At 40.9% G+C, this 1,153,433-nt stretch overlaps 4 protein-coding genes, 1 long non-coding RNA gene, 1 other non-coding gene and 2 pseudogenes across 8 annotated transcripts; 3 read left to right on the top strand and 5 right to left on the bottom strand.

Annotated features, from left to right (window-relative positions):
- Window positions 1-53,673: 53,673 nt before the first annotated feature.
- Window positions 53,674-323,662, bottom strand: EXT1 (exostosin glycosyltransferase 1). Its single transcript, XM_019714506.3, has 11 exons — window positions 322,245-323,662; window positions 87,035-87,128; window positions 85,392-85,499; window positions 80,503-80,622; window positions 73,016-73,148; window positions 70,516-70,634; window positions 69,135-69,230; window positions 64,415-64,504; window positions 58,989-59,149; window positions 56,608-56,779; window positions 53,674-54,016 (listed from the first exon to the last, which is right to left on the bottom strand). The coding sequence occupies exons 1-11, from the start codon at window positions 323,204-323,206 to the stop codon at window positions 53,831-53,833; spliced, it is 2,241 nt and encodes a 746-aa protein (XP_019570065.1). The 5' UTR covers window positions 323,207-323,662; the 3' UTR covers window positions 53,674-53,830.
- On the top strand, window positions 221,575-221,648 carry TRNAT-AGU (transfer RNA threonine (anticodon AGU)). Its single transcript has one exon. It is a non-coding gene; the product is annotated as a tRNA-Thr (tRNA).
- A 61,922-nt stretch (window positions 323,663-385,584) lies between the features above and the next one.
- On the bottom strand, window positions 385,585-752,262 carry SAMD12 (sterile alpha motif domain containing 12). 2 transcript variants are annotated; one of them, XM_074316667.2, is made up of 5 exons: window positions 752,096-752,262; window positions 713,744-713,922; window positions 593,151-593,250; window positions 539,854-539,994; window positions 385,585-393,956 (listed from the first exon to the last, which is right to left on the bottom strand). In XM_074316667.2, the coding sequence occupies exons 1-5, from the start codon at window positions 752,106-752,108 to the stop codon at window positions 393,934-393,936; spliced, it is 456 nt and encodes a 151-aa protein (XP_074172768.2). In that variant the 5' UTR covers window positions 752,109-752,262; the 3' UTR covers window positions 385,585-393,933. The 2 variants fall into 2 exon arrangements, with proteins under 2 accessions (XP_074172768.2, XP_019570186.3); XM_019714627.3 differs by having other exon boundaries at window positions 593,121-593,250; window positions 752,096-752,257.
- Window positions 670,795-681,171, bottom strand: LOC141567873 (glucosaminyl-phosphatidylinositol-acyltransferase PIGW-like; annotated as a pseudogene).
- Window positions 752,263-752,324: 62 nt separating the features above from the next.
- Window positions 752,325-1,116,543, top strand: LOC148757836 (uncharacterized). Its single transcript, XR_016021507.1, has 13 exons — window positions 752,325-752,550; window positions 755,443-755,602; window positions 789,339-790,541; window positions 879,218-879,363; window positions 994,322-994,363; window positions 1,015,856-1,015,974; window positions 1,047,209-1,047,309; window positions 1,062,127-1,062,219; window positions 1,090,502-1,090,597; window positions 1,091,586-1,091,811; window positions 1,094,413-1,094,493; window positions 1,111,489-1,112,262; window positions 1,116,314-1,116,543. It is a non-coding gene; the product is annotated as an uncharacterized LOC148757836 (long non-coding RNA).
- On the bottom strand, window positions 926,972-928,576 carry LOC109434052 (pre-mRNA splicing factor CWF19L1 pseudogene; annotated as a pseudogene).
- On the bottom strand, window positions 984,212-1,011,960 carry TNFRSF11B (TNF receptor superfamily member 11b). The gene is made up of 5 exons (XM_019714746.3): window positions 1,011,699-1,011,960; window positions 992,991-993,360; window positions 989,147-989,338; window positions 987,309-987,533; window positions 984,212-985,432 (listed from the first exon to the last, which is right to left on the bottom strand). The coding sequence occupies exons 1-5, from the start codon at window positions 1,011,726-1,011,728 to the stop codon at window positions 985,044-985,046; spliced, it is 1,206 nt and encodes a 401-aa protein (XP_019570305.3). The 5' UTR covers window positions 1,011,729-1,011,960; the 3' UTR covers window positions 984,212-985,043.
- A 125-nt stretch (window positions 1,116,544-1,116,668) lies between the features above and the next one.
- Window positions 1,116,669-1,152,064, top strand: COLEC10 (collectin subfamily member 10). 2 transcript variants are annotated; one of them, XM_019714866.3, is made up of 6 exons: window positions 1,116,669-1,117,028; window positions 1,137,995-1,138,066; window positions 1,139,433-1,139,504; window positions 1,147,938-1,147,991; window positions 1,149,387-1,149,482; window positions 1,151,376-1,152,064. In XM_019714866.3, the coding sequence occupies exons 1-6, from the start codon at window positions 1,116,881-1,116,883 to the stop codon at window positions 1,151,765-1,151,767; spliced, it is 834 nt and encodes a 277-aa protein (XP_019570425.2). In that variant the 5' UTR covers window positions 1,116,669-1,116,880; the 3' UTR covers window positions 1,151,768-1,152,064. The 2 variants fall into 2 exon arrangements, with proteins under 2 accessions (XP_019570425.2, XP_019570485.2); XM_019714926.3 differs by having other exon boundaries at window positions 1,116,741-1,117,028; window positions 1,137,998-1,138,066.
- The last annotated feature ends 1,369 nt before the right edge of the window (window positions 1,152,065-1,153,433 follow it).

Below are 1,153,433 nucleotides of genomic sequence, written 5' to 3'. Positions count from 1 at the left end.
CATGTCAAGTGCTGTCCTTGCTGTTGTTTACAGTGGAGAATCCTTGTTGCATTCCACACATTCCCTGATGTCATTTTGGGATGAAACATCAGAGCAACAAAATGCCCTCCAGGCCTAACCATGAGGGGAAGAGCTATTCTTTAAAGCTTCAAAATGTCACTTTCAATATGACTACTTCCCTGACACCTTCCCCCCCAGGGAAAAGGGACAATCCTTTCCTTTGCACTCCAACCATAACCTATAGGTAATGCCAGCATAGGGACAATAATTCATTGCCATTATTGGTCACAGGCCTGTCTCCTTTTCAGCCTCCCCTTTAGCGCCTCACTGGAACTCAGAGACCATGTCTAAGTATTTGTAGTTTCCCAAGTCCTAGCATAGCACCCAGACCTTAGTAGGTACTCGGTACAAGTGAGTGCAATGAATTCATTCTCAGGGTTCCAGCAGTTTCACATTTAGCTGCTCTCATTTTCACTGTAAGTGTGACTTTCTTTTCCAGTTTCCAAATCGGACAGAAGCCAAGCCAACCACCTGGTCCATCCCTTTGACCTCTGCCTCATCGCCCATCACTAACGTTCAAGTTCAGAAAACATGACTCCAGTGCTCTCAAAATAAAAATATGTTGTCCTGGTAATGGTGGGAAAGGACGATAAAAATAGGCTGCTTAAAAATGAAGCCCTTTTACACAGAAAAAGGAGATGCAAACAGCCTCTGGCACCTTCTTGTGAGTAACAGAAGTTTCTATTTTAAAAGAAAAGCAGTCAAATAAGAAGCAACTTTATTATCACAATGCCGCTCTCCCAGATTTTTTGGCCGAAGCAACACATCAGCCTGTATCAGGCTCTTGGCGTTCCATGACAGATCTGGCTCCAGTGATGACTCATGGCTGACACATGAGGCATAGAGGCTTTCACGCAAACTCACCCCTTTAAAAAAAAAAAAAATGCAGTCCAGTAAAAGGCCCAGTGCTGTCAGTCATACAGGCAACATGCAACTTCTCTCCCTGGCAAACAGCAAGGTAGGTGATGAAAGGGGCCGAAGACATAGCCTTCCACTGGGTCTCCACCTTTCTGCTCTCAGGTAGCTAAGGACGTCTGTTTCCTCTCTTGGCTCAGGGCTTCAAGTCTCCCAGAAGTTTCATGAACACAGTGGAGAAAATGGGTTCATGAATCTAATCCTCATCTTTTTTCCTCATCCCTAAATTTTCTTTGGCTCTGAGTGACGTATGTAGGTTCTAGATGACCTTCATGGTAGGAATTAAAAAAAAAAAAATAGCCCATTTACATCATTTTGACTTCCAGGTATTACATCGTTGAGATTTCTAAATGTATTTGTTTCATGTTTTCATTAAGGGAAGGTTTTTGGCACCATCTGCTCCTCATAGGATTGGAGAAACAATGTTAAATCGTTTAAGGATAAAACTGAGCACAGTTCATCTGAAGGAAACAGAAGGGATGAGTGCTATCTGTATCCTGAACTGAGTTGATTATCCTTCTTGGGCAAAATGTTGGCTTCAAGTTTTCCTGAAGCTAAGCCAGAAGAAGGAACAGATTGCAAGTGTGTACAAGTCAGCACAGAGGAATTTGAATATTGAGAAGCGGGGAAGCAGGCCTCAGCATCTCCTGCCTAAGAAAGCCTCCTGGGCGCTGACAGCACCTCCTGCCCGGCCAGGGAGTGGGCAGTCTCACCCTGCACAAAGCCTCGGCACGGAAAACGAAGAGGTCACCCTGGGGACTGTCCGGATGATGGCAGCAAAACATGAATTGCTGACAAATGACGTGATCGAGGGCACGGAGCCAAGAGACCAGGACTCCAGAACTCGGGGCTTCTTGGGCAGGAGGAACAGTGGGATCTGTAGGTCCGTTATACTTGACGTGGCAAAAGCAGTCCCATCACAGACTTTCTACAATTCATATAATTCCTGTCAATGATGAAGTCCTTGACAACCCCAGTTGCTATTACCAGTAGCTCCCATTGATTAAGCATTTCTCACAGGTTAGATGCTGCATTCATTCAATAACTATAATAAGAAAAAGAACAATGGCATTTGTTAAGAGCTCATGGGTGCCGGGGACTGTTCCATACTCTTCACGTACTTTAATGCATAAATCCTCTCAACAGCCCCATCACACAGGTACTGTGATTCCAACCTTACTAGTGAGGAAGATGAAGCATAGTTATTTAATGGAGCCACCATCACCTGGGTATTGACTGCGGAGGTCTGATATGAACCTAGACAAGGGTTCTGGCTCCCAGACCACACTCTTTTTTCAAAATAACAGTTTTATTAAGATGTAATTCATATACCATACAATTCACCCATTTAATCGTACAATTTAATGGGTTTTAGTATATTCAGAGTTGTGCAACCATCACTATAATCAACTTGAGAGCATTTTCTTCATCCCAAAAAGAACCCCCACACTCTTTAGCTAGTCAGTTCCCAATCCCCCAAGCCCTTATGCTGCAGGCAACCACTAACCAACTTCCTGTTCCTACAGATTTGCTTCTTCTGGACATCTAATAAAATGGGATCAGGTAATACATGATCGTTCATGACTGGCTTGTGTCATTTAGCTTCATGTTTTCAAGGTTTACCCATGTTCTAGAATGTATCAGCATTTCATTTCTCTAACTTCCAGATAGGTCACAATCTTAACCACCATACTGTGCTTCTCTCTGAGGCTGGTATTATTATTTTTATTCTACACATGAGAAAACTGAGGCTCAGAGAAATGAAATAAATGGTCAAGGTCACACAGAGAGCCAAAGACAGATCGGGCATCTGCTGATCCCTAAACCATGCTCTCAAAACCCTGCCCTACTGCCTCCAAAGCATGTCTTCGCCTAGAGAAGTTATCTACACAAACTAACCTCATGTGTCCTAGTAACTTTCTTCATGCTTCCATGAAAGGTAATGAAATAATCATTGGAAAAAAAGAATGGACTTTAGAATGAAGCTCAGGGCCCAGCCATGTGACTTCAGATAAATCATGTAAGCTTTCTACATCTTGGGTTCCATGTTTGTAAAAGTAGAAGAATGACATCTACTTCTTCGTAAATAGCATTTTCCAGTGCCGGGCGCTTGGTGAGGGTGTCATCCATTCTATGGAGTAATACGTGCTGAGGTACTCAGGTCTAAAACAAAGGAGGTTCAGCTGGAGGGAAGAGGAGGAAACGGAGAAAGCAACATTTTGATTGTGTGGGCCAGTCGCAGTGGTTTTCCTGCCTGTCGCTCTAGGAGAAATGAGCAACAAGGAACATTTGCAAGCACGACTTGATCTACACAAAGACTTGTGGAGAGGACCCCAAGGGAGAGTTGCTCCATCCTTTCCTCCCTTTGGTTTCCTCCCTTCGGTTCCTCTCTGTGGGTGCCCCACTTGTCATCTGCACATTTCCACTGCTAAACCATTTGATGCCGAAGAATTCAAAAGCTTTTGATGGGAGTGGAGACTTCTGTGCATTCCCTGGGAAGCCTAAATAGGCTAAAGTAGTAACCTTAATACAAGCATGCCAATTACATATTCAACCAAATTTATTTCTGCCTTCCCTTCATGCAATTAGAGAAGATAAGTATTAGGTTCAGGATTCACAGTAGGTTTCTGAGTTTTGAAATGAAAATCATTTATAATTAATTGAAAATAGTCTTTCTCAAAAGTAGTACAAGCCTATTTTTAAGATATTACTAGCAGGCCCTGTATCAATTTGGAAACCGCAGACATAAAACAAGGGATATGGAAAAGACAACAATTAAAATATGCTCTTTTTAAAGGGGAGGAAAAAAAGGCGGTTAATTAATATTACAAGCTACAAAAGAGCACGTTGTTTCAATCACAAAATGGATTTTTTTTTTCCTCTTGCAAATAAAGCCTTTTGTTCGTTTATTCAGGTAATGTGCACCTATCAGTAAAGTACAATGGTTTTGCTGCTGGTTTCAGAGAATTCATTCCCTGTCAATAAAACTGGAAAAAAAAACAAAAACGTTATTCATGCCAGGGGACGGGGGACATGAGTCCATCTGAGGGTATTTTTAGATGATTGAGCTCAGGCTCATGAAAATTGCACACATTAGACCTAAATCATTAATCCACGCCGGACTCCTTGTACATTAATCTAAAATGTTTATATTTTGGAAAATGGAGGATGAGGGAAGTAGCACATTAGCAAAAGCTGCCTGGCACTTTTCAGGGCTATTTGAAGATCATGTGTGCATTGATTGAAAGAATAATTCATAAGGATCTATTACAATGAAGAACAGATGCTAGTGGATAGAGAATCTGCTCTGAACTCATAGAATTTTGGTTGTAAATTCTTCTCACTTACTTTTTAGAACCTCACTTTGGTGGCCACGAACGAACCATGCATGGTGGCATCCATGACTTGTGCCATCCCCTCCTCTCACCTATCCTCACATTGACCTCAGCTTGGCCACAGGATTGGCTTTAGCCAATGGGACGTGAGCAACCAAGACGTAAAGAAAGGCTTGGCCCCTTGGAATGCTTGCTTTGGGGGCATGCCTTCTCAAAACCCAGCCACCGTGCTATGAGAAGCCCAAAGACGCACATGAAGGAGAACTGAGGCCTTTACTGAGAGTGCCAGCCGAGCACTCTGCCAACAGCCAGTATCAACTCGTCAGCCATCCTGGCTGAGGGAAACATCCTGGAAGAGGATCCCACAGCCCCTGTTGAGCCTCTCCAGAGGAGCCATGCTAGCCACTGCCACATGGAGCAGCAGAGGGGAGCTTATCCTGCTATATCCTGGACAAACTGCAGAACAATGAGGAAATAAAGAAATGTTATTTTAAGCCACTGTTGTGGGGTAGTTATGCAGCTTTAGATAACCCAAATAGCAAGGCTGTGGACTGAGCTTTGCTTTTCCAGTCCAATAGCCACCTTTCTGAACCATCAAGAGGAAGAGAGTCTGCCTCTGTCCTATGCTGAGAGTTTGAGAAGGCTGGCTCATGTCCCAGTTCCCAACAAGGCTATCCTTTAATTACCACAGCAAAAGCATCATTTATTTGTATCTTTTTAAGTGTCATGGACTGTGCCAAGGGCTCTAGCTGTATAGATATATAGCATATCATTTGTCCATATAATAGCTCTGTGAGAAAAGAAATAACTCTATGTAACAGATAAACAAACTGAGACTCAAAGAAGTTAAGTCACTGACCCAAGATGTGTCCAGCCGATAGGTGGTCAAGTTAGGATTCCAACCAGTCCTCTACTGCTAAAGTATCCACCCAGGGGACACTGCTTCTACACCAGAAAGATATTGCTGACCCACCTCCATAGCCCGGGACCGGCACGTCTTTTTTTTTTGTTCCTCCTTTGTCTTTATGCATTTACTTATTTTATTGTGATAAGCATGCTTACCATGAGATCTACCCTAACAAAATTTTAAGTGTATTTTTTACTATAGGTACAAGGTTGTACAGAAGCTCTCTCGAGCTTATTCATCTTAACTGAAACTGTACGCCCATGGATGGGGCCTTGCATTTCTTGACGAGAGAGATAAAGAGAAAGGGATCCTACCAATCTTTCCACAGGTTTTAGCCATTAGTCTCCCAACCTCCCAAACATATGTGTTTTTTTGTTTGTTTGTTTTGGGTATTTTTGTTTTTTTGAGACGTAGATGCTAAACACCGGGCAACTTCTCTCTTCTAGGAGGGAAAGGAAAAGAAACCCATCCTCTTCAACACACCATAGCCCACAGGAATTCTCATCCTTGATTTATTCTCAGCTACCACCCACCCACCTCAGTTCCACTGCAGACTTGAAATCACCAATGGGGAAACACTCATTTCTGTCCTGTCACAGCCATCCTCCTTAGTGTTCACAAGGGACGGGGCCAAGAACAGGCAGTGTTATTACCAATTGAGGCGTGGACCCCAGATGCCAGTACCCACTCTTGATGAGCTAGGCTAGATCACATGACATCAAGAATGGGACCTGTGCTGGCATGAAAGCCCTTACAGTGTCCTTCTGTCTTTTCCCCTCAGACCCACACCTAGCACTTGATTGTGTGCCTTACTAGTGCATCTGAAGGGAAAAAAGAAGTCCAAGAAGAGACCAAAGAAAAATGGAGCTCACTGTGGACTGGTCTCATCAGTCCACCCCATACACGTACACAATGGCTTTTCAAGGTGGGAAAGCTTTGAGCAGCAGAATCTCTAGATCCATTGAAATGTGTTACAGATATTTAAATTTACAAATATTAAAAATAATAACTACAGGGGTGGCTGGTTGGCTCAGTTGGTTAGAGCGTGGTGCTAATAACACCAAGGTTACCGGTTCAATCCCCACATGGGCCACTGTGAGCTGTGCTCTCCTTAGAATGAATAAATAAATAAATAAACAAACAAACAAACAAACTGCAAAAAGACAAAAGAGGGAAAGACAGATGGGACAGGAGAATGGGGATGGGGTTTTAGGAGGGAGAAAGAGTCTGGAGTTCTGCCTAACAGTTGTTACTTGCTCCTGACCCTCCTCTGTGTTACATACAATTCTCCTCCCACTGATAATTATTCTTTTGTAAGTCCCTTTACTCTGCTAAATAGTGAACTCTTTGCTAAAAGGGATCCTATCTTAGGTAAATTTGCAACTACATTTTATACAATGCCAAGATATACTTTTTTTGAATGACTGAGCATGAATGAACAATTTTTCTTAATTTCTATAGCTCTCTGAGTTGCTGACATCCTGGCCCTGTGTCCAAATTCCTTGCTCTGCCTCTTCAGCTTCTGTGGGCCATAAATCATGATATGACAGGAAGATATTGCGAAAATTATACTTGGCCAAAATACAGAATCTCAAATCCTTGAATCTGCCCTCCTACAAACTTCCTCCTCAAAGAAACCCAAGAAGATACATGCAGAGAAGACCAGAAAAAAACATGTTTTATTCCTGAGAATTTAGCTCCAACATCAGTCTCCATGCCCATTTCTTAATGAGTGAAGCCAGACAATGTGAAGGGCTATTTAGATTAAAGGCAACACCTTCCCCCCACCCAACCCCCCCAGGACCCACAGCCATGATAAGGCAAAAGGAGTCACTGGACAGTCATACCAAGGCCAAGAAAAGCTGGACACCTAGCATATGCCCCTGGTAGCTGCTCCCATGGTCAACTCCAGAGCATCCTAGAGCAGGGCAGTCACCACCCAGGTGCAGCTTCAGCGCTTCTTTCTGCATCTGTCTTGAGTAAGAAAAAGAGGAAAGAAGATTCCAGGAGATGCTAGAGGACTCCAGAGCAATTCTTGCCTCATGGGACCTGAGACTCGTCCCCTTTAGTTGCTAGAAAAGACATTCCACTCTCGTGAGGAGAACAGTAAATGACCTTGTCCTTCATCCTTTATCAACATTTCTTCTTGAGGGTAAAATTGGAGGCTGGAAAGGAATTATGAGCTTCTTCTATTGGCCAACATGTCTCTGGAGCCATGTTTACCCTGAGACCTGCAACCTTATTTTAATCTGTAGCACTTTTGCTCTACAGTTCCTGGTTTTTCTACATCATTGGTCCCATCTGTCTTAACCTTGACTCTTGGTATGTGTGCCCCATCTCTCACACAAAGTGTCCTCTGTGTTCCCAGCCTTGGAAAACGAGAACAGGACTGTTCTTCTAACGAATTCTGGAATCTTCATAGATTCAACTCCCTTTCTCCTTATGCTTCATCCTTGCTGGAGGGTGGATATAAATAAATAAAAATGCATATATACATACACAATAATCAAAGTTACACATATCCCTTTTCCTTTAGTTGATAAGTATGATTTTTCGAGTCAGAGCACATTGTTCTCTTGGGCTCTACCTTTTTGTGATATATTTTATATCAAATTAAAGTATCCTTGAAATCACTTGAAAGCTTTGAAAGATTTAAGCCTTCAAGAAAAGAGGCAGAAGGGCCTCTCCTTGTACCTCCCAACCCTCCCCATTTTCAAGCACCTGGGTAAAGACAGACGTCTGAAACTGATGTTTAAAGCACTGGGATGGCATCTTTACTGTGAGGCCCTCCCTCCAGCACCATGACAATCCTGCCTCCAGAGCACGGACTAACAGCTAACAAAACCGAGTGTTGAGTTAATACCCAATGTTAGGCAAAGTCAAAAATCAAGTGCATCCATCACTTAACTAAAAGCACATTTCATAGGAGGACACAGCCAACTGGATAGCAATCCCGAGCAGAGCTTGCCCTGGCAGGTGTCTGATGAAGACACTGCTCTGTAACGCTTCCAAATCCTTCTAAGCAGGCAGCTTGGCAGTACAGTCTTGTTGGAGAGAGATGCCTCCAGTCCTAGGAACCAGAGCTCGGGAGGGGGAAGGTAGACCTCTCAAAGCAAAATCACTCTGTCACACTTCGCTACTGCTACCCCAATGCTAGTACACTGATTGTGCCCACAGCCTTCACAGAGCTAGGTCAGGATACTCATGCCACAGCTGAAGAAACATATGCCTTTTCCTCCCACACTCAGTGGGTCAGCTTTGCCTTGCATTCCTGAGATCTGGAAATCCCACTCATTGACCTCTTTAGTCCCGGCTTACCAGCACCAATGTTCTCATCTCCTAAAAATCAGGGCACTCTCGCAGCTAAGAAATTAAGAGACGACTGAGAACTGCTGGGATGGGTAAGTAATGGTGTCATTGGTGCTTTAGGCCTTCTTTTGTGCAGACATCTCCAGTGTTTGCTGTATCATTTCTCTCAGCATGTCTTCCAAGGATGCTGGATTATAAAGGGCCACCTGAAGCAGAGGATAAGTGAGTGCTTTTCCAGAGGCCACAGGGCAAGGTGCTGGTGGTCTTGAGTTGTTCCACCAACCCCACTTCCCAGACTTATATTTGAACTAGTGCTTCTCGGTGGTCACATAGAGGAACAAGGCATTTGAGTGTAAAACAACAAAATACACCTTCTTTTTCATAAAGCAAAGCAATCTACCATAGTCACAAGGCTTATTCACAATGATAGAAACCAGGACAGGAAGAAGATCAACAAAGAAGAGGTTGAGAGCTTGTAAAGGGCTCCCAAAAGGAAGTGGTACCCCTTGAGAAAAGTTCTTGAATATATACCTGTCACTAAAGGACGCCCAAGTCACACCGCGCCACATGCACACACACACACACACACACACACACCAATTCCCACGTGTGGGTCTCCTGTAATCAGGGAGGGCCACAGATATTCATTTCTGTAAAAAGCAGCTTTTAAAAATAAAATTCAATTCTTGGCATGTGCTGCTATACTTCCTCTGTTCCAAACTTAATACTGAAGCCACCCACAGGACGGCTGTCTTAGCCAAATACAGTAAAGGAAACAAGGCTTCTCACAGAAGGCTCACGTAAACAGCCTCCAACAACCAGAGGCAGGCGGAGAAGGCTTCCACGGAGCAGTACCACTGGGCATGTTTCAGCCAGGTGAGCCAGAGCTGCTCACTCTTGCCTTCTCACAGTGCTGCTCAGAAAGATAACTCCCTATGATGGAAGGAGAACTGACTCTGGGTGGTGAACACGTAATGCGTTATACAGATGATGTATTATAGAATTGTACACTTGAAACCTGTGTAGTTTTTTTGAACACTGTTACCCAATAAATTTGAATTAAAAAAAAAAAAAAAGATAATTCCATAACTGCAGGGAAAGATGTCCCATGACACTTGGAATTTCTAACTCCAGAGAACACAATTTCCAATGAATGCAATCTGCATAAAACATAAAATGATGACAGCAGAGTAAAAGATCTTTCATACAATCTCTATATAATCCACAATGTCCACTCAGCTGCTCTTGAATATCTATGTCCTTATATAATTTACTAATATTTTCCATTTATACCGTGTTTCCCCGAAAATAAGACCTAGCAGGACAATCAGCTCTAATGCATCTTTTGGAGCAAAAATTAATATAAGACCCAGTCTTATTTTATTATAATACAAGACCCGGTATAATATAATATAATATAATATAATATAATATAATATAATATAATATAATATAATACAAAACAATATAATATAATACAAAACAATATAATATAATATAATATAATATAATATAATATAATATAATACTGGGTCTTATATTAATTTTTGCTCCAAAAGACACATTAGAGCTGATTGTCTGGCTAGGCCTTATTTTCGGGAAACACGGTACTTCTTATCCTCCCGTTTACATCATAAGTTATATAGGGAAGAGACCATCCGCTCTAGACACCAACTGTAAGTCATTAGGACTGCCTCCCCCAACATACCGTACCCTTGGCTTCAAATAAAAGAAGGCCTTCATTCAATGTTTTGCATTATTCACAATTGAGTCCTGAACCATTTGCTCTAATTCATTTCTCGTTTCTTGAACACTTTGTACCCTTTTCATCTGCACTCTTGCAGATGACCGCTCCTTTGTATTTAGCCTTGAATTTGAGACCTTCTTCAATCGTGGGTAAGACCACAAGCTCTGAAGCCAGCCTATCTGAACTCAAATCCTAGCACCACCATTTATTAACAGAGTGATGTGGGCAAACTATTTTATGTCTCTAAACTTTAATTTTCTAATCTACCAAAGGGTGCTCATAAAAGTACCTCCTGGAATTGTTGAGAAGATAAAATAATTCAGATGTAAAACATTTAGAACCATGCCTGGCACAACGGAATTGCTCAAGAAGTGTTAGCAGTGGTGAGGCATTTTTCTGCCAACTCAACGTCTGTGTGGACCGTTCAGTCAACCGGTTGCAACTCGTGCTTCCAGTCCATTCACCTGCCAGGTAGTTTCCACCTGATAACCCATGCCAAGCTCACTGCAGCAGATGAAGGAGAAAGCATTTATTTCTCCTATGAAGACACAATGCCTCTCATGCAGAGCGCTCCATTGTAGCAAGTGCTGAGATTTTCTCATCCAGTGATTAGTTTCTTGTTGGCTCCAGCTTATGTAAACTGAGCCTCCGAGAGCCTTAAATTCAACACAAAAGGTATTTTTCCCTTTTTTAACTGGTTTCCTATTAAAGCAGCATATGCCTTGCTCTTCCCTAGAGAATCAAACTCACAGATAACCCACTACATGTCTTACATGTCTATTCCTGGTCTCCACCCTGGAGAGGACACCAAGAAAGCATTATTCATTCAGTCAACTAACATGTATTTGCCATGGACCCTAACTTTAGGTAGCTAACATTTGATTGTTAATACAAAACTAACATATGTGACATTACCAAAAAATAAAAAAGAGTAATAATTAACTACTGAGCCACGTACATGGTGCTAATTATACATACAGCAATCTAATCTGAAAAAGGTCATTTCATGTAGGGGGGGTCATGATAATTCACTTATTCACTCAACAAAAACTTATTGAGAAGCAACTCACTACCAAGTTCTCTTCTAAGCACTGGCCATAGGTGGAGAACACTGGGGCCTGTGTCCCTTACAGCGTTCAACTATTCCCTGCAGTCCTCCATAGGATAACAGCTGTGTGGTTAGGGGAACAGAGCCATCTAAGAGATTCATGGCAAACCCGTTCATATTGTCAGTAGTTTATTCCTAAGTAGCCACTGAAATAAAGAGAGTTGGCTGGGGCTTCTGGGAAAGTTCTTCCTTGATCTGAAGAAAACATTGCAGGAAGACACATCCCTTTTCCTCTGGTTACAGCCATGTTACGGATATGAAATCCATAACTGCTGCTCACATCTTGCCACCTGTTTGAAGACAGAGAAGCAAGGGCCAAAGAACTGTAGAGAAACAGGCTCAGCATCACCACAGTAACCCAGCTTTTAACAGTGCTCTGTCTCTGGGTTTCCAGTTCTGTAGTCTAATATATTTCCTTATTGTTTACATTTGCCTGACTTTTTTTTCTCTGTTACTTGCAGCCATACACATTCCAATTCATAGAGTACATGAAGGTAAATGAGATATGATCAACCCTCAAGGAGCTCACAGCCTAGTGTAGACTAACATAGAATTACACAGCATTGCAATTTGTCAGTGAATGATGGTTAAAAGAATGGAAAACCGGCAATCTCCTCATGTCACCATAGAAGTTGGCTAATTGTCATGCTTTCATCAATTTTTGTCCTTATTCCTGATATCTTAAGAGAAGAAAAGGAATACACCTTCCTAGAACTAAGAGATAACGTATAAAACATATTCCTTCAACTTGAGTCGTGTTCTTGGAATCAGTCTGGAAGTTTCCCTTTTAAAGGTTATTTTCGATCTCTGAAGACGAGACTGGCTGCAGAATTACAGAAAATCAGCACATACTGCGTAGTGTGCATAGATCCTGGTAATTACACACAGGTTAAGAAATTGTTTGTCTTTGATAGCATTAGGTGGTTGAAACTGCACTTTCAGCCACCTTTGTCTACTGGAAGAAATTATTTCTGTCAGTTAAAAAAGCCAAATAACCCCTTGACTAGACTTGTAATTAATTATTTTACTTATGGTTTTGGCTTCACTGTGTGCCTATAACATTGGAGAATTCCAATGCAGTTTTTAGAAACAACATTAAAGTCTTGCTATGGTTGTGGTTACTAGGAGTTGTAATAGGGAGCTTTGTTTAGTTGAGGTTCAGATCCGCTTTTTATAAATAACGTCATTCCTCATAGTAACGCTTCTGTGAAGGTATCTCCTGAGGACACCTCTCGGGAGACCACTCAGGTGCCCAGAACTGATCAGTACCTCCCTTTATCGTGGCTAGTTTGCTAAGAAATAAATTTATAGATATTAAGCACCCAGCTTTTGGAATCAGACGGAGGTGGTTTAAATTCTGTTTCTGTAGCTTATTAGCTGTGTTATCTTGGGCAAGCTCCTTACTATTCCTGAGTCACTGTGTAAAAGAATACCTACTGAGAATTAAATGAAATAATGTAGGAAAGGTTCCTAAAATAGTGCCTGACATTCATTGTCTTTCAACAAATTGATTGAACTGGAGATACAAGCAGGCAACAGTACAAGCAATGGTACCCCCACAGATCTCACGTCATAAATACTCATACGTGTCCATTGTGATCGCCACTGTTATTTTTAATAATACCTGTTCCTCTCCCATGACACATCCATTCTACAGCGCTCAGAGAGAAAAGCCAAAGAATGATCCTAAATTCCTATTTTTGTCTCATGCTCCCCACCATGTACAGTAGTTCCTCTTTATCCGTGGGGGGTACATTCCAAGACCCGCAATGAAATGGTAGATACTACTAAACCCTATATACACTGTGGTTTTTCCTGTACAATATACCTGTGATAAAGTTTACAGCTTTTCTTTGGCATATCCAAATTACCAGCATCACTAATCTTGTGCTTCGAAGCTATTATTAATTAAAATAAGAGTTATTTGAACACAAGCACTACAATACTGCAACAGTTGATCTGATAACCGACATGGCTACTACCTGACTCACGTCTACAGTGTGGATACACTGGACAAAACGATGACTCACATCCTGAGCAGGATGGAGCAGGATGGCATGCGATTTCATCACACTACTCAGAACAGCATGCAATTTAAAACTTATGAATTGCATATGTCTGGAATTTGCCATTTAATATTTTCAGATGGTGGTTAATTAAGGAAAAACAAAACTGCAGATGAGGGAGAACTACTTTGTCTACTCCATCATAAGTCATATGGACTCTGCTGCAATGTTTTCAATGTTTTCAGAACGCATGCTCTTCTCTCTGCTTCTCCTGCTTCCACCTAACCCAGGCCACTATATGCCAATCCCAGCCCTTCATTTAAACTTCTTGTGACCACCTTGCCCATGTAGTTCTCCTTACAATCCATTCTCCACATAGTGGTTCATGAATTTTGTACCACAGAAATCATTGATTTTATTTGCTGAAAACTCTCAAGTGGCCACCCAGTACACATGAAATTGAACCTAAACTCTTGATGACCTGGATGCCCCCTACTTTTTCTACCATTTTGGTTTCTCTACACCAGCATGCTCTAGACACAGTGGGCTTCCTTCTGCTCCTTGAGAAAAACAAAATCCTTTGTTTTTATTGTTCTCTCCCATACCTTTATATAGCTGGCCTGTATCATAATCCGAAAGTCAGGTCACATGGACTTTCTCAGACAGGCCGTTCTTGACTTTCATGGTCAGTTTCAAGCATCACACTCTGTCTTATCTTCTTCATAATATGAAATGAGCTTGTCTACTTATTTAACTTTCTATAGGTTCCATAGCGCCCAGAATGTAAGCTCTGTGAAGGCAGGCACCTCCTCTGCCCTATCCGCTGCTACATCCCTCATGCCTTATAAGAGCATGTGGTGTGTAGTGGGTGTGTAATGAATATCAGTTGACTAGTATAATATTAAGATTCCAGATGCTGCCTCAGTTAACTAACCATCTTTTCAAGTCATTTAACTTCCTACTAGAGGGGCATTTAAGACCCTTAGTATCATGAGTTGGAAGAACCACAGGATCCGTAGAAAGAAGCTCTTACTAGACTTCATTTAAAGACATGGAAGTGAAACCCAAAGGTGTGACGAGGGTTACAGAATGTGTCAGAGTCTGGACAAGAGCCTGGACAGAGCATAAAGCTTCTAAGGTCTAGACATGTGGTCATTATATGACCCGTGTCATAATCCATACTACTGCTCTGCTGGATCCACACCTCTAAACTGGCAAGAAGAGCAATGATGTTTGAAATCACACCAACCATTTTACAGGAGTTAGACAGGGACTGGGGAAAGGATGAGAACTATGCTTCTTTCCTTCTTCAAGGAGAGAAGAGACCGGGCCAGAGAAGGCACTAGAGCACAAAAATCACACACACACACACACACAAAAAAAAAAAAAAACTTATTCTTCAGTTGCCATGAGTGAATGGACCTCAGGTAAGGAGCTACAAGTTATCAATATTGAAAGTATGCATTGAACTCTGTTCTGATATACAGAATTATAGAATCTCAGCATGGAAAGTGACCTCTGTATTTCACCTACCCTTCCTTGGACTCTTAACACCATTTACAATATGTCTGCCTAGAAGTCATCAGCCTTATTTTAAATATCTCTAGTCAGGGATAACTCATGGCCTCCCAAGGAAGCTCATTCTGTCTTCCAACGTCTTCGACTATATGAACATTCTTCACTAAATTGAGCTAAAAATCCACTCCTCTAAATTCTACTAATTCTCGTTTGGCCATTTTTGGATATCTAAGGCTGTCATCATGTCATCCCTGAATTTTCCTTTTGCCAGGTCCTTCACTTAATTTTAATATGGAAAGATCTTTCATTGACACAGGACTTTTTTTGCACTGACTTCTTCCTCTCCACATAGTTAAATGCGTCAACATTCCTCATGAAGTAGGGCTTCAGGAGTAGAGTGAGCAGCTTAGGAGCCAGAACCTTCCTTGCGCAGGAGATATTTATGTGATGTAACTAAAGTTTTTAGTCTATGAGGACTCATAGCCACCCTCAATCCACCTCCAGCCCATTATAAATAATCCTGCGTTGCTGCTCAGTACCCACTCCTTTCCAAACCTACTAAGGAAAGATTTTTGCTTACTGAGAGAGAAGCTAATTTGACCTATATGCAAAACGATAGAAAGAGGGGTAAAGAGATGAGAAATCAAAAAACTTTATCACCTAGTTATCACGAAAGAGTTTTTTGGAGCTGAAATTTATAAGAAAGAGACACTGGAACAGTTACAGGGTATAAGCAAATTGGAGGAGGAAAAAAGAAAAAGTGATATTACAGAGTGTCAAGGTGACTTAGTAATGGGATTCTCTTTGATGTTCTCCAAAACATGCAAATAGAAGATTTCTATTACTTTTAACTGCTATTAGGTGTAGAATTATGTTTCCTTGAATGTGACACAAGTTTGTAACTAGATCGCATGGGTCACAGAATTTATCAGGTTATGTATATTAAAAATTAATCCTATAGCAATTATAATGATTTTTATACACGTGATTTACCATGTACCATGAAATATACTGAAGACTTTCCCTTCATGATCTCATTTTATTGTCACAGCACTCACTTAAGGTACATGCTACTACAAATCTCATTTTTCAGATAAGGAAGTTATAAAACATGGAGACGTAAAAAATTGTTCACAGATACTCAAGTAAGTAATGACAACATCAGTTCTCAGAACCATATCTAACTCTAAATCCCACACATTATCTCTTATGGAGCTCCCCACAGAATGGCTGCCATGATTGTTGAGAAAGAAACAAAGAAAGCACCAGAGCTGTGAGTCTGGAATCCAGGAATCTTCTGGGGCTTCAGGGAGGTCATACTATCCAAACCTTGTCCCACAAGTTGACACTCAAGCACTGATTCAACATTGAGATCAGAGCCCAAAATCAAAGTGATGGGGGAGAGTTCTGGCACATTCTTTAGAAAGAAACCCAAACTTTCAAAAACTTCAATTTCATTTCCCACAATGTTGATTACACAATTTTAGCACATGGGTATTTTTCTTTCCCTTGAGCACATCGATTGAGTGCTCAAACTTAGAAAACAAAACTGGGTTCACAAAAATGTAATTGATAAAGCTAACTCTTTCCTATCTGACTTTATGGTTTTAGCTAAAATGCAAGCTAAACTGAATTCCATAATGGACTATACTTCATAATAATTGTAGTCTATTTCTATGCAAATAGCTGAACAGCATCTCTCAATTGCAGGCGGTGGCTATAAACTCACATCAGTTTTGGGTAGATTCTAATTGTGTATCTGATATAATAGGTATTGAATCAATGAGAACTTTTGACACTAGTCTTGAGAGTTTACACCCATTATTCACTATCTAAACTTTGGGTTCAAAAGGCGGGTCTTATTACAAAGTTTGTTGGATTGTATCATTATTTAGTAACTGTTTAGTCTGAAATAGGTTATTTAATTTTCTGATTCACAGTGTTGTATAAATGGAAATAATAATGACATCCTTACAGGATTTTTGGATAATGAAATAAGACAATGTATACCGAGTACCCGGAACAATATTTGGATCAATAAAGTATAGTTTTTCCTATGCTCTGTTGCCAGATCACCTGGATGGTTGTTTGGTACTTCAAGTGACCAATTCTTGAGTAACTTCCTCACAATTCATTGGTGTGCTACAGACACCCAGCAAAAGTAGTTCCTCCATGACCCCCACCTAAACTTCAATGAGAAGACACAGACAACATTCAATAGGAACAAAGGGAGCAGGAAGCACAATCACAGGGCCAGGCCAAGTAGATACATAAAGTAACCCCAACTTATCCATAGGAGATATGTTCCAAGACTCCCAGTGGACGCCTGAAACCACATAATACTGAACCTTATGTATACACTGTTTTTTTTTCTTACACATACATACATTTTCACTTAAAAGAAGCACTGTACAGATTTCTTTAGCATATGTGAATTGCCACCATCACTACTCTTGTGCTTTGGGGCCACTACTAAGTAAAATAAGGGTGACTTGAACACAAGCATTGCAATACCACAACAATCAATCTGATAACCCAGATGGCTACTATGTCTGCAGGATAGATACATTGGACAAAGGGGAGACAGACAGGGATGATGCAAGATTTCAGAACACTACTCAGAAGAGCACACAATTTAAAACTCATGAAATGTTTATTTCCAGAATTTTCCATTTAATATTTTTGGACTGCAGTTAACCACAGGTACCTGAAAGTGAAACCCAGGATAAGAGGGAACTATTGTGCATAAGGTCTGCTCTGGGTCTACAATCTGCTCACTTCATCTCACATGACATCCTCAGCCATGAATGATGCCCACCCAGCCTTGGATTTCTGAGGAAAAGAGCCATGGACGGAAGAGCCATCTTTATAGGAGATGTTTATTTTTCCATTAATAAAGGGAAATTACTTTGTTGGTTGGGAGCCCAGATTTTAAAATTACTCCCATGGCTGTATCTAAAACCAATTCGATATTTTAAAACTCAAATTTGTTTGGTATAATAGAGTTGAGGATGTCATATCTTATGACATGGTCAGCCATAAAATGTTCCAAGGGAACAGAATGGGGCATACTGAGGGGAGTGGGGAGAGGAAACTTGTAATCATTTATGTCCAGAGGGGTATAGCAAATGCCTGGGACAAACCTAGCTTCAGAGCAAAGGAGAAAATTCATCCAAATGGGTGGAAGATGCCTATAATACGTGTTGACAGTATAGTGTCATTGAAGGAGGGTAGGCTTTAGAATTGGACAAACAGGCTCTGGCCTTTGTTCTCTGGGTAATGTTGGGTAAGTTACTGACCTTGCTGAACCTCAGATTCTTCATCTGTGAGACGTGGATCATAGTATTAAGTTTGTTATGGGAGAACTTGGCTCGATGCCGCCTACATGATAATTGCTCAATAAATAATAGCTGTTTGTATTTTGCTGTTGTTCATGTGTTAGCAGTTACTATGTGCTAGGTCCTCCAAAGTATTTGTCTATTTTCCTCCAGGATATGACACCCGGCTATGTTATTATTAATAATCCCATTTTATAGATGAGAAAATTGACCCACATGTCCAATGCCACACAGTTAAGAAAAAGCCAAGCTGAAATTGGAACTTAGGTCTGGCTGATTTCAAAGCCCACATTATCTCCACTGCCTAGACGACCCTGTGGAAGTTAAAACCCTCATTATTAATAAATATGCAAGCTATAATCTAAGAAAGTATTTGACATGTGGAAGAAAGAGGGAATAGGACATCCTGACAGGTGAGTATACAGAATCTAATGGAAAAATTAGTTCAAAGATCTGAGCAAATGGGGTGACAACAAGGCTGCATTCAGAGACATCAAAAAGGTGGACCCCAACCCTCAAGGGCTGAAGCTGACAAGGCCAGGCTTGGAGCAGAGCTGGCTTGGATACCAGGGTGGGTGGTGCTACATTACCTGGAAGCCCACTAAAGTTCTTAAAAATCCCTGTCAACAGCAAGAAGGATTCAGTTCAGAGTATGGGGTGGCAGCAGCTGAACTGCAGGTGGGATTCAAGTAGATCCAGCTGTGGGGAGGAACAGAGAAGCAGGAAATCGGGCAAGTCCTGACATCAGCAACCAGTTGACTGGCAATTTTTTTTTTAACCTTGCAAACAGTTTCCCTGAGATCATGCAGACACAGTCTTAAACCTTTCAATTCTAGAGGCTCCAGATTTACACATGCATACTGCACTATCATTTTCCAAGTATAAAACTGCAAAATGCAATGTTTCCTTCTCACTACAGCTATCCACTGTTCTGTGACCTTGGGTTTAATGACAGCCAATTCTCAAGCCTCCTCAAATTAGCAGGGACTTTCTCCATGAGCATTGGCAGTTCTGGAAGTTATGTAACATTTCTTGGCCTCTGATGTGCATCTGTGACCCACGACCTCAGAGTCTATTACGACTCAGCACATACAAGGAAGAGGTGAAGTCACTACCCTTATCATGGCCATGGTAGACATTACTAATCAATCACAGCACTCCTTTCAATTTGACCTAGAAAAGCCTCATTAAGATGCACCAAGTGGTGACTACCAACGGTTAGATTTTGCATATGATAAAACTCACCGACCAGAAAGATTTAGTGGTTTACCTTTCAACAAGTCACTGAATTAAAAATAAAGTTAGTAAAGGAAGTTTTAAATTGACCTCCCTGGTTAATTGTATAGAGAAATGCCCAAAATACATTTGTAATCTTGTGACAGGTTAAAAAAAATAAAAAAATAAAAAAAATCAAGAAACACCCAAATCCTCATTATAGATGAAGGAATAAAGAACCCTACATTCTCTCACTAGCTATCTAATTGAATTTGGCTATGTGAGTACTTATTGTTTACCAAGATACATTCTAATAATTTCACATATGTCATCTCACTTAATATTAATAGCAGATTAAATAGGTATTTTCATTATCCCATTTTACCAATAAAGAATGGAATATTAAAGAGATTAAATAACTTTGAAAAGGTCATGCAAGGTAATCAGAGGTAGCAATGAGATTTAAGCCCAGGTCCACCTAACTTTACAAGCAGAGCATTTAACCTCTACATTTTATACTGTCTCAATTAGATATGAAGCCAAGTTAAAAACAAAAAGTTCAGTTGGCAACAATGAGTATTCCCCTAGAATGTTTTTAAGGCAAGTGACACTCCCTTAAGGTTTCATATGAGTCTGTGATCTTGGGAACCAGAGAACAATAAAGAGCCATGGCAATGCAAGACAATCACTGTCCACAATCCCAGTGGGACCAGATCAGAAAATTTCCCCTTGGGAAATGTCGGTACAGCAGTTGACTAGGAGATGAAAGAAAGATTACATGGGCAAACAGCCCATTGCTTCCCTCTGCTTTGTCAGTTCACTAACGTAAGAGAACCTGTCTTCTCTTCATAGCCACGAGCAGAGCATGTTCCCATAGCCTCAACAGACACCCTTGCCATGGGAGGGAGGTTGAGATATGACAGTTAATGCCAACACATCATTTATAATGTAGACATCAATCCCAAAGGCCTTGTCATTCCTGAAGTCTGTTGCTGCCACCACCCTCAACGTTCGTTGGTTCTTGGGGATGGGAGCAGATGGGAGCATAGCCCCTGCATCAGAGGGACCCGTTTCTGTCCAAACAACAATTTAAACTCTCAGATCTTCTCTTTCAATGAGAAAAGTGTGGCCCCTCTAGCATAAGCTCTCTCGACTGTCTCCATCCCTCAGATTTTCTCTTACCATTTTCTCTTCCTTTCCTGCACGCTCAAAAAAGTGTCTCCCTTATTGACCAATGCTACTGCCTCTTCTGGCTCTCTCTTCTGCGTTTCTCCTGACACATTGCTACACGGGTTACCCGCTCCCTCTCTTAAAGAGAATCGAGATCATCCAGGCACTTCAAGTTCTGCTCTACCTTGAAAAACACACTTTCCCTTGAGCCTGCTACCCTACTAACAAGATTTACTATTTTTACAATACCATGACACTACTGACACCAAATGTGTAGGTTTTTTCCACACCAGCAACCAATTCTTAATTCACCAACTGGGTGTCCAATGATTCAATTCAATCCTGACATTACCTGGAGATAGTTAGACCCCCACAAGTTAAAGGGTTCTGTCCCACAACACTGCCCACACTTCAGATGCCAATTACAAGTCCAGGCCTCCTATACTTTTGTCTGGCTATGCATCAGGGGTCCCCATACCCCCCTCCTTGGGTACAGTGATGTGCTACAACAGCTTACAGAACTCAGGGAAACACTTTACTTACTAGGACTGGTTTATTCTAAAAGATATTATGAATGATACAAATGAATAGCCAGTTGAAGATGTACAAGGTCTCAAGAGCAGGAGCTTCTGCTTCTATGGAGTTTGGGGTGTGCCACCCTCCCAGCATGTGGATGGGTTCATCAACACAGAAGATCTCAAAGCCCCTTTGCTTAGAGCTTTTATGGAGGTTCAATTTTGTAGGCATGGTTGGTTAAATCATTGGCCACTGGTGATTAATTCAATCTCCAGCCCCTCTCTCTTCTCCAAAGGTCAGAAGGTACGGCTAAATGTGCCCGTCCCCTAACCACGTGGTTGGTTTCTCTGGTAACCAGCCCTCAACCTGGAGCTATCTAGGGGTCCACCAAAAGTCACCTCATTAGTATATACTCAGTTAAGGTTAAAAGGGCTTATTACTAACAACAAAAGACACTTTTCTCACCCCATTACTCAGGAAATTCCAAGGGTTTTAGAAATTCTATGCCGGCAACAAGGGAAAAATACAGTTGACCCTCGAACAACACATGTTTGAACTGCACAGGTCCAGTTGTACGTGAATTTTTTTCAATAAATATTGTAAATGTATTTTCTCTTACAATTTTCATAATAACATTTTCTTTTCTGTATCTTATTGTAAGAATACAGTATCTAATACATATAACACACAAAATATGTGTTAATTGACTCTATTATCAATAAGGCTTCTGGTCAACAGTAGGTGGTTAGTAGTTAAGTTTTGGGGGAGTCAAAGTCACATGCAGATTTTTGACTGCACACGGTGCGGGAGCAACCCTAACCCCCAAGCTGTTCAAGGGTCTACTGCGTATATTTATTATGCAACAATATCACACCTACTATTTCCTGATTTCTCTTTCCTCTCCCCACTAATATTCTTGCAAGAGTAATTTGACCCCCCAACCTCTGCTTAATCACCACTCCTTACTCTATGCCCTCTAATATCACCTCTGTTACCAGGACTCCAAAAGAAATAATGCCTTGTTGGTCATCCAAATGAATGTTTGTATCAGATTTCACAATGAAGATTTCTGTTTATAAATGATAGGACCTTGGAAAGAGTAGGAATGGATCTGGCTAGAACACCATCCGTGTGCTCTGTATGGCTATCCATCTGTCTTGTTTCTGCAGCTGTGTGCCAACAGAGAAACTGGGCTATAGACCATTCTGGCCTCACATTTTTCATTCTGTTTACCAGGTTGTTGAAAAAAACCTAGAGAAAGGAGAAAATTGTCCTGCCTTGAGTCACTCGGCCATCTCTCTTGACCCATTCAGTGTGACGAGGGGAAGCTATGACCATTGGGTCAGCCTAGGTCCTGTGTCTACAAAGCTAGCTAAAGTGGAATAGTCTCTGGTGTTAGTTGAGCCTGGGGAACCATACGCACAAGTGCTGGGGAAATCATGAACTCTGCAACCACCAGGATTTGTGTCTATTAGACCTATGTGTAACACTGAGAACTGTGCAGAATAATAGATGGCAGAACCGCGGTCATTATCAAAATCATTAAGGCTGAGCAGAAATATTAAGATATACTTGCATTTCTAGCCAAATAGGTATTTAATACCTTGGATCAAGCGAGCTTCATGAATATGTGGTGCCTGAGCTGTGTGTTTTGAAGGTACACCCAGTAGGGCCAGATGTCTCTGAATAGCAACTCCACCCACCTGTTGCTCTTTTGCCTCTGGAGAGCTCTTTGAGTTTCACAATCTCTCCATTCAAGCCAAGCCCCTACGAGAAGGCTCCTACCGTAGTTACAAGTTAATATAGTTGGAAGGAGTAGTTAGCAAATGACTCTGAACAAAAAGACCCTCCAGCACCAGAACCAGAAAACTACTGGGAATTGGGGGCCAGCAGATGGGAGGACGAGGAACTGCAGGGGCAATGAGGCTTCCACAGCTCGCATACAGCACACAGGAGCATCACACGGCTGGACAGGGCTTTGAGGTTATCTAATACCCCAATCAACAGGAAAGTGGGGCTGAGAAAGAGTGGGTTGAGGAATTGCCATGTGTCAGGTGTGCTAAATACAGGCATACCCTGTGCTTTGCTTGATTGTGTTTCACAGATGTTGTGTGTTTTACAGACTGAAGGCAAGAACCACCACCAGCAAAAGGATTACAACTCTCTTTATTGTAATATGTACGTGGTTTATTGCGGTATCTGGAACCAAACCCTCAATATCTTTGAGGTATGCCTGTCCTCCCTAGGATTTACCTCAACCCCATTTTACAGATAAGAAAACTGAGGCTGAAAGAACATGAAGAACCTACCCAAGTTTACACAGCCAGAGAGTGACAAGTTGGGAATTTTCACCCAGGCCAATCTGCCCGGCTCCAACGTGCTGAAGATGGGCAGTTAATAAATAGAAAACTTTGCGTCATAAACTAGGACTTTTGACTTTGGGGCCAGTGCTGTTTCTATGAAGTACACCACTTTGCTTGTGTGTGCCATAATGTTGAACAAAGCATTTTCACAAGAGCAACATTCTTTTTTCTCTGTACAACGTCATGAGATAGGCCAGAGGTGGGTGATTTCCCCCTATTTAACAGCTAAAGAGTGTGAGGCTCTGAAAGAATAAACTTAGCCCGGTAAGGGTGTCATTTGAAACCCAGCAGGGCTGGGAACCCTGGAAACAACTCGCTTTGGCTTTAAGTACATTAGCTCCCTTTTTCCAAGGGGAATACGTTCCAAGACCCTTAGTGGATGCCTGAAACCATGAATAATACCGTTTTTTTCCCCTGTACATACGCACTTATAATGAAGTTTAATTTATAAATTAGTCGATTTCACAGATAGACGATTCGTTCTTACCACAGAGGTGAGCCACGCCTGCAAACTATTTTTTGTCTTTCCTTCTTCAGTCGAGAACCTTCATCTTTTGACTTAAAGGCAGCGCTTTACGGCTTCTCTTTGGCGTCTCCGAAGGGCCAGCGTCACCATTCTTGTGCTGTGTGGCCCTTCTGAAGTAAAATCAAGGTGACGTGACCACAAGCACTGCAGTACCGTGACAGTTAACCCGATAACCAAGCCGTCCACAAAGTGATTAACAGGCTGGAGCATCTACAGCCTGGAGACGACTCACGTCCTGGGCAGGATGGGGCAGGTATCGCGAGGTTCCCTCACGCTCCTCGGAATGGAGCACAATTTAAAATGCAGGACTTGTGTATAACTGGAAAGTTTCATTTAGTATTTTTGGACCGCGGTTGAGTGACACTGCGGAAAGAGCAACTGCAGAAAAGGGGGGGACCAACCGTAATTGCGTTCCCACCATTCAGTGGATCCTAGAACCAGCACCAGGCTGGTTGTTTTCTAGTGAACGCATCTCCCCCCACCCCCCACTTTTAGCTTCAGGTCCTCAGGGCTGTTTTATATTCTGAGTCCTGCCCTAATTTTCAGTCTCTCATAAAGAAAAGTAGTTACATTAGAATTGAGTGACTCTGTCTGCCTCATTCCTCATCTCAGACTGTATTTTTACATTATCAAGTAAATTAAAAGCCATACATTATATGTACTTGCATTATGGAAACTCATTTAAAATTCTGTTTAGCACACATTTGCAGAACTTTTGCTGATTCAATGAATGCCACATTTACCAGTCAAGTGTAAATCAGCATTTTGCCGCGAGGAATGAGGAATACTTCAGGGCTGGCCGACGGGACAGAGTCCAGTTTGCACTTTCTCAAGTTTCGAGTTCTCTCTCAGCCTCTTCATCTGAGCAGGTAAAGGAGGGACAACCGAGCCCAGGAAAGCAATGTGAGCCTGTGGGGCTTTGGCTGTGAGTTCACACAGAGAGAAAGGTGAGATGTCCCATCCTCGGGAGGTGACAACATCTCCCACAGAATAACTACAATATTAGGAATATTATCAATATCCAGAGCCAGCTTCCTGGGTATTCAACCTATGGGTCCAGCTCTGAGAAGGGCTCCAGGCTTGGTTTAATGCTCTGCTGTCTCCACCTTGAAATTCTTAATAATATTTTAGCAAAGGGCCCTACGTTTTCATTTTGCACTGGGCTCCACAAATTATACAACCGATCTTTATCAATAACTACCATTTAGTGAATATGTTCACCACGTCAGACATTGAGGTCTTGTTTCGCTTGCATTATCTAATTAATCCTTACAATAATATGGAGTCAGCCTTTAGGTGCCAAGCAATGTACCAGGCCCCAGAATACCGGAAAAAACATGATAAGCATGGTTTGTGCCTTCATGGAACTTACATGCAAAACAGTATAGACACAGTAATTTCAAGTTGTAATAATGGTTCTCAAAGAAAAATATAATAAAGGACTGAGGTAAATATAATAGGAAGGATCCATGTGAAGTGAGGTAGCCAGGAAAAACCCTTTCTGAGAGCCTAAGAGGTAAGAATGCTTGTCCCCATGTTATAGATGAGAAAACTGAATCTCAGATAAAGTGGGTGACTTAGCCAAAATCACAGAGTTGGGTAATAATAACAGAACCAAGCTTTGAAGTCAAGTCTGTCTGATTTGGTCGCCAGTGTTCTAGAACAAAGCTTCTCAAATTTTAACATGCATAGACATCACTGGAGATTGGATTAAACTGGAATGATTTTGATTCAGGAGCTCTGGGGTGGTGCTAATCCTGCTGAGGCCAGAACCACATTCTGAGGACGAGACCCTAAATGCCTGTGTCACGGGAACCACTTGGGGGTGGCCGCCAGACAGCACCCCCGGGCTCAGACCTGGAGGGCCAGCTCTCACTGTGGAAGGTCTGATGGGACTGGATGCCTATGGACAGGCCCAGAGGGGCCAAGCAGGAACTCAGAGGCCACAAGTCCTCAGGGATTTCATGGGTCTGCCTAAACCTTGGGTCGGGGGCAGGGTGGGGAATCACTGCAACTGTTTTTGACCAAGAACTTGAAAGAACTGACCAACAAAAAAAAGGAGCTTTCTCCTCCTCTACAGATTCTGCCCTGATCCCAAAGCCTAGATTTCTCATCTTGAGTGTTAAATGTTTTTCTCAACACTTAACACAGATATGCCCAGCCACCATCTCTCCCATTGTACTTTAAGCTCATTTTCTTGTGCAAAGTTCTCCATGAGCAGAGGCAGTTAACATTTCCCCATATTCAAGTTAGAATTTACATTTCTAAATTCTCATTTAAATACCTCACTCCCATTTATTTTTGTCCTTATAGGATTATGGGAGTCATTTTTAAAATCACTATATATTCTTTCTTTTTCTGATTCTTCTATGGGTTTTTATGAGCCATGTGATATTATAATATCTGACTAATTCATAGCAAAAATAACCACCTCCCAGCCCTCACAGAACACATTCTCTTTATTCCCCCACAATGTATTAAACGTATGGTCCATTATGAATGCCAGGTCTTTTTCTGCTGTGTATGTATCTGTTAAGTTTCTCTGTTCTCATTACTGAAACTATGGTGATTAACACAGTAAACTAGCACATAGCAGGTGATTAATATCTATCGAATGAATGTATAAACAACCTTGAGCTAGTTTTTGCTGAACTATGACCTGTATTGAAAGAGTATTCCTGTATTTCAGATTATTAAGGAACCTCCCTGAAGGGGGAAATGACTTCACTTACAGCAAAAATGTGGATGTAGAATTGGCTGGTGGCATCTAATAAATATTTTTCATGAGTAGTACTAGAGCAAAGAAAGTGCAGAATCTGTAAGTTTTGAGAAGATGTGGAGAAAACGGAGACTGGGAAAGAGCTCTGGATTGGGAGTCAGGCAGCCAAGCTTCCAGCCTTGGCCTCACCCCAAACAAGCTGTGTGACCTTGGGGAATTCATTAGACCTCTCTGAGCTTTCGTAATCTTAGCCAAAAAAAAATGACAGTGTGGAACTAGGCGATCTCTAAGGATCTCTTTGGCACGAACAATCTCTGAGTCCATATGAACACTTGGATCGGGGTTTTGAAAACAGAAACCAGTGCCAAAAGGGAAAGATTTGTATAGAAGTAGAAAAGTACCCATCAGAGAGGATCCTTGGACAAAAACAGCACTTGCTCTCTGACCTGGAGTTATAATTCCTACATGGTTATTGCAATGGTCTTTGTGAACATTGTTTCCCATTTGACCAGTTTTTGTTCTTAAGAAATGTCTAGATAAAGGCTGTGTCCTAGCACATCGTTCAGCTCAGCCTCTGCCTGTGTTTGACTGGGAAGTTCACAGTTCTCCTAGTGGTGCATTCGATCTGCCTTCACAACCCCCATCGATTTTGTGCACTTGTGGCCGGATCAGGCCCATTGAACCAGCACAACCATCTGGCACAAAGGTGGGTAATTAAACACCCTGTGGATTTCAACTCTGTTCTCCAAGATATTGTCTCTTCGAATCCTAGCTCTCCCTTTCCTATCCTTATTCTTCAGATAAATGACCCCCTCTTCACTGAAAAACATCTCCTTTATTTATACCCGGGCTGTCGGGGGAGGTTTGGGCTCCAGAAGAGGTTGCAGAAGGTGTTGGCAACATCAGTCAGCCTTCATTTGACTCTGCTCCTGTCTGCCCGTCCTCTACCAGGAGCTCGTTTTTGCCAAAAAAATTTTGTTTTTGCCTGTTTCCAATCCAATACACAAGCTTCCCACAGGTACCTAATGTGCCATCTGCATTTTAGAGAATATCATCTGTGCATTCAGCTGGAATCAAGGGCTTTTCTCTCGGCATCTGGAATTTATAGGTCTTTTGGGGGCACTGGCAGAGCAAAGCACGAGGGGAAACAAAACAGCATCTGTGAAATGGGATAATCTAAGGACAGCAGCCAAGGAGCTTTGGAGAAAGCAAAGGAGAAAACACTGGCTGTGATTAAATAAAGGGAGGCAAATTAACGTGGATCGTGGATCTTCTGTGTGCCTAGCAATGTGCCGAATGCTTTTAATGTCACCTAATAATCCCAATGATTCTATGGAGTCCGTACAGGCCCACCTGGGAGATTGTGTGGGTTCCGTTCCAGACCACAGCAATAAAGCGAGTCTCGCCACAAAGGGAGTCATAACCTTTTTGCTAGTGGAGGGTCTTGCCTTCAATTTGTAAAAAACATGCAAAATCTGTGAAAAGCAATAAAGCAAAATGTAATAAAACAAGGTATGCCTGTATTCGTTTTAATTTACAGATGGGGGAAGGGGGGCTAGGAAAGAAAGGATAATGCTCCCAAAGCCAAGTAACTAATAAGTGAATTCAAACCCAGACGGTTTCACTTCAAAATTTAAGTTCTTTCCTTTTTTTTTCTTTTTTTTTTTTAATCAAACTGCTATGGGTGGAGGAAGAAAGAATGTGAGGACAAGTGGAGGAGAGGAGGAAGTGGTACAGGAAAGGAGAAGTGAGGAAAAGAAATGGAAAGGAAAGAGTGGAGGGAGGAGGGATATCTACAGCTGCCTCAACTGGGACTTAGAGTGTCACCGACGCCAGAAACCGCCTACTCCTCACTTTACAATTTGGATACAAAACAGCAGTATTTGATATGCACAAGTTTCTTAAGAATCTTTCTTTGTCAGGCCTCTCCTTGGGGTATTCGCCAAGTGTGTACAAGTGTTCCCATATCACCTATGACCTACCGCATAGCCCATGTCTGGGTATAGATGACCCATTGTTAGTTCCTAGCCTTGCACACCTATGTGGAGGCACTATTCTCTAGCATTGTGTAAACATGCACCCCAAATGTACTCGTTGACAGCAACGACATCATTTTCTTATTATCTCTCATGTCGAGGGCTAACTGGGCTTAGCTGGCTCTCTCATGTGGCTGCAGCACTGAAGGTATCTTCAAGGCTTCCTCACTTACATGTCTTGTGGTTGGTGCTGTCATTTGAGACATCACCTGAGGCTGTCTGCCAGAACCTCTACATGTGGCTGGAGTCTCCTCACAGCATGGGGCTGGGTTCCAAGAGTGAACATCCCAAGATACCCTAGTAGAAGCTGCATGGATTTGTGTGACCTAGCCTCGAATGTCTCATAGCAGCCATCCTTGAAGGCCTCCTTGAAGAAATAGCTGAGTCAGGGACTAGGGCAAAGTAGGTACAAGATGAGCTGGGAACAACATATATCAGAAAGGGAGAAAGTGCCCAGGAAAGAAGAAGTGATTAAAACATGTCACAATGACATGGGAGGCAACTTGGAGGGCTCCCACTTGCCAGATCTGGGACAATTTTAGCACCAAAATAATGGCAGAAGTGCTGCCATAGCCATAGGCCTGCCCAGATTCAAGGGGAGGGATTGTACACCCCACTTCTCAATGGAAGGAATGGCACCATCACCTTGTAAAAAGGGCATGTGGGATAGAAGATCTTGTCATGACCATCTTGGAAACAATACTGTACTACCTTCTGCCTTCTGACCACATTTCACATCTCTCTCACATACAAATGATATGGTCCCTTCTCCATATCCCTGCTCCACTATTAGAGCATCCACTGAAAGTCCAGGAGCTCATCAACTAAATAAGATATAGCTGTGTGTGAGGTTCCTCGCATTGCTTCTTCTTGAGTATCATTCCTTTATCTGATCACATGTGAACTAAATAGACAAGTTATCTGCCTTTTAATGGCATCGTTTATTAAACTTTCACTCTATATTAAGCCCTGCATCCAGCATGTAGGTGAGTTATTTCACGTAATCCTCAGAAGTCCTGGGAAGTCCATTCCAGATGATAAAAATGGAGGCCAGAGAAGCTGAGTGCCCAAGATCTCACAGCTACTAAATGAGGATCTTCGGCTCCTCAATGAAGCTATTGTAACGCACATCATACAAGGTAAATGATGAATGCCTTAGTGTATAATGAACTTATGCATAATTTATACTCAGTAATAATTCTCAAAGTGCCCACAGACTGCTGAGAGTCCCTGAGACACATTCAGGAAGTCCAAGAGGTCAAAACCATGTTTGAAATAACATTAAGACTTTACTCGCTCCTTTTACTTGACATGTGCACCAGTAGGACAAAAACAATGGGAGCTAAAAGGGATCACGCCTCCTTGAAGAAACAGCTGAGTCAGGGACTGGGGCAAAGTAGCTACAAGATGAGCTGGGAACAACCTATATCAGAAAGGGAGAAAGTGCCCAGGAAAGAAGAAGTGATTAAAACATGTCACAATGACATGGGAGGCAACTTGGAGGGCTCCCACTTGCCAGATCTGGAACAACTTTAGCACCAAAATAATGAAGTACAGGAATGTATTATAAACAATTGAAAAAAATAAGAATTCATGGGTTTATATCAATAAAGGTAGATAGATAGATGATGGATGAATAGATGATAAATAGATGATATTATGGATAATATGTAGATAGATAGATGATAGATAGATAGATCTAGATAGACAGACAGACAGACAGACAGACAGACAGACAGAGACAGACAGATAGATAGATAGATAGATAGATAGATAGATAGATAGACATATACATACAAAAGAGGGGGAGAAGAGAGGGTTCTTGCTTACAGTAAAATGCCAAAGCCAACGGGGAAATGTGGAGGGAGTGCTGGAGTTGGAGCATCAGCGTTTGCAACCTTCATAATAAAGTTTAGATCAGGAAAAAAACATCAATGGATGCTAAACCTACAGGGAAATTTTGATGAGAAGTAGGATATTTGCATGGTACTAAAATGCCTCCCTATAGACTACTTATTGTGGTAAAAGAGAAAAATAAAGCACAATAATTATACAGTGGGGCACTCAGTCCACACCTTGACTGGGTATCACAGTTAACATCGTCAATGAAGGGCATATGGCAGTGGTGAGCCTCCAGATGTGGTTCCTGAGAACACCTATGCAGGATTTTGGCCTAGAATGCATAAGCGGAATCTAATCACAATGAAACATTAGACAAACACAAAATGAAGATTTTTTTTTTTTTTTTTTTTTTTTTTTTATGGAGGCATAGAAGAGTCTTGGACCGAATTCTAACATCGGGAGAGGGTTTCTTCCCAATACTAACAATTCTCAGACACCAACTGGGTGTCCAAGAACAGCTCAACTCTGACACTGCTGGAAAATAGTATCAGATTCCATAGGTTAAAGTTTCAGCCCTACAAGAGTGACCACTTCCCCCCACCATCCCACACACACAAACACAAGCATTTCAGATGCCAGCTGCAAGCCCCGGTTCCTACCTTTACTTCTGATGAACTAGCCATAGATGGAAGGTTCCAATGACACCCTCCAAATCAGGAGGCCAATCGCAAGTCCAGTTGTTACCTGTACTTTTGAACGACTGGCTATAAATAAGAGGTTCTCCAACCCCCTCCTTGGGTTTGATGAATTTGCTAGAATGACTGACAGAACTCAGAGAAACATATTATTACTTGATCACTGGTTTATTGTAAAAGGATATAATTCAGGAACAGCCAGGTGGAAGAGATGCACGGTGCAAGGTATGCGGGAAGGGCCATGGAGCTTCAATGCCTTCCCCAGAAGTGCCACTCTCCCAGTATCTCCACAGGTTCACCAACCCAGAAGCTCTCCAAACCCCATTGTCTTGGGTTTTTACACAGGCTCCATTGCATAGGCATGATTGATTAAGTCCCTGGCCATTGGTGATTGGTTCAATCTTCAGTCCCTCTCTCCTCTCCTGAGATCAGGGACCGAAAATTTCAATCCTCGAATCACATGGTTGGTACTTCTGACAACCAGCCTCTATTCTTAGGTGCTTCCAAAAGTTACCTTAATTACATAACAAAAGGCACCTTTGTCATTCTCAATACTTGGAAAATTGTAAGGGTTTCAGGAGTTATGAACCAGGAATTGTGGACAAAGACCAAAATATATACATGAAAAATATATTTTGGTTATCTGAGTGACCAAATATATATTTCTTATAAATCACAATATTGCAAGGAGTATGGTCTTTACTCTCAAAAATGTCAGCGTCTTAAAAGAACAAAAAAATATTGTGGAAAATATTTCAAATTAAAGGAGGCTAAGGAGACAAAAGAACTCAGTGTAATACTTGACTCCACACTGAATCTTGTACATACAAATGACCTCATTAGGTCAACTGATGAAATTGGAATGTGAGCAATAAAAATAGTGTATCAATGTAACCTTATAAAGTTGACATCTGTACTGTGGTTACTAAAGAGAACATCCTTCTTAGGAACTACTAATGGGAATATTGAGGGGTAAAGGGCAATGATGTACGTAACTTACCTGCTAATGATTCAGCAAACAAAAATGAGGGGGTGAGGGCAAATGATAAAGCAAATGGAGTAAAACATTAAAAAATGGTGAATCAAAATAAAGAGTATTTGGGTGTTCTCTGTATTATTGTTATTATTTTGAATTTTTTAAAACTTTAACATTATTTCCAAATGAAAAGCCATAATAACAATAATAATAATAATAATAATAATAATAATAGCGAGTCAAATCACTGATACTTTTTAACAAATTCAGGCAGTGCCACCAAATGGTACTAGTGTCCATTATATTATACTCTGCACCACCACATAAAAAAAAAATAAGCTAGTTTTATTTAAAATTCTCATTGATGAAGCAATAAGAATTGTTATATAATTTTGTATACCTGAAACTTATATAAAGTTATATATCAATTTTACCTCAATAAAAAAAAGAATTATTAATTAAGCCCTGGCACCATGGTACATGTCATTTTAATATTCTTTGTGGTGAAATGGGAAGTATACATAAAGCTATTGCTACAGCGGAAGTATGATACTTGTCTTGAAGAAAAGCACTTGTGCAATTGCTTGAGTGTGAGCTGGATTTTTGGAATTGTTTTGACTAGAATTGACATTTTCTGGAATTTTGTTTTGACTAGAAAGAATGACTTACAGATAAATTATGGTTATTCAGATGAGAGTATTGAGCAGAGACTTTCTCAAAAAATGAATGAAATGTGACTGTCACTTCAAGGAAAACAACTGATACTACGTTTACTAGTATATTTTTGCTACTAATAATATTTCATATGAAAGCTAAAAAATATTAGGAAACATAGTATCTGCCACCATGAGACTGACAGTATTCCAATGCTTAAATATTTTTTTGGTGAGATTGGTAGTGATATTAATCACCGTGATTTTGCATATTATACATGAAATGCATGAACTTTGCAAGCTCTGTATCTCAGTGAACCAATATTTTCCAAATGACCAATGCATGATGATACAAAACCATGCATGGGTAAAAGACTCACTTAAGAGTACAAGAGATACTAATTGATTTTAAAGTAGCTAAGCATGAACACTTTCAAAGATTTAAGAAACTACTACTTGTTGAGTTTTGGTGTAATATTAAAGAAGAATCTCCATAATTAATTAAAAGGCTATTAAAATGCTCCTCCATTTCCCTACTACACATCTGTGTGAGGCCAGCGTTTCTTCAAATACTTTAATCAAAATAAAATATCAAAACAGAGTCAATGCAAAAGCAGATATAAGGATCCAGCCGTCTTCTATTAAGCCAGACATAAAGAAATTTGCAATAACATAAAACACCACCCTTCTCCCTGCTAATGTTTCTGGTTTTAAAAAATACAGTTATTTTCATTTTTAAGACATGCCATTTATGTTAAAATGCAAAGGGTATATTGCTGTTATTTTTAAATGAATTAATATGGTGGGGGGTGGGAGATGAGGGTAAGGGGGATCGAATATATGGTGATGGAAGGAGAACTGACTCTGGGTGATGAACACACAATGGGATTTATAGATGATGTAATACAGAATTGTACACCTGAAATCTATGTAATTTTACTAACAATTGTCACCCCAATTAAATTTTTAATAAAATAAAATTTAAAAAAAATTGTATTAGTTTTTATTTCTAATATGATATCTATATAAACCAAAGCACTTGGAGGTCCTTAATAATTTTAAAGAGTATAAAGGGGTCCTGAGATCATTTTGTGGGAAATGTGATAAAACCAGGTGCCTGCTCTCTCACTACGGCACCTAAAGCTGTCCTTGGAGGCTACCTCTACAGGTATTTTTATTAACCGCAGTATAAAGTCAAGGGCAGGCACGTAACCTAAACTTGGCCAATTGGACTTTCTCTTCTGGGATTTTAATTATTGACTGAAATGAAGCTATGGCAAAAAAATATGGCTCATGTTCATTCATTTCAGCTTCTGAGACAATCTGGAATTGCCTAGTTCCTCTCTGTTCTAAGGTGGATTTCTCCAACCTTCCTTTCCATCCTATGAAGTACCTTACAACAGGACAATGCATTTCTTTTGATTCTCCTCACGTTTTTAGCCAGCATAGGATTCTGTTGCTCACTACCAAGAAGTCTTATTGTTATATTAATTTCTTACTTTCCCCTGAAATCACTTCTCTTTGATTTTCCTCAAAGAGCTGCAGTTCTGCTCTTTGTATCGGGTCCTTTGTGTCCTGATTCTGAAAGCTTTGTTGTCTGCCTAAGGGTGATGACCAAGGAAGGGAGTTACAGTCTGCTTATTCCATTCAATCTTAGTGACTGGGATCCAGGCTAAAAACAATACATGTTGGTGAGAAACATGGCTACCAAGACATTTCCCAGTTCATCATGGTTAAATTCCTCTTTGCCTGGAAGAGCCCAATGAATTTCCTGTTTAGCCAATTAAAGCCCATTGTTTTGTTTCCAATTTATGTTGGTGAAAATATTTTGAGAACTAAAAGGCACTCTGAAAATAACATTATGGTTTTGTTATCATAATAATTATTATAATATGGTAAATGAATAATCAAAAGGACCTCACGGGATAAATTAAAGAATACCAGATTTGGAATCAGAAAACCAAACTTATAATTCGGTCTTTTTAACTCACCTAAGGTATGTCCTTGAGCAAGGACTGGATGATCTCATCAGTCCCTTCTAGCTCTAGCGTGACAGAATTTAAAGTTCAGCAAAGCCCTACCACTTACCACTTCCTAGTCCATGACTCCCTAAACAGAAATCAATGCCACCTTTTCCTAGCAGTGCTGTTTGGTAGTTAATAGCACAGGCTCTGTCTGGATCCAGACAGAGGACCAAACCCTGGGCGAGGTAACCCCAGTTCTTTGAGAATCAATTTTCTCATTTGAAAAATGGGAATGATGATATCAAGGCATTGTTCTGTGCCCTAATCAGGTACATAACACATTTAACACAAAGCCTGTAACAGAACAAATGCTTACTAAAGGTGATCCACAATCATAATGTAGCTATAGTTAAATATAATCTCCATGGATAGCAGTCATCCTGCCACTGAATACATTTCTGCAGACAGCTTGCTATTTCTTCTTCTGTAATTCTAAATGTGCTTTTACCTACAACTCAGAGAGTTAGGCTAAATTTATCGCTTTGCATAGTATCAGCAAAAACAGTAATGAGAGGTACTGTCAATGAGTAATGGCATATATGTGTAAAGGATCAGAGTTTCTTGCAAAGAAGAGGAAGGATACAGAACTCCTACCTAGAAGAGCTCCTTGGCCACTAAAAATTCATCTGTTTACTACCCTTCAGTCCATCACTTCACTGAGGAAACAAAACAAGAGAACATCTCAATGTGAGCAAAGAGCTCACATTCAAATCTCAGAATCTGAGGATTTGTCTTGTATCTGGCTATATCCCTTTTAGGGACTGAATTGCCTCATTCCCTCCTGTACCCCCTTTCACTCCCCCAACACACACACACACAAATTCATATGTTAAAGCCATAACTCCCAGTATAATGTACACACATTTGGAGATAAGGTCTTTAAGGGATAATTAAATTAAAATGAGGTCTCTAGGGTTGGCCCTAATCCAATATAACTGGTATCCTTATACAAAGAGGAAATTTGGACACCGACATGCATACAGAGGAAAGACCAAGTGAAGACAGACATAGATGGCTATTTACAAGTAAAGAATAAAGGCCTCAGAAGAAATCAACCCTGTTGACCCTTTGATCTCAGAATTCTAGCCTCCTATGAGAAAATAAATTTCTGTTGCTTAAGCCACCCAGGCTGTGGTATGTTGTTATGGCAGCCTTAACAATCTAATACAATCCCTAAGGCTTAGAAAAGTATCTGGCACACAGTAGGTGTTCAATAATAATTTTTTGAGTGACTAAAAGAATAAATGGAGCAAGTGGCAGCTGACACCCAGGTTTTGATTAAATCGCATCTCAGACCACACCCAGCCACACAAGTAGACATTCATTGACAGCCAGCAGAAAGTAGTCACACCAAAAAGTCTGGATGCTCAGGGGCTCCCCGCTCTAATTGAGGGTGCCCTATTTGAGACTCAGAAGACGTTTCCCACAAAAGGTCACTGGGGTAAAAGTAACGATACTTCAGCTGCAAAATATAATACCCAGTAGAGTCAAGATCAGGGTCATTTAGGAATCAAGAACATACAATTAGATAGTCATGTCACCGGATCTTGTCTAACTAGAAACCTGTGAATCAATATGGAAGAATGCATGGCCATCAGTGGAAAGGCAACACGTGAGAAGTGACCTCTGATGACACCCAAGCATCACAGCTCAACTGGTAGACTGCCATCTTTTCCAAAACTTTCCATTCCTTTTATTTCATGGATATGGATATGGAGGCTGGTGTGGTGAAACAATCTACCAATTAGTAGCTGTGTCAGTTAAGCTGCTTTCCGAGGCAAGGAACAGCAGTAATGAGGCAAACAGCTGTAAACAATTAGGATATTTACTGGCTCACAGAACTGCAAGTTTAGAAGTGATACAGAATTTAGGGCGACTCTATCTAGAAGCCCCAAAGTTACACAAGGACTCACATTCTTTCGGTCAAGCATTCATGGTTTCATCCTCTCCCTAAAGACAACTCCTTTCACAGTCATGAGATGGTGGCTTCTTATTTTGCAGTTAGTGGTCACAGAAGGTCACGTGAGGAAGGTGGCCCTAAAGGGGTGAGCAAGAACTTTCTTTGAATCTCTCAGCAGACCCCTCTTCACTTCTCAGTGGCCCCCATCTGGGTTCACATGCCCATTCATGAACCAATCCTTGGCAAAGGGGCATGGGATTATCTTAAGCCAATCAAGGATACTCTGGAACCACAGAAATACTGCTGTTTTAAGGAGAAAAGTGGAAAGTATGTGAGGTAGGCCACTACGGTGGCCCAATGAAACATGAACGAGGTCTGGGTCACCCCAATGTCCATGCTTTTTCCTGCCTACCATGCTAATTCTTATCTGAAGAAATGAAAACTTCCCAGACAAATAAAGGAAAAAAAATGGTTAGTCACATGGTTAAACAACTTCTTTCCTTACAAAGACAGAGCGGTTCCTTTCAATAGTGAGCTCCTCAATAGTCACTAAAAGAAGCTCCGAGATGAAAAGGTCTTGTCCTAGAATTTTCAAGAATAAGTTATTAACATCAAGTGAGGTCTTTCTGTATAAAAACCACCCCCTTCCTTGTCCTGCCTTTCTGTACATTAAATGTAATTGGGGCTACTCCAGGAATGCCAGCAGCCACTATTTTAGTACAAACAGTATTTTGCTGCTCATTAAAGTAGATGAGCAGCTCAGAAAGTTATCCGGCAAGCATTCTCAGGAGGAAACCGAGATGAGTGCCAAATTTGGACTTTTGGCTGCAGAGCCTCCCTGGGGGATAGATGGGGGCAGGCAGGGGAAGTTCTAGCTCCTTCCTACAGATGCCTTGGCGCTGGTAGCTGCTTTCTTTGAGCCTAGCTCTCCAGGCAATTGACCCTCATCCTTTGGCTCAGAGAATCATTATCCTCTTTAGGTTTTGCAGCAGAAGAGCAATTGAGCCAAACAAAGAAATTAGAACCATACTCAGGCCTCATCGAACCTTGAGCCCCAGCCCTGAAGGCCCACGGACAGAATTCCATATACACCCCACAGCGCTTGAGCAACTAACAGAGCAGATTAGACTCGAAGGTGTGGGATTCCGGAGGGCAGAGGAACATGGTCCAGGAAGGAGAAGTGGTAAAAGCCCCCCAAAGATCAAAGTGCCAGGAGCAATACCAAATTCAATCAAGAACCTAATCCCAACTCCACCTCCAGAGCACTTTCTCCCCCTCCACGCTCTCATTCTGTTAATACCTTTGCCATCTGTCACTCACTCAAGCTTGAAGCCTCCGTCAGGATGAAGATTTCTTCTTCCTCACACCCCATTCCTGATCAGCTGTCAAGACCTGTCAGTTCTCTTGACTTCTCTTCTTTCTGCCTCTTCGTCTCCATTCTGTTTGCTGTCACCTTAATTCAGACCTTTATTAACTCTTGCTTGGATTGTTAAAATGGCCTCCTACCTCGTTTACCCACCTCCATCGGTCTGCTGTCAAAATCACTCTAACGATTGTTGGATTGATTTTCATAAAGCACCGCTCCAATTCTGTCACATCCCTGCTTGAAAAACTTCAATGAGTCTTCTTTCCCTGCAAAAACAAAACAGAAAAAAAAAAAAAAAAAACCCCACCCAAGTCCTATCCTAGCATTCATTCACACAGGGCTTCTCAGGATTCCCCAAGCGCACCTCACGTTTTCCTCTCTGGCTCCTACCAAAGAATCGACCCATACCTGGAATTCCTCAAATCCTCACTGAGACCTTGTGGTCTCAAGGTAGTAGGACTTCTTCATGGCAGCTGGCGTCTCACAGAGTGGGCATACGAATAGAGAATACTCCAAAAGGCCCAGCTTGTTCTGTCTTAGACTCAGAAGTCCCAGAGGGTCACTCGTGTGACATATGATTGATCAAGCAGACTCAAGGACAGAAGAATGGTGAGATTGGTGAAGTAGATGATCTCATTCCAAATAGCAGTCTTAAGGCTAGATTTCAGATTTTGAAAGTTTTGTCTCTTTCTCTTTGCCTCCAGTCCTAATGTCTAACCTTCAGGGATCCCAACTGGGGTATTTAACAGAACCTCTCTTCCTTCATGGGTCCTGGATTACAATCTATGTCCCTTCCGTACTAGGAGGTTACCAAAATTCCACGTGGTTTTTATCCCATGACTTTTACTTGATTTATTGGCCATTTTTCCTTTTCTCCAGAATCTTGATGGCTCAAGCCATGGCTGCCTTCATGGACCTAAACCTAATATTTGCCTGTTCAACACCATGAGATTTCCACAAGCTCTGTTGGATCTCTGCCTCTTATGGCATTTCTCTGCCCAATGGCTCAGCTCCTCGCCTTGCAAAGCTTATGAATAGGCATGTGCTCCACTGGGAAAAGTGGGGCACAGACTATTATGCTTACATTATTAAATCCCCCTTTTCTCTCTCTCTCTTTTATTAGTTTCAAGTGTGCAAAACAATGTAATAGTTAGACATTTATACCCATCACAAAGTGTAACCCCCCTCCCCAATCTACTACCCCTCTGACATCGTATATAGCTGTTATAGTTCCACTGACTCTATTCCTTATGCTGTATTCCATATGAAATTATAGTTGACATTCATTATTATTCAGCCTCAGGTGTATACTGCAGTGTTCAGGCATCTACACCATCCATGAAGTGGTCTCCCTAATAAGACAAGTGTCCATCGGGTACCCTACAAAATCTTTACAACATTATGGATTATATTCCCCCAACTGTCTTTCGTATCCCCGTGGCAATCTTGTGGTTACCAATTTTGCTTTCTAATCCCCTCAACTTCTCTCTCATTCCCACCCCGCTCCCATCTAGCAACCCTCATTTTTTCCTCTATGTCTCTGAGACTGTTTCTGATTAGTTTGTTCACTTATTCTATTCTTTAGATTCCACATATAACTGACATCATATGGTATTTGTCTTTCTCCATCTGACTTATTTCACTAATCATTAGAGAAATGCGAATAAAAACCACAATGAGATATGACCTCACTCCAGTCAGAGGGGCTATCAATAAATCAACAAACAACAAGTGCTGGCGAGGCTGTGGAGAAAAAGGATCCTTCGTGCACTGTTGGTGGGAACGCAGATTGGTGCAGCCACTATGGAAATCAGTATGGAGGTATCTCAAAAAACTGGAAATGGAACTACCTTATGATCCCCTGTCCTCTTAATTGAAGCCCCTCAAGCCCTGCCTTCCTTGAAAACTCTCCCATTTTTTCAAACAGATTCTTCATGCTTTTCTAGTTATTCTTCATTGTGGGTTTGGTCCACTCCAAGCTACACCATCATAGAGAGAAGTGGAAGTCCATAGCCTTTGATTTGAATGACGCGCCCTGACTCACCTCCCATAGCACTGTATGTCCTGTTCCTGAGTATCTTATTCTCTTACCTTGTGACATACTTGCATCCTATGGAATACTCTTGTCCTTTCACACACTCTATAGGTTTGATAATGAAATATGCTAACCCGGGTCCACAACATCCCTTGTCCTTGATGTGGATGTTGTTTATGCTTTTTCTGACCTCCGAGACAAATACCCTGCTGGAAGACATCTAGTCCCAAGCCTTAAGTTTAGCTAGAGCACCTCTGTGTAACAGTACCAGGGTATAAGCCACTGTCAATGTCCCTCACACCCCACCCATGGCAACAGACCACAATGAAACAAGTCGCAGACCTACCCAAAGGCTACTTTGTGTTCTCATACTCTGGTTCCTAATGCATTGCATGGTTTTCAGGTGGCCACTTTGCACACAAACTACAAAAATAGAAAAAAAAAGTCTAACCTCTTTAATCATAATAAATTTTTTTTCAACAATCATCCACTCTCACTCCTTCCTCTCTCCAGAGTACAGTAATTTTTGTTCCAGCTTGCTAAATATATCCACCGATGAACCACCACCCATCTGGTGGTATGAAGAGGAAAGTAAATGTCAAAAACCGAAGAGGCAAAAGGGCCTCAGCTTCCTGCTTCACCTGTGAGTGTTCTTTCCTGAGTGCTAGGCTTGCCAAGATTAATGTCCGATGCAGCCTCAGAACTCTTCTGTGTTAACAGAAAGTATCAGGGCCTCAGAGAAGCAAGTCCTTCCTTAGTGACACCGCCTGCAGCCAGATCCAGTGTGTGTGTGTGTGTGTGTGTGTGTGTGTGTGTGTGTGTGTGTGTGTTTGGAGGTAGGAGTTCGGAAGATGAGAAAGAACTTTCCGATGATTGTTAAATTAATTTTTGTAGTTTAAGGGCTATTTTCCTAGAAGACGATAAAACTTAAAATAGATAGTCAAATAATTTTAAATGAATGAGTGTGAATAAATGAATGACTAGTGGAGCCATGCATGACTTATTTAATGGAAACCAACAAAACGACAACAACAACAACAACAACAAAACAGCTCTCTTAAGACTAGCACGGAATGGAGATCCTCCAGTTGGGGAATGTGGGAAGGCGGAGATTATTCATTTGAACCTTCTGCCCTTCTTATAAATTCTGCCCTTGATTCATAGCATAGCAGAAAGTAGGGCCAGTATGTTTAAAAATTATTTTACTAAAATTGGGGGATAACAGGAGAAAAGTGAAAGAAACATATTAGGTGTTCTGATTGGCAAGACACAGGGTGCTGTCTGGGCTCAGAAGTACAGTTCTATAAATGCACGATCCTGAGGAAAATGTGCTGCAAACCACCCATTCTGCTTCCATGCTGCAGAGGATGCTTAGTCGTCCCCACCTGAACGAGCCCCTCTAGGCCTCCCACGTTACCCATAAACATTCACTGAGTGCTAATTCTAGGTTAGCACGAGCTATTCACTCGTGCCACAGTGACTAAGATACTCTCCTTGCCCTGACTTATCGCCCCATCTTGTGCCAGACAGGCACATCAACAGAAGCATCCAGCATCATGTGCCGTGTACTGTGAAAGAAATATGCTTGGAAGTACGGGAGAACAGGTACAGGGGACCTAATATGCTTTAGGAAAGGGACTGGGAAGAATGGATGAGAAATTTTGGAGAAAGTATTAGTTCAGTTCCACCTTGAAAAATCAGTGAAAATTACTTAGCGTAGGTTTGGGTAGGAAAGAGAATAGGATACAGGCACTAGGAACAGCCTAAGCAAAGGTAAGGAGGCTGAAAACGGAAAAATATGTGCAGGTGACAATAAACAGGTCAATGTTACTAAAAATAATGATTTTTTTCAAACAGGAAACTTGGAAGGACACAAGAGGCTTCAGGGAAGAGATCATGAGAAACACAGCAAACCATGTAAAGGAGTTTGAACAAAATCCCCTAGGCAATGGAGAAACATTGGGTGCTTATGGCAGCAGACAGATGTGATCAGACATGTTATTGGGATGAAGCACTCCTTATGCTTTTTTTTTTTTTTTTTTTTTGTATATATGCATTTATCCAAGAAATGGGCTTATAGCTTTCGTAAGATTCTGAAAGGGATCAATGACCAAAACAGTTATGGACCCTGGCATAGGAAATAATTCTAAATGTGACTATGTATATATCAGGAATGTCTGGTCATCTTTTAAAATATTCAGATGACAGAGCCCCGTACTTATTGAATCAGATTCTAGATGTGGATTTAGAAATCTATACAATTTTTAAAGCTCCTTTAGTGGTGCTGATAGGCAAATACATTCAAGAGACGTTGGACCAGACCAAGAGGTCAGGACTTAACCCATCACGCTTGGCTACTCAGGACTCACCCACATGGCTTGTCGTTTATTCACATCATAAATAACCTCACCCAAGTACAGTCCTAACTTCACATAAAAATGTGGCCTTACTCTGGAAGAATACAATAGAATAATCATAACTGAACAAGGTAAAGGAAATTTTTGTGCAAGAGCTATGACTCACCTTGAGTAATGTAGTAAGGTGACTCTCCTTGATGACATGTGACCCATGCTAACCACCAAAGGATACTCAGCTTTTGGGTGACCATCTTGGGAGTAGTTTTCGACATCCACGTAGAGGGCCTAAGGTAGTCACCTAAATAACACGAGGACCGTTGTTTGTAATTAAAGATTCAGTAATAGACAGTGACATACTTCATTGCCTTTAAATAGTTGAGGCTTTATTTATAGACACTACAAGTTGATGGATGAAGAAAAGTGCCTCAAAGTAAAGTATTTAGACCATGTTATGCAAAAAATAGCTAAAGAGATTGGTTTCTGCCAATATCTAGAAGCTATAAATAAGGAGTTAGGACATGAAAGGAAGAAACTAGCATGTAATGCTTCTGAGATATGCTTGGTTGAAAGAGATTTCTTTCTTCAAATAAGTTGGAAAAAGGTTGGTCATACTCGTAAATACGCCATTCAATGAAAAACCTGAATGTTCTCTTCCTTACTTCAGGAAGGGGGTGGAATACCATACCCATTTATTGGAAAGACTAGGTCAGATTACATCCATTCATAGATAGTCTAAACCAGAGTTTTTTGGGATCATGAAGAAAAACAAATTAGCCACAGATTATCTTCCACATCTGTCAAAACTACAAAATGTGTACAGCACACAGCCCTGGCCTCTTCTCCCATCATCATGGCACGTAGGCAATTGTTTCTACCAAATGGTTCTACCGCATGCTTCGTATTCTTGGTAATGTTTACACACTGCTTGATCCTTTGACTCGAGTAGCTCACCAATGCCTTAGAGAAGGGCAGGGACACTGAGAGAATCCCTTCCATCCTGACTCAGAGTGACTTGGATTTAGAAGTGCGTTCATTTTCCCAGTGAGAATTCTCAGCCCAATGAATTGAACCCCATTTTAGGACCATGGGTAATTCACGATTTGCGTTAACCTTGGGCACACCCACCAGTTTGGACAGCCAAAAGTAACAGAGAAGGTTTGGTGGGATGCTGTTTTCAGTGGTCATACACACTGGAGGATGAAGTGTTCTTACAAAATTAAAATCCCGTATTTGGAAAGACCACTTAAGAAACACAACTGTCTTATTTAGTAAGAGGCGGGTTCTTTGTGCTGAAATTTTCTATAGTTTTGAGGATGTAGGAAAGCATTTCCTATCCTATTATCAATGGAACCCTAGGAATCCATGGATAGCCTTCAGGGAGTCCACGAAACTCTTTCATAGAATGTCAAATATTGTGTGCATGTAGTTCTCTGGGCCATAAGTCATAGCTTTGATTGACTCTCAAAGGAGTCTGAGACTCTAAAGTGTTGAAAAACCATTGCTTTAGCATCCCATAGTAGCATAAAATCTACATTCCTAAGTTCCAAATGTCCCCCTATGGTGCACCCAGTCTACTTTTAGGAAAGGTGCTGCTTTGCCCTTCCACACAGTGAAGATACAGTGTGCCTCAGGGGCTGCCTCAGTCCTGTCCTGCATCTAGCATTCAGCATCCTGCTGCATACCCTTGGAGAAGATCTCACGGAAAAGAAATGGCAGCTGGGTGCATATCAATATGCCACCAGGTCACCTGAAAATTTCAGTCCCTCATGCTAGCTCACACATGGCTGCTAAAAGGTTTTTAGCAGTTCACCTGGTTTCTCCTTACTCCACTCTCAGATGGAGTAATGTTCTGGTGATGCTAGGATGAATGCAGTCACGGGATTCTCTTCTCTTAGGAATGGATTGTCTCTTCCTAAGATTTAGTTCGTTTAAGTTTTTTGCTTTTTCAGCTCTCTGCCAGGCTTTACATACATTACCATATTGTAGCTTATTGGACTTGTATTTAGTGTAAGGAGGAGAGTGAAGCTCTTCTGCAAATTTCTATGTGCTAACCAGAAATAGGAGTCCATTTCTCCATTTCAACAGTCTTCAGGGACAGATTTTTCCTAAAGACGTTGAAAAAGAATATGATTTTGGCTACGCTTGCATACTTCCTTTGGTAAGTGCCATAGAATCAGATAGGCGCCATGACTTCAGTGTTTTGTACTGAAACTTTGGTGTTAGGAGGAAAGAAAACAGGAATCGAGGGAACTATTACTATTATTATTATTACTACGACTTTATCTTTTGTTGGGAGTCCCTGCTTTCAGCCAAGCGGTCATCCTGAGACTGTCAAACTGAATCAACCAAATCTTTGTGTTATGATGTCTTTCATATAAATGTAGGCTCTCACATTTCCCTCTGCTACATACTTCTGATGGAGGGTGTCTGTATTCACGTCCTTCTGTAAGGAGTGCCCTTTCCACTCTTTTCTGTCCGTTAAATTCCTACTTATTTCCTAAGATGTCTCTTAAATACACATCTTCAATGAAGTCTCCCTAAGATACGCTAAATGCCTACTCTCCATCACTTCCAACCTTGCTCTACCGTTAGTGTAATCTTTACTGAATTATATTATGCACATAATTCTAGAGGAAAGATGCTGCCTCCTTCTTAAAAGTGCCAACAGACAACCTAGAATAGGGTCTCAATGACCTGATAAAATACAGAACTCCCTGAGAATCAGGATGGGTGGGGGGGTGAGGTCAGCATCATACAAATCGAGACCTCACATACAAGTAAGCTTTATGAAAACTTGCTTGATATGGATATTACCAGGAGGAAAAGGAAAATATTTGAAAGGGAAGCTTCATTCTTCACTCTGGATTTCAACCTAAAGACAAGACATAAGGGACATGTTACATAGAAGAAAATTTCCAACATCCAAGAAGAGGGTTAACACAGTACATTAATCCCTCTAGGGAAATGATATCCAACACTTTTTGCCACTGAAGATGACCCTTTGTGAATTTGGCCTCCTTGAACCCCAATTTTTAAAGCAATTTTGCTGCCAAAGCAGCATTATTATATTTTCTGAATAGCTTTTTATTGGGTAAGTTTAAATTTTCCTTCAGTATGCATTATAATATATTGAAATATTTAGTGAATATGTAGCAAAAAAAGCCTTTAAAATGTTTAAAACATTTGACCTGCCAGTTTCATATCTCTCATTTATCCTAAAGTAATGGTCACGGATGTGAAAAAATATTTATCTTTAGGAATATTTACCACAGCATGAATCACATTGATCGAATGTTGATTACAACATTTACCACATAATTGTAAGAAATTTTAAAGTACCTAAATATCCCACAGGTAGGAATTGGGTAAAGAAAATATAGAACGGTCATACAATGGAGTACTATGCATTCATTACAGTTTGATTGTTCAAGATGATTTAATGACATGGGAATATGTTCACTATATATTAAGTTTTTAAAAAGCATGTTATAAAATAACATATATATATGGATCTTTGGGGAACAGTTAAAATAGCCTCCAAGTTCTTCTCTTCATAGCTTAACCTTTTTTTTTTTTTCCTACTCTAAGATGGGATGCTCTGTTCCTCTCTGATTAAAGACACATTTTAGGTTTGTTTTACAAGTAGATTTAGCCAAGGAAACGAGGTTATTTACAGTTCAGTTTGGAACAGAAATTCAAACTTGGCAAATAATTTATATATTGGCAAGAACACGTTTTCTTTCTTAATATAATTGAAGCCACCAGAAAAGAAACAAGAATAACTGGCACCCAAACTTCATTTCAGTCCTGAACTACCTCAACTATGTTCCATTAAATGAGAATGAGAAACAGACCATTCCTCAAAGAAGTTCAGCCAGAAAAGAAAAATTCAACTGTGCATAATTTCTGCTGATGGAGTGCCCATTCCTAAGTGCTAGGATGATTTCATGTTGATAGGCATTAAACCATGATTATAATTGAAAACAAGAGGTGCCTGTGACACTAGAAAGACCAGTGTAATGTGTGTCAGAATCAATACCTTAAACATTAAACTTAGAATGTTTCTTCTTTAACAGGTTAAGGGAAAGATTCTTAAACCATTTTGGCAAAATATTGACTAAGAATAATAGGTAAGTGTTGCACACTTCTTATTATGTACCAGGTGTTATTTTAAGACCTTTGCATTTATTAACTCATTTAATCCTCATGAGAATCCGATGATGTAAAGACTAGTACTATTTTTGAGGAAACGGAGGCACAAAGAGGGCAGGCAATTTCTATAAGGCCACAGAACTGCCAAATGGCAGAACCAGGATTCAGATCCAAGAGGTTGTGTTCCAAAGACCTTTAACCAGCATCCTTGGACAGTACTTCTGAGTGAGGTCAAAAGCAAAAAAACGAAACCCCAAACCCTTGAATCCACTGTAGTGGGTGAGCTCCTCCACTGTATCCTCCAAAGCATATTTGAGCCTCAAACAGTAGACAATACAGTCTAATTCCCAGAGCCCTATATTCTGAGTTCCTGAGAATCAGAGACTGCATAATGTCAAGGGAGGCCAATGTCAAAGGACTCAGACATCCAGAAATAAATTCTAGCTTTCTCAAGTCATGGCTAGACGTGGTGGAAATGCTCAGACTATAAAGCAAACACCATCTTTTATTTATAAGGTAGGTTTGCTCAAGGTATTTTTTGCATACTACCACATTCCTCGAAATGTCCGTGAGGTAGGGTTGAACTGAATTTAAAAGCTGCTTCTCCAAGAAGCCTTTTTCATTTGTCCTCACATTTGGGGATGATTCTGTCATCAGTCACATTGTGGGGCCAGCTTTTACAAGGAGCATTGTCACAGCCATGTTTGGAACCTGTGACTTTGCAAATTCCTTTCTAAGAGCCTCCTCTGATGATTTGCCTTAGACTTACCTTGTCCAAACTCACCCTGACTTCTCTCTCTCTCTTGCTTGAGAAGAGGGAGTAGGATTTTTTTTTTCATCTTTAGTCCCTCGGAGGCACCTAGCACAGGGCTCAGTATGTGGGACTTGTTCAGAAACTATTGGTCAAAACATATTTTTAAGTCACCATGTTACAGATGGACAGACTGAAATACAGAACATGAAACTCAATTGAAGTCATAAAACAAATCAACACTCCCAAATGCAATTGGGCATTTGCTCCCCTGCAAATATGGGATGTTAATAACCAATGTCCTTTCTCTAAAAATATCCAAAGAGAGAGGGTAGGTGAAGAGTCACAGAGATGGGGAGGAGATGCCACTGGTAAGGAAGGAGGAAACAGGCGAATGAGAAGGGGGTCGTTACTGTCATACAACAGTACTGCAGTGGTCCTGAGTCATGGTGCTGCATTCACACCTGGAACCATTTAAAAATTCTTTTGAGAAAAGTTAGTCTAATAAATGCATTGCCAGCTGGTAATTCATGAGCGCTACGCAGTAGTTGAAACCAAAGGGGGTAATGGCCACAGCTGTCAGGCTCCAGATGCCCAGCCCGGCCACGTTGTCCCAGTGTCCATGTGGAGAAATGTTGCGAACTGGGCCCATCACCACCGTTCACCTGGCCTGCCTCCAACAGCACCAGCTGCCTCTGGCCTGGAGGATGGCTGCTGCTGGCAGCTCCGTGTTCCCCAGGCTCCGAGAGTTGGACCTCCAGCCAGCACATGTGGTCCAACCGCATCTGCCTGTCTCCCCCCTGGAATCTCCACACAAGCACACTGAATCCTCCCGAGCTGACGTCTTTCTGCAGACAACAGAAAAGATGGAATGACACCTGAAATTTATGTAACTTTACTAACAATTGTCACCCCAATAAACTTTAATTTTAAAAAAAGATGGAATGGAAACCACGCAGTTGAAAAGTAGTGTCATTTATTCATGTCTTTTTTTCCTTCTATAAATTGGAAGGAAAAAGTCTTTCGTGACACTCTCTACAAAACAATCGATCTTGAATGGCGAAACCCAGACACGAAGTGACGCAGGTCCATGAAGTAAATCAAGATCTATGGCTTTGAATTCTCTCACAGGCTCTCACACCTCAGGGCTTAATTGTACTAAGTTATTAATAGGGTTGAACGAATGAAACACTTCAGAAAAGGCCTGTGGTGATACTGCAAAAAAAGTTGGCAACATGTTAGAAAACGGTCCCAAACGTACATTGCATACAAAACTAAGTATATATTTCTTCTTTGCTTTACAATTTGCCACCTAAAATCGTTTGTTTTTGATGTCTTTCTTCTACCTCTCCACATATCATATATGTATTTTTCTCTCAAAATAAATATACAAGGTTCATTACATGGTAACCAGGTCAGTTACATGGTCCTAATTTAGCAATAATTACAACCAAAAGTAAAGGGATGTATTCCTATAGGAGAACAGAGAACTATTGCAGAAATCAAATGGCCTTTGAGGCCGAAAAGGCAAATCATTACAAAAGTAGAGTCGCTGAAAGGCTAGCTTCTTTGGATTTCAAGTGAGGGTGAGACCGTGCTAATCTGAGGGTGCAGCTTTCTCGATGGTTGCCACTTGTCTGTTGTTCCAGAACATAACACAGCTTTCCTCACTTATTTAATTGGACAGTGGATGTCCCCAATTTGGGTAGCTCGTCCTGGCTCCTGATATGGAACATACTGGAACTCTAGACTAGTGACAATTACAGACAGCCTCTGCTAAATAAAAATCATGGAAATAAAATCCTTTGATTTTTGGAAAGGACAGAAAGGGGAAATGGCTTCTGGGAATCATCTTCATTATCGAGATTATGTTGTACATAGCAGCTTTTCTATCCAGAGCCGCTGCAGCGATACTGAATTAACGGGAGAGGCTATGTCCTTAGGATTCTTGGTCCCATTTTTTAAGGTAGACTTGGAGTCAAGGAATAATCTAATCTCTACACCCTTAAGCTCTAGGATGGAGGAAGGCAAGTCTAGCACAGTCCGATGCATATTCACGGAGGACTCAAGTCAAAACTTTGTCCCCATCAAGCCCGAGAAAATGAGGCTCGGAGTGAAAGAACTTTCCTGGTTAAATCTGGCCCAGAGTGACAAAGCCATCAGAAATGTTCTTGTCCATAGTTGCTGCAGATGGACACTAGGTAAATGAATTCAGTAACTGAAGTCCTAATGTACAGCTGCATGTTGACTATATTAACTACTGTGTTTCCCTGAAAATAAGACCTAGCCGGACCATGAGCTCTAATGCGTCTTTTGGAGCAAAAATTAAGACTGGGTCTTTAATGTAATATAATATAATATAATATAATATAATATAATATAATATAATATAATATAGTAATATAATACTGGGTCTTATATTAATTTTTGCTCCAAATAATCCATTAGAGCTGATTGTCTGGCTAGGTCTTATTTTCGGGGAAACAGGGTATTAGGCTGGGACGATTTTGAGAGTTCATGGCAATAACTGGTGCTTTTTAAAAGTGGTGCTCTGAGACCTGAGGGACTATAAGATACTTCCAGGTCTGGGAAGTTTGCCTCAGCATTTGAATCCATAATTCAACTTGTCCAGCAAGAGTCTTATTCAGCGTCTCACCAAGGTTCACTGCCTTCTCCCCACTCCCGCCCTTTAAACAGTTTTGATTAAAATTTCACTAATTCTTCAATCAAGAGCCGTTTTTTCCACCCGAACAGTATATAGGTCTGTTCACATTCATTCATCTCACCCCGATTAAAGTTCAGTAACCTTTATGAAAGGCCACCAGTATAATATTCCTTCAAGTGACCATGTATTCCAGAACCACTAAAACAAAGGCTAACACAGCCTACTGTAGATGAAAACCAAAATCACTCCAAAAGGAAAACAGAAGGAAGCAACAGAGATTTGCCCTTCTTTGAGCACCATTTGTAATAAGAAGAAATGAAACTGTAATGTACGTAAGATGCCAGTACGAGAGCTTTCACTTTCTTCTGAAGCACCCTATTGGAAGGTGTGCTGATATGTCCAGGTACGTTCACCTCACTGTTATCTTTTGTAACATGACTACAACACTTCATGAATTTTCCGTACAGTCTCAATTTAGGGTCATTTTCTTTCCAACAAAGATGATATGTTTAAAGCACATGTAAGCTTGAATTGATATTCATAAGCCTTCTCATATATATAAATCCATAAGCCAGCTTAAAAAAAATATTTTTAAGATCATGTGTCCTAATGTGGAACTGGAAAAAGATGTGTGGAAATTGTAAGTGGTCCAGTCCTGTCTGGAGTTTCTGCATGTAATTCATTACATGGTCGGCACTGCACTTTCTGTTCTTGGCTTCTTACCAATTCATGTCGGCCCACTTAGGGACCTCTGGTTATCATTACAGTTGGCTGAGATAACTCCTGACATCCTACAGAGATGGCTACGATTTGTCAACTTGCTGCAGTGAAATATAACTCTTTCCTAAGTGAATTCAAATTACATCTTACCGTTGGGCCTCATTAATTTGCTAAGCATTGTTCGGTTCCCAGCTGTATGTTCCAAATGGGAAAAGAACATATTAGCTAGCATCCCAAAGAAATTTTCTCTGAGAATGACATAAAATGATACCATGAAGTTTTGAAGTGACTGAAAAGTGTGTCAGATCCCGTTCTCATGTATAATTACCATCTTTTTCTTCAAGCAACACACATTGTGTGTGCAGAATATGCCCTGTGAGCTTTGTGACAGGTAAATCTGGTAACGCAGTTCCCTGAATCCATTTACGTTGGGTATGATTAGAAGCGCTGCTCTGCAAGTCAAGGCAACAGCATGAGTTTCAGCTTGGCTTGGGGTCGTTGAACAAAATGCTGCACTCATCTTTGCGAAGGACAAAAATACACAAATAACGTGGCAGTCCAAAAAAATTAATTTCAATACACACTGTGTTTCCCTGAAAGTAAGACCTAGCCGGATAATCAGCTTTAATGCATCTTTTGGAGCAAAAATTAATATGACTGGGTCTATAATATAACATAATATAATATAGTATAGTATAACATAACACTGGATCTTATATTTTTGCTCCAAAAGACGTATGAGAGCTGATTGTCAAGCTAGGTCTTATTTTCAGGAAAACAGGGCATTTGTAAAGGTCCGATGACTAAGGATTAATTGTGACCCCCTTGAAGTCACTGAGAGCTGCAGCTTAAATGGCATGAGAACTAATAGACTGGACATTTTACAGAAAGAAACAAGAGCAAGGACCATGGACCTAAGAATTATTTTTCAACAAATACATAAAAGATAATCACAGCCACTTAGGAGAAAATGTCACGTTTGAGTGTGGGCTAAGGCTGGGTCACACTGGATGAGAGATGGAGGGATCTGTTCCGAGTCACCAGGCCAGAGAGAAAGCCCCTTCTTTCCAACTTCATTACTTGCGCACCACTCACAACACAGCGTCTGCACACGTGGGCTCTGATCTGTGCTCTGTCACTAGGTCGCATGCTGAGTCACCTCTCTGGACCTCGGCAAACACCTACTTTGGCTCTTGTTTACAACACCTTCCTTCCTTGCACTCTCATTCCGAGTTCCTTCTTCTCTTCCAGCTGTCTACAAAGCAAAGATGAGTTACAGTCTCCTGGATTTATGGTTTCCTCTGACCTGAGACAGGCACTTGAAGTTATTTGAACATAATTCTGAGATGAAATTTTTTTCTGAACAACACTGGAAATAAATTTATGAGAAGTATGAGAGGTTTTTTTGGGTGGGGGAAACTAAAGTGCTTCTTGTTTATTCGGCATAAGAAATGGTAGGACCCAGTAATGTCTTTCTCTTCTGTAATCTCTCTTGCCTCCTCCAAGTAGAAAAAAAGCATTTAATATCAGAAGTTTCCTTTCCATCATTTACAGTGGAGTTAAGGGATATATATATATCCCTTAACTCCAATGTATGTATGTTTATTTATTAGTTTGTATTTGCAGTATTACAATAATCAGAAGCTCAAAGAAGCATTTTCAGGGATAGAAATTTTCTTTTTCACAAGAAGCACAACTAAGCTTCTCCAGATTTAAAAATGAAAATGAAATAAAACAGTGTTCACATTTGTTTCTGATTATTTTGTTTGCCAGACTCTTGCTCAAAATCATGTTGGACAAAAAAATGGCATCAGAGTCCCAACGAGGAGGTCCACCCTCAGTGAATTCCCATCGATCTTCATGTTCAGTGGTGAGAAGTGATACCTGACTACTTCTTTCTCAATAGAGAAGCTTTTGAAATGTGAGGTTATCACAAACATGAAAGAACCTGTCTCATAAATAATCTGCTCTTTGCCATATACTCATTCTCGATATATTTCCTTTGCCGTTAAACCAAAGCTTTCCCCAGCTCTAAGAAGACTCATGTCCATGGTTAAATGTACCAGTTAGCCCACACTCCTGAAAAGGATTGGGTTTCTGTGGTGGAAACACCTCTCTAGTACGTGGGTAGGTTGTTTGGTTCCTCGTGCAAACTGAGCATTTCTTAATTATACTAGTGTGTTCTTAGTACTAGCTTCTGCCCACCCCCCAATGAAAAAGATGATCATACTTACACATCTCAAAGTTTTCAGTTAGAACTGTCTACCTAGAAGTCACAATACATTCTCTCATGCAGCGACATTTTAGAGATAAAAGTTCAAGTGGATTTGCAAATTCGAAGTGGAAAACAACCTACACTGGCCAAGTTGAATAATGAACTTGTCTTAACTTATGCACAGTTATTTCTTGACACTGGATAGAGTGACTCATTGTGTTTTCCACGAGGTCTGAGCTTTTGTAACCGCGGGAAGCCCTGCATGACCAACGGCAATGGTGTTTGTGGGAAGAGGACTGGCAGCTTTGAAATAGTCACAACCAACACAATTTTGATTAAAGAAAGAACTCTGGTTTTTAATAGTTTTGATCATTAAAAAAGTTTAAACCTGCATAGCAATCATTTCAAAAATAATTATTTAATGTTCCATAATTAAACTGTACACAACCTAGTCTTGGGATATAGAAGCCAGTGAGGTGAGTTTGGAGCAGTCTGGTGCAGTCCCAGGAGCCAGGAGTCGAGTTCCCATTGGCCTTTTTTTTTGTTTTGTTTTTTTGTCATTCTGTTCATATAAGTTTATTTGGATACTTGGCACAATCTGGCTCAGCGGCTGAGTGGATCTGCACTGGGAAGAGAGAGCAGCTTGACCCCAGGCCCTTCTCGCTTCCCCTCCCCCATTCGGCCAGGTTCCTCAAAGTCGCTCAATGTCTCGGTATTTTTTCCTCAGAATAGAGACCTGGTCTTTAAAGAGGACAGGGTCGAGCCTCATCTGAGAGTGGATCAGCGGCATGTAGCCAAACCAGCTGGCAAACGTGTTCATGCAGCTCTGTCGCTGGGCAAAGTGGTCGGGGTCAGCCCAGCGGGAAGCCCGGGAAGTCTGGGGAAAGGGAGAGAGACAAGGAAAGACAATGAGCCAAGTACAAGATGAGATGGAGATACTGCAGAAAAGCTCATGGGCACACAGCAGAGCTCAGGGTCTGGCCTGGCCACCAACACCCCCGACCCTCCTTCCTTGCGCCTGCTGAAAATTCAAGCACTGATCCTGGTTTCCATCCTGGACAGGTTTTCCCAAGATACTCTACCATTCTCAACACTAAACATACGCACAAACAAGGATCTATATTGACTGACTTAATTCTCTGCTCAGTGAATGACTTACCAATGGAACCTCAACACACTACGGTCACTAAATAGAAAACTTCTCTCTGCACTTCGGATCCAATACAATGACTAACAATGTGTTTGTGGTTTCAGAGATAGTATTCTAAAACCTTCTTGTTTCCTTGGTGGGTTCTAGGTAAGGAGGAAAGATGGCTACCACCTCTTTAACTCTCTGTGTTGCCCCTAAGGTTGGTTAAATATTTTTAGACCATGCAAATGACTGCCACTGGTGCAAAAGAAAGCCTGAAATGACGTGAGTGCTGAAATTTAAATGGACAAACTAAGCATAATGTCTTTGAATCCGTGTTTTTACAAAACAAGGAAAAGGTAGGCTGCCTAAATATGGGGAAACAACACAAACTCCTTTTTGTCATTAGACAACTAGGTACATTTTACTGTGAGAATCACCCAGAGTCACTTTAAAACCACAAGTGTCTACATGCTTGAAAGTAACCAAATGTCAAGTTACCTCTGAGCAGCAGAAAAACAAACAAAATACGATTTGTAAAGTGTTTTCACGAAGTTCATTTGAGCCTCAACAAACTGGTCAAGTTATCTACTCAGGTAATAACATTCCCACTGTATTGATGAGGAAGTAAGTTCAAGGAAGTTAAAATTGCTTGTTTCAGGCAAAAAAGGGATAGGACGCAGGCATCACTTTACCATTTATGCTAGGAGAACTGCTTGGTAAATCGGGGAAAGTATCAAATCAAGCTAACCATTTGAGTTCAAATCAGAGCAGACAGTCCATTCTTACTCTCTCTTAAAAATGAAGAAAAAAAAAATCTGTTGAATCATGCAAGTATCTTTTTTGTCTCTAGACTTTAACATTTATTTGGGGTCAACCAACATATTAAGGAAGGGACTTTTCCAGTGTAATAAAAGTACAACTTTCAGCCTGTTATCATACAAAAATTAAAGAAACATATGTGTATGATGGGAAAAGTGGGCAAATACAGTATGTATATAATGAGGTACATCTATTTAGACCTAAAGCTAAATTTAGATTTGTCCAAAAAGATGTGTAAAATTATTAGTAATATTAGTTTGGTCGAATTAGGCAAATCTATGAGAAGGATATAAAACCGCCACTAAGAAATCATGTGTTATTAGAATTCTACTCTAATTAGTTTATAACCTTAGGGAAGTTCATAGAACTCTCTGTGAGAAACAATATTAAAGGAATTCTGTGTCCTTAAATGAGAGAATCTATATGAAAATGCCTGGGTACATAGTAGACACTCAATACATCTTTCAGCCTTAAAGATTAAAAATTCTTGCAATTCCTTTAGTATTTAGAGGGAACTAGAATTTTCCACTAGACTCTTTGCTAAGGACAGACAGTAGCTTTGTCATAACAAATACCTAGAACACTGATAACCTGTACATGCTCAATAACTATTGAATGACTAAATTTTATAAACTTAACCTCCTGTAAATTTGTTGCTCTGACTAAATTTAGTGAATGAAAAACCATCAATTGTGTTATGAAGAAGCCTGGCTAGTTTTCCTTTGCAAAAGCTAGATTTTGTATGTGATTTTCAGTAACTCTTAGAATATGGAAAACCCTACACAACTGAACTGATGTAACCATGTTAAAACATGTCCTTTCAGGTTGACTCAAATCCTATTGGATGATGCTCTATGCCTTAACTTGGGTAGATCCAAATGGTCTTACGTGTACTTAAGGTATTTGATTTCTTTTATAGTACTGGGCTTTGTCTGGGATGAATAAGGGAAGATGAGCTTCAGCATATCCAGGTGAAATCTACTTTATCTCACCCCTGTGAGATAAAGTAGATTTCCTTTATGTTATCTCACAGGGGTGAGATAAAGTAGATTTCACCATTTCCATTTTAAAGATGAGTCACGTGAGTTTCCGAAGGCAACTGAGTGGCCTACAGTTTATAAATGCTGGTTCTAGAACTGAAAATCAAATATTGTGACTCCTGGTTTGCCACCATGATGCTCCTCCAACTCAACAGCAATGACCAGAGGACTGTGTTGAAAGTATTACTAGCTATTCATTAAACGAAGCACCAGTGATAAACTTACATAAATTCTTTGCAGGTCTTTAAACTCTGGAGAAGCTATGGCTTTCTCATGCCACCTTGTAGGTCATCTGAAAGCTTTTCCATTCTTGACATAAAGACACCCTTGACTTATGCCTTCCCAATCATCCATGTGCCAACCATATACTACCTTTGTTCTGTAATCTCATTACGCTTCCTAGAAGAACGAGTCCTCAATACTTCTGGTGGTAGCACCAGCAAGCAAAGCAAGGGAGGAGAGTTTTCCTTCTCTTACCTGTCCCATCATTGTCTCCTTATACTGCTTCTTCTGGGTCACTTTGATTGGAGGCAACTTTGTCACAGCAGACACCAGGAAATTCATGAGAATGTCCTCACAGTTGGCTAGTTGGTCCACCATGTTCTTCAGGCTGGCTGGCAGATAATGGGTGTACAGGTAGTGATAATATCTGTACAAACAAAAGAGAGATTTCCCAGGGGCCATCATTATATAAGGACAAGTGGTCTTGTTTGGCCGAAAACCCATACCCATTCTTTGAATCCCTGGATGATGATATCATGGATGATGATGATGATGATGGTGATAGCTATCACTTCTGTGGTACTGACTATGTGCCAGATAACGTTCTAAAGTGCTTTACAACAAACGCCTCACCTGATTCTTAGTAAGAACCTATGATGTAGGTACAACTGTTATCCTCATTTTACAGATAAGGAAACGAGGTTCACAGATACACACTGATGCAAGTATTGCTTGACCAGCCTAACTTTACTATCAGCCTGGTTGGTAAGAAACAGAATACTTAGATGGCAAGAGAAGTTACTTATATATATCTACATATCATTATAAGCTGCTTTACAATTTTAATTATTGGTTTAATCAGAACTATATTTAATACCACCCCATAACTCGGAGTCCAACAATATATGTAGGCTTCTATTTTTGTGGGCTATGAACCTTACATTTCAACACTATGAGAGCAAAACCCTAACTAATCTGGTGGTTCATCATTATGGAGAACCCACAATTTTCTTGAATTATTTTTCACCCTATTTTCTTTTTGGGGAGAAGGGACATATAGCATATATTTATAGAAAAAAAATATTGAAGTGAGTCAGATTCACTGAGGGGCAGGGCAGGAAGAAAAGGAACAATGAACTTTCAAGAAGTGGAATCGTGAGATAAAGATTCAGTCAGCCTAAATGTTTATACTTTGTGCATTTCCACCTCTATCCGTGATATGCAAGACTCTCTATTCTTTACTAAAAAAAGACTAGGTTAAGCTTGCTCTGTTCATCTTACAAAGGCAGAAGAGCAGGGATTTCATTAATGATTGAGCCAGGAACATTAACCATCTGTATTCACTAATATTGCAATCTTACCTGAGTCCCTGGCTTTAAAGACCAATATATGCAAATAACTCCCACATTTTTATCTTCATCCCTGACCTTTTTCAATACACCCTTTTGGATGTCTTGCCATCCCCAAGACTGAACTGCATGTCCTCTAATATTTATTCCATCTACAGCTTTCTCTGTCTGTTGATGGCTATTCTATCCTTCTAGTTCTTCAAGTCAAAAAACTTAAGAGTCATCAAACTCTATATCCCATCTGTCAGGACATCATGCTGGAGTATCTTCATTATATGCCCACAATCTGATCACTACTTACCACATCCATTGCTCACTTCCTGGTCCCAGGCTCCATCATCTCTTGTCTAGATAATGTTAATCACCTCCCAAGAGGTCTCCCTGCTTCTTCCCTGGCCCCCTTAAAGCCTATCCTCAACACAGCATCCAGAGTGGACACCTAAAACATAATTAAGATCGCTCTGCTCAAACCCTATGTCACTTAGAGGAAAGTCAAGTCCTCCTGACAGACAAAAGGTCCTGCATCTGGGTTCCCATGACCTCTCTCACCTGCTTTCCACTCAGCCCACTCTAGTCACATTGGTCTTCTTGATATTTCTCCACTATTCTGCCTTGGGGCATTGATTCTCGCTGTTTCCTATGCGGTAACTCTCTTCCTATAGACATTCTCTTGGCTGACTTCCTCACTTCCTTCAAATGTCTGCTCAAATCTCACTTGCTCCATGAAGGTCACCCCAGCTACCCCCCTCATCAGCCCCTTTTCCTCTGGCACTCCTGATCCTTCTCCTCGGCACTACCTGCTCTACACGTTACCTTCTTCTTATGTAACTTCTCACCTGAATATATTATAGAATGATTACGTATGTATATTGTGTTTCCCCCTATTAGAATAGAAGACCCACATAGTCGGGGAATTTTTAATTTTTTTATTTTACTCAATGGTAAATCCCAAGTAGTGTCTGGGGGATGCTCAATTAAGTATTTACTTTTGTTGTTGTTATTTTAAATAGTCAGTTACTCAATACACCTTGTGTATGTCTTCACACTTCAAATGAACTGAAGATGCTACTCTGCCATAATTTCTGGAACTACAATAAGCCAAAAGGTTTTACTGGTTTCAAAGACACATGTTGGCTACACCAAAAAAGCTGGAAGAGGGATGCAAACTGATTTTCCATTCGTGTTGTTAACAAGATTTGGCCCGAGTTTGCTATGTATGTAGCAGCCAGAAACTAATGTAAGGAGCCATATAAAAACCCAAACACGCGAGATGTGTGAAGTCCTCACTTGTGGTAGATAGCAGCTCCTGTTAACACCATGGAGTAGTCATTCGTCCACTTGGACGTGTACCCCCACCGCTCCTTAGAGTTATCCCAAAAATGGCTGCGTGCAGGGTACCCCACAATCCTCTCCGGGAAGCTCTGCCACACTGTGAAGGCAAAATCCACCTGCAGACAGAACACAAGGGAAACAAGCAATCAAGAGCGTTAACAAATGTCAACAAAACATTACCTTCCCCCTGCTAATTCGTAACGCGAAATCCCATGACTGTTGAGAAACATTGGTTCCATGTATTCATCAGCAAATTAAACTGACTGCTTGACATTTTGCCCCATAATTATGCACATTTTAATGTTTTCTGTTATAGAAACTTCAGATCAGTGCAGAAATGAAAGAAGGAAAAAAACATGTGCCGATCTGTCCTTTAGAAATCCAGTCTGTTAAAGCTAAAAAAAACAAGTCAAAATGCAGTTGCTTTCCCACCCCCAAAAGTACATGTGACCACTGATTTGTGTGAGGCACAAACACATCTGTTTTATAAACAAGAGATTTCCTATATACACCCAGAGTATGACAATACAGCATATATCATAACCAGCACACGGCAAAGCCAAATGACTAGAATAAAAGCATCCTTTTAAAGACAAGAGAAAAGATGTTTAAAAAAACACCCAAGTTCTAACAGGAACACGGAGGAGACATCATAAAGAAACAGTAATTCAGGCCTCGCAGCTTTGAAGATGCACAGTGCAAAAGAAATCTAGTAAAAGCATCCACAGTGAAAAATCACTAAGACCAAGTGGGGACAAAGCCATGTGAAGCCACAGGATTATTTTAAAGGAAATGCAGTTAAATGACTTTCCAGTGCTTACAATAACCCAAAGCAGGTACTTCTGAACCTGCTATAAACTAACATTTATAATTAGCAAAGAATCTGTTTTCAAATGTGTAAACTCACGTCTGACTTCCTATGATTATTTGATGAATGATAAAATAATATATAGAAAGTGACCATAAAAATAGTAACAGCAAACAACTGTATACTGCTCATAATGGTTATTATAATGGTTATTAGAGACTGACGCATTTTAACTTATTTAATCCTCACAATAATTCTGTGAAAAGGTAATTTTATAGTCGCAGATTTACAGAGACGGAAGCTGAGGAATATGGAGGTTCAAATAATTTGCCTGAGCTAGTAAGTGGCAGAGCCAAGATTTGGACCCAGGGCACCTGGTTTCAGAGTTGGTGTGTACTTCTTCATAGCCTCTCTTTTAGCTCTGTTACTATAGTGTTGAAGGCAATCAATCTTTCATGCGGGTTATACATTCACCCTACAACCCTTGCCCTCCCTTTTCTTGATAAGCAAAGAACATGGAAATTTCATTTATTCCACCAATACTTAAAGTCCCAGCACAGTGATGGTACCTGTGGGATTGAGTGATGATGGTAAGCCCAGTTCGCGCCCTCTCAGAAGTTTAAGAGAAGAGCAAATAACTATTTACCACAGTCAAAAAGTAGAAACAACCCCAAACATCAACTGATGAATACACCAAATATGGTATATCCACACAGCAGAGTATTATTCAGCCATAAAAAGGACTGAAATACTGATACATGTGACAACATGGACCAACTTGAAACACTATGTTGAGTGACAGAAGCCACACACAAAAAGCCACATGTTGTACGATTCCATTGACATAAAAGTCCAGAATATGCAAATACGTAGAGACAGAAAACAGACTGGTGGTTCCTAAGGCTAGAGAGTCACTCTGATCGATGGGTATGGGTTTCCTTCACGGGTGACGAAGATGGTTTAGAATAAGACAGAGATAATGATTGTGCAACACTGAGAAGGTACTAAATGACAGTGAATTATATACTGCTAAACGGTTAATTTTATGTTACGTGAATTTTACCTCAATTAAAAGACAAAGCAAATAAGCCTAGATCAGTATTTCCCAAGCTGTCATTATACGCATAATATCACCCCCCACATGTCACATTCCTATACCACACATTCAACAACTTATTTAATATTTTTCTTTAAACTGCCTACTCTTTTCAAACAATTTTTCCACTTGCCTCATCCTCGGTAAGTAAATATATCAGTGAAATCCTAGGTTTGATCGCTGGCTATATCATTTTCTTACAAACATTCAAGTGAATATGGAATTGTTAAAATGAAACACACACTTGCCACGAACGCTGTGAAACCATTTAATGTGCATAAACCATCTTTTGGGAAACATTAAGCCTAGATGACCCATAAGGGTCCTTTTATCGCTAAATTCTTTGGGCCTAGTTACAAGTCACCGTTTTTGTCAACAGGCATGAATTTAACATGTTATGAAAATCTAGTTTGGTGTCGTACCTCGAGATGAGAAAGCCTTAACAATATAGTGTGTTCCCCCAAACTATGACATCCGGGGGAAAGTAGGGTGGTGAGGCATACATGAAGGGAGCCTGGTGGGGCATGGGGCATCTCCCAGTTAAAAAACAACAGGGAGTGGACACTATGCCAGGAAAGTGAGATCAGGTTGTGATAACCTGCCCAGCATCACTGGTGTTCAATACTAACGGTGCCAAAGGATGGGACTGTCTATTACGCAGCCCGTCAAGGAATCAGCCTGGCCGTCAGCACTCGTTGGGGTTTTCCATGATCCTTTGTAAAGGAAACACCTTCCCTGCAACCACTAGAGAACCTGACGGGGTGTTTTCATCACATGAATTTCTTACTGTCTCCAAGCCGAGTCAAGTCATTTCAAAGGTATTCAAAAGTAAATTCAGATAAAACTGGGATTCGTGTGATACTTCTGCTTTCATGGAGATCATTAACACATCAAAGAAGGCAAGGGTCAGCTCGCAGCCTTTTCTCCTAAAAACCAACATCTGTTTTCTTTTGAGAATTTGCTGCAACCCAGATAAATGTAAATAACCAGAAACCAACTACATCTAATACCCTTTAAAGGAGGCTGTTTAAAAATCTCTCCTTAATACTACAGAGAGACATTTAACAAGCGAAGAATCCTTAGAGAGGAAATAAAATGAATTAACATCTATTCCCCTAAAAAAAAAAGAGAGAAAGGAGAATTCCTTGTTCTCAGCCATTTTAGGCAACACAACCCCTCCCCTGATCAGCAGGAAACAGTAAACCAGACTGCCAGCCTCCTTAAGTGTATGTATCATTTTCAACCTGCAGTTGACGTCTAATTACTTCACATCCAACACATGTTCTTCCCAGGGCGTGCTGAGTGGCTGGAATTGCTATTCTTTGAAAAGAAACTCACCAGCACATGGATACATCACCCTGGGACAGGGAAAAACAAATCCTAGAGTGAGACTAATTGCCTTGTGCCCAGGAGAAGCTGTGAGATGATGGGGAGACACCTTGGGAAATAGGATAATGATTTAGGTATGTACTGTAGCTGTCTTGACCATAGGTTCCACCCTGGCAATCCTGTATGTGCCCTCCGAGATCCTGGCAATCCTGTATGTGCCCTCCGAGATCCACTCTCACCTCTTCTTGCTGTGTTCTGCACTCTGAGATGATGAAAGCCTAGGGTTGGCACAACCTGGCCTTCCTTGCTGGCTGGTGGCTGATGGGATTAGGTCAGTGGGGGCTTAGAGCAGGAAAACAAAGTTGGGACCGTGAGAAAGGTTCCTTCCCAGCTTTGGCACCAGAGTTCTGGCAGCTGCCACGTCCTTCCATAGGCAACCTCTTCTTACCAGTCCTCTCTTGGGGACTCTGGAAACACGATTTCCTTCCCTGGCTCCTTCAGGCCTAGGAGTGGGAGAAGCTTCCTGTTCTTGCTCCTCTCCAGGTGCCTCACTGTCTCTTGGGGGGGTCCTTTAACCCCACCCACCTTTCTAAATAATCCTAAAGCCCTTCATTTAAACCACCTGATTAGAATTCTGTTGGCTGCCAAGACTCTGATGGCTACAGGCTGGAACTGTGTAATCAAAGCACCTGGCATGGAGACCAGAACAAAGAAATCCCTCAATAAATACTTGTTGAATGAATGTGCTTCTGGGATGCCAGCTTCCCTTGCAGGAAGCAGCAGAAAAATGCAAGCTGGGTGTAGTATACCCTGTATTCCATAGCTGTCTTTCCCTTTGAACATTAAGCATATCTTCTCTTCTGCCTCCCACCCACCCCTTTCTCCTGCTGCAATTGGCTGTGTGTTCACACTTTAAACATGACACATTGGCTGTGTGTTCACACTTTAATCCCCTCAGCATGCATCTCTCCAATCATTCATTCAATACCGAGTATTTATAGAGCTTCGGCGACACAGAAAGCATTTTATCAAGGTGAGGCCCAGCACATTTTGTCCTGGGGTTATTTAGGCTGCCCTTGCATATAGTGTTTGTTCAACTGTATTTGATGGGTATTGGAAGCATCCGTGGAATTTCCAGAAAGAGACACTGAGACGGGTAGCCTCGGTTAACACGTGTCCTGGCTACATGGGCAGCAGGCTGTTAGAATCAGACTGGCATCCAGGAAAGTGCATGCTGGGAAGTGCCCATGTTTAAATTGAAAGGAAAATGATTCTGAATAAAAAGGGAAAAAGAAAGTGAGGGGAAAGGTATAAGTAGCTCCGTGCTTTTTAGCAGCTACCATAAATAATTTATTTCTGATACACGACATTTTTATAGAACTGTCTTTGGTCCCCTCTATGGTTTAAAGTCAGGTTTCAGAGATCAATACTCATTCGAGTTGTAAAAACTGGTTTTCTGTCATATCTCTCTTCTTCTCTCTTTCCTCCTCCTCACACATTCTCTGTGCGGGATCTTTTTTTTTTTTTTTTTTTTTTTTTTTTTTGGCACACATACCTGAATGTCTCAAATAGCAGGGATCTCCGTCTCAGGCTTAAAGTGAAACCGTTTGCTCGTGTGGGTACAAGAAATTGAGCACTCTAAGCCAAGACAGAAAAGCTGCCTTCAGAACCCAGAAGAGTGTTCCCTAACAGAGGCGACACACACCCACACAGGCATTAAAATAATTGGGGAAGGATGGGACTGTTTGCTCTGCCTGGACAGTGTGTTTTCAAGATAATGCTAAACAGGTACCCCCCTCCCCCCACCACCTCTCTTTGGTGCTTCTGTATACCTGCCAGCAGCTGTGCTGGTTAAAAAAAAAAGAAGAAAAAAAAAGAGGGCAGGCAGGAGGGGAGAGGTGAGGTACAGCCATGCAAATGAGGAGCCAATTAGCAGAGAAAACAAAAGGGAAGATGCCCTCATCTGGTTGCCAGGTGGTGGCAAGGTGCTCACAGGAACTGGGTTGATTAAAACTGACTCTGCAGGAAGTTTCGAAAATGTTTCTGATTCAGCCAAGGCACTGGGAAAAGAAGCGCTGGCACCTTGAGGTTTGGGGTTACAGCCCGAAGAGCCCACTCACTGCCCGCTCCCCAGAGGTGGGCGTTTACCTCCGTGGTTGAAAGCACAGTGTCCTCGTCAAGGCTGAGCACTGCATCTGTGATGATGTTGTCATAGGGCAGAAAACGGCTGCTCATCACCTGGGAGGAAGTGGAAAACAAGCAGGAAGGAAGAAATTAGGAAAAAGAGAGGTACATTTTGAGACTTTTTTCAGGACCAGTTCCTCATCCTCAACCTTCGGAGAGAAGGTCCTACCACCACGTCACCCTCAACAGGGAAGACGTCCATTACTCATCAGTGCGGAATTATTGGCCCCCCAATTTGGCGTACCTACTGGGTACAGACACCTTGGGAGTCAAGAGAGTCAAAGGTAAAGATGACATTCCCTGTCTTGCAGGAGTGCATGGTCTGCAGACGCAGCGCGACGCCGATGGTCAGGCCTAGCCTGACACAAAACTGCCAGGGGAACAGGAGATGAGCAGATGAAGGCCTCACAGTAGAAGGGACATTGAAACAGGACCCTGATGGAGAGGAATTCAGCAGCTACACAGGGAAATGAGGCCTAACAGAGCTCTCGAGAGATGCAAAGTCACAGAGGAGAGAAGCAGTACTCCGAGGCCGGGAAGGAGAGAATGCATGGAGCTGTGAGTCTGTGAGCCACACACCACAGGAACAGTGAAAAATGTTACTATTCGTTTCTTTTAGCATGGATTAGAAACAAATGGATACGCACATACAGTAGTCGCTATAGCAATAAAAGGTAGTGGTAAAGTTATTTAAAACTAGTTTCATTAAAATATAAAATAAGCTGATTTTTAGAAAATTATTAAATAACCAATATCACCGATGGCCCACGGATTTAGAAAAATTGTGAAGGTAGTATATGAGTAAAGTTTGGGCAATTCCAGGATAAAACATGGCAAGCTACGTGTGGGGGATGGGAGCTTGGGAGACAAGAGGATCAGATGCAAAATGGAGGCTGGAGAGTCTGCTCTGAGACAGACACAGCTGAAACCTTTGTGCTGAATGTACCATAGAATAACGGTAAGGATGATGATATCACAGGATTAACTAACAAGGTTTAAACATTTACAATGTGCCAATGTTTCAAGTTTTTTATGTAGTTCCTCTCATTTCGTATTTATAAAAACTTCCATTTTACAGGTGAGAAAACTAAGGCACAGAAACATTAAGTGTCTTGCCCCAAGTGGACCCCACCAGCATTTCACCCTGGGTGGTGTGATTTTACAGAACACCTCAGCCACTATGCTCGACCAGTCTCAGGTTTGAAAAGGACCTCAAAAGTGAATCTGTGGCACATATGGCACTCTCACATTCACCATCTTCCTTTGGAAGTTACAGGGATGGTTGTGACAACCTCTCGGAATTCACACTTGGAGACTCAGGAGAAAAGACACACTTGCCATCAACTCTCAAGGCACAAAAGCCACAGAATGAAGCAGCTAGACCCGGAAGACAAAGGGGAAAATGGCAGACACCCAATCTGGCGGCCAAGAGCATATTCTCCACAACTCTGAGAACTCCCCGCCCCCACCAAAAGATGCCCCAGCTATATTCACATCAAGAAGCCAGTTCATCCACAGGCTTCGTCTCAGGTTGGGTTTACACGCCTCTGAAATGACCAGAGGGCTTATGACTTTAAAGGATGGAAGGTACCCACTCCAATCCATCTCGGGGAGCTCCAAAAATGTATCTACAGAATAAATGGCTTTAGGTCTGCTCCTACACCTGTCAACTGGGTCAAGTTTTGTTTTTTCCCCCCTTTCTCAGGCTTTCAAAATAAAATCAAACACGAAGCACTCAGCAGCCCCATATACACAGTATTCAGAAATCTCAGCCTGAAGCAATTCTCCCGATTCTGTTTACATGTCTCCTGACTAACACAGAAACCATTAGCTGCCAGCTTAGCGATGCCCTGACCTTTCCCTTGTTAAGCCTACAGGGGAAAACTGCAAAGACAAGGCCTATAAATTCAAAATAGAATTTTGCAGCCAAACCAGCAAACATATCAATTTTAAACTCAAGGTTAGACATGGAGATTTGAAATGGGGAATGGAGGGAATGTGGCTTCTTTTCCATCAGGTGCCCAACCATTGATTTTAAAATGATCCATTTCCTTTTTCTGAACTTGCTTCATCAACAGAGTTTACGAGCCCATGAACCAGCCACTACCAAATTCTAGAGTAGAAACTCGAGGCGCTCTTTCAAGTACCTTGCCTCAGCTGCATCCCAAAAAGTTGAATGGATTCGCATGAAAGGAATCCAGGTACTTACAAAGCCAATCCCGAGGGAACTGAGTACTCCTCATTAGTTCATGTAAGAAATATTTCACTACCACGTAGCAGCCCAACCCATTCTAGAATTAGTAAATATGACTAGGAAATGACCAAGACTCAAGAAGTTTACTATCTAACAGGGAAGACAAAACATGTCCGTAAGTAATTATATGAAACACAATTAACACCTCTCATGTGCGTCCACACTTATAAGTCTATTTACTTACATATCATTTGATCCTTTGAGCTACACTGTTAGTGAGGGATGATGGTTGTTTCCATTTACTGAAGGAGGGTTGCGCATAGAGAGTTAAATAACTCACCTTAGGTCACACAAAAGTAAGTCTGACTCATGAAATAAACCCTAACATTATAATGCCTCCCAGAAGACTGGTTGACATTTACTAAACCCTTGGTGTGTAACAGGTACAAGGTTAAACACCTGAAATGCGGTATCTCATTTAATTCTTAAAATGGGCCCAAGCCTTAGCCCAGGTTCCCTGGAGTACAGAGCCTGAAGCAAGACTTAAGCACAAATGCTTTTCCAGGTGGTGTAATCCCAGGAAGGTTTAAGTAAGGGAAAAGGAACCACATGCCCCATCAGAATCAGTGGACGCTAGGACTCAACAAGTGGCCAGAAGCCCAAATATAGTTCTGGTTGGGAGAGTGTCAGGCATCTTATAAGACACATAAAGCCCATGAGACAGGTACTATTGTTATCATCAGCATCTTTTAAATAAACTGGGATTCCTTGCTGAGAGTAGAATATAAAACCAATCCATAAGTCTGTGAATAAAAATGCAGTACTAACCAAAAGTCAGAATAGCTCCTGGTGAGTGCGTCAAATTAGATTATTTTTGAATATCCAGACATATTCAAAGGAAGTCATCTACTAGAAGGAGATCTAGTCATCCATGGAAGCATAAAAAACAAAGGATCCCACAATTCAAGTTAATCTGACCACTGTTCTGGGTCTCAGGCATTGCAATTAGGGAGACAGACAAAAGGGGTTGTAGGCAGGAGATTTTTTTGTGGAAACACACCTATGGTGAGATGAATTCATAAGGGTAAGTAAGAGTGATGCCAGGAGGCATGTGATTATTCTAATTCCTCCTTTTCTCATGAAATGCATACCAAGCAGCTCTCTGATAATCATGGTGCTTGAAGCCAGTCCTAAGAATGACACGACTATATCTGTCACATTTCCCACTGTGTTCCAACATGTTGCACAGCGCCCAGCACATAGTAGGCACGCATACATTGGAAGTGACTAGATAATGCACTGATCATCTCGTCCACGTGATAGTTCCAAGTCTCATTGTACTAGGGTGAACCACACGAAACTGTCACTTTTAGTGAGTCAAATGATGATTTCAAATGGTATAACCTAAGAAATCGATATTTTGTTATTCTGGCTCAAAGGTGTTTTACTTAGTGTGAGACAAACTCTCAGGACCCGACCCCTTGGGGACTGAGAAAGATCTCTTAGGTGACAATGCTTCACCAATCTCAGTTGAGTGAGACTAATTTCACAACGGATAAAATCTCCAAGAAAACAACGAGCGGAAGCCAGAGAAACAAGATGCTCACCTCTGGCTTCTGATAGTGGAAGAAGTTTGGAAGAGGAGGCAGCATGTGATCAAGGGCCTAAAGAATGGATGGGAAGTTTGACAATAGAGATGAAGAGTTGAGAGGGGTGGTCAAGACTTACAGTAAAGTGGGAAAGACATACATGAGAGGTAGGAAGGGACACAGTGCAATTCAGATAATTGTGAGTGGGCCAGTTTGGTTGGAGGACAAGGTCCGTAGGGGAAAACAATGAGAGCGAAGATTGGGAAGGCCAGCTAAGGCAAGAGTACACAAGGCCTCAAATGTTAATTGAAAGCATTGGCGAGGAGCGTCCCTTGAGGGCCCTGAGATAAGCATTCGGTTCTCGGCGAAATGAACTGGGGAACGGAAGCAGGGAACCAGCTAGGCAGCACTCGTGAGAGTCTGATGGAGACACTAAAACCAAGTTAAAGTGGAAATGTCCTTCTAAAGAGAAACGTGAGGAAGAACCACTATCCTGAAAGACACGACTCATTCAGATCCATCAGCTAAGCAAACCCTGTGCATCCATCACCACCATCAGCAGCCTCATCTTTATCCTCATCATTTAGAGAAAGACTGCTCTGGACAGGCCCTGAAATCATTTAATCCTAATAGCAACCCTAGGAGCTCTGTGTTGTGATTTCCATTTTGTAGATGAGGAAGCTGAGAAGGAAAGGGTCACAAATCTCCTAAAGTGTTAATAGTAGGGACCCAGGATGCCCTGTCTCGAAAGCCCACGAATGTCTAAGCTGAGGACATTCAGAGACAGGTACAGTTTTAGAAAATACAGTCCAGGGCTAGCAGCTCCCGGGAGCCGAGGGAAGACATCTAGGGCCCATTCCCAAAGTGCCCCACGGGGAAATGAAGGTCCCACCAGTCCTACCTTGCTTTCTCCTTCAATGACGATGACAGGCACAGCAGTGGCAGGCCAGCGGTGCTTGGCTGGTAGGGGTTTGTCACAATTCCATAGAACTATGATCTGAAAGGAACAAGGGCTCATTAGATGGCTTCGTAAGGCTGGATTTATATAGGGCTTCCAACCCAACGTTTCTTCTCATAGACACAAAGAGAGAGAGGATGTGGAAAGCCAAGCAAGGCAGAATGGCAGACATCAAAACTGATTTTAACGTGATCCCAGTCCCACACCACCTTCAGAGCCTGATGGCTTCAACAACTACTAAAGAGAGGACAAAAAGAGTCACCTAAAACATTGCATCGAAGGGATTAGAGAAAGCTGGAGAGAGAAAAAAACAATTTCAGGATTGCAGGATCTTAATAAAGTGGTTTCCTAAATTCTGATTTTATGATGATGAGTGAGATAACAACGCTGGTCAAATTAAATACAAATGTTTACTGAACATCTGAATATCTGCTATGAACGTGCACCACACCAGGCAATGTGGGAGAGATCAAAGAATTCAAGATAGAACTAGCATGAGCTCATGTTTTGGATTCTCCAGAATGGCTGCTGAGTGTATGACTTAATTATTTCTAATAAATGTGTTTAGTTCCAAAATGCATACTTCAACATGACTTCATTCTTTCCTCATTCTTCTATAAACTAATGTACAAATCAGAAAAACCACTGGTAAAAAGCATGGGAGTGACACTGATTTGGAAAACATTGTTACCATAGATATAATCTGCTCCCAATTTTATAATTAGTCACGATTGCTGTGAAGGAAAAGTTGATGCCTCTTGACACCAAGTCTGTTTCTTCATTGAAACTTCATTTTCTGGGTCCTCCCAGTGGTATTTCTGTTATTTTAGCACTTTGGCATTTAAAAGCAAAATAATGGGCTTATTATATATTCTTTCAAAAATGTGTTTGTGTGTATCTATATATCTATATATGTGTGTGTGTGCGCGTCTGTGCATATATATACACACACATATGTATATATGTATATCTGTGTATATATCTGTATATATCCATATAAATATCTACATATAAAATATTTTATATTATATATAAAATATATTCTTTAAAAATGTATAATGTGTTGATATATATATTTTTTATCCTTACCCCAGTGCAAAGATCTCTTTGCAATCCACCTGTTACCTGTGGCAGAGTTCACTTCCAAGAACCTCTAAGTTGATGAAAAGGGCACAACAAACAAGGCATGATAAATGAAAGGGGAGTAAGCGGACATGACATTAGATGAGCCCCAGGGAGCACAGTGTGTAGCAGGTAAGCAGTGGGAGGCTCTGGTCCACTGAGCGGGAGGAGGCAGGTGCTGCTCTGTCAGCCCCCCACTCACCTGGGCACAGTACTGGGATTTGGCGGCAGCCACGAGAAGTTTCAACACTGGCTGGGACTGAGAGACCAGCGGGGTCACTGCATGGATGACTGCAGTGAATTTGGAGGGGGGCTTTAAACCTGAAACAGAAAGGGGAGAGGAGCCTAATGAAGCACTGAAAAACAAGACTTGGAGAAGTTCTCCTTGCTCCATTGCCTCACCCTGGAGCTAATGTTCCCTTATAGCATATTACTCCTTCGCCTCTTATGTCCTGACAGAACAAACACAAGGTGAAAAGCTGCTGGTTAACTGCTGCCGGAGTCTAGAGACCGTGATAATTTACAGCTCAAGGTCCCTTTCCAGGTTCTTCCTTTGACATCCATTTCTTCCCTTGGGGATGCATACCTTTGAGCTCCCTTCTGCTTTGTAGGTACCTAAAGTCTAAACACACACACCCCTCTCAAATTCAAGAAAGGGTCTACTCTACTCGCTTACATCTTAGTAAGCGTTTAAGCAAATGTACTCTTTTGCAGTGTATTTCTTTATATCTGTCTTATTCTTAATTATATAGTTGGGGGGAGGGGTTTGCTTGATTATTACTATTTCAAATAACTGGCAAGTGGTAAAATTAAAAAAAAAGCAGCATCCAGGGCCTGACTAAGCTTTGAATCCCAGTTCTGCCACTTAGTGGTGGTGGGATCTTGGAAAAATTGCTTAACCCTCTGTGTTCTCACAGCTGTCAGATGGGGTTGATAGCAATACCATCAAACGTATGGGGTTGTTATGAGAATTAAATTAAGTGAGTTAATGAATACAAAGCACTTACAACAGGACCTAGCACAGAACAAGTGATCAATCTTTGTTAGCTGCTATCATCTTCACCATCACCATCATCATTATTTTGGAGCGGGAGGCTCTATACTCCCAAGAATCTCTTGTTTGTGTAGCAGTGACATAGCTGAGAGATACAGTATGTGATCTAGACCTCTGCCAACTGTGTGCTCTGAAGCCTTAGGTAGAAAGCTATTGTAAACATGCGAAACTGCCGCAAAAGAGAAAGAAATGAGGTGACATCTCACCCACATGAGTTTTCCTGTAAGAACTCACTAAGAAATTGGAGGTCAGTTAAAATGAGTTTTAAAACTTCATTAGTTTAGATCCACTAATTTCACATTTTAGTAGCTTAAATGTGAACAAAAGAGTGCAGGGACATTCAAATTAAGCTTTGATATTGACACAATACGGTAAGAATCAGACCATATATATTAAAGGATTATACAAATGTTTGTAGAGCAAATTAGGTCACCCAATTAGTACTTTAATTGCATGTTGGAAAGAAGCTAACTTTCCCACTATTGAGATACACATTCAAGGTTCTGCTAAGGATCAAGAACAAATATGACGGAGGGTTCCCTTTTTAACCGTGAGGACAAATCATTGCTTTTCGATTTTTCTATGACAGTTTAAGAAGCATCATTTACACACTATGCGCTAACTGAAGATCTTAATGCTCTACAAGAAATACGTAGAAACTTTATCAAATACTGCCTCAATGTGAAAATTACTAAATTCTAAATACATTGCCTAGGGGGAACCATTTACTGATTTTGATATGGTTCCCATAACAGGTTTGGTTTGGATTAAAGGGTTCTTTGTCACTGGTTGATACTTCAGGCCATGAATTTCTTTAAGTTTCATCTTATCAGCTATATACGTACCACTCAAAAAAGCGTGAGATAATTATTGGAGAATGTCAGTATTGGGTGGAAAATCTAGAGTCTTTTTACCACGTCAACTTGAAAGATGCTTTACTATCCCAAGATTTCTCAAATTTGGAACTGTGAATGAGGGAAAATATCTACTAAGATGTTACTAGAGCAACGGGGGTCCCAAATACAAAAATATCTATGGCACTACAGTAGCATTTTGTAGACTTTTGTCCCTCTGCTCATTTCCTTTTGTCCCATTGGGATTAAATTAAAACCTGCTTGAGCGCAGAGACTGCATCTCATTTGACTTTTTATCACCTAGTATTGCATTAACGTAGCATATAAGAGGAGCATAATAAATGTTGAATGAGTAATAAATTTCTCCCTTGTCATATTTCTTAAATCTTTTTCCTTTCCCTTTATAAATTCAATTTTTCTTTAGTATGAGAGAGAGAAGTTGGGATTGTGAAAAGAAAATTAGGGCAAGATCTTCTAGCTCTATTTTATATACAGTGAGACGTTAAATTATAGCTAACCATTGTCATGTTCAAAATGATCCATAATTTGGGAGCCTGTTTCTCAAAATGAAATGACTCTACTAAACATAGCTGCTCAGATAAGAAAGGTGTTTTGTTTTTGTTTTTTCACTTTGCAAAGCTCTGCTGGATTTGTAATTCTCGACCCTGATACACCATTTATGACAGGGCTCTAGAAAGCAATCTCCAATGCACAACAGAAAAATCAAGGGGCTTCAATGCTTGACAACATTTGGAGGATATACAAGGGTAGCTCCCTGGAAGGAACTCACTTACCTAAATTAGCATAGTAGTAAGGAAAATCTCCCAGATAAGATGAATACTGTGGTAGTACGAACAATCCTCCAGGATGTTTGTTCCATATTAAACTGTTACGTGATATGTGCTTGAATATTCTGTCCTGAATAATCTAGAAAACGAAAACATAGCACATGGTGAGGATGCGACTCTGATGGTATTTGACATGGATGTGCTCAATCCAGATTGGAGGGATGAAGACACTCAAAGTAATGACCCTACCCACCCCCCCAAATTCTCCACTGATAAAAATGTCTGGGACACAAAGAGAGTCACAGAGCTATGGAGGAGAGAGCAAGAGAAAGAAAGGAATTATGGCTGATCAAATTTCCTAACTAAACTTCAGTTTAACCACCCATTTTAGCTTGTCTTTCTATCACAATGAGTTTATGTTCATTTCAAAACAGAGTGTGAAAGGCTTCCTGGATGGCTCAGCATCTAGCAATTGGGTCTGGATCCACACCAGAAAGATGTGTTCTCATGCTCAGAGACGTCAACGTAGACCATGGGAAGCCTGATCCGGGAGCATACTGAAGGTAGGACTTTGCTCTCTACCTTCTAGTAGAAGCTGTGAGGCTTTGATTTGTTGCTTTAATTCAGGAAGCAGATTTATTTGCTTGTCATATTTCGTTTTCCTTTCAAAGTCAACTGTAGGACTTTGGGGGTACTGGTTAACTGAAGTTTTCCTATATTTCATCTCAAAAAGTAGTGAGTGAACAATTATTTAAAACATCCTACATAACAGGACAAGAGCTATGGCATATGAAGACTAATAATAGCCAAGCCAGTTCATTAGTTTCTTTGGACTTTGGGACCTTGCAGATCATTAAATTCTACATTCAGAGTCAAACAGTCTCCCGTCCTGAATCATTTGTCAGATGAATGTGATTAGTCCAACTTTACAGATTTCTCTGTGTCTTTCAAATTCTTGTAATTATACCAACCACTCATTAAAATATGATTTGGCAAATAATTAACTTGACACAGAATTTCATGTTTTCAGCAATTTCTTTTTTGTATTTTTTTCTAAAAAAAAAAGAAAGAAAACACCTGCCTTACATTTCAAGAGATTTCGAACCTAAATCATCATTTTCCAGGTCCCCATTTAATGAAATGTGATTTTATGTACAGACCATTTTCAATGGAGTTTTATTATTTGCTAACGTTATTAACACCCTCATCTCATCCCACACGGTGACTAGGCAGTAATAAAGTGAGCTACATTTGTCTTTGCAAACTTTATCATTATCATGTTTATATTTCTTAATGAGAAAGAAGAAAGGAAGCAACGAGGAAAATTAGAAGAACTCAAATATCTTTGTTCACTGATTTCTGCATTTTCTCTTTCCTCCAGATCAAAATTGCTAATTTTATATGGCTAGGTAGAGGTTTCTAATACGGTGGAGACTTCAGGAATCTACCTAAAATATTAATGTTTACTCGTTGTGGTATAGCAGAGATGTGTTAAAATGCCATTGTCTAGGGATTAGTTATGAGAAAAGTGTCATGGTTATGAAGGGTTTTTACATGGCTAGCCATTTCACTTTGAACACCGTTTATTCCAGATTTTTATTATCTGTCCAAATCCACTGTCTGTTTAGTTCCTTTATAGTTTTTCAGTTAGATCCTCTCTTTTTTTGCTGTCCAAATTTATGCACCTTCCAGCATGTAGTCACTTCAATAAGTTTGGATATCAAAACACAAAGTAAATTGACAATAGATATCATCATAAATCCGACCTATATACAAATGGCATGGACTCAGAAATGACACAAAATGGGTCACCACTCACTTCAGGTCTCAGGGCGGCATGCTTCTCATTGGCATTGACTTTTTTGGGTGAGTATCACAACATTGTTATCTTTTAAAATTCAAGGATACAATAATAAGTTATAGTAGTACTCTTCTGAAATACCAATAAACATTTTATATTCTCTTCAAATGGATCTTGACAGGAAATTATCAGCAAAGGTATGAAAGCAACAGCAAATGTTGAATTTAAACTGGGTCAAGCAATTGGCCACCTTTTATGTCTCACTTTTCTCATTTGTAGTAAAACTATAAAACATCACATTAATTATAACAAGCTCTCAGAGTTGTTAGGAAGAGCTGCCTAAGTTTTAATTTTTTTGTTGTTGTTTTTTTGCCATTAATAAAAAAAACCTCATTCCTGTGTTTGTTTTCTAGGCATAGATTTTTCCATTTTCACACAGCTATAAAATCATAGCTATATATTATAGAGATCTTTCCATATTGCTAATAGTATTCATGGTTTACTTATTAAATGACCAACAATAGTGCAATTCTTTCCATGCAAAGCAATGAACACATTTACGAATTAAATTTTTCTACATTTAGGATTTCTTTAAGACTTTGTCAAAGGGTATGAATACTTTTAAAGATGTTCATGTTATTACCAAATATCTTTCTAAAAGGTTTATATCAACTTGTCTTCTCAAAAGTTTGAAAGACTATAGCTAACATTTCACCAAATAGAAAGATCATATTGTCTCTCTCCTAATGCCCAATTCTTCCTATTGCTACACTGGACATCTCCCAGGCTCCCTTCAGGGCACTTAGTACCCCCTCTTATTGTTGTGAAAAAAGACATTACATTTAGAGATTGGACACTTCTTTGGCTATAAGGAAAACAATAAAATATATAGATATAGAGATAGATATAGATTTATATATCTATATACATATATATATATATATATATATATATATATATATATATTTATATATGCACACACAAATAATACAAGGTTTTTTAATTCAGTATATTCCCAAATAGCACTCTCAGTAATAGTTTATTAATGTGAATTTGATGGGAAGAATGACAGCCTCCTTAGTTTTCTTTGTTCTGTGACATCTTTTTTACAAATAATGGACTACTGGTTATAGGTTACAGTCAGTCCATGTAGCCCTGACTTGCTCTTTTGACCAATGCAATGTTACCTAATACACACAGTGCCACCATATGTCACCTCATTCCAAGCCAAAGCAGTCTTCTATTTCCATTATCTATTGGTTTTACAATTTCATTGTATAACAGCATCAGCAAGACTGTGGTTTAAATGTGCATGGTTAGATAACTGATAAGAAAAATGGAGACTGAAGACTTCATAAAACTCCATGAAAAATGTGCTTTCCAAGCTACCCTGAGTTGTTTTCATATATTATTACAATGTCATGCACTTTTCCTGCGCTCAGCCTGATTCTGATTGAGCTATCCCTGTGATTCAATCTTCTGTGCCAGGTTACTGTTTTGCAGTGTTCTGACAAATCATGAAATCCATGACGGAACACTGACTTTACAGTATTCTACCACTGTCCTTCCTCATTATTCCTTCTCAGTTTGTACACACACACACACACAGACACACACACACACACACACACACACAAAACTAAGCTTCTAAGAGCCTAGCTCTGATTAAATAGCTCCTTAATTGCAAGTTGCAAAACTAGGACATTTCAATCACCCTGGAAATACTATAGTAGTCAAATCCCAAATACTCGTATGACAGAATGGAGCACAACAGAATGGACTAATAACTTGACCCTAGCATTGCAGAGAAGGATGAGGTGGCCTGTTTTCAATTGTGTCTAAACACTACCTACAACTCTAAGACTCCTAATCTCCAAACCTAAATAATCGCCTTCTCATGGCCAAAATTACATCAAGCAAGGAAGAAAGAGTCTGAGTCAGAATATCCAGAAAGCAGGGGGTCTCATGCAACTCGGTTGACAGGTTAAGTTGTTACAATCTAATCTTGGAACTATAGAAGGATATTTGACAGTTGCTATAAATTTGAATGAAGTATATGGTTCGCAGTGTTTTCAAAACAAGTGTGATGCTGAAGAACAACATGGCGTAAATCCAAGGGGAAGAAAGCCTTTACAGGAACAAAGATAAAAAGAGGTTGACTTAAATTCCTATTCTGATGACTATAACACATCCAACTGTTATTGCAGGATAATTTAGCACCAATAACTTAATAGGCAAGAGGCAAAATCTATACAATAAACCATACTCAAAAGAAATGTAATTAATGAGATACCATCTTTCGTCTGTTAAATTAGCAGCGTTGGGTATGTGTGTGTTTAAATGATGATGCTTAAGGCTGACAAGCCTGCAGCAAGAGGGTCTCCCCCAGACAGCTTGTGACCGTCTAAACTGATACAACCTTTTTGAAGAGTAATTTGACATTACATATCATGAGCCTTAGAAATGCTGAGGTTCTTTGGTTGAGTAATCCCACTTCAAGTACTCTATCCTAAAGAAATAGAGATGTAGTCTAAGATACATGTAGACGCTATTGCTTAAATAAAGAATCTATACCTGTAAAAATAAATCATCAGAAATAAAGAATTAATAGTCAACAATAGCAAATTGGTCAAATAAATAGACGTTCACCAAAGGATGGCATACAGGGTAAAAAAAAAACAAAAAAAACACACAACTAAAACATGTGATCTAGGTGTATTACAGTGGACAACACCTAGGACAAAAGGAAAAGGCCAGAAATAGACCAAAGCTTTTTAAAAGTGGCATGTGAAAACACTGAGGAAAGAATAACTGAGGAAGTACATTGGGACAACTACACAACAATTTGTCCTTGAAACAAAAAAACGTTATATTTTCAATACAGATCACTCATAAAAGTAAATTGGATTACAAAGACAAATGCAAAAAATAAACGTGTGTATGTGTATAGAAACAAAATTATGGGTTGAAAAGTGCTCTCTAAACAGTAGCAAATAGAAAAGCCACAGATGAAAAGATTGCCCAATCATAAACAAAATAGAAAGGCATGCCACCAATTGGGGGAAGACATTTGCAACAAAAGAGTCAAAGGGTTAATATTATTAACGTAATAAGCTATTAACAATGAGAAAAAGTGGGACAACTTTGTGGCCATTTCTATTTCTTTGAAAGCTGCCTGAGTAAGGAATACATGAAAAATATTCATTCTTACTAATAGCCTAAGAAATATAAGTTAATAGTAATCTATCATGTTTACAGATGTAGTCCAATATCCAATATTGTAGTAGTCCAATATCCACTATCCAATATCCAATATTGGTAAAAGCGAATAAACAAAATATCAAACAAAACAAATCCTCTCATGTAAGCTAGAGGGAGCATAAATTAGTTCAATTCTATTGCAGGAAAATTGACAATTCATATTAGAAATCTTAGCATTCAGCATAGCCTTTGAACCCGAACATCTAATTCAAGGAACTATCCTGAGGAGGTAATCTCGAATCAGCCCAATAATTCTGTGCTGAGGCTATTTGCTTCAACAATGTATATAATAATAAAAAACCAGAAACAATTATAAGTCTTCAAATTGGGGATTCATTAAAGAAATTAAGTGATATCATGAATGGGGTATTATATAGTCATTAAAATAATCACAGAAATAATTACAAAAAAATGTAATAACATGAGAAAATATTAACAGCACAGTATTAAACTGAAAAACAGGTTGTAAACTAAGTATAGAAATACTCCTTTTTAAATTAAAAGAAATGACAACATATTTATACATTTGCATAGCAAAGAACTAATATATGTGTTTATGTGTGTGTATATATGACAATAGTGATTTTTCAAAGGTAGAATATTTTATTTTTATGCTTTCAGTATTTTCCATTATTTCTAAAATTAACATGCATTTCTTTGATAAAAAGCACTCTTATTCCAATAGGGGGAAAAAAAAATTGACATTCAACTTTCCTTAAGAAGGGTCTAGGAAGGGTCTTGGATGGAGGACAGGATCAAAGAAATGAAAAGGGTAGCATCTATTACATATTCAAATCTGCGGCTAGGAACAAAAGAGAAGATTCAATCAATTTTAATTGAAAGGAGTGCTTTTGGAGGAATGAGAAGTTTGCTTGCAATAAGGAAGCCTTTTGAAGCCAATCTGAAGCTGATACCTTGATGGGTGGACCTCAGTCCTAAGAAGCCCTTTTCACCTGGTTCCAGGATAGAAAAAAAAAAAAAAAAAATGTACCATTCATGAGAGGACAACCTGACTAGAGCATACCCCCAGGTAAGAGCAGGAATCCAAGCTACTGTGTTTCCCTGAAAATAAGACCTAGCTGGACCATCAGCTCTAATGCGTCTTTTGCAGCAAAAATTAATATAAGACCCGGTATTATATTTATTATATTATATTATATTATATTATATTATATTATATTATACCCAGCATATTATATTAAAATAAGACCTGGTATTATATTATATTATATCCGGTATAAGACCGGGTCTGATATTAACTTTTGCTCCAAAAGACACATTAGAGCTCATGGTCTGGCTAGGTCTTATTTTCGGGGAAACAGGTAGGCTCCAGGTAGGTAAGTAAATGCCTCACTGTGCCTGGGGATCAGTACTGGCTCTGACACCCAGGATGGCAAGAAAACAGCAATGCAAACAAACCAGGGTGACTTCGATTTTCTTGGTATTACTTCGACTTCTCAGTGTGTGCTCCAACTTACGATAGCTTTAGGAGCAGTAATCACTTTTCTAAAGTAAATACTGCAGAAGTGAGGCCACACATGCCCCTGCCTCATTATGCAAACACCTCTGAATCCCTTCAGTGCGGTGCCTCACCAGAGGTCCTCTGCTTCCCTTCCTACAAGCATGTAATTCATGAGTGTGCAGTTTCCTAAATCTTTTCTTAGCTCTTTGTGCTACTTCAGTGCAGCCTCAGGCCATTGCTATCTGCTCTACTTCCAAAGATTTGAATCATCTCCTGGCTTCCCTTTCCTTTTGCCTCCTGCCTCGAAAAAAAAAAAAAAGAAAGAAAGAAAGAAAAGAAAAAGAAAAAGAAAAAGAAAAAGAAAAGCAACTTGAAGATGGGCACCCACCTGCCTAGAAGGTTTTCTGGTTTCATAAAGTTTAACACTTTCTGTACCAGATGGTGAAATCTCAATTTTCTTCTTAACACATTCTTGCAGCATGAATGCTGGTTGGGTTGTATGTCTTGAGCATTAATTTTGCTGTCCTCCAATGCCATTGGCCTATGGTGCCCAGTAAAGGATTCGTATTTTTAGAATGGCAGAAAAGTTCCACCCTAATGTGTCACTATGTGTTTTCTAAATGGGCTCCAGAAATATGTCTTCCAAAGATGCCTGTTAAGTATGAGTGACAGGAGGACAGTCATTAGCCACATATCCCTGAAGTGATGTGGGACAGAGCTGATCTGTGTGTCAGGAGTGTAATTTCTCCTCAGGTCAGTTTTCCCTTGTGGAGTTTGTCAGTGATGGAGGTATTTGCTTGGGCATGGAGGAGCAGGTAAAAAAGGGTTAACTGTCACATCCAAGCACAGAAAATGCGGTTTTGCCCCATCTGACCAATTAATTACACATCACCACCAGCAAAGCAGAAGGCTGAGAGAAGCGTATAAAGGACCATTATTCAAGACAGAGAGCAGAGTGGTCCCACTTACCTCTAGTGTAGTTAATACAATCTTCTCAACTGAAGAAAAATAAGCCTCCCACAAGAATTGTGTCTGCTGTCTAAGTGCTAGGATTTTATCCTGATGAATAGACCTGATTGTAGAAGGAATCTGTAACACAAGGTGAACACATAATAACTATAACTGAAAAACAATGAGATGCCATTGGATCGAAATAACCCCCTTTGGCTTTTACTCTTCGTAGCATTCAGCGTCCAGCCTACAGACCTACTAGGTTCAAAAGCCCTTAAGATGTGTCAGGTACAAAACAGCATTTATTGGGAATCAGCTTTGATGACCTTTCATGCATGAAAGTGAGGGTTCACCTCTAAGATTCAGAGGCAGTTTATCAGTTGTGTAGGGTGTTCTCACAGCAGCGATTGCCGTTTTCCCCTCTGAGTCCCAGAAATCCTCGATCCTGCGCACAGACAACCAAATTTTACAGAGGAGCTACAGGTCTTGCGGAACGCTGTAAGACATCATCCCCAAGTGCTTTAACGACATGCCAAGCCAGGGACTCCCCATTACCTACTCAAGGGCATTTCAGGGAATGTCTCTGAGCCTCTGCAATGAATCTGAAGCTGCGGTTAGTCAATTCTATGTGCATCTACCTCTCCCTCCCCACCTCCCCAGAGCTGTTCTGCTCCCCAGAACTCTCTTTTGGGCTACAGCACTTAACCCCAATCTCACGCAATCTTTCCAACCACGTGCGTGTTTATTTATCCCTGCTCTCTACCAGGCTACACAATTTTAAAGGAGGGAGCTGTGTGCTGTCCACACTGCTGCACATTTTAAGGCTAGGAGAGCAGCTTTAATGTAGTAGTTATTTAAGAACTAAGAGCTGACTTGACCATGGCCATCTGAAGCCACCGTAGGAATGCCTCTATTTTTAGTAGTAATGTCGCTTAATGGCTAAGCATGGGACACAGGTGTTGGACAGAACAAGTTGGGATCCTGGGCCCCACCGTTTGCTAGCTGTGCTTCCTTGGACAAGATACCTGATCTCTCAAAGACTCCATTTCCTCATTTATAAAATGGGGGTCTGGGTTGAAATGGGAATGTCGTGTTTGCTGCTCTAAGAAGAAAGTCACCCATGGCATTCTGACTCAGACTACCTCAGAATTTCCACTGGAAGGGAGGAGGTGGTACATTACTCTTAAGAAGAGCCAACAGGACTAACATCGGAAGGTTGTAATGAAGAGCATATGAGTGTTAGCAAAGCTCCTCGAGCACGGGAAGCCTAATTCATATAGCATTCATTACAACTGCTGTGATTATTATTAACATAAGGGTGATGCTATTCAAAGGTGGACCCGTTGCTTAACGTCTGCATGTGAAGTAGTTGGGGTCTGGACCAGCTTTGACGTGCTACTTTCTGGGTTTCTGGTGAGTTGCCTGAGCTTGCTTCCCACCTTCATGTACAGGTGAAGGTCTCTTTCATTGATGGAGTCTACACGCGTAGGGGAGAGTCCTTGCGATTAGCAACTGCCCTTCTGTGCTCACCTTTTTCTGCATGCTTGCCTCCCTAATGCATAACTAATCAGACATGGGGCCTGGGTTGAAATGGGAATGTTGTTTTTGCTGCTTTAAGAAGAAAGTTACCCATGGCATTGTGACAGACTACATCTGAATTTCCGCAGGAAGGGAAGGAGGTGGTAGCATTGCTCTAAGAGGAGAGATAAAAAAGCTTCACAATAAGAACAGAAGAACAAGCTCACTGGCTTTGGCCTTGCCCATAAGCAGATGGTAAATCTGTGCTCCAGAGTGTGTGTATCTGGATTCCCAACACTGAAGAAGCATGAAGGTGACAGGTAAAGGAGAAACACTGGCAGGCACATGTTAGCCTGAAACCAGAGCTCAGGTCAAACGGAAGTAAAATATCCTTCGAGAAGGTAGAGAAACCATTTATATCATGGATGCTTGAGGAGTCAAAGCAAATTTATTTTTATTTACTCACTGACAAAATTACCTAGATTGCCAAAGACAGACATTATTCCGCTCGATTTTCATAATCATGACCTCTTCTAAATGTCAGTGCTATTTTCTAAGTGTTATGTGAGTTGACTTCATTGTTTTATCACGGGCATGAAGAACCAGTCCATTAGAAAAAGGCTGAAAGCTGTTATCACTATGTGGTCTCCAGAAAATTGAGGAGGCAGTGGTTATGAAAGGACGAAGGGACTATCACGGATTAACACTCCCCTCTCTTATTAAGTCACATCTTGATGTTCCTACACCAAGTGAAATATATTCTACGTGTTTGTGTGCACCATACAAGTGTCTGACAGTGCTCTGCAAAGTGTTCCGGAAGATAATTCCAACCGATTAAAAAGACAGAGTTCCAAGTCTTAATGGCATTTGGCTGTTGGTTATTAATCTGCTTGTCCTGAGAGACAGGTATGGAAAGTGATAAAGTAATTCTGATGTGGCCAGATTGTTTGGAAGCTGCAGAACTCAATGAAGTCTTAATAAAAAGTCATGTATGGTAACAAAACTCATGGGATCTACCAAAATAGATACAGAAAAGCCACACGGAGCTCTCTTGTGACATGATGACGAGAACGTATGCAAATAAAAACATCCGAGCTGTTCTAAAACAGGAAATGAAAAATTGTAACATAACAAAAACATTTCCCAGAGCAGACATTTGGGCTCGTTGCCAGCTCTTTAAAGCCACTGTCAACGGCAGTGCTGTCACTGTTCAATATGGAGGCAGCTATGCAAAGACAGACTGCATATGAGAGGGGAAAATACTAGCAACTTTGGGTGGCCGCAAAATGAAAAATGAAATCTTCAGAGTCACGCCAAAGGTTGCTTTGGAAGGTGAAATACACTTCCACTTTGGTGAAATGGTAGAAAATGGACAACCACAATTTAGTATCTGGAAATGGTCTCTACCTCGGAGACAAACTCCCAACTTATTCAAATCAAATTCACAGGAACACTGGTATGCAAATGGAGAAATGATGGCTCATATTTTTTATTCCCTTCCTTTCCCCAATTTCCTTTAATGAACATGCATTATTTTTTCAAAATCATAAAAGGAAAAAGGCAACGTGGAAAAGAACCATATTCATCACTGTCGTTTGGCCTTTCATGAGTAAATGTTTTAGGTACACACCATCTCTGTGTGGGGAGGACACTGCCAGACACCATGGATTCCTCATGTGTTTTGGAGGTCCCAGGGGCCACTAAGCTCTCAGACTAGAGGAGCAGGCAGAAGGAATGCTTTGGGAGTGGTGTTTAGCTTGGCTTACCTAATGCACAGTCATCTCAGCTACATATATTTCACCTGTTACTTTAGGGAGAGTAGCGCCTCCCTTCCCCAGCCAACTAGCACGGCAGCCAGCAGCACAGAAGAAGAATCAACAACCGAGTTAGAAACTTAATTTTCTGGGTAGCAAAGAAAGGACATTAAAAAAAATCATTCTACAAATATTTTGGTAGTGCAAGACAACGTACACAATGCCATGAAAGAAAAGCATTAAAATATTCTCTAATTTTAGAGGAAGGAGCCTGACAATTTGTGTTGAACCTAAAGATTATTGCACAACAGGGCTTGGGAAATCCTTAGTGACCAACTATTGTGGCCCTCAGAATTCTCTGTATTATATCTCCCTCCCAGGCAGCTCTAGAGAAGTTTCAACTTTTATTAGACACCTTTGTCAATAATTAGTTCACTATGTTTATGTGGACTCATTTCTTGGCTCTGTATTCTGTTCCATTGCTTTGTATGCCTGTCTTTATGCTGGTACCATGCTGTGTTGATGACTGTAGATTTGTAATATATTATGAAATCAGTAAGTATGATGCTTCCAGCTTTGCTCTGCTTTCTCAAGATTGATTAGGCTTATATGAGGTCTTTTGTGGTCCATATGAGTTTTAGGATTGCCTTTCTATTTCTGTAAAAAAAAAAAAGCCACACGGATTTTGATAGGGAGTGCCCTGAATCTGTAGATTGCTTCGGGTACTATGGAAGTTTGAACAACATTAAGTCTTCATTTCACAATATAGGACAACGTGGATGAACTCCGAGGACCTTATGCTAAGGAAAATAAACCACTCACAGAAAGACAAACACTGCATGATTCCACTTGTATGAGGTACCTAAAAGAGTCAAATTCGTAGACTTAAAGAGTACAACGATGGTTGCCAGGGGCTGGGGGGGAGGGAAAGGGCATCACTCGGCATGAAGTTTCAGTTAAGCTAGACGAACGCTCTAGAGACCTGCTGTACAACACTGCACCTATATCAATAAGAACGTACCGTACACTGCGAAATCGGTTAAGAGAGGTTTCAGATTACGTGTCCTTCCCACAATAAAACTAAATTTTGAAAAATCTAAGTGGCCAAAAATGCATTAGAAAAACATTTTTATTAGAGGCTGCTCTTTCAATTACAGATCTTAAAGATAACACTCGTGCAGGTATGCAGAGTGGAACATTTGAGCAATGAGAGCACTAATTATAAGAATCAACCCTAGGGGCCTCTCTCTTTCTGAAAATTAATCTGAAGGTAAACACAGAAACAGAGGAGAGGGATACGAAGTTGTAGGATTGCACAAAACCTCTCTTGTATAATTTCTAAAAATTCTGGCTATCGAAGGGGGTGGATGTACACACCTCTGCTCACCATCAAAGCTCATACCTGTTACCTGCAACCTTCTCCTTTTCCTCATATATTCCCTGGACCCGGGCAGATTTTGTGTTGGAAAATGCACAGTGTCATATTAAATGACTTCATATTTGCCATGACACAGGCAATTTTCTCCTGATAAAATTTCCTTTATAGAGCTGACCTTTTGGATTCATCTTCTTTGAAAGTTTGGATGGGGCAGTAATAACCCACTGATCTGTGGAAGGCCACAACCCCTTCCTTACCTGTAATAACAATCTTTCATCGCCTATGACGGCAGCTTGGTTCCAATTAATCACTTCAGAGAATGGCAACTCCCATCCATTGCTGAGCATCACAGGGACACAGGCAGCCTGTGAAAAGAAGGGGACTTCATCAATGTGATGGCAACGACAACAGGAGCCATTCTATTCAGGGGCATTTCATGGGGCATTTCATGGGCATTCCATTCAGGGGCAATATACTGCATGGAGCCCGGACTGTTTAGGCCAGAAGGAAAGTAAGCTTTTATGAGTTATCAAGTCACATGAAGGTTTTATGTATTCAGCCGAGATTTTAGTATTTGCAAGTCTTGCCCTAGAATGCTAAAACCCCATTTCTATTCTAGTATATGGTTTGGCTGACCTTACTTCCATGGAGACGATGGCCCTCGCTGGAGGAGTTTTACTGTTGTAACAAAATCTTTCACCAACAAAATCCTAGCATAAAACCAACCCTGAATATAAACGGTTTTGTCAATGTAACTGCCACAAGTCTGCTTGCAAAGGCTTTACCCCAAAGTCATGAGCAATAGAGCGTAGAATAGGGCTCAGCATTCCTGACAAAGCATTTTGTGGATGTAACTATCACAGGGTATATACCTTCCCCATGCTTTGCAAACATCTGAACCAGGAATTTGCTCCCTTCAGTGTGGAAGGATCCAAACCAGCTGCCCCAGTTTACTACCTGCACAGTGATCTAACAGCCAGGAAACACCAAGCTAGTGACAATATTTTGGCTCCAGATAACTCGTAATCCAAAGCAGAGGACAATGGTCCATGCAACATCCCAAGAGGCTCCGTGATGGTATGCTTCGCAGAACACACAGAGTATGCTGGAAAAGGCTTTCAAGAGAAGGGACCTCTTCCGTGGGAGCACAGGGGAGAATCCTGAGAGTTAAGAAGCACTGATAAAAGCACAGATTCAGGCAAGGTGCAGAGCGCAGAGGAGGAACGTACATAGCAGAAAGGGGATGAGGAATGGAGAGGTGGAGAGCACGCTTTCGGGCACTCCAGGAAGGCTGGCTGCAGCTTCCAGGTGGGAAACCTGGACAGCTGTCTCAATAGGAGAAGGCATTTCTGCAGAGCGAGGTTAATAAACAGAGACTCCACAGAGGTCCCGGAGCTGCAGCCGGGACCTCTGAACCACAGAACCTCGGAAGAGCTGGGCTGAGTGAGTAGCACCACCCTGCTGGGAATCACACTCACAGTTTAGATGAACTGAGCAACGACTGGCAGTGGGGACAGAGCAGACAATTTGCTTTTGGGGAGTACCACCCATAAGCCATTTCCATTGCTCCTGAGACTGGCTTCCATGAAAAGAGCAGGATCTCTGCGAGGGGTCCAGCTAGGCTGCCTGGGGGCGGTCAGATCCTCCCTGTGTTTGCAGACATGTCCCTGAGGAACCCAGCCTCCCTGATGGTACAACCACTAAATCTTCTCACGTCCAAAGGCAGGGAGTAAGTCCTCCCTGCGCCCCCCACTTATGAAAAACATTGCAGACGTTCTTGGGAAAACAGATTTCAGGTGTTCAAGGCAAACCACGCCTTCTGTTTAGATCCCAGGAGAAATGCTAAGGTTCAACCTACCCAGTCTGCCTTTAGTCCTCAGCCATATTCTGGGTCTCTTACCTGCAGAGCCTCCAAGAACCTGAAGGACCCGAGCCTGCGACCACGAGGAACCAGACAGAAAGTGGCATTGTGCAGCATTTCCCGATAATCATACCTAAAAGGAGAGAAGGAGACATCAGTGAACAAAGACCTGTTAGGAATCGTGGGTGGGGGGTGGAGGGGGGGTGAAGGCACACCTGTGGGCACACACCTGCACGAAATTCCCAGAGTAACTAGGGAAATACACTGGGTGGGCTATTCTCACTTTTCCATGGGTGGGTGGGGGCTGTTGCATGGAGAACAAATGTGAACCTTCATGTGGGACAAAACAATCAAGGCCATTTGCAAACAATGCATAGAAAACAAGTCTGAAGGTCCCAGTGACAATTTGGCTTGCTCAGACTTTGCTTACAAAACCAGATTTTTTGTGTGTTGATGAAATGTGTTGTCCCCATTAGCTTAAAAAAAAAAAAAAAAAAGAATCACTGTTAGTTGTTCTTTTTTTTAATGCTGAGTCGTTCACCAAACTAACACTGCTCTTGTCCCGCGCCCATAAAACCATGCTATTAAAATCTACTCAGGGAACCTCCATTGCAGTACAAAACAGCATTCATAGTCTCCTTCAACCTGGAGTTACTACATTTAACCAATAACATTCCGTTACCCCAGACGAATATTCCCGTGTAAGAGTGGCTGGCATGACCTATAGGGGAAGGAGCCTAAGAAATGGGGAAAGAGAAATATCAAGAGAAAAACAAAATAATAGGGGGGGCGGACGGGTGGCTCAGTTGGTTAGAGCGCGAGCTCTGGGTAACGTCGCTGCCAGTTCAATTCCCACATGGGCCAGCGAGCTGCGCCCTCTGCAACTAGAATGAAGTCAATGAGCTGCCGCTTGCTCCCCGGTGGCCAGATGGTTCAGTTGGTTGGAGCGCGTCCTCTCAACCACAAGGGTGCTGGTTCGACTCCTCGATTCCAGCAAGGGATGGTGGGCAGCGCCCCCTGCAACTAGCAACGGCAACTGGACCTGGAGCTGAGCTGCACCCTCCACAACTAAGACTGAAAGGACAACAACTTGACTTGGAAAAAGGCCTGGAAGTGCACACTGTTCCCCAATAAAGTCCTGTTCCCCTTCCCTAATAAAAAGTCTTTAAAAAAATAAAAATAAAATAATAGGGGATGCAGGGAACTGGGCCACAGACGAGATGATTGTTTCTTTCACACACATACCATTTCTGGTGTTACACTATTTTTGCACTTGAAAACAATGGAAAATATAACATGAGTGTCACCTGTCTCTTTATGCTGATGAAGTGCAGGATAGATAAGGAGCATTTCGTTTCCTTTAAGGTCATCCCTTTAAAAGTGATTTCTCTGCAAACACATTCCACAAACACAAACTTTCAAGTTCACTGTGAATTTAGGAAAACTTGGGAAACTGGAGATGACTGGTTTCCTGTGAAGGCCCAGATTCTCAGAGTTAAGATGAAATCACTCTCATTTTTCAAGAGCTTCCAGTGCTCATCAGACAGGTGTGACTTTGACAGCAGCATATGTCATCAGCATTTTCTGACTCTTAATAGTCTAATTTAATCATAGCCTGAAGGCACTGGATACTTCCCTCCTCTTTTTGGGATACTGATATATACATTTATATTTTTAAAGTCCACATCTATTTTTACATTCTCATACAAACGAGGCATATGGGAGTAAGCCAATTTTCAATTATAAACCCGTCATTAAGAAGAGACATCATGCAAAGGACCATTTGCTTAAACAAGCGTGTACAACTAATTTGCACAAGAAAAGGTCACTATGAATGGATTAAGATATCTCCACTGAGAGTAAAATAAAAACCCTAGATGCATTAATTAAACCGCAAAATAGACTTCAAAATAGAAAAGATTTTTAACAGCGTTCAAATTTTGTTAAGGAAGAAAATATTAAATTATGACGGGAATGGCTTCTTTTTTCCTCACCAAACAGAGGGAAAATATTGACAAGTATTTTTAAGCTCAATTGTTGATAATGTCTAAATTTCTAACTAATCGATGGAGAAGAGGGAAATACATGTGTACACACACACACACACACACACACACAAAGTTTAAACTTAAGTTTTTTCATATAAAAAGGTCAAATATACTTCAGGCTACTGCAAAGTTTAAGAAATGCCAAGAATAGAAACCCCTGAGGGACCAGCATGGAAGATCCTACATCCTCATCATTAAGCTGCTAAAAATGTAAAACCCTATTAACGGTCTGGATTGTAACACGTTTCCAAGTTGCCAGTTGCAGAATTTACTTTAGGTAAGAAATGGAGGAAGAGGAAAAGCAGAGAAGTTAGAGGAGAAACTCAAATGACAGTTATGCCTGAGTGTTGATTTTTAAGTGGTTGTCTAGAACGAGTATTCGCTGACACAGCCAATGAAGCTTATGTGATTAAAGCTTGTGTTCGTTCACGTAACAGGTTAACAAGAGACGTGGGATGAGTATTCTTGCAAGCATCAGGAACCCACTAGGCAGACGTGACATTATGAACACAACACATGAGCTTTCTGAGCCTCTGTTTTGTCATCTGCAAAATGGGCCAGCTGGGCCAGAAGACTAAAGATAGCTTGAACATCCTATATTCTTTATGTTATCATTTTGAGGTAAGAAAGAAGAATGACCTTTGAGAACACCCCACTTCTCCAAAGCCTTCCGTAACTACTGTATATAGGTGTGTGCATATCTGTAATACACAACGTGTTTAATATGTATATTCATAATGACACGCAAAGACGTATGTGGAACATATACTCATACATGCATAACTTGCAACAATGATTTTCAGATTTCTAACCATGCCCAGCCCATGAACCAGCCTCTCTTCTATGCTCTAGAGACAACGAGCTTATAAATACTACTGTGTTATAACTGACTGACGCCCCACAAGACGACGGGCAATGGTTCCAGTTGAGCCACAGTGTGTTTGGTGCCCTCCCACTCACAACTTCTGTGGGCCTCCCTCCCTCCCTTTTCACGTTCTCACACACCCCACACCTCCTTTCTTCTAGATGCTTAACTCATTCATTTATGCAGTCATTTTTTCAAGAAATACTATGTTCCAGGCATTGTTCCTGTTTTGCAAGTGCTGTGGAGAGATCCTTCTCCGGTTGCCAGACCTACCAAAGGATCACTCACTAAGGACAAAAAAGGCTGAGGAGAAGCGAAGGCGTAATACCACCTGGGGGTACGTGCATAGTACACTCTGTACAAAGCACACTGTGGAACACTGGCCTTCCAGATGCCCTCAGTCAGGAACTCAGCGGCCGCTCGCCACAGTCAAACATCAATTAAACTGGTAAAAATAATTATTGAAAAAATTCATTGAAAGCTTCTGAACATTGTCCTAAGGGCATACTGACAAATAGAAAAACATTTGTTCCTGAGAATCCACCAACTCTCGGCAAGAACTGAGCAGCTGGGGCATTGGAGCCACGTCCCGTTCCATTACCAATGCCTACCAGCTCCACCTCCTACAAGTTCAGGCAAGAACCGTCAGGAAGGCTGGGCTCCCTCTGTCCCATCTCCCGTCAAGACAGTGAAAAGACCACCCATAGAAAGAAAATATTTGCAAATCAGAAATCCGAGACGGGAAATTTATCTGGAATAGTTAAAGACCTCTTAGATTCAACAATAAAAAGACAAATCCTACCATTTTAAAACGGATGAAGGATTTGAAGAGATATTGTTCCAAAGAAAAAACACAAAGTGCTAATAATCACACGAAAAGATGCTCCACATAATTCGTCATTGGGGAGATGGTGATGAAAACCACAGTGATATACCACTTCTCTCTACTCAAAACGACAGATGATAACAGGAGCTGATGAGGCTGCAGACAAACTGGAACCCTAATATATCACTGCTGGGAAGGGAAGGTGGTACAGCCACAGTGGAAAATGGTTCGCCCGTTTCTTTTAAAACTAAAAAGGGGCTTCGCACGTGACCCATCAATTGCACTCCTGGGCATCTGTCCCAGAGAAATGCAAACTTATCTTCACGCAGAAACTTATCCACGGATGTTCACAGCAGTGTTATCCTTAATAGCCTCAAGCTGAAAAGCATCCAAATGTCCTTCAAGGGGTAAATGATTCAACAAACTGTGGTACATCTGTAGCCTAGAATATTTCTCAGCAATAAAACGAAATGAACTATTGATACACACAACCAGCTGAAGGAAATTAAGCTAAGTAAAAAAGCCAATCTCAAAAGATAGAGACCACATTATTCCATTTATAGAGCATTCATGAAATAACGTTACAGGAATGGAGGACAGACGAGTGATTACCAGTGGACAGGGTTTGGGGAAAAAATGGGGAGATGACAGATCAAGTGAGAGGGGGCAATCTTTTTTAAAGGATTAATTCTCCCCGATATTACTTAAGTTTAGAAATGTAAACCACATCAAAATCATGAACTTCTTAAAAACAAGAGATAATTAACCCACGATATCCTAAGGAAGAACGTGACTGGATGAGGGAGGCAACTAATCTCAGAGAACTTACAGCTTTAATTAATAAATGGTTCTGTTACCCTTTTCAGATGGGCATTAAGTTCCCCCACTGTATAGGTGATGACACCCAGAGAACAGTTTTCATAAACGACTGTAAAGAAAAATGCAACAAAAATTTAACCTAGAAACCAGTACAATTCCATCTTCTCCTTAAAGTTGTATCAGGTAATGAATGGGATACACCCCATTTAAAATGGGCCATGTAAGAAAGCATAATGAAAGTCCTTCCCCTCCATATGAAACACATTTTTGCTGGCAGCAATTCAGTGGAACCGGGGAAGGGGGACAGTGTGGCCTAGTGCAGGGGTTCTCAGGTGCACCCTCCCAGCCAATAGCATCATCAGTACACTTGGTGGAAATGTAAATTCTCAGGCTCACCCAGGTCCGCTTGATCAGGAACTCTGGGAGAAGGGCCAGAATTCTGTGTATTAAAAAGCCCTCCAGGTAATTATGATGCACCCCCTAAATTTTGAGACGCACTGGCATGGTAGTTACGAGCTTAGTAATTAAAAGCTTAGTTGTTAAGCAGCTTTAGAGACAGCCAAACCTGGGTTCGAATTTCAGCTTTGCTATTTTCAAGTTCAGTGATCTTGGAAAAGTTCTCTAAATCTTAGTTTCCTGGTTGGCAAAATGCGGGTCACACTTACATTGTGAGAATTAAAGGATATATGTTGAGTAAAGCCTGGGCACATTAGAAGCAATCCATATATGGTAGCTACCATGTTTCCCTGATAATAAGACCTGGCTGGACCATCAGCTCTCATGCGTCTTTTGGAGCAAAAATTAATATAAGATGTTATATTAAAATAAGATCAGGTCTATAATATAATATAATATAATATAATATAATATAATATAATATAATATAATATAATACAATACTGGGTCTTATATTAATTTTTGCTCCAAAAGATGTATTAGAGCTGATGGTCCAGCTAGGTCTTATTTTCGGGGAAACACTGTATTATCATTTCGGCTAAAGGGCGGCAATAGAATATAACGGAAAATACAGCCGACGTGAACTTAGAAAACCTGTGTGAGGAATTGGGTTCTGGACCCACTACTTTCTATGTGACCCTGTGCACATTACTGAACGTCTCTGAGCCTCAGAGTAGATCAAGTGAGATCATGTCCACACAGTATAAACTGTAACACACTGCGCCATCACAAGGTATTGCGGTAAATTGTATCAGGATGAGAGGAATAAATACATTTTTAAAAACCAGTAACAATAAAAAGAAAAGAACAGATTCCCAAAGACAGCCAGGAAGACATGTGGGGCAGACCCCTTAAAATGAAAACAGAAGCTGTGAATCACAATGGAAAAGCAGCTTCTAATTCACAGGATTTGACCTTCTTATCAAAAGCTACGCAGACAGGGATATTGCTGGAGCAGGGTGCCCACAGGTCCTCCCGTGGTTCCCACAATTCCTCTGTAGCATGCACGTTTTCCATTTTGCTAATTAAAGAGGATAGGGAAGCAGCAAGGGATCCAGCCTCTCAGCTCCGTAGTCACACAATCCTAGTCTCCTCACGATGTTGGTACAGTTTGTCTCAAGTATTTACTTATCAAGTAACTCTACATCGACAGCTGATCCGCTCCCCGTCCAGCTCCCATCCTCATAAGTACTTAATGTTCTTTGCTTACACCCAGGCTTGAATCACATCCCCGAAGAAAAACATAAAGAAAACAAAAACAACGTACGACTGGTGTAGTTCTGTAAAGTGCACTGGGATACGGGGAATACGACAAAATCCGTGAACATTTCCTCTGTCCTTTTTTTTTGTTCATCCGACAAACACGAGTTGCATGCCTATCATGTGTCAGGTACTATTCAAGGAACTGACGGTCCAGTGACAAGGCAGATGTATTATCGAACGATTATTATTAAGTGAGGGAAATGGCAGGATGGAGGCATGAGGTGGGGATTATGTGGAGAGGAGAAACACGGGCCACAGCCTGGCTTTGGTGGGGAGAGGGACATCAGGGGTTTCTTCTGGAGGAAGGGAGACTCTGAGATAAGTATTAAAGCAGGAGCAAGAGTCAGCCTGGAAAAGGGCTAAGAGGAGGTGATAGGCGCTTCTGAGGGTAGAGATAGCATGGCAGGAACAACAGCACCAGAGTGAGAGAACCCACCTCGTCTGGGGTGGGCGAGGCCGGGAGTAGAGGGGGGTGAGGTTGCTGATACTGGTGGGGTCCCATTGGAAAGACTTTGTGTGAGATCTCCTCGAGCTCAGACATGATCCTGTGTGGGTGGTCACGAGCCTCTGAAGGGCTCAAGCAGAAGAATGGCACGTTACCAATGGACGCTTCAGGACTTGGTAAAAGCTACACAGGCGAGCACTAAGTTGAGAGTCCAATAACCCTGCCCACGTCGGTGACCACTATGGAGCCATCACGGCTCCAAGACCAGGCTTTCTGATTCTGAAGGGTCTTTGATTTTGACGACATCATGCTGCCCCCTCGGTGAGCCCACCCAAGTGCAGGGTCTGGAAATGATATTTCTGATGGAGTGAAGTCCTAAGCAGTTCACCCAGTTTCAAGCATGAGCAACAACCAACTACCATTTAAAAAGAGCCTCTCTCCTACATACAACTCTGCCCCATGTCACACCAGGAGTTCCATCCAAGGTGGCCATGCTCTGTTACTTACAAACCATGGTGCCATAGACCCGCTATTGGCCTTTACAGATTTAACACTTAAAATTTCAATTTTTGGGTTTTGTGGGTTTTTTTTGTGTGTTGCTTTTTTTTTTTAGAAGACTTAAAAGTCCGTAACATGTAACAATATGAAATGAGTCCAACTGCGAAACATATTGAGTGGGAGCCAATCACGTAGCTGGAAAATGGGTCTAGCTGGCCACCATCCTATCTCTATTTGTTGGCTTGTAAGCTACATACGGAAGAGAATAGGCCCCTGTGGTCTCTGAGAAGTCCCCAGACCCACTGAGCCTCAGTTTCTTCACGCCACCTGCTCATAGTCTTTCCGCACATGAATGGGCTACAGGTCCTGGGGTGAGATAAATGCAGGTGAGCTATGCTGAAGTGTGGTACTGGGTATGGCTGACCAGACTGGCTGCAGCCCCAGGGACACTCAATGCACCCCCGCCCCCCCAAATGGAAAGGCGCTCACTATTTGGAGGTGATGTGATGCCTCACATGGGCAGTTCTCTGCCTTCGAGCACTCCCTGCTGCTAGAAGCTCCAGGCACCCAGCCATGTCAAGGATTAGGAATTTCTTTGTTATGTTCCTCAGAATGAAGCTTCCCATCCCAGGCTGTCCACCAAGAGAGTATTGCTCAGCACCAATCAGGGGCAGGCATTTGTACTCACCCCCTTTCACGCTTGGCTGTCCACGCAAGACCGTCACCTTTTTATGTCCACTTAAAATCCATTTCAATATAGTCAAGTGAGGGGGGTGGGCTCTGGCTGGGGTGTGAGGCCCCCGTGGGAGGGAGGTACTGACTCTCTCACACACACATTACCTCATTTAAGCTTCACAGCCACACTGGGAGGTGGACATGATTTTACCTGCTTTGCACAGGGAAGAAGAGAGAGCCCGAAGGATGTTCAGAATCCAACATCCCATCTGAACACACGGGATAAAATCCCGTATCACGTCCAACTCCCTCACCCCATCCCTACCCTAAACATCTGCTGCCAGCTCAGAACTTTAAACTTGGCCCAGTTGGTAATTGCTACCTGCATAAATTAATTGATAAATACATGTACCGAGGCACCTCGTGCTTCAAAAGGAGTAGAAGACCATCTCACTTCCCACTCATTAACTAGCAGCTCAACAGCTAGTACATAAAAGCGAGTGATAAAAACATGACAGCCATCAATAGTCACAATGGTAATAATGATGATTCTGTCACTGATTCAATCTTCCCCGCGGGCAGGACACTGTGCTCCGCAACCTGTGCTTGTCATTGCACTTTATCTGCACAATCACAAGTGAAAGGGCACCATTTCACAGATGATGAACTAGAGTAGCAAAGGTTTTGCGGGCTTGGGCCAGGAGGGCAGGATTACAATGTGTTCTGCTGTCTCTCGGAGAGGCCTAGAAAGGAGTACCACTGCCGGCGAAGGTGAACACGGATTTTGAAGACATGGAGCCAGGTGACATTAATTTCAGGAGGCTTGCTAAAGGGGATGAGGATTCGGGGCACCAGCTTTTGCGGTGACCAATGCCAAATTTCAAACAGCTCCGAGATAAATGCATTTCCAGGATGTGTGGGTCTACATTCTCTGGTTAAAATAAAGCATTTCTGAAAATGCTAAATAGAGGGCTACTTGGGTACATGGGGGAAGAAGAAGGAGTGACAAGAAAAGAGCCGGCAGCCACAATGACCTCGGATGGATAAACGGGTCCAGAAGAGGCACACAAAGGCCCTGGCTGCAGAGCTAAGTGTCCGTGACAGACCCGAGGGCAGCTGGGAGGCCTGAGGTCATTATCTTACCATTAACCTTTCACCAGGCTCTGTGCCATGAAGACTGGCCAAGTGGAGCAGGGCCAGGAAGTGTGGCCTGAAGCTGAAATGACCAGCACAGGGCCCAGCAACGCGCAGCATCTATTGGCAGACGGCAACTCCTCCTCAGGGACAGGCCAAGTCCCCAGGGGGCAGGCAGTGGCAGGGCCACTGTTCTCCCCCGACCCCTCTTTCTTTTCTCTGCTCCACTTCCACTCCTGGAAGAAGCCTCTGATCCCCCAGTCTCGCCCAGAGACCCTTTTGGTGCTTGCATCGCACCCGGGCTGACCTGTCCGTTACTCACTCTGTATCAAGAGGTCCGTTTTCTTGTTTTCCTTAGACTGGACTCCAGGAGACAGCACCATGGTTCGACCCACGGTTCGACCTTCCGTAGAACCAGCACCTACCCCCAGGGTCTGACCTACAGTAGCCACTCCAAACACAACCATCAAAGGGATGCAAAGTGTTCAGTGTCCACTGATTTGCATTTAGGTGTGTGGGGGGCTGTGAAAGCAGCAAAATGGAGACACAGAAGAGAAGCAAGTCCTTCATTCCAACAATCTATCATGCCCAGCTTTTGATTACACCAGTTCTTCTAGAATGAGTCTCACTCCTATGTTTAGTCTGAGCCCAACGTACAGCATGGAAAACATGTCTTTTACTTATTTATTTTTTGTCGTCTATGTGTACATTTTCTATCCCTTCTTCTCTGCCTTTATTTCTAAAGGCCTGGCAGCTTGTTAAACATTTCGTTTTCTCTCTGTCCACTGAGAAGGGTGGGAAATTTGCATTTCACCAGCCCTGATAAAGAGCGTTATGGGCCTACCTCAGAGATATTGTGGTTCCATTCCCGACCACCACACGTAAATACAGCAATAATGTTATAACCTTTCTACTGGTGGAGTAGCTTGCCTTCAATAAAAACAAACAAACAAACAAACGTAACATCTTTGAGGCACAATAAATAAGGTGCAATAAAACAAGGTAAGCCTGTAATTACAAATCAAGTTGAATATATGTACAGGACTATTCAAACCGAACCTTCTCTTGACCTTCCTCCACGTCTGACATGGAGGAAAAACCACTGCAGAACCTCCTCCTGGCCTCTGCAATGATAAACACTGCATGGAGCCAAAGGCCATGACTCCCCATCTCCCAAAGAAACCCCAATATTCTGACCACTTCCCTTTTTGAGCCAAGACATTCTTGCCAGCACAGCCAGCCTCCGTAAGCCCTGGGGTTAGGAGAATGTCTGGAATTCCTGCTGGGCTGTGCTCCTCACCAGAGTAGGCACCACGTGGGGGCTGTCCAGTGGTGAATCTGACATGCCCTGCATTCCTCCTCAGCGCTTAAGCTTTTCCTCTGCTCCTTGCGCTTCAGTGATTATAAAATACCTGGAGAATCCAATTACAGTTAATGAAATCATGGCTGCTTCACTGAATCTCACTTTGCCATCTCCTCTCCTAGTTTGGCCTGGGATCCACCTTTTGACTCTGACAGTCAGGGGCCAGCTCACTCCCGGCCCTTGGCGCTGAAGAAGCAAATGAGACCTCAGGACTGTGGAGGTGGAGATGGTGCAATCTCAAGATATGATAGGACACCAACATCATCTAAAAGCTGCATGAAGCGAGTTGCCTATGGATAGTTTAATCTTTCCCATTGGGATATGTGAATATATAAATGTAGAGTGGATGTGTGTGTCCATGGGCCATAAAAGCCCATGTTACGGTTAACGACCTAAGGCCACATGTTGTTTCTTTACCAGATCACCTTCCCATGAGGATTTGGGCATTGGAGATAGGGAAGGCCCATGAATCTAGATTCTGCCATTTCCTTTGGCAGAAGGTGCCCTGGGAGACAAAGCCTGCGACGCTGTGAGTCACCTCTTGCTCCTTCTCCGGCCGGCTCTACTCAGCACGGTTTCCCTTGAGAAGCAGCTAAGGAGTCAGCCAACTCTTAGGTGGCCTCATTCTGGGAAGAGGCTGCGGGACAGAGAAAAACAATGAAGCATCTGAGAGGGGAGAGGCAGAAAAGAAGGTCCTGAACATACCTTCATGCCCTGATATTGGCTTACTGGGGAAATGATCACTGAGCAGTTCCTGGATGCCAGGTAGCTCGCTGAAGGCTAGGGAAACAAAGAGGCAAAAACCTAATGGATTTTGTAATTCCATGGGAACCAGGGTGTCCTCACGCCCCTCTTTAATTATATCTCCTTAATTCTATTCCTCCTGTGGGTCTCCACAGGAGCAGAGCAATGAGAAACATACTCTGGTTCATATTAGTTTCAGGCTAGAATAGGTTCAGTCTTTACAGGTTCAATCCATTTTCCATGGAGCCACCAAAGATATCTTTAAAATGCTCACTCCCAGGCTGAAAATCCCTCCAATGCTTCCTCATGGCACTTAGAATGATATTCACACCTCTTGCCCTGGCCAACAGAGAGCTGACCTTTGCCCACAGCTCTGACTGCCCTCTCCTCACTCACCACTTACAGCTGCATCGTCTTTCTCTGTTTCTCAACACACCGTACTCCTGGACTTATACTTGCTATGCCCTCTGCTTGAAACATTCTTCTCCCAAATCTACAAGACGCGTATCAATATTCAGACAGTTGCTTCTCAGAGAGGCCTTCACTGACCAGCCTGTGTTCCTGGAACTCACTGTCCTATTGCCCTGTTTCATCTCTGTCCTAGGATGTACCATTGTCCGTATTCACACATAATATTTGTGAATATTACTGGCTCACGGTCTTTCTCTTGGAATATAATCTATTCTCCATGAGAGCAGGAGCTAACCTGTTCTTATTCACCATTATGACCCCAGCTTCTAAACCTGTGCCTGGACCACAATAATCTTAAGAAATGTTTGTGGAGTGAATGTCAGACCTCTTTCTCATTCCTCAGGGAAGAATGCCTAGGAGGTCAGAATGCCCAAGCGCCTGGCCATGTTCGCAAGGAAAATTCATACGACAAGTTTCTAAAAGAATGTAGAAACATTCTCTTTCCTCTTTGTTTTATGCAATACCAGCCTTATTTCTCTGGTTAATGTTAAGATTCGTCAACTTCTCCAAATGCCATCTGCTATGAAAGCAAGATTCCATTAAACATGTGTTTGGGGTGGGGGGGGGAATTGTTTAAGAATGTCGTTAAGAGATGTTTATGTAGAGCAATAGGATGAAACCTGCACAAACTAGTATCTCGAAAATGTAGTTTCTGGTCTTGACTTCGTCATGAACTGTTTGATTTTAAGCAAGGCACTTTACTTCTGAAACCAGGCTCGTTTATAAAATGGGACAATATATTAGTGTGGCCTACCTAACGAGGTCTACTGAGGCTCTAACAAGACAGTGTACATGAGAGCATTACGCAAACTAAAGCACATATGAGTGTTAGGACAAGGCAAACGTTTTCTTGGAATGGTCTTTGTACATAATGAGGCATAATGCAGAAGATGTCAAAGGCCTGGCATCATTTGTTTCTTTTTCTCTTTTTTTGAGTCCCAAATTGTTGTGGCCTATACCCCAAATCCATCCAGGGCTTCAGAAGTGCAGCTTCTCTTCCAAAAGAAGCATCTGGAAGAGCTAATTCATTACTGGAGCCAATGATTAAACACACATGATCCTGTGGGGCTGAGCGGCCGGCCCTGATTTCCAGTTTTCCACTGTTGGATTTCAGCTATCACCCAGTCTGTTTTCAGAGTTGGAATTTGTAATGAAGATGGCTCAGAAGTGTTGGCTACAGAGCCTTTAAAGAGAGAGCAATTCTGTCACATGGAACGTCTTGTTGCTTGGTTTCCATTAAGGTATCTTGGCTTTTACATAAACTGTCAAGTAAAACTTGGCATCAAAACACAAAGTGAGTAACTTTCTTTGTAGAGGAGCTGACAGCTCAGCTGTGTGTCAGAGAGCTGCTGCTAAGACTCAGCTCCGAAGGCAATCGCATCCTCTCTGGAAGGGAGCTGGTACTGCCAAGTGCCTTTACTTGGCATTAAGTCAAAGCAGAATTTAGGGACAATCTTTATGGAAAGTTGACCCCGCCACACCGATTGACCATGTCCCTTTCCATGAGTGTTGGTTTTGGAATTATAAAAGTTTTGGAGGTGCGAAAACATAATTGGAAAACTTTTTTCTCTGCTTAAAGGGCTAATTGATTTCACAGGTGTTTAATTATCATTTGCTGTGAGATAATACCTTGTAGTGCCATAAAAAATGGATTTAATTTTCAAGTGCTTGCAAAACCACTGCTAACGCCAAGTGAGAGCTAAAGCTAGATAATCATTCTATAAATCAAACACACTGCCTCCTTTCTTTGAAATCTTTAATACTTGGGGATAATGATATCTGACAACCTTGAAACTAACACGAAAAGGGGTTTCCTGCCAAGTGCCAAAAGGCAGCCATTGGAGCATTTTGGGTAATTTGGTTCATTAATAGTGACTCAGGCAGCCTCAGGACCCCACCTGTGGGCTTCCAGAAACATGCCAAGGGGAAGGGCATTGGTGTGTGTCAAGACACAGTATTCTCTCTCCGGAGATCAAGTGCCCATATGTCCAATAAGGTCTAAGAAATGAAATAAGAAAAACAGAAATGAAACCCAACCTACCTTAGCACAAAAACAACTGTAACACACTGGGCCCAAACGAAGGGTCCTGGAACGTGGAGAGGGAAGGCTTTGCAACCTGAACAATGACTACTTTCCTGTCTTCTGCTTAAGGCACAACACTTGTGTTTTCAGTCATAACAAGGGAGAGCAATCATGAAATCAAAAAAAAATGTTAACAGCTGGAAGGCACCACAAAGATCGTTCACGCCAAACATCCCAGATGAAAAAAAGCAAAGCTAGGAGAGGTCAAGTAACTTGCCCAAGATACCTCTACCAGGGGCAGAAGCAGGATAAAAAGGATAGTTCTGAGCACACAGAGAAAGGAAGAGACAGCTTGAAAATAGATTGGGAGTCCCATTCTCATTCAACATCTAAAAATAAAAGAAGTATGTTTTTTCTAAAGGCAAAAAAAATGAGGTTTCATTCTCTAAGAACACTGCTTATTTCTTCAACAGAGCCCGTTTTCCGTAGAAGTACTTACGCTGCCTTAAATAAATGTATGGGGGTTTTAGTTGGTGCCACGTTTCAGATTTGTTTTCCTCCAACTTTTATTCAGAAGCTGCTGAAGTCCTAACACGTTCCATTAGGTAAAGTGTGCTTAAACGGTTTAAGAAAGCAGGGCAGTCTGGCTGGGCACACACACACTGTCAGCATTATTTCTCTTGGTGATGGCTGTGTAGAGTGTGCACACTCCCCCAATCCCTGGACAATATGGATTTCCAGGCAGTTCACGTTGGCCTGGACAGTACTGCCAAAGGTATCATAAGGCAAGACGCAGGGTAATTGCCATTCCTGGACACTGTGTTTGGGTGCTTATAATAGATGTCTGACCCAAAAGCATGTGGGCAGAAAGGGCAGGACGAAGAAAATGTGGGTCCCTGTGGGGGCAGAGCCCCAGAAAGAAGTTTCCAGGCTCTCGGCCTCACATAGACAGGTGCTGGCTCAGGTAGTAAATGGCCAACTGTGATTGCATGGCCATCAGCTGTGGCTAGTTGGCCGTCAGCTGTAACCAGTGAGCCATTGGCCACTAATATAACTGCTATGGCTACGCCAGCAAAGGAGGAGAGAGGGAGAGGAAAGAGAAAGAATGGGGGCTAGCAAGAAGATGGCAGCTGGGCTGGCAAGTGTGGATGGCGGTTTGCGGACAGTGTGGATCCAGCCTCCAGTGAGAGTATAGTGCCGCCAGAGAGAATATAGTGGTATGACTCCCCTACCTATGGCTCCGTGGGTGTTCCTTTTTGGCCTCACCATATCCTGCGTTCTTGTATGGAGAGTGGGAGCAGAGACCCCGCAGGCCTCCCTGCCTGACAGTCCCAGTATAATCTGAAAGGGAGAGGATGAAGAAACACTCATAGGGACTTGCTTGGGATTGCCATGGAAGCTCCTACAATCAATAAAAATGGTGCTAATACTTATAGCTAACATGAACTGGAAGCTTATTCCCGGTCCGATGCTCTGCAAAGCACGTTATGTCTGTTTGACCATTTAATCTTCTAGTAACCTTATGAGGTAGGTAGTATAAGGTCTCCTACTTTATAGAAGAGGAAATTGAGGATTATACCTACTTTGTCCAAATTCACTGAATAAGCAGGCCAGTGGGATTTGAACTTAGGCACTCTGAGTGTCGGGCCCAAATTATTATACATTGTGTACATTGCCTCCCTTCTAGAGGGCTCCTTGGACATGTCTCATGGACTAGCTAAGTGAACTCGGTCTTGAGAGACACCATGAGAACCATTGTGGAATCTACGGGGCTGATTTACGGTCTTCTAGCCACCGATGTGCTTGGCAACACATCAGATCTTTGATCTGGCTCTGAATTAGAGGTGGTATCCTTCCCAAAGTCAACCCCCATCTAACGTATTACTCCCAGGTCCTGAGGAGTAGGTAGAGCAGGGGAGAAACAACTGGCTGTTCATTTGCTACATTTTGTCCCAGACAGGCAGGCCCACATTTGGAACCCAGAAACCTTTAGGCCTCTGCCTAAGAACTTACACAATTTTTCCTTTTCCCAGTCCACTGCAGGCCTTTGGTATCAAGACCCACAACAGGCCATTTAGTTACCTAATAAACTTGTGTGGGGCCCCTGCTAGGGATGCTGGTCCCTGAGGCCACATCACCATGATAAGGAAGAGACATAAATACTACAGGTGACATTGACATTTCATTCCCTCACTGATTCAGAGATATCACCCTATCAATAATACTTGCTATGAACCTATTAAGTACCGAGCGAGCAAAAATTAATCCTCGTCATCCTCACATTTCTTTATCTTGTGGAATTTATAGTCTTGTCTGGGAGACAGATATTAAATAATTGTGGTGAGTGTTCCAAGGAGAGACGGATGGTTCTACTGCAGCACGTAGAAGGGGAATTTGACCTAATCAGGAGGAGGGAGATTCAGCTATGACCTAAAGGATAGGTCAGGGTCACGCAGGGTTGGGGGTGATGAAGTACTGTGAGCAGGGGTGACAGCAACATGGCCTTGGTGTGAAGGCCATCAAGCAATTTAAAATACATGTGGATAAGCATGTACACATACCACAGCCAGTCGTCTCAACAAGTCAAAAATACTTTGCGACGACGTGGACTAAATCCATAGGCTGTTATGTAAAACAAAGGTTGGGGTTTCTTGCTGCCTGGAAAAATGAGTGTGATGAAAGCCTGGATATCGACAGATAAGCACTTTCTGTTAAACACGCTCATCGTGTTAGAAGATTCTAGATTCCACACACTTGCTAAGCAATAGCTAACAGGCAGCAGACCTTAGCCCATGATACAGACAGAAAAGCTGTGGTGCAAAAGAGACTTAACGCCTTGATTAGAGTTAATGAAAGAGAGTTCAGATTGTTCCAGTTCATTTTACCTGCTCTTCCCCCAGGACCTGCCAACTCACCTATGTTAGCACTTATTTATGAGCCCCTCTTCCTGTTGCTGCAAAATTCAACGGGCTCAGTAGAGATGGTGCGAGTCCCTAAATAATCATATTTTCACAGTAATTAAAAGCCAAATCCCCAACTCCCTAAACGCTACGAGCAGCTTGAATGCCTGTATTTTGCCCTAACATTGAGCATCTCTAGGGTGAAGAAAAAATCAGGAAATACGGAAATGACTTAACTGCAGAAAGAGGCAGCCTTACGATGAAGTAGACGTGGACCAAGAGGAAAGGGACGGCGAGTTTCTGTTGGGATGGCACGTGCAGGAGGAACCCCAGGGGTCCTGGCCGCTGCCAGTGCTCAAGTACTGACCACTGTGGGGCCTGGCCTGGGGAGGCCTTTTGAAGGCATCCTTCTGCCACAGTGATGAGTCCTTCCCACTGACTAATAGTCCTTAAGGTGAGAGGGGTGAAGAGGGAATTTCAGCTATTAAGGCATTAGTTTAAATTGGAGTCGAGAAGGAAAGAAAAGCCCCAACTGGGATTTGGCCAACAAAGACACTTGTTTTCATCCATCTGCCTCCTAGACTAATTTAGGGATTATGGGACCTACCCCCAACCTCCGACACAGCAAAATAAAGATCATATTGTGAGGCCACACCAGACCAAACTGCCACCTGCATTTTTAAAGCTCCTAATCCCTTAGAAAAAAAATTGGAAGAAAACGTTGGGGGAAAACATAATTTAAACGTTACAAAGTACACCATTTTCCATTCTTCAAATCAAAGTCCTGCCTAGAGTAAGAAAACTGATGATAAGAGTCTAAGGAATGGCTCTTAGTAAAAAACATAAAATAGACTTACAAAATAACACCTCCACGCCTGGAAATAACCATAGTGAGAACAATGGAACAAGCACTACTATTTACAGTACACTCAGCCGCGAAGCACCGTGCTAACTGCTTTACACAGAGGGAAACAATCTGAATGTCACAGTCTGAGGTTAGTCCCGTTAGCCCCAGTTTACAACTGAAGAGAGACTGACAGAGGTCCAATAATTTGCCTGGAATTATACAGCCAGTAAAGAAGGACAGAGTCCAAATAAGGTCTGTCTGAACCTGTAGTAGAGAAGGGGCCCGATTTCACGGCAGTCGTAGTTGATGTTTTAAGAAGAAAAGAAGCATAGATGAGATCTTTCAAAGTATTGGGCACTGAAAATACTCGTATTTTGGTGCTTGTTCCAGTGGGTAATTCCGATAAAGTACTACTAAACCTTCACATACAGAACTTACAGGCATGCTGACATTACAATGGTTTATTTCCAGGTTTTTTGTTGTTGTTTTTTTAAATCGCAATTTTCGCAATTATTTTTAACCTTTTAAGCCACAATTACTTTTTTTTTTTTTAAAGGAGGGCGCAGCTCACAGTGGCCCATGCTGCGGGGATCAAACCGGCAACCTTGGCTCTAACCAACTGAGCTAACTGGCCATCCCTCTAAGTTTTTCTGATTGTTGCATCCTGGATAAGTTACTGCATCCATAGTCTTGCTTTTTCTCTCTCCCTCTCATCTCCTCTGATAGGGTGGGAAGCACATGCTCAGTTGTCTGAAATCATCCCGAACAGAGTCAAGCTGCACGTCCATTCAATTTACTTGTCACTGAAATCCTCTAGTCAATAACTCAGTGATCAAACATACAGGCACAAAACCCTTATTCAAAACCTTCCTTCCCCTTGGGAGGTTGAATGCAGACTCTGAGGAATAATAATGAGAAAGAATAAGTTAGCAACTACTTAATTGTTTTTAAGCCCAATAATTGAGAGTGAGTGAACTTAAACTGAATTAAGATGGCTTCGTATTCTTCCAGCTACTTCTGATGTGCAAATGAGGAGGGTGTGGTGTGAGAGGAGATTCGATTGGGCGGATATGCTGGATGGATCCTTGTGACATAGTACAAATATATAAACTTCACATTCGGACATGCACCCCCAACATGAAAGCGGCAGCAGCAAAGAAGCAGAATGTCAGCAGGACCTCCCACTCAGCCCTCAGACTGGCTGGGCATCCTTTGCAAAGTCTACTTACAAGCTAATTTATAATGTACACAAGGTATCCAGACATGGAAGCTAAGATAGAAAACATTTATTGACAAAGGGACAAGTTTCTTGTTTTAATATATGTTTCTTTAAACAAACCAGCAAATTCCACCTTTTCCAATTTACTTGAGTCTTTTAATAAGCAATTTAAGCCTTGCTCTGTGTGTGTGTGTGTGTGTGTGTGTGTGTGTGTGTGTGTAAGGAGAGGGAGGAGATTCTATTTTCTCCCCAAAAACTTATCTTAGAAACCCACGACCCCTAAAGAAAGACTGAAAACTGGGTGTGCTGCCCCTATCTCCTTGAGATATCTTGCAGGGAAGGTACACCCTAAATGCTGCAACTTGGGTCAACGTAATTTACACAGGGAACAACTAAATAGTGAACACTGATATTAAACTACAGATTTTAACCTGTAGACACGAGTGTGAAACTGTAACTTCAAACTTGCAAAGGCCACTCAACAGCTTGTGTGCAACCCTAATGAAATTTTAGACACTAAGGATACCAAAATGCGTGCTCTGTAAGCCAACCACACTCATTACCATTAATTTTGTTGCCAGCAGGATAATAATGTGTGATAGAAACCCCAGCACAGTCTCAGCTGCTTTTAAAGAGAGAGACTGGATGGGCATTAACCTCCGTTAAGAATGCAGCCACCCAGTTCGACCAGTAGATGGGGCACATCCACACGGCAAGAGTCCCCACGGAACTTGGCGGGTGAGAAAGGAGAGTAGGTTCTGCTTCCTCCTCCTTAGCTCCCAACCAAAAAAGATACCAAATCAGGAGGGGAAGGATTTATCTCTTCTCTAAAGGAGGCATTTGATTACCTCCATGATTTCTCTTTCACTCCTTTACAATGTAAGTTAAAGGGAGTAAGGACTAGTGGGATTAGAAGAGAATCAGGGTTGGAAGACATGTAGTGTCCGTACCATTTTGAATATACTCTATAAAGCATACCATCCATTCCGTCACTTACTTATTCTTACTTTGTACCAGTATTTATGGAATGCCTACTCTATGCTGGCACTGTTGGGATTGCACTGGGGACTCAAACAGAAATGAGACATGCTCCATGAAATTCATCACCGAATATGGGATACAGATCCTGAAGAAATGCAAATGCAAATCACATGTGACTATAAATCCTGGTGGGGAGCTGAAGAACAGGTGGACATTAGAGGTGATAACCGGAGGGAGGTAGCATCTCCGTAAATATTAGGTGGTCAGGAAAGCCCTTTCTGATAGGACAACATTGAAACAGCCTGAGGGCTAAAGAGAAGCCAGTTTTGTAAAGGGGTGTGTGGGAAGAATTTATCAGGAAGTGGGGGCCATTTGTGCAGAGTATCAATTTGCAACATTGCTAAGACACTCAAGGAGTATGGGAAACCAAGCCAGTGGTGGTGGAGGTGTTGGCAGAGGAGGGAAGGCAAATGATAACGGCCAAAGACATTTGTCTGACAGGAAGTGGGTGTCCCCTGGCTTTGATGCACTCATGAGGTCCAGGGAAAAAAACAAAACACAAAATTATAGTGTTTAATTCTCTAGGTGCTATTTTCAGATGCCTCACATATACACACTTCACTTACTTCTCAAACTAACCCCAAAAGTAAACACTATTTCTAGCATCCCCTTTTTACAGATGAGCAAACAAAGGCACAGACAAGGTAAGTGACTTGCCCACAGTCACACAGCAACTATATGGCAGAGCCCAGATTAGAACTCCAGTGGTCTCATTCCAAAGTGCATGCTCTTAGTTTCTGCACGCTAATAATTCTCAGAAGCATCAATTTTATTTCAGTATTACTGTGCACATTTTGATGAAGGATAAGTCGGTTTTTAAATTTTGTCTGATTACATTTTTGTTTTGTTTTGGGTGGGCGAGAGAACCGATGTGGCCCAAATAAGAATTCTCTACAATTTGGCAGAGAATATGGACTAGACAGACTTATCATATGTCGTGATGAACAAGCACAATTGTGTACCCCGACTCTTGCCAGACACCAGCTTCCTCATGAGTCTGGGTTCAGAACACTGGCTCCCCAAAGGGCTGTAAATCAGTGCGCTAGATATCTCCACCAAGTTTCAAACAGATGTTCACCGTGTGCTTACTCTCCCAAGCTCCAGATGGCTCCAGATCCTGGCTCCTTCCTCCCGCAGACCCTCAAATCACACTTCAGATCTGTCAACAACACGGGCTGAGGAAGAAGGCTGAAAGGAGATCTAGTGCATCTCTTTAAGAAGCTTGTGGAACCCAGCGGTATTTCACACTTGCATATAAGGAGCCATAGGACGAGTCAGCATCAATCACTGCCAGCCTTCACTACCTAGGCACAGTTTTTCAAAAAATGAAGTTGTTTTACATGTGGCAGAAAAAAGTGTCTGCTGCCAGTTAGCCTGAGTCTACAACCATTTATTCCAACCTCTTCTACCAACAAATGCATAGAATTTTACACGCTGACCTAATAGTAAGACGATTCCATGCTTATCCCAGCCTTCAAAAGGGAGAGGGAGTAATGCTGAAAAGTGGACTCCAGCAAAACGTTAAAACAAAACAAAAACAAAACAAAACAAAAAACCTTAAGTACATGTTCCAAACCAATTGCAAAAACACCAAAAATCAGAACTTAAAGACTTTTCAAAAAAGCAGAAGCTGGCATGCTTTTTTCTTTTATTGACTAAAATAAAGAAATAACTGGTGGTTTGCTAACTTCTATTGACCATATGGGTTGCCTGGCTTTTATTAATAATTATTTAAGTACTGTAAGATCTGTAAGAGAAAAGATATTCTGTTTCTATCTGCAATGCATTTTATAATCATTTCTATGAAATGTATTTTGTTTAATCCCACAAGCTAATCAGTGAATTGGTTACACCATTTGTATTTGGTAGCCTACTGGACAATTATGCCTGGCTTAGTTAAATTAAAAAAAAAAAAAAGTAGAAGATGGAGATTCTTATATAGATTTTGTGTCTCTAGCATTCATCCATCTGGATAAAGATGAATTACCCTGACGGAAGCCCAAACCAACATCTGAGAGCCAGAAGGAGTGCTTGACATGTGCTGGTCAACCCCAGGCAAACATTTGTTGGTTTAGTTGGAATCCCTTATAAATTTCACTTCCTATTTATTTTACTTTTCATGGAAGCCTGAAGTTCAAGTCAAACCTCCTTTACCCTCCAGTAGCAGCAGAGAGGAGACTATCAGATCATCTTCCATTCAGTGCTGGGTAGGCCTTGTGATTACAGAGCAAGAAAAGTATCAAATGGGCTTACTTAGAAATAACTTCATTTCGTCTTGTACTTTACGGAAACTTTCTCTAATTCCTTCATCCCTCTTGGACCCCAGGAGGCTGGAGTATTTCACACCCACTATTCCCTATCTACCACATTCTACACACAGAGATAATCATGGGAATGCTTCTTTATTTCCGACTGTCAAACTCACAGCAAAGTTTACTAGGAGCTGGTACTCGAAATCCATTCTATCTAGAGAGGATGGCACGAATCGTATAAATTGTGTAAATAACCAGGTGTATGTACATACTGAAGATGTAGAAATGCATTTGCGCTGACAAATGTTTACACTGAGTTCTATTGCTTTAATTTACCCTCAGGTGGGGGGCAACAGGGGTGGGCAATATCACATTAATAAAGGAAGATGGTATCATAGTATATCGTTACAAGGTTTCCCTTCTTTATGTAAAACCCAAATGCATAAAAAGTTAAGCCATTTAAAACTGAACATTATTAAAAAGATGTATTTAATTATAAAATATAATTTTCAATTAAGCAGAGATCTTATCTCAAGTATGGTTGAGATGATAAGATAGATAGATAGATAGATAGATAGATAGATAGATAGATAGATAGATAGATAGATAGATAGATAGATAAAGACAAACGAAACACAGGGCAGTGAAGTGGTTGCCAAAGGTCACAGTGCTGGTGAGGGACATTGTCAGAATTCTGCTCAGCTTGAGAGCTCAAATTTAACTGCCACAAAGTACCACTGTTTGCCCAGCTAGCCAACTGAGCAGATCATTTAAAAATGGAGGGGACTGCCAATCCCACCTGCCTCTCAGAAATGCCCAGAGAATCAACTGAGCCCAGAAGTAGTCAGTGCTTGGGAAAGCCAACTTTCAGGTGTAAAGGGTGATTATTATTCAGAAACCAGGTATCCAAGTTACATAAACCCATACTTTTATCCTTTTTTGGGTATCTCTCCATAGCACATGATTAGCCATTCTTGGAGATGATTCTGTGGGCTGGTAGACGTTTATGTGGGTCTGTAGATCTTTCTGAAACTATTTCTAGGCTGTATGAATCTTTGTCTAGGAATTCGTTCTCCTGGCCTTCCAAAACATGACGTGTATTTTGCTTTGTTCACAGATAACTTCACTTCTTACTACCCTTGGCAATGAAGCCAGCTCTGAAAATACAAATGACCCTGAAAAGGCTCCAAGGACATTCAGTTTAGTTTCCTTACCTCTAATCCATTCCCTTTTAAAAAGAAAGCTTGGGGAAATTTATAGTCCAGGAAGATGGGTGGGAAAAAACCGATGCTATTTAAATGCAAAAATCATTCTAGCAGGGTGTGTGTGTGTGTGTGTGTGTGTGTGTGTGTGTGTGTGTAGTGTAGTGTAGGGGATGAGGAGAATTCAAAGAAGAGACTAGTTGGGTCTCCATGGCCAATTCAATTTTGGTTGCTCCCTGGAGACAAACCAATTAGTATGGATTATCAAGGTGTTTTGTATGAACTGGCTACCTTCCCGCTATGAATTGGAATGGGATTAACTAGCTCATTCCAAACACTCCTCCAAACAGCAAATGGTCATATGATAATGATTTTCAGTCACCAACATCTTGGCTGGATTGGAGACTTGGAGGCAAATAGGCTTGAAAAACTCCTCACAATTTTCAGAGACTTCCCCTAAACATCTTTTCCTCTTTCTTCCCCCGCTCCTTAGCCTTTTTTGTTTGTTTTAAGCTGTCTTGTTCATGGGGAGGCTGTATGTTCTTCTGAACATAAACACACCGACCAACCAACCAGCCTATTAATAACCAATTTGTATGTTCTGACATATAATTTGCTAGTCCCCTATTCTTTCAGTCTTCAAAGCCCCATAGTGAAACATGTAAACATCCGATTTGCAAGTTTAATTCAACCCAAAGTTCTAGAATCAGTCCACCTCTGAGACAGAAGACAGAAGCTCCGAGAAGCTTGGGTTTACGATTGAGAAATTCAGCACATAACTGATGTCATTAGCCCTTTAGTAACTGGACTTTTCCCCTATTCCAGACACCAAGTCCATACTTTATTATTACAGACCCAGGAACTTGACCCCAGGGACCACCACCAACACCAGCCAACTGCAGCTCTTCCCACACGTTTCTCCAGGCAAATGGAGCCCTTCACCAGGGTGAACAGCCTCCTGGAGAAGAGCCCATGGTGGATGCCAACCCAAAGCCCACGGGGGCGTCCCTGTGGGTTCCTACATTATATGACTGCTACCTCCCTCCTGGCACCCATTTCCAGTCTGGGGAGCTCCCCAGTGCCGTTGGCGTGGGTGGGACTGGTCATCCCCCCTCCTAGCCTTAGGGGCAGCATTGAAAGCCATCAGCAAATCCTCACATTCCCCAGGCCACAGTTTTTCAGGTACCAGTGCTGGGAATTCTTTAAGGCAACATGGCTGCTTCCTCTGGTCAAGTTCTTTTAGTCAATGTTGATAGTGTCTGCAATAGAGGTAGGAAGAAACTATATATATATATATATATATATATATATATATATATCCTTCCACACATCCTCACTACCAAGGAAACCATATCTCAGAACAACTTCTGGGGTCTTGCCAAAATCCGAGCCCAGGAAGCAGGCCTGAGAACAGTGTCAGACCACAAAAAAGCTGACAGGAAGCAGCCCAGTGCTGTCTCAGTACTGTCAGTAGGTCTGTTCCTAGACTTCCTCCTCTCACCTGCCCCGGTGCCCTCGGGACCTCCCAACTGCCAAGGGCCTGCCAAAAACTCACTTTTTGCACAGCTCTGTTCCTTGCTGTGTGTGTTCTGCCTGGCGGGCTAGGCCTCCCCCTACCCAGAGTCTGTCCCCCTCCCGTTGGTACGTAAGGCTTCTCAACAGGCCTCGGTCCTCTTGCCCCACCCCACAATGGTCTGCTCTGTGAACGCTGATGGACCTGTCCATGCCTGCTTCCACATCCAGAAGGGGAAAGAACTTAATGAAGGGAACACAACAGATGAAGAAGTAAGATCCTGCCCATGAAAAGCATTTTGTCTCTTTAACCCAGAGGATTGGAAGGATAAGCTGTAAGCTCTTATCTGAGTCAGGGTTGGCTAAAGGGCAGTCCAAGTCCCAGCATACAGGAGGCAGCGGATGTTCTAGTCTCAAGCGTACGATGAAGTCAACTACCAGAAACTTGAAATCCTCCAAAACATCTACCGCCCCTTCATAAGCCCTGCCTGGAAGTTAAAATGAAGCAAACTTAATAAATTTCCTTTTGTTCCTGGCAATATGCACTTGCTGAAGAACAGCATAGGAGGAACAAAGTCCATTTTCGATATAACATTTCATTTTATGGCATCTCTCTCAATGTCAAACATACACACCACCAGCATATAGGTGTCTGATGTTAAAATAATCCTATTTGATTAAGCGACATTGTAATGGATTTGGTTTAGAAAATGAAGGTGGAGTTTAAATTCTTTTTCCATAAATATTTACTTTTCTCACATTAAGAGAAACATATATTTTTCTCCTGGAAATAATGCTATGTTTTAAATCATATAGCTCTACAAAAATCAAATCAAAGAGTCCTTTAGACTATGAGCTAATTTTTTAAAATTTAGAAGAAAACTCATTTATCATGGGAGATAAAGCAAGAAAACAGTACATACGTGGTGACACGCTACCCATATTGCAAGAAGCAGTGGTCGCCAAGCTCACAGCACTGATTTCAAATGAGACTATCATTTCTGTACCTTTAAGGCTCTTTAAAAAAAGTCTCTTTCAAAAAAAAAAAAAGGTCAGATTCAGGAAAGGAAAAAACTTAAAGATGACTCAACTATTCACAAATTACTTCTGTGATGGCTCACTTTTCTTAACACGGAAGCAAAACTAAAACTAACACAATTAATTGTGACCATAGGACATCTCTTTCAAAATATCCATCTTCGACCTCTAATTTCCCCCTAGGATTTTCCAGGTGTGGGTCTCTTTTATTCAAACATCTGAGAGTTGCTACATCTGGGCATCTTCTCACATTCAATAGTTGCTGTCAGTCTGTTCTGTGCTAAGGGTTTTCTAGGCATGGGTGATGAAAGGTATCCTCTGGGAACTGAAAATCAATGTAACAAGTGGGCAAATAGAGGAAAGAGAAACTGACGTTGCTGCTTATATCTTCCACACACCTTATGTTTTCAGTTTCTAGCTCAGTGCCCAACAACCTATACCAGTTCTCACAGAGTGGGTCGGCCAACAGTGAGTTCGTAATTGTGGCCACGTGGCTTATTTATAAACAATCTTAGACTCTGCACGTATTTCCCTGTCATGCAACCTGCAGCAGAGTGGGTTGCCTCTTCCCTCCACAAGTGCTAGGAAACATAAACCAATGTTACCACTCCACAAAGCATAAAGGGATTGGGAACCCATTGAAAGCGGGGACTGTGTCATTCTACTTGTGTTCAGCATCCATCTATAGGACCCAGTGAGTACACCACAAATGCGTCGTGAAAAAAAAAAATGAATGGAGGAATAAAATAGAATCTACTGCAACTATCCAATTAGAAAAATCATATTAGTATTATAAGCAGTATTTAGGGGAAGGCCAACCAAGTTTCCATTCATAGAAGGGAAAGCAGTAAAGAAAAAAAAATTAAAAGGACAAATATTGGCTGATTTTGAACTCCAAGACTTGAGTCAAACTTTGGCTTGTTCTGGTGTTTTCATGTATAATGCCTATGTGTTACAGGAGTGTTTAAAAGCAACCCCTAATCTGCCCTTCGTTAGTTGAAAACTGTATCCCCATGTGATTTCCTCACATGATCAAGAAAGAATCAACTCTAATGACACTTTACAGTAGTTATTTGAAGAGGATGGCACCTTCAGAGCATGGCCCTATAACAATTAACTCCAAGGCAGGAATATCACTCCAGTGCTTTATGCATAAATGCATATATTGGAATTCCTGGCACCAACAATAGGATAAAGTGACAGGAGAACTCTTCCTTCAGGAAGCTCAGGAAGAAACCCTCATCCCCTGCTCTGTGAGGGGCTTTTGCACACATCTGTTTCAGCTGGGCTCCCCAGAGATGTTTCAAATCTAATTAACCAATTAATTTGCAAATATATTCTAATTTATTCATGGCAGATTTCCTTGGGTGTTAAATTATCTGACAGCAAACCATATGCAGTACACAAGAGCAGGACCTCACTGAAATACCACAGGTTACCCCATTGCAAGAATGACTACGCATACTCTGGTCCTCACAAATGTCTATCCCCTAATGAGAAAATGAGTTGGCATTTTGTCCACCTTGATTAGGTTGCATATGCTTTGGTGCAGCATTGCTAAATACAATCGTGAGAGCAGAGAGGTGATAACACACACACAGGCATATTTGCTACAAGTGCTTCCACAGGATCCCCTAGGGTAAGGCTGGGGTGGGCATGGCTGCCTGGGGCCAAAAAAATAGGAGAAAAAGGATAATATGGCAATGTGTTTGCCTTAATCTATTTTCCTGCGCTGGGAGAAGGCAAGTTTCAGTTATAGGAAAAGTCTGCTCTGTCATATTGAGAATTAGTAACTGTTAATTTGCATGCACAACTCTGTTCTATGACAAAGCAGCCACAGCAGGTAACATTGTTTACTCAATCAAGTTGTAATTTACTGAACTTGTGGATTAAAAAAAAAAAAAAATAGGATGTTCTTAATTGCTACATTGCATCGTTTTATTCAGCTCAATGACTGTAGAGCTACAGATAAGAATTGAGAATAACATTATCAAATGTTACAGGGATTACCTAATTTACAAGATGAAGAGTATCTCAGTGTACATTTTATTACCTAAAAATACAGAAGGTGGGTTTTACTATGTTTACCATGAAATGTTTGGATAGCTGCTGATTGTGTAGCATTAAAAGGAAAGCTGAATTGTTTTTATATTGGTATTTTAGTCAAAAGACAAATTATTATTTTTAATATTAGTAATATGGTAAAGAAAGAAATGGCAATATCACATGATGCAGTTTGAGATGTAATTGTTATAAATTCTACTATTCACTCAATTTCAAAGATCTCTTTAACACGCGCAAATCAAATATTGTGGCAGTGAAAAAACTAAAAGGAAATATATGTCCAATTTAGGGTTGAGGAAACCAAGATGGAATTTTACATAATAGATTCCGAATTTTCCACAACAAGGAATAAGGAGAAGCTAGAGTTATAGAGTCTTTACTTGGGTTGATCAGCTGAAAATGGTTCACTAAAAGAGTACAGACGCAAAACTCTTTTTGAAGGTAAAACTACAATTTCCACTGAAATTGGGAGGGGTTAAGGAACTAGAGAAAATCGGCAATCACCGTTAAGACCTATCTCTCCCACTTGTAGGAAGAGAATTAAAGTGGTATCTGTGGATGCACAAGTCCATAGGAACAGAGTGATTTTGACGTTCATACGGAAAACAGTCCATCAGTTCTCAAGAGATTCAGTTGGTATTTCCGGTTTTCATGTCTGGTTTGTTTTCTTTGTTTAAAGCGCCACCCAAACCACACACTACGACTATCTTACTCGATCTTGAAAGATGGGTGGGGTGGCAAATATAAGGCTACAACATGGCATGGCCTGGGGGAATTTTTCAGGTATCCATTTGCCCAGGATACCTCAATTCTCTCTATCCTTATAAACCTCAGCGTTAGTTTAAGTATAAATTAGTAGGCCAGTAAATGTGGATACAGTGAGGAGTCTGGTTTGTTCTAACCATGAGAAACTACTAAATTTTAAATAATCATTTCTTTTTAACACAGAAATGAGCAGAGAGGGACAAAGTGGCTTTGGTAGATGATTTAACAAGGCATGATTATGAATGGACATATACTGTCAATTTGTTTGACAATGTAGTCGTTCAGTGCTGTTCCCGCTATATCTTTAACATAACAACCCTCTCTCCCTTTGCCCCAATTCTCCTGGGTAATTAGCTAAATGAGCTATCACAGAGTCCCCCCCCAACTGATCTGCTAACCCTCTAACTCTCTGTAAAAACGTAGGAAACGCATCATTGACAACATGAACTTCAAAAGGCCTCTTATCCAAATGGAGTCCAATACCATGATCACAGAAACTAGTAAATACATCCCTTTTCCATCTTCCATGGCGTCAAATCACAGCTACAGATGACTGCATTTTACAAATTACCCAGTTTTTAGCATTGCTTTATTTCCTGAATTCCTTCCCAGTGGTCCATTTGGATCCCCTAGAGTTAGCCAACTTCTCCTTAGACACATATAAGTGGCAAGAGGGGAAGATTTTAAACTGCAGCTTGAGGGGAAAACAGTGTTAGGATGTTGGTCAGGTTTTCTACAGATCAGCGATCTGATGTGACTGTCACCGGCAATGGTGGTACTTCTCCCTGTGCTTTGACATTGAGGCTGGGAATCACCAGCTTTGATGATCGGCTAAAGGTTGGGGATGGGGAAAGAAGAAGCCTCCATATTTGTCCCTTCCAGCCACTTATTTCTTAAGCAACAGCTGTGATTTCAGAGGCCTGACGGCTAATCCCCCATGCAAGACTGTTTTGGGCAATGTTCCAACTGTGTTATAGTGACTTGTTGGGGTCACTCTTCTGTTTGCTCTGTTTCCATGAGGCTTAGGTGAACGAAATAATCAGTTGTCACGTTCCACCTTTGGGGGAGACGATTGAGGGGAGGAGGATAAAAAGGACAGGAGAAAATACAGATGTGCCTCGATTTACGATAGGGTTACATCCCAATACAGTCATTGTAAGTTGAAAACATCGTAAGTCAAAAATGCATTTTTACACACCTAACCGACATGGCTTAGCCTAGCCTACCTTAAACGTGCTCAGGACGCTTACGTTAGCCAACAAGTGGACAAAGTCCTCTAACAATAAACACAATGTAGAGTATCTGTTGCCCCCCTTGTGGTCGCGGGGCTGGCTGGGGGCCGCCGCTCACTGTCCAACACCACGAGAGAGTACTATACCGTGGTTGCTGCCTCGGGAAAAGGTCAAAATCCGAAATCCAAAGTACGGTTTCTATTGAATTGAGTATCGATTTTGCACCATGGTAAAGTTTTAAAATCCTAAGTAGAACCCTTGTAAGTCGGGGACTGTATAACAGGAAACGGAGAAAACACAAATCTGGACGCAGGATTCCAAGTTCCCCGTTCCACAAATGTCTGTCTGGCCCTTCTTCCCACACAAGTGGTGGACAGTGCCCACGAGCTCTGCTGCAGCAGGTTGCATCTGGCCCTAAGTTCAAACCTCCCAGGCAGTGAAGAGCGCAACTGCCTTGTGTAAAGTGAGATGCTCGTTCTGATAAGCACTGAAAGGAAGCTTCCTTCAGAATGTGAACAATTAAATTCATGCAACAAGTATTATGGGCAGCAGTTGGTACCAGGCACTAGGCTAGATGCCCACCTGCAGAGATGACTAATATTCAGGCTTTGGCTTAGAGGGGCTGAGTTAATCAGACAGCAACAATACAGGGGGATAAACACTGCATGCTGGCAGTGCGCTCAGAATAAATCAGGGTGCTCCAAGATAGAGGAGCATCTCAGTCACAAAGGCCGTATCTAGAGGAAGCGACACTAGAAATGAATTGGAAAGAATGGAGGGGAGGAAGGAGCAATGCACATGTGCAGGAACACACCTGTGGAAGGAGAGAAGGCAAAAAGAGCACAAGAAAAGTGAGAACTTCGCAACAGAAACAGGCAGAAGCACAGAGGAATTTGTTTCAGAAACATTCAAATTCTGCTTAAAAAGACACTTAAACCCTAGACCCAGAGGCTAAGGATCGATTCTTATAAAATGGCTTTTTAAAAATGTCCCACACATGTGGTCCAACAGGAGTTTTGAGAACATGCATCCCATTCCTTGTCATTAAAATAGTTTGAATTATTGGCATTTCTTAAAAAGAATTTTCTACTTGCTGTTAGAATTAAGGGCATAGGGTAAATATTAATAATGATAATGATGACGATGATGATGATGGACGGGGGCCACGGAAAAGCATCTAATTGCAAAAGACCTTAACACTTGGAACTTTCTGTCTGTGTCGCTTTCCTGATACAGCACCCAAAGGGCAGTAAAATACTGACCACAGACCCAAAGTCAAACAATTACTAGTCACCAGTAATTGGAGATTCATTTATCTGCTCACCATTCATTCTTCATTCAACAACTACTAATGCATATTAAGTCCCAGGCACTGTTCTAAGGTATGAGAACTAAACAACAACAAAAACTGCAAAGAAATTCTCACAAGCAGACATTCATAGAGATTAGAGCTCCAAGGCTGTGGGGAAGGGAATAACATTAAAATAAGGAAACGATATGGCCAGTCAGGAGTCTGCTTTTCTATATATAGAGCTCCCACACATGCCTCAAACTAACCAAGACTCGGGGCATGTCACAGAGGCTTGATTTAACCAGCACTAATGACTGAGTGAATTGAAGACCCTGGATCTTAATTACAGAGTCTCTTTTGAGCGCTGTTCTCCTTTTGGTCACTTCACCTTTGTCCAGCGCAGACGTCAATGTTTGCAATAACTAGAGGCCACAGTAGCTGAAATGGTTAGGCTTTTGCTGGCTTTGTAAGGGAAGGTCAGTGAATTAATGAGGGACTAGATGTAGGCCTTCAAAGATGGACCCGCTGCCCCAAGGAAAGCCCCAGGGAGGGGAGGGGAAGCAAGCTGCGGCCAAGTCCATTAAAAAGCTCCACAGGAAGGGGAGGGTCTAGCTGACCACAGTCTATAAAACCGAGACTTGTTCCCACTGCAGAACAACTACAGCTCAGCTGAGGTGAGAAAAAATAATTAGGTCCCAAATCTGCATTAAAACATTTTTGCAGGATTTTCTTCTTGAAGTGGAAAACTGTTCCCACAAGGTCTATTTTTAACCGTTTTATTTTAAAAAGATCAGAAAACCTCTTCATGTTGAAATTTCTCAGTGGGAAATTTTACAGTAATGCTACTGAAAACCAGCCCAAGGATGACAAAGCAAAGGAAATGAGTGAACACGCTAAGTCTGAGGAAACACAGCCAGCCCCTCCCGCTTAAATCGGGCAGGGTTCGGGAAGGCCATGAACACTATACGGTGGGTGACATGTCTCATTTCCGGTCCAATGACGAATCCAAGTTGGAAATCAAGCAGATTCTCATAGTTTGGCAAGGTACTAGCTCATAATCAACGTTTTTCTTTTAAACTACAAGTTTTAATATGTTCCCTCCCCCCCCCCCCAAGAGAGGCAAAGGCAATATTTCAAGTCATTGATAACACCTTGGTTGTAAGAAACCAAGATCATGACTCTCAGTGTTTTAATCTGTGGCGACAATTAATTTAGTAAGAGAAAGAAATATTTGGCCTATTAAGCAGAACCCGATTTTCTATTAGAGGCACAGAAACATAGTTAAGGAATGTGATTATCCTGACTGTAAACTTCACTAAAATCAAATCAAAAGAGAAACCGACTGGAAATAAATGAGGTAGTTCATTCTCTCACCAAATATTTGGTGAGCCCCAATTGTATGCCAGACACTGGAGATACATCACTGAAAACAAACTCCTGCAGGCATGGACCCTTTATTCTTTCATTAAATAAACAGGCAATGCTCTAAACATTAGGTGTCCTAGCTTCAGGATGGCCAAGCCACTTACGATTCAGTTTAAAGTCTTTCAAAGGGCTAACTGGAGGAGAATCTGCGAAAGCAGATTTTTCAAACAACCAGTTACGGCAAGACAGAAAAACTCGTTGTTCTAAATGCAACTCGCTCAAAGCCCTCCCTGCCTCCCACAATCACACAAGTCCAGGTTTCCAATCTTTCAATGATTCCATTGTAGAACCAGAGAACTATAAACAGGGATTACAGTATGCTAAGGGAAGCATGCCAGTCAGGTTGGGCTAAGCTCTGCTGCACTAACAAATGAACCCAGCATCTGGACCAGTGGCTTTACCACAACACGGCCATCGTATATCGGCTGTGGGCTACGCTACACAACTTCACTACTGGACCCAAGCTGCAGGGCAGCTTGCCTCTAAGACGTTACTGTCTTCAGGGCAAAAGGGACAGAGAGAATGGCTGAGCCATTCCATGGCTCTTCCTCATAAGTGGCACAGATGACCTGAGCTCACATTTCATTGGCCAAAGCAGATAATACAGCTGGAGGTCAATGGAGCAAGAATACATATATTATTATCCCACAGGCAGGAATGGCGAATAAAACAACCAATGATGGGTGGGTTACAGCATTCATCAGAGTGCAGCTGACTTACCAAAGAAGATATAGAAAATATTTCCAACCCTACAATTTTCCCAAACTTGTGATTACTATTAAATTGTGATCGAGTTTTCTGAAGGGAAATAGCTCCCTTTCACATCGTAATTCCTTACCAGACCAGAAGCACACAGGATGCAGAATGAAACAAAAACAGCCCGGAGAAGTTCGAGGAGGCTAATTTTTCCTTTTGTGGTTATATGTCAAACAATTTCTTTCCCCCCTCAATCATTTCTTTCCACATGAAGGAAAACGAACTCAAGAAATTACAGTGTGGAAGACTGCACTTTACTTTGCAGCTAGTAAATTCTTCCTGAGATCCATGTGACACTTTACTCTGCCAGGTGGAAGGAGACAGGCTGGGGTAACACAAACCTCTTGAATTTCAGTTCTGCAGCAATTAAATGGAATTATAATACTGGAAAGACATACCTTAGCAATTCGAAAGGGCATCCTAGGCCTTCCAGTTTCTTAGCAACATGACAAGGAATAAACTTCAGGATTCAGCCACACCAGTTGATCTCCAGCATTAAAAATTAGTGATGCTGATTTCAGTTAATGTAAGGCTTAGCGTGGTGATTCTATGACACCAAAGCAACCCAGCAGACATACAGTTGTCTTTTGGATCTGAGTTGGTATTCTTTTAGCTGCGTTGGAAGCCAAGAACCCACCACTTATGATTAAAAATTTAGAAGCCATATAGGTGTTCATTGGACAATCACTCGAACTTTTCTATAGGCTTGAAAATTTACAAATGTTAATTCATAAATAAAATATTAGGGGGTGGGGAATGTTTCAAAAAGCCCAGAACTGAATCAGCCTTTAAACTCCAGAAGCAAACACTCTCCATACATTCATGAATGAAGTATTCTTGCCATGTAGGAATGGCTGATAAGCTTTGTAACTTAATCAATGAATAACATTCTACTAGCAAATTAGGCCCCGTGCATGTATTCACAATGTATACAAGCCATTTATTGAAAGATCATTTGAAGTCACAACATGTACCTAGAACTGTGCTTAGCAGCACCAGTTCCTTTTGCTAAAAATCAACATACCCACCTACCAAATCATTGAACGACCAATTCACCAAAGACAGCATACTGAATGAACAATTCTCTGCATTCACCAAATTTATGAACAACTTGTTTTTTTAAGCTATTTATGGAGTTTGCAGTAGATTGTATATGATAGGATCGGACGAGCTTAAAAACTTCGTGAGCTTTCTAAAGGTAGTGAGAAGTTTCCATCTTATCTTCAGAGCATTTAAGGAATGGTCAATTCATCAAAAGCTACAGATGATTTAGTTTTCTTGTGAATGTTTAATATGTAGAAAATATGTTCCATAATTAGTAATGACTTGGTAAAATATATATGCTTTTAAAAATATATATTGCTTTGCTTTGATTCTTATGTGAGCTTTTTTGTTGGTTGGCTTTCCTGACATTTTAATATTTTCAGGAATCTTTTATCTTACGAACCTAAGCTTTCAAGTTCTGACTTTTTCTTGTTTTGAATTAGATGATGTATGTAGGAACGTATCTTTTTCACAGAATATAATCCACCTAGAACTTAAATGCAGGTTAACAGAATGTATGTTCAACAACGACAAGAATATTACGGTCTCGTTCGGGGTAGTAAACTATGGGTCACATATTATCTGCTTTTATAAATCAAGTTTCATTAGAACACAGCCAATATCGATTTACATACTGCTATGATGCAAAAAAAAAAAAAAAAAAAAAAAAAGGCAGAGTTGAATAGTTGCAGCAGAAACAGTAAGTCCCGCAAAACCTAAAATAGTTATCTGGCACTTCAAAGAAAAAGTTTGCAATTGCTGGCCTCATTCTGAATCCATAGTTCCTAGAGTAATGCCTGGCTAATTTGGGGGTGGGGGTGGAACTCTATAAATACTAGCTGAATGAATGAATGAATGAATGACTCTTGGTTTTTAATGCAAGCTGGCCAGCATTTACCAGTCATTTCAATCTTCACTGTCTTATAACCTCATGGGCTGGTGAGGCATGCTAGTTCACGGTGACACAGAAGTTAGGCAGGATGAGTCAAAAACTGGTAGAGCAAACCACTTGTATGGTTCCAGGACAGAGGCCAAGCCTAATGCAGTCAATTAGCAATGCAGAAACCAACTGACATTTCTGCGAAGGCTACACTGGGGAATGCCAAACACAGCTAAGCTGGCCTGTCTCTAAAAACCCAAGTCACTGCTTCGCAAATTAAAAAAAGAAGAAGAAGAAGAAACGAAACGTAGGTTGGCCAACATTTCTTTCCCCTTCTGAAGGTTGGCAGTGATTTTGTGGTTGAAGTGATGATGAGCTGGCCAGGAAAGAAGGAAACCACAAAACCACGCCCATCGCTTCTCCCAAACTACAGTTGCTGCTGTACCCAACAAAACATCTGTCTCCTTCCAGAGATACAAAGGGCTTGTTCCAACATAAAGCAGCCACCCCATACATTACTCTGATAAGAAATACTATTAAGAAGTCAGGCAGTGATTAATCTAATGGCAATGTTTTTGCCTTTGGACACTTACCTCAAAACTAAAGCCTATTAAGGAAACTATAATCAGATAGAATCAATTGAGTTGGATTTTTATTGTTGATATTTACTTTATTTTAAATGGCAAGGGTCAGGTTTGTTTGTTTGTTGGGGGCAGAGGAGAGGAGATGTCTGACAGCCTAATTTTTTATCGTCTTAATGTCACTTGTATTAAGACTCTCCACTCCATTCCATACTCAGTTCTACCAATTCCCCACTAGCCTCAATAAACCTCCCACGGTAGGATGAAGACATGCAACTTTGCAGCTTTAGAGACGATGGAAGTCAAGTGATTTCCTCCAAACTAGGGTCACTCAAATAGTCCTTCATACCTATCACTGTGCTAGGTGCTCTGGGTATAAAATACGATATGGCTTTAGACTGTTGTTTAAGGAGGTTTGGCTGTCTGGGAGAAAGAAAGACCTAATCTCATGAAATATCAAGGACAAAAAAAAAAAGAAAAAGAAAGAAAGCAATGAAGATAAAAATACGGTAACACTCAATATTCAGTGAAGGCTTCCAACCCAGTTAACCCACCCCAGAGGTATGATGTTGTCCTCAATCACAAATTAAAAAAAAAAAAAAAAAAAAAAAAAGGCTCACTAATGTAATTTTGAATTTTCCTTTTCGTACTAGAACATTTAAAAGCAGTCCTGGGCACCCAGCATTTGGGGAATAAAAAACCATAAAAATAAAAAATCAACTATTAAGACTCCATTTGTTTGGCATCACCTCCTGATCAACTTCTCCTTCCTTTATAAACTTTTTGGCCTCTGTGCTACAATTTCTGAGTTTACAACCCGCTTCCCCCAAGTATTTTCAGGAACTGCTCTTTACCAGACAGTACTTCCCCTTATTGCACCTGGATGGTGCGGCCAGAGAAAACGACAGTAAGAGCCCATCAAAATCATCACAGCCATGAAACACCCATTGGCAATTCCAAAAGGCCGGAGCTAACCCTTGAGTGGATTCAGGCTCTCTTCTAAAGGCACTTCTATTGGTACCACTTCTCTTTCTGGCTTTCTGAGACTCCCTCAATACCTTACTAGTCCAGCAGGTCCTCAAATAACGTTTCCTTCAATGCCATTTCATTATAACATTGATGAGATGCCATAGGAACTTAATTCTTGTTTATATCAATGAGCCTATGGTAAAAAAAAGTTGCATTATACATCTTTTCACCTCAAGTCGCAGAACGTATTGATAAGGTTAAGTGAGGACTTACTGTACACAACCACACAAATCCAAACTAGAACTATGATGAAAGTCGCTTCGCTAAACAATGGTTGCAGTGGAGTGAATGCATCCTGGAGGGGCCTTTTGGAGGGGTAGGCAGCTATGGCAAACGGCTTTGTGTGGCTGTCTTTTCAGAGAACACAGATCGGCTGGAGTCTAGGCTAGATAGCAGCCCACTGCCGTCCGACTTGAATGTACATTTAAAATTTTGAATTACACAAGGTAGTTTCTCTGTAAGACATCAAAGTTGTCATGCCATAAAGGTGTAAATCTGCTTCTGTCTTCACATCTGTGAGCTTTTCACCCTCTCAACTAGCTTATGAATAGCACCGGGGATTTGCAGAGGGCTGGAGGGAAGAAGGCAATCTCTTTTCTGTGTCTTCAAAGAAACTCAAGAGCTTCTGCTTGTGGAAGTAAAGGTTAATAAGTGACTCTAATTGAAAAATGGCCATACACTTGAAACAAGATTCTGCTCTGAAAATTCCTTAAATCTGTTTAAGCACAAAAAGAATAAAACTAAATATTATCATACCTCCCTCTCCCTTCTCCACCTCATTCCTTAGCTTTGGTCACTCCAGAATAGACAGCAGGAAGAAAAAGAGTCGTCTCAGATTCCCAAGGACCCCCACCCCCTACTCCCCAAAAAAAAGGAAGGAGGAAAGGGATTATCCTTGGTTTCTCTGCTTGGTAAAGACTAAAATCAGCCATAAGTCAAGTCTACCCCTGGCCTTTCCTGCTGTTGGCATTTGTACCCATTTGGAGACAGCAGAGGCCGATGAGTGTTTTTCCTAGATGTGATCAATACCAAATGTATATGGGGCAGTCAGCGTCATACGATCTGTATTAACCATGTCCTTTTATTCTGGTGCATTTGACATTAGGGGCCTTGCTGACAACTGGAAGGATTGCCCCTTCCAGAGCTAGCTAATTCCTAGAAGTGATCAAGCAACTACCTCCTCTGTCAGGCTCTCACACTGCACCCCTGCTGGATGCCTGAAACCATCGGTAGTGCTGGACTCAATACACGAAGTTCGGACAATTTCAGTTCACAAACTTTCCACTGTGTAAGTGGATGGTGGAAACTTCGCGAACTTAATTGTCCGACCTCCCGTATACCATGTTTTTCCTACACATATTTACGTTTTCCCTTCAAGGAAGCACTCTACAGCTTCTCTTTGGCATATCTGAGTTGTCAGCATTACCATTCTTGCATTTGGGGACCATTATTAAGTAAAATAAGGGTTTACTTGCACAAAAGCACTGCGGTTCCACGACAGTCCATCTGATAACTGAGGCGGCTACTAAGTGAGTAACGGGCAAGGGACATATACAGCACGGAGCTGCTGGACGCCGGGATGATTCACAGCCCTGGCAAGATGGAGTGGAACGGTGCGAAATTTCATCCTGCTACTCCAAATGGTATGCAGATGAAAACGTATGGATTGTTCCTTTCTGCATTTTCCATTTAATATTTTCAGACCGCTGATGACCATGGGTAACTGAAACCACAGAAAGTGAAACTGTGGCTAAGGGGGAGGACAGTATTTCCCAAGGCGAGGTACCGGATAACTCGAGAGTCCCTCTGCTCCACAGTCTGCTGAAATTATTCAAATTAGCCACTCCTATACCTATTTACTGTGCCTCATCCTCCATCCCACAGAAATCACATCAAGACTCCTGTCCTGAGTTCCCCCTTTGTTCCCTATGCCTTCTGACCAACCCCGCTGCTTCCCCACGTGGCCCTAAGTGGCAGGGCTTGGCCCCTCCGCTTGAAAACTGTCAGTAACAAACTCCATAGCAACCGTCTCCTGATCTGTTGGCCTCACTGTACCTGAATAATAATAAAACTTGCATTTTAAAACACCAGGCGAGGATGCACAGCCACTAATTACAGTAAACACACTAAACACACCAAAGACTCACCTCATGCTTCAAATTATAACTGTCATTAATGTATAACAATCTACATACTTTTTTTAACACCATGCTGGAAATAGGCCCGGCATCCCCAAATTCTCTTCCATTCTCTCTCTCTACTGCACTCAAATGAAACTACCTGAATCCCACTAACACCTAAAAATTCACCTGCTGGGTTGCTTTACTAAACAAGCACTTAGGAGAGGGGCTTGTTGGGAAAAGGGGTGGGAGTGAAACCAAGCTATATGTTGCATGATTAATACAAAAGAAACTTGCCATTATAGCCATTCTCTCCAGCTCTCCCTCGTAACAACATGGCTCAATTTCCCTTGATTAGCAGAAGGATTTAGATTCACTTCTCAAAAAGTGCTAATCAGCTTTAGCTTAAATGGATCGAAATGCAACACAAAAGTGGCTTCCCTATTAATACAGTCTGCTGAGTTTTTCTTCCCCCCCGAGTGCTACACTAGAGATGAATTAAAAACACAGCTACAAAGAGTTGTTTATTTTGAAAACATCCAGCTACAATGCACTATCCAAGTACAGAAAATGGTGTCCAGCATAACGCAGACATCGATGTACTCATCAGACTAAGGAGTTAGCTGATATGACGACCCCCTTCTAACTTATTTCAATACACATGGCATTGTCTGCTAAGAAACAAACCAAATAAATCAACACTCATTTTAAATGCATTGCTACCAAGTGCTGTGTATATGTATAACAGTAAATATTTTAAATAAATAGTAACAGATGGGAACTTGCCTGGAGATTTACATGTCAATGAGACAGCATCATTAAATTGTTCTATGAAATCAATTTTTCTTAATACCTAAAATCTAAAGTTGTTCCAGCAATATTAGTATTGGTGGCAGAGGGGAAATGCTAAAACAGGTTTTGTTTTGTTTTCTGAAAATGAAAGGGAAGAGAAAAGAAAAAAAATCTCGACTCTCATGACATGCTGTTAGGAAGACACATGTCAACACCTCCTATAGATTCAAAATGGTGACATACCAGGAAGACGGAAAATAAGACACTTTGGGGCTCAAAATGTAGTGCTGGAATTCTTGACAAGACTCACCTCAACCAACTTGTTTCATGAAAACTTTCCTTTCTGTCCTACCTCAGTGTTTCTGATAGCCGTTCACGTATTCTGAGGAAGTGGAAGGCTTCTCTCTACCGGCTATCCCATGAAAGAACTCACTCATTTTTTTTTTTTTTTTTAAATTTCCTCATGCTTCACTCTAATCCAGGTGTGTATACTTGGGGTTCTCCCAACTCCACAATCTCCCCAAGAGACAGAATTTCCATTGTCTTCTGCAGTGGCCCTTGGCCCTTTGGCCCTTCACCTAAGGGAATGGCGGCATGAACTCAGAATTTTGAGTCTATGGGACTTGGTTTCAGATCCTATCAGTTAAAAGCGGTAAGCTGTGTGGCTGTGTACAAAGTCAACTATGTTACCTCTCTCTGAGTCTCAGTTTTCATGTTTATACGATGGATCTAATCATATACACCTCATGAGGTTCTTATAAACCAGGAATGAGATGATATATTTGTTAAACACCAGGCACATAATAGAGAGATAAAAATGGCAACATGTTATATATATAATTATAACTTGTAACTGAGTTGGCCTCAGAATAAAGAACGTTTGGTCTTCTCACAAGTCAATCCTCTCGGGTGTAAGTCGTACAACGTGGACCACATTACACTGCACTAAAGTCAGTCTCACGGTGACTGCCACTAGGATGTCAGTTTTAGTTGCTTTCCATCTCAGTGTGAGCTCGAATAGCAATACTACCCAAGTGCTTGCCAGCCAATTTTATTCCACAAATATTTGGTAGCTACCTATTGGGGCCCTCACACAAAAATGAGTATGAACATCTTTACCCTTAAAGACAAAGTAGCTGGGCTGCTGACATAGTAAACATTTACTAAATCCAATTGCAAGTACTACCGCATAAGTAACTGGTTCACCTGCAAATTGGCTGAGCCCAAGAAATGTCAAATGCTCTACACAGTAGATAGAAACTCGATGTTTACCCAGTCACTGGGCAAGACCCTGCCGAAACTTCCAGATCTCCGCCTTTTGTTCCCTTTTCTCATTTTGTGCTCAAGCTAACCAAGCTAATTATAACCCGTTCATCTCACTTAGCAGTTTGGGGGCTTCCTACCAGCTTGCCTTGCTGAAATGAGAAAAACTATTCACGGGCTTCAATCTTCCTAGTTAGAAACCTCATATAACATAGGAGACAGGTTAAAATTTTAGGATTTAAGAAAAAAGCTTAGGATCTGAAGTTAGATTGCCATCATTTTGCAATTTACTAGCTTATAACTTTGAGTATGTTAATTAATCTCTGTGCCTCCACTACACATCTATAAGATAGGAACGAAATGAATCATGGGAAGCATGCCATCGATCATACAATCTTTGCTTAACAGTTCAACCAAGAAAGCTTTCTTTTCATGAAAAGTGAACACCTTTGCCTTGCCTTTGTAATGTGTAACCAATATTGTTGTGTTCATTTTCCAGGCCATACCTTAATTCTCTGGGACATCTATTGGCGAATAATTCTTTAGATAGAGCTAATAGTTCATTCCGAATGATATTTATATGACTCTGAGATATTTCTTTATCCTGCCTCTACTAAGAAAGGCCAAAAAATACTGTAAGGACTTACCACCACCAAGCAAAACGTGTTTGTAGGAATATCTCCAAACCCTTCCTTACTCTTTTCATTCAATAGTTTCTTTCTCTCTCATTGCTTATCTGACTTCTCTTTTTGATCAAATAGCCGCCATTTGAAGGATTATTGTCCAAAAATTGAAAACAGTAAGATTATTCGATTAAAATATAATGCCAGTGCTCAGAATACTTATTTCTAACACATGAAAAGCAAAAATTCTGCACACTTGCGGTACCTACACAAACATATGAAGTTAGTAGAAATACATGCCATTTTCATGGAGGTTATCATTTTTATGCTGTAATGAACTGTCTCAAGATTATGGTGGCAATAAAAATAATAGATGATATAATAATAGATTAAATAACACAATTACATTCATACAGATTCATGATCCTTGTAGATGGAGATGGCCTGAGTTTCAAACCTTCAGAATTGGTTATTTAACAGCTTGGGAAATCAGCTGAATAAAGTAGTATCATATTTCTTATTCTGCAAAACCCTGAAGGCCATCAGTACATACCGTCAGTCATAGAAACAGGTGTAGGTATAGATACAAATATATCTCCTAGAAAGGGCAATATGCGTTAGTTATGGATCTCGTAAACGGTCTATAGAAAACTGTGAATGCTTGTTGGACCCCCAAGTACCTGACCAATCCCTATTCTCAGGTGTTAGCTAAATGCCCTGAACTGGTGTGAATCTCTTTACAGTGGACTCTCTTTGGGTTCCATATCTCTCTGCGTATCCTAACTCTGTCTTCCTATTAAGTCCTATTCAAGGTGTACCACCTTCTCTTTGTCTTCCTTGACAGCCTAGGTCCCTGATATCACCCTTTGTTTAAATTCTGGTAACATCTGTTATCAATTAGCACTTACCTCTGCTCCCTCAACTAATGCAAACTGTGTTCAAAGTAATGCAAACTGTATTCAAATCTTAGCCTGCCCAAACCCAGGCTTTTTCTACTGTTAATAAAACAATCTTTCCCCCCACCACCCGAGGCAAAAACCTAAACTGATGATGTACCCATGATCAATCCAAACACATTCCTAGCCTTAATGGTGACTCGCCAGGAGCTCCTGCAGCCCCAAGAGAGCTGGAAGGTATAATTGCCAGGAGATGTCTTTTAAGAGAGGGACCCTTCTCCATTTCTTTTCTCCTTTTCCAACAGATGGAATGCAGTTGTGAGAGCTGGAGCTGGGGCAGCCATGTTGGATCCCAAGGTGGAAGCTATATATTTATAAGGTGGAGCAACAAAACAGGAGCATGGTTCCTTAACAATCAACAGAGTCTCCTTACCCGCACTGAGTTGCCTATAGTTAGGTGACTGAGAAACAAACACCTGCCTCGTTCCAGTCATTGGTTCCTTGAGATTTCTGTCACTCACAGCTATGTATCACTCTAATATGCAACTAATTCAAGTTTTAAAAATGTACACCGTGAGCTAGACAAAACATGTGTACAGCAGATTTGGCTCAGGGACTCTCTGTTCTATAGCTTGCATTGGTATTTGCTTTTTAAATCTATCACCACCGGACTATAATTTCCATAAGAAGAGCAGTTGTTTCTCATGTGATATCATATCCCCAGGGGACTTGTGTACAGAGCCTAGGGCCAGAGAGCCCAATGAATCTTACATGAATGTCAAAGGATGTGTGTTTTATCTCTACAATCACATGCGATTTCCTAAAAGTCAGCAATCACTTTTAATCCCCAACTCCATGGCTATACGTAGGAAAGGTACTCCATAGACCTATTTTGATATTGTTGACATATTAGATGTATTCCACTTCCTCTTCCATCCCCAGAAAAAGAGCATGCAAAAGTTACTTTGCATTCAATGGTTCTTTATTATGGAAGGGACACAACGTGCCAAAGATATAAAATCATCTTAGGTCTAACTACATAGAAAAGTTCAAACGACCCTGTTGTTCTGCTTTACAGATTTAATTACTTTGCCAACTCTGAGAAACCTATAGATAGACTCTGGCACATAATGGACAATTTTTATATGAACAAAATAGTGATTTTTCCTTACAAAACAACTTGAAATAATTTTCAAAGAACATATGATAAAAAGAAAATGAATGAAAAAATCGTCTCCCCAGATTTACTATGAAATTCAGGATGAATCTTTTACACCAACGGGTACTATACAGTGTCACAAAACAGTGAAAATAGTGTCTTATTTCAGTATCTCCTGTGACGACTTACGCATAGCAGAGATCCACTAAATACAGAGGGTGCCAAAAAATGTATACACATTTTAAGAAAGGAAAACTGTATTAAAATTGTAATACTCAATATATACCGATAACAAAAGATGAATACAAGTCACGTCTGACTTCTGCAATTACAAGAGGTGCTCAAAGTGGTTACCATCAGCGTCCAAATACTTCTGATTATGGCGAATTACTGCTTGAGCAACGTGGACCAAAGTGTCCACCTGTATCCGTATTTTTGGCACCCCTGGTATTTGTTAAACATACACCAAAAGTCTGAGTTATTTGCCAGTGATAATGTAAAGTTTAAATCATCAAGAGTAGTGGTCCTCAACTGGAGGCAATTTTTCCTCCTGTGGGTCCTTTGGCAATATCTAGAGACAATTTTGGTTGTCACAGTTGGGGCATGGGTGGGTGCTATTTGCATCTTAGAGCCCAGGGATGCTGCAAAACATCCAACAATATACAGGAAAGCCCCCACAAGAAAGAATTATCTGACCCAAAATGTTGATACCATCAGGGTTGAGAAACCCTGGCCTGACATCTGCCTGAGGTTATGGGTATGAAATCCTAGCGCTTAAACTCTGAGGAGGTGAGGCCTTGTTGACTTCACGATTGACAGGACACGCCCTGAGAACGCAACAAAAAACATGAGTATGAGCATGTAATTATGGGTGAGGGTCAGATAGCATAGTGAAGCTTAGACTAAACAGTATTCCCAGGTTAGTCAGTTAATAGCAACAGTTTCTCACGTCCACCAGTGAAGCTAAAGGTGTGAACAAGTTCAAGGTAACAGGTCCTTCAATATTTCATTTTGCTACATAATATCCTAACTTCTAAGCACTCAACTTTTTTCTTTTTACAGAGGTTTTCTTGTTTTTCACTGCAGCCCCGACTACCAAAATGATCAGCCTTAGCTTGAAAGAGAACCAGACAACGTAGAGGGCAGTTATTTTTTTCCTCTGTTACTCACAACTCTCCTTCCTCCAAGCTGCTCCCCATGGCATGGTACATACCCCATCCTGACCTCACACACCTTCTATCCCCACAGACTACCAACTTTCTTAGGGGGGCTGTGTTACATAGCGCTTATTTGCATGCAATTGATTTGCCAAATAAATGCTATCTGAAGTAAAACATTTCCATCAGCTCCGTCTTTCCTGCGCACACCAAAAAGCCCCACTTTCTTTTGAAAATAGGTTGCCTCTCCTAATTGGAGTCAGGCTTTGCTAATAAAGATTACAACAGAGAGGCATTACAAGAAACACCGAAGAAGGAAGCACTTAGGCAGGTCAGTAGGGGTTTTTCTAAACATTTTGATTACAACTTTAACTGCTCTAAAACACATGTAAAAGTCCTGTCATTAAATTTAAACAGTCTGATGATATGCTGAACAAGACTATGGGAACGGCACATAAATTGCTGTAATCTGCCATACTGTCACTTACCCTGCTCTTCAGCAGCTGTAATTGACTAATAGGAGATAATAAGGTGGCAGTTTACAAATCTGAAAGCTATACTGCTTTGTTGGAAATGCCCTTGAGGAAAAAAAAGGCTCCAAGTCAGGAAGACAGTGAGTGGATGTGATCAACAGCATTACCCGGGATTCACTATCGTTAAACGTGTTTCTCATGTGAAGTCGAAAGAAGTCGCCAAGCATGGTAGGTGTAGGGGGCAGCACCAAACGCCAGCATTTACTTTGCTTTTTCTTAGTTATGGCATAGAAAACATTCAGAAGGGCTTTCCCCATCAAAGGGACCAGGTTGAAGGCACGGGCACTGTCCTAAGCAGGAGGGAGGGGCTGATGAGGCTTTCTTGGCACAAGTGCACTGATAGCAGAGGTTAAACCCGACAGTAGCTTCTGTTCCCAGTTTTAACCATCTCCTGAGCTTCTGACTCCCAGAGGAAGATTCCAGCCTCCCGAAAACAACACAGCCCACTCTAGATGCTGCGTCAAGACTCGTCAGCAAGGTCTCAAATGCACCCACCTAAAAAAATGTCCAACGTAAATGATCTTTGAAAGATAGTATTGATGTGAGGATTCTGGCCAGCAAATGTCAGCTTAAATTTGGTCAAAAAATTACTACTACCATTGTTACTACTCCTACTATTACTAGTACTGTTTGGAGAATTTGTGTCAACTGGAAGACTAGTGAGGAAGAGGAGTGTTGGAAGATGACATCAGTCTATACCACCTTGTAGGTCACAGGTAGAGACATGGATACTACTGTGTTTCCCTGAAAATAAGACCTAGCCGGACCATCAGCTCTGATGTGTCTTTTGCAGCAAAGTTTCCTCAAAAAAATTACGAATAGAATTACCATTTGACCCAGCAATCCCTTTCCTGGTATCTACCCAAAAAATCTGACAATATTTATCCATAAAGATAAGTGTGCTCCAATGTTCATTGCAGATTTATTTACGGTGGCCAAGACACGGAAACAACCAAAGTGTCCTTCGATAGATGTTTGGATAAAGAAGCTGTGGGATATATACACAATGGAATACTATTTGGCGGTAAGAAAAGGTGAAATAGTACCATTTGTGACAACATGGATGGACCTTGAGATTACTATGCTAAGCGAAATAAGTCAGAAAAAGTCGAGAACCATATGATTTCACTGATATGTGGTATATAAACCAAACACAACAAAAGAATAAGACAAGCAAATGAGAAACAAAAACTCATAGACACAGACAATAGTTTAGTGGTTACCAGAGGGTAAGCGGGGAGGGGGATAGTAGATGAGGGTAAAGGGGATCAAATATATGGTGATGGAAGGAGAACTGACTCTGGGTAGTGAACACACAATGGGATTTATAGAGGATGTAATACAGAATTGTATACCTGAAATTTATGTAACTTTACTAACAATTGTCACCCCAATAAACTTTAATTAAAAAAAAAAAGTTAATATAAGACCTGGGCTTATTTTACTACAATATAAGACCCGGTCTTGTATAATATAATATAAGATCGGGTCTTATGTTAATTTTTGCTCCAAAAGATGCCTTAGAGCTGCTGGTCCAGCTAGGTCTTATTTTCACGGAAACACGGTACTGTGAGTCAGATGGGAAGCCATTGTGGATTGTGAGCAGAGGAGGAATAAGAACTGACTTATCTTTTAAAAAGATCCCTCTGGTGGCTGCTGTGTGTAGAAGAATTTGTAGTGGGGTGAACGAAGGTGGGAGGTGGAAGCATGGAAGACAGGAAGCTGGTAGGGTCTGAAAGTGCCCCACCTCGATCCCCCCCTAAATTCTTGTTGAAATCCTAATGCCTGATGTAACATTAGGAGGTGGGGTCTTTGGGAGAATATTAGGTCATGAGGGTGGAGCCCTCATGAATGAAATTCATGCCTTTATAAAAGAGACCCAAGAGTGCTCCCTGGCCCCTCTGTCACGTGAGGACACAGCCAGAAGTCTGTGACTCAAAAGAAGATTCTTACCCAACCACGTTGCACCCTGATCTCAGACTCCCAGCCTCCCAGCCTCCAGAACTGTCAGAAATAAATGTTTGTTGTTAATAAGGCACCCAGTCTGTAGTATTTTGGCTGTAGTATCCCAAATGGACCAAGACAGAGGCGATTGCCAAGGTCAGGCTAGAGGGGACCATGGCTTGGACATAGGGGGAAGTCATGGAGATGGTAAGAAGTGGTCCAATGCTGGATGTACATTAAAGCTACAATAAACAGGGTATTCTGGGTGAGCTGGACGTGGTTTATGAGAGAAAGAAAGGAATGAAGGGCACAGCCAAGGCTTTTTGCCTGAGCAGTAAAGAGAGAAAGAACTTGCTTTTTACTAAGATGGGAAGGCTACAGATGTAGCACATTTGGGAGGGTGAACGGGGAGAAATCAAGAGCTTGGTTTTGGACGTGTGATTCCAAATTATAATCTATGTTTAGAACTGAGTTTACGGTTTCATTTCTGGACATTCCCGAAAAAGTATCGGACACATGATAGCCACATTTATACACATATACATACTTGTACGTGTGTGTGTGTGTGTGTGTGTGTGTGTGTGTGTGTGTGTGTGTAGAGAGAGAGAGAGAGAGAATGGATTGATGTATGGATGCCATACTCTTCTCTTTCCTTGAGTTGGTGTAGAGGTTCATAACAAATCACCCCAAGATGTGCCTCTGTGATATGCAGATTGTTTTGAGCAATCTGCAAAGGCAACAAAGACCTTGCAGGCTCAAGAGAAACTTCTGCTTCCCTTTACCCTCAACTACCTAAAAGAATTTGAATTAAGGGTCTAGCCCATAATAAGAGATTACCAGAGACACCGTTTCTCCCCTATCTACATAGCAGAGCAAACGTCTAATTACTGAACACCTGCTTCTCCCATTGTCCTGCAATGACGTTCTCCCTTCTGAAATCCCAGCGGCCTTACCTCATCCTTAGCTCGAATGCCACATACACCCCATTGTAACGTACTATCTTGGAACCTCTCATGTATGTGGGGTTCCCTTACATACGTATGTAATTAAATTTGGTCATTTTCTCTTGCTAATCTGTCTCATGTCTATTCGATTATTAGACCAGCCAAAAGAACCTTCAGGGTAGAGACAAGTTTCTTCGTCCCTCACATTGGTCGTTTCTTTCAGAACAGAAATGGCTATGATACACCATCTTTCTTATCTAAGTGAACCCTCTGCTAACTAAATAACTAAAGGAGTATCTGCTAAATGAATAACTAAAGGAATATAAAAGTATAAGGAAGTAAAAGGAAAAACATTAGCATTTTCTAATCTGTCAAGAGATGAGGCACAGAAAAGCCGTTTGGACAGAAGCAAAGGTCTCCGAGAACAACCAAATCCGTGCTGTTAATACCACAGAGTTAGATCAACCTGTTCCATGCCAAGGCCATATGGGAAGCTTACAGAGAGAAGAGCACGAAGAAACAAAAGGTCTTTGGAATCCTCTGAGAATTGTTGGGTGAAAATGGAATTTGGGCAGTGAGGCAAGAAGCATCCAGGCTGACCTCCATGGGGTACAGCAACATAAATTCGAGATATTTGCACTCAAGCTGGCCGATCAACCCCTGGGGGTGCCTAACATCTGAGCCTGTCCCTAATCCCTGGTGCCTTCTGCTCGCTCCCTGGCATGAAAATTAACCGTGCTTTGAAACAGTGAGACACTTGCCACCTTGCTGCATTTCCGGGTCACGTTTACGGAGACCAGACTCCAGTGAGCAGTGGAGTAAATACCCCTTGGAATATTTACCTCCATAGCAGTCTTGCTGGAATTTAATATGAAGCTGGTGGTGAGGTGAGCCAGGTGACGGAGAGTAGCTCAAGGTTCCTGACTCCACCTCTGTTTCATGATGCTGTTAAAATGAACAGAATCAGGCCACCGAGTAAAGAGCCAAGACGAGAGCCCTGTTTGTACTTCCATTCCTAATATTGCTTGCTCTCCTCACCCCACCTATAATTCCTTTTTAAGTAACACAGGAGAAATACGTCCCTATTGGGAATGAATTTAAAGTGACTATGAATTAGTTATGCCACATCCTTCCCACCATGACCAGGGCCCTGTTTCAAAGCAGAGAATGGACAGTGTATGTGTCTCTTCCCAAGACTGCCACCTCCGTCACTTGTAGTTAGAGAGACCTCGGCTGATTCTGACTGTGGCAAATTAAATGCATTATAAGAAACATGCTCCAAATGGCACTGCCTCCTTTATCACAATGTCCACTTTAATCCTGGAATGGCATTTGGGGAGGTGAAAAGGCAGCAAAGGGAAATGACAGCAAGTGATAGAGAAAGGAGCTAAAAATAAACATGGAAATGTGTAGATAGGAGCGTCTCACTGAATATAAACGGGCTCACTGGATCAAGCATCAAATGGAGAATACAATGTCTATAAGCTTTGTGTGGGCTTGCTGCATCAAATTGGCAAAACCTCCGGATGGGTGAACTAATCCACTGGCAATGGGGAAACTTAGGTGACATGATCTAAATGGATGTAAACCAAGGAAGGCTGTGAAGTTATGGGGAGTAATTTGTTAACAAATTGCTTGGGTGAAGCTCTGATAGAGACGACGTGGGGGTTTATCTGTGATTTGGGAAAAGCATTCTACAATCCAAAAATGTCAGATGTTGTTTATGATCATACACCAGTCACGATGACAAGAGTTATAAAGAGGTTTCCATGTTTTGGTTAACAAATACCGTAATAACTGCTATCATTGACTGAGTGCTTACACTGGCCAGGCATCAGACTAGAGCAGAAAGAATGAAGGTAATCTAACGGACATGGCAAATGCAATCATATTAGAAAACATTGCAGGCCCAGCAGAGCGCACTCACAGCCAGAACCGTAAGTAGTTTTGAGCACTCAAAAATCAAACTGTAAACATCACACGAGGCTGAAGGGAAATCACTAAGACCATCCAGGTCTCAGTGTCCTATGAAAATGTCAGTGCCGTTGATTACCTTCCAATAATAATGCAAAATACAGAAAATGCTGAGAACGTTTCCCCATCAAACTACTAGGGACCGGTATTTCAAAGTCTACCGGAACACCTAGGCAACAAGAAATGTTCTTCTTCTACTAGGTCTGGCTGCTTTGCTTTCTCTTCCTTTCCTGCTGACCCCACTTCAAAGGTTTCATGCTGGAAACATGAATCACGTTCCTGTTTGCAGGAGTAAGTCATACGCTTGTTACTTCCTACCTCGTGCCTCCATCTGCACCCAAAGTAATGCTCATTACTTGTACACTCATGCCTTCAGAAGCACCCCCACACATACCGAAACATATTTACTTGTATACTGGTCTCCCTGTCTTAAAAATCACATGGGTTTCTGAAAGACGTATAAATGAGCACTTGAGAAAAGCAGTCATATTTTAAAATGTGAATAGCGTTATGAATTTATATTTTATCTGCAAATTCATGAGCACTGATATCATGTGTTGGGTTTTATTGCTACTTACACCGAAAACACATATGTCAAGAGTTTCAACATGGAAAATCATGTTCATATACACATACTCATAAATGTGTGTGCATGTGAGTACACACAACCAAGGAGTTTACATTGTTTAAAAACTTGCACCAGAAAATCCCGCAGGTTATTTTACAATGAAGTAAGGCATCTCCCCTACGTTATTATCAAGACTTCCTGTTAGTATATTAATTTCTAAGCATCTTTAGTGTAACTGATCATATACATACAACTCTCGCATATTTGGTGCTAAAATTAAGATTCAAAGAAGTTAAAAATCAGCCAAAAATAAAAATAAAAAACGAAAAAAGCACTAGGGATGTAGGAGGGAGTGTCTATGGAACAAAAGGAGAAAGCCAGCGGCGGAGCTGGCCTTTTAAAAGGTATCAGGGAATTAGGCTCAAGGCCATTAATCCTACAGTTTTCACTCCTCTGCCAACTCTCACTGCTTACATTACCAAGATATCACCCCAATGAAAACGGGTTTCCACAAGGGTTTCTGCTTCCCCAGGAACACTTCTACCCTCTCCACCTGCTGCCCCTCACACAGCAGCAAAGCGGAAGCCGAAAGAAAAATATTAAAATCAAATGAGGCTTTAGGGAATTGGGGAGGTTCTTATGTAGGCTTTAGCACCATATTCCTTCTTCAAAGTCTTCTTAATTACATTTAGAGAAAGGACAGGGGAAACACAGAGAGCAGCAGCCTTCTATCCCCACTGCGCTTAAATGAAGGGTCCCCTTTCCCAGGCTTTATCCCCCAGGGAGAATGACGAACTTCTGTGCTGGGCTGGTCCTCACCCAGTGACCCCTGTCCCCATCATCATCTTCAAGGACACTGTTCTGCATCCTTCCTGCTCCCAAATGCCCCCACATGCCAGCTACTCTGTACACGAAATTTCTCCGCTACGCAAGTATGTCTTCGACTGCAAAGAAAAGGAGACCACGGTTGTGCTTGTGTCTATGATGCCAAAGCAGCAGCCAGTGACACACTAAGTTAACCCAAACTAGTTGTTCTCTCCAAAATGGACCAAACTAGCTGCACCTGGCTTTTTTCACCTATAGTCTATAGCCGGCTGAACCTCACCCCCCAGTGTACAAATGAGCATATTAAACCATACCCAGCAGGGTACTGGGCTTGCCCATCGCCTACCTGAGTGGAGGTGATTTCAAAAGTACGGGTTGTCAGATAACAGGTGTGGCGCTCTTCCAGCTAAGGGGCAAAGTCAGGGCCTGACTGCTTTCCCCAAGGAATGTTATCTCCAAGGTTAAGTTCATCTTTACTGAGACCTACTATGTGCCAGAATCCGTGCCAGGCACTGTTCACGTGTGATTTCATCAGACATTTGTAACAATCTGTAACACTGTACTGGTGAAGAGCCTCAGTTCTGAATCGAAAGCACACCTTGGTTTCAATCCCACATCTACCACTTTCCAAGATGGCATCTTGTCCAGTCACTGGGCTTTGTTAAGCCTCTAGTTGACTGCTCTTTGAGTGCAAGAACCTACCTCACAGGCTGGTTGTAAGATTATTGAGCATAGGGCTTGGCACATAGGAAATGCTTCGTCAGTGGTTATTGTTGTTAGTATATCCATTCTATAGATGAAAAGGGAAGTCATTTGCCCAGGAGGCAAAGTCAGGAATGGGCTCCCTTATTTGTCCTGACTCCAAAGCATGTGCTCTTTCCACAACACACTACTCTCTCCCTGTGACTCCACACCATATGGAGAGAGACAGAGAGTGGAAGTATCTAGGCTCTTTTTCAACCAAAGCTTTAAACTGGCTGAGCACACGCTCAGGGCTTCCACAAGCCCACACTGGAGTCTCTACTTGGATCTCCTTCCTCTCACAAATAACGTGTGGTGAGCCAGTTCTTCAGAGGAAGTGTCTCTCTGTGAGATCAGACAACGACCCAGCCAGCGCCATCTTGGGGATGTTCTAAACACTCACTCTTTTTTTTCTTGCCTAGTTTCAATCTTGCAAATTTGGTGAGTAGAGGGATAAGGGATTTTAAAGCCATGGAAATGTTGAATTAGATGGAGGTGGCCTAGAAATGCAGTCTAACAGAATCGTGGTATCCTTACATGTTTAAGTGTGATTTTAATCCTATCTTTTTAAATTTAGCTATTGTGAAATTATACGTCTATGACAAATTGAATTCTAACTTCCTCCCTCAATGCCATCTTTGTAAAATGCATGAACGTCTGAGGACCACATGAAGCTCAGTAAGTTAGAACACCCTGGAAAGCATACTACTGGCTTTTCCCGGCAGAGCTGGGTGTTAAGGGAAGGGAGAAAAAAACAAACAGGCAAATGCAAGCACAGACTCCAATTCTGTTTGTTATCTTGCAGCAATTTATTTATGGTACATGGTTTCCACGTTACCTACTAAACTCAGTCTGCAGAAGAAAAATAAAAATGAATGAACACGGCTCTCCCAAGCTCAGAAAATGATACCAATCAGGTCAGTAAATAGTCAGGAAACTACAGTTTTGCCAATTCCTGATTTGTTTTGATTCAAAAACCTGGCCCCCAAATGCTTTCTTTTTCTACCTTCCAAATGTGTAGGTGGAGAAAAATAAAGTGATTGATAATAAAGCTTTCACTATTACATTTTTAAAAAGGCAATTTGAATAAAAAACCAGTTACTCTATCTTTTGGAATACATTTATTCCATGCTGATAAACACACATTTACACTAGAAAGGTCTTCAGAATAAGCACTTAATAGGATTAAATTTACATTCTCCGTCTAAACACACACACACACACACACACACACACACACATTTTAAACAGACAATGGGACATGTGCTCAAATTTGCAAACACTATAAAGGCAAGTTTTTTAAAGAACAGTTTTACAACTTTAGAAGCTGGTAGAAATACAAGTTTCCAGTACTTAGCTTTAAGATTTTGGAAAACTAAGTAAGAGGATAGTGAACTATTTTAATGATAAAGCATTCAGAACCTATCTTCCTATACTTAAGAACCAGCTCAGTCTAAGCCTATCCCTGGGAAAGGAGAGAAATCTGGGTGTATAAATAATTAGACAATCTCAAAATGAGTCTGCAGCTGCTCTGAGATGAGCCCACTGACAAAATCACAATGACAGCTCACTAACATGTTCACAGGACATCAGTTTCTCTTAGAAGTTGCTTTCGAAAGGATCAGCTGGGTTCCTACTGGGTTAAAACACAAGCACTCTGAGGCAGCTTTGTGTTCAGCAGCTACATAAATCTATTAATCCAATCTAGAGGGAAGAGGGAGACCAAAGATTATGTCTCAAAGGCAACAGAGGCCCCAGTTTTGAAGGAGCAGCAAGATAAATGCAACCAACATAAAATCAAAGCTTATCAGCTGTCTGGGTTTTGTAGTTGATAACTAACCTTTTGGGGCTGGAGATCAGGGAAGTCTGTCTGAGGAAAATTGTTCTCTATTATGTGACAATTTGAGCACAGAACGCCGTATGTCAAAATACGTTACCTTGCACTCTGGGTGTACTCATAAGTGTCGGTCTAAATTCAAACTGGAGTTACATGAGGTGGAGGGCCTGCTAACACACTGGTGAGAAGAGATCAACCACAGCAAGGTGGATGGCACTTCCATCCCATGCTAGATGTTGGGTTCAGACATGGATGCACCAAATGACCATAGAAGATCCTTGCCTTTACGAGGCCCTGTCATCAGTGAGATAAGCCAACACACAAACAGCTCATTTCTACACAGTGTGGTGGGTGCTTTGAGAGAAGTGTTCTGTGGCATCACGAGGAGGAAGAAGTGAGTCCTACCTGGAGATGAGGAAAGATGGTCAGAGATGATACCCAGGTTGGGAATTGGTCTTGAAGTACCCAGCTATGACCATCATTACCATCACTCTCCAAAGGCATGGGATGGGGTCAATTTTGTACACTTTGCACATATGGAAATTCCGCAAGGAAGCTCTTTGTTTGTAAAAGCAAGATCAAAAGAATGTTATTAAATTGTTACCGTCTGGCAGAGAAGACCTGGGCAGGGTGGCTTACTGACTTCATTCCAAGTCGAGATTTACAATGACTGGATACAGGACTGAGCGTCATGGCTGATCCCATGAAATTCACTGCTGGAGGCTGGTGTTCACCGCAAGTCTAATTCTTGGGTAAGACTCCATTCTACTCCGCAATCACTCCCATTACTGACACACAGGGAAAACTACTGTGCTCGTGTATTGCTGAGATGCAGCTGTCAAGGTGAGTGCACTCAACTCCTTTGGCTTGAATTCCAGAGGCCTGGGGTTAGCTGGAGACCCAAGCTCTACCACACAGTCTACTGTTTCTAAGCCTCCGCTCTCACAACTCTTGCATGAGTCACTTTCAGGAATCGTAGATTTGACGACTTTTCCTCAAGTCATCATTACTTTCAGAAGTAGGGAATACCACCCTCGGATTTACTGATGAGGTTCAAAGGTTAAGTCACATGCTCAGGGACATACGACTAATGAGCAGAACAGCCACAGTTCAAGCACATGCTATTACAAGCATTCTCTACTTCCGACGGAAGTAGACACGGTAAACGCTGCAAAGACTCAATCCTATATGGAAGCAGAGAGGACCCAGTTTTAAGCCCCAATGAAGCCAGAATTCTGAAATGCAAGAAATGAGACCTAGCAGTGATGAGTCCAGCATTTTCCAGGGCACTACTTGGCACAGATCAAAGCATCGACTTTTAGAATACTTGGCCATGCTTTGTGATGATAAGCTTCCCAGCACTTCTACGGCTTCCCAGCCAAACAAGGTAAATGGCAAAACATATCAAGGAAATGTGATATATAGATGATGTATTATAGAATTGTACACTTGTAACCTAAGTAATGTTACTAACCATTGTCACCCCAATAAATTTAAGAAAAAAGAAAGTGACAGCAGACATTAAAGAAAATATTTTTTAAAAACCACAAAACAATACATAGGTCTGCTACAGCCTCCAGGAACCCTGTCCAAAGAGGAGGGGGCACTCCCAAAGGTGAAACAATACATTACATATCTTCTCCCATTCATGTTTTCCTTTTTCCTCTATTAAGGCAAAGGAAAAAGTCAGGTTCATATATCCTAAAACAGAATCCTCACCGTTGTAGGACACCAAGAAGGACATTACAAATAAACTCAATAATCTGGGTGAAAGGAATTTCATTCTTTAATCCTTTCGGTGTTCCTTCACTGTCCCATCAAATTTCCAGCTTTAAAAAGGGAAATGTTTTTGTTCCACAAACAAGAGAAATGAACCCGGAGCGATGTATATTACTATTGAGCTACCCAACCTTCATGGTCCCAAGTAATCCATTCAGTCCGTCTTTAGTTATTAAGTCCTTTATACACATGATGTTGTGTTTGTCTAGAACTGTGCCCTGAATAAAGGAAGCATAAGCCCATGTATATTTCCTTGTGGTATTGAGGAGTGTTTTATTATGTTCACCTATATATGAAGACTCAAACTAAGAAGAGGAAGTAGGAAGTGGCAAGGCAAACACTCCAATACTCCTAAAGATACTAAGAAAGGAACAGGGTAGAGGTGTTAATTTAGCTCCACGGATTCTCCAGATAGCTGCAGAACACACTCCCTTGAGCCAAAAACTCCCCGATGAGTGATGGGAGGAAAGAAAAGACTCATTTCCCACTTTAAAAACTCTACGTTTATTATGAATAAATTAGAGCATTTTATAAATTTCCCTAAATGTCACATCACCCCTGAGTTAGAACTGACACTTAAAAAACAGAAGCATTTACACATTTATCATCTATTCAACTAAACATGAATCAAAATGGCCTTCCTGAAAGGAGTTAGTGTTGGAAATTATTTTCAATCTCCGATGGCCTGTACTGAAATTCCCATTGCTTCCTCTTTGTTGAGGCTCTTGTGTGCACAGAGAAGTTAGTCTTACAAGTTGACACAGACAGTCTTTATCAAAATATCAAATTAAATGATACCTCTTATCAAGATTCAAAGGACAGGCTCAATCCCGACATGGTAGTATTCCTGGGTTCGCGAGGGCATGAGAAGGCACTAAACATAATAGACTCTCACCCCCCAAACACTCAAACTGTAAGAGTCGTTCTAATGACAGAAGTTGGAAACAGTCAGTCTTAGATACCCTTCTCTCAAACTTCATTTTGATCAATTCAAAGAGCATATAAACTATTTCCTAGGAACATGGGTAACTGACTTGAAGTTCTTAAAATTTGTTTTTCAGTTAACTAGAACACAAAGAAATCTGATTTATCCTGTTAGTACCTCTTCAGGATCTTCTGGTTCTGCTAAGAAAACCAGTTGTAACAGCTTCAAGCCATCGGTGTTACTAAACAAGGATGCCAAGTTCAGCTCTTACAGAGATGTGGAAACGTGAGAACAGCCCTCTCAAAATATGACACTTTGCCCTATTTCCAGGACTGCAATTATCTGGAATCAGAGCTCTTGTTCTAAAACAGAAAGGGAAGAAAAAGCAGGTCCTATAACAAACCTATGCCATTCTTTTGTTTATTTAGTTTTATTTTTAAGCATGTAAACTTATGTTTAGCAGATAGTGATGGCAAAAGCACGTATCTATGGTGCATTTTGAGGGAAAATGGAGTGTAAAGAAATCTATCATTTACTAGGTTGTACATAACTTTGCAAAAGTCACTTATCCTCTTTGAACTTCAGTGTCTTTATGTGTGAAATGTATATTCTTTAAAATATCCCTGTGCCTGGTGCATTCTAGGTATACGGTAAATGTTAGTAGAATGTGACTTTAAGTAGAATTAAATCACCACATACGATTCCTGTCACTTCTCATGTTCATCAGCCAAGTGATTCCCAGAAAGGGGGCACTTAGGGCATTGTACCACTTCATGAATATCCTTGGGACAAAGTTCTATGATCAAGAAACCCAAGGGAACATTTTAGCCTGGAAGAAACGGGGAAAAGAGAAGTGGGGAGAGGGGAATAGGAGAGAATGAGAAAGGAGAAATGGAGGGCAAGAAGTGTGAAGGGAAAAAAAAAAAATACCCTAGGGTTAGTTTCCACTCATTTTAAGTAAATAAAATAAAAGCAAGCTCCTCTAGGTAGTAGTTACAAAGGGTGTGTTCACTTTGAGAAAACTGGTCAAGTTGTAACTTATGATTTGTGGCCTTTTTCTGTATGCATATTATACTTCCATATAAATGCTTACTTTAAATGTCTTTCAAAAAGAACTGCAAGAACATTCTAGCTCTAGATCTGGGCAAAGGAGAAGTTAAATCAAAAGGGCCCATAACATACCACTCGATCGAAGTGTACTTATAAGAACTCCGGTGAAGAGAAGCCAGGATTTAAGTGCAAGAGACCGAAATTCAAATCTAGCTCTGCTGGCCGACAAGCTAAAGACGTTTCCGAACCTTGGGTTTCTCTTCTGTACAATGGAGCTAACAGTGAGTTCCCTAAAGAGGCACGTGGGTGTGAATGTGCATTAATTTCCTTCCTTATTCCTACTCCACTCTGAAAAATCCTCCAAGTCTGGGTCTATGCGAAGCCCTTTATCTAATATGGTGCCAGGCATGCAGTTGAATACATCTTTGCTGAATGAAGGAAGGTGACTGATAGCCAGTCTCTTATCTTCTAAGGACCTATAATCTAGAACAGAGTAGCATGAAGACCATGGTCACAATTCATTTCCAAGGCCCTCTACTAGCTGGCAGCTCCATTTCTTCCCAATCACAAACGATCTCTCCAAATAGGCTGGCATCCTTACATTCCTTGGAAAAGGCTCCACTTTTTGCTAGCTGCCTTTGCTTCCCTAAAAGCCCCGTTTCCCACAGGAGTGGCTTCCCCTCTTCCATTCTTTAGCATCCCAGCTTCTGGGATTCTCCTGACCCCTGGCCTGTATTCTCTTCCTCCTAATTCTCACAATGGTTGTGGTCTGAACACACCCTACCTTCCCATCTCTTACCTAATAGTTCACTTTAACTTTGCATGTTTGTTTTCTGCACAGCATGTAACACATAGTGAGCGCTCCACAAATATTCTATTTTGATTGAGTCAATGCTTGGACTGGATTTAATTCTTGGAACATTGGGTTAGAATGCATCTAAACACTGCTCAATCCACCTCATGCCAAGGAGTATGTAAACCAGCAATGGCAAAAACACATGGCAACACTGACGCCGGTGGCAGACGTAAGTAATAGATTTCCTTCCTATTGAATGCAGGAGCCCTCAGAATCCTTCTCAACACAGCAGTTCAGGAAGCTATGACTAATTGATCTGAGTTGCCATCAGTTGAAATCTATTAGTCTCCTCCAGGAATAAATATCCGCCCAATGACAGCTCTCCAAGACCTTATAAGCTCAGGGCACTTTTCCAAACTCTGCCCTAACACATGCACTATTTCCTATGTAATTCCTCAGAGGACAGAAGAATCACATCTCGTGTGTTAAACTTCTTACATACAACTAATACCTCAAAACAAAACCAAAAAATGATGTATGCCATGGGCACCTAAAAATTAATGAATGAAACATTTTACGGGAAAACACTGTCTCCTTGGGAAAGAAATAGTGTGTGTTTTCATCTATTTTAAGGTGACTTGACATTAACCTACGAAATCAGAAGGCAGAGGACATATGACACAGGTCTTAGTCCACCCCACAAACCCATCCTATATTATTCGGCTAATATAGAACTGCTATCATTCAAAATTCGGAGAATTCCAAGCGCAGGAAATAAACAAGAGAAGAGAGACTGCTTATTTTAGCACATTTCCCTCACCTCTCAGTATTACCATGACCCAGACCATGCGTGACCCTGCACATTCACCCATAAATTGCCCTGAATTCTCAGCAAAGGACACACCATTCCTCACACAAAATTCCTTCTTGACATTCTTCTCCCTGCGCCCCCCCAACTCCAAACAATTCTCAGATCCAACAAGATCGCCTCAGTAAAGCAAATGCTTTCACCTGGGCAAGTCGACCAATATCCAGATCCTTGCCCAAACACAAACAAGCGGCAATGAATTGTCAGCATTTGAGTAGCGAAGACAAGCGGCCCATCTACGGGCCTCGCAACTGTCCGGATCAACAACCTCGATCCACCTTCACCCCTTTTTCGCAGCTTTCGAATACTCCCATCGGCTTGTTCTAGGCACCTAGCGACAGAGTCGGGTGCAAATGGTTGGGGGAACAATCCACAAAGCTTCGGTCTGTTTCAGAGTGATGCCCAATTCTGATAACCAGCATGTTTCCTGCCCATCGTCGGACTTTTGTTTGTTAGTGGGAACACCATCACCTTAAAATAACATTCTGTAATTGCTCACTGCTGAGCACATTGGTGCTTTCCGTAGGGACACTTATAAATAAAAAGTGCTATTCATTATTCATAATGGAAAATGAGGTATTCTGAGAGGAATATCCTCTCACTTTGCTGTTTTTAGGAGCCACAAGTTCTACCGTATTACCTATGAATTAATGAAATGTGCTTGCTGAGTTTATTGTCATACACACTTAACTTAGTAAGAATCCATCCTAGGTCTGCTGGGTGAAAGTCACACTTTTCAAAACAATTGAACTGAGAGGGATTTATCCACTATTAGGAAACTTACTTTTTAAAGCAACCAAGAAAGTTTGCTGAGCAGCCTGTTAGTAAGTTCAGGTATTTATAAACCTATGAAGTTGACCAGCTGCACGCAGGGGGTTTTTGTTTGTTTTTGTGTGGGTGGTGTTTTTCTTTTCTTTTTTTTTTACACTTGAACAGTTAAGATAGCATTGGCTATAAAACATTTGGAAGAAAACAAATATCTACTTCATCATTTGTAACATCAAGGGACAATCTACCGATGTGGATTACATTTCTCTTTGTCACTAAGATCTAAACTTTAAAGAAATAACTTCCTGACTCTTAGCCAAACATAACATTTCCACTCATTTAGGCAACATTTGGTTAATTTGGTATTATTTGTTTTAATTTGGTATTAATGAGCCTACATACTGTATACTGAATGTCGCGCAGGGTGTCAGGCAGGGTCTCCGGTCCCGCTCCCCACATAAGAACGCAGGACATGGTGAGGCCAAAAAGGAACACCCACGGAGCCATAGGTAGGGGAGTCATACCACTATATTCTTGTTGGTGGCTGGGTTGGAGACACAGGAAGTAGGATCCACACAATCTGTAGCCTGCCGTCTGCTTCTCTGCCAACCAACCAACCCCACTTGTTAGCTGTAATCCACCGTGCTAACTGCAATCCGCTCTTGCTAGCTCAGCCACCATCTTCATGCTAGCCCCCATTTTTCTGCTAGTGTAGCCACAGCAGTTACATTAGTGGCCAATGGCTCACTGGTTACAGCTGACGGCCAACTAGCCACAGCTGATGGCCATCTAATCACAGTTGATGGCCATTTACTACCTAAGCCACGTGAGGCCGAGAGTCTGGAAACTGCACTCCTGGCTCTGTCCCCACACCAAAATGTCTCTTTAAGCAAATAAATATTATCAATCATATAAAATTAGGGGGATGACATTTCTTCCCTTAAGAAAACTATTTATCAAACTGAAAAAAATAAATGGAATTTAAAGCTGCTGTATATCTCTTAGAAATCAGTTTCTAAAAAATTCATTTTACAATAGGGTCAAAAAATGATGAAAACTTAGAACTAGTCAGGTAAAGGAAATTGTGGCCTCAAGAGATATTTAAGGTCTGCAATTCACAAAGAGTTAAGCTAGTTGATGACTGAAAGGAGAGCCAGCCATTCCCAGGCTTCCTGGGTCCATATTGGGCCCTTCTTTTCAAGAACTCTTGCTCAGGCTGTTTGGTTATTTTATGAACTTGAACTAAACATAAAACAAAACGGGAACAAAAACCAAGCAAGCCTTTTTAGAATGTATTCATCCTCCATACAGTTCACTAAATCAAACAAGCATAATCCCTGCTGGTCCACAAAAAGGTTCGTGTGCATGTATGCCGATAATTTTTAAAGATTCTGGTTCATCTTTTATTGCTGACAACCTGATTTCTTTGAACTCCAGTGTGTACTCTTCTGTCAAATAGACTGATGCCATTAACAAAGGTAATACGCTAGAAGTGATTTTGTGGTTTGTAAATGAAAAGGATAGTTTTATATACCTAATTGCAGCTGAATGGCCTGATTTGGCATTTCTTAATGTCACACTCTTAGTTTAGAATAGGTCACAATTACATATGTTTTTGTTCATTTCCAGTCACTACAGCAGGTTTATCTATAGCAGCCTCTGTCGATCATGCCAAAAGAGTTGGCTACATAAATTGCAAAAAAAATTTTTTTTTTTTAAATAATGAAAGCCTGTCCCCTGCTCTCAAATTAGACCGGTCTCCACTCAGAACTTAAGTGTTGCTGGGGGTGGGGCCCATGCCTCAGGAAAGGAAACAGGCTGCACCTTTTGTTTCAGGCCAGGGAGTCTGGAGTGCCTTCAGCACTTCCGTTCTTTTGATCTGCTGGTAAAGGCCCTTTCACAGGCTTCACTGCCACTCCTGTAACAATGGAGTCATAATGGAGTTGTCAAAAGTAATAGAAATGTATTTAAACCATGGCATTTTATTATCCTTTAAAGACTCCAGTTCTACCCCAAATGTTTGGGAAAGAGAAGTCCTGTAACACTTTTAAGAGAAGGGGGTCTCCAAGAGGACAGACCAAAGGCCTAATAACACAGCTGACAATTCATTTAAATGCCTTTGAAATGCTTATCTTTTTTGCCATCTGTCCCTTACACTATTCAAGTTAAAACGAAAAAGAGAGGGGCAGCTTTAACACAACGGCGATTACAGTGTTTGGCACAGAAACCTCAAATATTTTTTTGTTGACTAGGTGACCCAGGGAAGATTTCTTCTCAAATGCTCCAAAGCAAAGGTAAGGACAGCTTTCCTCGTCCTGTAACCACCACTTTCAGAAAATGTACTCAATCGGTCAACAGATATTTATTGAGCTATTTCGTAGATGCCAGGCATGGTTCTGGGCCTAAGGATATGGGTGTGAATAAGATGAAATCCTTACTTTCATGGATCTCACTTTCTATCGGGGACAGCAATTCAGGGCAGACTTACTAAAGCAAACTGAATATGTCAAGGCCAGTTTATAACTAGTAGAGATAGGCTTGTGTATTGTCTAGCCAATATTTATCATTAAAATCAAGGACTACGGTGACAAGCTTTTAGGAAAATCAGAATGGGGCGGACAGGTATTAAAACCAATTTTTAAATGGAACAGATGAGGTTCAATGTTTACAGGGTCTGAGAACTACTGTTTACACACAATAAACACTTATTTTTACATTTAAAAAAAATGTAGAGACAACAAGCAAGAGGTTATCTCCAACAGAAAGAGGTGAAGGGAAGAAAATAAAGCAGGAGTCAGTGATCAAAGGTGACAGGTGGCACCTCATATTAGAAAAGATCGCCAAGGAAGGCCTGTGTGAAGAAGGCATCCTTAAACACTGGAGTTGAAGCCAAAATGGGCAGCAGGAAGGCAGTAACCTAAAGATTAAGCAGAAAGTGATGCAAATAGAGGGAATGACAAGAGCCAGGGCCCTAAGTTGGGAGGTAAAAATGAGCTTGGAATGTTTGAGGACGAGATAAGGCCAGTGTGACTAGGAAATGAGAGAGGTGGGGACAGAGTGAAGATGGGGGGGGGGGGGGGCAGGCTGAGGCTAGGTCTCTGCGCTGAGGGCCTTGTAAATCACAGTAACAGGAATGGATTTGATTCCAAGTGGAATGGGCCAAGTGTGGAGGTTTTAAGGAAGTTTCCCACAGGCCGACAAACTAAGGCTACAGTTCTCTCTTAACCATTATGATCTGTGTGTCCCCCAGCCTGGCCCCTCATTCATCCCCTCTCAGTTTTCTTATGGACTTTCCAAGGGAGGTTGGAGAAAATGACCAGAAGTCCTGTTGCTTACTCATTCTACGATGAGTAAGGCTTTAGGAATTTAATCACTAACCAAACCCTGAAATTTATGGAATGTAGAAATTCCAAACACTTAATAGGGCATACAGTGAAAATGTCTTAGAACGGGGATGCTAAATGGAAAACGCATAGCTACAGTATGATAATGTTAACTATAAAACAAATCAGAGGAAAGGGCTGGAAAGAGCATTAAAATGCAATAAGGATTCCCAGTATCGTGGGAGATAAGGAAAGGCTGAGGGCTGTGACAGCCTGCAGGAGACTAAGCAGACTAGGAAGGCTCACTGCAGTGTGGGATCCTCGAACAGAAAGAGAAGCGGTAAAAAACAAACAAACAAAAAACCAATGATGGAATCCAAATAAAATCTGTAGTGGAATTAATAGTATTGTGTCGATGTTAATTTCTTAGTTTGAATAATGATTATTATGATTATGTAACAAGACCAACCTTAAGAAAAATTCCTTCCCAGAATTTATATAAACATCTGGAATCCAGGATCTGTGTTGCTAATAACACGGGGTGGGTTAGTAAGTGAAAACCATGAGCTAGGTTCCAGATAATTATAGCCATACTTAAGAATGATGGGAGGTAAGAATAATGTGGGTAGTAGAGCTTACGCTGGTAATGGGACAACTGAGCATTTGTTAGCAGGTGTCAGGCCGTCCAAGGGAACCCCTGGACACATAAGGGTCCTGGTCCCCCTTGTTTGCCTGCCCTCTCACTAGGAGTTAACATCAAACCACAGTGAAGTCCTCAGTAACAGCAGCTTGGGCTCACTTCCAGTCCTTGGGGCCTCAGAGCATGATGGGAGTTCAGGATCTCTCTCTCCCAGATGCTTCGACCTTTCCAAGGACTCTGGGTAAAACCTCCCCTTCCGAACCATGCAGAAGATCCTCTTGGCTATTGCCATGAGTTGGGTATAAAATCGAGAACAGAAATTTGCTTCACCCAACATAGCCCCTTTCCCAGAAAACACCATGGAGAGCCTTACCTAATCGTTTGGCCCTAAACCAGTTCCCAGTCCATTTATTGATCAAAGCCAACAATACCTCACGTCACTATTTGAAATAAGGCCTGGAATATTCTGTGTTGGCTGAACATAAAAACCTAAAACTATAAAGCAGAGATGCTGTGGGCTATGGAAAAGTCAGTTTTCCAGTCGGAATCCATTGTCTTCTATGGATTTGTTTGATAGACCTGCTAATTTTGGCATTTCCATTTTTTTTCATGGAAAAGACATTATCCAGGAGGGACTGAATGATACTACGTCTTGACACAGAAAAGTTATTTATACATAAATTACAGTAACTTCACCCATGTTAACGAGGCTGCCATCTTACTGTGTGATTTGCTGCAATCTTGTAACAGAAAAGCTTCCTTTCCTTGACACGGAGGTGGTAATGGGACTGATAATTTCGTGTGGTAAATGTTTTCTCCTCTCTTCTACTGAAGGTGTGTTAAAAATCTAAAGTGCATTTTTAGGTCAGAATAATTCTGATACTAGTCTTAGAGCCGGAGTACTAGCGCGCGCACACACACACACACCTACATCCATTATCTGGGAACTCTAGCTAGGCCTCCTCTTTCTCTTTCTTTAAGAGATTTATAGTTCTCAGGATGTAGACCTGCAATTGTTCTGAAATTTAGTTTTTAGAATGACAAAATATACATAATTAAAATGTCACGAAAAGGTAGAGACATTAAAACCGACTGAGAATTAAAGTCGGAAATTAGCACTTTTAACCAAGGATCCAGATTTCTGTCTTTTATTAGTAGTACTGATTAAGAAAAAGCTATGAATATTTCAGTGTATAATGGATAAAAGGGCATACAAATAATTCAAGAATACCTATCGAAATCAATTCCTTCTCTCTGGACAGTCCCGAAATAGTAATATTAGTAATAATATTTGTGGGAAGAAAACTGAAGGACAAGAATTTTCGTAAGTTACCACAATGTAAACACATCTTTTGATCAGTAGCTACTGTCTTTTTTGTCTGCATCCTAATCCTCATAGGAAAATCTAAAACCCACTTGGACTTCTTTAATATTTTCATTGTTAATATGCTTTCATAAAATTCTCACCCAAAATTTTTGAGGTGGAGGGTCTAAAACTCATTTAACAGAGCTAACGAGATATCCTCGAAGACTCAAAGGTTTTCTTGTACCTGGCAGGATTAGTACATTTGTACATTCTTACGTGCATGTAACACGGGCATGCCTACTGTCTGTCCAGTAGAAAGAAGACAACAGGAGATGAGGGTGGGCCTGGAAACGCAATCATACATTCCATCCCAGAGGTATTCGCTTGGTGGCATTGTTGGTATACAGGACCTACGTTCCCTCATTTCTTGTCACACGCCCACTCTAACACACTGACTTAGCATTTATTGAATTCTTAACATGCATGTTCTGCCCTTCTGGAGATACACAGATGACCAAGGCTGGGTCAGCATACTGTTGGGGGGATGACAGCATGGATCTTGTTAATGAGGGGAGTCCTGTGTCCTTTCTAGCTACCGTGTTTCCCCGAAAATAAGACCTAGCCAGACAATCAGCTCTAATGCATCTTTTAGAGCAAAAATTAATATAAGATCTGGTCTTATTTTACTATAAGACCTGGTCTTATTTTACTGTAAGACCAGGTCTTATACTATACTTTACTGTACTGTACTATACTATACTATAATATTGGGTCTTATATTAATTTTTGCTCCAGAAGACGCATTAAAGCTGATGGTCCAGGTGGTCTTATTTTTGGGGAAACAGGGTATGCTACCTAAACCATCAATTAGCATTGTTATCTGCCAAATGACTTCCTTTCTGAGCTTCAAAGCCTCCTGTAATGCAGCTCTAAACAATATGAGATGGTGGAACACAGAAGACATCACTACACCAAACAGGAAATTGGTATTTCCTCTTTCTCAGCAATGTGACTTTTTAGGATTTATATTAGACTCAACTTTCTAAAATTTCACAGCGAGTTCTTTCATTCAACAATAGTGGGCTTCTGCCCTTCACCAGGCACAGCGCCAGGTCCTATGAGTAACGTGAGGAATACCACGATTCCTGCTCCGAAGGTGCTCCATCTATCATCTTCACCTGGCAATATGGTCCAATGTACACAGTAATGACCACATTGCAAGGGTAGAAGAAGGCATGTGCTCCTCTCCAGTGATAGCCACCATCAACGCCTCTTCCATGAATGTGTACGCTGCTTCCCCTTTCTAGAAGTGAAGTCTGTTTTCTCTCTTCTTGATCTGGGCTGGCCTTGTGGCTGGCTTTAACCAGCTGAATTGCTGCAGACATGACATTATCTATTTTGCATGTAGCCCTTACATGGCTTAGCATGCCTGCTTGTGCTCTCTAGGAATCTGCCTCTTGGAACCCAGCCGCCATGTTGTAAGGACGTCCAAGTGCTCCCGTTGGAAAGAGAGGCTACAAGGTGCCCCCGCTGAGCTACCAGCTGAATGCAGCCACATAAGTGACCCCAGCTGACACCACATGGAGTGGACAAAGAACCCAGTCAATGCACGGGATTCTGAGAAATTATGAATTGTTGTTTTAAGCTACTCTGTTTTGGAGTGTCTTATTTGTCACGTGAATCATCAATGCCACGACCCATTAGGCACATGGTAGGAATAGAATATGAAGACCTGTAGATGAAGATGTAGACCACGCATTGTTTCCTCTAAGGCAGGGGTGTCCAAACTTTTTTCAACGTTTTTCACCAAGGGCCATATGCGGTAAAATACACAAACAGCCGGGCCACTCACTCGAGGTGAAGTACGTATCGCCTCACCTGGTTTTTTTAAGTAAACTAAATATATTTTTGGAATTTGCTGCAGGCCAATAAAAAATGGATCGCGGGCCGCAGTTTGGACTCCCCTGCTCTAAGTGAACCATTTAAAGTTATTGAGAAAAAAATCCACAGGTTTGCTAGATTCAATACAGCTGACTTCCGCTGTGGAGGAGAATCTTGTTTTTCTCCACATTTCCTTGGGGAACCAAGAATGCAACTCTATAGAAAAATAAAATAGAACCTCTCCTTACTCTTGTGCTCATTAACGGGAAAATTAAGATGACACCTGACTTTTAAAAGAATAATCACTTTATATTTCAAGTCCAAGTTCCAAATCCAGTGAGTTAAAATGACTGTTATTTCGAAGGTCAGCTACTATGACATTTTATAAATGAATGTGGGTTTTACATATTTACCACGTGTCAAGAAGAGTTGTTAACGTCTGATTTATTTTTCTCACCTTAATATGAGGCAAGATCCCTTCACATAATATTGACAGTTGCTATGGTACGGGTGATGAGAGGGAGGAGAAGGAACTGGGGAGCTGAGGTGAAAGACGAGGAAAGAGAGTGAGAGAGAGAACAGAAGAAGGAAGTATCCAATTTCTATTTTTTAACAGCATCCGTGAGATTTTTTTAACAGCAAAATTATTCACCAATTAGTAACACATTCCTAAATCCTAGTCTAGAGGGTTCTTTCCCTGCATTCTCTCCTAAGCATGGGCAATATTTTCACTTAACAAAGAAAACAAGGTGGAAAATCACCATCATAACAAATCTCCTGGGAAGTGAAAAGCGCCACTGCTTTCTGATTATTGCAGTTAGAGTTTGCAGCATGCCTTCATACATCCAAAATGCCTTTACAATCATGCACTAGTTACTCTTTCCAAATGCCTGGGGAAGTAGGTCAGCATTATTATCTTAGGATTACTTTAGGGAGGAGGAGGAGGAAACAGATCTCTTGCTATTAAGATATCTTATCCACAGCTGTTCTGGCATAACAGGAGTGGCTGGTTCAGGATAGAGCCATGGGTGCTCCCGGTTTATTCCTCTAAAAGACTAAGCATGACCAATTGCATGGCTCCTCAGGCACTCCCCACCCGGAAAACACATGAGATGCAAAATTCTGAACAACCTCTACCTTCAAATTTGTTGAACACAGGAGCACAGTCACAGGTCATCGTTCAACATTTTACATCAAGAAAGGTGATTTCTATCTTCCTTCCTCTGCATTAAAAATGCACGTACAGCTTAAAAAGTAACGCCCTGGTGGTCAGGACAGTAAGACTAGTAAAGGCTTCAGGTAAAGCACAGGAGCCTGCAGGAGGGCAGCTTCATTAACAAGGGAGCAGGGACGCAAGAGGCCCTGCTACTTTCATAGTAAATACTAACAGGTGTTCCTTTTATCTGAGGATCCTGGAGCATCTTGCAGGTACTACTCATTAAGCCTCACAAGGCCGCTGCGACAGAGCCAAGGCGACACATAAAGGGTATCCTATTCACCAAAGAGAGAAAAGAGCAGCCAGTTCATATATTTGATACGGTAACAATTTTACTGGAGGATACCATTATGAACACTACGTAGAAATCTGTAATCTGGATGCTCTCTTTAGGCATCATTTCCTGATTGGCAAAATGAGAATAATAGTGCCCATTTGGCCAATTTCATGAGGCTAGAGTGAAGATCAAATGAAGGAACAAATGTACAGATGCCGAGTAAATTCTAAGATCCACACAAATAAAAGGCATTATTTCTATTATCGAAAGCAAACCTAGAGGTGAGGCAGAAAATGCCATCTCCAGGCACTGTGCCCTAGACAGGGAGCCTTTCCTGCACACAGCATGAGCATCATTTATATAAATGCAAATTCTATGTCTATATCTGTGATCCTCTTCCTATAGGGTACAGGAGATGAAGAAGAAAGCCAAGTGAGTCAGAGAACACAGACACAACAGTGGTCCTTGATTATGTTGGCATACATTCATCATTCAAACGATCTTTTTCATCTGCCTGGAAAATATTCATAATAGAAGAAACAGAACCACATAGTCAAACTCCACAGAGGGTTATCTTGCTTGTCAGATTTTTCTTTCTTTACCCCAGTAACAAAGATCGCAGCTTTAAAAGTTACACTTAAATCCTGTAAGAGTGTAAATGTTCAATTGCCACTTGGATTTGCTGTGGGAAGACACAATCCACTTTGGTTCAGAGGAAGCAGATCTTGGAAAGGAGACATGTCTTCTCAAAACAGGCGTGGGGAACCATGCCGTCTTTAGCGCTCCCACACCCAACGCTCCTTCCTGCAACCCTGCCTTCCTAGGGTCTCCCTTCCTAAAGAAGAAAGGGGGCGCCCCCATCCATTTGAAGAAGCCAACTGATTTGATCTCTCAAGGTCTACTGTAAAAGGAACCTGGCAGTTTGCTTTAAAAACATATACAGTACTTTCCTCAAAAGCTGACAATGTAATGAGAAACTGTCAGTAGAAGTCAGCACACAAAAGAACAGGGGGGCAAGTTGCTGTGTGACTGGAGTTGGTTGGGAGCCAACTTCAGTTTCATTGAAAAACTTCTGCGAAGTAACTTTCCATGAGCATAAAAGTTACCGTGGACATCTGCCATCATTTTGGCTTCCTAATACCTTGATCCCTCTTTTCTATGATGGAGGACTTCTCCACTGTGAGAGTCTTTGGGGGTGGCCAGGGTTTGTCTCATATTACAGAAGCAGGAAAAGGCCAGCTTCTCTCTCCCCTTGCCCCCCTTGCCTAGGTAAGTAAGGTTAGACATGGAACATCGGTAGGGTCAGACATGGTAGCCTGTCAGCGTTCAGTTGTGGCACTGCCCAGAATCCAGGGTCCCTGGGCTGTTTGCGAGCAGGACCCAGTCAGTTCCAACCACTATTTCCAGCCTAGTCCTAACCATCCTATAAACACTGTCCAATATTCCTCCATAATTTCTTTTTTCTGGTGAAGTCAGCCACAGTCAGTTCCTATTGATGGCTGCAAAGACCATTCACTGGACTTACCACAGGATAAAGAGGCAACGTTTTCCAATGCTAATGCTTGGTGGGACTTTGGATTATCAATATGTTTCACTGACTTAGAGAAGCAACAGGGAGAATGAGGATGGCCCTCTCTACCCGCCCTGCTCCAAGCACGATCTGGAATAAAACTACACAACAGGTCACACAGCAGGAAGCCCCCCACTGAGGATGACTTTGATGCTGCATCTTTGGGGCTCTGTGGGAACAAGCTCACCAGTCAGTCAGTATTAGGGGGTCACATAAAAGAGATGGAAAACGCAGGGACATGTATTCACCATCACTGATACACTGGAAAGGACGCCCAGATGGGGAGTCCCAACAGCTGGGTTCTGGTCTCAGTGTTGCCTACATTGTACTCAAAGGAGGCCCTTGGATCAGAGGAACTGACATCACATGGGAACATGTTAGAAATGCGTAATTTTAGACTCTACCTTAAATCAACTGAATCACAATCTGCATTGTCAGAAACCAGCTAGATAATTTGTATAGCCAACTCTAAAATTGCCTGATTTGGGAACAATTCCTTTCTGTCTCTACTTCATCAGTGACATAATTTTTAAATTTTTTAAAGTTACAGTTGACATTCAATATTATTTTATATTAGTTTCAGGTGTACAGCATAGTGGTTAGACATTTACATAATTTATGCAGTGATCCCCCAATTACTCTAGTACCTACCTGGCACTATACACAGTTGTTACAACATTATGGGCTATATTCTCTATGCTGTAATTTACACCCTTGTGACTACTTTGTAGCTACCAATTTGTATTTCTCAATCCCTTCACCTTTTTCACCCAGCCCCTCTCTCCTATCCCTCTCCACTCTGGCAACCATCAGTTTCTTCTCTGTATCTATGAATCTGTTTCTGTTTTGTTTGTTCATGTACTTTGTTCTTTAGAGTCCATATATAAACGAGATTATACGGTATTTGTCTGTCTCAGTCTGACTTATTTCATTTAGCATAATGTCCTCTAGGTCCATCCATGTTGCCGCAAATGGTAAGATTTCTTTCTTTTTTATGGCTGAGTAACATTTCATCATATGTATGTACCACCTTTTCTTTATCCAATCATCCATTGATGGGCACTTAGTGACCTATTGAATGTCCTCTCTGCGAGGCACTGGACTAGCATTATTAGAATATCTGCAAGGACTTGACCAATCTGATCTACAGATCACATACAGTTAAGAGATTTACTTACTGTGTCATCAGCTGCCCTCCAGGGTAGTACTCTAGGGGTGGGGTATTTTGGGCTGCTATAAAAGCCAAAGGGAGAACAAGAATTATGCTAAATTAGTGGAATCCCCTTAGGGTGTATTGCTAACAGAAGCTAAAAGGAAATTGTCTGTTCGCACCTTTATGCACCATCTTTCCAAATCTTCCATCTTTCCAAATCTTCGGAGCACAAAGGTAATTAGCAGTTGCCAGTAATTACCGGGCCATGTGTCTTACTACTGACCTCACACTGGCCTCCTTCTTACATCATACACTTCAGGAAAAATAATTATCACTAAGGCCAAAGCAAGTAAAGAGGAAATCTAGAGAAATAATGCTTTCTACACTACTGATTTGGAGGGAAGTGATGCAAAGGGGAATGAGGAAGGAGAAATCCGGTCCAGTATGGTCCAGCACGGTTGGGAGGATATAAAACCTAACCCGAGTTGGATAAAGATTAGGCAAAAACCATCCCTTTATTCTGCACATTGGACTCTGCCAGTTCAAAGAGAAATTTATATCACAGACAGGAGTTGCTAATAAAGCATATAAGTAAATGGCTCTTGAAATGTACACAATGTTTGATACGTAATGGGCTCACTACGGGATGCTTAAAACTCTGCAGCCCATTTCCCTAGTAAACTACAACTCCCAAGTATGTGTCCTGTTAATTTTGGCTCCAAAATGATTTTCACTATAAACACAGAGACATGTTTCCATGGAGGAAAATATCCCAGAAGATAGATCTGAAATCTTTCAGGTGGGAAAGGATTATATTAATGCCAACCCCAGCCATAGTGGATATCTTTCAACTAGTAATGGGAACGCTTTTGAAATGTTTTATCAACACGATGTCACTCCCCTCAGCCATGCTATATCCGGTGGCTTTCCTCACATGGCAGGGGAAGGCTAAAGAGCTACAAGAACTCGAGCTGTCTGTGGTACTCATCTTCTTGTCACGGCTTTTAGTACAGTCCTTGGCACATAAGTGTTAAAAGATTGAATAGATCAGTGAATCCACCCCCCACCCCCCAAACAAAACAAAACAAAACAAAACAAAACAAAACAAAACAAAACAAAACAAAACAAAACACAACTTACTACTACAGGGGGAACTTGGCAGCATATTTCAGAGTTAGAGCAGAAGTTTGCAGAGAAAAGTTTTTTGCTCTCAAAAAGCCTATGGACAAATGGTAACTATTACATCACAGCATTCCCGAAGCCTTTTCCAGTTATGTAAGGCACATGATTCCAGGTATATTAACCTCTGGGCTTATTAACAAGGAATTGCTTTCCTCCATAGTATCTTGCAATAGCCATTTCACACACTGTCTCTTTTAGCTTCTTCATTTTAAAGTTAAGGACCCTGAGACCCAGAGGCTTAAACCATCTGCCTCGGGTCTAAGTCAAGTCCACAGAAGAGCCTGGACTAGACCCCAAGCCAACTAGCTCCTGGTTCAATCCAGTATTCTTTTCACGGCAGCATGGTGACACTCCCGCTCTAAGGCGGAGCTGTGTGCCTCTTCAGCAGGACACAATCTATAACCGCAGTGCAAGCCCAGTGAGCCGGCCAAGGCCAACTTTGATCTTGTCCGTTAGTTCACCTGGGCGATAGAACTTCTCTTTTCCTCAATCCTCTCCCTCTTCTTGTATTTAAAATATTGTAGACAGATTTAGTGGCCCCAAAATGGACCTACACTGACCATTACCTTATATAGCCTGTTGTCCTAAGAATGAGGACTCAGGGGAGTTCCTTTTACGGTGGACCAAGTAAAAACCCAGACAGAGCCTCCTGTTCCACGCCCTCACTGAGTGCTCTTCAGATAAGTTTCCCCGACCTGCTGCTATGTGCCATTTCATCATTCAGGCTCCATCACGAATGCAGAGAGTCAGGGATAAGTGCAGGGATGGGGTGGTGATGCCTGAGAATTCAATCTATAAAATATCATGAATCGCCAAAAATCACAGAGTAAATTCAAACTCCCAAATGCATTAGCTCATAAACATAATTTGTTTCCAGGAAACTGAGGTGAGCGAGGGGGGAGGAAGGGGCCATCAAACAGAATAAGAGGGCAGATGGTTCAGCTTGCTCAGTTTAAAGGATCCATATCCAAGAAACACGCTTATAGGAAAGGCTTTACCTATAAACATACTTTCCTTAACTTCTAGTTGGATGGATTTCTAAATTTTCCTAGAGTCCAGGTTACTGAAAATAACTGCAATGTTCATGTCTCTTGGTTTAAGACCTGCCAAAAATTCTGGGGGAAAAAACTAGCAACTAAAGCCCTGAATGTCACAATGTATTTCATCAATCTCATCTCTGAGGCTTCACCAACACTCTGAAACCCAGGCATTTATAAGTGCAATTTATAACTCCTTCAGTGAGCCCTCTTGTAGGTTCCCTGCCAGGTGGGATACGCACAGTAATAACCATCCTCCACCTAAGAAAACCACTGATTTAAAATAGCACCCAGAAGATATGCAGAGTTACGAACACTGCTAACCTATAAATTTCACTCACCGATTTTCTTAGCTCTACCTATCTGGCTGTCATCTTTCATGAAGTACCAATTAGCCATAAAAATACTGATTTGTGTTGCATCAAAAAGGCTTAAAACAAAATAAAACCTCTCACTAAGGACTTTTCCCTTGGATGCAGTGTAGGCCCACAGCTATTTCAGAGCACTTCACAAACAGCCCATCTTAACTTCCAACAAATATCTTATCAAACATTACTCTTGACTTCTTTAAACTGGATTTTTAAAACTCATTTCCCTGGGGAGAAAAAGAGGTCTCTCTCAAAAATCCCAATTTCTCCTTACAACAAATGAACATTGCATTCACTGCATTCAACAGACATATCACACCAGTCATCCGGCTGGGGGAAATCATAAATTAAGGAAGCGATAGTACCTGTCTCGAGGAGTTTCTACTCCCACAAGAGAAGATAGGCAGAGGGAGCAGTGTCATTTAATATAATCACAGTAATAGAAACAAAAATAACAACACATTGGGAAGCAATAATGTACTCCCCTTAATCTGCTTAGAAAAATAAAAAGATACTTCCATCTTTAATCAGATCCATTGGCAGGTAGGGCTGGCTACACGAGCGTGCGGTCCGCACAGTGACCCCAAAGGGTCCCGTGCTGGGTTTAATGCTCTGTGCCTTGAAATTCTCAATTTGTGAACAAGGGGCCCACATTTTCATTTTGTGCCGGGCCTCGTAAATGATGGAGTTGGGCCTGCTGGCAGGCTAACACCTGCACCATTCGTCTCACTGGCTTATGAAAAGTTCCCTTTCATATTGGCCATGAGGGTCAAATGAGAAACCCTGGAGGCAACACAGGGCATATTATTTATTCAGTATCGCCTCGAGTTAAGACAGCAACTTCCCTCTTGTTGAACAGGCCTGATACGAACGCTGCTGCCGATCTTCCCTGGGTGGGCACATCCCTATCATAAATACATTAGACCTTTAGAGTTGACAGATAACATCCAGGCCAAGGCCTCATTTTGCCGGTGAAGAGCTGGACATTTGGGTGACTCATTAAAGAAGGAACAGTTAGTTCCTGGAAGATAGGATAAAACCAAGGCCACTGGTCTGTCAACTAGTTGAAGCTCTATTTGATGAGCCCAGAGAGCCAGGGCAGGAATTTGCCCGGCTCATTACTGTAAATTGGCACCTATGCACAGTTTCTGGCACACTATTAGCATGTAGTAAATATTTAGTTGAACACGCATGCATGAATGAAAGAATGAATGAATGAATGACAAAGGCAATAAAATAAATTATATCTCGCTAGGCACCAAATCAAAAAATGCTGACGTTTTGTTTACTTAAAACTTTCTTGAAAAATCAAATTAAAAAAAAAAAAATCTTTCAAGGAAGGAACACCTCTTTGGAAAAATATCAAACGGGACTGCAAATAATAATGGCGATAGTAAGAGCAATAACATGTATTTAGAACATGACAGTTGAGGGAAGCTGAGAGATCGCACTGGCCAGTGGCTCAGCTCTCACATCCAACAGGAATTAGCAATAACAAGTCCCCCTCCTGGTGACACCTGGCTATGTGAAATCTCAGGCCAGGGCCAGAGCTTCTGTCAGACGTGACTGGAGATGCATGTGCTCAGAGCCTCCGGGGTCTCCTGACACATCGGTCAATATTTCAAAACAAAAAAGATGAAACCAATGCATTACAGAGTAGGCATTTTTTAAAGAGAAAAGTAAAAATGAGAGCATTTCTTTATGGAGCAAGTGCTTGTGACAGACTAAAATGAGCATGAAAAGGCCAAGGACTTTGAGTTATGCTCCCATTAAAACAACTCAAAAGCCCAAGGCCAAATCGAAAACTGAAATAACTGAGCCCGGGTTGATGAAATAAGCCTGCTTTATGATGGATCACTCGAGGTAAGTCTGAATCCTTCCTGATCCTGGCTTTGTCAACCCAGGTGCTAATGGAAGCAGAAACCTCCTACACCTCTGGGAGGAGAAAATGGGTTCCGACATGGCCAGTGCCTGAACGCATGCTGGGTATACAGTAAGTGCTCAAAACGTGCTGTCTGCCTATGGGTGAAGGCTGATTAAGCAGGGGTCTGTATCAGCGTGTCTGCAGTGCTGAGCTCAAGAAAGAGCGACCACAAGGAATGTAAAGAGACACACGTAGAGACACCAGCCCCAAGCTCTACAGGCAGGTGACCTAAACATAGGTCAAAGAAAGTGTCACGTTCTCTGAGACCTGCCCCCAGTCACTCCAAGCACAAATATGAACGTGAGCACCTACTCCATATTACGCAATATGAAAAACACAGGCGACCCAATCATAAACAACACACATCACCCTTCCATTGTTATGCTCACAGACTAGCCAGAAAAGCAGTTATTAGACACGGAGTACGACCTTAGTCTTTGTGGAATAAATGAGCCGATGAAAAATAATGATTAAAAAAAAAAAAAATCCCAGGAATTCTTAGCAGGCTTAACAGATTTTTCTGGTACGTCACCAAGCCAGATTCCCCAGAACTGCTTCTATTCGGGTCACAGGGGATGAGGTGGAAACAGGCACCAAGAATGAAGAGCTTCCCAGCAATTCCTAACGGCAACGCCTGCACAGCCACATGAATGTGCTTCTCTCAAGATAGGTATCAATCTGTAGCTATGTGTTTGATGGGAGCATGGAACAGCTGGCCAAATGGATGATCTTGTCATTAATCAAGAAGTGCGAGGCTACCTGTCACTCACTGTCACCCACCCCCACAAGTGGGCTAGTCAACATTTTTGAGATCCTCACACCTGAGAGGAAGAGATGAAAAAAACCAAATGATATGGGGTGTGTGTGTGTGTGGCAGAGGGAGGGAAGAACCACAATTGACACCCATCATTTCTCCCCAGGCTAGGAAGACAGATTTAGGCAATTGAATGCACATTACTTCCTTTATCCATATATCCAAAAGGGTAGGACACTTACACACACAATCAATCACACAGACTTCATTTGGAAAACTGGTAGACTTATATCCATGAATATCCACATTTGGTCCAACCCCCGGCCCCCAAAATCATTTCTAAAAATGAATCAGGGCTAGAGGCTGTGGGAGAGAAGAAAAGAAAGTGATAGCAAAATGTCTATCGAGTTTTAAATATATATTTCTATATTTATATAAGCAACATGACAAATTGACAGTCTTCAACAGCCAAGCAGATTGAGATGTTTCCAGTACGTACACTACAGAGGAGGTATGATTAGGAACAAGGTAGAAGAGGATCTTAGGAATTGATAAATCTTTATAAATTATAAGCTCCACTGATATATATGGTGTGTGTGTGTGTGTGTGTGTGTGTGTGTGTGTGTGTGTGTGTGTAAGGGAGGAAAGGAGGAAGGAGAGAAGGGGAGGGTGGGAAGGACAGAGGAAGAAACCAAACACCTAAGGGTAGTTATTAGCTAGATATATACTATGATAACTGTTCTAACAAGTTCATCAGTCTTTCCGAGTCCAAAAATAAAAACATGGAGAGGCTGAAAATAAATATTTTCAAAACTATGCTTCCCAAGAGACCTGAGCCCAGATACACCACAAAGGGACAGCCACGTGCTACAAAATCCCATTCCTTTATCATACCTACTCCTTTACTGGGACATCATAGCAATAACAGTATTCACCCCGCAAGGTTTCCACTGGGGCTGAAGTCAGAATCCCAAAGCTTCCATGTCATGCCATTTGGTTCCTAGATCTCTGACCACTTGAAATGCTCTATGAAGCTTGTGAAGGGGAGTGGGGATTCTCAAACGTAAGTAAGTGACCATGCACCATACTTGAAGGAGAAAATGCCCATGCATTGATGCATTACTGAAATGACTTTTATTGAGATGTTACTTCTTATGCACAAATAGAAAACTTTAAAAACGAAATTCATTTAAATTATTTTGATCTGAAATCATGTTCTTGTGCTAAAACCCATTGGTCCACATCGAGTATTACCATAGAACCACAGGGCTCTGGCCGGGTTCTGTACTTAAGGGTTTTTGGTGCGTTAACTTCCTTTCACACAAGCAGGCTGAACAAGAAGTTATTAGGAACTTTAATGGTTGGTTTGCAGGTTCAAGATAATCAGACTTCAGCTTAACCAACATGTAGACCAGAAAGCAATCCCTTCATGCTGATTTTACTGAGTAGTCATTTGGGTAAATCTGCAAAGGTGTTTTGTTCAAATGAAGACAGGGCTAGTTTTGAGGATTTGAAAGCTGCCTTAAATGGTATCTACTTGTAAATTCAATTATTGAGTGGCGGAGGTGGGGTGGGGTGGGGAAGAGTGACGACCACAGCGTACAACTGTTAAAACTGCTTCTAACAAATGTGACAAGCTGACATGTAAAAATGGGAGTCCCACTCGTAACATTCACATGGTACTGTATGCTTGGTCCAGGTTTTTGAGTCTGGCATGCCCACACCCTAAACGTGCAGGACAGTTTGCTTCCCCTGCCCCTTTTTTCTATTCAAACTACCGAAAAAAATATTTCTTCATGAAGCATGACACTACTTCCTGGGCTTTCACTTCGGCACAAGCCAAGTGCCAAAAACAAACAGAAATCGTTATGAAATCCAAAGCTTTGCTCAGTCCTGGAGTCATCAAGATGACCCAGAAAATGCTTCTATGACTGTCCTTAAGATTATGATCAAAATGAAAACATCAAATGGAAGAACTTGGATTAATATCCGTGGACGCCCAAAATCCAGTGTGTGAAGCCCAGAGCTGGCAGCAAGAGCACAGCAGCAGAGACAGGCTGAGTCACTTGCTCCAGGACACGCACCAGGGACACGTACAACATTCCTAACACTCGGCCCCTTGCTCACTCAACTCCAGGCCCACTGGCCTTCCTGTCATTCCTTGAACACAGTACCCTCTTGCCTGCCTCAGGGCCTTTGCACTGGCTGTTCTCGGTGGTATGTTTGTCCTCAACCTTCACAAGAATGGCAACACTCTATACTCACTTTTCACCTCAAAAGTTCTCCCTTTGAGAGGGCTCCTGGTTCTTAGTAGATCCAGTCATTTTCTAGCATATCATAAACCAATTTAATTCTCTGCAGAGCCTTCACCACCCTGGGATATTTTAATCGAAGCATTGGTTAGTTTGTTGTCTACTTGGATATAAGCCCTATGAGAGCTGGGTCCTTCTGGGTCTTATTTACAGTTGTGTCTCATGTGCTTTGATCACATTTGCCCCATTATAAGTAACCAATAAACATTTATTGAATGAACAAATGAAGGAAGGAAGAAATGCATGGCACAGGGCATAGAAAGATAATATAACTGTGCCCCCTACTCAACTCGGTTCACTATCCCATTCTGAATGTGTCACACCGCACTGCTCTTCTTACTTTGTTTTCAAACGACCGACCGAGTGCAGACTCCTGTTCATAGGCTCGGTGGGGGTCCCATCACCTGGCCCTGCCCCAGCTGAATTTGCCCTCTTCCCGAGGCAGTGGACCTTCTCCTCCTGGCTCCAGCTCTGGGAACCTCTGCCGCAATCCAGCCAGCAAATCCTCCTCAAGTCTTGGATTCTGGACAAGGATTAGGTCTCCTCTCCAGAACAGTCTGTGCCTTCTCCTTCAACATGCGTTGCTTCAGCACCATGTTTTGTAATCCCTTCCGTCTGGGAACACACCTGTAAATTTTCAGGACTGTCTCCCTCAACATACAGGGAAAGGGTGGAGGGCTACATTGAGAGAGGAAGTGCAGGCTCAAGGAGAGCTTGTTGAGTTTTGTTTTCTTCCATCCATTTCCCCAGAGTGCTCAGCAATAAACATCTTAAACAAAAGAAAAGGGCTGTTACTTGCCTTCAGGAAGAGCAAGGAAGAAGGGACCCAGGGAGGCAGATGGAACACAGCTGGCTTTATAAGACAAGAGGGAGGCAGGCACAGACCCTGGGCCTCCAGTGAGGAAAGACGGGGGAGACTGGGGAGTCTCAGGGGTGCAGGCAAAGGCTTCAGCAGAGACCAGGAAGTACTTTCCCATTAAGCTTTAGTGGGGAAGCTCTGGAGACAGCACCCACTGGGGAAATTCCCTCCACGGAGTGTCATACCCCATTTCCCTTCCCTCTCATCTTGATGACCTTCTTTGCTTTCTTCTGTCTCTTACAAGGGCTTTTCCTTTCAGCTTCTTTCTACAGAATGAAAGCAGGAATGCAGTGACTTCACAGGAAGCCAGCCATCTGGGCGCTTGGAAAACCCAGAACTGTTTCCATACTTCCGGCTCCCTCCACAAGGCCCAAGGGTACCCACCTGAGGCAAGCACTGTGGTACAGGACAGCGGTGGGCACCCTTCTTCTTCTTCTTTTTTTTTAAAGCACAGGACTTTTTCCTCCACAAAAATGGTACGTTTTAACTCAAGATATAAAACTGATTCAGAGCAGAGGTTGGGAGTCTCAAAGCCACTCCAGAGCCCTTTCTCCCTGAGTTGGTCCCAGACATGCATCTACCCTAGAGAATGTTTGGGATGCAGCAAAACACAGCCTAAAAGAGCATCGTTCAGAAAAAAGCATATGAGCTTCGTTATCAAAACCGATCTGGGCTTGAAAATCCGCTCTGTTGCTTATTAAATTCTCTTTGCCTCAATTTTTTTTATCTCTAAAATGAAGACCTGCAAAGTGCCTGCGATGATGCTGAGTTAAAGACGCCTACCACCCCTGGTGGCTCTCAAGAAAGAACACAGCCACTGTAGGGGCAGAGGCAACTGTGTTCGGCACGGTTAGGCTTCTCATTTTATTCACGCAATCTTCCATCTCGCACACTCCACTCTTTTTTCTGCACAAAATCCTGTTTAGTCACCTATCACTCTTCAAATCCCATGGCATCCAAACTCCATTTTCTTAAATAGCCTAATGCAAATGTGTATTTCTATCATTCACAATTTTATTTTATACTAAAAAATGTTGGACCTCTATAATAGTCTCTTAACACAGAAAATCACAGGAACAGAGAAAAAACCTGGGCTGTCAAAGCACTAGGTGATCAACTTTCAGGGTGGGTATAATATTTCATGTAAATCAACCTCTATAGTACCATGCTAGGTTCAAAGCTCCCGGGTCCTGGTTTACATAAGAATACCAGGCAGAGGGGCATGAATGAATTCACTTTTATAAAATCGTGCCTCAGTCAACAGAAGGTCTTAGGAGATAGTGGGGTTGTTTTATTTCTTCCACTCAGCCTATCAGTGCACAAAAACCTGTGTACTTGGAAAACTGGGCAGCCATATTTGCTCAGGTAGAATGCTGGTCTGACTTAGCAACGTAATTCCACTGAAACTTGTGCAAAGGAAACAAATTGGATAGCTGGTTGGTGCAGGGAGGGGATTACATCCATATTCATATTCACCTCACAAACAAAAACCTTCCAGACTGGGGATTCCCCTGCCTGATTCTGGCAGATGAGGGCTGGGGCCTATTCTTAGTCAAGGCTTCCAATGGAGTGTGAATCTAGAATCCCCAAGTCCCACCGTCACAGAAGCCACATGCATCTATTTGGGATTTCTTACATCCCAGGCCCCTTATTAGTCAATGAAACCGCCACCGGTCAAGAAGGATGGGAGCAGCTACCATTTTCACCTCTCAAATTAAACATCATTAAAAACAACCAAATCTAGAGAAAACCAAGGGAATCACCAAGATGTTAGCCTCAAATCCTGGTCTATGGGACTCCTGATGCATAAATGAAACACAACCAGAAGAAGCACCATTCTAGGACTGTATACCTTCTCAGTTCTCTTTATGTGAGATAATAAACTGTCCTTCTTGTTTAAGCGACTTGGCGTTGCACAGTCTGGCCCAAAGTGGCCCAAAGTGCTCTGATACACTCACTCAAACCAGTGCCTGCCATATAGGAGATCAGTAAACAGCGCCGTTACTACAGCTATTATTACTATCTTCCCCCATCTCTTCATCTGCCCCCCCTTTACAGCGTCTTCCACCCAACACCCCCTGAAAACAGCACATTTAGCTAATTCAAAAAACTTTTTTTAAATTTATGCTTGTTTGGCACTTTTTCCCACAGCACTGTGGGCATTTAATATGATTAAGAGCTTTAGTCATTAAACAGCACTTTCTTTAAGAGGATTGCACGAGATTACCCTCAGGGTCCTGGGCTGAAATCACTGCACAGACCACTTGTACACAGCTGAGGAAGGTAATGGAAGTTCATCATAATGTAGCAACTTCACTCAGTACTTAATATAATCAATGACACAACCCATAAAAATATTCTTCCTAAACTAATCGAATCATTAAAATGTCAGCTTCCACGCAGATCCTCCATGGTGCTCAGGTCCCTGGCCCAGATTCAATTCAAATGGAATCTTGCTGAATCGTCCTGATTTATGAAGTCTGTGTTTCTTCATACTGCCCCCTCCCTATTGCTCAACTCTGCCAGCTTGAACAGAGTCGTCCCTGCAAGCAAACACACTGGCTGGAGGCCAGAAGCCACGACACAAAGCTCGCTCTTGTCAAGGGTTTCCTCATTAGCAGTTCACTCGCAATAAAGGCTATAAGGTTTTCCCCTGTACTCCATGGGATCACACCATCTTCCCCATTTGTTTAAAAGCTGAGGCCGGGAAGAAAAATAGCTCTAATGAACTATGTGCCAGAGTGAGCACCACTGGGTTGGAGAGAGAGAGAGAGAGAGAGAGTGAGAGAGAGAGAGAGAGAGAGAGAATACACACATTGCCTTGTGGTCTATAGTTTATTAACAGACCCTGATTATGACAATTGCTTCCTGTGGCTCAGTAATCAGCATGGTATTTCTCAAGACACTCTATTAGAGCACTGCTTACTCTAGTCCTAGATTGCCTGATTTTTCTCTGAAATAATACTGATCAAAATAAACAGCTAGTGTTGTAGTCCTTCTCTTCTGGAATTACAGAACTAGAAATATCAATAGGAAACATCTCCCGTGCCCCACACCAATCCAAACTCAATGCTCTGCATGTGTACGTTCCCTCTATGGACATCCAAAATAATTTCTAGAGTAGGATGCCGTGCAGCATGATAGCCCTTTAGCCACATGGGGCTACTTTAGTTTAAATTAATGAAAATTAAACAAAACTAAAACATTCAGTTTCTTAGTCAAACTAGCCACATTGCGAGTACTAAGTAGCCGCATGTGACCTATGGCTGGCTCACTGGACAGCACAGATAAAGGAACATGCCAATCTTTAAAAATCCCCTATCTATTAACGGGGGTATACTCATAATTATTGTTATGTCGCAATAAGATAAATCTGGACCCCAGGCCCAATAGCATTCTTTAACATAAATGAATGTGAATGCATGAACATAAAAGAGTAATTCAAGGTCTGCAGACCAAAGATTTATATATTATTCATAGATAAATATATATTTATTATTTATATATTATTTATATTTATATAATATTCAGGAAATATTTACAACTTCAATTCCCACAGAAACCCATCAAGCATTCATCAATACGTTTCAAATCCACACCACTTGCTAATTCTCAAACGCATTATCCCCTCACTTTTTTTTCAGGCTGTTTCTTCCCATGGGAAGCCTCTCTTGCCTATGAAAATTCAAAGCCCTCACTCAAACTCCACCTATTCTATGGACCCTGCCATAAGAATTGGCCCATCAATAATAACATTCATAGTAATAGCTAACATTTATCAACTGTGCCAGGGTAAATACTTGACATGGATAATCTTATTCCATCCTTAAAACCACCCTGTGAGGTGGGTATTATTGTTATTTCCATTTGACAGATGAGAAAAGTGAAGCCAAGAAAATTAAATTACTTACCCAAAGTCCCACAGCTAATAAATCACAAACCTGGGATTTGACCTTATGGCCCTCTAACTTCACAGATTAAATTCTTAACCAGTACCCTATATACTTCCTGTCTTGTGGTATATATCCCATTATTCCTTTGATTATTGCCAGGTGTGTACAAATCTATCTTAATACCATCTCTTTCTTTGGATTATATACTCCTTGATGAAGTATATATCAAATGAAGACCACATCTTATTCATTTCCCTCTACAGGCAATAAATAGAAAACAAGGAAAAAAGATTGTTGAGTAACTGAATGAGCAGATGAATGCTTCCATTTCACTATTGGATCTGCAATTCACTGCAACTTTCAGAATCTAGTTCTAGACCCACCTATGAAGTGGGAGCCCCTTACAATCACCAGAAATGATTCTTGGGTCTGCCAAAGATGTCTCAACCGTCCTCTGAACAATTTTCACAGTTGTACCAATAAGCCACGGCATGCAATGACACGAGCCAGGATTTCCCAATTGCCAGATTCTGAGTGGCAGCCAGAGTGTCATCCAAGAAGTGGTGGTACTGTTTCAACCCATCTCCCTTGGGGCCCAGCTCATGTGAGCAGCAGACAGCAGGCTATGTGCCTGCACTGACTAGTGATAAAGTAGGGTGACATTCAGGGGGCAGGTGGAAGAAAATGCTAGCCCAGAAATAAAACCTAGGTAGGGTTGTAAAATCTCAATGGCTATAAGATTGGCTAATTCTGAGGAGAAAAAGAGCAGCAAAATGAGCTTGTAGTCCTGAAGAGAACCCCCCACTCGCACCTCCCAAAAACAACAACAACAACAACAACAACAACAAAAAAAAATTGGGAAGGCTTGAAGGAATATTCCCTTAGGGCCAAAGCACTAGGCAGCCTGGGAGAATGTTCCAGCTCATTTCAATTCAAATGACCTTTACAAAAAAGATACATGGGGACAGTCTGGGGAGTAGCTATTAAAAGGTGAACTCAAACAAGCTGTGTGGCTTCAAGAAGAAACTCGGTAGTCGCTCAGGGAGCCAGACGTGAAACCAATCCACGGTGCTACAAGGTTGGTCGTGATAAAGCCTATGATGAGGCATGAAGAAAAAGCAGAGATGATAGAAAGTGTCATTAATTCAGAATGAGGATTTCTGGGTTGGAGAAAAACTTCACACAGATAGAATCTGCCTGGGTCTTGAAGGATCAATAGGAGTTTGACTGCAGGTACAACGGAAACTTCTGGTGACCTGACCGGATCCTCTGTCTTGGGCCAGTGCAGGCATCCCCATGCTGTGAGTATTGGACGCTAAATTCTCCAGAGAACTGCTTTGGTAGCTGGGGCTACAGTGTCACCTCTAGAGGAAATGCCTGGTTGGTGGCCTCTCCCACCCAGAGGGCAGCCTGCTGCCGATGACTGGTTGATATGGGGGTCGGGGTGTAAAGGCTGGCCTTCCAATTTCAAGGTGGACCAGGTCTTTGGGGCCATTCATGCTGCAGAGCTTTCCAGGCTGAAGTTCAACTGCAACAGAACCCACGACTTTGCCCAGCTTCTTGCCCGGTCCTATCCTTCCTCCCTCATGCCTTGACTGGTTTCCATCAGAATACTTCCTCCATAAATCACTTGCATAAGAATCCTCAACTGAAGCCCTGCCTCTAGGGAACCTTACAGACAACAGTGGGCAAGAGGGAGAGCAGCAACCAAGGCAGAGAGACGGTCACATGCAAGGGATACAGGCGTGGATTTGGACATCTGATCCAAATGTCATGGCAAAATGCTTGGATTTTTATTATGTAGGCAATGCAAAGCCAAGGGGCAACTTTAGAGGAGGAAACGGAAATCAGAGTTTCTAACTTCCTGGTGGTCTGGGCAAACTCCATCCAGTAAGGTTGGATCTAGGGTGGTGAGTGGTAATGGGACCAGGAGAGAGTTTGATGCAAAAGGGGCACCTGCAGAAACAGCAATAAGCCTTGCAAACTAGTGGCTCCAGCAGCAAACCGAGGCCTTCGCACACACAGTGCATAAAGGGCTGACCGTAAATGACCACTTTTCAGCCCAAACTCATGACAGGCCTCCAAAGCATGCTGGCACAGAAGGGCTCTGTTATATATTTCACACCCTAGAAGTAAATCCTTCGTTATTACAGAATGGGTCCTTCAGAAAGCCTCAAACATAAAACTCACTGTCCCTTCAAGCGATCACTCATTTTATAATGGAAACACAGGGTAGAAATCACGTCAAGCCTCATGCCATTCAACTTACGACACACATGAGAAATGGCAAAGTGGCTGAGCCGTCGTCACCCCTCTCCCGCTGTGTCACTCTACACGGTTAATGCCACCACTGTCCCTACCTACTAGTCCTGCTTGCCATTTACTGATTCAGGTACCAAGTGCATCCTGCAGTCCAAATTCTATGTGTTTGGTACCTATTATGCTTCTATTTCTAGACGGGACAACTTCAGGCTCACAGAACATCAATCAGCTATTCGAGGGGCTGGGACACACGCACAGGTTGAACTGTTTCCAAGGCCCATGATCTCTCTGCCACCTCATGCTGCCTCCTTAGCCTCATTAATGTCCAAACTTATTAATTTTAACATGGTGGACACATTGATCTATTAAGCCCCAATTCTTCACCTGCTTAAACTCAGCTCAAGATTCACTTCTTCTAAGCCTTCTGTGAAGTGGTAGCCCTTTACAATTGAATCCCACCTTTCTCTGTATCCTCTCTGTACCCTCGTGCACGGACCATAATCACACCACCTGTATACTTGAGGGGTTCATTTATTCACCATAACTCTGCTGGGTCTCTCCCCTATGATATGATAATGGCCCGGGGCAGACCTGGCCCATGTCTTTTATATCCCAGAGGCTGGCACAGTGGTTGATATGAAGGAAGGATAAGAAAACGTTTATACTTAAAAATCCACCAAGTTCTGCTGATGTAGTAAAACTTACGTTGCATAAAAAGTCAGGTGGCCTGGGGTCTGATTGGCACATAGCAATCAAGTGCTCCTGGGAAAATATGAGCTTCCCCTATCCATGGGTCATTGGAACACGAGTTCACTGGGTTCGATACTCTCCAGTGATTACAAAGATCCTTCCCAATCTATAATCAATACACACATTGATGCTAAAATGAAATAATCCATATCTAATTTCCCAGCTTCTCTCTTAAATGTGTATTTGTCAAAACAGTCATGTAGAAACCTTAAACAGTTTCACTGGAAAGCCTAACTACTTCGTTCTTCTCAGAGTGTTTTCTAAGGAAGTATGTATCCAGGCAATTTTAAAATATGGTTTTGTTTAAATCTTTCACGCAAACATGATTCTGCCCTGAACCATCCAGATTTAAACGCTAACTACCCCGACACTACACTGTAACTGCTTTGCAGATCTAGCTCTCTCTTCCTCCATCCTCACTGAAAGGCAGAGGTAGAAGATTCCTTGTTGCTCTCACATGTTCTAATCACAAAGCAATAACTGCATGTTTTCTCTCAAGGACCTCAGTTGAGAACACATAACAATATTGAAATAGTCACGAGAAGTACACCCTCTTTGTGGTAACCAATCCCTAAAGAGCCCGCAAAGTACAGCTTCCTATCTGTGAAGAACGAAGACTGCTCTGCGGTACCTGAGTTTTCTTTTTGTCCTGCGTCCAGTGGATCATTCTGCGCCCAGGATATTGTCTTTCCTGGAAGATCATCTTGTCATCAGAAAATTCTGCCAGGACTTATGACCAACAATGAGATGGCAGACTGAATGTGTATGGAGTTCTTATAAAATAAGAAAAATGGAGCCACCATAATAGAAAATTAGGCAAACGGTATCAGCAGGCACTTCACAGAAGAAGAAATGCACGTGATCAATACATATATGAAAAGTTGAAAAGTTTTGCAACCTCACTAGTAATCATAAACATACAAATTAACGCAAGTTACCTAGTTAACCCTAACAAACTCAGAAGAATAATTTTTTTTTCCTTCAGATAATTACCTGATAGCAGCAGAGGGTGGGATAAATAGATGTTTATAAACTGCTGATAAGGAAGTGAATCGAAAGTCTTTCATGGAAGGCAACTTGACTATTTATCCTACTGAGACGCCCAAGGAGGGATATAAAGAAATGTCTATAGTTATTATAACTGCATCACTAATTATAACAATGCATATTGCAAGAAACCAAATGACCAACAATAAGTATTTTGATAAATTATAGTCCATATATGCCAAGGAATACTACATAACCACATACAAAAACATGTTTATAGAAGTATATTTACTAGAATGAAAAAAATACCTATAGTAGACAGTTGGGTGAAAGAAGGAAGAAGCAGTGATGGTATTCTTGCAAAAGTATGTGTATGTGTGTGTGTATGTGTGTTTGTGCACATGCGTGCAAGGTTGCACAGTGCACTTATCCACATATAGGCACACAGATCACAATCAACAAGAAAATCTGAGAAGTGGAATTACGAGTGATTTTTATTTTTACCATTGAAATTTATTACATATGCAATAACACATTTTGTTTCTAATTTGCACTTGAAATAACTACCCACAGGCCAGTCAGTGGGTAGCTGGGAATGATATCTCCTTTGACAGTCAACTGGTTCTTGAGGCCTCATACTCCCACTCTGTCGTCCCTGCTCTGGTTGCAGGGTAACCCATGCCAAGACCCCAGCAGCTGTACCTGGCAAACCTCCCTGAGCTATGGCTTCAGTCCCACTGTCTGGTTCCCTCAGCGATTGTCCCATTATTTACTGGCCGTTCAGTTCCAATCGCCTCTCAGAAACTCTCCAATTCTGTACAATGGATATAAGGGAGATACAATGGAAATAAGGAAGAGTGTGTGTGGGGGGGGGGGGGGGAGGGTGTTGGTTTTCATTCGTTGATCTCCCCCAATTCTACCTTTAACTAGTATGAGAAAGGAAATGGGTGCAGGGAGTAAAGGTTGTCCCAGCACTCACTCACTTCTACTGTGTTTCCCCTAAAAGGAGACTTAGCTGGACCATCAGCTCTAACACGTCTTTTGGAGCAAAAATTCATAGAAGACCCAGTCTTATATTATATAATATTATATTATAGTAAAATAAGACCGGGTCTTATATCATATCATATCACATCATATTCTATAAGACTGGGTCTTACATTATAGTAAAATAAGAGCAGGTTTTATATTAATTTTTGCTCCAAAAGACGTATTAGAGCTGATGGTCTGGCTAACTCTTCTTTTGGGGGAAACACGGTAACTATTCTCTTGCTACTCTTCAGAGCTATTGATTTGGTATTTCCTTCCCACTTGATGAATATAAAGAAGTGAACATTCATTACGTATCAGCTTTGCCCAGCTACAACTCAACTTGTGCACTTAAGACTCTAATTGGAAATGACACATGTGATAGAGTAACACAGAACCACTTCGTGAATTTTAAACTGGAAAAACTCGGGTCATGGTTGGAATGCCTACTAAAGAAGAATACACATATGAAAAGAACAGGAGGAGTGGCCGGATGGCTCAGTTGGTTAGAGCGTGAGCTCTGAACAACACAGTTGCCGGTTCGATTCCCACGTGGGCCACTGAGCTGCGCCCTCCACAACTAGATTGAAGGACAACGACTTGGAGCTGATGGGCCCTGGAGAAACACACTGTTCCCCAATATTCCCCAATAAAAAAAAAAGAAAGATTAAAAAAAAAAAAGAAGAAGAACAGGCAGTTCTTATTACTGGTACTATTTCTATTTTTAAACCTATTCCCCTAAGTTCAAAGTGCAACTATTATCGATTTTTTTATAACAACAGTAATAACAGTGCTATGACTTGCTCAGTGAGCACTTCTATGGACCAGGCCTATGGGCACTGCTATAAAACTGATTATCCCATTAACTGTCTCCACTTTACTGATGAGGAAACTGAGGCTTGGTGAGGTTAAGTAACTAAGGTGCCACAGTTAGCAAGTTGGCAGAGTTAGGGACTGACGCCAATCCCTGTGTATTACCTCTCCTCAATCATATCACCAGGCCCTCCCTCTGTGCGTCTCCATTTCAGCACCTAGAGACCCTAGAGATTTTCTCAAACTGGACTCCATGGAATCCCGTCGGGGGCCAGTTAGACAGAGGGGGCCACGTTTAATGGATCTGGCAGAACCCCATCCTCCTCTCTTAGATGTTGGACTTCCCCCATGAGATTCCAAAGCTACAGAATATTTGACAAGGGTCAATGTATAAGATTCCTCTGTTATAGCTGAGGAAAACTGTAATCTAACACAAACCAGTATGACTGGGGTTCAGAGGGTGTCAGCTTTAATCTGGACTTGTTTGTGAGGTGCACTTGACTTGCCTATCTCAGTTTCCCCTTTGACATCAAAGCCTGAGTAATGATTTTCTTCCTTTATATCAGTGAGTGAGAGGCAATAAAAGGGTATGGCAAAGCACTTAGCACGCAGGAAAGCACTACATAAACGCTGGGTGGTACTTAATCCCGGCACCCTCCGGGGCCTGTTCCTGAAGCCAGTCACACAGAATGAAGGTACCGGCAGGCCAGGGCCTGCCCAGACACAACCAGGGAGTTGAACCACCCGCAGGAGCCAGCACATAGCTTGGGATTGTAAGGAAAGCAGACAAAAAGCTTCGTCAACAAATGGGTCCTATCCTTGGCCTGAGGACCAGGAGCAGGCTTGCAGCTTATTTCAGCCAATAGCAGACACTGATCCAAGGGCCGGCGGGAGGCCTACGGTTTCTTAATCATTAACGTCTTGTGTTCCCATGGGGACTTCATCATTGGCCCTTATGCCACCTGGCACTGTCCTGAGGTATTTTTTCCACCATCTTCTTTGGGGAAAATGAAACTTACATTGGGCAATGAAGAAGAATTGACTGCTGGCTCCTTGAGAACGCTTCCTTCTTCCACAAGTGCTTCATCAGCGTTTAACAGAGGAAACCGTGGATAACTTTGAGGCCAGTTTCATGACATTAATGGGACGCGTGTTTGAGAAGTATATGGGCTACCTGAGCCAAGAACTGTTATAAAGGAACCGCCTAAGCTTTAAGCAGAGATCTGTTCTGTCTTGTTAAAAGGGACCACAATGAGTTATTAATTCCACTTAGTATTTGAGGGAGAGGGAAAGGCAGACATTATTATACACAGATGTGCTTAATCCGCATAAGCTAGGAAATAACCACCCTTGTGGGTAATACTTGCATCCCAGTTGCAGAGACGTAAAATGGTGTCAATTTCAGTGGCCTCAAGATCCAGCAGTTAGTTCACGAACTGAAGCACATAAATTATACTTGACATTTACCCAGTCACCCTTTTCTTTCTCTCAATTTCTTGAGATAGTGTTTATATGAAAAATACACAACTGCACGTTATAATTTTTCAGGGATCAGCTACTATGAATTAAACTCAATCACCTCTATTTAAAAGGGAACATTGCTCTCTCCAGCACTGGCACAGCAAACTGTCTTGGGAAAACACAAATCCTCACTCAGTTTTGGAAACTTTCAGGACGTTGCTGATGACGCTTTTTTACCACAAACAAGCCCTTCTCCCCCCAGGCTCACTTTAGGATCCTCCACAAAGCAGACACTGTTAGGTTCCTAGGTCGGGAAAGTCAAAAGTTGGTAACTTATAACAATGGGAGATTACTGTCTTGATCATTAAGGTAAATCACCGCCTTGTCTACAGTGCTGGAAGCCCTGCCCAAAGAACAACTGTAAATAGAAAGAGTGTGAGAGCCCTCATTCTTAAGGAGCTCAAAGTCTACTGAGGGGGTAGAAGAGAAACTAGTAAAAGCAAGGACACAACCCCTATTGGAAACATAAAAACAAGTGTGTAAGTAATTAGATCGGAGTAATTAGCCTAAAGTAGTACTGAGAAGGCAGAAATTATCTTAGTTTCACTTTGGAGGTCAGCCAAAGTCCCAATTCCTACTTTCATGAGCCTCTCTTTCGAAAAGGACTTTTCCCAGCTGCCATCAGCAGAACAAACACTTGGAAGCTATTTTTCTGTCCTCAGTGATGGTTGAGAGACTACCTACATGCTTTACTGCCCTGGCTTTGCAATCAATCAACCAGCGCTCTGAGACCTTGTGTTTTATTCATATCCCACCTGCTTCCAAAAAGGATTTAAGGTCGCTTGCAATAAACACTAATATGCCTAGGGCAATTAAAAAAAGAATAAAAAGAGATAGCTAAGTATGCATATATGGTAAGAGGGAATAGAGAAGGGTACTCTGAACTACGGACAAACAGGTTGGTTTTGCAAGGAAGTATCAAATTGGGTTGAAAGTATTTTGGCCACTGTAGTGGGGTGAGGGAAAAGTCATTTTCGCTCCCTTTACCTGGAAAAAAAAAAAAAGCTATAACAGTTTATGAGAAGGCAATTTTAGTTAATCTTAAATGACAGGGAACAAAGTCAACAGATATCCTCATTGCTGCTCCAGCAGCAGCTTTGAATTCTGACATTTTAGGATCTTAGGCTCCAGTGAGAATCTAAGGCAAGTTCTAGACCCTTCCCCCACATGCGTTCATAATCATATAATTTTGTATATACTCTCAGGATTCCATGGACCTAGACTGAATACTTGCTCTGGAAGTTTCCTGAAAAGTTTAAATCCACATAAGAAATGAATATTTATTCTTCACTGGATGCATGAAAGGCCACTCGGGGAAGCCAGATATCTAAGAGAAACCCAGTGAGCACGGTCTCTTCCACCTGCCGTGTACAGCCAATGATGGCTTGTAACCATAAATCAGAATCCGTTCTGCTTGAAAGGAGCTTTAGTGAAAGCCTAGTAATTTGTCTCCATCTTGTTTTTTTTTCCTTCTTTATCTTGGGACCTGCTTGCACTCGTATGCTGAGATATTTGCCCTGTTTATCTACTTATGTTTTCCAGTTGTTGGTTTTGAATTCTTGGCTTTCACATATTCTGCATCTTAAATTCTCCTAATTTACTGTGTAATTAAAACACCCATGCACATTTGTTCTCAATTAATAGAGACAAATTATTCCCCAGTGGAAGACAACTCTATTCCAACTTGGAACTGGAAGGGTGGATACTCGTAGGTCTGAATTTTACATGTTGTCTAATGATGCTAACATTCCTTGTTGAGCATGCTTAAGGCATAGGGTAATGTATCCTGGCAAACAAATATCCTAAACTCTCATTCTCACCCTCTGAACGAGATGAATCTGCACATTTTCAATCAATTTTCTAATCCTATTGTCTTAAATATGTCAGCAATTTGTTTATAAGATTGTCCTCAGAAGAAAGAAAAGTTTCAGCTAGATAAAAGAAAAGGCAGTTGAAACTGGCTGAATAACATTTAGGTTGAATAACAAATATCCATTTGAAGTCAATGGATCCATCATAAGCCTACACACTTGTAGCTTTAGAAATATTTTAGAGAATTAGAAAAATCACAGAGGACCAGAGAGATAGTTGTCATATTTATAATTTGCAGGTAAATCTAATGTCAGTACCTTTAAAAAATATGTATATATTCACCTGCAAAAATTATATATATAATATACATATATACACACACCGGGAGTGCCAAAAACATGTATACACATTTTAAGAAAGGAAAAACTGTATTAAAATAGTAATACTCAATATATATCGATAACAAAAGATGAATACAAGTCACGTTTGACTTCTGTAATTACAAGAGGTGCTCAAAGTGGTTACCATCAGTGTAATTTTAATACAATTTTTTCCTTTCTTAACATGTGTATACATTTTCTTGGCACCCTCTGTGTGTGTGTGTGTGTGTGTGTGTGTGTGTGTGACACAAGTATCAAGGTAAAAAAGCATCTAAACTTTTGGAAGTTATTCTCTCAGGCTTGTTTATGAGTCATTTGTGAAAAAAATTACAAAATAAATGGACTGAGATTAGGACTCAACTATATTATATATAAATAATGATAGAAAGTCCCCAACAATATAAAACAGGAAATAGGTTGTATGGTAAATATTTCAACCTAGGAAGAAAGAGACCTTTTATAAATTAAAACTTGGGGGATGGAGGGTTGTTTTTGAAAAGGAAAGAGAATAGGTAACAGTCATTCATTCTTGAGGATCTGCTAATATGAAAAACTGTGCTAAATACTGTACTTAAAATCCTTTTTTTAAGCCCAACAGCAATCCCATATGGGTAATGAAATTATGTCTATTTGTAGACAAGGTAACTGGGACTCAGAGAAAGGAGACCAAATGGCATCTGGTATCCTTCTCAAATTTCTGCCCAAGAAATCTCTAGTAGGCTTGCCATAAAATCTACAACATGCCCATGGACAGGCCACAGACCTTCCAACCAGCAGGTAATTCACTGAACTGATTTTAAGCCACTGGTTCTAAGGGCCAAATGGGGATTTACACTGAGTACTTTGTTCAGGGTTCAACACACTTTAATTACATCAGATAATGCCTGCTGTTCCCATTTTTTTCCTGGAAAGGGGGTATGAGTCCAATTTCTGTTTATTTAAGCTCCTGCCACAATGAACCTTTACTTTGTCAAAATATCACAACACAACGGCTAATGAAAGTGGCCATAATAGGAAGAAAAGCTGTTTTGTGCCAGTATCACGGTCAAGTCCAAATCACCCCTTTGGGGCTTACATCAGCTTAACCTGATAGAACCAGGAAGAGCACACTGGGGTAAGAAATGGGTGGAAAAGATAGGCATAGAAAAAGGATAAAGATCAGTATATTGGAACATTAAACGAATGAGCTATGAATTGTGCTCAAAGAAAATGTCCAAATCCACCTTGACTTTTTAATGGAAACTTGCCCAGATCTTTCACTAGACTGAGCCCACTAACTAGATAGTTCCTTATCATATGTTTAATGGGAGAATTTTACTGGTTCCCTACACACTATCCATGGAGGAAAAAAAAAAAGTGGGTTTCTTTACCTTTAAACATAGGGGAAAATTGTATTTTCAGGGCATCTCATTGAATTCTGGACCTTAATTAAGATAAGGGTAAATTAAATCAACATCAGACTTAATAGAATGAATAAACATGAAAAGATCGTTCCTAGTTTAAAACATGAAATACTGTTTGAGATAATTTCCTCAGGGAAACCTTTCTTGAGGGTTAATTAGTCCCTCTGTAAACGTGGAAAGCAGGAGAAGAGGCAACATTTTAGAGCATCAGTAATGACAGATCATTTTAAGGGGAGAACTGAAATTCCTTGGCAACCCCAGTCATTAGGAATAGAAATCTTAAAATGATTTGCATATTTCCTTACTTAAATAGCCCGCCTTCACTAGTCACTTTTTCCAGATGTTCTACAAAGCCTGTTTCATGACCTTCGGATTCTCTAGGCAAACTGAGAGTAGTCCAATGAGTTTCCTGTTTGTATGTTTTGCTCTAAAGAAATGTCATCCTTTGTAATCCAGTATCCACAAGTACCCACTGTGACATGTAAATGTGAGTGATTATTTTATTCTTTTGTTCATTCATTCATAGGCACTAGACCTTTGGAAGACAGGAAAGAATGAGCCAGGACTCTGCCCCCAGAGGGGACATCTGCTGCCTCTGGGGGAAATAATAATAATAATAATAATAATAATAATAATAACCAAGGGAATTATGACTGCAGTGAGGTCTATGCAAATGGCTACAGGCAAACCATTCTTCTGCCTGCTCCTAATTTCTTTTAAATCATGCTCTTTACATAGACCACTTCCTTTGTTGACAGCACACTCAGTAGATGACTGGTCCACATCAGAGGGCTGCAAACTACAGCCCATGGCCAAATCTCGTCTGCTGCCTGTTTTGGTACCGCCTGCCAGCTAAGAATGATTTTCACATTTTTAAATGGTTGGGGGGAAAAAAATCAAAAGAAGAATATGAAATTCAAATTTCAGTGTTCATAGTTTTATTGGAACACAGCCACGCTCTTTCATTTAAGTATTATTTATGGCTATTTTCATGCCACAATGGGTGAATTGAACAGTTATGACGGAGACCATATGGCTCACCAAACCAAACACATTTACTATGTGCTTATTGAAGAAAAGAGTTTGCTGACTCCTGGTCGAGATGGTTTGGGCGTTACTTAAGATAAGAGTCAATTGAATCAATATCAGAAATTACTAGTACTGGATACATAAAAACGTGGCTCCTAGTGGCTTCTGTCAGATTATTTGGTGATCATCCTAGGACACATGCCCACTCTAATTTAGTCTTAAAGAACCCCTCCTTTTTTAAAAATACATATCACCACATTCCATCTTCGTGAAGTAGCACAAGAATTTGTTGTATAGGTAACGAAGTATGAAATACTAGAATGTTATTGGAATACAAAATGTGTGTCATATTACCTTTGAAATATAGTTGGTTCGCTTGGTCAACACCTACCCAGCAAATATGTATAGAGTATTTCATTCCAGAAACTCTGCTAAAGAGTGACCATGGAAAGATGAGAATGACACAGTTCCTTCAAGGAATCCATAATTTAGCAGGAAAACAGAATCAGCTCTCAAAATTTGTGGGTGAGAAGACATTTCATAATAAAGCCTCAATATACCTTTCCTCCTCTTTCAATTCTGCATTGGCTTAAATGAGGCAAGCCATGGAAGAATGGAAGGTGGATTTGTGTGTACCAAAGAGGTTCATCAGTTTTATAGTAATATAAAGATTATTCACCAACTGACATATTACAAGCCATATTTAATGGCTTGTACATGACTGAAAAATACAGTTAGAAAACCAAATACATAATAGCTTTTAATTCTGGCAAGGATGTGAACATTTTAATTACTTTCCCTTTCTTCTGTTCACCCACTTTCCCCACTGTGCCCCCAAATAACAATTCCCTCTTTTGTTTATCAAGCCTTCCAGAGATCTGTAGACTATTATCTTATTTTGAGCTCTAACCCAGCTGCCTCCTCAGCTGTCACCTAGCCAAGCTATACAAATATATGTATTGCTGTTTTAATCTTTCCTCATAAAACCATCCAGCTAGCATAACTGTGCCTGGGTCCCAGATAATGGGAGAGTCATTCTGCTCCCATGATTCTGAAAATGGCTTTTTCCAGTACTGTGAACCCCAATAAAGCTTACAGGCTAATCAATGCCCTGAGTTCTCTCTCAGTTGCTCTGTTCTCTCTGCTCCTCCTAGCTCACTTCTACCTGGTGGGCTACACTTCTGGTGACAAAGCCATCCTGGAAGACTCAAATGCTTATGCCTCAATCTCCCAAATGACCAGCCCCAAATTATCAAAACGGAATGATGCCGTTGCTTCCAATTCAAACTACAGTTCTTTATGTAGCCGTGTAGTTCGGTCATTCCCATGCCTGTTTTATTATCTCTTGTATTTTTTAATTTAACATTTATTCTGAGACCAATGGATTATAGCTATTACTTATTGAATGTTTCTTATGTGCCTGGCACTGTCTTAGATGCTTTATATATATTAACTCATTTGATTCTCACAATAATCCTGTAAGTGCTATATATATATATATATATATATATATATATATATATATAGAGAGAGAGAGAGAGAGAGAGAGAGAGAGAGAGAGAGAGATTTAAAATATATATAGTACTATATATTAAAAAAAGAGGGAATATATATAAATGTATAAATATATATACATATTTTTTTTTCCCTCTTTTACAATTTTACAATTGAGAAAACTGAGGCCATGGTAAATATCTTGGTTATCACTCTAATATCCATTTCTGGCTTTGATCCTCCTTTTCAGAAGAATCTCCACTGTGTGTCTGCACTCCTCCCAGAGCCATTTGCTATTTGCTTCAGGGGAGGGAACCCCAGCCCAGCGCTGATTCCTCCTCAGAGGAATGGGGGTCAGCGGGCTGGTGAGCCAGTCATGGTGAGGCACTTCCACTCGCCGGTGAAGGAAGCTGAGGGAAGTCTGCTGACAGGTTCCAGGAAAGGTGTCCTTGCTCCTGAGAGAGGACCCAACGAAGAGACTTCTTCTAGAAGTTGTCATGCCCTGATGTGATGAGAAGAACCAGCTTGTGACCAAAGCTGGTGTGCTGAGGTGGCAAAGTGGAGAACTGTACAGTACCTGGAATGCCGCGGAATGGAGCAAGCGTGAAGCTCCCCCACCACAGCCTTCTTTGTCAATAGACTAACAGACATCCTTGCAGAAGGATACAAACTGATCAGAATTGAGGATCAAACCCAGGCCTGAATCTGGAGCCTTACTTTAAATCCCACCAGTGCTCAAGAAGAGTTCAAATTCAAAACCATCACTGTTCTGCAAGTTCTCTGCATCTGCGACTTACTTAAAACAAATGTGCTACCAACAGCATGCCATCACCCATCCTCTTCTCCCCTAAACAATGAGCCAACCCAACTGTAACCCCCGCACAACTAGCTCTCTCATTATAGTAAGCAATACTCAAAGAAGTTAGAATCTTCAAACAACAACGACAAAGCAGCAAATTTAAAAAGTAGATCAAAATGATTTTAGAATATCTGCATCTCAGTGTGGTTATTAATCAATAATGACACTACAGAAAAAGATCCCAAGGAGATAAGTACGCATTTTTTTAAAATAGCAAAATGAAAAAGCAAAAATAGTATTTCCTCACTCCTGTTGGAAGACCCCCAACAACCATCCTCTGAGCAGGCACACATGATTCCAAGGAAGTATTTTTAAATAGAAAAACGGGCTACTTTTGCGTTCTCACCTTAAGATTCTCAAGTGTGATGCAATGGACATTCTAAGCTAGATTTCCTTACTAATGGGCACACATTCACCATGATGGAAGAGAAGGGAGAAACAGATGGTTTTGGGGGTGGAAATACACAGAAGAGCGGGTTCACAATACCTGCCTCCATGGGGAAGACACCCCTGGCTGGGAGTTGAAAAGTGCTCAGCCAAATTCAATCCTACAGACCAAGACCATTTCTACCCTGACGGAGGAAGTGGCAAGTTCGAAACACTGGTTCACTTTTCCTGGCTAACACAACAGTCATAAATTCCTTTTTAACTTGAACCATTTGACAGTTCCGGAGACATGGTTCTCCTTGCTGTGTGTCTCAGCGACCAACACGGTTAACAGTCACAGAGTTATGCTTAAACCAAGGGGAAGCATCTTAGAAGTGCCAGAAACCGTAGCCAATATGAAAAGCAGCAAATCCCATGCGTGGACTGTTTTCAGAGTACTCTGCATCACCTCATTATTGTTCATGTTTTCCAAAGACTGCTAAGACGCCAAGATGAAAGCAGAGGAGCTGGTTAAATTCATTACTTTCGACGAAGTTGCAAAGCGGTCAAGCAGCAAAACAGCGCCACTAAATGCAGTCGCCGAAAGAGATGTCAGGGCCTCTAATAAACAGCCAATAATTCCTTGAACGCCCGTGAGTTTGTGCTGCCCCTGCCCAGAACAGAAAGGATGCCCTTTATCAGCTGTAGGTCTTTCCCTACCGGGCTTTCAATGGTGACAGACCCGGAAACAGGAACTGAGAAAGCCGTGGCACAGGTCTGGCCCTGCCCTGAAGAAGTCACTTCCACTCCTGGGGCCTCAGTTTCCTCCCCTAGATGATCAGGAATCTAGTACACTTCTACCAATCCATGACTCTGGTGGGGACTATTAGCAAAGCTATGCAAGGGAAAACCCAAACTTTTAATGGAAGGGTAAAGGGAGCAAGTTCTTAACAGGTACCATGCAATGTTCTGATCGGGACTGTCTTCCCCTATAATTGTCCCTGCAGAGCCCTAACCTTATACGAAAAGGACTGGCGTTTGACTGAGGCAGTTATGCGTGCGTGTGTGCGTGTGGGTGTCTGCTGAGGGGTTATAACATGTAAACTCCTTAAGATCCCCCCAGGTAAGTCTTTAAAATAGCAAAACTCTGTCCAGCTTACATACTCAGGACAAACGTGTGAGATATTTTAATAGTGCACCAAAGACTTTCAAGAAATGTGACAATATTTGTACCTCTTTTTTGTTTTTTATGGAGGCTATGGGCCAGAGGGAGTGAAAAACATTCATTCTTTTCCTCTCTCTTTGCCCAGTCTCCAAAGAAGATAAAAATGTTCATTTCCAGTTCAAAGTTGAAAGCATATCTGTGCAGTTCAAGGTACCTAACTATGTTTCTGTTGAAATGGGCTTTCTTAGAATAGCACCATTAGATACTGAACTGGTCTTATCTTAACCAACTATGACAATCAACTCATTCTAAAGAAACAAGACTAGTAAATGCAGAATTCCGTGGTTATTTCGGAGAGGAGGGAAGAGAACGGACCTTAATTTTTTTTAACAAAACCAAACACCACCTCAAGAGTTCCTGTTAACAAGTCTCCATAATAGGTGCACTTAATTTTTAAAGGTTTAGAAACTTATTTAAATGGGGACTAAGTTAAAGCAGAAGGGAGATCCCTCATGGCTCTTCTTAAGCACAAAGCTCTCTCTGAGCAATATTCCCATCTCACAGAGCCTGCAGGAGAACAAGAGCTGAGGAAAAGGAAGAAACAGTACTGGAGTGTGTGGATAGGGCTTGGGAACTGAAACCCATAGTTATGTTGTCACAGTTCCAAAGATGATCCAAAACCTTCTAAAAAACCTTAACTCCCCCCCAAAAAACCAAACTAATGTCAGGATTGTCTCACACTTGAATTAAACACAATTCACCACCCTCACTCCCTCAACAGTTTGGTACCGCAGAAACCTTGATACTGAAAGTCACATACAATCCCAAACAAAACTCAGTCACCAAAGTATTCTCTGAATCAAATCTCGACCAAAAATTGATCTTTTCTGCTATTCAAATTGCTAGCTCTAATATAATTATTAAGCTGCTTACTTGCTTTCCAAATTAAAACGACAATAACAACAATAAACTAAAAATTCCATACCAGAGGAACACAATAATCTTCAAGTCAATTGGGTAGCAAATATTTAATTGAGCATTTAATGGATAGACATCCATTTTAGTCCCTGCACATAGAATTGGACCTTTTTTCAATTCACCCAATCAAAAATAAGTAATTTATTAAAATGTAAATCATTCAGCTAAAAATAGATTCAAAGAGCTTTTTTTTTTTTTTTTTTTCCCCCTAAATACAGCATTTCCCTCCATAAGTCTTGCACTCACCATCTCTGGCTTCTCTATGAAACATTCTCATTTTATGCCACACGAGTCACTTCTCTGAAGCCACTGAGAATTAGCAAGAGGAGTTTATCTGTAGTTCGATTCCCCATTACTGCCAGATATCAAATTGTCTAGTTCTAACTACAATCAACTGGGGCCCATCAGCTAAAGGGCCCCATGGATGAACTCTGAGGTCTCATATTGGACACTTCCTCCAACTAGCATCACTTTGCACCTGGGAAACTGTAATCAGTTGTATCTGGAGTGAGGGCTTAAGAGTGGCTAGTGCCTAGAAAAAGTGCATTCACTGGGGAAAGCTCGCCAAGGGCCAGGCCTTTTCCTGCAGGAGACACAGAACTCTCATGCCTGGCAAACAAGGCCCACCCGGCCCAGAATCCTGCCTCCTTCCCTGGCCTCGCCTTTGCCCATCACTGCCTTGTGTGTAAGAGCCTCCATCACTCCATTCTGCTTCAGGATCCCCCACAAACAAAGAGTTTCTGAGCCTTTGCTAGCTGGTACTCTTTACCAGAAATGCCCTCCAGTTATAACCATGGGGGAGGGACACTACCTAAGGAGGGAGACAAGTAAGTGAGACGTTATCTACACCATCCTCATCATCTTCATCACTGTCCTCTCGTCATCATCGCCTGCTTGATGCAGATGCCAGATAAACACCTTCCATTATCTTACCTAACCTCCCATCCACCCTCTGTGGTAACGATTTATTATTCCCATTTCACAAGTAAGAACACTACAGATCATAGAGACTAAGGGAAAGAACAAGACCACAGTGAATCAGGCAGCGGAGCCTGGCCTTAGAGGTTAAGAACCCATGCTGAAGGAGGCTGGCTGTCTAAGTTCATATCCCACCTCTGCCCTAGAAGCCCAATTTTGCCATTTACTTTCTCTATAACCATAGTTAAGTTTCTTAACATCTCAAAGCTTCAGTGTGACATTACAAGGTTGTCATGACCATTAGAAAGGACATCAGATTTAGTACAGTGAGTATACATAATAAATACCACATGAAACGTAAGTTACGGATTTATCTGCAAAGCAAGTAAAACTTGCATTTTTCATGGTAAAACTTAAAACTATGTTTGTACAAGTAATACACAAAATGCAACAGCCCCCCAACATTTTACGCCACTGTGCCTTTGGTTTCTTCCAAAACTTACAAAAACTCCAAACCTAATTGTCTCTTCCAGTTTTTATTCACCTAAGCCAAACACAAATTATTTACCACTACCATCTCCTCATCTTAGAGGTAACTCAATTGAGACTAGATAGAAAAGGAAATCGGATAAGTGAAGCTTAGAAAAGACAGTTTCATTTGTGTCGTACATAATTTTAAGTACCATGCATAATAAACAGAGAAAAATGTGACAGCAGGTGTGTAACACGACAATAGTTTAATTACAATGTGGTTTTTACTGCATCGACAGCCTAAGGCGGCCATCTTGGGGAAGTGATAATGAGCATCCTGGATACTCTGCCGACAAAGGATGTTTAAGCAGTGAAATTAGACATTTAATTTTGAATACTGCTACTTATGAGAAGCCTGGGGCAAATTATGCCAGTGTTAGTGCACTCAAGGGCTACAAGGAATCCTTTGTTTTTGAAATAATAACAAGGGAGAATTCCACACTGGTGAAATATGCCTCACACCGTCTATGCTACGCCCTTACCCTGGTGCTTCCAGCAGGAAGAAAAGAAAAACAAAAAGGTGTGATACTCTTTGCCCAATGTTCCCAGTCTTTTTATTTTTTTCCCATGAGGAAACAGTCTCAATACCATTTTCCTTGGTATTGAGGAGCCTCTAACTTTGAACAAATTTCAGAACATTTACGTGTCCAAAGCCTTTCTTGATTTTGAAGCAGAGGTCAGGGAAGGAGCACATGGGATTGAGGAGGGAAAAAATCCACGCATGGAGGCCTGAGGATGAATAGTTATCTTTGACATTAATCACTAACTTGAACATACTTCTCAACCAAGATTTTATAGTGAATTTAATAGTGAATTTAAGCAAACCCAGAATATAGAAACCTGGATACACCAAAAGAATCATTATGAGATGAGTTGACCTTTTATGAGTCTATATCTGTGAATGCCTAAAAGTATTTAAAGTGAGTTCTTCAAATTGGATGCTATTTGCAAACATGCAACTTGCCTGCACTTATTTCAAGAACTCACACACAATGTGAGATTCAGCTGTATGCTGTTGAGGACAGACATTCTTGCAGAAAACAAGCACTGGTCTTGCACCTGAAAGATAGCTCTTTCTCAGGGGAGCATCCATGAGAAATCACAGGTCCCTATAGCAAGAGGCACCTAGAACAGAAAGAACCTTTACCTGACAGGCTGAGCTGCTGCTGCCTTGAAACATGGTGTCTAAACAAATCTTCCCCTGTGGTTGCCCTGCGTAGAACCACAGATCACACAGTTGATAGGGGTCTTAGAGACCTCCCAACTCAAAGTGAATTATGAATTCCATATTCAGTATCCTCTACAAGCTAGCGATGTCTTGGTGAGACCTCAGACGGTAATTAGGAATGATCAGTGCAGTGGGGAAAAAGAAAACAAAAAGGCAATCAATTCCTTCTTTCCAGTGCCTCCAATCTTATCCATTGATCGAGTGCCACCTCAAAGAGCTCATTTGTCAGTTTTGGTCATTGGTTTCTCCCTCATTCAGTTACCAGGTAATCTTGGTCAGGGGATCAGCTTCCTGAATGAAAAGAACCGCCACCTCCTGGTACAAGAATGTACTGCAGGCTACCCAGTGGCTGTACTAAACCATTATCCATTTGGAATATTCTTCTTTCTAGGAATGTATGCTGTGAAAAAACTGCTTGCGTTGCTTCTATAAACGGGACAAGTCAAATTTAGCCCCTGATAACTACTTTATTCCCAAGAGTATGATGTGTGTAGCTACTTATCCTTAATATAAATTGCTGTTATTATATGCAACCCATCTCCCCTTCCTGCCACTGGAGAGCCAGCTTCATTTGATGAAGGTCTCAGTAATTTTGAATAAATGGCTGTGCTGATTAAAGCTGGTGGCAGTTATAAAATATGAAATATTAATTTTAAGTAGTAACCATTGTACCGTCTCAAACAACCTGCTTTAGGGAATTACAGTGCTTTTTATCATTTGTTTATTTATATACTTTAAATATTTCCCCTCTATCCTAATAATTTACATTATCTTTGAAGATAGCATTGGAAAGCAGAGATAAGCTTCAGTCTAGACAACCCTCCCAGCTGATGTGAAATCCAGAATTAGTAGAATTCCAATGAAGTGCTTATAATTCTTATCTGCTACATTTCTAGAAGGATCTCCTGAGGTCAGCTATCACACTGGCATCTAGCGTACGGTGTGTGAAAGAGAAGGAAAAAAATAACTGCCATAATCATAAATTTATGGAGGAGGTAGAACGTTTGGTGCCAGGAAAAAGAGGAAATGTCCAGTGGGGGCCACAAAAAGAGAGTCAAAGCTGATTCCATAAAATGCCAACTATTGAGACTGGCGACTGGATTATACATGTCTTTGGTATGATCACAGCAAACACTGCCTCATGCAGTAAATTTATCTTGTTTTCCCTTCCTTCTCCCATCAAGGTATGTGTGTAGGTGCAGTAGGGCTCAGGAGGGAAAACAGAGGTTAATTCACCAAAATATGATTTGTAGAGTCTTTTGTTATGGTCAAACTCTTCCTTCCATATACAATCACAGGCATCAAAGGGTTATTAAAAGAATCCGCACAACCGCCCTGCAGGAGGAGTGTGACTTTCAGACAAACATCTCTGCTTTACTGTTACATTCCAAGTGCCTAGAAGAAGGTCTCCCAGCACACAGTGGGAAGTCAACAAGTATTTGTTGAATAAAGGAAAAGGGGGGAGGGGGGGTCAGAAATCAATGATTTCACCATCGTTTACTCTCAATATCCTTCATGTTGGCCTTGAGATACGGAGTGTTGGAGAGTTAAATTGACCATGGAAAAGAGACAACCAGCAAATCCTCTGGAACTTGAGGATAAAGGTAAAACGTGGTCTAAATGAGGTGTTGTTTTTTTCCTTTGCTCATGAGTACAGAATGGTTTCGTATCTGATTACAATATGTCTGTTGTGCTGGGCATCAGTCAGCAGCCTCCGAATATTAAAGATCACACAGGCTGATGGCGACTGTTCAGTTAACAACCTGGGGCCAAAGGAGTGCTGCCAATTCGATGACTCTCGGAGGCAGAGTACTAAATATCTCCATTCACATCTTCAATGGACACATGAAAAACAAGGGGAAATTAACTCCAAAGACCACCAAAAAGGATGCTGGCATTTTGGGGTCAGAAGCCTCCGATTACATTGCTTCCAGTTCTAGCAGGTATGTATCACGCATTTCAGAAGACCATATCCAAACCTCGGAACATAAAGGATAGTTTTCTAATACACGTGGAATAAGAATCTCTTTCTGCCTCTTTCCTTCCTGTGATTCCTGATTACAAAGCACTAGCACACTGCTAGCTATGTGATAAGTTCAATATTAACCAGTGACTCTTTTGAACTTTTTCTCTAGTATCCAAAAAAAGAAGCTCATTTTTAAAATGAGGGAGGAAAAAAGGACTTTCTGTAACTAGTCAATTTTTAACCCGAAGTTATGTGTTAACTATTTACACAAATAGTTCAGCTATGCGGAGTAACCAGAAACTTCTCCCACCGTAAAGAACAGGGCAATGTCCACGTTTCCTACAGGAGGAACAACCAAGAAAAAGTGTTTCTTCTTTACCGATGGTGGGTCTATGACAGGAAACTCTTCCCAGAAATCACCTGTTTTGCTGGCCAAACCATCACAAACAGGTATATTTCATAATTTAATTCTCTTCAAAAAGTGAAAATAAATCCGACGGGTGACACTGAAAATTCTCCGTGTCAGCACAGTTGTAAACTTAATTATCATCCTCATCATTGCAGTTCCACAAAGCAGCATCTGATTTCAACACAGAATGAGATCCCTACCTCACATATGTTACATGACCGTAGAGAACTCCAAAGTTTAAAGCTTCCCCTCTTGCTATTCAGAATACTTTTCATCAGCAGAGCCCCGGTTAATTTGATAATAACAACATCTAATAATAATTTATCAATACTGTATGATAAACATGTCTGCCTAAGTGCTTTATATACATTATTTCATTTCATCTTTACAACAAGAACTCTTATATTCACATTACCATTTTGCCAATTAAGAAACTTGAGTGTCAGAGAGGTTAAGCAACATGGAGGAGGTCACACAGCTAGTAAGCACGGGTTTCAACTTTTGGGATTTGTTTGATTTCTAAAGTCAGGCTTTTGACTCTTCTCACATACCAAAGCTAACATATGGCTTTTCTTTCTCACATGAAACATTTATTCTTTCTTGTAAGTCTGAAATATACCAATCTATTGCTAACTAAATGCAAAGAAATTACTCGATATTTAATCAAGGAAAGACTAAAACAATAATTTTTATTTAAGACTGAGGATAATAGCCACTGATAATTTTGATAAAAATCTATTTTTTCTTTTCCCTCTTTTTCATTTTTCAATCTAATACAGTTCACTTTGTCCCTTAACTAAGGTGCTCCACTGCTATTGGGAAACCAATTTCCTTCAAGACTTTACTGCAATATTATCAGGAAACTGGCTACTTAAACAGCAGGTAATCTTTTATTTCATGCATAATTACCATGCATTATATTTTGATTTGATCCTAATGGCCCTAAGTACATTTTAAACAAACCCTCAACCTGCCCAAATGAAAAACATTTTGCTTCCTCTGTTGCACTTGTGTGGCGATGATAATTAACACATCTTGGGAAATTCGAGCTACATCTGATTAAATCATAACACACCATAAAGGTCTTTACAAATAATCCTTTGAAGAATCCAGCTGAGAAAATCATGAAAAGAAGAATTATGAGAAAGGAAGCTCATTATTGTTTTGTGCCTGGCACTCAGAGGTGACCCTGCCAAGGTGAGTGTTTTGAATTCAGTTAACTTTCCCAGAATGCACCTGAATGTCTGAGGAAGGAGGGCTGTCTAGATGACCAACTCTTCACTGACAAATTCCACATTTCTGTTCAGTTACCAGTTCCTATTGTTATGTCTTTGTTTGGGCCAACAGCCAAGAAATGCTGCCCTTTCCTCAGACCAGAAACTTAAGAAGCAGTGGTCATTAAATTAAAAAAAAAAAAATCCTTTCAGAAGAGGAGACATTCTCAGATGTCCATGCTTAAATTTTTAACTTGGGAGAATATGTTTAAAATGGAAATATCATAAAGTGTGGCTATGAACTGAACAAGCCAAATTTTGAAGAAAAAAAAAAAAAGTGTACATATTTCTTCCGAAGGTCACAATTCAAATGAGATGACCGCTTAAGCTCAGTACAATCTCCCCCTTTAATAATGGAACTACTGCTGTTGTTATTGTTCTTGCTAATAATAATAATAATAACAACAACAACAGCCATTGCATTGCCATTTATTGAGTGCTTACTTTTGCCTTCTGCTATATAATCTTCACACTGCTGAGAGTAAATACTATCAATTCATAGAAGAGAAAACTAAGGTGGAACGGTACAATATTAAGCAACTTGTCCAAAATCACACAAGGGGCAGTAAGAATCCTGGCTAAGGTTCATCCTGCCCCATCCCAGAGTACATGCTCTTAGTTAACCACTACCCATTCTGCCTTATGTAAACCAATACATATTTGACTCTCAGCTACCTATTGTATATTGCTGTTCTCAGTAATCTGGGTGGAGTATAACTAATATTGAACATAGAAGGCACTCAATAGGATTGTGTTGAAAGAGAAAATAAATGTGTATCTCTTTTCGTGCCCCCAAACTATTTCTTAAACAAAAATAGGTTCTATGCCATGATGGTGTATAAAGAAGGAAAATGCAAAAAGCAAATTCAGTCCAAAGGAGTTCACCATGTTTACTGGGAAGATAAACTTTTCCAAATGAAACAATTAGGGAACAAAACAGAGCAGTTACATACGTGACGGAAGGTCCTGGGGCAGCGTCCAAGCTTTCTATGAGAAGCCCCACTATTTGGAATCTAAAGTGACAACATGAACAAGATTTTGTCTCTTCCCCATCAACCCCCACCCTAGAAGTACATTTCACACTACTCTACAAGAAATCATAAATAATAAACAAGTAAACTGTACTCAGGCATTTGTTTCTTAACTGAATTGAACAGTTTTCCAAGGCAATCTCTTCCAGCTTTTGTTTCTCCAGTATTGTATAGCAACCAGTATGTTCAGCCCTACAAACTAAAAATGTCAGCCATAGTGTGAGACCCTCCATGTTACATAAAGCGAAATGCCTCACGTTAAAATATGCACATTGGTGCGACCAGATAGCTCAGTTGGTTAGAGAGCGGTACTATTAACAAGGCTGCCAGTTCGATCCCCACATGGGCCCCTGTGAGCTGCGCCCTCCACAACTAGATTGAAACAATGACTTGATTTGGAGCTGATGGATCCTGGAAAAACACACTTAAATAAACAAAAAGTTTTTAAAATATATGTATGCACATGGATCCCAGAGACACAGGTTCTCTTATTTTTGAGGCCACAGTGAAATTCCAGCTTAATCTTTATCGCACTGTTTCAACGCATAGTTTAAGAAATCGCCTCCAAATACTGAAAAATCCATGAAATACTGAAAAATCCATGAAAATCTTGTGCAAGTTATGGATGTTTGCCAGTCCCCTCATCTCATGTTGTGACAGATCCAGGCTGTGTGTGTGTGTGTGTGTGTGTGTGTGTGTGTGTGCGCGTGTGTGTGCGTGTGTGTGTGCGTGTGTGTGTGTGCGCGTGCGTGTGTGCAGGAACCTGTGTGTGAGATGGAAACCTTTTTAGCTAGCTTATTGAATCTTTCCACCTCCTACAGAGAACTCTGAAGAACTGCGCTGTTTTTTTCAACATTCAAATGAGTGTGAATCAGAACCCTCATTCTCACAGGACTCATCTTTTATGTTGAGTGTAGGGTCACTGACAGGATTGAAATGGATCCAAGTTTCCTTGATTAGCTGATTTTTAAAAGGCTGGAGGCAGCGCACTACAGTGTGGAGAAAGAACTGGTTCTAGTCTCCGCTCCACCACAAATAAGCCATGAGAATTTTAACAAGTTACTTAAACGCTCTAAACCACAGTTTCCTTTTGTGTGAAAGGAGGAGATAAAACCAGATGCTCCTTAGGCAAAATTCACAAACTGGCAGCTTGCAGACATATTAGTTTAGCCATCCCTATCCCCGAGACCTTTTTCATATTGGAGCTCTATAAAGAGGTTGTATTGCCTGGCTCAAATTTTAGTGCAGACGAAAACCCCCCAGAGTGCTTATACCTCAGCCCTATCCCCAGAACTTGGTGTAAGGAGGGCCCAGGAATCAGCATTTTCAGCAAGGGCCCCAAGTGATTTCAAGGTATGTATGCAGTCTGACAATTAAGTCCACGAACGTGTTGCTACAATGTTGCTAACCTTTTTTGATATCAGAGGGATTATTCATTATGAATTTGTATCAACTGGACAAATAAGTTTACTATTTGGAAGTGCTGAAAAGGCTGTGTGAAAAAGTTAGACAACCTGAACTTTTCATCAACAATTCATGGCTCTTGCATCACGACAATGCACCAGCTCACACGGCACTGTCTGTGAGGGAGTTTTAGCCAGGAAACAAATAGCTGTATAGGAACACCCTCCCTACTCACCTGATCTGGCCCCCAATTACTTCTTTGTTTACCTGAAGGTAAAGGAAATATTGAAAGGAAGACATTTTGATGACATGCAGGACATCAAGGGTAATATGACAACAGCTCTGATGGCCATTCCAGAAAAAGAGTTCCCAAATTGCTTTGAAAGGTGGACTAGGTGCTGGCATCGGTGCATAGCTTCCCAAGGGGGGGACTTCTGAGGTGACCGTAGTGACATTCAGCAATGAGGGATGTAGTGCTTTTTCTAGGATGAGTTCATGGACTTAATCATCCAACCTCATGCGTGATCCACAGACTATACTTTGAAAAACAGTGGTTGAGTTGAAATTCTTGCTGATGTGGGTGCTCACATCATGATTTAGCAATTACAAACTTGACTGACAGGGATCCCAAATTCCTTGCAAATCTGACTTAAATGAACTGAGAACACATGTGAGAGAGAGCACGCACATAGAAGCTTATACAACGTGAAGAACAAGGATTCCAACCCTACCACTTTCTGGTACTTATAGGCAGCGTAATCCTGGGTTATCTCAGTGTTTCCACCTGGTATAATAAAGGCAGTCAGGTTTACCTCACAAGATTCTAGGAAGGATGAGGAAACATGAGGGATGACCTAGTGCTTCTTGGTAGAGAAGGTCCTCAAACCATGATAAGTCCTCTCCTGGCCCATTCCCTACAGAGGCACTGTGTGTGTGTGTGTGTGGGGGGGGGGGGGGTGTTGGCCTGTGGGCAGGCACCAGTCCCCCCCCACCCAGGTATCCACTACGCTTGTCTCTCAGGTCCTCCCCTGTGTGGGCTTGTCCTCAGCTCCCTGCAACAGCAAAGTGATCTATATTTGTCTTGTCTAGAAAGGGAGTAGCCTGTAACCACCTGCACTTAACACGTTGCGTATGGCGGGGTTTAAATCCCTCGTGAAGATTCTCGTGATCCGTACACAACGTGTTAAACCAGACCATTTCACTCACTGTGGAAATTCAAATGAAAACGCCTCTCTTACATCCCGCCCCCAATACGACTCCATCTCCCCTGCCCCCAAAGCCCGAGTAACTGGGGCAGATTCCTGGAGTGGAAATTATGTGATAAGCTTTGGCCAAACCATAAAACCCAGCAGGAGCTAAAAGTGACAAAATAGTTACTGACGCATGTTCCCTGATCACAATCAGGGCACGGCACTTACCTCTCGGAGGTAACAGGACCACAGACAGCTGAAGGGAGAAAGGCAGTTTGAAGGATAATTTAGAGAAAGTCTAATGACAGTCAAAGGGCACAGTTACTCTGTTGAGTTTTACATGTTAATGAAGATTAAATCCAAAGTTTAGAAACTCTTCATAATTATTAATGATTTAACTGCAAGGAAATAAAGAAGCCATTCAAATTAATACCGGTGATAAAGAGCTGAAGAAAGCTCAGCATCCCTCCTCCTCCCCCCACCCCAAAAAAACCCACTGAATTAATAGTCATATAAATTACAGGTGCCTAATAAAAGAGTCAAAAAATGTTTGACTCTTTTTGCAAATGCTATCGATAGTCTTGATTTTTTCTGAAAGGACCTTCTTGAGATCTGTGTGAATGCCAGGATTACCCAGAGGGCCATTCATTATATATGACAACTTAAACAACTGAAAAATAAAATCAAGTTTGGCACTAGTAGAAGTTCCCAGATTTCCAGAGAGCAGTTGAAGAATCCATTTGAGTGGTGTGCAATATTTTATAACATCTGCCCATTTATTTGGCAGGGCAGTACCATTTATTTGGCAGTTTATTTACCGTTTTCTACTTGAAAAGCAAATCTGTGGCCAGGGCATTAGACACCGATAAAATTAGTAAATAATAGGTAAAGCCAGGAAAGGTCAATTGCTGGAATAGGATATGTGAAACCACCATCACAGAGATGTTCGGGAGAGAGGGGGCAATGTCAGGAGAGCAATGTCGTCACACAAAGTGCCTTTGTTCCATTCCGGGGTGGTGGGGGCAGCATATTCTCACACAACACACACATGCACACATATTATGGCGGTAAATGCAGAGTCAAATGGTATTATAATAACTTTCCTTCGATAGATTTCATACTTTCCAGCAGAATACAAAGAAAGATTCTGAGAACCACGAACAGACCTGTTTGAACGTTGCCTTAAGGCTGGATGATGTTTTCAGACACAAACTATGCGGTACTCATTGTAGAACTTGTAGAGACACTGTAAAATAGTTTATTTTTGTGAGAAATTAAGAGCGGGTGCTTCTGCACCAAAATATGAAATCTCTCTGGACACTCCTCCTTGATCCAATGCAGACGAACAGTGAACTGATGGCTATACATGCTACAAGATAAAATGACAGGAGAGTGGAAAGTGCCAGTAAGTCCCTCCCCTTCCATTGCCAAGTGCTATATTGGAAACCCTCTTGGCTCAGGGGGAACTGGTGGATCCTTAGTGTGGTTCTAACCCAAACTGTATGAGAATCTGTCATGTGTGTGGAGAAATGGATGAAAACTCTGGCAACCTTCCGGATCTCCATCTCCAAATGTGTTGATGGCTATTTGCAAATTAACAGTTGTCATACTAGCTTAATACGGGGTCTTTCCTCCTTAAAGACAAAGTCTATGGAAACATCCGAAAGAAAGATACTAGCAAAAACTGATTTTGGAACTTGATGACTGACACCAGTATGTGGTATACGTGTTTTTATTTAAGCCAAGTTAAGGATAACCACTCACATGTCCTACTGGAAGAGTGGAAACAAATAAGTGACCCAGTGGGGCTCTAAGTAAGCTTTTAGACCAGTGTAGACCAGCCCCAATAGTTTAGTCCCTCATTAAATGAAGTCTTTAGATAAGGTGAAAAGTTTATCATTCTCCCCATCCCCTCTCGCCTCACTGGGTCATAAAACTATTCCGCTCTTCAAAAGTAACTAGCATTGATTAACCAAATACATGGGAACTAACAGATACGATCTACGTTGACAGTAGGAAGACTTTTGGTTTATTTTTGTTTACATGTCATGGGAGTCGATGAACTAAATAAGAGTCTATGAACTAAATAAGGAAAGGGCAACTCAAAATGCACAGCTAGAAGCAAGGCATTTAACCGATTGTTGTCTGAGCTGGGCCAGTTCCTTGAGTAGCCAGGTTCCACCTCCTACCTTCCCTCTTCTCTGCTCTACTAGCCTCCCTCTCCTCCTTTGTCCCTCCCCATCTGCTCTAGAGCTTCACGGGTCTGCCTTTGTGTTGGCTGAAATCAGGCTGATACCACAGGGTGATTGATACCAGCGCCCGGATTTGGCTTTTGCTTGTCTCTCAGATAACCCTTGTTTCCATGATCTACAAGCCAGTCTAACCAAATCCAGGGCTAGTTATAATGTTACCAGAATAGAGTTCTTCCTTAAAAAGCACTTGGGCTTGGTGTAAAGCACATCCATTGTCTCTGGCCATCTCCACCCCCCACCCCTCGCCATATAAAAATGATCCAATTTTGACATAAAATCTCTGAAATAGAAACTTGGTTGAGAGCCGAGTCGTTGGGAAACTGAACCTCAACCTTAGGAGGCAATAGACTTATTCCAATGATAAATGCTTTCTGCACACAACTGGCCTTTTGGAATTGATTTCTGAGTTCTGGGGCACACACAAGCTTTTGAATGTGCTCAATAGTGGTAAGACTTAAACCTTCTGAAGACGGATTATGTTTCTTTGGCATGAGCCAAACGTGTTCAGGAGACAAATCTGGTGAGTATCCAGCTGGGGAATACCATTTGGGTCAAAGCTATAAAGTATCAAGAGTGATTTTCTGGTGTGGTTTGAAAATTAGCTCGAAAGTCATTCCAAAAGAGGCATTCTAGAAGTATATGTACAGCAATAGCACCATCAATGGAATAAAAACTCTTTTATCCCCTAAACTGACTACTAGATGCATAATACTTCAGAAAGTGCCAAAAAAGTGTATATACATTTCAAGAAAGGAAAAAATTGCACTGTAATTGTAATACAATAAAGGACGCTAGCATTCGCTTGATGAACACCATCTTTTTTTAGTGAATGTCATACTACACATTTGCTACCGTAATTCAACTTCGAAAAGTAATATATAGATAACATCTCTTAAAATATGTACATTTTTTGGCACCCCCGGTATTTCATGCTTCCATGCCTTTAAATATGTTGTTTTGTCCCTTTGCCTGGAGTTCAGGCCCCTCACCCTCACCCATCTCCCAAAATATTTCTCTTCCTTCCAAATGTACTCCTCCAGAAAGTCTTCTCTGAGTCCCCATTCTGATTCAGATGGCTCTCATCCATACTCACACGTTCCCACCCTTCCCACTTTAACTCCCTCCAACCCTCCCCTCTCCAATGCACGGTAATATTTAAAGGACATTGCATTCACTGGTATCCTTTTCTGCCCCCCACTACCAAACTGTCAGCTTCTTACAAATAATGGCTATACTTTATGGTACTTGACAGAGTGATGACTTCTTATAGTGCTTCATAAACGCTTGTTGCCCAAATAAATCTATTTGAAAAATTAACATCTTTAGTTTTAGTTTTACCTCATGTAATTTGGCCAACTTGTCATCTGTAGTTTGATGTCAACCGAGGAGTAATTTTACAAGAGAAACTCTGACAGTGTTGACCCTGGACTCATATGTTATTATTTCTAAAAATAATCTGAATGCTAGAGGAAAAAGAAAATAGTCCCATGAGCTTAAAGAAGCAGGCGAGAACTTAAAAACAAACAAACAAACAAACAAACAAACAAAACCCCTGAATTAGTATTCAAAATGACATTGGTAAATGGGAGAAATAATTTCTCTAAGAGTAACAAGCAAAAAAAATTCAGACCTGTATTAGAGGTATTTCTCAACTCATGGAAAAATGCACCCCATAAGGCTTACAATGAAGCATAATTCTCGATATCAAATTCAATTTCTCCCATTAAAAATCACATCTGAATAGCCTACTACTCAGAAATTGCATTTGTGGCTATATAGCCAACAGAAATGAGTGTTTACTCTCATCAAAAGATATGTATATTCATAGAAGCTTTGTTCATAAATAGCCCCAAACTGGAAACAACCAAAGTGTTCGTCCATAGTAGTAATCGGTAAACATACTGTGGCATATTCATACAATGAAATACTGCTCATTAAACAAAGAGAATGAACAAAGAATGAACCACAGATAAATACAATCTCATGGATGAATCTCACAGGCATATGCTGAGTTACAGAAGTTAGGCTCAAAAGAATACATACAGTATGGTTCCATTTGTATGAAATCTAAACATAGGCAAAAGAAAGAACTGACAGAGAATACTTAAGGGGCATTACAGGATGCTTAAAATATTCTAAATCTTAAATCTAGTGGTAATTACGTGGGTGTATACATGCACAAAAATTGTACACGTAGGATTTGGTACTTTATTGAGTTTACACGTCAATGAAAGTTTAAATAAGTATAAATTTGTTTAACAAACTGAAATGGGAGATTGAATCCTAAAATAGCACAGTAAGAGCAGAACGGCTGACAATGAAGAGGGAGTTAGTTGATAAGCCATCCTGGGGGATTTGGGAGCCTCTTGGATGAGCTAAGTAGTGACAGTAACAAAGATGATGTCATCGGTGGTAATCCAGGTCTGAACCCTGAAGGGAGAGTGGCCCTGAGCAGTTAATTCTAGTGTTTGCATCCCTGGACACAGCGAGCAGAATCATTTGGAACTGACCACTCAGGGAACCCACAGTGCATAGTACATCACGGTTTATAAGGATTCTTCATCCTGAGATTTTTTCATATAGATTATCATATGTCTAAGTGTTTCTTCCATAGAGATACCAAGTGGTATGGCAAAGCAGTACATGAAAGTGCTAGTAAGAAAAGACATTGCCTGATGCTGAAGTCAAAATGAATTAATAAATTGAAAGGTAAGAATAACGGGGGGCTCACGGTAGTCACTTAATAATCTGTAAACCTGACACAAAGAACACATGTAAAAGGAGCAAGGAACACAGATGGGACAAGGGGTAGGGTAATCCTTGCACGAAATGAGACACTGGTTAGTCCCTCGGTTGGGTTTTTGGGTCGTCTCAATCCCTGCCTCGCCTCGGTCAGATGAAGGATCAGAGAGGGTATCAGACCCACATAAACCTCTGGACTCGGTATCCAAGACCAGGGACCTGGTCGGTAGGTAATACAATTTACAAATGCAAGGACCCAAAACTGAAGTCAGCTACTGGGTTTTCTTTCTCCACCAAACTTGAGAACTCCCTGAGAGGAGCTGTGCATTTAACAGAAGAGTAAATGAGGAAACAGGCAGAGCTGATACAGGATTCATTTCAAGGAAAAGAATCCTTGACCACAATAATTAACAGTGAGGTTGCCTTAACTCAGCGACTTGGTTCTTTAAAGGAGGATGTGTTTGGATGGAGGCAGTGGAATGCATGCCCTCTCCATATCCACTCTGTCCAGAAAGCGTAGGAGCCTCTCTGCGGATGGAAGGTGTAGGTGCTATGTATTAAATAGAAATGTGGTTGTTACCTCGCTTCGCCGGTAGCGTTGCCAAATTTAGGAAATAATACAGGATGCCCAGTGAAATATAAATGTCTGGCAACCTTTTACTGACTTCTATCTGAACAACCACATCTGGCTCTAACTAAAACCACATCATTACGCTCATATTTTTCACATATACTTATTCTATGTGATTAGAAAACAAAAACTAAGTAATGAGTTCATAAATTTTTCTCATCCCCTATCTGTCAGCTAACTTCAGCCAGTACATCACCCCTTAGGAATGTTAATGCAAATGCTAGGACACATGAAAGAATGTAGAGGTCACATTCAACTACGTAAAACTACTTGCTATCTGAAATGTTCTCCCTTAAAAAAAAAAAAAAAAAGAATTTATCTAAACTAATGGGGGAACAAACCCGACTGGGTAATGTTTCTGTATGCGGATGTGGTGGGTTGGAGTGGGGAGAGATTTCCTCCACTAGATGACATCTATAAGAATAATAAACTAAACATTCCCAGGAAAGTCCAGAATGGATTCTCTTTCTTCAAATGTGTTGCAACCGCATGACTCACACTTTTAGGTTTGACCTATTGGCACTTGTTGAAAACTAGTGATTACCACCAGAAAAAAAGACTCTGGAAAGGCTCGGTTTGGTTTGGGGTATACCCGATATTCCCATGACTAGACTAGAAATAACACTAACGAGCACAGATGGTAACAGAGTCTGCACGCCTGACAAAGTCCCTTCCTGTTTGATTTTTCCCCCTCATTTGATTTCCACTTTAACCTGTGATGGAGGTAGGACGGGTGCCGTTATTACCATGTTACACATGAGCAAACAGACCTGAGCTGACGAGGGACTTATGTTAGGGTCTGCTGCTATAACCAGCAGAGCTCAGCATGGACCCTGTGGAAATGACTCCAAGAGACATGCTTTTCCCACCATCTCATGCCACAGACCCCCAGGCTCCAGCCCCCAGAGGAAGCTATTACATTGTTGGGTTAAAAATCAATGGGATCATTTAGTTTCCGTGATCCCCATCCGCCATTTATTTCTGTCTTCATTGCTGACTACAGAGGCATATTTTAATGATTCTTTTTTGGGGGACGACAGGGAGGGCAGAGGCTGGCAGTCATGGTAAGGCAGGTAGCAAAAATTCTAGAACTGAATCTGATGCCCGAAAAATATCAAAGGGAGAGAGAGAGAGAGAGAGAGAGAGAGAGAGAGAGAGAGAGAGAGAGAGAGAGAAAGAGAGAGAGAGAGAGAGAGAGAGAGAGAGAAAGGTACCCTAGAGAATGGATAACACCCAAGTATCATATGGTAGACAGATACTGAAAAAATGGGTAACAAAAACATGACAAAGACAGCTCCCCTCCAGTTCAATAACTAGACCAGGCAACACATAATTAATACTACATGCATAATTTCCATAATAAAATGTTCCACCTTTCCTTAATTTCTACCTTTGAATGGGTAAAATGACTCTTTTCATCTTTCCAAAGCTCTGTAATAGAACAGAGTGCCATGGGGAAACAGACATACAAAAACAACATTTATTTGGATGACTGTACCTTTAGTGAGTGACATACAAAAGCTAGAGAATAAATTCTCACTTAACTAAATTGTTTCATTTTGTGTCTGCTTCCCAGTATTTCTCCCCAGAGCCCCACGACTGAATACAGGTGTTTGCAGTGATGCATTGGGACTGGAGTCTTTAATGTGGAGCTTGTAGACACCATGGACAAGGGACCAAAGGCATAATGAAGAGATGCCCGCGGTGTACATGACTTAGTTTCCTGTCTAAGATAGCTTGGGATGTGTGATTCATTCACGGCGGGTCAGCATTCGATATCCAGGCCCAGAGGTTGCAGACGCTCTCCACAGAATTCTAGATCACTGCATCTGGCACTGACTGATCAAAGCAACTATCTCACAAGCTCATTCTCATTTTTTTCTGAGATGATAATACAGAAGAAAGGGGCAGAGCAAACAGGAAGAAGCAGGGGAATGACCTGGGCGTCATGCTGGCCCTTCCTACTCACTTCTCCCCATCCCCCTCTCTCAGGATGCAATTCATTACCAAGTTCTGCAATTCATTACCAGTACTGCTCCATCCTTCCCTGTCTGCCTCCTCTGCTGTCACTTCCCAATTCAAGTCACCATCGCTGCTGTCCTAGCCTGCAGAAAGAGCTGCCAAACTGGCCTTCCTTCACTCCTTCCCCTCTGTGGGCCATTCTCCATAAAAGCAAGCAGAGAGATGTTTAAAATGCACAACAGAGCATGGTACTCCTCTGCTATATAACCTTCAATGGCTCCCCTGCACCCTGACACTAAAGCAAAACCTCCTTGAAGACCGTGAGCAAGGAAACCCAGCTTTACCTCTCCATCCCCACTGGTGACACCCTCCTAGCAATCACTGTCCCAAACTCCTTCGTGACTCAGGCTTTTCGCGTGTTTTTTTCCAGTCAGGAATATTGTTCCCCTCACTCTCGAAAGGCTGGCTCATCTTGAATTCCTGTCTCTGCTTAAATGCCCCCTTCTCAAAAAGACCTTCTCTGATTGTCATAGCTCAGTGTCACTGTGTCTCCCCCAAGGCCTGCCGTGGGCACCTATACCCTGTGAGTTTCTTACAGTAAAATTTCTAATGACAAGGTTACAGTGTACAGTAATATTTAAATTCCAATTTGAAATCATTGGTATTTTCTACCTTTCCCCAAGAGAGTACAAACTAAATGAAAGCAGAGACAGTGGTGTTTTTTCACTAGGATTCCACTGAGAACTTAGCCTAGCTTCTGGGACATGGAGAATCTCCCCCAATTTTTAGACCACACTAAGCCAGATACGGAACACCTACTTCACTTTGGGGGAGACCTTCAAAGATGGGAATCCTTTAACCAACACACACACATAATCCCACTGCTAAAATCTTCATGACAAACTATACAAACTGCCTGATAGTTTCCTCTACTATTCACCATTGGGCCCTCTGCCAACTTAATATATGGAAATCCCACTAGGAAAGTTTGCTAAAACACACCTATTCTCATTACGTTTTTCCTGTCATCTGGGTTCTAACCCAGTGGTCTGTGTATTAACCCAGATGGTCTTTCATTAGGAACGTTTGTTTGTTCGGGCGGGTTTTTTCCAGGGTGAGTTCTTGAGTGGAAACTTCTCTCTGGTTTTCCAACAATGTTTTCACAGCAGCTGGAGGACAGAGGCTGCTGTCCTCTCTCTTGTAAACAAAAAGGCCAAAGCACAGTTCCCAGCCGGCAGAACAAACACACACTCCTGCTGGGAGGGCAGCCCCAGGCGGCCTGTGCACGGTGGTGGCCCGGGCAGCAGTTGTCTGCCTTTCCTGTTACTCCTCTGTCATTCTTGCAGAAGCCAGCCCAGGAATGCATCAGCAGCTTGCTTTCAAAAGCCCCTTTTCATGAGTTTATTGACTACACTCAGACAGCTTTCTGGTATCAAGATGCTTCACTCAAGTCTCAGGAAAGAGACCTCATTTACGCAAACCCACTTTAAAATGTGCCCTCAGAAAAATGTCCACAGACATCATAATATTCATCAAAGACTATCGCTTTATATAAAGCCAGAAACACTGGGAATTTTAAATGCTTTATTTACTCTTTTCTGAAGACTATCCATTCCAACTCGACTAATTCAGAAACTACAGTATGCAGTCAGAAGGAGGGCTGAAACTAATCTTTGTACTGTCTACCTATGAAGCAAGGATAGCTACTAAGCAAATTACAATGCACGAATAAGGTTGTTCCAGGAATAGATAAGACACTTGGCAGAAACTATTTTAGGTCTCCTCTACTACTTTGCAGCTACCCATCAATTTATAAACAGTTGATCTACTAATTACAAATACTCTTTTATCTATTCGTTTAACCAGGACACAAAGGGGCAAGACAGGCGACACTGAGCTTCATCCCATTGGCTGTGTATGTTGGCTGCTTGTACCTGAAAAAAAGTACTTTCCTTCTAAAAGCAAGCTGCACGTCATTTTTGTAAAGTTTAGTGTGTTGTTGTTTTTTCCGATTGAATCAGAATGAGATTGCCTTCTGTATTAGTTTTCCATTGCTGCTGTAATAAATTACCATTAACATAGTGGCTTAAAATAACATCAATTTGTTAGCACATACTAGTTCTGTAGGTCAGAAGTCAAGGCATGGCATGACTGGTTTCTCGGCTCAGGGTCTCTCAGAACCTGTCAATTGAGCTCCATTCTCACATGGACCCTGGGCTCATCTTCTAAGCACAAATGGCCGGGGCAGACGTCAGTTCCTTCTGGTTATGGGACTAAGGTACCCATTTCCTGTCATCCATCACTTAGAGTCTACTCTGCGCTAGTGGCCACGTGCATTTCTTGCCACACCCCCCATACTTCCCACATCCCATCTTTAAAGCCAGCAGTGGAGACGCTCCCTCGGGTCAAATGCCTCTCACGGCCTGCAACTTATCTTGAAGAAACGTCCAGTCCCTCTCAAGATAACTTCCCTCTCTTACGGTCAACTATTTAGGATCTTCATTGCATGTTCAATACTCTTCAGAGAAACACCTACATTTATGTTTGATGAGATACCTAGGATTAGAGGTGTGTATCCTGGGGTGTGGAAGTCTTGGGGGGGCCATGTTAGAGTTCTGCCTCCACCCAAGTTGTTCAACATGAATGATGCTTTTCACAAGATGGAAAACAAATTTAAAGTTGCTCCCCAGCTAGCACCATTCTCCCGCTCTTGACTTAAATGTTCTTGACACTTCATCAAGGCTAATAAAATAGTTTCATTTTAAGACGACCCTCCCTGCCTCCCCATCAAACAAGGTTTGCAATCTCCTTGAAGGCAGCTAACAAGGCCTGTCTTTCTTTTCTATTCTTCACATAAGTAACACGAGTCAGGGCAGGAGAGAATGAGTAATGAATATCAGCCTTAAAAGCTACAGTAAGTCAGAAAGCGCCTACTGTCAACATGCACACTCAATGGGGGGAGCTACAACGCATGTTCTGAAAATCCACCAGCAGTTACAGGAAAAGAGAGGCAATCCTACTTAGAAACAAGGTCAACAGGACCGGCATTTAAAAAATGTTAACATCGTTTTAATAGGACCTTTTAAATCTAATGATTTAATGGATGCATGTGTTTCCTGCAAAAGGCTACAAAAATAGATACGTTACTGTGTTCAGAGCTAATGATAATATGGAAGCAGAAGTATTTTTCTCCGTCGTGATTACACATCCTGCCTGGGCCCCCAGCCTCTGAATTTATCTCTCTTGCCTTAATCTGTTTATGGTATTTATCTGTCTTCTTCCCGCGCTCCGCTCCCGCCTAGTGTCATTTTCAGAGCATGTGTAATTGAGGAATGGAAAATGCCCAAACCCACTGTTCCCCATGCAGTAAATACTGATTGAGCCCCTACTGTGTGCCAGGCATTGTTTGGGGAGCTAAGGCTAGATTAATTAATAAAACAGAACTAACTGACTTTTACGCAGCCCACATTCTAGTAGGAAACATAAACAATAAGCAAGTGGTAATTAGGAAAAATAAGGCAGGGGTGGTGGCAGTGGAGGCTGCAGATGCTCTTAGGTGTGGGAACCCAGGTGACTCTCTGATGACAAACTGATGTTGAACAAAAGGTAACGCTGTGAAGAAGGATATAAGGACCTTGGGGGACAGTGGCCTGGGGAGACGCCCTAAGGTCTCCGATAGTCAAGGCAGCAGGGAGGCCGGGTGGATGAAACAGAGTGAGCTGAGCAAGCAGCACGGTGAGGACAGTGGCCTGAGTGGCCAGAGCCACATCCTGCAGCTAAGAAGCCACTGACTGACGGGTTTTGAACAGATGGATGCCATGATCTGGCTTAACACATAAAAAAGAACATGCTGACAGGGTGGAGGGTGGCAGGCTGGAAAGAGTCTCTGGTAAAGATCCGAAAGAGAGAGAGCTATGCAGCTGGTTAGAAGTTGGCTGGGTGACTCTCTTTTGCAATAACAGTAAATAATAACAGTAAAATAAAAAAGGCTTATTTTAACTCTTCCACCACTTCAAAAATTATCAAGAACCAGAAAAGCTCCGGAACCAGGCCCAGAAAACCTACCAGAGAAGTAATAACAGAGTTGAGAACACTGGATGCTCCATGTGCCATCACGAGGCAAGACCTTCAAGTTGGGAGAGAGAATGATGTGCCCACCTGCCCAGCTCCCCAAGAACCAGGAAGAAACTCTTCTGCAACTCTTCTTTGAACATTGAGCCACGGAATAAAGGAATACACACAAAGAACCCAGGCATATAAATCAAATCTTTGGGGGACTCTGGCGTGGGGGGTGGCCCTGATAATTTTGGGGTATTAACCAAGCCTGTGCTCATACACCCTGCCAGCTCTCAAAGGCACAACCGCCCTTTTGCTTTACATGCAATGTGTCCTTTCATTTCTTCAACCCTACCTCCCTCCCTTGCCCCACGATATCAGGGAGAAAGGCTCTCATAGGCCCTGATCTTGCCAGTGAAGGCCTTGTAAGTCAGTCTGCAAACGAGGGAAACTCCCCGCGCTTAGCACAGGCATCGTACAATATCTGCAGACCTCTCTCTTCATGGACATCTCCAGAACAGAACCCCTGGACACAGAGAATGCTCCTGGTGTGGCAAAAAAGGAAGGTGTACCCCAACCAGCGTCTGCATGCTCGGGGTGCTCTAAGAAAAAAAGAGAGCCAAGACCTTGGAGAAAACAAAGAAATGGAGTGCAGATTAAGAGGGCAATTGAAGGAAACCATCGGAAAAACTTTAGCTGAAAAAGTAGAGAAATAAACTCTGTTCACTTGAGCCATTTTTTGCAACTTGATATACAGTATAAAGATGAAATGATGGGGGTGTGGCCACACTCAATACATTTGTTTGAAGTCAAAATTTATGCTCACATGAGATCTCATCAACTGCAGGTTCCTCAACTAATTTATCATGTCTATGATTGAAACAAATCTAACATGTTAGATTCGACTCACAAATCACTTTCCGATGAAATTGGCATAAGTTATAGCTTTGGGTGTGTTTCCCCCCCCCACCTAGTATTTCGTAGCTTGAACAATACAATCTGATGTTGTGTCCTTATTTCAGTAATTTTGGACTGCAGATTTCTTCTTTTACTGCAACCTACTGTAACCTCACATTTTTACAAAAGGAAAGTGTTAGGCGATTCCTTTAATAGACATACTAAACATTTTATTGCTATTAGTAACTCTAAGTATTCTGAGTGAAAATAAAAAGTCAAGATTCAATTTCAAACCCTCTCCAGGAATAAAAGGGCATCCAGGTATTTTTTTTAGTGACGCCTAAAAAGGATCCTACAATTATCCTACAGTTACGTATGTATGTACTCTCTCTCTCTCTCTCTCTCTCTCTCTCTCTCTCTCTCTCTCTCTCTCTCTCTCTCTCTCTCTCTCTCTCTCTCTCTTCCCTCCCTCCCTCCCTCCCTCTCTCTCCTCAAAGCTTTCTCTGTTTTGCTCTTGATACAAAGCCTAGAAACTGGGCTCCTCTCTTCTACATTTCTTCACTGCTGGGTGTTTCTCTTCTACATCTTGGCACCGTAACTCTACAATGCAATGACTGTCATGTCTTCTTCATGTTCCACAGCGCCCACAAGGACCCTGGCCACCTCAGGGTAGGCACGTGAACCACCACACTTAGGCTGTCTGTCTCTTTGCCGGCAACTCTAGCCAGAAATTGTATTTATTTCTTCACAAGTTGGCCTTTATAATGGGACAAACTAATTTCCTTAAAGCATGGAACTGGGACTCCTGTTCCCTGGGAAATAAGTACATTCCCTTACGCATATTAGTGTATGTAGCTGATTTCCACACTTTAAACTACCCATGGCGGTCCTCACTCTGCCCTTCGCCCTTTACTCTTCAGTGTGTGAGGAATAAGCAGTCAGGGAAGGATTGGAGGTGACCAGAAGAGGTGATTAAAATTTGACTTTTTCTCTTACGCGAACACTTACTTTATAATGCCCCAAGCCAAATGCAAAGTATCTTATGTATATTTTGCAGGAAAATTTGAGAAAAAAACAACACCTATAGTTACAACCATTTTGGAATCTACTACTATGGACTGAATGTTTGTGTCCGTACCCCCACCCAAAAAAAACTCGTATGTTGAAATCTAATCCCCAGTGTGATGGTATGAGGACGTGGAGCCTTTGAGAGACGACTAGGTCATGAGGCTGGAACTCTCATGAACTGGATTAGTGTCCTTATAAAAGATCCCGGAGAGTTCCCTAGACCCATCCCCCACGTCCTCACATGGTGAGAACATGGCCATCTATGAACCAGGAAACAGACCCTCACCTGATACAGAGTCTTGCCAATGCCTTGATCCAGCCTCCAGAACTGTGAGAAATAAATGTGTGTTGTTTAGGCCACCCAATCTGTGGCACTTTCGTTACAGCAGCCCGAACGGACTAAGACATCTCCACACTCTGACCCGATTTTCTTGTTGACTAAAGAACCTCCGGGTCCCACACAATGCCAAGGACATCAAGGACACTCATAAAAAACGGAAGAAAAGCAAATTTCAAGCTTTTAAAGGACTGAACTTACAAGCAGGCGACTACCAATAACGGTTTCTAGAGGCTATGTTCCAAGAAAGATTTTTTTAAATTACGTTGTTCTTCAGAGTTTATGGATCAAACTAAAATATCCACAGTGCTTTATATTAGGGCAGCAACAGACACAAATACTCTAACCCGAGACGTCTCTCTTCCCATTTCTTTTTTTTGTCTGTTTTCCCCCTGGAAATAAAAGTTCAAAGTGCTCTTAAAAGATAAGTAGCAAGAAGTGCTAAACTTTATTTTCTTTGCAAGAAGTTCAAACTTTCTGGTGACCCTCTCTCACCTCAAAAATGCCTTTCTTTACCTCTCCTTTTATATGAAGAATAACTTTAGGACTATAGACAAGTCCAGACACAGTAGAAGTATAGTTTCTACATGGGCACATTCTCCTATATGCGTGTTCAATACCCGATACTTGAATAGAGAGAAGAAACGCAAATTAACAAAGAATCCAAGTTCTAGAGAAAGCTACACATTGATCACAGGTTCATTTGCTGAAAAGAACCTGCCAGAAAAACTCCATGGGTTCTTAGGATAAACAGCTTGTAAAATTCATACTGATGACATGGAAATATTTGGCAAGCGATTAATGGGCCAACTAGTCTTAAATCTTGAGATTGTTATAAACAAAAGAAAAACTCATGAATGTTTCGTGTGAAAGACCATTACATTTTAAAATTACTTTCTCATAAAGATTAGGCTTTGGATTTTCAATGTGATCACAGCCCTAATGCAGTTAGCGCCAACAAAACTGCTTTCAGAAATGCAATCGTGAGCCGTTTGGGGACACAAGTAGCACTTTTTTAAAGATTCAGAACCTGAGATGCAAGGAGAAGATGTTAGTAGAACCCCCTCCCTACCCATCCTGTTCTAAATAATATTCTCTAATGAACCTAATGTCTATACATACTGGAAGTCTCTCTCTACCTTAAGTTATGTGTGAGGTCGTTTCTTTAGCAAATTCCTCCCCAGAGTTGGAAGCAATGGGAACCTGAAGTAAGAAGGTGCTATGAATGGAATGATTGATTTTTATCTTCAAGCCTGCTTGGGCTGGTCCTATTTTGATGGCCAACTTTTTGCAGACACTAACCTGGAATCACTGAAAAAAACAAAACAAAACAAAAACCTTTCGGCTACCTCCAGACATTGGGAAAACCCCAGATTCCCCTGTCTCTTCACACAGCCTCCAATAGACAGATCGAAGGCAGCATTCAACCTGCACAGGTGCTGGCCAGTTAGCAGAAAACATTCCGGTGCAAGCAGAGGACAGTGGAAGCAAATCGTGGCAGGCAGTACAGCAGAACAGGTAAATTTTGCAAGAGAAGCAGGGCCACACACCAGGGTCTGACTGACCAAAGTAAACAAAGGAGAACATTCCTTAAAATAACTTCCTCAGGGTGGACACTTAAGTCCAAGTCGGAGCCAAACCCCAGGTTGTAACGTAAGTTAAAGCTCATTTTAAAAATATTCTGGTTACTGTTTATAGTAACAGGAGGTCACCCAGCACTCAGTTTAAACTAAGAAGATTCATTCATCTAATATCACTGCCTAAGGGAGGCTGAAGAGAACAGGTGACGGGCAGGCCTGGGGATCTGGGTTCAAATACTGAATCCTCTTTGCCTCAGTTTCCCCATGGATAAGACAACATATTATCAGGCTCAACCTCACATTGTTGGTCCATGTAAAACACTGAGCAGTGTCATATCATAAACCTTCAACAAGTATTATCTACTATTATTACTCCAAAACCAAAATCAAAGTTTCTAAATGAGAGTCTCAAAATTTAGGTTGTACAAGGCTTACATAGGGAGTTAGTTCATCAGAAAGTGCAGATTCCCGGGCCCAGCCCCAATGATTCTGACTCAGGAGATCTGGGATAACGCCAGGGGTCTGTAGTTTTAACAATGACCTCAGGCCACACTTTGCGCACTGCTACTTTAAAGGGGTAAACACAGCATCAGGGAAGGTGAGGGGAGCTACTAGAAATGGAGAGATGACAGAACCGACCAGGCAGAGGGAGGGCAACAGTGCAGGTCGGTGGCTGCCTTTCTCCTCCCTACCCCCAGTTACCCCACTTCCAGCCCCCGCAGCTTCAAGGAGCAGGCCCTGCAGAGATGGCAGCAGGAACAGCCACGGGCCTCCTACCGCACTGCAGACCAGGCAATGAAAGCAGCTGCTGACTCCTGATGCCAAACAGCAGGCTGGTCCCTATGGACTGAGGAGCCCAAGTTCTTGCTGACCACCTCAGAACTGGACAAGTAGCCACACAGAGAGATGACAGGGGCGCCCCCTGAAATGAGGTGCTTACTCTCATTGAACTATACAAGTAACAACTCAAAAACACGTGCATTTGTAACCACAACTCTGTGAAGTTTATTGATTATCTCCTTTACAGAAGGGGGAAAATATGAAGGTTTTAAAGAGAAATTAAATAACATACTCAAGCCACAGCAGAGGAAAAAGCCAGCAAATTCCGCTGGATCTACCTCCAAAATATGGAAGACTATCCCATCTCCCCTGGCCCTCGCCCAACGCTAAGCTGAATTGCAATGGTCTGGAGTCCGTCAAAAGCTTCCTACAGTGTCTGCTCCTTCCCCTCCCCTTCCCTGGTCTTATTTATTTATATTTATTTTTGCTTCCATGTTTGTTGTCCATCTGCCCCCACTAGACAAAGACCCTTACCTGTCCAGTTCACTGCTGTGGCCCAGAACTCAAGATGGAGCTGGAAGTACTCATCCAATACTTCTTTCTGACTGATGGACACCAAAGCCCATTCTGCTTGTTAACTATTTCTCTCACGTGAAAGTGCCACTAGGGGAAGCCCTGTTGAGCTTCATTTACAAACCGCCAAGTCACCCACTCAACCACTCAAGAGAGAAGAGTCCAGAACAGGAAGTCGGCTTTCCTCAGCAGCAGCATCAGTCCGGATGAGATGTTCGTTCTCTGCCCACATTTGCGGTGAGCACGTACCCAGGTACGACGGGTGGGTGCCATGCCCTGCCAAAAAGATGACTGAGGTTTTCTCACCTACACAGCTCCTGTGTCACCAGTGATGTTACAAAGCCACTAGGTTTGCTTGTGTGGAAAAGATGGGGAAAAATATCAAATGACCCCTTGGAAGCCAGGGTGGGTCTCCTTCTCTTTCCGTATCTTTTCCTGCCCGTCAAGGCAGTAACAATTAAGGAAAGGAAAGCGATTCTGTTTCAAGACTTCAGGCAAGAAACATTGGCTTCACGGTAAGCAAATTTCACAGAACAGAGATTATCCAACCACTAGGCCCAGCATCCATCAAACCAGATTTAATCAAAAGAGGGAGAAGGGAGGAAAGCGAACTCCTCAGACGAGGAGACATCTTGACACATTCCTGCCTCGTAGAAAGTGACCGTGTATATACACATTCACCTAAAGACACACTTTCCCTGACAGCTAAGGCCCAGTAGCCATTTATACCTACCCCACCGCTATTTCCGCAGCCCTGAGGTCAGTGAGTGTGAGTTACATCTACAGGTCCAGTGTGCGGGGTGGGGCTTCCACGGGTGTCGTCACTGCCCACAACCTGATTTCCTAGAGGTCTCGGGCACACTTGCATGCTGCATTACCTTACTTGCATCAGGCAGAACCTCTTCTTTTCTAATCTCTTATCTTGTGCGGAGACCCAAGACTCCTAACTGCCCAGTTTGTGTTTTGCCAGACACCATGAATTGCATGGAGAAAAAACCCTCAGGAAATAGCTTCGGAGGTCCTTTTTTTCATCCAACCTGCAAAATAATGATGGCCCTCACGAGGCTTGACAGGAGATGACAGAAGTAATAACCACCACTTGGGCACTAAGGTCCATCCCAGGCCAGTTGCTCGAATAGAACACTCTTTCTAATCTTCACACCAACCAAGTGTGAATGGTGTTTACTATACCCACTCTACAGATGGGAAAACTGAGGCACCAAGAAGTTAAACAACCTTCCCAAGGTCCATACACAGGAGGGAGGAAGGTTTTAGACTCAGTTCTTCCAGACTCCAAGGTCTTCAACGTACAGACGGACTCCTCCATGTATCACTAAATCTTGAGACTAAGAAAGAGCGGGGTAGGGCCAGTCACAGACAAGGAACTGAGCCGGAAGACCACCATCAGGGACAAGAGCTCGCCTGGCCCTGCCACACGACACTCGCTGTTCGCTGTTCATATCAAAAGGCAGTTGTAAGCTCTGGCTTGCCTGGTATTCCTGCTCAGAAAGAAAGGTTTGTGGCTGGCGCAAAACTTTTGGCAAAGACAAGTGTCTCTCACCTATAAAACATGTTAGCAGCTGCCCACAGGGGCTCCTCCCTACTCGGGAGCTTCACTTCTGTGAACAGTGGCTAAGGTAAATATGGCTGAGGTCTCTCTTAGGAAGAAAAGTCTTACATAAGTGCAAAGAAGAATTATGGCCCCAACTTCAGAAGCCTCCCAAACACATTATAAACTTTTCCTTATGCTATTGTAAATATTAAGGTTTGCATTAAACATTCAGGAGAGCTGCTCTGGGTACATGATTAGGGAGAACAAATATTTGTTCAAATAAGCCTCAATGGGACCTCCTCTTTTCAACGAGCTAAAAAAAAAAATTTTTTTTAAGCAGATGGATCTAGGATACAAAGGCTTGGCCCAAATTCTTCCCCTAGCCCTGATTATTCCACTCCTCTGAGACCCATGAATCTTCTTAACAAAGCAGAGGCTCCCAGGCCTCCTATAGAAGTAGCCCTACATTTTCTCCCCGGGCCTTCCCAGCTTCCCCCTCCCTGCAGAGGCTCTGCTGACAAGTCTTCGCTGGCACCTACTTTGCAGCTCCTTTGTCTCCTGACAAGACAATCAGTACAAGCCAGATAACCACTGACGCACAGGAAGTGGAGATGGCTCTCACTCCATGGCAGTGGGACGGCCCTGACAGCGAGACCAGGGGAGCTTAGCAGGGCAGGGGAGCAGTGGAGAGCCCAGTGTCTGTCTGAGTCTCTTCTTCCCGGGATTCTTTCTTATCCCGCAGTGGTGATCATGTTAAGCAGAAAAATGCCACTTTTTGCTACTTGACTGTCATCTCCTAAAGCTCAATAGTTCAGCTTCACAGACAGCATCTTGCTGATTTCACTTCTATTGTGTGGCAAAAATTCTTCCTGCCACCCAGAGGGGGCACATGCCGAGATCAAAAGCCAAATTACATCTATTCGTTGGGAGACAGATGTTTTCTGCGGATAACTTGTTGAATAATTTTGAGATTGAGAAAGAGAAAGAAGGAAGAAGGGGGGGAAGAAGAAGGGGAGAGGGAGGGGAGTTGGAGGAGCAAGAAATATTCTTCTCTCTATTTTTGCACTTATTTTCTTTTCCCCTCCTTTAGTAACTCGTGTGATTAAATGTCCAGAGTGCTGTGATCTGCTCCATTTATCTTCTGCTGGCTGCTCAAATATTAAAAAAAAAAAGAAACAACTTGGAAAAATAAGTATGCATGCATTCATACACACATCTGTATGAGTACTAAAAAAAAAAACAGAAAAAGTGAACAATGGCAGGTAGAGGCAAAACACCGGCATTTCTCCAACGACAAGAGCTAAACGGAACCTTGCAGAATGCCAATAGCAGAGGCACAGCAGCAGCAGAAATGGCAAGTTTCACCCTTTTCTATGAGAGTGAAGAACAAGTTACATTCAAGCCTTCGGTACAAGTACCAACCAGTTGTACGTGTGGGCTAGAGGTGCTAACGCCGTAGAAAGAATATACCCGAGCCTCTGGCCTTGCAGGGTAGGCTGTCTAGCCAGGCCAGTCCTAGATAGTTATGCACTTAAAGAGTTAAGTAACAATGCGAACACGGCAAAGGACTGATCAGGCTCAAAGCACAAATGCAGGACGGGGACAGGGTCGCTACCTATAATATACCTTAAGTTTTAGCACCTGCTGTGGCAGCAAGCGTCATTGTTGAAGCCAGTATTTCCCAAAGCATGTTTCATAAAATAACACCAGAAAGACAAAAGGGGTTTGTTCAGATCAAATACATATGGCACGGAAGCCTCTTCTAGAGACTCACATCCATGATAGCATATTTCAGGCTGAGAAAAAGTTCAGAAGGGAAACCTGCATAACGGCAATTCACGTGGCCTTCCCCAAACTTCTTTGGCTACTGAACCCACGAATAATATACCCTTAGATATCTTGCAGAGAATGCCATTGGGAAAATTAGTATCGTAAGTGCCCTGGGCTCTTTTTCAATTCTGTTCCTCTCTACCCCCATGCCAGCCCTTCGTCTGCCAGTGGTACTCCCAGCCATGGCTTCTTTCCATAGATGGCTGCTAGAAGAAAGAAGTAAGTCCTGAGTTAACACCCTGCTTAAAAAATTCGGGAGTTAGAAAAGTTCCTACACTCTCCTCAGCAAATACCATTTCTAAAAGCAGACCCTACAACTGTGTAGCACACTGGGGTTGTCCTCAGCCCCTTGCGGCTATTTAAAAAAAATTTAGAAACTGAGCTCCTCGATTGCACTAGTCCCATTTTAAGTACTCAGTATCCACGTGTGGCTAATGGTTCCCATGCCCATTCAGAACATTTCCTCATTGCAGAAAGTTCTATTGGAGCCTTCTGCTCTAGCCAAAATCCTAGGTTTCAAAGTAAAGGCACAGATGTTGCGATCATCATGGAAAGGACTCTAGATCCAACCTCTGAAATCCTGTACGTGTAAAAGAAATGTCTGCATCAAATCCAGCCTTCCTCCTGGAAGAACAAGCTGCTTCAGTCAATCTAGATCCATGGAGCTCGCAAGTCTAATTTGCTTGAAAAAACAACTGCTCCCTTTACAGTATCATGTACATCTGGCCGGGATGGACATATTTCTGACTCGGTCAATAGTCAGATGCAATCAGATACAGCCAGAGCATTTTTCTACCAGTTTAATAAGAACCCCCAGCCGACGGTCTGAATCCTAAATCTGAACATCACTGAACATCAGCTGTTTGGTCATTCATGTTCAATTAAGTGGATTTTGTACAGCATGAAGAAACAGTCACAGGTCCAGAAAAACGCTATGCAGAATAGGAGATAGGGAAAGACGGTCCAAGACCAGCAGCCAGAGTAACAGAGGCCACCTTGGAGAAAGTACCTTTGCCCAGCCTTGGGTTCTCACCATTACTGCTGCCCTTCCATTCGTTGAAATAGTTCACCCTCAATTCTGAGATCTTAAAAATAGATGGAGCTTTGATTCTGGTCAATCAGCACAGTTTTAATGGTTTTCCACATCCCAGCATTTTTTGACATCAGACTCTAACCCACTCTAGCTCAGCTCCCCAGCAGGGGACAATCAATATTTGTTTTCACTGCTGACCACGTGTTCAGGCATCTTTGTTCCTCTCTCAGAGCCAAACCTTCTTTAGAAAAGTCAGCATGGTCAGAAGATTCTCTAATCCAATCATTGTTTCCTGCTGACAGGCAACTTGTCTGTAATTCATCAATGCTATCCCCTTGGGCTATGGATTTTTTTGGATTGTTGACCTGCTGGGTATGTGGCTACTTCTCAACATGCACCTGTGGGTGGGGACACGCACTCAAAACGAAGGATGTGGTTGGCAGGGTAACCATCCAGTTTTCTTTCTCGAACAAGGACTACTGTAGAGTTAAGGTGTCCCCAGGAAAAGCTTACCTGTGAGATTTTCCTCCTTTGGAATATACTCAACCTTTTTGCCCAAATTATTCATCTCTTTCTGGCAAACTCCTTGGTCAGCCTAGTCTGACTTTAAGATCCAGTTTCCATGCTTCTTCTTCAAAGAGACTCCTAAGTGTCTGAGCTAATAGTCTCTTCTCAACTTCCTACGTATTCTCATGGCACATACCACACTGCCTTGGAAATACCGATGCCTACCTTCCCCCGCACCCTCCCTTCCAATTTATGCTTCATTACTCTCAACTGCCATCCCTTAAGTAACCCAATACCAGGCACAGAGTAGGCACTCAGTGTCTGCTGAGTGAATAAATGAATTAATGGACTAGTTACCTGGAACAACTGTAGCAGTTTTATTTCCCAGAAATGACGACAGCAGTATTTCCAGTCCTAATGCTCTTCCAGAACCCTGCCACTTACCATCAGGAAATGGAGTCTATTGCCACTCATCTTAAACCTGGATGGGACTTTGTAATTGCCCTGATGAATAAAAACAGTGGAAGCCATATTGCTTCATCTAATGCTAGGTCCCTCGGCTTCTTCTCTCAAGAAGCTCGCCCTTGGAACCCAGCCACCATATGATGAGGAAGAACAGGCCACGTGGAGAGGTCACATAGAGGTTCCAATGGAGACAACTCCAACGAAATTCTCAACTAGTGGCTAGTGGCTAGCATATTGGGCAGTACGAGACTATACCTAGCTCTGTGAACAAGCCTTCAGATTTGTATTGTCCAATGTGATAGCCACTATCCACTAGTAGCTACATAAATCTAAATCACTTTAATTAAAAATTTACCTCCATAATTGCACTAGCCCTAGTTCCATTGCTCAATAGCCATGTGTGGTTAGTTAGTGGCTGCCATATTGGAGAGTCCAGATAATAGCATATTTTCACCAGCACAAAAAGTCCTATGAGACAGCATGGTTTCAGATGATTCCAGACCCAGCCTTTGAGCTCTTCAGCTGAGGCCTCATACATCACAGAGCAAAGAAAAGTCATCTCTGCTCTGCCCTGTCTTAATGCTTGACCCACAGAATCTGTCAACGTAATAAACCACTGTTTATGCCAGTAAATTTTGGAGTAATTTGTGATGCAGTGAGAGTAACTGGAAAAACATTCACTCATATTAGAATTTCTGAGACCCTGTACAGAACTACTTTATTCCTACATTCCTTAAAGCAGGATTGGAAAAGGGATGAGGAAAGCAACAATCAAAGGGCAAACAGTCATTGTTGACACAGCTTATTGTAACACAATGGCACACTCAATCTCTGTCACTGACCCTCAGTCCATTCTGGGCAGAGCAGTTGACATTTTACAGGAGAAGCAGCTCCAATTTCTACCAGTACCTTTTCTGGGTGCAAGCCAGCAGTACACCACCTTCACTTGGGAATACTTCTCTACAGTCTTATTCTGCTCTTGCACACACAGAGGTAAGAGGCTGAAATGCCATTGGTTTCTTCTGGGTGTTACACACACACCGCGTTGCACAGTGGCAGCCTTTAAATAGGGGATCACATCTGAAGGAAACGGTGGTTCTCGCAAAATCGTCCACTGCAATGCAGCTCACTGGTTAGGGAAGAGAGCACTTCAGCTTGTCTGTACAATGTAAGTGCTCATTCTGGAAGTTCGGCACTGGCCTCTCCCTATGTGTGTGGTGGTCACTTTAGTTTGTTTTTCTTCAAATTTCCATAACACACTAGGAAGAGATCATTGTCAACTTTCAATATGACCATCTAGGATACACACACACACTCACACTCCCACCTATATTTAGGAAGGGTTTGCAGTTGTTTACAATAAGTGAACAGATACAATAAAGCCAAACTCATTAATATAGACCAAGGTTGACAAACTTTTTCTGTAAAGTTTGCCTAGGCCGTAAGTTTGCCAACCCTTGATACAGACTAAAAAATAAGTGCTTCATGCCGTTAACTTAAACAAAAATTGTTTTGCGAAAGAGGTCAAGAAAAATAAAAATGTCTGGGATGGCTGGTTAGCTCAGTTGGTTAGAGCATGGTGCTAGTAACACCAAGGTTGCTGGTTCGATCCTTGCATGGGCCACTGTGAGCTGTTCCCTAAAAAAGGAAGGAAGGGGGGAGAGAGAGAGAGACAGAGAGAGACAGAGAGAGACAGAGAGAGAGACAGAGAGAGAGAGAGAGAGAGAGAGAGACAGAGACAGAGACAGAGACAGAGAGAAGGAAGGAAGGAAGGAAGGAAGGAAGGAAGGAAGGAAGGAAGGAAGGAAGGAAGGAAGGAAGGAAAGAAAGAAAGAAAGAAAGAAAGAAAGAAAGAAAGAAAGAAAGAAAGAAAGAAAGAAAGAAAGAAAGAAAGAAAGAAAGAAAAACTTAAACTGGCTGAACTGACATGCACATTTTCCATCATTCAGTAGAGGCATGGAACACTAAACAGCCCACTCTGGCCTTTGTGTAGAAGCATGAGCTCAGATTAGCTCAGTCTGATTATTTTATATAAGTTAATAAGCACCATTTCTGTTCCACTAATAGCCCAATGCACACAAAGCCACAAAATTACAAAAACCTTTTGCCTTTGTGTGTCAAGTATGGATGGTTACTGGATTAATCAACTGTCTTCTCTTTTTACTGGAGACAAAGGAAACAGATTACACACACAACCCTTCGGTTAGGTAAGAGCTGTGACAGGTGATCCTGGGGCCAAGGCAATGTCCTTACTTTTACAAATGACAAAACCAGGAGCATATAGCTTTTACCCAAAGGCACACACGGGCCAATCTATGAACATACCCATCCAAGCGTCATGCTGTTTCCACGACATCCCAATGGCCTGGTGTCATCACACAGGATCCAATGTCACAAAACAAATATACAGGAAGCACTGTGTAGCCCGTAGTTCTACCCTCTTCCAGTTCTTTCCCACAGCAAAACTTGTGCCCTCCACAAATGACTCTGTCGTCAAGACCCCAAATTTAAAATTAAAAAAAAAAAAAATCTAACAGTGGGTCTCCTCCTCTCTCCTATAGAAACTCCACAAAATGTAGGCCGTCATCAGTGAGTGCTCTCAAGTTGCACAGAATCTCACCTCCCACCTTGGTTTCCCTCACCAAGCCTTTCCCAGGCCATTTCGCACGCTGCCAAGGTGGAGCTCTTCCAGGCTGTTCAAATGACACTCATATTACAGTCCTGAGATGCCCTCCTTGGTATAGAGCACCCTTTATTATAGCTGAGTTTAGTCTCCCCAAATCTCTCTTAACAGGAGATACTAAGCTATTCTCTTAACAAGCTAGTTGGCCAGGATGGGTGCTTCTGCCTCTCCATCTCTCATCCACTTGCCCTGAATCCCTACCATTTAATACAAAACAGTTTCACCCAGGCTTACCTCTGCCCCCAAGGGGGTTTCATGCCCCCCCCCCCCCAAATCCCAGTGAAGTCATCCGGACTATGCAGCCCTTCCCTGTCATATCTTCTGTGACTGGCAGTTTTACGCTTTGACAAAGCATCTTCTTTGAAAAAAGGGAATCCACTGCCATTCGTGCATACAGGTAAATTCTGCATTTTTAGGGAGGGAGTTTGTTTCTGTTGGTAGAAACATTTCTTGTAAACAAGAAAGCATACATAGCAAAGTGCTCTGTGCCCATCACACAGATACAAGAGAGCTAAATATGGGAGAAAGCTTCTAGGCTCTTCTTACCAAAGGCTAACTGGTGGAAACCCAAATGAGTCTCAATGAGCCCATTTTCATGACACTGAAGCAAAAGGATTATAGGCACAGAAGTTAGCACTGCGTCCCAGCTGGACTACTCCCTAACTGGGTGGCCTTGCACAAATTATCTGTAAAAGGAAGGTAATCCCACAAACACCCCAGGGCTCCCGAGACAGGAGAACACGTGTGTTGTTCAAGGCCATGCTCAAGCCAGAGCCGGCTCTTGGTAAATGTCAATTCACTCTCTCTTCATCCTCATCCTTTCTGAGATTCTGGAATGAAAGGCTGGCACGTAGAAAACCAGCGAGATTTTAAAAGAGAATGTGAAAAACCAATGGTAACTGAGCAATGCCATCATTCACAAAGTTGGCTGTTCTAATTCAGCATTTCACAGAATGATTTATAAATAATGGAATGCCTTACTTTGGGTCTTAAAAACAACCAGATTCTGTACAAAACATCTCCCACAACCTGAAACAATGAAAATTTAATCAAATAATGCCCAACTTAACAAGCCGATATTTGAGTCCAATTGTAAAAGAGGATGAGTCTGGTTAAATTCATATGAGGTGCTGCACAATTTAACGCCTATACTCGGCTCATATAGAGACTAGAGCTGCAGAAAGGGCAGGTGTTTGCAAAGATGGGCACCACCACCCCCACCCCACCCCACCCCGCTTCACTCAGACACACACTATTTTATTATCTTTGTAGGTTCATTAAATGCAATTAAACAACAGAATCCAACGTACATCTGTGCTTTAGTTTTGGATACTCTGCTGAACTCCTAGTGTAGTTCTGATCAATCCCCACACGCAAAAACATATCCTCTAACATGCAAAAACGTTCCACTCTAAGGCCAGTGGCTAGAAAAACACACGAATCTCAAATTTTGTGAGGCTCACGCAAATATAATCCTCAATACGATTTCAATTCCAGGAACCAAAATGAAAAGAATATCTCACTGTGTGTGGATGGGGGGGCAGGGGGGGACGGGAGGGGGGAACACTAGTTTTTACTCCTTAGGGCCTTTTAGTCTGGATTCCTATTGTTTTCCTTGCTTTAGCCTCTCCTTGCTCATTCATTAGTTCACAAAAACGGTACTTTACGCCTAGGAAGAAAAAGGAGGAGGAACATTCTTTAAAAACTTCATTAAGAATTTTTATTTATCACAGTCAGAACATAAGCCAGAGCTGAGCTTCAGATACAACATAGAGCTAAAAGGAGATTTTTCACTACGTTTCTGTAGTTTTAATTAATTAGTTTGTTTGTTTGTTTTAGAGTTTGACTTTTTCTGAATAACACACCTCTGGGACTCCTTGTTTTTCCAAGCCCACGCAAAATGTGCTTCTATTGCATCAAACGCTACCCAAATCCCTCACTCAATGCTAAATTATGTTTTCACAAACAAGAACATTATAAATAGGTTTGTGTGTATAGAGATAGACAGATCCATCCGCATTAGAAAACACAAACCAGTACTTCTCACCCAAGCAAAACCTTGCAGTGAATTTGGGTGTAGCCGTTGAGGTTTCAAAATGAACAACCCCTGTCCCCCTTGAGGAAGGCTGAGTCAAAAAACGCATAGCACCATGTCGCAAAGCCTTTCCACCAGGACCAAGTAAGCCGGATATCTGACAGGCAGATGGGATGCCTAGAGCTGCAAGCCTTAGTTCCATGTGCACACTTGTGGGTGTCAACGAAAGTGGCCTGAGATGGTCTCTTGTCTTCTGGCTCAGAGGCAATGTCTGAGCCGTGTGGCCAGGCACTGTTTAACTTCTTATTGGTCAATAACATGCCCCAGCAGGCAATAAATATGCCCTGACCTGCAGCTGCCCTTTAGCACTACATGCATCATTGATCTTACAGGGCCTTGGAAAACAGCAGTGTGAGTAAAGCTAAGCAGAGGCCAAGTGCCATCCCCGGTGCCGTCTTACAAGTCCTTAGGAGCTGTCACGAGCAAGAGAACACTTGGCAAATCATGTATCATGGATGCTGGAGTTAGATGATCTTCATGAAAGGGAGGGAAGAAGGGGGAGACAGGGAGAGAGAAGGAAGGGAGGGAAAGATGGAGGGAGGGAAGGAAAAGGAAGAGGAGGGAAACAAAGAGCCTAAGATTCTACATATACAAGGAATGTGATCTGACTCATATATAGTAAAATATCCCAGTCTACACATTAAAATTGGGAGTCCAGCCTATCCTAAAGAAGGGGATCTAAAAGGAAGAATTGAGGAGGGACAAAAATCATTCCCCATAATCCTGTATATTTTCTTCATTGGTAATAAAAATGCATGTCATTCATGAAATACCTATAATAAAACACACAGTTGAGACTGTTCCTGGGAGGTCCTTGCCAGGTGAGAAACACACCATACAGCTGAGTAATATTAAACTTTTGGCACCGGTAGGATAAATTCTTATATACTGATTTTATAAATTCCCTACCTGTACACCCACCCCATCATTAAAAAAAAAAAAGGAACTTGTAGCTCCCACATAGTGGTTTATTTTTAGGTAATATACATGTCCTACTCGACCAACATAAAACATAAATTAACGTATCATGAAATGTACAAAAAAAGAACAAAATTAAAGTGTAGTATTTTAAACTAAATTTTATCTTACTACTTTATAGTAAGAAAAATTTTGTGAAAGATAAGTGATAGAATATGCGTCATTATTTTTATACTCAGGCTATACTTTATAGGCCAATGATTCAAAGACCAGGTTCAAAATTCAGAGTTGTTCCCCCAACACTCAGAAGTAAGGAGGGTTACAGCTGAGTAAGAAAGCTACCAAAGATATGTGAATGAAATATTATAGAAGTGCATTGGGGGTTACACTTAAATAACCATGGCCAAGGTTACAGACGCCATCCACCAATTTCATTAAAAATGTTCTACTATAATTCACTGCTAAATTGCTACTTTCCTAAAGCCTACTAGTTATTATTGCAAATTCATCAGTAGAAATTGGATTTTTGTGTGTTTAACAAATGAATTTTTAAAAAGACACCATTGAAATTCTTGCTGGAAGATTCTTAGACAAAGTAAAATAGTCATTTTCCAATGTTGTTTTAAAGTAAGAATATAGGAAAGTTTTCTTTGAATAGGTGGGAAGCATACATTATCTTTAGCAATACAATCTAGCAATGCAAATATATCCAAATACACTATTTTCAAAACCATTTTGCTTTAAATTCCATTCAAAAACAATGCACTGTTAACTGTCATCTTTACATTGAAGAGATTTAAATTAAAATTTGTTTGTATATTTTCTAACGTTCTAAAGTGCCACTAAGAAATGAGATTTTTCTAATTCCCAGGCGCCATTAGACCTTTTTGCACAATGTTTATGGGAGTCTGGACTCCTTAAGTCAAGAGTCGAAATGATAGAAGAAAAGAAATGGAAAAAACCAAGATATCAGTTCCTTTGAAAGTCAGCGAGATGCATTGCAAGCTCAGGGATTCTGGAAATTGTGTTTACAATTTCAAACCAAAAACGCTCAGATTTTTTTTTTTTTTAATTTCATTGCCAGCAAATTTTATTTGCCCTATATTTTTGGTCAAAATACAGCTGACCCTTGAACAACATGGATTTGACCTGTGCAGATCCTCTTATAGATAGATGGTTTTTCAAAAAATACTGTAAATGTATCTGCCTTATGATTTTCTTAATAATTTTCTTTTCTCTAGCTTACTTTATTATAAGAATACAGCATATAATATATATAACATACAAAATACATATGTGTTAATTGACTGCTTACACTATTGGTAAGTCCTATTTATAGTCAACAGAAAACTAGTAGTAAAGTTTTTAGGAGTCAAATGTTATACACGGATTTTTGACTCTACAAGGGGGGAGGGGTGGGTGTTCAAGGGTCAGCTGTATACATTTATTCCGCTTTCGTTCCAATTTAAATGTTGCTCAACATAAAACATACCAACCCACTAATAACCAACTTAAAAAAAAAATCCCACAGAAAAATAGAATTTATTTGAAATTGACCGCCAGCACAGCTAAATAATACATTTTCATATTTATCTGCTTCCAACAAGATACATTTTCATGTACTTCTCTCTACTTTTATTTTTAGCAAAAAGAACAGAAAAGCAAGATTACTACCGTGTTCTAATATGTGAACAAAATTTTCAGTGAATTGTGGATCAAACCTTGCCCCCTGAAGGCTCTTCAAGGAAGAGTTTGAAGAGGTGTTGTGAAGTTGAAATAGTTAAGCCAAAGGTCCCTCGAGGAGAAATAGAATACACAACCTCCAAAATAGCAGAGGCAAAAACAAAACCTGAAAAACAGAGAAACCCACGCCAATCCTAAGGAGAACCAACTACATTATCATATTGAGCTTTCTAAAAATTGTCTGTCTTCCTCAACTAGAATGTAAATTCTATGAAGGGAGGGATTCGCACGCACGTGTGCACACGTTTGGGGGTGTGCGCGCACGTATGTGCATGTGTGTTTTACGGTTGCATCTCCAGGACCTGCCAGAGTAGAAGCTAAATAAATCTGTCTTGAATGAATGCAAATGCAGGCAAGAAAAGAGAGGGTGGGCAGAAATAGAAAAATGAAACCGTTTTTGGCTGGAGAGGAAGGAGCACCCGCACACCAACTCTTTCAGCCATTAAAGGAAGGAAACTGAACATGGAATACAGTGTAGGGGTTCAGCTCTGCTCAGTCGTTGCTCAATCTTTTGATCACTTTTACAACCACTTGTAATCACTATTCCTGAACTTCAATCGACATTTCCGGTGTCCTGGCATTCTCAAGCACCACCATCACTGTGAACTTCCCTTCCACCACAAACCCAGGAAATTCCTTTTGATTTAATCTCAAGCAAGTCACCCCCTGCCTAGATGTAATTAGTTTACCCACATTCTCCAAGTAATATGCAATCTGCATCATTTATTGGTCTTCAGATATACTGTTGATTTTAGGCAACAATATTGCCTAAAGAGTTAGGGGAGAAATATTTTGGTTTACAGGATCTGAGACCCGCATTTTTCATTCATAATAATACTGTGAGCAGCTGCCACTTACTGAGCACCTACTAAGCCACCACATTCTGCGAAGGATTTACCAAATGTCATCGAGTCATTCGCCACACAGACGTGGCAAGATGGTATTATTATCCCACTTTCACATGGGAGTAGAGGACACAAACACCTGAAATAAGTAATTTGCAGGAGATCTTAGAGGTGGAAAGCAGCAGAGTCAGAACTCAAGGTCTATGCCCATGTCACTCCCCAAGGTCACCTGTCTTTTGACAGCCAGCTGTTTAGGTGCAATTGGCTGTCCCAGCCTCACAGAGTAGCAAGCGCTTAATAATGTTTCTAGTGGGGGAAGGGTACCCAGACTTGTTTGCAGCTGGAAAGACTATTGAGGATTAGTCTAACTCCTCATGTTAAGGTTTAGGAAAGGGAGTCCCAGGGGGTGCTGTTTACAGCATCCGTGCCTACCAGTTTCTTGCCTCTAGATCCCAAAGCTCTGTGGGCTACACCAGAGCAACTCAGGAATCACCATGTCAACAATGACAAAAACAGCAGCAGCTAATACCTATGCATTATTTAGCATACGCCAGGCTCTGTCCTGAGTATTTTTCACATGTATCTCATTGAACTTCACAACTCTGTGGTGCATGCATTTTGTATTTTCTCAGTTTTATGGAGGAGAAAACTGAAGTAACAAGCGGTCAAATAACTTAATGATCACACACACTGGTAAGTGACAGAGCTAAGATTTAAACCTGCCAGGCTGGTTCTGAGTCCAGGATCTTCACCAGTATATTACCTATTGTCTCTTGAGATATTAGACCCTCTCTGTACTTTTTCATCTAAATGAGGTGTGTAAATGAAGACTGTAGGCTGACCGTAAACTCTTCAACCTACAAAGGACCATCCAGGAAAATAGCAAACCCTATGTTTCTTCATGTTTGGCAGAGAACCTCCACCTTACAAATGTAGTGGCCAATACACAGCACTAATTAATATGCTCCAAATGTCACTATACAATGGCTTACAACAGGTCTCCATCAAGCACCCATCTCTAAGTGATATCATGCAAAACAACACACTTTTTACTCTGTAGGTAAGAACAGAGTTAAAATTTTAACGTACTGATTGAGGTGCAGCCTTTATAATGGTGCTTAGATCCTTTCAGGTGTACACAGCTAGGTTCCCTATAAAAGTTTATAGAACTCTGGGAAGCAATTTGTTATCCCTCTTAACATCTCTCCCAGTTCTTAGCCACACTCGACAGTTTCCAGGCCAGTTAGTGCCTTGCAAGCAATGAGGCTCCTACAAGTTGTTGTCTGCTTGACCCCAGGAACTTTCGACCAGTTCTGAAACAACATCAACAATGGGGGTCCCTCCACCTTTCCTGCTTCTGTTTGGAACCAAATATGTTAGAATCATTAACGTCTTGGCTGCAAAGAACCTGGGAATTCACATAGGTCTCTGTAGTTTGTGAGTCCAACTAGAAAGGTATGGTGTCTGCATTCAGAAAGCCTGGGACCAGATGCCAGCTCTGCCCTTTTGGTCCATCCTCATCCTTTTTCAGAGCTGCACCGTGTTTTGGTTTGCTCACCTGTAAAATGGATATAATACTTTCCTCATCTCTACTGATGCTATCTATGAGGGTCAAATAAAATAAGGGGAGACAACTGTGGTTCAGTGGAGAAACTATTAGACTAAAGTCAGATGATCCGAGCTCAAGTTTCATGCTACCCTAACCCATTTCTATGTGCAGCCGGGGCTGATGTCATTTAACCTCTCTGAGTCTCATTTTCATCATGAGGGAAAAAAAAAATATATCAGAGTTGCATTAGGGAGAAGAGAGACTAGAACCCACTGCTCTTCAAGCCAAGCCAATGCCTTCAGACATTCAGATAACAGCTGGCTGTGACTTTTGTGGTCCGAGGCAAACCTGGAGTCACACCCCAAGTGACTCCAGAAGACTTCTGCCAAGTAAAAAAAGCAAGGCTCGTGTTGTCAGGGCTTTCAATTTTCTACCTAAGCACTGAACCCAGAACTTTATGTGAAATCTACCAAGTGTTAAGTTGGCAATTAGTTCCTGTTGTTTTTTTGTGTGTGTTTTTTTAAGTGTTTGATGGCCATAGAAAACATGTCTGCAGACAGGTTACAGCTTCTGAGGATAACAACGAACAGTTAGCATCGTCCTAAGCAACCTCAGTGGATCTTTGATATATCTTTGCTAACTTGGATTAAAACAACCTCCACCCTCAAGGAAAACGTCCCCATGTAAATCAAGTCACACAAAAGTTTGCCAACAGTTTCATGGAGCTGCACAAACCCTTGAAAGCTCACCCATGCCCGCCCCCACCCCCAGGTTAAGATACCATTTTTCTCCAGGATTCTGAATCTTGTCAAAACAATCTAGAGCACAAAAGCCAGACAAAAGGACTCCTCAGTCTTATTTGTAAAAAAAAAAAAAAAAGGCTTCAAAGGAATTCAGAATAAAATAATTATAGAGAAGCATTCATTTTAGAAATACACTAGTAAGAGAGTCTCATATTTTAAGATTTACGTTTTAAAAACATAACTAACTCATCACTGAGCCCTCAAATTAACCTGGTAAAATGTATTATTGTAGTTTGATCAAATTAGTTGAACTTAATTTGCCCGGGTTTCTTTTCTAATAGATGCAAAGAGTTCAGAGAGATGGAATGAAAACCTGTATCGGCTTTAGAATCAGCCAGTTTTCCTGTCAGAGCTGGGCGTTTCACTTAGCCACTGGTTCTCATGAGCCTCAGTTTCCCGCCCTCGAATAGTACCAATGATAGCTGTCATGCAAAGGTTGGTGGAATTAAATCATGTAAGGAAAGTGCCTGGGTCACTAAGCATCTGTGGCAGTTTAACTTCTTCCTGCTTCAATTGCCTTACCTAGAAATGAAGACACTATTAGTCTTACCTCACAGAGTTGCTTTAAGAATAAAATTAGTTTAAAATATGTAAAATCCTTAGTTCCCAGAAACTGGGTGAGTGCTCAGTGATAGGGGTGACTATAATTAATTAATTACAGAGGTCATTTCGTACCTATCTACAGGACATATTCCAAGCAGTGAAACTACCAGGGCTCTTAAAAGGAAATGGGGAAAGGGGTGTTATAACAGAAGCCCTAGAAGACTGGGGAGATCCACATGTGAAAGGAAGCGGCATGGGCTTTGACTTGCAAGGAGAGAGACTGAAGGTGCCCCTGAGGTCATGGCACAATAGTGACTTCAGAAGTTGGGAACTCCTTTCTAGTGAGAGTGGCTCCTGAGCTGCTTCTGGGAAAAAAAAAAACGAAAAAAAAAACAGACCTCCCAAGTTCTAATACTCTTGTCTGTTGTTCTATATAAACCGCCAAAATGTCCTAGAAACGCCAACTTCTTGGCAGCCAAACTACATTTCCCAGATTACCTCTCAATCCTGGAAGAAACATCAAAAACTTGGCCAAGATCACATGTCCCTATTTTCAGCACTGGGTAATGAGGCCACGGAAGATTGGTGGCTCGGCTCCACAGAGGGCAGTTCAAGAAAAGGGTGTGGAGAAGAGAGTGGGTCAAAGCAAGTAATGACCAGATACTGGCCAACCCTTGCACACCCCGTAATGGCAAGGAATACTGCATACACCAACATCGGGTCTACATGTAGCTGCACCAAAAAAGTGCACTTAGTGCAAAATAAAGAGGGAAAGAGGCTGTTTTAGGAGGTAGCCAAGAGTTACCGGTACGCTTAAGAGCTAACAAGGCAAATCCACAAGCAGGGTCAGCTATAAAGAGATGAAATGTTAGAGCAAGAGCAATCTTTGCCCCTTACTGTCTTCATGCCTGTCAAAAATGGCTTTTACGACTTAGAGATGGCAGGATCCCTGTGTATTTTCAGGCTTGTTGGTTTACCCTCCCCTCCCCCCAAACTCTACTTCACCTCTCCCCAAATTTCAGCAAAATAACAAGGGAGAAACAGAAAAACTTTGACCCCCAGCTGGGAAGATTTCCAACGGCAGCTGCTCGCAGAGAGAACCAACATAAATTTCACCTGGGTGTGTTACACTGACCTCCTGAAATCCATCTCACCCACTTAGAAGGAGAAGCTTTCGAGCTGTTACTCCTGATATTAGCATTCGGGACCATCAGGAGCCTATTTACAGAGCACGTCAGTTTGTGGGGAGCCTCCCATTACCTTGAGCTGAAGGCATCAATTCTCACAGGCAACAGAGTGGCCCCCAAGTGTTACCGCGGGCTCCACGGAACCTCATGAAAGTTTTAAGAACTCTCTCAGCTCACATCTCACTTTTTCTTCCTCTATCCCATCTCAGGCTTCAGGTTCTCCTTGTGCTAGAAGCTACTTCCACGGCAGACTCTTACGGTGCCAAGGTTTCAGTAACACTCCGATGGGAGAACAACATTAATGAAAGCTTTCTGTGGGGTAATTCGATTCTGCTGGGTAACGTGATGCTGGGAGGATAACCACAGAGTCAGGGAGAGAAGAGGGGTAAGGAAAGTGAGAGCCATGAAGACCCACAAAAGGAAATGTATCTTCAGTGGGGGAAAGATGGATCTGGCCAGCTATGGTTGTTTGTCAGCTCGAGCAAAGCAGCCATTTCCTCAGAGAGGTGCTCACTGGCCACCATAGCTAAATCCCTTCATATCCCATTTTCCTGCCTGATTTTTCTTCATGATACCTGGCATTAAAAGTCCACTCCACGGAAATGTAATGGCTGTGTCCAGTGTCAGAGGGGTAGTAGATTGGGGGAGGGGAGGGTATCACTTTGTGAGGGGTATAAATGTCTAACGATTACATTGTTTTGTATACCTGAAACTGATAATAAAATAAATTTTAAAAATAAATAAATAAATAAAATAAAAGTCCAGTCCAACTGCTTATTTGTCTGTTAACTGTCTCCCTACCTGGAATGGAAGCTACAGACGAGCACAAACCAGGCCTGCCCCATTCCCAGTGGCTTGAAGAGAGCCTGGAATAGGGCAGGCACCTATTAAATAAGTATTTCTGTGATAAGCAGGAATGAATGAGTAGCTGGAATTGAGCAACAGCTATTTTTTTCATTTCAAGAAATTGCCTGTAAAAATAGATTTTGATGAATCAAAGTTCATTTCCCACTACCATACTATGATGTGAAGAGGAGGTGAAAACAGTACTGAGCAATGACTGTGCGCAAGTCACCATGCTTGGCATTTTATATATATTTCACTTAATTCCTAGGATTCTCTGAGATCAGCACTATTAATGCTCTTTCAGATGAAAAAAACTGAGGTTCTAAGAAGCTAAGACAACCCCAAATCATATACGTGGAAGGGGGATCACTTCGTGTCTGTTTCCAAATGCCCTGCATTTACCTCCCACTTTTCCTGTTTCCTGCTCGGAAGGCTTTCGCTTGAGTCTTCAAGGATCAGGTTTCCCTCAGGCAATGCCTCCCTGACACGCAGTTAATACTCACTTAAAGATGAATTCCCAACTGCATCTTTGATTCACTCTTTCAAGGAACCCTTTTAATTACTTAAAAATGGGGAGAGTCTATGTTTATAAATGGTTTTAGAAGGGAGGACATTTGTCGCCATTAGGACATCAGACGCAGCTGGCCCTGGTGGGAGGCAGACGTTCGCACAGGGGCCACAGAGGGAGCACGACAGAACCACCTGTACAAAGACGCGCTTTCCATCTCCACATTGCTTTACACGGCAAGAACGACCCCCATGGCCATGTTTCTTTTATCGAAAGGGTCTCCTTATCACTAAACTAATGAAGAAAAACTCATAGATGTAGGCCTTCGATAGCTCTCACCCAAAGCAGGGAACCTTTAAGGCCTGCCGGATGTTGGTTGTCAATCCAAAGCAATTCTGCAATCATCATGAGTTAAGAAGGCTTGCTGGAAGCTTCCGTGGTACCCAGAAGAGGTGTGACAGCGCTTCCCTTGGGCCAAGGTCTAATTCCTGACGAAGTCACTGTGGCTTCCCAGTTTGCCACAGGTATCCAAAGGCACTGCTGACGTGAGCCGTTCCTGGGAGGCAACTACTATGCCTTCGGGGAAAGAGTTGTTGGTGTGTGCGTGCACAGTCCGATTCCTTCACTGGCACACTCAGACAGAGCTCACAAAGCCCGTCAGGGCGGTGGGCCTCCCACACCCAGAGAGCACGTTACCACAAGGCCACTTGACAAGGCCAGTGGAGGGACTGTGCCCAGCTAGAAGGCTCTAGCACTGGTGGTAGCACAGGGCAGAGCTGTGGGGTAGAAACAGACACCTGGCTGAAATGCCAGCTCTGCGCGTCATGACTGTTAGACCTGGGGCTGCCTCCATCCCTGCTCTATCAGCTTCCACATCTTCAAAATGGGGTGAAAATAACCACTACCTCACAGGCAGCCTATAAGAATGATGTATGTAAATTGCCTGGAATATAATGGACACACAATCTAACATGAACCAAAATGTAATTATTGTTTTTCTCACAAAAATTGTACTCCAGGAGGTGTTTTTTGTTGTTGTTGTTTTTTAAACTCACCCTTATTGCTCTGACTCTAGTTATACCCAAAATAAAAGCCTTTACCTGAATTTGTGGTAGGGGCGTGGCAGCCTTATCTTTCTATCATTGCCAAGAAGGTGCCAGACTCTGGCTCCCACTCTCATCTCTAAAATTAAGCAAATGAAAATATCCACGTGGTGGGTGAAGAAAGAGTGAGCTATGGCTATATGTTCACTGATTCAAGACAGATCCTATTCTTTTTTTTTTTTTTTTAATTGGGGAAGGGGAACAGGATTTTATTGGGGAACAGTGTGTACTTCTAGTTGCCGTTGCTAGTTGCAGGGGGCGCAGCCCACCATCCCTTGTGTGAGTTGAACTGGCAACCTTCTGGTTGAGAGGACAGGTTCCAACCAACTGAGCCATCCTGGAGCTCAGCGGCAGCTCAGCTCAAGGTGCCGTGTTCAATCTTAGTTGCAGGGGGCGCTGCCCACCATCCCTTGCACAACTGGAGGAGTTGAACTGGCAACCTTGTGGTTGAGAGCCCACTGGCCCATGTGGGAATCGAACCGGCAGCCTTCGGCGTTAGGAGCACGGAGCTCTAAACCACCTGAGCCATCAGGCCGGCCCCAAGACAGACCCTATTCTTACCTGAGCTATGTTTTACCTCGGTAGGAATAGAAGACTCGGGTAGATAAGCCATTCCCTGTAGCCCAGACAGGCTAGGGGACAACAATAAGACAGTCGGACAGAAAGAAGAAGGGGCATGGACTTGGAGTCAGAAGTCAGGAGGGTATGATCCTACAACCTGAAACCCACTAGCCACAGATAGAGTTGCCAAATGTAGCCAATAAAAATACAAGATGCCAGTTATGTGTTAATTTCAGATAAACAGTGAATTTTTCAGTAGAAGTATACCCCACTAATTTTTTTTTAATACATGCATCCCACTCAAGTTTTAGTGTAAGTATGTCCCAAATACTTCATGGGCCATACTGAAAATATTCATTGTTTCTCTGAAATTCAAATTGAACTGGGCATCCTGTATTATATCTGGCAATTCTAACCATGTACTTACATTAAATCTACCAGATGTAGTAAAAATCCCATGGATTTTGGAGATAAACAGAGCTGTGTGTGAATCCTGGCCTGACCACAAATTAAATGTGTAACCTTGGCAAGCTGAACTACCTGACTCTTATGCTCCACATTTGTAAAAGGTGATAACACCTCACCGAACTGCTGCACAGCATAAATAAAATAAAGATAACGATAATAACTACAAATATTGCTGCTGTTTCATTTATTAAGTGATCAACAAATATTAGTCTTCTTTGCTCTTTGAGCTTCAAATATTTCCCATCTGGGAGTAAAGGAATTGATAACAATATTTAAATATATTTTCTGGTAAGAACGATACTTTAGCCTTCCTCCCACAGATAGATCTCCAGGGAAATCTCAAGAATTTATTTTCTTTGGGTTGGCAAAATACCTTCTCTCCCACTCAAAAAAAGTATTTTTTGGTCTTTCTGGTTATGATGCATAAATGTAGTCAATAGGAAACTGTGCTGAGTTTTCTCTCAAGAGCTCACATACTCTCGGCCTCACATCCTCAAAACCAGTACTTCCTAACAGTGTGGTCTGAGGACGTCAGCATTAGAACCAGCATGGATTCCAGAGGACTTTCCTAGGTCCCAACCACAGTCCCACCAAATTGGATTTCCTAGGATGGGGCCCAGAAAGTATCCTTTCTAATAAACTACCCAGGTGACTTCAGGACACTGACATTTGGACACCATCACCCAAGACTTTCAATGCCAAGCCTACGAGCTAGCTGCACTGGCAGACTCCCCTTTCCCCAGGTTAACGTCCTCAAGGGAAACAGATAGGCCTGGCATAGTCTGCAAGGGAGGGGAATGGCAAATTCTAGAGTGACACAGGCATGGAAGCTTCAAAGCTTTTATGTGAGGAAGAGATCAGCTCATCTAACACTCTGTTTTGGAGCATTTGTGTCAAATTGACATTCCAATTTCAAGACCGTACATAAAACCCCATTCAATTATTTAGCACAGTACAGATTTTACATAACTCTTGAAGTTACTGACTCAATTCATTTTCCTTCGAACTACAAGACAGATTAATCTAAAATGAATTAAGACAGGCAACCAGAAGTAATGTTGCCACGGCCAGTAAACAGTCTCTAAACTGTTGGATCAGTAAGCAGCTTAGGGTCCTCGAGAGCCCTCGATGCCACATCTGCTCGACAATTGTGTGCTCTCAAGCCAAGGATGTAGGAACAGTGTTTGTCCTCACTAACAAGAGCCCAAAAGAGGGGGTACCACTTAACCCAAGCTTTTGCTTTTACCAAGAAGTGTCCCTTCTTCCCCCAAAAAGAGAGATGACAAAAATGACTCTGGTGCCAATATTCAAGTGACATCAAAATGCATAAATGTCTCCACGTTTCTGTAATGTAACACTGCCAAGAATTGGATGTTATTTCTAAAATATCCTACATTAAACCTTATTGCTTAGAGTCTAGCTGAGAATAAAAAAGAAAGAAACAATGATGAGATATGCTAAAAGGTATTACAAGTCTTCAGTGTCAAAAAGGGCAGCAAAGCCAGATGTCGGAGAAAGGAACATCACCGAAGGCTTCCCGGAGAAGGTGACATACAACCAAGAAGGAAGGAAAACTAGATGGTATGGGTGGACTTGGGTCCCCCTACAGAAGATGTGTGCTAAGCTCAGTACTTCAGAATGTAGTCTTATTTGGAAATAGGGTTGTGGGAGATAATTCGTTAAAATGAGGTGATACTGGAGTAAGTTGGGCCCTTCATCCAGTATGACTGGAGTCCTTCTGTGAGGAGGAAAGAGACACAGAGAGGAGAATGCCATGTGAAGACAGAGACACACACAGACACAGAGGGAAGTGTGAACGTGGAGGCAGAGACCAGAGTGACGCTGCCACAAGCCAAGGCGTGCCTGGGGCTACGAGAAGCTGGAAGAGACTCAGAAAGAAGCCCAGAGGTTCCAAAAGAAGCCCGGAGGCTTCACAGGGAAGTGTGGTCCGGCCAACACCTTAATTTTGGACTTCTAGCTTCCAGATCTGTGAGAAAATATGTTTCTGTTATTTAAAGCCACCCAGTTTACGGTACTTTGTAATGGCAGCCCTAGGAAACTAACGTAACAGGGAGAGGCAAGGGGCTGACATCCTGACATGGGTAAGCAACAGGTGAAGATCAGGTGGAAGGAGAAGACTGCCTTGGCTCCAAGGAACCACCAGAATTCAGCCAAGGAACCACCGGAATTCAGTCTGGTGAGGAGAGTAAAAAGCCGGGAGTGGCTGGGGGACACTGTCCCTGCAGCACTGATGGCCATCTCCTGCTCTGTGTCCTGCCACCAGGAGGTCCAGCTCTAAGAAGCTCAACCCAGTTTTCAGGAGGGTGAGTAAGAAGCATGAAAACGCGCCCAGTAGAAACTCACCTACAACTGAGAAAACACCGTGATGGACGCATGCTCTCAAAATTCATAATATTTACTCCTGGTAGAAAACAAACCAAATTGTCAGCATAACCACAAAACATTGAGTTGAGTGGCTGGAAGAAACGCTGCAGCCTTTGGGGGTTCTGTTTCTCAATCCGGGTGCTGGTTACATCGATAAGTTCACTTTGTGAAAAATCATCAAGCCAAGCATTAGTGACTTATGAGCTTCTCTGTATGCACTGAACGTTTATAAAATTTCCAATGAAAGAGGGAAAATGAAACATTTAGCACTTACCCCAGACGGACTGACTGGGGCAATCATATTTCTAAGGATAAGATGTCCATCATCTTAAACTTAAAGTATTTCTATCCATTTGCCTGCTTCAATCTGAATGTGATCACCTTAGCATGAATTTTAAACCTCTAAGACATGACTAAGTAAAATCTATCTCATTCTCCTTATGCATTGTACACCAGTTGAAGAGCGTGTCTTGGCTAGTCTTGGTTAATAATAGAATATTACTTCATATTTAAACAACAGGTCTCACTTTGGTTTTTGTTTTTTTATTTTTTTCTCTTGCAAAACCGCAGATTTTATACACAATGGAAGAATTATGTGATGCTTGTTTTTACCTGAGTTGCTCAAGTAAACAGTAATAAAGCCAGAATTGGGTCCTTCAAGAAAGCGAGGGTCGGGCCAAAGATTCAGGATTCCGCCTGTGTATCCCCACTCACCTGGCTGACATGCAAACACTCTAGCCATTGGCTGAGAAAGCCACTGAAAAATACTTAAAATGGGCCTGCAGTCTAACGAACTAAACAGGTATATCAGATAGAAAACCTCCTAATTGGAAGATTACATTTCTAGTTATAACCCCAAAATGGCTTTTGCAAATCAACAAAGCAACTCAAATCTGCACCATCTTAATTTAAAACAGACTAATTCAAGACCGCGAGGAACCTAATTGCCGGCTAAGCAACTGTTTCCAACCGTAATTGGCTTTGCACAAGCCTGCACAATCGTGTACACACATGCCTAAACCACCGGACATGGGGGCATCTCGACTGTGTACAGGTCTGCCAAAAGAATCTTTGGAAGAATGCAAAAAGAAAAGCGAGCTCTCACACAGGATCTTCCATGCATTGGAGCAATTTCACTTCCTAGAATGTTTCCCTAAAATGTCAGAACAAAATTAGTGCACAAGGAATTATTTTTTTTTTCTTGCAAGTAATTCCCACACTTCTTAGAAATTCTCAACATCCTCTAGAAGAATGTTGTGATATATCCATATACCAATAAAGACAAATCTATAGGTGTATATAATGTTGGAATTCATACGTCGGAATTCCAACCCCAGTACCTCAGAATGTGATTTTATTGAAGATAGGATCATTGCATATGTAATTACTTTAAGTCAGGATGAGGTCATACTGGAGGACAGCGGGTCCCTAATCTAATATGACCGGTGTCCTTCTAAGAAGGGGAAATTTGGGGATATACACTCACACACTCGAAGAGGGAGACCGCCATGTGAAGATGAAGGCAGAGTATGAGGACATGCTTCTACAAGCCAAGGAACTCAAAGACTGTCAGCAAACACCAGAAACTCGGTGAGAGGCATGGAACTGATTCTCTCGAACAGCCGCTGAAAGAACCCACCCTGCTGACACCCTGACCTTGGCTTCCAGTCTCCAGAACTGTGAGGTTTGTGTTTTAAGTCATCGAGTATATGGACTTTGCGATGGTGGCCTGAGCAAACTAATTCAGTGTATATACACAACATTTTCACGAACAAGCTTTCATGCCACTGTGCTATTTGTATGCGCACGTATATCATCACCCACCAGCGAAGAACCTCAGATTCCGAACCCCTGGGTCGTCTGATTTGCAATAGTTGTAGGTATGTGAGGTTCATCACAGGACTGGGGGAGACAGTCTGACTCACAATCCCAAAAGGTTGAATTTCCAAATTTTGTCAGGCAGCCCTGAATTCACTTCAGCTCTGCAAAACCTCAAATCCCAAAGAGAAACATGATCTGGTTTTCTCTCGCTTCCTTCTAATACAGATGCAGGTATAATTTAATAATAGTGCCCTGCTTCCCAAGTGCAATTAAAAATGGCCTTCATTACTCCTCTGAATGAGTGTGTTTTATAATGCTGCAATCTATGGTTCAATAAAAAAGCAACTACTGCACCTATCATGGCAAAGCTGTAAAAAGTGATCAATGTGCTTTTGGTAGCTCTACAGGCGGAGAGGGGGGGAAAATCTTAAAGAAATAGACACAAAATAACTCAGGGCAATGGGAGTGGCTTTAGAAATCCAGTTCTTCATTTCTGAAACCTTTGGTTTCCCTAACTTTAATTGATTCGTTTCCCTTTCACTTAGGAAATAGTAAGGTGGGAAGTACTGAAAAAAAAGGTGGAAATGGGAGAGAGAGATTCAAATTTTTATACAGGGGGAAACCAAAATCTTGAGCACAGGTAAATCTGAGTCCTCTGAACTCTTATACTCAAAAAAGTGTGTGTGTGTGTGTGTGTGTGTGTGTGTGTGTGTGTGTGTATGAGAGAGGGAGGGGGAAGAGAGAGAGAGAGAGAGAGAGAGAGAGAGGAAATGTGAATCAGAGACATGCTTGTAAGAATAGGAATAATGATCAATATGTGTAACCCAGCATTAAATTGTTAGGAGAACGACAGGTGGGTCCAGGTCCAACCGCAGGAAAGATTCATTTTCCGTGACTATTCAGTCACATCATCAGGATCCAGAAAAACGATCCTTCAATCTTCACAGGAATGGTCTTCTCCGGGCCTTACAGTCTCCAGGCTTCAACTTCCTTTCCCCGAATCCCCAACCATGTTAACACGCTGATCTTAACAGAATGAAGATTCCTTTATGCAGGACTATTCCTAACACTTGATGTTTATTAAATATTGGTAGCATCCCCTTTTTATAGTTGCAAAGGTTAAACACCTGCCTGGTGGTAAGCAGCAGAGCTCGGACTTGAACCCAGGAGTCCAGGCTCCAAATCCTGCTGTCTTAACCGCCAACAACCAATACACTGTGGTTACATCACCAAAAGCAACACATCCGAAGCATGAGGGATGATTCATTTGTAGTCTCATGTTTCAGACCCCCGACTAGTCCAGTATTGGAAAAGCCATTCCAGCCATGTCAGTCAGTCAGCCCTGGTTATCAACTTGGGGGAGTATTCACAATCTCCGCTTCTATTCTACCTTAATCCGTGTTTGTCATGTTAATGCTCTTCCAACAGTTTCAAAAAAAAACAAAAACGTTTTGCATGTATGCATTTATAAATATGTTTTGCTTTTATAAAGGAAGAGAACCTAAAATCTGTACTTTGGGCTTTATTAGTAATCCTTATAAAAATGCTTGTCTGGAGAGAATTTTAATAAAATTTCCTTTGGAAATGACTGACAGATACAATCAACCCGTCTGGTCTCAGTTCCTACTGCCACATAAAATGTTAACAGTTTGCTCTAACACCACCAGAGTTTACTCCGATGCTATTGGAGATTCTATTTACAAATTTGCCCCTTTGCTAGAATTAAGAAGAGTCAGCCCATGGTCTTTTCTCTACATATATCTCTGCTTTTAATTTTGGTGCTACATTCCGATCCAGACCTAGCTATTGATATACGCGTCCAAGGTAGAGGTGGTTTTAGAAGCATTGAGTAAAATCAGAACTATTTTAATTGTGTTATCTAAAACACACTACAGATGCTACGATAATCCTCCATAAAATGACGCTTAGGGTATTATCTGATCAAAGATGAAAATAAAGAGGTTTTTCAAATATTCAGCTACCCAGCATTAGATAGAAGGACTAGCACAGTTAATCCAGCTGTCTCAGTCTTCTTTGATTAAAACGCAGCATATGCCTTTCAGCATTAAGCACTGCCTGAGGTTATTTCAGGACTGTGCCCGATTGACTAGTATTATGTTATGGGTTAGCACGGCTGAGGAGAAAGAGGCCTGGATTTGTGACTCACAGGGTCTGCATGTTCTTCAGCCCTCTCGTCACTCTCCCGGTGACTATCCAACAAGTCACTTAGCCTCTCTCAACCATTGCTCCAGGATGAGAATCTCTACCCTTCTTCAGACTTTACGGGATGGTTACACAGATCAAATACAGCGACAGATGTAAAGAGTACGCTGCAAATTGTTCAGCCTCATACAGAGTTATCACTAAGCCCTGCGGGAAGCACAGAGTTAAACCAAATCTACATCTTTTAGTGTCGCTTACCTTTTCGGTGATGAACTGCTATACATTTTACAGCTTCCAGTATATTTTGTACGTTACAACCATATTTATGAGTTCATTTCAAAGCTTTCTAATTTCAGTTAGACTCGGTATAAGAAAGCTTACACATTAAAATTTCTCTATAAATCATTTATTGTGCAAATATGAACTTTTATTAAAAAATTTTCTTTGAAAGAAGGCGGCTTTAATTGGTAAGGACTGCCTGCTTTTATGAACATATTATTCGTAGGGCAGGCAGCTGATAATGCATTACAAAGGTTGTGTTGTGACCACTAAAATGGGAGATCTTTAGATGTCTCTCCCCAAAGTCTTATGAAACCACTTCTAACCTAGAAATCGGAAGATGGCCAGTTTTAAGAACATAAAAACTGTCCCCCTGGGTCAGACCAGAAGTCTAGTTTCCACCAGACTTTATGTCTGACAATGGCATCAAAACATACTCTGTACAACAGAATTGTTCGCCTACGTGATGATGCTCTCAAAGGTTTCAGGTATTGTCTGGATGTTGCTGGATGTCAAGAAGCCATCCTTGGGATTTGCCCAAATCATTCTAGAATACACAGCTCTAGCCCTCCAGACCGCACCAGTGCTTGGGGTAATGAGGTCTCTATACTTGTTATCCTTGTGGCAAAGACATTCCATTTCCCTTTGTTTGAACTGAACTACCTCCCTCCAGCTTCAAGAGGTGCCCTTTTGTTCCAGCCTTGTGGAATCTGCTGAGCACGTCCACATGCTACCTGCCTATTCCCTACACATCTCCCTTCATCCTACAACTCTCAAGTCCCAACCTTCTTGCTCTTTATCCGGAATCTAGACCATCTTCTTGATCATTTGAGTTGCCCTGATCGACCTAGTTTAGTGAAGGTAGAGGCTAGATTCGGGTCACACGTAAGGATTTTCCACCTCCCATAAAACAGACACTTGACTGAAAACCAAGAATTTCAGTAAGCCTTCTGCCTCATAACATTCTAAGAACACTGACCATCAGTGAAAGTTCAGTCACAGCTTTCATATGAGGTACGATTGTGTTACCCAAGAGCAATAACCTGCTTCGTATCTGTGAAATGGATATATATAAATGTATACTAGGGAAAACAAAAAGAAAGACGAATGAAGGACATATTTTTTAAAAAGGATACATGCTTAATTTCCCTTAGCATTAGCTATGAACTCCCAAGGTTAACTCAACAATATCTATAATTGTTGCTCATTATTTCAATGATTTCAAAGGTTTATTACTATCTGGAATGCAGTTGGCCAGATGAAAAGAAACAACCAATTACTTTTCATGACAAAAAAGAAAGTGTGTCCTACCATTTCGTGAGGCAAAAGCCTGGGGAAATCAGTGAGGGTCAAACATTTTGAACCCAGGAACATTCATAACATAAGGCTTGGCATCCAGGCACATATTTTGATATTTGAGAACTTTATCGAAAGTCAAAAGCCAAATGAATGAAGCATAGGGAAAGGGGGACAGGATGGTTGGATGATTTACGTCTGTTGCTTCCGTCGGGTGTCCTAAACCAAGTCACAAACCACACACAATTTCAGGTCAAGGTCCCATTATGTCCTGGGGGAAAAAAACCGACCATTATATAAGAATTCAAAATGTTTCATAAAAGAGCAAAACAGTTTCATGACTTAGGATGCAATTACTAGGTAAAGTTGACTTTTGTTATTAGTTAAAGAAAGAGGAAGTTTCAGGAGACTGAGGTAAACAAGGAGAAATTATGTAATTACTTAAGAGAGATTAAACTCTTTCCAAGCACTTCAAATACAATAACGTTACTGCTGTACAATAATGAGCTAATTATAAATAACTCAAGAATTCTTATTAAGAAGGAATGTTCCCGGCCATTAGCAATGAAATATGCTGTTGCCACCATCAACACAGCACCTTTCTGGGATCTGGCTGAGAAGAAAGTTCAGTCAGCAAAAGAGGGGCTTCGAACTAGGAATGGCTCAACTCCCGTTTCCATTTTAGATGCAGAAATGGACTCATGGAAATAGAAACTGTCTCGGAGGCTACAAGGAAAACATGGTGGTCATCAACGAAATCCTGTCTTCAAAAATGACTAAGTACCACATCCAGAGGCAGAGCTGTTCCTAAAAATTCAGCGTCCCGCCCTGACCCCAAACTCTCCCTGTTTAAGTATTCTTTTTTCTTTTTAGAGACAAAAGATGAACCTTGAAGAAGAGTGAGATGAAAAAACTAAAAAGGAAAAAAAGCGATGGAAAATTTGGAGGAAGAAATGGCTGCACCATATCTCTAGCAGCTTATTAGGAGCAAGACCTAACAAAGAAACAGAGCTGCTCGTTAATGATGTCAGTTCCAGAATTAGTTGTGCCATTTCTTCCTTTCTTCCCTTCTTCCTGCATATTTGCTCATCGTCACTTTTCGGCTCCACACCACGTATTAAAGCACTTAACTTGTGCCAGATGCTGGGTACACAGGTATCTGACACGGACCTTGCCTTCAGAGGACTGACTGCTAAGTCCAGCTTGGCAGTCACTCACTTTCCCCTTCCTCTTGTCTCCGATCGACCCCTCATTATTTTCGGGATGCCTCCCTGAGAGATGACAATGCGAGAAATTTCAAAATAAGAGGGGGCCTTCTGTGTTTCAAAAAAATAAACCACAGTAGAACCAAAATAGATCAAGAAAGGTGAGAAAGTGTAAGTGCTGTAAGCTAATACCCTATATAACTGCCAAGATTTTTCTTGACAGTGTTTTATGATCAACCTTTCTGGGATGGCTGACTGCTTAGGAATTGGTTAGAAACAACAAAAGGAAAAGGCCTCGAGTCAACACATGAAAAATGTGTTTAGATACCAAAGCACAACCGTTTTCCAGAAAGCACTTCCCCCCAACCCAAAGACAGTGTCCCCGTCATGCATTCATCCATCCAGTCGGCCACCCACTGATTTGTCCTTCATTCATCCATTCACTCACTTCTTGTCAATGGAGACCCTACAATATTCCAGGCAATGCACAGGCTCTAGGGATAAGAGGGCTTAAAAAGAAAAGAAAAAGAGAAACAAGAAGTTTCTGTCTCATGGAACTTATAGTTTGATAGAAGGAGAAAGATGTTATCTAAATAATCAAACAAATATAGAATCTACAAATTGTGATAAATGCTATAAAGGAACAGTCCAGGAAACCATGCAGCACATCATAGCGTGACTGGTCCAGTATGAGGACCCAAAAAAAGGCTTCTGTTTGAGGAACTAACAAGAGAGGAAGTGGCAGGTGTGGGGCACTGAGAAAGAGAGGAAGAGAGGTGATACAGGAAGCTGGAGAGTCGGCAGGGAAGCAGATCCCGTGAAGCACATCAACACTGTAGGGCCTACTGAGATTGTCCTTCATTCCAACTGCTGGAGGGAGATGTTAGATACTGATGTGTTTTAAACAGCAGAGTCAGAAGCCCACATTTATGAGTTCAAACTGTATCTTGGATCTTGTATATGCGTGTGTTTCTATGTACGCATGTGAGCGCATCTTTCCATCTGCAAGAATATCTCTAGAAGGATACAAAAGAAACTGGTATTAGTGGTGCTTCTGGGGAAGGAAACTAAGAAACTACAAGCTAGAAGTAGAGGAGAGATTTCCCTGTCACCGTACCCTGGGGACAGAGTGGGAAAGAAAAGGAGCCAGCTGCTATTAAAAAAAAAAAAAAAAAAAAAAAGTCACTGAATTAGAAAGATGTACAAAACTGAGGAAGGGCCACCCCACCCAAAAAAAGAAAAGAAAAAAAAAGAAGACCCAAACAACAAAACCCTCTATACACTGAAGACCCACATCCATGCCTGGCTGATTTCTGCTGGCTTACCCATGAGAACGCCAGAGCACAGGAGCAGTTCTCCAGGTTGTAAAAGCAGCCAAGGACCTGGAAAGCCAGCATTCCAGCCAAAGAATTTTGGCTTGTGGAATGAAAACAAAAAAGAAAACAAACCACACCAGGTTGAAGATAACGGAAAGCGCCTGATGCTATCGACGCAAGCCCAGCTCAGGTGGACCTTGACTGACTGCTGAAGGGAAAGCTTAGGACCTTTCCCCAAAGGGCTACTTTCAACGGCTTTGACCATCTGGGCTAGAAAAGGCCCAAACAAGCAAAACACCAGGCCCAGTAAATGCAGGCACAAGACTGTCAAAGGAGAGTGAGGAGCCCAGTTTGTAAGGTCAGCAAGTTGCTGAGTGGCTAAGTGATGGGGCTGTGAACTTCAGACAAAGTAGTCTGGGGTAAAGAAAAAAAAAAAAATGTGCTGAAGGCGCTTTATGTTTTTTCTCTTCCACATATTTTTTTTAAATACCACTTCAATCAAAGTTTTGACAATTATGAAACATGTCAGCTGATAGTGAGAATTCATCAAATGTGCCATAAATGACAAGAAATGAGAACCTGAATCCTGAAATTGGATGGGCTTCAAAAGTCTCTGACAATCACTGCCATAAATCATCCGGGCACATCAATCTTTGGCTGGAGGAGGCTTTGCAGACAGCAAAAAATGCAAGACAAAAACTCATGCAGAAAAGGGGTGCCATATTCTGGGTGGGCACTCTAGTGTCAGGATTGTATCTTGAATTTAAAAGGTTACAATTATGCAGATGTTATGGTAAGAGATACCCTCAGCCACTGTCACAACAATGAAAACACATGGAGGTCTTCCCCTGCACAGCAAATGACACAGCAGACAAGTCAACCCGACAGTCTTCTTGGGATCCACATTGGCTCTGCTAAGAGAATGTCAGCATGTAGCTGACAGATACTACACCCTCCCCTGTCCACGATACTCTCAGTCCTAGGTGCGGTGAGGGCTGCAAGAGAAAATGCTGTAGCCACAGCGTTGATCCATCAGAATCGCAAGACCAAAGGCTTGGCTAATTACGTTTTATTTATTCAGAGTCAGTGGCATAATATTGACAAACATTCAAAAAGGTAACAACCTCCAGATTCTTTTCTCTTTCAACTCCCCTTTTATTTCATCGAATTCGATTAAACATAGCAAACCTGCCTCCTAGTTATAGGTTTTTAATATAAAACTGTCACATTTTCAAAAGGGTCAAACAAATTTCTGAGATCTGTCCTTCAGATAATATATTTGTCATCGTCCTCATCTTGAAAAGTCTGACCCAGGAGGCCACTAGCTAGAGAAAAGTCCCCTGAAGAGTAGTAGGCAGGTGACTTTCATTTGATTTCCAGCTCAGCCACAAATGCTGTTATAGTCAACTTAATTGTCTTGGGAGCCTTTTACCTTTGGGGGAGAAGATGGGGTTAGCTACTACAGACAAGTCACTGACTCCCTTCACTGGACTGGCTGGGTCCCAGCTAATTCTGCTGACAAGCCATTAGTCATACATGCTGCCTTCTCCAACAAGAAGGTTCATCTGAAACACAGAGAAAAGGTCTTCTCCAGCACCAGACTGTACCCAATGAATGTGCAGTCAGAGGAATCTAGGTTCCCAAAAAAGCCAGCCCCAGACAATGGGCCATAAACTGACTTTTTAATAAAAAAGTTTTTTTTTTTTTCAAGAGAGAAACTACAAGCACTACTCAGGGTTGGTGATTTGAAAGAACCTCCAGTACAGACCACAGTGACGCATCCCGTGGGTCCATGCGTCTGTCTCGTCAGGAAATGAAGAAAGGGCAGGTACCCAGCGTACTCCTGTTGAAAGAGTGCTTTCGAGTTTACAACGTGATTTTGCCCATCTACATTATTTCATGTAATGCTCCAAACAGCCCTAAAGCAATAGCTACGTTGTACAAATGGGGAAGAAACTGAGGTTCGGTGAGTTGAGCGGAGCTGGCCCAGGGGCATTTGGTTAAGTAAGGGAGAGATGCAGACTCAACCCAAGTCTTCTGATCATCCTCCATCCTCTCTCTCTATAAGCGCTTGCTCTGAGCATCAGCTTCCATGAAATGTGGCTCCAAAAGGCCAGCGGATCCCTTTTGGGCCATATAAGCTTTGTGACGAGCTGCACCCTTCTCAAAACCACTTGCCATTGCAGTCTGAGCTCCTAGCAATTATCTTGAGAAGCCCTCTGCCCCATCAGCAGGCACATCCCACGTCCTCCTAGCAACACCAAGTCTTCAATCTCCCATTACTCCCCACCAGAATTTCCCGGTGCCTTATCAGAACTCCAATCAGTTCCCACTCACTTAAGTAGAGCTGAACAACCGGCAAGATGGCAAGGGCTGAATTTGCAGGCGCGCCCAGTTCCCTTCCTGGTTGTCCTGGGAATTAGTACCTTTTGCTAGTGCAATCTCAGAGTTTATAGTTATCAACAACATGCAATTATTAACACACATGAGCCAGGCTGTTGAATGCTTGAGCTTATTTTTCCATGAATAGAAACACTGCAGTTTCTAAATGAATTACAGTGGGAATTAATAGTTGCCAAAATGAGTTTTCACCTACACGTGAAAGTTTTACAACCAATTATGCAGCTGTAATGGAAGGGGGAAGAGGAAGTGGGAGCATTGTGGCCCCAACCCTCCAAGGCCCTTGTGGTGAGGACAACATCTAAAGCAATGAAAGCCTACAACACTGGACAGATGGTGAAGTCCCCAATGCTTGGGCCTCTGACACGGTCACTCTCTTCCCAAAACTCCCAACCCTGCACTGGTGGCCCAGAGCCATGTCAGAGACAGGACAAGGACGCATCTACCGTGTTTCCCCGAAAAGAAGACCAGGTCTTACATTAATTTTTGCTCCAAAAGATGCATTAGGGCATATTTTCAGGGGATGTCTTATTTCTTTCATGTACAACAATCTACATGTATTCAAATACAGTCATGTCACCTTCTTCTGGAACATCGTCATTAGGTACTAAATGCATCCGTCTGGCGGACGATCTTAACTGCGGCTTATTTGCGGGGTAGGTCTTACTTTCGGGGAAATACAGTAGCCTCGAGGAAAAATAAATTCTTTATAAAAGCAGACTTCCGGATTACTTGGGAAAGCACCAGATAGCTCCAGAAATTTGATGCATGAGAGAATTCTCAATGGAAATTCTAACATGCCCCATTCACCAGATGCTATGCTTTTTTACAGAATATAGGAATCTGCCTGCTTTACTTAGGGGGGTGTCGGAAAACCTGGTGTTTTCTAATTTTCCTAAATGAAATGAAGGGGATTAAAATATACATTGTGCTATATACATATATATATGGTTTGTTGGTGGATGAATCGACGACAAGAAGAAAGGAAAAGAAGGGAAGAAAACATAAGGTATAATGAGATGTGTTATAAAGATGTATACATTAAAATCAAAATATGTTCATGCCTAGTTGGATAGAGAGTATGTGCTATGTGCTATGCAATATAAAAAGAACTATATGTACCCAGTTTAAGAGTTTAAAATAAACTTTTATAGAGATGCGTCTGTAGACTCGAAATTTATGAATATGAAAAATGAAACTCACAAGAAAGCCTCTTCTAAGGGTCATGACACATCCAATATGTGATTCAAACTGTGGGGTCAGGTGCAGCGGGGCTCCGTGCCACAAGTTGTGCAACCACCACAGAGTAACTGATTTCTCCAAGAGTCAGTTTCCCCATCTGACAAGGGAGGATCTTGATAATGATAAACTCCTGTGTTGTAACACATGGCACAAAGTAGATGCTTAATAAATCTTACTGATGATTCATCTGTAGCTAACCTTCATTTGAACGTGATAAGCCATGCAGCCAATACCGGTGTTCCTTAGGAAGTCACTGTGCCTGACCCAGAGTCAACATCTTCGCTCTTCTTTACTTGCTATTGACAAATGCCACCCTGTACTAACGTCAGCTGCAAACTAGAGCTCTGAGCGGAGGCAACTTCCTTGCACATTCCTTATTGATTTTGAGCACACATATTTTCCCACAAGTATTCGTTTGCTCTCCCCCCAGGTTAAATTACAAGTTCAACCACACTCTTGACACACAGCATTTCAACTTCACGAAACAGTTCTATGCCCCACACCATGTGGGTGGCCCAAAGTCTGCACACTGTCCAAACTTAACAATGATATTTACCCAGAAAATTCCCAGGGATATTTCCTCGTGAGAGTTGCCAAAGTATTTAGCCCTCAATCTGATAATGATCAGATTGAAATCCGTGTTTTTCAGTCTGAGACTCTTCGAACATCTCCCTCATTCCATCACCCTCAATAAAATAACCACAGAGTGGTTCAGACAGGTAAAGGTTTTTTTTCTTAGAAGGGTTTTCTTCTATCCTGTGTTTTCCCACACTCACAAAAGCTGAGCATATAAAAGTTAACGTGCGCAGGACAGACTCAAGGTGCTGGGAAAAAATGGGAACAGAAACACTGACGTGACAAATAACAGGATTCTTTTTGAAAAGGCAAGTGTCCGTATTTGATAAACAATAATTAAAGCACCTAGGAGCATGTATTCTCATCAGGAATATCCTCATCTAGACTCCACGTCTATAGTTTAGAAAGAGAAAGTAGAGGGTTCTCTGGGTGTTTGGTTCTCCTCTTTCCTCCTCCCCACTCCCAAAGTAAAGGGGAGGGGAGGGAGGAGGGTGAAAACACTGAAGAAGGAACAAAAGGGATACCTGACTGGCTTTCACTCTTAAATTTTTAAAGGTTCTTCAAGGTGATCGATGTTGCCTTCCGCCCACTGGAAGTTGTACCCAGGAAAAACAGGGTGCATATTCTCCTAGATTTGCGTCTTCAAATGATGCAAAGGGAAGAAGAGCAAGTGCGAGCCCGCAAAGGCAGGAAGGAACGCAGCAGGTCCGATGTGCAGCACAGCAGCTCCCCTGGGGATGGGGATGAACTAGCAAGGGCCTGCCCAGTCTAAATGGGGTGCAGGTGAAGGAGGGAAAGCATGGCTCAGCTGCAGCTACTTGTTCTCGGGTAAGAACCCAGGCCTGAATTTGCCACAATTTCTAATTTTTCATGCAATAAAAGATAAAATATTAGGGGTTTATTTTTCATAGGAAAAATCTCCAAGTTAACAACAAATTAAAGCTTTGGAGCCAATAAAACTCTTCTGTGGGCAGCCAGCCTTTGAGCTTCCAAATACAGTGTCTACATTCATCTCCAGTTGACACCCCAGGTGTAAACAGGTTTATTTTTCCCTCTCCATACCTGACCCTCAAAAGGATGGGAGGAGTCTGTCTTTCATAAGCTTAAATTAATTTCCTTCTTCCCTCCCTTCCTCTCTCCTTCTTTCCATTCTCTCTTCCTCCCTCCTTTCCTTCCTCTCTCTCTTTCATCATATAGCTACCCTTTTTTTGGTAGTGATGGTGAGAACACTTGAGATCTACTCCCTTAGCAAATTTCAAGTATACGATACAGTGTTATTAACTATAGTCACCGTGCTGCACATTAGGTACCCCGCCCCCAATTTCACTTACAAGTGAAGTTTGTACCCTTTGACCTACAGCTCATTTTCCCCATCCGCCATCCCCTGGCAATCACAACTCGACTTTCTGTTTCTGTGGGTATGACTTTTCCAGATTCTGTATCAGTGATAGCCATAAAGCATCTGTCTTCCTCTGTCTGGCTTACTTCACTTAGCATAAAGCATAATAGGTTCATCCATGTTATTCCAAGTGACAGGATCCCCTTCTATTTTATAGCTGAATAATGTCTATATATATTTCACAGTTTCTTTACCCGTTCATCCACTGATTTAGGTCGCTTCCAGATCTTGGCTATTGTGAATAATGCTGCTGTGGGAGTGCGGATTTCTCTTCAAGAAACTGATTTCCTTCCCTTGGGCTCTATACCCAGAAGTAGGATTGCAGGATCATGTGGTGGTTGTATTTTTAATTTTTTGAGGAACCATCAGCCTGTTTTCCATAATGGCTGCACCCATGCACCTTCCCATCCACAGTGCACAAAGGGTTCCCATTTCTGAAGGTTAAATTTCCGCGTGACCTCTGACACTGCCCTATGATTCAGTGGCGTGCTGAACATGACTGCTAAGTTTTTCAGACTCTTATACTAGCTGGTTAATGAGGTATTGAGAGCTTGAAATTGGCCACAGTGGCAGTGTTTACACCATAGGCAATGGCAACACTACACTATAATTAGGGCTCCTCCCTGAACTGAAAACCAATTGTTAAACATTGACCAGCACACCACTGCTTAGCATGTGCTATGTAAGGTGCCATAGCTTCTAGACTGAGCAACTAGACTGAGAATAAAATAAAAGTGCCAAGGTACATGGAATAACTATATCAAGTAAATAGTTGGGTTTCTTGTAATGGCCCTCAAAAGGCAGCCCCTACAGCAGCCTAAGCAACATCTCCTGGGCATTTGTTAGACACACAAATTTGTAGGCCCAACCCTCGACCTAGGGAATCCGAAATCTGGGGGTGAGATCCAGCAATCTGTTGTAACAAGCCCCTCACGTGACTCTGAAGCACACGCAAGTTGGAAAACCACGGCTTCAGGACAGTACGGATTTGTTTCAGGGTCTGTTCACAACTCCAACAATCTGGTGTCTTTCAAATCCCCTCAGGACTTCACAGTGCCTTTCACGGAGCGTGAATTTACCTTTTAAGCTAAACTGAAATTTTATTCCCAGGTACCTGATTTAATGAATAGCCAGACGTCAGGTGTAAAATGACCCTCAAGCAAAAATTCTACGTATACTTCTTCCCACTTCAATCTCTTTAATCATGAATATGTCACTTAGAAAACTGCAGCACAATTTCATTTTATAGCTTCTAACAAGAAAGTCTAAAGCATGGGTTGCTACCTATCGGGCCATCAAGAGTCCTTCAGAGGTAAAGTAATTTTAGGTATTTGTGCCCACTGCAATTCAACAAATGCCTGCCCACTCCCTGTGCTCCAGACCAATCTACATATTTGTAAAGCCTGTCTGACTGCTGTAGCATTGGAGGTGGAGACCCTTACATTCAGGACCATGCTAATCCTTTTACTGCTTGTGAATTCAGTGTTTCTTGCCTGTTCTCCAGCGCTCAGAAATCGTTTGTAACATCAAGAAATGTTAAAATGCTGTTGGGAGTAACACTACATGACCTGTGCCAATACTCAGATCTTCGTGTGTCAAGAACATTACCAACATGCGTGTATTCAGGTTTAGGGCCTGGCTTCCGCCTCTAAGTAACTCTTCCTAAAGATTCCATTCCTCATTTAAGGAAAAGTTCATGTATGATGACGTTCCAATTCAACTCTCATGTCTATGATTCTACATAAGGTATGTGGATTAACAAAATCCATTTGCAAGCTGGGTAGCTGTTGGGTTGAATCATCACTATATAATTTTAGTCACTGTTATCAAAGGAATAGAGAGACTCTAAAGGTTAATTGGAAATGGGAGGCAAACTAAGAATAATAACACTACAAATTACAAGACAAGAGCAGAAGAAAGCTTACTCCAGATAAGATTTATTCAATGCTTGTTATAATGGATGCAAGACTCAGATTATTCAGATGGTAGACTATTCTATCTCCTATCATATTGTATTGGGTTGCTCTTCTAAACAGTGTATTTTTTAAGAGGTGTTTCATCATGTGCTTCGTTAATTCTTCGTACAGTTTCTGGAAGTGACCTAGTTTAATTTCAGTTCTCTTTGGAATCTTGCTGTGGGTGATTCTGAGACAATCCTCAAAAGGTACTATCTTTTTTTTTTAAAGGAAGCTTTGAATCGGGGACGTGTTTCCTTGGTTACCAGAATCACGAGCACATGTGCCATTTCAAATACTTCCTTCCAGCTATCTTAAGACAACATTTCTGGAGCCTGCGCTGAGTCTATCTTCTTATCCAAGAGGAAAGTGATAAAAGCCAACAACATCTCTTAGAGTTCTGGATTGGAGGCTGTTTATTGGAGGCTACATTTTTAGGCACAGAAACAACAGTAGCCTTGTCAACGACAGAAAAACGAAATGGCATTTAGATCACACAGATGTGAATGTGACGGTGCCTTGGCCTCGGGTCCTTGTGGGAAGTCACCACGCTCCCGATGGCCTGCAGTGTCGTGGCACAGAGTGGCACTGAACAGAATTCTCGCTCCGTTCCTGATGTGGTCTATACTTCTAGGCTGCGGTGACATTCGACATGACTACTAAGTCAAATAAGGCACAGTGGCCAGGGACCTGTCTGATTCTACCCTTGTCACACCTGCCAACAGGAGAAATAAAGCCGCCAGTGGCCAAAGCATGGCACGTGTGTCCTCTTTGGACACAGTGTCTCAACTTGTTACTGGGAGAGCAGGGACCCAGTTTTGACCAGAAAAAGAGAAAGCTACCACCGTCATAGGTGTTACAGCAAAAGGTGAGTTTATAAAGCTACTATGTTTTACGTTTTGAAATAAAAAGCAAAATGAGAAATTATCAATGGCACCGTATGCATTGGAAAACATGGTTTCTGACAACATATTAAGTAGTATGTTAAAATAGAGTGTTAAAAAAAGGGTCTTAACAGAGTCAGAGCATGATTTTTTTTTTTTGGAAAGGAGAGAATGAAAAGGAAACGGACATTTTTGGAATACCGGCCCTGGGCAGGTTAGAACCGTGCTTATGCTTTTCATCCAGAGTGTAACTTAATCCTGAAACCATCCTGTGCAATGTGCGTTGCTGTCCTCACTTGCAAATGGAGAGGCTAACGCTCAGAGGTACTGAGTCACCACCCTCAGTGGCAACACTGGGGACAAACCCAGGTGGTCTGAAGCTACCAGAAGTCAGCGCGCTTTCCTACATTAGAATCTGCCAGAAATCTATTGACAAATAACACAGCTCTTTGAAATTTTTAAAATAAATTTGCCTTTTCTAAAGTTCAACGCCCCCCTCCTTTTTTCTAAGGAGGGCGCAGCTCACAGTGGCCCATGTGGGGATCAAACTGGCAACCTTGGTATTATTAGCACCGGGCTCTAACCAAGTGAGCCAAACGGCCACCCCAAGTTCAAACTTTTTAAAATTAGGATACAATGCTTGTCATTTCCTCTTCATGTAGAATATTTAGAGAAATAAAGAGAAACAATTATTATTTCAAAAATAAAATTTTCCCTCAGAAGACAAAGCAATGATTTCAGATATAATTTCTATGACCTCAGTTGGAATACATACACACACACACACACACACACACACACACACACCCAATATCAAAATTCCAAAACTCCTAATAGGCACATTTTCTCACAGGTACATTTAAACATGTACCCTCCTCAGAAACACAACTTTTTTACCACACAGTTATGGGAACGACCACACTTGCAACCCCAACTGAACAATTCTTTAGATTCGTAAATACTCTGTATTTGGACTTCTTCGAAGTTACAAAAAATAAATAAATAAATGTTGACACAATAGCTCCTTTAGGAATTTTCTAGTTTCAGTATAAAAAGTTAAATATGACGAATTCAGAACAGATTCTGTAACTTCTTTGACCTGTGAAAAGTACTTAACTCAACTCTTCAGCTATTACAATCTTAAGTGTGGGCCCTTATCTCAAACAAAACAAACAAAAACATTTAAGCATTCATGACATCTCTTACTATTGTGTCTCTTGCCTCTCCTTCTCTGTATCTCAGGGTTTGTTTTTTTCTGTTTTTTGGTTTTTTTATATATCTGTGGCTTCCAAATCTATTCCTGCATTCCAATTCACTCCTAAATTCCACTTGTATATTTCCAGCTGGCTAAGAGACAACTTCATACACAACCCCCAGGGTACAAGAGTTGACTTGTTCACAAACATATTATTTGCCACCAGATTCCTCACTGTGCTTAATGCCACTATCCAGCCAGTTTAACCCAGCCAGACACCTCAGAAGTCCCTCTTATCTCCTCCCACCTTTTTTGCTCCCCCACACCCTATCCATTCAGCCATCTAAATATCTCTCAGCTGCCTCTCCTTTTCTGCGTCCTGCGATGCATTAGTTCAGAACATCATTCATCTCCTGTCTGGGACACAGAAATTGTATGATAACTTATCTCTCTGAGTGTGAGCCTTTTCCCACTGCATTCCAGCTTACCCACTACCAGAGCTATACAGTGGTGCCCCCCTATCCACGGTTTCACTTCCTGCCGTTCAGTTACTTGTGGTCAGAAAAAACATTAAATGGAAAACCCCAGAAATAAAGGTTTCGTAAAGTGTTAAATTGACATCACCTAATTCTGAACAGTGGGAGTATTTATTTTTAAAAAGGTGTGCTGGGCCAGATATGCCCACATAATTTACTTGTTAAGTCTTTCTTTTACTCCAAGGTTAAGCCTATATTCTGTTTCAACATTCAGAACCAGAAGCACAATGAAAAGACCTCTAACAGGTTATGTAAAATCAAAATGCCAGGGAAAAAAAATGAGAATTTTTGAAGAAATTGCTGATGAATTATTTTCACTGAACACCCAAGTGAGCACCAATAATTCACATGAATTAGGAGGGAAGGTGAAAAGGTCTACAACTTCCTTCAGCTGGGCTGGCGAGATGGGACACTGACTGGGCAGCCGTGATGGTTTTTTCCCCACAAATAAATGAACACACAAACAAAACAAAACCACTAAAGTGGAGAGGCAGATAATAGCACTTCTACTAAAGTCCCTGTTAGCATTTTCACTTCACATTTTCATTCTGAAGTGTGGCTACATTTCAAAAATTCTGTGAAAACACAGCATACAGTCCTGCAATGCTGAAACTACTCTTTAATGAAGAAGCTTTCTAGCTCATAAAAATCTCAAAATGAGAAACAGAAAGAGCCCTTGTTTGACCTCTGAAACCTTCCTTCCCCTGATGGTGAGAAACCAGATTTTGGTGTTATCTTTTTTTTAAAACATTATTTTTTAACAAATTGCTCCATGGTTCAAAAAAACCTGCTGGTCTAATTACCAGTCCTCAAACCACAGATTCTTGCCAACCCCTGTGGCAACTCTCTTCCTACATGTGTCTTTGTTCCCCGGAGATGGAAATCGCAAGTGCAATTAAAGTGATGGGAGATTGTAAGAAACTATCTTCAGGTATCTTTGTGAAACTATCTTTTCGTTACCTTGGGAGATGAGGGTGGGAGAAGATGCTTGGCATATTTGTTTGGGTTACTAATTATTTCAAACGTCTCTCCTTCATTACCTCCTTCTTTACCGTCCTTCCCTTTGTCTATGTTTTTGCCTTGCTTCCATAAATTAGATAGCAAGCCTAACGGGTCAGTGCCATGATCAACTCTAGAGACCTCAAGAACACCCATGTTGGAAGAAGGCAGAAAATGGTGGTGTTCCTCCAGATCCAAGGACCACAGATAAGCCTATGAGACAGCCATCCCAAGTTCTGTGCTCTAAGTTCTTGCAGCTTCTATTAAAGCACTTTCCCACCTCCTGCCCCACTTCCAATGAGCTTTGTCTCCTCCAGCAGACTAAGCTCCTTGGGACAAAGAATTTCCTTATTGCCCACAGTATGGAGGACAAAGCCTTAGAAAATGTCTGTGAAGGGAATGAATTGTGCCTGCTAGTAAGGAGCCGCAGTAGTTCTTCACATGAGTTCTATCTACTGAGACACTAAATTTCCAACTCTAGGGTCAGTCTGTCCAGACCCAGGCCTCCCCAGACCCCAGGAGTGGAAGTTCATGTTCTAAGCCACAAGTTCCTCAACCTGTCAGTTTTGGACTCAGGTGATTCCAGGGGACATCATTCTCGTGCAAAGCAAGCATTGTCTGTAGATGGAATTAGAAGGACACACATACATTGTTGCAAACGTATGAAATAAAAAGCCATTTCTCAACATTACTTAATTTACTGTAAATTTTTTAATCCACAACAAATTAGAAAAATGGCCAAAAGTTTTTGCGTGCGGCATTCTACAACTTGGACAGTAAAAAGGAGTCTTCGGGTCCAAAACCATTGGGATGTTCCTCCCCTAGACATCAGGTAGGTGATATAGTGCAGGATGAAAAATCTGGATTTTGAAATCATAGAGTCCGGGTCTCCAACTCCCACATAAAGCCAGTGTGAGTTGGCCAAATATGTCTGCACTTGATTACCCCCTTCAAAATTCGATACCTTGTATGTGCCAGGTAACTTTCTAGCCACGAGACGAGAGGTACAGCAGGGAAAAAAACAGATAAGATCCCTGCCTCAAAGCAACAGAGGTAAGGATAATAAAGGTAGCTATCTATTACAGCAATTCCATATCAAAGATTGGAGATGATGCCCTTGAAAGAGTGTCTGGCCCATGAATTGTGCTCCTCGATAGATGGTAGCTAGGATTTAAGGCAGGAAATGTCAATTCCTACCATCTGGAAAACACATGTTGGATGTACTCCAAAGAAAAAAAAAGGGAAGGATACATTGGTGGAATATCACATCTGTCACCCACTGAGCCCAGGGCTGGGTGAGGTGCTCTGGCCAGCTGCATGAATGAGGTTCCTTCGACCTATTCTTTCTCCAGGGTTTGCCCTATTGAAGAAGTTACTTTCCTCATTAAGAGTGAGGACACCCGTATGGCCTTTGATACTTAGAGCACAAGAAGGCATTCTAAGAAATCTAATTATGGTCCCTGCATCAAAGAACGTCAAGAAGTCACCTGCGAAGGAATTCTGGGTATGTGTACCCATGACTCTCCTCATGAGCCCTTCACTACAATCACAGAGGGTTTGCACGTATTCCCCAAATCCACCTTGTTCTTTGATTCCACCATGCTTGTGCCTGCCTCGTCCTCTTGCTAGTTATGCCCTTCCCTGTTGCCCTTTTCCTGGCATACTAGATACAATTCCACACATCATTAAAGACCAAGTTCATACTGTACCATGTCTGAGGCCTTCCTGAACTCTGAGATATACAGTTAGCGCCCCCACGTATGCCCATCTGAACTCTTGCCAGATCCTCCAACTATTAAATTATTCTCACTTGTTTTATGTCCATTCTGTGAGCAGACTACTTTGCATACATGCCCGCCACATTTAGGGCAACAGGCACTCCTCAAATATTGCTTTTGCTTACTTACTCAAAATATTTATTGAGCTTCGACTCGATAGCACCCTCTGTTCCAATAGGCCAGGTATATGGCAATGAACCCCACAGCCCTAGATGCCTGCTCCGTGAAACTGCCACCCCACTGGTGGGGACTGCTCCTTATCTCTTTCCCCATCACGGTTCTCACCAGATCAGCCTGACTACCTACGGCAAGCACGCCAGGCGCAAGTAGCAGTTGTGTGTGGCATGTTTTCATGAATAAATAAATCACCCTCACTATTGGGTTATTTGAAGTATGAAGCAAAACCAAAAGCCTAAAGCTATTATTGTCCCTGTGGGTTGTCACCACAAAGTTCCACCCTCTACATCACTGCCTTGGTGATGCAGTGCACTGTTTTTAAAATGAGGAGACACTTTATCCACCAAAAATGGAGCTTGATGCCTATGGGGAACGGGCAGAATTATTTCTACCCAGCCACGATAAACTACACTCATGAGGCCCCCCCATCCAGATTCTCACTCATGAAGCTTCCACTACTTAACACCATCTAATAGGGCTTTTGTCTCACACTGAATTCCCTCAGCATCTTTCCATGGCCCACTGGTGTCACGTGAGCTCTCATTTATATACACTGCCTTAGCATTGGGCCTGGAAATCTCAGGAAATAATGTATTTCTCTCCCAACTTCACTGCAAGCTCCATGATCACTGAGGTCTGCAGCAGCAACACCTCACATGATGTGAGCACACAGCTCGTGACGTTTCATTTTCAGAAAAAAACTTTTACTTCTTACACCTCTGCTACTGGGAAGGTGTGGCGGGGGGAGCCCAAATCTATGCCAAAAAACAAGTAAAATTCTAACTCACTTCCGAAAAGGGAATGACACAAAATTCTAAGAAGAAAACTGTCCAAGGAATAAACAATATTGGCCATGTGGAGGTTTCCACGATCTCACCCACTTTTTCTAGTTTGTTAAACGCCAAATTGATAACCCACTGCACTATACACCTGAAGCTGAAGTTGAATAATATTGAATGTCAACTATAATTAAATATATAGAGAGCGAGCCACAGGATGTGGAATACAGCATAGAGAATAGAGTCAATGAAATTTTAACAGCTATACAGGATGTCAGACAGGCAGTAGATTGGGAAGGGTTATCTCTTTGTGAGGGGTATAAATGTCTAACTACATTGTTTTGCACACCTAAAACTAATAAGAAAATAAACCAATAGATAGCTAGTTTACATCTGTTCAATGCACACAGTTCTAATCCTAATTCATCCTTCAAAAATTTTGCTTCGCTGGTCTCTCCTTCTTACCTTAAAATGACTGCCATCAGACATCAGGATTACTGTATAATACAGACTGCAATGGACTGTTGGTTTGTTTGTTTCTTTTTCCTTTCCATTTTCTGTGCCCTTACTATGTGCCAGTTACTATGCACAACTACTTGTGTGATCTCCCTGAACATCAAAACAGCCCCCATGATGTTGGCCCTTCTATTGATCAATCCCATTTGACAACTGAGAAAAACGGAGACGCAGAGAGGTAAGTCATCCAGCTAAGAACTGACCGATCAAAACAAGAGCCGTTGCCCCCACGACCCACATACCATGAGGAGTTAGAAAACTATGGCCTGAGGGCCAAATCCAGCCTACCTCACACTTTGGTAAACAAAGCTTTATTGGAACATAGCAAAGCTCATCTGTGTATATACCGTCTGTGGCTGCTTTCATGTTACAACAGAAGAGTTGAATTCAATTGCGACAGAGACGGTATGGTTCAGAAAGACTAAAATATTTACTATCTGGCACTTCACAGGAAAAAGTTTGCCAACCCCTGGTCCAGGCCATACTGGCAAAGATAAAATGTTTAAGCGTCAGCAAACTTCTAAAAGGCCCAACATATCGTACACAAAGCACTGAGCTTGCGACAAAAACGGAAGCTTTCCTCTTCCGTGACCTTAAAAATGTAGAGTGGGAAGAGTCTTTGAGAGTCATCTGCCGTCTGTTTCTGAATTGTAAGTTGAGCCTGGCATTAGTAAATGCCTCATTACTCTAACTCCCATTTAGGAATAACTATACGCAGGATATTAGAAGTATTTATGGCTTGCAAAACTGTCTGGTAATAAAGAAACTGCCCCATCGGTCAAACAGTAATAGAAGATTGATCGATTTCCTATGCAAAGTATTATACTTAGACCTAAACACACTGAGGAAGAAAGCACAAGTTCAACATAAAGGACAGATGGGAGGGTAGTAGTGGTGTGAACCTTCCCTCATTCAAGCTCTTAAACCAGCGGATATTAGAGAGAAATTCTACATTATCCCCAAACGTGCAATCACGGCACGTACATAACAACACAGAACGTGGCCCTGCTTTGCCCATGATGAAGGCTGCACTCTAACTTTGCCCAGAACCCAACGCATCATCATTTTCCCTTTAACAATTAGCCTCTCCTCCTGTGTCACCCATCTGTGAATGTCACCACCAAGCCTGAGTCTCAAAGGCCTTCCTCTCTTTCTATTTATGGGTCGTTCAAGCTAGTCAAGGCCCCCATTCTTTCTGGCTTAGGTACCGTTTTTCTTTGTGTGTGTGGTTTTTTTAGCCAAGCCAGAGTCTTGGGGTCACATTTCACACCATGGGGCCACAGGTTATCTTCTACAAGTGTGCGTAGCTTCCCATTTATACACCTTCCTGACTCCTCGGGGCTACCAAATTAAGAAAACTTCTTGGCGCTGTGAACTCAAGGGATAATAGATAAAGCTCAGTAACTCACTGGTCGTGCTTTAGGCCCAGCAGTGTAAGCTGAGTAAGGCCTTCTGGAAAACTTAAAGAGATACATAGAAGCTGGCAGCTTATACTGACTGAGCCTGCGCCCTGGGCCAGGTCAGCTGTGCACACTCCACTGGCACTAACGGACTCTGGCCTCCCATCAAAGGACTGGTATGTCCCCTGTGCCAAGGAGGGCATGGAGACCGACAGGACGGGGATAAGTGGTGGGACAGAAAGTCAAACCAAGGCAACAGATGACAGAGGCCACTGTCCACACCACTTCCCCCTGCCTCTGCCACCTCTGAATTCCTTAATACTTTGTACTCCTTGAAGTGACTTTCAGAAAATTAAACCTAGAATTACATTTATAGACTTCCCTTCCAAAATTGAAACCTCCTGGAGGGTAGTGGTCTCATTTTATTAATCTGTAAGCCTCCTCCAACACCCAGCCTGGTACCCAGCTGGAGCTAAATGAAGAACAAAGAGTAATTCCCTCCTCCAGGAAGTCTAATGGAGGAATGGAAAAGAAAAGATCGCTCAGAAAAATCCATCAACAGAATACCCCCAAGAAGTCCTTTTTTTGTGGTTTGTTTATACCCCAACATATATTCACCAGGACTTCCTGAAAATAATTTTGAGGAAACAAAGACCATGAAAAATTAGCTGCCAGATTTGGAATGGTGCGTTTCTGTGGAGGAGGGGAACAAACTGCTGTAGGAATGGCCACATGCAGCGACTAGATTTCCTAAGGAGAGTAATTCATTTTACTCCAAAAATGGGATAAAGCAGCCACTCTCAACCGTGGCTGCACATAAGAATGGCCTGGGGGAAGTTTTAAAAATCTGGATGGCCAGGCTGATCTGAGACCAACTCAAAGAAACTCCCTAGGGGTGAGCCTGGGTATCTGGGTGTTTTTTTTTAAGCTCCCCAGGAGGTCCCAATGTGCAGCAAAAGTAAAAACTACTGGAGTGAGGGGAACCGCACTGGAATGCTGGCTCCATTAATTACTAATTATGTGACCTTATGTGAGTGAGACACTCCCCCATGCATGCTTTTCCTTCAATCCCAAACAATCCCTTAATTAGCTACATGACCTCAGCTCCGTTCCCCCCCACACACACAGACACTTGGAATCCTAATAGCACTTAACCCTCATAAGGTTATTTTCAGCACTGATTGAGGATCCATCAAAGTTCTTAGCACATTGAAGACACTCACTATATATTAGCTGCTTTTATCCTCAAAGATATAAAGAGTTTACAACACACGAGTGGAGGACTACATTCAAAGAACTTCAAGTAAGAAATGCTTAATAAATGGCACTCTCTTTTCCCATTCTTACATCCCACTCACAATTACCTCTGAATACCAGACCTAACTTGAGGGTCCTCAGGATCGAGAAACCCAGCTCTCCAACACTCACCTAGGGTTGCCAGATAAAATACAGGGGCACACTCATATGTTAAAGATTATTCACGGTGTATCTGAAAGTCAAATTTACCTGGCCATCCCATATTTTTACTTGTTAAATCTTGCAACCCTACATTCACCTGCCATTTAAACTTAGGCTAAAACTGAGGCAGGGGAAGCCGAATCTAGCAAATGGAGGTAGCAAAATTATATATATAAATATATCTATATATGTAAATTATATAGATAATATATAAATTAATAATATAGATAATATATTAATATATATATTAATATATATAGATAATATATAATATATGTAAATTATATATATAAATACGTATGTTTATATATAAATAAATAAATGTTTTACATATATATACATATATACATATATATATACATATATATATACATATATATATATATAATATATGGCCAAAAAAATGTATACATGTTTTAAGAAAGGAAAAACCAGTATTAAAATTGTCATACTCAACACATACCGGTAACAAAAGATTAATATGTCATGTGTATACATTTTTTGACATACACACACACACACACACACCCCAATACCTGGGATCTTTACTGCTTTGCTCCCCGGTAGCCAAAACACGTTACTACAGTTTATAAGCAACCAGCCAGCTCCCTACATCGGGCAAGTCAATGCGTTGTGCAAATGAACAAAACCCAGGTGGAAACTATGCAAAGGCAAAGGAGGACAAGAAGGAAGGAAGCTTTCTTAAACTGACCCCTCTATTTTGCAGTCACTTACCTAATACATAAATCTGAACTGCAGATTTGCACAGAAACCCTTGCCTCCTGGTGGAACAGGCTGCAACCATCCCACAGGGCAAAAGCTTCACTATAAATTATTCAGCCCTATAAATGATGCAATACCAAAACCCAAAGCCATGCTATGGGCTTTGAGAATTCTATGCCCTACAGGTCTCTAAGGTGGCACGTGTTTTATTTTTTAATTTTGTTGTAACCCTCCCTTTACAAAAAAACTAAGTTTATTTTACCCTTTCAAAGCAATGTTTCCCATTAAAAGGAAGGCAGCTAAAACAGACCCATCAGAAAAACAACTTTCTTGAAACCCATTTCTCAAGGTATTTATGTTGAATTCGCAGAGCAAGGTCCCAGGGGAAATGTTCCGTTCTGAATGATGTCCACTATAATTTTGGTATATGTGCAAGAAACGGAAGATTAAAACACTACAGAAGAAGTTAAGAAGCATTAAGAGCCAATGAGTCAGCTAGTTCTGTAAGAATTGAATTAAATCAGCCACTAGATTGTTCATTGATTATCACAAACAGCGAAAGCTCTCCTGCAAAGGCATGTTTTCCAGTTCACTTGGCTAATCCCTCTGAACAAGGATCCAAGGAATGAATATTATTTATCCAATGGCAAGCTGCACAAATTAATCTCACCAAGCACCATGCTGGCAGCCAAACACAATCTATAAAATAATTCCAGACTATCATCATAAGCCAATAACAAGAACTAAAGCTCTGTTATCCAACCCCCTCCAAATAAAAAAAAAAAATCCCAAGTTATAAAAGGTTCAAAATGACACCCCACCACTTTACAGCCAACTACTTAGGACTAGTAGGTCGTGTGAAAATATTTTTTTAAAAAGGAGAAAGATAAGAAGGTAGAAGTGGTTTTTGGGTGTTTTTTTTTTTTTTTTGGGGGGGGGGGTGTTTTGTTTTCTTTTGTTTTTTTTTTTAGCAACAAGTAAAGTAAAAGGCCAAATAGGCACACCATTCAACAGTCTGGGCCAAATTCACATTAAAACCCAAACTGTGATGAATATATATAGCATCACCCCCAGTTTTGTTTCGTTAAGGTGCCACATATACTAATAACCTAAGTGCGTTTGAAACGGTCCGATTATTTTTTTTTCCCCTGCAAACAGTAGAAACTAACGCATTTTACTGGACAAGCCGCAGATTCAGACAGCAACCCACAGGATCCAGGCCCCGGTTATGGGCAAAGTTCCGGCGTCGCAAGGTGGTTAATAATACATGGTGCAGAGGCAGCACAAAGGGACAAGGAGGCCAGGAGGACAAGAAATGCCCCATGCATGATGCCCGGCATCCCTGGAGCAGTCTGTCTGAATGCTGCTCTTATAAGGCTGCCAGCTCGGAAAGGAAAAAAATATGTGTAACTTAAGTCAAAAAGAAGGGAGTTCTCTGTTTGCTGTGCTCCCAGAGAGAGGAAGACATTGCCAAAGAACCTTCCTCTTCACGCAGAGACGCTTTTTCTTTCTTGGTGGCGGCTGGATATGCCATTTAGAAAGCAACCACATCGGCTTAACAAGAAGCCTGTTAACCGGGAAAAAACACACAGCCCTGCAGGTGGAGGTGGCCACGTGATCGCAGGAACCTCCCTCGCTGTCCACCTGGAAGACACTGCACCAGGCTCTGAATGCCACGTGGGAAACCCTCCACCAGTGGTCAATGCTCTATGTTACTGTCACCCAGAGGTCTCTCGAAGTTCTCCCGACTGGATGTTGCCTGGCGTGCTTTTCTTTCATTCAAGGTCAAGATGAATTCTATAGACCCATTCGCCTCAAGGTAAAATGCCGTTTCACTGTCCTCACAGGCCTGAATGCCACCAGGCTTGCGGAGGAAAGACAGACACTGAATAAAGGAAGAAGGATGCTGGGAGTGTGAAATGAGTTTCTAACTCTTCTGCCACTGTCTGGCTTGGAAAAGGGTATTTTCTGCTATAGTTCTGTTTGAACAAGAGACCTGAGGTAAGAAACTAAACTTGAAATACTGGTAACACTGAAAGGGAAAGACACAATCATTGACTAAGGGCCTATGAGGCACGTGCGCGCGCGCGTGTGTGTGTGTGTGTGTGTGTGTGTGTACATAGTATATATATATATATATATTATTACAGATTAGTCCACTTTATGTACACATACAACACATCTATATAAAGTATTACATATTTTTATATTATTTCATTCCATCCTCATCAACACCTTCTAAAGTAGAACACTCTGTAATCATTTTACTTTTGAGGAAACCACAGCATGGACTCCATACTGCCTGACTCTAAAGCTTGCGCACTTTCTCTTACTGATAGTTTTCAATTTTCAATCTTCCTCCACACAGGGGTGAGCAAACTTTTCTGTGAAGAGCCAGATAGTAAACATTCCAGGCCACACAGTGTCTGTTGCAATGACTCATCTCTGCCATTGTGGGGGGAGATCAGCCAGAGACGATAAGGAAATGAATGTGTGTGGCTGGGTTCCAATAAAACTTTATTGATGGACAGTGACATTTGAACTTCATATACTTTGCACATGTCACAAAACATTATCTTTCTCTCAAGAAATATATATATATATATATATATATATATATATATATATATATAAACATACATATATATATATATATAATTTTTTTTTTTTAATGATTTTAAAATGTGAATACCACCCTCAGCCTACAGGCCATAGTTTGCCAGCACTGCTCTCCAGCATGAAGAGATAACATCTCAATTCTGGAGGGGGCGGAGAGAGGAAGGGAGATTACGCTGCCCTAAGAATTTGAGGGTGAATGTCCTGGGTTGTTTAATGTTGTTTAAAACCTCATTTCCATCTCATAAGCCAAGTGTCTTGTCACCACGCCACAGAGAATGTTAAAAAAAAAAAAAAAAAAAAAAAAATCCTTACCATCGATACTAGAAGAGAAAAGGCAATGCGTATGTGAAGATACAGTGATGTTTAATTAAAATGAATTGAGTTCCCATAGTAGCATACAGTTTCAAAATTCGTCCTTTTTTACATCTCTGAAGCATCCTGTAAATTCAGTTTGCTTCCTGAGCACAACTGCCTCTTCATTATTCTGGAGGGAAAAGAAGATCAAATAAACCCAGTTGAAAAATCAGAAAAGTAGGAGATGAATAGACTGGGCAGGGAAAACGAAGGAAAGAGAAGGTGACGCTGACCAGAGATGAGTAAGACATACGACATATGAACATCTTTCCAAATTAGCAATGACCGGCTGATTTCCTACTTTTAGAGTGTAGAGCTAACTTACCAGCTAATCAATGTACTTCCTCCCGTGACTTTTCCCAAAGACTGACCAGTTGCTGCAAGTAAACCTGTCAGCTCTAAACACTATACTATCAGTAAGATCAATCATGCACTAAATTGCTCCTGAAAGTATACTGTCTCTTCTGGCTGTGTTTCTCCACATGGGTGGCCTGCTAGTTCCGCCTATGTATTGCCAACATAAAGTGTAACCTCATTCCAAAGGTCTTGCCATTGGCCTTTGGAAAGGGGAATTAGCATTCTGCACATCTCCTGAAGACTAAAGATACGCAAGGGGGTGGGAGCATTTCTAAGTGTCAAAAACCTCCTTGAGGGTAATAAATTAGACTTAGACGCTGGGAATCTCTGCCCTCTCAGGGTCTTTCCACATTAAGGTCATGTGTGAGTCATGTCAAATAGCCCTTACCACTGTCCAACTTTTAACACTGGGTGTGAGCAGGAGCTGCAAATGAACATAAATTAAGGCCACTCTCTCAATTCAGAAATGAAGGTACCACAGACTTTGGCAAATAGGTAATATCCTTTTTATGCTTTGTCAATCAGCCTGAAATGTTTAGGAAAACCTGTCCAAAAAAAATCCTCAGGACATTTCCCTCTAATAATTGCATTCCAATTTTTTTTTTAATCTCTGCACTTTTGTTTTTCAATCAGTATGTCTGAATGACAAAACATGGATAAACATTTTGCCGGTATTTCACTGCCTGCTATTCTAGTGTTTTTGGTTTGGCTTACGTGTATGTCTGTTGTCTTTCTCACTTGAGTCAGTCCTAAACCCAATAAACTTTGCGAAACCATCAAATGAACCTGAATTATTAAGAGGATTTAACATACTTTTAAGATAACTGAACTAATGTAAGCATTGTACTCACAGGACGATATGTATTAGGCTATAGAACAATCTTCAATTGATTGAGGTTAAAAAAACAAAAAAACAAAAAACGTTAAACCCTGTTTAATATTCACCTCTCCAAAGGAAGTACTGGACCAAGTGATTCTCACTGTGTTCTAGAACATTTCAGGTGATGTTCCAAAGCAGTTTAGATTCACAAGATTAAGTGAGTCAAAGTGAATGATAAGAAACAAATGTTATTAAATAGCCTGCATTTGGGACACAGGAGGCCCATCTGTCTGTCGGTAGTGAGAGCAACAGAAGAGCTTAAAAATAACCTGCCTTCCCTGGGGATGGTGGGTCCAGCACTAGGGCACCTCCTTTGTGTGTTTGGAATCTGAGGAATTTGAGAGAGAATCCAGGACTGCTGCAATGTTAGGGGATCCTTCTTTGCATGTGGGGCACAATGGGGCCAGCTGCCACTCATGACCTTGATAAGCCACTGTATCCGTCATTCTGCCAGCCTCTGCACTGCTCTCGCCCGTCGCCAGTCGCTGGGGTGGCGGGTAGGAACTCCTCATTTGTTGAAGCCTGACACATTCCTAATAGCATTTCCTAAGCAGCCTCTAAAACAAGTGTATTGTAAGAGCAGCAAAAGGCTTCGGTTGGAAAATGGTCACAGAAGAGAATCGGGCTATCACACGGGGTCTCTTGTATCACTGAAAAATCCCCTCAGAACGGAAGCCCTTTGTGAACCCCTTCGTGGTCTCCTTCAGTGCCGAGAAAACGGAGATTTCTGTGAGGCCAAAGCCACTCTGGGAAGTTAGTTCTGTTACAGCACACAGCCACTCACTTCAATACGAGTAACAGCCACTTCACGCGCTGGCTATCATTTTTCTGCTCTGCTCAAGGATCCCTGGCTCTTACATAATAACACAAGGATCTCTCCGTTGGCCCAGGGAAGAAGTATCAGCCTGGAGACAAAGTGCCATTTTCCACATTTATCTTTCGATACCTTCATTTGAAACAAAATTTTTTTAACAGGTCTTTTGGTGAGATGGGCACTTTAAAAATCAACTCAAGATTGGTAGAGGCTGGAAGACTTCCTGGTCTTCCCACAGGCAGCTTTCAAAGTCCTCTGAAAAAAAGGAAGAAAGCTGCTTTCTTTAAGCAAATAATTAGTGGTGTCAGTTACAATTTAATTTATTTATTCTCACAACAGTCCTATTGGTGGGGACTATAATTACCCCCACTTTAGCGATAACGGAACTGAAGTACAAATAGGTTATTTGCCAAAGGCTGTGCAGCTTGTAAGTGGTGGAACCAGGATGGGGATCCGTTCCGACGCCTGATCAAAGCTCTGAGCCACTATACTTCTGCTAAACCTCTACGACTAGAACGGCTTATTCTATGACTACACACGCTCCAGTCCTTTTTCCCTTCCACTGAGGGAAAGAAAATATCATCTCCAGGGAAGCCTAGTCTAACCACTAGCGCAGTGGTCCTCAGTGGCCCCCCAGAGGACACAAGGCAGGCTGGAGATGGTTTTTATTGTCGTGACTGGATAGAGTGGAGCTACTGGCATCGGATGAGTAGAGGCCAGGAATACAGCTAAATATCCTACAAAGTACAGGGCAGCCCCCACAAGAAAGAATAGTCAGACCAAAACGTCAATAATGTCAGAATCAGATCTTCCCTCCATTCTTTTCTCCTCCATTGTCTTCAAGCTTATAGACTATCTGCACCCCAAACTATGTAGAAAACCATTTCCTAGGCAAGTAGGCTTTCTCGCTGTTCCCCTACCTGACTTCCCGCTACCAACCCCCCAAAAACACTAACTGATTTAACCCATCTCTACACTACTCCTTAGCTCATTCCACTTCATCTAATTCCTATAGAGGCTTCAAAAGCTATTTCAAGTTGAATTTGCCTGAGAAGACCAGCTGGCAGCAACTATTTCCTCCCCCTAGAATCTGCATCTCCAATTTGTACTTTCCGTTAAAAGGCACCACCGGTTGGCATGGTTGATAACAATGATCATTGCCCTGCATTTCTACCACGTGCCCCGTACTCTGGCCAAGCATTTGGTGCACATTTAGATCCTTAAGACAGCCCTGAAATAAAGATGTGCTTTTCCCCAGGACCAACCTGAAGCTAAGAGAAGTCAAGAGAGTGCAAAGGTTTCACCCTAAGGAAGTGAGAGAGCCAGGATTCAAGTTCACATCCACGTGACTCCCAAGCTCAGGCCCTTTCTGACTGCGTCCCCCTGCCCAGGCACAGGTCACCTGATGCCTCACACACCCCTCCGATACCCACAAGGTACCTGGGAGAATATTCAATAAACACCCACGGATGGATTGATCCGACAAGAACAGCCTCTCTGGGGTTCAGGGGCCACTCTGCGAATGAGGGTTCCACTCTACAAATTTTATTATCCCTACCCACAAATTAATTTGCACTTCCCAGAATTTTATATAAATGACATCCTCTAGCATGTATACTCTTGTTTTCCCTCTGGCTTCTTTCATTCCGCGTTATTTTGAGACTCACCCACGTGAGTGTGTATCAATAGTTCATTGCCTTCGATTGCTGGGTATTATTCCATTGCATGGATATGCCACAGTCTATCCAGGGAAATGTCAAGGGATATTTGTGTTGTGTCTAGCTTAACACTATTATAAATAAAGTTGCTATGAACATAGGTATACAAGTCACCATTCTCTTTTAAATGCATCTGCATCCAAAGGAAAATTTGGCCATATTATGAAATTGTGTTACATTTTGGATGCCTTTTCCAGCACGAAGAAATGGGGATGAGAAACAAAACCTTGGTCTCTTCCTGAGTGCATGTTGCAGAAACAGCTAGGGACATGTTCTTTCAGGACAGATGGCCTGTCTTGTCATTTGGACTCATCCCTCGTAATCATTTAACCTTATTTCACTTTCCTTATGTATAAAATCAAGATAGTAGAAGCTACTTCACAGGGCTGTTGTAACGATTAAGTGATAATGATAATCCACGCACAACTGTACCCCTGAACCCAGTGTATGATAAGTGTTTGATAAACACAGGATATGATTACTATTAGTATGAACATCTATTGTAAAAAATAAGCCTCATTATGCCTTGAAACAGAAATTCCTATTATTTCTGCCTAATTTTTCTATACTGATTTTACCTTAAGTGATCACTCTACCACTTCAAAATCAGACAGCAAACAAAAGATGAACTAACACAGCGCTCCTCAAACCTTGTTTAAACCACGCCTCCTTTGGTGTGGGGGGGAGAGTTTTAATAAAAATCTCAGAAGAATTGACACATTCTGCCTAAAACCACATCCAATATAAGCATTTTCCCTAGGCCTAATAGGACAGAACTAGTGAGAACTAGTTCTGACTCGCAGCTCACTCTGAATCACCTATTTATTCATTCATCAGAAAAAAGGAAATGACTGAATTTAGTGAAACCCAATTCGTTTCCAGGAAGACTGTGATAAATACCCCTTGCACACTCACTGGCTTCTTACCCCACCCCCACCCCACCCCCCATCTCTCCGGCCCCTCAGATCCACTCCATGTATCTGCACATGCACAGGCAGGTCTGGAAAGGGAGTGTTCGGAAGGGAAGTAATTGGCCCTGGGGGAGGAAGACACGTGTGTAATTTGAGCCTGGGTGACCACCTGTGAGGAAGGCCAGGATGGGATCCTGCACTGGGCACTCTAGTCTAGACAAAACAGTAAGATCCCCACCAAAAGGGATGACAGGCACGCTACCTAGATGTTGATGGAATCGGAAGAATGGCAGCACATGGCAGATGATGAGAGTTTTACTAGAGCAGTGAGCCTGGAGGGGAACAGTGTGTGTTTCCCACCTTGACAGGGGATGAAGTGCCTGGGGGGCGTGGCAGGTGTAGCTGAAGAGCTCAGGAGGCAGCTCGCTCGGCATGGAGAAGAGCTCCTCAGAGTAAGAGCAAAGTGCCCTGTCACCACACAGCCCTGGAGGTGTGACTTCGTTTCCCCAAACTGGCCCTGGGATGAGGCACAAGAGCCCCCTCGAGAAGGCTCTTCTTTCTGATGACAGTATGCAGAGGGCTGCAGGATAGCTTAATAATACAGACATGGCAGACAGGCCAGTCTTTTCTCCCAGTGCATCTCCACCCCAAATCCCTACCTTCCCTAAACAGCTTTTCCTGACCCCGTGACTAAGTCCCAAATTCATGCGCCATCATACCATTCAAGTACCCTCAGCATTTACCATAGTAATTAATGTATATACTTATTTGTCTAATCGTTTGGTTACTGTCCATTCCCCAGCTACACTGTAAGCTCCAGCAGGGCTCTCTTTTTGCTCATAGCCATACCCTTGGTACTCAGCCCAGTGCCTGAGGCACATAATAGGTGCTCAAGAAATACATGCTAAATGAATGCATGCAATAGGTTGAATTCGCAAATGTTCAACTTCCATTCTTTTGTTCTGCACCTGGGTCCTGATTAGCAGGCAACCCTTCCATTGAGTACCTAGGATGGCCAAGCAGCCAGGTCAGTACTTAGCATGTGAAGGAGGTCAATAAATGTCTGCTCTCTTTTTAAAAATCTAAAATGACCTGCACCTAAGCAAATTGCTATCTCTACCCAGAATGCTTAGTTGCTTCAGGAGAATATTCCTTGATGATAATATATCTCTCGACACTTCTACACCAACTAACTCCCCCACTCACACACCTACAGACATAAAGACATACCAGAAATATACAACGTAAGGAAGAAAGATGGAGTTTGGCCATTTTCATGGCAAGGAAAACTTACTAAAAAGCAGCTACCAAATTGGGAGGAGGTGATAAGAAAGAGTGTAGTGGCAGCTACAGGAAATGAGGGAAAAACCTGTTTCTGTGCTCTAGGACTTCCAAATTAATGTTCTCAACTTGGAAAGCAATTTACCTTATCTTGTTCAGCAGTCATACTACTTACCAGTCAAGAAGTAGAAGTAGCCAACATTTCAATAAAAAGTTCAAGCATCACCTAAAAGCACTTCACACTTTGGGAAAAATGGCCAACTTCAGCCATAAACTTACACATATGTTTCCCTTCATAAAAGATTTAACTTAAAAAATTTCCCTTAAAAAAGACTTAACTCGCTAACAAGAACTCTGTAGTCAGGCAAAGAATGGACAAATTAGGCAGCAGAAGTTTTTATTTATCCTAGTATCTCCTCATTTAGAGAGAAACCAATGATCTCACTAAATGGTTAGAAAGACACAGACATCTAAGACTGGTTTGAGTTGACTTTGTGTGATAATTTCCAGAATTAAAATTTCTTTCTAAAGAGATTCCTATAGCTACCTGATACAAAATACTCTTAACATAAAATGGGTCAAAAATCCCTAAAACTTTCCATTGAAAAGCTTTTGATCTATGTATACACAGCATGATATATAGGTTAAATAAATATACTATATAAAAATCAGATAAACATATGGATAGATATATGTATATGGATCAAGGTGAATAGATATAGGTATTAGGTTGGTACAAAAGTAATAGCAGTGTAAAAGATAAAAAAAAAAATTGCAAAAACTGCAATTACTTTTGCACCAACCTAATATATATGATTGATAGCTAGATGAAAGGGTGGACTGATTGACAGACAGACAGATAAGCAGGGAGACAGGAGACTTACATGGGTTGGCCCCAAAGCAAAACTGAATTCAGCTTCACTTAACCCAACCTCCAAAGTCTGCCTGTCTCCCCTCTGTTCCTCTGCATGATGGTCCCAAATACCCCTCTTTCCGCCAACCCATCAAACCAAAATTTTCCAGAACACAATTCTGATTCGATAAATTAATTCATGTTAACGTGCATGTAAATGTTTGATAAAATGCTGGTCGGATCCTGAACAGAAAAACACCGACTTTGGCCCGGTCAAGGCAGGAGTCCCAAACCCTATTATTTCCATCTCATAATTTAGAGTGGGAAGAAGTTTTTCAGGGGCAGAGGGGAGAATCCAGGAGTTCTCAGTAGCACAGTCCTATGGCTGTAGTCAGTCTTATGCGCTGGGTACGCTGATACTCCTGCTGTCACTTTGGTGGGCTGGGAGCTCCCACTAACAGAATACCCCTCCCACCAGGGTCCATATGCAGGAGCTTGTACGAGATTTCGAAAGTAGAAGTGAAGTCCAGTCTATTACTCTTAGAAGGTCAATGGACAGATGCCAGGTGCCCGATGGGTCTCAGTTTACACTTGCTTACTTCTGCTCTCACCCCCGTCTTCCCAATGAATGACCCTGATGACGGACAGTGGCCCCAGCCACCACTAGCCACTGGGCTGCCGACTGCAGGTGTGGGAAACCACACAGGCACAGAGCAAAGGCTTGGAGATACCACTCATGTGCTTTCCCCTTGTGGTCCCTACTGGTGGCCTCTAGGTGGGACTTTCTCTAATCCTCTGACTCCCCCCATAAAACCTTCACTTCTCCAGCTCCTCTCATGTTTAAGGGCCAATGGCCATACTAAATCTCTTAATCCCATCGCACTCTTTGAAATTTGGCGGATAAATAGGATAGCACAGCAAAAAGACCTCAGTTCATAACTCCTGGGCCTAGATATTACTGACCCACTTGTGAAATCACTTGCAATCTCAGGCCACTAGACACAGGGGCCCAAACACTGATCACTGAAGAACATGCCTACAACCCCACACATATGACCCATCCACACACTAGAACCCCACGGAACCCCTGCAGATCTTCACAGCCAACGCTCCCAGCACTGGAGATGCTCTGCCATCCACCAAGTGGCCCAAGACTGCCCAGTTTCCAACATTTTGCATGATGAACAAACGAGTTGAGGAATGATGATGAAGTGACTTCCTTCTTGTAAGCTATGTTCCCACCCGCAAAATAAGATAAGCCCCAGATTCCATTTAGTCAACTACCAATAAATCCATTTATCAACATGCCTTAAACCAGTGGTCACACACTGGGTCCTTGCAAGCTGATTTGGGCTCACAGGAGTGTTTGATTTGGCCCTCGGGGTTTTTCAAATGTTTCAATTGGTTCCGAATTTTGAAACCTGGGAGATGGCCCCTAAAATTCCACATTCCCACCTTCTCCTGAAAGACCTGATGCTCTCGCGTCCCACCCCCACCCCCACCCCTAGCCCCAGCCCCACTTTTCTGTGTAGCAGAGCCCCCACTCTGGCTCCACTCACAATACCTGTTTGGGCCCCGAAAACATTCAAGATTGCAACCACCTACCTATAGTCTTAGGAGGCTAGTTCTCAGTGGCCTCTGAGGCTCCAGGCTCAAGGCTTGGCTGGAAGAGGCGGCCTTTGTGAGATGTTTGAGTTTCCTCAACTCTTTTATGCTATAGGATGGTTCTCAGCTGGTGGCTTGTGCTTTTGAGTGGCCCCTGCTGGTAAGCGCCATTTACATTTGGGGTTGTTGAAAATGCCTGTGTTTTCCAGGTCACGGTGTAGCACAGCCCTCAGGTTAAAGGAGGAGATTAAGAAGAGCTACATACTTTGAGCAATTAAGGGGCTGTATCAACATGTCCAAGAACAAGCTGTAACACCACCCAGCTCGGCTGCTCCAGGTGAAAATGGAGCAGACGTACCTTCCAAGCACGTCTGTTACTCTCCATCAAGGAGCGCAGTGAGGAAGACACTTATACATCTGCTTTCTATGATTAAAAATAGTGCCTAGTATCATTTTCTCTTCCTTGACATCATGAGAAGGTGAGAGGAAAAGCAGAAGTGGCTGCACAGTGGATGTTCTCAAGAGAAAGTGATTTGCAGGCCTGGTGCCTGAGCCTGAAAGGAAACAGCAGTATCAGAGAGACGCACAGAAACTCCACACAAAGTCCGTTTCTGCAAACTGTGGTCAGGGGACTTGGGGTAAGCTACTTCCCTCCTCACTACCCTGTTTTCTCATCGAGAATCAGCCACAGTACTGTAGTGAGAAAGAATGAAATGCTACATACACAGCGACTTGGCAGGGGGGCTGGCACACACCCTCAGTAAATTCTCAAATTACTGTTATTGTTCTATGATTATCAACCAAGACAATCCATGCCTAAATTAAAAGCACATTCAACCAAAACAGGGAAGGGGATTCCTTTGGCTCCCACTACAATAAAAAAGGGAGACCTTTGTAAATCCAGGGTCTTTAAAGTGGGGGTTGTATGTGACGCAGGTTGGAGACTGTGTTTGGTTTGGTTCAAGAGTAACCAGCAAATACATTTCCCAGAAAATGTGCTAATAAAATTGCTCATCTGTGTAGAATCATGGCGTGGCTCATTACACACCTAAAACCATTTCATAGCCCACAGGGTTCAACACCCCAAGCTTTCTACCCAATTGTTCACACATAAAGTAAGGTAAATTGCCCCCTGACGGGCTCAGCAAACTCTCGGGTGAGAGGCAGGATTGGCTAGGTCTCTGTGGTAGTTTGAAAAGCACTTTGTTCAACTTGAACCTCAAGATTCAACCACAAGTCATTGGAAAGAGGGCAAGCTAAGTAAAATACGTATAGGTTTAGTTGGTCAGCCAAATAACAGTCCAAGATTTTAAAAACACCGGCTGGTTTCTAGTAAACAGTCCAAGAAACAGTGATGTCCATTTATGCAGAAGATTTGTAGATCAAATAGTATTTCCAGGCTGTCTCCCTCATGATAAATGAATAGCAAGGACATTGTCCCCATTTTATAGGGCAAGCATCTGAGTACCTAGGTAAAATGACAAAATACTTCGATTGAATTGTAAAATTTCAAAACTCCAAAGTATGATTACCTTGATAAGGAAAGACATTCCACAGGAAAGTTAGAGAGGAGAAAGGGCTCGTTGTGGTAGAGCTTCATTAAAAAACAAACAAAGAAACACCACCAATGGTCAGGTGGCATTTCATTCATTTTTAGAGGTTAACTGAAAGGACACATCTAGTCAATGACGTTTTTTTCCTAGCTTCCTTGGCATTATGGTCTCTGCATCTCAACAATCCTTCCCCAGTTGACACAAGTTCCAGGAAAGGGTGATTTGCCTGCTAAACAACCCTGAAGGCTCATTCATCGACTTGTTCAGTAGTTTTAGGCACAGGCCTGTTACGTGGCAAGCCCCGGTGAGCCGAGAGGTCCCAAGATGAACACGCTGTATGAGGGACAGATACTTGGAGACAGGCTTCCCAACCAACAGGGCGCGCCATGCTTTACCAAAGGATGGCTCAAGAACTCAGGAAGCAGAGGGGGAACTGAGGCAGGCAACCTAAGGTGTGTGTGTGGGGGGGGAGGGTTGGGGGGGACATTATCCCAAGACTCAACAAAGTGAGAACAATTGATCTAAGTCTATGTAAATCAATGGAATGTTGCCAGCCAGTGGAAGGAGGGGATTTTCAGGACATTCAAAGCAGAAGAAATAGCCCGTTACCAGCCCAGGGGTGTGAAATACTGATGAGTAATAGAAGTAAGGATGACCTGGGAAGAATGAATTGGGCCAATTTAAAAAGAACTATGCCTCAAAGCATGATTTCCACCCCACCCCCCCAGGAAAGGGGCAAGAACAGAAAGCTCTTCAACATGAATTTTGCCTAATTGGATCGGTGTTTCAGAAAGAGAAGTTCCCTGTGTGGATTGAAGAAAACAGGGAAACTGTATGCTAGGCTGTTTATCAAAAATAAGAATGCACAATTTATTCTGCTTAACATTTTTTCCGTGACTTACTCATCTCCACCAACTCCCCAACTGCCCATAATTATTACCAGGTCATTATAAATTCATAAACTCAATGTATAGATGCCTAGCTTTCTGGAACATCAAGCATGCAAATCTGGAAAGCAGAAGGAAATGTCTCACCTCTACCTGAAAGAAAATAATTAAATGCAAACTTTTGACAAATGATGGCTTGTATAGTTTTTTTTTTTTCTTTTTTTAACTTGAATTACTTTTAAAACTTGCCATCACTGACAAGCATAGATTAGGTGGAAAAATTTTTTTTTTAAAAAAACAGACGAAAAACGGTAGAGATTAAGCGACTGACAGTTACAGTAAAAAAAAAAAAAAAAAAAAAAAGCAACTCAAGTTCCTTTTTAAAACAAAGAAGTGCGTATCTGCTTAGTAACTATAGTGCTAATCAAGGCAATCACACAACATTCAGAATTATCACAAACCCATACTTTCCACTGCAGTTCATCTAGAGGTTTTTGTATGGAAGGTGTACACTTCAACAAGGCTTGCTGTACTCACTGAAAGCAGCTACTTAGTTATTTTTCTACCTCTCACAAAAGCAGCTGAGGCATTTTCCTAAGCTTGCTGAAGTGCTACTCACACAATCACAGTTGGCACACTATTGAAACATGGCAATGAATGTCACCACCAAGTTCACTACATGGGTTGATTTTTCTAACACAGGCAGATGTTTTGCTCTTTTGGGTGTTGAATCAAATTGCTTCACTTCTCTGTGACAATACCAACTGTGAGCGATGGCAAACCTTCTTACAAATCCGTAGCACTGCAGCATTCCCGACAGATTCTGGCCTTCAGTTTCCAATTAGACTCACCTGTGAGATGGCGAGCCAAGTTCAGAAGGCTGTTTTGCCATAGGTTTTACTTGAAGTGTTAACTTCTCAGTTCTTACGTTACTGTTATTGCATGGAGACAAACATCATACACTTAGTAGGACTGGAGCAACACACTTTTAAATATGCTTTAAAATATGCCTCCAGATGCAGTCTTTTGAAAAGGCCTTTGATTCCCCAGGAGCCAATGGAAATTCTCTAACATGCACACGAGGACACATCAAGTGAGGAATTAAATGGTGGAAACAAAGATACCAGAAAAACCAGGAACCATGATTTCACAAAGTTGTGCGCAAAAACTCTCTGTATCTTCTCTGGCTTCAAATCAGAAAAAAAAAAAAAAAAGAAAAAAAAAATTAAGGGTTTTCATTCAGAGGCTTCATCAAATGAATTTTAAGAAGCTGGTGTGTGTCGTAAAACTACATACTTTGTTAAGGTACTCAGGGAAAAAAAAATACTTCTAGATTTGAGTTTACACCTTGGGAATTGGCTACAGAAAGAGTGGTTTGAATCATACATTTTGTAAACTAAGCACCACCAAAGAAAGTTTTTAAGAATTTGGGTATATCTGTGTGTAGTGAAAATTTGGCAGATAAAATTTAGTGGGTGGGCATTTCTTAACACTCCTGTCATCCAAATTCTTCCAACTGGACAGTGGGGCTGCAATCCTTGGTCTCTCCCTAAAATCTCCCATTCTTTGGACGTGAGACTGAAATCTCTTTCGGTCTCAGCTGTCATGTTTGAAGAGGAGAGATCAGGAGAAGGGAGTGAGAAGAAACTGGACTCAGATGCTAAAGACTATTCTAGTTCTGCATTCCTGGTCTAATAGGCTACTTTCCTGAACTGTCTTAAAAGTTTTTCTCCATTACCCACCACACCTCTTTGAAAATTAGAGTTTTATGGATATGTGTTCCATGAAGATAAACTTTATGAAGTAAAAAAAAGTTAAAAAACTCAATGCTTTGCCACCCAATATCTTTTTGATTAATGTCTGCTCCTAGGTGATAAAGACAAATGGGGAAACGATAGCTGCCATCTCTAAGTCTCTGGCAGATCGTTTGCCACAGGGCACGATAATCCTCTGCCTACACGAAAGCCGCAGAAGTCCCATCCCTCACTGGCTCTGGGTTCAGTCAGGCCAATGCTTTGACGAAGAGTGTGGTGGAAATGACACCCCGAGACTTTCAAGCCTATTGGAGAGACCTTCCTCCTGAAGTACCCCTACTCCCGACCAGCAAAGCATCTGCTCATAGTAAGTGTTCATTAAATGGCAGTTCTTAGATAATCACAGCTTGGACCAGCTGGAAGAAGCAAGTGGTATGAAGTAACGAGACAGAGTGAGAAAGGAAGTAGCAGGAAGGAAAGAAACTCTGCAGTGTTCACTGGCGGGCTGACAGTTGTGTCTGAGAGACCCACTAAATCTCCATTCCTTGTCCAGTGAACCCTCCCGTGTGGACATAGCACACAACAGCCTAGCTTTAAACTGGACTGTGCAAACCACAGCTGAAGAAACGGGACTGACACAAAGGGGGTTCATCCCAGACCAAAGCAGTGGTCAGATCAATACTAATTGGAAATTATGGGAATTATCCTCCTCCAATTACCAAAATTGCAAAGTAACTATCCAGAGGTCTTATCTCAACAGGGCTACGGCCCGTTAAATGCCGGTTGGTTTTTAGAAATTGCACATTAAATCAGAGACCTTATCTTAATGCGGGCTACGTCTGCTCAATTCTCGTTTAGCTTGCTAACATCTGTGGTGATCCATGATTCGGAAGCCCTGTGCTGCATGTAAGCTTTGCAGGATGGAATCAACCAAGTGACAACTATGAAAGGGAAGTAAGTCATTTATTTCCTCAGTGTGGAAGGTGAGCATAACTCACCATCTACGACAAGTAGCCACTGAGTTCTGTGTTCGGAACACTTACTATAAGAATAACCAAACTACAACTTTCTGACTACCTGCGATGGGCACTATTGTAGTCAGAGCTTTAGAAACACACTCTCGTCATTTACCCTTCCTAAGGACCTGCAACGGAGATATCACTATTCCCATGTTGTAGCTAAGCAAATTGGTGCAGCAAGGTGTGTGGTCACGAAGATGACATATGCCAGAGCTGCGCCTGGGACTCAGGTCTCCCTGACTCAAAGTCTGAATGCTTAACAAGTCTTCACACAATGTAGTCAGCCTCTTCTTGGCATCTTGAAAGAAAGCTCAACAATGTAGATACACTTCTAAAATCTTACTCGTCTGAAAGGTCACATCGGTTTTCATCCCCATGTGAAACAGTTTGGCTAACGCAGTAACATGAAAGATAAATAGAAACTAGAATTGATAAAGTTGTGTAACACCTGGAGTCCACATACATATTGCCTCTTTCTTAGGTGGGAGAACGTGTTACAAAAAATACCTTATCCCAAGTGCACAGGCCTGATAAACAACACTCAATCATTTTTAAAATAATCTTTAAGCATAAATATTTTTGATGTTCAATGCACAAGAGATTGGTCTCAGATTTCCTAGAAGTGCTATTTTCATTATTATTATTACCATTGTTGGTTTGCTGCTGCTGGTTTTTGTTCAGTTTAAGCTCAGGTTTGAGAAGCCTTGCAGCTTCCACTCTTGCCCTCTTGGGACACTGCTGCTAGATGAACAAAGTCAAGCTTACCTGTGGGAAGACTTTCTCCCCGCCCCCATCACAGGGTCTGGCTCACAGCAAGTGTTCATTAAATGGCAGTTCTTATTTAGAGAAACAGCTTGGAGGTGCTAGAAGAAGCACGTCGTGGGAAGTAACAAGAGAGAATGAGACACCAGTAGGATAGAAGTAAGCACTTACCGTGTTGCCCCGAAAATAGGACCTAACCAGAAAAAAAGCCCCAGCATGATTTTTCAGGAGGCCATCCCCTGAACATAAGCCCTAATGCATCTTTTGGAGCAAACCTTAATATAAGGCCTGGTCCCATTTTCGGGGAAACACGGTAGATCTTTTCTATGTGCCCACGACTCGTCTTTGTCAGAATTATGTGGCAGAGGTTAACTTCCCACGTGCAATGCTTTACACACAGGGAGGCAACAATCTGTCATTTTTAGCTTAAGGTTTCTGCAAATAGAACCAAAAGGCAGTCTCATACCTGGCACTCGGGCAATGTCAATCACCAACAGATATCCAGCAGGTGTTTTTGCTGCCCAGTACCCTGTCTGTTCCCGTTTTGTTATCTTGAATCCATTTTCTCCTCTCTAGACGGTTATCGCAGAACTCCTGCTGGAGGTCAGTCGTGTAAACCTAGCACCTCCTCCCACTTGCAAATCATAAAATTCACGGGTTTAGCTGAAAAGGAAACAGAGTCCACTTTGGCAGAGTCCGAATGGTGAGGTGTGTCTCTGGAAGGACTATAGGTCGAGTTCGTGGAGACAGACAGGAAGAGAGGTATTGCAGAAATCAAACTAACACCAAAGGGCATCGGAGTGACCAGCTTTACCTCCAGGAAATAAGGTCGCATGTTGAAAGATACTGTGTAGCAATAGCACTGGCACCAGCAAGGGTTTTTGTCGTCTGCTCTGCACCACCCATGGTACTATAAAACCATTCGTGAGACTCAGGATGAAAGCCTGCCTCTAGCAATAAGGTAGTAATATAATGATCGTTCCATACAGGTGAGCTATGACCCACGCCCCCAACAAAGGTCTGCACTATACCGGGGGTGCCAAAAACAATGTGTACAAGTGGACACTTCGGTCAACATTGCTCAAGCAGTAGTTCGCCATCATCAGAAGTGTCTGGATGCTGATGGCAACCACTTTGAGCATCTCTTGTATTTGCAGACGTCAAATGTGACTCGTGTTCATCTTTTGTGATCGGTATATATTGACTATTACAATTTTAATACAGTTTTTTCCTTTCTTAAAATGTGTATACATTTTTTTAGGCACCCTCTGTATTAGCTAATTTAATTCTGACAAGACCCTTATGAACTACATGATATCCTTACACACCATTTTACCCGTGAGAATGATCGCAAAAAATGCAATCATTTTTATATTGCCACTGGTGCCAACAGTAGATATAACTGATTATGTCCAAGTTTGAAATAATCATTAAAACTTTGGAATTTTTTTAAATTTCAGTAAGTTTGATTTATACACAATAACACGAATGGTGCACTTTTACTCCAGGAATATAGTTTTGAAAACTTTTTTAAATTTGATTTACTTGTATCTGGCATTCTCAATATTCTTAACACACACCATAAATTTCTATATGTGTGTCTGTGTGTATCATGAATGAATGCATCCATACACATACGCACACCTAGAGTAAGCACTGTGGCTCTTTCAAAAAAATACCTCCTAAAACATTGAAAGTTCTCTATCTCTCTTAGGATTTCTGTTTATGTAATCAGTCCCCTCAAATCAATTAAGTGTTTGGCATAAGGGTATATTAAAGTCAATGTAAATTTAAAATTATTTTTCTTTTAGAAATCTTAGATGGTGAGATCACCTGGGGATTACCCAAGATATTGAAAAATCAAAAGTGACAATGATTGATTAAAGAAAAACTGAAACTGATCTCTGAAGAAAGCCATACAATCTGGGACAAGATTCGATTTTTGGACTCCAGTATCAATACAAATACAAGTAATTCCTTAAACTTTAGGAGTTAAGTCCAGACTAATTCTTTTATGACTGCTAAGTGCAACTTCATAGGAATTACGTTTTTATCGTGTACAAATAATACACTGAAATCACAACAACAGCACCTATCAATATATTTACATTGAGAAGAAAGAGAGAAGGGCAGGATCTTTCTGGTAATCTCCCTTGAGGTAAATTAAATTGAAATTACTTACTGCAAATGGAGCCTAAGTGTAACTGTTCTCTCCAGCCCAGCTAGAAATGGGGTCTCAAGAGGTCGAAGCACTAAAAAGGGAATAGAGACTTTACATAAAATATCCAACCTAAATATAAAACCATATAAAATATTAAGAATGTGATTTGGATGTTCCAGAGGCTGTTTTAAAACCTCCCTTTCTGATCTGACCCTTTCAGGCTAAATACTAATTTATTTGTTTTGAAGTCGTTTTTTATGAACAACACAGCCTCTCGTCTCAGTCATCTAAGTGGGTAGAGTAAACATCGTTAGGCTGGAAAAGGAAGAATTTAAATAAATCAAGAGAGTGTCAATAAAAAGCTACTTCAGTCTGCAAATGATTTCGTCATTCGGTTTCTCTAAATTGGTAGGCAGTGCATTTCGGAGTGTCTGTCAGCATTTGCATCCTTAGGACTGAATACATAATTGAAGAATAAACAATTGTGCCAGTGCTTGGTCTCAGGGGCCATTTTTATAGATTGCCATCTAATGATAGTACCTGCCATGCAACAATGTATTAATACCGGATAAAATGACATAGTTCTGTCTTTGTGTTGACACAATGTTTCAATGTCCTTTACTGTTGTCTGGAATAATGATGCAGTGAGTTTTTACTGTTAACATCTCCATGACAGAAAGAGACAGTTGTGTTTGCTTGTGTTTTCCCTAGAAAAAAACACTCACGTGGTGACCATTGCCCGCACAAAGGGTAGAGGGTGCAGCTAAGAAAAGGACTGTTTCGATTAACAAATGATGAGTAAGGCTAAGAATAACTCCATTGGAAAATGATACTGCTTCCGCTTGCTGCAAGAATGCTTCTGATTCCTGTCCTATTCCAGCCGTCCATCCATCTATTCCACAAATATTCCACTAAGATCTCATATTGCACTTGGCATTTAAACACTGATCAAGACAGCTATGTCCCTTTTCTGTACCATTCCAAGAGGTCTCTTTGAATGGAGAAGATAATAATGGTTTTATCATTACTTTTAATAAATAACAGTTCCCATTCATTGAGCGTCTACCACATGGGGGCACTTAAATCCTTCAAACAATCCTGCCCCATTTTACAGTTGAGAAGCTCTGACAGTTAAGCAACCTGCCCGAGGTCCTACCTACACAGGTAAGCAGGCCAAAAGAAGCCAGAATTAAAATCCAAGTTCTCTTCCCAGAATGCAGCCCTGCCTCTCCCCAGCTATGCTCACCACAGGCCCACGCATGACAACAAGGCAAAGGAATTAATCACAGCTCACGCTGGGCAGGTATGAGTCTCCCCATCTTGGTTTCCTCATGTGTAAAAGGGAGAAAAGAAGCATATTCACCTCAGAGGTGTGGAGTGAGGAGCATTAGTTGATAGCAGTCAAGTTCTTAGACCAGTCCCCTGACCTATAGCAGGTACTCGGAAAACATTAACGATTACCATTGCTTCTAGAAAACAGGAACGTCTCAAATGATAGTGAATTGCCTCAGAATAGAGAGACTTGGCATGAAACAGTTCTGAAACCCGTTCATTAAAAATGTGGTAAGCGTCATTTTTCCCATTCCATAACACTTAAAATCTGCTCTACATAATTTAGCAATTAATTACACCGTGCTTTACGTTGTTACCTAATTGTTTGACCCAGCCAGCCTCTAGCTTACTCCGAGGGAGACACCTCTTCTGTTTCTCTCCATCCTCCCTAGGCCCCTGTGATCAGGCCCTCAGCTCGCATTGACTTAATATCAATTAATATTTGCAATAAAAGTCTTACTTACAGAAAACATAGCAGGATAAGTAAGATCAAAAGCAATGTGGAAATCGGTTTATTCTGGAGATGGATCTGGCTACACATTTTTTTTGTTGTTGTTCATCCAGCCTAATTACACCAACATTGATCTGCTCATCAATGTTGGGATTTTAGCAAGACATTTGACAAGATCTTTCCAGCCAGCCTCATCGCATGAGGAGGAAAACACCGTGGGTGGGACCTCTTACCCAAAGGGACCTACTAATGGGTCTGTGTCAACTCAAGGTGAGTGGGTTTAACCCGTAGCGTTCCTACCTGCTACTGCTCTGTCAACATAACCATCAAAAGACACAGGTAATAGGCGTATCCAACCTGAGGGAAGTCTGAAGCTGGGCAAGAGTGACCTGCTGGACTTTATGGGCAGACTTCAAAATTATCTCCTCAGCTGGCATTTGGGGTCAAATCCATTAGGAAGAAATTTAATAAAGAAATATGTACACGCTGTCGTTAAGTTCACCTCACAGGAGAGAGGAGGATATGTTTAATTAGTAGCCCATGCAGAAATCTCTCAGACAGTATTTTAGTTGATTATAACTCCACTATGAATTTGTGAGATAAAGGTACCCACAAGCTCACTAATTCAGTTTCACGTTACCTGAAGAGAAATGAAACAGCAGACCCATTAATTAAGCTTGCTGTGGTTGGCCTCCACCAGAGATAGATAAGCACTTAAGAAGGATCTAGTAAAAAATAATTCGTGCAGAGAGAGGGAACCACTCACATCCAACGCCTGCCATGTGTGTTTCTTTCTGCAAATGAATAAGCTCCCAGAAGATAAATCTTACTTGCATCCCCATTCAGTCCCTTCAACAGCCGCATGCATTCCTTCCTGTGGTTAGTGCACTGAACTCATTAGGTAACAGTTAGCACTAGTACCCTATCTGGAAAGCAAAGAGAATGAGCCTGTAAGAGCCTGAGGGTAGATTAACACAGAGTCCTGTAAAATTTGTCTGGTGACTTTCCCTGAACTGCAGTGATCTTTTTTCACTCTTTCCTGTTAGAAATAACCCCTGGATATCCCAGGATAAATCTGACTTACACACATCTGGTTCCTCTTCGAAGTTTCACCAAGAAGACAAAAAGGAAAGTTAGATACCACTTGGGACACTGTGTTTGCTGTGACCTTACAATACTTGTTGTAACACTGCTGTCTGCAATTTAAGGTAGGGGGAGGTCCAGTGAGTTTTTGCTGTTATAAGCGAGGAAGTGGGAGAGGTATGGAGGCCGGCGGAAGTGCCCGCAGAATACTCTGCATTCTGGATCAGGAAGAAATATTACTTTTGAAGTTTTTAGAAAAAATGTGATTGGTGGGTAACATCACACCCAAAGGAACTAAGATTAAAGTTTGATGAGAAGCCCAGGATACATGGAGAAAGGAAAAAGCCAAAAAGTAAACGTCGGAAGCCAATAAAGAAAAAACAAGTTCATACTCCTTCACTTTGTTTAACCAATGGAAAAAGAAAGCTGTATGTGTGCATGTAAAAGATAAGCAGAATCTAGTTCAGTAGCGCAAACATTATTCTCTTCTGCAATTAATTAAATGGGGAAGATTCAGATATGATTTTTTGAGACTACATAGGAATTTCAGAAAAATGAGTAAATGTATATAACATTAATTATAACATATATTTATTGAGCAATTACTGTAGCCAAATACTGTGTCAAACATTGTCTGCGGATTTCCTCAGCTAAGCTTTCAAATAATCCCTTAGGGCAGGTACCTGGAGACCATGTATTCAAGCAGCTCTTTCTTCATTAGGACGGAGAGGGGGCTCCACAGCCTTTAACCTCAGCCCTCAGTTAACAATTTAGCTCTTTAGTTCCCTCGGACCCTCATCTTGAGGATTCTCTCACTCCCCTGGCCCAGGAACAGACAAAGCGTAAAGGAGAAAGGGAAATTCCATAAGTAAGTGCTAGGATGAGGGGAGGAAGGGAAAGAGAGGAGGGTGATGACCTGTTACCAACAGGAAAAGTGCATATTTCTGAGATAACAACCACAAAGTTCAGAAGCTGCTCGAGACACGGTAAATCTTTCAGTGTCTTCAAAAGTCATTTTCTGTCCCAGACATTCACCCCTTTTGCTGTTGCAAAGAGAAAGGGACCAGCGACCCGTGAAGTGTCAGGAATGCATCCGAGAGAGCCCCAGCTAAGTTGCAGGGCAGCTATTGTGCTTCAGTGAAGTTCAAAGGAAAAGACCGTCCGAGGAGGCTGGGGGAAAACTGGGGGGCGCGGGAGACCCGGGGACGAGCAGAGCCCCATGCAAGTCCATCCCCGCGCCACAGAGGGCCAGGCAAGCAGACCACAACTCCAGCAAAGAGAGGAAACCAAAAGAGAGGGAGGAAGGGGAAAAGGAGAAGAAAAAGGAAAATTTCTTGCCTTCCAGGGTCAAGGCTTTCCATTGAGAAAGCCCAGTGCGGCTTTGGGACCCGGCCAGGGGTGAGGGGCCGAGATATTTACATTTCTCCTAGCAGGCTAAAGGAGAGCTGAGGGGTGGGGAGGTGGCAGAGGCTGGGAAAGAAAGAAAAAGAAAACAAACTGTGTGCGCCATTAAATATTCATGACAGCAGCTTTGCTGAGGCTAATGGAAAGCATATAAATCCCTTTACAACTTTGTTAAATGCAAAAAAGATGGATGAGGGTCACAGCGTGCTCTGGGGCAAATTGGGAGGAACATGAAAATCTGGACCACAGGCGGTTGGGATTTCAGGGAGAGAAGAGAGAGTTGGCTACAGGTTTTATTTAGACCCAATTCCAGTAGGTATGGATACCAGTCCCAGCCATTTGCAATGCCTACAATAAAACACTACTTGAAAGTGGGCTTTCAATTACTCCACACTCCTAAAGGACATTTTTTCTCCTAAAAGTTTCTCTCTCTCTTTTTTTTAAACCCTCAACTCTAATGACATGGTTAACATTTGACAGATGTTATTGTTCTGAGACATGCCCAAACTCAGGTCCAAATTCTTGAAACAGATCATCTATCTTGATTAAGAAAATGGATATACAATAATCTTTGACCTGAGACATCTTTCCAGTGGCATCTGCAAAATAAGCTTTCAGAAACACCCAAAGCTTGGGCTCTGCGACCAGGCTATGCAGTGTTTGACAGACAAAGGACAAGGCCAGGGAATTCTCACATCAAGGCTTGGATTGGCAAGACCTCTACTTTGAGGAACCCCGGTTGGGATGTGTCCCCTTGTCTCACACTTCGATGGTACATAAAAAAAGAGAAACTGATCTATTCATCTTCAGGAAGAGTCAGGAGGGAACCTACACTGGGAGGCATGGAAATGTTTCTTGTAAGAGGGCACTGTATATGACATAATGTTCCTAAGGACACCCGTTTCTCATTATTTAAACAAAGAAATAAGTTCCTTTGGAAGAAGGAGCTGTTATTTGTACTGTAGGGGGTCATTATTCTTGTTTTCTTTGACATTTTAGATGCTGAAAAGAGAAAACAAATACAGCCAAGGTTATGCTTTAGGTTGGCGGTACATTTGCATATCCCCACTACTGTAATACAGGAGTGAGGGAAGCCCATCTGTGACACAAACCATAAAAACAATTCCAAAGAACCTCCCAGAGAAGTCACCAGTTGATAATATAACAATGTGGGACCTCAAAGACCACAAAACACAAACTTGGCTGCTTTGAAATGTAAATGTGAGGAATCCTCTCTGATAAGGTTTCAAAAACAAATTCCACTTTCTTACATCCCCATTCTAGAAGGCAAAGGGAATGGTGTCAATTGTGGAGTTTTGAACAATGTCCATTGTATTCATTTTTTACTTTTGTTTCAGAGAATGTAGATATGATTGGCAACTTTGGATGGATTTTAACAACAAATGCAAACATTAAAAAATTTTCAATGAGCCCCTCTTTGTTACTCTCGGAGTCTCTGTACACACTGCCATTTTCACTCAGTGACTATTCCTCCTGTGAATGTGACTGCCTTGGCCCCTCTCCCCACAGTGCGCGGTCCATCTCTGAGCTCTTGGAGGCAAAGAGCTGTGTTACACAGCATCATGCCTTACAGATTCCTCAGGAGGCCCAATGCCTGGCACAAAGTAAGTGCTCGGCAAATGTTGGCTACTCTTATGAAGAAGTGTTTGTTGAATGAATACTTGATGGAATTCTTAGTAGATAGAGATGCCCTTCTAGAAAAATATTCACTGAAATTATTTTTATCTTGTATTGACGGAGCAACCAAACAGAAATTATACAGTAATTTTCGTTTGACTTCATACAGGCAGAAAATCAAGTCATGTTAATAGAAAAATAAAAACAGGATGATAATAATAATAAAAATAATGAAAGACGTCATACAGATTTCACTTTCAGGGCTGTTTTCACTAAAATGTTTGGAAAGCAATGTTCCAATTTCCCCCCTTTTAAAAATATGGAGAAGGAAAGGAAGATGAAATTCAGTTTCCAGACAGAATTTTCAATTAAGGAAATAGTATAGAAATACTCAAGCTGTTGCAGTTAAATAAACAGGTTCATTTTGCTTCCAAGAAATGCAGTTTAGATTTTGAAAAACAACATACACAAACGATTCCTGCAATGTCCAGAATTCCCAGGAGGCAATAAACTGTCTTTCAAGGTAGTATGCTAGGAATGCCAAGGGTTCTGCTATCCACGGAAAAAGGTCACCAAAGAGCAGGGAGCTTCTGGCTTCGGGCATTCTCAAGCGCTCCCAGACAACCACCAGGCTTTACACAATCCCCGAGATCTAGCGCAGAGGCTTCCCTACTGAAGATTCAACTGAGACCACCCCGAGCCAAGTCTCACCAAAAAGGGACAAAATGCATATTTAACCAAACAAGAAAAGCCACGTGTTCCAGTCATGGCATTGTAGATGGATCTCCATAGCCATAAACCTTGGCAAAATAATGAGTCCTTACTAATACTCTTCAAGACTAGATCCTGGGAGATCCTTAAAAGCAGGGTTACCTCATGGTATTTAATCTATGTAGCCTCCGGACAAATATGGCGGTAAAATGCTCAATAATTTTTGTGGAATGAATGAACAAGGCAAAAGAAATAACAGCATCAAGCAGAATGGAGCGGGAGACTTAGGTCTCATTCCAAAAAGCAATGAAACTAGAATTAACATAGGGACTCTAGTAATAAATAGCAAACAAAACAATAATAAATTTACCTCGTAACTGAAAAAAAAAGACACTTTTCTTTCTTGTATTCTTGCAAGGTCTACACTTCAGAAAATATTCCCTACATTTTTCTCAACAACTCAGCACTTTCACACTAGCTGTAATTAAAATCTGTACCTACAGCCTATAATCTGATTTCATTCGTGGTTTCTTAAAAATTTAGAGACAGCATTTATAAATACCAAAATGCTTCTGTCATAAATTGAGTGTTCATTCTCTGTACTATTGGTAATATATTTATAGACTGCTTTTAATAGTAATCCTATTTTGCATTTCTTTCTAGTTTTATCACCTAAGCGTGACTCCCTACGCACTATGATTTAGTCTTGCCCATTTTTTCAAACAAAATTTGTTATGCCTCTTAAGTCACTTTGACTCTACAAGTTCCCCTTCCAATCCTATCTTTATATAACTTACTATTTATCTGTTGAAGAATGAGGGGCATTTGACTAGATTTTAATAATAAGACGTCCTAGATCAAGGTCATTTTAGGAAAAAAACAAGTCTCAGTCCCAAAGGTCATTATGAAAGACATGGTACGTTATAAATAAGTAAGTCATCTTTCTAAAAATGAAGGATGAATAAAGAAATAAAGGTGATAAGTGGTGGCCTCTGGTTACAATACATATCATCACATAAACCATGTTGGAAAGATTTAAATCAGTCTTATTCACAAATAGGAAAACACTGAGTAATGGATGTGTTTAGTTTTTTATAATTAAGAATAGGAAAATCAAGCATGACATATCTCCATGTGCACAGGAAAAAAAAAAAAAAAGAACCGCGAAGGCCAAACTGAAACATAGATTAGATTTTGAAACCACAAAAAACAGTCAAACTGGATTCAATTCACTATTAAGAATCTACTCTGTGCAAAATTTTGCTGCCAAAACAAGAGTTAAGATTTTGAATTTCATTAAAAGTTATGCTAAAATCACACACAGATTCTAGTTTTTGCTATTATTTAAGTTGTCATATGCTGTAAAAATGTTACTAAAAACATTTCCCTCATAGTCGAGATTTTTCATGAGTAAAATTAACACCATTAGATGTATTGGATAATCAGGGGAATATTCAAATCATCAAAAAAAAAAAACTTCCATCAAATCCAATTTTGCATAGGAAAAATAATTTTATGGGTATTAAAGCCAATGTACTGAAAGATTAGGGAAATTTGACCTCCCCAGCTTAAAAAAAAAAAATCAATTTTTGAAAAAAACAAATAAACTGAGCAAATGAAAGATACTAATTTTTCCACCACATCTACAAGTCTGATGCTAACTTCCCTCTGTGCCGTTAAGAGTATTAATTCCTTGAGTAAAACTTCTTCGGTAAAGCACAGAATTTCTTTTGATGTCAAAACCACAGAAAGTTCAAAGGTTAGCCTGCCACTCAACATTATGATTCGCCAAAGACCTGAACAGGAAACCCATTTCTAAACTTACCCATAAAGATATTGCAATCCCAAAGGGAGAGCGGCTGGTCATTGTTTCACTGGCTGGTGTTTTTGTACTTTGTTTAAGGACGTATTCAGAAGGGTGACAATACCTACCTCATCACCAAGGAGAAACATTCTTTTGGATACAAAGAATCTCAGTCATTTCTTCTAACACCTCCTCCCCTCCCCTCAACCCCTCCCTGCCGCCGCCGCCACTGCCACCACCACCACCACTAATTACTTTCTCAACATTCTAGAAGGCTAAAAGAGTCTAGCCAAGTTGAATAGACCCGGATTTAGCTTGCATTATATTCTGTCTTGTATGTCACACCCCTCCAAAAATTAAAAAAGAAAAGCATAAGCCACGTTGGGTGCAGGGGGTTTAGGGGGGGTGGGGAGTGGACATAACAAGATTTATGTAAAAATAAAAATTATTGCAGTAAAAAAGAAGAATAGAAATGGCTAATTATATCAAAATAGTTTCATTTACAAAAGGTTACCAGGGCATACAAATTCAGGGAAGCCAGGCTTGGGCAGAAAGGGATCCATTGACATATTGAATGAACAGTCACTACTGGCTGTCTCTAGGCACCCCGCTTGGCACTGGATGAAAATACAAAAGTGGTCCCTGTCCCCAGAGAGCTCACAGTATAATATGAAAGAGAGACCCCCTAATCAGATGATTGTAATACAATTATAATGCTGCACCATCAGGGGAAGGAGAAGAAGCAAAAGTAGGGTGCTGTGGAATCCCAAAGAGAGGGGCCTCTGAGCCAGTATGGATGGATGGACAGAGGAAGGGAAGATGCTCTTCCTCAGAGATAGTGCCGTAGCCGAATCTTGAAAAAGAGAAAAATGAGTGAAACATTAGGTGAGGGTGAGGCTAGTGGTAGATAACACACAGGGCCAGGAAAATAGCAATGCAACGACTGGAACTAAAAATGTGACTATTCCAGAGACGTCAGAGAGGCACAAAAGCAGTGCAGAAAGCTGCACAGAGGACGCCTCCACTGGTTCAAATCATCTATGCTTCCTGAGTTGTTCAGCTGATAAACGCCACTTGCCTGTTACCAATGGGAACTTCCTACCATCCTGAAATCTGATCAAATAGCGGTTTCCTAGAAGTACAAGACATGTCATCCATTTTTTAAGCACCCGGCTTCTTCTAGTATCTGACACCGTTTCTTAGATCCCATATAAGTCTGGAAGCTAACAGATGAATTAAGAAAATAAGTGATTTTTCTTTTACGTCCCCATCCATTGGATGTAGCCATCAGCAAAACCATACTGACATTCCCTTGAAGAAGGTCTGATGGAGACTGAAACACTAGTCTTGAAGGGAGATTGATTTTAATCAAATACTTGCCCTTCTTTTATCACTGGTGCGCTGCAGGCCTCAAGCACAATAAAAAAATATGAATTTTTCTCGGAAGGTACGTCTTTTAAAACTCAGACAATGAGACTGCCTGCAAAATTGCATGGATTTTTGCCTTCAAAAGAACCTGAGCAATGGAGAACTGAAAATGACATTCTTCAACATATAAAACTCATACACCACATACAATAATAGGGGTCAGAAGAGGTGTTGAGGCCACATGGAAAAGTTCACGTGGTCCCTCTGAGCTGTGTAAGGCCCAGGACGTAAGACAGAAAATTCTTACGGGCACATCCACCTTTATAAAATGCAGAACCCCATACAATGGGGGAGGCACCATGATCCCGTGGAAAGTCCTTAGATGTGGGTTCTAATCCTGGCTCTTCCACTAATGAACTCCTCATCCCCCTGGGGCTCAGCTTCCTCAAAGGCTAACCCTTCAGTAGATAGATCACTAAGTCTTTAGGTATCTATTTTTGGTCCTAAAATTAAATTGATAATAAAACTAATTAATATTTGGGGGGAGGGGTATTTATCTTACACCAGGCACTGGGCTAAATGCTCTCCATTCCGTATCTCATTTAATCTCACAGAGCAACTGTAATAAGACAGATACTTGGATCCCCATTTTAACAATGAGGAAACAGGGGGCTGAGATAGTTACGTGACAATGAGGAGATGCCAGGACAGAATTCCCACCACACTACAAACTACATCAAACACGCTGAATGGCTAAACTCAAGCCTTGACATTTCTCACTAGGTCACTCAGCTAATCAGATGCCAAGTGATTTTTAAAACACATTGTTTCACTAAAAAAGAAACATCTTTTTTTTTTGCAGTTTTTCACAAAAGATTGCCAAGTGTGCATTCAGTATCCATTTGGAATAGAAATATTCTAGTCCAAGCAGAGGTAGTCTACACAGGTATCTGCTATAAAATCTGGGGTGCTTCAGAATGAAATACCAGATCACTCCCAAAATGGCCCATTTTTCAGTCCCAATGTCTATAGAATAGAAGGGTATGTGGGGACCTTCCCTTCCGTAAGTCTTTTGATCAGGGAATCCGCCCTGAAGCAAGGAGTGAGGGGAGCAGACATCCAAGAAACAACGTCTCTTCCCTGGCAGTCTTCCTGCCATTGTGCTCCTGCTCTCCTCCCTGAAAACCCTGAGTCCCAGGAGTAGACAGACATCGCCACCATCATTTAATGAATTGATACTGGCGTGCTTTTAATAGCCCCATTTAATTGTACCTTCCGATTTTCTGCAGAAGCTCTCCTACCATTAATGTATTAACAGTCTCTTACCTTGTCCCTGGGGGATGACAACGGCTCCATTTTCTCTTTCAATTCAACCCCTACCCTACTTGGCTGCCTCAAACACTGTCACAAAAGCGGAGAACAAAACAAAAATGACAGGATTTTAGCCGTGGATTAGATAGGTGTCTTATATCATGGCCTCTAATTCCGGGGGGAGGAGGAAGGGAAGGGAATTCTTCTAAAAGAAGAGTGTGATTAATAGCATAAAAATGGTAGCATGCGTACAGCCCCAATCGTGGAGACAAGAAATGTCAATTTTCACTTATTTTAGAACTATAACATCATCACCTCCATTATCGAGAACTGACAGCTACGTATGACCTCAGACCAAAGCAAGTGGATGGCTTTCCTCACCCTAAGACACCGTGCCAGGCCAAAAATAGCAAAATGTATTAAAAATAGTAGATGTTTTAGCTGAGGCCTGTTGTGTCCAGGGGTATATTTATTTCTAACTCTTTACATCATGCACTATGTATAAGACAATGCAAAAAGGACAATTCTCATGTGGTAAGTCTCACCATTATCCTAGGAATCATTGTTCTTCACACCTGGGACAAAAGAATGTTTCTAAAACTATGCACATTGAGAGGGCATCTTAACATTACAACTGTAAACCTTTGACTTTATTATTTGGAAAATTCTAAAATTATCTTCTACTAAGATCTGTCTGCTCTTTCTCAATCAAACCAATATGAACAGAACTCTCTAGAAATAAAACCATCATAAAGTCATAGTAAGACGAAATATGCTAAAACAAGGATATTTGATCAGATGTCCACAGCATTGGTTTTTCAGCAATAAAGGGATGGGCTAATTTAGGAAAATGTGGGTGTCGATATTCTCTATAACAAAAACGTTTCAAACTTACAGAAAATGCAACCCAAAACACCACTCTGGGCTAAATGCAATTAATACTGAGCTGACCATATTTATTTCTTTAAGATTTTTATTAAGATCTAGCTAACATGCAATGTTATATTAGCTGCAGGTGTGAGCTGACTCTATTTTTTAAAATCCAACTTCAAATAACTTTCTCACAAGCCGCCCCTATCTATATCACCGATCACATCTTTGCTGGTCTCCCCAACTTCAATGAATTTCCCTCATTCATTCTAAAGTTCTTCTGAAACTGAAAACAGAAAATAAAGAATTAAGCTCGTGGTGAGGGACAGAAGTCTGAAATCTCAGCACAGTGAGGCTAGCACGAAGGATTAAACTCTTCCAGTTTCTCAATCTGTGTTACCAAGACACCCTGTGGAGGATGGTACTTATGGCTCAAGAAATTTTTATACTTCCTAGAGCAGACTGACAAGACCAACCAAAAGTAGAACTGGTGGGGCTTCGGGGATGGAGACAGACTCCCCCTTTATTTTAAGCTTATAATTTGATAAAATTCCTTCTCAGCATACAACAATGCTTTTAGCTAAACTCTGAACTTGAGTAATCTAAGAACCATGTTTGAAATTTAGACTTTTTTTTTTAATTTTTATTGGGGAACATTGGGGAACAGTGTGTTTCTCCAGGGCCCATCAGCTCCAAGTCGCTGTCCTTTAATCTAGTTGTGGATGGCGCAGCTCAGCTCCAAGTTCAGTTGCCATTTTCAATCTTTAGGCGCAGCCCACCATCCCATGCGGGAATTGAACCAGCAACTTTGTTGTTAAAAGCTTGTGCTCTAACCAACTAAGCCATCCAGCTGCCCCTCCAGCAGCTCAGCAGCAGCTCATTGTCTTCAATCCAGTTGTGGAAGGCGCAGCTCACTGGCCCATGTGGGAATCGAACCGACAATCCTGTTGTTCAGAGCTCACGCTCTAACTAACTGAGCCATCCGGCTACCCCTGAAATTTAGACTTTTGAATGAGGGTGGCACACCGAAAGCACTTAATAAGTGCATATTCAATGCATGAATGTATAAATCCACAGAACAGTCCTCCACAATTAAAGAACAGGTATGGAGAATACTGTTCTATTAAACACTCTCCATCTCGTCTGCATTGCTCTCATTAGCTGCCATGAATGTATCTTCTTACAAAGTGGTCAGTCACCCAAGTGTGTAATGATCCTGGTTGTCAAAGCCAGCCTGGCCCTAAGTCCTACATTCTGAATATAAAGAACTGAAGAACTAAACCCCAGTATCACGCAACAGACAAGTGTTCTGCCTATGCTCTGGTTGATACCTCGACCCCTCTCTTCCTGGCCTAGATTGGTTTAATTGCCTAACTAGCCATTCTCATGCTGGTGTTCTCACTGCCCAGTACATAGTATGCAGCTCAACAGAGCTTTCCTAAACTCAGGAATCAAGCACTAGTTTCTGCTCAATGGGTCTCAGTAAGAAAAAGGTGAAAGAGAACACAGACCATCACACCAGCCTGGTTGGCCCTGGCGGATGCCTTCTCCCTGAGCTGGGACCTAATAACCCTATTAAGATGGCCCCTCAGGAATATACCCATTCGTTTGGGGAGAAAATTGAAGAAATACAAATGACTGGTCTTTTTGTATTTGACAAGCTCTCCTAGACACTCTGAATGTGGAAGATTCAAGATACCCAACTTGAACTTTCAGGAGAACCTACACCAAGGCTATCTGGTAATTATAGGGTTTACGTAGTAAAAGACGCAAAGGACTTTTCTGAACTAGAATCAACAGGATTTGCTGAAGTGACTGCTCTCTAGATTATTACAGAGCATAACGTCTATACTATCTGCTATGGTCTGAATGTTTGTGTTCCCCCAAAACTCGTAAGTTGAAACTTAACCCCCACGGTGATGAAATTAGGAGATGGGACCTTTGGGAGGTAATCATGAGGGCAGAATTCCCATAAATGGGATTAATGCCCTTCCAAAAGAGGTTCCATAGAGATTCCCCTCTCCTTCCACTAGGTAAGGATATGGGAGAAGTCAGCAGTCTACAACCCAGAGACCTTCACCCAAACCCAACCATGCCGGCACCCTGATCTTGGACTTCCAGCCTCCAGAAATATGAGAAGTAAATCCGTGTTGTTTATAAGTCACCCAGACTGTGGTATTTTGTTATAGCAGCCAGAACCAACTAAGACACTACCAGAGGACTTGTCATAGCACATCCTGCGCAGGCTTGGTTGTGCACACACATCCATCTCCCTCACGGGACTGCAAGCTCAAAGATGGAGGGTATCAGATCTTCATTCAACAATTCAACAACCAAGTGAGAAACTAAGCTGGACATACTATAGAATTCAGGCATCAGGGTCATGTGTATAATCTTCCAGACACAGAAGCCCAGAGCCCAGGTCCTCGAGAGGCTGAGTCCATGCACATCAGTGTTTTGAAAAGTCCCTGATGACTCTGAAAGCACAGGGCATGGCGTGACGTAAGCATCCACATTCCAGAACCCAACCTGAGCTGGGGTCAAACGCTAACTCTGCCTTATTCTTTCAGTGACTCTAAACAAGTCATTTAACAAGTCTAAGCCTCACTGTCCTCATCTATAAAACAGAGATCTGTCTAATATATACCACACAGAGCTTAAACAAGGATTAATTAAGATAGTGTGTGTTAAGCGCAGTAACTTCCTGATAGACCGTTCTTATTTTATTTTATTCTTTTAAGGAGGGTGCAGCTCACAGTGGCCCATGTGGGGATCGAACCAGCAACCTTGGTGTTATTAGCACCCTGCTCTACCCAAATGAGCTAACCGGCCACCCCTAGACAGTTAGTTTTTAACACACCTCAGGTACTTGGGCTGGGGGCCCAAAGCACAGTGCCCTATACAATCCATATTGCATCACAATTGATGTTAATGAAAAGGAACTCAGATGATACATAATTGCTAACGAATTGTAAATGTTTACATTGTTAAGCATTATATATCTTCCTGCAAAGACATTGTAACAAGTTGGTGAAGGGTTAGGAGAAAATGTTTAAAAAGAGGTGAGTATATGCAGCTCATATATTAGTTAACAAAAGAAAACTTGGGATGTCAAGTTTAGAGAGCATGGACACAAGAATGCTGAGGCTACGAAAATAACCTATTTACTAAAGCTTTGGTCACAGCTCTCTCTCCCATGGGAACAATGGGACAAGAGTGAGGAACAAAAGTTACACTTTCAGCATGGTGATACTCTCGTGTTCTGCCATTTTGTTATTAAAGTCATATACCATCGTTTAACTGACAGGCAATATTTTGAGAGTCATAAGAAGCTTCATCAGAAAGTGAGTGTTTCTTTTAGATTTATGGTATTTAAAGGGTTGTTCTTTTGTTTCTTTTCTTTTGTTCTTTTTCTTGGCATTCTTACATGAAAACATTTTACATTCAAAGCCCTAGTGGAAGACAACACCATTTCTACAGAAGTCACAGGGGGAAAATAATTCACTTAATAGACATTCACTTTACCGCAAACTTTAATGGAATGAATCCATTATATAATTGGGAAATAAGAGCCACATATTCCCATATATTTATCTGTCCTATGTTACGTGTGTGAGAGAGAGAAGAGAGAGAGAGAGAGAGAGAGAGAGAGAGAGAGAGAGAGAGAGAGAGAGAGAGAGAGAGGGGGGCGCTTCACTTAGGTAAAAAGCAATGTTTTCACTTAAATAAAAATGGATCTTTTTTGTTGCAGAGCATTAAAAAAGGAAAGCTTCATCCATTCTGTATTTTACAGCCAACAAACTTTGTGTCACTATGTATCCTCCCTGATAATCTATTTTAAAGGAACACTTCCAGCACCAGAAAAATAAAAGAAGAATATCCCTTAGATGAATCTGACTTGTAAATAAGGAAAGCTATTAAGTGCTTAGTGTTTTTGGTCTCTCTGTAATAAACACTATAAATAATCTCAGAATTTACGGCTCATCTGGCTCTACTTGGTTGGGCTTCATTTTTTAGTAAGGAACAGCACAATATTGGGCATCTTCTCTGGCACCCAATCGGCATCTCTTTTAAAAGAAAAAAAAAAAAAAGATGGGAGAGGTAAGGCTGTCAATCAAACAAAATACAGAGTCTGAGAACTTAAGCATTCTTGGATAATGGGGAGGCATTATCTATCACTTATATGACTAGTTATAGTTATCAGTTGCGTAAAATTTTGGAAAGTACACCACCATTTTTTTTTTTTTTTTTTTTTTTGCACACCACCAGTATCTTGATGGAGTTGGGAGTCTCTTTATGTAAACCATTTTAGGGGCAGAAGTACAGAAATAATCCATCCTGGAAATGCTTTCTATTCTAAGGACCTGGCATAAAACTACTGTGTCCAGAGAGCTCATATTATGGCCTTCGAAGACATAAAGGAAACACTCTGAATCCTAAAGACTAATTGCACACCCGCAGACTTCCTCTTTCGACAGAGCTTTTTAATTGGGCACTTTCAAGTTGCCAAGTGTGTCCAAAAATGGTATTTCAAATAAGCACGCAAAGTGCCTACAGATCTGGAGTATTTAGGCTCCCTTTGGATGAGGATGCTCTTATTTTAAGCTAGCCATTTTCCAAAGATGCTAACGCGAAGGGGAAACCAAGTGTCTATGTCTACTTCATTCAGCTTGCATTCATAATAATATGAATGTTTCAGCGTAAAAAGATAAGGTAAAAAGGGGTTAGAAGTCTAAAATTAGAAATCACTCTTTAAATTGGATATAAGTATTAGATATATGTACTTTTACTTCCTGTAAGCAATTAGCTTAATAGTAGGCAGAAAGGGATAATTCTTTCGAGGCTTGATTTGGGGCTAGACTCAGTTATTTCTGAAGCCTCCCTTCTCCAGTAAAACCCTGTGCTTTGATTCAAAAGAAAAGGGTCGATATCACATACAAGACTCTGCAACATCACACAAGCACATAAAACTGTCATCCTGAAATACGGCGCTGCATGACTTTGTTACTGCTTCTTTTATTCTTGCAGCAGTGGACACACAACCTCAGAGGATAAATTCACCACTTCCAGGCTCGTGCCTAGCGCTGGATAAACATAAAAAGTCTTGGGAACAGGAACCCCCAGGAATGTAGGCACTGCCATCAACTCTGACAGCAAATCCACCTCTGAAATTAATAATTTGTATACCTCCCACAATCTGATTTTTTTTTTAAACCTCAGATGAGAGTATACCTCCATTTCTAGGAAGGAGTCAAACCCTGACATTAAATCCAGTACTACAATACCACTGAGCAAAATTCTTTCATCAGCTACTCATATACTAAAGCTAAAACCTTAGCTTCAGATGAAGTTTTCAAAATAACTATCAGGTATTGCCAGGGCTTTGGAACCAAGAATCAGAAGGCCTATCACCCTACACAAACCAATGTAAAAGTTGGAAGTGTTTACTTTTCCAAAAGGAGGTTTTAGAATCCACAGAGTGGTCTATGGCCTAAAAACATTCAGCAACTGACTATAGAATTATTTCATTAATTATGGGGGGAAATCAGAAATAAAGCTATACCAATTGAACGGAATATATAGAACAGAAAATAAGTATTTTCCTTCAATCTAATGTGTTTACCTAGAAGGAATGTGGTGACAAACTTTCATCCTGTACACTGTAAGAGAAAAAAAAAATTGCTTAATAAAAGGTAAGTTGGCTTCATGTACGTAATTGGGAAGCTTTTGTTATTAATGCTGTTATGTATTAATGGACAAAGAGATTCTTTATCATATGAGTACAATTTAAAAACCTGGTAGAAACAAGCCCATTCTCAGACTTATAAAACAAGCCTTTACAGATAATTATGTTTTATTATTCTTCATTTTATGGGGATCGTGTTATACAAAACAAATACCAGATGCCTGTTTGTTGTATTCATTTCAGGGGGAAAAAAATTGTACAAGTACCTCTGTGAATAGAACTGCTTTTAATTAAACACAATGCACAAGGAGCACATAAAAATTAATACTCTTTGAAGCCAGCAGGTAGAAAGTAAATGTATCAAGCAACAACTGCAGAATACCTCTTTTTTCCTCCGGCTGAGCTGAGAAAGGAAACATTGCCAGGCTTACTACTTGGAAGCTATAATCAGCAAGAGATACTTGAACAAGGTCATTCATAGACTTGCTGGGGGAAAATTAAGGCCAATGTTCATGGAAATATAAAGGCTGGAGGTGAGGAAAAAAAAAATCAATGTGTTTTACTGGCACGTGGATTAAAGCAGACCCTGTATTAGCCTTCCTTTATGAAATCAGGCCAGTCCATTCTGACCCATTTGGGTAAAGCTGTTGAGATGGAATGAACCAGGTTCATTTCTGCTATATCAGAAAAACACAAAGTAATTTCTAGCATGATTCAGACTTAACCTGCAACCACTTATCATAGAAAGACATGTCATTAAGTGGCTATCTGACTTAATACACCCATGCTCTTAAAAAAAAAAAAAAAGAAAGTGGGGGGAGACAGAAAAGAACAAAATTTAACCATTTTTTCCAGACCTCAAAGAAATAAATCATATCTGTTCAACTGTCAGTTCTAATCAGAAAGTGAAAATTCAACATGCAGCATTTTAGTCCCACAATGAGAAAAATGTGGTATCCTTTTACTTTTTTTTTCGTCCTTTGCTTTTGCTTTCTTGTTTGCTTTTGATCACATCAGAGTAAGACCCACTTTCCAGGCGGGTCCTAGACTTTGATATCATTTGGCCAGTTATGGTCTGTACTCACTAATGTCAAGAGAGAAAATAAACAGACCTTCTGAAAGTACCATGTGCAGGAATGTAAAACAGCTTGCAATTGTATCTGGCAACCAACTTTCCACAAAGAATATCAACAAACCTTTTCCAATCACACTTTCTTAAGGGGTCATAGCTCACTTTTGGCTATCTGCAATTCTGAACCTCAGAGTATTTCTGATTCAGGGAAAGCTTTCATTTATTCCTCTACGTGAGGCTGACAGTCTTTTTGGATAGTGGATTTTGGTCTTCAGGCTGCATGGAAAAGGTAAACTATATATTATTTTCGCATTAAAAAAAAGCAATTAAAATCCAAATGCTATTTTAGCCTTTAAAACAGATTTTTAAACAGGAATGGGCAACTGAGAAAGTAAAGCATTTAAACTAGTTACCCCCACACACACAAAAAAAACCTCATTTTGCTAAAACAAAAATTTAGGGTACTCCTCGTTCTCAGGACAAGAATCAGGAGTGAATATACAGAGAGACTGTAATAGAAATCAAACGTCACATTTTACACTCTGTTATAACCTAACCAAATGATTACTTTCATAAGCTTATAGCTGTTAAAATAAGGGAGAGATACATCTATACTGGCATGGAACCATGCTTGATATAATTAAGTGATTGAAAAAAGAAATCACAAAATGATCCTATTTTTCAAGAAAATAATATGTTATGTGCCTAGAAAACAGAAAGAAACACTCAACTGTTAAAGGTGGTAAATGGGAGACACAGGTAACTTTCACTTTCTGTAATGTTGGAACTTTGTACAAGGCTCAGGTATTACTTCTGCAATCTGCAATCTGGATTTAAAAAAAAAAGAGAGAGATTTTTTTTCTTTCGAAACATTCACCAGATTGTGGTTGATGCTGCAACTCTTGGGTGGCTGTATCTTAAAAGTTTAATGTCAAATCAAGCTTCTGACCTGAGAACCCTTATGAGCTAGAACCACATGACTTGAATGGTTGTTGGGAGGACTGAGGTAGGATGCGGGAGGGTCAGGAGACAGGAAGAGTGTGCGTGCGTGCCTGTGTGTGTGTGTGTGTGTGTGTGCACGCGCCTGCGCAACCCAGGTGAGCATAAGCCTTCACAGGAAGAAGGAAGGGTTACTGAAAAAAAAAAAAAGAGTAACTAAAAGGAAGAAGCAAAGAACAGGGTGGTGTGACTCATAATGGAGGGAGGGCTTGCAGAACAGCAGCAAAGTGCCTCTGATGGTCCCTGATAACCTGCTAGAAAGTATCCAGGAAAAAAAGGTGTGTAAAATCCATCCTTTGCCAGTGGTAGTGGGAGGTGCCAGGTGAGGCTCTGCAGAGAAGTGTCCGCCAAAGGCCTGCAAAAAAGGACAAAGTGGTCTAGGGATGATGTGTGGATACTGAAATCAGTCTGTGGGAAACCATGTCCCCTGTGGATGAGGCCGCAGAATTGTGCAGAGCCCTGCCCCTCCTGCATATGTATATGTTACGGGAGTGAAGTCCAGGAAAACTGATTGTTCCACAAGTGGTTGGCTGAGCACAGCATGCTGGAGCCCCATTCATCAGTCGACAGTGAGGGCTGAGGTTCTGGTCCCCACAGCACAATTGGTCCCCTCCTTGGAGGGGGAACTGAAGCACCAAAGGAATGAACAGAGGGTTCTTCTATTGTGGAGATGCCTGGCGAGTTCCACCACGATTCTCTTCAGTGACTTTACTCTCTCAGCCTGCACCCCAAAAAGAAGCAAGATTCGAAATACTAAAAACCATATGGAAATGAACATGAAATAATATTGAATGTCACTATAATCGAAAATTTTTTTTAAAAAAATGTATAGCTGGCCAAGCACTGAGGCCCATCTTACACAATACATGGAGTTCAAGTTCATAAAGCAGGCTTTTAGGGATATTACAGAATGGAACAGGGAACCTACTCGGACAATCAAAGTTGCAAACTGTTTCAAAATTGCAAATCATCTGACTTTGGTGAATCTCTAATTTGATGCATGCTATGCTGACCCTCAAGGGAGGCGGGGTCCTTCTAAACTTTTTTTTTTCTCTCTCTCTTGTTTTTCTGTTCAACATGCCCACATGCCCTTTGGATGGCTGATTCCAAACAAAATTAAAGAATTCTAATAATTCAATTCCGAAAGTCTTTCTTTCTGCACTAACTGGCCACCAGGACCAACGGTACTCATTTGACAAGTATTTCTTAAGGATGTGCTAATGCTTGGGAAACAGATTAAAAACAAATACAGAAGTCTTGAGACAAGACTTAACCGATATGTATCCACATAGAATAAAAAAGTGTGAAACATCCAAATAACTGTGATTAAAAGCTACCTGGAGGCAACCGGTAGAGAGAAAGAAACTGCCAGGTGAATTTTCCTACCATGAAAGGAAGTAGTGTGTACTTTGATCCCAAGATTTTTTGGTCTGACTTCCTTGATCTATGTTTGAAAAAGACTATGCCAAAGAAAACTAAAGAAGGACCTGGAAACTTCCAGACTATGCCTCCATCTGTTCTGCTTCTAGAATTTCTAGATTAAAGAAAGGACGGGCTCATCAACAATAGTAACACTTAACTCAGCACCTATCGAGGGCATCGTTGCAGTGGGGGGTGAACTCGGGCATGCAGAGAGAATGAACCAGCTTTCCCTCAGAAGGTATCTACACCCAGAGAGATCAAAACTAAATGATTACAGCACAAGGTAGAATGTTCTAAGGTTTAAAACTGCCCCCAGTCTAAGTTGCAGAATTTCCCCAGCCCCTGATTCACAGGACATAAAGCCTGCATGCCCAGACCCCTAAAATTATACTGGGTGAGAGAACAGAGCGGGGAGAAAAACTTCAGTGAGTCCTTCCACAGGTGCTGGAAACTAACCCTTAGACACCATTTCACCTGCAAAGTATGGACAGAGAAAGGCTTACTCAAGGCTTTGGCTGCTGAGGCTGGCGGTTACCAAGGAATGCCCTGGGCTGAAGGGCAGGCCAAATTGCCTACTGATTTATGCTCTGCTATCTGAAAAATTACTAGACCATTTTTATACCCCCAAGGGGAACTCAAATGACAGGCTTCAAATGATAGGTCTTATGCCACGTCCTGAACAGGATTAAACTGAGAGAGTGAGCTCACAAGCCACCATACCTGGGAATTCCAACACAGAGTCTTTTTGGCTTTCAGAAATGTCCAAATAATCCAATTAATTCACCTCACCTAATTCAATGAGTTAACTGGAAATACAATACGGTAGTTTCAGCTCACAGCTATGTGAATCTACAAGTCAGCTTACTGGGAGAAAGAAGGGCTATTTTGTACTTATTGGAAAAGCAATAAGAGGACTTTGGGACAAGAAGAAGGGGACCAAAAAGAAAGATAAGTAGTACTTTTAAAAAGAGCATCTTGAAAGAAAATAATATCCAACACTGACCCAATAATGTTCCCAGAAAAAAAAAAAATTTGGATTTTAAATATTTATTCCACATGCAAACACAGGCCTCTACGTCACTGTTGTGCAGAAAATATACACCAGCTTCTTGTCTGAAGCCGAGTAACATCAAATTTGAAACGGGGACAAGAAAGTCGCAGTTTACTGGGTGAACCATTCACTAGAGTCTCTTTTTCAAAAGCTGCTGTTAAAGAACACTCTATAGGATTCTGTGATTTACGACAGGATGTAATCCTGTTCTAACATGCTCTTTTTCTTTTTCTTCTTTTTTGGATATGGTGGCGTTTCAAGGGACAAGGTTTGACCTGTGGCACATCCCAGCACAATAAGCCCTGCTACAGTGTGGAATTCAATAGGAATCAGATCACATCTGGATTTGGGGGCAGACATGGTATTATAAGAAAGCTTTTACAATGTGTTTGTTCATTACTGCAGCTGCAACCCCTGAGAGAAAAGAATGAACATGTAAGTTACGATGTGTCTGAACCCTCCCAGGTCTTCACAACACCGGCTAAAAGTTACCCCCCTGACATTCAACCTGACTGCCATGAGAAGTTTATCATGGAGGATAGTCACGCGCTGCTTACACATAACATGGTATGGAGGTCTAGCACCAGCGGCTGTTGACAATGCCATCCTAAAAGTCGTCAATTGTTAACAGCCGCAGAAACTGTTGAAAGTAGAAAGTTGTTCACTGCCACCGCTTCCTGATTTGCTAAGTGCCCCATCACGATGGGATCACCCAGTTTGTCTACCTGACTTGATAGAGAAGAAAAAAACTAGTTTTATCTTCCTATCTTGCTCTGTTTTAGCTCAGAAATGTCATTTCCGGTGATCCCACTGGCACATCGGCCACCTTTCTAATGCGTTTTCAACAGGCAGGAAAAAGAAGACCCATGTGATTCCTCAGCTTCACAGAACCGGTGGGAAACACGATACTTTTGCAAAAGGAGAAAGGATTTTTTTTTTAAAGACAAAATCAGATGAGTGATGTGCATCCTTGGTTGAACAACTTGACGGGAAATGAAAATCTATTGCATTTTGGCAACAGTTACAACAGGTGGTTGGAATTCTGGGCACTTGCCAAACCACCTTGAGCTTCTATATGACTGGCAAGCTGCTGTATCACATTGCACATTGCAATTATAATGAGCTGTAAACAGATAGGTCAAATGAAAGAAATGAAATGAAAACAATGGTAAACACACACAAGTGGTAAGTCTGAAATTCTAGGAGTCTAAAAGTCTAACGTGGTATAACAGAACAGACAAAATAATGACAGTAACAACGGTTATTTATTGAGTGCTTACTATGTACCAAGCACTGTTCTAAGTATATTATGTGTAATGTTACTCATTTAATCCTCATAGTAACAACCTGTGAAGTAGGAATTATTATTATCTCCACTTTACAAGGGAAGAAAGCAGAGAGGTAAGCCGCCCAAGATTTCACAGCTATGGCAGAGCTTCTATTGCAAATCAAGCTACCAATCTCCAGAGCCCGTGTGCATAAACGCCATGCAATGCATGGCTGGAAGTCAAGAGATGTGTGTTCTATTCCCGATTCTGTCACACAGGCCACATGACCTTGGGCAAGTTGCCAAACTTCCCTGGATCTCATTTCTTTATCTATATGATGCAGGAATTACACTGGCTCTTCAAAGTCACTTCCACATTCTTATTACTTTGCCCTCCAGACAAAACTATCTGACACCATCATAACATGATTGAACACCGTGCTTCTCTCCTCAGACAAACACACAACAGACATGAAGATATACGCTGTATGTACACAATCAGCAATGAGCTCATAGGTCTCTGTACAGGAAAAGCAGACGAGGAAAGCTGAGGCCTAAAGAGGCTCCGTCGCCAACGTGCCCTAGAATATCTACTTCATACTTTGAATTGAAGGCTGCTTGTTTCTTAGCTTATTTTTATAGAAACTTAAGATTTCTTCTGACAGCATTACTTACAATAGCCAAGACGTGAAAACAACCTAAGTATCCATCAATGGATGAATGAAGAAAATATATATATCACATTTATGTATACACATACACACACACACACACACACACACACAAACACACACACACACAGAATACTATTTGTGACAACATGGAAATCCTCCCATTTGTGACAACGTGGATGGACCTTGAGGGAATTATGCTAAGTGAAATAAGTCAGACAGAGAAAGACAAATATTGTATGATCTCACTTATATGTGGAATCTCAAAAAAACTGAAATCATAGATATAGAAAACAGATTGCTGGTTGCCAGAGGCAAGAGGTGGAGGGACGGGCGAAATAGGTGAAAGTGGTCCAAAGGTACAAGCTTCCAGTTATAAGATAAAGAAGTCCTGGGGATGAAATGTGCAGCATGGTAACTACACTCAGGCACCGCACAACAAGTTTTCAGTCAACAGCAGACCGCATCTATGACAGTGGTCCAATAAGATTATAATGGAGCTGAAAAATTCCTATCACCTAGTGACACAGTAGCCATTGTAACATTGTAGCGCAATGCATTACATGTCTGTGGGATGTTGGTGCAAACAAACCTACTGTGCTGCCAGTTGTATAAAATCAGAATACCTCCAATTACGTACAGTACATAATACTTGATAATGACAATAAACGACTATGTCACTGGTTTGTATATTTACTATACCATACTTTTTATCATTATTTTACAGTGTACTCTTTCTACTTAAAAAAAAAAAAGTTACTGTAAAACAGTATACCGTGTTACACCAGTAGCAGCCTCACACATCTCGTGTTTACCAAGTCTCTTGATTGCATCCTTTTCTCTTGTGCTTGATTTAATCTCATGTTGTTTTGTACAGTAACAGGCTGTACAGGCTTGTAGCCAAGGAGCAATAGGCTATGTCATGTAGTCTAGGTGTGTAGAAGGCGATACCATCTAGGTTTGGGTAAGTGCACTCTGACGTTCGCAGTGATGAAATCACCTAATGACGCATTTCTCAGGACAATTCCAGTCGTTCAGAAACCCCTGACTATACAGATAATAATACTGTATTGCATAGATGAAAGTTGCTCAGAAAACAGATCTTGAAAATTCTCATCACAAGAAAAAAAAATTGTAACTATGTGAGCTGATGGATACTAACTAAACTTGCTGAGGTAAGCATTTTGCAATATAGACAGACATATACCAAATTACTATGTTGTATGCCTAAAACTAATACATTGTTACACGTCAACAGTATCAATACAAAATGATTTACTTTGATAGTTCATCTTTTTTGCCCTCTTTCATCCTACTTGCGTTACTCAGACATAGCTAAGTTTAAAATAAGTGCAGGAAGAATACTACTCTATCTTTTAACTGTACTAAACATTTAGGAACATGATTTTATCTTAACATAAAATACTGTTCAATTTTTTAAAAATATGTAATATAACTCTACATTCTAAGTACAGAAAATATTATACATTTCTACTCTTTGAATCAATAAAAGACTGACTGCCCTACAGGTTTGCAACATTGCACTTGCATACTTCAAAATGCAGTTATAAAAGGTGTTGCTTAAAGGTGGCTTTTTTAATGCAGTGTGAATTTTAAAGGAGCATGCAGGATACAAGAAATGGTGTTTTCAAGAAAAATTTATTCTCTGCCTCTCAGCAAAGCAAAAACATTACAGTATTAGAACCCCTCTGATTAGATTTTTCAGATTGGTGCAGATACACAGACCTAAAAATCATTTGGGAAAATGACCTTACCAAGCTTTGTAAAAACATTAAACATAATTCAGACTTAATCAAGTGTCACAGGATTGCTACCAAATCTGAATCCATTTTATAAAGACCTACTAAGAAGCCAAGAGATAGAGATACAGTGCATCCTCCATTTTATCTACATACCTTGAGTCCTTGGATGCAAAATCCCAAACAAGCTAACACAAACAAGCCAGGTTTTAAAGGGAGAAAATGGAGGCCAGTGGGAGAAACAATCGTACACCTTCCCTCTGCTTTTTCTTCCCCTTCGCTTTTTAATTAAATGGTAAATCTCAATATGAATTCATCAGAAGTCTGATAGCTCAATTAAGCACTATGTTATTATATACTCTGGGGCAATGCTTCAATATCAGCTAACAGTTTGGATGTAACCTGAGCAAAAAAAAAAAAAAAAAAATGTAAGCCAAAAGTTATATGCAACCAACCATTTGGGGAAAAAGTTGCAATTAAGGTGGGACAAAAAGTCCCAATATCTACAGACTGTTAAAATTAAATGATAAAAAGACCATAATGGTTTCCCCTGTAAGAAATTCTTTAGATTCATATTATGCATTAAACCCCCTCAGTTCATTTTCATTTGGTTTCACAGATACTCATATCCAACAGAAGAGTGAAAAAAGAAAAAAGAAAGAAACGATCTTGGGGGAAAAAAAAGGTTTATTAGCAGAAACATCCCATTTGAAGACAAAAAAAACTCTCGGTGAATCAGCAAATGATGCAAAAGAACTTAGAGGACGCAAGGGAGGCTTGTGCTATAAACCAGACAGTGATAGCTACAGAATTCATCCTTTGAATACATGATCAACAGTGGTAACATTTCCACTGGTTAAATAAATGTAATTTTTTTTTTCTCATTTATTCAAACTGGGTACCTTGGCACAGTGCTAGGCTGGGACAATACATCGGTGAGTGAGCTCAATGTCACTTTCCCAATGAGGCCTTCCTTCCCCTCCATATTTTAAATTGCAAAACCCTCACCTCCACTCTCATCATGCATCCACATCACCTTGTAAGTGTTTTAAAAACCTGAAATTTTATACCTAGAGCGTCTGATTGGCTGGGAGTAAGGCCTGGGCCCCACTAGATAGGGAGCCACTGCCTTAAACCCTTTTCATTAGCTGCTTTTCTTTGCAGCATCTAGCACCTTTTAATGAGCAGTAAGTGGCATGGTATCAGCTTCCAGCCACTAGGCAATAAACATCCTGAAGGCAGCGATGTGTCTGTTTTGCTCACTGTTGAATCCCCATCCCCAGTGCCTGCACATAGTAGGTGCTCTATAAGTATTTGTTGAGTAAATTAATGAAAAGTCAACATGAATTCTCCCCTCAGGACCTGTACAATCTACTGGGGAGACAGAAAAACAAACAGTTAAATGAATAGAAAACCACAGCTGCAGCAAGTATTACATGTTCTGTAAGAGCACATACCAGGAGAATTTGTCCACATCTGAGGCTACCAAGGAAGTGACTCTGGAAGAAGTAACATATGGAGCGGCGGGGTGGGGTGGAGTGGGGGTGCAGCTTTTCAAAAAAGAGAGACGAGGGAGACAGAGGAATAATGTGGCTGTGCCACGGGCTGGTGATGGAAAGGCAGGCTGAGCTGGAGCACGCTCACCTTGCTGTCATGTGATGCACTACCAGAAGCCTCCGGGGCAAGTTCAAGTACAAACGTGGCATGGTCATATCTTTTATCAGCTGAGCTGTACATGATTTCCACCCATCTGTCAGGGTTCTGGAATATATTTAGGAAGTGTGCAATCCATTCTATACCTCCACCCATCAGCCCCCATCCTGGGCACCCCTGGGAAGGTGGGAAAAGCAGGCTAATGACATGCACCCCAACATACCTGCCAGGGCAACCCCTTAGTAACAGATCAGATGTCCCCTCACCCTCTCATGGGCACCTCCCTTCTCCAATCTCCAACCGCCATATGCCCCAATACTTCAGGCATGTGGGCCAGACTGATCCAGGGCCATTTTCTTTACCTGAGCCCATGGCCCAACTCATTCTGGGCACCTGTCAATCAAGAATCACTGGCATCAAAGCATGGACCACAATACCAGGAAACTTGACTTCTCACAACAAGTGCTGAGAGGTGTCATAAAACCCCAGAAATCCGAGTTAGCGGCCAGCACCAGGACCCCAATGCTAACTCAAAGGAGACCCCCACACACCCGAGCCCTGGGAGAACTTGCTAAGCTTGGTAGAACGTTTTCAAATGGAAAATGTATTCTTAGGAGCCCCAAAACACTTTCATGTTCACCGCCTGGGCAAAAGGAGTTGTAAAATGCATTCCTTGTTGCTCCACTTTCTTAAACAAAGGACAGTGTACACAAGTGATCACACAGGGTCAACACGGCACTGTGGTGTAGTCCATTAAATATTTACAGAAGCTCAGGTGGGTGACAGGCATGGGGCTAGGGGGTGGGATTTACAGGCAGACTCCAGAAGTGTCTGTAGGACACACTCTCGGGCTCCGGGCCAGCTGTTCTTAAATGGCAGTGCTTCTTTCGTTCTTCTGGCCGTTACATTTATAATTTCCTGGCCTGCTTCCTTGCATTCGGCTTGCCAGCTGTCCCTTCTTCCCAGATCTGTCTACAAGAATCCCTCTCTCTTTAAATTTACTGCTTCTCATCTACTGCGCGCTGCGAAACCAGATTGCCAAACTGGCGAGAATTGTCCCTCTAAAGTTAAGATGAAATAAATGCTAGGTGAGAAACCCAAATGATACTCTCTATCCATCAATCACACTGCGATTGTGTGGCCTTTCTGACCTCAGTTCCAGCTGTGCCGAAGCTACGGTGAAGAATGCAGGTTCAGAAGTCAGGTGATCTTGGGGCATACCCTAGGTGCATGCTCTTAGGAAAATCACTTTTAAGGATTCTACGCCTCCATTTTGCATCTAAAATGAGTATCTTTCTGTGAGGATGGACACCGAGATTACAGAAGATACTACTGCTCGTGACTCAACACACAGTACACGCTCAAGAAATACTAGCTGCTATTGTCATCATCAACTGGGCTCAAACAGGTCAGTGCCAACAGGATATGGCTTCACAGCACCTGCCACAGCCAACTTCCCCCAACCACCGTCCCGTTCCAGGAAGCAACTTTAGGCTGTTCTTTGCAAAAAGGACTGCCACTAATTAAATCAAGAATGGCAATGTGACGGGGCAGTCTTTTCAATGATGAGGTCTCATCACACCTAAGACGTGGCCTCCTATGAATGGTTCTCCCAGAAGGAGTCGTGGTCACAGCAAAGCAATCAGGATGGCTTCCTTCAGGGCCTGGAAGAGAGGATTCAGGAAAGACTGGCCAGGGGTTGAAAGACACACCCAGGAACACTAGTGCTAGACTAGTGCTACAAAAGCCCAGAGGGGAAAGAAAGGAGCCAGTAATCCCAGGTATTGCGCTGGGTCCTAAGAACGTACGGGAACAAGATCCAGTTCAGTATGTTCCATGTCATCTCACAGTATATCCTGTGACGTACTTAAGGTGGCCTGAGTGATTTTCTGCTCTTTGCAACCGAAGAGCCTGTGAGGCTACCGTGTAGCTGAGTTCCGTGTGGATGAGGTGTCCCCCCAGATGTCACCCTCAACTGATGAAGGCATCAAAGTCAACTGCAAAAGGGGTAACCTGCATTTTTAGAGCAGTCAACCAGGGAACTTGGAAGATATGGAGTCAAGTAAGTGCCTGACTGCCCCATCTGCTCCAATCCTGCCTTACCCCACCTGCAAGCTTCAGCTTGAAGGACCCAGGTAGGTCTTTCCACGGCCCACACAAACAATGACTAGGCTTCCAAGGCAATAGCCACAATTTCCTGCAGATTAAGTATCAAGGAAGAGATGAGCAGAGTCATTTCTGTGGCCTATTTGATAACAGCCAACTTATGAAACTAAGCGAACCGCTGAGGTTGATTAGAAAATGGCAGGAAGATGGTTTTTAATAATAACAACACCTTGTAGAACACATCAGTAGTTACTAGGTACATTCACACCCTTCACTTCATTTGAACGACCCTGTGCACGAATGTTGTGATCCCCACTTGCAGATGTGGAAACTGAGGCTTACAGGACTCCGTGTGGGTCAGTTCCTTCCCTGTTGCAGGGTCACGGGCTCTCTTCTAATGAGATTCCCAGAAGACAAGAGGGCACATGAAATGAGGAAGTATATCCCCACAAATCTCACTGCTGTTCAAAGCAATTACAATGCAAAAGCCCTAAAAATAACTAGGCATACACTGTAGGTTCCTTTTGTTTTCTGTCTCAGTTTTTAAATCACTTACAACAGTGCTTCATTTCCACTTGGAATCCCACACCTTCCTTACCTGGATGCCCAGAGGTAAAGCCATGCCCCAATTCACCTCCAATGGACCATGGAGTCAACAATCAAAGAGAAAATAGAAAGAGGGCCTTGATTAACTGACACAGTTAGCTAAAAGAATGACATCAACCTAGGTAAAGCCTGCAGGTTCTGAAACCCAGGCAAGGCTGTATACTGCAGGGAGCAGGAAGACGCATGCTCAATAAGAAAGGCATGGCGGTTTATGGCTCCAACAAAAACAAAACTTCAAAGGAAACAGAAGTTGTGGGAGCTTCAAAGACCCCATGTAGGACCAATTAACACCTACAAATGTTTATCTAAGCAGTCATTTAATGGTGGCTACTCCACTGAAATGGGTGCTTGGCCTCTCCTCAAAAAATAGCTCTTCTTCCCAAAAGACTGGGTTGGGGGTGAGGGAGGAAGTTCTGTGTTGGTTTCTGAGAGAGATCCTGGTCCAAAGGAAAACAAATACTCAAAACAGTAAGATTCATCACAGACTTATTTATTAAAAACAAAACAAAACCAAAAAAAAAAAAAAAGAATGAGGAACAAGTTAAATCTCTAAGAAAATGTCAATGGTTAAATTATGAGTTATAAACACAAAAGCATCATGCAGCCCTTAAAAATCCTATTTTAATATTTTAAGAGGATTTTCCTATTTAGTCAATGAGGAAAATGCTTTTGGATACTGTGAAGAAAAAAAAGCAACATTCAAAAATACATTGAAAGCCTGACTTCAAGTTGATAAAACCAACAGACAAGAAAGGTGAGAACCAGCTGGAGTGGTTCTCCCTGCAGTGGCCCCAGTTCCTGAGCTTATGTGTCTGGCACAAACAAGGCACTTAAAGAAAATGTACTGAATTCATTATTTACTTACTATTAATTAAGTAATGATTACCATATCTATAAAAGGTACTTGGATCTGAGCGATAAAACGATCTAATCATAGAGCAGTCTACATACAGAGGGTGCCAAAAACAATGTATACAAATTTTAAGAAAGGAAAAAAGAGAATTAAAATTGCAATACTCCATAGATACCAATAACCAAAGATGAATACAGGTCACATTGGACTTCTGCAATGACAAGAGGTGCTCAAAGTGGTTACCATCAGCGTCCAGACACTTCTGATGACGGCAAACTACTGCTTGAGCAATGTTGACCCAAGTGTCCACTTGTATACATTTTTTTTTTGGCATTCTCGAGATACGTGTGTTATAACAGGTCAACTACACCGTTTAATAAGAGTAGGGAGCGCTTGCCATGGGGATTAAAGAAGAAATTTATTTTCATATTCATATTGTCTGAGTTTCCCCAGTTTTCCACAAAGGCTTTGCATATAATGTTGATAGTTTTTTCAGCACTGTTTTTCTTTAGGGAGCCTAAGGACGTGGCAGCCGTGGTGGGGTGTGTTCCAGAAACCTGGCCCATTCTGTCAGAAATGGAATCTTCCCGCGGTTCTACCACTTCCGTTGGCTCACACTGTCCACCAGGGACAACAGCCACCGCTATCCCACCTCACCATTCACCTACAACTACAGAGGGCACCCCTGAGGGTGCGGGCAGCGAGGGCAAGGTCACACACGATTGGTTCCCTTGCCCACTTTTCTTAGAAGAGCTCTAGGAGAGAATCAAACGCGGAATCTACGTAGACAAGGTTATAAAGCTCTTAGAGTAGAAAAATTTGAGGAGGTCAATGCTTTACTGTCAGACTTAGGTGCATCTGTGTCACATCTCTGAGCCAATTCCCACCCCCTCGTGGGAAACATGTTTATAAGAGGCAGCAATGAAAATCAGATCAGATACACAAACACCTGAATTACACTGAACTCACTAATAACTGCCATGTAAACAGGTAGACATTTTGTTTGATTCTTTAAGATGGTAATAGTTTGTGGAGGAAAGAGAATGGTCTCGGGAATCCAAGACCCTGGTTAGAACACCACCATGGCCTCCCTAGATGTGACTTTGGGATTCTTACTTCACTGTCTCCGGGCCTGCATTCCAATCTGTAAAATGGGGATTTAACCCACTTGATACTGTTGTTGAGAGGCTTAAAAGAGCCAATGAAAGTAAATTTAAGTAACAGGCACTCGATAAGCCTTCCGGTTTTGAGGGCGTCCCGTGTTTATTAAAGGAACATGGTCACAGGTGAAAGGGCTCCAAGTAAAAGTGCTTCGTCCTTAAGCTCATGGGAACACCAGCTCCCATGTTCATTTCTGAACATGGAACATATTCAGAAGACAGCAGAAGCCAATGACCACTTAGCCTGACCTGGTTTGTTCTGAAGAGGCTGTGCTGAAAAGTGAATGTCATGAGGCAGAAGCAAGCCTCAGTGAAAACGGGAGAACTGGGAGCCAGAAAACCTGGCCTTAGTTCAGCCACTTGCAAGCTGGGCAGCCTTAGACAAAGCAACTCACCACAACTGGCCTCAGTTTACACACCTGTCAAGACACCTTGCAAGATGGGTGTGAGGCACAGCAGCCAGGCCCTATCAAACACAACCTCTGGTGTGACATTAGGGTACTCAAGGTCATTGTTGGCAGGTGTTTCTAACAAGTGTTCTGGAGAGGCACATCTGCCTTCAGACAAAGAGAACAAACACCACCTGAGGGTGTGACAGCTCCCCCTTTGCCACGTCTGTCCCATCCAAAGCTGCTGTCACAGTCAGGGGAACCAAAGGTGGCTTCCCAGAGGCGGGGCCTGTGGAAGCCTTAGTAGCAAGACATTTTCTATATGACAAAATCCTGCAGGCTCCTCACTTAAATCGCAGATTCCACTCTAAACCTTCATTTGTTGAACTGCACTCAATCAAAATGCAAACGTCCCTAGAAGTAGCACACAACCCCCCAACCTATACTCGTAGGGTCCTTACACATGAGGCTCTCAGGTGTTCTCAAAAAGGCAAGTTCAGAGGAGGTGAGAAAGGGGGAAGCAGAGAGAACTAGAACCTCAGTGAGAGACGTGCTTGCCAACTTCACACTTTTGCACAGGGCTGGCCCGATCTGTTTTTAAACTGTGCTTATGTGGTTTATTTTAGAAATGCTTTGATACACCTATTGGGGAAAAGGTGCTAATATTTTACATTTAAAATGTGAGAAGTATGGGGCGGCCAATTGGCTCAGTTGGTTAGAGCACAGTGATCATAACACGAAAGTCGCCGGTTCGATTCCCACATGGGCCAGTGAGCTGCACCTTCCATAACTAGACTGAAAACAACAACTTGACTTGGAGCTGATGGTTCCTGGAAAAACACATTGTTCCCCAATATTCCCCAATAAAAAATAAAAAAATTAAAATTAAAAAAAAATTTTTAAGTAAACTATTGAAAAAAACAAACAAAACAAACAAACAAAAACTGAGAAGTACAATTTCTACCGTTCATTTTGGAGGAGGAAAACCGTCCTCTAAGGTTCCCTGCTGGACCATGCACTTGCTCAGGGTGTCTGCTAATACAGTCTGGGATAATGAGGAATAAACAAATAATCATTTAAAAATTAGTATGTGTCTTGTGCACAATTTCTTTTAGCTGTAAATGCACCTGAATGCAACTTACCATTCAGTTAATTCCCATCCTAGTCCCTAAACTTCTTAGGGCCAAACTGAAAGGTCCAAAAAACTCCAAGACTAAAAAGCTCCGGGACTGACATCTTGACATCAATGAAAAGCAAAACGTAAGCCCTAGAGCAAGAGTTTTTGTAAGTCGGAGGATGCCCTTAGTAGGGGTTGTGTCAACCCCTAAAACTTTATAACAAATTGTTACGTGTGTCTGTTTTGTTTTGCAAAGTTTGTCCAAAGTCTTCATCAGGATTCCAAGAGAAATTCCCTAAGAAACACCATCAATAAGGGTCTAGTGTCTGCAGAGCTTGCAAGTGTGTCTGTAACAGACAGTGGAAGATTGTAGGTCAGAGGGAAAAATTCAGAAGGCTTGAATGCTAGGGCTACCCCTGCCTCTCTCTACCTCGCTTTCTGACTTGAAGCAAATCCCTTAAGAACATTCTATCCCTCAGTTTCCAAACCTGTAAGATGAGGATGCTGGCGCTGAATGATCACTTAGTTTCAAGACCCTTAAAAATACCAGGATAGTGAGGTAGTTTCAACAAACACAGGAAAACATGTCCAAAAGGCTGGCACAGCATCCTGCCTGTTCCCAGAAGAGGGGCTTAAAATATTCACCACTGCTTTCCTTGAGGGGGTCAAAGATAGAAGCCACCTCTCATTTCCTTCTCTTTCTTCTATTTCAGAAAGCCGAATTTGCAGTTTCACAATCATGCCCTGTGAAAAGATTGCACGATGAAATTCATGCAAAAAATACAGTGATTCTGGAAGGATGCAATAAGAAGCTCCAAGAATGTAAAATAGAAAGAATTTCTGTAAAGCCTCATTACAAATCATCTCATCACTGCAGCAACTTTTTTAGTCAGTGTCATCTACATCTGTTAATATATGTAACTGATGAAAATTAATTATCAGTGTCATAAAAATGGGTGTTTTAACATAATTCTGGAATTCTGGATAAAACGTACTGCTCTCTTACCAGAGAAAAGTGTTTTTCTTTATTCCATGCCGCTCTCTATACTTTTAATAACAAATGTCTGATTTTCACGAAAGTGCAGGTGAGATGAATGTCCTCGACCACTTAACACGAGATCTTTATTGTCACATAACATTAAATTGCACTAAGAGTAACTTTTTCTTAGTTGATACACTTGCATATATCCTATAGTATCCTAACTCAGCCATGGTACCCTAAATGTTCAATCTAATTATCAGACCCCATAAGTCCAAACCAAATTTACATGTGGTTGCTTGTGGCAGCACATTAAACTGAAGCCTTTTCAGAGGTACCTGCTAATAAAAAAAAAGAAGTAGATGAAAACTGATCATGTTTTTACATGCCACAACCAGATGAATGCTTAGAGCACCCCTGAAGGAGTCTACAACCCATTCGGCGAAAGGATAAAGTAACATTCAAGGTAACGCATCAAAAGTCACACAATGCGTCTGTGTGCAAAGTCCAACTTCGATGACTTCTACAGACTACCTTCAACATCACCTCCTTCTCTAAAGCCCTGGAGAGATCAGCATTGGATTTCTGGAGTTCTGCATCTCGCAGATGCAAGGCTGACTTACAGAAAACATCAGCATAGAAAGCATAGTAGCTGTTCTCCCTCGAGAACACAACAGGCATTACTTCCTCTGCAAGAGCATTCTGGCCACATTACAGGGCTCATTCTTTTCTTTTCTTGCTTTTCTTCTTCTTTTTTTTTTAAATTTATTGGGGTGACAATGGTCAACAAAACTACATAGGTTTCAAGTGTACATTTCTGTAACACCTCATCTGTTTATTGCATTATGTGTTCACCACCCAGAGTCAGTTCTCCTTCCATCACCACATATTTGACCCCCTTTACCCTCTTCTACCACCCCTCTCTTCCCTTTACCCCTTGGCAACCACTAAACTGTTGTCTGTGTCTATGAGTTTTTGTTTATTTGTTTGCCGTGTTCCTTTTTTGCCTGCAGTTTTATATCCCACCGTTCATGAAGTCATATGGTTCTTGACTTTTTCTGTCTGACTTATTTCACTTAGCATAATAATCTCAAGATTCAGGGCTCATTTTTCACCTTCGTGTGTCCCACAGTCAACAGTAAAAGGACATCATGTTTGCAAGCACCATTTCCCAGAGTTCTGACAACTCAAGGAGAGGAAGGAGTTAAAACTGCACATAGACCAGGCATTCTGCAGCATGATCCTATCCTAGTAAACAAGGTTAGAACTGGAAAGTGTGCAAAAGGCGGACAGGGAGAAAATCCAGAAGAGACTCCGCTCAAGAAATCCCTGCTCCCCTGCTCGGGAGAAAAGAGAGAAAACTTGCTTTCCTAACTCAATGCCACTTTTCTGATGAGGCCCAAGCCTGAGTTCCTGACCCCTTGTGGTCTTTAAACATCAACCAAAACAAGGGTAGGGTGTGGGTGTCAGATTTCTTGGCTCAATCACAAAGAAATCAAAAATTAAATTTAATTAGCAAAAATTAAAGTTTCTAGGAAACCAACTCCTCCTTCTTTCATTGCTAATCTCTAGAAAAAGCTTCAGCAGAGGCTGTAGAGATTTAATATTTATTTTGGGAGTAAGAGGGTAAAGAAGGTAGGACTTTTTTCTTGGATTGAGGGTGCTTGCTTCCCAAATAAATGTATATTTCAAATTTCCTATGGTAAGATCTCAGCTCCAGCACCTTTAGAAAAATGAAGACCACCAGGACCTTGCTACAAAAGTCGGTGAGACTTGCGTTAGAAGACACTGAAAGGTTAGACTTCATCTCGAGTTACTCCACCATAAGCCAGACAAAGAAATTCCTGAAAGGCTATAAGCGTGTTTTTTTCTTACAAGCACCCACCGGGATAGGTCAATGTAAATGTCCTGTAAACAAAGCAGTTCATTACGAACCAGTTTGTTTCTTTTGTGACAAAATTTTAATCCATTGCAACTGCACTCAAAATTCACATATAACTTCCCCTGAAGAAGAGTAACATATAGATTCCTAATTGACGTTAGCCTTAGGCTTTCCTTATGCTTGAAAAGCAAGGTGTTGGGAGTTGGGAGTTGGGAAATCTGAGTGTGGGACACTTTCTCCTCCTCTGTCTCCGATCAAGTACAGGAGGACTTTAACGTCCCTTCCAATCACCCTACAGAGGCCCGAGTGTCTGAGGAAATCCACAGACAACAATAAACCTTTCATTTCAGGGCCTCCATCCCATTATACCCTTTCCTGTTCCCCTGTTCCAATCAGGTTTGCGAAGCGTTTCCCCTATTCTACATTTCATGAATCAACTGCAAAATCTGCCAACCTCTGCCAGTTCCTCTTGTACTCAGCTGAGAGGTTCCCCCTTCCTTCCATGGGTAGCACAAGGCTGCTCTGGTTCTTAACTGGCGTAACGTGGAAATGCACTGTAGGAACTCACTACCTCTTTCACAGCCAGATACAAGTGAGTCTGGGGTACCGACCCCATCTATTAGGAAACAGACCCGCCAAGCTCAAGTTAAAGCAAGTTTGTGACTAGTTTTGACCCCAAATCCTGTGTGTCAGTTACTGTCAAAGAGAAGGAAAAAGGAAGAGTGAGAAAGGCTACAAAGTAAGCAACTCAGTTACTTAGCAACTGGACAAAACGTGCCTCACTACAGAGGGAAAGGAGGCTTCACAAGCCCATTCAAAGAGTAACAGTCTCCGATTTACATGCAAATAGATAGACAAAAGGGATAGGGAAATCTAAATTAGCAACTGGAGTTTACAGCAGTGGGGCTGAGGCCCAGATTTTAAAAACAGCTTCTCCTAGGAAGGGGACAGGCTATATGCATACAAACAAATAGACATGAATGAATGAATGAATGAATGAATGAATGAATGAAGGGAAGGAAGGAAGGAAGGAAGGAAGGAAGGAAGGAAGGAAGGAAGGATCACAGGCCACCCCAACCAACTTATATTCTCCCTTCATAAAAGTCAATGCCATGGGGGTAGGAAGAGATAGGCACAGAAAGTTTAGTAGCTAAAATCAAAATATTTCCACTACTAACAGAAATATAAGGCTCAAGTAAAGATGACAATTGGAGGCTAGGAAAATCCCAGTGAAAGCAGTTCCCCCTGCTTGTGAGAAAGGCAAAGAAAGCATCAATCTTGGGGGAAGGTCTCCAGACTGTGGGTGGATTCAGAGCCTCTTGGGGTCCCTAGATACCACCCGCCCCCCGCCCCTCACAAACACCTTCCCAGCACCTGCTGGTGAAGCAGTTTCCAAACTTGGGTCAAACCCACACCTTTCACAGGAGACACATGGCCCTGAAGGTTTTCCAAGCAACAGGGAGACACTGTCACCTACTTGGCCCAGGAAAGTGCTCCAGGCTTTTCTGTTTGCCCCAGGAGCTCTCAGTCTGGGTCCCCAGCTCCTAGCTGCCAGCTCACACCTTGAACCGGCAGCTGAGTGCCAGACTCAGAACAGGAAGGTCGAGTACAGAGGGGTCCTACGCCCCACCCGAATGCCCCAGTCTCACACCTGGACAAGGTGGGCAGTGCCCAGGGCTGATCCGGCAGAGACCCCCTCAGCCAGCCACTTACTTCTCATACTCTGTGTTGTCTCTGTCACAGCGAGAATCCTTGTGCTTTTGCCAGTCTTTGCCATGCTTGCAGGTTGTGAGGAGCAGGACGTCCTCCCCGTTATGGACGTGATATAAGGCATTCCTGGTGTCTGATCCTATCCCTGTCAGGTACCTCTTCCCCTTGAAGACCAGCATGTACTTCCTGAGAGGAGGGATGGTGTTAAACTTCAAAAACCCCCTCTCCCCTCCTGTCCTGGGATGATCCTTAGAAAAGAGGGGAATAGACACATCAAAGTTGGGTCGGAAGTTTTCAGTACTGATGCTGGCTTTGGCCAGCATGGCCTGGCCGATGTCGAACCCCACGTCCTCGGTGTAGTCAGGCCAGGTGCCAGAATATAAATTAAAAATTAAATGATTCCTACCATTGTTCCACAAGTGGAGACTCTGCACTTTGGATCTCAAATTGTGCACATACTGAGGTGACAACTGGTCTCTGTCTAAAGTATCCAGACTCAGGACAAAGAGGCACGCCTGGCTGGGGTCCGAGGTGTAGAACCTAGAGCCCTCGATGGCCGCTAGAATGTTTTGGTAACTTTCGGCGATTTTCTCCCCTTTTTGCTGCGGGTATACGTAGACTTTGAAGCCGTTTTTCTTGCAAAGGGTGAAATCGAAGCAGGACTCCATGCGGCACCTCTTGCCTTTGTAGATGCTCGAGTTGGCGTCTCGCTTCTGCCGGGGGGAAATGTGCACGTTGGAATTCTCATTTTCCAATGGATCCCAAGGAACGAAGGGGCGCAGAGCGTCCGGGAAGCGGGGCCAGAAATGGTCTGGACTCGGATGGTGCAAGCCATTCCGACCGCTGGGCTCTTCTCTCCGGCTGTGGCTCCTCGATGCCCTAAAGTGCAAGCCTCCGAAATAAAACAAAAGGGCGAGACAAGAGCCAGCTGAGAGCAGGATGAAATAGCGTTTTTTGGCCTGCATGTGTCCTGCCTGGGTCAAGAGGATTGTAAATAAACACAAGAATCACCCAAGTTTCCCAATCAACACTTTCAGCTCCAGTCCGCCATCTTCCCGCCTGTAAAGACTTCAAACTCTCCGCTCCCACCTTCTCTGGATGCCTTTCCCCAAGCCGTGGACTGATCCAGCGCATGTGGGCGATTTCTTTAACTTTCTCCCCTTCGGTCTTTCATCTTTGGGCTGCACAATGGACGCGAGACAGCGGGGCTGAATATTTCACACCCAGGGCGGGCGAGCAGCGGACTGTAATTTTCTTGCATGCAACAAGACGGAGGAAAAGAAAGAGAGGGGGGGAAGAAAAAAAAAAGCTCCCGATGCCCAATCAATGGCAAGACGAAGTGATTCCCTTGCCTCGCGGATTCCTCTCGGCAGCGTGGAGAACGAGCCCCGGGAAAGCAACTTCAACGCACCCGCACGCCCGTGCAGAGCACTCGGGTTCCAACAAGTCAGCCGAGCCCCGGGCTCAGCCGGCTAGTGCATCTTGCAGCTGGGGCGCCGTAACCTCACAAATCCCTGCATCTCTCTTTATTCCCTTCTGCAGCGGCTCCAAGACTCCGGCGGTGTTTACTCCTGCGCTCGCGGGGCCGGCCCCCGGGACGCGCGGCGGCCCGGCTGGAGGCGGCGGCGGCGGCGGCGGCGGCGGCGGCGGCGGCGCTGGGTGACGGCGGCGGCGCGTCCTCCCCGCGGGCAGTGCCGGCCCCGAGCGGCGCTTCGCAGGGCCCCGCGCGATCGCTGCCGACCGCCGCGTTCGGTCGCCGAATGTTACCCGGTTCTGAATGTTACACTTACACATTCCATTCCCGACACGACAGCGCTGACCTCATCCATCCACGCAGCCCGCGCTGCCATTGGCCGAGCGTCACGTCCGGGGTGGGCGGTGCTTCCGCTGCGCCCATTCATAACCCCCGGCCGGCGGCCGAGGCGCCGGCGCGGCGCGGGGGGCGCGGGGACTCGGGGTGTCTGTGCTTCGGTGGCGGCGGCGGCGGCGGCGGCTGCGGGCGGGAGGGCTGGTCGTGGGGTGGCCCCGGACAAGCCCCGCGGCCCCTCGGATCGCCCGGGCCTGGTCCCCGGCCTGGGACGCTCCGGGAATTAGCGCCGCCCAGAGGAGGCTCCCGCGGCGGCCGGGGAGCCCGGGACCGGCCGGCTCTCCCCGGGCCCCGCTGCTCGGGTTGCCCCGGGCGCCCTGGAGAATCCCGTCTCCTCGGCTCCCTGCCGAGAGCGCCTCCCCGAGCCGGCGGCTGGGAGTGTGCGGGATCCTAGAGCGGATGCTTGAAAATGGAACAGTGGGACGAGCCCGAGGGGTGGAGGAGGAAAAAAAGACTTCATGGAAACCGATCGCCAACCAGAAATATGCCTCTCCCCGCCCACCTTCTACCCTCGAGGCCCAGTATTTTTTATTTCCTACCAAGCATTTAAATAGGTCCCTTATTCCCCACATAGCCCATCCTTTGTTTTTCCTTCCCCCAAACCCCGAGAATAAAGAGGAAATAAATGTTACAATCCAAAGGATTGATCCCATTGTTACAATTCTTCATGTCTGTGCTGAGAGAAGACACCTATCCTAAACCCTCATTGTCTTCCTGAAAATCCTTTCCTCACTTCCCCAAGCCCCTTCTATTCTGTAGAAAGTCTATTCTGTAGAAGGCAACCAAGAAAACAAATTAAAAAAAAAAGATTTTCTAATGGCTGAGGAGAAACTGGTTAATTTGTCCCACTCCCTAAAGTGATGTTACTCTTTTTGCGGTGATGGTGGTTTTTAAGATGTCTCTTAGGATGGATGACTAGAACTGCCAACTGTCCCAGCTGTAGAAGAGAAACTTGAAGCAGGAAATGACCTTATTTAAAATTAGTGCAAGATGGTTGGTCCTTCCTTCACCTGTCCTTCCACACCCCCAGGGAACTTCCCTGGCCAGTTCAGATGAAGACCTGCAGTCCCTCCAAAGGTGCTCCAGGACCATAAAGATGTGTAGGCTCCCAAACTGTTTCTGGTCCACGCTGAGCTCCCCAGGCCTCCAGCCTGACTTCTGCTTTACAGAGAACACCTCCCACCCGGTTGCCTAAATGAAGTCCTAGGGCCCCGCCAAGCTGGACAAACAGTTGCCTAGGGCAGCAAGCTGTTTAGTGATTGTTTATTATGGGAGTGTCTGAGAGCTGGGGACAGACACTTCACAGCTTCCCTCAGGCTGCAAAAAAAAAAAAAAAGAAAGAAAAGAAAAGAAAAAACACAGCCCAGTGGGTGTGGACGAAGGGCAAAGTTACAACAAGGCAGATTGAGTGGAAAATTTTAGACATTTGTTGTTTCAGATTTATTTTAATAAAGTGAGGAAGGGGCATGGTTGGGACATTACTGTACATTCCTGAAGCCTCTCCCTATGTCTGCTGTGCCAAAGATGAGGTAGCTTTTCCAGATCTGACTTGCACCCCCACACAGTTTGGAGAGGCCTGGGACTGAAATGAGGAGCCAGTCATCTTCCAGATATGATGACTACAATGCAGATTAATGCAGTGATTGAAACCACATGACACGCAGGGGACTGCTAGGATTAGGACAGAGTATCTGGGCCCGACGGAAGTTGGGGTTGTGGGGATTGCAGCCCCTCTATGTCCCACCAGTTGTCCTGTGTGACCTTATGGGGAGCCAGCTACTGTCCCTGTTCTCTTGCATTCTCTCCCTCGCCTTGCCTAAGCATTGCTGATGGCCTCATCCCACGCCTGACTGCTCCCCAGCCCTCCTGTCACATTCCACAGCGGTGCATATTGTGAGAAAAACTTTGGTACTGAAAATTAGAGAAAACTTGGATTCAGACCCCAGATGTATCACTGACTATGGCCTTGGGCATGTGGCTTACTCTCACCAAATCTCAGTTTCTCATGTAAAAAGTCAAAATAATAATACTTTCCTTGCCAGCCTCTTTGAATTTGTAGACTGTAAATTGTTCTACATGTGTAACATTTCAAAATATAACTGGAATCTAAAGTAGCCCCTACAATGGCACTATCATGGCATCTCCCTCTGTTTTGTTTTCTTCCCTGCCCTTCACATGCGCTGAAATCCCTTGTAATTTGGTTGCTGGTTTACTGTCTGTATTTCTTCCTTGTAAGAGGAGGTGGCTGAGAGCAGGAGCCCTGCCTGCCTTACTCACTTCTGAATCCCCAAGGCCCAGGGTAGTTCCTGACACAGGTGGAACACAATCACTGATTGGAATGAATGAATGAATGGATGAATGAATTAATTAATGAATGACTAAAATTCAACTTCACCACAGCACTTGAACATGTTTGAAAAGAAAGACTCCATGGTTGTCTCAAAGTAGGACTGAGTCTCTTATTCGAGGTGGAAATATTACTATCCAGGAATATTGTAACAGAAGGCAAATCAGTCGATCATAAATCCTTTAACAGTGTATGTTAGATGGTGATTTCTTCTGCTCAAAGCCATCAAAGGATCCCTCTCTCTCTGAATTAGAGCCAAAGTCCTTACATATGAGGTCCTGCAGGATCTTCCCTAACTGCCCACCACCTCTCCTCACCTGACCCCTTTCATCTTATTTCCTGCCAACAACTCTCTCCCTCCATCCCAGTCTACTCACTCTTCTCCAGGCGGGCAGCAGTTTCTCAGGCATGCCAAACATGTCCCTGCCTCAGGGCCTTTGCACATGCTTGCCTCTGCCAGCATCCATATGACACACTTCCTCACTTCCTTGAATTCTCTTCTCAGATGCCACCATATTATTAAGACCTTCTTTGACCACCCTAAATAAAATAGCAACCCCTCCCCCACTTTCTTATCCTCTCACCCAGATTGATTTTTTCCTTAGCACTAATCAACATCTAACATACTATATATTGACTTGTTAATTTATGCTTTATCAATTACAGCTAGACTGTGAGCTCCATGAGGCAAGGTCATGATCATTTTGTTCACCATTATGTTCCTAGCATCTACAACAATGCCCATCACTAAATAAGTAGAGTATTGTTGAACTAATTAATCAATTTGATCCTATTGTTTGTAGGGCAAATAGAGGATATTAAAGGCTAGAGTTCTGTTATCTCTCTCTCTCTGTCTCTCTCTTTCTCTCTCGCTCTTTCTATCTTTGTCACACACACACACACACACACACACACACACACACACACACAGCTAAAGCTATCCCAGTGATTCAAGCCATGCTTAATTTCATTTTCCAGGAATAATTCTTCCCCACGGCTGACTAAAGACCTGAAAATAGCGTGGCACGCATTAAACCCAAAAGATGTGGATTCTCATCGTGGCTCTGCCACTCACTCTGTACCCTTGAGCAAGGCACTACACCTTCCTAAGTTTTGGATTCTCACTGGTAAAACCAAGAGTAACTCTAAAATAATACATATTGTGCTCAGTTCACTGGGTTACTGAAAATCCAATGAGAACCAATGGATCATACATGAGAAAGCCCTTTGCGATCCACAGTGCACATGGCAAATGTAAGATTTGATTGTCACACTCTTGGACAAACATGGACACATGTGCATGAGGTCATGTTTGCAAGTCAACAGCATTACATACATGAAATATCACCCACCAAACACACAACCATTTCCAGATGCTTTCCAGACTCTGGAATGGTCACTGACTATTATAAGCAGCAAGGAAAAGGGAAGAAGGAAAATTCACCAATAGATAAATAGCAAAGAAGACTTTTCATGTATATAGCACCAAAGGCACACGTGGTTTGCAAGGGGCTACAGTTATATTTGCTAGAGGAAAGATTAATTGATTAACTCTAAAATGTAGAAACAAAGTATTGAAATTAATAAATGTTTAAATGATCTAAAATGTAACCTTAGGGGGCGGCCAGTTGGCTCAATTGGTTAGAGTGGGTGCTCTTAACAACAAAGTTGCCAGTTCGATTCCCACATGGGCCAGTGAGCTGCGCCCTCCACCACTAGATTGAAAAAAACGACTTAGAGGGAAGAAAAGGAAATTCCATAGAGAAGGGAGGAAAACTGGAATGGAAGTGAGAGCCTCTCTCAGGCGTCTGGAGGGCACCAGGCAAGAAAGCTAACCAAGGGTGATAGAAGGACAAATCTACATGGCTGTGTCAAATCCTGAGCCAGGTGCTTTAAACATATTGTTTCTGTGATCCTCACAAGGTTCCTAGGACACAAATACTATCCTTATCCCCTGATACAAATGAGGAAACAGAAATTCAGTTCTGGGAAGGGGCTCCTGAGCATTCATTCATTCATTCCTTGAACAAGTATTTATGGAGCTGCTGCTCTGGATAAGGCCTGGGGCCAGGCACAGAGGGTACTTGTCTACAGCCCTTCGTCATTTACAAAATACTTTCATGAGAAGAATTTTATTTGAGTGTCTTCAGTACCCTATGAGTTAGGAAGAGAATATTATCTCTATTTTAAGAATGAGAAAATAAGGCTCTAATAAGGCTCTAGCTCAGGCTTTCTCAGCCTGGGCACTATTGGCATTTTACTCAGCACAATTCTTTGTTGCCGGGGCCTGGCCTGTGCACTGTGGCATGTTGAACCACATTCCTGGCCTTTACCCATTAGGGACCAATAGCACTCCCCACTCCCACCTGCATCTCCAGTGTGACACCAAAAACGTGTCCGGACACTGTTCAGTGCCCCTAGGAGAAAACCACCCCAGGTTGAGACCCACTAATCTAGTTAAATGACTTACCCAAAGTCAGCTGATTTTCAAGTGGAAACTTTAGAATTTGACCCTCATCTTTTGACTCCACGCCAGAGCTTTGCCACAGCACTGCAGCTTCACACAGAGAGCCTAATTCCTCTCTTTTCCGCAGGGCAGGCAGATCAAAAAACCTCATAGACATTAATTGAAGAAGATTAAGAAGTTAGTATATGCAAGGCAGTATTCTAGGCCCTTGGGATCCACAGTATAAAAAATAGATAAGGTGTCTGCTCTCATTCTCATGGGAGAGATAATAAACTAACAAGTAAAGAAACAAGATAATTTCAGAGAGTCTAATGGAGAAATTGAAAGGACAACGGCATGATCGGGATGAAAAGGAGCAGGCAGGCTCACTTTAAATAGGATGATCAGAGAGGGACTCTCTGAGGAGCTAAAATCTCCGCTGGTGTCTGACTGATGACGGCAGAGTGCTGGGAATAGCGGACCAGGCCGACGGTCCAGCCACCACCCAGGTCCTGAGGCAGAAGTGAGCTGGCAGAATTAGAACAGTGGTTTTCAGACTTCAGCCGGCATCAGAACTGCTAGATGGGTGGGTTACATCACAGATTGCCGGGGCCCACCCCCAGCGTTTCTGATTCACTAGGTCTGGGTGTGACCCAAGAATGTGCATTTCTCCCAACGTCCCAGGTGTTGCTGCTGCTGCAGATCTAGGGACCACCCTCTGAGAACCACTGAGTTGGAGCCTTAGCAAAAGGATACTGTTTCTGGAGAGAGCTGTGTACAGGGAGGAGGGGCGGGAGATGAGAAGCTGCAGGAACTCGAGCGTGCCCTGGCTTTGCAGGCCGGGCCAAGAGGTGGAATCTTACTTATTTTGGTGGGGTGGATAGGCTTGGGGGCGGGGGGCTTCTAAGCAGGGGAGTGACATGAGCTGGTTTCCATTTTTTTTAACAGCTCCCTCTAGCTGATAGTAGGGCAAAAGGGAAAAGCCGGGCGTCAAGTTTATATACCTAGCACATATTTTTTAAAGTCTTTATTTCTTACCAAAACAACTATTGTAAGCCAGGATAGCATGCCAGGAAGAAAGGGGAAACTTCAAGTCCTGCTTTCCTGCTCCAGAAATGATGACCATCAGAGTCAAGCCCTAGTCAGAGGACAATTAGCCTGTTATTGCTAATTGGGCAAGACAGCTTGCCTTAGTGTTTATCTAAATTGCACATTTACTTCCAGTGTTTGATATATATTGATATTCTCTCTATGATGTTAACTGTAATGCTTGATATTGTCCAAGTCATAGATATTTACATTTAGCTATATGCCTTTTGTGTGCATTTCACAACATGGAAATGCTATTTTCAGTGATTGGCCATCCCCTTTTTGGTGTTTTCTAAGGGACAAATGGTGACAAAGAAGTTGCCCTGATCTGTCTGGATGCCATCTTAAGAGTCTTACAAAAGTTTTACTGACCCCTGGTGGAAGACACAGACGCTCTACCCTGCTTGCCTTGCTAGCTTCTGTTTTCTGCAAAGACTTACTTACATTCCTTTAACCAGGTATGTGCCACACAGCCCCTGCCCTCTGGGGACTTCAGGAAGAGAAACAGACACGGAAAGAACAATCATAATAAAACTGGCTCCGTGGTATAATTTAACAGAGGAGAAGTGGTTAAATTTGTTAAAATTGTGTGGGTCCCTATTAACCTTTGTAGACCCATTTATAGATGAGTAACAGAGAAGAGGAGAAATGAAGATGTCAGCTATTGAAGGTGATGAAATCAGGAAGTCACCCCCAATGCAAGCCAATTTTCCCCATTAGATTGTAACACTCTCTGTTATGCAATAGTCTGTTGCTGCTCCCTTGACTTTGGTTCTTTCTGTGTTTTAACTTCTGATACCCAGTAGAATCAAGTTTGTCTTCAATGCTCTCAACTGAACATGTTTTATCACCGGGCACTATCGTTGCTACTCTGGTACAATAATTATTGATGCGCATGATGAAAATCACAAGAACTTGCAGAACCTTAAGGTACCTGCCAACTCACTTGAGGAAGGTTAAATCACACAAAGTCCAATTTTAGGGACTTAGTGCATTTTGTGATTGTCAAAATTGTTTAAAGTCGTGGATCTGTGTATAGGATATGGGGTAACGTGTTTTTAGCAGGATGGTAAGATGGACTACAGAGCTGGTTATTCAACGGATCCCTGGACCCTCCAAGGTGGTTACTTTGGTCAAATTGTCCCTGTTTCTACGAATCCTGGATTCTTGACGTTTTAATAGGAAGTCTCCAGGTTAGTTTCAGGGAGGCTATAGCTTTTATAAATAAGTAAAAATGCACACATACATCCACAAAAATCTTCATGACCAGGGACTTCCCTTTGGCCCACATAAGCCATCATTCAGAAAACTTGAAATGTAAACAAAGAAAACTATTCCTCAAATTATAAACTTTACATAACTTTAGGTCCGTCCTAGTATACCACCCTCCCAGCGATTCTGTCTCAACTTCTGTCTCTTCAGACACTTGTATCTGTCATTTCCCAGAGACTGATTCTGTTGTAGAAGGGCAGACAGCTCAGGGACTCTAAAGAAAAAGGTATGAAGAAGCCAAATATTTAAATATATTTCAGTATAGTTATATGTAAATTTCAGCATAGGCTTTGTCTCTCTGAAAATCTGAATATTTAAATGCCACAAAAGCAGACTGAAAATATATATTCTGGCTTTATATAACCCTTGAGGAGGGAATTGCCCACAGAAGCATAATTCTCAATTTCTCTAATTGTTCTCCCCTACTGGGGAGTAACTCACCCTCACTACTGGCCCACTAATTCCTTATCACATGAGAAAAATGCAGACCGTAGTCCTGTTTAAAACTGGATAAGCCTGGTTCCTCTCTTGTTCTTTTAGGCCTGTAGAGACGTGTTGCTAATGGGTACCCCTAGTCGAAGACTGCTCCAGGCATAACACAAGCAGGCCCACTGCTTTGTAAAATTTCCCCTCTCCCCATTCTTGCCCCCCACGCCCCAACTTCTCCATTTAAGCTCTGGTCTGACCTGTCACCCTCCTTGGCCTGTCTGATCCTGGAATTCCTTGCAACAGGAACTGCCAATTGCTGTAAATTATATGCCTGCCTTAACGAGGAGAATAGGAATCCTTTGGGATTTAGGAAGGGACCACCAAACTTGTTTTGGAGGGTGAGAGGACTCATGTCAATTGGAGGTGATGGGACACTCTACTGCAGTCCTAAGCACCTTTCTTCTGAGCAACATGGGACCCCTGGGTTGGGGAAGGGCCTACTGTCAATGAGCTACAGCTTATCCCTCCCCAGTTTCCACATCCATGCAAATGGTCTCCTGAGAAAGCTTTCTGATATTTCCCCGTCTAGTCTGATGTTAGTGTGTCATATAGCTGTTCAACTGTGTACACGTTTAATCTTGCAGAATATTTACTAATGAGCTGTATTCCACTGGAGGCAGGAGAGTGGAGTGGTTAAACATAAGCGCTTTGGAGTCTGACCACGTGGGTTCAGTCATGGGTTCTACATCACACAGGCTGTGACTTTAGTCACATTAATTAAGGGCTCTAAGCCTCAGTTTCCCCATCTGCCCCCCTGATAATAACTAGTTCAGATGTACATAAAATAATGCATATAAAACTTTTAATATAGCGCCCAGCACCTGGGAGGCGGTACATAGTAACTGTTAAAGAGTGTAATGGCCTCCCACTCGCCCATCCCTTCCCAGTGTTCTAGCAGCTCCTTAAAGCGACTTGGTTTCACATTCTGTTTATCAGCAGTTTTGTCTTCCAGAATTTGAATTAATGTCCTTCATGATTAAGATCGACATTTCAGCAAATCATGCTGAAGTGTTCCAGGGGCTGTGAAAGGACATGCTCCTTCCTTCACTTATCCGTTCAATCACAAATATTTAGTAAAGACCCCCTATGTCCCAGGGAGTGCCCTGGGCACCGGTGTGCACCCCGTGAGACAGACAGACCAGTGTGAGCCCTTACAGATGGTCCAGGCTGCTCATGGGAGACCTGGTGAACAGGTCAGGAAACAATTAAGTGCCGAAGTCCAGGGCTGCTCAGGAAGTCAAACGTGCACTGGGATGCAGGTGTGATTTAAGTAGAGTGATTAGGAAGCCTTCCCTGAGGAGGCGTTTCAACAGAGACATGAAAAACGAGAAGGAGGCTGCCTTGCAAGGAGTCAAGGGAAGGGGAAGACGCTTTCAGAGAGAAGGAAGAGCAGATACCAACACCTAAGACCAGGTCCACTAAGCTACCTGATCTAGGAGCTGAACACAGGACCAAGTGGCCCTGCATTCAAGCAGCTCGGGTCTGAAGAGGATGCTAGTGATGGTAGGTTCATCAGTTTTCCATATGTAACGGGAGCTAGAGAGACTCAGACCGGAGGTGAGGTGTTGGGGAATCAAGCCCATGGCCTCTATTGTTTTCCAACCCTCCAACTACCCCATTCATTAAGTCTCTCCTTAATGCCTTCATCCATGAATTGACATCTTCTGAGCTCCAGAAGTCAATACCGGCATGGTAACCCTTTATTGTGTTGGTTCTTTCAGTGCCCATCTCCCGTACAGGACAAGTATCAGGTGGAGTCTCAGCTCCCGCTCCCCGCACCAGAACGCAGGATGTGGTGAGGCCAAAAAGGAACATCCACGGAGCCATGGATGGGCGACTCATACCATTACATTCTCGCTAGTGGCTGGGTTGGAGACACAGGAAGCAGGAGCCGCAACCCGCCATCCGCTTCTCTGCCAACCAACCCACCCCCTAGCGTAGCCACGGCAGTTATATTAGTGGCTAATGGCTAACCAATAACAGCTGACGGCCACCCAGCCACAGCGGATGGCCATCTGATTACAGCTGATAGCCGTCTAATAACCAAGCCAGCAGCTTTCCACGTGAGGCCGAGAGCCTGGAAACCACTCTCTGGGACTCTGTCGCCACAACAAGAGTCCCAGGAGAAGTGGACTACACTTTCCTAATGTTTGGAACCCCAGCATCTAACACAATGCCTGACCCTTAGTTGGTGCCTTATGTTTGTTGAATGAAGGAATGAGCACTAAATTTATTTGACTTGCTGTTGGGAGGCAACATGCTGAGGTCTTGAAATACAGCAATTTAATCCTCTTTACATTAGCTAAAGGTATGTATGTATTATTAGAGACATTTTACAGAAGAAATGAAGGCACAGAGAGGTTAAGTAAACCACTCAATTGCTTACAGGGCTTCAGAGCCTCTACTCTTAATTGAGTCACAGCAGTGCTGTTCAAACCACCGTGCATGAAAATCACCTGGAGAACATGTTAAAATACACACCTTGGGGCCCCACTTACAGAGTTTCTGATTGAGTAGTGGTATTACTTATCTATTGCTGCATAACAAAGTCACCCAAAATGAAAGGCTTAAAACAACAAACACTTACCTTCTAGTTTCTGTGAGTGAGTAATTAGGGCACAGCTTGGCTGAGTTCTTTGGCCCAAAATGTTTCACAAGATTCCAACCAAGATGTCAGGGGCTGCTGTTATTTCAAGGCTTGACTGGGGAAGATCCCATTCCACGCTCACTCTCGTGGCTATTGGAGACCTCAGGCCTTTGCTGGCTGTTGACCTGAGACACCAGTTCCTTGCCACATGAACCTCCCAAAAAGGCTCTTTTCAACATGGCCGCTGCCTTCCCTCATAGCAAGTGAATGAGAGAGTGCACACGAGACTGTAGACAAGTCTTTTTGTAACTTCATCTAAGAAGTGACATCCCATTATTTCAGTCTTAGAGATTGCCTACCATAGTTGGACGGGTTGGGGCCTAACAATTTGTATTTCTACTAAGCTCTCAAGTGATAGGGCTGCTGCCAGTAGAAAATCACACTTTGAGGGTCACCAAGACACTATACTGGAAGGAAGGAGAGGAAGGAAGGAAGGAAGGAAGGAAGGAAGGAAGGAAGGAAGGAAGGAAGGAAGGAAGGAAGGAAGGGAAGAAGGGAGGAAAGGAGGGAGGGAGGGAGGGAGGGAGGGAGGGAGGGAGGGAGGGAGGGAGGGAGGGAGGAAGGACAAGAAAAAAGGGACAGAGGAAGAGAGAGAGAAAGGGAGGGGGGAAGGAAGGAACCAACGAACACCTAGCCTTCACTGGATCATATATTACATTTACATATGGTCTTTCTCCACCCTGGCCAGTCCTCACTGCCACCTGTAACCCCAAGACTCCTGTAAAAAATTAGCAAGAAGGTAAGTATGACCCTAAGAAACCAGATGTCCACTATGTCACTCCTTGGAAAACAATGGCCTGACTTGAAGTGGATACATCCTGTTTTCCACTTCCCATCAGTCTGTCCTCCGGGGGATAGAAAACATTTCCCTGACAGTCAAAATCTTTGCCTGGTGACTTACAGTCTCACAGAGCAAAGAGGGATAATTTTAAGAGATTCTCTCTCCAGCTCCCTGCTTTTAAGGAGGTACGGTAAGAACTGTGAACTTCAACTCCACTGGGGCCGTTAAGAACCTGACTGGAGAGTGACTGCCAAATTAAAGCAGATTTGCTCTTCCTGCCTAAATTAAACAGAGCTCTCCAGTTGGCCTTCCCTTGGAGCAATTTCTCTGCTCTTTCTTCCTAACCCTTGGCTATGTTTGACTCCCTGCTGCCTGGAAGGCAGGGGGCGGGCTCTGGAATGCTGGCCCCAGCTCTACTGGCAACTCTAGCCACCTCATGCAGCACACTTCCCTTCAGCGCCTGGAAGGAGGAGGGTTTGCTGGAGCTGAACAGCTGCTTAGGGTGCAGGGAGGCGAGTGTTACTAAATATATGTTCTTATTCTACGTTGGTGTGTCAAGAAAAATTATATCTCCTTGTTCTCCACTTGGGTGTTCTTTAAAAAATTCCTTACACAAGCACAGTGCACCTCTCCACTCCTGCCCCCAACTGAAGCATCCCATTGCAAAGCCTAATTTAGTTTTCTCCCCACACCCTGAAAAATAAATGCCCACTTCTCACATGCTGACAGCTTCTGGTGCGTTCTCCCATTATACACACCGCTTGGCTCTCTGCGTCTCATAGCCTTCCAGGCTTATTTCCCACATCAGCCTTTCTTGGCGTGGAATGCAGGGTACCATGGTTGAGATTGCTGGGGAGGAAGTCTCTTCAAGATGCAGGCAGGTTATCACGGTGTCAATGCTTTCTGTCGTGTCTGGCTAAACCATAAATCAATTTCTGGAAAACCATAAACATAGGTGATATGCACGTGTCTGTGTGTGTACACAGAGGTATGGCCTTAAATTAGGACATTGATATTGTGTTGATTGGAATGTTTCTACTAGCAGCTCAGCTACTGATTTGAATGTAGCACCAAGATCTGAGATCTTTCCCTTAATTGAAAAGAAAATGGCGTGTACCATTGTCTCTTCATCTAAGGTGGGAAATTGATTTTCAAATTCATGAGGCCCAGACTCCTAAATTGTCTAAGCCACCAACATGGAACTGACCTAGTCCCACAAGTGTTTCCTTCATTCCCTTGAAGCCGGTCCTTACCTCTCTTTCCTTTCCTCACAATGGGATCTGGAATTTCCCGACTAGCCAACACATACATAACGGAGTACAGTGATTTCTGTTCAGTGAATGGCTAAATAGATAAACCCATATTCTCAAGAAAAGCTAATTAAAATAACACAGGTAAGTTGTCTAAGCCAAGTCTTGCTTTAAAACAAAAGGGTTTATTGAAATCTGACCCAAAATGGACCACTTCCGCAAGGTTTATTAATGCCGTAGAAGGAATCTGTATGAAATGAAAGTCTTCCTTTATTGAATTTCCATGTGAAGGTGATCATTTCAGCCGGTGTGACTCATTCCTGTATCTTGTCCATACTCCTATAGTGATGCTGCCCCCATCTTATTTTAATTGTTGATTTACACACTAAGTCTCAGAAGGACCATTAACTTCGTAAGGACAGGGAGGATCTATTTTTCACCCCTGTGTCCTGGGCACCTAGCACTGGGCACGACACACTGTTAAGTGCTGGTTAAATTTATGTTGAATGAATGAATGAAGGAGTGTGTCAATCCCTAATATAATGTAATGTAACGTAAATTTACTAAGAGGTTTGTGAAGAGAGAAGAACATTTTTAAGTTAAAGATGAGAAATAAATACTACCTGAAAATTAATCTGCCTGATAAATCATCTTTGATATGATACAGGCCAATAGGTGAATGGAATTTTCTTTACAATAAGTTGATTTTCATTCATTTTCCGGTGGTGCTTATAATCAAGAAAAGGAGGCACACATTTAGAATGGCTGTATTATTTCTGCAAGCCATTTGCCTCTATAGGTTTCCTATTGGCTGGGGATCATTTTCAGGACTAAATCCTTCACGCAAGTATTCAGTTTATTCGACTGTAATGAGAAGTCCTTAACTGTCCCAGAATGAGTGGCCCTATGGTAATGAAGGGACCCCATGGCCCAGCCACCATTCCAGCCATGTTCCTGACCCTGCCTCATGTCTCCCGAGGTGGTGGAGCTGGGAGGCCAGCTGCTGAGGCCCAAGGCTGTGTGTGCATACCTGTCTCCTTGGGCTTCACAGCCAATGCCATCCATAAACTGTTTCCTACTTTATACCTTTTAAAAGAAAGTTTTCTCTTGTTGCAGACAAGAAAAGATAAATTTTACTATAAAAACATCCTGCCAAAGAAAGCCAGTTTTACCCTTGAAAAGCTGGAATGATTGTTTTCACCAATAACTGAAGTCTAAGAGTGATTCAACAGCCTTGATATTACCCATGGTTAACAGAAAATAGGGTGTCTTCTCCCACTCCCTCTGCCATCTAAAGTATGTAGTAAGCAACCACCATGTGACTATAATTTAACTGGCAGAAGGGATCAAGATTTCTCTGTATTTCTTGTCCTTCTGCAGGCACTACTGTCAGTGTCCCATCGGCACACAACAAATGATATATATTTTTTACAGTTTCTAATTTTGTGGTTGAATTATAAAGAGCAAACTTTAAAAAACAGATGAATAACAAAACATAATAATAGCAGAGACTCATACTTTTTCTTTGTTTGGCTAGCGTCTGATGCAAGAAACAGCACAACTCAAAGTGCTCTAATGATGTCTAATCATTAGCTTCTCACTTATCAGGTGGTCTAGAAATTGGCCTTGGTTGGTGAAGTAGGTCAGCAATCTCGATATGAATCCAGGGTGTTTCCGGCTTCCCATTTTGCCATCTTTTATGTGTCAGTGACATCTGCAATAATGCTGCAATATGGCTACCCCAGCTCCAGGCAGCTTCTCACATAACCCCAATCAGAAGCAGGGAGAAAGGAAAGCCACAGCAGCTTCTGTTTGTGCCACTCTCCTTATTAAAGATGAAAATTATGCCAGGTCATCCCCTCCCCCAGCATTCCTCTTACATTTTATTGACCACAAGTGGGTCATAGAGCTATCAATCACCAGCAAAAAAGAAACAATGACCAATGACTACGATTGGCTGTATTAGTCTGGGTTCTCCTGAGAAACAGAACCAAGAGGAGATTTATTATGAGAAAGAGATTTATTATAAGGAATTGACTCACAGATAATGAAGGTTGAGAAGTCCCAAGATCTGTAGTCAGCAACCTAGAGACCCAAGAGAGCTGATGGTCTAAGTTTCAGCCTGCATCTAAAAGCAGGAGAAGACTGATGGTCCCAGGTCAAAGACAATCAGCAGAGAGAAAATCTACTCTAACTCTGCCTCTGTGTTCTATTCAGGCCTTCAACAGATTGCACGAAGCCCATCCACATTGGAGAAAGCAATCTCCTTTACTAAGTCAATGGATTCAAAACGTAATCTCCTCCAGAAACACCCTCACAGACATACCCCATCAGTGTAACCAAATATCTGGGCACCCCATGGCCTAGTCAACTGGACACATAAAATTAACCATTATGTTGGCTTAGACCAATAATAACCCATCAGAAGTCAGCCTGCTTTCCCTAGTAACTTATTGCTCGATGCCCAAACAAAACTTAGATTGTGTTCGCAAGGAAGAAAGGTGAGATACGGGATAAGCCACAAAGTTTCCTCTGCCGTGTTTTCTGGGTTTACTAAAATTAAGCTTTTATAAACTGGTTAACAGCAAACCCAAAACAAATGTGGATACCAGTCATACCATCATCTCTCTGAGTCATCATAAAACAAGAGTAAATGGCATGTGGGGAGGGTCATTTGCGTATGAACATGCTTAAGGACTTTTGGAAGATCTGTTAGCCCAGGACCTACTTACTTTTCAGGTTTACAGAGTGGCTATCTTTTTTGGCATCTTCTACTGCATCCTTCTTTGTATATTTAAATTAAAATGAAGGTATTTCTTTGGAAGCAGTTTTAGTGTTTACGTATCTTCCACTTGCCTTCACTTAGAAAAGGAGTTTTTTGGCCAAGATAACTTGAACTCTGGAACAGCAATGAGCATATACCTGTATCTATAAGTAATTTCTTTATATGTATACCAGCATCCTCCCCAAATCATCCTCGTCCTAATTTGATAGCCTGTTTCCAGAATGAAGGCTATAGATAGAAGTCAGGAAGAGCTGAATTTCTAGATGACGGAGGAGTAGGAGAAAGAAACGAAACTCTACAATTAATATTGATTTGTTTGCTTTGTTAGACTAATACCTTCTCCTCTGAAAGAACAACCTCAGAATGCTACTGTGAGGAGAAAATGACCTAACAAAGGTAAAGCACAGTGACCAGGGGTAGGCTTTCCATAAATACTAGTTATTACTATGCTGATAAGAAAAATTATACTTGTTCTGAAAAAAATTTAGTTTCACAAGTTATATGTTACTGTAGAAAATCTAGAAAATGTAGATAAGCAAAGAGATGATAAAAACAACCTGTAATTCCACTATCAACGGATAACCAATGTTAAGATTTGCATATAAACACTTCCACCATTTTTCCATTCATATTTATACATTTTTTTAATAAAAGTGAGATCATATTGAATAACACTGTTGGAACTGAAATTTTCTCATACAATGTATTTCATGCATTAGCCCATGTTGATAGATCCAATCTTACCACAGGATTTTTTTGTGTTCATATAGCTGTTCCACAGTTTACTCAAGCTATCTCCTGTTGGACATTTGAGTTAGGAGAATATTTCTACATCAAAAGGAATCCTGTGGTTCAGAACTTTACCATATTCAGTGACCATACTGCAGGAAGTGTTCCCCACTGAATGCGGTATCTATAATTCCAGCAACAGAGGAATGTACAATCCTACATGTTTGTTTGATTTCTTCAAGTCCCTTCTTCCTTAACATATTAGTAGTCGAGTATTGACTCACTCTTATCCTCCAATAAGTTTCCAGAGTATTGAGAGGATTGGAAAACCCATTCCTCATTACTGATCCACAGTAACTCGCGAGGCATCTACAGGGATATCAGGCAAAATGCAACACGATTAGCTGTGCTCATAGAGAGTTTCTAGAACAAGTACTTCTAGAAACCTGGATGGAATATCCTGGGCCCCAAATAAAATGCTAGTCCAAAGCCACAGTAACGTTCACTACATTCAACAGTTCTTAGGGGTTACTTCCTGGGACCACCCAAATTTCCCCCTTCCATCGCAACCATTGGAGGCAAATGGAGTTTTTAATCCTGGGAGCCTTAGTAGATAGATTTACTTAGGTATATTTTCATGACCCAAACTATAGGATATGTTTGGGTGATTGCAGAATGTGACCACCTATTCGTCAATATGTATATGTGGTGTGTTTTGGGGGTGAGAGAGCTACAGTGCGTAGTATACATCATGTAAATTAATCCGAGCAATATAATTTATCTGAACAATTTCCCACATTGACAAAATTGACATTTTCATGACCTATTTGGTACATTCTCTCCTTTCTATGTTTTCACTTCTCTAAGATTTCTTAGGAGCATTAAAATAGTATCAGTCAAGCGCCTAGCTCAGTGCCCTAAGCAAAAGGCACTCGGTAAATACTAGTCCTCTTTTCTCTTCTGCTTTTGTAGGATGTTACAGCTTACAAAGCATTTGGATGTCCACCATTCATTGGTCTTCTTAACCTCAAGAGGGAGGCGGCCCACTCCATATCCATTCTATGTGTGAGAAAGTGTTGAAATCCATCTGTTAATCCTACCACCTGTATCAGGTTATGAATCTCAAGAAAAATACCTTCCCTATGTTTCTTTCTATCAAATAGCTCAACACGTCAGGGTTCAATAAATGACACATGGCAACGGTGAGAATTTCTTTTTCTATTGAAAACCACCTTAAAAAGGGGGTGGTTACTGTTTTTGTTTTTGTTTTTTTGATCTCCAGAAGTTTTACTGCTGATAGAAAAAGACAAAGTACCCTTTCTAATGTGAATTTATGGAATGATTGTCTGCCCATAAAAAATTATTCTCCAGCTTGGAGCAATTAAAGTGGTCTCGCTCCTCTCCAAATTAATGTAATTAATACTATAGTCTTGGTTGTTTATCATGTCTTGATAATATCACCAGGGACTGAAAATATTGGCTCTTTTATCCCTTTAAATAGCTAAGATGAAATTGTTCAAGCTCTAATGTTACAACAGCTGTTTCTCATGTCCCAGAATATAATTGGTTGGTACTGAGGTTACTAAATTTTAAGAAATCGACTCTGGTTTTATGGTTGCCTACTTTTGGTGGAAAGAAAGATGGGAAATGTTAGTTTTCCCTTGTAATGAAAAGGCAAAACCTCCCTCAATGAATGGTAGCTTCCGGGTCTCATCTGTATAATAACCCAGTGTCTCTGGGTTTGCTGGATAACACGGCTGGGAAAACAGGACCATTCTAGCATCCCTCTTAATTAGCTCCCAACCCAACACAGCTGGTCCAAATGCATCAGGGTTTTCCCACGAGGACCTCTTTCTGGAAGTCACTGTAAAGCGATCTAGTCTCCAGCGGCAAATCCAATAGGGGATTTGAGACCATACTTATCCCAAATAATTTATGGAAAGGAGATTCTTTTATCTCGGTATCTTTATTGCTTAGGGCAGTTGTCCTCAAGTGTCTTACCGGAATGAGCACCATCAGCGTCACCGAGGAACTAGTTAGACATGCAGATTCTCAGGCCCACCCTAGACCTAATGAGTTGAAAACTCTGGAAGGGAGTGGACCCAGCAATTCTGTGTTTTAACAAGTCTTCCACGTGATTCTGATGTACAGTGAACCTGGATACCCACTGGCTTACAGCATAGCCGAGTTTTCCTGGTTTGTGGTAGCCCACTACCCGCTCATCTACTGCTTAACCTCCATTAGTCTTCCAAGGAACAGCGCCTATGGCGAGAGCACACTCCTTTATACCAGCCTCCTCCCTCACTCCCTCACTCCCTGTCCTCTCTTCCTCATTCAGTTCTGGAGTTTTAGGGCACTGACTCTCAATCTTGAATGTGCACACAAATCCTATGGAGACCTTGTTAAAGATGCAGATTCTGATTTAGCCAGGCTAACGTGAGGCCAGAGATTCTGCATTTTTTAACCAGCTCCCCAGTGATGCTGCTGGTCCAGAGACCACACAGAAATGACCGGAGAAGTGAGTGTAGGAGCTGGCAGTCTAAGTGTGAAACCAAGGACACGAAGTCCCCACCTAACGTCATCAATAGCTTCTGTGACTTTTAGCAAAACGACGTATAACTTAACCAATGTTACCATGGGCTAGTTGATATAAACAAGAGTTAAGTTCCTAACATCTCGTCAATGATATAGTGAAATGACATTGAAGAAAACAACATTATCTGAGGATCTGCTGTGTACCTACACAGGAAAAAACTACAACAATTCTAAAGGACTTGCCAGTTGGTCAGCACAACATGAGAGTACTAACCAATGAAGATTATAAGAGTTTACAAAGTTGGGCCTTAAAGGGCTTGGACAAGGATCTTTCTACTGTAGAAAAGTTCTTTATCTCTGCTTTCTTCCTCCTTCAGTTCCCTGGGACCCCACTCTTCCTTCCCTCTCTCCTCCCACGGGACACCTTCCTTCTTCCTTCCCCCACCCCCACTCACATTTTGGTCACCTGCCTTGTCCTTTCAAACTGAAGCTGACTTCTTTGTTCGTGCTCACATCAATTCCCATGAACTGAGAAGCCAGACCAACACCTCGACTGGTCTGGACTGGACCCAGTGTTCCCAAGGTGGAATTTAAGGAGAAGACCTAATTTTACCACCTAGAGAAGTTTTTCCTGACGCAAACCCAGATGTTCACCACTGAGTCCTGATGTCCCAGTGAGCTCCATTTTCTCTATCCCTTAGGCTGTCTCCTTAGATCGGAAAGAAATGAAGTACGTGTTGGATTGTGCCAGCAGCTTCCAGGCTGGCAAGTTTTCTTTAACCTTTGAAAATTACTTGGAAGATTTCCTTTGAGGAAAGCTGGTGATATGCACAGCTGATATCTTTGCTCCTGGAACTGGCTCCCCTAGCCAGCTGCAGATGTGTAAATTGGGGGACAGGGAGTCACTTTGATGTGTACTGTGACATAATGGCAGGAGCCTTTACATGTGGAAAATAAAGTAAACGTGAGACCAGCAAGCAAGGAAGTAAAACCAGGGCTTCCTGTGTGGGCAAATTCCTAGAGAGTTTCTGCCTCCTCTTTATCCCCCATTTCTTTGGTAATTGGGGTTCCTCCTCCATCAGAATGTGCATCCCCAGCTCTTAGTAGTGGTTTAATTGCCCTACAGACACTGAATTATACGGCTGAGAGACGAAGTATCAACTTAAATTGAAGAACAGAGGTTTTCCTTCTGGGCTGTGTTCTACAAATTAGCACAGTGCCATCCCACAAATATTAAGAATACACAGGAGGAGTGGCTGCAGATGTCGTAGAAAGCGTTTCTTTTGCCCATAAGAGCTAACATGTTTCCTTTTCTTTTTGTGGAACTGAGATCAGAGGAGGAAATTAAATATTGATATTTGGCAAAATGAGTCAACAAGAAGAGGTACGGGATAGACGTCCGCTTGGAATGGAGGAGTCAGCGTCAGGGTGAGAATGGAGGTGACACTGGATTTGGGCCTTAAAGGATAAGGAAGGAGCTGGCATGGGAATAGTGATAAAGGCACGGGTCTTGGAATATGCACGAGGATGGACAATTAAGTTTGTGAACTTGCTGCAATGATGTTGCTAACCTTTTTTTTTGATATTCATTATGAATTTGTACCAACAGGACAAACAGTTAACCAAGTTTGCCATTTGGAAGTGCTGAAAAGGCTGCGTGAAAAAGTTAGATGACCTGAACTTTTCACCAATAATTCATGGCTCTTGCATCACGACAATGCACCTGCTCCCAGGGCACTGTCTGTGAGGGAGTTTTTAGCCAGTGAACAAATAACTGTATTGGAACACCTTTCCTTCTCACCTGATCTGGCCCCCAATGACTTCTTTCTTTACCCAAAGAGAAAGGAAATATTGAAAGGAAGACATTTTCATGACAGTCAGGACATCAAGGATAATACGACGACAGTTTTGATGGCCATTCCAGAAAAAGAGTTCCAGAATTCCTTTGAAGGGTGGGACTAGGTGCTGGCATCAGTACATAACTTCCCAAGGGGAGTATTTCAAAGGTGACTGTAGTGATATTCGGTAATGAGGTATGTAGCATTTTTTCTAGGATGAGTTCACGAACTTAATTGGCAGTATACTGACTACCCCTTAGTGAGTGAGTGACTGGCCAGGCGGTAGTCAGTGACGATCCATGGGACATAGTGTATAGAAGCATTGCATAGGTCAGGAAACAGAACCCAGGTATTTCGTCCAGAATAGGATTTAAAATAGGGAAATTACTTACAAAATTATAGGAAGGACGGCAGGTCCTGGAAACAGGGGGCACAACTAGGCTCTAAGGCTTCCCTTGCAGCTGCCACTCCAAGTTCAGGATGCCACAGGAAACCACTTTCATCTCCACAGCTGCCCCACTGCCTCCGATCTGGTCCCCAGATCAGCTTTCCTGGTCACTGCAAGGAGATACTGGGGGATGGAGGTTTTAGCTTTCTGGCCCCTGTGCTATAAGGCAAACTGGAGACAGAAGTGGTGGAAATGGGTGCCAAGACTATCTAGTGTGAGTATCAAGTGCAGTGCAGAGAATCCAGAAATGCTCGTTTGCATTAGAGGAGCAAGCCATGTTGGGTGAAGTCAGCCCAGGGATTGGTGTCAGGATTTTGGCAGATAATTACAAAAATATATATTTCTTTGAAGCTCCAGTGATAGAAGGAAAGGATTATCACAAGAAACTGGCAAAGAAGGAAACATAACTGCATATTTCCCCCATTCATCCAATGGAAACTAACAATAGCTTCCATTCCATCTGGCAAGGATAGTGAAGATACTATCACAGCTTGCGCATACCCTGAAGCTGGACCCCATATCTTCCTCCTGCTTACCCACCAAGAGGCTGAGGCCCCCTTTCCATTATTTCTATCAGCTGGGACCTTCCCCTTCCCACTCAACCCCCTAGGGTGGTAAGCACATTTTGCAGCAGCTCTGGAGTCACGGCTGCTTACAGAGACTGTGCCAATCCAAACAAGTCCAGCTGGAAGGCAGTGCTTCCAAGCCTTCCTTCCCTCTTCCCTCCTCCCAGCTGAAACCACAGGGGCTTTTGAGCCTCACGGCCAGCAGACATGAGCTAAAACAACAGAAGTAAGTCTCACTTCCCTGGGGTGGAGCACAGAGCTATGAGAAGATCCCAGTCCTTTTCTTTCAAAACTTAGACACCTTTGCAAATAGCACAGTTGAAGTAGAAGAAGAAATAATAATCAATGTGGAAGAATAAACAGTACACGATATTATAAAACCAGAGTGAGGCCAAAATGTTTTCACTCTTTCACCTCACCGTACCCTCTACAAAATCAAGGACTTTTTCTGTCTTCTGGATTGCTATGTTTCCCTGTGCCTAGAATACTCTCTGGGATGTAACAGGCAGTGAGTCTTCTTGAGAGGAAGGGCCTTACATGGTGTTTTCTGTGACATACGAAGTGTGATAAAAAAAATACGGTGAATGTATGAAAGTCCTCTTTCGTGTCTTTATTTCATCCTCCATCATGACAATGTTCCATGTCACAGATCGCTTCTAGTATGGCAATTTCTGTCAAATAAAAACATTACGGTGTGTCCTCATCCACCTTATTCACTGGATCTGGCACCATGCGACTTCTGGCTCTTCCCCAAAGTCAAAATGACCATGAAAGGAAAACATTTTGAATTGATTCAGGACATCGAGGCAGCACAACTAAAGACACTCACGAAAGAGGACTTCCAGAACTGCTTCAGAAAGTGGCAAGAATGATGGGATAAGTGTGTTTGAAGCAAGGGAGCGTATTTTGAGGTGGATTAATGGCAATGTGTCTTTTACTGTAATACATTTTTTAAATTTAAACATTCACCGTATTTTTTTGGTCATACCTCATATGTCACAGGAAAGTATCATTGACACTCAGCAAATATTTTGACACTCAGCATTTGCTCCCCTATACTCTGTAGCCCCTTTGCAGTCCGGTTGTGCTGTATTATTACTTCTGGCCAGTAGGTTGGGAGTGGAAATGACATGTATCAGTTCTGGGGCATTTAAAAGCTCTGAGCTTTCTCCATCTTCTCTTCCCTCCTTGCAGCAACCTTGGAAACCACGTTTTGGTTCATGATACAGAAGAACCCTGGACCTCTGAGTCATTGGAGGCCAGCTCCTACCACCAGGATCTGCATCAGATTTTACATGAATGAGAAACAGTGTTGTTGGGCAACTCCCTGAGATTTCCGGGTTTATCTGTTACTGCAGTACAGCCAAGGCTCTCCTGACTAATAAACACTCAGTCATTCCGACATGAATTGAACAGATATTTATCGAGAACTCCAGAGTGTTAGTCACAGGGGCAGGAGTAAATTTAGAGACTGACGAAAAAGATAAGCTATAGAAGCAACTTCTAAGAGAATGTGAAATTCAAGAGACATTGTCAACACTTTCCTGACTCAGGTTTTATGAAAGTCTTGGGATTTGAGTAGCTATTTGTATAATGGCACAGAAATACTTGGTAATGTGAGAATGCCATATGCTTCGAGAAGGCTCAAAAATGAAAACAATTCCTTGCATCTTTATTTGCCTTATATTTTACAAAGTCTTCTCCAGAATCCTATGAGGATGACGGTTGGGTGTTACTGCTCCCTTTTTACCATGGTGGAATACAAAGCTTAGGCAGGTGAGTGCCAGAGAGCCCCTCAGTGACAGAAGCTAATGCCTTATACACCAAGCTGCCTCCCAACAGATAGTCTGACATTTAATTTTCCATGATGCAGAACTACAAATGCAAAAACTGAGATGTAGGTAAAGGGGAAGCAATGAGGTAGCCCAAAGAACTCTGATGAAGAGTTTTGACATAAAGAGTAAGAACGTTAGTTCTGATTCAGTGAGTGATAGAAGCCATATGGAGGTTAAATGGAGCATCTTCTTACTTCACTGATGCCACCTGACTCCATGACAATTACTGGGATGTGAGCAAAGAAGAAAGACTAGTTCTGGACTTTCAGATCTAGAGGACCAAACCCAAGGAGAAGAATAAAGGAAAGCTAGAGAGACTCAGGATCGAGAACAAGTTCCTGGCCACCCCTTGTGACTGTTTCTGAAAAATAACCTTTCCCTGGGACAATTCTCAATGACATATATCTTAGGATGACAACCCAAGCTCATTATACTGTGAAACAATACCTTCTTATGCTCAGCAGCTGATAGCCCCACAAATTTTGTAACCCCAAATAAAGAGGCTTACTATATATTTGGAGGTTTTAGGGACATACACAATCCTTGGCACATATCATTGGGAAAGCTTTTTCCAAGTCAGTCGCAGAGGGAGACCATGCATCTCTCCCAGGTCCCTGAACCTCTTGTTTCCACTTCCCAAATGAACAAATGTTGAAGCAGACTGTGACTATTCAACAATGCATAAGCCATAAAGTGAAATGACACTTAACCTTTTAAGAATCAACCTCAGCATTCATTTTGCATCCAAATCCTACTTTTATCTCTATGCAGAGTCCACTTCTGTAACTGCTTATATTTGCTCTAGAACTTTCCTCTTGCCTTATATCATCTAATGTCTCTCAATCTGTCAAACCCTAACTCTGGTCTCCTCTGGGAACCTTCCCCTGGCCATCTCTACTCATTTCAGACTATACATTTATCCATTCAAGTCATAGCTATTGAGTACTTGCTTTCTTGAACAGGTTTTCTTGAACAAGTTGGATAGCTCAGATCCATCGGCTAGCTTCCAGTGTAACAGACCAGAATATTTGTTTCCTGCTCTCTGCTTTTACAGCAAATACAAGTACTCTTACACTGGCCCTTACAATGCACTGCTGACATGAAGGCTTGAGTACCTTTGTACAGGTAAGCTCTTTTATGGCAGGGACCATTCATATCTTGCACATTTCTGATCCCTGCAGTGACAAGCAAAGAAGCGGGCTGCTTGATGAATATCTATTGATGTATATAAGTGACTAATATCCTTCTGTGTCATATAGTAGGGGAGAGACACAGCGGGCGGTCGGGTGGGGAGTGAGAGTGAGGGAAGAAGAGGCTTGTTTAGACTTGGTCTGCCTAGAGCACAGACCCAGAGATTTGTTAGCATGATGAATAATCCATCACGGGCATTAGCCAGAGCCTGCTTATTGCCAATCTCATTAAGTATGATGGTGAACTTCTTTTGGTTGAATAGCTTTGCTTGTACTACTTGTTTAAGCTTACCCATGGATATGACACTCATATATTTAAAAAAAAAAAGTGAATTTCCAAAGCTTGAGTTGTGTGATTTGGGGGCCAAGTCGAGACCTGTAATCACCTGTATATCTAACATTGGGAATCATCTGGGTTGGGTAAAACCAACAGACACACAGTACCTAAGAGTTCAGATCCTCTTCCTTTTAGATAATGTGTTTTGCAGAACTTCTTATTTACAGAATTAGTTGTACAGGACCCCAAGTCAATTTACATAACTTTTCCCCACAAGTATAAAAATGTCTGACTATGAAATTATGATTATTTTTAGAGCCAGAAAAGAATTTTGGGTGAAACTCATCCCAAACTCGCACTTGACACATGAGGAAACTGAAGAGCAAAAACCTAGAAGACCTGCCAAAGATCACACGATCAACTGGTATCAGAAGCTGAAGTAAAATGTAAAACTCATGGTACTCACCTGTGCCCTTTGCATCACATCACGGTGCCCTATGTTAGGCAGTAACACCTGCTGACAGAGTGTGCCATGGCAGCCTCCCTCTATCTGTCATTATAAATACCCAGGCTGGTGAAGTTCAATGGTGTGCTTCTAGACATGTGGAGGATAGACCTCACAAACTCTACAGCCAGGACTGTTCGAATCAAACCTGTAAGACTTAATATCCAACTCTCTGGGTAAGGGAAGGGGAGTCTGTGCCAAACAGAGAGGAAAAAATGGAGAGTCCAGAAAGTGAGACAATATTCTGACGTGCTATGGAACACAGAAGGCAGAAAAACGTGGAGGACCAAGGTTCTACGCTCGGTCATTTCCTGGATCCCTTGGCCTAGGTTAGAGCACCTTGTTTACATATCCCCTTGTGTTCATTTCCCGTGGCTGCTGTAACAAGATCAGAAACTTGCTGTTTCAAACCACAGCAATGTATTCCCTCACAGCTCTGGAGGCCAGAAATCCAAAATCTAAGTGTCGGCAGGGCCCACCCAGATAAGCCAGGGTTATCTCTTCATCTCAAAATCCTTAACTGAATCACAACTGCAAATACCTTTTTTCCCCTCAAATAAAAAGGGTTCGATTCACAGGCTATCTTTTGAGAGGGGGCATTCTTCATCCACTGTACCCTTCACTTCTAACTTTGTTGCACATTGTCCTTATTTGGGTAATTATTTTTTATAACCTCCACCCTTCCTATGAGGGTCCAGGAGGACATAAGTCTTGTCTGCTTTATTCACTCCTGCTTCCAAAGTACCTAGTGTAGTACCTGGGAGATAGTAGACATTTAATAAATGTTTGTGGAATAAAAGCAAGAGGAAAGGAGGGAAGCAAGAAAGGAAGGACCTAACACAGTACCTAGGAGATACCGTATTTCCCCCAAAATAAGGCCCAGCCTGACAATCAGCTCTAATGTGTGTTTTGGAGCAAAAATTAATATAAGACCTAGCCTCATTTTACTATAAGACTTGGTATAATATAATATAAAATAAAATACCGGGTCTTATATTAATTTTTGCTCCAAAAGATGCATGAGAGCTGATTATCCAGCTAGGTCTTATTTTCAGGGAAACAGTAGTAATTTAATAAATGTTTGGGGAATAGAAGGAAGGAAGGAAGGAAGGGAGGAAGGGAGGAAGGAAGGAAGGAAGGAAGGAAGGAAGGGATGAAGAAGAAAAGTAAGGGGGTGAGCAGGGAAGGGAGGGAGGGAAGGATGAAGGTGGGGGGAGGGAAGGAGAGTGCAAGTGTGAACAAGAAGAGAGAGAAAGGAGAAGAGAGGCAATAGCTCCAAATCTCTTAAAGGTGAGGAAAACAAGGATGAATTTGAGCAGGTGGAAGTCACAATTAGTGACCTTCATCACAATTAGATGGAGCTTGTATTTCCACTGAGGTATTTGAAATCCATTGCTTGCCAGTATAAGGCAGCTCTTCTGGATGCTGGGGGTTAGGTTAGAGTGGGGAGGGATGGGGTAGAGAGAAGTGCGTGGTATGCTTGCCCTCAAGGAGTTCAGGGTCTACTGTGGGAGCCAGCCAAGGAGAGAACTTCATACAGATGGTAGTATGACACGTGCCAAAGCAATAGTGCCCAGATTTTGAAAGATTTTTAATGCCTTTGGATTTTATTCTAGAAAGCGACATTTTGATAAGATTTCCAGGCATAAGCAGTAATATTTAAAATTTGCTATTTTGGTAGTAAATAACAATTTTATAGCTATTGTGTGATTTCAAGTACAAATATCTATTATGACTCATACTCAGCTACATTAGCCCATGGGAGTATCCTAAGGGATAAATTACATATTTGGCATAAACGTAACCATGGGAAAATACCCACTTGAAAATGCACAATTATGTCATTCCTACAGTGCATTTCATAAGTAGATCTGAGTCTTCAAATCAAAATGCTCTTGAATGTTAACCAGCATCTGTGAATTACACAAGATGAAGACATCACTCGGGGTTGAACACTGACACATGCATGCATTCCACAGCTATCTTTTTAAATTATTTATTTTTTCCAGTTATAGTCGACATTCAATACTATTTTATATTAGTTTCAGGTGTACAGCGTAGTGGTTAGACATTTACATAATTCTCCTGGATTAGTCTGGTACCCACCTGGCACTACAGGTAGTTGCTGCAACATTATTGACCATATTCTCTGTGCTGTACTTTACATCCCCATGACTATTTTGCAATTACCAATATGTATTTCTTTTTATTTTAATAAACTTCTTGAAAGTTGAGTTGTTTCTTTTTTTGGGGGGGGGGAATATTGGGGAGCAGTGTGTTTCTCCAGGGCCCATTAGCTCCAAGTCATTGTCCTTCAATCTAGTTGTGGAGGGTGCAGCTCAACTCCAAGTCCAGTCGCTGTTTTCAATCTTAGTGGCAGGGGGCACAGCCCACCATCCCATGAGGGAATTGAACCGGCAACCTTGTTGTTGAGCGCTCGCGCTGTAACCAACTGAGCCACCCAGCTGCCCCACCAATATGTTTTTCTTCATTCCTTTATCTTTTTCACCCAGCTCCCCACCCCCCCTCCCTCTGGCAACCATCAGTTTTTTTTCTTTATCTATGAGTCTATTTCTGTTTTGTTTGTTCATTTATTTTATCCTTTAGATTCCACATATAAGTGAGATCATATGGTATTTGTCTTTCTCTGACTTATCTCACTTAGCATAATATCCTCTAGGTTCATCCATGTTGTCACAGTCCTTTTTATGGCCGAGTAATACTCCACTGTATAAATGAACCACAATTTCTTTATCCAATCATCTATAGATGGGCATTTTGGTTGTTTCCATATCTTGGCTAATGTGAATAGTGCTGCAGTAAACATAGGGGTCCATGTGCCTTTTCGAATTAGTGTTTTGGATATCTTTGGATAAATATTCAGAAGTGAATTCCACTAGGTCAGAAGGTAGGTCTATTTTTATTTTTATTTTTTTGAGGAACCTCCAAACCATTTTCCATAGCAGCTGCACCCATTTGCAATCCCACCAACAGTGCAGGAGAGTTCCCTTTTCTCTGCACCCTCCTACACTTATTTGTTGATTTACTGATGATGGCCATCCTGACAGGAGTGAGGTGATATCTCCTTGTGGTTTTAATTTGCATTTCTCTGACAATTAGTGACTTTGAGCATCTTTTCATCACTTCCTGGTTATTTACTGAGATCCTACTGTGGGCTGTCCTGGGAGCTCAAGATGCCATTTGAATAAGAATGTGGCCCTTCCCTTCAAAGAGCTCATAGTGTGTTTAATTAGGTTAACCAGAAAACAGATGCAGCGTCAAACCCAAGAGTGTGAGAGGTTCACTGGAGAGTAACACTGTCAAAGTGAAAGGATGAGGAAGCAGGATTGGGCAGGGAAACACTTTATACCAAAAAACAGATAGGACATCTGTGAAAGAGGGAGGAAGTGTGACGAGGGAGCGAGAGCCTCAGATCATAATGCAGGTCTGACCAAGTCTCAGGCAACCCAGAGATTTCCCACTAAAAGTCCGGAGTGAGCCCTCAGACCACTATTATGCTCGGTCATTCGCTGGGGCTGCCCCAAAAGGCTATGGCCTCAACTTGAAAGCTGAGGCAGATTTGAAGGCATTAGCAGCTGGAGGCTGTCAGCTAACTTCACTCCTTGCAGTTAAATAGCAAATTCTTTCCTGAAGGGAGATCAAAGTGATGCAACCCCATGGCTGCCACATAGTGTGAGCAGGAAGAAGGCAAATGAACAGGCAATTTAAATCCAGTAAAGTAATGACAGGGTGCCACGGGTGCTTAAAGATGGAGTACCAGACTCCATCTTGGGGACAGGGAAATACTTCCAAGCATTTAAGAAGAAGCCAGGATTACAAGTAGGAGTTAGTCAAGTGACGTGGGTAGGAATAGGAAGAGAGTGTTCAAGGCAGGAAAACATGATGCTTAAAGCCTTGAGGGACAGAAAGGATGGCAGATTTGGGGGGAATGGCAAGGTCTACAGTTTGATTTTAGTATCACATTGCAGGGAGGTGTAGCAAGAGAGATGAAGCTAGAGAAGTAAACAGGCGGTAAGTAACGAAGAGTCTTGTACACCACGCTATGGATTTCAGGCAGCATGACCACAAGAAAAGTGCTCTGCGATTTGAACACACAATTACCAACATTTTTTCCATATCAGTAAACAATCCTTAAGACCCCAATGTTCCAATTCTTTGTGCTGTTTAGATCCTAGTGATCTTTATGAAAAGGCAATTATATTACCTATGAGGAAGAATATAATTCACATTACCCTCTTTTGCTTTTGCCCAATGTTTTTATCCAAGGCCATCTGCTCCACCCCCGACTAGGAGAGAAATCACAGGACTGATGGATTTTGGTTGGAGAGATTGAGCAGCTTAAAGCCATGGAATCTCAGAGGCATCAGACCGTGGTATCAGTGAGAATCTAAAGGACCACTTTGAGTTTCCAGTTTCAGAAAAGAGGGAGGAAAAGAGCCAAGAATGAGTTTTGCCTACTTCTAATTTAGACAGCAGTGTTCTTGTTAAAAAATGAGTCCTGAGATTTCACTTCTATGATTCTATCCTGAAGAATAATCATAAATTTAAAGTTTTATAATGATTGCTGATGAGAGCAATGATGGCTAACGTCTAGTGGGTGTCGTCTATCACCATATGCTAAGTGCTTCTATAAGGCTCAGAACAACCATATTGTGCCCAAGAAGTAGGAACTATTCATTATGTCCATTTTCCTATTGAAGTCTAGGGAGGTTAAATAACATGTCTGAGGTTGTTCAGGTAATAGGCGCAAAGACGTGTAACAAAACATTATTTTTTTAAAAAATCATAAACAATCTAAAGGGAAACTATTAGATACATTTTGAGTATGTGTATATCAAGAAATATTAAGTAGTTTTAGAAAGACATTTTCAAATTGTCTTGCATGACACCAACAAAAACATTTAGGGTCTGGTTTTTGGTGGAAAAAGTGGAATGCAAAATGGTACATGCAATACGATCTTTTTGAAAAACAGCTTCACTGAGGTATAATTTATATACATAACATTCACCAATTTCAAGTGTACAATTCAATGATTTTTGGAAAATCTACAGTTATGCAATCATTACCATAATCCAGTTTTAGAATATTTCCACCATTCCCCCGATGGAAAAAAAAAATCTCTTATGTCTGTTTGCAGTTAATCCCCATTCATTCCCTCAGCCAGTCAATGCTAATATACTTTCTCTACAGATTTGCCTTTTCTGGACGTTTCACATAGATAATAGTGACCATTTGCATCTGCCTTTGTTCAGTTAGCATAACGTTTGTGATGTTTATCCATATTGTTGCCTGAATCACAGTTTGTTACTTTTATGTGCTAATTCGTATGCCATTGTATGGTTATAACACATTTTATCAACTCACCAGTTGGTGAGCATTGTTTGGACTATTTCTACTTTTGGCAATTATAAATAATCCTGCTATGAACATTTGTGTGCAAGTCTTTATTTTCCTTTTTTGAGGAAATAGCTCCGTGTGGAATTGCTAGGTAATATGGTAAACATATGTTTAACTTTTTAAGAAAGCACAAACTGGTTTTCAGAATGGGTGTCCCATTCTGCGCTCCCACAATTTATGAGGATTCCAGTTTCTCACTGACACTTTTAATTGTGTGTATTTTTATTATAGCCATTCTAGTAGACGTGAAGTGATAGCACTTTGTGGTTTTAATTTGCATTTACCTAAAGACTAATGATGTTGAACATTTTAAAATAAGTTTACTTGCCATCTACATATGTTCAAATATTGTCTCCTTTTTTATTGGGTTGTTTTCTTATAGTTGAATTTTGAGTGTTCTATATATCTTGTAGGTACAAGTCCTTCATCAGATATGCGATGTACAAATATTTTCTCTCATTTTATGGGCTGAACTTTCCTTCTCTAAGCAAAGTCTTTCAAAGAGCAGAAGAAGTTCTTAATTTTGATGACGTACAATACAATTTTTTTCTACGGATTGTGCTTTTGGTGATTTACCTAAGAAATCTGCCTAATCCATGGTTCCAAAGATTATTATCTTCTGTTTTCTTTTAGAAGTTTCATGGTTTTAAGATTTGCACTTAGGCCCATGACCTATTTTTACTTAATTTATTTTTGTATATAATGTGAAGTATGGACCCAAGTTCCTTATTATGTATGTATGTATGTATATATGTATGTATGTATTTATTTATATTTTGCACACTGACAGCCAATTGTTCCAGCGTCATTTGTTAAAAAGACTATGACACTCAACTGAATTGCTTTTGCACCTTTGTTGAAAATCAATTAACCATATACCGGGGGTGCCAAAAAAATGTATACACATGACTTGCATTCATCTTTTGCTATCGGTATATATTGAGTATTACAATTATAATACAGTATTTTCCTTTCTTAAAACGTGTATACATATTTTTGGCACCCTTTGTATATACAGATCTATTTCTGGACTCTCTCTTCTAACTACTGATCTATTTGTCCATGTTGCCACCCATACCACACTGTCTTGATGACTTTATCCCAGTAATTCTCAACTAGAAGTGATTTTTCTCCCACTGTGGGACTTTGCCTGAAGTTGCACAATTGCTTGACTTCTGCCCTTCCCTGTGCTGTTTTCTCCACTCCCTTCCTGGTTTGTCCTGGGAGCCCAACTTAAGAAACCAGTCACACCAATTCCTTACCTATTTGTCATTTTGTGGGGAGCCCATTTATGACATGAAAACAGTACTGTGTCTGGAACACTGTTAGTACTCAATAAATTTAGTTATTATTGTTGCTGTTGTTGTTGTTAATTTTCCTCACCTCATTGTTTTTTGGGGGGGATGTTTTATAAAAGTGAGAAATTATACCATTCTGTAGTTTTCTTTGGGCAGGCTATAGCCATCATTTATCTTAGCATTTATACTTAGTAATTAAGTATAATACTAACTTTGATTAGTATTACAAGAATGGCGTGTGTCCATTCTAATGACCCAATATGGCTCTCTTTACTTTAACTTTGAAATCACAGGTCCAGATTACACAGATCACAGTCTCAGCAGAAGGAATTAAAAAAAAAAAAATCATCTACAACTTGGAGTGACCATGGCAAGGACCAAATACAGATGAAAACTTTGAGGTATCAATAATCAATGCCAACGATACAAGATGGGGAGCCCCAGAGGAGGCTGGGAAATCCAAGAAGAGCACAGACCCCCTGTAACTGTGCAGTGGAAGCTCATTCAACCCTGAGGTGTCTGACCTGGCACCTTCTCAAAGGCCCCAAAACAAAGGGATTACACTTAACAGCAGCTCAGATGTAAAGACCATATCCAATTTTGGTCTTTACAACTCAGAAGAGATATAACAAAGTAGAAAAGGGTTCAGAAAAGAGCAGAGAAACATTCAAATAATTGACAAATTGAACCTCTGAGGAAAGGTTAAATGAGTTTGTATTGTTTACCCAGAGAAAGAAAGGCCAAAGTTCTCCTTAATACTTGTCTTCAAGAATTTAAAGTTGGTATCTGACCAGATATTCTACATCCCCAGAAAACAAAACTAACTCCCCGCTCCCAGCCCAAAAGAAAGAATTTAGGGTGGAATAAGAAATTGAGATTCAAAATAGCAAGAATGTCTTGACTTAAGAGTAGTTAAGGTTTGCAAAGGTCTACCACTGGTAGTAAAATTTCTGTTCCTAGTGATCTGTAGCATGAAAGCACAGTGCCATTCTTGGTCAGAAGTGGAGGTTTTTAAAATGGTGGCTGAAAATCCATGAATGTGAATCATTAATGTGAATAGAGCTGTCTAATCTCAATCCTTGCTACTACAGCTATTTAGACTAGGATTTGATAAACTGGGGGCTATGCCAGATTGTCTCGACCCTAAACTGGCTGAAGAGAAGCCGAGAGAATCCCCACCCATAACCATATTTTTCACCTGCTGGCTGTATCAGTTAGTTTTCACTGTGTAACAAAATGCATCAAACTTCATCGGCATAAAAAATTATTTCGTCATATGGGCTTGGGTGACTCTGCTTCTTGAACGTTCATTGTTGAACCTGGGGAAAGGGGAAAAGGCAACCCAGGGAAAAGGCAACCCAGGGAAAAGCCCTCATCATGGTGATGAGTGAAGTGCAAAAGAGCAAGCATGCCCCACTGCACATGCACATTTCAGGCCCTTGCTTGTGTCACACCTGCTAACATCTCATTGGTCAAATTGAAAGGCAAGAGAAAGGAAAGTACACTCTGCCTTTTGTGGGAGGCACTGCAGAGATACACAACAAAGGGTGTGGATGCAGAAAGGAGTGAAGGACTGGGGCAATAATGCCATCTGCTTCTTGCAGAGAAACGAAAGGTCAATTTACACAAGTAACTTAGACCTGGAAGACTTGGCAATGAGGTGCTGGTTGTTATCAGATGGCTCATGTTCACATGCATTCTTGCCTAGCATCGGTGAGCTAAGCTCGATTCCCCACATTGACCATGGAAATGAACTTGCCCTTTGATACTGCTTAAGAAAGGGGATGACCAGAGGCCGGGACATGAGCCAAGGATTACTCTAGGCTTGAGAAGCATTTCTACATTTCCCCTTCCTCCATATTCCCCCAAAGCAAAATCTCATCCACCTCCTACAGTTTCAATCTGAATTAAGGAGATCACAACATACCCAGTCATCTGATTCAGAAGCCTGAACTTTACCCTGATTCCTCCTTTTTCTTCATCCCTCATACGATTTTTTCAAATGTATTTTTCCATTACAGTTGACATACCATATTATATTAGTTTCACGTGCATGACATAGCGATTAGACATTTATATACCTTACGAAGTGATCACCCCGATAAGTCTAGTACCCATCTGGCACCATGCACAGGTTAACAATATTATTGACTATGTTCCCTATGCTGTACTTTACATCCCTGTGACTATTTTTATAACTGGCAATTTGTACTTCTTAATCCCTTTCACCTTTTTCACCCAACACCTCTCCCATCTGGTGACCATCAGTTTGGTCTCCGTATAAGTTTGTTTCTGTTTTGTTTATTTTGTTTCTTAGATTCCAGATACAAGTGAAATCACATGGTATTTGTCTCTACATCCAAAAAGACATACTTGTTCTCTTCCACTCCCTCTGCTACTTTCCTCATTGAGACCCTCTTTGTCTCTAACTTGGATTATTCCACTGACCCTAAATTGGTCTGCCTGCCACTGTCCCTTACCTCCTCAGTTCATCAACTCCACTGCAGTCAATTTCCTTTGAAAAAAGCAAATTAAATCATGTCAAAACCTGCTTAAGCAAATGTCAAAAGATAGATTTTGTTTTTTTCAAAAAAGACAAATCCCCAAATCTTTATCATGACGTTCAAGGAACTCCAAAATCTTGCTGCCTTTCCAGCTTCATCTCATTTCCACTCACTTGTGCTCCAACCACACTGGCTACACATTCTTTATACATGCCACTCACGTCAATAAATGACTGTCTGTGTCCCTGCTATTCTCTGTGCCTGTAATGCCCTTCCATAGGTCCTCTGTCAGACCCAAATTTCTAATTAGTGCCATCAAACATCACTGTCCTTTCAAAATTAATCATTCTTTCTCCTGGTGCCTTTGTTCATTACGTTATCACCGTGCAAATCTCACATAAACGTGCTTGTATTGATTACTCACAGACCCCCCAGGAAGCAAAAGAACATCAGTACCTTGCACAATGCAGAAAACCTTCCAGAAAGTACTTAGCCTGGAAGCTGTTCTTTCCCTTCCCGAGGTCCAGGGTGTTCTATAGAACCCCTCATACCACTAAACTTCAGTATAGACAAGGAATCTATACGGCTGCAACAGATGGTGGTGCAAAGCTGGACCATATGGTCTAGCACTGCACACACTTGTGCAATAGCAAAGTAGAACCAATAATAGCTTGGGGAATCATAAAATATCTAGTGGAGGCTTGCAACCTGAATCTTGAGAGCAATGACAGGAAATGGTAATTCTGGTAATGGTATGTTCGTCTCAGAATCAAAAAGGAAGCAAATGGCTTAACATGGGACCGATTTTGGACACCAAAGGAATTGAGAAGACAGATATGGAGAGAAGCTGAGAAGAACCAGATCCCACTATGATGGCACCATCCCTTCGGGTGTCACTGCTGACATGACGGCTTACACTACAACTAAATTTTAGTTAGCTCTGCATGTTAGTTATGGCTGTTATTACATTTTAATACTGTGTATAATGTATACACAACATAAACACATTTATTTATTTATTAGTATCTATTTAGTGTACCTTGTCTAATATATGTTTAAAGTTGTGGGTTCATTTGATCCTTTTCGTTGTTTTTATTACGTCCTGAGTAGAAAACCCTGTTGAATTTTACCAAAGTAGAATGGACCCAACTCTAAATTAAAATAACCATTTCACGGTCAGAGTACACGAACCTGATGATACATCATTACAGAATGAGGTGACTGAATAACCTGTTGTGTTTTTGGGGGGGGGTTGGGTAGGGGGTGGGCCACATGGAATGACGGCTCCTAATAGAGTATCTTAAAGTTCTTTATAGTTCTATTCAGTTGTGAGAGCTGCAAAACAAGGCCCCATATTGTCTCCACTGTAGAACCTAGCGCTGTATCTGGTACTCAATTAAATATTCAGTCAGTGCTCACTGATCTAAATGACATTGGCACCAGAAAGATGCCCACTGGTCTCGACTGAAAATAAATGTGGTTCACGGTGGGTGAGGCCAGGCTGCTCCTTGGGAAAGAGCCTCCAGGTGTGCCTGTGTCGCTACACCTACGGAACGGAGCACGGGGTGGACAGGGTGCGAATGGCAGAGATTTCATTACTTTGTCACAATATACCTTAGCACATTTCTAGTCTGTCCAGCTTCCAGGAGGATGGGTAACGAAAAGGAAATGTATGTGTCTCAATCAACAGTGTCCAGGCACACAGAGTTGAATAAGGTAAAGTAGCCTGGAATTTTTATTCTGCCTTTAGATTATTTTTTCCTTCTTATTCTTTAATTAATCCACTTAGCTGAGTGAAATTATGTGGCACAAGCATAGAAGTAAATCCAAGCATTTCTATCCAGCACCAATTCTTTTTGTATTGTAAAGCATACTTTTTTTCTTAACATTAATTTTTCTTAACGTTAACATTTCATAGCATTAATACTTGATTTATGTTCAGCCCTATGTAATGAGTAATCTCAGTCACTATTCTGTTTTAGTTGAAGGTAAAGGGATATTTGGCCTAATATCACTTGCTTAGATCCAAATGTCTTTCAGCCAACTTCCTTTAAGATGTTAATGCCATTTCTTGTGGGTGGAAGGACAGAGTTGAGATTTCCTTTTGTGTTTCAGAGGTTTGTTGGAGAAACACTGGCTATCAAGGCTCCATGTGGGTAAAAACGCTGGATGTTTTACAAGAGCTCTATGCATGTACTAGTCTAAGAAAATCCTTGTACTCAATGTTTTTTAAATAGCTGAAAGTAAATTAAAACCAAATACTATATTTATCAATCTTCTTACGTGTCCCAGGATATCCAGATTTTGAGTGTGCCATTCAATTTGGTAAGTACTTGTTGGGCACCCATTACGTACAGAGGTGCTGTGGTAGACGGTCATGGTAAAACAGAAAGTTACCAGATAGAAGAGGGAGGGCAAGTATACAAAATACTATAAAAGATGGCAAAATGTTGGGGGTAGAGGTTAAAAAATGCTCTGCTATAGGGTTCTGAGTGACAATTCTGTCACCCAGATGGAGAGAAGGAGCAAAGACTCAAACAGCCATTGGTCACCTACTCTTTGCTGTCTTCAATATTTGACATGAATGAATGAATGAATGAATGAATGAATAAATGAGTGAATGGATCAATGATGTGTATGGATATTGACCTATGGAAGTTGGGAGAAGAGGACATTCCAGGTGGAGAAAAAATACAGGCAACGCCACAGCAGCCAGAAAATTCATGGTAATACTGGGAGAAAACAGACGGTTTTGTATGATTTGAAGACGTTTACATAGAGTAGGAGCGACGCAGGTCCACTGAAGTCATGCTTTGTCAGGCCTATGAAGTCCAGATAAGAAACATGTATTTAATTCAGGGGTAGCAATCAAAATTGGAAATGATCTGATCTGAATAGGACTTCAGGAAGATGACTGTAATCTTCCAGCGAAGTACATGGCTTTGTGACCGAGACTTGGGCTCTGAAACTAGTTCTGCCAGTTATAAACGGAAGGACCCAAGGCATGTTACCTAATCTCTCGGAGCCTCAGCTTCCTCATCAATAAAATGGAGATAATTAGTTTACCTTGAATGTATGGCTGGGAAGAACACCAACTCCAGAATAATGGCGGCCTCAAGAAAGAGGAAGTCGGAGATGCATGTCGGGTGGGGGAGGGGTACAAAGGAAACTTCAGCTTTTGCTGAAGCACATACAGCCAGCGATCAGTGTTGTCAATTCTAGGCATTGAGACATTTATATTACTTTCAACCTTTCTAAATGTTTGAGATATTTCATAAATAAAAAAAATAATAATCCCAACTTGCAGTCATGGTTGTTGGACATCATATTTATCAAGCGCGTGATACAGGCCCTTGCACACAGCAGGGTTTCATGAAGGAAAGCTATTTCATCATTGCTTTTACAATGTTACAATGAAGGTGGTGAAACAGAAAATATAGGATGAAAGAAAAATAGCACAATCAAATTATAGGGCAGAGAAGACTTTCACCTATAGGCAAGATGGAATGACAGGGATTAGATTTGTCTTCCCACTTCAAAGAGCTGAAAAAAAAAGACAAATCTATGAAACAAAATTTGGCAAGAGAGTAGAGACCAGACCGTGAAGGGCAGTGTTCCTAGAAAGATGTGAAACAAACGAGGTGAACCCTGTGATTGCCCCAGCTTACTGCTTGGACTTTTCAGGCCTTGGAGCAGGAAATGGAACTCAGGTGGATGTCAGTGGTCTCCTAGAGTTGAGGAGACAAACATGGGAGTTTAGGGAAACCAAGTTCCCAAACTGCTAGAGTTTGCATGGGAGAATCCCTGAGAAGAGAGCTGCACAGAGAGAGCCCTCTGGGCATCTATGGAGGATATCCCTTACCTATTCCACTGCGTAACGACCAGCACCTGTATGTAAGAAAACTAGTCAAGGCTGGGAAAAGAACCATCTGAAAGGATTAGAGGAAACAGCCCTTAAGATCTCACACAGGGCCAGGAAGATTGCATGCCCTCACCAGCAGGAATAGAAAATGCTGTAATTCACAAGGCAGAGAGTGCTCAGAAGGGTTTTACTTCACTAGTGGGGAAAAATTAATCCTGCACGAAGTGCATAACACAGCTTTAGAGCAAGACCCACAAGAATCAAATCGTTTCCAATTTCCAAGTAACTTAACCGTATTCCAGAACAGAGCTCGCAAGTATTTATAGGAACATGAAAATATATAGAACCCAACAAAGTAAAACTCACAATATTTAGGGACTAAACTAACAAAAGATACTTGTATACAGTAGACCCTCCTTATCTGAGGGGGATAAGATCCCCCAGTGGATGCCTGAAACCACAGATGATACAAAAACCATAGAGATACTATCTTTTTCCTATACATGCATACGTATGATAAAGTTTAATTTATAAATTAGGCACAGTGAGAGATTAAGAACAATATCTAATAATAAAATGGAGCAACTATAGCAATACACTGTGATAAACGTTAGGTGAATGTGGTCTATCAAAATATTTCATTGTACTGTACTCACCCTTCTTCTTGTGATGACGTGAGACGATAAGATGCCAAACCTATTCCTGAATGTGTGTAGTCACTCCTTACTTGCAGTAAATGGCTTGGTGTCACTCATTTCAGGAGAATCCCTTGCTGAAGTCTTTCTATAGGCTTAATGCTTTCTGGCACAACACGCTGCCATCAATCAGAACACGTTTTCTGTTCATGTCTTACAGTCACAAATTTAATGCCTGTCTTATCCTAAACACTTATGCACTGCAGCCGTAACTTTTGCAGTTTGAGGTGTGACAGCAAAACTACCACGGATTTCTTTTCCCTTCTTCACAATTTCACCATAGAAGATTCGTTCTGAATGCAGAGCTTCGCAACTTCAGCGCACCTTCTTTTTCCTTATTAAGTCAAGAACTTGCACCTTTTCATGGAAAGGAAGCACTTTACGACTTCTCCTTGGCATATCCGAGATGCCAGCATCACTACTCTTGCACTTTGGGGCCATTATTAAGTAAAATAAGAGTTTCATTACCACAAGCACTGTGATACTACGTCAGTCCATCCAATAAACAAACCAGCTCGATTACTAAGTGATTAACAGGCCTGGAGTGTCTGCAGTGTGGAGACACTGGACCCAGGGAGGACTCACATCCTGGGCGGGATGGATCAGATATCGCGAGATTCCAACACACTATTCAGAATGGAGCACAATTTAAAACGTAGGACTTGTTTATTTCTGGAAATTTCCATTTGATAATCTCAGAGCAAGGTTGACCCATTGGTAAATGAAACCTCGGAAAGCAAAACCACGAGGAAGGGGGCACGATTACACTGAAAACTACAAAATGTTGCTGAGGTTAATTAAAGCCGACTAGGAAATGATGAGATATACAACGCCCATAGAGCCGAAGCCTTGGTATTTTCAATATATCAGTTTTTCTCCTGCTTTAGCTATAGATTCAACACAATCCCAGTCAAAATCCATGACATTTTTATGGAAATACAACGTACCTAAAATAGCCGATACCACTTTCAAAATAAAGAACACAATTTATGCTACCTGATCTCGAGATTTATCCTGACGTTACAGTAATCAAGACATTATCATAGTAACAACAGTGTAGACAAATTTGATCAATTGTACCAAATAGAGAGTCCAGAAACCCAAACGGAGAGATCCACACACACACATGGTCAATTAATTTCAACAAAGTGGAGGAAGAGTTTCATTGGCGTTTCCAACAAATGGTGTGCAACTATTCACTGTGCACACGCAAAAGAGAAAAAAAAAGGAATTTCGATGGATGCCTCCAACCATATACAAATGGCTCGTCTTCATGTACGGAGGAGGAGGAAGAAGAGGAGGGAAAGCAGGAGGATGGTGGGGAGAGGAAAAGCTCCTTCCTTATTTTTTGGTGTTTGTTATGGTCAGGAGACATGACATTTCTATAGTTTTCACCCCCTCAGTTCACGCTTAGGATTATTATTTGGGGTCAAGATCAATGGGGGAAATGTGAGTCTTTCAAAGAGAAAATGCCATTTTGAAGTATGTGCTCTTGTCCTTTGTCTGGATTTTGAGGGTCACACCAGCCAGTTTCTAATTCAGTTGTGACAAAGTCAGGGCTGTCAGGGAGGCCCAGCCAGCCACACCACTGTCAAGGGTCACCCCAAGCAATAAAACCGTGCACCCCAACACTGGTCCCTTATCTCCAGCCTGCCGAGGGTCAGGCTGTATTGTTTTGTCCTAAAGACCCAGGCTGCTGTGCATTTTGTGTTCTTCTATCTGGTGTGTTAGGTGACATCCAAGCTCATTCAACACCGTAAGCTGATTTTTTTTTTGCTGTGAGCTGGGGTGGGGGTGGCGGGGTGACTGGCTGCCTCGCAGAGAAACAGAATGTTGTGGTGGAAAGAGCTTGGGCTTTGATTGAGACAGACCAGGGCTCACGTCTGTGTTCTTCCTTTTACATGCTGTGGGGAAGTGTTTTAACTTCCCTGAGCCTAGTTTTAGTTCTTTATAAAATAGAAATAAATAATACCTAGTTTTGTTTGTGCACACGTGAAAACTAGAAACGCTCTCTATGAGTATCGATCGATCATCGGATTGAAACACAGTGGCATTGTGGGTACACAGTAAATGCTAACTGTTATTATGTAGTATCCTCTTTTCCTGCTTTTAAATTTACTTATAATCCAAACTGTGCTCCCAGATCAGAAGTATCTGTATCACCTGGGACCACGTTAGAAATGCAAATTATTCTCTCAGATCTACAAAATCAGAAACTCCGTGGGTGGGTGGGACCCAGGGAGCTGTGTTTTATCAAGTTCTCCAGGTAATTCTGCTGTACGCTGAAGACTGAGCGCTGCTGCTGTAGACTACTGGGCTTGCTAAAGTAAATGAGTAATGAGGGAGAGCTTTCTCTCATGCTTTGTAATTCTCAGCTGGGTTTGCGATAGCTAAAGTTTCCACCCTGTAGAATCAGCCACAGGTGTCCCTTATAATACACACTACACTAATACAAATTCTTTATTACCCTGTTTCCCCGAAAATAAGACCTAGGCAGACAATCAGCTCTAGCGCATCTTTTGGAGCAAAAATTAATATAAGATCGGGTCTTATATAATATAAAATAAAACCGGTTCTAATGTAATACAGTATCATATAATATCAGGTCTTATATTAATTTTTGCTCAAAAGACACACTAGAGCTAATTGTCCAGCTAGGTCTTATTTTCAGGAAAACACGGTATTTAGTTTGCATTGACTGCTTGTTTTTTGCCAGGCATAGGTTTTAACTCATAGATTTTAATGCCTGATGTTATTAGGTCCTTTCCTTTGCATTTGTCTATATTTCCAAACTAATTTCTATGCTCTCAGAGGGCAGGAGCACAGGGTCTCACGTGGCATTTGCATATGCCATTGTACCAAAGACCTTATTGCCACCTCTAAGTAATTGATTGATAGGTGCTGACAGATTTTTCTTGTTCTTCCTCAGAAATGGGAACGATCTAAAACACTGTTTTTTCCTTTCTACTTTTATGGTTTGAAACACGATACCAAGTGACACAGTCGAGTCCAGTTTTTCTTCTTTAAACCTTTTATCCTCTCCACCCTCGTCCTAAATCCTAAATCCTTGCTCTCTACTTACCTTTGTAACGATTTGTCCTTGAACTATGTCTGCTTGTGTAGTATCTTGGCTTCTGGGTTGGTAGGTTCGGCTTTTCAACTTCATCCGATTTCAGTTCCGTGCAATAAATAATAGCCATTTTAGCTATGAAACTTCCTCATAACTTCATCTGATATTTATTGCCTAAAATGATAGATTGAAAGTCATCATCTAGCAACTGGCGCATTTTTCTCTTGTGGTCTAGTTACTTGTAACGACTGACTCTTGCTATGGCTTCACTGGCTTGTGCTGGTCAAAATGGGTAAAACGGGTCTATAAATAGAGGTCCATTTACAAACTCTTAAGATTATCAGTGCAATTTACTGAAAGGAGTTCATGTGTATGAAATACTTTGTCTGCTCATTTATTCCTCACACTCTCAAGTACGGAGCAGCCGATTCCAGCCTGTGATTTCATACTTACAGCACTGTATTAGTTCTGTTATCTCAAACCCCAGATCTCCTGTTGGAGACGGGCTTTTGTGTCTCTGTGAAGAAAGCAACTAACAACTTAAAGCAAGGAAGAACACAAACATTTTTATATTGCTTTATATTCATTTCTCCTCTAGTGCTCTGTCACACCCACAAAAATTAATGCTTTGTACTTTAAAAGAGACTTTCATCCAAAAACCTCAAAGAAGTTTATAAATAAGTAAGCATGATTCTGCACATTTACAGGTTGGGAATGATGCACAAAGCTGTTAAAAGTACATTGTGCGCTGGTGCCAAACTCAAGAAGAAGCTCGTTTTAATTAAATGCCTATAAAATTAGTTTATTTGGTGTTTAAAAATATGTACAGTAAGCCTCTAGGCTTCCACAGACCACGGATATTAACAAAGTTATAATAATTGTAAGCCCCAATTTTTCTGGTCCTTCCCTCCTATGTAATTCAAGACCTCAGCTTCTTGCAAAGGCCCCTGATTGTGTCTGCTTGTCCCCAGGGGGATTCTCTTCTGTGCTCATGGACCATTGATAATTGCTGGGCCTTCTCTGCTTCACTGAGAATCAGTTTCCAATCAGGTGCTGGAATGCAGTTTCTCCCCAGAGTTCTGCCAGACACCTACACAAAGGTAAACTTGCCCTACCTCCACCCCCATTCCTGGGCCAGTCATCTGTAGTGACATGGGAGAGAAGGCCCTCTTTCCTTTGTGTCATGTTCTGTTAGGAGGCTGTCCAAGGCAGAGCATCTGGAACTCTAGTGTTTTGTTAGTGGCTTTCCTTTCCATGAGTTCTATCGCTTTCTACTTTTCCCCATGGAGATCTGGGCTCAGAGATGTGGCCTGATCACGGATATCATGTTGGATGCGGAACTTCGCATCTGCAGTGGTCTTATCCAGTATTGAGGTTCTGTGACAATTTTAGGTTCAACAGGAGAATCCCAAGGCCTCGCTGATACTACATCCTGGAAGAGGCGCTGCTTTCCTCTGGTTCATGGATCAGCCTCCCCGAGCACACGCCAGACTGGATGTGGGGAGTCACAGCACTCAACACCAGACAAGACCACTCTGTGACAGGATGGATTGGGACAGCCAGACCACTCCGTAATCACATGGGAGCACAGAGAAAAATGTGAACATTGTCTAAGCCACAAACATGGCCAACCATTTTGGCTAGGAGAGAGGGATGCTGTCAGGAAGGGGGGACAATTCTATGATTGGGTATCTGAATAAATCTTATCTAGAATTAGGGAGCAACGAGGTGAGGCAAAAGCCATAATTGATGAAGAAGCCGCTTTTGCCTCACTTTCCGACAGCGTCCAATTTAGAGTGAAGCCTCTCCCTTCGCAGCCCTTCCCCAAATTACCCATCATCCCCCCAGATCCTAGAAATAAGCCCTCTCTAACGTCCCCTTACTGAGACTCTTCAAGAGTCTCTGTGGTGAGCGTTCTTGTTCTACTATAATGAGCAATAAACCCAACTGTTCAATGACAGCTGTTTCTGGAGGTTTTTGGCTGGAGGACATTGCCACCCAAGTGGACATAATAATGTGCTCCCTTCCCCTCTGGTGTTTTGTTGGGTTTGGCCAATGAGAGGAAGACAAAGGGTCAGAGACGAATGAGGTCAGGATGTTTATTCTCCCATCCTCCTCTCTCCGGCAACTGTGTCCTCTTTCCAGTGACCGGCCTCCCTCAGTGTTGCTAGCTCTGAGACATGGTACCAGATCTTGCTGGTTCCCCTAAATTTGGACGACACTTTTGTACATAGTGTCTTTATTAAAAACTCTTCAACGATCCAATTTGAGACTGCTGTCGATTTGTTGCCGGGACCAAACCTTTCTGACTGGATTCTCCTCATTATGCTCTGACCCTTTTCTCTTAGGATGGGTTCTTTCTGAGATATATTTCCGTCCTCTTGCAAATAGACCTCTGGCTTGCTTGCTCCACCAATTTGTCAGGCACATTCCAGATAGGGCAGAAGCATACTTGACGGAGTTTTCCCCTCTGCTGCCCTATCAAGCTGAATTAATAGGTTTAGAAAAGACCTTCAGAAATTATTAAATTTTAAGACCAACAGACTGGCAGGTCTTTCCTTTTCTGACTGCTATGTCAGAAAACTGAACACCCATTGTGGAAATCAATTTCCAGAGGAAAATTTAGGATTATGAAGACATAATATATACTGAACGAACCCATTTTCACCGTAAAGAAAATACAAAAATTATTAAGCAGACACATCAATGACTCTAACCATGAATTGCCTAAAACATCATCCTTAATCAACACATATTAAGTCGTTAAGCATTTGAACACATTCTTTTTTTCCTTTAAAAGTAGTAACAGGCATTATAAAGCCCAGGGAACACGGGTGGCACATTTCCTTTCATGGAAGCTACTCCACAAGGGAATGCAGCTCCTGGCACAGCATTTAAAGTTTTAATACACTATTTGTTCTCCTTGTGACTTAGTTTGGCTTTATTATCGTTTTATCAAACATGATACATTTCCCTTTAAAATATGTGATTGGAAAAGCTTTCCTGCAGATGCAATTGTTTCAAAATTACATGTTGGGGCTACATTTTTTTGTCCCTGTGGGAATACATCTTCACTTGTATAACGTAAGTCAGGATGAAAATAAGATTGGCTTGAAGGAAATTGCTTTATGGCTCTGCTTCAGAAGCACGTGGAGTCTAGCAGTCAGCTCACCAATGTTATCAGCAGAATCCTGTGACCCCAAGGGCTCTCCTGGGGGGAGTCGTAGCGGGTTTTAGAAGAGGGAATACATACAGTTTCTGAAATGTTTTAATTATAGTTTAAAAAGAAAGAATCAGGGGGACAACAAAGGAATCCCCTACTTGTAATGTGTGACCTATAGGAGCCAGCTTTATTTAAAATAAGCAACACGTGTTATGTAGTTTAAATAAATACACCTATTATGGAGATGGAAAATCTGGCATGAATGTAAAGATGAAACATGGGGCCTTCAAGGAAATTTCAAGTTTGTAGTGGGCTGCTTTGGACTGTACTCTCAGACCCTGAAAGAACAGTTAGACTTTCAGATCTGGTATCAGTCAATACCTACAAGTTATACCCATTAGACAGAGAGTGATCAGTTCATTTGAGAGTTTGAAATTCACAGATGACTCACTAGCTGTGTGAGGTAAGTTATTAACACCTGTCAGCCTCAGTGTCCACATCCGGGGAATGAATTGTACACTGAACTCCTAGAATGTTTGTAAAGATTAAATGCGATACATAATTCCAGAGCTAGCACAGCTCCAGGCTCAACAAATGGTAGCTATTACTATTCTTATAATTATTGCAGATCTATTAGTTTAGTATTCTTATTTGAAAACTAGTATTTCTTGTAAACCATGGAGGGGGTTTAAAGTCATCTTTAACAGGTCTATGTACACTTTGCACATTTTCTAGGAGCACATCAAATATTTCCCAAATAATTAAAATGCATCAATTTAATTCATTGTAACTTGTAGAGGAGTATGTAAGGCATGCAAATGTAAAAATAAGCCTAATCCTTACATCTCTGGTTAACTGATTTTGACAAGGACGCCAACACAGTTCAATGGAGAAAGTCGTCTTTTAAACAACTGGTTTTGAGACAACGAAATATCCACGTGGAAGACAATGAAATTGGACTCCTACCACACATCATACACCAAAGTGAACTCAAAGTGGGTCATAGACCTATGCGTAGGGAATAGAGACAAAAATATTGTAGTAGCTAAGTATATAGTGTTGGATGGGTGCTAGACTTACTGTGGGGATCACTTCCTAAGGTCTATAAATGTCTAATCACGCTGTTGTATGTCTGAAACTAATATATGTCAACTCTAATTGAAAAATAAATTCAAAAAAGTCTTTGAAGCTAATATAAGAGTCAAGCTTCATGGCCATTGCCAACAGTTTCTTGGATCGTACAGCTAAAATAACAGAATATATATATATATATATATATATATATATATATATATACACACACACACACACACACACACACACACACACACACACACACAGAGGGTGCCAAAAAATGTAGCCACATTTTAAGAAAGGAAAACACTGTATTAAAATTGTAATACTCCATATATACTGATCACAAAAGATGAATACAAGTCATGTGTATACATGTTTTTGTCACCACCCCCCCGACATGCACATTATTTTGAGCTGAAAATAATCAAAGCTCAGAAAACTCAAAAAGGTATTTAGCCTCCCCTTTTATTGCCTAAAAGAATTGAAGGACCTGTTCCAGGAAGGGAGCTCCTATAGCAGAAAACTAGACACGCAGGTGAGCTAGCGATGGGAGACAGGGAGGAACCTAGCACAGCCCAGCTGAACAAACTCCTCCCGTCCCATTGTTTCAAGATGGCCCAGCAAACATTTGTTTACTAAACATTAACTCTTTTTCATCCCCTTGTAAATTTGTCTTACTTCCCTTTGAAGTCCTAGACCCCTGTTCCTCCCTCCTTGGTCCACAATGACATATATACCTCATTTTGCCTTATGGCCGTTGGAATTTTCATGCTTACGTGAATTCCCCGCTGTGCAGGTATTAACAGTTGATTTTCTCTGGCTAATCTGCCTTTTGTCATTTAAATAATTCTACCAGCCTGAAGAACTAAGAGGGAATGGGGAAGTTTCCCCTCCCCCAAATATATGTATGGGGGTGCCAAGAAAATGTATACACATGACTTGTATTCATCTTTTGTTATCGGTATAGATTGAGTATTACATTTTAAATACAGCTTTTTTTTTCTTTCTTAAAATGTGTATACATTTTTTTTGGCACTCCAGGTATATATCAGTCTCTGCCCCTGGGTTCCTGTCACAGAGCTTCTAAATCTCTTGTAATTTCTTAAGTGATAAAAGTACTAGGAGCATCTTTTGTTCTCATGTTTGGTCTTTGACCCTGGTTTCTGACACAGAACTCCTAAATCCCTCGGAATTTCTTGGGTGATAGGAACATCTTTTGTTCTAATGAGGCAATGCTTGGTGGGCTCCTGGATGGCAGCAGATCAGCAGAAATATCAAGGCATAATTAGAATCTTGGAGCTTTCAGTCCCATCCTCTGTCTTCCAGGAATGGGAAAGAGGCTGGAAATTGAGTTAATGATTGACCATGCCTATGTGTTGAAGCCTCCATAAACATCTCAAAAGTATGGGGTTTGGAGAGCTTCTGGGTTGGTAAATACACCACATACCAGGATGGTGACACAGCCCAACTCCATGAGGACAGAAATGCCTGTGCTTGGGCACCTCTCAGCCCTCACCTTTCAAGTATGCACCTCTTCATCTGGCTGTTCATCTGTATCTGTTAGCATATTCTTTTATAATAACATAGCAAATGTAAGTAAATGTTTCTCTGAATTCTGTGAGCTGCTCTAGCCAATTAATTGAATGCAAGGAGGGGATTGTGGGAACCTCCAATTTATAGCCAGTGAGAGGCATAGGTGGCAACCTGGACTTGCGATTGGCCTCCGAAGTAGGGGCAGTCTCATAAGACTGAGCCCGTGGCTTGTGGAATCTGACACCACGTCCAGGTAGGTGGTATCAGAATTGAATTGAATTGCTTGGTGTCAGAGCATTGCTTGGTGTGAGAAAAAACCCTATTGTATCTGGTGTCAGAAGTGTCGTGAATGTGGTAGGAGAGTGGAAAAAAAAAAAAAAAAAACACAGTAGGAAAAGCAAGGTTTTCCCACTCAACAGTGCAAGTACCAGTGACAAAAGAAAAAAAATAGATCAATTAGACTACACCAACATTTAAAACTTTTGTGCTGCAAATGATAGTATCAAGAAAGTGAAGAAGAGCCAACAGAGAATGAGAGAAAATATTTGCCAATCATATATCTGATAACGGGACTTGCATCCAAGATACATAAACAACTCCTACAACTCAATGAAAAGACAAAGAACCAAATTTAAAAAATGGCCTAAGGATAGGAAGAGACATTCCTCCAAAGAAGATATACATATGAACAATAAGCACATGAAAAGATGCTTAACATCATTAGTCATTACGGAAATGCAAATCAAAACCACACAGAGATACCACTTCACACCCACTAGGATGGCTACACTCAGAACTGCTCACAATCACAAGTGTTGGTGAATATGTGGAGAGATTGCAACGCTCACGTGTTGCTAATGGGAATGTTACATGGTTCAGCCACTTTGACAAACAGTTTGGCAGGTCCTCAAAAGGTTAAACATATAGTTACCATATGCTCCAGCAATTCCGGTCCTGGTATATATCCAAGAGAAATGAAAATACATATCTACACAAAAACTTGTAGACAAATGTTTGTAACACTGTTATTCATAATAGTCAAAGTGGAAAAAAAAAAAGTGGAAACAACCCAAGTGTTCATCAATGATGAATGGATAGAAATGTTGTATATTCATATCATGGAACTTTATTTGGCAATAAAAGGGAATGAAGTACTGGACTGATACATGCTACAACATGGGTGAACCTTGAAAACATTATGCTAAGTGAAAGAAGTCAGTCATAAAAGATCCATATGGTATGATTTCATTCATATAAAATGTCTAGAATAAGCAAGTCTACAGAGAGAGAAAGAAGAACAGTGGTTGTGAGGGGTTGGGGGAGAGGAAGGTTGGAAGGAACAGGAAATGACTGCTAATGGGTACAGACTTTTCTTTTTGGATAATAAAAATATTCTGAAATTAGATTGTGATAGATGGTTGCACAACCCTGTGAATATTTTTAAAGACATTGAATTGTGTATTTAAAATGGATGAATTGTGGGGTATATTAACTATATATCAAAAAGACTGTTTAAAAAAAGGAAGAAAAAGAAACCCAACAGATCTAGACTTTATAGTCAGATTCCTCAGCTTAGGTTTCTAAAATATAAAATACATATTTGAACATCGCATTGCTTTAGCTCAACACTATATTTGATAGCAGTCAAAGTCTGGAAGCCTGTTTGAGCAAATTGGAGACCATTGGAAATTTGGTTGGAAATGTAATTACCTGAGTTGAACCTTGATCAAAAGGCATTCTAATCTAACTAGAAGGTACTATTGGATTTTTAATAAGTGCCACTGCTTAGGAATCAGTCTTTCTGTTCCTTGCATCAGATAGGAAGGATGCTTTCCAACCAGCCTTCTTTTCCTATCGGGCAAGTGGTAGTATTGACTCATGGCTAAGAGTACAGCCTCCTGAGTGAACAACACTGTGTTTTGTAATGCTCGAAATTTCTGTTTTGGCTTTCTTTTCAAGTATCGATTGAGGCAGGGCTCTGTGTAGCTTACAAGGTGTGAGGCGTTCTCAGGGCGCGATGTCACAGCTCTGAGGCCACCCACTGTAGTGGGCTGACTGTCTTTCTGAAGGTGGAAGTGCAGAAGGGCAAGCAGGTGGATTAAGGAACAGAAGCACTTGCCTTAAAATGCCCAGAAGCTTAGCTCAAAACCAGTATGTCTAGAACCGTCATCTCAATGACAAAATAAGTAGTTGTCATTGTACATTACAAGGTTCTATCTTTTAGACAAAAAAAGATATCTGTTTTTCTTTTATGTGATAAACTATTTGGACATGTTCTTCTGACTACTGTATATATCCTCAAATAGTACATGCATGCATATGTGTGTATATATGTGTGTGTATGTGTGTGTATATAGACAGAAGGTGCCAAAAAATGGATACACTTTTAAGAAAGGAAAACTGTATTAAAATTGTAATAGTCAATATAAACCGATAACAGAAGATGAATGCAAGTCATGTTTGACTTCTGCAATGACAAAAGGTGCTCAAAGTGGTTACCATCAGCGTCCAGACACTTTTGATTACGACGAACTACTGCGTGAGCAACACTGACCAAAGTTTTCACTTGTATACATTTTTTTGGCACCCCTGGTATATACATATATAACTCACTTGGCCATTAAAAATGTTGCCTGTTAGTAATTGTGAATAATATTTTGAAACGGTTCACTGTGTAGTGAAAAAGGCAAATTATTTTGAGTCAGACAAGCAAGGTTCAAATCTTGGCTCTGCCAGTTAAAAGTGCTGGAGCTTGGGCAAGTCATGTAAACCTTTCTGTTTTGGTTCCCTCCTCTGTCAATAGGCTAATACTTTTACCTGTCTTGTAGGATGAGTCTGAGGGTTCACTGGGCCGAGGTTTGCCCAAGTGCCTTCATAAAGTGAACAGGGGTCTCACTGTCATCATTATTTTGTGTGGACCCGTCTCATGGCACCCTTGAGACCCTGTTTCTCTAGCTTCTAAAACCTCTACTTTATTTTATCCCCATCATCACACTTCTTCCACTGCATTGTGCCTCGGTCTACGTGCCCTGCCTGTCAAATCAGCAGATTTGCTGATTCGATGGTCATCTGGGGAGCCGATCGGTTGTGAGGCATGGGAGGTGCTCAAAGCACATTTCCCGGACTCATCCCTAAGGAGACTGGGATATGGGATGGTCAAGGGTATTGGATGGATCATTCATCCATTCATTTATTCAACAGCTATTTATTGAGTTCTACTGTGGTCAAGGTGCTTGGGATAAAGTGGTTTACTAGACTGAAGAAAGCTCTGCTCTCAGGAGCTTACATTCCAGTGGAAGAAGGAGATGCAATAATCAATAATGTAAATAAATCCATAATTTCAGAGAATTGTAGGTGCTCTGCAGAAAATAAAGCAAGATAAAAGGATAGAAAATGGGAGTGGGACTCTTTTCTGTTTCTTCTCTTTTTCCCTTGAACAAGTTCAAATCTACAGAAAAGTTGAAACAAGAGTATGCAACGAACACCCATTTCTCATCACCTAAATCTACCAATTGTGAACGTTACGCCACATTCGCTTTTTCTCCCCCCTCTATGTGTGCATGTCTTTATGTGATGCATGTACATATGTGTGGGTTCTTACTGTTGTTGAACCATTTAGACTACGTTACAGATATCATGAAACCATCTCTAAATAGTCCAGCAAAGATTTCCCCAAAACACCACAGTCACCCATATAGCGACGATGCCATTATGACTCAAAAAAATGTAGTAGTGTATCATAATATTATTAAAGTGGAGTGAAATTCAAATTGTCCTCACTTGTCCCCCCACCAAGAAATACTTCATAGTTTTCTGTTGTTATGGTTTGTTTGTGTGGGAGAGTGGTTAGCTGGGTGATGAAAAAAGTCTTCTCTACATACCTGGCATTTCAGGAAACACTGGAATGTTGAGAAGGAAACAGTTCTGTGACAATCTGATGTACGAGCCTTCTTGGCCTGCAGAACAGCAAAGCAGGAAGATCCTTCCAGAAGCCCAGCTGGCAGCCACTCATGCCAGTGTATATGCTCCCATCTGGTGTCACCACACTGCCGTGCACTTTTCTTGAAATTTCTCAACCACTGCTCCTCTGCTGAATTCAAACTTGAAGAAATGTGAAAACCTGAAGCCATCACATAATGCTCTGAGCGTCCACCAGGAGTTTAGTTCTGGCCACCCAGGTGTATTCGGGCCATTCTCTGACAGCCTGCTGTTGTCACCAAAGTCGAGAATTCAAGTCATGGGAAATGCTAAATTCAGAAACATAACTCTTGGCTGTGAAGCACAATTGCTTTGGAGGTTTGTCCCAGTACCTGGCAGCCTAAAGGAGGCTCTCGCTCAGCTGGACTCAGTTCTGGGCAGCCCTACAGACTGGGCTGGAGCAGTCAGTCTCCATGTCAGCTCCCTGCTCTGTGGCTCCTGAGGGGAAGGCACGGGTGCTGACGTGGCCCTTTGGACAGTGTGCTAGCCAGCTTTGTACGCCTGCTGTGTACTGGAGCCATTCTCCTTTCTCCTAGGCTCACTTGAGCAACTAGAATATCTGTTTTTGTTTTTTCCCCCCTCACGTTTGGCTGTTCCAGGGAAAGGCTGGCTAGAAATTCTTACTACTCACATTTGCTTCTGTGGCACCTGAGGGATATGCGACTGAGGGATAACAGCTAAGAGACAAAGGTCTGGAGTTGTACAGACCTACACAACAGAGATACTTAATACTCGCAAATATCCACGTGGACACCACAACCCTCCCCACCCCTTCCCCTAGTCCTTTCCTCAACATCTTGCCTTAGGCAGAGCCACATGACCAATTCTGGCTAGTGAGCGATGGCAGTGCTTCACGTTTCTCTCTTTCTCTGTTTCATGGGCCCAGAATCCAAGTTTTCCACATGCTAGAACCTTCACTGTCAGCCTGGGTCCCTGAGTTCTGTGAGGAGCCTCCCTGCCCCTCCCCCCCAGTCCGAGTCAGGTATGGAAGATAAGGAAGAATTCATGTTCTGGTGCACGGAGCCATTAACAGTTCAGGTGTTAGTGCTGGTTACCACAGAACAACCCAACCTATTATGATTATAGTCTCATCTTGGCTCTGCCGTTTGCCATTTTGGGTCCCCATTTTCTCCTCTGGAAAGCGGGGATAATGCTATGTACTGCAGGGACTGACTGGCATTTTTGTCTGCCCTGCGTCCATTCCTTCTGGGCAACGCTCCTCATCCTCTAATGCCATGAGATTCTTAGGTGGCTGTCAATCCAGGGCCAGCCAATGAGCGGGCCACATCCTCCGGACACACTGACCGGGCCAATGGGTGGGCAAGTGACCCAGAAATGGCTAATCAGAGTCTACTTTCAGGATTGGCTTGAATGGTGTAAGAAATAGTCTCTTTCTGTGCAAGCCTGGGGGCGTGAGATGTCATCTTAGTCACTCATAGAAGAAAGTAGACACTAAGTGGAAAATGGATATTGAGAGAGGCACAAATTCCACCTACCCTGCTTCCCTGAAAATAAGACCTAGCCGGACTACGAGCTCTAATGTGTCTTTTGAAGCAAAAATTAATATAAGATCTGGTATTATATTATATTATACCCGGTCTCATATTAAAATAAGACCAGGTCTTATATTAATATTTGCTCCAAAAGATGCATTAGAGCTGATGGTCCGGCTAGGTCTTATTTTCGGGGAAACACGGTAGCCCCGGAATATTCAATACATCATCAAATAAAAATCTCTCTCTCTCTCTCTCTCTCTCTCTCTCTCTCTCTCTCTCTCTCTCTCATAGTATGAGTTGGGCTTTAGTCGCTTGCAACTGAAAGAGTCCTGATCAATACACCTACCTTAAGAATTATTGTACGGATTAAATAAAAGAAGGCATTAAAGTGCCTGCCACATTGCAAACGCTCCAACATGATTGCTATTATACTATGATTGAGGTTGGTTGCTAGGGAGCTCCAGCCATAAGCACATTATCTTGCTTATTTCTCATTCTCAATCCTTTAGGTAACCTTAAGATTTGATGAGCTCATAAATGGAGCCCACGTGACTTTGGGCCTCGCAGAACTTTTTTCCACCTGGTTGCATGTAGTTGCTGAGCCCTTTGCTGCCTTTGAGTGACATCATAAGTGGCAGCTGCTGGAAAACCTTTACTGCATATGCCATTGGGACACTAACTACCGTTTCACTCAGGGTCCCACCTAGAAAGATACATGAATGAAATTTTCCTCCGACTTTAGTGGGAAGGAAGCATTGACTTCCTCCAAGGTGGTTCGTCTCCGACTTATTTACTCCCATCATCAGAGAAGACAGAATTCATACTCTCAGGGGTTGGAGGTCGAGTCCTAAGCACGGTGCGCACAATTTCTTCTCTTTTAAGTTAAAAATTCATGCGACTGTGGTATTCTGCTCCACTAGACACCCATGTTTATTTTTATGGATGTTGTAAATCCTGCATCAGATCACTTTGATCGCCTCCAAGGTTGACATGAAATTTATGGCTCCTCTTTAATAATGATGGCCAAAGTAGATAGGCTACAACCTACATCCTTGTTTTCGTCTTCTAATTGCTCTGCAATTTCTCTGTTACTGATTTTAGTATATTTATAGCTTTCTATTTTATGGTGTATTTTCTTGTGAATTGCTTCAATGACTTTGTGGAAATAAATGGGTTATGAATAAATAAAAGCATTCATATAAACATTAAAAAAAAAAGAATTCACAGGATGTGTAGTTGGTTTTCTACGAATAGACATCTTACCCCCCCCCCCACTTCAGCTGAATTAAACAACACATTGAACAAAAAGAAGGTATTTCAAATTTTAACAGAAATGGCCCCCCAAAAGGCATAGCTGATATTCTTGTTATCCACAGAAAATCCAGAGTCCTAATTTGAAGAGAATACATTCCTATCAATTTTGGAGGACAGATGTGTTGGGATCAACATTTGAAAGAACGGGTCTATGTGCTTCCTTTTTTTACCAAAGGCAATACAAAATATATATTTTTGTTAACAGAAGTGCTCATTATATTTTCAACTTTACACATTGAGACAGAAACGGGCAATACCAATATCTTTACTGTATCCAACCAGAGCTGAGTTAGCTGGTCTTTTGGACGCCCTTGGAAGCATTGAGAAGCTCTAAAATGCAAAATGAGGATGACAAATCTAGTGCCTGCTTATTTACCTGTCTCCCCTTCTGAACAACATTCTCCATGAGGTCTGGACCGTGGCTGCATAATTTCCTGCCGTGTCCCTGGCCTAGCATGACACTTCCCACAGGAGGCACCCAGTAACTGCCTGTGGAGTACCTCATGACTTTCTCCCCTTTTCCTATGAGAGGAACTTTGCTGTGTATTGAGGGCCAAGTCATTTCTGGCTCAATTTCTCTGCTACCATCTCTTCTTCACCAATTAAATTTTTTGCTGTTACTTAGGGCAGGAGTTCTTACAGTGGGAAGGGGTTCAGAAGGTCCTTGAACCCACTGAAAAGGTCTGTGTGTTGGGTACATTTTTTGACGAGAGCATCACTAGCTTTCAGGAGAGTTCCAAAAATACTTGTGATCTTTTCGTTTCTTTTTTTTTTTTTTTTTAAACCAATCTTTCTCTTGGATTATTTGTCTCTGTCTTATTGATTTGTGGGAGTTGTTTGCATCTTCCAGATACAAGTCTTTTGTGTAATGTATGTAATTGCAAATATCTTTCTCTACTCTGCAGCTGACATTTTCACTCTCTTAATGGTTTCTTTTGTGAACTGAATTTATTAATTTTAATGTGGTACAATTTATCATTTATTATTCTTTTTTACTGTTTTAATTAAAACATTTTTTTTTCTACACAGTTGGAGCTAAAAAAAGGCATCCCAGTGTGGAATGTCACCTCTGAAATGGAGCATGTAGTGACAGGGCTCACAAGCAATACTCTGTTGTGGCAGATGAGTGCTTGTGACCTAGAAGAGGTCAAGAACCATTGATGCAAGGGACTGTCTAGCGTAGTGCCTTGCGTATAGTAGGTGCTCAGTAAATGTGTGTGTAATCTAAATGTGTGTGTCTGCCAAATGGTTGAGATTCTGCGTTTCCCTGTCAGCAATGGCTGAGTTAGCTATGTGATCTGACTTAAAAAGCAAGTCCCTATAAACCTTCATTTCTTCATCTGTAAAATGGGAATCATAATATCTAACAGAATATAGTGAGGATTAAATGAGGTAATGTCAAGAATGTTTGACTTACAGTGAGTACTCAGAGAACATAGCCATTGTTTTTGTGAGAGTCAGTCAAACTGTATTTCAGAGACCATTATCTCATGCTCGTCAGGACCGATTCTCGTTATGACAATTTTTGTTCTTTGAAATGAAATAAAACATATAAAAAACTTAGAAAAAAGATTACTCTATTTTCATACAGCAGCATCACTGAAGGATTTTGGGGTGTGATGGAGGCAAATATAAAGGGAAAATAAAGGCAGGGACTTCCCTGTCTTGCCCAGTATCAGAGAGGAAGTCAACTTGTCTGAAGGAGAATCAGGTCTTTGTTTGAAACTTTGCCAGTCTCTTCCTCCTCTGTTCCCATCCCCCATCTTTAATACTGTACACATACACACACATATACACACACTCACACATCTGCGCACACATACACACACACCAACACACTTTCAGAAATATCATCTCCTGGGAGTTGGTGGGAATCTTTCTGAATCCTTTAAAGTATAGTTCTGAATTCAGCCTCTCTCTAACTCCCCTAATTTCGTTTTTCAATACAGTGTCATTAATGGAAGAATACCCAAAGTTTCAAGTTTAATACCACATGTTCTATTTCTTAAATCCTTTGAATGACTTTTTTTTTCCTAGTTCCATTGCGTCTAAGAAAAAAAATTTTTAAAGATTTTTGCCTTAACCAATAAAAATCAATACCTTTTTGTGTCGGTGAAGTTACCCACAGTGGGCCTTTGTGCTGGTGTGATTGCTCAAATTGTAGCCCAAGTTGTCATTTCCTTTGAAACGACATAACACTTTGGGAGACAAAAACATGTAAAATAAAAAGTCTTCTTCAGTGTTAAGAAGGAAAGCAAACTGCCGTGGACTGGAGCTTCTAGATTTTTAAATGTGTACCTAGTTCTCTTTGGAAGCAAAATTGGAGATAAGGAGGTACAAAGTTATAGTTAGGCTTAAAATTTTGTTCTGCAAAGGGATACTGGAGTCCATCTGTCCCCAAGCCACAATATTCCAACAAAGAAAATTGAACTTCAGAGGTAGATGCGCCTGGGCCAAAGTCACCCTCTTGTTGTCCCCTCTCCCATCCATGGCTGGAGGCAGAGCTATGATGTGACCATGTAGTAGCTGCTCCATAATTAATTTTATTCATAGAAATTAGCAAGTTTGTTTTCAGCCCCTTTTTTTTTTTTTTTTTGCCATGGGCCTCCATCACCTTCTTGGAGTCCGTTTATTGCAACATCGATTTCCTGAGGAACCTTATACTCACCTGGTTGAGATCACATCTTTGCTGTCAAGCTAAGGATTGGTTTAGCACAGCACTTGCACAAGTGCTTGTTCTATGGATTGTTTGTTGGTCTTCTCTGGGGGAAAATAGTTGATGCTTCAATGAATTTTGAAAATGCTGCACTGAACAAATGGGTACGGTTATTTCTGGCAGGACTTCTCAGAGCCTTTAATATGCTAAAGTGCAATGGGTGCTCCAGGAGTGGGGTAAAGGCCCTGTACTGTGGTTTCAGAGCTACTCAACACGGGACTTTCTTGCTTATCTCCCCCGTCCAAAGTAATTGTGGTTTTTGCAACTATTTTTAACTTTTTAAACCACAATTACTTTTGCACCAACCTAATATTATTCTTCCAGACATATTTGCATTTTAATAAGGGATTCTTAAAGAAGAAATTGTTTGTTGAGCTCCTTATTTTTCTATCTTAGGATGATAGATCTTTAAGGACAGGAAAAATGTCCTTTATCTCTGAGTCACCGGTACTTAGTTGGTGACCAGACCATGCCCAGTTCCCGGCACACAGGACACATAACACAAGATCCATCAGTGTTTGTTACATGAATAAACAAAAAAAGACTTCAAGCCCGTAAGACTTACTTTCTGGAGGGAGAGATTCAGTCATCGATGGCAACCTCATTAACTTACTACTTTTCATTTTTTGATCATCTAGACTACAGTCCTGGGGCACGGGCTAGTACGAAAAATTGATGAAGAAAATTATCCAGAAAAAATATTGTATTACCACATCTTTTCCCCTCTCTTGCTCACTAAAGAAAAATGAATATTTACTAGCTTTTGGGAGACAGAATCAGGGCAATATAAAGAAAAACACAGCTGGAGAAGCAAAATGGGAAAATTGCACGGAAAAGGACTGAGACTGAGAAGAGAAAAATGGAAATGGAAAGAAAGAGGGTATAGAGGAAGATGCGAGCCAGAAAAGTCTGGTGATGGGACAGTTCTTGGTTGGGAGTTGAGAGCGGCAGAGGGAGAAAGATTTGAGGTAAGGAAGGAAAGCAGCTGCCATTGGAAGAATAATGAGGGTGGCATAGATGGGAAGAAAGATTTTAAAAGGATTTTCTGTGTAACATACAACACCCACACCCACACATTCTGCTTTGGGAGTTTCAAGAAGGACAAAGTAAAATCTGGAAATATTTTTCTTTCCCTCTTGGACTTCTCTCTAGGGATTCAGCAATTGAGGAACTTAATCATACTTGGGTTAAACTACCAAAAGGACAGAGATATGAGAGAAAAAAAGAAATGACCCTAGCAAGTTTTCCATTTCTCATGAGAATGAGGACATTGTCTCTTGTGAGACAACTATACACACTTCTCATTACCCACTCCCACCTTACATCTCCTCAGTTGTATACAAAAACAGAAGAACATGGTTGCCTTTATAAAAGCTTTTTTTGTTGTAGTTGATATTTCAACATAGGTACACAATCATGAACGGTAATGAAAAGCTATTTTACAATGTACATATACTATGTTTCCCCGAAAATAAGACCTAGCCGGAAAATCAGCTCTAATGTATCTTTTGGAGCAAAAATTAATACAAGACCCGGTCTTATTTTACTATAATATAAGACCAGGTCTTATAATATAATATAATACCAGGTCTTATATTAATTTTTGCTCCAAAAGACGCATTAGAGCTGATTGTCTGGCTAGATTTTATTTTCGGGGAAATACGATTATCTATATGCCATAAAAATAGATTTATGTGAAAGAGACTATTAACAATCCAAATGATTTCATCATTACCATAAGAAATCTTCTCCACTGGGGACAGCACTCTCTGGCACAAAGTATCTAGCACTGCAGTGTACATTTACTAGTGATAAAGGAGAGTTAGCATGTCCCTAGGTAGACAGGGAGGTCCCTGGTGGAATAAACAAAGACAGTCATATCCTAAAACTCCAGGTTTTGAAATCACTCCTTTGATCCAGGACAAAATGTAACAAGGCCTTGAGGTTAATCATAAAATTCCTTTTGGCCTGACAAACGGAACAGATCTGACAGATAAGAGTGGGTTACTTTGCTAATCCCTCCAGGATGGGTAGACAGAACAAACCTGGTAGACAAATTTCATTAGAAGGTGTCAATTCCCTTCTTTAAACAGCTCCCCTTCCCCAAACAGGCAAGGGAAGGTATAAAAGTAGGAGTTTTTGCCTCAGTCACAGGGCCACTCCCATTCGGGACCCCCTCCCACTCGGGAGCTCTAACCCTTTCTTTCAATAAACTATCCTCTTTTTAAAACTCTTTGCCTCTCCTGGGTCTGTGTTTCCATTCTTCGGTCTCACGAGACACAATCCCAACCCACACCCAGAAACTGCCGGCGGATCCAACATCATCTACATCATTTGGGGACTCACAGGAAAAATATTCCTCCATCACTAGGTTTCAAGGAGGGCTTTTTATAAGATCCTAAGATTCTGAATGATCTTAGGTCAACAAAATTTTTTGGTGGCCTCATCTGAGCTTCTCACAAACATCACTGTCCTTGATCCAAATATGGCCATCATGTTTACTCCGGTAAGTGTGAGTTCCCAAAACACTGAGATGGCAGGAACTCTTATTTGTCCTGGCAAAATGGTATCTAGGAGAGTCTGCCTACTTTTAGCGTGGGCTAAAAGCTACCTAGGTGACCTACTATTGAAAGCTTTCACCTACTTCAGAAAACGAATCTGGATTCAGTCTTTATTACTATGAGTTAATTCGCTTAACAAAGTGTTAGAAGTAGTTGCTAGGCTCAGTAGAAGAAGGAAAATAATCTGGGAAGAATGTGGCACCAAGTTCACCTAACATTTATTGAGCAATTATTAAGTGCCAAGAGATGAGGATCAAATACAAATAATATGTGCCCTGCCCTACATAGAGGAAAAATAAAGAGAAGGGTAAGATGGCTGGGAGGAGAGAGATTGAGATGGGAAGGGAAAAGGGAGAAGGGGATGAGATAGAAGGAGTGGAAAGTATGGCAAAAAAAGTATCAAGACAAGAACCCAGAAAGGAAGTGGTTCAGTTAAAGGCAGAGAACTGACAGAGGGAAACAAAGAAAAAAAAAACGATAAGAAAAGGAGATAAGAAGAAGAGAAGGAATGCTCAGAAATGATCCAAGAAAGATCAAGACAAAGAGAATGTTGGGTTGGGTGTTGGGGCTCTTGTTTTACATCTTCTAAAGAGGGTCACTGATAAAATGGTCGCCCCATTTTTCCTGTGTTCTTAGTCTGTATGAATAGAAACTGGGAGTACACTGTGCTTTTAAAGTTACAAGTTATACAGACAGATTTAGAAAGTTTATACATTAAATCATTAAGTCAACGTAAAAGGTTATCACAGGTTTTGCTTTTGGAACTTTTTTCCAGGGGAAAAAAACAACAAAACCCCAAATTAGATTTACAGTAAACATGTAATAAAAAAGGTAACGGGTGTTTTCTTTCTTTTTCAGCCAATTTATAAGTGTCTCTTCCTTTCTGGGAAAGAAGTGTGTCTCTAGTACAAGTTGAGGCAATTCATCATATTCAGTAATGTCACAGTGGCCTGAAGTACAATGTCTCCTTAAGAAAAGAAGGGTGAAAACGGTAGTTTAAAGTGGGTAAAATGGTGTGTTGTTCATATTTGGTGCGTCGTACTAATCAGTGGATTTGTGTATGTGTGTGTGCAATTTGAGAAAAAAATTTGGCATCTTTTAGATATATGGCTGAGAGGAGTGTATCCAGATGTTTGCTGAATTAGGGAATGAGCTGTGCCAGATCTGTTCGGGAAAACTGGTTTCTAATCCCAGATCGACTGGGCAGGTGTTATTTGAAGGTCAGGACATCTACTGATAAAGTACAGATAGCTTGTCCTTGGTTACCGTCGAGAGAGAGGGAGATGGAAGTGCTGGGAAACGCCATTAATCATGCCATTATGTGCACTTAAAGCTCTCCAGGGTGAGAGCAAATTGGTGGGCCAAGAACTGTTGTCCCATCTCTTTCTAGGGTGTTACCATATCTGGGGATGGAGAAAATTGTGTGTTTTGCCCAGCTGTGCTCAACACTAAAGCATCCAACCGTAATAGACATCTCACTGGTGGGATTTGGTGCTGGGGGAATTCTGTGTGCTGGGAGCTGGAGGGAGGCCACCAATTCATTTCATATATATTATTTCTCCAGGAAACACAGCATAATTGAGGACAATTTTCCACCATGAATTGCATCATTAGCTAACTCAGGGAAAGTGAAATGCGGTTAACTTTTCTTTTTCTTCTGCAAAGCTGATGAGCTGAAGAAAATAGAAATAAAAATTTTAATGTAATTTCTTTCCAAGGATATATGTTGAAAATCAGAATCAAGACACTTTTACACGGTAATAGAAATCCCACATTTTAATACAGTGCCATGCACAGAAGGAATCAAGTAATGCTGAATACAAAATAGTCAAATGTACAAAATGATAAAGCAGATTTTCAAGCCTGACAGAGATCATGCTCATAGATACAAGGGGGCAAAAATCTGTACAGTTTCATTTCGATCAATTTAAAAAGAATCATGCCCCCCATTCTTTTTGAGGACAACCCCAAAAGAAAGAAACATTATAAGAAAATATAAAGGAGACCCAAAGTGAATTGGCAAGTTGATAGCTGCTTAAGATATGGAAATCGGTGGTCCAAAAGTGTGGTGCACAATAATTCTTATGTTTAGAGAAAAAAGTTTCTAAACATTATATGCCCTGGGAATCCAGGGAACGAAAATGAACATCCAACAGAAAAGGCACTCTTATTTAACCACGTAACTTGCTTGTGTCCTCTTAAGTCCAGTCTTGCGGGTTTTTCTAGGGTGCATAGAGAGAAAAAAAAGCCCCACAATTGTGGGCAATGAATAAGGAGAAGACTTATTTAATTAACCGCTCTTGGGGGACTAAGAGAATTCAGACTGCTGGTTTACCTACTCACTTAAGGAAGCTATAGAAATGTCTACCATGTACATAGGCTTTTGTGTTCTGGAATGTGCTTTTGTAGCCACGTTTGTTAGGGTTTGTAAAAAAGTGAACCATTTTTTTTTTTTTTTAAATCAGATTTTGCTCCCCTCATAGGCTATTGTGAGCACTGGTCTTATACTCAAGTCACATTGTGTGATTTTTCTTCCTCTTTCTTTCCTAGAAGAAATACTACGTCATATACAGTAGCTCATCAGGAAGTTGGATATGGCTCTCTGTTTCAATTTGTTAACTTCACACTTTCATTGGTCTTCTCCAACCCTGGGACTGGCCATCTTCACCTGCCAAGCCCGAGACGCTGTCACTTAGCCAGGTCACCATGCTCCAAACCTTTGGGAGGTGGAGAAGTGGAGATAAAAGTGTGCCTTGGTTGCGGGTTTTGCAGACCAGCCTCCATATAACGGAATAAGTACATATGTGTGCGCGCAAAATGCTGTTACTTTTTTACATTCTTTCTTTTACTTTTTAAAATCCCAGAATGGAGTCTTAGCAATAACAACTATGAGGAGAGGGCGTAAAGTAATGGAAAAGGCTCCCTGACCAACGTCCATAGTCATCACCATTATAATTGCACAGATATTGGTAGTCTAGGACAGCTTCTCCCCTTTGCTCATTTTAGCCTCCAAGCAACCCTATCTGCTAAGACAGGACAGCTAGCAACCCAAACAGATAAGCAGAGGCACATAGAGACGGGTAATTGCTACCGAATCCAAGTATTCTTGAATTAAAAACATCTCTTCCCTTTCATCAGAGCAGTAGCAGTGTCCTAAGAATAACCCTAGTCTATAAACCACAACAGATCAATATTTTCTTTTCTCAGTGTGTAATTTTGTTACAATGTTAATCTTTTCTAAAATTCTGTGTGCAGCTGTTAATTTATTGCCTAATGATATCCAATAGGGGGATTCATTGGAAGTACAGTCGCATGATTGAGTGGCATAAGAGTTTGGGTGGAATTAGTTTCAACACATGTGCTCTGGCTTGGCTTGTCAGCCTATGAGTGTGTTGCTTTTGTGTCAACCATGACCCACACAGGGAAAAGTCAAGAAGCAGGCATTATTTAGCTCTCTGCACTGTGAACTCTTTTCACTAACTCATCCACAGTCTCCTCAAACATGGCCCTGGAAGGAGAGCATTTTTCTATTGGTGGAGGAAAGGTAGTGGTAAAGGGATCATTCAGAGCCCCAGAGAGATTTCAAATTGCCTCCGTATGAGTGGAAGTAAGCAAGGGGAACCCGAACTACTCCCAGTGGAGGCCAACACTCACTGATGAGGGTACAGCTTCTCTCTCTGGTGATTTGAGGTGGAAGTTGAATTACAATGAAAAAAGACAAAGTTCCAGTGTTCAAACATTAATACTTCCCTCCTCCCCCATTCTCTTTAAATTTACGTGTATAAATAGGGGCCTTTTGATGGGAAAAAGAACCTGGTTATGCATTTCAAAAACATATTCTTGGTCTACTCTCCAATACATTGTATGGGAACTAGGCCTAGGAATTGTCAAAAGGTGCCGCAGTGTTGGCAGGCAGCTCCCAGTGCAAACATAAATGCAGTTGATTGTGGTTAAAAAATATATATATACTGGAAATACATAGAAAGAATTAGAATTGACTTAGGGATCATATAAGCAAGAACCATGACAGTGCTCAATCCAAATCATAGTTTTGGAATTATGCTTGAATAGCGAGTCTACTTAGAGCTTCAAAAAGGTGTTTTCATGGTATTTGTGCTATTTTGGAGGGAGGCCAGGCTAAGCTCAGGGCAGCTGGGAGGAGACCCCCATCAGGTGGTGGAAACGGGACAGGACCAAACACCACCAGATGCCTGAGGCATTAAATGGCAAGCAATTTTTTCTTCAAGGTTATGTCACCAAGATCGGTTCCTCCACCCTGAGAGAGGTAATGATCTATAAGAATCTCTTGTTGCAGAATCTCTTTTAGAGTAAAGCACTTGAATCCATTTTTATAGAATTTGGGTGCTGGTGGTGATTAAATGCAATCACACAAAACAGGTCTGTGTGCTCTGGTACATCAGCCCAGCTTTGAATTCTGCATTGGGTAGCTGTGCGCGCGCGCTAATGTGGCAAAGCCATGTGAAAGCAGACTATTTATTTCCTTTGTTCCAAATGATTGAAATTTAAAAGGCTACACACAATGCACAAGGCAACCAGCAGAATCTTCAGTGACTTGAATGTTTTAGGAATGAGTATCTCCAACGCTGGATTAATTTAACCATCACCTTGTCATTCTCGACAGTAGGGCTTTTTCTGCCTCTGTACTTTAATGCAAAAAGGCCTGGATTGAAGAGCCTTTCTAAGGCTTCTGTAAAGATTTGAGGTTAGGAAGACGACAGCAACAACAAAACAAGCCATTAAACAGATGAAATCCCCAAACCATGAACTCCAAATATGAAATGAACATTGTGTCATCAGAAATCATATCTCAACATCTGCAACAGTTAATATGGTCAACCAGTCAACTGCAATTCAACACATGTCATATGGTTACTTTGAAATTTTATTATTAGGTGTGTTCTGCTGGTGCTGTTTTAGTGTGTGACGTCGTTGAGGAAAGGAGCCTCTGAAGTAAGAATGCTTAGAGCTCTTTTAAGATTTTGAAGTAGCCCTGTGTGGCTAATGAAACTCCAGATTTCCAAAGCCTCTTACTTTGTGTTTGCTGTTCTGGGGAAGTCATTTCTCTCGGTCTTGGGGCTGTTGGTCTAAAACTGGACCCATACGCAAAGGCTCATCCCCTTTATATTTGTCACTGGTGAAGTTCACCCTAAAATTTTTGGATCTGACAAATAGCTCTACCCCATGGCCCAGAATTTTCCCTGCATGGCCAAGATGAGGGCCAGAAGAAAACCAGCATTGAGACCATCTCTTCAGCCATCTTCCCAAATGAGGATCTCCAGGTCATTTTGCTTTTTTGTGGCACAACCTCCCTGTGCCCTGGGCTAACTTCTCCTTAAGCTTCCCACAAATTGATAGCTTTCGAAACAACGCTCCCTGTGTCTGCACTAGAATAAGTCACCAGGGCAAAACAATGGAAATGAGGCCGTCTTTGACCTTGAAGTTGTGCAGTGGTGCTAGCAGTCATGCACGTCGATAAAGCAGAATTTCTAAGATGGTTCTATGGCTACAGGATTCGATGCAGATCCAAGGAGACTAAGGGGCAGGACCTGTTTGTCTTTGAAATAGAGTCCCCAGCTGTGCCCTGAGCAGATGTATCTCCTGGTCTGTCTTCCTTCATGACTCCCTGGGCCTCATTTTGATTAGTAGCACTGACCAGTCACCCCCTGGAGATGGAAATCCATGTCCCACAGGCTTTGGGGCATCAAACTTTCACCAAGATCAAGCTTCAGAAAGAATAACAGTCAATACTGGGGGGGGGGGGGGGGGGGAGGGGGGGGAAGGAGATGACTACGCTTTTCTGTTTGAATTCTTTACAGAATACTTGAAATCTACCCACAGAACTTTGTTAAAAGAAAAAAGTAAAAGGAAAAAAAAAATCCACAAAGCAAAAAACTGGGGTGGAGAGGGCTGTGGGAAAGGTGAATAAAAACAGCCTTTAAGGCATAAAGAAATATATGTCATTTTCAAAGATTAGATGTTCAAAAAGAGACTACAGCAGCTTTAAGTTTAGTTGTCAAGTAACAAAATTACTCTAAAGAATGTAGAGAAAAACATCACAAAGAATGAAGCTGCAAATGCACTGGAAAGAGGAGGCCTTGGTGAAGTTAAAGTGCTAGGGGTCTTGAAAACTCTTCTTCCGTGAGTCTTTTAGTGTTCCTATCCAAAATCAATTCTGTGACGTTGGCAGACAAAGAAAGCATTTGGAAGTAACAAGGGGGTAAATCCAGTTGAGGATTTTATCCTGAGTTTATATTCTCACAGAAGGTTGATATTCCTTTTTCCCTTGAATGTTAAAAATGGCAGAATTCCCTTAGAATTAAGGGCTCTTAGCCTCTGTCTGGGCAACTGAGAAGGAGATTTTGGAGACATCCATATTGTGGAGGTAGCAGTCAGATGTGTGGGCACACCTCACACAGCCTGAGCAGGGATTTGAAGATGGGTCATTACCCACAAAGACAGCTGGCAGGGTCTTTGTCCCCCTAGGTAGGTCTATTGAAGGGATTTGCTTTTCACCCTAGCAGAAAGAGGATGCTTTGCATATTTTAAATTCAGTTCTGCAGCTAGAACAAGCTAATCCCCTTGGCACCCTGGGAGGCCTGATAATTATTCATTTCTGTTCATTCCCAAGAGTGCCTTTCCTGCACCAGTGTGGGTGTTGGCTTTTTAATAGAGGGTGTAGCACAGGTTTAAGGAAAACGTAAGCATCAACAGTTTACAGCCCTTAGACACCAAAATATTTATCTCATACCTCCCTGTTTCCTGCCTCCTACTAAGTAAAACTCACCCCAGCCATTTCTGAACTTCTGGGGGGTGAAATTTCCTACACACATCTTGTGAAGAAGGTACAGCCCAGCAGGAAGTAACCGTGGGTAACTGTGGATCAACACATAACACAAAGAATCCCAGGCCTGAAAATGGCATCATTGCTCCATTTTGCTGGTTTAGCTGTGACTGCTCAGATTTTAGGCCACCACATTTCCCAAACTATCCCCCCCAATGATTTCAAAGAGAGGTCAACAGTTTGGGAAAGAGTAGTGGTTCATATTCAAATATGTGGTATGTGCCAGGAATTAAGGCATTTTTAGAGGAGTCATCTTCCATTGGGCTCATTCATTGTCTTGTGTTTTCTTTTTTTTTTTTTTGCCCTTTCCCATTTCCATCTTCACTCACCATCTTTTCATAATTTCCCAGCACTCTTTTAAGGAATAAAAAAAGGGCTAGGTAACTCAACTTATGTAACTGTTCAGAGCATATTTTGCAAAAGCCAAAGTAAGTAAGAAGGAATCACCATCACGTAATGGACATCTGCACCATCAAGCGTGCCCAGCTTTCCAAGGGTGTTAGCAGTAGTTTCACAACGTCCCTGGCTAAACCAATTAATTCCCAACTACAGTATCTCAGCACTTGGCAGTAGTTCTTTTGGATTCATCAGAGCCAATTCTGTGTCCCTTGGACTAGTGATAGAATTGGAGTTTCAGAGAATCCAGCATAATGATGAACCATTGTGACTCTATAAAGAATGGGACTACAGGTGACCAGGGTGGAAAGCAACTGAAACCTGGGAAACTGTTACCAGCTAAACCTGGGCCCTGGGAGGGCTGGCTGTGTATGAAGGGTCCAAATACATGGCCTGGTACTGTCCACTACCTTTTCCTCCCCTGCCCACTTCCTCAGGCGAGGGAACTGCCTGCTGCCATGCCCGTTTCCCCAGGTTGCTCTGGCAGGGAGCGAATGCTGTCTGAATGCAGTTTTCCTTGTGGAAAAGCTGAGGTGGAGATAGTGTTTGGGAAGAGGAGATATTTCAGAAGGGCAGGAAGGGTCTGCCTTGTACATGGTTCCTGCCCCAGCACAATGTTTGGCACATAGTAGGTGCTCAACAAACACTTGCTAAATACAGGAAGAAATGAAAGGAGGAGGAAGCCCTGTTGTTAGAATTGAAACTCAGGAGGCGGGCAGTGGAAATTTGGTTGTTATGTCCAAGGGTGTTGGCAGCCAGGGTTTGGCCTCCTAATTCTCAATTTGTAAAGAATTGTGGTCTGCTGAGGTCTTGGCGTCCCTGTTGCTAACCTGCCAATGGGCCAGGTCTCGGTGGTGACTGAAACGCCTCTGAATTCCCCTTGGAAGCCCCCTTCTTTGGCACGACAGCCTGACAGGCTTGCGGTGAGGCATCCTGATGGCTGAATCACCCACATCACATCTGGATCTCTCTCCCCTTTCCTGTCAGTTTTCCAAATCTCAGTTTATAGCCTGTTTTTCAATGGGCATTCTTCAGTGAGCTGTGCATTTCCTGAGACCCCCCAGGGGTGGCAAGATTTGGGAAGAGTAGACAATGGATGTGTGTGCTGGCAGGGTCCCAGAGTTGAGATATATATACATATATATACCGGGGGTGCCAAAAAAATGTATACAAGTGGACACTTTGGTCAACATTGCTCAAGCAGTAGTTCGCCATCATCAGAAGTGTCTGGACGCTGATGGTAACCACTTTGAGCACCTCTTGTAATTGCAGAAGTCAAAGGTGACTTGTATTCATCTTTCGTTATTGGTATATATTGAGTATTACAATTTTAATAGTTTTCCTTTCTTAAAATGTGTATACATTTTTTGAGGCACCGTGTGTGTGTGTGTGTGTATGTGTGTGTGTGTGTGTGTGTGTGTGTGTGTGTGTGTGTAAAAGTCTCTGATGCCTGTCAGTCCCAGGCTGGGATCACGGGCGCACACACAGAACATACTTTGCTGAGTTTTTGATTCAGTCAACTTTATATTTTCAGAAAAAAAAGGGCTAGAGCATTATGTAGGGTCAGTCAATATGGACATTTCTCTAATGCTTCAAGAGAAATGATAAATGGATTGACCTGTTTCCCAGGGCTGTGCTTTGTTGTAAAACATAGTAAAATAAAATTTGTTGTGGGTATAATCCCAGAAAGGTTTAAAGGGACTAGTAGATCCTCTATTGAGGAAGGAACCCAGTGTCAGATTGGACCCTTTTCCTTCTCTAGGCATGCATTGTCACTTGTTTGTTTCACTCCAGAGAACTGTGATTTAAACTTGACCTAGAAAGTCTTCCAAAGTCTTAAAATCAGATCACACAGGAGAACTGCATTCTGCTGCCTTTACCATCAACCCACCATGGGCTTTGAGGAAAAGACCTGTTTTTCTTGGAAAGAACTCTTACGTAGATTGAAAGGATATACACATGGGCCAAACAGAAGCCTCCCGTGTTTGAGCATTTGTTTGTGCATGTGGTAAGTTGTGCCTAGGTGTGCGGAACCAAGAGCTAATATGTTACAATCAGCAGGTCCCCTTCTACGTCCCTTTGGTGCTACAAGGAATCCAGTTCAGTAAAGTGTCAAGAGGTAAAAGCTAACAGTTTGTTGGCCATATTTACACCAATCTACCACAAACAACTGGGGCTATGCTAGGAAGGGAGTTTGCCTTGGACAGTCTGAGCCAGAAATAGGACAAGATTTATAAAGAAAAAAGGAAACACTTGTTTTCTCACAGGTACTGAACATGCTGATTCGTTCCGGTGTCACGTTCTCCTATAAAGTGCTTAAGAGTTGGACAGAACACCTTGAGGTGTCATCACTAACATAACTGAGACATGTTGACATTCCTACCAGGGCATAATATGGTGAACACTTCCAATGAGATTGCAGAACTGCTGTGATTTTTTTTTCTAACACATCATGCCATCTGCACACATAATAAAAGGATCCAGTAGTTGCCATGCTAAAGCAGGCCTTCTAGTGAAGAGTACAGACAGCTCCCCCAAAGGAGCTTGAGTTATGCACAGTGATGAAAACTGGAAGCAATTCTCCAGCTAATGGTCTGCCAATGACCACTTGGAATGAGTTGGCACTGCAGAGTATGCACCCCATTTTAAAATCCACAGCAAACTAAGATTGTTCCAAAGCCCATAATCTTGACTGAATGGGTGTGTTTTTTTGTTTTTTTTTCCAGTTAATCTGGTTCATCTGGCAACGCTCCAAGGATCTCTTCTGGCAGTGCCATGAGTTAGTCTTTCTGTGAGGAACAGGCCATGTTCGTATCAACTGGCAGGACAGCAGCTTGGAAGGCTAACCACAGTTATGGAGAACCCTCGGTTGAGGCTGCAAGAGGAAATAGGAGAAAACATAGTACGTTATTTCTTTATGTTCCCAGGAACTGGTAGGTAGCAGTTATACTATTCAAACAAACTCGTACATCCTTCGGTCAAACAGAAAGCTCTAGTGAAGATACTGGTTCCTTAACTCTAGGACAAATGTATCGTGGCATGTATTCTTGAAATGTCCTTCCATCATTTGGCAGAGCATGGAAGACATCCATCTCAGGGACAGATAAATTTGCCTGTGTTGACCTAAAAATAAAACACCTTTCAAAGTGAGAGGCAACTGGTATTTATTTGAGATTAAAACAAACAAACAAACAAACAAACAAAAAACCCCCCAGCTATTTAGGAAGCACTGATTCAGACAGAAGCCCAGAGTGTTCTGATCAGGACACAAAGGCAATAGGTATTTATGAGAAAGGGCAGAGGAACAATTACACCAGTAGAAGGAAGGCATTTCTATTGGTGCAGATAAGCTAACATAGTGATTCTATTTCTAAACAATGTTTTACATTTTCCGTCTGGTAGCCAAATGTCCGTAGTCATCATATCTGCTTTCTTGTTATCCTTGCAAACACGACATTGCATTGTGGAGGCACAACATTGCATGACGCCCAGTGCAAATGTTATTTTCTGTTTTAAGATTCCAACGTCTGAGGCATAAGACGTGCAAGGCAGTTCCTTTGGCATGATAGCTCCATCTCCATTTTCAAGTGGCTTTGTTTATTTCATTTTTTAATATTTGGACACCGGGAAGCAAGGGAAAAACTAGATCTCTGGAACTGGTACTCAGCCTTGATGGGGCTGTGGTTTGGGAAATCATTTCATACACAATTGTGTTTCAGTCATTTACTTGATCTGGAACAAAGTCAGATTGGGAATGGTGTGAAGGTTTTGTGTTTTTTTTTGGTTGGGGGTGGGGTGAATTTCATTCATCAGGAAGCTTTCCTGGGATAAAACCTAGAAGGAAACATGGGAAGCAGTATGGCTGGAGCTCCTGAGTTTGCTAGTTGAAAAGTTAGCTTGGCAGAGTAGGCTAGAAGCTAGATAGAGAAAGTCATTAACATCTGGCCAGACATTGAACTAGTTGAATTGCAGCCTTGCTTTTGACTTTGGGAATACTGGTGCAGATCTATTGTCCTGATTTTTCTAATTTCCTAATTACTTTATGTGAGTTCTCCCTATAGTTCTTATCCACAGGTCCTCATTTATTAGTTAATATAGGAGTGCAATTGAATGCTTTGCTCAGAAACATAGCAATAGGAGCTTTATTTAATATATAAAACTATTGGACAGTGGAAGAGGATAGCAAGAGTTCTTGATGTTAAGAAAGAAAAATCTACCTTGGTTTTCAAACTGGCTTTTCAAAACATGAGAGAATGCGCAATTTATAAGCAAATGTTTGATTAAAACTCACTATTTGGAGAAAATGCAAAAACAAGGTACTTTTGAAGCATGTTAAATATAAAATAATACACATTATTGATAACATTGTCATGAAATGGATACTAATATATTGCTGATGGCATTGCAAACTGGAAAAATAATGTTAATTTGTTTAAAAACTATTAAAAATTCACATTCTTTGACTAGTGATCCCATTGTAGGAGTATATCCTAAGGAAATAATCTAAAACATGAAAGAAACTATATCACAAACATGCAACCTAGAGGTTATTTATAATGGTGGAAAACTTGGAAAACAGCCAGTCTCCTATTGTTGAAAATTTGGGTTTAGTAAATTACGATATATTAACAAGATGGATGATTACATGGCCATTAAGGTAATAATTATGATGATTGTGTAGCAACATGGTAAACAGTTATGATATACTACAATATAAAACTTACGCATACATAGAAAAGCACTGTAAGTGAAATAATAGAGGCATTACAATTTTTATTATTGTCATCACAATATTTTACAAAGCAACAAAAAGTAGGCTCACCGGGGTGCAGATCTGACCTGTGAGCGTTGACTAACTGAAATATCCATGATTGTTTTCATTCACTAATACTACCGTGGAGATAAATACTTCACAATTTTATTAAGAGATAATACTCTCATATTACGGAAGGGAGGATAAAGCCAACACGAGTAAAAATCCTCCGTCCAGTTCACCCTGCAAGGGAGCAGTACCATCTGGAATAACAATAGCGATTTCTAGATCTTGACACAGTACACCACCCTTAGGACTTTTGCTAACTTCAGCTCTGGAAAATGTGGGACCTTGAAAAAGTCTCATTAAGAATATCGTATAACATAAAATTTAAAACTCAATAATGATAATAGTGAACTCTACTTAATTACTGTACTTTGGATCCCAAGTCAGGAGTTGGTAGCTAGGTTTATCACAGTTGCTGCTTCTTCAAATAACTATGTTCTCCACGTGAGTCTCTAGTAGCTGATGGAAAGCGGATGTGTCTAATTTTAATGTATAGCAACACTTATTACCATGGACATAAGCTGAGCCTATTATACTTTAAAGCTCTTTCACCTGTGGTTCTCCAATACACTTCCTAGGATTGGTACTACTATCTCCATTTTTTGGATAAGGAAATTGAGGCCTAGAGGTATTAATTGCCCAAGATCACAGATGTGAGAATATCAAATCTGTTTTCAGAATTAGGTATGTCTCACTCTACTGACATGCAAGAGGAACAGGGACAAATATACAAAGTATTAGTATTCAGAGCCTTCCCCACTCCCCTTTCTTCTAAGTAGAATTCTGTGTTTCTCCATAAGCCCAGTCCGTACAATGGAGGGCCCTAGTGGGCAGGAAAGATAATTGGAGGTTACATTAATTTATATTAGAAAGATAGCGATATTAGAAAGAGCAGAGAGAATGTCCTACTAGACATGAATACACATAGAAGTAGAGGCCACAGAGAGAAAAATTGGAGATTAGGGAGTGACATCAGAGATCTGGGGTGATGGCTGCCACATGAGTGGTACTTTTAGGAAAGGGATGGCCAAAGAGAAGAGTGTGCTATGGCGTAATTCTCCCTTGACCATCTTTCCATGGAATCGGTATTCATTGCTCTCTGATCCTTTTGCAGTTAGTTGTATTTCTTTTGAATGTGTCACCATGTTGAGTTGGGTTTACGTGGGAGTAAGGAGCCCCTTGTTTACTCAGGTTGCTTGTACAGGTATGTGGCTAGAGTAAGGCTTGAACCATTGTCTTTCTGTCACAGATGCATAGTGATGGGCTCTGCGTTCATCACTTTGCTAGAGTTTTGTTACCTGCAATAGGAATCAGGTATATAAAAGCTACATGAGCTCAAAATGCAGAATGGCAGCTTGCATTGGATGGTTCTGGCTCTGTACAAGCAGTATTGTGTGGTCTTTGAGAAGGGACACGTTTTGGGCTCCATCCCCCGGGCTTCAGCCATCCCAGACTCCTTCTACCTCCGCAGATGAACTATGCATTTGCAGCCTTTGCTCACCTTTTCCTCCTGCCTAGGGTGCCTTCTTTGGATACGCACTAATACTAGTGAACACCCACCTCTCCATTTTTCAAGATCACCTCATGTGTCACTTTTCATATGAAGCCTTCTTTCCCCCGGATGCCAGCTGACAACTTCCCCTGTATACATTCACGGCATCTTAAAGGTTTACCACCAAACCCACCATGAACACTTTATTGTAATGTATCTATCTTGCCTCCTAAACTTTTTCAGGGTGATGCCACGTCTTTTTGTTGTGTGTCTTCCTAATGCAAAGTGCAGTGCCAGGTATACAGAAAGTGCTTAATAAATAGTTGTGAAATTAATCAAGAAAGGAATTATGTTGGAGAGAGTTTTTTTCCTCTCTCTCTCTTTTTTGTTGCTGTTGTTGTTTAATTCAATACCTAATTTTACTTAAGAGTCATTTCTATAGCTCAGGTCTGACTATAGAGAGGGGCATTGCTCTTTTTTCTTTCCCTACATCTAAGGATTGACTACTCAAGCACACTGGGCATCAGGGCACTGGCCATGTATGGCTGTACAGCTAACAAACAGTAAAGGGCTCTTTCTCGCATCTCTGTCTGATGGGCCAATGTTACGAGTTTAGGCATTTTGGGAACCAATCTCCTCTTTAGTCCAGTGGCTGCAGAGCATGGGCTCTCATCAGGAGGATGTGGACTCACATCCCAGGTTCACCACTTCCCAGCTATATGATGTCGAAACAAGAATTTCTCTAAACCTCAGTGTCTTCACCTTTAAAAGGTGATCATAATCCCCACCTCACTGGGTTGCTGTGATGATAAAATGGGCACACAGGAAAAGCATTTTGCATGAGGTGCGACAAAAAGTAAATATCTGCTAACTGATGGCTCCTATTTATTATTACTAATTATTATTGCCACAAATCCCTAAAATTTCCTAGAGAAACTAGAGATACAAGTAGGTCAGTGTCCTCATGCCACCTCTGGGGGCCAGGAAAAAGAAACAGCATGTCTGGAAGTCAAGCCTTTGCACCCTCCAGGAGACAGATAACACTTTTCTCGCCTGCCAAGGCCATGGTCAACACACACTGGCTTCCACTCTCCCCCAGATTAGTGCGGTCATTAACAGTCAAGTGCATGATAAGGGGAGTTGACTTCAAAGGCAGGAAGGGGCTGGCCTGGGAGGCAATGGCCAATCTGGCAGAGGTTTCAAGAACAGGCGTGGGACTGAGTATGTGCACCTCTACCTTACCCACTCCAACAGCAAGGGGCTGAAGGGATTGGTGTGTTTGGGGAAGAGTACTTTCCTCTATTGTGTGCAGGAAGCTCCACCTCTCACGGGTTGAAGGAAAGAAATAAGACTTCATCTCTTTAAAAGGTTGTTTAGTGTCTTCCCTTCAAAAAGAAGGGCCATCTCTTCTACCTGCAAGTGTCTTTCAGGTGACTCAGGTTTGGGGACTTTGAGGTGGAATAGAACTACATTTCGATGTTGGAATATTTATAGCAGGTGTGAGATGCACATTGCAAAGTAGAGAGACCTGCGGTGGCCCCCACATAACCCATAATAACCAGAACTAACTAACATTTATTGAACAGCTACAACGAGCCAAGTACAGTTTTATAGGCAGTCACTCATTGAGTCCTCACTGCCATCTTTGAGGCCTGAATTGCATTAGCCTCGTCACACACCTGGAAAAAATGAGGCCAAGTTCATTAACTTGTCACAACCATACTGTTAGATGAATAGAGCGGGGACTAGAACACAGATCCATTCTCACCACACTGCTTTCCTGATTCAATGAGCAGTGTGTTAGGAAAGCAAATTCCCTACCTCCAACGGGAATGCAGGAGAGAGAGCAAGTAGCTGTGTTTGTATGACATGATGCTTAGCAAACATGAATCCTATGCACAAAGTACCACAAATAAGAGGTTTGACCTAGAGAAAGCTAGTGCGTTTCTATTTAATGGTCTAAAATTTTTCCTGTGTCTAGAGCAGTGTTTCTCAACGGGGTACACTTTTGCCCCCTAGGCTACATCTGCCAATGTCAGGAGACATTTTGGTTGTCACAACTTGGGGAGTCCTACTGGCATGAGTGGTATAGGCCAGGGACTTTGCCAAACATCCCAGAATGCACAGGACAGCCCCTCCCCTCCCCCCCCCCCCCCACTTCAAAGAATTACCAGGCTCACAATAATGCTAAGGTTGGTTCAGAGGATACAGGTCCTTGTTTCTCTTCCATTCCTGGTTGTGAGCCAAATATATCGCTCCTAAAATAGGCCAAGATAAAAACCAACTTATGTGTGCCTCTTGTATGTACAGGAAATAAGGCTAATTTCCAACCTCACTCCCCTCTTCCAGTCATCATTTGCTCATTTTATTTGATTTTATAGTCAATGTAATCAAAACCTCTAATACTAAATCATTTCTAACTTTTAGAACCCTCACAGGCATGCCATTATAAGAATCAAGATTGGATGATTTAAACAGGTATGCTCAATTAATTAATTACTACGTATGGGAGAAGTGCGGAGATAAAAGAAGGGCAAAGGGAGATTTATGTGGCAATAAAACTGAACTCTGCTCCCGGACCTTGGGTGGGAGAAGTCATACGCCTTCTCAGGCACACTGGTGTCATTTCTGCCACTACCTGCCCCCCTAGAGTTTGAGGAGGGGTGGTTGCCAGAGACTATGATTAAAGGAATCAACTCTATACCCTGGCTGCGTGGAATTAGAGGTCAGAATCTCAAATAAGGTGAGTGTCAGTATTGGGCTAAGGGCAATAAAACAGATGATGCATACAAATGAAGCAGGAACTTCTCCTCACCCCTAGTAAACTGCAAACCACAATGACTTGGTGATGGTTAATTTTAAGTGTCAACTTGACTGGGCCACAGGGTGCCCAGATGCTTGGGTCGACATTATCCTGGGTGTGCTGTGAGAGCGTTGCTGGATGAGATTAACATTTGAATCTGCAGCCTGAGCAAAGCGGATCGCCCCAAGATGGGTGGGCCTATCCAATCCACTGAAGGCCTGAGTAGAACAAAACATTGAGTTGGGAAAATCTGCTCTCCCTGCCTGCCTTTGAGTTGAAACATCAATCTTCTCCTGCCTTTGGACTCAGACTTGGACTTGGGCTAGAACTTACACCATCAGCTCTCCTGGGTCTCCACCTCACAGACTCTTGGGACTTCTCAGCTTCCATAATGGTGTGAGCCACGTCCTTATAATAATTCTCTCTTTAGATAGATTTCTGTCTCTCTCTCTTTCTCTACCGATATGTGAGTAGATAGAGAAATACTATTTCCTATTGGAGAACCAATATCTCCCATTGGTTCTGTTTCTCCTGAGAACCCCAACTCCAATGACCATAACAGTAAGACTATCGTTAACCAAGTGCTCACCACTGCCTAGCATCGTGCTAAGAACCTGTGTCCATTTTGCAGTAAACTGAGGAGGTAAATATCACGACCTTGCGGCAGGCATACTTTAGAGATCTTGTGGGTTTGGTGCCAGGCTACAGCAATAAAGCAAGTCCTAATATGTTGCTGTTAGTGGGTCTTGCCTTCAATTTGTAAAAAAATAACAACAACAAAAAAAACAGCAACATCTGAAGCGAAGCGCTGTAAAACGAGGTAAGCCTGTACACACGAAGAAAGTCAGGCTTGGAGAGGTAAATGACCTAACACAGGCTGCAGCCTTTAGGCGAGGCTGTGACCCCTGATCTGGTTCTGACAGGGTTCCAGAAGTGCTAACAGGAAATATGAGGTCCCAAGGTCCGCCTCCCCACCCCCACCCCTGGGAACATTTTCCGGCAATTATTTATACCCAGATGGGTTGGGAAGGCCTTGGTCTCTATCTCCTACCCTCTTAGTCCTTGGTTTCATTGTTTCAGTTAGAATGTGATTGGCTCCTGATCTGTAAGAGGAGTCTTTCTGCAGTTGGCTCTGCAGTTCTCATTGGCTTAGGATGACACCTGTCTCTAGGGAGTTTTAGAGAGTGCATGAGATGAGTGATGCTGGAACACACACACACACACACACACACACACACACTGAGGGCTAAAGAAGGCATTTGTGTGCACACTGTCCCTCTCCCTTTTCTCATCCTTAGGTAAAAAACCAGTAACACTGTATTTGTTCCCTTACTGTTCCACCACAAGTAAAGCTGCTAGTCTACACTAAGCCTGGAGGCTCAAACACCTCTTGGAAATTGACTCTGGTTCCTGTGGGTTAAATGGAGTATCTGGATTTCAGAGTCTTAACAACTCTGAGGTTCTCAACTTGACTCCATCAGACTCCTCTCTAAAAGGTTCTTAAAATTTTTGTTTTGCCCAGCCTCTCTTCATTTCCATTGACTCAGACATCCAGGGGGAGGTCTAGCAATCTCTATGTTTAACAAACAGCTCAGTGATTCTTATAAAGCCCTTGTGGCACAAATCCATGAAAGACTATGCCTTTCCCCCAGTACTTAAATAGTAGTTGTTTGTTATTCTGACAGAGAAAAGTGTGTAGACAGTAGGAAAACTGGGTTATAGTCTGGTTCACTTCATGTGATAAAATACCAAGAATGCTGGATGTAACATAGTGCAGTGACCCAAATATTTGGTTTGAGAGTGGGGCAGACAGAGGTGGCGAGACCCAAGCAAGCTATCCAACCCATTCAAAGTCCTGGGGACTTAGGTATGTTCCATCATCCCAGTATTGTCTAGTTTCTACAGGCCAATTCATGTGCCCATCAATCAAGTAAGCAAACAACGTTTATTCCATTGAGCATTTACTAAAATGCCCAACGCCCTTGGGGCTATAGTGCTTGGAAAGTTTCATACCTGTATAATTGCATTTATTATACGATATTAGAATCACCCGATGATGTGTCTGTCTATAGACTACCGCTTCTCAAATGTTATTGTGTTTAGAAATTCCCTGAAGAGCTTGGTAAAGCACAGGTTTGGGGCCCCAAATGGAAAGAATCTGATTCAGTAGGTCTCGACTGCGTTTATGAATTTGCATTCGTAACAAGCTTACAGGGGACCCCGATGTTGCTAGTCTGAGGACCACCCTTTAGCACTACTGCTGCTAACCCCCAGCTTCTTCAGGTAAAGAGTATGCCTTACTCTTCTCTTTCTGCAGTGTGTAGTCCCAAGGGTGCTCTAGAAAAGTTTGTTGAGTGAATGAATGAATGAATGAATGAATGAGTAAAGGCGACATAAGTGAGGTTAGCAGTTTCTTCAAGTATGAGCAGAATTTGTTCGAGGGACATAGTACTGTTCTCTAATCAAAATCGATTTAGGAATTTCAGACTATACAAGTATCTGAACTCTATACATTCTCTGTGATAACCCCGGACACCTAGCAAGTTCAGTCTCAGAGCATGGTTTCCCCAGGAAAATGGCAAAACCTCACTTAGCTTTACGGCCATCTTGAACTAGAAGCCTGCTGGCAAGTAGCTACCACCTTGTACCACATGAATACGAGATGATACATTTCTGGGAGAAAGTATCCAGGCCAGATGCTTGCAGCATGGATACATTTGTACAGCCAATTAGAGGTAACCTGGTGATTCCATTCTCTGCACTGGACAGAGGCAAGCATCTCAAGTCATTAAATTCCAACAGCCACTCTAAAAGTCCACAGAACCTTCCAGAACAAAGCTCTGTCCACCGGCACAAGCAACAATAAATCTCATGATAGAACATGAAAATACACTGTGAAGTTTAATCCAAGTTGGCACTAACATTCCCGTCCCCATCTCCATAATGTCAGACAGGCTGGCAGATTATATCCTGAGGCGCTGTGTCTCCCCTTGCTTCTGTGCCCCACCTCATTCAGGCACAGAACATGGTGGCCTGTGTGTTTCCCAACTGCATGAATAAACCAAGTTCCTTTTCCTTTTTTTTTTTTAAAGTCATCTTTTCTCCCCTGTAATTTTATTTTAATCTCAAAGTCTTTTCTGTTGACCAATTTAATAGCTTCTTCATTGGGAAAAAAAAAATGCTAAGATTCATTTCTTTAGAAAAAAATTAAATAAAAAATTCGTATTTCAGAATAGTGCTTCTCACATTTTAATATACATATGAGTCACCTGCGTATGTTGGTAAAATGTACATCATGTAGGTCCAACAAGCTCTCAGGTGATACAAATGTTGCTGGTCTTTGAGCGCTGAGTTCCACACTTTGAGAAGCAAGGCCAGAGGTCCTGGATGTAGATAGAGCAGCGCTGTCCAATGGAGCTTTCTGCAATGATTGACATGTCTCTATCTGCTTTGTCCACTATGGCAGCCATTAGTTACTTGTGGCTACTGAGCACTTGACGTGTGTCTAGTGCCTGGAGGATATTAATTTTACGGTTTATTTCATTGTAATTAATTTAAATGTAAATGGTTACATGCGCCTGGTGGTTACCATATTGGATAACGCAGCTTTGTAGAGTTGAAAACTGAAGCTGAAAGATTTAGTAAAAAGGTTTCAGAAAGAAGAAACCTAAAAAGCATGGTGGAGCCCCAAATCTTCTCGCCCATGTAGTAAATTTATTCTGATTCGCACTCTCCCTCTTCCTGCTCAAGGCTTCCCCTCTGTTCGCCACCATGTTCCCAGAATCACTCTATAAACAAAATAGTAATTAGGAAGGCCTTTATAAACATTCTGAAGTGCAGGAGATTATCTCGTTTACATAAACCCTTTTGAGTTGGCAAAACCAAGCAAGAAATCTTATGAGAAACAGTTCTTTTGTTATGGGCCCTTTCACCTTGGGGTTATGTCTAGCAGTATTCTGAAAACAGGCTCCAAGGTTATTTCTTTGCTGTGGGTTTTGGCCCTTTGGCCTGGAACACAGGAACAAATGCAAACAGTCCAGACACTCTGGAAAAGTTCAAAAGGAAAAAAAGCTCAGTTTAAGTTGAGTTCCCGCAATTGAGAAGATGCTGAGGGCGGGGAAAGGGTAGGGTTCAGTTTTGTTTAAACTGGATCCATCAGCTCTCAGCAGGTTACAGTCTATATTACAGTTAACAAGGTTTGGGGAGCGTCCCTGGGCTGGCGAGTACTAATTTCCATTGAGGAAAAAGCTATGAGGTTTGGATGTCCTAATGATAACAGATCATTTCTCTGTGTTGGCAGAGCTACAAGGCATATTGCTATGAAAACTGCATGCATTGGGCTATTTCTTTTGTGTACACAGTTTCCCCTTAAAAATACCTACTTGGCCTGAGTTACAAACCTGCTTGGGGACCCTTGTGATTAATTGCTTGAACTGGCTGGTGGCCATCAGCAAGATCTTGCAATTTACCAGGTTCTACACCAAATTATGAAACGGAGGGTTTAATGGGATTTCAGGTAATAGAGCCCAGATGTCCAGGGCTATGATGTTTGAAATTACACCGTTTGAAAGGTTGCAGGGCTTAAATCTTATTTCTTTCTTGCTTAGTAGATTCCCCTGTTCCCATCTTTGTCATGTTGTATCAGTAAAACGGTAAGGCCCTCATCTTGACATTTTCTACCTAGAGATGTCTGTGCACCTGTGGCCAAGAGCCTGGACGTACATGAGCTCCCTACCTTCCTGCCCAGCCTCGTGGGATTACCTTTCAGCGAAGGATATGGTAATTAACAGCCCTCCCGCCATCTTGCCGCTCTGCAGCACTTACTTCCAAATTGCTTTCACGCGTTTAATTGCATTTTATTCTGTCAGGCTCCAGAAGAAATAGGCTGGGACAAGTATTATTATCTCCATTTGCATGAGGAAACCAAGGAACGTGAAAGTGAAGAGATGATGATAGTTAATATTTGTGGAACCCTTGTGTGCCAAGAAGTACCGTTCCCATGGGGTTTTCGTGCAGCACTTTCTTTAAGCCTCAGAACAGCTTTGCAGTTCATACGATTATCAGCTCCATTTTGAAACTGAGCAAACTTCGGCCCACGGAGTTTCGATCACCCTGCTCGTCACCAGTGGAGCCGGGATGGAAATCGGTACTGTGGCTCTTAATCACGATGTGGTACCACCTCCCTAAACGAGTATGGTCAGCATCACAGACAAGACCTAGCGTCTTGTCGCTAATGCAGCATTCATTTTCCATCATTTGTAAGATGGAAGAAAACTCCCAGACACGCTTTTTCTAATGAGAAGCCCCCGATATCCCTATTCCCTGTCCTTCACCAGACCTGCGTCATCTCCGGAGCGCTCTGAGGAGAACAGGGGGATTCCGTTTAATGGCATCCCACTTGATAAGAAGACTTGGCCTAACATTCCAGGCCCTTTCTGATTACACTTCAGCATATCCTGCCAGCCATATCCACCCTACACTCCAGATACAGTCACTGATGAAATTTGTCCTGTACTGACCTTCCTTTCTTTACATGGTCTCTGCTTCCTTCCTCATCCTCCTGCCCAAATTCTCCCCTTCCTACGAAGCCAGCTCACACGCCACTTCAAGAAGGCTTCCCATCTTTACAAAAAGCCTCTCACTCCCTGTTGGGAAATTCTGTATGAGTTTGTTGCATGAACAGATGAACAGTGGAAGAGACAGAATTTCTTGATTGCTGTGCCAGGCATTGTGTGAAACACCGGGGATATAACAATGAATAGCAAAGAGCCTTTGTCATTGCCCTCAGGAAGCTCCCAGTCTAATGAGAGTTACGTACACAGGACATGCACTACCACATAATGTCCTGCATGCTATTAAAGAAGGGCAAGATTCCAGGGGGGCAGTGAGAAGAAGGGGTACTCTTTGCTGTTTACAGAATGCCCGGGAACTCTGCCCGCATCTTATCCACCCTCTTAGTTAGGGAAACTTTATGGGCAAAGGGCTTGGACTGTATGCACCTTTGGATAGCCCCTGAGAACTCAGCAGTCTCTAGAATGAGCTATGATGTGATAAATAGTAGAAGTGTGAGAGTCTCTCTCACTGTGACAGGAGAACTGTAGAAGCCTTCTGCCTCCCACCTTTTCAGTGGAAATACAGACGAGAGAGGCAGGCCCTTGCTGCTGCCTGTGGCGGCCCCACAATGGCGCTGGTCCAGACAGAGTGGGAGAGAGGAAGCTCCTGCTGTTTCCTTAGGGTCGGTGTGCAGCGGTGGCCCAAACCATTATTTTCTTCTGTAAGGGACCAATGAATGTTTCATGTACCACCTTAAAATGATAGTTCGGGAAAGTTTTCTCCACACCTACTCCTGTCTTCGAGGGTTGGGAAACAGTTCTTACTTACAATGATTCCTACTTCAGTTAGTCTGATTATGTGGGCCCCTCACGGAACTCTACGCAAATAAGCTTTTTTATGAGTTACTCTTCTCAACAGGATCGTGAGGGAATCCTAGGCGGCTGTGTGGCCCAGCCCCATGAAAAGGTCTTTCTGGAGAGCTCGAGTTTGGTTTTGGGAGACGGTAACAGCATTTCACTCATATTCTTGAAGTTTGTTGGAAACAGCTCGTAGAATGGCTGTCATGGCACAACATTCCTATCTTTCTAGAACCGCCAACCTGTGTTGCCCTATAATTTTAAGGAATCGATGTGGGGTAATGAAAATAACCGGTTCTTCCACCTGCCAGTTCTGAGACTGGTCAAGTTATTTAACCTCTCTGAGCCACAGCTTCCTCACCTGTAAAAGGAGGAAAATCCTGTGTATTTCGCAGATGTTTCTGTGAGAACTACTATTTTTCATTGAATCCAACATGCATTTTTGTTTGTTTGTTTAATGTATCACTTAGAAAAGGAAAAAAAAAACCCACTGCTAATTTAACTATCACATGAGGATGTTTTGATAGTTCTAGACAAGGCACGATACTAGCATTTTGTTGCTTTATTTCTTTCACCTATTCAAAAGAACCTGGCAATTTCTACGTCTTCAGGTACAAGTTTCGTGTATGAGAGGCAAAACTTTTTCACGCATCCCAGTAATAAAACTCAACACACCTTCATCTACTTGTGATATCTTCCAGTCTTAGGTAGTGTAAAGCTCACAATTTCTGCTTTGCAAAAAATATGTATGAAATTGAGGCCGAGCCTCCAATGTCAAATGTTTGTCTCACAAATGGTGCTCTATTTCCATGACTTTTGGTAAACAAGATACATGTTTGTTACAATGGCAAATTATAGTGTAATATTGCTGAAGCATTTTTAAACAGCAATTAAACTCAACAGATGAAGTACTAATAGTACATATAACTTGAGTGAAGTGATGAATACATAAATGGTCACAGCCAAATTCTTGTATGCAGGGTTGCCATATGCCCTATAGAAATTATAAGACTACCTAAATTATAAAATGTACAGTTCAGAAATGTTAAAATATGACAAAAAAGTGCATCTCAGATACAATGAAATACAGTTAATGAAAGAGCTCATGTTATGGGTCTTGCACTCAACAGATACTCAACAAATCTCAAATTCTTTCCCATTAAATAAAGGAGAATAGTGAACCCCAAAAGAGCACAGGGAGGCGAGACCTCATATTTTTGCAAAGAGATAAAATACTGGATTTAAATCTGATTCTTGTTGGATAAAATTCATATTTCAGAAACTGTAAAACCGTGAATGAGCCAAAGAAATCAAAGTATTTCTCCAAACACTATGTGAGAGATGGCTGCAAATTCTTTATTGCAGCCCCTCTCCTTACCTCCCATTGAGAGATGGCATCGTTTCCCCTAGTCCCTGGAATCTGGGGCAGACCTGTGACTGCTTTGTCCAACAGAATATAGCAGAAATGGCACTGGGCCAGTTCTGAGTCTCATCTTCAGGAGGACTGGAAACTATAGCTTCCTCCTCCGATGTCACTATGCTATGAGTAAGCCCAGGAGCTACATGAAGAGGCTCACATGTGGGAGAATTGGGGCTCCCAGCTGACACCCCAGCTGAGCAACCAGCCATCTGCCTAGATTAACTTTCCAGCCATTCGAGGGCACCATCTTGGATGTCAATCTCCCAGCCCCAGCTGACAGCATGTGGGGAACACAGAAGAGATCTCTGCTGAGCCTTGCCCACACTGGAAAATGATAACTAAATAAGGACTGTTGTTGTTTTGAGACTCTACAATGTGGGGCGGTTTGTTATGCAGCAATAAGTAGATAATAGAAATTCACGCCTTGTTAATTTTCACAGATGCTCTGAGCAAGACCTATTCTAGAACCTTAAGGAGCGCAACCTGGAAGTGAGTCTAGATCTTCTGACTCCTAGACTGAGACTGTTGCATAATTAGTCTACACATGGGAGTTATGAGGAGATAAGCAGGGCTTGTACGGTTCCTACTGTCTTACCCCTTACTTCCATCTGACTGTATGAGGAGAGGAATCTAGGCCAATTCTAGGAAAGAAATAGAGGGGAATTAAAAAATACTCAAGAGAGGAAAAGTTTCAGTATAACGCACGCGCACACGATCGTAAACCTTACTTGGAATATGGGAGCTGAGTTCACGAATTAGATGTGAATGTGTCTGTGAAACTCCCAAGCTTTGTTAGATATCCTGTGGTGGCCTCAGGGAATAATATCCTCATGGAAACAAGCAAGAGTCACTGGGGATTCATTCATCTCAGCCATGGGTTATTGAGAATAGAATCCCAAGAAGACAAAGATTACTTGTTGACAGAATAAAATACAGGCAGTGGAATCAGTCACGTCCTTGTGACAGAAAGGCTCCACAGAGGGACAGAAGTCTGGCTGACCACAATGTCACTTTGGACAGCAGCTAAGTATATCTCACACTGTGGTGAACTTTCTATGCCAGGATGTCAAGATCTTTAGTTTTGACGTCTAGCAGCCGGTGGGACGAAGCTATGGTTTCTGCAGCATGTTAGAGCTGACCATGAGAGCGTGTGCCCTTGTTAGAGACGTCTGTGGGTAAAGAGGCGACACTGTCAGGCATTTCATCTAAAGAGGCTTAAGGAGACAGTTCTTTGTCTAAGACAAATTCCGAGTATTACTGCAGCAGGAAGCATTTTAACAGGTGTATGTATAAGAGGTCTTACAATTAAGATCATGAACTTGTTGCAACGATGCTGCTAAACTTTTTTAATATCAGAGGGATTATTCATTATGAATTTGTACCAGCTAGACAAACAGTTCACCAAGTTTACTAGTTGGAAGTGCTGAAAAGGCTGTGTGAAAAAGTTAGATGAAACCAACCTGAACTTTTCGCCAACAATTCATGGCTCTTGCATCACGACAATGTACCAGCTCACACGGCACTGTCTGTGAGGGAGTTTTGAGCTAGTAACAAATAACTCTATTGGAACACACTCCCTGCTCACCTGATCTGGACCCCAATGACTTCTTTCTTTACCTGAAGATAAAGGAAATACTGAAAGGGAGACATTCCTTTTTCGATGACATTCAGGACATCAAGAGTAATATGACAGCTCTGATGGCCATTCCAGAAAAAGAGTTCCAAAATTGCTTTGAGGGGTGGACTAGGCACTGGCGTAAGTGCATAGCTTCCCAAGGGGAGTACTTCAAAGGTGACTATAGTGATATTCAGCAATGGCTATGTAGCACTTTTTCTAGGATGAGTTCACGAACTTCATTGGCTGACCTCGTCTGCAAGATGCTATCTATCATGGGTTATGGATGTTAGAAACTTGGTGTGTATTTTGGACATCAAGAAGGGGAGGAAAAGTATAGAAAAAAAAGTACTGAGTTGGAGCAGTTTGGGGCCATTTCACATAGGGGGCATATGGACTGTAGCATAACAAATACATTTAGTGTTGAATGCAATACAAATAGCTGTTGTTTATCTTTGCTTTAAAGCTAGAGCACTCATGAAGTTGTAATTCTTTACCAGGACTTGCTGGCTGATGACACGCTCCCATTTCTTAACAAAATTAGCAGCATAGGAGACAATGCCTTACAGCACAGGGACATAATAAATCAGAGAGGAGTAGAACGTACAGCGGCACGATGGCTGGAGGTGGAGGTTGGGGAGCATCACTACTTAGATGAAAGGTCAAACAAGGGGGGCAGGATGTTACTGCAGTTTTTAGAAGTAAGGAGAATGTATTTGAAGTATTAAAAAAAAATCTGAATAAGAATGATCAAGCTAGAGGAACATAACTTTTCTACATGTGGGAAAATCTTTCTATTTCTGTTTTTTTATATATGAGGTATGACAATTAAGTTCGCAAACTCATCCTGGAAATACTGCTACAAACCTCATTACTGAATATTGATATGGTCACCTTTGAAGTACTCCCCTTGGGAAGCTATGCACCGACGCCAGCGCCTCGTCCACCCTTCAAAGCAATTCTGGAACTCTTTTTCTGGAATGGTCATCAGAGCTGTCGTCATATTACCTTTGATGTACTGAATGTCATCAGAATGTCTTTCTTTCAATATTTCCTTTATCTTCGGGTAAAGAAAGAAGTCATTGGGGGCCAGATCAGGTGAGTAAGGAGGAAGGGTGTTCCAATACAGTTATTTGTTTACTGGCTAAAAACTCCCCCACAGACAGTGCCATGTGAGCTGGTGCATTGTTGTGATGCAAGAACCATGAATTGTTGGTGAAAAGTTCAGGTCGTCTAACTTTTTCACGCAACCTTTTCAGCACAACCAAATAGTGAACTTGGTTAACTGTTTGTCCAGTGGGTACCAATTCATAATGAATAATCCCTCTGATATCAAAAAAGGATAGCAACATCATTGCAACAAGTTCATGAACTTAATTATCAGATCTTCGTGTAAACCAAGTTATAGTCAAACTCCTCTATTTCAAAAGTTAGGGTCTGGTAATTTCAATAATCTAAAGAGAGGTGTTGGCAAACTATAGTACCTATAAGGCAAATCCAGCCCATCACTTGTTTCTGTAAACAAAGTTTTCTTGGAGCACAGCCATACCTGTTCATTTTTGTATTGTCTACGGGGGCTGCAAATTACATTGGAAGAGTTGAGTACAGAGATCATATGACTCACAAAGCCTAAAATATTTATGATATGGTTACACACACACACACACACACACACACACACACACACACACACACGTTTGACTCCTGATGTAGAATACCAAAATAAATCTAAATATTAGTGAAAGGCTTTAAGAAGTTTATATATCACAAGGAAAATTGCTGTTACCAACTGCTCTCTATGGATATGTATGAAGTGTCCTTTCATCAGCACTCGGGCCACCTTCTGTGAAGTAACACAGTAGAACAGAAGGAATAGCAAGGACCTATACACAGTACCAATTGGTACTAGTTGGTAGAGGACTGAAGAAACAGAAAAAGTACTGAATTGCAGCAGTTGGGGCCCATTTAACGTAGGAGCATAGGTTCTGTGGCATAATAAATAAACTGATATGCACAGTGAGAGATGTAAAACATTTATTTAGGTGCTAAAAGGAGTAAGTGTCAGTACTCTGGCAAACTGTTAACTATTGGAGTTTCTTCTGAATGTTTTTTGATAAACATGAGCATTGCATCAATATGGTGTGAGACTCAGGAAACCACGGATTTGACCGTGTGACTAACACATATATGTAAATAGTCCTTCGCTATATACCCCCCGACATTAATTTTTCCTTTCCAGTCCCAGCTTTCATCTCTTAAGCCCTTGCAATAGTCTCTTACCTAATCTCTAACTCTCTATTCTTCTGCTCTAATTGATTCAAAACACTCTTACCAAATTAGTCTCCCTAAAAAAAACTACCTTTCTTGTTTATTAGCTCAAACCCATTGAATACAGACTATGGGCAAAAGATTGTGTTAGATTGTGAGGGAGACTCAGAATTGGATAACGGAGATTTTGCCCACTAAGTGCTTGAAATACTAGGGAGGAAAGACAATATACTTATAGAAAGATAAGTAACAGTACAAGATATTAGTTGAGGCAGAAAAAAAAAAAGGTTTATTGGATTTCACATAAGGGAGTTGCATAGATTGGTCCTAGAGCGGGTGGAATTTGAATTGGGTCTTGAAAGAAAGGGGAAAAAGCGGGGAAGGGCATTCTGGGAAGTTAGTGATGTTGATCTCCATTCAGAGACCCCCTACGGCTCCACATCCCTCACAAGATAAATTCCAGTGTACAAGGCTATATTTGAGGCTTTCTACAATCACTACCCAACCATGCACACCTTCCACCACATCTTTCACAAATACATTCTCTCCTGATTACTCTCAGTGCTTTCCTGACTCTGAGTTTGGGGTATGCTACTCCCAATAGTTAGAAAAGCTTTCTGTTCCCTGTGCTTATCCAATTCTACCTATTACCCGAGGTCCAACTTGTCCATGGGGCCTCACCATGGGGCCCTATTCCAGTGGTTGGTCACGAGTAGCCTGCAGCATGAAAGCATACAGCTCACACCACATACAGCTCACAGCCCACGTTCTGCGATACCAAAGTTGGTCTGTACCCCAAAAGACAAGTGCACCAATGACAAGCTTGGATATCAAATTGCTATTGAATTGGAGAGCTGAAATCCTTATTCTCAACTTATTTACTTTTTCCACTGTGGACCTGTAATACATGGTTCACAGCCTGGCACTGGTCTGCAGCCCACGTTTTAAATAGCACTGCTCTAGTCTAACTTCATCTCTTCTTCCCATGAATCTTTGAAGAACTTGTTGTCCATTTTAGGGGCTAAACACTGGTGGCCTCTTGGAGTTAATTAATTTGCATGAATTGCCAGCATTTGACATTGGGAGGCTTATACTTCTTTGAAAAATTGGCAGTTGTGGCATCATTGTCCCACATTCTGAAATGGCAACAGTCGGCTGTAGCTCATCAGATTTTTTTCAGTTCCCCACACTCCCCATTGCACTTCCTGTGCTCTCAGGCCAACTCACCTCACTCTCTTTTTGATGCTTGGCTGAAACCTGACGGCATCTGTGCTGGCCACACTGGTCTGCGATGTGCATTTTGCTGCTTTATTTACATTATTACACACTCTAATTGCTTGCTGTGTGTATGGCTTTTGTTTGCATCTCGATGTACATTCCTGGAGGGGAGAGACTGTGCCCTGTGTTTCTTCTGAGTCTCTCTCAGTAGACAGCGCAGTGCCGTGTACATAACAAACATGTGCTTAATAAATACTTTTCCAAGAACCAAATGAAGAAATGACCTGTTCTGTTAGGTTATACATGTAAAGTACAAACCCGAAATCATATGTACAAAGTCATTTGCCTAATCCTCTCTGGTGGATTAAAGGCAGCTATAAATTCTTTGCTACCTCCTCTCAGTGAGAAGTGGGGATCTATTTTGCCTCCCCTTGAATCCAGGGTGGCCTCCGACTGCTTGGAGCAGGGGAGAAGGGTGGAATGACGCTAGGGCAGTGCTAGACTTGGCCTGTAAGAGGACGGGCAGCTTCCGTGTAGTCTGACTACCCTGCAGGAGAGACCAGGTAGAGCAGCCCTGAGAATGTGTGGAGACAGGGAGGGCTCAGGTGGGCCAAGTCTTCCATTCATGGCTGCCAAAGCTCCAGGAGTGAGGACAGCTGTCTTGGACCAGCCCTGCCACCAGCAGAATACCACATCGGATCCACATTCAAGACCAGGCGAGGATGAAAAGTCATTCAGCTGAGCCCTGTCCCAAGGCTCAACCCTCAAAATTGTGAGACATAACCGTTGTTGGGTGAAGCCAGTCGGTCTTGGGCGTAGTGTGTTACACAGCAATAAATAAATGACATAGACGGATCTCCAAGTTTTCACTGTTGATCAGAATGGCATCCTCGTTATCAATGTTCAGGTCCTTATTTATCCTTTTAAAGTTAAGGCATACATTGAAAATGATACTGCTTGCCTGGCCTTCTGGGTCAATGGTTTGGGTTACTCATGGATGGAGGGACCGGTGATGTGGAAGTTCTGCCTACGGCTGAAACAGTGTGTCTTGGCACCCATGCCAGTGTGAGTGAGAGCTCTGGTTACGCCGAATTCCATCGTCACGTCCTTCAGTAATGGAAACGGTGAATAATATTCTTGTTCTCTACAGCGATTGTGCTGGGCTATTCATTTTTAGTTTCTATTTTACAAAGATAGCTCTCTGTTATTTTGATATGCGTAAATAATCTGGCCACGATTCTGGACTTTATGACTTTGTTTCTATACAATTAGGCTGTGGAATATGAAATTCGATAGGCTCTAAGAAATGTTTCATTTCGGTTGCCAGAGTCTAGAAGTCCTTAGAAGTGTACATTTTGAATAAAAGCTTACCTCCTTCCCAAGAGTCTGTTTTTAGTTAATCAGTACATTTCTCTTCTACCAGTCTTATCACATTGTTAAATCATTTCTCAAAAAACTATTCTCAACTACTCCCATGTGTTTCTCAATTTTCTCTTGCAAAGCCAGGGAACCAATTGGCAACAATCATGATTCAAGCTAGTTAGCAGAGAAACAAGATCTAGACTTGGCCAAGGTAGGAAAGGTAACAGAAACACAGTTGACAGGTACTTCATCACTTCCTGATGCTTTACCCCCATTAAACAAACAAATAAACAAACAAACAAAAACAAATCAAAGCCTTTGCAAAAAACACCTTTCCCATATTTTCACATGGCCACTTTGTAATCATTTAACCAGTGACCATGTAAATATGAAAAACCTGTCCTTTTGCCAGAGGTTTAAAAAGCAGGAAGGGAGGGAGACATATTATGTACAGAAAAGAGAAGACACATAGTACAGTTTGATCATATAAAGATCTCTGGAATAACAGAAAACTCCTTGAAGTTAAACTGGGGGAAAATGAATACTCACAATAAATTGGACTCACAGTGAAAAGAAATGACACACGAACAAAATATTTTTGTCTCTTCTGTTGTGTATTTATGGTCCTGCCCTATGCAATAAAATGAATATAAATTCAAGTCTATAGTAATTAAAACAATCTCTGCTTACAAGTGATTCACAATCTAGTGGGAAGGGAGGTAGAAAGAGAAAGTAACTATATGCTAACGGGAGAAGAGGGCCATGAGGGGTGTGAAAAACGTGTTAGAAAACATAAGGAAATAGTAATTATATGCAGGGAGTGGGAAGAGGCATTTAAGCTGAGTCTGAAGCGTGAGTAGGATATCTCCTTGTAGAACTAGAGGAATAGCATTTCTGGAAGGGAGTTTTGCTGAAGCCAAGATGTGGCAGAATGAAGGAGCAGAGCTGTCTCCAGAAAGGCAGGATGTGAAAAAATACCAGATACGGCTTAGTCATAGGATGAGTTAATTGAGTGAGGGGTGGGGGAGAAAGCAGGTTGCCGTGGCTTGCCACCTAATCTAGCATTGGGAGCCAAATCATGAAGAGACATGTATACCAGGCTAAGGCGTTTGCATTTCCTCATGTAGGCAATGGGCAGTTAGGAGTCTTTTAAAGTACAGGGTGTGCCATGATCACATTTATGGTTTAGAAATTCCACCCTGTGCTGGTACTGCCGGTAGGGCGATCGTGTATTTATGTGTCTTTGTAGCGACTGTCACAGCTGCCCCTTCACCTTTGTTGGAGTGACTAGTTGATTACTACTAATTAGAGAACAGAACAGCATGAGAACAAGGTCCATGTTTGCTTTTGTTCAGAGCGGACTCCCTGGACCAAACACAGAACCTGGCCCAAAGCCGAGGTTCAACAAGCACTTGTCGAATGATTCAAACTATTGAATACGACTGTAGGCCAAGTAAGAGACGATGAAGGCCTGAATCAGAGCAGCACCCGTGATGACAGGTAAGCACAAAGAGCTCTGATTAACATTTCAAAAATGAAAATCCTGGGTTAAGTCTAAGAAGTGTGGCAGGAGGAAGGAGGAATGTTTAAGGGGGACTCTGAAATTTCCAGGGCAGGTGACTGGGGAAAGGACAGTTATTAAACAAGCAGGAGGAAGAGGAACGGGTTTTTCTGAGAGGCGAGGATAATGAATTTGGTTCTTGACATGTATCTGAGAAGCCTACAGAACATCCAGGTGGAGACAGCACGAGGGCAGGAGGCAAACTGTCATAGTGGAAAGAACTGAGAAGATAGAGGACCTTGGCATTGGGCTTTGTCACATAACCAGCTATGTGATTAGTTTCTTTTAACTCAGAGGATGTCATTAGCTTCTCTTAACTCAGGTTTCTAACTTATAAAATGTGGATGACAAGAATCTCTGCCATCGCTAACTCAGGATGATTTTATGATAATTTGAAATTTTAAAATGTATGAGAAGTGTCTTTTAAAGTATACAGAGCTTTATCAGAACTCGTGGCTATTATTATTATCATTGCCCTGAAAGACTGCAGTGAACCCCTTCACTGAGAAAGGTGCTCGTCAATTCAAGGTCAGATGTTTAAAGCATAAAAGCCACCTGATTTTTAAAAGCTAACACCAGTCCCTCCCTTTCGGCCAGCAGTCTTGTAAATTACTGTGACAGCAGAGTAGTCTGAAGAAAAATATCTCTCCATATGTCTTCTACGGAGAGCGATATATTCCATTTGAAGCCGAATGAGGAGATAGTAATATGAGGATTAAGAGGTGTGTTCTGTTGCTGGGGAGGAGAAAACAACTCACGCTCAAATAAACGTCTTCTCTTCCCAAGCTCTGAAGTCTCTCCTCTTTTCAGAAAACCAAACACAAATCCACAAATCCCTCAGCTTAACACGCCCTCACTTCTACAGTTGTCACTTCCTTCTTCAGCCATCATCCGGGACGTTGCCCATCTATATGAGGCCCATGGATTCGGTGCCTGATTCAGACAGGGGTGAGTCACCCCCATGCTACCTCCCATAGCATCTGAATCTGCTGTAGAAGACAGACCTGCTGAGGGTCTAAGAGCTGAACACGTCTCAGCATTTTGACTTTAGCTCAGGAGTAAGGTTTTGTAGGAGTCTGGTGGATAGGAACAGAAAAGGGTCCTCACTTCCGATGACTGATTTCAGGATTCCTAACACCAAACATTACAGCAGCTCTGCCCTGACATGGAGGTTGACTTGAAGTCTTTGGTTAGAGAGGGGTTCCTGTCCTCAAAGTGAGCCGTCAGCAAGGACGCCTAACAGGATGGAAAAGTTGAGCTTCTGAGAACAATCAGTAGGGCTGTATCTTTTGCCTGTCTCAAGTTCTTTGATGTAATAGAAAGGCAATAATGTGCCTGGGAATGAACTCATAAACAGTTATTCATTTTATAGGATAATAAAAGTGTAGCAAGATTGAACTGGGATTTAGGCAAAGAATAGGGCTGGCGGGAAGGAGATCTGGTTTTTCTCTTGCCAATTTGCTCACTGTGTCATCTTGAGCAAATCGCCAGGTGGCTCCTGACCTCAGTTTTCCCACCAGTGAAACATGGATAGAAGCGGCATGGTATTGCAGGCAAACAGGCAATGGTAGTAGCAACTGTAATATATAGTGAAGATTTACTATGTGCTAACCTCTGTTCTTGAACTTGGGATACATTCATGAATGAACAGAAGAGAAAAAGAATTCTTGCATTCATGAAACTTGCATTCTAGTGAGGGGAGAGACAATAAACCATACACATAATCAGTAAATTGTTTTGTAAGTCGGAAGTTGATAGGTGCTATATAAAATGAAAACAGATAGAGTGGGTGATGTGAATTTGGAGCATGAGTGTGGGTGGGGAGTACCCTGCAGCTTTGGACAGTTCTAAATTTTTACATTGGCTAATGACTCCCCTCATTCATAACACATAAATAATATAACAATGTACTCAGGTCATGGGTTGTTGTGATGGCTCAATGAGGGGAAGAACAAGCATTGAGAACTCAAATGTTACAATTGTTATCTTTATTTCCTCACCTCAAATACTTTGGCTCCAAAATCATGATTCTCAGATAACAGTTATAGCAACAAAGGGCAGTATTTTAAAATCACAAAGGAAACCAAGGATATAGTTTAGAACAGGTGGTTTGCTTCAAGATATGGCCAATTATGGAAACAACAGCAATGCTTGTTGAAAGAGGAATATCTTTAAGATTCACAAAGGACAGATGTCTGCAGGCTACAGCTTTAGTTCCAGGAGTCAAAACAGAAACCTCAAAAACCAAAACCCAAAAAAATCTCCCCAAACGAAAAACAAATAAAAGGATTTATAAATTTTAAAACAAAGCTTTAATTTTAAAACAAGTCTCACAAGCCTCCAGAGGCTGGTTCTTTGGAGAATGACACACCTGAACGATAATCAGAAAGGTAAAATTGCTTCTTTTGGGTAGCAGCATTAACAGATATGATTTTTTTTTTTCTTTTTCATGCCAAGAACAGAGAGCTTCTGGCAGAGGTGTGAATTTCAGTGCATCTCTTCTAGAACTGCTGACCTCTGTGGGAATTGCGTAAGTCCTTTGATGTAACTTATTGTCGAACAAACAGTATTTTTGGCATTAAAAACATTTTCGGTTTCTATCTGTTTCTATCAATCTTTTTTTTTTTAACTTTTATTTATTTTAAGTGTATTTTTCCAGGACCCATCAGCTCCAAGTCAAGTAATTGTTTCAACCTGCTTGTGGAGGGCACAGCTCACACTGGCCCATGTGGGGATCGAAGCGGCAACCCTAGTGTTATGAGCATTGCACTCTAACCAACTGAGCTAACTGGCTGCCCCTGCTTCCATCAATCTTTATTCAATGACACTACCATTGCTCACTCATTGCAGTTATTTCTCAACTGAGACTTCTCGAAAGGGCAGAGGGTTGGGAGAGAGTGTATATTGAAATGAGCAAAAGATTTTCTTGCTCCTCCCCTCCTCCACCATTTGCTTATAGGGGTCATAAAATCACTCATGGAAGAAGACATTTTATTATTATTATTATTAGAAAATAGTAAAAGTATCTCTGCTTAGTCTCCTTCCTGGATTAGGTAACTGCTACACGTCTTGAGGCTGAGCCTAGCAAAAAACTATGCCTCATTCATTCATTCACCATTCATTGAGTGTTACGTTCCAGGTGCTGTGCGAGGTCATTACAGACATAAAAACTCATGAAGGCTCATAACTCCAGGGAGAGGCTTCTCCTCTGAAGAGAAGCCTGGATTGTCTGGAACCCCTAACAACGTCATTCCATTCACTTCATAGAGAACTCAGCCTAGCTTCCCAAATGCTGCTGGGAAAGTTGTGCTGCCAGGGCTTTCAGAGGCTGCTGGCTCCCAGAAAAAATCTGGAAGCGATCTGAGAGGTGAATGGACTTGGTACCATGCTGGGGACAGCAGAATCATTACATTCACTAACTGCTTGCAGGGGAATAGGGGTAACGGGCCAGAACCTTCCTGGAGCTTAGTGTTCAGGAGTACGACTAAGTCCCCAAAAGAACATGTTAAGTGATTTAGGCAAGTTGATTTCAACTCAGCAAAACTTTATGAAGGGACTCCTGAGAAGCAAGTTGGACCTGGACATGTAAAGACGAGGATTAAACAATCCCGGCCTTGCAGGAGTTTACAGTTCAAGTCATACCTCGGGACAGGCCAAGTGCAGCGGGGGTACTCAGGGCTTCACCTCAATCTCAGCAGCTTTGCGAGAACAAATGATGAGACTCAGGCTCAGAAAAGGAAAGTGACATGGCTAAGATGTAGTAAATTATAGTTTAACCCCCAGAGTAGCTTCAAGCACCTCTTCAGGCATTTTAGGAACGGGGTTTCCAGATACAGACTTGACTCAGCCAACTTTCCAGTTACAGAATTCGTATGCATGCAGTCGGAAGATAGAAGAGATCACACACAGTGAGCCCTTTGTGTCAGGCGCTGTCCAACGTGCTGATATTTCATATTTATTACCTTATTTAATTCTCATAAACCATTCGGACAGAAGGAACCATTATTGTTCCCATGTAGCACATGAAGAAAGTGAAGAATAAAGAAGCTAAATTAATAGCAGGAATTCATATCCTCAATAACTGGATAAACCAGGATTCAAATCCTGGCTATCTGGAGACGATGCTATTCCTATGACACTGCTGCCTGGAACAAGCTAAACTCTTTCCCTTTGGGGCAACACTGAAGACTGATACCAAATCAATATTTCAGCAATGGAAATTCTAGCAGAATACGGATAAGTCATTATGGTAGATGATCTAAACCAAAAGCACCGAACGCATTCTGTCTTTATCAGAAAGTCACCGCTGCCACCCTCAGTGACAGCAAGCTAACTTCTCAAATATTTCTTTAGCCATCAACCTTGAAAGGTCTTCTATCCATCCATCTGTCCTTCTATCCATCCGTTCATCTACCCAACCATTCAACAAACATTTATGGAGGGTCCTCTGTATGTTGTGCACTGGGTAAGATGCTAGGGATACAAACATGAGTATATACGCAGTCACTGCCCTCAAGAAAATCATCATGGGTGGGAGGAAGTCCTGTAAAAACGAATTAGAATCCAGTGATATACATGCTATAACTGAGGTAGAAGCAAAGTTCCTTGGGTGCACAGAGGAAGGATGCAGTGTATGTAGTAGGTCAGCTTGGGGCAACCAAGAACTTCCAGAGGGGGTGACATGGAAGATGAAGATGACAGATGCTTAGAGCAACGTGGCAACTTTGAATGTGTGTTTGTAGAAAAACTGAGGCATAGTAAGAGGATGAATGAATGGAACATTCTAGAAACCTGGCACCATGAGGCGTGGAGGACACTGGACTAGGAATTAGAAGACTTGGGTTTTCCTCCTGGGACTGACACAACATGGGAGTATGATACTAGGTTAGTCACTTTGCCTGTCTGAGACTCACTTTCCTCACTTATTAGACAAGAATATTGACTGATGTGTGGTTTCCCTTTCACTCACAGGGGTGTGACTGAACATTTATGGAGCTTTAGAAGAACATTTTATTAACAGAAATTGTTACGATTATAAATGAATTTACTCTCTGCATTCCCCAACTGTCCCGCACCACATAAGCACAGGTCTCAACCTTAAGGAAAATAAATATGACCCATGACTAGCAAAGAAGACTTAGGAAAAATGTATCTCCTGTACAATACCCAGATTTTTTTCTCCCTGACTTATATCTTCCCACAGTGCACAATATACCTTATCATTAACTAGTACTCATTTTGCTTTTTATATTATATTGGCCTTTCTCCGCCTCCTTTCTAAATTCATACTGGACTTTAAATCCATTCTTCCCACTTCCCCAGGCAACATTTTCATTATTTTTGCCCCTATGGTATTGACTATAACGAGCAAAGGCTGAAAATCTACAATAAACGCTGGGAACTTAATGAGTTAACTTGGGCTGGGCTCTCTCCACTACGCATATCAGGATGAAAGTATTCCGACGTGAACTCCCGTATCGCCCCCTGGTTTCTCCCTTCATTACAGACACTGCACACCTCAGGTTCCCCTATGGGCAGACTTCCCCAGAATAAGAGAATGTGCACAGCTGCCCTACTATGACCACTAATGACTGCTGTCTGAGGTTCAGAGTGGAAGCCCAATTATCGACATTTATTGCATCAGTTGCTTCAATCCCGACTAGTTCTGGGGTGCAGAAATACTCCACCTCCTCCTGGGATGTAATCTGTCTGTGAGAGGAGACATATGAATCTGCCATGTGAGAAAAAGGTTTTTTTTTTTTTGTTTGTTTAAAAAAAAAAAAAAAAAAGAAAACTGCGGGTAACCGGCCTGGACAAGAAGTGCTTTTGTAATGGTTGGCTCGACATACCTGAAAAGCTGCTAAGGCGGCTGTGGAGGAGTCCACGGAGTAGGAGGGTAACAATGACAATGGCAGACTGTGATTAATTAAAGCTTAGCATGGGCCAGGCACTGTGCTGAGAGCTTCATTTGGAATACTCATTCCGTCCTCACAACAACCCTGTGACAAAGATACTGTTCTTAGAGATGACAAATAAAGAAGCTAAGTGACTTGCCCAAGGGACCGCAGCTGGTAAGTGAAGGAAGCAGGATTCTAACCCAAAGAGAAATATCAGAATATGGATTCCTAGACTGGCTCCCCATTAGGCTCATTGGGGGAAGCTTTTCAAATTACTAATGCCTGAACGACCCAGACGATGTACCATGTTTCCCCCCAAATAAGACCGGGTCTTATATTAATTCTTGCTCCAAAAGATGCATTAGGGCTGATGTTCAGAGGATGTCATCCTGAAAAATCATGCTAGGGCTTATTTTCCAGTGAGGTCTTATTTTCAGAGAAATTCGGTACCGAACCAGAATTTCTAGGGATGCCCCTGGCACAGTGTAGTTTCCTAAAAGCTTCACCAGCAGTTTGGATGTACAGCCAGGTGTGAGCGCCTGGAGGACACAGGCTTTGTATGACCTGAGGGGACAGATCCAGTACCAATATGGCGATAGTGTAGGGAGCTAGGTTTCAGCTCAGTGGAAGAGAGGCGTTGCTAAGAATCAGGGATGTCAACACCAAGATGATAGGTGCTATTGTAGGAGCGAGGGTGCTTTCTGTGAGGGGGGACTGGACATCACTTAGTTAGCACAAAACAAACATGGTAGCATTTAAGTCACTTCTCTCAATTGTCTATGACCGCCAATCGCTCATTCATTCAACTGACATTCATGAAGCATAAAGTATACACTGCGTCCTGTGCCAGGCACTGCCATTCAACTAGTGACCATGGAAGACAGCTAAGGCAATGCAGTTTTCACCTGCCTCTATGCCCATTGGTAGTTTGCCATCTTTTAACGTGAAGTCGCTGTGAGAAGGTGGTCCTGTACTACACCTGAAAAAATACATTAAGGGGATGTCTTTTGCGTTGATTCATTCACTTAGTTCGCAACTATTTATTGATTGGCTACTGTGTACTAGATGGCTACCTAGCCACCAACATTTGTACCCTCCTTTCCACATACCTTTTACTAGGAGGAGCTGCCTCACCAGGGACTACATGTCCCAGCACTCCTTGCAATTAGGTGTGACCTCCAGACTGAGTTCTCGACAATATAATGTGAACAACAGTGATGTGCACCTCTAGCTCTGGTCCAGAAAAGTCTCTAGGAATGGAAAAAACCTCTAGGCAGACTTTGAAAGCTACTTACTGATGATGGCACTGCCTCTGCTGGCCTGGGTTGTTGAATAATTGCATGGCTGAGGCTGACCTGTCAAACTTGCCTACTACTGTTATCCATGCAAGAACTAAAGTCTGTCATGTTGGAGCTTTTTATACATTTCTTTGGTCAATGTGTTATAGCAGTTGGCCTACCTTCATTGGGGTCTGTGAACAACACAGACCTTGTTCTGTGTCTCAGAGTTTGCCGCTGCATCAGAGAGACAAATTACCATCAGGTAGTGACAAGATACGCTATAACACAGGGGCATCTAAACCATCATCTTTGGGAATCAGAAATGTCATCCAAGTGGAGACCTAGCAGGAAAACTGCCGTTCATCCGAAGGAGAGAGAGGAAGTATGTTCCCATCAGAGCAAAGCCTAGAGCAAGAAAGAACATGGGGTGTTTGAGGACATGAAACAGGTTCAGAAGGGCCAGAGCGAGGTTAGAGGGCAAAGCTGGATAGTAAGTGATGTTGCTGGAGGGTTCAGATCACCTGCTAGATGAGCAGAGGAAAAGAAGTCACATGTCCCATTTTGAATACTGGGATCAGAGGCCCCAACGTCATCGGAGGAATACTTTCTCAGACAGACTGCTCTGCATAGTTCCTGGTTCTCATTCCTGCTCAAAGCGAAGGCCCAAAGTGAGGAAGAAAGTTGATTCAGTCATTTTTGAACTGAGTCTCGTCAAAGTGCCAGCAGAGGGTGTTGGCTCTCAGGGTGTCACCAGCCTGTGCTGGATGGAGACCCCGGTGCCGGGGGATTTGTGAGGTGGGATCACCAGCTTTGGCAGGACCAGCAGAGTACAGTTTAAACAGACAACACTGAAACCCTGCCAGGAAGAATGTGAGCAATATATTGCAAACTTTAATAATAGCTCAGAGAAACCGACCAGAACATTTGGCTTTGCCATGCATTATTGCTTAGCTAGACCCCTGTAATAGCAGAGACAAAAAAAAAAAAAGAATCTATTTTTTTTTTTAAAATCATTCCCAGAGAATAATATTTTTCTTCTTCCTAAATGGACAGGATTTTAGTACTAAGTCTAAATGTATTTTTGTTCCTTATTTCAACTTCTCTATAAATTGCCCATGGGGTTTTGGCACCCACTGTTAAGGTAGTCAGTTTACTGCATGAAACATCTTCTCTTATTGAAAACTGTATTCTAGAAATTTTCTTTGGTTGAAACCTTACTTTGTAGCTTTGATGTCCCATTTGGCAGACATGGACCGTGAGAATCGGGTAGAAGGTTTGTGGACATGCTGAGCGGTCAGAGAGTTCCATGTTACTTGCCTCTGGCACAAGGCATATTGACAGCTTTCTGGGTCTTTGTAATAGAAGAAGCATGAGATGGTTTTGGAATCTGAACTGGGACCAAATCTAAGACTGGCCACTTGAAAACTGGGTGACTATGAACAAGTGCTTTAAGCATGCTGGGCCTCAGTTTATCTCTGACCAGTGAGATGGGGACAGCCCTGGTTAAGTTGTAAAGATGAGAGGAGACAAGGTGTGTCAAGTGCCTGGGATAGGACCTGCCTCGTAGGAGAATCCTACCCAAGGGCATTCCCCTTCCTCTTGCTCCTTCTCTTAAAGGCTGAGAGTCGAGGTTGGGAAGGCCTGGACAGAGACCTGGTTCCAGGTTAGCATATGGTCAGCAGGACCCCTTACTCCCAGCTCCATGAAAGCCTTATCCGAAGTTTTACTTTCCAGGGCTTCAGTTACCTGCAGTCGACTGTGGTCTAAAAATAGTAAATGGAAAATTCCAGAAATAAACAACTCATAGGTTTTAAATGGCATGCCGTTCTTCATAGTGTGATGAAATCTCACGCAGCCCCCTCCATTCCGCCCAGAACATATACCCTCCCTTTGTCCAGCATCTCCACACTGTATGCTCTCCCTGCCTGGTTAGTCGCTGAGTAGCCATCTAAATGATCGGATCCACTGTGGTTCAAGCTTGTGTTCAAGCTACCCTTAATTTACTTCCTAATGGCCCCAAAGTGTAAGAGAAGTGATGTTGGCAATTCCGGTATGCCAAAGAGAAACTAAAGTGCTTCCTTTTAGTGAAAAGGTCTGTATAGGAAAAGACACTATATATGTGTAGGATTCGGTACTATCTGCAGTTTAAAGCATCCACTGGGGGTCTCGGAACATATCCTCTGTGAATAAGGGGGAACTACTACTGTAACACTTCATCAGTCCTGGCAAAATAGGCAGATCAGGGGGGTAACGTGGGCTTGTTAAATGTTAAGGTGCTTCTCGCAGGGACAGGGGTATCTGAAAAGTCCTCAGGACAAGGCAGCCCCAAACAAACTGGAGCCTTCAAAAACAGAGGCGGCAAGCTAGGTATTTGTAGATCCGGGTCCGTTGGCAGAATTGCTCAAGTTTGGCTCAGCTTCGGGACAAAGGAAATGTTTTGGCCTCACTTTGGGGATAACGTTAAATGAAAGACAGACTGACATGTTTCATCGTAGACAGATAAATATTTTACAAACAAAACAGAACTAGGGGCAGCAACGGTGAGAGGAAAGAGACGAGAGAATTATTTTCCTTTAGGTAGGACTGGTGGTTCCCCGATTGTGTGTGGTGAGGAGTTCGTACACGAAAGGGATTGGAACATGCTTTCTCGTTCATCAGTCTCTGCTGGGGTTCTCTTTCCTTCGAAGGCCTTCCCTGACTAGCCCTCTCCCCAAAGAAGGCACTGTCTACCTCCTAACCTTGCTTTATGTCCGTCATAACATTTACCATCATCTGAAATTACACATACTGATTTGGTTTTGTATTCATAACTTGAACGTGTGATGGGAGGTAGTGCATTTTCATTACTACTCTTCCTAGTGTACAGGCCTCTTACAAAAAATGAACAAAATAATATCTAGTGTGTCTAGTAACTGCTGTTTTTATTTTTAGAGGTTAGGAGGGTGATTAAGTAAGAACAAAATTTATTATAATTATTGCTATAAGACATTAAAAATAGATAATCTCCCAGCAAATCTAGCCATATTTTTTTTCCTAAGTGATTTATAGTACTTTCAGAAACAGCATTGATTTTCCTGCACTTTTTCTTACGTAACTATCCTCAAAAATTTCAATGTTTGGCCAATGAACTCCATGTCACATTTAGGTAAGCATGCTTACATTTTAGAATTTCATCCCATTTCTTGGTAATCAGAGGGTATTATCCAGAGAAGCTGTCATTTCTACCACCATGTATCTTAAATCTGCTCAATTGTCACAGATGTACAGACCTCACATTTTAGGGTAAGATGTCACTCTCAGTCTACGAACAAATAACGTGTGTGTTACAAACACTTTAAATAAACATGATTACCATAAACCTACTTTTTTCACATGTGTATGGGTGTCCACAGGGTTTACACATTTTGATCAAGGCAGAATCGTTTTTCATCAGGCAACCAAATGTGAGTCTCACTACAAAGGGAATGGGATCTTAGTAGTGGGAATTTATAGAGCTTCATAAGATACTTTACACTTCAGAGTAAAACTCATCCTGCTCTCGGTGGCTGGGTCATATTTAAGCAGTGGATGGAGGAGGCACACAGAAAGGACTAGCAGTTAGCGCCATGACACTCTACCTGGGAAATAGGCAACGAACCTCCAGAGTGCACAATTCCTTTGGCACTCTCTCCATTCCGCGTGAGGTGTTACATGCTGAGGTTTCTGTCTCAGATTCTCATTCCCTCCTTAATACTTTGCAAAAATAACTGCAAGGAGCCTGTGCTGGGAAGACAATGTAACGGAAATTGCAGACCTTTGACTCTGGAGCAGGCATTCTCTCTACTGCGGACTACATGACCTAGGAGAAACGAATCCCTTCAAGCTGCTCTCCATGGGACAGTAATAGTAGTTACCTGCTAGGGGTTGTTTGAGATAAAATAGACTGATGGTGCAATGCCAGATGCTTAGTGAGACCTCGACCCAATGAATGTTAGCAGTTTTCATAAAGTTCTGTTTGGTAACTACTTCCTATCCTTTGCTGATTTTTCCACAAATTCCGCACTGCAACAATATCTGTTTTATTACTATATGGAAGCAGTAGCACCCCATGCGTGAGAGAGTCCTAGCAAAGAGGAGGGAAGGGGGCAGCCATGCGCCTTCTCGGCACTAAAGCAATCATATCCTGCGTTATTAAACTCCGTGGTATCCAGTTCAACTCGCGAAATAATAAGTATTAAATACAGCTCAAATAGTAGCACTTTCCCTCACTGGTGAAAGAGTGGCACTCAACAATGAAGCGCTGTAGCTAAATTACCAAGTGCAAGGTCTAAATTTAGGATGGGGCAATTCTGAAATAGTTGATTACTGCATCTAAGATTATGGGTGTTCTTGTGAACTGTTGAAACTGATGAAGTAAGTATGAAATGGTGGAATAGTATTACAGCCACGATTATGAGCAAATCCTTGCCTCAGGTGCCTGGAACCATTCTGCATTTCTCGACGGAATCATTATTAAAAAGCAATTGTAACTCGTACTTAGGAAAGGCACTGTGAACAATATCTTTTATAAGGAATTTGATATAGGGACTAAATAAAACAATGTATTTCATTATCAAATTTGACCCTTAAAATGAAAAGACATGTTTTAGGAGACTGGAATCCTCCCTATGTTTCACTCAGACTGGAAGGAAAAAAAAATCAACAAAAAATCAACAGTGGTCACAGCATTGAACCACGAGGGAAATCAGGCAAAGTGGTGTCACAATACAGCCAGAAATTTACCTTGTTGGTTTGTCATCAGTTTCTGAGAAGGCCAGAAGGCAGAACATCAGCATTTGTGCTTTGGCATAAGACAGACCTGCCACTTTTGAGGTGTGTATTTTCAGCCAGTTTCTCACCTTCTGGAAGCCATGCTTTTCCCATTGGGAAATTTAGGGTGGTCGCCATAAGACCTTCTTCCAAGGGCTGGTGTGAGACTTTGGGTTACATGTTTTTGTGAATTATTCCAGTCAGTCCTCACAAGTCCATTGGAAGTGCTCCATAAATGGTAGCCATTTTCTAGAATTCTGCTCTGCCTCTCTGCCACTTAAAAACTTTGTGACCTTGGGCAGATGAATAATGTTTAGGTGCAGCTGTTTCCTCAGATGCAACTAGATGATGCCTAATGATGGTACTTATCTTACCGGAATGAATGAGTTCATATGCTGTGCTTACCAGATATAGGGTAAGTCTTCTAGGTGCTGGCTGCTATTATTATTATTACTACAACTACTGCAACTATTTTAAGAATCAATTGTCTATAAAAGTAGATTGGGGGACAACCCTCCCTGGGTGGTAGTCTTAACATCTACTGTGTTTCCCTGAAAATAAGACCTACCTGGACAATCAGCTCTAACGTGTCTTTTGGAGCAAAAATTAATATAAGACCCGGTATTATATTGTATTGTATTGCATTGTATATTATGTTATATCATATTAGAGCCAGTCTTATAGTAAAATAAGACCGGTCTTATTTTATTATTCTAATATTATTAATGATATTAATTTATTTTAATTAATGAATTATTTTATATTTAAAATAAATAAATAAATTTTATTAACTGTATTATAATAATATTATTATTATTAATTACATTAATTTTTGCTCCAAAAGATGCACGAGAGCTGATGGTCTGGCTAGGTCTTACTTTCAGGGAAACACGGTATGATGAAGCTTTGGACTCGCTTTTTCTCTCTCCAGCTGTGCTGACCTACAAGCCTTGTCTCCGGTCTATGGTCTATGAGCCACCTGAGGCTACATCCCAACATCACTCAGAACCTCTCTCCATGAGAGGAAGTAGAGGCTGGGAAGGAAGAGGCAGAGGCTGCAAACTGTTTGCTCAGGCCTCCCCATTTTGTAGGGCCTGGATTGGGAATTTGGATGTTATTGCTCAATAATATATTTTTTGTTATTGTTAAAATGACAGCAATTAAAGATAAAGATTTAAAAAAAAAGAAAACCTAGGAAAATACTGTAATTGTTCCCCTTCTCTCTGTTTCTCTCTTCCTGCTTTCACTCCTTTCCTCGGTCCCTCTGTTTCACTATATTGGGAGTTTCAAAGAACGGAACCAGCCAAGGTCTTTCTCAAACTCCGACAGAACTTGATAACACCTTCTCCCCCAAAATTCTCCTTGAGCAAGATTTGGGCTGTCTGAGCCCATGATTTGGTGATTTATCCAAAAAGATATCTGAAAACAGTGCTAACGTGGTAAACACACCACCTCTCTGGTGAGACACACATTGGTGCAAACCCCAGCTTTGGTAACCCTAGCTTGCGCTTTGTTCTCTCATCTGTAAAATGGGGGTAATAGTAATAGCTCGCTCATAGCACCACTGAGAGGGTTACATGCGTCATGCACCTGACATTTTAGTCGTGCTTGCCATCCAGTAAACAATGATACATACTAGCTAATATTATTCATCTCAAGCTTTAGCATTCCAGTATCAGAAAGCTAGTATTCTAGCCATCCAAACATTTCCTCTTTTTTTCCTTTTTATTGTGGTAAAATAGACATAACATAAAATTTGCCATTTGAGCCATTTTTCAGTGTATAGTTCAGTGGCATTAAGCACATTCGCTTCGCTGTGCAGTCGTCATTTCCTCTTACGTTGGGGATAAGGCTTGTGAGACCCTGAGTCATATCCTATGACTTGCCCAAAGTCACAGAGTCCTGGAATCTGTATCTTCCAATACCTTCAGAGTTCCCTGGCATGTGGAAGGATCTCTTTTTCCTCTCAGGCAAACTCAAGTTTTAGAATGAGTAGAAAAGTTGGGAATAAAATGACAACCTCCATTTATGTAGGCAACACATTTATTCCATAGATATTTACTGAGCAATCTACCATGGAAAGGACACACACAAGAAATCTGGAATGAGAATCTCAGTTATTCCTTCCAACAGCCCTACTGCCATTTGGTTGGTATTATTTTTCCACTTTATACATGAAGCTGTGGAGGTCCAGAGAGGGCTGGTAAGTCATCCAAGGACACACAGTTTAGTAACGAGTGGAGATGGGATTTAATACTAGGGGAATATGACTCCAAGAGATTCTGGGTGAATCTGGGGACAGAGCTTGTTAAGGTTTTTTTAGGGATCAGATTTTTTTCTTGAGCCGTAACAATATAATACCAATACGGTGGACTAGATCTTTCGTTACCACGGGAAAAAAGAAACAGACTCCTCTGTGAGGATACCTGAAATGGAAGAGCAATTAAGTCTCACGTTCATCGACTGAGAACATTGTTGAATTATCACACCAGCATATTCTTAAGTCTTGGGGATGGGAATGCTGATGGTGGTGACGATGATGATGTTGGTAACGATTATAATGCTGATAACTACAACCATGGAGTACCTACGATACATAGCTTCTGTATTAGGTATATTCACTCAGGTAATATTTGCTAGGCATCTTCTCTGGTTTAGGTACTGGGAATATAGAAGACAGATAAACAAGATTCTTATTCTCATGGAATTTACAATTTAATGAATAATAAGGATGTTAAATAAATATGAACGTGTTATCCTAATCACCAGAACAACTATCTGAGGTTGGAATGATGACAATAATAACAAAACTGCCACTACACCTCAATTTACTGAGCACCTACTATGTGCCAGACACTCTTCTGGGTGCTTTACATACAAAGTATGTTATTCTACAGATAACAGAACCTCAGTGAGCATTCGTTTCCTCATAACAAATACGGACACAGATGGCTTTGTCTTATACCAAAGACGTTCTACCATATCTTGCTCTCTTAGGCTAAGGTCTGGCTTTATTTTCTATCCGGACCATTTGTTACTTCCATTCTGGGTTTAAATCCCAACATCAGAGGCTAGAACACAAACGGGTTTCGGTGCTGACTTTCTAGCAGCCACCAGGGCTCTGTAAGTGAGAATATCTCTTTTGCCCCTTCTATCCAACATAAGAGGAAGCATGGAATCCTAGCTGGACCACTGGCTGTGAACTGCCTCTTGGGGGCTATATGCATAAACCAGGTGTCCTCATCTTCTTCAGTCTAAAGAGCCCTGTATATCACCTTCATGGGGGCTGGACTTTCTGAGGGCATGGAGTTAATCAGGCTTGATCTTGGTCATTCTTTTGTAGGAGTCAGCATTATGTCCACTTTCCTGAATACCCTATGAAAGATGGTGATCAATTCATATACTAATAATAATATCTAAAATTTGTGCAGCTTATTTCAGCTTACAAACCACTTTCTCATAGATTGTCTCAGTGGATCCCCATAAAAACTCTGCAGAATATTTTTACATTGCAGATGAAACTCAAGTAGCCTTGTGGAGAGGTCCACATAACGAGGCGCTGAGGCCTCCTGCCAAGAGCCAGGAGTGATGTTGGAAGCACAACTTCCAGCTCTGGTAAAGTATTCAGATGACTGCAGCCCTGGTTGATACCTGACTGCAACTTTATGAGAGCTTTGAGCCAGAAACACCCATCTAAGCCACTCTTGGATTTGTGACCCTCAGAAGAGGTAATAATGTTTGTTGTTTTAACAACTAAACTTTGGGGTAATGTTATACAGCAATGGATAACTAATACAAATTTTAAGAGCATAGAAATTCATCTTTGGAGTCAGATAGTTCTGGATTTGCATGCCAGTTTCGTCAGTTATTAGCTTTGTAACCTTGGGCAACTCATTCTACCTTTCTATGCTTCAATTTCCTGATCTGCAAAATGGAGATCATAATAGTACTTATGTCCTAGGTATGCCTGCCGCCCTCCCCCCAAGAGTAAATGAAATGATGCTTGGTAAACACAGTGCTTGGCACACAGTAGGCAGTCAGTATTTGGAAGCTATAATTATTATTGCAATTATAATCTCTGTACTCATTTGGCAAATATTTGACATACTGATTCTTTACAAAGTACCGACTATAAGCCTTGCTCAATTGGATTATGTAAAAGGAATCTTTTTTATGAGGAAGACATGCTCAGTCAGAGAACACAGGTTTTGCCGACTATTTATTGCCTGTGATGCTGAAGGACATGCCAAGATTAAAAAGCCCTAACCAACCAGCAGCCAACTGAGCTTTTCTCTCCTTGTCCACAAAATGCTGAACAGCATTTTGTAACGTAATTAAGATTACGCTGAAGAGTGAGTCCTCCATCACCCCATCATTCAATCACCTTTTCCTCTGCCAACAGGACCCGAGAGCTCGGCTTCACCTTCCCCTACAAACAATCACTTGACCTCCAGCTATTAGTCTCATCTCTGTGTTCATTATTTTAGGGGCCAGTATCCAATATTTCTTTTGAATCTGTGTTTTTATTGTCTGCACTGATGTGGAAAACTACCTACTCATTTTCTGAAAGAATATATTCTGATGTGAGAACGATTAGAAACTTTGTCCTACTTCCCATTCTTCATATCTAAGTTTCTGTTCCTCTTGACCCAATGGTTCATTCCATCTCTGTCATCTGAGCTCAGTTTAGAAGATGGCTCCCCTTAAAAACCATAATTTGTCTGCAGCCACCACCTTCAGAGAAGGACTCATTAAGAAAACTTATCTCCCACAACCAATTTCAAAGAGATGAATGAACCCTTCCCACACTGGCACCTCGGCACTTTTTGAGAAGACCATTTGGCTCAATTCTTAGATCAAAATGATAGGTCAATCCAGACTTACTATAACATATGTTTGATGTGACTGTCTCATCAGGTAGTGAATGGCTTTCTCATGAAAAAGTTTAAGATGATTGTACCTTGCTGCAAACAATTATGACTCTGGCTAAGCCCCATGGGGATACCGCTGGGACACGAGAGAACTGACTGCTGATCTTGGCTTGGCCACCAATTAGCTATGTGAACTCAGACAGGTCACTACATCTCTCTGAGTCAAATCAGTTTCTTCATCTACAAAGTGGGGAGAATAAGACCTGCTTCACCTAGTTTTCTGGGTTTTTATAAAGATCACGTGACATGACATCAACAAAAGTACTCTGGAAATAATGATTTTAAGGACCTTCAATTTGTGTAAACATTCCAGTTGTATTATAATAAGAAACTCTACAAACCAGGTTTAACCAGCATATCCCCACCAACTTAAAACAAACCAATGGCATATAAAAGATAGGCACTATATATATAAATGAAACTATATGGACAAAAAAAATTAAGAATTTATGTTTGGCAAAAAACACTACAGAAAGAAAGTTAACACAAAGATGGCAGATGGTCAAAATCTAGGCAGTGTCCAAAACCTTACAGTAGGTATTATCTTGAATCTGCAAGAAAGTTAGACAAACAAACAGAAAAAGAGGCAGAAGACCTCTCACCGATATAACTGAAGGGTCTAAACAGGCTAATCTTAGAATGGGGAAACCTCACTGACTAAGAAGTATCTGGAACTATGCTCAATCTCCCTGCTTATCAGAAAACGCAAGTTAAAACAGCCAGATAGCACTTTACACCCATCAGAATGGCCAAAATTAGAAACTGGATAATACCATGCTATCCAAAGGGAATACACACTGGTTCACCCTTATGGGCTACAATCTGGCAGCACTTAGAAAACTGAGCCACAAAGGTGTCCTATAACCCAGAAATCTCCATCGTTGGTGTAGAGCAGATCTCTCCCCAGGTCTTTGCAGGAGGCAACCCAAGTGTATAGTGTAGCTGAGTAAAATGTGATGGACAGCTACACGACAATTAGAACCATGGACTAGGTATAAACATAGAAATGTGGATAGATTTCAAAGCAATGCTGAGTAAAAAAGAAGGAACTGAGATCTATAACACAATATCGTTTGTACAAATTAGAAACACCTTCATATTCAACACAACAGTATATATTAATGATATGTCAAACATACTGGAATTTTTGCCTAAGTGGGTACGGAATGTAAATAAATTTGGAGGAAAGAAAAGAGAGGAAAACCCCACAAGAGTCCCTTGAAAGAGCTGAAAAATGGTGTGCCACAAACCAAGCGGTACAGTTAACTAAACCCTGTGCACCTCAGGTCCAAAGAGAAAAACTGCACACGGTGTATGATTTCATTTTTGTAAAAACTATATACCCAGGTGTATACGTCTGGAAGATAAAAACCACTTGCAATGAAATATTAACAGTGGTTATTTCTGAGTTCTGGAATGGAAGGCAACTCTGATTTTCTTCTTTTGCTTATCTGTATATGCCAAGAGTTTCTATAATGGGCATACATTCCTTTTGTACAAAAGAAAACAGCTTTGCTTAGAAATCCTAGACATCTGCGTTATGTGTTTCTGTCTTAGTAACCTATATTATAGGTCCACAGTGTGGGGCTTTGAAGGCATGTCCCTGAAAGATGACTTGAAATTCTCTCTTGTTTTTATTTTTATTTTTGGAGGTTCTCATCAAAATGGAGAGGTGTAAAAGTTTAGAGAGCTGAGCCTGTCACAGTCATATTTACCAAGAGAAAGTATTCTGGGTAAAGACAGAGAAAATGGCTCATTGGGGCAATGGTTTTATTTTGTTGGCTCCCCCAAGAAACTCAAGAGTGTATGATTAAAAATGTCTTTAAGAGCTGTCAGGCCTTTCCCCCACCTGTTAAAAATCCACTGGCAAAGAACCCTTACAGTATCTGCCCTTCTCCCATTCAGGTGTCAAATAATGTCACTGGCTTTGTTTTTTAAACACTGGGATTCTGGAACATGTGCAGTCCTTTCCATGGAGTGGCCCTTTCGGAACATTTTTGCAAGGGGGGAAAAAAAACCCATTCACATTTATATATGAGATGACTGTATTATTAATAATGATTATTATAACAGCTGATGTGAGAATTCTTCTGAGGGAGGGAACTATTTTTGTTCAATAAATTTGTTTCATGAGTTCTACAGGGCAGAAGGAAACCAGTAGTCAAAAACGACAAACATTGATGACAAAACGCCCTGACTATGATAGTAAGAGGAATTTTGTTTTGTTCCCAAAAGGGAAGTGGGGCAAATACTGGGGAAGGGGAGGGGAAAGAGTGTATGTAAAGAGGAACCAAGAGAAAGTATAAAGGTCTGAAGGAATAACCAGATCGTAGCCCTATGTGGGGTTTGATAAACGGGGACATCCAAAAGATAAACCTGAAGTTGTTTGAGGTCTACTAAAAACTTCTCTTCCCTGCCACACATTTTAAGTAAGGTTTATTTTTGGAAATAGGAGTGGAGGCTGGGTTTTATATCACGGAGGCAGCATGTGTGCAAGCACAAGTTCAGATTAGAGAAACCCTGAGGACACTTGCAGCTCCTCAGAACCCACAGCAATCCTGACTTTCACACCCATCCTATCTAATGCTTCAGACTGAGCACAGCTGGCACGCTGTTTTTCTTCCGCTTCACCAAGAAGACAAAACCAGAGCATGCCGAAACGGACAGACAACTGCCTTTTTGGGGAACTGAACAAGTTATCAAAGATTGCTAGGGAGTCTCAGTTTCCTGTGCTGAGACACGGGGAGGCCAGACTAGCGTTCAGAAGAGTTTCTCCCATGACAGTGAGTTTCTTCAATAGTCTGGACCAGCCTGGAGCATCTGAAGATTGGAATTGTGGAACTAAACATATTAGGTATTCCAATAATGCACTCTAGATGTTACAGTGAGAGGAGGGAAATTGAATCGACTGACCGTGTGGTGTCCCAGCCATATTACACAGCTCACCTTACTTAACCCTTATTATAATCCTGGGAGGTGAGTATTATTAGCCCCCTTTTACACAGGAGGGGGCTGAGCTCAGGGAGATTAAATCATTTGCCCAACATTTCACAGAGTTAAGAAGTGATGGTACCAGGATTTGACCCAGGCCTGTTTGGTCTCTTTCTACTCTGTTATATTCTTTCTTTTGAAGGAACAATCAAAAGATATATAGCAGCTGCCTTCAGGGAATAGTTAATAAAAAAAGGGCTGACTGACAAACCATTCTCTTTTGATATTGCCATCATTTCTGGTGATATGTTCAGGCATTTATCACAGAACCTTCAACTTGTAAGGGAAGCCTTAGAGAGCCTCTAAACAGAAAGTTCTTTCTGGGACAAGGATGGCTGTGGGTGCGGTTTAAGGGTAAATTTTGACTGAGAAAAGATAACCCGTGATAAAGAAAATGGGAACCCACATTAGGCAGAAGAATTCATAGAGGGGAAAAGTGAGAAGTAGCTGTAGGAGGCAGCCAGCATGGTGGTGAGTACGCAGAGCTAAAGTGTGTGTGTGTGTGGGGGGGGCGTGGATCAATATGGGCATGTGTATAGATGTGTTTTTCAGTTCCAAGCAGCCTCTGTTCCCTTCAGCTAAGCAAACATGTATTATCTACTCCGCATGTATCAAACACTGTGCTACATGCTGGAAACCCAAAGATAAATATGGCAGGGGATGCCTGACCACTAGGAGCCAGGTCTAATTGGAGAGTACAGGGGACCTTGGGGGTGGCCTCCAAAGTATCTTTTGTCCTCTCTCCCTTCCTGCATGGACCTAATCTTCTCAGCCATGGAATCTCAGCCGATCATCATAGTCCCATCTCTTTTGCACTCATGGTTGGTTTAGGGATGGCACCAGTCTTTCACTGACTGACTTGGTGAAAACTCAGAGCTTTTGTCTGCTGGTGAGAAGAGGAAGTCTTTCTTCCCACTTGGATGTCAGTGAGAAAATTTGTGCTAGGAGCTGTGGGAATCATTTTGATACCACCAGGGACTAGTCTGACAGGGTCAAAAGAAATACAGAAAAACGAAACCCAATGAGCCTATGAACCTCTAGATCAAACTATACCTAAAGTCTACATGGTACCTCTTTTTATTAATGTGAACCAATAGATTCCGGTTTGAGTTGGATTTTCTGTAACATGCAGCAAAATCATCATCACTTAAGGAGATGTAAAGACAGACCATACCAATATCATCTGGTGAGTGCTATAATAAATATATAAATAGAGTGATACGGGATTTTAAAAGAGAGGCACTGACCCCAACTCTGGGATACAGGGAACAATTTCTAAGGAAACAATGATTTAACTGAGCTTTGAAGGATGAACTAGTTAGGTGGGGAAGGAATTTCAGGCGGCGCAAACAGCGTGACTACAGGCACAAAGGCATGAACGATATAATATTTGTGGGGAACTTCCACGAGGTCGGTATTACTAGATGATAAAGCACAAAGCGGGGCTGGCTGACAATGTGGCCGGAGAGGAGTTTGGGTTTCACTCAGATGAAAAGGCGGCAGGATTTTAGGTAAAGGAGTCATGTGTCCAGATCTACATATGGCTGCAAAATGGAGAATATAATGAAAAGAGGCAGGAAACTCACTTAGGAGGATTAATTCATTCCCATTCACTGACTATGCCAAATGGTGCCAGGCACTCACATGCAATGAATGATGAGGAAAAGGGACACCGTCTCTGCCCTCAAGGAGCTCGCTGTTGGTTGAGGTTATTGTACAAGTTCAGGTAAGAGATGGTAAGAGGTCGAACGAACGAGAGTGTCTCTGGAGCTAGACAGGCAGGTGTATTTCACCTGTGGAAGGCATGAAATTCATATCCAGTATGAACGGTGCTTTTCTTGCTCTAAATAGAGCCTACTTCCAAATGATCAATTGTTTTCCTAACACCAAAGGCTATGACCCCACTTCTGCTCATAACACAGGAATGATGTGGTGTGGTTTCCACAGTGAATACTTTCATCTTTATTATTCCATATGGAATCCTGTTTTTGCTGTTGGCCACTCTTGTATGAGCATTGGCTCTGACTATGGAAAGACAAAAGGACTGTTAGCTCGGGGTCAGACTGGGGGCGGACACCAGTGCATTGGTGGTGGCTACATGAAAGGTGGCGTGGAGAAGAATATGAAGGTCGTTCAGAGTGATTTTCGAGGTCTGCCATGGGCACGGGAAGGATCTGATGGCGATAATGATGGTGTATTTGCGAACCTTGTCTTAGTCCACTGTTTGTTTTGGCCACTCTGATAAAATGATGAGTGAGTAGGTGAGTATATTTTTTTTAAACATTAGAGGATGTATACCCTCTTCTGAAAAACAGTAAGTGCAACAAATGGAAGCCAATTAAAACAGGATCCGTGCTATCTGACAAAAAGCCCCAGAAAGCTTTCTTATTAAAACACTCTTTTAAACTTCTTAACATACACTACTCCTTAAAATACTCAACTCACTAAAACAAATTCATTTTCAGATAAATACAGCTATAAGTACCTCTTTATTCATGAGAATCTGTTCATGCTCAAGGACCGTCCACTGAATGGAACTGCTCCTCTTGTCAAAATACTATTTGAACTGACAATCATTTCATGTTCTTAAAGTAAAAGGAATATAAGTATGTGTGTGTGTGTGTGTGTGTGTTTATATATATATACATATAACATTTTCTTCAGCTACAGTTTCTCTCCTCATAAATTATTTCAGAGATCGCACACAATAGCGCCTTCTAAAAGATTATTTTGTATTTTAGAAAGCAAGGAAGATAATTCTGATGACAGGCAGCTTCTCACTAACTATTGACATGTAGTAACCCCAGCAGTTCTGTATACTGTTTGTAAGATAGCAGCAGGCTCCCTCTGCTTTGTTTTAAGCAGAAGCGACAGACCCTTAGAATGATCTCTGATGAAATGTAGGCATCACATAGGATGATATTTTAACTACACCACGAACTTCTGAGGGCGTCACGGTGGAACCTTCAGGGGCCCAGCACGCCGCTGCCCTGGAACTACGAGTTGGGTGACCTGGAACACGCGGTGGCCTCTCCATGAACCCAGGCGATTCTGCACTCCCGGTTGGGGTGGGGGGAGGGGTGTTCATGGGAGGTTGGAGGATCCGCTGAGAAAATTTCCCCCTGTAACTTCACTCAGGCTGAGCTTCTGGCTTTTGTGACAGGGGGACAGCCAGTCAGGCTGACTGGGAATTTCCCTGATCACACAGGGAGAGTGGTCTGTGTGGGTAGGCAGCACATGCCAGCATGTCATTTAATTGATTTAATTGTCCCGTTCCTGGGACTTGTAGGAGGCCAAGGGAAGGTGGAAACAGCACGGAGTTCGGAGTTCATGCGATCTATGTTTGAATCCTGGCTTACCGAATACCACCAGCTCACCACCCTCAGCACATTATTTAAACGCTTTGAGTCTCACTTTCCTAATATTTAGAATGGGAAAAATAAGACGGTGACATAAGGATGAAATAGAGTATCTTATATCAAGTCCCTCCAGCAGTATTTGGCATGCAATGGGCACTCCATACATTGGAATGCACTAAACTTGTTCAGCTGGATGGGCACCGCCAAGTACCCCAAGGTTTACAGTTTTGAAAGGCTGGGCAGGTAAAACATTGACAACAAAGTCAGTCACCTGTGTTTCCCACTGAGTTGTGAAAGCACAGGAGGCCTTGGGCTAAGACCTGAGAGTCAGCTCGCCTCCCGAGGCCTGTAATAGTTACTGGGAATATTTCCCCTGTGCAAAGTCCTGAAGTTCTCTGTGCTCAGTCGTCACTACCCTATTACTATTACTGCCATTTAAAATGCATGAGATGTAACACACACAGAGGGGAGGCACCTTGCCTGAGGTTGCAGAACTTGACCCTGAGGCAACACTACCCCCTATTACAGTTGCAGATATGCCCCTGGGGTCTGAGTCAGCGAGATCCAGGATGAAGCAGACAAGTGTTGGTGCGAAGCGGCAGAGATCAGAAAGGGCTTCATGGGGGAAGTGACCTAGGATTATGCCTCAAAACCCTCCAGTTTGGTCTTCAAATTATGCCTTATTTGTAGTAGTGGTGAAGGAAGTTGGGCGGCCTTCACATATAACACAGAGGGGCAGCAGACGGCTCAGAGGATAGCAGGGTCCCTGCTGCTGCAACCAGGGTATCAAAACAAGCCCTGCTTTGGTTATAAATAAGGTGATTATCTGGTCTGAAATGAGGTGGCAGAGGAAATCCCTCACCTGAAGGTTTCTCGTCTGTCTAAGGCATGCTAGATCTTTTTACAGCCCCACCTTCTCTGCCAGCACCGACAGACCTCAGCTTTTTGGTTCCTCTGCTTTAGATGTTTCATCCCCAACGACTTCTTTCTTGGAATGGAAATTTAATCTTCCAAACCGTTCTGCACTGCTGGCCCCAGAATTAAAAGCAAGCACCTTCAATGGTGAAATTAAATGTATTTGATATACCTGCACGGGTATAAAATTGGACCCAGCATCCATTTGGTTTGCAGGCTCGCACAAAATACTTTTCGCTATATTCTGTACCTAATACCGAATTAGCAGCTGAAAGGGGGTGACCTCCAAAACCTTGTCTCCTACTCCTCCTGAGCAAGGTGACCATTAGCCACGAGTGGACGTCATCTGCTGCTAGACTCCTGGAATTGGCAGGAGTCTTCCTTGGGGAAGTAAATATTCGGTTGACTGAATTTTCATGAGAGAGAGAGAGAGAGAGAGAGAGAGAGAGAGAGAGAGAGAGAGAGAGAGAGAGAGAGAAAGACCCAGGGGGAAAGACACTTCATTATAAATATCTATATTTCATTTTACCTTCTCATTTCTGAAGCTTCCTGGTTAGGCTGGGCCTGGGTGCCGCAGAAAGCAGAACCTGACGTTTGTGCTGTATGGAGCCCGACTTTAAGAAGAGACTAAATGAAATAAGACTTGTCCTTCTCAAATCCTATGTCTTGCAACTGAGTTCCTACGGAAACTGTAATGTGTTTTCTTCCCTACTTTCTTTCAGGACACTTGTGAGCCTAATCGGAAACGAAGATGAAATGGGGGAAAATGAAGGGAGAATGGGACCGGGTCAGAGTGCTGGAGGCCGGGCCACTTTTGCGAATTCTTGGAGGCCCAGGATGGAGAAGACGGGGTACTCAGGTAGCCAGGGGTTCTGTCAGATGGTCTGGTCTGATTCTCTCCTGTGACAAGTAAGGTCCACAAAGGCTAGGTGTCTTGTCCCAGGTCCCACAGCTTGCTATCAGCGGAGCTGGGAGAATCCTGTCATTTTTCTTTGGCCTGGACAGCACGCTTCTGTCTTGACTAGCAGGCATCCGTTCTCCCAGTCCAGCTCCAGGACCCCTTCTTGCTGCCTTTATTTGCTTGTTTCTTTTTCTTCCTCCTTTTCTTTTTATCCTGTCTTGTTTTCCTTATTTCTCTTTCTTCTTTCCTCTCTCCTTTCTCTCACTTGTTCTGTCTTTTCCTTCACTTTTTCCACTCTCTTTTCCTTCACTTTTTCCACTCTCTTTTCTCTATCTTCCTCCCTCTGCCCCATTTTCTCCCACTCCCCACTTCATCCCACACTCCAGTCCTTTCATTGATCAAATATTGATTGTTTATGACAGGCCAGCAGCTGTACTTGATACTGGGAACACACTGGTGGCCCAAGAAGCGCCCGTCCCTGCATGGCGCTGGAATCTGAGCCAAGCATTCAGAGGCATAAGGCAAGTCCCCCCTTTTATCCTCCGTGGGTCGCTGGCTGCTCTGGCAGCCCCTACAGCAGGCCCGGGCCTGTGGGAGTTCCTGCAAAATGTGGCAATGGGGTGAGTGGAGTGTGGTAGCACTGCAGAGAGGGACCCCACGGAGTGAGAAGCCGAGCACAGGTATCTCATGGACAGCTTTGAGCAGAGAGAGCTGGCAGCCCATTGGGGATGAGGAGAGCCCCCTAGCCAGTGCAGCTGCTTTGGTGATAGATGGGGCACTGCCTGGATATTTCTTTGGGAACCAACTACTGAAAATACATATCCAAACATATCCAATTTTTGTGTTTGCCCAGACTGAGAGAGTTGGGATTGGATTATATCTTAAAGAGAAACCTGTGGAAGGCAGTGCACTGTCAGGTTTCCTCTTTATGGACGTGCAATCTCAGGTAAGGCACATGTGATGGTTAATGTTATGTGACAACTTGACTGCCCAGATGTTTGCTTACACATTGTTCTGAGCATGTCTGCGGGGTGTTTCTGGGTGAGATTAACAGACTGAGTGAAGCAGACTGTCCTCCCTACTGTGGCTGAGACTCATCCAATCCACTGAAGACCTAAGGAGAAGAAAAGGCTGAGTAAGAAAGGCCTCCTCTCCCTTCCCCAGCATCGGTTCTGTTTCTCTGGAGAACCCAGACAAATGCATCATGTGTCTCGTCTTGAGTGAAAGGGCTCAGTTGTCTCAATGCCCAAATGGGAAGCATGGCAGACATATTTTGCACTGTTTCTGTCCAAATGATTAAATTATATGAAAGCATCGTGAACTATGATGTTCTGTATTATTATTTTAAGATAGAATGTCATACATTTTTTCTATGTAGAAAGACATACTATACATTCTTCGTATCTCATGGCCAGAGCAAGTTGCCTTATACACAATGTGTTTGGCCCAATGTGTCTTTGGCCTCATTGCCAGTGACAGCAGGTACTTGGTGACATTTATGTTCCTGATGTTGCTGATGCTGAGATGAGGACACAAAGTAGTTTTATATCCTCTGCACCTTGCATAATCTCTGATATTCAGCATGTGTTCGGTTAGTTAAATGAATTAACCCACTAACCCATCTACCAAGCATGGCCAGGCCCCAGAAAAGGAAGATAATCTGACCCATGGGTATAACACTAATAGTCCACAGAGAGGGGATTTATGGGAAACCAAAACTCACTCATTCTTAATTCCAAAATATGTATCGAGTGCCAGCTATGCACAGAGAATAAAATGCCCCGAATGAGAAATACAACACTAAGGCTTGTGGATTATAACTATACCTTCTGTTAAAAAGTTCTTACATTTCAATCTTGTTGGAAGGTTCTATTGCGTCCAAGAAAATTTTAGACATTTTTTAGAAACACTTTTTTAGAAATAGGTTAAGTTTAAATGACATTGACAACCACCCCTATAACCCTAATAATGCTTAAACCATAGTCTCCTGCAAGTAAAATGGATTCCTATGGGAAAATGGGCCCCGTCTATTGCGGACAAAAGATGAAAGAGGAGAGTGGTGCGACTGGGGGCCAGAAGCCACTCCTCTTGGAATATAACTTAAGTTTTGAAAAATCATTCTCGTCAATCCCCTATACATCAGGCGTGAGGTTGGAGTGAGTGTTTCCACCCCGGGGTCTTTCACCACCGGCCTGACAGGATGGTGAAGGTCAGCTGCAAAAGTGGCAGTGATGTAACATGCAATCTTCCCAGTAGCCCTTATCAATGCTGCAGCCTCCTTGTTGGAAACAAGAAATTTCCAGAGATTATGATTCATGCCACATGGAAAGAGAGAGTGAGCTATGTCGGAAGGGATTTAAGTAATACCCCCTATGTCATCTATCCATCTTGCCACACCAAGCTCTCTGGAAACAATACTTAACAACACGTTATCTAAATTGTTTCCATTCCCTCTGTCCTGAGGGCCTCACTCGTTCCTCTCCCACCCCCGACCCCATTTCTGCCTGTGACAAATGAGTCACAAGAGTCCCTCTGCTTCCTACACGATCAGAGCACATGGTAGTGCTTACTGAATGGCCATGACACTCCTCAAACTTTCCAGCACACAGCTGACAACGTGTCTTAATCTCCTTGGCCTGTGTTTTTCCATCTTTCGACAGCCCCGCTCTTGCTTTGAGATCCACTCTGTTCTCTTAGACGGATTTCAGAGGCTGTGATGGACAGCTCTCTGGTTAGTTTCCTGTGTATTTGCTTTCCTAAACCAAGGTCTCCTGCTTGAGGGTCCTACAGATCAAGTATTTCTGTTTCTTCCCTTTGGTTTCTCCTATTTTCTCCCCACTGCCTTTCCCAAACGTTCTCTCAATCCTCATCATGATATGCCTCAAGTTTGTTGAGGTGATGCCTTCGGAATCTTGACACCTGCACAAACTTTAAATTAATAAGCTCACAGGAGCACCTTCAAATAGATGGCGTAAGCTGTATCACTGATGAAACCAATACAGATAGGAGAATGGACTACAGAAGGAGGAAAAAACAAATACACCTGAATTTAAAAAGAGCCAGTTGTGTGCCTTCTCCTTTCCCATTGTAAAAAAAAAAAAAAAAAAAAAAATATATATATATATATATATATATATATATATATATATATATATATATATATATATATATATAAATAAAATAGAGTAGAGTAGGCAAAAAAAAAAAAAAAAAAAAAAAAAATCAAATGAAGTGACCCTAAATCTTATCTTTTGGAGCTGGCTATTTTTAACATTTTAATATCCATTGTTTCGGAATTTTTCTGGGTATAGTAGATACAGGATGCATTAAATAAATACCTGCTATATACATACGTACACCTGTATTACTCATTACATATAGAACTTATCCTTTGTAACTAGTGCAAACATATGTGGTCAGCCTACAAGTTACGTTTGGGTTATGTTTTAACAACTTCTTTTTACATTTGCTATAAGAAGACATTTCCTCATTGACACAGTTCCACTGCTGGTGTTTAGTTTCCCAGGAGAGATCTCAAAAATTAATTTAATCTATGCAATATAAGAACTTTAGTAGAAAATGGACAAAACAATCAGCAAATCTGTTTTCCAATTTCAGTTCTGCCATTCCCAAATAAAGCCCTGCCACAAGCCAAGTTTCAGTCCCAAATGTGTAAGGACCAATAAGGAGGAAGCCCTCATTTTCCCATCTTTAAACTAAAGATAAGAATTCCTATCTCAAAGGCTGATAAAAATTCTCTTAAATCACCTATATAAAAATGGCCAGCACCTAGCAGGTCTCCATAAATAATTACAAGATGGGCAGCAGGACCTCCTGAACTTACTATTTCTGCATAGGGGACGGGACGTTCTTTTCAGCCACAGAACCCACTGGTCCATGAATCTTGTAGGATACTTTGGATTCAAGCAGATGGCAAGACATCAATGCAGAATTTCACAAACTGCATTGTGACCCCCCTTCGTCCAAATCCTCCTCATCCTTCATTTCCCAATTGGTTACTAATCTTGAGCCCTGCCTGAGCTGAACTCATCTCACACCACGCGGCTCTCTGCTCATGCTCCAGACTCACTGGCTTCCAGAAACGGCTGAGATGGCGTGTAATCATCTCATTAGAAAAGGCATGGAGATCCATTGGCTGCTGCTTTTTGTTGTATATGTAGACACAACAAAGCTAAGGGCCCATCGTGTGTTCCAAAGTCACTCTGTGTAACTCCTGCTCTGTTCTGGGGAGACTAAATGCCAGAGAAGTGGTATCCTTCACCCACAACAGCCCATGATTTAATCAGGCGCCTTTTGCCAGAAATGTGGTCAGAAGTTACCATAATAAAAAGGGCCCTTCACCCAGCCCAATTAACCAGTGACCTATCTGAAATGTCAAGAAGCAGAACCCAAGAGACACAGAGATCTTTTCTGACGGGTGTTGCCTTTTTGAAAACAGAAATAGGAGGTTACTATGTTTGAAGAATTTCTTTATCTTTCAAGGACTGGAGATTTTCTTGACTTTGGCCGCGTCTTGCTGTTTTGATTTCTTCAGCAGAACTCCTCCCTGAAACGACCAGATGACATCTGCAAGGAAAAGTCGCAGCATCCTTGGGTTCGTTCAGGTCAGGGGACACACAGGGGTAAGCATGGGTTCTGGGCCAAGCTCTCAGGGTGATCTTGCTACAGCATAACAATCTTAGGCTTCATGTTCTCAGGTGAAACTGGTCAGTCTTGGCCTCTTGCTCAAGGGTCTGGCTGGTCCACAATCACCATCTGGAAACCTGGCACCAGTGGGGGCTGTTGAGACCAGTCGTGACCTTGAGAAAATGCCATTCTTCTCCCAGGTGTCTGAGTTCTACTGGGCACTGGTCCCTTTTTTATTATGTACAGAGCCATTTTTTTTTTTTTTTTTTTTACATGAAATGATTTCTTCTGACCTCACACACCATTCAGGTAAGAGTTCCCCTGAAGGTTCCTTTATTCTGGCGTGAGAGATGAGTCCTTCTACAGCAGACAGAAGTAGCCTAACACCTTGGACAAGCAGGCTGTTAAAGATACCTGAGATTCTATCCACTGGTGTCAGGCAGATGCTGAGCATTCTTCACCTTTCTTCCTGTCCAGTGAAACACACACACACTTGCAATGGAGGAAGTGAAAGGGGGTGAATTTGTCCTGTGAGCTGAAATCTGCCTGGCCATTCCCAATCTGAGAACTTAAAAGAGAACTGCAGCAAAACAGGAAGTGGGTTGATGTTGAATCATTTTATCCTCTCCCCAAACCCCCCCCCCCCCCCATGATGACAGTTCTCTTTATCTGTCACATTAGGACTAGCCTGCGCTGGCATTATAAACCACTTTCCTCATCTGGATTTTGAAGCCCTTATCTTTGGCTTACCACACTTTACGTGAGTTTTGTTTTTTTTTTATCCTGACAATCGAGAAGTGAAGTTATATTCTTATTTTTCATTCATGTGTTTCCTTCCACAAACATCTTCTGAGTGCCTCCTATGTGCCCAGCACCATGCCACTATATTGGGGCTGACATATTAGATTTATTTTACTTAAAATCTTGAAGACTGTCTTGTTGGCTTACAAGACCAGGCCCTGTGCAGCCTCACAGACAATATAAATCAAATATTACCCCCTCATATAATTTCTAAATGGAAGCAGGAAAGAGGAGGGTGGTGAGAAAATAAAAGACAAATGGTGCTCTGAAATGTTTGTACCTAATTGGGAGGAATGTTTGAACTATTATCAGATATTTCATCCCTCCCTTATTTCATCCTAAATCAAGGATATGGGAACGTTGATGTGAGTAATAACAGTCATATTGATAATCATGGTGATGACACCACACCTGGCAGACGGCCCTAAGAGGAGAAGAGTTAAGAACTGAGAAATAAGAAGGTGTCTGTATGGCTTAAAGAAACCACGTCTGTGTGCCAGGCTCCTACACAGCCAGGCCCAAACTCAGGCATTGCTGATTCTCATTCATTCTGGACGCTTTCTACGGAAACTGGCTAACTGCTTGTTAAATTCCCCCCTGATTAGAAATAGCAAATTAGTATTACTTTGATGCTTACAGGAGAATGACAGCTGTCAGCCTCTCAGGGAGAGCGGGGGAACAAATAAAAAGCAGTCAATGTAGACATAAGGCCTACAAAAATGTAACAGAGCAGGGATGCAGGCCAGTAATTCTAACATGTCTTAATGGTGTTATGAGGGTTAGAGCCAGTATTCTGGTGTAGCGACCCAGGAGCCCACGTTGCACAGGTCAGGATGTGATCAACATGTTTCAGAGAGATTTCCACGTAGAATGGTAAAGAGGGAAAAAGAATGTCTAAGGCAGTGGTTCTCAATTAGGGGATGATTTTGCTTTCTAGGGGACATCTGGCAAAGTCTGGAGATATTTTTGGTTGTCACAGGTGTTTGTGGGAATGGGAGGGGGGTGGGAGTGCCAACGGCCAACAAGTAGAAGCCAGGGATGCTGCAAAACATCCTACAATACACAGGACAGCCCCCCAGGACATAAAAGTATTGTGGCCTCACATGCGCATAGTGCTGAGATTGAGAAACTCGGGTGTGATGGAACATGATTTAATTATTTGAAAAATTCACTTATGGGGCCCACCTCAGTTGCTACCACTGCAGGAGAAGGAGCCATCATTGTATCTTTTAAAAAATTTTTTAAAATATCTCTAGCTAGTTTTTTTTTTTTTAATTAAAGTTTATCGGGGTGACAATGGTTAGTAAAATTACATAGGTCTCAGATGTATAACTGTGTAATATATCATCTATATATCACATTGTGTGTTCACCACCCAGAGTCAGTTCTCCTTCCATCACCATATATTTGATCCTCTTTACCCTCATCTACCACCTCCCACCCCCCTTACCCTCTGGTAACCATTAAACTATTGTCTGTGTCTATGCATTTTTGTTTCTTCATTTGTTTGTCTTGTTCCTTTGTTGTCAAGGCACCTTTGATCTTCACCATAATCTTGCGAGATAGCCGAGGGAGCAGGCACAATTTCCACTTTGGAGACAGGAGAAACAGAAAGCTAAAGGGTGTTTCCAGTTGAATACGCGCCCTGACTCCTCAGCTTGTTCCACAAAACCCTGTTCTCGAGATCTACTTATTTCTAGAACAAAAAGGAGGAATCAACAGAGTGCCACTTGCTAATATGTGTCACACTTACTTTTAATAAATTAACGAAGTCGTGAGACTTAGGCTTGTATACAGCAGTTTTTTTGTTCACTTGTTCATTTACTCTCCAAAGAGCTATTGAGCATGCAACGTGTGCCAAGCACTATTCTACTGCTGAACAAAACACACATCTCTTCTTACAAAGCTTGTGCCTCTAAAGTATCTCACACTTGCTTATTAAACACACGGTGACTCGGGCTATCTCTGGAATCCAAGCAAAGCCTTACACAATCCCAAATCCTTTCCCTGGGTCCCCTACACCTTATCACTGCGGTCATGCAAATGATTTCTAAACAAGATTTGTATATTTATGTGATTTGTATTCTTGTATTTTCCTCTGCCCCGATGACATTCTGCCTTCCCATTATCCAGCAAACTCATGCTTTCTTTGAAATCCAGAATAGAGGTTCCCTCATACCACCTGGTAGCTTTGTCCTTTGGGCTTTCATATTCTTTTCTAAGTATCAGTATGATGTTAGAGCCTATGGGTAATAAAATTTTTCTGCTTGTGTGTCGGTCTTCTACCCCTAGACTGAGTATCTTCAGGGAGGTCCTACCATGTTTCCTGGGAAATAAGACCTAGCTAAACAATCAGCTCTAATGCATCTTTTAGAGCAAAAAATAATATAAGACCTGGACTTATTTTACTATAATATAAGACTGGGTGTTTAATATATAATGTAATATAATATAATACCGGGTCTTACATTAATTTTTGCTCCAAAAGACGCATTTGAGCTGACTGCCCGGCTAGGTCTTATTTTCGGGGAAACATGGTAGTTGTGTTGGAGTCTTCCCCTTGACCTTCCCAGTTCCTTCGCCATTCTGTTCTATGCCCTGGGAGGCCGACCTCTGTGAATGGCACCAGTGGGTTCCGTTTTCCTCTGGCTTCCAGGAGGGATTTGCCAATTGGCAGCCCCAGCAGGAGTTTCAGAAGGCCGGAGAGGAGTGACCGGGGAATTCAGCCTCGTGGAATTCGACTTCCCTGGCGGGCCATCCCAAATCACCTGCAGCTCACTGCAGGACGCCCACGGCTGCATCTCCCCGAGGCGACCTATCATGCTGTCTTCTCTTCAGGTTCCAGGACTAATTCCTTCCCCTTATTCATTTGGGCCAACGACTGGTAATGGCTCCCCACTGTCATGATACTGTGACATGATACTTGTGACTTTATCTAAACCCAGTCCACACATATGCAATTAGCCCCTTTTCAAAACGCTCCTCAGATTGTAGAATTTCATCGAGCGATTCCTCTCCTTTCACAACAGTCTTACTCATTTTAGTATCCCAGCATCTAGCGATACACCTGGCTCAAAGAAGGTGCTCAAGAAATGTCTGCTAAAAGTGTAAATGAATGAAGACAGATGTTACAAAATTTTAGTGTCACAATTTTTCATGTCAAAAAAAGCTGCTCTCATCAAAGCCTCCAATTTCCTCAGAAGTAGTGAATTATATTTTAACTTGACTAGACACAGTACCACTTATTAGCATTGCTGTTCTTTGTCATTTTCAACTTTACCGAAAACAGAAATAAGGTGATGGCTGTCCTTTTTTTCCCTAAAGCGTCCGAGAATTTTTCTCCTGAATTCTTCGTTACTAACCTCCAACACGAAACAAAATCAAAGCATGGGATTTCTGTCCTAATCCAGCCCTGGTCAGAAAACTTCCACCTCAGAGGATACACAGAATGACAGCTGGATAGACAAGAAAAGAGAAAAAATCAATTCCACGAGCCTCTCACATTTCAGCAAAAGTGTTCACCCAAAGTGGATAATGACACATTAAATGAGTATCACACCCAAGACCTTCTTTTGGAGCTTCCGTGGTAGCTGTTTTCTAAGTTAGCAAATGCCTGCTGTTAATGTGAAAATTCATTTCAACTTAGTTTGGCGACCAAGGAAACACTTTTTATTTTTGGGGTAGCTATTACTGCCCACAGTTAGCAGTTTCTCATGCTACCAGTGACTCATGGAGTTCATAGCAATCATAGCTTTTGATCACTTATATAAAGTTTTTGTAATAGGTGACAGGTCATATACGGGACACTTTGCAAAGGTTATCTTCGTGACAATACTCCGAGGGAGCTATTACCCTGCCATTCGACAGGGCAAAGCGGAGCCTGGGGAGGTAACCAGCAGAGATGGGAGTTGAGTCTGAGTATGCTGACTCAGAAGCCAGAGGTCAGAAGCTGCCCTTCTTTGCTCAAGAGCCGCTCACCCCTAGTATCAAAAAGAGAGATGTGGACACAGTGGAACTTGAATTTTCAATGCACTATAAACCAGTTCTTTTTGTGAGGAAGTGGTTGGCATTCAGTCTGGCCAGGGAGACCATCGTTTTGTTCTGAGAGTGAGTTTCGGATATTGCCAAAAAAGAAGGTAAAGAGAAAAAACATTCAAAACCACAATTTCACAAATTTTCAAAGGCAACGTGACTCCTGCCTGGTAATGAAACACCATTTATATTTCTGTCGCTTAGTCGGAGAAACTTCCCCACGAAGACATAGAAAGCTCGAGGCTTGTGCTAACTCGCCTGTCTCTTTCAATGTTAGCCAGCACCTAATATATTACAAAGAAACTACGACACCGAGCAGATGGAACTGCGTAAAGCAGGTGCAGATCTGAAATCTAAATAGAGATGAACAATTCTTCAGTTAACAACCAGAGAATGAGGTGGCGCTGGAGCGGGCAACACAGAAAAGAAGCCGTTTCCGCTGGAGAGAAGTTACTCGGAAATGCCCCCATTATCACAAGAGAACAGAGCAAAACGATTATTTCATGGCATTTGAAACGGCATTCTCTTACGTCTTCCTGGCATGCAAACCAGGCTTCCATGTAATCCTCAGGAGGAAAGCTAAAGGAAAGGTGAAGACGTTGAGGCCAGGCATGGGTAGAGAATAATGGTTGCAAACAAACTACCCGGGCATCTAGAATAGAGTTCAGCTCTTATATATTTCTGTACCACGGCGAGGCACCCAAATAATCTTAACCAAAGATGAAATGAAGAGGAGATGTTATTTCTCCTAAGTTTTTAAACTTATTTTAATTTTAATTTAAAAATGTTTATTTTAGAGACACTTCTGAACATACACAAAAATAACAAGACTAGTAGTAGTACGAACCCCGCATTACCCCATCCCCCAGTCTCAATCACCATTAATGCCTGCCACTCTTGTTTCATCTCATTCTCTCTCTATTTATTTATTTATTTGGTATTATAAAGCAGTCTTGATAAAGTGCTTTTTCTTAGTTTCCTTGTCTTTGTAAAATGTGCCTAGCTTTTTAGGGTCGACTATACCTAGCTTCTTAGGGTTGACGTTGGAAAGAAAAGTTACAACGTGTTAAGGGAAGTAGTCAACAAATGATCATTTTAATACTTACATGTGGGACACACTAAAACAACGGCAGAGGGTGTGGAAAGATGAGACTTTCACTGTTGAAGGAGCGGGAACACAACAGGACAGGAAAACAAATCCGTGGCTTTTAGGCATATGGCATTGTTTTAAATATTGGCTATTAGAAAATGTGAAACCCTTCAGACACCCATTTAACTGACGTTAAGTAACAGAATTCTGTTCTGAGGCCCAGAAAGATGCATCCCAGAAACAAAATCTAGTACTGAGTCAATCCACGTTTAAGGGTTGTTTTTTTTTTTTTTTAATTTGCAGTGTTGTCTTAAATGCAGCCAAAAAAACCACATCGCGGCTAGCTTCTAGGAGTCAAGATTTCCATGGTGAAAGCAGAGCAATTACAGGAGAAAGATCCCAACGAAGATAAAGAGGAACAATGTAAAAATACAAGGGAAGCATTTCATATGTCAAAGCTTAGGAGATGCTGAATGATTGGTCCTGCTCAGAGGCAGTGCCAGTGAGGTGGCCGAGATGGAAATGGAGCCAGTGGCCTCAGTCAGGGCGCTGACAGTAAATGCACGAACAGTCTTTAAAAGGCTTGTACAAAATGCAGAGGCACCTACCCACCACTCCTCTCCTAAGCCTCCGAAAGAGAGTTTTTACTCACATCATTTGAGATTTCCTTTACAGTGGGGACGCTAAAGCTGTATTCCACTGCAATTAAAATAGGGCTACCTCCTGTTGTTTCTTAAAAACCTAAGTTTCAGTTTTATTTTCGGTTTAAGTCCAGCTCTCGTAGGCTGTTTCTTAAGAGCACCTGCAAGCATCAAAACAATCGTCTAGTTAACTCTCTAACCATAAGGCAAATGGCTCCTGTGTGACCGCCCCCATAGTGTTTGTTCTACCGGCACCTTTACCACCCTTTGGGGTGTCTTTGTAATATCAACACCTACACATTCTCCTGCTTCTGTCCCTTGCACCAAAGGATAAGCTACAATCCTGGATTTTGGCCATCTTTTGCAAAATTTTCCACCCTAAAAGGTGTCCTCGTGTTTCATTTTAGTGACATAAATAATCGTGTCTTGGAGGAGTTTTGGTTTTTGAAGCCAAAAAGACAAAATTGTTTTTGTAGTAAACATCTTGCAAGCTTTGGTGACTCACCAAGGTTGTCAGGATATTCAGAGCTGGCTGTTTCCTAGCAGTGGTCAGGATAACCACTAGAGCGAAAGCGAGATGGGTGCCATGCGCACAAAAGTGCAAAAGGCCAGGGGAAGCCAGAACATGAAGCAAATGTACGAGAGTGAGACCTGGAGTTGGTAGGGCTGTGACAGGATGCCTTACGTGGGTTCCCAGAGTGATCTGGAAACTCACCAAAATTTACATTCCCCACCGCGGACCCTACCTGGTTGGACAATCGATGGAGAAGGACCTGGCAGCATCACCAGGTGAGGCGTTACACTGAGACCTGACTACCTTTCGTAGAATACAAAGGACCACCAACCGAGTAAGGTTCGTTCCTCAGGTACCTTCCTATGACTTCTACTGTATCTCTCTTCACATGGCTCCTGAAAGTTTTATTATCCTGCAAAGGGCAGGGGCTCATATCATGTTGCTCAGGTACATCCATTGGTGATGACCTGGGGAAGCGGAAATGGACTGGAATGAGGCATTTGCATAATGACTGCATCCTGCCTCCAGGTACTCTGGCTCTATCGTCAGTACTGAATGCGCTAAGTGTTCCCATCTCTCTGCCTAATTGATTAGGTTAGGAGTTGGCCAGAGAGATCCAGGCGGCTAACTGGTAAAGCGGTATCTCAAAGAGGATTCGTCTTCAATGATGGGCATTTGACATCTTTCCGTAGGTTTTATGAGTTATTAAATACATTTACACTACACATCCATTGAAGCCATATGGCAGCTTTGAATATATAGGACAAATTAGGCCTAAGGAAGCATTACTTATTTACTTGTTTATTTTAGAAGGGTTAGACATAGTGTTGAGGGCACTTTCAGTCTTTGATTCAACACTTACATAGAAGCTATTTGCATAGCAAGTGATCTGGATAAGACTCAGGTCAGGTTCATGGACACTTACGTGGACCAGGAATGGGCATCGGGGACTCTGTGATTATCCTACAGTATATATACAATCTGAACATAGGAATTTTTCTGAAGAGCGGGTCCATAGCTTTAATGACATGAAAAGGACCATGAATGAAAAAAGGTAAAAAAGGTAAAGAACCATATAGCTCCATATCCTAGACTGTGAGACATACAGATACTTGGGTAAGTGAACAGGGACTGCCCCTCCCCCAACCAGCCTTTTTAAAGTAAAAGGCATATATATATCTTGTTTATTCTAAAGAAGGTAAGCAGACTCCATAAAATCCAGAGACTTTTTCGGTCTTACGATGCTGCCATGATTCTCAGAAAATAATTTTTATATCTGTAAGATCAAAAACTGTCCTAAAGAAATACGACCCAAAGTGAAAGACAAGTAAGAGCTGTTAAAGATGAGACGTTCTGAGCAGGCTGAGGCCATCTGCTTCCTATTAGCCCTAAGCGAGGGCACAGCATTTCATCAGCTCGAGATGAAGGCAGGACAATAGCACGTGGACCGAGTGATCTGCTAGGGAAGATGCAAAAATGGGGAGAAAAACATATCTCTGCTCCTCCTCACCTCTGGCTGTCAAGACAAACACCATGTCTCAGTAATTTGGCTTTTCAGCTCATATGTCCACCTTATTTTTATTAATCAGTTAAAAAAATATATATATATACATACATATATTTATATACCTATATACACATATATATGTCTCATATATATATATGTACATATTTTAAATCAAAGAAATCTAGGTCTAAATTTAAAGAATTGAATTGCTTTATAAGATTTGTTATTAAAAAAAACCCACACAAAATGCCCTACAGTATTCTTCTTTCCCCAACTGATTATTTTGGCATTTACCTCCATATCTCTAAATCATATACTTATATTGTTATTTTTAAAATGAAATTTATTGAGGTGACAATGGTTAGTAAAATGACATAGGTTTCAAGGGTACATTTCTATAATACAACATCTCGTATATCGCGGTGTGTGCTTACCACCCAGAGTCAGTTTACCCATATTGCTTTTTAAAAAAAATTTCAAACTTAAAAAAAGTTGATTACCCCCTCTGAACACAGAGGACTTAACTCTCTCCTTCCTCCCTCCACTTCCATTGCACAAATTCTCCTTCCCATCCCTTCTTCATCCCAATATCATAATTTTCATTAAATCAATATCTAGTGTTGACATCATTATACTATTTAACTGCTCTCTGAAATGAGCATGGAGTCAACTACCATCACAACTCTTTTCCTGCACCACTGTGGTTTTCCTGGGAAGTCATCATCATGTATTTACATTTGTTTTGTTTTCTAAATATTTATCACGAACTCCGCCCCAAACCCTTCACCAGTTATGTAAATAACCTCTCAGGATGTGCCATCCTCCAGCTTCATCAGCTTCCTGGAAAAAGTCTTTCCACTGTGCCTGGTGTACCCACCCCCAGAGACTGTTTTACCCTCTTCAGGAATATCGCTTTCGTCGCTGGCCAGGGTGGAGGTACGGCAGCCTCCTGAGTATAAGGAGTGGGACAGGGGACCTAGGGATGGTTGTTTCTCAAACTTTCCAATCATCTTCATTTTCAGCTCAGATAGTAGTCTCTTGGGTCTGCTAATGTATTTCCCGTGTGCCCATCTGGTTTCTAGCTCACAAAATTACTGTATTGCCATCTTCCCTTTTTGTTTTCCATGTCTTGATGGATTTATGCCCTTAACATTTTTCTTTGCTGTTGTTGTTTTTGTTTGTTTGTTTGTTTTTGTTTTTTTCAGAAGGGAACACATGTAGAAATGTGCATTCCATCTGCTGTCACTGTTTTTGAGAATGTTTTAGAAATCAGTATTATGGAAAACTCAGGCAAATAATTAAGTAGGCACTTCATCAACAGCTATTTATGAGACAATAACCAACATACTCATATGCTTATCTGTAACATATGGGTAAAGAACATAAGGCATATTGTTTCCAACAGGTCATTTGCCAGATTGATGTGAATACAGCATACCTTATGCCCCTGTCTCCTTTCACTTAACCCTCCTAATTATAGGCTTCTGGAGAGCACCGCCTTCTTGATAGTCTATGGCTGCTTTCAGGTCCCAAATACCTGAGAATTGCTTTAGTCAATCAATACCCTTGTCATGCTCTATTACAGCTGATCAATATGGACAAGGGTGCAATGAGGTGGAAGCAAGATGTTTTATTCAATCAAGTTTTGGGTCTGTTTTATTGACCCTGATACTTTGGTGGTGTTTACCAAACTTCTTATTCTTCTGATCTACTTTTATTCCTGCTAGCAAAAATTGTTTGCAGAAAAACACCTACACATGCCTTCCTTCAGCGTTTCACACTGGGTGCACCAGCATGAATAGATCTGGGCCCTAGACTTATCTCTGTCTCTATGTGACTTTTGGTAAATCACAACCACTGTCGGCATCTCTCCCCTGTGAAATGGAACTTGTGAAGCCTCACAAACTGGGATCCCACCAGTCAGTTGGGGTCAGCAGACATGGTGTGGCTGGCACAATAACAGAGAATTCTTTTGGGAATATGATTGACTTTAGTGGTGGTGGTGGGGGAAAGGACTCCACAGTTTTCTGCAGTAATCACTACTTCCTACTGGGATAACATTGCCAGGCTGCTTCATAAGTTCCTATGAATTTTTATTCCCTGTATGTATTTGAGGGTTTTTTTGTTTTGTTTTGCTTTCCACAGTGGCTATTCTCTCCTCTCCCCTTTCATCCTAACCTCCTTTGAGTTTCTGGACATTGCAGATAATATTAGCCAAAATATGATACCCCAGAATCCTGGGGGCTGCAGAGGTAGGCTAGTTGTATGATCAGAAGGAAAATGTTAGGAAATAATGTGACCTTCCTCTCCTTCTATATGTTTCTGTATTTTCTTTGATCAACACCCAAGAACTAGCTGACTCCCCTTTGTATGTATTTGCATGTCCTGAATGGAAATTAGTGGCAGCGATAGCATTCCTACCCACTTTCTTTTCTCCTATCTCACTCGATATGTTTGTCATATTTAGATTGTGAATTCTCAGAGGGTAGGATCTTGTTGGCATTTTCATCGTTCCTTTCTAAATGTTCATTTGGATTACAATATTTGCATTGTGCGCACAGCACATTGAATGGAAATATGCCTCAGTTTTATTTGGTCTTTCTTTGAGACGTTAGAGAGTCACAGAAAATAGTGCGTGGTGAATTTTAGTGGTTTGGGGAGCTTGACCACTGAAAGGAAAATTAATGACACCGATATAAGATAATCTTTTCCAGCAATCTCCTCTGCATATCCTTGACCATTCTCTAGATGATACACTGGACCTTATAATCCAAAAGAGAACAACAAGGACGTGTATCCTGGATTACAGAGAGAAAGAACACATAGCAAACACAGAGAACAAACAAGGATACGGAAGAGTAAAAATAAAATATTTATACCATGAGCAGACCAAGGGATAACTGCATCAGTTGAATATAATTATTGGGTAAGCAGGGGTCACAGGAGTTTCAAGTTTAAAGCAAATGGAGCAGGGGTAAGTTATCACATCTCTTAATAATAGACTGGGAAGCCATAATTCATTGTTGGAATTCTGAGAACTGCTTGACTGCAAGGAAAGAGTGTGAAGGAGAGAGAGAGAGTGAAACAAAAATAATTTCTGAGGGTTTCATATGTCATCTGTGTAGTGGCAGCTTTATGTTACCTCACTGAATTTTACTTAAGGGGAAGGAGCTGTGAAGACTTACTAGACAAAGTAGGTGGTCAACTAATCAGCTCAGAGGACGGTACAGCTCAGAGTTAAGGAGACCAGGAGAGTAAAGCCCTCCGGGATGTCCCTATGATGAGCTTTGAGATACCAGGTGATGACAACTGGGAAAGAGATGCCAATATATGGCGTGAAAAGAAAAATCCAGTAAGCATTCAGGACCCCTGCAACAATGAACCGTAATAGGCAATGCAGATACACAGATGGGAAATTAGAGAACCTGCCTCAAAGAACTTGTCCTATGGAAACAGGGCTGAGCATCATAGAAATGGGTATAGTCCTGGAAGTAGGGACAATTGTCTCCAGGAAGTCATAATCAAAGGGAAATGAATAAGGCCTGGATCCATGATACTACGATGTATTCAGTGTCTACTTTGTGCCCAACATTCTCCTGGAATTCTATGGAAGCTATTTCATTTCATAACAACAGTCAATGATTGTTAACATTTATTTAGTACTTACTAAATTCCAGGCTGATATCATTTTGTTTAATTTTTTACCCCCATGGTGTGGGGTTTGACCTTTTCTGCTTTGCAGATGAGGAAATACCTGAGGGAAGTTAAGGAATTTGCAAAAGACCGAGTTGAGTATGTAGTTACATGTGCTGCATGACAGACATATAGTTACAAGAAGCAAAAGTGCAGATTTAGAAGAATGTGAAGGAGTACTACTCTGCTGTCAGATGAAATAGTGCCATTTGCGACAACATGGATGGACCTTGAGATTATTATGCTAAGCGAAATAAGTCAGAAAATGTCAAGAACCGTATGATTCACTGATGTGTGGGATATAAAACTGAAAGCAACAAGGGAACAAGACAAATAAATAAAGAAACAAAAACTCATAGACACAGACAAGTGTTCAGTGGTTACCAGAGGCTAAGGGGGCAGGGGTGGTAGATGAGGGTAAATGGGATCAAATATGTGGTGATGAGAGGAGAACTAACTCTGGGTGGTGAACACACAATGGGATTTATAGATGATGTATTACAGAATTGTACACTCGATACCTATGTAATGTTACTAACCATTGTCACTCCAATAAATTTTAATTAAAAAAAAGAAAAGAAAAAAAAGAAGAACGTGACAGAAAACAAAATAATTTGGCCACAGACCAAGTAGCTCAAAAAAACAAGAGTTAAACGATTACTCTGTAAGGTTTCTTGCACGTGACATTTGCAATTTTCAAGAATGGATGTTTTCGATGAAGAAACAGGACAATATATCAAGGAAGAATGTATATTCCATCCACATTCATAATGATTTTTTTTGTTTTATACACTGTGAAATATCATATAGACAATATAAAATGAAGAATCTAATAATACCTGTGCATCTATTACCAGCTTAAGATACCAAAAATCGTTGCTCCCATTCCCTGTGCTCCTCTCAGATGTAACCAAGATTCTGAATTTTGTGTTAATCATTTCCTTTTCTTTATCGTTTACAAATATGTATTTTTAAACATGTATTAAAAATTTCCTGCTTATGAACTTTATGTAAACTTCATATAAATGGAATGATACTGTATATAGTATTCTTCTGTGATAAGCTTTTATGCTCAACATGATTCATCCCTGTGGCCACACATAGATAAGGTCCATTTGTTTTCCTGCTGTATCTGAGACCATTATATGAAGAAGCCACAATTGATTTATCCATTCTAAGTCAAAGGTAATTGGGTAATTTCCAGTTTTCCGCTATTAAAACCAAAGTTACTACGAACATTCTGGTGCATGTCTCCTGGTATACAAGTTATTCTCTAGGTCACGTTTCTCTAGAACTTCCAGTAGGTTAAATAGAAATGGTGAGCTAGCATCCTCATATATTCCTGATTTTCAAGGGGCTTTTGAAAATATTTCACCATTGAATATAATATTTACCATAAGATTTTGTAGATATACTTTATCAAGTTAAGAAAGTTCCATTCTATTCCTAGTTTGCTAAGAATTGTTATCATGAACGTTTGTAGAATTTTATAGAATTACCTTTTTTTGATAGGTATTAAGCTGTCATACAGTTTCCTCCTCTAATCATTTCATATGGGGAATTACTTTCAATAATTTTCTAATAATGAACTAACCTTGCTTCCAGGGAAAAACCCAAATTTATGATACACCATTTTCAAATCCATTGCTCAATTTGGTTTGCAAATACTCTTTTTACTTGTTAATGTTCTAGATATTTGAATGGTGTGTAATTTTATTTTCTTATACTGTGTGTTAAGTTTTGGATCCAAGGTTAATACTGGCCTTGTAGGAAAAATTTGGGTATATTCCCTCTTTTTCCATTGTGTGAAAGAGTTTATATATTTTGGAATCAAATATTTGGCATAGCTCATATGCATGACCTTGTGGTCTAGTGTTTTCCAGTAGAAATAAAGTTAATTACTGATATCACTTTTCTCATGGTTATAGGACTATTCAGATTTTCTATTTTTTTCTCAAATTCATTTGGATAATTTATGTGTGTGTGTGTGTGTGTGTGTTTAGAATGTCCATTTTACCCACATTTTAAAATTTATCTGCGTAAAGTAGTTTACACTTTCACCTTATTATCTGATTAACTTCTTGCGCATTTGAAATTATAGTTCCCTTCATGTCCTTCATGTTGTTTGTGCCATTTCATTTTTTGTCATCAATCTTGTTAACTCATTATTCTTTTCAAAGAATGGACTTTTGATGCTAAATATCCTCTATTTTTGTTTTCTATTTCATTAGTTTTTTAAATATCTTTTTTCCCCATCATCTCTGGGTTTACTCTACTGTTCTGTTTTCCAAATTTTTCAGTTGATGATTAGCTCACTCCATTTTTCCCCTAATATAAGCATTAAAGGCTATACATTTTTCTTTAAGTACTACTTTTGCTTCACCTCACATATTTTAAGTACTACTTATAATTTAATTTCCATAGTAGTATGATTTATTCTTTTTGACCCATAGGCTATTTAAAAGAGGATTTTTTATATTTTCATATATGTGTATTTATCTTTTTATAACTGATAGGTTTATATTCTGTATGATAAAATGGATTCTTTAACATTTGTTGGGACTTGTTTTATGCCCTAGACTATGATTGATTTTTATAAATGTTCTGTGTCTCCTTCAGAGGAATTTCTATTCTTCAATTGTTGAAATAGTATTCTATATATATCCTTGAGGTCAAGCGTATTTATTGTGTTGTTCTAGTTTTCTGTATTCTACTGCAAACCATAAATAAAAATTTCCTACTGTGATGTGAAGTTGTATGTTTCTCATTGTAATTCTGTTAATGTGTCTTTAATATTTGAAGCTACGTTATTTGTTATATATGAACTCAACATTATGACAGTTTCCCGAGGAATGTTAACTTTTAAGAAAATTCAGCATACCTCTTTATCTCTGGCATATTAGTTTTTGTCTTTAATTCTGTTTTTGTTTGACATTTTTATGATATCAATGAAGGCTTTCTTTAGGTTAATGTTTGCTTGGAATACCTTTTTCTAAACTTTACTTTCAATCATTCTGTGTCTCTTATAAACAACATATTGCTGGATTTTGTTTGATGGGTGTGTGTGTCAGAATCTAGTCTGACAATATTCGCCTTTTAATAGGGAAAGATAATGCAATTGCATTGAGTTTGGCTACTAAAATATTTGGATTTATTTCTACAATTTTATTTTGTGGTATGTGTTCCACTTTTTCTATATTTCTTCTATTACCATTTTCTTTCTTGACTTCTTGAGGATTTTTTTGAAGTTTTTTTCTTTCTCTTTGTAGTTTTGTTTCTACAAGCTTAGAAATGGCAACTACATGCACCCTCCATCACTTGGAGTCATGAAAAGCAAATCTTTTGTGCTGTGGGTCTTTCTTCCTAATTCACCTATTAAGAATGTCACCCTTGAAGTTCCTGGCTTTTTGGGTTTTGTGAAGGACATCTGATTCGACCTCCCATCCTGCTCAGGGTCTTGGCTTTTAGCCTGTCCATCTCTCTCCCACACTGTGCATAACTCTAAAACCTAGATCACAAAAAGCCAGCTCTAGGATTGTTTACACCTGTGAAGTAGAGCTTTCTGGATATGTCTTCACTTTGCTCTCCTTTGTATCTCTATATATGTTTATGGTATGTATGTATGTATGCATGCATGTATGTATGTATGTATGTACCTCTATCTATCTATCTATCTATCTATCTATCTATCTATCTATCTATCTATCTATCTATCTATCTATAATCGAGCATGTTTAAATGCAAACTGAGAGGGTTTTCTCCAAACATCTGGTCATTCATCTTGCCAGAAGTGGAAGACCATGCTTTGGTTCTGATGTAATCATTTCCTTATGTAGTTTTGACAGGTTTGTACAAGTCTGGGACAAAGAGGAAAGAGTAATATATTTGATTTGTATGTCTCCTGAAAAACTTGCAGAACATGCTCTTAGATGATATTCTTTAGGGACCAAGAAAACAAAAGGAATTAACCCTCATAAAGTGCTTTTCTTCCACTACGTGTATTATTTTCCTATACTCACTTTATTTAATCCTCATAACAACTCCCTAAGATTATCATTACCCTCATTTTATAGATGTGGTGTCTGAGACAACATTTTGAGGCTTTTAAATTCCTGAATTGGGATTCAAACTCTTGCCTGTCTGATTCCGTAGCCCATGCCCTTTATCCTAAATCATGACACTTTTCCTTAAATAGAGAGCTCTGAGGGATTCTTTTCAGAGTTGGTAAGAATAATCCTGATTAATGTTGTACTGGCAATTTTCATAGCAAACATGCAGCTATTTACCCAGTATTGGTTAGAACTCTGCTAATTGCTAGCACTCATTCTGTTAGCAAACATGGCATTTATCGACTCCAGAAAGAGTCCAGATTGTGAGAAAACAAACACATGCTTTCAAAGCAAACCTTTGTTTCAGTCCTAGTGTCAAGTAATTTTTATTTTTAGTTGCCATTTTTACTTTTGACCCAATATCTCCTATTTAACACTCTATAAACCTCTGAGAGTAATTAAGCCTTCCAAAAATGTCTTGATGTCAGTTCATATACTAAATCTCATAAAATACATCTATCTGTTTATGTAAAAGCCTCTGTAGCCTTGCAGGCTAAGCCTAAACTGTTATCAAAGGCCACTTTGCCAAGTCTAAGGGATGACCCAAGAGTGCCATAGATAAGCTAATCTTATTTCATCTCTGTGCTTTATCACCGTGGAACTTATCACAGGCGAAGGGTTGAGGAAAAGGCTCTCTCTGTCTGTCTTTCCACATGCCCCCCTTTCCTTAGCTCAACTCGAATGTTTAAAGTGGATCCAATAGAGCGCCGGCATCTGGGAAACTTAGAGAACAAACCATAAAGATGGCACACGGGCCTGTTTTCATTGGTCCTTGGCAGCCTTGCCAGTGGAATAAAACCATTGCTGCTCCAAACCAGGTTGGAAGCAACATACCCAGAGACAGCTCACTCTCAAGACATATGTGAAGGGGTTAGAGTTTGGATCACTGTAATTTAGAGGTCAGTGACCATGAATGCAAAACAAAGTTGGGCAAGTTTTCTATTTCGAGGCTTCATACATGATCAAAGAGGCCAAGGTGGCAGTATAAAGTGAAGGGAAGGGAAGGTGCATTGTTTCCATTATATGGAGCCATGTGTATTTGCAGAGTGGCTTGTAAGATGTTGTCATATCCTCGTTTATTAAAAGCTCTAAATCCTTCTTTTGCAAGGTTTGCCCCCAAATACAATTTAGAGTAACAAAGTATTAGCATGCTCCCCCAGTGGGTGTCTCTAGTGCTGTTGTTAAAATGAAATGGGTGTGTTTACATAATCTGGGAATTCAGGGAAAAAATTATGCAATTCTGTGTAATTTTCCCCAAAGAGTTGAAATTGAACAAAAATCAACTGCACATCTGGGCCTGGGGCTGCTTCAGCCTCTGATGCAAAAATGGAGATGAATTCCAAGGGATCAAAAAGCTCAAAAGTGCTCACCCCTGACAAGTTTTTCCCTCCTTGGAATGGAAAGCATAACAACTGTTTTTCTGAAATATAAATTACAATCAGCTGGTGTTAGTTTTATTATTTTTAAGGCTTTCTACTGATCAGACCAATAGTCTTTTATTACTGATTGAATACACATGAAAAAAAAAACAAAACTAACACGCTCCCATGCTTTTACTGGAATGGAAATCTAGATCAAACTGGGGTGTGCCCTTGTGTATTTTAATATTAGGCAATAATCACACATTACCATCTTCTCGTTAATGTTTGTGATTCACATTAATAAGAAACGATTACATGAGCAGTGATGAAAACATTGTATCTTTTTAAACTTGATTTTAATCACCCATTTCCGATCCACATTTGAATCATGCTTTGAACAAAGACTACAGCTGTCAGATACAGAACTAAAATAGTGAATTCTCCCACCATTTCCTTCATCCGACATTGTGCGGTGCATTGTCAGTGCTTTGTACGCGTAAGAGTGAATACGTAGAAAGTCACCTTTAACATGGTAATCTGGACATGCATATTTGATGCATGTCCTGATTTCCATGCAGTACAATTCTGTTCCCTGTGACTCTGAGATTTCTGTGTTTCTTTTTGGGGGGCAGCTAAGTGGAGGTGAACCACTTAGTCCTGTGGGATTCACTTCACCAAAGAGGTGGTTGGTTAAGCAGACAACTTGAGCCTCGACAACAACACATTCAACCCCATGGACACACATGACTTCCTTTGGCAAATTTCTTGTCTGCAAATAATTCCCTTTGAAAGGATGCTACTGAGACTCAGAGTGGACCTTTGCATTTTTTCTCCACTTGCACATGGGACTGGGCCATTTTGTCCTTTTCGTGATGGGGAGAGTACAATAAATGCTCGTAGGCGTTGTTCTGTTGTAGGTATCCACACAAACTACAAAACCAATAGACATAACATTTTCTTTAGCTGAACAAGGAATTCCAACAGCAAACCCCTGTGTAAATGGTAGCACCATGTCTTCATTCTTAGTCAAAATACACTTTTTAGTCCAGTTGTTATGATGTTACGACAAATATAAAACGTCCCCCGAGAGCCATCGTGTAGCCACGTGACTCTGGGAGCACAGTTGCTGAACGCACACTGAGCTTAGTTCCCATCAGCCACATTGCCCACTCTATGCTGCCAGACCAGGGATAAACTTGAGTTTGAGGTAGAATCAAGGACAAAATTCTCACCGCTGATACCTCCTGGGTGAGTCTGTATTACAGCCCTCCACAGAAATGGGGCTCAGGTGCCCTGAGAGTCTTTCACGACCCGGAGGGGGCTATGATTCTGAACTATCACACTTAGCAGAAATGAAAAATGGTAGGTCTGCTGACAAAAACAAGCCCCACGCAGCAGGAAAAGGGAAAGAACAGGCTCCCGCATTCTTCAGAAAGGAGAAGAAACCAGTTTGAGCCTAGCTCATAGGGAACACACATACATGGGGACAGGGCGTTACTTTCTCATCAGGCAACTGAGACTTAGCTCACCTGTAGTACTATGTATATACTGTGCCCTAAGAACTTCGGAGGGGGAGGTTCTGTAGAAATAAGAGTTCTTAATAACTGTAGGCGGTGCTGGTGCCAGGGGAGGGAGACATGTTTTCAGTTTATGTGGCAGAGATACACATTCTGGGTCCCCAAGCAGAAACTGCAAGGCTGCAGTTACCTTTGTCCTAAGGTAACGGTCATCCTCTTAGCAGCACCTTGGGATTCCACGGACACCTTATATTGGCAAACTCTCTCATATGTTATCTCAACTCAATTTCAGGAACAGTTAGTGGTATTAGTAGGACAAATATGATATAACAAGTATGGAAACTGAGGCACAGATTTTCCTAAGGTCAAGGAATCAGGCTATTCTGGAATTGAGAGGATCCTAACGGAATTCATTTCCGCCTTCCTTCAAGGGGGTTCCTGTGTCCAGCGGCAAGGAGCCTAGGAATGCAAGCTATGAGGCAGGGACTCTTTCTAACTTGCTCACCCTCTTATTGTCAGTCCCTAGCAAAGAACCCACTCTGTGGTAGCTACTCAGTAAGTGTCAGGTGAGTGAGTGCTTGTCTTCTAATAGATACTAGGCATTTTTAGGAATAGATTGTTGACATTGGGCATAAAGTGACAATCTCTGGACAAGAGAGAAGAGAAGATATATCATCTACTTGCCAGTCATCTCTATAAATGACATGACGTGACACATCCAGAAGTAACTTAGAAACCTGCCTTGGTGGGAGGGGTCCTGAATCACCCTGAGACAAGAAGGCAGAGCGCTCAGTATGGGTTGCATCAATCACAGTGGCCGTAAATATAGGTAATTCCCGGTATGGTTAAAAACGCTTCCCAAATTTCCAAATCAGTATCTCCTCTACCCTCCCTAATATGTGTTCACCATCCATTTTTCTACATTAAAGGCTATGGTTCTCACCAGAAGTCATTTCAAACTATAGTTGACCCTTGGACAATGCAGGGGTTTGGGGCACTGAACCCTCTCACCCCCTCAACAGGTGAAAATCTGCATATAACTTTTGACTCCCCCCAAACTTAACTAATAGCCTACTGTTGACAGGAAGCCTTAATGGTAACCTAAACAGTCGATTAACACATACGTATCTTGTATGTTAAATGCATTATACACTATGCTCTTGCAATAAAATAAGCTAGAGAAAAGAAAATGTTATTAAAAAGATCATAAGGAAGAGTAAATACACTTACAGTATTTACTGAAAGAAATCTGCATATAAGTGGACCCACGTAGTTCAAATATGTGTTGGTCAAGGGTCAACTGTACATCTCTCCCACCATGTAGGTATAGAAAACCATCTCGATACATACAGGAGTTGTATCCTTCAGGAGCTTTTGGCAGAAATGAGGCCAATACCACTGAAGAAAGACATGAATGATCTATTTTGAGGTAACTTATTTGGAAAAGGGATAAGCAATTGGAGCTAAGTGACATTGGCTGGGAATAGTTTAATGTACCTTGGTTACAGTTTATTGGATCCTTTCTAACCATCATGACCCTATGGCATAAATAAAAACAATTATTTCTTTTTTTTCAGAGAAGAAATCAAGGTTTGGAGTGTCTACCTCACATCCTCAAAGTCAAACATCTGGGAGGAACTTGAACTCGGGTCTCTATTGTTCTTCCCATTTCCCTAAAGATATGAGGGCCAGGCAGGTAAAGGCTCTTTCCTCCTTTGATCTCGCCTCTATGGGCTGTGACCGCAGGACGTTTGCTGAGCAGGTTGAAAGCTGGGCTCCAGCAGCTGCCATTTTCTTCTATGGTCCAAAGAACTTCTGATCCAAAGTACGGGAAACTTCTGTGTAAACCCAACCTGTTAGTCTCCTGCAGTTTATTGCTCTTGCTTTGCAAACATACTATATTTTGCTCTAAGCTTACAGAAATTGTTCAAGGTGAAATTCCAGTTCAGTCCGGCAGTAGAGGCTATAACTGTAGGTAGGGGAGTTGTTTTTTTTTTAATTATTCTTTATGAAATAAAATAATAGTAACATTTGAAAGGACAAATTTCAAATATTATTGGAATTTGCTGAAACTGTACAGGAATCAGCATTTTTGGGTGCTTCAGTTGACACCACCCAGGCTGGAAATTCAGGGAAGAGGTGCAGGTTTTCTGAGCGAATATGATTATTTTCAGCATGTAGACAGTTTCATTAGCTGTAGTTCCCTGCAATATTTTCTTTTCATTTTTACATCAGCCACATATATATATATATTTCTGTTTTTTCCCTTTACGCATATTATTTAAGCCTAAATTAGGCATCTGGTAGAAGAAGCTGGACAACGTCTCTTATGGATTAAATACACAAACAATAAAAATTCAATGAGCCTAGACATATCACAAATAAAATCTAGTCTAAGTGTGGTTACATGTGGGATTTCACTTTATCTAGGTATTTGGCTACAACTCATGGAGAAAAAAATATATACAGCAGCCTTTCTATGGCACTTTACTTGTAGAGGAAATGTCTCTTGGTACAAACAAAGATACTGCTTTCCAGACACATTTAGATCTTCCTGATGTGTTAACGGCACCTTTTGGGACATCAATCAACAAATATGTGTTGAATTCCTGCTATGAGGTCAGAACCACATCAGTCATGCAAGGGATATAAAACCCAAAGTAAGAGATTCTTATTCTCTAGGTACTTATGGGCTAGTTTGGAAGGGTGGACACAATGCTCAAATGTCCTATTTCTTGTTGCTAAACCCATGGAAGATGCTGCTCATCTGTCATTCTTCTCACAGGCTCTATTAAGTGGTTTTGTCATTTTCCTCTAATCAGTCATACCCGGTCTGAACTGGTACACGAGCTAAAGCCCACTGGCCGTACCTGAACTCATCTGTGACAAAGCTAAAGATAAGAGTAAATACAACCAAACACCAAACTCCAGGGAAGGGAGGTACATCTTGAATTCCTATAAAGAGGGAAGGTTGCCATTGGCCTTGTTAGTATGGCTAGAACTGGCAGAGATGGAGGGAAACAGAATGCACAGACTCCAAAGAACAGATGCATGCAGAGAGGATACGAGAACAGGGTATGAATGTGAATTTGGAAAAGGGGTTGGAGAGTAGGGTGCTATTCTCAGTATCTGGGAGTTTCATTTAGAAACTTCCCCTATTATGGCGTTTTCCCATTCGTGAGTCCTAAGCATGGAGACACAGTGGTTTCTAGTCTATCATGGATACCCACTGGCACCAGAAGTAAAACGTATCATATTCTAGAACGTATGTGAGCTTATTTTCAAAGAACAAAGATGATTCTGAGTCATACCTTTCCTGTCAATAAAATGCGTAAAATAAAGGTGACTTTAAAACACTGCCAAATCCACCAACCTCATGAATGAAGTCTTTCCAAATATCCTCCTTTGGCTTCATGATGGGCAACCCTGATGGTTGCTTTTTGCCCCCTTTTATGAGAAAAAGAAGAAAGCTCCAAGTTTCTTTCACTTCTTGAAGACAGATGAAAGCCCATCTCTTTGCCTTTTTACAGTTTGGGTGTGTACCTGGCTTGCGGCAGAACTGGCTCGAATGACCTCATAACTTCCCTTCAAGCAATGAGTCTATACATTTCCACACGGAACTGGACAAGAACCAACATATCCTGTTTTGAACATCTGCACAATTCGATTGACAACTGAGTGATTCTGCCTGCTGGATCTTCAACCATAAGGAATGTGAAATAGTCTTCCTAGCTAGACAAAAATGAAGCATCAAGACTGGAAAGGAGGGTGTAAAATTCGTTAAGTTCTCTTGCAATTGCCAGAGGTGATATATATATATATATATATATATATATATATATATATATATATATATATATATATATACATACACACACATATATGTATATATGTATACATATATGTATATATATACATGTATATATGTATATATATGGACTCAGCAACACTGTTTCTTAGAAAAGTGGCTTTGGAGAATCATGAAGAAGTATTAGCTAAACAGTCATCTGTTGCTGAAAATGCCACGATCCCAGGCAGATAAACGACCTGGCCAAAGTCCCCTCGAATTCCCACACAGGTGTAGAAGTCTGTGTTATCTGGCGCCATATCCTGTTATACTCAGAGAGGCGCTTCCTGACTTCTGATTCAATTTCTCTGCTTTCAGCTATGTGTGTTTAGGAAGGTCACAAGAGAAAGCCTGGAATAATACTTGCATGAACGGACTCCTGGATGGGATCCCCCAAATCTGAGTGGTTTGCAAGCCCATTTTGCCCAAATTGCACGGTGGGCAAACACGGGTCTTGAATCAACTTTCCACTAGATATCTGATAGTCCCTATGATATAATGATCATACAAACTTTGGAGAGGGTACAGGGATTTTTTTGTTGAACGAATAGTAGGTAAGCAGAAAAAGCCAAACAATCCATATAGCAGCTCGAAGTTTTGTTGTATTTAATAAACTATGACTGTTGCCATTAAAAGCTAAGGAACTCCTGTGTTTTCAGATCATTGTGGCAGCAACAGACTTCGCTACAGTCCTTTTGCCCCATTCGACCACCATCCCTGCAAAAGACGCCTACTCATTTGGAAAGGCATGTTTGAGTACCTGTCCTGCCACCGACCATGTGGCAAAACGGAAATGAACATGGGCTTTGGAGACACTAGGGCTTCGTTTCCACACCAGATCTGCCCGTTTCTGTGGGACAGTAGGCAATTTCTCCAATTCGCTCAGCCTTGGTTTTCTTGTCTGTAAGTTGGGAATATTCATTCACCAATTCCACAGAGTTTTGCAGAGATGGAATGGGACCTAGGCTAGTATCTGGCACAGGGCGGGTGTACAATAATCGGTAGCCGACCCTGAGGCAACGCTGGTTGGATACCTGAACAGAGACATGGCATGGCTGGTCATGTAACTGTGGTTGCCTGTTAGTTTGGTGGGTGGGGTAAGCCTATGTTAGAAAGCTGGCTTGGCTTCTCTTTCTGAGGTGCTATAAGGGATGACAATCGTCTTATTTTTTGGGAGGGCCTGTTCATTTCTGAATGTGGTTTATTTCCTGTTTCTCATCAATCCCTCTTCCTTCCCTCTTCTGAAACCCATCCAACCTTCTTTTTCTTTCCAGTATCTTCAAGAAACATAATAAAAGCTAACACTACCATTCCCTTACTCTACTAGAATAAGAACATTTCCGTTAACCCTGAGGCAACGTGTCATAAGCTGGCAGGGTTTCCCTGTTCTTTTAAACTGGGTGGTGGAGCCAGGAAGCTGTGAATTTGAATGGAATGGATCCACAGAGGAGGGATGGATCCATGAGTCAGTTGGATTTCTGGTTCTTGATGAACACCTATGCACCAGAAGAACTGGGTAGATCCCTTAAGAATGGTAAAGAAGTTTGGAGAAGTCAGATGGACTTCAAGGATCCACAGTCTAAGTACCCATCAGAACATCTACACTTAGAGTAAAATTTAGTTTCTCTGGTGGGCATTTCATTGGATATCACCAATCTGTGCCCACCATGTTGAATATAGCTAGGAAGTTAGCCTGGTCTCATGTAACCTGAAAAAGCCCTTGCTCTAACACTTACTATCTCTATGATGCTACAATTGTTTTTCTCAGCTGTACACTGAATTGCTTTAAGGATTAATTAAGATAACATATGTGAAGCACATCATTCCTGGAATAGAAGAAACGATCAGCAGACCTAGTCCCTGGAACAAACAAACTAAGGAAGAATGTTCTCTAAATCAACAACAAAATGAAAAATGAGAAGTCAGAGCAAAGAGCTAAGGACAGTAAAAGGAAATAGCTTATTGATGAGAAGTTGGGATAGTCTGGGAGTTAGACAGAAACCCTGAACTTGACATTTATCATTTCTACCTCCTGACAGAAATACCTGGTGCCCAGTTGTTACTAACCTGTATAACTCATGATATTAATTTGTAATAAAGAATAAAGAAAGAGAGGGTTAGGGTAAAAGAGTCACTTATGAGGCACACCGGTAGGGGTCTTTCTTGTTGTGTGAAGTCTGGTGTTATTATTATTTACCTCTTGTTTGTTTTCCTTCTTATCCTAGGGAGATACTGGCAAAGTGTGGACTTTGATGAAATTATGAATGGGTGGGCTTGAAAGAACTTGCTGGTTCATGGGAAAGCCCCTAATAAGTATGTGGCCTGTACAGTCATGCTTTCTACCCACTTTACCAGGCCTTAGCCCATAAGGATAGGAAAATAACAAGGAAAACTTCCGCTTTTCTGGATTGCTTCACTTAAATCCCATGCCCTTGGCAGATACCCGCTTGCCACTGAAAACAACATTGTCACAAGGTACCATGGACTAACTGCCCAGAAGACCAAGCGTGGGTCTCTGAGCTGTAGTAACTTTTCCTATCACAAAATAACCATGGGGATGACGATATCCCACAATAATACTAACAGCTACTATGATGCCAGCTTCTGTGCCCAAAATTTTCTGAACATTATCATTGATTCCTCCGAACAATGCTGTAAGGTAGGTATTATTATCCCCATGTTGCAAATGCAAAAAAATGAGGCTTGGAATCACTAACTCACATACCAAAGACCACATTTAACATCCAGTGGTGTTGGAATGAAATTCAGGTCCAGGTGTCAATAAAGATTTTTTAGGCCACCACCCTACACAGCTGCCTATGATGACCTTCAGAAAGAGCTTTACAAAGGCATGACAATTCAGATTTTGACTGTGTTGGATCCTCCTTCCCATCATTTTTTTTTCCTTCTGGAATTGAAACTTGCAACCTTTGCGGAGTAGGGCTCTAGGCAGTGCGTTCAGATTTCTTGAAGACCATCATAAACCACAATTAGTTCATAATAATTAGCAAGAAACAAATGCTTCTTAGAGGAGCACCCATTCACTTAAAATGATTTTTAATTTCATAATGACTAGTATATAATTATAGCAGAACAGAGCTATTTAGCTAGAAAAAATAGCTTCAAAGATGAGAGCCCATTTAGTGTTTATTTGCTCTGGGATTCTAATTACTTTGAAAACTACTGAAACTTCATATATGACTACTAACAGCATCCTCTAGTAGCTTTGAGGGAAGCTGAACCAGTCATTTTTTTTTTTTTAGTTCCATTAACATGGGGGAAATAAATAATAAATGATACCAGGGGCACGTATTCACTGTGTAATTATTACTTCCCCACTCTGTTGTCAGTTCAGGTCTCTTGTGCTAGAAAAATGAAAAATAAAACTAAACATGTCTTCCTGGTCATTTTCGAAATGAGACCAACAAAACAAGACCAGTGAGGAACACTAAACATGGAATTGTTTCTCTGTAATATATTAGCAAATCCTGGTAGCTTCAATTTGGTTTCATTACATTTCCAATATGTGCATGCATCAATTCATCTTCTTTCTTCCCAGAGTTAAGATTTATGCATTTTATTAATCACCTCGCCACAGCCATCTCAGCAGTTTCATTTAGCAGAGTAAACCAGTCAAACCCTGTCAGACTTCTGGGGATGTCACATGGCAAACTTTGGATTCCTGGCAACTTGAATTACTCTTGCCAATATGAGATTTTCTGGAGCGATCCATCTTAGGGCCATCTAATATATCACATCTGCCTCTGCTCCTCTCCTAATTGATAGGCTGAAAGACACCCGCTAGATCTCGTAAACGTCCCCCGGAAGAAACCTCAGGATAGGGATTCCTTGGCGGCAGCAACTCAAAATGGTAGGCAGTTCAACGTGCTGTTTTCCAAATGTAATCTGAATGACATGAGGGGCCTGTGTGGCATTGAGCGAGCCCACACCTTCCAAAGAGCTTTGATAAACAATAGTGACCTTCCACGTATTCTCTGCAGGCTTAGGTGGTCGAAAAATACGATGGTGTCAGGTGTGATGGACTCATTATGGCTTCTTCACTTACAGTAGTTCAGATATTCAGCGTCTGCTCACACTTCCTAAGTTGTTGCCACCAATTCTAAATCTTGGTCATACTGTCTTTTTTTTTATGTATTATCACTTTTCTGATGCCAACTTCACTCTGCCTAAAGGTGTTCTAAGCATACTTAGTATGGACTCAAATATTAATAATTTTCAAATACTCTTTGTTTAGTACCTAGTAGCACATCTGAGTGACTGGCCTGCTTGCTTTGAGATACACAGAGTGTAGAGTTGGACTCCAAATGTAGCTATCATCAGAAAGAAGCAACCTTAGTACAATTATTTATTTAAGAAAGGTATCCGCTGAGCTTTTTGAGGTCTTATCCGTTTATAGCATCCAACAGAAGGGTGTGGGGTGGCACTTTTCATAGTAAAGGACTCAAATAAGAAACAGTCCACGACTTGCAAGCTCTCACAATGGATGAGCTAAGTAAAATTTATGGCCCTTAATGAACAGCATGGCACATGAAACCAAAAAGAAAAAATGACCAACTTGATATGAAGACAATTTAATCAGAAATCCAGAGAAGAAAATGGGTTACGACAGTGCCATCTCCACAGTCTTTCAAATGCAGTTGTATTTCCAAAATCTTGGAATTAATAGCACTCAAAAGTCCTCAGCCTCACGTTTATAAAGCGGCGACATGGTTTAGCAAACAGAGTGCTAGAGGGGAAACTGACAGATCAGTACTGTAGCCTTCACCTGGTACTAAACTGTATGGTCTTAGGCTGAGTTATTAAACCCACCTGGAACAGACAGTGGCTCCAACCAGTCACCTTCAAAGGCGGCAGTGGGCAGCCTTGCACTGTTTTCACTTCAAATTACATTAACTGAAAGAGGTAACTAGTTATTTCATGCTAATCCAATACTTTAATGGGGGGATCTTGTTTTTACTTAGCGGGAAATCAATTTGCTACTTAGTAAGGGCCCACTGTAAAGAGAATCTTTCAAAAAGGAAAACTCCCGGAAAAATACATTTTAAATGGGAACTTGGTGGTGGCCAGTTTAGAAAAGGTTTCACAAAAGTCCCTAGCCAGTTCAGAATGCTGTTACTACAAATCTCTGTGTGCGTATAGAGGGTACCAAAAAATGCATACATTTTAAGAAAGGAAAACTATTAAAATTGTAATACTCAATATATAGTGATAACAAAAGATGAATACAAGTCACGTTTGACTTCTGCAATTACAAGAGGTGCTCAAAGTAGTTACCATCAGCGTCCAGACACTTCTGATTACAGCAAACTACTGCTTAAGTTGACCAAAGTGTCCACTTGTATACATTTTTTGGCTCCCCCAATATACACAGAGGATGCCAAAAAAATGTATATACATTTTAAGAAAGGAAAAGATTGTATTAAAATTATGCTGATGGGAACCACTTTGAGCACCTCTTGTAATTGCAGAAGTCAAATGTGACTTGTATTCATCTTTTCTTATTGGTATATATTGAGTATTATAATTTTAATACAGTTTTTTCCTTTCTTAAAATGTGTATACATTTTTTGGCACTGTGTGTGTGTGTGTGTGTGTGTGTGTGTGTGTGTGTGTGTGAAGTTCCTTAGTTCTTTTCCAATATCTTTTGATTTTTAGTGTAGCACAGTTTTTATTTACAAAACCCATGACTTTATAACTCCCTTCCCATTCCATGCTGTACATATCTGCAGAGAGAGTATTTTAACCAAACCTCACAATTTCCTTGGCTTACACACTTCTTCGCATCACTGCCCTGATTATTTTAATAAGCAGCTTAACCAAAATGTTGGCTCACATTTATATTTCAGTTTAATTGTGTACAGTTCCCAGGACAATGAAAACCTTGGTTGTCTTTCTTCTTTGTGACAGCGTTTCACTGCGTCTCTTTGTTAGGGACACTTATAAATAAAATAACTTCACTTTATCACTATACATACATCTCTTCCTTCCTTTTTTATTTCTTTTTCTCTTTTTTCTTTTACATTAACAATGCACAGAAAAGACCTCAAAGTTGGCTGCCTAAGTGAAGAGGAAAAGGGTGCCCCTGTCCAGGCCTGCGGGAGAGACTAGATCTAGAGGATGAAAAGGAAAAACGTGCAGCATTTCGTGTGCTGGCCGCACGGCCTGGGTGCTTTGGTCCTCCCTCCCTTCCCATGTGTTCCAGTCATTTAGCAAACAGTTTTCTCAGAGAGGGGGAAAAACAGGAAGTGGAAAAAAGAATGACATGGAAAGCCACTTACTAATCAGAGTCCCTGGGGAACGGAAAACAAAATTCCCCTTATGGTCTAATTATTCTTTGGTATTTTTAATGAAACCAAATCAGGCGAGTTTCCAGTATCTGGCTGATGTTTCCGAGGCTTGATTTCCACGTGTCCTTGTCTCTGAAAGGAAATATTTACGAAGTTCTCAAACCTTCCTTATTATCATCTATTAATATTACCATTTAGTTCCCAGAAAAAGCCTTTGCCATTTTTCTAACATGGAAGGAAAAAGCTAGAGGATCCTAAAAGATCTACTATGTAAACTGTCATGTTTTGCCTGCATGAATCTGCAACAGCGTTACTTCAGAATCTGGTGTCAGGTCAACAATGAGAGCTGACTCTTTGGTGACAACTTATTAGGGATATGGCAACGGACCCTAAGCACGTCCCTGCTTACGGGGCAAAAGTGAATATACTTGTCTTTTCATTTGTGCTCCTGCCTGTGGGTGTATAAAAGAAGAAAATGCTACAGGGTTGCTTTAGAAACTGAGTTCTATACTATAAATGGCAGCATGCCCAAATGAGAGGATTTTGATAAATCTAATAATGCACATTCTGGAATCCTTGAATCAAAGCTATTTACAGATGCACAGAAGAAAACAGCAACAATACAATAAAAGCTATTTCTATTCTGCACAGCTAGTAGGCCAGGCTAGTCTTTAATCTGCGTTCCATTAAACACACACACACATACACACACACACACACACACACACACACACACACACACACAGAGAAAAACAACAACAAAAAAAACCAACAAAAAAACCCCACAAAAAACAAACCTTTGAACATTGGGCACTATTTCACTTTACTTATGCAGTGTTTGCAACTCAGAAATGTTAAGCAGTGTCCTCAGGACCACACAGGTACCAATGGCAGAGTCCAGCTGAATGGTTTCCAGGTTTCTTAAGGACTATCCAGACCCATTATACATGAGATGGTGACATTTAGAGCCATAAGTTACTTAGACAAGGCAAAATAATGGCTACAGACTTAAACCCTATCAACTGATGATTCCTGACAATGGAAAGAATGTTACTTTGATGGGTAGCTTCTTGTGGGCCAGAAAAATACCTCTTTTGCTCACCTTAGTGGTTGCCCAGATGAGTCAGTTAATCAATATTTGTGAATGAAAATACAACATGTAAAATTGAAAACAGAAAATATATAAGTCAATTTATGATTGGTTTTGTATTACATGGTGCTCCTCAGCAGATTTATATCCTATCTCCTTTAGGATTACCTTAGAGAGTTTGCTGTTTGTTGTTGCTCCAAACGTCAGAGCAAAACGTGTGCTGTTAGAAGCCAGCTGAAGATGTGAAATGCAAAATAGCCCTGATGTGCAGTCAGATCATAGGTCCCAACTGGTGATATTTTCTACCCATGGGGCTCAAAGCCTGTTCCTCCAAGCAATCCCAACTCCGTTCATAGCCACTGTACTGGCACACTCAGATTCTCCACAATGGATGATGAGAGGTGGAAGGGAGGGGAGCAGGGGCACGAATGCCAGTGGGAGAAAGGATGTGTCCCTCACTACCGTGTTTCTCCGAAAATAAGACCGCCCCCGAGAATAAGCCCCAGTTAAGATGGTCAGCCATATGGACGCATTTAGTACATTATGACGATGTTCCAGAAGAAGATGACATGACTGTATTTGAATAAATGTAGATTGTTGTACATGAAAATATAAGACATCCCCTGAAAATAGGCCTGAATGCATCGTTTGGAGCAAAAATTAATATAAGACCCGGTCTTATGTTTGGGGAAATACGATATAAGACCCGGTCTTATTTTCAGGGAAAGACGGTAGGTCTTCAGACATAAACCAGTCCTGTCAAACCACCCACATCCTCAATTTCTCAGGCACTGAAGGCACATCTCTGAGCTGCTACTAAACTCACACCAAAGGAAGATGCTGCACAACCTACTCAATGGAACAGAATTGGCCCCACATTTGGGGTATCCTTACTTCCCAGTCTGAAGACGGCCTGCTTTCATGTCAGACATGTCTGCTGCTCAGGTAAGGTGGGGAAAATGCCTGCCCAGCAATGAGATGTAAGCTGACCTTGGGGGACACGAGCAGAGCTTGCTGTGTGACATTGGAGAGAAACTCTTCCTTTCAGACTGACAACCAGGAATGCCATGTTCTCATGCAATGAGTGCAAGTCATTTCATTCCTACTCAAAGGCTCTGGAGCCCGGCTATGCATCATGAGTCTCCCCTGAGCTGAGCAGGCTAAAAAGACTGACACAGGTTTAACAAACATGATCAATTTAGTGTACACCACCGTCGGCAAGTAGGACAGAAAGTTAATTGGTTGACTAGTGAAGAAGAGCTTCAGAGGCTTGCTACACTAGGAAGCTGGGCGTGCTTCAGGCACCCTCAAGCTCGGCTGAAATTACCAGTCCTTACATGTCAGGAGGGCCTGTTTCTGAAAGGTTTTTTCCAACGCAACATTCATAATTTATGAGTAGACCAGTATACAAAACCTATTTGTAAGCGGGACTCAGGAGTCGAATAAACAGGAACCTCTTAATAAAAGCAGAAGAATGAAAAAGACACTTACACAAAAACCAAAACAGCCTTGTGGGTAATATGTGGAGTGTAAATATTACCTTGTATCTACCATCAATAATCAGAAGAAAAAGTCATGTTGGGTCTTCTGATCTGCTTTCTGAGCATCAGGTAGGGACTGAGTACAGTAATCTGATTAAAGGGAGGTTCTGCAAGTATTCAGGCTCATCTGGTTAAAGAAGACTGGGAGGCATTCTATTCTGTCTTGTGTATCGTCAACGGCATTATCACCAAAATTTGGAGAGCAGGAACTTTATGATGTAATTATGTGAGAGAGAAAGAGAGAGAACCCAGCTTTAGTCGGCAGTTTTGGCAGTTAGAAACAAAACAAAACAAAACAAAACAAAACAAAACAAAACACACAAAAAATTTTTTCCCACTTGAAAATTGGGTAAAAAGGGCACACAAGGCATCTAGACACAAAAGAAATGGAGTTTGTCTAGGTCAGTTTTTGGCATATGGATTCACTTAGATTTCTCCACCAATTAGATACAACATAACATGAAATCCAAAGGGAACTGGATTTTTCGAATCAACTGAATTACAAGGTCAGAGCTCTAAATTATTGCTTTATTGTTTGAGCAGCAAACCATTGGTAAAAGGATATTTTTATTTTTATGCATTCACTTAATCTCTGCATTTATACACTTTTCTAATAGCTATCAGAAGAATATTGTGATGCAAATATATGTTGCAATTCAATAAATATAGATTATATTTCTCATCATTCTAAATCTTAGAGACGATTTGAGGCTTGGAAATAGCCAATATACTCTACTTATTGGAAAACAAAACTATGTCCAAACTGAACAACTAAACCCCAAGTATTAATGGATAACAAAAATGCATAATTCCACATATGAAAGTATCAGATGCTAGAAACTCAATTTGGTATCGTAAATCCACAGCAATTTTTATTAAATAAAGACCTAAGAAAGAAAACATATGTAAAATCCTAGCCTAGAAAGGACTGCTTATTAATAATAATGGTAGCCCCATCTGTCATTTATTGAGCCTTTACCGGTCAGTTCTCACTAGTGTGGACACTAGGGGATCCATGGAAATATTAGACCAAGTTCTTGCTGTTAGTGAACTCAAAACATAGGTTAAAAAGAAAAAAGGAAAGAAAAAAGGAAAGAAAGAGGAGGAGAAAATGACTATCACTAAGCATTTCTTACGGACCAGACATTAAGCAAAGAGCTACACATACAGAGGCTGCCACACTTTAAAAAAGGAAACCTGTGTTAAAATTGTAATACTCAATATATACCGACAATAAAAGATGAATACAAGTCACACTTGACTTCTGCAATTACAAGAGGCGCTCAAAGTGGTTACCATCAGTGTCCAGACATTTCTGATTATAGGGAATTACTGCTTGAGCCACGTTGACCAAAGTTACGTTGGTAACTTTTTATATACTTTTTTTGGCACCCCCATATATGTTTTATGGTCACAATAAATCTACCAAGTAGGTGTTACCAAGGCCATGTTGCTGGTAAGGATCAGAGTATCTCTCTCGTCACACAGCAAAGAGCTACAAAGACCTTACCAGCTTCATCTTTCAACGCTCTCCACTGCTCTCTGTGCGTCTTGATACTCATGTATTCTCCATTGCCCCAACGTGCGGTGCTCTTATTTTCTGTCTTTGAACTTGTGTTCAGAATGCTCCCAAGTTGGCAAGTGGTCAAATTCAGCAAGACTAGTGGGGCAGGAAGGGGGACATGCATATCTAGGCAGAGTCCAGATAAAAAGGTGTGGGTCAGATTCAGCAAAAGTCGTACCGGCAGCTGGGTTAAGGAAGAGGAATCTTCTGGAAGGTTCTCGCCGCTTATGACTGTGATGAGAGATGTGGGTCAGGCTGGGCCCACTGATCTTACGCTGAAGATGCCTCAGGGCAAATCCTGCCCCAGCTAAGTTAGTGTCAGAAATTCTGGGCTAACCTCATTGGCAGAACAAGGCAGAGGAAGAACAGAGGCAAGCAAGGCAGAGCTGTCCAGTAATGGACTTCGAATAAAAGGGCCTTGGTCTCATCCAACATGAAGCAAAGGATGGGCAGGTAGAACCTTCTAGAGAATACAAGAATGTAGGAGTCCAAGAAGCAGGCAGTTGTAAAAGCTCAGATGAAAGCGCACCTAAAATGTACTAAGGTGAATTTAGGAGAAGTTCTGAAGCATTGGCAAAAATCTCTTTGTGGCCTATAGACATGTGGCTCTAGGATAAGCACACATAAACCAGTTGAAATACAGTAGGTCCTCACTTAATGGTGACAATAGGTGCTTGGAACTGTGGTAAAGCGATGGATAAAGAAACCAATTTTACCACAGCCTAACTGACATAAACAAGAGTTACGTTCCCATAGCATCTCATTAACATTATAACGAAATGACATTGAACCAAAGGACGTTACTCAAGATCCTGCTATATATATATATATAATTTAAACGTATATACACATCTATATATATTGATGGGGACAGTGGATGGCAGATTGACTTACTCTCCCCTCATTTACATAATAAAAATTTCCTCAGAGCTTGGCTTGGTTCATCTCATGATTGCATGAAAGTCATGAGTATTAGGATAAGTTAGGCAATGCTCCCAACCTCAGTGACTTCATTCATACAACAAAGGCTCATTCCTCTGTCACATGACAGTTTTGTGTAAGGCAGTTTTCCTCCATGGACAAACTCACAGATCTAGGTGCCTTCCATTTGGTCAGGCTGCCATCTTTAACATGTAGCCTCCACAGTTGCCCAGGAAAGGGGAGAGAGAGAGTGTAGGATTATGCAGAGAATTGGGTGGCTAGATTTGGAAGTGGTACACACATGCCACGGGTCCAGACCCAGTCATTTGGCCCCAACCTAAGTTTAGCAAAGTTTCTGTGTGTGAGCAGGAGGGAAGATGGGATAGCAGTGGTTCTCAGCGGGTGGTCCCACATCAACAGAATCAGAGTCAGCTGGGGTCTTGCTAGAAAATTCATAGGCTCACTGCAGACTGACTGAATCAGGAGCTCAGCAATCTGTTTCAACAAACCCTTCGTGTCATGCTGATGCATGAAAGTTGGAGAACCACTGGGGTAGGGAGTTATTTCAGCCTTTTTCACATCTGTTTTGCTAATTTTTAGATGTTGCAGATTACAAATAATGCATGCTCAGAAAATGGCATATGCTTCCAACCATTTATATACTTACTCTATTGGGAATTAAACTTACAGTTTCTATAATGTGCAAATTTAAACGTATCTTACTAATTTTAAACTTCATATAATATATAAACTTGTATATAAGAATTGCGTGCATATCTGAGCTTTCATTTATGGAGCCAAATAACTTTATGCACTTGTAAGCGTTTATTTCCTAAAGATTAAAAGGTTGAAAGATGTCTAACAATGGTCGAACCATTTGCAGAAACTCAAAACAAACAAGCCAGAGTAGAAATGCTAATGAGAAATTAGAAGCAGGGTCAGACAGACTGACATGGGAACAAAACTCTGGGAAGAGAATGACAGAAAAACCTTCAAGAGAAAGAACAACTTTGGAAATGCGAAGAGTGGAATGTGTTGGGGCCTCTGGCTGTGAATAATTAGCAAGCGGCCATCAATGCAGAGGACCTATGCCATGTGACATAGGTTACAACTGAATACTGCCAAGAGGAAAAACATGAAATAAAAACATGAAAAGCTGGGATGGAAGTGGTTCTCTTGACCCACTGACTGAAACACCTTCTATATTATTAAAATGCTCACTGGGGGCATGTTATTGAAAGCTAAAAGCTACAGCTACAAAAGGAGCTCTGCCATCATCCGCCCATAAATAGGACACCAGCACGAATCACTGACTGGTATTGAATGACAGACACCTAGAGATGCTTCAACAGCGGGAATACTGGACTCATTAAGTACTGTGTCTTAAAACAAGGAGGTTATTCATTTGTTCACAGCAAACATATATGCAAATAAACATAAACATACAAGCAAATGGCATTAATATCTTTAAAACTTTGGAGGCCTTCTAGAATGGCATCTGTCATGATGAATACAGATACAGTGAGTTGTTAACCAGTTGATAAATTATAAAAGTAATACAGGCTCATGGACAAAAATGATCCACACAGATCGTTACAGAATGAAAAGTAGATTTCGCCTCTTTTACCTTTCTGTACTTCCCAGATGGAAACACCACTAGTTCCTTATGTTATTCTTAGAGAAATTTTCTATGGGTAGAGAATCCTTGACCTGCATTTTAGGATGATGTCATTTAAAACAGGTATTTTAATAAGCTGTCACAAAGAAGGAATAGACTTAGAAATGACAGTGGACAGTGAGAAAATTTAAAAAAGCTTAAGCTAAGGTCACAGATAAAATAAGTATATAAATACACAAATGCTGGACGAGGGTAAAGCTCTTTTCAGTATTCTCTAGTACTGTAGAGTTGAGCATTTTTGCTGGGGTAGGTTAAAAGGGCAAAGGACCAGCGGGAGAAAGATTGAATCTGTATATTATTCATGGAAGCCAGAAGGGAAGAATCTGGATAGTTTCCAGGAAGAACACGGAACATCCTCACTTGTTCCTTCTTCTTGAATTTCTCGGGTCACATCTCAAATGTGAATGCTGGCATCTTGAATCTGCAGGCACATTTATCGATTCCTCTGCCCATTAATTTACTTATGACATATTTATCGAGTACCTACGGTAGGACATTAGCTGTGATGTCAGAGAGCTTACAACAGAGCTGGGGAAAACAGGATGAGCATACGTGAAATACTTGGAGAATATAATAAGAGCTGGTATACAAAAAGAGATAAACTGAATATAATTAGGTGTCAGCCTGCATGGTGCCATGAGCAACACTTAATTAAATTCAGGCCATAATCCATGCTCTGCTTCTAAGAGTCTCCTACAGTTCCTTCTTTCCACTTTAATACCTGGAGTTTAGTCCAGTAATATAATTTAGCAATGACTATATTTCTATTCTCAAAAGGGAAATATGTTTTTGAAATGTGTGTGTGTGTGTGTGTGTGTGTGTGTGTGTGTGTGTTTAAAAATACCTATTTAGCTTTGGGGGGAGGGAGGGTGGATTTGATTGCATTTAGTGATTGATTCTTCAAAGTTAGTACCTTTGGGGAAAGATGTCACAAGATCATAAAATCTAGAGAGAGAAGCCTGAGAAATCAGCAAGGCCAATCCCTCACCTCCAGATGGGACGAGACTTCTGACTGATCACCTAGCCAAAAAGTTGCAGTGACATTCTTGTATATCTTCTCTTCCTGCATACATTGAATCAAAGTACAACCAGGCCTCTGGTATAGAACCATTATAAAGCCATATTGGTGCTCACTAATACAAAATGCCTGGAAAGAAACTAAGTTAATACACATGGCTTTAAATTTACAAACAAAGACTCATCCATCATCAAAGATCCAGAATGCACACTGCTATGACATAAAAAAAAAAAAAAAGGAGATATATATTTTCATTTGTGCATTATCTACTTCAATGCAAACAGCTAAGAGAAAGACGTATGCATTACCTGGACTTGATCTGGGGTATGCAACACATTTTACAAAAAGATTAAAGGGTCGAGGTCTCTTAGACGAGGCTATATTATGTCAATTTCATGTCAGAGACAACTTATGCGGTGGAATCTTCAAACAAATAATACTGACGCAGTATGCCAAAGCCATAAAAATTATTGGAGGTTCTTTTAAAAATTATATGCAAGAGACAAAATGGAAAACAGCTCTGGAATGGAATCCTGTTGTTACATCCCAAATGTTATATGGTTTCCTTTTCCTGGAAAAAGAATATGCAGCTCGTACACCATCACCTCACATAACTGATTAGAAGAGACATTAACAAGAGAGTTTTATTCGTTTTGTTTTCTATAATTCTATGATTAACAAAAGTCAAAGAGGAAACAGAATGTCTTCAATGTTGGAAATACTTTCTTAGGATCTCAAAATGAAAGTTTCTTTCCCTTTCAATGTTGACCTTTATTTGGCAGACGTTGATTTTTTTTTTCTTTTCTGCCTATGGTTCTAATGGAGCTTGAAATTAACATGGCTTTTTGTTTACCTCCTAATTTGTGTGCTGCCATCATCAATGTTGTCAGCAGAGTTCTGGGAATAGGGTTTGTTTACAGCTTCTGTTGCACCAGCAAATGGAGAAATGCAAACAAAAACAAAAACAAAAAACCAAAATAAAACAAACCGAAAATCTCTTCTGCTCATCCCATTTCAGTTTAGATTCCCCTTCCATTCACAGAAATGACCTTCGCTAAGCAGCCAATGAACTTCTTGGGTGTGAAAGCCAACAACCATCTTCTCCTTGATGACATTTCTGGGCTGCTTTTGACATGGCTGAGTATATCCTCACTCTTTCCACTCCTTGTTAACAGAGGATCCAGAAACTAAACCTTTCCCAGTTATCTCCAGTCTTCAAAAGATCCCTTGTAGCCTTTCTGGGTTTCCACCTCTTGTGGTCCTTTGTGAAAGTACCTGTTTCCAAGTTCTCAGACGTTCCCTTTATAAAGAGAGGTGGCACCCAATTCTACCTGCATGCCTCTGATTCTCCCTTTGCCTTTGCATTCTGAGTTATGCTTATGCTCCATGACCATGTCAAGTTCAGTTTGGGAAAGCGGGAAGTAATATTTCTCCCCCCAAGAAAGTGTTATTGAAACGTCACAACAAATCTTGGAAAGTTTTGGTTTTGGTTTTTAAGTCTTCATGGTCTTTTGATCCCACTATTTTGTGTATTAGTCAGTTTCTATTGCTTCATTACCTTTTCTCTGTACTAAGTAAGTACACTTGGGAAGCAAAACGATCCTTTTTATTTTTATGCTCTACCTTTTAAAGATTTTAGTTTTTAAAAAAAGTACTATTTTAACTACATTTAAATGTAAAATTCAGTGGTACTAAGTACATTGACAACGTGTGCAACCATCGCCACTACATAGTTCCAGAACTTTTTCATCGTTCCAAATAGAAACTGTGTACCCAAGAAACAATAACTCTTCATTGTCCCCAAATGCTCAGCCCCAGGCAACATCTACTCTATTCTGTCTATGAAATTGCCTATTCTAGGTACCTCATGTAAGTGGAATCACACAATATTTCTTCTTTTGTGTCTGGCTTATTTCACTTGGTGTAATGTTTTCAAGGTTCACCTGTACTGCAGCATGCGTCAGAATTTCATTCCTTCTTATGGCTGAATAATAGATCAATGTATTTTGTTTATCCATTCATCTGAGCATGCACATCTGGGGTGTTTCCACTTTTTGGCTTTGTGAAAAATGCTGCTGTAAACAGCGATGTACGTGGATCTATTGGAGTTCCTGCTTTCAACAGAAGGACCCTCTTTTCTTTTGCAAATTTCTCAGCTTCATCCAGAAATAGTGTCTAGCAAGACTTCAATCCTTAGGAATTTATCCTGGTCCACAGCTTGGGTTTGGGTACTGCTCCAGTCACCTGTTTGATTTCAGATCTATGCGTTATTCTTTTTTGCCGGCTCTGTGTGCATGGAACTGCATTTCCCAGACTCCCTTGCCCTCCGGCTTTCAGGCAGTTTTAGCCAATGTGAAGCACTAGAAGGAGACTGAGGTACAGAAGAAGGAGAAGACAGCATATTTCTTCTTCTATCGCTTTGCTTCTGGGGGCATATTGGACAGTGGCTGCATCTCCTCCTGGCTCCAGCTCCCACCAGGATGGCCCACTGGGGTTCCAAGATCTGCCAGGCAACCTTGACTTCCTGCCATGTTCCTCCAGCCCCAGGGATGGGGGAAGCTTCCTACTGTTGCTGTTCTCTGGATTATAGCATTTGTGCACTTTGACTATTCAACTCTTCTCTCACTTGTGCTGCAAATTCCTGCCATTAAGTTCCCTCTTCTAAATATATTACACCTGGAGTGCTTTGTGGGTACCTGACTGATAACCATTCTATTGGGGGAGAAAGGTACACTTTTCTCAGGATGCAGAACTGGTGGCAGTGACTTCTACCTGTCCCCAACGGATCACCCATTTAACAAGGGGTAATTCCATTTCCAAGCCTCCCTGGCAGCGTGGTGTGACCATGTGAACAAATTTTGGCCACAGTAATGTAATCACGCATGTTGTTTGGCAGATTCTAAACCTTCTCTAGAAGTTAGCTGCTCTACACTCTCTGCACTGTTTAACCCTCTTCTTCCTGTGGTTCGGAGTATGCCTATGAGAACTGGAGCTCCATCCTGGAGGATGAGGACGTGGAGCATTCTGGGAGATCAGAGCCAAAAGCTGGAAGGAGCTGAGTCCTGGAGAATTTTGTGGAGTAAAACCACCACACTCCCTGGCCCTGTTCTGCCTACCTCTTCAATTCTACACGAGAAGCAAATAAAATTCTCTTTTGTCTAAAGTGTTGCTACTTCGAGCCTCTGTTTATTGCAGCTGATCTGCACCCTCACAAGTTCAAGGCCCAAATCATGAGCTCAAAGTCTGCCCCAGACTACTGATGAATTTTCTTCCACCTTTTCTTACTAAACGAAAGCAGGGTCCCTGGTCTTCCGGGATTATTCTAAGTTTTGGCCTTCTCAAAATTGTTTATGCTCAAAATTGACCCACGCTCGTCTACAAAGCTTTCAAAATGCTTCACTCCCTGTCCCAGCTTCTGCTTTGCTTATTAAGTTTTCTCGGAAAGGGATGTAAAATCCAGGTACTCACCATGCCCATACCCAACCTAGAAAATGATTCGAGCCTGGATGTTAGAGAATTTTTAATTAAAAGCCGGAGAACATTGTTCCTCAGGTATTAATAAAGCCAGTAAAATGGAGAATCAGCGTGGCCTAACACGACCAGACAGACCGTTAGAGTCCTGTTCGGACAGCTCCTCTTCACAGAGCTGATGGGCTGTAACTGTATCTAACGGCTGCCAAGCACAGATAAATTTCACTTAGATTTTACCCAAGTGCGTGTCAATTAGAAATCTGGACTTCCAGGATGGCGGTTCCCAAACTTTATTGTCACTGGGGATAACTTGTCCAAAATGAAGATTCCTACCCTTCTGCTCGTGATTTAGTTGGACTGGGGTGGGGGCCACGAACCCACCTGTTAAAAAGGACCCCAGGTGCCTGTAAAGCACATGGCCTATGGACCGCACTGTGAGAGACACCGCTCCGAGGGAACGCGTAGCCGTAAAGCAGCCACCAGTGGAGAGAGCAATCATTAGCTGTGGGAGGGGCTGGAGAACATTAACGGATGCTCTGCTAGGCATTTTCCAGCCATCAACTTAGTTTATGCTTACGATTACCTGCCTAACTATTATTATTACCCTTGTTTTATAGCAAGCAACCTGAGGCTCAGAGGAACAAAGCAACTAGCCTCAAGTTACAAAGCGGCTTCAAAGGTGGGTTGTGTGTGCTGGATATATTCTAATTATTCCTCTAGTTACGCTCTGCACCCTTCTCCATCATGCTCTGTACTCCTAGACACTGACCCATGTGCATCACAGAACTGTCTGGCCTCTGGCTTTCAGTTGGACTGGATTCTGCCAATGTGCGGTCCTGGGAGAAGATTGGGGGTGGGAGGAGAGTGAGGTCAGGGCATGTATTCCCCCAGCTTCCCTCAATGCAGGTCACCTGGGCTGTATTCCTTGACCAGCAGTCATCGCTCTTGTAAGTGACTCTTGACACATGACCATCGCCCTCCAAGTTATTGCAATGAATTCCTCTTCTTGCCCCATCCAGGCCTAGGGCTGATAACTGGTGCCCTTCCTCTCTCATGAGAATGAGGTAGTATGTGAACACTTTTCTTTCTGTACAGTCTGCCCATGATGTTGTCAATACAGTAGTTTCCTTATTAAGTTCTCCTCCAAATCACCCCATTTGAGTGTTACATCTGTTTTCCTGCCAGGGCTCTTACGGACACAGTCTGCCTGGCTCCAAAGTCTTCCTCTTTCTACTGGTCTTCCCCAGCTACCCCACTTCCCCTGGTGGGAGTGGTGGTGATGATGATGATGATGATGGGAAGGAGGAGGAGGAAGGGGAGAATGAAATAATGACAACACTGATGACATTGGCTGAGTACTTATTATATGCAAGATGTTGTGCTTTCCGTATTTTTATAAAACATCCTTATTTAATTTCCACAACTACCCTAGGTATTAGACACTGTTTCACTTCCATTTTACAGAGGAAAAACAATGAGGTTCAGTGAGATTAAGGAACTGAACCCAACAGAGTCAGGAAAGGGTGGTGCCAAGATATATGAGCAACACTTGTTCCTTCTACCAGGCATCAGTGCCATCACGCATTATTTCTCCAGTTAAGTGTGTAAAATTTTTAAAAATAAAGATGCTGACAAATCTATGTCACTTATTTTTTAGACGTGAATTTGAAAAAATGCATTTTACTTCAAAAGGAAATATTTTGCTTACGTATTTCTCTTTCTATTTTCTCCAGCATAACTCAGTTCAGACCCTTCTACTGCACATATGCTGAGTTGTAATGGCTGCCTAACATGCCTCTGCCCTGTTTCTGTATTCTGCTTTATCCTACCAGATAAACGCTCCTAAAATCCATCTGATTATGGTCATTTCTCTGGTAATTACCAACATAATTCAAAATAAATAAAAATCCTAGGTGATTCAAAGACTTAATAAGATATTCCTTGATTCTAAAATTATTTTTCTAGCCTTGAATGCAACTTCTTCTCTGTATAACCAGAAGCCTATAAAGACAAAGTGAATTCATGATTAAGCCATAATCCTTGAATATGTCTTGTGCTAATAACATATAGGGCTTTGCTTATTAATTCCCTTTGCTTAGAATTCTACTCCCTCTTATAAATTCCACGAACTCATCCCTTATCATCTTCACTTAGCTATTGGCTTTCTGATAACACTACTTCCATATTTATTATCTTGCTTTATCACAATTTATGCTCATGCCTAAGGACATTATTTCTGCTCATATTTACCAAGTCTCTTCTATGCTCCTGACACTCAGTATAGCCCTGCATCCACAGAACAAAACAGAACTGTTCACTGAACTCATGGAACTTACTTTTGTTGGCAGGTACCAATGCAAGTACTAAAAAAAATAATTATTGTATTTCCAGTCAAGATGGAGAAGTGGGTAAATGCTGGGCTTGCTTCCTCTCACGACCACATCAAAATTACAAATAACTATACAACTACCATCATTGAGAATCACCTGAAGTCTAGGTGAACAGAAGTCCTACAACTAAAGACATATAGAAGAAGCCATGTCTGGTAGGAGGGGCGGAAACATGGAATGGGCTATTCCCTCATCTGTACATGGCAGTTAAAAATTAGGAGGGATATCTCGGTGACAGAGGTCTTCCCTGGAGGAGCGAGGGGTCCTAGTCCCACACTGAACTCCCCAGACCAGGAATGAACAAGAATACAGAGAGAGGGCTGTAGGGAGAGAAATCACCACAACTTCTGGCTGTGAAAACCAGAGTAGACTGTGGCTGAGTGAGACAGAGGGCAGCTGGAGTGCCAGTCACTCCTCTTAAAGGGCCCAGTGTATGGACTTATTCACTGATGGACTCACTCTACTTGAGCTCCAGCACTGGGGCTGCAGCTCAAAAGGCATGAGGGACTTATGGGGAGGAGCTGATTTGTATGGCTTCGGGGCAAGGGCTGGAGGGCAGCTTTCTCCCAGACAGAAGTGCTGGCAGAAGCCATTGTTCCTTTGTTGAGCCCTCTCCTCTCAGTGTGCAGATGTAGGTGGTCCCATATCAGAGTCTCCATCAACGTGTCTAACACCATCTGCCCTACCCTGGTGATTCCCTGAGACACCTCCCCTCCCCAATTTGTGGGCCCACCAAAACTGTTTCCAGTGGCTTTCCCATATAAATGGCCTGTCTTGGCTGCGACTTTCCTAAAATCTCTCAAAGGTTCACAAACCCCAAACAAGCAGCATCTGGCCTTGGTGTGCTCCATATTGCTTGTAGAACAGCCCCAATAATTGAAATGAAGAATACATTAGAGGGAATCAATAGTAGATTAGATGAAGCAGAAGATCGAATCAGCGATTTAGAAGATAAGGTAGCAGAAAACACCCAATCAGAACAGAACACCTGCCCCCCTCCCCCAAAAAAAAGAGCATAGTTTGGGACAACACCAAGCATACCAACACTCAAACCATAGGGATCCCAGAAGGAAAAGAGGGAGAGCAAGGAACTGAAATTTATTTGAAGAAATAATGATGGTAAGCTTCCCTAACCTGGTGATGGAAATAGAAGCCCAGCAAACGCAGAGTCCCAAACAAAAATCTAATGTGCTACATTAAATATTTTCTGCTTAAAATAGCTAGAGTGGTTTCTATTCCCCACATTAGGGCCCTGACTCATATCCCTACCAGACAGAGTTTGTCGAGGGCAGGATCTTTATCTTTTTATCCTCTGTGTCTGGAATAGTGCTGATTAGTAGAATTTTTTTAGTGCATGTTGATATAAATAAGCATTTTACTATTCCAACAATGTGCTAAATATATTCTAACTATTAACTCATTTAATTCTCACAACAGCCTTATTCTGTAGAGATGATTCACCTTATTTTACAAATAGGCTCAGAGAGATATAGCAACTTGCTTAAAGAATCTGATATACTCCTTGGTATTTATTGCCAGACTCAAACCCAGTTCTTTAGTGTTCAAAATCCTCGCTCATTCTACTGTGCCACTGCCATTGCCACCTTACACGATAAAGGTATTTCAAAAGAAAAAATAGAAAACACATGACTGATTGTCTTATTGAAAACATTATCATAGAGCTGAAAAGATTGACTCTTGAGGTTAAGTCCGCTTCCTACTGTAAGACTGCAGTAAGTGGTCTAGGGGGTTCCTTGGACTATTAGGTCTTTGCAATTATATGCACAAAGCGGTCAATAATACGCTTGTGGAAAACCTAAGATGTTGCTAAAGCTCTCATGTCAGGAACTGCCTTTAGTACAAACTAAAGGAATTCAAGGTCTTTCAGGGTCTCCCAGTTCCTAGTGGAAGGATAATTGATTTTGACCAACACAGAATTCTTAAGGCATTGAACTGGAAGATACAAGGTAGTATTCTTAAAGTAATGAGAACCTGTTAGAATTTGCACTATTTCTCACTCTCATTACAGTAACTGTTAAGTAAGCAGACTGAGCACATTTGTTTGTCCTCCCTTAAGGGGTCACCACTAGTATCAGAGTTTTAATGCCACATAATTGCATAGTCTATAAAGCAGGGTGGGAACTAAATATATTTCATTACGTCTGCAGTGACTCTATCTCAGCTAAGTTCTGACTTTTCCTGCTACCTCAAGACATCTTTCAGATATAATTCCAAACGCTTACTTCTTATAAGAAGTGACACATCAAGGTGTGGTATTGTAAATGCAAAAAATAAACCTGGGGAAATTGGATGTGGAGGCTTCTCTGTCTCCCCTTGGATTATGGAACAACTCATCAGGGATACCTAATGTGCAAGAGCAAAAACATGACCTGGTTAGGATTATATGCATCCTATAGCAGGAGTCAGCAAACTATGGCTTGTGGGCCAAATCCAGCCCACTGCCTGTTTTTGTAAATAAAGTTTTATTGAAACACATTAAACACACATTCATTTACATATTACCTAAGGCTGCTTTCATGTTACCACAGCAGTGTTGAGTAGTGGCAACAGAAACTAGTCCACAAAGTACAAAATATGTATTATCTAGTCCTTTGTAAAAGCTATGGAAAAACTGTGTTGACCCCTCTTTTCTAATATTTCTGTAAGATGCAGTTTCGCTAGACTCGTCTCAGAATTTCAGGTTCATTTGGAGGCAGGTCTAGGTGACTGAAAACAAGACATGAATTCTGAGGGCTCCTATGGACTTGGAATCAATGTAAAGGTCTCAGTCCCGATTAAGTATCTCAGAATACATTCCTCCTTTTGGTTTTCTTACATAGTTGGCTTATTTCTTCTCTTGCCTCAGCACTGGGACCCTCTCTCTGAGGAATTCCGTTTTTCTCAGTTCTTTATCTTCTCTCCTTGGGCGAGCTATTTTTCACATGATTTTAAACAATCACCTCCATGGTTTTGAGCTCTTCTCTCAAACTTAATATGTAATTCATTATCTGTCTCCTCTTCAGTGTTCCGTTCCTACCACCCTATGATTCTTTTTAAAGTCTTATATTGAAACCAGATGGCCTCCTGAATCTTACTTGCCTTAGAAATGGCCTGCAATGTGCTATTTCCTCTTCATTCCTGGAATCACCACTCCTTTACAAGCGTTCACCTGTCCATATATGGATTATTTTAATAAACATTTAGAAGTCTCTCCTTTCCCCCACAAACCTCTCTTAGTCTTCAGTAATTGCTACATTCATCATGCTAGAGACCAGCCCCCAACTTTTTGCGGTGATTTGCTCGTGCATTAAATATAAACACCTCTGATAATCAAAGTTGTTGATATTGTCTCTCAACCTCACCTCCCATGTCTCCCTGAACATTTCAGCATTCCATAGACAAAACCTGTCAGATCCAGTCTGTGTTATTCACTTTTTTTTTGAACAGTCTTTCTTGTTCCCTCCCCATCCAATCTCCAATCCTCAACTCAGGAATAGTTGCATGACCCCTCACCCGTACTTTTGCTCTGTTCTCTAAGCTCTTATAGTCTTTATAACATTTATTGTACATTGGCTTGGAATATTCTTTCACGTGGATTGGTCTTCATTTCTCCTTATGAAACATGTACCTGGCTCCTTTCCAAAACTGTTCCTACCCCCCACCATGGCCATCTGTCACGATAGCTTCTATTAAATCATTTGTAAAGTAAATATCCATGAGGACATGCTCTATTTATTTATTTACTTTTACATATTATATCTAATGCAATGATGTCTATGGTAACACCTTTATCTAAAATTTATAATGGGGGGAAACGAGGTTCAGAACGGTTAAATAGCATGTCCAAGGTGACACACCCAGTAAAAATCAGAGCTAGGTTCAAAGGCTGGGCTAACTTCAAAATTCCTCTTCTTTCTAGACGCAACTCACAGATGACACAGAATAAGCACAGGGAAACTTAATTACCTCGGTTTGGTATTAAATAACAATATCCTCCTATAACTACTAAGAAATATTGTCCTTTCTGAAGATGACCAAAACAAATCGGTGGGAGACAACTATGGAAAGAAAAGCTTAGAGTGTATAACCACAAAGAGTAGATTATAGCATACAGAGCTCAAAAATCCCAATTTTCCCTTTATCTAGAGCCATTGGTACAAAACCATGAGTGGAGGTTATTTCAGAGATTCCCTTCCTGTCACATGTCCCCTGTGGGATTTAAGGGAGACATTTTCTATCATAAACATTCACACCCTCAAGCTAGAAATCTGTGTAGCGCATAAAGCACTTTGTGCCCCTGTATTGACATATTAGTTCAAAACACTGATGGTATGCAGGTGTCAGAGCAGCAGGGAGGAAAATTAGATAATCTGCTGGTAATTTGCTCATTTATAAGTTGAGAGAAGCTACTCTGGCTTTTCTTCACTTATACATATTTCTCTACTTGGCTAAGTATAAAACAACAGCTGAGGTGGTGGTTATGGAATTCCTCCAAGATGTAAATGTGAGACCTGCCAATCTTCTGTCCTCCTTTCCTGCAGGTAACTACCTGCAGTGCCTCTACTGGCAAACTGAAAGTGACAGCGTTTAACAAACAGTCCATGGAAATGAATGAAGAATTCATTCGCTTTTCCTATAGAAAGCACGTTATATTGTGACCGTAAGGGATAGCAGACAGGACATATACTATGTGATTTCAAAGAGCAATATGGCTTCTCCAGGCTGAGGTGGTGGCTGGGGGTCAGGGTGGAGTAGAGAGGTCAGCTCACACACCTATGAAAGGAACCCCTCACATGACCTCATTTATTACGTTTTCTTCTAAGTCTGAAATATGCACCCCGGTTTATACGATTTGATTGGAAGAACAAACGCTCAAGTTTACAAAGATTTTCACTCCTGATAGTAATTTAGTAATTATCTAGGTTCCAGTGTAGGTTTATTTTTGTTTTGTTTTGTTTTTTTGACTACTACATGAACATAGAGAAAGAGGGGAAGAGAGTGAGGGAGAGAAAAGACAGAGAGAGAGAGAGAGAGAGAGAGAGAGATCCCATGTTGATAAATAATTCTGAGTTTTTACTTGAAAGAGACTAAAGATGAAGGTTCCTAAGGAAGTGATTTTTGCCTTTAATCTTGCTAAAATAAATGTAAAAGAAAATGTAATTCCAAACATCTTCAAATGTTTATATTCTTATATGCTAACTCTCACTATTCCCATTAATGTAAAATTAAGTGGCAGGAACAGATATAAGCTTGACATCGTTTATACATTTTTCTCTGTATCGACTACACTATTTTAATTCTTAAATTCTATAGAATAAAATAAACTCTAAATACCATTTTTAGGGTAGGGTAATGGAACTCTATTGCCAAAACAGAAAGATATATACCAGCTTTGTTCCTTTTTTGAAATAATTATCGATTCAGAGGAAGTTGAAGAAAAATGTTCAGGGCAGTCCTGTGTGCACTTCACCCAGCATTCCCCAGTGCCAACGTCTTCTGCAACTATAGTAGAATACAAAACTGGGACACTGATTTTGGTACAATCCATCATTTTCACGTGTGTGTGTGTGTGTGTGTGTAGCCCTAGGATTTTATAATGTGTGGCTTTGTGTAAACACCATCACAATTAAGATACAGAGCTGTTCTACCACCACAGGCTCCCCTGTGCTACAACTTTGTATAACGTTGAGAGGAACAAGTCAGACACAAGAGTACATAATGAATGATTCCATGTACATAATGAACAAAAACAGATCACACTATACTATAGAATTTCAAATAATGTTTACCCTTCAGGGGGTAGTGGCTGGAAGGGAGTGATAAGCAGGGCTTCTGGGACACCAGACAAGCTATTTCATGATCCGCATGCTAGTTTCATGGGCACATTCGATTTGTAAAAAGTCAGTGAGCTGCACAGTTAATATAAGTGCACTTTTCCGTATGTAGGTATCAATGAAAAAGTTCTAGAAGCAGGTTTTCTATAAAGAACACTGGGTATGAGTCCTTGACATCCTAATGGGCCTCCATTTGCTTGAGTGGGAGGGGTTACTTCCTGAACCCAAGTCTAGCTGAGGAAGCTTTGAGGGGGCTCTCAAACAACTTGACATGTGTCTGTGCAGGCTGGGGGACAACGTGAGACAGCTAAAGAACCAGAATGTGCAGCTTGCTAACTTCTCTAGTGGCAGATTCAATAAAAGATTTGAATGCTAGGGACAGCCTGCCCTCGTTTGATAGGGCAAGGACGTCATAAGCATTTCCTGAGGACCAGATCTGCGCCATAATGCTCAAGAGAGCTGGTGTGGGCGAGTTAAGGCCTCCCCAAAGAGGCCACTTAAAAAAGAAAAACACAACTCAAGTCAAAAAGCTGATGCTTTGCGGAGAGACTGTGGGTTGAAGACAAACAAACTTGTAGAAGGACACAGATTCATTTGCTCTCATGAAGGGAACCATAGGTGAGCCATCGCCAGCAATGGCTGGAGAATCTGAAGAATCCATCAAAGAGTAAATACTTGTCAGCCCTCAAGAACGACAGCTGGCTTATGACAGTATTTGTCAAGACAGACCTTTCCTGACCTGCATGCCTCCCTCACCCTGCTCTAAGATGAAAAAGTTTAGAAAAAGCTTTATGTGACACTGGGAAGGGGAACGTGGCCTACTTTTAACATGCTCCACACCAAGAAAGAGAGGAAAACCATTCCAATTGGAATTTTAAGTTGTCAGTCAGCCATCAGACTCCCGGTGGAAGTTGTGGCCCTGGGAAAAATAGTGAAAGTCACAGAGCAATTTTCACAAAGTCACAGAGCAAAGGGTTATAAGTTGATATTATCCTCACCAAACTTACACCTAGAATGTTTATTTGGCTCTCAGTACTTCACGTTGTTCTTGGGCCAGATCACCCCCACTTCCTCAATAACAGACCTGTAGGAGCTATTTGTTCAGTAGAAATAGAGGTAAGGAAAAGGGAGCAACTGAGGGCAACCTTGAGGCTTTTAGCTTGGTGATCAGAAGAGACTGATAGTAATAATCAAAACAAGGATGCAGGAGAAAAGAGCAGGGTTGAGGCAATACAGTAGTCTCCCCATTTCCAAGGGGCATACGTTCTACACCCGCAGTGGACGCCTGAAACTGTGGATGATACTAAACCAGGGGTGTCAAAACTGCGGCCTGCGGGCCAACTGCAGTCCGCAATCCGTTGTTACTTGGCCCGCAGCAAATTCCAAAAATATATTTAGTTTACTTAAATAAACCAGGTGAGGCAATATGTACTTCACCTCGAGTGAGTGGCCCGGCTGTTTGTGTATTTTACCGCATATGGCCCTTGGTGAAAAACATTGAAAAAAGTTTGGACACCCCTGTACTAAATCCTATCTATACTATGTTTTCTCCAATACATACATACATACCTATAATAAAGCTTAATTTATAAATTAGGCACATTAAGAGATGAACAACAATAACTAATAATAAACTAGAACACTTATAGCAATAAAATATGGGTTACTTGAACACAAGCTCTGTGATACTGTGACAGTTGATCTGATAACGGGCAGGTAGCATGTGGAAACACTGGACAAAGGGACGATTCACATCCCTGGGGGAACACAGCAAGATGGTATGAGATTTCATCACACTCCTCAGAACAGCATGCAATTTAAACCTGATAAATTGCTTATTTCTGGAATTTTCCATTTAATATTTTTTGGACCACGGTTAACCGCGGGTAACTGAAACCGTGGAAAGTGAAACCGCAGATAAGGGAGGGCTCCTGTAAGTGTGTTCAATGATCATGTACTGAGTTGAGATGCCTCTGGGCAATGAAGGTGACATTTTTCTATGGACAGCTGGGAATTTAGGAATGAAGCTTGGAAGAACTAGCTGGGAATAGAATCACCAGTGTGTAGGTGCAGTTGGTGTGTTAGGAGCTGAGGTGGTTTCCCAGGAAGTACACTTAGAACATTATTTTCTGAGGAGTCATTGGTGGAGTAGCCTGTAAAGACACGGCAAAGTCAGTAAGGAAGAGTGATTTTCTTGAAGCTGAAGCAAGAGACAGAGTCCCTTAAAGAAAAACAGGATCCACAGAGGCAAAAGTTTACAGATGCATTCATGGAACTTTGGAATATTCCCAGTGATCTTACAGTGACCATCTTGTGCAAAGAAGTTGGGGATGAAAGCCAGAAAACAATGGACTGTGGAACACATGGAATGTGAAAAAGTACAATCAATAGACGATTCTAGAAATCTGATGATGTAGGAAAGGAGGGCAAAAGTTTAAACACAGAAAGAGTTAGGGAAAGAGATCTGTTTTGTGTGTGCTGTGGACTCCTTCGGCAATCTGGTGGAGTGTGTGGATTTCTTCTCAAGAATGTGCTTACATGCAAAAATAAAATATATGTAGGATTATAAAAGAAACAAATTATATTTAAAAACATCGAAATAGTTTCAAGAACATGTGATAGAACAATACATGTGTTTCTTTATCGATGCATTAAATAGAAGGATTTATTGGCAGGAATAATAACTATCATAATTTAAAAGTAGTGATGAGTGCAAATGATATTTCCAGATATCCTCAGCAATTGTTATGGGATTAAAAATTACCTGTGATCCTAGTGACAAAGTCACATGAACGGCTAAGAGTACTGAGGTTTTGTACTTATATTCATAATAGAAAAAGAAATGTTAAATTTTAGTAAAACTAAGTGTAAGTTTGTATATTAAATTCAGTATAATTTCATTTGATTAAAGTATATTCTGTATATAATACTCATTCTACATAATATAATATATATATATATGTATGTATTATACATTTCCAGCTTCATCAGCCCCACTGATTCTATCCATGGTTCCCTTGGGGGAGGGAGGGATCCAGAGATCTTAGCTCAAGAAACTTTTCCTAATGGAAGAGAGATCTTATTATTATTTTTTTTTAAATTTAAATGAGAGAAGAATTGTTTATGGCTAGAGTGTAATGTCTGGAGTCTTTCTCTGGCAGGATGACAGTGCAACGCAGGGCTGTCGGGGCAGGAGACTCCTTGAGTCTACATCTTGGCCCTCCCATTTATTAGCTGTGTGACATCCTGCAAGATATTTAACTTCTTTATATCCTCGGTTTCCTTATCTGTAAAATGGGGATAGTAACCCACCTCAGAGGTTGTTGTGAAGATTAAGTGAGAATGCTTTAGTCATTATCATCTTGACCAGTTTCCATTCACTCAATATCCCTGGGGACAGCTTCAGTTCCCTGAATGTGACACGTTCTTCTTGCACAGAACCACTGCTCATACCATGTTTTTCTGTCCGGAAGACGCTTCTCACTGTTCTTAACATGACTGAGTTCTCCTAAACCTTTTGGAGTCGGCTTAAACATGACCTCCTCAGAACTACTTCCTCAGCAGCCTTCTCTGAAATAGGTCTACCACCCTTATTCCCTACCTCTCAGCATCCTTGGTCAGTCATTTTGTTAGTTGTTGTCTTGACGGCTGGAGTTCTATCTGTCTGGATCCTTTCTGTAGCCCTGTGCCTACCACATAATAAGCTCTCCAACCAAATTCACCAGATAGGGAGCAACGGAAGGGAGAGCCCCAGCTAGCCTCATGCCTTTGGACAGTGCTTCCACTTTCGATGTGGGTATGGATGTTAGGAGTTTGTTCTCAGCCTTGCTCTGGAGCTGGTAGAAAGCCAAACACATTGCTTATGTTAAAATGTTTACAAGGTAGTATTTAACCTTTCTTCAGGCACTAGGAAGATCTTCTTTCCGGTCTAGGCTGCACCAAGCAAAGCAAGACAAGAATATCAAATTCCAGGCTGTGCTATGACAGGCCACATTCATGCAGAGCGAGCATAGCATATCCACGGGGGAGGCTTCTCCAAGCGAGTACCTTGCTATCACTCCATTCCAAGACCACATGAAATGATGGAAGCGATATTGATCTGGGATTCAGGAGCCAGACTTCTAGCTCTGACTGTTCAGGTCTAACTGAGGGACCTTAAGCAGGTCGACCTCTTTGAGCCTTAGTTTTTTTCATCTTACAAATGGCAATTGAAAAATACCTGCTGTGGCAGCGACTGCAGCTATCCACCAAAATCCATTCTTCCCTTCACCCCAGGACAAGACTAGACGACAATCCCAAACTTCCCTAGAGGCTCAAGCAGTTATGTGATCAGCTCTTGCCAACAGAATAGAAGCACAAGTGACATTTATAACCTCTGCTTTCTTGCGCACGGCCCTTTACTTTCGAGCTGACATGGCAAGGACCAACACAGGCTCAAAAATGGTATATTAAAAGTGGCACAGCTGCTCTCAGCCTGGACCCCAAAATGACTGTGGAACAGAGTCACCCACTGATTTGCAACCTTCAGCTAGAACTGTTATCTAAGCCACTAACTTAGAAATATTTGTTACAGCAGCCAGTGTTTCTCTGACTAAATGCACATGTCCTATCTACTTGATAGAATTGTGAGAGATAGTAGTTTTAATACGTGGGAAAGAGCTTTGGGAGGTAGCAAGTGCTATAAAAATTTGTCCTCATTATTCTTTTCCTAGCTTTATGAAGATATAGTTGACATATTAACATTGTGTGCGTTTAAGGTGTATAATGTGATCATTTGATACATGTATATACTGTGAATCACCATTATTATTAATAGAGAGAAAAGGAGTGCGTATTAGAGTTTCTGACACATAGTAGATATCTAATATTTATTTGTCGAATAAATGAACATCTTGTTGATAAAAAGCCTGAGATTTAAAACAAAACAAAACATGTAACACAACAGTACTGGCAAGATATTTCTTTGCTCAGAGAAAACCTTCAATTGATACACTAGAGCTCATACAAGAAAAACAAAACCTTCTGGATAAGTGCTTCTTTCAAAAAAATTCTTGTTTTTCTTTCTAATATTATTTTCATCAAAAATAAATTATAAAATACTAAAGAACATTTTGAAAAAAAGGAAAATACAACCCTTCACTTACCACCAAACACAGCTCTTACATTTTTACCCAGTGCTTTCGAACTTTCAGCTACATGTACATCTATTTTTCATAGTTGTAAATCTCTTACGTCTTATTTTTAAAATAAATTTTAGTTTGTACTCAGCAAGGCTTAGTAATTCTCCAGAATGATTCCAACAAAGAACCACCTAATATTTCTAACAGTTCCAATTTAATTTTGCCAAGGGGTTCCATTCTTATTAAAAAGCATACCAGGGAGAGGAGGTGATTTTCATAAGAAAGCACATAGGAGTGTTAATTCTCACTACAATTAGGGTGATCAAGATTACAAATGTCACAATCTCTGCACTTTATATTTAAGAGATATCTTGTGGGTCTTACAAAAATGACATGGAGGGCTCATGATTGCATCTGAATCTTATTTAAGGATATAAGTGAATTCAATGATTAATTCAACAAATGTGTTTTGAGCACTCACTGTGTGTCAGGCAGAATGCAGACCATAATGAATAAGATACGATCTCTACCCTTGAAATGGTTAGAGTAGGAATGAAAGACAAGAAGACATATTTTAGGGGAGCTCAGAGAAGGGGCGAGGCCAGGGGTAGTGCCTGGAGTAAGTGAGACCCGAAGTTTGGCAGGCAAAGAGGCAGAAGGCGGCCCAGGCTCCCCAGGCACATGGGCCACAATGAACGGATGCAAGAAAGAGCCCGGTAGGCATGGGACTGTAAGGCATCTCACCTGACAGAGCACGCTGGGGGATGAATGGATACGACTGGAGCAGTGAGCAGAGGCAGATCATAAAGAATGGATGAGCTGCATTAGACCAGCGATGGTGTGTTAGGTGCTACCTAGGACCGCAGTTGGCACGTAGGCATTCAGACTGCATTTGTGGAGTGAATTAACCTACACCACACTACACAGTTGACCCATTCCTGGTCACAGTGATTGGGCTCTGGATGCAAAGGAAGAGCACCCAGCTGAGAAGAGACAAGTATTCTTCTCTCTCCAGAGACTCATTGATGACGCTACTTACTGCCATGCTGGTTATGCCACATGACTACTGCTTACTTCTCAATGCAGACAGAGATGCCGCTTTAGGTTGGTCCTGAATTGTCTGCTGTTAAACAGCAGGGGTCAGACACACCGAACCTTAATTCTGAGAAATAGCCCCTTATCTCAGCTTCATTTCTTAATGACGTCAAGAATACCACCAGTGTAACTTCTTAGGGCATGCGTGCAAAGGCAATGTACGAAGGCCATTTCCAACTCCTAATCTTAGAAGCAGAGGAGGGGGTGGGTGGGGAGCGCTGTGATGGAGTTGCAGAGAAACGAGGGGGAGGGGCTGAGAGGAGCCGCTGTGAAGATTGCTCCTAAGTGTTTCTTTATCCTTGATTCTAGTCTTCTCTGTTTTCTGAAACTACTTTTAGTTACAATCCTGAATAATGTAGAGGCAAAAACAGATTTGACTCACCACAGCCCAGCAGGGTGGCTTCCTTTGGAAACATTGTGCTACCTACCGCTCTGCTGGGCACACTGAAAATGCACGGTGCTGGCTGGCTGACAACACCATGGCGGGGAGCACATGGCTTCAGCTGCTGAAAAGTGATGTGAAATTAAAGAGAGAATGAAATGTGTGATCTTATTTAATCATACCTGGTGCTTCAGTTTCTCAATAATAGCAACCTGCTCCACTGTGTCAAATTGGAAAATTAATATATATATATATACACACACACACACACATATACATGTATATATATATATATATATGCCATGTTTCTCCAAAAATAAGACCTAGCTGACAATCAGCTCTAATGTGTCTTTTGGAGCAAAAATTAATATAAGACCCAGTATTATATTATATTATATTATATTATATTATATTATATTAGACCCAGTCTTATATTATAGTAAAATAAAACCAGGTCTTATATTAATTTTTGCTCCAAAACACTCATTAGAGCTGATTGCCAGGCTAGGTCTTATTTTCGGGGAAACACTATGTATATGTGTATGTATACACACACACACACACACACACACACACACACACACACACACACACACACACATATATATAGTATATATACACACATACACACACACACATAATACCTAAAGCATGGATTAACTCTCTAATGCCTGACAATCCACTGTAGGAATCTAAAATGCAAATGACAGCTGAGGTTTTTCTGAAAAACTTTGGGAGCAATTGTCCCTGGACCTGGATCGGTATAAAACAACCACGAACTGAAGCATTAGCAGTGAAACGTCACCTCCTAAAAGGGGCCAAAAACTCAGGATCCCAGGTGAAGGGGTGCCTTGAGGAAGATTACGTATTTTAATACCCAAAGTATAGTTTCGGTCATATTCTACTTCTGTTCTAGTGATTGGAGTGTGTGATTTATGTTACTTCAGATTTCTAGGAGGATGACAGGTACCAAGCAGAGGCGAGCGAACCATTTCAGCCTATTTAGGGATGTCTGTTTGTGAGGAGATTAAACATTTATAAATCGGAATTGATATTTGGTGATCACCACCCCCTGGGCCCCTCTACAAAGGAGCTGCCACTTGATGGCATCTGGGGGTTTGACTGGCTATCAAATACAATGTCATTCTGCAGGACCTGCCATGTTTACCTGACTCATTGGATACTTGATGGCACCAAAGTCCTAAAGAATAGAAAGGGCCTTCCTCTAATGTGAAAATGGTTAATTATTGTGGTTAAACGTTCTTCTGGCTTGGGGAGGTGCCTTTTACCTGGTTCAGCAGAAAATTTAAAGCAGGGGCTTTCTCTTTCTCTCTCTCTCTCTCTCTCTCTCTCTCTCTCTCTCTCTATATATATATATATATATATATATACATGTATATACACACACACATATATGTATATATATGTATATATACGCGCGTATGTGTATATATATATATGTTTTATAACAACTTCCAAAAAAATAATTCCTACTGCCAGAGATTAAAGAAACAGCTCAGACTCCTGGTGTCTCTCTTGCTTGTGAGAATCCACACTACGTTTTCCCTCTGGGTAGCACCTGTATCACAGTTTGCCCTCATCCCCTCCGCTCCTCTCTGAAGGCTGCAGGCCTCTTGAGGACAGAGAACCTGACTTACCCATCTTGACATCCATCTCCAAACCATAAGACATAGTACCAGCACGCTCCGGGCACTCAATACACAGGTGTGAACTGAACCATTCGTCACTCCAGGTGGCATTATTCTGGAGAGTAATCAGTTAGTTCCCAGTTTATAGAAGAACAAAGGATACTTATCATTGGAAAGGGAGAGGCTGGCGGGCCACCCAATGAAGTTATATTGAAATTAATTCTCTGGTATTAAAAGAGACCTAATCAATGGCCTCTTTAGAGTCATTGGATTAGAAACTATAAACTATAAAAAGAACACGTTGATTTAAAATAAAGGCCCGTTTATTTTGCCACGTGCTCTATGTCTTTGGCTCCTAAGCCGTCTTCAGGATTTGTGTTCCCAAGCTTGTGTTTGCAGCAGGGTAGGCAAGTCTGACTGGAGAGGGGGACGGTGGCAAGATTGATGGCGGTTACACCAAGATTCCGACGTCTCCTGTTCAGAAGACGAAGCTTCGACTTGAAAAGTTGTGCATGCCAGCGATGTCTTTTAAGGTTTGCCAGATCTGTGATGGAGAGTGGCATATTCTCATTTATTTAAAGAGTCTTATAGATACTATCTATAACCATGTAATTAGTAGACAGTAATTATTCCCCATTATGTTTTGGCTCAGGAATAAGCAGGTTTGCTCTTTTCACCCTCTTTTTAGCAGACAAAGCAATGGATATGACCATGCCTATCCTCTTCTTCAAACCCTGCAGAGACTTGTCCTTATTCTCAGGATAAAACCCAAGTCCTGATCATGATGGCTTTTACACAGCTCTGCAAAGTATGTAGCTCCCCGTCTTTGGCCACTGCCCACCTTCCTTCCTACAGACCTATGCCAATTGCTTTAGTTTACCAAGTTCTTCTTAGCCTCTGGGCTCTTCCTACAGGCTCTGCCTCTGTAGTACTGCTATTCTCCTTGCTTCTTTGCTTGATTAACTTGTTTATCAACTGGGGTTCAGCTCATGGGCCACTTCCTCAAGAAATCCTTTCTCTGACCCTGTAGTCTGTGTTCCCCCTTTACATACTATCACACAGTAACTTCTTCACGACTGCCATTTAATAGTTATTTGTGCACATTTGTCTTCCATGTCTACATTCCATTCTATGTTTTTAGTGTCCGGACAGCAGTGAAATGGTAGGTCTTGTTCACTGCTGTGTCCTCAACACCTGGCCCGGCACATAATAGGTGCTCAAAAAATGTTTGTTGAATGACTGAAAGTAGCTCTCAGCTTTTGATGATGACAGGCTTGAAACATGAGGCATAATGATGGGACAGTGGGCGGACTTTGGCTTGTGTTTGAATTCATTTGTCGAATTCATTGAATTCAGCTGTCCTCGACAAGAGCAACGCGTCACTTCAACTCACCAGACCTCACTGTTCTCATCAGCAAGCACGCCAGCACTAACCCTAGCTCTGAGGAAAGTGCACATACACAGAGCTGAGTGAAAAGGAGGCCCCGCGCTGTTCACAGCTGAACCACGAGTCATAGCACCATGTGTATATCTCTAGCCATTGTGTCGGAGTTTCTGGGGAAAAGTCTCACAGGAAAGGAAGCTTCCCACCTTCCTCTTTTGAGAACTCCAAGCAAGAATAGGGAATAGCCTCTCCTCAGGGCCGAACCAGGTCACAAAGCCATTTTACAAGCATCAGCAACCTGCATCTGATACCACAGTGATGGCCTCACATGGAGGGAAGACATACAGCTTCTCATCCTGAGTGGAGCACAGTTGCTTGGTGTCTTCCATTTGACTCTTGGTCAACTTTGTTTTTGATATTTGTCCATCCCGATGCACGTGGCTATCAAGGTTTGCATTTCGTTTGTATTTTATTGTGCAAATATACCACAATTTATTAACCCTAACCACAGATAGATAGTGGACTTATTTCCAGTTTCTGGCTATTCCTTGCCTTTTTTGAGGACTTACTCCAACACCTAGGGGAGAAGGTCTTACTATGGAGGGCTGAGATCTTAAGGCAAGTGCCGTCAGTAGGAGGTAGAGGGACTCACTAGTACGGGACAATCTGGAATACACAGTGTGGGGAACACATGCACATGGCCCAGTCACATGGGACTCCCATGAAGGTGGGAATGTTTCTCTAATCCAAATGTCACCAATGTGGCCATTCCTAAGGCAATAGGACAAACATTCTGGAACTAGACAGGATACTACCTGGCTCACATAAGTCCTCCCATGTTCGCATGGATAGACGCTTCATGTGAGATACTAGATGTAATCACATTAGGTAAATGGAATAGTGGGCAGGGTGAAGTGTACCCAAGGTGTGTAGAAATGCGTCTTGATGCAAGAGTCCCCTGATATGAAGAAAATGCCGTGTGAGGCCAAGCTCTACTGCCAAGTCTGCTCAGGAAATGGCCTCTCATGCTCCTCAGGTGGCTGAATGATAAAACGTCCTAGGTAAATGCATATCGTGCAGCCCTCAAATTAAGAGAGCGTGGAAATGCAGAGAAGTCACTTAAGATACCACTAAAGAGTGGGTTATCAAATAGGCCCCCAGCATGGAAAAAATACTTCCTCAACACAAATTATAAACATATAAACACCAAGAAATAAACATAACATGCAAGAGATTTTTTTTTTAAAAAGTATACTTTGGAAAAGATTTGCCACAAGAGAAAGACAAAGTTTAAAAGAGTAACTGCTCGGTATTCTCAAAGTAATTACTCAAAACACAAAGTTGCTATAAGAGAGGTAATGAGGCAACAGAGATCAAAAGGGATTTTATGAAATGAACACAAGTAAGCAAAAAATTCCATTGCGGAGTGTAAAACTGCATGAAAAGCAGTAAAGAGGAAAATCACCCCTGAATTAAGTGGAATTAGACTAGTGAAATAGGACAATGGTTCCCAAACTTAGATGATCATCAGAAATATTGGGGGGGCTGTTTTATGTAACGTATACATTGCTGGGGTCAAATAGAGATTTTGATTCAGGGGGCCTTTAAAAGGCCCACTAACGCTAAAAAGTCTGTATTTAGTAAAATTTCCTGAAATGACTTTGAAAATCAATCTGGTTTAGAAACTATTAAGGTGAGCATGAGAAAATCACCCAGCATCAGAATGAGACAAAAGGAACTGAAAATGATTAAAGAGAAAAAGATGAACTAGAAACACAAACACAACATATGTAGCTTATGCATAATGAGAGTCAATGAGGAAGCAACCAGAACAAATTTCTAAAACATATATTGAAGAAAATCTCCCTAAAATGAAAAGAGTGCCTCCAGTTTGAAAGGTTTTACTGTGGACTTTGTGAAAACTGATAACGCATTTTGGTCTACTGGATATTAAGTCTAATGTAAGAATCTTCCCCAAATCCAGGAAAAATAAATAGACCCTGTAGAAAAGAAAAAGATGTCAGTGGAATTTGTCTACGTGGTTTCCAGAGAGAATGGTTACACTAGGATCCCCAAATTTTATTACCTGCCCACGCTCTCAGTGAGAAGTAAAGGCAACGTCTGCTATGTTAACCGAAATTAACCCGCAATCTGGAAGCTGAGGAATGCAAACACTGTTAAATAGCATTGTTTCCAAGAAAAATGTGAACTGTATCATTCTTGATACAAGACGTCCAATTATTTAAGAACCAACAATTTCACTATTCAAGACTGGGACAAAAATCCCCGAGCAGAATAACAAAAACTGGGTGTGGGGCGCTGGAGGAAAGAAAGTGTAGGTCATATTTCCTTTACACATAGGGGTGAAGTCAATAGATATTGTTTCGTTCTTGATACTAGTAATTGGAGAAACATAGGCTTAGAGCATAGGTTTGAAACATGCATCAATATTATTTAATAATCTGATAGTAACTATCAGAGGAACTTACAACAAGTACCTTCCAATACATGGAGTGGGGTGGGGAGGAGAGAAGGAATCAAAGAAAAACTCGTGTCATAGAGCAAAACTAGCCCTTCCGCCATTGAAAAAAGGGGGGAACCCAGGAAACAAAAATACTGAAAAGTCCAATGCAAACTAAGAGAACAGAAGAAATAACAAACAAATCAGTATTTGGAAATATATGTATTTATGAAAGCATACGGATGGACCCAAATGTTGACATTCGTTCTCGCATGGTGAGTTTAGAGTAACTTTAACTTATTTATGTATCACTAATTTTTTTCCTGGCAATGATTTACATGTTACGTATCTGACTGAAAATAGAACATAAACCTAGAATTCCTCTTCATTCATCTGCCTGAACTCTGATCACGAAGCCATTCATTAAAACCTGAAGTGACCAGCATGGCTACAGCGGCTGAGCCTGGCGTGTGCTGTGATTATGCAACTTGTTTCACTAATTTGACTCATTTCCCCAAACAGGATTCACAGGTGGTGTTCATTTATTTAGTCACAACACTAATTACTCTTTACAACTGTGCTCTTCCCTGGTTTTCTCAGCATATCCTTTGCCGAAGGTAGGACAGCGCTCTAGGGTGATTGCTTGGGTACGTGTGTGCAGAAGGTGTGGGGCCTCGTTGTTGCCGAATGAGCCTGAGTCCTCTGCCCTGTAAGGCTGGGAGGGCTTACAGGTGACATTTCAGTCCCTTTGCACCACACACTCTTATCTACACTTTAGTCTCGGCCCTCAGAATTGTCCCCGCCACCAACCTCACACTCCAGCCATACGAAGTCATTTCTTGAATCTTGCTGCCATGCCTGGAATGCTTTGCCACGTTAGGCGAAGTTAGAGGCCCCTTCCAGGGTCCACAGCACCCTCTATCTATCCCCTTATTGATCTCATGTTGTATTGTGACTGCTCAGTCATCTCTCTTGCGAGGGAAATGTCTGTCTCACGAAGAAGACTCAGGATGCTCGCTAGCAGGGAGTGCATGGTATTTGCCTCCTGGCATTAGCACAGTGCCAGAGAACCAGAGGGTACTCAGCACACAGTTATACACGAAGGGCTTCTCTGAGCCGATGCACTTCAGCTCCCAGCCCCTTTCTTTCCTCGCTCACATCTCTTTTCTTGGTGAGAGAGACCATTCGATCTAAGGAGCAGTGTTTACCAGAAGCTTGTTCCCCAAGCTTCTGAGTGCAAAGCAGCCATCCTCTCCCTGTGCGCAGATGAGATTTTTATACCACCAAATAAGCTGGCAAGGCTCAAGGGCAAATCTGCTGTGCTCTGCGCCTCCAGTTTCACTGAAGAACCTCGCTGGCCCGTGCTTTCCTTCCATCTACCTCCTATATGACGTCCCACCACTTTCTGGAAAGAAGCTGACACCAAGTTTGTTCAGCTTGCTGTAGCATGGTCCCACGTGTGTACCTACTGAAAGAGAAGGGATGTCCCCAAATGCCTGATGTTGATGGCAAGTCGTCTCAAACTGACGCTCTGCCTCACTCACACTCCTATCTTTTAGAATATGAACAAGCAATGATTCTTTTGTTTTACACACTTAACAAATGAAGGCCGAAAAAGAAGGTCTTCTTTTTCAGGACAAGTCAGAAGAGTATTAAATACAGTAGGACTTCGCACAGTAAATAAAGCATCAGCATTCCTAGGAGCTCCAGAGACACTTTAAAGAATTGGGGTTTATGTATTTGACTCTCCTCTGGCCTCCTCTCTGAGCACTGGCCCTCTCTACCTTTCCTTCCACGTAACTTCTACTCCAATAACACCGTACTCAGCATCCAACTAGCCCAGCACCATTTCTCTCTCTCTCTCTCTCTCTCTCTCTCTCTCTCTCTCTCTCTCTCTCTCTCTCTCGCGCGCGCGCGCGCGCGCGCGCGCGCGCACGTGTGTGTGTCTGTGTGTCTGTGTGTCTGTGTGTGTGTGTGTGTGTGTGTGTATGTGTGTGATCCCTTCAGGCCCATCCCACAAACCAATAATCATCTTCCAAGATGTTTCCCAAATGCCATCTCTTCTGTGAAACACCCTCTAATCGCTTTGCCCATAGTTAGAAATATGAACACAGTACCGGGGCACCTATTAATACTATGTATTAGAATTGATCTATTTACACGCCTCCAGTTCTATATTTATTCAACAAGTAGATCCTGAGCACGAGGCATGAGTTGGTGAGCTCTTCGAGGACCTGGCCTGGGTCTGCGATCCCTAACGATAGTCTCTCTCTGGTGCATGAGAAAATGATGGAAAGATAAAGCCCAGCATTTGGATAGTCAGGAATGACGATGATTATTTTATAGTAGGAGGAACGACATGTCAGTATGTAAGAAACGGAGGGAAGACAGCACAATTTTCTTTTTTAATTGGTCACTCTGTCAGGAAGTTCTTATCCAATCGAATCTGAATCACATCTTTCATAATTCAAGCCTCCTCTCCACGCTCTTGCTTTGGAATTACAAAATGTTGCTCTTCATCATTTTTCATATATTTGAAACTTATTCTAAAACTTTCTCTGCTAGTCCCAACTCCCAAAAACACGTGCTGTTACGCATCTCAGTGAATTTTATTCTTCTCGTGGAGGCCGGTGTTTGAGGCTAGGTCTCTTTTTAAACTATTTTCTCCTGTGGACTGTCAAAGGTCTCTGCTTTACCTCACAGTAGTGGGGCCGGAAGCTTCTAGACACGGTGAAGGCACAGCCATGGCTAGAGGAAGACAAGCTTTCCAGAGCTAAGAAGAGTGTACGCCACTGCTTCAAAGGTCCTTTAGCTGGTGTGCAACATTCCTGATGTGCCTCAACGAGGACCCGTCTTCTTGTCTTGCCCACCTGTGTCCGTGCTTTCCCTCCCTTCCATTTGTGCACATGACTCTGTGGCCCTCCATGGTGACCATGTTTCCCCACGCTCCTAATACTCAAGGATTTCGAGGTTGTTTTTCCAAGGAACTGTCTTCCAGTACTATTTGGGGGGCTGGTCACAAAGTATAATGTCCTAAGTCCCAAGTATAATGTCAAGTGAACCTGGCAAAAGATTTTCAGGAACTAGCTAGTCCACATCTGAGTGGATTGTGGGCTGACATGAGTCCCCCTCCCAAACGCATATACTGAAGTCCTTCTTGCCAGTAAGTCAGGATGTGACCTGAGTTGGTGTTGCGGATGTAATTATGGAAGATGAGGTAATTATAGAAGTGGGCCTCTACTCCAATCCAGTGACCTTATAAAAAAAGGGAACATTGGGGCACAAACATTCCGACAGAGAGACTGCCATGTGACGATGTGAGTAATGCTGCCGTACAAGAAACTACCCGAAGCTAGGAGAGAGGCCTGAAACAGACCCTTCCCTAGTGCCTTCCCATTAAACATGACCCTGTCGACACCTGGATCTCACACGCCTGGTCTCCAGAACTGTGAGAGGAACGGTGTAAGTAGACTATTGTTTATTCACATATTACAGATAAGTTAAGATTTGGCAAGATCAGCAATCTGATAAACACACAACCAGTGTAACACCACAGACATTTGAATCCAGCTCTCTTTGACTCTGAAGTCATACCAGGATTTTCCTTCTGGGGAAGGTAAAGTAAGCCTCAAGATAGGTTACCAAAGGAAGCTGGCTACTGTCATTTCCTTGAAGGCTTAGAAACAGGCACATGTTATATTTATGGATAGGTGAGACATAGTTTTACGTGAAGTCAGGAGCATGCACAATATAATCTCTCCAAGTTCCTTTTAGGATATATGATTTTATGATCACAGAACAGTCTTTCTGAATTGAGGAAGAAAGAGCCCTGTGCTTCGGGAGTTTTATCCAGGTAGCCCTCATTTGAAATGTTTGGCTCTCTAGATTTAGGGACAAGACTATGCAACCAAGCTGGTCCCTAATTATTGCTGGCTTTGGACTAGTAATCCATGTCACATGCCACACCTGTTTCTCTTCCATGTCCTGGGTCCCTGAGTGAATTCAGATCCATTAGAAACAGGGAGGCCAAGCTTGCTATCTTGACATGCTGTCTTTAACCTTAGTTCACCCTTCTAGTCACCTCTAGCAGGCTAGGCAATCAAACTTTTAGTCACTTAATAACATAATGCCTACTTAATATCTACCCAATCTCTTGGGCCCTGAGATTGTAGATTTAAATCACCAGCAGTAGATCACACAGGAACCCGTCATCACAGTTAAAGGTAACGTACTAGAAAACTACAGATCAAAGAAAGGTGATGAAACTTAAAAGGATAGAAACAAAAATTAGCAGGCGAGTTATGTCTTCATAAAGATATGAGTCCTTTCCCCTTGGAAAGTAGATGTCTTCGGCCAGAATCGGACGAAGTACACTGTCAGTGCCATATTATGGGCAAGCTAATCACCATTCACCATCAATCATTTCTGCAGTTGCTCTTTAGTTTTAATAATATTTTTAATTTACCTTTATAATTTTACCTAATTATTAGACAGTGAGTTTACGTTTACTTTGGATTCCCGTGTTGAAATGATGCAAAACTACTTTTTAAAACAGATAATGACCCTTGATAATGATGCCATTTTGTCCTGAAAAAGGTTAAGATGCTGACAGTTTTACATTGTGAGGAAAGAGAGGTTTGGTTGCCACCATTGTGGCTTTTACGTTTTCTTTTTCTTTCTTTTTTCTTTTTTAAAGATTTTTATTAAAACAGAGCTAACATACGATATTATATTAGTTTCAGGTGTACACCGTAGTTATTCAACATGTATATACCTAAAGAAGTGATCACCGTAAGTCCAGCAACCACCTGACTTTACATTTTAATTTAAATATAATTGTGAGGGGTGTAAATGTCTAACTATTACATTGTTTTGTACACCTGAAACTAATAAAAATAAAAACAAAAAATTAAGCAACCTAGACTTTCTAAATCAATGAAAATGAAATAGATATCAATTAACAACAACAACAAAAAAGAGTAGCTTTTATGTTTTCTTAACAGGATTTCTACTCGAAGGAGCTCAGAGTCTAATGAACAAGCAACAGCCAATTAACTCGTGGTTTAACCATTTCACCAGGTTCTATTTTGCATTTCCACCTGCGGGCTCGGCCTCCCTGGCTAGAACACAGCCCTTCCGCTTTGGAATTGATAAGAGTCCCAGCATGGCTCCCGAGCCATTTCCTGACACCCTCATGGTCTGGCTACTTAACACACACAAAAAGAAACCTTTCCAAACCCAAATGCATTTTAATCAACGCTCCATACAAAGTCGATCGTATCCACATATTGACACTAATACTCAATGGCACTGGGATCGCAAAGAACAAGAAGCCACTTATCTTTAAGATGAAACAAAAGTCTGCCTCCCCTCTACCCGACTTCACAAAGTCCTCAATTATAAAGAAAGAAAGGGGGACAATGCACAAGCTGACACTGTGCCAAACATACTTGGGAAGAGAGAGAGAGGTAATTCTTGACGCCCATATGGGGAAGGCTGATTAAAATCAGGGGCTTCTTCGCATCTCTTTGAAAACACAAAAGCAAACTCTGGGGTCAGCCCTGCATCTTTCAGCTCCGGCTGCAGCTTTGAGTGGCGGTGGTGATCGAGCGGCCTCGCTGCTGTTTCTGCAGTCTGTGCAAGCAGAGCCTGATGGAATGATGTGTCAGTGATTTTGTTCTCGCTTTTCTGATGGGTCCCTGAGGGTCCTTCTGAGTAATTGTGCCTCAGCTCCCACAGCTCTGAGGGGACGTTCCTCCCTTCCTCCTTCTCATGACTTAACCTCAACGTGAGAAGGCGGCCTCATCAAGGGTAGGTAGGTGGTGTGCAGGCCCCTGCCCCGTTCTGGGCTCCTCCAAGGCATGTTTTCCCGTAGCTTGTTCTTTCATCTGGGTGTGGGTGTGAACAGTGGCTAGACACAGATAAAATGGTGTTTCTCAATAGAAGAATGTGCTACCCAGGAGGCATAACCAGTATTTAATTTGCTGCCTGTGTTCGATAGACTGTGAGCTCCTCAAGGGCAGGGACCACGTCTCATTTGTCTTTGTACCCTCAGTGACGAACACACATTCATTTGTTCATTCAGTTATTCAACGAATATTTACTGAGAGCTGAGGTACAATATGAGAAAGGCACAGGCTTTGACGAAGAATTAGACATTTCTTTTGCCCCACAGGCTAGACTGCCATGGAATAAATATACTTTCGAATATATTACAAGATACACAAATACACACTCAAAATCAATCATACAAAAGCTGAGCTATCTTGCTCATAGACTCATTGAAAGTCAGAGATGAATGGGACCTGGTTTTATAGATAAGAAAGTCAACTCTCAGAAAGAGCTGACCAATCCTTGAACTTGTGTGCCTTTCACCTTGGGCAAGGTGGTCCATGGGAGATAAAGTACTTCAGGTTGAAATTTCCATTGCTCTCTGTATCCTTGCAGCCCTCACAACCTAATTTTGTCAAATATATATATTTAATTTCCAAATTTCACATAATTCAAAGGTCTCCAGAGCATGGTTTAAATAAGAATCATGAACCCAAATTCCTACAGGAGGTTGGATATAAAATAATTTAAGTAAGTAAAGCCAGGAGGCACAGTGATGGTCAGAATAAACTGGAAACATATGCTCTTATTTCAGATACTGACTGCACATTTGAGGTTTAAAGGAGCGATTCTTATTTTCTTATGCTTCTGTGGGTTAGGAATTCATCAAGGGCTCAGATGACTGTTTCATCTCTTACCCATGTGATGACTCCTCATGGGGATGATGGAGGATCCATTTCCAAGATGGCTTCCTCTGTCACGTTGAGACAGGTTAGTTAGCATATTGCTAGGTAGACAGGGGGGTCCCTGGTGGAATAAGCAACCATATCCTGAAACTCCAGGTTCTGGAATGTCTCCTTCACTCCAGGACAAAGATATGAGAACGTGCCTTGAGGTTAATAAATTATCTCAAATCCCTTCTGGCCGGACAAAGGAACAGATCTGATAGATACGAACGGGTTATTTCATTAATCCCTTCAGGATGGGCAAACAGGACAAACCTGACAGATGAATTCAATAAGAAGGCTCCATCCCCCTTCCCCAAACAGGCAAGGGAAGAGCTTTTGCCTCAGTCACTGGGCTTCCCAGTTTCAGGTACCCCCTCCGGAGCTCTGACTCTTTGCTTTCAACAAACTATCCTCTTTTAAAAACTCTTTGCCTCTCCTGAGTCTGTGTTTCCATTCTTCGGTCTCACGAGACACGATCTCGGTCCACACTCAGAAACTGTCGACAGATCCAACATCATTTACTTCAAAATGTGTGGTGCCTCCATGTTCCATGACCTTCTGCCTTTCTCCACATGGTGTCTCTTCTTCTAGGACCTCTTCATGAGTCTTGAGCTTCTCACAGCATGGTGGGATCGGAGCCATTGCACTTGTTATATTTGATGGCTCTTTTCCTGAAGAGGTGTCCTAAGAGCCAGGAAGTGGCTGCTGCCAGTTTCTTAAGGCTTGGGACCAGAAATTGATATAGCAGCACCCCCGCCATATTTTACTGGTCAAAGCAGTCACTGGGCCTTCTCAGATTCAAGGAGAGGGTGCCTAGACCCCACTTCTCAATAGGAGGAGTACTAAAGAATTTACAAACATCTTTCATGTGCCATAGTCTGTTCCAGAGAGCAGCTTACAATGTTCGAGGTTGCTGCATTGTGAGACTGTGGGCCACTATACAATGCCGTGAAAATTTTAAAATAGAAGATGAAGTTTTCTATTTAAAAATATTAAATCTCCTAATTCTTAAATATTGACAACTAATTCACGTTTTCTGAAAAACTCGTGTTGCAGACATGCACATTTGCAAATACTGCCCGTGCCCACCTTTGCTTCAAGCATTCCATCAAATTCTTATAGAGAAGTTTTAAGAAAATGCTGACATGTATTTGGAAATATTTGCTGACAGCTGAAAATGAAGATCTCAAGAACTTTTCAACTTGTTTGACAATAGATTTTTATGGAAACACACCACTAGGTAAAGAAGGGGTCTTATTGCCACTAGGTAAATAAGGGATCTATGTAACTATCATGACCCACATGAAAAACTGAATGTCTCCTGTTCTGAGAATTCCCTTCTCCCATTTCTATGCAGGCCACATCACAGCTTGATGAAAAGTACAGTGATTTTAATTTCCTGTTGAATTTGATGGAGAACTGGAAATACAAGACGATGACGGAGATACTGGCCCAGTGCCCCAAAGGAAAGAGAAACAAAGAGATGTCCAGAAAGTAAATAAGAAGTCACTGCTATAAACAGTCCCAACTCCACATCAGGACTTCTTAAACTTTAGTGATCAAATCACCTTCCTACTCTGAACTCTGGCATGTCCCAAGACAACACTTTGAATCAATAAACTAAATAATTCGGATGTTGGTGGCTCCTGTTGGTAACTCAATTACAGGGACAGGTTTTTTTTGTTTTTTATTTTATTTTATATATATACTCTTTTTTATTAGTTTCAGGTGTACAAAACAATGTAATAGTAAGAGAAAAAATAAACATGTGGAATTACGTCAAACTAAAAAGTTTTTTTCACAGCAAAGGAAACCATCAATAAAACAAAAAGGGATGCTATTGAATGGGAGAAGGTATTTGCCAATGATACATCCGATCAGGGACAGCTTTTTACGATAGGGCCTGGCTATTGTACGAATCATGCCTCCTTTTATGAGGAGATTATGGCTGTGATAGTGATGGAGCCAAGAGAACAATGTATATGCTGGGCTGCGTTTCCCTGACTCAGTGAGGAAAAAGTGCTAGGAGTAGGAAATAGGGCTTCTAATGATAATTTTGCATGAATTAGCTCGTATAGCTCAGGGAAATCATTTCCGCTCTTATGGCTTCAGTTTCCTTTTCTGTAAGACGAGGAGGGTTGGCCTGAGGTCCAACAATGCCAAGTGGAATGGCTTACATCCTGCACCCAAGGAGAACCCTGCTCCCCCAAAGGCACCATACTTTCTGCTAAGCCCTGGCCTGGCCTCATAGTTCTCTTCCACCCAGCCACTTCCAACGCGCTGGCGTTAACACATGGTCGGAACCAACTTTTGAGCCCTGGAGGAGGATCTCTGTGGTCGCTTCCTGCTTTTGTGGATGTTTTATGGTTCTGACGGTAAAGTCAGGGGAGAGGAGAATATAAGTTTTGGGAGAGGGAAAATAGTTTTGGGGGTAGGAGCTATATAGAAATGGCAACCTGCAATCTTAGATGGGTGGGGTGCCAAACAGTCTCCCAGCCAATCCAAAGCCTGTCCTGGTTCTCAAGCTGATGGAGGTCTTGGTGTAGTTTCCTCTAGCAAATCCTAGCAGTTAAACCCCAGGACAATCAGCGGGAAGGGCATGGCTGAGCCTGCACATGTAGGAAGGTGGACATGCTCACCTCCTTATATTTTGCACCAGGCACCTCACTCGCCTCCTTACATTTTGCACCAGGCACCTCACTTTCCTCCTTACATTTTACACCAGGCACCTCACTCGCCTCCTTACATTTTGCACCAGGCACCTCACTCGCCTCCTTACATTTTGCACCAGGCACCTCACTCGCCTCCTTACATTTTGCACCAGGCACCTCACTTTCCTCCTTACATTTTACACCAGGCACCTCACTCGCCTCCTTACATTTTGCACCAGGCACCTCACTTGCCTCATCTCACTTGTCACATTGTACTGTGGCAATGGAGTTGCAAGCTTGCTGCGAAGTTATCATCTCTACCACAAACCCCTTGGCTGGAGTGGGAGTAGGTCATGTAGAAGGGGAAAGAAATGCAGACAGGTCAGGCCAAACTAGGCCAGAATGTCCACGAATCTGACTGACTGCAGGGCATTTAATGTAAAGGGCAAATGCTTTGGATCTATACTGGGTTAGCTGTGCAACTTTGTCAAGTTACTTAACTGCTTTAAGTCTCAGTTTTCTAATCTACAAAATGGGAATAAGAATATCTTCTTGGTAGAGATGTTGTGAAGAGGGAGAATATATATAAGGCACATGGTATTCAGCCATTACATGGAAATTCTTTCCTTCTTTCCAGACTCCCATCTGCCTTGAGTGACTTCCAGGGAACAAAAGAAGCCAGGGACAGCATCCTTCATGCCAAAAATGGATGGGGAAATCCACATCCTTGTACAGAGGAAGCCCTGCAGGTCTCCACACACATTGTTGGTGTTCTGACTCACACATGCTTTCTCTTTCAACTCCTCCCATCCTGCTCAGCTTGCCCAAATGTGGGAAGGTTTACAGTACAATGCCAGGAACTCGCCCACCAGGAAAAATCTCCTAGTGCTGTTCTGAGGCCAAAGTTCCAGGGGGGAGAAAAAAGTTACAAACTCTTGTATCATATGCTTGCTTAATAAGAATTATAGCTTTCATTTATTTAAGTGATTAGGACATGCGTGGCCCATTGCTAGGCACTTATAAACAATATCTAAGTGGCCTTTTTCAATACTATAAGAGGCAAATATAAGTATTCCCAGTTTACAGATGAGGAAATAGAGCCTAATATGGCTGGTAAACTGTAGAAATGGGATAGGAACTTGATCCTCCTGAGTTCTTAACCACTTCTACTATTGAACAGTCCATCACTCTGGAAACACACACAAAAAACCCCACAAGAGGAGTTCATCACTCTCAGGGAGTTTAGAGATACTGAGCTACAGCAGCAGTAGCGTGTGTAAAAGAACAGTATAACAAGGTGTGTAGCAGCTCAACCAGACAGTAAGCTCCTTGGGGGCAGGGATGCTGTTTCAGTTTTTTTCCCCCCAATATCCCTATTTTCTAGCGCAGTTAATGGCTCTTACCTAGTAGGAGCTCAATCATCGTGTGTTGGATGGATAAGCAAATAAAACGACAAATGCTAAGGTGTCTGCTTCAGACAGAGATACTGGTGGGAACTCCAGGTCCGGGAGATCCATCGGCATACAATGAAGAAGGCCAGAGTGGGGCGTGAGCTGGGATTTGGAGAGGTCAAAAGAGCACAGAGGGCAGAAGACACAGCAGGGGAGGCGTGACGCAGCGTGAGCATGAGGGACTGAGACAGAGAGCCGAAATAGAGAAGTATCCGTCCACTCGTCAGCTTAGCCAGGAGCCAGCAGAACCAAACAAAAACTGGCAGGGTCTTGGTGTAGACTGGCCGTTGATCTGGAAACAGGTCAACAAGGGCAATGAGAGCAAGGTCAAAGGAAAACAGGTCAAGCTGGTCTAGACAATCCCATGGGGAAGTAAACTGGAGCAGGCTGGATCTCAGGAAGCACAGTTCCCCACCCATGGCAGAGGATATGCAAATATAACTTTTGGCGGCTGTGAAACACATAAAAGAAGGACAAGTCAGCCATGAAGAATGTGGAGAAGGAGGCGGACCGGGAGGGGACTTGGAACAACATGCACTGGGGCTGATCACCCTCTCCTTTTGGGTTTCCATGCACCGTAGCAGCCTACCTGTGCTCAGGAGACTCGGCCTGCATCTGTCTATTCAGTCAAAGGAACTCAGAGAAATCACATTTACTAAGGCTCAGCCAGGAGGCTCAAAAAGGCACAAAGTCCCCTGAGTCGGGTTGTGTCACTTGCTATTATTAAAAATTTCCAATGTACATATAACTTATTTTCCTATAAGAATAATACAGTGTTATATGAATGTATATACATAATTTTATCCCAGGCTAAAGAGCTACATCTAAAATAATGGAAGAACATAAAAGATGGCTGTAGCTAGAGGCTCCCGGTTCCATCCTTACCATTTCCACCCAACTGTTCTAAAAGAACGAGGACGTTATTCCAGGGACTTCTGCTCTGTCAGGGTATATTTAATCTCTGTCCCAGCCAGAAGGAAAATTTGTACTTGGTAATGACCTTGACGTGGGCCTTCTACCCGAAAGCCCACAGTGGTGATGTGGAGGGATCTCTGCCTGTTACCTGTAGGATTGAACAGGTCGGTGACCGTTGCTCACACTGGATGCTGCAGAACCCCAGAGACCCATGAGATGTGAAAGGCATTGTGAACAAAAGGACTCGGGGGGGTGACGGGGGTCCCTAAGAACACCCCCAGGTGTGGTGATGTACTAGGAGGACCAACAGGACTTGGAGTAGAGTTGTCCTCACGCTAAGATGTATCACGGCACGTGGATACCGAGCAAGATCATCAATGGGAAAAGCCACATGGTGTGACGTCCGTAGGAAACCAGGCACAAGCTTCCAAAAGATCACACAGGATGCATTTAATTCCTCCAGCAATGAGTAGTGACAACACGTGTGAGATGTTGTCTACCACGGACGCTCATCAGAGACTCACGGCCTAGGGATTTTCATTTGGGACCAATCACATAGGCATGTTCCCCTATTCCAGACTCCCAGAAGCAACGCAGGTATTCAGTATAAATGACTTTATTTGCACAGTTGAGGCATATGTGCCATTCTGAACAAGGAGTGGCAGGAACCCTCCTAAAATCCAAATGTCAGATGCTTGCAGGGACCATCCTCGCAAGCAGGACCTTCTAAGAAAAGCTGCCTCAGGGTCTGCTGTGTCAACTTTTTCTATACAATGATCTAATCGGTCCAACAAGTCCCATGTACCATGGCCGCTTTTTGGAGATGAACAATGCACGTGAGCATATCAAAGGCTTTGAGAAGTACTGCAATATAAAAGACTATTTTTCTTTTGTTTTTTTTTTAAAAAACCGTTTCCCAAACTAATTTGATTATCTTTTTTTATATGGAATACTTATTACATCCTTTTGGATTCTGGCGTTCCGCAGAATACCATTTGGGAAATCCTGAACTAAACGTACGAACTTGCATCACTTCTCTGGCCTCTGCGTTCATCATTTATTAAATATACTAATAACCACAGCTAGTTCCTTCTATTGCTCTTACCACGTTAGGGGTGTTATATACAATAACCCATTTAGTCAAGAAGATGTTGGAGTGCGTCACTGCTAAGCATGCAAAGCAGCACAGCAGGCGGATCCCAGTGCAGACACCGCATTAGACCACCTGAGCTAGTGCTCAGCTCTATGACAATTTTCTTAACCATGGTGTGCCTCAGTTTCCTCATCTGAAAAATGGGAACAGTGCTTAATACACAGGAAGTGTCACCAATGTGCTTGTTGAATTTTCTTTTTTTAAGTAAATGAAGTTCTTTCCAGCTCCAACAGGTTAGATCCTTAGCTCTACTCCATGAATCACAGTGAGGCACAAAGAATACTCTCGTGGCTTCAGAGCCTATGGGGTGGGATGGTTGGGGAGGGTGGCCTGAGGGAGCCAGAACAGCCCCAGGTGTTCACTCCAGGTCTCTGGAAGCCTTGACACCCAACACCAGTCAAAACCAAAGCCCGACTCCAGAAAATAAATGCAGATGTCATCAGCCAAGGGGCACTATTAACTTCCGGGGAGTCTATAGGACTGAGGCCAACAATAGAAGCGACCTGCTTTTGACTAGAAATAGAGCAAGACTCTCAACAGCCTTCAATGAAACCTGGCATTTTTACCCATATACTTGAAGAAAGGCACGTCACAAGAAAATCCCCTCTGAATCAAGACTCATGCAGATCTACATGGTAGAACAAAGAACAAGGAAACATGCCAAATTGAAAAATGACAAACTGCCACCAGGAAAAAGCCAATTTTTAATATGCCTTAGCACTTTTTCTTTATCCCTCCTCGAGCTATCTCCAGTTGAGGAATGTTCTATATAACTGAGTAATCCTTCATCGAGATATATGAGGAGTCAGCAGTGTCAGCGTGTTAAAATGAAGGACAGTGATATATTTGGTAGTGTGTTGATAGATGCAGGTAGGTGTAAAAGGTGCGTGTGTGTGTGAGACCCCTCAATGCAGGAGGGTGTGCTAAAACAGTTGCTTGAATGCAGAATTTTGAAAGGGTTTGGTGAAAAAATTAGGTTGACATCTCCTTGAGACAATCCTAGGTTTGCCATATCCATAATATTCTTACAAATAATTCCTTGTGGCCATGTTCCTAGGATTCATCTCTTTTTTGAAGTCAGGATCTAGAACATTCCATATCCTTTCAGAGTACCATGTCTATCTATCGCTAACTCACATTGGCTTGGTGCCTGGCACGCAGTATATGCTCAATAAATGTGGGCTGAATAAATGAACTCATTTGTCCACAGATCCTTCTGCTTTAAATAGCCAACATTTGGCTCCTTAACTAGCAACATCTGATGTGTCAAAGCCTCTTTCCTCTCTGATTCCTGCCTGACTCCCTCCAGCAATATGGGTTCTCCAAGTACATAGCACTTTGTGGATAATAATAAGAGCTACCTTTGTGGGAGCCCTTACTTTGTTTCAGGCGCTGCTCCAGGACATTTGCATGTATCAACTCTTTTACTCCCCACCATTACCTATAGGGCATGTCCATTTAACCTCTTCACTGTTAGAGGTGCAGGGCAATGATGCCCAGAGAAGAACTTGCCTAAGGTTCCATAGCTGGGAAGTAGCAGATGTCTCTTCTAGCTGCCTCAGTCATGGTATCACAGTATTTACCACATCATGCTGTGGCTTATGGTGGTCTCCCCATTCATTGGCCCATGTCAGTGCTAGCCTGGGGGCTACCTGCAGTAGGGCAGAGGTGTTCCTCATGTAATTCCTCAATCAAAAGAACAAGGTGGATGATCCATGACACCACAACTCAAACACTGAAAAAACAAAACCAAGGGTTTTGTGGTCAGACAGGTCTGAGTAGAGCTCCAGCCTCTCCCAAACCTAACCATGTCACCTTGGCTGTGGCAATTCATTCTCTCAGAACCTTGATTTCCTCTCTGTAAAACGGGACATACAGAACCTACCTGTGGTGTTTTTGGGAGAATTAAATCAGTTAAAGAACATAAAGTGCTTATTCAAGTACCTAGCACGGAGCTTAGTTAATACTCAGACTCATTTAAAGAAGGTTCACTTGATAACCATACTGCCTTAGATTTGCCTGAGGCTCAGGGGGTGTTCTATAAATGTCTAATACATGAATGGGTACATATATGTCTCAATTTGGGGATCCAATGCAGCGAGACCCACACAGAAAGGCTAATTGCATTTTGATTGCCTCAAAACAGATCTTGTTTCCAGGATGCAAGCTTCATCAAATATGCGTAGGTTGGGGTCTAGACCATGGTGTAGTAGCTTCTTAAATGTGGTACCAAAATATTCATATTCATTATGGGAAGCCTGTCTGCCTCTTACTGACTAGTCCTTCCCTGTTTTACTCTTCTTGGTGTTATTCCTAGTTTGATATTTTACTTCTGTTCTTTTGATCACAGTCTATCATCTCCCTGACATAACTCTATAACAATCTCTTAAATCAGGAACACAAAACAACACAAAACTGCTCTTTCTTGCCATGTCGGAAAGAAGTCTTCAAAACTCACCTTTTCCACAACTCTATCTTTATGGACTACCTACGTGCTTATTCCTCTAAATACTAATACAACAAATGTTAATTTGGTAAATTTATATCTCTGTCATTGACGAAGTACAATTTAGGTATCAACTACATATTAACTCTGGCCAATACCTTTTAGGGTGTCTGACGGCCTCACAATGACCACAAGGCTTGTCTCTGGCAGCAAGGAAAATACACTACAACCCTGACACTGCCTGTTGTTGATTGGACCATAGCTGGGTCAATCAGAGTTCCTGTCCAGGGACTATGGAATCAGGATGAGTATGGAACAGAAAGGTGAGAAACTGAAAAAGCTTGAGAGAGGTCTGAGACTCTAGACCTAGTTAGTAAACGTGAAAGGGGTGAGAAGTCCTCGGCCATTCTGTGACTTGAGTCCCAGAGATGGAGTTTATAGGGAATGAAGCAGATAACAGAGAAAGGAGAAAGAAAAGAAAGCGAGAGTAGATACTGTGTGGACTCTTGTTGGTTTTCCAGTTCACGGCTGTTCATCTTCGTGAGGTCCTGCTATCTCTTTGCTCTGAAGCCCGTTGAAGACTCCTTCTGTTTGTGTATTAGGAATACCCCACCAGCTCCATTGTTTTCCTGAGGCTACCTTCAGATTTCTGTTCTCTAGAATCACAAGAACCCTCTAACCTAATGGCAAAACTATGATTGCAATTAGGGTTATCAACAATCATCTTATATGCATTCACCACTGTGTACATTTATAAACTGCTTATTATTATTAGTATCCCCTACAAGCAGGACTAGAGTAATGCTACTGAAGCAGCCACCCAACAACTAATAATTGCACAGCAACTGGAGGTTAAAACGCAAGCCAGGGAGAGGGAGTGGATTTCCTGAAACGATCACTAACACGAGAAGTCATCAAATCGCGGGCAATGATTCCGTGTCTACAAGAGTCCGTCAGGCCAGATGATTGTACATCAGTAAGACAGTAGGGGAAAATGCTTTTCTATCAGGAAAGAACAAAACAATGAAACAGATGGATTGCTGTTTTTAAGAGGAGGATTACAAGAGTACAAGAAACCGGCCATGCTCAAGTAGTTAAAAAAAAATGGCTACCGTCTCCATGGTTCCTAAGAAATGTGCTTCATTCTTACAGATGCCAATAAAGCATTACACAACTGTCAGTTTAATAATGGAAGTGCCACCAGAGATTCATATGTAACAGAGACCAAATGTAATAGACAATGGGGAAAGGTAGTGGGTGGGGATCTTGAATTAACGAACCGTGTTTGAGAAAATGATTGAGGCAATAAAAAGATCAATAGGAAACCAGGCCATTCTCTAGGACCTAAAGGTTTCTCAGGACAATATTTTAAAAGAAGAGCATTTTATTGACTCATCTCCTTTTTAATGCACTAAGAAGTATAGCTCGGGTGCCTGTCACCTCTGCAGAAATGGGTACACAATGGGACTTAAGCTAACTGTCGAGCTAGTGAAGGATCAGTAAAAGGGAACTTGGTCTACTCAATACAGCTCTACAGATACATCAACAACAGAAACATTGTTTCTGATTAGAAAAATACAGTCATTTGTTGCTTTGGACAATGTAGAAAACCCAGGAGAGAGACAAGAAGAAAATAAAAAGCACCTTTAAACCTTTCTCTTTCCTTGCAGCCTCTGCTCACGCTGTCACCGTAGATGGACTGGTCCTTTACATTCCTCCCTACATCTAAGCTCAAGCCGAAGCCCACTTCCTCCCTGGATTCTTGGAGCCCACAACCACCACTCTTTAGGCTTATTGGAGCTCTGCTGTGCAATATAGTTGTCAGGAGCCACATATGGCCACTGAAATTAAAATTAAATTATACATTCAGTCCCTCAGTTGCACCAAGTATTCAGTAGGCACATATGTTCAGGAGACTGTACAGAATAGTGGAGATCTAGAACATTTCCAAAATTTCAGAAAGTTATATTGGGCACAGCTGTTCTAGAGCACTTAATTATGCATGAGTCCACTGAGTGTTAAATCATAAACCCTTTCGTAATTTTCTCCAGTTGCAGAGTCAAGGTATAACCAGGAAGGGTCTGTATTCTTCGTTCTGAGTGTCCAGACAGCGCTGGGCACACAGGAGACACGTAGCAAATACACTTGATGACTTGAGAAATGAGCAGGACTGTTTGTCAGTTGAACATTAAGACACAAGGAATTATTAATAATTGAAGCAAGGGTATAGTGAGAGGATAGACTGGACAATTTGGAGGGAGTGGAGGTAGGGATTCTTCTAATCCCCACAATAATAAAGACAAAAAACTTTGTGCCCTATAAAACGTCCTCATGTATTCATAGAAACTCTACCCAAAACATTAGGGATGAATCTTTAACAAGCTCTATATCCTGATCCAATGACATCATCGAAAGGACGCAAAGGCACAGCTATATACAGAAGGTTCTATACTATCCTCTAGACTTGTTCACAGACAATGAAAAAGTGTCATTAGGTATTGGTACACTTTTGACTGTGATTCTGGTTGACAAAGAAACTGGCCTGTGTCAGAAGCAATTTCATGCAAGTGATAAAGCTATATATCTTAGACCGTGCCCTCTCTCATCTTGCTGGCTTGAGATGATTGCAGAATTTCAGCAAAAATTCAGTATTTGACTTACTGGAATAGCCTTATAAAATATATATTTCGGTCTCACACTAATCTTTGGAAAGAATGTGTTCTTAGAGGTAGGTCCACTTTCTTAGCTACCATTTATTCAGATCTGGGCTAATATAATAAATCTCTCTTTTAACCCTCAGAGCCATGCTGTGAACGAGGTATTGTTGCTCTCATTTTATAGTAGAAATAAAAACTTACTTTCGGAGAGGATGTGTCATTTTCCTAAGGTTAAGTAGGTGGTGAGAGACAGAGCTGGGAAAAGGCCTAGACTCCTTCACTCTGAAGACCGTGCTTTGGGTCACTCTGTGATAATTTATGCTAATACTGACAAAAGTAACGCCGGATGAGGCGCTGGCCTATAGTGTCACCTGGGATGAGTAGCTGGCCTATGGGTCATGCTGGGTAATGCTGGGATGAGGAGCTGACCAGGGCAGGGCATGGCATATAGTGTCACCATGCTCTCTCTCCTCGGGACAGCATCTTGTCCCACGCAAGTCCTTTTCTGATATTCATTTGAACAAACCTTCATCAGAAGAGACTCATAATATGCAGATACCGATGGGCAGCTCAGTGACGGCAGCGCACACACGCTCTTTGAGCCTGTCCCTCTGGCTCTCTTATTTGACATAAAACACCACTAATATGAGTAAAGGTCAGGAATGCTTAGTGGTCAAGCGGCTGGACTCTCCCCGCCCCCCATGGCATTCATATATTCTGGTAATGCCTAAATTTACATGTTCAGCACCAATCCCCACAGTACTCCGTACGCAAGACACCTCCCTGCTTTTTTTCAGTGATGCAAAGGGACCTGAAACTTAACATGTTGCAACTGACCCCTTCGTTTCCTAGTCAAGCCTCTGCCTCACGCTCCCCTTTCTCAGCCGCCCCTTCTATCTCTCCCCTAGCTCAGGCTCCTTCATCTAAGCAGCAGCTCAGACCAGGAACCCGGAGGCACTCTTGCTTCCCCCTCTCCTGGCCACATCCAACCCATCATCAAGGCCTGCGGAGTCTACCTGCAAACAGACTCGCCCCCATTTAGCTCGGTCACCTCCACCCTGGTTCTAACCATTACCAGTTCTCACTTGGAATTCTGCTGAAGTCACCGCCTGGCCTGCCCAGTGCCAGCCCTAAACTCGTCCAATCCATTCTCCACAGAGCTGCCAGCATGAATTTTTAAAAACAGAAATGAGCTCTCATCACTCCTCTGCTTAAAAATCCTTTAATGGCTGCTCATTTCACTGATTGAGACCCTATTCCAAATCCTTAACGTGGTTTCAAGACCCTGCAGGTCTGGTCCTTGCTGTGTCCAGGACACATGATTCTGCCTTGAGCGCTGTCGTCCAACCTGTGGTCTGTATGCAGTTTCTAGATGACTCTACACTCGTTTGTGCCTCAGAGTTCATTCAGCACATGGTTTTCCATCTGTCGGCTTCCTCCTCCCCTACTCTTCACCTGGCAACCCTCATTTCTATTTCTCGTTACCACTTAAACATCACTGTAATTCCCCAGTTAGAGCCTCTCGTTCCATTTTATATTTTTCCTTCATTATCCTTAACACGAATTTACCGTGTGTGTGTGTGTGTGTGTGTGTGATTTCCTGTGGGTAGGACCCCAGAAAGGGATTCAGTATAGACAGTTCCTACAGAAATACCTCCCTGTAATTAGACAACAGTGGCCACTCTTCTTAATCTCATGAAGTACCACGTACCTCTCACCATAGATTTTTCCAACAGTCAGTGGCCAATTTCATGATATTCATGTTGGCTTCCATTATGGCTTTCAGATAATTCCTGATGTTCTACTTACCTTTATCCTTTGCTTCTTTGGAAGCAAATTTGAATCTTTCTAGAAAGCAAATTTGATTCTCTATAGAACTTGAGTTTTTACATCTGTAATTATATGCTTTTTGTTTGTGTGTTTGTTTCTCTGCTGCAGGTCTAACTCTCTCCCGTGCATGCCTTTTATTTCTGCCATTATAGTCAAAACTGGTCACCAGATGAGAAAATAGATGGCAGGAAGAGAGGCCAAAGCAGAATAAATATAAGCAAGGGAGCACAATTAGCTTAGGACATCAAGAAAGATTGCTGATTGGCTGAACACGACCGGTGGTACACCAATGCCCATGGGCTGCAATTGTACACTGAGTGTGCTGTACCAACCCACTGGATGAGAGAGTATGGGAGTGTTCAGAGAATAAATAAAACATAGATTACCCCATACTATGCTGGATATAGGTATAAAACAATTTTTCAAAAGAAAACATTAAGAAAGACATCACCATAATGAAGCAGGGCTGCAGGGTGGGGGGGCATTACATGAGGTATGACTATATTTACAGGCATTCTTCCTCTTTAACATACATCCATCTCTCCTCTAGGTCCCAAAATCAATTAGGACAGGAACCATTGTTACTGTGTTGCCATCTGTAACTCTAGTACCTGGCTTGAAACTTGACACAAAGCAACGATGCAATGTATTTACAGTGCAGCTAGAGTCATAGCAACACACTTAGCGTGGTCTCTAAGAACATGGGCTTTGGAGGGAGCCTGGGTTCAAATTCCTCATTCCATCACTTCTTAAATTACGTGATCTGGTTCAAGTCTCTTCAATTCTCTGTGCCGCAGTTTTTTGATCTACTGACTAGAGGTCATAGCAGCTCCCATCTCATAGGTTGTTGTTAGGATAAGACGACAATTCCAAGAGAGTGCTTAGCAAAGTGCTGATACATAACGAACATAAAATAAATGACAGTGATTATTGCTGTTGTTGCTATTCAACCTGGCCTCATGGGAAGCCAGGTATTCTGGGTCTGTGGACCAATTCTGATATGACTCAGGGAAGTTAAACATCTATATGTTTGGAATGCTCATTGGGCTGAAGGATCCTTGGAGGCAAAGACTGTGTTGGGCCTCAAACAGTACCTAGCATATAGTAAGTGCTCAACGCATGTGTGTCCCATTGAATACTCTACGCCCTTACAGGATTTGGGTTGGCGCTCCTGGGTGGAAGCCATTCTCCTACCTTTGGAGACACCAAATCACCTTTTCCTCTCCACCTGGGCAGTGGGATTTTTGTCAGAGTCAACACTTTCATTGGTATCAAGGGACAAACAGGCCAACTTTTTTCCCCACGTTTTCTTGCTAATCCAGGGCCTGAACAGGATAGGCTCCCGGGAGCCTAAGTAATAATTATTTCAATTATCTTTTCTGTCACAGCACTTAATATCTACCAGGAACTATTTTAAGGATGAGGAAACTCAAGTATTATTGGCAGTTCCTAACCCCGGTGCTGGGTTAACCCAAGGGACCAACTGACTTCCAGAAGAACTCTCTCTCACAATAAAAACTGCCAGGCTGTCATTATTTTAACTCTTATTATGATGCACAGAAGACAACAAAAGGATGACTTAATTAAAGATTAAAATTGTGCTATTTTATTATTTTATTATTTTAATTATTTTATGGAATAACTCATTCAGCTGTCAGAAACTCAACTTGCAAGCCCTTTACACCCAGCTTCATCTCTAGACCATTTAAAGTTAAAAAAAAACACAACAACAAGTGCAGTCTAAAGCCTGCTTATACCACAGAAGATAAAACGACAATGCATGCATGAGGGGCCCAGTTTTTTAGCACAACATCGCAGAGCTGCTCTTTGCACCCACAGGGATTTTGTCACAAAGGGTGGGTGATTAAGAAGCTCCTATTTGTGGCTGTGAGGTCACCAGAAAGTCTAAAGAAAAGTCTACTATGCCCAGTGGGCATCAGCACCCTTTCAATAGGATGGAGAACTAACTTAACTCCATTTGTTTTTTCCCCCAAAAGAATTCAAGGTAACACTTACCCCTCTCAGTATGTGTTCTGGAAGAGCAGAGTAGAATTCCTAAGAACCACTGTGTCAGTCTTCTGGAAAGGAATGTGACTCACTCGTGCCAAAAAGACTTTGGTGAATCCTTGGCAGCGAGCCTACTTGTCAATTTTAAAGACAGCGTAGTTTACCACTGAGTTCCATTATCCAGCCCGACACACAGGAGATACTCAATAAAGGTTTTGAATGAGTGAATAAGCATATTTATCCATTTTAATATCCTTAAGCACCTATTATATAATTTTAGAGACAGACCATACTCAATAGGCAATCCTTCAAAAATCTGAAGGGAAAGATGGGGTGGAATCTAAATCTTGCACCATCTATTACTATTGCACCATCTACTTTAAAAAGGCAAGTAAAGACAGACACACAGATGATTACCATGTTACCTTTGACACTTTCTTAAGGTCCTAAGGGATTGGGGTGGTGAGTATCCCCCACTTTCCTGCTCTAGCACACACAAGTACATGTGCATACACAGACCTTCCAATACGCATTCCTATGTGCATCTAGATAACATACACACAAGAAAACAGTCATTTGCACATTTGCTGTTCATGGCTTTGTTTACACAGCACTTCCACAGGGAGAAGCAATCATTTGTGAGCCCTTTAAACTGATGGAAGAGACAGACATTTTTCAGTTCATTCTGTAAGTAAATGCAACGAGCCCAAGTCCCTGCTAAGAAATTCAAGCCTGGAGAACTGGATAAATAAGTATAAATGAATTCATTTGACTGAATGACATTTTCATTTAATTAAAGCAGAAAATCAGCTCTAAAACCAATGATTATCCTTGACAAAGAAGCAGAAACTGGTCCTTAATTAATAAATTTCTAATAGTGCTTTTGCAGGCTGAGAGGAGTCTTTAGTGAAGAAGTACACTGGGGAGGGGAGAAGTCGGGGAGACGAGAAAGAAAGGCAGAGAGGAAGCATAATGCATATTGAAACTTCTAGGAATAGAAAGAAAATTAGAGACCATCTATTTATGCCTTAATACATGTCAAATCCTGCCAGACCAAAATTATGATCGTAAAACTCTTTGTGCGACAACACAAATACCCAAGTCTCAGGAGAGGATCAATTTTAAAACAAAACCAAACAAATGTAGGTCAACGCCATGTGCTCTGCTATGATTTCATTGCTTCCTCCTGTCTATGGTGTGGTCTGAATTTCAGGGACACAAATGACAACAGAAAAATCAAATTCCTGATAATTAGAATTAAAGTCAAATACCCACACATGTAGTTTAGAGTCAACGTGAATCACGAAAACCAAACTACATGAAAGAAGTGGGATGAACGGAAATATATGCTCAGGTGCTTCTGATGTATTTTCAGGCTCTCCATACACCATCCTCATCCATGTTTAATAGTTTTTAGTGCTAAACATCCGTGTCATTTATCTGATAATACTTGGAAAGGTGGCGCCTCAGACGTACAAATCAAAACCACATCACCTCTGACACAGCAGACTCTTGAAACCTTCGAGTCACTGCTAATAATTTTCTGTGCACTCATTTATGCCGAATCAATTTCAATTATATCAATTAAAATGGCAACTAGCAAAATGTGACATCATTGATCTAACAAAATTAAAGATTACTCAGGATATTTGGGGAGCATCACGAAAGGCAAGGCGGGCATCGCTGCTTCATGAGGATGTCAAGTTGGGAGATAAACAAATTTGATTTCTTAGTGCCCCAATATCTCAGGTACCCCGGAAGCAGCTCGGAAAAACCACATACCTCCCATTCCATGAAGAATGCAACAGACAGGAAGCAAGGGTCCATGTCAAGCCTCACTTCAAACAAAACACTGTCTGGAAAGAACTGGCCGCAATGGACTCCCAGAGTGGAAATGGCTTTGTAGTTACTCTTACTTTTTAATTATGAATCCATAAAAAATTGATATTGCATTCACTGCTTTGAGAAGATTAAATTGAAAATGAAATAGAGTTAGTAAATAGCAGAAAAGGGCAACAATTAAACCAGGGAAAATAGAGGATCGACTCTCTGCTGGCTACTGTGCTGGGATGTAGGAGTACAAAATAAAATCCGAAGACAACTGAAGGAGTCTATGAGCTACAAGGAGATGGAGAGACACCGGGCTGCCACGCTTTTGCAGAGGCTCCTCCTTCGGCCCATGCCAGCCCTTGCCCATCCATCCAAGCTTTTATCCTTCAAGATCTAGTTCATGTGTTATACCTTTGGCAAGTCTTCCTTTACCCCACCTATTCCCAGGGGAGGCTAAGTTCCAGTTCCGTGTTATTGCTATATATTTATATATCTCAATAATGACATACACATCTTATCCTTGTCGCTAGACTGGGTACTTCTTTTTACTCCTAGGACCCACCATGGAAGCTTGTGCTCATTGAATGGAAGAACAAAAGGATACTATGTAGTGAATACTACATTATTAGTATGAATAAAGTGCTTAGTAATGCAGAAGAGGGGATGGTGGGTTCTGCCTGAGAGAGGAAGTAAGTCTTCTCAGAAGAGGTTCTAACTTATCAACGTTAGGTCCTTCCATGAGTTTTATTATACCATATTCATAACAACTCGGTGAAATAGTGTTGTTAGTTTTACAACTGAGGAATCTTAATCTCTGATAAGTGACTTGCCCAAAGTTAATACATCTATAAAATGCCCAGAATAACGCTCTATGAGGTGCTATAGAGTTTGGATTTTATTCTGTAGGCAACTGGGAGACATTAAATATTTTAAGGAGGAAAATGTGGTCAGAAATATATCTAAGTTAACTTTGGCAATACAAGTAGGACGTTAATTAAAGGAGAATGAGTGGGTCAGGGCAGACTAGACAGCAAATAATAACTAGTCGGGGTTATTCTACTGGCCTATGAAGGAGCTAAAGAGGGATGAATTGATACAGTAGCAAGGGTGGTGATGAGGCAAGGAAAACTGGAAACCCACTTTACAAGCAGAATCCAGAGGAGTTGGTAACTGACTACACATGAAGGGAAAAGTGTAATCACAGGTGACTCTGAGCTTTTACATGAAGTGATGGAATGAGTAATGGCATTATTAACCTTAAGAAGAAACATGGGGGAAGAATAGGATGGGAAATGGCGAGAAAGACAATGGGATTAATTGTGGATATTTTTGTGATGTCAGTGGACTATTTAGGGGTTCACATCTTCTAGGGAGATTAAAACCAGGACCTGAAGCTTTAGACAGGTCTCAGGTGTATTTGAGCATCACTGTGAAGTAGGGGATGGTTAAGGCAATAGGAGGAGATGAGATTTCCCAGAGAGCACACAAAATGAGAAGAACTAAGAGGACCCATCCCCAGGGGGCATGAACATTTGGGGAGTGATGGGGGATGGCAGCTTGCCACCAGCCTTAGAAGGAAACATTAGAAAGAGAAGAGGGGAACTAAGAAAGTCATTATCATGCTCATGAAAATGGATGATTACCAAGGAGGAAAAGCTCAGTGTAACCCAATGACAATGCAGAAGAGCCAAGTATAAAGAATGGATATGTGAACACAAGCTTTGTAACACCAGTGGCGCAACTAAATAAGACATGAAAGAGACTGAACATGCAAATGGTGTAATTTCAGAGATACTAGAAAAGGCCATCAGACACACTTCATATATGCATAGAAGGGAATCTGATTGGCTCCTATTTTCTTCCCCAGGAGCTGGAAATATTATTAGGTTTTGTTTCTAGAGAAAGAGGAAGAGTGACAAAGGAAGCACTTCTCAATGACATTTGGGGAAAGTCATGTCTTATTTTCTGTACACCGATGGTAAAAAAGTTTTGTCAAATTGATGAGTAAACTGTAGACATGTTTAAACTGAACTTTGCGACAATTTACTAGAAATTATCAGGAAAGCAGAGGCCACTTAAAATGTGGTAGCTCCAGGCAGTGCTAGGTGGAACGTCTACAAAGACACAGAAATTTTTAGAAAACTGCCAATATTTTTGTGTGTATTATTATCTTAAGAATAGTGGTTTGGCAGTTTCTTATAAAGCTAAATATATACTTATGATACAACCCAGCAATCCCACTTCTAGGTACTTATCCAGTGAAATAAAATAAAACATCCGGTGATGTTGATACAAAAACTGGCATGTGAATGCTTATTATAGTAGCTTTATTAACATTTGCCCAAACTGGAAACCCAGGTGTCTCTCAGCTGAGGAATGGATAACAAACTGTGGTATATCCATCCAATGTAATACTAAGCAATGAAAATGAATAAACTACAGCACTGATAAGTCTCAATGCACTGTAGTAAGTGAAAAAAGCCAGACCCTATGATTCTATTTTACATGACATTTTGGAAAAGGCAAAACTAAAGAGACAGAAAACATATCAGTGGCTGCCAGAGGCTGGAGGTGATGAGAAGGGTCGACAACAAAGGGTACCAGGGAGAGTAGTTTTCAAGTTATGGAACTTTTATATCTTGACTGTGGTGGTGGTTACACAACTATATGTTCTTGTCAAAACCTGCAGACCTGTACACTAAAAAGAGTGAATTTTACTATATGTAAATTATACCTTAATTAAAAACAATGAGAAAAAAGAATACTGGTCTGGGAATTAGGAGAACTGGGATCTAGTCTCAGTGATGCCACTAATTAGCCATGTAGCCATGGACTATCCTCTAACCTTCTTTGGGTCTTGGTGCCCAAATCTGTAAAATGAGACAGAAATATCTTAAAGAGTCTATTGGTATGTTCCATAAAGACTTCCTTTTTCAAGCTAGGTGGTAGACCAGATGGCCTGTTTCAATTCAGATGGACTACTTTAGTTGCTGAAGTATCGTTGTGGGGGTGACCGGACTGAAATACTTAGTCTGTACACATGGTTTTGAAAAGTCCTCTTAGATTGGAAAGCAATGTTTCTAATTTGTGTTGTTCCAAACGATGGAGCTTTGGGAAAGTCCATCTGGTCATGCAATTCGCAATTAAAATTTGACACATATATTTCGACAATGTGGAAAAAGTCTTTTGGGAAACACTAATGTTTAATGAGCTATAACTGGCCTCAGTAAACAATTGTGCTCTTTTTTTCCCCCTTTTGTAGGCACTAATTAAACAGGCATTGGAAGATGAAGGTATTTACTACCTTCATCTGCCTTATCTTCCAGTGGGAGCACTGCTTTCTACTGCATGAAAGTTACCCAACCCTCACAATTACTGTTATGTTTTCACACTATCCATGAACGGGTAGCCAAGAAGGAACTGAAAAGGCGCCAGGAGTGGTTCCAAAAGATAGTGTCCCTTAGGTTGCGGAAAGCACTTCTAGCTCAGAAGACACTAAGAATAAAAACCATTATCTTGATGAAAATGGTATCAAAAGTTTACGTTTTTAACCTTGTAAAGTAGGGCTCCACACACTATGCCCAGTGGTTGTGTTTATGAGCAAAGTTTTATTGGAACGCTGCAATGCGCAATTCATTTAGGATTGTTGGTGGTTGCTGTCACACAGTATGACCCACAAAGACTAAATACTTACTAATGGGCCCTTTGCAGAAAATGTCTGTCACCCATTTTCATAGAATATGCCATAAACTATGCTATATGGCTTCCACATAAAATCTCATTTAACCATCTTAGCACCACCATGAAATAAATAGGAATTATCATCCCATTTGACAGATCAGAGGTGGTCAAGTATAATGGACACAAGTGTGCTATGGAGTCAGACAGACCTGTGCTATGCTTTTTACTCGCTGTCTGACTTTGTGTCTCTTACTTAAATTCTCCATCCTCAGTGTCCCCGTAAATAAATTGGGGCCAACAACCGTACTGACAATGGTAGGGTAGATGTCAGGAGTTGACGTGACAATTAGTGCAGTGCTCTGTAGATAGTAAGCACTTGATACTCATTAGCTATCTGAGAAAAGCTTTCAGTATCCCTGGAGTGTTTTTCTTCCTAGGAATATTGTCCATTAATAAAACACTAAGGATGCCCTTCATATGCTTGGTTTGATTCATTTGAGGGATCCCAAAATAGTTTGCACTACTGCTCTGTGTTATGTAGGGCACCTTCCCTCCCGCCCCCCATCTCTTGTGAATCAAGCAAAAGGAAAGTTACTAATGATGCTTCCGGCTCTGCACCGCATTTCTCAAGAGATCACTGGAGGTGCCCTGATAGGGCAGAGTTCCTACCAGAACATGCAAGCAAGCAAGCCCACGAGATCGACACCACTGCTGCTCCATGGACGGGACACAGAAGACCAAAAGACTGCGTGAGGAAGGAACCACTTCAAAGGCACCAAAGGGAATGACATTAAAGCAGGGCCAATCATTGATTGTGTTGCTTGCAAATGTCAGGTAGTTACAGGGCCATTGTGAATAAAGGCAGGGAAACCAGAGGCCAGATTTTCAGCTGACAGACAGCTCTGGCTTTAGATGATGTACTGTTTCAGGAATTTCTGTCAAGATTTACTGATAATGCCTATAAAAAGATACACAGTGGTACCTCAGTTTTCGAACGTAATCCACGAGCTCTGAAATGTTCGAAAAGAACTGACAGCTAGGCCTCAGGATCTTACACTCAGAGGAAGCCATGTGACATGTTCGATTTCTGAGTCGTGTTCGAAAACCGAAGCATTTACTTCCGGGTTTATGGTGTTCATAAACCAAAATGTTCATCAATGGAGACGTTCGAAAACCGACGTACTACTGTACTGACAAGTAAGACCTAACAATTAAGTTCATGAACTCATCCTAGAAAAAGTGCTACATAGCCATTGCTGAATATCACTATGGTCACCTTCAAAGTACTCCCCTTGGGAAGCTATGCACCGATGCCAGTGCCTAGTTCACCCTTCAAAGCAATTTGGTAACTCTTTCTGGAATGGCCATCAGAGCTGTCATTGTATTACCCTTGATGTCCTGAATGTCATCAAAATATCTTCCTTCCAATATTTCCTTTATCTTCGGGTAAAGAAAGAAGTCATTGGGGGCCAGATCAGGTGAGTAGGGAGGGTGTTCCAATACAGTTATTTGTTTACTGGCTAAAAACTCCCTCACAGGCAGTGCCACGTGAGCTGGTACATTGTCGTGATGCAAGAGCCATGAATTGTTTGCGAAAAGTTCAGATCATCTAACTTTTTTTCATGCAGTCTTTTCAGCACTCCCAAATAGTAAACTTGGTTAACTGTTTGTTCAGTTGGTACAAATTCATAATGAATAATCCCTCTGATATAAAAAATGGTTAGTAACGTCATTGCAATAAATTCGCGAACTTAATTGTCAGACCTTGTATCCACCATACCCATTTAAAAAAATGCCTTATAGTTCTTGTCTTTTGGTCAGCATCCAGAAGAAGGAGAACAAGTAAAAGGAGGGCAAACACTTCCTTTCATTTGTGTTTGGATAACTCTCAGTAGCTAGGACCAGCTTCCCCAGTCTATTTCTGACCATTTTGGTCCTATTACTGTCCTGGAGCTCTTGGAGAACTGGGTGAAAGTGACTGGTGTGTAAATAAAAGCTTAAGACAAGTTTTAAAACAGCAATGAAAAGTTGGAAAAGTAGGCTTAATTAGCTATTATTTTATTTCCTCTAGAAACATGGTAGAATGTGTTTTCAGAGGGGCATACCTAATTTGAAGGTCTGATTACAAACTGATGCAACTAATTTAATGTGTATGGATTTAATTTCTACATCCAAAAGAATGTTGTTTCCTTGAGAAAAAAAAAATCTTTAGAGTCCATTCACATGTTTCATTTTGGAGTTGATTTCCAAGTTTGTGGCAGGTTCTTTGAATGCCTCCCGTAGTGGCAAGACGTGTTCCTTTGAGGATGGAGTTCCTCTTTGGAAATGTCCACCAAATATTTACCTCTAGAGCTTGTAAATAAAGTGAGTAGTCAAGCATGGTGGAATTTGGTGCGTCAAAAATAAAGCTTGGAAGAAACAAATAACCCCATTAAAGGACAAGCAAAGGATCTGAATAGTTTTCCAAAGAACGCACACAAATGGTAAATAAGCACATGAAAATGTGCTCAACATCATTACATCAGGAACATGCAAATCAAAATCACAATGAGATACCAACTCACACATATTAGATTGGTTATAATCAAAAAGACAATCACAAATGTTGGCAAGGATGTGGAGAAATTGGAACCCACCCTCATACATTGCCTATGGGAATGTAAAATGGTGCAACTGCTTTGGAAAACATTCTGACCCCTCTTCAAATGGTTACATATGGCGTTATCATATGACTCAGCAATTCCACTCCTAGGTATAGACCCAAGAGAAATGAAAACAGGTCCACATCAAAACTTGTACAGATGTTGAAAATAGCATTATGGATTACAGCCAAGGGTCAGAAACAATCCAAATGTCTATCACGTGATGCGTGGATAAATAAAATGTTATACTCATATAATGGAATATTATTTGGCAATAAGAAGAAATGAAATGCTGACACATGCTCACAACATGGGTGAACTTGAAAAACATTATTGTAAGTGAAAGTAGCCAATCACAAAAGACCACATATTGAATGATTCGATTTATAGCAAATGTTCAGAATAGGCAAGTAGAAAGTAGATTAGAGGTTTCCAAGGATTGGTGGTTGAGGTGCATTGGGAGGACATAGGGAATGATTGTTAATGGGTAAGTTTTTCTTTCTTTTTTTTTTTTTAAATTGAGGTAACGTTGCTTTATAATATTATGTAAGTTTCAGGTATACAACATTGTAATTCAATATCTGTATACACTATAGCGTGCATACCACCCAAAGTCTAGTTTCCATCTTTCAATTCTTATTATGGCAAACCTAGACTTAAAATATTTTAAGGCAACCCTCGCTGTCTTTAGAACTTCTATTATCAGTCAAAACAAAAAACAACAACCTGCCAATTTTTGTTTTATGTTTTACAAAGAAACCATCTTTTCAATAAGGCTATAGATTTTCTAAAGGCTGCCTGACATAAAATGAGTTTGTATATTAACATGTAAAGGACCAACAATAAAAAAAAGGTAATATGAGTGCAGACAAAATATCCAAGAGCTGGAGAACATGACCTCGTCTAAAGGGAATGGAATGAAAGAATTCAAAATGCACAGCTTTTCAAAGCTAAGGAAAGTGACAATTGAAAAGGCTGAACTTAGCATTACCTTCCCAGAACACAAACACATATTTAGCTTAATAGACTTGAGCACTATCTCAGGAAAAATCTTATATATTATGCATCTAGGGCAATGAAAGCTGTGGAAAATGATTTTGCAAAGCAAACACACTGCAGGCTGACAGTAGCAGAGATAAAAAAGAATCTAAGGCACACATGATAAATTTAGCTCTCATTTTTTATATATCGTCACCGGAGGAAAACAGGAGTGAAGGAAACCTCAGATACTAAATACAATCTGGCAGAGCGACGCTTGTGATTGAAGCTTAAAAAATGTGTGTGTCTGTATTTGCTGGTTATAACCATAATATGGATTTATACTAGCAAATTTGGAAAATATAGAAAAGTATTTAAAAAAATTAAAATCACCCACAATCCTACCACCCAGAGAAAACCATTATCAAAATATTGGCATATTTTTGCAGCCCTTTTTTTATGTACATATAAAAATATAATTGTTTATACAGAATTGAGCTCATTATAAATAAAATTTTATACATGGCCTTTTCCCCATACTTCTGATTACTTCCTGAGTACTTTCCTATGTTATTATATACTCTTTGAAGATTTAATGTTAATGACTGCATTATACTGGATCTTGTGAATTTAAGCAAAACTATTTAGGTCTTTCCATATTACTGGACCTCTAGGTTGTTTCTAATTTTTCATTTTTATACGTAGCACTGTGCTGGATTTTCTTGTAATAAATCTTTGAATCTCTACTTACTTCTTAAAAGAAACTTAAACGTATATCAATATATCAAATTCAAATTTAAATCACTCACTGTACCCTCACCTATAAATTGACCATTGGAAGTCTCTGAAGACAAGTGCAAATAAGGCATAACAAATAAACAGTACTATTTTCATATCACTTGAAGACTATATTTATCCTTCTGGAGCAGTCATCTTTCAGGCAGTACCTTACTTCCTTTAGGCAAATGGACAATTACTGGTTTAATCTAAATGCAATAACATGAAACTTGGCTGACCCAGATTTCTCCAATATCAGTATGCATGCCATCACAATATTCTACACATTGAAAAATACCCAAGGCTCTCAAAAATACATATTTTATCATCTTTCATTTAAAACGATGTACAGTGGGCATTACAACAAATCAAAGGTTATGGCCAATGGAGGTTGATAACACCAAACCTTACGTAGACACGCACATTCTATGTAGTATAACTTAAGGTTTTCTTCAAATTCCAGCTTTGTGCTGTCACTTCCAGTTTTAGGACTTAAGTGCTCTCATCATATTGAAGTTATTAATAATTCTTATTTAGAATTATATGGTCTTAACATTCCAGTCTTAAATTCCCTACAGTCTATTTTTAAAAATGGTTCTGTTTTCCAGATTCTAAATAGGGTTCTCATAAACTCTTAAGTGTGTGCGCGTATGCGCACGTGTGTGTATACATATATATATATATACATATATATATATATATATATATATATATATATATATATATATATATACACACACACACACAAATACCTCTAAAATGTTTTTCTCCTATTAGTCAGTGAAAAGCAAAGTAAAACAAAACACAACAAAAATCCCACTTACATCACTTGTAATATGAACTACGAATCACTCAAATGCGAAGGTCACCTCAAAAATTGGTAGTCAGACTAAGATAACTTGGGCTGCACTGTACGGTTGTGCAGACTGTACACTGCACAACACTAGGGGGTGAAACTGTATCCTGATCTATGTGACTGGTACTCCTCTGGGGTTGTGCAGTGCCCAACCTACATAGCTGTATGTCATGACCTTGAAATTAGCTCAGAGACTTCTGTTCACCCATCTATTATTTATTTGTGCATCCTTCCCCATAGTGAGCTATAAAAAGGAAAGGTTTAGAAGGGATGTGGCCCTTTACAGCTACGTACTTTTCTTTAATGAAGGAAATGTTGCAAACACACCAATCACCATTTCTCCCAGGCTCCCGTTTGTCACGCAGGTAAGCGTTTCTTCCCTCCAGCCTCCCCTCCCATCCACCCACCAGAAAGCAGCAGGTACCTTGTGTGAGTAACTGCAGGTTTCGGACTTCTTCCCGCACCTTCAGCTGTAGCACCTGTTGTAAAATGTGCTGCCGGAGGTTGTCCTGGGCGATCCCCATGCGCTCAAGCTTTTTGTCAGTAAGTCTCAGCAGCGCTCGCCCTGTAGAGTTTCAAGAAATACAAGGAACAGCAAATGAACAAGGGCTGGAGAAAGATTTCCATCTTAGCCTCGGCTAATCCTGTCCTCACAGAAATTTCCAGTCTTATTTCCATAGTTCCTTTAGAATACACGGCCCTCCGTTTTTCTGGCTGACCGGAATGGATAATCTAGATGAAAAAAAATCCACAAATTTAAAAAACAACCTCAATTTTTATCTCATATTGGCCACTCCCGCCCCCCCCCCCCCCCCAGTTGACCAATAATTGAGTTAAAACAGCAAAAAATTGAAGCTGGGTATTTGGGTCCCAGATTATAGGTTTCCATACAAACACCACGCTTTGCTGGGTGATGGGCTCTGAGGCTGGCCCGTGTCACTGACAACCCAGCTGAAAACCTGGATGCTCTACCTGTGGTTACAGAGAAATGCCAATGACGTTCAGCCCAGGTTACAATAACGTAGCGGGGAATATGGATTTAACATTTCAGTTTTAATCAGTAGCATCCAACTCCCCTGCTGCACCCTGGTGCTGGGCTGCATCCATTTCCAGCTGGTGGGAGCTACGCCTTCATCCTAACCACTGGCCTAAGGCAGAGGCCCCAGCAGGGCTGCGGGTGAGAGGAACATGGCGAGCAAGCACATCTCAAGACTGCAGAACGAGGAGACTTGGGTATGAGGGCCCCGCTGTGCAGACACCCTGGACCCTGGGCAGCCTGGCCTGGCTTCCTTTCAGCCCTTTCCTTTCCCCCGAAGGTCTGCATGCTTCCCTTGCTACTGTGGTTTCCATCAAATTCCCCAATTCTGCCCTTTATGTGCTTGCCCTGAAATGAACATACTTCCATTGTGAGAATGTAGCATGTGAAATAGAGAGAATGATCGTTGTTAAATGCTCATAGCGCCACCCTGGGCTCTCACGCCAACACCCCCACGCCTCCCACCTGCAGATCTTTTCTTCTGATTGATATAGAATACACAGAGGCAACTAACTCCGTGATCAATGGGAAGGCTTTGGGTATCACAGCATATACACTTCAGAAAATGGAGGGTCGATCTCTGCCGAAAAGAAACCCAGTAGCCAGAAGGCGAGGTTAATGGGTACACTGGGAATCGCAGGGACAAAATCTGATTCACCATCTGCCTTGGATGGTTTCTACAGAGCCACCCAAGTCTGTGGTCCTGAAACATCTTTACCATAATTAGATCATCTCCAGGAGCAAATGTCCCATCAATCTCCTACCCTACCGCCTCCTGCTGACCACAAAATAAAAGTGTCCAAATAAGTGTGATGCTGCTTTTGATGCACGTATCAGAAAGTGGTAAGGAGTCAGTCATCAGTCGCACCTTTTTTTTGAAATTTATATTGTTACTTTTTGTTGTTGATCATATGAGGATTAATCTAACAAATATTTATTGAGCACTTACTATGTCCTAAGTTAACTAAGGGTGCTCAGTAGTCAGTTGCCTGCACAGAGAGGAGCCAAGGAGGGAAAACAATCAACTCAATCTCAAAAAAAAAAAGAAAAAAAGAAGTGTCAACTACATTTCCTGATATCCTAAACTGGTTTTAAATGGTATTTAGATGATCCTGGCTGCTGGGCCATTCATAGACTCAGAGATTCTTGGAGATGAAAGAAACTTAAAAGGCTTCACATGGATTGTACTCCTGGTCTTTACTTCTTTTCTTTACCAAAGGTTTATTGAATACCATGAAATGCCTGACCCTATACTGGGGCTCTGGAGACCGGCAGGGCCTTCTATCTTCAGAGTTGACCATTTAGTTTGACAGGCAGACAATATACACATGATCTGATACAGAGGTGCAGACAGGGACCCCTACTGGAAGGATGGAGCTATTGGGGTTTTAGCGGTTAGGAAAGCAGAGGTGACCTTCGAACATACAGAAGCGTGAAGGCAATTAGAGTAATGGCGGGAAAGCTAGTGTCACTGGGGCAGAGTAGGCAAGACAAGAGAACGACAGGAAATGAGGTGTGAGAGAAGACAGGGGCCAGAACATACAGGGCCTCCTAGCCTTGGTGAAGATTGGATTTTATTCTAAACGTGGAAAGTTTTGAGCAAGGGATGACGTGGGCACGATCTCAGTGTATCCAAAGCATCTCTCTGGTCACTAGGTAGAGAATGGATGAGGGGGAGGGAGGTAAGTGCAGAACAATGAGAGGAGTCAGCATACTGCCTGGTGGTCAAAACAGGAAGTGATGGTACCTTAGACCACCAGGGTGGAGTAGCAGAATCCTGGATCTATTTGGAATGACTTTAGGATGCTAGAAGTGGGGTCTGAAGGAAATACATACATCAGAAATGACTCGGATTTTCAACCTGAGCTACCAGTGGCTGGGGGCATCATTTCAAGACAAGAAGTTGAGTCACCACTCCAAGGGAGAATGTGTTAGAAGGAGAAAATCAAGGTAGTGTTACTGCTATTTTTGTTTTTTTCCTTTTGAGAGCACTTGGGATCTGGAGAAGTGATGGAAAGGACAGAATTAAACAAAGGAGGACCATTAGAATATTCTTACTTCTTCCCCATAGTGCTTTCCTTCCTTCAACACTCTCCTCTGAGTAGACTGGGGGTGAAAGGGAGCATAGGCATATCCTGGTGGAGTTTAGAGAACTAAGAGGGCCCTCTTCTGACCCAAGCTCCGTACTGCGTAGCCCCAAGAGGTGTCTTCAGTGTTGAAAGTGTTTCCCAGGACCTTTGTAGACATTCAAGCCAGAGAATATTCCGCGAGGAAGTTCACCCAGCAGAAACATGGATCTGAAGTGCTGCTAAAAATCTCGGAAAATTAGAATTTCGCTGCAATTGAAGCATGAGTATATACACAGAAGCTTTAGTGTGTGTGACCCACTATAATACCAGCTTCATAAGAATAAGTCTCTCTCCTGTCAGGGTCCCTATTGTCACCTGTTCCCTATTGTTGCCTATGTGCTGGCACCTAGTAATGCTCAAGAAACATCTATTGAATGAATATGCTTGGTGCTCAAATGAATGTTGTCTTCCTTACTCACATCCTGGTGAGCTCAAGGCCATCCAATAACTATCTTTCCTTTGGTTGGAAACTGGCTCTCCGATCAGACACCAATGAGGACAGCAACGAGAAACTGAATGTTGCAGAGGGAGGAGGCTGCATTTTGTTGGTGTTGACCCCAGAAACACATACCAGGTGAAAGGAGCAGAAAATTTGAGACCCAAAGAATACACCACCTTCCTGCAGGCTTAAGGAAAGTTCTCTTTTCCAATAGGCACCGAGTGAGACTACCAGCCTTGTTGGACAGATGGGCGGCAAGAATGGGTGACAGACAATTGACTCAGAGAACAGTGGAGTCATGTACTACAGTTGCCATGGCAGATGACAAACATGGGGGCTTGAAACCACAAACTTTATTCCATTTAGTTCTGGAAGCCAGAGTTCAACATCAGTTTCACGGGGCTGACATCAGGGTGTTGGCAGGGCCACACTACACTCCCTTTGAAGGCTGTAGGGAAGAATCTCTTCTGGAAACTTTCAGCTTGTGCAGGCTGTCAGCATTCCTCTGTGACCACATCACTCTCATCTCTGCCTCTATTTTCATGTCACCTTCTGTTCTGCGGGAGTCTCTCTTACAAGGACACTTGTGAGTTGATTTAGGGTTCACTTGAATAATTCAGGACAACCTCCTCCTGTGAGGGTCCTTAACTTAATCACACTGGCAAAGACCCTTTCTCCTTATGAGAGCACATTTACAGAGATGCCGGGACCTGGAATCTCTGGGTAGCCAGTATTCAGTCTACTACCAGCTGGAAGGATCCTCTGAGATTTCTGAAAAGGACGCAGAATTCATTAGGTCCACATGGAGAAGTGGAGAAGTGAGGCTCAAGGAACACGACTTGTCTGAAACCACTCGGGAAATGGGGGGAAGACTTGGGCTAAGACACGTGTCTCTGTCCTTCAGGCCCAATCTGGACTTTGGTCTCTAGTCCAGACGCGCCCCCATCTTCTGCTCACAGAATTGTCACAGAGCCCTGTCACAGCTTCTCAAGATGAATGATCATTGACCACAAGGCACAACTGGAAGTGTCAGGCACAGCTGGAGGGGGACCAAAGGGGTGGCTCCAACCCCTACCCTACTGGGAAGCCTCGGTGCCACTGCAAGTGGCTGGAAGTCCACCTTTCCCAGAGAAGAGGCTGAATGACAGGGCCTCTTATCTGCTAAGAATAAAGGTCACTGTACAGTTCCCCAAACAAATGGCCACTTGTGCACTGGGTTAGCTCCAAACCTGCTCTCAGGTAAAGGCCTACATCATGCAACAGGTAGAAGTCCCTGCCTCTACTCTAGTCCTGGCGATCAAAGAAATAGTGTGACAGGTGTTGGGCATAAACCAGTGTCCCATAACCTGAACCTATGTTTCTTTATGTCACCACCATTATTACAAAATTGGAATTTCTGGAACAAAGAAATAAGGAGAGAGATATAATCTCAAAAGCATGGGATCTGGAGCTAAAGGTATAGAGAAATGTCCAGGAAAGCATATGAATCTTAATTTCCTCATTTCTACAATGGGAAGGAAAATGACACAATTTCATAAAGTGACTCTGAGGGTGAAATGACAGAATACGTACACACGCCCTTTGCAAACCAGAATCATGATGATGCAATTGGGGGAGTACAGTTTTGTGGCTGGGTGAGGATGCGTCCTCTGTTTCTTCATCATCGTAACAATTATTGTAACAGCAAACATCTACTGAGCAGTTACTATGTGTCAAACACTGTCCTAAGAGCTTTGCACGGATTATCTCATTTTCAACGATTCTCTGAAGACACTATGATTAACTATCATCAATTAAGAGCAACTGTACACAGTTAAAGTTCATATACTTCCTAAGCTGGGATACAAACCTACACAGAGGACATGCTCTTGACCACCTCCCTAAACTACCGCCCAGGAATTCTTTGGACAGACCTCACGCATTCCCCAAGCCCATTTCTGCCAATTCTCACATACACAGTCCCACTGAGGCAGGTAGGAGGCTGATGGTCAGGGAAAAGTCTCCATTCTGATGACGTAAAGGCCAGACAGATGGACACTGGCATGACTTCACAACGCCCAAGGCTGTGATGCCTTTCACTCTTTGGTCTTGACTCAGTGGAGTACAACAGGGGACCGAGGGGTTCTGAGAGCAGCCATTAATCAGACCCTTCCACTCCTTCATCATACAGACCATCTACATCTATACCATGGGCCGGACATGTCCCCGTACTAGGAACTAGGAAGAGAAAGAAGAATAAGATAATCTCCCTCCCTGAGGGACAAGCGCAAGTTCCTTAAGAGGCCATAGGAGGGGCGCCGACCTTCACTGGGGTCCTTGAACAAAAAATAAAAGTCGAGGAGTGGGAAGGGCACTCGAGGTGCAGGGAGTAGCACAGGCAAAGACGGGGCTCTGAAAAACAAAGGCTACAAGAAACGATAGCGCTGAGCGGGAAGCGTGAGGCTGGGATCTTCTGTGCCGCTCATGACACCTGCCTTCTATGGAAACCAGTCTTACCCTTTGCTTTTTCTCTTTCCCCATCCCAAAGCAGCCATAGGACACACAGAGAGGATGTTTACAGTCATAAAACACCCCCATTTGTAGAGCTAATATTACGAATGCCTCATTTTTGCCTGCGCTGTGTCCCCGACCATTTCTGATAAAAGAATCTCTTTTGTCTTTTGGGAGCTGTTCCTCCTTACCTGGTGGGCCTTTTAATCATTAAAAATAAATTCCTCCCATACTTTTTGCTTCTAAAGTACTATATACATTTCTTGCTTATTTCGTTTATTTTTGATTTTGTGCTTCCCTCCCACCTCCGCCTGTAAGGTAAGCTCCACAAGAGCAGGGCTTCGCTGGTGCTTCCAAGCACCTAGCTAGGGCCTAACTCAGTGCAAGCACTAAATAAAGACGGCATTTGGTAAATTCGTGCTGGCTGTGTGATCCAGATGGGGCAAAGAAAATTTATTTACTAGAAAAGGGGTGGTTTCCAAGAAAGAAGTTCTCTTTCTTTCTTAGATTATGTCTCACGGGATAATATACGCCTAGACTTGCTGTCAGGGGCTGTCTTTGTCACCAGAGAATTAAGACAACAGAGAGAGCAGAGCTGAGAGACAGAAAGAGAAAAGGGGGGTGGGAGGGGAGGAGAAGGCAGGGAAGGAGGGAGAAAGATAAGAGGACATTATTTGATTTCCTGAATAGAGCCTTGTCTGTAGTTAGACACCCTGGGTTTCTCGTTTATGTAAGTCAATATCGGGGGGAGGAGGTTAGTGAGTTGAGCTCATTTGTACCATTTGCACCCAAGAGAATCTTGACTTAACAGATCGAAGCTTATGTGTAATTCTCTTATGTGTAAGTTGACTTGCTGTACTGGCCGCTTATCCCCAATTCAAGAAAGCCCATCGCGGTGTCGGTAAGAGTGATATGAACCCACAGCAATTTATTTTCAAAAAGTTAATCATTGGCAAATGTTGGTACTTTAATTATTATTCCTCACAAATTATTCAGAAGACACCTTAATTCTTTTTTTTAAATTAAAGTTTATTGGGGTGACAATTGTTAGTAAAGTTACATAGATTTCTGTATTACATCATCTATAAATCCCATTGTGTGTTCACCACCCAGTCAGTTCTCCTTCCATCACCATATATTTGATCCCTTTTACCCTCATCTACCACCCCCCACCCCCCTTACCCTCTGGTAACCACTAAACTATTGTCTGTGTCTACGAGTTTTTGTTTCTCATTTGTTTGTTTTGTTCTTTCGTTGTTTTTGGTTTATATACCACATATCAGTGAAATCATATGGTTCTCTGCTTTTTCTGTCTGACTTATTTTGCTTAGCATTATACTCTCAAGATACATCCATGTTGTCACAAATGTTCCTATATCATCTTTTCTTACCGCCGAATAGTATACCATTGTGTATATATACCACAACTTCTTTATCCATTCATCTATCGAAGGACATTTTGGTTGTTTCCATGTCTTGGCCACCGTAAACAAAGCTGCAATGAACATTGGAGCACACGTGTCTTTATCTCTAAATGTTTTCAGATTTTTTGGGTAGATACCCAGGAGAGGGATTGCTGGGTCATATGGCAATTCTATTCGTAATTCTTTGAGGAACCTCCACACTGCCTTCCATAACGGCTGCACCAGTCTGCATTCCCACCAACAGTGTATGAGGGTTCCTTTTTCTCCACAGCCTCTCCAACACTTGTTACTATTTGTCTTGTTGATGATAGCCCTTCTGACTGGGGTGAGGTGATATCTCATTGTGGTTTTTATTTGCATTTCTCTGATGATTAGTGATGTTGAGTATTTTTTCATATGTCTATTTGCCATTTGTATGTCCTCTTTGGAGAAATGTCTCTTTCCGTCCTCTGCCCATTTTTCAATTGGGTTGTTTGTTGTTTTGTTGTTGAATTGCATGAGTTCCTTGTATATTTTGGATATTAGCCCCTTATCGGAGGCACTGTTTAACTGCCTACTTCTCTACGTTTGATGCACCTGGGGCAACCTCCTTATCCAGTTGCATAGAGGTCACAAACTCAAATGTCGTCAGGATAACATAACTGTGTGAAGAAAACCATTCTAAGACACGGTGGGGGATGGAGTTAGGTGGACCACAATGCACTGGAGAGGTTGTTTTCCCCCAAAATGAGCAATCCTCACCCTAGAGGACTGCTATGCTAGAATATAGGCCAAGTACTATTGGTACGTCCTCTATTTTTAAGAACAACTGAATGGAATATTACTCTGCCAAAAAAAAAAAAAAAAAAAAAGAATGAAATCTTACCATTCTTGACAACACAGATAGACCTAGGGAGTATTATGCTAACTTAAATAAATCAGACTGAGAGAGACACAAACCACACGATCTCACTTATATGCGGAATCTAAAGAACAAAATAAACAAATAAAATAGAAACAGACCTATAGATACAGAGAACAAACTGATGGTTACTAGATGGGAGGGGGGTGGGGAGGCTGGATGAGAAAGGTGAAGGGATTAAGAAGTACAAATTGGTAGTTACAAAAGAGTCACACGAATATAAAGTACAGAATGGGGAATATAGTCAATAATATTGTGAAAACTATGTGTGATTCAGATGGGTACTAGACTTATCAGGGGGATCACTTCATAGGTTATATAAATGTCCAACCACTACACTGTACACCTGAAACTAATATAAAACAATATTGAATGTCAACTATAATTTAAAAAAAATAGTCACAGGGATATATAGTATAGCACAGGGAATATAGTCAATAATATTTTAATAACTATGTACAGTATCAGATGGGTAATAGACTTAGTGGGGTTATTACTTTGTGAGGTATATGTCTAATCACTATGCTGTTTTATACACCTGAAACTAATTAAAAAAAAAAGAATTAACAGGTACAGGGAAACATTAATGATGAAAAAATAAAACATCCAATCAATGAAACAAAGCAATGCTGGATTGTGAATATTTATATAGGATATATATATATATATTTATATGTATATAACAATTTGAATATACCTGTTTCAGGAGGATGTTGTGGAAAAACAGAAAAAATGATAGTAAAAGATAACTGAATTATCATTTAATAATTTAGAGGCAATAGATGGTACACTTAATTGGTGATATAAAAGGTAGCAGGGTATGTATGTTATTTAGACATGTGTAGATATGTGCAAGTCACAACAAAAAAACAACTTAAAAAGTGGAAAGTAGTTGCTTCTACGGAAGGGTCTGTGGCAGGTTTTCTCAACCTTGGCACTCTTTGACTTTTTTGTGAGAGTCTGTCACATGCCTGTGCCTTTTAGCATGTTTAGCATTTTAGCATCCCTGGCGTCTACCCTAGATACCACTACCAACTCCCTCTCCCCGAAGAGTGACAACCAAAAGTGTCTCTGGACATTGTCTAATGTCTCCTGGGTGGCAAAACTATCCTTGACTGAGAACCACTGGATGGAAGGGAGGGGCAGAATTCATTTATAACTTGACTTTTTAACCTACGTACTTGTATAATCTTGATACAATAAATACTTAAAAAAAAAGAAAAAAAAGAACGGAAAACCCAGAAATCATATGAATCTCCCAATTTAAAATTCACCCATATTTTCCATACTATGAGTGCCAAACAAATCATGCACATGGGTCATACTTGGCTCACAAGTTGCCACTGTCAACATCTAACATTTAACCCTCTTTCCCCTCTGTCTTTTCCACTTGCAATGGAAAGTGATTCAGGCAGCCTCCCCTCCAGGGTTTCTACTGACTATAGGAACTGACTGCAAGTTCTTTGATTCCACTCTGAACTGCGTATTCTAAATTAAGAGCTAACCAAGACCGAGGGTAGTTGAAGACGAGTCTGAATGAGGCTTCCACTTTTTATAACCGAGATGTGCATTGCAAATCCATTTTCCTAAGTAACCTCCAGACCAATGTCTGATTTCCTAAAAGTGACTGCAAGTCACCAGTACCAGAGCTAGCAAGGACTCTGAGGTCAGCTAACTCATTGCCTCAGATCCTGGCAAGAATGTGTGCAAAACCTTCCAAGACCAATAAGTCTTCTCTCACTTCTACCGCAGAGCACAGCCCACTCTTCCCAGCCTGAGAGCCAACACTGATCACTCACTTGGTTACATTTGGAAAGATTCACAGTTAATTGAAGGCCCCTTCTCTGTGCTGAGGGAGAGAAGGGTTAATGGATGTTTGCCTTGTGGTTACTGTAAGTCATTTACCACACTGATGGGAACTGTATATTGATTATTTTTTTTAACCAGTCTTGGGTACAAAGACTGTTTTAGACAATAGAGTTTTTTTGTTGTTGTTGGATATATTTAGGTGCTGATGATGTTAATAGGAGGAAACTGAAATAATGTTCATTCCCACATGAAATCTAAATTCAGAAATACATTATATTACAGCGTTTTTCATGTGGCCCTGCACTATTTTTTCTGTCCTTCAAGAAAGAATACACAGTTTCCAAATAGTAAATTCAAGGTTAAATCCTTTTATGTTGTTGGTAGTACACAGAGTTACCAAATCCCCCCCAAAAAAAATTGATTTACAAAACAAAACAAAACCCTGCGATGTTTTGTTCGGGAATTTGGGTTTAGTCCCTTGGCAAGAATCAGTAATTACTTCCCTTGTACCTCAGAGCAGATTTTTCAAGCTAAGAAATCTAGTACCAACATAATGCAGACTACAGCCGAAGATTTATGATATCATAAACAATCTTCAAGGACTTTTCTGTTTTTGATAGGTAGACCAACCCTCTCGGTATGTTGGCTTTTATTTGTCAGTATTTGTATGCATTGTTTTGGGATTCTCTGTTCATCGAGTGTCACTAGGGGATCAACCCACTGTGCATTAGGCATCTTTTAAAACTAATTACCGAGAAACATGTGAGGTACCTACTGACGAGCCTCCTCCTCCCCCTCAATATTCTACTCATGGTTGTAACAGCCCAGCATGTGGAGCGTTCATATGCTGAAGAGTCAGGAGCTGACATGCTGGCGGCTACACTTGAATTAATTTGAACTTGTGACCCATCACGAAAGTAATGTTTAAAAGAAGTTTCGACGCTACTTTGACTTTCTCTTCCTGGTACCCAGCGATTGTTTTCCCTTAAACTTTTAAATGATCAACTTGATTAGCATCAGGGACTTCTTTAGTAGAAAAATGAACAAGTGAGGCTCGTCCCAGCTCCAGATACATTCAGTAAAAAAGACGGAAGCAGTGTTCCTGCCTTCGGGGAGCTGACAAATTACGTGCAGATACAAGATCAGCAAGCATTAAACGACCTAGGAGCCATTACAGTAAGTCCTCTGTAATGTCGATAGGTTCTGCAACTTTAAGTGACAAAACGTATAATGACACCGATTGCACTAGAGGGTAATTGATGTAAACAAGAGTTAGGTTCCTACGTCATCTCATCAACGTTATAACAAATGCTATTGAACACAATACTGTTCTTTGAGGACCTGCTGTACGTGGTTAAAACATGTAGCAAAGACCATAAGCACGTGAGATCCACCAGCGAAGATTTGGTAAAAAAAAAAAAAAAAAAAAAGAAGACATCTTGGGTTTGGGGCTGAAAATCGGGGCTGGATTAACCAGTTCTTTGCTACATGGTTACTGTGATGGTTCTTCCCACGAGGCTTTGGTTTCCTCACTTGCAAAGTGGAAATGATATCTCTCAAGTTGTGCTGATTAAGTACTCAATGAAGTGAGAAGAACAGAAAATATCACTGCCACTTTCAGGAAATAGACCTGAAGAAAGGGAAGGGGTCCATGCAATATCTTATGGGGAGTGGTGTAGCTCACTCCCAAACTATGATGGCGGCACCTGAAAGGATGGCATCCTGATGTTGACAGTGGGGATCTTTTCTGAGGATTATACGCCAAATTTGAAAAGTCATCGACATGACATGCAAGTACAGTGGAACTTATTTGCTTAGTTTTGTCCATTTTGACACTATTGACATTTGGGGCTGTGGAGAGGCTGTCCTGTGCATTGTAGGATGTTTTGCAGCATCCCTGGCCTCTACTGGATAGATTCTAGTAGCATCTCCTTCCAGTCGTGCCAATCAAAATCTCTCTAGATTTTTGCCAAATGTCCAGTGCAAGGCAAAATTGCTCCAGTCTAGAACCATTGATGTTTGTTTTCAATCAACTGATATTTAATATGCTAATCAAAGAGACAAACTAATGCTTGGCGTTGAAGGCTCATGGGACTCAAAGCAGTGAGGAGACAAACTAACACAAAACTTATTCTCAGGTCTTTTCCCTTCCATTGTCCCATTTAATCCACAAATCACTCTGGGAAGAATTCTTATTTCCATTTTAAACATGAGGAAACTGACCTTCATGGAGATAAAGTACCAAAGCACAGAAATGGCAGACTAGGAATTCCAACTCAGTTCTACAAGTGAAAATTTCCATGTGTTTTGATCTTGAAATGCCTCAAAACCTATAACTATAGCACTTCAAGTGAGATTTAAGGGGCATCATGAATAAAAGAGTAATGAAAGTTTACTGTTTGATGAGTAACAAAAATTTGAGGGAACCAAAAAGAGTGATTGACACTGTTGGCATTGCTTTGATGCTAAAGAGACAGTAAAGACACACATCTACCTAAGGTTCCCTTCCATCCTTTAGAAGGGAGTAAAAACAAGCTCACCCAGCTTGAAGTCCAAAATTTGATTTCATAGGTTACATCAATAAAAGTCATGTTGGGATAAAATAAGCAACGTGAACAGATTCTCTTCAGTGTTTCCTTTATCTGTGTCTCCCTAATGTTCTGCCTTCTAATGTCTTCCCTCTCTTCTTATATGATGGGCTTCAAGGGTTGGCTCAGGTCTCACTTTGCCAGCTAGTCAGCCCTGAATGCCCTTGGAAACCACAGGTACAATATAAGGTGGTGTTACAGTAAGGATGTCTATTTCCCTACTGAAATTAAAGGTCTTAAAGCAAAGGTATAGCTTTTCATTTATATGTTGCCAATATCCAGGATACTGCTGAATAAACTAGTGCAATAATATTTGGATAGTCTCAAAATGTACTCTGTCAAGTTAGAGAAAGTGGCAGACCCTAAGGGTAACAGCCGCATTTTGCATTTTCATATACATTGGAATTGTGGTTTGTTTGTTTGTTTCCATGTCTATAGTGCCAACACCTTGACTTTGCAGAAAGACTTGTAGGTTTGCAACAGTCACCTAGTAGTTAAGAATAGCAATGATGCTAATGATTGTGGAATGTGAGACACAGGTGGATGACAGCTTGATTCGCTCAATTCTCTCATTGCAAAGATATAATGAAGGTGGGAAGAACAGAGTGAGAGAAGGGAGGGAGCCCATGCTGTGATGAGTTAGATCATTCTTGAAGATTGCCGTACAAAGGGAAGGAGGAACTGGATTGCCCTGACAGCACGGACAAATGGTTCGATGATGGCTAAGGGCTTGCCCGCAGAGGCAGATGCTTGGGTGCCAATCACATCTCCACTAATGATATGTCATGCTACCTTAAACAAGTTACCCAACCTGACTGAAGTCTTCATTTACCCATCTCAACAAAGGGTGTGATAACAGTACCTCTGTCACAGAAACACTTGTGAAGATTCAATGAGAGGATACATGGAAAGCACTGAGCACAGTGCCAGGCGTATAATAACCTTTCACTAGAAGTCAGCAACGGATGATGGGTCCTAAGACTGAGGACGTGCCCCTGGTGAGTCTATGATACGTGATGTGACCCGTTTGTTCCCACAGGTGAAACGTACCGTACATCCACTTTATATGGTACATCCAATTCATATTCATGTAAAACGCCTACGTAGTACACTCCTTCACTCACTGTTACTTTCAACCTCTGTTTGAGGGCTCAGGTCATTTAGCTGTCCTTTATGTCCCTTTTTATAATTTCATCATTACGGGATGTGTACCTCAGGTATGTAAAGTAATCTCAAATTGAGCTCTCTTTAAAGAACTCTTAAGTTGTAACGAAGACATTTCAAGAATTATTTGGAATAAAAGCAAAGCAATGCCCACTTGGGTTTTGTCCAACAACCACACATTAGGGCCAGCGTGAAACCAAAATGCCACATACAAGGGTTCTCCAACCTCAAAAACATACAAATCATTGTTGTAACACTTTGTTCACTGTGGGTACAAATAAAGACACAGTATAATCAATTATAGACTCTTTGTATAATTGATTATAAATGATAATAAAAATGGACCCAGAGAAAGTTGCAAAAAAGAGAGAGATGAAGAAAACAGTGAGATTCTGTGGTATGATTTTCTCTTCCGAATTAGATTTGGCTATAAAATATATTTTTGTTCAGTATTAGTTCATACATTCTTCTAGCGATAATGTAATTAATAACATACTTTAATATGTTTTTTATTTTTTATTTTTATGCTTTTTGTAAAGCGACTGGAACTTAGAGTAGAACGTTTGGGTGTGAAGCTTGGTGCCTCCACACACACACTGAGCTTGAGTAGCTTCCCTAAGGCCTCTGAGTCACAGCTTCTTTATCCGTAAAATGGGAATAATCTTTTTAGTCGTGTGAAGATTAAATTAGGGAGTAAATTTGAAAATGCCTAGGATAGTCCCTGACTCAAACACGTCTTTCAAATTAAACATGGATTACATAAAAATGTGCCTTGTTTGGATTTCTATCATTACACTTACTATATCATAATATAATCATGAATTTGTTCCTGTCTTCCTTTCCCAAATTCTGGGCTCTTTAGAAGAAAATGCGGGTTTTGTTTACCAGAGTAACTTCAGCACCCAGCAGTTGATAGATGTTGGTTCAAGTTTGGCTGAATGAAGAAACAGCCCTGTGAGAAAGGGAGAGGAAATGATAACATCCCCGTTTTAAAGATGAGAAAATAGGCCCAGAAAAGGGAAAGGACTTGCCCAAAGTCACATGGCTAATAATAGGCAAAGACTAGAACGAAGACACGTGATTCAAATTCACACTCGCTCTATTTAGAAAGGCTATGCCCGCTTTCGTTCAGCATTCACTTAATAATCAAGCAACGATTTTCTAATGCCAGCTCTTAGGCTATGTGCTGGGTATAAGCAGTGATGCAATCCATATGGTCTCTGTACTGACGGAGTTGCAGTTTAGTGAGAGAAGGACATGGTTAAAAAAATGAATATCCAAATGAACAATTTCAATAAAGGAAAAGAACAAAATAGTCCTCCTGAAAAAAATAGGGAAAACCCAGGTGAGAGTAAGGTGCAGGAAGAGCAAATTTGAAGTAACCTTTAGGCTAAAACCTGAAGGATGAGAAAGATAGGTAAAGAGTAAGTTGAGTGAGTTTCGAGGCAAATGTACTATGTAGAATCGTTACTTTCAGTGAAGGCAAGAAGACTAGTCAGGTGTGCTTGTAGAAACGGTGGAAGCCAGTGGCTTGAGATGAGGCTAGAGGGGCAGACGAGGGCAAAATCATTCATGGTCTTGGAGGCAAATCAAGGATCTCCTTATTTTCTCCAAGTGCAATGAAAAGTCAATATAGAGTTTTAAGCAAGGCAGCATATGTGAGGCAATTTATATTTTAAAACTCTCTCTGGCTGCCTGTAAAAAACCGTCTCAGTTGGGGGTCTAGGTGACACTTAGAAGTGGAGAAACTAATTAGGAGACTGGAACTACTGTTGAGCCCATAGATGATGGTGGCTTCTACTAGAAAGGTGGTGATGGGAAGATGTGCAGAGAGGAGATATTTTGTAGGTAGAATAAAAAGTGTTTAGTGATAGATTAGATATTTGAGGCAGGAGAGAAGGGACTGGAAAAGACAGTCTCTGTGTTCCTGAATTGGGCGGTAAAAGAAAAGAAAGTGCAGCTATTGACATGAGGAATACTGAGTGAGCAAATTCAAGGGAAAGATCAATAATTCTGGTTAGGATATGTATAAATGTGAACTACCTATGAGATATTTAATAGAAATGTAAAATGGGCATGTAGGTGTACATGCTGGAGCTTGAAACAGTAGTCAGGTCTGGAGTTTAGCTTGGGAGCTACCATCATGGAGTTGACATACAAATCCATGGTCAAAGAGGAAGGGAACATGAACAGAGTAAAGGCTGTAGGACTGATCCCTGGAGGGACTCTAGAATTGAGTGGGTAGATCAGTGAGACAGGCCAACAGAGACACTGCTAAGACATGGTTGGAGATACTGAAAGAAATCTGACAGAATGAGGTATCAGAAGGAGTGTGGGTCAAGAAAGAGAAGTGGCCATTTTTGTTGAGAAGCCTAGCAAGGTGTAGTCACTAGAACATCCTTTGCAATGTAAGGTCCTTGAGACGTAGAAACCTTGAGTGTACAAATTGGGTGAAGAGTGAAGAACCGAACACTTCAGGTCACTCAGTAACACTTCAGGTCACTCAACTCTCTTGTTTGACCCAACAAGCAAAGGTAAAGGAGTTACATGGAAATGGACCCAAGAACCTTTGAAATCATCAGCATTATCATCAATAACAAAAAAAAAAACCCACAATGATTTATTGGACAATTATGATTGGCTAGTAGCAACTGTGAACAATTTCTCACTCTTTAACTTAACTTTGGAACAGCCCTCTGGACAGGTTCAATTATTATCTCCAGTTCTAAAAAGAGGAAAATTAAGTTTGAGAATTTGAATGACTATGATCATATAGATAGCAAGAGACAGCAGCATTTTGAATTATTGTTTTTTCAATTCCAAAACTCATCTTCTCCACCCATCTGGCTTTCCTCTACATATGAAAAGAGTTCTTGAAAAAGAAGAGAATCTTTTTTATTTTCCCCTAGCCCTCATTAGGGTGTCTGCTTCATAATAGGTCATCAATAAATGGTTAATGGAAGGGTAGGACAGAAGGAAAAAACAGAGAGAGAAAGACCAAAGTAAAGACCAGATAATCGAGACCAAATCAATCTCCAAGAATAATCAGGACTGTCTGGTACAGACGTTGTGCTGTGCCACTCAGATCTCCCTTATTAACTCAAGAACTCCCCAGATGCTGTCTGCCGACCGCTCTCAGCTGTCGGTCCTTCTTTTCACCTGCGCTGTAAAGAGCCACCCCGTCCACCCCTGCTCTTCCTGAGAGCAGCCCGCATCCAAAGACTGGTGGATAAGTTGGGACGGAGAAGGTATAAAGATTCGGCCCTCCAGGTACACTGGCCCCAGCTTGGGACAACTCCAAAAGTCAATCCCGGCTCCAGAATCACAGCCTGAGTTTTCTCTCGGCCTAGTTCTGTTTCTTTTGAGATAGGGTGGGGGCAGGGCCTCCAAGAAAACCATTAACAGCCAGCCTAAGACAAAGGACCAGTAACTCAAGATAAGCCAGCCAGAGCTGGCCAAGACCAAGATGGCAGGAGATTCACCTCCAAGCAACCTCCAGCCACATTACAGGGCCATTGTAATACATCTCCATGCTCAATGACACACCCACTGGCGCCTTGACACCGAAAAAGGGTTGCATCCCAAATTCCTGGAAAAGCCCACCCCCTTCTGAGAACTGAAAATATTCCTCCTCCTTATTCCCATGTTAAAAAGTTAACTAATAAAAACCACAGCCCTAAGGAGAATTGGGGCTGCCTCTTGCCTCAGGCCAGCCTCTGCTCGGCCTGGGAGTGGATCTTTATTCAATAAACGACTTTCGCTTCATTTCCTGGCTCACATGTGAATTCTTTCCTGCAAAACTTTCACTTCCTCCACAGTGAACCTGAGGATGCCACCCAATACACTTCCACAAGTCAGATCTCCTCTGAGCCTGCTTTCTGGGGAACCCACTTGCTGACAGGGTTTCACTGGACAAAGGGGTGCCTGGCTGATTCTCTGACAGATACATTACACGTTGCCTGTGGTGATTTTCAAACAGCTCAGGTGTCTTCCCTGAACCATCCAGCATGCGTCTAGGTCACCTACCTCCATAGTTAGTAGATGTGTGTGCCCGGAATGAAAATGAATTGTAACAGTGGCCTCTGCAATACATAATTAGTAAGATAATTCCACTGCAAAAGAATCTGTGTGTATATCATCTATTGATTTTAAAAGTGTGCCTCATTTTCCATAAGACACTATGTAATTGGTGTACTCTGTGTAGTTGAGCATTATGTAAATCATACAGACATATGTTATGCATACGCACACATTTTCACGCACATATGAAAATCTATGTATAATTTGTCTTACTGAGGGCTTGCTCTATGCCAGGCACTATGAAAAATGATACGAAGTAACTCATTGGATTCCCACAGGTGGCACAATGACTTCCATTTATTTTTCAGATGAAAAAACGAAAGCCCACAGAGGTTAAAGGATCCTGACAAAGACTTCCCAGCTGGAAGAGTTGAAGGGACAAACTCTTTGGATCTGGTCACATCCAGGACCACCAGGCTTTAGACCCTGTACTTTTAATCACTGCACCGTGACATTGAACATTAATTTGAGCAAATTTCTTATAAAAATCTGTGAATTTAACGAGACTAACAAAAACAAAATAAGACCCACTCATCCCTTATTTTGGAAATCTGGGTTTTGTATAATGGATTTCCTTAAATCAGGAAACACCTAGAAACACAAATAAGTCAAAGTCACACACAAGAAAAGCTACAGGGAAATACAGTGTTTTCCTTTGTCCCTTGCAAGAGCTACAGCTTCTCAACAATTGAAGTGAGCTTGCCTTTACCATCAAAACGCTCTTCTTTGTATGCAGAGTAATGGAACATAGTAGAATACACACCTTCAGCTACAAAAATTTGTCAATCAACACACACTCCACCCAGTTGTGCCTGTGAGAACATACGCCCTCAGAAGCCAGGAGACAGCCTCTGTCAAAGGAAGGGCTGATTCCAGTGAATACTGATCAGCCACTAAAAACAGAACTGAGATAGGAAAACAACATCTCATAACTGATAAATGTATTGCTATCATAACATCAACAGCTTCAATTCAATGAAAACTATATTGGTTAAATTAAGTCTTCTACATAAAGATGTCAAATGTTACAACTTCACTATTACAGTGAGGAATAGCTTCAAAATGAGCCTAAACTGAAGAATTAGATGATACCATCCTTAGAAATTACTTTATAGAATTGTTAGGTCGAAAATCATAAATCTCTATTGGAACATCAAATTTCCATTGGGTTGGGTTGCATTTCCCAGTGCCACATCATCCCAATCCAAGCCATCTACACCATTTTCGTAACTTGCTTCTACCAAAAAGAACATGGGTATTTGTAGTGAATATTCCTAGAGTTCTCCCTTAATCATAGAGTGCTATGAAGACTGGACACAGCTGAAAATTTGAATTTATAACATTTCTTTCAGATTTTCTTTGATGGTGAAGCAACAGTCTTCCAGGCCCTGTGTATTTTCTGGATTAGATTATTACGGTTTGGGCTTTATCTAAAATACCAAAACATTAAAAACTCATATGGACATAGAAGTCAGACCCTAGAGAATTCACCTTTTAAATGAGCTAAGTCATGAGATTCATTGCTGGGAACACACACACACACAACTTCTGAAGATACTGGAATTGCTCAAATAGCTCAAATATCTACTATGCTTCTACATTAAACCTTGAGATTTTATTTTCAGAATGTCTTTTCATCACTTACAAATGTATCCACATGATTTTTTCAATCCAACTTCTAAGATGAAAGCAAAGCTTTTCTTGAACATGATTTACATTTCCTTTATTTGCTCCCTACAAATTATATGTTAAGCTCAATATTCTGATTTACGAAGCTCCATTTCTTTGTCTTTCCATAGGAAAAAGGCACATGTTTCCAAGATCAGATTCTAAACAATCCACTGCATGTAATTACGAAAACCTATGCAGCACAGGGAAATTAGAGAAGAAAAGCATATGCCCTCAAAAAAGAAATCATTCAGTATTACAAAATCATTGAAATTAGAGATGGAAAAGGCTTATTTGCTCATCTATCAAAGAAAGTACATGCATTTGACACCCAGATTTAATATGCCAGAGATGCTGGGTCACCCGAGGTGCCACCAATCTTTTGATAAAGTGGAGAAAGTAAAAAAAAAAAAAAAAAAAAAAAATACCAACAACATTTAAAGAGCAGAGTCCTTAATCAAAGGCAATTCCTCACAGATCCAAATATCGGAAAGAAATATGTAAGATGCAGAGGAGAGGCAGATGGGAAAATAATACGGAAACATCGAGGAGATAAAACTTTATTTCCAAGTTTCCTAGATGGAGATGAAGTCACGTATGATGGGAAGGACATCCATGCTGAGTGTCCACGGGTTGGGGTTTATATAGAGAACTGTCACAGCCCGAAAAGCCAGAGGCATCACAGGCTGAAGGAGATTATCGCGTGTAAAACTTCAACCTTTCATTTATGGAATGTAACCATCCTTTGGAATCAGCTCTGTTTTCCTTCTAGTAAAGAGCAAAGGCCAGTAGTAAACATTCTTCTGAGTGTGTGCGTTGGTCAGGGAGGAGATTAGGGGAAGAGGGGCTCTGGGCTGATAAAGCAAAAAACAGAAAGGAGCAGATGCTGGCATTTACCGAGACAACCAGAGCAGAATTATCCCCAAAAACTTTAAGTACCTTCACATTTCACCACATGACCTTTGATAACATAAATCTGCGGTAAGGCATAGTCTTGTTGATCTTTCATTGTATCTCTCCCTTACAAAACAAACAGACAAATAAAAAAAACCAAAAACTTGACCCTAGGAACTAGTTGTTACAAGCCACTTGAAAAAGAAACCTACCAGGATACCTAGTGAAATGGGGTAAAAAGAACTTGCTGGTGAGCAATCTCTAAAATTTATCAGAATCCCTGTCAAGAGTCCACCCACGCACCCTGCACTGTGAACTGGGTACAAAGCTTCTGTCTTGATTGATTGTATCTCTCCACATAAACAGTGAGGCTGGCATCTGCCTGTGTACAGAATTCTGCATCTTCACGCCTGCCAATTCCTACAACGCAACTCTCAAAATTTAGGAGGCGTTTGTTCATTTCAACCAGGTCGCTGTTGCAACTGGGCTAATGAAAACAAAGGTAAAGAGATAAAATGTGCCCTAAACTGGTAAGCAAATTGAGCTATAATTCTCAGTGGAAATGGGGAATAAAGTCTGCTATACTTTTATAAATGTTACATGTAATATATAACCTGTGTGCCTGTGTGTGTTTTAAAAATTGAGACGCAATGTAACAGAATGGTTAAGAGCAGGATATTTTTTTCACAAGTTATACATATATCAAAACACAGGTCATACGCCTTAAACATATACAATTTTTATTTGCCAGTTATACCTCAATAAAGATGGGGGGAAAATAGAATAGGCGTTCTGGAGTCAGACTGCCTGGGTTTAAATTCTAGTTGTTTCACTTATTTGCTTAGTAAATGTAAACAATATTTAAGGTTCCTTTAGCCTCAGTTTCTACATGTTTCAAGAAAAAGGAAGTGTAATAATGGTACTGTATATATAATAAGGTTGCCATGAAGATGAAGATTAAATGAGATGATATACATATGTATTTAGTACCTGCGAAGGAACTAATAAGAGTTGCCATTATGAAATGAAACACACACACACACAAATAGCTTTTTAAAATTAGTTAAGAATATTGACCATAACAGGTCAACTTTAAAGACTGGCATCTGACAGGCGTATCACGACGTAATACAATAAAGTGCACCCCAAGAAATAAGTCAGAGGGAGGAGAGGTTCTGGTGAGGTAGATGAACAGCACCAGCCTCGTCCAGGAAGAACCTGTGACTGGAATTCAGAAGGCCATGGGTGATTGATGACAAAAATGTTTCCATGCTTTTGGAATAGAGACAATAGGTTGCATTGATTTTCAGCAATATGACAGGCTTGGTGTGACGTGTTTTGTTTGTTTGTTTGTTTGTTTGACTGAGTTCTGGTATTTATTCTACTTGGTGTTCTCTGAGATTCTTGGATCTGTGGTGTGGTGACTGCACTAATTTGGGAAACTACTCAGCCTCCTGAAGAAAATTCAAATATTTTCTTGGCCTCGTTCTTTTTTGTTTTTTGTTTTTCCTTCTGTAATTCCAATTACTGGTATGTTATACCATCTGAGGTTGAGGGTAAGCTGAGATTTGCTGATTTCAGAGTACCTCAATTGTTAGCCTGGAAATACAGTCAATGGAGATTTAATCCGATGTTTCTTAGTTGCCATTTGAAGTTTCTATTATTCAAATACATACATAGTGGTGTACGCACAAAGTTTAATGTCCTTAACCGTTACCAAGAGTTTGGTATGCATGCAGAATTCAGAAACCAATCCAGGGGGATGTACCCTTCTCAAGCATCTTGGATGAGGCTGAGGTAGGTGATATGGGGGTTCTAGTTAGAGAAATGTCAGCTCAACAAATCCCTTATTGTCTACTTGTGGCACTCCAATAAGTTCTATTTTAGTATTGGCTCTCTGCCTGAGTCTATACTTTCTTTCATTTATCTGAAAATTGTCTTATTTTAGTTCAAGAATGAACTGTTCTTACAACTCTCCTACAATGGCTAAAATGAAAAGCGCCGACAATAGCAAGTACTGACAAGGATCTGGAAGACCTTGTCAGAACTGCTGGTCAAAGTGTCAACTGGAATAATCACATTTGAAAACTTTGGAGTATCTATTAAGCTATACCTAAGACCCAGCGAGTCCATTCCTGGGTATGGGAATGAGTGCTTCTTTCCACCAAAAGACTTGTTCAAGAAAGTGCATAGCAGCTTCATTCAAACTAGCCGCAAACTGGAACTCACCCAATGTTCCTCAGCGGTGGAATATAAAAATTAGGATATATTTACCCAATGAACTATTTCTCAACAATGAAAAACCACAGATCACAGTTATAAGCGACAATACAGATGAATCTCACAGAGACAATATGGAGTGAAAAAAGCCCAGCACAAAAGAATTAAAAAACAAACAAACAGAAGAATAAATCTAATCTATGGTGGTAGACGTCAGAATAGTGACTCACTCTCAAAATAATCAGCTGGGAGGAGGCACAAGGAATGCTAAGGGGATGATAGAAACATTCTTTGTTGTGAGCTAAGAGGTTTACATGAGCACATGCACATATATATACAGTTAATGAGTTGTACATTAAAGGTCTGTGTTGTTTACTGTATGTTAAGCTACACCAGAAAAAAAAGAAAGAAAAGAAGAGAGGATGGGAGAGCGGGAGGAAGGGAGGAAGAAAGAAAGGGAAGATAAACCACTTTGTCCTAGAATCTGAAAATCTGGAAAGCAAGTTTGAAAGTCCTTAGATCTTTGCCACTAATGACTTCACAGATTTTATTATGTTCCTTCTTAGCTATCATGGTCCCAGACTATAAAAAAGTCTAGATGAAGAAAATATTTCCTGTTCATAAATATTAACAAGCGATGGAAATCATATGTGCAAATAGATAACAAGGGAAATCTTGCTGATTTTCTTTTGGCATTTTATGATCAGTCATAGAAAATATTTTCCATGGATAATTACAACAAGGTTCAATAACTTCAGGAAGCTGGAGAATGTTGGTGTAACTAGGTTATATCAGCTGGATTGAACCAGATTTAAGTATTTCCCTCTGACCAGACAAGACTCTTAAAGAGGAAACATACACAAGGCCTTCCCTGAAATGCCTGGCTTCATTATTTCTTATGAGACAATTAGGTTAAAATAAACACTATGCACTCTTGAAAGAAAATAAATCACAAAATGACAAACTCAGAGGGGAAACTGTTGAAGGTAGAAGAGGGAGGTCAGCCCCATCTATTTTATTTTTTGCATTCATTAAACTAGGAAGGATAATGCATGGATAAAAATTTCAACTTTATTTAAAACATTTTATTCTTTTAAAAATAACCAATGAGGAGTGTCTCTCTCCTTGCCTCCTAGACAAATGTCATTGGACATTTGTCACTGGACAGACAGTGCAGTGGGTCCTGGGTGACGGTTGGCAACAGTTTCCTATTGTTGCTTCCAGATTATTACTCTATCCTCATAAAAGAGACCCCTTCCCTTTGATGCACCTGCCATCCTCCACCTGTATTTTTACTTCTCTTGTCAACATCCACCTTGTCAGTCATTCACTCACATCCCTTGAAGAATATGGCACCGAGATCGCAGACTCATTTTTACTGAAATACTACTCTCTACCATACAAATGAATCTAGTACTGTGTTTCCCCAAAAATAAGACCTAGCCGGACAATCAGCTCAAATGCATCTTTTGGAGCAAAAATCAATATATGACCCAGTCTTATTTTACTATAAGACCAGGTATAATATAATATAAGACTTGGTCTTATTTCACTATAAGACCAGGTATAATATAATATAATAAATATAATATAATACAATACAATATATAATATAATATAATATAATATAATATAATATAATATAATATAATATAGATAATACAATAGCAGGTCTTATATGAATTTTTGCTCCAAAAGACGCAGTCGAGCTGATTGTCCGGTGAGGGCTTATTTTCGGGGAAACAGGGTATCCTATTTCAATCACCCATCCTCATAACCACACTCTAGACTGTTATCACTGTGAACTATTGGAGCTCTTAAAGTTAAAACTTCATCATCAACCTCCTCTCTGCCTGTGTTCTCTCTTTCTAGCTCTTCTGTCCTCCAACCATACACACACTCACCTTTCCCCCAAGTCTATCAATTCCCATATGAGTTCACTTTCTTACTCTAATCCTATACTCAGTGGCATACCAGACGCCCTTGACAATATCCTCCAATTTAGTGTCCCTTGTATTTATGCTGCAAAAGACTAGCTACATGTCAAATACCACGCCAACTACCTGCCTTCTCAACCCACACATCCACAGAGAGAAGTTGCACCAGTGTGTGGACTGCTGTCACGACAAGCTAAGTTGTGGTCTTCATCCTCACCTGGACCCTCAGACCTACCCAACAGCTGTCTCTGTGAATCTGTTCTCCACTCTGCCCTGCTGCTTTTCCAAATTCCTCACTATCCAACCTCAGTATCCAACCATGAGCCAACATCACTTAGAGAGAAGTGTTCTGCTTTGCAGAGAAAACCCTGGCCCAGGGTTGGCGGAAAAGAACGCTCTCAATTTTCTGCTCTAACCCCAACCTACAGACTGCTTTGGGATGGACATCGACAACTTTTCACCTTATACCTTCCTAAAAAGGACTCTGGAAGAATTAAAGAAGTCTGCTCCCTTGGTTTTTCTAACTTCCAGGTTTTGTAGCATCTCTATTCCACAAAATAGCATTCTTATTGCATTTACTATGCTAACTGATTTTAGTTTTGAAAGCTACATTATTTGCTGATTTAAAAGAAAGTCCACTTACCCCATCATCAAGAATTCTTTTATTTAAAGCAAAGAACAAAAGGCCACAGTGGCTCCTGGAAACATAGGTAAAGCCTCTGAGTAAAAAAAATCAAATGTAACCTTCCCAGCGTGGCTACTGGTGGTCTATGTGACCTTAAGCAAGAAATTTCAACTCAGTGTGCCTTAGTTCTCCCATTAAAAAGAGAAGAAAAGGTATTCATATAGCAAACTCAGCTCACCTAATTATTAAAGAAAATGCAATGATTTAAGAGTCTGTTACGTAATGTAAAACCCAAGACATCAGGGTGAAATTACAAATGGGAAGGGTGTAGAGGGGAGGAAAAATTGTTAATCTTCACTGATAAAGACAGGTAATTTTCAAATCAGCCTCCAATGGGAATGTATTGCATAGAAAAATAAGTTCTAATCTTCACAATGTTTTGACTGGATCATTGAGGTGACGAGTTGTTGAGCACAAAGCAGATTTCTGCAATTTTCTTTTTGTTGTAGATACAGCCATTTCACTCTTCATTCAACAAATATCAAGTGTCTACTTTCTGTCAGACTTTTAAAAAACTTATTACCAATGCATCATATACAGAGGGTGCCCAAAAAAATGTATACACATTTTAAGAAAGGAAAAAACTATTAAAATCGTGCTGATGGTAACCACTTTGAGCACCTCTTGTAATTGCAGAAGTCAAACGTGACTTGTATTCATCTTTTGTTATCGGTATATATTGAGTATTACAATTTTAATACAGTTTTTTCCTTTCTTAAAATGGGTATACATTTTTTTTTTTGTTGGCACTCTCTGTATTTATTGAAAGTCCTCTATGTCAATTGCCTTCATTATGGTGTGTTTGCACCTTAAGGGAATGTTCTGGATGACTCGTTAGGGTCTGGTAAGAAAATATTAGACTATATATTCATATTTACTTTTAATCTAATAAAATAAGAATCCATTAGTTGGAAGCTCATGGTGTAGCTAAAGTTTTCCCAAGAGAAAAGTGAGAATTCCATAGGCTTGAGGGATGACACACACTGTTTACATGTGCCTGGTTAAACAGATTCATAGCTTATAACATTTAGTTTTAACTAAACTGACTTACATAAAATAGACAAGAAGGTTAAAATAGTTCTTGATGACCAATGAAATGGTGAAACTGGCACTTTTCCTTCCAATGAAAAACATTTAATTAGCTACCCTATGAGGTAAAAGCAACAATTATATACGATTTTGACAAGAAAATGGCCCTTGAATGAACAATTATCAGGAAAGGCTAATTTAAATATGTATTTATATTCACTATTGTGAACTACAAATGCCATCTTAAGTATATCTTTTTGTCTGGATTAGCAAGATATCTAAGAATATTTTATATTTGTTTTTATCAGATCCATTTTTATTTTCTATTTTATAATGAGCATAATCATTAGGCTATTTACTTATAAACAGTATATATAAGAGTATTTATACATATTGGACACACATGTTCAAAAGTGTTTTACATTGGTGTGTGTAAACAAAAATGGAATGCATGAAAGCTAATATGAGAAATGAGGGTTAAAAGAGAGAGAGTGATTCTATGTATGACTGAATACAAAGGAGTATGGACAGTCCAAGGTCAAGTACAAATATTTTCACAAGGGATATGAAAAATTTCTCATATGGAATACTACTTGCACTCATGGTCCATATGGTAGTTTTAAAATACGAACTTGAATATTTTAACTCTATGGTCCCCTCCCCTTGGATCTGCGTGAGTTTATATCTGTTTTGACCAATAGACTTTGTTGTCAATAAAAGCCATTCATCACTTTTCTGGCATTTGTGATGGCTTGCTAGTCTATGGAGGAAGGTACCTGTCATGAATTTCAACTACCTTAAGACAGTCATGTTGGAGAGAACACATGTAGGTGAATGGTTCAGGCTGAGTCAAATCTTCTGAGCCATACATGGAAGTGATGCCATCTTGGACCTTCCAGATCTTTATAGATTCTCTTTGTTAAATAATAGGGATTCTAAAAAATCTTAAGGGCATTGTCTCATAGCAGTCTCACAGGGGACCCATGATAGATAAGGCCACATTTCAAATACTTTTATGCACATGAATTTTGATTAATAGAGTGAATTCCAATAAAGTTTCTAGAAAACCCACAAAGTTTTTAAGAGAATTGTAATGGCAGAATAGCCTGCCAGCTAGGACTAAAATGGACAAATAAAAAGAGAGCTCTGAACTCTCAAAATTCAATGAGCTGACAACAAACTGAGACAACTACTCAGCTGTAAATACAGGCTATTTCTGTGGAAAAAGGAAAAATGTCCCAAAGGGTAGAATCACAAGTATACAGCCGGGGATGGCAAACTATGGCCTATGGGCCACATTTAGGTGGTGGCCTGATTTTATATGTCCAATGAGCTAAGAATGTTTTTACATTTTGACGAGATTGTTAAAAAAAAAAAAAAAAAAAATTCAGCAAAGACTACAAGTGACAGTAACAACTAAATATTTACATCTGGTCCTTTACAGAAAATATTTACCGACCTTCACCTAGAGGATGAAGCCAAGAAACATGGAGAATCATTCCCAGGAAGCAATAATGGGCCCCAATCATGGAACTGATAGTATGGCCCTGGCTATATTTCAGAACTGATATTGACTCGCGTCTACTGAAGTTAACCTATGACTATCCCACCATTTACATTGTAGGTCACATACGCGTAACCAGTCTCTTTCATTGACTGATCTTCGAATCAAAAGGAACTACAACCAAGGAATAGCAACTGAGGTAGAAGTTTCATCTGCACCTGATTGAGACAAGATTCTGGATCTTGTGCCTGAGCCTGATATCATCATGGGACAGACCTGTCGGTGGGTGAGTCTTATGAGAGATTGAGTATAATGCATACATTGGAAAAATGTAATTTGTTGCTTGTGGAATGACCAGGGTGGTTTCCAAACATGCCTGAATTCTTTTATGCTCTTCCTATAAAGAGGTGGGGTCTGTGGCCTAGCTCCAGGAATCTGGGAGGGCTTGCGTTTGCTCTGACCTAGAGTACATCAGAGCTTACGGCATGAATTCCAAGGCCAGGTCAAAAAAGGCCATCAGTTTCTGCCCAGTTTTTTTGGGAGGCTGGCTCTGGGGAAAACCTCCACCATGTAAGGATTTTGATTCCCCTAAGACCTCACCAAGCTGGAGTGGAGTACAGCTTGATAGTTCAGTTGAGTCCAGACTTCTAGCCAAGACACCAGATATGTGAACGAAGCTTGTCATGGACCATCCAGGCCAGATTATCTACCAGCTAAGAACCATTAATGTCATGAGGATCAAAAGAATAGCTCAGACAAGACCTTCCTGAGTTTCTGACCCACAGAATCTGTGAAGTCCAATGAACGGTCAATGTTTTAAGCAACTAAGTTTGGGAGCATTTTGTTCAGCAGCAATAGATAATGGGAACAGTTCATTCTGTATATGTAGGATACAGTCTACGGTGCGACGGTGCTGTGGATCCAGCCGTGTGACTTGCTTTGGTAAATGGAAGGTTAGCAAATGTGACACAAGCAGAAGATTGAAGGGCACTTGCAAAATTGAGGTTCTCCTCTCTTGTACCTTCACCAATGCAATGAGAAGACATTCCTGGGACAGGCTACTGGCAGGTGGGAGACATGGCTGCAGAGCAGAAGTCCTGTTGCTCTTGTCATCCTGGTCAAGTCTGTTCTACAGAAACGAACTTGTCCAGCTGGCTCACGGACAAGTGAATGAGCCCAGGCAAGACAAGAAACACCACTCAACAAATCTGGCCTCAATCACCAGGCTGTGAACTTGCGAACCAGACATTGTTTTAAGCTACTCATCTGGACTGTGTATATGTGTGTTATTATGTACCTTTAGTAGCAACAGATAATGAATGTAACGAGAGTTTTTATTTCAAGGCACTTCCCTAATAAAAACACCCTGTTTCTAATTATGCAGTTTTGTTCAGGTCCCTAAAACACTTGACATTGTCAATCTATCATTTTTCTATGTTGCCCTATCTTTCCAGAATGCTCTTTGCCCTCTTTCTGCCTCTTCTAATTTTGCATATTCTTAACAGCCTCACTTAAATTCTAGAACCCTAGAATCAACTAGATCATTCCATTACATTCTACAGTGAATTTACCTCAGATTCCTGTAAATTCACTTTATGAACCACTTTTTGACAATTAACTGTATGTTGCTTTCAGATGTTACTTATTTTTGTGTTTCTTTTCTCCCTATCCATATTTTAAGATCTCTGAAGGGCGGTATCTTGTGTCATAGTGTTTCTCACCCTTCATCCCAGCCCCTATAGTGCATTCCCAGTTCATGCACACAACAGGTGTTAAATGAATATAGGAAGGAAGTAAAGAATGCACCACAGCTTTTGAAAGGGTCTTGGATAGAAACAACAGAATACACATTTTATAACATGGCTTACAGTCATTTTCTATTACTTCAAATTTGAAAGAATAATAGAAGTCTTTATGGAAGATAATTGAGCAATTTGGTGCTGGGTCACGGGGTGGGAGGGAAATCTGCTGAAATCTTAGATGTTTTCAGTGATTCAGAGTTTTTATGGGTAAAAAGGTATTAAACGATTGCTGTCAGGCTTGACTATCTGCCAAATGACTGATCGCAACGGCACAGCTGTATTTCCCAAGTTGGAGGTTTTGCAAGTCACCAATAAACTGTGAGACATTTACCAGGTGTTTGGTTAAAGCATGCTTACATAAAGAATTTGCAAATATTTATATTCCACAGAAATCCTCCCACTGTATTTAGAGTTAAAACAGAAGAATCATTCTATTTTAAAAGACTGTATTTCTCAGGAAAGGACATTATATTTCCAAGAATCATAAAGTGTTACTTTGTATCTTCTCTCTGTTTCAACTTCTTTTCCAGGGAAATTACCTCTGAGGATAATGGGGAGACTGAATGAGAGCAAATAACCACCTGCCAGAAATAACATTTTGGTGACGATGTACCAAATCTGAATTTTTTCTTAAAAAAAAAAAAAAGCAGTAGGAAACAACTTTTCACCATTTACTGGGAAAAAATAAGTCTTCTTTATACTCAATGTATTTCCATTTCAACTGCAAGGAGAGTTTAGGCAGTTATCAATTTATCTTTCCTCTTACTTTTGTAAAAGAAGTCAGACTTAACTAGTCCTTACATCAGACATTAAAAGTAAGGATAAATGTGTATTCCACACTGAAATAGATCTGTATTGAAGGGTTTGGAGACGGGGTGGGGAATACCTCCCATTAAAGGGTGAGACTAATCCCTTTCGTATTACTCATAAAAAAACTGGTATTGCCTATGTGGCAGTAGGAAATGATACGTTTGAATAACCCTATCCACAAAGAATGTTAGACAGTTAGAACTGTCTAAGGCCCAACTGCCATTGCTCTCTTGACCTAGTGGGGATATTGACCAGACTGACAACTCCCCTTACACACAGTGGGACGCCTCACATTGAAGCTGATTAATTTACACCCAAATACAACTTGATAGAATTTTTCAAGAGATTGCAACTTGCTGCCACTTCCCTCTTGTAAATTAAAACACAAAACTTGCACACCAAATGGAGAATCCCACCAGGACTGAAATGGATGGTTAAGGACGTACATCCACTGAAAGACCACGTCCAACTTCAGTTTGCTTGTGCGAAAGCTCCCCCTAGAGGAGCTCAAAAGAACTGCAAAATTGAAAAACCATTGGCAGCTCTTGTCCTTCAGAAGAAAAAGCTAAGCACTCCTTGAGGACAAAGGAAAAAAAAATCCTTCACAAACATTTCTGCCAAAGACAATTTTACAAAAGAGTTTCTTGTTTTTCTTTGCGCCCAAGATATCTCATTATTTAACTAGTATCTCTAACGTGAAATAAGACACATAGAATAAACCATACTGCCATGCTTGCCCTGTCATCAGCCATGACCAATCTTCTTCAACCAACTTCAGGAAAAAACACGATTAAAAAAATAAAGATAACTGTGTTATAAGGTATTACTTGTGTGTGTGTAGATTGCTACCAATAACTAGTTGCTTTGTGTCCTAAGAATGACATGAAAGAGAAGACACTTCTTAGCAAAATGTTACAATGAATTGAAAAAATTATTTGGCTGAATGAGAATCTGGAGATTCTGTTTTGTGTTCAAGATGAGCATACCATAAAGCTGCCTCTTACTGAGGCTGAGAAAGAATTAGGAGATTCGGTTCTAGTGCAGGGCCTTCAGTAATCATTCTCCTCTAGGATAAACAGGCACCTTTTCTGTGTACGTTTTAAGAATGAGCTATTCAAGCTGCCCACAGAAATCAAATAAGGAAACGGCTAGGGCACATTTCACACGCAGAAGTGGCAACTCACAAGTCAGGATCTGCCCATTTTGTTGTAGAACTGAAGAGAGGGTTTCATCAGACTAACAGTGCCTGAGGCTTCAGATGACTCAAGCGGATCAACCAAGTTCTCAATATTCTCATTGATCTGGTGTGGCTTTCCCGGTTTCCCTTTAAAGTTTTTGGAGACATTTCCCCCAGTACCACGAAGAACAGATATCAATGCTCTGTATTATCAAAGGAGAAGAGGGTTTTCTTTCTATCAGATCAAGGAAGCTCCAGTTCCAGTAATAGTTCAATAGTTCCTGTTGAAGGGGAATCAGTTTGTGATACTGCATTGTCCATCTAAACCACAGTATGACAGCATCAAATGCTGGATGTCGGGAAAGACGCAGAGAATATGTTGTATAAAGTGATGTGCTTCATAATTATATTATTATTAACCATAATTATAGGAAGTTATCAGACCACGAAGAGAATTTAGGCCAAGAGGAACTATTATATATATATTTTATTATATATTATATTATTTATATATTTATATTCCTATATTATTTATATTCATATATGTTATATATTTCACATACATATTATATTATATGTGTGTGTATATATATGTATATATACACATATATGTATATATACATGAATAACGTTTTTTTCAGGACACGTAACTCAAATTCTGGCAAAGGATAATCAATAATACTACACCTTTAGTTAGTATATCTCTAACATGCTCTAGGGAGTCAGCTGAAATAAAAAAACAAACAAAAAAAAGAACCTTTAAACTTGGGCAGAATCAAGCAACCAAGAGTTGGTTTCATCTAAATATACATTTTGCTTGTTGAACTGAATGTTGTAGTTGCCAAAATTCCAGATGGAAGAAATTGTCCTATGCAAAAACCAAACCATCTAGTGGTGTACGATTTCATTCACTTGGGCTTGATTAGCCTGACCAGTCAGTACCACTCTGATTATCAGCAAAAGGGAATTACAGGATAATCCTTAAACCCCATTCTAACCCCTTTATCTCTTCCGAGCTTGTTTTCCCTTTAGCCATCTCTCTTATTTCACCCCTCAAATACTTAACATCTATATTGATTTGATGAGTAATACATGAATCTTGTTTGTGATTATATAATTAAAAAATCTGATTTTGGTGATTCAATTAACTTTGTGCATTTTGATTTTTCAGTGTTCCCAGATTACCAAAAGTTTTTTCATTTGAACAATCTTGGAAACAAATGTAGCAGATAAAAGCTGCTAAATTATCATTCTTTTTGAAATTTTTGAAAATGGAGCTAACCAGAATTAGGTTAACAAAGAGATGTTGTGAAGAAATGTGTTTTTGCTAAAGAAGATCCAGTTTCTGAGAAGTGCCAGTAAACTCCTTTTAAAAAAAGAGCCCAACTTCCTTCTCCAGGCTTGTGTCTCTAGCACTGGCCATCTAGTAATTGCTGAGCGAAAGTTTATTGAGTAAATTAATGAGCATTAATTTAAAGGTAATTGAACAATTAGTAGGTAATGAATGATTTGTAAATTAGCAATTTATAATAAATTACAAATTATTTAGTGAACCAGTAAATAAATAAACTTCAATAGAGACAATAAAATATTCAGCAAGTAAACAAATTACTGGAATAAAAACGATCCCCCGAAAAATTAAATGTCTAAAAAACCACAGAATATTTGCAACAGAAAGAAATGCTATTGTCAAACACTGTAAGCTATAAATGGGCACTGACACAAAATTAGATAAATTAGCGAGCAGTGCAATTCACTGTGCCATTTTGCATACTAACCTATTATTAACAAAGATTGCGTTAATATTCAATTGCTAAATGCCCAATTTAGAATCTCACTGTTAAAATATACTTGAGAGGTTTTTTCATTCGAACCCCATTGTTTTGCAGATGAGGAATTTGAGCCCCGTGTCAGATGTAGGACCTGCCCAAGTTTACTTGGCTAGCAGAGCTGGCCCCCTTTCCAGCTGGTTCTTTTTTTCTTTTCTTCTAACTCTTCTGCCTGCCATTAACTCAATCCCAGTTTCTTCAGTGCTGACTGGGTGTTATTTTTATTCACTAGGCCAATTTTTGTGAATTAACAGGTCGTGGGTCCCAAATAAATGAGAGTACAGTTGCAACTTTTATCCTTTTAAACCATGAAGTTTCAAAGGTAGGCACTCTGCTATCGATCACCTTCTGAACCTGACCTGGTTTTACCCTTAGTGGAGCAGGCAACAATCATTTCTATTGATGCTGCTTCCAAGAAGAAGAGTAGACCTGTTTGTAGGTTCAATTTATTTCCTAGCCTTTCTTTTTAAATGTACTAAGAAAAATCCAACTTAAAAGAGTGCAGCCAGAGGTGATAAAGAGGGAGGGCACAGATGACAAAAATTTCCCAAAGAAAGCTAGCCAGTGTCTTAAATAAAATGCAGACAAAATGACAAGGATAATTTTTCCAACCAGGCAAGAGGTTTTTGCCACTATAGCATCCACTATATGATCAAAGAGAAACATCAGTAAAACATATGTTTTTCCATAGTTTCTGGTCCAGCTCTCCCCGACATTTTGCTAAGTATCTCAAAAAAGCAGTTCAGTATAATTTTCCTTTCCTTTCTATTTCTAGTTAGAAGTAACAATATCTTTTGGTGAATAAATCATTCCAATGTTAAATGATCTTGGACAACCATGCTTGGGATATATACATTATTCTAGAGTTCTGAATCAGCCAAGACGATCTTCTCCCTAGCTTCAAAAATTTTCCCCTATAGTTTGCATGTTTTACAGCATAAAATAGCACTGAATGTTCTATAATAGTTGAATATGACCATGCTGGGCATTTAATTAACAAGGGCAAAACAATGGGAGCAAGGAAGGCAGAACTTGGCCTGGAGCAAAAAAAAAAAAAAAAAAAAGAAAAAAAAAAAAAGGAGATTGGGGTGTCAGAGGAGCTGAGTACTGCCATCTACTGGCTGCGTGGTCTGGGTCAATTTTCTTAACTTTTCTGAGCATTAGCTCCTCATCTGAAAAGACAGATTCACACTACTATTATATAATTGGGGTTCTGGTGTTAATGTGTGTGAGATACCACTTTTATTTATTTATTTATTTTTTAAAGATTTTATTGGGGAAGGGGAACAGGACTTTATTGGGGAACAGTGTGAACTTCCAGGACTTTTTTTCCAAGTCAAGTTGTTGTCCTTTCAATCTTAGTTGTGGAGGGTGCTGTTCAGCTTCAAGTTGTTGTCCTTTCAATCTTAGTTGTGGAGGGCGCAGCTCAGTTCCAGGTCCAGTTGCCGTTTTCTAGTTGCAGGGGGAACAGCCCACCATCCCTTGCGGGAGTCGAACCAGCAACCTTGTGGTTGAGAGGATGCATTCCAACCAACTGAGCCATCCGGGAGGCAGCTCAGCTCAAGGTGCCATGTTCAATCTTAGTTGCAGGGGGCCGAGCCCACCATCCTTTGTGGGATTCGAGGAGTTGAACCGGCAACCTTATGGTTGAGAGCCCACTGGCCCATGTGGGAATCAAACCGGCAGCCTTCGGAGTTAGGAGCACGGAGCTCTAACCGCCTGAGCCAACGGGCCCGCCCGCGATTTCACTTTTATAAATTTCAAATGTGGTTACAAATATCAGTGGGAAATTTCTTATGACTAATACAATCTATAAGATTCTGGGGACACCCTCAGAATAATTAACTGAACACGTTCAGGAAATTGTTTAGAGAAATTAAGGGGCCTCCCTTTTTACATTCTACAGTGGCATTTTTTTTTTTTTTTATGTTCCCAGCTATAACTGCATTCGTTACTCTGTAATGTTCTACATTTGTTGGGAGAGAGAGGCTCATCTTTGACTTGAACATAGCAGGAGCATAATTTGCAAAAACAGGTAATTGTATCTTGTTCCCCTTTTTCTATGCTCTCAGCCTGATCATCACCTGAATTTACTATGAAATGGCAGATTTGGGGTTAAGATCCTTCCAGAAGGACCACCGCCGTCCCATCTTTCTCCCCTCTAGATACACCTCACCATCCTCTGAAAGACTGACAAAGGACCCTGTGACAACATGTGACCTTTTGAAACTGCTCACAGTATGTTCCTTCCCTGGAAAGAATTCTAATGTCCTCCTGTCTGGTGTTACCTGCGGCGTACCAACCACTGGGGAAAGACACTGAAAATTTAATGAATTTAAGAAAAGCTGTGCATGCTTCTCTTTTGGAGGAGCCTTGGGGAAAGAGAAGCCGACAGAAAGAAAACATTCAAAGAAATTACATTGCCCCCGAGGGTGGCATCTATAGAGGACAATGACAGGGATTTGGACATCTATTACTTTTCTGGTGCCCATTTACCTAAGGGCTGCTGGTTCTACTCCAGTCGCTGGCCACTGCCGGGGCAAAGGTGGAGGAATCTGATCAATACCAGAGGTACAAATGCTACAGAAAGAAAATTATGACTCTCACAACTGAGGGCCATGGGTATGGAGATTAAAGGTCTTGGGGGTGCTGTTCTGAGCATGTCTCTGTGTGTGTTAGGTACGAGGTAGAATAATTCAGAATACCACTAAGAATATAGGATGGGCATAGCCAAGGAAGGGAGGGTGGGTGCTGAATGGAGACGCACATGGGACCAGATATATAATTTATCTGGAAAGTGAAAATATATACAACACACAGAGAATAACTATTAACAGCCAAAGAAAACATTTTGCAGCCAACAACTGACATAGAAATGCATTTGCCGTATATTTCTAAGTGGGAAGAGAAGGCTATTCTACTAAGGTAACGATGACATTCTTAGAAATTAAATACGTGCACAGACAACAATCTGAAAGGATGCACATCAAAATGTTCACGCCAGGGATTGTCTCTGGATATTGGAATTAGAGGGGAAGCTTACACGCTTCTCTTTTTGGTGTATGCATGTTTTCTAGTGTTTCTACATCGACTATACGAAAAAGAAAAAAACAACAACAACACACGTTTTTAAGAACTATGACTTCTAAATTTCTTTCATTACCATCACTGAGAAAACATATTTGGGCAGAGGGAGGAAGAGGTTAGAATAGAGGTCAGGGAAGTATAGCTTGTGGGCCAAATTTGGCCTATGGCTGGTTTCTGTAAATAAAGTTTTATTGGAACGCAGCCACCTCATTCATTTGCACGCTCCACAGGCAGAGTTCAGTAATTGTGACAAAGACCATATGGCCTGCAAAGCCGAATGGCCCTATCTGGCCCTTTACACAAAAAGGTTGCCAACCCCTGGGTGAGAAGAATCCTTCCCCTGGTATTGGATTATCCACTGCACCTTGCTAGCTGTGTGAGCTGGAGGAAGTCATGACCTCCCTGTCTCAGCTTTCCCATATATATATATAGAAGGAGAACACAGCTTAGTGTTGTTCATGCATAAAACGCGCTTAACACTGTGCCTCGCACATTAGGAAACACTCAAAACCCTTATCCTACTTGCTATCTTCTTCCTCCTGTATACAAGATACATCATTCCACGATCACACGAAACCTAATGAAACGGCCATTTTTGTGGGTCAAAATTGCTCCATATCAGCCATTTTAAACTTCAGCCACTCCCTCTTCTCATTTCCTCTGTGTCAATCAGAGTCTCTGAGATACGTCAATGTCATTAAGGTGGTTTGGGGTTAGCTAATTTGCCATGCAGGGCTGGGAATAATCCAGGCATGTGGACGTCTGACACAATAATGCTCTGTGCTTATTACGCTTTGTGACTTGTGAAACACAGGCAAATGAGCACTAAATACACCCGCCTGTGGGGTGACAGATTCTGTGCTCCCGCTCTGCTGCCATCAACAGAAGCTTTTCAGGTTAACGATAGCCTTTCCACCCTTCGGAATAACACCTGTGTCTTGAGTTTCAGCGGGCCCTGCAAGCTTCCCAACACTGCAGCCACCGCTCTTGGCCCTGAGCAGAGATCCAGACACAGCCTGCCAGAACATTCCTGGGAAGACCTTCCTGAAGGGAATGTGGGACTCGGGATCCGGCAACCTTTCAAGAGCGTGTCATTCAAGTACACTTCCAGATGGCACCGTGGAACTTAGGACAGTTCCCGAAGAGGAGTTCTTTAAGAAAGTAAAATGAGGCTTCTTCAAGAATGAGACAGGAAGACAGACGTGAACATCAGTGAAATCGAATTCTAAGAAGCTGCAGACATACAGGATAAGCTCATGGAAAGGAGACACATCAGGAACCTGAAGCACTAATCAAAGCACTCTTATCAATGAAAATGAAGAAAGCATTAGGTTCAGTGCTAACCATATCCAAGGGAGAGCTAACTCCATTTAATCCAATCAGCACTTATTAAACGCCTATTTTACGCCAGGCGCTAGGCTAACATAGCTAAGAGATTGTAAGATAAGTCAGATGCTATTTCTACCCTTGAGGAGTTTCTGGGCTGGTGGGAGGAAGATAAACAGGTAAGCAAATAATGCTAATATAATGTGATAATTCATATAACACTGATAACAGCTGTCACTCCTTCATTGCAAAAAATGCACAGAAAACATAGAATGGGGAAAATTATTGCTGCTTAGAAAGGCCCAGGGAGGCTAGGGAAGAAAGAAATAATTTGAGGTAGGCCCTGAAAATTACCAAAAGTTCACTAGGTGCCTATTGGGACAAGAAAACGGACAAGAATGAAAATGGTCAGGAAAGGACAGGAAGCTGAGGACTGATTTGGACTTTATCCAGAAGGCATTAAAAACTTCTGCAAGCAGGAAGTGACCTGGTCAAGTCGGATTTAAAAACAGAAAAGAATAGACGCTTTCCTAGAGAGTCATGAAGTCGGAACATGGGCGATTGTTCAGGTGAGAGACTAAAACCTAGACCAGGAGGATGGCAGCAAGAATAGAGAGGAGGGGACGTACACAGGATACAGCGTTTTCAAACGGAAATGCAAACATGGAGGCAAACAGTCTGAAGACCCACGAGAAAGGGAAAAGCAGATGAGCAAAAGTCTGGTGTGGGAGGAAGGAGCATTGGGAAGGCAGAAGAGCACAGGTTAGGGTATTACCCTTGGGAGAGGCATCTTTTCTGCAGAGACATACAGGGAGCAGGGACGGAGGGGTGAAAATGCAAATAATATTGCAGGGAGGATGTCAAGGAAATTCATCAGTATTAATCTTTACTCCCAGAATAATGAAAAGGGGAAAGGGATGAGGGCTTTGTGGAAAGGGAGCTAGGTATGAAACCACGTTTGGAGATCCGGAAAGGGAGCAAGTTACATATAGATAAAAGAATTATCTTTGGAAGATAAAAACAAATGAACAAACAAAACAAAAACAAATGTATAGAGGCAGACAACAGATTGGTTGGTGGTTACTGGAGAGAAAGGGGGAAGGAGGGAGAGCAGAACAGGTAAAGGGGCTCAATCATATGGTAATGGATAGACTTTTGGTGGTGAACGTGATACAGTACATACAGATGTTGATTTATAAGGTTGCACACCTAAAACTTATATAATGTCACAAACCAATGTTACTTTAATAAAAAATAAATATTAAAAAAGGATATACTAAAAAAAAAAAAAAGAAAGAAAGAATTATCCACTAGCTTCAGGATCTACTTGGGCCAACAACTCAAACACTGAGTTGCACATTTATTTGACTTTTCCCCAAGAGTGCTTTGGACTTGTCACTTCACTCATCATTAAAGATGCTATGTCATTGATGGTTGTTGAATGACACTCAAGAGAGGAAAAGTCTTATTTCCTGAGCCTGACACTTACAGCCTTCTCCAATGTAGCTCTCAATCTGCTCTTCTGATCTATCTCCACCTCCATCACTGTTCCCTCCTCCACATGCAGAAACCCAGATGCTTTTGGGCTCAGACAGGTAACCCAAGAATGAAAGAGGCAGGGTGTGAGGCCATAGGGAGCGGTCAGGTCAATGACTCAAAAGCAGTTTTATTTTCTTTTAAAATTCTCTGAGGGCCGAACAAAATACATGAATACAACTTGATATTTTAGGAGCTTTCTCCTCTAAAATTTTACAGGAAGTCTCCAGACTTCCCAATCAACCAGACTCATAGATATGAGTTCCTTCTCAAATCTCAGGTACTTACCCCCATGTTTACTTTCTGCGTCACTCACATCTACTTATGCTATCTTTCATAGCACAGAGGTCAGAGGTCAAAATATGAACTTTGGATTCAGGCAGCCTGAGTTGAAATCCTAACTTTGCCACTTTTAGGCTGGTATGACATAAGACAAAATACCCAAGTTTCCTGAGTCTCATTTTCCTCATTTGAAAAATGGGAATTTTAATAATAATAATATAATAATAATAATAATATCTTGTGGAGTTATTGTGAAGATAAAATTAAACAATGTATGCAAAGTATTTACTGGAGTATCTGGCATGTAAATCCTCAATATATGTTTTAAAAATATATATGCTTTTCCCTAACATGATGATAATTTCCTTAAGGGCAAGAAGTAGATCTTCTGAATTCTTTATACTCTAAATTTCTAGAGAAATATCTTATGAGCAGCTGTTGCTAAGTTTGTTTGGGAGATAAGTTGATATTTATTTGAAATAATTATTACTACTCAAAAATGCATTGGGAAAAGCAAAATTTTGGTAGGCTGGGAAAAATTGAAACTGATTGAAAGGTTTTAGGACCTTAATTAGAGAACTGAGATACTCTTAAACAGTGAAAACAAAAACTACACACATACACGCAAATATATACACATATATGTATAGATATTCACATACGGACATATTTCAAATTTGCCAAGTGATTTCCATACTCTCTTTTGCTTCTTATAAACTTTATTATGGAGTCCATACAAGTACAGATGAATAATAAAAGCAACATTAATGAATACCAACTTTCTAAGTTACACACAATAATTATATTTTAGAGACAGGGAAACTGAAGCTCATAGAGGTTAAACAGACAGGGCCAAGGTTACACACAGTGAATAATGAGTGGAGGGGACCCCATCACAGGCTTTTACAACCCAGGCGTCTCTCAACTTGCATAGCTATCCAGGACATGAAGACTGGCAAGAGCAATTAAACACTTAGCAGCCACATTACCCTAAAGTTAACGTGGGAATTGAAAGAATATGTATATCTAACAAGACTGAATGAGGAACATGAGCGTCCAGACACAATGGCCTAAAAGGACGCTGGCCAAGAACTCTTGAGGACTGTCATCTTTCATTCAAAACAGTGCCACAGAATCTTAATATTATCAATCACACACACGAGTGTGGCCCTTCACTTTTCTCCACCGGTAACACTGGCATCACGCTCATCACTATAAATAAAACCATCTGAAGGAACAGAGTGATTAGGTCACTTTAGCAGACTCCCCCTAAAAAGGCACAATTTCCAACCCCCCAGAAGAGTGTGGTGCAGCCCGGGGCTCTGTGAGGAAGGGGAATCTGACTTGACAGGAAGAGAGTCCATGGTATATTAAGTTTCAAATAGGAATTGGGAGCAAAACCAGGGGGAGGAGGTCTCCAATTTTTCAATCTGTGTCCAGTACTTTCCAAAACACACAAAACAAAATAGACAGAGTAATTAACAAACTCACCAATAAAGAAGGAATCAAATGGATACAGAAGCTAAAAAGCAAAGAGGGACTTATCAAAAGAGATTGTATTTAATCAACGTCATTTCTCTGATAGGGGAAAAACGTTCAGTGTTCAAAGTAAGCAGCAAAGGAAGTTCAACTTTTGGTCATATTTGATTTAGAATCACGTGACATTCTCAAAGCGGACTAGAGAGGCAGAACAGTGGAGGAAAAGAAGAAAAAGCTGGGCTTGGTTGAAAATAAGGAAGAATGAGGTTGAGTTTGGGGCCATAAAACCTTCATTCTGCTTCTGCAATTTGGAGTAGAAACACACGCTCACTAGAAGGGTACCTCGCCCATTTCAGCCCCTCACCCTGATTACTTCTAAGTGAGTCAACGTGCGGGACTTATTCCTAAGAATGGTCTCCTGTTCTCCCACAGCACGTGACCTTTCAACATTTTCTGGCAATGAGAGGCTGTGTGTCCTTCCTTGCCCAAGTCACTTTAGCTCTAGGCTTCTGTTTCTTTATGTAACAGCAGCCAGGAAGAGGTCTCTTCCAGTCCAACGTATCGGAACCAATGGTGCCCAGCTTTTCTACCTCGCTGCAACTGGCACAGTGCATGGCCCATATAAATTCATTCACTAAACATAGACCAATAATGATAAGTGACATTTCCTGAGCCTTTACGACGCGTCAGGCACTGTCCTACATATTTCCCAGGGTTTGACGCGTTTCATGCTGCAACAAGCTGGTGAGGGTAAGTCCTGCTCATGTTAAGCGCTCAGAAACTGGACTTACCTTGAGTCACTCACTGGATTCTGAACCTCACTTCCTCATGTCTAACAGCTTGCAAGATGCCTGAGAGCTACTAATTTGCTCACAGGCAGCATTCTCGGTACCTGACAGGTATCCTCTCACAATGTACACACAGTTCTCAGCAAAGCCTTTTGCACCTAGGAAGCCACCCAGAAGCAAGCAGCGCTATTACAGATGTCAGGACCGCTTCGTAGTTACAACTTTTATGAGAATATTCCTTTTGACTGGCACTGACATTGCTCAGAAGCCTTTGGCTTGGGCTCTGCTACCTGGTGCTGGCTGGGGAAAGACAGCAGGGTGTCTGGTGAGAGAGGGGGTGCTCGCTGGAGAGGAGTTCTGAAAGCTAGTGACAGGCCCCGGCTCTCCATTTCTTGGCTGTGGGACCTTTCCGTTAAGTCTTAGTTTCCCAAACTACGAAGCCTATAAAAGTGCTGAGGGGAGGGGACGATCATCTGAAAGAAAACTGAATCATGGGGCCATAGGAATCCTTCCACTGCCTTGATTATAATATTCCTACCATGGGCAGTCAGTGGGGGAGGGAAGGGCCATGAATGGGGGTATATTGAAGTCAATTTTGTAGGTTATAAAAATCAAGAATATTACTGTTTTAGTGCTCTGACCTATGAAACAACAAAGAGTTCATTTGGTGACAACTTCCATTCTTATCCTGTCAAATATCACTAATAGTAAATAAATGCTGTATTTAGAATATCAATAAAGGTCCCCTTAGAGCAGCAGTTTCCTTATACTACTTACAAAATGGTGTTGTTCTGCGATGAAAATGGGAGAAATAAAAATAACGTATGCTGTTCTTAAAGTGAAATGTATTCCATTTTAAATCATGAGATTTTTTTTGGTGTATGTGTTGTGTGTGTGATAATATGCCTTTGATTTATAAAATGGTGGTGAGGGTGATTTTCCACTAAAAAAATTATTAATGTGTAAAGTACAAAGGTGGCAATTATGTACCATTTCAAAAATATTTTCTGAAATTTAACTCATCTGTAATATCCAAAGTCTTGGAGGCATTGGTGTCGGCTCAGACAAGCAGAATCTTAATAAGACAACAAAGTTGCTTGTCAGTGATAATCTTCCAACAACTGGTAAAACGATGCCTTTCTTTACAAAAATGCTCTGGTATCTTCAGATCAGTCTTGCAGTGAAAATACGTAAAGTGAATTTTCAAACTCAATCTCTTTTTGTCTATATCTATATCGATATACCTATATCTATAACTATCAAATAAATATGAAAACCACATTTATCTAATTATCATCTTATTCTAAATGCAATTTTCTGAACCCTCATCCTACAGCCAGTAGGAAAAGATGTAGAATGACATTTATACTTTTTCTTTTAAAAACAGTATGCCATTTTAGAAAATTTGGAAAGCAGACAAGTTTTTAAAAACAACTTTATTGAGATATAACTTACAATAAATGTTACACATTTTAAGGGCCAAGTAGACAAGTTTTGACAAAGACATACAGCTTTTCTTTCAGGACAGAAAGTTCCTTTGCTCCTCTGTTCAGTCCAGCTCCCTTCCACCCCCCACGCCAAGCAATCACTAATCTGATTGTCACTATAGGTTAATTTTGTCTGTTTTAGAGTTTCATCTGATTGGAATCACACAGTATGTACTCTTTTGTTTCTAACTTCTTTCACTCAGCACAATGAAATTCATTCATGTGGTCGAATACATCAGTGGTCGGGTTCCTTTTTATTGTTGAGGAGTGTTTTTGGTGTGAATAAAGCACGATGTTATTATCCATTCTGCTTTTGATGGACCTAAGCATTGTTTAGAATTTTTGTCTGCTCTGACTAAAGCTCCTTTGGATATCAGCAGACTGGCATTTTTGTGAGCATATGTTTCCAATTCTCTTGGGTAAATACCACTGAGTAGAATTCCAGGAACATTTAAATAAGTGTGCAATTAAGTATGTAAATACAGTATTTAAAGGAGGGGGCACCATCTTACACTCACACTAACAATGTATGAGCGATTCAGTTCCTACACATTATTAGCAACTCTTGGTAATGCCACTCCTTTGCATTCTAGCCATTCTACTTGGTGTAAAGCAGTATCTCGCTGTGGTTTTATTTGCATTTTGCTGATGACAATATTGCTGAGCATATTTTCATGTCTTATTGGCCATGTTTTAATCTTCTTTGTGAAGGGTCTAAATCCTTTGTCCATTATTATTGGGTTGGTGTCTGCTCCAGCTTAGGAAGTCTTCAGGGCTACATCTTCTGCGTGTGCCCTACTCTTCAGATGTCAAGGTCATGATTTGCCTTCTGGCATCAATTCTCTGATGGGTCCAAAAAAAGAAAAATCACTGATTTTCAGTTTGTCTAGCTTTTTCTTATAGTAAAGAATTTCAGCGATGACATTGAAGCTCTTTACCTATCAGAGCGGAAACCGGAAGTCTGCTGTATCTAGTAAGATGATCATATGATTTTCTGTATTTATTCTATTGATGTGGGGAATCACACTGATTGATTTTCAGCAACTGAATCGACTTTGCTTTCCTGTGCACACATGATCATGATGTAATATCTTTTTCATCTATTGCTAGATTCAATTTGTATTTTGGGAAGGTTTTCAGGTTTAGGCTCCTGAAAGATATTGGTCTGTCCCATACCATTCTTGTCATATCTTTGTCAGGTTTTGGTATCACAGTTATTCTGGTCTCATAAAATGAGTTTGCAAGTGCTCCCCTTTTCCTCTACTTTTTAAATAATTTGTGTAAGTTTGGTTACTCATTCTTGTCTGTTTTGATTCATTGCAAGAAGTCTTCTGTGCTTGGAATCTTCTTTGTGGGAAGTTCTGATTAAAAGCTTAATTTATTAAGAGATAGAAGGCTATTTAGATTTTCTAGCTTTCTTAAGTTAGTTTTGTTAAGTCATTTGTTCATTTTATTAAGTTAAGTATATTGACATAAAGTTGTTCATAGTATTTTCATATTCTCTTTTAATGTATGTAGAAGATTTACTGATAGTTCCTCTTGCTTTTCGGATATTGTCTCTGTTTTTCCTTTTCAGTCTAACTAAACATTTATTAATTTTGTTGATCTTTTAAAAAAAGCAACTTACGTTTGTTACTTTTCTTTGTTGCTTGTTTATTTTCTGTCTTACTTATTTCAGCTCTTTAAGATTAGTGTGGTTTTCAGTTTCTAACTTCTTAAGGTGAAAATTTCATTCACTGACTTAAAATATTCTTTCTTTTCTAATATTGGCATTAAATGCTATAAGTTTTCTCTAAGTTCTACTTGTGTAGCTATACCACACAAATGTTTGAAACACTACATTTCTATTATTATTAAGTTCAAAATATTTTCTAATTTCTCTTGTGATTTTCTTAACCCATGTGGTTACTTGGATGTGTGTTCAGTTTCTAAACATTTGGGATTTTCTTGATATCTCGTTAATGATTCCTAATTTAATTCAGTTGTGGTCAGAGAGCAACTATACCCTGTAAGACTTCAGTTTTCTTAAATTTATTGAGACTTATTTATGCCCTTGCATATAGTATATCATGGTGAATAATTCTCATAAACTTGAAAAGAGTATGTATTCTAAAGTTGTTGGGTACAGTTCTCTGCCTGGAAAGTGGTAGTGGCGATATACATTTTTAAAAATAAATGAATTGACTACGACTTAACAAATAAATGCATAGAAAGGGACTGGTCAAGGTGCTAGAATGGAACTATTTAGAGTGAAAGGAGGTAGCCCGTGTAGCTAGATTGAAGATGAGAGGATGCCTGTAACAGGAAGCAAATATCCAGAGGATATAGGAGATGTCTGGTGAAAGTAGCGGCAGAAAAACTTGGTTGTACACGCATGCCTTGTTTTTCTGCACTTTGTTTTATAGGTACATTTTTATCAAGATCGAGGCAAGACTCTCCACCAGCAAAAAGCTTATGACTTACTGAAAGCTCAGATGATGGTTAGCATTTTTTTTTTAGCAACTCAGTATTTTTAAATTAAGGTATGTATATTGTTTTTTTTTTAGACATGTTATTGTACACTTAATAGACTACGGGTATAGCATAAACATAACTTTTATAGGCACTGGGGAAGCAAAAAAAATGTGTGTCACTTGTTTCATTGTGATATTTATTTATTGCAGTGGATTGGAACTGAACCCACGGTATCTCTGAGGCATGCCTGTAAAAGGGAACAAGGGTATGTTTTCTGAAACAAGAGGAAGGAAAAGATAGATTAGATATAGGGTAAAAGAAATTTAGGGACATCCCATCAGATATTCTATAACTTTTCAGTGCAACAGAAGATAGACATTTACTAGAGATGAAGAAGGAATGTGGAAGGACGCTTTGGGGGATGTCCAATCAACAAACAGTCCTCTGGGATGAAGAAAAGGATGGGGGGAGGGCACCATGGCTCCCCTGAGGCCTGGCAGCAAGAATCTACCCTAGGAGCAGTCATCAAGGGCTTTCTTCAGCAAAAGTTTCTAACCTGGGAACCTACATGGGACCTAAATGGTTTCAGTTAAACCACAGCAGAACTTTCTAATAATTAAGCTTTTCAACTATCAACATAATGTGACAAGTCCTACCCCAGGGCCAATCCCGACAGCTACAGGATGGGTTACTCAATGCAGATGAGGAGGAACAAGAAAGGCTTTCTGTAGGAGGTGGTATCTGAACTAATGCGTGAAGGCTAGTTGGGATTATGCAGGTAAGTGTGTGAGTTTGAGGGTGGTAGAAAAGAGCCTGGCATTTGAGAGCCCTGCTCTGCACTGTAGAGTAGGATGGAGTAAGGAAAACTAAACACCGTAGCTACCGCCACCACCTTCACCACTGTGGGGGCAGAGCCCCAGAAAGTAGTTTACAGGCTCTCGGCCTCACATGGAGGGGTGCTGGCTTGGGTAGTAGATGGCCATCAGCTGTGGCTGATTGGCCGTCAGCTGTAGCCATTGAGCCATTAGCCACTCATATAACTGCTGCGGCTACGAAGGAGAGCCGAGGAGAGAGAGGAGAGAGAAAGATGGGGGCTAGCAAGAAGATGGCGGCTGGGCTGGCAAGTGTGGATGGCGGTTTGCGGACAGTGTGGATCCAGCCTCCATTGAGAGTATAGTGCCGCCAGAGAGAATATAGTGGTATGACTCCCCTACCTATGGCTCCGTGGGTGTTCCTTTTTGGCCTCACCATGTCCTGCGTTCTTATGTGGGGAGCGGGAGCAGAGACCCCGCAGGCCTCCCTGCACGACACATGGCGCAGCGAGCAGGGTCCCCAGCATGACAACCACCACCGCCACCATCACCAACCCCAAAACCTTAGTACAGAAAAAGAATTTGCTGTTAAAAATGATGAAATGTCATCCCTGGAGGTGTTCAAGCAAAAGCTGGTTGACCATCAGGCAGGAATGTTGGAGAGGACACATGGGGAGACATTTAGTTGAACTGATGGGAAGACACTCATTCCCTACTCTTCCCATTCCCTTGTGGAAGGACTTGCCCGACTAATGCTCCCAGCCTCTCTCCTGCCCTTGATTTGGTGCCTCTGGAAGCAGGAAATGGGCTTGCTTAACCCAGTCTCATCTTCTGTCCTCTCTTGTAACCTGTGTGCCTGATGTAATCTGCTTTCTCCCACATGGTAAAAGGGCCAGTGCCCAGGTATGCTGGTGATCAGAATGCCTAATTTAGAGGGAACCTATTCTTAGCAAATCAGTTAGTCTGAAGACCTAAATGGCGTTCTCCAAAAAAGCTTAATCAGGAACCAAGCTGATATTCTGATCTCCATTCATACTTCTCATTGACAGGGGTATTTTTCATCCACCCCATAAAACCCTGGATGACATCCTAAAAGCCTTTCCAACATTCACAAGTCTATCATCTCGAATCATCAAGACAACCGAATTCAGCACCCTTGGATTAAGGATGCTAAGGAATATAATCATGATGTTTGTAAGCTTTCCACCAAAAGGGATTAACAACAAAGAGTAAATGCTGTTACTGGAAAATGAACTCATGGGAAACTGAGGCCCTGAGGATGTCAGAAACTTTCCTATGTAGGTAGAAAATGCTGCTTGACGTTCAGTAAAAAAAAAAGTAAAAATGTAGAGCAGTTCATACAAAAAACAAATATAACAAAACACCAAGATATGGAAAAGTAGAACATAATATCCAGAGGGAAAACCAATAAAGACAAGAAAATGTGCAGAGGAGGCACAGTGGTAGTTAAATATACCCACACTTTATTTGGCTTACCTAGATTCTATTAAGTAGTATTCTCATAGGTACATCACATAAAGTAATTATTTCACTTGTTTTGACACTTGTTAACTGCACACCCCCACTGGTCTCCATGGGTAACTCTAACCATAATAAAAGACAAGATGACAAAGGCAGAAGGATAAAGGGGTGGAACAGCTCAGAGAAGTCAGCCCTGAAGGGAACAATGTTCGTAAATACACACAACCACAATTTGAAGGTCTGAAAAAGATAAAGAGGCTTCCCCTTTCTTCAACAGCATCAGCAGAACTGCTATGTTTCAGATGCCACGTCGCCTCAGAAAATTTTGAACAGGGGAAATACCACGAACAAGTGGGCAGTGGTGGAAGCACAAAAAGGACCAGAAATATCCGTCTCTTCTGTAGGAGACCACTGAGCAATAGGACAAACCAATATTGAACATTTGCAGGGGATCCCCATATGTATGATAACTCTTTATTCCTGCAGACATCTAGACAGCTAAAGAATTCCCGTGGCTGTTTCGTGAAGCAGATAGCACGGACACCTTTTACATATTCAAAATAGCTTTTTAAAAAAATGTTTTGTATCCTGGAGCAGTCTGAGGCCTTCACCCATGAAAATCAGCCTTTAAAGTTGGCTTATTAGAACGCTTTAAAGATGGAAGAGCTGCTGCTGAAGGGGTGAGTTGACTTTATCAACCTCCACAGGAAGAATACGAGGCACAGCCAGGGGCAGAAATGCCTCCAACCTGAAAAGATTCTTAACTGTGCACAAAAGAGAATCTGAAAAGTGGACTGCAAGCTTCCCCCTGGCCCCAGGAGCTTCCTTCCTCATCAGCATTCTAAGCCCGGCCTCAGGAAGCTGGGGAAAGAAATCTCGCAAGCACAGGAAAATAGACACATTTCTTTCCTTCAAGCCTAATCTCATGATTTAAACCTATCTATCCCGATGCCTCTCAGGTGTTCTCACCGTCTTATGCCTGTTTAAGAGCTCTTCGGCTGGGAGTTAACACTCACAGCTTCTCTTCTGATTAACCATATCTGCTGCAAAACAGTAGGTACTGTCTGGACACCAAGGCGTCCCCAGAACTTCCAGTAGGAAATCTACATGCTGTGGGTTCAGCCATATCTAAGTCTCCTCAGACTTTGAAGAAACTGGGGGGAAAGGTGGTTTAGGATTGCATGTCCTTCAAACAAAGGCAGCAGGAAATGTTCATACAGTGGAATTGCTGGCAACAACATAAAAAAAAAAAAAAAAAAAAATTTAAACTACCGAGGTCAAAGGGTAAACTTTAAAAAAAAAGTTAAAATCATGACCCTCATGCATACAAACATGAACACATGTCTAAGATTTTGTTTAACTCATTAACGAGGAAACTGAGACGATGTTACAACCGGCTCAAAGGGGGATCCAAAGAGCAGACACATTTACAGATCAGGAAGAGTGAAATGAATGTATACGTGGAAGGAAAACTCATCTTTTCCCCAGTAGCTAGGGAAGTTACTCGAACCTCTGTGGGACAGAATTTACATGTCTACAACAAGAATTATTTTATATTGCAATCGGTTGTCTGCCATGTACAGAACTGGAAGCCAGCTCTCTAAGATAGTCCAAATAGTGTGCTATTGACGACGCATAGTTTTCCATGGATGTAACAAATCTTTCCCAGCACAGATCTCTGACCTTAGTCACCGCTATGCTCCCCAAACCTGGTACAGGGTAGATGCTTCATGAATACTTGCTAAATGGGTAAATGTCTAATACCGTGTTTCCCTGAAAATAAGACCTAGCCGGACCATCAGCTCTAATGCATCTTTTGGAGCAAAAATTAATATAAGACCCGGTCTTATTTTACTATAATATAACACCATGTCTTATATAGTATAGTATAACATAACATAACGTAACATAACGTAACGTAACATAACGTAACGTAACGTAATATCATATAAAATAATATAATACCGGGTCTTATATTAATTTTTGCTCCAAAAGACGCATTAGAGCTGATGGTCTGGCTAGGTCTTATTTTCGGGGAAACACGGTAGGTATCAGGCATTAAGCTAGGCCCTTCATAGGTATCATCCCATTTAACCTTCCCAATCACACTTTAAGACAAATGTTATTCTCATTTCACTGATGAAACACTTGTGTGACGTTGTACAGCTATTATGTGTCAAAGGTTGAGGGTGGAGGACCAGGGCGTAGGATTTGGCCTGGGTCTGTGATCAGAAAGCCTGTCCTTTTTTCTTTCTATTTAATATATGTCCTTTTCATTTACCATCACGGTACCATTTGCCTCTCCATTAAGGGACTGTTTATATGTTACATTGATATACCACACCTCATTGATGAGGATAATACTGCAGCTCCTTGCTTTAAGAAAAATAAATGCACAGCAATCTTCAGGTGAATCTAAGCATAAATAAGAGACACATGAGCACCTTCATTGCAGCCTCGCAGACAAGCACTGGATATTTACCAGCCCAGGCATTGCTCATCTCCCAATTTTCATGAAAATAAAGATAGGTGAATTCAACATTGTTTATATGTGTTGTTTATTTTCATAGAAATCAGGACAGCACCTAGGGAAACAGCAGCAGCTAACATTTACTGCACGTTTCCTATGACCGTGAACTACCTGTCAGAGCAACACTGTCAGGCAGGTATTAGGATCATCATTCCCTTTTAACAGCGGAAGAAAGCTGAAGTGCATCACGTGACCGTCAAAGTCACACAGCGAAGATGCAGCTCCGGGCTTTGACCTGGCACTGGTAACCACAGCCCTGACCTCTCCCTAAGTCACTCTACCAGCTGAGATTTGCTCAGTCATCACGTCGCGATAGTTTTTATAAACCTCTTTGCCCTGTTGATCACTGCCTCCCAGGGTTCTAGGACTCCCAGAGCGTCTAGCATCACCGGGCTGGCAAGGGCAGGCCGGTTTAGGGCCTGAAAGCTATTTTCTGCCCTTCTGGCCCTTGTGATCATTTGGCTACTTCACATTTGCTCCTGGGCCAGACAATGAAAGGAAAAGAGTAGTCTTCTGAGGCCTCAGAGAGGTGCATGTCAAAAAGACATGGACCGAATGTTAACCTGAAACCATTTTCTCTGTTCCCTAAGTCCCCAAATAATTCCCTGCTTTCTTTTCTTGCCAGAACACAGGCTGCCCTTAGAATGAGGTAACAGTATGTTTTTGGAAACTTCCCTATGAGTGTTCACATAAGTAACTGTGCAATTCTGGTATGCAGAAGGTGTCAATACATGGCTGACTGAGTGGTTTACTTCTATTACTACATTTTGTTTTCACAACGACCCTCTGACACAGGTACTATTATGTACCTCTATTTTGGAGACGAGGAAGTGACGTTAATGAACTTGCCCAGGATCCTAGCTAGGATATTGCCCAAGGTCCCAAGCAGGCTGTGATTTACCAATGGTCAGTGGTATTCCATGGAGACCAAATGTGCCGCCCAAAGCAGTAGGACAGCTGTCTGAGGCACCTATCTCGTTCCCACACCCCCTATCCTCACGTCACTTAATGGAAAGCCTTGGGAAGTGGTACCATTTAGTCCCCAAGCACTGAACCAGGAGCTCCTCATGTCTGAGGAGCAAAATGCTCAGCATCTTCAAAGCTTTATAGATGTTTACCTTTCCCTCCAGGCTATCTCATAATTCTCACCCCTAATAAAAGATAACGCTACTTTCAAATAAGCTCATGAAAAAGGCTTTGCCCTTACTATCACACAGGCAACAAGAAGCGTTAGGCAGACATTATCCGATGCAGGCTACCATAATCACTCAGATGGTTACCAACTGACTGATCACTTTTAGGGGAAGAATAACTGCTCCTATATGGGATTGTCTCACAGTCTTAAGAGAGGGACTAAGAAATAAAATCTAACACCTGGAATCTAAGCTATGTTCCAACTCTGCCTTCAGGACGTTAGGAATTTCATCGAAATGGGCCATTACCTCTAGGTGGGGAGAGGAAGTACATTAAGGCCCATTTTTGCACTTAAGTTAGGAGGATTTCACGCTCTGTCAAGTCAGCCTGAGTTATACTTGGGTGTGTTCCTTATATATTAAACATTATCAACTTGGCCAGCACAACTCTGATAATCTAGCTTAGTGTTTTTTAAAGCTCAGAAACCTTTTTTCCAAATCAAGTTTTCTATATAATTCAAATATACATAACAGACACAAAAGGAGCTGCTTTGGTTGACATACCCACCTCTACCCCAAGCACCTGTCCCCCTTGTCACTTTGGTGGCATCGAGTGCACCCAGGGGCTCCACAGAACACACTTTGAAAACCACCCATCAAGTCCTGCCCTAGGCAGGTGGGATCCATTCTGATCTCAACGCTACAGGGTAAGAACCAAACTGCAAAAATAAATACTTTCTGCTTAACACGCCCCTTTCCAAAGTGATAGGGTGAACAGAACATAGAGAGGTGAGGATTTCAGAGGCTAGAAAGCACACGTTTGGAAAGAGCCTTGGCACCTGGAATGCTGAACGACTCAAGAGCACGTCACCTTCCCACCAGAGTACGTATCAGTTTTCTCTTAGAAAAAAAGGGAAGAATCTTGACTAGAACCAGGACGTCGCCATTTTTTTCCTCTTGAAGCCCAGTTTGATGCACAGATAATATTCCTCGGCCCTGTGTTTTATCATGGTGTTTGCAAAGGAGGAAGGAGGGAAGAATGCTGCCACATAAAGCAGTCTCAGGGCAGTAGGGCAGGCGAGGTCTGGGCTCCCACAGTGGGCCCGCCCATTCCCCCTTGGCCACTCCATTCTCCAATTAAGACACTTGGAGCCTAAGGGCTTTGACAGTTTATTATACTGTCATATTTTCTGCTTCCAAGTGCTTTTTGACAACCACATATAGTTCTCAAAGCCCCTTGATCTAAATTTGTGCTTTGAAGGTATTTATCTCAAGGGTAGTGAGTGAGCAGTACTATAGTCACTTCAGAATTTTCCTATTTGGAAATATTTTCTACTTAGAACATCTACCTCCTGATCCTGTAACCAAGCTAATTTGAAAGATTCCCTCCCTTCCTTTTCTCTAGGACTGCTTTTCTTTTCTCTAGACTCCACCAACCCCTTACCCTGATTCCCACATCCTTTTATAATGGATGCGCAAAATCCACGGTTCTCTAGAATAACGTCAAAGTAGCATGGCTGTCATGGCTCTGGAATGGATCACCCCTTTTAAAGTAAACTGATGCCAGAAAATTTCAGCAGGAAGATGCTGTCTCGTTGCAAGGGTATGGGAAAGGCCATGGTGACGGGGAGAGGGAGAGAGAGAGGGGGAGAGAAATATTTTGGATACTGCATACTTTACCAGTTATGTCATGCTGTTTGAATGACTCACTGTAGATCTGATACTGATTCGGACAGTGTTTCTTCAGCCACTTGCAGACATCCTGCTGAGTCCACAGAGCCACTGGTTTTGACAGTTTCACTGCAGCTGACTGTAAATAAAGAAGGAAAAGGAGTTTGTTAATGCCTAGAAAGGCTCTACTGTTAGAATGTGGTAAAGGCTACAGGCTGGATTCCCCAGAGATCTATATCTTGCTCGTGTCCTCCTAACCTCAGCAGACCTTCTTTCTAGCCCTGAAAACCAAGACAGGAAAGCTCCAGGTAGAAAAGCCCATGAGAATCAGACCTCCCCTCGAGTTGTCATCTCTCCTGGGGAAAATCTCCAGGAAGGAGTCGTTTCTGATGAATACACTTAACAACAAGACAATAGACTTGCTAAGTAACTAATTACATTTTAGGGGGGAAATAGTTGCTGCCATGTGGCCTTTCTCTGTATTCTAAGAAAGTATCCATCTTTTGTCTGCTGATATCTCTAGGGCCTAGTACAACACTGGTCCTGGCAGGTGCTAGTAATTATTTTTTAAATGAATGCTATAGGATTTAGATACTGCAGATTAAAAAGTGCAAGTTGGCCTGGGAGCTATGGACTGAGGGCGGTCCTGTAAAGTCTAGGAAAATTAGTTATGCCACAGTGGGGAGGCAAAAAGTCAATTCTGCAGGCGTGTGGGGAATGGTAATAAGATAAAGAGGGTAGCTGGACCTTACGTGGCCCTCGAACACACACTGGATCTTTCAAGGAGGTGTTTAAAAAACCAAGCCAAACACAGAGCTACAAGGACCCAGCTTTTGACAGATGGTGGGTTACAAACACATTCATTAGTTAACAGTAAGCAATGGTGCTAGATGCTGCTCTTCCTCATGGATCCCAGAAACTTGGTTGGGTCTGGAGGAAAGCTTAGCTACTGTGTTTCCCCGAAAATAAGACCTAGCCGGACCATCAGCTCTAATGCATCTTTTGGAGCAAAATTTAATGTAAGACCTGGTCTTATTTTAATGTAAGACCTGGTCTTATTTTAATATAAAATCAGGTATAATATAATGTAATATATAATACTGGGTCTTATATTAATTTTTGCTCCAAAAGACGCATTAGCTGATGGTCCGGCTAGGTCTTATTTTCGGGGAAATATGGTATCTATAATTTTTATCATTCTAGATCAGTATTTGCCAACAAAGTAGGATTATAATGTTGATAGTCCTTTAAAAAGATGTTGGGTGGCACACAGACCTGGCCATAAATATCACTCACCTTCTCACTAGGGATCATTGGCTTTTGCTTCTCTTTCGATCTTTCAGATTAAGTCAAGGGGAGAGCCTGTATTTTATGAGTGACATTTAACATCTTTCTAACACCTGTTAAAGTATTTTTTGACAGAGAGGGGTCCCTTCATCCTCATATCCTTCAACAGAAGGCAGTACATCTAGCACCTAGTAACTGTTCTGTTTTACTTTTATTATATTTAAGGTTGCTTTTATTTTATGGCAAATAAATTATGGCAAAAATAAATCTTATTTTTGTTTGTAATATCTAGTTTGCTTTTAAAACAAACTTAAGTAAAAAAAACAGTGGGTCAATTTTAAGAAAACGTTAAGAAAACAATAGTACAGATAATAATAGTAAACAGAGAGGAAGTGACACGCAAGTGATTCAAGTTTAGAAATCATAGTGCTCAGGTGTTATTTTCATTAGTGTATTTCCAGTTGTACGATTATGTGCGCCACCATTTACAAAATAATCACAAACGATATTTATCAATTTTTACTTTGTGCTGCGGCCATTTTTTGCACTCTTACTGTGATAGATTGTATTCTCCAAAGATGATTTTATATATGTACATATGTACACATACATACATGCACACACATATCTACTTCTCATTTCCTGTGACTGGCTTTCCTCCACTTGTATTTGATGTTCCCGCCCCTTGAAGTGTGGCAGGGTCTGTGATGGTCCCGACCAATGAGCACAATTGATGCTATCTACGAATGTGACTCCTCAGGGTAAGCCATACAAATGATAGTTTCTGCCTGGCTTACCCTGTCGGGCACTCTCCTTTGGAACCCAGCCACCATGTTGTGAGGAAGCCCACGGTACATGAAGAGACAGACCGTGTGTAGGAATTTTTGGCCAAGCACCGAGATAAGGACACAGCTCACTGCAACTACCAACACAAGCCCTCAGAGAAATGTGGAAACAAGCCTCAGATGATTCCAGCCTTTGAATATTTCAGCTGAGGCCCCCAGACACCAGGATACAGGGATAAGCCATCCCTGCTGAGCCGTGAGTTAATTCCTGACCCATCTAATCCATGAGCATCATAAATAGTTGTCTTCCACCATTAAGTTTGGGGTAATCTGTTTTGTAACCCTAATAACGAACACTAAGTTATATGCTCAGTGAGGATAGAAGTGTTAAAAATGTGCTCTCCCAAGTGTCTTACATGTAATAGATGCTCTAATGGCCAATGAATAAGTGAATGAATTAATGAAATGAAACCGGTCTTGCGTTTGGGGGGTGCAGTTTGGGTTCACAGACCTGCTTATTATTTAATCAGCAATGAATTTCAAGTCTAGCCCTTGCTGCTCTCCACCCCCGTGTGTTGTGCTCATACGGCTCCTCACCAAACTTGACCTCTTCCTTTGACCTTACATCCCTGGGTCACAGGCTGCCAGCCCTTGTCCCTGTAACCTCTGTTTGCGACCGTATCAATTGCTTTCTTAGTTTTGATGTGAGAGAAGGAGCTTTGACATGGATGGTGCAAATGAGTAAATGTTTTCATGTTTCAGTTTTTCCCTTTTGGCCCGTCATCACCTCCTTTCCTTTGCATGATTAGGATACGAGTATTTTGGCTCTTTTAGCTCGACATGCACTTGCTGCCATGTTTCACAAGTCAGCACTTCTGAATCTGGCTCTTTCCTGCTCTAGAAATTTTCCTTCAGATTAGCAGAATGAGTTCATAGCTGGCACATCATTACGCTGAAACCCCTTGCAAGCAAGTAAAGCTAATCACATTTTTTTTTTTGGAAAACGCCTATAAACCAGTTACAGAAAGCTGTAAATTAGGAAGGGAATGGCAAGAGGATAAAGGTGCTTATACATCAATATACTAAACTTCCTGGAGAGCTGTTCTTTAACTTGCTCGTTTCCTAGGAAACAGAGGACCCTTAGCACGAAGACAAGTCCAGTCACCTGGAGACTTCAGATGGAGATGGACTCAAACGTGCCAAGTCAACTCAGAACATGTCCTCACCAGCCCATCATGTATGCTTTTGTTATAAATTTTCCTTTTATCATAAATGAGGCTAATCCTCCAGGAGCGGGTTCATTTTTTCTTCGGAACATACTCTTGCTAAGCAGTCATTTTTATCACTTGCTTGGACAGCAATAAACTCAGGGCTTTAGGCATAGATTTTTAAGGGAAATGCCTCCACGTAAACTGGTATAGCAAACAAAATGAGGAGGGATGGAGATTCCTGCCGTGAATAAGCACTGTTGTCTCTCGGTAATCAGATAGTGATACAAGTCTTGGCTTTATTATGAAATTATTATTCGTTTGCTTCTCATTAGCTTAAGAGCCATCATGACTCCAGTTGTTCCAGTCTGGTGCTGTTTTCTGGGTTCTCAGAGCAGATTTTCATTTGCTCTGCCTGAATTTCTGTCTGTGTAACACCTCAGGCCACCTCCCTACTTCTCCTATCGTGATGTCCCATCCCCAACAGCAACCAAGTTTTGGGAGTGAATGTCATCACCTGATTCCTTCATAGATCTTGACCTTTATATCTATGTGCAATTTGAAACAACAAGCATTTGTTCAGCTCCCATCAACCTATTTATCACATTGTCCCACTGGGCAGTGCGGAGTTGTCAAATCGTAATAGTTTCATAGTGTTAGTATTTTAATGGCCCTCAGCCACCAACACTCACACCTCTGTTTAGACCCACTCTAGACAATAACTGTCCCTGATATGCTGTGTTTTTTCTTTCCCACAGTAGGAGCCTAAACCAAAATTATAATAGTTCATAAACCCAGATACAGTATTTCATATTTATTAGAAATAGTAAACTAATAAAAAAATATATCCTGCCCAAAGGCAAACATTAAAACAAACAAACATTTGCCTCAGTTCTTTTTCTCCATGTTTAGTCGACTACAGCATTCTCTGGATTTATAACTCTGGAGACACTTTTGGTTTGTTTTGCTGCCCAAGAGAGGCCGGAGGCAGTTTGTTACTTTAACCCGTTTGCATTGTGACACAAGCAGGATCCCAGGCTTGTCCTTTCTAAATGGGTCCAGGCCTTTCTATAGACAAGCTGAAATAGCCTTGACTTCCTGTTTTACAGGAAGTCCTTGCTTTATGCAAAAGACACCTTTCTGAGGAAAAGTTGTTTTGCAAATTACGTTGTTTTTTGTGTGTGGAAATGATCCTATTTTATACAACAATTTCAACGATGCTTTTCAGTAATCTCTGATTTGTATTGAACTGAAAACAACTCAAGTTTTAAGTTCTTCAAGGTAAACTTGAAGCTTTTCTGCTAATAAAAATAATTAAATGCATCAAAGAAGTTTGTTATTGGAAGAACATACACAAAACATTTTTAAAGGTAAATTTTATTTTGTAATCCAATTATCCCTTATCTGTTTTGCAACATAAATCCTCTTTTAATTTCCAGGGTTTGGATTTATAGGAGAACACGGCAATTTTAAGCTCCAGATGGCTGTACAAACCCTTAACTAGGTAAGCTTACATGAGGCCCAGTGAGTTGATTGTGAAAACAGTAGAGAAAGCAGAGATGGCTTCCATCTACTAGAAGGATAAAGTGAGCTTTACGGTTAAATATCATAAAATGGTAAACACATTTGCAGCATCCCCTGTATAAGCAAGTATTTGCAAGCTCTAAACATTGCCTCTTCCTTCGCTTACCATCCGGCAATGTTGTTCCTCTAGTTCCCAGTCTATTTTATTGGCTTTCATTGTGTAATCTTTCTCAAGATTGAAGAAAGGAAACTGGAGGGGCAGGAGGAGGAACACACACACAACCCAGCAATGTCTACTTCAGCATTTTTTGATGCTCATTAACCCAAAAAGGGACTCTAAATACAAGAAACGATAGGCGAATTCACATAACACTTGGCATTTGAGTTAATTAACTTTTAAGTACCAATAATGTCCTCTTTTGTCACCTTAACTCTTTCATGGAAGAAGGTGTTTAGAAAAAAAAAAAAAATTAAATAGTATCTCTTCCATTGTATTCGGTTTCCAGGGTAACTAATGAGATCCACTGGGCCATTCGAGGGGTTTAGACCAAAATACCTTATGGTGAATGAAGCTCTTAAATTTCATGCCTCCCAAAGAGATGACATCTCTTTGCTAGTAAGTTTCTACTAGCAAAGTTGAACACATTACCTCTTGGGTGAATGTAAGTTAGAGATATCTAGTGTTATTTCAAAACTTTCCATCTCTAACCACTGCTTTAATACCACCTGGATCATCTCATCCTTCCGAATGTGGGATGCTGATCTCTTCTGAGCAGCACTGCACCTCTAAGTAGCAGAAAGGTGTAAGCAATGGTAGTCATTTCTCCAAGGATACAGTGTGGCATTATTTGTTTCTTCAACTGTTCTTTACATGGCATCTGTTTTAGACCTCATACTTTCTAGTTTCCTCCACAGGGCATAGTAGCTTGTATTTCCTTCAAAGGCAGTGCCCTATTATTGAAGCCTAAACCTTTATTATTACCGAGTCACATCATTGGCTCGCACACTGAACTTGGAAGAAATCTAAAATTTTGAGTCTTCTTCAAATGAATTTCTGTCCAACTGGGGCTCTCTTCTCCTGAAGGGAAATTTTTATGAACGTCAAATTTTGTTTTGCAGGTGTCAACCCATTATCTGAGATCCTTTAACCAGGGTATTGGTTGATTCGCCTATATTTGCACCATCCATGTAAAAAAAGCTTTTTGATGTCCTTAATAACTTTTAAGAATACAGCAGGGTCCTGGGACTAAAAATGTGAGAACCACTGTTCTCAGACGTCATTATGGTGGTGCCATTAAAAAAAAAAAAAAGTCTGGCCTGATATACTTTGTTTATATTGAATTTAGTGATGGTCTTTTTCATTCTTAAATGCTTGGAACCATACTCACAGAAACCAAAAGTGTGAAGGAATCTAAACAGTAAGTTCAAACTTAAACCCAAGGCAAGAATCCAATCCGCTGTTAAGACATTTAAAATGGTGGTTGGAAACCTGGACTTTGATGAATATATTACAGTGTGTGTGTGTGTGTGTGTGTGTGTGTGTGTGTATGTGTGTGTGTCTGTGTAAACAACTTTACTTTGATAAATAAAGACCAACTATCATCCCCTAATAAAAAATAATTTCTCTCTCTCTCTCTCTCTCTCTCTCTCTCTCTCTCTCTCTCTCTCTCTCTTTCCGGGGAGCTGCATAAAATTCAATGATCTAGATTTGAGACTCTTCCTGAAAATTAGCAGCATCAGAAAAGGCATCTTGTGAAACAGGCCACTCCATTACTAATAAGCTCTAGTAGTTTAACACAGTGTTTTGTATAGAAGCCAAAATCAGACTTCTGTCATCTTTCTCACTGTTTCTTGAGTCCTGCCTTGGAGCAATGTAAAACAAATCTCACCACCCACTGCACTGATTTCCATTTTGTTTCTTTTTCAATTATTTTTTTTTCAGGTACAGTTGACATTCAATATTATTTTATATTAGTTTCAGATGTATAGCACAATGGTTAGACATTTATATAATTTACACAGTGATCCCCCAGTTAGTCTAGTACCCACCTGACACCATACTTAGTTGTTACAACGTTGGCTATATTCTTTGTGCTGTACTTTACATCCCCATAATTATTTTGTAACTACCAATTTGTATTTCTTAAACCCTTCTCCTTTTTCACCCAGCTCCCCAAATGATTTTTGTTTCACACATCACATTGGTGCTCTCCACTGAGTCTCACGCCTTTTTTTTTTTTTTTTTTAATCATGGTACGTGCTAATGAATCCCAAATTGTGTCTCCAGCTCAGTGTTCTCTCCAAACTTCAGAATCACATATACGGCTGATGACTTCAGTTACATGTACGTAACCAGTAAATATTTCAAATTCAGCGTGTCCAAAACTGAACTCCTGGTATTCTCCTCAAAACTGTCTTTCTCATCTTATCTGAAAGTTTATACTTCTGTTGCTGAAGCCCAAGTTTGAATTTATCATAGACTCCTGTCTTTCTCTTGCATTCCCATCTAATCTATTGGGAAAACCTGATGGGTCTACCTTCAAGTATATCCATACCTCAGTCTACTTTCATCAGTAACGTTCCTACAATACTGATGAAAACAAAACAAAACATTATTATGATGTACTGAGATGACCTCCTCTAGCTACCTAATATACTGAAGGTCATTCTGTTTGTCCCTTGCCCTTATTTTAAATCAATCTTTTTCTCTCTTCTTTCTTTCTTTCTTTCTTTCTTTCTTTCTTTCTTTCTTTCTTTCTTTCTTTCTTTCTTTCTTTTTCTTTCTTTCTTTTTCTTTCTTTCTTTCTTTCTCCCTTCCCTTCCCTTCCCTTCCCTTCCCTTCCCTTCCCTTCCCTTCCCTTCCCTTCCCTTCCCTTCCCTTCCCTTCCCTTCCCTTCCCTTCCCTTCCCTTCCCTTCCCTTCCCTTCCCTTCCCTTCCCTTCCCTTCCCTTCCCTTCCCTTCCCTTCCCTTCCCTTCCCTTCCCCTCTCTCTCTTTCTCTCTCTCTCTCTTCTTTCTTTCTTTCTGCTAAAATTTATTGGGGTGACAATGGTTAGTAAAGTTACATAAGTTTCAGGTGTACAATTCTATAACACATCATCTATACATCCCATTGTGTGTTCACCACCCAGAGTCAGTTCTCCTTCCATCACCATGTATTTGATTATTTTAAATCTTTACAATAGTTTACAAAATGTCAAGCAATCTGGCTGCCCAGTATTTCCGATGTTAGCTTGACTGCTCTCTCCATAATACATTCTGCTCCCACCACGCCTCATCCGTGCTCACAAATACCAACTATGCCCACTTCTTATTTTGCCTGGAATGCTCCTCTCCCAGAAACCCACATGGCTGATTTCCTCACTTCCTTCAAGCCTTTGCTCAAATACTACCTGCTCAGTGAGTCCTATCCTGATCTCCCTATTTTAAAAAATGCAACACTCCTCCCTCGGGAGCTTCCAAACTTATTACATTGTATTTGAAGCCAAAATCAGACTTCCACCATCTTTCTCACTGTTTCTAGTCTCCTTCTCCACAGCAAGTGTTATCTAACACACTACGCAGTTCAACTTATTTTGTATCTTGTTTATTATGTCTCTTCCCGTGTCCTTGCAACCTCCACAAGGGCAGGGATCTTATTTTGTGAAGAATCCCAAACTTTACGACAGTGCCTGGCACAGAGCAGGCACTCAATAATTATTTGTTGAACGAATGAAAGAACTGTCTGGTCCGTCATCATATCTCATAGCTCCTATATCCTTGAGTGTCAGAAAACTGGTTCAAGTCCCAGCTGTGTTCTTAACAGTCCCAGGTTGGGAATAAAACAGCCTTTCCTCTGATTAGATTTCTCTTATATTGAGCCAAAAAAGCAGAGTCATTCTAGCACTCCAATTCTTAGCACGATAGCTCACATTTCTGATCCTCCATTTTTTTTCTTTTTATATTGATACAGAGAGTGATGTAATGAAAAAGTCTTGGCATTTGGAATCCTGCAGACCTGAACTGAAGGCCAGCTGTAGCATTCACTAGCACTGTGACCTTGGGCCGGTCACTCATCCTGGTTAAACAAGCTCCTCAACACACTGGAAATACTACCCATGTTGTTATTGGTGGAAGGATTAGAAATGGTATATCTAAAGCACTTTAAAAGTACCTGCCACATACTATGTATTCAGGAACGTATATCTTCCTGTCTCTTAGGTGGCACTAACACGCTCTCCTGCTAGATTCCCAAGCCTGATTTGGGGCAGCAATAGCGCAGTGCAGTGGACACAGGCAGAGCCTTTGGAGTCCAGCGGACTTGAGTTGCAGGCATTATCAGGTGGGATTAGGTATAGTGCGCTGACACCCAAAGAAAAACAACTGAGTTGTATCAAGAGTATTAAAGAAAGGAGTATTAAAAGGTACCAGTGGAGGGACAGCCGGGTGGCTCAGTTGGTTAGAGCGCGAGCTCTGAACAACAGGGTCACCGGTTCGATTCCCACATGGGCCAGTGAGCTGCGCCCTCCACAACTAGCGTGAAGACAATGAGCTGCCACTGAACTGCCGAAGGGGTGGCTGGATGACTCAGTCGGTTAGAAGGCGAGCTCTCAACAAGGTTGCCAGTTCGATTCCCTCATGGGATAGTGGGCTATGTCCCCTGCAACTAAAATTGAAAACAGCGACTGGACTTGGAGCTGAGCTGCGCCCTCCACAACTAGATTGAAGAAACAACAACTTGGAGCTGATGGGCCCTGGGGAAACACACTGTTCCCCAATATTCCCCAAGAAAAATTTTTAAAAAATGGCACCAGTGGAAAAGGTCTGTATAGGAACAAAAAAGAAAGTGAAAAAAACACACAGAAAAATGGGGGAAAAAAGACGGAAAGAGAAACCCAATTAGCCAAAGTAAAGGCTAGCTCCTTCTTACCCAGGCCGGCCTTTCCTGCACTATACACATTATCACCTCATATCTTCCAGTGACAGGTTGTGCCACTGGTTTTCCTCCGACTCAGAGTCAGATCCTCCCTGTCTCCAGGGACAGTCCTGCAGAAAGTGTCATAATCCCATGTCAAAGACACATCCTGGATTCCCCAGGCACCTGGTGGAGCTATTTATAAAGGAGCACCATCCAGATGTGTCGCCGCTACTGCTCACAAGCTGTGAAGTGAACGCTTGCATGTAACGCTGGTAAGAGCCGCTGCCTCCCAAATGCATGCCGCTGGGCATCAGGGTCTCTAACAATGAAAGCTCAGAGAGGGAATAGACAGACATGCACAGGCAGTCAACAGGAAACAAGATGTCTTTGGCATCCCAGATGGCTCTGGTTATCAAGGCCTGCTTTTTCTATCAGCCCAGCTTGTTGCACCTGCCAAGAGAAATATGGAGGGAGAGGATCACACTGTATTTGGTGTCTGCCCTGTCTCAGCGCAGCAGGAAAACACATCACTCATCTGCCCGGATGAGCACGCTCTATGGGAGATGCTGTGCGTGCAAGGTGCAAAGGTGCACGCACGCTCGGAGCAAGTACCTTAGAGGCAAACCCCCAGCGTGAATGTTGGGTGAATGAAAGCATGACAAAAGCAAAAATGAAAACAAATATGCACCATGAAAATGGTTATTGATCATCAGCACCATTTCATAGCTCTGCTACAATTCCTTTGGAATAACAATGTGGTAAATCGAGAACAAAAATGTCCTCAGTGCAAAATGACCCTTTGCAATATGACCCGAGGTGTTTCAATCCCAAGGTGGCATCTATCTTTCCATCTCTTGGGTTGGGGTTGAGGGGAGAGCGAAGGAGAGCCTTGTGGTGCTTTGACCAAAAAATCAAGGCAGAGGTGATGATGGGCCAGGTCTGAGCTGAGTTCTCAAGTGGCCTTTCATGCTTTTATACTCTTTCTTATTCCTCTGAAATCACTATGAGGACATGACCACACAAGTCTGACCAAATCAGGGCTCGGGAATGTACAGAAGCTTGTGAATGCCATTCCAGGCATGCATACATAATTCCAGACATATATAAGTAGTTAGACACAATTTTGCAACACAGTATATGGAAAGAACTGCTTTAACTATTTTAGATAAATCACCTTGCATCTTCCCAACCACCTACAATGTAGTTGCTACTTCCAGGTTACAGAGAAACAGGCTTAGAGTGGTGAAATAACTCATCCAAGGTCACATTGCTAGTGAGATGCTTACTTCATGATGTCACTCTAGCTTGACGGACGTAGGGAAAAATAGATGTGAAAAATAGTGTGGCTCCATTAAGTGAAGTGACTGCTTCCTTAATGGAATCAATTAAGATAAAGCTGGTCAAAAATGACCCTGCTATACATACACAATGGAATACTATTCTGCCATAAGAAAAGGTGAAATAGGACCATTTGTGACAACATGGATGGATCTTGAGATTATTATGCTGAGCAAAATAAGTCAGACAGAAAAAGTCGAGAACCATATGATTTCATTGATATGTGGTATATAAAACTGAAAACAACAAAAGAACAAGACAACAAATGAAGAAACAAAAACTCATAGACAGACAATAGTTTAGTGGTTACCAGAGGGTAAGGGGGAGGGGGGTGGTAGATGAGGGTAAAGGGGATCAAATATATGGTGATGGAAAGAGAACTGACTCTGGGTGGTGAACACACAATGTGATAGATGACGTATTACAGAATTGTACACTTGAAATCTATGTAACTTTACTAACAATTGTCACCCCAATAGACTTTAAAAAACAACAAAAAAGACCCTGCCGCCATCCTAACCTGGGTATGCCAAGCGTACACCTGGGATTGGCAGCAATCATCTGACCCCTAGTCCAGAGCTGTTTATCTCTTTCTCATGGAAGCAGGTACATTTTCTACATTGTACAACAGGGCAGCGCTAATTTCTGTCTCTCAATTACATCGCCAGGAAAATGTGAATAAAAACACCTCTGCCCATCTTACAAAGTTGTTGTGAAGATCAAATGAAATAATTAAAAGGCCACGTGTTTACTTTAGATGATTTTACAGAAAAGAGAAGGCTGATGGGTTTTTACGGCAGTTGTGGCCACCATGCTGTGGCACTCAGGAGAAAACAAAAGCATGAAAAATGTTGTTGCAATTGTGTTTACCAGGGGCAGGGTTTGGAGAGCCTAAAAAATCTGGACTAGGGTAGGGGTTGGGTCTATGCAAAACTTCCAATACTAGTGTTCTGGGGCTTTAAAAGTTAAGCCTACACGAAGAATAGCCACTCCCCAGCTCCATGACTTCTTAGTGGCAAAACAATCTATCTGTATGTCCACTTCAGCCAAATGACAACATAATTCCGTGGGGGCTGTTAAAGACTGTATGTTTATACTCCCCCAAAATGCATATGTTGAATCTCTAACCCCCAATGTGACCATATCTGGAGGTGAGGCTTTATGGAATTAAGATTAAACGAGGGCATGATGTGGGATTTCGATCCAGTGGGTTAGTGTTCCAATATGAAAAGAGACACCACAAAGTTCTTTGTCTGCACCAACGCCATGTGAAGACACAGCAAGAAGGAGGCTGTCTGCAAACAAAGAAGAGAGTTGTCACCGGAATCTGACCATGCTGCCACCCTCATCTTGGACTTTCAGAGCTATGAGAAAATAAGTGTCTGTTGCTTATGCTCTATAGTTTATGGTATTTTGTTATGGCAGCTCAAGCTGGCTAATACAGGGGCAAACTCTACCTCGTTCAGATAAACTGGGGAATTCAGCCAAATAATCTGGCACAATCTAAGATTGATAGACTTTTTAAAATCTCACCACACATAGGGAAGATAAAATGGAGGTAAGATGAATTATGACAACAGAAAAAACACACTTTTCCTTATAGATTTACATTTACTTTTCAAACACTGACTTTTATACAACTGAAGAAAATTTAACCCAGGATTTATCACACTGGAAAAATTACCTTTATTTTTACCAACTGTTTGTCCAGAATCCATGTCAATGCACAAGACTTTATGGCCACATCCCCCTCTGAACAAAAAATGATCTATCCTTATTTACTTAACAATTTAAGTAATTTTTATTCTTCTATAATTATCCTGTTTACTTTTAATCTTCATGTGGCAACTGAAGAAAGCACATACATGATTTAAAAAATAAATTATACAAAAGGACTTATAGTAGAAAATGTCAGTCTCTCGTCCCATCTCTTCTCACGGAAACTTTTTTTTTAAGCAAAAAACACACAGTCTGGTCTAACCCAAATGTCTCCCTTCTCCAACCCCAGCAGCAATTTCCAGGGGCAACCTGTTAATAGTTTCCTCTTTTCAGTCTCTTTAATTTATCAGACTTACAGAATTATCTGTGGATATCCCAATGAGAATGATGAGGAATTAGCACATATATACTAGCTTTCTCCTCTACTCTCCTTGGTTTAATCCTGGTATGATTAATTTCAGTTCTTAATTATGTTTGTAATCTTAAATAGCGTATTTAAATCTATATGATTTTCCAAATAAAGACTCCTTGTTTATTTTTTTCTTTATTTGTTCATGGTTTTCTATATATACTTGTTCCTCTCCTTCCAAGTTCCACCTTCTCGCGTCCACAGTATTAGTTTTATATTGTCAAGGTTAACAGTGTATATTTTCTGTCCTATACTGTCTACCTGATCTGCTATGTTATGACTGTGGATTGATTCAAAGTTAAAAGATCAATAAGCTTCATTTATCTGATAATGACTGTGTAAATACTGTTCCAATGCTGGGCCAATTAGTCTAGTTTGGATTATTTTTTCTTCTACTACATTCTCAGAAGTCCAATGTCATATGTGCTGAGAATCTCAAAGAAGTTTCCCAACACGAAAATCAAATAGACTTTCTTTTCTTACATGTCAGCAGTTGCTTCAATTCGTGCCACAATTTAGTTTGCTCTTCCTACATATCGTTCATTAGAGGTCAATAAACTACAGCCCCATGGACCAAATCCAATCCACTGCTTTTTCTTTTTTTTATGGTCCATGCAATAGATAGTGTTACGTTTTAAATGGTTACTTTTTTAAAAATAATATTTTATGATGGGTAAAATGTATGTGCAACTCAACAGTCAGTGTTCACCAAGTTTTACTGGCAAATGGCCATGCCAATTTGCATTCATGTTACAAAGCCAGAATTAATGACTGTGATAGAGACCAAATGGCTTGCAAACCTAAAAATATTTACTTCCTAGCTCTTGAGAGAAAAAGTCTGCCAACCCCTGCTCTACATGGTGGGAGATTTTTCTCAATATCATCTGCCAAATCATCTACTACCTTTGAACATTTATTTCAAAAATTGCATTTTACTTTCCGTGGTCTCTCTTATTCTCTGATGTGTTCCTTTTTTCAAAGCATCCAGGACTTTTTTTAATGGATGCATTTTTTTTTTTAATGAATGCAATATGGTTCTGAATTTCTTTGAGGATACTACATTTTTTTACAGGAGGATTTTCATATGTCAAAAGGAGGATTTTCATAAGTCAAAAGTTCTCTTTGCTTATATTTGACTTTACCCGTAAGTGTCCTGCAAATATCTGGTTTATATTTTTGCCTCTTCATTTTTTAAAAAGTGAGGTAATGGAGCACAGAGCTGGATTTCTGTGTATTTGCGCTGGGCTTATTGCCTGTGTGACCTATTACTCAGAACGTTTGCTCAAAGCCATAATAAAGATGACATCACTCTGAAGTGCTACCATCCACACAATATGCTTCCATTCATCCTAGACACTTCACACACACACACACACACACACACACACACACACACACACACACTTTAAGAGACTTTTTTTTTTTGCCCGAGGCAAAATCATCTGGCCTTGGGCTTTCTTCCTTCCTTCCATTCTCATTGTTACTGCCACTGATGTTTATATTCCTTTTACTATTATTTTTAAATGGTATCCACCGGGAAGAGGCAATAGATAGCTGTGTTCGGTTTGTCATCTTACATGTACGAGCTCCACATTTAGTTTTAAAAATTGTTATTGAGGTGTATTTTATCCACATAAAATAATGTATATCTACATGCACATATGCATGTACTTGTGTTCTACTGAAACGCTAATAGTTTAACCACTCCCCTGTTAAGAGACATTTATAGTTTCCAATTTTTTGCCACTATGTATTTTGAAAACCTTCACCCCCTCTCCCCACGTCTACCTCCAGCTCCTGTCCCATTTTTCTATTCTCTTCACAAAATGCATCTGCAAAGAATTGCCTGAGGGAACAATCTGTTTCAGCACCTTGTACTGTCACTGGAGTCGGGCTTCCCTCCCTGCTTTTCCACTGAACATGATCTTGTCACAGCCACTGAGGCGTTCAGATTGCTAATTCCGATATCACTTCTTTCAGTATTAAACCCTCCTTCATGTGGCCTCTTGGTAGCATGTGACACAACAGAACACACTTTGATCTTGAAATACATCCTTCTTCTAGCTTTCAGATAACTTCCCTCTGATGGTTTTCTTTCTATCTCACCGGTTAATTCTTGTTTGCTTGCTTCTCCTCCTCTGATCAACCCCTAAATGGTGTGCTTTAGGGTTTGGCCTGGGACCCCTTCTACAATATGTCTACTCTCTCCTATAGCAATTCCAAGTCCCATTGGCTCTCAGTATTGGCAATAAGACATTAATGCTCAAGCTTACACTTCTCCCTGAATCTCTCTCTCTTTGACTCACTTACACAAGCTGCCTACTAGGTATATCTCACTAGAATATCTAACAGGACTTTAAAACTTAACGTGTCCAAAACAGGATTTGTGATTGCTCTCAAATTGGTTCTTCCGTCAGTGTTTCCTTATCTTGGTCGGCACTGACCACAACCCCAGTAAACGTCCTTTTCATTCCTTTGCTTTCCTTCATCCTACCCCTAACACAGAAATGCACAGACCCATATCAGGACTGCCGAGTCTGTGTGGACATCTCGGGACAGGATCCATACACTTGCCTCCACCATTACTCCTTTCAACCCAGTTCAAAAGGCAACCATGTCTCACCTAGACTCAGGCAATAATCTCCTACCCGATTTCCCACCTTCCGCACTTGCCATCTATAATCTATAATCTATTGTCCATAACTCAATCAGAGTAAACTTTTAAATGCGTAAATATGATTGGGTCCCTCACTGCTTTCTCCCTCCACTTACAATTAAATCCAAATTCCATCCTCCTGCAAAGCCCTCTCCTAGTGCGTCTCCTACTCTTCTTTGTCTTGGTCTTGATGTTCCAAGAACAAAATATTCTTCTTTCTGTTCCTCCAACTCATGGAGCCCATCCCTACTTTACGGTGGGTAACAAAATCAAGCTCTTCTCTCAGATTTTCGAGACTAGCCTTGGTTTGTCATTCAGATCTCAGTTTCATCGTCATTTCCTCAGGACTGTCTTCCTCGTCTCCCAGATCGTCACCAATCCCCAAGGCATCTTTAATGCATGACAGCCCTTATTATCTGGTAGTTTTTTCCCTGCACCTAGGCACAAAATAAATATTCTTTAGATGAATGAACTATACAGTAAATAAAGAGCTACCTCCATCATCTGGATGGATCCTTGGTGATATGATGACCTATAAATTCTAGAAGTGAGATTACAAGTATTTTCTACTTGTGATTTTGCATCACTTTTTTTTTTTTTTTTTTAAAGTAGACTTTATTTTCAGTGCAATGGTAAGGTCACAGCAAAACTGAGTGGAAGGTATAGATATTTCTCATGTCCTCCTGCCCATCCCCACATGCATAGGCTTCCCCATTGTCCGTATTCCCCACCAGAGAGGTATGATTGTTACAACTGATGAACCTACACTGACACCTCATTATCACTTACAGTTCAGAGTTTGCATTTGGGTTCACTCTTGGTGTTGCACATTCTACAAGTTTGCACAAATGTATAATGACAGGTATCTACCATTATTATATCATAAAGAGTAGTTTCATTGTCCTAAAAATCCTCTGTGCCCAGCCTATTCGTCCCTCCCTCCTCCCTAACCCTTGGCAACCACTGGTATTTTTACTGTGTCCATAGCTTTGCCTTTTCCAAAATGTCATATAGTTGAAATCGTAGTGTGTAGTCTTTTCATATTGACTTCTTTCACTTAGTAATATGCATTTAAGTTTCTTTTCATGGCTTGATAGCTCATTTCTTTTCAGTGCTAAATAATATTCCATTGTCTAGATGTACCACCATTGTCTTTTTTCAATCCATTTACCTACTGAAGGACATCTTGGTTGCTTCCAAGTTTTGGCAATTATAAATAAAGGTGCTATAAAAATTTGTGTGCAGGTTTTTGTGTGGACATAACTTTTCACCTCCTTTTGGAAAATACAAAGGAGGGCAATTGTTGGGTTGTATGGTAAGAGAATCTTTCGTTTTGTAAGAAACCACCTAACCTGCATCTCATGTGGCTGCACCATTTTGCATTCTTTCCAGCAATAAATGAAGAGTTCCTGTTGTTCCACATCCCTGTCAGCATTTGGTGTTGTCGGCGTGCAGGGTTTTGGCCATTCTAATAGGTACATAGTGGCATCTCATTTTAATTTTCATTTCCCTGATGACATATGATGTGGAGCATCTTTTCATATGTTTATTTGCCTTCTCTATATCTTCTTTATTGAGGTGCCTGTAAAGGTCTTTGCCTTTTGTATTTTTGTATTTGTTATTTTTGTATTTGTTATATATGTCTTTTGCAAATATTTTATTTTTGTATTTGTTACATATGTCTTTTGCAAATATTTTCTCTCAACTAGTAGCTTGTATTTTCATTCTATTTACAGTGACTTTCACAGAGCAGAAAAATTTAATTTTAATGAAGTCCACCTTATCAATTATTTCTTATATGTAGATCATAAATTTGGTCTGGTTTCTAAAAAATCATTGGCAAACCCAAGGTCATCTAGATTTTGTTCTATGTTATCTTCTAGGAGTTTTACAGTTTTACATTTTACATTTAGGTTTATGATCCATTGAGAATTAATTTTTTGAAGGGCATAAGTTCTGAGTACAGATTCACCATTTTGCACATGGATGTCTAGTTGTTTCAGCACCATTTATTGAACCACTATCTTTTCTCCTTTGTATTGTCTCTGCTCTTTTTCAACGACCAGTTGACTATATTTATGTGGATCTACTTCTAGGCTCACTATTCTGTTCTATTGATTTATTTGTCTATTGTTTCACCAATCCCACTCTGTCTCGATTCCTGTAGTTTTATAGTAAGTCTTGTAGTCAAGTAGGGTTAGTCCTCCAACTTTATTCTTCTTCAATATTGCCTTGGCTATTCCATGTCTTTGGCTTCTCCATATAAACTTTAGAATCTGTTTGTCACTATCCACAAAATAACTTGCTAGGATTTTGACTGGGATTGCAATAAATGTATAGATCATGTTGGAAAAAACTAAAATACCCATTAACATGGAATACCTTTTATTTAGTTCTTTGATTTAGTTCATCAGAATTTTATAGTTTTCCTCATATAGATCGTGTACATATTTTGTTAGATTTATTTCAGTTTTGTGGATGTTAATGTTAATGGTATTGTGTTTTTAATTTCAAATTCCACTTACTCATTGCTGGTATATAGGAAAATGATTAACTTTTGTATTTTAACCTGTATCCTGCCACCTTGCTATAATCTCTTTTAGTTCCAAGAGGTTTTTTGGTGTTTTTTTCCAATTATTTCAGATTTTCTATATAGATAATCATGATATCTTGCAAACAGATTCCTTCCCAATCTGTATCCCTTTTATTACCTTTTCTTGTCTTAATACCTAGGACTTCTAGTACGATGTTGAAAAACAGTGGTGAGAGGGACATTCTTGCCTTTATCCTGACATTAGTGGGAACATGGTGAGTTTCTCACTATTAAGTATGTTAGCTGTAGGGTTTTTGTAGATATTCTTTAGCAAGTTGAGGAAATTCCCCTCTACTGAACTGAGAGTTTTTATCATAAATGTTTTTAGATTCTGTCATATTCTTTTTCTGTATCTATTGATATGATTCTGTGACTTTTCTTCTGTAGCCTATAGTGTGATGGATTACATTAATTGATTTTTGAATGTTGAAAGTGCTTTGCATACATTAAATAATATTAGTCATAATTGTTTTAAATTCCTGGTTTGATAATGCTAATATCCCTGCCATATCTGAGTCTGGTTCTAATGCTCTTTCAGTTTCTTCAAACCGTTTGTTTTGCCTGGAGCTTCTCTCTCAGAGTTGTCCACACTGGACCTCCAAATAATTAATCAATTACAGTTCAGGATTTCCCACCTGGCTCTTATTCCCACGGAGGTTTCTGCTCTGGTGACTCTCTCTATATGCACCCACTGGTCTAATTTGGGGGCCAGCAGTTTGTTCTGTGATCTCACTTCTCTTACGGATCTGAGTTATTGATTTTTTGGTTTGTTCAGCTTTTTACTTGTTGTTAGGATGGAGTGGCAACTTCCAAGCTTACTACATGCTGCACCAGAAACCAGAAGTCCTCCTGTCTCTCTCTTCCTGTTCCAATATGACAGTAGAACAGGGTTTTGGCATATGCCAAAAAGAATCAATAATGCCCAGGCATAGTCTTGTGCATCTGAATTTGAAAGTATTGAGGATTCTGCCCTATATAATTCATTCATTCATTCATTCAAATATACTTACTGTAGCCTGCTCAACGTTAGGTATGGAGTATTGAGCACTGAATAACACAGAAGAGGCCTTTCCTTCATTGTACATTTAATATTCACAGATATAAGCCCAACAGACCAAAAGATCTAGATAAGGGAGTCTACATGACATTGTGAATAGGATTTCAGCCTCACTCTGCTCAAATGAAATTCCAGAGACCTGGCTTTGCATCTTGGTTTTTCCATTTACTAACTATTTAGTTATAGGCAGGCACCTTCGTTTCTCTATACTTTTGCTTCACCATAAAGGAAAGGGGGCTAATATATTTATCTCATAGGTTCGCTATGACGATCTGATTAGAAAATAAACTCAAAACATGGCATTTAGTTCCTGGTACTAATGATAATTAGTAAGTGGTAGTATCTGCTGTTATTATTATTTCAATATTACGTCTAATGCTGCTACAGCTGCTACTGCCACAACTACTGCTACTTATTGTTATTGAAGAAGTGCGGGTCCAATAGATCAGGGTTAAAACGTATTTTCAGAAATATTTGTTGACAGCTACGCCATAAACAATATTAGTTATTTCCCAGTGGCATCATTTACCCAGACCCATAGGAAGGCAAAAATGCAAAAAATTTGATGGCTGCTGTTTTATCGTTCTCTTCCAGAAAACAGCACGAAACAATAAGAAACATGGCATCGTATCCCAGTCTTTCCTTAGATCCAGGCAGGAAGCTGGTACTTATTATTTGCAAGAGAAATCTCATCATTCTCTGACTGGCCACAAATACCCATTAAACATGAATTCTCGCTCCCAATCAGCACTCACACACCTTGGCTAAGAGAAGCATTTTCACTTTTTCAGTCTTTCTTCATATATATATATATATATATATATATATATATATATATATATATTTTTTTTTTTTTTTTTTTTTTTTTTTTTTTGGTCTGTGTGGCCGACTGACCTTCTCTAGGGAGGATCATTTGGGGCCACAAATAGAAATCTGGAACCTCACTGAGCAGTGCTTATTTGGCTCATGAATGTTATTTGTGACAATGAAATCTGGATCCTATGGAAGTGCTCAACAAATCCAAAACAAGAAAAACTCACACTCAACAAGCATCATCCAGAATCTGTAGGAATGAATGACACTAACAGATACACCACAGATGCAGTTTCACTGATTAATTATAATTGCATTTCTCCACAAATCATTGAAAATCCTCTTTCATGCTTCCATTTTTTTCTATCTCCTGTTTATTTCTTTTTAATAAGCTCCCCCTTTTCTTTTTTATTCCATTTTTCCTTGAAATTACACAGGTTGTTGAATTTTAGAAACCACCATTCTCTGTTTTTGTATGCATATTACTTTCCATTTCTATTCTGGGGCCTAATTCTGATTTTCAGTCATTTGGCATTCTGAGCAGGTCCAAAAGGAGGCTGGAGGTTCAAAGGTATCTTCTGCATTACTCAACCTTTTTGATTTGAAAGCACATTACCTTAATAATAAAAATATCTGGGTTGCACATTTGATATACAGACCAGAGAGATTGAGTGCAGGACATTTTTCTGATCCTTTAAAGAAAAGCCCAAAAAAGGATTCCAAACTAATTTTCCACTGATTCTCTATTCCTCCATTACATTATTTTTCTGTACCTTTCATACATCAGTGAAGCCCCTTCAGAGTCATTTGGGATTATTGATTATGAAGCAGCAAAAATCTTTCATACTGCAAGCAGGGCGATTTCAGCCTCTCTCAGCTACACTTTCAATCATATTATTTCTACTCATCAAATGTATTTCATTCCATAATTCTTTTAGAGTCAAACTAGTTTTCAAGTTACTATTACTCACTGAAAAGTGACCATATAAAAAGTTTAAAATCTGTAGCTTTAATGTGCCTGACACTTAATTTTATGCTCTGTTGCCCCATTGTTCAAAGCAAATAGTAGTTAAATCTCCAGCTATATAAATGTGTGTGTGTGTGTGTGTGTGTGTGTGTTCAGTTCACGGCTCTAGTTTTTACAATATTAATATATTGCGCTTTAAAAAAAAATCTGCTACCCAGGAAAGGTGTAAAATAATAATTTATAATCTATCACATTAGCTTTGCAGTTTCTCTTTGCATAGCTTTTTGATTCTATGGTGAATCCATTCAGTAGCACTTCTACATTAATTTTTATTTTCTACTTTAAACAAATAAAATGTACATCCAGCTGACAAAGAACTAGACAGCAGGGCAGCCCTGAAAGAAGCGAAAATGCCTCCACATAATATCATTCAAATTATTTTAAAAAACAAAACAAGCAAACAATTATTAACAACTATGGATGACTATTTTATAATGTCAGGTGCATGCAAAGGTGTTTCATTCCTCAGACTAAGTGGCTCTTGCTAACTCCTTGAGGTTTAAAAGAAAGAAAATTTTCATGAGAAGTTTCGATGAATTGTTACTATCAGGCAGAAGGCAAACAGTTAAATAGGTCTTTCTATAGAATAATTAGAAGGTTCATTCATGTATGAAATATTTAATCAAGTATCCATTACATGCAAGGGACTCTGGGATGCACCGGTGAGAAGGAACAAAGAGACCTCTGCCCACACGTGGCTTGTGTTCTAGCATAAGACACAGACATTAACAAGTCAACAGGCAAATGATGACAGATGCCATGAAGACAATAAAGCTTGATGAGGAAAGGAACTGGGGCACTGTGAGGAGATGGCTATTTCAGATGGGATGGTTTATTTCATATCACAAGTAGGCACTAAAATAAAAGCTCATATAAGCTGGAGGTATTTGAAAAAGAATTAACACATATAAACCTCAGAATGAGAACATGAAAATTAAAATTGTGTTACACAACATTGATTTTATAGAAAAGCTCCTACTTTTCAATAGAAATGTGATTTCCAATAATAATATGGCCTCCAACCTGCTCTGAATTCTCACATAATATTGCCCCTCTCCAAAGCTCCATTCCCATTACTTTTTCTGCCACGAATTATTATGACGTACATCATCCTATAACCATATAATTACACTGCCCAATAAGCACACATGATATTGCAGTGCGTAATGGGCCAGGTATAAAAACACAAACAATCAACAACCCACCATTAAATGAAGGGAAAAGTCATTTATTCAATTCACATAGTCCACATTTGTTAAGCACTTACTAAATGCCAGGGACTGGGCTGTCTCCTGGGGACACAAAAATCAGAACTGGAGGCCAAGGGTTTCAAAAGAGATGGAAGAACATTAGAGAAAGCTAATTAGGTAAGAGCAGCAGTACATGGCAAACGTGCAAGGTACAGTTATACAGAGGGTGATTTAAGCAACCGTACAGGGTACTCCGCCTGCTGCCTGCATGAGCAAAGGTGACATGGAGTCAGAGAGGAGGTAGAGCCAGCAGTGGGCATTTTTAGGACAGTGGCACATGAGGATATTAATGTGATGGAAAGAAGAGACCAGGAGACTGAGAAAGCTGGAAGAGTCTGAGAAAGGAACTCTAGCATGAAGTAGTGCACAGGAGGATGGGAGAGGAGTCAACGTAGGCTAGGGATGCTGAGGTCACGACCAATGGTACAGTTTTGTTCCCACATACGGCAGGGACACCTGCCTGCACATACTCATGTAGTCTCTCAAACTGTGCTAGGCGGCTGCTGGTGAAGCCAGAGTGAACGAGACCCATGTCTATAGTTCCATCTGGGAAAGCTGACAGGATTAGTGGCCAACTCAGCTTCATCACTCATCACTTCCCCTGATCGACTTCTCCAGCCACATAAGCACCTGCCCCTTTTTAGGCTTCTGTGCCCTTGCACATAATGTTTTATCTTGCTAGGACCTCACTTCCGCCATCTTTACCTGGAGAATTCCTGCACACCTTTCAAGACCCAAGTCAAATACAAACTCGTTTGGAGGATTTCCCCAACCCTCCTCATCTCCACGTTGTTCCCATAGTTTTTGGTAACATTCTCCAATTAGAGTTCCTTTCCCAGTGAGGCTTAATTATCTAAATGCCTGCTCGCACACAGAACCATGAGCATTTCCAGGGTACTGACACTTCTGTCCATCATTTCTACAACTCCAACACAAGGTTTGCCATATAGTAGCTGTTGATCAGGTAAGTGTTTGCTTTTATGTAATTTATTATTCCAGAAGTCATTTAACAAGAGCTCAGACAGCCAAGACAGAAGACGTTATAGTATGAGATTTTAATTCATTTTTAAAAATTATACATGGTAATCCTAGAAGGCATACTCACTGTAACAACTCAAACAATCCAGGTGGATAAAGAGACACACACTCTTTTCATACTATTTTCCCAATTCCATTATTCTCAGCAAAGTGAGAAACCATCATCACTTTGAGGTATAGCTTTGCACACATGTTTCTTCCTATGCATTTGATACATGTATATATTCAGACTAGGAATCTAGTTTTCTACAAGCCTTGCCCACCCCTACAAGTGGGACGGTACCATATGCATTGCTTTCCAACTTGTTTTACCTAACAATAATTGGTTTTAAAGATATTTTCCACCCTAAAACATATGGCTTCACCTCATTATTTTCAACTGGTATATACTGTGTTTTCCCGAAAATAAGACCTAGCCGGCCCATCAGCTCTAAGGCATCTTTTGGAGCAAAAATTAACATAAGACCTGGTCTTATTTTCAGGTAAACACGGTAGGTATGCACTGCTGCAGAATTTGCGACAGAGAAATATCTTAAATGTCCATAATTTTAATTTTTAAATTACAATACATTTTTGTGGAATATCTGAATTTTGTCCTGTCAGTTTTGGATACATGATATTAAATGAATCTAAGTTTTCTCCGGCTCCATGTCTGTCCCTATCTAAGGCTGCTTTATAAAATCTCTCTCATTTCTAACATTTTCAAACACTGCAATTCAGGACTATGTGCACATCTGATAATGGGATGCCTTTAGAGATATTACTTATTTCCAGAGATTTTAATATCCTTCTCTTGTTCTCTTCTGATACAGAATGAAGGATATGGTTATTCTGGTATATTTGTTCCAGGCTCTCCTTCATTTTGACACCAAACCTGAATCTGACAATAGTTTTTGCTTTGTTATTAATAGTAGTCATGTGTTGAATATTAACCACATTTAAGGGATTGTGGAGGGGACAGTGATGAAACACAATGACCACAGGTTAGTTTCACACATATCGGGTAAATTGAGTGCAGCAACCACAGATCATCTAAAAGGAAATAAACGGAATGTTTGTATGTTTGTTTGTCCCCCCATTCATCATTCATCTGCTGGCTAAATCGAGGCAGTGAAATATGGATCAAGTAGAACCCTGCACAAAATCAAACAGGAATGAAGGAAGGAAGGAAGGAAGGAAGGAAGGAAGGAAGGAAGGAAGGAAGGAAGGAAGGAAGGAAGGAAGGAAGGAAGAAAGCAAACTTGACACTATGGCTGAAAGTAGGACAATGACAAAGGAGGATAATTTACAAAATCAAAAGCAGGTTAGACAGTCCAAGAGGTTAGACGCCACTTGGAAAGACAAAAGGCAACCAATGGTTATCCCCAGATGCCAGGATGAAAGGTTAAGTCCTATAAGAAAGGAAAAGTGGAGGAAAGTGCTGAGTCCAAATAGAATCTGCAATTGCTACAGGGAATGGCAGGAATGGATGGCTCCTTTCAGACTCACAGACTGGAACTGCACCTGTGGTGGGGTAAGGCTAGTACCTTGAACCTAAACAGTCTCACAGAGGTGAGGCAGACCCAGCTGTAGGCAGGGCAGCCCGGGTGCCAGGTGTACGGTGAGACAGTGGCTCAGGCAGGTGGTAACAGACTAGAAGGTTTAGAATAAAGGTACGATTTTATCCAGGAACCACAGGAAGCAATGGCACACGTGAAAGCCAGCCTCAAGTGCGACAGCGAGCAGATGGTAAGTGGGCAGGAGAAAGCAGGGCTCCCACTGCCAGAGAAAGGCTCAGAGAAAGAACGTGGGCTATGGGAAGGCAGCCCAGGCACCAGGACAGGGCATCTCAGTCCTGCAGGAACTGGAGGACAAATGGGAGAAGCTGACAAAGACTCTCTCAGCAGCAGATCTGGGAAGCAATGAGCAAACTTCACAGCCAGGCTTGAGAACTGACATACACTTTCAGATGGATGAGCAGAACTCATACAGCTTGAGGGCTTTCTAATATGATTACTCAACTTTGGAGCCATGGTTAACAAATAGAACAGTGATCCTGTTTCTTACCAGTCCTGAGTTACCGAATGGGGCTGCGTCACTGTTGCAAAGATCAAGACCTGGCTTCTGAGGATGGTTCCTTCAATTCCCTCTGATTAATGACCACTACTCACCGCACACTGTTGGCCTGGGACAGACCCTTAGGTGTGGTCAACTGGCGTCCACTATTGGCATCAGAAGGCTTCCAGGGCAGGGGGCCAGGCAAGCCATCATACTCAATTATGGGGTTTGGCAGGAGGAGGAGGGAAAAGAGTGGTTTTGGCAACAATGCTGGGATTATAGGCCTTAATTAGATTACTGGATCAACCTCTGACTCGCAATGAACGTCCTTGGGGAGGTCGTCTAATCTCTCTGTGAGACTATGTCTGAGTTTCCACATCTGAAAACTTGAAAATAATATTTCAGGAGGCAGCTTAACAGGAGAAGCCCTAAACAGCAAGGGTTGCTAAAAAGGATTAGGATATCAGCTGATCCACCAGTTCCATAATGCCCTTTATCCTCTGGCCTCACAGAAAAAAGAAAGGAGATCTGGGAGACATCCCCTCAAATCACCACTGCAAAGAAATGAACTTGCTTGAGATTTATGCCAGGTGCAGGAGTTCACTTTGCTGAACATAAATTGGTTGTGCTGTAAAATAGTATAATATAACTGAGCCTTTTACCTTGAAGAAACCTGCAAACAAGAAATAGCAGGGACAAAGTGACTTTGTATTTCCAGTGGCCCCAAAATTGGACGAGAATCACTACAGAGAACTTTAGAGAAAGATGGCTCTAGAAAAAAAGGGTACTAAAGGTTGACAGCAGTTAGAGCCAGGGCGAGAATCAGATTCAGTAGACAACTCTTTATATTTGGGGGAGCGGTATTAATTAGGAGTCTAACCAGTGCTAGGTTGACCGTTTAGCTAAGAATAAAAGGCTTCTCGCACAAGTTTCCAAAGGCAAGTCAAGAAGGTACAAAGAAAGTCTTTTGAAAGTGGAGTAAAGGATACACAGAAACAATTCTATTTTGCATTATTTGGCTTCTTTATTTTGACCTACTATAGTGCCTGTTAAAGGCCCCCAGTGGGCTGTCCTTCTAAGCTTTGGGGACCAGATTTGCAAATGGCATCATCTAAAACTGGAGCTAATAAGAATTGATTATAAATGGAGGACGTTACAAACTCAAAAGATTTATCCTACTGTAAGGAATAGTTTGAAAACGCCCCCCAAGTCTGGTTGAGATGACCTGAGGAAATTATAAACAGAATCCAGAAATTACAAACAGAAAGTAATGGGTGTTATGCTTTGCCGTACTGTCTGATCATAATGGTTTGGTCTTGACAGAGTTAAAGCGGAGGCCACGTGCATGGTTTTCAATGTGTCTGGTACTATCCAGTGGAGGGAGTTCCACATGCAAGCAGAGGAGAGGGTTCTCTACATCCTTAGCTGCAAGTCTGGAGAAAAATTAGGGTAACCTGGAGAGTTTGTAAAACAGAACAATGTGTGAGCTTCAGCCCAATCAAATTAAATTGAAATCTCTCCGGGGCAAACCTGGGAAGCAATGAGTATACTTCACAGCCAGGCTTGAAAATTGACACATACCTTCAGATGGATGAGTGGGACTCATAAAACTTCATGGCTTTCTAATGTGATTACTCAACATTGGAGCCACGATTAACAAGCAATCTTTTTGTGGTGATTTGATTTTCTAGGTTGACTGTTTTTACAAGGACTAAAAGAAGGTGATGAGGTGACCCAAGGCATCTACCTGCTTGCCAGTTATTGTTCTTATTTTAAATCAGGAAAAGGGGCTTTTCCCTTGTCAATTGTCTTGTTATTCTGAAAAGTGCTACAGAATCTCCAGGATCTATTTAACCAGAGAGGAAGGGATATACGTGGCTTCAGATACATACAAAGCAGAGGCTATACGATCTGATCTCTCGTAACTCTCTCAGGTGCTGCCCTAAGAAAAGCTATGTAGTAGCTCATCTCTGTAACAGAACTTTAAAGGCAATTATTGTATTTCAAAGGGATTAATTAATTTCTATTTTCTATTATGGCAAAATACTTGCACACAAACAAGATGTGAGATATGCATTCTTTTTTTATTATTAGTTTCAGCTGCATAAAGCGACATAATAGTTAGACATTTACACCCCTCGCAAAGTGATAACCTGTCTCCCCCAAGGTTCTACCCCTCTGGCATCTTATATGACTGTTACAATACCATTGACGATCTTCCTTATGCTGTATTCCACTTCCCGTGACTACATATTTCTTTTCTCTTATAGTTGACGTTCAATATTATTCTACTTCAGCTCTTCAGGTGTATAGTGCAGTGGTCAGGCATCTACACAGCCTATGAAGTGATCCTCCGATAAGTCCAGTGCCCATCTGGCACCTGACATGATCTTTACAACATCGTTGATTATATTCCCCATTCTGTAGTTCAGAGATATGCATTCTTGACTGCTTTGATCTTCCATATGCAGTGTGACAAACATCCCTGTCTGCCTGGGACTGAGGAGGTTCCTAGAAACTGGGATTTTCAGTTTTATAACTGAGACAGTCCTGGGGAAACTATTCCTTAGTGGGTTCTTGGGACTCAATACTTTCAGTGCTAAATCCGGGACAAGTTGGTCACCCCATGAATACCCCTAGTTGTCTAAGATACATCCACTTTATAAAAGAGGTTTCACTGATCACCTAATGGTAACTAAAAGGAAACAAGAAGATTAGAGGAGATTTGATGTTCTCAGTCTCACATCTCAGTTCTTTAACACTGACAATGAGAAATCAGCAACCACCCATTGCACAGCTCAGAGTTTACACCAAGCCCAGCATATAGGTACAGGGATAGGATTGAAAACAGTCACAGTTCATGCATTGGCAATGTGAAAAGAGTCAACGGGAGTCTCCACACAGGTCAGGGAGCTTGGAGTGCACAGGGAGGTCTTGGGTCAGGGCAGTCAAATGGTTCCAGGTCACAGATTCAGAAGCCAAGACAACGTTGAAGCCACGTGACCATAGCCAACATAAACTAAGACATTTACAAAGGCTATACAAATCTAATTATTATTTTCATTTTATGTATGAGAAAACAAAAGCCGTAAAGTATGGGTTTTAGTCACCCTTGAATATACTTCATTTCTGTCCAATAATAGGCACACAAATCATGCAAAACCATTATTAACCATAAAAAAATTCAGTGTGGGGATTATAAGTATTGTAAAGGGCAATTTATTTTTTTATTTTTTTTTTGCTTTTTCAGGTGTTCTGCAAAATGGCTGATATCTATTTAAGCCAGTCTGTAACTGACCATCCTTTACAAATTACTGAAAATAAAGATAAGAAGGGAGAAGGATTCAGATTAATATTATTAACCCAACACTCAAGTGAAACTACAAATGATATGTTCTGGCTAAGCAGTAACAGGGAATGAGAGAACGAAAAAAAAAATAAAAATGGAATTATCTGTCTTAGGAAGGGAAATTGAACTGAAAATTAGATTCCTGGTCCACAAATTTTGACAAAACTTAAAGGAAATTAATCAACCACTTTATACTTGCTTTGCTGGTCACAGAAGGGCTTTGGCTCCACTTGACATAAGCAAATAAAGATGGTAACGCTTGACATGTAATTCTTGGCTCACTTAATTGGACTGCTTCACAAACCATTTTTGGTAATCAATGACTCCTATAGAAATCACAAAAGAAGCCACCAGGCTGTTGGGAACAGAATATGACATTTTCTTCAGTCATCTATTCAGAGGCAATTGGCCAACCATCAAATGTTTCTGTCCCATCTTTACTTCTCTTTCTATATGGCTACTTCTGGGGCCCTCTGAACCCTTATCATGAATTATATCCTGTGGCTCCTAAAGACAGATTGTCTGGGCTCAAATCACCACTCAATAGCTACATGACCCAGAGCATATCCTCTTAGCATGCCTCTGTCTCCTGGTCTGTAAAGTGGGAATAACTGTACCTACCTCATGGTGCTGTTGAAAGACTAAGTGGTACAATCCATGTAGGGTGCTTGGAGGAATGTCTACTATATGGAAAATTGATATGAGGGACAATAATTTTTTTTTATCATTGTTTTTGTTGTTTTTTATATTTCAAATGCTGTGCCTACCTCTACTTGAAAGTTAGGATTTCTGATCCAGGTTCAGTTAGAAAAGTGGTAGAGCCATCTTGTATGCGTCCCTGCAGAAGAACATGGGGCCATGATCTTTGCTGCAATGTAGACACAGTAAAAATTAGATAATATCAAGCCATCTAGGCTGCAGCCACTTACTTATACCTTACAGGCTCGTTGGACATCCAATGTAGGACAGCCTTGGGCTCAGCAGCTCCTAACCAGTTTGGAGCTTGGCACAGGCCATACACGCTAGTTGGGAAGCGTTTGTTCAAACCCTGCCCCATCAGTTAGTCTTAGACAAAAATGCAGAGTAGATGGTTCTCAGTCTATGTGTGACAGGGTCAGAGGACCTGTAACTCAGGGTAGATACTTAGACTATACACTCAAATCACCAAGATATTCCTCCAGTGTGAGAGCCCAAAAGTCCTTGAGGAGATCATGAAGTTGAACTGTGGCTTTCTGAGCCCTCCCCGTGCACAAGGATGGGGGCCAGTGTGATGTCATGCCGCAGATCACTTAACCTGTCCGGTGGGAGACTGAGACCTGCTACAAGCTACAGCCTTGCTCTCCTTCAGCAGTCCCATTTATGGAAACCACAGTTTTTTCCTTGCGGCACGCATTATCAGAGTGTGTCAATCGCACAAACGTGGAAATGAGTGAACAGTAACAGAGAGCAGAGTACCCCAGTACAGGATGCGCATATATACTTACTACCCCCCCACCTCCCAGCCCGACTCCTAACAATATGAAATAGTCGTAAATTGTGGGCAATGAGCTGCAGCAAGCAGACCAAAAAGTATATCATCATGATGTTTGGCAGAGTCCCCAGGAAGTAACATGAACGAGCAAAGAGGGATGGGTTTTCGCCAACTGCCTCTGAAAACCAACCCGTCTTCACAGGCTCACAAAAAGCCCACCCCTACTGGCAGCAGCATCCTCCTTAAAAATGCCCGGATGTCACTGAGCTACCTCGCTATCATTTCCATTAGCTCAGAAAGGCCTGCGGAAAATAACCTGCTGCAAAGGGAGGTCCAGGGAGGGAGCTGGTGCGTCCCAGGGCTTTGCTGATATGAAACAATATTCCATTTCTAATATGAAAGCTTTTAGTGGATCGAGAGTTGGTTTTATAACCTTCTTGTACCCTTCACTTTTCTCTCTTCTCTCCGTGCCTGCCAGAATGCTGGGCATAGAGCAGTTCAAGCAAGTTGAACTGAAATGCAGCTTCATGACAGCAACGGACTATAGAGGTTTTTACTCCCGTTCCAACTGTGTCACTGAACTTTGTATGAACATTATTCCCTTCTAGAGGAAGACACAGGACTTTTGGGAGCCTATCCATGGGTGTATACTTCCTGTCACTGTGCAGAGAAGTACAAAAAGCAATAGCCAAATGCAGGAGACAAAGCCCAGCGGCCTGTCTTACTGCACGACTAATAAGATGCAAAGAAAAAGTTCTAATCCAAACAGTGAGGGTCTGCGACTCCATCATAGCTTGTATAGGGTTTTGCTGGGTTTCAAGAGTTTCCCATCACACTCATTTCCTCTTTCTGCCTTGGCCCACACTATTCTTTCTGCCTAAAATGTTGCAGCCCAGGGTGTTTCCGCTTATCTGCTACCGTGTTTCCCCGGAAATAAGACCTAACTGGAAAATAAGCACTAGCATGATTTTTCAGAATGCTCGTAATATAAAATAAGCCCTAATGTGTCTTTTGGAGCAACAATTAATATAAGGCCCGGTCTTATTCTCAGGGAAATACGGTAGGGCTTGTATTCCGGTTAGGTCTTATTTTCGGGGAAACACGGTAGGTAGGCCAAGACTCACTGTTCTGCCCTCCGCCCCACAGCAGCCAAACACATCTTGTCGTCCTCTGACCTTTTCAAACTGCCCCTGCCATCCAGGTGCCCTTGGCTCTGACTGCCTTGTGAGTCTGTCTTATCCGTGAAAGAGGATGAAATCCTGCAGGGTGGCTCTATTACTTGGTTCCCAACTCTTATTCTGCAAGATTTTCAGTAGAACTCTGTATTCCTCCCTCCCTTTTATAAATGGAAAAGAAAAGTTCACAGAGATTCAGTTTGCTCACTGACACACTATTATTCAGCTTCCTTTGTGGATAGCTAAGCAAAATCAACTAGAATTTGAGTATGCCCGTCCTTTAATGCTCCGTCTAGGGAACTAAAACCACAAGTACAGTGTTTCCCTAGCCGGACAATCAGCTCTAATGCATCTTTTGGAGCAAAAATTAATATAAGACCCAGTATTACATTATATACTATATTATATTATATTATATTATATTATATTATATTAAGACCCAGTCTTATAGTAAAATAAGACCGGGCCTTAATTTTTGCTCCAAAAGACGCATTCGAGTTGATTGTCCGGCTAGGTCTTATTTTCAGGGAAACACAGTATGCATACTTGCACAAACAGGCATGTGCTATGATTTTTATATTTTTGTTGTAGCATTAATTATAATTGAAATTACACTGAACATAAGCCAAGGGTCCAGAGACAGGGACTATAATTTATATAGAATGTATTTAATAAATTATGGCAAATATAAAGAATGGAATATTCTTCATCAGTTAAAAAAGAGAGAGAAAAAACTACATATAATGATTTGAGGATTTCTTGGTGCCGAGAACAGTAAATATTTGTTGGACAAATGAATAAATCTCCAAGATATACTGTAAATGAGAAAAGTAAATCACAAAACACTATATACAGTGTGACTCCATTTATGCTAAAAAGCTATTTGCGTGTGCACACACACACACAGGCAGTAAATACTAAAAAAGAGGTAGTGGTACTTTACTTTACTTTACTTTTTAGCTTTTTAAAAAAGTGGTGGGCTTATGTGCATGGATTCCTTATGTAGTTAAACAAATTAACATGGGATAAAAGGTTGCTTAGATGCGAGATTGCAAAGCTGGAGGCCTAGCTGCATTGGAAGGCCCTGATCTCTTAGGCTTTCCCCTCCCTTTGTAATGGAAAGAGAGGATTTGGAATTGGGGGACCCAGGTTGGTCTTGGTCAGTACTGACCCGGGTAACCTTAGCTGTCACCCAACCTCCGGAAGGTTTGCTGCTGATTCTATAGCCAGAAAGTATGTGTGATGTCTATACTCCAAGGTAACTCTGAGAATAAATAATAGGATACATGTCATAGCCCCTTAACAACTATAAAGCACTTTCCAGTGAAGAAGACACTAGTTAGCATTGTGATTATTACTTCCACGAAATATCCTCAGTGTTTCACACATATAACACACATCATCTGAATTAGAAAGATGAATGACCATCAGAATACGTGAATTTAGTCTTCTGCATTAGCTCCTTTCAAAGAGTTCTTTTAGTTTTTCAGGGATAGCTCATTGGAAAAATAAATAAGAGGTCTGAAGCCCCATTTCATCTAAGATGCCACTGATTTTTAAGACATGTATTAATTTATGTACCACTAAGACAGAAAAAGAAAGATGCTAAATAAACGATGTCAGTCAATAACGCCTGATTTTGGAAAAGTGAAAATGGGAAAGAAAATGTGCATTTAAGAACCTATGAAATATGGTATTTAAATGAAAGTCTTCAGGCAAATTAGCTGATCAATTATACATTATGCCTCTCAAATGAAACTACTAATTTAATAATAAAGCACGGCTCTCCCATACCAGTGATGTTTTACAGTACCTTTTCCCCTTTGGATGTGCTGGCCACAGCATTTTTTTCATGTTTCAAAAATTGTAGAGAATAGATAATTACTAGTGAATGCTGACCTTTTCCTTATTATGAGTAATTATTCTATTAAAAAGCATCATTTGGACCTTAATTTGGTATACAAATTATTCAATTACCTAGTCTGCAGTTGCAAGGACTTTTCACAGGCACCATTTTGAGTTAGAACAGAAGGATAGTCCCGAGCAATTTCATCTTGCACTATGTTCCTGAAATTTTAATTGCATCAAAATGGTATTAAAGTAGTGGCTAAACCAATAATTTCTTTGCAATGCTTCATGGCACCAAATTATAACCAATATGTAACCACTGCAAACATCTGCAGGAAGAAATCTGATAAAAATCCCTTTACAAAACCAAAATTCAAGGTTGTCATTAAAAAATGAAACCAGAGTTAAGCAAAAATAACTCTTCCTTAAGATGTTCAGGTTTAATGTCCATACCACTTGCCTCCGGCCCTATGTGTCTTTTTGTTGCTTTTGTTTTCTTGTTGGTTGGGATGATGATAATGGCAGTGATGGTGGTGGTGATGGTGGTGGCAGTGGATATTCGAGTACCCAGCATTTTTCCCAAAGCAGGGTGACAGACCTACTGTGCTTCCCTGAAAATAAAACCCAGCTGGACAATCAGCTCTAATGCGTCTTTTGGGGCAAAAATTAATATAAGACCCGGTCTTATTTTACTATAATATGAGACCAGGTCTTAAATAATATGATATGCTATGCTATGCTATGCTATGCTATGCTATGATATGATATGATATGATAATATGATATGGCATAACATAATATAATACCAGGTCTTATATTAATTTTTGCTCCAAAAGATGCATGAGAGCTGATTATCCGGCTAGGTCTGATTTGGGGTGAAACAGGGTACCTAAAGAAGCTTTATTGCCTAAAAGCCGTGGGCTGTAGACAAAAAAACAAAATGGATTTGAATCCCAGTTTCCTAACTTATTGCTGTAGTGCCACTGGAAAACCACTGTCTCAATTCCCTTATCCATAAAATGTGAATAATATAACGCACCTTCTGACTGTCGTGAGGATTGGTGATAAGTCTTAAGTGCCTGTCACACAGATGAATTTCAATAAATTGGAAGAAAAGAGAGGGAATTATTGATTGTCCTTATTCTGTGGTTTTCTATTAGAATGCCCTAATGGAAGAAAGTAGTTGATCAGTAAAACAGCCTTGTATAACTTTCTGACTCACAATAGGAAGGCGATTTGAAAAACTTCACAAATTCCAATCTTATTAACATCTATTGTCTAATGATAGATTTTTTTAACTTTTTTTTTTTTTTTTTAGTTTCAGGTGCACAAAACAATGTAATAGTTAGACATTAATCATTTATATCCCTCACACATAATGATAGATTTTGACAGGCAAAAATAAAACAAAAACAAAATAGAAACCACAAAACAGAAAAGCAAACAACAACAACAAAAACACATACTTAGAAGAGTCTCCGAATGGTCTGTCCTGAGAGAAGTTGCTGATTATTTCCCATTTTTCCACTGGGTCTATTCTTAGTCCTTTTCTGGGCTCCAGGAGGCTGACCTCTGTACATTGCTCTCTTGCCTCCAGCGGGGGGGGGGGGGGGGGGGGGTCAGTGACAGAGGCACCAATAAAAGATGAGATGTGGGGAAAGGGGGAGGGCAGGGTACCCTTCCTGCTTCCCAGCAGGCCTGGCAGTGGCTCGTCCTCTACCATGTGGCCCCTGGTCCACAGCTTTAGCTCTGAACCAGGCTCTATTACAGTGTTGCATCCTCATGGCCCTTTAGTTTCCCTTCTAGAGCTTTCCCCTGGGTCCCTCACCATGCCTTGGTGGCTTTCCACACCCTACCCATACCTCTAAATAGTCCCTTCCTTAACATTTATTGTAAAAAATCCTAGTCAACTATGCCACCTGTTTCCTGCCTTATTGAGAGAGAATCCAAAAAGAGAATGTCCTGTCTATTCATTTTATACTTACAAGCATGGCGGAGACCCTGACATGCTGTGGTCCCAGAGCCCCTAATTTTATAGATGAGGAAACTCAAAAGGCTTTAAGAGTCACTGATGCTTTCATCCGTTTTTGATTTTTCAGTTCGCTGCCTCCCTGGCTCTGCCATTCCCTTGCTTCAGACCTTCCAAGTAAAACCCCAACTCCTCAGGAAGACATGGAGGCCCTTTGTGATCTGGCTCCTACTGCTTTCTCCAACTTAGTCCCTCGCCTGTACTCTACATGTTAACTAACACTGCCAAGTTCATTGATTCTCAAACTTGTCACACACCTTCACACACAGGTCTTCTCTCATGCTGGTTCTTCTCTCTGGAAGGCGCGGCTCTCACCTCTCTTCCTAGCTAAACCCCACTTCTTACCTGAGACACGGCTGGTACATGATACCCTCTGAAGAGGTGTACCACCGCACACCGAGTCTCGTCCCTACTCAGATACCACTGCACACGTCTATCCAAACACATCACAAATCTGTGATGAATTACTGACTGACTTGGCTGTATTCCTACCAAAGAGTATGAGCCACTCACAGCAGAACCGTATTTTGTATTCTCAGCCTAACAACAAAATCATCATCGTCATCAACATTGGTGTCACGAATGGGTCATTATCACCATCCTCCAACAAGCTCCTAAATAGCGCTCACTGTGTGTCAAACTTGTGTTTAGTGCTTTTTCCATATAGCAATTCACTCACCATTCCAAACCACCTAATGATACAGAGGCTAATTTCACTCCCATTTTACAGATGTGGAACCTGAGGCATAGAAGGATTCAGAAAATTGACCAGATCCTAAAACTAGTAAGTTTCAGAACCAGGACTGAAATTTAGGCAGTCTAGATCTTGAGTCTCTACTCTTAACTCCCACTCTCTACTACCTCTCATGGGCACAGAATTAACGTTTGTTGGGTTATTTAATAAATGCTAGTGGACTCAGTAGATGTCAAATTGGGCAGAAGGAAGATATGGCGAAGTCCGGTTATAGAAGACTTTTGGGGAAATCCCAGTTGAGATCCAATAACATCACCATGTGTTTCACCTCCTTCTCAGGAGCAGCAGATGGGATTGCAAATTAACAAATCAGTCAGTATTCTCCAGCAAGGCACTGCTCTGGCCTTTCCTTCCTTGCAGGCCTTTCCCAGAAGACTGAGTCTGCCACACGGTGAACAAGAGCCATATAATGTTTGTACATTTCCTGGGTAAAGTCCTGCTACGTGGTATCCCAAAGGCTATAAAAAGACTGCTCCTGGGTTTCACTATAAAACTTGCTCCCAAAGCATCAAGAAAATGGAACTGTCACCAGTGGTCCACAATTCAATTCCTGACCTGATGAGAGTGACAGAGAAGTCAAAACAGCTGCCACACTGGAATGACCACTCACTGGGGATGGTACAGTCTCAGCTGCCTGTTGCAGGTGTGCCCTCTGTCATCCACTCACAGCCTGGGTGAAATGCCCTAATTCTCGCACCGTAGACCACACAGCTGAGGGGATATTCTCACCTTAAGACAGAGGGCAGGAGCAGTGTGGGTAATTTTGACGTTTTGCTGGGCACTCTACTTTTTTAGGGAGGAAAGGGAGGAAAAAATTACATCTTGGATGCTTCCTGTCTTTTGGTGCCTGAAATTGTTATCTCAGGTGACAAAGAATTCAAGGAGAGTCTAGCCCAGAAAAGCAAGATGTCTTTAATTTTGCCACCCCCTTTCCACAGTTCCAAAGCACCCAGACTGCTGCTGTTCAGCCCACTACATGGCAGATATTGTCATCACACGAGAACACAGCAGGTGGAGGGAAATCACATGGAGGACCTTCAAGTGGTAGGGAAGGAGACTAAAGATGGTTGGCACCACTTCCACCCCGATCCAATACATCTGAATAGGTGACTCTAGGAACATGACAATACTAGCCATGTTCTTAAAATCCCTAAAAATAAATACTAAAATTATCTAATGCCCTTATTCTCAACCTGGCAACTCCAAATATCAGAGCTTTCTGCCAAGAAACCTCAGGGCTCAGAAAATGGCATTTGTTTCTCCAGCTCAGGCGGTGTTCTGCCAGCTCTTGGGCAATGCTCAATGCTTCTTCTCAACAGCTGGCAACGGTGTACATAAACACAAGTCTTCTGGAGAACCTGCCATGACCGGTTCCCACCCAGACACATCACCTTCTGGACTGGAACACTTCAGCAGGTCTCTCTCCTCACGTCTGGATGAGCTGTGGCCCTGAGGTGGACCACAGTCTGACTCTGTGGTCGGTTTGATGCCCACTTCGCGACGGCTGCTTCCTAATCCTCAAGGAGCTACTCGTGCGTATTGTCTGAGACACAGCCATACACAGTGAGCAGCTGATAAAAGAGTGTTGGCTGTAATGCAACCCCGAGATGTTTAACTCAAATTATATACTTTCCCTATTTTCCTATTTTGAGCTGGTGTCGTTCTCAATTTTTTCTAATCTTTTGCCTTTATATGAGTGGCTAACATGATCCTTTGGTTTGAATATCAGTTGAAAGTCTGTAAATCCCAGTGAACACTGGGAGCAGGACACACACACACAGGGACTTATTCCCAGGCCAATTCTACATTATTGGCTCTGGGGATCTCAAATGCTGACAGGGAAGCATTCCAGTTACCTACTAGGCTGAAGAGATCGCGTCCCTGGACTCACAAAGTCCAGCGGTGACCTGCCAAGGGAGGCCGGAGTGCATGGTGGGAAGAATGGGTCTTGGGAAGCAGACACTGAAAGCTCTGAACACTGGCTCTGCCCTGTGTAGCTGAATGGCCTCTGAGCCTCAGTTTCTTCAAACTGTCAGTCAGAGGTGATACTATTGACCAAGTGCAGAGTTAACTGAGACGGTTTTTAATAAACACCTGGGACTGGGGTAGTACTCTGTATTTGGTTAGATTATCTCTCAATAATTATCTGATTCTAGAGTAAAAATGAACAAGACACTATGCTACACATAGCATCACACAGATGCCAATTCCTCAAAAACCTGAGAACCTATGAAGAATTAATGTATGTTCAATAATATTGCCTGACCCTGTGCTTCTAGTTCTCAATATGCCTTCATTCTTATTCTAGTCACCATCCAATTACTTAAACAGAAATCCTTCTATATCACAATAATAAACTTTTTTTTTTTTTTTTTTTTTAAAGGCAGGAAGCTCAACAACTACCAGGAATTTAATTCCTTTGAGCCTTGGATAGCTAGCATGATGGCTTGGCCGACACGTTTTCTTCCAACATGGTGTTTCTCTTAAAGGGTAATTGCTGTTCCCTTTTCAGTGAGGACCTGAGGACAGCCCTGAACTATCAGGCTTCCCTGCAGAGACATCAACCCTCCAAAGACAGAGAGGAAACCACACAGGCCCAGGGAATAGCCAACCGGCCTTTGTGCAGCGTGAGCTCATTTCTTTGAGCCACAAAGTAATGAACCTGGTGCAGAAACCCCAAAAAGTGAGGGAGTGTATGTGGATTTTATTGAAAACGCTTGTAAAGCACTTTTCAAGTGGTAACGAATCCTCATGGCAACTCTGCACAGTACCACAAGGATTCTCATGTCAGAGCTGTGGCAACAGAGGCACAAGGAAAGTTAACTGACGTTAACATCACACAGTTTGCAAATGGCAGAACAGGATTCGCAGCCAGGTGGTCTGGCCTGAGAATCCCTGCTGTGACCCACTCCCTGGGGATGGCTCTCCACTTCAGTCACGTGTGAGTCTCTTCCCAATGACCAGCCACTTGGTCAGCAGTTTCTGTCATCGCTGGTCTGTGTGACACAGAATTACTTTTCATGATCCTGACTCTCTCTCTCTCCAGCAGTGACTAGGCGCTCCGGGACCTCATGAGAGAAAAGCTGACACTCCATTATTTGATATGAAGCTCCCTAAGCAATGACAGTATGTCATGGTTACTCAAGGCCAGCGTTAGCCAATTCCTATGCCACACCCAGGACACCGATGTCAAGCAAAACAGATAATGTAGATTGTTTTCCGTCTGCCATTTAATCAGCAGTTAACAGTCAATGCACACCTGTAATTCCTTTGCTCAATGCTGTGCACTGGCTCCCCATTTTCCTCAAAGTAAAAGCCAAATCCTTTCCACGGACCACAAGCCTTTCCCCATGGGTCTCTCCTCTGTCATCGCACTGATCGCAACTTTTACCAATCGCTCTTCGCTCACTCTCCTCTCACCACACTGGCCTCCCCTCATTCCCCAGCTTGCCAGGCACACTGACTTCAGGACCTTTGCACTAGCTGCTCCCCTCATCTGGAATGCTCTTCCCTACGAGCCTCATAGCTCACTCTTCTTCAAGTATTTGCTCAGGTGTTGCTTTCTCAGCAAAGCCTACTCTGACCATGACCCCACACACCAGCAAGCCTTCCCTTACTCTTCCCCCCAACTCTATAATACGTACCTTCTTCTATAATTGCTCCTAGCAAACAAGCTCTGTAAGGGCAGATGTTTTTGTGATTTGTGCTCACCGTTGCATCCCTACACACGATCACAGCACCTCGTCCTCTGCAGTTGCACAAATTATCTCCTGAAAGCAATATCAAAGGGAAAGTAGACGAGAGAGATGTACAAACCCAATACCAGAGTCATATTTGAATTCGATAGGCAAGGAAGAACACCACACACACACACACACACACACACACACACACACACACCCCAAATAAAAATTTATGTATGGACATTTAGAAACTTCAGCATCAGGTACTTGAATGAATTTCTAGGCAAGGAGAAGCAAGTGGTTTTCTCTCCAAGGCCCATTTCAGTAGGAGGGGATGTTGTACTTGATTATGTACCTGTGGGGTTAGGCTGTACACACGCCGTGTCCTGTGCAGGAAACAGCGAGGACCACAGCACTCTGAGCAAATTAGAAGGTCACCAACAAGAAAGGCAATCCCCTAGACTGCAGGAAGGGAGGACTTTGAATTCAGGCATTCATCCCTTCCACACCTTCGGACACATCACACCCTATGTCAGCAGTATGTTAGGACCCAGTGAAGCAAACATGGAGAGTCAAGTAAATCAATCATTAAAATAATAACCCAATGTGGTAAGTACGATACTAGAGGTATGAACTGTTGCAATAGCCTCAAGGTCCCCTCACGTTGTCTTGGGGCCCTCGAAAGCAATATCCACAGAAGCACCCAGAATCATTTAAGAATGGAAATCAGAAAATGCAACCTTTCGCCATCTCACTGACTTCCGTTCCCCTTCAGATCTGGACACTTGACGTGACCTATGAGGTTCTATGTCATGGCCCCCACCTATCACTCAGGTTTCATGCTCCGTGCTGTCCTCTAAGTTCACTGGGCTCCAGCTATGCGTAGCCCTGTACAGTTCCATAAAGCCCTCCATGCCTCCCTTACATCTAGCCCCCTGTACCTGTCATGGCCTTCCTCACCTTCTTTCTCCCCTATCAATCTTAGCAGGCTGGTTTCTGCTCATCTTTAAATCTCAGTTTAAACATCATTTCCTCAGAGCAACCTTAAGGACACAATTTAAAGTAGGTTCCTATTGTTATTCACTCAGGGCATTCCGTTTGTTCCAGCTTTTAAGGAATTTGTAATTAGTATTAAACTATTTGTTTACATGAAAACAGGGGCTATTTTTAGGTTGACTGTATACTAAACACCCAGCACTGTTTTGGGCACCTAGCAAGAAGTTGTAAAGAACATGCTCGAACTAGCTGGCTAGGTGGTTGACTTGGCTGGAAGGACAAAGAAAGAACCAAAGAAAGGAAGGAAAGAAAGGAGGAAAGAAAGAAAAAACTAGGTTTCAGGGGAGAAAATGCTAAGGAAAAAAAAAAAAAAAAAAAAAGACTAATTCTCCATAGGGATAGGGAAAAAAAACCCCTAAACAGGCTTTGCAGAGGAGGATCGTTTTGATCTGTTTTTATCAAAGATCTGAAGTCAAAGACATAACCGGCCCTGTGCTATTGGGGCACAGGAGTGATTTAAAAACAGCTGAGCACAATCCCTGCCCTCAATGATCTTATAAATGTGTGGGCAAGATGAACTTACATGAAGGGGACAAAAATGGAGGCACAAGGAACGGTTCCATTCAATAAAATAAAGCTCCAAAATCTATGGTTGGACCATAAATCACAAAGGCAGCCAGGAATTGGAGAGACAAGACAAGGTTCCAGAGAGGAGGCAGGATTTGCAGTGTGCCTCGGAAGACACTTACAGATGTGCTTACTCTGAGCCAGGCAACGTTCCAAGAGCCTTACATACATGAACTCATTTAATTCCCCCACAACCCCATGAGGGTTATTGTTATCTCCCGGTTACAAGTGAGGCAAGATTACATAGCTAATTACTGGAAGAGCACGGATGTAAGTCCAGGCACTCATGCCTCCCAAAGAAGGATGCCCAATGATGTGTGCTAAATGACCATCCATTATTTGCATTCTCCAAAAATGATCATGAATTGAGTGTCTTCTTACTTCAATAGTTGTAGGATCCCATAGCGTCAGACATAAAATAAGTGTTTAATTGCAGCACGTCAGAACCTTGATACAAGATTTATATCCACCCTCCAAAATCAAGCACTGCCTATCATTTTAATCTTCTCCCTAGAGTACTGGAGACTTTCTGAGGCAAAGAGCATTTGAACTTACCACAACTCATTTCAATTCCAACTTTTACTGAATGGCTACCAAAAGAAAGAAGAGATATACGTTTTCTCACTTGCCTTAAAACTTTCCAATGATCAGTAATTGAGGACACCCACAGAGGTCACCTCACCCTATAATAAAGACATTCTGATACTTTTGCAGCAAAACTCTAGAAGGGGTTCAAGAAGGACCTACCAGAAAGCCTTCTCTGCAGTGAACAGGGTTTTCATTGGCTTTGTGAGTATTATTCCCAGGGAAACCACAATGAAGAGAAAGTAAATACATTTCACAGTCAGTAAAATTGCCAATTAGAGGGCAGTGCAGCAAAGTATTTTTAAAGTGTCTGATCTTTGCCATCCATCTCAATCTAAAAAAATTTCAGGTGCAAATATAATCATGCGAGTTTTATGCAGAATATGATGAGCTTCATGAATAAATTATTAGAGAGACATGGAAGAAGCATAAGGGCATTAGACAAAATTATTTAATAAAGTAATAATCATGTCAGAAAGCATATCTGCTATTTGTAACAATCAAGACAATGACTGGAAGTGTCTGAGGTTAAAACACAAACCATCAGCAACACCTTAGTAATTCACCACACTTGACATTTTAAGGAGACACTATTTTGCATTAACATGTACTTTTTATGGAGAAACATACCACTTAGATTTGTAAATCGAAAAAGACTGACATTATAAGAACCTAGTCTTAAATCACTTTCCACATTTATTGCTCTGCTTGTGTCATCTAATGTGGTCATTTACAATTTGCTTTAGCAAATAAGAACTTCTGCCAGTCACTCAATGCTGGCCACACTGAGAGCAAGATTGCCATCTAGTGAATTTCATTCTAAACATTTTATTTAATGGTCAGTGGCCAACTTTGATTTTCTGTCTCAATAATGAAATTTGATTACACAAGTCATAGCTAGATCATTAATATTAACAAGTTTCCTAAATACTTAATAGCATCTATATGTAACAAAGAAAACTTACTTATACTCATGAAGAGCATACATAATTAAAACAGACAACATTAAAGAAAGTCACATTTTTGAGCGCCTTCTAAGGGCCAGATGCTGTACCAAGATACTTTGCATACTCTTTCTCATTTAATTCTTCGAATAACCCCACATTGTAATTCTTACCCCCATTTCACAGATAAAAAAACTGAGGCTCAGAGAGATGGGCCTGCAGAAGGTCACCAGATAGATTCAAAGCCAGATCCATTCATTTAGCAAATATATACTATTGCTATTGAGAGCCAACTCTGTGTCAAGTATTACTCTCAGCACTGGAACAGGAAACTAAACAGAGTGTATAGCTGCATGGAAGTTCATTCTGGTGGGGACAGAGACAATAAAAAGTTACGCAATATAATGTCATACTATAAGTGCTATGAGGAAAAATAGAGTTGGGTAAGTAAGGGGAAGAGGGTGGAAGTGGAGTTGGAAGACCGTATCTGAGAAGGGAATATGTGAGCAGATGCCTGAATGAAGTAAGTCACGTGGATGGAGAGGTCCTGTGAAGATCCAAAGAATGGGTTTAGATGTGTCGACCAAGTGGACTTCATAACTGATCTATGACATTCTTTCTACCATAAGTAAATTACATATGTATTATTGATACAGCTTTATGGTTCAAACATCATGGTCCCCTTACAGAGCAGCACAATGCCTTGTTGAGATGCCCTTAGAAGATCAACAGTTAATATTACCTGAGGACTCTTGCCTCTCTCTGGCTCTCACACGTGTCAACCCTTGAGTGTACTCTCATAGGGGCAAAAGATGGCCAAGAAAAACAGTCAGCTTTTGTCTCTTCAGGGGTGGTAAGCAAACCTGAAGTGTCACTTCTTTCTCTCCCTCTCCTCTTTCAGTCCTGCATTTAACAAATATCTATAGAATATTTGCTTCGGGCATTGGGAATATGGAGATCAAGGAATCTAGACAACGCTCCTTTGTCCTGTGGGACTTAGGGGCTAACGGATCAGCTCAGGGATGCTTATGATGGCCCCGCCTCCCTGCTTACACTCTGCCCCTGGTTTGTCTCCAGTTGCACCATCACCATCTGTCATACCAAGCCGGGCTTTCTTACGTGGACTGTTCCTCTGCTACTTGCTGTTTCACCAGCATGACTTCTATGTTATGTTGGTTAACCTGGCACACAGGATCAGCAGTATGGAGAAGGATGGCACAGCTCCCCATCGGATAACCAAAAGACCTAGGTCCTAAGATATCTACCAGCATTACGTAAACCAGATGGCCTGGTCTGCACACACCTTCTTGTCCTGGGACCTCATTCGCCACATCAACACTCCTGGGAAAAGTAACACATTAAACCAATTCACACCAAAGCTATTGATTCACACCATAACTTATCAAATGCACTTTTCTCCTGCAAGTGGTAGAGGTGGGGGATGAAGGAAGAAGAAAACACTGAGTTGATTGGATGAGGAGAGAGGACAAAGGCACCAGAACAAAGTTTAACTTACTTTATGCTACGGCTCTCCTACATTCAAAGTGCATGATACAGATTTTCTTTCTTTCTCCTCCTAATCCTTTTTCTTTTTTTAACTTTATTCTAGGTTATGATCTTTGTGCTACAGAAGTAGGTAGGCAACAAACATATGCGTGTATGTATTTTATATACGTGAGGTGTGACAATTAAGTTTGCAAACTCATCCTAGAAAAAGTGCTACATCCCTCATTGATGAATATCACTACCGTCACCTTCGAAGTACTCCCCCTGGGGGGCTATGCACCAACGCGAGCGCCTAGTCCACCCTTCAAAGCAATTTTGGAACTCTTTTTCTGGGATGGCCATCAGAGCTGTCGTCTTACTACCCTTGATGTCCTGAATGTCATCAAAATATCTTCCTTTCAATATTTTCTTTATCTTCAGGTAAAGAAAGAAGTCATTGGGGGCCAAATCAGGTGAGTAGGGAGGGTGTTCCAATACAGTTATTTATTTACTGGCTAAAAACTCCCTCACAGACAGCTCCCTGGGAGCTGGTGCATTGTCATGATGCAAGAGCCATGAATTGTTGGCAAAAAGTTCAGGTCGCTTTTTTTTTTTTTTTTAATTGGGGAATATTGGGGAACAGTGTGCTTCTCCAGGGCCCATCAGCTCCAAGTCGTTGTCCTTCAATCTAGTTGCGGACGGCGCAGCTCACCTTCAACTCCCATCGCTGTCTTCAATCTTAGTTGCAGGGAGCACAGCCCACCATCCATGTGGGAATTGAACCAGCAACCTTGTTCTTGAGAGCTCGCGCTCTAACCAACTGAGCCATCTGGCCATCCCACCGGCAGCTCAGTGGCAGCTCGTTGTCTTCAATCTAGTTGTGGAGGGCGCAGCTCACTGGCCCGTGTGGGAATCGAACTGGCAATGCTGTAGTTAAGAACTCACGCTCTAACTAACTGTTCCATCGACCGCCCCTTGTCTAACTTTTTCACGCAGATTTTTCGGCACTTCCAAATAGTAAACTTGATTAACTGTTTGTCCAGTTGGTACAAATTCATAATGAATAACCCCTCTGATATCAAAAATAGGTTAGCAACAAGTTTGTGAACTTAATTGTCATACCATATATATACGTGTGTGTGTGTGTGTGTGTGTGTGTATATATATATATATATATATATATATATATATATATATATATATATATATGGAAAATGAAAACCAGAAATGAAAAATAACTTGGGCAGAGCTAGGATGTGATAGAACTAGGATTTGACCCCAGTCCTTCCTATGCCAAGTCCCTGTCCCTTATGACACGGGTCACCATGGCCCCAAATCACGGTTTCCTGCACTGGGAGATAGACCTACTAAATGCAGTATGGTATTCTATTCCAGCAATCTGATTAATTTCACCAATGGACTATACTTAATATAACGCATTGCCACACGAAGATACTCACTGGGAAGGTCAACAATACGGCTGGTGTATTAAAATGGAAATATGCTTAGTTTCATAAATCAGCATGGTAAAAGTGGGTCTCTGGCATCAAAGGCATTATTCAAGTCAGCACAGGAAAAAGAAGATCAAATGTGGTTTCACAACCACCATCAATAATGATGACACTTATTCCAAACCCACTGTGTTCCATAGGACGTAGTTAATAAACTGTGCATTGTATAAATGGTTCATCCATCCACCCATCCTTCCATTCATTCCACTATTATTATTTTTTAAATGACAGGGTACATGGTCTAAAGTGCTTGAAGACGGGTGCTTTACATAATATGCCCAGTGGAAATACTGGACAACACTCCAAGGGGATTCAGAATCACAATACATAATTTACTATTATCTTTTACTTATTTTTATTGAGGTGTACAAACAGTACACTGATTTAAGTGTACAATTAAATGATTTTTTAATGTATGTATACACCATCTAATCACAACCTAGATCAAGACACAAAGTTTCCATCACTCCAGAACATTTCCTCTCATACCCCTTGCCAACCTGCCAAATAATCCCTTCACCTCAACCCCCAACGCCTGCTATTCTGGTGCCTCTCTCCATCTCTTAATTTTGCCTTCTCTTGACCTACGCACAAATGAGATGATACAGGATGCACTCTTTCGTGCCTGGCGTCTTTTGCTCAGTACACAGTCTGTTAGATTTATTCATATTGTTACATGTATCAGTAGTTCATTCTTCTTTAATAATGCGTGGAAACTATACCGTAGTTGATTTTAGTTTTTTTCCTCCTTTCTCCTATTGGTAGACACATACCGTATTTCCCCGAAAATAAGACCTAGCCAGACAATCAGCTCTAATGCGTCTTTTGGAGCAAAAATTAATATAAGACCAGGTCTTATTTTACTATAAGACCCCATCTATAATATAATATAATATAATATAATATAATATAATATAATATAATATAATATAATATAATATAATATAATATAATATAATATAATATAATATAATATAATACCGGGTATATAATATAATATAATTAATACAATATAATATAATACCAGGTCTTATATTAATGTTTGCTCCAAAAGATGCATTAGAGCTGATTGTCTGGCTAGGTCTTATTTTCGGGGAAACACAGTAGGTTGTTTTGTTTGTAGCAATTTTGAGTAAAGTTGCTATGACATTCTTGTATAAGTCTTTGTCCGGACACATCTTCATTTCTCTTCGGCAAATACCTAGGAGTGGAACTGCAGAGTCACAGGGTAGTTGTTTAACTTCAAAAAAAAAAGTAAAAACACAAACAAGAAAAATCTGCCAAACTGTGTTCTGAAGAGGCTGTATCAATTTACACTTGAGCAACCACGTATGAGCATTCCAGTTGCTCCATATCCTGACCAAACCCTGGTTATTGACAGACATTTCAATTGTAGACATTCTGGTAAGGATGGCCTGGTATCTCATTTTGTCTTCAATTTGCATTTTTCTGATTCGTAACGCTGCTGAATTTTTTCATGTGTTTATTGCCGTTTCTACATCTCCTTTTGTGTCGTGCCTGTTCAAATCTTATCATCATGTTTGACTCGGGTGTTTGTCTTCTTCAAATTTGTAAATAATATTTCTTTATCAACTCTGGGTACAAGTCCTTTGCTGGATTTATATATTGTAGATACCTTCACCCGTGGCTTACCATTTCATTCTACCATGATGATACAAAGTCCTTAATTTTAATGACATCCAGTTTGTTGTTTTTTTCTTGTGGTTAGTGCTTTTTGCATCATTTCATAAATCTCTGACCACCCCAAGGTCATGAAGACGTTCCCTTTGCACAGAACTTTTAAAACATTCTCGTAGGAGAGACCTTAAAATGCCAGCAATTACAGCCTCTTGCCTCCTATCAAGTTTCCCCTACACCAACTAAGACAGATGAGCTCTTTCTCTTTAAAGAGAAACCACCTTGACAAACCTCCTTCAGTAATCTGTTCCGGTGCTTTAAAACCCTTCCTATCAGGATGTTTTTTTCTTTATATCGACTGGAAAGTACCATCCTGTTCATGTGATGGATTTATAATGCCTTTAATTTTCACATTAAAAACTAATTTAAAACATTTTTAGCTCCTAATGTCCTTCTGTTCGAAGTACAGTTGTTGGAATGGCTTTTGTATGTATGTGTGTGTGTGTGTGTGTGTGTGTTTATTGTTAGCTCTTCCTTTTTTTGACATACTGAAAGGAAGTAACATGATTTAAGTATTCAAAACAACTATGCAAATTGTTGGTTATTATTAGGATAGTGAGGTCGTGGTGGACACTGGGGTAGGGGGTGGGAGGGAAAGAAGGCAGCTCTGTTTGCCAGAAACAGCCTAGAGAATTCAGATTAATAGAGGGGAGGAAGGTCGCCTTCACAGGCCACCGCTCTGCATAGTCTCGACTTCTGTTTCTTCCTTGCAGATTGAAAAAGTCTTTATTGAATAAAATGTGTTTAAGTCCTCACTAACTGGGCATTTTAAAAATAAGCCGTCTGCTATTGTTGATGTAGCAAATCCTTATCATATGCTAACATTTTGCAGCTACTCAGATATGAGCGTCATGTAACTTTCCTATTTAAGAGGCTAGTCAACTTTGTTCAAAACACACTGGAGCGGGGGAATGCATTTATCGAGATTCGGTGCTCATCGTCTTGGCAATTGGTTTATAATTGTGTCTGTCTCCTGTCTATCACTTTCCTATACCTTAACCCAGCCACCTGCAGAAAATGAAAATAAAAAACCACAAAATATTCCTGATGAAGGACTGTTTCATGTCTATCCTCCTCCTCCTGAAGGGACAAGGAAACAAAAGAGAACGCAGAATATCCCAGAAAAGTGGATGACACTTTGTGTTCAGGAGTTACAATAAAGGATGGCTTTTTACAAATGTAAATCCAGCTGTGTTCCTTAGGATTAGCCTAGAGAATTCAGCCTACGAAGCAGGAAGCAAAAATTTGGAAGATCCTTTTTCTTTCTTCCCTCTCTCCCCCTCCCTCTCATAAAAGTCTGGAGGGTTGCAACTCGGGACTGCTGTGTAAGCTTTTTCCATGAAGTGCTCAGGACCACACCCTCCGGTGTGGCCAGCATCTTCAAGGTCCAAGGCCACATCCAGCGTCCTGGAAGCAGGGAGGGGCAGGAAATGAAGAAGGTGGGCCTACTCCAGCTCACTCCTAGAGAAGGCTCCCACAAACTGCCAAAGAATATTTCCATTAGCATCCCATTGGCCAGAACTTAGCCACTTGGACACAAAAAAGAGCTGCTAGGAAATGAAGCCTTTCCTCTGAGCAGGCATGACCAGCTAAAATTTTTGTTACTATTAAGGAAAGGAAAAATGAACCCAGACCGGGGAAACCTAGGAGGCTCTGCTATACCAATTACGTCATTTCCACAAAGTGAAACCAAACACCATCTTCCTGATGCCCCAGGATAAATATCAAAGCCCCTTGATAGAGTCCACAGATTTTCCACTGTCTCCTTGCTGCCTCTCCAGTGTGTCATCTTCGGTGACTTTCCCCGTCCTTAACTATGCTTCGGCTACACCGGACTTCTTCAGCTCATTGAAGAAGTGAGTTCTTTTTCACTTTCCAATTTCTTAGGAAACTCTCTTCCCGCTTTGTCTCTTCAATTTCACCAGAGTCACTCTTCCTGATCCTTTAAAAGTCTGATGAGATGTCATTTCTCTTGGGACACTAACCTTTCCTGAGTGTTTTCCCCTGCTTTACACTCCCATAGCACGATATCAGAAGGCTTATTCCACAAGTAGTTTTTTAATGTCTTTCTCACCCATTCAACAGCAAAATCTAGGAAGGAAGAGACCTCATCTATTTTATCATTGTATTCCTGGTACCTGGCACAGCATTTTTATTTTCTTAGGTAAAATTTCCATACAGTAAAATATATATAACTCAAGAATACAATTTGGTGAGTTTTGAGAAGTATGTTCACCCATGTAACCCACACTCCAATCAAATATAGACCATTTCCATCCCCCCAAGAAATTCCCTCAGATCCTCTTCCAATCAACCCCCACCCCTTATAACAAATCCTATTTTCTATTACCATAGATTGGTGTTGCCTGTTTTTAAACTTTACATAAATGGCATCGCAGAGTATATTCATATACTTTGAGTCTGCCTTCTTTCACTCAACACAATGTCTGTAAGATTCAATCATCTTGCAGTGTGCATAAAAGAGTTGCTTAACACTTGGGGATTATGAATAAAACTGTTATGAATATTCATGTCCAAATATTTGTCTGACTATATGTTTTCATTTCTCTTGGAAATAACTAGGAGTAGAATTTCTAAGTCACCGGACAAGTATACATTTCACTTCACGTTTACCAACAATATGTTTAAGTTTGAGATGTTGCCAATCATTTTCCAAAAGTGGTCGCCACTTTTTCCACTCACACTGTATGAGAGTTCTGGTTGTTCCACACCCTCGCTGCTTTAGTGTTGCCGATCTTTTAAAGTTTTACCTGTGGCAAGAGTATGAAGTCGTATTTCATTACGGTTCTAATTTATATTTCCCTAATGACACCAAATATATTTTCATGTGCTCACTGGCCATTACAACCTTTGTGTTTGTGTGTGAAATGTCTGTTCAAGTCTTTGCCAATTTAAAAAGTTGGGCTATTTGTCCGTTTGTATTGATTTGCATGATCTCTTTAACATATTCTGAATACAAGTCATTTGTCAGATACATGCACTGTACATATTCCTCTCAGTCTGTGCAAACAGTATTTCACAGTAAGAATTTAATAAATGTATTTTGAATTAAGCTGGAAGGGATAGAAGTTACTTGGTTGGGGAGGGGGAGGTGACGCTTAATTCATTTAGACAAGCCATGACTTTGGCCCAAAACTTCCATTTGCTGTCATACTCACTCTGCTGTTCTGACATCTATTCATAGATGATGATACTTTTTATATCTTCAGCTATTTCACTTATATTATTACAGTGCGCCCAGTGTATCCCTAAGTTATTTGAGAAGAGAAACATTTACCTTACAAAAATATGCAACATGATGCTGGACTTAAAGAGGGAACTTGAGGGATACTCTGAATTAACTGCTTCTGGTGATTGCTTCAAAGCCTAGCATGTTCCAATTGTGATGTATAAACGGTATAGGAAAGCCAGTGTTCTACCCTCAGATTATAAAAATTGATTTATTCACCAAAGTATAAAAATTACTTTTAAAGTTTTGATTTCTTACAAATAAAAATTGTATGTATTTAACGTGTACAAAATGTTTTGATATACCCTGTTTCCCTGAAAATATGACCTAGCCAGACCATCAGCTCTGATGTGTCTTTTGGAGCAAAAATTAATATAAAACCTGGTATTATATTATATTATATTATATTATATTATATTATATTATATTACATTATATTATACCCGGTCTTATAGTAAAATAAGATTGGGTCTTGTATGCATGACTTTTTGAAATGATACCAAAATCAAACTAATGAACATATCCATCACATCCCAGAGTTACCATTTTTTGGTGTGTGTGAAGCAAGAAGGCTTGAGATCTACTTCTTAGTAAATTTTGAGCATAAAATACGTTATTACTAACTCTTATCATCACGCTGTACATTAGGTCTCCAGGTCTCATTCATCGTAGAACTGAAAGTCTGTATGTACCCTTTGATCAATAGCTTCACTTCCCCCCACCGCCCCCACCCCGAACCTCTGGTGACCTCCATTCTACTCTGTTACTATGAATTCAACTTTTTTATTTTTTTAAGACTCCACATAGAACTGAGATCATGTGGTATGTTTTTTGTGTCTGGTTTATTTCATTTAGCAAAAGAACCCCCAGGTTCATCATGTTGTCACAAATGGCAGGATTTCCTTCTCTTTTAAGGCTGAATGATATTGTCCTGTGCTGTGTGTGTACATGTATACACATGCACGTACATAGCCTGTTTTCTTATCCATTCATAGCTACCAACAGATGCGTAGGCTGTTTCCATATCTTTACTACCGTGAATCATGTTTCAATGAACATGGGAATACAGATATCTGGGCGAGATAGTGATTTTATTTCCTTTGGATCTACACCCAGAAGTGGGACTCCTGGATCAAACATGACTTTCTTATGATGTGTGATCCAAAAATACGGTGAATGTTTGAATTTAAAAAGCTTATTACAGTAAAAGACATATTGCCGTTAATTCCCCTCAAAATACTTCCCCTTGCTTCATATACACTTATCCCATCATTCTTTCCACTTTCTGAAGCAGTTCTGGAAGTCCTCTTTTGTGAGTGTCTAGTTGTGCTGTCATGGCTGCCTCCATGCCCTGAGTCAATTAAAAATGTTTTCCTTTCATGGTCATTTTGACCTTGGGGAAGAGCCAGAAGTCACACGGTGCCGGATCCGGTGAATAAGGTGGATGAGGACACACCGTAAGGTTTTTGTTTGGCAGAAATTGCTGTACCAGAAGCAATGTGTGACATGGAGCATTGTCATGATGGAGGATGAAGTAAAGACACTCATGAAAGAGGACTTCAGAACTGCTCAGAAAGTGGCAAGAATGATGGAATAAGTGTGTTCAAAGAGATGGGGATTAATAGCAATGTGTCTTTTGCTGTAATAATTTTTTTTTATTTAAACATTCACCATACTTTGTGTATATATACCTTGTATACATATACCTTATATACATATTATCTTGTATACATATTAAGAGCCAGAGGAAAGAATGATGTGTCAAGCCTCATCATACCTTAAAAGCCCAATCATAGGCTGGTTTAAGGTATTACACTAAAACGTAATGTAGCAGAGAAGACATCTGGGTATGCCGGCATATTAAACAATAGCCTACAACAGAGTAAAGAAATATATAAAAACAGAGTAACTTCAGCTGGAAGGTCTAACACCGGTGATTTGTTAGAGGTCGATGTAGCTAATGTTGTACTAACCTGAATATTTATGCTGACACTGAACAGTTCAGAAAATATCACTTTAAGCAGAAAATTAATAACATTGCTAACCAGCTGACCAAGTGAGAAACGGGGGCTATCTCTGAAATCTCCCTCTCCTTCGTCCACTTTACCCAGTCAATCACCAAGTGCAATGTGTACTAAATTACTCTCAAATTGATTATTCTTTTCCATTCCCACAAATACTGCTTTACTGCAGACCTTCATCCGCTCTCACCAGCAGAAGCCTCTCAGTATTCTTTCAATTTTTTTTCCTCGCCCCTTTTTTGCTTATTCCCATTTTCCATGATTCTATTACAGCCCAGGTCAAATGCAGCTCTTCACCATCTGCTCAAAGGTGAATATGTCCTAATCTGGGAAACCTGTGACTATGTTACCTTTCAGGCAAAAGGGAATTTGTGGGCACTGTGTGATAAAGGTGAAGGGCAGATTATCCTGGATTATCTAGGAGGATCCAATGTCATCGCCAAGGTCCTTTTAAGAAGGAGGCAGGAGTGTCAGAGGAGGAGAGATGTGAAGACGCTATACTGCTGGCAAGGAATAGAGGTGTCCTTTTGCAGCAGGAAAAGACAAAGAAACAGATTCTTCCCGAGAGCCTCCAGAGTGAACACAGGCCTGGCAACACCTTGCTGTTAGCCTATAAGACTTATTTTGGACTTCTGATCCCCCGAACAGTAAGATAATAAATTTGTGTTGTCTGACGCCACTATGCAGGTTTACATCGTTTTGCTTAACTGAGCTTCACTGACAGCTTGTTTTTTTACAAATTGAAGGCAAGACCCTTCACCAGCAAAAAGATTATGACTTGCTTTATTGTGAAATTCACTTTATCGCGACACTTGCTTTACTGTGGTGGTTTGGAACCAAACCAGCAGTATCTTTGAGGTGTGCCCGTGTTTGGGGTGACCTGTTACGGTGGCAGGAGGAAACTAACACAACAGCTTCACCTGCCTTCACTTTATAAACCCCAGCTGTAGCTGTGTGCTAAATGTGTCGTGCAGTTTCATGAAACCAAGCTCAGTGCTGGTGCATGTTTGGAGCATAAGGTCCATGAGGGCGGTCCCTCGTGCCTGCAGCGCAGTACAGACTTAAAAACACCGGGTGAATTTATCAGTGAAGGACGTCAGGCCTCTACACATGGTGTTTGTTCCCTTGGTCTTGAATGACTTTCTCTGATTCACCTGATTAATTCCTGCTCACTCATCAAATACACAGGCATATCTCAGAGATACTGTGGGTTGTTTCAGAACACCATAATAAAGCGAGTATCCCGATAAAGCGAGTCGTCTTTTTGCTGGTGGGGGTTTTACCTTCAGTTTGTAAAAAAAAAAAAAAAAAGAAGTGCAACATCTGGGACGTGCAATAAAGTGAAGCACAACAAAACGAGGGACACCTGTATTAACTCTGTTCCTAGTTCCCCGCCCCCCCCCCCCATGGAACTGGTCGGTCTTTCTATTGTTCTTCTCCAAGACCATTCATCTCCTTTTCTCTTAATTGTTTGTGTGCCCGTCTGACTATTCTACAACTTGGAGGGCAAAAACCATGTCCTTCCTCTGAGTGGTCAGCACATGGAACACAACGCATGATATAACGAGTGTCTCGTGTGTGAACGCCTTCCACACACCCCACACCATGGATGGTGAGAACAGGGGTTACCCAGTTCTGCCATCTCCCACCTGGGCCCTATCAGCTAACTCTGTAAACTTCCCTCGGCTCAGATGCCCTACCTATAGGTTGGGGGTAGGATACCATGTATAATATGGAGTTGTTTTAAGAATCACATGAGAAAATGCCAAGAAAACACAGAAAATTGAAGTCTCAATCAATTGACATAGTCACTTTGAAGCAAATGTTAGTTTTTATTTATTTATTTATTTTTTAAATTTTTAACAGATTTTATTGGGGAAGGGGAACAGGACTTTATTGGGGAACAGTGTGTACTTCCAGGACTTTTTTCCAAGTCAAGTTGTTGTCCTTTCAATCTTAGTTGTGGAGGGCGCAGCTCAGCTCCAGGTCCAGTTGCCGTTGCTAGTTGCAGGGGGTGCTGCCCACCATCCCTTGAGGGACTGGAAACCGGCAACCTTGTGGTTGAGAGGATGTGCTCCAACCAACTGAGCCATCCGGGAGCTCAGTGGCAGCTCAGCTCAAGGTGCTGTGTTCAATCTTAGTTGCTGGGGGCACAGCCCACCAATTCCTTGTGGGACTCGAGGAATTGAACCGGCAACCTTGTGGTTGAGAGCCTACTGGCCCATGTGGGAATCGAACCAGCAGCCTTTGGAGTTAGGAGCATGGAGTTCCAACCACCTGAGCCACCGGGCCGGCCCCCCAAATGTTAGTTTTCATCAGATGTCTTGTCATTGGCAGAAGATATTAAAGATATTGCTTAGGCAATAACGTATCAAATGGGAAGAGAACCAAATGTGTCAACTGAGGTTATCAGATTGTCACAAGATGTATGTGCCCCTGTGCATGTAAGACTGACCTGGCTCGTTGGCATCAAGGAAGCCACAGCACATGCGTCTCAGACCCCAAATTCCAAAGTTTTAGGGAAGTGTAACATCACGACATTCATGTTCTCTCCCAGTCTAAAAAACTGTTCCAAATACATTGACTCTGTAAAACATTTTTTTCTTCCAAGTTCAGGTAGGTGTGATTTTTATACCATCATTTCAGTTCATAAATAAATATGTAGATAGTGACCCGTTGAAAACTGGTTAACTAACAAATTCTGATAGGAAGATAATTAATCTTTAAAGACTTGCAGGTATTTCTGACCATGTATTTATCGAGTTTCTTTATCTCTTTATAATGCTTAAGAGAATGGACACTGAATCGATCCAGCTGCCCGGTTGGACTCCATAGTGACTGATATTTCAATTTTCTGTGTCACAGTTTCCTCACCTGTAAAATGGGATAACACTAGCACTGACCTTTTAGGGTCTCAGTAAGGATTACATGAAATAATATATATAAATCATGTAGGAAAGTGCCTGACACACTAATGTGCTTATCAAATGTTAACTATTACTATTATTAATTATTAGGCTTTGAAATAACACAACTTGTAATATCAAGGGTATCTTATAGGCCATCTGCTTTGAACTTAAAAGTTTTATTAAGTCCCAAGCATCTGGGAATATTTATTTACTAAAAAATAGATGACTGAGGATTGATACACTTAATCAAGGATTTAAAAGTTTGTTTATATATGTAAAGTGGCTGAACTGAATGAGAGAAATCTGATAAGAAATGCTAATGAACTATGAAACGCTAGAGGGGACATCCATTAAACTTAAAGACCAAAATGAAATTTTCAAAGACAGAAACAGATGGAGAATATGAAAGAAAGAGAGCGTCACAAAGCAGGAAGAACGAAACAACACAGGACTAATGAAACACAAGAACTGGAAGCAAATAATGAACTGAAATAAGGTGGGGAATGTGCTATAACCAGGAGAACACAGACAGCATTCTCAGGCGCAGCACACTTCTGATTTCAGTGGAGACGAAATTACTTTTACTTTTTTTAAAAAAGGTGATTTGCAATCCATTTAATGTTTCAATTACCACCCAGTCACAGAAACGGTCTCTGTTTAAGGGTCCTGCTTACACAGCTCTATGCTGTTCCGTTGAATAAAGGCCCATTAGTATGGTACATAAAAGATGAAGAAGAATAAGATAGTGTTTTCAATGAAATATAAAAAACTTAACACGCTAATCTATTTTATTTAAGATCTGCTAGATTGGTATGTTATGCCTGTAACATTTATTACCTCACAGCACTCCTAGAAGTACACAGATAGCTCCAGGCATATTACCAAATCAAGCAGGGGTGTCCCTGCTCTGAATGTCTAATAACATCACTACCTCACCCCCTGTTTTCTTCCTCTAACACCTCTGATGCTAGCTGTGTAGTGGTAATACAGATATCCTGCCCAAATTAAATTCCTGGGGAAAGGTCGGTGTTCACACCTAAATTCCCATGGGTTAGGGTGTGTAACATGGCCAATGTGGCAATTAATAGAAATAGAAATGATATCGCTAAGACATGTCTTGATAGAAAAAAAAACATATCCATAGGGTTTACTTTAAAATACAAGTATATGTTCATTCATTCATTCAACAAATGCAGATAGGGTACCAAAGAGGTGTCAGGCATATGGTAGAGATGGTCAATAAAACTGGGGGGTGCGGTAGGTAGACACAGGTATATGCTTCATCACTCTGCCAAGTTCATTTTACACTCCCTCACTCTCCAGGGGATACATGCTGGCTTATATACAGAAGGATTTGATGGAGGCTGCACCTGTCAGGGTAGTAGGTTACACTGCAATAATAACTCCCAAATCTCAGTGACTTAACAATGAAGTTTATGTCCTGCCTACCCTACATGTCCAAAACAGGTGCTCAACTCATCCTAGTGACCCCGGGACCCAGACTGAAGTGGCTTCCATGATGACCACAAACAGAGGCAGGACGACTTGGTCTAAAACTGGTCCTTAAACGGTCCAGCCTGAAAGTGACATTCATCATCTCCACTCAGATCTCCTTGGCCAGAACCACTCAACCAGGAGAAGACCAAAAAGTTCACTCTTCCACAGGCCCAGAAGGAGAGGAAGGTCAGATATTGTTAACTGGAACTAGTGATTACCACAGTGGTTTACTATAAGGCATAAGAGCAAATGTGGGAACATGGAATGGACAATTAACTCGATCTATTCCCAGCTCCAAGATTACTAGCCAAATGCTCAACAAAGCCATGTAACCTCGCCAAGCCAAAGTCACATGGTGATAACGTCTCGCCTGCCTACCGGGGGTGGTAGATGAGCTTCAGTGAAGCAATGGTACGTGAAAATGCTCCGAAAGCCTAGGACTGTCAAGGAATGTGCATTCCTAGGAATGTGCTCTAGGAATGTCAAGCAGTGTTGACGAGGAGTCGCATGTGTGCAAGGAGGACACAGCTGGCCAGTGCTGGAGAAAAACTGAATGAACACTGGAGGCTGCCCAAAGACCAGTGTGGCTAATAGCTCCAATAATGGACACATCTTGGCCACAGACCTGAACACTACTCAGTTGAAGGCCAAGAGCTTTAAGCATTTTCTCCCTTGGGCAATGAAAACACAAAACCAAAACAACAAAAAGGAGGGGGGTGCTGACCTCCTTGAGCTCTGAGTGTCCATAAAGGAATCAAGGTTGTAGGCAGGATCCAGAGAAGACTGTCAGCCTGTCCTTACTACGGCTCCTTGGTCCTCCACACTGGTACAATCAAGTGCCCTCTGGGGTTGTCTCTCCCCCATGGCTCCTCTACCCCCAGCACAGTTGATGCCAATCTGGGTCCCAGGACACCTTTCATGCCTCAGAGTTTTGAGCTGTCCTTGAACCCCTGTCTCCAGCTTTTCCTTCCACGTCAATCCTTCTCAAATGTGATACAAACGATGCCTAGATGGGGTGCTTTCTGCAAAGCTACACCTAACGCTTTCAGCTACAACCAGTTGTTTCTTCCTCGATGGTGAGAGCACAATGATTTCTCCTTGTTTTCATATGTATTTTGTTCTCCCCTGGATTACAGTGATTTGTATTCCTGTCTCCCCGACTCTATTAGAGAGTGCTAGCGGGCAGAGACCGTGTCTGATGGTCCGCCATTGTCTAGCATGGTGGTCTGTATCACAGACACCAACACATGTGGGATGGCTCGAGTGCCCGTCTAGCCACTTTTCCTGTCATTCCCATTCTCTCTTGTTCTCAAATGGCCCTGGACTCAGCCGTATTTGGTACTTTAGAGACAATCTAGCGTGATTTCTTTTTCTCAATGGGAACCTTCCCTTCACCCATTTTCTATTCATCCCAACTTTGAAACACGGTCAGTTTTATATCCCACTTTCCAGTGTCTTGCTTTCTACCAAACTAGCTGTTCAGCACAATTGTCCGGGACACTTTCTAAAATGTATACGGACTTCTCATCCCCAGGAGGCCTATTGAAGCATCATTTTGTGGAGGTGGCCTGGGAATCTGTCCAGCTTGGACACTGGCCCTCTGAGTGACATTTGGAAAGCACCTTTATAATATGTATTCCTGGGTGATAATGGATGACTCTCAGAGACCACAAGTTTATTAGCAGAGACTTTTTGCTGTTCATCCAGTGCAGTGCTTCGCAAACTAACATGCACATGGGGATCTTATTAAAAATGCAGACTCTGACTCAGTAGGGCTGGAGTGGGGTCCAAGCTTATGCAGTTCTAACAAACCTCCAGGCTGTTGGTGTAGAGACCACACTTTGAATAGCAAGACCACACTTTTAACTGTTTTCTTATTTTCCTTACTTGGAGGTTATTTTTAAGTACCATCTTCCAGGGACTCTTATAACAGACAAAAGTGATATTTTACTAGTGTGCATATATATAAGCACAAGTTTGTAACATCTCTAATTATAAAGTCAGTCAATTCAAAAGGCCTTGAGGCTTTTTGGAGGAATGCGAGATTTGAAATCATAGGTTAGTTAAGACAAATGAATATTAGTATTAGCACTTATGCTTGCATGTCTGGATGAATGTTCTGATTCGTAGAGACAAACAAATAATAATCATTTACAACTCCTTAACAGTTTGCCTTACAATCGGAGGTTAGGTGTCTGTGAAACAGAAATGACAGATCAAAGCTTTTCTCTAATATCTGTGTAAAAGTCAGGGCAAGTGAAAGTACTAACGGTCTCCAGTGTACGAGTATTCAAATCAGGAATAGAGGGAAGGGTGTATTTTCATTAAAGTTTTCAGTGAGTAAAAATGTATGTAAAACTAAATTATTTAAAATAGCTATTGAACTCCTAAGCCACCTCTGCAATTCTGATGAAGATATCTTAAAACCTATATCTTGATCCTAATAAGTAGAATTTATAGGTTTTTCCAGCATTGAATTATGGCCTACGCAGGGGATAATTCTGAAAATAGGGAAAGGCTAAGAATACCATCACTTAACGGTCTCTCAAATGATAGAGTGAGAATGGCACCTTTGTCCGATTCGCTACAGCAGGCCGAGTAAACAGGCTTTGTTTCCAGGGAGTTTCGGGATTAGGATTTTACTCGCTCTTACTGAAGTTTATGCCAAAACAATATATTTGTCAGAATAAGCCACTAATGACAAGCACTATAAATAACCACACAGAGCAGAGAATGCCTCTGTGTGTGTGAGGTAGAGATATTAAAAGCATCAAGGTAACAATTTTTTATGTTCAATGGATGGTTCCGTCTCAATATTAAAGAGCTTGGTAGCTTTTAATGATGAAAAAATTATGCAAACATTAAAAAACAATTTTATATAATTATTTGGAGCTTGCTTCCCTTTTACAAACAACAATTTAAAATAAATCCATAAATGCTGTCTGTGGGGATTTCTTGCAAGTAAAAGGAAATAGATCATGCACTGCAGTTTGGTTTAATACTAGAAATTAAGCTCTCCTACCAATAGTGCATTATGAAAGGAAATTAAGAAACTTAAGTGATTATGTCTGTGGCTGTGACTGTATCTTTAATGGGGAAAGTTCTTTCATGGAAAGGTATTAGAGTCATCTATTCACTTAACAAGTATTTATAAAGAGGATAACTATGCTCAGAGCTCTCTCCCCAACAGCCAACAGCAAGCACTTCTACGGCTCATCCCACCAAGCCCTCCTTATGACACGCTAGAAAATTTCCAGTAAGGCCTCAATTTATCCCCAAGGCATAAAGAGTCCACGGGAGTTGGCCATTTGTTTCCAAATGACGTTGCCCTCATCACTTCTGAGAAAATTGAGGAGAAAACCAGTATTCGAAGGCGAAACAACCAGAAACCAAGCGCCATCTGGTGGTGGGAAGGGGCATCACAATACTGCTGCCCTCTCCCTCCACCTCTCCTCACATCAATTCTGATCCATAACCACCACCTCTTTTTCTGTCCCAAGTAAAACCCAATTAAAATAAATAACTAAAGCAGAATTAAAAGAATGAGTCTTATCACAAAATGGCTGCCTGAGGTGATTTTTTCCTCAGAGTGTAAGAGGAACAGTAACACTAATTTTGCAAGTTGGCCATACTGGATGGAGGTAATATCCCAAACCTTACTTAACTGTCATTTGGGGGTATCTCAAAGCCTAAGTCGTCAAAAAACAGTTTCTTAGATTAACCATACCCTAGAAATGACCCGTGTACACGATTTTCTTGGCTTTCCCTCATCCCCGCCTACCATCTATATCAGCCATTCCCTAGCCCCCGATTCCCCTGTCTTCCTGTTAGCGCATTATGAAATTCATATTCACTATACTTTCAGTTATATCCTGAGGCCATAGGTGAGTGGGAAAGAAAGGTCAGTATGGACAAGCAGTTCTGCTCTAGCCTCTTGAACCTACAGCAAAACAACACAGTCCTGTCTGTGACCTGTCTCTCCTAGGCCAAGCATTACAGAGAAGCCCAGAGAAGAGCAAGACAGCAATAGTAATGGGTAGGTTCTCTTTCCTGAAGACACACTTAGTGCCATGTCTGTCTAACCCTCAGAACAGCCAACAAGGTCCACCACAAGTGAAAGGTGACTTACCGCCAGGTTAATCATTCTCTCTGTTCCCTCCACATATATACAACTGTGGAGACCACAGGGTGGATGTGTCTTTAACTTGCCATTTCTAAAAGGTTTAAGCTGACCTGGAAAAGATCAGTGCTTAGAAGAGGGTACACTAGGTTGAATGGTGGCCCCGAAAAGCTATGTCCATGTTTGAATCCCTGGAACCTATGAACGTGACCTTACTTGAAAAAAGGATCTTTGCAGATCTAATTAAGTGAAAGATCTTGAGACGATGAGACCATCCTAAATTATCCGGGTGGGCTCTCAATCTAATGACAAGTGTCCTTAGCGGAGAAAGGCACAGAGAGGTTTAACATAGGAGGGAAGACAAAGAGACACAGAAGGCAACGTGAAGATGGGGCAGAGAGAGAGAGATGGCCACAAGTCAAGGAATGTTAGTAGGGGCCAGAAGCTAGAAGAAGCAAGGGACAAATTCTTCCCTAGGGCCTTCAGAGGAAGTACAGCCCTCTGACAGTTTCTCTAAGAGTTCAGACTTCTGGTATCCAGAACGGCGAGAAAAGAAATCTCTGTTGTAGTAAGTCACCCAATTTGTGGGAATTGGTTACAGTAGGCAGAAAATACTAATCAGAAGATATATACGAGCTTCTTCTTTCTATTTCCAGTTCCAACCCCTGCTCTACCTGACACCAGGTTGGCATAGGGTGGAATAGTGATAGAATCTGAGATTGGGTTTTGGTGAGCAGTAACAGAGGCTGAGCAAGTCTCAGGGCCCACTTTGTTCTTTATGCAGACTTAACTAGCCCTGGTAATTGATACTACCGTGTTTCTCCGAAAATAAGACCTAACCGGAAAACAAGCCCTAGCATGATATTTCAGGATGACATCCGCTGAACATAAGCCTTAATGCATCTTTTGGAGCAAGAATTAATATAAGACCCGGTCTTATTTTCGGGGAAACACGGTAGAAATGGATGAAAAAAACATTTGGTAATAACTTGAAGTAAGAAGAGTCATGTGTACTTGATACTGTCACCAATGTTGGCTGCCAGACTCTAGGGTCACATTCCTTTGACAGTTTCCCACGCGGCACTATTTACAAAAATATCAGTCACAGCTAATTTAGAAAATGTTAGCCTTTAACTTAGACAAAACTGAAAAAAAAAAAGTGGCTTCTAATAATTCAATGACTACATAGGTATGGTAGAAAGTGTGACCAGAGGGATAATAGTAAAGTCCAGAGCTGCTCTGGAAGTTTTAGCTATTGGATTGTTGCCACATATCATCTGCTAGTCTGAAGCGATCTGGGGGCGGGCTCTCAGCTGCAGGTACACGTGGTGACTATAAATGAGCTAGCCATGCACCCCTCCACATGATCAGAATGAGAATCCATTTTCCATGGCTGAGAGGCCAAGCATTTGAACACAAAGCATTCCCGGTCCTACATCATCAGTCTACCAATGACCAAGTTCATTGTTCCCAGTCTTCAATTTCACAAATTCTATGATGCACTCACACCGAGCACCACACTGATACCTTATGCTTCCCCACCTTTCCAGGTCTCTGTGTAGAATTCCCTTCCTCTAGAAAGGCTTCCCTACCTGCTGAAATGGTACTCATTTTACTCAAGGCTCAGGTCAAATGACACGTCCTTTTCCAAGTTTAAATGACCTCTCCTTCGTCTCAACTCTACCTTGTATGAAATTATAACCACATGAATACATGTCCCATCTTAATAACTAGATTGTAAACTCCTTACAGGTGTATGTAACAAAAATGACATCTCCCCTACAGCACATTTTCAGGGCTTATTATGTACCAAGCCCGATGCCAAGCATGGCACAATCATCATTTCATTTATTCCCTATTATTCCTATTTTGTAGGGGAAAAATCAAAGGTGCAGAAAGGCTAGGTGACTTGCCCGAGGTCCCAGAGCTAACTGGGGTTTCAATTCTGAACTACAAAATCAACAGTGAGAATTAATGATGTATTAGCTGTTGTATGGAATGTACTCACAGACCTAGACGCAGAAACAAGTAGATAACAACCTAAACTTCTAATTTATGAGAAGTACTCTCTAAGGAAAGATAGTGTTTTTCTCTCAAAAGGAAGGTGAGGACTGCTTGGTTGGACTAGCTCCCAAATACAATCTTCTTCTTTTTCTTAAGAATTAATGATGTGGAGAACAGCATAGGGAACAGAGTCAGTGGAACTGTAACAGCTGTATACAATGTCAGACGGGTAGTAGATTGGGGGAGGGGGTTATCAATTAGTGAGGGGTGTAAATGACTAATTATTACATTGTTTTATACTCCTGAAACTAATAAAAAATGAATCAAAGAATAAAACTGCCTTCTCCCAAAGGTGTTTTGTTTTTTGTGCTATCTCTAAGGTCAATATTTTCACAATAATGAACTTTGACTTGGTAACGTCATTTCCATTTACCTAGGATTTCTGCATGTCTAATGAAATAAAGGAAGAAAGACATCTCCATGTCTTCTTATAGTCTCGCTTAAACATTAATTGCACAGTCACAAGTGTATTTCTATTAGTTTTTCTCACTTTGGGCAGGAGGTTGTTTATTTTTTGTTATTGTTCAATATGGGGCACTTTTGGGCACACAGCAAGTGTTCAGTCAATACTCACTGTCTTATTTTCAACCAAATTCCGATGAGCAGTCAGAAAGATAGGCAGAGCATGACTGAGGTGGAGATATGAATGAAAGGGATGAATGTGTTTTCTCCAAACTCATTTGATTCTTCAACTTTGAACGTAATTCCAGGCCCAGGCAACATTAAAAATGGAACTTTAATGTTACACCATGATTGGAGGTCTGGTATCAGACCTAAGTAATGGATCACATTTCTTATGAAATCTGCTCTGTAATAACATTTCATATTCTTAATAACATTCTGGTCTAAATATTGACAGTGAGTTGCCACTTGGGAGGCAAGAGGATAATAAAAAAAACATGCCAAGAATATTAGTCTTCTTCCCTTAAGGTTCAATAACAGTCTGGTAGAAGAAAAAAAAGAAAGCAGTATTTTCTTGGGTGATTGTGAATTGATCTTAAATGAAGGTGTAAAGAGATCACAAGTTTAGTGAAATATGCATCTCTGTGTCCATATCTGATAAGTGCCAAATAATTACATTTAAACTTTGAAAGTTACTGTGTGAGTGGATTTGGCCAACTATCCGAAGTTTAATATTTAACCCTCAAGATTGACTCACAGTCTAAACGGTCACCTTGTCTATGCTGGTTAAACGCACAGACTAGACCAGGTAGTGAGTGGGAGAGGAACTGAACCGCTGGCATCGGAACTGCAGCAAAATAGCCTGAGGGTTCGCAGAAATCATTTCCCCCAAGGAAGGGAAGTTTTACTGTGTCTTCATGAAACTGGCTTTGACTCTTTGCGAACAAATCTATACATGTTCTGTTTCTGAAACTGTTCTATTTCTGAAATGGAGAAGTATATGATTTGGTAAAAATCCTAGACACAATTTCCCTACAACACAAAACTAAACATTTTACACACACACATACATGTACACACACACCCCTTCTCTGATACCTTTTATATCGTTAAGTCCAAATTATGGTTAGTTTATTATTTTTAATTAAAATTTAACATCATGAACAACTTTAAATTAATTTATACATAATTTAAAAATTTAATTTCTTTGATTTCTGCCCTTAGCATTTGTCCCAAATAGCCAACAGTGACCACTGTCTACCTTAGATGATAAATCTTGATGAAAAATTGATATATGTGTATGTATATACATAGAGGGTGCCAAAAAAATGTATACACATTTTAAGAAAGGAAAAACTGTATTAAAATTGGAATACTCAATATATACCGATAACCAAAGATGAATACAAGTCATATGTATACAGTTTTTTTGGCACCCCAGTGTATATATTTCTTTTGATACTCCCCTCATTTTAGTGGGAAAGACACTGTCCTAAATACGTGTTGGGCCAGTACTTCACAATCATGAATCTCTTATAATACTGGTTCTCATGTTTTACTTTCCAGAAGAATTCCCTGGGAAACTTTAGGTAATCTTCTCTCCCCATAAAATAATTGTGCCTGAGTAGGTGTGCGGAGGGGGGACGCTGGTGTACGAGAACTCTCGCTGACAAACATGCCGTGTGATCACACTCTGAGAAACAAGGAGGTATTTCACTGTGTTGCTCAGTACCACAGTCAGTTTAAAAAAACAAGACTGAGAACTATACCTATTCGTGGAAGTTTCTCTTACATTGTTCCATGACTGTCTATAAAGTAGGATGCTAATTTCATTTACATAACAATCTTGAACTTTGAGGAAAAGGTTCGGCAAGACACTTCTAGGAGGAGTCATTCCTATGATAAATCAAATGCAAGTACGGACCCTGCTCCCCGCATTCAAATCACGCAGCTTACACTTTGCTTGGCCATTCAGTGCACACGGGGGCGTATGATGGAGAGTGGCACCTACTGGTCAATTGTAGGTATTACAGCCCAGTTGTAGTAGGCTCTTAGTGCCCCAAACATCTCCCCTCCCACCTTAAATAAAAAGCTAGGGGAGAGGAGCACTATTTATTCATTTAACAATTCTTCACAGAGTTTCTATCAAGAGCTTGGGTCAATAGTTTAAATTGCTAATAACTCACGATATTCAGTAGATAGACTGTTATTTCCTCCAAGTAGAGAAAGTGTGGATGTGGTTACTTTTCTACTGATTTTAAAACTATTAAAACTTGAAGTTCCTCAGGAAATTCAAGTTAAAAGGTATTAACAACACTGCTGTCATGTAAAAAATGAACTGACTGCAATAGCCTGGGATATTTTGGTTTTCTTCACAAAGAACCTACCGGAATTTGAATATTACTTTGTTTATCATTGACAACGCATCTAGAACGGTAGAAGAAAGTCGAACAGTTTAACAAAAGGAACGTCTTAGTGTAATAGACTTACCAAATTAGAAAAGAAGAAATAAATACAAACACTCAAAGCTGCAGAGATTAATTTAATTTGGTTACCTCCTTGGAAAGCATTCAGAATGATGGGACCAGAAAGGAGGAAAAAAGATCGATTCTTATTTAGAGGAACTGACAGAAATTGAAATTGAAATGTTCATATGAAAGAGAAAACCATTAAAAACTGTAGGTGATTTGACAATTCCACTTTTTTATCCACAGCGTACGGTGTTATTTTAGGCAACATAATATACAGTGTGTAGCAGGTCAACTGACAAATTTAGAAATCTCTTGATGTTTAAAAAAAGTGCTTGAATAGAGGTTTTGTGGATTGGAAAATCTGGGTAGATTTGATAATGCAAACCTCAGAACAACGTTTGCTGAACCTCTGCTGTAGCCATTACCACGGCAGGGCCCTAGTAACTATAGTTCTAGTTGAAGAGGCACTTTTTTTCTTAAAACCCTGCATTCACGTTTCTATAGCAAGCTCTACAGTAAAGGGAAAAAAAGACAATTTCAAACATTTTTCAGCACAATGCAACACAAAATCCACAACAAAATAAAGGTTTGCACTGGGCTTTACAAAGCCGTGTAGATCAGTTAGAAAATTAAACAGACATGATTTGGTTGCAGTTAAATCGCTTCCCATTGTCATGACTTTAAAAGTATCCATTTATTTTGTAATAGCACACAACAGGAAAATATCCACATCTGCACTGAACAAAGCACTGGCCTTCCACTAACACCTGTTGCTACTTTTTGAATGCCCCACCGATGGACAGATCAGACTCGCCCTTTCTGTTTATCTATGAAATCTAAGCCTCCAATCCTAAACAGTAAGTAGGTAAGTAAATGAATAAATCAATCAGTATCTGGACCTTTCTAAGAGAGAAGAATGGAGTACTGTAGGGGATATTTTTTGCCTTCCAACTCTGCTTCCATTCCCCTTCATCTGGAAATAGGACTTGTATTTCCCTTGGGGGCCCCTCTCTAACACTCCCCAGGTCCACATTTCAATTGGGTGAGAGAATATAATCAGACTGGTCCCTTAACTCTGAAAACTTTGGCAGGAAACTTCCAGGAAAGAGCCATTAGTCTACTGGACTTGAAGCTGGGATTACCACATACAGAGATCTTGCCAGAGAGTAAAGCAAAGAAAGACAAAGCAGACCTAAGAGACTGGATTCATGACACTTTGTGAGCCCTGGATCTGCCATGCCCGAGCTATGACTGGCCTTTTCAGTGTTGTGAGCCAATAAATATGTACCCCATTATTTGATTGACCGATTACATAAAACAGTTTAAGGTAAACTGTCCTTGCTACAGAAGGGCAGCTTGGTTCTTAAGAGAGTCCAGAAGTGTCTACTTCTCCTTTTATTGGACTGTAAATGTTCTGGTTTCCATTTTCTCTTCTTATTGACTCATTTTTCCTTAATTCTAGTCCAGGGCTCTTTGCTAGTGTTGACATTTTTCTTCATCTGAAACTATTGAGATTTTAACAGGGTGTGTGCAGAGGCTCTATTTCTACAAGTTCCATAGTCCAAGACAGTTCCAAGAAAACCTAGAACCACCTTTTTTAGGCTGACTCTTAATTTCCTTATATGGGTGAATACCCCTCCCCACAAATAATCAGCGTGGCAGAAACTCTTTCAATTTCTGAATGGTTCCTCTCTCAAAGGGGGTACTAGATATGCCAGTCACCCAGAGGAATGAAAGGAACTGGGAAGGGAAGGACTGTCTAAAGTGATTCCAAACAAGGATAAACCCAACCCATTTCCATTGGCTAGTGGTTGATTCCATCGCCTAGTGTTTATACCAGTGTCTGGAGTCAAGTTCAAGGGTCAATCACAGCTCTAACACTCACTCACTTGCTTGACTAGGAGAATGACCGAGCTGCTCCACACCTTAACTTCCTCATTTGTAAAATGAAGATGGCACCAGTACTATCCCCCGAGGGCTATCGAGTGGCTTAAAGGTTATAATGCCAGTGTCTAGCAATAGTCCTTGGCACATGGTAAGTGACTGGAAATGTGTAAAACAACAAATGGCAGGTAGATCACACCCACAAGGGCAACCTGTAGGAATTCCAGACGGTGTCTTATCCGGGTGCTTATAGAACATAGAACTATTACCAAAAACCACAAGGGACCATGGTGTCTGCTGGTGCCCACCCATTAGAAGGATGGGCCATGTTAGGTAGAATATCGGAATCAGTCACAAACACATTAGGTGGTTCCCAAAGGCAGGGTGGCCTAAAGATTTTGTAGACTTATAGCATTGACCAGCATTCATTGATAATTGTTTTAGCTTTTGAGTGGGTGAGTTTGTAATAATTTTTTGGTTGCAACTCAGCCAACTCTATCCACCCTCAGAATAGGTTGGGGAAGGGAGGTGACTGCCTCACACACACGTAACTGGGACATGTTATCTTCGTACTTGAATCTGGGGCCGTAAACAGTGCCCTTCAGGTTCTCTTTCTTTCCTTCTCTCCGAAGAAGTAAGGTCAACAGCAGCCCCAGACTCACTCCCTAATAGCTTAGCAGCCCCAAGGAAAAGAAAAGCACTCGTCTCTCAATAGTTTTGGCCAAAAACGTCCTATATGGATTTGTAATTGACCTAGCTTGGGTCACATGCCCACCTCTGAACTAATCACTGTGACCAAAGAGACGAGGAAGGACCAGGCATAAGTCACATGCCCACCACTATGGGTAGGGGACAGTTGGCTCCACCAAACCTCAGGGAATGGGTTCCCCGTAGAACCGAGGTCCTATGTTACTACAGGAATGGGAGAAGAGTGATGGACAGATAAACCAAGAGACGTCCCTTTCAATGAGTAATGGAAAAAAGCATCATCTGCAGAACAAGAACTCTGTGACAGAGAAGTAACAAAGCAGGTATCACTTTCCAGTGAAAATCCACATCCTGTGAGCTACGAGGCCAATAGTTCTATCTTGATAAATTAAAAATAGCTTCTTTTATTCCCATCCCTCCTTCCAATATTCCGCCTGTGCCCCCAGGCCTAAAAGGTTATAGAATAACAAAGGCTGTTATTTTCAGGCTGTAGCTCAAGAAGTTGCTTCTTCTTGAACTCACAGTGCTTGCCTGACTTTTCCAAGTTATCAATAAACGTCTGTTGTGTTAAACTGGGAGTAAGAGGAAATCACGCAGTAACACAGAAGCCTCAGTCACTCTTCGCAGCTCTTCCTACATGATACATACAGAAGATTCCTTGGAATGGTAAGGTTTTTTTTATACCCCACTGCACCACCACCATGCTGGGCACGTCTGATCTCCAGAAGAAAGGTTTAAGGAAGTGTGCCCCAAGCATCATTAAGTACCATCAGTTCTTCCTCAGACTCTGCAGCTGGGATGCACCTTCCTGGAATGCACAGCTGGATCTTTTTAGCTCAGCACCCCTCCATATCGGACACAAGGGTGTGGTATACCCCGTTTGCTCAATAAATGTTGGTAGAAAGACAAGCATGAGCTCTTCAAGAAGGTGAACACGGAAACCAAGGGCTTAAGATGGCAGCGTTGTACAACAGAGCTAGATTTAAGAGGCAGGAGACACGGGGGTGCAGCAAACCATCAGCAAAGGAGGACACTGGTCAACAGTTGTTGGGACTGAGGTCCAGGCTGATTGACACTAACAGGTAAGCCCATCATGTGGGGATCAAAGAAACCCAAATGCATGATGGCACTGGGCCGTTTCCTTCTCGATTAGACTCTCAGTGAATAAACACCTATCCAAGTCTGGCTCCCTGAGTTTTACACGATCCCTGGTTCTAAGTTAACCTTCCCACCCCTACAAAACTCTAGGGACTCCTCCAACAATGCTGTACACATAACATGAGCTACCCTTTACTGAGCACCTACTATGTGCCAGGCATTTTGCCAGTTACTTCACATCTTTAGTGATATTAATCATGAACAAAGAAGTAAGTCTAAATGGCTAAAGCTTAAGAATAGGCCTAAGTTTTATCAGAATTTCAATGCAAGTCTGGCTGACATTCTTCCATTCTTTCCCCTGTATTAAAATCTAAAGACCTCCGGGGCTAGTTTCTTACTCAACGTAGTGCAATAGTTATATCCATTCTAAAGGAGATGGAGCACCATCTCATGCTTTTTGATCATTCATACAGGCACAGTAGCTGCACTTTTGCTTTTAAGTACCATACAATATTTGATGGTTGTTATCTCTGAGTTAAGGGCTGCTGGTGCAAATCGGATATGCATCCTTTCCAATAGTACAGTTCTACCTAAAGACGATCTGCCTTATGGTACGGCCTTCATGAACATGTTGCAGTTACAAAAAGGAAACGAGAGGTTCAGTGATGCCGAAAGCTCTATACTTTTAAAATTAAGACTTGCTTTTACCGGTCACAACAAAATAAAGTGATGTAACATCTAGTTTGTACATTCTAGACAATGTGACCAAACAAAGTCACCGTGACATTATTCGTGCTCCAGCTAGCAGAGTACATCTAAGTTCAGAGAATTGAAAAAGATTTAATAATTAAGTTGGTGCTTCTATGAGTTATAATTGCCTCTTGCATGATGACTGATAACTTCAGGTAATTGTCAGTGATATGAAAGAGCTTTTTGTGGTTCCACACTAGGTATTACTCTAGGGAAGGCCTTACAGAGCTGAGAGGCGAGCAGAGGAAGGGCAGAGTGTGTATTCCTAGTATCACTTGCTTGGTATATTCTCTAAAATAAATACATCACTAGAATCTAAAGATTTCATTACCTCAGATGACAACATTTGCTGAAAGACAGAACCAGCTTGTAGCAAGAAGAAAAAGGATACATCAAACTATCTTTCCATCATCAAGTTCCTGACTTTTCAGAAAACGTTGTCAATATAAATCATTTGGAAGCCTACCTGAACATTTTTGCGTCTGAAATATCTGAACTGGCAGGCGTGGCGAGAGTTCACACTGCACAGGTGTGAGTTATTTCAAAACACAGCCATTCTACTGTCAGAGAAGAAAAAGGACCCGAACACAATGCAAGCCAGCTTTTCTCTACACTAGATGAGCCTAGCGGGGGTACAAAAAAATAATAATTTTAAAATATAAGTTGCTCAGTGGAATCTATATGCTGACACATTTAGTCCAGGGAACTTATATGAATTAACTGGTTCTGAAAAATATGTAACCTATTTATGAGGCTACAGGCTCTCAATGGTAAAATGGTAAGAGACAAAGAAGCAGATTTCTAGGAAAAGTAATCGGAAGACCAGGTGGCTCATGTTTCACTTCTCGAAGAGTCATCAATAAGACGTCTAAAGATAATCACTTAGACTTTTGCTTTATCCAAATACCAAAAGGTCAGAGTGCTCAATTTACTGTTTCTTAGACAAACTTTTTCCCATTGATTTAGAAAGGAGAAGAGCAGAAAGATAGTAAAACTCTAATCAGCCTGAGAGAAAGGTTAAAGCCATTCTTTTTCATATCCATTCTGGGTAGTGATCCATAAAAATTAATTAGGACAAGGGTAAACCTATTACGTAGCACAGATTCACCATCAGTCTTGTCTATCTGTACGGGCTCCAGCACGAAAGATTTGTTGGCTTCTGTGTATAACTGAAACGTATATGTATACATTTCTCTTCCTCCATGTCCTCTGGTCCATGTCTGTGAGAATGCCTTCCTGCTTCTTTACGTCTAAACTAGCATCACTATACCTGCCGGCCTCAAAAATTGTAGTCTTTTCCACCTCTCCATTTTATTTGCTGCATTGTCCAATTTTTCACACATTTCTGAACATCCATCATGCAGCTGTTATCTCCACTCAGCACTCACTGTCTGTCACATTTCCCTTGATCCTCCCTCCGAGCTAAGCTCCTTTAACACTGGCTGCCATGTCCACTCCCTTCATCCCTTGGCTGAGCACAGAGTCTCAAGCTCTCAGAGACAGGCTATGTTAGGCGAAGGATTTTGTATTAGAGACCTGTCAGAGCTGGCCTGAAGGAGGGCACGTTTGAAATCATTTCTCTTATTGAGAGATAAGTGCTCGCTGTCATTTATTCTTGCATTCTCGTTTTTCCCTTTCACACGGCTTCCATATTTATCCCCCAGCCGCCTGCATATTTGACAATGTTATTGCTGATAGTATTCTACTACCAGATATGCACACGTTTGGCTGAAGTGACTGATGCGTGACCTTCAGTACTTTCTATGCTGAATATACACATTCGGGCTTCATCCGAGACTGTTTGGGCTGCACTGATGATCTTTACCCAGGTCCTCATTTTCCTTCATGGTAATAATAATGCTAAGCGATAAGCCCAAGCGTTTGTTAGGCTTCTTTCTTCCCAGATAATTAAATGTCATATCCTTGTCACTGCCTTATTTTGTTGGCCTGCAGCCAGACTCAGAAGTCTAGAGCAAATGCAGAAGAGAAGCTTTCTGCGCCGGTGGGATATTTTTGCCTCGCTGTTTTCAACCTCAACTTTGTCTTACTCAATCTTAACATGACTTACTTTACACATTTGTCACCAGAAAACACATGGTTCCAAGAAACGACTCGTTAACTAACAATGTCTATAACTTGTATGGTAATCAACATACCACAGTTTGCCCAGAATTCCCCAAAGTGAGCTCTCAGGGGTGAGAACTGTGTCCTCCCATAATTGTCATGTTTACAGTGTCTAGCACTGTGGTGGGTGATGGGTAAACAATTAAGTGACACAGTAGGGGGGGGGAGGGAGGGAGGGAGGGAGGGAGGGAGAGGGAGGGAGGGGGGAGGGGAGAGAGAGAGAGAGAGAGAGAGAGAGAGAGAGAGCGAGCGAGCCAACTATTTCAGTTCACGTTAATTAAGTCCACTACTAACATCTTGGAGGTAGGTGGGGGGCAAAGTTTTTCAGCAGTCTTTGGAAAACTTAAGCATATCCATGCTAGGTATACCGTAACTAAAAAAAATACTCATGTACCAAACTAAATTATGAATGAATGCTCACGCTGCCGACGGACTGATACAAAGCTCTGTCATAATCATCATCAGTTAGCAAACAGGAGCTTTAATGAAACTTTCATTGAAGAGAAACAAAGAAATCATTTCAAAAGACCCTTCTCTAAAGTTGCAGTGAATTTTTAATCTATTTGTGACAATTCCAGATGAAGGAATAGCCAGTTTAATTGTCAACCTTGCCAGCGGGGCTTTTCTGATTTGCTACATTGAGAAACAAATGTATCATTAGACAGAAATGAATCTGAACAAAGTTGATGCAGTTAATAGAACAGTTTTTAAAGATTTTTTTTATTTAAATGAATTTAAAACAACAACAACAACAAAATAGACATAAGACATTGTCCTGCATCTGAGGGCATAAGCAAGAGGCTAGGAGAAGGTCATCGCAAAACAGATTATTCTGGTGTAAACACATTTTAGACATACCCACACGATGGATTTTGTTTAGGTTGCTCCACTTAATAAAATACACAGTGTTCCTGGGTGTTTTGGCCCTTTGAGGTCATTCTGATATTTGATATTCCTGTAGCTGAAAATGCAATTTTATCTGGCTTTACAAAATGTACTCTTTAGATATCTAACTCATAAAATACTTTTTTGTAGCTGGAAATAGTTGGCCCAGTTGAGCCAAAAGGGTGGCATGACACGTGTGCGCTGTGATATACAAAAGTTTTAAAATTAGCTCTGGGAACCACAAACGTTTCAGAGACTGCTGACTCGGGTGCATGGCTTATTGAAGACTGCAAGCAGGGGAGGATGCGGGGGCGGGGGGCTCCCCTCAACCTCCTGAGGAAATGGAAGTTATTATTTGCCTGTGGACAAAAAGATACAGGTCTAATGATAGGTCCAGACTTCGAAAAGTCCATCAAATTGAAAGCCGCCACCAATGTCAGTGTGGCTGAAACGGAAGCAATTAAGAGTCAGCTCGCATCATCTACCGCAACATTGGGCAGGTTTTCCTGTTTTCATTTCTATCAGATTTATCTTTGAAAAACACACATGTAATCACAGGTGACTGCCAGTGCTTAGAGACTAAAGCAAAAACTTCCTGTATGGCAGTTTGCCTCTCTCTCATTTGATCAATATACCTGCTGGGCAAAAACCCCCTTCGATAAATTCAACTTTGGCTTCTCAGTACCTCCAGCTGCCCAGCTGAGTAAGACTGGAGAATAATACACAACCCTGGCGTCTGGTCTCCCCTGACATTCAAGGTCAGTAACTCACGAGGACCTTGGAGTTCCTGGGCGTCTTCATTACGTGTTCCTAATCCAATCACTCACCTACTCCCCTCCAACACATGCTCTCCATCCTCACTGGTGAATAGAAACTCCAATTCTTTTTTTTTTTTTTTTTTTTTTTAAGTTTATTGGGGTGACAAATGCTCATAAAATTACATAGATTTCAGGTGTACAATTCTGTATTACATCATCTATAAATCCCATTGTGTTCACCACCCAGAGTCAGTTCTAGAAACTCTAATTCTTATTTCTGAGAAAAGAAGAGCTTACGACTCCTGCCCCCTTCATCATCCCCCCCCCCCCACACACCCCCACACACCCTGTTCTAGTCCCTGGGCCCATTTGCGTTGCTTTCTCTCTTATACCTGTGGGTGTTCTGATTTGAAGTCAAACCACCCATTTCTACACTAGCCCTCACACCCTCATGCCTACTTCAGGATGTCAGTCCAGTACATATCCACTCCTTTCCCACACCTTCGATTTCCTCTCTCTCCTGGGTCATTCCCATCAGCATAGATACAGCTTTTTATACCTCCACCCAAGTCTCCACGTCCCCCTCCAGCCACCATTCCATTGCTCTTTCCGTCCTGTAGTGTAAAAAGCCCCCAAAGCGCTGCCCTTGCTCTCGTCCTTCAGCTCACCAGGGCCCATTCTCTCCTGAACCCACTCCTACCAGGCTTCTTACCCACCTCTCTGCTTACATAGTTCTTCAGGGTCCCAAGGATGGATTCCATGTTGCCAAACCCTATGGTCCAATTCTTAGTCGCCATACTTGACATATCAGGAACAATTGCTTCTTCCATCCCTCCTTCTAGAAACACTGTCCCATTTTAGCCTCCAGGACACGACTCACCTCCTTTACTTCCTACCTCACTGGTTGCTCCTTCTCTGAGTCCTTACTGTTTCCCTCTAGTCTCCAGATTTCTAAATAGTGGATGCCCCAGCATTCAGTCCTCGTAGCTCGTCTCTCTTCCTAAGGGAACACACCCAATCCCCAAGGCTCTAAATACTATTTATACACTAATGGCTCCCAAATGTATACCTGCAGCCTGGACTTCTCCCCTGAACTTCAGACTCACTGACCTAGCTGCCTGCTCTACGTCTCCAACTGAAAATGTCTGAAAGAGAACCCCCAGTTTCCATTCTCTCTCACCACAGCCCTATTCTTCCTGCAGTTCTCCCATTCGGTTAATAATGACAGTGACCTTCCAGCTGCTCACGCCAAAAAACCTCCAGTCAATCTGAACTGCCCCTTATTTCCTGTGTACACATCCGTGTGTGATCCATCTTGCAAACACTGTAGCTCTCACTTCAAAATATATCAAGAGTCTGACCCCTCCTTGCAGCGGTCACTGCTCCCACGCTGCCCGACCACTCTCTCCACTCCACCCCCGGGGAATTCTAACAGCTTCCTACGTGGTAGCCCTGCCTGCCTCCTCCCCTGCAGTCTATGAACACGGCAGCCAGGAAACGATGTCAGACCATATCCAAACCTCCTATCGCTTTATGACCTCCCTCAGAGTAAAAACGAAACGCTCACCATTGCTTCCTGGGTGTGACACTGGGCGTGACAAGAGCTACAACTCCACCCAGTTCCCTCATCTTGTCCCCTTAGCACGCTTGTCATTTTCTTCTGCTCAAGCCACACAGGCTCCTTGCTGGTTCTGAAACACATCAAGCACGCTCTGTGTCGAGGTCTTTGCACTGTGCTCCTTCTGTTGGAAAGCTTGTCCTCAGCCACCCACTTGGCGAGTGCTGGCATTCCTTCGCTGACGAGAGAGGCCTTCGTGGCCAGCCGGTATTATCTCCCCACTCACCCATCCTGCGCCACACCACCTCTTCCTTGATCCTGCTGTACAACACTATCCTGTGGCAATTGTCATCATTTCACACTACACCTTGACTTGTTTGTGCATCAACTACAACTTTTGCCAGGATGTACGCTCCACCAGGAGACAATGACTATTTTGTAGTCCTCTGGGTCCTACAGAATAGATCCAGGCAGGGATGACGTGGCTTCAAGCAAAAGCAATGCCAGTGAGAGAAGAGAAGAGGAAGGAGCCGCGATAACAAGTATCAGCAATGTCTGGCCCAGAGCAGAAGTTCTGTAAGTATTCGTTGAATGAAAGAACAGCCACAAGGTTCATCAGCTGCTTCCAGCATTGGATGCCCAATCTGTGCCTTTCCCATAACCCCACACTTTCACATCCCGGAGACTCTATATGCGGTTCCCTGTCACTGAAACCCTTGCCCTGCCTCTTTGTCCACTGGATGGACAGACTGAAATATGTGTGACATTTCACAAACGTCTCTGAACTCTGCCCTGCTTCTCCCAACCTCTCCTTTACTCCCAAAGCAGTTCATCACAAAACACCTCCGTCTCTGAAGTCAGGTTCATAACCCCATAACCCTACCCCACAGGGAGCACAGCGCTGACGGACATCTGCTCCCGCCACAGCTTTAGTGGCAGCAGTGGAAGTTCCTAAATTAGAAGTTTATAAATATGGAAGCATTTAATTGCATTTTGTTGTGATTATTTTATTTCTCGGTGTCCTTCACAAGGCCGAATGCAGGGACTGAGTCTTACTTGCCCTAGGGCTGGCAAAATCCGAGTGAGTGTATAGAGAGTAAATGGATACTATCAACAGATGAGAAATAACACTTACTGGAAGCTTATTCGCATCCTGTTTTACACGGATTACCTCTCTTAAGCCTCTGAAAAACATCATGAACTGGAAACTATGAGCTCCCTTTACATCTGTGCAACCCAAGGCTTAGATGGGTGAAACAATTTTGCCCAAGGTCACACAATGGCAAGGGCAGGGCCTGGGATTGAACTGTTCAACCTCAGCCATCTGGCTCATGATATTACCTTGTATCAGAAGGGCTGCCAAGAAGACAGGGGAGTTTCCCCAATTTGGCTTCAGAACAGAGTCTCTTGAGAAATTGTAGCCTTTGGTTTCACCCCTAGAAATTCTGTTTTGGTAACTCTGGGGTGAAGCCCAGCGAGTTTAGAAGGCACCCCAGCTGATTTGGATGCAGCCAGCTCACTGACCAGCTGTAGCAAATAGAAAAGAGCATGTCAAATGGGGGAGATTAGGAGGAATTTAATGAAGGGACTACTTATAAATGCGTAGGCAGGGATAAGGTGGAGTGGAATACCAGTCGAGAGTTAATACCTTTAGGCCGAATGGACAGGCGAGGGAGCAGGAGCCAGCAGCTTGCAGAGTTGCTATAGCGGCATCCTGGCAGGAGCTTGAACATTCATTCAAAACCAAAGGCAATCAGAAACCAGAGAGCAAGAGCGCCTGGACACAGCCCATACCAGGCAGCCTTATGAGGTCTGCAGCGAAGTGGAGAAAGGCAGAGGTACACTGATTGGAGGGCTAAGGAAAACCTTCCGCACACTTGTTATTTGAGAATCCGTTTCCCATGGAAAGATACGTTGGCCCAGTAATTATACGGGGCATATCAGACAAGCCTGCTGATGGCACCCAATGTCTTCCTCGAATGCATCCTTTCCTCTCAGCTCTAAACCTGCAGACATGACACGCCCAAACGGAACATGTTCCCCACCCCCACAAGTGCTGTCTGCTCGCCTCCTGCACGCCTACCCAATGGGCAGCACCCTCTTTCACCCAGGATCCTGACCAGGATCTAGGGCTTCCTCTGTAACTCTTCCCTCTTCCTCCCTTCCAGTCAGTTGACTGCAAATCCTCTTCGTTCTCCATACTTGTCATCGCGGCTCCTTCTTCTCTTGTCTCACTGGCATTGCTTTTGCTTGAAGCCACGTCATCCCTGCCCGGATCTCTGCAAGGGCCTCCTAACTGGTCTCCCTGCTTCAGACTAGTTTCTTCAGAGCTGCCGAAGCATTCGTTCTCGTTTTCTTCAAAATGCAAACCTGGTCCTATCTGTCCCAGGTTAGTATCCTGCAGCTGCTCCCGACAGCACACAAGGAAACGGCAGTTGCCAACTGTGAAGGTTTCCTTATTTCCATGTCTAGATTGTTTTTCACCAATGGCAAGGAAAAACTATTCATTTCCACATATTGACCGTGGACCACGCCTTCGTTAATTTTAGTCCTTTATCAGTTGATCACGCACCTTCCAGGCACACAGACATAATAAACTAAGATGACAGAACTGAATGAGCTTCCTACTATTCATACCAATTTGTGTATTTTCTTTCCTCACTACATTACAATCTCCAAAACGATGCTGAATAATAATGGTGACTGCAGCCATCTTTGTCGAGATCAGTTTAACTGAAATTATTTCAGTGTTTTGACATTTAAGACAATATTAGCCCCTGTTGTTTGTTTGTTTGTTTTGTTTTGTAAACAGCCTTTATTGTATTCTGAAATTCCCACCTATTCCTACTTAACCTTGGATTTATTTGTTTAATTAGGAATACTTGCTGCAGTTTAGGAAATGTCTTTTGAAACATTTTAATACAACATGATTTTTTTTCGTTAATTGGCGGTAGAAATCAATTACATGGAGACATTGCCTGACAGTGGAGATCTTTCCATTCCTGGAAAAAAGCTTCCTTAGTCAAAGCGTATCATTCATTGACATGATGTAGATTATTTGATATCTCTTGCCATAGGATATTGGTCTGTAGTTTTTGTTCCTGACACTATTTTTTATCATTTTTGCTATTAATGTTATGCTGTCTTCCTTCACAGTCTGGAATAGCGTGGCAACACTAAGATTAACTGTTTGCTGATATGTAGTGGACTTAGGTGTCTAATGGGTTGGTTCTTGTGACTTTTAAATGGCAGACCTTTAATTAAATTTCTAGTATCTCCTGTGAATCATTTATGCACATTTTCTTCTTCTTCCTGAATGCATATTTTTTTGGGGGGGCGAGAGGTAAACTTAATTTTGAATTTACATAAAGTAAAATTTTCTTTTTGGCACCCCGGTCTACTAACGCACAGTGTCATTACCCATCACGACAGGTTTCCTCTGGCCAGAAAGGTGGGGCTCTCTGAGTTTTAGGCACCCCATTGCCCATACTTCTGTGCATGTGGGGCTGTCCTCAGGCAAAGTGGGGAGAGACAAGAGAAAAAATGGGGGTTCCCCTTCCCCTGTTGGACCATGGGAGTCCCCTTTTCTGAGTCTTCTGCCTAGGACAGGGGTGTCCAAACTTTTTTCAACGTTTTATACCAAGGGCCATATGCGGTAAAATACACAAACAGCCGGGCCACTCTCTTGAGGTGAAGTACATATTGCCTCACCTGGTTTATTTAAGTAAACTTAAATATATTTTTGGAATTTGCTGCGGGCCAATTAAAAATGGATTGTGGAACACAGTTGGCCCGCGGGCCGCAGTTTGGATACCCCTGGCCTAGGACCATTTTCTCTGAAGGTTTGAAGTGCCTATGCCTGTACTGAGGCCACCACAAGGTCCCACATCGAGGCGACCCTTGGGATGAGGCTAAGGGAGAGAGAGAGAAAAAGAAAATGGAGATTCCTCGCACACTCCCTAGTTTGCAGGGGGTCCCCTTTCCTGGCCAGAAATAGAGGGATGCTCCCTTAACTTGTTGCCATGGACACCAACTGCACAGTTCAGGGACTGGCTGCCTTTAGGTTCCAGCCAGGGTGAAAAAGGAAAAAAACCAGAACCCTCACCACTGCACCAAGAGTTCTTCATTCAAGTTCTGACTTCCCTCCCAAGCTGTCTGTGCTGTTTAGTTTTCAGAGGCTTTGCTTTTCAGGTCATTGCTTTTGGTACTCTGTCCAGAACTTCCAGTTGTAGTCAGTGGGAGAAATAGGCTTGGTGGGCTTCTCCATCGTAACCAGTACCAGAAATGACTTATAATTTGCATCCTAAACATTTCCTTTGGGCTTTCAAATTAATTTGTTCTCTATATGTGATTTTTATCACCTTGCTTGTTCCTAGTTATACACATTTTTGCTGTCTGTCTCTTTTTCTCAACTTCAATCAAAAAGAGGTTACCCATTTTATTGGTCTTTTCAGAGAAAAGACCATTTAACTTTTTTATAGATTGTCAATTTTCTACTTAAACGATTCCAGCCCTTAACTTTAATATTTCTCTTTTTCCACCTATTTTATTTTTATGTTCTTTTTCTAAATTCTTAAATACATCTTCAGTTCCTTTATTTTACTTTTTAAATACTGATGTTTAAGGCAATACATTTCCCTTGAGTTCAGCTTTTGGTATGTCCCATAGATTTTGGTAGAATTTTCTTTCCCTCTTAATTCTTTATAGATAGTTTATAATTCAAGTTTTGACTTCTATTTTGATCCAAGGATAATTTAGAATTTAATTAACATATAAGACTTTTTTTGGTCACCATTTTAGCATTGATTTCTTTTTTTAAAATTATATTTCAATATTACATCATGATTAGAGAACAAGGCCGATGAAAATTTGGGACTAAGAACGTAGTCAATTCTTGGAACTATTCCATAGACACACAAAAATACACATACATCCCCCTTCACAGAATTAAACGTTAAATATATTCAATTTTGTTTATCATAACACATAATTTACCCGAATCTGGGTGGTCCTGAAAGACATATAGCAAGATCACACACTAAAATTTTACTAATATCAAGTTCCTTTTGCATTTTAATAAGTTTTCCTTTATATTTTTCAGTCTCACTTGTGCATTTATGTTTATAACTAATATATCTTCTTTCATATTGTGCCTCCTACAATTAAATAATGTCCTTATTTATCCTGTTCAGTGCGTTTAACCTTAAATCCCCCTAAGTTCGATATTAAAATTATAACCTCTTTTTCTTGGTATCTGTTTGCACATTCCTGTAATTGAAACAATTTTTCACCTCTTTGATTTAAAAGTGCTCCAGTGTTGTTGGATTTTAATTGAATCTGTATAAAGTAATAGGGGAATTTGTCATATTCATAATAATATGCAACTGATAGACTTAATTCCATTTTTTTGTGTCTTCTACTGTTTCCTATTTATTTTACTTCGCTGTTTCCATTTTTCTCTTTTCCTTGTTTGTCTTGGCTTGATCAAGGTACCCTTCACTGCCTCACCCACTTGCGACCTGGTTAATTTCTAAGTTCTGCTTTTCTTGAGACAATTAGGAAAAACTGAACATGGATTTAATATTAGACAACGTTTAGGTATTGTTGTTAATTTTGTTAGGTATGATAATAGCATTATGGCCATACATTTAAAAAGAAAAAACAGAAGCCCTCGTCTATTATGGATACATACTGGAGTATGTCCTAATGAAATGAAAGGATGTCTTTGTTTCTAATCCCCAATATCTGGGAGAAGGACGGTTGGGGCAATACAGGAAATGAGGTATTTGTGGAAACTGGGTGTTGGGTACCTGGGGGCCCATTTTAACACTCTTCTACTACTTTGTGTATGTTTGAAAAATTCATATTCAAAAAAGTTAAGAGAACATCATTTTTATTTATACAAAGGCTTGTTATGTCGTTACTGAGCCTCCTCAGTGTTCACATGATTGTTTTCACTCATGTTACTGGTGGTCTCCTCCTGCACTTCTGTAGCACGAGTTCAGGGGGCTGCAAACTGTGTCCATGAAGGATCGGAAAGGAAACAGTTCAGGCTCTGGGGGCCAAGTGGCAGAATTGAGGATATTATGGAGTTATATGCACAGCAAGAGAGAACATCAATTTCCATACATTCTTCATCAGCTTAGTGAAAAATAACACTAGTGAAGTACAATTTTTGTAATACCAGTCTAAGGCCTACTAATGAAAAGAATGGATATTTTGGGGTGGGTGGATAACATTTTGTGTAATTGGGGTTCAAAGTTAGTTCGAAGTCTCTACCTATGATCCTGGTAGAAATCTGTCCCCGTCCTCCTAGAGAGCCTTCTGCTCTGAAATGCACTTATCTTCTCTCCTGGGAACTCACCAGAAAGTGTTGCCTGCATCTTTCTTTTGTCACTAAATACTGTGTTTCCCCAAAAATAAGACCTAGCCGGACCACCAGCTCTAATGCGTCTTTTGGAGCAAAAATTAATATAAGACGCAGTCCTATATTATATTATCATATCATATCATATCATATCATATCATATCATATCATATTGTATAAGACCTGGTCTTATATTGAAATAAGACCGGGTGTTATATTAATTTTTGCTCCAAAAGACGCATTAGAGTGCGTCTAATCATTAGAGTGATGGTGCGGCTAGGTCTTATTTTCGGGGAAACATGGTACTGCACTCACAGTGCTGAACTTGTCATTTTGGAAGCCAATTAACAGCACAGGCTCTGAGGGAAGACTTTCGGGGTTTGAATGCCACCCGAAAGACCCATTAGCTCTACCTATTTACTTAACCTATTTAGAAGTTTCAGTTGCTCCTTCTACAAAATGACTATTAGTATCTCTTTCACAGGGTTGTTGTAAAGATTCATTGAGCTGGTAAATGCAAAGATTTAGAAGACTGCGTCACACATTGTAAAGCATTTGATGTATGTTATTTTTCTTCCAATTTTTTTCCCAGCCATTTAAAACTGTAAGATCATTCTACCCTTGAAAGCCACACCACAGCAGGTGGTTGTGCCAGGTTTATCCCTGGGGAGCACCACCCCGCAGGAGTTGCTATCGATTCTGGGTGCTCTGCCTATCTTCCCTCTCTCTGGCTTCTGGGCCACTTTCAGGTAACTTTCCTTTACCCATTCATGACTCTGTTCAGCCCTGGTGCTTGGGTCCAGTTGCTGAGGCCCTTTAAGCAGTAATCTGGTTAGAGGTAGAAGGCACAGTGGAGCTAGCAATGGCCAGGCTGGCGACTGCCATTCCCAAATGTGGCAGACATTTTAACCATTCACCAACACACACTTCCCTCTTACGCTGGCATAGGAAGAATTACAATCCCCTTGACCCCCAAGGGACTTGTTTTCATCAATGAATATGAGAAAAAATGATACATGTTACTTCTGGGTGAAAACCCTTAAAGGTCAGTGTACAATTACTCATCTTTCCTCCCTCCTGCTACAGTGACAATTGACTTTCCAGATGGCAGAGCTTCCATCAGCCTGGGTCCCTCAAGCAGAGAACTCAGATCATGGGTAATTGGCATGTGAAATGAAAAAGAAAGAAATGTTTGCTATATTTTTGTCACTAAGGTTTGGGGAATTTTTGTTTCCACAGATTAAACCGAGCTACCAGGAGCAATATCCATGACAAGGAATTAAATTTCCTCCTTGGGTCCCTCGCCTGATAGAGCTGATATTCTCCTGCTCATATGGAAAGGAAAGACTCAACCTATGTATCATCATTCCTCATCATAGATTTTTAGGGGTCGGGGGTCCTCTAAGAGCCGCTTTCAGAAGGGCTGGTACTGCCCTCAATCCAGGGTCCCCAGCACTCTGCAGATCAAGCTTTCTCCAGGAAGCAAGGTGTGCTGATGTTCCCTGAGAGCTCTCTATTTCAGGCTTGACTAGGCTCCTGGCCTGGCTCTCTGGTTCCGGACTCCAGCAAATCCCCAGACTAACCCATAACTGCTCCACTCAGAGCAGATGCAAGACAATTAAGGCTGGAATTAGGAAGGAGGGAGGGACCTGATTCTGTGCCACCATTTTCCTAGGCAAATTTCAAAGTAGAGCTTACAAAGTTGTTGTAATCTAGTTCCTGCCTTCTCTCTAATATTCTCTAGCTCAGCTTTCCATACATTTCACTCTGAGCTTTTAACATACAGTCTACTATGCATTTGCTGTTTACTTTACTGTAACAGTGCTGTTAGCTTACTTTTCCTACCTGTTCAATTCCAGGCCCCTCCCACAAACCTATCAGCATGATTCCCAGTTTCATGTTCTTCCTAAATACTCCTATACTACTGTATGCCTTTACCATGTGAATGCTCATTCTATCATCAACCATTTATTTTAGAGTCCTGGACCTGGACTGGTGTCCAGCCCAAGGAGGAAGATACATCATCTTGGATCCCTTTGGAACTCTCAAATCTAGCTATGAACATACAGGTACATAAGACATGCTGTAACAGATAGATATGCAGGAAGGAAGAAAGGACATGCATGAAAGGATGGATTTGCTCTGCTTGGAAGGAAAGGAATGAAAAAAACAATGATCAGAAATGTAGCTAATTAAAGAAAATTAACTTAATTGTACATGAATTGATTGTACAGAATCCAACATGAAGCAATGTAGCAGTGGTTTGTGGTAACACATAGGTGATACACATAAACATTCCGGAGTGGATAACCAACCCCAATCACTGTTGGAAATATCTGTAAATCTGTTTTATCTTCACAGGTAGATAGGAAGGTCCTTACAGATCAGCTCTCCCCAGGACGTACAGTACTGTGTTTCCCCCCAAATAAGACTTAACCGGAAAATAAGCCCTAGCATCCCCTGAACGTAAGTCCTAATGTGTCTTTTGGAGCAAAAATTAATAGAAGACCCGGTCTTATTTTCGGGGAAACACAGTAGGCATGAACAGAATGTTTCTTAATTCATACAATTCTTATCCACTCTAGCAAAGGATTGAAAGGAGAAAAACACGAATGTGTATCAAGGACCTATTATGTATCAGTAAGCATTGTCCAAAGTGTTTCGCATTTAATACCTTACCCTTCCATTATCAATATTAAAATACTGTGGCTTTATATTTCAGGAGAAACAAAATAAGAGCGTCATTTAAAATAGTTAAATAATACAATAATATAGGAAAGTGTGACGATCACCCTTCACCCATACATCTGACCATTCCACAGAGGACACTATTGTCAAATTCGGTGTCATCCTTCCTGTCTCCTTTCCATATACATATATACATACATACATGTACATATACATATATACACATACATGTACACATATATACGTAGGTGTATATATGCATATATGTGTATATATATACACATAAATATCAATAGCTTTCAGATAAATTGGATCATAATATATTTAATGATTCTATGATTCATTAGGCTTCCATAATATTGTTTGTGGGCCCACCTCATTCTTTTAAATACCTGCATGATATTCCACAGAAAGAACATACTTTGATTGATCTGGCTTCTCATTTTTTTTCTTTAAAATACTGAAATTCAATAAATATTCTAACAAGTCATGAGGCTTTGTTCCCTCCCTATTGGTTTCTTTTACATAGTGCTGAGACACATTAAAATATTAAGCATCACCACTGTTATAGAGGATTGAAACTCTTAATTTTATAATAAATCAGGTAACACTGGATTGCCAAAAGCCCGTTTCCTTCACATTTAATATTTATTCTTCCCCACTGAGATTGCTCAAACACGGAAACATCCTACCCCTATTGATCACCAAAAAATTTATAGTCTTATCTTGCAAGTGTAGCATATACTAATTAAATGGTTGGTAAACACGTAGAGACTGAGCACAAATAAGGCCCACAAAGCACTGCTACGCAATGTACCTACCAGTTGTTATACGAGGTCGGACAATTAAGTTTGCGAACTCACCCTAGAAAAAGTGCTACACACCTCATTGCTGAATATCACTACGGTCACCTCCGAAGTACTCCCCTTGTGGGGCTATGCACTGATGCCAGTGCCTAGTCCACCCTTCAAAGCAATTTTGGAACTCTTTTCCTGGAATGACCATCAGAGCTGTCGTCGTATTACCCTTGATGTCCTGAATGTCATCAAAATGTCTTCCTTTCAATATTTCCTTTATCTTGGATTAAAGAAAGAAGTCACTGGGGGCCAGATGAGGTGAGTAGGGAGGGTGTTCCAATACAGTTATTTGTTTACTGGCTAAAAACTCCCTCACAGGCAGTGCCGTGTGAGCTGGTGCATTGTCGTGATGCAAGAGCCATGAATTGTTGGCGAAAAGTTCAGGTCGTCTAAGTTTTTCAAGCAGGCTTTCCAGCACTTCCAAATAGTAAAGTTGGTTAACTGTTTGTGCAGTTCGTACAAATTCATAATGAATAATCCCACTGATATCAGAAAAAGGTTAGCAGCATCGGTGCAACAAGTTCGCGAACTTAATTATTACACCTCGTTTTGACAGCAAGATAAAAAAAAAAATCAATCTATTCATAGCTGTGATTAAACAAAGCCTGGGTTCCTTTCTTTTAGTTTCAGAGACTAGAGATGCTTTTTATTTGCAGCAGGTGACTGGATCCGCTCCCAAGAACATGGTACTACAGCCCCTTGAATTAGAAACTTGGCAAAGTTCAAAATTATATTACCTAGTAATCAAGTACCATGAAGGATCGGGTTAGAATCAACTATCCAAACACACCAGGTTAAACTGGCCATTCTTCAAGATGCTACTTTTCCACTGACCTGAACTATGTAAAGAGACACAAAGAGGGTAATGGCTGTCAGTAGAACACAATATGCTATTTTTATCCAATTTTTGATATATAATCTTTTTTTAAGCACATATGACACTGTTTGCACACCGGCCATGTACAATGCCACATACCCCAAGGTAGAGATTATTCCTTCTTGGTGGGCATTTAATAAACCAACCCTCGTACCACTGCTATCAGTGCCAAACAAAATCAACCTTTTGTTTGAAAGTCAAGAGCTAGCAGGTATAATACCGTAATGCTGACAGCCGCAATCCAGGATTAATTTAGGGGGAGAAATTATCAAAAGCAGTGATGTTACCAATTTCACAACTATTAAAGGAAAAGTTTCAGTGAATTGCAATCTCAGTGAACTGTTCCTGATTGCCTATGGATTTTATGATGGCTAATTGTCCAACTCCTACTAATGGCCAGAGTACAATGACTTCATAAGATAACAAAATCTAGACCCTTCCATGCATTTCCTCCTAATCTCAGGACAAACCACTGCAGTCCCCAAAACAAAGCCTCCTACTCCAAAATCGATTGCTCCTGTCCCAAAGAGCTTGGTTTTGGCAAGTCTTCTGGGAAAAAGTGGGAAGTCCAAAATGGCCATAGCAGTAAAAGCACTCTTAATTGCACAGGAATAGGAGAGGGCTGGAATGTTTTCTGAAGCTAGACTGATTTTCAAGAATTTTTCAAGGATTTTCTGGACAGGCATTCTAGCATCACAAGTTCCCCTGCAGTGTATTTGATAGAATAGTCCTGCCCCACAGATAACGACAGTGAGGAGGATGAACGATGACAAATGGCCAAAGTGGCCACCAGGGCACCTACTGGGAAAACAAAGTGAGTGAAGACTTGAGTTCTCCAGACCAGCACAAGTGCTGTGAGAGAAGGACCATGAGCCGTCTGCCCAGGACACAGAGGGCAGGCAAGCCCAGCTGGCTAACTTCCAGCACACTGGCTCCCTGTGGTTCCTGACAAAAGCTTCCTTTATCTGCTTTTGAGACATTTTTTTCTTCTTCCTCCCTTACTCCCACTGGGCCCCCCTCCGACGCCCCGCAGAGGGCCATGGCCGGGCCACTGGGCTCCCAGCATGCCCACAGGGCACCACAAGAACAAGCTGCCTCCTGGCTACCCCTTACTGACGGGTATTAATTTGTTTCCAATTTTTCACTCTAATGGACACACCACATCTAAGCACTCTCCTAGTGATAAAGGTTGTGCCTCATTTTTTTCTCGAAAACAAATCATTATGAAATAAGAATCCTGGTACATGCGTTCTTGTACACAACTGAAGAACTCTTGATAAGTTCCCAGAAGTGGAGTTGCTGGGTCAAAGGATATATACATTTTGGATCTTGGAATTGATGCCGAAATAACTTAAACAGAAGCTTGACTCAAGAACATTTCCATCAACAGTGTATGAAAGTGCTCACTGTTCCACATTACTTGCTTATTAATTTTTCTAATTTACGCAAAGGAATCTCATTTTAAAATTAATATTTTTCATTCGAGAAGTGGAGTTTTTCTGTAAGTTTACTGTGATGTAAAAATTTCTTCTCTGAATTGCCTATTTATTCCTTTAGCTGATTTATCTATTTGATAGCTTGTTTTACTGATTTGTTGAGGCTATTCGTTTTACTAAACATGTTATAGATATTAATTCAGTGTCTATTATATATGTTACAAATATCTTCTCCGAAGCAGTCATTTACATTTAAATGCGTTCACAGTCATTTTGTATTTAGAAGTAGTTAATTTCATGATGCTTTGCCTTCTGAAACTCTTAAAGCTTTGTTTTTATCATATTAGCTCTTTAGCCCATCTGGAATTTATTTTTGTGCATGGTACAAAGTCAAATATGTATTTCTGTTTTCTTTCTCCTAAAATTTCATGATCTCAATTTTGCAAATGACAAAACTAAGAAAAGTTAAGGAACTTGCCTGATCTTTCAGAGGTAGTAACTGGCCCAACTGGAATATTTCCTGTTTGGCCCTTTCTACCAAACCAAGCCATATCCCCAGAGCAATGCACGGCACTTTCCACATTAAAACATTATTACTTACACGGTACAAACAAGCCTAAAAATGTCACTCACGTCTGCTGCTCGGCTTTAGCAATGCGAGGTGACTTGGCTCCGCTGATCACATATAGAATATACCTGCCAAGATCTGCTCTGCATTTACTCAGAGATGGAATCACGAAGTCCAGAAATAGAATCCCATTATTATTCAGCACCAACTAGCTGCCATCACGAAAATGAGGATGCTTCAAATTGACACTTTCTCAAAAGACAAGTCTATGTTCTCTTGGCTGAGGTGGAACCCAAAAGATAATAACCATGGAAGGAAGAGTAGGGTGGACAGTCTACCCAAGAACAGGAGGCTAAATTATTCTGACTCCAGCTACAGCCACCAATTCCCAGCAAATCCTGTCCTGTTGCAAGGTCCCTGAAAAGTGGGGTTCAGTACTTTTTATCTCATCTATGTAATGGGGCTCATAGTAGATATGCCTGGGATTGTCTATCCAGTTGATCATGACTTTGTGTCCGTAAATGCTCCCCATGCCACCCAATCCAGAGCCACAGGATCCTGGGGAAGGTTTGTGTCACAGGTGATTCACCAGAAATGGAGCCCTAACTCACCCTGGACCAATCAGATTCTCTCTCTACTAGAATTTCGAGCTGGGAATAGGGAATCAAGTCAGCCTCATCAAATGGCTGAAACCGGATGGCAGAAACTCAGGAGCTGTGGGTGGTCATGTGCTGCCACACGGAGTGGGAAGCAGAGACACCACTTCAGGGAAGAGAAGGTGAATGAGGTGTTATGAACAGAGAAGCAGAGATAAGAGCTGCAGACAGACAACTTACTGTCTGGGTTTCGAAGGGCATTCTGGTTGGAATCATTCATTCATTCGACAAATATTTACTGAGCACCTAATATGTGCTGGACGTCATTTTAGATAACGAAGGACTAGAAGATATACTTAATTGTTACAATAAATTCTCCCTTTTTGTTTAAGCTAATGGCAGGGGTTTCTGTTTTTTTGTAACCAGAGACCTATAACTAATACAGTCCCACAAACACAAGAATCCTCTCTCCATGGGATGTTTTATACTATCTGGAATGGTTCCAGATACTGGCTCCATTCATTAGGCACTTGACCTATCCACCTTGTATCGAGAGTCATTTTATAAGCCTCTTCCATTGCCCTAAGGTGACTCCAAGTTCTTCCAGTTCTTAACTACCATGACACAGGTCCCCAGTGTATTGTGGTCCGTGATGAGGTATAGCATTAGTAATTTTTAAATTATAATGAAGTGCTAAAGTTGGCTAGTGCTTTACGATTGTGCCCCCCGCCACCTCCCCTGAGCAGATTCAAGGGCATCTGCAATGTCATCCTCACTTGCATTCCCATATGCTTTCTCAGTGGAAGAGAAATTTTATAGAGCCAGCATGCAAGAAATTGTGCATAACCCTAGGTGTGTACCTAATGGTATGTTAGTTATCTGCTCACCATCCCTACTGCTTGTCCAGGTACATGGAAAGCTAAGACTCACAGAGACTGTGTCTTTCGCAGAATCCTAAACATATCACAGGAGCTCACTAAACTGCTGTTGTTGCTACTGCAGCTGTTGCTTTCTGCTCCTTAAGCCTGTACCATTGCAACTGGCCGTATGGTAAGTGCCCACCTGTCCTCTAAGTTAGCCCTTGAAAAAAATGTATCTCAGGCTGGACTATATGCAAAGGTTGGGTAAAGTCAAACAATGAGGTCAAACAAAGATAAAGACAATGTATTTAACACGTTCCTTTTGGGTTGCATCCATTTCTCATGGGAAATGCCTCTCCACCCTATGGCCTCAGACCACAGGATCCTGGTAAGACAGAGATTGGTCTAGGGGTGGGCATGTGACTGGAGGGGGCCAATCAGGAACCTTTTTCAGAAGTTGAAATGACAGAACAAGTCTTCTCAAAGCTCAACTAGCAGAATCCTGTAAGCTTAGAGCTACAAGGACGTGTCTTTCCCAGAGAATGAAGCCAACCCAGAAAAACTATCGCATAGTGGTATATTAAATACTATATGTGTGTTATTTCATTAAATCCTTATACCCAGGGAAGTAGATAAGTATTAAGCCCATTTTTCTGATAAGGAAACTAGGATTGTAAGTTTAAGTCACTGTCCAAAGTCATATGAGTAATCAACAAGAAGAAGAGCAGGAATTTCGGTCTAAGTCTCTTTGACTTGTTCTATAAGAAGGTATATAATGTTTTATGATAGTTCCCCCATTATCCACAGGGGATATGTTCCAAGCCCCCCAGTGGATGCTAGCAACCTCAGGTAGTACCAAACCTTAAGTATATTATATATTATGTTTTTTTATTTGTTTGTTTGTTTGTTTTTTCCTATACATACATACCTTTTCACTTAAAGGAAGCACTTTATGGCTTCTCTTTGGCATGTCTGAATTGCCAGCATCACTACTCTTGCACTTTGGGTCCATTAATACATAAAATAAGGGCTACCTAAACACAAGCACTGTGATACTGCAACAGTGGAGCTGATAACTGAGGTGGCTACTAAGTGACTAACGGGAGGGTAGTGTATACATCATGGGGACACCAGACAAAGAGTTGACTCACTTCCCAGGTGGGATGATGCAGGATCTCATCACACTACTCAGAACAGTGTGCAATTTAAAACTAATGAATAGTTTAGTTCCGGAATTTTCCATTTAATATTTTCTTGGGCCATGGTTGACTGAGTGTAATTAAACCATGGAAAACAAAACCATAAATAAGGGGGACTACTATATATGAATTTGTAGCCAGTCTGGAAATGCCTATCCATTGGACTCCAGCAAATCTTTAGGCATTGGTTGACTTATATACTACAGTGTTTTTCAGCTTGGGATCAAGCGAATCTCATCTGTAAAGAACCAGATAAAAAGTATTTCAGGCTTTCCAGACCACACGTTCTCTGTCAAAACTACTCAAATCTGCCACTGCAGTGTGAAAGCAATCATAATATGCAAATGAATGTGTGTGTGGCTGTGTTCCAATAAAACTTTATTTACAAAATAGGCAATGAAAGGAGGATTTGGCCTGTGGGTAACAGTTTGCTGTTCTAAGCTATTATCATGTAACTAAATCATAAATTCCTTATAGACAAATCCCATGTTAAATACTTTTGTATTGTTTTATAATTTACTCATGACTAAACATATACACACACACTTTTATTTCATCAACAAACTGCCAGACACATACAAAGTTCACTAATTGATCAAGTTGATAAATGTGTTGACTCAAGATGATTTTGAGTATTTTTTATCCTTGAACATGAATGCTCCAAATATCTTATTGGCAATAAACTCAAAAAAACGTTAAGATGCGTAGGCAATGCTACACCTGTCTGCACGCATGACTCCAGCTACACCACTATGTGCAGCACGTCCAAATCTCTTCTCTCTATCACTGATCCATCTCCTGATCTCCGATTCTGAGTCTCTAACTGTCAGCTGTATATCTCCCTTTAGAACAGCCACCTTCATTTCAAACCTGAATGTGATCCAACAAACTCACCTTGTCCTTTGGCGAGCTCCCAAGCCCCCTATTTCAGGTCCCGATGGGAAGCTCAGGGATCTTCATTTCCATCAACAACACTCTTCCATCATAACGTATTTTAGCACCCATTCCTCCCTTTCCATCCCTCTGGTAACATTCAAAATCGTAGGCCCTCGATTTCTAGAACAGTCTTCATACTCGTCTTTCATCACTTTACCTCCAGCATCTCCCCATTCCAAACCATTAGAGCTTCATGCTACGTGGCCAAAATATAATTTTGACTCCATCAGTCCCCTGTGCAGAAAAACCTTTTGTGGCCCCCTCTGCATACAGAGCAAAGTCTAAGGCCTTGTGTGGTGTCTGAGGCCTTTCACCACCTGTTCCCAACCTCCCTCTCCCATCTCCCCAAACCTGAAACCCTCCATGACCATCAGCTCTTCTCCAAATGCCTCATTCCTACCTATCCCTGGTCACATGTTCACATGTCATCACCTGTTGTGTGCTAGGCATGTGGGGGCACAAACACCGGTCATCTTTCACTTTCACATTTACACTACTACACTTTCGGTGGAAGCTATTAGCTATACAACGTTTAGAGGTGGGTCTAACCAGAGACTGATTTGTTCTAAGCGTGGGACGACCCAAGAGAAGCAAAGACACGAAGAGGAATCCCCTTATTCTCATTGAGGCCTTGCTTCAGAGGAGCAGTCTTCCACAAAAACCCTCAGGAAAGGGTGCTGAAGGATCCAAAGAAGCACTGGAGGGGCAAACGGAGCAGCAGCTTGGGAGAGGCGGAGAGCACACAAGAAGTGTCTGTGTCCAGCGTTTCCAGGTAAGGGTTACACACCTAGAACCCCAAACAGGTAAATCACAAGGACGCCCTCCAGTTCAGGGTTTCGCAGCAGTGATACTTAGATTGGTCAAGACTCACTGTCAAAGAGGATAGAGAGTCACTCTGGCGATTTCACCCCAGGCCACAGGCCTTGAAAAATCAAACTGAAACTCAAGTACTTGATGTACATGAGAGTGCCAAAGGAACAAGAGCAGCACGATACAGAGACAGCCAAGAGCCACGCAAGCAGAGGTACTTGGCTGCCTCCTTCTTCCCCAATCCCCATTCCTTAGTAACGACACGGGGAACCGTCAGTCAGTGGCTTTCACTGCCCTACCCCACTGCTTCGTCAACCTAGCCTGTACGCACTGTAGTCACTCATGAAGTTGGGAACTATTAAGAAGAATGGGAAAGAAGTTAGGTAGGCGGAGAACGTGCTTTGTGCCAGGCATGGTGCTAGGTAGTTCCACACACCAAGACAGAAGGAAGGAAGGAAACAAATAGAAAGAGAGTAGCACTGGTTCACAAATTGTTTTGTGCTCGCTGCAACAGCGCCCCCTAGGGCCACTGATAAAATGCAGATGCCTAGGCCCTAGTCATATAAAGCAGTAGCGCTGGGATGAGGTCCCAAACTACACACACACATGCACATATGTACGCACATGACAAGAGGCATTTCGCTATCAAAGCGAGGGGTGGAATGGGGAGAGGTTTCTGTAAACCACAGCCCTGCCAGGGAAAGGAGAGCTCTGCAATCTTCTGCTCTCGAACCGAACAACACTGCGTCCAACAATCCTTCCCGACAGCCCACACCTACTCTGTTCACAGATCCCCACCAGTCCCCAGGTGTCCAGAGGAGGCCCACTGGGTGGGAGAGCAAACTCAAATCACGTGGAGTGCCAAGGCAACACCGGAAGAGGTCCGCTCGCAGGCCGATGACAATGGAGCAATACATCAGCCTGGCAAAATACTTCACATGTGAATGTGTTCTCGCTCTTCTTTCTACAGAGGATTTTTTTTTTAAAGAAGGCAAATGAAATTACAATGTTGAACTAACTGGCAAGCCCCTGTGCACCCTTCCCCATGCTCTCCATTTCAGCAGCTCAACTTGTAACCCACTGGGGAATGGCTCTATTAGCCAAGGTGATGACATCAGCCTCGGCAGATCTGCAATATGGGGTGAGACAGAAGGAATGCATTACACAGACTCAGTGGGAACTCAGCCCAGCAAGCTCTTGGCTCCTGGAACAGAACAGAAGGCCACATCGGTTTGCTTTACAGGAGGCTCCCGGCAAACACAAAACCAGACTCAGCCGTGTAATTAGGGATCCAAAGTTTTCCCTCATCCAAGATCATTGAAAATCATGTTTCCTTCTCTTTCCTTTTAAATGACAAAAGCCATATTGAAAAAGAATGTTGCTAGGATATGTAGGCTTTTACGGGAGACTCATTCCAGAGTAAAGACACAGAAACTCTGAGGCAGGTAACAGGTAAGCAAAGGGATAGCAGAGAGTCCAGAATCGAATCCGTGAATATGAAAGATGAGCTCAAGTCTGCCACTTGGAACTGCGGAGAGAGCTGGAAAACGTCACCTTCTACAGGCACTTCCTATGAAAATAGACACTTTCATCAAACACTGGTGGGGAGATATACATTATAGATAATAAATATATATTATACATACATATATTACATATTATATATATAAAACATTATATATACATTTTATATATATATATATGTGTATATATGTATTATATATATAACATATATATATTTTTTTCTCCTTCCTAGTTTCTGATAGACATTTCAGAAACTCCCAAGAGTGTGCTGAAAGCCTCTGGATATTTGATGCCTTGTATCTAGAATGCCCATCCCCAATTTGTCAGCCAGGTCAAGAATGGCTTCAGAGAGGCTTTTCCTGGTGTCCCCAAGGCAGGGTTGGTTTCTCTCCTCTGTGTTATCCCAAACCTGGTCCCTAGTACATACATGTATTGCTGCAGCTCGGATACTGGGTTATAAGAAATCATCTCTACTTCTGATGCCCCACTGGACTGTAAAATACCAAGGGCCAAAGCCACACCCCATATACCCCAGGATCCTTGCACTGCACCTGGCAGGTTGTACTCAACGCGGGTCGAGCAAAACGTTAAATGAACAACTCTCTACACCGCTGTCTGCTGCTACAAGAAAGGCAGTCTTTATGGGTCTCTGAAAAAGCAGCACGGGAACACGGCAAGTTTGACTCATAGGTTAATATCATATATATCCAAAGCTATGTTCATTTCTAAGGTTTTTCCATAATAGTCGAAAACATGTGTTTTCTTAATATTTTTCTCTAAAACGATACCCTTTGTTAGCTTTCGCCTTGCCCTAGGCAACAATAACCAGGAAGCCACAATTGTGTGTGCTAATTATGTTTTGTCCAAGTATATAATAAACTATTGAATTACTAAACTAAACGTTGTTCATATATGTACCACCTCCACGCTTCCGGCATGGAGTAACAGAGTGGTACATGTACCTCACTTTTAAAAATCCTGGATTCAAGCTGAAAAGGTCATTAGGGATTGCCAAACCCAAACTGTTCATAAAACAGATAAGGGAAACTGAGGCTCTATTAGGTTGGTGCAATGGGAATTGTGGTTTTTGCAATTATTTTTAACCTTCTAAACCGCAATTACCTTTGCACCAACCTAATATTTCTTTAACTGATGAAATAAACTAGTAAGTGGCAGAGATTGGACAAACACCCAGGGCCCCAGCTCCCATGTGAATGTTTTTGCTCGGATAATTGGAACGAATATGAGAAAGAGAAAAAAACTTTCAAACATCTAAAACATTATCGCAAAAATTTTCAAGACGCCTTAAAACATACCCTTATATTAAAAAACCTGAAAGAAAATTCTGGTGAGATAGATATATATATATATATATATATATATATATATATATATATATATATATATATATATATATATATATATATATAATTTTTCCTCCTTCCTAGTTTCCTAATAACGTACAATGTGGTCACAGTATTTTTGTGATGAAAAAAATATATATATACCATATATGATGATTGATTTTATGTGTCAACTTGGCGAGGCTATGATGCCCAAGTGTTTGGTCACATGCTATTCTACACGTTACTGTGAAGGCATTTTAACATTCAAGCAGTTGACTTTAAGTACAGAGATTATTACCTGCTGTGATAGGTAATTTTATGTGCCAACTTGACTGGGCCAGAAATGCCCTGAAATTTGGTCAAACATTATTCCAGATGTCTCTGTGAAGATGTTTTTCAGTGAGATTAACATTTGCAGCAGTGACACTGAAAGGCACACTGCCCTCTCTATTGCGGGTGGGCCTCATCTAATCAGTTGAAGGCTTGATTAGAACAAAATGGCTGACCATCTTGTATGAAGAAGAGGCAACTTTTTCCATCTCACCACTTTGGCTGGCACATCAGTCTTTTCCTGCCTTTAGACTCAAACTGAAACATTGGCTCTTCTTGGCTGTTGGGCCTGTTGGCTTTTGGACTAGAACTATACCACTAGCTCTCTTGGGTCTCCAGCTTGCTTCCTGCAGATTTTTGGGACTTCTCAGCCTCTATGATCATGTGAACCAATTCCTTATAATAAATCACACACACACACACACCCTATTAGTTCTGTTTGTTTGGAAAACCCTAACTAATACACCCTCCATTATGTACATGGGTCTCATCCAGTCAGTTGAAGGTCCCAAGAGCAAAGACTGAACAAGTTTTGCTTCGGAACTGCAACATATGAACTCTGCCTGTGTGTCCAGCTTGCTTCCTGCCACCAGCCCTGTGGATTTCAAATTTGCCAGCACCCATAACAGCATGAGCCACTTCTTTAACAAATCAGTCTCTAGACAGACACACAGATACATAGAGATAGATCGATATATCCTATTGGCTCAGTTTCTCTGGAGAACTCTGACTAATACACGTCATATTTTTCCATATTTGTGAATTTGTAGGCGGGGGGTTCATACCTAAAGACGATCAATCAGCGATTTGGGGGGAAATAAAATAACCAGTAACTCAACAACTACAAAAAAAGCTAACATTCATCTGTTGTTTGTTAACACAGACGATGTGAGAATAAAACAAAATAAGCAACACAGAGTAGCTCCACAAATCAATTAATTATAAATGAGTTTCCATTACAACTTTCTCAGGGCACATACTGAATAATTCCTTTCCTGATGCTGTTTATCTTTACACTTGATTTCCATTCTTTGTTTTGTGTAAATCACTAAACAAAACAACTAAGACACCCTTGCTCGAGTTTCACAGTTTATGGTATCTTTCTCTCCTTTTGAGTGGGTGCCAGAGAAAAATACACCAAATGCATTTCCCTGAAACCACAGCATTTCTACCCACCACTCCCCCTCCCCCAATGACAGCAGCTGGATTTCTTGCAGTGTATCACTTTGTATTCTTGATATACAGTAAGCTTGTCTCCTTCCACTCTATCACAAGGACACTAAATATAAAAGCGCTGTTAATGAATCAAACAAGTGAATGAATTGCAGAGCCCATGTTAACAACCAAATCAAAATTATTATCATAAAATTAAACAGGAGGTCTCTTCTATTCTGCAAATTGGCATGTTTTAAATTCCCCATTTCCACTAAATAACATACAGTGCCAGGGAAGGACAGACCTGCTCCTGGCTGTGTTACATGTTTATCATTACATTTGCTGAACAGAGAAACAAGCCATAAAACAATGTTTCTTCTACGGTAGGGGGCCCAACCACAACCAGTGAAGCCCCTTTCTCACCGTAACGGGTACGACGGCAGCCTTGAGCACGACTTAGTAAAATGGTGTTTAAAATAGTTTATGGGGCACAACTACCCATCCCCAGTATTTGGTGATTTCCATTGAGTACCCTAATCATTTGTGAAGTTCTACTCAACTGGCTTAGAAAAAAGAAGAGACAGAAGAAATCACATCCTTAGAATTGGGAACGAGAAAATGCCCGGATACATAAGTATGGACAAAGCACTCAGGGTAAAGCTGAAGAAAGAAGATTTGGAGTCCTCTTCTCCCTCATCTGTACGCTCATCTTCCAGGCTCACTTTACAGGGAAATGCTAAAGATTTGAATGGAAAAAATTCCATTTGGAGTATGTTTTATATGTATGTATGTATGTATGTATGTATGTATCTATCTATCTATCTATCTATCTATCTATCTACATATCTATATATTCTCAAAGATCCAACATTTATCACTACATTCTAGAGCTGAAATTGTCACTCCCATGCCCCCAAACGTGGTCTTCTGGAATTGCTGACAGGGCCACGATGAGGGGTAGGGAGCTTCCGAATCCTATTAGGTATTTCTAAAGACACATGTGGCAGAAATGACCAAAACTCCCTAGTAAATATCATTCACAGTCACAATATTTAGGCATCCCAATGACCTACTTTTGTCAACTGGTGAATGACATGTACACATAAGTCCCTTTGGCTATCACCAAAGAACACTTCTTGGACGCTAAGATTATTTGAATTGCAACTGTCAATTATTTGTGAATGTTTTCAGAATCTAAATAAATATAAAGGTGATCATAGCTGGAGATGACAAAGACACACAGTTGGTCCTCAAGAAACTCACATCTAGTGACAGAAAGAGACGGTAACCATGAGCACGATGATGCAAGTGATATAATAGAAGAACTAGTAAAATGCTGAGGGAACATGTAAGAAGGTTGATTTTGCTTGGGTTTGGGGTCAATCAGAGCAGCTTTTAGGCAGAATGAGAGTATCTGAAATGAGTCTTGCAGGATGAGCTCACTAGGGTAGACAGGATAGAGCATTATAGACCAAAGACACATTGCGGTCAAAGCTACAGAATATCGTGACACATGACCTGAGTCCTGGTGGTATATGGACTTTTTTGCATAGCTAGTATATACATGATTCTTTGCAGTTTCGCTCAGATTTGCCAAATCTTGAAATTATGTCTAACTGTTCTTCAGCTCTCTTAAAAACAGAAACAAAAAATTATGAACCCAAAGCACCTTTGTGAAACCTGTTCTCCTCCCTTGCTCCCTCCAAATATAACCCTTCTCTAGACGATCTTAATACAACTGTTTATAAACTCCAGCATGCTCCTATGTGTCTATATCTACATGTATCCACAAACAGTATTTTACATTTTTTAACATAAATGTCATCATGCTGCAATGTCATCATATATTATTCTACAATCTGATTGTCACTCATCTTTATGAGACCGACCCATTAACTCTAGTCCGATCATTTTAACTAATGTTTAGTATTCCTTGCATAAACACAACACAATTCATTTATCTGGTCTTCTACCCATGGACATTTAGGTTTGCTCCTTATTTTTTGTATTATAAACAATCCTATAATTAACATTTCTATAAATGTGTTATTTTGCAAACCAGAGTTTATGCAAGAATGTAAGATGCAACCTCTAAGTTACTGTATAGGCATCTTTAATTTTGTCATCTGTAGCTTACTGGCTTGCATGCACAAATAGAATGTGTACTCTTTAATTGTCAGACCAGGGTTCTAGTGTTGTTTACTGTATCAACATTCTTTATTGTGCTGTTCATTATTTTCTAGATCCTTTTTAAATACTGATCCACTTATGGTCTCAATTACTAAGAGGAGGAAGTTCAAACTTTCTCCTATGATGGTGAATTTGTCAATTTCTCCGTTCAATGGATTTATACATTTTGTGGCTATTATATGAGGTGCATGCACCTTTAGAATTTCTAGGCCTTCCTCGTGAATGTTTCCTTCTATTATGACGCAGTGACAAGGGGACTGCTGCACGGGGTGCAGTCTTTGGCGGATTACTGTAAATGATCTGCCCCATGGAGGTGACCTGCCACCGTGAAGCGGAACTGAGACTCTCTAAAGAAGCCAATCAGGGTTGATGGTAAAGTACGAGCAAGCTCATACCGCACAGTGTCCAACCAGATTTGTCAAGAATAGAGGTGAAATCCCAAATGACATCTGCCTGACTCTGTAATTCAGTCAGGTCCCAATTCAGGAGGAGGAGAAAAGAGAGTTTTTTATCGATTCCCTGGTATCTTAAAAATACTTCATCCAGAGTGGATTTGGGGACTGGGACGTGTCCCAAAGCTATTAGTAGTGCAAAACTAATTTGGGAATTAATTTCTCAGCTTGTGGCTCCTGGAACACATGGGAATGATAAACATAAATCCCAAACTCACAGGAAGTCAGGTGCATAAATCACATTTTTCTCGGAAGACTTTCCCCCACCCCTGCCAGGACCCAAATGAAGACAAATTCCCTCTTGCTTTCCTGTTCTAGTGGGAGACTCTTTAGATCACTCTTTCCAGAGAATCCAGCCATTTGAGACTTCTTATTTTATGCAGGAGCATCATTTCTGACACTCCTAACTCCAGGTCAGTGTTAAGACCCAGATGCCAACTCTCCACCAAGGGCATCCCAGTTCCCTCCCAAATTCTCACCTCCTCTTTTCAGGCCCTCTCTTGCCTGTAGCATCTGGTGAGTTCCTCCACTTCCTTATAAGCTCTGCCATAGATTTTTGCTATGTTTCATATAGCATTTCTTGAAATTTGTAATGGGAGGGCTTTCGGTTTCTGTACCAGAACCAGAAATTGTGATACATGAAATGTACTTGGAGCAGTACCTGGCACAGGATAACTGCTGTACACGTGCACACTGTAATTAATATTCTGTCCCCTCACCTTCTTTGCACAGAAGTGACCCCACAGCAAGTCTAGTCTGCTGTATTTACTGAATGATTACACAAAGCTAAGGACCCCTCATTTGCTCGGGGCCAGGTAAGGACCTTACCAAGGGAAGCACGTGATCATATATTTTGTTAAAAATTGTGACATTTGCAAAGGTAGCATATTTCATCCACAGGCAATTAAGATAACTGCTTCTTTTTATTCTCTCTCCCCTCTGTTACACCTTCCTCGCGTTGGGTAGAAAGGATCCAACAGACATTTTGGGGATCCAGCTAAGAAGAAGTAGAGGCGCAATCACTTTGGGTTTAATAAGATTTATTAGGTTGGTGCAAAAGCAACTGCGGTTTAAAAGGTTAAAAATAATTGCAAAAACTGCAATTACTTTTGCATCAACCTAATACTTATGTAGTCTACATGGTATTATATGGTTAACTTACTTCCATGCATACTTATTACTAGATGCCTCACTGTAGGAATGATTTCTACTACCCTCCCACCTACGTGGGCTCAGAGTCATGAGATAGCAGCATTTGGCAGCGGAAGTACATGTACAGTGAAGGAAGCAAGCTTTGAAATGTAATGAAGCAGGGGACAGTTGTTCAAAAATTCTTCCAGTATTTAGAAGATGGAAAAAACTGAAAGCTAAGAATCTAGTTCTCATAGACACCAAGATGAATGACACCTATGGAACAGACTTGAAAATATGGCATACACAATTATAAACATACCTTATTTTTCTTTTTATAGGAATTGGAGGAAACAGAATTTATTATCATTCCTGTTTTAGGGCTCAAACCTATGGCATTACTACAACCAGTATGTTTGTATGACAGGTCACATGATATGAATTCTACTATCAATAACACCAAGAAATGTTGGTCAAACGTATACAGGAAAGATTGAATTATCCTTATATTCTTGTTATGGAAAATACAAAATCAGTATTTTAGAGAGAGGTAATCAGTGAGCAAGCAGGCAAAATGTAAAGGGAAAAAAGTATTCCAGACATATTTTATTAACTGATTGACTATCAGTTAATAAAAACTTATTTTTCTGGATTTTGTGAAGTTTATGATGTTGGTCAGCTTTTTCGGATTTGTAATTTTTGTGATTTAATATTCTAAAATAGTATTCATAGTATACTAATTTTTGTATTGAAAGTATTGTAGCAAAAATTCCAGCACTGTCTCAGCACCAGACCTAACAAAACCTGCATCTACCTCAGGGATGTATCCAACAGATATTTTGGGGGTCCAACTAAGAAGAAATTGAGGTGGAATCACTTTGTTTAGGTTTAATAAGATGTACTTAGGTAGTCCATATGGTATTATATAGTTAACTTACTTCCATGCATAGTTATTATTAGATGCCTCATGTAGAATGACTTCCAAGAATATTTCTACAACCCATCCCACCTCTGTGAACTCATTCAGTTATCAGACAGTAGCAAATCCCTGTGTTTTAAGATACATCTGCAGTGTTCCTTTGTAGGCCTAACTTAAGAGAGCAATTAAAACCACTTATAAATATTCTGAACGTTACCTCACAGGTCACTCACATAATCGTTATCTTAAACCTGCCTTCTTAGATAAAAGACATCAAATGTCAAATTACAACTCTCAACCTGACTTGAAGTAAAAGAAATTAATGTATTAAGGTTTATGGATCATGGGACTATCTGATTAATACATGTTGTTCAGAAAGCTATAAAATGTTAAGCATAAATTCCTACTCAGTCCACAAATATAAAAATTGATACTCAGTAATCAAGTATGAAAGAAAATGACTTAGAAAAGTAACGTTAATAAAATAATGTAGGTGTGCAGCATTTCTAAGAAGAAATACCTTCCTTGAAAATTACAAGATGGATGACAACTGGGTTTGACTGTCATCGAATATAATACGCATTAGATTTTTCTTCCTTGATGTTTGTATCAAAGGCTTCTAAGTTGCTAAAGAAGGGAGGCAGCCTTTCCTTGGTGACGTTCCTTTTGATGTGGCCCTATTGACGCACTGGCAGTGGGTCCAAGAGGAACTGCCCACCAGACAGCAGCAAATGAAGACGGCCTCAGGAGAGAAGTCGGGTCAGAGATAAGGATCTGGCTGTCATGTGTACGGGCACTGCTAAGGGGGGACAAGGTAAGAAAGACCAGGAGAGGGCTCCTAACATACTTGGAAATCACTGCATTTGAGGATTGAAGTAAAACAAGAGAGGCCACCAAAAAAAAAAAAAAAAAAAAAAAAGAGAAAAGTCGGAGAGATAGGTAGAAAACCAGAGCACACAAATAAGTAAAACGGGAACCAATTGACCACATACACACTGCAGAGAAGTGACAAGAACGAGGACTGAGGAATGTGATATGAAGGTGGAAAAACACAACTAGTGGTTGACGTTAGAGACTCTATATTTAGCAATGCAGTTACAGAACGAAATACAAGAGCTGAAAGACTAAGTGTAGATGATGCCGTAAAGACAGGGAGCAGACACAAAATATTCCTTGGAGATATTTGTTGAGGACTAAAAGAAAGGATTTAAACAATTAGGGTGATGGTCAAAGGAGAGAGATTTCTTTTCTTCCCTTTGATGTTGCCCTTTGACGTCATTGGAGCGGGTGTGAGTGGAACTGTCCACCAGGCAGCTGAGAATGAAGGCGGCCTCAGGAGAGAAGTCTGCATAGACACCGCCGAAGAGGGAAATGGTAAGAAAGACCGAAAAGGGCTCGTGAGAGTTTTGAAAATCACTCTATTTGAGGAATAAAGTTTACAAATAAAAAGACTGTCGTAATTGTGGTTGTCTTCAAGATAGAGGACACTTGTGTGTATGTTTAGTAACAGTTTATAGGAAGAGCAAACACACACACACACACACACACACACACACACACACACACGATATAGCCAAGAGAGCCAGCCACTTCCAGAGAACACAAGAGAGGACGAGTTTAAAAGTGAGAAGATTTTCATAAGTTTGGTAGTGGGTTCATCATTGTTAATTTTACTATTAGTCATGCATACATATTTTATATGCTATTATGTATGGATCAAATATCGTGTTTCCCTGAAAATAAGACCTAGCTGGACAATCAGCTCTAATGCATCTTTTGGAGCAAAAATTAATATAAGACCTGGTCTTATTTTAGTATAAGATCCGGTCTTTATAATGTAATATAATATAATACCCGGTCTTATATTAATTTTTGCTCCAAAAGACACATTAGAGCTGATTGTCCAGCTAGCTCTTATTTTCAGGGAAACATATATTTTTAAAAAGAGTGAAAGTGAGTGGGAACACATGCCTGAGCCTGGGAATCACTTTTAACAGCAGCCAGAATTGCAATTCCCTTTCCATGCCATTCTCAGTAGCCATCACCATCCATGCTCAGAGCGTAACGCTAATGGCAATTGCCTCTCTGCCCTAACCGAGCGATGGCTCTAAGGAGAAATTCTCCAGGAGGAAAGTAGATACACCCTTAAAACACTGAAGACAACAAACCTAAACAAACTTGAATTTTCTCATATTTTTCTTCCCTGAGGAAAGAAAATCTAAGAAATGATCTATGAACAAAGGAAGCTTCTTCCCCATAAATATCCCGGAGTATTGAATGAAGTCCCAAGAAAGAAAAGCCAGGATGGCATAATCAACAGGCTGAGAGTAAAAAATCCGATGCCTGCTCGCATCTCTGTAACGTATTTCTTACAGGCTCCTGCAAGTCACTTCACTTCCTTGCCCATCAATTTTCTCACCAGTAAAATGAGAAGGTTGGATTAGATGACTCCCAACGTCCATTCCAATTGTAATCATTCCTTTCCCTTATGTTCTCTGTGAGTTTTCATCAAGGCACACAAGCCTTCTGCTTCCTGAGAAATAGCTGCAAACCTCAGGGCTCCAGGAGGGCCATCCCCACCAAAATGGCAGAGCTAGCTAAAAACTGCCATGACTCGCAGAAGTGCACTCATACGCACTGCTGTAAATCACTTCATTGCACTAAAGCCCAGATGTTGTCGATAAATATTAGCCAAGTAAGCCCGAGAGGGAAAGAGGTCATTCAAGGAGAAGCACTTGTGTCTCAGAAAGTCTATGTGTAAATGTTAAGAGATGCAGCCTAGATTTGCATTCAGGAGGGAAAAATAGGTCAGCTTCTACGAAACACAATAATTATTTAAGTGGGTTAAACCACACACACACACACACACACACACACACACACAGGAAAAACAACATTCATCTCTAACTTTTAAGACCAATGATTTAGACCAGTTACAAGTGCTGAGCACTTGGTGATACATTCTAGACAAAAAGTGAGAGTCACATGAAAGGAAATCACAGCATTGAGATGAGGTGGAAACAACAGCTAATTGCTGTCAATTACATACACACAGAAAATGGGGCACTAGGGAGACACATGCCCCAGAATGTCCTGACATTGGTAACAATTGCGAAGACCCAGGAGAAAAACTTTAAAATCTTCAAACAGTGATTTAATTTTAGTTCGAGAGTTCAGAGCGAAAAGAGTACTGATAGTCTCCATCTGTCAAAAAGAAAGTCACAATCAACCCTGACTTCAGAGTAATAGTTTAGTAAACCCATCTTTTCCTGGAGTTGCACATGGCCCGAGGTTCAGCACGATGCCTGCCTATGAGCAGCTTAAGTTCTGAGCATTACAGCCTCATTTCCAGATGCCACCTGGATTCATCTGGTTAGGCAAGGCTTCTGCTGCAGTAACAAAACATTCCTCAAAATCTTAAAAACAGAAAATCAAAATCAATAAGAAATCCCTCAAAAACAATGAAAGTGTATTTCTCACTGGTACAAAGTCTACAACCAGTTGGCTCCTGGGCAGCTGTGCTCCATGCGGTGACTCAGGAATCCAAGTTCCTTTGACTGTGTGCACTGCCATCTGAACACGCAGCCACCACACTCACCAAAAGGAAAGAGAAAGTTGTAAGTTTGTACCAGAGAGATTTTGCTGCCTATAGCCTGCCAGTGCAGCGTCTCACTTTCTCTTACAGGCCACTGTGTAGAACTAATCATTCTGGCAGGTGGGGAAGTGCATTCCTCCATGAGCTCAGCATGAGAGGAAGGGAGCGGTGAACATAAGTGACATCTACCAAGACAGCACTGGTAAAAAGCATATACCTCCTCACATCCCTACAGAAAGTTAATAAGCCTTAAAGCCTAAAAACTGTGTCAGCTGCTCACCCCAACAACCTCATACTTCCCGTTTTCTCAGCACCCATGAAATGCACTGGCCTATTTACCGGATGTATAAAACAGTTAACAGCAGGCAAGCATGGCTACAGGGTTGCAGGGGTGGGGGGGTGGGGTCTCAAAAATTAGGCTGCAAAGAAAAAGGTTAGGATGAGCTATTTCTAAGTGTTTTCATGCTGTGTCCTTACCCTCCACATGGAACAGCCTACCCCTTAGTCTTATCAAAGTCCAATGATGGTGAGGTGAGGGTAACAAGAATCATCAAAGCAGCAGCAGCAGCAGAAGGAGGAAAACCAAAAGGATACCATTTCCTAGAGGAAAGGACCAGTGGAAAACCCCTTGGCTTCTATACACCTGGTCCCCCTCTCTCTGATACACCCCCAGCATGACAGGTGTGACCTCTAATCTATACCTATAGTTAAAACCTACCTTGGAAACCGAGAGTCGCAACTGTAATAACCTTCTTGACATCTGCTCTTGGATGTCACTCAGGAACCATCAAATTAACATGGTCCAAATGAAACTGCTGATTTCATCCCAAAGCGTCTCCTAGTAACATCTTCCCTTGCCAGTCTTCTCCACCTCACTAAATAGCACCAACGTGCAGTCAGCTGCTGAAACCAGACAGACACACAGGAGCCATACCCTGATTCCTCCCTTTGCCTCATGGATTACACCTAACCACGTCTTACCAATTCTATCCTCAAAATAAACTTCAAATTGGCTCAATTCTCTCCATTTCTATTAACTTCACCCTGGCCCAAGACACCGTGATCTTTCAACTCCATAAACTCCGATGGTCCCTTCCTAGTCTCCGTTTCCACATCTTCCAGCTTCTACCAACTCTCTGAGGAGCAGCTGGGGTCTTCTCTTTGTAAGGCACCCCCCCCACACCTAAAACTCTCTGCTGCTTTTCCATTGCACTAAGAATAAACTTCAGACAAAACCACACATGATCTCTCCAATGTCATCCTGAGGCATTTACAAACCTACCACAGCTGTCTTCTTTCTGTCCCAAAGCAGGATCTATTCTTTGCTACGGTGGGGTCTTTGTACAAGCGGACGAGGTCCACGGAGTGTTTTTGCTCCCATCTTTTGATATAGCTGCATTGTTAACATGTAGGTTTCATTTTATTTTCTATCTCAGTTTCCTCAGTTGGTTTCCTTCCAAAATATGTATTAGAATTTGCATCCTCGTCCATGTTTGAGATCCAGTTTCCACTTGTCTGGTTCACTGTAGTGTCACCAGAGAAGGGGTCTAATAGCCACTTTGATGTAGAATGATATGCACATTGTTAAAGAGATAAGAGCCATTGTCACCAAATGAAAGAGGGTTAATTATACCTTTCATACTATGTCAGCATTCTGTACAAGGGCCACAAACTAAACTGCCTATAGAAGCTGAGCAGGAAACATAATGAGTTAGGGTGCCAGGCACAGACAGAACCCCACTAAAAAGCCTGCTCATCCGAAGGGGTCAGCTGCTGACAGCTCCAGCTGCTATCACTTTAGGCTTATCATTTCCAGGTTTTTTTCATTTTTCAAGCAAAGCGGGAAATCTGGAGCTGTTAAATGAAGAATTTCAGGATTCTGAAGAATAATTTAAACTTTAAGTTGGTGTTGGGCAAACAAAACTTGTTAGTGGACCCAATACGGCTGCTGGCAGCCAATTAGAAATCTCTGCTAAAAATGAAAAAAAGAGGATATTCTCGTATCCATCTCACCAAAAAGTTTGCTGAAGATAATGAGGATATTATTAAGAAGAGCCATAGTAGCAAACTTACACCCTGCTTACTATACACCAGCAGCTGTTTTAAGCATTCATGTACATGTAGCCCAAATGATCCTAAAACAGCGTCCAATCAATAGATACCAGGAGTATCCCTACAGGACAGAGGAAGAACTGAGGCAGAGACAGGTCAAGAAATTAGCCCCAGGTGATATAGCTAGTAAGTGGTCAGGTGCCAGACTCTTTACTATGTAATGTGGAGATAAATCAAAAGAGTGAAATCACATATTTTCTATAAACACGTTCTGCTTGATAACAAATCCAAGTTGTGATGCTTCCCTCTCTTCCATTGGTTATAGTTTTGGCCTGCTACTGGCCCCCTCTAAGAGGTTACTACAATCCAGGCATGCATAGGGTCAAACCTTCTTTGTCTGCTTAGTGCAACATAACAGAGGCTGGTATCAGATTTCTCCAAAAAACAGATTACGCAATTATGCAGGTTAGACATGTGAATATTGAGGAATTAAACTGCATAATTATATAAGGAACAAAGAGGCACTGGAGTTCGTCTTTGGTTGTGGCATTTGGCTAAAAATCTGCTATTAGGATGTGGCTTCAGGCTTGGTGTTTGGCAGGCCAAGTAGCCAAATGTCATTGCAACTGTATTTTTAACAACCTTGAACTTGTGTGCAATTAATGATTATTTGGGCACACAGGTTATTTACACATCTGATCATCATAGCACTATTTGTAACACAAACAGGGATGTTCTTTGGGTTTACTGCCGCTATAGGAAAATTCCCTTTCCAAGAAAAGTAAGCCTCCTAGAAGTAACTTAGAGAGTGACATTCTCTTGGTTTGCTTTATATATTAAGTCTATCCACCAGGTGAAGATGAAACGTACACTGGTTATTACAAGAATTCATTTAAACAAAGAGTTGAGCCCCTACAAGGTACCAGGTATGGTTGTGAGTCTTAAGATACATCACTGAACCAAACAGGTCCCTGTCCTTGCAGAGTTTGCACTCGAGTGGAGGATGACACAAACAAAATAATAAACAGAAAAAGGAAATGGTTAGGCCATGCTTGTTTGTTTGTTTTTTCTGCGGGGCTGGTGGAGAAACAACAGAAAAGAGCCAGGGGATCAGAAGCGCTGGGAAAGGCATCATTATTTCAACAGAAGAGCCCACGGGAGCCTCACTGGAGCAAAGATTTAAAGGAGATGGAATGTGCCTGTGCCTCCTGAGGAAAGGGACCTGCAGGCAGAGGGGACAGCCAGTGCACAGGCTCTGAGGTGGGAAGATATCTGCTTTAATCCGGGAGCTGCCTTCGCAAGAAAGAGTGCAGTCGGTGACATGAGTGACCTGCCAGGGGACAGATCACACAGAGCCTTGTAGGCATTGGAAGGACTTTGGCTTTTAATTTGAGAAAAATGGGGGAGTGACCTGAATGGTTTGAGCAGAGAATAGCATCCTCTGACTCACACTTTAACGAAATCATTCTAGCTGCTGAATTGAGAATCATGTTTTACGATGAATATTGTGAAAACCTTGCAGGAAAAAAGAAAACCACAAGAGACAGCAACGAAATTCAGCTTGATGTTGAGAATTTTTGAAAAGCATCTTCTTCAAGTAAGCTTCAGTGGGTGGGGTTGTTTTAATAAAGTTGCCTCATGACTTTGGAACCAAGATGGCAAGTCTGAGAGCTGAAGTCTCCCTTTGTATCAGTTATTATTAGAATGGAAGAAAGCTTAATGACTTGGGAGGTAGCCGACCCTGTAGTGGTAGAGTTTGACAAAAAATATCTGCTGCTCCTTCACGGACCTCAGCTGAAAGAGCGTATTTTCAATATTATAAATGTACAATACAAACACCTCAGGAACTGACAGTCCTGAGAAATGATCAGCACCGCACTCTAATGCCAACTGAAAAAAATCTGTTTGGTATAATTTCATTAAGTTGTAATAAATAGGCATTCTTATTAATATCACAGATGCATTCTTGTAGGCCAGACTTTCCTTCTGTGACGGTGATATTCAACTTCAGCCTCACAGTGATTTACCACTCAACCATTTGGCCGAAACACGTATCTGGAACATATTATGGAATGTTCGTGTCCCCTACACATTCATACGTTGAAGCCCTAATCCCCGATGTGACAGTATTTGGAGATGGGGCATCTGAGAGATGATTAGGTTTGGATGAAGTCGTGAGGGTGGGGTCCAAGGATGGGATTAGTGTTCCTTTCAGATGAGAAAGAGAGACCAGCTCAATCTCTCTCCACTATATGAGGACAGAGCCAGAAGGCTGGCGTCTGCAGGGAAGAGGCACCTCACCAGGAACCAAACAGGCTGGCTCCTTGATTTTGGGCTTCCCAGCCTCCAGAACTGTGAGAAATACACGTCTATCGTTTAAGCCACCCAGTCTGTGGTATTTTGTTACAGCAGCCCAAGCTGACTATGACAGTATGCAGCTAAGGTTATGTGTGAAAGCAACATTTGAAAACGATTCCTAATTCATACAGCCCTAGAAATAACGTTTCAGGTATTGCTTTGTACCTGGTGGTCTGATTGTCAAGATAAGTCAATCTTGTCAATATCAGGAGTTCCCTCCTCATTTAAGGAGAGCTGCTGCTTTCCATGTCCTTCCAGGTTTGACTTCAAGAAGATGGGGTAGAAATTGTGGGAATCAGCTGATGCTTCCACTGAGGACCCTGAACACAGCTCGAGGTGGGAGAGACGGAACCCAGCCATCTGAGATCCCGGTGAACCCTGGAAGTCGCAGAGAGATCTTGGGGTCCTGATATGGATGTCGGAGACTCTTTAAGTGAAATGTGAAATGCCTGCAAATAGGTATTTGCCTCATCTTAGGGACAACCTACAGTGTTTGAGGACGAAGGGTGACAGAGTGGCGATGGAAGGGTCCCTTCTTGCCCTGTGGACAATGTCCCGCCTCCACCCACCATGCTAAAAATCATTCCCCTGACAAAGTCGATCATTGCAGGATTTATCTCTCTGCTGACTTGTAGAGAGGCTACACATAAGGAAATAACTAACTATGAGGCAAAAAAAAAAAAAAAAAGAAAGAAAAAAATAAAAATAAGACCCAGAGGCAAGGGACTTCTGAGTCACATCAACTGACTTCATTCCTTAACAATGTAATATTGATTACCCGCTGCACACTGCAGCAGGCACTAAGGTTACAGCAGGGAGCAAGACAGATAAGAACTACCCTCAAGGAGTTTAAGTTCTCGCGGAGAGACAAAATAAACACAAAAGATGATTTCAGAGAGAAGTGCTATGAAGGACATCAAACAGAGTGATGTCAGAGAGTGTGACTGGGGGACTAATCTAGGGGACTGATACAGTTGGGGTGGTCAGGCGTCTCTGGAGAGGCCAATTTGAGCTGGGATCTGAATGACAACAACCCAGCCATGCAATGATTGAGGGGGGAACATATCATGGGCAGAACAGGTGGCGAGTACCAATGCTCTCAAGAGAAAATGACCTTGATATATTCAAGGCAAACAGAAAGGCAAGTATGGCTGGAGCTCAGACAACCAGAGTAGAGAGCCTGGCGTGAGGTGGGGTTGGGAAGGCAAGAAGGGCCCCAAATGTCCTAGGTTCTTATCAGTTGTGATAACAATTTTCACTTTAGGTGCTATGAAAAACCATCAAGGACGCTAAGCATATGAATGGCACCCTCTGATTCAAGACTGCTGTGTGGAGAACGGATCACAAGAGGCCAAGAGTAAAGTGGAAGTTAGTTGAGAAACTACTGCTGAGGTCCATGGGACAAGAGATGGGGAGGTGGACCCGTGTGAGGGCAGTGGAGATGGAACACGCATGGATTCCAGAACAGGTCACAGGAGGAGAATGAACAAATGCGATGTGTGGAATAATCCACCAAGAACAAAAGAATTGCCTGTGCCATGTGCATTTTTTTACATGATGGAATACTCTTTTTCCAATTCAGTTGCTATTACAAAATCTTTCTGTCTCAACCTATGTGATATCAGGACAGTTTTAAAGGATGTATTACTTATTACCATGTGTTTTCTTTCTTTATAACCATAAACGTTGGCAACTTATGGCCAAATAGGACATAAGCTATGGGCATTTGTATACTTACAGAGAAGAAAAAAGAGAAAGCAGTGTGTTTCTTTTCCATGATTTAAAGTACCCCTGCCATCTCCCACCCCTCCCCCCACAGTTCTCCATAGCACTGGGTGTGCAGCGTCTAAAGCTGAGCTGTCCAGCATCTTCTATCAGCTGAGGCACAGCCGAGGTGATATGGAACAGAAGACACACACAGACATGCGTCTAAACCACAGCTCCCCCACTTGCTATCTCAATGAAATGCATCCACTTTCTTCATGTGGGGATAGCAACACCCAATGTGCAGAGCCATTTACTATCTAGCTCTCTACAGTAAAGGTTTGAAAACCCCTGTTCTAAGTGGTCACCTGAGCCCAAGTACTCAGAGTTCAACTGTCATATAGTATATTGCAAAGTAAAGATTTACTTGAAAACCTCACTAAACAATATACATTTTATAAAGATCTTCTAGCATGTGTGTGTGGAGACAGAGAGTAAACCGTATATGCTTTAGATGATGGGTTAGTTTAACTACAATGCCCTCCCTGGGAAATATCAGCAGCTCTCTAGGAGGTGTAGGCCAAGGCCAAACCCTGCTTTCTTCCACCACTCTGTGCTGTTTATCTTACTCTGCCTCGTGCGTGTGTTTGTGTGTGTGTGTGTGTGTGTGTGTGTGTGGTTCTAGTTTTATCTGCTTCTCGAGTTCTTCACTTGGCTGGGTTGACCAGGGCTCTTACATACCTCTAGGCTTTTTAAACGTGACTCATCAAACGCTGGGCATCTTTTCCTCACAACTACAGAATAAGCTCCCTGCTGTCATGTTTGTCTCTTTCTTAGGTACAAGTTGTATGCCATCCTGAAACAGCTCAATCAGTTTTGACTGTTACGACAATTTAACTGCTGCGACATGGTTGGGAGGGTTACACATCGATCTTCAGAGTTTCAGGCTGGAAAGGGAAAGCATCTGGGCGGCGTGCTACCAGACAAGCCATCCCCACTACTCAAATGCCTTGTTTTCCAGAGGCCTATCTTTGCTGTGTCAAAACTGTCGATGGAATTGTAACTAGGCTCTGATCCACTCACTGCTGGGTGCCAGTGCCCCCGAACACCACCTTCCATTTTGTGTCCGCAGATGGAATACACTACAGCCTCAGTACACCAGAAAAATAACATTCACCAAATGGCTCCAAGGACTTGTTGTTTCATACAGATTTGTCAGCACAACAGAATCGGAAAGAACTGGCCATGTGTTCGAAGTCCTATGCTTTAGGCTAGACTCGGCCACTACTGGCTCTTGGAGAAGCCATTTAATCTCATCTGAGTCTCACTTTCCTTACCTATAAAATAAATTAAGTGGTCAGAAGAACCCTTTTTCTTTGTTGACTATATCATGAAACTATGGCTCACATGCATCCAATTTATTGTAACACTTTTCAGAACTCAATTCTTTAGTAATAAATGCCTACCTTTTCAAATATGGGTTTGCTGTAGTTTCTTCTGAGATTTTCCCAAGTGCCCAGTGTATGTGTACGGGGCCCTGGAACTCACACAGCATGATGTCATTCTGTCTTGTCTTTCTGTCCTGACTCTTCTGACAATGCTGAAATGGTGTGCTCATTATGTTTCCCATGCATTATGTCCTTTCATATCATTGGTGACATTGTATTGGTTTGGCAGCTTCTTTTGGAGACACTCTTGCTCCCTGAGCCAAGACACACTGATAGCCAAGAATTAGATCATTCTATCCTCAAACGGCCACAGACCTTCTCAGAGGCAGCTGAGCAATGTAATTTGATCAAGGTTAAGTACAGTCCACCCTTCATCTTTTAACCCAAGTCAAAATTCTTTTAGCTTTCTGTTTAAATCCCAGATTAATGCTTCCTGCTCATTGTTACAAACGTCTACCAGCCGCCCTCCAGTCAACTTTCATTTATCTGCCTGTGGCTTATCCAAAGCACCAGGCTTTCTTCTCCTCCTGCCTCCAGCACCAGGTCCCAGGCTAGCTCCTTTAACTCTGTGCCAAAGAAATACAAGTTAAATCTAATATTAGCCTAATGAGAAAAGGCTATCTGTTGCCAAAGATTCACATAATGCAGCCCAAAGCCAAAGGCAGGCAATTATTCACTGTTTTAGATGCTGGCACTGCTTCTCCATTAAATAACACAGCAATCAAGATGTTCTGTATTTCTCTCTGAGGGAGAAAGACCACATGCAGTGTTCTAACCTCTGCTTTTGCCTTGTTGGCCAGATTCTCAGTATAACAGATTACATTTTCTTTTCAAATAAATAAATCATTTGTACATTTAATGTTAAGGGAATAAAAGAAAACAACAACAACAACCCTGGATTTAGTCATTAGGCTTAGATTTGAAATCCATCTTCCTCTAGTTGTTAGCCAGAAGCTACGCAAGTCATTTACATTCTTTGTTTTCTCAGCTGTAAAATGAGGATACAAATTTTATAAATAAAAGGTATGGGGCAGTCATGCAAATAACAAGGGACACGGAAAAAGCCACCAAAACTCCTGATTATCCTTCTGACTCACCACTTTACAGGCTCCGGCAAATTAGCATTGTTGGCAAGGAAGAATAAGGATTCATCTTATAAAACCCTTATTTTACAGATAAAAACTTGGAAAGGATTAGTTTTCTTATGAGCACCTAGAAAATAAAGACTAGAAGTCAAGAGTTTCTAATTTCCCAGGACTGTGTTTACGCCACTTGGGAGGACACTTTCCACGTGGTGAAACAGCCAGGATACTTCCCACAGATAGGCTGGTCTTCACGCCATAGCCAGAGTTGCCATGGCAACTCAAATTCCAACCATCAGAGAATTTGGAAATATCCCTTTCAAAGCTGACTCCTATTTTGACAGTTTTCTTATGACTGACGTACATGTCCTCCAAGACCCAAGGACAAGGGTCGGAGAGAATGTTAACACAGCACCACTGTCCATTTTTTTCATCTTGTTCCTGTAACAGAGAACTTCAGTGGCTTCCCACAGATCAGAGCAGCGTTGTCCAGTAGAATGTTCTGTGATGTTCCACATCTGTGCTACCCCAAATGGTAGCCCCTAGACACATGTAGCAAATGACCACTTGTAATGTGGCCAGTAGGACCAAGGAAAGGAAGTTTTGATTTGATTCAATGTTAATAAATTCAAATAGCCACATGGGGCTGGAGGCTGCCATGTTGGACAGTGCAGGTAGAAAATAAATCCATGCTCCTCATTCTAGCATTCACCTCCCATGCAACTTGGCTTCAACAGACGCCAACCTAGTTCCACAACAAGAACCTTAACTGTAAGGAGCGTTCTGCTGAACACGCCTCAAGATGTCTGCTGCCACTCTGGTTCAAGGTACCTACACTTCTTGCTAAGGGCGACTTCCATTCTTTCTATTTTTTTTTTTTTTTTTTTTGCGACTTCCATTCTTATTGCTGTGTATTTGAATTTTATCCATGTTTCACAACACAGGTCAGTTCCACCTCTACTGGAGTACCCTCTCTGGAAGCCCTACCCCTACTGTGCTCTGAAGAAATGGTTCATTACCCTCAGGCTTGGGCCTGGCCAGGAAGGACCTCAGTCTCTCAGAGAGTTGTTTCTTTGGAACAGGAGATGGTCTGCAGGAGCTGTGAGCAGCAGGAGCCCATGGCCTTGGGCTTCCATGACTAGCGTGGTATAAAAAATAAAAAAAAAAAAGATTGGTGAGAAACAGAGGCTGTGCCTTCTCTGTGTCAAGGACACTCATGCTTACCTTGGCTCCAATCTGTGGCAGTGGTATGTACCCCTGCGCGGGTGAGCCAAAGAAGCTGTGTACCTTCATAACCCCTGCACCCTCCATGAGATGAAAATTCTGTACTTACTAGTGCTCTTGTCTCGTCCCCTCTTGTAAAGCTAAGTTACCCTACTTTTTGCATCTTGAACTTGTTGTACGGCACGCTCTCTCTCTGGATTCCCAAGTGCTCACAGGCACTTAGGACTTACATTGGTACATATCTATTGCAGATCCACATTTCAAATGGATTTTTTTTCCCCAGCTAGACTGAATGCTGCCCAGTAATAAGGCTTAAAAGTGAGCTTGGTTCTCCATCGCTTTGCCTTTGGTCTCTAAGAGCTGGAGGCAACTTGTGGCACCAACAACCTACTTCTGGAATTAGGGTTCTAGTTTTTTGAGGAACTGGGGCCAACAGTCCCAAAATCACATTCTAAGAGAAAAACAAAAAGGATGATTTTTTCCCAAGAATGGATGGGTGGGTTCATGGATGGTTGGACGGATAGACAGACGGACAGATGGATGGATGGATGGATGGATGGATGGATGGATAGATTTTTCAAATAATAAAAGCAATACGAATTTCAGGATCAAGATGATAGATTAAGCTCATGCTACAATTCCACCCTCAGGCTCTAGAAAAAGATACTAGGAAATACATTTTTAGATTCCAAGCTTAAAATCAAGGAAGAAAAATCTCTAGGTGTCCGAAAACCACAGCAATGAGAAGGCAGGAGCTTAGTGTGCCTGTGGCAGATGAGGAAGAGGTGACCTGCAGAGGGCTTGGTTCCAAAGCCAACATGGCTGACTCAAGGTTCCAAAGCCCACAGGCGTGATAGGAAGCTGGAGCCAGGCTCCCTGTGTGAATCCAGTGGGCGGGAAACTGCAAAGAGGGGGTGGGGGGGTGACTGACTATGCTTGATTTGCATAGTCAGTCAGTAGCAAGAGACAGAACATCAAACTTAAAAGTAATGTAACGCCTGGTCAAATGTGTCACATCCCAAAAGGTTTAGGAAGAGACAAACACAACAAAGCACCTCATCAGTGCTCACTTCCGCAGCACATATACTAGAAAAGCACCTCATCAGATGGTCTCCACAAGCACACACAGTCCCCAGGGGAACTCTGTCCCCTGGCAAGTCACTTACCAGCAAGAATTAGAAGCAATGAAATACAGCACCCCAAAAGGCAGAATACGATTCAATAAACAGGAAAAGTCACAATTGAGCTACCAAAGTTCATTGGGCACTCTGAAAAAACCTTTAAAATAAATATGCTTAAAAGAATGTACATACAAAACAAAACAGAACAAAACTTCAAACAGAAGTGGAGAAACAGAAAGTTTGCTTCATAATTTCAACTCCAAATAGAAGCCGCTGCTCAAATCGTGGAGTAAACTCCTCCAGACTCGGTGAGGCCCTTATACAGAGAAAGGGTTTCTTACATATATGGGAATATGCTATATACGGGGCAGAAATCTGCCCTTCCCCTCTCCTCCCCACTTTAAAATATTATCACACTCATTTTCCCACATAAATACTGCTATAGACTGAATGTCTGTGTCCCCTAAAATTCCTATGTTGAAACCTATCCCCCAATGTGGTGGTATTAGGAGGTGGGGCCTGCGGTAGGTGTTTAGGTCATGAGCGTGGAGCCCTCATGATGGGATTAGTGCCCTTACAAAAGACACCCCAGAGAGCTCCCTCATCCCTTTCCTCCATGCGAGGATACACGGATACACGGCCTGGACATCTAAGAACCAGGAAGCAGGCCATCATCAGACAGCAAAACAGGTTACACCTTGATCTTGAACTTTCCAGGCTCCAGAACTGTACGACATGGGTTTCTCTTGTTTATAAGCTATTTAGCCTATGTTTTGTTACAGCAGCCTGAACAGCCTAAGATAAACATAGGTCTCCCTTAGAAAGGGAAAATTCTATTCCACTGCACGAATACACACTGTTTCTCTAACCAGTGGCCTATGAATGGACAGTTAGGCCGTTTGCAATGTTTTCGTATTATCAGCAGTGCTAGAGTGACTGTTCTCCTGCAGCCATCTTTACACATCTAGATGACTATTTCCTCAGGACAAGTTCCTAAAGAGAAAATGAGTGGTTCATAAATTACACACATTTAAAATTTTGATAACTACTAGCAGACTATCTTCCAGGAAAGCTGTACCAATTTACATCACTGAGTAAATGCATGCATTTCTAGCCAGAGTTTTGTTTGTTTGTTTGTTTGTTTTTGCAGGTAAGTTCAGAGTAGGTCAAGTTCCCAGAGATTCAATTATTTACCCAAGAACAAAGAAGATGACATACAACCCCTATAACCCTCTACAGACAACAGAAATGAACACTGAAATGTGTTTGTTCATGCATAAAACTAGTTCATGTTGCCTGTGGCACAGAAACTTCGAGGGATGGGACACCGCAAATCTGCAGGAATCACACCAGGTACTTACTTTTAATTCTGTCCCCCCAGCAACCACTGCTGTCAGCTCGTCCTCCATGAAAATATGAATACTTTATCTAAGCTTTAGTAAAGTTTCTAGTCTGTTCACTCCTAAATATGATATCAATGTGAAAACACTCAGAACCCTCTTCCAACCCTACTTGTTGTGGTGGTGGTGGTGGGGTGTGGGAGTTCACTATAGATGACCTGAATGAATTCAAATGAATGTGGTCTATTCTGAGGAAACGCTCATTATAGATGACTACGTTCTCTGGAAAGTCAGTTTTCAGCAAATCAAATAGAAAATGACCGAGAGGCAAAAGCAACTGCTACTGCCAGAAAAATTCAGAATTTTCTACAATTTCACATTTTCCCAATGAGTCAGGCTTTATCTATTACCAATCTGTTTTTGCAAATAAAAGAGGCAATCTGGAAATGTTTCATTAAATTAGAATTAAAATCAGGTATCAATAATTTGTTTTATTTTTCTCCAGTCTAATTTTTAGTATGTTAAGTATCCTTTTGAAAAGATCCTACTCATTCTCCAGCTTCCTAGTTAAAGAAGACCATTAAGACATTTTTTTTCCCCTCATTCATTCAAGATGGCTGGTGGCATCAGAGATTGAGGAGGTTTAGATGTCAAAATAGGGCTCACTTATTTCCAGCTCTACTCACAAACCAAACTTCAATGATCGTCAACCAATTTCCGATGTGCAATTTATCGCAGCCAAAATGTCTAGTGCAAAATATCTACAGCGGTTTCCTTGCTGTCATTCTCCCTCCGCACTACACACACTCACACACACACACACACACACACACACACGCACTCACACACACTTAATGTCATCAGTTTTTACTTATCCACACTAAAGAGAAGTAACAACGGTAGTTATTCAAAACTGCAGATAAAACCAAAAAAAAACAATTCACATTTGATTTTGGAAGATGTTTTTTAGGGGGAGGGTGGTGGTTACTGTATGACAGCCAAGTGTCTGCAAGCACACCTTGTTCCATCGTGCTTCGCAGATGTTGCTTTTATTTTTTTCCCAACACAAACTGATGGCAAGATCCTCCACTAGCAAAAAGGTTATGACTCACTTCACTGCAGCGGTCTGGAACCAAACCCGGAATATCTCCAAGGTGTGCCTATACTTAATTTTTCCTGGGTGACTGAGACATTTGCTTTCCAAGGCATGCACATACTCATTCCCTCAAATATTTGAAAGGAAATTCCTTTGCAGGGAATGCACAAGGGAGAAACCACATAGCATCTGAAGACTGGTTCTCTCCACCCCTAAGGGCCAAACAAATCGACCACTGTCAACAATGTGTCCCCAGCACGATCGTCTTCACGGATTTCAGACAAAAACCCGCTGAGTGCCATTTCACTGTGGAAAACCTTTCAAAGAGGTTGTCCTTCTAAGGAGCCATGTAGCCTCCATCTCCCAGGCCACCAATGTGTGTTTTGTACCTACATCCAGGAGAAAGGCTAAAACAGAACACAGTATCCAACAAAATGGACGGATGATATCTTTCATTAGTTAGGGTCCTGTTTACTATTGTCTAGCTCACAGAATCGTTACAGAGACACGATAAGGACATCAAGAGTCCTTCACACAGGACCTAGCATATAGGGATATATTTAATAAAACATCAGCTATTATCATTTATTAACAGTGTTTGTCAGCCAAAGCCCTGCAACACTCATGCAACCAACTGGACCTTGTACAACATACTTCTACACGCACCGTATTATTTCATGTGCTCAACCCAATGGGGGAGGTAGCTTTTATAATACCCACTCTATTGATGGAGACTCTAAGGCCTGGAAAGTCACATGACTTGCCCAACATCATCAAATGATGCATCTGAGCCTGGCAAACAAATCTTTCAGCTTGAAGTCCAAGGCGCTCTTCTCTATAGCTCATTCTACACTGTACTCAGAACCTCCTGCTATGAGACTGACCATAAATGTGTTTCGATTTCACCCCAAAGGGGATGCAGTAAACATGTTCACTTATTACTAATATCAAAACTCAAGACGCAGTGTTTGTTAAACTGAAGAGACAATGGGAATTGGCGAAAGCACCACCAGTTCTTCTACCACAAAATTTCAAAGCTGCCTCTTCAGAATCTCCTTCATGCATTGGACTATTACCTACCTTAGCGGTCTCTGCTTCTGCCTGCAGTCGCTTGGGGGTTCCTTTCTGGTCAAGCACCTTCTGGAAGCTTTTGTTTTTAATGGATTGAGATTCGACACCTTCACCTTCGATTTGCAATTTAATGCCTTCAGCATGGGCAGGGTGCTCAATACCCCGGGGACTGAAACCGCAGTGGAGAGCTAGGAGAGAGGGAGAGACAGAACTCAGAAAACAAACCACATAAAGGTGTCCATGGCAGGCAGTATCGCACCTGGCCTACGTGGGAAGCCACAAGGCACCTGTGAAGTGAGAGGCGGTGTGCTAACTACGGGGAAGGATCAGGCGAGGAAGGAGCATGGGAAACCCTGAGCTCTGTGGTCAGAAAGACCTAAGTGCACATCCAGAAACCATCGGTTCCAAGTTGTTTGACCTCGAGCAAGTTACAAATCCCCGCACTACAGACAAGAACGCCAAATCAGCCAACTTTGCTACTGCCTCCCACGCATGCAATTATGGCAAGCCCTGCAGTTTAGCTTCAATCTCTGCCTCCATCTGGGAAAGTGCTCACTCCGCCCCACCCCTTCTGAACCGTCTCTAGTCTTCGGGCATCCACTCAAGTTCACCCTCTTGCATTCATTCAACAGATACTTACTGAGCACTTATGACATGCCATCCCTAGGTTAGATCCGAGAAACACAGATGCTGGATACATGACAGATGTGAACTTCAAGGAACTCACAATCCAAGAGAAGAGGTAGATGAAGGACAAAAGAACTAGCGATTTTAAAACAGCGTTATTCCTGCTACATGGAAGAGAAGGAAAGGGCAGACGGGAAGACTCAAGGGAGTTCAGGCGAGTGGCTTCTCATTTTTCACGTCTTACTCTCCACATCCTCTAACACAGATATCCCTACACATGAAATCTAAAGCCCATTTTCTGGAGACAATTAAGTCATTCAACAAATACTTACTGAGCCCCTCCTATGTACCCAGTATTGTCAAAGTAGTAGAAGCGAACATTATGGGAACCACACATTTTACCTAAATGACCCTCACGACCATCAGGGGTGGGCGGTGGGGGCTGTGGGTGTGTTCGTGCAAAACACACGTGTTTTGAGGTTTCTGTTAGGAAATGATCTCACCTCCTTGTGACCCCAATTCTTCGAATTCAGTTACACTCCCATTTTTACTCCCTTCCCTTTGGCCTCTCCAGGGGATTTAAAGCCAGGACCTTAAATCCCCTCCCATCTCCCTCAGGACTCCACTTCACTGATAAATTCCTTTTACCCAACATCTTCAGCTTTCCCTTTGCTCATCATTCTTCCTCTTCAACCAACTTGTGCGATTCTAAAAGTTCTTTTATTCTGCTCCACATCCAGGTCAGGGTTTCCTTTTCACTTGACCAGGCTGCTAAACAAATATTTTACTAAACCTGAGAGGTGAGAGAAGTCTCCCCAGAAAAAGTGGGCTAATGTGTCCGTCCTCTTCTCACTCTCTACTCTCTCCTTAACAGGTACCATCTACTCTCATCACTTTTGATACAATCAACCTGCCAGTGACGCTTACATTTTTAACTCCAGCCTACAAAGTCCTCTCTTATGAAGTTCAGATATAAATAAAATGGTTACTCAACATCCCAATTTCAGTGTGTCACCGATATCTCAATCTTAACATGTTCAAAACTGAACCTTGGTTTTTCTATGAAAAAAAAAATATTCACCTTGTCCAGTCTCATCCACTTACTCACACAGAAACTCAAGAGTCACCCTTGACATCACTCTTTCCATGATTCACCACATGCCTTTCATCTCTCACCAGATCCAGTATCGTCTACATGCAAAACGCTGCTCAAATGTATCCACTTCCCTCCACCACCACTGCCATCACCCTCGTCTAAGCTACCCACATCTCTTCCAGAGGGTTAACTAGCCCAACGGCTCTCCCTCCCTTGACCCCCAAAATCCCATTAAAAAATGTGCACATCAAATCACGAGACATTTTGTAGTGGCTTCATTTTGCATCTAGAGTATTCAAAAATCTTTAATGTGCTCAACAAGGCCCTTCGTTAGCCATCCTCCTTTCACCTTTCCAACTTCATCTCCCACCACGTTACCCTTCGTTCACTCCACTTTGACCACACACATCCTCGAACACACCAAATTCTTTCACACCTCCTGGACTTCGTACATGTCTCTTTGCCTGAAATGTTCTTTCCCATTCTTTCCCTAATTCCCACTCATCCTTCATGTTTTGGCTTAAATACCACTTCTTCGGACATGCCTTCTCTTACTCCCCTTCCTCATCCCCACCCCTGGTCCCACTCTATGTTAGATCACGTGACTGGAACAGTAAGCATTCCACAAATACTGAATAATTGCAAGCAGATGGTACAAAGGTCCACACAGGTGACTTTATACCATTTTATATGGAAACTATCTGTGAATTTCTCTTCTAGCCCCTAAGCTTCCTAAAACCAAGGACCAACCCATTTCATGGTGCATGGTAGGCACTCAACATATATATTAGTTCACAGTTCCTCCCTCAGGCTTTGTGCTGGATCTCAAATAGTCTTCACGAAAAACTGTGAGACGTAATTATATTCATTTCACACAGATAAGGGAAATGAGGCTCAAAGACTTATAGACACCAAAGTCATACAGGTGTCTGCTAAAGGTTACAAAGATCACATACCGTCCGGGACACAGATGATTTCAAGTTTCAGATGTACAAAACCCCAAATGGATTAAACAGTAAGAAAATGTATTAACTTTTAGAACAGGAAGCCCAGTAACGGTAGAAGTTTAGAGTTCAACAATGTCACCAAGGACTCTGACGTATACATGTTTTTTAATCTCTCCATCATGCTACCCACAACAGCACTGCTGCCTAAGCCCGGGTTCTCTCGTGGCACCTAAAGCTACGAGTTTCTAGTTGTAATCTAGCAATAGAAACACCTTGAGTGACCATAGTTCCTTTTTCTTCCAACTTTCATTTTTTTCTCACTAGACCAATGTGAAATGCATGCCAACTAGTGAACTAAAACCCGGACAGCAGAGATAGGATTACCTTTAAATCAGCTGACCTTCCCCAAACTACACGGCTGCTACTCAACAAGGCAGGGGCCAAATGGATAACCGAGAACTAAGCACAAGGCCCAACTCAGGCAGGGATACCGTGTTTCCCTGAAAATAAGACGGGGTCTTACATGAAGTTTTGCTCCAAAAGATGCATTAGGGCTTATGGTCAGGGGATGTCATCCTGAAAAATCACACTAGGGCTTTGTGGGGGCAGAGCCCCAGAAAGAAGTTTCCAGGCTCTCAGCCTCACATAGACAGGTGCTGGCTCAGGTAGTAAATGGCCATCAATGTGATTGGATGGCCATCAGCTGTGGCTAGTTGGCCGTCAGCTGTAACCAGTGAGCCTTGGCCACTAATATAACTGCTGTGGCTACGCTAGCAGAGGAAAAAGAAGAGAGAAGAATGGGGGCTAGCAAGAAGATGGCGGCTGGGCTGGCAAGTGTGGATGGCGGTTTGCGGACAGTGTGGATCCAGCCTCCAGTGAGAGTGTAGTGCCGCCAGAGAGAATATAGTGGTATGATTCCCCTACCTATGGCTCCGTGGGTGTTCCTTTTTGGCCTCACCATATCCTGCGTTCTTGTGTGGGGAGTGGGAGCAGAGACCCCGCAGGCCTCCCTGCCCGACAAATGGCGCAGCGAGCAGGGTCCCCCTCACGACAAATGGCGCAGCGAGCAGGGTACGGTGCCGGCCAAAGCTCCCTGAAGGGCGGTGGAGCAGTCTGTGTGTATGAACACTCAGTCTCAGGAAGACCAGGAGGAGCAGCTGCCGGAGAGCTGGACCCCCGTGGAGGGGTGGGAGGACGTGGACGGTTCTCCCACCAGCACAGGAAAAGCCATGCAGCTGCTGGAGAGATGGAGCCCCGTGGAGAGGTGGAAAGATGTGGACGGTTCCCCAACCAGCACAGGCCGGAGAAAGCGAAGGTCGTTGCAGCCCTGTGGGCCGGGGAAGTTCCTGCTCAGGCAGCCCGGATGCAGGACTTATAGTCCCAGGAGGTAACGCTTGCTGAGTCCTCCATGGGAGATGAGGGTGAGGTCACGGTCGTCCCTCACCAGGACAGCCCTGGTGAATGACTATGGACTATGGGGAATTGCCTTCCATCCCTAATTTAATGGACCGCTTGACTGTTTGTTTGGGAACTGTTGTTAGTGGAACTGGGGGATATTTGCTTTTGTCTCTTGACTGGCCGCCATTGAGAATATGTAAGCACCTTGATTGTGAGTCGCTGTTGTTCCAGCAGGGTACCCTGAGAGGCACAGAGAGAGTGGCAGTGCCCTGAGAGCCCTGGCTGAGTCCAGGAAGTCTGGCTGAGCCCTGAAGATACCCTGGCTGTGCCCAGGAAGTCGGGCTGTTCCCAGAGAGAGTGGCAGTGCCCTGTGAGGTCCTGGCTGTGTCCAGGAAGTCGGGCTGTTCCCAGAGAGAGTGGCAGTGCCCTGAGAGCCCTGGCTGTGTCCAGGAAGTGTGGCTGTGCCCACAGAGAGTGGCAGTGCCCTGAGAGCCCTGGCTGTGTCCAGGAAGTGTGGCTGTGCCCACAGAGAGTGGCAGTGCCCTGAGAGACCTGGCTGGGTCCAGGAAGTCTGGCTGAGCCCTGAAGATACCCTGGCTGTGCCCAGGAAGTCGGGCTGTGCCCACAGAGAGTGGCAGTGCCCTGAGAAACCCTGGCTGTGTCCGGGAAGACAGGTGGTACCCTAAGAAGTCCAGGAAGTCTGGCCGTGCCCAGAAGCACTGGTGGTGCCCTGAGAAACCCTGGCTGTGCCCAGAGAGCCTGGCTATGTTCAGGATATTGCATTCACCTTCAGGCTCCTCGCACAGGGCCCCTCGCGGAAGACCCTTGTCGCGTAGATTGTGAGGCGAGAGCCTGTAGGGGTGGAGTGTGGGGGCAGAGCCCCAGAAAGAAGTTTCCAGGCTCTCGGTCTCACATAGACAGGTGCTGGCTCAGGTAGTAAATGGCCATCAATGTGATTGCATGGCCATCAGCTGTGGCTAGTTGGCCGTCAGCTGTAACCAGTGAGCCTTGGCCACTAATATAACTGCTGTGGCTACGCTAGGAGAGGAAAAAGAAGAGAGAAGAATGGGGGCCTAGCAAGAAGATGGTGGCTGGGCTGGCAAGTGTGGATGGCGGTTTGCGGACAGTGTGGATCCAGCCTCCAGTGAGAGTATAGTGCCGCCAGAGAGAATATAGTGGTATGACTCCCCTACCTATGGCTCCGTGGGTGTTCCTTTTTGGCCTCACCATATCCTGCGTTCTTGTATGGGGAGCGGGAGCAGAGACCCCGCAGGCCTCCCTGCATGACAGGCTTATTTTCTGGTTAGGTCTTATTTTTGGGGAAACATGGTAGAGAGAGAACAAAACCGATGAGAGCACGAGGCTAATTACTGTTAATCTCAATCAGCTTTCCCAGCTGCAAAGAATAGCCCACTTACAATGAATACTCAATTAAATATACTACAATTGTGATTACTAAAAAAAGGTGTGCTCATGTAGGGAGCTGGGGGATTCACCTGGGACGGATTTAGACATTAATGAGGAAAAGAAAAATGTGTAGCCTTTGTCTTTCTCCCTAGCGTGATCCCCAGATGTTCCCTGCCTTAAGATCTGTGGTTTAGGAAAACCACTGAGCTGCCAGTCGCTTCCGGTACCACTTGTCCTTCTTCCCCATCACCTCTCCACCAATTCAGACTCTAATACGTCTTTCCTCCTCTTTCCTGGTAGAAAGAGGTTCTGCTCCACCTGCATCCTACTTCCTTCTTTGGGAGGCTAACTCCTACTCAGCCCAAGTGTCAGTTCCGACGTCTTCTTCTGAAAGTCTTCTAGGAGTCACTGGGTACCGGAGCCGAGCACCCGCTGCCATGCTCCCTCCTTGCACAGCACCCTGGTGCCACTTCTCCTCAGTGGATGGAGGATGTCTGCCTAACTGACCTGTCTGTCGCCTACCACATCTGCAGGCTCCTCGAGGCAGGCTTCATCCCATATCCACCTCCATGATCGCCACCCCCCATGTCCAGAACCTGGCACAGAAACAGGCATCAAAGAGACATTTGTTCAGGGCGGCCGGATGGCTCAGTTAGTTAGAGTGCGAGCTCTGAACAACACGGTTGCTGGTTCAATTCCCACATGGGCCAGCGAGCTGTGCCCTCCACAACTAGACTGAAGGACAACGACTTGGAGTTGATGGGCCCAGAGAAACGCACTGTTCCCCAATAAAATTAAAAAAAAAAAAAAGAAACATTTGTTCCACTGCTGAATGAACCAGCAATCCCCTCTCTCTCCATGATCATGTCTTCAATCAAAAGGAAATTTTCTCTGCTAGTAACATACCTAGCATTCAAAATGTAAGGTATCTATAAACACAAGGTAGAATAGAGTCTTTAGACTTTCTACACACGTAGCCTTCTTCTTCACACAAATATTTTAATCCTCCGTGGCTGTTCCCTCCTCGCCTGAAAACCCAGTAGTTGATTTAGGTTTTGGTGCTTAGGTTTGTTTATTTAAAACCATTTCTGACAGGCTTTGTTGTGTTTTCCCTCAAATTTCATGTCCCTAATATTTATAAACCAAGCAATTTGCAAATGGCCTCTTCCAAGCTCTGACTGCCATTTCTTTGCTCATCATGTAAAAGGGGCCCCCATTCGCTCTTTTCTGTCCACGTCCCGGCCCTTTCTTGTTTCCACTAAAGTTCCTTGCCCAATTGAATGGACTCAGCTGCTCACAGGTTGGCTTCGAGACCCTCCTCATGTCTCCTGATCTTCCTAACCATACTTGTGCCTTACGGATGTCTAGTTATTGGACTGACATTGCAGGCTGCTGGTCATTTTCACCTGAAGTGCTGCCACTGTCACGCTAATGTGAATGCTGCTCTCATTGAGTACTTCAAAGTGAAGAGTTGAAAACCAAAACACTCATAAATATTGCTCATTTAAACTTAACAGGGACATTTTTCACTGCAAATGCACATTGTAGCATTGTCTTTAGATGCCATTTTGAAGGTACCATCTCTTTCTCACGTGCAAAAATGCACTCCCTCAGAAATTCAAACCCTGGGTATTGCTGATGGGAATATAAAATGGTGCGCCTACCATGGAAACCTGGATGGTGATGCCTCAAACAATTAAACATAGGATGACCATTTGGTCCAGCTGTTCAACCAGAACATTGAAACTAGGGACGCGAAGAGATACGTGTACGTCCATGTTCACGGCAGCGTTATTCACAATGGCCAAAATGGGGAAATAACCCAAATTTCCATTGGTGGATGAATGGAATATGGTGCATACATATCATGGAATATTGTTCAGTTTTATAAAGGAGTGAAGTTCTGGCACCACAGGGATGAACCTTGAAGACATTATGCCAAGTGAAATAAGCCAGTCACAAAAGGACAAATACTGGACGATTCCACTTATGAGGCACTTAGAGTAGTCACATTCATGGAGACAGAAAGTAGAAGAGCAGTTACCAAAGGCTGGAGGGGGGGGGCGTTATTGCTTAGTACAGACTTTCAGGTTGGAAAGATGAGAAAGTTCTGGAGATGCAGACTGGTGATGGTTGCCAAACAATGTACTAAATGCCACTGACTCGGACACTTAACAGTGGTTAAAACGACCATTTTATGTTATGTGTATTGTACACTAAAATTTGAAACAACCCTAAAAACCTCCCCACTCTCATTTCAGCCCCCTTCTGCCTCCCTAAGTGGAAATAAAAGCTCCAAAGATACTTTCTTTAGTCAAGGGTTTGAGAGTTTAATCGATAATAGCACTGTGATTTTCAGTTAGAACATGCTTTGTGTTTTTTTCTCCAAAAAAAAAAAAAAAAAAAAAAGAAGAAGAAGAATGGTAGAATGGTAGCTCAACAGTACCAGATTACTTTAGAACTTTTCCCCGGAAGGACATGTTCTCCAAAACAAGCCCCAGCCTGACGGGTGCAAGAGGCGCTTTAATTGCTGGAAGCAAGCCTGGGCCTTCCTGGACTTGACCTCCGAGGGATCCCATCCTGACGTGACTCGGGGCACAGTAACAGGTTATCCAGAAGAGCCAGGCCTCAATTCTGTCTCCTCCATATGATGCAAGAACAGAAATATGTGCTGGCATTGCTGCTTTCATTTGCAAGAATAAGGGGTTCTCGTTTGCCAAGAAGTCACCCAGCTTCCCAGTCCTTTCAATCGCCACCCACACGTCCCCTCACTCTCTCTGCAGTGAAGTAAGGGATGGAGCCTCATTCAAGTTGAAGTTTCCTTTAGGTTGAGCTTTGCTGTGAACAGAGCCACTGTGCAAACACTTCCACTGGCCTGGAGGCTGCTCAGACTCCTGCACCAAGGGTTTCTACCATCACGTAGAAACTGCTCGCAGCTCCCAAGATGCTTTGTGCTTCTGCTTTGACAGAGCTCATCTTTGCACATCGTATGCCCTCCCCTTGTTTTCATGGGAAACCCTTCAGGAAGTAGTAAATACTTTCTTATTTCCATTATGAGGCTTTAACTGGCTTCGCACCCATTAGAAGATACACATATGTCCTGTGTGTGTGTGAACAACGCGTCACAACATGTATTAACGTGTCTGTCTCGTCTGTGACTAGGAATCCCCTGAAGCAAGTGACTACATCTTACTGAGCTTTACAAACTAAGCTCCCAGTCCAGTAACTCACCTACAGCAGGTTCTCACTGTTTACAGAACGAGCAGAGGTACAATGCAAAGATCCTGATTCAATCCTAGTCACTGCCATTCCCCTCTTATGAGGAACTTACATCGCTATTTTTCAAAAGAGCAAATAAAAGTCGCTTCCAACCTAATTGTGTAATTTGCCAAAACTATGTGAAGTCACAGAACCACAGTGCTGTCCTGAAACTGATTTATGTGACAGCCTTCTGCAGAGCAGAGACTATCTGTGTGCCTGCAAACACTAAACAGTTGTACATATTTGGCACCCAATAAGTGTCACTAAATGAAGGAATGACCTTACAAACAAATATAGCCCAATCCCATCATTAGCTATTAGAATTGAGATGCACTGCTTACAATTTCATGTATACGCCTTGCTTCTACCTAGAGAGAAAGTTCACAGAGGGCACAGCCTGTGTTTCATACCTTTTTCATAGATACACATAACACATACACATAACACTCTACCTATCAGTTTAATTAATGCAGCTGACTTACTCTATTCTGGATTCAAATGCCAATGAGAAGAGAGGGGAAGAAATAACATGGAAGACTAAGTGTTGGACCCCCCAAAAAAGCACACTCTGTCATCCATACAAGCTTGCCAGATGGCAGCTCTGACGACTACTATGTGGCTTTTAGAGCTGGGCCAGCCAGAGGTTCGGACCACGTGCATCTGTGTCAGGACACTGCCTCTTCCAAGCCACATGAAGCTTCCTCACTCTGGCTCGCATGTCTAGATAATGTCATCTTTGTAAAACAGTGGTTATAAGGGAACCTCATTCCCCAAAGGTTACTTACGTGTCATCACCAAATCAACTATTCACCCTTCCTACCCATGAAAGCTGGATTAGACAATCTAAATACAGCAGAAATTATAATAATGCTTAACTTATATATTTCAACATCAATAGAGTGGGGGAAAGCTTTGGGAATCTCTAAGGCACACAAACATGAACTCATTTCATTCATGAATTTAACACTAAGACAGTGATATTTAGAGGTTCTATGAAGATTTAGACAAAAAGATTGAGGTGTCAGATTGAGAGAGAGAGAAGTCAGATTGAAGTCACTACACAGGTGACTTCAAAACATTTCTAACTGTGATACTATAAGAAACAGATTTCATATTGTGAGCTGGTGCCCAAACATATCTATATCTATGTATATGAATTAGAGATTTTATGAAACAATACTTTCCTTTACTATAGGTGATCTACTCTGATTTTTCTTATGTCCTTTATTTTTTAAGATAAAGTAATGTCTCTTGGATGCTTCTAAAAAGATGGAATAGACATACTTTTCTGAATGCATCCCACTGAGGAAAAATTAAAACCCTGGACATTATATATAAGGCAAAAATAAGATGACTTTGAAAGGGATAGAGAAAGCAGACATTTAGGGACCTTGGGAGTCAAAGAATGATAAGGAGGTGAGTTCCTTGGGCTTTCTTTTTGCCTCATATATTCCATACATGGAGCTGAAAAAGCCAACAATCTAGAAATGTCATAGGACACAGACAAAAAATATGACAACAAAAGCCTGCTCTTTCTAGCCAAAGGAAAGGGGCATGAAAGGGGCAGTCTAGCAAGACAGAATAGACCATAACTGCTCTGCTCAAATATCACAGAAAAAATGTGACTCAACCACTCAGCAGAAGCTGAGTGGAGACCCTAGACTTCTACTCTCGGTAGGCTGTAATATCATGTTTCCCTGAAAATAAGACCTAGCCCGACCATCAGCTCTAATGCGTCTTTTGGAACAAAAGTTAATATAAGACCCGGTATAATATAATATAATATAATATAATATAATATAATATAATATAATATAATATAACCATATAATACCAGGTCTTACATAATATATATAAGACTCAGTCTTTAATGTAATATAACACAGTATAGCATAGTATAATATAATATAATATAATATAATACTAGTCTTATATTAATTTTTGCTCCAAAAGACACATTAGAGCTGATTGTTGGCTAGGTCTTATTTTCAGGGAAACAGGGTAAGGTGCCCTGAAACTCCCAAGGGGGTGGTGTCACACAAGGCAGAGTACGGAACCTCTCGTCTCTGTCATCTGGTAATGAGGCCACCTTCTCACCCCCGCAGTGTCAGTTGAGATAATATGGGGAGGCTGTACCTCCACCCCCACCAGACAACAGAAGACAGCCCCTCCTTCCTGGGGTGGTGTCAGGGGAAGCCTGGTGAAGTTAGGACTTGCTCCATCACGCAGGGATAGCGAAGAGGCTCCACTTCCCAGGTGCAAACTGAGGCAGAGTAAGGAACCTGGATTGCTAACTCCACTGGGTCGGAATGATGTTAAAGAACACCAGCTAAAACCGATGATTTAAGTAAGATCCAGAGACTCATAACATAAAATGAAAATATCTAAGTTTTAACCAACAATCACTCATAACCAAGAACCAGGAGGATCTCAAACTGAACGAGAAAAAGATAATAAATGCCAACATCAGGATGACAGAGGTCAGAATTATCTGACAAAGATTTTAAAACAGCCATGATAAAAAATGCTTCATGAGCCATTATACCACACACACACACACACACACACACACACACACACACACACGAAAAGCTTCAGCCAAGAAACAGAAAGTCACCCCCAAAAAATAGAAGACAAAGAAGAACCAAATGGAAATGTTAGAACTAAAAAATATAGTAACTGAAAATAACTGAAACTAACAGCTCACTGGATGGGCTCAACAGCAGAATTAATAGAAAGGGCAAATGAAACTTTCCTGGAAATGGAAACATTTTACATCTGTCTTTGGTTACACAATACTATCAAGTATCAAAACTCAGCGAACTGAACACTTAAGATACATGCTTTCTGTTGTATATAAAATAGCAAAAACTGTAACAAAAACAATGCACATACTAGATAAGCTTTAATTATTTTTAGACAAGTTTACAAGTGATTTTTGAATTATTTGTTTTCATCCATATCTCTGTCCCCCACCCAACAGAAAGCTACACAGCAATTGAAGTTCAAGTTCAACCACTTTATTGCTGTATATATTTAAGCACGGGCAAGTTATATCACCTCTTTTCTGTAAAATGGAAATACTAATATTATATTATTAATCCTTACGTTGTTATTGTGTTGATAAAGTGAGATAACACATATAGAAGACCCCAATACCACGTGTTCAACCCTCTATTTTTATCCTATTGCCCTCCTCCATCACAATGGAAGAACAGTTGGCATTAATTTTAACAGTTTTTAAAAATAGTAGCCATGTAATTTTTAAAAACATAGTACACACTTGAGAAGTGGCAAGTGGCAATCCTAAGTGAGAAGTGCAAGCTAAAGTGAAATTCAGTAAAATAAATAAATACACAAATACTTAAAAAATAAAGCCACAGGAATAAAGAACAGGTTTTCAAATATATGTGCAACCGTGGTGAGAATTGATGAATGAGGTTAAAAAGAAAGATAAAAGCAAACACTTGCACCCTTATAACATACTTCCAACTGACTGCACTCTCTGACAAACCAAAGTAATAAAAAAAAAAAAAAAAAAAAAAAAAGGGGGACTAATTGTTTAAAAAGTCTTTATCTATCCCAACCTGGTATCTCAGGAAAAGAGGAAGAAGTACAGAATTAACATACACGGAGGACTTTTCTTCCTCTATCACTAAGGTATTAGATATTGGAAGGAGGGAATCAGCTATTAGGAGGAAAAGACTTAAAGATCTAAGCAACTTGTTTAAGTCAACAGGAAAAATGACAAAGGGGAAAGGAAAACAAGAAATCTTTCACGTCACATTCTATGTTGTTCCCCCCACAGCATGCTACTCTAGGAATAAGATTTCTTTTTCTCCACATCTTACTGTTTAGTTAGTAAAACCATGGGCTTTGGAGTTAACAAATCTGGCTCTACCGCTGACTAGCTGTGTGGCCTTGGGCAAGTTATGTAGTTTTGGACAGGACTGTCTGACCTATAACATTGGAATAATCATAACTGTTTAATAAAACTTTAGAAGAGTTCAACGCAAATGTATTTAAAGTGCCTAGTCAATGCCGGGCACCTAGTAAGTGCTCAGGAAATGGTAACCATTGCTGCATCTATTTCTTCCTTTGTTGTTGTGAATATCATCTTGCTGATATTGATTTCTTCAAAAGCAAATACCCTGACCCTAGGTGTACACATCTGCATGCACATGCAATTTCCATAAAAAGAAAGAAAGTGGTGACTGGTCAGTGTGGTTAGGGAAGGCGGAGGGGGATCAAAGGTCAGATAAAGGCTTCTGAGAAGAAAAAGAGAAGCTTAAAATTCTCTTGAAAGGGTTATCCTGTCAACTAAGGAAAAGGAAGAATATTTCAGGCAGAAACATAAGTATCTGTCAAGTGACAGAAATGTGAAAAGGGCTTGATAGGTTCTGGTTTGACTTGATGGATTGTCCCTTCATGCACGTGTGTGTGTGTGTGTGTGTGTGTGTGTGTGTGTGTGTGTGTCTCAAAGGAGGTCATCACAGATGGCAATTTTGATCGTTCACTCTCTCTATTCGTATTAACTCTCAGACTAAAGGAACACTCGAGTTTAACAAGCCCCATTCCTTCTGTCACTTGATCTTCACAAATGCACATATGATATATATGTGTATACGTATTTGTGTGTATGTGCGTATATACATACATAGAAATAAAAGATCATAGTACCTAAAAGAGCTGTAATGATGGAGGAAACAGACACATTTAATGCACGGACTGAAAGTAGCTCAAAGGTCAACGGAGCCATTGATAAGGAATCTTTTCCTTAGTAAGAAAAACAATGCTCCTTTTCAAATTTCCAGAATGAACTAAGGAAACGGATAAGATCCCATGAAGCTGGCATCACAAATTGCAGGTCAGTTCTCCTCAATGCACCTGGCTTAATCCTTTGAAGCCACACCGTCCAGTATAGGATCCAATAGCTGCATGCGGCTATTTTAATTTAAATTCATTATATTTCAATACAATTGGAAGTTTAGTTCCTCAGTTGCACCAGCCACATTTCAATTGCTCAACAGCCACACAGGGCTGTGGCTGCCACATTGACACTGAAGATGATTGGACGTTTCCATCTTCACAGAAAGTTCTATTGGATAGCACAAATTTCAAAAATCAGTGTCTTTCTTCCCAATAAATGTTACTTGAGAAAGGACTGAGAAAACAAGAATTTGATGTCAGAAATTTTCTTTTTCTATATTTGTTTACTTGTTTTTGGTGCACTGAACAGTCATATCTACATTTTAGGGATTAAAAAAATAAACATAATATCATAACCACTGATTTTATAAAAACGTTTGCTCTGTGGGAATGAACAGCCTTTGTAACCTGTCTAGCTCTGACTTTCCTGTACATTTCAGATATGCTTTTTTAAAGGTAAGTGCCTTCCTGTTTAGTTGTTTTCGACAACTGTCAGATCTTTGAAGAATCTATCCCCCAACCTGGTTGCTTCTGTGTTCAGCGTTTTGTTGTCGTTGTTGATGTTTTTTTGTTATAAGCTTTTAGAGACTCAAGATTATGTCTGAGGAAAATAGAGATAAATTGAGAATCAGAGATAAATCAGCTCTGGCAAAGCTCAGTCCACTAAAATAGTGGCTCCCAAATGCCTGCCCAGGAGGAGAGAGATGTGTGATGAAAATTTCCATGGTCCTCAGCAAAAGGAAAAACACAGAGAGCCTGGTGAGTTTTCCATTCGTCAAATGTTTTCCATTTAAAGGCCTGTTCTTTATTTTGATATTGTCTCCCCTGCATTTTTTGGTATTAGCTGCCTATCTTTAATCAAATTCGATAAGAGATGTGAGTGTATGTGCGTATCTGTGCACAAGGGTTTTAAGGCTAGCAAAATAAAAGTTATAGAAATTGTGAGTGTCCCCATTTTTAAAAAATTATTTGTCTATGAAATCTAAAGGTTTGAATACTTCTATGCTACTGGCCCCGAATAAGCAGGCCAATAATTATTTGCAGATGCTATGGGGGTAAGAGAGTGGAAATGGGAGCTACAGAGAAAGTAATGATGAGAAGCTCCAAAACCTGAGAAAGGAAATAATTACTTCCAAGCCAAGGGGGAAAAAAATCAGGCAAGACTTCAAAGGCACGTGGTATTTCAGACAGGTTTTGAAGACGAGGTCGGGTGTATACCCATGGAGCATTTACAAGGACGAGCAAGTCATTTGGAATTTGGACTCTAAAGTACATGAAAAAAAAAGCATGGATGTGAGAGGAAGATGGTCTGGGTGCAGATTACAACCAGTGTGTGGGGATTGGAGTATTAGGATAAGAAATCTGGAATTTTTTTCACTAAACAGTTGGGAAGTGAAGAAGTGTTTCAAGCCGGGAGAAACGTAGCCAATGTCGTGTCTTAGTAATATAGATGAATAAACACATATGACAATATTCACCTGTTGATCTGTGAGTATCCTTCAAGAGTCAGTTTAAGTCTCATTAAAACCTTCTCCCCTCGGATAACACAGACCTAGTTTCCTTCATCTGAACTCCCAAAGCATTTACCTACGTGACGCGGGGCAGCATATGACCACTTCATCAAGTTGCCACCACACAATTAGGCATCTGATAAGTCAGGTTCTTATAGTTCATTTGCAGCATCACTACCTGTCTCCCTTTAAATACGAGGCCCCTAATAGGGGCTAATTAATGACAGTGGGTGCAAGCCAACCCCTAGCCCAGGCTCTTCTGCTCCCAGCCATGCAGCTGAGCACTGGTGGGCGGGCACGCCTCCTGCGGACATCTGTATCACATGCATGCACATTGCCTAAGAGAGTGAAAGAAACAAAACCACAAGCAAATGGCAGGCAGAGAGCGTGATGACGTATTTGAGAAAGGACGTACATTCTTACTTAGCTTTTCAAATCAGACGATGTTTCTAAAACAGTTCAGCCGTGTCCTCACTGTTCTAGATCTTGGCAGGTATACAGAAACAAAAACAGCTCTAAAGAATACACTCTGAAAGATTAGCAATTCATTGTATGGTGTTATATATTATTTCTAAAGATGCTTCTAGTCAGTCCCCAATCTGACAGCCATTAAAACACGTAACATCAACTGCTGCAATGCAAATCTCTCTTTAAGATTAGGGAGAAGAGGAACAAAGTCAAGTAGACAAAGCTCAGATCAGAGAAAGTCTATTAGTCCAACTGTGTGCCTCCTTGGCTGACATCAAAAGCCATGAGGAAGATGGTACCACTCTAGTTTCCAAATTTCAGCTGAATTCTCAAGCTTTATCCTGTGTTCCATCTTCAGCCAGCCTACTGGCTCCTCCCATAAGTCTATTAACATGTTCACATCTTGCCCTAGATAACAATCTTTCCCCAACTGTGTTGTTCACTTAACAACTACTCCCTCCTTTTTCCCTTCGCTACAGGAAGACTGTTAAAGTGCATTGTTGTTTATAGTTTAGACAGACCCATACAGACACTATTCTAAGCACTTTACATGTTAGGGTGGATCAAATTACTGTTTGAAAAACATTCACTCCCTTCCCCTTGGAACATCGTGTGTGTCCCTCCCTATACAATGACTTGGGCTTTGGCCGTGTACGTTCACTTGACCAATGGATGCGAGTGGACGAGATGTGAGCAGAGGAGTTAAACATGCTCATGCAGTTTGTTTGGTCTCTCCTGCACCTGTGACAACCAGGAAAAGAATATACCCAGGGGCTGCTGCCCCTTCAGCCTGGAGCCCAGAGTGAGATACACAGAGCAGGAACAACCCCAACTTAAAATCTAGCACCAGAGAGGTGGAGAGAACTGGAGAGGGTGGCAGGTTCCAGACCCACAGAAGCCTGCACGCTGCAGCAGGCTTTTGCTCGTTATGCTAAGGCCAGTGGGGAACCTTTCAGGTGCAGCTTCTAGGGGAAGTCTTCCCCATTCCATCCAGGTGCTGTTAGGGGTCTCTCTCGATCCTTCCAAGCCTCAGCTGTCTATCACAGAACCCTTATTACAACGTGAAGACTGTTCATGCATGTGATGACCATCGATGCTGACGCGTCTCCTCACAATGGTTACGCTAATTCACGCTAAAGACAATGGTGACTAAGCTCCGGTCGTGTCCATGAGAATTTAGAGGAACAGATGTTGGAATCGATGGGTCCTCCCCCGTGGAAAACATGGCTTCAGCACTACAGAGACCGGATAAGAGAAGGGCATCCAAAATTGGGGGAGCGATCCACAATAGCCATGCCTACCTCAGAGCAGATCCTGAATTCCTGCGCTGTGGGTGGTAGAACTGAATCTGGGAAGCAGCTGGCACAAGAGGAGGTGGCTCTGCCAGCGGAGACTAAAATAGACCAGAAAGTAGCAGGCATTTCATCAGCCATAAACCTTCTGCTCCCATGTGCATGGCTGACTCCTTGTTATTCAAATCTCCACTTAAAACATCTCCTCAGTGAGGAAATAACTGATCATATAATCTAAGTAGTTTTCCAGGCAAGCAGCCCCCACTGCCCCCCATCATTGTGTTTCAACTCTCTACGTGGTACTTGGTACTCTGATACTCGATGGCACACGTGTGTATGGTCTGTCTCCTCCAACAAAAAGTTTAAGTTACGAGAGGGAGGGGCTTCACCTGTGTCATTCATTGTTATAACCCTCGCATACTGCCTACACATGGGCAGCGAGTGGGAACTAACAGGTACGTGAATAAACCAAGAATGGGATGCCCTCTTATACACATCCCTCTCTCTGGTATTTGTTTTCCTACGCAAGGCAGCTTCAGATGTGCCTGTTTAACATGGATCTTCCAAGTCCTATCAATATATGCAAGGTTTAATGTGTGTGCCTAGAGCTTTCTGGGTATAAGAACCCTAGTTTTCATCAGAGAATCAATATCTATTATGGACCATCCATATATATGGACCGTCCATATATATCATATATGGACCATCCATATATATATATATGACCATCATCATCCATATCTATTATGGACCAAATTGTGTCCCCCCACAAATTCTTATGTTGAAGTCTTAACACTCAATGTGACGATTTTTTGGAGACAGGGCCTTTAAAATGAAGTTAAATGAGGTCATCAGGGTGGGCCCAAATCCAGTATGACTTGGTGTCCTTATGAAAAGAGGAAGAAGCAGCAGAGATGTGTGTGCACAGAAAAAAGGCAATCTGCAAGCATAGGAGAGAGGTCTCGAGAGAACCCACACCTGCCAACACCTTGGTCTTGAACGTTTAGCCTCCAGAAGAGTGAAACGTCTGTTGTTTAAAGCACCCGGTCAGTGGTATTTTGTGATGGCAGCCCTAGGAATCTAATACAGTATCTCTGTAAAGTGAAGAACCACTAATAAGAAACTACCCTTTATTTGAGCACCTAAGGAGGCTGTATTCCTCCCAACAATCCTGCTGGGTGAAGAGGACTGTTCCCATTTCACAGAACCAGTAAATAAAGTCAAGACCTAAGCCCAGTCAATAGTTCATCTTGACTGCACAGTAGAATCCTTTGAAGAACTTGTAAAGCCACTCATACCTGGCCAACCAGGAGAGATACCAAGTTAATTGATCCCCAAAGAGCCCAGGCATAAAGTACTTCTAATGATGAGCAGGAATTAAGAACCACTGAGTATGGCAACCACTATTCCAAAACCTTGTGATACATTGACTGCTGGCCTCCCAGATACTGATGGCAACTGCTACTGTATCTGTCAAAGGGCTCCTGCTCATGATATACGCAGTGAATCTTGGTTATTTTGTGCCAGTTTACACTTCCATTTACCGTTTCCATAACAGCCCAATATCTGCTTGGGGATAATGCCCCTTTCCCGTCTTTATGGTTCAGGTAGGATCTCACCCCAACTCCAAGGTTTAAGTATGTGAACTGACCCTAAGCCAATCAGCACATTTTGTTATCCGTGATCACATGACCTATGCTGTCCAATTAGAGAGACTTCTTCACTGCATGAGAATTACTGGAAATAGACTGTTCTCTTTCCTGCCAGGTATCACCACAGAAAGATATGAAGAGGAAAATGCTATAGCTGTCCTTTCAAGGTGAACACCTGTGTGAATAGGGCTTACACAGCACAAGGGGAGCCTACAGAAAGAAATGGAATCCAGGTGACAATTAGAAACTGGATTAAACCTTTCTCCAGGATAGATCAATACCTAGGTTTCTCAATTAGGTGAACATAGAGTCTCTTTGTACTTAAGCCTGGTTGAGTGGGGTTGGGTTTTCTGAGACTTGTAATTCATATAGCATGTGTCATATCAAAAAAATGTGTCATATGCAAACCATGCAGTATCACAACTAACCAACTCTGCCACTGCAGTGCAAAAGTATCAATAAACAAGACATAGCTGCGCTCCAATAAAACTAAGAAAAGAGGTGGTTGGTTGTCAGCCCCCGATTTAGATAGTAACATGGGTCAAAGTGGGTCATTGACTGGATGTGAGGGAGGAGGGAAATAAGGAGCCAAGGTAGCTGCTAGGTGTTTCGATCTTTTATGTTCTCGGTGTTTGGTCCCAGAATCATAAATTCATTGAGTCAATTGAATGTCAGAGCAGGGTAGAAACTCATTAAAATTATATGGCTCAACAGCCTCATTTTATTGGCGATGGCAAGAAGGCAGGTGCCTCTGAGGTGGTGACTCATTAGCAGCACAAACAGGACCAGAATTTCTAATTCAAGGGTCAGCAGCATCTCTATTGCACTTACTCTCCTCTCTTCTCTGCCTCTAGATAAAAAGATTTTTCTCTGTTTGTGTGGAAACCACCATGTTACATGTAATAATAATTACCGTGTATTTAATAAATATGACTAGACATCGATCATGTGTCCAGGGGCTACTGAGAGACTGTCACCCATCTCAGGTAACTTAAAGTCTTACTGTTATTATACACATTGCCCCAAGCCATTGTTGTATTGCTAATTTTTTTTTTTTCAGATCTGATATTTTGTAAAGTGGTTGTGAAACATACATCATAATTCTTTTTGCTCTAAGGATTATTCACTTTCTCATCTGAACAATGGTTTATGTTAAAAGCATACAGAGAATTTATTCAAGTCGAAAACTAAGGCACTGCTTATTCAGCCTCATGACAACAAAAGAATAAATTACAGATATGCATTACCAGAACAGAACCACAGTCGACTCCAATTGAAGACCAAAACAGATCTTACTAAAAGGCAAGCAAAATGCCTTATGACTGTTAGGCAAAACCAAAAGCCATACACAGAGAGAAAGACTAGAAGATGCCAAATATTAATAGTAGCTGTTTGGTGAAGGCGGGTCCATGCAAAAATTCTTTCTTTCTACTTTCCAAAGAATGAATATATATATATATATATATATATATATATATATATATATATATGTATGTATATATAATGCATATAATTATAACTATTTTAATAGGCTAATTTAAAAGGTAGGAAAATGTTTCTATGTTGCTTTTTTTTTTTAAATTCTTGAATTTTGAATAGTATCTTGTTTTTCAAATACATTATGTAAAATTTATTCACAGAATGTATTAACAGAATACATTAAATTACGTAAAAAAATTTAAAAACCTTCAGGTTTACAACAAACAATGCTTTCAGGTCTAAACAGCTGATATAGCTTTATCACTGAATAAATTATTTTTCTCTTAAGGCCTAGTGAATGAGTCTTGTTTGAGTATTTCCAGCTATGATGCCCTCCTCACTCTTATCCTATTTTACAGAACAGCTCCCTTTTTCTCTCATCTCCTGACAAATAAATCCAACCTGGTTGGCTGACTATCATACGTTCAAGTTTTTGTGGACAATTATCTTTAAACATGGTTGCCTTAGTCTCATCAGAAGAGAATTTGTAGTGCTGTGGTCTTGCTGTCCTCCTGCTTCTTTCTGGGAATCTTGACCCCACTGATCCCACTCTGGGAATGTGAGGCCAGATGTCAAAGTAGGGGACGACAGCAATAGCATCGAGCTAGTGGCTGTGCCAATAGCTGAGTCCTTTGGTTTGACAGTTGCCTCTTCCAAAAAGGCCAGCTCAGCACGATCAAGCTCTCACCCCATTGACACTCCAATGATGAAGGACTGGTGGGTAGATGCAGAGGGGAAGAGAGGGAAAGAGCTAGTCGGACGGAAGGAGGCAGCTGTGCATGGCCCTTGGAGACATCTCTCCATTCTAAGTTCAGAAAGACCCCGTCAGCAGAAAGGAACAGATGGGAAAGTCTCTAGGAGGCAGTCAGCAGCATGCATGCTTAATTCAAGATCAAAAAATGCTGCAACCTAAATGCACACATACATGCAAGTTCCTAAGAGGACCACTCCTGTATCCCTGCCAGCCGTTTTCCACTTGCCCTTTTCAGGTCAACTTATGGTCGTTGCCAGCTCCATAATAAATCCCAATCCCAAATAAAAAGAAATATACCCTTGCCCCAAGAAATTCCATTAACAGGAAACTTCTCTTCCAGGATTGAATCTACTTTGGTTTGCATGACTGCCTTTGTCAAATCTGAGTGTGTACACATGTACCACAGCACCAGAATGGGGGTTAGGAAACTTGGACTTTTACTACATCTTATTACATATTGTTCAGAAAGTCTGAAGCATTGAGCAAAATATGAATTCATTCAACAAGTATTTTCTGAGCACCTACTATGCACCAGGTATAGTCTAGGTGCTCAAATACATCTATGGAGGGGTGTATGGGGAGGGTGGGGGAATAGAAAGATTATAATTGTGGTAGAGGGAAATTTCTGGATAAAAGAATCATCTTCAGAACTGAGAATTCCTAGAAAGCCAGATTGCTTTCTTAGAAATAATACAATAAAATATACCCAGACTTAGAACCTTATATGGAAGTTAATAAAATGAATGGATAAGGGCACAGACTGTGGAATCAGATTTTGGAGTTCAAATATTGGGTCTTCTCTGAGTAACTACCCAGTTCAATAAAAAAAGACCTAAACATTGTGACATAAGGAGATCCCTCTTCTTATCCTAAAACACCCAGTTTATCATACAATGAAAACCATGATTGACAGGCCCCATTCATACATAAAGAGCTTTCAAAAAAAACACCCTTTTTTAAATGGGCCACTCAAATACGAGCATAGAGCCTAATATCTACAAACATTTGGGGATATCTAACATGAAAGAAAGCCAGAATGAACAAACGGGGGGTGGGGGTGGGGGGGAGGGGGGAGAACTTCGAAGAAAGAAATATGGAGAGTGAAGAAAAAACTAAAATATTAGTATTAATATCCTCAGTGAAACATGGAAGGATTATACCCACAAAATAAGATTAAGTGCGATAAAAATTTCAGAAAGAAAAACAAATCTCTGGATAAATTAAAAATTATAGAAATTATCAATGCCATAGAAGCTTGAAAGATAAACTCAATCTACCAAATAACAGAACAAAAAACTGAAATGAGATATAGGAAACATCGACTGAAAAAAATAAGAAGCAGTCCGGGAAATTTATCACCTCAAAAATAGCAGCTAGAGAAATAAAGAGAACAAATAGGATAAAAGGAAATCAGATAAATAATTCAAAACAATTCCCAGAAATGAAAGACCACTAAATACACAATTCAATGGATGAAAACAGACTCTCACACGAAGGCATATTCTCATGAAATCTCTCAGTATTAGGGATAGAAAGAAGATTAAATAATTTGAAGAAAAATGTATATTTCATACAAATGCTCAAGAATCAAAAGGCTTCAGATTTCTCAAGAACATTAGAGGTTAGGTGCTTCAAAACCATGCGGGAAGATAATTTCCAACTTTTTATCATCTCTAACCAAGTTATCAATTAAGTACCAGGGTAGAATACATACTTTTTTCAGATATGTAAGTTCTCAAAAGTATGTTTCCCAGGTATCTTTCCTCAGGAGGTCACTGGATGATGTGCTCCATCAAAGCCAAGGTAAAAACAAAGTAAGAGGAAGACTCGGGATCCTATAAGAAGGGATCTGACACAAAGACAGGGAGAAATGCACTCCAAAGACAGTGCTGAAAGGAAATCTAAACACAAAAGCTCTGAGACAAGTCCAGAGAACAACTAGATCTATTTGAAACAAATCAGAATTCTATGGGGAAAATTTCTTCAAGAAGAAGAATTGACAGACTACCTAATGTATGAACATATGGGAGATTTAACAAACTGAAAGAAACTTTTGGTTGGAATTAGTTATTGGAACAATAACAAAACCATTATTAAGCAATTATTATTTGAAGAAGATAATGACTCATTTTTAAATTATGTTCACATATAACTTTAATAAAAATAAAATTTTAAGTTTACAAAATACTTCTCATATTTCCTGGCATATAGTAAATACTCAAAGAATTTAGACACTCATGATTTTAACTATACCGTACATACATTACAAGGCTTCACTTCCAACGTCTTCTTTTACTAAATGGTCTCAGACAAGTTACTTACCCAAAGCCTGTTTCCTCCTATGCAAAATGGGGATTAAGGACAAGTATAGTAGGCTTTAGAGAAAATCTTTATAAGCCACAATCCTTGGTATACAGTAAAAATATTGATCTGTCTATATTTGCATATAAAGTATTTGAGCATGTGTTAGTACCTTAAATAATGAAATCCTAACTCCAAAATATTTAACGAGAGGACATCTATACATAATGGCGGAATAAAAGAAATGCAGTGATTGTAAATGTTTACTTCATCAAAGATTTTTGACATTAAGCATAAAAATGGCTGAGCAGCCTTCACAGTATAACAAAAAAAAGATCGATGAACTATTAGGGAATGACTAGATAGACAAGGAGACCAAAATGAAACTCCCAAGTAAAGGATAGGTAGAAAAACTTGTTAAAAGAATATACGGAAAATTCAAAGAATAAAATGCCTTGGCAAGAATCAAATAAAAGTCATGCATGTAAATGATTGATAAGCTGTAAAAAAAAAAAAAAAAAAAAAAAGGTGGGTGGGCATAACAAGAAATGTGTTACAACTGTGAGTTCTACAGTTCACTTGGATCCTGTCCTCTTGTTGCACGGACCTCTCACTCCAGCTAACAGATATGCCTTTCTTCATAAAGGGTGTTTTCCACGGCCTTGACCTTGACAATAACCATCACATCTCAGACACAGAACTGACAGAATGCCTTCTGAAACGTGGACCAAGTTATTTGTTGCCCTCTCAAGAGCTCCCTTCATGCCCTCATTAAGTGGGCATCTGTATCTAAGAATGAGATCGATCATTGTGCTTACACACATTTACCAGACAAAACAAGCTAGAGGGGGAGAAGAATAAAATGCATTCACATTTTATCAGCAACTAAACAACTATTTAGGTTTGCTAGGATGACTTAAGTTACTCCAGGTACAGTGAGTTACTCACACAAAGGCCAGAGGGAAACGTGAACCTTCCCTATGGTGATCTCCTGGGGGTATCGGAGTGGCCAAGTTCTTTAGTGGCAACAGAATGGACATTGAACTCATCTGAACTTGGGTTTGAATTCTTATTCCAACATGTATCACCTGGTGACCTTGGGGAAATTATGTAATCTCTCTGGGCCTTCGTTTTTTCATGTAGGAAATAGAGATAATATTAATAACCATCATGAACAGGTAGGATACTACAAATAAACAATTATCAGTGTGGCTGGGACCCCAACCCATCAGAACACTCATTGTTATCAACAAGCAGTAGATTGGTACCAGGGTATACTGGCCGAAGAGCAACCCTACTTGCTAATACCAGTGAGTGCCTGACAATTGTTGGCTATGGTTCTTCTTAGTTTCTTATCTGTGTTTACATGATTTTTCTTTCTACGGCAAATATGAACAGTTTTCATACCTGGAAAAAATGTTTTTAAATATGACTTTAATCTAGCTATGTAGAAGATACAGTTATGGAGAACCAAGGAAATACTGGAAGAGGGGGAAAAAGAAAAAAGGAGGGAACTTAACCTCTCATTACTTGAGCCATGGAACAGGAACCTCCAGAAAACTACAAGACTTTGAACCCCACTCTGGCTGCCTTCACCCATAGTTTAAGAAAAATTTTTGACCCCTTTAGAACATTCCATTTGCAAACCCCTTCCAGGTAGGCACTGTGCCATCCCACCCAAACATAGCAGCAAGGATAGAAGCGGTACTAAGAAGACTCAAGCTACTTAGTCCTTATCTAAGCTCTGCCACGAATAAGTCACGTGACCTTGGGCAAGGGAGCGCTCTCATCCTTGTTTATGAAATGGGAACAAGAGTGCCTGTTCCAGCTGCCAATGGATCAGCAGTGGCTCAAATGAGAAACTGTACTTTGGAAAGCGCGAGTGGGATGTAGAGCCAGGGCGGTATGATTTCAAACATGATGGCCTTGGGGTGAGCCCCAGTAAACATGCAGGTGCCAAAGCTACCAGCTATTGAGTTTCAGTTCAGAAACTCTGGCCAAGCAAAGCAGGTCAGAGGGAGGCAGGAGGTTCATGGGGTTGTAGAGAGGTACTCAGCAGGCAACAGAGCGTGCGTCAGCCAGGGAAAATCACTCTCCCTTACCATTAGAATCGGGGACAATGGCCTCAGCACCCTGGAAACCTCAATCTTAAGGCCTTTAAAACAGGAAGGGGACAGGAGAAGAGAGTGGACAGCATGTGTTGTGTTGGCAACATGGTAAGTGGGCCCAGTTTATTTTCAGCATCTTTTTCACCCTTCCTTTCTGACGTCACCGGTACTTGCTGTGGTTTTTCCCGAAACGTCAAATCCACACGGTAGGAGCAGTGTCCTCGTGGTACCTGCTGGTTGGCCTGGGCACCCAAACCCTGCTGGACCAGCAAGCACCTACCAAGGCCGAACCTCTCCAGAAAATGACTCATGTTCCAAAAGTTACACCTCCCCCAACATTTGAGAATTAGAAATCTTCCTATGCCATCCTTGTTTTACCTGGAGTCAGTCATTACCAAATAAACTGAATACACGAGAAATTGCCAATGACCGATATATTATAGGTCATCCTTAAACAAAATTGTACAGATATAATTGACATAACAGTGTATTAGTAGGCCATCCTTTAATAGCCTCATTTTTAAAGAAAGTTCTGAAGATATCTTAATCCAGTATTCCCCAAAGTGTCCTAACTAGGAAATTGAATGGACGTCTTTTGTTTTTATCAAATTTCAGCTCCGCCACTCACTAGCTGAGTGACCACCGTGAAGTGACTTACCCTCTCTGTGATCCTTTAGTTACTTAGAAGAGGGATGATGACGGTACCTACCTCATAGAGTTGATGTGAAGATGAATGAGTTAATACCTGAGAAGCAGCCCAAACAGTGCCTATCACATAGGACAGGTATTGATATCTTTGCGTTATGCATTTTATAATTAACAACCCTCTTTATCTGCACCCACCCCTCCCAGAAAGGACAGCAACTTCTGCAAGAGATAATCCATCTAAACTCCTGACAGCCCTTGCTTAACAGTTAGTTACCCCTTCTATCTTTTTTTTGTATCTTCAAAATCTCTCTCCACTGTGGCAATTTAGTCTATAAACACTCTCAAATGTATCCTAGCTTAAAAAAAAAAAAAGTTTCCTTTGAGCTTGTTTCGTTTCCCATCTAGGTAAGGACCTTTGTCTTCCTTCTTCCAACTTCTCACCGTGTTTACAACTCCTTGGATCTCAATCCTCTCTCTTCCTACAACAATTTCTCCCTTCTTTCCACTTCGATATTTGCCCTTCTTTCCAGTCCTATACCAGTGCATCAAGAGCAGCTTCCCCTTCACCCATTTAATCTTTGAATCACTGTAATATGGACTTGCTCCCCCATTTCATCAGCGTGCCTTTACTACTTGCCAAACCCACGGGCATTTCCCAGCACACACCTTGCTGGTGGTCTGTGTGCCCCAGGCCATGCTGACCCACTCCAATCGGAAATCGTTCTCCTCCAGTGTTTCCGTGAAAATAAGACCTAACCGGAAAATAAGCCCCAGCATGATTTTTCAGGAGGACATCCCCTGAACATAAGCCTTATTGCGTCTTTTGGAGCAAAGATTCATATAAGACCCGGTCTTATTTCCGGGGAAACACGGTACTACATGCTTCAGCTTCCTCGGCTTGTCCCTGAAACCCTGCAGTTGCCTGGCCGTCACTTTCTTCTCCCACAAAGAGCTCTCCCTCTCTCGCCCACACATTCTCTTGCCGTAGATGTGTGTGCAGGAAGGTGTGAGAAGCACAACACGTGACCCTATGGGAGAAAAGCATAAAGACTGGAGGGATTCAAGGTCCACTGTGAGCCCAGCAAACAGCTGATGGCTGGGCTCCCCCAGTGTCAGGGAAGATTCCAAAGGGAAAGGGGCGGGAATCAGCCTGGACGGGAAGGCAGGGGGGCTCTCAGGCTAAGGCGGTGGGACTTGATTTTCCTGGCAGTGGGGAGCCCCTGCAGAGTTGAAAGAATTGTGTGCCTGCCACACCCTATCCCGGAACAACCCCAAATCCAATCTTTTTTTCCCTATGAAAAGTTTCTCTCTCTTCCATTATTGTCTTATTACTCCTTGTTTTTTCAGTCTCTCCAATCCTTCTAAATCTTCCATAGTCATTAATTCACTCTTAAAAAAAACAAAATCGACAAGAGTCCAGGGGGGTGGGAGGTGACTGCTGTGGGGCTGGTAGCCCCCCCCCCACACACACACACACACTGAGGAACTGCAGAGCCTCTCCACAGCCCACCCCATGCGTGTCTGGACCTTCTTTCCTAGGATACATTTACAACCCGAGCCTTGAATCTCTGCCTCAACTGTAAGCCCCATGAGGGGACGTTCAGAGCCTTTGATTCTTTCAGATCGCTCAGTGCTGCTCATGGTGCTTAGCTTATCACAGGCACACCGTGAATAATTATTAGCCAAATCAAATAGAAAGGCATGCTCATTTGTGCTGGGCACACAAGTGAATTTATAAAACAACAGCAATAACAAAAACCTAGTGACCTGGAGCTCCATACAAGGAGAGAAGCAAAACTGTAGACAGCCAATATCAAGATTATTAGAACGTCTTATTAGAAATCTGAAGATGCTACCAGAGGGTAAAGGGGGAGGGGTGTGGCAGATGAGGGTAAAAGGGATCAAATGTATGGTGATGGAAAGAGAACCGACTCTGGGTGGTGAACACACAATGTGATACACAGATGACGTATTACAGAATTGGACACCTAAAACCTATGTAACTTTACTAGCAATTGTCACCCCAATAAATAATTATTTAAAACAAAAAATTTTTTTTGATCCAACAACCTGAAAAAAATTTCCCTGTTGTCGAGCCCGATTAAGCAATGCTTTGCTTTATTATAATTCTTTTCCTTAAATTGCCAACATTTCCAAAAGATAGCTAGTAAAGCAGAACCAAACCACCAAACTGAACCAAAAGCAGAAAGCAACACAGGATAGTGAAAAAAGCAAGGACTCTGCAATACAGCAAAGTTGGCGGCAGAGCCCAGGTCCACCACGAATTAGCTGTGTGGCCTCGGGGAAACCTCTTACCTTCTCTGGACCTACCATCTCTCAGCTATTGGAGGGAGAAACCACCTACCCCGCTGCCTTATGAAAACTCATGTTTAGAGAGTGGGTATCAAGAGGCTGCTTCAGAGTTGGCAAAACATAACGTTAGTGCTCAATTTACTCAACACATAGTCGCGTGCCTTCTATGCGCCAGACACGGTTGTAGGCACAGGAGATGTTATCAAAGAATAAAATAAGCAAATGCATGTTCTCATGGAGCTCATCTTACTCATCCTCAGCCCCTGTGAGGACAGACTGAAAACCCTAGTCCTTTCCCCGTGAAAAATACACATAAGTTGTGCATCCATTTGTAAGGGGGGCAAGGATCCCCACTTGTGATTTAAATTAAGAGCACTGCCCCTATACCAGGGCCTCCCAAATATGTGTATTAAGAACGACTGAGGGCACATGTTTCTGATTTACCAAAAAATACCATCCGAGGGCGGGGAGTAGGAAGGCGGACATTACCGCTACCTAAGCAGAGCTCAGGCCCCAGCACCCCGGCTTTTCCTAAGCTGACCCACCACATTACAGGACTACAGAGCCAACCCTACTAGAGCCTGGCACACATTAGGTTCTCCATAAATACTTGTGAATGTAAAATGAAGACTTGTCTACCTCCAAGCTACAGGAAGTCAATGCTATCCCCACAAAAAACTGCCTAGATGACTTTCCCACTAAATGTCAGTCTTATAGTTTATCCAGGCAGAAATTTTAAACCACCCCAATGTAAAATGGCTAAGTTTTCTTAGCAAGCAGAAAAGAAACAGAAAGATTTCAGGCCTCAGAAAGTAGTGACACACACCTGTGCTACTCTCCATGATGGCAGGGGACAAACAGGGTGATGAGTCAGCCAAGGCCATGAGTCACATGTCCATTTCTTGGCTACTGGTTGCCCTCTCCTCCACCTATAAACCACTGGTCATCAAGGGGGCAATAAGAAACTGCACACAGAATCAACTGGAGAGAACGTCTACGGAAGCCTGGTTAATAACATCACATCTTCATTCCACGTAATGCACAGCCATCTTCTTAAAAAAAGAAACTCGGAACTGATATTTTACAATCTTGAACATGATACAGTTGAGGCAACCATGTATCTAGGAGCTCTGTATCAATCCCAAATTCAAATATTCCACCCCATGGTCCCACAGACCAGCAGGAAACCCTGGAAGTCCTAGTGTGTCCGCACCGAAATGATACCTTCAGGTCTGTCTTTTGCATTTGGAAGCAACTGCACAATCTGCTGTCAGGCTCTAGACCCAATTTGTGGCCGAATAAAATGGGCTCTTGCAGATGAACCAAGCACTGCTCCCACCGCACACAGGACAGTTGATGAAACACCCAATTCGAAGTCAGAATCACACAGGGCAGCAAAACAAACCTGGCCTCTGCCATCCTGAGAATTTAAATCACACAAGAGAGTCAACTAACATTTCCTTAGGCTTCGCAAAATGAAGTCCATAATTCCTCTTGGCAGGCAAGACCAATTCCTCTCAAGGACAAGTAAGTTGCCCCCCCATCCCCCCCACACCCCCTAGTTAAACTCACCTTCTGTGGCCTCTCACACAGGGTCTTCCCTTTCCTGTCTTCATGTTCTTGCCTGATTTTCTCCAAAGGCAAAAGCCCTCTCTCATCTGTACTGCTTTACGTATCTGTTTTTGTTTGTTTGTTTGTTTGGTTGGTTTTTACCACCACCACTCCATACACACACATAAAAAAATCAATATCCAGAACTTGATGACAAATTCTGGTGTTATTATAGAAGGGAATTTAACAGCTTTCTTCTGGAGGCAAAAATCAGTGACATTTCTAGGCTATACCCATCCTTGAAGTCCTGACTAATCTGAAAACCAGTGTGTGTACTTGTTACAGCTGTAGTGTCTGTTCTTTTCTAATGCAGCTCAAGAAACACACTTCTGGAAAATAGTTCCTTCTAATCCCATCCAACTGCCTGCATCGTCCCCACTAATGTACTTCTCTCACTTTTGATGAGGTCGTTATTATCAGCAGATGCTGAATACAGAGGGGAGAAAAATCCGAAATCGAGAAAAATACAGCAGCAACTCTAGAAAACTGGCCATTTCTTAAAAAGTTTAAACACACGATATGACTCAAAAATCCCACTCCCAGCTATTTATACAAGAGAAATAAACTTATATTCACACAAAAACCTGTAAGCAACTGTTTACAGTGCCTTATTCATAATTACCAAGAACTGGAAACAATCCAAATGTGAATGGATAAACTGTGACACATCCATTCAATGTGATACAAGAGGACTCAATTAACAATACATGCAACACTGTAGATGAATCGTAAGTGCGTTATTCTAAGTGAAAGAAGCCAGACTCAAATGGCAACATAGTATCTGATCTCACTAATATGACATGAAAAAGCAAAAGTATAGGGAAAGAATTCAAAGCAGTGGTTGTCAGGAGCTGTGGATAGAGTAAAGGGGCACAAGGAAACTTTTTGGGGTCTAGGAATTGAACTTGAATACGTGGTACATGTCTGTCAAAATACAACTGCAAAAGGTGAATTTTACTGTATGGAAATTATGCATAAATAACCCAAATTTAAAACTTTTAAAAATACTAATATAGAACAAAGAGAGAATACTTGAAATAGGGATTCAAGTTTCAAAATCAATAGTAAAATAGACAGAACATTTTATCTTGAAAAGAGAACCAGTTTATCTCCTATTTGACCAACATTAGATAATCATAAATGTGTTAATTCTTAGAACAACAACAAAAAAATCAATGTTTTTATTTGTTATATAACTTCCACAACAAGATTTATGTCAGCCGGACAAACCGTTTTTTCATTTTATGTTTGACTTTTCATAGCCCATTTATAAAGATAATTTTTTCCCCAAATTGTTTCAGGGTATCACTTTTCACCCAACATCATTTAATCTTTCGATGCTCTTAATAGTTTCCTTTGGTGCCTATCAAGTCAGCATCTTAGGTCAATTTTCTCTTCTTTGATGGTTCTCTGGACTAACTCAGCCAGATTGTATTTGGGTCACGGCTGTAGGATTCCATCAGTTTTCCAATGTCACTTACATAGAGTCCATGAAATTTTTCCTCTTTTGAAAGATCTGAAATTTCTCTTAGCAATCAGTTGACATACATACTGTCTTGCATATTTGGGTGATTATCAGACCATCAGAGAGCCTAGCCTACAAAACTGTGGGTGCTAGTGTCAAGCAAATTTTTGGAGTGGAAAAATTTGTTTAGGAGATGAGTCCTTACGAATATACTCCGGTTATAACAACTTTTATTTCCCTGGTACCTCAACACTGCAGAGGATCAGATAACTAATACATCAAATAACATGCTTAAAAGTGAGGACTCTCGCATTTTACCAATGACATTTTGTTGGTTTTATCCCAACTCTGAGAACCTACATTCCTTCATGGAGCAGCTACTGGTATACCAGACCCTGTATCACCATGGGGCCATAAAAATTACTTTCTGAAGGGTGGCAGGAAGACAAGGAGACATTACCACCATCTTGTCTAACTATTGTTTATTGAGCAACTACTAGAGCTTTATTGATACTAGTCAATAAAGCGCTTTATTGGTACTAATATAATAACCTTCTCAACATGTGGATGAGGTCATTACTATTAATATTCCCATTTGCTAGATGAGCAAAGGACTCTCTAAGCTGTTCAGGGAATTGCCCGGGCTCACACAGCACATTCTTGGCAGAGCTGGGGTTCCTGGCTGCAGAGCTCGCACATTGAAAGGCAGTGCTGTGAGTGCTACAGACCCCACGGGAGCAAGTGCCCAGTCCACTCTGTGTCCCGGCTCCCCAAGCCACCTGCAGTGCTGAGGTTCACCCCCCATAGCCAGTCCACAAACCTCTGTCAGATCACTGAAGGCTAGTGTTCTGTGCAGAAAAATCCCCAAACACCCTCCATAGCAGCATGAGCAGCCCAGAAGCAAAGGACCTGAATTTACCAGCTGGCTCCCCCCAGCCCCAGTGCCCTCGGAAAAAGGCTGGAGCAGTGAGGCGGCCACCCTTGTCACCCGCCAGCTGCCACCCCTTCTTGCTCTTCACATGGGGAATGGAGCTGTACAAGCAGCTTCTTGCACCCACACTTTAGGAAAATCAGACTAAATATAGCCAAGTGTGCTCCCATGAGCCAGCTCAGAGCTGGTAGAACTGCTACATTCCACATCAGAAAACTGGGCTGGGGGGTGTGTGGGGGGGTGGGGATCAACATGATTCACAGGAGAGAAGCTTCCTTTCTTGCTCCTGTGGTTTCAAAAGGACCTTATGCAAGATCCAACTGGGCTGTGGGGCGTGCTGAAGGTTTGGCAGAGCAGATAGCAGAGGCTGTAGGAAAAGGAATGGACCAGACAGGACCTCAGAGCATCCTCACTTTCCTGCCCATAAAGGGCTAAACAATCTCAACACCAGGACTTGGGGGGGTGGGGGGGGGGGTGGGGGGGTGGGGAGTCCATCAGGTCGAACATATTCTACATACACCACTCTGTGTTTCGTGCCCTTTCCCCAAGCCCCCACCCATCAATAGCCTACTAAAAGCTCACACAAATGCTAGTCCCTTGGTTAGGCTTTCTCCATCCAGCTCAGAACTCAATGCTCCATTTGTTCTCAGACCTCCCACGTTATGTCACTTGGACTTTTATTTAGCACTTAAGATCATTCAGCCCAATCTGCTTCGGTCTCCTTCACCACAGTGGGGGTGGGGAGAGCAGAATGGGCCAAGCTCCCTCTTTATCAGATTTCCCCCAAGTGAAGCAGCGCTCCTTGCACACAAGCAGTACTCTACTGCTTATCAACAGAAAACGCAAATCCTGCCTGAATGCCAGGGGAAGAGAGTTTGCATCCCCCCGCCTTTGTCCGAAGTATAAATGCATGTCTGACACTGAACTCCCTAGAGTTCAAGTAGCAAGTTCAGATCCTGGGCTGCCCCATCCTGTGACAGGTCACCACAGCACCTACTGTGACTCAGCATTCTAGAACACAGCTACCTGGCAGACACTCCACACCAGCTCCCCTTCTGAGCCCTTGTTTCTTCCGGAGTGTGACTACCGAAGGCAGATCAGAAGGAACGGGTGGGCTGACAGGAATTAGCAAGGCTGGGCCAGGCAATGCCACAGCAGGATTAGACGGAAGCCCTGTCTGGGCTGGCTCAGAGGTCCCCAGGAAGAGGGGCGCGGCAGGAACCACTGCACAGCAGGTTTGGGGGCCTCACTCCTCACTGTGTCACTAGGCAGGACTTTTCAGTGATGGGCTCCCAGTCACCTCTCTCAGGTCCTAAAACAGTGATTCACAGACGCTGCTGGTGCAGAAGGGTCAGCTCTCATGGGCGAGAGAACAAAATGACAATTAGAAAAAGGGGAAAAAGGACCTTTGGTGAGAAGTGAAATGGAAGAGAATGGGGTAGCAGTTCAACAATAACACCATGACACTGGGAAGTACCAGGTAGGGAAAACTGTCCCCTCTCCCACTGCTTTTACGATACCTATTCTGTAGATGAACACCACTGGGAGTTCACTTTAGGGGTAGAAGAGGGCTGTGTGGAAAGCAGAAGCACCTGTAATCCTACCGTGACTTCATTCATTCATTCATTCATTCATTCCTCAAGTTCTACGCTGTGTCTCCAGTGGGCCAGGCCTGAGACACAGTGCGTGCCCTCAGCACCACTGACTAGAAGACGTACATATGAATGATGTTTTCAACAAAGAAACGTAGTTAGGAAAATGCAGATGTGCTACCACCAAGGCAGCCATCTTCCTCCTTGCTTCATGTGTCGTACAAGGGGAAATTCATGAGAATGACACTTCTGGTCTCTCTCCACTCTCTCATGGGCTCTTCTCAGAAAAGAAGACAATGATTAACATGCAAAACTGTGAAAGGGAACAAAGCATAGGTCGCTCGGACAATGTCTCCTTCCCTTTAGGTCCCACCTGCCTGCTGTGGGAACCCGTATCCTCTCGGCTCCCTGGCTGTCCGTGTTACAGAGTCACGGACTCCTGAGAGGGGAAGTTCACCGACGAGATATAATATTAGCAAGTCCACTGGATTAGCAAGCCCGATCCAAAGATAGGAAAAAATAACCCATGTGGCTTTGTAATAAAGATGACGTTTCTGTCGCCTGTAGTGACTCTCTGTGACTCAGTTCTGAATTCAAACGGTACAGAGCCGTCATTTCCAATTGCTTCTCTTTGTTACAAATGCCTGTCTATCTTGTTTGCCCTTTTTCCCAGCCGCTGTTATTATCACTTATTCTTACAATATTTTGGTGATGAACAGGTTTTTTGTTGCTTTGGGTTTTGGTTTTTTTTTTTTTTTTCACTCTTTTACAGGAGAAACACTGTAGAATCTTAGCATCGAATGACTCATCAGAGGCCATTTGATAAGCCAATTTGTGCGCTTAGGATGAAAATTCAGATTCCCTAACACTGATGTCATTTAGAGTACACAGCGTTCCATCTCAAATCTTGGGGGGGCGCGGGGAACGCTGAATATCGGAAATCAGTTCGCTGCCACATAAGAGGGGCTATGCCGTTAGACCTAGAATAGAAACACTACGTACAATATTTATCCCCACTTACTTATACAGCTCTGAAGACGAAGCAAGGAGAACAACTGGGGCCAAGGGTTAGGAATCCCCTTCTCTGGCTTTGGGGTATGTACACCTCCTTCATGAAACAATTACTGTGGTCCTGTAAGTGCCAGGTACCAATCTAAGAATAGATGAATACAACACAGTCCCTGATGAAGCCATTTTTTCTTCTCCCTGTTTAACACTGCAACCCACTTCTGTTACGAAATATCGCCGCAATGGACTCCACTGCCTACACGGTCAATCCATGGAGAATAGATTGCCCCGTGGTTTCTGTATGCTACCTCCTCCCCAGCAATCCTAGTTCTCCAGCTATTTGGGGTAAGTTCATACAATTTTTTTTCAAGGCAATGGATGCCAACATAACCCCAATCTGAATGCAGACCTTCACATGTTCTGTGGCCGGAAAGCACAATTCTAAGGGGCCCAGCTGCCCCTAAGTATAAGGCATAGGTCAGGCTAGGGAATAGAAACAGGATGCTGTAATTAAATTCAGAGAAGAAAACATAAATCAGGGTACCTATAAAACAATAAAAGGGCACCTCTTTTTCATCTTAAACTCAAGGCTTCAGGTTCAGCCAAATTCATGGACTCCCTACTTGCTCTTAACACTTCTACAAGTTCAAGCTTACTTTAGAAAACAGGTTACAGATCGCAAAAACCTAACCTGACACTATTTAGAAAAGGCAAGCTACAACATGTGCAAAATACTATAGTTTTGTTTTCAGTGAGGAATAGGAAGGCGTACTAAGGATCCATGTTCCAGGCACCCGTCTCTAAGCCCTTTCCTTTATATAATCCTCACAACTTTCCTGGAAAGTAGATAGTGATGTACGCTTCTTTTTTTCCAGATGCTGAAATTAAAGCTCAGATGTTAAGTAACATGCATTATATTTCCTGTTCCAGTTCCTCTCAAAAACCTCCTTATTCTCCAAGTCGGGGTTTCTCAGCGAGCGTGGGGACACTGGTCATTACTTGGTATTGGGAACTTCATACAGGATGACCACGCACTGGCCCATGAGCACAAAAATATCAATAGCAGCTCCCAGTAGCAATCCCTGCATATCCCAAACACGCCTTAGGAGGACAACTCACCCTCGATAAGAACCACTGCTCTAAAAGATTCTGTGAGAATCAGGGCAACAGACGGAAGAGAGAGACACATCCATGAAAAGCCACCTCCACATACGTACACCTTCACATCTCTCAGAAGTCTGTTATTTTATGGCACTTGGACGCCTAAGAAAGCCCCATGCACTGTTATGGAGTCAGTTACTAAAGCTCCGTGAATTTATTTCCCATGCATTCCAAGAGCATTTACTGAGCACCTATTATGGTCCAGGTACTAATCTATTGGCTGGGAATATAAAGGCAGAGTGCATGGTTCCAACCCCCAAGGGGTTGCAGTTTTATAATGTAGTGAGAAACAGATTAAGTATGGTGTTGGTATAGATATAAGCACAGGTGCTAGCTAGGGAAGCTTAGTACAGAAGACACCGCCCATAGACAGGGCACAGTGCTGGGAAGGAAGAGGGAAGGGAGGGCTGAGACAGGTTTCCAGCAGAAGTGAAGTCTTCCCTGAGTTCTGAAAGACTAAAGGAGAGTAGCCAGGAAGGGCCCAGTCCAGGCAGAGAAAATTGCCTTGCAAAAACCAGAGAGAGGAATCACATTTGCAGTCAAAGTTCAACCTACTTCCTTCATTCTTCAAGTGGAGACCTCACGATGATTCAAACTCAGGATCTCCTGTTACTAGAAAAGCACTTTAGCCAAATAAGTCACTTGAACATGAAATAAGCTCTCCACAGTCCATGGGTATTTACTTCCAAAGCCCTTGTTTTGTAAGGTATAATAACCCATCAGACAAGAAATTATGACTTAGTCTATACTTCTCCAGTGAGCAGGAAATTGTTTTCAAGTACTCTGTGGACTGGCAACCAGTGGGCGTGTCCCTCACTGGGACACAGAAAAATGGGGAAGAAAGAGGTGATAAAGTCATCTGAGGAGTGAGGTAGCAGGGTGTCAGTAGATCAACTTACCCTTGACCTCAAGTTCAGGATGAACTTTATCTTTTTTATTTTTTTTAAATCTGAAGTCTTATGTCACCATCAACTATAACATGCAGAAAGCCAGATTCTCACTCTGTTAGTACAGTTGCCCAGAAAAGAACACTTAGAAAAGTCTTTGGCTTCCTGATTGTTTTTTCAAAGCCATATATGTTATATAGAATTTGAAAAACCAAATAGTAACTAAATACATTAGATACGGATCGATGGATCACGAGAAGCTGAGAATCTCTGAACCCGAGATAACCCAAAGCTAATAGTTTCCTGAGTTAATGGGGCACTGAGAACAGAAACCGAGCAGTTGCTACCGCAGGTTAAGCAATTATGAAGAGCCAGAGTCAGATGAGTTTAGTTTCCTTCACCTGGGGTGGGGAAGGGAGTGGGAAGCAAGCAAGTCCTTGTGGTTCTTTCTTGCCTTCAGCCTATAAGGAACAGGCTCATTTCCCCTTGGCACGAAGCCTGAAGCAACTGGCAGGCATGCCATCTTTTTCCTGGCCCCCACCCCTTCCCCTCTGACCTGAGTCACACTCAGGAACCATAATTCTGTAGGTGAACTAGGTTCCCCTTTAGTCCCACGAGCATTTCATGTTATCATGCACGCACAGTGTGACCTTTAACTTGACGGCATGCCCATGTATGCTCCACGCATTTTCCCCCAGAAATTACCCTCAACAAGAAAGCTTGTGTTCCCAGGTAAGAGAATCTGAAATGAAAACTTGGGATCCCTCACACCCCGCCTGTCCCTCCCTGCTTTCAACCAGGAAGTTCACAGGAGGCAAGGTTGTGGAGCCCAAACTGCAAAACCAAAGAGCAAAATTATTCCAGGAAAGAGGAAGGTGGTCTTCCATAAAAAGAATTCACCCACATCGAATAGGTTTGTTGTCCTGTTTATCCCTGGTGGATTCCAGTTCGTTTCTGTAAACTTTGCTAACCCGCGGAGAGTTGTTTAAACGGAGACACATGAAGGGACACCTTCACCCTCTGGGTACATCTGCTGCCACCCCTGCCGAGCGCGCACGACGAGGGGCCCTCGACCCAATCGCAGTCCAAGCTTCCGGATGACGCACCTGGCCAGGGTCCTCTCCCACGTGTGGGGGGCAGAGCGAGCATCCCCCGCCCGGTGGCCATCCAGCCGGGCCCGGCCGGAGGAGGCAACGAAAGGGGCACCTCGGGGATGAGACCTCATGCCTGCCTCTTCGGCTTTCCCCCCATTTCCAGCACATCGTTTCACATTAGGGACACCCTTCGCCTCCAACCCTAAAGTCTTGCGCAGCTACGTTGTCTTTCCAAAGCAACCGAATAAAGCGCCTACTGGCCTTCTGTGGCTCAGGTGAGTGCCAAGAGGTGTAGGAGGAAAGGGCCCGCTCGCCCCCACCCCCTTTCCTCTCCTCCCCACGATCCCCAAGGTTCACCAGGGATCTGTGCATTGGGGTGCGCGGGTGACGAGGGAGCTTAAAACGCCCAAGCGTCCCTTACCTTCCACAGCCATTCTCTCAGAGCTTCCCTAACGCATGCATAATTGTCTTGGCCGAGGTACTCCTTCTGCCCCGCGCGCCCCCCCTCCTCGCGCTTTCGCCTAAATATTCTGCGCTCATCTGCTCCAGGACCAACCTGCCGCGGTCACGCACAGCTAGGCGGCCGGCTCCCAGCTCCGCGCAGGGCGTCCTGGGAAATGTAGTTCCCTCCCTTCGCTCCGACCCGGGAAAGCAGCCGAGTCCCCCCGCCCGGCGCTCCCGCCCTCCACACTCGGATGGCAGCTCGGGCTTTAGCTGGCCCACGCAGGGCACTACCTCCTGGAGGGGCCCCGTGAGCGGACCTAGGGACCCCGGGAGGTGGCAGGGACTACATTTTCTGAGATGCCCTGCGCTGGGTTTCGTTCCGCGCATAGAGTACAGACCCGTGATTGAGATCGTCCCTTCAATTAGAAGGGGGTAAGCACCTGGCAGGGAGCTTGTGGGAGGCGAGAGGCGGCGGGGTTTGTGGTGTGGTCTCCCGAGCTCATTTTCTGGCCTCCTTGGCTATCCATTTAGTGAGGGGAGCGGAGCCACCCGCGGGCTGCGGTTGTCCTGCTGGGCCAGAGAGCCGCTGCACAGGGTGCTGTGGGAACTTGTTCCTTTGCGCCCTGGGATGTGAGGGGCTTGGGTGAATCCCGTCAAGTGATAAAGCTGATCTCCAGATGGTGAAGGTGGCTAACACTTAGAATAGGGGTGTGCGTGTGTGTTTGGGGGCGGGAGGTGGCTTAAACATCCCTAAGGGCTTATTAGGAGCAAAATCTAGGAACCAGGATTCCCCCTGAGCATGTGAGATGAGGGGAGCCTGTGGGGCTTCCAAGGTGGGAAGCCGTCAGTCTGCCTGTCCTGGGACCTGTAGGGCCTGATAATTAGCAGCCCCTAAGAATTAGGACTCTTTCAACTTCTGAACCAGTCCTAACTCCAGGTGCTGGGAGTGCTGTGAGCACCCAGGAACCAGAAAGTTTCGTGGAGGGCAGTAGAATTCCAGAGCTGGTAAATACTGATATGTGATATTCCCAAACTTTTTTTTTTCCCTCCTGCGTTTGGAAATAGTGATGCAATTATGGCCGGTAGAGTAAGGGAATGGTTTTGGGTACAAACTGACTCTGGATTGCAGTAAGACTTTTAAAGGCCTTGAACTCCGAAACGCGTATGGTACTACTTCCACCCAGCTCCCAGGATTTCTGTCCTTTCCCATATATATTTAAAAAACAAACAAATAACAACAACAACAAAAAAAAAAACTACTCTGGAAAATAACTCTAAGGACGGACCAAGATCTGATTGTTCCCATTATCATGACTACTTAGCTTTTTCTGTCTTGGTCAAATATATATATATATATATATATATATATATATATATATATATATATATATATATAAAATTTATTTTTTATGAACAATTTTGTTTCTCAGCGTGTACATGCACACCTGCTCTTCTTACCACTAAGTATATACTGTAGTCCTTCTGTTGGGTAACATGGCTATGTCTGGGTCTTTTCAAAAGACCTGTGCACATCCATTAAATGCCCTTGGGGATAACATTGACTCTGAGACCATAGAGCTGTGTGCAAATCACACCCAAGGCTTCCAGACTTTGGTAAAGAGAGACCTATTCAGTGAGATATAGTTGGCCATGAGCAAACTAATTTTCCGGCCACATATGCAACCAAGCGTTCCAAAATCTGGAAAGAACTGAAATCCAGGTGTTTCTCTCCCTTCTCAAGTGGATAAAATCACTAAAGCATTCATGTCTTTAGATTGAATGAATGGAAAAGAACATCATGGGATGGCAGACAATATCAAGAGTTCTATCCCTTGTCCGTGCATCAGCCCATTACACACACATCCCCAAGGTCCATCTTCGTCTCAAAGAGTCAGGGTTTCTGAGGGTTTGAGTCGAGACACTTAAGTTTTCAAAACCACAGGCAATTCTAATCCATAGTAAGGGTGAAAACCATCGATTTGCTTTCAAGCTTTTAAGGATCTGGGTGATAGTAAAATGTAAAAGTCACTGAAATTCATTTTTAATTTCAAACCTCATTTCAGCTAAAGTCTTTAAGATCCTTCCCAACTCATATGCATTCCAGTTTGAGTTTCATTTTTGTATAAATGTAAATAAGATGTGAAGGAAATAACCATTCAAAATAGCGAATATTTAACTTTTTTAAACCTATAAATGGAGCAGTTTTATGTGGTTCAACTTAATGAAGGATAAGCAACAGTTTAGCAGGGGTTTTCAAGTCTGGCTGAATCTTAGAATCAGCTTTGAAAAAAATAATAACAGTTGCCATTAGAATGGCCAAAAGAAAAAGAGAAAATACCAACTCTTGCAAGATTGTAGGATTGTAGAGTAGTAAGAATATATATATATATATAAATATATATATATAGCTGATATTGTGCAAATTGATACAACCACTATGGAAAACTATTTGGCCTATTAAGCTAGATATATGATTATCCTGGACCCAGAAACTTCATCCCTAGACGTACACCAAGCAGATGTGCATACACAGCTTCTCCAAAAGACATATACAGGAATGTTCCTGGCTGCATTATTTGAAAAGCTACAAATGAAACAACCCAAATGTTCATCAACAATAGATTCCATAAATGAATTGTGGTGTTAACCAAACCATCTTCTATAGTAGGGGTCAGCAAACTATGGCCCATGGGCCAAATATAGCCCACTGCCTATCTTTTGTGGCTCATAAGTTAAGTATGGTTTTTACATTTTTAAATGGTTGGGAAAACATAAAAAAAAAGAATAATATTTTGTGCTACATGAAAATTATAAAGAAGTATCTACATAATATCCTGATTTTTGCTTTTTGGTCTGCAAAACCTACAATATTCCCTGTATGACTTTTACAAAAAAAAAAAAAAAGGTTTTTCAAACCCTACTATAAAGTAATGAGAATGAATGAACTACAACTGCATACATACAGCAACAAGGATGAGCCCTATGCATTAGTCATCTGGTGTTGGTAACAAATAGCCCCAAAATTGAGTGACTTAAAATAACACCCATTTATTATTTCACATTCTGTGGGATAGAAATTTGGGCACAGCTCAGATGGGCCCTCTGCCTCAGAGTCGTTTACAGGCCACATCAAGGTGTTGGCTAGGCTGAAGTCATCTGTAGGGAAAGAATCCCAGAGAGCAGTTTCTAGGCTCTCGGCTTCATGTGGGAAGGTGCTGGCTCAGGTAGTAGATCAGCTAGTTGTGGCCATCAGCTGTAACAAGTTAGCCAATTAGTCACTGATATAACTGCCATGGCTGCACTTTTTGATTGGTTGGTTCGCAGGCAAAGAAACAGACGGCGGATTGCACATCATGCAGCTCCTGCTTTGTGTGTGTCTCACCCGGCCGCCAGTGAGACTGGGGTGCCGGAAGACCCCTTGTTGGGGTACTGGCGGATGTTTCCTCCCTGTGTCTCCAACCCAGCCACCAGCGAGAACATAATGGTATGACTCCCCTCTCTATGGCTCCATCGATGTTCCTTTTTGGCCTCACCATGTCCTGTGTTCTTATGCGGGGAGCGGGAGCTGAGACCCTGCGTGACATCATCTGAATGTTCACTGGGGAAGGATCAGCTTCTAAGCTCGAATGGTTGTTGGCAGATTTCAAGTCCTTGCAGTCTGTTGGGTGGAGGGCCTCAGTGCCTTGCTGGCTGATGGCCAGAGGCCATCCTCAGTACTTCATCACAGGGCCTTTCCAACATGGCAGCCTGCTTCAAGCATGCAAGCTAAGAAGGCAATAGTGTCTCTCATTAAGATGGGAGTCACAACCTTTTGTAACCTAATCATGGAAATGCCATCCCCTCGACATTGCTATATTCTATTAGTCAGATGCAAGTTATTCAAGGGGAAAAAGATTAGACAAGGCCATGAATAACCACAGGTGGGGATCATTGGGGTCATCTTAGAGGCTGCCTATCGTAACACACAATCGGAATGTTGAACAAAAGAAGCCAGACAGAAAGAAGTACATACAGTATGATTCCATTTATATAAAGTTCAAAAACCAGAAAAAATAGTTTATAGCATTAGAAGTCAGAATAGTGGTTCCTCCTAGTGTGGAGGGAGTGGTAAAAAGGGGGGATAGTTTCTCAGTGTGTACTGGAAGGAAGCCCCATGATGGCATCTGGGGTGCTAGGGGAATTCTGATTCTTGAGCTGCATGCTGTTTATACATGTGTATAATGTTTGTGAAAATGTATTGAGTTGTATATGTGTGATTTGGGGAAGTTGTTTGCGTCTGTGTATGTGTGTGTCATACTCCAATGAAAAGTTTAAAAAAGGAATATATGCTGAGGTTCAATTAAATATAAGAAATGACCCAATGATCTTTGAATATTTATGCCTTCTCTTTCTTTGCCACAGTGAAGTGACAGTTCCATTTCATTTAAAAAGTGTGTTTTGAGGACCTACTTTGTGCCAGGTACTTGTGATGTATGGTAGGCTGAATTTCTAGAAATGGCCTTTAAGATTCCATATCATAATCCACTGAGTCTATGAAGGGGATGAGACATTCCTCCTGTGATTGAATTAGAAGGCACAGGTGACCTTAAAAATGGAAGATTAGGGGCCAGCCCAGTGGCTCAGGTGGTTGGAACTCCATGCTCCTAACTCCCAAGGCTGCTGGTTTGATTCCACATGGGCCAGTGGGCTCTCAACCACAAGGCTGCTGGTTCAACTCCTCGAGTCCCTCAAGAGATGGTGGGTAGCGCCCCCTGCAACTAAGATTGAACATGGCACCTTGAGCTGAGCTGCCACTGAGCCCCCAGATGGCTCAATTGGTTGGAGCGCATCCTCTCAACCTCAAGATTGCCGGTTTGACTCCCGCAAGGGATGGTGGGTTGTGCCCCCTGCAACTAGCAATGGCAACTGGACCTGGAGCTGAGCTGCGCCCTCCACAACTAAGACTGAAAGGACAACAACTTGAAGCTGAACGGCACCCTCCACAACTAAGATTGAAAGGACAACAATTTGACTTGGAAAAAGGCCTGGAAGTACACACTGTTCCCCAATAAAGTCCTGTTCCCCTTCCCCAATAAAATCTTAAAAAAAAAAAAAGGAAGCTTATTCAGGTGGGCCTAATCTAGTCAAACAGGAAAGAATTTTATCCAGCTGATAGCACAAGAGGAGGGCAGAAGAACTCAGAGATTCTAGGCATGAAAAAGACTCAACACATCAGTTATTCCTTTGAAGACAGATGGGGCCACATGAGCAGGGATACAGGCGGCCTCTGGCAGACAGCCAACAAGAAAAAAGGGACCTCAGTCCTACAGCGATAAGGAACTAGATTCTGCTAACAACTGTCTGGAAATGGATTCTTCCCCTGAGGCTTCAGATAAGAGTCCCTCCCACCCGACACCTTGATTTGGGTCTTGTAAAGCCTGAACAGAGCATGCAGGTGAGCCCATCCATCCCTCTACGCTGCAGAACTGTGACCTAATCAACCATTATTTTTTTTTAAACTGCTAAATTTATTTATTTGTGTGTGTTAACTTGTTTACTTTGTTGTGCAGCAATAGAAACTAATACAAGAGGCATCCTGAACAAAGCAGACAGTTATCCTGGCCCTATTTTTGTGGGTGGAGACAGTTTAAAAAATAATGATCACATTAATGATACCAAATGCTGACAAGGTAAATCAGAATCTCTGGAGGTAGGACTCCCACACCCCATTTTTTTTTTTTTTTCTTTTTCCAAGTACTTCAGGATATTCCAATCTGTAGCTTCTGTTGAGCAATCTTGTTAAAGGGATAGACATCAAAATGCCTGGGTAAGAAGAGGAGACATGTTCTACGTTCCCCGCTGTTACATGCTCTATTAACCTGTCTCTGAGTCTTGGCATCTTTTTCAACACACCTGTTGCATACAGGCTTCATCTCTCCTCCCTCTGCTGCCATGCTGGAAGAGTTAGACCTGTGTTTCATTTAGATAGTGTCACTGCCTCCGCTGCTTCCCCAGGGATAGCAATGGACAATGGGTTCGTTCACCTTTGACATTCCAGCCACCAGCAGTCCCGTCACATAGTAAATACTTAATACATGTAGTATGTATTTATAAAGAATGACCGATGGAAGCAGGGTGTGAATGAACTACCTGATCATGGTCAGGTCTACATTTTTCCCCAATGGGACTGCAAGTTCCTGTTTTGTTTGTATTTGTTTTCATGGTCCATGCTCTTAGAAGTAGATGTTTTTATACCCGGAGTCAATTCAAAAATGTCTTAGAGACAGTTCAATATCGCGTTTGAGGCACAGGATCTAGAGATTTCATTTACTAGTGAAGTCATGTCAAATACACAACTAAATTTAACAAAGTGGAGTCAGTGCTTAGGGAGGGTTAGATCCTCAAGTAAAAGCATAGAGTAGAAATCAGGAATGGACAACTGTGCTTGGAAATGCTTTCTGTTGCCCCTTAAAATATAGGACATGTAATTTTATGTGTACAACCCTAGCACACAGAGTAATTTCCACCAAAATTTGAAAACATATAGGAAAGACTACAAGGAAAGACTTTATACAGGTGACTGACTGTATATTCAAAACAGTCTGCCTTTAAAATAATCAAATTCCTGGTTCTGACAAGGGGATGGTTAGACAGTTTCAAATTTTTTTTTTCTTTTGGACTCTAATACCTTAATAGGCTTTTTGGTTGGGTGAGGATTAAATGAGGTAATTAAAGCTCCGTCTTAGAGTAGAGGTAGGTCTCTAAAGAAATGGAAGTTTGTGCAATAGATTTAACGTACCTACGTGAATCAAACACTTATAAAGTAGTTGCAATTTGCCAGAAAGTCTTCTAAGTGCTTTAAAGACTCCCTGGCATTCTGTCTTTGAAGGCCACACGCTTAACCACTGCGCTATGCTGCCTTTCTAATTTCCCACATATGGTGTCTCTGCCACAGGCAGTTTTGGGGAGAGGCAGGCTGAAGTCACAACATGGCGCCCGGGGTGTGGCTGTCAGGTGTGAGCCGAAAGCAGCCCCGTCCCTATGCCTCTCTTCTTGAAAGGCGGGTGAGTAATATGGATAAAACCTCAGTCGCCCTTTATTTTTAAGAAGCTCTATGTTTTCTTACGTTCCCACGGGCAGAAAAAGAGCCCCAGCATATTGTGTTGTCACAGAAGACAAGGACGGGGCTGAGCCTTCACGGTTAGAGATGAGAAAGGTCCATCAGTTGACAGAAAGCGCGAGGCAGGGGAATTCATGTAGTCAGAGTCCAATAAAAGGCACTCCACGTGCTGATGACAGATGACTGCCCTCAGACACGTGAAGGCATGATCTAGGGCTCAATCCCAATGTCTGCCAAACTCAATGAAGTTAAAGACAAATGGGACATCCAAGATGATTTAGATTGCACCTGGGTGAGGAAGACTGCACACTGGGAGATAAGGCAAGCATTAGCATGGTGCAGCCCAAGATTTGGCCTCCTTGCTTTTTCCAGCCCACGGTCACAGTTAGAGAAAAATTTGGCATGTGAAAGGCATTTCTGTGAAGTCTGGCTTTATTCAAGGACATGCAAATCTTATGGGGGTGGGGGAAATTATCAGCTAATTTTTGCCCCCCTCCCAAATCTAATGGAGGGGGGTATCTGTTAGGAGTCTTAAGTGATGCAGTGTTTATATATTTGTTCAGGTGATCTCTGCCTTCGTCATACAACACTTCTACGGACTTGGGGGTCCTTCGTTCTCATCCCGTGGGCTAGTCTCAGGAAAAAGCAAACCCACCCATAAATCTTCCCCGAGGCCCTGGTTCCTTACGGTGTGGCTGTCCATGTGCTGTATGCATTGTGACTCAGCTTTGGAGGTACAGTGATGAAGTAAGAAATACCCTGGACCCTGGAAGCATATAGATCTGAGTTTGAAATCTGCCTCTCATCACAGACCAGCTGAGTGGATTGAAATAAAGTAATTAACATCTCTGGCCTTGCTTTTCTCATCTATAAAAGGGTCAAAATATATCCCCCTCAGGGACTTCTTTGAGGATGTTATCGATCTGTCTAACAAATTAACCCCAAATATAGTGGCTTAAAGTATTATAGTAAACATTTGTCATCTCACACAATTTCTGTGGGTCAGGGATTCTGAGAATAGCTTAGCTGGCTGGTTCTGGCTCAGAGCATCTCATAAGGTTGTCATCAAGATGTCAACCAACGCTGCATTCATCTGAAGGCTTGCCTGGGGCCAGAGGACCTACTTTTATGGCTTCTCACTCACTTAACTTTGCAAGTTAGTGCTGGCTGTTGGCAGGAGGTCTCAGTACCTCTCAGCATGGGCCTCTTTAGGAGACTGCTAGAGTGTCCTCACAAAAGAGCTGGCTTTCTCCAGAGAGAGTGATCGAGAGAGCAAGGAAGAAAGCACAATGTCTTTTTTGACCTGGTCTTAGAAATCATGTGTCATCTGTCATCTCTTCCACCTATTCTACTCGCTAGAGGCAAGCCATTGAATCTGGCTCTCATTCAGTGGGAGGGACATTAGGCTCTACTTTTTGAAGGGAGTGCCTAAGAATTTGTGGACATATTTTAAATCACCAGAAAGAGATACCCTAAGTAAAATTCCTAGAATAAAATAAGTGTTCAGTAAAGGAGTGCAAATATTATTTAAAGGCTTAAATAGTATCTTGTTCTACTCTGTCTCTCCAGTACTTAGCACAGCGCTTGGCGTATAGCAATCATCTTAAAGAATGAGCTAACATTGATGAAATCATAAGCTAAGTCTGTTGCTTGCCTTACGTCAAGTATTGTGTTCAGCATTTTCGATAGTTCATTTCATCTTCACAATAACCATGGGAGATGGATACCACTCTATTATTATCCCAATTTTACAAATGGGAAAACTGAAGTATGCCCAGAGAAGTTAAAGGATTTGTTGGATGTTAACATGTGGGGAGGGGGTCTTCATAGAACCAAAAATCGGTCTCAGATGGTCAACTCTAGGATGTAGCTTTTAACCACCAGATCATGGGTCTTCCCATCGACTAGGGCCTCTAAAATTATTCACGTGAAATACTCCTGCCTCTGATACTTATTTGTCCTGAAATATTTTGAGGGTGGGAGAAAATGATACTTGAATTGTGGAGTCTGTTTTTCAGGTCCTTGTCTCAAAGGTAGAACGCCCCCAAAATTGTCAGCTGAAATTTCACCGTGTGAAGGGCAGGAATTTCTACCTCACACTCTTCCTTTCTCCACTATGTGTTAAACTCTCCCACAGCCCTCTGCTTTCTTCTGTTCTGCACTTTAGGTTTCTCCTTGAAACTGAGGTTTAAAGGTCTTTAGGCTAAGAGCAAGTTTGAAAAAAAACACCACACTGGATGATTTTAAAGGTCATTTCCTGCTCTAAAGTTTTGTGATTATGTGAGTCCTCCTTCCTGCTTCCTCGTCCTTATAGAAATTCATGACCAAGACCTGTCAATTCATCCTTAACAATTACTCCCTTGACTCTCCCTTTTGCATCCCTTAGCCAATGTCCTGATTCTATTACACCTGGTAAGGACTGAGATGGAAACATTGTCGCAGTCTCTTAACAAGGCTCACATCTTCGGTTATTCTTACCTCCAAATTATCCTGCATCCTATAACCACGTAGACCTCCCAGAATATCATCTTTGGTGATGTCACCCTGCTGTTAAATTAAAACCTTTCAATTGGCTGCAAAGCAGAGTCCTTACACAGAGGACCACGGATATTCGTCCATTATCAAAGGGTAGCTTTTGGAGACTATAGTCTTACAAGAAGTTAAATAGTTTTCTTTACTATTTCCTGAAGGCTCTGGCATGCTCATGTGTAATGTGAATCTTCCTGAGGTTTTTTTCTCTTGGGTTTATGGGCAAACACCGGTTTCAGGTCAGGAAACTCTCTGGAGTTATCCATTGAAAAGCTGTTTCTTACCCTGGTGCCTCTTCCCTGACACGTCTCACTTGGTGATACGCCCTTACACACTGGACAGCACCTTAACATAGAAAAATCAGGAAAATCATTCCTCAATGGACTTATCTATTTCTCCTTTACTGTCTGACCCTCAGCCTCTCCTCTGCAAAATATCAAGATATGTGTGTGCATCTTCGTAATTTGCATTATGGAAAGACTGGGCATTGTAAGAGGGAATTAATCCACAGAGGATTTTTAGGGCATAGAAACTACTGTGTATGATATGGTAATGGAGGCTGCCTGTCATTGCATTTGTCCAAACTCATAGCATCTACAACACCAAGAGTGAACCCTAATGGAAACAATGGACTTTGGGTGATTCTAATGTGTCCATGTAGGTTCAGCAGTTATAACAAAAGTACCATCTGGCGGTGGGGATAATGATATCGGAGGAGGCGATGCATGTGTGGAGGCCGTGGGTATGTGGGAATTCTCTGTGCCTTCTGCTCAATTTTGCTATGAGCCTAAAACTTCTCTAAAAAATAAAGTCTATTTAAAAAGAAAAAAAAAAAAAAAATGAAAGCCAACGACTACATCTAACTTCCTCAGGGTCCAAAGGGCTGTGTGTGGACTAGAAGTCAACCCTTCACAGATGGGTCCTCTACGAGCACATCCAGTTTCTAATCCAACTTCTTTATCCTTCCTTTTGCCTCTCTGTCCAGCGAGCTTTATCTTTTGACTTCTTCATTGAAATTCCATTCACGTGCTGGAAAACCCAACTCCTACCTGTTGACTCTTTCCAAGACCCATTGTGATTCCCCTGATGAAGACATTCCCCCAAGTCCAAGTTCTTGAGTCCAGCATAGCATCCTGGGGTTTTTCTTTGGACAATCAGTGATTTCTTCTGCTAACCCAACGAGCTATAGAATGGTACAGGGAAAGGGGGGGGTCTTGGTGCTCCAAATTTTAAAGCATCATTCAGGTGGGCATGCGCCCTCCAAGTCAGATCTTTATGATGGTTTTCCGAAAGGCACACCTTTAAAAAAGCCCTGTGAGTCCTGTTAGAACAGTACATAGCTGGCCTGAAAGTTCTTTTAATTCCCAGGGAAAACACAGTCCCTCGAATCACTACTGAAAAGCAAAATGCTTTCTAACTGCTTTATAATTTGCAATACAACTTTTTCTCCCTTTGAAGGCAGTACATTTCATTATCATGCAGGGCAATGCTACATTCCTTCCATGCTGTTAGCTTGTATCACTGTGGACATGACGGATAAAGAAAGGAGCTGTGTGTTTCCAGAAGACTGCTCCCTCTGTCATGTCAAGAGTACATTTGAAGAACCATTTAAGCAAGTAAGTCATCAGGCCCTATGCTGGGCAGTAGAGGTGGTAACATGAATAATACAAGTTTCCTGTTCTTACAGGTGGCCTTAAAATATATTTATCCATTCATTTCATAAATCAAGTACATCCTGAGCACATACTGTGCGCCACGTACTATCAAGGATGGTGGGGAGTGCTTTAGACTGGGTTCCCCAGAAATAGACCCTAAGATTGAGAATTATGAATTGTGTGCAGGTTTATTGGGGGATATTCTTGGAAGATGAACCTGAAAGATGGTGAGGATGGCAGGGTTGAGCAGGGAGAGGAGCAGACGCTGAATGTGGTTGTCACTGCGGCCTAGTGCAGTCCTACTAGATGCTCTGCAGCTGAGATGACCCATCAGAGTATCCCCAAGAGGCAAGGAGGTCAGGCCTTTGCATGGCCATGTCACCCAGCCATTGATAGCCCAGAGTCCCTGAGAGGGACTTTAACCAAGGGCAAGGCAGCTTGTTGCAGTCTAGGCAATGCCCAGCGAGGGGCATGGCTTTGAGCCATTGGCATCCCTGGGAGTTGGGGGATGTGGAGTAATCTGTGTGCGAATGCAACACTCTTGGGGTGTAGCTGGAAGAAGTTTCTGGTCTCGCCCCCAGGGGCTTCATCGTCGGGTTGACGAGGCAGAGCAGCACATAGGTAAATGCAGGTAGGTGGTGTGTGCTGTGAAAACACAGTGCGGGTGTATCTATCCCCATCTTAGGGGTCCTGAGGAGATTCCCCAAGGAGGTAAGGACAGTTGTGAAATAAGGAATTAGGCATGTGAAGGCAGTGGAAGCTGTTAACAAGAAAGAGTCTTTCTGAGAAAGGGGGCAACATGCACAAAGGGTGAGAACACGGCATAGGGACCCCTGCAGATTCAGGAATGGCTGCAGTGGAACATACAGTAGAAGAGGTGCAAGGTGGGGCAAAGGAAGGTACCAAAGGCCTGCGCCTAAGCCTGAAGGAGCAGGGATGCCAGCTCCCCGGCATTGCCCAGACAGTCACGGTTCCCAGCAGGGAGGTACCTGACAAAATTTGCACTTCAGGAAGGTCATCCTGGCTGCAGTACTGAGAAAGGAATCAGATAAAGGAGCAACACAGGGGCCCCTGTGAGTGACTGTGTTGGCGGCTAGTTTGTTAGCTTCCAGTGAGAAATGACAGTGACTTAAAATGGAGCCATGTCAGGTGGGATGGAGAGAAATGGATGGATTTGAGAGATATTAAGGAGGCAAAATCCATAAGACTTGACTGATTGGCTATGGGTCTTTAGGGAAAAAGAAGAGTCGGCTTCAGATTTGTCTTTGAGCTGGAGCAGGCTGGCAGTAGTGAGAAGGATGGATCTGAAAGAGTGTCCAACTGAAACCAGGGAACCACTTAGAACCATGATAAACAATGTGTATTTGTACAGAGACCCATTCAGGAAAACACACACACACACACACACACACACACTCACACACACACTTATGACCATACTCATTTTATCCAAATGAAAATAATGTTCCAGAATCCTATGACAATAATATGCATCTTCTCACTACTTAAATTACCTGTGTTAGGAGAATGTCAGTGAGGAAATTGGCCCTGCTTTTAGCCAATTAAATATTCACATCTGGACCAGGTTTAGACATAGCAACACGGAGACTGCTTGTCATTTTGTTTTGGTCCCTATCTGTGGTGCTTTGGATTTCACAAACAACATTCTAGAGCATGCTCTTTTCTAGCTTTGATGCAACCCTGCAGGTAGGAATTATTACATTTCCAATATACAGAAGCAGAGACCGAGGCTCAGAGGACTGGAATGACTTCCCTTCCCAAGTGGCACAGTTGAATCTAGAATGTTTACTCCACTCAGGGCAGCATTTCCTGAGGTTGCCGTGGCTGTTTGCCAGGCACCACACAGAGATTGAATCGATGCGCCCATTCCCTGCTTCCCTCAGCAACCTGGGCCTCTCTCTCTGCTGGTTATAGTATTGTCTGTCCGCTTAGAAGCAGAGAAGCAGAGATGGGCAGGGAGTGCCTTGTTGCAAGAGAGCCTGACACTGCCGGTTTCTCCTGAAGGAGCAGACTGCCTGAGCATTCTTGCCATCTGACCGCATTCAGGCCATTTCTGGGGGCGCTGCTTTGGGCTATCCTGTCAGGCAGGCTTCGGCTTGGGTGTACTCGGAGCTCAGGCGGTGAGCGAGGTAGAGATTATTTCCCCAGATGAAGGTCCCTGTGCTTTGTAGGGTCCAAAAACCTTCCCACCGGGATGAACTTGGTTTCTGGGTAGTATATTATAGCCGAATACACGAAACGTAGCTACAAGGGCCCTCCCTCACAGATCAGTGACCCTGTAACCTCCAGCATCAGACGGCTTTGCCCTTAACTAGAGCAGGGGTGGGAACAGTAAGAAAGGGGAGAGGCGGGAGGGGGAGGAAAGAGGAGGGATCCATCCTGAAACTGCCTCTTCTGGCTGCACTTGCTGACCAAGCAATGGCCTCCTTTTCAGCAGGCACTTCCAGTGTCAGGTTTTCAAGTGCAATGAGAAGGGAGCTTGTTGCTTACCCTGGCAATTTAGAAATAGAAGATATAATTAAATATGATTATGGATAAGTTTGAGGTAGATTTTCTGAATATAAACACACAGGTACAAACGCACGCTTTTCAGGATTATTCATTAGTCTCTTCACAAGCACTTTGTAGTCTTTTTTCCCCTCCAGCTTTATTGAGATATAATTGGCATGTAACATTGTATAAGTTTAAGGTGTACAATGTGTTGATTTGATACACTTATATTTTGCAAAATGATTACCATCGTAGCGTTAGCTAATACCTCCATCACATCACATAATTACCATTTGTGTGTGTGTGTGGTGAGAACATTTAAGATTTACTCTCCTAACAACTTTCAAGTATATAATACAGTATTATTAACAACAGCTACCAGGCTGTACATTAGATTCTCAGAACTTATTTGTTCTGTAACTAGAAATTTGTCATCCATCTCCCCCACTCCCAGCCCTTGGTACCAGCACTCTACTGTGTCTATAAGTTCAACTTTTTCACATTATACATACAAGTGATATCATACAGTATTTGTTTCTCTCTGACTTATTTCACTTAGCATAATGCCCTCAAGGTCAAGGTCCATCCATGTTGTCACAAATGGCAGAATCCCTTATTTCTCATGGTTGAAGAATATTCCATTGCGGATATATGTATTATATATATGTAACATATATAATATACACATGAGTATCTATATTATGTATAATGTATATTATATGTAAAATACATGTATAAGATATGTATAGTATATAATATACATATATAACATATATACTATATATGTTATATAACATATAATAGATACTCATGTATATATGTTATATACGTATATATTACATATAGTATATACATGTATACAATATATGATATATATTATATATACAATATATTATATATAGATATGTATATATGTAATATATACATATCAATATATAATATACAATATATTATATATACATGTGTATACTATATGTAATATATATCATACATATTCATGTATATATATGATATATATTACATATGCATATTATGTTTTATACACACACACGCACACACACACACACAAACATACCGGGGGAGCCAAAAAAATGTATACACATTTTAAGAGCTGTTATCTATGCTCAAGCAGTAGTTCATCATAATCAGAAGGGTCTGGACGCTGATGGTAACCACTTTGAGCACCTCTTGTAATTGCAGAAGTCAAACGTGACTTGTATTCATCTTTGTTATCAGTATATATTGAGTATTACAATTAATACAGTTTTTTCCTTTCTTAAAATGTGTATACATTTTTTGGCACTCTCTGTATGTATCCTGTCTGTTCCAACGTAGGTAAGTAGACTCCCATGGGTGCATCAAAGTGCATTGCTCTCTGGTTTGTTTTTTGCTGTGCTGCTCCTGCCCTTTCCCTAGAATCTTCTCCAAGGACATGTCTGAGGCCAAGCAATCCTCCAAAGGCAGTGATTCTGAATGAGTTTCCCTTCTGACACACTCCTATCAGTGTCAGCACATTTTGACAAAACTCTCAACTAAGAAGCTGTCTCCTATAGCTGTAGAAGAGATAAGACAGGCTGCAGATGCCGTATGATTCCCAGCATGGCCCAATGGCACCTCTCCCACTCTTCTCTTCAGGCATAGGCAACACTACAACAGCAATAATCTTGAGTGCATTCTAATTTGCTTAACCTTAAAGCTAGGTTGCTATGCATCTTATTTCACAAATGCATGACTGCTAAATATGTCACACGTGTATGTGGAAAATCTTAAGGCATTCACCAGAAAAAAGAAAATCACTGGAAGTAGTAAATGAGTTCAGCAAGGTCACAGGATCCACAATCGATATACAAAAATCAATGGTAATTTTATATACTGACAATAAGCAAACTGAAAATGAAATTTAGAGAACGATTCCATTCGTAATAGCACCAACAGGAATAAAATACTTAGCAATAAATTTAACAAAAGAAGTGTAAGACTGTTACACTGAAAATGACAAAACATTGGTGACAGAAATTAAAGAAGATCTAAGTAAATGAAGAGACATGTCATAGTATGAATTAAGAGATGTTAGTTCTCCTCGATCACTGTTAAAATCCCAGCTGGTATCCTTGCTGGGACCACTGTTCTGCCCTCATGAGAGGCCCAGGCTGTCTCTCTTCTGGGCCATCCCATCAGCCAGAAGCTGAGCCAGAGTTGGTTTCTCCAGATCCAGATATTTGTGCTTTGTAAAAGCTGAAAAGTTTCAGTTGAGATTGGCTTCCCAGTCATATGCTATAGATAAATGAACTAAACGTAACTAAATAAGGCCCGTGTATATCCTGAATGAGCACATACTGTAACCTCCTAGGGTCAGAGAAGCTCAAAAAACATCATTCGTCAAATGAAAGGACAAGCTATATATCTGCTTGAGAAAAGTGTTATACATCAGAAATCTTATAAAGGACTTACTCATATATCCATAATATATCAAACAAACAAACAAACAAACAAACAACCTCTTGCATCTCAATAATAAGACAAATAGCCCAATTAATACATGGGCACATTACCTGAATAGACTTTTCACTAGAGAAGATTATATGGAGGGCCAATGATACATGAAAAGATGCTCAACATCATTAGTTATTAGGGATATGCGATTTAAAACCACAATGAGATACCACTTCTGATGCAATAAAATGGCTATAATAAAAGACAAAACCAAATGTTGAGGAGGATGTGGAGAAACTGGAACTCTCACACATTGCTGGTAGGGATGTAAAATGGTGCGACCACTTTGGAAAACAGATTTTCAGTTTCTTACAAAGTTACCATATGACCCAGCAACTCTCAAAATGAAAATATGTACACAAAAAGACTTAAATGAATATTCACAACCTTATTATCACACAAAAGTCCCAACCTAGATCCAAATGCCCATCAAATTGTGACTGCATAAACAGAATATCCATGTATTGGACTACTCCTCAGTAATGAAAAAAATTAAACTTCTTATATAACACGAATGAACCTCGAGAACATTATGCTAAGTGAAGGAATTCAGAAGCAAAAAATTGCATATTGAGTAATTCTCCATCCAGAGGAGACTTATCTATAGGGACATAAAGCGTATCAGTGGTTGCTGGGGCAGGAACTGGGAGCAGTAACCGACTGTAAACAGGCAGAGGATTGGGGTGGGTGGGAGGGGGAGGCAGCACTTGGGGTGATGAAAATGTTTTAAAACTGAATTGTGGTGAGGTTTGTGCATCTGTAAAACTTTACCGAAAAATTACGGACTTCCACTCTTACAGTGGGTGAATTCTATGAGTTTTATGCCTTCGTAAAGCTGTTAAATAAAAATGAAAATAACCAAGACAGAACGGAGAGTGGGAGGTATAGATGAAACAAGTTTGGCGCTACAGATAATTCTTGAGGCCGGGTGATGGGTAACGAGGGCTCATTATATTTTTCCTTTTCACCCTTTGTGCGCATTTGAGAATTTCATAATAAAGATTTGAAAGGAAATGATAAAAAGGGAATGTTACACTTCTTTTTTTTTTTTTTTTTTTTTTTAAAGGAAATGAAATCTATCAAAAGGCTGGAGGAAACATCAATCTGTCATTATAGAGGCCTCTTGCTAGGGCCCATGCGGTGCTTCAGGCCAGCAGGCTCATGGTGAATTGACCGTTATCTGGTATGAATGGTCTTTAGAAAGAAGTCAGCCATGTTGCATTTATGCCAAGGCTGGAGCATGAATCTTTCCTGTGGCGCTCAGGTCTGAGGCGCTCACATATAGGCCGGCCTCCTTGGATCCCCTATAGATGCAGGTCCTGGGCATCATTCCCCTCTGAGTCCTGGTCTATTTATTCCCAAGGAGGGTGTGGCTTTTTGACACCAGGTTGAACCGCAGACCTACATCCTCTTCTCAGTCATGGGAGTAACTTCTCCAGGCTCAGGTCAGTCATCTTACCTTCGTCCCTGGAGTTAGGCCTTCACCATGGCCAGGAAATGAGTCCATCTTGCATCCACTTCTTTGTATTGTGTTCATATACCTGAGGGAGGGATTGAAAAAAATATTTTCTGATTTAAATGTGTGTGTGTGTGTGTAGTTACACAGAGAATAATACACAAGTAACTTTCATTTTTTCAAATTTGTCGTCTGCGTGCACGCCTGAATACCTTCACTCATTTAGTCATTCATAAAACAAATATTTGTTGAGCTCCTCTGATTAATGCCAGGCACTATGAGCGGAACTGGAAATACAACACGGAGCAAAGCCTGCAGGGGCTCTGTTGTTACGCAGCTTTGAATCTAGGGCTTATGTGTCCAAACTTCAAGGTGCATGAGAATCCCATGGACATACTGTCAAAATGTAGATGCTGATTCCGTGCAGCATGGGTTTACATGCTGCTTGAGACCTGCGTTTCTAGCAGATTCCCATGGGATGGAGTTGCTGCTGTTATACAAATACTTTGAGCTGTAAGGTCCTAGTGTGGAAAGTTGGGAAATACAAAAATGGATTGCTGACAAGTTTCCATACTGAAATATGTTCAACATGCTTCTCATCTGTGCTCAGGGATGGTCATTGTCACATGGTGCCCTGAGGGACCCCATCCTTGTCACTTGGCTCCCAGGTAAATTATTTCTGTCTCTGGTCATGGAGACCACCCTGGCCAAGCAGCCTACATGGACCACACCCTCTAATGTCCGCACTGTCTGTTCACACATGTCATGGCTTCTCTGATTAATTCACAGGTCAGGACTTGTGTGTCAGCCTTCCTTGGGGATCTGATCCTGTTTGGCACTTCAAAGGCCCGTCTGGCCGGTATCAAAAGTATATCTAGATCTTTGGAGCTGAACTGGAGCCTTTTCTCATCTTATACTTTAACTCTTTCCTGCTCAGCCCTTCTAGGTAATAGTGTTAAGTAGGAAAGACTGGTGGGGATGGGGGAGTGCCTTGTATTTTGCTTAGGTTTTACATGCCTTGTTTCCCCTCAAAAGCAATCTCTCTCTGTGTAGTTGTTGCACAGGGGTTCATTCTAGGCAGGCCCTGTGGTTGGGGTTCCACAGAGCAGACTCTTCTAAACCGTGAGGTTACACAGGCATTTATTTGCCCAGCCACCTCTGGGGATGTTGTCAGGTGGTGCCAGAATATAGGAATTCTGCTTCTAGGAATCCACTCTACAGAGATCACTGGAAAGGCAGACAAAAATCTGTAAAAGGAAGTTCATTGAAACATTATTATAATAGTAAATGCTTAGGGAAACTGTCCTCAATATATGTATTAGTTTTCTGTTGCTGCTGTAACAAATTACTGCAAAGGTACCGTAGTGACGTTCAATCACACAGATGTGTTTTCTTACAGTTTTGGAGGTCAGACATCTGAAATCAGTTTTGCTGGGTTAAAGTCAAGCTGTCAGGGCTGGTTCGTTCTGGGGTCTCTGAGGGGATAATTGCTCCCTTGCCTTTTTCAGGTTTACTGGCCGACCACGATCCTTGGCTTCTGGCCCCCTTCCGCCACCTTCAGTGCATGTAACTTCAACCTCTGCTTCTGTCATCATTGCCTTCTCTGCCTTCTCCTCTAACTTTGACTCATCCTCTGTCCCTTTGAAAAGACTGTTGTGCTTTTATCATGTCTGTGTAGATCGTCCAGGATAATAGTCTCATTTTTTAATCTTAATCTCTTAAAATGAAGATCCTTAATTTAATCACACCTACAAAGTGCTGTTGCCATATCAGGTAACATTCACAGGTTTTGGGGTTTAGGATGTGGACATATTTGGGGGACCATCATTCAGTTTACCACAGTATCAAACCAAAGGAAGTCGTTAATTGTGTTACATGTATGCAATAGAATATTATACAGCCGTTAAATCTTTTAAATAACATTTAATGAAAACAAAACTATCATACTTTGTTCAACATTTGTCCACTAAATCTAATACTTCTGATGTTCCAGGTCTTGTTCAGAGCAATGGGGAGATGGTCAAAAATGAAGGTCCAGATGTCTTATATCGGGGGTGTCAAAAACATGTACACAAGTGGACACTTTGGTCAATGTTGCTCAAGCAGTAGTTCACTGTAATCAGAAGTATCTGGATGCTGACGGTAACTACTTTGAGCACCTCTTGTCATTGCTAAAGTCAAACATGACTTGTATTCATCTTTTGTTATCGGTATATATTGAGTATTATAATTTAAATAGTTTTTTCCTTTCTTAAAATGTGTATACATTTTTTTGGCACCCTCTGTATCTTATGTCCTAGTCAAGGAGATAACAAACAAGTAAACAAATTAATAAACGTAGTGATTTCAACTAGTGATAAATGTTATAATGCAAATTGGGAGTGAGGAGGGGTGACCTTGCAGGGGAATTAAGGAAGGCTTTCTGAAGAGGTTACATTTCCACTAAGACCCGATGAAGAGAAGGAACCGACAACATGCAGACCAGTGGACAGTGTGGGGAAGGAGGCTTCTAGGAAGACACTTGCAAAAGGGACAGACTCTGCAGCTTGTCTTCTTGGACTTTTAACTTTTGCCTTTCCACCTGTCTCTGCTCTTTCTCTCTGGAACATGTGCAAGGTCCTGGAGATGGATTAGTGCCTTGCAACCATAAGATTGAGAGTTTTAGTGGAAGGATTTGGGAGCAGAAAAAGTACCCGGGATCCTGCAGGCATTATGTAGCTGTTACACTCATTTTGGAATGCCCACCTTCAGACTCCTGTTTGGTCAGGCCACTCTAACCAAGTTTCCGTGATAGGAATTGGAATCCAAGCTCTAAGTGATAAATATAGTGTTCAGCATTTGTTAAATGTCAGACAAGATTCTAAGGATATTACATGTATTAACTCACTCTTTTAATTCTTACACTAATCCTGTGAAGAAGGCTTTACTTTTATCTGCATTTGACAGATAAGAAAACTAAGGAGTGAAAAGGTTAAGTAATTTTCTAGTAAGTGATGGAAGATGTCTCTCTCTCTCTCTCTCTCTCTCTCTTTCTCTTTCTCTTTCTCTCTTGGTTTTCTAGTGATAAGCGTATGGGTGTGGGTGTGTAGATAGGGAGATATAGGTGGAGACACCTTAGAAAAAAAGACTGGAAGGAAGTATACCAAATATGTTAGTAGTTTTATCTCTGAGCAATAGGATTATATGCAATTTTTCTTCTTTATATTTTTTCATTTCCCAATATTTCTACAGTGAATATGTGTTACTTTTGTAGGCAGCAGAATAATTAAAATACAAAAGATAGTGTGGTTTAGCATTGTGGTGTTTAGAAGTAGATTTAATATCACATTAGGTGTTCTTATCAAAGAGAGAAAGGGTCATAGTATAGCTATTGCAGCCAAAAGAGAAATCACACTAAGCTGAGCTGTGGAAATTAAGTCATGGAGCAGATTAAGTTCCTAGGCTTCTAGGGCATAATGATGGCTTCCGCATCCTAGCTCAGTCATATATCCACCAATTGATGATGTCTTCTAGGAATAGTCCTATTCAAATAACAAAACTTGTCAGCTTTTCCAAACCCTGGCATTGTAGAGAAGCAGCTTTTTAGCACACACTTTGCCTGTTTGTTTAAACATGCCCCCCACGTCTGGATTCTGTATGGCAAGTTGGCTTTCTGTGAAGAATTTCCCTCGTCAGACATGACATCATTGAGTTTATGTATTTTGGAGAACCCTCAGAGAAATACTACCCTGTGTTAACTCTGTGTGTGTATGTGTGGATGTAAGTTGCAGAACAACAAATCATTAGAAGGTAAATTCACTTATCAAATTCTTAGTGTGTGGAGCTGTGCAAAGCTAAACCACATAAGTTATTCTTATGCACCCTTTGCTGGAGTCTGCAAATAAGGAGACGGCAGTCAAAATCCAATTGGGGACCCCCAAAGAACCTTTTAAACTCCAAATCCTGAAAGTGTCAGGAGCCATTTTTGAAAACTCTGGATTCTACCTCTCTGCAGGCAGTGAACATTTATTTCATTTCTTATACTAGCCCATTCTCTCTATCCTTAAACTCTTTCACATGTCTGCTGTTTGTTCATTCTTAGCACTAACCCTCATACACCAATATCATGAATATATTGGGGGAAAAATGCAATCCTAAATGTATAAAAAATAGAAAACAAGAGGTAGTAAACTAATGGACTCAAAACTCAGAGAGGGAACAAAATGCTAACATTATGTACTAATAAGCATATATCTTTTTCTTAAGGACTTGAGAACATTGGAATGGGTACTCCTTGATTTTAAACAGGAAATTTGAAGGAAGGAAATAAATTCCATGATATATTAAAGAGCTTCTATGAAAAACTGAGGCTAAACGTCTAAATAAACCACACTTGACTCTTTAAAAATAGCTCCCTGTTTCATTATATTTTCTGCCGTCTCTAAGATTTGACAAAGTTGTAAGTGAAGGTAGCCATCAGGTTACGTAGTCAAATTACATGGAATGTCAGTGGGGAAGAAAATGATGAAGAAAAAGTGTTCATTGTACAATCAAGAAACGTGAAGATCAGAATAGAGAGGCTTTAGGAGAACAACTGAGTGAGGAAAAGAGAGGGCTTTTCTGATGCCTCTGTTTTTACTTTAAATAGATTTGGGAGCTTCTGTTAAGCTACATGACAAGACCAGTGTGTGGATAAAACAAAGGGAACAGATGTCAGTTGAGCAAAACACTCCTTCTTAAATGGACAAATTCTGATAAATCACCAAGACATGGGTGCCTGCTAGAGTCTAGACAATGAATTTATACAAAAGGACACAAAGCCCCATAGACATTTTTATTGTAGATGTTCTCACTGTTGTCAGTGTGAAGCTGTAAAACAAGCAAAGAACTGAGGATCATTACAGCTGCTCTCAATAGAGCAAGGAGAATTGGTTTGAGAAAAGCCCCCATTGTAACTTCTTGCACTGGGGGGTTCCCTCAGCAGGACCATAAATCAGGTTCAAGGGCAAAGAACCAGATTCAGGCTGTGCAAAGCCTTGGGTCTGATTTGCAGATATTAAGTTGGGATATCTTATGTAGGCAATGGAAGAATGATCCTATGAACTCAGGTTCAGTGCCACTTGCTGCCTGAAGAGTCCAAAAAACTAGAGTGACAAGGGTTGGTGAGGAGAAAGAGTGTCCTTTATTCTAGATGCCGGCAGCTAGGGAAGATGGCAGACTCGTGTCTGAAAATCTACCTTCCCTGAGCCAAACTAATGGAGAGGTTTTATAGGCGGGTAAATGGGAAAGAGCAAAGGAAAGCAGGCCTCAGGGCTAATAGTTGAGAAGTTGTCTCCTGGGGTCTTCTGGGGTCTCTGTCTGCCTCAATGTTATCTTAAATGTCATTGTCCATAGCCATTGTCCATAGTCATCTGCGGAAAAACTACTAGGGAATTGTCATCTTGGGTCCCTGAAGGGCCCCTGAGGATTAAAGAAGCTGCTCTGTTCAGGTTAGGATGTTTGTTCATTAACGAGGTGTGAGTAGCCTTGAAAAAGGAAACAGAGTTCTTCAGTAAATCAGTGAGAGAAACAAAGAGGAAACAATTGAATATCAGGACGGATCAAACTACAAACTAGCTAAGTCTAATTACCTTGTTGATCTACCAAATTTCACCCTTACTTAGAGACCAGTGGTTTGGGATTTGGTGCTAGCTTCCACGTGACGCAGGGCTGCCTTGGGGAAGGCCCTCACCTTCTCTGAGTCGGTTTTCTCATTCATAAAATACGGTGTTGTGGCGATGTGTATTCTAGAGACCTTTTCAACTGGAGCGTTCTGATCGTTTCTTTTTCTTTCCTCTAGCACCTTCAGTGGTATTCTTTACTCCCACTGCAGGACAGTGTTGTAAAGTTTAATTGCTGACCCATGAAAAGGGAAAATCCAAACATGCACCAGCTTATCTCTGATGGCATGGACTGTATATTACTGTTTGTCATATTTGTCACTTCCTTCCTTGCAGAATCCTTTCTTGTGTGAGGTTTCTATGTCTCTGCCCGGGTGAACTCAGGAGTGGCCATGAGAACTTGCTTTACTCAATGGAATGCAGATGAACTAATGTGTCACTTCCGAGATGAACATTTTACATTTGTCATGTCTTTCTTCTCTGATGGCCATAGATACATTGGAGATAGAGGATGTTCTGTCAGCATGAGTCTGGAGTGACTGATATTAATATTCCGAGCAGTTAATGATCCATGCATTGTGAGCAAGACATAAACCTTTGTTTTCCGCCACTGCAATTTGAGGAATCATTTGTTACCACAGCAAATCCTCACCTCTCCTAACTGACACACCTGCCTTCTAGGAATGGCCAACTGTGGGGACAGAGCCAGGAGTGCAGTTTCCAGGCTCTCGGCCTCACGTGGAAAGGTGCTGGCTCAGGTAGTAGATGGCCGTCAGCCGTGGCTAGTTGGCTGTCAGCTGTAACCCTTGAGCCATTGGCCACTAATATAACTGCCGCGGCTGTGCTGGCGAGTGGAGTCGAGGAGAGTCGATTTGGTCAGAGAGTTGAGTCTGCAGAAAATCAGACAACAGCGAAACCCAGCCTCCAGTGAGACTATAGTGGTGTGACTCCCCTACCTATGGCTCCGTGGGTGTTCCTTTTTGGCCTCACCACATCCTGCGTTCTTATGTGTGGAGCAGGAGCTGAGACCCCGCAGGCCACCCCATGTGACACCAACTATGATTTCTTGACTATGATTCCAATAGAAAACCAAAATTCCAAACTTTAATTTTAAGAAGGGTCTCTTTTTTCTCTGATTGTCACTGAAACACTATCATATATAAATTCTTTGCTGATGCCTGTATCAGGTGCCCCCTTGCAGGCATGAGGCTCTGGAAGATGTGAGCAATTTAGTTAGTTTTTATTTAGTCTATGATGTTTTTAATGTCCTGCCATGGACAAGTGTTGCCTGTGTCTTTCATCTATTTATCCAACAAATAATTTTTGATCACTTACTCAAAATTAAGAAACTGGCAAGCACTGGAGATGGAAGACCCAAAAGTTAGGCCTGGTCCCTTAACTTTGCTGTGTTGTATCTTCCACTAGCCTCAAGGAGACAGGTACAAGACACTGTGACAAATGCTATGCTAGGGAATACATACAACACTGTGGAAGCACTTACAGTAAGCATTGTACATCAGAGCTTTGGCATTCAGGAAAGCTTTCTAGAGGAAGTCTCATACAAGACCTGAGAATAAATAATAATTAGACAAGACACTTGTGTGTGTGTGTGTGTGTGTGTGTGTGTGTGTGTAAAGATAGGTTGGGGAATTAAGTGTGGTAGCGGTATATTAGTAAAGAATGTTTCAGGAGACCACCCACGTGAAAGACCAGTGGTGAGTCCAGACAGCAGATACGAAGGGAACATTGTCTGGAAAGGAAAGAAAAGCCAAATCACACAGGATCTTCTAAGTTAGATTCAGGACTCTGGGTTTTATCTTTAAAGTCAATGAGGAAATCATGGAAGGGTTTTGAGGAAGATGACTCCTGTGCCGCTAATGCCCTCCCCACCCATCCCCCACATACCTCATTTAATCTACTCAACAACCTCTTCCTCTTTAAGAATCAGACTGAACTCTATGGAACCTTTCCAACCATATAGCTCCTTCTTCTCTAATTTTAAATAGATAAATACATAGACAGACAGATTTGGATATAGATATATTTTCCTGAACATATTTATTTTGTATTTTTTCAAATTAATCCCTTCTCCAAAACTGAAGACCTGAAAATCTTGAGGGCAGGGCCTTGTCTTTTCTTCTGTGTCTCCTCAGTGACTCACAGCCCAGGCCGACACCTTGATTTTAGCCCTGTAAGACCTGAACAGAGGACCCAGCTAACTCATATTTGTCCTCCTGACCCACAGTAACTCTGAGACAATACAATTCTGTTGTTTTAAGATGCTGAGATTATGGTAATTTATTATGAGCAAGAGCATAGCCATGGAAAACTAATACACCGTGTGGCTGTGTGACTTCAGGGAAGTTACCTACCTTTTCTGAACCTCATTTTCATCACCTGGGAAGCAAGGATGGATCATATCCCCTCATGGGCTGTTGTCAAAATCAATTGAGATAATATGTGCAGAGTACCTAGTAGTTCCTCAACATGGACGAATTACCCCTTCTGTTGCCTCAGCCCCACCAGCACCACCGACTGTGCCAATGGATTTCCTGGAACATGCTGCCCTGGTTGCCCCTTCAAGAGCTAGCACAGGATTCAGACTTCCATAGGTGTCACTTGCCTAGCAGCCTGTCTTAGGGCCAGTGTTCTAATGAAAATTCCTATCATCACGCACAGCCAGGAAGAGGCCAGTATGAAATTGCTTTGTGAGCCTTTGTGTGATTAACATTTCAGCTGTTTATGGAGTCTTCGTCCTATCACTTCCTGTTTTAAAAAATTAATGCGCTGGTTTCTTTATTATTAAAAACCAAGAAGGGCAAATTCAGGTGAAGCACAGAGAAATAGTTCTGTGTGATCCAAATAAAAATTTCTGAGGATGGAGAATATTTGGAAGGCTGCTTTCATATTCAGATCCTCTTTTAATCCCCGCAACTTTTTCTTTTGATGTCACTTCTCTGCCCCAGCTCCTTGCCTACTGCCTGTTCCAAACTTGAATCTGAATAGGATAAAAGGTATTTGAGTCAAGAGCATTGTGATTTTTTAATAATGCCAATGGTATTGTGCATGATAGCACTGAGTGACCCATTATTTCCGAGCTTCAGATTCAGAAGGGATTTTGCAGGCCATGTAGCTTGACTCTCTCATTTTACCGATGAGAAAAACTGAGCTTTAGAGGTTTCATTGCCCAAGGAGACACAGCTAATTAGTGACTGAGTTTTCTCTGAAGGATTCCAGATCTGACACACTTTCCTCAAGTAATCTGAATTGACTACTTTTCTTTTACTTGTATGGAAGTTTAAAACCTGCTCCTCCAATACGGGGATCAAATGTTCTCCTCTTCGTCCTACACTTCACAGACACCACCATGGTCCCTGATGCTCTGTGATGCTGCCACCAGCTCAGCTTCCACAGGGAACAGAAGGCTTTCTTAAACCTGATGGAAAGACATTGTTCAGTAAGAAGGAGAGACGTAGGTTAGATTGAAGGGGCAGAATATCTCAGTCACCTGTACTAACTCTCAAGTGATGAAGAAATAATGTTCTTTAGGGATCGTCAGTGACACTCCAGGTTTATGTCTCCATCAGATGGACTTGGTCATTTGCTACTTGGTCTTCCTCTTCTTTCTGTATCTACACCACACACAGTATCTCTCTGATGACTGGTGTTATATATGGGAACACTCTGGGCTTCCTTTTTCCAAGATGAAAAAGAAATTCTGTCCTAGAGCCTAATCAACCTGAGATCGTCATAAAGCTTTTGACTTGATGGAACATTTACTGTGTGTGTAGAAAAGTTAACATAGCAGACCTGAGACTGCCCTCCATAGGGAATCCTGCTTGTGACATTGGCCTTGGCTGTTATCTAGGAACTTGAATGGTAAACAGTTCCCTATACTGATTCAAAATCATCCCTAACTGTGAGGAGTGGCTTGCTGTGCTTAAAGTGTTTGTACAAACAACATCATTCAAGCTGACCCCATGTTTTCCTTCTGGGATTCTGGAATTTTGGTACATGCCAGACAATGGATGCCTACGTGCCCAGCACCCAATAAAAACTTTGGTCATTGAATCTCCAGTGAGCTTCCATGGTAGGCAATATTTCATGTGTGTTGAAACAGCTGGTTGCTGCAGGAATTAAGCATGTCTTGTATGTCTCCACCTGGATAGGTATCTCGGAAGCTCGCCCTTGGTTTCCTTCGGACTTTGTCCTATGTGCCTTTCCCTTTGTTGATTTTACTTTACATGCTTTCACTGTAATATATCTTATCTATGAGTAAAACTAGATACTGAGTCATATAATTCCTCCTAGCCAATCATCAAACCCGAGGCTGGTCTTGGGACTTCTTCTATTTCTTAGGAGAAATATATTTATTTTATTGTATTTTCTGAGAGGCCCTAGCACCACTAAAGCAGCAGGCTGCAGCTTTTAAATATTTGAATATTTAAAATATTCAAATATAATACCATACCTCTTTTATAACCATCTGGTTTTATTTCCCTCTGGTTTGCCCATCTGCCCCTCTCCAGATCCCATATGTTTTATCTTACTTTTTCCTCTCTGTTCTCCATTTTCTGTGGTTCTATGTACTTTCTAGGGATGCAGGCGTAGGCATCTTTTTGTTTCATTTGTCTGTCTCATATTATATCTTAGGCTGTGAACTTCATGAGACCAGAGACTATATAAATAGTAGGTTTAGGAGAAAAAAAGAACAACATTTTAGTGTATGGAGACTCCATTTTTATTCTCAGAAATTTTATTATTTATCTTCTAATGAAAGGAAATCACTTTTTTTTTTTTTGTCCCCCACTTTTCTATTCTAATCAATGGATCTAATATGGCCTGTCTACACTGCAAAATTACAGAGGGGGTCTAATGAGATAATGCTTATGTGAGAATTTAAAACCTTGAGCTACATAGAATTGCTGAGACATTATTCTCCTGGGGATCTGCACAAGTGGATTGCGTGAGAAATACATGGTCCCGAGATGTGGGTATTCTCCCTCTTTATTTGTAAAAGGCAGAGCAGAGAATGTAAAAACTCTCAATGAGGACGAGCTATAGGAATAATTAGCCTGAGTGAAAAAAGGTTTTGATTTTATTGACTTCAAATATTTGAAGGGCAGCCATGACGAAGAAACAATAGAATAATTCTGTATGACCCCACAGAATAGAGTCAGGACTGCTGGGGGCAAAAAAACAGAGGAAGAAGAGGAAAAACCTGGCTGAGGCTTGGGGGAAGGGTTAGTGGGAGACACTGGTCATTGAAGCTGTTCAAGATCGAGCTGCCCCACATCTTGCATGTTGCCCAAGGAATTAACCATTGGATTTGGGAATGAACTTCTTTTGTGCACCGCCCCCCCCCCCCCCCCCCGCCACACACAATTTGGGCTCTAATACTCTTTGTACTATTATTTTTTAATCTTTTTCTTTAAATGACTCACTCATTTATTATTAGATACCTTTATTTAAAAACTGTATTTTGCACATGTGATGTTTTGGTTATTTTGTGTAATGCACATTAAAATAAAAAGATGACTCTAAAAAAAAAGCTTGTATCTGTCAATAAAACCAAAACCAGATGCTGCCAGACCTGATTTCCATGGAACTTCTTAAGCCAAATGAAAGGCAAGAATAAAACTAAAACTGAAGCCCTGGGGTCCTGATTTCTATTCCCGTGAGCCCTTTGGTTGCTTGGCCTCACACATTGCTTCTTGAAGAAAACGACAGTGTTTAATTTGTGGAGCTGAGAGTGTCTCTCCTCAAGGAAAATCACTCATGCATTTGCTCACCACTCTCTCACAACCCACGGACAAGAGGCACAAAGCCGGACTACAGCACACTGGGCTATTTGGTAATCCTGCGTGTCCTCACTCTTGCTGCGCTGGTTTTGCGCCTCCCATGTATAAAGCAACAGCACTTAATTCTTGACCCTTGCCCTATTTTCTAGGGCCACAGGTGGAAACCTCCCTTTGTCTTGTATGCACACCTGGTTGGCAGAAGGTATCATCCTGCCCCCATGACCACAGTTGATTAGAGCAGAGAAGGACACCTGACTGAAATGGATCAGTTTTCTTCTTGCTGGAATTTTGCATTTTTAACCTAGAGACAATGTATAGTTTGCCAAGGCTATTTTAGCAAAGTATCAGGAACTGGCTGGCCATCGGCGAAGAGCAGTGAATAGTTTGTTCCAGGGTCTGAGCAAAAAGAATGTTGATACTATATACTCAATGAAGAATAAACAGTGAATAAAATAGAAGAAACAGTATTATAAACATCTCAATACAGGCCATAGAAGCAACTGTTTGAAGCAACTGAGCTTTATTAATTGAGGCTATAGACAGACGTGGAAATCTTATGATACCTGTTGATAGGTGCATCTTAAGTGTTATATAATGTATGTTACTTACTGGGGAAATGAAAGCCATGTTACAGTCCATAGAAGCAACTGAGCTTTATTAATTGAGGCGATAGACAGATGTGGAAATCTTAAGATGCACTGTTGATAAGTGTATCTTAAGTGTTATATAATGTATGTTACTTAATGGGGAAATGAAAGTCATGTTTAATGAACAGGGCTGGAAAACAGTTTGGTCAGGCAGAAGCAGGAAATATAATAAACGCAGGGCCAATTTAAGATCTTTGCATGTCTTAGGCTCCCTTGTTTTTGGAGGCCCATATATCAAATATATATTAATAAGAGAAGTGGTACATTTTAGCTCATATATAAGTGTCTTAAAATTTAATTCTCATAGAGTAGTTAACAAAATGATGCATTCTGTAGATATAGTAATAGCATTTATTAATTCCTATTTTGCATTATTCTTTTCTTTTTTAGGGCCACTACATTTGTTACATTTTTTTGTGTGTGTGTGAGTTTTGAAAATGTTATAGGCCTAAACCACTGTACTTTTGGTATCTAGTGGAAGAAATGGATGTTTGTATCTTAATCTTTTAAAAATTTTTAATAATTCTATAATTACATTTTTCTTAACTGCAAAGCACAATTAAGAAGTAGTATAGCTTTAAACTGCTGCAATATTTTCTCTCAAAAAGCATCTAGAAACAAGCCCATATTTCCAAACATGAGTAGTTCTGTATTTCGAAAGCTACTGTTGATAGCCTCTGCAACAACAGTAATCTCTCATTTTAAAGTACACTTTTTTAAACAGTGTAACTTTGAACAAGCCACATTTCAGCTGACTTATGTGAACATCAATATATCTTATTCAAACTCAAAATGTGTTCAGAAGCATAACATACAATCAGCCTACTTATGTAGTTTCTACATTTTTGACATATACCTGAATGAACCACTTCCTCTGTAGTGAAATAAGAAGAAAATGACCCGGTACCATTTCAGATATTGTGCTTCCTGCTTAAAAACAAAAGGCAATGAAACATATTGCCATTTGTGAACATTTCTACTGTTTCTGAATTAAGGTTCATCCAAAAGAGTGGGCTCACCATTGCTCAGAAGGACGTGCTCAACCAATTAAATGTAATTAAGACAAATCTCACAGCCTTCGTCAGGTTTCAGCTCAGGATCTAGCCTTTGCAAGTTTTTCTCCCCTCTCAGACCCACTACAGCATTTGTTTCATTTAGTTCCTGACTGAATACCATCATGTATTATTTTCCAACTACTTTCTGTCTGATCCTTCAGGAATGATATGCTTCTTGAAGGAACACCTATCAGCCCATGTCTAAGTTAGAAATGAACCCCAGTAAGTGGAAGCGTGGATGCTGTGAGTTTTTCATATACACTATATTTGCCTTGTCTGTAATAGTTCAGGTGGCCATACTGTGCCTTTGAGCTTGTTAGCCTGTGCTCAAGGACTACTATGAAACAGTACTTATTGATCTGACTTGAATTAATTCTCCTCTTCTCTCAATTCATCAAATAATCAATCAACTAACAAATATTTGTGGAACTCCAACTACGTCCAAAATACTGTGATTCAGAAAAAAGGAATTCAATTGAGTAAGTGCAAATTTAAAATCTAAAATAATGGGAGAGACATTAAAAACCATAATATTGTGTTGGTGAATGTAAGGTGAGATATGTACTCTCACATGTAGTTGCATATTGTATGGTCTTTATAAAAATTGATAAAAATAGTTATCAAAAGCCTGGCAACTTTTCCCAACAGACAGCTTGGAACAATGTTGAGGAATATGTATTTAAGTTCAAACCCCGGTCCTTCCACATACCGTGTGACTTTGGGAAGTTACCTCATCTTGCTGTCTCAATTTCCTCTTCTGTGAAATAAGGATAACAATAGTATACCTACCCATTATAAGGATAAAATAAACCAATATTATTAAAGTTAAGAACAGTGTCTAGTAAATAGTATGTGCTAAACAGGCTTCTGAGATATCTTTTGACACAATATTTGCCCTTACAGAAACTTTGAAGAAATAATCAGACATGAGAGTCAGGATCTGGGTATAAGCATGAAAAATTAAATACATCTTAAATGTTACACTTGATGGAAATGGTTAAATTATCAAGGCATATCTATGTTAGAGATAATTATACAACCATTAAAAATTAAGTATTCCGAGAATACGGAAATAGAAAAATTCTCAGATACAATGGTATATTTTAAAAGCGTATGTAAAGTTACCAATATATATTCTGATCCTAATACTATTAGAAAGCACATAGGAAAAGTTCTAGAAAGAAATATAAAAAAAGTTAATGGTGATTATCTCATGTTAGCAAAATTAGGAATGATTTTTTAACTTGTTCTTTATCTTTTCCATAGTTTCAAAATTTCTCATCATTATTGTTTAGAAAAAAGCAGAAAAAATACATATTTAAAAAGTGACACAGGGAAAGGAAAAGTGGTGATTAGAGAATTATATTCCCTAATTTTTTTTCTGAGTGGCTAGATAAACATACAAAAAGGAAATCTTAAATATCTTCAAATAGCAATTTTTAAAGCAAGAAATAGTTTTAAGGTATAATTAACTAGAAAGTATTTTTTAATAAACAGCATATATATATATACCTTTTCACACATTAAAAGAAGAAGCTTGAGTGGTGAATCGCACCCTGGTTAGGAGGTAATGAAGCAAAAGCTGATGAGTTTTGGATAAACTTAGCAATAACTCAAATCAGTAGACCAGTAGGAACCAAAGCCAAGTTTCAGGGGGAAAAAAAAAAAACAAAACCAAAAAATTAAAAAAAGAATTCTCAACTGACTACAGACTGATGATCTTGGGAATTGATAAAGTAATTTGTAAAGGCTAAATGTTATTGCAAATCTGACAACTGGATGGACCAAAGCTTAGTCCCTCATCTGTCAGCTAAGTGACAGAATCCCCTTGCCAACCTGGTCCGGGGGTCACCTTTCCACCTAACAAAGTCCCTTTTCTGCAGGGGTGAGTTATGAACTCAAATCCCTAAGTCTCTTAATGAAAATATACCTTCAAATGCTTTGAAAATTTTTCTCCTCTCATTTCCTGGTTTGGAGGAAGTAGTATGCCTTTCTGGTGGGTGTCCAAGGAATATTTACTGCCTAGGCAATCCCCACCTGCATTTTCTTAAAATAATAAGAAGCGGGCGGGGGGGGGGGGGAGTGCTCTGAACACTTGTAAATATGCCCACTGCATCAAAGAATGTGTCAAGCAACCTCATAGCGAACATACCATAGCTGAGGTGCATTCCTTTCTCATTTTTACAGTAGCTCTGTGCCTATAATTTAGGGACCCCAGAGAAAGTTACATGGGAAAATGTAAAGGTTAAGGACATGTCCTTTCAATGGGAGATAGACACAAGATATATGCTCAGCCACTCTCAAAAAGAAAGTGATAATTGTAACTCATTCGAAAGGGAGCATTCTTAATTTACAACCTTTAAAAGAAACTGTCTTTATTACCCTGTAGAGCATTCTAAGTGTGTATCATGGCTGCTAATATTTTATGCATACATTTTTTCAGTTGAAGGCATTTGCCATAATTCAGCTTTAACAAACACTGTTCTCAGCTGTAACTCAGAGCGTGACATACGCATATATCCGTTGTCCAGCTATAAATCTGTGGTAGTTATTATACTTTTATGAATCGGATTCATGCAGAAGGCACTCTCCCTGCAATTCTAATTAAGGAGTTAGGAATTTCCCTATTTGAATTCCTAGCATTCTGTGCTCTTTATTGCACCTTCCCCCATGAGCCCCAAATGAGATATTTGGATTACAGGTCCTTAGCAGAATAAAATCCATAAGCTCTAAATCAGGCATGCGTAAGTGGATTTGATCCAATTTTAGAATTGACTTTGATGGTTCAAATTGCATGGAGCCTCTTAGGATTAGATCTGTCATCAATACCTAACTTTTTAAAGCTGTAATTTTTGGTGTTTGTTGATATCAGGAAATTAAGTTGTGATCTCTTATTGTTTGGTTTCTTATTTCTGGGAAGCCCTCCAGTCTCTTCCTTAGGTTCTACTAAAGTCAATATTCTATGACTCAAGATTAATAGGACAAACTCAGGTATGAAGCATAGAGAAATCTGTGTATGACCTATCATATTAGATAGAGTTACTTTTAATATAATGAGGTTGCAAATATTAATTCACATGTGCATATGTGCAGGTGATTTTACACAAATACAAAGGAATTCCATAATACTAATTGCCTTTGTATCGTTAGGTTGACTGTAATATTTAGACATCTTGCGTTCCTACCTCAGTCCCAATTTCCCATTCTAATACTAGAAATACACACAGCATAAAAGCAACAATACTAGCTCTTAGATACCAGACCTGGTCTAAGGGTTTTGCATAAGTTATTTGAATGTTCATAACTAGCCAATGAGGTCATTACTATGATTAGCCCCATTTTACAGATGAGAAAACTGAGGCAAGGAGCGGTTAAGCAACTTGCCTAAGGCCACAGAGTCAGAAAACGGAAGAGCCACCTACGAACACGAACCCAGGCAGATCTGGCTCCGGAATTCACGATCTTAAGCATCTACTATGCTTCCTGAACTAATATAACTGTCAGCACACATTTGTTGAGCATTGTAGACCAGTACCACTTTATCCTATCAGGGATGAGAAAGTGTTTAAGACTGGGGCCTTGACCCCAAGGAGTCATGAGACAAGAAGTGTGCACCGGGAGAATTTAGGGAGGAGCATGTGTCATGTTCATATCATTTATTGGGTGACTGCTCTGTGTCAGCTGCCATACTAATAACTAAATCCATGTAACCATGGAAGGGACTGTTTTTATCTCACTTTTACAAGAGAGGAAACTGGAGGTAAGTAGTTGAAGTTGCACAGCAGAGCTGAGATTTGAACCTAGGCAGCCTGAATCCGGAGCCCCTGCTCTTAACCACTGTATTCCACTGGGGGTGAACACGTATCCTGTACGTGGCAGAGAGGAGAAAAAAATGCTATAAGAGCATAGGGACGGGAGGAGGGGTGGACAGTCCAGTTAATCAATTACTTAGCTAATTCATTCACTCACTCGTTTGTTCAATATTTATTGGTTATTTTTATTGTCTTGAGCCATACTAAAGTCCTTTGGGCTCTCTGAACTCACTATGTTCTCTTTTGTTTCCAGATCTTTGCACATACCCTGCTAAGAATGTTTTTCATGCCCTGCCTCCCCTAGCACCAACCCACCCACCTACTTTATTACCTCTCCCACCCCTCCCCTACCGACTACCTCCACCACCAGCATTGTGTGGTGATTCCTAGTCATCCCTCAGGTCTCAGCTTGAATCCCAAAACCTTTGGGCAGGCTTTCAGCTCCTCCAAAATTTGAGTGGATGAAGTTGCTCGTAAACCCACCCCATCAAAGCATGTACCACACTGTGGCATGATTATAGCCTCCTTGTTTATCCATTTTTCTTCATACTCTGCTCTACTGCACCCCTCCCCCAACCAACACCCACCCCAGTAATAGTCCCTGAGTTTCTTGAATGCTAGAACTGGATCTTACTCCCTCTGTTGAATCGCAAGCTCCTAGCACAATGCCTGACAAGTAACAAATGTTTTATAAATATTTTCTGGATGAACGACTGAGTTCTATGTGCCAGGCACTATGCACATAAAACACTTATAATGTGACAGCATTGACTCAACATTTATTTCCATGATCTCATTGAATTCTCATAACAGTCCTCTTAGATATTATTATTTCTATTTTACAGGCAAGGCTACTGAGGCTCAAGGACATTAAATAACATCCTCAAGGTCACATAGCAAGCGAGGAGTCAAAATTAGAAATCAGGTCTGTCTGACCCTAATCCTGTCCTACAGAGGGACCAGTGGTTGCGATGCAGTTTCTAAAAGGAAAACATAGTTCTAATAAGGCACACAGATGAGGCAAAGGAGTCAGAAGTGACCTCTCCTTGTGGATGGTCGGGAGGGCAGCAGGATTGTCACAAGGTGCATAGACTTGATTTTGAAGGATAAGTCTGAGTTGGTTTGGGTGAGAACAAAGAGAGGAATGAGCAGGTACAAATGTGATGAACTGTGAGATCCCAGTCTCTTCGCTCAGAGTGGAGTGAAGAGTCTTCTGTAACGAGAGCCCAGGGTGTAGTGGGTGGCAGCCAAGGGCACTTGGATTGGAGCATAAGGAGTAGAGCCCACCCAGTGCAAGGGAGGAACTGACAGGATGGGAGTAGTGACAAAGAATGTACCCTTAATTCTAAGTGCTTGAGTGCGAGCTCCTAGGGAAAAAATGGCGTTAACAGATCCTGGAAGGGATGTTAAGTTAGTGTGAAGTCAGGTAGGAAATCAGTTGGCAAACAGAGGGAAATAATTCCCCCTCCATACTGCATGAGAAACAGAGGTCCAAAGCCTTTTAGTTTGTTAGGAACTCTTCAAATCACATGCCATAGACAACTGAGTGGAGACCTGCACGAGTGGAAGAGTCATCAGCGTACTTTAGACACGCCTCCCCTTCTCATTCTCTTCCAGCAATGCCTGCTGTTTTATCAACTCTTTGTATTGTATTTGGTATTCTTCTTTATACGTGTATGTTACACACTCCACTACATACATTCTTTTGTGTTGTTTAGTGCTTCCACTATGAAGGGTTATTGTTATCTCCACTTTCTAGATAAGAGAATGGAAGATCAGAGTGGCTAAGTGACTGGTCCAATCCCACAGCTAGTAAGTTACAGCTAAGAATTAACCCTTGTAGATCTGACATCAAAATCTATGGTCTTAACCAGTATCATGGAGATTAAAATAATAACAACTACCAAATACTCAGGTCCTCCTCTAAGTCAAGCACTTTACGTAGATAATGCATAACAAATGGGACACTAAACTGCTCTGTCTAACCATTTAGTCCAGTTCCTCTTCTTCTCCTTCTTCATCTTTTTAAGAATTTATTTCAGCAAAAATCAATTGGAATCGGGCAGTACCAAACTGGAGATAATTAGGAGCATTTCACTATCAGGAGCTCAGGGAGAGACTTTTACAGACAAAAGGCAGAAATAAGAAAATTATTGATTGACTGTAGTGTAAAGACTAGTTGGCTGCTTACAAGTTGGCTGTCCTTAGCCTTTTGATTTCCTAATCTTGAGGCATTTACTAGGTTAGATTTTGGTTTGCTTACCTAAGCCACCACAGCATTAAAACCACCTCAGTCTATGAGCCTCATTTAATTAATTTAACAATTCGCCCCCTTTTGGTCATACTCTCATGAGTATGTCTATCTCATGAGAGATAGACTAAAAATTTGGTAGTAGCACTACTCTCAGTTACTATCAGTTACGTTGCTTTGGTCTCATTGTGCAACTCATAGGTTATGAAGTCATGTCCGTGGAAGAAGTGTTTTGCTATTCATCTCATTCATCTTGTTTCTCTTTCTCCAAGCTCACCGAGACCATCTGATGTACTGTTCATGAACATGCATTCGAGACCTCTGTGAGAACAGAACGCTCCAGCAACACTATAATGATGCCTGTGAGGAGGATAATACCAAGAGACTTAGCCAGGGGCCGCATGAACCAAACCAATACATCAAAGGAGGTACCTGAAGGGGCATCAGACCATTTTAGCCAAGTGGCTTGTTTGTTAATTTCCTGTATTTGCTATAATACCAGAGATGGTGATCCACGTACAGCAGGGGGTACTTGGCTATGGCACAGACTCCTCCGTGTTCAACTAATAAGTAATGTAAAACAATTCCATTATCGAACACCACCTTACGGAGGAAGTCTCGGGACTTTTGTCTTATAGCTGTGTCCTTAGCAGTAGATTCAGTGATAGTTGCCAGAGTTATGGAGCATTGTCTTCTCGTGCGTTAACAGAAAAAGTAGGGAAAAGGCAAAAGGAATCAAGGTTTTATATTGGAGATGAACATCTTGGTCCGTGATCTTGGGAGAGCTGTGTACCTCAAGATGCCTACAGCTTCTGGGGAGGAACCTCCCTAGTCGATTTTAATTTTAGATCTCCAGCTGGTGTGCAGTTTCAAGAGTCTGAAGGAGCCCTTTTAAATGGGAAGATGGGGGCCCCAATGTTCAATTCCCTGAAGTTTGGCTGCCATCTGGGTAGTGAGGACCTGCTATGTCCCTTCCAAGGAGGGTCAAGGACAGTCTTTGTTCTTCCTCTCTAGACGAGCCCCCACAGATAGAGACCTGAGAGATCTGACTTTGCAAGACATCTTATCCTTTGCTGGCTTCTGCAAGTTTGCCCAGGATGCTGGCTGCAGGTTCCGGAATGAGTGGGGTCTCATCCTGAGAAACTGAGGCCTCACATTGAACCCGGCCTGGTTTCTAGTTGGACCCAGTCCATCCCCAGACGCGGCCTGTTTTTAAGTCGGAACCAATCCATTCCCGAACGGGGTCCGGTTTCTAGTAGGAACTAGTTTATCCCCGGACCTCACCTGGTTTTTAAGTCGGAACCAGTCTGATTCCTGCCAGTTTCTCTGGACCTAGTCCAGAAACAGAAGCGCTGGAGTAAAATCTGAAAGCTCAAATGCAAGAGGTGCGGAGCTAGGACCCAGGACCCGAGAAGGCCTTGCCGACCATTGCAGAGGCAGCGAGAAAGCAGCGAGCTCGAGAGGCTACGTAACAGGTACTTATACTTGGTTGCTCCTTGTTCCTGGGGACTTGGGGGGGGGGGTCTTCTTTGGTTCCCTGTTCTGGCACCAGAATTGTTAAAGATACACTGAAAGCATATTGAAAATGTTTAGCGTTTATTTGAGCACGCCTAGATTTGCATTGGGCAACGCAAACCCGGAAGTGGCCCATTACAGCTGAGAAACCGGAAGTGGCCTATGACTTCCGCATGCGTTTGTTCCCTCTGTTCTCTGCTACCTCCTTTTCTGCTTCCACGTTTAGAAGGCATGCAATAGTTTGATGGTTTTCCCACTTATTAGAAATTCTTTGGGAAACTTGTGTTTCTCCTTGAAGTCCACAGTTAGAGTCTATGAGAACAACCTCATGAAAGAGCCTTAAAAACAAGTGTGGGACCAGCCCGGTGGCTCAGGCGGTTAGAGCTCCATGCTCCTAACTCCGAAGGCTGCCGGTTCGATTCCCACATGGGCCAGTGAGCTCTCAACCACAAGGTTGCCAGTTCAATTTCTCCAGTCCCGCAAGGGATGGTGGGCAGTGTCCCCTGCAACTAAGATTGAACACGGCACCTTGAGCTGAGCTGCCGCTGCGCTCCCAGATGGCTCAGTTGGTTGGAGTGCATCCTCTCAACCACAAGGTTGCCAGTTCAATTCCTCAACTCCCGCAAGGGATGGTGGGCTGTGCCCCCTGCAGCTAGAAAACGGCAACTGGACCTGGAGCTGAGCTGCGCCCTCCACAACTAGGATTGAAAGGACAACTTGACTTGGAAAAAAGTCCTGGAAGTACACACTGTTCCCCAATAAAGTCCTGTTCCCCTTCCCCAATTAAAAAAAAAAAAAAAAAAAAAAAGTGTGTGGTGCCAGTTGCACCCCTAGTCTCCTTTTAATGAGAAATGGACAGGTTATTATGCTATTACATGGTCATTCCATTCCTGGAAGCCATCTTAAGCTGTTCAGGATAATGTATCTCTACACTGCACCAGATTTTTTGTTCCATAGATGCTATTTTTTATAGTTTTATGAACAGCAAATGGCTCCTTAGGAGAACATTGTAATCGCTCAATCTGGATTTTCCAGCAGTCTTGGTATAAGGATGATAAAATGCTCATGGGACAGTGCCAATTGGAAAGGATGACTAACTGCAGCTTTCTCATCCTTGGGACGGACATTGTGAATGTCTGGATCCAGCTCTGATGTGTTCCAGATGATGGGCAAGGATGTGCAAAAATGCAGGCTTCCATTAGGAGGAAGACTGCGAACAAAAGAGTACACCATTCATTCACTTAATCAACCGACAAATATATAGTGAGGGCCTGCTCTGTATCAGACACTGTTCAAGGTGCTGAGAATACACAGTCCTGACTCTCAAGGTTCTACATCGTCTGAGAGAAGACAGGCAATAGATAAATATATTACATTCTATCAGGAAAAATAAAGCAAGAGAATAAGGCACAATATGGGTGAGACATGTGATTTTATGTAGCATGAGCAGGAAAAGGCCTTCCTAAGTTTATAGTCAGCAGATACCTTAAGGAAGTGATAGAGCAAGATTTGCAGATGTCAGGGGGAGAGTGTTTCAGGCAATTATGGCTAAATCCCTGGGATAAAGTGTGTTTAAGGTGTAGCAGCATGGATGTCCTGGCTGCTGGCAGAGTGGGTGAGAGAGAGTGATAGGAGACGTCATGGGGAAGATGCAGGTGACCAGCAGAGCAGACCGTCAAGCCTCACATACATCTTGGTAAATAATATGGGTTTTATGTTGTGTGGATTGATAAACCACTGAGAGGTTTGAGCAGAGGAGTGACATGATCTGGTTTACCTCTTGAAAGATCCCTTCTGTGTGCTCTGTGTGGAATACATGTAGGAGGCAGGTGGAAGCAGGGAAGCCATAGATAGGAGTCTGTGTTAGTCCAGGCAAAAGATGCTGCTGTTTGGATCCCGGTTCTCATGGTAGAAATGGTATATGGGGATTGAATTCTGGGTATTTGGAAGGAAGACTTGAAAGAATTTGCTAATATGTTGACTATGAGAGAAAGAAAGGAATCAAGAAGTTTTACCTGCATACCATGGAAGAATGGAGGTGTTAGTGAGACAGGAAAGATTTCAGGAGGAACCGACTGAGGAGGTGGGGGCATTATCTCCATCTTGGACATGTTCAATGTGAAATGCTTGGTCTGCCTCCATGTGAAATTCTAGAGGAGGCACTCAGGTAGTGAGTCTGGAGGTCAGGGAACAGATTTGGGCTAAAGGTTTACATTTGAGAGTAATGAGCTTGTAGTTAATCCACAAGACTCGATGAAATCACCTAGGCAAGTGTTGCCAGGAAAATAAGTTCTTGATTGGTCTCTTCAAAGGGTGCAGTTATATCATCAACTTGGTATAAAATCTCCCACATGTGTTGCTTTCATCCCATTCCTTTGGCGGGCAACATGCTCCCATGCTTTTCCTAAAATGATTTAAAGCTAAGTGCCACCCACACTAACTCCAAATTTTGTTTCTAAAGTTCTTAGAGACTTCAACAGAGAGCAGCAAAGCAGATGGTATACTTTGTACTGAAAGAAAACAACTCAGAGCAGCTTTTCTGCTCTACCTGTTAGGAAATAAATCAGTGTGGCCCAACCACATGGTGGTGTATTCAAAATGCCCATTCCTCCCAAATATCTATCAGTGTCACAAATGTGTTTCTGGATTCTTACCAATGGTAATGGTAACTGCTTCCCGGAAAATAAGACCTAGCAGGACAATTAGCTCTAATGCGTCTTTTGGAGCAAAAATTAGTATAAGACCCAGTATTATATTATATTATACCCAGTCTTATATTATAGTAAAATAAGACTGGGTCTTATATTAATTTTTGCTCCAAAAATGCATATAGAGCTAATTGTCTGATTAGTCTTATTTTCGGGGAAACGCAGTAGCTGCAGGTCAAGGTCTCAAAGCCATTTTGCCTTTTATATATGACTTCATCCTAAGTGTATAATCAGTAAAGCAAAAGCTTGAACAGAGGAGAGCTGTGGATCCTCCAGCCAAGGGCAAGGGAGCATGCTGAGTTGCCCATACAAGCCAGCCTCAGCACAGAGTGGGCTGGAGGGGTGACAAGTAGATCTGCAGGGACTAAGAAACATCATCTAGCACATCTCCTGACAAGGACACTTACAGGGACAGTGATCTGTAGAGGCATTTGTTACATCATTTCATATCTGAGTCCCATTCTTGCTACATGTCTTAATAATGTATTTTGAATTGATTTTAGAAATTAATTCCATAATTTTCTTTTGACTAGCACAGTAAGATTGTGTTGAACTTTTTGCATGTGAGAAGCATCAGCTTGTTCAAAGTCAACATTTAAAGAACAGCACGGTTTTAAAACCCTATCTTATAATTCTGTGTGCGTGCACATGCGCGTACATGTCTGTATTCATTTTTAAATATGAGCCTCGATCTTAAGCACAAGGACAGTGTTGGGTCCCAGCCTCAGAGAGACTGACTTCCTGGCCTGGTTTCCAAGCAGATGATCGGGTAAAAGGAACAAGGCAGAAATCATTTAAGACAGAGATCAAAGGTGGGCGGCCTGGTCAAAAGACCACATCTCAGAACAGGAGCGAAAGACCTCAGGCAGGCAGGTGAAGGTGATTCAGTTTGTTATGAGTCCTGAAATGGGACTTTTTAAATGCTCTCTGCAATTGGTGCTAGGGCCTGGCGAATAGAGCTGAGTCTGCAGGAGGGGACCAAGTGGCTCCAAGTGCAGGTGAGAGAAGGGATAAGTACTCAGAGAACAAAACAAGTGCTTGCAGAAGCAATTAATGTCACTACCTCCTTTTAACAAGGTTTAACAGCGCCTACCTCTTTGCTCACCTGTGCATGTTTCTATGCTGATAGGAGAAGAATCAGAGTTTCTTAATGGCCCGCTAGTTTGCATGCCTGACGCAAACAATTGCAACCTCCTAGAACAACAAATGGAATCACATACTAGTGAGGTTGGTAGAAACCAGAAATTTTATTTAAAAGTTGAGTTATCCAATACCGTGATTTCCAGAAGTTTCAAATAAACTAAAGTTTGGAGTCTGAATCACTTTGTGAGGCCTTCTGTGATATCTTTTAACTTTCAGTCATGGCATTTAATTGAACGTAGCTGTGATTTTGAAACAGTACAAAGATGGTAGGTGCACAACAAATACAAATTTTTTCATAAGTTCACTGCGTGACCTTCGCAGGGAGTAGCAAAGTAAGTATTTCCCCTTGAATATATTTTCCCAGGTCGTTATTGCCTTAATTTTGACTACAGTGCTATACCTTGGTCAAATGCTTAATTTTACCAGAATGAAATCATGCTACTTTTTCTGCTGCTATAATTGTCAGAGCTATTGAGATTATACTCCTAAATAATTTTCAACAATGATTTAATTTTTAAACTACAATGTTATGAAATTTAAAATATTCTCTGGTCACAATTATATTGTGAAGGATATTAATAGAGTGCTGTCTCACTTTCAGTAAAATACGTCCAGAATGCTGATTTTATTAATTTATATGAGCTTTCAAATGATGGACTATGTAGGCTGTTTCTGCACTGAGAAATTAAAGGACAAATTTAGATAATTATAATAAAATACTTGAACATTTTTTACAATATCCAGATAACTGAGGTCAAAGGAAGGTTTTGATAAAGAATTATCTAAGTATCTCAGATTTTAACTTTATTCTGTGCATGTACACAAGTGGTAAAAACATACTTCTGATATTTTACTAAAATTTATTATTTCTTAATTAACTATACCTTTTTAAAGAAAACAAATATATTAACATAAGCAAAAAGAAGAAAATAAAAATCATCTATGACCTCACAATCTAGGGATAACAACTATAAGCATGTAGGTATATAATAGTTTATAGTTTTTAATGTGAAATATCAAAAAAAGATCATTGTACAGATTTTTAAAAAATATGACTATATATAGAAAATATGAATATACTTGTACGGATTTTTAATAGAGAATGATTTAATTACAACAATTTGTGTGGTCTCAGTGGCTGCGCTTTGGGTTAAAAAGTTTATTTTACATTGATTCTGATTTCTGATATTTCAAATGATGTATTTAAATTCCTTGATTTTTGATCATTCCCAATTAACTGTAATTAATCTTAGCAAATTCTAGGATCTCTGGCTAGAAACAGACTTTAAAAATGATACAGTTGATTCCTGAATCTGATGCTGTACCTCTTCTTCAATATTTCTGCTTGTGTTTATCAAGCCTGGACTTACTGCTTTTATTAATGAAAGATTCACTTCCTTTTGGGGTTTTCCCATCTTGAAATAATTTTGACTGCTTGAAACTCTTTCCTTATGTTGTTTTACCATCTGTCTCTATATGGTCTCCAGCCCTTAAAAGCATCAAAGTCTAATCCCTTTTGTACACGACAGTAGCCCAAACAGAAGATTAAACACAGTCATAAATCCCCCTACCTTCTCAGCTTTTTTCCTTGTGTTTCCTCTTTTGAGCGTTAAGTGCTACACATTCCCTTAGGCCCTCTATATTTCAGTTTCAAAACACCCACCAAACTGTGTTGGAAACAGCAGATAACTTTAGTCCATTATTATAGAAACTATCAGGTTCATGAAGGAGTATAATTTAAATTAGATACAAATTTGTCATGAAGACTAATTATAATATTTATTTTTTCCTGGAGAGATAAAATTCAATGAATTGCTATGCTGAAATTGGACAATGTAATTTGCAATATTTATCTTTCAGTGATGTTTTATTGGGATATTAAAACTCATACTTAATTCAGTAAATTGGATTTTTAAAAGACCTACTTAGATTCACTTAGTATATTTATGGACCACCAGCTGTTGACTATGGGATAATCCTGACATTCTTAGCTCCTTAACTATCCCAGCACATCACTAATGCAAGATATAATTTCACAAATTGTCTGGTACTGAGATCTGCTCTTTGAATCCATTGCATTTAAGAGCAAAAAGCTCTAAATCTACATACTTAATTATACATACAGCGTTATCGTTTCTGTCCCTAATTCCTTAATCAAAACAGTCATTAGCAAAGCAAAGGAAATTGGATTATGAAAGAAATAAAGATTGGTGACTCTAAAATCAGATAGCTGTTTTTAGAAAGTCAGGTTGAAATTGAGCTCTATTTTATTATTCAAATACATAATGCAACTCTCTTGTCATAAACATTTCCAATTTTAAGGATAAAGAACACAGTATTTTTGTTTCCTTTGATGCAAATTTTGCATGCAATCCATAGGTAGCCAGGGATTGAACTGTTACACATTTTGATAGAATGACCTATAACATATTGCCTCACCCCAAATTAGGGACAGTGCTTTTTGGGGTGTCATTTGTGAAATTGGTTTTTGGTGGATTTTCAATCAAAGGTATTTGTTTTGAATGGTTGTGTAGCTGGAGTCCCTGGAGTTCAAGTATTTTTATTTTACCGCTTCAACTGAAAACAGTGTTTTACAACAAATATTGGTTCCAAGAAACTCATTGAGAAGAAGCAAACTAGTACTTGGGAGATTCTGTAATAAATTTAATTCAAGTTCGTGCCAAGGCAAAGACTGGCAAAGGGTCCTATGTCAGCTCTTGCCTTCAGGAGAGTCTTAACTCTGTGCCCCGGAGGCTGGTTTCATTCACTTGGCCTATGTGTGCACAATGCAAACAGCATCTCTGCTATTTAGATTTCTAGATGGTACATATTAGTTATATAAATATTAATAAAAAATTCTGCCCTTAAATATTACATGTCACAGTTAATATTCTGCACGCTCTGTCTAGATGTCTCCTTCTCCATATTTGCTATTAGAACTTTATTAATCAATTTGAAGCTTGTTTTTTTCCCTATATGCGAATTTTATCTGGAAAACTATGTTCAGACTAGCATGGGAAGAAATATTGGCCATTCATTTTTTGATGGAAGATAGGAACTTAGGATGTGGCCTACAGTTTTAGCCATACATGATATTACTGAGATAAGTGTTATCTTTGACACAATGCACTTCATCTTGTGTTTTGCACAGCAGAGGAATGCTTCACTGTCTTGTGGGGTTACAGAAGTTCCCCGTGTTGATGAGCTAGCTCGCACAACAAGAGAGCAGCGAGGCTGAAGATGAGCTTCCTGTGTTTGTGGGAGACTTGATAGCCATGGCTCGCAATTTGGAACTTTCTCGGGAGCTTTACAAAACACTGATGCCTGGGGTCCCAGCCTTAGGCATTCCGATTTCACTCATCTAGGGTAAGGTTTGGACATTGGGAATTTTAAAAGTTTCTCAAGTGATTCTGATGTGCAGACACAACTGAGAACAGCTGTTCTAAAACTCACTTCTGACAGATTAGAGAGCTCTTCTAATCTGATTCTATAATTTCAAAATCTACTTTGGTTCTATGATTTTTAAAGCTGTGCTCCCTAAGAAAACACTAGACCTGCAAAATAACCTACAAAGACATTCCATGGTCAGATAAACTTGGGAAATGTTACGTATCTTACCATCCTGTAGGAGAAATTCGATTCACCTTTACCATGGTAAAGAATCTTCTCTTCTCTAATGTTTCTCAGAATTTTCAACCAGGATCCTCGCTTTTTGTAACAGTTAGTATGATCCCAGGAAACGTTAGCATTTTGTGTTCTACATGTTGGTTATGCTGCTTTGTTTTGTTGATTTGTTTCTGAACTTTGTGTTTAAGGAAAGAAATTCTCCCATTACTTGCTTATCTGTACGTTATACCACGAAGTAGATTAAGCTTTTACTGGTCGCTTGCTTTTGTATTGGTTGTTATTATACCTGCATGGCTATTGAGTAAAACAACATGTTGGTAATGAACCTCGCGGGAGATACCTTTTCTTTGGGCCATTCCCTTTGGACCTGGTGTTTGTTAATGCAAAGGGCCTGGTCTTTAGGCCATCCACCTTTAGTGCCCTGTGTGACAACCTTCAGGGAGGGGTTACTGGTCTTGTTTGAAAGTTACCATCTTACCAGTTACTTAAACCTCCATTGAGTTGATCCTGTCTGCAACTTAAGTCATGAATTCCTTGTCTTAAAATGCTTTTCTCTGTCTTAAAATATCTTAAAATCTTGAAAACAGTATGGAATATATTTCTTTAGCAGGGAAGAAAGCTGGAAGATTTGGGATGTGGAACGAGTGGTATAACCACGAAAGGGAGTTTTACTCACAAATGAGAATCAGACTGAGGGGATGGTCATTGGCCTTGAGGCTAGAGAAGCAGCAAACATGTCGTTTATTATTTCTCCTTGGGTAGAAGTGAAGATGTGACTAGACTACATACCAAAAAGCAAAACTATCCATGCTGTTTACTTCACATCCCAGGTGTTGTCTTACTTGGTTTTTTGGCAATATACCAACTTGGCTTCCTACACACTCGTTGGCTTCTGTAACTGGGCACACTCATAGCTTTCCTCATATGGCTTTCACTGCTTCTTCTGGTCACAGGTTGGGAAAGACACTTGTTCTTTGCTCCCATGCCCACTTACTTCCATTATGATACTGGCTCCAGGGAGTGACAAAGCTTTCTTTAATTTTCTCTTAACCATATTCTCTGTATTAAATACATAACTAAATAATATAACTTTATATGTACTGGAATATCCTTAAGAGTAGGAAACGTACTGTTCATTCATGTCTCCCCAGATCACAGCAGGGACTTAACAAGGTGTCAACAAATGTTTGTTAAACTAAGGTAATTGACTGATCCCATAAACACTCGGAGCTCCAACAGGGAAATGGAGTCAAAGCCAGTGAGAAACACCACCAAAAGGAATACATGCCTTTTGCCACTAAAAACATCACTCTTTCATAACAGGACTGATGAATATTTGTTGTAGAAGATTTTAGAAATAAAGGAAGAAATAGAGAAGATAAAAAACAATTAAAAAACCCATCACCTACCACCCAAAAATAACCTTTGTAAATAATTCAGAATATTTTTTTCAGATCTTTTCTGTGTATAGGAGGGGCCTATCTATCTGTGGGAACTGAGTCCCAGAGAGCAGTTTCCAGGCTCTCGGCCTCACGTGGAAAGGTGCTGGCTCGGTTATTAGATGGCCATCCGCTGTGGCTGAGTAGCCATGCGCTGTTACCGGTTAGCCATTAGCCACTAATATAATTGCCGTGGCTACGCTAGGGGATTAGTTGGTTGGTTGGCAGAGAAGTGGACGGCAGGTTGCAGATCGTGTGGCTCCTTGTTCCTGTGTCTCCAACCCAGCCCCTAGCGAGAAATAATGGTATGACTCCCCTATCTATGGCTCCGTGGGTGTTCCTTTTTGGCCTCACCGTATCCTGCATTCTTGTACAGGAGCAGGAGCTGAGACCCTGCATGACACTATCTATCTATCTGTCTAAATTATACTTACAAGAGAATTTGGATAATACTGAAAAATGATTTTGTACCCTGTTGCATTCAGTGTTATAATTTTTCATTTAACAAATATTTAGAGGGCTTCATGTCGTGTACCAGGCACTGTTTTTAGTTCTAGGGATATATTTAGTGAATAGTATCTTGAATGTTTTCCTGAAAACCTGATTTTTAATGACTTAACTAATATTTCATATTTTGGCTCAACTATAAATCCATTTAGCAAATTCCTGGCTGTTATCATTTCACACTGTTATTAGTAATCATACAAGTACCCTTATTCATAAACCTGTATGTTTTTCTCTAATCACACAAGATAGAAGGGTAGTTATTGGATTATAAAGCAAGAACTTTTTAAAAAGTTGGTTAGAGATGCTTCTGTGATATGACAAGGTTGTAATAATTTATAAACCTTGTCCTCCAGTAGTGTGCGAGAGAACCCATCCTGCCACCCTCACTGGCATTAACTTGTACTTTCATTGTTAAATATATTTGTCTGCCTATGTATTGTCTCACATTGGAATATTTTTATTCTAGTATGTCTAATGTTCACATTCTTACCCAAATATGTAATCTTTGTTTTTTTCCATTAATTTTTGTTGATTTTCAACAAAAATGTGACCATTCAGAAAATACAGATTCAAAGGAAACCTCCAAAAACCTCTTTTAAAGGATTTTCTTTTGAGCATCTAGGTTGTGTTTTAGCTTACTGGCAAAGGTCCTGGGGTTTTCAAAATGGTTTCTTGCTAGTTGCTTTCTTCGGCTAACATATTCCGTTCAGGTGCTCACCTTTAGTAGAGGTACATTAAGCAAGGCAGATGTTCAGTGAAAGTCAAGCGTCCTTCAAAGAGTCATAGCAGCATCCCAGGGGGCTCCCTTGAGTGTGAAACCTTCTGAGACTCAGCATAATAACTTGTTGGGAGAATCCTGTCACATCAGTCTCTTCATGAAAAAAAAAAAAATCCAGCTTAACCGAGATCAGCATATCTGACAGTACTGCCCATTATGGGATTCTGTCTCTGTTTTTAGACTTAGTGATGGAAAAGTTCCAGGTATGGTCACAAAGAACAGTTTTAATCCCAGTCACTAATAAGATGCTCAAATTTCTGAAGGCAAATGCTAAACTTGTTGAAAGGGAAACACATCCAAGGACAAGAAATGCCATTCATCAAGGATTTTGAAGTGTTAATATAATGGAATCTAAATGTATGATGTTTAGTTTAATTAAAGGGAAATAAAAAATAACTGTGTATTTTCCATCTATGTGGGTCACCTTGTTGAGGATGCCCTAAGAAATTAAAGGGAGTTCCCGTGTCTCAAGAAGGAAGTCTCTTTGCTTTTGGTCCAAAAGGTGGCGCTAGTGGATGACTCCATGTTTAGAGTGACTGTATGTCTAGCATTACAGCTTGTTTTTATTTGCTCTTTCCATAGTTTGCTTCTTTGTTTTCCATGAACACATGCCTTAGAATTCACATAGCTTGTTTCTTCTGCTGTTTCTGTCATGCAATCAGGAAGTCAAAGAGCAGGTCTGCATGGAGCAAAGAAGGGTTTCTCAACCTCGGCACCACTGAATGGCTATTTCTTTGCTGAGAAGCCCTGTCCTCTGCATTGAGAATATTTATCATCCATGGCCTCTCCCCAGCTGATGCCAGTGGAACTCCTTTTTCCCCATTGTGACAACCAAAAAACATTTCCAGATATTGCCATATGTCCTGTGGGAGGCAAAGTCGCCCCTCGCTGAGAACCTTTCGAGTAAATACGGAGTAAATGTACCCCTGTGCTCCTAAAGCATCCTCTGCTTCACCTCCTGGCAGGCCACATTCCATTGTCTACCCAATAGGCATAGTGGTCTTTCACTAAAAGTACGACCTGTCACTTCCCTATTTAAACATTTCAATGTCTTCTCATGGCACTGTAATGAAATCTGTGCTCCTTGTAGCAACCTTTAAAGGAGCATCGTCTATGATGTTGACCCAGCCCATTCTCTGACCCATAGGCCACCCTACTTCCTGTGTAGAAATAGGGCAGGCTTCTACATTTATCCTGGTCAGAGTTACCATCTCAAAGAGGCCTTTCCTGCCCACCTATAAATGTAGCCTCTCCCTCCTTCCACTCATTCTATCATCTGGTTTGTTTTCTTTCTAAGCACTTATTTCATCCTGGTACCTGTTTTAGTTTTCCTAGTTTATTGTCTTTTCCTGAGCACATTAGAATGTAAGCTGATGGATGCATTTCTACAAACCTAGTACTTCATAGATACTCAAAAATATATATACTATGAATGAATGAATAAATACATGAGTACAAACAGGCAGAGGTAGTGACTTGGTATACGTATTTTCTCTTTTTTCATATTCAGATTTAACAATTCAGTAATACTTCAAATAGTCTGACTGGTACAGAATATAACATAAACATTCTTTTGTATCTACTATTCAGACAATGTGTGGTGCAAAGGGTGAGGTGTGTCATTATGTATAGGGCAGAGTCAGTGTGCATATGTATACAATATTTTACAAATGCATCATCAAGACTTTTTCCATCTGTATAAATCAACACTTATGAGTTAAGTAATCAACAAGGGTAGAATGCCACAAAGAGTAAGATTCATTTCCCACCATCGAGGGGCGCACGGACAAGGAGACCAGTAAAGATAGTCTGGTAAGTGCTTCAATGTGACATGAGGCTAGGGACCGGGGCAGCATTTAGGAGAAACTCTGAAACAGATATGAGCTTGAGCGTATATGTTCAAAATCAGGGAAGCTGACTGGCATTCCAATTTTCAAAGAGCCCTCTGATGTATTTTGGTACAGAAACACTTCACATGGTTAGTGAAAGGAGCACCCTTACATGTCCCCGAGGAGGAGCTGTTGGCAATTGGCTGTGCTCCACGGCCCCAGGAGCCTCCAGATTTGGAAGGCCTTCAATTTCCTCACTCACTTCTTTTGCTTTCTATTTTTCCTTGGTATATGTACAACTCCTAGACTTCCCTACTTCCAGAAGACCTCTGAGCCAGTAGGAACAAAAATATCTTGGGGGAACTTCCAAACAATTGTAGATTGCCATTGATTGCTTTTTCCACTGTAACAGCTAGGCAAATCTGTACCATCTAATAGTAATACAATATTGATCTTCTGTCCTCATTGATGGGTCCAGTATAAATATTGTGCCTGATAATTTTCTTGTGTGTGTGTGTGTGTGTGTGTGTGTGTGAGAGAGAGAGAGAGAGTGTGTGTGAGAGAGAGAGTGTATGGCACTATTTAAGTGGGAGGTAGTGGTATGTGCATATATTTTCCATAATTCCAAAAACTGTGACTAGGGTATTGAGGTGTGTTAAATAATGGGGATCCTGTAAGAGTATTGTTTAAAAACATTTTGGGGAGAGAGTTTATGACCTAGTAAGTCCAGCTCATTAGTTCTTTAGTTGAGTCATTCAGTGTGATTTCCTCAATCCGATTCTTCATGGATCAGCAACCAGGACAGTGAAGATTCATGTAATTATTACATTGCAGTATGACGCAAGAACTCAAAAGGCAGCTATCGCTCAGATGAATTTAATATATGAGAGGAAATTCATGCGCTTTCTGATTGTTTGGGGTCGGCAGAAGCTATGCACATTTTCCCCAGTTATGTTTTCCATGTGACTTAAAATACATATGTCAAAATCATTCAGATATCATTAATTTGGGAGGCCGGGCACAGGGAGGAACTCAAACAAGGAGTTGATAGTTTTCCACGCCTGTACACATGAGTAGGCAGTCATCCTGAGAATAACACCCTTTTCCTCTCTTGTTCTGCTTAACGTTTTAACTACCCAAAGTAGAAGGGAGCAGTGATTTAGCTCTTTACTCCTTGTTTCCCTCTTCCCTCCCCCCACTTTTTTAATTTTTAATTTTTTGTTTTTGCAATTTCTGTGCCTCTAGTGGTGTACTGAGATGGTTTCAGATGTCGCTGCTTTTGTTGTTAGTTGAATTTATGCAGGGTTTTCTTTTTTGTTTGTTTTTCTCTGATGTATTCCAATTAGCGTAATACACTCTCGGTCCATCCATGTTGTCGCAAATGGCAAGATTTCGTTTTTTATAGCTAATATTCCATTGTATATATATGTACTAGGGTTTCCAGGAGGGAATTCCAGCCTGTTTTCATGAATGTTTTTCGCTTTCCCCTTCCCGAATCCCGAGATATAAACTGTTTACTGTTCTCTACGATGAATCGTTTCCACAAAGTGACGGTGTATATTACCAACCACCTGGGTTCAAGGCACTGATTTTCCCAATTTCCCAACCAACTTTTCTTGGAATTCGGGAATGGGAAAGTGAAAAAAATTCCTGAGAACGGGCGGGAATTCTCACCTGGAAACCCTAATATGTACCACATCTTTATCCATTCATCTGTCTATGGACACTTACGTTGCGCCTGTATCTTGGCTACTGTAAATAAGGCTACAATGAACATAGGGGTGCATGTGTCTTTTCCAGTTAGTGTTTTTGTTTTATTTGAGTAAATACCCAGAAGTGGTATTGCTTATGCAGGGTTTTCTTAAACTGCCTTTATGATACCATGCCTTCCCCCAGGCAAAATAGTCACACATTCTCTGCAAGGCAACAGGAACTTCTCTTCTCCAAGGATGAAAGATACCTACTTTCTAGTCTGTTCCTGCCCCGTGGTCACAAATGTCAAAATCCATATTGCTGGTGGCATTTGAAATGGTATATGCACAGTTCAGGAAGCATAACTGTTTACTCATTAATCATTCTGGACCACCAGTCAAAATATTTTCTCTGCAAAGATGCCTTTCGCATTTTGTACCAATTAATGTTGGATGGAATTCCAGCCACAGTTAATCTGTGGCAAAGCTTTTATTTGCTGTCAGGCATGCAGACATGAAAAATGCTCAATGCAATATTTTAATTAATAAAAATGTGCTGAGAAGTGTATTTTTCTGAAGTAGATTTTTATTACACTTCATTACATTTCCAAATTTAATGGACACATATATTATGTCCTGTCACCATGGGAACCGCATCAAGACAGGCTTTTTATAGGCTGTTGGATATAGTTATAAAACTCTCACAAAGACAAAATTGTTTCTTGTAAGTTTAAAAGAAGCTGTGTTCATTTACAGTATGTATAATTTACTGCAGAGCTTGAGGCGGTAGAGAAGGTCTTTATTTGATTTAGAAACTAACACTTCTTTTTATGAAGCTCTTAAGTTTTAATTATTTCAGGTCTATGTTCATGAAGATATAACTTGGCTTTTTATGAAAGTAAATTTGAAAACACATAAACTTTGTATAACATGAAAAAAATGAAATTCTGTTTTATAACTGTTTAAAGCAAAACACTTTTGAAAAACAAAATTTCCGAACATACATAAATGAACCCCAATATCCAACTTCAATAACTATCAACATTATCTGTACTTATTTTATCTATTCCCCTGCCACCACCACTTTTTGATGGTGGAAGTATTTTAAAGTAAATCCCAGACATTGTATCATTTTATTATCAAATACTTTATAGTATGCGTCTTAAAAAAGAGTGGAGGCAAGTAAAAGGCCCATATAGTGAATGTTTTATATTCGATAAAAATATCAGAAAACAATATGACAGAACAAACATATAGATCATATTAACAAATATAACAGGCTTACCTCATTTATTATATAGGAAAAAAAATTTTTCAGATCATCCAAAAAGACAAAACTCTGCTCTCCACTGTTTAAAAGGGACATACCTAAAATTAAATGATTTCCTAAGTTAAAAATAAAGGGTAGACAAATACAATTAAAAGAAAAAAACAAAAACAGGAGTCTTGTTATAAGCAAGATGGAATTAAGGCCAATAATATTAAAATAAATAGAGGAGGACATTTTTATATTACTAAAGGCTGAAAATCATAAAGAAGATGCAAAAGTTATCATTATTGTTTATTCATACAATAATACAGCAACAACTCTGAAAAAGCTGCAACTGCTACAAAAGAGAACTACAGACATACTGAAGAGAGGAAATTTTAACACAATTATCTCAATCCTGGGAAATTGAGAGAACAAAACACCAATAAGGACAGAGAAACCTCCACTAACGTAACCAGTAAAGTGTAGTTAATAACTGTATTGAACTCTGAACTCTGATAATAGAAGTCTTTACTTCTTTCATGTGAAAGTCATTGAAACTGAAATTACTATGAGCTGAGAGGAAAAAAAAAAAGAGTTTGAACCCTAGCTTAACATTCTGTACCACTTTCAAAGTTAGAAAATGTGTTCATTTTTTCTACTTAAAATTATTTATGCGTTTTCCATGTTCCAGTCACATGACCTGCCCCTTCCCAAACAGGGATTTATTCTAGCAATTTATGACTTTCCATATTAAAAGTAAGCATTGGTGCTGATTTTTACATCAGACAGAGCTTGAAAGATTTTTCCTCAAACGTTTCCAAGTTTTAACCTGCAAGAAACTATTCGGTGTAGCCTCATTTGAGCTTTCTGCCTTTTAAAAATGCCAGGAGAGCAGTGTGAGGTTTGACAAACAGGGAGATAGCTTTTCCATCAGTCACAGCTCATGCCTGATAAGTGCACGGGGCGTCTTAGTTAAACAGACAAGTAAAGGCAGGTCTTTTAAAACAAAATGAGGGATTAAGGTGTTTCTCAGAGGCCCTACTTCCCTTCTTTGTTAGAAGGCTCTCCTTCGTTCCAAGGAAGTGACATTTAGGAGGGAGTGTTTGTGGCCTCATTTTCCCAGGAATGCAGCATTGCTGCATTTGTTACAATCCTTTAGGATGTTTCAGGTCTCTAAAGTATAGCATTTTTTCCCTCCCAGTTTTCATTAAATGAACATGAGTATGTGATGGGGAGTATGGTTTATTTCACAGCAGCCAATATGGGTTGTAAGGGGATCACAGTTGGGGACTGGCAATCTATAAAATGGTAAAAAAAAGTTGTGGGAAATACATAGTAGGAGATCAAAGCCACTTTGTTTAAGTGGCTGGCTGCTCTGCTGGCTTGGCATTTATGCATTTGTTTACTCTTATGCTTTTTTATTTGCTTTGTTTTAATATCTGGGGGTTGTGAACTGCTGCAAGTGAAATTTGAAAATAGAGCAGAGTAGCTATTGATGTGGATTTTTGGAGTCAAACTGCTCTGCAAATTAGAACCCCTTACTAGCAATATGACCATGGCAATTTACTTAAATTTTCAGACTTTTGTATTCAGCACTTGTAACATGGGAAACAAAGTAATAATACCCATGTAATGGTGTTGCAAGGATTCAACTGAAGAATTTTTGTGAAATGCTTAGCACAGCCCTTACATGTGTTAAGAATTCTATCATGGCTGCCAGAAGCTACACTAACAGTACCTATAATATTGTCATAATTGATGTTTAATGTTGAAGGTGATTGAAGAAAAACTCCTGACTGTATGGCTAGAAGTGAAAATGAGGCTTTTACCTTAAAAATATTAATTGTGATAAAAAAACATATAACATAAAAATTTACCATCTTTTTAAATGTATTAAGTTAGTAGTATTAAGTCTATTCATTCACACTGTTGTACAATAGAACTCCTGAATTTTTTCATCTTGGAAAACTGAAACTCCATACCTATTAAAGAAGGCGTTTGTTTTAAAGAACAACTTCAGATTCACAGAAAACTTGCAAAGATCGCACAGAAAATCCCTACATACCCAGTTTTCCCTATTATTAACATCTAACGTTAGTATAATACCTTTATGACAATTAATGATACTGATACATTATTATTAACTAAAGTCCATACTTTATTCAAATGTCCTTAGTTTTTACTTAATGTTCCTTTTTCTGTTCCTGGATCCCATCCAAGATTCAACATTACGTTTAGTTCTCGTGTCTCTCAGACTTTCCTAGTTTTTGATGACTGACAGTTTTGAATAGCGGTCAGCTATTTTGGAGCATGCTCTTTATCTGGGATTTGCCTCATGTTTTTCTAATGCGTAAACTCAGGGTAGTCTACATACTAACAATACGATATTCCCGTTGATGTTGACCTAGATCGCCTGGCCAAGAGCGTTTGCCAGAGTCCAAACTGTAAACTTACTAGTGTTTTAAATTGCAATTCCCTAATGACAAATGATGTTGAGAATCTTTTCATATGTTTATTTACCTTCTGTATATCTTTTTTGGTGAAGTGTATTTCCAGATCTTTTGTCCATTTTTAAATGTTGTATTGTTTGTTTTCTTCTTGAATTTTAAGAATTCTTTGTGTAATCTAGATACAAGTACTTTATCAGATATGTGTTTTCCAGATATTTTCTCCCAGTCTAGTAATATCCCCTTCCATTCTCTTAACAATGTTTTGCACAGAGGAAAACTTTTTAATAAAGTCCAACTTAATCAGTTTTTTCTTTTATGGAGTACGCTTTTAGTGTTGTTATCTAAAAACTCACCAGCAAATAAGTTCACATAGATTTTCTGCTTAACTCTTTTCTAAAAGTTTTATAGTTTTTCATTTTACATGTAGGTATATAATCCATTTTGAGTTAATTTTTGTGAAAGATGTAAGGTCAGGTCTGTGTGTATAGGTTCTTTTATTTTTGGCAAATGGACATCCAGTTGTTTCAGTACCATTTTTGAAAAGACTGTCTTTATTGCATTGCCTTTCTCTTTTTTCAAAGATCAGTTGACCATATTTGTGTTAGTCTATTTCTGAACTATTTTCTTCCATTGATTTAATTCGTTAGTTAATGTTACACTGTCTTAATCACTGTCACTTTATTTTAAGTCTGCAAATCAGGTATTGTGAGTCCTTCAACTGCATTCTTCTTCAGTGTTCTGTCGGCTATTCTAGGTCTTTTGCATTTCCACGTAAACTTTAGAATTAGTTTGTAAATATCTACAAAAAGCTTGCTGGGATTTTTGACTGGGATTACATTGAATCTGTAGATCAATTTGTGAAGTATTGCCACCTTAATAATACTGTGATTTCCAATCAGTGAACATGGACTATCTCTCCATGTTTTTTTAGATCTTCTTTTGTTTCATCAGAATTTTGTAATTTTTCTCATATAGACAATGTGCATGTATTAAATATATACCTATGTATTTTTTTTTTTTTTTTTGGTGCTATTGTAAACAGCATTTTTTTTTAAAATTCCAATTCCAATTGTGCACTACTGATGTATAGGGAAGCACTTGACTTTTGTATATTAACCTTGTACCCTGTGACCTTGCTAAACTTTCTTATTAGTTTCAGAAGTCTTTTCTCTGACTCTTTGGGATTTCCTACAGAGATAATCATGTCACTTAAGAATAAAAACAGTTTTATTTCTTCCTTTCCAATCTGTATACTATCTGTCTTCTTTTCTTGTCTTATTGCACTTGCTGGGATTTCCAATACGATGTTACATAGGATTGGTAAGAGGAGATATCATTGCTTTCTTCCTCATCATAGGGGGAAGGAGTTCAAAGTTCAGTTTCTCACCATTGACTATGATGTTACCTATAGATATTTTGTACATTTTCTTCATCAAGATAAGAAAGGTCCTCTCTAGTTCTTCTTTGCTGAGGTCATGAGTGGGTGTTGGATTTTGCCAAATTCTTGTCTGTATATAGTGATATGATCATGTTATTTTTTAACTCTTGCCTGTTGTTTTGGTGGATTACGTTGATTTTGTTTAATATTAAGCCAGTCTTGCATATTCGGAATAAGTCCCACCTGTTCATGGTGTTATTATTTTTGTACAACATTATATTTTATTTGCTAATATTTTAAGGATCGAGAAATATTGGTTCCTTTCTTATAATGTCTTTATCAGGTTTTGGTATTAGGGTTAACACTGGTTTCACAGAATGAGTTGGAAAGTAATCCATTCAATTTAATTTTCTGAAAGAGATTGTAGAGTACTGATATCATATTTTTGTTAAATTTTTGGTAGAATTCACCATACAGTGAAACTGTATGGACCTGATGCTTTCTCTTTTTGGAAGGTTATTAATTATTGATTCAATTTGTTTCATACCCTGTTTCCCCAAAAATAAGACCCAGCCGGACAATCAGCTCTAATGCGTTTTTTGGAGCAAAAATTAATATAAGACCGGGTCTTATACTATATAAGGCCTGGTCTTATATTATAGTAAAGTAAGGCCAGGTCTTATATTAATTTTTGCTCCAAAAGATGCTTTAGAGCTGATTGTCTGGGTAGGTCTTTTTTTCTGGGAAACACGGTCTGTGTGTGTGTGTGTGTGTGTGTGTGTGTGTGTGTGTGTTTGTAGACACACACATATATACATATATATACTGTGTATATATATACTGTATATATATACTATATATGTGTATAGTATGTACTATATATATTTGTGAAGTATTTCCATCAGTGTCTGTATATATATATATGTATATACTATGCTTTACATACATAATCTCAGTTCTCATGACAACCCTCTAAGATGGATGCCATTAATAACTTCATGCTGCTGACATGAGGAAATCAAGGTGTAGAGAGCCATGTAACTTGCCTGGTCACCTATCAGACAAGTGGCAGAGGCTGAATGTGAACTCTCGTCAGTCTGACACTTGTGTGCACTTGATCCACTGTTGTCCTGGCACTTTCTTTGACATTGTCACTGCTTAAAGTATTATATTCATGATTGTAAAATTCTATTTCCTTAACATCACCTCTTAGACCTTTCTTCATTAATTTATTGAATAATATGTCACCTAATAATTGTTAGGTCCTAGGGCTAAAATAATGAGCAAACCAGACATGGTCCTGCTATAAAGAAGCTTCCAGTTAAGCAAGGTAGAAGGAATCCATCAAAGGGCACAAAAATAAATGTGGAATTATGTAATATTGTAATGGTGTATGAAACTGGTTGGATTTGATGTGATATAAACAGGAAATGATTTCTCTTTTTCTGTTTCTGCCTTTAAACACGCTATGATAGATGGATTTCCATCCTTAGCCAAAGAGGTAACTTTGGCATGTCCTATAAGTTTTCAATTGAAATTTTTATAGAGATAATTTTAAATTTACATACAGTTTTAAGAAATAATACAAAGAGAGCCCATGTACTCTTTACCTACTTTCCCCCAATGGTGACATTATACAAAAGCACAAATAGGACATTGACATTGTAAAATTCATTGACCTTATTTATAATTTTCCACTTTTATTTGTGTTCATTTGTGTTTTCATGTGTGTGTATGTGTGTTTGTGTATTTAATTCTATTTAATTTTATCACATATATAAGATCATGTAGCTACCACCACAGTTAAGAATTTTAATAGTTTCATCACTACAAAGATCCCTTATGTCAGCCTTTTTATAACAATATCCATTTTCCTCTCTGCTTCCCCTCTCTATCTCTAAATTCTACAAACCACTTATCTGTTCTCCATTTCTAAAATTTTGTCATTTGAAAATGTTATCTAAATGAAAAATACAACGTGTAACCTCTTGGGGCTGGCTCTTTTTCACTCATGATAATTTTTCTTGAGATCCCTCCAAATTGTTGTATGTAACAATAGTTTTGTGATGAAGAAGAGAGTCTCACTGTCATCACAGGAATTAATTCAAGGACATACCGAATAAGCCAAGCAAACAAAGCCAAGCAAGCGGTGGATTTATTAAAGTAAAGGAAGAGCGTACACTCCCAAAATAGTGGGAGTGGGCAGGCCAGGAGGAGGGCAACTGCCCCAGAGAACAAACAAAGAGGCTTAGGATTTTATCAAAATAAGGGTGCAAAATATTCAGGTTTTAGGGGTGGCATCACAGGCATTCCCATGCGGGTCCTCGCTGACCACTCCTTTCTCTCGGGAGGTAGGAGTCCCTTGTCCTTATTTGGCCCTTGTTGGCACTGTCATGGCGACACAGGGGTGGAGATTTTTCCCTGCTTGCAATGCTAATAATATGTTCCATTATAATTCGTTCAGTTCACCTTGAGAGGCAAGATGGCGTCCTGAGTCACCAAAATCTAGTTCTGGCTAGTGTGGTAGCTGCACCTTTTCTGAAGAATGACCTTAAGAATGATCTTACCTTCTTCCTTTCCTTTGTGTCCCCTTACTTCCTCCTCCTTTTTCTCCCCTCTCTCTCCCCTCCCCAAGGCCCTATTCTTCCTGCCTATGGTTATAGTTTGTTGTGAACAGGGCTCTTACCTTACGTATCAAAGTACCTCTTGGGTAAGCTTCCTGACAACTCTTTTTCACTGACAAGGATTTTCAGGTAGGAGGGCGGGCAGGGTAGCTGGACAGTGAAGAAAGGAAATCATTCAAGGTTTAAGTTCTCAGTTAGCCTCCAGATATTTCTAATCCAGAGCAGGTACAGATGATTACTCAACCAAAGTAAAGCAAAAAGCCCATATAATCCTACCTCCATTTGTTTACATGGGCGTTAGCAGAAACAGCCAACATTTTGTACTTTACAGAAATATTTCATTTTACTCTATTCCTTTATTTACTTCTATATCTTCATTCTTCGAATTGATGAACTACCGTTTAGTTGGTTAGCAATACAGAATTTAATGTCTGTATATGGGTAGTACCTGAAATCTGTAACTTTACCTTAATTTTCATCAAGGCCTTGAAAAGAAGGGAAAATATAAATACTCATTCTTGTCAAAGCTTCTAGGCATGTCCTTTCACTGAGGCAACCGATTTTCTGTCCCGGTGACTACATTCATCTCTAAGCCAATTCAAACCAATTTTACATATAGAAGTTTATGAGATGTTGCCACAAGCCTCACCAAAGGCCAATTATGAAACATCTGCTTCATTTCCTTCGGTCATTGATTTTCTAATTTGTTGGCAAAAATCTATTACTTCAGCTTAATGTGATATTTTCTTTGTAAGTCCATCTTATCTTTTGCTTATGATACTATTGTGTTCTAACTGTTTAAAGATTTTTCATCTTATTCTATTTGTTTCCTTATAGTGCTAAGGTAGAGTTTCTGAATTATAACAGCTGGCTCAGCTATTCTTACCTGCTCTGTGGAATGATACCACATCTGTTTTTGCCTAATCTTATGGTGTGTCTTGAGTGCTTTGTTTCAAGACAATTGTAAGTAATTCAATAGATGTTTGCTAATTTTCTTATTATGTTAGGATACATATCATCCAGACCAAATGTTTATGTTCGCATTTACTCTAATTACTCCTCACCTGTTATTTGCCAAGACTTATTTTGCAGCGTCTCCATTATTCTTATTGTGCAAGTTTATTTTTCTAATTTGACTTGATAAACAGGAGTTGAGAAATGACTACAATCATTCAACTAAGTTCAGAGTCATAATAATTTAGTACTCTAGCTTTTTATTAGCATATCTGTCTTCTGTAGAGTTTATATGTCTCCCAATGTATATCTCTTTAATGCTTTTTAAATTCCATTTCCTTTTCTTTGCCTCTTAGTAATGTTAATTTTATTCACATGATCAAGTCTGGCCACACTTTCTAATAGAACAGGTATTTTCCCTCTTTCTTTTGCTGTCCCTCTCTGTGGGACCGTAAAGCAAATTATAGACATTAATTTTTATGCTGTGGAGAGCAAAGTTAAAGAAAACTGTCAGCAAGAATTACACAAATGACCATAATCATTCTCCTTGATAAGAACTTAAGCTTTTAAATGCTGGTGCTTTTAAATCCTGTCTGAAAATATGAAAAATCTTCTCTTGGCACAAATTGGGCATTGTAAGAAATTGCTGTGGCATTTAATGTGTTACTTAAGGGAAGTGAGAAAGAAATGAAGGGAGGAAATTAATCCACATGTAGGTGTCATGACTGACACAATTGGACCCTGTGATCAGAAAGTTAGAAGAAAGTCAGCTGCATGATGAGGGCCTTGAGAATTAGCTTCAAACAAAAATAGTAATTAGGACAGTCTCAATGTATAGAGTCTTTCTTTGAAAAACCATTCCATCAGTTGGATACATGATCTCATGCTTTTCTAAACGAAGTTGATAATAGTTGAGGATTACCCAAGGGGACCACACACAGAAGGTAATCATGGTAACCATGTCTGATTGGCCGACTCCTTCATCTGCTGGTGGTTGGGCTTGGACTTCTTCCCGGGCCGTTGCATTTTGGGTATGTGAATATGGCTGTCTGATCATTTTGGCTACAGTACAGGGTATAAATGTAGGCCCAGGGGCCTTAAAAACCTGGATACTTAATTGGAGGCCCATTGAGAACCATTAAACATATTCAGTAAGAATATAATATGGAAAGCGATGTCAAACCGCTCTTGAACCACATTGCCATCTCCCAAACAGGTAGGATTTTGGGTTTTCTGTATCAGTCAGAGTTCAGACAGAGAAGCAGAATCACTAGTGTATGTGCATACATACAGAGGGTGCCAAAAAAATGTATACACATTTTAAGAAAGAAAAAAACTATATTAAAATTGTAATACTCAATGTATACCAAAAAGAAAGGTGAATACAAGTCACGTGTATACATTTTTTTGGCACCCCCGCTATTTCTTTCAGGGATTTGGCCATATGCAATGGGGGAACCTGGTCAAGTACTTCTTTCAGTTTGTTGTCTTTACATCTGTTCCTAGAGCTTGAAGTCCACAGGTCAGGCAGTCCTGAAGGGAAGGTGGATATAAAGTAGGGTCAAGCAAGATCAAGTTGGAAGCCACAGGCGTGAGCTGGAGCCCACAAGGATGGACTGACGTCTGTGTCTGTTCTTCTTGTCTCTGACCTTGATGGTGTGAGTGCTCCACAGAAGCCAAGACTCTTTGTCATGAGGAAAAAACACACACCTGCTCCAGGAGTCAGTGACACTTCTAATGAAAAGATCGCCTCCATTTTTGTTGTTACTGCTGACAGCTTTCAAGCCCCATGGCTCTTCCTTCCCCTCTGCTGCACAGCTGAGCAGGCTGGTAAGAAAGCGCAGATGCTCCCTCCTTTGACACTTGTGGGAAATTCCACCCACATAAGCCCCAGCCCATGTGTGGGTTCTATCACCCCAGTGCCACCCTTTAACCACCATAGAACCCCAAGAAAATCTCTCTGCTCTCAATCTATGTTCCAACCTGCTTGAAAGCCTGCCTTGCTCGCTCCAGAAAATCTCATGTGAGTCATGGACCTCTCATGGTGTATGTGTGATCTCCTCCGTGGGGTAACCACAGCAAAGTTGGAGGATCTAGGTTCAGGGGGAGCAGGTGAAGGCCCAGCCACTATTTCATGTCAATCAGATGATCAGCAACATGAATATGAGCTATGAAAGCAGTGACCTCCAAATCTCTCATAAGAACCTTCCTTGTGGTTTAAACTAGCATGAAACATACAGGAAAAGGAATTTTGGGGAATGTTGGTCTGTCAATCCAGCTTAACTCATTCGATTTCTTTCCTTTTTTTGATACCTGTAATCATTCAGTAATCGACTAACTCAATATGTAATTTGTAGTTCTCTGCATCTCTTCCTTTTCCCCTAAATGAGATATTATTAAAGTGTTTGACACAGTGCCTTGCACACACATAACACTTAAAAATATGATAGGATTTCATTTTGTGGGGCTGACCATTCCCATCAGCTGCTGTGGAAGGCTCTTGACTTCTCTGGCCAAGCACCCTCTGAGGATGGAGTTCAGAAAGTGTGGAGGAAATTTGCACCCATGACAAATCTGGCGTGCTCCTGTGCTGTTGCCACAGAGGAAAAAGAATTCTGATTCCTAATAGGAGCAGATTTCCAGTGCAAGAAGTCCAAGGGACCAGGCATCCACCTTCCATGTTAAGTGTGTTTTTCATTAGATGTGTAAGTCTGTGAATTTATTATAGTCCCTCCTTCCCCCCCCCCCCAGAGTTAAAACAGATTTTATTATATGTCTAGCTCTTCTAGTTAGTTTTCTTAAGTCTTTCATGCCTTTTAACACGGCCCTTGGTTCTTCTTTTTGCCTTCTACTCTTGTTTTGTGGTAAAAGACTGCATGTACTTTGCGTTTTAGTTTAAAGGATCCAGGTCTATTAATTTTCTCAAGGATATTTCAAGAGCAAGCCTAGAAACTTGGAAAAGAGAAACTAATGTGCAGAGAGTTTAATGAAATACTGGCAGGAAAATAATTCCTTTGTTTAGTTGTATTACAATAGACAGCACATTGAACAATATAGAGAAATACAAGTGTTTGTTTGTTCCCAGATAATCTCTCTGTGATACGGGTCGGGTACCAGGAAAGCAGATTCTGAGATGGAGTTTAGCATTTAGGGCTTTTATTAGGGAGTGTTCCTGGGATCAGCCTATGTGGCAGGGAAGTGAAACAAGCAGGATCTTACAGAAAGAGAAGTCAAGCTGAGATGCAGTTTCAGTAGAAGCCGCAGCCATCCCCAAGGGGAGTTCTGAAGGTGGCTTAGTCCTTCAGAACTGTCCCCAATTGAGCTGAGAAGGCTGGTCCTTTATAGTCTGTGTTAATCAATCATTGTGCGGATTGTTCTGGGATTGAGAAGAGGTGCGTGACCTTAGGTACATGTCCCTCTCCAAGCTAAGGCAATCCCTGGAGGGCAGTGACAGTTGGGAACTGTTGGCCAATACCATTCCCAGCAACTGGGGCACTAAGACCTTTATTTCGGATCAGGAATCTGGATGATGGACCACTGTGTCCTACGTATTCTGAAAGGAGTGCTTGGGGAGGAATAATTTTCCAGAAATACTGTTTTGCTCCTCTATTACGGAATATTTTCTACTAAACCCAATGTCCAGTACCTGCACCGTTACTGGTTAAGGGAATAAAACCATAATAAAAATAGTACTTTTTCTAATGAGTCTCATGGTCAATTTCACATTTCTTCCTATAATGTCTTTATTATCATAGTTGTCTATCCATGTCAGTATGTTCCTTTGGAAATTGTTGAAGACACATGACTTTTGTAGACTTTGCCCAGGGCAGTGAGTGACCATTTTCTGCTCTCCCCTAGCCGTACTTTTGATCCCAGTCAGCTTCAGATGACTACGTGACCTTCAGAACTCCTATAGAGAAAATACAAACAACGCAAAGAATCTTCCCTCTGTTCATTCCCCTGATCTTGTTCTCCTCTCTGCTCTGCACCCTGCAAGGCTGTTGCCGGGGGAACTACATTTCCCACCTCCCTTTCTGACTGGCTCCTCTTTGGGCTCAGCCAATGGGACACAAGCAGAAGGCAATGAGCCTGTGAAAGCAGAAAGAGGTTGGGGAATTCCTTCCCTGCTGCCTCCCTGTGTCAGTGACAAGTCTTCTCAGCAGCAGTAGCCTGTGATTGCAACCCCAGCCTGGCAGGCCCTCCTCTAGGTTCCCAGCTCTCACTAGTTCAGCTCTAAACGTGGGCCACCAAAGTACATGCCAAAGTGGCAGTTATCTTTTCTAAAACCATCAATAGCTTTATTACATATTTCTCAGGAGATCTGCCCCCAGAAAACTGGTCAATTATATGTTGATGTCACTCAGGATCAAAACAACATCTGTAAGTTTTTATACCAGATACTCGTATTTCCTAATTACTGTCTGTTGTTAGACGGTGACAGTGAAGAACCCACATGCCATGGAAGGGGTTGGCTGCGGGTCCTGAGGCAACAGTTTATCATGATTAGCAGAGCTGAAAAGGCCGATACCAAGAAAGCCCAGAAGATTTGCAAAATGAACAAGGAAAGCCGCCAAGCTCAGGCACTCCGCCTTCTGGACACCTTTCTCTAGGCCGCCTGCAGTCAGTTCTCTCCGTGTTTGTGCAGCTCATACCTTCTCCCCACAGGCAACTTTCTTCACCACTGTCTCCTGTGGCAGCTGTTACTATTTAGTGACAGTAAATGACTAGGGAGAACACAGACTCCAGGTGGTGTCAGGGGCTCCTTTCTCCCCTCCTAACCCACAACAGTGAAGCCAGCACTATGTTTCTAAATGTCTGGGTGGTCTTGAACTGGCCGACTTAGGAGCTTTTAAGGTTTGGATCTGTTCAGGCGGGTTAACTGTGGATTTCTCCATGGAGAAGGAGGCTAGTGCTGGGACGGGCCGAGTCAGAGTGACCTCTGAGACTAAGAAGCTGGCCCTGCTGTGTCTCAGTGAGGAGGGGGGAAGGTGTGGAATCAGAGTTTGTTGGGGGGTGGGGGGGGTGACTGGGGGCAGGGGATAGGCGGAGAAACTCCTAGGAGATGGATCCCTGGGCTTGTCCAGGGCAGCCATGCTTAGGAGGACACACTGACAAACTGAGTATGCCAAAAATGCCTGAACAGTGGTTACAGTGTGGGGTGATGCCAGACAAATCGATTTATTTATTTAAATGCCTATCTGAAATATATAAACTTTGCACATTAAAACTGTAGTCTTATGGCCATTTAAAAATATTCAGTACATTGATTTGAAGATCAGGTCAAGAAAATAGTAATATAGAGAGTCCCCAGATGTGTGATGCCTAAAGTAGGGAAATATTGAGTAGCCCAAGGAGCAGAGTTATGGATGGCAGCAATCCCCCAAATCTGGAACCTCTCCCAACATTTCTGCCACAAATTCCTTGGATTCTTCTGTAATCCCATGGAGGAGGTGAAGTGGCCAAACATTTACTAAAATTGAGTTTCTCTCCAACTAGGTGGATGGAGACTTAGGGCAGATGTAATCTGATTGAGAAAACAAACAGGTGTGCTGGATATTCTACATGTTCTCCTGTGAATTTGCTCAGTACTGTCTCCTCCACGCTCTGTGGCCCGCATGGCGATAGCCACAGGCTGTCTTGCTCTTTGGTTCAATGGGGTTCACCCAGGGCCAGATTGAGGGTGAAAGGAGCAATGTCACTAGGGCAGTGTGATGGCCTCCTTAAATTTTGTGCCTGCTGTCAGCCTTGTGTTCGCCGAAGCTGGGTATCACTTGTGTTCCTCCACTGAGGCCCTGGTTTCTAGCAGCCAGCCCTCGCCATACAGTTCTTCCAGAATCCTCTAAGCATAGCCCTCTCATTCCTTTAAGTGTGTAGATGAGGTGGGGATGGGGGCCAGGGAGAAGGACTTGGGGGTAATAGCTGGCTCCCTACTGTTGCTAGACCTGGGGTACTATATGCCGTTCCTTGTTCTTACCGGGAAGACTCCCCTATTCCCCATTATTACTCTGGAATACTGCACAGTTCCCTTCAGGGGCCTAAATCCTGCCCACACCTTTATGAATAGTCTCTTTACGAAAGTCTCCCATGTGCCTTTGACGTGTGCCTGTGTTTCTTGCTGGGACCCAAAGTGATTCAGCTGCAACTTGTCTTGGTCCCTAGAGCTGTGATCCAAATTCAGTTTTTCTACAGTTAATAAGCGAAATAACTTTCTTTTTCTTTCTTTTTTTTCCAAAGTTTATTGGGGTGACAATTAGTAAAATTACATAGATTTCAGGTGTAGAGTTCTGTATTACATCACCTATAAATCCCATTGTGTGTTCACCACCCAGAGTCAGTTCCTTTCCATCACCATATATTTGATTGAAATAACTTTCTTAACATTTGTCTTCCCCACTAGTTTTCTGGCTCTCTTAGTAGGCAGTGCCACACTCTGAGTTGTCACCAGTGTGTCTGCAGAACCTAGCAACGTGCTCAGCATGTAATAGATGCTCAATAAATACTAGCTGACTGATTTACTATCTCGGCAAAATCTAGGTCACAATTTCCTCATATAAGAAAAATATCAAGGATTATTGGATACCTGTCTGTTAGAATAAAAATCTTGCAGCAGAGGAATAGACTGAGAAAAGAGGTGAATTTGTCCTCTGTCCCTGCCTCTCTAACACATTATGGATTTCCCCTAGCCCTTTAATTTTTACTTTGTCATTTTTTGGCTGCAAATACCCCTGTTTGGTGGATATAGGAAAACAGCTTCCAGTAAGCAAACTTCAGGGGGAAAAAAAAAAGAGTACAATAAATACAGCACATGCTCATTCCTCCGTAATTGGCTTCGTCTTCCATCTGTTGGTCTGGGATAATATTGATAAAGGAATTAAAGATACTGCACCATCTCCTGAATCAAATGAGAACAGTCATTCTCAAATTACAGAGTATGACATTTTTATGTTTTGCAACATGAAGAGGAAAGAGCATTTAATTTATTTTAATGTGGTTAATTTGAAGCTAGATTAGATCATCTAGTTAACTCACAGGTTCTTGACTTTTAAGACTAAACGTTGTACAGCATCTAATTTCCACAGTGGCAGTTGCCACTGTTAATATTGGCTTACATCTAATCAACTAAGAAGTTAACCTTGAATACCAAATACAAAATCTATAAACTGAAAGCTAGAGCTAACATGATTTCAGGAGGAGAGTCACTCTTACATAAGAGGCAGCTTCATGTTGCTTCAAAGTAAATACAGCTTTGATGTTTGCATATTTTGATTTATTTTCATATATGGAAAATGTCTGTTATTTTAGAACCTAGTTACTTCCTCATGATAAAGAGTAGATAGCACAGTGGAAAATTCCAAAAATAAAAACAACACTGGTGGTCGGTATTTGAGATCATTCCTGTGGTGCCTAGAAGAATGGAATAGCTAACTCTCAATCCAGAGATAAGACAAGGTGACATTTTCAGATGAGCTTAGATAAGTTCTTAGGTGGAAATTCTTGCTTCTCTAAGGAGAGGATTCTTTGAACCACTAAACCAGATACAGAGTTGATAACAAGCCATAATAAACAATTGCAGTTTTTCACCATTAGGCAAATGAAATGTTTCAGTGGCTTGGAATTTTGAGACTCTTGAAGACTTCAGTATTTGAAGACTAGGGTAGTTAGATGTAAAGTTCAATTTCCTTTTAAGTGACTTTGGGAGCTCTTAAAATTTACTTTAGCTACTCACTGAGTAGATGATTAATTTCACATTTGCCCACCATCACAATTCTGTTTACCAAACTCCGGTTTCAGTTGAAGCTCAAATACTGGCAGATAGTTTTCAGGAAGTCACCAAGTCCCTCCGGTCTGAGGGCCACATTCTCTCCCTGGTTAATTTTCATCCCTTCTATCCCTCCTTTCCCCACCACTGCCCTTAATCTGATTCTGGAATTATCTCTTTTCCTTGAACTAAAGTTGTAAAGAGTGTCAAGTCCAGACTATTCATGGAATGAATATATAGTACACTTTAGGTCACTTTGCCTATCCTCTAGGTATCCTCGAATGATTGTTGTAGATTATTTATGTCTCCTGGAAACGAATTTTTCCGCAGGCTACTATTTTGAGTATTGCCTATTATTACCCTATGCTTAAAAAATACACTGAGATGTATCTGTATTTATTTCGCTTATCTCTAATTTTTTACGATAAAAAAAGAACTGTTTTATTTAGCATCCTCTTCATTTTCAAGCCCAATCAGGTGAAATTCTTTGTGATCCACCTTTTACAGGTAAAAACAAAATGAGATTTTTAAGTTGGATCTGTAGGCCATCCATATTACTAGGAAAGTAAATAGTTAAAGGATTTACATGTGAAAAGTCTTTTCAGCTGAGTAGCAGAAATCTAAATGGGAGCATCAGTATCTCTGCTTTAAATATGGCAGGGGCTATTGGTTGTATGGCTCCGGGAGCAGGGGAAAGGTTCTGAATAAATGAACAGGACAAGATCATACAGAAAGACCTTTATTCTGTAGAAGTCTCTGTGTATTACACTTTGCCCCAAAGCTCTTCTGACTTGCTAAAAACCATGGAGTCAAAATCAATTACCCCTCCCAGTGTGCTCATAGAAGAGACTGAAATGTCAGAGACATCTTAAGATGAGGCTAGGCCAATGCCATCTCTGAGTCCCAAGAGTCACAATATATTGATAAAATGGTCACCAGGTTTACAGTGTATTGAATGGTATCTTCTGTGAGTCAACGTGGCTACTCATCAAAGATCCCCACAAAGGATGAAAAGACCACCTGGAAGAGGGAACCAGTGAGCTTCCTGGCTGGTGGTTATGTAGTCTGGGCACAGTTCCCTGCAGAAATATGAAGCCTTAAATCTATTGCCAAGGACAGGTGGCTAAGGAGAAAACCCAGACTTAAAATGTGGAAGGGAATTGATTGACACAAAAGGATACTCAAGTTAAAGTGGAATGAAAGCAACTCAGCCCAGCAAAGATCAATGCATTTTAAAGATTGGATAAAAAGTAAGTTTGCAGGAGGTTGGATGGCAAAGAGAAAAGGTGGCTTTCACTTGGCCAAAACACAAGAAGACAGGTGTTAGAAGGTAAGAGCAACAGGCATGGGTTTGGGGATGGAAATTGTGTGTATCCTGACTAACATTGAGAAAACCAGGGGAAGTCAGACAATTGGCAGCAAACACCATCTTACAGACAATCCTTCCAGCAAGAGAAGAGGATAGAAACAGTGACGACAAGGAGAGAGATTAAACAAGAAAATCACGTGGGTGAAGGGTGGGGTGTCAGGATCCATAACATGGAGGCTGTAAGCCGGCAGCTCATGGTCCACAACTGGCCTGCAGGCGGTTTCTATTCATCCTGCTCCATTTTCAAAAATTATTGGTTGGTCACATGTTAAAACCAAAAGACTTCACATTGGTCAAGATTTTAAGCCCCTGAAAAATGGGAAGATCGGGCAAATCCTGCAGAGCACAAATTCCTGTAGAGCAATAATTATATGGAGCTGAGTAGCCGTGGCCATTCCCTCACCAATTCCCAGAATGCCCCAGTCCAGGTCCACTTTCCTCACTTACCTTAGCTGCTTGGCCTCTTCATGCAAACACCTGAGTTGGTGAAGGAAACCCTGGCTTAGGGTGAGTATGACAAAGCCCGTATGTCCTTTGTCTAGAGTGATGAGTGCATGTGTGTTTGTGTGTGTGTATTCATTTGGCTATGTCTCATAAACATTTACCAAGCACCTGCTATGCACTGACCTAAATACAACAGGAGACCTGAGGACAGCAGATCTAGACTTTGCTTTCAAAGGACTCATGCTCTAGTAGAACTGTACTGCATGCACACATCACTTACGTGCAAGCTGCAGCCTGGTGCAAGCCAAGACGTACAGATAAAGGGTCATGGAACTCAGAGCAGGAAAGGACCACTTCCATTTGAGTGAACATCAAGGAAGACTTCATTAAAGAGGAAATATATATATTTTAAATTAGTGACTATTTTTAAATGCCTCAGGGGATTTACAAACTTTGTACAGGTGGTTGTTAATATAGAAACACTTGAGTCTGGGTCAACTCCTTTGATAAAATTATGATACCGATGCAAGGCCATTCTCACCAGCTTTCGAGGCAGATCTTCATAGGATCACATCTAGGCATTTTGAGACATTTAACCACTTGGGTCGCCACCAACTGGCTTTGTGACAGTAGCAAGAACCCTCTCCTTTTTCTTTTCAGTCCCACATTTAGCTGCTGAATGCTTCCTGTTGTACGTGGTCTTTCAGGAATCCATAGCTGATACCGAGTATCTGTCAATTCCTCTGACCAGGACAGGTTTTCGGTTGCAGCGGGGCTCCCCCTTCTTAGGCGTGTTGGCCTGGAGGCTCTCCTTCTTCATCTTGCCACCAGCATCAGCCTGCTTGGCTTCGGGTTTCTTCTCCGTAGTGTCCGGCTTCTCAGCTTTTTCCTCCGCCACCTTGCAAGATGGGAAGAGATGACCACAGTACGTTGGATTCAAAGCCAGGTGGAAGTCACTTTCTCCAGTCCCACTTCGGCTCTCTCTTACCTCAGCATTTTCGTTTGCTTTTCTTTTTTCATGATCAGGTATGAGTTTGAGAACTACGCGTGGTGTAGTAGGAGAGGTGGTGTCCATACGCCCAAATCGCGGCTCACGCTACGTCCCGTCACTGTGTGAAAAATCATTTTATAGTAACACTTGTTTTCCTGGTTTATTTGTATTGGGGCAATTTTAAAATAAGCTTGCACATCTGAAAATACCTGGCTTTGGGGGTGGGGAGGGCAAATAACTGTTCCACTGCCTGCTCCCACGCCTGTAGTTGAGTTTAATCACACTGGACCTAGACTCAGCCTCAGAGCCTTCTAAACGTGGCACTTCAGCAGGGATCAGACTGATCACTGAAGTCCACGCAAAGCTGTTTATCTTCCCTGTGCAGCTGATGCAGGGGGAAGGCAGGCAGAGAAGTTACACACAGGGGTCATTCATTGAAATGCACCGTGTGTCAGGCCCTTGCCTGGCATTTCACCCGAATTCTCCCTCAATCCCTACTCATTAGCATTCTACTTTTAGAGATTACAAACTGGTCGGTAAACCAAGCTAAATTACTGGAGCCTGGGGGCAGGGAAAAGCATTTATCTCCTTCCTAGTAGGCATGAACACAAAATCACTGAACTGAAGAGCGCCCCGCTCCGTTGTCCCTGCTCCCCTTTAACCGGCTCACTCGCTGTGGGGAGCTCCTGCTCTGTTTCAGCAGCAGCGGCACCGTCCAGTTTGTCATTGATGGAGAGCGGACTCTGAGTCAGTTTGCAAGCCCATGCCCTGTCTCCCCAATGCCTACCACAGTGCCCGACACACAGCAGGTCCTCAGTTGACATCTGCTTAGTGAGGTAATGCTTTTTCACCAGCAGATGCTTCTCTTGTGTACATGGCGAGGGGATATTTCCAAGGAGTCACCTTTTCCCTCTTTCTAATGCAGTAGACTCCTCTCCTTAAAAAAAAAAAAAATGTATGTAACATTTTCTGACCCTAAAAGCAATGTATGTTCATTGCAGAACTATTGAACATCAAGGAAAAACTGAAATTATAAAAGAATAATATTTAAAAAAGTTAAATAAAGACACTTAGCTTGCTGTTAAAGAATAACCAAGCATATTTATTTGCACGTTCATGGAAGACCTCCAGGCTATATTTTTGAGTGATAAAAAGTGAGTTTTAGGACAATAAATATGTTCTGAATGTGACACTAATGTGACTATTGTTCTAAAATACAGTAAATGGAAATTTGCCTAGAAAAACATCTGAAAGGACATACACCAATACATTCTTGGGTTGAGTGAGTCAGTGATAAAGAGTGGAGTATGTCACTGTCTTCACTTGTGTCTTTCTGTGCTCCCGGGTTGTTTTGATTTTAACTGTCATGTTCTACTTTTATAGTTACAAACATTTTAAAATTATAATTTTATAATTAAACAAAACAACATTAATCTCATGTCAGAGATAAGCATCGTTAACATTTTGTTATCTTTTCTTAACTTTTGGATCAAACTGTAGACAGATTATTGTTTCGACTTTTTTCACTTAATATATTTTGAGTGTTTTCACATGTCATTAAATATTTCTTTAAACCATTACTCTTAATTATTTAGTGTTTCATCATTTGAGTTTTTCATGATTTAGCTATTCCTCAGGTATAGAATATTGAGATTATTTCCAGGTTTTCTCAATAATAGAAAGTGCTCCCATCGGTATCCCTGGACAGACTTGTTGGTTTGCATCTCTGTGTCATTAGATGAGATGTCTAGAAGTGGAATTACTGGCTCAGTGCATATGTGGACCCTTGATAGGCATTGCACGTAGACCTTCGCGGCTGGGTGTACTAAGCTGAGTGGCCTCAGATTTGGGGTCAGGGGAAGAAAACGTTTTCCTTGGCTCTCCTAGGTACCTGGCTGGATCTGAAAATTAAACTGACAAAGGCAAATTAACAGGAGAAACGCATACAGATTTTATTAAATTGCTTGGATGTACATGGGAACCTTGACAAGAGAATAAAGATCCAAAGAACTGACCAGAGCAGGGAGCTTTTATACGTTTTAGAGAATAAATTTGTGAGGCATTGACAAGACCAAGGGGTTTGGGCTGGGTGTGTTAAATGGTAAAGAAGTAACTAGAAGATAAGGGTTAGTTTGTCCGGATTTCTTGGCTCCATAGTCCCCATCTCTGGTGATAAGAATGTCTTATCTCCTCCTGGTACAGGAAGGTTACTTTTCACATGGGAAATTTATCTCCTGCTTTCACGAGGACAAAGGAGCATCAGAGTTTCCTTGTACCAACTGTTTCTTAAGGCCCTTTAATTCAAAATACGTAATCAATATGCCAAAGTAGCATATTTGGGGATGACATATTCTGCTACCCTTCAGTAGACACATAAGATGGTGTGCTTGCAGACTGCCTATCTTTATATATTTCCTATAGGACTGTGTCTTTGAGGTCCAACCATTGCTACAAGATCTGGCCTCAGGCTGTGATACCACGCTAGTGACGAAGGAAAATGTCCATCAAAAACCAGAAACCAGTGTGGTCGTGTGTGTTGGAGGTACGACGACAGCTTTGGTCTGCCCATGCCCTGGCAGGACCCATTTTTCCTAATACTCTAACTAGTCTGTTAGACTATAAATTCTTTATTTTACACAACTTCCTAACCATTTACATTTTTCATTACCTATTTTTCAAGTTTCATCAATATGGAGTCTGTCATTTTAAAAACTTGGTTATTTTGGGAGAATATTATTTATTATTTCAATACTTTTTGGATTATATATGAGGTTGAAGTTTTATTCATATGTTTATTGATAATTTGCATTTCTGAGAGTTGAATGTCCTCTGTCTATTTTTTTCACGGGAGGTTTTTCTTATTGATTTATGAACTAATATATTATAAATACTTATCTTTTATCTGAAACATTCAGATATTTTTTGTGTTAGTTATTTATTTGTCTATTGATTTTATTTACAATGATATGTGGAAATTTTAATTTTATATAACAAATTCTATTAAAATGTTCCTTTGTGCTTTCTACTTTTGTGCGTATAAAATCTTTCTCTACCAATATCAGCTACATAACCTATTTCCTCTGGGTCTGGCTAATTTTTCACGTTTCATTCTTTAATCCACTTGGATTTTATTTTGATGTATGTGTGAGATGAGTTATCTAACTTGACACTTTTTCCTCAAAACAATCCATCTTCTCACTTCCAATCCCCACAGCCCAGACAGTGTAGGTAATTCATTGAAAAGGAAGAAGTAATCAAGAAAGACCACCTTTTCTAGTGCCCACCATGCTAGAGAGGGGTGCCCACCTTGATTTTGTCATTGAGAGAGTCATTTGACACACCACTGAGTTTTTAAAAAGAAAGCGTTACAGGCGGTGCTGAGTCCTCGTTCTGGACCATAAATAGAGCTACTTGTCTGCTTGTGCTGCAATATTATATTTCCTGGTGTAAGATGTGATTTCTTTCTTCTCTTTTTGGTTTTGTTTTAATTCTCGTAGTCACCCGTGCTACTCTTTTCAAACCAAGTGGATAAAATTGGCTTCCAGCTTCCCCTGTACCCTGGAATAGAAGCCACGCTTTCATGATAAATTACATAGAAAAAAAGGCAGCAGGAGTTGCTTGTTCCAAATGAGAGTGGCTTCTGGCTTTGCTTCAGTGACTTCCTTCCACATGTCTTCCTGAACTCCCCGACAACAGTGATAATTAGAGTTTGATCTCTAGACTCGTGCCATCAGCTGTTTATTTTCCTCTTTTAATTCTTACACAGCCTCGATTTCAGCCACTAGACATAGCACTTTCATGGGAGTTCTTCCCTGGGGTGGAAATAATCAGAGGGTAAAAATCCAAGGTTTGCTGTATTTTTCAGCTGTGATCCAGCGTATTTTCATCATTTTGAAAAGACTGAAGCATGCTAGGAAAGCTTAGTGGAAATGAGGTGAAGGATAGCAAAAAAGGTATTCTCCACGATACTGGAACTCAGCTATCCTTAGGGAATGGTATTCAATATCCCTGTGGATGCTGCTTTATGATCTTTACCTTTCTCAGGATTTTCCTCCCTACTTCACTATGCAGGCCTGGCACGTGCATTGTGGTTCATGCTGTTGGACTTGAGCAAAGCTGTGTGTGTGTTGCCCACAGATGTGAAACTCATAAGGACTAAGGATTCTTTCAGTGGAATCCTTCCTTGAAGTAGGTCAAGAGTAGTGTAGTTAGAGGAAGTGGTGAGGTCCAACGGTGTTTCTCTTCTAACTTTTTTTTTATAGCCATTAAAACCATTTTTCCCAAGTTTTATGAAAATAATACTGTTAATTACTACACGATGCTTGGGGTACAGGTAATGCATATTTACGTATTTGTTTAAACCAAATCAAATCTGGCTCTCGGCCTCTTGTTGCCAATATTGATAGAAAGTCCACCCTTTCTCCTGCTTTCTCTGGCTCTTTTATATTTCATAAGGCTCTGGGGCTAATATGACCCTCATCTTCCCTCCACAGTGGTTACAGCTGCCCTGGCCTCATGATCCATAGGGGGAGGATGGCTTTTGCCTGCTCCACTTCTTTGTTTCCATGGCAACGACAAAGCATCTTTGCTGAGGCTTTTCACACCAAATCCTGACCAGCACCCACATTGCGAGCCCCCATGAGCACTGGCTTGCCTCAGAGGGGAACTGTATGTTGAGAAGGCCCTCTACCATCATCATTTTATTCAAGTTCAGGGGATTTACTGTCGCACAGGAGCCTGGGAGCTTCCCTTGCCAAGACATAAAGCTGCCATATCTTGCCTCTTTAGGTGATTCCACTCAGTTTCAACATTTGCCTAGAGCTATCAACTTCAAATGTTTCTTTAGGAGTTATCATTAGGGCAATCTCCTTCTTGAAGAGCTCTGGAGGGTCCATGAACCTCAATTTAAAAAACGATTACTCTGATATGAAGATAACCTCTCTTCACACCCACACCCACCTAGTATAGTATTTTGCCCTAAGTATGTAAGAATGGCTAAAGAGGACAGCTCCAACCTCCATAGAGTCACCTCAGGTTCCCTTCGTATGAGTTTGTCTAAATGTTTTGGAAACCTATTTTAAATACTTTCCTTGTTTGTAAGTAATGATGATAATATTAATGACAGCTAGCACTTACTGTGTTTCAGGAGTTAGGATGCACACACACACACACACACACGGTGCGAAAAAAATGTATACACATTTTATGAAAGGAAAACACTGTATTAAAATTGTAATACTCAATATATACCAATAACAAAAGATGAATACACGTCACGTTTGACTTCTGCAGAAATTACAAGAGGCGCTCAGAGTGGTTCCCATCAGCATCCAGACACTTCTGATGACGGCGAACTACTGCCTGAGCATAGATAACAGCTCTTAAAATATGTATACATTTATCTGGCACCCCTGGGGTGTGTGTGTGTGTGTGTGTGTGTGTGTGTGTGTATTATATATATTATATATATTGTCATTTATTGAGATAATACATAAGCATTTTACAAAAGTCAACCAATATATCAAAGAGTATATATAATAGAAGAAAGCAAAACTCATCAGAAATCCCACAGTTCTGGATAACCACAGTTAACATTCTGGTGAGAATCTTTACAGGCAGCTTTCTGTACACATTTTATGCATGGACCGTACATATAATCACACAATTTTAGGTAAATGGACTCATACTATAGATACTAGTTGTAGCCTGCTTTTATCTGTTCATTTTTTCAGTCAAAATATTTATTGAAAGCTTAACATTTATTAAGCAATAACCTTAAAACTAATAAGTAGTACGCATTTTCCTATTGCGATAAGCAGAAAGATTGCTCTTTCTAATAATACGTTACATTAGGCAGGACAGACAAGGTTATTTTGCAGTAACAAACTAATCCCTACAATTCAGTGGCTAATGAAACAAGGATTAGTTCTTGCTCACATAGTTGACAGTGGGCCCACTGGCCCTACACAGTGACTCAGGGATCCATGCCTCTTCCATCTTGTGGCTCTCATCTCAATGTAAGACCTCTGGGTCATTGCAGCAAGGGAAGAGAGTGCTTTCCATGGCTTCAGTTTACAAGTAAAACACTTTGGTTGGGTCCTTTGACCAGAACTCGTCATGGGACGCCACCCAGCTTCAGGGAGCCTGGGACATGTAGCCTCTGTGCCTGGGGCAGGTGAGCAGAATCAGAAATTAGTGAACTTTACTGACGTCTCCACAGGAGGATTGTACTGTGTGAATGTACTATTGTTAATTTAACTAATCCTCTCTTGATGGATATTTCAATGGTTACCGTTGTTTCTCTATTATAGACCCTGTTGTGATGAGACTACTTGCATAGGCATCATGTTCTCAGATCTGTTCATTTCTAAGTTTAAACTCTTAGAGGAGGAATCATGGAGTCAGTGATAGAAACATTTAAAATATTAATATTTAATATTAAGTGTTAATATTAGATATCACCCATCACTTCCGTTCTAAGTTCACCCATGTAACGCAGTGGCTCCAGCCCAGGAAATATATTTCCCAGATATTCTTGACTTCAGTTTAGAATCCATCACGAGAGATACACGAGAGAAAGGAGAAGCCGTTATTGTCTGGACCAGCTAAGGGTCCACACATGGGTAAACTCAGCAGTGGCGTTTTGCCCATGGCTTTCGGGCATCCTCAGTGAGGTCATGAGAGTCTCCTGGCATCTTCCCCAAAACCATCTATTTCAGTGTTGCAGGGAAGTGGGATATTCATGCTGACTTCTTTATGACCCTACACTTCCGGATTCCCCGAAAAGGGCCTTTCTGACCTGCACTGCTCCAGATCCCCAGCTGTGGTTTAAGCCTCAATGCAAGTGACTCTGTCCTGACTGCATCTGGATGGATGCGGCACCCACTACCAAATTGCTTTTCAGGAACCATGTACCACAGGAACTCCCAACAACACCTGTGCATTGGAGTGGCATATCTTCACACTGTGCACTGTCAGTATTTTTCAAGTTTGGCAAAGTAATGGGCAAAACAAAGAAAATCAATGGTGGTTTATATTTGCATTTCATGGATAGAAAATGTTGTGTTTTATTGGCCATTTTTTCTTCCTTTGTGAGTTGCATGTTAATGTCTTTGTTTTTAGGTTTCCTCTTTTAATTAGCAAATTTTCTTTGACACTCTCTTTAATATAATACGTCTGTTTCACATGCTTCTTTCGGACTTGAAGGAGGAATCCTTTGTTTCAGTAGATTAGATTCAGAAATAGCGAGCCTATGCATGTGAGCAGATACTACGTCTCCAAGTTGGAGAGTGTCTGGGTGGTTCTCAGGACAAAGGTGGGAAGTAGAACAACCTGTCAGGGCTATTCCTTCTCTCTACATCCAGGAAGACTAGCACTTGTAAATATGAAGAACGTGGTAGAATTGGAAGTATTTTGAACTGAAATAACGTTTAGAGCATTCTAATGGCATTTGGTTGTCATTTCTCCCTCTGTTATCTCCTTTCCTTAACGGGACTCTTTTGGTCTGTGGCACATCACATCCTTGGGAAGAAAGAGAAAGAAGTTCTACAACTAAAAGGAGTTAGAGGGAGTAGGTTGATGCTATATTGCAAAAGTTAAAGACAGACCAGACCTGCCTAATGAAACTTTCTGCAAAGAAAGGAATGTTCAGTTATCTGTGCTATTTCAGTACAGTAGCCACTAACCATATATGCTAATTGAGCACTTGAAACATGGCTGGTGTGACTGAGGAACTTAATTTTTAATTTAATATAATTTAATTTTAATTTATTTAGGTTTAAGTGTCAATAGTTACAGTTGTAGCTAGTGGCTCCTGTTAATGCAGATTTAGATTGTTATCATTCCCATGAGTGTAAATGCTCCAAGACCAATAATTGGAATTCTCTTGCCCAAATTAAGTGAAATGATCAAACCTCGTTTTTGCAAATGAAAATACAGCATCATGGAGGCAGTTTTTGAAAACTGTTATGCTAGTTCTTTGCAGGACTCTTGGAGAGGCCTGGTACTCCAGGTTGTCTTCATTTTCACCTCAATTGGAGAGGAGGAGATGCGTGTGTAAGTTTCCCTGTGAATGCGATTTCTAGGATACTACGGCAATTTGCTGCTAGAACCTCTTCTAGACTGAAATATACTTGCGTCTGAGGTTTTTAATCAATATGCTACACAGTTATCTGATTTTGGAATCCTTTCACATAATGATTATATCTTGTGACTTACCACCAGAAGTAAACAACCTTCTCAAGGTTACAGTTTTTCAAATAAGAGAAAGATATTGCTGTTTAGAATCAAATAGAAATTCTCTGTGTTAGTCATTAGGGCTTCCCCAGATATTTTTGGTTCACTTGTTTTTGGCTCGGCAGTACTTCCAAGCCCTGTGTGGTTAGATGGGGCCAAGTGACCCTTCTGGCCAATGAGTTGTGAGAAGAAGCTACGCGTGCCACGTTCGAATCCAGTGCTTAATTGCTGATGCAGACACTTCAGAGCTCTCTTTCTCCTCTGGCACAGCAACCGGCAGGTTTCAAGATAGTTCCTGCTCCATCAATGTGGGACTTTGAATGACTAAGACAAGCAGAGACCTGTCGGCAACCTGCAATGGATATATAATACGGGAAAGAAATAAATCTTGGATACTTCAAGTCAGCGACCAGTACATGTCTGAGTGAGGAGCCAACGAGTTATGAATAGAAGGTAGTACAAGGTCAGAATATCAGCAGAATGGATGCATTATCTGAAGTGGAAATCCACGATCTGCATGGCCCTGGGTGAGGACATCAGGAACGCCTGGAAGCCTTTGTTAATTGGGCAGTTTGTAGAGCCCTGGATGAAGTTGTCTAAACAAATATCAGTGCAGCTTTTACATGTATAGTGAAAAAGGTGCTGAGTGTCAGTGATGGGCCCAGCGGCTTCAGAATAAATTGTTCCCATATTAAAGGGCCAAACAGACAACCCTTGATCTGTGGCCAAATTGGGTTGAAGAGTGGATGCTGGGCAGGCGAAGTTATGTTTTCATATGCATTTCTTGATTTTGAAGAGGAACCTGAACCATGGAAAGAAGATAAATAGCTAGAGATATAGGATGTTGGCCAAAGTATACACTTAGTTTCGTACAATTGCCATTTCTCATCCAAAAGCTTAGGCTTGAAATTTGTGTAACAACTCTCATATTGGGAAGACTGTAGGTATATGGTGGTTATATCAGGTTCTTTTTATATTAAACCCTAATTTCATTAATATGACCTCTTAAAGGAATCACATAACTTCTTTTCAATAGGAAACTAAAAATCATACTGCACCCCATTCAGTTCTTCAGGTCTAACATAGTCTTAGTGATTAATTATCATCAATAACACTAATGAATAATAAGTAATTATTAATATTAATTACTATAACCATTACTAATAGTGCCAATTATAATAGAAACAATACTAATAATGCTAGTAATTAACGGTTCCTATTTGAATGTTCTTTCTACTCCCATGGCACTGTAGTAAAAGTAGTAAATGTCGTACACGAATTACCTCATTTAATCCTACCAACACTCTGATTTATGTTATAGAAAAGGAAATTATCTCTGAAAGTCTGGGGAACTTGCTGCAGGCCCCATACTGGCAGGTGGTGTCTCCTGCGTGAAGGTGGGGCTGTGTGCGCTCACCGATTGTGTGATTCACGTTATGTGCGGCACTGCTCTTTTAGGGCTAAGGTTTAGAATATCAACTTGAATACAACCAATGCCTTGTTTGTATTTAGTTATACCTTTTACATAAGGGCATCGCAAATTGAAAATAATTGAAAAGGTGATTTTAAAGAAAAATGAACATTTCTGCACCTTATTGTCAGATGAATTATCTGATGGCCTGTTTTATAAAAAAGGTATAATGCTTAAAGAAAATGTGAATGCCAAAATAAAAGTGATGAACATAGATGATGTAATATACTTTTTATTTTTAATGAGAAGGAATTCCAATCCCATAGTTTATCACACGTTCAATTTGCAGCCTTCAAGACGGCTTGTGTGTGTCACACCAGGCGTGGGCCTACCTGGGAATTTCTACTGCTTCATAGCCCTCTCTCAGTTCATGTAGGCTGGGTTAGCAGACAGGTAAACTGTTTGCTTGCACTGCCTCTGGACAATTATGAGGCCTGGACAAGTTTCTCTACTTTCCTGGATCTCATTTTATTCATTTGTAAAATGTAGGGTGGGCTGTGATAACTCTAAGTCACCTCTTATGTCAGACATTCTCTTGTGTCTTTCCATTACATCCTGACATCACAAAACTTCTGTTTAACTGATAACTGAATTCATGGATGGGCCAGCCAAGAATTTTCCTGGGGAACCAATTCATAAGGGGTATGTTGTAGATTTATAGTGTGTCAGTTTAGCGAATTCTGGGAACTCCAGTTCCCAGAATTCCCTCCTGTATGCAGCCCTGGGCTGGGGCAAGTCATGAAAGACATTCTGCACAAGATTTGGTAGCTGGAAGTGAAGCAACGGTGATACTCCCTTCATGCTCAGGGCATGAGGTGCTGTTGCAGCTCATGTATGTTGTCACTTATTTACTGGCACATCTTGCCAGCATGTGGCAGCTCCAAAAAGACTCCCTCTTTCAGTTTTTCTGACTCCTGGGTCAAGTATAGATATAACTCCATGACAAAGGACTCCAGCAGTTTCTCCCTTATATTATTCCCGTCATCGAAGGTGGAGGCTCGGCGGCAGGCAGGGTCTGAGGCAGGGTCTTGTCCATCTTCCTGGGTTTCAGCCCATTCAGACAAGATTCATCTTGAACGCGCTTGCCCCTCGTCCCATCCTTCAGCCACTCCCAAATGCCAGACCGCTGACTTCCCCGCCACCACGGACTCTTTTTTTTTTTCCCAATTAAAGTTTATTGGGGTAACAGTGGTTAGTAAAGTTACATAGATTTCAGGTGTACAATTCTGTAATACGTCATCTATAAATCCCATTGTGTATTCACTACCCAGAGTCAGTTCTTCCATCACCATATATTGGATCCCCTTTACCCTCATGTCCCACCCCTCACCCCCCTTACCCTCTGGTAACCACTAAACTATTGTCTGTGTCTATGAGTTTTTGTTTCTCATTTGTGTGTCTTGTTCTTGTGTTGCTTTTGGTTTACATACCACATGATTCCACTGATATGTGGTATATACGCTGTAGACTCTTTAACCCACAGTCAGTCATCTACAATCAAATCCCTGTCATACATCCCTTATTATACAAATCTCTTCATGGGTCTGCTTCTCTGATCGAACCCTGACTAACACAGGTTGTTGAACAGCTCAGGGAAGATAATTAGGTGGAGAAAATGGCATCTAGCCACATTCTTGTCAGAGAAATGACGTATGTGATTGGGAGGAATTCTTGTTAAGCCATTTGGGCGCTGTTGAATGGAAATTAATAACCAGTATTTACCAAGTTGCCTTTTAAGAAGGGGGATCCATTTCAGTGCAGGGCTTTTGCTTTTCTTCTGAATGGGGGTGCAAGTTAGTGGGCCAGGACTAAGTTGCTTGGGGGACAACAGAATGAGGACGTTACCCCTGCTGTTCCCGCTACCCCCTTTCCTCATGCAGGACTCAGAATCATCTCTGAACACTTACTAAAACCGATTTTATGACTGCCACCCTGAAGAGCTTCCAACTGATGAGGCTACTGGAGGCAATTTCATGTCTGGATGAGAAAGCCACACGCTATTTCTACTCCTCCAACGTCCTAAGCATGTAATGACTTTTCAAAACTGGCACCTTCTGCACCCATCGGGGTGTTAGAATAAGCAGTCCGCCCGACTCTTAAACCACCCTAAAGCAACATCTATCAGTTCAGAAAAATTATATACACAAGTTCCTTCACTAGTTCATTAAAACACATTCGGGGCCTCATGTACAAGCAACATTTCTCTCTCCTTAGTTGGAATAACTTTCAACAGTTTCAGATTCCCAGAAAATAATGGAATTGTGAGGTTCAGGCATCCCTAATTGCATGGTGCTGTCTAATTCAATTTGTTGTTGATTTTTGTTGTTCTGTCACTGATAGAGTATAAAGGAAGCTTCAGAAGACTGTGGAGGAAGAAAATCCACAAATTTAATCTTAATGGCTTACATTAAAAATAAAGAGAATGCTGATGACTCAGGATAGCGATTTGGGCACCCATTTTTTGGTGTGATTTAAGGAGCTGCTCACCTTCAGGGGTCCATGGTCATCGGACGCGTAGGGTAATCCTGCAGCACGTCATAAACATTATTCTCTGACAGAAACCATTTGCCTATGGAAGTTCCAAACACCCCTTTTTTCCCTTTCTCAACTTTCCTAGGGTCCCCCTTGTGCATAGGCTAAGTGAGCCTTTAACGGCAGCTCCCTCCGCTCTTTCATCAAATGTGGACAAAAGCATAAAAGGAGTTGAAAAGCAAGGCATAGTGTGTGGGGATTCATTAGGCTTTTGTTCAATAATAACAACACATTTTCTTTTTTTCTAGTCCTTGGCGCTTTTTCCACATCACTTTTGTGTTTGTCATCTTGTGTGATGGTGAATTTTTATATGTCAACCTGGCGAGGCTTTGGTGCCCAGTTCTTTGACCATTCTAGATGTTGCTGTGAATTTTTTTTTTTTAAACCTTCTATTAACAATTAAACCTATAAAATTTAGATAAAGAAAACTTTACTTATAGTATGGGTAGGCCTCATCCAATCAGTTGACGGCATTAAGAGCAAAGACTGAGTTCTCTGGGAGAAGGAATTCTGCCTCCATACCGCCTCAGGGCTCAAGACTGCAACAGCGGCTCTTGCCAGAATTGCCAGCCTGCCCGACTGATTTTAGACTTGACAGCCTCTGAAATTTGTAAGCCAATTCCCTCAAATAAAATCTGTATCCGTCCGTCCGTCCATCCATCCATCTATCCATCCCTCCCTCCATCCGTCCGTCCGTCCGTCCGTCCGTCCGTCCGTCCGTCCATCCATCCATCCATCCATCCATCCATCCTATTGCTTCTGTTTCTCTGAAGACCTCTGATTAATACTGCTCACTTTAAATCACTGTAAGGGGAAAGATGTGTGAGAGCACGAGATTTCAAGTCAAAACATTCTAGGGATTGAATCCTAGTTTTGCAATGATTAGCTTTCTCATCTTTGGAAATATTTTTAAGCTTCTTTGATCTTCATTTGTTAACATCCATAAAATAATAACAATAATATAATAATAAAAGTAACATATGGGACTTTTACTATATGTCAGGCACTCTTAAATACTTCGACACAGTAATATTCACAACAACCCTATTAAGCAGTGACATGACCACATTTGCATCTTGTCAAGTTACTCTGTCTTTAGTAAAGAAGGGGCGGGGATGGGGCTGGTGTGTGGGCAGGCGCGGAGAACAGGTACTGACCGCTCTGCAGTGGGAGAGACAGACCCCTGCCTGTCAGTGTCTCTCCACTCCAGCAGTTTTGAGGTTTGGAGGTTTCTCCTGTTTGATCCCAGATCCAAGCTCTAGCATTTACTAAACCATTTACCCCAGCTCTTTAAACAGATGTCACTATCACCGATGTAAAATGACCAATAAACTTTGTTCACTTGCCTCCGAAGCTGGTTCAGACTGCAGAACCCCCTAAATTGTCCAATGGACGGGCTCTGAACGCTTCTGGGGTTGACGATGTTCTGACTTCTTTACTCTCTAAGATTAAAGTTATTTTTTGAAAACGCATGCTGACAAATCCAAAATGATGTAAATAACCATTTATAGTTCCTCTGAATGGGAACATATAAATATTACATTTAGATGACTGAGCCCATTTCCTATTACTCTGGTAGAACCCTTTTCTCTCATTCTCAGGGAGTTGAAAATTGTTGGACTGCTCTCCTCCTATATATTTATGAAGCCAAGCTTCCTTTTTGCCAACATTCCAATATCCTAAAAGACCTCAGTGGACATTTTATATGGATATTCATAAGTGGAAAGTGAACATCGTGTCTTCATATAAATGCTATGATACTTTCTTTGTTCTCTTCAATCTATCCAGTATTCCTCACATCTATTTTAATTTCTAATGCATAGGACGGGATGACATACCAGAGGTACTGTTTAATGTCTGTCAGTAAGAACTTAACTTTCTAGAGATCCCTTCCAATCCCCCAATTGCTTTACAAAACAAATCTTAAATAACAGCTATTTCCCAAGGTTTGTGTTTCAGGTATTGAGCTAAATGTAGTATGTGCATTATCTCAAATAATACATGATATTTCCCCCTCAGAAAGTCACTCCTTTTGAAGCTCACTTTCACTGATGCTGAGCAGTGTCACTGCACACACCCCGGGTCAGACTGCTATGGAGTGTGGGGCTGGGTGCTACTAGATTTGCGTTGCCCACAAGCTGGAGAGCCAGCTGGGCCTGGAGTTTACGTCCCCTCTGGTGGCCCTTAGCCAGTGCCTGCTCTCGATGGATTATGAAAAGGAGTTGATTCTGTGAAAATCCAGCATCCTGCAGAGGAATAAGCAAATCCAAACCCCTAAGTGGGAGCAAGCTTGGAGAATTTGAAAAACAGAAAGATAACCAGAGTGGCCGGAATATAATGAACGGGGGAAAGAGGAAGATGATGAGAGTAAAGAATGGGTGAAGCTGTTATCTACCATATTTTGTTTCTAAAATATAAATTCACTCTGTAGACTGAAATATTTAATAGTCACATATTTAACAGGGGTGGAGTGTTCTTATATTTTCATAAATCAAGATAATGCTACAAAAAAAAAAAAAGAGTGGGTGGAGGCCAGATCATGGGAGGGCTTGTAAACCATGGTATGGAGTTTGGGTTTATTCTCTGGGTCAGCACTGGAGGCTCATATTTTAGAAAGGCCGTTCCAACTGTGCTGCTAAGGATTGACGATGGAGGGATAAGAGTGGAAGGAGGGGCATTTAGCACTTGATCGCTGGGCTTCACGAGGAAGATAATAATATACTGGACTAAGCTGGTCACCGTGGCTGTGGAGAGTTGTACACAGATTTGAATTTTGAGGTAGGGCTGCCTCATGGAGGTAGGTTAGATATAGTGATGGGGGGGCACAGAGCTTGCAGGTTACCCCCACACATTTGAGGGGTGGAGTATCTCAGTATATATGTGGACATTTACTAAGATGGAGCAACAGACTTTGGAGATGGGTGGGATAAATCCTATTCATATAGGTATAAAAATGCAGTATTTAATACGTACCTTTAGTGTTATACATTTTGAGATTTGTTTTGGTTCCCAAGCCTTTAATGAAGAACCTCACGTTGATTAATAGCCTTGTTTCTACCATGAAGAAGGTCCTTTCAAGGAGTTGCGTTCTAGCCCACCATCAGCGGTGTTCTGGATGGGACATTCTTCCCTGTGGTCATCTAGTCACAATTACACAAGGCCCCGTTCTTTCACATGGAAATAAGTGGCAACACCCATTGAAGTCCGCAATAGGAATTTGGCTTTCCTTGCCGTGAACTGTGCGGTTCCACAAACCCTGAAGATAAGAGTTGGGGGAAAAAGAGGACCGAGAAAAATTGCCTGGCTCTGATTTTAAAGGGTGAGCCCGTGTAAACATTTCTTGAGCATGATTCTTATCCACAAACATTGCAGAATGACTTTTATAAGGAGAAAACATTTCTTCCTCCCCCAAACATCAATGCTTATGTTTCAGTCATTTGGGTTCTAAGAAAATGCTTTCCTTTCAAGGAAAAATGGTCATTATAGTAGTCAGTATCTTAGGGAAGATACTCAACCTGTTCCTGGTTTTAATGTTAGCCCTTAACAGATTGATTATAGGTTCTGCTTGGTAAAGAAGCTAAGATACCCCCGTTTCCTCGTTGTTCTTAGCACTTGGAAGCCTGTCATAAATGAAGTTTATACTCTTTAGCTCTTCCAGAGTAAAAAAAAAAAATGTTGGTGCTGAAGATGGGTAAGGTTTATGAAAAAAACTTGTTTTCCTTATTTTTAATTCAAATTTGTTGGCGGTGACAATGGTTAGTAAAGTTACTTAGGTTTCGGGTATATAATTCCATAATACATCATCTATATATCACATCGTGTGTTCACCACCTAGAGTCAGTTCTCCTTCCATCACTATATATTTGATTCCTTTTCCCTCATCTACCACCTCCGCCCCCTTTACCCTCTGGTAACCACTAAACTAAGAAGCTTGGTTTTCATTTCTTCAGAGAAAGCTTTGTTCTTCCAACAAGAGTCCCCTGATGTTGCCACGTACTGCAAGGTGGTCCATCCTGTCATGTCAGCCCCTCACCAGCAGATGGCAGTCACACCACACTGCGCTCTGTCATTGAGGCGAAGCTTTTGAACAAGAGGAGTTTGTCCTGTTCACTGAGGGAGGGAGGGTCTGGCGCCCTGTGTGCCTTGGCGGGAGGAGTAACTTGTATGGAGACTAATTCCAGGGAACCCATTACATAAATATATGAATTTGGCCTTGAATCTGAAGATATACTTAGTTGGAACAGGAAACAAAAACTGAGTAAAACACCAAAAACAACAGCAAAAACTTCTTAAATAAATCTGTCAAAATGAGCTATGAGGTGAACATCCCAAGGTCTTGGGTTTATTCTGGGCGTTGTTTCACTGATATGTGGATCAATATAATCATAGTCAAGGAGCTGGCATGAAAACATAATGGCCAAGAGAATCAGGCTGGGAACAACTGCAAAAGTGTTTTATTTTCAGAAGGATTCACTGAGCTTGGGCAGCTGAACCTTGTAGGGGGAAAGTAGAAGAAACTCAGAGGTGACATTAGAAAGCTAAGAAGGACTTTTCTTTATTTCAGAGAGATGACATTTCCAAAGGAATTCTTTATAGTGATGATAAGGGTTTTTTTCCAGCTAGAAGAGAGACATTGCATGTATTGCTATCATTCCAGCTCCTGCTTCATCATGCGTTCCTGAATTTCTGCCACAACCCAGCTGGCTTTGGTTATTCTTCCTTTCCCACCCGTTAAGCAGTTGCTTTGCTTTTTGTAGAAGGTATGCCGGCTTTGGGACAGGTGTAAGGGATACATGGCATTCAGAGGATATTCCCATCTCTCCACCCGCAGTGTGGTTTCGGTGTCTGAGCAAAAGGCACATTTGATCTCTGTTTATGTTCGGTTTGGTTTTTTGAGTATGTCTCACCAGGAATAGTGTGGGAACACAGCTCTGTTTAAGGAAAATGGCCACAGTCCATTGTTGGGGAGAAGCCTTGGATCTCACGGAATTAGACTACATAGGTCAGGTATTTCTGCGAATGTTCTTTCCCAGAGAACTATTGAAACTTTTTTATAGGACTTTTCTTTTGGACTCAACTTTTTAGGGAGATCCTGAAATACAGAGTGACAGAGCTATCTACAAAATTGTGATGGGAAACGTTACAGATTTAAGCATAAAGGTGTCGGTAGAGGTGTTAACAGCTTTCTGGTTCTGTTACCTTTTCTGTGTCTGTTGAGGGTTTGCTTATTTTCCATTCCAGTAAGTGGATAGTTACATGACCATCCATCTGTATTTGAGCAGGGGTTGGATACATGATCCACCTGGGACACAGACAGTTAGGCGGTGCATTACCCGTAGAGAATTTAAAAGCATAACGAAAATCACTAAAAGTCGGTCGGCTTTGAAAGTTCAACCATGCCCGGTAATTCTTAAGTACTGTCAGTGAAAAAAAATCTTTTTCTGGGCCAAGCATTTGCCATGATTGCAGCTCAGTTTCAATAACAGATATTTATGCTTCAAATTAGCATATTTAAATGACCTCTTTAATAAACATCAGATTCTACATGAAAGTTAATTCAGAGAACTCCCAACTGTTCGGTTCAACACATGTGGACTCAGCTGCCAAGTTCATTTCCAGAGGGAGTCCTAATGACTCAGAATCCTTGGAGCTTGCTTCTGGTACGGTTTATATTTCTAACTCCCGTGGCACTATACATTCCTGCATTTAAACAGTACATTTGAAATGAACAAAGATAGCTGTATGTGATTTTTCTTTTCTGAATTGTATTTTTTCTGGTATGAAGGAACCAGACATAAAAATATTTGCAAACAGCCAGACTCAATTTAATGATATACTGAAAACAGCAAACTTCAAACTTGTTCCTTGAAGACTGGTGCACAGAAATGGTGGGAAAGGTTATTAGCTATGAAAAATGTAAGGAATTGGAATGTATATAGAAAAATGAATCAAGTTAGAAGAAAAATACCCAGAGAAACAACAAAAATGATTACATTGCTGGAGAAATAAGAAGGCAGCGTTTTAATGACCTGGTCATTTCATCAAGATACGGACACTAGCATCTAAAGCAGAAGAAAAACTCCTAAAGGTTTTACTAAATGAAATAGAAATTGAAGATGAATTTCTGGTAAAAGTCTTTTAGTGGACCTTTTTTGACTGTAGAAAAAAATTGGAAGTAACTAGGATTGATACCAAAGAAACACAGACATAGACAGTATGCAATTTCTGAAATTATTATGAAATGGGATTTTTATGAAACTCTGCCAGGCTTACCTATGTTTAAGATTTTCTTATCTGTTTATATCTGTTGCTTCATGTGAAAGAAACTTTATGACATTAAAATAAATAAAAATGTGTTTTTCCATTAACTGTCAGTGAACACAGATTGACATAAAAGTCTCTACTTTCAGAAACATATTTTGACGAACATTGACAAATTTGTAGAATGTTAAGTCTAGAAAAACAAACTATGATTTTATTGGTTATTCCTACAATAGATCAATATGTAGGTAAATGTTTCTTCCCTTTAAAAAATACAGCAATGCATAAAATGATTAATCATTACCTTCTTTCTTATGTTGTCATATTTATTTTATTTTTTGTTAAAAAATTTAAGATGTAAGATATCAAAAGGTCAATAAAATAGAAAAATTTACTCTGCCTCTCTTTTTTGACCATTATTATTATTTTGTAATTTCATGTCACAGTCAAAATAATTTTCTCACGTTGAGGAAGAGGATGTTAAAAATGGTCTTCTGGATATCGAATACGCTGGGTAGAACATACTATTCACCATATTTATTGATCACGGAGGGCTATGCTGTAGTAACAAAGAAACTCTGAAATCTCGATGGCCAAAACACGATGAAAATTTGTGGTTTGCTAGCACGAAGTCAATATGTCTGGTCCTGATTGGATGACAATCCTTGGTGGTTTTCTGCAAGTGGAAACTAGGGGACCCATCATCTTGAGTCTCTACTACGTGGTCACTTCGGGGTTGTCCTGGTACCATTCAGCTAGCAGATGAGGGATGAGAGATAGTTCAAGATTAGGCAAGATATTTTGTCGACAGGCGTGGAAATAGCACACATCACTTCCATCAGCATTCAGTTGGCCAAATCCAGTTACCTGGTACTAACCTAACTGCAAAGAAGGCTGGGAAATAGTCTTTCTCTGTGAGAAAGAAGAGGGAACAGCTTGGTTAGCATCTAGTCAGCTCTGTCACTCCATCGTGTTCAAGCTGCTGTTCTTGCATCTTTCTACCATTGCAATAATTTGTTAAATGGTATTTCTGCAGTCTTTCCCTGTTCCTGCCATGCAATAGAGTACAACTAAACAGCCAGTGGTTTTTAAACCAAGCAAGTGAACTGCTTTATATCAAATGAAAGATTCTATGCAAACCATTATGTTAAAAATAGATGCAGACAGCTGTTCTGGTTGGAGTAGCAGTGAGCAGTCAGAAACATTATTTAATTGGTTTTTTCATTAGCTCACACACTCTTCCCCCGGCCCTCCCGCCCCAGCCATTCCTGGGACCCCAAGTCCCCTTTGTGTAATCCCTGGCCTCTGATTAATGGAAGCTGAAAAGCATTGTGATAGTTAAAGCGGGGCCATAAAGGCTTTTCAACAGGGAGTGTTATTTAGAGAGATTAAAATTCAAACTCAGGCCTGTAAGGCTGCCACACCTACCCAGTAATTTTTAACTTTGTCTTATTCAACTCTACTTAATATTTCTTAACCGTTTCCTACTCATTTCAACCTTTATGTCCATATCGGCAGCCTTGTAATGTTGTTTTTAATGTTTAACTTATTTTTGTATTCATTCAACATTGAGTATTAGGCGTCAGGAAGACGATGGCAGAGACTGATGTCAAAGGAAAGAATTCTCATGATAGTAAATTAAAACCTCCAAAAGCAAAGTTGAATATACAATGTGATATGAATAATGCATAAAGAACCTCTTTATCTGTAAAAATAGTATGTTGACTCTCTTGTTTATTTATCTAACCCCTTGGGTGGGTTCAAGGCCCACCAGCAGTAATCAAGACAAAATGCTGTCTTACTTTCCAGGAACCCAAGCCAATTCCCAAAAGCCCCCATACCAGGGGAAGGAGCTTTCTCCCAGTCCTGGGGTTTCCTCCCATGCATGGAAGGCACCTGGGGATAGCAGACAAAGTATAAACTAAGACACTATACTTAGTTTATTTGTCCTGACTGACCAAGGCAGACCTCTCTCTGTACTGTGCGTGCAGGCTGGAAGTCTGCCTTGTTTATAACCCAACACTAATGCTCTGTGATCTTACACTTGTGAGTCCCTCAGCATCTCCCAAACATCCCACCGTTACCACTAGGCAGATGCAGTTACAACGTGGTCTGTTTCACCTTATTTACTGTTCATTTGCATGGAGCTTCTCCCCTCATGATATCACTGACCAGGGCAGAGGTTTATACCACCGTTAGTTACAGAACAGACATAGAGTCCCATTTTCAGAGACCTTTGCCTCTTTTGGCCTGGACCCAAAACCTTGCTATCTTATCAGGTTCGTATGCTTCCAGGAATGTTAATATGTGTCAAAGAGTTTAGACATATTACAAACTATTTCCAGTTTTGCCTTTTCATTTACTTGAAATCAGTTTCTCCTGGAACAAGCCTGACATTGCTAATTCAATTCTTGCATATACTTCTGATCACTTTATGCTAGATACCAGCTGTCCACACTGTTGTCAGAACAAAGTACAGAATGGGCAAAACATTCTTGTGCAAACATGAATTTTATCACATCGTTTTTTCTACATAAGATCACTTTTTTTTTTCCTTTTTCTGTTAATGTGGTAAATAATTTTGACAGATTTTTCAAAATTTTAAACTTTTCATTCATAGAATAAACCCAATGTTGTTGTGTTATATAATCTTTATAAACCATACCATGTTTTCCCCAAAATAAGACCTAACCGGAAAATAAACCCTAGCATGATTTTTCAGGATGACATTCCCTGAACATAAGCCCTAATGCATCTTTTGGGGCAAAACTTCATATAAGACCCAGTCTTATTTTGGGGGAAACATGATATATTTTTTGTACTACTTTAATAAGTAAAACAACCATATTTATTTATTTTTATTGTAATATTCTGTCTGTTCTGTTACCAAGTTTATACTGGTTGTAGAAAATGAATTGTAAAGTGCTTGCTTTCCTGTTCTCTGTAAGATTTTTGTGTAAGATTGATGTAATTTCTTACTTAAAGGTTTAAATTCTCAGTGGTTCCATCTAGACCTAGATTCTTTTTAGTTTGGTGTGAAAAGAGTTTAAATTATGCTTTTAATTTCTTTAACAGACACAAAATTATTCTGATTGATGTTAGATAAATAACATTAGGGATCTATTTATGCTGAAAAATTATCTGTTTATCTGAAATCCAGACTTAACCTCATTCTATATTTTTCTAGAAATCCTGTAGTGTCCTAATTATATTTTGAATGTCTGAAAAAATAATTGTTCCCTTTCATTCCTATTAGTAATTTGTACCTTTTCTCTCTTTTTTTCTTCATTAGTCTCAAAAAGTAATCTTTAAGTTGTTTATTGTCTTTATGTTTTCATTCCCATTAATTTCTACTTTCATTTATTTATTTTTTCTTTTTCTCTTAGCATTTAGTTTGTACCCCTAACTTCTTGAGAAGGATAATTTGATCTTTGAATTTGAGCTTTCTTTTTTCTGCTATAGGAATATAAATGTTTCTCTGTGTGTGATTTCAACCAGGTCACAGAGAGGCATTCTCAGAGACTTGGATTTTATTTTGTAGGTGATAAGGAGCCATTAGTTTTATACGTGGGAGTGACAACTTTATATTTGCTATTTTGATGTGTGCTATTTGTTGTGTTGTGAAAGAGGTAATTTAAGGAGGCAGAAGATTAGATGTGAAAGAGCACATAGCTGAGGACAGAATATTGAGCGACAGCCTTCAGAAAAGGGGCAGTCAGAGGACACAGAGTCACCATTATTAGTGAGAAGGGATAGTCAGAGATGAAAAAGCCTCCAAGTTCTGGGTTACAGAGTTGAAGCCATGAAGACTAGACGGAAGAAATTTCTCCAAGTTCCATATTTTATAGTAATGATTCTGTTTAAGATTTTCTACTAGATTTTGCATATTATTCATATTAGGATATATATGTAAATCATATTGGAATATGTATATATATGAATATATATATGAATTATATATATATTCTAATATGAATTACATACAAATGGGATGTATATATGTAATTCATATAGGAATATATGTGTAAAATATTAGAATGTATAGCAAACCTTAAATCAAAGAATACGTTTAACAACTGTTTTGTACATGGTTCCACAGCAGGCCAGTACTTTGGCTTTCTCAGGCATAGATAAGCTTTCCTTGCGACCAAAGATGTTGTTGACCCAACTCCAGGATAGAGCTCCGAGCATGGGCTGCCCTGAAGTCTTTCTTCCTAGGGTGGCCCAAAGGGAAAGTCATGAACTTGAAGCTACTCCACCCCTTGGCTTATCACCCTGTCTTTTTTGTGTATCTGATTTAGTGAGGTAAATGCTATCCAAAATGATTTTAGCATCTTGAAGCATGATAGCTTGTAGTAAGTAAAAGTCTGTTTTCATTTTAGTTATAGACAATAAAGGATAAACTCTCATCCATTTTAAGAAAGAAGAGTTGAAATGAACTTATAGCAAGTCAAATGGTGTATTGATTTTGTTCTTTGAAAGAGAAAAAGATTGGCCATGAATAAAACTTGAGTGGTTCATTCATGGATAAGTCATTTCATCTTTATCTGGGATAGACTAATTTTCTTTTTCACACAGTGAATAGTGACTAGATATATCTTTTTAAAATGGCTATATTTATAAATCAGCAAATTTTGAGATATCAAGTGGAGTAGAACATAATGATTTCCCGAGAATGAACTGAGATTTATAACTGAGCCATTGTCCTACCGAATTCCAGTGTCTAAAGATCTCGCCACTGTCTCTCTCCTGGCATGTTTGGAAGAAGCCCACTGTTTGTTTCCCTGTTCCCATTGGTTCTCTAGACTTGCCATGTGCAGGGTTGGTCAGCTGACATATCTGTGGGAAAGGAAAAATGTCCTCTTCCACAGAATCCATTTTTGTGGTTACCAATTTGGGTAGACATTGGCCAATTCCTTCTGAAATCTGAAATCTTCCTTGAAGTTCCCATCATCTTGTTAATTCATAGGAAGTTGACATCTTTATAAAGCTGTGGCAAAAAAAAAATCGCTTTTAAAACCACATAACACCGTCCTATGTACACACACTGTATGACATATCATGGTTCAAAATTTAATGACAGGGAATAGCTTCTTTAGATTTAATGCTAAGATGTGGGTTTGGGTGTGATTACAGGAAAAAGAAATAGATACTTTCCTTATCCGTAATCAGTGGCAACTCCTTATTGTGTTTAAAATCAACACAAACAAATATGCAAACCTGTGTTCCATTTGACTACCCCTTTTTGTTAAAATTGTAAAATTTTTTGCCAAGGACTTAGAAGAACTCAAATAAGGAGTAGTAGAATTTTTGAGCTGCCTGTGATGACTTCACTGAACTGATTTGCTTTTTCATTTTTCATTGATCCATCTCCATGAATAGTTGGGATAAAACATTAGAGATTTGTTCATAAATAAGCTATCCTGATGATGGGGGAGGGTATACAGCTGTCCATCCATTCATCTAAAATGTATTGATGTTCAGATAGAAATAGAGATGAATAGGATGAAATATCTGCCCTAACATAGCTCCTGACAAGTAAACAAGAAATAATGTAAAATGTGCTAATAATAGAGCCATGTATGGAATGTAGTGAGTTTGATGGGAATAGAAAGGGAGGCGACAAATAGCACAGATCAGTATGAAGCGGGTCTTGACCAGGATTGTAGCAGCGCTGATGAAAAGGAAGATGCAGATTAAACTGCTTGTTGGAGAGAAAAATCACAGAAGTTAAGAGTTTAGTTTTCAAGTCCTACTGTTTTCTAGCTTGCTAGTTAGACGATTCATGTAGTCAAGTGTTAAAAATTTTCTGAAATAGTACGTATCTCGTAGGGTTGTTGTGTGGATTAAATGAGATAATTTGAGAAAAGGTCTTACTATTCAGTGCTTCAGACATAGTAATTCAATACATGTTGGCTATTGTGTTAGGGTTTTCCAGAGACACAGACCCCATAGGATATATATTATCCTCTTCATTATAAGGAAGCGGCTCACACAATTATGGCGGCTGAGAAATCCCATGGTCTGCTGTCTGTAAGCGGTAGACCCAAGAGAGCTGGTGGTGTACTTCTAGTCTGAGTCTTCAGGCCTGAGAACCAGGGGAACTGATTGTGTAGGTTCCAGTCTGAATGCAGGAGACTTTGTCCGTCAGAAAGAGCAAATTCATCTTTACCCCACCTTTCATTCTAGTCAGGTCTCTAATAGATTAGCAGAGGCCCACTCACATTGGAGAGGATGATCTGCTTTATTCAGTCTGATTCAAATGTTAATTTCATTCAGAAACACCCACGCAGACACACCTAGAATAATGTTTAACCAAATATGTGGGCACCACATAGCCCAGTCAAGTTGACATATAAAATTAACCATCACCGTTATTATAATTACTATCAGTGCTGGAACTTAGGTGAGAAGTCACGTAGTGAATAAAACTTGTGTAAGTTTTAAGCCAGATAACCTTTCGTTTAAATCCCGTTACTCCCTGTACTATCTGCAAGATGTTGGTCAAGTTGCTTAATATCTCCCTGACTCGGTTTCCTCATCTGTAGAATTGGGATTATAGTAGCTATTTTGTGGGACTCTTTTCAATGAAATGGATCAAAATATCAAAAGACTGTGTCCCCACATTGAAACTAAATAAATGATTGGTACCATTATTGGGGGCTGAGAAAGGGATGTTTAGAATGACATCCTTGAGTTTTGAAGTAAGCACTGGTTGGATAGTTATACACAGAGAGTGTGGAGTCAGAGGAGGCTCCCTTAATCATGGATGAGTCACTACATCTGGGACCTCTGCTGGGTAGTCAGACATGAGGATATGGTTCTCAGCAGGGACACAGGCCTGGGATTTAGCTTTGTGTATCGGCAGCATATCTGACTCCATGGATACGGATTGGATTTTCGAAGGAGGGGGAAAAGAACCAAGTTTAGAATCTTGGAGAACACCAGCCTTTGAGGGGAATGATGGAGGAAAAAAAGTCCATGACTGAGACAGGGCCAAAGCAGAAGTGTTAGGAGGAAACCAGGCAAGACGGGGATCATGCACATTGAGGGTGAGAGTTATTCACGAAGACATACAGTGGCCAAAGGGGAGAGAAGTGAAAACAGTGCTCACTGGATTTGGCCACATGGAGGGCACCCAGTGAGTTTCACCTTAGCAATTTCTGTGGAGCAATGCGGCAGGAGGCAGATTGCAGGGGATTGAGAAGAGAATGGGGGTGAGGATGTGGGTAGCATGGGCCAGGCCCAACCATGACCCCTAACAGTCTAACCATCAGGGCATTTAAGTGGCTTGGATGGACGGGGCATCCTGGGAAGACGGGAAGTTTGAGTGTTTGTGATGCCGTGGATGGTGGTATCCAGGGAATCGGGCCCTGAGAAGCGCACCTGGCTCATTGCAGGCAGTCAGGCCACGTCAGCTCCTGTCAGCTACCAGTGGAGATGCCGCTGTGAATTACCACGTGCTCTACTGCCTTGTATGTGTCCTCGGAGTCTCTGCAGGGCACAGTTGGCTGCACAGGTTGACAGTGGGTGGGAGTAATGAGGAAACTGGGGAAATTATTCCTCTACATCCATCAAATCCGAGCAGTGTGCTTGAGAGTTGCCTAGCAATAGCACCACCTTCCCTCTTTCCACCCCCTTTCTGGAAGCTACATTCATTTTTTTCTAAAATGTCTATTTCTACCTTCACACTCCAAGAAATGTGGTCGGTGCTATTTTCGACAAGCTTTCAAGTGTTAAGGTACATCTGGAACGATAGCCCCTTTCCTTCTACCTCATGCCCCTTATTTTAGACGTCTCACTGTATTAGACACAAATATTGTTTGCTTGTAACTCATATAACACTTCTATACATTTCTTTTAAATCATGTTATAAGTTTGTTAAGGATACAGGCACCCTCAGATGTTGTTAATAAGAGTGTGAATTGCTCTCACCAACCTTTTTCAGAAAAATTATGTATGTATTATTTGACCTAGGCAACCCCATTTTCGGAAATATGTTCTACAGATTAAAATACCCACTAAAATGCAAAGTTATAGCCAACGATATGGCCTGTATTATTTGCAGTGGCAATAGAAATGGAACGGCCTGAATACCTATCAGTAGGAGGAAAATTGGCTGAAGTATAGTACTCTGTAATGTAGAATATAATGCCCAGAAAGATGTCCATGATATATTATTAACAACAGAAGCAAGCAAGGAATCTGTATGCATAAGATGATCTCATGTTTGGAACAGAATTAAAAAACTTTGTTTATACGTGTTTATATCTTTGTGTGAACATATGTATTTATTTTCAATATAATTTTTTGGATCATAGAGAGAAAGGAGTGGAAGGATACACACCAAACTGTTAACATTGGTTATTCCAGTTGATAGAGTAGAGATGAGGTACAAAGAGACTGTTAATTTTTTCCTTGTATACCTTAGTATTTTTTGACTTGATTATTAGAACAAGGCTTGCATTACATTTTCAATTAAAAAATGAGTCCTGTAAATTAAAGGAAAAATAAAACTCCCACTACTATCTCATGAAATTATAAACCGTCTATTTGGGAACAAGGTATAATGGCTACAATGAAGAATAAGTGGTAATTCGCAGGACTGGGATGAATAACCTTAACTTTGGAGTTAAAGGATGCTAGCAGTGATTGGTCTCTATGATGGGACTTGAAAAACTGGTCTTGCTACCTGTCTTTAAATGTAGTCACTCCTAGCGGGTCTTCTGGACTCTCACATGTGCTTCTGAATTTAATTACTGTGCAGGGTGACACATTAGGAAGTTCATACATCAGCAGGGATTAGTTTATTAATTTTATTTAACTACCATTTAAAGAAACTAATAATAAACATTAATGTTAACAATTGTATTCATAAATTACTAATTATAATTAATTATTAACTGATGTTAGTAATTAATTTCATTAACCATAGGAAAGAGCAGGATATAAAAGAATGGTATTCAGACAACTAACTGTTGATCGAGTGATAGTCATGGAAAAGAGGCATTAGAAAGATCACAAAATTACAGCATTGCCCATTCTGATGGAATCAATTTGTAGGAAGTGGGTTGAAAGAAGGTCAGGAAGGTCACTGGTGCTCTCAGAATATAGAAAAATGGACAGGAGAAAGCATAATAAGAGGCCCTCAAAAAATAATGATAATGGCCCTCAAAACATTGAGGGAGCTCGTCCAGCTTAGGGAATGAGAATTTGGAGGAGAGAAAAAGAGGATAATGGAGATGGGAAGGAAGGAAGTGGGGACAGGACGTGCTTGGGCAGCCAAATCAATGAGATACTTTGGACACGTGACAGACAAGCAGTGAAGAAGATGAATGCTAGGAGGCAAAGGGAGGGCAGAAGGCACATGAGAGGTCATCCAAAACAAATATGCCTAATTTGAAGTTTTCCTGGCATAGGTTTTGCTTGTCATCTCATCCAGCAGCCAAGTGGATTCCTCTGGGTAATTTAGAAAGTGACAAAGTATGAATTAATATCTTCACTTACTTACTCGTCTTTTATAACCAAGATGTCTTAAGCATTCAGAAGGTTTAATGTATCCAGTGTGTGCGTGATGGCTTTAAATGATGTATTTGGATCTTTCCCTGTGGATGTTTCATCCTCCTTTGCCACAACAGAGCTTCTTGAGTGACGAAAAAAAAAAATACTGCTCATCAGAAAATCATAGTTAAAAAAGGAGAAAAGGAGGGGCACAAGAAATCCATGTTGTAACAAGGGTAAGAGACCAATAGGACAAGAAAACCTAGTTTTGATATGAGATGGCGTGAAGTAGCTTTGACGTCTTATGTAAGTAATTTAAATTCTTTAGGTCTTTGTTATATCATCTGTCAGGTGAGGAAATCTGTGATTTCTCTGATCTTGGGTGATACAATTCTGTTAGGAAAGGGATTCCTTTGAAACGGATGAAGATGGCTAGCATTGGAGGGAGCGATGGAAAATGGAGAGACAGACTTCAAAGTCGTAGAAATTAGTAGCAAAGAGTTAAATCTGGGAGTGTCACTGACCTGGGTTCAAATTCTGACACTACCACATATAAGCAGATGACCTTGGGAAAGTTTCTCTGCACTTATTTGCCCATAAATGAAACTGAGGATAATAACAGGTATTTAGCTCTCCATGTGGTAAGTGTTAAAGGAGATAATGTGTTAAGTGCTTAATGATACCTGTTAACTTGGAAGTACTCAGAAGGTGGCAGAAAATGAAGTGAAACATTTCTGTTCATGTAAAGCCACGCTTTTTTTTCTTTCTTTTCTTAATGGCTTTCCCTCCAGATTGGGAAAAAACAACAACAAAAAAAACAAGTGGGGTTGTGAGCATCTTGGCAATAAAAATACGAGTAAATATGGTAGTGATTTAGCAGTACACAGTAAACATACCATTTCACAGCAGGAAGGCAGGAAGAACCAACAGTTGCCCAAACAAGAGAGGAATATTATTCAGACAGGGAACTAGCCAGCTCAATGGCTAAAAATACTGTGGGATCGTCAGAGAAATTGAGTTGTTCCTTGGATCAGGAACCCTGTGATTTATAAAACACAACACATTTCCATTCATGACTGTTCGGTAGTCACCCCATGGTCTCTCCACTTCCAGGACTGTCATACTTTTATAGCCTCCTTGGGACTGCTGATTGAGCTCTGTGGAAGCTTTTCTGTGAGTGTCTTGATGAGAAATGACCTAGACCATCACCACCACCACCACCACAATGATGCCTCAGGTTCAAAATCCTATTAAATGCTAACAACACCTGCACCTTTGTAACCCTCTCATAGGCTGACACCAAGAAAGGATGAAATCCTTCTATTTGCAGTATTTAACACGTTGCGTACAGATCGCGAGAATCTTCACCAGGGATTTAAACCCCGCCGTATGCAACGTGTTAACTTAATGTGAGAAAAAGAAGATTTCAGAAAGGGGCAATAGTGTATTTGCACATACACTTTGGACATGGCAATATGTGCCCAACCAGTGGTTTAGTCAAAGTACACAAGCAACCAGTACAATTGAGATCAATTCCTATTTCCAGAAGGTAACAAGTTGATGAGGGGGACAAAAGTGGAAAGGGATTGATTCTATGCTCTAAGGGTTATAAGTGTTGTTACAATCTGTCAGACTGGAGAGAGTGAAGAAACCTATTGAAAAGTTACACTATATTTCCATGGGAAGCAGGTAAAGAATGCCTGGAAAGTTTGGAAATGTTTTGGCATATTGAGAGAAAAGATTGGGTACTAAGATGGCGTCAGATTTCTCTCTCCCATTTTAACAATTATTTTTTATTTCCAATGAGTAAGATAGGCCATGTGGTTTTTCTGATTTTTGTGACTTTAAGGTTTTTGGTTAAAATTATTTAGCATGAGGGATATGATGAAGGCATGGCACAAAATATATCTGGTCTTGAAATATATCACAGAGAAAAAGCCATTCAAAATGGCGGTGTTCACGGTCACTGTATTCTTTCATCATTACTCTCTTGGACTAGCAGGTCTGGCCTTCCACCCTGACCTGGCGTACTCTCATTCCACACAAAGGACCATAGGCACAGAGAGGAGGCGGCTACATGTCAGAGGCCCCAGGACTGTTTCTGGATGAGCCATCACATGAGGGTACACACGAATGAGCAGGGAGGAGAGGAAAGCCCTGCCTTTTTGGTAAAAGGCACATTTGATCTTTCCTGACCACAGCTGAGGACACGGCAAGTTTCCTGGAAGAAGCTCAGGGGAGGGAAAAGGAAAATTAGAAGGCTTCATCTGCAAAGTTGGGGCTAAGCTTGAATTCCTAATTACCACAGGTCTTTTCCAAGAAGCATGTCTGTCTGTGGTGTACCAGCCTTGAGCTGGGTGGCTCCTGCATCATGTCTCCTTCGTCAGCCCGGTTGATGGCACCGGCACCATCAGCTTCCTTCCAGGAATGCAGCGCCCATCCTCTCTGGTTTTCTGTTGAGTTGGTCTGGCCCTACTTAAGAGGAAAATAATTGGTATTCTTTCCTCCTGTGTCGGGCAGTAATTTCTTTTTGAGCCACCCTTCACATCAGGGCAAGCTTGCCCTGTGCAAAATTATGCAGTAGGCAGTTTGTTTTTAAGCATTCCGTTTCTCCCCGGATGCCCGTTTCTCACCCTGTCCTTCTCCCCTTGGCCCACATTTTCAACACTCTTGACAATGTGTCAGGGGTAACTGTGCCCTCATCACTGTGGTACCTGCACTCAGCCAGGAAACAGTTCCTTCTGGAATTGTCAACCTGCTCAAAAAGTTACCAGCCCTTTGTCTCATTCTGCCATGTGCCAGATACTATGTCAGGGGCCATGGCTACAGCAGTAAACAAGACATGGCCCCCATGCTTCTGAAGCACAGCTTCGTGAGGCAGATAGGGGAGACTATCCAGTGTCACCACAAAGATGCAAAGGCCTGACACAGCATAAAACATGGGAAGAAGTGTCACTATGGCAGAGCATGGAAGACCCCAGCCATATGCTGGGATTTGTCCTGGAAAGGCCACTACACAAGTGCATGTGGTCTTTGTCCTGAGGATTGTGGGAACCCAAAGGGAAGGTATACAAGAAGGTGACAGGATCAGATTGGTCATTTACAGAAGTCTCTCTTTTAAGTCGAGTTAGGGAATAAGACCTCTTAGTTTATCACAAATCCAGATGGGGTGGCCTACATTGAAGTAGTGGCAGTGTGAACAGAGAGAAGAGGACAGATTTGAGAGATATTTAGGAAACAGAAATTGCACATTTTGGTGATTGCTTTTGGTGATTAATCAGTTCATATGTCACTTTCTTACTAAAAAGGTATCAGATTGGTTTCATTAAGCTAAAATACATATTTCTTTTATTACACCCTTAAAGGATTTTTGATAATGCGTATAGTTTTAGAGATCATGATAAATCAATTGAAGAAATGTTCTTTTGGTTCAATGACGGGATGGAACAGAGAGTCAATTTACACAATCTGAGAATCAATTTACATAATCTGGGCCCCTGATCCTGCCTTCCCTGTACAACTTAAATTTTTTTCACTTAAAAAAAACACTCTAATTTCTGTCCCCTTTAGTTTTTAATTCATTCCTTTAGTCCTTCCTCTTCACTGCTACCAAAACTCTCTCCTCTATAAAAGTGCACTAGCTGTATAGCACGAGAGGTCTCCCAGTTCCATGCATTTGTACTCTGAAAGGGAAGGAATGAAGATTTCTTTCCCATGGACTCAGGATTCAGAGAATCTCTACTGCTACCACAGAAGACATTACCGAATCCAGTAAACATTCCCAAATCCCTGCTATTTTCCAGACACATAGCTCATTAGTGCTGACATAGTTTAGGGAAACAAATTACTTGGGAAATGAAAAAAATGTTTTCATGTTAAAAAGCTTCATGCTTTTGGTTCCTTTGTTTCTATCGATGTGGCTCTTAAATAGTCATTCTCTCTCTCCCCTATTTCTTGACCTGTGGGTGTTCAGTGAACGCTTTAAATTCCCCATTCTTCTATTCCCGCAAGAGTTATATTTTGCTTGGATGTTAGGAAAGAGAGAGAGGAAGACATCAGAGGCAGAGATGTGAAAGCGACAGGACGGGTTATGGGTACTGAAGTCGGTGATGTGCAGTTGAAAGAATCTGGGGTTTTGCGAGAGGAAGGACAAGAGACAGCCTGGAAGTGACAGTGAGGAGTATGACTTACCAGGCACAGAAGCATTTCAAGTATTTCCGACCAAAAGGACAACATGAAAAAATAACTTCAAATTTGGGCATCCAGTGGACTTGGCAGATCCTTAGGGTGCTGTCCTTGTCACTGTATTTTTATCCCAGGGAAAGGAAGTTCTTGTCCTTGGGCCCTGTCTTGCTACAAATCATACTCAGTTTAGGAGTGAAGCTATCAGATTAACCAAAAGGATCCCGAAGTGATTTTTTTTTTTTTTTTCTGCCTGGTTGTCTACCACCAATATCTACATGACAGTGTTTTTTTAAAAACACATGAGAAACTCTCAAAGTTAGGGACTTTTCTGCCATGTGAGATATTGCAAATAATGTAATGAGATGCAAATGTTCTAGTTCAACTTCCTGTGACAATTTGAAATTCAGTGAACAAACAAATGAATTGAACGCTTTTCAAACCCAGTTGGTCTAGATCATGGGTCAGCCAAGTGCAGCCCAAAGGCCAAATCCAGCCCACCACCTGTGTTTGTGTGGCCTGAGCTAACAATGCCTTTTGTAGTTTTAAATAGTGGAAAAAAATCAAAAGGCAAATAATATTTAGTGACATGCAAAAATTATATGAAATTCAAACTCTAAATGAAATAATTAAAACACATCAGTTACACGTCAGTATTAACAGATGAACATTTGCAAAATATTCTGATGAGAGGGGGCATAGAACCCAATTAAAAAAATTGTTATCCCCCCAAAGAAAGAATACCATTTTCCTCATTCCATTACAAAAAAGAATACCCTATTTTTACTATTATATTTTTAATTTCATCAGTAAAATACACATTTTCGTTAGTGGAAATTTGTTTTCCCTCACGTTGCATAAGTATCTACCTAATATTCTCAATTTTACCTCTTAGCCTAAAAAGTTTAAAAGTTTTGCTATGTGACCCTTTATAGAAAAACTTTGCTGTCTTTTGGTTATAGGTAATGAGTAGATGAAGTTTATATTATTGTAAATATCATAATGTAAGCATTATGATTATGATACGTGGAAGTTTGTATATAAATGTAACCTTTGAGCACATATCCATTCATCCAACAGACATTTATTGAGCACCTACTGTATACCAGAAACTGTCTTGGTTGCTGAAGATACAAAGTTGAAAATACATAGTCATTGCTCTCAAGAAAATCAGTCTTATGATTTATTGCACAATTCTGGTAGAATTTAAGAACAAAGGATTCCTACAAAATTCTCCTTAAAACGAATATGTCCTCCTCTTTCCCTCAATTTCCAGCTACTATTGGTTATTAAATTTTGTATTTCTATATAACAATCAAGTGATTCACTGTTTTCCAAGCTAGGATGGAAAATGAGACTTAGGTAATGTGACATCTCTCTCCCACCTTTAACTCCACTGGAATCTCTTTTGACCTCTCCTTTCTATGCTTACCTCTATTGTGTCATTTAATTTGTTAGGGTCCTGGCATGCCACTTAAAGTCATTCAAGGTGTGTGCCTCTGCCAAGCAGAACTGAGCCTTTGTCCATTGTCATAGCAATTGCATTGCTCATCCACAGACTCAAGACCCAACCATTTCCATATTTTTCAGTAGCTAGCTCTTATCCTTTTCTTTCTAAATTGCCTCTGACATCAACTGCCCTAAGGGATTTCAGTGTGGGTTTAGGTGACTGAACAGCCAGTGAATATGGGGCATTCTTATAGCATGCAATCATAACTTGTGTTTAGCTTTCATAACAAAATCTTATCCAAAACCATCTCAAAGAAGCCAAAACCAATCCAAAACCACTTCCTAGGTCCACATTGCATAATAAGTGGATATGTTCTTTCTCACCACATGACCAAGGGCACTAGGTAGCTAGATGTCTGATCATATGAATGGTGAAAGTATCTGACTATTATATTTAAGCTACAAAAATTCAAGATATCTGCTTCCATATTTTTATTAAACATTTTTCTATTCATATCCATTACTATTTCTTCTTTGATTCCTGGGAACAGTCTGTTGTTCTTTTTCTTTCCTAACATCAGCAAAATATAACTCATGTGGGAATAAGAGAATGGGGGAATTTAAAGCTTTCTGATTTTTATTAGTTTTCAATATTAAAAATTATGCTTATTGTAGGTTCCTGGAAGATAGAAGGGCTGAATCCTTCTATTCCTAGCTTGTTTTGTATGTTTATAGGGAATGGAGTTGAATTTTTAAATAATTTTAAAATTATTTTTTTAGCTTGTTTTTCTCTCTTATAAGTTTCTTTAGTGAGATATATCCATAGATTGCCTAGTATCAAATCACCTTTACATTCCTGGTATAAGGACTTTTTCTAAGTGCTAATCAACTTTATTTATTAATGGTTGATCCAAAGCCATCTGCTTTTTTCCTCCATTGTGTTCTCACCTCCTGGCCTTTTCTGTTTCCCTGCAAATCCCCCCCATAGGATAGTGGTGAAGGACAGAGAATCTGGAATCACATTGATTCGGTTCAAAGACTGCTTTTATCACTTGCTAGCTCTTTTCTGTCTTTTAAATTACGAAGTGAGTATAAAAATAGTACCTACCTTGTTAGGACGTAGTGAGGATTAAATGAGATTAAAAATAATAATAATAAGTGCTTAGAACAGTGCCTGGCATATAATGAACACTCAATATATTCAGAATCTTCACCATCATTGGAAAATGAAGGAATAAATATGTAATACAAATACAAGTTGTGCTAAATGCTAATACTTACTGAATGCTTACTGTGTACTAGGCATTGTTGAAGGTACTTTATATATATGAACTTATTTAGGTTTCATGACAGCTGTATGAATTGGCTTATATTATTATCTTTCTTCTTTAGATGAAGAAACAAAGGCTTATCGATGTAAAATACCTTGTCCAAGATCACCAGCCAATAAGTGGAGGGGCCAGAAAGTCGACATGCTACATCCTAGACTCCCAGGCCCTTGACCTCTTCAGCTCCACTATTTTTTTTTTTCCTTTTCATCCTGGTTCAGCCATCTTGTCATTACCAATAGTTAGACCACTTCTAACATTTTTATTTCAACCATCCATTCTCTGACCATCGGCTCACCTTCTGACGTTTTTAGTTTACTTCCTTTAGTATCCCCACCACAAACATTCTCTGACCTCATTCAGGCTTTGAACCCAACTGGCCTTACTTCTCTTGTTACTCAGCCTGAAAATTTCAGGGTCTAGTGCTAGATCCTTCTTAACCCCTTTGCTTCCTTCTCCCCTCCACGATCCTACTTAACTGGAAGAATCCCATCCCCAACCAGACCAAACTATCTCCTAACTCTGTGCTGTGGCTGTAACAGTAAGAATATTTTAGAAAACCTGACCCCTGACTAGTTGACCCCTAGTACCGCTCTAGTCAATGTATTTCTTCACTCTCAGAGACTCATTTATTATCCTCTTTCCCCAAATTTCAAACATCCCTCTTCATCTGTCTACTCTCTTTATAATATTGCAGCTTACTTTATAAAGAAAATAGATACAATTGGATGTGAATTACCTTATCTTCTAATAACCCAATGAGCCTTTCAGCATTTGTACTCAACTACTGAATTACCCATCCTACTAAAAGGTAGACTTATTTTTGATTTTTGTCTTAGATTCCTTTTCATCTCATTTTCTGGAGGAGTTAGCTCCTGCAATTGAGACATTTCCTATATCAATTCCTTCCCATTTTAGGATCATTCCTACTGACATACTAAAATGCCACAAAATCCCCTATCTTAAAAACAAAACTAAACCAACCCCAAATTTCTTTGACCCTATATCCTTCTTTGGAAACTATTGTGTTGATCTTCTACCCTTTGTATCAATCCTCTTTTATTTAAGAGTATCTTCCAAGAACCTATAGTAAGCGTCATTCTTAATATTGAAAACATAAAATTCCACATGATAGCAGAACAGCAAATTTCCTCATATTTTCTTCATTTCTCCAAAACTCTGACCTCTCTTTCAGCCCCCAACTAATAAGTAACAGGAGCTGAAGGACTTAGTTCAGTCCCATTTGATTTAAAATATAATATGACCCGATAGCGTAAACAGTTTCTCTGGATACAACTATTAGGTACAACTACATATCATACGAGATGTTTGCACAGTCTTTTAGTTTCCTTCCCTTTCCCCAGCTCTCCAGTTGGCATGTGGTTTATGAGGAAGGCCTAATAACAGTGTGACATTGGATAGAAGGGGAACTTCCAGCTTCTAATAAGCACCTGAGTGTGTCATATCTGCTGTGGGAGGCATGTATGTTCTGCTAGTGTCTGCATGTAACTTTTGTGACTCAGAAAACCCCGGTCTCTTTCTCCTTGGCTCTGCGAGGGCCTGATCACCTCTCCCTCCTCAATCAGTATTTCTGCAGGTCTCTGTGGTATAGCATCTCCTTAGGAGCCTTGTCCCATTCTCCTTTGGACCCTGGATGACACCACCCATCCCTCAGCAAGGCACTCCGCCAAACAAGCCTGTGGAAAGACCACTGGCCCTTTACTCAGCATCCAGAACACACCGGAACCAGAATAATCCCCAAGGATTCCTCATTCACTCTATCTCTGCCTGACCAAAACTGCACTTCACTATTATATCCATTGTCCGTGCAAACCCAGCCTGCAAAACAGCAGAAAAAGAATTGTTCCTCTCTTTTCCTGCTGTCTAACACACCATACCTTGGGTGACGTGCTGTCTGCTCCTTCTCCACAAGCACTCTAAATTTTGGTGTGACACAGGACTGTCTTTTTCCTGTTTCTTTAGCTACAGTGTCTCCCTAGGGAATTCATCTATGCCAGTGGAATGTATAAGTTGAAGACTCACTTTTATAGTTGCAGCCACAGTCCCTTCCTGAATTGCAAATTTCATATAACTACCTATGTGACATCTCCACTTGGATGTCGAATAGGCCTACTAGTCATAACGTTAGTAAAGCAGAGGGATCCCCCTCCCCCACACCTTATCTGCTTTCCCCTAAGGTTTTGTTATGTCAGTAAATGTCATCACTACATAACCTGTTGTACAGTCAAAAGTCTCGGATTCGAGGGTTTTGATACTTGACTTTTTTTTGACACTGTTCATACAGTCTTGTGGGCTTTTTCTCCAGAGTGCATCCCGCGTCCAACTGCTATTCACAAATCTCACTGTTAAACTTGAGTTCAAGCCTCCATCATCTCTGGCCTGTTTTTCTGCAGTGCCTCCAGCCTCTCTGATTCTTTGAATTAACTTACGTTTTCCGCATCTACATAATAGAAATAATATGTCATAATTTTTGTAGTGAACATCTCTGAGTTTGGTTTCTGAGAATTGTCTCCAATTCTCCTGGATCTTTCTCCCAGTTCCACTTCCATTTGTTGTCATTCCTATGGTTTCTTTTGGAATAGAGTTCATTAACCTAGTGGAATAGGGAGGATAAACAGAACTTTGTTTTTTTTTTTGCCAGGAGTTTTTGAATTGATAAGTGCAAGGAGAGTTAGTATCTCTCCAGGGCCAAACATGTTAAGATATACATCTTTGGAGCTATTGGTAGCCCAGTTCATGCTGAAAGGAGAAAACACTTGTCTGGAATAAGAGGGAATAAAAGGTACAAGCAGAGAAGAGCAGAGGGGAGAGACAAAGACTGGAGACTTAGAGAGCCTGGCTCTGAGCATTCCTGAAGCTCTCTGATATCTGCGACCATCTTTGAGTCTGTTTGTTTACCCTTCTTTGGAATTTTTAGTGAAACTTTACCCCGCTCCCCCTTTATTTTTGGCTAAATGAGTTGAAATCCTATTTCTGACACTTGCCAACAGAAGATCTAGAAACCAATCCAACGGAGGACAGAAAAGGGGCCACAGGTTAAACCTGACAAGCTCAGAAAACTGAAAATAACCCCCTAAAATGGAGTGAGAATAAAAAAAAAATTCATAACTAAGGTGGGCCATGGCAGGAGGTCACATCTTTAGCTTGAAACTTCCTGCATAAAGTCAATCTTCACCTTAAGTGAGACTGTCTATTGTTTTTTACACCTAAGGTGACACCTTGGAATGTCACTAATCCCTTGCCCCACCCCCACCAGTGCAGGAAAGTACAGAATCCCTCCTTATTGTTCTTGTCACTGATTAACACCTCTATGTGAACTATTAACTATCCTGCACCCTTCTATGTGAAAGAAGTACCTGTCTCTCCAATTTACTTTTAGCTAATCCCAGAGATTTCCCCACTTTGCTTTCTCGCACCCCCTTAATCTACCACCAATGATTTCATGTAATCCCCCTCCTTTGATTTTATGTATAAAATAAGCTGCAAACCGCCATTTTGCAGAGCATTTTCTCAATCTGTTGAGATTTTGCTTCCCAGCAATTGTCAGTTTGGCTCAAATAAACTCTTATGAGCTTTCTCTTTGGCTGGATGTCTTTTGTCGATACAACCTTATGGACTTTTGTAAGTTCTGTGTCCTCTGTGAGCCTACAAAGGGCACAATACTTACTTTCATTTAAAAAAGTAAGTGTCTAGTATACAGTGGTGATTCATATAAGGTAGTTATAATAATAATAATTATTATTATTATTATCATTATCGCCATCATCCTTGTTAACAAAGTACTCCTGTTAGTGATAGAATACCTCTGATCCACTCACCATCTCAGGCTTTCTGAGGCCATGCCAACAGAATGGTATACAAGAAGTACCATAAAGCAGAAAATGTTTCTTACAGAGACTTGTGGAAAGTTCTCATCATATTCAGGGTAGGGGATTAATGGAATTTGGAATCAATGAGTAATGAGAAGAGAGCTTACCAAGGCTGACATGGTCAGAATGTCTTAAAGAGTTCTAGCTAGTCGGTCTCCAGGGTACCAATTTAAATAATCTAGGTCATTTTTCAAATAAAACTTTTGATTGCTACCCCAAAAGCAGCAATTTTTTTTTCTTAATTTAACACATGCCATTAACAGAAGTAGTAGGAAACAGAAAAGGAGGGAAGTGATAGAAAGTAGAGGAAGAGTTACAAGCCAGCTGTTCTAGAGGCGAAGACTATAAACATTGAACCACACTCCCTCCTCCTCCCCCATAAGAGAGGAAGAAAGCAAGTTATGATAAAATATGAGTTTCAGTGCAATATAAGCAATCAATCAATCCATGTTTTTTGTTTTTTTTTTTAATAATGAACTTCATTTTTTTAGAGCAGTTTTAGGTTCATAGCAACATTGAGCAAAAGTACTGAATGTTTCTTTATCCCTCAGCACCCCCGCTCCCTCCACACCCGACCTTCTTCATTATCAACATCCCACACCAGAGTGGTGTCTCATTATAATCTTTTTTCATTTACTAATAGGCATTTAAGTTTCCTCGAGGTCTTTCCATAGCTTGATAGCTCTTTTCTTTTTAGCACTAAATAACATTCCATTGTCTGGCTATAGCACAGATTATCCACTTTCCCACTGGAGGGCATCTTGGTTGCTTCCAAATTTTAGCAATTATAAATAAAGCTACTGTAAACATCCATGTGCACGTTTTGTGGACATAATTTTTAAACATCAAGAAGCATGATTGCTGGATCATATGAAAAGAGTATTTTTTTGTAAGAAGGTGCCAAACTGTTTCTGAAGATGACTGTACCACTTTCCACTCCCACCAACAATGAATAAGAGTCCCTGTTGCTCTCAATCCTCACCAGTATTTGGTGTTGTTAAACATGCTGGATTTGGGCCATTCTAATAGGTATGCAACGTTATCTCATTTTAATTTGCATTTCCCTGATGACATATGATTTGCATATTGGCCATCTGTATATTTTCTTTTGGTGAGGTGTCCGTTGAGGTCTTTGGCCCATTTTTAAAAAAAATCAGGTTGTTTGTTTTCTTATTGTTGAGTTTTAAGAGTTCTTTGTATACCGTGTTTCCCTGAAAATAAGGTCTTAATCGTTGCTCCAAAAGACGCATTAGGACTTATTTTCAGGGAATGTCTTATTTTTTCATGTACAACAATCTACATTTATTCAAATACAGTCATGTCATCTTCTGGAACACTGTCATAATGCACTAAATGCGTTTGTCTGGCTGATGATCTTAACTGGGGCTTATTTTCGGAGTAACATGGTATTTTGGATAACAGTCGTTTTATCAGATGTGTCTTTTGCAAATATTTTCTTCTAGTTGGTGGCTTCTCTTCTCATTTTCTTGAGGTTGTCTTTCTAATTCATGTTTCTGAAATTGACAATATAACTCTTTATTTTGATGCACTTGCACTGATATGCCTAAGGTTTGAAAACATCTCAAGGCCATGTGTCACTTCATCACTGCTCCATTATCCCCCTCTGGTTCCATGGATTACAACTGTCTGTGGGCCAGCTCGTGCCACCCAGGCAGTCACCTCAACAGTTACTGTCTCTCGTTCGACATATTTGCAAAATTAGAGTAGACAGAAATATTCTCATGTTTAAATACAGTCTAGCCTGCTGTGGTGTCACACAGGACACAATGCTATCACTTGTATTTATAATCTTTATCAACATAATACAAATATTAAATTAAGTGACTTTATCCACATCTGTTGTAACAGAAATACAAGTGCCCACTTTATGCTGATAACCTTGTCCTGTTCTGTAAGACTGAACTTAAGAAGGAGTATGGGTCTATTGGCATCTTATTTCCATAAGGAACAATTCAGCATACAATTCAGCAAAAACAAAACAAAAAATCATTGTATTTGATAGACATTCAATTTTAAATATCCTCAGGCAACAAGTCAATTTATTCTGTCTTTTGTAGGGATTCAGTCACTCTTGGTCCACAAGTGGATTTATTCTTTTATTCAGGCATACATTTTGCTCCTAATTCATTTTGATGGCTCCTGAGGATGTAGTTCTTAAAATGAAATATTTGCTAGTTTACCTATTGATGTTCCTTCATAGATGAGGCCAACAGCTGGACACACACACACACACACACACACGCACACGCACACGCACACACACTGCTATGAGATAAAACTTAAGCAAAACTAAATCTTTTTATTTCATGTTGCCTGGTTCTTAATTGTAGGGTTTCAAATAAATACACATGCTGAAAGGATCAAATCTCTGCTCTGAAAATGCTAAAAGGATCAAATCTCTGCTCTGAAAAGCATAAAAAATTAGCTTTATCTTTATATCTCCCTGCTGCTCTCTCTAAACTATTATAATTAAATTTGAATGCCTGGGACATTTTTATTTTTGCCTCATCTGCCAGGAAACAATATCATTCACTATCTGTGAGAGGAATTGACTATTTTACTTGACCCTAGCCTGTTTACAAGCTTCAACTGCCTCTATGTCCTTTAGGTAATTTTTAAAAATTATTACATTCAGCATGTGTGTTTAAATTTTTAAGCAATTTCAATTATTTTTGAAGAAATTCCAATGCATTTCACTAGCTTCTTTCAATAGAAATTTATCGAGTACTGTGCAGTTACTAAGTTTTTGTCTCTCAGCTTCAAACCCACCCTTCTATACTCAGCTTTGTGAGGCCGGCTGGGGCTGGGGCTGGGCAAATGTTTTGGCTTGGCCAACTGGCTCCATGGTGGGCTCTGCCAATAGGGGGCGACAAAGGGAGACAGCATGGCTTGAAGAGGAAGAAGGGACATTCTTCCTGCTAGCTTCCCAGGGACTTCCTTTTTGCTGTCTGTTTTCAGTAGTGTCACCCACGCAAGACTTCTACATCCTGTAACAGCTGTTCCTTCTTACAGCAACAGCTGGATCCAAGGTGCCCTTAGATTTTCCATCATGCATAGAGCTCATGTCATCACACTTGCCATCTTGCCAGCCCCAGCCGGCAGCAGCCCTTTTTCAGAGCGCTGGGTCCCAAGTCCACTAGGTCATTCCTTGGAGCTCAGAGACACCAGCTGTGGAAAGCCCCATCCTCAGAGCTGAGTTTCAGCTCTGCCAGGATCCTCCTCCAGGTTTCTAAGATTTAATTATTTCAACATCTTCCTTTTTCCCCCAGCCTGAGGGATGGTAGTTGTTTCCTGCTGTTGTTACTTCTGGGATAGTTGAGAGTTTTCTTTGTATCCTTTCAAGTACCTAGTTAACAACTTATAGTAGTTAACATTTCTTTATATTAAATTTCCTCTATTAATAACTGGTATGGTTTCTGATTCCCGGTTGGCCCCTCACTAATGAAGTATTTAACATGGATCAGGCATAGTTCTGAACAATCATGACCCAGATAAATCCACTGCCTTCATAGAATTGATCTTCTTGTAGGGAAAGATCAATTCTGTAATCAGAGTCAGAAACATACATATGTACATATTATGATAAGTGATCCTTTTCCATTACTAGGAACAAAGAAAGAAAGAAAGCCAGGTAAAGGGAAGGAGAGTGACCAGGGTGGCAGGACGAGGCTGCCTTTGTGTGGGGATGGTAAAGAAATGGCCTCTCCGGGCAAGTGCCACTTAGGCAGATTTGAAGGAAGTGTAGATCCAGTTACACAGCTCTGTGGAGCAAGAGTGTTTCAGGCAGACGGAACAGGAAGTGCAAAGGTTCGGGGGGTGAAGTAGGCTTGCTGTAGTCGGGGAAGGGAAGGGCGAGGCTGTCTGTCTCTAGCACAGGGAGCACGTGGGAAAGTGGAAGGAGATGAGAGAGAGAGAATGGTGGCAGACCTGATCCCGCAGGGCTCTGGGAGCCGTAGTTAGGCTTCTCACTGTTCATGGAAGTGAAATGGTAAGACATGGAGGAGTTTAGAATGTTGGAAGCACAAGCAAATCCTCTATGGTCAAAACTTGATTGAGCATCTACTTTGTGTCAGGCGCTGCTCTGAATGCACCTAATACAGCAGTGAACAAAACTGGTTTACTCCTGGCCTTCTGGTGGGAGAGACAGACAAGGAACTTCTAAGTCAACATAGAATATATCAGGTAAGTGCTATGGAGGAAAGTACAGCAGGGTCCAATGTAGGGAGACTCCAGAAGAGCCTGAAGGGAGCAAGGGAAGGTAGGAAGGCCAGTTAGGAGGCAGCTGCAATACTCTGGACAGGAGATGATAGTGGCTTAGCCCATGATAGGAATGAAGATGTGTAAAACGTGGTCAGATTCTGGACATATTTCATCTATAGAGATGGTAGTATTTTCTAATGAATTATGTGGCCTCTTCTTGCTCTTAGAATAAAGCGGAGAGCCTGATTTCGGCCTACAAGACTTTGCATGATCTTATCTCTGCCCACATTTCTAACCCCCTTTCTCCTCCAGCTTCCTCATTACACACTCTGTTCTTTCACTCCACCGGACATTTGTGAGTTCCCCAAAAGAGCCATGTTCCCATTGACGCCTGCTCATTTTCACATGCCTGTCCCACCTTATTCACCTGAGCAGCTTCTTGTCCTCCTTCAGGCCAGGGCTGATATTTCCCTATTCACAGATACCGTTCTGTTTTCTGGAGATGAGGTTAGGTGTGTCTCCTACGAACAAGACCTCAAAGCTGACGTGATCTATAGCTAGAGACACTCAGAAAGCTGTGCAGACTCTTCTCGTAGTCAGAATCTGCCTTTTCTTGTTTAGCCACATCGTTGACCTGTTTTGGCTTCAGCTCTCTTGCTGGGGGAAGAGTTGAGGAGAGGTCCCTTCCGACCACAGACACAAACCTATAAGACACAAAGCAATAGAGACGCTTGGTAGGCCTCATATGGACAGTCCTCGTGTTCATATTTAGAAACAGCTTTATACTAATGAAGAATAATTGGATGAATCACTGAATGTTTTTGTTTTGGAACCTAATGTGTCACCATTACGACCTTTAAATGCCCTCATTTTCTCAATATTTTAATTTGCTATATTTACTTATTTTAATGTTTTGTTCTTACTTCCTGGTTGCGAACATGCAACAGCTCTTAGTCAGCGGCTCACAGCTCCCTGCTGAAAGAGCTATTGCTGCTTCGATTAAAACAACATGCAAAATGTATCACATGCTCATTTCCCGAAATATGGAGTGAATTTCTTCAAACTTTGGAAATACTCCATTTCCATGAAATAAATCTCTCTAGACTGGTAAATTCCTTGAGATTATCATAACAGACTTAAGTCGAACTAAGAAGGGATTTCTATGTTGAGAGAATGCTGCTTCTAGCAGCCAGTAGAGCCTTTTGTAGATGCCTTTTTGAGAATGGGGTAACTTATCTGAATTCATCATAGCCAGAAATAAAGATTTTTGGTACCTGATATAAGTGCATTACCGGAAGGACGGTAAGTCTGGCTTAGTATTACTTGCAAAAATTATTTATGGTTGGCACTCCCAATGTGTTTAGAAAATCTCTTTTCACATTTGGTTAAATGTTTCTGTCTTGCTTTTCATTATTTATTTGAAATCTATCTTCAAAACACTAAAAATAAAGTTGTTTTTGGACAGGCCTCTATCTGAAATCCAGGAAATAGTTTTCATTTTGGCCCCAGTTGGAACCCACATCATGTAATATTAATGCAGTTTTCTCATTCCAAGCTACTTTTTGTTTCTCAGTTGCAGCTAAGCTTTTAACTTGCTTAAACCAATAAATCCTCATCTTTACTGGAGTGAGCTAATTGTATCCTATAATTAAGAAGTCCAAACGTCATTTATCAAATTTATGTTTGCACACGGTCCACATCACTGAAAGCAGCCCAGCTCAAGGCAGAGGAATACCGCCTGTCAAAGACTTATGTTGACTGAGTACTTCACAGAAAGCTTTCCTTGCTAATGAAAGCGGCATTTTATGACACTTAATTCTGTGAATGTTAGTTTTGCTGGAGGTATGCACACTCTTCCTACTAATATTTACCGGTCTACTTCCTGATATGCCATTACCTCTGGGTTAGAATGTTCATCTTACCCACAACACTTTCTTTTATGAAAAATATATAATCATCAACTTCTGTGTTACCCCAAAAATAAGACCTAACCAGAAAATAAGCCCCAGCATGATTCTTCAGGATGACATCCCCTGAACATAAGCCCTAATGCACCTTTTGGAGCAAAAATTAGTATAAGACCCAATCTTATTTTTGGGGAAACACGGTTGGTTTATTACTTCATGTTAGAATAACCTTTCTGCCCTTTGCTTGGCTCAATCCTCTGCCCTTTTCAATCCAACTAAAATCTCACCCTCACAGCCTTACCTGATTTTGGCAGAATATTGTGTAGATCGTGAAGGATCTACTACTAAGTGTCTTGTGTGCTTTAAGTGGGGTCAATACAGGCAAATATCTCCTGGATGTCAAGTATTTGTCCAACTATAAGAATTAATTTAGTATTATCGTGATACTAGAAATTATAGGCCCTGGGATCCGTTTTATTTGTTTGTTTGCTTTTACAACAATTCTGACATGCATTATAGGGAACATTGGTTACTTTGGCCTTTGCAGAAGCCATTTACCTTTATTCAGGTAACTGCACTCCGATGTCTGTCCCTTGGGATTCCTTCTGGTGATGCCTCCAAGTGTGGACATAGAACTGATCCGAGGAAATGAGGTTTACTTCCTAAACTCTTGTTGGACCTGTTGGCAAAAAGAAGTCTTCATTAAATTGGGTTTGGGGCTGTGAGGATATTGTCCTTGGGTGCTGGGGCAATCATTACGGGAAAGCATACTTGAAAATTAAGCCATTTCAGTAGAAAGAAGGCATATGGGAGAGGTCACGTCCTGAAAATATTGAGCCTGAACCGAGGAGTGCCAGAGGCTAGAGACACCTAGGCTTTTCTGTTATATAGTCAATACATTTCTTTTATTTTTACTTATTTTTGTTTGTTTTGCTTAAGCAAGTTTGGGTTAAGTTTTTGATATTTGCAATTGAAAGAGCTTAGAATAAATATATTAATCCCGATTCTATACATGAGGAAATTAAGCTAAAAGAGGCTTAGGAAATTACAGAACTGATCACAAAACTAGAATTGGCTGTCAGGTCTATCTGCCTCCAGGTTCATGCTCCCTCTGCTCTACCATATTGCTTACAATGTGCTGGTATGTATTTGCCGGTATGTTTTGGCTCCTCCAAACATTTTTATTTATTTATATTTTGGAGGAGAAAGGCCATGACTTGCAGTTGTATCATTTCCTACTGGTATTTCGGAAGAAGAACATATGAGGAACACAGAATTTGTGTTCTGAGTATTTACAATAGAAACGCCCTTAATACTTAATGGGCTTTCAGCGATTAGCATTCATCACATGTGGTCCTTCTCTGGGTTGAAAGCACTTTGGCTGAAGTCAAAGCCATTCTTCTTCATAGAGAGACCGGCTCGTCTTTGAGTCTGTGTTACTCTAGTATCCCATGTCCATGATCCCTATCTCCATCTATTTGTGTTATTTTCAGAAACACAAACAAGGGTTGAGTTGGACCATTGCAAAGACTTATATTGGGAACACTGGGGAAATTATGACTGCTCTTAGGTGGGGTCAGAGACAAGGTTGCAAGAAACTTGTAAATTTCATTCCTGGAATTGTCACTGCATTTCAGGGTGGCCTTGGACACAATTATTTTTCTAGGTTTCTCAAAAGGGAAGAGGATCGGGATGGGAGAGGAATGAGTAAACAGTCCCAAAGGAATACATTTATTCTTTGCAGTGGTAAGTACTGTATTCCCACTTTCCTGAAATTACTGTGAGCTCACAGGCCAGATCTCAGAGAAAGCCTTTTGAAATTCCCCGAGCAGCCCTATTCATTTATAGCTAGAACAATAACAACAACAACAAAGCAAATAGGAAACAGGCATGGGGCACACACCAAGCTCCAGACACGTGGGCCATGCCAGTCAGTCAGTGTCACTTACTAAAACCTAATTAGCTAGGCAGCCTTGGTGGCATTTGCAGAAAGGAAGCTGGAATCCTGAGCCTGTAAATGTCTCCATTAGCTCAGAGTGTGTGTTTTCATTGGCCTTCAGTGAAGACTCCAGGTCTATTATGGTTTTGTTGATGGCTAACAGAGTTCTTGGCGCCGAGTGAGATATAGAAGAAGGCGCAGGATCCACCCAGGGTGCTTGCAACCTAAGTCAGTAAAACAAATAACTCGCTATTAGTCTTGACCTTGCTGGAAATTGGACTTAAATATCAGTGGTGCTAAATTCCAAAATACTTCTATTTATGTCCCTTTGGGATGGGGAAGAATGACATTGTAGAGCAAGTGTACTGCCCGGTGTGCTTCCTTTCTTCCATTTTTAGTGCGTCTGTCTTCCTGTCATAGTCCAGGCCTTTTTCTGTGGCCGAGTTAACCACATACATGGTCTCTGAGCATCTATTTGTTTTGATGTAATGTTTACCCTCGCTTTAGTTCATTATCGTCGAATCTCACGTATCGCCACCTACTGCGGGTCGTAGAAAAAAAGTATTGACCCAGACACACCCTATTTTTTCTTCAAATGTGGGAACAAATTTTTTTTCATATATATAATGGTGTGGATATCCCTAGCACTTCAAATAAAATAGTGAATCGAGTGTGAAAGCCCAGCTAGCCAGTGGTTGAAAAATTGTCTGACATTCTCTGCCCATGTAGTTTTCTTCCATGTTGGTAGGAAACGGAAACACTACACTTCAGACTCCCTGATGTTCATACTTTTGGGAAGGGTGGGTCAGGTAGAAGACGTGGTGGGGGAAGGTGGAGAATGACTGGTGGGCAGAGCCTAGAAAAGGGAGGTGAGAAATATATAATTTGATAATAATTTTATCGTTGGTCTCAAGTTATTGCCAAGTGGAAGACTGCCTGAGAAAGAATAAATAGAACTGTTTGAGAGTTAAGCAAGTTGTTGATCTCGCATCTCGTCCATACACAAGCACTCAGAAGTGCTCTAGGGTTAATATATAAAGTTAATTTAAATCTACTGGTGAGGATTAATCTACATCAATGAAACAAATAGACGTTTGCTGCATGCAGTAGAATGGGTGAATCATATAGCCATAGGTTGAGCAGAAGAAGTCAAACACAAGAGACTAGAGACTGATTGCTTCTAATTTCAATAAAATTCAAAACCAGGCAAATTAATCTATGATGTTAGAACTGTATATAGTGTGACCCATGGAGGGGTGGTGACTGAAAGAAGGCGTGATGGGGATACTCTGGGATGTTTGAAATGTTCTGTTTCGTGGTTGGGGTGATACAGGTATGGGGATACTCCCTTTGAAAATGTATCAAGCTGTATACTTATAATTTGTGTATTTTTCTGTATATATAATTGTTTACTTAATTTTAAGATTACTTAAAAATTACTTATGTTTATTAAAGAGATGTTTACATACATATATATGTTATTGTGGAGCCATAAAAACTTTTGCAAAGTAATTATATTTGCTTGTTTTTTATATTAGTAGCTGACTGACATGATTTCTGGGAAATATTTGTTAAATAAATAATTTCTGGTTAAAAGAAAGAGCTAGTATGTCTTGGACAGCAGCCCGACAAATACCTAGGTATTATGGGTGGGTATGCACCCTCATCACATCAAAGGCAGTTAAGCCAAGAAGCAAGTCCTCTTAATGTGCTGTTGATGAGTTCAGGAGGTGCGTGGTAGGACTACATTATGGCAATTTCATGGTAGATGAAGAAAAATGATCTTCACGCCATTGTTCCTCAGATCCTGAAATGCATGGCAGCTCTGTCAGCAGAGCTTGTCCCCATGGCCAGCATATCTAGGAGGAGAACCTAACCATTCCCTTCCCCAGCAGAGACATTGTTCTCTCTCTCTCTCTCTCTCTCTCTCTCTCTCTCTCTCTCTGTCTCTGTCTCTGTCTCTGTCTCTGTCTCTCCCTCTTTTACAGGAGGGAAGTAGGCATTTGAAAGACTATGATTGACCTGGCATATAAAAGATCAGAGAGAGAGAAAGGAAATAGGAGAGAGGAATGAGAAGGAAAACAAGGAGAGAAGGAAAACAGAAAAATGGAGTAAGTGAATAGAGATGTGTCAAGGTCATCTGGAGGTTGTAAACTTCAAAGAAAGCCCAACAATGATGACCAAGTGGTGAGGTCTTCATACTGTCCTATTTTTAAAGAGTTGAACATACACTTGCTATATGCTAGGAACTGCCTGTATGCTATATGCCTTGTGTAATTCTATTTGATTTTAATTGTATAGATGGTAAAATTGAGGGAGCAGGAGAATTTTGAACATAGTGTGTCAGACTCCAGTCTAAACTTTCTTATTCACAGAGCTAAACCTTCTTGTTCAGAACCCACTGAGTAAGAATAATAATGCAATGTGTTGAATGCTTAAAACATCCCAAGTACCTTTATTTTACCTTTTAAAAAATTTGTATTGTGGTCAGAGCACTTACCATGAGAGCCACCCTCTTAAACTTTGCAGTGTGTAATACATTATTGTTGGTTATAGGTGTGGTGTTGTACAGCAGGTCTCTAGAGCTTTCATCTTGCTTAACTGAAGCTTTACACCCACTGATTAGTAACTTCCCACTTCCCTCCCCGCAGCCCCTGGCAACCACCATTCCACTCTTTGATTCTATGACTTTGACTATTTCCTATTAATGAAATCATGCAGTATTTCTGTTTCTGTGACTGGTTTATATCATTTAGCATATAACGTCCTCAGGGTTCGTCCATGCTGTCACATACTGCAGAATTTTGTTTTCTAAAAGGCCGAATTGTAAGTATAGAGCCCATTTTCCTTATCCATTCATCTGTCAGGTTGCTGCCACATCTTGTGTATTGTGACTAATGCTGCGATGAGCATAATTGTGTTACCATCTCTTTGAAATCCTTATTTCCATTATTTTGGATAAATGCCCCAAAATGGGAATGCTGGATCATATGGTAGCTCTAGTTTTGATTTTTTGAGGAACCCTCCTAGTGTTTTCCTTAGTGGCTGTACCATTTTTCGTTTCTACCAATGGTGTAAAGGCTTCCAATTTCTCCACCAATACACTTGTCCTCACCAACATATTTCATCTTAAATCATTTGTTTTTGTTTCCTCTGATTAACACACATGGCTAAGACTGGATATCTGTGCTTATTTGTATCTGCTACTTGTTATGGGCTGTGATCTTATCATTTGTGTTCCCAGCCAAGAATGGCCTAGAGCTGGGCCGGAGCGCATGGAGCCACTCCAGGAGTGGCAACATGGACCCTCTGGCTACTCTGGTCTGGACTCACTCTCCTCTCCACCGGGGCTGATCTGGAACTGAACCAGATCCCAAGGGTAAAGATAGGTCACTAGGCAGACGAACATGTGCCTTTAGCTGCTGACCCTGATTTGTGTGTACTGGCTTTGGGCGAGGATTCTTGTGGCTTCTTTTTACTCTGGGTTGATATTTAAGCAAAGATTAGACTTGCTGCAGTCCTCTCACTGACACACGAAAGGTTGGGTGTGCATCATTGGACAGTATCCTACAAAACCAAGGGGCTGTGCAAGTCAATTATGCCATGTATAAGTGATCAACTTGGGCCTTCACATTTGAATGACTAAAATTAACTAAAAATTGTGTAAAGTCAGTTACAGGATCATCACAAGTGTTTGAGTATCCATGACTTGCAAGTGTTATGCTAGGTAGTTCTGGAGATAGAGGTGTGATACCAAAGGCTAGAATACATAGATGAGCCTGAGATGAGACTGCCAAATACTGTACTAGAAAACAAGGCTGTGCTGAATGAAGGCGATTAGGGAAAGAAGCTACAAATGGGTACATGTTAAGATGAGGGAGACACTTCACTTCACAGGGAGAACGATCTTTTCATGCACCTCTATGAGTGATCAGTTCTATACATTTGCAAGTCAGACACAGTGATAATTGGTGATTTGTGTAGAACATGTCTTCACTGGCCAAATAAGTTAGAAAATGTTCATTTAAGAAGACACGTACAGGTCTCCTGAGCTTCCTTTATGCTCATTTTGAAGCTCTGAGAGAGAGGGATTTTCTGGTTTCCCTCATTTTGTACCTTGAAAACATTTTCATATGCAGCATTTTCTGGAGCTCGTCTTTAGAAAAGCTGGAAACAATGGTTTAATGTTTTCCAGGTCATCTGCTTTTCATTTCATGTTCTCTTTTCCTTTAGGTCTAGAGGATAAAATCTAGGCAGGATAATGTAATGGGAATGTTACCAGAGAGTCGTCCAAGACTTGGCTCAACACTCAACACTGTTTTGGTTTCACCTTCTATGAAAATTAACCCCCTCTTAGTGTCCTCAGCAAAGTGAGCTACTTGAGACTCACTGACTGTGTGGGCTAAAGAATTTCTGTTTTCCTAAACCAGGAACAAATCCAACCATCAACCCTTAAATACACTCCCAATATGCATAACCCTTTACTTTTCTCCAGATGCTCAGCTCTGAGCCCTGACCTTGTGGCTCATTTTGTGTTTGCCCATGACAACCCAAAGAAATGGAGTAGATCAGTGCTAGAAAGGTCCTAAAAGGGTGTGTCAGTTCAAGCCTCCTGTTTTACAGCTGAAGAATCGGAACTCTCTTTGGAGTTTGACTTTCCCTTGTATTATAGGATGAGTTAGTGTGAGGGACAGTAGAAGATTACAGTCACTGGATGGAAAGTCTATGCCTCTTTCTATAGGGCCACATGGAGACCCTAGCAGCCCTCTGAGGTTGGATTCCCTTGACATGAGCCTAACATTTGGGAAATGCCCAGGAGAGGCTCCTCAGTTTCACTCAGATTCCCTTACTCTTCTGAGACATAGTAATAGTCAACTGAAATATAGCTGTTCTTATCTCTTGGGGGAAAATATCCAAGACAAGCAGTGAGGGTTCAAAAACACCGTTGGTCTGTTAGAAATTTACCTAACTTTGACCCAGAACTACAAGACCTCATCCCCCCAAAAATCCCTATTAACAAATCTTAGATGCTATTATATCAAGGGTCTCAGGAAATGATTGAGTTTAACACTTGAGGGTTTCAGAATAAGCTCTAGGGAAAGAGCATGGTGTCTCTAAACCTCAAGCAATTTAACTGTGGCTGCCAAAGCATCCACAGAAAGTGTTTTCCAATTGGTATATTTATACTTTCTTTACTTAGTATTGATTCTAAATAAGGATATAACCCATCCTTGATGGGAAGCCTATGAGTAAGAACAGATGAATTAAAGTTTGTTTTATCTTCCCACTTTCCTTTCACTGTCGCCAAAAAAAGCCTTTCCCTTAGAGGCAAAGGGAGGTATTCTCAACACAGGAGCTGCTGCTTTCAGAACAACTAAATAATTAAGAACAGAGTTCTGGTGTAGATCCAGCACTTCCTAGACCTTTCGTCTGTAAAACTGGGGGAAATAGACCATCTTGAAGGTCCACAATCCTCTATGCTTACTCTGCCCTATGCTGTATACTGACGTCCAGGCCCATTATTTTCTAAACCCTAAATTCTTAAAACACCTGCTTTGGGGCCACCAATAAAGCAAGCTTGCTCTCTTTTAGGTCTTGCAACAGATTGACTTCCCATAAATATTTGCTCATTGATTATTTGTAGAATTCAGAATAATCTCTGGATAATTCACCCTATGGAAGAAAACGAGTCAAGAGTGAGTGACCAAGGTGTGATTGTTCAGACATCAGCTGCTCATTTGTGTGTGTGTGGGGTATACACACATTAAGTCAGACCTGCTCAAATAGGAATTGTGATGGTTCTCCAAAACTAAGGTAGGGCTCAAGTTTATCTTTGTTTCAGGAGTGGGACAAGGTTTGTGAATATAGGGAGATTGTAGCTGTACTTCTAAGAACAATGTTTTCCAGCTTCGGAAATTGCACCTCTATCAATCCATAATTTGCCCCTCCTTGCTGTCTGTTTTCTGTATCCCAGCACCCACAGCTACTCTCCTCTGAAGTTGACACTGCTGGGCCTTTGCCAATGCGTTTTCACCTCCTGGAACCCACTCTTTCTTCCTCCTCTTTCCCTGCTATAATCCAGTTATCTTAGATGGTTCATTTTAAATGCCCTAAATCAAGGCCTCCCTCATCTTCCACCATCTAAACTCATTATCCCCTCCCTGGGTTCCACAATCATTTCCTCAGACCTCCAAAAGAGTCCTTAATTCACTCTGCCTGATATTGTGGTGAGATGTTGAAAGAGCAATAGTAACAAGAGTAGATAAAGAAGAGGCTTTGGAAATACAGAGGAGGTTTTAGCTCTTGAAAATCCTAGCTAAAAAAATATTGAACAAGTTACTGAGTCTTTTTGCATTTCTGTTTTCGTCTCTATAAAATGGACATAATGATCACCTTGCTTTTTTTTGTCAGCATGCAAGGAGTAAATATAGGTAAAGAGCCTAACACAATGCCTGTTTTGTGGTAAGAAATACATATAAGCTCTTATTGTCAGTAAGACTGATAACAGGAATTTTATAATTTTGTCATTTCTTAGTGCTTTTACCGCGTCTGGAAAACTGGATCGGTTTCAAAAGTGTTTGTTGAATATGCAAATAATTCCCTTGATGTATTTTAAGTGCCTATTACCCCTTCACAATTGCCACAAGATTTCATATAATGCTACTAAATGAATAAAAGATAGAATTGTTTGATAAGGCAAGCAGAGGTATGAAGATACAATGATACAATTATCTAGACAATTTAGATTATTCCCCAAAATAGCAGCTCCGTGGGGCAACGCTTGGGGTTTATTTATTAAGTCGTATGGATCTTGAGAATTTTCTGGGCAGTAGTAGTTGGAGAACAGCAATGGTCAGCAAGAGCAGCTGATAAAGATTGAGGGCGAATATGTACCTGAGCCTGGCGTAGGGTTTTTGAGGGACGATTTAATAACAAGCAATACCAACAGTACCTTATGAGGTAGATTGTATTATTGCCCTCATTTTTTAAAAAATGGAATGAAGCCCACAGAGATGGAATAACTAGTCAAAATTGCTGGAAGTATAAGTGGCAGATACTGCACTCAGACCCCGGACTCCGACTTACAATTCCATTTTCCTGCTATGCTCTGTGAGATTTCGTCCTCAGAGAGTTTCCACTCTAATCAAGTAAAGGAATCAACGTAGTGTCATAATGCTCCGATCCTGAGAACGCTTAGGCGATTGGGAACACATAGGGGGTGCAATCTGAAAGGCAATTGATTAGTTAGGCTTCTCTGCCTTTCCTCCCAGCTACTTCCTCAGTTATTCTCCAATGTTTCTTGAGCGGTTATTGGTGGGTTTTCCCCTCACTTTGTCACAGAGCTACTATGATTCATTTAGCTGGAAGTTTCAGCTAAGAGGGAAAGTACCAGCCTTTGGACATGTGTTTGCTCATTGGCTGCCTCCAGGGGTTACATGTAGTCATCGAAGGAAATTAAACACTTGATTGTATTTGGAACAACGCTGCCGCTGGCCTCTGAAGAGGCACCAGACAACCCTTCCGATATCTCTCTAGTTTCTGCATGAACTTCGGTTCTTTCAAGGGTGGCTTTGGAAAGACCAAAGAGGGAAGATAGAATTCGCATAGCAGCAGCCAGCTGGCCAGATTTATTCAGATCGTCCATGCACAGCAGGATTTCTCAGAGCCACTTAGAGAAGGCGTTAGAATCCCAAGGAGAAAGGGTGATCAAATAGTGTGTTTCTCTCACCTGTCTGATACAGAACTAGACATTGTCCCATTATGGTGACCCACGTGAGGTTCTTTGCAGACAAATCTAACTTGGACTAGGTTTTAGATTTTCTGTTACATTGATTTATTAGTACTTGGTTTAGGGACTACTTACCTGATTAATTAATGCATTCACAGCAGATTGCTACATGGCAGATAGAGGGAGATAGAGATACAGAGATAGAGATAGAGATGGAGGGAGGGATGAAAGGAAGGAGGGAGGAGACTGGGGAGAGAGAGAGAGAGAGAGAAAGAGAGAGAGAGAGAGAGATTTTGATACAGAGAGATGGGGGAAGGAGCCCACAACCTAGGTAGAGACAAGCTAAGGCATTCCAAAAAGCATTGATAACCAAGGGGAGGAACATTTTTTACAGTTGGAAACAAAGGGAATTGGGAAATAACAAGGCAAATTCCCTTTTATCTTAGGCTGGTCCAGTTGTTTTGCTTACAGATATTACTATCATTCGTTCATTCTTAATTTAGCCGTAATGCTTCTCCAGACACGGTACAAGGAAAATCACCAAAAGAAATACAGAAGTAGAAAAAAGAAAGGAGAAATAAAACTTGGTCCCCTCCTTCAAATTCACAATCTACTGAGTGACAAGTGTCTGCACAATTAAGACTGCAGAAGGCCCGGTTTTAGAAGGCATGTGTGCATACAGTGGCCATGGAACTTTTGTCCTTTTCTGGGTCCTGAGAAAAGGAAATAGAAGATGGAGGGGTCGGCATGGGTGAGACTCTGGGTGGCACTTTATTTATCTCCCTGTTGTGGAGTTGACTTATGTGTGGTAGTTGCCAAAGGCCTGGGAAACCTGCAAGTAGGTAGGCTTGGCCTTGTGGGAATTTGTGTAGCCTGTTTTGTTGAGTAAGTCTGGCCAAGGCAGGGGGGCAGGCTGATGATGAGAATGCTAAGAATGAGAGTGGACATTTTGGGGTACTTTTTATGTACTAGACACTGTCCCAGTCTATTTAACCATCTTGGCAACCCTGTAAGTACTTCTATTAACGTATTCATTCCTATTTTACAGACAAGGAAACGGACGCTGAGGGAGGTTAACTCCATGCTCAAGGGCGCACATGTTAAGTGGCAAAGCTGATAGTTCCTTCGGGAGTCCCACTTGACGTTGCAAGCCTTACTCAGTATGTTCTGGATATCCAGCACTTCATAACACAGGTAAGTGGGGATCCAGAAGGGTCTGTGGGAGTAGAACTGTTGGAAAGGAAAGCATGTACCATCCTGGGACAATAGCGTTCCTTTGGTCTGGGGAGAGGGGATAAGTCGAATGAGATAGACTTTAGTGTAAGTAGTGGTTGGGAGCAGGTGTGTGGTTAGAAGGGCTGGGAGTGATGTGTTCCCATTGATCCAAGAAACTTGAGTTCCGTATCCTACTGATGAACCCATTTTGAAGAGGGGATGTGGTACCATTTTTGAGCCTAAGACCTCCTGCTCTCTGCTCAGCCAGAACAGGTCTCACTAACACCATTTTAGCGTTCAAATCCAACACCGCTATCAATTGAATAGGAAAACAGTAGTCATTTTTTTGTTGTTGTTCAACGGATAAGTTTAAAACAATATTTTTTGTTTTGTCTGTGGGAAACTATGAAACAGAACTCGCCTTCTAAACACAGGTTGCTCTGTATAATTAGGTAGATAAACACGGCTGTAGGAGTTACAACTGCATGGACCTTTAACAAACAGCAGGGAAAAGAATATTATAGTCATTTATTCGGGAGGATATAATTCTGTCCATGGCCAAAAGCACAATGTTTCCTTGATGAGAGTTGTACTCTCAAGGTTTAGTAAATATGTGACTGTGTGTTTTGCCCTGAAAGAGTGTGTTTTCAGTTGAAGATAGTATTCGTTTCGACTTTTGGCATCAGGACTAGAAGGCACTGACATAAAAGCTTATTCACTTAAGTTTTTCTAACGTATTCCCTTGATTTTAAATGGAAAAGAAGCAGAGGTTAGGGTACAAAACAAAAGTGTGACCCTAAATGTTCTGTACACAGGGTTTGGATCTTTCTTTGAAATGACGGAGTGTCTGGAAAAATACGGTCCCTTTCCATGCTCTGTGTCCTCCAGCCTTGTTAGTGCACTGAATGGTAGGGCATCTATGTTTGCCGTCTTGAGCCCTCTAGTCGTCCTGTCAATCATGTTATGTGTTTTAGGTAGTTGGTGTGTGTTATATAGGTAACTATGAAAATAATGCTGCAATAACCCCCTTGCACAAATATCCTTAAGCACTAGTGAGCAGTCCTATGGAAAGAAACTGAAAGGTGAGAGTGCTAGGCCAAAGTATAAATGCCCTTGAATTTGATGAGTATTATGAAATTACTTTGCAAAAAAGCTCTGTTTGCTTTCCTACGTAGAATGCATGAGAGTGTCCATTTTCCACTTGTACTTCTGCCAACACCAGACATTATTTCTAATTTTTGTACGTCTAATGGGTAAAAAATGGTATCTTAGTGTTGTTTTAATTACTTCCAGTTCCTCATTTACCACAGGTTGAGTATCTTTTCATGTTTACGGGTGATTTGCTCTCTTCTTTTTTTTGAACCATGCGTTCAAATCTTTTGTGCGTTTTCCTAGTCATTTCATGACGTTATTGTAGCCCCCCGACCCCAGCCCCACTCCAGTATGGCCTCATCTTAACTCATGATATCTGCAGGGACCCTGTTTCCCCATAAGGTCACATTGTGAGATGTAGGCGTTAGGATTCCAACATATGAATTATGGGGGAATACAATTAAGCCTGTACACAGTCTAACTTTCTTATCCCCAGGCCAAGGAACATGTTGCAGAATCTCCTCTTCACATTCATGAGCCAGAGGTCCCTTTGCAGGTCGCTGTCTGTGGGTCAGGGGCACCACAGTTCTTTGGAAAGGCCTTCCGTATTCTTCCCTGTTTCCTTCACTCTGTAGGCACTTTGAGGAAGACATTTGATTTGAGCTACTTGCTCATACTGCAGCCTTCTTTTAGGCCGCCTGACGCTAGCCTTGCGTGGTGGCTTGGAAGGTGCCGTATATTTTAAATCAGTTTGCCAAGCTTTGGAAGTAAAAGAAGTTCATTTTTCAAACTCATCCCCTTCATACTTCAGAGTAAATGGAGATTTCTATATGCAAAGCATTATACTTACTATGGCTTCATACATTTCTGAGGCAGGACCCTCTTCTTGTAAATTTACAATGTCAAGACTATACTTTTTTTTTTCCTTCTGAGTCGCAGACTCCCAGAGTAATAGAGAAAAGAACTAGAAGCTTTGAACTGGAATTAGCGCTAGTCAGTAATTTCTTGTACCTTAACAACAACAAAAACAAACCATGAATTTTGGATCAGGTTTTGTGTTTAGAAGTAGCTGTGGGGATGTATAAAAAGACTCACAGTAGCAGACACTGCTAGTTTCCTGCATATTTGTTCTCTCTGCTTCCAATTAATATAACCTGGTTTTTATTAGAGAAGCAACACTCTCTATTTTCCTCTCCAGAATTCCTTGTCGCTAAGCCTGGCTAGGTCACATGACCTGGTATTGGCCAATGAAATATAAGCAGAAGTCTACTAGGTACAGCTTTTGGAAGAGCTATAGTTTTTTCTTTGCTGTTTTGTTTTGTTTTTAATTGCTTTTGTCTTAAACTGGGGCACTGTCACTGTCATGGCTGTAAGATGGTTGCTCCTCCTTCATCTGCGTTGTAGGCAGAAAGATGAGGGAAGCACAAAGGTTAACAGCTACATGCAGTTAAGAAAGCTAGAAAGAGTCTTGCTCGAGGAGAAACTAGTGGCTCCTCCAGCCTTGAACTATCCTCCTTTAGACCTTATTACCTAAGAGAAAAATAAACTCTTCCTTGGTTAATATGCTGTAACTGGTGTTTTGACACATGCAGTTGAGTTCAATGCTGACTGATACATCAACCATCTCTGGCTTCTCTGTAAAGGTAAGCAGTTGACTCATGTTGGACAGTCTGGTGCTACCTGTCTGAAAATGCCCCTGCTGTTTCCAGGAATAGCTCCCATCAATGGGCTCTCACTATAAGGGTGGCTACTGCCATGGCTTCCAACTGATAGCAGTGATGACAGCCCCTCAGGAAACCGGGCTGTGGCAGTGCATCTTGGAATTTACTGTTAGTGTTTCACTGTCTCCCGCACGTCTCCAGCAGGATCCAGGCAGATGCTGGGTCCCCCATGGAAAGGTTCGCTCAGGGTGTTATTCAAGAACTCTTGGACGGTACGTTCCTGTTGAGTTCTCTACTATATTAGTTGGATAGCACTTAGGTCTTTCAAAGAAAAAAACTCTTAAGGAACTCCCGGAAAGCTCTTTGGAATTGGCCCAAGAAAATAAGCTGGTTAATCCCATGTGGCATTATAATTTTAGTGTTTATCGTGTCTATTTTGCATTTCCCTGAACCCAGCATGTATCTGTTAATCTGTGTAGGTTGGAACTCTGATAGCCCTTAGGGCTATGCTCCTTTTCTGGAGCATCAAGAATTAAGTAATTAGGAGATTTGACAAGAGACCACGTTCTTCTTTATAGGTATTCCTTGAGACATAAGGACATGTTGGCCAGGGGCTTGGGGAAGGAGAACTCAGGGGTGACTACTAGTACTCCTGAGGTAGCAGAATTTCTTTTTTGAGATGATGAAAATATTCTGAAATTAGATACTGGTGATGGTTGCATAACTTTGTGAATGTACTTAAAATCACCGAATTGTGCACTTTAAAAGAGTGAATTATATGGTATGTAAATTATATCACAACAAAGGTATTTAAGAAACAGTCAAAGGTGTCACCTTAGATCCACTGAATGAGTATCTCACGGTATGACGCCGTCCTTTGGATGATCACGACTCACATCTCAGGCTAAGGACCACCACTGTCACCATGCTCCCTCTGAGGGACAGGGCCACACTCACACGTGCACACACATGCCTGTCTAACACACTGTTATGCCAGAGTTCTTTTACGTCCCTCTGCTTTCTCGTCTGATTTCAGCCAGTGGCCCTACACATAGAATGTGTCCGAACATGGTCTAGGCATCACTGAACGTGACCATGAAGTATGCCAGTGCAAGTTTCACTCCTCCCTTCCTACCATCTAACTTCTTAATCCACTGATCTTGAGAACTTACTTTGCTTGATCCTAATGAGAGCTACATTTTTTTTTTTGTAATAAAGAAAAGGCCCAAAGGGTAAGGTTTTTATTACTATCACGAGCTTTCTAAATTATGGGACATTCAGAGAAAATGTAATAATAACCTTATAAAATGGGCTACCAGACTATGTTTTATTCATCTTTGAATTACAAATACTTGCCAGACATGAACTTGACGATCAATAACGTTTTTTTTTTAGTTTTTTTTTAAATGAACTCTTTCTGTTTGTCAGGAGGGGGAACTTTAGACACTCTCTCAACTAATCTTCCTCCAACCTACCTTCCCACCCCCCAAAGTAAGTGACTTGTATGAGGTCTCTTGCCTTTTTTAATTGGAGGACTGAGGCTAGAACCAAGGTCTTGTATCTCCTGGACCAGTGCCATCTTTTCATCTTCATTCAGATCATCAAAACCCAGCATTGTTAAAACACCATTTTTCCCCCCAAAGCTAAAAAAGTACTTCAGGATCATGGCCATCCCTGGTGACAAATCAGATTTTAAATTTGGAAGGTTATGGGAATAAAAGTTCAAGAACAGGCTTATATTTCAGTAGTTTGTGGCTTAGAGTTTCGTATTTTTTTACGTTGACTTCTTTATATTAACTGGATTTCCATGACTCTGTCCCCTTGGATTGCAGTTGTAATTATGTAGCAGTTAACATCTTCTCTGGGCCCAGCACATGCCATAATTAGCTGTGTTCTCTCCACAGCATATGACTCAACCCCATGTGGTTCTTCTAGATCAAAGGCAGGGTGGCCAGATTTTTGTAACCACAGTACGTGAGCATGTAGTGGCAGATGGCTGCACAACCCAAATGCATCGGGTCCTTTTGAAGAGCGACCTCACCAAGAACAAGCAAACAAACAAACAAAGCCAGACCCTGAGATTTATTTTTGCAAAAAGGGAAGAACTTTCTTGGGGATGTTTCCAAACACTGCATCATTTTGAAAGAAAAGCCTGTCTTTTTTTTTTTTTTTTTTGAAGAACTGAAATAGAAATAAATGAGGTAGAACTTTGAGGTCAGTCTTTGTCAGGAAGGAGGGCACTTCCTGGTCTCTAATCAGAGGTCTACTTGGTTGAGGTTTATTTGGTTGAGCGAGGGCATTGGGTATAATTGGGAATGTAGTGGGAAGAACACAGCCCTAGGGGTCTGGAGACCCGATTTCTTATCTTTGCTCGGCCACTAAGTAGGTATCTGAAGCGCTCTGAGCTTTGGTGACGCCAACTCCTTCTATCTGAGCTCGCTTATGTCACACCCCTATTATAAATGCAAGATCTCATGTTATTTTTAGACCAGCTGGAAAACGGAGCATCTCAACCTCCCTTTCTGCACACAGACATGAAGCTACATCTACTTGTGAAGAACCCCAGAGTAGGAAAAGTCTCGGTAGCTGCCCTGGTAAGCGTATTGCAGGCTTAGGGAAATGCACCATCAGGGAGTTCCTTATTATATTAGTGATAACATATAAGAATGGAGAAGGTTTGCTTCACCAGAATTCTATAGGGAACACAGCCATATTTTTTGGGACAAGCACTTAGCATGGAAGGCTGGACCCAGTGGGCATAAATGAGAGCTTCACTGCTCTGTACCATTTAAGGGAACAGATTTTCTTGCCACTCCTCAGAGGGAGGGTGGAGGGAAATAGGAAAAGGGAAGAGGGCACGAGGCTAGAGTAGGGGTGCTACATGATATGCAAGGTGACACCGCCTTGGAACCCTCAAATACTGAATTTTCTCAAAAATGCATAAATGCTGGTGTGTGTGAAGACAGGAAGAGGTAGTTAATGAGAGAAGTTGTGAAGGGATCCTATTTTACAGTCATATTAAATCTGAGTGGTAGCAAGCTTGGGTACAGGAATAGGGAGGCAGAGACAAAGCCAACCTTGAGAACTGGGGAACGTTACGAGAGCTCTGTTTCTGTTCTGTGGAATTGGACTTCAGATCCAAGTCAACATATCTTAACAAAAGAATTTATAACTTAAATATGCCAGCTAACACCTGTGACATGTGCACTTTTCACATTCTAGGTACTGTTGCAAGTGCTTTATGTGTGCTTCATGCTACATGCATGCATACATACGTACGTACACACATACGCACACACATACAGACATGCATACATACATGCGTATGTACACCCATACATATGCATACATACATACGTACATACACACATAAAGACATGCATACGTACATACATACGCACACACACAGACATGCATACGTACATACATACGCACACACATACAGATATGCATACAGACATGCATATGCACACACATACATACATACATGCAAAAATCATTCCTTTTACTCTTTACACCAGCCTTACGAAGTGGGCATTATTATCTCAGTTTCACACTTGGAGAAACTAAGACTCAGAGCAGTTATACAAACTGTCCAAGGACATACAAGTATGAAGCATAATCTAGATTCCAAATACGCTCGAATATTAATGTATTAATTATTCATGAATATAAAAATGTGTCAAGCACTTTGTCTGCTAGACATCAAAGGGTGTACAAAGATGATTTTAAAGTGAATCTTGCCACCACGTATTTATCTTATCATCTAACAGGAGCTATAGGGTGAGGACAGGGCCATGTGATCAAGACAGTATAAGGCCTGGGCATGGGAGAGGTTTAAAAGATGGCAGTTTCAGAGGAATCACAGATCTGATTCCCCTCCCCCTTCCCCTGTGTAGTCTGAGTCCTTTTCTCCTGTTGTGCTGGAGAATCGCTAACATATTCTGGCTGTAGCCTAACGTCAGATGTTCTGTTGTCCAGTGTCCTCACTCATGACAAGGATCTCACCTCTCCATGAGTTTCAATACTTCTGGCAGTCGCTATTGAAAATCCCTGTGATCCCAGGCTGTGGTCACCTCCAAACACACTGCAGTTCATCCTGTCCATTCCCCATCCAACATTTGTGCTGTCTCCGAGCTCCCTCCCTAGGTTCTTGTTTTTCTCTCATCTGTCACATTCTTCCTCCTTACCTTTTGGGTAGGTGGCATCTGTCCCTCGTCTGACTACCACGTCTACTCATTCCCTTCCCAGGCCTGCCCTGAAGAGACCTTAAGGAAACATTTTCCAGCCATGCACATCTCTCTAAGGGAGGGATTTATTGTTTTGTTGCCAATAGAACAGATATGTCTTCATGTAAAAATTTCTTTCCTGAATTTATAGACCCACTCAAGACTTCCATTCCTCAATTGTCACCTACTTTCTGAGTCTTTTACATTATCTCCGTTCTCCAACCCTCTTTTTGATCTCACCATTTGATACTTTGTTGCTCATTAGCTCACCATTTTCCGTATACATTGGATAGGGGTGTATAGATAGTGTGGGAAACTCAAAATCAACCAAATATTTTATGTGCAATTTTCCTAAAAGATTTGGAGGGAGAAGCCATCATGGCAATTAGAGCTGGCCTGGAAATTGTCATTTATTTGATTTTTCCTATTTCATCAATTCTAAAGTAAAGTTCACTTTCCTGTGGAAACAGGGGTTCTTTCTTAATACATTGGTGTGATATTGTAAGAACAATTTTATACGTTGGAGATAATGCTGGCCTTGAAGTCAGAGAGACTCTATAAATCAAGTCCTAGCACATCAAAGTTCTACCTGGGCAAAATTATACTTAGCCACTCTGAGTCTCAGTTTCCTGAACTGTAAATTGGGATGATAAAACTGTATATACTTCATAATGTTATTGTAAGTGTCAAAATAAGATAAATATGTGTGTAGAATACAGTAGGTGCTCACTAAATGGAGGCAATTGATTATGCTAGGTGTGTAAAGCATGTCCATTAAGAAAAGGAATATTTGCAAAAACATAAAAATTTTCAAATTCCCACATTCTCTTTGACCTTTTAACACCAACATTAGAAGGTAATGCATAGGTTGGCTGTCCTGGGGTTTAATCTAGTTACAATTCTGTAAATACATAATGTGAGTGTTTATAATTGAATTATAAACTCTGCCAACTTAGAGAAGCCTAGGGTTGGCATTCATAGCTGAAAAAATTACCCCACCCCTGAGTCTAGGTATCACATGTCTGTAATTCATTTCCTGAGAAGCCCTCCAATTATGTGCTTTTCCATAGCTTCAGGCTTTGTTATTAGTTAAGGAACCTTTTGGGCGTATCACCAGTTCTGGCAGCGGCTGGCACAGGTTAGGGGTGGGGACAGAATGGAGGTGGGGGCTTTCTAATTGCAGGGGAGCAGATTCTGTGTAACAACCAAGTGAATATATAGCTTACCTGGGACATAAGATCTCTGTGAGGAAGTAAGTAGGGGTCCACAAAGAGAATGTACTGACAAGCTAAACAGTAATGATTGAATTTAATAAAAAGTTCCATGTACAATAAAGCTCCACATTCATCTTTGTGTTTTACATCGGAAAAGTGCAAGGCGAAAAACCCTGTGAACCAATTTTTCTAACTTTTATTGTCTCAAGCTGCCTGGCACCTTATATGAAAAGGGTAAGAAAAAGTGATCAAAGAATAACAAATAATTGCTATCATTTATTGAGCAATTATTATGTTCCCTTGAATTACATAATATTCTTAGATTTCGTTGTACAGATGAGGGTTGTGAGGTTTAGTGACATTAAATGATTTACCCAAGATTCAAGAACTAAGAAGTTATTAATACTTCCAAGAATCCATTAGCTCCACAGTTTTCTTCCATCCAAAAAAATACACTAATAATTGTTTATTACATCATTTGCCTTTATTTTTCCTATTAGTTTCAAGAGGAATTTAACCAGACACTTATATTCAGAACTGCTTAAATATGGAAGAATCCAGTTTAAAAGGCATGAAGATTACTTCGCTTTTTCTATACAACAGAGTAGCTGGTCTAGATCGCTTCTAAAACGCATTTCTATGGAAAAAAAATGATTCTATGAAACCAAATACCTCTTAAAAGCACAAGGACAATACTAATGAAATATATTCACGCCCAGAGTATGGGGAAGTCTCAAACAGATTCAAGAGGAAGATAACACCATCCAAACAAAATGCGATCTTATTCTTTCTAGAATTTAGCTTCCTTGAGGTGTGAAATCTTGTCTTTGTATACTTCAAAGCACTCACCACAGTGTTTAGTGAAGAATGTGCCTTCAGTAATGAAATCTTTATCAAATGAATAGCATTTAAACATCTCAGACATCTCAGAAAGTCTTGTTTCCATGTCTCTTTATAATTAAAGCATTTTGCCACAAAACAAACATGAAAAACAACACGGATAAACCCCCCTCCAAACATGACATAGGGCAGTCAATTAGGAGAAGTGAGATTATGGGTATTTGGAATTTTACTGTGTTCAAAATGGTAACTCACATTACTGATGACCCTTTATCAAGATTTTCTATAGGTTAACTCCTTTTACATAATGGTTATTTCCATTTTTCTGACAAGGAAATAGAAGCTGAATGATATGTAATAAACAGAGTGTGTAAAACTGTACAGCAAGTTGGTGGATGGGCATGATTTAAATCTTTCTACTTAACCAACTAGGTTGACTCTTAGCTCTATTCCTTCCACTCCACTCCACTCTCTCCTTGTACTGAAAGTCAGTACTACAGTTTAGGAATACTTCATTTTTATAAAGATTGATTATAGCTAAAGAACAATCCCGTAGAAGTATCCAGACCAGCACTACCAGCCGCACACAGGAGCTTTATAGAAATTCACAATCTCAGAGCTCACTCGCTCCCTACTGCGTCAGAATCTGCAGTAGTCCCCCCCTTACTTGAGGTTTCACTTCCCACAGCTTCAGTTACCTGTGGTCCACTGTGGTCTGAAAATATTAAATGGAAAATTCCAGAAATAAACAATTCATACGTTTTAAATTGTGCGCTATTCTGAGTAGCATGATGGAATCTCCAGCCCTGTCACTCAGTCTGCCCAGGACGTGAATCATCCCTTTGTCCAGCGTCTCCACGCTGTAGACGCTCCCCGCCCATTAGTCACTGAGTAGCCATCTTGGTTATTAGATCCACTGTCGGGGTGTCACAGGGCTTGTGCTCAAGTCACCCTTATTTTACTTAATAATGTCACATTCATGTAACTTGTATTACAGCATATTGTTATAATTGTTCCATTTTATTGTTAGTTATTGTTGTAAGTCTCTTACGGTGCCTAATTTATAAATGAAACTTTATCATAGGTATGTAGCTATGGGAAGAAACACAGCATATATAGGGTTCGATAAACACAATATATCTGCAGTTTCAGGCATCCACTGGGGGTCTTGGAACATATCCCCCTGCGAATAAGGGGGGACTGCTCTACCCTTAACATGATCTCTTGGTGATTTGTGTGTAATTAGTGCTTTAGAAGCACTGCCCTAGAAGTTATACACCCCCAGAAGCTCAGAAGGTCTTTTTCAGAAGATAAAACAAGATTGTGCTTTTTCAAGTAGACCTCTTTTCATTCTAGGTAGTGAAAAATATTTTGACTGTTATGATTTCTGCCAGGAATATGGCAGAAGATCAAAAGTGTGTGCTTTGGAATCAGCCACTAATTTATTCTGCCAGATCACTTTTGCGTTATCAGTGCTGAAGGAATGAAGCCTCGACAGGACGGTTTCTCACTGGAGGCACCGACACGCACCATCTTTCCTGTAGAAGGGGAAGCAGATGGGTCTGGATGTAGACATTATGCATTCTGATAGCGAAGCAGCAGTCTTTCACAGGCTGCCCTGGAGCAAAGTGGGAAGAGTTCTGTGTTAATTTTTTAATGTCTTTTTAATTAAAAGTGTCAAGCCGGGAGTCCCTGAGTTATACTGAGAGAACTGTGTTCTTCTCTGTTATCCTCCATGAAATGAAAGCCAATTCAAGGAGCCATTTATTTTTCCTAGCCTCTGTTTCTGGTTTCCTTGTTTCCAGTTTTTCTACTTTTGATACATTTCAAGGTGAAACTTAGTTATCATTCTTTGCTAACTTTCAAGTTTGCATTTGAAATCCTCTTGGAACAAAAAAACGTGTAGACATCTGTACCAGTCAACAATGGCCACAGTACTGATGCATGATAGCATTAACATCCATGGCGTTCAGCAGTGAGCGTTTAGTTCTCACTCCACGTCTGGGGAGGTGGGGGCTTGGCTCACCTAAAAGGAGCCTGCAGGCTGGGCATGCTCTTCTTGTGGAGATGACACAGGTCAAGGGAGCAAGCAGAACCATACAAGGCCTCTTCTTGCCTGGTCTCCGAACTGAACACCGCTGTCACCATTGCTTTGTTCCATTGACCAAAGCAAGCCCCTTGGCCAAACCTCAAGTCAGAGGGCAAGGAACTTTATTCTACTTTGTGTATGGGAAGGACTACAGAATCAAATAGCAAAGGGTATGGAGAGAGGGAAAAGGGAAGAATGGGGGCCATTACTACAATCTGTACAGTCTACCACACTGCCTGTTTTGTTTTCCTGGTGTTTCTGTAATTCCAAGTTCTCAGCCTTAGTTCTGATAACAATAGGCATTCTGATATATGTAACGTAATGGATACTGGATGGTTTCTTTCACATAAGCTGAAAAGGAGATCTCCTTAACACTTTGAGCTCAATTTATTCCCAGTCTTTTTTCATGCTCATAAGTAATGTGACATTATTGAAAAATCACATCATGCTAATTATAAAATCATTTCAGTTGCCCAATATTATGGATTTTTTCCTTGCCTGATAATACAGCCTTTTCGAGATGGTCAGGTCACATTGGGAGAACTGCTGAATGTAAATAGTGGGGAATAATTCAAACACCAGTCATGAATCTACTGAGAAATAAGTTCAAGATAGGGAATCCAAGAAATTATGTATTAACAGTATTAAAATCTACTACTTTTTAACAACTCTTTCAGATTAAAAAACAACCTCCCTTAATTTTCTGTTTGAAGTACCACATTAAAAAAATATGTTCCATACTTTTGGGAAATGACAGGGAGATTGTCTTAAAGCTAAAGCAAGCTGATTGCCTAACCCCAATATTTCCCTCCCTATTGACAGTGTCTGAAAGTTCACCCTTAGACAGTTACTCTTTGGGCTAAGATTGTATTGATTTTTAAGATATTTACCATAGATCAGTTTATTCTGTCTCCCCAGTTCATGCATGGGAGATGAAAAAAATCAGTTATCAAAACAGCAACCCCCCAGGAGGCCAATCTTTTACATTATCTTTCACTTCAGCTACCTTTGTTTTATCCTCCTTGTCTCAGACTGGGCTATGGCCTTACCTTGAGTAACCAAAGGTCTCATTAAAAATTATAACTAAACCAAAGGGCAATTTTTCCTTAGGATGAATTAGGTTCCTTCCTTACAATTGTTAGACTCATCGGATTACTGTGGAGACTAAGTGAATGAACATATGCCAACCACTTAGGAGCGTGCCAGACACAAAGTATATCATTACTAATAAAACTTTCCATAGCATCTACATCACTTTATTGCATTTCTTTTTGAGGTTGTCTGTCTTTTCTTGTTAGAACTTTTTTTTGCTATGCCTAGAAAAGTCCACGGCAAGTAATATGTGCTGTATATTTATTAAAGAAAGGACTTTGTTGAGTAGTCATTATGTGTCAGAACCTCGTAAGGCGTTGGGGATGCAACAATAACAATTAGTAGACAGCTGTCCTGGAGAAGGGCTTAGTCTGTGAGAAAAGATACGTTTCTATAAGTCATAAAATATAATAAGAAAATGGGTAAAATAGAGGAATATAGAAAGTAGTACGGGAGTCTGGAAGCAAGAGAAACAATCAATGATCCCACAGCTTTGGCTTGTGTGGCAGGAACGTTGTCCAAGCAATTAGAAAATGAGTGAGAGAGGTGCTTCTCAAACTCACCATGAGTCAGAATTACCCGGGAGGGTTTTTAAAACATAGGTTGCTGAGCCCTGTGCCAGAGTTCCTTGTTTAATTGGTCTGGGATGGGCCTAAGAATTTGCACTTGTAACAAGTTCCCGGGTAATTCGGACGATACAGGTCTAGGGAACATGCTTTGAGAACTATAGAGAAATAGGGAGGTAACACTGTCAACAGAGTCATTTCTTGAGATGGTCGTCATGCAGGGGATAGAGAAGTGCCAGCACGGAGGGAGGTGGAAAAAGCCCCTATCGTATAAAGTGCTTCACACGTATTTTCCGTATTCGTCTCCAGCAGTGTTACATAGTAGGGTTATTAGGCAGGGTGGTGTCTAGGCCATGCTGCTAGTAACAAATTAGCCATGACCTCTGAGTGTGTAACACATACACACAGTTTATTCTCGTTTGTGCACGTGTGCTGCGCAGGTAGATGGGGCTCTGCTCCACAGAGTCACTCAGGGACTGTAGTAGACAGTCTGGACCCCCACCCATAGGGCTTAGATACTCAGTCCCCTCAGTGCTTGGGACTTGTAAATAGTTAGAGAGCTGCCGTGCAGTGATTGGGCAAAGTGAGGAATAGAGCCCTGGCCTGCTTGCAGGAGGGTAGGACAGTCCTGAAGAGCCATTTCAGCTCTAGAACTTGCTTGGATTGAACATATTAAACCTGGATCCCTGTGGGCCATCGTCGTACACTAGACTCCCCAGGAAACAGAGCCTGACGTTTTCTGTTCAGTAAGTGTAGTGGGGAGTGTTCTAAGTATCTACCTGGAGCGAGTGAAGAATGTGGGACTGGGCCGAAGGTGTGATTGCATTTTGAGACTGGAGCTGAGATGGGAGCCTACACCTAACAATGCTACTTTGCCTGGAAGCTGGCGTGGCCCAGCAGTGGAGGCTCATCGTCGTCATGTAAGACACAGCAGCACCAGTGGGTGAGAACGATGGGCTCTGCTTTGACTGGCTGAGTCTTTGAAGAGCCATGCTGGCATTCGTCACGGATTTCATGGTTCTCTTCTCTGAACAGAAATTAATTAGTGCATCAGTATCATCTGGGGGAAGTTTTTTGAAGTTTATAATCTAGGCCCTGCTCCGTAAATCAATCTATGTTTCAGACTCAACAGACTTGAGTTTTGTGTTTCATTCTAGGCAGCACATTGTGCAGGTGACCACTGAGAAACAGAATCCCACATAGAAGAGGCTGACTGGGATAATGGAGGGGCCTGTACAACACGACAAGTGAAGCTGTGTAGCCCAGAAAAGAGACACAACTTGAGGACACCTGATCATTACATCAGATGTTGATACTGTCCTGTCACAGAGGGTATCAACTCAGTCTGGCTCACTTCCAGAACAGTCCTTAATTAGATGTATAACCACCAATAGGTTAGGGACAGTGTCTGTCACAATTTCATTGTATTCTCAGAGCCTGGCATAGTATCTGGCACGAAGTAGGTGCTCAGGAAATACTTGGTTAACTGAAAGAAATTGAATAAATGTTACATGAGTTCAGATTTTAACTCAACAGAGTGAAGGTTGGTATACTTTGGGCTCCCTCTAAAACAATGAAAAAGGATGCCGTATAAGGTAAATCAAAACCTTATCATTGAGGGGCGGGTCCGGTGGTTTGGGTGGTTAGAGCTCCATGCTCCTAACTCCGAAGGCTGCCAGTTCAATTCCCACATGGGCCAGTGGGCTCTCAACCACAAGGTTGCCAGTTCCATTCCTTGAGTCCCACAAGGGATGGTGGGCAGTGCCCCCTGCAACTAAGATTGAACACGGCACCTTGAGCTGAGTTGCCGCTGAGCTCCCAGATGGCTCAGTTGGTTGGAGCACATCCTCTCAACCACAAGGTTGCCAGTTCGACTCCCGCAACGGATGGTGGGCTCTGCCCCCTGCAACTAGCAATGGCAACTGGACCTGGAGCTGAGCTGCGCCCTCCACAACTAAAACTGAAAGGACAACAACTTGACTTGGAATAAAGTCCTGGAAGTACATACTGTTCCCCAATAAAGTCCTGTTCCTCTTCCCCAACAAAATCTTAAAAAAAAACCACAGAAAAAACATTATCATTGAGACAGCCCAGATGTAGGTAGGATGACTTTCTGGGAGCAAGGGATATTGCAAGATCAAATTCCTGCTCTGGGTAGGAAGTTGGATTTTTAAGGATTCTTTCAATTTTAAGATACTTAATATTTTAAGGATAGAAAGTTGACTATCCGTTGTGGAAAGAATTGGCAGAAGGCATGGTGGCTACTGTGCATAGCAAGTTTTTAACTTTCTACTTTTACTGAATTCCAAAAGAGATTCCAGAAACAGGTTGAAGACACTCAAGTTTACCATGTGGCATTCACCTTAAAACATCAATTATTAATACATCAAATTTTTCCTGCACTCAAAGATGGTTTCTTAGTAAAGACCAGGGGATCCCCAGAACCTCTGGACATGTACTGATAGAGGGTTGTATGTGCAAGGATGCTTTCTGTTCTCACACATCCACTTCCCCAAGCTAGTATTAAGGAGTCAATTCCCTTATACTGTAATTCAGGGTAATGGAGTAGGAGCAGAAATTGTGGTGTAAGCTCTGTAGGGCAAGAGAGTATGATTTCTAAAATCAGGAACCATAGTTACTTTTGAGGGTTTGAAGAAAGCTTGTGTAAAGTATATGAAAAAAATGCATACATGTATAAAATTTTATACACATGGGCCTCTTAAAAACCCATTCATGAATTAAGAACCAGGGGATAAAGATGGGAATTTTTAGAGGCCCCTATGCATTTTCGCACAGAAAGCTACTCTTATCCCTAATGCCCTATTAGGAAATAATTTATAGAGACATGACTCACTGCATCTATGAAGTCTAAGGAGAGATCGGTGACCTGACTCAGAGTCAAATAAGTTGGGTATAGAACTGACATCTCATTTATGCGGCAGGAATTATTAAAGCAAGTCAGACTTCAGCTTATGATTACAATACTTCATCACAAATGGTATTGATTGGCACTGGATTTTCGGAACACTTGTCTGCTTGAGTTATATTTCAGGATCCTTCCAGGGGTGATCCTCTGCACAGGTGGTTGACTAGCATGCCTGCTTGGCCTGATTAATGGGTAATGATGGGCCTGCCCATTGGAAGCTGTGTCAAGCCAAGATGAATGTATGTCTGACATCACTACCAGTAGGGTGAGCCCTTCAGGAATTTCTGGATGTATATACCAGTTGATAGAGAGAAGGCAAAATGTGACATGGGAAGCTATGTGGTAAAGGGAAAGGCATGGCTTTGGGGACAGAAGGAATTCTGTCTGGGGACAGAAGGGATGGAATTCAGCTTCACCATGACTTTATGTTACTTCCTTCATTATACTGAGCCTCAGATCCTTCATCCGTGGAGCGGGGCTGAGAGTACCTGTTTCCCAAATTCTGTTGTGATAGTGCATGTAAAGCACTGAGCTTCAGGTTAGGTACGAAGAAGATGCTCCCTCTTAGTTCTTGCCGTCCTTTCACGTAGACATATTCTAGATGAGTATTATGCAATAATAGGTTAGTTTCATTGGTTGAAAGAGCATCAAGAAGATCTACATTAGACAGCATCTGCAAGGGGAGCACCCTGCAGGGAGTACCGAGAGTGTGAGATGCCAGGCGGAGGGAGCAGCAGGATAAAAGGAAGCGGGCCAGCAGAACAGGGGGGGATAAAGTTCACCTCCTACTGGTTTTCTTTTCTTCAGTGCCTGTCCTGAGTTCTCCCCATAGCTCTGCGAGATTTGTCCGATTCCAACACTTAACTTTCCCAATTTGGTCCAGAGGGAAGGAAACAGAATCATGACTGAACCCGCCCCTTCCCCCCACCTTCCCACCCCCACACACATACACTTCTTCTTTATTTATTCTGCAGTAACCCTTGCTTTGACGAGGAAAAAGAGTGAGAATGCAGAGTTGGTTACACAGAGAGAAGAATGTAATCCTGTCTTTGGGGGGAGTTTTACAGAATTCTGAATATAATTGTAGGAAGGAATTTTACATTTTTCTAGGCTAAGATTGACAATTTGGGCAGGATAATTCTTTGAGGTTGTCTTGAGTGTCCTATGTCAGTAGTCCCCACTGTTCTTCAATTGTGACAACCAAAAATATCTCCAGACATTGTCACATGTTCCCAGGAAGCAGAATTGCCCACAGTTGAGAACAATTGTTATAGCCCAACCAAACTTTTATCCAATACATGGCTATTCCTCTTATGACTTTTTACTTCTAAATTAACCCCTGGCTTGATATCCAAATATTTGCATCTTTATTTATATTGTCTAGATGTTTAGCTAGAAACATGAAGGTGAGGGAACATTTAAATTATGGTCAACTGGAATTTTAGGAAAGCAAGACTCTGAACTAGAAACCTAAGAGAATCCAATTTTCTTTTCATGGTGGATTTTGGAGACAAAACCTGAATCATCAAGGGAATTTTTGATGGTCCGTTGGCTACAGATTTCAGAGATTAGACAATGAATCTTAGATTCTTCTGCTCCCTTTAATTTGACCTTTGACAAGCTAACTTTGGTTTCCGAGGGTGAGGACAGCCTGTGGACAGGAGTTAATGGCCTCTGTGTGGTGCCTCAGTGCCGCTCCATGGAGACTGAGGACAACAGTGTTTTCTGAATCATGGCTGCAGGAGCACTTCAGACAGGGATGAAACGAGAGCATGCAGGTAGAGCATCTGGTACTACCGTGTTTCTCCCAAAATAAGACCAGGTCTTATACCGTATTTCCCCAAAAATAAGATGGGCTCTTATTTTAATTTTTGCTCCAAAAGATGCATTAGGGTGTATTTTCAGGGGATATCTTATTTTTTTCATGTACAACAATCTACATTTATTCAAATCCAGTCATTTCATCTTCTTCTGGAACATCGTCATAATGTACTAAATGCATCCTTCTGGCTGACAATCTTAACTGGGGCTTACTTTCGGGGTAGGTCTTATTTTCGGGGAAACACGCTATGTTCAGCAAGGTTATTGCTAGTGGATATTGGCTGTTATTATCATTATCTAATGAATGTTGAATGTTGGCTATTATCATAATCTAATGAATATTGGCTGTTATCATTTTTATCACCATCAATGCCCTCGCTAATCTGCTAATCCACTATTGTTTAACTGTAAGTCTTTGCTTGCTAGTTCTAGTTTTTGTCTCTTTAAATGAGAAATTCATACCTTACATTAGGTTATAATGATGAATTGATTTTGAGTAATTAATTCAATTAGTGAGGCAAGTGTAAAAGTTTTATGTGTTTCCATCCAGCTCACAAAAATTATAGGAGTGCATGGAATAAGTACTTGGAAATTACATAGTCTAGAGCCATAGGTATTTCTTATGTCTTATCAATGGTATTATCAATGGCCTCCAAGGACAAGTAGAAGATTTTAGTGGAGGCAAAGAGGTAAACCATAGGAAGTCATCAGTGCTAATTGCTGATATAATCGTAAGTGTCTGTGGACACCAATGCAAAAATAGTTTCTTTTAAAGCAGTCCTAATAACTGTGGTATACACCTGAAACTAATATCACATCTTATGTTAGCTATATTTTACTAAAAATAAAAAAATATATATAAATAAAGCAGCCCTGAGGGAAGCTCATGGGCTGTGATAGCCAGAATGTCCTCAGAACCCATGTCTTACTTTCTAAAAACTCTCTCCCTTCTTCAAATCCCTGGATTACTCTGATAGATGCGGAGGCATTGTTCTGGATCAGCGGTAGTAGAATCATTGTGAGAGATCCTTGTAACTGGTTCTGAAATGGGGCCGGGAATGGGAGCTCCCAGGCTCCATTGCTGACTGAAAGGACTGCTGAGGAAATCTGGATGCTGAAGTCCTTCCCTCTGGAACTAATAAAGGGAGGAAGTAAGTTGTGGAGAAGGAGAAGGGAAGGGGAAGAAAATGTACAAAACTGGTTACACATCCTTATCCAGGATGCATGTAGGGTTTACTGGAAGCAGTAACTGTTGGGACAGATTAGCAATTCAGCCAGAGCCACGCTGGTGATAAAAATAATGATAACGATAACAGAGCCAGTGTTCCTTAGCAAGTACCGTGCTAGATAGAGTGTGGGGGCCCCACATACATTCTGTCATTTCACCCTCACAGAAATCCTGGGAGGTCTCTTACTAACTTGCGCTTTGCAGATGAGGAAACATCAGGATGGGAGCAGGAAGGAATTGTTCAAGAGGTAGAACTGGGTTTCAAATCCAAGAACAGACTCGGTGCTCTTAACCACTTCTCTCCACTGCGTGTCTCAAGATGTGGATCATTGTTCAGATTGACCTAGAATCAGGATGGGGGCCAAAAGCCAGAATAGTTAGGCTCAGTACCAATAAATATGCATCATGGAAACACTTACATAGAAACAGAAGCTTGCCGCAAGTCGTTTCTGAGAAAACTGGAGGCAAATGGTGTTTTTGTGCTGCTCTGTGCAAGAACATGGGAACTCTGTATTCTCAGAAAGTGCGGGAAGGACAAAAGCATCTCCTGTTTTCTCTAGAAACATGCCTAATGGTCTAATTTTATAAAATGTATGCAGTCTGGTTTGTATAGGATCACATTTAATACCGGGTTCAAACCCTCCCCGTACTGAAATGCTTCATGACTCAATTTCTTCCATGCTTCAACACACCGATTTTCCCTAACACCTTTTATCTGGACCTATGAGAATTTCTCACAATTCTTTGATTTGCTTTGGGAAAATTATGCAAACGCATAATGTAATAATCTGATTTATACCACCTAGAGAGAGTTACCTGAAGAGGAAAATTAAATAATTATGGGCCTACATAGATGATTTATGAGTAAAGCATACAAAATGTAAAAGTTCTAGCAACAACAAAAATCCCTAGAAAGGTTGAGATGGGAGAAAAATGATGTGGGTTGTTGCAATGGCTTCTGGGTAAGATTAACAGGCTGAAATTGAGAAAGAAAACAATTTTGTTCCCTAAAACAAATATCAAGACATTCAGATTAATGACATACTGAGTACTTTTATAGAGAACTGTATACCCTCCAATCTTAGAGGGCCTGAAAACAAAATATGGTAACATACAACATATTTGGAGGCATTATGTGGGGTGGGAGGTGGTAGAATATAATGATTAATGCTTGGGGAACCTGCAAAGATGAGGTCATTGGCTGCTAAGGTTAATGGCAAATACAGTTTCTGTGACTCTACTGCTCAGACTTAGAATATACTAAAGCACCCATTCAGAGTAAGAATGCCTCTTTCAGACCATCTATGATTTATAGATTCACATGTTTACAATATATAATCGTAGACAGATGAGATAAGATATTTCCATAATAAAACTCAACTGAATGTTGGGAAATTCTATATCAGAGTTCAGAGAAAGTATAAACTGTGTAATTCTCTTTAGGAAAATCGTAAAGCAATACCAGACAGAAACATTGGGCTGGCTCATGTTATAGGGAGTAGACAAGCGGTCTTGAATAGTATTTCTGCCCTACATTTGATTTGATGCCAAAACTTCCAGGGAATTGTTACTTTAGGAAAAAAGGTAAGTGTTGAATATAGAAGAGGTCATTTGTCATTGTGACTGACCATGTGAAAGGGATGACCATGAAATAAATAAAAACAAGTATTGGCTCTTTTGAGTCAAGACCTGAGATGGTTCATTTTATTGCAACAACTGTCTATGAGAAGTGACTCTGTGAACAGCACTGTTTAGGAGCTGAGGAGGGGGCAGGGTGCCTGTCACCAAGGTGCTCCCAGTATAGTGAAGAAGACACAAATAGACATTAAAAATGGTCCTGGAATGAAAGGTAGATGAGAACAGTAGCATAAGAGGAGGTAAAATAGGAAGAGGGGATAAGAAGAAATTCATCTGAAATGAGATAATTCAGGATTAGTCTTCAAATCCCTAAGTTGGTGAGGCATAGTAAGCCAAAAGGGATTTATCATGAAAATATTCCCCAAATTAATTTGCAGCAATACCAGCCTTCTGGTATATACCTCGAAACAATGGACGTAATGAAGTTTGGGGAGGCATTAAACACGGAAGCAGAAGTGCAAGGTAGAACTAGGAGTGACCTCACTCATTCTCATTCTCATTGTCCCACTAGGACAATCTGAGCTTCTGTTCAGCAACTTCAGGCTCTGTGGGTCTCAGAAAACAGACACTTCCACCAGGGACACAGCCAGAGTCCCACTAAACATAAAGCTATGGCTGCCAATGGTCACTTTAGAATTTTTTTTACCAACAGGCCAATAGTCAAATAAAGGAGTCAACATAAAAGCCAAGCTATTAACCCTGATCACTTTGGGGAAGTAGGATTTGCTGCTACATGATGCGGGGCAGGGAGGAAAAGGAGGTCTGACAATTAAGTTCACAAACTCGTTGCAACGATGCTGCTAACGTTTTTTGATATCAGAGGGATTATTCATTATGAATTTGTACCAACTGGACAAACAATTCACCAAGTTCACTATTTGGAAGTGTTGAAAAGGCTGCGTGAAAAAGTTAGACAACCTGAACTTTTCACCAACAATTCATGGCTCTTACATCATGACAATGCACCAGCTCACACAGCACTGTCTGTGAGGGAGTTTTCAGCCAGTAAATAAATTACTGTATTGGAACACCCTCCCTACTCACCTCATCTGGCCCCCAATGACTTCTTTCTTTACCCAAAGGTAAAGGGTAATTGAAAGGAAATATTGAAAGGAAGACATTTTGATGACATTCAGGACATCAAGGGTAATATGACGACAGTTCTGATGGCCATTCCAGAAAGAGTTCCAAAATTGCTTTGAAGGGTGGACTAGGCACTGGCATCAGTGCATAGCTTCTCAAGGGGAGTGCTTCAAAGGTGACTGTAGTGATATTCAGCAATGGGGTATGTAGCACTTTTTCTAGGATGAGTTCATGAACTTAATTGTCCGACCTCATATGTTTAGTTGTCAGATGACTCATTGAGGCATCAACATGTACTCTCATGGTAGTTTTAACTGTGAGGAAGGGGAATAACTTTGTCCTAAGAAGGCATTCCAAGCAGAGGAGCGGGCTATTTGGAAATAGGTCAGACCAGCAGGCATGACACATGCGCCGCCAGGAAGTTGTGTCAGAGGAAGAGGAACGTCTGATACGCATGATGGCTGATGGATGAGGGAGATGATGAGTTTCAGTTATGGTCTTGGAATCACCTGCCATGGAGGGCATGTAGTTCCCACTAACGTATTCTTGTGACCAATGAGAATTCTGGGAAAGCTGTGCCTGGATGGACTACACTCAGTATGAGAAAGCAAAAGTAGAGTATAGACTGCAGAAGACATTTTGGCATCTCACTGAGACCTCCTTTTCAGGCTGGCCCATCTGTCCTCCAGCTGCCATGAGTGTTGGCTCCTCACGACTCACAGCTGCTCCCCTCTCCAGTGAAATGCCCTCAGCCCACGGGAGCCACCTTGCCCGGGAAGCTATACACGTTCCCAGGAGGGGCTTACAACCAGGGGGTGACTCTAGGTGTACAAAGGGCTGGCCCCTGGCATTGAAGTTGGGTTTACTCAGGGTTGCTAGTCATGTTCCAAAAGTCCTCATGGGATGAGGCTGAAGCTAGACATTCTGGCTTGGTTTCCTCCTCTTTTCTATTCTGCTGCCTTCTTCCAAATCCATTCTGAGCTCTCCCTCAAGAAAACATTTGTACAAGAACCCCTGCTTCAAGGAAATTCAAAACAAGATACTTGCTCACTACAAAACAATTCAGTGATACAGAAAAATATTTTTTAAGCCATCTATAGCTTTCCTTATGTTGTTTACCACTGATGATAGTATGTAATCTCCCAGATGCTTCCATATTTACTTAAACATTTATATAAAATGGAATCATATAGGTGATATGTGTTTGTGTGCATATGAGCGTATGTACACATCTGTACGTAGTGTGCATTTTTGTGTGTGCACATACAGATACATACCATGTCAATAAATAGAACTATACCATCTCCTGTATGAATGCACAATGAAGTAACCAATTCCCTGTTTGTCCTCATAGTTAGCTGTATAAATGCTATGATAAAAGTATTTATACATATGTCTCTGCACACTTATCCAGTTATTTTCCTGGGATAACTTTTTAGACATGTAACTGTTAAAGTACACATCATTTAAGGATTTTATTTTGTTTTGGCAATTTGCCTTTCAATGAGCTATGTCTGAGACTGACAGTTTCCCCCACACCTTTGCTCGTGCCTGGTGTAAGACGATTTAGTGCTCAGTCAACTTATACTGGGTATTAGAACTGACAGGTTAGAGCAGAAGCTTTTAAATGACCAATTGAATTGAATATTAAGGTTAACGACTCATTTAGTATTTCTAATGAATGCTCAAAATAACATTTTAAAACTGTTAAGTGCCTACATGCTCAGTGCATAAGATAACTTCACCAAATTTTTATAACCTTAAGAGATAAGTTTCATTATTATCCAGTGCAACAGTGAACAAACCATCTGTGAGACAGACTAACTTGCTAATATTTACACAGCTAGTTGAAGGCAAGTTGATTTGCTTGACTCCTAAGCTCTGATTTTATTACATAGCCCACTACCTCCCACAAGTACCTCTAAATATTATAGTATGAAAATAACGTCAACACAGAAGATTTGCTGAATGTTGTTTAGGAGGCTGCTGATACCTGAAGTATTTGTGGAAAACACCCCATGCCTTTACTGTGTGACTTGCTAAGCTTTCTCCCATCTTACCTGTTAGCGCTTTTCCCAAAAGTAATCATTGCTTTGGCAGGTGTTGCTGTCAAGAACAAAAATGTCGGACCCTAAATAGATAAGACTGAAAGGATATCACTCCTCGTGTGACATTAGACTGGCATGGAAAGGCAAAGAGATTTCTTCTCTTTTCTTTTTTACCCCACTCCAGTGGAGATTAAAGAGTCTGCCGCATTTCCTTGACAGGTCTTTCCAAAAAGAGGGTTTGAGGAGTAAGAGATTATCCTTTCTCTGCTGGAGTCTGCTGAGCTACAGTCCTCATGGCTGTGTTTGCTGTGACTGGGCTGACAGCTAGAAGAGTGGCATGGTGTCTCCAGGCAGGAAATGGCGGGGATTGTGCTCCATTCTTGTGGCCTGCACATGCCATGGAAGAAATCCAGATGAAAGAGCTGAAAATTGATAGCTAGATTGACGATAGAGTACGGCCAAAGAACGGGCTTTAGGGACTGAGAAGGCCAGTAGCAGTGGCGTGAACAGGCAATCGGGGGCCTATTCCACTGGACAAAGGGGCCAGTCTACATGTTATTCAAGGAAAACAGTTAGTTTTGAGACACTCACATAAATTGCCTTTTCTGTCCCTTCCTGCTCCAGCCAATCAAGGACAGGGAATGACGAACCGCTCTGTTAACAGACTCAAAGCATTGCAACTTTTCTAAATTGAGTGAGACATCACTTGGCAGCACTGGATTTGCTGAAAGCAATGCAGATGCTGTTGCAGTAATATGGAATGTTTGTGAGCGGGTGCAGTAAAACGGAGTGTGCTCAAGAACAAATTATTTCACTTATAGAAATAGTTTCAGCTCTGTACATTGGGACTTGTCTAAGACCTTAATTTAAAAAATGTCTGATCAGTTACAGGTGCAACGGTAACATCTCAATACTCAATTTAGTAAAAATAAGCCCATGTTATTTTATGCAGTACATTAAAGTAGGTGACAGGGAAGTAATTGAAGATATGAGTCAAATCTTGGTGATGCTCATGGATTTCTGTTAGAATTGACTTTATGATTCAAATACTAGCTTTCAATTTTCTTTTTCTTTCTTTCTTTCTTTTTTTTTTTTTGCAATAGGCTCATCACCATAGCAATTGCCCTAGCGTGTTAGATGCTTTTGGGGAAAAACAGGGGCTCCAGATCTTACAGCAGTGATTGGGACAGAACTTTATTGAACAAGCAATCAGCTGAAACCGTCACTTTACCCACAATACAATATTTGAAGAAAGCCAGGAAGTTTCATAATCTTTCACTCCGCAGCACTCACAAAATTTGATTCTATTCATAGATGAGGTAGAAAGATGGAGAGGAAGGTGTGCTATTTATGGAATCCTAACAAGGGAAGGATTCCTGTCTAAAGAGAGGCAGTTTGGTTTAGCAAATTTACAGACAACTTTTGACGTGTAATATTCGCAGGTCATGTAAAGCCTGTGCTACGTGTTCAGCTCATCTGTTGAGTTACGAGAAAGGGTATTGATTTTCATGTTTTTACAGGTATGAATTTATTGTAACATTTGTATGTGAGCGATGTCCATTTTTTCACTTTCACCAAATTATACCCAGGCCTAAATTCTAATTCATCAGGGTAAAAATAAATCCCATTCCATTGTTTTGGAGAAGAGGAGCAATAGGTGAGACGTGGATGGAGGGTCGTTTCTATCTTTGGATTACATAATAATCCAAGGGAAGTACAAATAGCTCTGGAAGTGGTCTCAAGGCTTGGTCCTTATTTCACGATGCCTGATATAAGCAGAAATTGTCATTGTTGTCACCTCCTCCGTATAAGCAAGAATGAAGCAAATGCTCTGCTCTTCTACTTAAGGGGCATAATATCTCAGCGAGGAAAATGAAGACTCACAGGCAAGTGACTAGATAACGTAAAAATAATTAATTCAATAACCCAAAATATAAGGGCTTTAGACAAATGTAAGTGCCTTTTAGTTAGGCTGGTTGGATTGGATTGGGCAAGATAGGCGGCCATGGCGTGGGGAAAGGCTTAATGTTCATTTTGAGGGATCGCGATGTGACATATTATGTGTTCTCCTTACAAGAATGGAAGGCGCCTTTCCCCTCCCCCTATCCTAAGTACGCAGACAGACTCTCCTACTCTAACAGAGGCTGGGCTGCCTTGCCTCCCAAGTTCCTTGGCAGCTTTGGCCTCAGCATATGTTATCGGCACGGCTCGAGGGAAACCAGCTGTGCGTCTGCTAATTCAGCTCAGTGACCTCTCTCTGTACCTTTCATTTTACTTAGAGTGGCCTTACCAGCCAGCTCAGATTAATTAGTTCTATGTACTGGAGAAACTCAGCTTTCCCAGAGCCCAACTGATTGCAGCCCGTGTGTACCTTCTAACATTTCAAACCGGGGTTCTTCTCTTTTCAACATCTGTAACCCTGTCGTGGGCCACGCATTAAGTCCCTCTCTTCCGTCTGAATCAGCTCCCAGCCTTCATTTGCTGAGCCCAGATGACTTGCTTACTCTCAGCCGAAGGGCCAGATTGCCTCACCTGGACTAGGTGAATAGCCCCACCCACTTTGAGGTACTTAGGTGTTCTAGAAGAGTTCATTTGTCACCTAACCACAACAGGTATGAGATATGATGACAGCTGCTCAGAAAGTAAGAAATTCTGTCCATGTTTGGTAAGTCACTGGTACTCATTTATGATACATGCTTGTATATTCAACTCTGTGGCCCCACATGAGTGTAAGAATATTTCAGTTGGAAACAACTTCTGCTTCCCTTGTCCTTTTTTACTGCACTAGAAGGATGGAAAAAACATTTCCCTTCACCTTCAGGGAAAGGTTATACTCTAAGCACTTCCTGTCCTCGAGGAAAAAAAAGAACCCAGATTTTTCATTTGCTAATGATTTTGGCTTTGGGTTTAATGGCCAGAGAGGTTTAATGTGGAAAAATAACAACAACAGAGGAGAATGGGTGAAGTAGGAAGAGAAGAAAGACTGTGCTTTTTGGAAAGAGAAAGGACTTTTCAGATTAAAATAGGTCAAAGCACCGAAGGAATGGGGCCAGGTTAGCAGAGGAGCCCGTTCCTGCAGCTTTCGGACACCCGGGAGCCCCCATGATGAAGAGGGGCCCTGTGCATTGAGTGATGGCAGTGGGTTCGTGAATAAATCTATGTATACCTAACTGAGTGGTGATACAGCTGAAATAGTCCCTGAGTTGGGGCGATGGTTTATGACCCCGTTTGGCTTTTCACATTTGTCAGTCCTTTAGGAAAGAGTACCTTTCGTGATTGGAAGTAAGTGGAGACCTAAGTCTTCCACCCACCACTTCTTTGCTATCAAGTGTTATGTCATAATGAAAGCAAGTCTTAGGAACAAGGCTCAAAAACAATCAGTTTTCATGAGAGATTTAATCCTAGATGGACAAACAGGATCCTGAAGGTAAAACAAGACCTTCTTCTTGTCCGTATTTGGAGATAGGTATTTTTGCGGAGGTTTAAATTAAAATGAAGCCATTCAGGGTGGGCTCTAAACAAACCTAACAGGTGTCCTTATAAGAAAATGTTAGGATATACAAAGAGGCACTGGTACACAGAGAAAAGGCCACATGAACACACAGTGAGAAGGCAGCCATCTAAAGCCAGAGAGAGAGGCCTCAGGAGAAGAAGAAATCTGTCAACGCCTTGACCTCAGACTTCCAGTCTCCAGGACTGTGAGAAAATAAATTTCTGTTTTTTAAGCCATCCAGTCTGGTATTTTGCTATGGCAGCCCTAGCACACTAATGCAATTTCAGAATTCTACAGGCAGCTTTTTCAACTACACTGGCCTCTTTTTCTTGAAGTGCCTATGTCCCAGTAGGTCTTATGGTAAGTACAGTACTTAGAACCACTACTCCTTTTAATATCTCCTAACTCCTCCTTATTTGGGGCACCCCCACTTGGAGAGGCTGGTTATCCAGTGCGGTCTGTGACAGAGTGGGTAATAAGAAGCCCATTGTTACTGCATACTTTTCCCAGTTATCTATTGCTATAGACAAACTATTGTACAACTTAGTGGTTTTAAAGCAACAATGATTTTATTAGGTTGATGATTTTGTGGGTCAGAAATTAGGGCAGGACAGAGCAAGGATGACCCAATCTGCTCTATCATAATTAGAGCCTTTGGTTAGATTGGCTCAAATATCTAGATTTGGCTCAGATGACTGGACTGGAGCCACATAGCTTATACCTTAATTCTAACCATCAGCTATGTTTCTCATTTTTTCTTCACACCTACCTGAGCCAGAATGTCTAAGACTCTTACTGACGTGTCTTTCCCTGGGCGGGCACGGCTGAACCAACTAGGGCTAGCTGGGCATTACTAACTCTCCACATGGCCACTCTATAAGGTTAACTTGAGTTTCCTCTTATTACGGTTGTCTCAGAGTAGTTGAACTTCTTACATGGGGCCTGGCATTTCCCAGAGTGAGCATTCCAAGAGGCAAAAGTGGAAGCTGCAAGGCTTCTTCTGACCTAGTCTCAAAAGTGACATAACATCAGTTCTGATGTCTTCTGTTGGTTAAAGTGAGTCACAGGGCCAGCCAAGATTTAATAGGCGAGGGCTGACTCCACAGGATGTTAATACCAGAAGATGATTCAAAGGAGGAGGGGTGTCTTTTTTAGAAACCAGCTACCACAATTTAAAGGCCATGCTCTTAAATCCGTAATTGAGGTGCTCCTGTCATCTCCATCTGCCTTACTCTTTTGTTTTTCAGTTTCCATTTGATTTAAAACGGAGGCCAGGAAAAGTGAGATGTTTTAACTTGATCTTCCCGTACACCAGCAGCAGCTGTCATCTGTCCTTTCAGTATGGCTTGTATCAGGAATATCCTAATTATGGACAACATTCAAAAATGCTCTGTTTGCAAATAAGAGCCTGTAAAGAGATTTTGGGGGGCTGGGATGTTGTCTAACACCAGGTGTTAGACACAGATTAGCATCACATTTTAATTAGGAATAAATCCTAAAGACAAAAAGGGATTCTGAAAACATGATGGCTAAAACACCCTACTGCCCTGATATCCCCAAGTTCAACTTTCGTCCTTCCTTATGAGGCAAATGGCCGTTGGGTCTAGAAGGGGTCCAGAAGGCATCCAGAGCCTGGAGGATGTGATGAGAGGGGCTCTTGTAGGGCTTTCCATGCTTTGAACACCGTGAGAGACTGGGACCAGTACAAATGAGCACTCAGGTAAATATTTGAACCAGGCCCCGATTCTGGGGTGAGTCAGAGCTGGTCTGTCATTTCTGATCATCTGCGGATCAAGGAACAGATGAGCTGATCCACTCCACCCCTGAGACTGCAAAGCTTGAAGAGACCAAGGAGCAGATAGGTTTTCCAAGGTGATAAGACAGGAGGCAGAAAAGCTGCTGGCTACATCTCCATATAATCCCACAGGAGCAGAGCCCACCATGCCACTAAGGGTAGTTCAGCAGCTGGTCCCAGATGAGCTAAAAAGAAACCACACCACACTCTAGAACATTCCCGCTGTTCAGAGAGGGAAAGAACAAGCAGAACAAGAGGGGCAGTCCCTGACACGTCCACGTGAGAGCTGGTGGACAATGTCAAGAGCAACTTGAATAATCACACATAAGAGAAGAGAAGGTTCATACCAGCACCTAAATGATTCTGGGAAGTAAGTGACATTATTTTTGAAGTGAAATACCAGTGGATGAATTGAAGGAGAAAATAGCCCTTATTGGAATACGAATTAGAGGCCAGGAAGATCAAGTGGAGGAAATCTTCAGAGGCTACCTATTCAAACTACAAAGAGATAGAAATCAAGAGGGAAAGATGAGACTTGTGGTCACAGGAGACTTCACTTGTAAATAATCATAGTTCCAGAGGAAAAAACAAGAATACCTGGGAGAAAGGTAATAAGCAAGTAATAGAAAAATTTTTTTCCTAAACTGAAGAAAAACCTGAGGCAAGTCTGATACAATTATTAAACTTCAAGAAATAAAGAAAAAAATTTATAGGCTTCCAGTTACAAAGAACAAGCTATTTTGAAGGTTAATTCAAAAAAAGTTGCCGTTGGATTTCTCATCTGTAAAACCAGAAGTTGCCAACCGTAGAATGACATCTACAGACTTTTTAAAGAAAAGATGTGCAACCATCTAAGCATATAAGCAGCCAATATGCCACTCTACTAGATAATGAAATAAGAATGTTTGTAGATGTGCAAGGATTCAAAGTGTACATCATTCGATTATCCTATAGGAAGAAAATTCTGGAGAGTGAACCCAACAAACAACAAACAAATCCTAACAAAGATGACACACTGTCCTGTTTGAGAGGTGACTGGGGAGAGGTTGAATCTATGAGTGGGGGAAGGAAGAGTGAGGAATCTAAAAGGGTCATCCTATAAGGTGCATGGGTGATGGAGGGAAGCACAGTAAGTCCTCATTTAATGTCATCGATACGTTCTGTGATTTTAAGCGAAACAATGTGTAGCCAAACCAGTGTTACCACATGCTAGTTGATATAAATAAGAGTGAAGTTCCTGAGGCATCTCATCAACATTATAAGGAAATGACTTTGAATGAAACGATGTTATTTGAAGATTTGATGTAATAGTGGATTAGAACACTGTTGAGGGTCTTCTAAACTTTAATATTAATATTAAAATTAATATTAATAGAGATATAATAGATTTGATTGTTACTACCAGAAAACGAAAGGGAACCATGGGTAATTAGCGTAATACAGTACAGATCCCAAATTAATAAGCAGCCCTACTTGTAAATAAGCTACAAATATAAAAAAGAAGAAAAGAAAAACAACAAATTAAAATTAAATGAACAGTTTATTGTTTCAGGTCTTATGCTTAAGTCTTTGATCCATTTTAAATTAATTTTGGTACATGGTGACAGATAGCAGTCCAGTTTCATTCTTTTGCATGTGGCTATCCAATTCTCCCAGCACCATTTATTGAAGAGGCTGTCTTTTGTCCATTGCATGTTTTTTGCTTTGTCAAAAATTATCTGTCCATATTTATGTGCCTTTATTTCTGGGTTCTCAATTCTATTTCATTGGTCTATGTGTCTGTTTTTCTGCCAATACCATGTTGTTTTGATCATTGTAGCCCTGTAGTACAAGCTAAAGTCAGGGAGTGTGATACCTCCAGCATTGTTCTTTTTCTTAAGATTGCTTTGGCTATTTGGGGTCTTTTGTGGTTCCAAACAAATCTGATGATTTTTTTGTTCTATTTCTTTAAAAAATGCCATTGGGATTTTGATGGGGATTACATTAAATCTGTATATTGCTTTGGGTAATATGGCCATTTTAACTATGTTGATTCTTCCAATCCATGAGCACGGAATGTCTTTCCATTTCTTTGTGTCTTCTTCAATTTCTTTAAAAAAATGTCCTTTAATAGATGAATGGATAAAGAAGTTGTGGCATATATACACAATGGAATACTATTCAGCGGTAAGAAAAGACGGAATAGAACCATTTGTGACAACATGGATGGATCTTGAGATTATAATGCTAAGCAAATAAGTCAGACTGAAAAAGCAGAGAACCATATGATTTTACTAATATGTGGTATATAAACCAAAAAGAACAAGACGAACAAATGAGAAACAAAAATTCATAGACACAGACAATAGTTTAGTGGTTACCAGAGGATAAGAGGGGAGGGGGGTGGAAGATGAGGATAAAAGGGATCAAAAATTTTAAATTTAATTAAAAGAATAGAAAAAAAATTAACAGAGTAAGATGGAAGATATGACAAAAAAGTATATTATCTGTGTTGTGTTATTTATCTATGGCTGCATAAAAATTAACCCAAAACTTGGTGGCTTAAAGTAACAAACATGCATTATCTCATAGTTTATGTGGGTCAGGAATCTTGTAGCCACTTAGCTCCATGATTAGGGCTCAAGGCCTCTCATGAGGTAAGGATATTGGCAGGAGCTAAAGTCATTGGAAGGCTCGAGTGGGGCTAGAGGGTCCTCTTTCTAGATAGTTCATTTCCCTGACTGCTAGCTGGAGCCTCATTTTTCACCTGACACCTTCCAAGCAGCCCTCTATGTCTCTAGAATGCCATTTCAGCCTCAGTTCCCTGCCTGATCTGACTAGAAGATTGGCCAATCCTACCAGCAGAATATTTGTTTAATTTGTGAAAGGGTGAATTTTCCAAGCCAGGCATTCTTTGGAATTCTTACAAGTTGAAGAGATGCTGGGGCTCCATTGAGTTTAGAAATACAGAGTATGTGACTATTTGGTTCCTGACTGCTAATAAATGGTTATGTGATTATTTTCATTGTAACATACAATCTGGAATGTATGTGGAGAAGTAGATATTTAGTTCTTATTTACCTTTAATTATTGGAGATTAGTATTAATTTTAAAAACTCAGATAATTACAAATGATAAAAATAGCATAGTTAATGTGTTTATTGTTTACTCTCAAATACCTCAAATAATTGCAAATATGTTCTAAACGGTCAAATATTAGAATGCTTTCAGTTAAAACAGAGCAAAAATTTTGGAAAAGAAGTTATAAAAATAATTGTTTTTACTGATGAAAAATTGTATAACTAGAAAATTAATGAGATTATAGTACATTAATAAGAATTAACAGGAAAATGAGGTAAATAACTGGATATAAGACAAATATATAAAGAGCAATGGATTTACTCTATAATAATGGTAACCAGAAATAAAATATTCTGGTTACCATTATTATAGGAAGATGTTACATTCATAATGGTGACAAAAATGATAAAGCACTTAGGAATGAATTTAGGAAAGAAAAGAATCAGAACTTAATAGGAAAATTTAATAGAAAACTTATAGGGAAAAAATGAGCTCTTATTGAAAGACATAAATGAATATCCATGCAATTCCAAAGACACACCATATTTTAGGTGATAATATTCAATACGTAAAAATCAGTTCTTCCAAAATCATATGAATTCTAATTATAATTATAGGAAGAGTTTTGGAGAATTTCATAAAGGATTTTCTTAAGGAAGAATAAATAAAAACAGCCAAGAGAAGTATGAGAAAGAAATGACTTGGTAAAGATATTGCCTTGCCAGACATTAGAAGGTGCTATAGAAATCGGGTATTTGTTATAAATAGATCATTAAAACAAAATAGAGAATTAAGAAATGGACTCTTAATATTTATGAATTTTAAATCTATAATAAAGTTGACACTTCATTTCATTGGGGGAAATGGTAACTTGTTTAACAGGGATAACATTTAGTTCGTCTGAAAGAAAATGAAGTGGAAGCCTCATCTCATACCATAGATGAAAATAAATTTCAGCTGGATTAAACACATAAATACAAGCTAATTTTTTAAAAGAAATAAATAAGAATCTGCACTTACTTCCTAGGTGTGGGAGAGACTTTTAACCAGGACAGGAAATCCAGAAAGTATAGAAGACAGACACATTTAAATATATGTAAATACGGCAAAATATACCAAAGTCAATGGATAGGTGATAGATTTGTAAAAGGTATTTGCACCACAAATGCAGATAACAGTTTAAAGTCTATAGAATACAAAAAATATATGTAAGATTCAAACTGACATGAAAACATAACTCAATAGAATTGTGAACAAAGGATATAAATAGGAAATTTTTAGAAACGAAAGAAATGTATGATAAAATTAGGATACTGTATACTATAATTGACTTTGCTAAAAACAATAGCAACAATGTAAGCTCTATGGATATCAATACATGCATGAATAAATTTGATGGAGAAAATGGTTTGAAAGGTGGTTACTTTGTGTGTGTGTGTGTGTGTGTGTGTGTGTGTGTGTGTAGAGGTATTGTTGAGAGTGGTATCAACTAGTAGATTTGCTTATCTGTTCTTTTATAGTGTTGCTTTTACATGTTATAAGAATATATACTAAAAATGTATACATTTATGTTTTAGTTTCCTATGCTATGTTAAGCAATAGATACACATTTATGAAAAAATGAAATTCTAAATTATTGTGTAAGGTAAAATTGGGTATAGTCAGAATTACTCTAAAAATCCCCTATATCACTAACGAAGTGCATAATACTTGATTTTGGCATACATACTTATAAAATCTTTGCACATTAAAGTTTACAGGCGAAACATCCTAAGGAGGAACAAAGGAAAAGCTCTTTGTAGGTGTCTAGGCATGTAACCCCTCTGCTCTAACAAAACCATCAGAACTGTGGAGGTAATGCAGTGAGGAAAGGATTCTTTCATGCCTGTACAGTTGACTCCATTCAGATTTAATATTAAATTTCTAAATTATATCAATTTATTGTGAGGGTAAAAATAATAGTCAAATTGCATTTTCAGTTTAGATTAGGTTCTAAGGTTACTCCAAAAGTTATATGATCTTGATGGTTTTATATCACTATATTAAATGACAGCTCTAACTAGCTGACAAATCTGCCTACATATCGGGTTGTTGGGTTAAAATCTCCATTTTCCAAGAAGGAAACCCGTTCCCAGTCTTTAAGTAACTTACGTAAGGACACAGACGTAATAGGGAGCACAGGGGGATTTGAATCCACACCTGCCCCACACCTAAACCCAGCCTGTACAGTTCTCCACCTTCACCCACCTGCAGTGAAAAGAGAGAAAACTGGCAAAGTAACTCTCAAATCCACCAATTCAGCAGGTCAAAGAACAAGATTGAGAAGCAGGGAAGGCAGAGGCTTACATTTGTGTTTCTAGGGGTGCATGTGGATTGGGGGTGGGGTCTTCGTGTAGGATAAGTATATGGAAGAGGCCAGAGGAAATTGGCCCAGGGAAATCTGATTGGCTTGGGAGTGAGAACTGTGGGGGACTCAAAAACTGCAGTGGCCTCCAACTAGTAATTTGTACTTCATCCTACCTTAATTTCTTGTCCAAAGGGAGAAAACAGCCCTTGAAGAACAGGAGTAGGAGGGAGAAGAAAGGAAGAGCTAGTGGGAGTTTAAGCCAAGGTTGGTTTCCTTCCTGACCTCACCCATGCTCTCCCACTCTTCCTGTCTGCACCCAGCTGCTGCCCAGGCAGCGGCTGCTACGGAGAGCTGGGTGTCAGGAGGCTTAAGATGGAGCACAAGCTCCAGGGTGATTCTTACGGAACGTGTGGCTAAGATTTCCTGGGAAGCAGTGGTCCCCTCCTTCCCAACCTATTACGTTATATAGGGGCAGCAACGAGAGCTTCTTATGTGGTCGGTGTCTGTTAAAGGGTAAGCGAATGAATGAGTGACACGAGGACACTATCTTCTTAAGTGCCTTGCAGGATAGGGATATTGGGAACTCTGCAGTTCTCCAGTTCTCTGAAGACCAACTGGGTGTCCAGCAATTCAATTCTATTTTGACACTAGCCACTCAAAGTTAACCTCAGACTCCACAAGTTTAAGGGCTAATTCCCAAGACTTCCCACTTCAGAGGCCAGTTGTTACCTGTACTTCTGGCTCGCTTAGCTAAAAGCTCAAGGGTTCCCACAGCGCCCTTCTCAGGTTTGATAATTCTCTAGAATGACTCACAGAACTCGGGAAAGCACTTGACCCATTATTATTACCAGTTTATTGTAAAGGACACAACTCAGGAAGAGCCACGTGGAAGAGATGCACATGGCAGGGTATGAGGGGATGGGGGTGAAGCTTCCCCTCCCCCCAATGACATTTGGGGCACATCATCTTTCCAGCACCTTATTGTTCACCAGCCCAGGTACTCTCTGAATTCCATTGTTTAGCAGTTTTTATAGAGGTTTCGTTATATAGGCGTGATTGATTAAATCGTTGGCCATTGGAGATTGAACTCAAATCTCCAGCCCCTTTTCTCTCCCCGGATACTGGGTAGGGGAAGGTGGCTGAAAGTCAGCCTTGTTCCTGAAACTATCTAGGAGCCCACAGAAGTCACCTTACTAACAAAACTCCAATAGGGTTGAAAGAGGCTTGTGATGAACATCAAAACACACTCCTATCGCTCCGGAAATCCCGAGGGTTTTTAGGAGCTCTGTGCCAGGAACTGAGGACAAAGACCAAATATATATGTCCCATTATACTAGTGATATATGTTGCTATTAAAAATTGAACTTTTGGAGGGGCAAGACATTTCTTTGTTACATTGGAATAAATCATTCGATTCATTCTAAGGTTAATCTGCTATATCCCTCCCAAAAAAATAGGAATTATTGTTCTGAATAAAACTCCCTCTCATTCTAAAGAAAAGGCCAACATCATCTGTATTAGTTTTCTAGGGCTGATATAACAAAGTACTACACACTTGGTAGCTTAAACAACAGAATTTATTATTTCACAGTTTTGGAGGCTAGAAATCCAAAATCGAGGTGTCAGCGGGGTTGGTTCCTCCTAAGGGCGTGAAGGAAGGATCTGTCAAGACCCTTCCTCCATGGCTTGTACATGACCCTGTCCTTTGTCTCTTTTCATTATCTTTGTCTTCCCTCTATGCTTATCTCTGTGTCTAAATTTCCCCTTTTCATAAGGGCAGCAGTCATATTGCATAGCCCACTGTAATAACCTTTTTACTTGATTAGCCCTATAAAAATCTTATCTCCAAATAACGTTGCATTCCAAGATACTGGGTATTAGAACTATAACATGAATTTTTGGGAGATGTAATTCAGCTCGTAACATCTTCTTTGCTGGTGATGTGGCTCTTAATGGGAGATGAGCACTTTCTGAATCTGTCACTAAGGGCTCTTATGGGAGATTTTGTGTGAAGGCATAGATAGGACCAGTTGTGGACTAAATATTGTGTCCACATAGAGTAACTTGAAGGAGAAAGCACCGTAAATTATCTCTTTCACTGGAAAGTCCCCACTTGGACACACCAAACTGCCTGCCTAGCTTTGTTACCCTATCCTTGGCTCTGTGCCCCTTTCTTCCAACCTGCACAGTTTGAGACTTCATTCTTTCACCTCCCCTGTTATTCAGAGACATTGATTTGGCCCTAGTATTTTTCATCAATTGCACCTACACTTCCAGGATGTATTGGAACAAAGTAATCCTCTGTGCTATCAAATTCTGCTATCTTCCAATCTGGAACACAGATTTGTTTGTTTCTGTTTCTCTGTTGTGTTTAGAAACAATGGTCTATTTCTATCCATTGCCCAGGCCACATTCCAACCTAACCAAACCAGAATTTCGGAGGGTGTGACCCTGATTTTTTAAACTCCCCAGGTGATTGTAACACACAGAGTAAAAACAAAACAAAAACAAACAAGCAAAAGAAAAAAATAAAAAACCAGTGATCTAGAAAAGCAATGTGAGAAATGGCAAGATGAGGGCTGGCTTTGATACTCCAAGTACAAAACGCATATACATTTCCCAAAACCAGATATTATGTCTCAGACACAGTACAATCGCAATACATACCATGGCCAGAAAATATTTTCCTAATTGCAAAATAATTTAAGGAGTTATCCCTGTCCACAGTGGATGTAACATCTTACCTCATTGTGAAAAGAAGTTCTACTTTCTGTTTGTCAGTTGGATCTGTGATTACAGACTGTACCTTGCCAGCTTTTGGTACAAAAGAAGAAAACTAAGTTTAGAAGTAGCTATCCTTAATTCTATCCTTAGTTACACAAAAAGTTTACTAGGGTTTTAAAATGAAAAGCTTTTCATTACGGTTTTTTTTTTTTTTTTTTGGCTGTTCAAAGTGTACTTTTGAATCAAATTATACATTTATATAATTTAAAGGGCTAAATTATTTATTTTTAATTATTATGTAGAATTATTTATTAAGAAAACAACACCTTCATACCCCTCATCTCATTTCCTTCTTCCACAGTAAAACATTTTTCTATTTTCCTGCTGCTTTTACTGAAGGCTGCTGGGTAAATTTCAGCCTCTTTTGTCATCTTGCCATTCCTAACTGAGCCCTGAGGTGTCTCCATTTGTCTCTTGTCTGTGAGGTGATGGACTCATTCAGTTGAGTGACTTGTGCCAGATTTTGATCATCGTTTTCATTTCTTGGGATGCATTGCTTTTCTTGTGGGTGTTCTTCCATAAACTTGTATATTTCCTTTTATCGTCCTAGTTTTCTCCTAGTTTCTTTGTTTGGGTCTTGTGCTGCTTCCTTTTGGAAAAAGATATTGAGGTAAAAATTACCATAACCTTAACCACTTTGAGGTGTACAGGTCAGTGGCATGTAGTGCATTGACAATGACGTGTAGCCACTACCATGATCTAGTTCTGAAACATTTTCATCGTCCCCAAAGGAAACCCTTTACCCATTTAGCAGTCTCATCGGTCTTTGGTAAGATCAGATACTTATTGCACTGTTATCTATTGCTGTGTAACAAATGACCCTGAAAATTAGCAGCTTAAATCAATATCATTTAGTATCTCTTAGTTTCTGGGTGTCAGAAATCTACACACGGTTAAGACTTTAGCTCAGGATGTCTCACAGCCTCTAATTGTAGTGTCAGGGGGGATGGTCAGGTCAAGGCTTGACTGGAGGAGGGTCAGTTTCCAAGCTCACTCACGGGAAAGTTGGCGAGAGTTAGTTCTCTGCAGGGCTGTGGATGGAGGCCCCCGTCCTTGCTGCTTTGTGATTTGAGGCCTGCATCAGTTCCTTGCTGTCTGTGTCTGTCCACAGGGGAGTTTACATTAGGACACCTGGTGCCATCAGAGTGGGTGAGAAAATAATAGAGGACTCAGAGAGCGAGCGAGCGAGCGAGCGAGAGAGAGAGAGAGAGAGAGAGAGAGAGAGACAGAGAGAGATCTGCTAGGATGGAAGTCAGAGTCTCTTGTGACCAGTCTGGGAAGTGGCATCCCATCCCTTTTGCTGTATTCTAGTTATTAGATGCAATCACTAGGTCTGGCCCCCACTCCAGGGGAGAGGATGCACGGGGCATGAGTCACCACTGTGCCCAGAGGTGGGCATCATCCGGGGTCATCTCTGAGGCTGCCTACCCTGCTTTGGTATAGTTTTCTCCAGCTAGTCTCTGTTTCAAAATGGTGGCAATTTGAGGACCTGTTATCCAATTTTGAATAATCTTTTGTAATTACAGGGTGATTTTGCTTGTCCACCTCTAAAAGAATTTACATTAATTCAGAGGAGAGAAAACTTATACAGGCAAAACTCATAACAATTAAAACAAAACAAAATGAAATTTTGAATATATGTGCCTTGCACATGAAAAAGGCAGACAAAGTTGAACAATTATTGTAATCCTGTGCCCAAATATATGTAAGTGTTCATAAATACATATTCTACATACTAGGTATGGAGGACATTATATTGATAAGAAAACAAAAAATCAGTGTTGGCTACAGGTATTGAGGGGTGGGGGGCAAACTTTAAAAAGGCCTTACCTAAACGAGAGTGAACGCCATGGTGAGTTAAAACCATGTCATTAGAGCACTAGGAATTAGTCGGTGTTTAACATGAGACTGTTTTGTGAGTTTTGATGGCTGTTTTGAGAATCTCCAGAACAGGATTCAGATGTTGTGTTTCCCAGGGGCAGAGGTAGAACTTCAGGGTGGAAAGAGCTTCTTTGTGTCCTGGATCCCCCTCCAACTAGCTGTGCAGCTTAAAGCACATTATTTAACTCCTTTAGGTTTCCATTTCCCTGTCCGTAAACTAGGATAATCATAGTATATATCCCATGGAGTTGATGGAATGATCAACAAAGTAGAAGTTCAAGGATATTGTCTCTTTCATTTACCTATATTTAACTAGGGCGAAAGGATGGAAACATTGTGGTGTGGTTAGGTTTTGGCTTAACACTGGGATGAATCATTCCAGTTTATAGCAGGAGCTGGCAAACGATGACAGGTGGGATTTCGTCCATGGCCTGCTTTTGTGTCTTAATCACTTTGGCTGTTATATCTGAATACCGTAGACTGGGTGTCTTAAACAATAAACGTTTGCTTGTCACCGTTCTGGAGGCTGAGAAGTCCAAGATCAAGGGGCCTGCACGCAGATCTGGTGTCTGGGGAGGGCCTGCTTCTTGGTTTGTAGATGGCCATCTTATCCTTGTATCCTCACACGGCTGAACGAAAGAAAGAAAAGCACGCTCTCTCATGTCTCTTCTTCCAAGGGCACTAATGCCATCCATGGGGGCTCCACCCTCATGACCTAACTCTCTCCCAAAGGCCCATATCTAAATGCCATCACATTGGAGGGTAGAATTTTAACGTATGAATTTAGGTGAGAAACAAACATTTAGGCCATAACAGACTGTGAGTAAAGAATGGTTTTTATAATTTCAAAGAGTTGTTGAAAAAGAAGAGGAAGAAGAAGAACATGAAGAAGAAGGGGAGGAGGAGCAGGAGGGGGGAGAGACAAAGAAGGAAGGGGGGGAGGGGAGGAGCAGCAGTGGACGAGGTGTGTGGCCCACAAAGTCAGAAGGATTTCATATTTTGCCCTATTTCAAAAACAGTTTCCCAGCTTCTGAAAAGCTTTCTCAAAACAGGATGTCACTCTAGGATAGCGAGTGAGATTCCTGGGCTTAAGAGTTTCACAGAGGTACGTAAGGACATAGAATGTCTCTTCAATGATGGTCTAGAAGGAATTCAATCTCAACAGGACAACTGCAGAAAATCCTCTGAAGTCCCCTTTAACCATAAGATTCTATCAATTTTTGGCTGTTCATTTCGTATTTTGACAGCTCTGGTTGCTAGAAAATTCTTCCTTACATTGAACAAATTGTTTCCTTGTAAAGTTTATCCATAGCTGCCCTTTTCTGTCCTTCATTCTCTGTAGCTTTGCGTCTTACAGTGGTTATCAGAGGGATGTTGGAAGAATTGAGGCTTCAGCCATGTCTGATATCTTGGTACTAGATTAGTCCATATTTTATTGCAAAGTGATGGAAAGCCATGCAGTAAAGGAACAGAGGAAAATACGAAGCCAATCTTCCTGTTAATAGTAAGAAAAATAACTTAAAAAAGGAAATATTGGCTTGGACTTATTTAGATGTTCAGCCTGACAGTGGGCACCAGGACAAATGTGTGTGTGTGTGTGTGTGAGTGTGTGTGAGGGTGTGTGAGTGTGTGTGTGTGTGAGGCTGTGTGTGTGTGTGAGGGTGTGAGGGTGTGTGTGTGTGTGAGGGTGTGTGAGGGTGTATGAGGGTGTGTGTGTATGTGAGGGTGTGAGGGTGTGTGAGGGTGTGTGTGTGTGTGTACATGCATATCCTCACATGCAATCCTCACAAAAGCACTATGAGATACCAATTATTATCACAATAGTAACTAACAGTAACTGAATACAACAACAACAACAAAAATTTCATACAATGAGTACTGTTATTATCCCCATTTTGCAAACAGGAAAATAAAACTTAGAAACACTAAAAACCATGTCTGACGTCACACGAGAAGGTGAGTAGCAGGTTCTGGTCTCCAGCCTAGGTGTACCTGACTCCCAAGCTCGTTCTCTCACCTGCCGTAGTAGCCAACACATCGTACCTGTGTTATAAACAATGTGAATATCACTGGTCCAAAACTTCTTTCTTCTTCCCCCTAATAATAATAATATAAAATGCAACTGTCTCATTTTATTTATCTCCCCTGCTCCCTTTACACTATGGGAAGGAGCAGTGTCCCTTCCTATACACATTGCCTTCTCTGGGTGCCTAAAACACGATGGGTATTTTGAAATATTTATTTTGGTTATCCAGTAGTATGTATATAGGGAAATGGGATGGTATTTAATCCAACCTTCTCCCTCTGCTTTGTTTGGCCAAAAAGCAATGGTTTTCAGGTTTCCAGGCAAGTGTAATGAATATTTTTTAAAGAAAATATTATCTTGGAGCTACCTGAATCTATTCTGTGTGGTAAGATTCCACATTCCTTCCTGCTTATTTTTCTACTTCTCCAAGAATTTGGCTCCTTTGCTTTTTTTTTTTTTGCTACTCAGAAGAAAGTCGATGTTTCTCTGCCTTTATTTTAATAGTCATCAAGATTTAGTGAAGTTGGGTACCATGTGCGCTGGGGACGGCAGTTAATTATTCTACAAAGCTGGATCTTCCAGGGTCCTCATGTGTACAGCAGTGAAAATGACCCCAATATAAGGTGTGCATGTAGCAATGACTTTTCCTTTTTTATTTTTCATAATTGGAACATGTGAGTTTATCTGAAAAACAGAGAAATTCTTGGTTTGAGGTTAAGGTCCTAGAGGGAGGTCAAGATGGACGCAAATTGTAATTTTTCCAAAGGTTGGTGATGAAGGTACCGAAGGTAGAAGAAGGTTTATGCTTCAGTGGGATCATTTCCCCAGCAGTGAATGGGCCCTAGATGTTCTCCAGAGGCTTCAGATACATGAGGATCTGAGCAGTCAAGGGGGTTGTATGTGATCCCAAGTCAGCGAGTCCAACTCGCTCTCCCCAAAACTTGACTCCTAAGGTGACTCTAAGATGCTGAGTCATTCCGAAGTTGGCCCTGAGAAGAGGCTGTCCTTTAGTTGCTGGGATGTTTTGGGCTCTGGGTGGCAGATCCAACTTGGCTCATGTCTGCATGCTTTGGCTTGAGGATGTGAAAAGCCTTGGTGGACAGAACAAGCAAAACTATAGGAACTGAAGGAAGTATAAGCAGATTGAAGTTACCACAGGCAAAGGGTGTGTGGCACAGCAAGAAATCACCTAAGTCCTGAAACAAATACTGGTCACAGTTGCTTAGTTTTGTTACTAATCCTCATCCTGGGCCTGGATTTAGACATATCTTATTATATAGTTAGAAAAATAAAAGATTTCTACCTCACCATCTTTCTTTTTTTTTTTTTTTTTTTCTGTTTTTTTTAAATTAAATTTATCGGGGTGACATTGGTTAATTAAATATGCAGAGGGTGCCAAAAAATGTATACACAGCTTAAAAAAGGGAAAAAACTGTATTAACATTGTAATGCTCAATATATATTGCTAATGAAAGATGAACACGAGTCACGTTTGACTTCTGCAATTACAGGAGGTGCTCATAGTGGTTACCATCAGCGTCCAGAAACTTCTAATTACGGCAAACATTGCTTGGTAGACTTCTGTGGGGAGCGTGTAAACTGTCCCAACACCACAGCAGAAGCAGCTGGACATGTGACTGTGCGAGGCGTCCCAGGTCTTCCCCTGTACACATCACACACAGCACCGCGCGTCTCAGACTTACCATGAATATGTGCAATTGTGAAGTGTGTTGGAGGTTCTGTGCGTACTCACACCTCCATTGCTGTTGTACTTCCACGACGTTCTCGAATTTCAAATACCACTTCAAAGTGGTCTTTCGCTCCTCGAGAAACAACAACCGTGCTTCCACCATTTTCTCTGACTGCCCTGCCGGTCACAGGGTGACACTAGCATTCATTTGATTAATGCCGTCTTTTGATGGAATGTCATAGTACACACTGCTACCGTAACTCAATTCAACCTCGAAAAGTAATACATAGATAACATCTCTTGAAATGTGGATACATGTTTTCGGCACCCCTGGTATAGGTTTGAAGTGTACTATTCTATAATACGTCTTCTACATATCGCTTTGTGTGGTAGAAGAGAGAGAAGAGGGACAAACATATGGTGACGGAGGAGACCCAACCATGGGAGGCGAACACAGCGGCTTTTGGATAAGCAGTGCCCGGCTCATGTCTTTCCTTTTCCTTGCCTACACCCCTCGTCCCACTCCTTGTTTTCACAGCCAGGCTGCTGGACGAGAGGTTCTTGACAACTAACGCTCCAAAAGAGCAATGCCTCTGAGATGCCTTTTATAACTTTGGGCTTTGTACCAAGGCTAGGGAATATTTAAGGCCTCAGAAATTCCACTTTTGCTCCACGGAGAAGAAAAATAGAAAATTTTAAGTTAAAGGGCTGCTCTTTCTCATGACGTGCAGGCTTAATTGACTACGGTGGGTTAGAAACTGTTGTTGAACCAAAAGAGTATTTTCCAAAGTATAGACTTCAGATGGGTTCATAATTGTTATCATAAATTTTTTTTCATGCTCAGACAGCTTTGGAGAATGAAGAGTTAGCGTCAAACCAGTATTTTTGACACAGGAAAATTTGGTTCTTGAAAGTGCTAATGTTCTGATGTGCTTGTTTTCACATTGCTCGTAAGGAATAAGGACACTCCTTTATGATTCAATGTAGTGTCTTCTGTGCGTCTCTGTCTTGGAGAAGATAATATCCACTTGTGGCGATCAGAAATAAAATGTGGATAAAGATAGACAAGTGGGTCCTAGAACAGATGAAGCCTGAAACATCACTGGAGGCAAAAATGACAAATCTGAAGCTGTCCTCTGCAGGCACATTGTGAGAAGGCAAGGTTCTTTGGAAAAGACAGTCATGCTGGGAAAATAGAAGACAGCAGGAAATGAGGAAGACCAAAGATGAGACAGATTGGCTCCATAAAAGAAGCCAAATGAGTCTGCAGGAACACAGTAGGGCTGTGAGGACAGGACACTGGACATCACTCATTCATAGGATGGCCAGGAGTCAGAGCTGACTCAATGGCACGTAACACACACAAGATCATGAGCCAGTATATTCTCAAGTATCAAAATGTGTGTGAATTAATCATGACTGAAGATTTTCAGAGAGATGAGATCTGATCTCAGTGAAAGATGGGCCCCAGCAATAATGGGGATGAGACCGAAGTTGGCTATGGCCAGTTCTTCCAAGGTCACTATCCTTCTAATCCCACGTGTCCTATGGCCTTGCCTCTGAGTTGCTGTTCCTTCAGTAGACCGGTGAGCTGCCAATTTGCTTAAAGCTTCTCAACGTGTCTTTTTCAGTGTATTTTCCCTGTCTCACATAGCCTTCTTTTCTCTTCCCCACTTTGCCAACAATTCTTAATCCACTGATACAAGAATCAAGTATCACCTCTGTTGAACCCCTCTCAGGCTGCTCAGTTGGGTGTGATTTTATTCCTTCCAAACACTCCACGCAAATCTGTTACTGCATTTTCCTATTTATATGTTTACCTCTTCCAGCTATTCTGTGGCTTATTTTTCTTCGTGTGGAGAAAAAGAAATGGCTCGGAAAGGCCACACAATGAAATGAGTCCATTTTCTGAACAGGACTGGTTTCAGATAGACTAGCACACCATCACACAATTGACTCATGTTAAATCATCTAAGAAGCCAGACACAAAAGTCCACGTATTGTATGATTGCATTTATACAAAATAACCAGAATAAGTAAATCCATAGAGACAGAAAAGAGATCAGTGGTTGGGAAAAGCTGGGGGAAGAGGGAAATGGGAATGATTGCTGAATGAGTATGGGCTTTCCACGTGGGGTAATGAAAAATTCTGTAACTAGATGGTGGTGATGGCTGAACAGCATTGTAAATGTTCTTAACGCTACTGAATTGTATCCTTTAAAATGGTCTTGATGATACATTTTATATCATGTGTTTTGTACCACAATAAAAATTTTAAAAAGTGAACAGATACAACAGCCAAAAAAAAAATGCACTAAAGGCAATTCCCATATTTCTGTGTATGTATCTAAGGCTTCTGATCAGAATATCATAACTTCCTTCGCCTCCCCAAATACTGAATCCTTGACATTTTAGGATGCTATGAGGTGATTTCATAACCCACAGATTCTCCACTATAATTTTCTTCTATATCAAATTCCCCATGATGGGAAAAAAAAGAGAGAAGATTTTCATGCAAGAAAATGGGGTTAAATACTATCAAAACCAGGTAAAAATACTTATCAGGCATGACGAGGGATTGTTTTATCCCCTTTATATATATATATATATATATATATATTGTTTTAATTTGCAAAGTAATAATAGTTTGCAAAAAAAAAAAAAAAAAAAAAGAATAGGATAAGTATGTAGCATAAAAAATAAAAATCATTAAAAAGAAAAGAATCCCCTCTGATAGACAAAGTTGTTTATAACCAAACTGGGATTTTGCTTTCCTTTCCTGGGGACAGACTACATTCCCCTGCCTCTCTTGCAGTTGGGGAAGGCCTTTGTGTGTTCTGGCCAATGGGGTATTAGTGGAAGTAATGTGACCCACTTCCAAGGCTGGCTATCAAATGCCTGTGCAGTCATCATGCTCTTTCCTTCCTGCAATGATTTTGGAGGTAATGTTTCAGGTTAAGTAGAACCACAAGTTAGGAGAAACCTAGATCCCTATGTCACTACTTGGAAAGTGAGCTACTCAGGAGGGCCAGGCAACGTGCACAAGACTGGGAGATGAATGAAAGAAAATCTATATTGTTATTGCAGTAAGCCTTCGAGACTTAGGGCCTATTTGTTACCATAGCATAACCTCTCTTATTCTGGTTCACTTACCTCTCAATCTTACTCAACAGAGGTTTGATTTTTCAATCAAATTATAGAATCTTTCTATGTCGTGTTTTCCTGTTCCTTTAAGATAGATCCCAGATGTGGTTTGGGTAAATCCACTTACTGCTAGGAAGCCGTGCTCTTCCTTAAGCCACGTAAGGGAATCCCACCCTCCTTGGTAGGCATTTCTTAGGAATGGACATGTGATATCATTCTGGCCAAAGGGAAATGACAGGAAGTCTAAGAGAAGATTTCTTGGAAAGGTATCTCCATAGGTTACAAAAAATGGCTGTTTATCTTTTGCTCAACATTGTGAAAAGCCTAGATTAGTGGTATCGTATGTTGGTAGGTGGAGTTATCATGAGCACAAAATTTACATGCCAAGCAGATGAAAAAGATGATTGTAACCATTGTTCTTTATGACATCATTGAGCCAATGCATTAGTCAGCACTCAACATATTCTTCCCATTAGATTTTTAGCACATGAGGTAATAAAACTTTCTTATTTTTCCAATTACTTTGAAATGCTTTTCTGTTGCTTTCAACCGAAAGTACCCTAAGACATATTGATATTTAAATTGTTTGCAATGTTTTAATATTTTAAATAATGTGGCAGCACATGCTGGTACGTTTCTCATTGATTTTGTCTACAATGTTTTTTCTGTAGTTGTACTTCTGGGTCAAAGAGTATAAGCAGTTAAATGTTTTTATAGATAATGCCATATTTTTCTCCAAGAAAACTGCCTTCCCTTTGTCTTTTAAATTTGCCAATTTGAATGTTATCAATCTACTTAATTTTGCAATCTGATAGGCAAAATAATATTGTTTTACTTTGTATCTTTTTTGTTAATTGACTTTAACATGTTGTCATATGCTTAGTGACTGATTGTAGGGCTTTTTTAAGTTGCCTATTCCAATCCTTTGGCCTTTTTTCCATTGACATTTGTATTTTTCTTAAGGATTAATAGGAGCTCTTAATAAAAGTAGGACTATTAACCCTTGAATTGGAAACATTTTCTTCCAATCTGTTGTTCATCTTTGACTTTGCTTATTACTTGTGTTCCCACATGAGGATTTAATATTTTTATTTTATCACTTTTATCGCCCTTAAATAGAATGCCTATCAATTTTTACATCTTAAAATCCCAGATGTTGTTCATGTCAGTGGTATTTTCAAGGACCAAGAAATCTTTAAAGTGAAAATAACCCCCGTTTTAAATGAGAAGATATTTAGGGGCTAGCGTATAGAGACAAATATTTCTTAAATTACTTTATATAGGTACTTGATTTTCCTGTGCATGCACCTGAAGGAGAGCGAGTATATTTTTGTTGAGTGCTTACTGTATGCTGGGCATTATGTTGAGGGTGCATTACTTGTGATTTTTTATTCAATTTTAATCCTCATGACAATCCTAGAAGTTGGTTTTCATTTTTACTATTTCAAGAGAAGTGAGGTTAACAGCTTGCCCGTGGTCACATAGCCAGCAAAGACTAGGTCTATGTTATGAGTCCAGGTCTTAGCTTTTTTTTTTTTTTAAGTATTTGGATTTTATTTGATAGTTTAAATGTTTTTTAAAACGTTGATAAACAAAACCTGTAGTTGGATCTGGACGACAGATATGCTTTTAATATAGGATTTTCATCCTAGAACGTGACTTTTTCCAACAAATCTTCAATCTTAGGCCTCTTGCTGCAGACAGGTTCCTTGGGAATGCACACACACACACACACACACACACACAGGGCAGGGAAACAGTCCCCATGGGAGATGGTAGTTTCTTAGAAAACAGGCCACTGCTCCTCCTTGTGAAGTTCATTAAGTGCCTTTCCCTTTGCTTAGCCATCCAGAGTGAAGTCAAAGGGCTCCAAGTCTTTCCGGAAGCGGAAGCAGCGAGCCAGGGGCTCTGCCCCTTCCTTGCTGGTCTGACATGCCCCGAGTCACACGTACCAGGAATATTAAGGATGACTTCACTGGCCAGGACCTCCCTTCCAAACTGCAAAGGGAAATTCTTTTTAATTCTATGGAAAAGCTTCTCTCCCGTGCCAAGTGCAACATAAAAATATGCTGCTCCTGGGTGTGCAATCCGCTCGATGTCAGACTGCTCTGGGGTTCCCAGCAGCTCTGTCTATGGCTCCTGTGCCTGGGTAATGAAGGTGTCTTTCCTGTCACCAGGAGCGCAGTGGCTGAGTGGCACAGGAGTTACCTGGAGCTGGAGGTGATGGCTCTCCTAATTTCTCTCCGATAGAACACACCGTTTCCCTCCACTCTTAAAGAACTGCCTCTGTGTAGCTTTACCCTTTCCACTTCTTCCACCACCTCTGCTGAAAGGTCCACCAGGAACTGGTAGTGTCCAGTGGGCAGGATAACAACATGGTCAGCAGATGAGCCTCCTTAGGCCAGGGCAAGGTAGCAATGTGTTGCAAACGCTTCTCCACTTTGGGTTTAGCAAGGCCAAAGCCAAACCAGCAGGGTCCTGGAGGCTAGAAGTTTGGGAGGCTGCTTTGGGTGGGGAGAAGATTTGCTATTTCTGCCTGTAGATGAACGTTCTTTCCCTGCTTTTCATTTAAATCAAAGAAAAGTTGACAGGCTGACTCTTCCTCAGGAGCAGGAATTTGCTTTCCTAAGGATGCTTCCTCCCCAGATTTTCTTTAATGGTTTTCAGTGACACCTGGAGGCTGTTTTACCAGCTCTGCAGCATCCATTAGTTTCACGGGAACAATACTGAATGCATAAAGATACTTTTTCTTTTCTGGATTTCCAGCATTTGTCAGAGCTATGAACCTGGTGGCAGGCTGTGAGTTTTCCTCCAGAACGATGTGGTTTCGATATGGAAGCTTCTCACATAGGTCTTTCCCAAAGCAGCAAAAGGATATCTTGGTTCCAAGGCCATGGCAAGACTGGAGACCAAAGCAGAGCCACGCTCTTTGTATCCACCTCTTTAGAGAATCCCCAAGGTTCCCCACATACTTGGGCCATGGGGATGTGAGCAAGATCTCAACACCCATAAAGTGGGATGTTGAACACAGCATTGTCTCAGGGAAGACGCGTCGCTGGGATGAGAACTATAACCTGGGACCAGGTTATAAGGACTCTGTCCCACAGAGCTACCCAATCTGTATCCCCCAGCTTCCAATGAAGACACCTTTATGACCCAGATAAGTAATGTTTTCAGCTATTTCACACCCATCAGCATCTTGGAAATATTTTACTGTTTCCTGGTGGTTGGCACCTAGAATATGTGTCTAAATAGGAGCTCTCTTGATGCCAGTTTTAAGCTCCTCCCATTCAGCATCTGGCGTGGAGCCAAAGAAATTTCCTACACATGACAGCAGGTCAAAGTTTCCACTTTTCTTCTGAATTGTTCAAACTGTATTGAATAAAACATGAAACTTTCCTTCAGCATCTCCACAAGCCAAGAAGCACAGCGGTCTCTGAGGCATTGGTCCCAATAGCCTAGGTGGCAACGACCCCTGAAAATTAGGACACCGGTCCCATGCTGGGTCTTCTTAGCTTTTTATCACTACCCTTAACCAAGGTACCATACTGTCTGAAAGATACAAACACCGGATTAATATGCAAAACAAATCATATTTGGATTTTCCCCCCCTTCATACGTCTCTTTATCATGCTCTTTCTTTTATCCTGGAAATAATAATAATAATAATAATAATAATAATAATAATAATAACAGATCTATGGGAGTCAACAGCAGTCTTTTTTCATTTTACCATAATGTCTTCCCTTGAGCTTAAAAAAAAAAAAAAAAAGTGAGACATTTTAAATTTTTTTTAGCTGTTTGTATCAAACACTATTCTTCTACAAACCCACATCAATCACCAGCTTTATCAGGAAAACATTTCATGATGTTTGTGGGCTAGATCCATATGTTTTTGGAGACACTGATAAATTCGGTGATGGCTTTGTCCCATTTATCACCAGAGCTTATTTGTTAGGGACTTACCTTGCTGAATCCTGCCCTGTTTGAACAGTCACTTCCTCCTGTCTCAGCTGCCTGTCTTTGATGTCTAGTACTGTCTGGTATTATTTTTAAGATGAGAGTGTGGGAAGAAAAGAGGAAATGTGTCTGCCTATTGCTCTAACCTCTGATCCAGGAGAACTTTTCTACTTCTGAATTTTGATATGTACTCTACCAGTTAAGTTTCTTTGGGTAATAATCCCAATTTCAGCCCTGCCTAACAGCCTTTTTCTTGAATAAGCATTCAGAATAGCCAAAATAAAAGAAACTTTCATTCAAAGACTGAAAAGCCTTGAAAATAGGGTCCAGAAAAACCCTAACCAAAGATCCTAGTCTTGAGAGCTGCCTTCTTTTTTTTTTAAATTTAGCAAAGCAGGTGGGGAGTCAGGAGACTAGATTTCTAATCTTTATTCTGTCACTTAACTTACTGAATGGACTTGAACAAGTCACGTAAACGTCCTGGACAATATTTTCTCTGAAGTGGAGGGATGGAAGCAGGGTATCTGTTGTTCAGTCTCACTCCAGAACACCAGCGCAGCCCTAGACAAAACTGGAAAGTTTTGAGTTGGACTTAAGTACTCTTGTCTTCCTTTCCCGTTTCCTTTTCTCCTCTGAGCATTCTACTAAGTAGATATGTGTTTTTGTCTTGGGGTTCCTTTGTTCCAGTTTCTCAGTCTATCTTACCACAAAATCTTTTGCAGTCTCCTACGCCCATTCTCCTTGGTATGGAAATTACATATTAATCTGCGCTAATCAGTGAATGGGTTACTTCTTCTTAGTAACTTGCTTGCATTCTAACAAGGACTTTCAGTAAACATAGTATATTTATTCCAAAGAAATGAACCACAAAACAGAAGTTACAGGCCCTTTGGTTGGGTCACTGGGAAAGGGGAAAGGTTAAGGGTTGGGTGGGTACTGGGGTCTTCTCAGAAATCATTAGAAAACAGCCACTGGGTCTGTCTTGTTGAACAGAATATAAATGCATGGTATGCCTGATCTCCTTGAAGAGACTAAATGACCTTGACGTCCTTTTTCTTTTTGTGAAAGCCTGATTTTTTTTTTTTTTAAACAAAAAGTTTATACACATTGAAGGCAAAAATGAGGACCCGTGCTTCCTATTAATTCAGAGAAGCCTAAAGCCTGGTCTGATATCAGCTGCTTCCGATGGCCCCATTAGAGAGCAGGACATAAGGGACCTGGCAGAATGACTGTGGCCCTTCGCTTAATTTTAACATCCTAAGCTCCACTCATTTCTTATGAAGACATTACCTTCTTACTGAAGAGAATTTTGAGTTCTCTGTGATCAGGGCTTGGGCATTTTACTTCTAGCACAGGCTGGGAACATAGGGTTGCTTAATGAGTACTTGCTGACATATCTTTCTGGAAAAGAGAGCAAAACAGTTATATAGTCATGCAGCTATACAGTTATTACCTCATTTTTCTGGGATATAGCAGCCTTTAAAAATGTCAGTAGCACCAGTATCTTTATTTTGCTGAGAGAGGAAAACAAAGTTTAAATGACTTGCTTATGTCACAAGTAGAGTGTGACAGTTTGGATTAGAATTAAATTCTTACCAGTAGCTAAAGCAGAAAACATGAGAAGGATCATCTCTTTGTTGATTACTCTGCCAGTCCTTGAGCTCTTGTGAGCGGGTTTTGAGCAAAAGAAGAGAAAAAAAAGAATGCCTGAGAATGCGGGCTGGATTCATAAGAGAGTTGGAACCAGACAGATTGTAAATATGCTGGACACTGGTACAGTAAAGGAGATAAAATGGTGGTCTTTGTGGTGGTACTGAAAGAGTCCATGCAGAGTCTTACCCGCTTATGTAAGAAGCCCTTTTTAGGTGTTCAGATTTTGAACTGAAAGACTCAAAGTTATGCCCCAGACCTGCCACTCGCCCGTTGAGAGCTCTTTGGGAAGGTGCAGGGTAAAGAGTCCAAAGCTATTCCTGTTGCCTGTAAGTCCCTGCATGGCAAGGCTCCTGGCTACCTCTGTTCCAGTCCCATGCCCACCTTGCCATTTCCTCACCACACCAAGCAGCTTCCGGTCTCAGGGTCTTTGCACTTGTGGCCCCCGCTCCCTGGAAAACTCTTCCTTCAGAGAACTGCATGGCTGTCCCTCACTTCAATTGCATTTCTGCACCTTATCTGAGCCGTTGGGGTTTCCCGATAGTACTAGCTAAAGCATTGTCTCTGTATTGTTATATGCAAAAACAAGAATAATAGCCCTACTTTCCTATCCTTGAAGAGTGAATATATGTGAAAGACCTTAATCAACTTTCAAGTACTATGTATACAAATATAAAGATTTTGGATTGTTTTTCTAACTGCGAGAACTACAAGAACTTTACTAAGTGCTTTAAATTTAAGTATTGGTCAGTTTTTTTCTTTTAATTGCATCAATCTTTTGAAAAACTTTTCATTGATTCTTTTGGGGGGGATTCATTTTACAGATTACAGTCCTACACTAATAGTGATGACCAGATTTTATATATATCTGAAGAAGGACAATAACCTGTGCAGCGGTTCTGTTTTCCTTTTCTTGGTCTATAATTGAATCAAGCCAAATTCATGACTCTAGCTGTCTTTGAGAACAAGGGAATTTTTCCAGTTTAGCAACAGTGCTAAATAAGGAGGAAGAACTCTTTAGGTGGCAGAGGATAGAAGCTTGACTTTAGACACAGCAATGATGCCCGCGTACCTTCCAGATGAAAATCCCTGATGGGCTGTTGAGTATTAGCAACAGTGGGGTGGAGAGAAGTTAGCAAGTGTTAATCATTGGCGCTGCTCTGAATGGGGATACTAGGGTTTAAGTGAAAACCAGCCATTCCCCGGTACAAATTCAACATTAAAAGAGTGACTTTGAATGACAGTTGTGTTAAGTCCTTCCTACACGAGCAAGAATTATGCTTTGCGTTTTTCATGTGTTATTTCCCTTAATTCTCATAATAACCTTATGAGTAGGTGCTAACTCTATCCCCTGGTTTAGTTGAGGTGACCATGGTGTAATGAAATAAATTAATTTGCAAAAACCCACAGAGCTACGGAGATCAGGAGTTGGAATTCAAACCCAGGTTTGTCTAACTTGAAAGCCAAAGCTTTTAATCACTATATTAGATTGTTTGGTGTATAATTTATGCAATAAAAATTAAAAAAAAAAAAATCAGCAGGAAGGCTCTCCCCATGTAGTGCATTACATGAGAGGCCCATGGAGCCCCTGGAATGACTCCAGTGTTTCAGTCACGTGGCTCTCAGAGTAGGGTGCAATATGACATCCAAAGGGAGATTTTATATTTCCTACTTGTACATTGAGTATTCATAACATGTCCTTTAGGAAAACACTGTCTCTCTTAAAAAACAAAGAAACGCCAGTGCAATTGCATGTGACACAAGCTTTTTTGTAGAGTTCACTTTTATCTCTGTAAGTATTGGGATATGTATTATATGCAGTTTTGTATCTCCTTGAAATAAACGTTATGTGCATATTATAACTAAACGGAAATACTTCCTGGCATGAAAGCAGAGAATGATGAATGAAACCTTGTGTGATTTGCCTGTAGTTGCTCTCCTCTGTGTCTGTCTCATGTCCTTTCCTTCATTTCATTCAAGCCGGTCTAACAACAAACAGCCGTGCTAAACCATACTAAATAATTCAATTCAATACTTGCGGATGTTTCTGAGGTATGTGTATTAGAGATGACGGTGATCTTAGTAGGAAGGAGAAAGAGCTGGGGCTTCCACATATTCAGGAAATGTGCTTAAACGTGCATTTATATTCTCTGCTTGGTTTCCTTTAAAGATTAAGTTTATTTTGAGCTTTTGTGAGTGTGTTATGGGAGGAGTCAGCATACGACCCTTTTTTTCTTTTTCCTTTTCTCTGTTAGAGACTTAGAGGACAGATACTGTATTGAAGAGGTTAGCAGTAGGGGAGGTTGTGTGGGCATGTAGTGGCTCTGGGGGTTCAAACACACACACGTGCATGCACACACCAGGAAGTGGCTAGACGGCTAGAGGAGAGATTGATTCAAGGAGTGGTGCTAGAAATCCTCACAGGCCAGCAGCAACCGGCAACGTGGTCAGCTGATAGCTGCCTTAGCACGTGGCTGGGATTTATGGGCAAGTCTCCAGTTCCTGGCAGCTAGGAAGGCTGAGAATAAAGCAACTTGGAGTCACTAGATAGCTTATCATGATGGAGATGGAGACCCAGCGAGAAGCAGAAGTGCAGTTTTCAGAACGAGAGCGAAAGGGCAGAGCTAGAACCGGCCAGGCCGATTCCCAGTGTCTCCTGTCCTCTGCCAGGACGAGTGCAGAAGATCAGAGACAACTTCTCTAGTGAGGGGCCAGACAGATCCAGGCACAAAGCAACGATCTTTCCCCCTGGTTTGCAGTGTGCTGCACCTTCAGTGAATAAACCCTACACAACAATATTGACTTGGACTAGTCATGTGACTGATGAGTACTGGGCAACAGAGCGATTCTGTGAGAGCTGCCGCGTGCATAAATATACACAAATGAAAACATGTTTATCCAACTCATAATTGTCTTTATCAGTGAGGGTGCCAGTAAGAAGTACATGTCACACTCAAATGGGATAATTAAGAAAAAAAAACACACCAAAAACTTAATAGATGATTAACAAGGGTATGGGCAGGGAAGGACAACCCGTCACGGGATGATGAAGCAGCCCGTGGCTAGTGACAGCGGGACCATGACCATCCCATGATAGGACGGGAGCCGAGAACAGAAAGCACTTGCAGCCACACAGCTTTATTTCATGCCCAGTGAAGTAAAGTTTCACATAACTTTACTGCTTGTTTTAGGAACTTCCTGAAAGATCATTCATCTCAATACCCTGTTACTTAGCTTATTCTCACTTGAGTAAATATCCCTTTCTCAGGAGAACAGGTAGCTCAACCAAGCTTACGACGCAATTGTTTATTCTTTGACTGACCTGGAAACCCTTGTCTTGCTGTATCCACCAACCCTACACTGTCATGTCATGAGCTTTGCCCAAGTCTAACCAAGCCCCACACTGAAAAATCCACCTCAAAGCAGACCTTCATCACCTCACATATGTCCTGACTTTGCTGTACCTCCCGCAAGTTGTCGCTAAGACTGTCAAGGCAGAGACCTGTCTTCCTGGGATAAACAAAAAGCGCAGCTTTGATTTATCAATTTTGGTCATATTTTCAAGAGCCAGCATTTGACAGAACTGTTACTAGAAACTGGGACAATGCTTCAGCTGTAGGCAGTGGCCACCCTACAGGATCTGTGGCCTCTGTAGCACAGGAATTGGCCAAGTTTGGGGTGGGCCCGGGAATCAATACCCAGAGTCACTCAGCTCTCATCCTCTGGTCTACTGTTGGTGTCTCCCCTCTTCACATCCAACTGGGAACCAGAGGGCACAGCAGTTCTGGATGCAGCTCCTAGATTCAGGGCAGGGTAGCAAAGGGAGAGACAAAGAATATCCAACACACTGACCCGAAATAAAAATCAACACAAACCTCAAAATGGTGCATACTTCATGCTTAAAAATTTAGGTCTGCAAAACTTGACCTAGAAAAATTGGACTTTCTAGAAATACACTGAAGTAAAATTTTAAAAACTGGTTTTAAGTTCTAAAATAAGTTGAAAATCATGTGTAGTAAAAATTACCCTGGAAAACCCCTAAATTACCCATAAATATAGAGTACAAAGATTCGTGGTGGGTAGTGCTGTACAGTAATATGTATGTATAGCTGGGTAATATATGCAATGTGCAATTCTACAAAAGGACCATAGTCAGCAAGTAAATAATTCAAGTATTTTGCAACACTTTCACAATTCCAAATTGCTAACTCTGGCATTATCATGATTTTCTACATTAGATTTTAACAAACATTTTTTTTCAATGTATCAGTGTTTCTCTAATGCCTTCAAGTAGTTATTTTTTTAAAAGAATTTATTTTGAGATAATTTTCAATTTAAAGACAAGTTTCATGAAATTACAAAGAACAAGTGTATATACCCTTTACTCAGATTCACTGATTTTGAATATTTTGCTACATTTGCTTTTTATTCTCACTGTGTATGTGCGCACACACCCCACCTACACACAACTTTTTGCTGAACCCTTTGAGAGTAAATTGCATACATCATGATTTTTTACCACTTAATACTTTTTGTATTTCCCAGGAACCAAGGGTATTTTCTTGCATAACCACAGTCTAGTTATCAAATTCAGGAAACTTAATATGCCTGCACTGATTTTATATAATGTATCATCCATTCTCCGTTTCATCAGTTATCCCAATATCATTCATAGCAATTGTTCTTCCAGTACAGAATCTAATCCAGGGTCACGTGCGTACCACACTTATTTATCATGCTTCTTCCATCGTATTTAATTGGGATGGTCCCTTAGCCATTTTTGTCTTTTCTGACCTTGGTATTTTTGAAGATTAAGGGTCAGTTATTTTATAGTGTGCCCTGCAACTTGGTTCACCAAATGTTTCCTCATAATATGGTTCTGGTTCTATTATGTACTTCTTAGGCTGTCATACCTTAGGCACTTCATGTCTGTTTGCCCTATCTTCTTGGCGTTAATTTTCATCACTTGGTTAAGGTATTGTTTGGTTTCTCCACTGTATAGCAAATTGTAGTTTTTGTAAATTATAATTTGTAGGGAGCTATTTTGAGATTATGTTAATACCCCCGTTTCTCATCAACACCCTCCTTCTCCCCCAATTAATTCCTTAATTTCTTCGTGGAGGAGTCATGGCACAATTTTATCTTAACTATGTATAAAACCTTTTACAGTTTAGAAATCCCTTGGGGGTGAATTTGGGAAATCACTAAAACTCTTAGATTTATTTTAATTTTTGGCCAACCTGATTGAATTCATCTAAATTAAATGTGGGTCCATTGAAGCTCTGTTATAATAACCATAAAAAAAGTCCTGAGGATAGATGCTATAATCAGTCACATTTGATATGGACAAAATGACTGACCAACAAATCACATATTTAGTGTACGGTTTACAGAAAAATGATCCTGCTGAATACAATTTCAGTAAAGTAAACATAAAAATGTTTTAACTATACTAAATAGAAAATCCAGTAATAAATTAAACTGGCTTAATATTTGCTCTGTAAAGTGCTTGCTTGACAAAAATGTTTCAGTGATGTTATAATTCTGAATAAAAAATATTACTATTAGCCTCATCTTATTGAAAAGCTACAAGACATATTCATGTTTATGGATCTAGGAAGAGGCAGAACCTGAATTTGAACCTGGTGTGGAAAACCAAGTACTGATCCACTACATCATAACGCTTTCTGAAAATATTCCCCTTTGTGGAATTATCATTGCACTTTGTGTCAGGTTGGTTCTTCAGATTTGGTGTTACAGTAAATGACATTTCTTTGCCAACTTCATCAATCAGAGTTCTAGAAGGAAAGGAGATGTTGTACATACAAGAATAATTTAAGAAAATACACTAAGGAGACTCTGTACCAAGGTATGGACAGGGTTAAGGGATTCACAAAGGGTTGGCAAAGTCCTCGGAACGTAGCAATGACAGAAAGCTGTCCCTGCCATTTGTCCAGCATGAGCAAGGGGCGGAGGTTCCCACTGGAATCGGGAGAGAGCTGCAGCCATGTCACTGGGGCCCTCTGATGTGCCCACTCCTGCTAAACTGCCATCCAGCTGCAAGGGCGTCGGGGTAATGACACCCCAACCTTTCCTCCCATTATCTGACCTCATGTCGGAGCTTCCTACTGGCCAAACCCAACTGGACCCCAGAGAGTAAGGGAGCCCATGTGGCACAGTTGGTGGCGGTCATTCTCCCTGGGCACAGACTAAGGCTGAGAGGGGTGGAAAGTAAGCAGGTAGAGATACATGGAGTCTTTCTGTCCCACGAAGCGCTCCCAATGTATTCTTCTACATAGTGATCACAGTACAATATCAGTAAATTGAGCAATTCAAGAGAAAAAGATACAAACATATGCAAATGACAAACAGTATACTCTTCTAAGTGTGACAGGGGAAAAAAGACTTCGCTAAAGAGGATATCCGGAAAGTAGCGCCATTGTGCCGCTGAGTGGAATGTGAACTGTTCAAATGAGATCAGGAGTCTTTTGCAAGCTGCTTATATTAAACCTGTCCTTTGATCGGTGGCTGTAATTACATTTTAAAGGGTCCGGCACACCTTTCAAGTTTGCTGCTTTGCTTTCCCATTGGCTCTCCATCTTAGTGCCAGTACAGTTTTCTGAGTTGGTGTGAACTCACCTGTGGTTTCTGAGAGGTTCATGGCCCTGTGGGTCCCTCCTTGTGTTTCTCTGCAAATGCTGTTTCCTGTTTCTCTATTGAAAGTCATCTGTGGGGGAATCACCTTGTCTTCTATTCCCCTGCTGCATCTTGTCTTGTACTTCTGTGTAAGGAACTCCAAATCCTGCTTGGCGGGATTTGATTTACGTGAAGGAAATCAAATATGAGTATGAACAGATTTTGTTCTCTTACTCGTTTAGAAGATCATTCATAGGCCTTCATTCTGGTGTCCTGTCTGCTACCCTTCATTTGAGTTTCCTGCTTTCATATTTGCAGAGTTCACTTCTGGGACTTTTCCTGCTCTTGCCTAGAGGTACCTAGTGAAGCAAATGCAGGCAGGTCATGCCTTAACAGGCCACGAGGCTGAGCCTAACCCAGTGTCTCACCAGTAAGAGAGAGCTGAAACCTGAAATCCATTAGTTATTTGCAAAGCTCCATCTATTCTCATCTCAAGCCAACTGGTATAGTTTAGGCACCAGGTAAATCCTTTCCAGCAAGGCCTTCAACTTATTAGCCAAGGAATCCCTGGAGCTCATCAAGAACAATGGGGAGTTGTGAATTTAAAAATTAAAATAAAAAGATGCTGTTAAAGCTGAGTAGAGGGGGGAAAAAGAAAGGCTTAGCGTCTCCTTTCTATTACGATATATTTTGTCAAAATTCTCCATTTTCAGTGTCTCTCATTTTACATTTTCCAATGATTGAAGCACTTTGTTTAGGGCAAACAAATATAAATCAATAAAGAATTACTTAACTAGGAAATGCAAATCAATAGCAACTTACTTACACAGGAACTTTTTGGTCTGACATGTTTAGCAATATGCTATTTGTTCTAAAATTGTGGCTTTAAGAAATGATAGCTTGTAGTGAAGTTATTTACATAGCAAAGCACTGTACAATAATCTGTCATTTATCTCAGGGCAAAACCAACTAGCGCTTTTTAGTGCATTTCATATCTATGATAAAGAGATAAGAAAAAAATAGAATCATAAGAGCAGTAAAAAGGACAGTTTTTCTAGTACAAGTTAACACAAAATACGTGCTTAACCCAAATGTTCTTTATTTTCTATTAATAAATCTCTAATGAGAATTATTGGGTATAATGATCATTGAGAAGAACTTTAAGTGGTTTTCGAATGAAAAAACTAAGATTACTTTGTGTTTGGTCTTATTTTTATTTTGGTATTCTGATAATTTTCTCTGACAAGAAAACAATAGTGTTGAGCCAGGAAAATTAAATTTTTTAGTATGTGCTATAACTATTAGACAAAAAAAAAACCAAAAAACAACAGTACTGGAAATTGACCTTCATTTTATGATCCCGAATCTACCACTGACTGGCTGTTCAGCATTGAGCAAATCACTTATGTCGTGATTGCTTAGTCTTTCCATATTCTTCTTGGCACTGATCCTTTCTCGTGCTGACCATGTGCCAATGATTGCCCCCATGTTTTTATAAGACTCTACTCTGACAAGAGCTGACCCAACTGGACCAATTAAGGTCCTTCCCTAGGATTTGGCTTGGCCCAGAGATAACATCTCTGCAGTGGTTGAAACTCTATAATATATAACTTATACAATGTCGGTAGCCATGTTTTCCCTCTTCTGAGGAATGCTGGTTTATCTTGAGAGAACAAAGCCAATATGCAGTGAGAAACAGAGGCAGAAACAATTCTGGTGAGGCTCATGTCTCTGGTTCCACTTCTCCCTGATGCCCCTCTGCATCTCTGAGCTTCCATACACAAGGTTGTTCAACCATTGCTCGGCTTTTGCTTTTCAAGTTAGGTTTAATCTCATTCAGTTCTGGTTAGAATATTAACCCCTCATTTTCAGGATCTACAGCCGAAGTCCAGTATGTCATTATGTATTTGTAATTTTATGTTATTTTTTAAAGGATGGCTCTCAAACTTGTATAAGTTTAATGCACACATAAACCTGGACTCATTGCTACTCCTAAATAATGCAACTTGTTTGTAAATAATGCAAATGTTTGTAAAAGATAGGAAATCAATCTTAATCAATCTGCTACTGTATAAAGTATAATTCCCTTCATGTTCCATTCGTTTTTACCCCTATTGGGAAGTGGCTCCCTTTGTTCAAATTAAACTGAGACTAAAATGAAGTTCCTTAGATTAGTAACAGGAAGAATATTGAGGAGGAAGTGACGAGGAGAACTGGAAATTTGAGGGGATTTCAGGTAAAATTCTACCTGTCATGACCCCTCTGGAACAAACAAAGGGTCTCAATACTGAAGGGACAACTGATGAAATGAAAATTCTAGGTGTTATACGTTGGGGATTTTTAAAATTAAAATATCATACTTCCTCCACGGTGATTAGATGATAGTTGGAAGTTTTGTGGTCTAGAATTTGATTGTTACTTTTGCATATTCCCCATTTTATTCATTGTAATATATTAAAACTATAATACCTTTCAGATGTATTAAATATATCATACTTAGTTTTCTATCATAAAAGCTTTATGTTCAAGAGATGAAAATTTTTATCATTCTCTTTGTTGCTGTGCAGCTATCAGACACTGAATTCCTGTCATGTGGTTCTGGTTGCCTCTTCTTACTTTTCTTAATGCATAATGCAGTTCAACATTTTCTTGTTCTAAAGGTTATTACAGTTTTTCCATTGATATAATTATGGCTTCACTCACTTTTAAGGAAGAACTTAGAGTCACAAAGTGGTAGTTAGCAAAATATTTTAACTCTAAACAATCAACAATAGTGGAAATATGGGGTAATTAACTGTAGCTTTAATTGGATGTAATTTCTTCATTATTCTTACTGCGGTATGAGTATTCACAATGGGTGTTAACTGGGGCCAATTTTATATATGTATGAAATTCGCCAAGGTTAAAATTAACTGAAAGATCTGGTCAGTAAAATCCAAAGTCAGTGAAGGAAAGTATCAGCCTAACCCTAGATGCTATGACTTGGACTTAGAGGGCCTGGAGGGGGACAAATGGAGAATGGTTGGTATTCAGAAACAAAAAAGATCTACAACTATAGTGCAATAACGAAGCCCCAACCAGCAGCATATGTGGCCTTTGTAGGGTGGGGGCAGGTTGTGACTCAAAGACCTGTCAGTGCATTCAAAACAACAAAGAGGCAACCAACTGAATGGGATAAAATATTTGCAGACAATACCTTCAATAAGGGGCTAATATCCAAAATATATAAAGAACTTATACAATTCAACAATGACAAAAAAACAAATAGTCCAATTAAAAAATGGGCAGAGGACCTGAATAGACACTTCTGTCAAGAAGACATATAAACGGCCAACAGATATATGAAAGAATGCTCACCTTCACTAGCTATTAGGGAAATGCAAATCAAAACCACAATGAGATATCACCTCACACCTGTTAGAATGGCGATCATCAATAAGACAAATAACAAGTGATGGAGAGGCTGTGGAGAAAAAGGAATCCTCATACACTGCTGGTGGGAATGCAGACTGGTGCAGTCACTATGGGAAACAGTAGGGAGGTTCCTCAAAAAATTAAGAGTATAAGTACCATATGACCCAGCAATCCCTCTCCTGGGTACCTACTCCAAAAGTCTGAAAACATTTATCTGTAAAGATATATGTACTCCAGTGTTCATTGCAGCATTACTTATGGTGGCCAAGACATGGAAACAACCAAAGTGTTCTTCAATAGATAATTGGATAAAGAAGATGTGGTATATATACACAATGGGATACTATTCTGCCTTAAGAAAAGATGAAATACTGCCATTTGTGACAACATGGATGGATCTTGAGATTATTATGCTAAGCGAAATAAATCAGACAGAAAAAGTCGAGAACCATATGACTTCATTGATATGTGGGATATAAAACTGAAAGCAGCAAATGAACAAGACAAACAAACAAACAAACAAAAACTCATAGACACCGACAATAGTTTAGTGGTTACCAGAGGGTAAGGGGGGAGGGGGATGGTTACCAAAGGATAAAGGGGGTCAAATAGATGGTGGATGGCAGGAGAACCGACTCTCAGTGGTGAACACACAATGTGATATATAGATGATGTATTACAGACTTGTGGCCTTGAAACCTATGTAATTTTACTAACCATTGTCACCCCAATAAATTTAATTAAAATAAAATTCCACAAGAGTAACTACTATATGCACATTACCTCTGATTGTAAGACCTTTACCTTAAGAAAATCTTACTTATATGCTGTTACCTCTGATTGTAAGACCTTTACCTTAAGAAAATCTTACTTGTCTTTCAAGTCTTAAGTTACTCAAGCTGCCCTTCCTCTGTGATGCCTGCTTCTCATTTTCCCAGTTGAGTTGATCCCTACTGTCCTTGTACATTCTCATATTACAGTAGTATTGTACGGTGCTGAAATTCTATTTGACATGCTTGTCTTTTTTACTAGGAATATGAACTCATTGTGGATAGATTCCATCTATTATTCATTTACCCTCATCTTTAATGTCGTGTCTGGCCCTTATCAGACCCTCCATGCTTATTGAATGAATAACAAGCAGGTTTTTAATGAATGAATCTAGAGCATCAGATGAAGTTTTGAGACAAAATAAAATAAGATGTGGTTACAAAAAATAGAAGGTCACAGTATACCCTACACGGCACATACTTCTGCTGAGCTCTTAACTGTGGGTCTCCCATTCTTCCTTCAAGCGAGAAAGGGGATTATTTTTAGATGAAGAGGCAGGGTTAGACTTATTTATATATCTGGAATTAAGGACCAGCAAAGGCATAGCTGAGAAGGATGTAAAAACAGAAAGCTAGAAGCCTTCTAAGCCAGATTTCAGAAGTTCAGGCTTCCGTAGACTTGAAGAAGCACCGGATGGTAGGAAGAACTTGGCCTTTGGAGTTACACCGACCCGGGCTCACAGCCGTTGGTCAGGCGCGTGATGTCCAACAAGACACTTTAATTCTCTGAGCCTCACTTTCCCCAATTCTGAAATAGGGATAATCATATGAACCATAAAGGGATCATGAAAACTAATTGATATTATTAAGGGCTAATACGATAGCCTGAGCTTCAGAAATGTTTGTTCTCTCCTAATATACCAAACTTCAGCTACTTACTAGCTCTTTTCTGACCTCGCAGAATTTTTTTTTGAGAAAAAAATCAGGTCATAGATAACAATACACATCATAAGTGGTATACAAAGCAAAATCTCAAATATTGAAAATCAGCTACTAAGAATGATGAGGTCACCTCGATAATGTCAAACATTGAATATATTTGAAATTAGCCATGTATATACACAAATATATGCACAAATGTAAGCTATTGGATATGATTTAAAAGTGTGGGACTGACAACTTCAGTAACATGGATAAAGTTATGTGAAGATACAGAACCTCAAGAAAATAGTTTGCTAGCAAATTGTTTTATGCTCCGTACACACGTGGAGGCCGTAAGTGGAAGAGGTTTAACTTTGTGAAGCATTACAGAACTTTGTATTGCAGGCAAAGGCATTGTCTTTCTCCTGAATAATGAAAGATGCTTTATCCAAGTCCAATTTTTCCCCCTTATAATAATCTCACCTTGTGTTTCTCTCAGAGTTTGATTAGAGAGACATGACCTCCCTAAAGTATACATTCCTATTGAAATAAGGGATTTATTATGGTGGCTTGGCCTTACCCAGTTGTGGGACATGGTTAAACCGTTACATGTGCGTTTTCTTCTGGGTCTCCTGGTGGAGACAGAAACCCACAGGGCAGGCACGTGGGAAGGAGGAAGGCCATGAAGTGAAGGAAGTGAACACACACAGGAACCTGCAAACCTGACTGGAGCCCATAGGGACAAGCTAAACCCGTGACAGTCTGTCCGGCCTTTCCACCTGCAACACTGATGATGGGGGTATCCGGCTCGCGAAGCTAGTGCCTGCTATCGTAGAGCTAAATCTGCACCTAGCACACAAGTCAGAGACACCGAATCTGGCAGGAGCTGCATGAACCATAGTGCGTGGGGATGTTACTGAAAAGGGGTGAGCCAGCAGCAAGCAACCACATGTCTAAGCTGCAAGGAGCCGCACTGATGGCTTTGACTTTCTGAATGCAAAAAGAATGTGGCTGGTACTTCATGCTAACCAGGAACTATGTCGGGAAAGGAATCTTGAGAAATTTTATTCCCGTTGAGCTAAATTGATGTAATATAAGTCCATCACATTCTGAATGATTGTGTAAAATCCCATCTCTGTACCTTATACTTTTCTTAACCTAACTTGTTCTTATCTACATCCTTGGGATAAAATCCTCTTCCCAGATATCCTAACTTTCCTTGCCAAAATGGAGCTCTATTTGCTTTTCAACAGATAAATGAGTTCAACTCAGTGTATCAATTTTCCAGTGCAATGTTTAACTCTTACTTGTTTCATAATGGGTTCCCAGAACTAGTAATCACACTCAGCCCACACTGTCTAGCAGAAACTTGTTTAAAATGAATTCTGGTTTAATGGTTTTTCCATGTTACTCTGAAATGCAGTCCTTGTTTTTTTCCCCTCATTTCTCTTGCAGCTGAATCTTTTGTTTTACAAATGTAAACAGATCTGCATTATATTGAAAACCTGAAATGGATTAGTGAGGTATCCTGGGTATTGGAAAAATGAATTTATTGTTTAAAATGAATGTAATTTGACCTGGTTCAGCTTTGAAAAGGACTATGGAAAGGCATGCCATTAGCAATAATTTACTCATTTGTATGTTTTATACAGATTTAATAAGTCTTTTCTTTAAACTTGGCTTTCAAATGGAGATTATAAAGTGTTTCGTCAAATTTGCAAATACAGTTTGAAAGCTTAAACTTGATTAATACACCACAGTGCTGTTCCCCCCTTCTTCCTACTTCCCCGTGATAGAAGCAGAAGCTGAACAGATAAGAACTGGTGCAGTAAAGGGAACAAAGGTCGGGAAAAGCTGATAAGATGGGGGACGAAGGAGAAGGTAGATCTCAAGCCCTAAAACCATCCCAGTGCAACACCTTGAGGCCAGTTGAGTACTGTCGCTTCCACCACAAGCTAACAACCTCCTGCAAAACAATGCACCAAAACTGAAGGTAAGCTGTGGTCAGGAAGATGGGCCAAACTCTGTAGTCTTGGCAGAAACTCCTCTAGGAAGGAGAAGAGACAGAGGAGCAAGAAGAAGCTCTGGAACAAAGGAAAAAGGAACAGTTCGGAGGCAGCATCTGGGAAACCGGCCCTTAGAGACGAAAAGTCAGAGTCAGGCCAGCACTTGTTGAGGGCACAGGTAAGGAAGCAGCTGTGGTCAGCAGTGTTCCCAAAGGACCGCAGACTCCTCTACATACGGTCATTTCACAACACTCTCAGACCACTCCATCCCCAAGGCAAAACCTGGGAAGTGTTCCGGACACATCTCACACTGGTAATCTTCAGGCTAATCCTTAAACCTCCTATTCACCCTGATAGCCATCTTGCCCAGATCTTGACCTCACAGACTATATGGGTGGCATTATGAGGAACAAAAGAGGTAGATGATATCCTGTGAAATGTTAGCAATTTCTTTGAAATACTGTTCATAGAATTTAATTTATTTCCAATATTGTATTGTGGATACTGCCATTTATCAAATGAATACAGGACTTTTTTTCAGAGGTGCTCCTTCCACAAATGGTTATCGAGCATCTGCTATGTGCAAACACTAAGGAGATACAAGGAAGAAGTGAGCTTTGATCTCACAGAGCTTGCATTATAGTAACCTCGTCACCTGTCAGTCCTTTCTTTCTCCCCTCCCTCAAGGTAGTTAATCCAACCCCATTTAACCTCTACAACTCTCTTGAAGTCAACTTTGTCTCACATCTTTCACCCTTGGTTGATAACTTTGTACATCACTTCACAACGAAAACAGAGAACAGCAGCCCAGTTTTCTCTCACCCTCCCTCTCCAGCGGAACCCAGCCTCACTCCCTTTCTTCCTGACTCAGAAGACCAGGCAGTCATTTTGGGACTTCCCCAAAATTACTTGGGAGGCCATAGACTTTAAACATGCCGAAGTCTGCTACGGGCATTTGTCTGCAACACTGAGGGTACCCAGTATTTTGCTTAACCCAAGAATGTCTTCATTTGCTGACATACTCCAAAACTTTGGCATGCCCGCAAAGCAGCCACTGCATTTCACTATCTCCTTTGGATAACCTTAAAGAAGACGGTACCCACTCTTATTCAGGGTACAGGATTGCTTCTGACAACAAATCTTCTGTTAGTTGTTAGTTAGCACGTAATATGGCACAAGAGTGATGGGATTATAAACACGGGTGTCATAAAGAGAGGGATGTCCACAAAAACTTCTCTTTTTGTTCCTGAGTCACAAGGATGCCAATATTTAAGAGCTCAGGAAAAAAAGTTGACCCTTAGTAAAATACTGGGTAACCTGACAGAGAGTGATCAAGTCGAAAGATGGTGGAATTTGGAACAGAAAGTCCTTTGGTTTGAATTCCAGCTCTTAGTAGCTACGTGACTTTTGTAAAACCTATTTGATACCGGAAAAACCAAGTTTTATCACTTGTAAAACGAAGATAAACATACAAGCCTGTCAGGGTAATTGCAAAAAGTAGATGAGATAACATTCCCAGCACATTACTTGAGTTAATGGCAACTGATTCAATATTCAAGGCCAATTTTCTTTAGCATTTTGTCCCCCTCTCACACAACCACCCCTTATCTCAGATTTTTAGGTCAGAACTCTGTAATTGAGATATAGTTGATGGCTGGAGGTTCCTGGAGGAGCTGACCAAATATTAGTTTGGTGCAAAAGGAACTGTGGTCTAAAAGGTTAAAAACAGTTGCCAAAACCACAGTTACTTTTGCACCAACCTAATACAAATGTTCCCAAACTGCCAATCCACTTCAAGACAGTATTTGAGTAATTTTTTATTATTGTGTTGAGAAGTAGATCTTGCCTGTTGTACACAAGTTTGAGTAATAGAAACCTAATAAGCCTTTTCTCATCAGAAAGCTGTCTCTCCTTCCAAAGACAATGTATTCATGAAGAGTCGATTATTTTTACGCTTTCTTGGCTAAACTCTGAGATGATCAGTTAGTAACAGTGTGATCATTAGAATATTGAGAGTACTGTTCCATTTCCTACCCATGGAAATCCTGCTGCTTTATCCTGCTAAGGATATGGACTGGAGCAGAAACACAGATCAAGAAATGTGTGCCCTTCAGGTTAATTTAGATATATTCACATGCTTTTGATTAATGTAGGACTTCTTGTCCTTCTAGATGAAACTGTTAATTCATTTGGTAAAATCTGATCTATCTTCCTTAGTGAAGAGAAATGGGATCATTTGCCAGGAATACAACAGAGACTGGAGCCCCACATTTGTTTTCATCTCTGATGATACACCGTGCTGAGAAAATGCCCCATCTTTATTTCCTGAAGTTGGCTCGATGTTTATCAACCTAATGCTGATTTAATATGGGAGTAAGATAAATGTGAGGAATGGGGACTATTCTCAGAGGAAGCTGAAAATGAAAAGAACGAAAAGGAAAATTTGGTTTTGATAGATGGCCATTAGCGACCATCAATAAATCTTTTCAATTGATGAGATACCACTATCTAATAATCTGCATTGTTGTAGGGATAGAATTTGGGGTAGGATCTTTTCTTACCCCCTTATTCCAGAGCTTACAACTTCTGTCCACAATTCATATTCATTTGGTCTTAGAAAAAGGTTGGTATTAAATGATAGTGGCGATAATAACCCTCAGGCCCATCTGTCTCTCTTTTTCCCTAGGATGTATCTGTTCCCGTAGTACAAGATGTGAATAGGAGCGAGGTCAATACACTCACATATTAATTCAAATTTACAAACTTTTTTCTTTTAGTGTTTCCTATCTGTCAGGCACTGAATTAAGTACCAGATATGAGGAGATGCACAGAAATAAATCATTTGTGTTCTTTGAAATCTCAGCGTTCAACAGGAGAAAGAGACAATGTGTCACAGAAGTCAGTGCACTTAGAGCTATGTCTTAGGTCAGGTTTCATAAAAGTGCAGCCTGAGGTGAGGGTTCTCGTGCCAGTGATTGACTGATAGAGTGTTTTCAGGAGAAACTTGTAAGGAAGTGAGGGCAGCATATTAGGGGAGGGGAAGAAACTCAGCAAAGGTGTGGGTTCAGCTAAGTGCAGCCTTAGCCTGCTCTCCAGGGAGCTCTGGAGTATGAGGAACCCCACAGACTTGTCTCACCTTGAGTCGAGAGGCTGGGACTCTGCGGCCTGGAATCATCCAATCATAGGACGGCGGCTCTCCAACAAGGCATTTCTGTGATCCTATTGGCCACTGACAGTTCTCTGGAGGCCATCAGCAGCCCAGACTCACAACAGCTTGGAAATGCGTCCATCGCTCAGTAAACGTGGTCAGGGTCTGGCAGTGCCTGCTCTTTGGTACAGAAATGGATGCAACATGGCTTTACAATGAGGTAGTAAACTCACTGTTAGACTCACATTAAACAAGGAGCTACAACACAGTGTGACGGGTATAACCGGAAGAGTTTGTACGAGGTGGCACACTCAAGAGTGATGACCCAGTTATATGTTCCTTGGTACTTTATCTCATTGTACTGAATACTGGAGGTAGTTTTTGAAATAGCTTTATCTTCCTGGTGGTAAAGAGTATGGTCATGGAAGTATCTTCAGAGAAGTTGATAACTGAGGCACGTTTATAAGAAATTGGCTTTGTAATATTGGTCAATGGGGAATTATTAAGAGTGCAGTGTCTAATCCATGACCGTGAATTAAATCTCAGTGGGAACTCTTTTTCAACCCTGTTGAGATTCTATCCCATAATGGCATAATTAAGCATTTATATATAGATAATAATATAGTATGTTAGAATATATAATTATATAAGCATACGAGGTCTGACAATTTAAGTTCGCCAACTTGTTGCAATGATGTTGCTAACCTTTTTTGATATCAGAGGGATTATTCATTATGAATTTGTACAAATTGGACAAACAGTTCACCAAGTTTACTATTTGGAAGTGCTGAAAAGGCTGTGTGAAAAAGTTAGATAGAAAACGACGTGAACTTTTCGCCAGTTCATGGCTCTTGCATCACAACAATGCACCAGCTCACACAGCACTGTCTATGAGGGAGTTTTTTGCCCAGTAAACAAATAACTGTATTGGAACACACTTCCTACTCACCTGATCTGGCCCCCAATAACTTCTTTCTTTACCCGAAGATAAAGGAAATATTGAAAGGAAGACATTTTGATGACATTCAGGACATCAAGTGTAATACGACAACAGCTCTGGTGGCCATTCCAGAAAGAGTTCCAAAATTGCTTTGAAGGGTAGACTAGGTACTGGAGTCGATGCATAGCTTCCTAAAGCGAGTACTTCAAAGGAGACCGTAGTGATATTCAGCAATGAGGTATGTAGCACTTTTTCTAGAATGAGTTCGCAAACTTAATTGTCAGACTTCATATAGTATGTTTTATATACTATATAATATTATATACATTATATTGAGACTTTAAGTCAGAAATAAGATCCAATTTTAAGGAAGTAGGCGTGTATAATCCAATGATAAAAAGCCTTTTTCCATAGTAAGCACATGATAATATTCTCTTTTGGAACTGGAGGGAAGCTATAAACATGAGTCTAATGCTACCAGTATGAGTCAAGATTTGTTGAAAGATGTAGGTACATTTTTTGTTTAATAATGGACTTGGCCTGTCAAGTTAAATGATTGAGGCATGTTTTCATAGAACATTTTGCCAAAGGTAGTCTACAATATCCAGTGATATTTTCATTTAATGATACATTGTTTGACCTGATATATCTTGGAAATAATGTTGGCTGTAGGCTTGTAGAACCTCCAGGGAAAACACTCCTAACTCAAAACTGGGAACATCTCTAATTAGTTCCAGGTTTGCATTTCTTGTCATGTACTTCTCCAGAGTTTATTTAGTTCTGGTGGTAATAAATAAACGTTTTGTTTCAGTATACTTATCTGATGCACTGCCCAGTCAAATATCCACGTTTTAAGAACACAATAGCATTAAGTGAAATTTCTTTGTATGTGTGCCTTAGCATCAGTTTCTATGGATTCCTTCTTCATTGTAAACCCTGGAATATAGTACTTGGCTTAGAGGTTGAGAAACTGGCAGACCATTTATTTAATTTTGTTCATTATTTATTACTTGAGATTTTCATATTTCCTATTCTTTTTTTTAACGATCTTCCCAGTATTTTCTTTTAATGTGTAACCTGAAAATGTATGTTTCATTTAAAAACAAAAGAAGAGAGAAGAAACTTTTTGTGACCTCCATAATTACATTCTACATTTGCTTATTTTTCTTCTCATGTGAACATTTAGAAAAAATTTGCTTGTATATCTGATATCCCACTTAAGAAACGAAGTTACATTGTGTCAGTGTTGTGTTCATTCCTCCATGATTGATGGCTTCAGTGGTGGATGACCACACACACACACACACAGATACACACACACACATACACACACACACATGCACACTCATGGGTAAATAAATGACTAGGACAAAACGGCCTGACTTAAGTAATATTTGGAACTTGCCATCAATAGGATTTTTACTTTCATAAAGGCTTCTGGAGCAAAGGAGGTATTGGCAATTTATATCTCTCTGAATTTTATAATTCTTACGTATTTTTTCCTGAGACAAGGGAATACGTGAGTTCTTATTCAAATATAACAAGGGCAGACAGATGAGGGAAATGGATCCTTGCATTTGCATAACTTCTGTCCTTTTATCACATACTTCCCCTTGGGGTAGGTGAATAGTTTAAATTTGGGGAGCTATGTCTTTCAAGGGTATGTCTCTGTAGGCAAAGTGGAAAGTTTAAAGTGAGCATCTGAGTAGAGCGAGGATAGAAAGACCCCTTAAGAAGAGATTCTCTCTTAGCCAATTGACTATTAAAGAAAACCCTGTATTAACCAATTTGGATATCTGTCCATTCCCCTGACAATACTTAGACCCAAATTTGTGGCCTCTAGAGCAATAATTCTTTTGTAGTTCCAATAAAATTAAATCAGAATAGACTTTGAATTGGCCAGCCTGCTTCTCTTTTGTAGCTCCGTATTTGGGCTTTGAAGAGAAGGCAGGCATTTGGAGGTACTTTCATTTCTCTTGGTTACTAATGTCATACTAGAGGTGCTTGTCTCTGGTTGGTTTAGTCCTTGAAGGATGCAGAACAGCTTTTAAAGCTGTTTCTGGTGGCAACACTCTGATTTTCCTTTCGTGGGTGTCTGTTTCACTCTCAATCCATGTGGTTTGGGTTCGATAGCACTTCCCTCCCAAACCCGTCACCTATCTCAGCCCCTTGAGGAGGTCACTGACCCAGGTCCACACCCAAAACACCTCATCCTATTGCCAGGAGAGGCACAAGATCTAAGCTGGGCCATCAGACCCTAGATGTTCCTCTTCTTGCAACCAGACTATTCAATTAACACTTTCTTAGAAGGATAAAACTCTTTTCTCTTGGTTGTAATTCGTAAGTACTTATAAACTGAATAGCCAAATGAAAAGATGTTTTCTCTATTCTATTATTAAATAAAATAACAGGTCAGGGGCTCTGCTCACTACATTTAGTTCATCATCTAACATCATTTCCACGGGAAGTGTATGAGGCAGGCACTTGTATTATTCCCATTTACACATGAGAAACTGAGACTTAGACAGAGTAAGTAGTTTTCTGAAGGGCATATGCTAATAAATAAATAGTAATATGGCTTTAACTTACTTGTCTGACCTGAAACTCGTGCTCTTGACTACTTGCACATTGTCTCTAGGCATTCTACTGAGCAGAAGGACAGCCTACGTTGAATACTTTTACAACATCAAAATCAAATGTATGTTTGGGACAGAAGAATGAAGGAGATGTGGGGGAAAATATGAGACAGAGGATCACAGAGTCACAGGGACCTTAGTCATTCAGCTATTGGAGATCAAGATTAGAGGGGCAGAGGTGGGTAACATTCAACTAAGACGAATCCTGGCTAAATACCAGCCAAGCTGAATCGATAATTTGAGGCAGCCTGGGGTCATGACATCACCTTCACTATGAGCACCACATTCTAGAGTATTCTGAAGTCGGCTAGAACTAAGTCATGAGTCTGGCTTGGTACCCCGTTGTCTCGTGTTCATTCATCCTCCATTCATCCTTTCAATTTATATTGAGCATCTGCTAAGTGCCAGGTATTATGCGTTTAGAATATATCAAGGTATTTGCTCTCAGGGAACTCCTAACCTAGAAAAGGATCTAGATGAGTTAAAGATAAATTATAATGAAGCAATAAGTGCTTCAATTATAGTAAACAATTTTAGTAAAAAGAAAACAAAGAAATTATAATAGATTTGGTGACTGGTATTGGAACATATAGTCAAGCCAAGGAAGACAGCTCTCATGTTTACTCTTAATAATATTATTTATTGAACAATGGATAAATTTAATTTTGGAAATGTTCCAGATGTCTTTCCTTGCTGGAGAACAAAAAGCATTCTATAAATAGTAACCTTTCCCTCTTAAGCTGTCAGGAAGCCATCTAAATTCTTAAAGTGCCTCTGCTAGAGGCTACATTTAAAGGATTTTAAGCTGAAGGACTGTGATGTATATAACTGGGAAAAATACAAGGAATCAGATGCACTTAGGTTCTAATTCAACTTAGCTACTTACTAGGTATATGATATTGTCAAATTATTTAGTATCTCTGAGCCTAAGTTTCTTTAACTGTAACAGGGGGATGGATATGTAAAATTTAAATGAATTTTAAATATGAAGTACACCTTACATTTGTGTTCAGTTGCTCAACAGATGAGCCCTTCTGTGGCTTCTCAGTTTCAGTTTTTTCATTTATCAAATTGGGATAACAATCCTTACTCATAGAACTGATCTTTCAGTGAGAGAATATATGTCAAAAAATGGTTGACATTTAGTAGATGCTCAATAAATTCAAATCCCCCTGCTTTTTCTGTTCCAGTCTTAAAAATGTAAATGGATTTGTATCTTAATTGGCAAAAGTATTTCTCTGATAAATTTGAAGATGAAAAAAATCCTGCATATCTGAGTAATTACATTCTCAACTTAGGATTAATTATAGCTCTACGTTTTACATGAAAAGATTCAGTAGAAATTAGAGACAAAGCAGGAGGCAGATCACAAAGACATAGTGTATAATGGAACTAATCAAGACTTTAGGTAAGATGAGCTATATGTATACCCACAGGGGCTTAATTAATATTTCCCTAATCTTATAAAAACAAAAACAATGCTTTGGAACCATAGATGGTACAAGGGAAAAACCTTGCCTTATTTGTACTATGTAAACAGTGATTTAGAAATAAAATTTTGTATTCATTTGTCACATATTTTCATAATTTTGGATCCAAACTTTGTGGTTGATAATCTGGTTATATGTAAGCCCTCTCCTTGCTGAAAAGTAGTTTTCTACTCTAACTCTATTCTATTTTCATTTATGCTGGAATGATGAATAATGCGGTGTGAAATTGCTTTTTGTCTGATTTAATGCTAGCCAAGGAACTCCTCTCTAGAATAATATTCAATTAAAATTCACTGTGGCAGATGTGGGTTGTGGATCTGGTCAAAAGGCATAAATTCCCAGCCCACCTTGTGATTGTTTTAGTAGAAGATTTCAAATGATCTAAGCCATGCGTTGCAGGTAATGAGGGAGGCACAATTTCATACTCAATTTCTTAACTCCTTGGCTGCTGTTGAATATGGTTTTATTTTCCATTTGGGGGGCCAGAATAGCCCCTCAAATTAGAGAGAAGGCAGCCTTTGCAGTTTATAAAAGCACAGCTCTGTTTCGAGTGAGTAATAATCGCATGGACTCTGATTTTTTATGGTCAATTTTATTTCTACTTTAAGGAACAAATTCTTTTTTATTACATCTGTAAGCAGAGACAGAATGGTTCTTGGTAAAAGTTAAGGTAGGAACAATTCCAGCAAGGATAATTGAAATCTACACATTTAAATCTAATTCTACTTGATTTTTTTCCAAGTAGGTATTAAGCCCCTATTATATGCAAAAGAGTATGCTCAATGCATATATGTTGAATTAAGTGTGTCAATATCCATCATTCAGATTGGCCCCAAAACATGGGATAGAACTTCCCAATTTCATGCAGTTTTATGCAGTTCAACTAGTCATGGATAACTTTGATTTTCTTCTTGTCTTCTTATTGTTACCCATAAAATTTTAGAGCCATCTTATATTCTTGGAATATATTTGCTTACGTAAAAGCTAATTTTGGAGGGAAATCTCCTGTTAAGATTCCAAGAGTACATCAAAGGATAAAACAAAAGAAATGAAAATAATACAAATGGCTAACTTCTGTTGAGGTCTATCCTGTATTGAGTGCTTTATATTCTTCATCAACTTTAACCATCACAATAAATCTCAATTTGCATTCCCAGAATTTCTGAGATAAAGATTCAAGGACAAAAACAATAAAAAGTTGATTATCAGAGTGATATTAGTAAGATGTCAGAATGGAAAGCTCAGGATTCTCCACCCCTTAGAAACACACCAATTCAACAACAAAACATGGAAAAATTTCCTTTGTCAGAAATTCAGAAACTAGTTGAGAGCCTCCTGTACCCTGGACAAATGTGAAACTGGCCACATTGAAGTCAGTAGGGAAATTCTGGACACTCTCTCACCATAATCCCTGTCTTGGGGCACTAACAGGTCCAGCATAACTATTGCAGCCTAGGGCCAGTGATAACAAAGATGGTGGTTTGAACTGGCAGCTACCATAACCCTTCTACCCCGGTCAGAAGAGGGCAAATGAACCCCAGATCCCAGGCTATTGTGAACAATATGCACCAAAAAATTGGATAACTTTTAAGAAACGGATAAATTCCTAGAAACACGCAGTCTACTAGACCAAATCCCGAAGAAATAAAAAATCTGAACAGACCTATAACTAGCAAAGAAATTGAAGCAATAATCAAAACCTCCAAACGAATACAATCCCAGGACCAGATGGCTTCATGGGTGAATTCTACCAAATATTTAAAGAAGAATTACTGTCAATCCTTCCCAAATATCTTCCAAAAAAAATTGAAGAGGGGGGAACACTTCCAAACTTATTTTATGAGGCCAGCATTGCCAAGGTCAGACCAAAAGCTATTTGTCTAAGATTAGAAACAAGGAAAGGATGCCCACTCTTGACACTTTTATTGTTTAGTACTGGAATCCAAGCCAGAGCAATTAGGCAAGAAAAGTAAATAAATGCATCCAAATCAAGTAAGAAATAGTAAAATGATCTGTTTGCAGATGACGTGACCTTATTATTAGCAAACCCTAGAGACTTAACAAAAATCTGTTAGTACTAATGAACAAATTTAGTAAAGTTGTAGGATACCAAAATCAGTATACAAAAATTAATTACATTTCTAAACACTAACAATGAACTATCTAAAAAGAAAAGAAAACAATCCTACTTATAAGAGCATAAAAAATATTGTGCAATAAACTTAATTGAGGACGTGAAAGACTTATATACTAAAAAATATGAAAGAACTTAAAGGAGACACAAAAAAATGGAAAGACATCTCATGTTCATGGATTGGAAAACTTTATAGTGTTAAAATGTCCTTACTACCCAGAGCAATCTAGAGATTAATGCAATTTCTATCCAAATGCCAATGTATTTTTCACAGAAATTAAAAGTACAGAATTCTAAAATTCATATGGAACCACAAAAGACCTCACATATCCAAAACAATCCTGAGAAAGAAAAAGCTGGAAGCTTCATACTTACTGATTTCAAAATATATTAAAAAGCTACAGTAATTAAAATAGTATATCACTAATATAAAGATAGACATATAGACTAATGGAATAGAATAGAGAATCCATAAATAAACTCACAATCAATCGTTGACTAGGGTGCTAAGAATACACAATGGGGAAAGGATAGAGTCTTGAACAAATGGTGGTAGGAAACCTGGATAGTCACATGCAAAAGAATGAAATTGGGCCCCTATCTTACACCATTCACAAAAATTAACTCCAGATGGATTAAGGACTTAAACGTAAGACCTGAGAACATAACACTAGAATAAAACATAGGGTGTAAGCCTATGACATTGGTCTTGGCAATGATTTTCAGGGGTATGACACAAAAAGTATAAACAATAAAAGCCAAAATCAAGCAGCGAGACTACATCAAACTACAAAGATTCTGCATGGCAAAAGAAACAACAAAATGAAAAGGCAACCTACAGAATGGGAAAAAATATTTGCAAATTATACATATATATACACATATATATGTATAGATGTATAGATGTATAACACACCTTTGTTATATATATATATATATATATATATATATATATATATATATATATATATATATATGAATCAACATCCAAAATATAAAAGGAACTCATACAAGTCAATAACAAAAATCCAAAAAAATGAGCAGCGGACCTGAATAGACATTTTTTTTTTTTTTTCAGAGAAGACATACAAATGGCCAACAAGTATGTGAAAAATGCTCAATATCACCAATCATAAGGGAAATGCAAATCAAAGCCACAATAAGATCACCTCACACCTGTTAGAATGACTTTTATCAAAAAGACAAGTGATAACAATGTTGGAGAGGATGTGGAGAAAAGGGAATCCTAATGCACTGTTGGTGGAAATGTCATTTGGTACAGCAACTATGGAGGTTCCTCAAAAAGTCAGAAATACAGCTACCATATGATACAACAATCCCACTTCCAGTTCTTTATCCAAAGGAATTGTAAGCAACATCTTGAAGACATATTTGCACTCCCATGTTCAGCACTAGTCACAATTGTCAAGATGTGGAAGCCAGCTAAATATTCACTGACAGATGAGTGCATAAAGAATATTTATAAAATGAAACATCATCGAGCCTTAAAAAGGAAGAGAATTCTGCAACACGTGACAACATGGGAGAACCTAGAGGACTTTATACTAAGTGCAATAAGCCCCACACAGAGGACAAATACTTTAGGATTCTACTGATATGGGGTATCTGCAATAGCCGAGCTCATAGAAGCACAGAGAGAATAATATCATCAGGGTTGAAGGGAGGAAGAAACGGGGAGTTGAGTTGATCAATGGGTGCAAAGCTTCAGCTACACAAGATGAGTAAGTTCTCAAGCTCTGTTGTATAACACTGTGCCTACAGTTAATAGTGCTGTCTTGTACATTTCAAAATTTGTGAAAGGGATAGAGTTCATGTTAAATGTTTCTATTTAAAAAAAAAAAAAAAAAAAGGATACTTATATGTCAAGGGGAAATGGAACTTAATCCTGCTAGGGAACAACTGGAGACTGTAGAGAAACACACCTTTGTTATTTCGTCCAGGGGATCAGGAGCTCAGCGATTATGCTCGCATTCCCCAGTTACTCACTGATTGAGGGCGGATGGAGGAAGCCTTGGGGGCATTCCTTTCCCCAGAACTTTCAGTCTTTCCCACAGATGGACAGAAGGGGTTTCCTGCTCAGAGGAAAACCTCAGGCGGTTAAGTCAAAGGTGCTGGTAGTTGGAAGTTGGGCTGCACATGCCAGGATGTGGTTAAGTGCCGACAGGATCTAGGCAGGATATCAGTGGTGTCTGCCATGTCTTAGGTGCAACTCTTGTTCCATTTTACAAGGGAAGGAACTGAGCAAGGAGTTGTGGCTTCCTTGTCGAGTCTCTCAGTTTGTCTGAAGCAGAGCTGGGACTAAAAACCCAGGGAGACTGGGAAACAATGCTTATCCTATAGGACTGTTGTGAGGATTAAGACACATTAAATGTACTTAGCAAGTACGGAGAAGGTAACAGGTATTACATAGCTGTCATGCTCTCACATGCCTGGAGTTTCCCAACAAGAGGCTGCACAGCACAGTACACAAAGGACCTGGGACTCGGGGACCTGTGTCCTGATTTTAGCAATACCAGCACATAGCAATGATTTGGGGCATGGCAATAAATCTACCCATTTCTTTGTGTGATGATATAAGAAAAGAGGTAGAAAAAGTGGCTTTTCTTCCTCTTTTAATAAACATAATTTTAACGATGCAAGAAAATAGTAACCTTACTTAAAAATCTCAAAATTAAGGAAAAATTAAGTGACATAAAAATTCTTTTATGTGACTGTTAAGATTTTTGTACTTTCCCTTCTAATCTTTTAGGTACACATACTTTTGCATGGTTGTTATCACAGTGTATACAAATTGCTATACGTGATACTTTCATGTACGTTTGAATAATGTAAGAGTCTATCTCTATACACCTTGACAATCCAGGATATTACCAAATTTTTAAAACTTTTTTCTGTCTAATAAGGAAAAAGTTACCTTAGTGTAATTTCTGTTGGTAGTAAGATTGAATATCTCTGCATATGTTTCAGGTTCATTGTTATTTTCTTTCTTTAATATGCACATTTTTCACTGAGGCAGAATTCTATGCTGAGAATTCAGCCCAGCTGACAACTTTATTTCAGCCTTGTGAGAGCTTGAGCGGGGAACCCAGGTACACCATGTGGGACTTCTGATCTAAAGAACTATGTGGGGATAATGATGTTTTAACCTGCTAAGTTTGTGGTAATTTATTATACAGCCATGGGAAAGTCGTGAATCCATGTTTCTACATAACATTCATTTTTATGTGTAACGTCATCACAGGCTATGCCATCGTGTGCAGCTGACTTAATTAACCATTTCCTGTCAGTTGAACGTTTATGTTGCTTTCAATGATATGCTATTATAAATACTGCAGTGATGACCATGGTCATGCTCACAGCTTTACCCATTTTCAAAAGTAATTTGTTGTTTGTTTCATTTTTAAAAGTAATTTATTGCTCCTTTGTTTTTATATTGAACAAATAATAGACTACGTGGTTAAAAATCCGAATGTACAAAATGATGAATGGTGGAGCATTTTCTTCTCACGTCTACGCTTTGGCTATACACTTTCCCAAGCCCCAAACAGTCAGAATCATTTTGAATCCTTCTAGAGATATCTTATGCCTAAATGACAGCATGTCCACTGCTCTGTGTCTTGCTTTTTCACTAAACAATGTATCTTAAAGATTGTTCTACATTAGCACTTAAAAAATATCTCTATGGCTGAATAATGTTCTATTGTATAAATGCACCATGATTTATGGATTGATGGCATGGAGGGTTTTTTAGAATTTTGTACCCGGTCGTAATGGACAAGACAGTGTGGAACAAATTCCCATTAGACAACCAGACAAGCTAGATGAATGTTTTTTTTAAAAAAGTGGCTGCCTGGGGGCGGCCAGATGGCTCAGTTGGTTAGAGCACGAGCTCTTAACAACAAGGTTGCTGGTTCAATTCCCCCGTGGGATGTTGGGCTGCACCCTCTGAAACTAAAGTTTGAAAATGGCTACTGGCCTTGCAGCTGAGCTGCACCCTCCACAACTAGATTGAAAGACAATGACTTGGAACTGATGGGCCCTGGAGAAACACACTGTTCCCCAATTTTAAAAAAATGCCTGCCCTAAGATAGAGAGCTAAAAAGAGTTAGGAATTACTTGGCCAGGAGGGGAGGGGAGTGGAAACCCAGGACTATGAGCCCAGAATTTAAGGCTACTTTCTACCTGGGTAGTGAGAAGGCTGAGAAGGACTTTGTGGCAGCCTCAGGGAGTTAAGAGGAATCACGGACCCTTCAAGGAAGGGAAGCCCTGGGGACCCCCTCAACTTTGGGCTGAAACTCCAAAGGTCTGAACCCTAGGAGTACAAAGGAATCCCACATGATGAGCTCTCCAAAGAGATAGGTCACATTCTCTTAATTTCTGAAATTGCGTTGAGATGACCCAAGATTGCTAATAGCTCTTGGTGGAAGCAAAAATAAATCTTCTCTGGAAGAGACAACAACACACTCGTCTTCACATCATGTTTAGGAACCTAAGTCCTAACTACCCAAACCAACCAAACAACAGACACATAAGGAGGCGTGACAACCTGAAGAAAAATGAATAGAAACAATAGAAAAGAGGTGACGATCCACAGCAATTCCCGGAATTCAGAGACCAACTTGAAAAGGCCCAAGGCAATAAAGGAAGAGAAAACTTTCAATGGAGAATTGGAAACAATATTGTTTACAGTCTTTTGCTCTTACAAATAGGGCAGCAGTGAATATACTTGGGTAAATGTATTTATGGAGGGAATATAGAGACTTAAAAAATGCATATGCGGCCAGTAATGCCAGATGGCTCTTCAGAATGGTGTCACCAGTTTTACAGTCTTTTTGACAGAGCGTGACAGCACTTACACTCCCATAATCTCTACCAATACTTGTGTGAACATTTTTTCTGTCTGTGGGTTCCTTGTGTTCTAATTTCTCCTGTGTAATGAGTGTTCCTGGATTTTTTCTGTCTTCCTTTTCTTAATATAGCATTTATATTATTTCTAAAAACGATATACCAATTTCATATTATTGCCAGGCAGGCTTCTCAATATATTATTTATGTTTGAAATACTATCTGTGAGGTTCCTCTACGCATTACAATTTTGTGATGTTAAAAGCATTTTTTTTTAAACGATGATTTCTTTCAGGAGTCTCTACTTTTTGTAAGAGGGATCTACTTTTAATTTCCCCACAAACTACCTGTCTGAATAGAACAGAGAAGTAGCTAAAAATTCAACAGCAAATAGACTAGGGATGAGGAGGAATCAGGAAGCCAGCGTAGGCACAGCCATTATTTAATAAACATCTGCTACACTTACGATGTACTGGGCACGATAATAAATGTTGGTGATACAAGATGAGTAAGACAGTCACCTCCCTTAGAAAACACATGTGCAGGGAAGGAGCGAGGCATGTAAAAACAAATGAATTGCAAATGTAACTGCAGAAACATTAGCCACGCACAGGGGACACAGGTTTCTTCCATTTGATGACTCAGATTTTCCAGCGTTAAATTAATGTGTTTATTCTATCAGTGACACATTTTCAGAGACATATTTGGGGAGAAAGAAAGGAAAAAATAGAGATGAATTGATTGATTGTTGGATTCCGTCAACCAATATTTACTGAATGACTCGTTTGGTCACTGGGCCAGGTGTCAGGGATACAAAAGTGAGCAACTGTTTAATGATAACCATCAAAGGGTACAACTTATTGTATGAATTTAACCCCTCCCCAACCCCCCCCAGGGAGCAGTAGTTCACTATAATTCAGATAGCACAGCGATCGGGTATGTATAACTTATTCCTCAGTCATCTGCGTTGCGTGTGAGAGATCACAATATGTGTGTATACACGGAAGTAAGCCCTTTAATTTTGTGGTTTTGACTACCTAATGCTAAGTCCATCTTGTTTTGCTAAGAACGAACAAAGGTTCATTAAAAAGAAGAAATGTTTACATAAGGCAGTTGGCTCTGCTTGCATGGATGGTGACCGGCCCTCTTCAGAGTCTCCTCAGGCAAAGGTGTCACGAAGAAGGTCACTCTCCAGTAATCTTCCACTGCTGTCCCAGGCAGAGGGGCATTGTCTATGAGGGAGTCCATGGGGGTCTCTTCTCATGGGATGTCTAACAACGGGTTGCCACGCCATTTAGGAGGGAGCTGTCTTGGGAATCAAGGTAGAGTGATTCCTAACTGGGTGTATGAAGGTTTAATGGTATGTGACAGCAGAGCAGAAGCTGGTTATAAAAAAATCTGTGAAGAATCATAAAAGCTCGAGGTACTATAGATTTATTCATTTTATTTCTAAGGTAATAATGGGGTCCTTTGAGTCCTAGAGATTCTAGGGAAGAGCAATTTGGCACCATTCTTTCTTTAAATCCCCATGAGGAAATATATCATACAAAGAGGTTACCTCCCATCATCCATTGCACTCTTCCCTCTAAATCACCTGGAAAAATCCCATTCTCATTGCCATTGACAGCCAGAGAGGCCTGAATGGAGGAGAAGGATGGAGCTGGGCTTTCAACACAGAGTGGAATTTTGATAAGTGGAGAGCACATCACAGGCGAAAGTGCTTTTCACTCATGAAACAGGAATATGCCAAGTGTGTTCAGGACCTGCGAGCAAACCTTTTTAACGAACACAAAATGTTCTATTGTCTTCATCTCCCAGAGCTTCCCAGACAATTAAACTCAATTCTTACATTCAGTAAGCAATTATTGAACCGTGCATAGTACTGTACTAAGTAATAACAGATAGGCTTCAAGGGAAATTGCCTCAAGGTTGAGAAACCCCACTACCAAGATAAACCCATTGATTTTAGAACCAAACAGGCCTAAAACATAATTGAGCACTATCCATTCATTTTCAAGTACAGAAACGGAGGCCCAGAGAGTTCCAGTGAATGAAAGCAGCAAAGCATGCAGGGAAAAGCGCAAGTGGTAAGAGTCATTTAAACTCTCCTACTTTAATTTCCATCATCTGAAAAGTGGGAGTGTGGGGACAGAGCCAGGAGTGCAGTTTCCAGGTTCTCAGCCTCACATGGAAAGTGCTGACTCAGGTAGTAAATGGCCATCAACTGTGACTGAATGGCCATCAGCTATAGCTAGTTGGCCGTCAGCTGTAACCAGTGAGCCATTGGCCACTAATGTAACTGCCGTGGCTACGCTAGCAGAAAATGGGGGCTAGCAAGAAGATGGTGGCTGAGCCTGCAAGCGCGGATTGCAGTTAGCACGGCGGATTGCAGTTAGCAAGTAAGGTGGGCTGGCAGAGAAGTGGACAGCAGGTTGCAGGTCATGTGGATCCTGCTTCCTGTTTCTCCAACCCAGTCGCCAGCGAGAGCATAGTGGTATGGCTCCCCTATCTATGGCTCCGTGGGTGTTCCTTTTTGGTCTCACCATATCCTGCGTTCTTATGTGGGGAGCCAGAGCTGAGACCCTGCATGCCACCCTGCATGACAGGCAGTAATAATACAAGAAGCGGCCGTCGTGATTCAGAGAGATAGTGTATATAGACACCAGGCGCAAAATTGGTACTAAATGAATATTCCCTGTCACTTTCCTTCTTCCCTTTATTAACAGTAATATAGTAATTCTGTGGCCCAGTTAGGAATCATGCTACCTTGATTTCCAAGACAGCTTCCTCCTGCGTCAACCCATTCTTAGAAATTCCATGAGAAAAGACTGTGGGCCTCCAACTTTCTCCCAAATGGAGCAAATATCCTCACATCCTTCTCTTATGTTGTGCATGTACCAGGCTTATTCCCTTCTCTAGACCTGTGAACACCTTGATTCCTGATCACTACACCTGTAGGAATAGATTTCTTCCTCCTTTTCACCTATCTACATCCCCTCATTCACTCATTTATTCATTCCGTCTGACTGAATGGAATCATTTGATTGTACACACTTATTGAGCACATATTATGTGGCCGGCACTGGGATAGGATTTGAGATTACAGCATGGCCCTGCCTTCACAGAGTCTAGCCGGGGGCACTGTCAAGTTAGAGCACAGATATGCTCACTCCAAGAAAGTTAGGGGGTAATTAATGTGGTAGAGGTATGGGCATGATATCGTGGGAACAGTGAGCAAGGGGAGACTAGGTCTGCCTGAAAAATCGCTGCCATTATTCTACCCCAATCACACATCCATCATGCTCCTCTCTGCCTCCTATTATATTACGTCTATGGAGATGGTTGCGCACACAGTTGAGCCCATAAGTGTATATACTGCTTCTTATCATTGCAGTGATGTCAGGAGGTAGGTAGGTAGAAGGTGCATCGAGCCCAAAAGGACCAACACAATCCAGTCAAACACAATAGGTCAAGGGGGTACCTGAGGTTTATCTCAGAAAGCAGTGGGTCATGTGCAGCGGTAGAAGATGGATATTTCCATCACTAACATACTTTACTAAGGACCTGTGCAGCATTTCTGAGTCTTGGTTGCTCATCAGCATGATCTGGGCAGCATCTGCAAATGACAAATACTTGGACTCTACCCTAGACTTAGAGAAACAGGATGTTTTGGGATGATGCACAGGCATATGGATTTTTAAGTGACATGTGATTGGTTCTGATGGTTAATTAGCCAGGAGTTGGGAAACGCTTGTCTGTTTTGTGCCAGACATTTGCAGAACACTGAGACAGACATGAATAAAACAGAAGCAGCTCTAACCCTGCCTTAGAAGACAGGTCTCTGTCCTAGTAACACTGAGAGTCAGTCAGGTGGGATAGACAGTCCAGCAAAGAGACACAATGACCCAGATAAGATCTTTGATAGAGTAAGGACAAAGTGACCTTGGAACACAGAACGGGAATGTCCGACTCACTCTTGGAGAGGGAAGGAAGCTTTTTAGAGGCTGTTGCATTTGAGATGAAATCTGAAGGATGCACAGGAGTCTCCTAAATGAAGGGGGTGCGAGAGGACCTCCCAAGCATAGGACTGAGCCTCCAGATGGCACGGGGCTTAGCAGGCATCTCAGATGGTCTGTGAGAAAAGCCTGAGTGAGAAAGATCAGGGCATTTCTATTCCGGGGCAGAGCTCTTAGGTGTGTGTGACATGGAGACTGTGACACTCATTGATTGCATCACTGATTAATAGCTGCTTCATACACCATTTTTATTTCTTTTAACCATTTACTGTGTTTCTTTGTCCCTAGGAGATAGTGATAAACAGAACTTGCAATGGGAAAACACTAGAAAGACAATAATTCTCTCGCATTTGAAGCCAAAGAAAAGCTGCCTGAGAAAGATGATGCTGAGGTTAAGTCTGAAGAATTAAATGGAGTTATCATACAAAGGGAGAAGGGCAGAAAGGGGCAGTAGTTCTGCAAGTACAAGGCATGGAGATGACAGCAAGCTCTGCACCATCAAGGACCTTCCAATTCAGTGTGGTGGGAGCAAAGCATTGTGGGAGAAAGGGTGGCTGTGGGTAAGGCTGGAAGGCAGGTGTGTGCCAAGCTGCTGAAAGGCTCCATCTGCTCTGCGGAAGCCTAGACTTTACCCAGCCGTCATTGGGGAGCGCTGGTCATTTTATGCTCGGCAGTGAGGGGGTCTGATTTACTTTTCTGAAAGGTCATTCTGAGCATATGTATATTCTCTTTCTCCAACAGAATTGTAAGCATGCTGCCAATGGGGATCATATCTTGACCTTTTAAAAATATATCACCAGTAATGTTTAGCAGAGTAAAGCACACATGTTGCGAGGTCAGCTGTTAATGGATTCATTAATTAACTGAGAGGCACAAACCATCCTCGAGGTAACGTTGCAATATGGCTACTAAACGTATGCAATGCCTGAGCTCAGAGATCTCATGCACTTGTCAGCTGGGCTTCATCATTTTAACAGGCACTCAGATCACCCGAGGGGGCTTATTACATGGAGATTCTGATTCATCACGTCCTGAGTGGGGCCTGAGATTCTGCATTTCTGATGGGCATCCAGACGCTGCTGCTGCTGTTCACGAAGATACATTTTGCGTGGGCCAGGATCTTAACAATTGTTTGTCTTATTTGGAAAAGTTCTGGTGGTGATGAAAGCATCCATGAACTGTAGGACTTTCTGCAGGGATGTAGGGAACGTAGAGGCCTCACCATGAGAGACTGCTATCTCTTGGTTGAGACGCAATGTCGCTCCTTTGGTGCTGGTTTTAAAGGCAGATCTTTGAGGCCCCTTGAGTGGACATTGATGTAATTTGACTTTAAGGGAATTTCTGATGCTGCTGCCAGTTGCTCCCCTGTGCTGCCAAGGACTGAATTCCACAAGAAAATCCATTAGTAACAGTGGAGTGGATAATAGAACAACAAAGAAATAAAAGTCTGAGGGCTCTAAAGACAGCATGCTAGCAGCCTATAATTAGTTTAGGCCTACATAGAATGGAGTCTTTTCTCAGAAAGTTTCAAGTTTGAAATTTGATGATGGGCCAGTTTGTAACGTCTTGATATTTTCTTCATTCTCTCTGTTCCCTTTCACATACTCGTTGTCATATGATGGCAATCTGGATGTCCCTAGGGCCCCCCTTGCAGGCATAAAGACAGCCACGTGGGTCCGACTAAAGTCCGCTGACATGATGCCACTTATGACTGCGAGCAGGAGCTTGGTCTTCCTTCTGAGGTCCCCTGACTTCTCTAGTGGCCCTCAGAGGAGCGCAGGCCACATCTCCCATCATCCCCAATGTTTGTGTGGGGTTTTTGCTCTCATTTCTTCCATTGTTCAGCAATGGATCCCACAATGACTTCATCTCAGACAGCTCCCCAGGACACTGCCAGTCTCCTTGGCATCCACTCCTGCACGGGTGTGACCACTGCAGCCAAAGCTGCCCCCGCCTTGAGAGCCTAAGCGAGGAGCTAGTCCAGGGAGCAGCTAAGAGAATTACCTCTGGAGAGAGAATGCCACCTATTAGCCGTGTGAATTGGGCAAGTCCCTTAAATACCCTACACCTTAGATTCCTTACCTATGTGAGGTTAAGGAAACTTCGGTAGTCTCCAAATTGTTGAGAAAATGAGATAACCACTTAAACTCCTAACACTTCATTCCTGGCCCAAAAAAATGCTCAATAAATGTTAACCATTGTTCTCACTGCTTTTCTCTATTGTGATGGTCCTAGCCTGGGCAAGCTTCATTTTTATTTCACTGCAGCACATCAGAGACCAGTTAGTTAATAAGGTTTCCAGGACATGGCTGATGACTCAGGGATAAGAGAAGGGAATTCAAACTCCTATTCAATGTGGGGACTCTCAGCCATAATTGGCCCAAGGGTATTCTCCTGAGGTGCATGTCTACAGGACTTTCTGTGTCAGAAGACATTTTCCCCATGCATCACAGGAATGTTCTTGAACTTATCTTGACGCCTTTGAGTCCAGACTCAGAGATACGTTTTGTTATTATGGGTTCCATTTTGTTTTCCAGTATCAACTCCTTCATAGGGTTGTTGATGGTAGGAATCTCCACTCCCTTCAAAGAGCCTTTATCCTACTCAGGGTGTCACCTTCCCTTGGAATGTAAGCCCATATCTCTGTCTCCTTCCCAGTCTTGCTCCAGGATTCCCTCGCTTTCCTTTGTGCAGAGGATACCTGAACTCTTGTCTCAGTTCATACTCAGTCTCTACTTAGGCTCACATGAGTGATAACCTCTCATAACAATAACAACAACAACAATAAATATTTTTTCTCTTGTTTTCTTTGCCTCACTATCTCTAAAGTGATCTTTCTAAAATATACTTCTTTTTATTTCACTCCCTGCTTAAAGCCATTGCTGCTCCCCACCCCAAGCACTTTGGAGACAAATTTTTATTAGCACAAGAGGCTCTTTATAGGAGGCTCTTTATAGGTGCTGGTCTTTCTTCCTACGATGCCCTCTCTCTCTCCTTTGTTTTCTTAGAAATGCCCATTCCACCTTTATGGTCTAGCTCAAATCTGACTTCCTCTGTGGATTCTTTCTAGAACCATATCACCAGACGTCAGCCAGGCTCCCATGACTCTGTGCACATTTCTCCATCGCATTGCAACACAATGAACTATTTGCGTCCACTTCTGCCTTCCCCCCTTTGACAGGGATCTGGGTGAGAGCTCAGTCTTTAGCCCATAGTGGCCCATGAATGAACTAATATGTACCTTGCATTTTTCTGAGTTCTTTTTCACCTACTTTATTTTTTTCCCCCTGATCCTTCCTCTAGGTCTTTGAGATAAATAGGGCAAGTATTACGGGATCTCCAATTTATATATGAGAAAAGGACGGTCTGACAGCCAGGTGACCAGTCCGTAGTCACCCCATCAGCTGAGTAAGAGAAGAGGGAAGTAAACTCAGACTGAGTTCTTTGGACTTTAATTCCAACACCCCCTTTCTCTACTTTGCGTTGCTTCCTTTTGACAGAAGCTAAACCCTGGTAGGAAAAGGATAAGATCTCAAGGAAGATGAGACATGGGCAAAGGAAAACTGAGGGGAGATGGCGACACACAGAGAAACAAACCACAGCTGCACGACCCCCAGGACTCCCAGGTAAACCCGTTGGGTGTGATGAGAACCCAGGGCGTAGTGTTGACTGGCTGTTAGACTTGAGGAAGATGCTCCTTGTCTAAAACAGTGTGGGTGGGAATAGGGATGGGGAGGGAGAAAAGACAGATCTACCTAAAATCTGGTCTCAGGTACCACCTTGCAGAGAGTCACTACTTCCCAGCAGCCCTCTGGATGATTCCAAGTGGTGACGAATAATTGCATAAAAGACTCAAACAACTGCTAGGAGTCCTTTTTAAAGCTAAAAGCAAAACAAACAAGCGTGAAGTTTTACAGAGCCGAGAATAAGCTCCAGGGAGAGTGAGAGCAGTGGAAATAGTTCTTGGGATGAAGAAGGAGATCACAATGTACCTTGTTTCCAACCCCACAAGCGTTGTCACCTCACCCACTTGCAAGTCCTGTGGGCCGTCTGAGCTTGGCTGAAGGGGGCGCAGGAGAATGCCAGGAGGGGAGGGCTCAGAGCTATTTCAGACTCAAGGCCAACATCCACGGAGCCCTTGAGTTCTGTCATCAACACTGTCTGGACTTGAGGCCCCGTGTGCCAAATGCGGTTTCCAGAAAAAGGATCCGTCGCATATTTGGAAGCCCATCAACTGAAAGTCGTCTCGTCACTTTCATGCATGAGATCTTTTCATTTGTGAAGAGTATATTATTTTGCTTAATTATGGGCTTTGAGGAGATGGCATAAAGCAGCGGAAAAAGCCTGAGCTCGGAGTCAGAGAGGCCTGGGTCTGAATCATGGCTCTGCCCTCCACCAGCTGTGGGGCACGGCCTGGGGGACCTCAGGCTCCTCGTCCGTGAACCAAGAATCACCTTGTAGTATTTACCTATATCATAGGGCGGTTGTTAGGATTAGATTGTTAATACATGGCAAGAATCCTGCATTGTTCTGCTATCCAGATATTTAATAATCAGTAGCTAGTATTAATACAGTGTCTGACTTTTATTCCACTAACATTTAGCAAATGAGATTTCATTTTCACTCCAGAAATAGTACTGTGTTTCCCAGAAAATAAGACCTAGCCGGACCATCAGCTCTAATGTATCTTTTAGAGCAAAAATTAATATAAGACCGTGTCTTATGTAATACAGACCCGGTCTTATATTATATGAGACCGGGTCTTATGTTATATTAAAATAAGACCGGGTCTTATATTAAGTTTTACTCCAAAAAGTGCATTAGAGCTGATGGTCCGGCTAGGTCTTATTTTCGGGGAAACACAGTATATGTGTAGTGGTATGTCCATATATACAGAGGGTGCCAAAAAAATGTATACACATTTTAAGAAAGGAAAAAACTGTATTAAAATTATACTGCTGGTAACCACTTTGAGCACCTCTTGTAATTGCAGAAGTCAAGTGGGACTTGTATTCATCTTTTGTTAATGGTATATATTGAGTATTATGATTTTAATAGTTATTAACTTTCTTAAAATATGTATTTTTTGGCACCCTCCATATATATGTGTGTGTGTGTGTGTGTGTGTGTGTGTGTGTGTGTGTGTGTATCCTTTTTCTTATAAAAGCTACTGTTTCTATTCAATTTCTATTTCCTAGTGGAACTTGCCATGATTCAGTATCAAAATCCCTCTCCAAGCTCACCTTTCCTAGGAAGTTTTCTTAGCTGGAGCCTTACTGGTACCCTACAGATGCTGATTTTTTATCACTTTTTACACTTTGTCATTTTAAAATACTTATTCATAAAATAAATACCTAGTTTAGTTTGGAATCATCTATTCCCTGATTCATTCTACTTTTCTTAAGGGAGGAGTGATTCAGAAAATGGATAAGATCAGAAGCCTTTTTCTCCATCACTCAGTCACTCACTGCCTAAGACTTGACTCTTCATCTCAGGCATGGGGATGATATTGGACCTATGTATCTTATAAAGATTTTATTTTTCCCCTGGAAAAAAACACCATCAGATAAGGTCATAAATGAGAAAGGGTTTTTATAAATTATAAAAGAGATGTAAATGCAAGTTCTGACATGATTTTTGCTGCTGGTCCTTCTGCAGCACGTGGGAAGGTTCTGGGTCCTGTCTAACGCTGTTGACTGGCGGCTGTTTGGTGCCTGGGAGTCACCTTGAGGTTACTTAGAGCCGCTTTCCACCACCGGATGTCAGGAGATTAGGCAACTGTCTTGAGTAATTGTCTCCTCTGACTCATGTCCCTTGCGGTCCCCATCATGACCTGTGTACCACCCAGGATGAGCAAGGAATTTCCTCTCTGAAGTTAAGGAACAGCCCCAGACTTTCAGCTTAGTCTTTGTTTACACCTCGTCCCATACTATCTACCTGGGAGCCACAGAACAAATCTGTGCTGCTGCTGGATTCAGGTTTGCTGAGAGGCATTTTGAGCAGATACTCTGGGAAGGGTGCAGAATCTCCACTCCTCTCATCGGATTGCGTTCAAGGATCCGCACGTCTCCTCAAAGACCTAGTTGAGACAGAATACAGAGAGTGAGTGCCCACAAGTGGTCGAGAGATACCTTTTAGGTGTACGACACTGTCTTTCTCTGTTTCTGGTTTCTCCTTTTTTTCCCCACCCCTTCTTTTTCCTGACCTCACTATACTCTCTCCCAATAAGTAGACCTGCCATGCCATCCCCACGCATAAGCCATTCACTTCCTCTGAAGTCCTCAGAAAGCAGCAGGTGTTGACATGTAGTCCAGGTGTGAGTCTCACCCCTTGCTGTGCATTGTAATTACCTGGAGAGCTAAAGGATACTGATGCCTGGGCCCCGGCTGAGTTAATATCTCTGGGCATGGTAGGCCTTGGACGTGATGTTTTTTAAAAGTTTCCAAAATGATACTAAAGTGCATCCAGTGTACACTAGTTGAAAATACTTGGGGAGTGAAGATATGACAAAACTCTTCCAAAAATAAAATAAAATAAGATTTATGGCTCATTGAGCTGCAATCGTGTGGTTTGGCCACACTTGCTTGTTTTCTACCCATCAAATAACAAGCATTTTTTAAGAACCACAGAAAGAGGGATTGGTGATATGTAGGCAAAGCTTGTAGGTGAGCTTCAAAGAAAGGTGAATGACCACGGAACACTGTTGTTTGGGCGCGTACTCTGAGCCAAAGACCTCTATGTACATTAGAGCGTTCAGTCTTCTCAGCAGCTCTCTGAGGTGTTATTATTCTTCCCAGTTTACAAATGAAGAGAAAGAGGCACCGCGTGATTGCTTAAATAGCTCAAGACCTGACCACTAGGTAGAAGGGTGGCCAAGATCTGAATACAGGTGGTTGGATTGCAGTCTTCCTTTCAATCATCAGATGACATCTCCTCTCTCCGTCGACAGAGAAGATGAAAATACAAATATTTACTGGAGCAGTGTTGCTCAATCCTGGCTATATACTAGAATCATTGTGGGGCGGGGTGGGGAGGCGAGTGGCTTTGTAAAAAGTTCTTTGCTCAGGTCGCACCTTAGATCACTTTAATCCACATCTCTCAAGATTGGAACTCAGACATCAATAGTTTTAAAGTGCCATAGGAATTGCAATGTACAGACAAGATTGAAAACTCCTGGACGAGAAGAAAGAGAACAATACAGCTGAGATTATCAAGGAAAGCTTTATACGTAATGTGTTACCTGAACTTGGCATGAGATAGAATAATGTCCTCTGCCCTCCTGAAATGTCCATATCCTAATCTCTGGCCCCCTGAATACGTTGCCTTCGATGAGAAGTTGGAAGTAAGGGTGCAGATGGAATTCAGACTGTTAATCCGCTGACATTAAAATGGGGAATTAGCTTGGATTTCCAGGTGGACCCAATGTAATCACATGGGTTCTTAACAGTGGAAAAGGAGGCAGAAGAAGGAGCCACAGAAAGGTGGTAGCATGCGAACGACTCAGCCCAATATCGCTGGCTCTGACGCTGGAGAATGGACGCCAGGAGTGCAGGGGCCTCTGGGAAACGGGAAAGACAAGGAAACCAGTTCTACCCCAGAGCATCCAGAGCGAACACAGCCCTGCCCACACCTGGATTTTAGCCCCGTGAGACTCCTGGGCTCCAGAACTGTAAGGAAATAAATATGTGTTCTTTAAAGCACTGCTTATGATAGTTGGTTTCAGCAGCAATAGGAAATTAATACCGGGCCATAAAAAGGAAGGGTTTAGAGAAGTGTATGCTACAAGTGAGAAATACCCCTTTAAACTGCAAATTAGATTTTCTGTATGTGATTATCTATGTGCTGAGTGCCTTACATCTCTGCCCGATGCACTGCCTCCATACAGGTGTCAGTGGCTTGAAGGTGAGCCAGGATTCAAACCCAGTTCTTCGGGACTCTAGAATCAGTGCTCACTCCAGTGACCATACTGCGTGATTTTCCTTGCGACTGTTCGAGGTTTTCCTGTTCTCCCTTGAGCAGAAAGCAAGGAAACATGATGTCATGGGGGATCTTATGCAGAGAAAAAGGATTCTCGTACGAACTGCTTGGAGGAACAAATTACAGCTAATTACTTAGCTGGTTAAAGAAGATTGATCTGATAGTTGCAAGCAAGATGGATGGAAGTAAATGAAGCTGGGGCAGGCGGATCAGTTAAGAAGCTGGACCAGCAGCTTAGGCTCCTGAGGGTTTGAGTTTTAAAGGGAAGTGATCGTGGTGGGAGTGAAAATGGAGAGGAGAGGATGAACCCAGGAAACCTGGAGAAGAAAATCAACCCGGAGGAAATGATCCTACTTGAGAAGGGCAAAGGAAAGGCAGAGCCAAATACTCCAGGTTTTCAGGTATGGCAGACTGTGGGGACAGAGCCCCAGAGAGCAGTTTCCAGGCTCTCAGCCTCATGGGGAAAGGTGGTGGCTTGGTTATTAGATGGCCATCAGCTGTTACCGGCCACTAATATAACTGCCGTGACTACGTTGGGGGGTTGGTTGGTTGGCAGAGAAGCGGATTGCGGGTGACACGGGTAGCAAGCATGGTTTGCAAGAGCCGATTGCCACTGGCAAGTGCCATTAGCAAGTGGATTGAGGCTACTAAGTGCGGTGGATCGTGTTGATCCTACTTCGTGTGTCTCGCCCACCACAGCGAGAATACAGTGCTATGACTCCCCTATCGATGGCTCCGTGGTTGTTCCTTTTTGGCCTCACCATATCCTGCGTTCTTGTGTGGGGAGCGGGAACTGAGACCCTGCGTGACGCAGACTTAGGGGTGGTTGGTGGTGCCCCTGACAGAATTGAGGGTGCTAGAAAAGGGGAACAAGTTTGGGGAGTGGCATGGGATAGATTGGTGGCGTATAATAAAGAATTTGATTGGTCTTTGTTCCTGGGAGGAAGACTCTAAATCCTTGGACTGTCCCAAGTGATAATATCTTTTGTTGAGCTCATGAAATGACACGTGGTAGGCCCCTAGATAATTTAGCATGTGGGCTTGACATAAGAAAGACCAACCATGGTGGTCACAGTTGGGAGTTTGAGTTGTCTTGACTTCTGGGATGTGGAACAGGGCTGGAAATTGAGTTCAATCCGTCATGATCATGTGATGAAACCCCAGTGAAAACTCTGGACAGTGGCGCTTCCTGGTTGGTAAACACATTACTGATGTGCTGGGAGGGAGATACATCTGATTCCATGGGGAAAGGATATGGAAGCTCCCAATCCAGGACCCTCCCACATCTTACCCCTAGGAGTATCCTTTATAATAATCAGTAATGCTAAGTATAGCACTTTCCTGAGTTCTGAGACTCATTCTAGCAAAGTACCAAACCTGAAGGAGTCGGGAGAACCCCGTTTTTGTAGCCAGTCTGTCAGTGTTGATGGCCTGGGGACCCCTAAGACGATGACTGGTGGCTGACCTCTTGGGAGGACTTCGCCCATAACCTAAGAGGTCTGTGCTAACTTACTAATTAGTGTCAAAGTTGAATTTCTGTTCACCCACTTAGGGTGGAATCAGAATAGGTGGATGCTAACAGGACCTAAGTATCTGTGGGAAAAATTCAAAAGTGTGTGAAACCAGTTTCCCCCTCAACAGTAGGGAAAAAAAAAAAAAGCAGAGAACATGAAATACAACTTTTAAATGCCCACTTCCTGATTCTTAATGGACCATTCCTTGCCTTCCCCAGTGTCTCTGAGCCAATGGACAGAAGGAAATATCAGGAGTTTTAAAGACAAAATGGAGTTCAAATCCTGTGTCTGTTATCTGCTTGCTATGAAACAGTGGGCATGTCACTTATTCTTTTGGGGCCATTATCATACTTTATCTTCAAAATGGGAATATTAGGGCCCAATTTATAAAGCTGTTAAAGAGAATGAACATTAAAAAAGTAAGATCTTGGCACATGACCGATGCTCAGGGAAAGTTATCTTCTGTTCTCTAAGATTATTTCCAATTGGAATGGTTCTTTCTGAGAGATTTTCTTTTATCCAGATTCATCAACAGGAAGCAAAGTGATTGATGTGGCTTCACTGAATACTCCCTGAACTGTCTGACTTTTGGGGGACATGCTGGCTCAACCTTTCAAATGACAGTGGCTGTTAAATTTTGTCTTGAGGATCTTACCATAATTGAAAATTCACAGTCTCTGCTATGCTTGTGAAGGGCAACATCCCTGCAATGCCTGGTGCCACATTTGTCACAAACAATCTGAGCTGTAGGTGTCCTGTGTCTAGACTCTGCATTGCGTCACTGTCACAGGCACACCATAAGCTTCCGTGACTGGCCCAGGGACCCAGAATGAAAGCCAGGCCTGAGGATACCTCCTTGTTTCTTTAATTGCCTTCTCCTGACTTGCCTCTCTTCCATTTTGCGGTGAAGTGGTTGCAGCGCTGAACCAAATTACCAGCATAGTTTTCTAGAGGAATTCCCCCTTATCGTTTCCCTCAAAATCATCACACAAAATGGCTAGGTACCATCCCTTGTGTAAATTTCTCTCTCATGAAGGAATAAGTTCAAAACACAACACTTGTTTACTATGCCAAGTACTGTGATAGAAACATGGGATGTCCAAATAAGCTTCTGAAGTTTTATTCTATTGATTATGCAGACAGGGAGTCTGAGCCCCAAAGCCATCACACTATGTAGGAGAAGAGACAGGATTGAAAATCAGGTGTGTCTCACTCCAAAGCCCTTTATCCTTTACTAAAACTTTATTAGCCTACGTGAGCCTGCGTCTGAGATGACAGCTACTTATTTCTAGGTGGAATCTGCTCTTATTTTCTTTTTATTCCCAGAGCCCATCAAATTTTGTTTTTTTCTAGAAACTTTATTGTGACATTCCTAATTCTTTAAATGTGGCTTAGTCAACAGAGCCAATTTTCAAATAATTAGGAAAATATATATAGTGCCAGTTATACCCCAGTACAAGGCTGCTGGCTTTAATTTTTTAAAATACCCATTCTCAACTTCATGGTTTGAGTGTAAGCAGAAATTTATTCTGGAGGCTTTAGCAAAGCTTGCTTCTTTTGCCATCTCTTTTCAGTAAGTGTATCCTGGATGCTTTCCTTGCCACGAGTGCTTAATGGCAGAGCACATCTTGTCACCATCCAAGGCAGATCCTTTAGAGTGGCGTAGTTTCCTGGCTGGAGGGAAAAATCTCATCCAGAGCCAACAAAAAAGCAGATGGAATTTTCCATACAGAACCATTACTCTTGGATTCTTGGCTAGTGGATTTCTGTTTTTCAGAATTGGACTTTTTCTCTCGACTCTTGCTGGCATCCTATTTCAGGAGTGATATTTGGCATAAGCTTAAATCCACAGGTGTCATCAGGATAGTTCACTGTAGGATGTATAAGAGTTGGGATATCTGTGACTGGATCGGGCAAACACTGTGCCCAGTCCAAGCAGGAGATAATAATAGCGATCCCAACAAAAGAATGATGGATGTCAGGGGAAGTAAACAGCAGAGGCTGTTAGGATTTAGTAAAATGACGATGCTATAATAAGTTGGGCAGGAGAGCCAGGTAACTGGGTTTTGGGATTTGATGAGATGATGTCTGTGACGGTCTTAAAGTGTAAGGCTGTGCTCCCAGCGGGCTCTCAGCAAAGGGCATTTGCTCTGAGTACAAGGATCGGTGTAGAAGCACTGGCTTTTGGCTTTATGGAACATTGTTTCTAGGAACCTAAGCGGACCCAGAATCTGGGGCTAACAGTAAAGCATTTAATCAGTGATAGTGATGATAATTCTTATTGCTGTTGCTGTTCTTACTATTAGCACCAAGATTGACAGCTAAACAGTCGCGTGATACGTGCAGTAATAGATCTGCGCACCGTGTGATTGAATCACCCAAAGGGGGTCAGCTAGTTGTCCCCAATCTTCATTCAGAGAAGCACACAGTTAAGCGAGTCTTACAATGACGGAGGAGCTCGGGGTTCTTCCACCAGCTGTGCAGTATAGTTTCTCACAGCCTCACTTGGATCCCCAAGGATTAGCTACAATATTTACCAAAATGGCCCAGTAAGAATTTTACCACCTGCTCCTGACCCGTAGGATCAGAATCATCCTGAAAGCGTGCTAGGAATGTGCACTTGGAACAAACATCCCAATTGACACCTATGATTTGGTCAGTTTGATAAACACTGGATTAGAGCAATGTATAGAGGCCCACCTGCTCTACAATCCCGAGAAAGTGGGAGTTTCTATTCAAAAAACTATTTTTTCCTGGTGTCAATTTCAATGTGAGAGCTATTAAGTCCTGGAATCGGGTTCTATTGGCCGTGTGTGTGTGTGTGTGTGTGTGTGTGTGTGTAAATTACTATGGCAATAAGATTTTTTTTTTAATGCTTAAATCTGAGGTCATCAGTCTTCCAGGATGATTTAGGAATGACACAGGTTTTATGCATGATCTCCCTGTGTGCCTCCTCTTGTCTGAAGTCAGTGAGTCATGAAAAACCCAAATTGCTATAGAAATGTCAATTTGGAAGATGTCTTTGTTTTAGTTAGTATGATTTTTTTGGAAATATGACTTAAGCTTTTGTGTCTCAAAAGATGAAGCGGATTTCCCTGGGAAAAGACTCAAGAAAACCCAAGGAAATGAGAGATTTATTTTGTATTAAATACTTGGAAAAAGACAGGAATCTTCAGCCATTAGTCATAACCAAATGCCCAGTGATGGCACTCTGACTTTGATGCCTCTTCTGGAAAGATTAATGGTTATTTAGTGTGATCTTTTCTTTCCACTCGAAGCTCCCACCTCCAGTCTGAGTTGTCGACTTACCTCATGGCTGCCCTGGTTTAATAGTCAACTCTTCTGTTTAATTATCTCCAGCCTATTTCTGCTCCATTCCATTCTGTCTGCTCCTGCCAGAATCCTCTTCTTGAAATATTGCTTCACAAACATCAACCCCTTCCTTAAAACCTCAATGGCTCCCATTGTGTTAGGTAAATATTATAAAATTAAAGATTCTCTGGTAGGAAGGACCTCACAGTCGTGACAGTTAGTTAGTTGGCTCCTCAAATCGAAACATCTTTGTCTGGCGTTCAGGAGCCTCCTGTTGACTCCACATGATAGCCAGGGCCCTTGTTTATGAATGACAGATGGGCTTGGGTGGGAAGGGAGAGTCAGGGGTTCACAAAACAGAGTCACGGAGGAAAAGATGTGGCTGGAACCAGGGGCTTGCACATCGTCAGGATTCTTCGCCTGTCTCTTCTTCCTAGTTGTCTCTACTATTCGTCGCTTGCTTTCGCTGTGGCTTCTGGCAGCTTTTATAGGTTTTGATTGGACAGAAAATAATCCCAAGTAATTCCAAATGCATAGATCCTCAGAGAGGCCTCTCATTGAATGCCTTGGGATAGTGGTGGAGAAGGGTTGGAGGACACAGAAAGAGAGGCTCTTATTAGCAGCCCCAACCTGGTTGAGTTGCTGGTGAGATGGGAGAAAGCACCTTCCCTAAATGAAGGAGGCACGTTTCAGACTAAACTGATGAGTTCTGGGTAGAACTATTTTCTGTTACAATCCAAAATGTGTCAATAATGCATTTCTACAAGCTGATTTGGTACTGCCCTTTGAATTGTTATATAAACTACATGAGTGCAGACACTGTTCTCAACATGTTATGTACATTTTAGCCTCTAGAGCTTATCCAATGTGATTCCTTATGTCTAAAATATCCCACCTGTTTCTCTCTGCCTCGTTGTTTTTATGAGACCCAGCTAAAGTTGCTGCTTCCTGATCTGCTCTGGGCTTCAGAGATGACATTTGATGATTGTGCCATGTTTATACAATTCAGTTGGTGCTAAGTGTATACTGTTTTGTATTAACAATTACTGTTTCATGTGTGTATCCTGTCTCTCCAACTAGATTATAACCATCTTCAGAATAGATGTATTTACACTCAGTTACAGAGATAATTGTTGCAGGCTGTTACCGTGTTTCCCTGAAAACAAGACCTAACTGGAAAATAAGCCCTAGCATGATTTTTCAGGATGACATCCCCTGAACATAAGCCCACATGCGTCTTTTGGAGCAAACCTTAATATAAGACCCGGTCTTATTTTCGGGGAAACACAGTGTTACTGTTACATTCCTATTTTATCATTTCCTAGACTTGAGGAGAGAGACATTTTCACAAACAATAGCAAGAAAGTCAAGGAAGTAGAATATAGTTGTATTCCATGTCAACTAATTACAGTGATGAACTTTCATCAAGGGAAGAGAGTAGTAAACGTTTCTTCCTCAGGTTGAGTTTGGGCATCAGCTTAGGGAACAGCTCCAAGATGCTAAGTCTTTGGAGAGGAGCTACTTCCAGGGCTATTGATGTTCGCGTTGGGAAGAAGAGAAGAGAATGCTCTTCTTTGGAGCTGTCTCTTTCTCTCATCTCTGCATCTGAACATATACACCTTTGTGTTTGGCAGGGATGGTTTCATAAAGAACAAATTAAAGCAACTTGAGATTATGCTCCTGAGGAGAGCAAGGTTTGCCGCTGTATCTCTTGCTTAGAGCTGGGTGTGAAGTGTTTTGAATTGAGGACTCTGATGGGGGCACTCAGAAGTAGTTTTTCAATGAACAAATTCGATTTTCCACATATAAAGAAAATATTGAAAATAGTCTATTGAATAAGATGTTTAACAAAATAGGTGAAGTACAAAAGCATGGTTATATAAACAAAAACGTCATAGAATATTTTTCATGACAGCTCAAAATTGGTTTAGTCTGAATTCTTTAGCCTCAAATACTAATTCATCAAAAATACTTTACAACATGTGTAGGTTTAGGCATAGAAAAGAGGAAACAGGAGATCTGGACTCAGGAGGATAGTTTTAACTCCCATCAATCTTTCACATCAAATCTTTAAACAGCAAAATTGACTGAGTTCTGGCGTCTTCCTGGAAGGAATGTGTAAACCTGGAGGATATAGAGAGCTGAAATTAGCGATGTTCTCAAACTTGTGACAAAAAACCTAAATTTAAATGTAAACTATGGACTTTGGGTGGTTATGGTGTGTTGCTGTAGGTTCATCAGTTGTAACAAATGTGCCACTGGTAGGAGATACTGACAATGAGGGAAGCTGTGTGTGCGTGAGGGCAGGGGTATATGGGAAAGCTCTGTACTTTCCTCTGAATTGTTCTGTGAACCTAAAACTGCTCTTAAAAAATAGTCTTAATTTAAAACAAACAAACACGCAAACACTCATTGGTGACCTGAGGTGACCTAAAAATCTAAGAAGAGATAGTGATGCCTGGGAGAGAGACCATACAAACGTGTGCTGATCTCGGGTGGGTACAGCTGGACCCTTGTAAGATGAGCTCAGTTAGGAGAGTTGAAAAATTGATGAAGGCTCTGCGTAGCCTGGTGGAACTGTGCAAAGCTCCTGGGAGCTGCAGAAATTGGGGGAGTTTGTACCCTTTCTGTTGATTGTCAACCTTGGGAGCTTCCCAGATAAAATCTGAAACTGGCCCTCAAACACGAGGGCAAGGAGAGACCCCCAAAAAGAGGGAGACCACTCCAGACTGGTAGGTGGCAGTTTTAATAAGCAAGGGCACTTACATACAAGGCTTGTCATGGCTGCTAGAAGACACGTTTTCTGCACCTGCCCGCATCTTAAAAGTTTATATAATACTCCATTGTATAAATGTACCACAGTTTCTTAATCTAGTTGTCTACTGATGGGCATTTCGGTTGTTTCCATGTCTTGGCTATTGTGTATATTGCTGCAATAAACGTAAGGGTGCATAATTTTTTTTGAATTAGAGTTTTGGATTTCTCTGGATAGATACCTAGGAGTGAAATTGCTGCGTCATAAGGTAGTTCCATTTTCAGTGTTTTGAGATACCTCCATGCTGATTTCCATAGTGGCTGCGCCAATCTGCAATCCCACCAACAGTGCACTAGGGTTCCCTTTTCTCCACTTCCTCGCCAGCACTTGTTGTTTGTTGATTTATTGATGATGCCATTTTGACTGGGGTGAGGTGGTATCTTCTCATTGTGGTTTTTATTTGCATTTATTTAATGATTAATGAGGTTGAGCATTTTTTCATATGTCTGTTTGCCATCTGTATGTCCTCTTTAGAAAAATGTCTCTTCATGTCCTCTGCCCATTTTTTAATTGAGTTGTTTGGTTTTTTGGAGTTGAGTTTTTAAATAAATTTTTGATATTAACCCATTATTGGATATACCATTGACAAATATCTTCTCCAATTCAGTAGGATCCCTTTTTGTTTTTTTTGATGGTTTCCTTTGCTGTGAAAAAACTTTTTAGTTTGACGTAATCCCATATGTTTATTTTTTCTCTCCCTTCCCTTGCCCGAGGGGATATATCAGTAAAAATCTTACTCCGAGTAATGTCTGTAAAGTTTCTTCCTATATTTTCTTCTTGGAGTTTTATGGTTTCAGATCTTACATTGAAGTCTTTAATCCATTTTGAATTTGTTCTGGTGTATGGTGTAAGGAGGTAGTCCAGCTTCATTTTTTATGCAGCCATAAAGAAGAATGAAACCTTACCATTTGCAACAATATGGATGGATCTAGAGAACATTATGCTAAGTGAAATAAGTTAGACAGAGAAAGACAAATACCATATGACCTTACTTATATGTGGACTCTAAAGAAAAGAATAAATGAATGAACTAATCACAAACAGCCTGAGAGATATAGAGAAAAAACTAAGGATTGCTAGATGGGAGGGGTGGGGATGAGGGAGAAAGTGAGGGGATTAGAAAGCACAATCGGTAACCACAAAATGGCCATGGGAATACGAAAGTCAGGTCGGGGAATATAATCAAGAATGTTGTAAAGATTTTGTAGGGTATCCGATGGACACTTGTCTTATTAGGGAGACCACCTCAGGGATGATGCAGATGCCTGATCACTGCACTGTACACCTGAAGCTGAAGGTGAATAATAATGAATGTCAACTATAATTTTATATATATATATATATATATATATATATATATATATATATATATATAGTCACAAGAAGTGGAGTTCACCATTAGGAATAGAGACAGTGGAAATGTAATGGCTGTGTGTGATGTCAGAGGGGTAGTAGATGGGGGGAGGGGGGTTGTCACTGTGTGAGGGATGTAAATGATAAATGTTTAACTATTACATTGTTTTGTGCACCTGAAACTAATTTAAAAAAAAGGGCAGGAGGTAACTTTGGGAGGGAATGGACATGTTTATAGCATAGACTGTGGTGATGGTTTCACAGGTTATACTTATCTCCAAACTCACCAAGTTATGTACAGCTTTTGTAGGTCAAAAATAAATAAATAGATAACAGCAACAATGAAAAAAAGTTTACATAGAGGCCTTAAGGGGGTTTCGTCACGTATAGAGTCCATATGATCTCAACAACACCTTACTCTCTCAATGTCTGTTAAATGGCTCCCACTGTGGGAACGATGGGCATAACATACATTTGAAGGACAGGGGAGGGGGTGGGAGCTTGATTGCTTGGGTCCAGCTTGAGTGTCCACCAGTGGTCACGTCCTCTTGATGACCCCCTTCAACACTTTTGCAGCCTCTCTCTCCATGAACCCCCCTGAGCACTCACTGAATAGGTCAAAAGGAACCATAAGCTATTGGAGGGAGGAGCAGTAGCCTGTAGGGAGGGCAAGACACCTCACCTAGAAGAACAGAATCACTAATCTGGGGGTGGGGGTGTAAAACTGCTGGCTTTAAGATATTGGTAAATACTCATTGGAGCTGAGGGAAGGGAACAAGAGGGAGGAGAGTCTGTTCTTGGGACAAGGGACAGGATTGAATACGGACCCCACAACTGCAGCTAGAGAAAGGGCAAGAGAACTGAGAGGTCCCCACACCCCAGGGACACAAGCGGGCCTAAGTGCCTTAACCAGAACAACAGACCGCACCTCCCCCCCTCCCCACTCCGTGAAGCTAGGAAACTTCAAATGACACGTGACAGCAAAATACTGCTGGAAGAGGGATGGGAGAAGAATGAGAAAGTGCAAGGAGGATCTCTTTGAGGCACGGCTCAAAGGGAAGACCAAAAACTCAGAGTCAAACAGACATGGATCTAATACACGTGCACCACCCTGGAAACCAGCTCTCTGTATGAGTTGGAAATCTGTGAGTCACTGAGTAGAACCATAGCGAAAACAACAGCAACAACAACCAAAAAAGTGAGTTCAATTACTAACTGGGTTAATGCAAAGCCTTCCGTTACAATTCTAGCAGAAGGAAAGGCCTATCCACATCCAGGTATAAAAAACCACATGCCTCCGTTGCTACAGGCCTACACAATAATTTGGCTTTTAACAAAAAATTAGGAGGCATACAAACAAACAAACAAACAAACAAACAAAAAACAAAACAAAGAAAAAAACAGCGTGCTCCTAAGTGATAGAGTAATCATCAGACATAATTTTAAGGTTTACTGTAATTAAAGAGTGTGGTATAGGTGAAAGGATAAATGTATAAATAAATGGAACAGAATAGAGAGTCTTGAAGTATACCTTCACAAATATAATCAACTGATTTTTGACAAAGATGCATTTAATTGCAAAGGCAATTAAATGGAGAAATCCTAGTCTTTTCACCAAATCATCTTGGAACAACTGGATGATCCTAAGTTAACCAAAAAAAAAAAAAAAGACTTCAATATGTATCTCACATCTTATATAAAAATGAACTCAGTCGTCAAGGTTAATATCAGCAGTGATTAGTCAATACTGGTATCAGATGCCCCTGATAGGATGTGAGAAGGGCCATCACCTATGTGATATTCTCCCCCAAATCCATAACAATCTATTCATGAGAAAGCATCAGACAAATGGAAATTCGGGCATATTTTACCAAACAGCTCCCTACGGGTACTTTCTACTATCTTTTCAATGACTCTGTACAGCTAAAATTATTTCAAAATTCAAAGTTTGAAAAAGGAGACACTGACATGAATTTATGTATCATCTCTGCCTTGGAGGAGAAGCTTGAGGCAGACCTGACCCCAAGGAGCAGCCAGGGAAGCCAATCCAATTAGCCTTGGAATAATTGATACTTGATGCCGTTAACTTGCAAACTTTTCTTAAACTTAGCTGATGGGAATAGGACATTTCATTATCAGTAAATAAGCACTTTGGTGGAAGAACTGGGGCTTCTGAAGGGAAAATGCAGGCTATTTGTTACCTCCTACCCTCCTGCTTGCTTATTATACCTGCAACACATAATTCCCACAAGTGTTTCTTCTTCAAGGACTGCAACATTGGGACTCTGTCTGGTTCTCCAGGTTTGAGCCTCTTGACTCCCCCTCTGCTTTTTATTTCCCCCATTTTGTGACTTTGTGTAATGTTTTCCTGGATCTGCCCTTCTGTCAGAGTGGTCATAGCTGATCTGATTTCACAGAGATAGGGTGGGTCTGTGCCAACATTATGCTGTAAGTGACGATAAAGTGAAAGAAAAGAGGAACCAGACTGGGAAAGGAGGGGATACAGTGGATCCTGCTCATGGTGATAGCCCCTTCTTGGGAAGTGTGACTGACACAGACCCTCACAGGCTGTGTCTTTACACCCATATAGGGCAACCAGAGTCTCTTTCCCAGGAATTTGGAATTTTGAACTAAAAGATGCAGAAATGTAGGACTAGGAGAACGTATAGGAACTTCTGCCCCCAACAGGCCCAGAGCTACTCAAATCTGCCATTCCCAAGGCTTGGGTACAACCTGAATTAGCTTCCTGTGGCTGTTGTAGCTAATGACCACAATCTGGCTTAAAACAACAGAAATGAATTCTCTCATAGTTCTGGAGCCCAGAAGTCCAAAATCAAGATGCCAGCAAGACTCTGCTCCCTAAGGAGGCACCAGGAGAGACTCTTTTCCTTGCCTCTCCTGGCTCCCTTGGCTTACGGCTATATCACTTCCATCTCGGCCTCTGTCATCACATTATCTTCTGTCTGTGCCCTCTTTGTGTCTCTTAAACAGACACCTGTCATTGGATTCAGGGCCCACCTAGATAATCCAGGATGCCTTCATCATCTCAAGATCCTTAACTTAATTACATCTACAAAGACCCGTTTTCTAAATAAGGTCACGTTCACAGGTTCTGGGGATTATAATGTGAACCTATTTGGGGAAGGGGTGTCATTCAACACAATATACCACCCTTCCAATTAAGTTTTGCTTGAACTAAATAGTGCCAGTTTCTATAATTTGCTACCAAAATAACTCACATAGTTTGGTCTCTTGATGCTAGTGTCAGCAATTATAAGTGGTTTGCACTGTCTGCATGCTAAACTTGACTTCAGAATTTCTCCAGTTTTAGTGTAATATGAATTACGTTGGACTTGTTAAAAAATGCAGGTTTCTGTCCTCCCCAGAGTCTGTCAATAAATTGGCCCAGAAGTCTGCATTTTTAACAATTCCCAGATGGTCCTGGTGATAAAAGAACAGAGAAAATTGTAAAAACTCGCACCCATTAATGTCCCATTCAAAGAAAAGCAGGAGGGAAAGCAATGAAAAATAATTAGAAAACTTTAATGATGTTGTTTACATAATAAAAACATAAAATCTTTTAAATAAGGTACATTCAATTTCTCAGCGCATCTAATATTCAGATAATTTATATTTCATACAGTTTCCAACATTAAACAATTGACTAAATAATGTACTTTCTATAAAATGATATTATAGCTTATATAGGTAAAATTGTATTACCAAAACACTCCACACAGCAAGAATGGCAATACCTATTAGGAAATGCTACAAACTTACCATTAAAAATATATTTTATCTCTTTCATTTGTCATAATAATAAACAGAATATATGTTTTTTTTTCTTTCTAAAATTAAGTCTTACACAGTTTCCCTTTAGGATGATAATATGTACAAACCTTATATCTGAAAGAATATAAATAGCAAATACTATAATAGTGTTGTAGATATATTAGTACTTTTACAGAAAAAAAAATATGGCTTTCTAGTAAAAGCCTATAGACAGCTGAAATCTCAAAGCTATTTAAGTTAGACATTCCCATATTTAGTAAGGCACAATAGAGTCTAGTTTCTTATTTCCAGTTGAATTACTGCAACAGCAATAAGGGAAAATAAAGTCAGTAGATACTGGACCAGATCTGTCAGTTGGATAAACTATTTGGGGTTTATTGAACTTTTGGGGGAGACGTTAGTTCTTTCTCCACACCATAGTTTCTTCCCATGCCCTGGGGCCAAAGCTTGTCCTTGGTGATGAGAAAGAAATCATTTTACCCCCCTCAAGTGCCTGAGAAACAGTTTACTCATCCATCGGATCTGGTCCATTGTGAGGAAACAGCCCAATGACCATTTCCGGTTATAAGCAGCTTACTTTTACTGATTGGACCTGGTTCCCTATCATTTCTAAAAATAGCTTCTGATACAATCTGTACATCGTAAAGCTGTGAAGGAACCTGATGGTCTTCTTCAGACTCTGAGTGACAGTTTTGGGAAAGTGGTATGTTTTCAAGTGCTTTAGTGCGTGCATTAGGCCCTTTAGAGTGTCTTGGTCGCCATTTTTTATTCTCCACAGGCTGAGCAGCTTCAGTAACTGCTCATTTGATTTGCATGCCTTCATTGTTTTTTCAATGTCTTCTGTCATGACTTTCTTCCCTGGCAAGCTTTCCATCAAGCTGCAGAGCTGTTCGAAGGTGAGATTTGTGTGCCCGATGTGTTTCTGCACACTGTTTTCACAGAGGTCGATATCTGCATAGACCAAAAGCACAAAGACACGTTCACATCATGTATATTCTTCTAATGACACCAGCAAACTACACTGAGGCAATGGTTCGCCAAGTTCCATAACTTTGAGGATACCCTTTTCCTTTATTTCGGGGGGAGGGCTTAAGTGATGCTAGTTATTTCTAAGAACTGAGATAAATATTACTTTGTGTTATAATAAGATCATATGCTATATATATTCTGACAAAGCTTTGTGAAAAGGCTTCATTTTGAAAATTACCAGTAGCAAATTACAGACAAATCATTCTCAGTTTTCTGAAAAAAATTGTTTCAGAATACGATGTCAGAGGGGTAGTAGATTGGGGAAGGGGGGTTATCACTTTGTGAGGGATGTAAATGCCTAACTATTACATTGTTTTGTACACCTGAAACTATAATACAAAAAATGTTTGAGAAATTAAAGCTATAACATTTCAGATAAACAAAGTATTCAAGTTAGTTATTTTGTAATACAAATTTTCATTAGTTGATATCTGTCATATGTGATATTTGAAAAGTTTGTTGCTTCAAATGGTTTTTAATAAATAGCACCAGAGGCTCACAACAACAGAGGAGAAGCTCGAAAACCCAATAATATGAGGCTGAGGAACAGGATGATACACACAGCCTAGAGAATATTTCAGTAATGAGCTAAGATAGAAACATAAGTGGGAGTAACTAATGTTTCTATTAACGACATGAGTCATTTAGTATCTGTGAGCCCTAAAGCAAGTCAGTTCATCTTTCTGGGCTGAAATGTCCTCATTTATAAAATAGGGATTTGGTCCTTTCCGATTCTAACAGTCTCTGATTCTCTACTTCCCTTTCTTTTTGCCTCAGGGCTAACTGTATTTACAAAGAATACATTTTGTTTGGCAAAAAAAACAAAACAAAAAACAACAACAACAATAATAACAACAAAACAACCAGAAGTTTACTCTTTGCACAAGTGAAAGCATTCAGCTGTCAAAGATGTCAGTCTCCTAAAATATGTTGCCTCAGTTTCAGGTGTCGGTACTTTTGGGTAGTATAGGACCCTTGAGTCACTTCACTATGGGGAAGAGGAGATTGGCTTTCTCAGTGACAGTGTCTGCATTATGAAAAGCTTCCCCCATTTTTTTTTTCTGACACGTCCTCCCATTGTTAATTGAAGACTCTTTCCACTGTTTACAGTCCACACTGTATGAAATTTACTTTTCTCTTTACACACACACACACACACACACACACACACACACACACACTCACACTCAGTCACTGTTTCTAAAGGAGATTCTTTATAAAATTCTGATAAAACATGAGCATGCTTGGTTTTAACCAGCCCTTTTCTTTAAGAAGCTCAAACACTTTACAGCCCTTATCTCATTAATCCTTACAACACATGCTATTAAAATGGTAATTTCTAGATAGGTTATGTTGTGAGGATTAATGAGAGGATATCTCTAAGACACTTACGGGTTCTCTAGAGAGTACTACCAAATAAATACAACATAGCTTCTGGGTAGAAACGCAAGGTAAGATTCAAAGTGGTTAAAAAACTTCTGGGAAGGTCAAAGAGGATGCTCATAAAAGTGCAAAGGGATGTAGCTTCAGATTTCCTGAGGTCTAGCCTGGCATTGACATGCATTGTGTCTTCTTTGCACATTTTCAAAAGAAGAGGAGAGATGTCAAGGAGGTGAGACTAAAACCCTGCAAGGATGGCTTTAGGAACAGCATTTACATTGTCCCTTAGTGAAAACTTTCGGTCCAACAATAATTCCAAAAGAGGGACGTTATGCACACAACAGAACAGGAATACAGTCTTCTTCCTGTTTTACGATCAAGGGGTGTCTTTGCTTGCTGGTTGACGTGGTTACCATACCTTGGATTATCTTCTTGACCATATCTTGGTCTTTGTTTTGATGTTTCCACAACTTCAGCAGCTGGAAAGTCTGTTCTTGTGAGTTGTGTCTCCGCTTTATTCTCTCCAGACTCTCTGCATTTACTTTGGTGCCAGGCAGGTTGTCCACCAGGACACTGAGCCAGTTAGGGGTAAACTTGGTAGGAACAGCAAACCGGAAGAACGCCTCCTCACACAGGGTGACGTCTAAAGGAAGGTGGGAAAACCAAGGCGATTTACTCAACAATTGGATTCTTGGAGGCTTATTAGACAAAATCAAAATTAAAAACAAATAAACAAAAAAAATACACAATTGAGTTGTCCAAGATAGAATACGCGAAAATGCATAGTTTGAATAAAATCACCCTTCTGTTGGCTGGTCTTAGTGGGAGGTTGCCAATCCAACTGGGCTTATGTCCTTTCTAATGTTCTTTTAGGGCATTTTGGGAGAAAAACTTTAATAAATATTTAATAAGAATGTAACATTACTATAAATTGCAGGAAGAGTTCTATGACTTAATGTAAATATTAACATTCTGTTGAGGTTTGCCTAGGGCTCACCGAGTAATTCAAGGTCTGTGTCCAAATAAATATGATCCTTGCCTTTAAAGGAGTTTGAAAGTAATCTGGAATAGTGTATTATTTTCTGCACATACACAAACACATCATTTACGTTTGGGAATAAAAATGCATATAGACCCATGAGCATATATTAAATGAGAAAACCACACACAAAAAACATGTCACTTAGAAAAGAGGTACAATATCCTCAGTATCTAGGTAGGGTCACTATATCCCAGGGAGTAAGTCTGTCTTTGGATTCGTCAGGCCTGAGTTTAATTCCTGGCTCTGCCATTCACCCCATAGCAAAGTACCTGGCACAGAGTAAGTGCTCAGTGAATGATCAAAGTAAAATGAAAAGCGAATTAAATAAAGAGGTTATCAAAATTAGAAGTCACTACCCTTACCACGCCTTGTCTTAGTCCACTTTTTAGGTAAGAAAGCAGAAGGGCTAAATGACTTGTCTAAGATTTCGATTACACGGTGAAAAAAATGTAAGAACTGGGTTGAAACCTTAAATCTTCCAATCCACATTCCTATGATTCATCTGCTTCTGTGTTGTGCAAATAGATGTTTAGTGAGAGTCCAGCTGGTCCGTGATGTTTTCTGGCTAAATGCTAAAAGGCAGATTATCCTGGTGTAATGAGTCCTTGGTAGAAGGTGTGAGATTAGCATAGTGGTAGGAGTGGCAGTGTGAGGACACCAATCTGATTAGTGTCATCGCCCACATGGAATGCATTCAGATAACTTCAGCTTGGAGGTGGTGACCCTTCCTGTGTAGAATTTAAACCAGCAGGAGGAACTTGGAACTTCTGTGTAATCGATGCAGCAATACCACAGAAAAGTCAATTTCACATTTCTAACTTGCCATCAGTTTATGTCACTGCTTCTTAGTTGCCAGTTTATACTTTGGCTAATGATATGGATATTAAAAGTGACGAAAATACGTAACAAAAAAGTCTGCAATTTGGACTCTGATAATTTGGCGCCAGACATAATCTGTACACCACCCTTTTCCCCATGGGTAAGAGTTGATTCCAGTGTGAAAGGAAGAAAGTCAGGATTTGGAGCATGATCTGTGAGAAGCTGAGGACTTTGAAGGACTTTGAGTTGTGGCTTTAGTGACGGTGCACAGACCTTATAGTCTTAGCTGGTTAAAATTCAAGAAAGGGAAAATATGAGTTTGACAAAGGAGGTGGCCAGGGGGTCTTGTATTCAACTCAGGTGCTACAAAGGCTGATATTTCATTTTATAATTACCTATTCCGCATTTGTGAGTCGGTTCACTGTTTCCAGAACATACATTGTCATGCGTTGCATTTCCTTTCTGAGTCAGAAGGAGACCGAAGGCACTGCAGTTGGTGTGTTTTCTACAGGGTGCTTTAGATGACGTCTCATTCGAGAAGAACCCATCTGGACATCTTTTGCAAACTGTATTTCGCTCTGGGGTTCCTACAAAAAAATACCAATTTAGCACCTTCTTCTCACATACTTTCACAGCAGATAACTCTTTTCACACAGTTTCAGAAAGACTTTACACTTGGTTTTTACTGCTATGTTTTTACTATTAATGTAAAAACATCACATCAAGGCATTCTCATTTTTCACTTCATTAGACAGAGAGAACAAAACTCAGCCCCTTAGGCGGTCTCCCCTCCTTGTCATTGTAATACAAACACAAGTTTGTTTTGCTATTGCCTACAAAACACTTGTGAAATGTGAGAGGCACGGAGAAGGGTGTTCATCAGTCCCGCCTGTGCTGAAGTGTCAGTAAAGTCTTGTCGTCCACCATATTCTTCACACGTTTATCCTGGAAAATCATGAAGATAACTGTTGTGTAACTGCTCTAATATCATTCTCCGAAATCAGTACCCATCAAATGCCGCGTCATTAAATTCCAATCGGTTCCTATCAAAGTTCTTGCTTTCCTGAATCCTAATTGTGAAGCAACTCATAAGAATGCTAACCTTGAGAAGTAAAAATTTACAACCTTATAATAAACTTTGGAAGGCGGCAATAAAGTTGGCTGTTGGCTCAAAGCGTAAGCCTGCAGTTAAACTACCCAGTACATGGACGATGACATGCCGTTTGCTTAAACCGTTGAGATTTAAAAGAGTATGGGTGTTAAAATTTCAGGGAAGGGGGACTGCAAGGGCATTTTATTTCACGGTGGAAAGATACTTGACAAATTTGGAGAAATCATTGGTAGGCAAACTTGAACCAGTCAACAACTAAAGATGCTATTAAAAATACATACCTTTAAACCCTTGACTCTCTTATTCATGGATAAATCATACATTACAGTGTATTTGCATATGAAAATACCTCCATCTAGTGTAAGCTAGTTGAACAGATTTCGACTTCAGTATTCAAATGTAGCTTTTATAGGACAATTCTGGCTTATGCAAGACAAATGGGACAAATGAAAGCTACAGGAAGTTAATGACCTTCATTTATTAAAAATTCGAGCCTCCCACCTCATTGTATCAAACCCCCCAAAAAAAGAGCAAGATAGTTTAGTTCCAGTTTCATCTCTTGCTTCTTCTAACGGGATTAATGACGCATTGACCAGTAAAACTGATGAAGGGCTGGCAGAAAAGAAAGAGGAGGTGGCAAACCACAGGAGGAAACCTTCATATATTAAAAGCCATTTCCAGAGTTGCAGTGACAGCATCTTAGGAACCAACTTAAAAAGAGGTCTATTTTTATTTTTTAAAAAAAGAACTTTCTTTATTTCCAACTCTACACCAACTTCTATAACACCATAAGTGAAGGTGTTTGGGCAGGAATTCCATGGTCTTCTTTCATTGCTCATATTCTGGAAATAAGTGAACCTGGACATCTGGGTCCAAGTCTCCCTTTGCCAACTGCCACATGTTCTGGAAGGCTGACTGCACAAAGAATACTCTTGTCATCCTTAGATACATGTCGACAGCTTGGGTCCTATCGCGCATCCCAATGAGAGATTCATGAGTATGAAATATTCTTTCAGGTAGTTGAGCCTGTAAAGTCCTTTAACAAAAGAAATCTAAGAATGATAGAAGTTTCTTAATATATGTAGTTGGAGGTTTTCTATAATGACCTTGCTGAGTGGGACCTCCCTCCTTGAGAATCGATAGAACTTTTTTAAAGAAAAATGTGTGCATCTAGGTAAATGATTTTTGCCTTGTTAATATCAGTGAAACCATAAAAAGTATAATCTGGCAGGCAAAATAGAAAATATCATAATGATGAGAGTTCTGTTTTGTAGTTGAGAATGTCACCATGCAAGCCCCAAGTAATTACATAGTAATTACAGGACTAACAGATACGATGGAGTCAATAAAACATGAGGGGGAGACAATCTGACTTCAAAACAACAACCAAAAGGGATGGTTATTAAATACTTTTTAGAACAACAGTGCATAGTCTTCCTTCTGTTTGGGCTGGAACCCTCTTCTTTTCCATGAGGAACTTCTCTGTGGGCTTTTAAGGAGGGAGAGGTAAATAAATTCCACTGTGGTGCCACAAAATAAAATGAGTATCTTTGTCCTTAGTCCTCTGGCTGCCAGCTTACTTCACTCTACAAACAGATTTCCATGCTTATGTGAGAAAAATCCTTGCTATTTCCATAGTTTTTCAAAACTTTAGTTTCCAAGCTGCATAGTCCCTTAGTTATTTTTTTTACATATACAACTTACTAAATTGAATTAAATGGATTTGTTTTTGTTGGATGGGCTTTCCCCCCTACAACTTGGCTTAGCTTTTGAGTCCCCGAGTATCATCCAACAAAAACACGGAAGTATCATGAATTGCTCCCTCAAATATTCATACTAGAGGCATTTTAAGGCACTCTCGTGCAATTTGCACCATCTGTGATTAATATGACAAGATTCACAGCTTAGGAAACAATAGATTTCAATTTTTGAACATTTCCTTTTATGCCTGTAAGCTTAAAGTATTTGTCATCGAATAATTTAGACTTTGTATATCACAACTTCTGCAAGTTTTAAAATAGTTACAAATACTTAGCATCTGCTAAACCAGTGGTTGTCAGCCAGGGGTGGCTTTGCCATTAGGGGACAATTGGTCATGTCTGGAGACAATTTTGGTTGTCACAGCTGGGGGAGGAGTGGTGTTAGCACCTAGTGGCTGCTAGATGAGACCGAAGATGCTGCTAAATACTTGACAACACACAGGACAGCTGCCCACAAAAAGAATTGTCCAGCCCCAAGTTTCAATAGTGCAGAGGTTGAGAAACACCGCTTCAAAGTGACTAACCAGCATCTATACTGATTACTACTTCCTCCAGAAAAGTAAGCGAATTACTCTTTATGTTCCCAAGCTATGAGATGATACAGATGACACCGAGCCTTTGTCAATGTGGTAGAAAAAAAAAAAAATGTGGGTTGCAGCTTTTACAAGTTTCAAGGCACACTGGCCTTAACCGATGCTCTTCAAAATGCAAAACGAAAAAGTGCTTGATGCGTAGACAAATACTGACACGTGGCTTGATAATCTGTTTTGTCAAAGATAAAAATAAGCTCACTGATGAGATATTGCTACAGCTTTTATCCTCCCAGACACTCAGCTCCCATGCCAAAGGAAGAACTAGCTTCATTTTTTATAATGAAATGCCTTTCCTTTACCCATTCTCATTTTTTGCATAATTAATTATAACTGCTCATTGTTAGCACTCCAGAGCCTCATTATTATCAGCGTAATTACTCTCTTGGTATCAATTAAGATTTCTGATGTTTGTCAGAAAGCACTGCAGTTTGAAGCTGGCCATGCTGAAGTGAAACATAGATGTACAGGTCAACTATAAACAGTGCAACTCAGAGTGTGTCCCTTTAAAAAAAAGCAATCCATCATGCATCTCATTAGAGAGCAATTTGCTGCATTTGAGATTTGTCATGAAATTGCCCTGTAGTCACAGAGTCTTCCCCTGAGAAATGGTCCTTTGGCAGTGGTCCAGACACATTGCACGTCCCTAGCAGCTTCCATTACTTTTGCAATTTGCTATCCTGTAATGTCATCAGACAAAAGTGTTCCCTTAAACATTCCCTGCTAGACTTGGTAAGATTCTAATTCTTTGGGGCGCATGTTGAAAGCTGATACGTACCAGCTTGTAGCACTCCAAATCCAGGGGGACAGCTCCGGTGCTTCAGGCAGAACTCGACCTCGAGGTAACGCCCCTCTTCGCACTCGCACACGAGGTTCTGAGTGCGATTGCAGTTCTGCTTGACATACTGCAGCTCCTTGCACACGGAGTTGCAGTACAGACACTCGTCACTGGTGTGCCAAGTGTCTGTGTAGTAGTTGTCAGGACAGGGGGCACACACGGTCTTCCACCTCGCTGTACAGTGTTGCTTTAGGTAGGTGCCAGGAGGACATTTGTCACACATAAGCTGACGAGAGGTTTCTGGGTCATAATGAAGGTACTTGGGAGGAAATGTTTCCTGGGTGGTCCATTTAATGGAAACGTCCAGGAACTAGAAGAAGAAAGGGAAAGAGTGGCATGTTAGCCTTGGAATAGGGCGGTGCTGTGCACAGGCATCTTTAGACTCCAAGACCTTTACGATCTGAAGCCTCATGACCTTCCTGCCTACCGGGCTGCACACAGAGTAAGTTTAGAGGTCGTAATTCTTGCCTCTGTGAGCTCAATCTCAAAGACCAAGACGGCGATGGCAGCACACTTATTAAGTAAATCCAGCTCATAGATGAATGGAGTAGAAAGTTCATCAGAATAGAAATGACTGCAGTTAGATGTACCACAAGGTAAGCCACGTGGCCTCAGAGACACTCTATCTCCCTGGACTTCGGGATTGTCTCTAGGTGATTGAGTTGGAGGAACTAGTGGTTTTCAGAACAGCTACACCAGATGCCTTGGTAAAAATGTAGATTCCCAGATCCACAGCCTTAAACATTCTGATTCACTAGAGATGGAATTGGGGTTAGGGATTTAAAAAAAACTCCTGCAGTGACCTTGATGTATAGAGTCCACAATCAATAATTATCCTTTTGTTCATTCACTTGATGAATAGTTATTGAGTCCTTAATATGTGCCAAGCTCTGTCCTGGGACATCGGGAGGCAGCAGGGAATGAAACAGGCAGGAAACCTGATCTTGTGGAGTTCACAGTCCAATTGGGGGAGTAAAAAAAATAAATAGCAAACTACAGATAAATTACATGTTAAAAGGAAAGTGTTGTAAAAAAATTTTTTTTTTAAATAAGCAAAAGAGATTGGACTCATGGAGGTGAAGGTGGGGAGATTACAGTATTTAAATGGGGTGGTCACAACAGCCACATTTAGGACTAGCTCTCTCCTTTTTAGGTGACCCATTCTCAGAGTATATGATTCTAAACATAGAGTGAAGAACAGAGTTGGCGATGTGGGAAGGTTGCATGATTCCATAACAATCATCCTTATCACTCCTTCATTCATCCCACAGATACGCGTTGAATGCAGACCAGGATATACCCGGAACATGCTCGTGAGTAAGACACGCTCCCTGTCCCCGTGGAGCTTGCAATCCACCAGAAAGATTCCTAGAATTTTAAGACTGATGTTTCCTCCGACACATCACAGGGCCCAGGCTTGACACTCCTATGTCAATGATATCTAGAAAATTAAACGACCACCTCTTTTCATGTTAACTGGGAAAAACTTCAGGGAGCAGGCAGGGTTTCAGAAGTTTCCCTACATACTGCACGAAGACTGCTATACAGCAAGAGATAGAGGATTTTGCGGGCAGGGGTGCTGCTTGGGAGGGCAGATCCGATGGGGCATTCCTTCTTGTATTCTAAATCTCAAAGGGTCTTGAGGTAGTGTTTCACACGAATTACAGGAGACACATGCTCAGAAGAAACAGTGTCCTATGTGTGTAGAGGCGGTTTGTTTGGTTTGTATTATTTGTTTTTGGTAGAGGGACTATTTTCAGGCTTTGGGGAGGTGGCTGGCCAAGCACAATAAATTTTTCTAAACTCCTTTCTTTGCCGAACTCAGGAAATTTCACAGAAACCCCTTGACCTGGGAAAAGCATGCCAAGCTAGGGAAACAGTACTCCCTTTGGAATTAGGAGTGACAAAGGTAAAGAATGACCTTTTTCATAAGCATTTGGGCATTTTAATCTAAGTAATTTCATTCTCTTCTGATGGGAACACAACAAGCGTCAGGGCTGACTGGACCTGCTATGAGCTGATAAACCAGAAAAAAGAACAAAATATCTCAGGGCAATGGACCTTTTAACTGAGAGCAGTTTTTCAAAGTGTTGCGATGTAAGGGACTCCTAATCAACAAAACATAGAATGCAGTGCAAAATCGGTTGGTCTTTTCATAAAGACCTGAGGGTTTCTGGGGAAGATGTACTTGAATATCCCTGGGGTTCCTTATTGTCTCAGTTGGAGTGCGTCAGCATTAGGAGAAAGAAATGGACCAGTATTCAGTGAAAGTTCTGGTTAGCTCTGGATCTTTCAGAACTAGATGGAATCAATTCATTCACTCAGCACACACTTATTGAGTACCCACTGTATACCAAGCATTGTAGGAGGAACCTAACATATGGCAGTGCACAAAACAAAGATGGTCCTTCTTTCAAGGAGCACACAGTGTAGTGAGGGGGCAGACAGCAGAGAAGTGAAGAAATAAGTAATTATAAATAACGATCAGTGTTTTGAAGGAAACAAAGCAAGATCCAATGACTTTGTTGCTTCTTGGTCATTTGAATATATGATGCTGCATCTTCCAAGACCCCTCGTGTGGATTTGGCACAAATATTTCTAAAATCGTCAATGCTAGGAAATTGAGTTTTCCTGGTGCAACTTGCAAAGACAAGAAAAGCCACGAGAAATGCTTTTTTCCCTTGCTGTTTACTTTTGATGGTTCTGTTGCTTTCAGGAGGCCTGGCCCAGAGGTGCAGAGGGACGCCTTTGTCTTGCATGCTACCCATCCTGGTAGGACTAGCAGTGAGGCCTCCTCCAGCCCAGCTTCCCATCATTCCCCCTTCCCCATTTCAGTGTGGTCAGCAGCGTGTACTTGTTCACCAGTGCCGGCCGACTGTCTTCTCCCTCACTGAGAAGTGATGGAGATGGGCTGGGAAAACCTCAAGATGGCACCTCTATTCCTCACTAGAAGGAGCCACACAAATCCAAGATCAGACCAAGAAGGCTGAATCGATTTGGATTTTTCTAGGCAATTGGACACGACCCTGTTGCTTTCCTGAAACTATGCTATGGAAATTAGTTGCCAGTTCTTCAAAATACAGGGAAGTTGAGGTGAAAGGAACCCACAGAGAAAAAAATTAAATAAGGTTGACCTAAGGATGAGAGAGCAATTGTATTGGTGAAGGTAATTTCTCCACGGCCACTGCATGGAGTTATCATATATATATATATTAAAAAATCAGAAATCCTTGAGGAACTGCAGACTTGTTTTCAGCAAGTTCCATTGGGCTTCTGTGTTTGATTTGAAAAATTTCCATTTTGGTAAAAGACAGAACGCGGTGTGGCCAAAATTGGACGTTTAGATCTCAATCTCTGGTTAGCCCCAATTCCCACATAGAATTTCTTGAACTAGTTACTGTACAGAAGATGGGCAAGATTAATAGAACTCTTCATCAGTCCTCTCACTTACTTTCTTTTGCATTTCCGGGAAAAGCAATGAAAAAGATGCCACAGGAAGACAGATCATTTTAACATTGGCTCTATCTCCTGTGGCAGCTGATAATATTGAAAATCTCATAAGAGTTCAAAAATTATTTTCTGTGTATAATGCATAACCACTAATGAACATCTGCAAAAGGTAGGACATGAGCATAGAGGTGTCTGCCGAAGCATAAAGTGCTGTTTGAAGAAGAGGCCACTCTGTGTTCGGTATTTGATGCTTGACTTTTAAAGAAAAATTCAATGGAATTTTCTCTCCATTTTTCCTTTCTCCCTCATCCCATTTCCTATCTGTCCATCCTTTGGTGTAGAACACTTGTGCTTGAAGGGAAACCAAAAGTCCTCCAAGCTAGTGCTTCCCACCAGTCCAGGAAGTCTTCCTGAAGCCCCCATGCCTCTTTTCTTGACAGGCCTCATCTCTAATAGCTTTGTTCTTCTCCTCACCTTCCATTTGTAATGTTGGACAGTGTTAAAGAATTTTCTGTTTCAAATCCAGCCATCTTTCCTCATCTCTCAACTGTTAGCAGATGATAGTAGTGGGTGAAGAAGGTGGGTGGGCTGACTTAGTTGTTTTCTAAAGCCTTTTCTAGCTCCACCATTGTCGTATTCATTGGTTTGACAGAGCTTAATTAGCCAGTGAACTGGAAACAGATGTCTTGCTCTGACCCCCTTGCTCGTCCTAGATCCACTGCTTTATTAGTGCAACCCCTTTTTATTGCAGAACTTTCTTTACCAATCTCCACTTTCCAGATTCATGCATGCCTTCCATTTCCTCTATAAAATCAGCTGATGTACCAGCAGCCTGAAGTCTCAGCTCTGCCTTCTCCTCTGGCATGCAATCTCCCATCTGCTCTTACCAGTGGAGTTGCATGCTTACCAAGAGTCAGCTGTGTGTTTGATGCTGAGTCTGCTTCTGCTTGTTTTATATATGTATCTATATATGCTATAGTTGTAACACCATTAGGTAATTCAGTTAACTACTATGTAAACCAATAAACATGGGTGTGAAAAACAAAAGAATTATTTTTGTATAAAAAGTAAATGGAATGCTCTGGAAGTGAGTTGATAAAGATAAGCCACACACACACAAATAACCTATCATAAATTTGGGGTACCTGAGTCAATCGTAAAAACAAAATGGGGAAAACATCTCCAAGGATTATAGAACCAATTTATTTCATAAATGTCTTTCAGTTCAAAACTGAAATGAATGAGCAATAAATTATAGATTAAGTGTTGTGAAAGAAAGGCAGCATGGAACTCCAGATAGCAAACACAGATTCCAAGAAAGGCCCAGGTCAAATCTCAAAATACAGGTGAATAAATGTTTATTTCAATGTTTTAAGTCAAAATAAAATATTATATATAATATTTCTTTAATAATATTAAAAAATAATTTTATTATTTTAATATAATAATCTTATTATTTTATTTTAATAAAAATTATATATACACACATATATATATATATATATAATTTGTATTAAAAGTTTTCATTGATTTTTCAATTAGTCATCTAATTCTTAATCCCAAACACACGAAATCTCTAATGAAAATTCCCCATATTTACAAAGTAGAGTGATATGGTAATTGCATGTGCAGGCAGCAAAGGTGGGCAATATGAAGATAGAATTCTGTTTTGTCTATTCCATTCTAACATATACACATTAAATCTCTATTCTGTGCCAGGCAGTGGACTAAAAAATAATCTTTATAATATTTTGGTTTTTGTACCTACTTTAGGATGTTTTACCATTATCAAGTCTCCGCCAGCTATAAAAATGAGTCTTAGAATGAGTAATTAACCATCCCAAATCATAATAATTAGTGGAGGCAGAATTCAAACCCAGAGCATGTGCTATAGAATACTAGTTTTGGGGCAAATCCTTTAACATTTACCAAATGCTCTCACTTATGTTATAGCCTTCATGAATGGTCCAAAAGTGAGCTCTGAAGTGCTAATTTGTCATTCAAACTCAAGAGCACAGAGTTGGGAGATCAATCAAAGAGTTCTCGAAGTCCAGATGAACTGACGATGAATTTTCTTTCCTTGTGCTAACACTACTAGCTCTTGTCCAAAGCTACTGAGATGGACATTTCTCAGATAATAAGTGACTTGGCTACAGCATTCTACTGGTGCGTGCTTCTTCCTGAAGGGCAAAAGAATACACTTCCTCCAGAAGTTTATTTTTGCATTGTGCAGCGCAGCCAATCCCATACTGCTGCGCTTGCCCTCTGGGATGCAGAACCATGAGTGACCTAGTGGGTTTCCGTTTATGGAAAATTCATTAAAAGGAGCCCACACAAAGCTTGAAATAACTATTTGGTTTGGGAGTTCCTTTTGTGATCCCTTGTCATGATCTTTGCCACAGAGAACTATTTGAGGACTATCCAGAGTTAGGTAAAGTGGTCAGTTTGGAAATCATGCCATTTTATAGTTCACCTTAGCCAAGAAAGGACACATTCAGTATATACATCTCCTGGTGAGTTTCCTAAAGATCTCTTGTAATGCGAACTATAAATCTTGTTAAAAGAACCTATTTTCTTATGGAAGTTAGTTTATTTGATTTTCTATAGTTTTATAGTGTAGTTGCTCCTTTGCGTTTTCTTCCATTCCTTAAATCATTCATTCATTCATTCATTCATTCATTCATTCATTCAACAAACGCTTATTGAAACAATTGCTATGCTCCGGAAATACTGCTAAGTGATGGCGCTGAATAAATTAATGTTCCTGTTTCATAGGAACATTCATCTAAAAGCCCACTCTGATGTGAAATACTCATAAATCACTGTAATATAACTGGTGGCAGAAGAGAGGAGAATGAGAATGAGGACAGGTCAACAGAGAAACAGATCAAAAAGGAGGAAGGGTTGAAGGTAGACACTGGTAATGGAGGAGAGGAAGGGATAGCTATAGTGGCTGATTGCATGGGGAAGGGGTACTAAAAAGAATAATTGAAGAACATGCCCATGAATTCTACCCATTAGTGATGTGGCATTGCCATTAATTACTGAGAGAAGAAGGGGAAAGTTATGGAGAAAGACAATGAATTTAGTTTGGAACATCTTCCACCCGTGAGACTCAAATGATGGTTTCTAGTAGACAATTGGATATATGTACCGGGACTTCAGGACAGAAATACGGATAAGGACACAGCTGTTAGAGACATAAGCACATAAATGGATCTAGAAGCAGGGCAGATGATATTACCCAAGGATATGGTATACAAACAAAAAAAGGACAAAAGTGTTAACCTTTGGGACTAATAAACATTTACAAGATGGGATAAAAAGAAGGCTGAAAAACAGGGATATCACAGTTTCAAGATGAATTCTAAATGAATAATGAAAAATCCGTTCTAAAAAGTATACAGCATGGCAATTAATTAGATCAACGTGAATTAACATGAGTACTTTCAGCTGGGAACCTGAATTTAGACTATACTCAGACCACCAGGTTAGTAACCCTGGGCCACTATCTTACCTCTAAAACGAGCTCAATCCTTATTTTACTTATCCCTGCAATGGTTCATTTCAAATGAGTAAAGGGATACAAACTTGGAAAAGAATAAGGTTCCAGACAAGTATGAGGCATTGTTACATATGCTAATTACCCAGGATGTGGGGAATGGGAGAGAGTTTGAATTCAACTCATTTCTGAAGATATTTTGAAGTTTCTAGTCCATTAGGAAGCAACACACCTACAATGTGCCGTAAATTGATTATCTACCCTGTTCTTGTCTCCAGGAAAAGCATCCCTGGCATGTTTTTAAAAATCAGTTTCAGTGTCATCCCAACTGGTATTATTTTCTTGCTCTAGATCAAATGCTACAAGGCAGTTCATGGGTTTGCTCAGAGGTCTCAGATAGAAAAGTATTAGTCTCCATACTCCTAAGCATCTGTAAATGCTTAGCATGGCGTCTTACACATAGCAAGAATTCAATAGATCAAATTTAATTTTATCCAATTCAATAGCTATAATGAATATCCACTATGTGCAATTAGAATTATTGATGATTATAAAGACGCAGATAAATATCCACCATGTAAAGGATCAATTTACAAGGACAAGCACAGAACCTGCGATTTTCTCATCTGTAAAACGATAGTGATGACAGAATTTGCCTAAAGGAAGATTTTCTTTTTTTAAAGCATCTTTCATTTTGCATGGCCTTTTGCATGCATTCTTCCATTTGTATGTAGCTTCCATTTTAAAGGTGAACGTGTGAGAAAAGCAGGTTGTTCATTTGAGAGGTTTATCTGCGGCTGCCAGTTTCCCCCCAGAGGGCCTACCGCTGCTTCCTAATTTTCACAAGCCAGTTGTTTAGCTGAGGATTGTGTCTCTAGGTAGGAATAAAAGCAAGCGAACTAAATCTGTTCATCTATACAGACTTGATTTGGTGCCACAGCTTTTACCAGACAAACAGGGGAAAGAAAATGCAGGCAATTATGATTTATTAGATGAATCACTGGGCCAAAATTCTACACTATTTTGCTTCCCTTGGGGCTGAAGAACTGTCTCCAAGTAAAACTGAACTTTAAATGTGATTCTTTTTTTGTTCCCTTCAGAATTTTCCTTAGTTGTGTGAAGGCTTTTAAATTCATTAGCGGTAGCTTGTTTGTTTGGAATCAACCAGAATTGTCAGGACGTATTTGTTTATGATGCTTTGGGTACTTCAAAGGAGTGTTACAGACAGTTAACATTTGACAGATTAATTAAAAAAGAAAAAGAAGTGGGGGGAATCTCTGAGAAAAAGAAAAAGATTTTGTAATGCAGGTAAACACTTAAAACTTTCCAAGGAAGGTATGTAGAAACCTCCCATATTTGGCTCCCACATCTTAATAGTTCGTCTCTTGAGCTTCTGTTAGTCACCAGATTTGAGATGTGACATCGATTCTGAAAACTTAATTCAACAGCAGGGCTGGTTGCTGTTTTCCTTGTAATTATGTCCACTCAGGCCCACTTGACAAGGCCGAGGGCGGGATCACTACTTCAGAATTTTCTGTCTGTAGTTCCTGGCTTGTTAGGCTCCGAATTGGCAATACATTTAGTATGTTGCCAGTTTTGAGCATCAATTTTTAAATTCCATGTTATTTCTACAGTGCTTTCCTTTGAAGATCACATATGGCTCACATCATCTTAGGAATCTCTTTTGGTTGCTAATGATCTGGATTGAAGCCCAATCAATATATGATTAAGGACAGCTGGTGAGAGAAAGTTAGAAAAGAAAAGCCATGGTGGTTAGGAGATAGAATAGAAACTCGGAGTAGAAATGGAATAAAGTTAAACATGTTAAACATATGTCTGACTTAAATATGGAGACATTTATTGTGTGCCTAAAACATGGAAAACACCATCCCGGCAGCCCTGGGTAGTGCGGTGAATAATGGCTTAGTATATTATATTAGGTTGGTGCAAAAGTAATTGCTGTTTAAAGGGTAAAAAATAATTGCAGAAACCGCAATTACTGTTGCACCAACCTAATATTAGTATATAGTAGGCTCTGTACTAAACCCTTTCTTCACATGCTATTATCATCCATCGCCTCTGACCACCTTTAAGGAGATAGGACTATCCTCATTTTATAGACAAAGAAACTGATTCTCAGAGAAGTTGAGTGACTTGTCGAAGGTCACAGGTACACAGGTCAAAGGTACACATTCAAGTTGGGATTCAAATCGCCCCCTGTTGGAATCTAAGCCTTTAATAGCTGACTCTTCCCTCTGGGGACTTGCAGTTTTATGAAGAAGACAGGCATATAAATGATCAACTACAACACAATGTAAAATTCAGTAAGATCTGTCTTTTGTCTGTCTGTCTGTCTATTGTGAATGAAAAAGGGGCTATGTAACAAACCTGACAAGCTCACATGGCAGGCCTGACACACTCAGTGACCAAAAATAACCACACAGGATGGTCGGATCATAAATTCCTAATCGGGCGGCCATGTTGGGTAGTCACATCCCAGGCCGGTAGCTTCCTTAGTACAGGTCAATCTTGACCTTAAGTGAGCCTGTCTACAGTCTTTTTTACATCTAAGAAAGCATCCCTTTGAAATGTCAGAGTCATCTTCTTTTCTAGACTCCTCAGGGCATAACAACTGTTGGAGCAGAACCCCTCATTGTTACCTTGCCCCCCCCAAAGCATCTCTATGTGCTGTAAATGTTAATTATTAATTCTCCTGTCCTCACCCATGTAAAAGTGTCTTCATTTTGCTTTTTATCCAGTCCTAGAGATCCCCACAACTTTGTTTTCTCCCAACTACTTTCTCAACCATCAATGGACTTCATGTACCTTCCCTAAGTTTTCTCCTTTGATTCTAAATGCATAAAAGGAAATGCAAAATGCCATTCTCCAGAGTACTTTGCTCACTCAGTCTGTTGAGATTTTGCTTCCAGCATGTCCTCAAAATTTTGGCTCAAATAAACTCTTATAAAACTGTTTTGTAGGCTAGACATTCTTTCATTAACTCTGTCTGTCTATCTGTCTGACTACATAAATTCTTCTCCTTCTCCTGTCCTGAAATGCAGTTAGGTCACACAGCCTCTCTGGAAGACGGTCCTGTGAGATTGATCAATGAGTTAGACTTTCCACGAGGCAGTGGCTTCTCAGTGACGCACCCCTTGAATTGGCTCTCCTTCCTTTTCTGCCTTATTCTTCTTTCGCTCACTCTTGCTTCCCTAGGATTGCAATGTTTAATAAGGTACTAAAACACAAGTGTTTGCCTCCTGCGCTGTTCCCTAAGGCATCTGGGCGGAGAACTCAACTCTAATAGGAGGCCCAAGCATTTAATATCCAAACAACAACAAAAACATGGTGACTCCCTGGAGCTGAAGGAGGAGCTGGAAAAGGATGAAAAACACTTTGGCATCACCTTGCCAAGGATTTAGCATTTCTGAATCCCTTCCTGGGGCATTCTTATGCCCAGCAGAGAAGAGAGCACTGGGTCGAAGGCACCCACATAGGCTTAGCTCTGATTCATGAGTATTTTTCACTGGACTGAGTTACTAGATCTAAGCTTGTATAGGGCAGAAAAAAACTCACTCAACCAGGTAACTTATGGAAAGTTACTTAACTTCTCTGAAACTCAGTTTTCTCATCTGTAAAATAGACACTAATCTCTGCATGATACGATGTTTATGAAAATTAAGTGAAACGTTGTGTGATTTTCATATAGGGTACAAATTCTAAGAATAGTTTCTTTGCGTTTTACGATCACCTCCTTTTGGCTTAGCTTAAATGGGTTGAAGTTGTCCTGATGAAAGATGAAGATGAGTGAACCTCCACAAAGGAAGGATCAGTTGGAAGTGATGAAAAAAAAAAAGATCCCTATTTGCGTACTCTCACAAAATAGGGTGTTTGATTTAGTCCCCTGCTGAGTATCTGTTCACCCTCCCATTTTGCAGCCCAGCTAAGCTTTTGAGTATTCTCAGTTGCATACATTTTGAATTTTCACCATCAGAAAAGGTCCTTGCTCATGAGTCCTTCTTAGAATACGTTTGATGAAAAAGGAGTTTACGTTGATCATCAAAAGCTGTAGATTTTAATCACCTTTGATCTTTAAGGGCTCTTTGCAGTTATTGTCCCTCCGTGATCAGAGCTATGACTGGGGTTTGGCTACTGCATCAGTCAGGAGTGGCTGCGTGTTACGCTGTGCCAACAACCAACTTCACAATCTCAGTGGCTCAGTAATCACAAAGGTTTATTTCTCACTCATGCTACATCCCTAGTGGGTCCACTGAGGGCTGTTATCGTTGCCCATTGCCCATGACCTAGGATGATACAGCAACTGATGTCTGGAAATTGGCTGGCTTGTTGTGGAGGAAGGAAAGAGACAAAATGTTGGGGGTCGTATATTGGCTATGAAGTGCTCTCATTGGGAAGTGCCTTATTGGCCAGAGCTATTCACACCATCCCACCCGCCTCCCTGCCCAGAAAGGAGGCTAGAATACAATCTTACCAAGTTTCTGGAAGGGAGGAGAGCTGAGCACAATTTACAAACAGCTTTAGCAGTTACGTCATCGTTCACTAAACATCATTCATAGTTTTCAGTTGACATTTCTTGTAGCACAATCTAGTTGATGTCTTTCTTTTTACAGGGTATTAAAAGGACAGACAGGAAACAGAGCGTGTGGGCGCAGACGTTTCAGTCTGTCAGCCAGGTGAGGTATTCAAGTGTAGTGTTTAATGTCCACTCCAACCTACCCATTATCATGCTTATTCCGCTCCACGGTGTGACATTTATTCCAAAGAGAGGTATGCAATTGTCATACTTCCCTGTGGACACAAATTCAAGGAAAATTCTGTTCAATGAAAAAAGGAGATTGCTAGTGACCATGCTCATCCTTCTTCCGTAAGTCCTGAGGGAATGTCTGGGAACTTCTTCTAGGTGTAATGTAAAAAATAGGCACATTAATGATTTCTATGCATCCTAAAGACAGTCCTTGTTTCAGAATGGGACACGAGGTTTTGGTTTATAAAAACTAATCTCTGATCCTGAAGCAAATCTTAGCACTTAAAAGTACTAAGCAGCTTCTTTTGTGATCACATTGATATAAACAGAATTTCTTATGCATGAAACCAGTTGGGCAGAAGAGACTTGGATAACTGCAGCAAAATGGATTAAAACCAAAAACAAAACACAAAAACATTCCTTCGGGAATAAGTAAGTTTGATTTAACTACTTATTTGAAAGCTTCAATATTAATGTTAAATTTAAATATATATTTAAGTATTTAAGTACTTATTTAAATAAGTCTGAGTTTTGCACGTTTGGGATATTAAATAGTATACCGTATAATCAATCTTTTTTTTTTAAATTCATTTTTTCAGTGACTAAAGCTTAAAGCTGCAGCAGACCATATCACCTGGTCCAACACCCCTATTTTAGAGCTGAGTAAAGGAAGACCACAGTCACTGACTACTATGGCAGAACTGAGAAATTAGATCTCTTTGCTGTTGCAGAGGTCGTAGTGTTACTATGTCCCACAATTGAATTCTTAAATTACATTTCTTTTTGTTGTTGGTGGTGTTGGTGCCAATTCATGGTAAGGGGCACTTTCAAAAGAATAAGGTCCTGCTGTTCATATCATCTAAGAATAAAAGATAGCTTTTTTTTTTTTTTGAACAAGAAAGTAACATTACTACTATGTGGCAAGAGAGCTGAGGTTTTGGGATCAAAGACCAGAGGAGAAAATTGAATTTACCAAAGGCAGTCACAAAGCTTAGATAAATTACTGTCTCGTTTTAAATCTAAATTCATCTTGACATCTATTTTCCTATTTTAGAGTTGATTATTTAAGAGGCACTTATAGAAAATACTTTCACAGTGCAGACTCAATTGAAGTGAAAATCCTCAGGCTATTCGTTTCATTGTTATAGAAAATGCTTCAAGGAAATTAAACCATGTTTTCACAGTATTAAAACTATAATTTAGGGAGATACTTTTTTTTTTTTTTTGTAATCACCATGAGAAAGTAATAAATTAAGCCTGTTAGGAGCACGTTACTTTTTTTAGAAGAGCGTCAGGAATGACGTTGCACTTCTTCCTACATCTTCTGTCCCTTCCTGGTCAGGTGGATTCAGGTGCTTCTGCGAAATTGGGGCGAAAATATATCTATCCAAAACTTGGCAAGTTATGTCACCTTGTAGTTGGGAGAAACCATTTTAGTGTGTCTGTAGACTCTTCTGGGCTTTGGAACATTGGTTTAGAGAAGCCAGGTGAATGTGAGAGGGAGTGGGTACCACACAGCTTCTTACCTAATGTGTTGTAACACTATTCTTATCCCTTACAACTGTCTAAAAGAATTCTTTTTTTAGACATTTCTATGCTAGTTACCCCAAAATATTCTGTGGTAGTGAGTTCCAAAAACTAATTACATGTCACATAAAAATACCGTCCTTGTATCTATTTCAAGTTGGCCATACCTCACTCTTTCTTCTTGCATAGATAGTTTACAGATGTTGCTAGGATTTCCGATTCACTAGTTCCTGCTATTGTGGGTTGCTAAGTTTTATTTTGATTTTTGTTTTCTTTTCTAAACATGGCTGCTATTATTGTTCATATTTGCATTTTGTTTACCAGACTATCGGTATCAGAAATGTGCTCTGGAGCTGCTGCTTCCTTCTCTCCTCTCTTGCTCTGTGAAATCATTCTTCCCTAGGCTTTAAAAACCTGCTCTATGCTGATAAGCCAGATTTTGTATCTCTAGCCCAGGCGAGAATTCTCCTGAGCTCCAAACTTTTTTGAATCTAAATGCCTACTTGACATCTCCATTGGCACATTTTACAAACATATAAAATATATCAAACCAGAAATGAACACCTGATGCTCGAACCAACCAGATGGGAAGGTCAGAAGGCAAGGTTCAACTGAGCTTCGGTAGCACATCCAAAGGTCAGTGTATGAATCCGGTTCATCTTTGTTGCTCACTTAAGAATGGGCCTTCATGAGCCTCACAGTAAAACTCTACAAACGAATATTTAAATATTGGTCAGGTGGGTAGAGTGTTACATTTATATCTTGAAAGAGATCAAAGCCAACATTAGAATGTTCAATCTCTGCGAGTAAAATAAATTCTGTTGGAACATCCATGGAAACTGGTGGAATCTACAACATGCTAGCAAATCTCACCATAGCTCCTTTGACTCAGCACACATACAGTTCCTGTCAGGCACTGTCGAGACTTGGGGAGTACAAATATGGTGAAGATGGAAATCTATGTTTACAAAGAGCTCATACTTTGTTTATCACAAGGGGGGTGCTATCCCCTAGAAATTCTGGAAATGTGTGGGGGATTTCTGTCGTCACTCTCGCTGACTGTGTGCTGCTAAGTGTCCTGAATGATCAAGAATAAGCCCAGGGCCCACACAAGAATAAGTCCCATTGACAACGGATAGAAGTGATCTGAGGAAAAGAGCTGTGTAGCATTATCTGAGCCAAGATTCTAATTCCATTTTCTACGGACACAGAGTGGCTTTTGCATGCTTTTTATACATACTGAATTTTCCAAGAAGTCAACAACATAAAATTTGGTAGAAGGTTGTACTTTACTTAAAACTTCAGTGAGATGTGTTCACCATTTCAGAAAAGCACAGCAACCATACTGACATTGATCATGGTTTTGAGCCTCAGTGTGACACGTGCTCCGGTCTTTATTCCTAATGGTCTGTTCGTGGCCATTGGACACGAAGCTCCTAACATGTCACTACTTCATTACGTCTTCAAGTGAAGCTTATTTTATTATAAATTACTTTATTTCTCCTTTGTACTATAATTGTGTTGGTATGTTGACTTTTCAAAATTATGTATATAGGTAAAATATATGCTCTCTACATTTCAGGAAAGCTAGGGAGTTGTTACAAAGGATTTATTTTAAAAGTGCATGGGAGAAGTCTGATATGGTAGAGAATTACTGCCCTATAGGGTAACATACAAATACACTGATAGTTTGGGCTTCCCTATTCTATAGAAGCAACTTAAGGGGCAGCCAAGTATCATCAGTTAAAGCCTTGAATAATGCAGACATAATTTTTTGTATAAGATTAGTTTCTCTTCAGTCTACTTCCCAGTTCTCTCTCTCTCTCTCTCTCTCTCTCTCTCTCTCTCTCTCTCTCTCTCTCTCTCTCCCTCCCTCCCTCCCTCCCTCCCTCCCTCCAAAGGAGAAACTCAAGCTAAAGGAAATGCTATTGCTTAATGTGATGAGAACAAAGCTTTTCTCAGAAAGCTTTCAGAAAAGGAAGCATGCAGACAGGAGGACTGAGCGCTGCTTAGAGAAAAACTCAGCAGGCTGGTTAGTAGATAGGAGAGCAAGAAGGTATGAGTGTGCGCTTAGTGTCCCTTTGATAGCTATTGCCATAGCTCTCGTTCTAGAACTAAGTGAATAAAACATCTGGCACAGAATGCCTTCTTCCCAACCAATGGAATTTGACAACGGTGGTTTAAACCTAAGAAGTAAAATTAAAGGCCAGATTGAAATTAGGAATTGTGCTGAGGGTTGCTAGGTGACAGAGGCCAGGAAGGTTGCTAGGGACAGGGAGCAGGACTGTTTTGGATTGAGTGTATGTCAGATTCACCTAGAAACTCACAGTGATCATTCTCTTTAAATAAACAAATAAATAGGCTCGAGAAATACTCAACCACTGCGGGAAGGGAAGGAAACCAAAGTAAACAACAACAAAACAACCAAAAGCCTGAAAGGTATCATCCTAAAGGAAGTCCGATCAGTCAGGCCATTGTCCTGAGATTAAACACCTACTACCCTGAACCCCTTGCCCTGCCTCCCCACTCCACCCCCGCTGGAAATCCTGTCATCATAACATTAATTCAGAGCTTAGTGTTGAGAAGGCCAGTGGATGGTTCTGGCACTCTATGACGGAAAGTTTCAGCCACCAGTTAAAATCTAGACCTAGGCCAGGAGGTTCCCAGTGTATCAGGTGGCTCCTGGGCAACCAGGAAAGAGAGAACTTAGGGATGTGACTCCTGTACCTTGCAGAGCAGGTCTCTGCTTAATTCCATCAGTGAACATTCCAGAAAGCCCAGGACCCTGGCATTAGTCTTAGGGACCACACCCCCTCACTGCTTGCCTACCAGCATCTTTGCTCTCGTAAAAGACTCTAGAATTCTGCTTTGCCACAGAATTTCATTTTCTCCCACTTCTTGGGTTCAGGACACCTTGGTTTTGTCTCCAACAACGAAACATTCTACTCTTCCTTCAAATTAAAAGTCCGTGGCCCTCTCGCCCTCCTCAGAGTATCATCAACACTTCGTTTACATAATTCTCTTGTTTCTGCATTGTCCTAGTTATTTGTGAACGTAATGCTAGAAGCTGGTATGGATAAGAATCAGGAACTTCCTGTGATTATCTAGCATGTGTCCATAGCATTATCTCCAGTTTAAGAAGAAAACACTCAAACTCAAAAGAGCTGTAACTTGCCCACTGATATTTAGCAAATAAGTGGTGTTACTAGCCTTTGAATTTTGGTCCAACTGAAAACCACGGCACTGCAGCTTCCTAGGGGGCAGGATCTTTATAGTCCCAAGTCACCCAGTACGGCCCCTTTTGTTACTGTCGTTCTCAGTACAATTCCTCCTCCAAGGTCTGCCTTCTCCATGGGGCAGGAATGGTACTCGTCTTGCTTTCCACCCTGTCCCTGGTGCCCAGTGGCATTCCTGGTACAAAGTATTAAATACCTGTAATGCTTCCAGTACCTAGAACTGCAGTATATACAAAAGGGCATTTGGGCTCTTTCTGTGTGAGTACAGAGTGCCCATTTCCGATCATTCACAAAACAAAAGCACTCTCAGAAAGTGCAGAAAGGGAAAGGGAAACCTTTTCCTATTCCAAGTGTTTACTATGTTCAAGACACCAAGTTTTCCCTTTTGACAATGCTGTGTCGTCTATAATTGGTATTATCTATCTTACCTCATATCTAGCTTACCATACAGACCACATACCAAACCATTTGTCTACCTACTATTTAGGAACTTATTAATTAGGTACATATACTATTTAGTGGAAATTCTGAAATGTAAAAGTCACTGACAATATGTATACCATTAATTAAATCTTTGACAGAACGCTAAAGACTAGGAAAAATAAAAGTGTCCCCGTATTAATAGCAGGATCATTTATACTAGTCCCAAATTGGAGTGGTTAAATCAATTGTGATGTGCTTGTACACTGGAATACTATACGGCAATGAAAACAAATTATTGCACACCCAACGATGGGGATGACCTCACAATAGAATTTTAAAGGAAAGTAGCCAGACACAAAAAAAGTGCTTCAAATCCACTTATATAGTGTTCAAATACAAGCAAAACTCATCTATGGTGTTAGTAGTCCGAATATTGGTTACTCTGTCCATGAACATAATAGGGACGGAGAGGAAGCCCAGGAAGCTTCTGGGAGCTGATAATGTAGTGGTGCTCGATCGGGGTGCTAGCTTGTGAGTGTTCACTGTGAAAAACTGCATTAGGCATTAGGAGTTGTGTAATTCTCCATGTATATCTCCCACATATATATGGTGGTAGATAAGATTAGCATACTTACATGTGGTCTTCTGTCCAACCTACCTTTCCTTTGGTGACTTTGCTGTTTGTTTATGTTTGTGTATCCCACAAACTAATTGGAAGACTTCTAAGCCTTCCATTCACTGTGCTTTGGATGCTGAAATTCAAGCATTTACTCCAACGCTTTCAACACAACAGGTAGCTTAAATAAGGGTTTTTCTATCCTTTTGTGAATGTCTGATTCATATCTCAATCTATTCCTCACTTTAGTGACATAAAGGAAATAAGTCACTGGTCATAGAATAATCTTCAAATCTTATAAACTTCATTGGTCAAAAATCTAAATTGAAAAAAAAATGCTAAATCTAGTCACAGAGATTACTTTCTTTTGCAAATAGTATGCTAAAAATAACTTTTAGCCCTATTTAGTGCTGAATTTCAATTATTTAAATATACTTTAGAACAGCATTAATCCACCAATATTTTCTGCATTATACTGAAGTTGAGAACTGGAAGAAGCCATTTTATTAATAAATTTTTTATTAAAATGTTAAATTGCACAGTGATGGAAGTGTGTGTGTGTGTGTGTGTGTGAGAGAGAGAGAGAGATCTTTTTTCTTGTGCTAATTATTCAACATTTCCCAGGACATTTGCTTCAGTGGGGAATGAGCCTAATGCTCTATGGTGTATCACTGCATACGAAGTTTATTCTAATAGTTTCAAAAAGTCTGACATCCCCTCCCATCTTACTCTGAGTCTAAAGGACCACTTCATTGTTAATAATACTAATGCCCAAGTTAACTAAGCAAAGATGGTCTGAACTACATGAGGGGATTAACCTGAGATGTAGAAAGGCAGTAAATAAAATGGGTAAAAATCATTCCAACAACGAAAGGTGTAGAGCTCCTCTCTCTGCTCCATCAACCCAACAGGAACTTTCCAGAGTAAAGGGACAGACACCCCAGGAGAGGCGCACGTTTAGCTTGGAAGAGCTCTCCTGTTCCAGCCTGACCCCACGTCTCTCCTGGGAGCGGGCGCGCGTGGAGCTCTCGTCCCCATCAATCCGCGGGGAGGTCCGGAGGCCAGGCGGCAGGCAGCCCTCCCAGCCGTCCGGGGCGCCAGCACCCGTGTCCCCTCGCCCGGGACTTACCACGAGCGCGCAGCACAGCAACTTGTTCATTGTGGTCCCGGGAAACCTCAGGCGCTCGGAGGCGGCGGCGGCGGCGGGGCGAGCGCTCCAGTGGATGGCGGCGACTCCGCAGCCTGTGCAGTCATCACGTTATATATAGCCCCCGGGCAACAGGAAGTACCGGCTTGGCTTTGATCATCCATTCCCTATCTGTACCAAAGTTTGCACCTTTTTTAGGATCTTTGGGCGGGAGAGGTGGACAATACAAAAAAGCCCCGGGGTTAACGCTTTCAGAGCCGGGAGGGAAAGAATCGCTGGGAGGGATGGGCAGTGTGGGGGGTGGGGGGGTGGGGAGGCGGGGGTGTCAGGCCCCTGGAAGGGGGAAAAGGCCTTTGGGCTTCGAACAAGGTACTCCTGTCTCCTGTGAGGCTCTGAGGTTTCCTGGCCCCTTCCCGCCAGCGGGCGGCCTGACCTCCTGGCAGCCGGGACCGGCGGAGGGAGGGCTGGGAACCGCTGGGGAACCGCTGTGCCGGCTCCTCCGCCCAGAGCGACCCCTTCAGCCAAGATCCCGGCGCAGCCTGGGGTGAGTCCCAGACACTCTATCCCCCTCTTGTCCTGACCCCATCTTTGTGAGTTCTGAGAATTCCAGTGACAAGGAAGGCTTATTGCTCATTTATGCACTGCATTATCTCAGAGCACTGTTCCGGGAGTTTGCAATCATTTATCATACATAGACGGTGGAGAGGGAACTTCTGTAACTTAGGTCTGGTTTTTCCCCATTCACTTCTTGTTGTCTGAGGTGCTTAGAGCCAGAGAGAATCAGCAGCAAAACGCTTCCTGCCTCTGGCAGATAAACCCTTGCAGACTGTGGCATACCCTGGCTACTGTTCTGTTTACCAACACTTTAATATCAGAGGGGGCTGTTGGTACCTTAGTGACCTACATACGGAACTTCAAGGTTGTTTCACTGCCCCCAAGCTGACCACAGAAATTTGATGCTTTCATAAAGGGGTCCTGCCTTCCCCATCCAGTCCCAAAAGTTGATTGTGTTAAATTTGGACCCACTGACTGACTTCTAAAGTATAGTCCCATTCCAAGGTCGTGCAATTCACCAATTAGTTCTCAGGTTAGTTCTCTGCTTGCAGATGCTGGAAATGACACTGCAGAGCCACTGCCCTCTTGGGCCAAGTGTTGGTACATGTCTTGTGAAAAGGGCAGTTTCTGCTCCTCACCAAGTTTAAGGATGGAATGTGGAGCATCAGGGAAGGGCAAGTACGGCCCCAGGGACCAGGGCTTCTACCCCTTCACAGGGACGTGCTTCCATCTGGAGTGCCAAGGGGATCCGTAGACCAAGTAGAAAATAGAGGAAAAGAATGTCAGCTCTTTTGCTGTGATCGTGAATTACAAAAGACAAAGGGTCTTATTCATTTGTACATCTCCAATGACAGAAAGTAACAGCATGCTGATGTCTTAAGTGAACGAGGGACTAAATGAAGGTCAGTGAGTGAAGATTACAGTGGTGCATGACTCCAGACCTGCCCCATAACTTTTGGACTTCAGTTTTAACATGTATAACCTGCCCTATTAACGCTTAGACTTTCATGAGACTCTAAATTCAAACGTTAGTGGTGAAACATTATGTAAGTGGCAGTGTTATTGTTTTTATTAGAATAATGTTTGTCTAGGATATTATTTGAAGGGATTTTTCTTGAAACACAATATTATTGACGTAAGAAACGTCCAAACCTGTGGCTATGTGAGCCAGACTGACAACAGTTGCCTTGCTGGGAAGCAAAATCTCAGCGGATTGAGAAATTGCTCCAGAGAGTGGCAGTTTTGCAGCTCATTTTATACGTTAGAATAAAAGGAAGAGATGTAAGGAGGGTTATGCGAAATCCATTGGTGGTAGATTAAAGGGGCGGAAGAAAGCAAAATGGGGAAATCTCTGGGATTGGATAAACAGTAAAACAGAGACACAGACTTCTTTTACATTGATGGGTACCGGATAGTTAATAATTAACATTTAGAGTTTGTACAGATGGTATGTGGCAACAAGATAACAATGGAGGGTTCTGTGGTCTTGTGCCCTGGTGGGTGGTTGTACCCTGAGGGGTCTGGAAAAGGAGATTACTCTGACATTTCTAAGGTATATTATCTTAGATGCAAAAAGACGATAGACAGGCTCACCAAGGTAAAGACTGACCTTTGTCAAGGAAGCTACAGGCCTAGGACGGAATTACCCCCATGACCTGCTTTTAGTTAGGAAATTGTATGTTCAGATCATCCCGTGCAGTTACGTTCGATCTCTGAGTTGGGAAAGCCTGGCCTGCAGTCCTCCCCTGAGCTCATCAGGTACAGTATGATGCCTCTTTTTCTTCTACAATATAATGCCCGTATGCAGGAGTCAAACTTGGAGGAAACTGATCAAGGATTGACTCTTGCAGTATTAACCCTGGAAAAGTTTCATGTCTCTCTAAGTCTCAGTTTCCTCATCTGTTAGATAAAAAGAACACTGATACTGCAAAAATGTGGGAGGGAGCAAATGACAGCATTGTCAAAGGGTGTTAATCACTAATTGTGAGCATTAAGAAAAGTAAAGCACATAAGGTAACTTAGCATAGTTCCTAGCCCATAGGACATAGTCACTAAATTATAGCTATAATTGTTCTGGGGGAGTACCTAAAATACTGATCTTTGCCGCCAGACACATACATTTGAACCCCAGATCTACTACATCCTAGCTCTGTGACCTCAGGCAAGTTTTATTGACTATTTGTATTTTTGTTTGGTTTCTTTAACCGTATACTAAGGATAAAAATCATCCCTACCTCAGAGGATGAATTAGAAAGGTTATTTTGAGAATTAAATTATATAAAACATGTAAAGTACTCAAAATAGTATCTACCACGTAGTGAGTGCCCATTAACTCCTAGCTATTATTCTTCTTATCTGAGGTTCTCTTAGGGACATTTATGTGGGCACAAGTTGAATCTAGATTATATAAACACCCAAGGGCAGCAACCATGTATTTTCCTATGGTATTTCCTAAAGCTTTTAGCTCAGTGTCTGGCTCCCTGTAACTACTCAACAAATACTAATAGTAATACTAGTGGTGGCTGGTTGTGTGTGTGTGTGTGTGTGTGTGTGTGTGTGTGTGTGTGTGTTTGTGTAATGAGCTGTAATCTTCAGAAAAGTTGGGAAACCATTTATCTAGAGTCACAAATTAGACTGTGTATTGATCCTGTATTTCAGGGCCTGACTGTAGGTGGTTTATTAATCACCCACTGACAGGAACCAGACACTGTGAGTTATTGGTCATTTCATTTGTTATATTCTGGGAGCCATCTGGCCAGTCCCCCCTGTGTCTTCCCATGTGACCCACCACTGTGGGCAGCAGGCCTTGAACACACTGAAGCGAGAGTTCATCTTAAACTTCAATTGGAATGGACCCAGGGACTTATGACTGAACCCATGGGGGACGTTTGAACACGAACATTGCAGACTACATTCATCTTCCTGTGACACATCCCTCATTGGTAGAGGCCATCAGTGACATTAAATGGAGTGTCTCATAAATTTAACTTTATGTTTCTGGGCACCAGCTATGTGTGATGCTGACTTTCTAGGTGACATCTCACCAGATACTTCTCATCTTCTCTTCCCTGAATTCTTTCGAGTCACACCCCATGTCAAACACATGTTCACTGCCCGTATTTCTGATCATCCCTGCCCCCATTCCATCCACTCCAAAGGCTTAAAGAAATGTTGCCTGAATACTTCACTCTTTAGCACAGTAGCGGTACCCCTGATGCAGAAAGGCATTTACAATCATCGTCATAATGGAAATGCCTGAAATTCAGGACAGGGATCCATTTAGGTCATTTGGGAGACAGTGGGCTCTGATGTGATTGATCAAATGTCTAGAACATCCTACGTTTAAGCTCCCTCACCTGAAAATGGGAAATACACGTTCTGAGGCTATGTTTATGAAGAACAAGAACATATCCCTTGTTGTTACACTGTTAGTCAAATGAAGCTTCTTCTGATTTCATAGGGAGAGGAACAAAAGGACGGCAGGAGAAATACCATGTAGCGAGCCTACTGATTTTTCCCTTATTGTATTCATGTTTGCCAGTTTCTTCATTAAAAACCCAGTTTTGATTGTGTTAATATTCCAGACAAAAGCTATTTGACTTTGGACATGTGGTGAACTATGTGCAGAAATGGATGTGGACTCGCTTTAAAAAACAATAGAACATACAGGAAGACGAGGTTGTACAGCCGAAGCACTTTCTGAGTAAGTCACCAACTGCTTAAGGATCTGCTTGAAAGTGTGGGACCGGGGGTCAGTGGGTGCTAGTTATGGCTCCCCCCATGATGGTAGTATGACTGTCGCGTTGTCACTCACCCACTACAGTAAGCCTTTCAAGAAAAGCCTGCTCAAGAAATGTTAAGTGTATAGATCAAATAATCGCACAAATATATAATTATCAATCTTTGTCAAGGTTTATATTTATATAATGAATATGCAATTACATATAATTACGGAAAGAAATAAGTTACAGTTAGGAGTACCTGACCCAGGATGATTCTAAACCAGACCTCTGTAAAATTAGTATGTTAACTAGTGATGAGAAGATAGTGGGGGCCGCACTGGAGGGCTTTATGCATGATGGTGACGTGATCATTTTCGCTTCTGTGGAGTAGAAATTCTCACACCATCACCCTGCCAACCTCTCAGGGTCGTAGGTCCAAACATACACATGCAAGAGAAAGCCCTCTTCAGCTAAGAATCACAGCATAAATTGCAAAGTATTTTCATTAGCTTAAGTAGGTTTAAAAAAATTTTTTTTAATGCCTGCCTATAGCAAAAAATTCAAAAATAGTATAATTATGTGAACTATGGAGGGTCAATCTGCATTTCACATCAGGCCCCCACTGCGCCTTGACAAATGCTACTACTAAAGTAAGTTAATGCTACTCCCTGCAACCCATGGCACATGACACGGGAAGAAGCACTGTGTTCTCTAAGTGGGAAGTCTGGTCTTTCAAACTGAGATCTATAAAGAGAGCTGCCTCATTCATAATTCAGGGCTTAGCAACTGCTATCAGCCCATCAAGAGAAGGGGAGGGTGGAAATATGTCTTAGTCAGCTGGGGCTGCCATATCAAAATACCATTGACTGGATGGCTTAAACCACAGACATTATTTTCTCACAGTTTTAGAGGCTGAAAGTCTGAGATTAGGGTGCCAACTTCTGGTGAGTCGTCTCTTTCTGGCTTGTAAGCAGATGTGCTCACAACCTCATGACCTCTTCTGTGTGTGTGTTTAGAGATCTCTCTCTCTCCGTCTTCTTATAAGGCAAGCAATCCTATTGCATTTAGGACTGCAGCCTTATGATCTCATTAACTGTAATCTCCTAAAAGTCTTGTATCCACATATAGTCACAGTAGGGGTTAGGATTTCCACATTTGGATTTGGGGCAGGGAGCAACTCCATCCATAGTAACAAAATTCTACCCTCCCCTTTTAGGACTCATAACCTCATGCTTCATTTTCAAGGGGATGTTGGCTTTTGAAATCCTTGCTACATAATGCTCAAGAAACGTTAAGTGTATAGAATTGCAATGTGCCTCTTTGTATGTTCCTCAGATTTCTTTGTTCATCTTTTTCTGGACTCTCTTTCCCCTCCTCAATCTGATAAAATAGTCTCCATAGTTCAGGCAGCGAAAATGTATGCCTACATTGCCTTCTAAAACGCATCACCCATTTGTAGATTCTACTTCTCTGACTATGTGAGGTTGGCAGGCTACAAGCAGGAAGGAATTCTTGTTCATTCTTTGAGGAAATGTTTTAATGGAAGAGTTCAATTCCGTTAAATAGCATAGTGTACCCTGCCCACTTGAACAAAAGGAAACAGGTCAAACCTTTCTTTACGTGTAACACACATCACAGTTTTCTCTTCGGAATTTCTATCAAGGACTATGTCAAGTTCATGATACCTCTGGGTGCCGGGAAGCTGGGAAAAAGAAACAACAATCTCAATAGACCATAACAGAGTTTCTGTTGTTCTCTATAGCCAGAGGCAGAGACATCACTCCCTGCTTATAAACACTTTGACCTTGCCTACCAATCGCTCTAGTCACTTCAACCGGGTTTCCTGAAAATCAGATACCCATCTGGTGCCTATTCAGTCCCAAGAAATCGGTTCCTTAATTAAATAGGGATGCATGTCCTAAACAACCACTCACCTGGAGGTTTCTGAACAAATAAAAGTTGATGTCAGAAGGGTGTGAGAGTATACTGCCTGCTCATTCAGAGTTCCTCTTCAAAAATCCTTCAGGTAATTTGGTCATTTCTAGTATCAATTCAAAGACTCTCCCCTTCTCCCAACCCCCATACAATTTGCACCTGGCTAATGAAAATATAATAGATAAGAACCCTTAGAAGTCTTTAGTTAATAGCCAATTAGGCAGGTTTACCTGGGAAACTCCCCTCCTTTAACTAAAACAAGCCCTTAGAAACAGGTTTTGATGAGATAGTTTTCAGAGAAACTAGCCAGCAAGAGAGAAGTACTTCCTGGAATAAAACTTTGCCTATAAAGGGCTTAGCTTGAAAAAGCATCTTTAGGTGAACATTACTCTCAAGATGGGAGTAAAGTTATTTAATATCAGCTGGAGGGAACCCATTAACAAAACGAGGAAAGAAAATCTGTTTCAGTACAAGAAAAGTAACTTATCATTCATTTATCCAACAAGTATTTACTTGGTACGTAGTAGATGGCAGACACTGTACCCCTGATAGAGACAAAAAAATAGTCCCCACATGTCTGAAGCTTACAGTCAGGTTGGGGAGGAAGTAATGGAGTAAACCTAGAAATAAACTCTTCCGATGGTGATAAGCCAATTTCAGAGAGTGATAAGAGAGTTGAAGTCCATAACACAAGTTATGGGTGATGGTGTGTGGCTAAGAAGGGATCCTTTAGCTGAGCTTCTTAGGGAAGGGCTTTCTGAAAAAAGTGACTTCTGATCAGACAGTAGAATGCTGAGAATACTACCCATTCCCGAGGTGCAGTCAGAGCCTTCCTTCCAGATATAGGGGTAAGTGTGGTAATCCAGATGAGACATGTCAGTGAGTGAGGCTAGAGCTAAGGGAACGAGGTGAGGCTTAAGCCATATGTGGCCAGAGATGTGGGTAAGGCTAGACCATTGCGGTGTCGGGAGGGTCAGGGTAAGGATTTGGCATTTTAGTTGAAGGACAGTGAGAAGCCATTGTCATGTCTTAAGATGTGAGTGAAGTGATTTGATATACATGCAAAAGGATCATTTTTGGTGGTAGTGATGTGGCTAGAGTGGAAGCCGGAAGACCACAGGAAGCAGTAAGGTAATTGTCACCAGGGCCCTCATCATCAAACGCTTACATCCTGAAAAGCAGAAGAGTGAGTCTTACCTCCATCACTTATATCCAAGTGTCTTCGGTTAAGCCACCTAGTTTCTCTGAGCCTTCTGAGTTTCAGGCTGTAACATGAATATTCTAGTTACTTAATGAAACTGTCCATACTTCATAAGGATACTAAGTAAAGCAGATAATGTATGTGAAAGAGTTCATTATTCCTAAAGTGCTGTGTAATAAGGGATATTTCCTTGGATCCTAAATTTGGAGTCAGCGCCCAACATGTTAGAAGGATACAAGAGAACTAAATGGTAAAACAGATATACAAAAAGAGACATTTATGCTTAGTGTACAAGAATGTTAATGTTAACATTTTTGTTTGTTTGTTTCTACATATTTTTCTAGGTACTTGAGGTTTAATGGTTCCTAAAAATAATGATAATAATAACATTTTAAATGCCTATAAAGTCTAAGAAACTGTACTGTCTTATATTTATTAACTTCCATATTATAGATACTATTATTTTTCCTCTTTTACTCAAAGAGGATTAGGGCTCAGAGGGTTAAGTAACTTGCACAAGATCAAGCAGGTAAACGGATTTGAGTCTGGTCAGTCTGGGCTCTTAACCACTAGCTCTGCTGCTTATAATAAGTTTAAGGGTTTTCTAAAGCTAGAAGTTAATCATTCCTGCAGAATGATTAGGTCGTTGGTATGTCTTGGTAGCAGCCAACAGTTAAAAATAGATGAGAGTTAGCTCCTCTTAGATCAAAATCTGCTGTAGGTACAGATATCTATTAGCAAGCAGACCCCAAATGGTCACACAATGTGAACGTACATTTTGTTGAAGTCCCAGTTCTCATCAAATTTTTGGTTTTCTGAAAACTATTTGCATTATAGGTTGACCTTAAACAAATGTGACAATAGCCAGTGGCAGGATGTCAGGCACACACATATTCCTAGAATCAGAGTTAGAATACAGGTCAGTTCAGAGAGGTCAAACGTAGGGCACTGATGCTACAAATATTTTGTTTCTAAGTATTTTATTGTTTTTGGTGCATTTGTAAAGAGGATTGCTTTCTTAATTTCTCTTTCAGATAGTTCATTGTCAGTGTTTAAAAATGCAATAGATTTTTTTTGTGTGTTGCTTTTGTATCCCGCAACTTTTAATTTATTAGTTGTAATAGACTTTTGGTGGAGTTCTCATAGATTTTTAAGCTTTTCTATGTTTAAGATCATATCATCTGCAAACAGAAATCATTTTTTACTTCTTCCTTTCCAACTTGGTGCTTGTTTTTTTCTTGCCTAGTTGTTGTGGCTAGGACTTCTAGTCCTGTGTTGAATGGAAGTAGTGAGAGTGGGTGTCCTTATCTTGGTCCTAATCTGAGAGGAAAGGTTTTTAACTTTTTACTGTTGAATATGACAACTATTACCACAGAAATTCAAAGGATCATAAAAGGTTACTATGAATAACTATATCCCAAACAAACTAGACAACCTAGAAAAAAGAAAAGGGAAAAATTCTACCTACCAAGACTAAATCTGGAAAAAATAGAAAATCTGACCAGACGAATTATTAGTAAGGAGACTGAATCAGTAATAAAAAAAAATCGAAAATCTTTTAACAAATAAAAGCCCAAGACTAGAAGGCTTCACAGGTGAGTTTAAATATTTAAAAAATAATTCATACCAGTACTTCTCCAACTGTTCCAAAAAATTGAAGAGGAAAGGATACTTCCAAACTCATTTCACAAGGCCAGCGTTACCCTGACACCAAAGCCAGACAAGGACACTTTCAAGAAAAGAAAATTACATGCCAATATCCCTGATTAATATAGATGCAAAAATCCTCAACAAAATATTAGCAAACCACATTCGACAGCACATTAAAAGGATCCTAACCATAATTGAGTGGGATTTATCCCTGAGATGCAAGGATGGTTCAACATACAGAAATCAATCAATCAATGCGATACACCACGTTAACTGAATAACGGATAATAATTATATGATCATTTTAACAGATGCAGAAAAAGCACTTAACAAAATTCAACATCCTTTCTGGTAAACACTCTCGACAAATAGGTGTAGGAGGAATGTACCTCCACATAATAAAGGCCATTTGTGACAAGTCCACAGTTAGCGTCATACTAACCAATCCTAAAAATAAAGGGTGAAGAATTGGCCACATTCTATATTGCTACAGGGATACAGAGGGTGTTACTTTAGGCTGGTATTTCTCCACATTTTTTAAATTGCCACCAAAGGAGAAAAGTTTTAAATTAATATTACTTAATTTAAGGAGAGAAAATAAATATTAAGGTATAAGTTTTGGGGGGAAGGATAGGGTTGTGTTTTGGAGGGTCATGAAGCCCTTGTAATAGCTCACACTGTTTTTGCCCCCACCACTTTTGCCCACGTGCTGGCTATATTGGTCCCATTGAGAATGCATGCTTCAGCCAGTCTCATGCCTTGAATACCCGTAATTTCACCAAGGAGAGCCCATTTTACTGCAATTGTGCTAAGTGAGAAAGTCTCTGGTATTGTTGGGAGATGGACAGGGCTGAATCCCTGGAATGGGACCTTCTGAGGAAATGCTAATTCACCTTTCGGGAAGTGGGACTTCTGACCAAGTTGCCTATCTACCTGTAGAAGGTAAAATAATCTGACTAATGTGTGCAGAAGAGCATGCTGTGCCTAAATATTAGAATAAATTACCGACATAATAACAGGAATCCAGAACAAGGAAGTGGACAGAGAAAGAGTTCTGTGCAGGACAAGACATAGCTTAGACTCTAGAGAAAGGATACAAGGATGGGGTTTGGCTGTGGAGGAATATAAACAATGTGCACATGGAAAGCGGCCCAGATTCTGTCATCACAGCTCCTCCTCAGGTACATGAAATGGACTTTTCAGGTTCCTATTTCTTTAGACGCCACACAGCCATCCGTGAGAATTGGGCAGGTGAGAGCAGTGAACTTCCTGGAAGGAAGGCCATTGTCTGTGCTGTGGGATCTTCTCTCAAAAGACACGTTGCTTCTGCTGGAAGAAGGTCCAGTAGAGGCAAAGGCATACTTGAATTTCTAAACCAGACCAGTTGGGAGCGTTTCGCACAGTGTGACAAAGGCTGGGTCTAGAAATGATGACAGTGGTTCTAATTCCAGTTGATGTACAGCAGGAATAGTTTCATGGCAAGAGACAGCCTCATCACTGGGTCTTCCAAATTCATGAAAGCTGCAGGTTTTCTGCCCACAAGAAAAATACATGTAGGCTCACATACATTTTGCATTCAATTTCAGAAGGTTCATGGCCTATGGTCCCAGTAGGGAAATTGATTTGACATATGATAAAACTTTTTGCTGCTCGGTGGCAAAGAGATGTTTGTACCTTGGTTAATACAAATATTGTTGGGTCATCATTTGCCATGTTTCAATATTTATATTGCCTGGATTCTGGTCCAGGAGACCATGATCCTGAATTTTCAGTGTTATAGAAATGAGGATTGTTTTCCCCTCGCTAGTGCATCATTATACCCACCAGGTCTATAAATGGCCTCACCTTTTGCAACTGTGTACTCTCAGAACAGCTCAGCTCTCAGGGCAGCCGATTCTGCTTGGCAGGTGTGGGAGGTGTGATTGAGTCATTCTGGAATCTCAAAGAGAGAGTTGTTAGAGGGAGCAGCAAACAGTCACTGATTCAGTAGCTCCTTGGGTTCCAAACAACCTGGTACTTACCATAGTTTACGTTGGAAGGAAGTTCCGCTGCTTCTTTAGTGGTTGTTAGATGTGGAGGAGATGAAAGGCATACAAAAGCAGAAGTCCTAATGGGCAGGCACAGTGGGAAGTGTAGAAGGGGGGTTTTTCGGTGGCCTTGTCTTTTTCAACCCATTTAAGATAAGGCTTAGGGTACATAAGATGAACATCTGTCAGTTTAGTGGCAAATGCGGCCAAGTGATAGCAGAGCCCAGTAGAGCTGTGGTTCTGAAGCTGGACTGCTTACATTTGAAGCCTCGCTGCCATGCTCGGTGTCCTTTCATTTCTCTGCGACTCAGTTTCTCCATCTACACAATGGAGGAGTTAATCACAATATTCCCTTGTTAGGATTGTTCTGAGTATTAAATGGGAGAATATATGCAAGGCACTAAGAACAACACCTAGCAAGCAGGGAGCTCTCCACAAACAGCAGCACCTATCTGTAATCGAATTCACTGATGTGTTACTTGAGAATGATTGTACCCTGCGCTGTGTGGACATGGCTGTTTAGGCCATTGAATTGAGAGATTTTATAGTTTCCAAGAATGTTCATGCTACATTTACTACCTGTTTAAAAGTATAAAGTAGATATTCAAAGCAGAAAATCCCCTGGCAACCATGGCAGTCAAATCAACTGGATCCTACGTGTCCAGGAGTGCCTGCAAAGTGTGCTAAGCACCGCTGAAACCTACAGGAGGTCGATGTCCACGTGTCTGTCTTCCCTGCCTCCTGGGAGATTGTTATCCCATTTCTTAATCAGAGCTTGGCCTAAACTGTTACACATGCTTTTTAAAAAGTTACAAAGAAGAAGTGGTACAGGAGGTCAGAAAGCATAATGATGTAAGTATGGTATGAGGTCTTTAGGAGTTTAGGGAGTCAGAAGGATGCATCTGAAATGGGATTGGCGGGGGTGCGGGGAGTATCTGCAAAGCCTTCCTGAAAGAGAGAGGCTTTGAAAAATTAGCAAGCCTGTGAGAGGCAGATATGAGAAGGAAATGGATCCCAGACAGGGCTATTGAAGGCCCAGAGGTTGGTGGGGATGGTGATGGTGGCCGGGGAGGAATGGGTGCTGTAGGGTGCGTGGTCCCAGCTGAGGACAGGTGGCGAGCAGCACAGGTGAGAGAGGCTACCTTGTCATTGGTGCTGAAGCTGCAGAAAAGGAAGGAACTGAAGGAAAAGTGTAGGTGATTTTGAATGCTTGGAGCTGCTGTTGCTTTCTGGACAGGGGAGGCACAAAAGGTTTTTTAGCCAGATCAGAACTGTGCTATGGCACCTTTGTAAACCATTTTATCCTTTTAAAAGTACAGGTCATACTTTATTTTGTCCTTAGGGCAAGATTACACAATACATAAAGGAGTCATTAGTTGCCTCATTTTTGCCTCAGATTTGCCTAGCCATGTCACGCATGTTACAAATAAAGCAGAAAGATCAAGAGATTGTCCTGTTCACATCCAGAGAAGGATTAGGAGGAAGGGGTCCATATGGGCCACCTGTGGACCACTCTGCAAAGCCACTTGTTTGGACCAATCTGCTTTTGTTCCTACTGTAACTGTGTCAGAAGTTTTAATAAAAATGATGTCCTTATTCATAAAAGAGATCCATGTTGCCATGACATTTTTAAATAGACCCTGTTATTTTATAATTTAAGCCACAAGATGAAATCCAACCTTTGTACAGTGCTTTTAAGTCAACAAAATATCGTTTGATCATTTAATCATTCGACCTTCCCAATAACTGATAGGTAGATAGGTTAAAATATGATTGATATTTGTATTACGAGAAATCTAGCAGTCAGAGAGGACCGGTGACTAGTCTAAGAGATGCACTCAAAATTAAAACAAGAGTTTCCACTCCAGACTTTTTCAAAACTTCCATAGTCCACCATATTTTACTAGCTCTTTCTGCTTACCTCAATTGAAGCCATGATCCATCATTTGACGGTAAGTTTCCATAGACTACAGGGTACTTTCTACTCTTATTAGAATTCTTCCTGGCCTGATTATTTGAGGTCTGTGGGTGGGTGCCAAGATGGAAGACTACAGATGACTCATCTGATACAGGGGCTGGCTGGCCCCCTCTGCATTGTGCAAAAACTAGTCAACAGCATCAACGGACTCTGCCCTGGCTGAGTGGCTTGGCTATGAGACGTGTTGCAGTTTGTTGATTTTCTGGCCTGTCTTCCTCTCCTCCCATCTTCCACTTCCAGGACAGAGTTACAGGGAGAGTCTGACAGAGGGGCTCTTCCTTTTCTGGCTGGCTACCCATCTGCGTCAGAATGGTGTTGGTTTTGGCGTCCGATGGGTGCTGGACACGAGGCCATCCTTGGGTGGCTGAAATGATTTCTTTCTAATGGTTTCTTGACCTGTGAAGCCAGAAGAACATTATTTTTGCCTAGAGAGACCTCAGTATTTTAATGGGGAGCTTGGTTTTGCACATTTTTAATGCCCTACTCAGTTTTAAAGAAATGAAAAGAGCTAGGTCATGTTCAAAGACATGAGTTTACAGGTTGGCAATTCAGCTAGTGGGCCTGCAGCTGAGCTCATGCTCCCCAAGGTGTATTTGTCTAATTGAGGAAGGGAAACCCATCATCCCCCTGTTGTTTTGCATTATCTAAAGGCCAACCCTCCCACGGGGCAGTGGTGGATGCAAGTTCTGGCACCCATCCAAAATGCTGAGGCACATTTGCTGTGTCTTCAGAACCTTGTCAAGTTGAAAAGCTTAGCATGGAAGGGATTGTCGGAGCAGTACATCCAAATCCAACTGAAAGCAGTAAACTGCGGGTGGTAGAGATTAGCTAGGGTAACGGGGAAAGCCCTGACCTGTGAATGCCATGGGATATGCCTGTGTGTTCCAGGCAGCAGCAGTGTCCTCTGAAATTCTTGCCAGGTAGCACTCAAAAGCAGTGTTGTTCAGTGACTGGATGGACGCCTAGTGCGCCTAGTGCATTCCTCACTAGGGCTCTAATGAAACCTTTCCTTGTACCTGGGAGGCCCTTTCCCAAACACATTTGTTCTTACATTCAGGCAGCAAATAGTATAAGCATCTTCTAGGTGTCGAGCCCTGCACTATGGATATGATAGATGTGACTAAGTTGGGATTCACATGCTCAAGGAATTTATAAACTCGCAAGGGAGACAGATAGGCTACAAGTTGAAACTAAAGGTGCAAATGACAAATGAGTGCTGTGGGAGTTCCTAGAGTGGGGAAAAAGCCCAGAGCTGGAAAAGTCGAGGTGAGCGTCCACAAGTTCAAACTAACAAATGGGAAGTCAACTAAAATGTAATTCAAGAGTTACTGAATAAAACAATAAAGGTAACAAAAGCGACCATTTTCTGAATATCCATTAAGTTTAGGGTCTCTTACATACATTATCTCAAATGTCACATTTTATAATACCCTTTTTCCAAAAATTGCGTAAGCCCACGCAGCAAATGATGGTTGGCCTGGGGTTAGGATACATCTGCCACTATGGTGACTAAATTCTATGTGAATACAAGGTTGCTTCTTGATTAATAGTATCAATTCTTTACAACTACCTTCTTCTCCGATACTCCTCTCCGTACCTAATTCTCAAAATATCTTGCCTACCTTTATTTTTCACTTTAACATTTGTCATCGTCTAACACACAATATACTATATTTCATCAATTCTAAGATGCTCCTTTATTCATATTTTTGTCTCTGTGAGGTTAGGAATGGCAAAATCTGTGAAATTCATGGAATGGCAAAGTCTGTGATGTCTTTTTCTTTGTACGTAAAAGTCACAGGGCATCTTCAAATTGGTGGCATCTGAAATCCCTTAAATATTTTGCTTATTCTCTATTGTTTAGTTTCTTTCTTTCCTCCATTGAATATAAGCTCCAGGAGAGCAAGGATTTTTGTCTGCCTTTTTCATCTTTGTAGCCCCATAAGCTGGGACCTCATTGAATAAATTAATGACTGATTGGAGCTAGAGTGTCAGGAGCTATGAGAGGTGCTGCATATAGAGTGAATAGAATGGACATGGTGTTTACCCTCCTGGACAAGATGCAAATTAAACAAACAGGCAGGCAAATAAGCACATCAACAAATGTGCAGAGTTACATGGGAAGGTAGGAGAAGGGAAAATGGTAAGGTGCTGTTGAGAGAATCAATGGAGCGGTATCCAAATTTAGAGTGGAACATCAGAGAAGGCCTCTCCAGTCTGACATCAGAACAGTGATGGCAGAGAGTCCAAGTGCCCAGACTGTTATGCTGCCTGGCACGTATAATAGCCAATTTTGACCGTCCTACTCCAAAACATTGTCTCCCCTCTTGTAACAGTGCACACTAATTGTGTCTGCATGCCGTTTTAGTTATATCTGTGTAGATATCCTTTTGGTCCACCTAGATTACCAAAGTATTCACTCTTCTTATAAAACAGAGCCCCGGATTAACAGATAATAGGCCTGACTGCTAGTTCTAGCTCTGCTCCTACTTTCCAGATTGGAGAAGTTATATAAACTCTCCAGGCCTCAGTACCATTAGTGTAACATTAGGTTCTTATGTTAGAGACTCTCTAAGGGGTCATTGAACTTTAACATTTGAATTCTGTAATTATCAGTCCATTTCCACACACAGTTATTGAGGACCTACTCTGTGCCAAGCTGCTAAACTTTCTGCAGGGCCCTGGAGGAATGAAGACGAAAGAAAGGAAGACACAGCAGTATTCATTTAAGGCATCCATGATCTTGAAGAGGATTCTGATGCATTAATGACTTCAACATAACAGCCTTGACTTTCCTCTGCTTCTGAACTTTCAGCGACTATCACTGTCTCCCCTGAGTGTGAGCGAAGTCCCTGTCTTAGTAAAGGCACTTAACCCTGCCTACCACCAACAGAAGGGGCAAGTGGTCACATCCACTAGACACTGTTGCATTGGATTTGAGAGCTAGTGGATGAGGGAGCTTTGAGAATCTCAGTTGCTTGTAGGAAAATAAGCATCTATGTGCCAGGGTAACATTGAAATTGAAAGTAAGGGTCACTTTGTTCCACCTGGGTGAGGATGAAAGTGGGGGAGCTCTGAGGTGGGTCAAAGATGCCATTTAGGTCATTGATGTCTCAGTTGAATTTTGAAGGAAGAAGAATTAGGCAGGTATATTAGCTGGGATGCCTTTGATTGCAAAATATAGACTACCCAACTAAAGAAAGATTTGATAAGAAGTGCAGTCATTATTCTACCCCAAATAAAGTACAGAGGCAGGGAAATTCCAGGTTTAGTTCAAGGGCTCAGAATGTGACTGAGGAATCGAGCTCTTTCTACCTTTCTTCTCGTTCTCAGAATACTGTTTTTTTGTTCCTTAAAATTTTCCCCTCATGATTGCATGATAGATAGCTGCCAAATTTCTCGGCATGGTTTCTTGAACAACTGTACTTAAAAAGGCTGAAAAGAGGCCACTTTTCTGTGATCAAAATCCTTTTGTTCTTCTTGTCCTGTTTTCTCCTTTCTCACCCCAGTCTCAGCGGACCCCCCCTTCTGGTCCCAGTGACCATGGCTGGGCCACACGCCCAAGCTCTAAATGCAAGAGAGGCTAGGAAAGTATGTGCCTAGCCTTTACTAGGCCTCTATATTGGGTGGCAGATGCAATCTGCTAGGAGGAAGTGTGTTTTCCAAGCAGGGAAGTAGTGAATGGTGTGGTGGCTGGGTAAGCCTCCAAGAAGTCTTCAAAACAGGAAAAGAAGGATGGGAGTTATTAATGGAGCTCACGCTCAGGCCTGCCACAGTCCTTTGCTTTCTGAATTGTAGGCATTCAACTGATATTTGTTGATTGTAGGATCATTGTCAGGGACATGGAAAAATCAATGTCAGGTCAGACAAGTGAGTAATAAAATCAGTTTATTCTTTCCAGGCCATGACTGGATGAAAAAAGAATAATAACTTTTTGTCACTTGAATAAGCGACTATTGCGCTTTCTCTCCGGGATGGTTAAACAAAAATATTAATTCAACATCAGGAGAGGTAGTGGTGGTTTTTTAAAACCATGTCTAATTTGGCAACAGTTATGTAATCTAAAAGCAAATGAGGGAAAAGTCTGAGTTCAATGGAAAAAGACCAAATCCTAGGAATGAGAGTTTACTGAAAACACCATGTGTGGTGTTCTAATGAAAACAAGAGTGTAAGATGGCCCCAGGACTATGGAAAAAATTTAGTTGATCCTAATAAAGTACTCAGTGTCTGTTTATTACACATGGAAACTCACAACAAGGAAGCAGAAGAGGGTACCAAATTAGTCCATTTTTAAAAATCGACTATAGAGACAAGAAGACATTAACTTTAAAAAAATTTTTTTCCTTTGCCTTTCTCATAAGTACAAACAAAACAGAAAGCCAAAAAGTTGTCTTCTCACTAAAATAGTCACAACAAAAACAATATTTCATAGAGACTAAAAGAAGACGGGAGTCATGGTGTTGAAAGGGGGTGAATTATTTTAAATAATTCATATCAAGTACTACAGAGAGACTTCAAAATCAGTATGAGCATGTCACAGCACACTAATCCTTTGAAATGACTTTTCTCCATATCGTTTAAGCCGGTTAAACCCTTTTGCAGAAATGTGACAGCTTGCCTGGAGAACGGAAAGCATTAGAGATGAATAAAAGCTATGGCGTTATTTCCCACTGCTCTTTCTTGGATGAGATTGCTCCATTTTTAAATGACTGGGCCTATTTAACATCAAACACAATATATATTCAGTGTTTTTGTTGTGTGTTTTTTTTTTAATCGGGAGTTTTATCCTTTCATTTCACTCCACCCTACCTTTCTTCTCATGAATGCAAAGGCATGCCCTAACACAGGGAAAAGGACCACAAAGGACCACAGGCAGTTGACTCATCTTTAAATGTTTCCAGTTTCATAGAGTTTGCTATGATGTCTCAAGCCACGTAGCACATTTCTGCTGTAAATTTTTCTTTCCACCTAGAATAGGTTCACAATCTTTTTGGAGTTGCTGTATGATTTTGTTGATCAACTTTCTAACCACTTGGAATTCCTAGATTCCTCTAAGTTCTTGAACATAAGGATGCAATTTCTGCACTTCTTTCAGTATCTAATAAGACCTGGTGTGCAGGTTCTTCCACAGGAGTCCACGTTAGAGTTACATCGGGAGCTTTTTCCTACACAGAGGTGTCTACTTGCCTTGGCACGTCAAATCAGAATCTCTAGGGTTGGATCAGGCAAACATACTTGGAAATGTTCTTTGAGTAATTCTGATGTATGGGTCTCATTCAAACCATTAGTCTATTGGAAGTCATAAATTTATCCTCAAAAACAAAAAGAAAAGAAATAGTGAGAAAAGCAAAGGCTTTAGAGGCAGCTCTTGCATCTGACGACCATGATACCTAGCTAGTATGGTAATACTGGGAATTGGCGTGGGCTAATGGTTAAGAGGCCAACTCTGCTGTGTGAGCTGCATCAAATTGAGTAGCCACTGTGTATGCCTCAGTTTATGCATCTTGTAATGAGTATACTAATGCCTGCAGTAATTTTAGGATTAAATTATGTGTTACATATAAGATTAAAAATAAAGTATTCGCTGATAGCTTGTCATAAAGTAGTTGTTCAAACAGTTTTAACTGTTATTATCTCAGGTTACTCAGAAGCTCCCTTAAATAGTATGTTTGATAAAAAAAATGAAAATATGAATACTTATAAATAAAGGCATGTTATTTAATCGATAGAAAATTTAAAAACCTGAGATTCATGGTGGGATTTTGTTTTAGGTCCTTGGTATTATAAACATTCGGTTCATATTTTAATTTAAATAATTATATTAGCATATATTAGCATGGAGAATACCAGAGGCCCTTTTAATGATACTAGGAAAACATGAAGGTATCATAGAATGGTATCTAGGAATTAATGACTTGGATAATTAAAGATGGTGTTATTTTCTGCAGGCCAGGTATATTTTGGGCTCCACTTTCCAGTAAGAAGATTAAAGATGCATTTAGTGTATCCACACGAAGGCATGAGAAGACAACGGTAATTCTTAACATGAAATTATTTGATAGAAATATTTTTAGACATTCATAGATAAAATTTGTTATCATAGATAAAATTAGAGATTGGTGTAGCTCTTTATTTTGTGGTTAGGGGTTTGTTTGTTTGAATTAAAAATGGAAGAAGAGCACAATAATCTTTTCAGTGCTTGGGAGTCTTCTACAGGTCTTAGCATGGTCCTGAGTCAGACTTAACTTCTGGGGATGTGGGAATTCCACGCGAGTGCCTTCTTTCGAGTGTCCTCTTTAGACAGTGTCCTCTCCTAGTAATGCCCTTTTGGGGGCGTGGTGTTAGTAGAAATACTGTAACAAAAATCTTTGCTCATATCCCCAAATGTATGGCAGAGACTTGAAGCCAAATGGTTCATCCAACAGCCAGAATCCCCTGACGCATAAATTGTATTTCAGCAACTCTGGTTTGCCATAGGACATCCTTGCCATCTTTGTAAGAGATTCTAAGCTGCACAGGCAGCAGAACCAGGTGCCCTCCACAGTTCTTAGCATCACCATCAGCAGTGACAGCATGCCAGAATTTTAGAATTGACAGGCGGTCTCATGGTGGGCCCTCCAATGATGTCCACATTCTAACCTTACACGGTTAAGGGAGCTTTGTAGATCTGATTACATAAGGATCTTGGGATGAGATTATCATGGATTGTCATATGGGCAAGAGGGAGGATAAAGTCAGCGGAAGGAATTGTGACAACGTAAGAGAGGTTGGCGTGATGAGGCCTTGAGCCAAGGAATACCAACAGCTTCTAGAAGCTGGTAGAAGCAAGAAACTGATTCTCCCCAGGAGTGTCCAAAGGGAACCAGCCCTGATGATACAGTGATTTTAGCCCCGTAAGTCTCGTTTCAAACTTATGACCTCCAGAAGCACACGATAATAAAATTGTGGGGTTTTTCTTAAGATACTGATTTGTGATAATGTGGTACAGCAGCAACAGGCAGCTAATTCAGACCTCATAGCTAATCAAATCCAGTCTTCTTATTTTTGATTGAGTTATATATAAGGCCCAGAGAGCTTGGTCAGTCATTTATTCACTCACTCAACAGTAATATATTGAACTGTTAACATCTGCTAGTCACTGTTAGCAGTAGGCATATGCTTTGTGCTATTCCTTTTTAAACCATTCTCCCAGGATCCTGGAAATCGAATCTGGAGAGGAGAAACCCTCCCCTTCCCCATCCCAAAAGAAAGGTATTTGGAGCTGATGAATTCTGAGGGTGGTATACCCGATCCCCAGAGCTGCACTGTTTCAATTTCTTCCAAAGGCTTGGTAGTTCACTTTCATTTGATTTTTTGAACTACCAGGTCTTTATAATAAGTTCCTTCATTCATGCAAGTTGGCTGGAATAGATTTTTGTGGCTATTTTTACCCACTCTAGTAAATTATCTAAATATTCGAGAGTGTCCTCTGATCACTTCAAAGGTTTGTGATGGTGTTATAGATCAACACATTATTTTTAGCAAGCTCATTTTATTTCCCAGAAATAGTCTACAGGTCTTTAACTAACTGATGTTTCACCCCCAACAAGCTAAGACCATATCTTCATCCCAGCATTTGGAAACTACTTTTCTCTGTCCACATGGGGGGAAAAAACGTGAACCACAGACTGAATTTGCAATCCTCTGATGTCTGAGCTGCTAAATTTGTTATGGACAGAATACTTTTATTATAAATATGAATTTCATAATAATTTCCCTGACTATTACCTACCATCAGCAAATGACAAAAATTGCCTTTGCTGGATAACCTTAAAAATAGCCATGGAAGAGCTGATGGCAGGTAGATAATGCCTTAAATAAGTAGCTGTCATCCCATTCAAGAAATCGCAAGTTCTTCCAATAAAGAGAAAGGGTCAATCAGAGAGCAGAGGCACTGCCTGCATGGCACAGGTCTGTGAGGCTTGGTATTGGACTCTCAATGAATCTGGTCCTGGACATTCTTGGGATTTCACATTCTTGTGTCTCCCCTTGCAGAGCTTGGCAGACTCTGATGCTGGCAAGGTCTAGCAACAGGACAGGTAAGTGATTGAGGTTTGAATTCACGCTCCCCCATTTGATTGCCTTGACCAACTCATTTAATCACTCTTAGCCTTGAGGTCCTCAAGTACAAAGTGGGACCGATAATAGTATCTACATTCTAGCAGAATGATAAAGTATAAGCAAACCGATATGTGGATGACAGTCATAGAGATGTTCACAAATATTCTGGTTCTTTTCTCCTTCTAGGAGACAGAACTTTCTCACCCCTTTTAGAGTAAGAGTGATGGCCAATTGACTTACTTTGGCCAGTGAAATATGAGCAAAACGGACACATGCCACTTCCAGGAGGAAGCCTTTAAGAGCCAGTATTAGATCCACAGTCTCGTTGTCTGCTCAGCAATATCGGTGTTCCAGGTGGTGGCCGCTCCCTCCACTGGGAGTCTGGAGTGACGGTGATTTGGTGCTGAGCCCCCAGCTGACCCGAAAGAAACCTTTGTTGTTCCAAGCCACTGATACGTTTTTGGGTTGTTTGCATCATCCATTAGCCTGCCTGGAATCACCTGTAAAGCACGTGATACCTAATGACCTGTCAGTTTGGATGAGAGGTGATGTCACGGGGATGATGAATGTACTCATTTAAGAAAAGTTCACTGATCACCACCTATATGCTGCACAGGGTGAATGCCATGGTGAGGGGGCACACAGAATCTCTGGCTTCATGCAGCTCACAACTGTGCTGGGTCTGCTAGCACCCCAGAACTGAGGAAAACAATCAGAAAAGTTTCGCATCCCCGCAGGAGAGGAAAAGCTATGAAGCTGGGTTGGCCAAAACTCTTCATATAAGACGGAAGGGTGATGAACAGTTCATCTGAGCAACAACCAAAGGTCTGATGGGTACAGTAGATGTAACCTGGTTTATGTTGGTTCTGGGCATACCTACAGATGTGAATCCTTCCTGGCCATGGCACCATTTATTTATGCTTCTGCTCGGAATTCCCTGAACCAATATGTCACTAATGCACCCAACAAAATGGCCCTCCTTCATGAAAGTCATGCCTGTAGAGGGGAGGAAACAATTTCCCTTCTTTCCTTCTAGGATCTTTGGCTGGCCCAATAATTACGTTGATATAAGACAGACTAACAGGAGAAAAACAGATTTATATGTGTGGGAACCCCACAAACATATGTGTCTTTGAGAGGGTCCCCAACAGTCAGGCAGTTAAGAGGTATCTGCCATCCTGAGCTAAGGGGAAGTAGGTAGGGGTCCGGACTTCAGAGCAGAGGAAGACAATTCACAGAAAGATGGAAAGAGCAAGTGTTTGGTAAACAAATGTTTGCCATGCCACACAGAGAAGTCTTTTTGATGTGAAAAGTTATCTCTGATGAAAACCATTCTTCCTTATAGGTCCCCTATCTAAATTCTTTTAGACAATGAAGAGGAAGATAAAAAGTTTTTCTTGAGTCTGTTGGGCCTTGACGGTCTTCAGCTTGAAATAATCCACAATGGCATATTCTGGGGTGGCCTGCCCTGCACCCCATCACCTAGTTCCCCTATATGAATTCACATTCTGCCTAGCCCCTGCTATCCCACTAGATCACAATAAAACCCAATATTTACCACCCTGATCTACCATCCATCTACTCCGGGTATGTGAGACCCACCGGAGCTATAGCCTTAGGATGGCTTTCTGAAGAAACTGAGAGGCAACCAATCTATTTCCTTTACTCCCTTTCTGGAAACAAATGACTTTTGGTGCAGCATAGCAATGATCCTCACTGGGTTCCTGGAAGAGGGCCTGAGCTCTGTTGGGTGGGGCCTTCTTCCACTGAGGTGGGAAGGCAGAGGTCTGTCCCCCCCGCACCCCCGTCTGCCTGCTCCCACATGAGAAGAAGTGTTGGAGGTGGTGGACTTTGAAAAGCAAGACGGAATATCCTTTCATATTGAATCCAGTGGTAAGCAACGTGGGCTGGGCAGTGACGCCCCAGCTCTGGCTGCCGCCTTGAAGAGTGCTCTGTGCTTCCAGATATTCTTCTTGGAGCCTCACAGAGAAGGAAAAGGAAGGACTCTAATGAAGTTGGTGATCAACTTCTTCTTCATGCCCAAGAGAACTCGGAAATGAAACATACAGTTTTTCTGTATTCTTGGTGCAGCTTTAGGCAGGATTGATGATATGGAAAAACAAAACAAAACAAAACAAAACAAAAAACCCCAAAAAACATTGGCTTGGAGTTCATGCTGCTTCAATATGAATCCTGGCCTCATCACTTACTTACAAGATATGTGACCTAGAGTTAATTGCTTCATCCCTCTGAGCCTCAGTTTTCTTACCTATAAAATGGTAATATTAACATCTATTTTATAGAAGGCGTTCAAATAATTAAATGAGATAATATATGTTAAGCATTTAACAATGTCTGAGGCATTGGGTGGAGTTTCAATAAATGTTTGTGCCTTTTCCTTTTTCCTTCTAAAGCAGGTACGACTAAGTACTTGCTTTTGCTCTCCTATTTCTGGGAGGTCATCAGAAAGCATTATTGTTCTTTGCATGGTTTAATGCCTTTTCACATACATCATATTTTGTTATCCTCCCAATAATTTTATGATTAAGTACTATAATTATACTCATTTCATAGATAAAGAAACTGAGACTCAAAGAGATTAAACAACTTGACCAATGATTGCGAAGATCGTACTTGTCACAGAGGTAACATACTCTCAAGTCATTGGACCCAGAGGCCCATCTCTTTCCAGTTCTTGCGTTTTCTTTGAGATTTGCATGGAGCCTGACTTTGTAGTGGCCAAATATCAAGCCAGGTTAGCACTGTCTCTCTCTCCTCATCTTCCTATTCCCCCTGCATCAGAAATACCTGGATCTACAGTCAACTCTGGGCATGATGAGGCTTCACTGGGGAAGAGGGGATGTTTGTTAGGTTGGATGTGGCCCCTTTATTCTGCAGGACTGGGACACCATATTTTAATCTTGGTAGGTTCTCAGGCAGATGATCAAAAAGAAGGTGTGCCCGTTTTCTTTCCATCCTTCACCCCCCACCTCCCACCCCCAATCCCAGGGAGGCTGATCTTCATGGACTATACCTTTCTTTGCAGGGTCACCTCTGGATGGTTGGCTTTCTTTTCTGAATGTCACATCTCATCTTAAGTTATGACTCTCTTCATCTGAGTTCCATTAATCATGCCATCTTTTCGTTTTAGGCAGCGTAGGAGTGGTAAAAGTTTCAAGGTACTGCACATAAGTATATAAATAATGTGTTATTAAACCTTCCACAGTTCAGTCTAATTTGCTGATGGGACCCTGAGTGATATAATAGGTAGCTCCATATGGTAGGAAAAAGTACCCTAAGTGGATAATGGCTATCAATATCCGATTCTTTACCAAAACAAAGTTCTCAATTGCACAGTGTACTTTAAGTGCTGTTTTCCTTCTTTAAGGGTATCCTAAATACTAATTTTAATTTGGTTTTCCCTCTATATGGAAAGTGTTGGGATCTGGTGATGTGGACATAATCATTTTTCGTAGAACTTAATCTCAAAAAACAGCCTAGCTGAACTTCAGGATAGTAGAATATAATTGTTTTATACCGTCCTGGCTGCCATAACAAAATACCATAGACGAGGTGGCTCAAATACAGAAATTTATTTCTCACAGTTCTGTAGACTGGAAGCCCAAGGTCAAGGTGTCCTCAGGGTTGGGTCCTATGAGGTCTCTCTTCCTGGGTTGCCGACAGTCACTTTCTTGCTGTGTCCTCACAGGGTGCAGAGAGCACGCTCTGGTGTTTCTTCCTCTTCTTACCAGAGCACTAACCCCATCATAGGAGCTCCACCCTCAGGACTTCATCTAATTACCATTCAAAGGCTTTATGTCCCAATATCATCACATTGGGGTCAGGACTTCAACATATGAATTTTGGGGAGACACAAACATTAAGTCTATTACAATCATGCCATGAAAGCAATGGAGTCAGATCTCCTGGGTTAAAAATTTCAGTGGTAGCACTTGCTCACTATTTGATCCCAGGTTACTTAACCCCTTTGTACCTCAGTTTCATCTATTACGAATAGATTTTTCCTAGAAGAGTTATTATAAGAATTAAATGAGTTAATATGTGCCCATAAGACATCCGTGAGGATGGATGTTTGTGCGTGAGGTACCACAGGAGTCCACATGAAAGTAAACAAAAAACACTGGGATGCTCTCAGTTATTGAATGGCCCCTTCAGCATTCTTTTAAAGTGGCAGGAAAACTGTAGATGCTTTGCTAATATGCAAAATATGATGCAATATTACGTCACAAAACAGATAACATGTTTCATAAGTTGCTCTGAAAGAATTTCATGTATATTTGTCCTCATCTTATCTCCTAGTGACGTTTGCCACAGAAATGTCACACTCTCTAGGGAAATTCTTGGTGCCTCATTCAGTAAGTAAATACCAGAATCACCCACATGCTATGATAAATTACATCAGGGATTACATCAGGAGCTTTCAGATACATCTGTCCTATTCTTCGACCTGAAACCAGACATCTGACATCTGTTATCTTAACTCCTACTTGACTGCTCCCACTCACACTACCAGCTCATCCGCTTATTAGCTCAACTACTGGGCAAACTAAATGTATTTGTTTGTTGCTAATACCATTTATGTGTCTCCCTCCTACACCCTCCTCACAAAGTGGCACCTACTCAGTAATGTGAAACATTTATTTAACCCGTGGTGTCCGTATTTCCTTGAGTAGAAAAAATTACGTTGAGTATATAACCAAATTTTTTGACTTCACCACTCATTTATTTGTTTATCATTGTATTTCACCCAGTCCAGCCACAAATTGGAAGGTACCAGAGATTCTCAGTAGTGGGATTTGAGGACTTCTCTGTAGCTTTTCCTGGTTTCACATGATTCTTGGCTTTTAGGGAGTCAAGTAAAGAGCTATTTCCATGTTCTGCTTTCTTCTTTACTCTCCAGGGCTGAAGGTACCTGCTCTTACAATCTCCCAAAGGGAATGTGAGATGAGTCATGTGACTTCTAAATTTGTATACTCAACCTGGGCCTTCCCCCTGAACTCTAGACTTAATATCTACTTGGAAATGTCTGATAGCCATCTCAAACAGGGCACATCCAAGATAGAACTCTTATTTCCAACGTTTTCCCCAATTCATTTCCCAAAAGAGGTGAAAAAAAAAAAAAAAGATGAAATAAAAAAAAATACAAAACTCTTTTCTTCTACTCTTCCCTAGGTCAGTAAACAGTAACTTGAGTTGCTGTGCTAAAAGACTTCATAATCTCCTCGACTCCTTTCTTTCTCTCATAGTCATATTTGATACATCAGCCAAACTGTGAGCTCAGCCTTCAGAATCTGTCTACTTCCCAGCATCGTCACTACAGTGGCTGTACTCCAGGTCACTGGTGCCTCTCACTTGGTCACAGCTCTGCCTTCCTAACTGTTCTCTCACCTTCTACCCTAACTCTCTACCTCGGTTACCTATTGATGGATAACAACTCACCACAATTTTCAGTTGCTTAAAACAACTAATGCATTTATTACCTAGTAGTTCTGTGGATCAGGAATCTGGGCACAGCTTATCTGGGTCCTCTGCCTCAAGGAACCCAACAAATGTGCAGTCAAAATGCGATCCAGGGACAGGCTCTCACCTGAAGGAACGACTGGGAAAAGTTTTACTTCCATACTCACGTGATTATAGACAAGGCTCAGTTACTAAAGGGCTGTGGGTCAGAGGGTCTTAAGAGGGTCTTTAGTACCTTGTTGGCTTTGCCACATGGGCTTCTCCAACATAATTTCTTGCTTCACCAAAGTGTGCAAGTCGAGAAAGCGAGAGAGAGAGTCTGCTAGCCAGATGGCAGTTACAATCATGTGGAATCTAATCACAGAAATATCCCATCATTGTTACCATAGTCTGTTGGTTAAAAGAAGTCACAGATCCTGCCCACATGCAAGAGAAATATATCACACAACAACATGAATTCCAAGAGGCAGGAATCATTGGATGCCATCTGAGAATTTGCCTACTACATTTCCTGCAGTTTATTTTATATGCAATGGTCAGAGAGATTCTTTCAAGCATTAACTAGGTCATGTCCTAACTCTATTCCAAACCTCCAGCTGTGTGCTGTTTAACTCATAGTAGACTCCAGATTTTATACAATGGCCTTGTACCATCCACATCTTAAACCACTCTCTCTGAATTCACTTTGGTCCAGTTGTATTGTCTTTCTTCTGGCTCAAACTCAACCAACGCTGTCCCATTTCAGGGCCGTTTCACTGTGACTCTGCCTGAAGCCCTCTCGCTCCAGATACATCCATGGCCTGCCCTCCACTTAATTCAGGCTTTTGTTCCAATGTCACATTTTGAGAGAGGACTTTAGGGACCATGTCATCTAGAATAGCAATTCCTTCATTGTTCTCTAACTCTTCTTTATTTTTGTTCCTAATATTATTATTCTTTTTAAATTTTTTATTAGTTTCAGGTGTACAAAACAATATAATAGTTCAACATTTACACCCCTCACAAAGTGATAACCCCCCCAATCTATTACCCCTCTGACATCCTATATAGCTGTTACAATTCCATTGACTCTGTTCCCTATGCAATATTATTTTTTAACCACATAAAATATTATATGCCTTATTTAATTGTCTGTTTTTCACCACTAAAATTAACTCTCTGTAGAGCAAAGACTCTCTCTCTACACACACACATACATACACACACACACACACACACACACACACAATACATATACATACATACATACATACACACATGCATACAGGGGGTGCCAAAAAATGTAAACACATTTTAAGAAAGGAAAAAACTATATTAATATTGTAATACTCAATATATACCAATAACAAAAGATGAATACAAGTCACATTTGCCTTTTGCAGTTACAGGAGGTGCTCAAAGTGGTTACCATCAGCGTCCAGACACTTCTGATTATGGCAAACTACTGCTTGAGCAACATTGACCAAGGTGTCCAATTGTATACATTTTCTTGGCACACCCGGGGTGTGTGTGTGTGTGTGTGTGTGTGTGTGTCTGTGTGGTGCCCTAGGTGGTAAAATAAAGGGCAAGTTGTTAGGATAAATGCAAGCACATCAGAAGGAAAAAAAAGAGAGTATAGATTTCTTCTAATAATTACCCTCTAATCATCTAAAAGCGTAGACCAAAGTACTATGTTCTGATCACTAGAGAGAGGTGTATCTGCCTTTAACTAAAAATTCCTTCAAGGACATTCGGTCCCTCTACTGCTGTCTCATCAAGCAACTATCTATCACTAAAGCAGTTTCCTAATTGCGTTGTTCCGAGGAAAGACCATGAAAGGAGGGCTATCGGACATGAATGTTCTGATCACCAGAGTCGTTCATTCTCACTGTTCTCAGTAGCTCCCTTAGTAATTAGTAAAGTGACTTTCCTGTTTATAAGGTAGCATCAGAGCTGAAATCGAGGTGAACTTACAGAATCAAACTTATGAACCTGGAAAGCCAAGGACTCACCTCTTCATTGTCAACTTCCTCCAATGGGTGGCAGCCATGATGGAACACATCTGGAAATGTTATCCAGTCTTACCCATTGTGATCATCCAATATTCCAGAGAAACACAGACGTTTTGAGAATGTTTAGATTCAAGTTCATGTTTATTTAGATGCAGCAATTACAGAGCTTCCAAGTAAGTTAACCTACACGAACGTAACGTTTATAGTTTGTTAACAGAAGAAAAGGGAGACACTTCCGTGGCATTGACCACAAAGTTTACTTTTAAGGGACAAATTTTCATTTAGTGAACTGCAGCAAAACAAACCAAAAATGCTGCAGATATTTTTTCTCTCAGTAGCTGGCTAATAAAGCCTAAACTGGCTAACTTCCATGCCCTTTGAGGCTCCAGAAATACAAACAGGAAGTTTAACGTTTCCATTGCAATAACTATTCTATATTAAAAGCTGAGGAGAAACAATAAAACAGAAGGTCAGGATAAAAGCAATTTACGTTTTATTAACATCCTAAGATTACATCAGTACTGGTTTTAAACGTTAAAATGGAGTCAGAGTATAATTAGAAAAAAAGCATTTGTAATCAAATGACATTCTTTTCATTTTTAGGCATGGCTTTCCTCTGGTCTGTAGCAAGATGCAAACTTATATAGCATTTCTACATTCCCTCAACTTGTAAATTCTGCTGTGTTCTCTCATGGGCAATTTTGGCCAAACGCGATTCTCTATTTCTGGTGTAAATGTTCTTTTCAAAGAAAAGCAGTGTGATTCATTGTGTTGTTCATTTTCTCCTATTCACTCCATTATCGTGAGACAACATACACTCTAATGAATGTAATGAAGACAGTGATTTGAAGCAAGTCAGATGAATTCTTTGAGACATCCCTAGTAAGCCAACAGGGTGACACATTGTCCTCTGGGTGTGGACATAGCTGGTAACTGGTGAAGTTTCTTCAATTTCCCTGTACTTGGACCTTTCTTTTCCAAACGGTTAAACATTCCTTTCCTCTAACAATGGAAGATGGACGTGATTTCATAAGCGAGTGATGAGATACTTCAACATTGTGTAGGAGAATGAACTGAAAGCCAAGGAGAAAGGTAAGAGGGCATTCCAACCCTCAGGTTGAGAAGGGTAACCAGGAGGTGGTGAACCAGTATTGAGTGAACCAGTGTTGAGGACAGAAGAGAGTGTGTAGTTCTGTAAACCATGAGTTTGTTGTTGTAACCCTGAGCTGAGCAAGCTTCCATGGCCTTCTGTCCTTGTCAGATGATTGGCTTATAAGGCATATATCATAGCTAACAATTGGAGCACTGATTCAAAAAATTGGAATTCCTCTTATTATAAAAGAATCTATCTTTCTTCAATTACCCATTTTCTTTAAATAATTGTAAATGCCTTAATAGTAGTTACTAAGCCTTACACTCCTTTAAAAATACGTTGAGAACTAAATAAGATCCAAATAAATTCTCATCCAAGTTGAGAACTTTTTTTTCCCCACTTCACCTCTTGTTACTGAAATGTGACTTTGATGTGAGACATTGAAACTGATTTTGGACATTTAGTTGCAACTATATGCGTTGTAGTTTACACACAATCCATAGAAAAATCTTTTTATAAATCTGCATCCTGACCCTAGAGTGTCCCCACTGAGTTGGGTTGACAAGTGTGTTTTAATATGTCACGGTGTTGATGAGATTGAAGAATAGTCTCCTTAATTTCAATAGATGGAAGCCTGATAGCCAGAGAAATAGTAACATGCCTCTCCTTTGACTCCAGTTGCAATAAATTTATGTGTTCTTACTTAAAATAGAAAAATTACTTTTCTTAACATAGTCCTAAGGGGGTTAGTACTAGCAAATGCTGTACCAATCTCAAAGTCCTATTATTTTGGTGTACTGAACGCTGGCAGGAAATTGTGTAAGCAATTGTGTAAATGGAATGCTGCCCTCTTATGGTTCCACACATCCTTCTAGAGCCAAACATCAAATCCCAGTCTCTAGTTAGGGCAATTAATCGAGGAATTTAAGAATTGGAGAGACCTGGAAATATACCCACCCTTTGATTTTACAAATTACAAAATAGAGTTACATGGAGATGACTCATTCCAAGTTAATTTATCTAGATAACCTAGAGCCAAGGACAGAATCCAGTCCATTGCTTCTTCCATTCTAATACATGTTTGAATACAATTTTAATTTCTAGTTTCATAATTCAGGTATTTCAAGAGACATCACAAAACATCAATTTTTATAAGGGAAATTGTAATAAGGTTAATTCTACCAAGTCAATATGCTATCAAATTCTTCAAATGTTAGAGGACTTTTGCATTGTATCAAATCAGAAAATTTTAAAAGTTCTCAAATATCAAACTCAAAAATTCCAGTTTTCAGGACATTTTCACTTATGTTTTTCTAAGATTATTCTTACTCTTATTTACCATCCATGGATTCACAGAGCCAGTTGAATACTTATCCAGTACATGGCAGTCTGCCAAACATTGGCTCAAAGCATTTTTTTCCCCTAAAAACTTCCATCTCTTCCAAGATAACCATTTGCATATTTATTTGTTCCCAGGCTGTTTTAATTTGAATCAGCTTTATGAAGGTAAAACGCATATATTTTAGTGTATGGTGGAATGGGTTTTGATAAATGTCTGCATTGGTGTAACCATCATCAGAATCAAGAGATAAAATGTATACATCACCCAAGGAAATTTCCTTGTGCCTCCTCTCAGTCAATCTTCCCACTCTGGCCCCAGGCAGCCATTTATCTGTTCTCTGTCTAATCTATAAAGATTAAATTTGCTTTATATAGACCTATATCTATAAGGAATTATAAAGTGGGTGTTCTTTCGTGTCAGGCTTCTTTCATTCAGCGTAATGGTTTTGAGATTCATCATTGTTGTTTTGCATATCAGTAGGTTGCTCCTGATTATTTCTGAGTAGTAGCCTACAGAATGGATGTACCACAATATTTATGTTCTCCCGAACTATTGGATATTTGGATTGTTTCTCGTTTTTTTTGTTTTGTTTTGTTTTATTTTAATTATTATTATGGGGAAAAATGCCGCTGTGAAAATTCATGTGGAAGTCATTGTGTGGTCATATGTTTTTATTTCTTTTAGGTAAATACCCAGAATTGTAGTTGCTGGGTGATATGATAAGTGTATGTTTAACTTTAGAAGACACTGCTAAATTGTCTTCTGCCAGAAATGTGTGAGACTTCCACTTGCTTCAGATCCTTGCTTTTTTTGTATTGTATTTGTATTCTTGCTTTCTTGTATTTATAATTTTAGCTATTGTAATGATTAGAGAGGTTTCATTTGGTAGGGGTTTTAATTTGCGTTTATCTGATGAGTAATGATGTTGAGCATCTTTCATGTGCCTGGTAACCATTCAGATAGCTTTTATTTCTGATGTGTCTGGCCACATCTCTTGCCTATTTAAGAAATTTGGATTTGCAAATTACTCAGTTGTACGTGTTCTCTATGTATTCTAGATGCCAATCCTTTGTCAGTTCTATGTATCATCAGTATTTTTTCCCAGGTGGCGGCTTGCCTTTCCATTTTCTTAATAATGATTATAAAGCCCCCTGTGTTATAGATTGAATGGAAATTTGTATCCTCTACCTCCAAATTCGTATGTGGAAATGATAAACCCCAAGGTGATGGTATCAAGAAGTGGGGCCTGTGAGGGTGGTGATTAAGTCATGACAGTGTAACCTTTTATAAGGAATTAGTGCCCCTATAAAACAGGCCTGAGAAAGAGGTCTCTTGCCTCTTTCCACCAGGGAAAAGATGGTATTTATGAGGAAGTGGGTCCCTACCTGACACTGGATCTGCCAGTGTCTTGCTCTTGGATTTCCCAGCCTCCAGACCTGACAGAAACAAATGTTTGTAGTCTATAAGCCACCCAGGTAATGGTATTTTTGTTACAACAGCCCAAATGAAGTGAGACACCATGCTGTTGTTTTAATTACTATACTTTCCTCTCACTGATCAGTATCGTTTTAAGACGGCTTTTAGTTATTGAGCCTGTCAAAACATGGCTCTCAGCAATAACCACAATCCTAGTAGGTATTCCTTTCTTTTTGAAAAACATCATAAATGTATTACTTAAGTACAGAAATGTGTACATAAAACTCAAGAATAGAGACAAGACTATACAGCTTAAATCATTTGGAAAATGATTTTTAAAAACTGCAAGCCTCACGGAATAGATCCTGTCTTTATATTGAAGAAAGGAGGATGGATCTGAATCTTTCCTTCTTCACTGTAAATGAAAGGGCAGAATTAACATGGAGGAATGTGTAAAAATGCAAATTATTTCTCTCCACAAAACCTTCAAATATCATGTTAGGAGATAGAGCTTCAAAGGGAAATGATTTGTTCCTGGAACACAGTTTTTGATTTAAACACAATCTTCATTTTGAAGAAAACAAATGGGTGCAATATGACCCCTCTGGCCCCATGCCCACTCATGTCCCACAAGTGCCATATGAAGCCATGAAAGGAACCACATCAAGGCAGATTGGCCCACTGAGCACTTGAAGGAGATCACGTCAGCCACGCATGATTTATCTGTAGACCTTTGTTAGGAAAAGCAAGCGGAGTGGCTCCGAGCTAATGGGAAAAGTCATCAAGTTAGAAGTCATCTTTTGAAATGACATGAAGAAGAAGGGATCTAAAAAGCCTGGAAATGCCATCAATTTCATAGGTTTAGAGCTTTCTCTCTTTTAGGGAATGAAAAAAAGCATAATGCTGTTCAGTGTACATAAAGGCATTATTATTTTCACAAGTCAGGCGACCTTTTATTATCTCCCTTTAGCCGAAGAGAATTTTTAAATTGATATTTGGTTTACACATTAATACAGTCATGCGCCAAAAAATAATGTTTCGGTCAGCACCAGATGGCACATACGCAGTCTGACAATGAAGTTTGCGAACTCATCCTAGAAAAAGTGCTGCATACCTCATTGCTGAATATCACCATGGTCACCTGCGAAGTACTCCCCTTGGGAAGCTAGTACCTAGTCCACCCTTCAAAGCACTTTTGGAACTCTTTTCCTGGAATGGCCATCAGAGCTGTCATCCTATTACCCTTTTTGTCCTGAATGTCATCAAACTGTCTTCCCTTCAATAGTTCCTTTCTCTTCAGGTAAAGAAAGAAGTCATTGGGAGACAGACTAGGTGAGTAGGGAGGTTGTTCCAATACAGTTATTTGTTTACTGGCTAAAAACTCCCTCACAGACAGTGCCATGTGAGCTGGTGCATTGTCGTGATGCAAGAGCCATGAATTGTTGGCGAAAAGTTCAGGTCATCTAACTTTTTCACACAGCCTTTTCAGCACTTCCAAATAGTAAACTTGGTGAACTGTTTGTCCAGTTGGTACAAATTCATAATGAATAATCCCTCTGATATCAAAAAAATTAGCAATATTGTTGCAGCAAGTTCACAGACTTAATTGTCAGACCTCGTCTGACGGTGGTCCCTTAAGATTATAATAATGAAGCTGAAAATGTCCTATTGCCCAGTGAAGTCTTAGCCATCATAATGTCGTAGTGGAATGCATTGCTCATGTGTTTGTGGTGATGCTGGTGACAACAAACCTACTGCGCTGCCAGCTGTGCAAAAACATAACACATACAATTACAGTACCGTATTTCCCCGAAAATAAGACCCAGCCGGACTATCAGCTCTACTGAGTCTTTTAGAGCAAAAATTAATGTAAGACCTGGTCTTAGTTTACTGTGAGACTGTAATGCTTATATTATTTACTATAATATAATATAATACCAGGTCTTATATTAGTTTTTGCTCCAAAAGATGCATTAGAGCTGACTGGCTGGCTAGGTCTTATTTTCGGGGAAACATGGTAGAGGGCTATACCTTCTAGGATTGTATAAGTGCACTCTCTGATGGTCACACAACAACAAAATTGCTAATGGCACATTTCTCAGAACGTATCCCTGTCAAGTGGCGCATAATTATAATATAATGGCAAATATGCCGTTTTGGGAACATTGAAAATATTTCTGGAGCTTCACATATATCATTTATGACCCGGAAGTCGTTATTGTGTAGCGTGTTAGGAGACTAGGCAGTAAAGCCACACGCTTGGGATGGCTTCCCAGCTGTACCACAACGGGCCACATGACATTTGTCAGACATTTACCTCCCTGTGTCTTGGTTACCTTGACCCAAGAATGAATGGTGAACTGGTATCCATTTCATCATGTCATTGTGAGGCCTGAATGAGACACAGTAAGCAAATTTCTCACAATCCTCCCAGGTGAAAATTAACACCAACAAAGAATAGCTATTAACATCCTCATTTCAACCTAGTGGGGTTGATTCTCATTCTCTGGATAAGGATGCTGAGATGTTAAGGGGAAAAGTAACTGGCGCAAGATTTTATTAGGTTGGTGCAAAAGTAATTGCGGTTAAAAATGATTGCAAAAACCACAGTTGCTTTTGCACCAACCTAATACAAATGGCGGAGACAAAATGAGCATCCACTGCAGGCTGGCTACAAAACCCTAGTGCTCATTAAAATAGATTATTTTGTAATTATTTCATATTACAGTCTTTTGTCTTTATACTTGGATACATACTCTAGGAGGGACAAAAGCAACTGTACCTTCTATTTATAATAGGTTTTCCTGTGTGGCCCAATTCAGTGCCCTAGAAATGCAGGGCAAAAATGGCTGAAAGAGAGAAAATTGACATTTATAAAGCACTTAAGAAATGTCTGCCAAGAACTGTGGCCAGATACTGAGATAAATTACATTTATATTTAATCTTTACAACAACCTCAAGAGACAGGTGTTAATATCACTGTTTTATGGATATTTTACAGGGGTTGCTTAGAGGATGAATTTTCCTTTCGTCAGACTGTGGATTCTCTTTGTGGGATGCATCCTGTCACTGAGAGCAGAATTTTAACACCAAATCAAACAGGTAAGAAACTTGATTCTGCTACTTAACTGAAGTGTGTGGTTTGAGTTACAAAAACTTCCCTGAGTTTCACCTGTAGGATGCAAATAGTAAATACAGCCTATATCAATGGATAATTGTATTAAATGAGGCAATACACTTAAAGGCTTCTAGTAGAAACACTAAGCAATCAATAGATGTTATTACTATTGCTGTTATCATGATTAATATGAGTTTCAATGGAGTCAGATGAAATGAAAGAACCTTTATTCAATTTTAGCCTGTCAGTATTCGTTTCACAATGAGAAATATCCTCTCTGAAATGAAAAGGCTTTGGAGGTCAATTTTACAGGTAATAGAATCAGTTTAAACAACTTCACTGAACAGGACCTGTCCAAATAATCATTGCTTCAGTAAAACAGTTGGTAGAACTATTAGTAAAACAGTGAAAGTATCATTTTCTGACAGGAGTTGCCTGTCACTTTATGGTAATAGTGTGCAATGTGAAGATAGAAATCTGTAGGCAACAAGCGTTTCTTCTCAAGCAAAAGGGTCTGACCTCAAAAAGGATTGCGAAGCCAAAACTATTGAGATTTTGTCATCGTTTGGTGATTACACTTCAGAAGTTTGAACTCCTTTGGGAATGAAAACTTCACACATAATATTTTTATCTATCTTTAGAAACTATGATAAACTATCTTTTATCGAAAACAATCGGTAGATGGAGAGTGCTAGTTACAATCAAATGATATTTATGAAATGTCCTAAATTCATTAAAAGCTAGGATAGTCATATCAAACCGTAAATAGTATACGTAACTTTAAACTTTCAGTGAGTAAAATGTTTTCTTGGATTATTCTGAGACCACTTTAGATTCTTAGTGTCCCAGTGTTATCATTAGGAACTTCAATTGTTGTAACAAACTTCAGCACAAACTAAGGAAGGTTTTTTCACAGAGAGAGCAGTTCCGAGATGGAATGGGCCATGCTGGAATTTTGTGATTTCCGGTCGCAGAGAGAGTCAAAGGCTCGAAGTTTGCAAAACAGATGTTAGCATAGAATGAGGAATCCCAGAATTGATGTTTCCCAAAGCTGATTACGTTTGTTTCCTAGGCCTGTCACAACAAAGTATCACAAAATGGGTGGCTTAAATAACGGAAATTAATTTTCTCCAGTCACAGATCAAGGTGTCATCAGGGCTGATTTCTACTGAGGCATCTCTCTTTGGCTTGTGGATGGCCATCTTTTCTCTGTGTCTTCACATGCTCTTCCCTCTGTGTGTGTCTGTGTCCTAATCTCCTCTGTTCATAAAGACACCAATCCTTTTGGTTAAGGGCCCACTGTAATGACCTCACTTCACCTTAAATAACTCTTTAAAGACCCTATATTCAAATATAATCACATTCTAAGGTACTGGGGGTTAGGACTTTAACATACAGATTTTGGGAGTGGGGACACACAATTCAGTCCATAACACTGGTTTTGTGAGAGAATTACTTGGGTTAAAGATTGAAAATTCCTCGCCTCACTGTTGAAGAATGATTCATTAGGTCATGAGAGTTGCATTTTTAACAAGTGTCTAATAGTTAGGACCTGTTCTTTTCAAGGTGGCATAAGATCTACCCCAAGCTGGCTCAATCAAAATAGAGAATTTGTTAGCTTACACAAGTGAACATTTCAAGAATGAGGTTTTAGGGGTAGCTTAGTTAAGACCCTAAATGATACTCTAGCATGATACTATAGTATAAATGATACTATAGCAGCCAGCTTCTCTTTTTACATTTCTTCATCTGCTTTCTCCATGTTGCTTCCATTGCTCAGTTCCTTTCTGGTTGGAAGGTGGTTTGACCCAGTTCCTATGTCTTCAGAGGTTCATATTTGGTGGTGTTGTGGGTAAATCTGGTTAACTTTTTACCTGTGAAGCGGCAAAATGAATGTTAAATGGCAAAAATGGATCCTAAGTGGCAAAATAGGTAACGGATGAAAATAGATGAATTTCTGTTTTGAGGGGTAAGGTTGTCAAGTATCCTAATAAAGAAGTATATACAGTTATACAAAGTGTAATTCACAGTGGACTAATAATACTGATAGTGTTTACTGAGTACTTACTGTGTGTTAGCCCCTATGCTAACTGCTTTCACATGTATATTCATATTCACATCGGGTGCAACTGTTATCACTACTGTATAGACGCAAAAACTCAGTCTCCCAGAGGCTATCATGGCCAAGACAGCAGAGCTAGTAAAGGAGGCCGAGCTGAGATTCATGTCTCAGCACTTTAATTTTAAAGTTCCTGCTCCTAATGTCAGTTTTTGCTGCCTCATTCACATACTAGCTATCAGAGTGTGCGCTCTTTAAAAAAAACAAAAAAACTAATTAATGTATTTATTTTCTTGTTCATTTTCTTTCAGTTTTATTGAGATATAATTGACATACAGCACTGTGTGACTTTAACGTGAGTAGCATAATGACTTGTTTACATATACTGTGTTTCCCAAAAATAAGACCTAGCCAGACAATCAGCTCTAATGCGTCTTTTGGAGCAAAAATTAGTATAAGACCCGGTGTTATTTTACTATAGTATAAGACACGGTCCAATATAATCATATAATATAATATAATGTAATATAATATAATATAATAATAATATAATAATATAATATAATATAATATAATATAATATAATATAATATAATATAATATAATATAATATAATAATAATATAATATAATATAAGATAATACAATACTGGGTCTTATATTAATGTTGGCTCTGAAAGACACACATTAGAGCCGATTGTCCCAGTAGGTCTTATTTTCGGGGAAACAGGGTATTGCGAAATGATTGCCACAGCAAGTGTACTTACAATTCATCGGCTCATATAGATACAAAACAAGTGCTTTTCTCCTTGTGAGGAGAACTTGGAGGACCGATTCTCTTAGCCACTTTCAAACATACCGCAGAGCAGTGCTAACTGTAGTCGCCGTGTTGTACGCTATACCCCAGCGTCAGCTCGCGTTAGCACAGCTGCACTCCCTCAAATGTTCGTAGTTTTGATGTGACAGCAGTGTCGGGGAGGAAAGGAAAGCATATTATTTACTGTAATTATCTGCATGGACCAGGGAGACCACGTATCTGACTTGCATTCGCAAAGCTGTCTTCCACACTCAACATATAATGGTCATCGTATCTCATAGCACTGGCAACAGAAGTCTTCACACGGTGATGACTTATTCATTCAAGTTAATGTGGACAAAAGGAAAAAAATAGTGCAAACATGCTTCTCTCCCCCTGCCTGAAGCTATGAGTCCTACTCCATGACTAGGTCACTCGACAACCTTACCAACTAGCAGTCTGCAGCACTTATCATGTTACAAAGCCAGCGTTCAGTGTGGGATGCCCTCGCTCAGCGGAGTTGTTTTATTTTACTACTAATTTGCAGCAAAGGTGTAGGTAAGTCTTTCCCTGGAATTCGAGTAGGATGCCTTTGTCCAATTGCTGAGAAAATGCATATAAATGCCTGAGCCAGTTTAGTGGGCTTTACCAAAAATAGCTTGGCCTTTTGACTCACCCAGGCTGCCAGTAAACTCTGTTTTTTTTTCCCCCCTCTCCACAGATATGCTAAATCTAGTAACATCATGTCAGTGCATTCCAAATTGGATACAACACTGAATTTGTTTTAGTTCGGGAACCCTTGTTATCAGTTCATATGTTGGATATCAGAGAACATTGGGGCAGGGAGGGCCTGGCAGATATTCAATAGTCAGTCCAGCGTCATAGATTTATAGATAAAGAAACAGAAGCCCAGAAAGGCCAAGTGACCCACACAAGGCCCCATTGCTGGTAAATGGCAGACCCAAAATAACTCTGGGCTGCTGATGCGTGAAGCAATCTATTTTTTTGCCAGAGTCTCAGCAGGAGGTTTCGTGGGTGGGTATGACAGGTCCCCCTCGAAAGTTGTTTGGGAGAGTGGTAGCAAGGTGTGACTCCTGGCTGCCACTCTACTTACAGAATTTCCCTTTTGCCATGTGCTGCTTTAGCAAGAAGAAAGGATTGTGAATCAAATGATACAACACCATATGAGTTCACTCATAGGTGGAATGTGGAATATAAACCAAAAAAGTAACAAACAAATTAAAAAACAAAAACAGAAACTCATTGATACAGACAATAGGATAGAGTTTACCAGAAGGAAAGAGGGGGTGGCAGGAGAGTGACTTGGGTAAATGGGGTCAAATATATGGTAACGGAAGGAAACTAGATTTTTGGTGGTAAACACGCAATAGAGTATACACGTATTGAATTATAATATTATACACCTAAAATTTATATAATGTTATTAACCAATGTTACCTCGATAAAGTAAAAGAAAAAAAAAAGGAAAGCAAATGGATACTTTATGCTCAAACTTGGCCATTGGTGGCTTTCTTTATGGGGTCTGAGAAAGAAGCTAATTCACATCAACAAGTTCTGAGAGTTTTCACAGCACCTGAGTCATTCCCGTGGCTTCTCAGGCCTCCCACCTCCCTAGGTGGCCTGAGTTTACTATGTGTGCACGGAAACCATACCTAAGCAGTCTGCCCTTCACCCAGCGATCAAAGCCTCTGTTTCTCTGTTTCGTACAGCTGAGCAAAGGTTTCATTTCTGCACAGATCTTTTCTTTTCTCTCTTGGGTCTTTCTATTATCTGCTTGGATTTCAAGATATGTTTTTGTTGTGTTTGGTCATAAACTGAGAAGGATATATATTACTTCTATTTTAACTCAATTTGATAGACCTGTCTGTAACGTGAAGATGGAATTTACAGTTAATAAATAAAACTGGGTGGCTCTAAAGGCAAGTATTCCTGTGCTATGTAGATATTAAGTATCTCTTACAATATCCTAAATATAATGAAAACCTGTGTAACAGCCGTTTCAACTAAAAAAAGAAAAGTAAATCAGGGATGGAGCGTAAAGCTGCATTGACTGCGTGTGCCAGTTTTGCCAGTGAGGAAACTGAGCTGCAGAAAGTAAGGAACTTGGGTAAGGTTAGAGTGCTAGTCCGTGATGAACAAGGATTTCGATCTAGATCTGAGGTTCACCAGTGGTACGCTCTTTCCGTTTTGCTAGACTGTTGGCGTCTACAGACCTGAATGTCCAATTGATGACTCTCGGAATAGCAAAAGGAAAATCCAGCACAAAGTGTCTTCACATTCATTATATCCTTTGCTCTTTCTAAAGCCTGGGGAGGAAACTGGATGACCCTATTTTAAGAAAAGATACCTGAGCTTCAGAGAGGTTAGTGACTTACCCAAAGTAGTGACAATCCAAAATTGCTCCCCAAGAAGTAACTCATGCCCACACTAAGGCCTTATAAGTCTAAAGTAAGGTGGATATTGAAAAGGATTTGTAGGTGAGGTCTAGAGACCCAGGCTCAAGTTCTTTCTTTTCGTTTCTATTTATTTGGAGTGTATTCTAGACACGTTCCTTAAATCTGTGACTCAATTTCTAGCCATCTGCTGAGACGGGCGTAAAGAAAACCCTGTCGCTGGATTGTTTACCAAATGAAACAATAAATCAAAAATACCTTTTAAGACTGAAAAGCAATTTATAAATGTTATCAGTAAAATAATTTGTAAGTTATCACTTTTACAACTTGAATTATAACTTTAGAACAACTTGAACAGTTTATAGATCCATTGATGATGTGAATGGGAAAATTATCTTTTATTAATATTGTTGACTCATCAATTTGACCCTCACAAAAGTATACTCATTTAAGCATTTTGGCCATTTTCTCTTCTAATTTGATAACATATAAGAGAATTGGAAACATTCGGCCTCTTTTACTTCCAGGGTATCTGTATAAGCTGTAATTATAGAAATGCATCTTAAGCAGATTTCTAGATTCTGAAAATTAATATAGTTCATTTTCTAATCTTTTTTCTTCTGGCTTTTCTAACAAGGTAGGGGCTATTTGAGGGAGAAAAAAACATTATGTGGGTGAGTAAAAGATGATATTTTTGAAAGAATAAAAGATAAATTTTTAAATGAGTCTGTGCATTTGATACACAAGATTATGCTCATTTATCAGCAAAAATCCCCTTGAGGAAATCAAAGCAGGACCTATCCAAGATGCAATTTCTTCTTCAAACCAAGCATTCTCAAATGACATAAGCATTTACTTTTAAAAAGACACTTTAAGTGGGCTGAGCAATAGAAACATCCTATTACCTTCCATATAGTTTTTCCTGCATTGAGATTTTCAATTAATTTTACAAAACAAAGTGAACACATTTGAAACAAAGAACAAGGCAAGAGTACATATTTGATTTTAATTACTTTCTACTGCACTTTTAATGAACTGCCCAATTGCAATTGTTCTTGCCACTCACTGCAGTGTGACATCTTTAACCAAAATGATCCAGGAGTTATTGAGGGGCTGCAGTGGGAACAAATACGTAATAAGCACTTCTAATGTGTGAGACACTTGAACCATCATGGTGACCCTATGAATTAAACCTAAGTGTCCTCATTTTCGGATGAGAAAACAGATTCAAAGTATTTACACTTCAACTGATATAGCAAGGTGGTAATGACCCAGCACTGAGTGCTTCTGATCCTGTTCCCTACTCACTGCTTTGTAAAGAAATCTCTTTGTAAGCTGTGCTTTTGCCATGGACCTTTCTCCTTCATTGGTCCGAGTTTATAACTGCTGAGTGTCTGGGTATCTTCTGCCTTAGGGAAGCCCTCAAGTGTTAATGCACCGCATTCCATGACATGTACACTTATATACAATAGGCTAAAGCACAGAAGGTGCAGCTTCTCAGGCCAGGGGTGATAAGGAAACCTTGTAGATGGCAATAAGTGGAGGTATGGGTGCTAAGGGAAAAAAACCTGTTCTATTTAATGTAATAAAATCAGGTCACTGCAGACTTGACAAGGCAGCAGCAGTAAGGGCCGGTACTGGAGCATTCAGTAGACTAGCAATAACCAGGAACTGCATCCCAGGGATGAAACTACCAATTATAAGTCACATGACCTTGGACAAGTTAATTAACCACAATATTTTCATCTGTAAAATACAAATTATATTCTTCCTGCCACCTTATAAGGTTGAATTAAAGATAAAATGAGACATTGTATATCAAACAGTATAAATTTAGAAAGAATGAGTTAAGTTTGCCTTTTACCTATGACATGTTCTCCAAAGGGAGTAAATATTTCAACTATTCCCAGTGTGGATAGACTTAAACCTATGTCTGTATTTAATAACTAACACCTACTCTCAACTTCTATGCAATTGGCTCCATTCCTATGTAAAATTGAGGTATTGGAATGCTTTTGGGCAAGTGTGGTGGAGCTAGGAAACCATCACCTTGAGCAAATAAAGGGCTTCATCATTTAAGCATCTTGCCGGGAATGCTTCTGAATAGACGTTCTTGAAATGTCAAGTGATTTATATAATCCTGTGCATGTGACCTTGGGATGAAAGTTTCCGAACTTGGATTTGCTTGACTTAATTAGGAGGAAAATTTCTGAACATGGATTTACTTGAGTTAATTGTGTTTTTCCAAATAATGTCCCCACCTTAATATAACTAATATGTATTGCTGCGTTGGCATTTATGGAGTGCTTCCTGTTTTCTAGACACTATGCCAAGTGCTTTGTGTACATTATCATTTAATTTTCACAAGAACTCCAGGCATTAAATTACATTACCAGTTGAGGCATGAATACACTAAGTAGTTTTCTCAAGGTCACACAGTGAAATATACACAAGATACTCACATATACAAGACTACCAATATGGTTACATTTTTGCCATTCATTTATTTATTCATCAAGGTTAAATGAAGTACTTTGTATGAGGAAGATTGGTGTTTAGATGGCATTTGAAGCCATGGGAATGAAAAAAAATTTACCTCGAGATGAGTATAGCTAGAAAACAGACAATGGCTGAGGACAGGGCCATAAGAGTTTCCGGCTGTTAGAGGTCTGATAAAGAAAAGGAGCTAGCAAAGGAGATTGAGGAAGAGTGTCCCTCAAGAAGGAAGAAAAAACACATAAATATGATCTCAAAAGCCTTGAAAATAAAATTAAGAGAAGTGAGTGGTCAGTTGAATTCTATGGAGATGTTGCATTCAGTGAAGACAGAAAGTTGACCATTAACTTTTGGGAAGAAGATGTTGGTGACTCTGATAAAAATGATATCAATTAAGACTGTTCAATTACAGTGAGTTTAGGAAACATAGAATGTGAGGAAGTGGAAGCAATGGGTACAGAGAGTTCTTTAAAGCATTTTACTGTGGAGGGGGCATACGCATATATTGAAATGATAACTGGAAAGAGATATGCGGTCTGTTTAAAAGATGGTTATTAAGGCAAATAGGAAGGAGTCAGTGGAAAGGAAGAAAGTAATGTCGTGGTAAAGAAAGAGAAAAGTGCTGGTCTCCAGAGTATTAAAGGAGGGTGTCACCTTACATGAGACCAGGACACCTATTCCATTAAATCGGGAGAAAGGCAGAGTGTGCAGACACAACTGAAAGAAGGTATAAGCATTAGAGATGAGAAGATGAAGATTGAAGAAAAAACAAGAGAGAAAATGAAGTTGTTCTTTTCTAGTTATCTTTGGGGGATTATCCTGTCTTCCTCTCCACATTTCCTGCAATCACCCTTAATGAGCTCAACATTTTCACCTCCATCACTTTGGCCTCTACCCGATCTCAACTACCTACTCATGTGAACATACGTTCTGCCTAAGAACAGAGCCCTTTTGGAAATGTCCTATTCACATAGCCAACCTGTCGTCCTCTCTTATTCTCGCTGAAAACATCGCAGGAAATCCCCCAAAGACAGTGCCAAAGATTTTAATAATTGAACTGGAAGTTTAGTATCCTCGTAGAAAAGTTTGGAAATGAGATGAGGGGTAGGAAATTAAAAAAAGAAAAAAAAGAAAGCCCAAACTCTGATGAGAGTACAGTAAAGGAAATCAAAATGAAAGGCTGGTATTTTGGCTGGTGATCAAGCAAATAGGGTCCTGAAGCAAGGTAGAGTAAATATTGCCTTGATGCTAAATCCCCACAGCGCCCTTGTAGGTTGGAGAGGGGGCGGGAGAGGGTCTCGTATGATTTAGCTCCTGCCTTGACAGAAAGCCTGGATCTGGCTATAGCAAAACTGTTGGCATGTAGATAGAAGAGTGTGGTGATGCAAAGACGTGGACCAAGGGTCTTGTTATGACACAGCAGCAGGAATGAAACATCAACTACCACAGGCTTATAAATGTTGCTCGAAAAATACTTGCCAACTGAACTAGTGCTACCTCATAAGTAGGCCTTGCAAAGCTTATTGAGTCTTTGAATTCCTCTAGTCCTAAATCTGGTTCTCTAGTTCACTTTTAACCTGGCACCAGCCAAAACAGTAATTATTCTGTAAGTAAGGATTATTATTTAATATGGTATTTGTTTACAAATTGAAGTAGGAAGTGTAGATTAATACTCACAGTTTTTAAAAATGGAAAGTTAGCATAGCCTACAACTCTGCTGTATTCATGAAGTTCATGATTTAGAGTTTTATGACACCAAAAGATCAGTCAGGTTCTGGCAGAGGCAAAAATCAAACCCATATTCAATTTGCCAATCACTTTTATAATATTTTTTTCCTATTCATAAACATGAGCTTGGTTCTGTTACTCTGTGATTTACAAACCAAGGCTCAGTGAATAATAAAATTTGGCTTATATTTATGGGTGGCTTGGAAAAAATAAATCAGTCTAGTTATTTATAGTCTCACTTCATAAATAGCAATACTCAATTACATATTTATGTGATTGTATAAATGTGCATGTGTATAAATTTTAGTGTATATATTCATAAAACTTGAGTACTTTTTATCAATTATATATTATTATATGGGTAAATTTCATTAATTTAACAGAAAATCTTTAAAATAATATTAATAATTATTAATAATAGTAATAAAACATCATTAGCCTACTACTTCTTGAAACAGTTATATCAGAATACAGTTTAATTTAAACATTTCCTAATGAAATTTGTGAAATCATTTAGTTATTAAAATATATGCTTTATATGGCTAGGAGAAACTTTTTAAATTCTGTGCATAACCAAATTACTCTTCCATTAAGATATTAAATAATATTCTCAAATGGTATTGAACAACCACAGGTGGGTGCTGGGATTTAGCTGTTAAACACATTTAACCAATCACTTAATGGACTAGAATAAAAAGGTCGTATAGGCCAGATTTTCTGGGTGATGGCATTTTGTTTACTATGTTCTATTCCAAATGCGTTCAAGTCTCTCCAAGTTTTTATCTGATCAGTTGCATTGCTTTACAAAGGAATTTGATCAGAAATGTGAGTGGAGTTTTCCAGGCTAGCTAGAAAACAGGATCACGTAGTATTTTGGAAAACTGTTAAAATAGTTGGCCAAAAGATACTACCTGAGTAGTATAGGAAAATGAAACCAGAAATAGATTCATGGTCTTAGATTAAGAGAGAGGGGATTTAGGAACTGGCAGTTTTCACGATGTTGAAGAAAAGATTCAGTTGCAACTAGGAAGAGAAACAAGACGAAGCTGTAGTTAGAGGAAGAACGCAAAGGGAGTTGGATCAGTTCTGAGGAGTGGAGTCTCCTGAGAGAGGGAGTCCAGGGGAGTGAGCTAAGTCACTGAAGACAGCTGTGAACATCATTTCAAAGCCCCAGGCTTTTGTTGCACAGCAAGAGAAACCATCAACAAAGTAAAAAGACAGCCTACTGATTGGGAGAAGATACTCACCAATAATATATCCAAAAAGGGGTTACTATCCAAATTTATAAAGAACTCATACAACTTAACAGCAAAAAAAAGCAAACAATCCAATTAAAAAATGAGCAGAGGACCTGAATAGACATTTCTCCAAATGTCTATCTGGAGACATACAGATGGCCAATAGACATATGAAAAGATGCTCAATGTCATTAATCATTAAAGAAGTGCAAATTAAAACTACAATGAGATATTACCTCACACCTGTCAGAATGGCTATCATCAATAAATCAAAAAACAACATAGAGGAGAAACTGAGGGTTGCTAGAGGGGCGGGGGGGTGGGGATAAGGGGAAGGTGAGAGGTTTTGGGAACGTACAGAGGGATAGTGGATGGGGGGAGGGGGGTTCACACAGTGTGAGGGATATAAATGATAAACGTCTAAGTTTTGCTTTGTCTTGTGCACCTGAAACTAATAAAAAAAAAAAGAAAAAAAAAACAAACAAAAAAAACAACCAATGGTGAGGACTTAGAGAAAAGGGAACCCTTGTGCACTGTTGGTGGGATTACAAATTTGTGCAGCCTCTACAGAAAATGGTTATGGAGATTCCTCAAAAAATTAGAAATAGAAGTGCCTTAGGGCCCAGCAATTCCACTTCTGGGTATTTAGCTGAAGAAATGAAAAACATTAATTAAAAAAGATACATGCATCCCTATGTTCATTGTAGCATTATTTACAATAGACAAAATATGTAAGCAACCTAAATGCCCATTGATGGACAATTGCATAAAGAAGATGTGATACAAATATACATGTATTTTTACTTGGCCATAAGAGAGAATGAAGTCGTAACCATTTGCGACAACATGGATGGACCTAGAGGGTATTATGCTAAGTGAAATAAGTCAGACAGAGAAAGACAAATACCCTATGATTTCACTTACATGTGGAATCTAAAGAACAAAATAAGTGAACAGAATAAGAAACAGACTCATAGGTACAGAGAACAAACTAATGGTTGCTAGGTGGGTGAGGAGTTGGAGGCTGGGTGAAGAAGGTGAAGGGATTAAGAAGTACAAATAGGTAGTTACAAAATAGTCATGGGAATGTAAAGTGCAGTACAGGGAATAAAGTAAAAACAAAGCCCCAGGCTTTTGAAATCATCTAAACCTATCTTGGATTCCCTAATTGCCATTTAGTAACTGAGTAATCTTGGGTTAGGGAAATTCTTTGTGTAATCATCTTTAATTTATTTTCTCTTCATTGACTTAGTTCCAGTGGAATTTGCCTTTTGCAAAGAGAAATATTCTGGCTGAATAACATAACTAGTTTTAGAGACTGAAATGTATTTTCTAAATATTTACAAAAACGGTGGGACCGATTATAATAGACAGAAGTCGGAGTCTTTACCAGATTATGTTTTTCAGCTACTTTTTGTAAATCTAAGTCAGACGACTTTAAAAGTGTGCTTGATAAGAAAGCTGTGTTTCAAAGTGACTTGAAGATTCAATGTCAGGAACCACATAAACGGAAATGGTGTGCAGAAGAAATTACACTGTATCTCAGGTTCTAGTTCACAGATTTTAAGGCTCTTCTGAAATACTCTGTTGGGCTCCAAATGGCACTGTTGTTTCTTAAAAAGTAGGAAGGAGGATTTCTCTTTTTGGTAGTCTTAAGAGGTGAATACTTGCTGTTCTCATCGTCACAGATTCATTTCAGCATAAACAGAGTGAGTCTGTGATTCGCATCACACAGCATAGGATACGTTAACTGGATGCCCTCTTCATAGGAAGATGGCTAGAAAGCCATGTGAAATTACTTAGAGAGGTCTGCATTTCTATTGTTTCTCTTCCTGTTTGATCTTTCCTGTGCCATTTCAACCATATCCTTATCTCTAAAATTTGGATAATGCTACTGAGCGAGTTGCCCAGATTCTCTACCTTTTCCACATCTTAGCACACATAGAAAGCTATGATATTCACCTAACACAGTGATGCAAATGGGTGAGGCCAGAGGACACTAGCCTGGAGCTCCCAACAAGGCTAAGCCATCCAGCCTCCTTGAGGGGAACAGTGTCTAAGCACATTTCTAACTAAGAAGACTATGTAATTTGTCATGCAGTTCTACACACTTCTGAAAGTGAAATTGGGCATATTAATAATCACACTGGCTATTAATACACGAGGTAAAAACTTGGATTTTACTGGGCAAACCAGGACATATGTTCAACCTGACTATAATTCATCTACAGCAAGCATCGTACATTTTGGGAAGCTCTAGATGCAAACAATACCTGATATATTAAGCACTCAAACGTGATTAGCTGTTGTTATTGATAGGAAATCTAAGTGTGAAGAACTGTTTTGACCCCTAGGGAAATATGAAGTAGCTTCCTCCAAATGAGGTACTATTCGGTTGGTGCAAAAGTAATTGGGTTTAAAAGGTTAATAATTGCAAAAACTGCAATTACTTTTGCACCAACCTAATACTTCAGAAATGATGGCCACCATTTATTTTCAGCTATTCTAGCTATAGGTTGGGGGGGGGGGGGGGGACCAACAACTAGGAGCCCAGGAATCCTATGTCACCTTTTCTAGTGGCATGGACTTATGTTTCTTCATTTCCAGTCTTCTCCTTTTTCCCTTACAACTGCCAAGAACTGACCTTAAGAGAATCCCATGATCTCGTGTAGCAATCTTTCCGAGGCTGCTGTTTCTCTCTCTCTCAGCATACCACTTGTATGCTATCAATTCCCACTCTACCCAGCCCAGGTCTCTCTCTTGAACGCCACACTGATATCCCCAATTCCTTTTGAATATGCACATCCAAATTTCCAACCCATTCCTTAAACTCTGCGTACCCGAAGTGAGCTCTGTACGTCCAGCACTTCACCTCCACCAGCTAACTTTCTCCGAGTCTGTGTTTCTAACTTGTGCATGGCACCATTAAGTTACCCAACTGCTCACCTGGGAGGAATCCTAGAACTTCTCTCTCTTGCTCTCTTCCTGCTTAACCCAAACCCAGCCCATTGACTGTTCCTCCAAAATAGCTTTCAAGTGGGCATTTTCTATATATTCCTACGGCCTGGAGTTCTCCCCTCTTTACTGAAAATGGTCTTTTTTTTTCTTTATATCACTAGTTCCAGCACATTTCATTCTGCCTACAAGCTTGTTTTCATCGTTCTAACATGCATATATGAGCATATTTTTCCATGCTGAAAATCCTTCAGTGACATCTGTTAAAGGATGAAATCTGAAGTAGTTTTCATCACATAGAAATATCCTGGCATCAGGCCTCTGTCCAGCTGAATTCTGCTCAATCCTTTTCACATTATATCACATCTAATCTTCTGAACCCTCACCTCTTATTTCGGTCATGGTCATATTACCGTGACCAGTTGCATATAGTACTTGAATAGCTTCACTCAGGTGCATTCTGAAAATGCCTCACCTTGTCCTTAAGCCACATAGTTCTTCCTTCCCTGGGACATATCTGTCATCAAAGCATGGGGTTCTCTGAGGAAACCTCTCACCATCATTCTTGAGCAGCTCAAGTGTGGAATGTTTACACACCTGGAGCCACCTTGATGTGTGGGGGATAGAAGCCTGGCGACATATTTGGTAAACCTCTCTCTGCTGCAGGTCGTGGAGATTTGAGGACCTCTCACCTGTACTGATGGCCAACTCAACAATTCATATTTAGTTTTCTCTCTTTTCCTTTTATACTCCCTCTTTTCGTAATTCTTAATCCATGAGATTACTTCCCAAATAATTACCTTTAGGTATGCCTTTGACTGACGCTCTGTTTTCAAAGAAATATGAAAGATTGGAGTTCCTAAGAGTGTTCATATAAAACAGAGCCCTGTGATGGGATTTTAAAGCTGGGTTACTCATAGATCAGAAAGGGATTAAACTCTTACTACCTCTTAGAAGTGATGGTGATAGTCCTTATCATGTAGTAATGTCATAATTATTAAGACTATCATATATGGTAGGTTGTGATGCGTTATGGATAGAAGGAAAGTTGAGTCATGTGGTAGCTCAAGCATTTGATTGACATAGAACTCTCTTAATCCTCTTCATATCACACAGTGTTAGATGCGTCTGTGTATTTGAACCTTGAGAGCAAAAAGGAGCCCGAAATGCAAGTACTCCTGTGAGAGACATGTGAGCCAGAGCCAGAGGGTAAGACATAAAATCTACAATGATTCAGAGTGCATGCTGCCACATTATGAATATTTTGATGTTGGTACATTATCTTTTTTTAAATTAAATTAATTAGGGTGACAATGGTTAATAAAATTATATAGGTTTCAAGTGTGTATTCTATAATACATCATGTATATATCACATTGTGCGTTCACCACTCAGAGTTAGTTCTTCCATCACCATATATTTGACCCCTTTACCCTTTTTTACCATCCCCTTTGCCCCCTTACCCTCTCGTAACCACTAAATTGTTATCTGTGTCTATGAGTTTTTGTTTGTTTATTTGTCTTGCTCCTTTGTTGCTTTCAGTTTTATATCCCACGTATGAGTAAAGTCATATATTCTCAACTTTTTCTGTCTGACTTATTTCGCTTAGAATAATAATCTCAAGATCCATCCATGTTGTCGTAAATGACAGTATTTCATCTTTCCTTATGGCCGGGTAGTATTCCATTGCGTATATACACCACATCTTTTTTATCTAATTATCTATCGAAGGACTCTTTGGTTGTTTCCATGTCTTGGCCACCGTAAATAATGCGGCAATGAACATCAAAGTACATCTGTCTTTATGGATAAATATTTTCAGATATTTTGGATAGATACCCAGGAGAGCGATTGCTGGGTCATATGGTAATTCTATTCTTAATTTTCTGAGGAACCTCCATACTGTTTTCCATAGCTGAACCAATTGGTTCATAGCTGAACCAGTTTACGTTCCCAACAGTGTATGAGGGTTCCTTTTTATCCACAGCCTCTCCATCACTTGTAATTTTTGTCTTGTTGATGTTAGCCATCCTAACAGGTGTGAGATGATATCTCATTGTCTTGACAATAGTTTAAAAGGACTCAGCAATGGGATTCCTAAATGAGATTGGAGGGGAAAATCCTTCCAGTGGGCAGAGTTACAAGTAAAACACTTGGTGTGCTCACTTTATATGGAGGAAGAAGTGGCATGAGGTATGGATAGTTGTGGATTCATGGCTAGTAGAAAATAGCTTGCCATTTTCTTAGAAACTTAGAATAAGATAAGAAGAAGGGCAAAAAGGAAGTCTGCATAGGGTTCACATGGATGGACCTCTGGTAGAAGACGTAAACCATGAGAAGAGTGTGAACCAGAGAGGAAATACCCAATAACCATTGCAGAGTATGACAGCCAGCCTCACTTCTGCCAGTCCAGTGCTGGCACAATGGACTCATGAATTAAGTGGCCATAGTGGCAGAGATAGAGTCTATCTGTATGGACTAAAAAACATGGGATGCCTCTCTCCAAAGCTGATCTAGGTACTGCTTTGGCTAAATACCCAATCTGTAATCATCAGAGACCAGTGCTGAGCCCTTGTAACAGTACCCTCTCTCAGTGAAACCAGTCAGTTGCTTGGCTGGTTGATAACATCAAACATCTTCTACCTTGAAAGAGGAGATAATCCGTCCTGGTGGGAATTGTTATCTGGAAGAATATGGGTTTGTCTTTTCTGCCTTCAGTGCTATAACGAGCACCACAATTAGAAGGCTTATAGAATGGCTGAAACATCATCACAGCCATGAGATCTACTTGACTTATTATGTACCAAATCATCAAGAAGCAGTTGGCTTATGGGTAAAAAAGGAGAAGGGATTAAGAAGTACAAATTGGCAGTTGTAAAATAGTCATAGGGATGTGAAGTACAGCAGAGGGAATATAGCCAATAATATTGTAATGGCTGTGTATGATGTCAGGTGGATACTAGACTTATTGGGAAGAGCATTTCATAAGTTATGTAAATGTCTATACCACCACACATCTGAAACTAATATAATATTGAATGTCAATTGTAATTGAAAAAAAATTAAATACAAGAAGCGATTTGTCTAATAGAATAGTGGAAAGGCTGTTAAAAAACTCAAGTAATGTGCCAGTTCAGTAATATTGACCTTAGGGTTGCAGCACTACCTCCAGTATGGAGTAAATGCACTGAGTCAATGGTCAAAACATGGTGCTGGGTCTCTAATAGGTAGAATACATGGATTCAGGCACCAAGAGATTTATGTAAAATCAGAAACTCATATCATTATTCTCTGAAACTCAGTTGTAAAATTTGTACTTAAGCTCTGCTGGACTTGAGGTCCCATTTTCCTAAAGGGTTTACCTCCAAGGGAAGGATTCTCTGTAGGGTTTCCAGGCAGGAATTCCCGCCCGTTCTCAGGAATTTCCTTCGCTTTCCCATTCCCGAATCCTGAGATATAAACTGTTTTCTCCACGATGAATCGTTTCCACAAAGTGATGGCCAATACTACCAACCACCTGGGTTCAAGGAGCCGATTTTCCCGATTTCCCAACCAACTTTTCTCGGGATTCAGGAACGGAAAAGTGAAAAAAATTCCCTAGAACGGGTGGGAATTCCCACCCAGAAACCCTAATTCTCTGTAGTTGAAGCTAGGACTACCATTTAATCACTCTGGATTCTTCATGCTCGAGAACCAACAAGGAAATGATGATAGTACTGGTGTGAGTAATTGATCATGATTGCCATGAGGAACTAGGGTTGCTGCTAGAAGTTGGAGTAAAGCCAGGGAATTCACTGGGAAATGCCTTGCTAGTTCTGCACCCAGTGAACATGATGACTGGGCAGGTGTAACCACCACAACCTGACAAGGTCATGAGTCCAAACCCCTCAAGATTGAAGATCTAGGCCATTTCACTAGATAAGCCTTGGCCACTAAGAAAGACTGCTAAATCAGCCAAAGTTCTCGCTAAGGATGGGGAAAATATTAAATGGGTATTTAATTCTTCTCAGGCTACCAGAACAAATTACCATGACTGGGTGGCTTAAACAACAGAAATGTACTTCTCATGGTTCTGGAAGCTGGGAAGTCCAAGATTTAGGTGCTGGATAATTTGGTTCCTGGTGAGAGAGCCCTCTTCCTGGTTCGCAGATAGTTTACTTCTTACAGTGTGCTTATGTGGCCTGCCTTACCTTTCATTATTTTATAAAGGCCCTGTATCGAAAGACAGTCACATCAGGGGTTAGGGCTTCAGTGTAGGAATTTGGGGGACACACACACATTTAGTCCATAATAGATAATGTAGGAGTGAATGAATTTGAATTATGTGCCTCAGAACCAGTGGCAGCAGCAGGGACTGGATCTAGTTCCACAAGTCTACTTTTAATAGCTGGCTGTTGCTTTGAGTGGGACTTTGTGATGGGTCAGACTCGTGGGAGGGAGTGGTGTCAGAGGTGGACAGCACTGGAAATGGATGGTGTTGGATAGCTCTTGTGCACAACTCCAAGGCGTCTCAGAGCAGTCACGAGACACATTTGATAAACCTCCAATAATGACCCTCAGGCTCATGCAACAGTTGCCTGCATCAGGGTCAGCTAGGCAATGTAACCTTGTTTTGGCTTATCTTCCTTTTCTGTTTCGCTTTCTCCTGTCCATCTTGTCTGCTTTTGGGGATCACTTTGTAAATATACTATCTTTACTCAAGAATTTGTCTCAGAAACTGTTTTGGGGGTAACTCTTGCTGAGACATCCGCTTTAGACAACATTATCAAAATAATCACAACACTTAGTGAAGAGACTAAAAAGTAGTGTGGACCCACTTAATTATTTATGTAATGAATGCTGGTCTCTGGACATGGCATGTTTTTTTCTGGATCTTTGGCTCTATCTGCATCTTTGCTCAGGAATTTCATTCTGTCCAAATCCCTTCATCAGATTTATCACCTGTAAAACTCCTGCCATTTTTCAAATCTTAACTCATTTGCGACTCTTCTATCGAAACTCCTTGAGTTCCTAAGAAACATAATGCAATGTGGTCACTGATTTGACTTCTGGAACTACTGGAAGAGTACATTTACCATTTTGCATTGCAGGTAGCTGGGACCAGGTGACTGAGTTCTATCCAGGGAAATGTGGGCAGAGGCAACATAAATGATACAGAACCCTAGCAAGAAAACTCTATGCATGATTTTCCAATTCTCTGTTCCTGTCTCTGTATTGCATTTTGCCATGTGTAATGCATTCCCATAAACAATGCACACCCATGTTTTTGGCCCAAACTTTCCGGGGGAAAAAAATCTTTCGTTTTAATTTTTTAATTCAAATCTGTATTAGTTTACATTTAGGTACTTTTTTTGTATTATAAAGGAATTTTAGCATTTATATTTTTAACATATTATGGCATGAGAAATTTTATGTAACAAATAATTACAAAACACAAGAACAGATACAAGGTGCAAGAAATGTTATGTACGAGTAACACGTTTACGATATTTACCCATCATAGAAGGCCAAGAACTATTCATCGTTGCAAGTTCGTCATAAGTTCAACAAAACCGATTATCATATTCCAGGGTATTATTTTCATACGAATATCATTATTGGTTTGTAGAGTTACACTTTTAACTCATAAGCTAAATAAAGGAATTAAAAACATTTATATACAGATGGAATTAGTACTATCCATGGATAATGCACATCCTTATTTTTCCCTCACAAATTTGGGCAAAAAAGTGCTCATTATACAGAGCAAAATACGGTAGTTGGAAGTGAAGTATCAATGATGGTAAAATTATCAGTTTGAAGCAATCTTGTTCCTGGTTCATCACTTAGAGGAGAGTTGCCTAGAAATATTACCAACTCACATTATATTTTACTTGAGTGAAAAATAAACTTTCTTTGTGTTAAGCTACTGAGATGTCAGGCTTCGTTGCTACTTCAGGTTAGCCCAACATACAATAACTAATATATCCCAGATAGACATAGGGGGGATTCCTCTGTGTTCCTACTGAACTCTGGATGTAACTACACTAAAAATTAAAAGTTTAATTTTAATTGTTTCATTTCAATCCCACCCATTTGTCTGTAACCACTTTGTATCCCCCAGTACTGGTACTGCATTACATTCTTACTGATTGGGTGGATGGGAAGGAAGGAAGGAAGGAAGGAAGGAAGGAAGGAAGGAAGGAAGGAAGGAAGGAAGGAAGGAAGGAAGGAAGGGAGGGAGGGAGGGAGGGAAAAGGGCATGTAGATTTATACTGTAGGGTTGGGTTCTAGCAGAAAAATGTTTGGAAATTATTGGGACATATATTTTCATTGACTAGAAAGAAGAAATTTTCTAAAAATTGTATCCATGGAATAAGGGTAAAGGGCTGTTTCCAGAGGTGGTAAGAAATTTATTATTGAGGGGCTGGACTTTAAAGACCAATTGTCCAAACTGTTCAACTAATTAGTAAACTAATTAAGTCCAGAGAAGTCGAAGGACTTGCCCAAAGCATGTTATCAACAGAACTGGAAGTAAAATTGAATCTCCTGTCTCTGACGCTAGCACTTTATTACATTAAAATTCAGAGAGGCTGAGAAACAAGAACATGAAATATGTACCAAATCTGAGTTCAAATCCTGACCATTTACTAATTCTGTATCTTTAGGTTAATTACTTTATCTGGCTCGGGAAGGTATTCTCATTTATAAAAACGGAATGTGATACCCTGATAAACTTTCATGAGATTATGTTAAATACAGAGCCAGGTACAAGGTTTCAGTTATTATTATTTTTATTATAATTTCAGTAATTACAAAAATAAATATTTCTTATTCAGGTCTATTCTTCACATTTTACTGGTATGGTGTTAAGTAAATTTCAGCTACATTATAGGTCAGAGAGTTTTTGTAGCTAAATTGAGAATATGAATCCTGTGGAAAAGTGCAGTTCAAGACCCAAACAACTGAATTATAAATGAATTGTGGAACACAATGATTTTTTTTTTTTTTTTCAAACTGGGAAGTCTCTGTAAAGACATGTGTAAAATACTCCAATTAATTGCAAGCACTGAGTGGAAGAGGGATGGGAAAGAGCTCATCTGGGAATTTAGATGACTATGAAGGCTGGAAAGTCCCAGAACACCCCTTCTCTTCTTAGATTCCTAGTTCCCATATTGCCTTGGGGTAGTCTTCTTCAATCACGATTCTCATGAAAATGAGTAATTTAGTAAATGTAATACTATAGAGCCAGGGAAGGGCTAACTTGACAGAATCATTATCAAAAGGGTAATTTTCTTGCCATTGAGATTCAGCTTGTGCCTAAGTGTTGGGTCTGTGACAGCTCAATGGTTTGCATTTTTTCAAGGAGCTACTCCTAGAGAATAGCCAGTGGGATGGTCACTCCAGGGACCTGGCCTCTTAGAGCTACCCAGGACCCTGGTGAGTGGCTCCTGGGAGACAGTAAGACGTGGTGACCTAGATTCTGACACACTCAGGTAATGAATCCTGGCGATGCCTCGTAATGTCTTTGTATCTTGAGAAAGTTACTTAAACCTTCTGAACCTCAGTGTCCTCATGTGTCCTCAGGTGGATGATGAGCCCCACCCCAACTGAATTGTTGTGATGATTAAATGAGAACGAATATTCATGTATTAGCTAACAGAGTATTGGGCACTTAGTAGGTACTCAGTAAAAATTTCTCCTCTCTTCCTCCATCCTTCCCTCCCTTCCTTTTATCTATCTATCTATCTATCTGTCCATCCATCCATCCATCCATCCATCCATCATCTATCCATCCATCCATCCATCCATCCATCCATCTATCATCTATTTATCCATCCATCCATCCATCCATCCATCCATCCATCCATCCATCTATCTATCTATCTATCTATCTATCTATCTATCTATCTATCTATCTATCTATCTGGTTAGGCAAGAGTCAAAGAGATGGCCTCAATTGGTAAATACATTTAGCCGATCCATTGAATACTAACTTGGAATTCTTCATCACAAACACATACACTATTCCAGCTTCCACACTTAGGCAGGCAGTGCCCTTCACCCTTGATACATGCTTCTGCCAACATTCACCCGTAAAATTCACCTTCGAGATTGATTTTGATAAAATTCCACAGACGCAGACAGGGGAGTGAGAGGACAGGACCTCTGGCTCATACCCTCCTATGTAAATCCCCTTCACTCAGGATGGATTTGGTGGGAGTTAGAAGAAAGCCTGTAGCAATGACAGATTCATGGGGCAAAGCATACACGGGGGTCTGCTTTTTATTTTCTGCTCCTTTCCTTTGAGAAGCTGAGCAAATCACCTTTGATCTGCTTATCTGTGGATTAAGGATTAAACTCACTTCAAGACATCTGTGCTTTGACTCCTGATGGTTGTAAAGCAGTTTACCAATTTACTCAAAAATGAAGCAGAGAGAGCTTAGCTTTTTAAGGCTGTCTTTATTCAAGTCACTCATAAAAACTAACCCTAGAACACATAGCATGTGCCAGCGAGTTACCTAATCTTCACAGACACCTGATGACGCAGGGATACTTTCATTCTGCCTTTTACAAATGAAGAAATGAGGCACAAAAAGCCTAAGGAACACATCCAAGGACACATTAGTAGGGAGTCATAGAGTCAAACCTATATCCCGGAAAGGTGGCTGCAGAGACTTTGAGCTTAACCATTTTATGCTCTCTTGTTGAGTTTGGCAAGTGGGTTTAGCAACTCTGAATGAAAAGACAAGTCCTCTCAAAAAAATGTGCTGCGTTCTTTTGAAGAATTTTTATTGCTTCCAGTGAAGTTTTATTTGGCTTGACAAGGAATAAGGTTGCCAATTACTTCACACATTGCTGGCCTCGTAAAAAGAAAGCATTTCTCTTCATTTTATAGTTATATATTTTTCTTGTACAGATTAAAAAAAGAAAAAAAAAGATATAAATCCCATAGAAGGAATGTCTTACGTGAAGCGTGAGACCCCAGAAGTGTGCATAGGACAATTCGTGCACACAAAAAGAAATACTAGAGTGTCTATTTATTTTAATCTCATTTCTTTAAGTGTTCCATTGTTAGTGTCTTTTAATAAATAATATATCATTTATACTAGCTCTATGAAATTTATGAATTAATGTTGTATCTATATTGGGGATGAGCCCTCAATTTTTTTTTTTTTCACTGAATCAAGGTAAATATTCAAAAACATTGGAGACCACTGTTTTAGAAACCCTAGAACTTAGGAAACTAGCCCTTCATATGCTTTAGTGCAGTGAATCACCTGATACTTTCACAGACTGATTTTAGCTGTGTTCTAAAGACTCACTGGATTTCTGGGCAATATGAAGGCTACCAGTATTTCTGAGGGATTCATCACACAAAATTTTGAGATTTCTAGCCTAGCATCAAACGCATAATGAACTCTTAAAAAGAAAATTGCAGGAAGGAAGGGAGAAAGGAGGGGAGGGAAGAAGGAAGAAGAAGAGAAGAAAGGAAGGAAGAGAAGGCTGACATCTTTTTTACACTGCATTTTATCCCTAAGGCATCGTTACGATCACAGACTTTGTACACAGCCTTGATCTTTCCCCGAACAAGGAAACTCTTGATACAAAACACAGGCTGTCCTTACATTCCGCATGCTGGGGTGTTCATCCCAAACTGTGCAAGTCTGAGGTCTGGTGAGAGTTGGGGGGAAGCAGTTGCATACTGCTGGGGATGTGGCACCAAACAGACACTCAGTGAATTTCTATTTAGTTAATAAGAACGCATCTCATGTTTATTGTGTACTATGTTATGGGCACTGCTCTGTAAGCTTTTACACATGTTATATCCTTCAAGCCTCACAACACTATCCATGAAACACATTCTATCAGTCACCTCAGTTTACAGATGAGGACACTGAGGCCGGGAGAGATTAAGTAACGTGTCCAAGGTCACACACCTAGTGGCAGGTGCAAGAGTCACCTCCATCTGGCTAGCCACTATACTACTGCATAGAAACCCCCCCTCTCGTCCCTCTTTCCCATTTTAAATGTTTAAACATCTTTTCCCTTTTAAAAGTATCTTTGATTTTCATTTTAATATACGATCCTCATCCTTGATTTTGCAACATGGGCGTTAAGGGGAAGTCAGACTGTGGGAGAATTCCCAGAATCCTAGGAAAAGATTAGTTAAAACCGTAATACCAAGAGGATAATGAAGAACATTATTATGATAACTCACATCTTGTGTTGACTTAACACTTGTTTTCAAAGCACTCACATATATAATACTTTTATAGTTATCACATAACATTTCCAGTGTCTTCTCCGGTCGGTAATATTTTCCGATTTCTGAGAAGGAAAGAAACTTTGATGTAAAAGATTTAGCAACAGTCACAAGGCTCAGGCATGAATTTGCCACATCGGATTTCTTGTGCTGTGCCCTTGAAATAATTTGTCCACCGGATGCCCTTTGATAGTGGGCAATTACAGTGAGTAATTTGCTCTCAAACCTATGCTAATAATAATCCCTCACAGGTGCAGAGAGCCAGATTAGCAAGTAGATTCCATAACAGCTCTTGCTTATTGGTGATGGTCAACTGTGTTCAGAAGGATTCTGAGGCTGCAGCTCAGCTCTGTGGGATTGAGTGCAGTGATTGATTAGTCATGTCTTGCACATGTACATGTGTAGTGATTGAGCCAATACCTACAACATATTCACTGAACTTCTTAATGCGATTTCTGCTTTGGAAATTGCTGTCTTGTATATTGCTTCTTCCTTTAGGGATCCTATAGCACTATTTTTATACGTCTACGATTTTATGTTAATACCTGTATAAATACCTATCTAATGACATTTTTCTCACTCCCCTTCTTGAAGTCTGAGACCTCATCTATCTGGGTAATCTTTCAGCTTGACACAAATCATGGCATATAGTAGAGCTCAATAAATAGCTATTGAACAGTTTATGGCTAAAAGTAATTTTGTAAGATGAGCTGTCTGTTTAAGAAGGCTGAGGATTTTGTGAAAGCCGTCTTCAGTTGGCACAGAGTTAATGAGCTTTTTCTCTGGACTGTCTCTTATTCTTAAGATGTGAATGACTTACCTCATGACCACGGGGACTTTTAAAAGCCATTAGTATTCTAAGGGGGACTAAAGATTTCTAAAGTTGCCCCCTATAACTGACCTACTGTACTTTGTTTGGAGTTAAACTACCTGTGTTTCCTGCAAACTTCATCAGTCCCCCAAAGACATGAAAAGAAATCGTTTCCATTGAGCTGTCTTGCTAGAGACCTTTACTAAAATTGTCCTGAAGAAGAAATTATTCTTCACCCCTGGGGTCACTTGGTAGCTAAAACAGACTTCTCCTGTTTTTTTTTAATCTGTTCTACTTCACTGCCTCCTTTCTGTGTGTGTTCTTAAAGGTATTGCCTTATTTACTTGGATGGTTTCTCAACTAATTGAATACAGCAGTGAGTTCTTTCTTCCTTGACTCTTGGATGTTTCTACTACCCCAAGGGGAAGGGTCTGCTTCAAACAGCTTGACTTTGAGATACTTGCTTATTGAAACTACTTTCCAAGTTGTTATTTATGAGACTATTAACATTTGCACATTTGGCTGAAACGCAGAGGACAGAGTGACGCCAGCCTGGGCTTGTGTGGGTGGTATTCCTAATTGATCGATAGGGGAATAGTTTCTGAAAACAAAATGATGGATATGTCTTGTAGCTTGATTTTTAGGTCTGTGTATACTGTCACCAAATGGTTTTAATATGATTTAAAAAAAAAAAAAAAAAAAAAAAACTAAGGAATTACCTGTGTATGAAATAAGAAACACAAACTATAAAGTCAAAATCACATAGAAACATTACTAAAGAAGTAATGGTCTTAGACCCGACTCTTTCCTTTTAACCTAGATATGACTTATTTCTGACCCCACAGTTAGCAAATATTTTGTGATTCTTTGATATATGCGTACACACACACACACACACACACACACACCCCAGAAAAGGGAACTCTTCTATAACTGGTCATAGTAGTCTATATTTTGGCGCCCTCCTTTTTCCATCTTCATTCTCATCCTCATCTGCCACATTCATTTTATGAAATACTCTCAAAAACGTTTTCACCAAGATAAGGATTTTACTTGAAAAGCTATAAAATTCTAGGAAATCATTCCTATTCCGTTCTCCCTCTGCACTCTAACCCATGCCCAGTGACTCTCCAGCACTCAGGATTTTCCAAGCTTCTATGTTTAGCATGCTTTATGTGTAATGAATCATAATGTCCACCTGTAAGTGTCATAAACAGATGGTATAAATATGCTTGCATAATGTGACTCAAAACACATCGCCAGTTTTAGCCGGAGTTCAAACAATATTCGCAGTTCCAAGAAACCTGTGGCTTGCAACTTCAGGGGCAGTGGGAGGAGAATACCGGAAAACTGAAACCCGTTCTCTACTGCCTGTCAGTGCACGCTGTATGGAAGGGGCCTGGGAGAAGGGGGAAGGGGTAGGAGGGACAGGAAAACCTGGTTTCCATTTGCACTTGAAGCCATTCATTTTAAGGACTCCCAAGAAATTGGTCTTTGGATCCTATGGGAGTGGGTGGTTTCACACATGTTCTTCCCTTTTCCTGGAATGCCCTTCCCTCCTTTCTACGCCCTCCCATTTTTCCATTTGTCTTCTCTTACTCATCAGGTCTCAGCTTCAAAAAAAAAAATTTTTTTTCCTGCTTCAGGGGAGCTCTTTCCAGCCCCCAGAGGAGGTGAACAGTCCTCTGGTCCAGGTTGCGATGACACACTAGAGTGGAACACGTCTGGGGCAGTGATTGTGCTGCCTCAGACACTGATTGGTGCCCAACATTGGGCACAGACGGTGCTTGGCACTTAATACACAGTGTTCATTTTAACCCAGTAAAGCTAAACAGCCCAGTTACAATTTCAGTATGACGTTATCTGGCTTCTGAAAGAGTGCGAAGATTGACTTTTGAGGAAAAACAAAAAGGAAACAAATGCATCATTGAGTCTGTGAGGTTTCATCCATTCCTCGGTAAATCTCTCACAAGGTTCCGCTCAAGTATCCTATCCTCTTTGAAGTCCTGTCCAATCTCCCCAGACAGGCACTTGCGTTCTCTTCCCCGGCCTCTCAGTGCTCGTTTACAGCCTGGGTTTCTGCTTTATCTCCTCTTTTTATCCTGCTCTGCTTGGTCACCAGCTCTTTCAGGCTGTGAACGGGTCCTTGGTTCTTTGGCCTTCTTCCACTTTTTCTAGGACCGAGCCTATGGCTTACCATAGCAAGCGCTCACATTTGCTGAAATGATTGAAATGTCGGTGGGAAAAATAGAACATCTCTTTATTTAACCAGCGTTCAATAAGTAGTTATTGGTAACCCACCTGTTTACCAGGTACTGTTTTAGGGAATGGCAATACGTCAATAACACATTCCCTATTCAAATAAACATCTAAAAAGTTTTTAGCTTGTACAAAAACTAGAGGAATGATTCCCAGGTTTGTTTTGTAACTCTGTTTACCTAAGAGATCCACACAGATACCCAGGATAAGTTGCGAAATACTAGGTGTTAAATTCTGAGGTTGTGATTAGTAAGAGTCAACCTTAATAGTGTATTTTCAGCTATGGGTGAACCTAGTACCCTGAAGATGTGTATTTGGTAAGGAAAATACACGAAGTAGCGAAGTTAGCAAATAACTGCTGTTTACTTGTGTTACCATGGGCACAAATATCAGTGTAATGGTGAAGGTTCTTTTTGCTTTTTAATTATAAGCATGCTGAAGTGCCCTGAAGCCTAAAAGCTTGGCAATCTTTAATCAGCTCCTAAAATTGTACTTAATTAAATTCATTTTTTAAAAAGTGCCTAGTCCTTCTTAAGAAAATAATCCTCTCTTTATCATATTTAAATTAAATTCACCTAGAAGTAGATTTTTCATGTTTGTTTTAAGCCAGAATCATTAAAAATGCACAAGAACTCCATGCTGTACAGTCTTTATCTTTTCTGATAATGCTACTTTAGTTGAAGTGTCTTTAAACAAGTAGGACTTGCTCCTTATCAGTCATTTTGGCATTGTAGATGATACATGGAAGATAGCAATTCACGTCAATTATTACCCACCAGCACACTTCATTTCGGAGCCAGTAAGCAAAATTTTTAGGAGGAAACTTTCAGTGTTAATTGGAAAATCAATAAACTTCTGATGGAGTGAATTTGTGCCTCCTATTTCTCTAATTTTAGGAGCTGCCTCAATTTAAATCTGTGGCACTAGCCCATTAATATTATTTTGTGAAAAGGCAGATGGTGACATTTTATTCTTCTCGCCTGTACAGGAGACATGTATCAGATTATTTCTAGATTTATGCTAACAGAACTGAGCTCTTCTTAAAAGGCCTTGTAGCACCGCAGACTTCATAAACAGGTCCTCTTATTCATCACAAAACTTGTCTCCCTACAGATGAGCTACAGCAGCAATTAGATCTAAGATCTAAGACAGGGACTCTGTAAAGCAGTTAGGGGTGGGGAATGACTGTCTTCTACAATCAAAGCATAGGAGCTGGAAGGAATTACTCCTGCTGGAGTCCGTAGAGGTAGACATTCCTCTGGAGGGAAATGGAACAGGCAGTGTTTCGTCCTGGCTGAGTCTGCATCACAGGTCAAGGTCATTGAGATGCTATAAACTTGTTGAATACCACCACCTTTTGTTCCTGGGAATTCCAATATTTAGCACGACTGTGCAATTGAACAAAGTTCGTGTATGGTCCACCTTCTCTTTCCAGATCCATCAGCTACAACAAGGGGGACCATGCCTAGATCCCATTGTATAAATATGACTAGAATTAAATTCTGAACCAAGTTTTGAGCCTTGCTCTATCACGTATCAGTGATCTGACCTGGGGAAATCAGTTCGCCTCCTAGAGACAATACGTTCCTCTGCACAAGGCAGCCTATAACGTAATTCACAGGTTTGCTGTGAGGATGACACAGGTTAATGCATGTAAATTAACACAGTCAACTAAGAAGCAGTCTACACTGGTAGGTGTTATCATCATTACCCATACAGCTGGCTCTGGGACAAAAATGGGCAAGACTGTATCACGATTGGTATTCCTCCTTCCGACAATCATCTTGTTCAGATGCCAAGATTCTTCTCGCCTCTCACCCAGCAACATTCAAATATAATAACTTGATGGTTCAGAGGAAAAAGAAAAGCTGTAACTGTCAGAACTGTGATGAAATTGTCGAAAGCAAATTAAGTCAGCTACATAAATTGTGAACCACGTACTGCTTCTGTGACAGTTTATACCCTGGCCAGTATTTTAAAAGGAGAGCAAATAAAAAACAAAGAGACTACAAACACGCTCTTTTAGAAAGGCAGGCCACTCCTACAGTCAAGAGTTACATCCTTTAAACCTTTATTTTTACCTTATTAGGTCTGTGATGGATGAAATAGCAAAGATACAAAAATGGAGGTGAAATGTTAGCATTACATAAAAGCGATGTCAATACTAAGGAGAAGAAATGCTCAAAGTGAGAAGGATAGAAGAGTTCATCATTTATATAGCATAATAGCGTTGGGGAAGGCCATCCATTTTTTCACACCCCACATCCAGTATCAGAAAATCCTATTGGCTCTTCTTGCAAAAGAGATCTAGAAAGTGACACCTCCTCTTCTTCCACCCTCCTAACTGGTCCTCCCCCCATGACTTCCACCCCAGTTTATCCTCAACGCAGCAGTCAAACCTGGGTCATATTATTCTTCTGTTAAAGAGCCTCCAGTGGCTTCCATATCACTCAGAGTAAACAGCCAAAATCCTGAAAATGCTCAGAGGCTCCATGCCCCATTTCTGTCTCTCTGGCATCATCCACCATTGATCTTCCCTCCTTCAGTCTGGATGCCTCGCCCTTCCTCTTACTCAATAGGCTCTTTCTGCTTGAGGGCCTTGCATGCGCCATCCGCTCTGCAGAGGCAGCTGCAGTCATCCACGCTCTTCCCCAGACACCCACATGGTTTCTGCGTACACCTGCTTCAAGCCTTTGCCTAAATATCACCATCTCAATAAAACCCACCCCAAACACCTTCTGTAAACTATAAGCTGCCCACCCACTCCCTGCTTCCCGATATTGCTCACCCTGCTACATTTCTTCTGTAGCACTTACCACCATGTAATATACCATATAATTGTTTATTATGTTTATTATTTATCGCCTATCTCCCATCCATTTCCCCCAATATAAATTCCGAAAATGCAAGGATTTATGTGTGTTTGTTTCATTTATGTATCCCATTTTTAAAATGAATAGATGGAGGATATTCCTAAGCAGATATTTTTGAGAGTGATATTTTCAAGGAAAACTTTAGAAAGAAGCACAGAGCTTGGCATAGAGTACTTTTTAAATGGAGGGAGGGAGGGAGGAAGCAGAAGAGAGAGAGAGACAGAGAGAGACAGAGAGAGACAGAGAGAGACAGAGAGAGAGTTATAGGAGAGATGGGGCAATAGAATTTAATGAACAGAACTAAAGTCAAGGTTATAAATGTTCCACAGACTTGTTTTAAACCTCCAATTTCTAGACACGTTAACGGTTCAGCTTAGTTCTCTCTCTGTGCTTTCTCTGAAAATTGGAGAATATTCTGGTTTTCAATTTCAGTTATGTTGGAAGAGTGAATAACATTTAGTGAAAAAGAACAATGATGTTTTTCCTATTAGAATATATCTCCTCAGTCATTAAATCTTTCAGCAAAAGCAGCATTTCATTTTGTGTTTGTCTTTTAATCAACTTATTGTATGTCAATACATTCTGTGAAAGCTGCAATTATGTACCGTCATTTGAAATCAGATGAATAGCTTTTTAATCGGCAGAAGCAGGATTTGTGTTGCTGCTTTGTTTGAGAGCAGAGCACGATGGTCTCGTATTCCAGCTGCTTTTGTCCAGTTAGGCTTTGCAGCTCAGAACCTCACACGGACGCATCTTCCTCGGCCGTCAGAAGCACGGGCACGTGTTTCTGGGAAGGGTAGGAGGTGAAGCATCAGTAGTATAGTTTAGATAGTGAGTTTCTTTTGTTCCCACAGTTTTTCAGGCCTCCATTCCGAGGAAGTGTTTTAAACTTTGTGTTTTCCATGCCTCTGGTTGGGTAGCAGTTAACAGTATTAGCTTTATACGAAATATAAAGTTGATGGGTCCCCTAAAGCTATTTCCCACCCATCCCCCGCACATCCTCTGGGATCTTTGGTCTCAATTTTTATGACTAAAAGCTTCAAGGATTGGGAAAAGCAGAAGTGGAAGCAACGAGGAAAAACTATTTTTTATCACTTGTAGAGTTTCCTCATATAGTGAGGCAGATAACGTTTTACTAGTTTTCTCTAACAGTGGGACTCCTTGTAGGGCCTAGACTATGTGTGCTACCTCAGATGAGAATAGTTGCGTAGAGCATCTTGGGATGCTGAATACTGATTGTTAAGGCCCAACCCTCAGGCTAGAACTAGCCCCTCCCAACACATCCGCACGGGCACCCACACACGCGCGCACACACACACGTCTGTAATGAGGGGCAGCCACCTGCTTTTAAGAGAAGTGGGCAGAGGGTCCTTCAGTGAATGTTCTAGATGGCATGAGACCTCCACTGTCCCTGCATGATACTGAGGAGGAAGGAGGTGTCTTATTGAAGCCTGGTTACATTTTTTTCACTTTTGCCAGAAACATGGAGGCTCAGAATGGGTCATCTGATTTACTGAAAGAGAATCCTATGAAATTCCCTGCTTCCACGTCTGTGGAATAAAAATTATACCTACTACAATGGTTCAAAAAGTAAACTGAGGGAAGAGTTATGACTTATCAGTTAAGAGTTTTCACACTACTCTTTTTTTTTTAAACCACAAGAGGTGTGGGCAAGACCATCAACATTCAACCTCTCAACCCAGCAACGTTTCGGTGAGCTGGGAATTGACATGGATTATCATAATTAACAGAAAGATCCCACTTTCTATAAGATATTCATCCAACTGTAGTAACATGTATTTGCTTCTGCAGGCTACCATTTTTCAGAGCTCAGTCTCCAGCTCAAACCTATAGAGTCTGTTCTTTCCATCACGTTGAAATTGATGGCGAGGTCGTGCATTTGATCGTTGCTTTCCAAAGCTAAATGGAGAGAAAGCGAGACTGAAGTATCTGGCAATTCAGTCCACTGAGTGGAAAATCAGAAATGTTCCAGTCTTTCACATTTCCCACAGAGATGATTTTTTAAAGTTTTAGCTGCTGTTGCCCCCGTTACATAATGCTGGGTACTGTACTCTGCTGAGAAGAAACAGCCCAAAGAAACACCGGCCTTTCAAACACAGATTCTGTGGGTTCGTGGGAAACACTTTCTGTGGTCGATTCCCCTGGGCCACCCACCCTGAGGCCTTAGGTCAGGGACTTCTTACCTGAAACAGTTCCTGGTATTCTTCATAGTGTAATGGCAGGGCAAGACGTTAGGGGAAACTCTGGCTTCCAAAAAATCGGTAGTGCGGACGCCAGGCACAAAGTGAGTAAGCACGGGGCCTGACCACATCACAGGGTGGGATGTGAGAACTCACTTTTGGGAACCTCCGGTTGTTGAGAAAGGAGATGTGATGTGGATGGGTGTTCACAGAGGCTCGGATGTTTGCTTAAGACTAATTACAAACCATATATCTGCAGGTTCCTTGTGTATATGCAGCAGACATGGACCCAATTCAACCTTGACAGATGGGCAATGTTAAAAAAAAAAAAAAAAAAAAAAAAAATCGAGACTCCATCCTGTCTCTCTTGAAAGCAAGCTCCTTGACAGCATAGTTTGCAGTCACTCCTCATCTTTCCATGGTCACCTCCTGTACTTTCTCTAGCACATTATGGCATTATGTCATGTCAACAGAACTCACTCACATTGCTCAAACCGTCCCATTGCCAAAGCCATTGGATACTTTTGGTCCTTAGGCCGTTTAATCTTCCTCCAGGACTTGATGTGTCCTTCCTGCTTCTTGAAATGTTCTCCTCCTTTGACTTTGACAGTACCAGGTTCAACATGTTCTCAGCTCTCTTCATTTCTAGTATATTTTTATTGAATGGCTCGTCTGCGTCATGAACTATTACACAAAGTAGAAGTCATAATATGTCTATGTATGAATCATCTTTTCAATACTGGGCATTTCCCTAGGGTTTTTGCTTTTGCAAAGCTATTAATATAGAGAAAAGTGTTTATAAGCATGGCTATTATAACCAATCTATCTGGGTCCAAATGCCAGCTCGCTCTGCCATTTGGTGGATGTCCAGAAGGGACTCCTCAGAGAGCAGACTCAGAAATGCAGATGAGTCTGTAGGAATATTTACAAAGGAGTGCCCTTGAGATCAAGGTCATGGGGGCTAGGGAAGGAGGCTAAATTGGGCATAAAGAGAACTAGAGCTGTGTGCACTCTCATCAAAGCAAACCTGATGGGGATTTCTGAAGCTGGGATGGACTTTCAGAGTTATCCGAAGCTGGAGACAGATGGCCATGCCTTTGTAACCCTGCATCTATATTGGTTTTAGGCCGCCCAGTGGAAAGGGCGTCATGAATTTGGGCGATGTATGTAGCTGTCTTCCCCTGATGAGGCTGACACCTGAGGACTGCCAGGCAGTACTACCAGCCACTAGGGGAACACGTCCTGGTCCTCAAGGGAGCCCGAGCAGAGTCTCACAGTTTCCGTTACCATAGCTCCAGATCTTTGGGGAAATTATTTGATTTTTCTGGACCTCACTTTACACAGCTGTAAAATAATTATAATGATAATACCACATGAATTTGTCATGATTGCTTAAAATGATATTAATATCTAGCACATAGTAATAGCCCAGTAAAATTAGTTATTGTTTTATTTCAAAGCCACTCCAGACAGCTGCAGAAATGAGCCTGTGTTACAGGGCAAATTCCACAGATTGCCAGATTATAACCGTGGACTCGTCCTAGACTCATGCCCACATTTAGTTCATAAATTCTACCAATTCTTTTTTTTAAACATCTGTCTTATGAGTGACCTCTTTTCCAGTCCCAACAATACTTCCCTATTTCAAATCCTCATTTACCATTGTCTGGACTATATCTTTGCTTTCAGTCTTTTTCTCTTTCAAGTAATTTTTTGTAAATAGCTAACGATCTTTTATACAAATTCAAACCCATCATTTACCTACTTAAAATCCCATTGCCAGTAAGACAAGGCACAGATTTCTTAGCAGAGAGATACCCATTTCATCTCTTGCCACTTGCTTCTATGTAGCTAATTCTCCAGCAACAGCTAGTAACTTTTAGCTCATCTATCAGACTCTTGCATTGCTCTGGGAACTTAACCACTTGTTTTGTGAGTTTAACTTCTCTCCATGGCTAAAATATGTTCTCTTCTGCAAAGCTGTCTCCAGCTTATATATACGGGTGCAAAATACACACAGACCTTTGTTTCTCTGCCTGTGGAAAAACGACTCTCTCCTCTCTGTTATCCTGCCTCCTCCTTTATGTCTGGGTTAAAGCATCTAACATATTATATCATAATGTGATATAGTGAGCTCTGGAGTTGCACAGTGCTAAGTTTAAATCCTAACTCAGCTCTCGTGGTGTGGACTTGGACCAATTGCACCCTTGATTCTATCAGCTTACCTTGGAAGGTCCATGTCTGGATTAAATGAGCAAATGCACACAAAATGCACAAAGCGTGTACCCAGTATCTAGTACATCGTATGAGTGCTGTTGTGTTTATCTGCCTGTCTCCTCCATTTAACATGAGCTCCTTCAGAGAAAGAGCCCTGTCTTATATATCTTGGTTTCCTTGACATCTAGGAGAGTGTCTGGCATATTAAATGAATAATTGCTGGATAAACGGCTGAGGAAAGGTTTGATGCATTATCATATATCATATTAAAATTGCACAGTAGTATAAAGGACAGACTTTGGGGAAAAGTGAAATGCCAAGTCTAGGACACAGAAACTTAAAGAGTTATTATCTCTATTCTAAAATGAGAATGCATCACAATCTTCTTTTTGAGAATGTGGGAGCTGTTTAAAAGCTTAACTCAAATGTGGTCATGTCATCTCAGGTAGGTAAACATCATTTTTCCCTGCTGACAGGAATAAAAATCACAATGGTTAGTTATCATATATGGTATTTGTTCATTCATTCATTCATTCATTCATTCATTCATTCATTCAACAACTATTTGTTGAGCGTTTGCTAAATATTAACCACACTAGGTGCAAGCACTTAAAAGATGAAGAAAGGCAAAGATGGCTCCTGCCCTCATGAAGCCTACAACTTAATACGTGGGGAATGAGTGTTACAGCAGAAAGTGATGACAACGTGGTAAGACCTCTCACAGGGGAAGTGCAGGTTGCTGTACTACAATGTACCAGAGCCACCTATTAACTAGTCTGTAGGGAGTCCAGCAAGAGGATCGTATAGCGTAGTGATTCAGAGCACAGCGTTTCTGAAGAGCTTGGTTATTCACATGCAATATTTCGACTTTATACAAGGACAAAGTGTAGGTTTAAGCAGGGGAGTAGCCCATCTGAATTCCATTTTGCAAAGACCATTATGACTTCTATATGGAAATTGGATTTAAAAGGCCAAAACCAAAGCCAGAAAGGTGGTCTGGGAAGCCACCAGCAATCTGGACAATGAATCAGGTCTTTAACCTCTGAATCTGAATCTCTATTTACTACTTGTGTTTGAAGGTATGAGTATTGTGGTATTAGGATAATAATGAGGACAACGCACCATAGGTGTTACGATAATAAGGACTATGTGATTACACAAGAAAAGTTAATCATAACGGATCCTGTAGAAGTCATCTTATCTACTTCTCTCACTTTTAGGTGGGGAAGCTTTGGCTCACACAAAGGTAGGCCTCTCACCCAAGTCCTACTCTCTAAATATAATCCAAGTGCTTTAGATTGTACCATGTCCTGCGGGCAATAGAAAATAAATAGAGGACACATTCTCTAGTTCCAAGGACCTTTTAATCTTGTTGAAGAAGACAAATAGCTCTACCTAAAGGACTAGAAGCCAAAGATAAAGAATGAATATAAGGCTAATTGTGCTTCTACTACTCTAGCTAAGCATTCACCAGGCCCGTGCTGATTAATGGGAAATCTTTATGTCCCCTTCAACTCTACACAAACCTATTTAAATTCATAGCCAACAACAGAGGTTGACCAGGAAGCCTACTGTTACTATGTGTGAAGAAAGTCTCCAGTTTCCTCCTCAGCTGTACGTATAGTTTGCTGAAATAGGAATGGGATAGGAATAGATCCCTATTGATCCTCCTTTAGTTTCTTTCTTGGTAGGACCCAAATCCTATTCAGATGAGTGGTTACTTGGAGCCACATATCTACCTCCTTGTCACTGGTACAGACAATGAAATATGAAATGCGAAAGGGTGAAGCCACATGGTTGGATATTATGGAAATATTTTAATTGTGGTAATCATTTGTAACAGGGCTTTTAAGAGTATCAGATAGGTAGTATTGGGTGTAATGTTTTTACTGCAGTAAAAATGTATTTTGAAGCACAGGTTTGTTTACAGTTTTTAACATATCACTAATAATTTGATAGGTAACTTAAATGTTTTTAATTAAAAAATACAATTCGCAGTGTAAAAGTCTGTTAGTACTTTGCAGTGCTTTGTTCTGGAGTTTAACTCCTGGTTCTACTACTGACTAACCATAGGAATCTAAGAGATTACTTAATGCCTCTGTGCATCAATTTCCATCACTAAGATAGAGGCAATAACAGTAGTTACCTCACTGGGATTGTTGGGAGGATTTCATGAGTCAATGCATGTAATGAGCTTAGAATAACACGTGGTACATAACTAGTACTTATGATATTGTTTTGAAAAGTTTTGAGAAAGTAGTGTCTTATCCATCAGTAACTTCCATAAAGCTGTGAACATGTGGAACTCAACATATTTCATATTAAAAGCAAGTATGACCCTATGCCTCCTCTACAATTCTGAGTTATTATGTGGAAAACTTTTTCTAATTGTTCATCCTATTTTATATGAGGACTTCAAAATTCCACTGGTAACTCCGGGGTGGAGGGATAGAAGCTGTGAGATAACATCACATCACGTTGGGCTGTAATCATCCCAGATGGAAACCATATCCAAAGGTCCAGTGTATTCTTTGGAAGGAAAGACGTGCGGTGGGGCTAGTGTTGCATCATATTCCAGAGCAGATTAAAGGTCTTGGAGTTGTGGTTGTACACGCCCTGTTTTGGGTTGTGAGAAGCCACTCCACAACCAAGGGCACATGGAACTTTCTCCAGAGTTCCATCTCTGAAATATGTGGACCAAACGAAATATCATGTGACAACAAATAATTATCAGCCACAAGAGAACAGATGATTTTCATTCATGAAAACACATCTTTAGAGTAATTCTCTCTGCCAGGTATAAGATAGACGTAAGGGTACCATTAAGAAGAAAATACCAATCCTCGAGCCAGTAAAGTTCCAATTAGTGAAGGAAAGAGACAAAACAACAACAACAACACAGTACAATAATAGAGTTATGTAAAATTCATGATAATGAGACAAAGGAAGTGAGAACAGGGTGCTGTTAGACACAGAGGAAGCTGCCCTCGGGGAGGTAGAACCTGAGCTGAGTCTTGAAGGACAAATAGAAGTTAATCATCTGGTTCTCAGCTTTTTCTGTCTGACTTATTTTGCTTCACATGATAATCTCAAGATCATCCATGTTGTCGCAAATGGCAGTATTTCATCTTTTCTTATGGCTGAGTAATATTCCATTGTATATATCATATGTACCATATCTTCTTTATCCAATCATCTGTCAGTGGACACTTTGGTTGTTTCTATGTCTTGGCCATTATGAATAATGCTGCAATAAACATCGGGGTACATATATCTCTACAGATAAATGTTTTCAGATTTTTGGGGGTAGATACCCAGAAGAGGAATTGCTGGATCATATGGTAATTCTATTCTTAATTTTTTAAGGACCCTCTATACTGTTTTCCATAGTGTCTCTACCAATCACTCATATGTGGGACATGAAACTAAAAGCAACAAATGACCAAGACAAACAAACAAGCAAAAACTCATAGACAGACAACAGTTTAGTGGTTACCAGAGGGTAAGGGGGGAGGGGAAGGTAGGAGAGGGTCAAGGGTCATATATAAGGAGATTTGACTTTGGGTGGTGAACACACAATGCAATATATAGATAATGTATTATAGAATTGTACACTTAAGACCTATATAATTTTATTAGTCAATGTCAGAATAAGACTTTGATTTAGAAAGCTTGAATTAATAATGATAATAAAAATAATCATTGATATTAAATTGGCACTGTTTATCAAGCATTCTGTTAAGCTCCTCATAGACAACATGTCACTTAAGCTTCACAACAAGCCTATGAGTCAAGTGCCATTATTCTTCCCATTTTATAGGTGAGGAAATTTGAGGCTTAAAGAGAGTTTGATTACTCACTGTTAAGAACTTAGCCAGGATTCAAAGGGAAGTCCTCCCACGTTGTGGAAAGAGCAGAGGACGGGGAATTCAGAGCCCTAAGTTAGCTATGGTTTAGAGCCCTAAGTTAGCTATCTATTGGCAGGGCAAAAGTCGTGTCACCTTTCTTCATCTCTAAAAATATAAATCAAGGGTTGGGTTGCTAGGGCAGGGAGAAATTGGAAAAGGTGAAAGCAAAGACCTCTGTAGCCCCTTCAAGCATGGACCTTCTGTGGTTTTGACTGCATGATGGAGTGTTCATTCTGGTAGTGACTCTGAGCTCAGACGGATACGGTGACTGGTCCATATCATATACTGAGAGGACAGGCATGTCACTGAAAGGGACACAGACCATCGCCCAATAAATGTTATCATTGGTACGGTTCATACATTTATTAAAGAGCCTCTCCTGGCTCTGGTTTTATTCTCAGCCTAAGGGATTATTTGGTATTTGGATTGTTGCCCTTTCTTTAAGAGGAAAAGGAGTGAGAACAGTTTCTTTCTCTGGAGGAGGAAAATCTTGTTCTCTATTAAACAAAGGACTTCTTGGTCATTTGTTATAAAACAATTCAGAAAGGGACTTTTTGTGATGTGTTCTCTTGAATTGTGACATCTCTCTTGTACCTTGTAGTTATGTTGCCCAAATATGGTAGAATGAAAGATCTTCTAAGTAGAGATTTGGAGAGTATGACTATTTCCAGGAAAACCCACAGAAAGGGTCTTTTCAAGCTGCAGACGGGGGGAGTAAAAAAGTGGAAGGTGAAATTATCAGCAGTTTCTAACTTTGGTGTTTTGCGTTGGGCTTGGAACTGCTGGTTCATTTTCAGTACATTCAAGTTATTGGGACTTTTTGGTAATCCCTTTAACTGGAGGTAAAAAATGTGACTTCTTTGGTCATTGAAAGCTCTGTGATATTAGTCTTACTCTTGAGTTTAAAAAGAAAGACATAAACTCTGAAGTCACAACACTGGCTCTGCCACTTATTAGCTGTGTGATCTCAGATAAAATTCCTGAGTCTCCATTTCTCATCTGTAAAATGGGAATAAAAATCTTTATTTCAAAGGTCATCATGAAGTTTAAATACAATAATATATATGAACTACTTAGTCCAGTGGCTGGCTGAAGTTCAATAGGTGAGAACCAATCACATTGTTCAAAAACAGTGAATACTAATATTCTGAGTTTACAGAAGTAATACTAATAGCATTCCCTGTTCATTGGGCAAGATAGCTACAAAACATTTTCTTCAACCTTGCATGTTAGCCTCTTCACAGCACACATGCGTAACAATAGAAACAGACGCTGCATTCATAAGCAAACAGAATGGAAAATAATTTATGCAATATGCTTGCATGCATGGAAGTTTCATCAGAAATGACAATGATATGAGTTCTTCTAGAAGGCAATTTGAGCTCCGAATGGTTTTGTATGTGCATTAGTTATTATTTTATGTACTTTCAGGAATATCTTCTATCTATGGTTGGCTGTTACTATTTGTGAGAAGCAGAAGCAGAAACAAGAGATATGAAACTGTGCTGGATTAATGAATGCCTGAAGCGTGAACAGAATATTAATATACTTTGCACAAAAACGGGCTGACCCAGCAAAGCTCAGATATCAAACCTGTATGTATACATGAGGATGTTAATTTCCAGTGAAAAACTTGGATGGGTGCCAAGAAATTCTGGGAAAAGGAAATAATATTATACATATTCCTTCTCAGAGATCTTTGCTGTCCACAGAGACACCCTTCCTGAAAAGACAATTATTTTCTTCTTTGGTTGATCTTTGAGGATTGCTTGAGCTAGGTCATTTTGCACCCAAAGACCACCACAAAGTTCAGAGAGGGTGGGAGGGTCCTTCCCTTCAAATTCTTGGTCAAACATTCGCTTTCTCCAAAAGTTAGCTGACAATTACAAGGTTTGTGGACTTTCAGTTATAATTGAATTGCAAAAATAATGAGAGAGGAAACGAGCAGAGGTTATGTTAACAGGCCCCTTTTGGCCGTCAGGACATGTGGTTCAGCCTTTGAAGTCAGTTTCAATAGATTTTCATGTGAAATAAGTGGAATAAAATGTACCCATTTCAGGTTTTACAAGTGACGTCGTTTACTGTACTGATGTTTCTTGTAAATTTGTTTTTGGGAGTTATTTTACTTCCTCTGCATGACTACAGTTTTGGAAATCAAAACTCCTATTAAACTAAGCAAAGTAGGGGTTGAGATTTTATCTTTATTTCTATTATGTTTTCAAAAATGTTAATTTAAGTACATTAGAAAAATAAAACAGGTACAGAAAGCTAAAAGAATGTTAAATAACCACCTCCCTTCTGTGGTATCCCTTCCTAAACATTTCCCTTTCAAAATTTCTTTTCCTACATGTCCAAAAATAACCCCCACAAATTTTATGTATAGACCCACTCATAGGTATATTGTTTGTTCCACCAATAGGTATATAACTGTCGAGTACTTTGATTTCTCACTTAATATATCTTGAAGGCTTTTCAATATCATTATATACAACTCTACTGAATTCTTTTATCATCTGCATAACATTCTATTATTTGGATGTACCATAATGTATCTAAATAGTGATTTCTATATCTTGCTATAAATAATGCTATAAATAATGCTATAATGAACACAGTAAATACTTTGCATGGGATTTTATGGGGAAAAGTGTAAGTGCGTTTTAAATTTTGAAAGACACGAGTATACTAAGTTCCCACTAAGGGTATTTGAGAGTGCTTTTTTTTTTTTTTTTTTTAATGATTCTCGAAGAATGTTTTCATTGATTTTTTTAAGCGGTACAGGACTTTATTGGAGAACAGTGTGTACTTCCAGGACTTTTTTCCAAGTCAGGTTGTTGTCCTTTCAGTCTTAGTTGTGGAGTGTGCCGTTCAGCTTCAAGTTGTTGTCTTTTCCATCTTAGTTGTGGAGGGCACAGCTCAGCTCCAGGTCCAGTTGCCGTTGCTAGTTGCAGGGGGTGCAGCCCACCATCCCTTGTGGGAGTCAAACCGGCAACTTGTGGTTGAGAGGATGCGCTCCAACCAACTGAGCCATCCGGGAGCTCAGTGGCAGCTCAGCTCAAGGTGCCATGTTCAATCTTAGTTGCAGGTGGCGCTGCCCACCATCCTTTGCGGGACTCCAGGAATTGAACTGGCAACCTTGTGGTTGACAGCCCACTGGCCCATGTGGGAATCGAACCGGCAGCCTTTGGAGTTAGGAGCATGGAGCTCTAACCGCCTGAGCCACCGGGCCGCCCCAAGAGTGCCTTTTTAGGCAGGTATGATATCTATACCTGTGTGTCCTCCTCCATCACTGGGTTGCCGATGTGTAGTATCAATCAATGTGAGCAAAATAAATAAAGGATAGAAACTTGGGATACAACAAAAGTGTTATTTTAATCAGAGTCCCAACAGGGAACAGAAGACACACAAATTAGAATAATTTAAGGGGCGTCATTTACAAAGGGACTATTTACAAGACGCGGTAGATATAGGGGAATCCCATGGAATCGTGCAAGAACCCAAAGCTGGGGAATAGTGGCTGTTGTTACCACCTGTAAGCATCATGGAGAGAAGAGGAAGCAGACACTGGACCTCAGGAGGAGTCAGGAGGAGGAGTTCACCTGGAGAGGAGCAGGAGCCTTAAGCCAGGGACCAAGGCATCATGAGGGTCCCATTCCCTGCGATGTTGTTGGGACTTCCCATTGGCTTAGCCAAGCAGAAGCAAGAACACGTGCCCTTTGGTGGTGTCCATACTGGTCAGCTTCCCAAGGCAAAGAGGAGGGTTGAGAAGGGTGAAGAGTAGATACAAAGGGGCAAAAATTTCAAATCATTCCAGTACAGGGATTAGTTCTATCATCGCTGATTTCAAGAGTGACTCGCCCCAAACCAGAAAAGGACCCATGCAATTTTTATACATATCTAGGAGCAAAGTCTGTAATTGTTTTTGGTAAAACATTATCTTGTCCATTATCTAATTATCCTATTTTATAAGTTTTCTGAGAGGAGGGTCCGGTCCATATCTAACTTACTCATCACACTTTCAGCAGAACCCAGAACAGTGCCTGACACACATAAAGCACTTAATCTAACTATTGAATAAATGAATGAATAAATAAATGCCAGAAAAAATGTTTCTTATTTCTGAACTTGATATTTTATACTGTTATTTAAGCTATATGTTTTTAAGCTGATCTCTTCATTGTTAATGAATTATTCAGTACTGCTGGTGGGAATTTCCTTCAGGAGAGTAGCTAGGTTCTAGTGCCTTCATGAGAGCTCAGCCCTAGAGCTGACGTCATACTTAGCTCTGCTCTTCCAATGGGTTCTCCTATATGGTGAGTCCCAAGGGTATGGGATTTTACCCACAGAAGGAGCATAATTGATGGGAAGAATTGCAGATGTGTAAATGGCATTCTAGGAGATGGGGGGTTTCCATTCTTGCTCTCTCCAAAGATTTTGTTTTTCCTCCAGCTTTATTGATCTAAAGTTGACAAATAAAATTTTACATATTTAAGTGTACAATGTGATGATTTGATATATGATTACCACAGTCAAGTTAATTAACACATCCATCGCCTCCCATAGTTACCTGATTTCAAGTATACAACATAGCGTTATTAACTATAGTCACCATGCTATACACTAGATCTTTAGTCCCCAAGGTTTTATACATCCTGAATTGATTATCTCAAGATCTATACATAGTATGAACTTCCTTGGTGGAGACTTCTCTTCTTTGCCCATGTAAATCTAGATTATTATTCTTGGAAATTTTCTCTGTACCCCCAGTTAACACTCATTCCATAAAAGCAATGATCACATTGAATGGAATTTTTTACTCAAATGACTGTGTTAACTATAACATTTTGTTGTCTAGCTGCCTGTGGGCTTGGACCCTATCCTGGAATCCATAGACACAGAGTTTGGCACATAATAGAAGCTCAACAAATAGAAGTTGAATTTATTCAGGGGATCAACATTCTTCTTCTCTTTTCTAGGCTTTTCTTGACACATCCACTAACTTTGGAGATGCATCAAGGAAGTCGATTCTCACTCTTTTCTGCTGCTGAACAGAGAGCATGAAAATCAACATGGTAAGAAAGAATCAACCTGGACTTTGATATGTGACTGACTGGGCTCACATCACAGTTTTGCCATTTCTAGCTGGATAACCTTGAACATTATTCAACCTGAGGTTGCCGGGAGGATATAATAGGATTACATATACAGTAAAGTCACTGACATTTAATAAAATATTAGCTTCCCTTCCTCTGTTGCCTTCCCCTTAAGGATATCACAAACTGTGCTTTGGTTAAATTTAAAGGATGGACCAGTGGATTAAAATGGGTGATTTAAGGAGCTTCTTGTAATTTCAGAAAAGGGCGTGGCATCATGGGAATTGACATTCTTCCTTTAAATTTTCTTATCCATGGGATGTGGAAACTTTAACTTAGTACTACTATAACTAAATAAACAACTGAATAAAAAACCCATAGGAGTTTATGGCCACTCACTCCTCCATTTTCCATAGAAGCTTGTATTTATAGGTGTTTTAGGAATGTATTTGAATCAGTGGATGTTGGTGTCTAAATGGTAATGTAACACCTGTATACCTCTCACTCATACTCGTTTGTGAAATCTTGTCTTTTAGATCAATCATCCATATTTCATTCATGAGTTCACCAGTTCATACAACTCACTAAACACCCCTGATTGTACAGCTAGTTTTCCAACCTTATCAGATCCTGCCTCGTCTGGTTCTAATAGCTCACCAGCCCCCCCCCCCCCCCCCGCCAATGCTTTTCTCTCTCCTCTCACTCAGCTTCAATCACATTAGCCTTTTTTTGAGTTCTTTGCCATTTTTCATGGCCACCTAATCACGATTATACATAAAATGACAATATAAATGATTGCATACATACAACAGCAACCATCTTACTAAGAGCATCAAATTGTATCACCAAATTCTGTTCCAGAGGCTCAGGGGTCACAGTGTGTGGCAAGCCCGGTCCCTTTGTCCCCGGCAAACAGGCACAGCCTCGTCTCTATCATACACTCTCTTAAGCCTTTGCTCCTTTGCAGAAGGTGCCCTGAGACCTTCCTTACTGGTCCGGAACAAACTCTGCCTTCTGCTTGGGTGCCTGTCTCGTGCCCCAACTCCCAGTCCCACTCACATCCTGAGAGTCATGCTGCATCTCCAATGTGAAACATCTGCTTCTACGGAGGCCTTCCGTCAGCGCTCACGCTCACTCACCCTGCTACGTCATCCATAGCACACCACGCTTCCTCTGGATGGTGCTTTCCTGAGGTCAGTGTTAATGCTTCTTTAGCCAACTCTTTCACCAGGCCAAAGCACCTGACGGGAAGGAGCTACATCTGTCAAACTGGCCCATAGGGTGACTGGAAGGCAGTAGCTCGGCTCCGTTCTCTCCTCACTCTCTGATCTTCAGCTGGTGCTACTCCCCATTTGGCACCTCAAACCTGAAAGCCATAGGGTACATGAGGCTGTGTCATAGTCTGAAAAGGACAGTTCCTCAGGAAAAAAAAGGACAGGGGCAAATGGAGAATAACTAACACCGATCGATCCCAAGTAAAGGAAGCTGTAGATTGTACCTGGACATAAACTGGGTGAAACTTCACATTTCGTTTGGCACCATGCCAACGGGGCACACACATCCTTGTCTAAGAGTTGACTTCTGGGGAGCTTGGCCTCAGAGCAGAAGGAGCTGGACCTCACATCTGGCTTTGCCTTGCTGCAAAGCCCATGTGGTTAGTTACTGCCTAATGCTGACTCTTGTCAGATACTGAGCAGAGAGTCCATTACAGCCATTTTTTTTTCAGTTCTAATCCCCAAATTTGTGAATGCTATTGAATTCTGCTAGAAAAACCTGAAGGTCTTTTTAAAATGATATTTCATTCAATACATCGATTCCGTAGAAAAGCACTATTGGAATGCATTTTTAGTATTTTTATAAACTGGATCACAGACTCAAAGAATACTGCCTAACAGAATTGTTAAGTCCTGACGAGTCTGAACGCTTAATTTTTCTAAATTGCACTGACTGGGTTCAAATTCTCCCCTTGCCTCTTACTATATAGTATTGCTCTGGAAAACTACTTGAATTTTTTGTACCTCATTTTCTGTACCTGTGAGATTGAGGTAAAATAAGATAATCGTGTGCTCGCTTTGGCAGCACATATACTAAAATAAGATAATTGCTAGAATTAAATATTTTAATGCACCTAAAGAACTTCCAAGAGTTCCTGGCATATGTTAAAGACTGAGGACTCAATACATGTTATTATTACATGTCTTAGAAAAAATACCTTCTGTTATTAATCAACACATTTTTAGTTTGTCGGGCACCCGCTCTATGGAAAGATCTATAAGAAATGGTTTCTAAATTTAGTACAAAATACAGACTTGTCACTGTAAGATAGTGCATGATAAGACAGAGGGAGACATAGAGGTTTGGGTTAGATTAACCACCATAATTTATTGAGGTTGTCACAGATTCACAATGGCCAGACATTGATTGGCATGTGAAGTAAGCAAGCGGTGGGAGAGGATTTGTTAACCGGTTCCTCCAGCATTTGTGATGAACAAAGCATTGTTCCCTGTGTATAACTGATTAATTATGCTTTCACATTCTTGTTTCTTCCTGGTTTTATTTAACTTTTAAAAAGTTTTGGAAGAAATGACTCTGGTTTTATGGACTTTGCACTAAGGCAGGAGTCCAAGGACACAGGTTCAGTTGCCGGCACTACTTACTACCTCTTGCTGGCTTTGTGACACTGGGTCCTCCTCTCTCAGCATCATTCCTCACCTGTGAAATGAACCTCGCATACACGCTTTTTGCTGCCCTCATAGAACATCATGAGGACCAAATATACTAAATGGATGTGCCAATAAAAGTTTTAAAAATGTAAGACTTGTGCAAATGTGAAGAAAAATGTTGTTACCCCTGGATATTCTCTGAGATCACACACTACAGTTGCTAAGGACCCAGGTGTTGGATTTCACATATACATTGACCCTTGAACAAACCGGGTTTGAACCGCATGAGTGCACGTATACGTGCTTTTATTTTTCGATAAAAACAGTTGGTCCTTCCTTCCTATCCTCAGATTTTGCATCTGTGGATTCAACCAACCATGGTAAACTGTGGTTGGGAATATAAAAGTACTGTTTTGGATCCACGGTTGGTTGAATCCACGGATGCATAGGGACCGCTGTAGTTAAGTTTTGGGGGAGTCAAAAGGTATACATGGATTTTCGATCGCATGAGAGTCAGCACCCCTAACCCCCATGTTGTTCAAGGGTCAGCTGTATTTGGGTTTGAATCCTGGCTTTGCCACTTACCAGCTGTGCAAACTTGACTGAGTAATTGACCTTTCTGAACGTCATTTTTGTCATCTGTGTAATGGATCATTTTGAGGACTGGTTGAGATTGTGTATATACAATGTTGTGCATTATCAAGCTCATAGTTCAATAAGCTCTGGTTATTAACTATTCCTTGTACTGCAGCTTGAGTAGGAATGTATCAAAGTAATCAAGTGAAGAAGCATTCTTGGGCCTAAAATTTACAACAAAGAGGAAAAACCACCCATGTTTGTATTTGTCTCCTTGGCTCAGCAAGACTTGAGAAAGTCTTGAAAGGTTAGAGTTCAGACAAGCAATATATGAACACACTGCCCCAAATTGTACCTGTGACATATGCAGAAAGCAGATAAGGCTTACCACTTATCATTTAAAAAGGAGGATTTCTTCAATTTAGAAAAGGATCCAGGATTATGATAAGTTGTTTGTGTTTCTTACCCAACCAGTTTATGTTTTTTTAATAATTCATACCTCTTAAGTTACATGGACCATGTAACACTCTTCTATCACCCATTCTTTCCTTTCAGAAGACACACAAGAGCTTGCAAAGAGTTGCAGACACCCAGGAACAATAGCAGGAAGCCAGATAATTTGCCTAAAAATTGAAGGTGAGTCAAATAGGAAAAGTCTTCGTAACCAAGAGAAGCCAGACAGCTTCTAATGTGACTTTGCCACATAAAAGACTCTGCTATAACAACAACAACAGGAAAAAAAAAAAAAAAGCCACCAGTATCCTAAGCTGTAGAGTTTTGCCAAAAACACACAATGAAAACACATTTCCTGTCTGCCACTGAACTACCAAGTTGCTATAACATTATGTCTTTGGTGTGACTTTCAGTATAGATAAGCAATTTTACTTTCTTTTCAAAGATAACATTACCAACAGTATATTCAAGGCTCAAAATTTTGTTATTCTCATTTAATATTTATTGAAACTTTATATTCTTTTTATAATTGACCTCTATTTTTAATATAAAGGGTACCAAAATTATACACATTTTAAGGAAGGAAAACTGTATTAAAATTGTAATACTCAATATATACCAATAACAGAAGATGAATACAAGTCACATTTGACTTCTGCAATTAGAAGAAGTGTTCAAAGTGGTTATTAGCATCCAGACCATTCTGATTATGGCAAACTGCTGCTTGAGCAATGCTGACCAAAGTGTCCACTTGTATACCTTTTTTTTTGGCACCCCCCGTATAAGCATATGGTACATGTATATGTACGTGTCTATATATGCACATACACAAATACAAACATTCAATAGAAATTTGGAGGGCATACAAATTCTAGATCATTAGAGCTAGAAGAAAACTTAATGGTGACTTAGTCCAACCCTATCTTTTAAATAGATGCGAGTACTGAATCCAAGAGAGGGCCATGATTTGCTGAAGGTCTCATTGTTACAAGTAGTACTTGGACCACCTGATCTTTTTCTTTCTAGTTTTGTTTACCTTTCCACTATCTAATGCTATCTTTAAAAATTAAAAAAACAAATCAAAACAAATCATCAAAAAAACTACAAAATAACCTTTTGGCTGGAACCACCATCTTCCAGTAATTCTCCAAAATGACCAACACAAAGGGAAAAAGGAAAGCCATGCTCTCTACATGTTCTGTGGGCTTTTTAGAAAATGTGGAGTTGTTCCTTTGGCTACATACATGCGAATCTACAAGGAAGGTGATATTGTAGACATCTAGGGAATGGGCACTAATCAAAAAGGAATGTCCCACAAATGTCACCATGGCAAAACTGGAAGGGTCTACAAAAAGTTACCCAGCATGCAGTGGGCACTGTTGTAAACAAGTTAAGGGCGAGATTCTTGCCAAGAGAATTAATGTATGTAATGAACGTGTTAAGCTCTCTAAGAGCCAAGATAGCTTCCTGAAACAGGTGAAGGAAAATGATCACTAAAGGAAAGAAGCCAAAGAGAAAAGTACTTGGGCTCAACTGAAGTGCCAGCCTGCCCCACCCAGAGAAGCATTTTGTGAGAACCAATGGAAAGGAGTCTGAGCTGCTGGAACCCATTCCTTATGAATTCACTGCGTGATATGTGTAACAAAAAATAAAAGACCTCTGTACTGTAAGAGAGAGAGAGAGAGAGAGAGAGAGAGAGAGAGAGAGAGAGAGAGAAATACCTGAGTGTCCCAGGGAATTTTTATGATTATAGATTTGGAAACACTGAAGCTAGGGAGATTACCTGTTCTAGTTTGCCAAGAATAGTTCAAGTTTGCTCCTGTTTTCCTGTTATAATAATCAATAGCACCCCCACCTACTTTCACAAATGTCTGGTTTGGAAGATAATTTAGATGGTCACCTTAATTAAAGCACAAATTTCATGTTGAATTTAAAGAGTAACATGATCAATGCAAAAAATATGAAGATACAGTCTAAAAGTTGGATTCCTATAAGGAAATATATAAACACTTCATAAGAGTTTGGATTGAAAAAATGGGGGGCAGGAGATACTATGTACTTGAAAATAAGCAAGGTCACATGCAATGGCCATAGAGCTAACTCTTGCCGGAAAGACCCAAGCATGTCTATATGGCTTTGCAAGATGTCTTCCATGAGAATTTCCGTTCTGTCTGTATTTTTGTTTGTTTTTAACCAACAAAATGAAAGTACATGAAGAAGTAGTAGAGCTATGCTGTGACTGAAAAGATACAACTGGGAGATGCGACCCAAATTCCTGTCTTCGCAAAGTGTGGCCTGAGGCTAGTTGCTCTTTATCTCGGGGCTTTATCATTTCTTTCATCTGTAAAATAAAGGGATCCCCTGAGATTTTATCTCTCTCTTTCCAGCTCCAATTTTAAACTCCTATAGACTTGCTAATAAATTTCCATAATTGTATCCTTCCTCAGGAAAATGCATGACCCGCCCCTCCGCCCACCAATCTGTCCCAAGTTCTCAATGATACAATTATTTCCTCAGAAATTTCAGAAGGGAAGGGAAGTGGGTACCACAAAGAATGTCTCCTCCTGGAATCTTCCTTCTGCATTAATACTGTCTAACAGCACAAGGTCGGGATAATGAAAGTCCTTCGCTCCATCCCAGTGTCCTGTTTCACATTTTTATTTTATTAGCTCAGTGGCAATTTAGGATTCTGCCTATGTGTGTGGAATGGATAAAATGTGGCATGGCCAATCAGCTCAACCCTGCTTTTTCCCCCAGTTGGTTCAGACCACAGCCCAGCAACTGGTGTTGATAATAGAGAAAGCTGAAACGATGGGATTAGATATGCTATAACCCTATTTGATGGCATGAATAGACCCAGCTTCATTTTTCCAGGCTCAACTGCTGAGTTTTAATGAGAAGTCCAAAGGTCAATTACTTTTTGACCAACTATATGAGGAGAAAACTGATAGCTAGGGAAAGTTGATTGTATTATTCACTCTGCACACACAGCAAATTGGTTTTCTATTTATGGAGAATGTTTTTAATTAGTGCTTGACTTGTGCATTAAAATCGGGTGTCTATAGTTAACAGATGTGATATTTTATACCTTAAAATTCAAAGCTTTTTCCCCCCTCACTTGATGAATTCTAACCCGTAGCTTTCTGTTTACATGCTTGCTATTTTGGTTCTGTGTAATTCTAGAAATAACTAGTTTCAGACAGTTATGGTTTAGTGAACGCAGGGAATTGCTTTAGCTAAAATTGTTGTTGCTTGTTTCTAAAACTCCTAGAGACTAAATCTACGGTCTTTGGAAAAGCAGAAGTTATTTCCAATGACACATACTATTTGCTGAAAATTTACGGTAGATTGACTCATGCATCTTTGCATTGTACTTAGATTAAAATACTATAGCTTTGGTTGAGGGTTAGATGTGTCAGTGGCCTCATTGTGGCTTAACGGTTTGTTTTGATAGGATAGAGAAAGTTTACCTAATTATAGAAGACTCATTATTCGTTCTGAAGGCGGGAAAAAAGTCATCTTGACATTGATTTCTTCTGGAAATGAATCATGCAATTGAATAACTTTTAGCATCACTGTCTGTCTCCATCTATGATCTTTTTCTTTTTCTCTTTTAGTTAATGTGAAGTTTGTCATTTCAAATAATGTGTGATGTCTGGCCCCAGGCTATTTGTAGATTTATCCTACCCAACATGTGTCACTCATCTTTGTTTAGAATCTGCAACCTTCATCCTAGCAACCCCTTTTTATTTTATCCTTGCTTTTGCTTCAGTAGTGGCTGTGTACAGATTATAATGGGCTCTCTCAGTAACAGGGTGATGAATGGTGAGTATCAGAAGTCCGTAGATGTACAGTAAACTGGAACTCTTGACATGAATTTATCATCCAGGTAAATACTGGCTGCATCTTATTTCAACAGTTGCTTTACCCATATTTTATGGCGGCCAACCCATCCTTTTAGTCGTACCTTTTAAAGAAACAATAGAAACTTCAAACAGTTGACCCCACGCATCCCATCTCTAAATTGAAGCTGGAGATGTCAGACTTCTAACAAATATAAAAAACAAAAAAACAAAACTTGATTTCCGGTTGTAATTTTTACCTTAGTCTTTCACAATTTTTGAGTTTGTTTTGTGTACCTGCTTGTAAACAAATGAAAAATGGATTCCAGCACATTGTTGCCTATTTAGGCATCAAGTTTTTTGTTTTTTGTTGTTTTTTTCATTTAAACCTAATCCTGAACCATAGACTATTTTCCTATGGCTTCATGGGCTAGTCCGTGGCCCCAACACACATTGAACCAGATAATTTTCTACCTGACCTTTAGCTGTAGTATGAAGTAACTGGCAGGAACTTGCATGTCAAGAAGTCAACCAATTATGTGATGAGTTCTTAGGAACAGCATTTCTTGGGAAGCCCCTAAATGCTGACTTAGCTCTTCTAAGTAATCAAGCATGCCTACCTTGGACTCTATTCAAAAATGTATTTTTTTTTTGGAAATACATACCAACAAATGTTAATGGATCCCATCTCAAAACAGATAATACATTATTATCAAAAAGGAGCAGCCACCTTCAAATAAAAGAGTGTACGGATCACTGTACAAGGTAAAGATTTTGGGTCCAGCCGAGCCTTGGTGACACTGGTTTACCACTTTGGCTGTCTTGCCACATGGGTAATGGATCAGGCAGCCAGAAAATAATGGCCTCATTTCAACTGTGGAAGTTCAGGGCGCAACTCCAAGCCAAAAGCGTGGCCATGGCCAGCTGTCTCAAGCCTCTGTGTGTACTCAGTAACCAATAGTATGTTACAACATATGCTGTGTCAAATCCAGCCATTAGCCTTCCAGATCAAGTTAGAAGACTCTTTCTTGCATTTGGTGCACCAGCAAGGAAGCTTTAGTTGAATTATAGAGACCAGGAAGTAGAAAGGTAGAGACACTAAAGATCAAAATGCAATTTAGACTTTCACTGTCCGGCTCTTAATAATAGTCCACCTACTTTTGTCTCCTTCTAGAACTAACATGTATGTCATATGTACATGCAGGATTTCAAACACCCTCCGCCTCAGGTAGAATGTTAAAGAGCTTCCTTTCTGAAAAATGTGCAGAAAGAGGATATATTTATTGTTTTAAGCATAAACCCCATAGAAGTATTTGTTCATTCTGTAGTAAAACTCTCCAATTTTCTATGTTTTTCTGTAGGAATATGATTGCCTAATAAAGAAAAATTAAAAACTAGGATAAAATGCATGGCTTTGAGTGTCCAATATCAAGGGTGCCATGGCAATTACAATAAAAACTGCTCTCAACCATAATGCAAATAAATGGAACTTCTGAACTGCCTTCTTTTATTAAAAAGAGAAATATCGGGAAAATAAGTGTATCTCATAAATGTTAGAAAAATGTGATGTTCAAGGTAAATTCTAGAGTTTAATTTACAAATTTAATTTATCTCTGCACATATTCCTATCTACTATAAATAAGAGCCCTCATTCTACACAGTAGCCCCCAATCCTTGGGTGCTCAATCAAAGAAAGATGTTAACTTTTAGCATGTTTACTGAGGCACGAGAATAGCACCATCATATTTTTAAAGCTTGGACTCCTTTATTAATTGGTCCTTAACAAAAAGGGGTTCTGAAGCTCAAAGACTAAGCCTTATTCATTGTATTAATACTAATTTATAATTGGTTCTGAAGAAGAAACAAGAAGTCTTCCTGGCATTGATTGTACCTGGAAAAGAACCACACTGTGACTTCCGGTACTACTCTGTCTCCATCAATGGCCCGAGAATTCAATGACCTGAAAATTCACTATCCGCCATTTTTCAGGGAGCATACTCTTGGTAAGGTTGAAGTACCTTTTGCTAGGAGAGACAGCATGACTTTCAAGCTGAAGGGGAGACTCTGAAGCTGACTGCCCATCCTCATAGCTCAGACTAACTATCATTACTAGCCATGGAATCCTGGGCAAGCCACTTCCGTCTACCTCTTTCCTGGTAATAAGAGTACCTGCCTCCCTGGCTTTATGTGAGACTCTAGTTCATATATGTAAAGCACTTGTAAAAGTGAATGTTCCCTAGCACTTCATAAGTCTTGGCTATTTTATTTTTGATGAGATTACTAAAACTAAAGCCTTTGATGTCAAAACTCTTGTCATTTATAATTTCCTTGTCAAGGTATATTCCTAGATAGCAAGGAAAAAAACTAAAGCAGTTCATTTGGCCTCTAAAAATGTGGTTTAGTTATAAACCCACAGTTTCCTATTGAAATCATCTTCTAGTAGCCTTAAAGTAATATGATTTCTTCAGAAGTCGATCCGTAAAGAGATTTTCTAGCCAGAAAAATTTTACAAATCATTAGATAGAGGTTTCAAGAATCAGTATGTACATACATATTTGTAGTCTGATTAAATGTCGGAGTGGATATTTTTTCTTAGGGAAAAATGTTCATGTTTTTTTGGCTTGGTAACTTCTTTTGCTATCTTTTAAGCGGCTATCTTTTAAAGCCGTGCAAAATAAAATGACTGTATGATTCTAAGACCCATATAAAAAATATATTTTTGGCGATAAAAAGGCTGATAAATCAGTCCACATTCGGGTCATTGATGCGAAGGATTTCTCTGCCACTGTTGACGCCCATCTGAGTGGTTCTGTCCTGGATTTACTGACTTGTTTATAGAATGGGAAGAACAAGGCAAAGGTCATGTGTTTGCTTCCTGTGCTGGTCAGGTCTCTGTGATCTGCCCACCCCTCTTTCAGTGCTGCTTATTCAGTGAAGCCAATTAATTTTTCATACATCTAAAAATATCTGAGAAGTCTTACGACCACCAAGAAAGACCAAAGTGTGAAGAAATACTTGGGTTAAGGATGAAATGGAACAAAAGAGAAAACTAATTGCTTTTTTTAAAAAATGAATAAATCTTTATTTTCATTTTTTCCAAAGCTACGTTTTTAAGTGAAACATGTGTCTCAGCGTTACTGACTGAAACTGGTTTCCAAGTTGTAGAAGTTAGAGCTGCAAAATTCAAAAGACATTTTCGTTTACTTATGGACATTAAGAGTCTGTGATAACATAACATTTTTAAAAAGCTCAATCAGTTGTGAGGAATGGAATATAAATAAAAGCATGAATTATAAGTAACGTACCTATTCAGTGCTTTTCCCAGATTACTACTGTTTTAGGTGAAACTTGGGTGCTGTTTTCCTTTTTTAGTGATAACAGTGAAAAAAGCACCAAGATAGCAAATCGGAAAATCTGAATTTGGGTTCCTACTATTTCCCAGACATCTGGCTGAAGGCAAGTCTCTTGACCTTCCTTGAGTCAGTTAATATATTTATAAAATCAGTGTTTTATGTGATAGATGGAGATCATGTATCTAATGAACATGTTATCAGAGGTTTAAAACAGCCGCAAAAATAACCTACGTGGGAAGTCTGGGCCTTCATCACACACAAGAGTTCCTGGCACACAGATGGAGCCAAATAAATGTTCATCAGTGCGTAAAGGAATAAATGAATAGATAGTAGATAAAAGACTGTGATATTTATCCCCAGCCCAAGGAAAAAGATGAAAACACATTTCCTATTAACAGAGGCAGCAAAATCACTCTCATTTTGTATGGTCATTACATAATTTGTCAGTTTCTCAAATGTATAACGACCACATTGCTTAATATGTGGAGGCAGTATGGCAAACCATAAAGGCAAAGATTCTGAATTTAGTTGCAGAGCATGGAGACGCCCAGGCTTAGCCTGAGTACAGGTTTCAGAGCTTAAATGCCATCTCTGCATCTCAATTGCTGTGTGATATAGGCAAGTCACTTAAACACTCTGCCTCTGTTTTCTTACATGTAAAAATGGGAAAGATAACAGTTTTATTATTGTGTAGTAAGTATCAAAAGAGAATCCTGTGGTACTCAGCCAAATGGATGATCTTTCTGGGGTAAATTCCTCAGCCCTTGGAGCACTGATAGAAAATGCACCATGATGGCAAAATTGCTATAATTATTCTCATCTACAAGATTATCAAAATTATTGAAGGTTCTCATTCTTAGGCAAAGTTCATTTGGCTGAGCAATTGCAAAACACCTTAGTAAATATGTCTACCAACATCCTCCCATCGTTTTACCTAGAGCTTGCAAAATACATGCATTTTTTAAATAGGAGGTCAGACGCTAGCCAAATCACAGTAGCAATGCCAAGTCTGATCTTTCCACAAAGGTCATATACTGATCTTTCCATATACTGATCTTTCCACAAAGGTCACATTCATGCCACCTAGGCAAAACTCTTGAGAGCTACTTACAAGTCTTGTTTGCCAGGTAAATATTTTAAGATAAAAATAATAACACTATAATCCAAGGCATTATCTCATTTAATTTTAAAGCTACCACAGCTATCATTACTGACCTTCATTTCTAAGATCTGAACTCAAGTTCTGGTTGTGGCACTTATTAGTGATACAAATTTATTATGTCCCCTAAAATCCCTGAGTCTCCACTTCATCACACAGTCAATGAGATTCTCTGATTAATATCTCTGGAACAAATTATAAATAGTGAAGCCAACTCTCTCCAAAGGTTAGTTGGTGATGTTGTGTTTATGCCCATTCCATTTTCAGAGGAGAGAAAAATAAGTATTTTTACATTTCAATTTAATGAAAGAAATGTTGCTGATGGTGATATGTATCTTAAGGAAAGAAAGGGTATTTGATTTTAGAAGTTACTGGGCAAATTTAGTGGAAGCACACAGCGAGAAAGCAAAAACATCTGCAAAATGAAAACAAAACCAAATATTACTTTGAAGTTTCTTTGGCAGCCCCAGAAAGGAGAGTGAGGGTACCTGGAACCAAGAAGACAGGATCAGAGACATAATTCTAGAGAAAAAATGTTGAGAAGGAAAAGCCTGAGACACGATGGCAAAGAGGAAATTCCTAGTATGTTATTGGCTAGAGAACTTGGAAGAAGAAGAATGCCTAAGACTCAATATTAAGCTGTTTGATGTGCTCTTGAAATAATCACCCTCTGTTATCCTCAGCTTTTCGGCAGAAAATACACATAACTACTTGGCATTTTGATGCTTCAGGGAAATCAGAGAAAACACAATATCTTAGATGTGGTGAAACAGGGTTGAGCTGCAGGAGACAGGGGCAAGAGGCTTTAAGAGACAAAGAAGGAAAGTCCTCTGGAATTGTCAGCCATTTCGGTGCGGGCAGTAGGCTGGTGAAATTTGCAAGATGGAGGCTTAAGACTTTTTTTTTAAAAGCATTGAAAAGCACTATGACCCCCCAAAAAAACAGGAAAACTCGAGGACTTTCAGGGGGCTGACTTCTAGGTTACGTATCTAACGCCCGATATGAAAAATTGTGATTCAGACGACATGCAGTTGTTTTCAACTGTCATCAGTCAACGACGATTCCATTATTTCCCCCTGAAAATGTAGATAAGTTACTAACCTCTTCTAAAGTCAATACCCCATTCGTAACGTGCCAGTGTCATCTACCTCTCAGGATTGCAGTCAATAAAAACATGAAATAAAGGTCCCTCATTTGATGGCTTACACACACTTGAATTTACAGAATGGGATCTATTCTTTTCTTCAGTCTTACTTAATTTGGTCAATTGACTTGAAATAATTTATTTTAAGGATGCCATTTGTGAATGTGATGATTCATCAAGGAAATTTTTCCATATTGATAAATTGCAGACAGGCCATGTAAGGATATTTATATCTTAAATTGTATGTACTTAAGATATTCAATTAGGAAGACAAGGAGCCACTTAGCAGAAACACCCTTGGAGCTGGGATTGAAGAATAGAACACAAAACCAAAATTGAGTTGAGCTCAGTGGTATGGGCCTGATAACCTAAGACATGATACATACATTTCCTTATGGCATCCAGAAACATACAAAGCATTATTGCTGGGAATCCCTAAATTCTGGCTTCCGTTTTCTATGATGTATTCTTTTTTTTTTTTTTTTTTTTTTTAAGATTTTATTCGGGAAGGGGAATAGGACTTTATTGGGGAGCAGTGTGTACTTCCAGGACTTTTTTCCAAGTCAAGTTGTTGTCCTTTTAATCTTAGTTGTGGAGGGTGCTGTTCAGTTTCAAGTTGTTGTCCTTTCAGTCTTAGTTGTGGCGGGCGCAGCTCAGCTCCAGGTCCAGTTGCCGTTGTTAGTTGCAGGGGGCGCAACTCACCATCCCTTGTGGGAATCGAACCGGCAACCTTGTGGTTGAGAGCCCGTGCTTCAACCAACTGGTCCATCCGGGAGCTCAGCAGCAGCTCAGCTCAAGGTGCCGTGTTCAATCTTAGTTGCAGGGGGCGCTGCCCACCATCCCTTGCGGGACTCGAGGAGTTGAACTGACAACCTTGTGGTTGAGAGCCTACTGTCCCATGTGGGAATTGAACCGGCAGCCTTTGGAGTTAGGAGCATGGAGCTCTAACCGCCTGAGCCACTGGGCCGGCCCCTATGATGTATTCTTGCCTCTAAAATTAACATGGTTTAAAAAATATTTTTAGCAACAGAATGCTCATATTTAAACAAAATTGTCCCTCGGTGTTGTATACATTTTGACATGTCCTTGTAAGCTTTTGAACCCTTTGAAAGAAGAAGTTATTATATGATCAAAAGACTTTAGTATCTCTGCATGTTGTGAAGTAGACATTTCAGAGTCATTTTTGGGAACTTAGAAAATGAAAGACATTTGTTTGATTATTAAGTTTAGATCTTCTCAACAGTGTTTCATGAAAATATGTTTTGAGAATTATATATGATGTAAGTGACCAAAATTCATGATGTGAAGTCTCTAAAATATAAACAGACCATTTAAAAAAAAAGAGCATATCATTTATTAGGCACACACTTCCCAGCAGAGCTGAAATAAATATTTATCTCCATAATACAGGAAATATTTTCCCAGGAATGGGTTGTATTCTGTGTTTCATCAGTTATACAAATGCTTGATAGTCTCTCCTAACTCCTCAGTGTTGAGTGTCAAACAAAGACTAGAGAAGGTCAACCACATACCCTTTTGTCTGTGTGGAAACCCTGCTGCTTCAGGCTTCTCCCAAGCAACGTATAAGAGAAGAGTGGGCCGTAGAAATGACGTGGAAGAGTTCTCATTCCTGACCTCTGGGTACAGTGAGTAGAGAGGTCAAAATGTCCTGTAGTGACTCAACATCAATCTGTTGGGTGCTTCTCTCTCAAAGCTCAGGTACCATGAACTTTTTTTTGTTTTGTTTTTGGACCCACATCCACAGGCAGAGCATGAATCTTGGGCTCCACATCTAAAAAAACGGAGAGCTGAGATGTAGAACAAGTAAATAATCTTCCCAGAGGCAAAATCTGTGATGGAATTGGAAGTTGGTCTCTGGCCTCTTAAATGTCAAGTCTCGACTACTGTTTAACATAGTTTCCATTAAACATATTCAATTTAATCATCTATTTGTCCTAGAGAGCATAAAGCAATTTAAAAGAGATCATGTATTTGAGCTGACTACCAAGAATAAAAACGCCTTGTCAAAAAGAAAGAAAAAAGTGCTATAAAGTATTAATTTCCTTTTCGCCCTGCCAAAAGCATCAAAGAATCTCCCAGTCATAAAATGTGCACTTTCTTCCTCTGTGAAACTTACCAAACTCTATTGATTCTTCCTTAAAAATACCTAAACTGTCTTTCCGTTGCACTTTTTATTCTTTCAAGATATCATCCACTCCAATGGCTTTAATTACAATCTATATGTCGATGACTTTCTAATCTGTACCTCTGGCTGAGATTTCTTTTGGGCCGTCAGATACGTCCCCTGGAATATTCCAGAAGGATGTTGAACTCAACGTATCCAAAATGTAATTCATCATTTTCCCCCCAATTTGTATGCCTTGTCTCAGTAAAATGAGCCTGGGCATCACCCTGACTCGTTCCTCTCTCTTACCGACCATTTCCAAAAAATCAGCATGTCTTGTGATGTCCACTTTTTTGTTTTGTTTTTAATCCATTGTTTCTCTGTATTCCCACTGTCACTGCTAAATTTCACTGTGCACATAGAGTCAGGCATTACAGGTTGTCTACTCAATATTCTTGCATCCAAAGCCCTGAGTTACCATTAAAATATTTGATCCCTTAGCTTTCCTTGTGGCTAGCAGAGAACATAATCCCAGCCAATGAGATGTAAGTGGATTTCACCCCAGAAGTTTTTCAGGAAGGTTCTTTAAAAAGGTGACTAACTTAGCAGTCTTGTTTTCTTAGCCCTTTATCTACAACCGTTCCCTCCACCCTGCCTAGAATGTAGGTGCAATGTTTGTGCTGTAGCAGCCCTTTTGTGACTATGAGGAGAAAAGCCACATTAAAAAAATATGGTGAAGCCAAAAAGTGAAAGTCTTGGTCCCTGGTGATCACATGGCACTGTTAGAATCTCTGCCTCCAGATTTCTTATCATCTGAACAAACAAACAAAGCATCTCTTATTTCATTAAACCAGTAAGTCACTGTTGCTGGGTTTCTAGTACATGAGGCTACTGAAGTTTTATCTGCGTCACATTCTTCATATTCTAAATTCAGGTCAAATAGTAACATTTCCTTTCTTAAACTCCTTCAGGTGCTCCCACCACCCTGAGGCTGTTTTCCAATGTCTGTGCAGCACCTATGACTCCTCCAGGAGCCGGTCCTGACCTTTAGCTTATGCCTGGTCTACCCCATCGGGTGCCAAACTCAAGCCCCAGTGGACTGCTTTCAGTTCCCCACACACATCATTCTGTCTCTCAACCAGACTGTGCATGTGTTGATCTATTTATGTGGAACAGCCTTCTTTTACTCCTTGTCAACTTGATTTGGCTAATTCCGACAGGTTTTCCAAAACCCCGCTTAGGAAACATCCTCTACAGGAAATGTGTCCTAGTTCCTCAAGCTTAGGCCAGGCCCCTCTCATCTAGGTCCCGTAAGAACTGGATAACTGGTATTTATCCCTATCAGAATGGCAAGGTAGATACATATTAGGTTGGTGCGAAAGTAATTGTGTATTTTGCAATTGTTTTTAACCTTTTAAACCGCAATTACTTTTGCACCAACCTGATAGATAGATGATAGATAGATAGATAGATAGATAGATAGATAGATAGATAGATAGATAGATAGATAAAAATAAGTAATGGCAACTGCTTGTGAACTTCTCTGTCTTCTCAATACCATGATGATCAATCCTTAAGGAAAATACTGTTTTATGGACTGTTGCAACTCTGGATATTGTACCACAATCTCTGCTAAATAATAATATGTAGTTGTTAAATGAGTAGATGAATGAATGCATTTTGATCACACACTTCTATCATTCAAACTCCCGTTATATGTGCCTGTATAATTATCTGTTCTAATTCATCCAAGATTATTCAAGAGATTACTGTGTATAATTAATCGTAGAGCAAAAATAATGAAAATCAAGAATGTGCCTCCAGCCCCACTAGAGCCAGAAGAAGGCATTGATCCCTTCATCAGTAACAAAGGTTGGGGATACCTGTGCTCTTTAATGTAATTAATTTTTACAATTAAATTTACACTTAGATGTTTTTCGATAATAAAATTTAGTATCTATATTAATATTTTCTTCTTTTCTCTGGTAATTTTCTATTGATTGCTTTAACTGAAAAAGCCTCCCATAAAGACACCCTTTAGGTGCACTAAACTGGTACATATTGACCTGGAAACAATCTTAAGATTGATGACTTATTGAATCTACAAAGACTGCTTCCCAAAGTGGAGGCAAAATCAAGTTTGTCTAATTAATGATTTCCAGGCTTATCAACACTGCTAGAGAATTAAAATATTCCAGGAGTTTTGGAATGCAATTTTAATATTCGTTTTTCACAGTTTTATGGAGGTATAAATTATATACCATACATGTAACCAACTGTAGGGCAAGAGTTGAATTTTTTTAGTGTATGTATAAGTCACACATAAGACTACCATCACTGTAGTCCGGGTTTAGAACACAAATGTCATCCCCAAAGTTCCACTGTGCCCCCATGCAATCAATCCTTGCTTCCACCCGCAGCCCCAGGTAACCGCTTATCTCTTTTCTGTCTTTAGAGTTTTGCCTTTTCTAGAAATTTCATATAAAAGGAATCATATAATCTGTAGTCATATGTTTCTGGTTTCTTTTATGTAGTATAATTTGGAGAGGAGACATCCATGTTGTATGGATCAGTAGTTTGTTCCTTTTATAATTGAATGATATTCCATTGTATGGATACACTACTTGATGGACCAAATCCATTCAGTGCTTGATGGACATTTACATTGTTCCCAGTTTTTGACTGTTATGAAAAATACTGTTGTGAGCATTTATTTACAAGTATTTGTGTGAATGTATATTTTGATTTCTCTTGGGTAGATATCTAAGAGTTGAATTTTTGGGTTATATTTTGTTTATTTTTCACTTTTTTAAGAAATTGCCAACTGTTTTCCAAAGTGACTGTACCACTGTACAACCATGTCTGCAATGAATGAGAGTTCCAGTTTATTACGTCCTAGCCAATGCTTAGTACTGTCACATTTTTTATTATTATGGTTAATCTTGTCTGCGTGTAGTGATATCTCACAGGAATTGAATGAATAATGACATTGGGCATCTTTTATGCATATATTAGCTATTTATCGTCTTTGTAGATTTGTCTATCCATGTAATTAGCTTATGTTTTTTATTTAGTCATTTGTATTTTTATGATTCAGTTGGGTACAAGTCCTTAATGGATATGTGACTTGCAGATATTTCCTTCCAGTCTGTGGCTTGTCTGTTTATTTTCTTAATAGTGTGTTGTTGGCTTTTGAAACACAAAAGTTTTAAATTTTGAAGTAGTATAATTTATCAAATTTGTTATAGACCATGGCGTTGGTTTCATATCTAAGAAATTTTTGCATAACCCGAGGTCACAAAGATCTTCCCTTATGTTTTCTTGTATAAGTTTTATACTTTTGTCTCTTATATTTAAGTCTTTGATCCGTTTTGAGTTAATTTTTGTATACAGTATGAGGAATGGTTCTAATATCATTTCTTTTCATGTGGCTAAGCAATTTGCCAGTGGCACCATTTATTGAAAAGACTCTCATTTCCCCCACTAATTGCCCCGGTACCTTTGTCAACAATCGATGTGAGGATTTATTTCTGCACTCACTAGTCAGTTACATTAGTCTATTAGAAGCCATGGCAGCTTTCAAGAATAAATCCTCCTAAAATTGTTGTGTGCTTTGGATAATTTTCAGAACCCAGAAATGGTTATTTTTAAGTACTTTTTCTAGTTTTATTCATGTTATGTGGGAAGGATGCTCTGCCCTCTTCATATACCTGGAACTCCCTCCCCAAGGCTGATACTTAGGGCAAAGAATATGCTTGTTCAACCTCACCTTAGCACACCTACACATAGGAGTTATTTGAAACTGTATCATAAGGTAGTCTTTGGAATATCCGAATCCATAGGGCAGATTGAATCTACATGTTTATGCTCTGCTCCCTCCAGAATGTCACCAAAATAGCAGTAATGGAATAAAAAAAAATAGTAATCTACAATGACAGAGAGTACAGAAGAGTAAAAGCAACAGAAAAGTAACTACAGATAATCCAATGCAGTGAATGCAAAAAGGCCCACATTAAGGACATATGACTAAAATTTTGAACATAAGCTATGAAGGAATGCTCCTGAAAGCTTCCAGAGAGGAAAAAAATATTCTGTACAAAGTGTAGAGAATTTGAATAACACTGAACTTCTCAACAGCAACACTGGAAACTAGAAGAAAATAGACCAATATTTGTATACCACAGGGTGAAAATTGCTTTCAACTTGGTATTCTATACCCAGCCAAAATATTACACACTTCAGAGGTAGAATTATTATATTTGCAGACATGCAGTGCCTCAAAAATATATCTGCAGCTTCACTCTTTCAGAAAATTACAGGAGGGCGTGCTACAACAAAATGAGGGATGAAAAATAAAATGTGGATACAGGAAAAGGAGATGTAACACAGATTCCCAGACAATGGTTAAGATGAGTCCTAAGATAACAGCTCTTCACAAGCCTGAAAAATACCAAATCCAGGCAGGGCAAGAGCTTGAGGTTTTCAGAAATGTTATTTCTAAGAAAAACAATGGAAACTAATTGAACATTTTACATTTTCCACAGAACTGACAAATCACAAAGAATTAGTCATTATTATGGGGTTGGTACAGAGAAAGCTATGCAAAGGAAAACAATACAATTATTAAATGGTTGTGAAAACAAAATTAGTACAAGAAACAAAACATAACTATAATGCACATGTGATTCAGCTATGAATTATTGTTATAGAGCCATTATAATATAAACATTGAATATTGTATTAAAACGGCAATGTTATTAAATTACAAAGAGAAAGAAAGGAAATGTATGTGGAGAGAGGTGTAGGGCTAGGGATGAAAGAGAAACAAATAACCGTCTTTTATATTAAGAACTCAATGAGTAAATAAAGTGAAAATCAAGAACATCGGTATAAATTTGTTATTTAAAAATATGGAAGAGATAAAATAAGAAGCACTGAAATTATTAAAATAGTCTCTTTATGGGAATAAAAATCAGAAAATGGGGTGGGACTAGCAGGAGCCTTCTGGTTAATCTCGTATGCCTGTTAAAACCAGTTGATATTTTCTGAAATATGCTTTTATAAGTATGAAATTTAAAATGCAAAAAATAAAATAATTTTATGAGTGTGTTTGTTATCATGCTGCTTTCTGAATATGTGTCATTTTAAAAGCCATTCTACTAATTTCCATTTTTTACAAAGTGCATTTAATTAAGTAAACTCACAAGAGAAAACTTGACTCCAATAAGATACTTATGTGAATGGATAAAGACAAAAACCAAGTTCAAAGTTGAGTTATATCAATTTGTCAGGAAATTCCTTCAAGAGGTGAGGTTGTCATTTTGTTGCTATTCTGTTGTAACTAATAAAACACTTTGCCTTAGGATATGCTTGTTTCATATCCTGTATTTTATTTCCCTCCAGATATCTTCTAAGCTGGATACATGATAATTTTAATTTTAATTATCATGTATCCAGCTTAGAAGATATCTGAAGGGATATCTTCCGTCCAGAATGGGTGTTGATTGGTCTTTGCCAGGCACTGAGTAAATGTTTTGATGTGTCATTCCTTACAGGACGTGTGCATGAATCTCAGAAGAATGGTGTATGAGTTCCCAAGGGCTGCTGTGACAAACGACCCCAAACTTGGTGGCTTAAAACAGAAATTTATTATCTCACAGTTGTGGAGGCCAGAAGTCCCAAATCAAGGTGTCATCAGTGCTGACCTTCTTCTCAGAACTCAACACATGAAAAATTGGTAGAAGAGGAACAGGGGGAGAGTATCACTTGTTATTCATTTCAGTGGCATGTCCTATGTGGACAAGCACAAACCTGAGCTTGGGATTTTAATGCCTTGGGAAAAGGAAGAGGAAAAATTCAGGAAAATGTAACATTACAGAGAAAATTTCATAAGCCAGCCAGTGGTTCTTGTCTTTTTTAGCTTCGCCATTAACCTCTACCCATTTTACGCCAGCTGAAAACTTGATTGGCTTATTGTCTATTTCAAAACTATGTTTTAAAGAAAAATCCCTGGCTTCTTGTCATTTTAAAGAGTTGACTTGTTGTTCTCAGTGACTTCATTTTCTAGATAATTGAGAGTGAATTCTTTTAAGTCTCAACAGAAATCTTCCTGGTGAGCGTTAGACATTTTTCACACATTAAAAAGAATGCATTTAACATAATTTGACAACTTCCTTTTATTTATTCCATCATCCCTCCTATTTTAAAATTTATGTCATTTATTTGTTCCATATTTATTAGGTCATCAAGGAACCTGTACAAAATTTTTTAAATAACAGCAGCAGACTCACAGTTTTTATCCGTGTACACCACCCCCTTCAATGATTCAGGTAGGTTTCTATTAATACTTTCTTCACATTATTTTTATTTCCTTCATCAATAGATTTCTTTAAAAATTAGTCTTGGGGTGGCTGGTTAGCTCAGTTGATTAGAACGTGGTGCTAATAACAGCAAGGTTGCTGGTTCGATCCCCACATGGGGCACTGTGAGCTGCTCCCTCCTTAGTGAATGAATTAATGAATGAATGAATAAATAAATAAATTCTAGTGTCCAATTAAAAAACAATTAGTCTAGATGTCATTGTCTCACCTGTCATGACATTTGATTTTAACTGCACACTTGTTTAAACACTGTTTAGAACTTTTCAGTAGAATTATAGCAAGCTCCTAGATGCTGATCGTAAGTGAGAGAGACTTGGGTCGATAAAAGTTAAGTGTTATTATTTTTAAAAAATCATTATAACTGTTCAATAATGCCTTTTGCAGTGGACATGGGACTCTGTCACTTCTTTCCTCGCCTCTGCATGAATCTCTCTACGGAATGGTGTCTTTCATTTGTAAGGTTCTATTTATACATTGTTGACTCCAAAATCCCATGGCTTATTCTCAGCCTTTAGCTGATGCTTCCATGCGTTAACTGGCACCCATTATATATTTAAACTTTCTTGTTCTTTAGCTTCCATGACATTTTGCTCCCTCCCTGACTCCTTTGCTAGCCCTTCCTTCATCTCCTGGCCCTGAATAGAGACTCTCTCAATGCTTATACTCTTGAACTTCTTTGCTCACTCAGCATTCTACTTTTACCTATAATCTCCATTCCCGTGACTCTCAAATTGAAATCTCAGCTTCTAGATTTTCCCCTAGAATCAAGACCTGCATTCTAATCTGCCTGCTTATAATCTCCATGCTGTTATTTTTCTGACCCTAAACTTAGTAACCACATTATTTCCCCCTCAAGACTAGTTCTTTCTTTAACCAGGATATCTTCATGGCAATAGTGTTTTTCCAGTCATGCAGATTGAAGCTGAAAAGTGATTTTTAAGATCACATTTCTTAGTAAATTCTAGCTTGAAAGTCCTCTATGGTCTAGGAAAGTCCTCTTCTTTGAATATACACCTATTTATATGGTCCCCATATTTGTCAGTAAGAAGGAAAGGGAACTATAGTTTCTAAGTCAGGTGAGAAAAAAAAAATCAACCCTGGAGACCATAGGCTTCATGAGAAAGGAGAGCATAATATGACTACAATATACAAGTTATTTTTAAAAATTTGTTTTTATCTGTTACTCTCAGCATTCAGTGAGTTACCAAGCCATATACATTTGTCTTCTTTGGTGCTCAAAGGGAATGGACACACAGACTGACCTCTAAAGATGTTCATCACAATGTTGTTTATATTAATAATATTAGAAATTTTACATTCCCAACAATAGATCGTTGATTGAGTAACGTTTTATATATACAATATGTCACGGATAATCTCCAGCACTTTAAATTTTGGTGTAATCGTCTATTTATTAATATAGAAAGCTATTTATATGCATTGTTGAGTTTAAAAGAAAGAAAGAGAGAGAGAGAGAGAGAGAGAGAGAGAGAGAGAGAGAGAGAGAGAGAGCTTGGCAGGAACAGGAATAGGATATCCCCAGGAAAAATACTAAAGACTATTATTTTCTTCAAATTGTTACCAGTGGATTTGTATATATAAATGTAATGAATGTATTTTCGTGTGCCAAGGAATGCTTGAAAAAAAATCAAAGTGAAATAGATTTAGAATAGTCTAAAAAGCTTAAAAAACATTTATTTTTCAAAGAATCATAGAATTCAGACAGTGTATTAAATATCAAGTCCAAACTCACTTTATGTGCCTTGTGGTGATTGAAGTTGAGTGATTTGCTCTCTGTCATATATCTGGTTATGACAGATGTGGAATTTGAGGCTTCTAACACCATTCTACTAATTCCCACTATTTTCCTGTTACTGTCAACATGACAAATGCATCCAATTTGGATGTTTTAAGCATGTGTGAAAATTAATGCATCCTCAAAACTTGAGAATATTCACCTTTATGGAAGCCAAATAACATTTTAAAGCATGAATTTGTATTTAAATTTCTTTTTGTCCCCTTTTTTAATGGATAACTATTCAAGTTCTCCTAATAGGATAGAGCTGTATCTGTATCATTAATAGCTATATGTTATGTATCTATATAACTAGATCTAGCTCTCCATCTAGAGAGAGAAAGATTTAATGTAATGACTTGGCTCACATGGTTATGGAGGCTGCGAAGTCTCATGATCTGCCATCTGCGAGCTGGAGAACCAGGAAAGGTAGTGGTAGAGTTTCAGTCCAAGGCCAAAGGCCTGAGAATATGGGGAGGCCATAGTCTAAGTCCCATTCCACGGTAAAAAGCCCAAAAACTAGGGTAGATGATGCAGGAAGCTTTAGTCCAAGTGCCAGAGAAAACCAAAGTCTTAATTCCAAGGTCAGGCAGAGAGTGAATTCTTCCTTCTTCACCTTTTTGTTCTATTTAGACCGTCAAAGGACTGGGTGAAGCCCACCCGCATTGGGGAGGTCCATCTGCTTTGCTCAGTCCACCAATTCAAATGCTTGTTTCGTCTGAAACAGCCTCACAGACACGCCCAGAAATAATGCTTAGCCAGATATCTGGAACCTGGTGATTCAGTCAAGTTGATATTTAAAATTAACCATCATAATGACTTTAAACCAACTGCTTAACTTTTGTGAGTCTCGGGTACTTTGTCTGCAGAATGGGGAGACTACGCTCTATTCCACAATGCTATTTTTATGGCTTAAATAAGATCAACTTAAATTAAGAGACTAACCTTATTCTTGGACAGAATGACTATTCAATCAGTTCCAGTTCCTTTCCCTCCTTCTCCTTGTATTATGACAACATCAGTTAAATCATACTATAAGTCTGTTGTTATGAGTTGAACTGTGTCTCCCAGCTAAAAACGTTCACATGTTGAAGCCCTAATCTTCCGTATCTCATACTATAGTCATTTTTAAAGATAAGGTTGTTAGAGATCTAATCAAGTTAAAATGATATTATTAGAGTGAGCCCTAATCCATTATGAATGGCATGCTTATCAAAAGAGGGAAAAATGGACATAGGGACACACACACACACACACACACACAACTCCATGCGGAGATTGGAGTTGTCACAAGCAAAGGAATTGCCAGAAGCTATGAGAGGGGCCTGGAACAGATGCTTTAACACCGTCAGAAGAAACATGGCCTGGTCAGCACCTTGAGCTCAGAGATCTAGCCTCCAGAACTGTGAGATGAAAATGTTTTGTTGTTTAAGCCACTCACTTTGTGGCCCTTTGTTACAGAAGTCCTGGGAAACAAATACGCCTGCATTTCTTAGATTGACCATTACTTATAATGGCATTTCTTAGGGATAATTCTTTATTCGTCCTCACCAAGATCTGTAAGGTCCTTCTTTTCCAATTTCAAGGAAAGTAGTTCCACACTTTTTTGGCCCAACTCTTAGTTACACGCCTCTTCAAGAGTAGAGGTCAGGCATCCCCCTGCTATTTGTGATTCTGGTCCCAGTTTTCAGTATCTTACTAAGTCTGAGCTATTCATACAGGTCATAGGGTAACAGAACAGATAGGACAGATAGGTACTCAGATAAAGAGATAGATGGGTGGGTAGGTGGGTGGATGGATGGATGGATGGATGGATGGATGGATGGATGGATGGACAGATAGATCTCTATTTCTATCACTGTACATGTATCTATATCTGTAGCTGTATTATCTATATCTATTCTGCTTTTTAATAAAGATAATACCACAAATTTTTCCCCATTTTATCAAAAACTTGCTCCATCATTTTAATAAAATTGTCGTGTCATACTCTCTCATAGGTTTGTATTTACTAAGATTTGCCAGCCATTAATGTATTGTTAGGCAGTTGATGCCCCCTTCCCTTTTTGCCACATCTTTTTAAATAAAGTTTTATCCACATTTCAGTGTTTTTCAGTAAGATAGTGTACCAGAAAGCCAATTATTAGGCCAAAGGCTATAAACATTTTTAATATTCTTGATACTTATTGCCAAATTGTTTTGCAGTAAAGCTGGCCTTCTTTCGTCATTTGGGGTTTAATCACAAGACAATTCTTTGTAGCAAGAGAAGGAAATAAGGTCACAGAGAGCACTGAGAGTTTTACTGTTCAACCGCCACAAAGAGGTAATGAATATTTCTTATGAAAAAACTCAAAGCCATGCATAGTGCTTCCCTAACATGTAGGTAATTGAAGAAATCTCTGGCTCAATCTTTCTGGAACCCCAGCACTTAAATGCAATTTAGGAAATTAAATTGTCAGCTCATGTACTGAGTAGAAGCATCTCTCTCGTCTGTTCTGTGGAATGTTTCTGCTGACCTGACCTGAGTGTTTAGTTCAGAGATCATTTTCAATAAACTGTTGTCACTTGAAAATAAACAGTCTGGACAATGTATGGTCCATTTGGAATATTACGAAAATAAACAACCTAGGGTGTGCTTCCTTCTTGACTTTGCAGCCCTTTTAGGAATGTGTGCTCTAGAGACCACTTTCTTCCTCGGAGCCGAGGGTTTTATTTAAAATAAAGCAGTTTATTTGGCACTTCTAGGCAACCTTTTTTTGAAGAACCTCAGCAATGGGTGGCTTTGGAGTCCCACTTCGGAGGAAGCAGTTCATTCTCCTGGTGTTCTTTCTTTTGCAAATTCAGAGTATGTGTCTGGACATGGATAGCCGTCCAACCTCTGAAGTCTGTGCCACACACACGATTTCACCAGGACCCAAAGGTGAGGAAAAATAAAGTTTTCATCTGTAATTAAGTAAGCTCTTTTCCTTCATCTCTCAACCCCATTCGAGCTCTCAATTACTTTCTCTTCTCCCATCCCTAGTTCCTCCCACTTTCTGTCTGTTTTGGAAAATCAATGGCCTGTTCCTTATTTTTAAATCTCCCTTGATGTTAGGTAAGAGAACTTTAGGAGGGGGCGCAATCCCAGGGGCAGGGATGTGATGGAACTGACCCTGTGCAGGGGGAAATTTCCTCTTCCGTGCTGCTCTGGGGGAAGACATACAAACAAGACACTGGTCTCCAGGAATCCTTTCCTTTAAGGCATCTTGGCGGTTTCAATCCCAACTTCTTCCTCATACTGATTTTAGTAAAGTTAGTTACTAGGCAAAATCTCAGTAAATATTAATCTTCTGTGTATCTCATAAACAAATGAGCTCCTGAGTTCCAATGCAGAGGAAAATTTTTGTCAAGGATAGGAGGTAATAGACAAATCAACATTTCTTTATTTCAAAGTGGAGTCTTCAGGGCCAAGTGCCTTCAGCTGAAGGATGATAGAATATTGCATTTTTTTTTTTTTTTTTTTTCAAGTACACCCAAGGTCTAAATGTGCTTCCAGCAACTGGTTGATAGCAAAAGCTTCTGTTTTCCTGGTTTCAGCTCCGACCCTTTTGTTCTGAAAGTGGTCACTGCAGAGTAAATTGGTGCTCCCTCATTAGTAATTCATGCTATGTTTCTTCAGGCTATAGGGTGGAAGAATTGCAGCTGCTGAAAATTTTAAGTAGAAAAGGGGTCTTTCAAAAAAACAAATACATCGTGCAAGCTTGTCAGTTATTTAAATGTGTATTGCTTAAAGTGCATTTTTCTTAATCAGTGAATTAATTTCCTCCTAAGATTGCAATCCAAGTTTTAACCTTTGATACCAGAAAATAAATGCAGGGAGAAGAATGAGACCTCGGGGCCTCCAAATAATTTCTTGGGTGACTAAATGAATAATATGAGGGCAAATGTTGAGAAAAGAAAGTTTCGATTAGAAGTAAAGTATTTACTTAAAACCATTACTGGACTTTCTGTAGAGTATAGGAAACTGTGTATTATTCCTAGGGTGTCATGGAGAATGCTGAAAATTAAAATTTTCCTTGTTCTTGCAAATGGGGGAATCCATTTGAGAATAGCACTGTTAATCAATTTTTTCCTGAGGAGAAACTGCAATTTTCAACTGGAAGAATGGACAAAGTGTTGTTAAAATAGTGTCCAAAATATAATGCATTCTAATTCAACAATTATATTTATTCCAATTCAGCTAATGTGTATTGAATACCTACTAAGTGCCAAGCACTCTTTTAGGCACATTAAATAATGCATTAAATAATGAGTTGTGAGCAATGGAGAGGGAGATGATTTAAAAGGGAAAACAGAAAGCAATTAATATTTGTTGGATACCAGCAGAGTGTCCACTGTGAGTCTTCCTACCCTCATTTCATCACTTAACCACAAAACTCCTCCCTTCTCATTAGAAACCTTAAGATTTCAAACAATGGAAATCCCTTTAACTCTCTTCCTGAGCTTGTGTAGAAATTGTAAAATGATTACAAGCCAGGAATGTGACAGAGTAAGGAAGTGAGAGACTAGGGAAGGGGTCCTCTAGGACCCTGGGCTCCAGAACAAAGTCTGTTGTAGCTCTGGCATGGTTTCTTCTGCCCCCAGAGCCTGGGAACTTTGCATCAAGCCATTTCTAAGTTCCCTTCTTATTAAAGAGATTCCATGATTTTGCAATGAAATGACTACCTACTAAGCCCCAAGCATCATGTGAGAGGCTCAAGTTGTCAAGCTAAGGAAGAACTCGGCCTAGAACTCGTATCTACATTTCAAGCTGGGTATTAGATTGCAAACTCTTGGGGCCAGGGCACAGTTAACTCTTTTTTTTCTTTGCAAATTGCCTGTATGTGTGCATGGAACATCATGAGTACATGCATCACGGCCCTTCCTCCGCTCTAGGGCCTGTTCTAGATGTTGGACATACAATGAAAAACAAGGCGTAGTTTTGTTTTTATCTTCTATCAAGGTATAAACTGCCACCTATCTTACCTAATTCCTTCATGAACATGGCAACAGCCTCTTCCCGCCCCTGAACAAGGCAGATTTGTATATTGAGTTCTACAAAATGAAAAAAATAAATAAATAAATAAATAAAATATAACTTGATGGCCAGTTCAACATTTTAAAGGAATGTTGCTTCTGTTCAATGTATTTTTTCTAAGATCAAACTAGTCTGTACTTTTCTCCATGGCTAACCATCGCAATAGCATATTTACCGGCGCTCTGCCCAGATGAGAAACAGACAATACAAGAAGTTTTCTCTAAATTCATTTAGGAGACAGGGAGCTAAATTAATTCTTTGCAGTTGCAGGTGGAAAACCAGTAATGCTAACCTTTCATATAATATATCGTCCAACATAGAGATGCTGTATTTCAATGCATTATTTCCCAAGCATGACTTTAATGGAAAAACATTGGATTCAATCTGTTTGATCTTCAGTATGTGATCACATCTATTTATGTTTCAGTTTCTTTATTTGTAAAATAGGCCTTTATCATAGACTCGTTTTGAGAATAATATGATAATCAATATAAACTTGAAGCTGTGTAGATATCACAAATAGGTACTTAAATTCTACTTGTGTTTCCTTCCTCTCCTTAAGTCTCTGTTCAGTAACAATTTCAAGAATAAGCATTGTTCCAGTTATCAAAACTTCTTTGTTGAAAGCCATCTTTATTTTTCTTTCTATGCTTTAAACTTGTTCTATGTTGCTTAGTAGGAAAATGTTTGTGTTTTTTTGTTTTGTTTTGTTTTTTTCTCCTACCTTGGTGGTTTCTTTATACAATTCATGTAAAATTCTGACCTCTAGTGGCTTTACTTGAAAACAACAATGACAAGAAATTTTACGAAATGTTAAAAAGAATTTTAAAACCAGTAAGAAATATTTAGATGAAGCTTTACAATTTCCAAGGACCTTTGAAGTACACTGTCTTATTTAATTCCACAGTTGCCCTATGTGGTACCAATTACTTTAAACGTAAAGATAAGGAAACAGTATCAGCGAGGCCAAATGGAATGTCCAAGGTCTTTCAAGTAGATACAGTACAGTCATGCACCGTGAACTTCACCTCTGGCCTCCTGGCTCTGGTTCCAGTGTCATTCCATGACTCCCACTCATTTCTATTAGAATCAAGTTTGAAGCACAGTCCACTGACCCCTGTCTGATAAGAGGTGGATAAGGCAATGCCTAAGAACATAGAGTTCTTACAACCTCTCAGCCCCACATTGTCCTGGATACAAAAACATACTGAAGGTGGTGACATGCCTCCTCTTTGATAATTAACTTCACTACTTTATTAGTTTGTTTGGAAATTAACGATATTTCACCCTATTGCTTATTTTGGCTTTTACACTAGCTTTTTTTTTTTTTTTTTTAATTTATGGGGGTGACATTGGTTAGTAAAATTATATACATTTCAAGTGTACATCTCTACAACACATCATCTATATATTGTATTGTGTGTTCACCACCCAGAGTCAGTTCTCCTTCGATCACTGTATATTTGACCCCCTTTACCCTTTTCTACCACTCTCCCCCCTTACCCTCTGGTAACCACTAATCTGTTGTCTTTCAATGACGTGTGTGTGTGTGTGTGTGTGTGTGTGTGTGTGTGTATACGTGTGTACTAAAAGGTCCTTTACAATCCATCTTTCTTCTCCCTACTTCTCCCACGTCATTTCAAACCTCTTTTCCATTTGTAGTTTGCTCTGGGCATCCTTGCTGTGTCTCTCATTCTTGAGCCAAGACCTTTGTACTTGGTGTTCCTCATGTCTGGCCCAATCTTACCCCAGATCTTCCCAAGGATATTTCCTTCTCATTCAGGTTTTAGGTCAAGTGCCATTTGCACAGTGAGTCCCTACCTGACTACCCCTCACTCTCTGTCATAGTTCCCAAGACATTTTATTATTTTCACAGACTTATTACTAAGTGAAACTCTCTTGTGTATTTATATATTTATAGTCAGTCCTAGAATGCAAGTTTCATGAGAGCAGTGTCCCTGTCCTTCTTGCTGAGTGTGTTTTCCTACTGCCTAGAAGAATTCCTGACACATAGTAGGTACTCAATAAATATTTTTGATTAAATAAATGAATCCAAATTTTTCAAGTTCCCCAATATTTTAGCTTGTTGCCCTGACCCATTAATATAGTTCCTTGGAAATACACTGCACATAGGTCCTATATTACCCCCCAAAAGGGACTGCTACTTTTACATGTATGCACATGCTTCCCAAAGGGGGACTGATCTTGGGGTCACACTGTCATTGCACCAGGTCAAAGAACTTCCCCACCACTGGCCACTGATTTTCTGCAAGTACTGTGTTTCCCCGAAAATAAAACCTAGCTGGACAATCAGCTCTAATGCGTCTTTTGGAGCAAATATTAGTATGAGACCCAGTCTTATTTTACTATAAGACTGGGTCTTATGTAATAACATAACATACTATAACATAACAACATAACATAACATAACATAACATAACATAACATAACATAACAAAACATAATATAATATAATATAAAATACCAGGTCTATACTATAATATAATACGGGTCTTATATTTATTTTTGATCCAAAAGACGCATTAGAGTTGATTGTCCAGCTGCATCTTACTTTTGGGGAAACATGGTGCAAGCATGCCACCACTTCCCCAGCGCTGCGTCTCAGCCTCGCCAGGCCACTCACTCCACACCACTTTACTCAGTAAGGAAAGCTTTCCATTGCTTCTGAGGACACTGCAACTCCTGCGAGTAACCATCGTGACTCGTCCTCACAAGTCGCCTGTGATGACTTCGTAGGGCTGGGACAGTGTCTCTTCCCTTCAGCATGATTCTAACGACAATGTCCATTGTGGTAGTCGGTGCGGTAAGACTAACACACATTGAATAGTTGTCATTCCCTGGGCACTGTGTGAGTGCGTTAGGGCTGCTTTTAAATTTAATCATGTCTATAGACTTAGAGAAAGAAAACATTATAATTATCACTTGACAGATTTAGAAACTGAGGTTCAGAACTTGTAAGGCACTAGCCTGAGGCCACACAGTTGGGAGGTGACAGGTTGGAACTCAGTGCAGTTCTAGTTGGCGCCATGCTCTCATCAGCCAGAGGGGCCCCTACGTGGTGTCGGCGGTACCACAGTATCTTACGGGGCTACCTGCAATAGCTATTTCAGGTTTTGCTTGAAGCCCCTATTGATCCCTGTGGAGCTCATGCATGGGTGGACCAGGTGACACATAGGAGTGCCAGACGACACGAGGTGCACATGGCTTTGCCATGAGGGAAGCCTAATAGAGCAACCATCTATCTTCTGGAATAATTGCTTTCTCAGCAAACCCTACAGCCCCCAGGAATTGGACTTCTAACTGGCCACCCCCCATGTTACTGAACGTGGCTCTGGATCCCAGCAACTGACACAACGTGAGTTATTTCCCAGGAGTCTTCATAGCCTCCAAACAGGGCTTCTTGTGACTTCCCCCAGCATCTGCCAGACATGCCCCGCTACCTGGATCACTTTCACACTCGTATTAGAAGTCTCACTTCCTGTAAAGCAACTCGCAGAGATCATTTGGTTTAACCCCAATTATTTCTATGTTTGTGAAAACTAAAGCCCAGAGAGGTGCAATGACTGGTTCTCTGTCACACAGCTGCTAATTGGTGGCAGGGGCAGAACAGGAGCTCATATTCCAGCTTCCCAAGCCAGTCATTGTACCATTCCGCCATATTATGTCATTGTCCTCACGTTTTGTCATTCTCATTAAGCATGAAATGATCCTTCCTTCAGTGTTACAAATTAACATTAGAGAAGTTCTGTGAGGTCAATGTATAAACATGGTACAGAATTGTTTTAACTCGGTCACCTTGATATAAATTAAGCTGCTGATTTCCTTCTAATGACTTTATCAGAAAGGTTAAGAAAGTCGGTAGTTTCCCCAAACCTATATATTAATTGTATTAATTAAACTGGATTCTTTCATTATGAGTTTGAAGACATATTTTATTCATAAGGACAGACCAAAATTTTAAGTGGCTTGTCTCTTTTTAACTTCATAATTCAGTGTGTGAGTGTTCCAACCTATTCCCACCCCCCCTTTTCCCTTTGGGTAGATGCCAAGAAAATATTTCAAGGTTATGTCAGGAGGGGAAGAAGAAAACTCCAGTCAGTCAAAGTGTGGGCAAGGATGAGGCAGGAGGTCGTGAATGGTAATGACAAAAACAAAACAAAAAACAATTAGTTTGTTTCATTTTAGTAAGTGTGTCCTTTACCCATGCCATGTCTCTCTCCAGCTCTCTGACGTAGTAACTTGGCTATACATCAATCGGTATTAGGGACCATGCTACTAATAGGTACTTGCATGTTGGTAAAAGATCATGGACTTTGCATACAAAATGTATAGTTTTGAATTTGAGCACTGCTACCTGCTACCCATATCCTTTTAAGCTTCAGCATCCTCGTTTTTTAAATGGCAGTAACGATACTGCCCATCGCAAATGCTTATTTTGAAAATTAAAGCATGTTTAACATATTGCTTAGCTATCATTGTTTCTTTCAATAGCTTTCATCACTATTACTAGTCACCATGAGCTTCCTTGCTCCCCACCTCCCTAAAGAAAGGTTTATAGATTATAAAGTTGGCTCAACAAGTAGAAACACACCATGGAAATACTACCAGCTCTGCTCCTTGGTGCAATGTCCTGCCTATTTTCAGTCCCACTGCAAAGTCAACTTTTATTCATCAATAGCTCACAAACTGGAGACCACCCATTCTCTTCACCATTGCTGCCTTCTTTCTGTAGTTCTCCAGCTGACAGAGGGACATAATAGAATTAAAAGAGTTAAGGCACAAAACCAAGCCTCAGTTTTCTCATCAGTAACATGGGATGACAATCGTGTGACTACTTCCTAGGGTTATGATGAGGAGAAATGAATTAAGCCACATAGAGCACCTACCACTGTCTTTTCAAGGACTCTCTAAATATTAGCAAACCATATATATTAGCAAAACCCAAGGGGGAATGAGAAGTCTTTCCTGTTTTTTGTTCTTTTTCCTTCCTTTAAGGACTATTTCCCCTTAGTTACTGTATGTGCCCCAGGCAGGGAGTTCTATGTGCCTTGGGTCATTGACAGTTTGTGTAGACCAGACACAACTTATCTGCCTCTCATTCCTCTTATTTGTGTTTATGTAATTCAGCTTCTGGAAACTTTCTCCATTCTGCTAGAAATGGTTTTATTTGACCTCTCCACATCTTATCAGGATATTCCCACCCGTAACCAGTCCGTGTGGTTTTCGCACCACACATTTGATTTGCAATACACTATAATTTTACAAAATTCTTTAAATTATATTTTATAGCTTTCTCTGATCTTTTGTAAAAGAGTTGTAAATATACACAGTAAAAATCTGACACTCTGAAACTCAACTGAAGTAGCATCTAAATAATTTCATCGTTTTTAAATTATTTATTGTGATTGTTCTTGATTTGAAAACTCAGGAAGTATCATTTCAGGTCTCTTGTGGCCACTTGACAATAGTTGTATCTGTTAAATTATACAAATATGAGTCTTCAGAATTTATAAAGCGTTTATCCATTATTTTGCTTTGGTTCCACTGACATACTATAGGAATTATTACCCCTGTTTAAAGGGAAACTAAAGCACACTACTCTTGCATGATCTGACTGCACAGCTCTGAGCAAGTATTCTGAAGAGAGATCGTCTGCCCATACGGCCTCCCTAACTATAAAAGAAGTAACCCTAACTGACTTAGCTAATGAGATGAGCTAAGATCCCTTAAATGAGACAATATCATCTCAGGCGAAATCAGCCCTGTCTGAATAAGATATGTCAGACATACTGATAATGCCAAATTCCTTGAAGAGGTAACTCATTTTTTGCTACACTTCAAGAACTTCTAGATTCTGAGGGTCATCTATGTGTCACCCCCCAGGGATGAGTGTATATGCAAGACATTATAGTACTGGGTGTAGTCAGCAAAAGTTTATATGATCGTGTTGTTCTGCCTGGCCTGAGATGACCAGTATCTAGAAAAATATTTTGACAGTCAGAGCCAAAAGCTGACCAAAGTATCATTTCTCTCTCATAAGACCACATGCTGAGTGACCAAACGACAGGACACCCAAAAAGGAGGAGACCTGTGTGTCCACATGGGAAGGTGGGAGATGCAGTAAAGGCAGCAAGTGTGACAGTGTGCTCCAGAGCAAAATAAAAGTACCCACAGAGCCCGGGAGACTTTGCTATACCACAGAGGAGGGTCTCTGGAGCTGATGACATCAAAATGACTCATCAGTGTCACCCTAGCCCTGGAAGAGCAAGGCTAGACGATGCCACCAACGATCTTGGGTGAAGCCAGTACTAGACAATAGACACAGGCCAGATCCACGGAAACAAAGCTCACAGAGAGTGTTCAATGCAAGGGATGTGACCGGCTTCCCTAGATTGGAGTACGTCTGCGGTGACATTTCAGTTTTCAAAGTAAAATGGGCTCAAAGTTTTGATTAACTTGCATATGTATATATATTTACATCGAAGCCATTGGCGCTAGTAGAATAGGGAAAACCAGTCTGTGCTCTTACCTTATTGAAAGACCGATCCTATTTACCTAAAAGAAGGTAGGATAACACTTAGCTCCTCTTTCACGGGACACCCCTGCTCCAAGACTCAGTCTCTACTGATCACAAAGCTGATTCAATAACTTTGTTGCGTGAATGATGGTTCTTGACATTGCAGAATCCTGTGCCCTCACCTCCCACCCCACATATATATGTGGTTTTCTCATGATCAAGAGAGCCAATACTGTGTTGTTATTATTCTAATGGGGCCTAACCATACTAATACGGAACTTTCTCTTGCTCCCTCTTCCTGATTCTATAATATTTTAAGTTTGAACAGATAGATGAGTGGATGCAAAACTAAAATTTCCAGCACTTACAGCTGCCAAGGTGGCCCTGCACCTTCCTGTCAGGCTTAATTAGTGGGACCTGAATCTCCCAAAGGGCATCGTACCGCTGCCTGTTCTGTTAGCTGTAACTTCCTGCCTTACATTTTGGAATTAGAAGAATGGGTGGGGTGGAAGGTGAGGGCACAGGACTCTGCAATGTCAAGAACCATCATTCATGCAACAAAGTTATTGAATCAGCTTTGTGATCAGTGGAGGCTGAGTCTTGGAGCAGGGGTGTCCCGTGAAAGAGGAGCTAAGTGTTATCCTACCTTCTTTTAGGTAAATAGGATCGGTCTTTCAATAAGGTAAGAGCACAGAATGGTTTTCCCTGTTCTACTAGCGCCAATGGCTTCGATGTAAATAGAAACTCCATACACTCTGTTAGTCTCTTTTTCATTGATTTCTTTTTTCTTTTCTTTTTGTCTTTTTTGCTTTTCGGTTTTCATAGCTATTTTGTAGAAGTTGTGAGATTGCTATCAGGTCTGACCAGCCAAATGCTAGTTTAAACCAGAGGCGCCAATGGACGTTTTGGGGAAGAAGGATGTAATTAGATTTGTTTTTCTGTCAGATAAACCTCTTGGCAGAGTTGAAGGTAGACGAAAGGATGTGAGAAGCCCCTGGTGGGACTTGAATTAAAAACGAGAGATGAATTTGGGCCGTTGGGATAGGGCGGGGAGCTGTGGACGAGAAGCGTTTCAGAAGCAAAACTGTGTTTGAGCTGCATGTGGACCTTCAGATGGAAAAGTCTGGTGGGCAGTTGGAAGTAGGGGTCATAAATAAATATTCCTTAGGCATTTCTTTTCTACGAAAGCCACTCACACGACTCACAGTTTTCAGATGTGTCATTTGGTGACAGTCGTCCGGAGGACACTGCCTTCTCACAGTGTTGGGGTGTCCAAGGATCGGACTGCTGGGGCGTGTCATTGCAGTGATTACTTACACTTAATAACAACACGACTCTTTTCTTTAAATTTGTTTTCCCCCCACTTCCTACTGAAAGGAATTTTACAGAGAATATTGTGTTACACCTGTAGACTCTTATAAACATGTCAATGCCAGAAGCATAAGTCTCTGGAAGCAAAACTATGCATCAGCCAGAAGTTGCCAGGTCTGAGCTAAAAGAGGCATTGCCTCTCCGTGGTTTCTGCTTTCTATCGCTCTCATTTCAAGTGACGAGAAACTCTAGGTGGCCTATTGGTGTCATAATGCAGTGTTTCTTGAGTGTTCACTGCACCCCAGTCACCCCTCATCCCTTCGTCTGCATTATCACATGTGCTCCTCTCAACAACTCCGGGAGGGAGAGATTTCACAATTCTGGTTTTCTGATGAGGAAACTGAGGCAAAGGATTTAAGTGGGGTACGAAGGTGTCACAGCCAGTGAGTGATGGAGCCAGGACTTGGGCTAAGCACTTGGATCCCAGATCCAATGCTCCTAAGTGCTGCATTGTTTTGCAGAAGCCTGCCACTCCGTCCTGATGCATGGATGTTTTCCTTGCATTTGTTTCCACTGATTTGGCTACGAATGATGGGTGAAGGCAGAAGAAAACTTGCCCAACAAACCTTACTGTTGTATTTTTCATTACGTACAATGTTAGTTGTTTTTTCTTCTTCTTCTTCCTTGTTGCTCAGACATGCAGTGACTGCAAAAGACTTGCAGGTTCCAAGTGGTAATTCTTTTTAAACCAAATAAACCTGAAGACAGAGAGTAGGTGCTTTGTAATTCAACTGGGAAAGATTGTAGGATTCCTGAAATCCTTTTTTTTTTTTTGCTAGTTTATTCAGGGACAAGCTGAAGGGCAAATGAAGTTCATGGGTTCATGAAGTTAATCCCAATCTATCTCCTTACAGATTGATGGGGCACAGATAAGGGATTGGTTGACATCACAGTCGTACACATTAACGACCTGGCTTGGGCCATAGTAAGCACCTGATAAATCTTAGCTGTTATCATTATTGACAGTGATATTATTGTTGGGTAAATGAATCACAGTAGAGCTCCTTACAGATTGTATTTCCTTGCATTTGTTTAGCGCATTGGTATTGAAAAAGCACTTTCATTTTATTTTCTTATTTGATATGTTATCTCGTCATTGGAGGACAGAGCAGTATACATGAATAAAAGCCAAGGCTTTTCACCTCTATGCCATTGATCTTTCCAAAGGCTTGTTAGCCACCTATAAAACACACAGCAATTTCCCTTTAGTAACACTCATGGCATTTTTAAGACCTTGTTTGGTGCCTCCCTCCCACCAAGCTTCTAGGCTTAGATCATGTCTTGTCTGAGCTAGTGCTGTGTCGCTAGCACCTATTACAGGACTTAATAGCTAGTAGAAACTCAATAAATATTTGTTGAGGGAATGAATGAGCGAGCAAATTGTGAGGTTTTGAACAGCTCTCGAGAATCAACTGTAAAATATCTGCCTTTATCACAAGGAACTTACACTCCAACTGCTTGACATGAATACGAAAATTACATACCAATACATTTTGAAACAATACTTCAAGGCATCCATTAGAAAGCAGTAACAAGGAACCATACGATGAATTCCCAAGTAAATAATTCTGTCCAAAAGTTCAGAGAATTTAGAATTTGATTTGAGGCAAGATTCGTGGGTAGGATGTAGAAAGGGAAAAAAGGATGTAGTTCTTTTATATTATTTATGATTTATTTTTTAATTTCAAGAGTATTTCAGGCTTGTTGTAACATATAACATGTATAAAATATATACAGAGACAAAGCTAATGATCTCACTTTTTACCTTCCTTTTCTGGACCCACTTCTCCCATCATTAATAGCTTGCTATTAATACTTATCTCAATATTTATTCTGCTTATTTATTCCTTGTTCTAAATGGGATCATAGGCATATGATTCTCCAAGAGACATTCTACATAGTATAACATGGAACTCACTTCTTATCCACAGGTCTCTCTCTACCTCATCTCATTATTTTTAGTAGCTGCATAATATTCCTTCTTGTATTTTCATCAGTCCCATGATGACAAACTTTCAGATTGTTTATGGTTTTTGTTTTTGCCACTACAAACATTCTCATATATACATTTGTTCTTACAGTTATTCCTGTAAAATAGGTTCCCTAAAAGAGAGTGTGCGGATTTTTTATTTTAATCATATTGACAGATTATTTTCCAGAAATATTGTAGCAATTTACATTTATAAAACCAGTGGTTGAATGCTTTTGTATATATGGCATCGTTAGCTGCAATTAGTCTTTTAAAATTATTACTAAATCTGATGGCAAACTATGACATAGACATTTACATATATACATATTTTTCTGACTAATAGCCTCTGGGCATTTTTCATCTATCATTTATTGTTTATATTTGTATATCATCTTTTTAGTTTATTTATTGTCTTTTTTGCAAAGCAATTTGCAAAAGCTCTTTGCATATTAAGAATATTAATAATTTTTATGTCTTAGTGTTTGTTTGTTTTTCCTTGTCTATCATATATTTATAAACTTTATACAGAGGGTGCCAAAACAATGTATACACATTTTAAGAAAGGAAAAACTGTATTCAAATTGTAATCCTCAATATATACCAAAAACAAAAGAGGAATACAAGTCACGTTTGACTTCTGCAATTACAAGAGGTGCTCAAAGTGGTTACCATCAGTGTAATTTTAATACAGTTTTTTCCTTTCTTAAAATGTGTACATATATTTTTTGGCACCCTCTGTATATTTACAAGGCATCTTGTATCATATAAATTTTTTTTTTTTTAATTTCTCATATGGTCACCTATATCTATCTTTTCTTTTATGACTTCTGTTTGGATTTTTTCCCCTCTGAGGAGATGAATTTCAAAAGGACAGAAGAGCATATACCTTTCAATGGAGGCATGAATTGAAAGACATTTTAATGAACAATGAATAAACAAGTTGGATAGGACTAGAAGGTTCTGCATGTCAGTGTCAGAAAATAATGCCAGAAAATCCCATGGAAGCCAGTCTTGTGAAGGTCCAAACGCTGGACTAATTAGTTTGGACTTGGCCTGTAAACATAGAAGAGCTGCTGAAATGTTTCAAATGGGGCAGATTTATATGAAAATATGAGTTTATAAAGATGAGTTTGCAAGATGATATGGAAAAGTGAAGTTCAGATCCAAGGAAACCAATATTTCAGCAGTTATTTATTGAACAAATACTATTGTAGGCACTTGGAATCACCAGTGGATAAAATACCATGAAGACCACTTATGGATCATGTGCAAGGGACAGGGTTTGGCATATGAGGACTAGAAAAGGTAAAGGAAAGGAAGTGTGGATGGGGGGGGGGGGAAGAAAAGATGGATGGGAGGAATAAATAAGAATCAAGATGGGAATGAGGAAGGATGAACGGTCAAAACCAATTTGGATATTGACGCGGGGAGATTAGAGCCTGGCAGTGATGTTGAGAGACACAGGCAAATTCGAAGAGGAAACAAAAACTATGGGCTGGAGGGAGCAGTGGAGACAGAGATTTGTGTGTGTGCTTGGGCTGCCTTCCTAGATTATAAGCCATCACCACAGATGTCCCAGCAGTCTGAAGTCAATTCATTAATCAGCCATTATTGAGAATGACATTTCAATCAATTACTAATTTATTTAACTGTATTGTCATTAATCTCACCTTTATTCATCTTGTCTTTAAGGATGTTATTCCTTTTATTTTGAAAACCTTTATTGAGAAAGCACCTACTGCATCTCAGGCCCTGTGCCAAGTGCTAGGGATGCAGAGAAAATAACGTGTCGTCCCTGACCTGCCCCATCATCTGTGACTCAATGTGGTGGGTGTTGTAAAGTGTGAGGGGAGTTCCCTGTAGTCAGAAGACTCCTGGGTAGAGAAGGTGACACAGAGCTGGACCTATAGGGTGCATGGAATTGGATAGAAGATAAAAATCCACAGGAACTTTTATTGGTGAGACCATCTTAGCCTGCTCTAATAGAATGGCAGATATGTATTTAGCTTGTTTTCTTTTCTACTTACCTTGAGATATAAGTTTATTGTGGTGGGCCCAATGCAAGGGATCCCATTTACTTCTTCCTGAGAAAGAACAGGAAGAGTTATAGGTATAGGCAGGTAGAGGGAAGGGTTTCCCTCTTTATGCTCCCGTAATAACTATTCTTCCAACATTTAGCACAGTAACTATGTGCTTACATGCCCATCTGCTCCAGAGGTTTTGATCTCCTCATCGCAAGGCCCTTATTCTCCTGGTCAGTGTCTTGTAGTTTTATTTGTAAGGAAACATGTTTGCCAGTGAAAGAAACCAAACTCAAACCAAACTTAAAGTGGCTGATCAAACAAACAAACTGAGGAGGGAAGGGGAGTTTATAGACTCACTTAACAGAGAGGGATTCAAGCTGAGCTGTATCCAGGCTCGAGTGATGTGTTCAGGCATCAGTCTTCACACCTTGGCTCTGCTTGCCTCTGTAATGACTGCATGTTAAAGACATTTCACCCTTTATGGTGATTCAGTTACTTCAATAACAGTCTATCCTTCCTGCCACCCCTGCAGAAAGAGCACGTCTCCATTTTTAAAGGTTACAACTGCTTGAGGAGACTTACCTGCAAGTTGAGACTCACCGGCTCTTACTGCTGAACCAATTACAGTGGCTATGGTTCAAACCACGTGAACTGAGAATGAGCAAGTGTGGTTTCCTATGGAAAACTGTGGTACCGTTACCAGAAGCACAGGTAGAGAATACCGGGTAGGCAAAAGCAATAGATGCCCACCATCTACTCAATATTTAGTGGATCCGTGAGGGCACGCTTGATACAAGAGGCTCTTGTATGAATGTTGCCATCCATAATATCATTTAATCTTTAATTAACTCCATGAGAAAAGTACAAGTATCTCAATTTTCAGGATAGAAAACTGAAGAAGAGAGAGTAATTATTTTAGTATAAGATTTAAAAGCTGTTAAGTAGAGATTTAATATTTGACCCTAGGTCTCTGTAGCTATGAATTTGTTTGCTAGGGCTGGCGTAACAAAATACCGCAAACGGGTGGCTTTAACAACAAAAATGTATTGTCTTACAGTCCTGAAGCTTGGAAGTTCAAGGTCAAATAGTCAGTAGATTTGGTCTCTTTGCTAAGACCTCTTTCCTTGGCTTGCAGAGGGTTACCTTCTCACTGTGTCCTCACTGTGTCCTCACGTGTGCACACATCCTTTGTGTTCCTTTGTGTGTCTAAATTTGCTCTTCTTATAAGGACCCCAGCCAGATTGAATTAGGACTGCCCTAACAGCGACAGTTTACCATAATCATATCTTTATAAGCCTTATCTCCAAATACAGTCACATTCTGAAGTACAGGGTGTTAGGGCTTTGACATGTGAGTTTTGGAAGGGAGAGCACAATTCAACCCATAAAAGACTACAAGACTCCTGTTTTACCCATTGCTCCAAGCTTCAGGAAACTTGAACGAGTGTCCTGTCACTCATTCAAGCCGAATAGACCCATGGTCCTGAAGGCTGAGTCCCTTGGCAAATTGCAGCTTGGTTCAGAGCTGCTCTGTTCTACATAAGATTGTCCCTGGGACAGCTTTTCTCCTTAAAGGCGTGAAGTTTCCAACAGACTAAGATGAACTTGGTTCTTTGATAACCATATTTTTTCTGTTTATGAGAAGTGTATTATTGACTGTTCTTAAGCAAGGTTGGCCAAGGTCGGGATCGTCCTTGTCCTAGATAAGCTGCCTCTCCCTGCCATTTCCATCACAAAGCCATTAAAATGAATTAAAGTACCATGTGTCTCAGAGTAAGGAGAGGACCCTCATTTGGGAGACTTTAGAATAGGTAGATACTCTAGTTATTTCCAGTTATAGTTAAAACAGAGACTTTGAGAGGTTAACTATCACACCTGAGTTCACAAAGCTGGAAAGTGATATGATTAGGACCTGTACTCTGCATCTGTAAGAGTGAAGCCCATGGGCTTCCTCAGTATATCATCTCAGATTTCCAGCAACTACTGTTTTTCGGTGAATGACCAATGGAAATTTGTCTTATTCAAACCACTCTGGCCGTGGCAGTTTCTTGATGCATAGTGGTCCTTTCCGAAGAGAAGGTGGAATTATTTGTCATGATTTGTTTTCAAAGAGCCTAGGTTTACTCCTCTGAATGTCTGCTTCTCGTTCCTGGTGCTCTCCTCTTTTTTATTAGATTATATACGGTACCGCAGTAGGGGCTCGAGATAAGAGAGATCACAGAATTCTGTGAAGGTGACTTTAGCAAACCCTACAGCCCATTAAAAAGTAAGATTGCCACAATGCTATTATATTTACAGAGGACTGTTATTATCTTTTAGAGACACTTGCTGAAATATTTAAGGAAGATTGGTCATGCTGTCTATAATTTACTTTTTAAAAAAGATCAGTAAAAATAAACACGAAGCAAGGACAACATGTTAATTGTTAAATATCAGTAACGGGTGTATACTTATTCCATCTGTCTTTGTGTGAGAATTTGCAGAGTAAACAGTAAAAAAAAAAACACACACAAAGTAGAAAAGTAATGATTATAGGATAGAGATTGAGGCACTGAATGCAAAGGAAGGGTCAAAAGAGAAGTCATTTCTGGTAATAACGATGATGACATTGATCATGATGTTGAATCCTCCCTTCTGTTCTCAGTAAAACAAGAACAGATGAGTTTCACAAGTGCCACACACTGTGCTAAGCACTTTTCATGTATTGTCTCCTTCACACCAACCCTATGAAGCCCTGATGATTTTCTCTATTTGTATGAAGCAAACTGAGTTTCAGAGACATGAAATGACTTGCTCGGAGCTTTCTTCCCCAACGCAGTGCACTCCTTTCTCCTTCGGGCGAGCTATGAGGAAGCCACTGAGTTGAAAGAATTCAGGACGAATGGGGAGACAGGTGAAGGCACAAAGGGACAGGTGAACGGGGTGCATGGAGAGAAGGCAAACAGCAGCAGGTCCCAGGGAGGCCTGGATGTTTGAGTGAAATGTGGAGGTTGTGGTTGGGGAAGAAAAAGGACCGGGAGGCGATCCACTGTATGACCTTGCTAGTGCATCCGGCATGTGTGAGAGGTCCAGGGCGTGATTTACATGGCTATTGGAATTTCCAGTGATGAGGATGCAATTGGCACATACGGAAAAGAGGTGTAAGTAGGGATGGGAAAGATACACGTGAAGCAGGAGTCTGGCCTCATAAATAAGGATACCATCCAGCTATCCCACTCCGTTCTAAGGCTGATCAGAAGGATTGCTGACCACTTCCCCACAGTCTGTAAGATGATTTTGGCAGTGGGAAAGGCGAATTTTCTTTAGTGTTTCCAAAACCAATTTACCGATTTTTTAATAATTACTTCCTTTGAGCAGGAGGTACTGACCTAGGTTCAGCTATTTCATCTCAAACTAGAGTTTAATTTTAAAAGAGTTTTTGCTTGTTGGGGAAAAAAGAGAAATCCTGCCTAAGAAAAATTGGTCAACTGTGTGCTGTACTGGAATTCTGCTGGAGAGCTTATCATAGCAAGCTGGTAGCCTGGGGTGCCGAAACAAACCATTGCTGTAAAATTGAAATGAATTCATCTCAGCTGATAGCTTTTTATTTAATTTTAAAACGTAAGTGGCTATTTTGAAAAGAAGGAAAGAAAGTCTAAATTGCCCTACTAATCCCATGAAATACTGTCAGAGGATAAAAGCAGACAACTGTGAGCCATGTGGGGGATCCTTTCCCAAGCTTACTTTTATACCTCTCTTCTGTTTCCATTAAAGCAAGTCCCAAAGATCAAACGAACCCTGGACCCAAGCTGATGGCAAGGGCACAAGTTGTTTACTTCATCTCTGCCAGCAGCCTGCTCACCACTAGGCTGGGATGCAGGCACACAGGTCAGAAGAAGAAGAATCTTATTTTCACCCACCAGAAGCCACTAGGGAACAGCAGATGATTAAGTCACTCATCTGACCACCTCCAGTGAGATACTTGCTTGCAAATGAGTGGGAAAGCTCATAGGAAGGGGGAGAAGGAATAATGTACCAATAATTCACAGGCATGTGGCTTTATGATTCACACGGCGCTTAACATACATGCCTGCCTTTGAACTTGCCTTCTGGTGAGCAGGCCATACCTTTTCGGCCCCATTGTACACAGTAGGAATCCCAAACCCAGAAATGTTAAGACCCTGATTTTGTTCTCAGTCATACAGCTTGTTCAGAACGTGGGCTTTGAAGGCGAGTGCCCCAGTTTTAATCCTGGCTTTATTACTTAGGAGCTACGTGACCCTGGGAAATCACTTAACCTCTCTTTGACCCTATTTTCTCATCTGTAAAATGGAGCTAAGAATAGTATCCATCTCAATGGTTGTCGTGGGGATCAAACGATAGGATGTGTGTCAAGTCGTAGGACCACTTTGGCCTATTGTACTCAATAAATGCTATCATTACGTTTGTAAAATGTCTTATGGCTCACAAAATATGTGTGTATCCAGTTCAACTATATTTATTAAGTACCAGAGCCAAACACTGTGCTAAATTCTGGGGATGCTGGAATAAATCACTTATGACCTCAGCCATTCCAAGGGCACAGGGATAGCACAGATAAACGGACTCACTCAGTATAAAGTGATATTTTAAACAACGAAGGTAATTGGAAGGAGAATTTAGCCTGGCCAGAGAGTGTTAGAGAGGGCTTCTTGAAGGAAAATATTTTTCTGACCTTACCTTTATTAAAACCCTCTGAAAAAAAAAGGTATTATTTTGTCTAGTCTACAAATGCGTGAAACAAGGCTCAAAAAAGATCAAGGACTTCCCAAAGCCCCTCAGCTGATAAGGGTTGAAACTGCCTCAAGGATACATCCCCTGTGAATTAAGTCATAGAGATAATAAGCTGTGTGTTTTGTTTTTCCTTCCCCACTAGTTTTCTTGTTTAACAGGTAACAAAAACTATCATTCTTTGTGCATCTCCCGTTTTTGCCCTGAAAAATTTGGCACAGTGCCAAGTTCTCTACAATCCACAATCAACAGAAGTCTGAGCTGGAAGGGACAACATTTAGCCGTAGGGTGCTGCAGGGGCAGAGACATGAATGTTGCTGAATATTAGTTCCGCCACACACAGGCTCTCTGGCAACAGGCAAGCAACTGAACCTCACTGATTCTCAGTTTTCCCACATTCAAAAAAATGGAGCAATATTTTTCACCTCCTAGAATTGCTGTGATGATTACATTAGCGCAGTACTTGGCACACATAATTGCTCGATAAACAGTCACTATTAACTTTAGCTAGAGAAATGCCAGCTAGTCTACCCACTTCACCCCTTTTGTCTGAGGGCACAAATCATCTATCTGTGCAGTCTAATTTGAAAGCCTTTCTCAGAAAGAGATTCTAGAACTTCATGTGTGAAATGTTCCAACGCTTGACCAATCCCACAACCCAGAGATCCAACCCTTCCATACACTGCTGATGCTTTCCTTTATAATAGTAACATTCTGCTCTCTGGAGAGAGAGAGAGAGAGAGAAAGAGAGAGAGAGAGAGAGAGAGAGAGAGAGAGAGAGAGAGAGAGAGAGAGAGAGAGAGAGAGAGAGAGAGAGAGAGACCAGTTGTGCTTTTTCTGGATACATAAATGAACATCTCAACTTTCTCTCTCCCAAACTGTCTAATCCCAAGAACTTATTTTTTGTCTTGAGAAGTCCTTTATTTACTTGTTTCCTCTCAAGAGGAACAGGACTCCCCATGTCCTGAGGTTGCTTTGGTGATAAAGCAGGTAGCTGGTCATAATATTGTGTGTGTTGTGTTCTTTATTTTCAAAGCACGTTCACATGCTTACCTTGTTGATCCTAAAAACAACTGAGGGAGGTAGAGAAGGCAGGCATTATCACCAGGTAAAAGATGAGGAAACTTCAGGGAAACGGAGGAAATAAAAACAGTCACCATTGCTGATAGCTGATTAGGTCCCAGGTCTAATCGTTACGTTATGTGAACTTCTTAAGAGCCCTCTCTAATAGGTGTTATCAGTTTATTTTGTAGGAGAGGAAAATGAGACTCAGAAAGGGAATTTGCATGTCCAACTTTCTCCCGATAGTAAGTGGTAGAGCTAAATCTCAAGTCCAGGTCTGTCTTACTCCAAAGCCAGTAAGTTCAATCACAAACTTTTGAAGATTAGCTCAACCCATCAGTGGTTACTGTGACATTAAAATCCAGAGCTCTGATTCACAGTCCAGGGCACCTTTCCTTAAACCACTCATTGAGTCCTTCTTAATTGCATGAGGGGCTAGAGGGGACCCACCTATGACAAGGACAGTCGCTCTCACGCAGAACTGTTTTACGGCTGTCCAATTGCTAGCTAGTCTTCTGTTCATAGTTTCCTGGTACCTGCCTATAATTTGGGGGTTCTCAAGCATGCAGTCAGAGAGTAATACATTTATATAAATATTATGTATATAATTTTAAAATAATATAATATGATTTTACATATAATCGATACTATTTTATATTATGTATTTATATTAAAATTATATAACATATATTTATAATATATGATTTATATATAAACAATACATTCATATTATACATTGCATACATGTCTATAAATAGTACATTTATATACTACATGTATATCGATGTATATGCATGTAAATGCTTCCAGAGTTGGCCAGATTATCCAGCAAGAATATAAATTTGTCAGTCCAAACAAACTTCTCAAGGATTCACCAGCAGGATATTTCTTTAAACACAAAGTTGAATGTGGAGAAACATGAAAGAGAAAAGATACTGGGAGTTTCTCTTCTTCCCCTGCATGTCCCATCCATGTGGACCCATATACAAACTCACATGGATGTAAGGCAAGCTGAGCCGAAGGATGGATTCAAACCATGTTCACCTTATCCTGGGAAGTATGTGCTTACCTTACTATTTGAGCTGCTTCACTCATGTTATTTTCCATTTCACAAGGAGATGGTGGTGAAAAAGGAGAGCCAGGAGAGGAAGGAAAGCTTGGCAAAGTGGGACGCATGGGGCCGAAAGGTAGGTAAATGGATATGGAATTGACAGTGTAATGTTAGAATGGCTCTACTCTCCCTCCTGGACTTGCCCTAGAAATTAGCAGCTTTCATAACACTCTCTGCTCTAAAGATGTATGAAATGTATTTCAGATATGAATTTACTCGTCACCAGAGAGTTCTTATGAGATCATCTGTCAACAAGACTCAAGACACATTCCTCAAGTTTCATCCTTTGGGGTGACTTGAGCGGGACACCCTGGGAGCTCCAGTATCTAAGAAACTGAATATCTAAGTCCCTGGGAATATCTAAGAAACTGAATTTTAGAAACGCAACTGTGTTCCTAGCAGTGTGTCCCTTCAGAAGCCACGCTGGGCAACTCTTTTGGGCTGGCCTAGAGCTTAAGGAGGAACAGAGAGCATTGTGTGGTCCTTTGACTTACCTTTCTTCACGGTCTGGTGGGGTATAGGAAGAGTAGGGGCGAATGAGATGAGAATAACACAAAGGCTATTAAGGAATATTGTTACTCACAAAACCAAAGGTCCCACCGATACATAGCTTCTGGATTGAGATGTGTACGCGTGTCTTCCAAGGATGAGAAGTATTGCCTGCCAACTGTTACAAGGTGGGGGCCCTGGACCACGGATTTTAAAATCTTCAGTAATTTAAAGAGAGAAAAATACTCACCTTTGAGACCTCAATTTGAGAAATGCTATTTAAATTTTTTTTTATATTATAAATATGTACATACGATACTCGACAAATCTGTAAAATCAATTTCAAAATTATCACAAAAATAGAGCTTTATAACTGGCAAATATTTTTTAGATGTTCATGGAAAAAAACAATTAATAACAATTTTGGAGTAACTTAGTGATTCCTGATGATATTTTTTTGGATGAGAACTCAGTGGGAGAATGTTTGATGGTTCTTTGATCGCTAGGTTTTATAACAGTACATTCCCTCCCCCTTTTTAAAGTGGCTAAGATAGTCAAATATGGTTTTAACATAGAGAAGAAATGGAATCCTGAAATGAAGCTGAAATGGAACAGAATTAGAATAAAATGCAAGAATTCTTCCATTCAGCCCCTTCTCTGGTCTTTAGATTAAACACAGTTCTTTTAGATATTTTGCATCAGTAAGTATTTTAATATCATCAGGTTCAGGATTGTCACACTCAGCCACATTTTAATTTTAATATATCCATTAAAATGCTATTAAAATAGATAATATAGCACAGGATAATATAGCACACAGGATATAGATTACATACCGCGGATAGAAGAATGCACTTTTTGGTATTTCCTTCGAGTGGATGTTATATATTAGCCACATCTTTAAGGGGAAGATAAAATGTTAGTATATAAAGATGATATGCTTTCCTTTTCAGGAACTAAGGGAGAACTGGGTGATATAGGAGACCAAGGCAGCATTGGCAAGACCGGGCCCTTTGGCAAGAAAGGTAAGCCACCTTTTGCTATTCTCCAACAGCAATGTAAAGCAAGTTGCACATACCTGTGGTATATTTGAAAGGTTCTGTGTCGTAAAAATGAGCCCTTTTCTTTCTTTTAAAACATGAGTGTTATCATTTTATCTTGACTGTTTTGTTCATATGTAAGCAATATGTCATAAGGCCTTGAGCAAAATCAAATAGAAATATAGGGACAGAGTCAAATCTGAAGTTCTTAGTCTATATTGCACTCTGTCCTGGAATCTACTGGTTGTAATCCTTGATCCAATTAAAATGGGTGTCATCACCATCAAGTCAGTTCAGTAGTAGAAAACAACTGTTCATAAAACTCAAGGTAACAGAGGACGGTATAATGTTCTTTCTTTATTTGAGTGGAATAATAGTTACCTGTTTGGGATCTATTAACAGGACAGGAACTTGAAATAGATACATGTACATCCTTTTGTTTTCAGTCATAGCCTGATCCTGTACATAATTACTACTTCATTATTATAAAATAGAGGTAGCTGCCTTTTTATTACCTAAGCACTGTCTCCCTATCCTCTCATAAAGCCCTACAATGGTAATAGGTTCTAATTGCTTCTGATACTCAGTAGTTTGCACAGGCATGTTCCACTGCGTTTGAAGATACAAAGCTGAATGAGAATCAAAGTTTTATGCAAGAAACTCACAGATTTAGGAAGGTAGGACTTTCTCAGAAAGAATTATGATACTGAATAACTATATGACTGCTATAGCAACCCTATGGACTGACCTAGATCTCGAAGGATAGTAGCATGGTTATGGAATTGGGAAAAAGGCGTGTGAGGGAGATGCAAGAGATACTTGGGCAAAGGTACAGACCAGGGGGAACTCAGCGCCATCGGTAGCAGGATTCTGCAGGCTGTGGTGCCCCCTGGCCTTCCACAGGTGCTTGAGCCACTGCATAATTAAACATGTGCCTAATAGTCACCAGCAATGTTTTCCTGTAAGCAGGCTGACAGATGCGGTCTGACCTGAGGCCATGGCCCCTCTCCTCACATCCGGTAGCTCAGTACTTCTGCTCTCCAACTCCCTACTCTTTTTCAACTTATTCCTTCAAGAAATTTCCTTTGGCCTGCCTAGGAGGGCAGAGACAGAGAACAGTGCCACTGCAAAGAAACTGCTATGCTAATCTTTGATCTGGTAGCTTATGGTCTATTCACCTGTGGTTGAAACTGTCATAGCTGAGGAAGAGTACATGGGTCCTGATTTACCACGAAGCTAATGAAGCTTTGGCTTCAGAGACCCACACTTGTGTGGGTCCCTTCCAAGACTGAGAAGAAAGAGCCTTAGCAATAGGAGCATGTGTCTTGGTAAAATTTGGAAAGTAAGGCATTTTAACCTCAACTGGTTAAAATAGTGCCTCTCCACATTTTTAAAAAACTATTGCCACCCCAAGAAGTCTTTTTAGACATATTGGCCCCCTAACACATTTTTAGACATATTTTTCCTAATTCCCCACCCTCATGAAATTCTAATACCACCCATGGGCTAGATATACTTGTGATGTATCGTGTGTATGAATATGATTTATATATTAAAAAGAGTAAGACTTTTTCCCTTCTCAAGAACTGACTTTTGCGTCCTTGAAGTGATAACTTTCCTCACAGAAAATGCACAGGTCAAGACTACTGTCTCCTTCTGTTTCACCTTCTCTTAATCTTACTTTTTGTATCAGGTGGTTTTTGGAGTGGACACAAGTATTTGGGGAAATAGATAAAAAGAATTTGAGTGGGGGAAGTTTTTCATTTGCACTTAATGGGATATATGTATGTAGTGTGCAGTTACTTCCATGTACACTTAACAATTCCAGTGTGGGAATAGCTTCAAAAAATACTCCTACCATTTACTGTCCAGATCTATCCGAAGTAATAATGAAAAAGTGCAGGGGCAGAGGTCAGCTCTTCATAAGATTGTGTCCTGGGCCATCCAGCACAAGAAATGTGTGGACTGTGGAAAAGAAGCAAGGTTTGAAATGTACAGAGCCAGAGCTGGTCCGTAGAAAATTTTTCCAAATCTAACAGCTCATATATGAAAAAAACTTTACAGAAGTATTCTTAAATTTGACAGTGGTTTTAATTTACCTTCATCATCAACAACAAGTGGTAAGGGTAAAAGAAACATCTTACAATGTTAATAATAAAAGCAAAATTCAGATTTCTGCTACAGGCCATGAGAGATTCTCCTGCACTAATCCTGCTAAGAATGAATAGCTGAGTCAGAAAAAAAAACACACACACAAAAAAAACATGTTTGCAGTCATAGAGGGATGCCAAATTGAATAGGACTTTAAGGTCCATAAACTGGAGAAGGGGACCACTCTCAGGTAAGTTATACATCCTGTACTTACTACTTTTCCTCTCAAGTCATTCACCAATTCATAAGAAAGGAAGCACTAAGAGACTGAAGCAGAGACTGAAGCAGAAAGTTGCTCAAACTGAATATTCAAGACCTGGCGAAAAAGACTGGCCTTGGAAAATGCCACTCTTTCCTTATTTCAAGAATGAAAAGTTTCAGTTAGAACTTCAGAAATTCTGAAAAACACTTAATGAAACATATACGCATTCATGTTTAAAAAAAAAATCCTAGCAAACTAGAAATAGAGGGAAACACATTTAATATGAAAAGGAAAATGAACAACAACAAAAGACTATTTAAAAACCATAATAATGAAATACTGACCATTTCTCTCCTGAGATTGGGAAGGAGATGAGTACAGCCCTCATCACCAGTTCTAATCAACATTATAGAATTTCTAGCCAGAGCAAAAAAGCAAGAACAAGAGATAAGACTCATACCAATTGGAAATGAGGAAATAAGAGTCATTATTTGCAGATGACATGATTGCATGCCCAGAAAATACAAAAGACTCTACAGATTAGCTGTTTGTAGTGCTAAATTTTTTAGACAGCTTAATTTACAAAAATAAATTTTGTTTCTACGTACCAGAAACAATTTTTAAATGAAATAAAAAAAATGCCATTTGTTATAGCACCAAAATTATAAAATATCTAGGACTATAGCCAAAAAAAAAAAAAAAAAAAAGATGTGTAACCCCTCTACAACAAATACTACACGATGAGAGAAATTAAGGGATATCTAAGGAAATAGCGGTAAAACTACATTCATGATTGGAAGACTCAAAACTGTTAAGGTGTCAATTTTCCCTAAATGGAACTATAGATTCAATACTATCTCAGTCAACATCCCAGAAGCAGTTCCCTTGAAATGTAATAAGACAATTCAAAATTTACGTGGAAATGAAAAGGACCAATAATACCTAAGACAATCTTGAAAAAGAAAAACAAAGCTGGAAGACTTAAATCACTGAATGTGAACATTTATTATAAAATTACAACTATGAAGATAGGGTTGATTTAGTACAGAGATAAATAGATCAATGGAAAGGATTAGAGCATGCAGAAACAGACTCCCAAACTTGATTTATGCAACGTTGACATTACTTTGCAATGGAAAATGATGAGCCTTTCAATAAATAGTGCTAAGCCAATTGGATATTCATGCACACAGTCAAATATATGCAGCCCATAATTAAAGTGGTGTGCTGTTTAGCGAACTTTGTAATGTATTTATTTGTCTACTTTGAAAATGTAGTGATTTGTTGTTATTTCTTTTCTTACAATAAGTATTTATTTTCACAAATACTTTTCCATTTGTAATTTGGTATTATTTTTCTTAAAGAGGGCTCCTCAAATTGTATAAGCTTCAGAAAAAGTTCCTCATGGATGTGCTCCTGACTCCATCAGCTTCCTTGAACAATTGATTAAAGGGATGGAAAAGTAGCCAAAAAGCGGGATGTTGGACTTCAAGTTTTCTGAGATGCAGCCCTGGTAGATGAGGTTAAGATTCCAAGTGTTGCCCTGGAATAGGCAGAAGTGAACGGGGAGGATAAGTCACTGCCCTGAACACATCCAAAACGGAAAAACTTCGTTTTTCAATGAGTTATCCTAGATGTTACATTTTCAATGTGTCAAATCTAGATGAGGCTCCAACTAGGCGAGTTGGAAGTAATGATCTTGAGCCGAGTCTTACTCCTTCCGTAGAATAACAGTAGGTAACTTGGGAGGTTGGTAGATGACAGAAACAAGGAAGGGTCAAGAGATTTAGTACCATGTCTCCCCCCAAAATAAGACCTAGCCGGACAATCAGCTCTAATGCGTCTTTTGGAGCAAACATTAATATAATACCCAGTCTTATTTTACTACAATATAAGACCTGGTAATATAATATAATATAATGTAATGTAATGTAATGCAATGCAATGCAATGCAATGCAATATAATATAATTAATATAATATAATATAATGCAATGCAATGCAATGCAATGCAATATAATATAATATAATATAATATAATATAATATAATATAATATAATATAATATAATATGGGTCTTATATTAACTTTTGTTCCAAAAGACGCAGTAGAGCTGATTGTCCAGCTAGGTCTAATTTTGGGGGAAATATGGTATGACTTTCTCAGCCTCAGAGAGGATGAACTTCCACAAATGTTGGAAAAGTAAGTGCGGCAATGATAAAGTAAACTAATCTTAACCTCTTCAGGACAAGTCCTCATTCACACTCAGGTACATATACACCTACTGCCTACCTCTGTTACTTTACTCATTGTCATGGCTTATTAGCTTGTCTGTTTCACCCTACAGACTGTGAACTTCTAAAGGGAACAAGTCAATAAAAGATTTTGAGTCTATTTGCTTAAATAAATATAAGCTGTATGTGGGTATCCTACTTTCTATCATTTTATCCCAATGCCTATTATATAATAGAAACTTTCTAAATGTTTGTTGCATTGAAGATAAAAACATGAATAGTAAGTATATTATTTCCTATGACGTAGCCTTCTTTTCTACTCTTTATTTCTTTAAGCACCACTTTCCCTTATCATCAATTTCTACCATTGACTAAGATTTCTTTCTCCTCCAGAGATATGCCATCAAAATTTATGAGCATGTCCTGGAATTTCAAAAAAATGGAAGTTCAGTGATCTGGCTCACCTGGATTAATTTCATTTTCAATCTGTACTCCGAAATTTATTGTCCTCATTTTGTCAATGGCCCTTCTAAATTTTCCAGTGACTCAGATTAATCTCAACTTTCTGGACTGACCTTAATGCTGTCACTTGCATGGGCAAGGTAGATTTCTGGATGTCAAGATTTCATTTTACAAGTAAGAAAGAACAATTTAGTGTAGGTAAATTCAATCTCATAGCACAATAAATGTTTTTACTTAAGTCAGTAATCCTTGATTTAGGAGGCGGAAGCTAACATTGGTTGCTCATCCTCTATGAGTTAAGTATATACAGATAATTCCATGGCAACATGACGTTATCTACTCTATCCGCCTATGATCTTAGGATTTTAGGAACTATTATTTCCACTTTAAAAGTGAAGACATGGAGACTTAAAGAAATTAAGTAACCGTCCGTGTTTAGCTAGTAAGTAACAGAGCCAGGATTTTCAGATTTCCATAGGCTTTCGCTCTACCATACTGCTTGGACTTTTCTCCAGCTGTAAAATAGGGAAAAATATTCGTCTCAGCATACTGGGAAGTGGTAACAGGCCTTACATTATCTCAGATTTTTTTTAAAAAACAACAACAGCTAATTGTCAATTCAAGAATCTGTTTCCCACGCTATTAAGATCCAGCTAAAGGCTGTATCGCTTCGGTGAAATCTCTTACTCAGATCCACAACCATCATTGCCTTTTCCAAATACCTACCCAGCATTTTCTTTATTTTACTCTGTTAATACATGATTGTGTCCCATCTCCTTGACCCCTTATGTGCGCTTTGTTTTCCTCAAAAACCCATCATTTTCCCAAAGCAAATATTCTATTTATGCTTCTTTTATAGCCATCATTGGACTTAGCCCAGAACTAGGATCATAGCAAAACTAGAATCAATTTTCAGACCAGCTCATGTTAAATTGAAAGAATTTACGTATAAAGAAATACACTGTTTTAAAATAATTAAAATACTAAACTATATTCATATGATCTTTTAAGTCTGTTTAGGGTTTAGTGGTGATAAGGACTGGTATTCCTTTCAATGTCAATAACAGTTTTCAATAACATTTTTTTCTTCATCAAATCATTGATTAACTCCCTTGGGAAGGACCATGAATTGGGGCATCAGAATGATTGGGTTTCAGTATCAAGAGTGACACCGAATTGCTGGATGTCCTTGAGCAACTTATTTTGCCTCTCGGATCCTCAATTTCTTTGATGATAGAATAAAGAATGATCGTACCTAGCCCCTTGGATTTAATACTATGATACTATGTTAATATCTTTAAAGTATCCAGAACAGTACTTGGCAAATGATTAGCATGACGAAAAATATCTATACTCCCTTTCTTTCACTAATGTATTCTCAAAATCTATTCTTATCTTTTTTCCATTTACATATAAGGGATGAGGAATTTGCAGGACACAACTTAGGTGTGAGTAGATCAATTATCCTTATCAGGGTGGTCAGCGTATTTCCATGCTTTTTTTCCCAACTGTATCTCTGCTGTACATAATCTCTTACTTTGCTGCTATCGTCACCTGCTAAAGTTTTCATAACCAAGCTCGAACGTTACCTCCACAGGAGAGCCTTCCTTCATCCTTCCCTCTAAAGCACTATCTCTTCTAGCTCCCTCCCAGAGTACATTATCTCTGTTCAAGGTTTTTCTTACAATATCTATAGCATTCTATTGTCATAGTTTTCACACTTGCCTCATTTCATCCAAGTATAAGATCTGAGATGTCCCCTAGCATACTTAAACTGCATTTTGGCTTTCAAAGACCCTCTCCTTCTGTTTGGGGAGCTTGTGAATGTCTGACATTACCTGGGTCAATTTGGAAAGGCTCAGCAAATCCTTGGGACCCAGGCAGGCACGCCCTTCTGGGTGATCAACAGTCAATACGTATGGGACTCTTAATAAAAAGCTCTCGGCAAAACTGTCCAATGCCACAGTTACCAGTGACATGTGATTTTGGAGTCCTTGAAATATGGCTAGTCCAAACTGAGATGGGCTGTCAGTGTCAACTATATATCAAATTCTGGAGACCTAATACCAGAAAAGGAATGGAAAATATCCCATTAATATTTTTTATATTGATTAGTTGTTGAAATGACAATATGGTAGATATATTGGGTTAAATAAAATATACTTTTAAAACTTTCTTAAAAAACACTCAGAGACAGTGATGAAGAGACTAGCTAATGGGCAGGCAACCCAGGACACTATGAGCTTTGGAGAGGCGCCCAGTTTTTTCCCTGTTGGTGGTAAAGGATGGGGTTAGGGAGAACCTCAATGCTGACTCTGTTCCCCCTCACACTGCCCCCCCCCCAGGTCATGTACCCAATTCCTGGCCACACCAAACTCCTACTAGCGTAAGCCACATACGCTTTTCTAGCCCAGGTAAACTTCAGCCTGTATTTATCCTTCCTGAGTTCTTTCTTTTTCTGTTTGCAGATCACCATTGAAGCAGCAACAGTTCTACTTCTTCTCCTTTGATTCTCAAGAACTTCAGCCAAACATTTTCTCTTATAAATCAGAATAGACTTCAAGAGTTTATTTTGGAGTTTTTTTTTTTTTAAAAATCAACATTTCTTTTTCTCCCTTAATAAATCTGATTCTCTGAGAATTATTATGCTTCTCACTAAATGAGAAAATGGTCACATACAAAGAAGCAGAAGGGAAAGTTATCAAGGTTGATTTATCAGTATAATATATCTGACACCATATTATATTAGAGATTTTTGCAAACATCACATCTCTTCTAAAAATGAGTCAATGCTTTCAGGTCAGAAGTTTTGTCCTGTCTCTTTTTATAACCTCTCAAAGTACCAAACCTTTTGTCTTGCATAGAGGAAGTAAATAGTAAATATTTGTTGAATTAAATTGAAAATGCACAATACATATTTTTGAAAATCTAAGGAAAAAGCCACATGAAAAAATGTGGGTGCATAATAAATACACAGCAGTGCAACATTGATCAGTTGACCCATACTCATATGTACAAAATAATGTTACTTTTAAAATTAAAAAAAAAAAAAATATGCCGAGAATTGTATTAGCCTTGCTCAGAAGGCCACATTATAAACACATGTTATTAAGGTAAGTGACACAAATTATAATGTTTCTTCCTACTGAAATTTTACATGCGATCTAAATCATTTACGACTTGTTTGGGTAGGTGTGCAGCCAACTCAAAATCAAATTATTTATGTAAAACCATGGCGTATTAGTTAGAGATATTGCAAATGAAATTTAAAAACGGTGTCCTCTGGTTTTAAGTGTCTAAGATATCGTCTGTCTGAAATGATTCCCCATTTTATGTAATTGTTCTTTTTGTGGCTATTATTTTTATTCAGGAGACAAAGGGGAAAAGGGTTTGCCCGGGATTCCTGGAGGAAAAGGCAAAGCAGGTATGGTTGCTAATTGTTCTCCTTAATTTCTGGCATGATTCTAAAGGTATTCATCTCAAAAATGGATCTTTTTTTTTTTTTTTTTTTTAATAGAAAAGCAAGAACCTTTTCGATGTGCTTAAATTTATTTTTCTCAGGGTAGAGGGAAGGGAAGTTTCCTCAGTATTTGCTGGTGACTTTCCAAGCTCTGGGGAAGGGGATGATGGCACATTCCATCTCCATTATATTTTCTATGAGGAAATAAACCCAGCCCTGACTCTCTTCAACCAGGAGGAAAATCCACAGCAATAGGACTGTGTCAGCATGCCTTACATTCCACCAGCATCTCAACCTAATACTGGCCAGTCCTTTGCCAGAAGCAACCTGGCCAGTTCCAGAAAGTCCCCATGGTTACAGCACATTCTTTCAGGGACCAGGGAGAGTCTCCCCAAGTTCCGAAAGAGAGTTTTATCTCCAGTGCTGTATGCAAAGAAAGAAAATTGTTTTGGGGGGCTTCACTTGTTTCTATCTACAGGGATATAGTAAAGACTAATTCAAAGAACTGTTTTAAATTCCTTATATTTAACTGAGAATATAGAGACATAAAGCCACATTTTTCTCCCTTTGGCTAGTAAACTTCTTTTACTTTTCAACTACCTAAGGAAAAAAAAAAAAACAAAAAGAAAAACAGAAAATGTTTACACGAAACATCCATTAAGTAGAAAGAACAGAATCATTTGAATTTCACATCATTTTCTTACAGTTCCGTCTCTGTCACAGTAGCAGACGGTAGTTGAAAAGGTAAATGAACAAAAGGGAATGAACGGCAGGAATTAAAATCATAGTTAACCCATAAATGCAGTAACTGGCTCTTGAGATTGTGAGCTCGATCCATGAACAAGATTTAAACTTAGTCTTTCAACATTCAAGTACACGCCAAACGAATCATCAGAATTAACATTTGATTTCATCATGAAAGGTTTGTCCTGTCCTGGGAAAGTTGTGTGAGCCAGTGACCAGTGCACTAACAGAAGAGAAGTCTGGCTAGAAACACGTCTTAAGAAAGCTGTAAAGATTTTAGTCTGAGAGCGGGGAAATCACGTCCTGCGCTCAACAAAAATGCCAAATGGTCCTCAATGCCATTGCAGTGGTTTGTCACATTTACTCTTCTTTTTAAAAATATGGCTTAGCACGGTTTTCAGTCATTTAAAATCTTTTAAAAAACATTTTCTGAATTCCTACCGACAATGTAAATTGGAAACTTTGTTTTAAGTAAAAGTTACAAATAGAGCCACTATTTGTGTCTCCACAGGGAGACACAGCCAGACTAGAATAATATAGAAAGTATTGGAAGAGAGCAAGGGCTCCTTTCTGCATGTGTTTTCAACCTGACTTCACAGTTTTTGTCGTTGAAAGGTACTGTCTGTGATTGCGGGAGATACCGAAAGGTTGTTGGGCAGTTGGACATTAGTGTTGCTCGCCTCAAGACGTCTATGAAGTTCGTCAAGAATGGTGAATATATTCTCTTTTGCTTTGTGCTATTTATGTATCGATTTAGTGTCCTCCAACATTCCAATTCCAATATTCCTAGCCAGAAATACCTCCTCACATAGGGTAGGGCAAAGCATTATGAGACAGTGTCACCAGTATAAAAGTCTCTCAAGACGCTAATTATCCACTCTGCCTCCAGGACACCTCAGGTCCATTGCATGCATTCATGCATGTTGCACTGACTGTGTGTAGAAAAAGTTACACTCTGGAGAAATGGGAATGAATGGTGAAAAGGGCAGCGTGTGGCAAACCCTGCTTTAAGGATAAAAAGGGACAGAAAGAGTCAGAGTGAGCATCTCAAAAAATAGAAGTAATACATGAAAACCATAGCTACTTTCTTGAGTACTGGGACTAATAATCATAATTATGATGTAGGCGCTATGATCAAACCAAAGCTTAGCGAGATTGCCTTCTGCATAGATACAGAGTTAGTGAACTGTGTGGAACGGGTATTTGAATGACAGGCGTCACTGATTCCTGTACCCTCGGTCCGTATCAATAGGGACATCATGTGTTTCTCTCAATTTTGCAACTTTTGATTTGTGTTATCCCTTGTCTATCTCCCCATTATAGTTTAAAGTGCTTAAAGTGGGGCTTACGTGTTCTCTTCTGAGATGGTATGAATGAGGGACCTGCTGTAGTTACTGTTACAATTGGTTCCATTTTGTTGTACTTTCATGTATCACAATGCAGCGTATATTTGTTGTATGTTATTGGAAGCTCACAGATGCCATCTTGTGTTCATCTTCATCTTGTACTACGGGAAGCCCAGAAAATGCTTGATATAAACTAAGTGCCTTAATGATAGTTCTGGTTCTAACCTGCACACAAGATGCTATCTCTGGCATGACTTGGACTCTCAAGAATTAAACCACACCCCAGAGCTTCAACACAGAACAATAGTTCTTAACATTTGAGTGGTCACATATTTCCTGGTGAATTTTAACTTATGAACCCTAAAAAGTATAGTATAGGTAGACACCCAGAAGCCTACAACATGTGTACCATATTGTGAGCTCACGATTATTCTGAGTCCCCAGTGCTGTCTTGAAGTGTACTTGGTAGCTCAGTCTACTTCACGTACCTGGAGTGAAGTATAGACAATCTCAATTGACGTACATGTTCAGAGCCCAGGCACCAAGTGAGAAAAGTTCTGAATTATTCCCCTATCAGTTCAATAAGCTTTTATCATCCCTTGCAATGTTAAACCCATCAAGGATACAGAGTGACAAAGACGTGGTCATTGTCCTCAAGATGCTGGCCATTTAGTAGAAGAGATATTCAATTAGACGAGTATGTGTTGAGCGCTATGAAGTGGAAGAAGCCATGGAAACATAGGGGACAAGAGTCTCTGATGTCTGTTCAGCGTTGGAAAGACTCCTATAGGAGAAAACTCTCCCACTGAGATCTAAAGGATGAATAGGAGTTTGCCAGGTAGAGAAGCAGTGAGAAGCATTTCCAGGCACAAAAGGTATGATGTGGAAAAGAGAAGGCCATGTTCATGGGACTGGAAGTACGATGAAAGCATAAGCTAGGATGGGAAAAATAGTCTGAGATGAGCTGGGTGGCAGTTCATCTTTATAACAAGTCTTTGTTAAAATAACGCTCTGCTTCAAAGTTGTGTGGGAAGTTAAAGAGGAATGGCGGGGAGGACAAGGGGTAGGAATTTGTTCTCCATTTTGATAACTAGAAAATATTAAAGCAGTGCTTACCTCATAATATGGCCTTGTGAAATTATTACTGAATATGGAATACATGAATTTAAATCTGGCAACAAAATAGAAGTAATAAAATATACTTGCCTTTTCTCTATTGTGGACACATAATCACACTCTCCTTTCTCTCTCTGCAAAGTCATAGCAGGAATTAGGGAAACTGAAGAGAAATTCTACTACATCGTGCAGGAGGAAAAGAACTACAGGGAATCCCTGACCCACTGTCGGATCCGGGGTGGAATGCTCGCCATGCCAAAGGACGAAGCCGCCAACACACTCATCGCTGACTATGTCGCCAAGAGTGGCTTCTTCCGGGTCTTCATCGGGGTGAATGACCTTGAGAGGGAGGGGCAGTATGTGTTCACGGACAACACCCCACTGCAGAACTACAGCAACTGGAAGGAGGGGGAGCCCAGCGACCCCTATGGTCACGAGGACTGTGTGGAAATGCTGAGCTCAGGCCGGTGGAATGACACAGAGTGCCATCTTACCATGTACTTTGTCTGTGAGTTTGTCAAGAAGAAAAAGTAACTCCCCTCATACTACGCACTTGTAATTCCCTGTGACTACCATTGCGGTTCTTTTTATCCATCCTTTTCTTCCTAGTTACACTAAATTTGTTCTGACTCAGGACAGGTGGGAAATGCTAAACTGAGGTTTGGAATCTCCATCGCCATGCTCGCCTGTGTCGATTTTGAACATTTCCATGCATGGTATATGACTGAGCCAATAGCTCACCAAGTTACAGGCGTCCTGAGAGAGAGAGATTGAGTTACTAGTTGTGTGGGAGGTGGTTGTCTGTGTCTCAAATAAAATGTTCTCCTGGCATTTGCTCTGCCTCCTCTCTCTAGAGCCCTAAACCACTCTCCATCCAGCCCAGTGGGTAGTTGGACAGTTGGTTGGTGATGATGAGGATAACCTGCCCTCAGCCAAAGTCAGACACACAGGACGGCCTTCTGTTAGAAATGTCATGATATTATTATCTGTCTTTGAATCCAAGATCCCCAGTTCTTTGACCAGTCACCCACGATAGCCATAGCCACACTTGCAAGGTCCTCTCGTTCTCACAAACATAGAGACACTTCAACCCCAGCCTCTCCAAAAGGAACTTCTAGCCCGTTGACCTATTCCAGACCATATGGAATTACATAGACTCCTCTTGTGTTTCTAATCTGTAATCTTCACTGAAGAACAAGTGGTTACCTTGGCCCCCTTTTTGTAGGCCCACAACTTAATCTCAGGCCCCCAGATATTTAGCTGTCCGATTTGTGGAGAAGGGAACTTTAGAAATTAAAAAGAAAAAGACAGGGTTTGTTCCAAAACAATATTACTTACAATTCTGCTGAATTGCCCCCTGCTTTTCCTATGGCTCCGTTTTTCCTTATCTTAGGTTCGCCCATATCAACTTTCCTCCCTTAGGCATGGGGAATGAGGGACGGGGTTTGTGAAGCCTTCAGAAAATTCTAGAAGCTTCAAGGTGCTACCAACATATCACTCATGGTTACATTTCCTGGGAGACACTTCACTCTTCGTACTTTCCATAACTGTATGTTGTAAGAACCCCATACCAGAGATGCCCTTTCTAGCACTCTGCCATCACAGGAATGTGTCAGGAGTGGGGTTTGGAACATGCCTAGGACTCATATTTACCAAGCTGGTGAAATTCTACTTTGAACTGCAGATCAAATCTCTAAGCAGCTTCCATTTGGAATTTAAAAATAAACAGTTCAACAAAACTCTAGATTATCCCATTTTAAGCTGCTGTTCCAGTTATAGTTTGTGACATATGATTAGACTGTTTAAAATGCTGGCAAAATGGTTAATAAACTTAGAGAAACAGATCAACAACATATGTTCACCTTAAGCCATCTGTTCATGATTTCACCCATGACTAACTGGTTATGAGATAGGATTTAATTAGGTATTTCTGTGGGTTTAATGAGGGTCACAAACTCAAGTACTACATGGGCCATCCAGATGACATAAATAAATGAAACGGAACAGGTGGGGATCCTAGCACACTGAAAACAGCTTGCCCATCTAAAGGAACCAGCTGCTCCTCTGTGGCTGCTAATTTTGCCATCCAGGACCCAATGTCAATACATGTTCCGATATGTCAAGAAATATCAGAAAGCTGGAACTTCGGAAGATATCTTTATATTTTTAAACGTTGGCATCTAATCAATTTTTAACCCAA

Source organism: Rhinolophus sinicus, chromosome 6 (genome assembly GCF_057876585.1).
Source record: "Rhinolophus sinicus isolate RSI-liver-muscle chromosome 6, RSI-T2T, whole genome shotgun sequence".
NCBI classification, from domain to species: domain Eukaryota; kingdom Metazoa; phylum Chordata; class Mammalia; order Chiroptera; family Rhinolophidae; genus Rhinolophus; species Rhinolophus sinicus.
Note: the sequence above shows the minus strand (reverse complement) of the source record. Positions and strands in the feature narration are given on the sequence as shown.

Coding starts and splice junctions, on each gene's coding strand:
- EXT1 (XM_019714506.3), bottom strand. CDS start 323,206: ATGCAGGCCAAAAAACGCTATTTCATCCTGCTCTCAGCTGGCTCTTGT. Junction 69,231..70,515: donor AATCCCAGTACTGTGCCCAG/GTGAGTGGGGGG, acceptor TGTTCCTTTCAG/ATCATAGTTCTATGGAATTG. Junction 59,150..64,414: donor CTGTGCTTTCAACCACGGAG/GTAAACGCCCAC, acceptor TTCTGTCTGCAG/GTGGATTTTGCCTTCACAGT.
- SAMD12 (XM_019714627.3), bottom strand. Junction 539,995..593,120: donor CAAACAGCATGACATAACTG/GTAAAGTATGCA, acceptor GAAACTCTACAG/GGCGAGCGCTGCTGAGACTT. Junction 393,957..539,853: donor CCTGCAGTTACTCACACAAG/GTACCTGCTGCT, acceptor TTCCTCTTGCAG/CCTCAACCGAGGGTTCTCCA.
- TNFRSF11B (XM_019714746.3), bottom strand. CDS start 1,011,728: ATGAACAAGTTGCTGTGCTGCGCGCTCGTG. Junction 989,339..992,990: donor ATTTGGAGTGCTACAAGCTG/GTACGTATCAGC, acceptor ATTTTTTTGTAG/GAACCCCAGAGCGAAATACA. Junction 985,433..987,308: donor GGTCAAGAAGATAATCCAAG/GTATGGTAACCA, acceptor TGGTCTATGCAG/ATATCGACCTCTGTGAAAAC.
- COLEC10 (XM_019714866.3), top strand. CDS start 1,116,881: ATGGGTGGCTTTGGAGTCCCACTTCGGAGGAAGCAGTTCATTCTCCTG. Junction 1,117,029..1,137,994: donor GATTTCACCAGGACCCAAAG/GTGAGGAAAAAT, acceptor CCATTTCACAAG/GAGATGGTGGTGAAAAAGGA. Junction 1,139,505..1,147,937: donor CGGGCCCTTTGGCAAGAAAG/GTAAGCCACCTT, acceptor ATTTTTATTCAG/GAGACAAAGGGGAAAAGGGT.